The sequence below is a fragment of the Podarcis cretensis genome, assembly GCF_951804945.1.
Source record: "Podarcis cretensis genome assembly, chromosome: 3".
NCBI classification, from domain to species: Eukaryota; Metazoa; Chordata; class Lepidosauria; order Squamata; family Lacertidae; genus Podarcis; species Podarcis cretensis.
In genome coordinates, this window is record NC_137172.1 from 57,778,045 (window position 1) to 58,931,477 (window position 1,153,433).

The 1,153,433-nt window shown below is 40.9% G+C and overlaps 11 protein-coding genes and 6 long non-coding RNA genes across 62 annotated transcripts; 6 read left to right on the forward strand and 11 right to left on the reverse strand.

Annotated features, from left to right (window-relative positions):
• Positions 1-9,957: 9,957 nt before the first annotated feature.
• MYCT1 (MYC target 1) lies at positions 9,958-61,612 on the reverse strand. 2 transcript variants are annotated; one of them, XM_079971580.1, is made up of 8 exons: positions 61,425-61,597; positions 21,657-22,026; positions 19,870-19,990; positions 15,476-15,616; positions 15,090-15,194; positions 13,449-13,586; positions 12,825-12,945; positions 9,958-10,335 (listed from the first exon to the last, which is right to left on the reverse strand). In XM_079971580.1, exons 3-8 carry the CDS (start codon positions 19,974-19,976, stop codon positions 10,327-10,329), a joined length of 621 nt encoding a protein of 206 aa, XP_079827706.1. In that variant the 5' UTR covers positions 19,977-19,990; positions 21,657-22,026; positions 61,425-61,597; the 3' UTR covers positions 9,958-10,326. The 2 variants fall into 2 exon arrangements, with proteins under 2 accessions (XP_079827706.1, XP_079827707.1); XM_079971581.1 differs by lacking the exons at positions 9,958-10,335; positions 12,825-12,945; positions 13,449-13,586; ... (2 more) ...; positions 19,870-19,990; positions 21,657-22,026 and adding an exon at positions 50,887-53,439 and having other exon boundaries at positions 61,425-61,612.
• Positions 61,613-74,974: 13,362 nt separating this feature from the next.
• On the forward strand, positions 74,975-371,027 carry SYNE1 (spectrin repeat containing nuclear envelope protein 1). 14 transcript variants are annotated; one of them, XM_079971464.1, is made up of 147 exons: positions 74,975-75,219; positions 86,274-86,532; positions 116,069-116,130; positions 125,269-125,364; positions 127,202-127,285; positions 127,867-127,887; positions 128,719-128,811; positions 130,974-131,152; positions 132,954-133,150; positions 133,362-133,468; positions 137,334-137,384; positions 142,875-142,982; positions 144,280-144,417; positions 145,672-145,836; positions 150,913-151,025; positions 151,635-151,803; positions 155,081-155,177; positions 156,536-156,738; positions 157,937-158,101; positions 158,895-159,047; positions 159,546-159,689; positions 160,134-160,307; positions 161,957-162,115; positions 163,413-163,577; positions 164,432-164,566; positions 164,809-164,967; positions 165,809-166,017; positions 166,686-166,794; positions 167,438-167,602; positions 169,165-169,332; positions 169,503-169,679; positions 170,580-170,720; positions 172,177-172,337; positions 175,858-176,005; positions 180,930-181,157; positions 181,775-181,873; positions 182,516-182,703; positions 182,832-182,955; positions 184,301-184,467; positions 185,112-185,265; positions 185,551-186,179; positions 187,530-187,709; positions 188,474-188,624; positions 189,072-189,230; positions 190,545-190,727; positions 192,254-192,355; positions 193,074-193,277; positions 195,472-195,679; positions 196,217-196,329; positions 197,261-197,466; positions 198,565-198,720; positions 199,280-199,571; positions 200,689-200,861; positions 201,528-201,837; positions 203,194-203,358; positions 204,680-205,036; positions 206,382-206,518; positions 206,840-207,017; positions 214,254-214,436; positions 215,594-215,737; positions 216,548-216,703; positions 217,815-217,979; positions 218,379-218,551; positions 219,800-219,953; positions 220,362-220,505; positions 221,248-221,412; positions 222,859-223,176; positions 225,422-225,577; positions 226,609-226,779; positions 227,048-227,374; positions 227,590-227,742; positions 229,090-229,257; positions 230,025-230,201; positions 230,660-230,806; positions 232,002-232,127; positions 233,242-233,418; positions 234,803-235,068; positions 236,772-238,932; positions 240,690-241,027; positions 241,285-241,429; positions 241,599-241,817; positions 243,232-243,494; positions 243,816-243,981; positions 245,493-245,648; positions 246,283-246,435; positions 248,135-248,317; positions 250,128-250,265; positions 251,970-252,155; positions 253,226-253,348; positions 254,126-254,312; positions 255,230-255,369; positions 259,154-259,351; positions 260,404-260,544; positions 263,356-263,523; positions 265,621-265,782; positions 265,979-266,173; positions 267,543-267,716; positions 269,864-270,055; positions 271,797-271,931; positions 272,447-272,553; positions 273,404-273,557; positions 273,781-273,912; positions 274,008-274,163; positions 276,613-276,822; positions 277,821-277,922; positions 278,098-278,217; positions 279,763-279,963; positions 280,761-280,934; positions 281,360-281,491; positions 282,887-283,083; positions 287,886-288,018; positions 288,969-289,151; positions 290,860-291,009; positions 291,992-292,168; positions 292,603-292,758; positions 296,318-296,473; positions 296,954-297,124; positions 298,120-298,253; positions 299,085-299,289; positions 300,968-301,150; positions 302,189-302,335; positions 304,343-304,497; positions 305,528-305,675; positions 307,552-307,646; positions 310,060-310,294; positions 311,570-311,764; positions 312,234-312,359; positions 312,853-313,008; positions 315,236-315,394; positions 315,711-315,877; positions 327,259-327,421; positions 336,195-336,382; positions 337,418-337,568; positions 340,499-340,681; positions 340,867-341,004; positions 343,185-343,376; positions 344,174-344,360; positions 346,236-346,304; positions 348,098-348,240; positions 350,697-350,823; positions 353,600-353,811; positions 355,589-355,789; positions 356,662-356,790; positions 357,256-357,468; positions 358,367-358,459; positions 362,036-362,094; positions 369,976-371,027. In XM_079971464.1, exons 2-147 carry the CDS (start codon positions 86,466-86,468, stop codon positions 370,223-370,225), a joined length of 26,352 nt encoding a protein of 8,783 aa, XP_079827590.1. In that variant the 5' UTR covers positions 74,975-75,219; positions 86,274-86,465; the 3' UTR covers positions 370,226-371,027. The 14 variants fall into 14 exon arrangements, with proteins under 14 accessions (XP_079827590.1, XP_079827578.1, XP_079827577.1 ...); XM_079971451.1 differs by having other exon boundaries at positions 74,976-75,219; positions 344,027-344,360; XM_079971457.1 differs by having other exon boundaries at positions 74,976-75,219; positions 271,800-271,931; positions 344,027-344,360.
• Positions 199,664-204,673, reverse strand: LOC307213586. The gene is made up of 3 exons (XR_013837591.1): positions 204,498-204,673; positions 203,242-203,343; positions 199,664-199,710 (listed from the first exon to the last, which is right to left on the reverse strand). It is a non-coding gene; the product is annotated as an uncharacterized lncRNA (long non-coding RNA).
• LOC307213575 lies at positions 361,078-374,426 on the reverse strand. 2 transcript variants are annotated; one of them, XR_013837575.1, is made up of 4 exons: positions 374,130-374,426; positions 372,976-373,056; positions 361,616-361,626; positions 361,078-361,170 (listed from the first exon to the last, which is right to left on the reverse strand). It is a non-coding gene; the product is annotated as an uncharacterized lncRNA (long non-coding RNA). The 2 variants fall into 2 exon arrangements; XR_013837576.1 differs by lacking the exons at positions 361,078-361,170; positions 361,616-361,626 and adding an exon at positions 362,054-362,184.
• On the forward strand, positions 363,776-369,654 carry LOC307213589. The gene is made up of 2 exons (XR_013837595.1): positions 363,776-368,564; positions 368,874-369,654. It is a non-coding gene; the product is annotated as an uncharacterized lncRNA (long non-coding RNA).
• Positions 374,427-392,811: 18,385 nt separating the features above from the next.
• ESR1 (estrogen receptor 1) lies at positions 392,812-598,277 on the reverse strand. 5 transcript variants are annotated; one of them, XM_079971532.1, is made up of 12 exons: positions 597,644-598,277; positions 580,624-580,689; positions 515,285-515,787; positions 496,634-496,705; positions 492,738-492,928; positions 472,778-472,894; positions 451,673-452,005; positions 425,547-425,685; positions 407,711-407,844; positions 403,473-403,656; positions 394,592-399,095; positions 392,812-394,424 (listed from the first exon to the last, which is right to left on the reverse strand). In XM_079971532.1, the coding sequence occupies exons 3-11, from the start codon at positions 515,716-515,718 to the stop codon at positions 398,861-398,863; spliced, it is 1,839 nt and encodes a 612-aa protein (XP_079827658.1). In that variant the 5' UTR covers positions 515,719-515,787; positions 580,624-580,689; positions 597,644-598,277; the 3' UTR covers positions 392,812-394,424; positions 394,592-398,860. The 5 variants fall into 5 exon arrangements, with proteins under 5 accessions (XP_079827658.1, XP_079827657.1, XP_079827655.1 ...); XM_079971531.1 differs by lacking the exon at positions 580,624-580,689; XM_079971529.1 differs by lacking the exons at positions 580,624-580,689; positions 597,644-598,277 and adding an exon at positions 547,110-547,203.
• Positions 420,384-537,699, forward strand: LOC307213408 (uncharacterized protein; the record flags this gene model as incomplete). The annotated part of the gene is made up of 2 exons (XM_079971276.1): positions 420,384-420,572; positions 536,369-537,699. Exon 2 carries the CDS (start codon positions 536,419-536,421, stop codon positions 537,697-537,699), a length of 1,281 nt encoding a protein of 426 aa, XP_079827402.1. The 5' UTR covers positions 420,384-420,572; positions 536,369-536,418.
• Positions 598,278-626,058: 27,781 nt separating the features above from the next.
• On the reverse strand, positions 626,059-692,004 carry ARMT1 (acidic residue methyltransferase 1). 16 transcript variants are annotated; one of them, XM_079971527.1, is made up of 15 exons: positions 691,871-692,004; positions 689,287-689,392; positions 678,389-678,624; positions 676,870-677,035; positions 659,802-659,933; positions 656,663-656,919; positions 653,438-653,582; positions 651,543-651,728; positions 643,385-643,702; positions 637,854-638,054; positions 633,982-634,155; positions 632,937-633,179; positions 631,959-632,195; positions 626,948-627,682; positions 626,059-626,736 (listed from the first exon to the last, which is right to left on the reverse strand). In XM_079971527.1, the coding sequence occupies exons 3-14, from the start codon at positions 678,421-678,423 to the stop codon at positions 627,494-627,496; spliced, it is 2,283 nt and encodes a 760-aa protein (XP_079827653.1). In that variant the 5' UTR covers positions 678,424-678,624; positions 689,287-689,392; positions 691,871-692,004; the 3' UTR covers positions 626,059-626,736; positions 626,948-627,493. The 16 variants fall into 16 exon arrangements, with proteins under 16 accessions (XP_079827653.1, XP_079827639.1, XP_079827647.1 ...); XM_079971513.1 differs by having other exon boundaries at positions 691,858-691,993; XM_079971521.1 differs by lacking the exon at positions 689,287-689,392 and adding an exon at positions 679,835-679,940 and having other exon boundaries at positions 691,858-691,934.
• A 123-nt stretch (positions 692,005-692,127) lies between these two features.
• On the forward strand, positions 692,128-709,120 carry RMND1 (required for meiotic nuclear division 1 homolog). Of its 3 annotated transcripts, none has more exons than XM_079971543.1 (13): positions 692,128-692,264; positions 692,711-692,800; positions 693,761-694,272; positions 697,701-697,809; positions 699,320-699,395; positions 700,300-700,339; positions 701,164-701,264; positions 702,067-702,173; positions 703,410-703,474; positions 703,571-703,647; positions 705,213-705,333; positions 707,515-707,631; positions 708,908-709,120. In XM_079971543.1, the coding sequence occupies exons 3-13, from the start codon at positions 693,775-693,777 to the stop codon at positions 708,938-708,940; spliced, it is 1,344 nt and encodes a 447-aa protein (XP_079827669.1). In that variant the 5' UTR covers positions 692,128-692,264; positions 692,711-692,800; positions 693,761-693,774; the 3' UTR covers positions 708,941-709,120. The 3 variants fall into 3 exon arrangements, with proteins under 3 accessions (XP_079827669.1, XP_079827670.1, XP_079827668.1); XM_079971544.1 differs by having other exon boundaries at positions 694,199-694,272; XM_079971542.1 differs by lacking the exon at positions 692,711-692,800 and having other exon boundaries at positions 692,136-692,264.
• Positions 705,347-713,246, reverse strand: LOC307213584. The gene is made up of 3 exons (XR_013837589.1): positions 713,180-713,246; positions 711,040-711,114; positions 705,347-705,495 (listed from the first exon to the last, which is right to left on the reverse strand). It is a non-coding gene; the product is annotated as an uncharacterized lncRNA (long non-coding RNA).
• A 1,289-nt stretch (positions 713,247-714,535) lies between these two features.
• Positions 714,536-718,762, reverse strand: LOC307213577. The gene is made up of 2 exons (XR_013837578.1): positions 717,653-718,762; positions 714,536-717,173 (listed from the first exon to the last, which is right to left on the reverse strand). It is a non-coding gene; the product is annotated as an uncharacterized lncRNA (long non-coding RNA).
• A 585-nt stretch (positions 718,763-719,347) lies between these two features.
• ZBTB2 (zinc finger and BTB domain containing 2) lies at positions 719,348-726,761 on the forward strand. Its single transcript, XM_079971540.1, has 3 exons — positions 719,348-719,498; positions 723,156-723,338; positions 723,818-726,761. The coding sequence occupies exons 2-3, from the start codon at positions 723,166-723,168 to the stop codon at positions 725,181-725,183; spliced, it is 1,539 nt and encodes a 512-aa protein (XP_079827666.1). The 5' UTR covers positions 719,348-719,498; positions 723,156-723,165; the 3' UTR covers positions 725,184-726,761.
• A 2,670-nt stretch (positions 726,762-729,431) lies between these two features.
• Positions 729,432-792,912, reverse strand: AKAP12 (A-kinase anchoring protein 12). Of its 3 annotated transcripts, XM_079971481.1 has the most exons (5): positions 792,420-792,912; positions 758,927-759,044; positions 737,604-742,553; positions 735,491-737,573; positions 729,432-733,314 (listed from the first exon to the last, which is right to left on the reverse strand). In XM_079971481.1, the coding sequence occupies exons 1-4, from the start codon at positions 792,570-792,572 to the stop codon at positions 735,499-735,501; spliced, it is 7,296 nt and encodes a 2,431-aa protein (XP_079827607.1). In that variant the 5' UTR covers positions 792,573-792,912; the 3' UTR covers positions 729,432-733,314; positions 735,491-735,498. The 3 variants fall into 3 exon arrangements, with proteins under 3 accessions (XP_079827607.1, XP_079827606.1, XP_079827608.1); XM_079971480.1 differs by having other exon boundaries at positions 735,491-742,553; positions 792,420-792,911; XM_079971482.1 differs by lacking the exons at positions 758,927-759,044; positions 792,420-792,912 and adding an exon at positions 750,479-750,612 and having other exon boundaries at positions 735,491-742,553.
• Positions 792,913-828,640: 35,728 nt separating this feature from the next.
• Positions 828,641-942,721, reverse strand: MTHFD1L (methylenetetrahydrofolate dehydrogenase (NADP+ dependent) 1 like). The gene is made up of 28 exons (XM_079971512.1): positions 942,424-942,721; positions 939,351-939,435; positions 937,910-937,960; positions 937,765-937,818; positions 932,533-932,657; positions 931,091-931,191; positions 929,235-929,374; positions 921,087-921,198; positions 915,571-915,647; positions 915,050-915,147; positions 911,549-911,722; positions 907,164-907,300; positions 906,612-906,658; positions 905,877-905,984; positions 899,159-899,233; positions 896,500-896,602; positions 894,799-894,875; positions 893,149-893,289; positions 890,100-890,168; positions 886,138-886,249; positions 876,337-876,476; positions 873,318-873,359; positions 871,286-871,386; positions 870,227-870,404; positions 855,508-855,615; positions 854,957-855,109; positions 833,414-833,521; positions 828,641-830,279 (listed from the first exon to the last, which is right to left on the reverse strand). Exons 1-27 carry the CDS (start codon positions 942,642-942,644, stop codon positions 833,432-833,434), a joined length of 2,919 nt encoding a protein of 972 aa, XP_079827638.1. The 5' UTR covers positions 942,645-942,721; the 3' UTR covers positions 828,641-830,279; positions 833,414-833,431.
• LOC307213569 lies at positions 830,305-859,431 on the forward strand. 2 transcript variants are annotated; one of them, XR_013837564.1, is made up of 6 exons: positions 830,305-831,078; positions 833,464-833,560; positions 854,886-855,070; positions 856,032-856,099; positions 856,552-856,673; positions 859,135-859,431. It is a non-coding gene; the product is annotated as an uncharacterized lncRNA (long non-coding RNA). The 2 variants fall into 2 exon arrangements; XR_013837565.1 differs by having other exon boundaries at positions 856,032-856,095.
• Positions 942,722-945,390: 2,669 nt separating the features above from the next.
• On the reverse strand, positions 945,391-1,058,187 carry PLEKHG1 (pleckstrin homology and RhoGEF domain containing G1). 7 transcript variants are annotated; one of them, XM_079971489.1, is made up of 20 exons: positions 1,057,933-1,058,187; positions 1,026,622-1,026,696; positions 998,048-998,151; positions 992,572-993,110; positions 981,212-981,312; positions 969,267-969,336; positions 963,606-963,652; positions 962,944-963,094; positions 960,659-960,790; positions 958,863-959,045; positions 958,614-958,709; positions 957,123-957,209; positions 956,526-956,559; positions 955,175-955,270; positions 954,623-954,661; positions 954,143-954,165; positions 952,547-952,732; positions 951,396-951,512; positions 949,080-950,769; positions 945,391-948,375 (listed from the first exon to the last, which is right to left on the reverse strand). In XM_079971489.1, exons 3-20 carry the CDS (start codon positions 998,112-998,114, stop codon positions 947,324-947,326), a joined length of 4,710 nt encoding a protein of 1,569 aa, XP_079827615.1. In that variant the 5' UTR covers positions 998,115-998,151; positions 1,026,622-1,026,696; positions 1,057,933-1,058,187; the 3' UTR covers positions 945,391-947,323. The 7 variants fall into 7 exon arrangements, with proteins under 7 accessions (XP_079827615.1, XP_079827616.1, XP_079827614.1 ...); XM_079971490.1 differs by lacking the exon at positions 998,048-998,151; XM_079971488.1 differs by lacking the exons at positions 998,048-998,151; positions 1,057,933-1,058,187 and adding an exon at positions 1,057,683-1,057,700.
• Positions 1,058,188-1,112,180: 53,993 nt separating this feature from the next.
• On the reverse strand, positions 1,112,181-1,123,421 carry IYD (iodotyrosine deiodinase). Its single transcript, XM_079970858.1, has 5 exons — positions 1,123,152-1,123,421; positions 1,118,102-1,118,296; positions 1,117,236-1,117,395; positions 1,114,677-1,114,833; positions 1,112,181-1,113,322 (listed from the first exon to the last, which is right to left on the reverse strand). The coding sequence occupies exons 1-5, from the start codon at positions 1,123,333-1,123,335 to the stop codon at positions 1,113,140-1,113,142; spliced, it is 879 nt and encodes a 292-aa protein (XP_079826984.1). The 5' UTR covers positions 1,123,336-1,123,421; the 3' UTR covers positions 1,112,181-1,113,139.
• Positions 1,123,422-1,153,433: the final 30,012 nt, after the last annotated feature.

A 1,153,433-nucleotide genomic window follows, 5' to 3' on the forward strand; every position in this document is an offset into this window, starting at 1 on the left:
AAAAAGTCAGCACTTCTTAAAATTAAATAATGCTACCTGTAAAGAGTTATGTGCTTGGGCTACAATGATGAAATTTAAGTTTTAGTGTTCTAATTTAAAACATGATGTAACAACATAGTGACTGGATGATATGTTGTTGATTTTATTGGAACTTGCATTTAAAGTGGGTAGGGGGACCCTGTGGCCCTCCAGATGGACCAGGCGACCCTTAGCTATGCTGGCTGGGGCTGATGGAGTGCCACATTCTCTGGGTTGCATGATATCTTAGTAGTACCCTGAGTAGACCCATTGAAATTAATGTACATGACTAACTGGTTCACTCATTTCAGCGGGTCTACTCTGAGCTCAAAAACTGGGAGAAGTTGTCATGAGCTAGGCTCGCGGAACAATATAACTGAAATACTCTCTTGTGATAGAAGTAAAGTTACTAATGCAGAGCAAAGAAAAAAGCTAAATTAAACTATGCTATACTAGAAACAAACTTCACTTGCATCCTCTTAAAAAAACCTGCAAGGGGGAAAGAGTCCATGAGGATCCTGGGGAATACGCTGAATGTGTGAAGTTTGTGAATGATAATGCTGGTATAGCTCTTAGCTTGAATAAATTCTTGTTTTGCCGTCACACAAAAAGCCAAAGGTCACACTCTGGGGACTCCTATATTTTCCCAAGTGGGAGGAAAGGAAAATCAAGCCTTGAAAAACTTACTAATTACATCAAAGAAGATAAGCAACTGGGGCTGATGAAAGATCACAAAGAAAACACACAGATACATTGCATTCCAAATGCTGCAAGCTAGCAAAGGAACCTCATAAATCCTGCAAAGGTTTCTGTTAGCTTAAGAGGAAGGAAGGATGGAACCCACATGCAATCAGTGTTAGCAACTCAGATATATAAGGAAGGCGTCAAATGGCTCCTTAAACCAGGGTTACAGTCACCAAAATGGAATGCCTTGTTGCCATTTTGGGGCCAGACAGCTCAAAAGTCTTATTTTTCAATACGACTTTTATGGTTCCTGAAATTCATTCTGATTACACAGATAAAATGAATAGAATTCTACAGGGTGTGTTGCTTGTGTGTGGAAACAGTAACGATCCAAGGACCCCCAGGCAGTGTTTGAAACTCCCATTGTTTTAAGCACATTCTGCAACAGGGAATTTCATTAGCATGAGCGGTTTCTGAGCTCTGGGCATCTAAGATTTCAGATTAAAACTGCAGAGTGGAAGGAAAAGAGGACCTTCTTTTGCCTCCCAACTTCCAGCTACTCTCTGAAGACTGGAGAAGAGACCTTCTTAAGAATATTAGAGGGGTGGGTAGAGGAAAAACTAGACCATGTGAAAAATGAACATAATATTTTAGTTGAAGTTCATTCATCTTCAGATTTGTATTCTTGTTATAAAAAAGCACACCTAGAAATTCCGTTGTTGCGCCCATAACCTAGGCTTAAGGTGCCATTTAGCTCCTAGCTTTCGTATCTTAGCTTCTAACACGGTCCCCAGGAATGCACCTCCAGATGGTGGAGATATCAGGCACCATCCTGAACCTGGGCACCTTCACTTGGTTGCAAGTGACTGATAGCTAGGTGCAAAATGCGACTGGCAAATTTCGAACGAACACTGCATGCAATACAGAGCCAGCTGTAAATGGTGTTTTCAGGGCCAGGTTTCTGAGGCCCCTTAGGAACAGGGTATCAGTGCCCTTTGTTTCCTTCTTCAAACTATATTCCTCCTCCCTTGTGGCCCCTTAAAATTTTTTGTAGGAGTAAATTTACCTATTTTGTATGCTTCAGCTCCAAATGCTTCATTATGGTTTACCATGCCCAGTGCTTTTTTTCTAGGAAAAGTGGTGCCAGTATTCACCATGAAGTTGTTACAGTAAATGCCACACTTTTTAACAACAACAAAAAGGTGCTAGTACTGCGTACCCTTGAGTACCTCCTTGGGGGGGAGCACTGGCCATGCAATGATAGGCAGATTTTATGAATAGTATCAGAGCCTGGTATCTTCCACCCAGAGTACAAAATACTGAGAAAGTGTGGAGAGAGTCTCTTCCTTTAAATTCCAGGGAGTTTACCTTAATGAAGACCTCATTTGGAAAAACAATATAACTCAGGTGGTTAGGAAGGCCAAACAGAGACTCCATTTTCTCAGGGTCTTGCGAAAGAACAATGTTAAACAACAATTGATGACCTCCTTCTACTGGTCCACAATAGAAAGTGTCCTCTTATATTGTATCACAGTGTGGTACAGCCATGGACAGAAAGTCTTTACAGAGGGTGGTGAACACAGCACATGATATCATGGGCTGTCCCCTGAGCCCGCTAGACATCGCAAGGGATCGTTGCCTTAGGAGAGTGAGAAAAATTCTCAGGGACGATTCACACCCTGGCCAGCACCTCTTTAATCTTCTTCCCTCAGGCAGGAGATATAGAAGTATAAGCAGTTGTACAAACAGGCTAAAAAAACAGTTTCTATCCGTGGGCTGTAGGCTGCTGAACAGAAATATAGTGCAACTGACTTTCGGGGTTGGTGTGTTGTACGACAAGCACACAGAGTGCAATGAGATTGAGTGTTTGGTGGGGGGGAGGCTCGGTTAATTTCAATGTACACAGGTTGTACATTGACAATAAAGATATTATTATTATTATTATTATTATTATTATTATTAAATAATTCTCAGTTTTGGCAGTTTCTGTTTGCTTCTCTAAAATGTTTTCATACATACAAACAAGTCAGGGGCTGGGGTATAATCAATCATTTCCTGTAATTTCCAAAGATCTTGCGGGGGGGGGGCAGGGAATCACTCCAGATAAACATTTCCATCCCAAACATTTCCATCCCAACATATCAAACCAAAAAAAAAGAGAGAACAACTCATCTATACAAAACAGTTTTATGACCAGAAAGGACAGAGCAGTAGACAAAAGGCTGCCCTCTTAAACAAATACTCTTTTAAAACAGTTAAAATTCAATTTCTCAAAAAAAAGGCACTTACAGTAATTCAGCTGCAATTCATTTATGTATTAAGCAGATGTATATATAGTGCTCAAAAATGCCAGCGAATACTCCCACACCACAGTGCTTCCATGAAGATGAAATAAAATTGCCACATACTGTTTGATCCAAGTAAACACAGGCGGAACACAATATGCAGCTCATCAGAAACCCTGATTAAAAATCTCAAATAACAGGAGTCACTGTTGATGCGTAGTGCAGAATAATTCCACAGCACTAGCGGAGATTTAATGCTATTAGTACCATTCATATGGAGCTCTGTATGAAGGATTGTAAAGGAGCCTTTCTATGGATAAGCTATTAGTCTGAGTTTGCAGTGCTACTATAATGCAGCATGGCTTCCCAAATTAAAGATATATATGACTAGACTCAGGAGACCAGAGTTCAAATAACCACTCAGCAATCACCCTCACTAGGTGACCTTGGCCTGCTCACTATCTTCTAGCCTAACCAACCTCACAGGGCTGTTGTGAAGGTAAAATGGGAACCGGGGGAGGGAGGAATAAACGCACCACCTTGAGAGCTCTTTGGAAGAAAGTCGGTATTTAAAAGTCATAGGAATAATAATAGCAGCTATTGGACCTTCCCAGAGACAACTGTGGTATGGGGAGAGGGGGATGGAATATATCAAAGCCCCACATTGGAAGCTGGCCTATAAAAGAAGAGGGAAATACATACACACAGCTGAGGGGCGAGAAAAGGGAACAGTGCTACTCAGGTATTAAAATACACACATGGGGAGAAGAACTGCACCACCTCCTCTCTCCCCCTATCAAAGCAATGGGGCAGAGAAGGCACATAGTAAAGGCTGTTCTTTGTCAAAGTATTTTAAAAGGACAGGAAAGAAGAATGGGGGAAACTACCTCAGCCATCCTTCCTCACAAGTCACGGAAACAACAGCTGCCGTATGGAAACATACTGGGAGCTAATGTAGGTCTCGAGCAATTCCACAGACAGAGAAACATTCAGTATTGTTCTTTCATATTTTTAAGTGCCCATAGGCTGTTCTTAATGAGGTCCTTCTGAAAGAAAAAGAGTGGGTTTAAAAAACACAAACAACCCCCATACAAAAGGAAAAGCTGCTCTGACCTTCTTACGTGATGTTCTGTATGTTCTGCTCTCGAAAGGCAGCCTAATTATCTCGTGTGAGTAGCACTTTTTGAAATATAAGTAACGTGTAAACACTGTTCTACCATATTAAAGCCTAGAAAAATGAGCTCTTTGAATTGATTACACTTGGAAGAAAATATATTTAAAGACTAGCATTGTAGTGCCTGCTATGGGTAATTCCACTGTCTTGACCCCAGTCTCTTTCAAAAGTTGGCTCCATTTCTAAGGTAGAAAGAATTAGGGTAAGTACTTGTGGCCCCCTCACCTCTTTCAAGTGCAGAATGAATCACAGAGTAATCTTCCAAGCTGTGCTTTCAGTTGGATTTCTTTATGCCTGCACAGCTGCAAGCTAATAATCCAGTAGGTAATCCTTTTGAAAATCCTTTGGCTCTACCGTCACCCTGCCACCAATGGTGACCAGCACTATGCTTTGGCTAAATTTCAACTGCAGTCTGTCTGTCTGTCTATCTATCTATCTATCTATCTATTCAGAAGCATTATATGCTGGCTTCCTCTCTCTCAATCTACTTTGTCAGTATCTGGTTAAGAAGTGTCTAGAAAGAAAGAGAAAGTGGTGATAGCCATGTCATTGTACCTAGAAAAATTTAGGCACTTCATACAATAATTAATTTCATCATCCACTTAGAAGTAGATTCTGCTGGTATTGGGCCTTGCAAATAAAATAAAAAAACTATATTCTCCTAAGTGTAACAGCAAGGCACAGTAGTGTGTCACAGGAAAAGTCCTCTAAAATGCCTTCGGTGATTAATTATTGTGATGAATGTAATGTGATTAAAGAATTGGGCTCCTGTGAGCCCAACCAAGCCATCTACAGAGGATTGATTCATTATTCTTTTATTTACCCTTTGCCCATAGTACACAGTTTGTAGAGCATAGGGCTACCATACGTCTGTGCAAAGGTAGAATTGACATCCAGGGGGGATTTCTGAGGGGAATTCCCAAAAGGCGGCGTTTTGTCCTGGATCTTAGGCAAGTTGATCGAAAAATCACGTGGGTTTTTTTGGCATTTTTGTAAAAAAAAAAAATCTCTACAACTTTGGGGTTTGTCTTTAAAAAGCTCAACCAATTTGGTGGTTCTGGTTTTTGCTTTCTGAAATATGGCAACCCTAGTAAAGCACCCAGTTTGCCTGCAGATGATCCAGGTTCAATCCCCAGCACCTTCAGTTGGGACTGGAAAACACCTTCATGTCTGAAAGCATTGCCAGCCAGCTTAGACAATACAGGCAAATAATCTGACTCCATGTAAGACAGCTTCTCACACCCTGAAAGCCTCTGTCGAAGGCACATAATTCTGTGCTTTTTCATGGGTGCAGTTACACTATCCAGTTGCTCCAGTACAAGAGATGCAGCAAAAGTATCTGACCTAGAAGGAGCCACACCCCAAATGATGCAGAAACTCCACATGTCAACTCCCTAGCCTTGGGAAAATCTTCCTAAGAGATGTGTTATTGGCTGTATCAGTGCCGGCATTCTGAAGGCCTTTCTTGACATATAGAAGTATGCCCAAATGTAAGTTCTACTATCAGTCTTGGGAATGATGAAATGTGTCCTGCCTGTGACTCAGAATGCCCTGGGGAAAAAATTGAAAAGTGAGTTGTATCAATCAATGCATGCATAAAAAGGCTATGGTAGAATATGGTATAAAGCCTGGATCGGTAGCTGTTGTTGCATTTAGAATTCAAAGATAGGGTGACTCAGACTTTAAAGATGATTTAGGTGAAAACAATATTTCGGCTTCTCTGCTTCAGCCTTGAACAGGCTTTTCAGATAGGCAAGTGATTTATTTTTTGAGGTTCCAATAGGAAACTGGGTTCTGGGCTTTTTCCAGTTGAATGTAATCTGTGGCTATTTGAGTAAGTCATGTCTCCAGAGACCACACATGCTGGCTCCACAGAAGCTGGGCTTATCCTATGAAAAGGTCAGTGTGCTGCAGAAGTCAGTAAACCAAACTAATTCGGGCTGGGGAATTGCTTGGAAACAAGGCAGAGAATGTTTGTAAATGAGAACACCACTTCCTGCAGTGTGCTTGTGCCAGTTTTCTGGAAAAATAACTCCACCATCCAGTGCAGATCTAGTTTTTCCCATTCTTACAAAATATTCTAACATCTACTGCATCTATCTTATTGCTTCCCAGCTTCTAACCATAACTCATTTGCCTATGTTAGCCATATTGCACTTTAACTTACGTTAAGCCAATTCCTCCTCTAAAAATCTGAGATTCCCTTTATGTCTGACCCTCTAGGGTCCTGCCCTAAGCTTTAGGAACACCGATCAGTCTGGTGACATTAAGAAAATGTCAGCTGGTTGACCTTGTGAAATGTGTTCTTCACACCCAAATGTGAGCTTTGCCATAGATAACAAATGCTACAAGTGATGAACATGAGATTCCCTTTTCATAACAATGGACTGTCACAAAATGTGCATCTCAATCTTAGCCATGTTTATTTGGAAGCAGGTCCCACTGGTATCAGTGACACTGACTTCTCAATAAGTGTGGTTTGGAGTGCTGCCTGCACACACTTGTCTTCGAGTGTCTTAGATGCATGCTGGGAATGACTGGAGAAGGTGTGCAATGCTAGCTTCTCCTCAGTGGTCAGGTTGCTACTGAATACCAATTGCTGGAATCACAAATGGGGACAGCGCTGTTGCACTTGGGCCCCAAAGACATCTGGTTGACAGCTCTGAGAACAGAATACTGGACTTCTTATGTTCTTAGGTGCAGATCTATTCAATTTCATATTCAGCATCAGTTGCTTGAAAGAACTTCTGGGTGGTGGTTACAGAGATACATGTGGTGGTTACACCGAATGCACAATACAAACAAATCACATGCAGTTAAACCCTAGTGGGCTACTTTCTTACTCTCTCCAATGAGTCAAGAGTACTGACCTTTCCTCTACACATTATTTTTCCAAACTCTGTAGATAGAGGGACAAAGGGGCTTGTGGGAGTTGCAGCAGAAAAGAGCAGGTGGGTAAAGCTTAAGCATTCCCTATGCTTTTCTGGTTCTCTGGTTCAAATGGCAACCTGTAGATGCTGCTTCAAATGGGAGCTGGACAACTTGGATTTCCTTACACGCGTTCATGTGTAACATGCAGTTTGATGCTGAATTTCTCTCTCAAAAGTAGATGTTCTAACATCCTTGAAGTTTGGGTAGCTAATATGGTCAGCGATGATGGGTGCTGCAATCTAATTACTGCAGTTGTGTGATTGCATTCTAGTCTCTGGGATGTTCTGTTTGTAATGCTCTCAAACTTGCACACATCTTGACCCTGAGGAAATGTGATGAATGCTATGGCAGAGAAAAATGGGATCTCCCCCATGGCCAAATTTATAAAAACAAAGCTTCTATCCCTGCCCCTGCCCCACAACATATTCTACCCCCGGGCAAGACCCTGTTGGTGGAGCCTGCCCCCTCTTCTGGGTGAGAGAGGGAAGGGGTGTGTGTACAGTAATTCGTTCCGGAGGTCCGTTCTTAACCTGAAACTGTTCTTAACCTGAAGCACCACTTTAGCTAATGGGGCCTCCCGCTGCCCCCGCGCCTTCGGAGCACGATTTCTGTTGTCATCCCAAAGCAAAGTTCTTAACCCGAGGTACTATTTCTGGGTTAGCGGAGTATGTAACCTGAAGCGTCTGTAACCCGAGGTACCACTGTACACCTTAGGTGAGAGATAGGATGTCTTAGTAGATCCACCCCACCCCCCCCCATTTCTTGTCACATGGCTAATTGGCATTCCTAAGCTATATCCAGTGGGATTGATTAATTTCCTACAGGAAGCAGCAATGGCTTTAAAAGGTTAGAAAAATTCATTGAGAACAGTTACGTTGAAAGCTACTACCCACAATGGCTGTGCTCTGCCTCCACAGTTGGCGGCAGTAATGCTTCCAAATACCAGTTGGTGGAAACCACAGGAGGGGAGAGAGCTCTTGAGCTTCCGTGTTTCCCACAGGCATCTGGTTTGGCCACTGGGATAACAGGATGCTGGACAAGATGGGCCATAGACCTGATCCAGTAGGCTCTTCTTATGTTCTTATGACTGGTGTTTTGTGCTATTTTGCTTTTTTCCCTTTGCTGCATTCATTGTTTTAATTATAGTTTTATTGTATATTTATTTTGAATTAGGAAGTGTTGTTCATATTTGTTAACACTGTGAGCTTCTTTCACATCAGCTTAGTTGTTGGAAAAGCAGCTTTCGCATATTCAATCAAATCAAGTGATTTTCTTTGGAGTATGCCAAGGCAGCTGTTGGATACCTATGAGTTTCTCATACTGTTTTGGAGAACCAAATAGTCTATGTGAGTGCCATTTATTCCACCTCTGCTTTTTGTGGCACCCCTCTTTCGTGATGGCCATATATACGCCATAATTTCACAGAGCAAAATAGGAACACTCCTGTAACACTCCTACAGTTGTTATAGCAGAGATTGTTGCTTGAGATGCCCACTTGCACACCTTCCTCGCTTAACGTGGAGATGGTTGGGGACTCAGCACACAGGGTGACACACACAGGGACCTTGCAGGTGGGGCTTGCATTTGTAGTGCTGCCCCCCATCCACAGCTGCAGAATGAATGTGTACAAGGGAGCTTACAAAACTATGGTAAAGACAAAACTATGGTAAAGTAATACACCACCTGAGGCCACTGTCTCACATTGCCTAATGGTAGCAGCAGCTCTTGTCTAGACCATTCTGTTGTACTGGAGCAGTTCCTGGAACAATTTCAGGCATTGCAGAAGGTCAGTTAATGCAAGGTGTGAGCTTGCTTTGAAAAGTGCTATTCCTTTTACTTTGTATTGACCCCTGTTCTCTTGCTTCGTGAAATAACAGAGTTAGGGTGATGTCTATCACCTGACAACTCCCCAGTTTATTGCAGCACTGAATCAAACCAATGATATTTGCAGTGATAATAAAATGTCTTTATTGTCTGCATATTTCATCGGTTACATTCATTTTGGAAAAAAATAGTAAAGTGTCTCCAGTCCTACATATATATATATATATATATATATATATATATATATATGGAATACTTTCATTGGTAAACATATACAATGTCAAATGCACTTTAATCCTAGCATCCATGATTTTAGCACAAATCAAGGGGAAGCGTTCACCTTTGGCAATTGTGGGATTACATTGATTCTGGTAGCCAAGTAGCTATATCATTAACTGGAAAAAGATACCTATAAATATACAGGATATATATCTGACTTTAGTTTGGTTGGCAATGAAAATAATCTGAATTTGCGCCAATGATACAGTCGCCTATGAAAAAATCCATCCAGTGTTGTGCCCTTTTACTTTAATTGGTAGTCTTTCACAAAGGTTTATCTACATTTGGAGGGGGGCATTTACTAAACCTGGGGGTGGGGAGTTTTAAAAATGTCTCTCATCTGGCTGAGATTCTTTTCAGTGTCCTCAAAATTCCTACAGGTATTTTGCCTTAGGAGACCCCTCCAGATTGTCTGGAATCTTGCTGGCAGGGAGAAGAGGGTTCAATGGCACCTTAGGGGTACATGAAACGCACCTGATAAGTGTTATGAATTGTACTGAAAAATATTTCACCACCACCACTCCTAAATTCCTACCAACATTTTGCTTTAGAAGAGTTCTTCAACATATCCCCCTCCAGTTTCATCTTGGGCAATTCTAAGTATAGTGAAGAAGCAATTTGAATATAGTTAATTCATTTGGAGTCGTGCCATATCCCCATCACTGCACTGAAAAAGTGAGAAAGCTCACTCTCTGCCCATCCAGTTCATGAGTTCAAGATAGTAGTTTAAGTGCTAAGGAGCAATTAATCAGCATACAGTGATTTTGTATATGCAGCCATAAGCAGCAGTTTAATGTACTTTCTGTCCTGTGCGTTGCTTGTCTTTCTTTGAAATGCAGTTATCAAAATAACAGATTTACAGCATAAGAGATCATAGGATTTGTTGTGAGTTAAAACTAGCATACATATGTACAGCTTTAGGTAGATCACTCTAAAGTAATATTTACAGTGTAAACATCCATTTTTATTATATAAGAAACAAAAATATCACAATTTTCACTTCACAATATATCTGTTTTGGTTTAAATACGGAAATCATCTCTTTGAAATACTATGAGAAACTCAAAAAAATAGTTTGATCTCATCTTTAGGATTTTTTTGCAGGGTTTTTTTCTTTTTACGGAGTTGTCTTCAGACATTCTAGGGAGAGAGAAAAATAACACGTACTTTAGAAACTTTAATATAGAAAATGATGGTAACACTTATTAAAAGATTGTACAGTAATCCTGAATTTTTAAAAAGTTCTCAATGCATATGCTAGAAATGGGTCTGAGTGACTCACTCAGTCTTTTGCCTACTTACCTGGAAGTAAGTCCCATTGAATTCTTTGGGACTTACTTTTGAGTAGATGTATAGGATTGCACTATAGGTAAAGAAATCAAATGAACCATGATTGCTATTGCAATGCTTCTGATGGTATACAACTGATGTAACAGTCTCCCACTTCGTGACACTTATTCTGAGCCCTCAGAGCATTCCCTTCTCTTGAAGAACAGAGCTGTGTGTGCTCTATGCTCCTCAAGCTAGCAGGCCACCCACAGGTGTAGCAAAAAAGCTATCACATCATCATTGCTGAAGTACAAGTCAACTGGTGGAATGGGTGGGAACAGGAGGGCAGTTTTGTCTTTCAGCTCAGGCAGCAAAATGTCTGGGGCAGGTGTGGCTCAGGTGGCAGCCATATGCAAACACAGGCACTGTACCCACTTAGGTCAGTGTATAGGATAAAAACCTTCTAAATGTGACTTCCACTTTGTCAGCGCCAAGACTCTAGCTGGAACTGGACCTTAATAGGTGGATATTCACCTACTGATGGTCTGTGGCAGCTGCAGACAGCATTTGGTTTTCTAGATATTGCTGAACTACAATTCCCATCATCCCTGGCCATTGACCATGCTTGCTGGGGCTGATGGGAGTTGTAGTTCCGCAACATCAGGTGGGCTAAATATTCCCTACTGCTGGCCTACAGAATCGGTTGTATGATCTGGAGATGGAAGTGAAGCCAGGGCAAGGGCTTGGGCTAAGTCTTGGAAAGCAACGTATTGAAGATGCTTGTCCATTGCCTGGTTAAGGACAGAAGGCCAAACTTCTAGTATTTCTATCAGGGCTATTCAATCCAGGGGCCTCATATTCTCTGCCAGCATCACTAATGGTTGCACTTACTTTCAGGAAAGATCTGGAGCCAGAGACAAGGCTCTCTCTTCCAATGCTGTGGGCTTTGTATAAGAGGTGATAAACCTGTGGCACCTCCAGATGTTGCTAATTCCAACTCCCACCAGCACCAATGGTCAGGGATGAAAGGGCTTGTAGTCTGACATCATCTGGTGGGCCACAGCTTTCCCATCCCTGATTGTTCAACAGTGGCTCGTGTTGTTGGGCTGTTAGCCAGTAGACAACAATAAACTTGTACAAATGCAGTCCTCCTTGGGAAAATGTCATGGTAAATCAAATCATCCTCATGGCATGGCCAATAATGTCATTTAACTGCCCAAATAGGAGCTGCAATAAGATATAGGGGCTTGTCTTTAAGCATCTCAATGGCAAAATAAGATAAGAATGATAAGATGCATCATTTCCTCTAATAGCAAACCCAGATGGTTGAGTGCCCAATAGGATTGGAGCCAAAGTAGAAACAAGAGAGAAGTAGCAGGATGCTTAGAGTTATGCAGAAGAACAAAGGAGTGGGGGTTATTTCTTTTAAACAAAAAACAAAGGGGGCAAAACCCCAAAGTACAGTCTAGTGAGACTGAGCACACTTAGTGGCATCCTGAAATGGACGACTCCTGTTGATGGGTGGGGATGCATGGTTTAAATAAATGCATAATTTCTCTCAAGTTATGTTTCACAGGACTCCTTCAGAAAAAAACTTCACTTCAGTAAATTCAAACTCTAATAAGTGTAAAAATCATTTTATGTTTGACACTGATTGCATGCCATCTACCCATATTATCCTCGGTACTCACTGATATAAGAAGTCAACGTCCTTCCCACAGTGCCTCTTTTGACCCACTTAGGCTGCAATCTTACCCATGTCTACACAGAAATAACTTCCTTTGAATTCAATGGGGCTGTCTCCCAGGTAACTTGTGCTCGTACTGCAGCCTTAGTAAATAGCAACCCACAGTGTGAGTGTCGCTAATATGAATATAAACCAGACTTCTGGCCAAGAATCTTTTTATGCTTACCCACTAACTAGATGGTCAGATTCAGAAGCGACTTAGATTTCAACTAATCAGAAGGCCATGAAAGGTATGAGAAAAGGTGTGGGTGGACTTATTTTTGTTTTAATTAAAAGAGATGCCAGTGTAGTTATCCTCAGAGACACAGTACTATTCACCCTAATTAAACAAGTCAGTTTGGGTTTCATGCCTTAGCACACACAATCTGAGAAAACCCAAGTGAGCCAGGTGAATTAACACTATCAAACCACTCATTTTCATTAGAAATACTTCACAGATAATATCGTTATTTAATCCATGCAATTATCTTCCTGTGATGTGATTCCCACAAAAATGTCATATGGGAGTCATGTCATTAAGAGCAATTTTCTGGAAAACCCTGGTGGCACATATGAACTATGCACATAATAAACGTAAGATGGTTACTCTGGTTGGGAAGATGTTCAGACTTACCAATGGGAGGTGATTCAGAAGCTCAAGGTCATCTACAGTGACATCATCATAGTTTTCGGAGAAGGCAGGGTCAAGCAATTCCGTTTCATCCCGAAGGCTGGCTGGGTTTAGCTCTTCCTGACTGTGGCAGAGCAGAAGCTTAGATTTAGTTTAATTTACTTCTTCTTGGAATTCATCTTAGAAACTTTCTCCTTTGTTGCATTTTATTGCATCATTAGCCTTTATTAAAATGATTCAACCTGTCTAGCTTTATTATACAAAACAATGTATAGCACTTTTATAGAAATCAGTTTACCTCAAGGCATAATGCTGAACGTTTTAGTTAATAATTATGTAATTGCTGCTTGAGAACAAGCGGGTTAGTTCTCACATTCTTAGTTAAATCATGCCTTCTATAGAAAGCATGGAAAAATATGGCTGGATCGTGATGCCCTTTCTTTCTGTACACAATCTTTGTTCTTTCAAGCTATTTTTGTTATAAATTGTCCTCAGAAGAAAGCCGCTGTGATACAACGTCGCTTGCACTTTTCTATATGTTAAAAGGAAGATTGCGTTAATAGCTCGTCACTGCTGGAGACTTCTAAAAAAAAAACCACCTGTCTTTTGTGCACTCTTTCTTCCTACCTTCTTTTCCCAGTTAAAACAGAGTTCAAATATTTCTTCACAGCCATCTGCTTTCGAAAGCGACTGTAGTTGTCAGTAAAGACAGCATCTGAATGGCGTTTGACTGGCGGTGTCTGTTCATCAAGGGGAGTGTTATTTCTTGAACATAAAAAAGACTTGCAATTAATACAGGAGCCAATCAAAATGCAAGAATTTCAAAACCCACAGGTTGTATTTCTTGAAAGCTAAGTAATCAATGGAAAGTCTATTCTCACTTTTCTTTTACTACATTAATACAATGACCTCATTTCTTGACCATGTTCTTAATTCAGGTGTGGGGAACCTTTGCCGAACTACAAATCCCACCAGCCCCATGGTTAATATTTAGAGGGCCAAAGGTTCCCTTCACTGGTCTTAAAATGTCTGTGGAAGATTGCTATTCTATATGCCCTTACCTGGGAGCAAGCCCCACTGGACTCAATGGGTTTTACTTCTAAGTAGGCATATATAGAATTGCATTGTAACTGTCTCTTACAGTTGTTTTCATCTATTGTTTGCTCAGAATAGACCAACTGAAATCAATGGGCCAAAGTTAGCCATGGCCATTAATAATAATAATAATAATAATAATAATAATAATAATAATAATTTATTATTTGTACCCTGCCCATCTGGCTGGGTTTCCCCAGCCACTCTGGGTGGCTTCCATAGAAACCAAAAATACACTAAAATAATTATAATGGATTACTCTGAGTAAAACTTAGTTGACTAAACCAAATTTACTCTGGAAAGAATTCAAATCTGGTGGTAATAAATATTGAAAAGACACCTTTGAGTTCTGTCCTGCACTGTTAAGCATGCTTGAAAACCCCACTGAAATCAGTGCAAAATAAGCATGGATCTCTCATTGATTTCAAGCAAAACAAGCAGTGACAAATGCTTGGTGGATAAAATACAGCATAATATGAAATGGAGTTGCCTTTATACTTTTGACTGTCAGTAGCTCTCCCAGCTAGCAGCCTCTTTGCTACCTGTCAAGGATGCTTTAGCTGAGATTCCTGCATTGGACTAGATGACCCTTGGGATCCCTTCCAACTCTAGGATTCTTTGACTCTTCAACAGGAGATATCAGGAACTGAACAGGGATGCTATGCAAGCAAAGCTAAGACTACATCCCTCCCACCATCTTTGGCATACTGCTTGTACCAGTTATGGATAAGCTTGCTCCAATTATGGATATCCAACTTTAAAAACTTGGCTTTCAGATTTCACTTTCAGAACACTGGAGACACTGAGGGTGGCCTGCTAGCAGTGACCAGAGGAGAAATGAGTGCTGGAAGGAGCACAGAGAGAAGAAACATCATGGTGCAACTGCAGCACCACAACCAGATGACTTCATCTGCCCCATGTCTCTCCCATGTCTCTCCCACACCAATCTCTACAGCCACAGCAGGCACTGTAACTCTCCAGCCGTTCAGCTTCACCCCCAAAGTAGCACTCCTCCATTTTCTCCCAAGATAGATGCCAACAAAATACAAACACATGATGATTGTATGATCAATGTTTGAATTCAAACATAGTGGAATGTGGGTATTTAAGAGGAATGTAGGGGAAACCAGCTGAGTCTGGGAGGAATAGTTACTGGGAGGAATAGTTACTAACCCAACTCTTTTTCCTATAAGCGATTCCAAATATTTTCTCGCCGAAATTTGACCCAAAAGTTTGCTGTAGCCACTTGTGAAGAGTCCATCAGCATGTCTTGTGTTCCTGCAATTGAAAGACCTACAGTAAAAAGCTGTGACCTACATTCTCAAGATTGTATATAGTTTCATATTTACAGCTAATGTACAGACAACCATATAGCTACTGCAGCTAAAGATATGTGGATCCTTACAGTTCCAAACGCATAATTCTAGTAATGCAAACATAGCTTAAAGGTCATGAAAGAGGGAGAGAGGTCAGAAAGCCTCAGTGAAATTACAAGCAGTGCAGTATTCAGATTTGCAATGATTATTAGATTTTTTTTTTAAAAAAAAAAAATGCCTTACCTATCCATAGCTCTGTACACATCATAATAGAACTTGTCATTCTCAGGTAGTGTAGTTTGCAAAATGTCAGCCTCAGATTTTAATGAACCTTGAGAATGATCAGATTCACTTGCCCCATCAAATGGCATTCTGTTTCCTAATCTAGTGAAGAAGAGGAAAAGAAAACAATGTTTGAAGATGCTAGAGAATTCTTACAACCGCCTCCCAGGTTAAGATTGACTATTACTATAAGATGCCTATAGTAAGCAATTCATAAATGAAATCATTATTGTCATTCATTATGACAATGAAGAATATTAGTCACAATTGCAGATATTTTAAAACTGTGTCCATATCATGCAGATGTCCCTACTCTTTCAATTATTTCAGTACAGACTTCATAATGAACAGTTAGTTATACATGCAGAATGATTTCATTATGTGCTGATAAGATAATACAGAAAACATGGTCCTGCCAATGGGAGAGATTTAGGTACACTGAGCTCTCCCATTCAAATCAAGGGGACTTCAAAGTAGTTAACTTCAGTTGATCACAATCATAGTAAATGACCTAAGGGAGTTTCAGTGCAAAAAGGAGATTTTTATAGTGCAATCCTATTCATGTCTGCTGAGAAGTAAGTCCTATTGACCACAAATGGACCAACTCCCAGGTGCATGTTTATAGCATTGCAGCTTCGGTCTGTAATTTAACCTATTGTATAAATGCATGCACATGGCAGTCCCTGTGGTGTTATATTGATAAGCCTCCAACATGATGATGGGAGCAGGACAAGGGAAATTAGAACACTATGCAAAAGTCAAATTGCCATGGTTTAAGTATGGTGACCAGGTATAAAAGAGGACAGGATTCCTACACCATTAACAGTTGTGTAGAGGAGGAAATTCTAGCACATTCCTGCCAAATTTCCCTCTTCTAAACTATTAAAAGTGTCGAAGTTCTGTCCTCCATTTCACCTGACCACCCTGTTATCAAGCTCCAACAATGTTATACAATTGAAGAAACTCCATTTCTTCAAAGGATCTTACAGAGCCCCCAAAGGCTTTCCGTAAGTAAAAGAATGTTTCCTTGTACGAATACACAAATGTAAACGAGAAGTCTCCTCAGTTTGCTGATGCTGTTCTTCATAAAATCAAACCCCCAGCCAGCAGTCTCTTTAGATAATTTACCTGACAAGTTTGGGGAACCTTCAAACATCACTGAATTGTGTCTGAATTGGCCAAACATTTGGCTTCCCAGGGCTGATTTGACAACTGTAGTCAATAGATAATCTCAAATGAATGATAATCTCAAACTACAAATCAATAAAACATTTAAATTGTAATAGATGTTTCGAAACAATGGTTGGACAAAGTGATTCATAGCATGCCAACTATTAACCACAGGGTAATCACACTGAACTATTCAGGACTGAATATGTGACCCAATCGGATATATACAGGAAGTAAGAAAAAACTAAGATCAGAAAGACTGTTGTTTGAATATCTGCTAACATTTTTCAGTGAAACTGACAACCACCTCTGGCTTGAGATGACTAGTTCCATATTCCTTCCTGCTTCTATCTTTTCATTTCAAGTATCTGTATACCACTTTTTATCAGAATCGATCATAAAGCAGTTTACAAAGGAAATTAAACACCAAAATTAAATAATACTGTATATAAAGCAGATAAATCAAGACCCATTCAACTCAGTCCCCACCAAAATTCCTCAGTCAACCACCACCTTGACACATTCACCCTCCCTCACTCTCAACAATCACCCTTCCCAATAACCAGCGTAAATTCTAAAACTAATATGTGATGTGACTAAAGGAAGAGAGCGTCCTAGTTCTGATATGATGTTGAAAGTCATGTTTCTGCTAAAAAAAAATTGAGTTGGGGGACATTTAATGCTCACTTAAAATCTACAATGGGATCTTGAAGCTCCTGGGGGTTGGTAAGAGGTGGAAATAACCCCCAGCACTTGTTTTCCCAAATTTTCTCAGAAAAGGCTTTAATAAAAGCCATATTTCTCCTAAGGATTCTTCAACATAAAATTCTTTCTGAGGTAAGATCCATGGACAATACTGAGTGCTACTTATAGCAAACATATAATCCATGATGCCCACTTTAAGATTCTTCCAGCCCTTTGATTCTAGAACTGCTTCAGTTCTGAATTTTCCAATGTGTTGAATACATAGACATGCTATTAAGTCCTTTGTAATGACAGTTTTGCATTGATTTGACATCTGAGCTTACGATTATGTTCTATAAGATGTCTGTTTCAAGCACAGGGTTGAGAAAAATATTTTAAGTCCTATATGAGAAACCGATGGTCTTTCATAAGTTATTGGACTCAAAATTTTTATCAGCCCAGGTCAGCATAGGCAGAGGTCAGGCATGATGCGAGTTGTAGTTGAATACCATCCGGGGAGCAACAGGTTTCCCACCCCTGAGTAATATGTTCCTTTTATCACAGACTAAATACCAAGATAGTTGTGATGGAAAATCACTTGCTGAATATTACCTATGTTTCACTTCAACCTGGCTGTCTCTTTGTATGGAATTCCATTCTGTCAGTCCTAATCATGATCTAATGGTAAACACAAGAATATCTGGATCCTCTTTTGAAAGACCCAAATTGTTTCTGACAAACTAGTGCCGTTCTCAAAAGCACAATTCAACAAGAACGCCTTTCATCTTGCCGTGCCCCTTCTGTGCCTATTAACAAGCTATTAGAGCATAAATGTGGTTCTGAAGCTGGACATTTAGTTGGCTGGCATTCACTGCTAATGACCGCTAAACTAGGCTAGACCCTAGACTGTTGAGTGCTAATACTCAAGCAGCTCATGATAACCGCCATTAAGAGTATGAATGCAACCAATAATTGTGGACATGTTGATCTGGATTTATATTCTTCTTCCATATAATAGTCCATATTAAACATTTGTAGTAATGGAAGCTGAACTAAAGCTAGAGGTTTTATGTTTCCTGGCAGAAGAGCAGTCAGGAGGCTTAGGACGGACTTTGCTTGATATACACAAGGTCTTCTTGTCTGTTATAAAACAAAGTTTTATTTGGGCTCTCTGTTTTACTGTTAGATATTTAGTTGAGAGTATGTAGGTTGGGGTGCTGGATCTGCCAGTGTGATCCCACCCCACTTATAGGTGAGTTTATTATATTGTATGAGTTTATTATATTGTACTCTTAAGTGCTTTTGAACGAAGACAGAATGGATTAATCTTCTAGTTAGTTTCTAAAGATTCTCCTGTTGTGGCTGGAATATGTAGATAGTGTTCAGGCAACATGCCTCTTGGTTTTATTTACTAAACATTTTTCTCTGAGTTTTAATATGTAACCGGGCAGTAAACATGTGTGGTTTTAAGAATACAGTATCCATGTCTATGTCAAATGCTTATTAAAGAGCTATCTTTTATCCCTGGGACAGATTGCTTTGAAATACACCTGACTGTTTTTCCTCTGTCCCCACTTCTTGCTGTGTGTGTGTGTATACCTGCATCCTTTCATAAGGAGAGGACCCTTGGAAGCTAAAAGTCAGGCCCTTGAGGAGGAGGAGGAGGAGGAGGAGGAGGAGGAGGAGGAGGAGGAGGATTATGATTATTTACTGTATCACAGCCACTCTGGGCATGGATACACACCAAGCTTACAACAGCAATTTCAACACAGTAATAACTAATGCTGAAATTCTGATGAAACAACCTTCTCTAACATGGGGCTTTCCAGATGTTTCAGACTCCATCAGCCCCAGCCGGCATGGCCAGTGGTCAGGGAGGATGGGAGCTGTAGTCCAAGAACATCTGGAGAGCTCTATGTTGGAGAAGGCTGTGATAAAAGGATGGAATGGAAGTAAAGCAGATAAAGCAAATGGTAAAGAGAGCCATCGTATTTTCACTCTTTGGCTAGGTATTACAAGGTTGCAGATGCACTTCCATTGCATGCAAGGAATCTCAATGATTTTTCAAGGGCACTGAACTGAATAATTTGATGAACATTTTGGACTAACATCTATCAAAGTTACTGCCAAGTAAATATGTCCTCATTTCTTCCTGTCCATTCGTATTGAACTAGTTAGCTATTTCTAGCCTCTTACGCATGAAACAGTGAGAGTCAGTAACAAAAGGCATAAAAGCATACATGAAATATCCAGTCAAGCTATGCCCAAAGTTAAGTTTTCAAAAAAGTGCTCAGTTTCCTTTTGGCTAGTCCAAGTAAAATGATATTGCAAATTTTCCTAAGCACATTCAGGTTGGCCATTGCAAGGTAGGCAGCATTAGAGCATTTCAAACTGGAGGGTTTGGGGGGGGGGGTTTGTTACAGTTTTGTGACATCTGCATCTCCTGTTGGATTTGCAAATCATGCTGTTCTCTAGGTAGGCTTAGCTGGAACAACCCTTACCTCATAGCAGAGTATGTTCCCAGAGGAGGTAAAGCGAGTGCTTGAGTGCAGAGAACATAGAGGAGAGCAAAGGAGAGGAGAAGCTGGGGGCCACTTCCATGTTCCATCTCTGTGGACCTGCCTGGACAAAGATAATTTTAAAAAATGTTAACCTCTTGTTGGCAATGCCCAAATTTTGCATAAACAAAAAGACATGGCAAAGGGTGGCCTAATAAAATGAAATTGGTAATTCTGAATAGGCAAAGGAAGACCACTGTAGGGCACATTTCAAAATATTAAAAAATTATATTAATTTAAAATATTATTAATTGGGCAAAATCATTTGGATTTCTGGTGTTAAGGAATTGTCCTTGAACAAGAAGATTGAGAGAGGCAAATAAGTTTCTTATGACAGATTCCTTGTGAGATAAGTAATGTGCAGTTGGTAGCAAAGGCATGGATGATTCTTGTATGAATGAGAAGATGAATCACAACAACCATTCGTTGCAGGGGGTTGGACTAGATGACCATCTAGGTCTACAGTTCTATGATTCTTTGCTGCCTTGACGGATCAACTTCTTCATGCATTAAAAGTGCTTATTTTGGTGAGATACACAGTATAAGTTACCTAGAAGCTTTCAGCGAAGCTTAACTTAAAAAAAAGTCAGAGGGTTGACATGCAAGCCGGCAGAGAGAGAAGGAGATAGGTACACAGACTGACAGAAGAAATCACCTTGTTAATAGTATATTGGGGTCAAAATGTTAATTTAAATCAGTTTGATTTTCATAGTGATTTTCCTGTGTCTGGTATTAAAATATGACCACATAACTTTGATATTTCTGCCACCTGACTTACTTTCTTATTGAGCCTAAATGTATTTTACTGTTTTAACAACTGAAAATGCACCATGTATATAATTCAGCATATAAAATCATACAATTTATGAAATGTACAGAGCAAGCATTTTTACTCATAAGTAAGTCCCACTTTGCTCAATCAGAGTCACTGCCAGATAACTGTGCGCAGGACCGCAGCTGAAGACAAAAAGTGCAGTTCCTCTTTACAGCTTTGAATCAAGATAGTAAATAAATGCTCTTTGCAACCCAGGAGCAGTTACTCGGCGATACCATTGAAATACACTGGGAACAGGTCCAGAACTTCCACTTTAAGGGCTTTGGAACTAGAGACAAGGCACTAATGAGCTGGAAAGGGATTTCACATGGATGTAACAATAATTCATTCATTCTCATGCAAAGGCATCTCTTTTCATTGTTTTACAGTAGCAACTGCACACAGAAGTGCCCCCCCCCCCCGTGTGGCAGGGGGGAGCCTCATTCCCTCCATCAGATACCAAGAATGTTGCTAAGAATAAAATCCATGTGAAATGCCAACGAAATTGAAGGGGACAATTTCAGAGGAAAGGTCATGTGCAACACAATTCACACTCTAGAAATCTGCATATGGGAGAAGAAGAAGCAGAAAGAGAAACAAAATTATGATAATAAAATAGAAAAAGAGTAGTGAGCAGGGACTCCCATAAGCATAACAGCCGGAAGTAAGATCAAAAGCTGGAGCAGATCTGAAATACTGATTATTTTTCCTGAGGCCAAAGGAAACAACTTCAGTTATCTGGGAGATTAATCAGTAAAGGCATCAAAAGAATAATTGTCTCTCGACCAGATTTGGTTGCAGTCTGTGCATAGAAACTTTTTAGCCATATTTCTTTTGCAACAAACAAACATTAGTATTTCTCTGAACTGAAATCTACCAGCACCAAAAAAGGGAAACTCCTAAAACTTTTACTTACAAAGCCGGAAGAGGAACCTCAAAGGCGGATGACACTAGGAGCTTTCCGAAGTGCTGAATTCCCTCGGCAGCTCCTTGGCCGTTCCACAAGTTTCTTCCTCAGGTGCTGAGCAGGAATGTGCCAAGGAAAGTGTCTGTCCGTTTCTGCTCCCTCTAACTGCCGGTCTGAAGTTTCAGCAGCTCTCCTTCCTGGGCGAATGCCTCTCTCCCCCTTCAGTGCACTCTGTGCAGCCTTTCAAGCAGCCTCATCTTATAGGGTTTATATACACAGGACCACTTTTCCGCTTCAAAAAGAGCAATCACGTTACGTTGGAGACGTCACACTCCCAAGGGGATGAATGGAAATGTCTGTGATTGTTTTGTCCAGGATGCTGTGAGACAAAGGAAGTTCATATTTAATTCATGGGAAGCCCACCCCCCGCCTCCTCTCTGTTTAAATTGATTTATTGCTATATTGATGAATGACTTAACATGAGTAACACTGGACTGGGCAAAGAATGCAGCTTTTAAGACACAAATCCTGCTTTCAGGAAGATGGGACTTATAAAGCAGAAACCCAGAGCATTAAGTCATAGTTACCCATAGTGGGTCTCTTCTCTCCCCAATTCTTTTAATTTCAAGGAAATTGCCAAGCCAGAGCTCCCTGACATGTCTTTGGAAGATGAGCAAGAAATATCAGAAGATCCTGATATCAATTTCAAGACATACGACTTTGACTTCTAAATTCTCAAATCAAAGAACAACTAAGTTTCTGTACTGTGTATGTTTGATTTTAACATATTGACATCAGGCTATACTAAAGGTTATTTTCATATTACACAGAGAGCAAACCTAAGTGCTTTGCTTAGTAGAATTTCCTATATTTCTACACTGGAGCAGATAATACCTAGGATGTTCCTTTTTAATATTTTCCTTTTTATTTATTCCTATTTCTTCACTCTGCCAGATATCCTTTCTTTTCAAAGACAGACTACTCTCTCTCTCATTTTACCCAACGTGTTTGCCCATTCCAGCAATCCCAGCTAATAAAGCATTAGTCAAAACTTGTACCCATAAACTAAACCAAATAATGGCTGACATTTAACTCTCTAGTTTGTTTGTATCACTGATTCCCCAGAATTAGCTGGTTAAACATTATTTATTGTAAAGGGAATGACACATAGAACATGAGGCCAATTCTTGGTGCTGAAAAAGAGAAACAACTCGTAAAGTGAAAAATTCCCCCCAGATAGACCTGTTAGGTTTCAATGAAATTCCCAGCCTTGGACTCAAAAAATGTTACTTCATCTGAGTGACGGCTCAACAGAGCCACACCTCAGATCCTCTTCCAAAGGCTGTGGCTTGTAACATATGAAATATAAGCATAATTGAAAGATATATGTTCAGAAGGACAATTTCCCAGCAGACATGTAGAGAACAGACTATCTGTCCTAGAGGTTTGTCCTCACCAGGAGTGCCAACTTGGCCCTACTACTGTGAGTGCTTGGGGCTGTGGGTGCCATGCAGCATGCCTGGCCCTGGCATCAAAATTTGTGGATGCCCAGCCCCTTCATGGGGAATTTGTGGGTGCTCAGGCACCCAGGGCCCCAGGCAGTTGTCACCTATGGCCCCCACCCATAAATTTTTAACATTTCCTACAGCTAGGTTTATGCCTTCCAAGTTGCTCACCATTTGCACAGCGAAAGAAACAGTTTCTGTAATTGCAAATTTTATACTCACCCCCCAGGTTTGCTTTCATTACTTTGGTAGAACTGTTGTTTTAATTTTATTTCTCTCAGTATGCAAGCTGGCCAGGCATCACAGGTCTCTGACCAAGTACAAAGTGCTTTTTCTCAACCATTCAGTAGCCACGGTCACCCCAATAATATATTAGCTTTGCATTAATATATTTTCATTTTATAATATTATGTATATAATTTCATATCAGTATGTTCATTTTATGTTGGCCACTTTGTATGTTGTTTTTGGAAGAGGTTTACGCCAGGCTCTGAGTTTTATGCATTGCATTTGCATATTTTATCACATTTGGTAAACCATCCAGAGGACTTCAGTTGATGGGTGCTCTTGAAATGGGAAATTAGTAAATAGGTGATGATAAACAACTGTTTAAGGATCAGGACTATGGGATCAGAGGGAATGGCTTTCATTCTGTAGTGCCTAAAACCCATTTTTCTTGACTGCTTAAGCTAATGGGAGTTGGAGTCCAATAACATCTGCTGCTTCTTCTGCTTCTTCTTCTTCTTCTTCTTCTTCTTCTTCTTCTTCTTCTTCTTCCCTATACCCGAAAGTCTCAAGGAGGTTCGCATAAAAAGATCACAGTATACAAAATTAAAATTAATACAATAACCCAATTTTAGGTTGAAGTGTTTATTAAGCTGTGACGCACAGATCTTACGTCACTTGAAAATGCAGTATTAGGAGATATGCAGAAAAAGTAAAGTATTCAAGGGCCAAAACTAATATGTACATTCCAGGAGCCTTCAGTGCAGTGGGGCAGGGGATTGAAGTTTCCAATTCATAAGCAGCAAGGTTGTGGCTCTGAAGACACACCAGCAGGAGCACCTATGCAGCCCCAGCCTTGCCAGGGCCACCCTCCCCCACAGTCTTGGTAAGCGGCAGCGATGCCACTGTCAGGTGGATGCCTCTGAAACCCCAAACCACCACATTGACCACTCCTGCTGCATTCTCTGTCTTTATATTCCCACCACATTTTGTAGGCTTACACAGGATTTATGCATTAAGCATAGGCAACAGGTTTCTTCTGCAAAGGATGTGGCTACATAGGTTTGTTCTGCAAAGAATATTTTGTACAAAGAGAGGCGGAGTGCATTGGAGGGCTCTGGCAAGGCAAGGTTTGATGGTGGGACGAAGTCAAAGCACAGACTGCCGAAGCACTTTGTGTGCCTTGGCAATCCAGACATTTTTAAACAGCTGCAGACATGTGCCTTTAAAAAGTTTTTTTTTTTTTACAGACTTTGATTATAGCAGTCTAATAGCACAGACCAAGTGGCTAGGAAAGAGCAAATACCAGACTAGGTGCTTTAACAAGGCAGAGGAGTAGCAACTATAATTCCAGTCCAAAACAAGCAACCAAGACTCAAGAGTCCAAGATTAGGTGCTTTTAGAGGGGATGTTAGCCAAATGGGCTTGGCTGCATAGTCTCATCTCTCCATCTGAGTCCTTGTCCTCCAAAGTCTCCCACTCCTGCTCTGAATCCGAGGCTCAGTGGGGACAATGAGAGGCATATAAATAGCATAAAGTTTCAAAAAGTAAAGATAGCCATGTTGACCTGTAAGAAATAATCCAAAATTCATATTAGGGCAATAACTTTATTGGGCCAACCAAAATATCACTATCTGCATGTTAAACTTCCCAGTAATTTTAATCAGGCTAGATGGTATACAATGGAAGGATCAAATGTGGGAAGAGGTAGAAGACATTCAAATGAGGCTCTGTTAGCTGTTTTGTAGGTTTAAGGCTGTGCCAAGGGTTGGATAATCCTAAGAGTTTGTCCGCAGGCATTTTTCTTTTAATGTTTCTTATGTAACACCCATCCAAAGGGCAGGAAAGTGGAAAGATTGCAGTAAACAACCATCACTTGGTCAGTTGTGGATTATGCACAAGGCATGATCCAGCCAAAATTAAAGTTCCATTGGTTCCATAGAACATTTGAGCATTAATAGAAACAATGTTTAATTTCCACTGAATGGAGCTGTTTCTTCTCACTCTTAAACCAAGCTAATTTCTCCTGATCTTTATCCAGAGATTTCCAAATCATAACCCATCTGCTCATGAGCAAATGCCACTGAAATTTAAGATGACTTGCTCAAAAGTAAATCACATAAGACTCATAGCCCCCAAACCCAATAAATGTGGAAGATATTACCATTTCCTCTTCCTTCTAATAAACTTCCCATCTCTCCCCTGTTTCATGTATTTGCGAGTTTAGGCAAACCTGATGGTGAATATTCAGTAATCCTTAATCACATTTTCTAATTCACTTACATAAAAATTAAATGAATTAAACCCAAAAAGAAATTGTCTGGATTTGTTTTCTGGGATGACAGCAGTGACTTAAACCAGAGTTCCTGGAAAGGACTGATTCCAGGAAGTTTGTTCCCCTTCTTCCTCTGTAACTGGCTGGGAAACAAACAGTCATGGCCTGGGATGGCAGGACAGGCCATCGGTTTCTTGTGGTCACCCAGTTCTTCATTAAGTTTCCTAATATTTAACTTTACAAGTAGGATATAGAAAGTGAGCAGGAGGATAGGAAAGGGTGCTGAAATAGGAGGACTCAAACAAAGTACTTAGTTCATAGCAAAGTTCTATTATTTATTATAAACACTAGTCTCTCTTTTTTTTTAGAAAGCTGAACTCAAAGCAGCTTACAAAAATGAATATTAAAAACAAGCATAAAAGCAATCTAAAATGCACCATTAATATATATAAAAGAGCAGAACCAACCCAACCCCATTAAAAATAAGCACACAAATAAAGTTTGGGTGAATAAGAATGTTTTTGCCTGTTGTCTAAAAATAGATGGTGATGGTTCCAGGTAAGCCTCCCTGGGGAGAGCATTCCATAAATGAGGAGCCACCACCGAGAAGGCCCATACTTGTGTCTCCTCCCTCTGCATCTCCCTCAGTGGGGGACACACAGGGCCTTGGATGAAGAATTCAGGGTCCAGGTTGGCTCTTGTCATTTCATCCAACTTTTTCAGATAAAAAAACGAAGTGTGTGTCTTCTGGGTTGCACTCCCAAGTCACATGAGCCATGCCACAATCTCACCCTCCCAAGAGCTCTTTTTGGGGGGTGCATTTTGAGGCACCACACAATATTGCAACCCTGGAAAAAACGCTTTGGGGGGGCAAGTGTGTGGGGCAAGAGTACATGAGATTGCAGCACTGACAATGGCCATCGTGATCTTGTGAGAAAAAATGCGCTGTCCCATTTTTTCCTGGACACTTGGTGGGTGTGTGGGGAGAATCAGGCCTTGAAGTATTGAGGTCCTGAGCCACAAAAGGCTTTGCCGGTCAAAACCAGCACTTCGAACTGGGCCTGGAAACTAACTGGTAGCCAATGCAGTGACGTCAGGTGTCCTGTTATGTGTTCAGACCCATCTTGTCCCCGTCAGCCATTTGGCCACTGAATTCTGCACCTTTTGCAGCTTCAAAGTTCTGCCACCTACTGAAGTGAATGGAAACAGTGTAAGAGCAAAGCAGTGCTCTTCTGCAGTTCTTGTGAGAACATGAGATGAGGACTGCTGGCTCAAAACATCCAATCCGGCATGCTGTTTCCCACAGTGGCCTAGAAGGCTGAAAACAGGGCATGGAAGGATCAAGTCTTGTATGATTCTGTGTGCCCAGCAGCTGATTTTGGGGGGTATCTGATCCTCTGGTTGGTGCACACTGATTTGAATGGGAAGAGGGCTACTGATCTAGCGTTATGGCTTAATGACATCCACTGGTAGATTAAAAGACTCTTTCTGTTGAGTGGTGGCAAACATCTAAACATGGTGTCAGTATGAAAGTTCAGCTTAGCCCTCCAGGTACCTCCCATTCATTTTAGTGAGAAACTTCCAAGTGTCTGGAATGGGCTTGAATTTGTTTGTTTGTTTGTTGTTTTAGAATAAATATAAGGAAAAAATAACTAGATTCTTCTTAGTAAATCTCCACTTCCTGCTCACTGGGAAAGAAGACATGAAACAGCAAAGAGAAGGAAAGGTTGTAAGGGAGCATCAATCTGAATAGCACTGGCTATTTGGAGGTGGCTCAGGGAACATATATTTAAAAGTGATAGTCACATGTTCTGCTTTATGTAGACACCATACAATTCAATTCTCTATTCTGAGAAAAGTCACAGGCCTACTATAGCAACCACAAAACGGAGTTCAGAGTTTTATGGCTTGAGAACATGGTGGTTCAACATGGCATGAGAGCACCACCTTGCGGTGAAAAGAAATAACTTCCTAATCTAATTTTGGCTTCCCATAACACTTTTTATTAGGGTTGATGGCCATTAAAACATTTCTAGTTTAAATGCGAAAGACTCTCGATCCATTTTCTCAAATCTCTGGCAAGATGCTATGTTCCTGTTCCCCTGTGAAATCTTACTTTTCACAAGGTGATATTTATCAGCTGACTACTCCTTCCCCTTATCTGAAACAATTTTTTGCCTTGCCCTACTAACATCAACACCAACACAAAACAGATTCTTTCATAAGCCCACCAGACCACAGTTTATGAAGGAAACATGTTTTGAATTAAATACAGTGTGCTTGCAAACCCTGTGCTGAGATGCTTGCTGCTCATTCATACAAGTTTTTTTTATATATATAATCCACATGGTGTTGTCTGCATCAAAATGCCAGCACTTTATATTCCCACTTCCCCATTTAATCTGGATTTATCCTTCACAGGAAAATCTAATGCGTATTTAAGATTATTATTTTTAACCCATTTGAGGTATCCGAATACTCACCTGCAATATTAAATAAACCCCTATCTAGAAGCACTAATAGTCTGCCTCACTGTACATGCAACAGGAAAACCCACTCAGTCATAAAGATGACTACAGTATGTGACCTTGGCTCAGTCCCTCATTCTCAACCCAAAAAACTTCACAGGGTTATTCACAGAATAGAATGGAGTGGGAGAGTGAATAGAAGTGTAGTGTAACAGCTTTATATGAAGAAATAAAAAGGGAGGAAACACTGATTCCTGAAACTAACCCTTGATTTGCAGCCCATGATCTTCTTACAAGAGTGTACCTGGATTCACATGTGCACAACCGGCACTCATGTATGTGCATATACACACTGCTGAGAGGTTTAGCATCTTCTGCTGAAGTTATAATGCACACTTGTTTACGAGTATGTGTTTTACTTTTAACCCTATGTCCCCAAGAAGCTCTCACACAGAGGAATAAAGAAAGCTTGGTTGAGCCTGGATAGCTCAGTTGGTTGGAGCACGGTGCTCATAACACCAAGGTTGCAGGTTTGATCCCCATATGGGACAGCTGCATATTCCTGCATTGCAGGGAGTTGGACTAGATGATCCTCGGGATCCCTTCCAACATTACAGCTTTATGATTCTATGATTACATGAAATAAAAGTGACTATTTTAATTGCAAAAAGTGCAGTTTAAGCAGGCAGCAACTCCTGCAACATCTGAAGAGTGATGGATTCCCTACAGGAATGTAGACATGACAATTTTGCCACAAACCCTAGCTAGAAGTAGAAAGGGGGAGGAAGGAAAGTATACCTGTTCTTAAAGTGAAGTGGAAGTGTGCTGAGTCTTGGGGAGCACTGTGTAAGTTCTGTCCTGTTGGGGCTGGAAGAGATAGCTGCCTGTCAGCAGAGCCAACTGCCTACTGGGAATCTGGGGTTTTAAAAATAACATTCTTTCTAGTAGGAAAGTGTTATATATTACTTACGTGGATTCAACAACTGGACAAGGAGACACCAAGTCAGGAATCTAGATTTCCTCTTTATTGGTACGCGTTTGCAAAGGCGGGCCCTCCGCTCCGAATTGGTGCGAAGAGCCCCGAGCATACTCCAGCACAAACATTTATACCCTATAGCTGCCGCCCCTCGTTAGAGGCTTGGCTTACAATCTACCTAGCATCATTAGACACCGCACTAATACAATAGCCAATCTACACTCTCTATTCTAACTCTGCCCTTTTATGGAATTACTCATTACTTCCCTATTCTACCTATTACTTCCCTATTCTACCTAGCCGACGTGGCATTCACACACCCACATCCCCCTGTACAAATTACTGAATTCGACACACTCTATTTTCTATTCTCACAATCCCCCCTCTTTTTGTATCTTGTCTCGAATTCACATAAAAGTTCATGGGCCACATTTTCTCCTTCATCCTCTTGTTGTATTATGTGCTATGTACCCCTGTCGAGTCTGAGCCATGGAAAACATTTTTTTTCTCTATCTGTTCCTTTGCTGGCAGTTCCTCCCTTATATCCATATACATATATGCTAGAGGTGATAGGTCCTACTGCCAGGGGTTCATAACACTCCGTTTTGTTTCCCTTTACTTTACATCTATTATTTTGTGTCTGGTTGTGGATGCAAGGCTCTATATATTGGATGCATTCCGGGGCTACATTATAATACATCAATGTTTGTGTAATTTTCCTCCCAGTTCTCGTGATTTTAATACACTCGGTACATGAACCTGAGTCCTTATATTCTCCCCCTATGACTATGCATCCTATCATTATACCCAGAATCTGCCAATTAATTTTCATATTCGGGATCTAGACGGGCTAATGCTTGCTTCACCGTTGGGGTTTCTTTTAATAGGCACGTTATCCGTCCTCCCTCTTCTACCTCACAGAACTCTAGTATAATCTCCTCAATGCATATAAGATTACACTTTTCTGTGCAATGTACACATAGCACACACCCCTCGCAATGACTACAGCAACAGCATTCAAATAAACATTTACAATCACAATAAAAACACATCACTCTTGTGATGCTTGTTTATCCTTGGTTCCTGATTTGGTAAGTCTTATTTTTAGCGGATTATCCGGACTGGTTGTCACCGCCCAATCCTCCGTTGGAGCTCTTTTCACCCGATGATAATGGGTCCATCCATGCTCTCTGGTCCGTACTGCTGATTCAGTAGTGAGCAGGACCTGGTATGGGCCTTCCCAAGTCGGGTTGAGCTTCTCCGTCCGCCACGCTTTTATCAGGACCAAATCTCCAGGCTGAAAGGTATGCTGTTGCTCCAATAGCGGGGGCCGCTGTGCTAATACGCCTTGCCTATGAAAAGACAATAAAGACTGGGACAGTGTATGCAGATATTTTCTGATGAATTGATCCCTAAATTCCACCTGAGGAGTTCCTACAACCGCCAAGTAGGGATGACCCATCATCATTTCAAAAGGCGATAGACCCGTGTCTTTTCGTGGGGCCACCCTCATTCTTAACAACGCCAGCGGGAGGTTTTTCGTCCAAGGTAGCCCATTTTCCAAATACAATTTAGTTAAATGTTTCTTTATCTCTCCATTTGCCCGTTCCACTTTCCCACTGCTCTCAGGGTGCCACGGTGTATGAAGGTCCCATTTGATTCCTATTGCTTTCATCACCTCTTGCATGGCCTTTTGTGTAAAATGTGTCCCTCTATCAGAATCTATTGCTTCTATTATCCCGTAGCGAGGGAGAAGATGTTCTAAAATGGCTTTGCTGACCACTTGGGCTGTTGCTCTCCTGCTAGGGAAAGCCTCAACCCACCCGGTCAGATGATCTTTAAAAACCAACAGATATTTTTGCCCCCCTCTTTCTGGCAATTCAGTAAAATCTACCTGTACCCGTTGAAACGGCCATACCGCTAAGGGTCTTCCTCCTCTCTCTACTTTCTTGGCCCGAGCCTTATTGACTTTTTGACACAATAGGCATTTCCATGCGATGGCGTGCGCCATTGGCCACATATCCTTACTCCAATATAATGGTTTTATCAAATTTATCATCCCCTCTGTACCGAAATGGCTTCTTTCATGTACTTTCTCCAATAAATTTAACATGACCAGCTTTGGGAGCACTATTTGTCCTTCAGGGGTTTCCCATCCATCTCCCTTTTTCTCCCATCCTTCTTTTTCTATATATTCTTTTTCTTTTGGACTGAATACCAGGTGTTCCAGATCCCGTTTATCTATAATGGGTATTTGCAAGACGCACTGTCTAATTATCTCTGTCTTTATTTCACCCTCTGCTGCTTCCCGCGCTCGGTGATCCGCCCATGCATTTCCTCGTTGCTCTGGGCTATGTCCTTTGGTATGGGCCAGAATATGTACAATACTGATCTTATGCGGCCCCATCAAAGCTTCCAATAATCGTTCAAGCAAAGCTACATGTTCTATTTGCTTTCCATCTGCCTTTATAAATCCCCTCTCTTTCCATGTCCTTCCAAAAGTATGTACCACTCCCCATGCATATCTTGAATCCGTCCAAATCGTCACATCCAACCCCCTGGCTAATTCCAATGCCCGGGCTAATGCCATTACCTCACATTTCTGGGCCGACCAAGTGCTAGGGAGTGCACCACTTTCTATAGTTTCTCCATCTTCTCGCACTATCGCATATCCCGATCTTCTCCTCCCCTCCTTAACATAGCTTGATCCATCTACAAACCATCTTTCACCCTCATTCAGAGGCTCTTCCCTCAAATCTTCCCGGACCTTGGCCATCAATTCTGTCTTTGAGACAATCATGTTCCTCAGGTTCCCATTCCTGTCGCTCGCCTCTCAGAAACTCTGCTGGGTTTAAATTTCTGTCGGTTCCAATAGTTATATCAGAACCTGTCCTGAGTATACCTTCATATTGTACCAAACGCCTGTCTGTCATCCAGGCGGGCGCAGCCCCTGTCATTACTGCGCCGATCTGGTGAGGACTGTGCACTATCAGAGCCCCTCCAAAAGTCAATTTTCGACTTTCTAAAACGAGCTCTGCCGCAGCGGCCACGGCTTGAATACATGCTGGCCACCCTCTGACCACTGGTTCCAAGGTAGAACTTAGATAGGCCACTGGCTGATATCGCCCTCCCCTCTTTTGAGCCAGAACTCCTACTGCCGTCTGGGCAGCCACTGTTACGTATAAGTGGAAGGGTAATTGCAAATTTGGCAAAGCCAGAGCGGGGCTGGCTATTAAAGTTTTCTTAATCTCCTCCCATCTAATCCGATCCTCCTCATCCCACTGCACCTCTTCTGTTCCCGTCAATTTCCTATTTAAAAACTGAGTCAATTTTGAATATTGATCTATCCATAGCCTACAATATCCCAACAATCCCAACATCCTTCTTACATCAGTTTTATTTCGGGGTGGACGTAATTCCATTATTCCTTTCACTCGATCGGGGTCCAATTGCCTGGTTCCCCCATCCAATATATGTCCCAGATATTTTACCCTCTTTTCAGTAAATTGCAACTTTTCCCTGGACACTTTTACCCCTATACTTCCTAACCAATTCAGTAATCGAATAGAATCGCTTTTAATATCTTTTTCCTTTTCCCCAATCAGTAATAAATCATCCACATATCGCAATATTTTATTGGACCCTGTAGTCTCAAAACCTCTTAATCTTTCCCCCAACGCTTGACCGAACAATAATGGACTCTCCGTATATCCCTGGGGCAACACCGTCCATCGGTACTGTCTCTTTTGGCCGGTTTCTATGTCCTCCCACTCGAAGGCAAACAAGTCTCGACTTTCTTCTGCAAGGGGACACGCCCAAAACGCGTCCTTCAAATCGATGACCGTGTACCATCGGGTGGACGGAGGGATTCTACTCAACAAAGTATACGGATCCGGCACAGTGGGAAATCTAGGTATCACTATGTTATTAATATTTCTCAAATCTTCCACCATTCTATACTTCCCGTCTTTCTTCAGGACTGCCAATATGGGTGAATTGAAAGGTGACATGGTGGGTTCTAGAAGTCCTTGCTGTATAAGGGCATTCACTACGGGTTGCAATCCAATCCTGCCTGATCTTTTCATAGGGTACTGGGGTGTCCAGAGGTGGGTGATTCCCGGTTTGATAGTAATTTTTATAGGCTCCATTTCCATTTTTCCCACGGTTTTTCCGTCCACCCAGACCTTAGGACCTATCTGTCCTTCTTCCTCCATTCGGAGGGCATACATCGGTGACCCCCTTTCTTCATCAACTAATCTAAACCCTAGGAGGACCATAAGGTCTCTCCCTAATAAATTTATTCCTGATTCTGGTATATATAATAATGATCCCTCTGTTGCCCAATTTCCCCGCACAATTTTGATCGGTTCCAATTCCTGTACCTCCGTGGGTCTCCCACTTACCCCTACCACTTTAATTGTTTTCCCTTTCTTTTTTATTCCTGGCAACATAATGCTTATCGAAGATCGGGCTGCCCCAGAATCTACCAGAAACACTACTGATTTCTGGAAAGGACCCACAAATAAATTCACCAAAGGCTCATTCCGGGTCCCGGGGCATGAGCCGGAGAACCCCTAGTCCTCGTACAAGCTGTACAGCTCCGTCCCTGATTCCCCATAATTCCGTCTCTCATCTTGGTTGGGTCTGGAAGATACCTCTGGTATCTGTTCCCGGGGAGTCCTGCACTCCCGGGCAAAATGACCTGCTTTCTGACACCTATAACATATTATTGTCCCTGACCTAGAGCCCCGCCCTCGCCCATTAGCATAGGATCCTCTCCCCCTATATCCTCCCGTGTCCCTTTTATATCTGGTCTCTTCTTGTGGTTTTGACTTTTTATCCTCTTCTTTTGCCTTTTGAATGGCCGTAACCATCATCTGGCATTTCTGTTTTTGTTTTACTGCATCCCGATTAACAAATACTTGTTGAGCTATCCTAACTAATTCACTAGTGGTCGCTTCTTGCCAATTCATCTTTTGAAGCTTTTTCTGAATATCCGGCCATGCCTTTGTTACAAATTGCATTTTTAATAGATTATCAAAGGCCGGCGTATCTGGCCCCACTCCTGAATATTTCGTCAAATGCTCCCTGATTCTTTGTACAAAGTCTCCTGGGGATTCATCCTTCGTTTGATTTACTTCAAAGGCCTTGGTCAAATTTGTACTCTGGGGCACTGCCGACTTGATTCCCTCTATTATCATTTCCTTTAAATCTTTCATTTGTTCCCTGTCCCCTGCTACGTTAGGGTCCCAATTTGGATTTTGTAGCGGATATTTTTGGTCTCCCGCAACAACATTCTGATCGCCCTGATGCCTCACCTCCCAATGGTTCATGGCAGCTCTTCTAATCATGGTTCTTTCTTCTGGTGTAAAGAGGTGTCCCAAAATATACATCAGTTCAGTATACGTGTATAAATGAGGACCCATCCACATTTGTAACAAACTCGCCACCTCCTGGCTATTCTCATGTAATTTTGGCAAAGTCTGTTTTAATTCTCTCAATTCTGATGGTTTGATGGGACTTTCTATATATACCATTACCGGTTGGCCTGCCTGATTCACCCCACCCGGAGCTTGTCGGAGGGGGAAATTACATACTTGCGAGTCCTCCACCGGATTAAATCGACGCCTGAGTCGAGGGCTACCATCCGGCATTGGAAAATTCTCTACATCCTTTTTACACTGTTCTAATTCCCGTTGAAGATTTGGATATTTATAGACCTGTTTTATTTTCTCCAATTCCTCAGTTACCGGAGTCAGAATTTTCCTTATCTCCTCCTCTATATTTGATGGGGTCTCTTCCCCATAGGGAGGGGCCGTCGGCTCTGACCTCTGGACCGGAGTGGAAGGAGGAGAAATAGAATTATATTCCGGAGGCTGGCCTTGTTCCTCTCCGGGCCGCCCGACCGGGACTTGGTTGGGCGGTTCCTGGGGTCTGGCTATAACAGGAGGTGGGGAAATATCCTCCTCATCTGATTCCACCTTCTTTTCTTTTAAGGGAAATTGTTTAAAAGGCGGGGGATCTGGTCCAAAGAATGTTACACGGGACCAAACGTCTATGTAAGGTTTTTCTTTTTCTCTCTTGGTCTTTAACAGATACAATTTCATCTGTTTTATCCAATATGGATCTGTTTCCCCATCCGGCCTCCACCGAGCCTCTCCTTCCGGACCTATGGGGTATCCTGGCCAGGTTACCCTGCATAGTTTAATCATTACTGTCTTCAGTAATCCTTGGCTATAGGGCTTGATCTCCTTTTCGTCCCATTCTAGTAGGACTTATCCCAGGGGACTATTTGGATCTATTGGATCCCTGTCCTCAATCCTTGGCCCCCTTCTGCATTTACTCTGTCCCTTGCCCATTCTTTAATTAAATATGTCTCGGCTTGTAACTCTCATTCACACAATCACGCGGAATCGCCTGGCCGCTCCCCTCGCGGGAATACGGAACCGCAAGCTAATCCTCTCGCTGGGTCCTGGTCCCCAGTCCACACTCACGCGTCCGTTTGGAACCTCTCTTTCGCACTGAGACCACTCATACACCCGTCCCTTCCCGGGATTCCTTTATATACTCACCCCTCTCAGTCTAGCGCCTCCTTCTCGGTCGGCTGGTAAACTGGCAGGCGTCCCTGCGGGGCGATGCAGTCCCTGACTGCAACACTTCCCAACACTATCCTGTTCGGCTTTCTGAGTTGGTGTTCCGTTCTTTAAGCCCTCGGGATCCGTCGCTACCGGGGTCTGAATAGCGGATCTCTCCGAAAATACCGGAGTGCCGGCTGATCCCCTTCCAATACCCCGATACGCAGATCGTCGAGGGCCCCACGTTGGGCGCCAAAATTGTTATATATTACTTACGTGGATTCAACAACTGGACAAGGAGACACCAAGTCAGGAATCTAGATTTCCTCTTTATTGGTACGCGTTTGCAAAGGCGGGCCCTCCGCTCCGAATTGGTGCGAAGAGCCCCGAGCATACTCCAGCACAAACATTTATACCCTATAGCTGCCGCCCCTCGTTAGAGGCTTGGCTTACAATCTACCTAGCATCATTAGACACCGCACTAATACAATAGCCAATCTACACTCTCTATTCTAACTCTGCCCTTTTATGGAATTACTCATTACTTCCCTATTCTACCTATTACTTCCCTATTCTACCTAGCCGACGTGGCATTCACACACCCACATCCCCCTGTACAAATTACTGAATTCGACACACTCTATTTTCTATTCTCACAGAAAGGGAGGGGATTTAAAATGAACAGTGGCCTACCCCTTTCTCACCTTGACAATCCTAGTGAGAAATGGCTAAAACTTGGTCATCCCATTAGTTTCTCACTCTGTGTGTGTTCTGCTTAACAAAAGGGTGAATGACTTGGGACAGTGAGCAGTTAACTGAAGTCGCTGTCTCTTTGCCTGCCTCCTGTACCATCATTAGCTTGAAGGCATCCATTCAGGAGTTTGAATAGACTTTGCTAGTAACTTGATGTGATGTATGGTAGTGATGTATGGAAGTATGGAAGTGAGAGCTGGACCATAAAGAAGGCTGATCGCCGAAAAATTGATGCTTTTGAATTATGGTGTTGGAGGAGACTCTTGAGAGTCCCATGGACTGCAAGAAGATCAAACACTATCCATTCCTAAGGAAATCAGCCCTGAGTGCTCACTGGAAGGGCAGATCGTGAAGCTGAGGCTCCCATACTTTGGCCACCTCATGAGAAGAGAAGACTCCCTGGAAAAGACCCTGATGTTGGGAAAGATGGAGGGCACAAGGAGAAGGGGACGACAGGACAAGATGGTTGGATAGTGTGCTTGAAGCTACCAGCATGAGTTTGACCAAACTGCGGGAGGCAGTGGAAGACAGAAGTGCCTGGCGTGCTCTGGTCCATGGGGTCACGAAGAGTCAGACACGACTAAATGACTAAACAACAACAGCAACTTGAATTGCATATGTTGACTTTTCCAAGGTATGAAGTATTTCCTGAGATGAGGCCAGTATCAGGCTCCTACCAAAGTCAAGCAAGGTTCTAGGTGGAGAATCTCATGTCATGTTTAGGTTAAACAGTGGTGGACTTGGGTAATACAGTGCCCTGCGCAAATCTCATGTCATGTTTAAGTAAAACAGTGGTGAACTTGGGTAATACAGTGCCCTGCGCAAGGCCAAAAAATTACGCCTCCCCACAGCCCTCGTGCTGCCTTCCCAAAGGCGGTTAAGGAAGGCACAGTGCTTTGGGAAGGAGGTGTGAGGCTCTGGCAGGGTCCTAGAGCCCTCCCAGGGTCCTAGAGCCCTCTCAAAGCTGGCAAAGTGCTAACTAGGCTTTGGGAAGGAGGAAGGAGGACTCGAGAATCTTGTCAGGGCCTCACGCCTGCTGGCGACCCCCTTGGCTGAGCGCCCAGTAAAACACCAATCAGCAATGAAATGTAAATAAAACCATGGGGTTTACTTTTAAGGTACTATATCTAACTTTGGGACACTGGTTGAGAAAAGATTATCAGAGGGTTATCCTCCGATACTATAGTTTTCTGATTCTTGCTATTCTTTTCCTGGGCTTGAAATGTATTTGTCTGCCCAGACTTGAGTGATCCATGCCAAAGTCACTAACCTTGAAAGGTCTTACATCAGTGATATATGAGTTGTTGAATTTGCGTCAAGCTTCCACCCATCCTGTAGAGCTGTTGTTTCCAAATCTCCCCTTTTTTGCACCTGTTACGTTGAGAGTGCCATTTAAATCAATCTGCAGATCAATGTTATATCCAGACTCTAGCAGGAAAGACAGCAGCTATTTATAGCTCTTCTTGTGATCCTAGTAAATATGTTTAAATGCACGTTATGACATGAAGAATTAGGAGTTGAAGGATATAAATATTGTGTGTGTGTGTGTGTGTGATGTGTTCCCTGTGAAATGACCAAAAGCGACAGGTTTGTACCAGGATGAGATTCAGAGTAATTCTGGGGAGGTTACAATGTATAGGACCTTTTAGTAAGAGGGCAATGAAAGAAGTATATCAAATCATTGATAGTGTGGAGCACGTGCACAGAAAGCAATGCTTTCACCCTTCTTCTTTCATAATACTAGAACTTGGGACCTCCCAATGAAGTTGAATATTGGAAAATTCAGAAAATATTTCTTAACATACTAGATACCGTATTTTTCGCTCCATAAGGCGCACCTGACCATAAGGCGCACCTACTTTTTTTGGGGGGGGGGAATTCAAGGGGGGGGAATTATTTAAAGGGAGAGCTGAGCAGAGCCTGTATGCATCCCAGGCTCTGCTCAGCGCTCCCTTTCATGAGCCCTATGGAGCGTGTGTGCGGCGCTTGCAGTGTGGCGCTTGCAGTCAGTGACAGGCTGCCCTTCTCCCTCCTCGGGGAAAAGCCCCCAAGAGCCACACACACAACTCCGTGCAGCTCTTTAAAGGGAGTGTGGCTCTTGGGGGCTTTTGCGGGAGGTGGGGCAAGTGAGAGAGCCTCACTCTGTCCCTTCCCCCACCTCCCACAAAAGCCAGGGTTAGCTGCGTGAAGCCTCCCCAGGGCAGTGGGATGAAGGCTCCCCACTGTCCTGCAGAGGCTTCGCGGGCTACACCAGAGCTGCTCCCAGAGCTTGCAGGGCTGGTAGTGGGGGAAGCCCGGCTTCCCCCCTCCCAGCCCCAGGGACCACACATTGGCTCCATAAGACGCACAGACATTTCTCCTTAGATTTTAAGAGGGGGAAAGTGCATCTTATGGAGCAAAAAATACGGTTTAAAACCTCCACAATAGGGCTTCCAGTTTTTGCCGCCATGGTGAACCACAGTTCCTACGATAGCAGACCCCAGGCATGCAGCCAGTTAAGGATAATTTGAGAGTAATTATCCTTGCAAGCCCCCCCCCCCGACTGCTTTCACTCACAGATCGTCTGGTACCTGCCTCCACTCCTACAGAATGCAGGGGGGAGGGGACACTGAGTGCATAGCCTCCTCACACGTCGGAAACTCTCCAACGTGGTCACCGTGAGTGGAGATTCTTCTGTTTTCTAAGATATATCAGAATTTGGACTTAAGAAACTGGCATGTTCTGGAAAAAGGAGACAAATTAACCTGCTAAATGAATCAGCCACCGAGTGCCAAGGTCTTGATCTGGAAAAGATTTTTGTTGTAATTGGATTGGTATGTGGTGGAGAGAACCCTTTGTTTTGTCTTTATATATTCACTATGCTGTTTTACGATTTGGCAGCTCTTCACGGAAGAAAAAAAAGTTAGTTACTAATGGATTGTAATTATTAATGGATAGCAATTATTAATGGAGGGAATCAACAAGAACTTTATAATGCTTATGGATTAATTGAAAGAATGGAACTGTGTGGAAAATATTGGGATGTTCTTTGGCAATACCCTCCTACGGAGGACTCTAACTTTGATTTATTATGGTGTTGGCGAGATATCAGCTTGTTATCGGATGGGAAAGTATTCAAAGAAAACGCTGGAAGTCTGCCTGGAGTAATGGTCAGACGTCAGACTACTTTCAGTTTTAAGAAAACCATGATGGTGAAAGGTCTCTATGCAGTAAAATTGAGTCCTTGGAGTGGGGGGGGGATGCCAAAAATGATTGATTGCAACCAGAAAGGAAGGTTGAACGTTTTTTTTAAAAAAAATCCACACAGAAAGTTACCAGGTATTAACTCCTCTTGCAAATTAAAGGATATGGAACAATTAAATACGACCAAAAGTCAACACATCAGTGGCTGTTAAAATAAAGGATCAACGCCGGAACTGTATTTTTTGGATTAAATAAGCAAATTGGAGTGGGAACAAGGAATCAACATCGCCTAAAAATCTCCTAAAATCAGAACATGGGAAGTCAACCAAAATGTTTAATTTGGAATCTGACAATTGGCTTTTTAAATTGAATTATGATTTGGTATTGTATTAATGAAAAATTAATAAAAAATATTATGATGAAACCTCTACAATATATGGTGATGGCCATTAAGCTACATGATTTTAAAAGGAATCTAAATCAATTTATGGAAGATAAGGGTTATCAATTGCTGCTAGTAAATGATAACTATACTACCTCTAGAATTGGAAGCAGTATTCCGGCTGTGGCCCTCATATCCCGCTTGTGGCCTTCCCAATGGAATCTGCTTGGCCACTCTACTTATGTTCTTTTGCTAGGTCCAAGCTATCTGAAAGAACATGTTCCCTCATATGAACCTGCCCAGGGTTTAAGATCTTTGGAGGAGGCCCTTCTCTTGTTCCCACCACCCTCAGGGACGCTTGATAGGGATGTGGAAAAAAGGGCCTTTTTGGTGGCTGCTCCCAGACTTTGGAACTCCTTCCCTGGAGAAGTTAGACTGACTCCCTCTTTCTCATCCTTCCAGGAGCAGGTGAAGACTTTCTTGCTCTAAGTCCCCCGAGTCCCTGTCAAGGAAAATTTCTCTAATACCTGAGATATCACACACAAAACAGCATAAAAGAAAGAAACAATAGCAAGTGAGCTGGGAAGGCTTATGTTGCTTGCTCCGCTGTATTTACCCAAAGCACTCCTTCTGTTTGTGAACTTTTTGATACATGCCTCTTTTTCCCAGAACTATGTCCCAGTTCATCCAGGGATGGAGCTATAAGAGCACTGTGGAGGGGGGGACTTCCGGGTTAGCGCCATCGACTAATGGCGGATTCCCTCTGAGCTCCGGAGGGAATCGGCTCCGCAGGATCGGGTCTTGCCGCTGCGGCGACGCAGGGACCCTTAAAAATCACAGACGCGGATGCCTGTGAGCGTGGTGACTCGGCGGGCACCATTTGCGCCCCCCCCCAAGCTGCAAAGGAGCCTTTTTAAAGGCTCAGGAACGGGGACGGGGTGCGGCACGGTGCTGAGAGTAGACTGCTTCTTCTGCGGAGTGAAGCCGCAATGCCATTGTCGGAGAGCGCTGACTTTTTCCTTTGAACAATTGGACTCTAAAGCAACAACCCGTGAGTAGTACGGAAATTGGAATTTTAAAGAAAATTTTGATGAATTAGGCACGAGTGGGGAAGGTTTAAAAAGGAAGTCCGCCCCCCCCCCCTTTGTAAATAATTTAAAGCAAAGGACCTGCTAACTAAGGTCGAGAGAATCCTTTTTTTTTCTTTTTTGTAAAAGACTGTAATTTCACGGTTTGGCATTATAAGAAATTTTACTGGAGGATGAAGAACTAATTTTGGGAGCTGAAGTTCCCCCCCACCCCCCGGACCCGGGAGGATCCCGCGAGAGAGCCTGTTGACGAAGTATTGAACAGCTTGACAACTGTCAAGTTAGCTGTCAAGACGGAAAAAGAGAACTTTGTTTCTGCTGCTTCTGCTGGCTATATTTGTTATAATTTGTTGAAAATAAGGAAGGGCTGATACAAACTAATTTGTTTTTTGGACTTAAGCTGAAAGGAACATTAAGGAACTAAAATCCCTCTAGAGGGGGTTTAGGGACACTACAAGAATGGCTGAAGGAGGGAAAATCCAGGCTGAATTGGATAGAGCATTTGTTCTCTTGGGAAAGTTACAAGGCCAAATTGATGTTTTGGCTACAAACGTTACAACTCTGGACTTAACAGTAAATAACATTGTTTTTGATAAGGATTTGAAACAGGAAGCCTATTCAATTGGACAAATAGAGAAACTTGAGAGCTTTGAGAACATGGAAAAGGAGACATATGTTGCCCCTGAAGAAAAGGAAGGAGGAGCTGTAATTCTGCAGATGTCAAAGGAGAGCTGTAATTTGAGGCCTGACATGATGGCAGCAAAGGGAAATAAAAACTTGATGTGGAAAGTCTGGCCTGAATTGGAGAGTGAAAAATTGAGAGATCTCCTTATGTGGAGATCTGAAGACTGAAGGATTATAAATTTGATTAAGGTGGAAGTTGGAGCTTTGGGGACATTTGGACTGGAAAGGAGCATGAAACAAGAGTTGGAACACCCCATAGGCTTTACTTTTAAGTATGGAGGTCTGGCTGGAAGAAACATGGATCCTGTTGGGCCAGAGCCTCTCCGAGATTTGGGGTTCAACACTAAGGACTATCAAAAAGGCCGGCAGAGAGGAACTGAGAGAGATTTAAGAGCCTCGGACGTGAGATCTCCAGGCTAATAGTATATTGAGACTGATGGACACTTGTTGGGGACTGAAACCGGGAAAGGGGTGGGTGGAGTCTGGGAATCCAAAGGGTATATAATTATAATTTGTTTTGTTTTTATTTTGTTTTGTTATTCGTACGAAAATTGGGAAAGTCGTGGAAGGGAATTTTGGTTGATCTTAGGAAAAATGTTTAAGTATAAGTATGGATGTTTAAGTTTGGATAAGCTAAAACTGGTCTTTAAAACGATCTAAATTAAATGAAAATAAGGTTTCTAAAAATAAATTGAGGAAATGGATGTAAGAGAAAAAATAAAATAATAATATGTTAAAATAAATTATCAAGTTAAAGTTGAGAAATAAGTAATAAGGATTTGCTGAGCTAATAATTTGAATTGGAATACAAGAAGGGGAGGTGCGAGGAGGTCTGAGAAGCAAGTTAAAAGAAAATAAGCAATTGAAATTTTATGTGTTTTTAATTGTTTTTAAGTTTTGTATTTTTGTATTTTGGCCTTTTTTGTCTATTTTTGTTTTTGTGTTGTTATTGAAAATGCTAATAAATATTTATTTTAAAAAAAAGAGCACTGTGGAGGGCAGCACAATTCAGCATACAGAACATCCATGAACTATGCTTTACTCACTGGCTTCAGATATTTCCTGGAGTTAATGTACGGTTCAAGATTTCCCTGTAGTGACCTTCTTCTTCCTTAACCATCTTGCAATAAATGACGTGTCATGCTACTGAATGATAATCACCGTGTCAAATGAGAATGTTCTGGTTTATTTAAGTCAATGAAGCGGAAGTAAGAAAACCAATGGAGTAAGGCTTTCACCTGAGCTCTGAAACAATAACACTGGTGTAGGGAACCTTTGGCCTGCCAGATGACGCTGAACAAAAACTCCCATCAGCCCCAGCAAGCATGACCAGTGCATAGCTGTCAACATTTCCCCTTTTTAAGGGAAATTCCCTTATTCTGAATAGGATTCCTCACAAGAAAAGGGAAAAGTTGACAGCTATGGACCAGTGGCCTTGGATGGTGGCAGTTGTAGCTCAGCAACATCTGGCAGGCCAAAGGTTCTTGACACCTGCATAAACAAAGGAATGGGAGGATGGTAACTGCATGTCATTCAAGAAGTGACTTGCCTTATGAACATTCCTTATTTATTACAGCATCATGGAAAGTAAGAGGCGAGAGGGTCATTTCTTCTACTTGATAGTCCTCTATTTGAAGGACTCTCCATTAAAAGTCCAGTTTAAAGACCAAAAAATGAGGGTACAGCAGAGGCATTGAATTTGTTCATCAACAGGTAATATCTGGACAGCACACTTGAGTAGTGACACACAGGCCACCAAGCCAATCCACTTCAGTTTGGTAAGTCACATCCTACCTCACTGTGGTCAGATGTCCTGTATTTCTATGTAAGTAACAGTAATTCTAAATTTGCAGAGGTTTTGCACATCTTTTTTAGGGGACACATGGCAACTCTTAAGCAGTCAACCTAGTAAGACATTATAACTTTTAACAGCATACTAAGTAATAATAATAATAATAATAATAATAATAATAATCTGGGCGGCCCCCAACAGAACACCAATAACAATAATAAAAAAGCAACAACATCAGACATTAAAAACTTCCCTAAACAGCGTTGCTTTCAGATGGCTTCTAGAAGTCAGACAGTTGTTTATTTCCTTGACATCTGAAGGGAAGGGCATTCCATAGGGTCGGTGCCACTATTGAGAAGGCCGTCTGCCTGGTTCTCTGTAGCTTCACTTCTTGCAGTAGCATTTCAAGACAGAGATATCAGCTATGACTTAATCCATTGCATTATATATAGCTATTCTGTTCCAAAGGAATACAAATCCTGGTTAAGTGCCAAGACTCCTGGAATTTCGGACATCTCTTGGCAGAGATTGGGTGGCCAGCAGCAATATACTCAAAGGCACAATAACATTTAGCCATGAGCAGAATTAGAATGGAGGACAGGATGGTGTTACACAAGGGCCTTGATGTTTTCTGGCTGCTGTTTCAAATAGCATGGATTTACTAGATTTTGCATGGAAACCTGAATGATTTGTAAAATAGCTGCTTGTGTCTCTGGGTGGTATGCAGCATGGGATTACGGAAAGGAAAAATAGTGTCTCCATATTAGCAAATGATTGTCTGAGAGCTATTCAAATAAAGCAAACCAATAAATTTTTCAGATCAATTCTTTTGCTAGAAATGATACTTTTTCAAGGCATGTGGAAACAATGTAAAGGACTATAGTTGTCAAAGTATTCTCTGTTTGGGGTTCCTTTTAATGTCACATAAATACATTCCTGCATGCATTTAAGGACAGTTCATTTGCTCTTGAACCAAATGGCATTTTACATAGTCATTTTGCTTCGGAATCCCAGCTAGTCCTACAATGGGGTTTTGTTTTGCTTTCAACCAATTGAACTTTAACTATATTTACTAACTGTTCAATGGCCCTGTTTAAAAACTGTGTGTGTGCATGTGCCATGCACATGGTGGTATGAGTTTCCCTTCAAAACTTTGGAATAATCACAAATATTGTTTGTCAGACACTGCCTCAACTCACTTTCTGCCATTACCAAGCAGGACTGGATGAAATGTCAGTTGGAATTATTCCTTATATAATCATGTTTGCACCCACATCTACACACTTCATAACAGCAATGTACAAATTGACCCTAAGTCATCCATTTTTGAAAGAAAAAAAGTGGTTGAGTTGGTTCCCTTTTTTCAAATAGGTTTCAGATTTTTGCAAATAACAATGGAAGAATCAACCTACCACCACCGAAAACGCAAGATCCTTAATCAGCAACCAGTTGACACTTTAGTTGCAAGCTTACAAAATTTTTAGTCATATCAGGGCTTGCAGTCCAAAATTTGATAGCAGTTCAGTTATCAGCCATTGGTTAAAAATGGTGTTATCAAGTCAATGATGGGGGGGGGGGCTGCTTTTTGTATGAGATGCATCAGCTGTATTAATTTTGTTTCCTTTGGACATGCTATGCCAGAGATACGTTTCCCATTCCTGTTTCTTTCATTTCTCTAGAAACTGATTTGCATCACTAGCATCTTCTAATCTCATAAAGTAATCTATGGGCCAGGGATCTGGCATGTGTCATTACAAGTCTGAGCAGACATTTCCAGTAAATACAGTTTTTGTTTTACACTTAAAAACAGATACCGAGATGACTCAAAACATGTGGTGATTTGCTTGCGAACTTTAACGAAGTAGGAGCAGTTGTCTGTGTCTGAACAGCAGGGTTGAAAGTCTTTACCAATGAAAGGTCAACATTCCAACAGATACGGCTGGAATCATTCATCTTCTTTCACAGAATGCAAATGATCATTATGAGATAGGTCACCAGGCTTCTGTTTAGGAAACAGGGAAATGTGAAAAGTGCAAACAGGCATCAGAGGATATGGATTCTGCTTGGCCCTTACTGAAGAAACCTTGCAAGGGTGCTGTTTTAACACCAGGAATCAGCATTCAAATGAAATGATAAAAGCAAAGTAATAACACTCTCAATATATACAAAAGAATCTCTTCACCCTTCATATAAAAGGAAATGGGAATGGGATTTAGCAAATATTGGGTTAACAATCATCGAAGTAGAATGGACATGGGCATTAGAAAACATTCCAAAAATGCTTATTGGTGTGAACCTGAAAGACAATATTAAAATGGTACTTAATTCTACACAGCATTAGTAAAAAAATTTGTCCAAAACATGCAGCTCTACAGTTCTATGATTCTATGCATTGTCTTGGAGCTAAAATAGAATTAAGGCAGATTTAATGCATGTTTTATGGAGTTGTAAAAAAAATAATGAGGGACGCGGGTGGCGCTGTGAATAAAACCACGTGACCCGGAAGTGTCTGCGGACAGCGCTGGCTCCCGGCCTCTAGAGTGAGATGAGCGCACAACCCTAGAGTCTGGCAAGACTGGCCCGTACGGGCAGGGGTACCTTTACCTTTAAAAAAAATAATGGTGCATTTCTGGACAGAAGTACTGGATTCAAGCTTAAGTCTGATTCCTCAAGGTGCTAATTTACAGGGGAGCCTATGCATGCAGGACAGACTCCCCTCATCAGACCATCCCACCACAATGCATTGATGACAGGAACAGTGGTGACAGAGAGGCAATGGTGGGGGACATTCTTACCCCAGCACAATGAACAATCATGTGAGGCAAGTATGCTTATGTATACTTTGTTGTTTAGTCGTTTAGTCGTGTCCGACTCTTCGTGACCCCATGGACCAGAAGCCTTTAGAACAACGTGCCCTAGCAGGAATGAATGTTCCTGCTATTGCCCCATTAAAACTGGAGGAAGTTGTCTTTGCAGTTCCTCCTGTGGCTCCCAGAGTGAATGTTCCTGCTATTGCCCCATTAAAACTGGAGGAAGCTGTCTTGCAGTTTTCCTCCTGTGGCTCCCAGATAACATCAGACCAGGCCATTAGTGAACTAGACCTGCAAAAATGCTGGCCAGGATGGTGCCAAGGACGCGTGGCTTTAAGCCAATCTGTGCCATTTGCACTCAACCTTGGGTTTTAAATATGGACGGGAGACAGTGTGGTTACATTTCCAGATCACTTTTCTTGGGGCAGTTTGGAATCCTTCTCTTCATGCTGTCTCAGATAGAAGTCTGATTTCATCTTGTGTATCAGATTCTGTGGTGTAGCTGATAAACAACACCTCTCCCAAGTCATCAGGTCAATCAACTGATGAGAAAGGGGAGGGGTGATCTCTGTCTCCATTGTGGTGCTGAGATTTGGCAAAAAGGCCAAGACCTTCCTGCCCAACCCACCTGCATGGTGGGGATGAAAATCACTCTGGTTGTGCAGGTGTGCTCTACCCTTTTAGGCCATTTCTGCCAAATTAGGTTGAGGGTCTGGCTGGGAATTCACAGAAGAAAGCTTGGCAGACCAGATCAGACACATGAGCTGTCAACTGATCATTGATAATGTAGTGCACTGAGGACCGGATCTGAACATGGGAAGCCATAGTGCAAATCTCACTCACAGGCAAGCTCCCCAGATGACCTTGAGCATGTCACTGTCTTTGAGTTAAAAATGCCTTGCTTATAGATATGAAGATTTGCCTTCCATGGTCAAAGCCAAATGACAGACAGACTATCCTTAAGGCATATGAGATTCAGAAGAATTGAAATCAAGGCTCAATCTTATTTTACTCACATCTGACTTCTCTCTCCTTTCCTACATGTCAAATTTGCCATGGCACTCTGGACCATTATTCTTCCTCTCCTACTAATCCTTTCTCTTTCTAATGGCTTTCCTGATGATGAGCGTATCAAGGAATGTGGAGCTCACTATGCTGAGCTGGTTAAGAACCTATGCACAGGTATGTTTTCTGTTGCCTACCACAGATAATTTGCTTATGATTGCTTTACCAAACTCAAATTTATTTCTTGTTCCTTGTTTCTTGTTTTATTACCTTTTATTTCTGATTAGCTTTTATTTCATGGATTAGATTCTTATTGCATTTTGAATATGCTCTCAGTGACTTTCAGCTCTTCATGGTAAAGAAGAATTTACTTAGCTAGCAAGCTTTCACTAGGCAGAGAATATCTGGAGAATAGTCAACATCACACTTTACATAGGAAAGTTTGGGGAGCTAATAAGCTATACCTCAAAATCATTCATCAGTTATTTCAGAACAGTGGCCAGGTATCAATGCATAAAACCCACCAAGAGCTGGTCAGTTCTCATTTAAAATAAGCAAAACACTAAAATGCAAATAAAACTCACAAATGGCTACTAACAAAACTGCTTGATTCTAAAGTTGACAATCTAGGCACACTTACTTTGACGGAAGCCCCACGCTGAACTCAGTTGAAGTAAACAAGTGCAGGATCAGCCCTAAATATCAGCTATTTTCACTAACCTTGCCAAGATCCCTGATTCACATAGCCTGAGCTTTGCGTAAATCCACAGGATCGTGGCTCCCCTGAGTCAATCTTGTCTCACAGGAGGGGAAAATCTACTCATGTTTACACCTGTTATGAAACTTACCTCCATGGGTAACAGAATAGGTTAAAGATGACACCCTGCATATCTCCGAAACCTGGTTTATTGGTCACTTGCTCTGCACCCCCCTGTATGCTGACTTGTAAGGCAAGGAAAATAGGAATGATAGGATCAAGTCCTGTTAGCAGTGACTAGGAGACTTGAGAAGGACTACTTCTCTACTTGAAGGAAGCCCCATAGTTCTGGCCAATTGTACACAAGGCTTGAAAGATGCATGTACGAGAGAGTGACTTCAGCTTTCATACAGAATATTATATTTTAAACATAGATTTCCCATTCTCCTGCAGGAGGTGTTTCTGGGAGCATTGGAGAAGAGTGCTGTACCACTGACTGCTCCTATAAGGAGATAAGGAACGCTACTGTCCCTGAACAATGTCTATGCGTGCATGGAGAAATAAGCACTTTGCTATTGTGGCTTTAAAGTAATTGAAATAAAGTGCTACCAATAGAAATATAAGCAGCCATTGTGCCTGATTATGTATGTCTGTCTGGAAGTTATGTACTGTATTTCATCAGTGCTGTATTATTTTAAAATCCCTAGATTGCAAAGTTCAGAAGAAAATTATTGCATCACTCTTTCCTTCCTTTTTAAAAAAAAGAAAATCTTTGCCTTTGCTTCCAGGCCCCAAAGGGGGCCCCCAAAACACCATCCAGCTTTTAAAATAAGCTGTTAGAATTCAGTACATAGGTTAAGAAGTCCTTTGTGCCAAGGATATGAAAAGGGGTTGGATTAGATGTGGAGAGGTGTTTCCTCACTGCAGACCTGGGGGAACAATTAGGATGGTCCACCCCAGAGACTGAATCTAGTTCATTTCCAGAGGCCCTCCGGGGAGTTCCCTATACAGTGGTACCTCAGGTTAAGTACTTAATTTGTTCTGGAGGTCCGTACTTAACCTGAAACTATTCTTAACCTGAAGCAACACTTTAGCTAATGGGGGCCTCCTGATGCTGCCGCACCACCGGAGCACGATTTCTATTCTCATCCTGAAGCAAAGTTCTTAACCTGAAGCACTATTTCTGGGTTAGTGGAGTCTGTAACCTGAAGCGTATGTAACCTGAAGCGTATGTAACCGAGGTACCACTGTACCTGCTTCTATTGAAGCCCTAATAATTTTGTGGGAAAGACCCTCACTAAGAAAGGGAAAATACACCCCCATAAAATATGACATGGATTTGCCAGAAATATGCAAACGTTAATTTATACATAAAGTTAAAGGTACCCCTGCCCGTCAGGGCCAGTCGTGACCGACTCTAGGGTTGCGCGCTCATCTCGCTCAAGAGGCCGGGAGCCGGCGCTGTCCGAAGACACTTCCGGGTCATGTGACGAAGCTGCATCTGGCAAGCCAGCACCAGTGCTGCACATGGAAACACCGTTTACCTTCCCGCTAGAAAGTGGTCCCTATTTATCTACTTGCACTTAGGGGTGCTTTCGAACTGCTAGGTGGGCAGGAGCTGGGACCGAACGACAGGAGCTCACCCCGCTGCGGGGATTCGAACCGCCGACATTTCGATCAGCAAGTCCTAGGCTCTGTGGTTTAACCCACAGCGCCACCCGCGTCCCTCAATTTATACATACTTGTGCAAATTTAGTTATACTTGCTGTAATTTAAATAGGCTATAATGACTCACCTTGTAGTTGGGAAGATTATACACAGCTAGCTGCAATTGGAACTTGCCAGAGGCTTGACACAGCTGACCCACATCTCCATGCAGCTTCACATCTGTGGAGGGGGGCCCTATTCCTCCTTGGCATACTATAAAGTGGAGGAGAAAGTAGAAGGGATAAAGTAGCCAGGGGAGCAGTACAGATTTGGAGGGAAGGGATACAGTGGTACCTTGGTTCTCGAACTTAATCCGTTCCAGGAGTCTGTTTGACTCTCAAAATGGTTCAAAAACCAAGGCACTGCTTCCAATTGGCTGCAGGAGCTTCCTGCACTCAATCGGAAGCTGCGGAAGCCGTGCTGGACGTTCGGCTTCCGAAAAACGTTCACAAACCGGAACACTCACTTCTGGGTTTGTGGCATTCAGGAGCCGGTTTTCTCGGGAGCCAAGTCATTTGAGTACCAAGGTACCACTGTACTTTAAAAGTGAAGCATGCAGAAAGTAGAAAACAACAGAAAACTTTTTCCGAGCCCAAAGAGCACTCCTTCTAGGGACAGAAATTGAGGGGAAAGAGAAATTACTTTATGCAGAAACCTCAGGGAGGGCTCTTTACTTGGAGCACACACCCCGCCCCGCCCCCTGGTGAATGCCTGTGGGTACCAAGTCTGTTCTTTCTACAGCTTAACATGTATTAAATAATAAAAAATAAGAGCAGTCTCTTCCCTCCTAACAAGTCAAAAGAAACAGAGACAGGTAGGGATGGGAACAGGTAGCTCACTTGCCATAGGGCCTTCCTGCCAAGGAGGAGAAGAATTTATCAAGGGAATTTGCACAAATAGCTTGTCAGTATCAATGGTGCTAAAGAGCAGAAAAGAGGCCCTGCTGGGGAATTTTCTTTATCGTTCTCCAAGTTCTCAACTACAGCATAAATAAAGAATCAGTGCTTTGTTGTAGCCAGATTTTCAAGGGTACAAATCTGATGGCATTCAGTAAGGGGAAAACTCATTTCAGGTATAAATTGGAATATTTCTTAAAATAACCAAAAATATAACATAGAGCAATATTTATGACTTTATTTAAAACCCAACATTTCCAACATGCCGATAAAAAAGAGATTTGTCTAGTCTTTAAATATATACCATCAAGCAACTGACCACAAACCTCAGGATTCATATTTCAGCTTCCCTGACCTGAACACACAAAACATTCCTTTGTGCATCCTGTGTAAATTATAGCAGGAAAACACAGTATATAATGCAGTCTCATAAATTCCTTATGAAAACTAATGCTATACATGAGATAATACCTTATATAAGCTATATACAGATCATTTGCAACATTTCCAGAAGTAAATACTAAAAAAACAAAAAAAACATTTATTTAAAGAGCTTTTCCATTATCATCGAAAACACAGACTGAACAACTTAGCTATGCATTCTGGAGGAAATCTTATTCTCTTCTGAACAGCAATTGTATTGATCTCAGCAGGCAATGGAAGCAGAATTAAAGGCTCAGGGATTTTTCATTGCTGTGATATATTTCTAGGTACACTAATAATAACAGTAAGTACACTAATAATATCAGTGGCAGTATCATAGAGAATGAAGTTAATCCAAGGCATGATTATTGCCAAACTGAAAACTTTGACAGCCTGCAAGCATTGGAATGCATTGAAACCAGCTCAAAATTTAACATTATGTGATTTGATGGCAACATCCCAATAAAAGCACCAAGACTCATCACAGGGAAAGCAGAAGCATGACTGACATATACTTCTCCTTTGCACAACTCCTTTATTTCATGCTTAGGAGGCTTATTGGAGGGATTGACTCAGGAATCCCCTCATCCTGACATTGTTGCACACATATATTTTTTAGCTTTAGGGCAGTGGTTCCCATTCCCCACCCCCACCCCCATGGACCACTTGGAAATTGTTGAGACTGGACCACTTGGAAATTGTTGAGAATTATATTTCCCTGCCTGTTGTCGCAAATGTAATGTGCTGTACAATTTTTTATTGTGTTTTGATTGTTTCTTTTATTTCTGATATTGCATTTTACTCTATCGCATTTTGAATCCCATAGAATTCGATAGAACTCAAATTGGAAGGGTTCTCCAGAGACACTCCACAGAGCACCTGAATGAAGCTTGCAGACCACAGTTTGGGAACTCCTTCTCTAGGAGATTTTTCTTATATCTACCCTGATGTTTAGCTTTCTGAATTCAGTGAGACTTACTCCTAAGAAAGCATGTGAAGCTAGCAGCCTTAATCAGACAATGGTTCCAATTAGAAATACCTTAAAACATAAATCGAGGATCTTAGCCCACAGAAATATAATACGAATACTAAGCTATTTACATCTATTTTTTAAAATCATGTAAATCTTGTAATCACATGGCACTATGGCCAACTGCTGGCCACATGACCCGGAAACTGTACGCCGGCTCCCTCAGCCAATAAAGCAAGATGAGCGCCACAACCCCAGAGTCGGTCACGACTGGACCTAATGGTCAGGGGTCCCTTTACCTTTATGGCCAACTGATGAACAAGTGGTAGGATTTATTTACTTACTTTGTATATCAAAATGCCCAGAGGAGAATGCTTTGACAGAAAAGAAAAGAAAAGAAAAGAAAAGAAAAGAAAAGAAAAGAAAAGAAAAGAAAAGAAAACCTAAATAAAAACAGCAGTTTCATCACTGTGTTTAAGGTTAACTGGAGGATATTCACAAAGATAACTATTTTTACATTCTGTGTCTTCAGAAATGAGTCAATTTGTTAGACTAGATGAAGTCTGCATCTAAACTAAAGGCAATGGTTACAATGCAAATATAAACACACAGTGATGTTGCATACCATTGTGAATGATAGCACAAGAGAGGCCTTTGTCACCGAAAGAGACATCAGGGTTTCACTCCAGCAAATGCCTATCATAGAGGGGCACAGAACTATCACTTGGGTCTCCACACTGCAGGTCCTTGCAATGGTAGACTTCATAGGTGTCTTCATAGAGCCCACAGAAAATCATACAACTGAGATTCTTTCTATATACATACATCCCCAAGAATTGGAGTCAAGAGTCTGGGAAAGCCTTTATGATAGAGTCGTAAGCAGGAGGTGGTGTTTGTGCTGAGTTGGAGACACGAAGACTATTATTGGACCAGTGGAACTCGGGACGAGATAGGCTGTTGGTGGTGGTGCCAGTAAGTGTGGTGGTGGTGGTGGTGGTGGCTGGTACCAGCGTAATCAGCTGACTCTCCGTTTCTACAGGAAGCGGGGGGCTCTGCAGGAAGGGATGAAACGTTGAGGCTCGGAAGCTTGATTTCCTTGGGAAGGAGTTGGCCTGCTCCAAGGAAGCTTGCCTTTGGAAGGTCAGGCTGGCCAAGCTGAGGTTACTGCGGCGTTCGCAGCTGCTGTTGCGATAAAATCCTGGCCTGCTGGCTGAAGATCCACGAGAAGCTCTGGGACGCCGGCTAGAGGATGAGGTGCTCCACTGGGAAATATGGGCACTGGCTCTGCGACTAGACAGGCAAGCCAGCAATGCCCAGATTACGCCTCCAATCACAAGTCCAATGACCATAGAAACGGAAAATGCTATTATCATATGATCTAAAACAAAAGAAGTAAAATGGGGTGAATATTTCAGGGAATCATATAATTGTAGAGTTGGAACGGACCCTGAGGGCCATCTATTCCAATGAAAAAAAATACAACAACTCTACTAAAATGTGTGGGAGGATAAAAGCTTTATTTTGTGCATCAATGGAGCTTGTACTTCTCATATACAATGCAATCCTAAGCATGTTGACTGAGCTGTAAGTCCAAAATCAAATGGACTTTTGAAGTGTGTTCAAGACTGCTGACTGAGATAGACCAAACAGAGTACAAGATTTATCACTTCAATTTTGCATAACTTTAGTGGTCAGTTTTCACATTATTTATCAATTAAGAAAATAAGGTCAGTGTGTTCACAAACTTCTGTATTCACAAACTATATTATTTTGAATGTATCTCTGTCCTTGTTTAAGTAGAAAATTTGCCTTCATTTGTTTTGTAAAGGCTAATCTTTTTTTAAAGCAATTAAAAAAATGCTTTGTGGCTTTTTCTGTAATCAAGTGGTAAATAAATTGTATGAAATACATAAAATATGAAATAAATAAAAATCAGTCCTCCCTTTGAGAATGTGTCCAATTGCACAGTGGCCATTCCCCACAGACATCAAGTTTGTACTCCGTAAGAAAGTAGACTGTTCTGCTGAACAAGCCCTTCAGTTAGAAGAACAATATTGCCATTTAAAACATGCCTTCAGTTAACAGTTGAGGTAAATAAAGTTTGCCTTTGATGTGAAGAATTTCCAGGAAAGCTAAATCATGTGAATAAGTGTGGCAAAATTTATCAGGAGTGCAATTTCACACATCTCTAGATCAGAGAGTGTGGCAGAGAGTAAGCTAGCCATCTGTTGCAGAAAATAAAACCAAAATAATATTGTTGTACTGTATCTTTTTATAACAACAACAACAGACTCTGCAATTTTTCTTTAGAATGATCAATATATCCATATAGTGTAAGTATATTGCCCTCTGCTGGAAAACTACATAAATGAATATATCAGTTTCACAGCCCAACACTCCCCCACCCCTGCCAGCCCACACAGCCATTAAAAAGAGAATGGGGGGGGGGGAATATTACCAGAAATTTAACACATTTAGTAGGACTTTGAACCCTTACATGACCACTCTTACATAACAATTCATTTCACAAGGTTTCCTTGTGAAAGTAGCTACAAAAACTGTTGAAACCAAATTGGCAATCTCAATAAAGAAGGCATTTATGACTCTGACTGTAAATTTCTCTTTGGTTCTTCTGGATATATTTGAATTTCTTTCTTTTTTTTATAATAATTTTTATTAGTTTTCCAATTTTAAAACAAAACAACCACAACAACATAAAAACATCGACAACTACAAACAAACACACAAATATAAGTTCTTAACCTCATTTTCATAAGCCTCCTTTCTCGGACTTCCCCATACCTCACCCTTTTTACATCCTTGTTTTGCAATTTTTCAGCAACCATTTTAGCCAATTAAATTTAAATTTGTTATCTTTCTCAATTTCACCTTAGGTCATCAAACATTTTCGGCTGTAATTCTGCATCTTCCTTCCCCTTGACATTTTAACACTCATCAATATTGTAACAGTTCTTAAGATAAGCTTTGAATTTCTTCCAATCTTCCTCCACCGTCTCTTTCTCTTGGTCGCGGATTCTGCCAGTCATTTCTGCCAATCCCATAAAGTCAATCACTTTCGTCTGCCATTCTTCCAGTGTGGGGAGTTCTTGTGTCTTCCAATACTTTGCTAGAAGGATCCTTGCTGCTGTAGTGGCGTACATAAAAAAAGTCCTATCCTTCCTTGACACCAATTGGCCGACCATGCCCAAGAGAAATGCCTCTGGTTTCTTATGAAAAGTACATTTAAGTACCTTCTTAATTTCATTATAGATCATTTCCCAAAAGGCTTTAATCTTTGGGCAGGTCCACCAAAGGTGAAAGAAGGTACCTTCAGTCTCATTACATTTCCAACATTTATTATTGGGCAGATGATAAATCTTCGCAAGTTTGACTGGGGTCACGTACCACCTGTAAATCATTTTCATAATATTTTATCTTAGGGCATTACATGCCGTGAATTTAATACCGGTGGTCCATAACTGTTCCCAGTCAACAAACATAATGTCATGACCAATGTCCTGTGCCCATTTAATCATGGCTGATTTAACTGTCTCATCTATTGTATTCCACTTCAGCAACAAATTGTACATTCTTGATACAATCTTAGTATTGGGTTCTAACAGTTCTGTTTCCAATTTCGATTTCTCCACCTGGAAGCCAATTTTCCTGTCTTGTTTAAAAGTTTCCATTATTTGGTAATAATGAAGCCAATCTCGCACCTTGGGCGATATATTTGAATTTCTGCTCATTTCTTTTTCATATCTAGGCTTGGATGTGTATGTGTTGATATATTTCTTTAGAAATATTTGGCCAGTTCGGTTTACAGCTGTTGTAGGAAGGTGATATGTATTATTTCCAAAATATACTTCCCCATGGTAATCCACCACAATCATTATTACCAAATGTCAACTTTGCACCAGGAAAAGTCTTTGTGACCAGTTTCTTTCCTGTGCCTTTCAGCAACAGCTTGATATTAGCTGATGCTAATTGTTGCCATTAAAAACTTGCCCTGTGATTCCCGCACACCACGCTGCTCTTAAAGCCACAAAAACTGGCTGGCCAAATAAGTGCTGCCTGTTTTGGTTCCACAGTTGATGGCAATGCTCCAATCATTTCAACTCCCATGGGGAAGTTTCAGAAGGTACTCTCTCCTTCTTCTTATGCTGCTGCAGCTCTGTAACATGGCAAGCTAAATTCCCCCGTCCTAAAAAAGTATTAAAGGTACAAGAAACTGACTACTATATATTTTGCTGCTCTGCTATGGTGTTAGGTACAGAAAGATATGGTAGGTCCCAGGAAATGGTCTAAGCAGGGGCGGAGGAAGGGGGTGCGGTGGGTGCGGTCCAACCCGGGTGTCACCACTTAGGGAGGTGACAAAATGCCGGGCAGCACTCACTGCAGGGCCTGCAGCACACCCAAGCCACACGTCTCTTCTGGGAGAGACATGGTGGCTTGGGCGCGCGTGCTGCCCAAACGGTCCGCCCGCTGCCTCCCCTCCAGCTATAGGGCAACTGAGTGGGAGGAGGCAGGCAGACTCTGGAGGCCTCACGGTGCACCCCACACTGCCCCTATGGGAGGCTTGCCCCGCCCCTGGGCGCACCGCCCATAGGAGCCCAAGCGGCTTCCTCCGCCGCTGGGTCTAAGGGCTCGTGCAGCCACCCTGCTGAAGCTAAGCAGGTCAAGGTCTGACAATTCAGGGAAATGTCTGAGATCCTGAACTCCTCAGGCTGTTGACTAAATGCGCAGACTTATTTTACAGTTCCTCACTTGCCTGCTTAACAGTTACGTGCAGATGCAGAATGGTAATCTTGTTCCCTGAACTTGCTTTTCCCCTTGTCTTCCTCCTGTAATTCCTGGGTTGGACTACACTACAGCTAGCCCAGTGCATTCTGGGAATATGGTCTGGATCAGCCATAAACATGGCATCCCTCTCTCCCCGCTACATGTGAAATCACAAGCATAATTGAATATTCACAGCACTTGAAAACACTTCTACCACAACTGTACAAGAAAAAACACATTAAGCTCCATGATGGAAGAAGATTAAGATAAATGTTGTCAGTAAACAGCTGTTACTGAAATTGTCAGAGATGAAAAGCTACTTTCTTAGAGTTTCAGTAGATACTCAAAATAAGGCACTTAACAATTTGAAACCTGAATCATTACAGCAGAATTATTTTTTAAATAAGCTAATTATGTCATGAGGTAGTTACCTACCTTTATTACCGATGTTTCTATTAGTACTGAAGTGGTCATTAGCCATTTCTGTAATGTTACCCTTTCTTATCCCCCACATAAAGAATAAGTGGTCATATGCAATATAGCAGATAATAATAATAATTACGATTCCAGAAGGCAATTAGACAGTAAAAGGGGACAATAACATCACCCAGACCTAGGTGGGGCTTGATTTATGACTTTTGTTCATATTCAAAATTATATGAGGTGGACATTTCAGTTTCCTGTAGTTGTTGGTTACCCACCAATCAGCATGGCTTTTGCAAAGTTGGCAAGCCTGATGCCTGATGTGGAGCCAAGTTGCTTCAGGTGTTCCTTACAAAAAACGGAAATTCAGCAGACATTGCAATCAGCAAAATATCCTGTAACATTTGCAGAATGCATTAAAAATTTGGTCAACAAAACTTTGGCTTTGTGACTGGGAAAGATGTAGTTGAGAAGAAAGGCTGTGTATTTGTTTATTTTAACATTATACATTGAACTCCAACTTCCTTTTCCTGCCATATGTGAACAAATATTTTCAGCACATTTACAATATGCTGGTTTCAGTAGCAATGTGAATGATGGGTGGATTTCTTTTATTAGTATAATGAATATGGCACAGTATTCCTCCCACTACATTTTGACTGCTACTTTTGTCACAAAAAATAAAAATAATGGGTAACTACTTTACCCTTTAAAGGTAAAGGTAAAGGGACCCCTAACCATTAGGTCCAGTCATAACTGACTCTGGGGTTGCGGCGCTCATCTCGCTTTATTGGCCAAGGGAGCCAGCGTACAGCTTCCAGGTCATGTGGCCAGCATGACTAAGCTGCTTCTGGTGAACCAGAGCAGTGCACGGAAACGCCGTTTACCTTCCCGCCAGAGCGGTACCTATTTATCTACTTGCACTTTGACATGCTTTCGAACTGCTAGGTTGGCAGGAGCAGGGACCGAGCAACAGGAGCTCACCCCATCGCGGGAATTTGAACCGCCGACCTTCTGATCGGCAAGTCCTAGGCTCTGTGGTTTAACCCACAGTGTCACCCGCGTCCCTATACTTTACCCTTTAGAAATTGACAAAACTCCTAATTGTTCAGGTGGGTAAATTGCTCTGGACTCTATCACTCCATTACTTGGTTCATCCCTCTTTAAAGGTCCCAGATGCATGTTTTGTTCCCAGGGAAATTAAGGGTTAGCTCAAGCCCAAAAACTGATTTAGGTCCCAAATATCTGCAACATTGCCTCCTTCCCTACAGACCCTCAGCAGAGAGTCCCTCATGGTATTTTCCAAAGTGTTTCCAGAAAGGGTGTGTGGCTCTACTTCCAACAAGCCTCTACCCTAGTCCAGAATATCTTGAATGCAGAATACAGAGAAGTGAGAAGTGCATACACCAGTGAAGGACTTGGGGCTTTCAAATTTCAGTGATTCCCTGTGCAATGCCAAAATTAGTTCCCCACCCCTGCCTCTCACCTTCCTTTTCTTGTTGTGGCATTCCCCTCTTGACCCAGTGCCCAGTCCAGGCAAACTAGTTGCGCTCCCCTAAATCCACCTCTGCAAACACATTTTTCCCACTCTCCATTTTATATGCACAGCAACCGCGTGAGGTAGGTTGGGCTGAGGGACAGAGACAGGCTCAAAGTCACCCAGTGGACTTCATGACCAAGTGAGGATTTGAACCGTTGTCTCCTGGGTCCTAGTCCAACTCGCTAAAAGTTTGGGTTCTATGCCTCTCTGGGTATCATACTGACTGAATCTATGTTCCTCCTCGAACCTAGGATAATCACATTTGCTGTTGATACCTCTGATCTCAAAACCCCCATGCCTTTAGGACAGTAATTCTCAAACTGCTCCAGATCCAGTGCTGGGTTTACGTATAAGCTAAGCAAGCTTTAGCTTAGGGCCCCTCTCTCTTGGGCCCCCCCCAAAAAAAATAAAGAAAAAAAATGATGTACATTTATAAAATATAAGATAAAAAACAAATAAAATAAAACCTACATACAGCAACAGTGTTTTGTGTTGTGTAGGCCCCTATGATGTAAATATCCCTGCCTGCTAGCCTGCTCCCTAAAATATCACTGGTTTGCTCATTTCTATGGACAGTGGTACCTTGGTTGGCATACGTCTTAGTTTGCATACATTTTGGATTACAAACATGTCAAATCCGGAAGTGTGTGTCCCAGTTTGCAACCTTTTTTTGGATTACAACCCTTTTTTGGTGGGGGGAGGCCCCATTGGTGAAAACGTGCCTTGGGTTACAACCTGTTTTGGTTTACAAACGGACCTCCAGAACAGATTATGGTTGTAAACCAAGGTACCACTGTATAGGGTGCCTACATTCTGCATGTGTGTCAGGGAACTGCCATCAGAACAGAGGAGGGAGCCAGGGGGGATACAGAGAGCTTCCGACACTTCTGAGGATCAGTGCCTCTTCCAATAGTGGCGAAAGCCACACCTCCAGTGGAACAGGGGTGGGGGAGGCAGGGGTGGGGGAGGGGGCAGCCAAGCAAGGGGAGGGCTCAAAGATGCTACTGAGAGCCCAAGCCCAGCTATCCAGGAAGCAGACATGCCGTTTCCATCACCCAGCCTGCGCAGAGGGGTGAAACGTAAGGAGGGGAGACGGAGATTTAGGGTGTCTAAGTTCTTATGTTGGGGGAGAAGCCGGAAGGGGCCACTCCCAGAATCTGCAAGTGGCTAAGGCGGACAGTGGTTCTGCACTGTAAATAGTTTGCACCAATAAAACCTGTAAAAGATAGGATGGAGTCCTGCCTGGTTACTCACAAGCAACCACCACCAGCACCTGACAGCGTGCAAATGGCTTTAGATACCTATTAGGTCCATAAATTTCCATAAAACAGGCATGTCCAACTCCCAAGAGACTACAGTCTACTCCCACTATAAAAATACTGGCAGTGATCTACCATTGGATTGACCAAAGTTGTTGAGCTTTCTTTGAGTTTTTTTGGGGGGGGGGTCGATCAGGATCACCAGATCGACTGCGATTGACCACAGACACCCCATGATCGACCAGTAAATCGTGATCGACTGGTTGGACATGACTGCCATATAGCATATATTTAACACAAAAAAACAGCTGCAATTTGTTGTTGACAAAGGGCAGCTGGATATATAAAGGGCCCCATTAACTTCAGTAACTTAGTTGACAAAGGACAGCTGGACATATAAAGGGCCCCATTAACTTCAGTAACTTAGGACCTCATCAAACCTAAATCTGGCCTGTCCAGATCCCTGAAGGATATGTGATGCTGGGGATGGGGGGCTCCTCTCCCAAAATGAAGGAGAATCTGCATGAGGGAAGCACTATCCTCAAGGAGGCAGCCACCAGAGAAGTGAGAAATTCACAAAGATAAGGGCCCCAAACAAATTTCTCTGTGGGATGGGAGCATCATGTAATAGTTTATGGTGGAAGCACACTGCCCATGTTTCTTGACATCATCTCACTGGACACTTAAATAGACTTATGTCAAGCGAAAACAGGGCAGGCTGTTCCCGTATCACAGTTCATGCTAAAGTAGCTGGAATGCCTGATGCTATTGCCACAGGGGAGGGGCTGTGCTTTTTCCATATCCTGGGGTTTGAAAAAGAAATGGATGTTCTATGTTGATCTAGTAGAATAATAGTAATGAGAATGCCAGTAAGCCCAGGAATGTGGAAAAACTTGCCCCAGTCTACAAAACCAAGCAAATACACACACACACAAAAATAAAACTTCTTTATAGTATTGAAAAATGTAACCAGGGCTGGTAGTAATTCTGAACTTAGCGTTGTAATGATCAAAAATCCTTAGTCAAACCTCTCAACAAAGTTTTCTTAATAATTGGCTGATTCTTTCCTCAGAAAGCAAAACAATAATAAATAGCGTATACTTTTTCTCATGGTTGTTAAAATGTTGAACACATTCAATGAAACTTGGCAGGGAAAATGGGATAGCAAAATATTAGGGTTTACCATCTTTGCAGATATGCCTGTTGTAAAATATACTGTAAAATATTATAACAAAAGCGTATAATGAACATGTTAGAAAGACATCATCTAACGGACAACATAATTGTATCACAGAGACAGAATTCAGAGAGAATATAAAAATGAAAATAATTATAAGTCACATACTGATATGTACTTACCCCAGAAATTACTCGGCAATAAGTTGTCAGGACTGGTGTTGTTGGCATCCATGGTATTCAAAATTGTCAAAATAATGAAAATATTGTATCCACAGTGGAACACTTGGTGTATATTAGAAATTTGACTTGGAAAAGAACGCCCTTACATATTCCCTCAGATTGTTCTGTTTGCATGAAAGGAAATCAGTGTATCACATTTCCTGCTTTTATACTCAAATTAGCAACTGTTTGCCTTATCTTAGATTGCCACATGGTTCCTGAGACAGGGGGACGATTTCCTTCTCGTCATTTCCTCGGCTAGGCAGTGAATAATTCAAGAACAATACTTCATCCCCCTGTGTTCTGCTTTTTATTGGATCAAGCTCATCCCTAAAATAAAGAGGAGAGTTACTTTTCCTTTTCCAGCATTTCTGTGCACAGAGAACCTCACCCTGCATTCCTAACTATGCAAAAGCACACACATGGGCGACTCGTTTATACGTTAGGAATTCATGACTGGACCTCTCTAAACTTGGTGTGGTGTTGCACTTTTCAGAAAGGTGTTTTGTTGTTTCTCAGCCCAGGATAAACTGCTGGTACTAACCATTAAAGCTCCAAAGATAGGGTCCTCCCATATATTCCATCCTGAACCCAAAGATAATCTTCAGAGGCCCTTTCTCTGGGCACCATCACGAAATGAGGTGATGTGAGTGGGTGCCATTTTGGTGGTGCCGTTCCAGTTGTGGGATGCTTTCCCCAGAGAGGTTCAGCTGATGCCTATGCTCTGATCATTTTGGCAGCTCACTTTGCCTCAGTATGTTCTGTTTGTTTGTTTGTTTGTTTGTTTGTTTGTTTGTTTGTTTGTTTGTTTTAAAAAACACATCCAGTCCTTTTTAGACCTTGGGCACTACTAATTTTGTTCTGCTTTAATCTAATGTTGTTTGAATTGATGTTTGGGGTTTTTATGTTCATGTTATTGCAGCTGTTGCTTTAAATAAATATTAATGGCTTTAAAGAACATTTAAACGCCTTCCACAGAACTTATTGCTAATAGACAGTATAACAAATGCTGAAAATGAAGAGTACAACTTCCAATATTATTTTAGATGCATTTTTGACACTGTTCCCTAAAGAAAAGGAAATACCCAGACTTCCATTCTCATTCTTGCTTCTTTCTTACTGTAAACAAGAAAACAGAATGGGAGATTCAAGTCTGATCTGCATACCTCCTCAATTCCCCAGAAGCAACAAAGCTAACCCTTGACTCTTGTTGTCTCCCAGCTCTTAAGGAAAAGGGAAGAAGGGAGAATAGGTGTTGACTTTTGTTTCTGCTGGATGCCCAGACCTGCTTCCTGATCACTGCCCCACTTCTCTGAATAAGGAGCCTGGTATATTCACTGAAAGAGGTGAAGCCCACCTTTTGCTAGCATTGATATGGACTGTCCATTCCATGCATTTTTTAAATAAAAAAACTGCAGATCTCCACATTAGTTAGAGGCCAAACTGAGCAGAAAGACACCACATATTTGCTGGCCTCAACCCTGCATCCCTTGCCAGCAAGGCAAGCCCAGGGTGTTTTGCATTCAGAGGCAAAACCAAAAATGCCACCCACTGCCGCCTCCTCTGCAGCTATTAAAATATGAACATGTATAATAATAATGGAAACTTAGTAGAAGAGCAGTTTAGAAAAACAGTAGTGAACAGCAGTCACCAAAACTACTTCTGCAGCTCTGAAGTAGCATGGCTAAGAGGAATCCAATCTGCAATAACACAGAGTCCATCATTTTGGCATGGTAGAAGTCAAATAAACCATACAGAATCAGAAATGCTTCCACTCACTATTTTTGGCCTATGTAACGCGGGTGACACTGTGGGTTAAACCACAGAGCCTAGGGCTTGCCAATCAGAAGGTTGGCGGTTCGAATCCCCATGACGGGGTGAGCTCCCATTGCTCGGTCCCTGCTCCTGCCAACCTAGCAGTTCGAAAGCACGTCAAAGTGCAAGTAGATAAATAGATACCGCTCCGATGGGAAGGTAAACTGTGTTTCCGTGTGCTGCTCTGGTTCGCCAGAAGCGGCTTAGTCATGCTGGCCACATGACCCGGAAGCTGTACACCAGCTCTTTCGGCCAATAAAGTGAGATGAGCGCCGCAACTCCAGAGTCGGTTACGACTGGACCTAATGGTCAGGGGTCCCTTTACCTTTTTAAACAGAAATCCCCGAGCACTTCCCCAGGATAAAATTTAATGATGCAAATATTTGTATAGTGGTACCTCAGATTAAGTACTTAATTTGTTCCGGAGGTCCGCTCTTAACCTGAAACTGTTCTTAACCTGAAGCACCACTTTAGCTAATGGGGCTTCCCGCTCCTGCCATGCCACCGGAGCCCGATTTCTGTTCTCATCCTGAAGCAAAGTTATTAGCCTGAGGTACTATTTCTGGGTTAGCGGAGTCTGTAACCTGAAGCGTATGTAAACTGAAGCCAAGGTACCACTATATATGATTGTAGAAGCCTTTGGGGCACACTGTCAATTTACACAGACACAATATTATTGGGCTTCATATGTGCTGATTTTGACCTGGAGGTAGCACTGCTTCCCAAGCAAAACCCTAGTGGCTTCCATCCTGCCCTCGGCTTCTCCCACCATGCAATCAAGCCAAAAGGCAGTGTCAAATGAATCACTTCCTTCCTTCTTGGCAGATGCTTTAGACGTGTTTGGGTAACTTGCAGCCTGTGTGCTGTAACCATTCTCTGCCTGGCCCATCCCAAGACTCCCAGTGTGAGGTGTAAGAGGCGGTCTTGTTCAGCACCATTTCCTGAGCAACTGCTCTGGGAGTGGTGCTGTTCAGACCAGACATCTTACTCCCAGCATTCAGTGAAATAATCTGCAGGATTGCATAGGAAGGGGTACTGCTGGGACAAAAGTGGCACTTCTCAAGCTACTTTTGACATGTCAGCAGCATTACCAGGAAGGAATGCTGGCCATTCCAAACCACCAGAAGAAGTGCTGTTTCACACAATGAAGACCTCTGGCAAATCCTCTCACAGGGCATCACAAAGAGGCAGCAGAGGCACAAGGGCTGCTACCTCAGCACATGCAAGCATAACTAGCCAGCCCAGGCTGCAGGTGTCATAGCCTGCATTGGGCCCTGCTCACACACTCAGTAGCCACATGTCTGTGCAGAGCCCCATAGCCTTTGTCACCATCACGTGACTTCAAGTGGTAAGAGTGTAAGTTCTCCTTCTGCCATACAGCAGTGCTTCACAGCAGAAGCTTGAAGCTGTCCAGCAAACCACGGCATGAGCCACTGCTGTACTGTGGTAAATAAGCATTTTGTCTTTGAAATGTCGTCATGCCCATTTTGAATCTGGCTTGCAAATTTCTTTCTCAAGGGCTCATGCTGCCTTTTTATACTCCTGACATTTGACAAAACAAAGGGAAATACGGTATGTTGCCTCACTGAGGCACTAAGATATCTAAGAGATAAAAAGCGCAGAGATACTTATGTATGCTCAAAAGGACCTGTCAACATCAAAAGGTGAGGTAAAGAAATGTGTAACAAACTTTTAATGAGCAAATCAATGGCAGATTTCTGGCTTTTAGAGTTCTCTGGAAAAATCAAGTCTTACATATGATATGGGAATAAATAATGTATTTTTTAAAACCTTTCATTATAATTGGTGGAGCAGAAGGTGAGCTCATATAATTGTATGTTATCACAGAGGCTCCATAAAATGTATCTCTACCCATTATGCCCTTCCACAGAGTCTCTACCAGTGGAAACTATGGAAAATAACAAATATCAAAAACAAACAAAAGGTGGATTGGTTTGGGAGAATTCCCTGACTGGGTTTGGATAGGAAGCTTTGTAAGGCTCCATCAAGCCCATGTTAAAATGACAGGCACATCAAAAGTACACTATTCTCAGCTATTGATTAGTGACAATTATTCTGTTATAAAGTATTCTTACTACAAACATGAGTTTCAAACATGAGTTTGACCAAACTGCGGGAGGCAGTGGAAGACAGCAGTGCCTGGCGTGCTCTGGTCCACGGGGTCACGAAGGGTCGGACACGACTAAACGACTAAACAACAACAACACCCCACCCCAGATAAGGGCAGTTCTGGCTATTAATAATATCCCTAACTACAGGGAACCCCCATTTACATGGGTGTTATGTTCCGAGGCACCATGTGCACCAGTGAAATCATATATATTCCACTGATTTTTCAGTGGAAAAAACAAACATCTTCTTCTGCCCCTTACCCTGTCCCCCACCCCACCCCATTCTGCTCCTTTTTGTGGCATTTTTGGTCACTTCCAGGTTCATCCTGATGTGTGTATGCATATTGAATGTGCAAATGGCAGGTTGCATGTACATCTCTTAGAATGCTTAGTGTTCCCCTAGACCAGGCATGTCCAAATTCCAAGAGACTGCTATCTACTCCCACTATAAAAAAAAAACTGCCAGCGATCTACTGGATTGACCAGAGTTGTTGAGCTCACTCATCCTGCCACAGGCACCCACAAACTCCCAAATACAAAGACACTGGGCTATAGATTAACAGTATAGATTAACAAGCCTCCAACAGGAGTCAGTGTCATTAAGCATCAACCCTCAAAAGTCTAGCTCCCAAACTCTGTTAATCAATGCAACAGGAAGGCTGCCTCCTGCTGGTGAGATAAAGCTGGTATTGCTGTCTTTAGTAATTAGTGGGCTTCTCTGAGATGAAAGGGGGTATATAAAATATATAAATAGTAATAATGACAGATACCAGGGGCAAATCAAGCACTCAAAACCAGTACTGGGACTAAACCCCCAAATGCCATTAATAAGCAGTTTTATTTTTGAACTGACTGAAGCTTAAAACATCAGGACAACCAGGGATTCCCAATCCCTGACTTAACAGTATGGTAATAACAAGGCATCTCCTTGAAAACAACAGGGAGAGATCTCCAACTGTCAGATGATAATCTAACAATTAACTCCCAAAAGCTTAGTTACACATTTAGCCCACAGGCAAGTAATTTATTGAGCAAAGCAAATGGCTGGCTAGCACTATAACAATATTGCTGAGGTTCTAGAAGTTCTTAAAAGTACATTTTCTTGAAATTAAATGTCATGGAAAGCTCATTGACTTGCTTCCACAGTTCACAGCTTTGCTATATATGATTACTGTAGAAATATAAGGGGGAAAATGCTGCTGTCCAGAAGGTGGTGGTATGTGACTACCTTTTATATAAGTGTAACAAATTAGCCATTATGCAATAACTTATTTTTAGCTACTGACTTTCCCTGCTGTTTGTCTATTAATAAAAGCACAAAACATGCTTAGTCAGAAATAAGCAACAAGGTGTTCAATTTACCTGGTGCATGTGCATGTGTGTAGGATTAAAGCCTTCATCTGAAATGACAGGAGAATTTTCACCTGACATATTCTTTTTTAAAAAATGCAAAATGCATTCTTACTTTTCACCTTGATCTCAGACAAACCTGCCACAGGAAAGCTGTTTCCCGGTTGCTATGTGAAAAAGAAGTGCAGAGTATGGAGATTTCAAGGAGCAGTAAATTAGACAGGAGCAGAAAAAGCAGGGAAAAACAGCAGCTCCTTAGAATCCCATAGATTCCTATTGCCTGGTTCCAAATAACTTACTTATCAATCACAGGTTTGACTTCACTCATTGCCTAAAAAGACTGACAGATAGGAACAACCAGGTTGGCTCTTTTCATAGAAATAACTTAGAAGGGTATCTACTCATTTTATTTCATTTCTTTCTTTCTAGGGCTACTATGTTTTATTTTTTTAAAAGAAAGCTCAGATTCTGCATGCTCTGGCCAGGGGTGCCAATGGAGGAGTTTGCATTGGCAGCTTCTGCTGCAGATGATTCTGACAAGTTCGTCACAAGTCAAATGAAACTGAGACGAAAAAAACATAGATGTGCTGGAGGTCAGGCATGAGAGCAGGCAACAAGACGTAGGCAAGGCCAGAGATGTAGTTGGAAGATTGGCTGGAAATTAGTACCAGGTTGGCCAGAAGACAATGGTGAAAGGCAAGGCAAATTTGCTCCCATTTAGACATGCAGCTTGGAACAGGAACTGTTTATAACCAACCAAACCCCTATTGATATCTAAAGTTACATGATCCTGGCTGGACTGAACAGCTACAGTTCTGGCTCCTGCCATTATATGATGGGTGCTGCAGCATAACAGATATTGAGCTGGTAGATCCTTAGTCTAAGAACAGTCCCAGTGGCAAATGGAGTAAGGTGTCTAAGCTTTGCCGCCAGACTCCCCAGTTCAAGTCCCCCCGCACTTTAAACATTCTTCCCATCCAAACTGAACTTTCACTTCACTCACATAATTTGCACTGTTTGGCAGCATTCTGTGGGTGAGAGGCTAGAGTGTTCATGAACATTCCAGAGCCAGCCATTGTCCCACTCTGGAAATGAAAGCTTCTCCCTGTGATTTTTAAAAGATATTCCATTTTGACCTGCAATAATCTGCGGATTTATTAAGGTTGCCCCTGTGCTGAATATATTGCCCGCATCACCACTGTATAGTCCCATTCCTGCATCTGTGCATGAGGCCCTGGGGAAGATCAGGTTTCTGAATACCTCAGCATGTGAGGGCTTCCTTTGAAACAACTGTTCAGGTGAAGATGCAGTACGAACAACAACAGAAGTGGCTGGGTTACTTTGCAGAGAAGAAAAACTTACACCTGTACTGCATAGCTGAAATCTAAGATCTTGCAAGCAGCCTTTGTACTTAGTGGCGTGTATTTGTATACAGTGCTTTGGGTATTTTCAGAAACACAGGACAGTGAGAATGCAGGCTTCTGCCCTCCTATGTGCATTAAATTTCACACTTTTCTTACTTCTTGGAGCATCTTCTATGAGAGTCATAGCTCTGGTGCACTTTTCTTTGGTCCCCTTTTCCCCCTAGACATCTCACAGCATCCTTGGCGTTCTTTTCATTTATCATACTGATTCCCATATAGAAAGTAAGGGAGAGCATCACCACCAGTCTCACAACTGACTTTCAGAAGGCAGATGAAGCACTGAAAACCAGTTGTGGGAGTAATGGTGTTGCTCTCTCTTATCTTCTGAAAGCTAAGAGGTAATCAAGTAATGCCTTTGAGTAGGTATAGGGAATAGCCACACCTAGACTACAACTAGGCCTAAGATTAAGATTAGATTGCTAAAGGAATAATCTACAAATACACATAAGCCCCAACATTTCTTAATTTAAGAAGAACCCTTACTTTTGAGGTATGAGACCTCTCCTCCTTAGCATGTAACGTTTCCCTAATAAGCAAAACAATTTGCTGCATAACCATTCTGAATCTCTCTTTTTTCTGAAGAAGAAACGTTATGAGATATTTACCTACTAAGATTGAGAGTGTGTCTTTAAAAGGAAACAGAGGCAACTATGAAACCAACCACTTCCTTTTCTGCCAACTTCCTCAGTGGAATCAAACAACGTAAGACACACAAGAACAGGTACTGGCAATACGGTCTTTTTTATATATATTTTTAAAAACATTGTTAAGTGGCTAATGCTTCACAGGGCTCTTGTCCTTTTGTTTGTTTGTTTGTTAAATAATGATAACAGTATGAGATTTCCTGTATTACTACTTTAATTTGAATTAGTGCTAGGCTGAAATGGATTTAATGCATAAATATGTACACTGTCCTTGGGAGCTTTCAGTACCTTCATGACAGCCACTTATATTTATTTTAGGGGCGTGGGTGGCGCTGTGGTTTAAACCACTGAGTCCCTTGGGCTTGCTGATCAGAATAATAATAATAATAATAATAATAATAATAATAATAATAATAATATCTTTATTGTCATTGCCCCCTCTCGAGGACAACGAAATTACTTGGCTGCTCCATCCACCCAGGTAGGGCACTCCACTCAAAATCAGAACAACTATAAAAACACTAAGCAGTGTTAAGAAGATAAGCAGTTTGATTCCGTGTGACTGGGTGAGCTCCCATTGGTCTGTCCCAGCTTCTGCCAACCTAGCAGTTTGAAAGGATACCAGTGCAAGTAGATAAATAGGTACCGTTGTGGTGGAAAGGTAAACAACATTTCCATGCGCTCTGGTTTCTGTCACGGTGTTCCATTGCGCCAGAAGTGGTTTAGTCATGCTGGCCACATAAGCCGGGAAGTTGTCTGCGGACAAATGCCAGCTCCTTCGGCCTGAAGAGAGATGAGTGCCGCACCCCACAGTCGCCTTTGACTGGATTTAACCACCATGGGGTTATTGACCTATTTACCATTACCTATATTTATTTTATATATTTGTTTCTATTTATTACAACTTTCATCTCACTGATTTCTCTCCATACCTAAAGTTTGTTGGTAAGCAGGGCCGGATTTAGGTTTGATGAGGCCCTAAGCTACTGAAGGTAATGGGGCTTTTCATATTATCCAGTTGTCCTTTGTCAACAACAAATTGTCACTGTTTTTTGTGTTGAATATATGCTATATGGTAATTTATGGACCTAATAAGTATCTAAAGCCATTTGCACATAACAAAATAAGTATTTTATCAAAGTAATTGTTGAACTGCAATACAATTAAGAAGAAGTATATTAATAGTGAAACACAATTAAGAAGTATATTTGGGGGGTAGGGCAAGAGAGTGGGACCCTAAGCTATAGCTTGTTTAGCTTATACGTCAATCTGGCACTGATTAAGACAATTTCAACAAGGCAGAGGAGCAACTAACGCTCTCTTGCTTGTGGCAAATACAGAATTCCCATGGCATTTCTGGAAGGCCTGTAGCTCAGTGGTAGAGCATCTTCTTTGCATCCAGAAGGTCTCTACTTCCATCACTTGCATTTCTAGGTAGGGTTGGGAGAGACTGAAATCCTGGAGACCCTCTGCCAATCACTGTAGGGAATACTAAGCTAGATGGACTCAGTATAAGGCAGCTTTCTTTGTCCCTAATTGTGGTTCAATTCTGCAAGCAGCATTCTAGCTGGATGGAAGTATTTGATGGAGAAACTTCCATATCTCTCCATTCTGAGACATGTGTAGCTTGTCCCCAGCACAGAAATGCAACATACCCCTTCCCCCCCAATCCCAGGATAATTCAGATATGTAAATTGCACACAGCCATATGACTCCATCCTATCTACTCTGTGTTCTACCTGCCTTCTTCTATTGAAACTAATCTACACTTCTTATGATAAATACATTTCTATAGCATAACTAGAATTCAGACACTGCTTTTTTAATGTCCTATTTTCCGGCTTTATTTTTAGTAATCAGTATTCCTTGTACTCTGTGTGCTCAAAAACTCAGCTATCTATAAGTTGGAAGGAGGGAGTTGTAGTATTTATATTATGCCATCAAGTTAAAAAAGACTCAGTGAGCAGCTGTGCATTAGGTTCTATTGGAGAGACTGAAAATTTACAAGTGCAAAATCACCCAGGATCCAAAAAAATCTGATGCAGACATCTAGGAACTTAATTTTTATTTTTTGTTCCAGTGGATAAAAAATGCATGCTGGTTCACAGGAATCTGAAAAATGTATTTTGCTTCATCCCCATATCACTGTTGTCTTTCCTCTAAAACTGCTCATTTAAGGGTGAAAAGTGGGGAAAATGTTGGGGAAACTCTAAAAACATGGACGTGAGCATGCACACCATCTCACTGGATTATGGATTGGAGCCATAGTTCAAATGCACCTGTACATAGTGCAGAAAATAGTCTTTGGCTGAAATCCTATGCGCCCTAATTGTAGAGTAAACCCCACTGAACTAAGTGGGTTCGATGTCAGAAATAGCAAAAGATGACAAATACCAATAAGCAATAACTAGTGTTCATGCAAAAACCACAACATTTTTCTTGGCTCCAAGTTATAAACAGGAGTCAGAGAAAATAGGCTAATGTTATATTTTTAGCTCTTACTTAGATGTCTTCCTGTCACTTACCTCTCTTTATACTGCAGCTTTCTTTCTGCAGTGCTCAGTTGATTGCTAGACTGTGAGCAGAAGCCGAAAATGATCATATTAAATTAGCAGAGTGCACAAGTGAAAAGACAGATCAACATAATGCATATACTAGACAAAAATTATGCATATTGTATCTACTGAGTTCTGAAGATTTGACTTGCCAAGTAATACATTATCAACAGAAAGAAAGAAAAAACAGTATTATTAAAATAAGCAGGTCATGTTCATGACTGGTGTTCAATCTGAGGACTCCCCTAAGTAGTAGGGGAATGGTGAACAGGCAAGGGAAACAAAACTGAGATGAAACCCACTGGACACCAACTGGACTGTTAACTCATCGTTCACAAATTAAAAGTAATAATTTGGTACACATTGTATTATCTTGTGAAGAACTTACTTTGTTATAGCAATACACATTGCCAAATTCTGTCTAAATATATTAAGATTCTGCCTTCTTTAACTTCCAAGCTTTCTAATAACTGCATAATTGTACATTTTTCGCTCCACATTCTGTAATTAGAAGGATTTGCACCTTTGCCCTATATATATGTAACAATATCTTACTGCAACATATTGTAAATTAGTTCACTTTGAGCAGCTGCTTTTTTAATATTGGCCAATAAATATAAGACATATTTTGAGTATATGGAAAATAACTGTACAGCTGAAAACGCCGGCAGCATTAAGATAAATTCAACAGAGTAAATAATTTTTGATGGATATAAAAGTGGAAAATTGATTTGAATGGTTATAGTAAAATATGCAGGGATGTATGATATGTAAAATAAACCTCAGAAAGAGATGAAGAGAAGTCACTGGATATTTAAAGTTTGTAAAATGTTTATTTGAAATTATAAAACAGAAAATGTAATTTAAAATATTATAAAAATAAATAAAGACATAAAGACATAAAACAAAAATATTTATTCAAATCATTTTATTTGATTAATTTGACTTTTAATCAATTAAATTTAAATAAATTGGGGAAAATAGCATCAGAAACCTGTCACATAGGGAGGGATATTTTAAGACAGAACTTAGAAACAATAAACAAAACTACCACTCACTGATTGTTAGAACATCTGAAGTATTTTTTCTTATGTAACAGAGATGCTTGGATAAAGTCCTTCATCAAAGGCTTCTTAGTAAGCAAACTTAGCAGCCCTGAGATGAGAGTACCTGTACTTTTATGGATCAGTGTCACAAACTGGCTGGATGACAAGGAAGAGGACCCCGGCTGGGAATGGGACTCACTGGGGCAAGCAGGGGCTGGAGAAGGAAGTACTCACAAGGTGACAGAGGATGGCGAGGGGACAGAGGACAACACACAAGAACTAGAGCAGCCGGGCCAAAGGGGCCCTGTCCCCACGAACATGGCAGGTTCCGATGCAAAGGGAGCAGCAGGGGTGGCGCTCTAGGAGGCTGAGGCAGGCAAGGGCCCACAGGACAGCTCACTAACTGGCCAGGTGGAGCTTGCTAGCTCTGGCAGGAAGCCTGTGATTCCTCATCCAGAGTAGGCTTGGAACCAGTGAAGGTCACATGCCTCATCAAGCCCAGATGCTGCAATCAGCATGCAAAGTACAAAAGGGAAGCAGAGCTGAGTTGCTGTGTCTGCTCAGCTGCCCATATTGAGAGACCTTGATGTGTGTGCTCCTGGATCTCTATGGCACTGTGCTTCATGTTTGACTCTGGACAGTATCCTGACTGCTGGACTTCAGACTTGGCTACTTGGATTGACCCTTGACTGTGTTTCCTGACCTTGGAATTTTGTTTGTGTGGGCTGAGCCCTGGACTTTGGACTTGACAATGCCAGGTAGGCCAGGGGTTCAGGGCAATCAGTGACTGGTTAAGGAACAGGAAGCAGAGTAGGAAGAAAAATATGGTAATTGGTGGACTAGTGGTCTGGGTATATGGAAGCTTCCTATAGGTGTGTTCATATGACCACCTGGGAGTGCAGGGAAATTGTTTCTGTATGGTGTGTTTCACATAGCTGTTCATATCAGCATGGCTTCATTTGTGTCAGACTTGTTTATGTTTGTGTACACACAGGGGGCACTGATGGGCAGGGATGTCTTCACTCTATAGCTAGAGATGAATTAGGAATGAACTCCATCTGGTGTGAAGCTGGTTACAGATAGGTAGCCGTGTTGGTCTGCCATAGTCAAAACAAAACAAAAAAAATTCCTTCCAGTAGCACCTTAAAGAAGTGTGCATGCACACGAAAGCTCATACCAAGAACTGACTTAGTTGGTCTTTAAGGTGCTACTGGAAGGAATTTTTTTTGTTTTGGTGTGAAGCTGGTTTGAGAAGCAATGCATTGAGCAGTAGCATTTGATAACAAAATACATATGCATTTTGAATAATGTTGTGTGAACACAGATTAGAGGCAGCAACACTTCCGAATAGTTGGAAACCACAGGAAGTGAGAGAGCCCTTTTGCTCAAATCCTGCTTGCAGGTTTCCCAAAGGCATCTGGTTGGCCACTGAGACAACAGGGTGCTGGAACAGACTGGCCATGGGCCTGATCCAGGAGACCCTTCTTATGTCTATGTGTCAACTCCGCACTGGAAACCCAGCAAACCACAGGAAACTGGAGTGTGACCATAGCCTATCATGTCCCAATAACGTTATTTCAAGTGCCACGTTGTTCTACAGAGACAGACCCATGTCCACTTCCAGGTGACGGGCAGTGGCTTAAGTGGCTTCAATGTCAAGCAGACCCTCAAAGGCTTCTATGTTAAGAGGACAACGAATAGCTGAGGATTGTTGCTTATGAACATCGCATGACCTTACGGTGCCCTTAACACAATTTCTGTACGAAGTATCGACCTACAAATGCCAGTTGCAGGTGAAAAGACCCCATCGACGCCGGCAGAGCGCGTCAACTGCGCGAAAAGCGCCGCCGCTGGGCTGCTTCGAAGCGCCGCTCCTGCCTCCCTTCGCTTTCTCGAATCTAGTCGGGGCATCACGTGAGGGAATCTGCCCTTGAAAAAAATGGCGGGCCAGTCTGCCCGCTGCACGCGCGCGCGCCAGCCACCCGCTCCGAGAGCGGCAGCTCGGCTTTGGCAGAAGGCGCTCGGCCGGCCGCTGTTGGGTGCCTCAACCCCGCGTGCGTGCGTGTGTGTGTGTAAATAGACGAAGAGGGAGCTGGAAGGAGCCCTTCCTCCTGTTCTTTTGCCCAGGGTGGGAAGCGGGAGAGCGACACCCGCGGCCACACGCGCCACTGACAACAAACACCCTCGCAGCTGCTGCTCCGGCGCCGCAGCAGGACAGGCGCGCGCCCTCGTTCTCGGGATGGCGGGCTAGCCGGGCGCGCTGCGTGGCTCCCTCAGATGGAGTCGCGCGCGCGCGCATAGCTAGCCTCGCGCAGCATCCCTCCGCGGAGGGGGGGGGGAGCAAAACGCAGCACCCCGAGTCAGCTCCCCCTCCCTCTCTCGTCGTCCCTGTAGACGCGCACGCACCTGCTTGCCTTCCCATCCCTCACGCGCGCAGAGAAAACCCCCGCGCCTGTAGCTGAGGAGAAGCTCCGCGCGCTTTGCAGAAGCGGGGTGGGGGGGGGGGGAGAGAAGAGGCGGAGCTTTTTCGGCCGCGGCTGCTGCTAGGTGCAGCAGTGCGTGTGTATACGCCTGTCGCTGGGGTGGGATTGTTGCCCGCGGTAACCAGGGAGCCAGCAGCCCGAGGCGTCTGGCAGCTCCGGAGCCCTGGGATTCGGGAGAGAGGCAGCGGTTCGGGTGTTGTCCGCAGAGGGTGGCTCGCAGGGGCCGAGCTGGGAGCGCTGGCCAAGGGGGAGCAGCAGCAGCAGCAGCAGCAGCTGCGAAGAGTCCCGGACGGGGAGCGTGAAGGAGGTACAAAACCCACAGCCGGTGTTGGCGGGCTCTCGCGTCCCTCGTCGCCGGCGCAGAGGGGATGCTTCTGCTTTCTGCGCTGTCATGTCCGTCGAGGAGGCAGGCTGGGGCAGGGCAGGTACAAGGGACAGCATTGCTGCCGCCTTGGGGATTGGGCGGCTGGAAGGGCGCCTTGAGATCTAGATCTCCGCATCATGCGACTCGCAGGCAATGAAGCCGGAGCCTAGGGCCAGCCAAAGCAAATGGGGGGCAAAAATCGTATTCTTGATTTGTGCGGTTCTGTTCTGTGGGCGACTGAGCCAGATCTAAAAGCAAGTATTTTTTATTATTATAATAATTATTAGGGCGGAAAAGCAACCCAAAAACTGATTGTGGATATTTCTCCAACAAAATACAATGTGGACTGCTGACTGGGCAGGGATGACAGGGTGGGCAATATTTGCAAGCGGTAAGCTGGATATACCTGTCACACTGATAGTTTATATTCAGCTCATGTAACTGAAAGCAAAATAACTTTTGCCTTGGAAGTGATGACTCACTTTTTTTGGTGCCTGTTTACTCTTGCATTTTTTCTTTCTGTTTGAGAGCTGAAGAATAGTTTTGCTTCATATGTGCAAAAGAAGTGCAACCAATAACCCATGACTACAGCTGGACTAATCTGCTATATGTACAACTTCAAGCAGAAACCTTTAGCAGCCAGTTCATTTCACACGGAACATTCCGTTAGTCGGTAACATGCCAGCACTGGAGATTCTGTTGGTGGATTAGCTCAGCCCAGGAGATAGTCAGTTTCTCAGTGATTTACAGCTCTTTCTGGACAAGGCACCTCATGAAACATTTTGTGTACTTTTTATCCGCTGGGCTGTTCTAACCTTGTAATTTGTTGTGCTACTTACTGATTGTAACACTAGTAACCAGCTTTGCACACAAAGCAGTTCAAGCTAATGCCAAGGAATCAACAGCCTTCCTGTGTGTGCTTGTGTGACTATATTTTTTGTCCATATGGCCTCGGACACCTACAGGGTGCTGAGATTCATAGAATCATCAAGTCATAGAATTGTAGTGTTGGCAGGGACACCAAGGGTCAAACCCCAAGACTGTTGTCTGAGCAGAACTAAAAGCATTGTATTATTTTTATTCATTCATTTGATTTATCTACCACGCTTCATCAAAAGATCTCAGGGCAGTTCACAAAATAAAAACACAAGATAAAAGCACAGTAGTCAAAACAATAACCTCCCCTCCCACAAACACTTTTAAAAAGCTGTGTGTGTGATACTAATCCTGGCCCAATTTGTAAATAATGAATTATGTATTTTATTTCCAACAGAGGAACAGGTGTATTCTAGCATTTGATCTTAACAAATAACTGCATAATAAAATGTTGATAATTGTAGTTTTTCCTGGGGTGTGTGTGTAAAAAACCATTTTAGAGGAAACAAATCTGTTCTGAACTTTGATTTGATCATGAATCAACAAGAGCATTAATCAAGGTCGCAATGCTTCATCTACTTCTTTGTGGGAAAATCCCTTTGAACACAGTGATTTACTTATGAGTAAACATGCATGACATTGAGGGGCAAGGCTGGAGTCATGGGCGTATTTGCAGCTAGTCTGGTTGTTCACATGTTTAATTACTGATAGTTTCACTGAAACCAGGGATCAGCTACTCAGTAGATGTGCAGCTACCACGTAGGATTGTGGCTTTACAAGGAAACAACTGTCATTGAACTTAAAGCATGTGCAGGATCAGGATGCTTAGCTTAATTCATAAATGGCATACTAGAAACTTAAAGGAAATGTATTTCACTATAAATGTTTCCCCTCCTTACTTTATGAGCTTTTATTTGTTATATACAATAGCTTCAATTTTGTAACAGTCTTGGGGCAGTCATTTTATGAAAGCAGATACATATTATCTTCAGGGATGCATGATACATTTTTGACCTAGCAACACACTGTTTCGGATCAAAAGTGGAAGCATCTAACCTAGTTTTCTCCAGTTCTTAAAATTTACATTACCTACTGTAGCTCCCCAATCCAGCTTCAATAACTCTGTCTATGGTTGAGTATGCAATGGTATCTGCACACACTTGTGAGCACAGGGGCTGTTACTGAGTTGAAGGGTCAATGAATTGGAGAAGTAAACCTGCACTAACAGTATGACAGGTTAACTCTGACTCCCATCTCAAGTCATGTGGAAAAAAAATATGAACAATGCAGCTCTTATGGAATGTTTTGTGCTCAGGTCACTTTGGAATAATGGAGCAGAAAGGGAGGTGACCACCTGAAATCACCTCATTGGTGGGAGGATTGCTTGATTGGTGCCATCTACCTCTAGAACCTTCCCTGCAGCTTAACATATATTTTCTCCCAATGTTCCATCCACCCCTTTCAATGAGGTTTGAGACTCACTGAGCTAACCTCAAGTAGAATAGTATAAAGTAGTATGCAGAAGTTGTTTTCTTCCTTCCTTCCTTTTCATTTATGATGAGGCTGACTCTGATTCTCAACTTCCATAAACTTTTTTTTTTAATTTAGTGACTAACGATTCTACTGTTTGTTGCTTATTATGAACAGGATGGACCTTAATCTTTGGACTGTCCAAGTATCATGTGATTTAGAAAGCTGTAGAGGGAGCATATGTTGTATTTCAAACAAAAAGTTTATTTAATGGCTTGTAAACAATAGGTTTAAAAATTATAATGTGTAGCTTGGCTTATTGAAGCTGAATTATAAATGTGAAAGACCAAAAGCTCCCCCCTCCCGTTCCATAAACAGACTTCCTGTTTGACTGGGCTCTGCTAACTTTCATGAAGCCAGTGTGAATTACATCACTTGATGATATGGACACAAGTATCCAGGAAAAGAAAATATTTTCTTTCTGTTTTGAGAGGTAGGAAGGGAAATGTCACCATAATTCTGCAGTACATCTATACCTCAGGACACCCCTACCCTCAGTAGTACAAAGAAATGAAGTGTCACTTTATATTATCTTAATAGCACTGCAAGACCTGCCAGACTTAATGACTACAGTATATATTTGTGCCTTGATCATCTTTCAAATGCTACACTCCTTTCCAGAAGTAGGCTGCCAATGGCAGGAGTGCCTTATCTTTGCAGACCCATGCTAATTGAGAGTACATGCCACTGAATTTAATTGAGCTTACTTCTGAGTAAACATGTACAGGATCACACTGCACTTTCTTAGTCAGAGTTAAATCACACCGAACTCAATCTGATTTCTGATGAAATATCATGGTTAGGATTAGGGAATAGGAGTACATCACACACACACACACACACACACCCCTCATGCAATATCAGAGCTGTGTATAGCAATATAAAATCATCATGAAACATTAAAAGCACTATTGAACCTTCTGCAACTTTAAGCCCACGTGGAGAACCTGCTGCACTCCAGAAGTTGTTGGACTCTGACTCCTATAATCCCCATAGCCAACAACTTCTAGAGGGCCACAGGTCCCCTATTCCTGTTGTTAACGATCTGCTCAATTTTTTTGTTTTCATTTCCATACAGCTAGTGCATAGCCTTCTCCCTCCCCTCCTTATGAAAGCTCATTCCACAATAAACTAACTACTCAGTCAGTTTGTCACAATACTTTTTGTATTGCCATTATAACCAGATATTTCTGGTTCTCAGAAATTTGTCTTAATGTTTTAGAGGCATGTTGAGAATGCAGGCAAGTTCCAGTATTGCATGACAGTAGGAAGTGAATCTTATATAGTATTTGTGTGTGTTTATATGTGGAAGTTGAAGCTGTTATCATGACTAAAGGTATGTATATGTAAAGTATGTCCAAGGGAAAGCAAGATAAGTTCTAATGCCCTGATTTTATAACTTGGCAGTCCCAGAATGAGAAGGCATAAGGTCATCTCCTCACAATGCAATGCCAATGTTTATGTTGATGATTTGACCTTAGAACTGGCTCTGGCCATGATTCCAGGTAAACACATCTGCACAGTGTGAGCAGTGAGCAGAACAACATTTGTAGACGAAGCAATTGCACCAGTGATCTACTGTACAATGTGGCAGATCACATTGTAGATCGCTCGTGGTGTTTTTTGGCTGTTTGGGATTTAAAAAAAGACTTGTACAATCCTAAACTAGGATTTCCTGTAGTAACTGCTTACTGTATGCTATCCAAGTAGAGTTCAAATTTTAGAGAGTAAAGTAGACTATCTCAACCCCACTTGTCAGGCATAGAATTATGCCTTTAGGTGTGGTGGTGCAAGTCCTTATTTGTCCTTCTGCAGTTAAAAGCAGATGAAGAGGAATGGGTTGCCTAGGATCACACATTGATATCATTAATTAGATGCATTTGTATGGAAAACATGTCATGTTATTCGGGAATCATTATCTTTGAAGACCTTCCCACATTTGTCGTTATCGTGTCATGCAGACCTCTCCTCTTTTTTTAAAAAAAAATAATATTTATTACTTTTAAAGCTTACAAAAAAGAAAAAAGAGAAAGAAAAGAAAAAAGAAAAAAAATACAATACAATATATAAACAATACAAAACACAACCTTAACACAATAAACTAAACAATACAAAACAAAAACAATCTAAAAACATACATCATACCTTTTCCATATTCTATCTTTCATTCCCTTGTTTCATCGATCTCCTCTCACCTCCCTCTTTGTATTCCACTTCCATTAATTGTTTCAGCAATTCCTTTCCATCTTTCTCTATTTTCTATCATATAAATGTCTTAACATATTTTTAATCTTATTTCCATTAAAATTAATATACTTATTTAAGCTTAACCCCTTATAGCATTTCTACTAAGGCCATAAAATTTCATTCCAACATTTTTCTATCACTCATTAATTTTACAATATTTCTATATATAGACTTTAAGTTTTCCAATCTTCTTCCACCATCTCCTCTCCCCGGTCTCGGACTCTGCCAGTCACTTCCGTCAACTCCATACAGTCCATCAACCTGGAGATCTTATGTCCGAGGCTCTTAACTCTTTTCCAAGTCCCTTCTGCAGGTCTTCTTCATATTCTTTGATGCTATAGAGCAGATCTCGGGGAAGCTCCGACCTATCAATACTTTTGTTCCTTCTAGACAGGTCAGCCAAATTTCCATGGTTGAAGCTAACGTCCATGAAGTATTTCAGAACATATTTCAAAATTCCTCCAAATCCAAAGGCCCCCAGGACTCCAGTCTCCTCCTGACCCAGGTCCATGTCCCAAAAGTCTGACTTATGCAGACCTCTCCTCTATCTCCTTGTGGTGTTTTGTAAGGAGGGCTCATAAATGAGCAGTAAAAGTGGTTGTGTGAGCTAGGAGCATCTGTGTGAACACTCTACATGCAATAACAACAGCTTCCAGGATGATGACAGTACTTTAACAACATTGACAACCACAAGTGACACAATTGCTTCCTCTATACATTTCCACCTCCCCTCACCCTATAAATACAGGGTTGGCCTTGGATGAATACATGATGTGAACAGGCCCTAAAACACTTCAGTTTCCATACAATTGATCTTTTATGTTAAAAAAAAGAAAGATGCAGCAATAACTTTATGGCAATTTGATCTCGAGTCATATGTCAGCTTTTTGGGAAGAAAGTAACTGAAACTGGATTCTTAGGGGCACAATTAATTATTTCTTAATGAAGGTACAAAAAGCAAGTTTTAAAAGGCAAAAGGCACACATGATGCAATATGAATGACATGTAAGTGTTTGATGAGATTGCAATAAATTTGAAAGAAGTGAACCCCAGTTATGTATTTATTTCAGGGAACCTCAGCTATTTGACTACTCATACTTCATTCTCAGCTGTCCATCTTGCATGTTTATTTTTCAGTGTAAAAACAACTATCTTTTGAATCATACCAACAAGTGTGTTGTTGCTGTTTTTAAAAAAGACAAGAATGCAGTCTTATTATTCTGTGGTAATTCTGCTGAATGTCTAAGATTTCTGAAGTGGGCATACTGTTAATGTTGTCTCCTCTTCTGCTAATGCTCTTTCTCTGCCCATCTGTTGCAGCTTAATTTCCCTTTGTTTAGACAAGTCTAGTTTTCCACCCTACACAAAGAAGTGTAACATTTACCACAAATACAATATAGCTTGGAGTCTCACTTTACGTTTAGAAAGATAATTTAATTGGATATCTGTTGCTTAAAGACTTACCACACTTGAGTAATAAAGCTGTTAAAAATGGTATTCAATAGTTTGTGTAAACAAGCTATTCTAATGTAAACAAAATAAGCAGTAGATGTGAATTTTAATTTATATTCAAAATCTGTAGAGTGTTTCCTAATACTGGTTCTAATATATTTTCTCCATATAACTTGAAAGAACTAATACATGGTAATCCCTTTGACACTGAGAGTTTAAAAAAATAATAATTTTGCATGCATTAAAATAAAACCAATTTAATTCATATTTTAATCAGATAATGAAAGTTACATTTATGTATTTCAACAATTAATATACTACTTAGCTCTTATGTATTAGGATATAGCTTGCATAAATGCAGCATACCATTCTATTATCCCATATTTATCAAATTATGTCAGCATTGTCATCTTTGCATCTTGTCATCCAATGATCTGGTGTTTAGACCATTTTATTGATACATAAAATGAATATCAAGCATGCACTAACCGATAAAAGCTCTAGTCTTTAAGGTCTTGCAATAATTATTGTAATGGTTGTTGTGACAGCGTAACACAGCTGTCCCTTTGAAATGTTGCTTGTACACATGATCCTAGTCAGGGTATGTGTTCTACAGGTGTATCCATCCTTCCAGTCTAGAAAATAGTGTAAAGTCATGTTTTATACTTGCAGAGCTCTATACACTGCCTGAATGGAAGACCACCAGTCGGATATCAGAGGCAGTAAAGTTTCTGAATACCAGTTGCTGGAAAGTGCAGAAGCGGAAAGGACTCTTGTTCTCTGGTCCTGCTTGTTGGCTTCCCACAAGCATCTGGATGAATGCTGTGAGAACAGGATGCTGGGCTAGATGGTCATTGGCCTGATCCAGCAGTCCCTTCTTACGCTCCGATGTTTTTTAATGAACCATATATAAGGCATGCTGAGCTTGTTTGGAAAAAGAGCAAAGAGTGGGTAGATGTGAATGAATGCATAGCTCCGTAATAGTGAGAAGCATCCCTAGTTTCATGAAATTTCCCTTTTATCACAGGCTTCCTCTTCCACATATTCCTTTTCTAATGGCTTTGTCTGTTTTGTCTATAGCCTGCCTAGTGGCCTCCACTTACAACAAAGCACTTCCCGACTCTTTCAGCGAAGCGAAGCTGCCAATCCTTGGGGATGCATGACTGTTAAATGTACCTTATTTCAGAACATTCTGGTTCAATAGACTAAATGTATTTATATCTATAAGGATCTCAACAGTCATTATAATTTCTGCTAACCTACACTTCTTAAAAGGAAGTACACACTGCACACAGACTAGCACTTTTCAATAAAATACCACTTCATCGCATCAATCTTTGGCCACATTTAGAAAATCATAAACAGATATGCACAAGTCAATTGCCTCTGCATGCAGCCCCTTGGTGAAACTTATGTTTAAACCAGGAAGTCTCTAATTAACCATAGTTTCTGTCTTGTCTGAATTGGGAAACTATGGTTGCCACCTTCAGAACAAGCCAAGATATATATCCTGGCTTCTTCTAAAGCTGGTAACCGTAGAACCAAAAGACTCGTGTGTATCTTGATTTAATAATCTGAGATACGATCATCTGAACAGGGCCATCTGAACTGGGCCATTGCATCTTTCATTTCATTTCTCCTTCCACCAGGGATGCCATACAAGAGCCATTTTGTTGTGCATCAGTTTGCCACAGATAGGTGAAACATTTGCTGGTCAGAGCTTGCATGCCTATCGAGACAAATGACAGAAAGGACCTCAGTGTGATGAGAAGAAGAAAGAAGTTTAATGGAACAAAAAAATGGATTATTGTATCAAACCTTGACTACATATAGTGTGTGCTGTGTATCTAAATATGAAAAGGCAATTTTTTTTTCAGGGAATCTGTTTGAAATCTGGCCATAGGGTATGTCCTTAACCTTTGAATGTCAAGGTTCATTTCATAACAGCTCTCTTATAAGTGAGAGGGAACAAATTTTCTCCTTTTTTAAGGATGGATAAATAAATATACCACAATAAGAGGTGCTCCTGTTATAGCAACAGTATAAACAGCTCTATGCTAAGCTTGTTAAATGTATTTTGAATCCCATGATACCTAGCATTCATGGTTGATAATAATCTGTGCTATAATAAATGAGTGGCTTGATTCACTTACAGTCTTTAATCAATGCTGCTGGTGTGTGTGTGTGTGTGTGTGTGTGTGTGTGTGTGTACTTCCTGATTTTTAAATAACAGAAGAACACTTAAAATTTGCCGCACTGAAAAGTAAGATGATATTAAGAGAGTAAATAAACCCTATGCCTTCAAGCATAAATGATTGCCTGTGGGACTCAAGGAAAATACTTCTGGCATTATCCTACTACTAGTACACTGTCCTACTACACCACAATATTTTCCCCAATGTGCAGTTACAACTACACTGTTGCTGCAAAGATAAAACATAGGTAAAACAGAATAAACTGCTGAATATAAGTACAGTGCAAAAATCTGGTGAGGAAACGAAGAAGTCTAGGCGGTGGCACAAACAATTAATAAAGCCATGTAATTTGAAGACAAGCCTTTTTCAGGCTGAAATTGTATATGCAGTTTCCTGTGAGTATGCTCCTTTGAACTCAGTGGATTTAGTTTTAAGTAAGACTATATAAAATTGTACTGTCAGTGTAAGTATGTTGCTATTTTTAAATGTTTGAGTACATGTTTCATTAGAATGTGTTGAGTGTATAGATACTTTATGCCCCATTTGGTTTTTCAAATTTATCCCTTTTTTGAAGAGAATGCAGAGACAGATGCTGTTCTCTGGCATATGAGGACAGGAAATGTTTGGAGGTGTTGGAGAAAGAGAAATCTGGGATGGAGCTGTGTGATCTGACAATTCTGGTCCATTGTGTTCTGAGGGCCACATTCTGTATTTCTGCCTCACTTGCCCCTTTGCTGCAGTGTTCAAAACGGAGATATGAAAGCTAGGAGCTATATGGCACCTTAAACATAGGTTATGAGCACTGCAACAGAATGTCTAGGTGCGCTTTTTAAATAACAAGAATACAAAACTGAAAATGAATGAGCTGCAGCTAAGATCTTACTCATTTTTCACATGGTCTAGTGCTCATCTGAAGGCTAGAAAAAAACAAAACAAAAACCAAAGCCATCCATCCCCTGCCCGCCCCCCTAATATTTTTATGAGGGTCTCTTCTCCAGTCCTAAGACAGTGGCTGGAAGTGGGGAGGCAGAAAAAGGTCCTCCTTTCACTCCAGCAGTGGCAGTTTTAATCTGAAATCTTAGGGGCAGTACTGCTCCCAAAGCTCAGAAACTGCTCACATTAATATTAATATACCCCGCCCATCTGGCTGGGTTTCCCTAGTCACTCTGGGCAGCTCCCAGCAGAATTTTAAACAGAATAAAACTTCAAACATTAAAAACTTCCCTAAACAGGGATGCCTTCAGATGTCAGATAGTTGTTTATTTCCTTGACACCTGATGGGAGGGCATTCCACAGGGCGGGTGCCACCACTGAGAAGGCCCTCTGCCTGGTTCCCTGTAACCTCAGTTCTCGCAGTGAGGGAACCACCAGAAGTCCCTCGGCGCTGGACCTCAGTGTCCGGGCTGGACGATGGGGGTGGAGAAGTTCCTTCAAGTACACTGGGCCAAGGCCGTTTAGGGCTTTAAAGGTCAGCACCAACACTTTGAATTGTGCTCGGAAACGTACTGGGAGCCAATGTAGGTCTTTTAGGACCAGCGTTATGTGGTCTCAGCGGCAACACCCAGTCACCAGTCTAGCTGCCACATTCTGGATTAGTTGCAGTTTCTGGGTCACCTTCAAAGGTAGCCCCACGTAGAGCGCATTGCAGTAATCCAAGCAGGAAATACAGTGGTACCTCAGTTTAAGAACAGCCCTGTTTATGAACTATTTGGTATATGAACTCCGCAAAACCGGAAGTAGTGTTCCGGTTAACAAACTTTACCTCGGTCTACGAACCGAAGCCAAACGGTAGAAGGGCACCAGCTGTGGGAGGCCTCATTAGGGAAAGCACACCTCAGTTTAAGAACGTCTTAGCTATCTCTTTCCATACTTGCTCCTCTCAGTCCTGCCTATCCTTTTTACTTACTGTGGCCTTTTGTGAGATAGGCTTCTATATTATTTTCTTCCACCATCAGCAGGTAGTTATTTATTTTTATACACTCCAGCTAGTCCTTCTTTCTGTCTTGGCTGTGAGAAGAGGTAGCATTCTGAGTAAATACTGTGCACCCACAATGGTTGCTTAACTACAGAGAGTGTAGTTAACTACAGAGAGTGTAGTGTTGTGTTCTGAAACCATCGAAGCATGGCACTCACTCCTTTCAAAGGAAACTGTCCATTAACTAGGTTGAAAGATATGTGTATAGATATATACCACAATCCTGAAGATGCACATTGTTACTCTACACAAAAGGCTTGTGCCAGCCAGCATAATTATTGTGGAATTATTGTGTTGCCATCTCCAATGCAGTTATAAATGGTTAATCCAGCATGTCAGGAATATAGATTTGTACAAAGCTGAATCCATGGTAGATGAAATGCCCATAAGATGGTCTGCATGAACTCATGTTTTCCCCATTCCTTCTTTGCCACCTAAGCCATTTCCCAGCCACATAGTCTTGTCTTTTATGTGGCAATGCTGCTGTACTGAAGATTGAAGGTGAAACCAGCAGCAGCCCACAATTTTTAGTGTTCCTCTGATGCGGCAGCCCTTGTGCTACTTTTCCAATGCAGTGGCTCATAGAATTAGGTCATTAGTCACCTGGGACAGCTAAGGCACCCAGATTTTTGAATGTATTAGCTAGTGACAGTATAATGAAGTATTTTTATACCAAGACTGTGTTCTCTGAAGCCCACTTTTGCATTTTTCTGTCTTTTCAGACTTCAGGTCTCCTGAAAGAGAGCATTCCTAAAGCACCGCCGTTTCTGAGAGCTGCACTTGTATTGACTGAAGAGCTGCAGTGACTTAGTAAGGCATGCCGTGCTACAACTCATGATGTTTTGCAAAAAGAAGTAATCAAAATCTTACATCTTAAAGTGGAAAAACAGAAGACATTTTGCTACACAGTAACAATGGCCACCTCAAGACTAGCAGCAAGAACACCTCGTGATATTGCTGGTGTGATGCAGAGACTCCAAGGTAAGCAACTTGACAGAGAACAGCTGAGCTTTGCTATATTAACTTCTTCAGATGTTACTGAAGTCTAGTGGAACACAGTGTGCCTGTGTGTTAGGCTCTTGAAAGCATAAAGCAACACCACAGGGACATTTTGGACAAGTCCTGTTGAGATGTATGGGATATGTGCTGTTGGATTCATTTATGTCCAGAACAAATTACTTTTATTGCCACTTCCTAACAATAAAATGCTTATGATAATAACGTTTCTGGTCCTGTATAGCTAAAGGTATTTAAAAGCATATGAAAATGTATACAGTGGTCTATTGACCCAGGCACTGCTCTCTAATCAGCCACTCCATGCACCTCTTGTGAAACTACCCTTTACCCATCAATTTGCTCATGTACAAGTGGCAATAGCCATCTTTGTATACAGATGGAAAGTAACACTGGGGGGGGGGGGACTGAGATAACTTGGCTCATTTCAGTATGGGCAAAGGCTGGGTTTTGGGTTGAAGTAGCCTTGGTTACTCTAATGGATGACCTTAGCCAGGGAGAGTGTGCTATTTTTGCTGACCTCATGGTGGCTTTTGATACCACCGGACATGGTACCTTATTGGACTGACTGTGGGTTGGGGGGTTGGACGCATTGTATTGTGGTGGCTCTGCTGCTTTCTGTAGGACTGGTTTCAGAATGTGGCATTTGGGGACTGTGGCTTGGCCCCGTGGTGGTTCTGCTGTGGAGTCCCACAGGGTTTCATCCTGTCTTCTCTGGTTGCTTTATGTCTGTATGAAGTTGCTGGGAGAAGCCATCAGGGGATTTGGTGTGTGGTGTTATCAATATGCAGACAAGGCCAATGTCTGTTTCTCCTTGTCATCTGTATCTGGAGAAGCTGTGCAGGCCCTGGACCAATGTCTGAACATGATGGAATAGATGAGAATCAATAGAATGAAGCTGAATAACAGCAAGATGCTGATCATGTGGGCTGGTGGTTTCCAGATACTGGAATTAGGTACATGACTTGCTCTGAAAAAAACAGTCTAGGGATACTCCTTGATCTAGGATTGTATTGTTCCTGGAGCACAAATAGCTTTAGCGGCAAGTAGTGCCTCTCTCAAGCTTCAGCTGGTTCACCAACTCTGGCTGCTCCTGGATAGGGACATCTTGGCCACTGTGACCCATACACTGATAACCTTCCATGTTTAATACCATAATGTATGTGGAGGATTGTTCAGAAGCTGTTGCTAGTGAAAAATGCAGCAGCTAGATAGCTGAGAACTTCAGCTCCTCAGAATTATCTTACACCAATACTGAGAGGATTGTACAGACTGCCAATTTGCTACCAAGCCAGATTCAAGGTACAGTGGTACCTCGCAAGACGAATGCCTTGTAAGACGAAAAACTCGCAAGACAAAAGAGTTTTTCGTTTTTTGAGTTGCTTCGCAAGACGAATTTCCCTATGGGCTTGCTTCGCAAGACGAAAACGTCTTGCAAGTTTGTTTCCTTTTTCTTAAAACCGTGCATTCAGGGGGTGCAGTTGTGACTTGACTTCGAGGAGCAACTCATAGCATGCGGTGTGGTAGCCTTTTTGAGGTTTTTGAAGACTTTGGTGATTTTTGAAGCTTTTCCAAAATCCGTGCTTCGCAAGACGAAAAAATCGCAAGATGAAAAAACTCGCAGAACAAATTAATTTCATCTTGCGAAGTACCACTGTACTAGTAATAACTTATAAAATTGTAAAAAAATGTGAGAACTTATATATTTGAAGCATCATCTCCCTCTGTGTCCATCTACCTTTGTGTTAAAAGCAGCAGCTAAAGCTCTCCTAGTTGATCCACATTCAATGGAAATATGGCATGTGGCAACTAAGAAAAGGGCCCTGTGAGGCAATCCAAATTATGGAATGCTCTTTCCCTTGAAGTATAATTGGCAGTAAGGCTGAGTTTCTGGTGCCAACTTCAGATGACTTATTCCAGTAGGGCTTTATGGGGGGGGGGGGGTTGATATTGTTTTTGCTACTGGTTTCACTGTGGTTTTATCTGCTCCTTTTCATCTGCTTATTTGACTACTGTAGTTGGGACTTGTTTCATTTTAATTTACAGTATTTAATCTACCCCACCCCGGGATCACTCTCTAAAAAAGAATCCATTAAAATATTTTTGGTAAATAAAATAGATTGTACATACTGTATGCTAATTAGTTCATAGAAGAGGAAAGGTGACTGTTTTATTCATGAAGAAAAGAGCTATCATTTTTGACAGCAGCATGATGTGCTTAATTGAGATGTCTTCTATTGTTTGCCATGTTGCTGCTCATAGTTGTAGTTATTTTAATTATGCAATTGTGTAATTTTAGTGTTTGGTTTTATTGTCTTTTGTATTACTGTTTGGTAAGCGGCTTTGTTTTTAAATAGAATATAAATGTTAGATGATTTAAAGTGAAAAAGTAAATGAAAACCATAGCAAAAAAACCCAAATCTTATTCCATCTGAAACCACATTGACCACCACCAGGACATTTGCTGCCTGGCCATTCACAGTGGCAGCGGTGGGAAATGATGGTGAGGCAGGCAGAACAAACTGATTGGGCCCAATGCCAATGCTCAGACTCGCCTCACTTTCAAGAATGCCCCATTTCAGGGCTGTGCCAGGTTCTGCTTGTGGGGATATACCTGTGGGAGATTTGCTGAGCTGGCAGAAGTAAGTGGAAGGACACCAACCCCCCTCCCAGCCTGCTTTAAAGCAGATTTGGATTGCAGTTGAATTCAACTAAACAAACTAAATCAGATTCCAGTCATTGGGATGGGGGGATAATCTCATGTCTCTGGTTATAGGGTGGAACACATGGAAAATACTCTGTTCAATTGTGCTAAGGCAGTTCCATCAGCACAAGGATTTGCACAGTGGAACCTTCTCCCTCTCTGCTCCCTCCACATCCCCCCTAAATCTGTTCTGGGAGTTTCCCCAACCCTCTGGTACAGATTTGGGAAGGTGCCAGGCCATATGGGCAGAAGAGAGGAGAGAAGTCCCCTTGCAGAAGCTGAATATTTTTGTGTTGAGAGAACATATTAGTAGAATACTACCTAAAGCTAATGTAGGGTATAATAAATATAGATATCTCATCTAGCAATGGGCCCAAAGCTTGAAAAGCTAGCTCAAAACTGGCCAGTTGGCTACATTGGCTTAAGATCAGGCAATTAATATATGTGCATTTGTATCTAAGGCTCAGTTAGAGCTTGCTTGTCATTGGAACAATACTGCATTCAGCTTGTCTTGCTTCCAGCCCCACTATCACTTGGAGCTCTCCTTGGTACTAACCACTTCCCTGTTTTTACCTGTATTATCTTAAACCTGACCTCTGCTTTTTTTCTCACCACATTTCTTGAACTTTCCCCTTGCTGGTCATCAGGTAACCTTTTACTGCACCTAACAGTGTTTATCAGAACCTGAGTTGTGTTAGCTGAGTTGCCTTTCTGAATTTTTATGTGGGTCCTCAATATGGACTTATCAGTATTTTACATCCCTAGAATTATGGCTCCATTGTGCTCCACTTGGATAGACCTCTTATCCTATCAGTAACTTTTGCTTGAAGCATTACATAAGTGCATTTTCAGTTTTCATCATTATTTTGGAAATTTCTCAAGCTGCTGATGACTCATTTATATAACTGATGATGCTTGAGAAGAAGGGAGGGTGGGGAAGGCAATAAACTGGCACATGGACATTTATGTTAGTGCACCCACAGTTTTCTAACCTGTTCGCTCATTTTCTTGCTCTAAAATAAAGAGGGTTTCCTTTGTATTGTCAGCATCTAGTTTTTGCTGCAAGATCAAACAGGAGTTAAATAAATATTTCACCTCTGCCGAGCTTGAGCACAGTTCTTTTTTTAGGCTGTGGTCCTGCATTATGGATGAGCAGACAATCTGCAGTGCAGACTCTTTCTGGCCTTTATGAATTAAGAGTTTCAGCTCTAGTAGATGTCAGACATAAGTGATGAGGGAATTATAAATATCCCTGTAGACTTGAAAATGCTATGTCAGGTCTGCACAATTTGTACCCTATCAGCCCAGACACAAGCCACTAATTATGTATCATGACCTGCAATTTTGCCATCCCTGGCAGGACTCTGGATAAAACAGATCTGCCCAACCTACATGGTTGTTTTAACATGCCCATTCTAGTGTTATAATCATATCTGCTTAAATTTGCAAAGTAAATTCAGTTATCTGTACTATTAACTCCTGCTGGTTTCACAGCAAAAAAGATGCTGTCTGTAGATTTGGTACTCTGCTCTATTCATGGTATAGGTCATCTACCAAGACAACCAAAGATGTTTCTTCCCATCTTCAGCTGGTGCAGAATTCAGCGGCCAGGTTGTTCACTGGGGCAAGGCAGTTTGAGCATATTATTCTGATCCTGGCCCAACTGCACCGGCTGCCAATTAGTTTCAGGGCACAATTAAAAGTTCTAGTTTTTACCTATAAAGCCTTAAATGGCTCATGACTGCAATACATCAGGGGTCACTTCTCTCCAGATGAACCTACCCAGACCCTGTGAGCATCATCTGAGGCCCTTCTTCATGTGTCTCCTTCAGAAAAGGTCTAGAGAGTGGGAAGACGAGAACGGGCCTTTTCTGCAGTGGCTCCCATTTGTGGAAAGCTCAAAAATTGAAACATGTTAGTTCATTTTATGTGTCACATTTGCCCATTGTTCTTCCTTAAAGGATCTTGGGGAAGTAGACATAGGTCATCCTATTTAATGTTCACTATAGCCTAGTAATGGGAAGCTATGGGCTGAGACTGCAGTTCTTTAAGAATATAGTTCATGCCTACTTTGTCCCTGAAGCAGCCACCAGCTCAAGAATCACATGGCTCAATATCACATGACCAAAGTTTTCACATTCATTTCAGAACAATCATTGTTTTCCGCGTAATTCCAAAACAGAATGGGTGACTGTCTCAAGTGCCATATAGAGAATTCTCAACAGAACAGAAAGGTAATGGAGAAGAGGTAGAAATAGTGGCAGGATCTTATGTGCACTTTGTCTGATATAGAAAATATTTGTGAATAAGGGCTTAGATGGATTTTGGCGCAACCCAATAGTTTCCATCATTATGACTCCTTCCAGATGTTCTACATCTAGGTTAGGGAAGAATGTACTAAATAAACAACTATATCAGCATTCTTTTTTCTGTTATCAATTTTTCCACCACACACCTGCACCTTGAGAAACAATGAAGCCAAACCTGAGTTATAGGAATCATAGCAAAGTAGACAGATTGAGATCATTCATCCCCTAAGAGCAGTTCTTATCTGGGCAGCTAAAGAATACATGATTGTCCCTGCTAGGGCACTGTGAGCCCATTGTTTCAAATAAAGCATTTCAAATCTAAATTTAAGATACTTTTATGCATGGCCCACTTCCCAAAGAAGTGAAAACTCTAGGGGCGGGGTGTAACTAGGGTCTATTTTCTTTGGAATCAGATCACAGGAGGCTTACTGGTGTTTTGTTACACACATACACACACCCTTATATAGGTGGAGCATAGGTGAAGATGCCACTTAACTCAAATAGATGTCCCAAATTCACTCTCTCCATCAGATATTTAAGGGAACCACTTGCAGCACAGATCCTTACAGTGAGCAACTTGGCCTTCTGTGTCCTTGTATTAGTTTCAACTCAGTTTGTCTCTCTACTCCAATTATTCAAACTTCTCTCTTAGCACATTCTGCAGCTGGGAGGAGGAAGGGGGTACAGTCAGTTCTCTTCCCAAAAGTCTCTTCTTTCAGAAGACTCCAGCTAGAGGGCATAGCAAGGTAAGGTGCTAGGTGGGTCTGCTAAACCACTAAGACAATCTCTTAGACAGTCCTGCTAGTCATTCTGGTTTGGCTGGTTTCACAGACCCTACCATTAGACTCCACAAGTATCACAGGCAGGTGTGGTTGGTGAGAGAAGCAGAACTCCACACTCCTGGCAGCAGAGATGCTGTTGGTTATTGAGTGAAGAAGTGGAGGGACAAGGCAGCAGGGAGAGCCTTGTTGTGCAGCTGCATTGGTGGGAACACCAAATTGGCTCCACCAATGCGTCCACGCGGTGCCAACTTCCCTGCTGTTTCCCCCCTCTTCCTCCTGGGAAGCAGTAGTGGCTGTGTTGCTTGAAGGCCAGGTGCATAGCAACACCTCTCATCACCAAATGCTCCTGATCACAGGCTCAGAAGGGATGTTGGAGTCATCTAGTTCAACCACCAATCTCAGAACAGCGTGAAACAATACTTTGTTTCATTTTTTGAGTTTTGAAGAATTAGGCCAGGTTTTTCTTTTTTCAATATCTGCTAGCAGTGCTTAGTACTTCCTACATTTCAATTTGCTTTTAGCTCTGACACACAAGTTTTTTAAAAAATATATTCTTTATTTAAAATAAAAAGAATTATAGGACAAAAGAAGGAGAAAGGGGGGACTTACAAGATTGTTATGCTTATCTTAAACTTATCCTAAACAATAAAAAAAAAATTAGTTCAGTGTCACCTTAGAGACCAACTAAGTGTATACAGTGTATACACAGTGCATACAGTATATCTGAAGAAGTGTGCATGCACACGAAAGCTTATACCTAGAACAAACTTAGTTGGTCTCTAAGGTACTACTGGACTATTTTTTATTTTTTTTATTTTGAACATGTCAGACCAACTCGGCTACCTACCTTATCCTAAACAGTGATACAAGTGTTAAAATACTATGACCAAGTTGAATCCAGCTTGGATTTGCTCTTCTGCATGGAGGTGAGAAAAAAGCCATTGTCATGCATTATATAACATACAGCAAACAGATGTCATATGTGTATCATTCCGCCTCGCATGCATTAACATTGTGGTTATTGCCAAGTTGGGGGGAAATTGCATGTTTCATAATATGCAATAAAAAAATTTTTTTTGCATTTTTACTTTGGTACTTCTACCACTTATGCTCATCCACATTTGTACTTATAGTTCTGATTTACAGAGAGCTGGACCTATCAGTCTTGACTGAGTGCTGCAAAGGTTAGAGGTGTTACTAAAATATAGTAAGAGAGAGAGAAGTATTTGCATGTCTTACAATAATAAATAATACCTAGCACTTACTGTGTACAAAACTTTCCATTTTCAAAGTGTTTGTTTTGAAAATTGAAAGTTCTGCATAAACTTTTGTTAAACGTGGGTAGGAAATAAAATACTTCAAATTACAAGAAGTTCTAACAAAAGCATATTAGAAAAAAATGATTTGCTAAATATTTCTGTGAAGTATTCCTTCTCTCGAAGAAGGTTTTTGTTGCAGTTGCCTTAAGCATGTACAGTATGTGCTTTCTTTAATAAATATCATCTATACCTATTGCCTAGGCAAATTAACCAACAGCAATATTTGAAATAAAATCATTAGACAGCTGAGAGGCAAAGCTGATCTGAGCCAAAGCAACCAATAAATGAAAAACTAAATATGCACTACTGAGTCCGTGGAAGTTGGCAACTGAATTCTAATATGTGCATATACATTTTGAACCTTGATTTGCATGTTTCCTCTTTAAAAATCCAGGCCAACGGACATGGGCTTATTTCTTATTTATCCTCTCAACAATTCTTTGTGGCAGATTATATTGAAAGGCAGTTATTTGCACCAAGCCTCTAAAAAAACTTCATGGCTGAATAATTTCAACTCACCCCTGTGTGTGTGGTGTTTGGGTGGTCCAAATACAACTCCATCACTCTTAGAGCTTACCTTGACTAAGATATTGACAGACAGGGAAATGATGTATCTGATGAGCTCAGAGGTTGTGGTTCGAGGACCCGACCCCCGCGAAGTAAAATGAAGACACAGGGACACGTGATATAAGGTTAATGGGCTAGAAAAGGCCACAACTTTATTGATTACAGCAATGAAAAGGTATTGGCTTAGGCATTGGATCGCGAAACAAGTGGGTTTATTCACCAGGGGTTCATCACCTGTTGATGCTAATCCAACTATAGGCTCACCCCTGATGTCACCGAGGGTCGTGCCATGGCCTCCCGCCAAGCAGGCTTCGGACGGAATACACGACCGCCAGATTCCATTAACGGAATACCCCTAGAAATTGAAGGCATAGGCGATGGCCACACCTAGCACTTCGACACACCACAACACATTATTCCAATGCCTAACCTACCCACCAATACCACCAAAAAGTTGTGACGATTGCTACGAGGTAGGCGAAAAAACAAAAAAGCCTAATGCCAAATGGAAAAACTCCTACCAGGCCCCCCGGGCAACCGGGGTGACCAACCTAAGGTCCATAGCAAGGCCAATGACCTAAGCCCTAACTCAAAGGGAGTGGAGGGTGGGTGACTCGCCCAGGACGACAAAGAGAAATGAGGCCGGGGGGGAGGCTGGCACTGCAGCATAAAGGCTGCTGGACACGCCCCCCATGGCACCTGGTTGGACAGCCACCGGGGGGGGCGTGAGTGCCAGCCAGGTGAGCTGGAGGCAGGGGGCAACGCCCCCTGCTAGGAGCGGTGCTCGGGCTCCCGTCCACAACCACTCCCCTCTCTTTCAGGGAGGAGAGTCTTTGGCACTAAACTTCCATATAAAACTCTGCTTGCCTCGCTTCTGCCACTGAAGATGAGAAAAGATCATGGAGTAAATTTTAAGATGGAAGTTACTTTAAAAAAACACAGTTGATCTTATTTAGAAGTTGCATACAGTGGAATCTGAGATGACACAATGAAAAGCAGAACGGAACTCAGAAAACTGGACTGTAATTGAATAAAGAGCATTGGAAGTAACACTTGTAAGTGTAACCTGTTATTCAGGAAAGAGTTGAAAAGGAGCAAATATGAATCATTTCTCACTGAGTAATTGAAAATGACTCTTGGAATGGAATTTTAAGACAAATCAAGATGGATAGACCATCACAAACCTCACAAAAGTAAACCAGAATAGCGTAACAGTGAAATTTCTGTACTTAGAGAACAAAGAAGAGATTTTAAGGAATAATATTAGGAGACTTGTATGAAGGCAGGAAGGTTTTCTGTGCATCAAGATTTTATCTTAAGAAGCTGCTTATAGAATCCGCAGGAGGTTGTACTTTTAAAATATTGTCGTGAAGGAGGATCAGACACAATTTCTGATGTTAATTAAAATGGGACTCAGAATCAGGGCAAATTATGATGGGATTAATAAGAATGAAGAAACTCCTGTTGCTGTAAAAGAAGCACGTAATTGACTACAAGTCGCAAGTAGCATGATCTAAATCTGGGCAAACAAAAACCATATCAGCCACAAGCTTTGTTCAGATTTAATATCCAAACCATAACCTGGCCATTGTGAATGAGTTCTGTACATGTGTGCTCCACACATTGTTCTCTCTTTACCTCCTATTACCATATACTTTGATTACTTCACTTTGTTCCTGATTTGCTAAATCATGGTTGGCCTTCATTACCAGAAATATTTTTGCAACCATATTTTTATTGATTCCAGTGTCATGGCAAACTGATTTGTTTGAAGCAGGAAGTCAGGATGGAAATTAGAACATCACCCTTTCCTCCTCTTACAAACCATTTTTGTTATTTTATATTAATGAATATTTGAATTTCTCCAACAACAGTCACAGCTTAGTAAGACAGTGGTGGGAAACATTTCTAATTGTCAGCTTTTAAACATATGCAGCTGCAACCTACTATATATTTTGAACTTTTCTCTAAAATTCTGTTGAATGCTGTACAGTATCTAGATATTAGCTAACAACTTAAATTTAAAAATGCATACAATTTGCAAGAGAACCTGCATTAAATTACCTGAGTGAAAGAGTGGCTAATTCTGATGTCACACTGTGTAAATCAAGAATGTCATACCTTTGGAACTGTAAGACATACAAGACCAGAGAAAAAAGGCAGTTGGAAAACCCATGCAGAGTAAGAGGTTTATACTGCCAAAATCAATTCATCACAGAGTTTCCTTGGGGTTGATTTCACACCATGAGTAACTTGTGGCAAAGGCGTAAGCTATAAAATGAACAGTAAGTTGTCAGAACGGAAAGGTATTCTCAGAAGACTATGAAAATAATTGTTATAATAATCTCATTGCCAGGTGCTTCGAAGTTTCCCAGCAGAACTCCCATGTTTAAAAATGGATCTAGAGTAGAGGTCTCCAAAGCTCTGCTTGCATTACATCAGAAAGAATTCTTTAAAATTGGAAACACTTGTACTTTTCCAAGGCAATAACCCAGAGGGGCTTGGAAAAATTCCCCCACCAACCTCCACCATCCCCAGACACTCCTCTTGCCAACCCCAAATCACACCCTTTCTTCCTTTCACTTATTTGTGAGCAGCAGTGGAAGTGGCAAAAGTGATGTGAAGGGAGAGGAGACAAGGTCTTTGTGGCACTGCCACACCAGGGGATCATGGGAGAAGTACTTCTCATGAAGGCTGCTGAAGAGAGCATCACAGTGCATTGCAGAGCAATAGATTAAGAAGGGAAGAGATAATCTGCTTCCTCCTTCTGTCCTACATGCCTCTGCTGTTGCTCCCACTGCTGCCATTTATTAGATAAGTTAGGGGAAATGAAGTATGTGAGGAGGCTGGCAATTCAGGGCATTTTGGAACAGCAAGGGTGGGCAAGGGGGAAGCTGGAAATTCTTCTCCAACTCATATTTTGATCCAATTTGAAAATGGCTTCTAAGAGGTGCTTTAGTTCATATCTGAGTTTGGCTCAGAATGACTTTGCTGGCATCTCTAATTTAGAAGATGGATCCAAAGCTATAGACCACATGAACAATGCTGTCCCCCTTTAGAATACCTACTTCCACTCCTATTTTCTAAATAAGCAGCACAAGGTTTATGGGATGGGGAATGTTTGTAGCAATGAGACTCTTGATGCTTCAGCCAACATTTTGGGAACATCAGCAAACAATGGACATCTCTCCAATGTTGGACCTGGAGTCATAAACATAGCTGCTGCTGTGTTAAGAAGTTTTCAATGCTAATTACACTTTATAGAGAAGGCAGAGTAATCTAAACTGTAGGAAGCCAGCATCATTTATACTGGTGTAACCTACCCCTATTCTAAACTCCATTCAGGAGTGGGTTACTGCCAGCTGAACCAGCCCAAGCCTGGCAGAGCAAGAATAAGACTTTAAAATTGATTTTGACTTATATCACCCATTTTACCAACATATGATGGGTTACTAGATCATATGACAGAGTTTGGAATAGAGGCCCACTCCTTCTTGAGGAGTTACCCCAGCCTTTGTTCATCCCAGTGGATCTTGGGTTTGGAATGCACCTTTAGTTTCCTTTCACTGAATAAACTTTCTAGCTCATTACAACCTCACCACCCCCTTTACTGTTAAACAACACAAGGCTTCCAGTAGTAAACCATTTTTCTTCATTCTGTTGGTGTTCAGTTGTGCAAATGTCATAACAACAATTGCCATCATCGTCATTCTGCAATTTGGAAAAGGCTGCAATCCTAATTACAATTTCCAGGAAGTAAGAACTTCAGCCACGGGGTAAGAAGACAGTGCCTTACAGATTGTGAACTGGTTTGAAGACATGAAAGTATTAACTGGTGCTATTTTGAAAGCACAGAGCTTAGTTCTTTGCACAGTATGATAGCTTGAAGTGCCACCTCTTTCCTCAAATACTTTTGACATCCACAGATTATCAGATGCCATGGAGAAGCAGTAGGGAACTGACATTTCCAGTGAGAATTGTGTAAACTTCCAGGGGTATTTCTTTGACCAGTGTCAGAAGCACAATGCTGAGCTGAATGGGACTGTTCATGTATGCTGCGTGGTATTTTTTCTTTAGTTAAAGAACTGCTAGACAAGCAGCATTTCATAGCAAGAAGGAGAAAACAGTCTAAATGTTCTGGGGTCTAGCAGACAATAAAAGAATACTTAGATTTGCATTCTGACATTATTTCACTAACAGGATATTGTATGTCTCTTCCTATTTGACTCTCTTTAGCCTTCCCAGACATTAAATAACTTAACAGCAGTTCAGAGTTCCTCTAAACAGAAGTAGACCATCCGTGGGTCTTGAGTTTCATTCTGGTGGTCCACAGCATGTCTGTAGATTTGTGGTTCAAGACAAGATGGCACAAGTTAGTCATCACCTCTGTACTATATTTTAAGTGTGTTCTCTTCTTCACTCTAATTTTAGACACTGTACTTAATGGTCTTACAGCAGTTCACCTCTTTAGATGGTAATGTGTGCTACTTTGGTTACTCTATTTGGGAGCCCTTCTGCTCATTCTGCTGAATGGGGCCCAGGAGCTCTGCCTCAAAGTCCTGAACAACACCATTGAGCCCTACAGAGCAGGCTTCAAAATAGTAGCTTTTGAAAAAATCACACAGACTTTAGAAGGTTTATTTGTTGACATTTTGTTTACTGATTTTTTGAAGATTTTCAGAGTAAAAAGCAAAATGTAGTGTACAGATGGAGGACCTGGTGATGGGTCATAGTTCATGATAGAGTACATGTTTTGTATGCAGAAGAACCCTGGTTCAGTCCCTGCCATCTTTGGGAAGCGCTAGAGAAGATCCATGTCTCAGATCACGGACAGCAATAGCTAGCTGGTCAATGGAGCCAATACTGAACTAAAATGACCAATAGTCTGGTCTTATCTAAGATAGCTTTCATAGCTATCTGGAGATAGTGGCCCTCCAGGTGTTGCTGGGCTTCAGCATCTCCAATCAGTAGCAATGCTGTTCAATAGACTAACTGGGGCTGAAGGAATTTGTCCAACAGCTTCTGGAGAGCCAGAGGTTCCCCATCCCTGTTGTAGTGTTTGGTTGACATTTTAATTTTTCACACTAAAATATGAGATAAGCATAGATATTTTGCTGCCAGTTCTGCAGAGATAAACAGTCGTCTTCATCCAAATAATGACGTGGATAATAAAACTCTGAAGCCAGAAAGAGGAAGAGGAAAAAGTTCATAGATGACAAACTTGAGATGGGAAATGCTTAATTTTTAGCAGTTGCATGGGTACCTTTAGTATGTTTATTTTCACAAAATCTCATGTATAAATTGAACTGTAAGCAGCATTCGCAAATCACAAAATCTCAGTATAAAGTATGGTGCAGTAGAAAATAATCTACTGCAGATGTGACATTTTATAATTCTGTTGCATACTTGAACATTGTGTGATGCCCAGCTGCTTTCTGAATTTCTCCCTTGCAGTAATTAGGCAGACTTGAAGTGGTTGGCTGCCACTAGAGCCAGCTATAAGTAGCTTTGGTGGTTGGTGGGGAGGAGGTTGGTATTGCTTGGTGAAAATATATATTGCATGTTATAAAATAATTCATTTGTGAGTAGACTCACAAATATATCTTGGCACTTGTATCATGCAGGCCAGTGATTACATTCTCTACATTTATCATACCAGTAGACTATCAAAGCTTTGAAGAACACAAGAAATAATTAATGGAAATAAACCGCGATTGCCTTAAACTTTAAAATCTATTTATGTTTTGCAACTCTCACTCAAAATTGATATTTAACTCCAGTAATCAAAGAGAGATATATTATAATCTAACTGTATTCATGTAAATTGCTGTGTTCTAGCAAATACATTAAATATTATAGCCACATAGCCACACAAGAGGGAATTCTGTTATCATCCTGGTAAGAAACAAGTGTCACTATATTAATGCTGGAATGAATAAACTATATTATCTTATGTATTAACCACTTCAGGTTGTGATAAGCTCATAGCCCACTATACTTACTAGAGCATAAAATTAAAGGAATACTATATTATTTCATTTTTGAGTGGTAATTATGCCTACTATAAGGTTTGCAAGGGTCTGTAGAGTAATGGAAAAATCAAAATGGTCCTGGCTCTTTTGAATAGATACAGATTATGAAACGTTACTGCCTTTTCCATCAGTAAAAGGCACTAACATACTAAACTGAAAATCCAGAATACATATAATTCCTTTCTGTGAATGGGGTAAATTGGGCTGAAGTTCAATAATAAAATGTAGATTGATTTTATCTTTATTAATATGATTTATTACATTTCTGTTCCACCCTTCAGCTGAGAATCACAGGGCAGTTCACAATATAACACAAGAATGCATGACATAGTAACAAACAAAAACAATTACTGTACCCCCACATTTTTTGGGAAATAATGTGTTGTATCTTTTTAGAAATGTGTGCATCTGCTTTTCTTCAAAATGCAAAGTTCAGGTAAAAAATTATTGTGAGAAAGCTCAACTGTCATGAATATGTTTTCCTGTTGCCATATCCTGCCCTCAAGGAACCAAGGGCAGCGTTAGCTCTAATGACAAAATGTTGTAGGGGTTAAAACTGGGGCAGGGACAGACCCCTGATAAGGCCTAACAGGGTTGGGCTTCCCTGCCTTGGGGATGTCCCCTCACCTACCTCTCTAGTAATAGGGTATCCCATGAAAGGGATCCATGAAGGAGTTGCTTCTGTCCATATGCCCAGGAGGGGGCCTGGATTTCAGGATCCCCCTATTTTATGTAAATCATAGGAATCCCCGCTGCCAGGTTAACCCTTGATGTCATTTCCAGCAAGTGGGCCAGAAATAAATGATTGCCCATTGCTTATGCCAGACCTCTTCATCTGTAGTCAAAAGTTGTGGCCTGATTTGATCCCATTCAATAGTGTGGCGCCTTTTATTAGGGACTCATCCAAGTGTGTGTGTGTGTGTGTGTGTGTGTGGAGTGTGCGGTCTGAGCCTGCAAGGACTAGTGGGGGTTGGGCTTCCCTGCCTCACCCTTTTGTTTTGTTTTGTTTTGTTTTGTTTTGTGTATATTGAGTAATAGCCTAGGGCCATGGCAGTCACATTTAACAAACATGTTGAGTAACAATAAAAGGTGTTCCAGCACTGTGTCTACCCCAATAATTCAGCTGTATACTCTGAACTGCAGCTAAATAAGCCAGGGAGGGACAATCCATCATGACAGCTTTATGTGAGAAGCTTATTGTCTCAAGACCACAAGTAGATTACTATTTTCATGTTCCTTATTTTACAAAATTGCAGGTGGTCTTAGTGGGTCTATAATCCTTCTTTAAAACACAGCCCGTTTCCAGTAGCTTTGAATCCCACACATTGTCTGCACAACAAGGAATGGGTAGAGGCAAGCAGTATGACTGCTGGAGAAAATGATATGAAGCTGAACTGCTTTCTGCATTAGACACTTCAGGTTTACATTGGCTCCTAGCTCCCTATACATAACAGAACATAAAATTAAATACTGTAATTTTTCTTCCCATTTTTCCAGAGGTAATTAATTATGCCTGCTATTAAATCTGACTACTCAGCAAGGAAATTTCCAGTAATGGAAAACCTAGAAGGTTTTTGTCTTGGATGTAATAACAGACATATTGTAAATCTGTAAAAGAAAAAAAATCACTAAAGTTTAACTAAGTAGTCAGCCAACATTTCCTAAGACTGCATTTTGTTGCACAATTGTTTGTTTCATGTTACAATAAAAGTTATTGTCTGTAAAATATACCACATCCAGGCCAAAAAGGGAAATCTGGAATGACTAAAATATGTAATTTCTATAACAGAACTGCATTGTGCTGAATGAAGTTCCAAAATGAAACCTGGGCTAATTTGGGGGAAAGTATGCATTATATGGGACGCGGGTGGCGCTGTGGGTAAAACCTCAGCGCCTAGGACTTGCCGATCGTCAGGTCGGCGGTTCGAATCCCCGCAGCGGGGTGCGCTCCCGTTGCTCGGTCCCAGCGCCTGCCAACCTAGCAGTTCGAAAGCACCCCCGGGTGCAAGTAGATAAATAGGGACCGCTTACTAGCGGGAAGGTAAACAGCGTTTCTGTGTGCTGCGCTGGCTCACCAGATGCAGCTTGTCACGCTGGCCACGTGACCCAGAAGTGTCTTCGGACAGCGCTGGCCCCCGGCCTCTTAAGCGAGATGGGCGTGTGACCCCAGAGTCGGACACGACTGGCCTGTACAGGCAGGGGTACCTTTACCTTTACTTTTATGCATTATATATTTCTATACCTTATGTCTATTAAGGCACTTGGAGTGTTTTACAGTTTATAATAATGGATTACAATCTAAGAAATACAATTTAAAAGAAATGGAGAGGGAAGAGGAAAATAAGCAAAATCAGGTACCAGCTGGAAGTCTCTGAGGAAAGAAGAGGAATGGCAGTTGGTCCCAAGTAGGTAGTTGACTCTGACATAGCCAGAAATAGCTACTCATAATGTACATGAATGTCTTTTTTTTTTCTAGGTACTAAATGAAGATATACAGTGACTTAGAGCAGAAATCGTATTACTCATGAGGGCCTTCTGCAGAAAGTTAGTTGTGAGAAAGTCGTTTGATATTACAGGAAAAAAGAAGAGAGCAGATGCAGGATAGCTCAAATGGAGCTGTCTATTTAATACAGAAGAATAGGCTTTTGTTAAAAACTTCAAGGCTCGAATCCTGCTCTGTGCTCTCAAGTGTGTTTCAGATTAGCTGATTTGCGTTTTTATTGCCATGTCGCCGAGTTGCCACCTAGATTACTGCAGTTGCTCACTTGACAGAAACATAGTGGATTTGGGGCAACAGGAATTATTCTTTCTAATGAACTCTTTCATTTATTTTATTGGTGTAAATATTGATATGATGCACTACTGATATGTGAGTAATGTGACATCACCAAATCAAAATTGCTTCCCAGGTTTTCTGGATGGGAGCTTAGGCAAGTGGGGAAAACCTCTGGAGTTTATTGTAGAGTTGGAAGGGACCACAAGGGCCATCTGGTCCAAGTGCCTGCAATGCAGGAATCTTTTGCCCAGTGTGCGGCTTGAGCCCCACCTTCAAAAATATCATGCTTTACCAACTGAGCTATCATTTTGCTTCAGAGTTTCAGCTGAATTTGGGAGTGGGGTGTGAGCTTTGGTGGGAGGAAGGTTGTAACTCCAAAATGAAGTGTAAGTGAAGGTGCAAATTAAGACTCCTTTGTCAGCCCCCTGCAACTCTCCTTTCCATTTTTTCCTTTTTCCTTTTTTGAGCTGTTGGCTTCAGTGGTGCAGTGTGGTGGCAGCAGTGGAGATCTGGCTGTTATGAATCATGCTGGGGAGGAAGAATAGTAGTAACCAGAGTTTCACAGCTGTGGGTACGCTACTGAAAATACATAAGAGGGGGAGAAATGTTTTTTGTCTCTAAAGAAGGAAAAAAGGAGGGGTGGGGTGGTGACTTGAAATCACTGGCCGATGCGGTGTATTGTACCCTTTGCATTATAAACACTTGGTTGAGTTAAACATTTATTTCCCCTACAACTATGTATGTTTTTATGGATCATCGTATTTTTTTAAAAAAAAAAATCATGGTGACTTACAAAACTATAAATGCCAGCCAAAAACTCAGCAAGAACTAAAACAATAAAATGAATAGGGGTGGAAATTCCAGTTACATGTGAAGCACAACTAAATTAGGCAGAATTCACAAATCTTTAAAATGTGGTTTGTTTGTATTAGAAGTGCTGTTTGGAATTGTAAGATACAACACATGTTTTACTCCCCCCCCCCTTTTAAAGTGAATTCGGCTTAAGGCACACTATAAAAACAATCTGACATCATTAACACTCACAGTGTAGGAGGTCTAATTGTTTTGTTTTACCAGGAACAGATGAAGTCATAGTCATGTTTCTGGTTTCCACAGCCCTCCACCCATCATCAGTGTTCCAAAAATGAAATCAGGGTAGAAAATATAACTGCCATGATAAATGGGTGTTTTAGACATGTTTTAGTGTATTTTTGGTGGAAGAAAGGGAGAGTGCCTTGTCAAATAATGATTACTTCTACTGTGACTTGTATGCATCTTCCTATAATATACCTGAAACATTAGCTCTTTTTGACAGATTGTGTTCTGATTAAACACACTTTCATAAAAATTTATCATATGAACTAATCCTGACTCCACCTAAACATCTGATATTTCAATTTATTTTCTTGTGTCTGTAATTTCAATGAACAGTCTGCACTGGTTAAAATGAAAAGTAAAAGACACCTAATTTTAAAATCAAATGTTTAAAAGACTCACATTCCCTTTTGGGGACCACATGACAATAGTGGGTAGAATCAGCGACAAAAGCGGGCTAATCAATGGAGATGACTCTTGCTGCTATACATTTCACCTATAAAAAAGACAGAGACTTCTACACACATGCACCTTCAGTCACCAAGGAAGCAAGAGACATTATAACTATGAAAGGGTACATCCTAGCCAGGCAAAAGCAGTCAAAGAAGGTGTGGGTGGCTGTGGCTTGAGGGGGCATGGTCCTAGGGATAGAGGAATCTGGGGGCATAGAGAACCATATTTGGTCCTTAGGACTGAAATTCCACACACCTGCCCTAGTTGTTACAGTAATGTCAAATGTTTATTTTCCCTCATTCTCATCTGGTGCAGGCAGCTGCTGTGGCCATGATATTAGCTGGCAGAATGGGTAGATTTCTGTCTAAATAATATTAAAGTATGATGCAGGGAGATCTAACTATGACTACAATTCATCACATTTATTAATGAAGCAGATATTTCTGAATAAACACATGCTTTTTCAGTAAACTTTAGTACTTTAGTTTAAGGGGCTTTGGCTTATTTTATTTCATTTCACAACATTTCTACAACATTTATTGATTGCAATAAAACCTTGAAGCAGTTTATGTAAAGAATAAAATAATAAAATTATCAGCAAAACAGTTAAAACAAGTGTTTAAAACATTCAAAAAGAATTAAAATCGAAAATATAACTTGAGATTGTCTAGCTTTATGAAGCAACTGACATATAGTAGCTTATAGTGGAATAACCTCTTGTCAATAACCCCACATTCTCTTCTTAAATTTTATTAATACCTTAGGTCACTTTCATTACATGCTGGACATTTTGGTGCTTTATGTTTTTGACCTCTTGAATTCTTTTTGCCAATATCTACCACAATACTTATGCTGGGCTTTGCTGTCACAAAAAACAACTGTCAATGTGTCTTGCAGTTATTTGTAAGAAGGAAAGCCACAGCTCACATGCCCACACTAATCAGTTTTTCTTTGGATGCACATACTGATCTGTCCATAAATAAAAAGGCAGGCCAAAAACAAAGAATCAAGGACACCTTCATTTTGTTTTCCTCTGCAGATGGAGTGTGTTTGTCATTTAACTGCTTGAAAATTAATCATAGCTCATTTATTCAGTGCACCATATGTGCATCACCAAACTGACAAGCTTTCCAGGTTTAGCAGCAATACCAGAATGCTTCCTAAAAAGCAAAGATGACAAGAAGCCAGATTGATGCAGGTTCCCTGGTAGAGATTAGTATATAGGTAATTAGTTTCTCCCTCTCAGAATTTATTATGACCTTCCATGTGTAGTTTTCCCCAAACTGAAGTACTAGTCTAATTGTTTTTAAAAAGCAGAGGCACTTAAAATATAGCATTTTAAACACTTATTTCTTAAACTGTTACTACCAAGGGGGCAGACTATCAGATTTTATATATGATTTGGCAGTCTTGTATATCTGTGCAAGAGACTCAGCAATGACAAATCTTTATAATGGCTGAAAATAGAATAAACCAGATGCTCCTCAATTATGCAGGATCCCTGATCATGTAAAGCCATTTTCATAGAATACAACTCTATGAAAGGGACCACAAGGGTCATATAGTCCAGCCCCCTGCAATGCAGGAATTGCTTTATTTTATTTTATTTTATTTTATTTTATTTTATTTTATTTTATTTATGTCCCAAAGTGGTGCTTGAACCCACGACCCTGAGATTAAGTGTCTCATACTCTGCTCCCAGCAAAAAGTAAAATTCCTGACACCTACAAAGTTGTTGAGCTTTTTTAAGAAACCCACCCCAAAATTGTTGAGCTTTTATTGGGAACCTCTCCCAAAGGTGATTTTTAGCTTTCGAAGCTGTTTTCGCTGCTTTCTCCATTGCATCACTGTACATCCAGGTTTCCCCAGCAAAATTCCTCCCTGACACCATTTTTACACCCAAAAACTAGCCCATGTCCTACACCAGTGATGGGAGAGAACTGGATGCAGAGCAACTGGGAGTGTGTACCCAATTTATATGATTGTACTATATATGTTAAAGCATTCCATCTTCAAAGCATTATTAGGCCTACTGTCATGCTGCATTACTCTTACTTAAAATATGACTTGCCACAGGACGAATATGTCATATTGTAATAATTTGTTATGCCTATATTAAGGGCTGTGCGATAGCTTCTTGGGGACAGTTTAGAGTTCAGATGACATGCTAAACTGAGATTAATCTAACATAGAAGCTAAAGCTCCTGACCTCCTCCTTGCAGCCATTCTGGAGAAAGGAGGGTAACATGCAAGCAAGGAGGACAGACTAGGCTAGTTCAACCAGAGCCATTGTACGTGTGTGCGTGTACACAAATAGAGAAACTAAATGAGAAAGGACTTTAATCTCAATGCATGGATGCAGTGTGAAGAAAGAGGCCCCAATTCCGTTTTCTCCTCTATATGCCCCCTTTATTTCTGGAACATGTCTAGAACTTACCCCTGCTTATGAAAAAGCAATATACTGTAATTCCACTGTGGCCCAGTACAACTGCCAGGGAGCTGAGGGACAGTGATAGTGAGCCCACGTGGTCAGGTGACATCAGGACTGACCTCACCTGGCTGTGGGGACTGGCAGAATATCCAGCCAAAGAATTTTAAATTTAAATTTGCCAGAGGCCCAGAGAGTTGGGCAATGCCTTGTTGGCAGACCTGGCTGAACCAGTTTTCAGTCGAGTCTGCTTGTGGGGCATAAAAGCCGGTTATGCTGGTACCTGGCAGTGCAGTCGGAATTGGTTTTCCCACCCACCCTGCATATTGTGGACATGCCCAGTGGTAAGCAGGTAGTGCACATATATGACCTTGTTGTGGAACTGCTCAGTCGCCGTATTCCAGGCCAGGAAGGAAGGAATTCCAGACCAGGAAGGAATTTGCCAGTAGACGTATTGGGCCTGTCTGGGGTTTTTGCCTTCCTCATAGCAATTGTAACCACTTTTGGTGAAAAAAGGCATGAGGTCAGGTCCTTAGTCTAAACCTCAGGGTTGAGTGTATCCGAAAGCCCAGCTAGGAGCTGACAGGCCATAGAACATCCCTGAATGGAATCCTGGTGGGATTACCCCATTAGATTTGTGTCAATGGGTGCTATCCATTTGCCAGGATCAACCCTGATAGAGATATCAGCCAGCAATCTCAAACTGGTGCCATGCCTTTCTTACCACTTACACATTAACCAAGCCCCTCCCTCAGTAACTACTGGCCCTCTTTGAAACCCTATAGAGCTGCTATATGTTGGTATAGACAATGCTGAGCTAGGTGGACCCAATGGTTTGACTCAGTATAAGGAAGATTCCTCTGTTCTTATCTAATAAATTGGTTATTAAGGTGCCACTGCATTTTCCTTGACTTCAGACACCTCTTATCTTTCAAGGGCAAATACATATATTATGGCAGATTAAATATATCGTGTATTCCAAAGAAGTAAAAGCTAATAGGAAAGGAAACTATGCAAAGAGCTTACAAAGCTGTGAAGGAAATCGGTCATAATACAATGTAGTAGAGGAATAAAATGCCTGAGCTCTGCATACTATGGCACTGTGTCCAGAAAAACTTGCCTGGGCATGCTTGTTTATGAGACACTATTTGGTTTTCTAACATGGACAATAAGAAAGGGTACTTTCCCATGTGAATTAAAATAATACTCAAATAATAGCTTGCCTTAAGAAAGGGAGGAGGAAGGGAGGGAGATACCAAGGCTACTGTACTTGAAAAAGGGAGTGACCCACAAAGGAGACATAGTAGAAAGCCAATTGCTCAAAAAGTTTTGTTTGTTGCTTGCTTCAGCCTTGCAATGAGAAGTTCCTCATTCTTTTTTCTCTCTCCTTCAAATGAAATAGCATTAGTGCATAATTTATTTATTTTTGTGATTATCATCTTGTTTGTAAAGATTGTTTACAAATTTGACATTCTGGAAGTAAATAGGCATTCCTGCAGCAGGGAGGAAAGTTGCTGATATGGCATCAGATTTCTTTACATCACCTGGTGCAGCCTTCCTTTTCGAAAGCTGAACCTTGGTTTGGCTAATTCCCACTATAAAACTCAGTTTTTTATTTTCCAAATTCAAAACTTGCAACTGCTGGCTGTTTCTCTGTTGTACACAACTATAGAGCTCTTGACTGTGATCCTATCCTCTTGGGTGAATTGCTCATTTGGAAAAGCATCCGCAGGTGTTAAAAGCCATTAACATGCTTTCATCTGGCCCCTGAACACTCATCGTGATTAAGCTGACCAAATGCACAGCAGTGTTACACAAATGTGATGAGCTGAAATCCAATACTATAATAAGGGATAGAGCCTGTCACTATTACTCAAGCTGACCAGTACACTTCTGATAAGTGGTTGTTTCACTGAATTAAAAAAGAAATAGGTCGGAGCGAAACAGTACAAACTTAAGGCTTTTGCAGATGACCTAGTTTTGACCCTACAGGAGCCAGAATCTAGTACAAAAAGGGCATTACAATTGATTCAAGACTTTGGTCGGGTGGCGGGTTTTAAATTAAACAAACAAAAAACCAAGGTATTGGAAAAAAAACTTGACAGCTTCAGAGTCAGAAAGGTTTCAGAAAGAGACAGAGTTAAACGTGGTTAAAAAAGTAAAATATCTAGGGGTGAACATAACAGCAAAGAATTTGAATCTATTTAAGGACAATTATGAAAAGTGCTGGTCAGAAATTAAGAGAGATTTAGAAAGTTGGTCAAGACTGAAACTTTCCTTGTTGGGCCGAATTGCTGCTATAAAAATGAATGTATTGCCAAGGATGCTGTTTTTATTTCAGACTTTACAGATTGTGGATAAAATGGAGTGTTTCGGGAGGTGGCAAAGAGATATCTCTAAATTTGTCTGGCAGGGCAAAAGGCCCAGAATTAAGTTTAAAATATTAACTGATGCTAAAGAAAGAGGGGGGTTTGCCCTGCCAGACTTAAGGTTGTACTATGAATCAGCAGCTTTTTGCTGGCTGAAGGATTGGCTGCTTCTTGAAAACACTGATGTTTTAGATTTGGAAGGATTTAACAATGCTTTTGGATGGCATGCATATCTGCGGTATGACAAGGTTAAGATTCACAAGAATTTCAAGAACCATATTGTAAGGAAAGCAGTGTTTAATGTCTGGACAAAATATAAAGACTTATTAGAAAACAAGACCCCAAGGTGGTTATCACCGATGGAAGCTAAGGCTGTGAAAAGACCCAATATGGAGGTCAAATGGCCTAAATATTGGGAAATTCTAGAAAGAGATGGAGACAATTGGAGATTGCAGAGTTTGGAGAAACTAAAAGATAAAGTGCGAGATTGGTTACATTATGCTCAGATTAAAGAGGCTTTTAAATTGGATAAAAAGTTAGGATTCAGGTGGAAAAATCGAAACTGGAAACAGAATTGTTAGAACCTAAGACTAAACTACTTTCAAGAATGTATAATTTGCTGCTGAGGTGGAATACACAGGATGAAACGGTTAAATCAGCCATGATAAAGTGGGCACAGGATATTGGGTATAACATCATGTTTGCTGACTGGGAAAAGTTATGGACCACCGGTATGAAGTTCACGGCATGTAATGCCTTGAAAGAAAACATTATGAAAATGATATATAGGTGGTACATGACCCCAGTCAAGCTAGCAAAAATATATCACCTGTCAGATAATAAGTGTTGGAAATGTAAGGAAACTGAAGGAACGTTCTTTCACCTCTGGTGGACTTGCCCCAGGGTCAAGGCCTTCTGGGAAATGATATATAATGAGCTGAAAAAGGTATTTAAGTATACCTTCTCTAAGAAACCAGAGGCCCTCCTTTTGGGCATTGTTGGCCAGAGGGTGTTAAAGAATGACCGAACATTTTTTATGTATGCAACGACAGCAGCAAGGATACTTGTCGCCAAATATTGGATAACTCAAGATTTGCCCACGCTGGAAGAATGGCAGATGCAACTGATGGACTACATGGAGCTGGCAGAAATGACTGGCAGAATCCGAGACCTGGGAGAAGAAGCAGTGGAGGAGGATTGGAAGAAATTTAAGGACTATTTACAAAAACACTGTAAATTATATGAGTGTTAAGAAGGATGAGAGATTTGAAAACAACAGGGCACCATAAAGCTAGTTGAAAAGATTATGAGAATGAGTGAATTGTATGAGAATAATAAATTTTGAATAAATATTATATTAAAATTAGGTGTTTAAGATCTAGATAAAATATTCAAAGTTAGGGACAAAATATTGAAAATGTGTATAATAAGAATGGAAATAAGGTGATAAGTTGCTGGCTAAAGTTTTATTAATGTGGAATGCAGGAGCGGGAGATGTGAGGAAGTCCAAAAATGAAGAAAAGATGGTTATTACAAGATGTTAAATTTTATGTTTGTTTCTTTCAGTCTGTTTTTTGTCTATTCTGTTTCCTTTCTTTTTCATTGTATTAATAAAACTCTTAATAATTTTTTTTTTTAAAAAAAGAAATACTACACAATGTAGCAAGAAGGGGGATTGCCAGTGCAATAGACCTCAGTTTTAAGTAAGTTTCTTTATAGATTTCACCAGTTTCAACAACAATGTACGGTATTTCGTCTTTGTCCTAGTTGCTGGGCATCTGGAATGCATTCTAAGCTATGATTATCTTTGGTTTTGTCTAGTGACCAGTTTCTTTGGTTACCTGTGCCACATCCTGTTCATTTTGTGGGTGAAATGAGACACACAAATTTTCCTATCTGCAGACATCGTGTCACAATGGAGAGATAACTGGTTTTATTAATGCATCCTTTTTCACATTGCTGTGATGAAACAGTACATACCACCTGCTATAACAGAAGTCAGTATGCACTGTGATATTGCTACTGCAGTGCTTCCCACAATCTTGGCTTGGTTAATGTGCCTGAGTTCAGTGTCAGGAGGCTCTTATTTCCATAATGATTAGGCTGATTTTATATATGTATATTCAACTAAGGCAAGATCATGCCAAATGTTGGAGCATTTATGCAGGAACATATCCAAGAAGCAATTTTGCAACTAGACACTATTTATGATTCTGGCATTCATATCTGTGGGTCAGCAAACGCTATGTAAAGTAACTTGTATTACTGAGAATGTCCATTAACCATGATTGCCTGCACACTTTCTAATTAATGTGCAAGGACTAAAAAAAAAAAATACTTTTAAAGATGACTTAACCACTGGTATGGGGGGACGCAGGTGGCGCTGTGGGTTAAAGCCTCAGCGCCTAGGGCTTGCCGATCGAAAGGTCGGCGGTTCGAATCCCTGCGGCGGGGTGCGCTCCCGCTGCTCGGTCCCAGCGCCTGCCAACCTAGCAGTTCGAAAGCACCTCCGGGTGCAAGTAGATAAATAGGGACCGCTTACCAGCGGGAAGGTAAACGGCGTTTCCGTGTGCGGCTCTGGCTCGCCAGAGCAGCGATGTCACGCTGGCCACGTGACCCGGAAGTGTCTCCGGACAGCGCTGGCCCCTGGCCTCTTAAGTGAGATGGGCGCACAACCCCAGAATCTGTCAAGACTGGCCCGTACGGGCAGGGGTACCTTTACCTTTACCTTTAACCACTGGTATAAAAGCCTTAGGATTTTACAAAAACCTCTTAAGCTATTCCCATATCCTCTGAGTACTTGGCTCATACTCTATGTAACTGTTCATTTCTTGCAGTGGCATAGCCTGATTGGTCTATTCATTGTTATAGCTATTATTATTATTATTATTATTATTATTATTATTATTTGGATTTATACACCATCCTTCATCAAAAGATCTAAGGGTGATTCACAAGATAAAATTACAAGATAAAAGCACAATTAGTTAAACTTAGTTAAGCTAACTGCAGTTTCCAAAGTAATAAATAAATCTCAATAAAGCTAAAATGTTTACCATTATAAAGAAATGCTACTGTGTCTTGCAAATTATTATTTGGTGCCTTGGTGCCTTCTTTGCTTTATGACTGTGGTTTATGATTTTCCATTGAAAGTGGCATAACATGCATTTGCTATGCTATCCTATGTATGCTATCACTCTGATTTGGAAACAGGTTCTTTGCAATTTCATGAAAGACCCATAAAATGAGGAACCATTGCTATTTCATGCACTCTATCAGAATTTTTCTTTAATGTAGGGGTTTTCAAAGGTGAATATAAGAAAAATGGCCCTGCACTTTGCTAAGCCTCTGCTGTTTCAGTATGTTATTTTTAATGCCTATTAGTTTCTATTCTCCACTGTCAGAAGGTAATGGGACTGGCTGAAGTGTGAGCAAAATCAAGCTAGGCTGCCATGTATTGCGATATATACTTAGCCTAGCAGCCTTCAGGATGGCACTATGCTATTGGTCGAACCATACATTTTTCAAACGAATGAGCTGTTTTCTTAAATTAGTTGTAATTTGTACTAATTGCCTCAAAATAATTACAGGGTTTTGTTGAGGCAGGATAACAGAAACTGGTGAGCTTATTAAATACAGCATTTCAAGAAAATAGGAAGCCTGCTTCAATTGCTTTAAGAATTCATCCACCTCAGTGACTGTTTCAGAGTATTAATTGGGGTAAAGCTCTGGCAGTTCTGAGCCTTAGGCTACGTATATATGTATTGTGATACATGGAAGCCTGGCTTGATTTCAGAATTGCTGAAATGAAATAAGAAATGAATCCAAAAGTCTTGAACTAAGTTAGTCCTTAGTTAGTTAGTTAGTTAGTTAGTTAGTATATGAATAAACAAGCAAATCATTAAAACACAAATACCCAAACATTTATGGAAGAGTCCATCCATATTTTAGTTATTTATGATTGAGGCAATGTGAAGCACGTTTTTTGGCACATTAACCTGACAGGTGTGAGGGCTCATAGACAGAAGGAAGACTAGTCTTTGACTGAGTTCACCAAGAAGAAAGCTCCTCTATCTCAGTGTACCTGCAGTGGAGGGATGAAGGAGGGAGTTAGTTAAGTTAGGCTGCAGGTTGAGCTAGATCCTTGAAAGCTTTATAAAACTTGCTGCTCATTAAAAACCACACTCATTTGCTATTAAACTATTCCGAATTTGTTTAACACACCAGACAGAAGTGATATAAGCCACAACCAACCTTTAACTACCCAGCACATTTTTGTACTTGATATTGTATTTTTGTTGCACAGACAGTTTTGCCAGATTAATCACTTCCACATTAATTACCAATTACTAATCATTTCAACACCACGATAAACTTTTACCCCTTTCCTGTTCTATCTTGTTCCTCCATTCCATGTTAAAGTATGCATAACACATCAGGATCAAGACTGCAACCTGCTGTTACAATCCTAAAAATCCACACTGCATACATTCATTATACTCTGATTTTATATATATAATTATCACACTGATATAAAGTGATTGCTCCCTCTGCTGAAAACTATGTGAAAACCAGGGCACATGTGCAGAAGAGAAGCTGTGAGAATGAGAACAATGGTGGAGATGCCTGTGCAAAAGAGTTGCTATGGAAATGCCTAGAAATAATTCTGAAGGTTTACTTGGCAAAAGCCTTTATGAGGCTTGTTTTGGGGCAGTTTTCAGAGTACCAAAGCCAATGAAACAAATTCGTGGGAACGAATTCTCATGTTTTAAAAGATAAAAAGGCTACGTAAAATCAGCAGCTATGTTTTTGTTGTTTGTTTATTTGTTTTAAATCAAGGTCTTCAACTTTTACAGCACTTCCTTTCCATCAAATAGTTACAGACTGCCTGTAATCTGAGGTATGGGAATTAGAAATTATCTTGTCCAGAGTCCACAGGATTCTCCAGAACTGTGGTATGTTTTGAGTGCCTTAACAAGAGAAGGACCTTAACTGATAATGTATTGAAAATGTAGAAGCAAGAATGCACATCACTTGGCTTAAAATAATTAAGAAGCAAGAGACAAGCCCCCTCCTAAAGGATTGTGGAGGAAAGTGAATCTATTTTGCTCCCCCCACAAAATCCCTTGGAAATGTAATTTGACATGCTTAATATATTCTAAAAGGGTTGTTTTTGTTGAAACAAACAAATGGAGGTGAATGGAAGCCACATATTTTAATTTATACATAACATAACAGTTTGATTCACAAATCCAAATGGACAAAACACTGAGATCAAGCCTTGCCAAACCGGGGGGGGGGGGGGGGGGCAGGGTGAATCAGCCACTCCAGCAGCGGAAGCCCAATACAGTATATGTGTTAGTATATATTGTGGCACACCACCTTGTTAATTTATATGAGTTGACAGGATCTAAACATTTATTTATATTTATTTATATATTTATATTTTATGTTTTTTAAAAAATAAATGAATTAAAAAATTGCGTTACCGTATCATTCCAGAGCATTTGTGACATGGTGTATAACTGAATACAGCAGATGAAATTAATAATTAATCAATAAATCAATTAATGAATCATTTTGGGTACCATTGCCTTGGAAGGAAGTTGAGACCACAAGGATTATCTAGCCCAAACCCCTGTGATGCAGGAATATTACGCCCAATGTGTGGCTTGAACCCATGACCCTTAATTAAGATTCTCATGCTCTACCGACTGAGCTGTCCTCCGCTCCCAGTTTGCATTCATGGCAATTATACTTAAGGAATCTTGAAGTAAGACAGGGCAGTGGGGAAAGGGGAGGGGCTTGCTACGATACAATGTGACAATCCCCATAGTTCTGTAATTACACTCAATATGGTTATACAAGCACCTATAGGAAAATCATCACATTCTAGTTTCATTACTAATTTTATTAACTTTACAAATACTTAATGCGATAGTCTTGCAAATAATTAATCGCATGCCTTATTATCTATAGCAAGTGATCAGGAAGCTGAGAGCTAGTATGTTTTGTTCTTAAAGGATGCGTGTAATCAGGTTGGTGTGTAAGGCAGATGAGCTTGCAAACTTTGTAGACGTTTACATAGTATGGTATGACTAACAGAGAAATCTGTGAATACATACAGATATGCGTAGATGAGAGCTGTTTTTGTTCATTGAAATCTTCTGGTGGTCCATTGCCAATTTTACCAGATCAGGCACCATTTGTTATCCCTACTCCCTGCCTGCGTTAAAATTAATGCAGTAATTTAATGCAGCAGGGTTAATACCCAGAATTAGAAACCATAAAGTTCTGTTCATTAGATTTCACCCTTGCTGTACAGTGTATCAAATGCATTATTAAAATCCATCTAGCACACATGCCTGTTCAGATTAATTTTTATTTTGTTATTATTTAGAGCAGCATTCAATTTATAAAGACAATAGACGTCAATATATAAATATAACATGATGCAAAGAATGTATGTTTTGTACCACTCTACATGTTGTCCTCCATTTTCTAAAGCTTTAAATATATTGCTTTCTTCATCTTGTCAGATGAATATGCTGGTTTTTATTTTAAAACCGGGTCCTAAAAAATCTGAACTGGGCATATCTGCTTTTACTGCCAGAACAAGGCTGACTATAATACCAGTGCAACATAATGGTCTCTTTATTCCTTTTTTAGATGAGCAGGAGTCAGTGCAAAAGAGGACTTTCACAAAATGGATCAACACTCATCTGGCCAAGGTAATACATTTTTCTGATTTTTCCTACCACCTACAGTAAAACTAGCAGATTGTTATTATTATTTATTATTTATACACCACCCATCTAGCTGGATTTCCCTAGCCACTCTGGGCAGCTTCCAACAAAAGATTAAAAATGCATTAAAACATCAGTCATTAAAAACTTCCCTGAGCAGCCAGCAATCCCTAAACAGCAGAGCAAACCCACCACACTAAAGGAGATTTAGATGTGGTGAAATTTTCCCACAATCACCACCAGGCTCAGCTTGGTTTAGTTGCTCTTCACTGGCAGGGGAGATCCCTACTACACCCACTGAAAGGATGGACAGGTGGAAGCTACCACTGGTGGAAGCTAGTGGAAGCTCCACAAATGGGGTGTTTCTAGGGTAAGAAGGGGGCAGAGCAGGGCCAAACAAGGTTCTGCTTGTCCAGTGATTGGCAATGGACTCAATGGGTGTAACTACTTCTGCAAGTTCGGCCTCAGCCCACATGAGTGGCAGGGCTTTAGATGCAACCATGGCTTTGCCTCTCTGTTCAGACCTGTTCCTCCCAGAGGGTTAGGAATGCTTCTGTAGTTGTATCCAATTTGTTTGAGGCTTTGAAGGAAGGAAAGCGGATAGAGTTTTCCATAACTGCAATGATTTAAAGTCCAAAAACTCTTCTATGTGGAAACTATGTACGGCAATAGAGGTTGCTAGGTATTATCAGTAGAAACTTGTGTTTCCTGTATAATGCTGGGGAGGAAATAAAAGGGAAATTGAAGAATTGGATGTAATACTTCTAAGGGCTTCTATTTCATTCCTAAAAATATAGTATTACCCTAAGTTTCATACTGATAACCTTGGAAAGTTAGCCTTGTAAATGTTTTGACTACATTTCTAAATATATATGTGTGTGAGAGAGATGTACTTTTAAATACATTATTTATCTATGCTTGATTTGGATTAACTTCACATCAAAGATTTGTGACAATATTGTGTATTGAAATGAAAATGTTACTGCACTACTTCACTATAGTTGCTTTTGAAAGGAATGACTCAATATTTTTCCAGTTCAGTTTTCCAGCCTCAGTTTCCAAATATGAGTGGATAATGTTGGGAGGGATTATGGTGTACATTATTAGAAGCAAGTTAAACTTACATCCCATCCCCCCACCCCCATCGTGTTGTAATTGGCATTGTGACAGGAAAATCCCAATTTCATACATTCTTCCAAAGAAATATTTTAGGTTCTGGCTTCACTTCTTGAAAAATATATGTGGGCATTTTCAAAGGCTATCCTCCCACCTCTGCAACCTCAAGGAAATATTAGGAATAGCTGGCTTTGAGCTTGTGTGTTCCCTATTGCTTTCTTTCCTCACCTAGTAAGGGAAGAACAGATGAAGTTCAAGATCCTGTGTTCATTTAAACTTTTTATTTCTTTGATCTTATTGGGATAAAACTCACATTCTAAAAGTTATCCCAGGGCTCTAGATGGATCCTATGTTTCAAAACCTGGGGTATCCTGATTAATTTGTTATGTTCCCACTGGAGTCAGAGCAGGAGAACTGGAAAGTTAAGAACAGGCGCACATGTACCTGAGGCTTATTCCTGATCTCTTCCCAGGAAAAAAAATCCCTAGCTCAAGTACCCTATAGAAAGGCCCGGTTATTTCCCCTCTATAGCAAATAGAAACCACTAAGACTGCAATCTTAGATCAACCAAGCACATAGTTGAACACTTCCACAAGAAATAGTGATGGCCACCAACGTGAATGGCTAAGAAAGGATTAGACAATTCATGGCAGATATGGCCGTCAATGACTCCTTGTAATGATGGCTATGTTTTACCTCCACTGTCAGAGCCAGTAAAACTCTGAATGCCAGTTGTTGGAAACAAGTGTTGATGTGCTCAGATCCTGCTTGCTGGCTTCCTCTAGGCATCTGATTGGTCACTGTGTAATCCTATGCAAATTTAATAATTACCACTGAGATTATTGGAATTTTACACATAAACACGCACAGAATCAGCTGTAAGGCTATGTTTACCCCGGAAAAATCCTGACTACTTTCAGTGATACTTAATTTTAAGTAAAATGTATACCTTGAGCCTAGAGGTCTCAGAAATAGAGTTCCTAATACATAGGGATGAAACAAGAGCTAAAAAAGCTATCTGATGGCTAGGTGAAAATGTCTTTAATGAAACTGAGGACAACAGGGCATATCTTTTCTGTGGATAGCACATAGTAGTAAAAAAAAGGGGGGGACTACAAATGTATTACGAATGTGCTTAAATCTCTCCAGCTAAAATAAATAGAGCTGGAGTTTTTCTAGATCGTGCCCATTGCTTGAGTGTCTGTATACGAGTGTGTAATTGAACACTTTCATTATGCAGAATCACCATTGCCAAAGCCATCACAACCCATATGCTTAATTAGTAATCATGTCTGAGTTTACGCATTTCAGCGAATAAGCAGTGTGGGGAAAGCCAACATGCTGACCTTTTAAAAATGCTTCCATTTAATTCATATGCCTCCTACTGTGTTCACAAAATTACTTGTGATGATGGCTCCTTAACAGCAGAGTTGCATGCTCACACACCCTCGTAAATATCAGACCTGCTGAGATCAAAACCCCAAACCATATGTGCTGCTATTGTACGAAGATTAGTTATGATCTAAAATACTATGACACTAGTGCACTTTTATTTTTGGAGCAGGGGCTGCTTCTCCTGCAAGCATTTCTTGCCAACTTGCATACCCCCCACCCTCTGTCAACCCCCGTCCCTTTACACCTGACCAGCCCTCTCCCCTTACAGCTTGCCCCAGATCCTCTCTTCCCACTCCTTAGAGTTCCCCTCAACTCCCCTTCCTCTTCACCTCATAACTGACCTCAAACCCCCTCCCCCCAAGATGTGACAATCAGCTGATTGTCAGGTCTTGCATAGCCACTTGTAATGTGCTGCCTTGGGGAGAACTCTGAATGGGGTTTGCAGACACCCCTGCCCAGTTAGGTTTTTACCTATCCTGCATTCTGACATCATATATAACAGACATATGGAAGTTGGGTGTAGCTTGACAGAATGGCCTAGTAGATCAAATGGGGAGGCCTGGGACACTGGAGGTGCCCACACTTGGTCTACTGTATCAGAGATCTGTCATAAAACTTATTTTACTCTTCCACAGTTGTTGTAAACCTTGTGTTACACAACCTATTTTGCATTTGTGCTTGCAAATTTCATAAAGCTAGACTGTCTTGATTTAATGGCACATTCACCAACTTAAATCAGTATTATTTGTACTGTACAGTCATACCTCGCGTTACAGACGCTTCAGGTTGTGCGTTTTCTGCTTGCGCAGCACGCTGAACCCGGAAGTACCAGAACGGGTTACTTCCATGTTTCGGCGCTCATGCATGCGCAGAAGCGCCGAATCACGACCTGCACGTGCACAGACGCAGCGCTGCGGGTTGCAAACGCTGCGGTTTGCAAACATGCCTCCCGCACGGATCGTGTTCGCAACCTGAGTGTCCACTGTATAAATAGCTTTGTGCTTGAACTACAGTCGTACGCTGGAAGTCGAACAGAATCTGTTCCGGAAGTCCGTTCTACTTCTAAAATGTTCAGAAACCAAAGCACAGCTTCTGATTGGCTGCAGGAAGCTCATGCAGCCAATAGGAAGGGGCGGAAGTCGCGGCAGACGTTCAGGTTCTAAAAATAGTTTGCAAACTGGAACAATCACTTCCGGGTTTGTGACGTTCGGGAGCCAAAACGTCCGAGTTCCAGGGCCTTCAGGATCCAAGGTACAACTGTATTAGTAGGTAGCATGTGTGTGTGTGTGTGCGCGCGCGTGTGTGCAGGCGCGCGCTAAGTTCATTTTTGTTTTCACGCAGTGAACCAACGTTGCTAACTTCTGCCTTCTGTCATGTACTAGCATTTTTCTATTAAAATCAAAACAGTTTACATGATAGTCTAGTAGTCTTATTATAGAATATATTGACAGCTTGTTCACTAAGAAAATGGCCATATCAATTTTCTTCTTTCTAGCTATCACATTCATTATTAATTATTCACATACAAGATGGAAAAAAAATTGCTCAAATAAGGTCGTTTAATGACTTTATATGAGAAAATGGGTTTTTTTCATATTTCATGGAGAGTATTTCCTACAAACAGGGACGCAGGTGGCGCTGTGGGTTAAAGCCTCAGTGCCTAGGGCTTGCTGATCGAAAGGTCAGCGGTTCGAATCCCTGCGGTGGGGTGCGCTCCCGCTGCTCGGTCCCAGCGCCTGCCAACCTAGCAGTTCGAAAGCACCTCCGGGTGCAAGTAGATAAATAGGGACCGCTTACCAGCGGGAAGGTAAACGGCGTTTCCGTGTGCGGCTCTGGCTCTGGCCAGAGCAGCGATGTCACGCTGGCCACGTGACCCGGAAGTGTCTCCGGACAGCGCTGGCCCCTGGCCTCTTAAGTGAGATGGGCGCACAACCCCAGAGTCTGTCAAGACTGGCCCGTACGGGCAGGGGTACCTTTACCTTTACCTATTTCCTACAAACAATACTGAATGAAACCATTTTAGAGTCAGTTCTTGCATTACAGGATCAGGGTGGTTTCACGCTTTCTCCGCTTGCTTTCTACACTGCCAGAGCAGCATCAGAACATGTGGAATGGGCCAACTAGATAGTTATTTCCAGGGCTGGGTTCAAATTCCAGGTCATCTGTTTTCTGCCATTTGTGGGAGAAGTGTTGCAAAATACAAGGGGGTGAAAGTTTTCCTCAAATTTCCAGGGTAGGGAGTTTGGACATGATTAGCTTACCTAACTTTATGACAGCCTTTCTCAACCTGTGGGTCCCCAGATGTTGTTGGACTACAATTCCCATCACCCCTAGCTAGCAAGGACAGAGCTCAGGGATGATGGGAGTTGTAGTCCAACAACATCTGGGGACCCACAGGTTGAGAACCACTACTTTATGAGGTGGTCAAAGTTTCACCACCCTGCTTCTTCAACCTTAAAAAAAGCATTGAAACCATAGGGCAAGGCTGCATTTTCTTGGGGCTAGGCAAGAAACACACTACCTGCATCATGATGTAGCATAGATCCCATGGGCATAGTCATACTAGTCTCCCCCTTCCCACCCAAGCAGGGAGAGTGTTTTAACGTGCTCTGCTTTCCCTGGGAACTATGTTCTCAGAGATATTCCTGCCTGGCCCATAGGAAATCAGAAGCCCATTTTTAAAAAAATAAAAAAGAGTAGGCTGAAGGAAGACCCTTGGGCACCTCACCAACATCAGAAAGGTAGGTGTGACCAAACCACCCACCCCTTTTCAAAATTTTGGGGAACATTTATTCTGCCTCATGAAAGCTACAAATAGCAATCCCATCATTTTCATGGGGGACAAATGGACTGGTGGAAACGGGAAGCTATTTTTGACCCATCCTGAGTTATTTCATTATTTTTTTTAAGATATTTATTGAAATTTTCAACATTAACACAACAAAAATCAAAAAAGAAGAAAAAGAAAATAAAAAAATACAAAATACAAAAGTAAAAATAGGTAAAAGCACAAAAATAAAAATAATTAAAAACACCTTATATCCAAATCCTAAACTGTCATCACCTTCTTCCTTAGACCTCCTCCTCCTCCCCTTCTCTGTATTCTAGTTATTAATTATCCCAGCAAATCCTTCCCATAATATCCTTTCATAATATTCTGTCTATACATTACCCTAAAATGTTTTAATCTTAACTTTCTATAATAAAATAAATCTTAAAACTTAAAACTTAAAACTTATCCTTACCACAAATCCTTATAACCTTCTTTCATGATTCTTTAAACATTTTTACTAAAACCAAATAATTTCATTCCAGCATTTTCCTAAAATTCATTGATATTATAAAACAGTTCTAATAGTAAAAAAGAAAAAAAAAATGCAAACAAATCCAATCATCCAACATCCCTTCCTCCTGGTTCCGGGTTTTGTCAGTCCTTATAGTCAAATCAATCTATCTCATTAGCCTGGCAACCTTATGTCCGAGGCCCTCAAGTCTCTTCCAGGTCTCTTCCACGGCTCTTCTTCATATTTGTGGTTGTAGTTTCTGTTGTCTCCTACTCGCGGCAGCTCCAGCTTAACACTATTTTCAGCCCTTCTTAACAGGCCAGCCCCTTTTGTCAAGTCCAAAAGCTCACGTTCCTGTTCTGTCAAAACACACTCCTGGGCCTGTTCTGTCAAAACAAACTCCTGCCTTGGTTCCTGAGAGGGCTCCTCTGCTTGTTCAAAGTTCCCCGCTACTTGTTCCAAATTTTCCACAGCTTGTTTTAAATTTCCAACCAAGGTCACCGTCCCTTTCACTTCTTCATGTAATTGTTCCAGTAGGGCATTTGTTTTATAAAAGGCACACAACAAAGCTTCAGAGTACATTGTCCTGCAAGGTCAGAATGCCTGTTCCCACGGTGGTAATCTATACCAGCTGCCAGTTCTCTGAAATTGGTTACAGTTTCACAGTCTCCCTCTAGGGGGAAGACTTCTGTTTGTTCTTGCAACAAAGTTTCCCCTTTTAAAATACTTTGTTAAAATTTAATCCTTTTGAATACAGAAGAAAGCCATGGAGTCACTATGTTTCTCCTTTTTTCACTATCTGTCAAAGACATTTATTTCTGGTCAGTACGCTTCAACATTGGTCCTGACACCCCCGCTCCAGTTTCAGGACGGAGGGAAGTTACTTTAAACAATCCAGTTACTTTAAAATAATCTAAAATTAATCCTCCCCCTTCTTTTGCTGTCAAAGGGGGGTTCCGCAGTCATAAATGATGGAATCCAGTCCTTTAAAGATGGTTCTCTTGGCTCTAGTTAATATTGTCTTTGCTTTATTCTGTTTACTTCGAACGTAAGGCTGACTTCCTGTTTCGACCTTTCTGTTCCGTACCAAATTAAGATGAATATTTTAGAGTCCAATTCTTTTCTACTTGTTAGTCCTTATTTTTTATCCAATTATTCCAGATCTAGGTACTCACGGGTGTTTGTTTTTTAGTCCGAATTGTTCCAGGAAAAAGGCAGCGCTCTCCGGCAACAGCTATGCGGCTTCGCTCCACGGAAACAGCGATTGACTCTCAGCACCGCGCCGCTTCCCCCTCTTCACTTCGGAGCCCGTTTGTGGGTTCTTTAGTGGATTGGGGGGGCGCTGAAGGTGCCCGCCGAGTCCCACGGCCACAGGCTTCTCCCGCCTGTGGTTTTTTGAACAGGTCCCCGCTTCGCCGGAGCGGAAAGACCCTCTTCCCGCGGAGCTTCCCCTCCAGTTCAGAGGGAGTCCGCCATTGACCGGAGGCGCCACCCCGGAAGTCCATCCTGAGTTATTTCACATACTAGTGTTAGCCTTCCTTTGCTGAGGAGATACATTGATATGGTGAAAAACTGTATGGTTAGCCACTACTGACCAGTAAGAGACAAAACCAGCAGGTATCAGCAAACAATGTGACTCCTGTAACAAAAGATCCAGCCGTAAGATATAATATTTTCTGCTTTGTGAACCTATTGCAGAATAGGAGTGCTATGCCCAGTTATGTTGTCTTAGCATCCTGTGGGGAAATACTCTTTATGAGGCCTCCAGTCATATACTTTTAATCCGTAGGAGCAGCACAGGAGACTTGTGTGTGCTGTACAGGCACGCATTTTCATAAGCACAGACTGCATGCAATAAAGTAGGCATCTTAAGATTTATGACAATGCTGTTCTATTATCCACCAAGCAGCTAGAGAACACACAAAGATTTATATATTCAGATGGCATTACATGAACAGAGTCAAGTGCTTGTGTAAGTTAAAAGCATTTGGCTTATTTGAAAATTGGACAGAAAAATATACAGTAGGTGTACATACAGTAATAGTTTGACATTTGTCAACATCACCGCTGAGACTTGAGAGTAAAGCAGACAACAAATATGGTAAATATCTGCAACAGTTATGAGCTAGAAGAATGATATTGTCAGTCTTACTGCTTCTGCTGTCATGCCTTCTCTTACCTTTATGAAACTTAACCAGTTTACCCTGCCTAAGAATCAGAAAAATATGCCATAACAAAAAGAAAATCCGATGCTGTATCAAAAACATGTTGCTTTGTGTTCTGTTTGTAGAACACCTCGAGGGGTAGATCCTGTATCTCCTTACAAGGCTTTTAAAAATATAAGAATGAGGCAATCCCTTCTTTCAGTGAAAGGCTCTGCAAGTCTTTGGGTTATTCTGCTTCATCAAGCAGAATAACTATTCCCAGCTATAAACAGAGCAAGCTCACTTGCATGTGCATATTCCTATAAATAGTTTGGATGGGTAGTGTGATGGGATGATGAGCTGCTTGTGCGTAAAGCTTAGTCCCTCAGAGTTTGGCTTGATTATCAAAGCTCTGTCTATAGCGGAGCCCCTTAAACATGACTCCCTCAATCGCTGGCAGAATCCGACAGTGGGCGTTTGCGGAAGCGCTTCCAACATAGAAGCTCCTTAACGGAAACGCGTCTTCGGGATTCTCGGCATGACAGTTTATGGCGAGGGGTGGGTGTCTCTATAGGAGGTCCCGAAACTTCCCCACTGTTTTCGCTGGAAGTCTCTCTGAGCCATCCCTCTGACTCACTTTCCCTTGAAGCTCCTTCTCTCCCCCTGCTGGTTCCCTCCTCTGCTGCCGAGTCTCTCCTAACCTCCGTGAGCCCTTCCACCACCTGCCCTCCTGATGGCAGTTCCCTGACAGGTAGTTTCTTCATAACAAGTCCATAGTCATCATTTTCAAGACAATAGAATGGGGTTAAAGTCACCATTCTACAACAGTTCAGCTTCTGTTTGATTATTTTCCTCATCCTTTGACTTCCACTGCATTAATCTGTCACAAACTATTGTGAGATTTTAAAGCTTTGTTTCCAGATCATGGAGGGGCCACCGGTTACCGTTTTATGCTGATAAACGGCTTTTATTACTGCTGGTCTGTAAAAAAACCCAACATTCTGGAGCTGTGCTCCTCTTCATTTCTTCTCCACTACACCACTGAATATATTATACCACCCTTACAAGAAATCTTCAAAATGTAAATAGAACGGCCAGCAGCAGGGAGTAGGATAGAGATGCTGAACCTGTGGCAGGGAAACAATGCATAACTCAGTAGTTCTTTCCACTTCTTTTCCTCCCAGCGCAATCCTCCCATGGTGGTCAATGATCTGTTTGAAGACATCAAAGATGGAATAGTATTGATATCTCTTTTGGAGGTTCTCTCAGGACAAAAACTGGCAAGTATTTTCCTATGAAATATATATTATTTATAATGTATTTTTAATTTGCATCATCATTATTAATACGCCATGCTGTGTAGCTCCAGATATGTGACCATTTTTTACGCATAGAAATGCACACACACACACACACACACCCGTGCCACTCAATAAGTAATGTGTACAAACTTTATGGAGTCTCCAATTTCTGATTGATATATGAACCAGCAGTCCTGGCCAGGATCAGGTTCAATCAGTGGGTGGTTTCAGAAAGAGCTAGTCCAGTGGGCAGCAAGTGATATTTAGGTTTATATCTATATTTAGATATTTAGATTCAGGGTCAGGTGCCAGGCAAGGATTTCCCAGGGAAAACCAAGCACAACTAGAGAAGCTTGATCAAAAGCAGGTTTCTTCAACAGACAGTTTAGAAAATAGAAAATAGAAATCTATTCCAGCATCTCAGGCAAGCTGAGCTGCTACAACCCAGAGCAAATTAGGGCAGAGGCAGGCTAGGGCAGGTATTCAGAGTACACAATTAGAAGTGCCAGTGCTGGTCTGCAGTAGCAATTCACAAGGAGCTGTTTGCACCAAAATGAAGAACCTTTCAGTTATGTGCATCTCACTGACAACTTTGTCATACTATAATATGGGCAGCTCTGGGCGGCTTCCACAAAGACCAAAAATACACTAAGATGTCACGCATTAAAAACTTCCCTGAACAGGGCTGCCTTAAGATGTCTTCTGAATGTCAGGTAGTTGTTTATCTCTTTGACATCTGATGGGAGGGCGTTCCACAGGGCAGGCGCCACTACCGAGAAGGCCCCCTGCCTGGTTCCCTGTAGCATTGCTTCTCTCAATGAGGGAATCGCCAGAAGGCCCTTGGCGCTGGACCTCAGCATCCGGGCAGAACAATGGGGGTGGAGACGTTCCTTCAGGTATACTGGGCCGAGGCCCAGTATACCTTCAGCTGGGATGCAGGGAAGCAGCTGAGAGGCAGTAGTATGTGACAATGTCCTGAGCTAATTCCTCAAGTACTTGTATGAAACCTGTGAACACTCATTCTATATAAAATATGAAACATGATTTCAGCAAATTAAATAATTTTATCATAAAGTTAGTCATAGACTGCAGTCCATTTAGTAGAGTGACATGCAATGTTCTGAGTGAAATTTGCTTCTAAGCATCTTTTTTGAGGCATATGACTCTCACGGCCCTTCTTATTTTTACTTGTTTAAATTGCACTTTTGATCATGGTCTCTCCTGTTTTGATAAGGAAATTCTCCCTCTTGTGGTAGAATTTTAACAAAATGCTCTGGAGTGTGTTTCACCACATTTACATTGAAAGGCAGAGACAGATTATTTTGATTAAAGTGTGGTTACTGTGTGGGCTTAAAGACTGTGAGACATTAAAGAGGTATAGATAAGGCTAGTTCCAGAACCATTTCTTCTCTTCCAAGTTTCAGCTGTCAGAAACAGGTATTAAGAGCAAAATAAAATAAAATGGTTTTGTGTTTTACCACATTTGGAATCTCTGGCTGGCCACTTGCTTGTTCTGGGAATAAAGCTTCTTTATTACCTTAGCGTGATTGAGTTATATGTAGTTGGTTTGCATGCATAACTGGAAGTAGGGAGCCAATGCTGAGTCAGAAATAAAATAAGAAGGACTTTAAAAGGTCAGTGTTGTTGTTGTTTAAAAAATCAGAATATTGACTTTAGGAGGGGAAATCAGCACATTTTCTTGGAAGCGAATCTTGATAGAACTCACCGAGTTTCCTTTCAAGAGGAGTGTGTTTAGGATCTTATTGTCAGGCCATTGTGGTACTTAATTGTCCTTGTTTTTTGTACTTTTTAAAAGCCCTGTGAACAAGGCCGAAAGCTGAAGAGAATTCATGGAGTAGCCAACATTGGCACAGCCCTTAAGTTCCTGGAAGGACGGCGGGTAAGTCCCACAGATAGCTAGATGTTTGCATCTGCTGTTGCAATTTGTGTATAAACTATAGTCATTCAGAGTGCACTCCATCAGTCCTAATTCTAAAAGCAGCTGCTATAAATGTTTCTGTTGTTGCTGCCACTGCCTTATCTTGGTTGACTTTTCCATTTAATCTGTTTCTCTAACAAGAATTTTTAAAGAAACATATGAAATGGAAAAGGTCAAGGAGAGAAAATAAGAATTATAGAATTCTAAAACTGAATACAAATATATTAGCTAATAATATTTCATAAAATCATAGAATTGGAAGGTACCCTGAGGATCATCTAGTCTGAAGGCATGTGAAGCTACCATCTTGCTGAAGTTAAGCAAGTCTGGGTCTGATCAGTGCCTGGATAGGTGGCCTCCTAGGAACCATGTGAGATATAGATATAACAAAAGAACAAGGAATAGGCATGTCAGGTTCTTTATAGTATTCACTGATTTCTGTATATGGCAACATGGTATTTTTTGTCTTCTCGCATCTCTGTGTCCTATTCATTATTCAGATAATTCATTTTAAATATATGTTGTTTTGTTTTTCATGCTAGTCTGTGTACAGAGGATCACCGGTTGGTACAATAATTTTATGAAACATTAAACCATATAAATGAGTCAATTGAATAAAATGAGTGTCAGTAAAATGAGTTGCACAATTCTAAGCATGTTAACTTAGAAACACAGCTGTGTTTGATTGAGTTTACTCCTGGGTAAATGAGTTCAGGATTGAAGCCTAAATAGTACAGCTTTTCCATCTGCTGTTAGCCACATTACTAAATATTTTACATACAGAGCAAAGGTAGTGGTGGAATTTAACATTGCACTATAACGAATGTCCTGCTTGTTCAGATGGAACCTTCCTCTCCTGCACACTGTTCTGAGGGTTCTCCTGATTTCCCCCAGAATCAGTTTCAGGGGTGCAGTGGGGGGGTGGGGGGGAGGGGGCTTTACATAGGCATTGGATTGGCCACTCTGAGAACAGGGTGCTGGACTAGATGGGCATTGGCCTGATCAGTCATGCTTTTGACCATCCATGCTAACTTGTTCTCTTTGTCACATTGCCTTGTCCTTCTGTTTGAGCTGGGGAAAATAAACAAAGCACCCTGCCGCTAATGCCAGTTCAGCTATAAAGGCATATTTGCAGTGCATTCACAACAGGGCAAGCTTTCCTGTTACATCTGTGTATATTGAGGACAATTGAATCTTAAATTCAAAAGTACATGCATAATTTTATACTTCATTTCTGTGATTATTTTATACATTCTCTTTCTCAAAAATACTATAGACTATGCTTATTAAGATTCAATTTTCCCCAAAAAAATCCACATTGCTATAAAGATCACTCCGTTACTGTGGCTTTCTGTTGTGGGTGATAATAGTGTGCCTTTCTTTCCCTAAAACAGATTAAGCTTGTCAACATTAATTCAACTGACATTGCTGATGGTAGACCTTCTATTGTGCTTGGGCTGGTGTGGACTATAATTTTGTATTTTCAGGTACAGTTGTTGTTTGTTTAATGTATGAGATAAGCCTACAATAGTTATAGCAATAATTCCAAAATGGTTTGTCAAGGGGCACTAATGTGCTGTGGCAGAACTGCTCGTGTATCATGAGAAGTAAATTAGCTCCTAAGAATTTGCGGTACGTGGAATGGGGACATTTAGAGCAGTTGGAACAAAGGGTTAAAATTTCCCTATGCTGCTTTCTGCTCCAACCAAAAATGGATTGCCCACAGCTGTTTTATATACAAATGACTTTAGTAAATATAATGTGTATTTTGGCCCTTAGGCGGTAGATTTAAGCTCCATCTAGGAGACTCTTCATTAAGGATGCTATTGGAACAATAAAGAGATCTGACAGGGATTTGTTTTTTGTTTTGTTTTGTTCTTTTACTATTTTGAAGACCTAGATCAGAAAAAGGACCTATAGTAATTGCTATAATGTGGTTTTCCCTTTTCCCTTTTCACTGGTCATTGTTGTTCAAATTGTACATATTTTAAAAATACTTGATCCTGTTATCCAGTATCAGTTCCAAACTTAAACTAGCACCCCTAATTTGCATGTGACTATATATGCAAATGGGACGCGGGTGGCGCTGTGGGTTAAACCACAGAGCCTAGGTCTTGCTGATCAGAAGGTCTACGGTTCAAATCCCCACAACGGGGTGAGCTCCTGTTGTTCAGTTCCAGCTCCTGCCAACCTAGCAGTTTGAAAGCACAAAGTGCAAGTAGATAAATAGGTACCGCACCAGCGGGAAGGTAAACGGCATTTCTGTGTGCTGCTCTGGTTTGTCAGAAGTGGCTTAGTCATGCTGGCCACATGACCCAGAAGCTGTCTGCGGACAAACGCCGGCCCCCTCGGCCAATAAAGCGAGATGAGCGCCGCAACCCCAGAGTCGGTCACGACTGGACCTAATGGTCAGGGGTCCCTTTACCTTTATATATGCAAATGTAGCCCTGGGTTCTTTGGAAGGAAGGAGAGGATATAAATCTAATAATAACTAAATAATAAAATAATAAATAAAACTAATAATAGATACTACAATATGGAATGGATACAATTCCCATCAAAGGTTGTATGTGAAAGCCAAGAAACCTTGGCTATAGCCCTAAAGAAAATTAATTGAAATAAAGTCCTGTACAAATAAGTTTGAATCCTTTCCAAATTAATGGCCACAAATTAGCAAATCAGATCTGCATGATTTATATAGTTGGAAAAGGAACAGGAGCAATGCATTATGCAGTCTTCCCTTCCTTTAGGCCTTACAGGAAGTACAAAGCAGAAGAGTATGTTTCATTGAAATGCAAGCCCTGACTGGGCAGCAGCAGACATTAACAAAGCAATGAGACTATTTCCGCAGCCCAACCACTCATGCCAGCCAGGCTGAAAGGCAAATCACTGTGCCAGCCTGGAGCTGGTGCAGCAATTGAGCCCAAATTAAATTTAATGTCATGGGGCTGCTGGGGATCCAGTGGAACCTGGCTGGCTCAGACAGTTTCCACCTTCTTTTGGAGTTTTCTGCAGGATTCTGCTGGCAGAAATTTTTCACTGGCTTTTTCTGCCCACCCATTGATTCAGTGGGCAGAATGGAGTTGCAGTGACATTAACCTTGCCTCTATTTAGAGATGCTATCATAGGACAAACACCTTCAACCTATGTTACCTTGAGAAACTCAGGTTTGGGGGGAAAATGAAAAGTAGCCCAGATGTGAAACATCTGTGAAAATGTTCCAGACATAGGTCTAGTTCACAGTGCTGCCTACTCCTATGAACACCTCAGACATGTTTACGGCTACTAAAAATGCCATTCCACTATCATGTGGAATGGCATTTGTGAGTGCATTAGTACTGTGTGTAAAGGATGTATATGTGGCCTCTATACTGTATTTTGTATATTACACATAAATAGCATATGAGCCATAACTTGGCCAAAGTATGACCAATGCTCCTAAGTGTGATCTGCCCTACATTTTTTGAGGCATGTCATAAAATTTAGAGTTTGGCTATGAGTACATTTGATCTTGCCCAGCTATTTTTGGTGTGGTCTTTTTTTATGAGATCCACTGACCAGTTCTAGACGATCTGATCTGCAGAAGGAAATAGGCTTTTTGTAAATTGACTGTTTCCATTACACTTAACCAACTTTATTCCATAAACAGATTGAGGAGCTTACAAGCAATCTCCCTCAGCTCCAGTCACTCTCCAATAGTACCTCATCTGTGGACAGTGTTGTCAGTTCTGAGACAGCCAGTCCACCATCCAAGCGTAAAGTGGTCACCAAAGTCCAAGGGAATGCAAAGAAGGCTTTGCTAAAATGGGTGCAGTACACAGCAGCAAAGTGAGTAATCTGTAGATTGATATTAGCTAAATAATGTAGTAATAATTTATGGCACCTGCAAATTAAGAAGGTTTCTGCCAGAGAGAGCAATAAAAATTAAAAAGGAAATTGTCTTCTGTCAGAATGGCTGCAAGAGGCAATACATTGTCAAAACACTTAAAATTCTTTTCCCAGCTTGAAATCATGAGCAGAGCAATTCAGTGCTATCAGATTTTGTACCTTACTTCAGTAATTGAATTTTCCTTCACTTTCCCAATGTATCCTCACAACTTGGCCAGTGATTAAATATAACACTCTCTTTGTAAACATCTAAGTAATTTTATAATACCAACTTTAATTTCATATTTGCACATAAAGAAAAATATGTGTATTTCTGTATCTTCAATTTTAAGCTTTTAGAACGCAATGGAAAGAAACCTTTGGCTTACAGTTTGTGGCACTGCATTTGTTTAGTCTTAACTGAAGCCAGAAGAGTGTGGGATATAGAAGGCATCAGAGGAAGATGACAAGACAGAGAAACTTAGATGAAAGCAAGCAACTGGAGCAGTGTATAGCAACAGCTTTCAGCTGTTTGAATCTCTTAACAACATTCATCAATAACATATGTAATCAGACTATTAACCAATTTGTGTCTGCTTTAAATAGCTTGAACAACCTACAGTTCAACTGCCTGTGATTATGGCAGTGCTGGTGTACTATCCATCTAGTCAGTTTGGACAGTTGCTATCTAACAGCCAGAATGGATTGGCCAAGAGAGAATGTGTTTTTCTAGATAGTTTCACCAGTGCAGAGTGTGGCTTTATGTTGCTTGCAGCTTCTTCGCCACCTTCTGAGTATATAACCAGGATAGGATATGACCTTGATAAATTAGATAACTCTGCAATAAATAATGAAATGAAACTGAGCAGGAGACAGCAATATCATGTCATTGCAACAGAGGGCAAATACTGTTCTGGGATATACTGATGGAAACATAGTATGTATGACACAGACACCAATCCTTCAGTTTTTCAAGGACAACTGCAGTGCATGCTCTCTGTTCCCTTTCTTGTTTATTCTTCTGCCTTGTAAAGAACTCTCCCAACTTCCCCATTACTGTTGTGGACTTCAAGGCTATTATCTAGAAGTTAACTGTTTTATAGGCAGAATTAACAAAGTCTGCTGGGGTCTATCATTCAGTTTGCCCCCACACACTTATTTAGTCATACATAAATGAGAGCTTGTGGGACGCAGGTGGCGCTGTGGGTTAAAGCCTCAGCGCCTAGGGCTTGCCGATCGAAAGGTCGGCGGTTCGAATCCCTGCGGCGGGGTGCGCTCCCGCTGCTCAGTCCCAGTGCCTGCCAACCTAGCAGTTCGAAAGCACCTCCGGGTGCAAGTAGATAAATAGGGACCGCTTACCAGCGGGAAGGTAAACGGCGTTTCCGTGTGCGACTCTGGCTCGCCAGAGCAGCGATGTCACGCTGGCCACGTGACCTGGAAGTGTCTCCGGACAGCGCTGGCCCCTGGCCTCTTAAGTGAGATGGGCGCACAACCCCAGAGTCTGTCAAGACTGGCCCGTACGGGCAGGGGTACCTTTACCTTTACCTTTAAATGAGAGCTTGCATGAATACGAGTTGAAAAGAATGACTGGGGTGTTTTATGTAAAATCAGGAACAGCAACTATAGTTAATTCAACTGAAAAGTAAGTTCTGTTCCAGGCATTGCAAAAATTGTAACCCAAACCCAGGTTAATGATATAAGTGAATATAAAGGTTGGGGGTCAGAACAGGTTGTTACAAAGTAATTTCTTCTTGTTGTGAAGGCAAGCTGGAATTGAAGTCAAGGATTTTGGACGAAGCTGGAGGAGTGGTGTTGCCTTTCATTCAGTTATTCATGCCATCCGTCCAGAACTAGTGGACTTGGAGAGGTTGAAAACAAGATCTAACAAGGAAAATTTGGAAGAGGCATTTACAATTGCAGAGTCAGAATTAGGAATTCCAAGACTTCTTGATCCTGAAGGTATCATATCATTGAATTTAACCACTGTTGAACTGTAACCCTAGCCTCATTTTAGTTTTGTTTTTGGGAGGGAGTTCTTTTTAAAATACTTGTGTGTGTGTGTGTGTGTGTGTGTGATATTTTAATTTTGCATGATTGAGGGCAGTGTATGTCCCAACATTTTATACAGTTCAGCTTTGTGTTAATTTACTGTCTTCCTCATTCTTTTCAGATGTGGATGTGGATAAGCCAGATGAGAAATCAGTGATGACCTATGTAGCACAATTCCTGAAACACCTCCCAGATCATAATGCAGCCAGTGATGCACAGGAGACAGAGGTAGGTTCTTAATTCTATTTTACATAGACTGCACAACTTTTACACAATATGTGCAATGCGGACAATATTTTACATAGACACTGATTCTATATTCTCTCTGTTTGTCAATGCACAATAGGGGTCTAAAGAAGCTAGGAATAGTTTGAGCTGAGAGCTGTTGAGAGAAGATGATTAAGTACAATTTAGGGGGGAATAAATGTTTGCAATAGAAAGAGAAGGGGCAGTGGACTTGAATTGCTTTCTTGCCTCAAGCAGCATCAAAAGTACCTTTTAATAAATAAACTTTTCAACTTGGCTTTATGGATATAATTGCAATAACTGCTTTCCATAAGTTTTGTTTCCTACCAACTATTAAGCTATATGCAGCCCAATCCTGTGCAGTTTTACTGAGAAGTAAGTCTAATATAGCTCAATGGTGTTTACTCCTTTCTAAGTCTGTGTAGGATTGTAGTGTAAGGAACAATATATTAAGTAAAGAATGCATAATTTATTACAGTGCAAATAATTGACATGGGGATACACGTTCACCTGTCCTTTCTAATTCACTTGGATTATTGACTTTAGAAAATCTGTTTCTGTATTTCTTTCCTGTTGGACTGGCCTAACTGTAGTATATTTTGTCAGCAAACAATCTTTCATTTGGCTTTTCATCCTGATCATACCATCTTTTGTTTGGCAAGGGCTAGTAGTGCCACTACAGAGACAATCTGTTCAGCTTCTCACCAGCAGTAGGACAGAGAAAATGCATCTGGTGCTTCTCAGCAATAACCCATGAATCCCTGAAGTGTGCAGACTTTCTGTCCTTTTCAGCCCAGCTCTCAGCAGTGACAGTGAATCATTCAATGTAAAGGGATAATGCAAAGTGTTTTCTTTGCAGCTCACACATATATTTAAATATTTATGCCCCCTCAGGATATAAATAACAAGAGAAAAATAACATTGTTATTTACATCTTGGTAGATCAGTGCAATATCTAGGGAAGCAGTTCATAGTATAGCTTTCGCGTGCTTCTAATAAGAACTATTTGCTATAGAACTTCAGGGGCAGCTGGGGCATTGATTTCACTAGATGCAAAAAGTAGGAGCTGGGGCTAGTCTGGTGCAATTATTGGCTGAATCAGTGTTGCTAAATTCATTAGAGGCAGGGTCCATTGCAGTCCTATAGTACAGCTCTCTGTCTGAATATTTGAGCCTTGGCAACTGTCTTTTAAAATACACTGTCATGTCCTCTATGGATGGATGTGGAAGAGGCCTTTTATCAAAAGAACAAGACCATAAAATTCAGAATGTATTGTGCCGCCAGCTTTTTGAATAGGAAATGGAGATTACTTACTAGACAAATATGTATTGATACAAATTATTGATATTTTTGCTGAAAATCACCAGGAAAATTGCATTTCCTTTGAGTTTCTGTGTTTTCCCTGTTGTCATCTCATCTTTCTTCCAGTGCTGATTTGTCCGTAGTTGCAGTGCAGTGCATTCAGGCATAACACAGAATATAGCACTGTTGTCTCATTTAGTGTGGAGCAGTGGTTTGTGATATGGTTGGTGGTCACATATTTTTCTGTTTCTGCAGCACTAGCAAAGCTCACCTTGCCCCCTTCTGCCACATATATGTGCATATATACCCACTCATGAATGCATGCATGCACACTAACAAGGAGTTTCCCCATCAGTGCTGCCTATGGAGAAACCTGGTACAGGGATTGCCAATTTCACCAGGCTTCTCCCAGGAAAATCCTTGTCTATCAGGGTGTGTTTGTGTGTGTCTATCAGGCTCTGTGCATACTCCCCTCTTCTCAGAGCTTATTGCTTTTTCTATTTGGCACAGAGGCAGCTGGAAGGGTCTTGTGCCACTCACTTTGTCTCCCATCAGTGGCATCCCTGCACTTACTGGGAGTGAGAGGGTTATGGTGGCGGGGAGGTTGGCAGCTGGATCATCAGATTGGTTCTGCTGCTGGACCTATGCAACTCCCCTTCCTGGTAAGTTCAGAAATGATGATATTGAGAGACCAGGTGCATAGCACCACTCTCTCCACCAGATGCCTCCAACTTGGGAACACCATTGTGTTCTTTGCCTTCGTTCCTTCCAGTGAAAGAAACTATAACTGGTGGTTTGGATGGTGAGATAACCCTGGAGATAGTGGTGTAGCAGCTGACTTCTCCCCATTGGTGTTAGGCAGAGAAAGCAGTAAGCAGGCAAAGTGGAAAAGAAGGGAGGTTACTATGATCATGGCCCCCTTATTGCCCTTCTCTTGTGTGTTGCACCTTACATGGGAACTAGAGAACATACAATAGAAGTGAAAATCTCTTCCCCACCAGCTTTTTTGGTTTTTCATCTAGAATAGGCTTCCTCAACCTCAGCCCTCCAGATGTTTTTTGGCCTACAACTCCCATGATCCCTAGCTAGCAGGACCAGTGGTCAGGGGTGCTGGAAATTGTAGTCTCAAAACATCTGGAGGGCCGAGGTTGACAAAACCTGATCTAGAAGCAACTCTATCCACTGACCCCCAAAAGCATGTAGGCTACACCATGCTAGAGCAGCAAACAGAAGTGCAGCCCTCCCTATGGAACAGCCAGACAGAAGACCTCTGCTGTTTCTGCCCAGCTGTGTCAAATGATCTTGCTCTTAGTGCTACTTGTGGTTTATCAGGTTTGCAGGTTGGCCACCCATGCACTATAAGGCTGGGTTCTCTTTCTCCATCTCATAATATGAAAAAAACAGGAATTGACAAATTATCAGAACAGACATATTGTTTCTTTTTAAAAGATATTAAACATTTTTTATTTGATTTTTTTAAAAAATTAAAGACTCATTCATTGAGTGCCATTAAACATAAGTGTTGAGAAGAAAGGGGAATACACAATACAAGGGGAAATTAATATCCCAGAAATAAGTGTTTATAGCAGTTAAGTAATTTGCTGGATCTCCTGCTACAAGGCCAGTAATTAAGATGGATACTCACATGAAGTGATGGTAGCATGATAGACCTATTCACTAGACTACTCGTCACATGAATTTTATCATGAAGTGATTACAAAAATCACTTGTGACTGTGACTGTCTGACTTTATGTGCCTCTGTTGTACTGTTTTGTCCCACAGATGCTACTTAATGCTTTTAATCTAACGTTTTCATACTATTTTTTGTGATCACTATTTTACTTCTATTTTCATTGGCTAGCAGTTCATTCGTTTTCACAGAGAACAAAGGTTTCTTTCTTGCAATTACACTAGGAGATACAGTAAAATATGTTCAGAGATTTTCTGTTAGTTGGTATGACTAATCATGTGAAGTCTCAAAGAGTCGTGCTGATTGGTACACAACCATTTCTACCTGTAAAATTGTTTATCATTGGTATTCCCATGTGCCTTAAAGCATAAGAACTAAACAGTGCTCTCCCTACTTCCAAAATTGTGTTAGGATGAGGTTAGCAAAGGTGCAGCCACACACACTAATTTAGTGTAAATCCAAACATAGTGAGGGTTCAGTACTAGGGACATTCAGTCTACCCTTGGCTTGTCTTGCCTAGAAGGGAAGGCATCTCATGTCTCAGGAGCCTATTTCTCCCTAGAACTTTGTGCCCACCTCTCATCTGCTTTACAGCTACTGAGAAACATATCTACAGTTGGGAACTGTAGAGATAAGTTATAATATTTGATCAACAAGGAGCCAAGACTCAAAGTCTTCTCTCTTCCAAGAGGTCTGGACCTGAAGATTTAGCAACTTCCTGTGCATTGAAGAATAATGTACATACATTTTTCAATGTACTTCTCTCTTCTTTCTTTCTTTCTTTCTTTTTTCTGTGTTTATTTATTTATTTGCCTTTCTCTGCTCCCGCTATCCATTTTTCTTCATATCGCTAGAAGCCACTTCAAGCAATTTCATCTTTTGTTATTTCTAAACCTAAATACAAGGTAAGGTTTAAACATGGTGAATTAAACTGACTCACTAGTTTATTATTGTTTATCATTATGTATGTAAACCACTTGATCATCAGAAACCTATAGTTGGCATTGCTAGATATTAACTATTTTATCCCATGTTTGGGGGGGGTGTCTTCACCTTTTCTCTTTAGACACTATATTTAACTGATCATCCTTATATAACAGATGGTTAATTAAACATTTTATAACATACTTTCTATGTCATCTAAAGTTACATATACTAGCCAGTTTAATGTAGCAAATAATAACAAAATACTCTTCAAGGGAAAACTGTGTAAGGAACATTTCAATAGTCCCCAGGTGCTGACAAAGCTGACAACCAGCTCTTGTCAACAAAAGTCAAACGTTCAACACTTTGGAGCCAGTCTTGGTCCAGTATCAGGAAAGTATTGCATTCAGAGGCAGCTGCTAGATGTGAAAATGTGGCCAAATAAGGGATGCAGAATCTGCATGCAAAAACTTGCTTCTGTACACTAGTCTCCTTTGCCAGGTTAACTTTTGAAGTGGCTCACAACATGAAAAGAATAATCAACAATAAAATAAAGTAACTAAACTGAAAGAGCATAAAACAACATTGTGAAATAAAAAACCCCACAGATTTAAAACAGCCAGGTCACTAACAATAATTTAAAAATGAAAAGTAGAACAATATCCATACAAGTGGATGCACATCTGGCTTGTTCCATATCTTAGTGGATAGATTAATATACATATTTTGTCATGCCACCCAATTTTTGAGCAGTGTGAAGTTCCAGGGATTCCAGGTGCTTACCCTGGGTCTGTATTTCCTTTGGAATGCGATATAGTGGAGACTGTGGAGTCTTTATGATATAAGGTTTATTTACACATATATACAACCTGAGTCAACAATGAAGGGGTTCACAGCATTAACACCCCAAAAGGGCCTTGCTTCTTTCATAGCCACAGCCTTGGATTCCAGCAGAAATCATGCATGGCTCTGTCTTTCTGGCTTCCCAGCTTGCTTCCAGCTTCTGGCTCACATAACACAAACTCTTAACTCTGGCCTTTGTCTTTCTAACTACCAGGCAGTTGAGGGAGGAGGGCCCACCCATTTTCTGTCTGGCACAGAACCACTTCCTTTGTTACCTTAATGAACCATACATAGGCCATTACCTCACCAGGAACCTCAGATCTTGTGCAAGCATAGCATATACTCTGCTAGCTCAACTTGAAATAATATTTCTATTTGGACTCTGGAGATGTGTAAACGTATCAGACTAATTGCCTGCTTCCTGTGAGAGGACTTCTCATGGGCATCTGGTTATTGACTGTGACAACAGAGTGTTGTAGTAGGTGGGCCTTTGGCCTGATCCAGCAGAGGAGTTCTTATGTTCTTACCTCTTGCACCTTTCACACTACCACTCCAAAAACAGCAGCCATGGGACAGAGGTTGGAGCCTTTCCCCCTGTGTTGTTGCCCTTGACAGAGTCGCTGTTAGGCAGGAGCGGAAAACTTGCTTTGAAAGGACAATTCACAACAAGGGATCAGCACAGTGGGAAAGGGGTAAACCTCCCTTCTCCCATGGCTCTGAACCAAATGCCACCCACAACGTCTGCAGCTGCTTTTATCAGAAAAATGAAGAGGGGAAAGGATGTCTGGTCTGGAGATGCGTTTGCACTTTTGCAACATTGCGTCTAGTTTGTTCTTTGCATTTTAATAGTGATGCTCTATAGAATATTCAGCAAATCTTCAGAAAGCTATTCACTTTTCTTTATACAAAGCTAAAACACAACATTTTGAGAGTCAAATCCTGTTAAGTTGGCTTTTTTTATTTTTACATGGTGATGGCCAACGTTAGTCATGCTCAGAACTGACTTCTGTAGTAACTTAGCAGTTCAAAAGCACATCAAAGTGCAAGTAGATAAATAGGTACCGCTCCGGCAGGAACGTAAACAGCGTTTCCATGTGCTGCTCTGGTTCTCCAGAAGCGGCTTAGTCATGCTGGCCACATGACCCGGAAGCTGTACGCCGGCTCCCTCGGCCAATAAAGCGAGATGAGCGCCGCAACCCCAGAATCGGTCACGACTGGACCTAATGGTCAGGGGTCCCTTTACTTATACCTAAATTCATTAAGTTTAGTAGGTCTCCTAGTTGGATATCACCATGAGAAATGACTTTATTTTCCAAAACAACGTTGCTCTACATCCTGATGTTCAAGCATATGGTAAATTTGTATATACATATTTGTAAGGAAATAACTTAAAAAGTTATAACATTTTAATCCTGCTCTTCTTCCAAAGAGTTCCCATATTCCATGAGAACTATTTTCCACTTTCTTTGAAAATCAAAAGGTTAGGTTAGGATGAAATGGTGATTGCCCCAGTGATACCCAGTAGTTTTGTAGTGGTGTAGAGATAGGAATCCAACTTTCCATTATCAAAGCCCAATATGCTAACTGCTACACTGCTGGCTCTCCTTTAATGTTATGGGGTGAGTGTGAGTGGGTGCAAAAAAGTTACTCATAGTGCTCAAAGTGGAAAGGAAAAAGGCAATGGATGGTTTCAGATCACATTAGCTTCAATTACATCAGTTACAAAGACGTAGGATAGATTGAGGCCTGCCTCAACACAAGTAAAATGACAACAAATGGAACCTGATTAAGCTTGCCATGGCATGACCTTTTCAACTTGCAGTAATATGGAGGCAGGTGGTACTAATAGCACTATAAGAGGCCCCATCTGTATTGGCAGTCTGCTGGCTTTTGAATACATACTTGTTTACACAGGTATCCCCCTGATTTCCTGTCCTTGGTGTCCTATCTTTTAATTGCTGTATGTACTGTTTTATGGTATATTTTAACTATAGATCTAGTTTAATGGCTTTATGTGTTTTTATTTTTTGTAAACCACTTAGAAACCTATTCTGCCATGAAGCAATATATAGATTAATAAATAATCCTACCCCATCACTTTGATCACCAGCTCGTCCTACAATTTCAACACTTGCTGAAAACCCATTTATTTTCTGAGGCCTTTCTTGGTGACTAATACTAGCTGACTTCTTTTAATACTAGCTGCTTTCTTTCTGTTAACCTAGTGGCTGCTATTTTACTCCGAATTGTAACTGTATTGTAGTTGTGCTCCCCCCCTTTTTTTTCTTTTTTTGGATACCACCTTGTTATTGTGTAACAAGGTACGTAACATGCTGAAATTGGAAGCAGCCATGGGTGACATCAAATAACCTGATTCCCAGAAAAAAGATAGGCCAGCAAATGCCACATTGTGAACCACAAGTACCTGTGCTACTTCATAGATGTGTCTATGTTGCATCCATTTCTCTTCTTTTAGATTAATGCATTTGTTCCTGTTTAAACATTTCCCTAGGTGCCAAATAGCAAATGGGTTTTTTTTTTAATGATACAGTTCTGTTTCAATAACACCTTAATCTGTTGAAGATATAAATTCAAATATTTGCTTAGATTGAGTTCAATTTGTTAAACAGCAGTATGGTGTTAGGAATCTAGGTTGTTAAACCCTTTTACCCAATTCAGTTGCACACAGCAGCTGACCTCTTTCTGCCCCTCTTGCAATGAGCAGACCACACAAAGTTACGTAAGTTAAAAATGTTTTACTTACAAATTTAATGTCTCAATCCCCCACTGTTCCATGCAGCAGCAAGGATAATACAGGCAAAATATAGAATATAATTACAAACATGTGCTGTAAACTCAGAAGCAAGCTTACAGACATCCTCCTTAGTTGGTTACATGATACAGCAAGAGAGATGGATGGAAGGAAGGAAGGAAGGAAGGAAGGAAGGAAGGAAGATGAAATAAGCTTCACTTCCTCTCCAGAGGAGAGGGGGCATGACCTAACTGAGCATAGGAATCAACTCCGGTCTTAATCCCTTCATGCACTAACTAGCACTGTGCTTGCTAGTTATGTTTGACTGCAATCTCTCACAGGAACATCAGTTCCATCTATCAATTGGTCATGTGTCTGGGGCTGATGGAAGTTGGAGTTCAAAATCATCTGAAGGGCAATGGGTTCCCAATCCCCAGTTTCAAGTTTGCTTTCATGGCCATGCAGTCCCCTAGAGTCCCATTGCAATATCCCTATTTGAGTGTTCATACTGCACATGGTAGTAATCAAATGAGGGGGAGAGCAGAACACTGTTCACTATCCCCACCCCTGCTGTCACATCCTTAAGTGTCCCTGCCACTCTCTGTGTGTGTGTGTGTGTGTGTGTGTGTGTGAGTCTGACATAAGAGGAAAGAGTGTAGTTCAGTGGTAGAGAATCTGCTTTGCATGCAGAAGGTTCCAGGTTCAAACCAGTCACATCTAGAATGGCCCCTGCCTGTAACCCTTGCAAATCACTGCCAATCAGTGCAGATAATACTGACCTAGAAGTACCAATAGTCTGGCTCAGTGTAAGGCAGCTTGTTCTGTTCCTTGGGTGGGGACAGTGAGTGCAGTGCAATGCAGTGCAGTGAGTGTCTCATGAGGTCTGTGAATACCAGAATAGGGCTCCTGTAATCTGACTCAATGGTGCTGCATCAAGGTGAAAGCAAATGACTTACACAATATCACATGACTTTTGAGAATGCCCAAACATGAAGATACGCCATTATCATTCTCATTATTATTAATAATACCCTGCCCATCTGGCTTGGCCTCCCCAGCCACTCTGGGCAGCTTCCAACAGGATTTTTAAAAACTCAAGGTTCAAACATTAAAAACTTCCCTAAACAGGGTTGCCTTCATATGTCTTCTAAAAGTTGGATAGTTGTTTATTTCCTTGACATCTGGTGGGATGGCCTTCCACAGGGCGGGCGCCACTACCAAGAAGGCCCTCTCCCTGGTTCCCTATAACCTCACTTCTCTCAGTGAGGAAACTGCCAGATGGCCCTTGGTGCTGGACCTCAGTGTCCAGGCTGAACAATGGGTGTGGAGATGCTCCTTCAGGTATACTGGGCCAAGGCCATTTAGGGCTTTAAAGGTCAGCACCAACACTTTGAATAGTGCTTGGAAACGTACTGGGAGCCAATGTAGGTCTTTCAGGACAAGTGTTCTATGGTCTCGGCAGCCACTCCCAGTCACCAGTCTAGCTGCTGCATTCTGGATTAATTGCAGTTTCTGGATCCACCTTCAAAGGTAGCCCCATGTAGAGCGCATTGCAGTAGTCCAAGCGGGAGACTACTGCACCACTCTGGCGAGACATTCTGTGGATAGGTAGGGTTTCAGCCTGTGTACCAGATGGAGCTGGTAGACAGCTGTCCTGGACACATATGCTATGAGGAAACAAATAAATTATTTGTATGCCACCCCATATCTGTAGATCTCAGGGCAGTTCACAACATAAAATTAGAGCAAAAGCTGTATACATACTTGGAAAATGTGAAACTGGTTTTGCATGATAACACAATTTATAGCACACACAGTCTTACGTCTTAAACAAGATGTGGTTTTCATTTGGCCTATTTATTTTTACCTGTCACAGAGAGAGGACAGACTAATGCTAAGAGACCTGAAAATATGGGTAGAACAATTGGAAAGAGACTTGACAAGAGCACAAATGGTGGAAGCAAGCTTGCAGGAGAAGTACCAGGTAAGAATGGGGAGAGTTTTTTGTTGCAAAATTAAACATTTGATTTTAAAAAATAGTGATTCCTTGAAGCAAGTGTTATGCGTGTGGTTAGCTTACGCTAGCCAAACTTTCACAATGCTCCCTTGATCTGAGTTTGTTGGGGGGAGAAGAGGGCATTTCAGACTTAGTTAAAAATGAAGAGAGCCTTTCATATGGCAGGTGGACAGACACACATACTCAAGTTTACATGTGATCTAATCCCACCACATATGTGACCAAAACTCCAAGATTAGTTTCAGATTTAGCCAGCATAGTGCAAAAGCACACTTCAAATATATAATCAAGGAACTGTGAAGAACTGGAGGCCTCCAAATGTACTATAGCACCCTCAATGTAGAACGAGCTCTCAACACTGTCTCTGCAGGCTTGGTTTCAGGTTTGAGGTGCTGCTTGGCAGAGAGCCCTGTAGTGGATCTCTTCTTCTGTTTATAGACGCTGCTGGGCTTGGTACTTGAAGGCAGTAACAGTGCTTCAAGCAGGCAGTCAGCTGAGCCAAAGTCCTATCATCATCATCATCATTATTACTATCTGATTACAAAACTGATTTAAAACTAAAGCAGAACAAAAGCTAAAAATGTTCATATACATAAAAGGCAGCATAATACATCCCACCCACTAAAGGAGGGCACAGTATCTAAAACTTTCCAAGTTAAAGCCTGGCTGAAAGTAAATGCTTTTGTCTAGCACAATAGGTCCAAACCAGCACTTTAAATTTAGCCCAGAAGCTAGTTTCTGCTTAGAGCTTTCAGACTGGGAAAAGTGATCAATGTGGCCCCCAGAATGCTGGTATCATAACAGATGCACAAGGGTGCTGGGTGGTGGTGGTGCTGTCCACGTACCCCTGCTTCCTCCAGATAACTCAAATAGCTTTCCAGAGGCAGTAGGAATGACAGAGACGATTTGATTAGCAGCAGATGCTGTTACAAATGCATGGTTTGTCCAGAATTACAGATCACAGATTTGTAGATTTGGAAGGGACCATGAGGGTCATCTAGTCCACCCCCTACTTGCAGGGATCTTTCACCCAACGTGGGGCTCAAGCCCGTGACCCTGAGATTAAGAGGCTCATGCTCTACTGACTGAGCTATCCCTCATCTCATTAATTTCTTGCTTGTTCTGCTTCCCATCCTATATGGGTCAGAAGAATATTGGGTCCTTGCCATGTCTTATGTCTGCTTTTCTATTTTGGCTTGGGAGGAACTTATTTTGCTCTTTTGCCAATATTTCTTTTGTCCTTGCTCTCTTGTTTCCCTTGCAGTCCTTTAAACATTTCAGAGTACAGTATGAAATAAAGAGGAAACAGATTGAATCTGCAATACAGTCTCTAAGGAAAGACGGCAAACTGTCTCTTGATCAAGCTCTGGTGAAGCAAGCATGGGACAGAGTTACTTCCCGGGTAAGTTTTCAAAAAATATTGTTGCATACATCCCAGTCTCTTAGCAGTGAGATACTCCAGGGGTACCACCACTTACACTGGGTTTGCTTTCTTAGAATGAAGGTAAATGGAGGCTGTGGTCTCTTTAGGATATATAGTTTTATTTGCACACCTATACAATCTGAGCATAGAATGAAGAGGCTCACAGCATCAACACTCCACAAGTCTTGCCTCCCAATAAGGTTCCCAAGCCATAGCACTGGGTTTAGCACAGAGCAAGACAAGTCTCTGTGTCCCAAGCTTCTAGCATGAGCCAAAATTCTCTCTCATGCATAGTCTTCCTTGGCCTGATGTTCCCCATCCTAGGTTGAGTGGCAATCAACCAGGTAAGCGGGGCAGGTGGGAATTCCTACCCCTTACTGGACAGCACCACCATTTAGTGAAAATCTCACCTGAATAAGAGATATTCTCTCTCTCTCTCTCTCTCTCTCTCTCTCTCTCTCTCTCTTACTTACACACACACACCAGTATTTTCCTCCCTTCTGTGGCCCTAAAATCTACTCTGTGTTCCCCACAGGTAGCTACTAGGCAGCTATGCAACTGTACTGTTTAGAAGACATAGCAATGTTCATGTCCATTCCTCACTGCTTCTTCTAGTTATACAGCCCATACACAAAAAGGCACAGTCACTGGCCATATTCCATAGTGTTGCATTCTAGGATCCTACCTTCCTAGTAGGCTGATTGACTTCCTCCTGGGGCCTGATTGGGCTGCTCCTGCAGGCCAATCAGATTGTTGCATTCTAGGATCCTACCAACCTATTGTTCTAGGATCCAAGTTTAGTACATAACAGGTATAGAAGTTTTCGTGCAGAAGGAAAGATGGTACATTTCAGGAACTGGAAATGCTGATAGGAGCAGAGTGGTGTGTATCATGGTATAGGTACTTCAAGTTTCTTACTAGATTGCTTTATATATATTTTTCCTGAAATTTTTGTTATTGTATGGCAACACTAGCCACTTGTCTGAAATCTCATTTTAATGCAACTGTCAGCTTATCCATAAAGAATTTTTTTATATACTTACACCTCTGCTTGTTGTGGAGGAGCCAAACCATATGGTTAGCATTGTGTTCACAACATCATTATTTATCAATATTTTCATGTGTATCTGGGTTTTTTGTATCAAATACGTTACATCCCCCCACATCCCTAAATAATACCCCCAGACTATACACACTGATGCTACTAACAGTCTTAATGTTTGTATTTTCCAGATATTTGAATGGCACCTGCACCTTGATAAATCTCTCCCTGCTCCTCTGGGTACTATTGGAGCCTGGCTTCACCGTGCAGAGGCTTCTCTTACGGAGGAAATCATCAGTCAACAAGCTCATGAGGAAACAGCAAACATCATAAACAGAAAGCTTGGACAGCAAAAGGTTTGTAGTGTGATTTTTCATAACGGTTATATTAAAGCTATCACATTTTGCTAAAACACAGTGTAGGATGATATTTTGATAACATGAGCAGCGTTAGGTTCTTTTGTCAAAAACTAAGTAAAAAGAAGGAGGCTGAAATAGATTGGTATTCTTCACGATAAGAGAAAAAAGATCCTTCTTTTAAAAAAGAAGGGTGTGCATTTCCTTTACTGTTTTCAGCTTTTGCTATCATGTTTTCTGAATGGAGGCCCAAATATGTTATGCTAGTTTTGCTACATTCTTTGAAATAAAAAGAGAATCCTGAATGAAACATTGCTTTCATGAGCGATATGTTAGCAGCCTAGGCATAGCTGTCAAGTGCCCCTTATTTGAAGGGACAGTCCCTTATTCCAGCGCCATGTCCCGCTGCTGTCCCTTATTGATGGATGTCCCTTAAATGATGTCCCTTAAATTTCAAAGGAAGCAGCTCCTCTCCCTCCCTCCCTGCTGGCCAGGGAGGAGGGAGGCTCCAACTGTGTTGTTTGGCTGTGTTGCTCACCCAATAAGAAGTCTAAGAACGACTGGGGAGTGGAGCTTGCATGCCTTGTGTGTGGCTAGTTAATGCAAGCTGAGGGGTTTTTTGAATGTTGGACGCCATTTTGTTGTACGTGCTGCTGCCAAATTTGCAGTGCAAAGCCAGGCCGGGGAGCCATCTTAAGTTGAGGCTGCATAGGCCTTGTGGTGCATGTGATTCAGATTCTATTCAGTTGAACCTCTGGTTACAAAGTTGGTTGGACAGTGTTCTCGAGGCTACCAGCATGAGTTTGACCAGACTGCAGGAGGACAAAAAGACTGGAGTGCCTGGAACAGGTGAGGCTGCAGGTCCCTTATTTTGGCTGCTGGTCCCTTATTTTCAAGGCTGCTGGTCCCTTATTTTCAAATCTGTAAGTTGACATCTATGAGCCTAGGTTAAATGAACACTTGGCCAGCTTTCTCAGTTCCCTCTAACTTCATCCATTCGCTTGCTTTGTTTATATCCCTATTAATAAATGTATATCTTAAGTACTTAAGCACAAAACTAAGGAACACAAGCATAAGTGGGCAAAAAAAAAAAAGGGCAATTTCAAGGAAGAATAAGTTTCCAAAGGTTTTGGAAACCACCTGCCAACCAAGTGGTAGTTTCTTAACTTTATTCTGCCTTTTTGGTAGAGGGGAGGGGCTTGACAGTGGAGCTTTAACCACTGTCATTTCACCCCAGAATGGTCAAGAGCATTTAAGAAGAAAGGGCAGCGGCTGGAATATGGCTTCTGTCAGAGCAGAGATCTTTCCTGACCTTGATGAAAAAGCCAAAGTGCAGAATGGGGCACCAGTCAAAACAGAAAGGGAGGCCTGCAGAGTCTCAGAAGCAAACTGCATATTTTGCAGGGCTATGGCAGGCTCCAGGGGCAGGGAATATTCAGTGAAAAATGCCTCCTCCCCTGTTCTGCCACTGGGATTCCTTTGCTGGATCTGTTGACAGAAGAATCCCTTCCATTTGTGGGAGGTGAAGGCTGGTTCCATTCAACCCGATGAAATATGTTTTAATTTAAAAAAGCGCACCCCATTTTCTCTTTGGTATTGAAACAATATTATTGATATTAAATAAATGCCATTATTTACTCCTATGCAATTTTAAGCGGGCTTTCTACAAAGGTCTTCTAATTGTTTGATTTAATGATTTATTTTCTTATTCGTTTTGTTATTAAAATGTGCAGCATCTCTTTGCAAAGTTGTAAGAAAAATTTCTTCTTTGTTATGACATAAGGCAATATTTAGTTAATTGGTTTTCTCATGCTGAATTGCGATGGGAAGATCTGAAATGGGGAATTTAGACATGGGATTAAATGTGTCCTTCTTAAAATCAGATTAATTTGGGGCATCTGGTGGATGCCCTCTAAATCAATCTAGCTTAATAGGTCCCATTCCAAATTAGAGATTGGAGGATGTCTGCCCAATGCTTTTAATAGACTACTTTAACTGTACTAATGTGACTAACAATGAAATCCTATACGTGTCTACTCAGAAGAATGCCCAGTTGAGTTCAGTGGGACTTGGCGGATTCCTTCCTTAAATTTATTTAAATGTACATCATTGCATGTGTTAGGAGGCTATCAGCATAGGGCTTAATGAAGCCTGCATGGCTGTGACCATGAGCAGCTTGTAGATAGGAGCATCTGGGAAGGAGAGGAATGACTTGGCCCTATATAGGAAATATCCAGAGCCCTCCAGTTGCAAATAATGACTGGTACTTTGCATGTATGCTGCCCGCATGCAGTTTAGGGCAAGCCAGAAGGGAATGTATAATTCTCAAATTATTTTTAATGCTCCTGATTGCAAGCTTTACCTCATAGAATCATAGAGTTGGCAGGGACCCTGAGGATCATCTAGTCCAACCCCCGGCAATGCAGGAATATGCAGCTGTCCCTTAGGGGGATCAAACCTGCAACCTTGGCATTGTCAGCACTAACCAACTGAGCTATCCACCTCCTCAAAGTGTTTCATTTAAATTTCATAACTTTCAGTTGATGGATCATGTTTTTAAAGAAATGTTTTACAATTATAAATACTTCCCAAAATTATTATCTCTGCAACTTTATAGTGTTTAGAATGCTTCTCTATCAACAGCTGTAGCTCCTTGAAAATGTCATTCAGGCACTTGTAATGCATTACATTTTGTTGTTTTTGTTGTCTTCAAATGTTGCATGTTTCAAGAATTGCTCTCTACCTAGGGATGTACGACCATGCCTCAGTCCTTTTCAATATTCATTTGCACATTCATCTGGCATTTTTTGTTCTGCTGCAATTGTTTTTATGTTCCACAAGCCAATGTTCAGTTTCATCGTCACCTCATGTCAGTTTGCCTAGCGCGCAACAGACGCTCAGGGTTGGATTCACCTAATGAGTACCGTCAGCAAGCTCCTTTCACCCATCTCTTCCACTATGTCACTGACATCCCTGAAATTGGCCCACAGGGAGTCGGAGAAGCCCCAGAACAGGGGGAGGAGAGGGGGGATCATTCTACCTGACAAGCTGCACTGCTTGTGCTGATGGGACATTCACCATAGTGTGACATTGAAATCCATCCTGATATCTCAATTCCAGGCCCGTACTTATTCAATAAAATAAAATAAGACAATAGGATAAGATAATATAAAATTAATTTGTGTTTTGTCTGCATCTAAGTCTTACTAAGGGACGTGGGTGGCGCTGTGGTCTAAACCACTGAGCCTAGGGCTTGCCGATTGGAAGCTCCTGTTGCTCGGTCCCAGCTCCTGCCAACCTTGCAGTTAGAAAGTCAAAGTGCAAGGAGATAAATAGGTACCACTCCAGCGGGAAGGTAAACGGCGTGTCTGTGTGCTGCTCTGGTTTCGCCAGAAGCCACATAGTCATGCTGGCCACATGACCTGGAAAAACTGTTTGCGGACAAACGTCAGCTCCCTTGGCCAGTAAAGTGAGATGAGCGCCGCAACCCCAGAGTCGTTTGTGACTGGGCTTAACTGTCAGGAGTCCCTTACCTTTTTTTTAAAGTTTTACTAGTTACTTGGGCAGTACTACTGCCCTTATACTGATTTAGGCTCTAGTTTTTTGGATTAGGTTTGCATTTAATTTGCAGCTGTGTTCTGTTTCTTGTTCCTGTCTTTATTAGTACTTTGTTGTGTATTTGTTGCCATGGGTGTGAGAGAGCTAATCATGAGTACACTGTACACAGCACAGCGCATTGTACAGTTGTACAAGTACAGTGGTACCTCAGGTTACAGATGCTTCAGGTTACAGACTCCACTAACCCAGAAATAGTACCTCGGGTTAAGAACTTTGCTTCAGGATGAGAACAGAAATCGTGCGGCGGTGGCGTGGCCGCAGTGGGAGGCCCATTAGCTAAAGTGGTATCTCAGGTTAAGAACAGTTTCAGGTTAAGAACGGACCTCCAGAACAAATTAAATTTTTAACCCGAGGTACCACTGTAGCTGTGTTAGATGTTTATACACAGTGAGTATGTAAACTAAAAAGCATCTATGAAGCATCAGTTCAGTAGCCATTGTGCCACAATAGGCAGACGTGGCAGAGCTGTTGGCAGTAGCAGCAGCACCTGTCAGGTGGTTGTGGGCAGCAGCCCATTCTGATTCCTTACTGTTGTAAATCTACTTGGATGCTTTGTTGTCTTTCAAGTTAAGGGCTGTGAAAAGCAGTATTTTGAAGTAATTTTGTCACAAGAATGACAAGTGAAAAAATTGAAGTTGGCTTACTTATTTACCTATATCAACCTTATGCTAGTCAGTTTACATAAGGGCTATGCATCACTAAATCCTCCACACTCAGGCAGCCCAAGGACAGATACATGTAGCATCTTTTCATTCTGGATATTTCTTAAGTGATGATTACTAGTAATTCATTTTAATATGTAATCTCCCTTAAACCTTTGAAGTACTGTTGCTTAGATACTACAGAGAAGAGTTATTATTAGGCTTATACTGAATTGTATTTATCAGCATGGGTTAGCGGCTTCCCATGCTTCTAACACAGACAATACTTATTGATCAGTCTTATTTCATGTGCCAAAGTTCACTGTGCATTGAATACATAACATACTTGATGGATCTAAATCTGTAGGTTTTAAGAGGAGAAAGAATTTGTTCAGGTGCTTTGAGTAGTGCAGTAAATGTGCAGTGTTGGGATAGAGGTGGAAAATTATAGACATGAAATGTTAACAGCTGCCAACTGTTGATTTTTATCTCAACAAATGATAGATTGGTAGATAGATACCTTATGCAACATGTTCCCTTCAAGCTGTAAGTGCTTTAGGCAGTGCCTCTATTGCCTGTTTTCAAATGTGCCAGAATTATTAGGCACAGCTTTGGCTCAGTATCTCACAAGGCACTTTCCTTCTGTAGAAGCTTTTGCTGCTGTAAATGCTTTACCTCGCATATAAATGTAGCAGCGTGATCAAGTGCTCTCATACACTGAGTCATCAGTGCAGATTTCAAAAATTGTACTTATTAAAATTGCCTACGGTGAACCTTTTTTCGCCTTCTCTTTCCCTTTAAAAAATACCCAATTTAGGATGTGCTTAAAAATGTAGATGGTTACAAAAAGACATTCCAGGAGATCCACAGAGCTCGATTTGTCAATGGAGTCCCTGTTCCACCAGAACAGCTAGATGATATGGCAGAGAGGTAAGTCATATTTCATTCTTAAATGCTGCAATGATAAAATGATCTGTTTGATTTACAATATTTTCAGTTAAAGTCAGTGCCTCTTAGGCTTCCAGTGGGCTTTTACTGTCTATGGAAACAACAAGTTGTTGTTGTAAACATCTTGCAAAGCCTTTTCTGGCTATTACTGATAAAAGCTTAAATTTAAATAAGCTGTGGCTTTTGATATCTCTCTCTCTCTCTCTATATATATATATATATAGTGGTTGTTTGTTGTCAGTGAACGTTAGGAAATATGTTATGTAACAACACCTTGAACATATTTATGGGAGAAGTAGGAAAAGGATCACTTGACAATGAAAAGCATTTAGACTTCAGTCTTAAATATATTTACTAAAAAGCAAGCTCTGTTGAATTAAATGAAATGTACTTTGATGTAAGCATGTTTAGTGCAGAGCAGTAAGTCACATTTTCTTCACTTAATAAACATAGTCATTAGTTTGCTACTAATTAGCAATATACAAAATAATGACAATGTAAAATTAAATGTGCCTGTAGGCTTTGCATTTGCAGCCTGAAAACATAATTTTCTGCAAATTGACTGTTAACTATAGTGTGATTCATGTCTAGGTTTGAATTTGTTGCCTCTACATCTGAGCTCCATCTGCTGAAAATGGAATTCTTGGAACTGAAATACCGTCTGCTGTCACTCTTGGTCCTTGCAGAATCAAAATTAAAATCATGGATTATCAAATATGGAAGAAGGGAATCTGTTGAACTACTTCTTCAGAACTATATTGTAAGCTTATCTTGATTCATTTTTGAATGCAACTTTGAAACGCAAATGAAATATATAAACCAAGAATGCAAAAATAAATAGATCTTACAGGATGGTATCAAAATGGTACCCCTGCATTGGCGGAGCACATCCTTCAGCAGAATGAGCAGAGAAGCAACCTTTGGCAATTCCTCTTCTCCCATGCAATCCCCATGCCCCTGAAAGCTGCTCTGGGGGCCTACCCAATCCTCCAGAACAGATTTTTGGGAAGCGTTCAGGGAAAATAAAATTGCCTCACTCCCTTTCCTGCTGATGGATAACACCAGCTGGATAACACCCACAGCTGCATGGTCTGTATGATGGCAATCTTTCTTCCTTTTTGGAAAGAAAAAGCTTCCTCCTCCTTCTAGGCTAACATATTTTCCACAGAAAGGAATTACAGAATGAGTGGAGGTGAATCCTCCCACATTGTGATGAGTCAAGGCACACACTGTGCCACATCGCCCATGTTCTTAATATATGCTCTTTTTACTAGGCAACTGTCAATCCTCTGAAAATGAACTGTTCCCTCCTAAGCAGTCACAAAGCATTCATGTTCAGCTTTCTTAGCATTTTACTTAAGAACCTGCAGTTTTGTGTTACACTGCAACTGACTCAGTTACAGAATTTGCATTTTGCCTGCAGAATCTGCCGGGTTCAAACCCTGTCATTGCCAGGTGAACTTGGTAAAGGCTGCTGGCTGAAATCCTGGAAAGCCAGTCAGTAGGTAATACTGAGCTAGATGGACCAATGTTCTGGCCAGTATGAGGCAGGTTTGTATTTTTGATGCACAGAATATATTAATATAATATATTCAATATAATATAATCAATATAATATATTGATATAGTATACCACTATAAAGCTGTTCCACACATAGTGTTGGATCTGGACTAAGTTACTTAGGTTCCATTGAATTCATTGGAACGATCTATTTATGACTTGAGTTCCACTGGTTTCAATGGGAACTAAGTATAACTAATAGAGCAGCCCCAAGTCCCAGTTGACAACCATGGTGGTAGACTAGGGTGGTGTACTGATCACTGCATCCCAAGTCTTCCTAAAGATTGCAAGACCAACAAGTCTCTATGTCTGAGATAGCAGTGGTGGAAATTTTGTTGTTTGGTTCCTTTAAAGAATCTGATCATCATAGCTTCCATTTTTAAAAGACATGGGAAAGCCTTCTATGCCTCAAACTTACGTATATGTGTTAAAAGCAGCTTCTGCTACAATCTTAATTCAAAGCAAAATGGAGAGTGCCCTCAGTCATAGCAGTGGGACTTAACTAATCTTCAACTCATACCAACTGTTCTCATGGCCTCAGTGAACTTTTCTGATTTTAATTAAGACAATAGTCCTAGTTAGCCAATAATCATTTGGATAGTAGATATGCATTTTGAAGTGAAATGGAAAACCAAAGAAGTGAGATAATAGCTCTCTTTTTAAACCTATTTATTAAGCTTGCATAATTTTTTTACATACAATGAATAAGTGTATTTTGTTATTTTATATATTCCAGAATCTGATGAGGTTGCTAATGTCAGTAATCCATTTGCCAAACTGAAACATGTCTATGCTTAAAAAAATGGATAGTGATGGAATCTATACATGCTATACTGACTGCAAATATGTCTGTTGTGACAGAACTCTCCATTATTACCTACATTACTGAATAGAGGAGTGTCCTGTACCACATACAAGAGAAAACTCTGGGTAGATTAGGGAATATCCTCGAGATATGCACAATTTTAAAGAAAAAAACTTCTGGGGATGGAAACTTAAGGGGGGCACCCTAAAATAGTCCAATAATAACATGATGGCACAGTACATTAAAAGACTGGAAGGAGGTGGGGGGAACTGACAGTTGAGTGAGAAGTTGGAATAGAATGGAGTAATTGGAACAGGAGTGTGGAGAAATGTATATGTGGTAGGAAGAACCATCTCATTGTCAGAAAAGGTCACTTCCTGTTTTACAAGAAGCTGTTTTTAAATGACCCCATGAATGGGACAGAGAGCCATCCATAGAAATTAATGAAGAAATAAAATAATTTAATACAGCTCGGATTGGGCCCAATATACCCATACCCCCCACAACTCTTTCAGAATGCTGACCTTCTGTTGGAGCACGAGACTGTTGGGTGGAGCAGTCAGCCAGGTTGGGGTGCAAGGTGCTAGATTGGAGCAGTTACAAGTACTGCAACATCTTGCTGAAAGGTCACACTTGTTTTAATTATCTACTGATTGTTGACGTGGGAGGAGAATGACCTACGTGGAATCTATACACATATAAAAAACGCTGTGAAAATGCTTTATTTTAAGATGTTTTGAAAAACACGTTGAACTTTGCATCTAGTGTCACATTTGTATGTTACACTTTACAACACATTTAAAACGTTTTATTTGCAGCTGTGTAGCTGAGTCCCTAGTCTGTTCTTCAGTGCAACATATCATTTACAGTTGCTAATACGTGAAGTTAATAGGTTGACACTAGAAGAGCTTACTAGTAAGGTCAAGTTGCATTTTGTAGTTGCAGACAGGCCACTCATCTCCCCAGTATTCTCTTTTCTCCATTCATTTCTGTGCAAGCCAAATCCCACTTAACTTTGAAGTAAGATCCATCAAATTCAATAGGACATTTGAATAGATATGGGACAGTATTCAACAAACATTTTTGTGCCAATGCAACGATTAGCACCAGCGCAAGTGGTTAGCCTCCCTCTCCTACTCTCGTCACATCCCCAGATCTGCTCTGCACATTACTACAGACAGTATTGAATTAGTTTATATAAAATATGAAGGGATTTATGTTGCGCAAAATGAAAAGAGAGGAAGGGAAGTCATTGATATATTAAGATTGTTTAAGTGAATATTCTAAAATGTAAAATAGAAATTTAATAAAAAAAATTAAACTCTGAATTAGATGGACCAGTGCTCTGATGCATTATAAAACAGTCATTCATTTAATCTGAATGACATCCCAATCCCTAATTGTGACACCTTTCAATAACTAATAATTTGTGCTCAATGATTATTGAAATCCTCTTTTAATATTTTACAAAGTAATGCACTTTTTGATGATAGTGTAAAGTTTATTAATGTTCAGAAGCATTTCCATATTTCATTTTATAGAGAAAGATGAAATCAGACAAAATTCTTAACATACATGAAAATGTAGGTAATGTTTATTTCCCCATAAATTGTATCAGTATCATTTGCATTCTCTCTCTCTCTCTCTCTCTCTCTCTCTTTTTCTTTTCAGTCTGTTATAGAAAATAACAAATTTTTTGAGCAGTATGAAGTTACTTACCAAATCTTGAAAAAGGCAGCTGAGATGTATGCCAGAGCTAATGGCTCATGTAAGTAACAATATATTTGTTTGGCATTAGATTAAAGTGCTTCTGGATTCCATTTTTGCTGTATGATCAAGCTGAACTGTTGCTAAGCAATTTGGAACATGACAGAATTAGAGTTCAGTGTACAAATTAACAACTAGAAGATCAACTAGATGAAGAAAATTCAAAGCAATATTCTTGGCAATAACACAGTAGGCATTCTCTAGTTTTGCACTGAAGCATATGGAAGCAAGCAATCCCTAAGCAAAACATAGGAGTCCCTTGACAGCATTATAGGTAACAGCTAGTAATTTAATGGGTGTATCATTGTTGATTTCAGACACCTGTATCATCCACATGTTCTACCCTTAGTACAGAGAAATCGATGTGGCTTTCTGCTTCCTTGTTTGATAAACAGATTTCTATGAATCCATAGGCCAGCATTGTATAAGAAATGAACAAATACACTGTGATATTCCTTACATATTTTATTGTTTGTACAAAGTGCTTGAATTCTTAGCCTCAAGATTGCATTGATATAGCAAAGACCATTTCCCTTTTCTTGGTCATGTATTTCCAGTGGTATAAGAACTAGGCTTTAGGATGAATAAGAACCATATAGACCAGTCGCACACCTGCAGTAAGGCTGGGGGTAATAGTACTACTGACCTTGTACAGTTATTGTAGCAATTACCGAGCACTAGGGCATGTTCTATAAATACAAACAAGAGAATTCCCTATGGAGATGGGTGGAGAGGTGGATTATTCTCTCCTGCCTCCCCCCCCTCCATTTTCCATTTTTTTAAAAATCCCTCCCTTTAGCGTCATGGGGGTGGGGTGAATTAACCATGCCAGCTCATATTTTTAAGCTATTGGGGTGGCAATATTAATTAAATTTACATATGACCTAAGGCAATAGCTCTGAAGTGAAAAAGCACAGTGTGTTGAGATTGTGAGTGCATGTGTGTTGTAGCCAGGCGTTTTTTTCAGCTGGGACTCACTGGAACTTAGTTCCAACACCATTATAAGAGAACAAGGGAGGTGTTCATGGTGAGTTCCAGCACCTCTTTTTCTAGAAAAAAAGCACTGGTTGTAGCAGACATAATATTTGAAGCAACATTCTATTCCCCCCGGCATTAGGGAGAAGGAGGGATACTTCTTTAAAGATGCTGCTCACCATATGCCGTTTTCATCCATACCAGGTTAAATATTGAAAACAAGAGCAAAACACTACTGCCCAGATAACCAAGGCACAGTTTGGGGCCAATCAAAAGTTTTAGAATTGGTTAATCTAATCAATTAATGGATTAAAAGTTGCAGCTCTGGGAATACTCATTTCAGTTGGGTCAAGATTTATGTTAAACTCCAGTACTGTATTTCAGCTGAAGAGATAGAGAGTGTCATGAGATTCATGAATGAGACAACAACACAGTGGAGGCACTTGTCAGTAGAGGTGAGAAGTGTGAGAAGCATGTTAGAAGAAGTCATTGCTAATTGGGACCGATATAGCAGCACCGTGGCCAGTCTGCAAGCCTGGCTAGAAGATGCCGAAAAAATGCTGAATCAATCTGAACATGCCAAAAAGGTAAGGAACATTCTTTGATAAATGCTATAGTGGCTGTGTGTGCTCTTTGCCATTGTTTAACAGGGACCCTGATCCAAAGAACGTTAAGCACAGCAGCACTGGACACATGTGGACCAGCATCATTTGCTAACAAAACAAATAATTAGCTACAATAGATTTGGTCAACTATTGGAAAGGGGGCAGGCTAGATGTTACAGGACAGCACAGGAGACAACTCCTAGGGGCCAAGGTCCCTTCTGCCCCCCCAATAAAATATTTGAGGGGGCCAGTGCCCCCTAAAGTTGATGAGTATTGACATTCAAATGTGCCATGTCATGTAATTGCTTACCTGCCCCTCCCCGCAAAAAAATTATTCAAGTTGGCACCCCTGCAGGGCAGGAGGATTCAAAGGTAGAGACAGGTCTGGCATTGTCTCCCAGAGAGAGGAGATGGAAAGAGGAGACACATACACCTAGATGTAGCACCAACAGTAGTGAAGCCACTATATGCTCAGGTCCTCCGGCAAGAGTGATCAGAGGATTAGCTTTGAAAGAAACCAAGGCTCAGAATATGGAAAGAAATAGGTAGTAGAAATCATTTATTATCATAGTTTGCTGAAGGCTATCATGCATAGTGTCTTCAAAGATCAGCCTGGTCCAGGATCTCCTTACACACATGGAATCTCTGATATGTACAGTTTCTGCATAGGTGCCCCCATGCGTCGCTTTAGAAGGCAGGGCCAGTGATTATTTTGGTGGCTTTTTTTGCCAGTTTAGTCCTACACAGTCTCCAAGGTTCTTTGAGTGCTTTGGCCACACAGCTGCCAAACAGTCCTCAGCCTTTTCCCCCAGGATGAAGTTGAAGAGGTTGGGGTCACCTCACAGCTGCTCTTGTTCACATTTGTAGCTTCAAAGTTTGGAAGAAGGTTACCTATTTATTCTTATCAAGGCAAGTGTATTTGTTGAAGCATGAACTGTAAATAAAGCAAGGTTGCACCTCAGTGTCTCAAATCTTCATTTGGGTAGTCTTAATGATGACTACCTGCCCCCATAACGAATAGGTACCAAAAGTTTTTTGTTTTTTACAACATGCATAAAACAAACATTGTCAGACTAGTTGTAAAAGGAAGTAAGGAGGAAACCAAATGATGCTTTAATAAGTGTTGTGAGGTTTTTATGTTTGCATTTTCAGAATTCATTGCTAGTTGTGTTCTTCTTAGGATTTCTTCCGGCATTTACCACAGTGGATTCAGCAGCACACGGCTATGAATGATGCTGGCAATTTTCTGATCGAAACGTGTGATGAGACCATTTCCAGAGATTTAAAACAACAGCTGCTGTTGCTGAATGGACGATGGAGAGAGTTATTTATGCAAGTCAAACAAGTATGTCCTTGGTGGTTTTTGTTCCATAGTTGTTACCCATTGACACAAAAAGAAGCTGAAAGGGCAAAATCACTTCCCCAAGGTGTCTTTCCACATGAGAAAGGATTTAAAGCAAGGCAGGAAACAGTTAAGTGGGGATATGTGGAAAGGTGGAAGGGGGCACAGAGAGAGAGAAAGAGAAGGAGGAAAGGGTCACCATGTAGATTTGTTCACAACTTCAAAAACACAGCCCATTACTCAGGAAAAGAAACCCATGAATACCTGAGTGTAGGTGCTTAAGAGATACAGAGTCCATGGCAGCGAAGAAGCTCCCAAGCGCTGGTGGAATGGCTTGCTTTCCCCTCTTGTCTGCCTCTGCCATTAAGGGCGATGCCTGAGACTGAGTGAGTTCAGGGGGCAGCGGCACAGGCATAGGCTCCCCCACCAACAGGGCAGGAGGGGGAAAGCCCTGTGGCACCGCCAGTGCAATTCTGGCATACTTTCTCTGACCTTAGATGCAGAACATACTATGCTGACTCCTTATCCATATGCTCTCCACTACACAGCATCGAGTTCAGCCACATTTTGTCGTGTTTGTTGACTGAAACCCCCCTCAGTGATGACACCCGGGGTGGGCCGCACCCACCGCACCCCCTTCCTATGCCACTGTAATGATGTGCATGTTACTTAATGCTATTTTCAATGCGAAAAGATCACTTCACAGAGTTCTAAAAATAATACTGAATGAAGTGCAAGCATTTGCTCCTGAACCAGTCAGTGTTCTATTGACCCTCTGTTTTATCTGCTTTCATAGTACGCTCGGGCTGATGAATTAGACAGAATGAGAAAAGAATATTTGGATGGTGTAGCTACCTTGTCTGCTTTCACTGATCAAGCGAAGAGGAAATTCCGTGTTCCTTTAGAAGTGTCCTTTCTAAATATGAAAATGTTTGTTCAAGAAATAGAGGCAAGTTTCTTTTTCTTCCAGCAGAGACCATTCTTTAAACATTCAGGGTTGAGTCCAATGGAGAGAGCAAGGTGATGTTTTGCTATCCTTTCAGCTCCCAACACCACCTCCCACACTGGTCCAGTGTGTTGGGGGACTGGGTTTAGTTTACCCAACTGTTATTTCCTTGTCTTCTGCCCTGTCCTGCCTGTTGTACCCAGGGTTTATGGGAGAGCGCATCCTCTAGGGCAGAGCCTTATTTAGCTGGTGCATCAGTTTATATGTTCTGGTTTTCAGGTACTTTCTTCCCTTGCAAATATTACACTTTTCATTTCATGTTCCCTTGCTTACATGAGAACCAGGAAGAGCTGGTGTAGTGTAGTCATTATAATGGTGGATCAGGGGTAGTATTAAGTTTTACTCAGAGTAGATCTTGCACCTACAACTAGCCGGACAGTCACTGTGCAAAAAGAAAGTGCATACCTACATACATTGTTACTGCTGAACTATTTGTTGCAGGATATTAAACAGAAAGTGCCTGTGATGGAATCTCAGTACAAGATGGTTACAAGGACAGCACAACTTGTTACCAAGGAACTTCCACCAGAAGAAGTCAATGAAATGCTTGCAACTATGTCAGGAATCAAAGGACAGCTTGGCAAGGTATTCAAGCAATTGTTGAAGATGTTCTAAGGCTTAGATATAAGGCTAGGACTGATATGCATGCCTACTTGGAAGTAAGTCTTGGAGAATTCAGTGGGACTTTCTCCCAGATTGGTGCCTGTAGGGTTGCAATATTACTTGCGCTATCAAAGAGGAAATCAGGCAAGGATGGTAGGTAAGATGAAGCTAAAAGGGTAGGACAGAGAAATGTGTGGGAGAGAGAAGCTGATGTGGAGTATAAGACAGAGAATGACATCTCACCCACACAAATGTTCTAATTTAATAACTACATATTAAAGTCAAAATAAAGTGAATAATATTATAGGAACCTGTTACTATTTTAAACCTTTTATGTTGGTGCTAAGGGAATAAAGATGCATTATAAGGCCCATTTTACTTTAAAAATGCACAATATACAATAATGTGAATATATATATTTCTCAGGTAGATGGTACCTGTCCGGTTGTGCTCTATGAATCTCAGCAGCTGCTTCCTCACCTGGAAGAATTGGAGAAGCAAATTACAAATTTTTATGAATCTCTTGAGAAAGTCAATGAAATTATTTCTGTCCTAGACCCTGAAGTCCAGCCTGCCGATGTTTTTAAACAGCAGCATCAGGTATTTCTTCCATGAATGCTCAAAGGGGAGATTCAGTTGAACAGTATACTAAAAAGATTGATATTTTGCTCCGGTTTCAGCTCTGTAAGAATGCACCCGATATTCCACTCTAGGCAACACAAAAGTCACTTTAGATTGCATTGAACTGAAGCTCACCTTATATGGTTGGCACTGTCCCAGTTTGTCAGTGAAATTTCTCCATTGACTTCAACATATGGTTGAAGAATGGGGACTGGCTCAGTGGTATAGCATGTGCAATCCCTAGCATCTCAGATAGCAGAGCCAGGAAAGATCTCTTAACCAGAGACCTTGGGGAGCAGACATTCATTTTTGCATTCATGAAGGCTAATATTTCTCACTACTCCAAAATATCTGTGGACCTACATGGCAGTGGAAAGCTGCCATGCATCTACACATTATCATAAACACTGTGTTGAGTGCAGAGTGTTGAAAGCAGAAGTCACCTTTGCAAGCTTAGGCAGCAATCCTGTGCATCAATGAAAAAAATAATGTTATTCTTCTGAGTGAACATGAAAAAAGGCCTCACTGCATACAGCATTGTGAATCTATCCTTATTAAAGCAATATGCAGCTCTTTGACCTATGCAGCTATCACTCACTTCTATTAGAACCCAGGAATCTCATCTGCTGTCATTAGAAGGAATACTTTAGTAAATCTTTGTAAGGAATCAAAGGAATATGACATTAAAATTGTCTGGTAAGCAAGTTCCCTCTACCACAGGCTCTGCTTCAGGAGATAATCCTGCTTTGGAGAAATCATAATTAAACCATACCTGCCAGATTATTCCAGGCTGCTGATCTTTGCTTTAAAAAATTACAACAATGGTACTTTCTAAAACACTTAAGGCACCACCTTACTTTTTGTGATGTTTTAAACAATAATCATTAAAATTTAATGGATTCTACTTGCTGAGTGCCTTTTATTTTTTGCTTTGATGTGCCTCTTTATCTTCTGGGGAATGCAGTGATAGAGACGGAGGAACATGCGTATGAGTAACTTAAATCCTGATCCCAAGTATATTCACTCAAAGGTAGCCCCCCACTAGATTTTACTGGGGCTCAGTTATAAACAAGGTGCTTTTAAAACTGCAGCCTTAGTCACCTGCTGAGACATGCATAACTAATGTTACAGTTGAATTTTCTATATGACACAGAAATTGCTTTCTGAATGCTAATAAGCCCACAATACGGGTTTGTCATAAATGTAACATATTTACATAGGAAAATAGCCTTGAAGCATTTAATGAGTATCAATGAATCTTCTGTTACAATATTTTAACAACTAAAATTTACATTAAAAGGCCAATACATGAGCAATCCTGTTTCACTGCAAATGCTCAAGAGCTATTTGAAAACATTGGGGCTGCAGTACACATAAACCTCACACAGGACTACGACCTCTAAAAAATGTTTGCAAAATAATAAATAACATCTAATTTTTGTGAAATGATACTACTGCAACTTCTGTATTTTAAGGATAAATTCACTCATTATTATTATGTTAAAAAAGAAAAAATGTGGACATACCACATGGATGTGCCAGTTTGGGACTGGTGTTATTTTGACTATTTAGTTTTCCTTACTGTAAAAACACTTTTAATTTTGCTTTCATTTTTCATTTTCTTTTAGGATCTAGTAGCTTATCAAGAAAATTGCAGGAAAGACATATCACTAATTGAGAGAAACAGTCAGACCATTGTGAAGTTTGTGACTTCAAGTAAGGTGTTATACCACTTCAATCTTTCGGTGCTTCAAAAGAAAGTCGTAGAAATACAATCTGCTTTTCAGGTAATTTGTTGTGAGAGGAGGTTGGTCCATTCTGCAGCACTCCCAGCATGAAAGAGCTGAGCCTTCATCTCAAATGTCTGAGAAGAAAGCCAGAGCCACCCAGATAACGTCAAATAAGGCAGCTTCAGGTGTGAAATCAGAGGCTGGGCATCTCTCCGTTAGGAGATGCTTTAGCTGCATCCTGCATCGCAGATTCTGCATTTAGTTGAGAGGTTGAACTAGGCAGCCTCCGAGTTCCCTTCCAGTTCTGTGATTACACAAAGAAGATTTTCCTGAAATTATCTGAGTCTGATAAATTTTGGGAAAACACTTGCCAAATTATGCTGTAGAAATAAAAATGCAGGTTAGATGACAAGAGTAGAGAAGGAAGCAGCCAGAGAACCTAGCAACATGTGACATGCATATTTTTTTCCAAAGGCAAGCTGCTTCAGGAGATGAAAATTTGGAATGGTGGTCCAGTGGAGGAGAGGTGCCTAAGCCTTTGCTTTAGCCCCTGGCCACCAAAACCCTTTCCTCCTTGAACTGTACTTACTGGGGCAAATAGCAGTGGCTCCTTCATGATGAGAGAAAGGGAGACATGCTGTGCATGTCCAGTGGCCTTTGGGGAAGCATTTTTTCCACAAGGGCCACTAAGCAGTACACCACTGGCTTGAGAGGACAGGGAGAAATATTCCTCCTTCTCTCTCAATGTTTCTGGTTCTACCTTTCACAATGTGCTGGTCCTAGTAACTGCAGTGTGAAATGGAGGGTGTTTCAGGTATTGCAGGTGATTGTAATGGAAACAAAGAGAAGGTCTGGGGACTTAGGAGGCACAGCCAGTTTAAACTAGGTTTTCAGAACTATTACTTTTTAGATATTGGCGTGTTAGTAATATACTGTATCAGATTTCAGACAAATTGTGGGTCGTATCTGATTTTGCCCTGTTTGATTTCCAATTGATGATTTAAGCATTATAGCTCTGAAAATGTCTGGTTTTCAGGCCATTGCATATTAAAGCAGACTAAATCTAACCCACCCTCACAGAAGTCAGATTCTTTCAAAGCTTCTTATTAAAGAAATGCTAAAAAGGAAACACAGAAATGTTCATCATTTTGTTTTGTTCCATTTGGAATAAAATAATCATGAAAACTAGGGTGATATGCAACTAAGTTTTACTTAAAGTAGACCTATTTAAATTAATGGAGATAACTTCATTCATTTCAGTTCATTTTTTTTCCAGTGGGTCTATTCTGAGTAAAACTTTGTTGCATACCACCCCTAGAGTTATTGTTATCTTTTTCTGTTTTCATTTACAAAGAATATGGTCAAGAAGACAAGTGACTGGAAGAAAAATGTGGAGGCAAACAGTCATTTGATGAAGCAGTTTGAGGAATCCAGAACAGAATTAGAAAATGTTCTACAGATAGCACATCGTTGCCTAAAGGAAAAAGGCAGACCTGAAGAACTTCTCAGAAAACATACCGTGAGTATAAACTCTTATTTTCAACATGATCCTATTCAGCTGATAGCAATGTATATTTAGGAATCACAATAAAGCAAGTATTTACATCTTCGTATGTGACAGGATATAATTTCTGAAAATGCTGATTTTAGTGAAATTGAGAATTAACCTACTCCAAACCTGTAAGTTAGGATATGATTGACCTTTTCCTGCTGCAGGCAAATTTCTGCCTGTGGGGAGAGGACAAAAATAACCTCACACCTTTGTGGATGTGCACAAATCACAGTGTACCATCTGTTACTCAGAACAGAAAGTTGGTGTGTACTTGCATATAGCTGCCCACCCACACCTTTCCCCCATAGCTTGAAAGAGAATTCCCAGGAGTAGCTATGTGAGAAATAAAAACTGGCCTCCCATTCTGAGTAATGTTTGGGGTTTGTGTAGCTGGAAGGGGAGTGAGCAGCACAAGGGACATTTTATATGGAACTTAGTAATATAAATTATGTACTAGGTGCAGCTCTGTTTCCTGCCAATAAAGATTTAGAGGAAAGTGGTGATATGGAACCTTGTTTCATGATGTGGCTACTACTTCATCATTTGTAATAATTTATCATTATCATTATCGTTATCGTTATCAATATTACCACCGCAACACCAAAATACCCACATGTCCTAAGTTCCTAGTGACATGAAGTATTTGTATTGGCCATGCTTTTCTGGTAGTTTGGACAATATGGGCTCAGATGCCATTCATAAAAGCAGGCCCAACAGCAATACCACCTTCCTCCTTTAGTCTGAGATTTTGTCACCAGTTGTGTGTTTTCCCTAGCAAAGCAGTAACATTATCACTATGTACTATTATTTTTCAACATCAGGATTTTTTCAGTCAGTTGGACCAGAGAGTGCTAAATGCTTTCCTGAAAGCTTGTGATGAGCTTACTGATATCCTTCCTGAGCAAGAACAACGTGCTCTCCAGGAAGCTGTTAGGAAGTTACATAAGCAATGGAAGGTTAGTATTTCCAGATTTAAGTAAGCATGGTTCCACTTGGTCTCCGTGGGTGGTCTCTTTGTACAAATTTTCTTCTCAGCTTTTCTTAAACAGGCAAAATTAGAAATCCCCATGTGTTTATGTTTACTTACATTGTGCAGCTCAAACAATATTTTAAAAAATATTAACATCATATTATAAAATAATTGAAATGAGTATCATGTTAGCTTCCTCTTTCCTCTCCCACTGTTTATGGAGTGCAGGATGCCCAGTCAGAAGCCCCATACCATTTACTTCGTTTGAAGATACAAGTGGAAAAGAACAAATTCCAAGCAACAGTGCAAGAATGTCATGCTGAACTAGCTCGAGAGCAAGAGCTGGTGTCCAAGGAGAGCAGTGAGAAGATAATTAGAGAGCACAAGGTAAGCCTGAAAAGCAGTTAGATGGGTACATGTAGAAATTGTGCATATGTGCTTGTACAATTCCATGAGAATTATGAAGTACACAATGTGCTTCAGAAGATGAGCAACATGATCCTTACATTCCTGTTCAAGATATACTTGTGTTGAAATAAACCCTATATGATTTCAACTTCCACAGTCAAATCGATAGGATTCTCCAACTTAGATTTTGATCCAAGGGTACTTGTATAGTTCAGTGATTATAAAAAATTAATCAAAATTACTAGTGCCAGGTCAACAGTGATCACATGGGGAGGGCTGCCCATTAGGTACTTTAAACAGTCACACTTGATATATAGAATCTCAACAGTAATTGTAATGCTCATGAAGAGAGAGAGAAATAATGTATAAAAAACAACACCAGTTGTGGCAGTTTGAGGGCTGGATTCCTTGCAATGGTGGCACAAGCTGGAGAGAAGGTGTGTGTCTTCTCACAAATGCACTGTCATATCTTTTTTAAAATTGAAGTGTACCTGCAAGATTTTAAATACCTATGTGAGAAACTATGAGGTTATGTGTGAGCTTATTTATGTGAAAAAGCAGTCATTCAGAATCAACAGCATGTAAGTTTGTCATGTGAACTGGGCTCAAAATACTGCCAGAAACACAGAGTTAGTGTGCTTAGGATTTCAGCCTTAACTTCTCAGACTTTAAATTATTATTGACTGTGACCTGACCTTTAGGTTTTATAACTTCATGTGTCAGTTTTATCTTCCATAGACGTGCAAATACCTGTAATGGAAGGTATATTACATCAAATATATCAATGGAGTAGCCAATCATTTTCCTTTTCTGCCTTCAGTTGTTCTTTGGCGAGAAAGGCTCCTTGCAGCTATGTGAGAAAAGATTGCATCTGATTAATGAATTGTGCTTGAAACTGCCTGAATCGGATCCACTTAGGACAATATCACAAAGTAGCCAGAAAAGCCTCAGTGAACTTAAATCCCTGGTTGCCAGCACCTACATGAAGCTACTGGATCACCCAGATAAATGGAAAGACTACAAGGACAGGTACTATTTGTTTGACAATGGTAAAGACGTAATAAAACCTTGGTGGAGATAATTAGAAAAGCACTCCTGCTCATCATTTTGTTATGCCCAAATAAATATACAAGTATTGAGAGGGCAACCTTTTTTTCTTTCTAGAGCTTCACTCCTGTAGGAGTAATATGTGGGCAGCTGTGGTCCCACAGTAGGCAGGGCTGGATCCAAACCTTCATAGGCTTCCCTTCTATTTCTCTCTTTTGCCTGACCTCTTCTCTCCCTTTCCCTCTCCCTCCCTTCCTTAGAGGTCCTAAACTGAACTTTTTACATAGGGCTTTTAGAGTCCTAGGGCCCCAGATGATAAGCCCTAATATACAACAATACTTCTCTGGAGTAGAGGAAATTTTTCCAATCTTACATATATACAGTAACACAGAATATAAAGGTATACCTAAGAGAAGTACAGGCTCTGCATTAAAGAAGAAGGATCAGGATGTTTCCAAAGTATATTCACCAGCTTTAAATGTTCCATCATTGAAAACATTTAACAGAGGCAATTTCCCTTCTAAACAGTCAGAAGCCTTTTGAGGTGTAGTAAGTTCAAAACTCTATTCTTTTAGTTCCATTAAGATTTATATAAATGACTATTGCTGTTTCCTTATTGGCTGTTGGTTGTTTATGTGGTTATGTTTCAGATTTTCTGAATTGGAAAGCTGGATTTCATCAAGGGAAGCCCAGCTCAAGAAGATTAAGCATGGTGCCAGTGATACCACTAAATATAATCACTTTAAAACATCAATAGAGGTATATTTAGAATTACTGAAAATAAGATAGATGTTTTTGCTTGTAATACTAGCAAGATGAATTCAGATGGTAGAAACTGAAAGTGCAAATAAGCTCTTTTCTGCTTTTGGCATTTTAGAGCACTGAATTGTGGTATAAACCACTGAGCCTCTTAGGCTTGCTGATCGGAAGGTCGGCAGTTCGAATCCCCACGACGGGGTGAGCTCCTGTTGCTCTGTCACAGCTCCTGACAACCTAGTAGTTCAAAAGCATGTCAGTGCAAGTAGATAAATAGATACTGCTGCGGCGGGAAGGTGAATGGCATTTCCGTGCGCTCTGGTTTCTGTCATGGTGTTCCGTTGCGCCAGAAGTGGTTTAGTCATGCCAGCCACATGACCCGGAAAGCTGTCTGTGGACAAACGTCTGCTCCCTCGGCCTGAAAGTGAGATGAGTGCCACAAACTATAGTCGCCTTTGACTGGACTTAACCGTCCAGGGGTCCTTTATCTTTATCTTTATAGCAAATGTAAACAAGGTTATATAAACAGTGGAATGTAAGGGAACTGGCACTTCCTGGGTAAACAGAATCAAGTAGTGGGGCAACCCACAACTGTTGACTAAACTGTTTGTTTGTGTTTCTAATTTCTGTATTAATCATATTTCAGGAAATTCAGCAAGAAACTTGCAAGCAAGGAGAAGTTATCAGCTGGTTGAAATCTAGGCTTGCTGCCCTGTCTGAAGTTTCTTCAGAGAATGAAGCCAAAAAGCAAGAGGATGAGCTTTCCAGACTTTCAAGTGACTTTAAGAGCCTCTTAGCCTTGTTGATAGAGGTATAGTATCGCTTCATTGTACTTATATGCCCTCTCTACCCTTGCCCATCATGATTGATTTGAGTGAGTCTGGGGTGAGAGGTTGGTTGGATTTAGGGTGTGATGAACACTTCATTGCTTGAAGGGATGATGCTCTGAAAGAGGTGGTAGTGTGGCTGCTTTCAAAATAAAGTGTCCTGGTCCTGGAGGCTTGTGAGAACTATTCCTTGTACATTCCACTCTTTTGGGGAAAGGTGCTGGAGAAAGTGATAGCTGTACAGCTTCAGACACTATTGGAGGGAATGGATTATTTGGACTCATACCACTGTGGGTTCAGCCCTTGATTCAGGAATGAATCAGCCTTGGTTGCCCTTGGGTATGACCTTTATCAGGAGAGAGATTGGGGAGTGTGGCCCTGTTTATCTTGCTTGACATCTCTGCAGCTCTTGATAACATGGTATTGTACGGGACCAACTCTGCAAATTGGGAGTAAGGGGCACTGTGTTTGGCTCCTTTATACAGGGTCAGTTTCCAAGTTTTGTATTGACTAACTATATCTTGACCACAGAGGTCTGTCCTTTTCCAGTGCTAGTTTAACATCTTCTGTGAATATGTGATATCATTGCTCAAAGAGCAGCATTGGCTGCCAAGTTGATACTGAGCCAAGTGTAAGTTGTTGGGGTGTTTTTGTCAGCTGACTTATAAATTCCAAAACAGCTTGAGACTTGGCTATCTGAAAGAATGCCCTTACTCATATAGACTGAACTGGTGCATGAGATCCCAAGATGCAGCCTCTGAGGTTGCATATGAACTATAGTACACTTGAAGCACACACCCACCCAAATCATGGGAACTGTAACTTTGTGAGGGTTATAGTTCCCATGGTTCTTTGAAATGGGTGCTTTAAATGTATTTTGTGTATGCAGCTTGAGAAGGCTTAGCCCTCACTGGGCTGGGGGGGGGCTTCAGACACATATTTATTTTTTATTCTCCCTAAATATCCTTGGGGTTTCCCCTGAGCCTGCTAATCCCTTCCTTGCGTGCATTAATGATACCATTATTATTACATAAGGATCCCACTTGCAGGATGGGTTTGCTACTTTGTATATAAAATATGTACTAGTATGGAGGGGAAAGTCATTCAATGATGCCACTTCTGCAATTCATTTAAAAAATCTCTGAAGCTGAACTGGAAACAGGAAAAGTAAGACAGAGCAAATTTAGAAAGCATTAACCAAATGGAATGGAGGGAATCTACTCATACCTACTGTGCAGTGTGCTGTGCTCACAAAAGTAAAAACTTAGAAATAATAAATTTAATAGTTGGCAAAATTCAGGGCGCTTTTTTTTTTTCCTTTTTTTTTTTTGAATCATTAAAAGCAGGAGTGGATAACCTTTGGCCCTGCAGACATTGCTGAACTACAACTCCCATCAGCCCCAGCAGAAATGTTCACTGGCCAATAATGGTGAAAGTTGTAGTTCAGCAACATCTGGAGGGCCAAAGTTTCCTCACCCCTGATTGAAAGTATTGATTCTTGACACTGAACTGCTTCACAGAGTTTTAATGTTTCTCCTAACAATAGATTGAGAAAATGTTGAGTGCTGTAGGTGATTGCGTCCAGCACACAGAAGAGGTGAAAGTCAATCTGGAAGAACTGATCACAAATTCAAAAGAAGCTCAGGCAGAAGCTGATAAAATCTTAGAGGTTGAAAGCTTATTACAGGCTCAGCAACTCCTTCGGTATCACCAGGTAGGACAATAGCCCATATGTGAACCTTCACATGTTTCGGTAATAAGCACTTTTATAGTCACCTCTTTCACTGCCACTTGTATATATATACATAGCTATGTGGCTATTTCTGTAGTGAGGGAATCAGTATGTCTACATCTGCTTCAGCCCTTACCGATGTTTTCTCCCAGCAAAAGACAAAGAGGCTCCATGAAAAGAGGCAAGATGTGCAACAGCAAATGGCCCGAGGTAAGCAGCTACAGATTGAAGGTGGTCTGTCACCCACTGTGCAAGAAGACCTATGGAAGTTGGAGAGTATGTTAGAAAACATGCAGCAATCTATGGATAAACGTGAAGATCAATTGCAGGTCAGTGTTTTATTCATGTAACTCCACAGAGAAACAAAAACAGTCTCCTTGCTTATGATTTAATTGCTCTATATTTAGTTGTTTTGTTTTGAGTTTGAACAATGTAATACATTTTCTTGTTAAACTTGGCCATTTTTTTCTGCTTGTGAAACACCAGCATCTCCACCTTGCACTTGTCTGCAGACATTCCAGCTCCAGGAAGCTGTACAGTATGTGAGCTGTTGGCACATGGCATAACTCAGGGAAGCGCCCAAGTGTCAGAGCAAGGCAGTTATGCAAACCTTGAGCTTCTCTGACAAAGCACTAGGAAAGTTCCTTGTTGGCATGAGCTGAAGATTAAGCATATTCCTTTTATATACTCTATATACATTCTTCTGGGCCACAGGACTTACGTTAAAACTGTGCTAAGGTGGAGCTCCTAACAGTTTCATGGTTTGGGGGGGGGGTGGCTTACAGAGTGTGTATAAAGAGATTTTGCCTAAGCATCAATTCATGCAGATCATGATTCTTGCTGAGACAAACTCAGTGATTACACAGCTCCCTTGTTCTCAAGGCTTGGTAACTTTCTTGTGCCAGTGGCTCAGATGCTGCAGGGTTTTCTAGAGTCCTAAAAGCAAGCTTTTGCAGGGCTTTTGCATAGCTGTGTCTGAGCTGTGATTAGTGTCTATGGAGTATGAGCAAAAAAACAGATGAAGTGCTAAAATAGACTGATTTTGCATGTTCAGAATCTTGTTTTGCATTCTGAATTGGAGAAGAACCTATCAGGGGAAATGGTGTTTGACTCATTATCATTTGAGCTAGACAAAATTAATATTTCAAACCAGGTCATTATCAACTTTGACAATATTGCTAGTAAATTGCAGGCAAACTTTTTCTTTTACTTCTTTTTCTTTCTTGTAGCTCACTGTAAGCACATGGGAACAGTTTGAAAGGGACAAAGAAACGGTTGTAAAGTACCTTAGTCATGCAAGCTCTGCCCTTGAACGCATCTTAAGCTTTAGCAGCTTAGAGAGTTTGTCATCAGAACTAGAAAAGACAAAGGTACTGTATGTATGTTGCTGTACTTGGAATTTTACAGTCATAATTGGTTCTTTTGCTATTATACTGAGGATATATATCTTATTTTATTTCCTTGTTTTTGCCTTGGGAAACATTCTTGAAAATGTGCTATAGTATATTTTTCAAGAAAAAAACACACACATCACAATATTGGTCAACCTGGGCATAGCATCCATTATAAACAATTCCCATAGGTTCAGTAGAGTCCTGGTTTCACTCTCTTTCTGCGGTGGGGCACAGAATGCAGCAGAACAGACTGTGCCAATTCCTATATTCCCTTCTCCCTGCTTATCCGTTCAAGTTAGTAATCTATCAGTCGGGCAGGATTTCAGGTAGTGGAAAACAGGCCCTGTGCACTTTTGGCAATCTTTGGCATGGTGGCTGCTGCATTGGCAGTGGGACTGAATTGTGGCCTTAGTAGTTAAGAATATTGGAACAAGAGAGGCTACCACCTCCAATTCTGGTGCTGATGTATAAATTCCTACACAACTTAGGACCAAGATACCTAAAAGAGCATCTTACCTCATCACTTACATACCCAACTGATCACGGTGCTCTGCAGGAGAGGGCATCCTATAGATACCCTCTTATCCGAAGATATATTCTGCATGATGTTGGAATCGAGTCTTTAGTGTGGCAGCACCTGCCCTTTGGAATTGCCTCCCATTACATATCAGCCAAGAACCATTTTTATATATGCCATTGCTTTAGATATGTTTCATTGTACAGGGTGGCTAAAAAGTAGGTATACTGCTTTAGAATCCATTTTCTTTGTTCTTGACTCAAGTTCTCATCATTCACAATATCGGGAAAGAAAAATGTTTGTTGTTTGTTTGTTTTTAAAAGTATACCTACTCTTGGGCCACCCTGAGTAGGGAATCATAGGAAGTGATTCATAAAGGAAATAAATAATAACAATCCATTATTATTAGTTCCTTTCAAAAATCTATTTATATACTATACTATTTTGTAATCTGTTCTTTGGGGGTATTCCTCATCTAAACCAGAGATACTTGTAAAGTGGTACCTCGGGTTAAGTACTTAATTCGTTCCGGAGGTCCGTTCTTAACCTGAAACTGTTCTTAACCTGAAGCACCACTTTAGCTAATGGGGCCTCCCACTGCCGCTGTGCCACCGCCGCACGATTTCTGTTCTCATCCTGAAGCAAAGTTCTTAACCCAAGGTACTATTTCTGGGTTAGCGGAGTCTGTAACCTGAAGCGTATGTAACCCAAAGTGTATGTAACCTGAAGCGTATGTAACCCCAGGTACCACTGTAGTAGTAATTTTATGAAGCGGTGTTCTGGGAGTTCTTTTTTTTTTTTACAAAGTTATCCACTCAAGATGAATAATGATCACTGCTTGACCAGTTGCTAATAACGTATTTCTAGACTTTCCCCACAAATATATTCTGTTCATAACTCCACACCTCTTTACAGGCACTTTCTAAGCAGACAGTAGCCATGGCCATGGAGGCTGAGACTCTTGTCAAGAAGTCTTTTGCAATACAGCTTGGTGAGAAGAAGAAGCAAACCCTTCAACAGCAAGCAAAGTCGGTCCGGGAACAAGTTAAAAAAATGGAAGCTTCACTTGAAGAAGAGTATGTTCTTAAACAGTCATAGTATTATTTCCTTCCTGACACAAGAATTGTACATTTTGTTGTCTTATCAAAATGCGGTGTTTATTCACAACTGGCTTTGTAAACCTCAGTTTGTCATACAGCAGAAATTACCATGTAGTACTGAAAGAGTATAAACAACTATTATGACTAACCAATACAGAAAATAGTAACTTGTCCCTCGATGCATTGTACTAAGAAGCAGATACTCATTTATCAGTGGGACTCAATTCCATGCAAGTGACCTTAGAACTGCCATGCTAAGCTGCAATTATAAATCCAATTATGCATGTTCAAGCCAATTAATTTTAATGTAACTAAGCATAGTTAATTGAGCACAGAACTGAAGTAATATAATACACTTCAGTAACACACATAGTAAATTATTTGACTCAGGCAAGGATAAATGAGTAGTGCCATATCCTAAAGTGCCTGAAGCCTTTAGAAGAAATGTATGCCTAGTTTTTAAAGTATTTTTCTTCATATTTTCCCAATCTGTGTGCACGAGAATATAAAAATGTGCCTTTTTCCTCACTGAAGTTAAAACCCAGTTCTTTTTCTTGTTGCTAAAAATGATGCTTCATTACAGTGGACTTTCAGCTCAAAGTTCTATTTCCTGTCTTAAGTTGGATCTGGCCTAATGGTCCAGTTTTGAAAATATTAGGACCAGTTAACATGTTATGGCTGTTACGCATATAGCAACTTTTACACTACTGCACGAGACAATTAAAATGATTTGCAGCCGTAATATGTAAACCACCTATTAATTCCAGCAGGGCTTTTGAATAAGCCATCAACATTCTTAAAAGGCCTAAAGGTGCAACCATGTTACAATTCACATTATTGTTAACAAAAATCAAAATATCAGTGGTCACTTGCCAATTCACACATTCACTTTGATGTCCACACATTGCTCCAAAGATTTATTCATACAAATGAACCAAAAACTTAAATATATTGCTGTTGCTGCCTTTCAGGGCTGATACATATATTTGCAGTGCCACAGCCCAAGGAGCTGCTCCCAAGAAGTGCTGCCCGGTTCTGTTGAGATCCTAGTTCATTTGGAAAATTCTACAAATCAATGCATCCATGGCATCATATAGTCCCAAAAGAGTTTTAAAGATTGATTCATCCTCACAACGCCTTTGTGGGAGAGTTCACTAATATTCCCATTTCATAGGCGAGAACCTGAGGCTGAAAGTTAGTGAGTTGTTCAAGGCAACCATTGATTCCATGCCTGCACAGAGATTTAAACCACGTTACTTCTGATCTAAGTCCAGTGTTCTGTTCTCTGGAACATTACTTTTCAGCATGAACAGTGTTCAGTGATGCAGGTACAACGAAATAAATGCCATTTTTTTTGCATTTGGCCTCTCATTATACCTTCCCTTTTTTCTGCTGGATAAATCTATGTAAATTTGTTTACCTACTTCATGGTTAATTTTCACTACCTTTAGAGAGGAGCTGCATTTTAGTAAGACAATATTGCCCCAGAAGTAATCATGGAGAATGCAATTTCATATGCTATTTGTTTTGTTGTGAGTGGCTTCTTTCTTTCCATATTGCTCTTTTCTCTTTCTCCTAACACTAGTTATGTAATTTTTTAGTGGTCTTTATTCTTTCTTTCCCACAAGAAGAAAAGTTTCCTTCAGAAGACTTCTAGTGCCTTTTTATTGCTTCCAGTGAGATGCTGTTTTTCAGTGCATGTTTTAACAGATGTAATGTAATTGATCCAGGTGCAAGACAATCATAATTAAGTTGAAAAATATGCATGCATCTTCAACTGACTGTTTGACTTCCTCAGATATGTACTTACCCTAATGTATGGTTTATGTATATAGCTATATGATTCGTAATGCACATTCATTCTTTGCAGCCTCACAGATTGCCTGCTCCTTGTGCCCAATTTGCCTCAGTTCAGCTAACAACAGACTTGTCTTCCTAAATAAGATAGAAAATGTACGCCATCAGTTGTAAAGAAAGCCAGTCATATTCCTTTGGAATTGATGGGTTTTGCAAGTTTGAAATTTGCCCAGAAAGGAAATCCAGCACAACAACAACAAAAGTTAGTAGAGTGGGTTTTAGGCTACTACACATCAAGCATTATTTGTTGAGAAGCATTCTCCCTCTCTTCTAGAACAGTTGTGGCATGAGCACAATCACACAGGGATGCTCTTAATGAAGAATGTCACACACCTGGTGGTGGGAGGGAGTGGTAAAATGGTAGCTATGAATGAACAGAAGTGGAACAAAGGAAATGCACAATAGAGATTGAGGGAACTACATTACTATGGAAAAGTAATGTGATAAGAATGACCATGAACTATTGAACAGTGAACAGGAGCCATTTCAAGGCCTTGCTCAGTAGCTCTGAGTAGTCTGAGATTTCGTCAGATATTGTACACATGCTCTCCAAGATTTACTCCAAAGCCTTAATCGATAAATGTTTTTAAGGGAGGGGAAGAATGGAAAGCTAATATCCTAAGGGTGCCAGAGCAGATCTGCTGCAACTATGTGAGCATCAAATAGGTACATGCACTAAATAGCTGCAATGCTGCATTGAATACCAAGGTGCAGAGTAGGTAAATAGGAATATGCAGAAATATACACATGTTCAAAAACCTCTTCTCTACATTTTGTCTTGGTTTCATGGTAAGTCACATCTCCTCAGAACTTCAGTTAATTTGAATGGCTCTGAGTGCGTTCATAGGTTCCAAATTTTTAAATGGCTAACAGTCCCTAATTATAATAAACATATTTTTAAAAAAGTCATTCTTAGGTTCTCTTGACAATGTTGTAGGTGCTACAGGGTAGCTTCTTGCCAGACTGCTCTTGCTATACGTCTTAAAATCACACATGAGAAGTTATGCTAATTCACACAACTTTTCAGGAGAGGGGAGTAGCCAAGCAACTCCCACACTAAAGGACCCCTGACCATTAGGTCCAGTCGTGACCGACTCTGGGGTTGCGGCGCTCATCTCGCTTTATTGGCCGAGGGAGCCAGCGTACAGCTTCCAGGTCATGTGGCCAGCATGACTAAGCCGCTTCTGGCAAACCAGAGCAGCGCACGGAAACACCGTTTACCTTCCCGCCAGAGTGGTACCTATTTATCTACTTGCACTTTGACGTGCGTTTTAACTGCTAGGTTGGCAGGAGCAGGGACCGAGCAACAGGCGCTCACCCCAAGCAACGGGAGCTCACCCCGTCGCGGGGATTCAAACCACCAACCTTCTGATCGGCAAGTCCTAGGCTCTGTGGTTAACCCACAGCGCCACCCGCGTCCCTCAACTCCCACACTACTGAGGTAATATAAGGGCAGACTCCTGAGGTGCTATAACTTTTATAAAACCTGTAAACCGACATTTGAAATATACTTTTTAAAAATTAATAAAAAGGCATGCTATTATGTAAGCATTTTCAGCAAACTAGAGATGTAAGAAAATGGGCATAGTTCAACAGTAACAAACTCTTAATTTTTTCTACTAAATATGGTTGATTTTAGTATTAAAACCATGGAAATGGTGAAAAACAAGTGGGATCATTTTGGCAAAAAATTTGAAGCTTTGTCCATCTGGATCACTGAAAAAGAAAAAGAGCTGGATACCTTGGAAACAACATCGTCCTTGGATATGCAAATCAGCCAAGTTAAGGTGATTGGTTCGCATTATATTTAGCATTAAAATACTGCTTTCTCTCTTCTCCTCTAGAAAGCTTCAAAAGAGAGGAAAATGCTTTTATCTGATTTCACAGCTGCAAAGATGTAAAAAAGAATGTATCACACTTTGAGACAAAGATACCAAGGAGGAAGGTTTTGCAGGCGGTGTGCCCCCCCACAGAGTTGAATTTACACTCAGACCTTTTAGTTTATGTAATAGGAAAACATATAATGGTTTGAATAGATAGATATATTTTCCATTAATATTCTTTACCTGCAAAATATCCTCATGGTATATTTTCACAGAGTGTATAATGTTTTATATTGTGCTGTGTATTGCAGCCAGTGGCTACAGTAATTTATTCCAGTATAGTAGATAATTTATGATTTTTGTGTATCTTGTTTCTCAAATAATGCTGAAATAATAAAGCAACTACTGGGCTCAGCAGCTTCTATACTCAAACCTTTGCTACATATTCTGAATTCTTTTTGTCATATGCTAGGTTCTGTTTTCTTTTTTCAGGTGCATTAATAAAATATCAGATGCACATAGTATCTTCAAGTGCTCCTTGATTGTGAACAAGTAAAAGTTGCCCATTTCAGAGGATTGTTTTTATTTCTCTGCCATTTTGTTGCAAATGCACAAACACACAAACATATTTTCAGCTCTCTCTTTATCTCAGTGGCAAATAATTCAGCTGAAAGCTATGCCTTTATTATGTGACTGGAATCCCCCCAGCAAACAGATGGCTAGAACTGATAATCTTTTGTAGGATGGTGGTTCCTAGATTTAAAAACAACAACACTTGCAACCAAGGATTTACTAGCATCATAAGAGTAAACAGTGAAGCATGGCAGTGCTTGATGACCACTTTTGCACCATGGGGGAATAGAAGTGCAAGCTACTCCCTCCACAATGTCTTATATGTGGTGTCAGGTCTGGTGAAGTTCACCATTCTCGATGGATTCTAGGGTTAATGTGTCCCAGAAATGAAAATATCATTTTTTATTTTTCTTCCATTGAGCATTTTTGCTTAGCGTTTCAAGCTTACAGCTTGAGCTCTACTCTACTCAAGTCCTTTTTAGTTTCTTGAAAATCAGCGGTGCTTAAGTACTCCTGATTCATGAACAGCAGATGATCTGAGCCAAATAAATAAATAAATCTTAGGCAAGTTTCTTAGCTTGTACTGTGGCTCTATTTCATTCTATCGGAAGGCATTTTAAAAGTAGTCCATTACTCTCTTTTTTCTGTATTCTGAAATACATATTGGATAAAACTTTCTGAAATCAGAACATAAGCTGATCAGAACATGTCATTAAATTTCTATACTTAAATCTGAAAATGAGTACATCCACCATGTCTTAAAACAATGGGGAGGGATACTCTTTAAAACTTAGAGTAGCAAATTATCCTAATTACTACAAAAATGTATGTACTGCAGTTTTATGTTATCTGTTTTTATTTGCTAAGGATGGTAGAATAGATTTCATGGGAAATAATTTTTCCAAACAAAAATATCTGGATAATATACAATATTACAATTTAAATTATAAATCACATATTACGTCTTTTGCAAATACTGTTTTGTGGTGGTAATGTTTTGGTTCGTGTTGGTGTGTGTTAATGGCCCAGCTTGCATGTCATGTTAAACCATAGTTAGTTTAATTATTGTTTAATGCAAATGAGCAGCATGTCAAGGCACACTTTTCCAAAGTCCCTGCTTCATTTCTCCTGCGCTCTTCTCCTTGGCTGTACCAGAAGCAGCAAACCACAAGTCTGGGCTTGTTTCTCTCTGAACAAACTATGTGTGGTAACCAAGATTTGTTAATGGCTTACTGCTCATGGTTGGGGAAAAACAACCACAAGCTCAGGGTCAGCTGATATGACAAGGTAGGGATTATGCTTTGTTGTTGCCAGTACAATGTAGCCTAGTGAAGTGGGGACTTTTGGGCCATTTATGCTTTCATGCAATGTGCATTGCCATGCTGGCTGGGGTTGATGGGAGTCTAAAACATCTGGATGGCATTGACTTAGCAAAGGTGTGTGTAACATAATAAGTGAACACAATGATTGTGTGCTAGTATATATATGTTTGTTCTTGTCTGTGTGCCTATATGAGCTGGTGTATCCTTTATATATTTTCAACTGAATTACAGAAGATAAATAAATATTACTAAATTTTGAGATATTTTGAGAAAAATGCATTAAAAGAGAAATATAAACACACAAAATTGAACAAGGAAATATATACAGAAATAATGAAACTAGTTAAGTGGATGTCTAAACTTCAGGTTCAAACTTACTGCTGTTCTTCTAGGTCACATTCCTAGAATAAGGGTGTATATAAACATGTGACTTTGTTCACTTGGTTTAGTCATCTGAAGCTTGTTTGTTGCTTCTCGTTGCATGTGTCAAACTGTGGTATTGATAATGCATTTGGGGAGACAGATATGTAAATAATTCTCCTCTAGCAAGGTGGTTCTGTTTGATCGTCATTAACACCATTCTAACTGCAAGAATCTGAGACAAATACTGGTTAGCAACATAAGGAGGGCCAACTGGAGATCCAGACAGTGATTTTACCTGACATCCTGCTCTTGTTCTGGATTACAAATGCCAAAGTATAACATATTTGCACCTTGCGTCAATTGTGAAGGGCATATGCATGTCTCAAATGTAACTTTCCTCTTTATAATACACAAAAAATGTAAATGAGAAAGGATTGGCCTCTTCCATTCAGTATATATGAAAAGGTAGCACACATAGGGTATGTGCATCTGTGCTCAGTTCTACTATAGAACTGGATTTCACCTTTTCTGCTTTGGAGGGGACAACAGCAATTATCACCATAACCTGACAACTGTGGGCATATGCACTCTATAAGGCAATATAGTTTTTTTCTAGGAAAAGCCAAAATACAGAATCAAAGCAAGAAAAATAAAAAGCAAGTACAATACGTACAAAGGAAATGTATGTATGTGAAGATTTATTCTGCTTTGCATAATATAATATGGTTCATATTAAACAATACAGCAATATATAAACAGCACACTATTATATCAAAGTTATGTTTTATTGCATTTTAATACAATAAAACATGCTTTTAAATATAAAGGTTTAGAGCATAAAATGCTTCTTGGTTCATGTAAGGGAGCGAGCCACCCACATCATTTCTTAAGGGTTACCAATGACCGGATTTTGGAGAGTTCAGGGTGCTGAAAAGGGAATAGTGTGAGAAAATCTCCTTCCACTCTTCCATGAGTGGAAGTTAGCATCCAAACCACACTGTTATATTTTCAAAATTCCTCTGATGAAGTGAGTTTTCCCTCAAAGGGTTTTGGGCATTAACAGTAATTCAAGAAGCCTTTTTAAAGAACACTATATTTAATTGCATTGTGAACTCCTAGAAGAGAAAGACATGTTATATATACATCTCTTGTGCACCTATTGTCATTGCCTTTTGTTTTATGTTGGTTTTATACCATTTTAACTGTCATGGCTTCCTCCAGAAAATCCCAAGAACTGTAATTTGGAGGCACTGTGAGAGTTATGTTTGAGAGCAGTATTCCCCTCACAAAAGTATAGCACCCTGTGGTTAGAGAACTAATGTTAGATCTTTTTAAGCTGCCATGAGGTTAGCTCAGTTGGTTAGAGTGTAATGGAAAGGTTGCTGGTTCGATCCCCGTAAGGGACAGCTGCATATTCCTGCATTCCAGGGGGTTAGACTATATGGTCCTCAGGGTCCCTTCCAACTCTATGATTACACACACACACACAGAGAGAGAGAGAGAGAGAGAGAGAGAGAGAGAGAGAGAGAGTGTTACCTGGATTGTTTTTCTGTGGAACAAAATGAGCCCATAGCAAAATGCCCACAATCCCTTCTGCTTCTCGGATGCTTAACAGAATCACTAGGTGAAAGAGGATAAATGGATAATTTCATGTTAGCCTGGCTGGGCGCATAAACCAGGAGAAATGCCAATAATTATTGTCACAATAATGGTTGGTAGGCAGGAGTCCAAAAGCCACCTACACTCTCCATTTATTGCGGCATGTAAGAAGATGAGTGTGGGAGTAAGATTATATAACAGCTACCTGCTTTACAGAAAGATGAAATATTTTGGCTACAACAGCAGTCAGAGTGTTTCCCACAGGACATGTGAAAATACTGACAAACAATAGCCTGTTATAATTTGATTAACTCCAAATGCATACCTGGAAACTTAAATCTAGTGAATTGTCATGGAATCATCTTAAAGATTGACTTCATAATTTTTCTGACATGCTATGGGGGAGGTACAATGTTTTCTAGCACAAGAACTAGTAAAAGTCAATTATTGTTTAACATGATCTGCATATTAAAAATCAAATGGTTAAATAGTTACTGATAATGCAGTGCTGTGATATATGCCCAGTGCTTTTTTCTGTGGGGGGACGCAGGGGTACACATACCCCTAAACATTTTGAGAATCTAAGTTTGGCCTCATTGAGGAGCAGTTTTTCAATATGAGTAGGAAAATGAGAGTACCCCTAAACATTTTTTATAGAAAAAAGCACTGTATATTCCATACATATACCACAGCACAATATTGCCATTAACAATTTAACTACTGAGTTTGTAATATGCTGATCATGTTAAAACTTTAATTATCTTTACTGTTTTTCCTGCTACAAAGCAATATAACTATTTGCAATGGAGTGCTGCTTGCTCTCCACAGAGAGAGTCCTGTGCATTTGTGAATCATTCACCATCCATCTGCAGCTGCTATTTGGAACTATTTAAATTGTTTCATGTGGTGGCTGCAATGTGTGAATTCGCCCAAGAACAAATGTAACTAACTCCTATGTATGTGCATGGCTCGCAGGAAAGCAATAAACACATGCTATAGATTCTTTACGTACAATTTTATTTGCATTTTAGGTCATTATTAAAGAAATAGACGACAAGGAAAATGAAATCCCAAGCTTAGAAAAGGATGCTCAGTCATTTTCTCAGTATCTTACATCTGGAGAATCAGCACATATCAAAGCCAAGTTGACACAGATCAGAAGGTATTGGGAAGAACTCCAGGACCGTACACAGCATCTGGAAGGATCAGTGACTGGAAAGGCATCGGTACAGCAAAAATTTGAAGAAAACTTTGCAAAGGTAGACAACGTAAACTTGTTCTGTCACTCAAAAGAGAGTGGACATTAAATGTACTGTCAGGGAAGACCTCAAAAAGTGCACTTAAAAGAAATACTTTCTGTTGTACACACTTGAATTAATGGGGTATTTTGTATGCATGAGTTGCAATCCTCTGCGGGTAATGTAATGCTAAAACTAGACTAAAACCAAGATGAACTAGACTGATGTGCCTGCAGAACAGAAAGTGTCACCATATTTTTTAAATTATCCATTCTTGTTGGGGATCTGGAGTGTAACACTGTCTATATCTACTCAGAAGTAAGCCCCACCAACTTCAGCTGGACCTGGTCCAGTTGCGGGTGTAAGGTTTTCCTCCAAAGAGTTAGATGCAATGCTAGGCCTACTCAACAGAGTACATCTGTTGAAATTAATTGACATGACTAACATAGGTCCATTAATTTCAATGTGTCTACTCTGAGTAGAACTTAGTTGGCTGCAGCCCAGAGCTTTCTACCTTGAGCACAATTAACTGGAGTGGGGGTACCGGTGGGATTTCCTACCAAATAAGCATGCATAGATGTGTAGATATTTGTAACTTTGTAAATATTTAGTACTTTTTCTTAATTTCTCTGGTTTAGGCCCAAGAGGAGCTGTGCAGATATGAAGGAAAACTGGCAGAGACTGATACTTCATGCTGTTCCTCAGCAGAGACTTACAAGGCCCTTCATAATGTTACGGTAAATATATATAAAGTTTGTTACCTAGTTCCATGTTTAGCATGGTAGAGGTATTTGTACTGGCTGTAGCCAACATTCACCCAACTGAAGAAATCTTGGTTGAACATTACTTCTGCAATCAACAATCTTGGTGTTGTGGGGGCAAGAGAGAAGCCCCATTTGTTTTAAACAAGCGTGAGCAGGGGTGGTCAACAGGACTAACAGAATAGGTGGGGGAAAGTTAGCTAAAAAAGATATTATTTCAGTTCCACCCAGTAACATTACTGCCCTAAGACAGTCTTAAGAAGGCTAATCAGAAAGCTGTAAGTGTTGCAGGGAGGCATTCCCCCAATTCAGCCTTCCAGAAAAAATAAAATATGGCAACAGTTGCCTTTTGTCCACAGCATAGTGGTGTTACTACAGATAGTTTTGCCTGATGTGGTGCCACCATCAATAAAGCCTTGTAACCTCAAAGTATCAGCCTGGGTTGAGCAGTTATACAACCAGCCAAGCCTGAACACTTTCTGGCATTATTGCACTTGAGGATGAGTTAAATAAAGCCACGGCATAATTAGTTCTACTTCTTTCTAGCTATGTGCAAGACTATGTGAGGGCCACGGGGTTGGTAATTGTCTTCTCTTTTGTTGTGTTCAATTAAATAAGGATCTCTGTCAAGTTCTGGAAAAAATGAACCAAACACTGGCCTCTCTGTCATCTGGTTCTCGCAAGATCATGAATAAAGAAAAAGCCGCCCAGGATGTTTTGATGCTTCAGCAAAGACATGAAATGGTTATGAGACAAGCTAAAGATAGACAGGCCTCGCTAGAGGTTCACCTAGCACAGTGGCAGAGGTGAGAAAAGCACTGTGTGATATGCAGGCAGAAAAAATATCTGCAGCTGTCTCTCAGCTTTTGGTTTCATGGGACTTGAACTGATGAGCTCTTTTATTATTATTATTATTTTGGCTGTGTTCTGGTAGACAGGAGAAGGAGCTCTCCGCCTTCACGATTTGGCTAGAAAGGTGTGAAGCTGCAGCCAGACCTTCAGAGCAACATGTTTCTGCCGACAGAGTCAAAGTGGAAAGTGAGCTGCAGTTAGTCCAAGTAAGTTTTGTGGGTTGGCATAGGTTGCTTGCATTGTTCTTGTAGGTTATACTGGGAAATAATTACATGCTATTATTGTTTTACAAAACAATGTGTAGCCCTGCAACTCGTGGCAGCTTTCCACTGAATGCTTGAAAGGAGCTAAGCTTAAGGCATAATTTTAAAATCTGCTCACTGAAACGAGCTCAAGACATAGGGTTGTATTCAACATAGTGCTAAGCAAGCAATTCCGTAATGCAAGGATTTCTGCTTGTGCAACAGAATAGACACACATACTATATCTGTTATGGGGTCCCCCAACCATCCAGAGCAGATTTGAGGAGGACATGGGGTGAATTCAGAGGGAGCAGAGGGTGGAAGTCCCATTGCACTAGCAGTAATCTTTGTGCTGACAATGATTAGGTACTGATTTACCCAGTTTCTGGAATGCCTGAAGCGAACACAATTGCTGGTCCATCAAAGCTGAATGCAACCCACCAGGGTCTCAGCAAAGCTCTTGTTTGACTGCCTATGTGAGACCGCCAAAAGAAGTGTTTGGGTTAGTAGCCACACGTTGTGTACACCTTGCCTCAGTAACATATATGATGCCTACAACAGTTTCTCTGTTTGCAAATATGCTCATGGATTCAAAAACATTGGTGATCCTGTGCTTAGTAAATGAATTCAACAGATAATATACACACATAAAATATCAAATGCAACATTTTATATCAAATGTCACCACTATTCAAAACTCAGCATCCTTTTCTGATTACTTTTCACCCAAATTGCAGTGACATATACTTTCATGTTGGTGAAACCAACATGGAACCAAATTCTGTAATATATTTCAGTGTGAGATCAGCTCTGTGTTGTCATGCTTTTGGCAAACCAGATTTGTTACAGTTGCCAAACGTGTAGGAGGCCTCACAGCAGTTAAAAATCAATCCTAGCAATGGCACCCTTTGTTTCGAGCCACCCTGAGGATTTCAGTAAGCATGGTTTCACATTGCTCTCAAACTAATGTTTGTTGTTTCTATTTGCTATCATTGATTTCTAGATATTTTTGGTGTTTTATTTTTACTTTTTCTAAATCTAAAATAATTATATTTTAATTTGAATTTTGTTGTTAGAATTTTCTTTATACATTTCCAGTATTGTTTTAAGGAAACTAATTCAGGACAATATTCAGCAATGAGCACTGAGACTTGCATAATAAATTCAGTCAATTGCAATGCCTCGTTAAATACTGAAAAATTGTCACTTACAATTTAACTTTCTCTAGATGTGTTTGGTTCAAAGTTATAATTATAATATTTACATATTAAAGGGTTGACACTAAGATATATATATATTTGTTTCTCAGGATTTGCAATCTGATATTGCATCCTATGCTTCATTGTATACCAGCCTACTGCAGTTAAATGAATCACTATTTAAAACAAGTTCCAGCGAAAGTGTGAAAACACTTAAAAAAGACTTGGAAGACTTAGATAGAAGATGGAAAACTCTACCTCAGATAATTAACAAAAGGTTTGTGTTTCTGTTTAAATAGCAGCACTTTACGGGCAAACAGATGCTGATCACTGACAGAATGCAGAATGCCACAAGTTAATGTGGGGAATGTAATGGAAATCACACACTGGGCTATGTTGTTTGATGGGGACTAAAGTGGAGAGGAGAGTACAACAATCCAAGAAACCCATATGTACAATCACTGGCATTTTTCTGTCTTCTGCATGGAAGACATGCAGCTCTGAAGTTCAAGACAATGTCTACTTTGAGCAACAGAGTAGGTTATAGGAACTGCTTTATACAACCTCAATGTGGGGATCATTCACTTGGTCAGCTCCCCAGCAAAAGTTTATTTGAGAATGCACTCTGAAAGAGAAGATGTTATGAGATTGTTTTCCTTTCGAGTGATACATCTCTCTATTCACTGTGTCAGCTCTCCTATCCCCTGCAGGGATGAGCCATGCAAAATTTGTGTTTGATTAGCTGTACCTGTTTATCATTATTATTTACCACAGCTGTGTTTTTTATTCCCACATAGAGGATTGTGCTGTACATTACTTACATAACTGAATATGTAACATTCTTTTATTGCATCCTTAACTAAAAAAAAATTCTGACCAAGTCAAGATAAAAATGAAAATGTTAATTTCAACATCTTCCAGGATAAATTTCCTCCAGTCTGTTGTTGCTGAGCATAGACAGTACGATGAGCTACTCCTCAGTTTTTCTGACTGGATTAAGCAATTTCTTGGTAAACTACATGCTACATCTGAAATAAATACAGCTGATCAACAGCCTGCTGTATGTCACAATAAGGTAAATTCAGTGACATCTTTATCACATTTCTGGGTCACTTCTGGGTCTAGTATGATGTGTGTATACATGGTTGTGCACATATTGAATGCTCGTAAATGGCAGGCTGCCTGTAATAAAAGAAGTTGTACAGAATTTTTTGGGGGGGAGGAAACGAGCAGAAATTTAGTAACAACAAATGACTTTAACATCAAATTTGCTGGCAGTGCTAAGCAAGGCATATGCCAAGAAGAGGTGTTTTCCTTTTGCTTTTTAACACTTTTTATTCCCTACCCTTCATCTTAACAGGAACACAGAATGGAAGTGGAAGGAAAGTTCAAAGAACTACAGAGTCTGAAGAGTCATGTTGAAAAGCTGTGCTCTTTCAGTCGGCCGGAAGATCACAGTGTGTTCCAGAATAAGGCTGAAGACTGTCTCCAGCTCTATCAGGAGGCCAGTCAGGTAATTAGCCGCAGGCAAGATGCTTTGCCCCACCTGAAGGCCTTCTTAGAGCTTCATACTGCTGCATCTCAAGTTCTTCACCATTTGAGGCAGATGGTAGAAACTACTGGAAACATGGACAAGTCTAAATCCGAAGTGCTGGAGAAGGAATTGAGTGAGGTTATTCAAGATGTCAGCAAACTGGAATCTACAGCAGCCAGTTTAGATACATCCCTCACTAAAGCACAATATCATTTAAAACATGGAAGCTCTGAGCAAAGAATCTCCTGCAGGAGTATCGCTGACAATATCTGCATAGAATTAGAGTCCATCCAGTCTTTGCTGGGAACGAAACAGAGTGAAGCAGAAGCCCTGGGAGCTCTGCACAGGTCTGTCATGGAACGCAAAGAACAGCTCTTAAAAAGCATTGAAGATATCGAAGAAAGGGCTGACAAGGAAGGACTGAATGAACCAAGCCTTCAAGAAGTTCAGCAAAGGTAAAACAAAAAGGAATGCATGCATCACGTGAGGATAACTTTCTCAACTGGTTCTTAACTCATTTCACTTACTAAGATTGTGTATTGAGTCAAAAAAGCATTTTTATTTTTTATTTTTTGCTGTCTGGTCTCGTTGACCTGATTTATAAATCTGTAAGTTGTGGGTCTTAGTCAAAAGAATTGGAACAGACATGGTTGTATCAATAGGGCTTGGTTTTAAGGCAATGGATCTTGTGCTATATTCTGAGTGGATGCTCAAAGCATGTAGGTATGTGTAGCCATCAGTAGGTTTCCATTATATGATGGTACTGGTCTAGGTTGAGGTTGATGGTGCGGTGGAGTTGTTAGTTTTAGCCCTTCATCCTTTTTCTTGATGAAAGTAATAAGGTTAATTGTCAAAACAATAGATACTTTATATGCCAAATGCTTAAGACATACATATTGGTATGGAACGGGATATAAAATTTAAGATGTGAAGGCATTTGTATGGAAAACAGTTACAATAATAGAACTTACCGTACACTGGACAAAAATAGACTAAATTTCAGAAAATATTTGCAAGTACACTGTCTATCAGGAATGGGGTTGGTGTTAACCTTCCTAAGTAGCTAGGTATATGGTTAACAGCAAATAATATAAATCTGTATAAAGATAATTATTTTAAAACCTGGGAAGATATTAAAAGAAATTTGCAATTTTGGGACAGAATGAAACTTTCACTGTTAGGTAGAGTGTCGACTATAAAAATGAATGTATGACCAATAATGTTATTTTTGTTTCAATCAATTCCAGTGATTGGCAAGACAGATTGTTTCAATGTATGGCAAAAAGATATTTCTAAATATATCTGGTAAGGGAAAAAAACAAGAATAAAATATTGATAGAGGCAAAATAGAGAGGAGGTTTCTCCCTGCCAGATATGAGATTATATTATGAAACATCATGTCTTTGTTGGTTGAAGGAATGGATGACATTGGAGAATTCACGTATCTTAGAATTAGAAGTTCAAGATAATATTTGTGGTATGAAAATGTAAAAGGATTTACAAATCACATAATTAGGGAAAAAATTGTATAGAGTATGGGATAAATACAAAAATTTAATGAAGACAAAAACACCACTTTGGCTCTCTCTCTTAGAATATATATTGTACTACAATTTGATTCATATAATCACAGTTGCTATAGAATGTTATTGTGGTGCTTAACCAAATATTATATTATATTTTTGTCTGTTTGCAGAGGTGTAGCTTTGTTTGTCTGTTGTTTTGTTTGGTGATGTTATATTTATTTATTAATGAAGAAACCTAAAAACAAATTAACAATACGTAATAAATATGTTGATTTACAGATTAAGGATTTTTAATCAGTTGGATGATGAACTGAATTCTCACCAGCATGAACTAAAATGGCTGATGAGCAGAGCAAAGCAAATTGCCCAAAAAGATATAAACCGTGCTCAAGCAGTTGACAAGGAGATTAATTGTTTGGAAGTCACCTGGGAGGATACTAAGAAACTTATTCAAGAAAAGTAGGTATTTAATTAATTGCAATATTTAAACATTGAAGGTTTTTATAAATATGTTGTATTGACTTAATACACGCTGCTAGAGTTGTAGGTGTAAGTATCCTCCTTCAAGTTGTTCTGAAGAGGGTCAAGCCTTTGCAAAAACTCCAGCTGAATGGTGGCAAATGCTCTGCTAGCATTTGAATGCCCATAGAGGCTTAAAGTCACTCACAAAGCAGCTCCTACCTCTCCCTTCCCCTTAGTTCAAAAATTTACCTTTGGAGCAGGAGAAAGTCATGGAGGTTTTTATTCCACCCCTATTAGATTCTGGTATTGATAGTTCCAATCAGGAACATACACACTACCAAGGTTCTGGAAGAGGTCACTATTGCATTGTAAGTTTCTGTGCCAGAGGTCACTATTGCTACCTTCCCCTAGAAACCCAAATGCGGGTTTCTAGACCAAGAAGAAGGGCAAGAATGGCAGTTCCACTTTACGTGGTCAAGGTGAGCATACTGCTGCAAGCAAAATTGCAGGCTATTTAGTTCTATTCACAAGCATTTGAACAGGGCTGCTCAAAGGAACAAAACAGCTTTATCGGCTGCTTTATGTACATACCTCCATTTTCTACTTGGACCTTTGTATCAAAGTGCATGTCCTCATATCTGCTGCTGCATATCATGGGAAGGGAACTACAAGGCAACAGCAAATTCTGCATGATCAATCATACTCTGGGCACACAGTAGACAAAGCATACGTGTCATCCCATTTTTTCCCTCACATCATAGGCAGGAGCAGTGTTGTGTCCTTGTTGACCTGATAAGAGAATATCAGAGCCTGAAATCCACAGTAAGCAAAGCCATAGAGGTTGCTAGCAATGTTACAATGACAAAAGGCATGTTGAAGGACCAGGAAGATGTCAGATGGGCTTTATCAAAGGTAAATTAAAATACTTTCATCCTAAAAAAGTAGTAATTATTTAGTGAATCGTTTTAGCAGGATTATAGTCATCTGCCGATTCTTCACTTTTGAGGATAGATTCTTTTATGCAATGAGCTGCTACATGAGAAGGTAATCCTATGTCACGTAATGTAATGCATAGCAGACATTTGCAAGTGAAACAGTAGGGTTTGGTTGCAGTTGCTTGACTGTGATCTGTATCTGCAATGTAAAACATATGTGCATTGCTTTACCTACAATGCGTAAGTAACTTTATTGCAAAACTCTAGATTGGCCTTTTCAAAATAAAAGTAGTTGCTTGAAATCAATGGTGCCAAAGTTGGTCATGATGGAAAGTTTAAAATGTAACGTGTAAAGGTGATTAGGCAGAATGGATGGTGAATCTGTTTACAGATTTTTGTAACAAGCGAATGTTTCTGTTCACAGCATGAAGCAGCCAGAAATGAGTTGAATGACAGACAGAGGGAATTGGATGCCTTCACTAACAAAGGAAAACACTTGCTAGCAGAACTGAAAAAGATTCCCAACTGTGATCCCATGCTAGTAAAAGTTGACATGGACAGCACTGTGGACAAATGGCTGGATGTAAGCAGTATACAGTCATACCTCGTGTTGCGTTTGCTTCAGGTTGAGCATTTTCAGGTTGTGTCCCGCAGCGACCCGGAAGTACCGGAAAGGGTTACTTTCGGGTTTCGCCGCTCACGCATGTGCAGATGCTCAAAATGTGAATAACTGAAGTGTGAGTCCAATCATGGGAATGAAGGGTTATATATAATCAGAACTTGGTGTGTATTATACATAACCATGAAGAATTCATGGCACCTTGAAATATTTTTTTATTAATTATCAGAATTGCATTGCATCATTTCTCCAAGGAGCACAGTGCAGCATATGCAGAGTTTTCCCATACAGTTCTCAACAATCCTGTGTGTGTGTAGTTTGACTTGAGAAACAGGAACTGGCTCCTTGTCACCCAGTAAATTTCTTGGCCTAGTTGGGGTCTGAACCCAGATCTCTGCAGTCTCAGCCGAACAGTTTATTAAGTACACTATATTTATATAAAATGGAAGGAAATGTGAATTTGATTTCTCAAAGTGCGTCTTTTCTCCTGGCAGGAAATAACTACTTCATCAGGGAAAGCTTTCATCAGGGAAAGTGTTAAGCCCCCTCCCTACATGTAATGGTTCCAATCCTGATTGTGCCCCACACAGCTCTTATTCTTAAGGAGAAAAGCACACCAATATATGCACACACAGTGCATTATGTAATGCAGTCAGCCTTGAAATTCAGGAGGGGAATGAGGCATTGATTATAGCACTAGTTAACACCAAGCTCCCAGATCCAGCTTGGCTTTTTACTCTCACTCTGGGCAGATCAAGGAGGAATAAGAAGCACAAAGGTTACCTTTTGTTAGGGTTGCTGCTCCTTTGTGTGCTTCTGGTTAGTGGTGATGACTAGAGAAGGAAGAGGGTTGGGTAGAAATTCACTATAATTTGATGCAACTAGGGAGTGAAGATAATGCAACTGGACAAAGGTTCCTGAGCAAGGCTGCAAGTTCTTTAAAATAAATTCCTGTTTCTGGCATGAGGATAAATTTGAACCCTTGAGGAAGGTCTTCCCTTTTCCCAGTGACTAAGCAGGGGTCCTTGAAAACACACTTGGATCTTGTAAGAACAACAAAGAATCTGGCACCTTTATCACTCAGTATACAGATGGCATAGTCAGGAGGATGTTCTCAGTCTGTCTTAGCAATCAGTGTGAGCTGTGCTAGAATGACAGGTGGGTCAGCAGAACTAAGCAATTAGTTAAGCAATTAATTGACTTAAACTTACTAGAATAATCAATAAAGATTTATTTAATCGGGCAATATCCCTAATTGCTTTCTTCATTGCATAACAGGTTTCAGAGAAGCTTGACGATAGCATAGATAGGCTGAGTGTCAGTGTGTCACTGTGGGAAGATGTCCTGGCAGTTGGTGATGATGTGGATGGGTGGTGCAACAACTCCATCTCACAGATGAATGGCATTGTCAGCAACCTGGCCAGCTGCCAGGGAACCGAGGCTTTCCTGGAAGAATGCCAGGTACCGTTAAATTGTTAACAGGCAACAAATACACATCTAATGAATACACACAATTTACAGGTGTTAAATGCTTTTGGAAGAATTCCCAGCAGAATTGAAAAAGTCAGGAGTACTAAGAATGATGCATCTACCTTTATCTAGATCCTGTGCCTATATCCAATAGTGGTTGGCTCATCGGGCTTCCAATGCCAAGGGTCACTGCCAGTTATCCAGAGACAGAGGGGTAGGGACAAGGCAGCAGGGAGATCAACAAAATGTGGTTGCAGTCACAAATTCCATCAGAGGCTCCCACCATGCTTGCACTGAACTCCTTGTTGCCTTGCTGGTTTCCCTTTTCTTCTCAGTAATGGTTGGCACTGGAAAGCTAGGTGAGCAATGCTGTTGCACTGACCACTACTTCCTGTATCTTGAGCTACAAGGAGATTCTGTTGAGGGAGATTCTGTAAACTGAGGACTCTTTGGCACTATGGAAAAAGGACATATGGCAAATTCCCACAGTATTTATCTTTCAGTGGGGGTCAGAAGTGAAGTGAAGTTAGTCCCGGCTGAGGACATTGGGACCGGGGGCAAGATGGCGGCGTGGGAGCAGGAACAAGAGTCCAGAAACCAGGGGTCCGAGGGTCAGGAAGCAAGGAGTCACAAAGTCGAGGGTCTGAGGGTCGAGAAGCAGGGAATCAGGAAGCCGAGGTCCGAGGATCAGGAAGCAAGAAGCCAAACGCAGCAAGGCAGGAATTGTGTTGCTGTGGCAAAGAGCCAAAGGGAAATGCTGACCTTATATCCCTTATATTCCTTCCTGGCTCTTGCCACCAGGTGCAGTGAGTTACCAAGCGGCTTCACCTGTGCAGCCGCGCCTTGCCTCTCCAGTACAAACTTAGGAAGGCCCCAGTCCTGTGAAGCCCTACTGGTCACAGGCCTGGTTCCTACACGCCCTCCTGACACTGTGACCCAAGTTACTTTTCCCAATAGGAATGAATGGCAGCTGTTCACTTATATGGAAAGAATGCACTTAGGGCAGTGGTTTTCAACCAGTGTGCCATGGCACCCTGGGGTGCCTTGAATGACGGTCAGGGGTGCCATGAGCAACACTGGCCTCTGTCCCTCTTTCCTTCCCTCCCTTCTCTGATGTCTTTGCCTCCCCAAGGCTTGCACAACTGTTTATTGCAGCAGCCCTGGCTATAAGCTCTGCAGGAGAATGGTGCCTCTTGCAGGCACCTCTCTTTGGGGTGGGGGGTGGGGGTAAGCACAGAGACCAGAGGCCGCAGCAGAGGCTGCCTGGAGACTCCCAAGGAGAGGAGGCTGAGGGAGCACTCCAAAAGGGAAGGGGTTTGAAAAAGGGTGAGAGGCTGCTAGCTCTACAGGCAAGGGGTGACACAACTGGGCTCCTGAGTCCCACAGGGGAGCCACAGAAAGAATATAGTTGGTTAAGGGAGCCGTGGACTCAAAAAGGTTGAAAACCTCTGACTTAGGGTGTCGTTGGGATGGAGATACTAAACTAAAGCCATTTTTCCTCATGTGCTCTTTTACAGTCTCAAATTATAAATAAAGAACAGAATGTGGAACAGATCAGTTCAAAAATATCTGAGCTTAAAGAATTAGTAAATGCAGAAGAAGTTCCCCCAAATCTTCAGGTAAGATATTGTAGCCCATTGCAGCTAGTTCTTTAAGGTCCTTTAGGAGCCCAAACAGACTTTCACACTCCTCCAGTCTCAGGCTTCTATGAAGTTTGATTTGAATTAATAGCTCTAATCTTTGTTAAATGTTCCTGTTACAAGACTATATACATAGACGAGAGGGAGTCTATATTTGGCTCTTGGTGTTTAAAAATCCATCATGTAACTTAGTGACTGGTCCTGATTCTTTCATAGAAGAAAGATCAGATGGCCTTATCTTGAAATTCCTGTTGTTAGGCTGAAGATTGTATGAAAGAACAGCCACAATAAGATTATTCCTTTTAATAATGAAGGCAGGTGGTCAAGGGCCAGCTTGAAAGCAAAATGGGACCACCTTTGTAAGACTAAAATGCTAAAGTTTGGTACTGGCAGCTGGAGGGAAGGTATCAGTTCTGCCCCCCCCCCCCATTGAACACCTCTGTAAGCTTCTCTTTAAGGCTAGCTGGAGCCCTGATCAAGAGGACTCCTCTTAGGGTGAAAGGCTATACTGCAACATTATTATTTTTGTAGCTGCCACTTGTGGGATTTAATGTTTATATTGTTGATTCATTAAAGGACCTTATGTTTTCTTATTTAACAAATGGTACCACAGAAGTGGGATAATAATTATTTTCAGTTGTTTTATGATTATGACAGGGAGAATTTGCATTAATGAATCTGCTTGTTTTTGTTTTAGTTTTTAGAAGCAGATTTAAGGAAAAAACTGGTGCACACTAAAGAAATGTCTGAGATAGCAAAAGAAACACTAAAAGATTTCAGTTCTCAGAAGATGCAGTTGCATAACTTTGTTAATCAGATGGAAAAGTGGCTCACCAAAATGGAAGAATCACTCCTAAGCTGTGCTCATAGCCAGGATCTGTCAGGTCTAAGCACAGTCAAGGTGAGTATTACAAAAACAATATAGTATTTAGAGCTTTATGGTTCATCAGAATTCCATATCCATTCTTACGTCACTGTAGAAGGGCATTAGTGAGGCTTTGGCATCACCTTGTGGTAGAAGGCAGATTTTTACCTTTACCTTTTATAGAAGGCAGAAAATCAAACTTGTGGGAAGTAGAGAGCTCCCCAGAACCAGTTTGCTTTCTTGCCTTTCATAAATATGTTCATATCCCCCCAGCCCCCCCCCCCAGCTTCCATCTCCTTTAGCCATTTGTTCTGTTTTTGCTTCTCTTCACCAACTAGGACAGCATGCAAGGCGAGGGAAGCATATTGAAGTTGAGGTTAGTGAAGTTAGCAGGTGGCCAGCATCGGCCTCACCACTCTAACAACCAAGTTCATGATGTTGCCTTGTGAGGTGGGGCGGGGTGCCCCCCCAACCAGTAGGAGAGAGAGGACAGTGTATCAGATTTGATGGCTCCTGGCTCTGCTCGGCTCTGGCCACCTCCTGATCCCTCTTAGCAGTGTTTTGTTTACATTCCAGTAGTGACCAGAGCCTCAGCATGCCTGTGCCAGCCCTCCCCCTGTCCCCATAACCCTCCTTGTCACTACATAGGCATCCTGCCATTGGTTACACTCTGCACCTGCTCACCACAGATGAGGTGGCAGTGGTGGGAGGCGGCACATCAGGGTTCCAAGGAGCATGTTGCAGCAGCTGCCCACCACCACCACCTTCACAGCCACTGCCAGCATGCTCCTTGAAGGCCGGATCTGCCACCTGTCTAGATCCTGCTGCTTGAGGCAGCTGCCTTACCTTGTCTCATGTGTGGGCCGGCCCTGGTTTCATGGCACCTTTAGCTCAGAGACACACAAAAAAGACTTCATCCCAGATATCTCACTGTTTAATGCCAATTACAAGAAATGGATGAGATTTTAAACTAACTTAATATAGTGCATTTATCATGTGTTGGTTTAGAACTATCAGGAAAACCAGTGCTTTTTTTCTGGGGGGACGCAGTGGTACGCATACCCCTAAACATTTTGTGAATCTTTGTACTTTTGTCCAGTTACTGTATTTATTTTTCCTGATTTGAACTATAAAATGGTGATTTTCTTGAGTCAAAATGAGAGTACCCCTAAAGAATTTTTTTAGAAAAAAGCACTGAGGAAAACAAGCAAGCTGTTCCTTCTCCCTGCCCCCTCGCTTTCCCCCTAGAAATCAGCCATCTATTTCCAAGTCAAAATGTGAAAAGTTATCACTATACAGTAGTTTTCATATGATCCAGCGTGGAGAAATTTCCTGCTTTGTTAGGCGTGGTAGAAACGTGTAGCGAAGATATTGGAAGCTGTCAGGGAACTGCCATCAGAGCAGGTGGTGGAAGGGCTCAAGGAGGTTAGGAGAGACTTAACAGCAGAGGAAGGAACCAGCAGGGGGAGAGAAGGAGCTCCGAGGGAAAGGGAGTCGGAAAAAGGGCTCTGGGACACTTCCAGCGAAAACAGTGAGGAGGTTTCAGGACCTCCTATAGGGACACCCACACCTCGCCGGAAACTGTCACGCCGAGAGTCCAGAAGACGCGTTTCCGTTAAGGAGCTTTTATGTTGGAAGAGATTCCGCAAACGCCCACTGTCGGATTCTGCCAGCGACTGAGGGAGCCATGCTTAAGGGCTCCGCTAAAGACAGAGTTTTGCTAAGCTGAGCAAACCCTGAGGGACTAAGCTTTTACGCACAAGCAGCTCATCATCCCATCACAGAAGCTATATAATGGCAATGAACCAAAGGTATTTCCAGGGTCTAAGGCTTAGATTCTAAGTCTAGAAAAAATGTAAGTAGGGCTGCACATACATTTCAAGAAACTTCAGTTCAACTGATACATGAGGAAGTGTCCCAAAATTAGGGACAATGGTGTATAGTTTCGATGTACTTCATACAGAGGTAAAACAGTTAGTAGAATAATTTAAAATCGATTTCTTTTCTATTTTGATGGCTGATATTTCCCTCTCTAAGGTTGCAGGTTCAACCCCTTTAAGAGACTGCTGCATATTCTTGCATTGCAGGGGGTTGGACTAGATGACCCTCAGGGGTCCCTTCCAATTCCAAGTAGGGAATAGATATAAATAAGTAAGGTGGTATGTATGTGTTCATGATAGATTTAAGTAAACATAATGTTCTCTATTTGATGTTACAAATTTTCTCCCAGAAAATACAAAAGGACCTGCAGCAGCAGCAGAGCAACTTTGATTCCACTCAGGAAACACTTAACAGCCTGTGTCGCAAATATCCATCTGTGGAGCTGGAGACTCTTGGGGGCACTGTCACATCACTGATAAAGAAGCATGAGGCTGTGAACCAGTTATGTTTGAAAACACAGACTTCCATGCAAGAGTCCCTGGAAAAACACTTCTTCCGTGAGTCGTCATGGTTGTTAATAAGTGAGCCACAGGAATGTATGAAATTGCTTGAGATGAGTCATGCCAGCTTTGGTTGGTGAAACGTTTCCATTAACATCACTAACTCATTTTTATGCATAGCCTTTCCTAAAACTCAAGTTGCCAAAAACTTGTTTTACTTACCTTTCCAAGTAGCTGGGTTTTTGCATAAACTGTCTTAATATATTCACTATTCAAAACAGAGAGTCCTAGTCAGTATTCACCAGAATAACTCAGCTGTTATTTCTGTTTTCTAATTCTATTAAACTGCCACTGCTGTTTTGCAGGCTTCCTTGTTTTTGCTAACACCAAAGTGGTCTGTCATAGAGAAGAATATTCAGTGTTCCATTACTGAACTGAAATCTATGCCATTGTTCTAGTGGCGGTGATTACAGTATACAAGTCAGTAGTGGAAAATAATAATTAAAACAGAGTATTCTTGATGAATTCTGAGCACAGAATATTTTGTATAATATAGTAATGTTTTATATCTATCCCTTCTTGTTTTTTTTCCAGAATCTATGTGTGGATTTCAAAGCTGGTATTCTAACCTGAAGACTGCTATAAAAGACTTAAGTATTACATCTGGAGATAGTAAAGCCATCGAAGCAAAACTCCATGAACTGCAGGTACCGTTACCATGGATGACCAAACAACACATTGTTTGGTTTTCAAGTCTACTGGGTTATGCAGGTGTACCCTTTAAGCACTCACAAAGCCTTGTGGGTTTTGTGAGCGCTCAACATGCATGCCCATCCCCATTACCACCGGCAAAAACTCTGATAAAAATACCTTGGTGAAGGCGCAAAGATAACAGGTACAGAAGAACTCACTGAAGACAGGATACTGATAGCATGTTAATGGTCAGAAATAGCATCTTTCCCAAAAACATTGTAGGCAGGGTGACATGTTGTATGTATCTATGGCATGAAATAATACGCATACCATCAATTGCAGCTATGGAGAAGCCCATGGGAAATGCTCACTGAACATTAATCTGACTTTAAATTTTACCCAGTTTTAACTGATGATGCTACCAGGCCCTTTGTGTTTCCAGTGATGTCTTTTGGATTACTGTAGATGTTAGAGAGCACCTTGCAACCTACTCCCACCAAGATCCATCCCCACCACCCTCCCTCCCTCCCTTTACTTGCCAAGGGTGATAAAGATGGTTCCTCAAAACAGCATTTACCATGGTTGTCTGCATACCTGGATGCTACTATGCAAGTGTAAGGTGGATTGCAGAATGTTGGTTCATACCAAACTTTCTCTTTCCATACAAAACTTGCAGATTAGAATTTTTTTGCTAGTTGGTCTTCTATACACAATAACTTTGTATTTGTTTTCTGAACAAGGAGTAACATTCAAAGCTTCTGTCTACCATCTGAAGTGGTACATTCAAAGGAAGTCTGTGCCAACTAATCTTTATGTATAGATAGTCTTGGCTTTCTAAACAATTGCTCTTAACATTCATGCTTTAACCAATCTTCTTCATTTCCATTTTCTTTTTCCTTCCTCTACCCACTTTCCCAAGTAAAATTCTGTGTTTGTTCCACTCAGAAAGTGTTGGATTCCGTTGAGGAAGGAAGGAGCAAGCTGGGGGCAGCTTCCCAGGAAGGAGAACATCTTTGTGCTTTCCTACCTAAATCATCTGTGAATAGCATCCAGGAACAGATAAATAAAGCTCATCAGGACTTTGAGGGATTCTTTAAACAGTGCTTGAAAGATAAACAAGCTCTGGAAGAATGCATTGCGGAGCTGGGAAGGTAGGTTGTTTTATTCATTTGTGCATGTGATGCAGTGTATAAAATATCCATATAAATCTGCCTTGTGGTCTTGGACTACCTATTCTGACCAACAGTGACTCTCCCAGCCATGCAGCCCCAGAGCTTTTTAACTGGATTGGGCCTAGCAGCTTATGCACACAAAGCATGTGCTTGACCACTGGACTTTGGCCTCTCCTAAAAGTGGATTTGCTTGACAAAAAGAAAACAGTGGCATATAGCTTAACATTGTGAAATTGTTGGTAACCATGTCAAAACATTTCCTTTACAGGGAGGAATGTTTGTGGTCTCGGTCCTCTTGCTTACATAACATTAGCAACAAGTCCAGTTTTGAATACTTTTATTCATGTGCTCATAGCAAACAGTCCTTCTTTCTAGTTTGTACAGTTAAAATGGAGATATGGGTAGGACTGCTGACCATTGGACACTGGGTGAGAGAGAGAGAGTGAAAGGGGAGGGGAAATAGAACAACCAAAATAGGCTTATTTGACATTTATATTTCCTGTATAACCATATTTGGGCATGCACCCTTCATACAATTACATTTGTGTAAGATGGAGAGTGGGACAGTTTTCACTAGCTCTACCCCTGCTGGCCTATTGTTTCCTCATCAGCCCTAACTCTCCCCCTCCCCCCCCCATCCACACGTTGCAAGGGGTGGTCTCTGAAAGTGGGAACCTGCTCTAGGCTTTAATGTATGTATGCTCCACATGCATACAGCATATATTGTCATCACATGAGGGGTGAATGTATGAGCCAGGCTGTGGAGAAACAATCCTTCCATTGCCTTCAGTTTCCATGTAGACTGTGATAAAAAATTAAGCTGTGCCACTTTTACAATTTTGAAAGCTCCATTCTCTCTATAATTCCCACGGTTTTGCTTGACATATTTAGATCCTTGTTGAGTATTTTTAGGTTACTCGTCACTGAACAAAAATAGTTTGTGTGCAGCTCTCATGCACTAGGCATTAAAGTAAAACTGGTATCTAGGCAAATTTCTTTCTCAGTTTGTGTAATAGCAGGTAAATTCTCTGTTTATCTAGCGACAGTTGCATACTTCTGCTTTTGTTTTGTTCACAGCTTTGAGGATCTGTGCAAGAGCTGGAGTTTGTGGCTCCATGAAATGGAGGAAAGGATAAGCACAGAAGCTTTGGGTGAGAGCAAACAGAATATTTCTGATAAGAAAAATGAGGTGCAGAAAGTGGAAGCATTCCTAGAAGAGCTGCTGGTGGCCAGGTACAAAACAAACTTTACCTAAATATCCTATCTTCTTGCCTGCTCTATTATATAATAATGCCTACACGATCCTAAATAGGTTGCTTAATGTGTATTTTTACCAGCACAGTGACAAATAAAAAATGTATTGAAATCAAGAAACAAGTGAGATATGCATATGGGTGTAGTGCTAAACTTTTTTATTCAAAATAGCTTAGTAGTTAAGGGAAGTTTGCATACACTGCAATATGCAATCGGTTCAGGGAACCGTTTCTCATATCCACCATACAGGTTTTGTTCCGTTGCCATAAGTGAGTCGTGGCACATAAATACATCAACAATCTAGCAAGTCTCAGTCCCCTTAACAACCAAATTCTTATTAAGGACTAAGGATTCAGTGTGGAATGTGACTATGGAGCCCACTATTATATTATGATTACAGTTTTGTTCATGTACCCTTATGTGAATCTTTTACCATTCATATTGGAACTATATTGCAATAACGAACATTGTCCATAGTTTTTCATATCACACAGAGATATGTGTAACTCCATAAGCTTTCTTCTCCGTTTTTGTTTAGAGAATCCTTTGATAAACTGACCCAGAAGTCACAGGTTTTAAATGAGAAAGGATATAGTACTGGGAAGGAAGTCCGTCTGGCTTCTCAGCATTTCTCTGCTTACCATAACCTAATCAAAGTAGTGAAGGAAAAGCTGAAGACCTCTCAGGTGGCTCTCCAGGAACACCAAGCATTAGAAGAAGCTCTGCAGGGTATGTGGACCTGGGTGAAAGATGTGCAAGAAAAGCTGGCCTCTGCAGAGGGCACCATTGGGAGCAAAGTCGTGTTGGAGAAACGCCTCATGCAAATACAGGTGAAGTAACAAAATCATGGAACTGTTTGTATCAGAACTGTTCGCTGGGTAAACAGTATCAGAACTGTTTGTATCAGAACTGTTTGCTGGGTAAATGCTTATTCTTATATGCTTCCTAAATCCAGATAAAACTCAATCTCTAGTTAACAGAGATCAAAGACAAAAATTGTTTGCTGAAAATACAGGATTGTCCTTATTTCCTTGCTTGTAACCTTATGTGTCACTTTTGAAAAGAATAATATTCAGCTGTTAAACCAAAACACAAGTGACCATGAAGTGAACACTAAAATTAAAAACTAAAATAACAGCCACCATTTTTTAAAAAAGGATCCACCATGAGTAATAACAGGCAACCAAAGCATCATTGGGACATGGGTGGCGCTGTGGGTTAAACCACAGTGCCTAGGACTTGCCGATCAGAAGGTTGGCGGTTCAAATCCCCGCGACGGGGTGAGCGCCTGTTGCTCGGTCCCTGCTCCTGCCAACCTAGCAGTTTGAAAGCACGTCAAAGTGCAAGTAGATAAATAGGTACCGCTCTGGCGGGAAGGTAAACGGTGTTTCCGTGCACTGCTCTGGTTTGCCAGAAGCGGCTTAGTCATGCTGGCCACTTGACCCGGAAGCTGTACGCCAGCTCCCTCGGCCAATAAAGCAGGATGAGCGCTGCAACCCCAGAGTCGGCCATGACTGGACCTAATGGTCAGGGGTCCCTTTACCTTTTAAAGCATCATTATCATCACCATCCCTCAAGCAGGCCAAATGGTAATCAGAATTACTCCTCCACTCTAAGAGACAAAATTCCCCTTGCTTTCAAAAGCTGAACCTATCCATTCGTTTCTGTGGCTTACTGGCCAAGGGTACCCAATATATTCTTTCATCTTTAGTGCTAGTTGTGACAACACTTTAAAAGCTAGATCAGGCTGAATTATTATTGTAATTCTATAATAATCCTGAAAGGGCTTGCTAAGAGGAATCTAGAATTCAGTATTGTCCATAGAAAAACCTACACAGATAATCCTTTCTAATGTCACATATGATACAGCCTTTGTTTCAAAACTTGATGGGTGGCATTCTTCTTGTGGGTAAACTATTGAAGCTTTACTGTCCTTTTGCTTCCTAGGAGATCCTTTTAATGAAAGGTGAGGGAGAGGTCAAGTTAAATATGGCCATTGGCAAAGGTGAACAAGCCCTTAAAAGTAGCAATGAGGAAGGGCAGAAAGCGATACAGACCCAACTGAAAACATTAAAAGATCTCTGGAGCAGCATTATCAATACCTCACTGAGTTGTCAAAGGTAAGTTATTTCGCTTTCTACATATACTTGTGGTCATTGTTTGGTAATTTTCTTCATTGAGAGTTCATCTTACTTCGTGATTGATTGATTGATTAATTAATTCGCTCAGGACTGGTTTGCATTGATTTGGATTCTAAGATAAGTGAAAGGAAGGAAGTTCATGAAAGAAAAAATTCTGGTCCCCTCCTTGATCTTGCATCTGCCTGCACCCTGACAAAGTATCTCTGGAAGGTCAATGAGGCACTCCAGAACATTGAGGAATGGGAGCCTGGCAGGTTGCTATGGGAGAGAAGGGCCAGCCAAAACCAGCTAGCCAGTTCTGAGCAGAGTGCCTTAGAGGCATGGCTGTGATGGCTACTGGCCAGTCTTCTGTGTAAAACATGTCCTTTTCAAGAATAAGGAGGGGGTGGTATGAGAAGGAAACAAACAACTGTTCATGAAAAAGGTTAAGTAAGAGACATATAACCTTCTCCGCCCCCAAATCATTTCGATTATTTCCCCCTCACTCCTCAATAATAACAAAATTTTCTTTCCCACTTGCCACCTGTGATTTGGGGTAGGGTGGGGGCTGAATTGGCAGGAAGTGTTTTACAGCAGCCCTAAATCTAGTTCATTCTCTTAAATGGTGTAAGATTTTAAATGCACTGTGTATTTCTTTACTGCAAGCTTGCTTGAGTCTGTGATTCATCAGTGGGATGAATATCTGGAGAGGAAAAGTCAGCTAGACCAGTGGCTGGAGTCAGTAGACCACAAAGTGGAGCAGCCTTTGGAGCCTCAGAATGGCTTGAAAGAGAAATTCTCCCTGCTGGACCATTTCCAGACTATTGTTGCAGAAGTGGAAAACCATTCTAAAGACTTGCACCAGCTCATGGGTAAAGCCAGAGAACTGTATGAGAAAACAGAGGATGATTCTTTCAGAGAAGCTGCTCAAGAGGAACTGAAAATCCAGTTCAGCGACATTGCAACAGTAGTCAAGGTAAATATGATGTATGCTATCCCATATAGATGGAAGTATATTAATCCAAGATGCTGTGCTTAAATACTTTAAACTTCTTTGGAGTAGCTGAGCAGCATCAGCAGCGGACACCATGTTGCAGCTGGGCCACTCATCTAACTTCCATCCAACTGAGTCACTGCAACACACCGAGAAGGAAAGCGAGAGGGACAGGGATCGTTTGCACTATGCTGACCATGAGATGCTTAAAAACTGTCAGAGAACTCAGGAGGAACTAAGATTTGAGTCTGGATCATTCCAATACAATTGGTTCTATTTATCATGAAAGGACAGGCAAATATTGACAGAATAGGCAAATATTGACAGAAAGTTATTGGAAATATAGTAAAGAATAAATATTTTGTAACTGGTAAAACGTAGAGTCTATGCAATACAATACTCAAGAAAGCAAACAAAAAATTAAGTAGATGTTTATCTTGTCTGCTCTGTGGCTTCAAGCAAGAGTTCAGTGCAGTGAGTGCAGGAGGAAATATGGTTCATTATCTGACATTGCTTATTGGATAAGCAAATCCTGAAAGAATCAAATAGTTCTGCTGTCTTGGGATGCAAGGGAACGATTCAGTCATAAGATATGTGTGACTCATCATGTATATTCCTTTGGAGTAAAACATATTGCTGTAGTTATAAGAATATTTCATCATGTGTGTAGCTAGAGCAAAGAGGCCCTGTATTGGGGTAGCCAGTGTGGTGCCTTCTAAAATTCAGTGGACTACAACTCCCATCATCTCTATTTGCCATATTGACTGGGGCTGCAGAGAATTAGAGTACAACAACATCTTGAAGGCTAGTCATACTCTACCACTATAGAGAACCATATTATTGAAACAATATACATTGCCAGCATTCACATAATTTATACTCACAGTGATCTGATTCAGTTAGAACTAAACTGTGGTTTATTGTTATATACACAAGTCCATGCTTGTGTGTCCTCCTCTCCTCTCTTCTTCTGGCACAACTGCAAGGGGAAGATTGGAAGCTTTCACATTCATTTTCAGTCAAGCATAGTTTAGTAGTATGCCCACACCCAGCACTGTGGTTAATTCTGATAGGTAATTAAGAAAACAAATAGGATCATAAACCATGGTTTGAAGATGACTTGTTTGCCTAAATCAGACCAGTAGTTCGACAGGGCAGGGGCACTTACCTGACTTCACAGCATCACTGAGGCTTTCCAGGAGGTAGAGGGATGAGATGTTGGTGAGGTCTGTTTTCTTGGGTAGAAACTAGACAAATATAGGTCCTTTGGCAGAACTAACTCATTGCATTGTTATTCTGTAAACACCGCATTGAACACAACCTCCTTTTCACTTATAGGAAAAAATGAAGAAAGTGGAAGATATTGTTAAGGACCATCTACTATACCTCGATGCAGTTCATGAATTCACCGACTGGCTTAATTCTGCAAAAGAAGAGCTTCACCGCTGGTCAGATGCGTCAGGGGATTCATCAGCCATACAGAAAAAACTGGCCAGAATTAATGTGAGAAACTACTGCAGTAGCTTATTAACCTATTAACTTTAGCAAATATCAGTCAAGACATGGTAAAATAAGCATTAAAAAAAGAAAACACTATTTCTTGCATTATATATTAAAAATTTAGCTGAGAGCTTACCTGCTACTTCAAATTATGTTAAGAGCTCTACTGCTGAACTGCAGCTACTTAAAATAAATGAAAATTATACACAGCATAAGTAGGTGAAGGCTTTTATCTATACCCAGTTCTTTTAAACTGGTAACATTTTAAACAAACAAAACTTGGCTTCTCATTGTGTAAGCTGTGTTTTATTCATTGAGCTGCTAGCTGACTGTATTTCTGTATGCTAAAACATTAACGTTTTATGTTGGATTTTATTTTTGTTGGTATTTTGAACTGTCACTTTGTATTTGTAATAATGTATTTTATTCTTTGCCCTGTAAGTCAGTCAGGGATTTTATGCTGATGACTCGCTATATAAGCTTAGTTAATACAATCATACCTCAGCTCCCAAACACCTTGGGAGTCAAACATTCCCGCTCCCGAATGATCGAAAACCAGAAGTGAGTGTTCCAGTTTTCGAATGTTCTTTTGGAAGGTAAACGTTCGACAGGGCTTCCGGGGCTTCCGATTGGCTGCAGGAGCTTCCTGCAGCCAATCAGAAGCTGCGCTTTGGAAGTTAAATGTTTCAGAAGTTGAACAGACTTCCGGAACGGATTCTGTTCGACTTCCGAGGTACGACTGTAATAACAGGAAGATGAAGAATCAGAAATCGTGAAATAATGGAACAAGTGCATATACCACATGGCAACTGGCCACTTGGTAATTTGAGAATAACACCATCCTTAAGTTATCATACCCAAAACAAAACACGGGTAGTGGGTGCTTTTTCTCCTAGAATGTTTCTATATTTCCAATTGCTGCGTCTGACCTTACAGCTCAGTTCAAGACTGTCCAGAATATACAACAATCTGTATCATATAAAATAGACCACATGTTAATTTTAATCAATCCAAACTTCGTTTTCTAGGAAAATATGAGGGCTTTAGTTTCTGAAACTCTGTAACTTGGTGCTAATGTTGCAACTTTGTGCACAGCTTTTCCCTTTCTTTTTCCTGCTTTGTTATTTTAACCTTTCACTTACATTTTAGCACAGGCTCGGCACTGTTCAGAAAATATATATTTTTGGTGAAACTGTTTGTGAACATGGAGCAGTCAGTGTAGCTCTTCTGCAGAATGCTGTGTGTCGTTTTGTAGTAAGCATGCCGTTATCCAGCTGAAGTGGATCACAGCCATTTCAGTTGCCATGGTGATATTCCATTGCAGGAGCTGATAGATTCCAGACAGACTGGTGAGGGCCGCCTAAACAGAGTTCAGACGCTGGCTCCAGCGGTGAAAAAGAACACAACTGTTCAGGGGTGCAAGCACATAGAGACCGAAATGCAGGCCCTTCACTCCGACTGGAAGCAGTGGGAAGAGACTGCATTCCAAACCCGAAACAGCTTGCAGGAGCTGGACACTCAGATGTCCCTGTCAGAGCAGGAATTCACCATGCAAGCTTCTCATCTGGAAGAGGCCCTGCAGCGCTTCAGCACACTCCTCGCAACCTGGTCTGAAACGCTGGCCCCTCTGGATAGTAAGCAGACAGACAAAGAGCTGGTAGAATGCTGGCACCGAGAAAAGGTAAAACCATTTTGTTTCCGTTTTAGCTCTTTCTGCTCTTTTCTTTTTCTGGGAGGAAACCGCTTGTACAAAGAGAGTGTAATAAGCAATTGTTGCTAAACTGGAAACTTTGGAATGCACTTTTAGAACTAAATCATGTAAGTTAACTTTGAAAGCACTAAAACCAGCTACACAGCAAACTGTAGAAGGAGTTTTGTGTGTGGAAACTATGTGTAGTGATTTCATGGCTTTCTGCATACACACGTGTTGCATTTCATTACTCAGTCCTCGTGGCACTGAAACTGGGGCCTCTGAGCAGAGGCAAAAATAGGACGCAGAAGCTTTGAGTACTGATTTCTGTTTAACTCTCTCAGCCCTCATCGCAGCAATCGCCATGGGCTGTTTCAAGGGGTTTAGGTAACTAGTAGTCCTGCTGGCCTTGGGTTAAGTGTTTTTCACCAAATTTCCTGCTGGTCTTTACAACCAGCTGCCTTGATAGTTTTGTATAATTTTGGACCAAGAATAATAATCATGGACCATCATGATAGGAGAAATCCATATTTTAATTTGAACTTGAATCCAAACTTAACCATCCGTGAATGAAGGGCTCCTTCTGTCCACTGAAGGTTTTTTCATCAGTGCATGGTGGGAAGGAAAAGAAGGCAATTTTGGCTAATTCCCCCTTTCCCTCTGAACGCAACACCCTGCTCTAGAGATTTTCCCAACCACCTGGAACAGACTTTTGGAGAGTGTAATTGGCTTCAAGAAAGTGTCAAAAGTAAATTAGTTTAGAATACTTACATCCCACTTTGCCTCTCCTCTTGAATGATCCAAATCAAGTTTTTTACACACACACACACACACACACACACACACACCATGCATGGGTCCTGCACTCACCCATCCACCAGCCACAAGCATGGCTTTTCCCTCCAGTATTTGTAAAGTCAGAGCTGTTATTTATATACATCAAACTCCACAGCAGCATTTCAGATCTTGCACTAAGCCCTCTCATAGTGGGAACAAAAAAGTTACTCAGTTTTATAAGTTGTTTGATGATCACTCCCGAAGTCTGCATCCAAGCTATGGTTGTTGGCTTTGGAATCTCACTGATTTGCAGGTCTAACCATAGTTCCTGGGTGCATGTAACAGGAAGCTCTAGTTAGGTACAGCTTCCTGGTTTGTTTCCCTATCTATTGTAAAGGGAGGAGCAAATGGAGAGCACAGTGGCTGTTTGTGGGTGCATGAAATCCATACATATCCCACTTTGACTTTTGATCAGGCCAATGTATCCATTTCACGAAGAAGGGATAATTCCATGTATGCAAATGCATATATTTTACTAGTATTGTTTTGTTTCAACTAGGAAACATTGAGTGCCCTAACCAAGGCAGAACATATGAACGATGATATAAAAATGCAGCTGAATGACCTTTGTCGGTTTTCCAAAGATTTGAGTACCTATTCTGCAAAGGTATCACAGTTAATTAAGGAATATAACAGGTGAGTTTCACTTTATAGAACAAACAACCAAAAATCTGTGCATGTCTGTGTTGTGTGACTTAACCATGATGTTCTTTGAATGTTAGCTTTTTAATTAAAATCTTGCAAAAGCATTAAGAATTAGATCATTCCTCACTTAGAGATAACAGATTCAATGCAGATGTTATTTATGTTTCTCACAGCAGTACTACAGTATTTTGTTGTGTAACACATTTTTATGTTAATTTGGTGTATTGTATTGTACTGGATTAAATATCTCCCTCATTTTGTCTAACATAATCCCAATCTACATTTTCATTTGACTAACATGGGACTCTGAAGTCTTTGCCTACAAGCTTCAAAGGGTTTCCAAAGTAAAGAGCAAGCCTTGCAGCAGAGATTCAGGACAGTATTCAGAGACTTCCAACAATGGCTGGTCAATTCAAAAATCACTACTGCCAAATGTTTTGATGTGCCTCAGAATGTCAGTGAAGCTGCAGCCAATATCCAGAAAATACAGGTAAATTCTAATAAGCTATTCTAATAAGCTGTTCCAGCATTTCCAAAATCCACTTAAACAACATTTTTTTTATTTTTATTTTTTTTATAATTTTTATTAAAGATTTTTTAAATACAACAAACAAAATAAAACATACAGAAATGTCATGTGTCATAACATATTTTCTGATCCTCCTTGGACTTCCTCACATCTCCCGCTCCTACGTTCCAAATTTATAAAAATTAAACCAGCAATTTCTCACCTTATCCCCACCTTAAAATCCCTTTTTACAATGTTATATCTTAAATTTTAGATATGTTTATTTCCTCTTCAGTGCATTAAGATTAACCCAATAATTATCTAAAAATTTAGTTTTTTCATAAATTTTAACTTATCTTCATAATTCACTTCATTTGTTTCCATGGTGCCCAATTGTTTATGATCAAACATCCTGCTTAACATTCATACAATTTAGAATACTTTTGCAAATAAATCTTAAATTTTCTCCAATCTTCTTCCACCGTCTCCTCTCCCAGGTCTCGGATTCTGCCCGTCATCTCGGCCAGTTCCATATAGTCCATCAGTTGCATCTGCCATTCTTCCAGTGTGGGTAGATCTTGAGTTTTCCAATGCTTGGCAACGAGTATCCTTGCTGCTGTTGTTGCATACATAAAAAATGTTCGATCCTTCTTTAGTACCCCTTGGCCAACAATACCCAAAAGGAAGGCCTCTGGTTTCTTAAGGAAGGTATACTTAAATACCTTTTTCAGCTCATTATATATCATTTCCCAGAAAGCCTTCACTTTAGGGCAAGTCCACCAAAGGTGAAAGAACGTTCCTTCATTTTCCTTACATTTCCAACACTTATTATCAGACAAGTGGTATATTTTTGCAAGTTTGACTGGGGTCATGTACCATCTGTATATCATTTTCATTACATTTTCTTTCAAAGCATTACATGCAGTGAAATTCAGCCCAGTAGTCCACAATTTTACCCAGTCCTCAAACATAATATTGTACCCAATGTCCTGTGCCCACTTTATCATAGCCAATTTAACCATTTCATCTTGTGTGTTCCATTTTAACAGCAAGTTATACATTCTTGAAAGTACCTTAGTCTTAGGCTCTAACAGTTCCGTTTCTAACTTCGATTTTTCCACCTGGAATCCTAGCTTTTTATCAAGTTTAAAAACTTCTTTAATCTGAGCATAATGTAACCAATCTCGCACTTTGTCTTTCATTTTCTCCTGACTCTGCAATTTCCAGTTGTCTCCATCTTTTTCTAATATTTCCCAATATTTCGGCCATTTGGCCTCCATATTGAGTCTTTTTCGGGCCTTAGCTTCCAATGGTGAAAGCCACCTTGGAGTTTTGTTTTCCAATAAGTCTTTGTATTTTGTACAGACATTAAACAATGCTTTTCTGACGATATGGTTCTTGAAATTCCTATTAATCTTAACCTTGTCATACCATAAATATGCATGCCAACCAAACGCATTATCAAAACCTTCCAAATCCAATACATCAGTATTCTCAAGAAGCAGCCAATCTTTTAACCAGCAGAAAGCTGCTGATTCATAATACAGCCTTAAGTCTGGCAGGGCAAAGCCCCCTCTTTCTTTCGCATCAGTTAATGTCTTAAACTTAATTCTGGGCTTTTTGCCCTGCCAGACAAATTTGGAAATATCTCTCTGCCACTTCCGGAAACACTCTGTTTTGTCCACAATCTGCAATGTTTGAAAGAAAAACAGCATTTTTGGCAATACATTCATCTTTACAGCAGCAATTCGGCCTAACAAGGAAAGTTTCAATCTTGTCCAAGTTTCTAAGTCTCTCTTAATTTCAACCCAACATTTCTCATAATTATCTTTAAATAGACTCAGATTTTTTGCTGTTATGTTCACCCCTAGGTATTTTACTTTTTTGACCACATTTAACTCTGTCTCTGTCAAATTTTTTCCCAACACCTTAGTTTTCTGCTTGTTTAATTTGAATCCCGCTACCCGACCAAACTCTTGAATCAATTGTAGTACTTTTTTCGTACTAGATTCTGGCTCCTGTAGAGTCAAAACTAGGTCATCTGCAAACGCTTTAAGTTTATATTGTTTCTCTCCGACCTCAATCCCTTTAACCAACCGGTCCCCTCTAATCATGTTCAAGAGCACCTCCAGGACCGAAATAAATAACAATGGGGAAATAGGGCAGCCTTGTCGTGTTCCTTTTTCAATTTTGAACTCTTCTGTAATCACATTGTTTACTATCAGTTTAGCCTTTTGTTCTGAATAAATTGCATCTATCCCATTTCCAAAACCCCGTCCCACTCCCATCCCTTCCAAATTTTCCTTCATAAATTTCCAAGAAATATTATCAAAGGCCTTCTCCGCATCGATGAAAATTAACACTGCTTTTGTGTTGATATTTGTTTGCAATAGTTCCAAAATATCAATAATGTTCCTTGTATTAGCAAACAAATGTCTACCTGGGAGAAAGCCTGCCTGGTCCTTGTGAATTACTTGGTTCAAAACTTTTTTAAATCTACTTGCTAAAATGTCTGCAAATATTTTGTAATCCACGTTTAAAAGAGAGATGGGGCGGTAGTTCTTAAGTTGAGTCTTTTCAGTTTCCAATTTTGGTATCAATGTGATAAACGCTTCTTTCCACGATTCCGGCGCCTTCTTCCCCTCCAGAATTTCATTGCAAACCTCCAACAATGGTTGTATCAAATAGTCTTTCAATGTCTTATAGTACTTGGAGGTGAGCCCATCTGGCCCTGGGGATTTGCCCAGTTGCGTGTTCTGGATGGCTTGTTCAATCTCTTGTCGTGTTATTTTAGAGTTCAGGATTACTCTATTTTCCTGTGATAATTTTGATAGTCCATTTTTTTTCAAAAATTGTTTTATCTCCATTTCATCTTGCGGCCCTTGAGTATATAATTTTTTAAAATATCTCTGGAAGCATTTTCTGATATCCACAGGGTTCTGAATATTTCTTCCTTCAACCTCTAAATTTGTAACAGTATTTAATTTTTGTCTCTTCTTCAACTGCCATGCTAGCAGTTTTCCACATTTGTTTGCCGATTCAAATGTTCTTTGTTTCATTAATTTAACTTTCCACTCTATTTCCTGATTTATCAATTTGGAATATTGTGCTTGATAGAGTTTAATTTCTCTCAGAATCGGCTGTGACTTCGGATTTAATCTTAACTTCTTCTCAAATTCTTTAATTTTCTTCAGAATCTTATCTTTTTTCTCATTTTGTGTCCTTTTCTTTACAGCATTCTGTTGTATCAAGAACCCCCTCATCACAGCCTTACTTGCGTCCCAGATAATTCTTTTTTCCACTGTAGTATTCAAATTTATCTCAAAATAATCCTTCAGGACTTTTTGGGCCTTCTTGGTTATCTCCTGATCTCTGAACAAATTGTCATTCATCTTCCATCTAAAGGAGCCGGTTGGTAGTAGTGTCATAACCATCTTTACAGCATTATGGTCGGAGCAGGTCTTTGGGCAGATTTCCACCTTTCTGATCTTAGGTGCCAGACCTCTAGATATCCATATTTGGTCAATTCTCGTCCATGTCAGTTGGGCTTCAGAAAAGAATGTTCCTTCTCTTCCCAAGGGGTTCTTTGTCCTCCAGATGTCAATCAAGTCCATATTGTCAGTCAGTTCAAAAAAGGTCTTAGGTAGTCTGCTATCTTTTGTAACATTTTGATTATGTGACTTATCCATGTTGGTTGATACCACGCCGTTCATATCTCCCATCATAATGATGTTGTCATAGTCCAGATAGTCCAGGACGCTCTCATGCAACTTCTTGTAAAATTCCGATTTCCCCTCATTTGGTGCGTAAATTCCTAATATCAAAAACTTCTCTCCTTGGTATTGTATCTCGATTGCCAAAATTCTTCCTTGCTCATCTTTGAACAAAAATTTAGGTGACAGGCTCTCTTTTACATAGATCACCACTCCTCTTTTCTTAACTCGATCCGAAGAAATAAATTCTTGGCCTAATCTTTTATTTATTAGCACTTTTCTGTGGAGCCTAGTCACATGTGTTTCTTGCAAACAAATAATGTCCAATTGTTCTTTTTTCAATATATGAAATAGTTTCCTCCTTTTTTCCGGGGAATTGCACCCATTAATGTTCCAACTCAAAAGTTGCAGAGACATCCTAAACAATTCTGTTATTTCTCTAGGGGTGGTATCTTTTTCTCTAAGTCTCCAGGTTCCAAGGGTAGAAGTACAGCAGATGCTCCAGGCCCAAATGGTGTTTCAATTCCTTTCTGAAGGTCCTCTCCGTAGGCAGTCAAGAATTTATCTCTGTCTTCAATTGTTTTAATTTTGACTTTCTTCCCTCTGAAGGTAAAGGATAATCCCTGAGGAAATTCCCACCTAAAGATGATTGAGTTGCTTCTTAACAATCTGGTCAATTCAAGATAGGCGGATCTAAGGTGCAACAGTTGTTTCGGGATGTCTTTATAAATTTCAGCCCTTTTTGTATCCAAAATGTCCAATGACTTTTCGTAGTGTTGGCCCAATATCTTGTCCCTTTCCTCCTTCGATCTCAAAGTTATCAAACAGTCTCTGGGCTTATCCTTCTTTGCAAATTTTCCAAGTCTGAAAGCCGACACAATTTTAAAGTCCTTTTCTTCCTGGATAGGCCAGAACTTGGAAAATTCTTTGGTCAGGAACTCAGCTAGGTTTCCTTCTTCAACTTCTGGTATTGACCTTAACCTTAAATTGTTTTCCCGATTCCGCAATTCTATCATAGACAAATACATCTGTTGCTCTCCAACTTGTTTATAGAATGGTTTTACCTCTTGTTCTAAATTTTCGACCTTTTGGCTAGTGGCCTCAGCCAATTTACGATTCTCTACAGTGGCCTCAGTTAACTGCCCAATTGCTTGTACGTTCTGTGCCACCTGTCCAGTTATTTTATTTAGACTAGCTGTATTTTGGTCTATTTTAGCTGTTTGTTCATCCGCTTTCTTATCCAGAGATTCTACTTTTTTATCCAGAGACTCCAATTTTTCATAAATTTTCTCTAAAATTGAAGCAGTTGTTCCTGAGGCCATATCTTCCAACTGTAACTGCTCAGTTTCTTCTTCCCCTGCCAACAGCAGAGTAGACACAATTTCTTCTTCCCCCGCTGACGGCAGAGTAGGTACAGATGATCTACGTGTCTGTAAGGCTGAGGTTAAAGTTGTTTGTCTAGTTCTTGCTCCTCTTTTTCTTGTGCCACTCATTCCAATTTTATCTGGGAGCCAAGGTCAAACTGAGTTGTTCCCATGAGAATGTAACAGCCCAAGAGCAAACAGTCAAATAGGAGGAAAGGAAAGAGAAAGTAAAATAGTGTCACTGCTGTAAATCCAAATTCCTCTAGAGGGAGCTTAGAATGTTTTGAGGGAAGAAGTCCATTCAAATAAAATCAATTAAGTCCAGTTTAATGTCCACAGACCTTCAATAGCTAATGTTTAGCAGAGTTGGTGTTAAAAGCATAACATTATTTCTGACAAGTGCCAACTGGTGTTTCAAAATAGCAAGTCCAAAGTAACAAGTCCAAATAAGCTCAGATTGTTGCAAATCCAAATACACAATAGCCAAGTCTGCAAGCTGACAGTTCTACTGTTCAGGCAGCCCTATTGCCTGGGCTTCTCAGTTAAGATTTTGTAATTCCCAAAAAAGAAGATTGACACAGTCCACTTAAAAGAATAGGTCCAATAAATAAATTAGATCCTTACTTTGCCCAGAAACAGCTTCAGAAAATGCTCAGATCAAAATAACTTAAAAGCCTCTTCAATGGCTCCACGCCTCCAGCTCTTTTGCTTTGAAGTTTAAATAGCAGCGGAAGACGGACTTCCTTTTAACGTCTCTCTGCTTTCAGCAGATTTTCCAATAATTTAGACTCCAATCGTAAAAAATCCCTTCTTACTCACGGGTTGTTGCTTTTCGGTTCCCAGTATTTTAAGGAAGAAAGGTCAGCGCTCACCGACAGCAGCTGCGCGGCTTCACTCTCCAGAGTAGCGATCGACTCACAGCGCCGCGACCCCCTCCACGATCCGAGGCTCCTTACGGGGTCTCTTCAACGTTTCCAGGGTCGCTCTTGGCACCCGCCGAGTCCCACGTCCCCAGGCTCTTGCTGCCTGGGGTTTTCCAGCACGGGTCTCCGCTTTGCCGTAGCGGACGACCCGATTCTGGAGAGCTTCCTTCTCACAGCGCGAGAAGGACCGCCATTGTCGTTCGCGCCGCCTCCAGAAGTCCACTTAAACAACATTTTATGCCTGAATAATGTTGCCTGTTGCATTTGTATCAAAGGAATGTGGAACTGAAACCATAACCTGCTCTGGGGGTCTTAGCATAAAGTTAATTTTTAACAGTGCTTAAACACAGTTGGAAAAGAAATTTACTACCCTGCAGGAAACGTTTTGGTTTTTTAGGTTAATTTATAAGATTTGGGTAACGCGCTGTGTGTGTGTGTGTGTGAGAGAGAGAGAGAGAGAGAGAGAGGTGTATTCATGAATACAATGAAAAATACTAAATGGTTTGTGTGTGTTTCAGCAATCTATAAATATACTCTAATTGAAGATTTTGCTAATAATCCTGCATAATTAAAAACACAGTAATAGAAAAAAAGTATTATATGTCCTTTGGGGTTTGCAGTATGTTTATAAAACTCACATACACCTGATAAAGGGGAGAATGTAGTGGAACCTGAAATTACACTTGGTTCCTACTTAGTATTGTCTGCCAGAACTCTTGGGATAATATGAGGTTCAAGTTTCATTGGTATATATCTAAATAAAAGGTCATTTGTTTGTCAAAAACAAAATGCAACCCCAGGCATCTGAAATGAAAGATACTTTTCTTGTTGATTTCCAGAGGACAATTGCACATTAGGGAAATCAAGACCAAAGGGAACTCTATGACAGACAGCTGAAGCAAATTGAAAATAAAGTTATAAGTTAGTGAAGAGTAGCTTGCCTGTTTAGCAAAAAAAAGGGGGGATCCTTCATTATTAATTAATTAGAACATGGGTTATATATATCAGGTTTGGTGTAGAATCTCCTCATTTCAGTTGTGCTAAGTAAAAACAGATCTGAGGGTGAGCTGAGGCAGAGTCTTCACTTGAGTAGAATTTTAGGGACAAGTGATTGAACAAGCAATCAGTCTCTTTCCTTTTTAATTTGTTTGAATAAGGCTATATTCGCATTTATTTATTGCAAGCTGTATAGTTATATAAGACCATCTCTTGATTTAGGAATTCTTATCTGAAACTGAAAAAGGCCAACATAAATTAAACATGGTAGTGTCCAAAGGAGAATTATTAAGTTCTATTCTGCCAAAAGAAAAAGCTAAATCTATCCAAGCTAAAGTTGCTACAGCTAAGGAAGACTGGAAAAAATTTATCTCCACCCTGCACCAGAAGGAAACTTCTTTGGAGGTAATTGTGACCAATTGCAAATAAGCAGATTAATTAGAAACATCAGTCTTCTATTTTCCTTTAAGGATAGTCATGCTTAATGCTATGCTAACTAGAACTACAGATGTTTTAATGTACTGCTGTATTTTATCATGAAGGTTTTCTTATTTGTGTAACCTATTGTTGTGAATTGCTTCAGAATTTATAGAATAGTTTATCCGCTTTTCATGAAATGGTTAGAAATGTTTTTAAATGGATCAGTAAATTAAATTAAAATTGATGAGTACTATATGATTTCCAGGGCTCCTCCAGATAACCTGTTTCTTGATTGATCATTCTGCTCTGCTTGAACAAAGCATATGTACAAATTAGACTATGTCTGTTCTTTATTGAACATCATTCTGAGTTGTTTGTAGGGACATTTTCCGACAACGAACATTTATCCTAAGTTGTTTGTGTGGTTTTCAGGTATCTTCCTGCTCATCAGTTCATCCCAAACTTTTCAGTGTATTTCCCCAACACTTTTCTTAATAACCCTCCCCCCTTTTTAGTGGATTTGTTGTTCTAGTGTGACAGAGTGGTTTAATTCACTTCAGTTGCACAATTTGCACTTGAATTCCTCCCACAAAATGTTGGCAGTACGAAGATGACCCCAGTCAAAGCAAGTATGCATTACTTTTAAATCTATGTTGGTGGGATATACATGCATTTTTAAAAAAAACAAAAACTCTAAAGGAAAGTCTCTGAGGCAGCTTCATACAGAACAATGTGATCTGCATGACCCTCAGATCCAAAGCCCTTGGGACTTTAAAGGTTTAAACACCAACACTTTGAAATGTGCTTGGAAATGGACTAGGAGTCCGTTTTAAGACTGGCAAGATGTGTTTCATACGCCCTGTACCAGTTAGCAGTCTAGCCCTCATATTTTTTAACTAACTTCAAGGTCTGCAGTTGGTGCACCAGCCTAAGCTGGTGAAAAATGTGTCATGCTATCTGAGCATCCAATGGCAGTGCTGACTCTAATAGCCCCAAACTGAATGTGGCTGATCCTTTGGAAAACAAGCAAAAATTTGAATGTCAGAAGAGCCGTTCCCCAACAGTACTTCATCTTGTCTGTTTTGCATTAAATATTGCATTACATGTGTTGGAAGGCCAAACTTTTTTCCATATTTTCCTAGAACCTAAAGATCCAGATGAAAGACTTTGAAACCAGTGCTGAACCTCTTCAAGACTGGCTAAATGAAACCAAGATGATGGTGCATGATAGCAGCAATCGGCTACATGACCTTCCAGCTAAAAGGAGAGAACAGCAGAAACTACAGGTGATGATGATATATGAGCTTCAGGCCTTCCATGTATATGCATGTTTGTGGTTACAGTAGGTCTTGATGTCATGCTTTGTTGCCTTATCTTAAACAAAGGCTGATTCAGATTATCAGTTCAAGGTATAGCCTAATAGCATTATATCCATTATAGGATAGTCTGCAAAATACTAATTTCATGTAAAATATTCTACTAACAGGATGATATTTAGCCCTGCTTTATTATACACTTCTAGATAGAGAGGTGTGCTGCGGAGTGGGTCACATTATCCTTCCAATGTAGGATATGTGGATGTGTAAAAGTTCACAAAATATAGTAGGGGCAAGAAAATGCTCGAGTTCAGCACATTAACAAAAAAATAATTGCCAAAGTTGAGTTTTAGACCCAGGAGCTTTTGGCTTATGCAGGATTTTTCTCCCACTCATTAAGTATGGATTGCCACAAGAATGACATCACAGACATTATTCTGATGGTGTCAGTGACACATGCAACCACATTGAGGTGGTAGTGAGGAGTGGTGCGGGCATTAATGCACCTCCCCACAGACAGAATATCGGGATTCAATTACAGAGCAACAGAGGCACTACGTTGCAGAGAGATTCTCCCCATATGAACACACACAGAGAACAAATAGGTAACAATTTCACATTCCTTGCTCTATGAACTGATCATCTGGAACGGTCCTTTATGCCTATGTCTCATAACAGATCTTTGCAGATGGCCGTCCTTTTAATTTCCTTGCTGCTTGCCTTCTTTGTGGTTTGCTTTTTTGCACCCACACTTAACAGAAACATGCTTATGCTTTACAGTCTGTCCTTGAGGAAATAAGGTGTCATGAACCTCAGCTCGACAGGCTAAAAGAAAAAGCTCAGCAGCTTTGGGAAGAACAAGCTGCCAGCAAAAGCTTCATGCACAGAGTATCTCAGCTATCTTCTCAATATCTTGCTCTGAGCAATGTAACAAAGGTAATGCGCTTTCACCCTGTGTGCTTTTATGCAACACTTCTAACAAAAAAAATGAAAGCTTGTGTCCTGAAATAAACAATTCTCTTTGTATGAAGTCCCCTATGTCCTTGTGCTGGTGATGTTAACAGAGATAGTGATAAAAATGTTCAGCAATACTTACAAGAGTGGGCATAAATAGTAGTATAAAGCATATAAGTTGATGCAGGATTTCTAGATGCAAGAAGACATAGGCCAATGCTGTACTGCAACTGGTATAGTGTTTTAGCCAGTGTAGGATATCGCCAAAAGGTTGTTGAAGGAGAAACCATCACACCCAGCAGTAGTGCATTTAAGGAAAATTGAAACAGGTCCACTTAACATCATAAATAATTACAGCGGGGGGGGGGGGGAGTTAGTTTTTTTTTAGAGGCTGTCCCTGTTTCAGTTCGTTTGGTGTCGTATTCAGTGGAATTGAATGGGTGTTCACTCTGTCTCATGACAGGGTGAACACCCATTCATTTCCATTGGACACGATGCCCCAGTCTCAAAACTACATTTCACATAAGACCAGTTGTTCTTTTCATGTTATTTTGAAGGAAATAAACATTGTGGGCTTTTTGATTCATGGTGATCAGTGGTATTGCCTAACAATACCTCTGATTCATTTGGGGGCCCATGCAGTGCTCATGTAGTAGCATAGGCTCCCAAAGGGTTACTCAGGAGATTGCCTTTCAACCAAATGCCCCACATAATTAACAAAAACACATAATGCATGGAAAGTATAAATGCCCTTTTAAAAATGTTTTGCACATGCGATGGAGACCTATGAATAGCTATAATGTTGTACCACATGTACAGTTTAAATGCAACAGGAAATGTATGTATTTCAGTCATAGGGTACGAGTACATATTATACATGTGCTGTACACACCCATTATGTAAAGACACAAAGCTGGAACAGACGGGGATCTCAAAGGCAAAGAAATTTGGACAGTTCATCGATCTAACTTTCTGGCCCATGGTTAATCCTGACTTTAGTTTTCTGAGATTTCCCTTTCTGATTTTTTTCAACTCTAGTGGAATGATAGATTATCTGAATGGTTGGTAATGTTAACATCTGTATGAATTTAAGGAAAAGGTATCCAGAATGGACAGAATTGTAGCAGAGCACCAGCAGTTCTCTCATGATCTGAAAGAGCTTCAGGACTGGATGGCAGATGCAATTCAGATGCTAGAATCTTACTGCCATCTCACAGCAGACAAAAATGCCCTGGACAGTAGAATGGCAAAGCTGGAGGTAAGTGAATGAGAGTTCCCCAAGAAAACTAGTGGGGAAATGGTTAAATGCATCTTCCAATTCTCTACTTGCTTCCTCCTTAAACATCTTTTCATTAGAAAAAATAGGTCATCTGTCACAATTGCACTTGCTTGCATACATCAGGTATTTTGGCTGTATGTGTAGGATTGCAACAAGTGTGAGGGCTCAGTTCTAAAAACAGCAGGAAAGGACTCTCTATCATTTTTCCTAATGGAAAAAACAGACTGTTACTTCTACCTTTGTGACATTTTTTCTGAAACTATGGTAGTGCTGTGGAACACTTCATTTTGCAATTAAATTTGGTGATTTGCAATTAAATTTTGTGGAAGGAGTACAGCATAATGATAAGGATGGAAACAGAATCTTTTTGTTTTACAGGGACTACTGTCAGTGAAACAGGAGAAAGAAATCCAAATGAAAATGGTGCTAACAAGAGGAGACTCCGTTTTGCAAAATACTTCAGTAGAAGGAGTGCCAGTCATTGAACAACAGCTGAGAACACTTAAAGACACATGGGCTTCCCTTTTGTCTGCTTGTATCCAATGTAAAAGGTAAAAGGAGTGAGGGTGTTGAAAAGGAACTTATATGCAGTTGGACATACTGGTTGGTATCAAATGAAGTAGTTCTACAAGGACTTTTGGCTTTGCAGTGAAACTCTCTGGACCAGATTTTAGGAGTGCACGGGAAGAGGAATGGGTAGGGAAGTATCACTGCAGAAGCAGAAATCTTTGCACTAGCAGAAGTGCTTTGTTGGATACCACCCACAACAACTGCATTTTAAATCCTTTAGATATATGCTTAATTAAATTTGTAAACTATCAGTGTGTCATTTTCCCACAGACATTTCCTGAGTGTTCCTTTCAAACACTGGCCTATTTTGGGAAAGTGGAGTCTATATTCATAAGCTGAATCCATACTTTCCACTTTCAGAAATTTTGCATTCAGTTATTCTAATTTCTCTTTTAAAAAAAATAAACCCAAGGTATCAGATGCAAACTGGAAAACAATAGAAGTTCACAACCATTTAAGACTCTGGGGGATTACTAGACATGGGAAATTTCTCAGCTATCAAATCTAAACAAGTTTGCTCAGAAGTACATTATAGTGAATTCTGTGAGCTTTATTTCCTAGTAAATTTTATGAGTATTCCAGTTTAAATGATATAGTGAATGAATTTTAAAAAAATAGAGAATTGGTCATTATTTAAATATCAAGGATCACACCTACCATAATTTGTCCCTTATTCATTAATTAGTTTCATAAAGAGCTAGTATAAACATGACTTAATGGGAGTGCAAAGATTTCTAGCATTCCATAATCACTTCATATATATTTTTTCCTTTCCAACAAGACAAGAATGAGAACCTGTCCATAAATCAGCTGGACCAAACAGTCCATGTTAGATTTCTACCACAAATAAAAGCAGTGCATGAGTTTGCTGTCATCCTCTTCCACCAAATTCCTTTCCCTTTTGTGTTGTGTCTTTTAGATTATAAGTCTTAGGGCACTGACATTTGTAAGCTGCTCTGGAAGCCTACTTTGGCTGAAGAGCAGAATGAGAATGTTGATGATGATGATGATTAGAATTTATATACTGCCCTATACCCTGGAAGTCTCAAGGCAGTTCACAGCAAAGTCAGTGCTGGCAGTTCAAAAATAAATGCCTGCTCTCCAGCTGCTACATATATAAAACTATAAGCATACATTGTGTACTTGAATGCCCATGTTTGAAAAAATATGAATAAATGGGCCTCTTTCAACTTCTTAAATGTGTGTGCATATATTCATTGACATTTCAGCCAGCTGGAAGGAGCACTCTCTAAATGGACAAGTTATCAAGATGATGTTCGGCAGTTTACTAGCTGGATGGATAAAATAGAAGCAATCATGAATGCTTCAGAAAGGCAGTGTGCTGAACTTAGGGAGAAAAATTCTGCACTCAGCAAATCTAAGGTTTGTGAAAAGCCCGTTTGTGAAAATTGTAGCAGCATCCACACATGCAGCCAAGAACTCTACATTCTTCTTACAGCACTAGCATTCTCAAGATACATTATAAACTACTTCTAAACTGCGTCAATCAATTTTTATTTAATGTGAGACGGCTGCTATGGGGGGGGGGGGAATAAGACTCTGATGTGTACACTGGTTATGCATGTACATTCAGGATATGCCCATTCTGTGTTCTTAATTAAAACTTAATTACTCTAAACATGTATTTATGATATTGCTTAATTAACTGCTGCATAACTCTATTATACTCCTTGTCAGCTTCAGACTTAATTCATATTTGATAAATTATGGAAGCAATTGTCGTTTCTAAACATTTCTAATCAGGTTGTTAACATTATTTTTGTTTTACAGTTACTTAAGGAAGAAGTGTTTAGTCACAGCACACTGCTAGAGACAATTGAAATTAAAGGCATGGGCATGACTGAACATTATGTAACTCAGCTTGAACTTCAGGACCTTCGAGAGAGATACCAGTTTCTCAAAGACAGGATAACGGTATTGCTTCTCTTGACAATTCTATGGCTTTTTTTCATTTTGTAGAGTTATTTAAATAAAGTGTGCAAAGCTTTTCTTGTGTCTTTGCTTGTGGAATTCTGGAATTTGTGTGCTTAATTTAACTGATAACCTTAAATTACTGTTAGGTTTTGATGCCAGTTACCATATTTTTTGCTCTATAAGACGCACCAGACCACAAGACGCACCTAGTTTTGGGAGGAGGAAAACAAGAAAAAAAATATTCTGAATCTCAGAAGCCAGAACAGCAAGAGGGATCGCTGCGCAGTGAAAGCAGCAATCCCTCTTGTTGTTCTGGCTTCTGGGATAGCTGCGCAGCCTGCATTCGCTCCATAAGACGCACACACATTTCCCCTTACTTTTTAGGAGGGAAAAAGTGAGTCTTATAGAGCAAAAAATATGGTAATTTACGAGTAAATCAAATTACATGCAAAAGCTGTGTTTAGTTTATCTGTTCCCCAGTTATATCTTTCCTAAGTATTCAAAGTAATCTTCCACTTAAGGAGCCAGGCAAGTTAGAGAAATCAGATATTATTATTTTATTATACATTGCACTAGCTTTCCGCGTCTGGTATCCATCATTTGTTTGAATGACTATCCTCACTAACCATTGGCCAGTGAAGACATTTGGAGGGCATCTGTTTGAAGAAGGTCGCGATACATATTTGGTCTGTGTCAGGGAAGCTTTCTCTCTTCAACACTAATGAGCTATTTCTAACAACAGGAGGCAATAACTAAAGCTGAAGAAATGGTCCGCTTGCATCAAGAGTACCAAATAAACCTGAAGGCCTTTGAAGCATGGCTAGAAAAAGAACAGGACAAACTCAACTGCTTGTCGCATCTTGAAGGCGATGCAGAGAGACATGAAGCAACACTTGGAAAGCTCCAGGTAGGGTTTTATATATGTTATGCCCTAATGAGAACATTTAGTACAAGTGGCACAAAAAATGTACCGTATTTTTCGCTCTATAAGACGCACCAGACCATAAGACGCACCTAGTTTTTGGAGGAGGAAAACAAGAAAAAATATATTCTGAATCTCATAAGCCAGAACAGCAAGAGGAATTGCTGCACAGTGAAAGCAGTGATCCCTCTTCCTTTTTCTGGCTTCTGGGATAGCTGCGCAACCTGCATTCGCTCCATAAGACGCACACACATTTCCCCTTACTTTTTAGGAGGGGAAAAGTAGTCTTATAGAGCAAAAAATACGGTAACTTCTGCAGTGTATCCCCATACCCTAAGAACAGTGCTGCTGTTCAGGGCATTAGCCAACCTGGAACCTCGTGTTCTTGTTTAGGGTTTGAAGGAGGGGGGGCATTCGAGAGGAGGAAGGAAAAGGGAATTCTTCTTTCCCATCCCACCAAGGCCTTTCCCTGCTGTGATATACAGCACCGGAGAGCTCGAGTTTGCAGCAGGCTGCCAACCATGTATGGGGGCTTATTATAGCTAGCTAGCTTGCGTGTGTGTGTGTGTGTGTGTGTGTGTGTGTGTTTCTTTTCCTTCCTTTCTCCTGAAATGTCCTTGTATAATGTGGGGAGGGGAGTTTGAAACCTCACCGCATGCATTTTCTCTATCCTCATGCATCCCTATAAATTATTGGAACCTTGAGCGGACCAATTTTCTGTTCTTACTGGAACATAACTGTTCTTGTCCCAAGTTTCCTTTTTCTTGTTTGCTCTCTCTCTTTTTCATCTGACACTTCAAAACACAATGTACATCAAGGAGGTTTGTTGATCCTCATTAGGCTGTTTGATGGCGGTATCTGAGTATAGTTTAAAAATTACTTTTCTTTTTATTTACAAACTGATATGCTTCTATATTCATAGGGAGAATGTTATAATCTCTATTTTATTTTTGGCTACCCCCATTTTGCTTCCAGATTGATAGATATCCAACCACCAAAGTTCATTACAGTGGGCCGTCGAGTTACAGACGCTTCAGGTTACAGACTCCCCTAACCCAGAAATAGTACCTCGGGTTAAGAACTTTGCTTCAGGATGAGAACAGAATTGCGCGGCGGTGGCAGCAGGAGGCCCCATTAGCTAAAGTGGTACCTCAGGTTAAGAACAGTTTCAGGTTAAGAACGGACCTCCAGAACGAATTAAGTTCCTAACCCGAGATACCACTGTATTACAGGCAATGATGCGTGTTGGTTGCAAATATTATGAAATTTTATATGATAATCTGTTCATTGTAAACTGATGTCTGTGAGAACTTTGAAATGCACTTATGCAGTCTCAAATATATGCCAGCTGAATGTAGGGGCTTATACAGTAATACAGAATCTCAGTACGGAATTATGGAATGATTAATGCTAATCTTTCTGCATTTTCAGGAATTACAGATGCATTGTGCTGAGGGACAGGCCTTGCTTAATGCAGCACTCCATGTCAGGGAAGAAGTAATCCCATGGGGTATACCCCAATTGGAAGACAGAGTACTAGAGTCTGTACGTCAAGACTGGACAGTATATCAACACAAGCTTTCTGAGGTCAGGATGCAACTAAACACTACCCTAAGCAGACTGAGGCTGATGGAGGACAAATTTCTGAAGGTGGATGAGTGGCTCAAAACTCTGGAGGAGAAAGTTAACATCAGAAATGGGCGGCAGTCTGACAGAGCCACAAAGGAAATGCAGCTACAACAAATGAAGGTGATTAAGTTATATGATGATGGTAATTTATAATGGGCCTGGATTTACATTTAGAATGTGCAGCCTGCTAATTTGTATCAGTCCTGCCAATGAGCTTACTAACTAATTTGTTCCAGGTGCTGACATAGTAAGTAAGTTTGTACATCTGAAAGTTGGGCATTTATTTCTACCTGTGCCAACTATTTGGTATTTCTTGGATAAATGTAAATGCAAATGTTTCCAGTCTGAACACAGGTCACCAGTATTATTGCAATGTGTGAACGATGTGCGTATCTTTCTCTGGTGGACCATTATAAAAATAGATGAAATAATAAAGTACCATGGAACATATTAGTGAATCCTGGCTGGAATAAGAATACTCAGCTTGTTCTGGCCTACTAAGTACAAAAGTAAAGGTAAAGAACCCCTGGATGGTTAAGTCCAGTCAAAGGCAACTATGGGGTTGCAGTTCTCATCTCGCTTCAGGCTGAGGGAGCCGGCGTTTGTCCAGAGACAGCTTTCTGGGTCATGTGGCCAGCATGACCAACCACTTCTGGCGCAGTGGAACACCGTGACAGAAACTAGAGTACATGGAAATGCCATTTCCCTTCCCACCGTGGCGGTACCTATTTATCTACTTGCACTGGCATCCTTTCAAACTTTTAGGTTGGCAGAAGCTGGGAAAGAACAACAGGAGCAAACCCTGTTGAGAGGATTTTGAACCGCTGACCTTCCAATCAGCAAGCCCAAGAGGCACAGTGGTTTAGACCACAGCGCCACCCACTCCCCAAGTTGCTCTCCCTAGTTGCTCTACCATTGAGTTCAGGATAAATGTAAGGGAGGTGGTGGCCTTTGTATACTGTAAGGGCTTTCCTTGTGGAGGTACTTGCTGGGATTCATTGTGTACTTTTAGTTGGGATACAGAGATAGATTGGAGCTTAGTGATAGACTGGTTATGTGTTGCCGGTGCAGAAGAGTACAGAAGATATTAAACAGTGCTTATCAGTGATTTGGCTCCATGTGAAAATGAGTTGTGTAAATGTATGTGTAGGTGCAAAATAATGGGATCTGTGACCCATCTGTGTGTGTGTGTGTGTGTGTGTGTGTGACTGAGTCAGCTGAACAATCTATGATCATGTGAGGAAGGAGATTAAGTGTGTACGCCTTTGTGTAGGATATGTAATTGGTAGCTGAATAGAAATTCAGTACACATAAATATAAATCTGCAAACAAAGCACATCCACATATTCTTGTATGTCACCCAGTAGTGGAACATTAATCTGAATCAGTGTTTAGGATTGGGCTTCATTATTTCAGTGTTCTTTTTCTATTGCACAAAAATAATATAGCATAAGTGCTCTATGTTTAAAATGTCATGCTTATAATTGTTAATTTCATAATGACCGCTCCCCGCTTAAAACGGGGGGCGCCCTTTGCGTGGACGCACGCAGCCCCTAGATCTGGAGCGGCTCCATCAGCATAGGCTTGGCTTGCCTTCCCTCAGGTAGGGGAGGGATTACCTGCCCACACAATAGAGGGAGGATCTTAGCTGGGAATCCTCACTTGGCTCCAGAGCTTCTCCCACCCTACCCACCCTCAGTTAATGTCTTATTTCGCAGGTTAACTTTTCTTCACAGGTATGCGGGCGCTGCTACGTCAAGGTCGCTGTTAAAGGGCCGGAAAGGAATTTCCCTGCATTGGCAGGTTTCGCCTTTCCCGTAGCAAAACGTCACAACTTTGGCGGTATCAGGCCTTGGGCGGAATCCTTTAGTCCATCTTCCTCTTTGCGGCGGCGATACCAGGGTTCCCCGTTAAAGGGGTTTCTGAAGGGAGGCTTTGACCGTACTCCGAAAGGTCGTCATTGCTCTCCCCTGCGGCGGCAGTGTAACGGGGGCGGCTATCTCTGCTTGAACATATGTTCTCCAGAGCCGGTCCATCCCCCCCCCCACACACACACACTCTGGATAACCGTGATGCTCCCTAGGTCCCTGGCTGGGGACTGGGGAGGGAGAACGCCCAATACCTGAGCCAAGGTCTACCCACATTTGAAATTTAATAAAATTGTGACCAATTTAATCCCATAGCACACTGTCTTGAGTCGTTATTCCACATAACGGGGGGGGGGGGGGGAACCGCTCGGGATCTGGGGACTCCGCCTGTCCAAGCAAAGAGAGGTTCCATTCTTCTGTTTTCATTTTAATAGTTCCTAAACCACATTTTTGTAACTTCTGTAATATTATAAAATGAATATTTTTCATTTCCACAGAAATGGCACGAGGAGATAACAGTCTATAAAGATGAAGTTGAAGAAGTTGGATTGTTAGCCCAGCAAATTCTGGAGGAGAGTCATACTTCTAGCAGGATGGGAAGGCAAGCAACCTACCTTGCCTCTCAGTACCAAGCTCTAGTTCTTCAAGTACTGGTGAGTTATAATAATGAAAAAAGAAGTAGACTAGAGAGAGAGAGAGAGAGAGAGAGAGAGAGAGAGAGAGTTATTCACTGTTAACTGAAAAGTAACAGGTTTTTTCCATCAGGCCAACTGGTTTACATATACACAGTCCTAACCTCAGTTTAGGAGTCCTTCAGTCCATTTAATTTTTAAGCTGCCACCAATTTTAATGGTCTGCTTCCAGTCCCATTCTATCTTCTAGATGTAGCTTTTCCTTGCTGATATATCCATATGAGGATAGGGATGATAATAGAGGCAGGGCCAGCAGTGTAGTCTTGCTGCTCCTTCAACACATGGAAATAAAGAATGAAGGAAGCTTATATTATCCGCAGAAGCACACAGAAGGTTCTGTTTTCCTGTAGACACTTGAAGTAGACCAATAAGCTTGGTATTTATGTGTGTGTGGCAGGAATGATCTAGTAGTAGTAGAAATAATAATAAATTATTATTATTATTATTATTATTATTATTATCCCACCCATCTGGCTGAGTTTCCCCAGCCACCCTGGGCGGCTCCCAACCAAGTATTAAAAACACAATACAGCATTAAACATTAAATACTTCCCTAAACAGGGCTGCCTTCAGGTGTCTTTTATAAGTAAGATAGTTGCTTATTGCCTTGACATCTGTTGGGAGGGCGTTCCACAGGGCAAGCGCCACTACCAAGAAGGCCCTCTGCCTGGTTCCCTGTAACCTCACTTCTCGCAGTGAGGGAACCACCAGAAGGCCCTCGGCACAGGACCTCAGGGTCCGGGCTGAATGATGGGGGTGGAGACACTCCTTCAGGTATGCGGGACCGAGGCTGTTTAGGGCTTTAAAGGTCAGCACCAACATTTTGAATTGTATTCGGAAACGTACTGGGAGAAAGTAAGTGCCTCTTCTGATCTATGTTTTATTTATAAACAGTGTATTTTGTAGTTACTAAAAGAGATGCAAGAAATGGAAAGAGATACAAGAAATGGATAAATAGTCAGTATTGAGACCTGTTTAAAATTTGCTTGCAGGAGCAAATAAAATTCCTTGAAGATGAAATTCGAAGTATGGATGAATCTGAAGTGTGCTTCGCTGCTTACAAGGAATGGTTTGGAGCTACTCTTAGGAAATTCAGAGATGTTGTGACGAAGTCTGATGTTGTAGATAAAGCAGCAATGGAGAAGAAAATGCAGAAGCTTGAGGTATAGTTTTCATATGACACTGGTACAGCAATTTAAAACAACACATATTTTACCAGCAGTACATAATGAGGTTGCAAAATATAAGAAAGCTTAAATCAGTTACAATTGACCATAACAGAAGACAAAGCTCACTCAGAACAACTGATTAAATAAAAATGTATTCACCAAGCAGCTGATGCTCAGCAGTAGGAATAAAACTGAATCTGCAGAAGTAATTTACTCTTCAGTCGCAGGCCAAAATATATACTGTCCATTTTTCTTCTTACAGGATCTCATGAGTGACATGGATGTGGGTCATAATTTACTGAAATCAGCACGTGAAAAAGGAGAGAAAGCTATTAAGTACATGGAGGCAAATGAAGGGGAACAGCTAAAGAAAGAGATCAATGGTTGTGTGGAGCAACTTGATGAGATGACCAGCTCTATCAGGAAAGAACACACAACCTTAGAGAAATGTCTCCACCTGACAAAGGAATTCTTAGATAAGTACAAAGTACAGACTCAGTGGCTGTCAGAGTATCAGATTGTACTACATACCACAGTGGAGCCCAAAATGGAATTATATGAGAAAAAGGCACAGCTATCCAAATATAAGGTAAATAAATATTGTGAGCTACAAAATGAGTGAAGTCTTAAGCCAGAAAATGTAACTTGCTTCTGAGTCTCTCATATTTTAAGGATGACTTCACATCACATTTTTAAATGGGTTCCTTCTCAACACAAGAAAATAATGATACTCTGTGTGTTGTGTATTATATATAAATCCTGTATTCGTTTTGAAGCACAGTTTAACTTTATTTTTCATCTTAGTCAATTCAACAGACAGTGTTTTCCCATGAGCCTTCAATAAAATCTGTGACAGAAAAAGGAAAATGCCTTCTTGAGCTAGTGTGTGATGTCAATTTGGCAGAGAACATTCAGAAACTTCAAACAGAATACCAGGAGCTCTGCAGCACAGCAAAGGTAAAATACCCAGGGTCTTATTCAGCTAACCCAGTGCACTAGGAGAAGCCAGCACAAGGATTCTCATAACTGCAGTGGGAATTCCCCTGTTCATTGCCTGTACACATCCCATGCCATCCCCAAATTTGCTTTGGAAGGTTGAGAGAACTCCTAGAACAGATTGGGGGGGGGCAGGTAGGGGATTAAGGTTTGGGTGTGCAAGGAAAATGTTAGCCTTTGTGCCACATGGAATACAAGCCATGGCTCTATATAAGCCATGTTTTCTGCTGTAAGATGGTAATAATTATTTCTACAGGTGAATTTAGGCTTGAAACATAGGCTGCCTGCAGTAAGGCCTCTTCATGTCCTGGTGACAGCAGTCCACAAATAACCTACACTAACGAAATGTTATTAAATTTGCAGAGCTTTCCTGTTGGGTGTGGGAAGAAGGTGACTAGACTAGTAATTTTTGCAGGTGGGGTGGCACACAAATAAAGATTAAAATGTTTGTTGTTCCTCTTGTTCTCTAGTCAATTAGTGCATCATGCTGCAGATCACCTCTTTTAAAGTGGAAATTTCCAAGCACTGGGCCAATATAAAGAGATCCACAGCACAACACTCTGTTTTTTTGCAAAGAGCTGCAAATTGCACACCACAGTACAGATCTACAAGCACATTTCAAAACATCAACCTTCTCTTTGCTCTTGTTTCTTTTTAGATTAGATTTTTAAAGTATTTCTTTTATTCCAGTGTATCATAAAATATAGGGATGCAGGTGGCACTGTGGGTTAAACCACAGAGCCTAGGACTTGCCGATCAGAAGGTCGGCGGTTCGAATCCCCGCAACAGGGTGAGCTCCCTGCTCCTGCCAACCTAGCAGTTCGAAAGCACGTCAAAGCGGGAAGGTAAATGGCGTTTCCGTGCACTGCTCTGGTTCGCCAGAAGCGGCTTAGTCATGCTGACCACATGACCCGGAAGGTGTCCCTCAGCCAATAAAGCGAGATGAGCACCGCAACCCCAGAATTGGTCACAACTGGACCTAATGGTCAGGTGTCCCTTTACCTTTACCTTTATCATAAAATATACTTTGTATGGACTGTGATCACTCAAAAAGAGCAGAAGGGGGAAAAAGGTACTGAGGCAGCCTGGGGAAACAATGCATGTGAAGAGCTGAGAACAGTGTTGTGAAAAGGAGCATACACCCCTCTCCCAGGGCACAGGTGTAATTACAAACAAGTTCTGGCAAAAAATGAAACTTTTTCATACGAAGTTATACATGTATTTTCATGCTTTTACAATTGGTATTTTGAGGGGTGGGCATTATTTGGAACTCTCTTTGAAATGTAACTGGTTTTTATGATCATGCAGGCTCATGTTGCAATTTTGGAGGTGAAAGTGAAACAGCATGAAGAATATAACACTGACTTACAAGAAGTGGAAAAGTGGTTGTTACAGATGTCTAGCAGGCTGGTTACTCCTGACCTTATGGAGAACAGTAATCTAGAAATTATAACACAACATTTAGCCAACCACAAGGTAGGTCTAAATGAGCATCAACAAATCCCCTTTTTCGTATGTTGTAGTGGGCCTTATGAGGTGAATAATATTTCAAAAGGTCATATATAAGATATAAGTATGGTAAAAGTTCATCTTACAGAAAAGCAAGTCATAAGTTCATGTTTACTTTAAAGGCACATGAGACGTGATCAGATTGATTGGGATACTGAAATGAGGGTTTCCCAGGGCCCCTAGACGAGATTGGCTCTACCTATGAGACTTCAGAGACAGAGCTCTGATGTCAGAGAGACCGATTCAATGTTGGAGCCTTGCTCTCTGAAGACACTGGTCCCTCAAACGACTGTCACCCCAAGTGACATTAGAGTTGTGACATTTGTATGTCCTAAAAGGATGCATGATAGGGGCATTTTGGATTGTGGCCTGGATCCAAAAGATGCAAAGCAATGCTGGCCACCTGACATGCTCTGAAACTGGGGAGATATTTAATCATGCTTCTGAGCATCAGTAAATTTCTTCCTACCCTTTCCCTCCCATTGTTTCCAGTGGGGAAATAGCCTTTTATTTTATTTTTTAAATTATTTATATATATATAAAACAGCTCATGGAAGGAGGAGCACAAAGTATTTCTCTGCCCTCACTTCTGCCCTAATAGCTTGAGCCTGGCACAGTGTAGGATGAGGCAGCTCAACTACTTTTGTCCTAGCCTGCCCCCCTTTAAATGGTGACTATTAAATGCTGTAAACATTTTCTGTGATGTTGTGGTGTTTTGAATGCTGCTTTCTTAGGCAATGATGGAAGAGATTGCTGGATTTGAAGATCGCCTGAACAGCCTTAAAAGCAAGGGAGATGACTTAATAAATGAGTGTGCAGAGCATCTCCAAGCAAAATTTAAGCAAAATATAGAAACTCAGCTGCAGGGAACAAGGGATAGCTATTCAGCTATATGTAGCACAACTCAGAGGGTAAGTCCCTATTCATGTATGTTTAGTAGATGTCATTGTAATATATAATCTACTAGATGCAATACAAAAAATACAATATAATGCAAAATACTAGCAAATAGGGTACAAAATGGGCATCTGAAGAATTGAAAACTGAACATAATTACAGATGGAGGAAAATGGAAGACATCTCATCTAAGAGTTGAATTGGAAACTCATTTTGGAACACAGGTCGTTAGAAACTCATTTTGGAAAACTACAGTAATATCTATATTGCTAATATAGATTATATGTATGTTAGGAGTCTTATATCTCTTTACTTATTTGCAGCATTTCCATACGGCCAATTAGCAAAAAGTTTTTAGGTGTTTTATATGTAAAATTAGCAGTTTACTGCCAGCTTGTCAACTTGGGAATAGTTTTATCTTCAATAATGACATCAGAAATATTAGGCAACTTATTCATGCTTTTTTTTGTAGGTGTACCAGAGTTTGGAGCACGAACTCCAGAAGCATGTTAACCATCAAGACACACTTCAGCAATGTAAAGTTTGGCTCTCTGCTGTTCGGCCAGAGCTAAAGCCAAATCCTCGTCCGCCTTTCAGCATGGCAGATGCTGTTAAGCAGGTAAGAACAGTCCATATTGAAACATTTGATCAAAATAGAGTATTTACCAAAATGGCTGAATCCAAATGTGTGCATAAATAAACAGAGTTGAGTTGTGCAGGACCCTGGTGTGGGCTAAGCATCCAGGATCGCACTTGGCAACTGGGGCAGGGGTTCTGCCCAGGCAGGGCCCCCACCTGAGCTAGGGGCATGCTTTGATGCTATCCTCCCCCAGGTCCTTTAATCCTCCCAGGTTGAGTTGAGGCAGCCAGAACTGTACCCAAAACTGTACCCTGTATTCCAAATGCTGTTCAACACGTTTGGCTATCTCCAGCAGAAATTGTTTGGTAACGCCTTTCTGTATCATTGCGGCGTGAATTTCAAATAAATGTTTTTAGTGTTCAAAAGATATACTTTGCATCTCTATGCAAAAAGTCCCTAAAGACTTTAAAGTCAAAATGAACAAGTCCAAATGTGTATTTTGGAGCTGCTTTAAGATACAATCCTATATCTACTTATTATTCTCCAGATTTTTCAAACGTATCTTTAGCCATTGGAAAATCTTATGTTAGTGTTTAGCATGTTGGATCCAGAATGAGGAATTCTAGCTGTGTCCTCAGTAAGATTTATCACCCCCAAATTGTAACACTACTTAAAAAAATTAAGTAGTATATTCCATTCATGAAGGAGTATATATCTTGCAGAGCATGCCCTTGAAAAGCTGCTACTTGAAGTTGTAATATTATTAAGACTAGGCTGGATTAAGAAATTAGAAGCCAGACAGTGATGAATCTGTTCAGATGGACAGTAATTAGTTGGTCTAGACAGCCAATCCCTTATTGTTAATTCTCCAAGAACCAGAATCTTGTCCTGTTTTTGTTTTATAAAGTCAGTTTGTCTGGACATAGCTTTCAGTCAGATCTCAAGTAGCCTAACAGATATTTTGTTTTTTGGGGAAATGTTAAATATAAACTTAAATATTAGCATGCATTAATATAGTGAAACAAGATGACGAGTGGATGGATAATTGCATGCTTGGTTGATGTGTTGCATCTTTGTTATTTATTATTTATACACCTTTCTGAATAGTTTGTAACAAAAATAACCATGATGATTCTCTCCTGTTTTCAGTTCATCAGACAGTTGTATAAGTGAAAGCTTTCTTGGTGAAATGTGAAAATATGTTCTCATGAAAAACTTTTCTTATTCTTTTTAGGTTAAGCATTTCAGAGCCCTGCAGGAGCAAGCAAGCACCTATTTGGATCTTTTGTGCTCTATGTGTGATTTATCAGACAGCACAGTGAAAAATACAGCAACAGACATCCAGCTGACAAAGCAAACGGTATGGGATAAACTGTGGCAGACCTCCTCTAATCCTTCTTAGAGGTGCAATTGTCTTACTGTGTCACAAGGGTCATATTAGGTAATAGCAGTTTGAAGAAGCTATTTCAATTTGCATCTGAAAGATATGCATCGATAGCATACCAACTGATGCCGTAATACCTAGAAAACAATAAGTGGTGTATCTTTATAGCAGGTAAATAAATAGACTAGCAACATTTAACATATATCAGTATTCTTTTAAGAAGTCAGGCCTTTATTTTACTGCAGAGTATTGCAGCATTTCAGAGTGAGTTTGCATATTTAAGCTTTCTTCATTGCTGCTACATAAAAGATTCTAATATTTTCTGAGGCTGAAATCCGCCATGCAACAAAACTGCAATTGCAGTTGCACATTAGGAGTAGGAATCCTAACGGATACATTGACTTTTCCATTTCATTATTAAATTCTCTGTCCTATGACAGAGCAGCCATATTAACTTTAAAGTATAACAAATGCATTCATTTATGCACATGCATTTATACAGTGCAAACAAATTGGGTTGTTGTTGTTTTTAAAAAATGTTCTGAATGATATTTCCATAGTAAGAAATTTTGCTCATAGTAAATAGAATATTTATTGTTGACAAATAAATTATACACAAAAACTGTTCAGCAATGACCTGTACCACCTGTAAACATTCAGATTGACTCTTCTTCCCAGAAAGCAAAATAATACAAATCCAGGCCATCTATAAACTATAGTCCAAACAAACCGGTACTGCTGCCAATGTTTTCAAAGCCTCTAGAAAGAGAGGTAAAAGATGCAAAGAGAAACTTTAAAGTTCAGTCAGTGTTGTCTGTTTCTATCCTTAATTTTAATAAATTATTTAATGAGTGGAGTGTTACCATGCTATGGTCATATTGGTTTTGAAATTTCACAGGGTTAAGTCATTCTGGATCCTAGAGACTTATGCAAGCTTCCTTTATCCTCTATCTCTGTGGCCCATCCCCACCCCCTGCTGTAAATCTATCGCAAGAGTCTGCCCTACATAAAGAGAGGTAGTGTACATCTTAAGACAGCCCATAAAGAATTGCATTAAAATGTTCCTGCTACCCTCCCACATATTTTTCAGATTGAAGATCGGATAATGAACTCACAGTACCTTGCTCAGGGCTGGGAGGAAATAAAGCAAATGAAGGCAGAGCTTTGGATATGTTTTCAGGATGCAGATCAGCAACTGCAGAATATGAAGAGGCGAGGGGCAGAGCTGGAAATAAACATTGCTCAGAATATGGTGTTGCAGGTGAAGGTAAGGGGCAGCTTCCATTCAAATAAAAGAGGAATCTGTAGCTAACAGGTGATTTATTTTTATTTTTATGTTTGCATATACTTGACACTGTTTGACTGTTATATATTTCTCCGGAAGAAGTGCAGTTATGCAGAAAGAATGTGGGCAGGAGTGGCACTTTATGTGTTTATGCCATGGTATGTTATAGCTGGAAGATGAATGCCCTTTTGAGTTATACAGTTGACTTGATTTCTGAAAAATCAACCATAATCCAGGAAACTGATATAGGCCACTTAGGTTTGGTAGACAACTACCTTCAGCTGGCAAAATAAAGAAATTTTCCTCTGAAATTGATTAGTTATTTTAGAGAAGTAGGTAGTGGCCGAGTTTTCAAAATACATTCTACGCTTACGCGTGGGTAAAACATTCTCCAGATTATCTCAAAATGCCAGGTTGATAAAAGTACATTAAGGGAGTACACGTGATCCACTCCACATAACATGAAGGAAGCTGTGGGACGGCATGGACCGGTCCTGCCTGCTACCTTTGCCATATGCTGCTGTCACTTATAAACAACCATTTCCTATTGATCAGAAAAAGTTCTCCTCACAGCTCCTACATTTGAAGAGAGACCCAAGCTGCTCAAGGAGTATTTTGGAGCAAAGAAACACTAAGCAGGGAAAGAGGGTCTGGGTACCCCAAACCCTCACCGGAGCAGCTTATTTTAAAGAAAAAGACTGTCAGTAGTCTTGTTACATACATTTGCATATAGCGCATAGTTTGCCTCTAAAAAAGGAGCTACAGTGGTACCTCGGGTTACATACGCTTCAGGTTACATATGCTTCAGGTTACACACTCCACTAACCCAGAAATAGTACCTCGGGTTAAGAACTTTGCTTCAGGATGAGAACAGAAATTGTGCTCCGGCAGCAGCAGGAGGCCCCATTAGCTAAAGTGGTGCTTCAGGTTAAGAACAGTTTCAGGTTAAGAACGGACCTCTGGAACGAATTAAGTACTTAACCCGAGGTACCACTGTATTGGAATTTCTACCTAAGGCTTTCCAACCTAAGGCTCAATTTGCCTTCTTCATGGGACATTATAGAGAAAACAGGACAAGGAAGAGACAGTTTTCCTTCTAAGGGTGTAAGGAAGAGGGAAAGGGGGCTGGTGGATCCTTTGTCAACTTTCTTTCTGAATCTGGAAGGAAGATTTGCCATTCGAAAAAGCTCTTACTTCTTTGTTCCCCATGAATTGTCAAAACAGAAATCTTGACATCTCATGAAACAGAAGATCTGTCTTCTATAATTTTTTGTGATACAGCCTAAATAGAATGCATTATACATTCTCATTTAGTTCTCAGGTTGTTAATTCATTACCATTTTCCTTTTTGTATCTCCTCATACAGGAGTTCAGTCAGAAGCTGCAGTCTAAACAGACAGCTTTGACAGCTGTGACTGAAAAGGTGAGCAAACTAACCCAAGGACAGGAGTCACCAGAGCACAAGGAAGTAGGACGCTTGAGCAACCATTGGTTGGATCTTTGCCTTCAAACAAGTAATGTGCTCCTACACAGGGAGGAAGATCTTCAGAGGACAAAGGACTATCATGACCGCCTAAATGTAGTAGAAGTCTTTTTGGAAAAGTTTACACAAGAATGGGACAACTTGGCAAGGTAGGGACTTGTGGCTTGAGTCAAGAAAATCTGTAACACTTCTTTGATACAGACATTGCTAAGGTGACCACTTTTCAGAACTATACTCACATGAATATTTGGAATTGCCATTATGCTTTTCTGGTTTTAAATCTATTCTGTTGTAAATGTTGCTCTTGTACTTTTGGAAGCCACATTGGTAGGGTTTTCCTCTAAAAGGCAAATTGTAATGAATAGAAAATTTGACTATATTAAGCTCTTTTGGTCCATTTAGTTCAGTATTGTCTGTGCTAATTGGAAATAGCTCTCCAAGGGCTTAGATAAAGACTTTTGCTAGGCCTGCTACCCTAGGATCTTTTTCACTGAATACGATAAAGATTGGGCCTAGGACTTCATTCATGCAAAGCATGTGCTCTAGTACTGAGCATCAGCCCTCCTACAGCCTTTACACTCATGTCCCCCTACCTGAGTTTTTATTTATTTACTTATTAATAATGCCTCCATAAGTCCCTCTCTCCTTCAGGACCAACTATGAAAATGGAAGAAGAGAATGAGCAAGTCAAGAGTGAGCAAGTCTAAACACATGCTTGCACTGCTTGTGGACACACTAGGGTTAGGGCAATGTTACAGTCATAGGAGATATTGGCATATTTTAGATTGAAGAGTTGGCAGTGTGTGTAGATGCTTTTAAGTTAACAGTATGCCTCAAAGGTTTGCTGAAATGATTGAAAGGATAGTGTACCTAGATGGGTGAACTCCTCTTCAAGCTCACCTTGTAAGTTCAGTTTTTACAAGGTTTCATAGAGAACTCTCAGAAAAGCATGACCTTTTGAAGCCTTTTTGAGATATACCGTATTTTTCGCCCTATAGGATACACTGGCCCATAGGACATAGCTCATTTGGGGGGGGGGGAATGAATAAAAGCAGGGCTCCCTAGGCTGCGGATATCTGCCCGAAGCGCGGGGAACTCCCGCGGGCTCCCCAGGCTTGCAGATAGCTTCTGAAGCCTGGAGAGCGAGAGGGGTCGGTGCGCACCGACCCCTCTCGCTCTCCAAGCTTCAGCGAAAGCCTGCATTCGCCCCATAGGATGCACACAGATTTCCCCTTCATTTTTGGAGGGGGAAAAGTGTGTCCTATGGGGCGAAAAATGCGGTATATTAAAAATATCTTCATCTGCATATCTTCAATCTTCCTCTCTCCAGCCCACCTTCCACCTATTTATAAAGTTCTAGTCCCCACAACTACAATTCAGAGTGGTATCTGCACTTGTCTTTCTTCTGTAGCAGAGCCAGGTAGAGCAAGGGAGGAGGAGCAAGAAAGATACTGGCATTTCTTCCTCCCACCATTGCCAGAGCAGCAGTAGGCTAAGCAGATGCCAAGGTGAGCAGGTAGATTGGTGGGTGGGTGACTGGATGGATGAGAGGAGATGACATATTTGGTCTATAACCCAAAAGAAGAACATGGAGGACTGCAATGCTTATCTTGGGGTTCATATTTGGAGGCAAAGACCTATGCACTCTAGTGACATCTCCAGCTATACAGAACTTTGCAGTGGCAGCGTATTTTGCAATAATTGCTTTACATATGATTTTTAAATCTGTAATGCCCTTAGGGAATGAAAAGATTTTCAGATATTCACATTGCTCGAACACCTCTTCCACCCACCCAATGCCTGTGCTATTGTTTATATTGAGTTGTTCTCTTAATTTACTTGTTTTTAACAGATCGGATGCTGAAAGTACCACTACCCATCTAGAGGCTTTGAAAAAGCTAGCATTGGCTCTGCAGGAGAGACGATTTGCTCTTGAAGACTTGAAGGATCAGAAGCAGAAAATAACAGAACATCTAAATCTGGATGACAGAGAGTTAGTAAAAGAGCAGACGGGACACTTTGAGCAGCGCTGGATCCAGCTAGAGGACCTTATCAAGAGGAAAATTCAACTGTCTGTCACCACATTAGAAGAGCTGAGTATGGTGCAGACTAAACTTCAGGAATTAATGGAATGGGCAGAAGAGCAGCAACCTAGCATCTCTGAAGCTCTCAAACACAGTCCACCACCTGAGCTGGCTCAGAACTTCCTCATGGATCATCTCACTATTTGCAGTGAAGTGGAAGCCAAACAGCTTGTTTTGAAAGCACTTACAAAGGATGCCAGTAGGGTGATGACTAATTTGGGGCTTAACGAAAGACAGGTGCTCCAGAAATGCCTATCAGATGCTGAAAATCATGTGGATTGCCTTAGCGATTTGGTTGGTCAGAGGAGAAAGCACCTGAATAAGGCATTATCTGAAAGAACTCAATTCCTCCTGGCAGCCTTTCAAGCAATGAATCACATTCAACAACATGAGAAAAAGGTAATGTTCTATGAGCATATTTGTTTGCTACCAGAAGATGTAAGCAAACAGATCCGGGTTTGCAAGAGTACACAAGCCAGCCTTAAGGCCTACCAGAGTGAAATATCTGCCCTGTGGTCTCAAGGGAGGACATTAATGAAGGAAACAACAGAGCAAGAGAAGACTGAAGTGTTAGAGAAACTGCAAGAGCTACAGAACATGTATGACACTATTTTGCAAAAATGTAGCCAACGACTAATAGACCTGGAGAAACATATGGTTTCTAGAAAATATTTCAAGGAAGATTTGGATAAATTATGCCACTGGCTTAAGCAGTCTGATATTGTTTCATTCCCAGAGATCAATTTAATGAACAGCAATTCTGAACTTTATTCCCAATTAGCAAAGTATCATCAAATTCTTGAGCAGTGCTCTGAATATGAAAATCTTCTGTTGACATTGCAAAGGGATGGCCAGGAAATCTTACCATCACTCAATGAAATGGATCGTTCTTATCTTGATGAAAAGCTGAATGCCTTGCCTCAACAATTCAGTGTGATTGTTGCTCTGGCTAAGGACAAATTCTGTAAAGTCCAAGAAGCAATCTTGGCCCGTAATGAATATGCATCATTAATTGAATTGACAACAAAGGCTCTGTCTGAATTGGAAGATCAACTAGTGAGCCTACATAAGGCCCCTTTTACCCTCTTAGCCAAAGAAGCTGTGTCACTCCAGCAAGATTACAGAAGCATCCTGGCTGAAGTCATAAACCTTGGTGCTGCTGTTGATGAATTAAACCAGAAGAAGGAAGCATTTCGGAGCACTGGGCAACCATGGCTGCCAGAGGAGATGCTACTGCTTACCACCTTGTATCACAAACTAAAAAGGCAAATAGAACAGAAAGTAAACCAGTTGGAAGATATGATAGAAGCATATCAAGAACATGAAGAAATGTGTAAGCAACTTGAGATGCAGCTAAATTCTGTAAAAGAAGAGCAAGCAAAAGTTAATGAACAAACACTCCCAGCAGAGGAAAAACTGAAAATGTACCATTCCTTGGCTGGCAGTCTGCAGGATGCTGGGATCCTTTTGAAACGCATAGCTGAACATCTTGAGATGCTTTCCTCCCAACTTGACCCATCTGTGCATGAAGGAGCAAATCATCAGGTGCGAACTTGGCAGGAGATGCTGAAGACGTTGCAAACTGCCATTGGTGATACTGTAATAGAGTGTGAAAACAGACTGGTGCAAAGTATAGATTTCCAAACTGAAATCTGTCGCTCCCTTGATTGGCTGAGGCACGTTAAGTCAGAACTGAACGATCAACTGAGTATTGAATTAAAGCTGAACATTATCCAGGAAGAGATTCGTAAAGTTCAGATTCAGCAGGAAGAAGTTCAGTCCAGCCTAAGGATAATGGGAGCGCTAAGCAGTAAAGAAAAGGAGAAGTACACAAAGGCCAAAGAACTGATACCTGCTGACTTGGAAAATAGTCTTGCTGAACTCTCTGAACTTGATGGTGAAGTGAAAGAAGCAATACACAAGCGGCAGGTCAGTGAATCTTGCATTCCTTTATTTTTTTTTCCAACATTAAGAAGACGAGGAATTAAAGATTTGTATTAGAATGATCAGTATGGCATAATAACCAGGGTTAACCTGCTGAAGCCAATTTTAGATTTCATGCTGTTAGTATGGCTGTTATTGGCTCAGTTTGCTCCTAATTCTTAGCCAAACTATGGTGATGCGTGAACAAGCAAGGATGTGGGCAGCCCTGTTTAGGGAAGCTTTTAATATTTGATGAATTATTATATTTTAATATTTTGTTGGAAGCCACCCAGAGTGGGCATAGTATAAATAAATCATCATCATTATGATTTGAAGCAAAAAAAGCAGCCACTTTGCTCTTGTCCTGCTCATACTTCTGCTGTGCTATCCCCATATAAGACATGGCTTGGCTTAGCATCATATCTGAATGTGGACTCATGGTGCTTCTACTCAGAACATCAAACTTTGGGTATATCTCATGGTTTTTCTGGAGCAAGACAAACCATGGCTTAGATCTGGCTAGATCAGTAGAATCAGAGGAGGAGCAAAGCGGCTGTGTTTTTGTTCCAGGTGCTTACTCTCCTGGTTTAGGATTACCAGAGAACCTGGCCAACAGAACCTTAAACAGCATAGGCAATGTAAGTGCCAATTTTTTAAAAAAACAAAAGTTGTTATTATACACCAAAGGTTTTTTAGTCCACAGCTCCTGAGATCATAGAGGCAAGGCCCTAGTCACTTAAAAGATTTTGGTGCCCAAGTATGTATCTAATTTAAAATAGAAACGATAATAAACTATAAAATGAAATTTGTATTTTTCAAAATGAAACAAAATCTACAGTAAGATGGGAAGTAATGTTTATTTTTGTATACTTCCACTTTATTTACATTTGAAAAAAATTCTCCTACTTTTAAAATTGCAGTCTTTGATTAGAACTAATTTTACATAGCACATCTGCTTCTATACTTAAGAGTTAAGGCATCCAGCCTGCCTTGTTGCACAGTTGTTCTGTTAGGTGAAGTATATTAAAAATCCCAAGAAAATGAACGCTCAGCTGAGCAATTTGTGACCATTAATGTTAAAAATCCAGCAATAGATTAATCCATCCCTGCATAGAGACTTACTCTCTCCTTTTAGTCTGATCTGCCTCATGCTGTGGACATGAGCATAATGCACTCTACTAATAGTCTGGCCATAAACATGAGGCATGTAGGACTTGCTCCATGGTAAATATGCTGTAGGATCATAACTTTGCTTCTTGGGCATCATCAGTGGCTTTTACTAAGAGAAGCTCCCTTTAATAGAGTTTGTGGAAGAGGGGAAATCTGTCGCATAAAATAATGAGCAATAGTGAGACAATTCTAATGCATATATTTTGTGCAGGAATGTGGGATCCCTGTCCCTTTATTTTGATTGAATTTTCCACTCCATGATCTTGGAACTTAATAGAAACCCTTCAGTGTCTCTAGTAACACTTTTAGGAGTACAGATTATATATATGTACACTTGAATGCACTTCCAAATGCAGGTGTTATCTGTTGTATTCAACAATGCGTGTATTTTGCATTAGTCATCCCTGCTCTTAAACTCCAGTACAGTTTGCAGATAGATTGGACAGAAGGTGGATTCAACATCGCTGTTGATTTTAGCAGAACTGTGTTAAATCAAACCTGCTGGTTATCACAGCCTCCCTAATTATATATGTTATATAAGTGGTGTTTTTTCTTAATGACCATATATGTCATTTTAATTTGTTTGTTTTCAGGATAAATTGAATAAATTATATAGCCTGTGCCAAAGATACTACCAGGTTTCCCAGACTGCTAGTGACTGGCTTGAAGACGCCCAGGAATTGCTACAGTTGGCACGAAATGGCCTCGATATGGAGAACTCGGAGGAAAATCTAAAGAACCATATAGATTTTTTTAGCACTGAAAAGCAATTCCGTGTGCATTTGGGAGAACTGCGGACCCTTGTGGCTGACATGGAGCCCTTTATTCAAGTCACAGGAAAAGAGGAGCTGGAGCAGAGCGTGAAGGCTTTAGAAGAGAAAGGCGTGGAAGCAGAACAAGAAGCAGAAGCCCAGAAAGTACAACTGCAAAGGTACATTTTCAGTTTTTGAAATGTCAGATAATATGTCTAGCAGATGGTTGTTGCACAAAATGACAAGATAGTTGCTGTCCTCTTTTCAGAAAGGCAGCTGTTGGGAAATGGGAGGATAAATGGTTATTTTATAAAACATTTACAGTGCAATCCAGCCAAAGTTAAGCACTGCGGGTTTTAATTGCCATTGATTTTAAATAACTATGCATGCCATTTCCTGCTCAGAAATAAGTTCCATTGTTTGATTTCTTTTCAAGTTGTGCTTCTGAGTGGCAGGAGTATCAAGTGGCAAGGCAGCAAGTTATTGACCTGATGAATGAATCTGAGAAGAAATTATCTGAATTTTCTGTAGCTAAAGCAACTTCCAGTCTTGAAGCAGAAGAAAAATTAATATCACATAAGGTAAAGCTTCTGAATTATGTCGGGTCATATTTTCTCCATTGAAACCACAGGCCTTAATTTAACACAATCTTTCAGCTATGCTACACACTTAATGAAGCATAAGATATGCTAAAAAAAAAGTTAATTATTTTCTTAAGATACAAAAAAATCATTCTCTTTGCTTCCTCAGTCACTGGTGTCTGTAGTGAACTCTTTTCATGGGAAGGTCACATCACTGGAGGAGAAGGCATGCCGCCTAGAGAAAATAGGCAACGATGCCAGCAAGGCAACCATAAGTAGGTCCATGACAACCGTTTGGCAGCGGTGGACAAGGCTTCGAAGTGTTGCCCAGGATCAGGAGAGGATTTTGGAAGAATCAATGCAGAAATGGAATGTATTTAACAATAAGGTATAAGGATCAAGGTTATTTGGTATCTCTTATTCACTATTAGTCATTCTGTGCAAGTATATTTTGCATTTGTAATGTCAACATTTGAATATTAAAATGGTGAGTTATAGGAAAAGAATATTTTACATATACATGGAAATAAATACCACTTAAGAAGATGGGTTTCACTGAAAATGAAGAATTTCTCATTGGATCAACTGCATATCTTACAGTGATGTGATGAAGCAAGCTAATCAACATTGCTGACCCACGCACAGGATAGCTGTGTGTGGTGCGGGAACAAGCAATAAAATATGACGAACACAATCTAAGTTGGATAAATAGATCACAACTTATTGATTACATAACAGGTTTGATGTAGGCATTGGGCGGGTACCCACGTGTTCAGCCAGCCTACCTACAGATTGATGAGCTATATTTAAACAGCAGGGGTTGACAATTGCTGAGGCTCATCACATCATGAGCTAATGATGGCAAACCTCCTTTGGCCACTGGTGAGGGGTGCCGTCAAGACAGAAATCTGCCTTCCAGTACCCTTTAAGGGGATCTCCTGTGTGCTTGATCAGGGTGCCCCTCTCCTTCGCCTTCTAAGAATCCAGCCCAATGCCTCTTCTGCCTTAGGGAAGTAGGAAAGAACCAGCAATCTGAAAGAGAGCACAAATGCACGGGAAGATCAGTGAAAGGGATGGAGAAGGCCAGGCGGGTCCTCCTTTTATGCTCCTGGAGTGGACTAGACTCCTGTGGTCTTCTCTCTGGTCCACCCCAGAAGCTCTTCCCCTTGGGAGTCCAGCAATGAAACTGACTGGCTCCCTGCACCACATGGGCATAGCCAGGATTTTTGTTAGGGGGGCAGGACCGACGGGATTTGTCAGTTAGTTAAGTATTTCTATTGTTTTATTTGATGGGGGGCTGCCCCCTGCCCCCCCTTGGCTACGCCCATGCTGCAGCACCTGAGACTCCACCCTTGACACTCTGTGAAGTACTTCTTCCTGGGCAGAAGCTCCCTGAAGCCTCCTGCCTTTTTTCCCACAGCCACACAGGGCCACAGCTGCAGCTCCTGATGAACTGGGAACAGGTGGGAGGGAGTATTATCAGCTGCAGAGCAAGCTAGGAAGCATTGAGATGGCAGTGCTACTTAAATCTTAAGTTTGTGTCCAGTGGTGCTTACAAGACACGTTTTAGTAAGCATGTTATTAACAAAATCAAACATACTATAGCCTAATTACAGAAGTACAATTGTGAGTAGCAAACTATTTTAAAATATATTACTATTATGTGAAAGCTTACTTATAAACAATTGTAAAATATATGGGGAAGCAATTCAGAGCCTTTAAAATGGTTGTAAATTATTATGACTGACAAGTTTAAGGAAATGTTGTTTATTGTGTGTGGTTTTCTAAAATCTCATCTTTAGATGAAAAAAGCAACAGAAACTCTTGATCAGTTGCAAGATCGCTTACCAGAAAGTTCAGTAGAAAAGGCCTCAAAGAATGAACTTGTGGATCTTCTGGATTATCACAGTAATTTCATTCTGGAACTTGAACAACAATTGTCATCTCTGGGTCTGCTGAAGCAACAGGCTTTTAGCATGCTCCGGGACATAGAAATAGCCTCTGGTTCCCAAGAGCAAATGCCTATCATGCAAGAAATCAAAGCAATGCAAGACAGATGCCAGAAGTAAGAAAAAGCTATTTTAAACTGTAAATATTGGCTATGATCCATAATTGTATATATTCTGTGAATTTCTCACTGTTGAATATAACAGTTTAAACTGTACAAGTACACAATATTGGTTTCCATCAGCATAGGATAGGTAACTTAAACTTGCTGATTTAATTAATTATAACAGCCATAATTATAACATTTATATTCCATTTAAAATATAAATGACAAATTTGATAAATAGTAGAATGTGTCCACTAATGTACTCCAAGGTTTTAACAAATGTATGGAGAAGTGTGCTACTCAAATCTTTAAAACGTTGTTTGTATTTTTAAGCATGCAACAAAAGGTGAAAAGAAGTGGGAAAGTGGTTAAACAAGAACTTAAAGAGCGTGAAGAAGTTGAAAAAGAGATTAATAAAGTGAAGTCTTGGATTCAGGAAGCCAGAGAATATTTATTAAATCCTACAATTGAGATAGATCCCCAGCTTGAGGAATTGCAGGTATGTCAGACTTGTATAGAGTGCCAGTGTGTTTCTATAGATGTGGGTATTTCTGTAGAGATTGGTTGTGGTGCCCTCTGCAAATTTTAGAATGTACCACACGATTCTTTGCAGCAAACTGAGGTTCCACAGCAGACAGACATGAGAAAATTCAGTTTTAAGAGGATTCCTTTAGGATATGGAGCATGAACACCACTGATTTAGTGAAATCCTATAGCTAAAGTATTTCTCAGATTCCTTTCCAATTTTTTAAAAAAACTTCCAATAAAGGGAATCCCAAAATTTACCTATTACAGTGTTCTAATCATACATACAATGGATTATGTAATACAATATTTGTCAAGTGTCTCATTAAAAAAAATGGGGGCAGAGCAGGCTGCTGTACCTTTTAAATTATCTCCATTTACAGTGCAAAACAAATGTTACTTAAATGCTTATAGCATTCGAGTAACAACTCGAAACCAGCTTTATGATTAAATCAGAACGAGTTCTTTGCATTTGTCTCCCATATTTCTGGTTTCATAATTGTGACTGAATCCAACATGGAAGCCACTGCCAGAAATAGATATAAGGCAGTGGATGGATTGCAAAGTTTTGCAGACCATGTGTTAGTGAAAAAGCACACAGGAATAGTACAGCATCAAGATTTGTTGACAAGGCACAGTACAAACTGTAATCAAGTCAAAGGGTGGCCAGCTGGTTCAGAGAGCAGGGTGACCTGAAATGAAATACTCCTGCAGTGAGGCTCTGCTTTGGACAAAGTTAAGGAGGAATACAGCATTGTGCTAAGTTGATCGTCAGTCAGTGTAAGCAATTCAGCCTTCCAGATGGAAAATATGCCCTTCTCTTTGCCGCAAAAGCACTGTTCTGGAGATTCTCTCACCCATCCACTAAGCCAATGGGGGGGGGGGTTGCAGGGGGAAATCCCCATTGCAAGTGTGCAGGGCTTCTGCTGATGGCACACATTAGGTGAATCCTATTCAAAGACTCAGTTAAAGCTGTGTTTCTGATGTGTGTGCTGTGGCTGGATGGTTGCCAAATGCCGCTATGACTGATGTGTGCAAAAGCAGGATGCCTGAGGTTGATGACGTTTCCAAAGAACCACCACTCAGAGGATACTAAAGAGGAAGCAATATTGGCAACAGCCTAAAAGAAGTGCAGCCATTTGGAGTTCTTACTATCCTACTTCCCAAGAAATATCATGTGAGGAAGATTAAGACACTGCTCACTGAGCTGGTATCCCTCATTATCATTGTTCTGGAAGTAACAGGACTCCAGTGATGCAGAAGTATCCAGGTCAAGGTTGCTTGCTGTGGGCACACAAAAGGGTTCAGCATTATCTTAGATTATCTCTGTTGTCAAAATAGACACACTGAGGTGGGTGAGATTTGACATATTGGAGACAAATTTCAGAGAACACCACTCATTATTTTGTAACTGTATGGAATGTGAAGCTCTAAAACCTATCACTTTTCTCCACTCTTTTGGCAATATTTTCTCTTTCCTGTTAGTCTCTCCTCAGTGAAGCAACTATTCACCGCCAGGCTGTTGAGAAAATGGCTGAACAGCAGCAGAACAAATATTTGGGACTTTATACCATTTTACCTTCAGAGCTTTCTCTTCAGTTAGCAGAAGTCGGATTGGCACTTGTAAATATACATGAACAGGTAAAATACTTGAAGTGAATACTATTGATTCTGTAAATGGAGTCATGTAATAGCAGAATGATAAGTGAAACCACACATGCACATGTACAATCCCAACCCCACAAAATGGGTGTAATTCCTCCCCCCATACAGCTGTGGATATAGAAATGGGTCTTGGTAGAGAGCATTAAAGCATTTTTCCCTATCCCACCTTGGTTGGTCCTCGGCACTACTGTACAGCAACCATTTCTTGCAGCAGGAACCTATCTGGGCTTTCCATATATACATCTAACTGCCTTCTTTTCAAGGGATCTGAATGCAATTTACACACATTTGGCCAAGAAGCCAGCTGGGGAGACAGAAAGAGTGAAGAAGTCTCAGCTGAGCCCTATGTCAAACTCCTCACTTACATACAGCAAGGCAGAAGCATGCTCTTGTCCCAGTTTTCTATTGGAGAGATACTTGGCTGCAAAAGTTTGTGTAAAAAATTACTGTTAGACTCTGTTAAGTTGCCACAACTTTCTTGTATTTGTCTAAGGAAATGCAAGACTACATACATAAACATACAATTTTGTGGTCACGCTGATTTTCTATAATTGATGTATAGTAAACCAGCATGTTTAGTTGCTCTTTTTTAACTTTGGTTTTTTGGCAGATTCAAGCCAAAGAAAAAGAAGCACAGCAGAGCAAAGCATTGAATCAAGAATTTGATCAAAAGATTCAAGGGATTGCAAAAGAGCTCAATTCAATTCTATTTAAACTGAAGGAGAAGACAAATAACATAACACAAGCTAAAATGGATCAAAGGGTAAATAAGATTCTACTTTGTACAGAATCACTCCCTATTTAATAATCTTGTAGAATCAAATATTTACCTATATATATATATATATATCAGGGATAGCCAACTTAGTGCCCTCAAGATGTTGAACTGAAAGTCCCATTGGCCGTGCTGGCTGAGGCTGATGGGAGCTAGAATCCAACAACATGTAGAGGACACAATTTGGACTTCCCCTGTACTGTGTTATGAAGCCTGGAGCATGGAGAGAGAAGGATTATAATGAAAGTGGGAAGATATCACCCTTTGGTATCATACGTGAAAGCTTTTAAGATTGCATCTGACTAATGGCTGGTTCATGTATGTGTGTGTATCAAATTATTTCTTGTGAGCTGATGGAGCAGCTGAAAGTTTAATGAAAAGCTTTTATTTGAGGATCCTGCAAACAATTGATGTCTCTGCTCTCTGATGATCTGTGATCATTTATTCACACATAGAAATCATTAGTTGATGCTAGTCATTTTTGCAAGTGTGAAAGCAAAAGATGGCTTGAGAATTTGCCATCTTCACACATAAGGATAAGCCAAATTTTCTTGCTTATCGTGTTTTAATGCAAATGAGCTGCATGCTGATGCACACTGCCTAGTTGATTCCACTTTGCTTCTCCCCAGGCAAGAGTGGGATAAACCAGGAAGCTTGATTCCCCCATTATATCTAAAGCTCATTACTCCCTAACAAATAACAATGAGTAAACCAAATATAGTGGTACCTCGGTTTACGAATTTAATCCGTTCCAGAAGTTCGTTCTTAAACCAAAACCATTCTTAAACTGAGGTGCGCTTTCCCTAATGAGGCCTCCCGCTGCCGGTGCCCTTCCACCATTCAGCTTCTGTTCTTAGATGGAGGTAAAGTTTGCAAACCAGGACACTACTTCCGGTTTTGCGGAGTTTGTAAACCAAATCATTCTTAAAACAGACTGTTCTTAAACTGAGGTACCACTGTACTCAAGGCTTAAGGTTGGCTAGCAATATGGCTGATTAAGGAGCAACAAACTTGATCCATTGTTTGGATATTGCAGCCAAACATTACTCCCACCAAAGGAGGAACAAAATGAGAATAATTGCAGTAGCATGCTACTTGTTCATGCTAAACCACAATAAGTCAAAATTATGGCATATCCTTCTATGCAAATGTGATCAATATGATTGTCTTTATGCCATTCTTTAAAAAGAGAGATGTCAATGTTTCTTACTTCTAAATGAATAGAGAAAATGTAGAGATATCTAAATCCCCCATTTGTGTCTCATTGTGCATACTATATACGTCTAATCCTACAAATTGTTGGGCTGACCATATATAGGATTGGGAACTTCTCACTTTTAGATGTATGACTCCATGGTATGGTCAATGATTTCTCTCTCTCTCTCTCTGTGTGTGTGTGTGTGTGTGTGTGTGTGTTCATACTCTTACCTTAGTGCTTAGTATAACAATAATAACTCCTTTTGCATGTGTGGGAGGAAAATTACCAGCTACTCCAAAGAAACTGAGCTGGAAGCTATAGTTGAGAAATCTGCACATCCTTCCCATTCTGTACAAAAAAAAAAAAAATGCTGGAAATGGTGTAACAGTACTCACAGGACTTTGAAAGGAAACAATCTGCCCACTTTTCTCTTTTTCATTCAGTCTTTTCCTTTTTTTTGGCAAGTAATGCAGTTTCTTCTCCCTCCAGCTACTGGGTGAAGAATTGGACAGCTGCAACATAAAGCTGATGGAACTTGATGCAGCTGTCCAGGACTTTGCAGAGCAGAATCCTCAGCTGGCTAAGCACCTGGCTGGCAAGATAAGCCAACTGACTGCTCTCCACCAGCAAACTATTAGACAGGCTGAGTACAGGGCATCAAAGCTGAGTCAGGTATAGTATTACGTTAACTTAATACAATTTCAAATATTGTTGAGATGTTCAAGTACTGTTGAAACAGATAATAGCAGGATAGGCTGAAAGGCTCTTGAAGGTAAAGGTAAAGGTACCCCTGCCCGTACGGGCCAGTCTTGACAGACTCTGGGGTTGTGCGCCCATCTCACTTAAGAGGCCAGGGGCCAGCGCTGTCCGGAGACACTTCCGGGTCACGTGGCCAGCGTGACATCGCTGCTCTGGCGAGCCAGAGCCGCACACGGAAACGCCGTTTACCTTCCCGCTGGTCCCTATTTATCTACTTGCACCTGGAGGTGCTTTCGAACTGCTAGGTTGGCAGGCGCTGGGACCGAACAGCGGGAGCGCACCCCGCCGCAGGGATTCGAACCGCCGACCTTTCAATCGGCAAGTCCTAGGCGCTGAGGCTTTAACCCACAGCGCCACCTGCGTCCCCCTGAAAGGCTCTTAATACACCACAATTCCATGAGAGTACATAGAACATGGTACTGTGCACAGAATTCAGTTTCCAGGGAATTCCACGTTTGTTTGTTTCCCCCCACCCCCCACCCAAAGTCTCCTGCCCTCTAAACTGTGAAGATAGACATTGTCTGCTGGAAATTTGAGAAACCAAAGTGAAATTTCCAGTAGGTTAAGTTGAGGCTGCCAGCTCCTTGCATAGTTCCTTGCCCCGAAACAATAACTAGCAAAACCAGAATACAGGAAAAATTGTGCAGAAATATGCAAGTATTTTTAGTTTGATCTTTGAGTCATATTGCAGAGTTCAAATTTTCTTGGCATGAATTTTTATTTTGTTCTTAAAGTGCAGAATACACATTACTGTGACAACATGGTAGAAGGGATGAAAGTGGAAATTATGTTTATCTTTAGATGTTAATGTCTTTAAGATTTTTAAATATTTTTAGACTTTTTAAAAAAAAATACAGCTTTATAACACAATCTGTCTGTTCAGAAGTAAGCCCCCCTCCTTTTTTTCTTTGATGCCTACTCTGGTAAATATGCATAGGATGCCAGTCTTAGTAGGCCTCTTAAAATCCAGTAAGTTCAAAGGGCTTTTCAGAAAGTACAGTAAGGCTGAAAGTGACATAAAGCCCTTATGACTCACTTTTATCCACTAGAGGCCCTCAGCCAGGGGAAATGTTTTTGCTGTTACTCTGTGGCATCTTGTCTTCCATGAGCTTATACCAACTAATATTACTGAGTGACAAACAGTAGTTTCTAGTGGTTTAAAATAATCCTAAATGTGGTTTAAATAATCCTAATTGTTCAATATACTAGATGTCCAGAAAAGTATCTTGGAAATATAAACAACTGCCTGATATATTTCTGTGTAGGGCAATATATTGCTCGCCCTTAAAAGGGATTGGTCCTTTGCTTGTAGTCGGTGCGAGTACTCATAAAACATAGTTAAGTCAACAGAGGAAGAGGTGTTGTAGATCAGGGAAGCAAGCAGTGCAGTCATTTATGATAGAGCCAAATTGTTCTTAGTATGTATGCAGTGATACTCCCACACCTTGACATCAATACATTCTAATTCTTCCATGTAGAATTTTCAAAATAGCTTCATCTGCGTAAGAAGTAGGCATAATAGGCATATGGCAAATGTACCAATTTTAATGCAATCAGCACATTAGAACAGTAATTGAGAAATGTAAATGTTAAGAAACTAGAAGAATGGAAGTAATGAAAATTGCTAGGTAAATAAAGTGACAACATTTCAGAAACCAAAAGTATTTTTGCACGCAAGACTGTACTTTGGATTTATTGAAGTAGATTTTACTTGTCTTTTCAGGCCATTTCTCACTTAGAAGAATATAATGAGATGCTAGAATTCATATTGAAATGGATTGAAAAAGCTAAAATCCTAACACATGGTAGCATTACATGGAATTCTGCCACTCAGCTTCGTGATCAATTTTTGACTCATCAGGTGATTATAGCAAAAACATTTTCAGATAATAGATGAAGGCACAAATTGTTGCACCAAAGATAGTTGCTACCTCTGAACTATAATACCATTGTGTTATCAAATGAATATTATGAAGCCTGTGTTGTTTTCTGATATGTAATATCAGAATATATACATGATATATAATGCTGGAAGCCAGGTCTACACAAATATTATATATAAAAATAAGTTGAAGTAGCAGATCAAACAACATGCGTTCCTGCCCCACTGATGCTCAAATGAAAATGTTTTTATCATACTAAGTAATGACATTGGCATAAGAAAGCCTCCCATTTGTTGCCTCCCATTTGTTGCCAGTAAGCATTTCTTTCTTTCTTTGGTTTTGACAGATTGACACAGAGGTTTATGTACTAATTAGGGTTGTTGTTGTTTTTGTACAAAGTGTATTTGGATGTCTCAAATCACATGCTGAGATGGAGTTTTTGTACCTTCAATATTGCATCAGAGGATGTGTATAATAGAATTGTGTGAGGCACACAAGGCCCTGTCCAGACTAATACAGTCTACTCCTGGCACCATAAATTATTGGTGTGGATGAATAGCTCATCACTAGTGGAATGAGTGCTAAATTTTCCTGTCTCAGTCTAGCAACCCTATAGAAGTAAGACAACTACTTTATACTTCATGCTTCAAGTACTGCAGATAGTCATCATGTAATAAGTTTTCCATTAATTACATGGCTTAATGAAACTGCTGCTTAGTAGGTTCTCATAATTTACTACATGGTGTTAGAAATACCAGAAATTTTCAGCTGCCCACTTCATTTTGTTAAGATAGAGACTTGGTACAATAGTTCTCCATAGGTTATTGGGGCGGGTGTGTGTGTGTGTGTGTGTGTGTGTGTGTGAATGCTTCATCCACTGGGAACTCTATGTTGTTCTCTTACCTGGACAATTCTGGTGGAGTAATAGGCCTAGGAAGAGTTCCCTTTGGTATCTGTTCAGGGGAGTGGATGATGATAGACCATAAATACAGTGAGGCAGCTGTCAAGGTCCGGTTCACAGGCAATTGAAGTCCCAGCTGGGAAGTTGGGACCGGGGACAAGATGGTGGGGTGGGAGCAGGAACGGGAGTCCAGAAGCCAGGAGTCAGAAAGCCAAGAGTCCGAGGATCAGAGAGCGAGGAGTCAAGAAGCCAAGGGTCTGAGGGTCAGGAAGGAAGGAGTCAAATGCAGCAAGGCAGCGAACATGTTGCTGTGGCAAAGAGCCAAAGGGAAAATGCTGACCTTGTATCCCTTCCCAGCTCTTGCCACCAGGTGCTCTAAGTTACCAATCGGCCTCACCTGTATGGCCGTGCCTTAGGAAGGCCCCAGTCCTGCAGAGTCCTGTTGGTCACAGGGCCTGACTCCTGCACGCACACCTGACAGCAGCTGTATAAATGACAGTTTCTAGACACCTGCTTGATCTTCCCCAGTGGGTGCCTCCTGAATTCTGGCAGGAGTCAGAGAGGAGTTCTTAGATATCTGTATCTCTTAGTAAAATCCTTGTGATGTCTTATGCCTTCATTCTGAGGTCTGAGGCAAGCCACTATTCAAACATATGATGGGGGGGGATAACATTATGAAGTCTGAGTGCTGGCACAATATGGTTGAACGTAAACTTTAGCCTATCATTTTTTAAATCATAATCTGAATATTGAAACAAATTCTGTCACTACTCCCACCTAGGCCATGCTTGAAGAATCTGGTGAGATCCACGGAGACCTTGAAGCCATGACTGAGAAGATAGACTATCTCGCGAGTGTGTATTCAACCAAAGGGATGTCTCAGCAAGTGTCAGAGCTTGGGCGGCAGACTGAGGAGTTGCAGCAAGTGATCAAACAGCGGCTGCAAAATGTTCAGGATGCAGCCAAGGTATTCGGACTGCCCTTCATATCTAGCTGACAGTTGCAGGTCTGCTTTATGACTGCACAAGGCTAATATAAAACATCTTGTTGTGATTATTCCTTAGTAATGTTTGTTGTAATCTTACCGTATTGGCCCAAATATAAGCCACACCTTTTTTTTTCAAAATTCCGATTGTGAAAAGTTAAAGTGTGGCTTATCTTCATGACCTTAGGGTATTGCTGCTGAAACAGCTGCTCACAAGGGCCGTCGGGGTGTGGGACAACGGCACCCATCCTGGCCGAGTCTCCCAAGCCTCCCCCAAGCTGCTGGGGGGAAGGCTGCTGGCAAAGTAGTGTGGCTCCCCCCCCCCAGAAAGCAACCAGGGAGCATGGGGTAATGGTGTGCAGTCCACCTGCCACTTCCAAGTCTCTCCCAACACTGGCTTGGGGAGGTAGTGCTGGGAAGCTGTAGTATCAGGAGGCGGGTGCGTAGTGAGTTCAGAATTGAATGCCAGCGCCGGCTTGGGGAGCTGGACACCAAGTTCAGGGCATTAGAGCCAGGAGGTGGGCCACACCCATAAATAAGCCTTGACTTTTAAAGGTGCAGCTTATATTCAGGGCAATACGGTATCTGTTTTATTCTAATCTTAACTTTTTGTAGGACACCCTGCTTAAACACATAAATATACTTAGGAGCCTAAATAAATAAATATACTGCATTTCTAGGGCACAATGCCCAGGACATTTCTCCTATGCAAGCCACATTGAAATAGATGGAAGGTTGTACAGGAGGCAACAGTTTCAGGTGTGTCCAATTGATGTGCAATTGCTGACATGCAGGTCCTTTGGGAATGGGGGAAGAGAACGCTTATGCATGTTCTGCTGAAGTGTGCGGGGACCGGGAACAGAACCCAATGTGAAATGGTCGCTGCCTGTAGAAGATGAGGAACTATAATATGCCAGAGAATGCATATGATATGTATTCCATTTTCCAGAGGCTTGGAGATCACTTAAAATAACACCACTGGCTTATGTATCTTAATGCAAGTTTAATGTGGTTTGTGTTTTTCCTAGTTTTTCTGTACTTTTTTTCCCCAGGATATGAAGAAATTTGAAACTGAGGTAAAGGCTCTTCAAACAGCTTTAGAACAAGCCCAAGCAACTCTGACATCTTCAGAGATCAGCCGTTTGAGTCTGAAAGAACAACTTTCTCACCGACAGGTTAGACTGATTATAAGATAATTTTTGTGAAAGGAGAGCAGCAAAGTATTACATTAGATGGAAAGTTATTTACATCGACTGAAGTGACTAAGTTCTGTTTGGGGCCTGCTTTGAGGTGGGATGGAAACCCATTTTATGCACTCTACTTCTGTTTTTGTAGGTGTAGGAAATGTTAAATTATTTGAACAATAGTACTTGCAAAAAATGGTCCATTCAGAACATAGAAATTACTTGGCCAATGAATTTATTCTTCTCTAGCATCCACTGTTAGTGTCTTCCTAAGGACAAATCCTGTTTCATTGTTGATGGCACTGATTTTGTTACGGTGTTATAAAAACAGACATTTGAGAAAACAGTTTCATGATACTGTTGTATGTCCTCCAGTTGAACTGAAATCACCCACTGAATAGCTAAATATATTTGGTTGTTATATTTTAAAAAGACAAAACAATCAACCCTAAGAACTTCTCTAAATATAAATTGCTCAGATTCTTTTCCTGCATAGCTCAGTCAAATCCAAAAGGTAATATTAAATATTTTCAGCTGTAGATGGCAATTTTGTGCTGATGCTTTTAGTTGTTGTTATACACATTACCTCATATAACTGATTTTCTAAAGTGTGAAAATGTAGCAGAGAATGTTTTTCAACATGTCCTACCAAAAAATCATTTAGCACACATTTTGAGATTTTTGTTGAGCTCACTTTAGTAAAAGGCTATTGAGGTCAATGAAGGCATGAGAAGTTGTGTTTTTTAATCGCACTCATGTTATTTCTAGCATCTGCTTTCTGAAATGGAGTCACTGAAGCCAAAGGTTCATGCAGTGCAGATCTGCCAGAGCGCTTTGCGGATTCCTGAAGAAGTGGTCACCATGCTACCAATATGTCACACTGCCCTCAGGCTGCAGGAGGATGCTAGCCATCTACAGCACACTGCTATTCAGCAGTACAACATAATGCAGGCAAGTATAAATTGAATGTGAAAAGAGGTGGCAATATCACAGTTTGGAGTAAATGTCATTTTTTCTTAAGAGCTTTCTTAACAAAGAAAAATGTGTTTTGAATTTCTAGAATCGTTGCTAGTTTAAGAACATTTACATACAGATATATACAGGCGGCCACCATTTTGTGCAGAGGTTCCATTCCTGGCCTCTAACACGTGTCAGCTGAACACACATAAGTGTGCCACGCCCCCATCACGCCCCCATTCTGCCCATAGCTGTCAGCCTTCTCTTTTTTTGTGGGAAATTCCCTTATTCCAGCACCGTTTCCTGCTGCTTCCCGCTGCTATCCCAAATTGTTAGATATCCCGTAGACTGTCCCCGGGACAGGTGAGGCTGCTGATCCCTTATTTTCGAGGCTGCTGATCCCTTATTTTCAAATCTGAAAGTTGACAGCTATGATTCTGCCCTCTTCCCAGTCCAAAAGGATCTGCACACTGGCAATCGCACGTCAATTGGACGTGCCTAAAATGGTTGTTGCCTATATTACTCAAAAGAAAGTGTGCATTATCTCTCAGAAGTTACAAACTAAAAATACTGAACCACTCGTTTTTCACATGATAAACAACCTGGAATGAAATTTAGACCTCTGGTTTATCAGTGATCTGCATCCCATCCCCCAATAATTATGTTATAACCCTGCAACAAACATTTGGAACAAATTAATTACTTTGTAAGTCAGATTTAAAGTGTGTAAGTTTAAAAAAAGTATTTAGTAGTAAAAATGTTAATGGCGTCTTACTTGCACTACAAATATCTAGCTTTTTATAGCATTTATAGTCCTAAAGAGAATGATACACACATGTACCCAATAGGTGTTTTATTTTCTGGTGTGCTTTCACTGTATTCCCCCTGGCCCCGGCATATTTCTTCTCTAGGAAGCAGTAGTACAGTATGAGCAATATGAACAAGAGATGAAACATTTACAGCAACTAATAGAGAGAGCTCATCGTGAGATCCAGGACAAGCCCATATCAACAAGCAACATTCAAGAATTGCAAGCCCAGATTTCATGCCATGAGGTAATGTACCTAAGATTAATCTGTAACTCATTTGCACTTCCTGAAACTTAAATTTCCATTTCCTTTCCCATTTTCCAGAATATTACCGGTAACTCTTGCAGACATACCAGACCCTGGCATTTTTGTCTCTTCTGACTCAGACTGGAGAGGAAGAAAAATATTTATCAACCCCCTTTTTTGCTGCTTCCTTTCCACAACAGTAGCTATTTCCCATTGAAGAGACTATATCACAGGGGCTTTCCTATCCCTCCCACTCCCATTTTATATGGATGCACTGCCAACTGTACAACTTATATATGCAGCATTGGGAGGTATATCCCAGTGTCTGTAGGCAATAGCTGGCAGTCATTTAAAAATCTTAAGTGTCATTGCACAGAAGCAAAACTGGACTTGGATGTAGCTTGTCCAAATATGCCATTGGACTTGGATGTGGGGTGTAGTGGTTAAGAGTGGTAGTCTCGTAATCTGGGGAACCGGGTTCGTGTCTCCGCTCCTCCACATGCAGCTGCTGGGTGACCTTGGGCCAGTCACACTTCTTTGAAGTCTCTCAGCCCCACTCACCTCACAGAGTGTTTGTTGTGGGGGAGGAAGGGAAAGGAGAATGTTAGCCGCTTTGAGACTCCTTAAAGGGAGTGAAAGGCGGGATATCAAATTCAAACTCTTCTTCTTCTTCATAGGTGTGAAGTGTAAAGTTTAATATTGCAAGATCTGAGTCTCTTGAATATGGTTTGTGTTGAACAATTAAGACAATTAAGACATACACTTATTTTTCTTAAATTTAACGAAGTACATGTCTTCAAGGAGAAAACAGATCCTCTCGCCTTGTTACAAAGTAAAAGTAAAAATAAAATCAAACACTTATATAACAGCTTTTGTGCATCGGAGACCTATGGTGGCTAGTAATGACATACCATTAAAACAGCAGCATGAGAATCAACATATAAACCTTCTCTTCTATGCTCCTCCCAAGCCATAGGGCTGGTCCACCAGTGAGGCAGTTGCCTTGGGGCAGCAGATGTGGCCTACAAGGAGCATGCCAGTTGCCTCCTCTTGCTTCTCATCCTCTGCTGTGTGGCAACCCACCACTGCCCACTCCTTGCTGACCTTCCCCAACACCAGCAAATGTTAATCAGTAATAAATGAGTTAATTGGCTAAAAACCTCAAAGCAGAAATGGAATATACTTCCTGGTATCTGATTTTGGCTTTGGTGCCTGAACCCAGCTGTGCTATCCCATGCTTCATTATCATTTCATATGAGTCACATACCTCTGTCTATTCCTGTTTGGATCTCATTCCTATCAGCCACCCTTTGGCTTAATTCCATTGCTGATTTATTCATGCAAGAAGTGAATATGCAAAAACAAGGCAATAATCACCACATCCTGTTGGGAGGCAAAGATGCACAGGCTGTTAAGCATTCTGCATTGATTCCTTGTCTCACAGGTGGAAAAAAAGATCCATTAAAAACCTGAGTGACTGGTTTCATGATACTGGCTATCTCACTGTGAAATTACTCCAGCCCTTAGGCATTCATTCAGGTTAAGCTTTGCAGGAGTTTCTCTTATACATAATTCATTTGCTCTGAGCTGTCAGACTGTAAAAACATGTTTCGGACCAACGGCATGAGATCACTTTGTTCCAACTGAATACTTTTGAAAACAATCTCACAATCGTCCTGCTTTTTTTGAGGACTAAAAACTAAGCAAACATCATATGAAATCAGAAATGCTCTTTCAAAAGGGAAAAAATAGTTAGGGTTGACCATGTGTCCTACTTTAAATAAGATAGTCCTCTATTTTGAAGGTCTGTCAGAGGATAGTCCTCTGTTTTTCAGGTGTTCTCTGCTTGAGGTCTGTCCAGTCCACATCTGATTTAAGAATAATTTGGATCCAGAATACCTGCACGTTTGCATACCAGCTTATTCACTCAGATTAGTGAGGAGTTCTCTTAGTTGTCCATTGTGTTACAGAGATCTCAATTAGCAGATAGGCATTTAGTGTAAACAATCACATGCTGTGGACCACATTGATGTGGCAGGTTCCTCGCTTTTGACTTCCAGGTATCTCTTGAAGGCTTTTATGCTGTTTAATTAGCCAACCATTTTAATGATTATTTATATTGTGTTTCACTGTGTTTTGTGGTGTTGCACATTGCCCTGAAATTTTATGATATTGCATCATAGAAATGTTTTTATAAATAAATAAATAAATAATCATAAAAAGGAAGAGCATGTGCCTTAAAAGTAGTGATGGAAAGACATTGATGGCATTTAAAAGCAAACAAACCAGTCTTAACAAGGAGAAACAGCAGAGATGGGTACAACACAGAAGCTAACACCCAAAAGCTAATATAGCAGAATCTTTCTAAACTCTTTCTTGCTGTGGTCAAACTGTATATCAAACTGCCGCTCATCCTGCAGTGTCATCCCCTGCTTTCTCTATTCAAACATCTGCCATTGTTTAAAACAGCCACTTTCCCCCACTCAGTGATTCTCTATTGCTGCTTTAAACATCTGCTGTTTAAAATGGTCATGTTTTCCCTCTAAGTATTACTCCATCCTTTCTTTACTTCTGTCAATCACCTGATATCAAATATAGCACCAGGTAACCTGTTTTCTTTTGCCAACACAGTTTGAAATCAAACTGCACAGGCAAAGACACAGATATTTACATGTGCAAACAATCAGCTGCCTGCAATTTCAAAGCCCTGTGCCTTTGCAAACACTGCCATGATTTTCAGCCCTTGCAAAAGCTCAGGGGTTTACAAAAGTCAGGTATCAGCTAATTGTTGCCCCTTTCAAAGTGCTGTGCCTTTGCCCTCAGAAACCAGTGCTGTCCTCTCATACACATTTCTTACAAACCTGACTGGAAATATTTAGCTGATCTACCTGTAATGCCTTAGCTACATTCTTGTGCCATGGTGATATACATAATCTACAAAACTAGACTGATACAGCAATCAATAGTGTGTAATCTTAAGTATGTAATTTTGCTGCTGCAGAGAGGGTTCAACTGGAGCATTAGTACAAAATTAGCTAATTTATTCAGGAATACAATTTGGACCCAGTCCAAGCTGTGACTCTAAACACACAGTTAAAAGAAAATAAATACCTTGCAGAGTGATATTAAAATGCCAAGTGCAAGCTACTAGTTTATCACAGCTCCCAGCATTTTAGAACAAAGCAAGAAGAAAGCCACAGTGTTTGTTAATCCATGACAGCCTTGTGCATTAACTTCTCTGTTCATTGTATTCAGTCTGGCCAGAAATGAATGCTGCATGTTTTTTTAAAACTTCAAGTCATTGCATGACCTCATTTCCTTGGCATGCCTTATCTGGGGACTTTCAGCTTATTTTAGTATCCCACGAGGCAGACGAGAGAATTTCCCCTCTTGTTTTCAGCAGGATTTAATGCAGAATTTGCTTATCCTCAGAAATGATAATGTGAGTTTACCAGACACCCCTTCTGTCAGTGACAGGCAGGAAAGATTTTCCACGGTGCTTTTCCATTTTCACTGCATAGCTTTCTGTTCAGTGGTTTAGCTCTACCTTTCTCTGTGTGTATGTAGCGCGATGCAGCCTGACATGTTTGTTTTCCACAATCAACATCCTGCTGTTCGGCCACTGCTGCTGCTGAGGCAGGGCTTCTGAAACACAGAGCTGTGATTTTATTGGCTGACCTTAGACAAGCAAGCCGGTCTTTCTCTAACGGAAGCAGAATTGCTGCTCCTTCTTACGGCCTCTACATGCTGCATATGATTCTCAAGGAAGAAAATGTTTCCTCAGGAGCTGGCACAGAAGATCAAAGGCTACCAGGAGCAAATAGCATCTCTGAATTCCAAGTGCAAGATGCTAACAATGAAAGCCAAGCACGCCACTATGCTTCTAACAGTAACAGAAGTGGAAGGACTTTCAGAAGGAATGGAGGAGCTGGATTCAGAAGAACTCCTCTCAGCACACTCAGCTCACCCCTCTGTAGTAATGGTAAGCAATAAATGTATAATTTGTCTGTTTCCTGAGGCCACTAGTCATGTACAATACTGGTTCTGACACTATTCTGCAAAAAATTGCTACAGTCCATGTTGTTTCTTTGTCTTCATGAGATGTCTGGGTGTTGCTGCTTAGAATGCACTGGAGCTCAAATTTATGCAGCTGTGGTTATTCAGTTTTACAAACCAGCAATTACTGTTATCCTTGGGTGTGTATGAGTGTGGCTTTTGGCAATTCAGCTTTTTAAACATGGATAATTCCTCGGAACCACCAAATAAAATCACATTTATAAAATAACAAAATATAGCTTCACTTTGTACTCCCAAGAAGTTATTATTATTACTACTATTTTCTGTTTTGTGCATTATTCTCCCTTGGTATACCTAAGTGAAGAACTGGGAGAGGCGGAAATTGAAATGATTATTTTGCATATGCATGGAACTTTTTATTTTTAAGTACACTGGATAGCAGTTGAAACATTGCTGGAATAAAGAATCCATAGGAGATGCTTTACTATTAAGTTGTATGTGTTTATTGCTTTCAGTATCTTTACATGTGGATCTGCTTTTCTTCTGTAACATTCCTCAAATATATTTTATCTAGTAGAAAGGTACATGTTTCCCTAGCTGAATGTTCCCATATTTTCCAGTGATATCTCCTACAACTATGGTGCATGTGGATAAGGTTAATTATGTTCTCAAAAATGCTATCACTCAAATACTCCAGAACTAGAGTAAATAAACTTTTATTCTTTGTCTACATGATTAATACTGTTTTTGTTGGTATGTATCAGATGCCAGGGAGGACAGGGCTTCTAGGTCTAATAGCTATTCAAAAGAGAGAACTTGGGCAGGAACATTTTCTCATAGTAGGGTGAGGAAAACTGTGCCTGCCAAATAAAATTCTCACACACAATTATTAAAGGTACAGGGGCTCTTAAACTATGGCCTGTTGGAACTCTATGCATATGATTGCATTAAATAAAAATCATCCTTGTGGTGACTGAATGATCTTCTTGTCATTTGGGATTGCATTTCCCATGGCAGATGACTGCTGGTCGCTGTCACACACTTCTGTCACCTGTTACTGAGGAGTCTGGGGAAGAGGGAACCAACAGTGAGATTTCTTCTCCACCTGCCTGTCGCTCTCCTTCACCTGTGGCTAATACAGATGCTTCTGTTAACCAGGTATCTCCCCGTTGGCTTTCATTCAATTGTGATGTCTGCAAATATGTGTGGTCCTCAGTGTGCAGTTCCTTATTTGTCCTGTCAGTTAACTTGGAAGTGTTTTCTCAGGGCAAAAAAAAAATGAAGCTTTCGTTTTAATATTATTATTTAAAGTGAAACTACATGCTGTTCTTTAAAATGTATATAATAGATAAATGCGGTGCAGCATTAAAACTGCTAGCACATTTGAAATGCTAGGCAGGGTCAAGCATGGGTTCAGATTGGATGACGGACCACATTTTGAGATTCCTGCATTGCAGAGTGTTAAAGGAGTGGGTGGCACTGTGGTCTAAACCACAGAGCCTAGGACTTGCCGATCAGAAGGTTGGCATTTGAATCCCTGTGACTGGGTGAGCTCCCGTTGCTCTGTCCCAGCTCCTGCCAACCTAGCAGTTCGAAAGCATGCCAGTGCAAGTAGATAAATTGGTACCGCTGTGACAAAAAGGTAAACGGCGTTTCTGTGCACTCTGGCACTCGTCATGGTGTCCCATTGCTCCAGTAGCGGTTTAGTCATGCTGGCCATATGACCCCATGATCTGCTTGACTAGATGATCCTTGGGTTCCCTTCCAGCTCTACAATTCTCTGATACTGGAGATACGGATAAAAGAATGGGAGCATGCACAAGATTTTCAGTATTACAGAAGATCCTGACAAAACACAACTTTTATTGTCCCTTTATCTATCTGCAAGTTTTCTGCTACTAGATAGTTGCAAAGATCTCCCTTTCTTCTAATATTATTACGTTATTGATGGTGACCTTTGTAAATGTGAATTAAATTGTTTTCATTCCATTGCTTTATTTTCAACATGAGCTCTCTTTTCAGTAATTACAGTGCATAGCTCTATCAAATTGACACTGTGGGTATCTTTGTTAATTAATGAGCTGAAGCTGTTTGATATTTAATGGTATAATGCAATGAATAAAAATACAGATTCAGGGTTAAAAAAAAACACACCTATCAAGCTTATCCAATCAGATATTTTCTTCTCCCTGTTTCACTCCTTGATCTCGATGAAAAATAATGTGCTTTTCTTGCATATTCCCTCATAGATAGATAGATAGATAGATAGATAGAGTTCCTCACATGTTATATGCATCATTACATACCGTAATTACTATATGCTTATTATATGCATTTTATGCATATCATAGTATGCAGTTATATATTGCAAGTTTCCTAAAATAACCAGCACATAAACAGATACACAGAATGCCGCATATACTGTAAAAATAATAATAATATAATAATTTATTAATTATACCCCACCTATCCGGCTGGGTTTCCCCAGCCACTCTGGGCGGCTGCCAACCAAATATTAAAAACACAATACAGCATTATATACATAGTTATGTATTATAACATAATATTGCAGAAGTAAGGTATAGCACAAGGCTTGACTCTTTCATATGAGATATATATGTAATTAATTCTACTGGGGGGTGCCAGTATATAATTTGTTGGAGCTTTTCTTAGAAATAAAATGCTTGAGTTGTAAGCAAGTGCTCAATTCAACAGAAGGTTCAATTCGGGTGTAGCTTGATCAGGTCAGAAAACCATTTCCCATGGATACATTTTAAACTGATCCTTCCTTCACTAGTAAAGAATGGGAACGGAGCAAGAACAATTTATTTATTACCTAATTATTGTAAGCTAGTAGCAAGTACTTCTTGCTCTAAACAAAAGCAAAACGCACCACTATTGTGATTCAACAAGGAAATTGATAGGTTAAAATAATAAGCAAAGCAAATGTAGGAAGTGAGATAATGAGCCATTGATTTTGTAAAGTTTAGTTGCATTGCAAGTGTAAAATACAAGAACCTTGTATTTTTTTGCAATGTATTTTGTAACATGGGAAATTAAGTAAGAAATATGCATTGGGCCAACCTAGAGTTTGAGTGAGTTAAAAATGCAAGTTTGTCAGATTAAAGAGGACAGTCACTGTAGCAATGAGTAAGTAGCAGCACCTTTGTCTTTTTATTTTGCCTAATGGTGAGAGTTGTAGTAGGGGTGTGATGGTTGATCCACACAGCACTCTTACCTTCCTAGTAGCAGAATCAAGGAAGGAGGCTCTGCAGCCACTTGCTGCCTACCGTATTTTTTGCTCCATAGGACACACTTTTCCCCTCTTAAAAACTAAGGGGGAAAGTCTGTGCGTCATATGGAGCGAATGCAGGGGAGGCAGGCAGAAAAAGCCCCCAAGAGCTACACACAAGCTTTGCGGCTTTTCCCCAGCCGGGATGGATCGCGCTCGCTGCCCTTGGCTTCTTTAGCCTTGCGCAGCCTCCCCCTGCTGGAAAGGCTTCGCAAGGCTAAAGAGGAAGCTGAGGCAGTGAGCAGGATGGATCGCGCTCACTGCCTTGGCTTCTTTCTCTTTGGGGCTGGTGGGAAAACCTGGGATATATTTTTTTTCCTCTTGATTTCCTCCTCTAAAAACTAGGTGCGTCTTGTGGTCCGGTGCGTCCAAGAGAGCGAAAAATACGGTATATTGGTTGCTAAATGGAGGGACCACCATTAGAAGGATTCATTATAGGACTAACAATGTATATTAAAGCTCACAGAGCTATGCCTTGTGAGCAGAGCTATGGGTGTTTTCTTAGGAAATTTACTTAAAAACAAAAGATAAAAGCAACAATACATACAAATAATGATTGTAGAAGATAAGCATAAATATAAGCTGTGCAGAGCAACAACAGTAAACAAGAATAAACTGACATTTTCAAGAGTGTGTTATGTCTTTTGAAACTGCTGTATTGTGCTTCATGCTCGTAGGACATTGCTTATTACCAAGCCTTATCTGCTGAACAGTTGCAGACAGAAGCTTCAAAGATTCAGCCCATTCCTTCATCCACTCAGGAATCCTCTGAGCCAGGGTTAGAGTCTGCCACTAGTGCTAAGCTGGATGATTTACAACGTTCTTGGGAAACACTGAAGAATGTGGTAAGTCTCTTGGTGCAAGGAGGAAAAGGAGAGATGTTACTATAATTTTGTGTGTGGTTTAGGTGATTGTGTCAGAGTGGATTGTTTGCAAATATATGCATGACAAAAGAGAAGGGGGAGGGAGAGAACCAACTGGTGTGGTGGCATTTTAGCTGTAAGGAAGTTTCTATGCAGAAAGTTTGAAGGTTTTGAATAAGTTCAGCAAGTATACCAAAGCCTCTGAAGAAGAAGAGAAGAAGAAGAGTTTGGATTTGATATCCCGCCTTTCACTCCCCTTCAGGAGTCTCAAAGCGGCTAACATTCTCCTTTCCCTTCCTCCCCCACAACAAACACTCTGTGAGGTAAGTGGGGCTGAGAGACTTCAAAGAAGTGTGACTAGCCCAAGGTCACCCAGCAGCTGCATGTGGAGGAGCGGAGACTCGAACCCGGTTCCCCAGATTACAAGACTACCGCTCTTAACCACTACACCACACTGGCTCTGAAGGCACACATTATTTTTAAGTAGTGAGGCCAGATACAATTAGCTTCCATTACTGAAGCTCTGACTTCAGATAATTTAACAATGTGGCTGCTAGATTTCCACCTCAGACTGGGTATTCTGATAATATCACAACTGTGCTATGCCAACTGCAGTTGCTCCCAGTGACTACCTGTCTCTATATGTACCTCCTCATACTTGAAGATCTTCAGGTGAGTACCTTTTTATGAAGTGAGGTAGGCAATTACCAAACAGAGCTGCCCTGGTGGTGGTGTCCCAATAGCAGAATGCTCTCCTTAGAGAGGTTTGCTTGCCACCCAACTGTTATTTTTCAGCACCAGAATTTTCCAAAGGCTTGTAGATCTCGTTTACTGCTGTAGACTGCTTATATAATCCTGTGACCTTTAAGTTTATTGTGAGTAATATTCAGTGAATGTGACCTGCCAGCACAAGGATTTCCACTTGCACAGTGGTACTTGCCCTCTCTCCATCTCCACATGGACCCCTAAATCTGTTTTAGGCATTTCCTCAGCACTGAGGAGCAGATTTAGAGATTTTGTGGGGTGTGCTCAAGAAGAGGAGGAGGAAAGTTCTGTTGTTCAAGAACTTAGGATGCACCAGCTGGATACCACCCTATGTTTCATTCATGTAAACTGCCCCAGGAAAATGATTGAAGGGCAGCATAAAAACAGTATAATCAACAATTGACTCTCTCTTAGCTCCCGCGTAGGCTTTTTCAGTGCAGACAGCCATGCCAGCACATGGAGATAATGCCCATTACATGTTGAATGGCAGCAGTGTAGACTCAACTGCTTATCCCAGAAACCATGTGCTGTACTCTTTATGCAAATTCATGTGTAAAACACAAACACATTTGTGCAAAGCTTTGTATCACTATGTCCACAGCAGCCAAACTGCACCAGAGATCATACGAAGCTCCAACTACAGTGGTACCTTGGTTTATGAACTTAATCCATTCCGGAAGTCCGTTCTTAAACTAAAGCATTCTTAAACCAAGGCATGCTTTCCCATAGCAGCAGGGGACTCAATTTACAAATGGAACACACTCAACAGGAAGCGAAACATGTTCTTGTTCCAAGGCAAAGTTCACAAACCAAAACACCTACTTCCGGGTTTGCAGCGTTCTTAATCCAAGTTGTTAATAAACTAAGCTGTTCTTAAACCAAGGTACCACTGTATAGGGAAATTAAAGCATAATGATGTGATTTGTAATTATAATAGATAAAATTTCAGACATAATTCACTCTTCTATGGGCAAACATTTCTATTTCTTCGACTCTCTCAGCTTCCTGCATCACAGCTACCCTATCAGATCCCTGTGAGAGGGGGCAGGGGGAGGGGCTGCTGAGAGGAAGAGAGGGCAGGAAAATTATCTTCCACTCCCTGCTTCCATGGGTGTTTCTAACTTATTATGTATAACTTTGCTTCCTTCCCATTTTGGGTTTTTATGATGTTCTGTATATTATGCTCCATATATTGTTTATTTTTGTTCTCATGTGGTATATCAATGCCAGTTTCTTTTTCTTTATTGAATAAAGAAGTGTTCTTTGGGTTTTTTAAGGAGTTGAATATCTAGTCATGGTTTACTTTACTTGTAGATTAGTGAAAAGCAACGTACCCTCTATGAGGCCCTTGAACGCCAGCAGAAGTACCAAGACTCCCTCCAGTCTACATCCACAAAAATGGAAGCCATTGAGGTGAAATTAAATGAAAGCCTGGGGGTTGGGAAGAGTCCAGAGAGCCAAATGGCTGAACATCAGGTAAAAATGAATGAATGGCAAGATAAATTGTTTGCTTCTTGTTCACTTACCGGTCTATAGTCTTAAAATCCAAATTCCTGGCACAGTTGTACTGTCTGCCCTGAAAATATGTTGAAACTCTATTTTCTAGTTGTGTGATAATGTTTCCCACTCACCCAATTTTATCCTGTGATTTTTTGAAAACAACAACAACTAGGCTTTGATGGATGAGATCCTAATGCTCCAGGATGAAATTAGTGAGCTACAAACTTCATTAGCAGACGAGCTGGTGTCTGAACCACTAGATACAGATGCTGCCGACCAGTTGGCTCTACAATCTACGCTTACAGTCTTAGCAGAGAGGATGGCCACCATTAAGATGAAAGCTTCAGGGAAACGGCAGCTGCTTGAGGTACAAAGATACTGAAAGGAAGTTTTCATCCTAACAAATTTCAATCAGTAAGACCTTCCATGGTCTTTCAAGTATTTCCAAGTGTCCCTACATTTCGTTTGCTGCTGTAACATGTATATCACTTCACGAGGGCCGCAGAACTTGCATGTTACCTCACATGGCACCAGTGCTTCTCAGTAGAGCCTATTCATGCATTCAGCTGCATATCACTGAGTGCTGTTTAAACACATAGTAGGAACTTTATTTATGTGCAGTTATGTGCATGCATGTGTGAACTAGGGACGCAGGTGGCGCTGTGGGTTAAAGCCTCAGCGCCTAGGGCTTGCCGATCGAAAGGTCGGCGGTTCGAATCCCTGCGGCGGGGTGCGCTCCCGCTGCTCGGTCCCAGCGCCTGCCAACCTAGCAGTTCGAAAGCACCTCCGGGTGCAAGTAGATAAATAGGGACCGCTTACCAGCAGGAAGGTAAACGGCGTTTCCGTGTGCAGCTCTGGCTCGCCAGAACAGCGATGTCACGCTGGCCACGTGACCCGGAAGTGTCTCCGGACAGCGCTGGCCCCTGGCCTCTTAAGTGAGATGGGCGCACAACCCCAGAGTCTGTCAAGACTGGCCCGTACGGGCAGGGGTACCTTTACCTTTACCTTTATGTGTGAACTAATCCATCATATTACCTTGCCTTGTGTGGATCTATAAGATGAACAAAATAGGTAAGATTCCCTTTGCACTGTTTTTTGAGTCTCTGGCCATGTTTCCAACTATTTGATTCTCCTTTTACACTAATCTGCCTTCCACATCTCTTCTTTATTCCCTCAGTCATTTCTTAAATTATTCCTTTAATTTCCATTTTTTTAATGTTAAGCTGCTCAGCACACATCACGGTGTTAAGAAAAAATGTAGTCAAATTCTTAGTTCACCCTTACCTGAACTCACCTTAAATGAGTACATATGATAATCATCTGTAGATTTATATAGAGTGCTTCCTTTCTCCTCTCAGCAAGCCACTTTCTGTTATAAAATTCTTACACCACTATTCACATATATTAGATTTCTAGATTTCTATGAATCAAAACTTGTCCCTCGACACATTAGGATACAGTGGCGGCTTCCCCTGAGGAAAGGGAATGAGGTGATGATTTTAGCTGATCTGCCCCCTTTCCCCAGTGCCACCTCAAACACTGTCTACGAAGATCTCCCAGCCCTCTGCAGCAACTTTTCAGGGGCTTGAGGAGAAAAGAACTTGCAAACTTTGCCATCTGCCCCTTTCCTTGAACTTGAGCAGCACTCCATTGAGTTTAAGTGTGGACCCAACCCATCTATTTTTGTTCCTTCGAACTCGAAAGAATTGCAGATAATGGCCACATCTAATTACTAGGAGAAACTCAGCGAGCAACTGGAAGAACAGCGGCAGGAGCAAGCTCTGCAAAGATATCGCACTGAAGCGGATGAACTTGACCACTGGCTCCTGAATACAAAAGCTACACTGGACACCTCATCGGTTACTGTTGAGGAACCCATGGATATGGATTCTCAGCTGGTTGACTGTCAGGTGAAATAGCAACCATCATTTTTAAATATTACTTCTGATGCACTTATAGGGCTTTCTTGTGTATTTTTTAATTAGGACTCCTCACATACATAGTACTCATACTCATGTTTTGAGCAGTGCATTGAAAATTGGCTTTTTGCATTTACAGTGCATGTAGCACCTGCACATCTCTCGAAACTTTTCCACATCTGGAAGGTGGAATGAGCACTGTCTAAACCAAGTGTTGGTTAAATAGACAGATGACATTCAGAACTAGTTTGTGCAGTTTGCAAATTAGACACGGTCCTAATGTTTTAATCACTGGAACTTTTGAATAGAAAATCTTGTGCTTTGGGCCTACTTTTTCAAATAGAGCAAATAAGTGTTCCCTATTCATTTTTAAAGAAATCAACAAATAATATTACTCGGTTATCCAAGCAGTATGCAGAAATAAAAGTGTTCCAGAATTCTCAAAGCTTTTAAAGTTCATAACAGACTCTTGTCTCATGCTCACTTGCTTGAATGAGATCAGACTCAAGGACTGAGTTGCTCATTTCAGACATAGCACTAAACTATGAGTTGTTTGTTTGTTTGTTTGTTTATAACAAAATTTGCTTACTGCTTAATTGTTGTAAAACTTCTAAGTGGATTAATGCATTATTTGGGGACCTGTGGCTCTCAAAATGTTGTTGGACTACAACTCTCACCATTCCTGATCATTGGCTTCCTTGGCTGATGGGAACTGGATTCAATAGCATCTGGAAGGCCACAGGCATCCCATTTCTTCCCTAAATGATGGTCTAGTGTTACATGAGTGAACAGAAGTGAGCTTTGAACTCCCATGCTCCCTCTCCTTTCTCCTTCTCTACTTTAGCCACAGGGAAGATTGGAAATTTTGTTTTAAGTGTATCTCCTTTTTGTTTGAGTTTTTAACTGTTTTTTTTTTCGGTTTTATGATGATGATTTTGTAGAAAGCAATTACTAAATTAATTATCACAATCACCTTAAATTTTAAACAAACTGGAGTTAATCTCTGACTGTGTTTTCATAGAATGCTAAACCATGGAACAAACTTGAGCAAAGCTTTTGACTCATGTGTTCCCCTTTCAGAACCCTGGCTTGTTAGGTATATATCACAGATTGTGATTTTAACAAGTGAACATGAGATATGAGTCCGTTATGAACTTAATGAAATTAGGTAGCAACATGCTTATATTCTTTAATGCCCCCTAAAACTGTTTTTGATTCATGTGTTTGATCCTATCTAAAACTCCACATTTTTAGGGAAGCCAATCTACCATATGCACCTCAAATCTGAGCTAATATCAACACCCCCACAGACACAGAAGCCTATTGAGAATGTCAATTTTGACAATAAAGATTTTAAAAATGGGAATTAAATAGATTGGTTTGCCATTTTAAAACTATCCTTAAGTTTCTACATTTCCTCCTTTTGACTTAATTGTCATCAGATTAAATTGCTGAGGGCAATTAAATCAAAGTCTTTAAACTTGTTGTCAGAATATTGTCCCAGTTTTGGTATGCTGTGGAAGTACTTACCTGCATTTCAAAATAAACATGCCAGAGATTTGTCACTAGAGAGAGATAAGTCTCTTTCTAGACTAAAGAAGATTATGTGGAGGATCTTAGGGCCATTCATGCACCAATCAGAAAGATCCACAGTAAGCAGAGAAGCTTATCAATGCAATCAGAGCAATGAGAGGAGAGAAGGGAGATGAGCACAGAAAAAGGGATCTCCCTGCATACAACAGGCAGAAGTGGCAAAACGAGGAGAAGAGAGCAACCATAATCTGCTAATTGCCATTAACTTGGGGTCATAGGTTCTGACATATTGATGCAGTAAAAAACTAGAAGAGCATTTAAGCATCTAAATATCACTGAAATGCAAACAAATGTCTGTGCTATGAAAAAGTCTTTGCTTTCAGACAATGCAGACTCTTGTGTTTTGGATGTTTCTTGTATGTAAAAATAAAAGTCAGAGCTTTGGGAAATGCAGGATATTGGAAGCGCATTTGTGAAGGCTCTGTGGAAAACTCTGTGGAGCAACAATGCAAATCTGCCTTGCTCTTAGCTTGGATGAGGATGAGGTAGGCCCCTGCGGATGCTGCAAGATGTATGAATTTGCCTCCTTGTTTCTGCTGCTTCAGAACATGCTTGTGGAAATTGAGCAGAAGGTAGTGGCTTTGTCTGAGCTGTCTGTACATAACGAAAACCTTCTCATGGAAGGAAAAGCTCATACCAAGGACGAGGCAGAGCAGCTGGCAATAAAGCTCCGAACCCTAAAGGGAAGCCTTTTGGAGTTGCAGAGAGTCCTCCACGACAAGCAGATCATCATCCAAGTAAGGAGCTCTTCCTAATTGGCTTTAAGGGGGAGGGTTTGGGTTTGCAGTTTTTCCTTCTGTGGGTTGGGAGAAATTTGAAAAAGAAGAGGCCGTCATTATTATACACCTAGCAGTAATTAAATTCCAGTCAGTTAGAACTGACCCGTCAAGTTACAGTTTAATTTCCTTAGTATCACCTTTAGGGAGAGCTAAATTTATTAAAGTCTGCTCCCTGTCTTTGTCTTCTTCTTTGCCATTGTTCAATTGGAAATTGCTTGAATTGGAGCCTAGATTTGTTTGTGTTCAGAGATTGGGATTTGTAGCCTTGTCTGTCCCTTGCCCTGTGCCCCCAAGGCACTTTAAAAAATGTTGCAAGCTTAGTTATTAATTTAGATCAGTTCATTCAGATGTCTCCTAGACAGGAGAAAGAGGCAAGTGCTTTTAAAAAACAACAATTGTGCACCATCATTTTGCGTATGACGCCTGTAAGCAGAATACTATTTCCAGCGCAAAGTTATTTCACTGGGTTAAGGTACATGCATTTATTTTAGAGTGTGAGACAAATTTGACATTAAAAGTTCTATGCCTTTTATTTCATGATAACTCTGGCTGTAATTCCCCCAAAAGAATCCTTTACTCACATGCACCAATATACATGTGTGCATCCACATTTTTTCCTGGCAGCGTTTTCTCACATTAGGGTATATTTAATGCTGCCATCGGCTTCATGTGATGTGGAAGCAGCAGTGAGCCTTGGGGGTGGGGTAGAGTGGAGGCAATTCCTATGCTTGACCAGAACTTACCCTGTAGCTCTTTGGATCAGGACCCTAATATTCAGCTTAAATATTTGTTAGGCTAACTTAGTGTATTAAGAACTACACACAAGTTCTTAAAGCATTAAACCTCTGAGATTCAGTTTTCCCGCTGTACGTATCCATACAACATTCTCTGGAGCAATATTTGAAGATGAAATTGCTGAAAGAGCAGCTCGTTCATAGCCTTTAGTAAACCACAGAAAGGGACAACTTCCTCCCTGATCCATTTGAATGTTATCTCCCTACTTGATGTCATAACAAACCAAAACCTCTTTGTAAGCATGTGATTCCCTACTTACGTATAATTCTTCTTTGCATGTTAAGGGCATAAGGAATTCTCTGGGGATTAGTGACCAGAGACTTGAGCAGTACTTGAGAAATGGCAGACCCATCTGATCACTAATCCTGAAGCAGGATAGTGTACCTGTGTCATTAATCACATGGCAGATGAAACTGAAAATTAAAATGTATGGGAGCTTTTTCTTAACCCCAAAACTGTTCTACATTATGGTATGGTAAACACATGTTGCCTGGAATATTGACCTTGAAGAGGTCAAGCAGTAGCTTTTCTGTAATCTGCAGCTATACATAGCTCTGGAGAATAGTAAAGGGGAAATGTGCTGAAGAGAGTGACACAAATCAAATTGGAATCTAAATGGCACAAAGTAGACACTTAACATCAGCAGTATTCAGAAACCAGTTAGTGAACATTTAAGTTTCTCAGATCGTAGCTGAGGTGCTGTTCAGATGGAAGGCCACATAAGCTTTCCTTACAGTACTTAGAATCACATTAAAGCAGGACTTATTACTATTAATGATCTCTCGAAGAAGTAGGAGACTCCAAATCCAGACCTGAGAATGACAATCCTATCTCCCTAAATTCATATTCTACTTGTATTCCTCCTCTCACCCTCTCATTCATTCATTCATTCATTCATTTAAAGCAGGGTGCTATACAGGAAAAGGAGGAGTGTGAGCCAGATCTAGCCACTTCTCAAAGCCCCAGTGTCCAAGAATGGCTACTTCAGGCACGGACAACCCGTTCACAACAGCAGCAGAGCAGCCTGCAGAGACAAAAAGTGAGTGTACTTAGTTACTACAAATCCTAAACCTGTTTTAATGCAGTGAACCATTCATTTGAATTGTGTATACTTCACATTTGCAGATGTCCACATACTGTGTGTGGATGTGGGGGGCCCCCTAGCAGCAGAGCTGTGCAACTTTGGGAGCAGGGACAGCAGTTCAGCCCCACTTCCCATTAATAGCACGACACCCCTTCATGAAGGGAACTGTGACCCCCTTGTGGTCTTTCGGAGTTGTGTTCACTGGTTGCTCCCATTACATGCACTTTGACCCTTCTGTGATTGTTTAAGGGATTAGTGAACTATGTTTCAGCTCAATTTAAGGATAGCCCTTTGTCTGTGGAGGAATGAAGATGCAAGGAAGCATTATAGCTATGGCCAGTCTGATCTGAAATATTGGTTATTTTCATTTTCCTGTATGCCTAAAATGTATTTTAGCAGTTGTACTGTATTTAGTATTCCTAAATAGTAAACAAGATGTTGTTCAGCCAATTGTGCTTGATTCTTTTTAGGAGCTAGAGAAAGAGCTAGCAGAGCAGAAAAACCTACTTCGCTCCGTGGCAAGTCGTGGAGAGGAAATTCTAACACAGCAATCTACTTCAGAAAACACTCATCTTAGGTGTGGCTTCATGCATTTTATTCTTGTTCAATAGCTTTGTATTGATTGATCGTGCCAGTGTGTGCTTATACCTTCGTGTGTTATTTGTGTTTTATTGTAAATGAAATCTGAAAAACATTTTACATTTAAAATAAGATTCTCAGAATTTATTCAAGATTTTGACAACTGCTGGCTAGATCATAACAGCATATTGTTGTTTTTACCTAATTAGTCTAAACTAGATATAGATATAGATAGTTCCAAGTAAGATAAGCAGAGGGTCAAACAAAGCCCGCCAGCACAAGGCATTGTTAGAAAGAGACACACTAACTCATGATTGCAGATTTCTTATGAAAGGTACCTAACGTTTATTCTTACACTTAATATAAATTTAATTAATATTTGTTGTATCTAATTTTTAAAACTTTGGAAAGGTTACATCTGTAAAGAATGAAATGCTTCCTTAATGCAGTGCCTCAAAAATCATACCCATCAATCTGAAATGTTACCGATTTCAGCAGTGATGAAGCTTCCTAGTTTTAGTGCATAAATACTATGAGTACTTCAGATTTCTATGAAATCCTTAATATAGCCCAATTAAAGTCTTCTAGAAGTGTAGGAGACTGCCACCAGCATCACAGCCAGGCAGGACTTCATACACAGTCACTGGGTGCAAGTCACCTCCACTTGCGTCCACTTTTAACTTGCATAATCTCAGTGGTTGACATTAACTTTCATGACTGACCCTTCATATCAGGTGTGAACAGTATTTTGATGAGGAGAGTATACATAAGTACAGTAGAGTAACAGTCATTCCAGAAATATTGCTGTTTCAGTATTGCTAATTCATATTTGTCTTTTCCATCAACAGGAAGCCTGATGTATTAACAGAGGAACTAGGTTTAGAGGGAGAAAAACCGTCAGCTGAAGATCAAATGAAAATGAAGTGGGAAAGCCTCCATCAAGAATTCAGCATTAAGCACAGGCTGCTGCAGAATGCTCTGGAACAAGAACAAGAGCAGCCGGTAGGTTTTCTTTCAAAACCATTGTTTTCAGCCCTCTTTACAGAAAAAGAAAATGGTAAAATCTACAACGCAGTAATGTCTTTTTCTCAGAATGTAAATTGAAAAAAGGAACAGTTTAAATCAAAGCCCTACTAACTGAATAAGGAGGGGGGAAATCATTATTTTCATTTACATTTTTGTCACGTCTGAAAATTGTAATCATTACCTTTTCCTTCCTTCACAGCTCTACAGCAGACCAAACCGACTTATATCTGGCATGCCAATGTACAAACAAGAAGGGCAGCCTCAAGATAAACCATCAGCTGCATCTTTATTGGTTGGTTTGAATGAGGCTTTTGAAGACGCTTCTTCCCAGGTAGGATATTTGATTATGTTCACTTTTTTTGTAAAGTGCAATATATATTACTAAACTAACGGACCTGCCTCTCTCTTTTGTGGTGCCTTATTCAGCCTGGAGGTGTGGAGAAGGAGAGCCTGCACTTTGAACAGAAGTTGTACAGTGGTGTTTCAGCCACCTCTTCCTGGCTAGATGGTGTTGAAGAGCACTTGTTTGTTGCCACAGCCCTGTTGCCCGAAGTGACAGAAGCTTGTCTTTATAACCAGGAAGTAAGTGGTCCTAAAATTGCCATCTTATTTTTTTATTATTTAAATATCTCTCTCACTTTTCATTAATTAATGATCCCAGGGCACAAAACATAACAAAATCCAATTAAAAGACAAGCAATAAAACCAATTGAATGACTTAAAATACCAGATAAAATATACTATGTCATCATATACACTAATCTGGGGTTGTTCGCTATAAAGGTTTGGTTGAAGAGATATGTTTTTTTACCTACCTAGTGATGAAACATAAATAGGGATGGCTTCAGCCACATTAGAGGTACCACTATGGGAAAGGTTTTCTCTTGTGCCACTGCATAATGAATTTCCCCCAGTGGTGGAACACTGAGAAGGTCCCCTCCATCACAACAGTAAGAAAGATGCATTAACGTTGGAGCTAGACTTAGAACCGAGGAAGTGGGGAGGCCTTCATCAAGAAAAAAGTGCCAGCTTAATGTTGTACTTTTTAATTTATTGAAACACAAGACCATACAGCTATGACTATAGTTTTAAATGTGATATTGTTAGGTAGAAGAGCAAGTGCAAGGTTCATTTGCTCCTCCGCTGAGCTGCTAAAAAATATGTAATGTCCACATCACAGGTAAAGACCCCTCAAGTGCAGTTAGAGCCAAAACCTGAAACCTATGGAGCCAACCTGTGTGTGCCCATGGTGGTGGAGAATATGCAAGTGGAAAAGTTGAGCTATGTAGCAGTGGGCGTCATTCTTAGTGTGCCCCACTGGTTTTAAGAGATAAATAAAATAGGTTGCATTTGACAAGTCTGTCATAGTTCAGTAGAGACAAAATTGTTCTCTCGGAGAAGTGTTAACCTCTACCAATGGTGTCTCTATGTTTCACACCTATGTCACCCACCATTTATGTACATTACTGCTATGTACAGGAGGGGTTGTACTGAGAGATAGTGCTGCTCTTCTTCTTTCTGGAGTGTACACAAGAAGGGATTAGAACATTTGCCCAATTGCAAAACCATGCTTACATTCATACACCCAAACTACTGCGGTACATACATACCGTATTTTTCGCCCTATAGGACGCACCGTCCCATAAGGCGCACCTAGTTTTTTTGGGGGAAAATAAAGGGGGAAAAATTATTTTTCCCCCCAGGCACGGGGTTGGGTCGGGGGAAGCCCGAGCTTTCCCCGACCCCAGCCCCCAAACAAGCAGCTCTCTGCAAGCCGTGGGAGCCCAGTGCTGGCTCCCGCTGCTTGCTGAGAGGTGCACGAAGCCTGGACGTGCTGAGCTCCCACGGCTTGCAGAGAGGTCCGCGAAGCCTGGACGCACTGAGCTCAGCGCACGCAGGCTTCAGCATGCAGGCAACTCTCCGCAAGCAGCGGGAGCCCAGTGACGGGCTCTCGCTGCTTGCGGAGAGGTCCACGAAGCCTGGACCTCTCGCTCTCCAGGCTTCAGCGAAAGCCTGCATTCGCCCCATAGGACGCACACACATTTCCCCTTCATTTTTGGAGGGGAAAAAGTGCGTCCTATAGGGCAAAAAATACGGTACATCAAAAGAAGTGTGAATATGTGCACATAAGAGAGGCAACAGGCAATCCAATTTCAGGGGGTGGGGCAGAGGTGCCAACATGAAACGTTGTAAACAAAAGTATTTCTGTTTCCTACTTTAGGCTACATTCCCATTTATTCTGCATCCAGTGCACTCCCTCTGCTGGTTTGGGAAGTGGTGTACACATGACATTAGCCACAATCCAGATCAATCCTGTATCTCTTCTGTTGTTTCTTCTGAAATACTGCATTTTTATCCATTTCCCCCCAAAGCAGCTATGGTCCAAATTGAGAAATAGAATGATCTAGCTGTATTTTAAGCCATTAATTGTGCACACAGCCTTAGACTGCCAGTGACTCAGTAGGTGCTCAATAAGACTGAGAGGATTTTCATTATCAGAAAAATTCTGTTGTTGTATATTTATTCTAGGCATATGCTGTAATATTTGAGAAATCAACAGACAGCTTGGAAAGGAGAATACATGGAGCATTTATACAGAACTCTACATATGTATCTTGGGTGAAGCAATCTGTGTAGCAATCTTTCACTAATATGAATAGTGAGACTTTTGTACATAAATGGAATCTGCATATGCAGTGGTGTTCCTGCCTGCACATTAAGTGCAATTATAAGCATGATTATTCAGAAGTAAGTCCACTATTTTCAACAGGATTCGCTCCCAGATAAGTGTGCATTAGAGTACAGCCTGAGAACTGCCCTACATAGCTGAAATGACTGGATCTGGTTAACTGTGTTCTGAATGAAGATACCTACATTTTGCTTATATGATCTTAACCTATCATAGAACAAGTTTTGAAGAAAAAGGAATATAATACTTTGGTATTATATTCTCTCTTTCATCATCATCTTCATAATGATTGGTCTAATATTTGGGAGAGTATATTTTCAAGTGTTGTTTGGTTTTATTCAGGCTCTGGCTAAAGATATCAAGGAGATGACAGAAAAAATGGATAAGAACAAGAATTTGTTTTCTAACATATTTCCTGACAATGCTGACAATCGAGATGTTATAGAAGACACTTTGGATTGTTTGCTAAGGAGACTAATATTAATGGAGACACTGGTAAACCAAAGATGTCATCAGATGAAAGAGAGACTTCAGCATATTCTGAGTTTTCAGGTAAAGTTTCCCTTAACTTCTTAATTTTTTCTGAACAGGAACATCATAGGAACAACAAAAGATCACAAAGCAGTGAGTTAGTTTTTGAGTTCCGAAGAACTTTTCCTTGGACTAAATGCATATAAGATATATAAAAATGATTTTGAGAATATGCAATCAGCACATATGTCAACAAATACTGAATAATAAAATATATAAAAGGGGCATCATTTATCATGATCAGTGTTCAATAAACAAACAAAGGAAGGAAAGAGAGTGAGAGAAAAACATTGCTGGTTGAGGATAAAGGCCAAGTTGGGGAAAAGAGTCCAGCATTGCAGAGGGTTAGGTTGGAATAAATGACCTTTGTGGTCGCTTCCAACTCTACAGTTCTGTGATTCTGTGACTGCTCATGTGATAACCCATTTCTCAACTGTAGCATCAGTGTATTTGAACAATGTAGAACATAGATAGGCAAACTAAGGCCTGGGGGCCGTATCCGACCTAATCGCCTTCTCAATCCGGCCCGTGGACGGTCTGGGAATCAGTGTGTTTTTACATGAGTAGAATGTGTCCTTTTATTTAAAATGCATCTCTGGGTTATTTTGGGGGCATAGGAATTTCTTCATTTTCCCCCCTTCAAAATATAGTCTGCCCCCCCCCCAAGGTCTGAGGGACAGTGCCTCCTGCTGAAAGAGTTTGCTGATCCCTGATGTAGAACTAGAAGCCCTCTAGTTACTATGAGTAGTAGAGGCTGCAAGCTAACTGACTCACATCACAAATGAAGGAGACTGACATTGGATTGCTCCAAATTATGGCTAACACCAGTGCTTTTTTTCGGGGGGGGGGGTGCAGGGGTACACATACCCCTAATTTTTTTGTGAATCTGAGTTTGTCCTCATTGAGGTGCAGTATTTCAATATGAGTAGAGAGTACCCCTAAACATTTTTTTAGAAAAAAAGCACTGGCTAACATTCTACCATTTTGAAAATCTCACATAAAATTTTCTTCACTGACAGAATGACCTGAAACTGATGTTCACATCACTGGCTGATAACAAGTATATAGCCCTGCAGAAACTAGCTGAAGCAATCGAACGCCCTGAAACAGAACAAATGCAGGTACTGCCCTCTTTCTGTTACTAACCATGAAGAGGGGAAATATATATTATCTAACCTAAACGTAAAAAACCTTGCTGGACAGCCTTAACATATTTGTAGAGTTGCTGTCTCTGACATCATGCATCACTGTTGTTGTGACACTGGAGGTTCAGTGTTATAATTCTTTCTTATATAGGCTATTCAACAAGCAGAAGATGGACTGAAAGAATTAGATGCAGCAATCAGTGAGTTAAAGAAACGTGGGGATAAACTGCAGATTGACCAATCTTCCATGCAGGAGCTAACAAAACTTCAGGTACATAACCTATTATTAAGAACTTTGTAACATTGTTCTTGAAAAATCGTTAGTACTACATTATTTGTAAGTAACAAGTAATTATTATTTATAGGTAATATTAACATAAATCATAGGATATATACATATGATCCCAGCAGAGGTGCCGAGTTGCGCCCAACATTGGGAGGGGCCATCGCGCACACGTGACATCACACATGACGCACGTTGGGAGGAAGCCACTGCTGTGAGGCCCACCGCCACAAGGCCTGCCATGGTTGCCACCTTTGTGAGGCCCAGCCCTTCAAGAGTGTGGGGGCTCAGCCCCATCCCAACAGACTTGGGAGGGAGGGGCTGAAGACACCTAAGCCCCACAGAGTTGGAGCCCATGGATTCAATTTTTCAACATCTTCTGATTTTCTGTTTCAGATCATTCAAATTCTTTACCTGCTGCTTAATGACATGATAGCATATTCTGTGAGGGTTTAGTTCATAACATCAATGAACAAATATATTTTGCAGTCACTGAATGGCAGAAAGCCAGTGGCCGTAGAATATAAAGAGCGCCTGACACAAGGAATAATGGCCACTTAACCTTGTATTGCCAACACTGACTGCAAATTACTCCCAAGAGTCTCAGGCAGAGCACTTTTCCATATATGACTCCCAATAAGTTTTAACTAGAGGTGATAGGAAATGAAATCATAATATTCTGCATGCAAATAGTGCTCTATCACCGAACTGTGGCCTCTGCCCATGGTTTTCATATAGAACACACTGTTGAAATCAGTCAGAATTTTGATGGTTGGTTTTTTTTTTTAAAGCTCATTTGGCTTTTCAGACAAGTTAATTCCCAGCTCAATGACTATATTAGAATATTTTTTATGAGTTCGCTGAATTCGTTACAAGGCACCCAGGAAAAAACAGGACACAACTCTCCCCAGTGCAGTCCAGTCACAATTCCCAGAACAACATCTACAACTGAGACTGAGGGCAGGGATGCCTCTGTGGCAGGAGAGCTACTATGGTGCACTCCAAATGTTGTTGGACTACAACTCCGGTCAGCCCCAACTTGGTGACCAGTGTTCAGAGATGATGGGGTTGCACCACATTGACTACATCTGAAATTCAGCATTTTAAATTTTGTCTCCAAGAAATCTAATTTGTTGTCATTTTACTTTTAGAATTTTTGTAACCCACCCTGAAATCCTAGTAAAAGATGGAATATAAAGCCTCTCCTCCTCCAAGAGGGGAGGTGTTGTGGGCGGGACGCGATTTCTGCGTCACGCAGGGGGCGTTACCCCCCCTTGCCCCACTCACCTGGCTGGCACACCACGCCCACAGGTAAGCGCCCAACCGGGCTGCTTGGAGGGGGCATGGTTTGCAGTTTAACTTACTGCTGTGCCAGTAAATGAAATATATTCCTTATAGATTTTTGACCCAGATAATCATTGAAACACCAACACTGGCAAAATGGATTGACCTGATCTGCAGTGTTTAATATTTGCATGAGTTTTCTCTGTGACTCTAAGGCAGAACATTTATGGCTCTTTTCTCCTATGTCAGGATATGTATGATGAGTTGATAATGGTCATAGGATCCCGGCGCAGTGGGCTAAACCAAAATCTGGCACTTAAGGGTCAGTATGAGCAAGCATTGCAGGATTTGGCTGACCTAATTGAAACTGGCAAAGAAAAGATGTCAGTTGACCAGAAAATGATAGTTTCCTCTAAAGAGGAAGTCGAAATTCTTCTGGACAAGCACAAGGTAAAAATATGTAATTCTTTGATTTAATTTATTGCTAATATCTTGTTTTTCCATTAGTGTCATTCTGTTGTTATAGTTGCTTTCAATTTTTCTGTTCTTCATTTTCTGGAAAGAGATCTGTTATGATTTAATGACACATGGAATAATTTGAAAATAGTGGTAAAAATGATAGATTCTGTTTTCTGGTACTTTATATATTCCCATGTTATATTGTTGCAATAGTAGGAGCCGAAATGTATTGACCACCTGGAGGGATGCTGTTGAAAAGGCTTTCCTGCATTTCAGGAGGTTGACCATAAGCACACAAGAAGAACTCTGGTGAATCACGCTGAAGGCTCATCTAGCTCATCATCCAGTTCTCACAGTGGCCAACCAAATGTCTATGGGAAACCTATAACTGATTACTAGCATAATTGTAAAGGAAATAATATAAATACAAAATACTAGTTTATAAAGCAAGGATTAATTTCTGCACATACAAAATTATGCACAAATCCTGCACCAGCATCTGTTCTGCTAGAAGTTGCACTAAAAAGAAATGATGGCTATGATCTGTGTGAAATGATCTGTGGGGACAGCCCATGGTTTAAACATCTAGGTAAATCTAAAGTTTGCATCACATTAGTATAATTTATTAAAAATAATATATATACGCTGCTGTCCTTTATGCACTTACCTGGGAGTAAGTAATATGGATTCCAATAGTACTTATAGCTGAGTAAACGTGCACAGGAACATACTGTTTAGTCTAGCTGGATACAAGTAATAATATTTGGATGGGGTATATCATTTTTCAGGAATATTTCCAGGGACTGGAGTCACATGTAATTCTGACAGAAACACTTTTCAGGAAGATTAGCAGCTTTGCTCTTGTGAAGGAAACTCAGTTCCATGGAGATCTGATGGCACAAGCCTCTGCTGTGTTGAAACAGGCTCACAAGAGGGGTGTGGAGCTAGAATATATTTTAGAGGTAAGAACTTCCTTTTTTTTCTTGCCTTAAAATGTGGATATTTCAAGTGCATTTCACTCAGTAGTTCCTAGTTTGCACATAACAGAAAGCTATGGTTAACAACAGCTTCCTGGTTGTTCCCCCCCCCCCCCATGTTTGTGCAAAGAGAGGAGCCAAGGGGCTTAATAAGCTGGGTTATAGTAATGCAAATGCAGTCTATGAGTGCTTGTCATAGTTAGTTGTAAAATTGTTGAAGGAAAGCAAAATCTTCCTCAGCCATATGGAAGGAAGTGAAGAGAGTGAGTCCAGGAGAAGATTTGTCTCTGTGGTGTTGCACTAAACCATGGTTTAGCATCCAAATGAGAATTGTACTTTTCTTTTGATAATGTGTTTGGAAATCACCGAGTCACTGGTTCAGTTTTTAACATGTGCATGTCCCTTTATAGACTTGGACACATCTGCAAAAAGATTATCAGGATCTTACACGGCAGCTGGAGACGGTTGAAACTAGCATTCCTAGTGTGGGTCTGGTAGAGGAATCTGAGGAGAGGCTTGCAGATCGGATTGCACTTTACCAGGTAATTTTGATGGTTTCCACAGTTTAAATATTGATTTATTATCAAAAAAATTACAAAGCATCTATCGCTTTATCTCAGATGATTGCTGTTTGCATGACTGAGGTTTCTAATCTATGTTGCATTCAAATTAAGACAAAACTTTATTGATTACATGTAAGAGCAGGTTTCGCATTGGCATTGGGCATGCATCCAGTGATCAACTAGCCCGTCTGCTATTTGATACGTAGTTGGGAATGACCAGTATTATGTTCCACCTGCAGCATGAACCACATCCAGTAACCCCCCACTAGTCCCCCCCACACACACACAACAAGGAGTGGGGGTCTTCCTCTGCCCATTCCCACTAAGGATGCAGCCCAGTGAGTCTTCCAGCCACAAGTTGCAATGATTACTACCACACACGACACTAAGACTGTGTGCATTATTTGAGTCTCGTATAACATTTGTGTGCATATCTAAATTATGTTATTGGAGAATAGGGAGTGAAAGAGAATTGTTTTAAAATCAAATGCACGTTCTGGACAATTTAGTTTTTACATTACATGATAGATATGCAGAAGACATGCAAACATAAGACTAGCCTGCTGAATTAGGCCAGTGGCCCATTCACTCCAGCACCCTGCTTTCACAGCAGCCAACCAGATGCCTGTGGGAAACCAGGGAGCAGAAGATGAGCACAAGAGCAATTCCCTTTCCCATGGTTTACAGCAACTGGTATTTGGAAGACATGGAGACAGAGCCTAGCCATTGGCTAGTAGCCATTGAAAGCCCTCTCCTCCATGAATTTGTCTAATCCTCTTTTAAAGCCATCCAAGTTGGTGGCCATCACTGCCTCCTGGAGGAGCGAGATTCATAGTTTGACTGTGTGCTGTGTGAATAATTACTTCCATTAGTCCTAAATCTTCCAATGTTCAGCTTCATTGGTATCTTTTAGTAACATGTAAAAACGGCCAAAGATTTAATTACCCCGGAAGTATTTGCTAGGTTTCATAAAGAATCTGAAGAGGGAGGAAGAGGCTGGGAAGATCAACATGGAATGGAGGGAGTCCTCTTGGTAGTTCCACCTGTCTCAGAATTTTATGGGTGGGGGTGGCCTAGGAGAGGGCATTCTTTGTGGTAGCCCCTAAGTTGTGAAATTGCCTTCCCACAGTGGTGCAACTGGCTTCTTCACTATACAGTTTTCCTGTGAATACTGAAGATGCACCTCTGTGCTTTGGCCTTTGACACTTCAGATGTGTGTTTTCAGAGCCTACCCTATTCCTGTGATTACGATCTGTTTCAATTGTTTTCTATTTTGATTTTTCAATTGTCATAACCCACTGAGGGACCTGCTGGGAAAAGGCAGGGAATAAAGATGTTGTTGATGATGCCTCTTTTCTCTCATTGCCATGACAGCATCTGAAATCGAGCCTTACTGAATACCAGCCCAAGCTTTACCAAATACTGGATGATGGGAAAAGACTACTGTTCTCTGTCACCTGTTCAGAATTGGAAACTCAGCTAAACCAACTAGGGGAGCAATGGTTAAATAATACCAGCAAGGTCACCAAGGAGCTGCATAGACTGGAAACTATACTTAAACACTGGACAAGGTAGTGTTGATCACATTGAACAAGGGTGGACTTAACTGCTTTACCATTCTGCATTCCAGCAATCAAATCTTGCCTTTAAAGTTTTTTATTTTTTTAGTGTAAAACTTTGTAAAAGTTCCTAGGAAATCAATCTTTCAAACATGCGAAAGCAGACTTAATTAATTATAAATTCTCTCTATCTCCAATACAGTTTTCTTCAAATTCCATCTAGTAAAATATTTGTTATAAACTTTTTTTAAAAAAACAATGCATATATGTTTCTCCAGTGCAAGTTCCTACTGTGAACTTTTGTGGCTGATTATTTGCTCATGTACGGTGCCACTATCACGTATTTTGGAATATTGCATCATCATAACAGCTTGTATTCTGCATTCTGTATGTTGATAAACCTAGAAGTAGCTTTTAAGTCTAGAGTTCCACAAATTACATACTCTGGGGGTGTCTTATACACTTTTTAAATATACTCCCAAAGTAGAATGTGAGTATCATGAGTTGCAACCAAGTTGAAGACATCAGAAAACAGTAGACACTAAGGTGCACTAAGAAGAGTGTGTAAAGAAGTTAATGTATTTAAGCAGCTGTGTGTGCATACTTACATAGTTATAAATAAAAAAGTAACTTATTAAATAGAATAGAATTGTAGAGTTGGAAGGGACCATGGGGGTCATCTGTTCCAATTCCATGCAAAGCAGGAATATTATTTTTTTTTTTTAATAATTTTTATTCATTTTTCAGATAGATAACAAAAACAATACAAAACAGTATAATTTCAATCTCATCATTTCATACCCTTCTTTCTTTTGACTTCCCCATACCTCCCCATCCCTGCATCCTTGTTTAGTAGTTCTTTAGCAACCCTTAGGTCCATTATCTTAATTCCCTTTCATAAAGATTCCTTTAGTTTTTTTGATTACTGCTGCAATTCTTTACCTCTTACCCCCTGGCATCTTAACATTCTTCAATTTTACAATTATTTTTAAGATATATTTTAAATTTCTTCCAGTCCTCTTCCACTGTCTCTTTCCCCTGGTCACGGATTCTGCCCGTCATCTCGGCCAGTCCCATAAAGTCAATCACCTTTGTTTGCCATTCTTCCAGAGTAGGTAGTTCTTGCGTCTTCCAATACTTTGCCAGTAGAATTCTTGCTGCTGTAGTGGCATACATAAAAAAATTCCTGTCCTTCCTTAACACCACTTGGCCAACCATGCCCAAGAGGAAAGCCTCTGGTTTCTTAGGAAAAGTCCACTTAAGGACCTTCTTAATTTCATTATAGATCATTTCCCAGAAAGCTTTAACCTTTGGGCAGGTCCACCAAAGGTGGTAGAAAGTGCCTTCAGTCTCATTACATTTCCAACACTTATTGTTAGGCAAGTGGTAAATTTTTGCAAGCTTGACTGGGGTCATGTACCACCGATAGATCATTTTCATAATATTTTCTTTTGAAGCATTACATGCAGTAAATTTGATACCGGTGGTCCATAACTGTTCCCAGTCAGCAAACATAATATCATGACCAATATCTTGTGCCCATTTAATCATTGCTGATTTCACCATTTCATCCTGTGTATTCCATTTCAACAGCAAGTTATACATTTTTGATAAGTTCTTAGTATTGGTTTCCAACAGTTCTGTTTCTAGTTTTGACTTCTCTTTCTGAAATCCTATTTTTCTGTCCTGTTTAAATGTCTCATTTATCTGATGGTAATGCAACCAATCTCGAACCTTAGGCTTTAGTTTCTCATAACTCTGAAGTTTCACCCTTTCACCATCATATTCTAAAATTTCATGATATTTTGGCCATTTAGAGTCCATATTAAGCTTTTTTACTTCCCTAGCTTCCATTGGTGACACCCACCTAGGGGTTTTACTTTCCAACAGGTCTTTATATCTAATCCAAACATTATACAATGCTTTCCTCACAATATGGTTTTTAAAACTTTTGTATACCTTTACCTTGTCATACCATAAGTATGCATGCCAACCAAAGCTATTGTCGTACCCTTCCAGGTCCAAAATGTCAGTGTTCTCAAGAAGTAGCCAGTGTTTCAACCAGCAGAAAGCTGCCGATTCATAATAAAGTCTTCATAATAAATGCTTTCCTCACAATATGGTTTTTAAAACTTTTGTATACCTTTACCTTGTCATACCATAAGTATGCATGCCAACCAAAGCTATTGTCGTACCCTTCCAGGTCCAAAATGTCAGTGTTCTCAAGAAGTAGCCAGTGTTTCAACCAGCAGAAAGCTGCCGATTCATAATAAAGTCTTAAGTCCGGCAGGGCAAACCCCCCTCTATCCTTTGCATCAGTTAAAATCTTAAATTTAATTCTGGGCTTTTTGCCCTGCCAGACAAATTTTGATATGTCTTTCTGCCACTTCTTGAAACAATCCATCTTGTCCAAAATCTGCAACGTCTGGAATAAAAACAGCATTCTAGGCAATACATTCATCTTAATAGTAGCAATTCGGCCTAACAAGGAAAGTTTCAACCTTGACCATATTTCCAGATCCTTCTTTACCTCTGCCCAACTTTTTTCATAATTATCCTTAAATAAATTCACATTCTTGGATGTTAAGTTTAACCCCAGGTATTTTACCCTTTTTGTTATTTCCAGGCCTGTTTCATTCTGAAAACTCTCTCTTTCTTCCATTGTTAAGTTTTTTTCCAACACTTTCGTTTTTTGTTTGTTCAATTTAAAACCTGCTACTCGACCAAATATTTCAATCAGTTCTAATACTCTTTTAGTACTAGTGTCTGGCTGTTGCAAGGTCAATACTAGGTCATCTGCAAATGCTCTTAACTTGTAATGTCTAACTCCGACCTGAACTCCTTTAACCAACTGGTCCTTTCTAATCATGTTTAACAAAACCTCCAGGACTGATATAAAAAGCAAAGGGGATATTGGGCATCCCTGCCATGTACCTTTTTCTATGGGTATTTCTTCTGTAACCACATTGTTTACAATTAACTTGGCCTTTTGTTGGGAATATATTGCACCTATACCGTTTTCAAAACCTTGGCCTACCCCCATCCCTTGGAGATTCTTTTTCATAAAAGTCCAGCAGATATTGTCAAAGGCTTTCTCCGCGTCCACAAAAATCAGAACTGCTTTCCTGTTAATGTCAACATCTAGCAACTCTAAAATGTCTATAATGTTCCTCACATTGTCTGACATATATCTCCCTGGGAGAAAGCCTGTTTGGTCCTTATGAATCTCCTCTATCAACACTCTTTTCAATCTTTTTGCCAAAATGTCTGCAAAAATTTTGTAATCCACATTGAGTAAAGATATAGGGCGGTAGTTTCTAACCTGGTTCTTTTCAGTTTCTGTCTTCGGTATAAGTGAGATGAAAGCCTCTTTCCACGATTCAGGTGCCTTTTTCCCCTTCAGAATTTCATTGCAAACTTCCTTCAATGGTTGTATCAACCATTCTTTCAGCATTTTGTAGTATTTAGCCGTAAGTCCGTCTGGTCCTGGTGATTTTCCCAATTTCATATTTTGGATGGCGCCCTCTATTTCTTGTTCTGTTATTTCCTCATTTAAGATCCTTTTACTTTGTTCTGGAATTTTTGGTAAGCCGTATTTTCTGGTGAATTCTTCTATTTCTTGTTCATTAATTGGCCCTTGTGCATACAATTTCTTAAAAAAACTTTGAAAACAATTGTTTATCTCATTAGGTTTGTGGATAATTTTTCCATCCATTTCTAGACTTGTTACAGTGTTCATTTTCTGCCTTTTTTTCAATTGCCATGACAGAAGTTTCCCGCATTTGTCCGCTGATTCAAAAGTTCTTTGTCTCATTTGCTTTATCTTCCATTCTATTTGTTGGTTCATGAGCTCCATATACTGCATCTGATAAAACTTTATTTCTCTCAAAATCTCATGGGACTTTGGTTTGGACCTCAATTTCTTCTCTCCTTCTTTTATTTTTTCTAGGATCTTTTCCTTCCTCTCATTTTGTTGCTTCCTCTTTATAGAGTTCTGTTGGATTAAGAAACCTCTCATCACGGCTTTGCTTGCATCCCAAATTATTCTCTTTTCCACATCTGTTTTCCTGTTAATCTCAAAGTAATCTTTTAATGTTTTAAGGGCCTTCTTGTGGATCTCTTCATCCTTAAATAGGGTGTCATTCATTCTCCATCTAAAGGATCCAGTTGTTGTTAGTTTCATCTCCATCTTCACCGCATTATGGTCGGAGCAAGTTTTTGGGCATATTTCTACTTTTTTTGTTCTTGACGCCAGACTGCTAGAAATCCAAATTTGGTCTATTCTTGTCCATGTCATTTTTGCCTCAGAGAAGAAAGTTCCCTCTCTCTCTAGAGGATTCCTTGTTCTCCAAATATCAATCAAGTCCATAGTTTCAGTCATTTCAAAAAAGATCTTTGGTAGTCTCCCTTCTTTTGAGATCACTTGTCTCTGTGCTTTATCCATGTTTGTTGAGACAACTCCATTCATATCCAAAGCAGGAATATTTTGCCCAATGTGGGACTTGATACCATCACCCTGAGATTAAGAGTCTCACACTCCACCAACTGAGCAATCCCAGGAATATTCAATCATGTTTCAAGTTAATACAGGCAATCCTCTTTTTGCATGGAGGTTACGTTCCATAAAGCGTTCCGCCTTTTTAGTGATGTTTCGGATGTGCGTAAATCTGTTATTGCCGGTATATCAATTTTGGTGATATAAGGAGAAAGATTTTGTCAGGGAATTGGGGGAGGATCTTAACTCATGAAAGTTCAGGGTTGCCCAATATATGAAGTAAGGTGTGAAATGTGCCTGTCCTTTGTTTGCCTAATAGATATCAAAGTCAGTCAGCTGAGCTGATTCATTGGCTCCAGTCAGCAATGGATCGTCTGGATTTCTGGACCCAGCAATCAGTTACAGTCCCTCAAGAACTGGAATCAGTCAGAGATCACTTGAATGCATTTTTGGTAAGATGCAATAAGTATCCTTGCCAGCTGTGTGTTTCGGGAGATCCTGCTATCATAATACCACCCTAACCAAGACCCCACTTTACAATGTATTGTTTTGATTAGTTTTTCTACTTAAGCAAAGAACATTCTAGTTAAAAGACTGTTTGTGCAAAGCTGCTACCTTCCTCACAAGCTAAAGAGACTTACTGCTGTAGAATTCTTACTACCTTATTATACTTTTGTAGTTTTTGCAGTGAAAAAAATCATTCTTGGCTTGCTGCCATTACATGTCAGGTCCCTGAGGTGCTCCCAGTTTGGTGAGCCTTTGTAAGTAGGCTGGCTTCCCCATTTAGCACCACCACACTAGATGCTGGCTTGGCTCATCCAGGGAGCCAGTCAAAAAACCTTGGTAGACTTTGTGGAGGTGGGGCCTACGGCATGGACCAGAGGGAAAAGTTACTGTAGGTTCAAGTCTGGGCTGTGACTTCTGCATTGCCGTTGCAGACTCCTCCACCCACCACACTGTGCTAAAATTGTTCTTGCTGTGGACAGAAATTGGTCGCTGATTAACAGTCCTGGAAAGGAATTTTCCACCATTGGTCTGGGGGGTTGTGAGGTTTTCACTTCCCCCTTTTTGGAGGTGGGGAGGGCATTGGACAGGATCTGCAGCTTATAATGGGCCTTGTGGAAAAGTGCATTAATGATATGCTGTGGTGGGCCCACGCCTTTCAACTTCTTATTGGTTTCCGTAACAAGCAAGCTGGGGAAAACATCATCCAGTATATGGGCCATATATAACCCACATTATCCTCACCTTTGACCATTCCCCCCCCCCTTGAATGACATTCATGAGTTCACCTGGGACACAATGCATTTAAAGTTATTTTCACACATAGTGCAGATTGGCAACATTTTTGTCGCTAAGCATGTTTATGTCAACTAGTTATACCAAATGCCAATCTTTCCAGGAATTTTCTAAAGAAGTTGATGCCAAGTCATCGCAGAAATCCACTGTTCTGAGTACTGGAAACCAACTCCTGCGACTGAAGAAGGTGGATACTGCAGCTTTGAGGGCAGGATTGTCTCAGATTGACAACCAGTGGACAGAGCTACTCACACAGATTCCTATAGTGCAAGAAAAACTGCATCAGGTATGGCAGATGCTCAGCATTACATCTGAATTCATTATGTTTGCAAGTGATCCAGGGCACATTTACGTGAAAGTATGGCTAACAAATCCGTGAGGCTTCCAGATGTTATTAGAGTGGCGTTTCAGTAAGTGGATTTATAGGTATATAAATCATACCCCCAACAAAATTGCATATGCATTAACACTGGTTTCATTCAGTATCACTACCTTATAAAGCCTGCTAGGCAAATGCCTCTGTTGAACTCATTGCTATGCCTTGCCCCTCAGCACAGCTCATATATGTGACTGTTTGCAAATCCCTTGTTGGGTCCATGAACCATGTTGGGTTCTGTCTGGGAGATTTTGTGATTACTTGGGCTAGAAACAGCAGCCCACAATTGCTATAGGAACTTTGCTTTGGGTTTGACCATCCTTAAATGCCTGCATTGACACTAAAATTTTCCCTGGTGTGCTGGCACTGGGGGGGGGGGGAGAGATCTGGTTAGAAAGCAGCTAGTCCCCTTGGGGGGGGCAGTTTAGCTGAGTGGAAATTTTGTGAGGTTGTATTTGATTAGCGTGTTGGACTCCCTTTCTTTGCCTACTCCATACTTTATGGAATTCTAATTGGCTGTTAGAGGTGTGGTTTTATTTTTTGACTTGCTGCTATTTTTGTTTGATTGACATTTATTGCGGGCAGGTAAGTGGATTTTAAGAATGAGAATAAGTACCCTGAAGCATCCTTGAGGGAAGAGAACTTTCCAAACAACTTCCATTGCTGACCGGCTTCATAGGTTGCTCTTTGGGGCCTTGACGAATGTTGGACAAGATCATCCCCCTCATCCCCTTAGCTAAGGATGAAGAATTTTGGGGAATGGAGGCCTGCTAGAGTGAACATGCTCAGAGAAACAGAGGGAAGCACCCCTACCTGTCTTGCCCAGAGTCCACCTGCCACCACTTTCATAATCTGGTTGACCTGACTGCAGGTCATACTATTATATAATAAGTATGACCTTTATACTAAATCTCTGGGTCTGTCAGTTGGTGCCGTTTCTTCTGAATCTTCTGACGTTTTTGCCACAGGCAGTGATCCAAACCATATTTATTTGGAAAAGACCTGCTGAAATCAGTCACTGCCCCACCCCAAGATTTCACCAGCCGTGTAAGAGGCCAGGCCCCCCCAGGATCCTGCAAGAAGATCCTACTTCGTCCTCAGCCATGAAAGCCACTTCACAAATTGGCTGACATCTTTGATGAACTCCCCATGCTGTGAGGATTCTAGCGTATTTACTTGTAAGAAAGTTACATTGATTTCCATAGGACATTTCCAAATAAATATACTTTGGATCACAGCCTGAAGCAGAAAAGTTCAGCACGCTTGCAGGAGGAAAATATTCAGGGGAAAACCCCAGCACTATTATAACTGATGAAGTCTCATTTGTATATTGCATTCAGTAATAGGCACCAGATTTCAGTAAAGATGTTGCCATGTTTCAAAATATTCAAAAGGTGATAACCTATCTAAACTACAAATCTGTCAAGCAGGATTACCCTATTTCTTTCAGTATGCCAAATAATGTTGTCAAAAACTTAGATATTTGTTACACATGTCTACGTGTGTCATGGAACATAATAAAAATAATGTTTTATCGCATATTTCTAGAATGAGCCATTCTTTCATGGATTTTATTATTTGGGTTTCATAACTATGTATTTTTTTTTATTTCTTGCAGCTCCAGATGGACAAGCTTCCTTCTCGTCATGCCATCGTGGAAGTCATGAGTTGGATTTCATTGATGGAAAATGTCATTTCTGAGGATGAGGAAAACTTTAAAAATGTAGTAGGACACAAAGTTATTCAAGACTATCTTCAGAAATATAAGGTAAGTGGTACAGGAGACTTGGAAAGTAGGAATATTAGCCCAAAGATAAGATAACAAAATTTTAGTATACCTATGAGTTAGGATGTGAATGACTGAATTAAAATAACAACTTTTGTCTTTCCAAATAACATGGCTTTATCAATTCTAAACACTTTCAGTGGTACTAAAATCAGTTTTTGTATAGACATTACTGGTTTTAGTATACCAGATCCAATATTAGACTAGTTTGAAACAAAATTATTCTTTCCTAAATGAAAATTAAATGCAGTGTCTGCAGTCTTGTACTACTTCCCGGGCCTCTGTAATAGGGCCTGCTTTTGAAAATCAGCACACAGAGGGCAGCATGCAACTAACTTGTTCTGTCAGTGCAAGGATTTACACTTGCACAATGACACTTTCTCCCCTCCCCACACAAGCAGTCCCTAAATCTGTTCCAGAGGTTCGCAACCCTCCAAAGCACATTTGTAGAGGGCACAGGATGTTTGTGGGGACAGGAGGGGAATTTCCATTGTGTATGCATAAATCCTTGTGCTGACAGAACAAGTTAGTTGTCTACTACCCAGATTTTATTTTCAGTGGTGGGTTTTCAACCTGTCCAAAATTCAGTGACTGTGTTTGCATATCATGTTCAGCCACAGCTAATGTTTAATTAAATGCAAATGAGCAGTGTTTGTTTGGCAAACAACAAACCACAAGCCTGGGATCAGTCAGCATAACAAGCTTGCATTTTTTTGCTCCTGTTGTGACCAGGAGCACCATAGTTAAACTATGGTTTAACATGAGGAGCCAACCAGGCCAGTATCTTAACAATTGCTTTAGCTGTTTGGGGTCATAGTGACACTGTATTATTAGCCTTCCAAAATACATTACTTAGAGCTATATATTTTTATGGGTTTTTGGCAAAGCATGATATTACTAGCATTCATTTCTTCTTTCTGTAAAGCAATGTCTGATAGTTTCCATTCTTTCTCTTTTTCACTAGGGTTTCAAGATTGATGTCAACTGTAAGCAGTTAACTGTAGACTTTGTTAACCAATCAGTACTGCAAATTAGCAGTCAGGATGTGGAGAGTAAACGCAGTGACAAGACTGATTTTGCAGAACAACTTGGAGTAATGAATAGGCGTTGGCAGGTCCTGCAGGGCCTGATAACAGAAAAGGTAAGGAAATAAGCCCACCAAATTTACAGAGAATGGCAAGAGCATAAATTGCTTATTAATCAGAGGGAAAGACATATTCTGAATTCCATTATTTATGTGTGATAGCTAGTACTGGACCAAAGTATTTGTCCCAGCAATTTTCATAGCAGGGTTCTTTGTGGCGGGGGGGAGGTGAAAATGCACTCCAACCTTTGGGGGCAGGCAAATTCTACGAATTTGCCCTTATGTAAGGGACAGACAAGTCTTTTTCTTACTGTTACTGTTTATTAAAGTGGTGACTTGACTGCCCTGAAGTTCTCTGCCCTACGATGCTCTCGGAACAATGCTATGTTCTAAGAAAGCTTGAACTAATACAGAAGTACTTTCCACTGAAAGAAGTAGTTACCTCAACTCTGTGAATTACATTATTTAAAATATCTGCATATCTTTTTCAGATTCAGTTGTTAGAAGGTTTTCTGGAATCTTGGATAGAATATGAAGACAGTGTTCAATCCCTGAAGATGTGGTTTGAAACGCAGGAGAAGAGACTGAAGGAACAACAGAAAATTGGAGATCAGGCTTCAGTCCAGAATGCCTTGAAAGACTGTCAGGTATTGCTGTGGTGGTGATTGTTAAATTACTGCATTTCTGTCCTAACCTTCCTCTCAAAGGAGCCCTGGGTAGCAAACACAAAAATTGTCATACAATAAAATTAAAAATAAAACAAAAGCATTTAAAGAGTCACGTAGTCTCACAGCTAATAATTGCAGGGTTGCCAAGAACAGTATTTTTCAGCCACCAAATGCCTCTGTAAACAAGACTGTTTTAAAGTTTCTCCTGAATGTTAATAATGAGGGAGACGGGTGCCTCACCAGGGAGGATATTCCACAAACAGGCAACCACTGCTGAGAAGGCTCTGTCTTACAGGTCAATGCCAACTGGGCAGTATCGCCAACACAGCTTCCCCTGCAAATATTTGATGAAGCATTATTTTAGGTATTTGGGTGCCAAGCCATCTAGAAATTTGTATGCTGGTACTATTGCATTGAATTTGACCCAGTAACTGGCAGCCAGTGGAGTGCTTTCAGAACCTGTGGCACATTGGCCCATTGGATCTACCGGGTAGCTGCATTATGCACTAGCTGCAGTTTCTGGGCTGTCTTCAAGGGAAAACACACCTGGAAGACATTACAGTAATCCTGGCCTGATGTCACTAGGACATGGTCAGCAGAAGTCAGGCTGTCCTGGTCCAGGAACAGCTGTGCTTAGAATCCAGGTTGGAATCCAGAAGCAGTCCCAGACGGTTCCCTTTACATTGAGAGGATGGGGTTGAAACCTCTTTCAGATACCTAATTCCCAAACATGGCAACCACCCATTCACAGCACTGCTGCCTAAACAGGATTCATCTTCAGTTTACTGGCCCCCATCAGGCCCATCACGACTTTTAGCTAGCTGGGTGTTACTTGGCCCTGACACCTCTTGCTCCTTTCCATCCCTCAATTTTGTGTGGCCATGTCTCTATTGTGTCTCAAGCATAAGCTGTGACGCCTACTGTACTTGTTCTGTTTTCACTTTCTAGCTATAACTCAATATGGCAGTAGATCATTGGAATCACCCCCTTCATGTTGATAAAGATATTTCATTCCTTAGCTCTGACCTAGATTCTAGATCTTAGCTTGGCTCTGTCGGTGTAATTCAATATGGCAGTAGATTGTCTGGATCACTCTCTTATGTTTATAAGCTGTCCCATTATTTAGCTCTGACCTAAATTCAAGACCACCCTGAATCCTGTAGACCTTTCCGGAACTTCTCATATGTGCCACTAGACTGAGGTGAATGTTTTCTATACTTTGAAAACTAAACAGTTCTCTCAAGGACCAGATTTTCTATTAAAACATTAAGATACTTCTCTTTTAAGTGGCTGGCAAAAAGCTTACATCACAGTATCAGGAACAGGGTGGTATTCAGGAATTTCAATTATTCTCTTTGATTTTTGAAATGAAGGGAAACATTTGTGTGTGGGGGTAGGTATATTTTTGGTCATCTGGTAGCCTAGATGAACAGAAAACCTAGTCTTGAGTCTTTTTAAAGAAATTTTGTCTTGACAAATAGCAAATTTGTTTTTAAAATGTAACATTTCAGATCATGTTGGTCTACCTTAATTATCAAAACGGCACCTATCAAAAAATGAGGGGTGATACCTTTTTTCATTGTTTAACATAATCATGATGATTCTCCTGTTCTCATTATTTTAACCCAGTAGGTTGCTTGTCATCCTGTATAAGTAAGCCTTTGACCAATCACAATCACTAAGAATTTGTTTTTACTTGAGGTTGTAAATAAATAAAATTGTGACACTACATTAATGTTTGCTTGAAACAGGCTGGGTGGATTGCACTGTTGAATTTGGATCCGCATTTCAATGCGGATGTATTTGTTTTCTTTCTTTTTTTCACACTACAATACTTGCAGTGGGATGTTCTTTTGGATATACATCCCAGTCCAAGAAAACTTTGGACCACTGTCTGGGCAATGACATTGTGTTCCCTTGGCTGAAGATAGGTGCCAAAAACACATTAAAGAGTGGAAGAGAGGAGTTTGCAAACATTTCCCAGTCTCTCTGTAAATGACAACTTGCATGGACCACAGGAAAATTCAGCACAGTACTGTGCATCTGGTTGGCCAAAGTGGGAGCAGGATGATGGACTAAGTGGACCTTACATTAAGCTACTCCTACGTTCTAAATTTAGATGTGCCTAACTTTCTATGGCCGCATCCTTATTTTGCTAGGCAATGCGATAACCTCAAAGTATAATTTAGTGCCCAGATGTTTTGTGGTAAACATCTAGAACCTCATCCAATTTATTGTCTTTATGTGACAGTGCACACTAGAGACCCCCACAAACCAAGGTTTGTTCTTAGTTTAGTGAGGAGAGAGCTTAACCATGAGTCATGATCCAGATAGCATACTAAGCCAAACTTTAAGTTGGCTTAATGTGGCATGGTAGCAAAAAGGGGCAAGAGGAGCAAACTAGCTGCAAGCTTCCTAAGCCACAGCTTGGCTTAGCGTGTCACACAAACCAGGCCATATTTTGGCAGGAATTTGTCTGCTAAAAACCAAAAGCAATCATTTTTCTAAGTCTTTAGACATGAGTGATATTCAACTTAGTTATACTCAGAGTAAATTCATTGAAATCAATCAGCATAAGTTAGCCTTAAGTCTTCTGATTTTAATAGGTCTACTCTTAACACTACCCATTAGAGCAATGTAATGCAAATATTGCAATTCCTATATTAACTGCTGATAGATAGCATTCAAATTTTCCTCAAATAGTTTAGGAAAATCTATGCAGTAAATCAGAAGCAAGCACGACACTTTAATTGAGTTATGAGATTGGAAAGATGAAAGTATTTCTCTTCCAGTATTTTTGGCATTTGGTGCATTTTTCTTTCCTTTGATCTCAGGCCAGTTTAAATTTTATTTATTTATTTGAACATTTTGTTGTAGACCTCAGTGTAAATCTAAAAGAGAATATGTTAGCCATTAAACCATTCCAAAATGAAGAGTGAAGCATTGGTCTGCCAGGAAATAGAAAAAAAAGTGTTTTATACTGAGAAAACAGAACTGGAACAACTTGTCAAAAATGTTACAATCGTAATTTTATTTAATTGTAACTTTATATTTTGACAGCAAATATAGGTAATATACAACCTTACGAAAGACTATGCACAAGTCTTCTTGTGATTTCTAGTTATGGGCCATGAGCAATCTAAGTGACATTCAGAATCATATTCAGAATGTGGTGATTCTGAATAAACACAGGGTGGTATCCAATGCTACTGTTCCACTTGTGTGATGGAACTTACTGTTTCTTTCCTCTTCCCTGTAACTCCAGTGGGTTGGGAAGACTCTCTGGAGTGGATTTGGGAGGTGTGGGGAGGAGGAGTGGAAAGGTAAGCATACAGCATTTGATACAGCCTATTGTTTTAATTAAAAATAATTGAAATGGCAATATGTGAATCATTATTTATGGCAAATCCATTGCATTAGAGAGCTGTGCAAATTCTCCACCAGATCTTTCACTGTTTATCGGGAACTGTTAATGCTTTCGACATTTGAGAAAGTTGAAAACCTAAAACAAAACCATGGTCATTTGTATTTCTTTCAGGAACTTGAACAGCAAATAAAAGCTAAGGAAAAGGAAGTTGAGAAAGTGGAACAGTGTGGCCTTTCCTTGATACAGAATAAAAAAGAAGAAGTTTCTGTTGTTGTCATGAACACACTTCAGAAACTAAACCATTCTTGGGCAAATTTGGACCACATGGTAAGCAAGTATGGCTGCATTTATGAAGAGGGGAATTTTAGCTCAAAGAGCAGCCGATGGGAATTTGTGCATGTGTTGCTGCAGTTAGCCAAGGAATTTGATTCACTTGTGTTGAATTTATGTAGAGCTTTTTAAACATTTTACTCTGTTTGGATTGCAACTCATCTTACAACACTAAAGAATACATAGGCTATTGGCTGGATCCAGTTTTTCCATGATGAGGAAGAGGTGACCCTTGGCAATTCTTCCTCCCCAATGCAGACCACTCTGCCTCCTGAAAATCTGCTCCATATCAGCATGATAGGTGGTGCTGGCGGCTGCAGGGGACGTGTGTGTGTGTGTGTGTGTCAATATTAGACCAGAGAAAATAATAAAATCTGAAATAGTAACCTTGTCTTCAGAATGATTTAAACCGGCAGCAAATGGCATTTGTACTTTCTTTTTTTATTTATTGTTTGGTTCTGTTTCTTTTTCTGTCAGGTTGGCCAGCTGAAAATATTGCTGCAGTCTGTCCTTGATCAGTGGAACTCTTATAAAGCAGCTTATGAAGAACTGAATAGTTACCTGATGGAAGCCAGATACTCGCTATCTCGCTTTCATCTCCTTACAGGTTCCCTGGAAGCAGTGAAGGTTCAAGTTGATAACCTCCAGGTAAGGACATGAGCATCAAAGCCTTTAGTGTATTTAGGAAAGTCAGGGAATTTTCCAAACTTTGCAGGGAAGCAAATTATTGCCAATTGAAGCCTTTTAAAACTGCGTTTAAAACATGGCAAACTTGTTCTACTGTGTTCTTCATTCAGTGGTGCTTTAGGATTTCAACACCTCTTAGCACCATTTTAGTTCCTGCTAACAGGTTGCCAGATGTGACTCTGAAAAGAAAATTTAAAACTTTAAAATCAAACTGCAATTAAAATGCCTACTGGAATAATTAAAAAAAATATTCAGTTGGTGGTGGAAGTTCAGTAGGTAAAAAGTAAAAAAAAGGGGATCCATAAAAGGTGAAGTCAGACATACCTATAATCAGATGCATAGGGGAATCCATCATCAGCTCCCCATACCTGGGAGGAGGGCAAACCAGGTTGGAGAAGGACGACAGGTGAACTCAGAGCTGGAGCAAGCTGGGCTTGGTTATGCAGCTGTGGACTTGATAGGCAACCCACAAGACACTGGGAGGTTTATATCCTCTTATGTGGCTCCTACCCCTTTCTGGTTATCTGCTGGGTCCCACTGTACATATGCTCCTGTGCTTCTCCTCCTGAGTAGACCTTGTAGTGAATTCCTCGGACTGCTTGGAAAGAGCATCATCATTGGCTCTGGACTTGTTGGTAGGCCCAATGCCACCTTTGCTCCTGGGGAGAAGCGGGAAAGTCTAGGATTGAGGTGGAGTGTGTGAGGCTGTTGTGGGCAGGCAATGTGTCTTTGGAGCAAGGCAATTCAGGCTGTTCAACTGTCTGACAGCAGTGGCGCTGGAGGTCTCTACAGAGGCCCACTCCTCTTCTTCCGATGTGGTTTCTCTGGAGTCACGTCAACTGGAATTCGAGTGGGTAACTCCTGCCTGTGAATAAATAATTTATTATTCCATGTCTTCCTTCCTGATTGCAATTGCACATTTCTTTCCACTTTAATCTCTCTCCTTCTTTTTAAAGAACTTGCAGGATGAATTGGAAAAGCAAGACCATAGCTTACAGAAATTTGGATCAGTGACCAATCAGTTATTGAAAGAAGGCCACCCACCTGTCACAGAAGTACTTAATAACACTTTGAAAGAAATGAACTTGAGGTAAGAAACCAAACGTATTTTTTAAACGTAATCCCAAATAGGTACCTGAAGAGTGGGAGGGGCAAAACAAGCTTGCAGGTTCATCAAGTAGTTTTACCCTAATCTTCCCAGCTCTGTAATGAAAATCTGTTTCTCTCTGAGCCAGTATAACTCTAGGCTGTTCAAGTCATCTGTATAAAACAGGCAAAACAAAAATAATTTCCTGGTACCATTTGAACGTTAAATAGTTCCAGTATAAACCAGAAGCTTCAAAGCAAAGTAGACACCCAAATCCAGTTAAATTATGGTCTCAAATACACACACTTTTCTAATAAACCCCCTTGGAAGTTGTGTGAGTTAGAGCACCCCATGGGAGAAGATTTTGATCAGATTTTAATTCTGATCTACTAGTTTACTACATGTTTGTCTTTTTAATGTGAGTAAACATTCACAGGTCCTTCTATCTGCAATATGGTGTCCAGAATTATACCTCCTTAGCCTACCACTTCATTCTATGTAATGTATTTTGTTCTTTTCTCCACATGCAGTTTTCAAATGAAGGGTTTCTTTAACACTCACGCCCCTACATCTCTCTTTTTTTAAATTACTTTTTTCTGGAACAAAACAAAGGTCATCATAGGGTTATGAAGATTGGCTTCAAAGTCCATTAGTCAACATACTTGGTGTTCCTTTTTTCAAATTGTTTTTGTGATAAATAGCCAAATTGCCTTCTTATTCATGCAGAAGTTTTGAAACCCAAGATGAAGATGTACTCAAAAGTTCTTCCATAGTCTATTTTGTTTTCCCTCTGTGAGCTCCTCTATCTCACAATCCATTGGTTATAATCACTAGATGGAACAACCTTCTAGAAGAAATTGCAGAGCATCTGCATTCCAGTAAGGGTCTGCTTCAGCTCTGGCAAAAGTACAAAAACTATTACACACAGTGCTGCTCCACAGTTCAGCAGTATGAGGACCGAACAAATGAACTTCTGAAGGCTGCAACTAGCAAGGACATTGCTGATGATGAAATTGCTGCTTGGATTCATGATTGCAACGTAAGTTCAGTAAACTGAAGGCTGTGCCCATTAGTCCACACTCTTTAACTGCAGCAAGGTCCCTAATGTTAAATAAGCAAGTGTCAGAGCTGCCTCTAGGTCCCAGCTCACAGAGGACCAACGCTAGGCTGTAGTAATGTACAAAAGTCTTTATTGAAGTTCAGTTTCCATTTCAAAGCCACAGCGTGCAGCCCTACGTCTTAAACCCTAGATAGGCGAAGTCCCGTCTGAGTCTCCTCCCCTATGACACCAGTTTAAGATCCTAGCCCTGCTCCACCTTTTACGCTGCTCTCTCCTCCTCTGGGTCCTCCTGCCCGCTGGGGCATTGCCCTTTCTGGACTCTTCCGACGCTGAGTCGCTTAGCTCCTCCCCCTCCCTCCGGCGGGCTTTAGGACCCGGTTCCCAATCCTCATTCTCTGCTGTCCCGCGCTCCTGTACATTTGAACTTGCCTCTCGCGCCAGCCCAGTGACCTTTCTCCTAACCGTTACAGTACTTCGGTCACTGCTTCCCTCTTCCGGGACACTGGCCGGATCTGACCTCTCCTCCGTTGTCCGACTTTCTGATGGAGGCGTGGTCAGCCCTGCCTTATCTTCTCTCCCTGGTGGGGAATGCACTGGCCCCGATCCTTGGGACTCTTCCCCCCCACTCTGCTCTGGTGGGGAAGCTGGTCCTGATTTCCAGCTACTGCTCTGGGAGTCCCTGCTGCCCCCTTGCTCTTGGGGCATTCCCCTTGGGAACCCCCTACCCCTGGCCACTGGCGCCCCCTTCTGTGAATCTTCCGATTCGCTGGAGAGGCTCATGGAATCCCTCGGTCCACTGTCCTCTTCTCCTACGCTCCCCTCGGATTCTTCCCCTTCGCTCTCCATCTCCTCTCTTCCCTGTGCCTCTGCTCCTGAGCCCCTGACAGCAAGGATTCTTAAAAACTAGCTGAATACTGACAAGGGAACAGATGAAGTGTTTCCCTTCTCTTCCAATACACCTTTACCATACTCATTCTTTTCCCGGGCTCCAGTCCCTGATCCTCCACTCAGACCATTGCCACTCATAGACCAAGGAGATCAGCTTTTCCAAAACATTTCCCCACACCAAATTTGCCCTGAGACCCTAAGGCATTCCCCCCAAATAGCAAACTGGGAGGATGAGATAAGGTTGCTTATTGCCACCTTACCCCTGAACCCATATTATTTTGATTGCTACATCTTCAGAGTCCTGGAACTGTGGTATTGCCTTCCTTGTTGGTGATGTCTGCACCATCCAGTGAATAGGTTTTCAAATCCCCATGCAGCCATGAAGCTCGCTGGGTGAACTTGGGCCAGTCACCATCACATAGCTTAAGCCACCTCACACGGTTGTTGTGATGGTAAAATGGAGAGGAGGAGAACTATGTACACCATCTTGAGCTCCTTCGAAGATAAAGATGGCATATAAATGTGTGTGTGTTGTGTGTGGGAATAATGAATGAATACATGAATGCTTGCCTGCAAGGCAAGTAGCAGGTACCTAGGACTCACAGCCAAGATGGTCAGTACCATTTTCTTCCAGGAGAGCTAACACAGCTATAACAGTTAAGCTGAGGTCCATGTTAACGTATTCTAAGTTCAATAATACTTTGCACTATGAAAAATCACCGCTCAGAAGCTACTTGTATGCTGTTTTTAAGTATCACAATCTCTGCAGGACTTGCTTAAAGGCATGAAGACCGTGCAGGATTCTCTGTTTGTTCTGCATGAACTGGGGGAACAGCTGAAGCAACAGGTGGACTCTTCTGCAGCAGCAGCTCTCCAGTATGGTCAAGTCTCTCTGAACCAGAATTTATCATCCTTAGAACAGGCTCTGAGCAGGCAGCAATCTATACTACAGGTAGGAAGACCTTACCACACACTTACAGCTCCTTCTTTCCCAGTGCCTTCCATTGCTCACATAATTCATGTAAGTTTTTAAGTTGATGTTTTGCTGTGATTTTAATACTTCATTGGGAGTCACCCAGAATGGCTGGGGCAACCCAGTCAGATGGGTGGCATACAATTATTCCTATTATTATTTTTAAGTTGGGATTGTCGTACTGCCTTGTTTAGGACATGATAATAGTAATTATCACTTCTGCAAATGAAACCAGCTTTTGCAGAATAGCATTATTGTCACATTGTTTTAATAGTAGTCACCATATTGAATGACTGGTCTGAAAGTTTTCATCCACAACTATGTCTGCAATGAATGACACCCAAACAATGATATTTGGTCTTTATTTAGCATTTTGCTCTTATTGTGTCTAAAATGGTCACATTATGGATGAGTTGCCCCATGGCAATAGGACAGATGTCTGTGGAAAAGGAGGAGAAGTCTTTGTGCAATGTATGTAGCTCATAAGCTGCTGCATTTTTTAAAAAAGTTTTAATTAATTATGCATGAAATAGGAAACAAAACAAATAAGAAGAAAAAAACAAGAAAAGGGTAGTATATAGATTCTCACAGTTGGTAAAATATCAGGGTAGGAGGGCATGAGGAGACACGTAAAAAAAGAGCCACTAAGAAGTCCATATTTATCTAGCAATCCAGCCAGTACTTGCTTATAGCTCTCTGTATAAGTTAACTCCATCTCTAAAGGCTGAGCCATTTAGTTTATTGTTCTCTCCCAACTTGTTGAGACAAGATATCTGCTGTTTCTCTCTCTCTCTCTCTTTTTCTTTCTCTTTCTCTCTCTCATCTCCACTTTTCTTATAAATAGTTCCTGCATGAATAATGCCTTTGAACGCCAGAAACTGTGATTATTCCATTCTAATTCACCCAAGCTGCAAGATCTGCTAACATACACTGTTACTGGTAGACAATTAGTCAAAAGAAACCCACATTTCATAATTTATGACCTTTCCTTTCCTTTCCTTTTTTTTCTAATCCAAGGCTGGGGTTCAAGATTACCAGACATTTTCCAAGAGCCTAGGAGGACTAGAGGATTGGATAAAGCAAGCTGAAGAAGTGCTAAAAGAACAAGACCCAAGTAGTTCATCTGATCTGTCCACAATACGGAATAGAATGGAAGAGCTTAAAGTGAGTTAGGACAGAAGCGTGGCTTTTTTTTTTACTTGCGAAATTTGTCTGATACTAAAGTATGTTTAATGAGAACAAACACTTCAGGGAACCTTTTCCCCAATAAAGTAAACTGTGAGTTGTTGTTTTCCAGCAGAACATAAGGATTTAAACTGAATATGTTTTATTGTTGTAATGGATGTGTCTTACCCCCGAGGATGTGGACAGGCTGCTTGGACGCGTGAAACCAACCACCTGTCTCCTGGATCCTTGCCCATCCTGGCTAATAAAAGCAAGCCGGGAAGGGCTGGGCGATGGGCTCTGCGGGGTGGTGAATGCTTCCCTCTGTGAGGGAACATTCCCAGATCCGCTGAAAGAGGCGGTCATTAAACCGCTTCTTAAAAAACATCTTTAGACCCGGCCAGTATGGCCAACTATCGCCCAGTCTCAAATCTTCCTTTCTTGGGCAAGGTGATTGAGCGCATGGTTGCTGAACAACTCCAGGCACGCCTGGAGGATGCGGACCATTTGGATCCCTTCCAATCGGGATTCAGGCCTCATCATGGGACTGAAACTGCCTTGGTCGCGCTGGTTGATGATCTCCGGCGAGCTAGGGACAAAGGTGAGAGTTGTTTCCTAGTTCTGCTGGATCTCTCAGCGGCCTTTGATACAATCGACCATAACATCCTTCTGGACCGTCTAGAGGGGCTGGGAGCTGGGGGCACTGTCATACAGTGGTTTCGCTCCTTCCTCCTGGGCCGTGTTCAGAAAGTGGTGGTGGGGGATGAGTGTTCAGACCCCTGGGCCCTCACTTGTGGGGTGCCTCAGGGTTCCGTCCTCTCCCCCATGCTTTTTAACATCTATATGAAGCCGCTGGGAGAGATCATCAGGGGGTTTGGACTGGGTGTCCATCAATATGCAGATGATACCCAGCTCTACCTCTCTTTCAAATCAGAACCAGTGAAGGCGGTGAAGGTCCTGTGTGAGTGCCTGGAGGCGGTTGGAGGATGGATGGCGGCTAATGGATTGAGGTTGAATCCTGACAAGACAGAAGTACTGTTTTTGGGGAACAGGGGACAGGCTGGTGTGGAGGACTCCCTGGTCCTGAATAGGGTAACTGTGCCCCTGAAGGACCAGGTGCGCAGCCTGGGAGTCATTTTGGACTCACAGCTGTCCATGGAGGCACAGGTCAATTCTGTATCCAGGGCAGCTGTCTACCAACTCCACCTGGTACGCAGGCTGAGACCCTACCTGCCCGCGGACTGTCTCGCCAGAGTGGTGCATGCTCTAGTTATCTCCCGCTTGGACTACTGCAATGCACTCTACATGGGGCTACCTTTGAAGGTGACTCAGAAACTACAACTAATCCAGAATGCGGCAGCTAGACTGGTGACTGGGGGCGGCCGCCGAGACCACATAACACCGGTCTTGAAAGACCTACATTGGCTCCCAGTACGTTTCCGAGCACAATTCAAAGTGCTGGTGTTGACCTTTAAAGCCCTAAACGGCCTCGGCCCAGTATACCTGAAGGAGCGTCTCCACCCCCATCGTTCTGCCCGGACGCTGAGGTCCAGCGCCGAGGGCCTTCTGGTGGTTCCTTCATTGTGAGAAGCAAAGCTACAGGAAACCAGGCAGAGGGCCTTCTCGGTCGTGGCGCCTGCCCTGTGGAACGCCCTCCCATCAGATGTCAAAGCGATAAATAACTACCTGACATTCAGAAGACATCTTAAGGCAGCCCTGTTCAGGGAAGTTTTTAATCTGTGATATTTTAGTGTATTTTTGGTTTTTATGGAAGCCGCCCAGAGTGGCTGGGGAAACCCAGCCAGATGGGCGGGGTACAAATAATAAATTATTATTATTATTATTATTATTATTATTATTATTATTATAAAATTGTGCTAAAATATGAAAGGCATCTTACATGAATATCCATAAAAGCACTGATATGTATGTTCATTCTGGTTCTCTGATGATCAGCATCCTAGCACATATGCTCTGATTACTTCTTTGTTCCCTGTCACTATACAGCGCCAGATGTTAAAATTCAGCAGTATGGCACCAGATATGGATCGTCTGAATGAGCTGGGATATAGACTACCCCTGAATGATAAAGAAATCAAAAGGATGCAAAATCTAAATAGGCATTGGTCCATCATTTCGTCACAAACCACAGAAAGATTCAGGTGGGACAACTTATAAAGGACCAAAGTTTTAACCTGGACTGAATGGAGGTTTAATGTAGCACGGTTAAATAAATTTGATGCTTCCAGGCTTGGTTTTTAAACTTATTCTATAGTTTCATAAGAATGGGAGAAATTAAAAGTTTGATTGATTCACTTGTGTTCCTGAAAGCAGAATAATCTCCATTAGTCTTCCCTAACCTGGTACGTTACGGATATTTTTGGACCACAACTGTGCTGGCTGGGGCTTTTTATAATCCATAGTATCTGGAGGGTACCAAGTTGGGAAAGCTAGTTCTGCTTGTTTCTATAAAAATATGTTGTCATGCTTCAGTTTGGCTGCCAACAGGTGCTGCTGCAAACTACAGCATGACAACACATTTCAGCACAAATGAAAGGTTGTGGATGGGCAGTTCAAGCAAACTTTGGAGGGGGTAGCCGCAGCAGGCTGCAGCAGCCCTCCTGCCCCTGCCCCAGCTCAACTAGTTCCTCTGCCTGCCAACTTTGGGGCCCTGCTTGAAGTGAGCAGGGGCACAACCCCATGTGTGTGTGCACACAGCGTTAGTACCTGTGAGAAGCTTGAGAAGACTCATTCCTGAAATTGCCCTCCTGTACTCACTTACCTGACAGTAATCTCCTGTACTTACTAGTGAATTTTCTGAAATAGCAACAATGAGCTAATCACTTCATTTATTGAAACGGAGGTTGCTTTGCTAAATCAGTTCTTCCAAAATGAAGGTAGCTGTGGGTTTTTGTTTATGAACTAAAGGCACATTTTAAGTGGGGAAAACATATTCTTCTAACATTCAAACTAATGAAGTAGGCAAGCAGAAATGTGTGTGTTTATTTACTGTGGTAGTTGTTTTAAATTAATTTTTATGTATGTACTTTTTCTTTTTAAAAAATACCCAGGATGAATAAATAAATAATCTCATTTAGGCCAAAGTGAAGTGAAATGGCTCCCTTAAGAACTGCTGTAAATTTGTTTTAGCAAGCTCTGAGGTGTTACTGAATCACTCTTTTATCCTTGCAGTAAGCTGCAATCCTTCATGCTGCAGCAACAGACCTTCCTAGAAAAATGTGAGACTTGGATGGAATTCTTGGTTCAGACGGAACTGAAATTGGCTGCTGAGATTTCAGGAAACTACCAACTTCTTTTGGAACAGCAGAGGGCGCACGAGGCAAGTTGTAATGAAAGAACGAGCAAACTGACAATCCAATCTGTGGCTAGATTGATCAGTGGCTTGTAGATTGCAACCACTGCAACCATAAGCGTTTGTTGTTCAAGTGTTAGGTTTTGTCATCTTCCGTACACCTTCTTCACTTGTTCCGATTAACTGTGTTATATGTGAGCTGGAAGTGCATTGGTATCAGCCATAGCAACTGCTGTGTGTGAACCACCCTAAGATCTACAGATATGAAGGGTGGTATATATAAATTTAATCAATAATAATGATGATGAAGAAGAAGAATTTCTGCACAATGTACTGTGCAAGATGATTGTAGAGAGTGCTTAGTCTGAGTTCTACAACTAGAAGAGGGTACTTGAGTCAGGTGTTAATTTATTTGAAGTCTTACTTTGTCAAATGATTTCCATAGTTTGATTTGCTCAGTCCATTCCCCATCCATTAGCAAACAGGCAGGTGTTATCTATCATCTATCTATTTATCTATCATCTAGCTATATTTCATAAAATTTATATACTATTTGGTTGTAAAATCAAACTCAAAGCTGAGTACAAAAAGATAAAACAATAAAATCAAGAAAAATTCACAACCATACTTTAAAACACACAAAAGTTAAAATGTTTAACCATCTGACTAGGCTTGTCTAAACATTAATGTTTTTAGCAGGTGCCAAAAAGAGTACAGTGAAGGCGCCGGCTTGATCTCAGCAGACAGGGAGTTCCAAAGTGCAGGAGCTGCCACACTAAATGATTGAGGACTTAGAAAGGCAAATGGGTATTATATGGTACCTGTAGTTAGCCAATTCTACCCATTGTAGCAGTCAAGTGGGCACATGTGGGGCAAGGCGATCTCTTAGATAAACTGGTCCCAAGTTGTTAAGGGTAAATATATTATGGGGTACATTACTTCCTTCAAATTCTTATATCATCTACAGGAGATCTGGTTTTGAGTATATATATAAAAACTTCAGTTAAATAGATGGCTCTGTCTGAGTGTTATTTTTTCCACAGGGTGACATTGGGAGTTGGGTTGTTGTCTCCTGTTGTCCTCACTGTTGAAAGGTCATAGACTGAACTGGCAGAACTGTGGTTATTCATATGCAGGATCCTGGGATATTTATTTTTAAAGTGGGTGGGAGGGAAATAATGCCTCAGTAGGTCAGTAACTGAAGCCCTTGGTCATTTTTTTTTAATCTATCAGGCTAAACATGCTAATATATCATTGCATATTCCTTCACCTGTAATGTGATTCTTCTGTCTCCATTTTTAAAGTCTTCCATTGTGGAAAGCTAACAGTGGAGCTTATTGCCACCAGAGGTCTCTAGGGAACATAACGATGAATGCTCAGCCACGCTATCTTAAAAGTTGAAAAAACAATATGTTTGTTTGTGCTTAGAATACAGTACGCTTCCAGGGTTTTTCCCTTTAAAATGAAGTTTCTTCTCCCTGTTGTGTAACAAAAAATTAAACAAGCAAAAGGGAAATCTCTAGCAAACACTACTTGAAATGTGTTTCTTATACATCATAGAAAGCAACATACTATCATTAATATAAAAACATGATTAAAAATTTGGTGCTCTCAATTTTCATGGCATAGACCAAATAACCTGAAAACCACACACAAAAAAAACCAACCCCAGACACTTTGATCCTGATTACTTAACGAGTCACCCAGGCTTTGGGAAACTGTACTTAGGTCAATTGGTACCAATAACCAGTTATTTTTAATAGACCAGCAGTCTATTAAAAAAGCTGAATTCTAAGAATACTGACTAAGTGGAAAAATTGTTTTGGAGCCAAATGCTTCAGTGTCCTTAAGCTTATTTGATTTTTCCCCTTTTTCTTATTTTTTTAAACTTCTAACACGCTAGCTATTCCAAGCAGAGATGTTTAGTCGGCAGCAGATTTTACATTCCATCATCATGGATGGTCAGCACCTTCTTGAGCAAGGACAGGTGGATGACAGGTAAGAATGTGCAGAACTTGACTCTTTATAATTCTGCAGAATTTTTCTCTGTTCTCTGTTCTATTCAAAGTGTCAACCACATAAAGTGCAAAATTTGTTGGATTTTCTGAACACATGCCTCTGTGTTTTTTCCTCTGAAAAAGCAGTTGCTCAGTTAGCAGTAGGTCAGCACAGGACTGCTGGCATTTTGCACACACAAATGTGTACACACTAATTCCAGCTACACCACAATTTCCATTCTGTTTTGCTGCACAGAAGCTTCCACAGCCAGCTGGTGGGTGGGCTGAAGGGTTTTGTTGTTGATTTGTTTCCACTGCTTTCTTGTATAATCATTTGGACATCCAGCTGCCAATTGTGTTCTTCTTCAAATGAAAGTTAAATTGGATAGTTCATTCAGAAGAATAGCCTGGGAAATTGTCGACACCAGCAAATACAATATTCAGATTATTGCAGTATACCTAATGAGAGCATTTCATTTTTCCTTCCAATCATTATTTGTGCTAACACAAATTGCCAGGGAAAATAGGCTCCCCCCTGCCTTGTCCTAGAAGAACTTTCTTATAACCTTTACCACTAGAATACTAGAAGAGCCTTCTGGATTAGACCAAAATCCAGCCTCCATGGCCTGCAGAATGCCCCCAAGCAGAGTCTGAGCACATTAACACTCTTTGCACTTGGGATTCCCAGCAGCTAGTCTGTAGAGACATACTACTTCCAACTGGAGGTAGTACATCCCCAAGATAACTAGTAGCCATTGACAGACTTATCCTTCATGACATGGTCTAATCCTCTTTTAACACTGTCCAGTTTTGTGGCCATCACTATCTTCTCTGGTAGCAAATTCCAAAAGTTTAATTATTCATGAAGAAGTACTTCCTTTTGTCTGTCCTGACTTCCAGCATTGAGCTATATTGGGTGATCCCAGGTTCTAGTGGTGTGAAAGAGGGAGAAAAGCTTTTGGGGGGGTCCATTTTCTCCACACCATACATAATTTAATTATTTTATATTCCTCCTTACTCAACTGAAAAGCTCCTATTGGTGTAACCTTTCCTCATAAGGAAGTTGCTTTCTTAAGGATGTCAGCTGGGCCCTGTGTGTTACCATTGTTGATCTAGTAGTCTGTCAGTAACACCTAGGACCTTTTCTCTTGATACCACTGTTGGCCACAGTTCCTTGTATTCCTCTCCTGGAAAAAGTTAGTTCAGGCACAGTGATCTGAAATGGTATATTTTATTGTTGTAAGCTTCCATGGAACCTTATGGTAAAGGGTGAATAAGAAATAAAACAAAATAAATCTTCCACAGTGAAGACAGTTACAAATAATTTTCTTCCTCCTTTTGCATCCTTTCGGACTCCCTTTTCAAAAGTCCAGTTGACTCTCTAATGAAGATGAAGTTGGAAGATGTGGGAGATGTAAATGCTGGGTTTAAGCTTCTTGGGCACTAGGGAAAAATATTAGGCAACAAAAGTTCTTCTTGAATGCTGCTTTTCTTTCTGAAGTAGTGCTATGCCATTATTTTTCTTCAGTTCATTATTGTGCTTTTTAAAAACTGAACTTTGTAAGAGATCACAGTCTGACCAACTTTTGTTTATCCCTCTTTTTCCTCCATCTTACTGATATGTACAAGCAGTTGTGTGCATTGCCAAGCAGCACAAAAAGGAATAAATTTCATCAAAACACTCTTTTTCAGCTCGTGCTTTATCAATGTACTTAGGTGATTGTTCGTGTCAGTTACTCAGATGGAAAAATCAGAAGTGACCAGGAGGAACTGCTAGCTGTGGCAAACTTTGCATTTGTTGATTTCAAAAATTACTTTTGACATTCTTAACCTTCATTCAGAAGGAAGGTGGAGCAGAGTGAATCTAAACAACAATCACAGGGGTGCTTTCATCCCTAGAGTGTTGAGAAAAATGCACTTCAGGAAAAATGTTCTCATAGAAATACTCTGGTCTAGACAAAACATACAAGTGTTTATATGCTGATAAATGCTTAAGCCAAGATAACTAAATTGCCATGTCTAGCAATAAAATAGAATATATGTATACAGGACATATCAGAAGCCTGGTGGAATTTTGCGGTCTTTTTAATCTTACCCTTGAACTTTGTTTTTGTTTGCTCCTCATCTGCCCTCACTGATTCTTTCAAAGAAATTTGCAGATACTTTGTGGTATCACAATGAAACCTTAGAGACAAAGGTACTGACTATTCCAGCTGCCTTAGCTTTAGCTCCTCTGATCACACCAGAAGTAAGGTAATAAGACCTTAGAATTAGAGCTCAGACATCAACCAGTTTTTTGTTAAATTAAAGCCTATCATGTTCACAGACCCTACAGTTTTTGGAAGCTCTCTTGGTGCTGTTTGGCTGAATGACAGATATCAAAATCCTTCATTTTGTGTCCTTTCTTCTTATAGGGATGAGTTTAATCTGAAACTGGCCCTCCTCAGTAATCAGTGGCAAGGGGTGATTCGCAGAGCCCAGCAGAGGCGGGGCATAATTGACAGTCAGATTCGCCAATGGCAACGCTACAGAGAGATGGCAGAGAAATTGCGCAAGTGGCTGGTGGAAGTGTCTGGTCAGACAGCAACTGGACTGGGCAATGTTCCTATACCACTGCAGCAGGCTAGAGCATTGCTGGATGAAATGCAGGTAAACCTTGTCGCTGTTTAGTCGTTTAGTCGTGTCCGACTCTTCATGACCCCATGGACCAGAGCACGCCATGCACTTCTGTCTTCATGGTAAACCTTGGCAGGCCCTTAAAGTTATAAAACTGGAATTAAGCGCAATTTTTGCTGTAAGTAAAAAGTGAATACATTCATCAGTTGTAGCCGCAATTGGTATAAAATACATACAAAGGATGTCATCAAAAATATCAGCCTAGCATCTGGCTGATTCCCCATTAGCCATACCTAATTGCTACTTATTCCCCAGATTTGCTGTGAATGGCTTGTTCCAGGTGCACTTCTTTGGTGTACCTCTTTAGGGAGTCCTTGAACCTTAATGCTTACCAGCCGAGTTCAAATCTTATATACAGATTCATAGTGTAGATAGGTATGAAGTATTGGGAGTTTGTAGTAACTGGGATAAAAGAAGACAATGAAAGGAGTCACTCCTGCAGTTGTGCTGATAAACAGTAAAAGAAAAGGATAATAGCTCTAAAGTTCTGAAACTGAATATGGGGAAAGGGAAGGGAGGCATCAGATTCTATTTCCGAAGGGTAGCTGATGCTACAGCATTCCTGTATTTCAGGCATCCCCAACCAGAGGTTTTGGACTACAATTCCCATCATCCCTGACCACTGGTCTTGTTAGCTAGGGATCATGGGAGTTGTAGGCCAAAACATCTGGAGGGCCGCAGGTTGGGGATGCCTGCTGTATTTTGTAAGTGCTGTATGAGAGAAACTGGGAGACCGATGTAAATTGCTGAGCATTCTAAGGAAGAGTGAAATGTATTTTTTTTTTTAAAAAAAGGCTTTGCACATATTTTGGTAACACATTTTTTAACTATCATTTTCAATATATGGGGTGGCCTCCCAGTAGTAGGAGGCATGTGTGTAGAGCGATAAAAGATAGGGGGGAAGGGAGTTATTTTGGGAAAGATACAGAGAAAAATGAAAAGGATTCATAAAAAAAAGAGAAGGGAGAGCAGAAAAGAGAGGAAAGAGAAAATAGGTTATTTTCCCCCTTTCTTCCATGCCCTGAGGAACAGCAAATGAAATTGTTGGTAGGTGCCTCTTTATTGTAGATACTACTAGTTCTTTCTTTGACATAAGACAGGTAACTATTGCAAAAAAAAAATCTTCTTTAGATAAAAAGAATAAGAGTACTTATAATAGTTTAGGATTTAGAATAGTTCTGATCCATCAAATAAAGTATTGTGGGGGAAAACAGAATGATGCTAGAAGAATGTCATTGGTCTTCACAGCTTAAAGAAAAGGTTCTCCTTCGCCAGCAAGGAAGCTACATCTTAACAGTGGAAGGAGGGAAGCAGCTATTACTCTGTGCTGATGGTGAGACAGAAACATCCCTACAGTCTGAACTTTCAGAAATCCAGGAGTGCTGGAAATTGGCTAGCCTCAAACTTGAGGAACAGAAGAAACAGCTTACATTCTTGTTAAAAGTAAGTTTACTTAATGAATTCACCACTTCAAATAATGCTGTTTTATTATGCCTCTGTGAGAAAGACAAAGTCACTGACCCCAGCTCTGTCCATGTCTCTGTTCATAACTGCCTTCTCATATCAGGGGTGGGGGACCTGTGGCTTTCCAGGTGTTGCTGGACTACAACTCCAATCATCCCTGCTCATGTTGGCTGAGGTGGGTGAGAGTTGGAGTCTAGCAACAACTAGAGGGACCCATGTCCCCCCAGCCCTGCTTTATATAATGAGAACAAGATCTCATCTCTACTTTACATGATTATGTGCAAACTAGTTAAAACACTTGGAGTAACTTTGAGGGAAGCATTGACCAATTGCATCACTTTTCTTTTCTTTTCTTTTCTTTTCTTTTTGCATATTCTCTGTATTCTTTCCTTGCCCGGATTCTGAAAATTACAATCATATTGTCTTTCCCCACACCCTCTCCTTTCAGGACTGGGAGAAATGTGAAAAAGGCATAGCAGATTCTTTGGAAAAGTTAAAATCCTTCAAGAAGAAGCTCTCCCAGCCACTGCCAGACCATCATGATGAACTCCACACAGAACAGATTCGTTGTAAGGTAAAAACACTCCTGCATAAGGGACTCTGGCCCCAAAGGAGATGCTATATAACTGCAATGGCATAAAAGTGGCTGCGGCAGCCATTGTTCAGAAAATGAGTCAGGCTAGCTTATACTACTGGGCCACAGAGTCAAATCAAATGTGTGTGTGGGGGGGGGGGGCTTGATCAGATGTCCCAACATCTCAAGTTTTGCTTAAAATCAGGCCTATAGAAGGGCTCCAGGTTTGATCAGATCAGCTGTGCTGGGGAAAGGATGTTTCAAAGCCGGAATGTTTGAATTGAGCCAAAAAAACCAGAACCCAGATACTTGTTTTTTGTTGCTATTATTTATGATAGGAAGCTTTTGATAACTATTTTTATTTAATTATAATGATTTAATGTTAGAAAAGGGTTTCTCTTCTATAGTACTGCACAGAATCACCAAAAGCAAATAATAAATGTGTATTTCTCAAATATTCCAATGCCTCATAGAATTTCTTCTTCCAATCCAGGAGCTAGAGAGTGCTGCTGAGGGGTGGACAGATGATCTTGCTCACCTAGCTCTGTTGAAGGAGACTCTGTCCTCTTTTATCAGTGCAGACGATATATCAGTTCTCAATGAGCGCATTGAACTACTGCACAGACAATGGGAAGAGCTGTGTCACCAGGTAAAGTAGTATAACTCATGGGGGGGAATGGGGGGGGGGCATTCACCATTAGGTTGCACCAAACCTTTAGGTCAGAGCAGAGAACCAGTGTGGTGTAACATCTGGAGTGTTGAGTTTAGATTTGGGAAATTTGGGTTAGAATTTCCTGCTCAACAATGAAGCTCTCTTGAGCAGCCTTGATATAGCTCCAGGAGCTGCTTGAAGAAAAGTTGGTATGTATATGTGTAATAAAGAGACATAGTCCCATTGGCTGAAAATCTTATGGGGTTGTCTTAGACACAAATGGAGCTCTGTTGGGACTCTTTGTATGGACTTCTGTGAATAGACAGTAGACTTTACTTGAGATTGAATCCCAGCTACATGTGCCTGCTCCCCACCAGTTCCCTTTCTTTGTGTTTGTGTATCTGTAGTTCTGTTTTGTATAATAGTCTATTGAAATTGTTCTAAAATAAATGTATAAATTGGGGATGGGGAATACAAATGGGGCTTCCATATGATACTGCTTTTGTTATAGAAAGGTCTGAATGTATGAACAGCATGCAGAACAATTGTAGGATTAGTTTCAATTTTGAGTAGAAAACAGCATCATTTAAAAATAATAATAACAAACCCTCTTAAACCAGTAAGCAACTTCCAGTACAATATGAGAACCAGTAAGAAGTTACAGACAGTTGCATCAGCCCAGGAAGCCCCTAACTTTATTCATTCAATTAGAAAAAGTAAGGACTGACATGCTACAAACTTAGACTTACCAGCCTTTTGCCATCTGATGGTTATACTGTGTGCTAGAGGAGAATTTACAAGCAAGGTTGCTAGAACCACACTTTTGCTAATGCTAGTGTGTGGAGAACCGCAAAAGGAAATGGGGTATCATTTCATCTCAGCTTAAAATACACAAAAACGAGGGCCTGCTGCAGTCATTTTATGAAGTGTTCACTTCCTCAGTGGAGAAGCTTATGTAAACTCAGAAGGAGCTGCACTTATAGAAAAGATGAAACAGCTGCAGTAAGTAGGATGCCGTTAGATTGTAGTCATACAATTGTCTTGAAAAATAGCAGGGCATCTTCCTAATCTTCCTTTAGTCTACATTTTAAAATCAAAACAGAGTACTTATGATTTCATACGCAGGGGTCATCTTGTTAAACCAGACACCTATTATTTTCCTGCTGTACTATCTCCCCAAGACTTACTGCTTATTTCTTTTTTGATGTCATCATTCATGTCTTTAGGTATGTTGGCTAGAAAAGGACAAGCAAATCCATGGGACATGTGGCTTGTGGGCATATTACTTGTATATAATCTGGTGCCAATAGTGGCCATATTTATGGATTGAGTTGCCAATTTACTTGCATGGCTTTTATTTTTAAAATGCCTGTTGGGCAAATACAGTTTAAATTATTAGTGTGAGCAGTAAAAGTATTTCAGTCTAGATCTGCAGTGACTTAAAGTTTGCCTCAGGTCTCATTTCATGATGAAGTCTTCCTCACATGCCAAATGTTAAGATAATTTTTGTCCTCCCCCCAAATCTAAAGTATGAATTCAAATAGCAACTCTCTGTTTCATGTTAACTCAAGGCAAACCTAGACTGGCCTATATTTATTTATTTATTTTTATGTATATATATATATATGTGTGTGTGTGTGTGTGTGTGAAGGAAAAATATAAACCAGTTAATTAAAACAATCTCCAAGCAGTGTACATAAAACAATATAAAATCAGCAAATGTACAATAAAACCCATGTATACATAACTAAATTATGTATCTGGGTTGGATTGCTGAAATCATTTTATTTTATTTTAGCAGGCACCTAAAACAGTATAGCAAGGGTGCCTGCCTAATGTCAATAAACAGGGAGTACCAAGGCCTTGCTGCTGCCACACAGAAATATTGACTTGTAGGAAGGTTCTAGGACACCCTTTCAGCTTATATGGGGATGTCCTTACCTCAGCACACCTAGGACAGTAGAACAGAGCCTGTGCATAATACTGAAGACTACAGTTCATCTTTGTGTGACCTCCAGTATTTGAAGATGCCTTCCCGACTTAAATGGGATTTGATCCAGAAGTATCCTGAGATTAACCATGATCATTAAGCTGTTAAAGGAGTCGTGAAAGGTTTTGTCTGCACTTCTCTCTTCAGTGCAGAAACACCTGTACAGCAGCTCAAGGACTCTGTTTGTGTTACAGTGTGATTTATTTATTTATTTCCTTTTTACACATTTTAAAGGTTTCCTTGAGACGGCAGCAAGTGAGTGAGAGACTGAATGAGTGGGCAGTCTTCAGTGAGAAGAACAAGGAGCTCTGTGAATGGTTGACACAAATGGAGAGTAAAGTTTCCCAAAATGGAGATATCCTCATTGAAGAAATGATAGAAAAACTCAAAAAGGTACAGTGCTTCTGAATTTCTTTTGTACGCCTTTCTTCAAACATTCTCAGTTTAGACAGTTACATTAAACTAGGTAAAAACTTGGAAATAATCTAGTGTAATAATTTGTGTTTGTATTTCATTCTTATTATGTCATTATGTCATTGCTGCTAGGTAAGCAATAGGAAGGAACGTTGTTTTTAGCTACTGTATGATTTAAATGTTCTGCAAGGCTTTGTTGAAACAAGCATTACAAAGTACTTGTTTTATTATAGTCTTCAGCTGGAGGGTATTGTGAATAAGCTTTATGATCTCTCTCAATCCCTCTGTCATCCAGGATTATCAAGATGAAATTGCGGTCGCTCAAGAGAATAAAGTCCAGCTCCAGCAAATGGGAGAGCGACTTGCTAAAGCAAGCCATGAAAGCAAAGCTTTGGAGATTGAGTACAAACTTGGCAAGGTCAATGACAGATGGCAGCATCTTCTGGATCTCATTGCAGCCAGGTAAAATAGATGGTGCTTGTGTTGATTATCATCACAGCAAGCTAAACACGAAGTTGAAGCTTTACCTTAACCAACCATCTTCCTTCTTACTTACTGTCCTTCTTTCTTGGCATTTATTCTTCATGATCCATAGTACCTGACATATAATGTCTGTGTTTGTTTTGAAATTTGATACTGGCGCTCAACCTATAACTGCATATATTGTAAGGGTATCTAGGCTGCTTTCAGGCTGTGGCTTTTTTGCAGGTATGATTCAACTGTATACCTGCAAATTTAGGTTACATAATTGAAGTGCTTCTGGGGCTCTTATGTAACAACCCCTCCCCCCCCATTTTTTTTTTTTTTGTGGGTAAAAAAAAATGAACACAAGACAAGACAGTGCAGAATCAATCTGCAATGGGCGTTTATTTTCAAAATGAAACCAGTTTCTCAAGAAGTGCTTTTAGAGACAAAACAATGCATCTATTTTTTATTTGATTATTGCATTTCTATACCACCTTTATATTCCAAGGATCTCAAGGTAGTGTACACGGTTCTTCTCTTCCCCATTTCATCCTCACAACAATCTTGTGAGGTAGGATAGGCTAAGAGATGGTGACAGTGACAGGCCCAAGGTCACCCAGGGAATTTCATGGCAGAGTGGGGATTGAAACCCTGCTCTCCCAGGTCTTATTCCAACACTGTAACCATTACGCGGGTGGCGCTGTGGGTAAAACCTCAGCGCCTAGGGCTTGCCGATCGCATGGTCGGCGGTTCGAATCCCTGCAGCAGGGTGAGCTCCCGTCTTTCGGTCCCAGCTCCTGCCCACCTAGCAGTTCGAAAGCACCCATAAAGTGCAAGTAGATAAATAGGTACCGCTTTCTAGTGGGAAGGTAAACGGCGTTTCCGTGTGCTGCTCTGGTGCCGGCTCACCAGAGCAGCTTCGTCACACTGGCCACATGACCCGGAAGTGTCTCCGGACAGTGCTGGCCCCCGGCCTCTTAAGTGAGATGGGCGCACAACCCTAGAGTCGGACACGACTGGCCTTCGGGCAGGGGTACCTTTACCTTTAACCATTACTCCACACTAGATTTAGGTTGTGTGTATGACTGCATAGGAAAAAAAACAAGTACTGAGTCTTCATTGATTCTAGAATGAAAAGTGTGTATGCAGCTAGAGTCAGCAGTCTGGCTGTCATTGCTCTAATTCCTTGCCCTATGCTGTGCGAAACTCTGTAAGGTGTAGCCAGCCTTCCTCAAACTGGTGCCCTCCACATGTTTTGGACTCCTATGCCCATCAGCCCCAGTCAGCATGGCCAACAGGCAGGATCATAGAATCATAGAATTGTTGAGTTGGCAGGGACCCTGAGGATCATCTAGTCCAACCCCCTGCAATGCAGGAATATGCAGCTGTCCCATAAGGGGATCAAACCTGCAACCTTGGCATTGTCAGCACCACACTCTAACCAGCTGAGCTATCCAACAGACAGTAATGATGGGAGTTTGTCCAAAACTTTTAGAGGGCAACTGGTTGGTAAAGTCTACTCTAGCCATTGTGACTATTTTTGCACAATTTACTCTCCTGTAAAGGTTTGGATTTTTCAAAGCAGATGCCAACACAGAAACATTAGTCTCATTATAACAGGAAGTGGTATTTCTTACAACACCTGTTTGGCTCCTCAGGATGTGGTTTTATAGAAAACAGTAGACCTAGAGTTGTACATGCATTCTGAAACCATTTTTGTTTATTTTGTACAAATGGTCTGCAGAACAGTATCTCCAAATTTATCAATCCTATAAAGAGCAGTAGTTGGCCACTCAATAAGTCCAAAAGCCATTTTTACACACACACACACACACACACACACACACACACACTATCCTGCTTAGAATGCTTTCTAATGCATTCCTAATTTAACTAAATGAGTTGCTTCAGTGAAGCTGTTTGGGTTCTGCTGCTTCCTCTCAAACCTCCCAAATGTTTTGCTCAATTTCAACTGTGTCATCACAGTTCAGCAGTTCGTAGAACACTGATCTGCTTTCATGAAGTCCTCAATGGTGGCTGCACCATTTTGTCAGGCCATTGCACCTTTACTGTCCATTTCCCCAGGTCAAGGAGGCTGGAATTTAGATGAAAGCTGTTGCCTCATCAGTGAAGCAGCTCAGACTGGGAGCTTATGCAGGCACTGGAGGCTCCCCTGCTTCCTGGCTCTCAGTCAGGCCCTGATCAAAGCAGGTGTTTCCATGTGCTTCTCCCTCCTCCTGAGTAGCTCTGAAGTGCCTGCCAGCTGGTTGGAGCGCAAGGGTATCTGGATGCATTGGATTTTTGGCATCACTACTGCTTGTTGCCCCTAATACAGGCTTTATGTCTCCTCATGAGAATGAATGATAGCCATTAATGCCTAGAAGAAAAAGCAAAGACACAGAGGCTCCTCTGGAGTGGAGCTAATCCTATTTAGGTGTATAAAGCATATCTTGTCTTTCTCAGATATGCCCCACATTAAAACCAGGTTATTTTGTCTCATGGAACTTTTTAGGAAACTCTCTAAGCCAGCCTAAATCTCTGTGCCACTGGGCAGTTTGCCCTAAACAACCATCTATGGACCCAGAGGTGTTTTGTTTTTTTTTTGTACCATGTATATATATTTTAAATTCCATTTCAAAGGAGTCTAAGTTCAACAATGTAGTGGGTTTCTACATCTGGGGTGGGGAGGGAGGAGATGGTTAGAGGCACTGCAACGTATGTCTCTCCAAATATACACAGCAATTGGTCTTTTTCACTTCTAACGTGCTAGAGGGCAAATTGGTGGGGGTGGTGGGGAATTGCAGCTGGGGAGGGAAGACTTAAGCCCCACCTAGCACTGGCTATTACCCATCCTCCCCACCACTCTGAGGTGCCTCATATTTTCTTTTTAGAATCCTTGGCATAATTGCTAATCACATAATAATTGCAACATGTAGTAAGACCCTAAGCTTTAGAGTCCTGTTGCCAGATCTTGTGGCAGTAATTAGATGCTTTCCTTTGTTTACTTTGAAGCTGCTGCCAGTTTCTTTGTGTGGTCTCCACTCCTAGCACTATGAGAGAGGGATTGTATCTCTTTGAACACGTTCTCAATATCCCATGCAACTTTGCAAACCTTTATCATGCAACCGTTCAATAATATTTTCTCTACACTCATCCTTGCCATCTAACCTGTCCTTATAAGGAACCTGTTGCAGTGCAACAAGTGAGTTATTTTGATTCCCTTCCCCCTCACCTTTTTGAGCAGGGGCAAGGAACCTCAGACTCGGGGGCTGAACAAGGCCACCCAGACCTCTTTATCTGGCCTTTGAGACTCTTCCCAGGCCCTTCACCAGCCTTCCTCAAATTCTTTTGCCTGGTCTGGAATGTGTCCTTGGACTGTGATAAGGCCTCCCGCTTGCCTGGGTAGAGAAGTGTGTTTCTGTGTTCTGCTTTCTCATGGCTTGGATGTAGTCTACTGCACAAGGTGAAAGTCACATCTGTTGCTCCACTCACTTTTGCCTCCAGACGTTCCCACCGCTGGCATGAGGGTGTTGTGGTCCTTGGGCTCAGAAAGCTTTCCCATGCCTGTGTTACGATATCTGTTTTTGATTCCCATCAGGTTATTTCACCTGTCTCCTCTTTCCTTGAATACCTGTATGTATATAGCAGTACACCTGCCTATGGAGATTAGTATCATACTGCCCCTTTACAGATATTCCCAGGTGGATAACAACATTTCTCCTTTGATTTTAAATGCGACTTGTTCATCTTAACCCTTTGTTACGGTTGCCACCGCGTATCTCAGAATCCTTCATCTTCTTTCTCAGTTTAACTTCCAATAATAGCTTTGGTTAAGTTTAGGACAAAGTGTAGCTCAAAGACCCAGATGAAAAGTGAAAACAATTTATTTAAGTTTGCTCTTAATATAAGCAGATGGTGATGTTTGTATGTACTTGTGTAACTAGGTGGTTAATTTCACTTTGTTACAGCTACTTCAAATAGGAATGTGTGACCCAAAAGGATGCTATCGCTTTAAGTGGGGCTGCATGCACAGCAAGGGATGCCTGTCATTTGAAAAAGATTGCCATGTGAGCTACACTTCCACCTTTAATCTGTAACACTCCTTCCCCCAGTTAACACTCTAGTAGGCATGAAGGACTTTTAGATTCAAAACCTTTAGACATTCTTATAATAAAAAGTCTACTACAGAAACAATATGGCTTCTCCGCAAGCAACCAGAAGTGTCTACAACATTTCAATCAACAATGTTGAAATCAAATATTTATTTAATTTGCATCCTGCCTTCCCTCTCAAAGAGGCCAAGGTGGCAAGCATTGAATGTTTATTCTGTACCAGCAATGACCGTTTTGCACAGGGGTTGTGTTCCTGACCCCTGTGCATGTTTACAGAGCATGTGTGAGCCTGCTCTATCCCTTTGCAGTCCCTACCAGATTGCAGCAATGCGTGCATGCACAGTCTCGTGTACTTTGGACGCATTCAAAATGGTCATTGCCTGTACTAACATCAGATGTTTTCAATAGTGCCCCTCTGCTGAATAAAGGCCTAGGTCCATTGCAGCCCCCATGAGCCTCTGATATGTTCCAGAGCAGGCTTCCTCAACCTCAGCCCTCCAAATGTTTTGAGACTACAATTCCCAGAATCCCTGACCGCTGGTCCTGCTACCTAGGGATCATGGGAGTTGTAGGCCAAAAACATCTGGAGGGCCAAGGTTGAGGAAGTCTGTTTCAGAGGGTTAGCAACCCCTTTGGAACAGGGTGGGAGATGGCACAGGGAGCTTCAGGGTCAGCAAAAAGTGCCTCCCTCCCCAGACCCAAGATTGAATCCATTGCTGGATCAAAGAGACTTCCATTTGTGGAGGATAAAACCCAATACAATATTGGCTACTGAAACTGGATCAGCTCACTGACTCTGAATATTGGGATTCTAGGTGATGAAAGGTGGTGTATAAAAATAAACAATACCTCATAGTAAATTTTATTTTCAATCCCTTTCGTTGCAATTGCTAACATTGAATTTTTCCTTATTAATAATATGGTCTGCACACACACAAATTCTGGCTGTGAATGTACAACTCTCCATCCCAAAAGAGGTGGAAGGTTTCCCCCCCAAAAGGCACTTGAGAGGCACCCACTCAATTCCTATCTCCCATTTTCCTCTCCTGCCCTGAATGCAGAAGTGCTCACCTTTGGCTAAGCAAAGTGAAAAGCAAAGAAGGCAGTGGATGGAACATAGGAACCTGCCTTATATAGAGTCAGATCACTATTACAGCCCAATATTGTCTTCAATGCTCCATTCAGGTGCTCCTGTTGGTGAATCTGCATAGCCTCAACCTCAACACTGCCCCCGTCAGGTAAACAGCAGCAACATCGCTTCAGCTCCACCATACCAGGTGATCTGCTCTTCCACACAGCACCCCTATAAATCATTCACTTTTTGTTTTAAAACTTCTTTCGTTGATATCACAGGAATCAATCAATAAGAACCAGCTATTTTAACATTTCAAACTTATTTCCCAATTCAAAGGAATATAGTATTTCTAAAACCACCTTGTAATCCATTTGGTTGATTGGGTAGATAAAAATACATTCAGTAAAAATAAATAAATTGACTATGATTCCCCCCCCCCCATAAAATAGAGTGACCATGTCTATCATTTTTAAACATATATTAAATTCCCTTGCTGTCAGTATAAGTGTTACACGTGTGCTTGTGTGCCTCTCATTAATACCAATGGGACTTGCTTCACTGTGGCTGGTTTGTGCCCAAGTTTATTGATATTCATTCGGAGGGGTAGTGCATAAAATCATTAAACAAGGAACGTGCTCAGTGCCGATTTCTTTTGTATCTTTACTCAAGCTGTAGTAATCTTAAACTTATTGTGAACTTAAACTTTTTCTCTTTTCCTTACTCTCTTCGTTTTTTTAAACCCTTGCCTCTTATAGTCCAGTAGGAATTCTGTCTCTTATAAAAAGAAATCACCCCAATATTACCCATCAAAACAAGGAAAGAAACACACAAACCTCTGCTTTGTTTACAGTAACCGGGCACATTTTCTCCTGGACAGTTGAGTCTACAACTGTTCAGAGTCTGCAGTGGAGTCTCCCCCCCCCCCTTTCCCTCCCCCATTCGTGGCCTACATTCCAGGAGATCACCCTGGCACATGTTGATGAATGTAAGTTTTATTTAGAAACATGACCACTTGTCACTGCTTGGGCTCATATTATCAGGCAGTGAGTTACTAACATTTGCTGGGAGTGTGAGCGTTTTGTGTGTGCACATGGTGCTCTGTGTGGCACACTCTTGAGAAGATTTTGGACTGAATGTTCTTAATTTTTGTGCTGGAAAGCTTAATGCTGGTGTTGGTGGATTTATGGGCCGTGAAGATGGCAGATGACCGCAGTGTGGATTCAGACCTCCCTGATTGCAATTGCGATGTGACAAGGCATGTGAACATTTTGATTCATTATTATTTTTTTCTTTTATGTGTTTCTTTTCCTATTTTAGACCTTTTCCATGTTGAGTAGGTGACTAAATGGGAGCTAAGCGCTGATAAACAGATCCTTACATTTTATAAAGCACAAATGTTTGCAGTTCTGGAATGAGCAAAATGAACTGGAAACAACCACCCTGCTCATCCGAGTGACTTGCTCAGTGAAACTGTACACCTAGTTTTACTGCCAGTTAAATGCAGGATCACAAACTACACATGAGCCATAGCAGAAAATGCATTTGACTTCACAGTCTTCCATGTGCTGTAAAAGAGGCACAGAAAAGGGGTGGCGTGGAGACTGGTTTTACAGAAGTATTTCAAGCAGGATATATGCTCTGATCCTTGCTATCAGCATTCTGAATTTATCTTAAACCACCAAAGACACACTAAATATTACCAGCAAGCTATATATAGCATTTTATATGTTACTTATTTCCTAAGAGAATGTTATTATAAGTGAACCTATATCAGAGCTGCAATATAGCCTTCTCAGTCACTAGGAAACATATTTATTTTCTTCTTCTTCAGTGCTTTAAGTTCTAGATATATAGATATATTATCTGAATCCAACTTGCTTTTTTTTCTAAAGATCTTAAGATCTGTATAGTTATACCTTGTAGAATTGAAATAAAGCTGGGGGGGGGGGAATCTGAAAGAACCTTACACTTCTTTTTTAAAAAATTTAAAAAACCATTACAAGTTATTATTAGAAGCCAGCTGTCTGGCCTAATCATGATTCTATGACTTCATGATACAATATAGTGCACTTGAATAATAGTAAATGCATGTTCAGTATAAAAATACTTTAAGACATATATTCGTCTAAAAAGAAATATCATAGTGTTTAATGGTACCAAAAAAATTCCCCACACATGCATTCTTAAAATGATATAAAAATGCCAGATTACTTAGGATTTAAACTAGTTAGTGTAATGCAAATATAAAGTTACTTTTAAAGTTACAGATATTTGTTAATGAAGAATAATGACCCTGGACAATTAGATTAGAAAGTGAGCAAGGTCAAATGGTTAAGATGTGGGCTGTAAGGAATGTACAGCAAGTCACAGGGGACTTACTGTACTTGTGTATCAGGCTTGCTAAATGTATATAACCTTGTTTAAACCTATCATGTGATGATTTCAAGCTGCTATTTTGAACATGAGCTGTCTGAAGCAAGAGAAAGGACTTAGACCAAGCTTCTTAAAGCACCATGCCTAGGGATTTTCAGAATCGCTGCAGGTTTTCCTAGAACACTGACTCCCAAGGATACTGCTGCATATTTACCTCAAAGGAGATAAAGGCTTCTCTGTCTGCAGCTGTGCTCTGTCTCTCACATACACACAACAAGAACTACGTTCGTTTCATTGTCTTTCATGACATTTTCCTGCACATCTATTTGAGTTAGTATGTGTCCATGTTCCCACACAACTGTGTTTCCTAGATAACATGCATGCAAACAAATCCTATAAGCCCTGATTCAAGCCAGAGAGCAAAACGGCTGGAGTAAGCCCATGGACACATGTTTATTTTCCATGTGGTTTGAAGCACAAATTACGTTGCTAGGCTTAGTCAGGGGATTTGCCATTTGATGAATGAAAAGCTATCGATAGCTCTGTCATGATTTCTACTTAATCTTCTCCAAACCCAAAGCGTGTGGATATATCCCTCAGACTTTGATTCTAAGTTTACCTAAGTTTAAAGCAGGTTTACAATGTGAGGTTTTGGTTCAGTTGCTGGTGTTTAAAACTAAAAAGTGTTTATTTAATTCACACTTTCCTTCAGGCAGACATGGAAAGCTGCCTGGTATGTTGCCAGAAAAACCTGCAAAAATGTCTAGAAGAGCACCCAGGTGTTTGCTTTCCCTGCCCCCCCCCCCAATATAGACATAAGGAAAATGCCGCAATTAGTCTCAATGCCTTCATTTATTATCTTATTTTTACTTTTAATCTTTTTCGGTATTGCCGTTTCATATATTAACCAACCAGCAAGCGGGAAATTGTGCCTTTTTTTCAGTCCCTCTATAGATCTAAGTGAGCCTTTTTTTCTTCTGGCATCACTTTATTTTTATTTCAAGGTACAGTGCTTTTAGCTCCACCTGCAATTGTGCGAATTTGCACTGTGAATGCTTCACAATTACAGGGTGGGAATGCATGATTGCGACTTTTCTACCGCTTTGCTTTTTAATTGAGACCATCTGTGAGCGTAGTATGTAAGCCACACCCTTTCCATGCGACTGCGCAGCAGCAGCCCTAGGGTGTTCAGGCATGATGGGAAAACAATGCTTGGAGATCAGATTGGGACCTGTCAAGCTAAAGATTCTAAAAGCTGTACATGCACAGAGTGGACCTATGTACATTTTGGTTTAGGCTGCTCTCTCCTGACAGACGGGCACCTATTCCAGCACTTTGTGTCTGAAAAGGCAACTATTGCATATACAGTGGTGCCTCGCAAGACAAAATTAATCCGTTCCGTGAGGCTCTTCGTATAGCGGTTTTTTCGTCTTGCGAAGCAAGCCCATTGACAGCTTAGCGGATTAGCGCTATTAGTGGTTTAGCGGCTTTTAGCGGATCAGCTGATAAGCGGCTTAGGGCTTAGGAAAAGGGGGGGGGGAAGGAAAAATCCCCGCAGGAACTCGCAAGACATTTTCGTCTTGCGAAGCAAGCCCATAGGGAAATTCGTTTTGCGAAGCGCCTCCAAAACGGAAAACCCTTTCGTCTAGCGGGTTTTCCGTCTTGCGAGGCGTTCGTCTTGCGGGGCACCACTGTACTTTTTGGAATATGTTATATTTAGAGGGCAATATCCAAGGCTCACATTGGGGCAGGGGTGCGAGAGCCTTCAGTGAAATCCTATCTTCTGGGTACTCTCCCCACCACAACCATTTTAAACCAAATTATGCCTGCTATAGCCATCTAAATACAGGAGCCAATTCCTAGGGGCTGAGGTCCCTTTGCCCCCCCCCAATAAAATATAGGAGGGGGTTGCCCCCAAAGTTAATGAGCATTCCCATTCAAATAGTGTGCATGCACCACACCTTGTGATCAATTATTGGGGGGGGGGGGCTACCTCTTTCTTCTAAAACAGCTGCTAAGGAAGGTAGCACCCTTCTGCGCCCTGTAATTGAACACTGTAAAAACACTCTGGCATATCTTTTATTAGGAATCTGTTAATTAAAGGGAAATTATTTCCCATGGGGTGGGGGATCCTTGTAAATCATCCATAAGTTTGTTCATTATTTTTCTTGTTTTGAAAAGAATTGCTTCATCTGCCTTCACTAATTTTCCTTGCTAGTCTTTTTCAAGGCTAATAGGGGTGAAATTGTATGTAACATATTTTGCTTTAGAAATATTTGATAGATTTGCTGCCATAAAGAAAATGAAAGTTGTAAAATCAAAGTAAATACTTTGGGCGCATTTTGTGTGTCATTGTGACAAATAGTACTTGGTTTTCTAAATGTATATGTTCTGCTTCTAGGTAGTATTTCTTTCAAAATCATTTAGCCTTCAGTTGACTATCACATTTATGTTGTGAGAATAGCAGTTTGTTTATAGAACACTCAGCCACTACCGGGATTTTGGAGGAAAATTTATAAAGCACTTCTTTTATTTGTGTGTGTGTTTTAGAGTGTATATTATAAGAAATATATTGTTTTAAATTTAAATTTGAATGAGAAAAAAATACAATTTAATATAACATGCTGTAGCCCTTGGAAAACAAAGTGAATTTGTATTTAGTTTCTTATGAAAGTTACTTTCCAAAAGCAGCCAAACAGAATTGTTAATTTTCTTGTTACACACCAATGTACTTCTAACAAGGTTTCAGTAAAGGCCCCTGCAGATTAGTAAATCTGTTTCTACTGAAGTTGACAAATGGCTGTTTGAATATGTGAACCAGCCACTTCTTTTCTCCACATGATCCTTTCCATCATGTGGAAGGTCCTGTGGAGAAGTATAAGTGCTGAAAGCCCACACCTGTTTTCTATGCAATCCGGTATGTGGGAGTAAAGAAGTACTTAATTGTACAGGGAAGAAAAAATAAGCAAAATAAATTGGCCCAAAGATTTTTAGGGCCAAGTTTTTTTCTGTTTTATATTCAGCTTTTGTTTGAGCTGTGCCAATGGTTCGTTGTGGATATAGCTTAACCACAAAAGACAATACACTGTTCTGCATCAATTATGTTGTTAGAGATCAAAATGTTGGCAAAAAGTTCAATCTTGGGTTGGGGAAAAATGCGATAGCTCCACATGAAAAGTTATGCACTGATTAAAGAGGTCTGGATTCACCATAACAACTACACAGTTGTTGCACTAAGAAAAAATAACCTGAAAAATTCTGAATAATAGCTCATTTCTTTGCTAATCAAGATAAAAGTTATGGTGGCTATTATCAATGGCAAACACTACTTGGACCAAAATGGGTACCAAGAAGTCTTTTCTTTCTCTTAACAGCACTGCATCTTGAAAGAACTACTTCTACTGTAAAAAGAGTAGTGCTACAGTAAAAAATAATGCTACAATTCACTCTTACATCTGAAAGCATTTTGTTGTTGTGTTTAGTACTTCCAGTGTGTTCTGAGAACTGAGCTGTAGAGTCTAAGACTTCAGAAATAGGGTTTGTAGAGATACGTTTCAGATTTTTCTATGTACTGGTATATTAATCTCACAAAAATGTTTTCCTACTTGGCAATGCCTTCTGTATCAAGATGTGGTCATGAAATAAGATACATTTTGTTAAAAGTATAGGCCCTTATTTATAATATTTGTACCTAAGAGCGTGGTGCTCAGATGTAAAAGCCCAACTACTTCTGTACAGAAAATTACAAGAATAAATATGCTGTTTAACAATGCAGACTATTAAGTAACATACTCATGATCTTGCCTGTGATCCTGCAGGATGAAGAAGCTGAAGGAGACCCTGGTGGCAGTCCAGCAGTTGGATAAGAACATGAGCATCTTGAGATCTTGGCTTGCCCACATTGAGTCAGAATTGTCCAAGCCCATTGTCTATGAAACCTGTGATTCCGAGGAGATTCAAAGGAAACTAAATGAGCAGCAGGTAAAACAAAAATCTGAGGTAGAAGAACAAAAAAAATCATGAAACACCCACACTCCCCATTGCACAAAGGTGAGAGTGATCCAAGTGTGGTACAGGCTTGGGCCTGCTGTATCCAGCTCAATATTGCAAGAGGGCAGTGAGAGGAAGATGCCCTTAAATTTCATGGCAGGTGATGCTTATAGCATTACTCTGATAGAGTCTTCTGCTGTCAACATGGAACTGCTCACTGACCCTATCAAATGAGGTAAGGCACTGTGATGTTATGTCCAGAATGTCAGCTTCTGTTGTAATTAGCTTTTCATTGTGTGGGAGTTTTGGAGTGGATTGCAAGGCACTGTTTACTGCCATAGACTTGGAGGAAGCCTTCTGTGTTTGTACACTGCAAGCATTATAAATGCCTGAGACTCTCCATATTTGGGGATACCAAAATATATGTTCATCATTGGCTGTTTTTAAACCTGTGCTTTAATTCCTTTGCATGCAGAGTTGCATGAGCTATACAGAAATAATGTTTAACTTTCAAGCTTGTGCATAACCTGCAGAGCCATGAACACAGAACAAGAAGAATGAAGAGGAAAAAAACCTGAGCCATTGTCAAGATGTTGAGCATTCATTTTGTGGTTATATGAATCTGTAGTCCTAAAAATGCCCTTTAGAGATCTCAACTCGCCATTTTCTTTCCATACATTTACTTAATCACAAGGTTTTCTTCTTGTTTTTAAAATAATTTTCGGCATACCCCATTCTAAGTGCTTGCTGCTGGTTGTTATAATATTTCACATAAGAAACATTTCCGGTCTCCATATACCACCCAAAGAGAAATTTTATTACAATATGGCTCCCAATATTTATAAGAAAGTAGTTCTATAGTATCAGGCAGCCACAAAGAATGGTTGTATTTTGCAGTGTATATATGACACATTTGCTGTTTAGTTGTATCCAACTCTTCGTGACCCCATGGACCAGAGCACGCCAGGCACTCCTGTCTTCCACTGCCTCCCATAGTTTGGTTAAACTCATGCTGGTAGCTTCGAGAACACTGTCCAACCATCTCGTCCTCTGTTGTCCCCTTCTCCTTGTGCCCTCAATCTTTCCCAACATCAGGGTCTTTTCCAGGGAGTCTTCTCTTCTCATGAGGTGGCCAAAGTATTGGAGCCTCAGCTTCAGGATCTGTCCTTCCAGTAAGCACTCAGGGCTGATTTCCTTAAGAATGGATAGGTTTGATCTTCTTGATGTGTTAATGCATTCAGGGGATCTGCAGTTGTTACTCTTGATACTTAAAAGGAAACCCCCACCCCCAATCATGGAAGAAGAATCATACCTTTTATCCTGTTTTTCCCCACATCACACTGCTAACATACATAGACAACTAATGTTAGCAGTCCTTTCTGCAAGTAAGCAAGATGCAGTCACCATAGGCACCGAGTGTGGTTCAGGGCACCCACAGTTTTTTTATGTGGGGCAGCACAAGTTGGGGGGGGGGGTGCGCCCGATATAAGCATGCCCAGTGGTGGAGCATATGCTCCTGCTTAGCACACCCCCTAGGGAGCCCACTGCACCCAGACCGGCCGGGTGCACTGCCCAGCTGAGGAGAGGACAGGCAATGCTGCTGTGACATTCCTTCCTCTCTCTGCCTCCCAAGGCAGACCTGACCCAGGAGCAGAGCAGAACAGAGGCTGGGAATGAGGGAGCTGGCATGACCAGCCCAGTGCAGGAGAGGGGCAGCAACATTGCCGCCTCTCTTCAGACTTGACCGCAGAGTGGAGCTCTAGCTATGCGCCAGAGCCGGGCTCCACTGAGGGAGTCTGGGGGGGTACCTATTTGCACCCCCTCTCAAAAATGTGCCCTGCCCACAGTGGGTGTGCTGAAATCAGACGTGTGCACCACAGGCATGCTGACGTCAGACGCACACACGCAAGCGGCCCCGGGCAACCACTATCTTGCGGCCAAGCCAGCAGACCTGGCAGTAACACTGTACTCTTGTAAAGATTCATCAGGATAGCAAGAGAATGGGTTAGTCTCTTAGAGGCACAGCTCTTTAATCACTTAAAAAACCTGAATTGTATCTAAAAAGATGCATGAAGGCAATGCAAATTGGTGGAGTTGCTTCATTTTGCAAATGGGACAAGCAGTTGTAAATTTTGCTACTGGAGATTGATCCAGGAAAGTTGTGCACTGTGATGCTTCCAAATAAACAGCTCGGGAATCCTATTCTTCTGCATTATTATCCTCCAATTTCAGTGTAACAAAAGTGTGAATGGCTATCAGAAAAAAATCCATATAGGAGTCAAAGAATCATAGCTCTCTCACTACAACTGAAAAGCTACTTTTGGCAAGACCCAGCTGTAGCTTTTACAATGTCTAAAGTGAAAAGGCTGAGCACAAATTTACTCATTACCTTTACACTGGAATGGATGGATTAGTCTATTTTGGGTCCACATCAGTTTTGCATATGACCATTCATAAGTCTGTGTTTCTACATCAATCTGCAGCTTTAAGAAAGTATCCAAACAAAAATGTGCATTTGGATTAGATAGATAGATATAGCTATATCACAAAATTTCTAAATGTATTTTGTCCTAAAGTTAAATGCAGTGTTTTGAGTATTTTCTTTAATTAAAGAATTGCAAAATTCAGAGGAATTCAAAATTTGATTCACACATTAGTCCAGGAGATGTTGCATTTTGCATAGTTAACTCCCCCTCCAAAAAAAGCCAGCATGGGCTGGCGGGGAGAGGGCAGATCGTTCCATCTGGCAAGCAGAAATGCTTGGGCTGATAGAATGATCGCCTTGGCATGATGTTGAATTCCACCCATGGTGTCTTCTTGATAGAGCTCACTATATTGGAACTTTTCCAGTCTTTCTGCTTCTCCAAAGCATGTGTCTTCAGGAAACATGCCACAGGGCTAAGATTAATAGTGAAATCCTACCTAGAAAGTTAAATGGGCCTCACTTTCAGGTAAGTGTACATAGGATTGCAGCCTCGGGGTTTAAAGGCCATAGACTGGCTACAATGAAATGTATGATGTAGATTTTGACTGGGGCATACAGGTACATATGGGCACAAAATTACATTACCTGGTTAATATCTAGTCACATCTTGCTTATGCAGATGTTTTTCATTTGGAAAAGATCACAAGAATACTGTATGTGCACATGCACAAAAAAATAAGAAAAAAGCTTTAAATATGGAAAATATAATACTCTGTAATACTGTGAACTAAATTTCACTGAACTCAGTGAGACTTATTTCTGAGAAGGCCCCAGAAAAAGGATTGAACCATTAATATATTTTCTGTGGGGGTCATTCTTTACCCCAGATGCATATATCTTGCAAATCCTGCAAGCTAGTGACTCTGCAGCTTTGCCCAGACACTAGTACTAATATATTCAAAGTAAAACTAGGTACCATTTATTCACAATTATACTCTGGCATAGCAGTGTATCTAAAATGGGTTGAATTTGTACCCCACAGTCAAAGGGTACAGAGTTGAAACTAATGGACCTAACTTAGTTGTTAATTTCAGTGCCCTACTCTGAGCTTCTTTCTTTCTTTGACGATCACTCATGGCCGAGTAAGATTGTCTTCCATGAAAACATGTTTATATTACTACTTAGAGCACTGTTCCTGGTGTTATATTTCTTGTTAGACACACACACACACACACAGACACACACACAATATTCAAGGAATGGAAGAGAAGAAAGGGCATAGTTTGAAACATGGGAGGAAACTAAACGTTTTGGAGAAATGTAAACAAAGCAAAATGTTGTCAAGGAAGGAGCGTGAAATGTTACTGGAACTTCAAACCAAGTGACATCTTCTCACTGGAAACTTGTCCCATAGTTATATTTTTTTATTATTTTTTTTTTTTATTATTATTAAATTTTGACATAAATATATTTCACAAACATACAAAAGACAAAATGAAAAAGAAAAAACAGAAAAAGAGAAAAAAAACAAACAAACAAAACATGAAATACATACAACTTTGATGACATTGATCGACTTCCCTTTATCTCGATTTCGGAAATTATTATCTTGTTTATCTATCTGCTGTGTCTATTCCTTAATAAAACTTTTTACGTAGTAAGCGTTATCTCATGCCTACTGTGATTTCTATAAGTACATATGTGTTTCTGATCAACATTTTAATTTTCCCCTTGTCTCTATTTCCATATATATCCTAAATTTATCCCATTCATTGTTAAATTTTGCACTTCTTTGATTTCTTATTTTCTGTGTCAATTTAGCCAGCTCCAAATAATCAGATAATTTAAGTTGCCACTCCTTTAGTGTTGGGATTTTTGGTGTTTTCCAGTACTGTGCTATGAGGGTTCTGGCGGCCACCGTTGCATATTGAAAAAAGGTTCTATCTTCTTCTTTGATATCCTTACCAATTATCCCCAGCAGGAAGGCTTCGGGTTTTTTAACAAACGTGTATTTAAGAATTTTTTTTAATTCATTATAGATGGATTCCCAAAATTTTTTGAGAATCTCGCACGTCCACCACATATGAATGAATTCGCCCTCCTTGCTCTTACATTTCCAACACAGTTTATCGCCCGTTCTATACATTTTATGTAGTTTTACCGGCGTTATGTACCATCTGTACATCATCTTATACATGTTTTCCTTTAGTGTCGTGCATGCTGAAAAATTCATATCTTTACACCACAATGCCTTCCATTTGTCAAACTCTATGTTGTACCCTAGGTCTACCGCCCACTTCACCATTACATCCTTTACTTCCTCGTCCTTGGTGTCCCACTCAAGTAACTGGTTGTACATTTTTGATAATAATTTTGTTTTACTTTCTATTATTTCAATCTGAAATCTAGATTTCTTGTCATTTATTCCGATCTTATTATCTTCCCTCCACATTGAATTAATTTGATGGTACTGAATCCAGCCAGTCAGCTTGCTTTTTATTTCTTCATAAGGTCTAATCCTCCACCCGGATTCTGTTTTGGTTAGTAAATCTTCATATGTCCATCTTTCCCCCTCTATATTTAATTTTTTAATTGTTAAAATGTCTATTGGTGATAACCACCAGGGCGTTTTCTGCTCCAACAGTTTTTTATTCCTTTCCCACACTTCCAGCAGTGGCCCTCTGAAAATGTGGTTAGAAAAACCTTTATGAACCCTTCCCTTGTCTTGCCATAAATAGGCATGCCAACCGAATCTTAGATTAAACCCCTCCAGATCTAACAAATTTTTGTTTTTGATGACAATCCAGTCTTTTACCCAACAAAGACATGCAGCTTCGTAATATAACCTCAAGTTTGGAACCGCAAGGCCACCCCTATCTCTTTGGTCTGTGAGCAATTTAAATCTGATTCTTGGTCTCTTTCCCTGCCAAATGAATTTAGAAAGTAATCTCTGCCATTCTTTGAATATTGAGGTTCCTCTAATTATCGGTATATTCTGAAATAGGAAGAGTAATTTAGGTAGTAAGGTCATTTTAATCGCCGCCATTCTCCCCAACCACGAGAGATGTATTCTATTCCATGTATCCAAGTCCTTCATTATTTCTTTCCATGTTTTCTTATAATTATTTTCAATCAGATTTATATTTTTCATAGTTAACCAGATTCCAAGGTATTGTACTTTTTTAGTTATTTTAATTCCAGTTTGACTTTCAAGATCGTTTTTGGTTTCTTCTTCCATATTTTTGGTCATTATTTTAGTCTTTGCTCTGTTCAATTTAAATCCGGATAATTTTCCAAATTCCTCTAGTAGCTTTAACACTTTGCCGACGCTCTCTTTTGGTTCTTCCAATGACAGCATAAGATCGTCTGCATATGTTTTCAGTTTATATTCTTTCGCTCCTATTTTTATGCCACGGATCTCTGGGGTTTTTCTTATCTTGTTTGTGATTATCTCTAAAACCATGATAAACAACAGCGGTGACAGAGGGCACCCCTGTCGAGTGCCTTTTGCTATTTCAAACTGTTCTGTCAGGGTATTGTTAATAATTAATCTAGCTCTTTGTTGTGTGTAGATTGCTCTAACTCCTTGCAGGAATATGCCATCTATCCCTGATCTTTCCAGGCACTTTATCAGAAAACCCCAGGAGACATTGTCGAAAGCCTTCTCGGCATCAACGAACATTAAAGCAGCGGGAATTTCATTATGACATTCTAAATATTCAATGATGTCTATTGTATGTCTAATGTTATCTTTTATTTGTCTGTTGGGAAGGAAACCGGCCTGGTCAATATGGATGAGATTAGTTAAACACTTTTTAAGCCTGTGTGCCATTATATCTGCGAAGATCTTGTAGTCGTTATTTAGTAATGAAATCGGTCTATAATTCTTGATGTTAAGTTTGTCTGAATCTGGTTTCGGAATCAACGTGATATAGGCTTCTTTCCAGGATGCTGGCATTTTTCCTCCTCTTAGTATCTCGTTGATTACGTCACATAGTACTGGTGTTAAGTGTTCCTCTAGGACCTTGTAATACTTGGCAGATAACCCGTCTGGGCCTGGGGCTTTCCCCAGTTTCATCCTCTTGATTGCCTCTCGGATCTCCTCTATTTTTATGGGTTTATTTAAGGCGGTTCTTTCCTCTTCTGATATATTTTTGGGACTATTTTCTTCTAGATATTTTGCGATGCCCGTTAAATCTTCTTCTTCTCTTTTGTATAAGTTCTCATAGAATTTAAGGAAGTTCTTTTTTATTTCATTGGGGTCTTCCAAGACTTGTTCTTCAACTTTTATTTTATTGATGGTACTAAATTTTCTTCTTTTTCTCAGTTGCCACGCCAGAAACTTTCCAATTTTATTTGCTGATTCGAAGGACCTTTGTTTCATTAACTTTATTCCCCATTCCACCTCTTGGCTTATTAATATCGAGTATTCTGTTTGGAGCGTTTTATATTGTTGCTTATAGCCATCGTCATTTGGGTTTTTTATCATATTTTTTCGCATTCTTTCAATTGATGGATTAATTCTTCTTTTTTTTTCTCTTTAGCCTTTTTTCTTTGGGTATTTTGTTGTATCAGGAGGCCTCTTAACACAGCCTTGCTAGCATCCCATACTGTGTCTATACCTGTCCCTTTGTTGATGTTTAAGTCAAAGTAGTCTTTAATGGTAATTTTAGCTTTTTCGATCACTTCTTCTTTTTCAAGTAGGTAGTCATTCATTCTCCATCTGTACAGCCCTTGAATCTTCCACTTTAATTGTAATGTTATTGGGCTATGATCCGATAAGGTTCTGGGTAGAATTTTGCACTTCTCCGTTCTTATTATTAGTTCTCTTGAGATCCATATCTGATCCAGCCTGCTCCAGCTCTGATGTGGTTCAGAGAAATGGGTAAATTGGGAAACTTGTCCCATAGTTATAGCTATTCTTGCTTCACAAGAATAATTCCAGGATTTAGAAATTTTCAGTAATCTGAGAATTATTGTTGTACTGTTCAAGTTTAGTCCAGAAGGGATACTGTAAACTGTTGAATCACATGCTTAGGGTTAACTTCTTTTATGAGGATGATTCCGTTGCCATATGACCCACCCACCCATCCATCCATTTAATAATTTCTTTTCGTACTGAAGATATCACCATGTACTGTATACCACACATGCATCTCACATGAACCTTTTTATCTGTTGAATTGTTTCCAGCCAAAGCTGGCCCTTGAGGAACACATACCATCCTGTATTTTACATTAGCCTGTATTTTAAAATAATATAGTTATATTTATCCATATTCCTCCAAACAGGGATCATATGGGACCATGAAAGATGTATATATGGCACAGCATAGCAGATACAACCCAGAAGGCACCAGTTTTACTCACCATTGTTCACATCAGTAATTCTTGTCTGAGGCAACTCCTGTTGAAGTTAACAGAAGATGCACACTTGCAGTGTTTTGTGAATTGTTATCTAGATAATTTACTAGATCAATTAGGCTCTGATTTGAAAAACAAAAATCAATATTTGTTGATCAAAAATGTTCACTAGTGATTAAAATTAAGCTACTTGCCTTTGTTGGCATATTAAATATTGTAAAACTTAGTTTAACATAACTCCCTTTAATTCCAGACTTTAAGGTTTGTATAAACTATGCTAATTACTTACCACAATAAGTTCCCAGCTGGTTAATGATAGAGAAGTGATGATAAAGGCTAAACAAAGACAATTTTAGTTTTCAAATCAAGTCGTTGCAGGGAAGCACTTTGGGTGCTTTGAAGCTGTCTGACACCTGAAAGAGAAGTTACTCAGAAATTCAATTCATTTGATCATATAAGGATTGTTATTTCATAATTAAGCAGAGAGGTTTAAGAGGATTTTCAGGGTTCAAAGAACTGCTCCTAGATATACTCAATATTAAATTGAAAGAAATGAGTGCTTACTTTGTGTAATCCATAATATGTATATCAATGTTATCAGCATAACTTTTCCCTTCTTTTTTTAAGCAAAAATATTTGTGCTAATATAGCTAGTACAAAAGGCTTTGCTTTACTTTTACTTTAGAAGAACACAGGTGGGTAGGTGTGGTGACTGACTGCTTCCCTCTCCTCCCTAAATGTCACTATTTCAGTGGACCTTACTTTTCAGTACATGCACTTAGAATCTGAGTCAAAAACTGTTGGACAAGTTGATAACCACTCATCACAGAATGGCTTTTTTGTAATCAATTGCCAAATAGGCTGCTTTCATCCATTTCTGTTCCAAGTTTGCCTTGCTTGCTTCTGCTGCATATTTTTTTTAAGCTTGCCTCCTCTTTTGTCTAAGATGTTTACAAGCTCATCTGTTGACCTATAGGAGCTGCAAAGGGACATAGAGAAACATAGCACTGGAGTTGCATCTGTCCTCAACCTTTGTGAAGTTCTGCTCCATGACTGTGATGCTTGTGCCACTGAAACAGAATGTGACTCCATCCAGCAGGCCACACGGAACCTGGACCGAAGGTGGCGGAACATCTGTGCTATGTCAATGGAAAGGCGACTCAAGTAAGCGCTCGACCCAGAGAGTCCTCAGATGATCCTCAGTATATCTTAGAATGGATGAAACCTTGTCAGTTCTGTATTCAGCAGAGTACCCGCTGCTGAATCTTGGCCCAAATCTTTGGGCTGGATCTCAACAGATGGGCCCATAGAGTTGTGTGCATATAGTTCAAGCAATCTGATTGTGCATATATAGTTGAAAGAGTCTGTCACTGCTGCACATCCTAAAAACATATGTTTTGCATGCAAAAGATCTCAGGTTCAATCTCTAGCCTATCCATTCAGGGCTGGGAAGGACGCTTCTTTAAAACCCCAGAAAGTCATTGCCAGGTAGTGTAGACAACACTGAGCTAGATGGGTGATTGATCTCTATATAAGGTAGTTTCCAACATCACAGTGAATGTTTTGGGGTGTTGGTTATTGTTTTTTAAACCCATTGATAAGTTTATCTCGATGACCATTTTATTTCCATTGATGATTTACAATTTAATGCTGTGCGTCCCTGTATGATTAGTAATTTGCTATACTGCATGATGGACATACCAATTCATGTGCTAGTGAAAGGAAGCCTCCGGGATGTTTTGTCCCTTAAATTCAACATTGGGTAACTACAGAGAATTTAACACAGAGAGAAAGTTTCTTTTTGTGCTCAGAAATCATCAGAGAGCAGCTGTAGTTTGTAAAAGCAAGATTGCATTTCTGGACCTATTCTGCTCAGCACTTGGTTTACTGTACCCTTATTATAAACTTCTTACAATTTTTATATGAATTCCAAATGAGAATTTGCCATGTATAAAGAGAAAAATCAACAGCCCACAGCTGTCTTGCTCCAGCTCAGCCAACGATTTTCATTGCTTGTTAATCAAACTTACTGTCAAGCTTTGGTTAAGAACCAGTTATTGTTCAGTACAACTATTGTTTGCTTGGGCATGCTTAAGTTTGCAGTATGATTTCCCTGTTGCAGCTGGTGAAGTAAATGAGAAGTTGAAAAATCATTAAAGTGAATCACAGCCTATCCTCATTTTTCATTTTCTGCTTCAGGATTGAAGAGACATGGAGACTATGGCAAAAGTTCCTGGATGATTATTCTCGCTTTGAAGATTGGCTAAAAATTTCTGAAAGAACAGCTGCTTTCCCTAGTTCTTCTGGCGTACTGTACACGGTTGCTAAGGAAGAACTAAAGAAATTTGAGGTGACTTGTTACATTTGAAATATATTACCTTTTGATCCTATTACAGCAGTGAGCGTATTCTTGCCCTGTCAGAGAACATGTTACTTGATAGGGAAGTTCTTTATTAATATAGAATGATTAATACTTTTGCAGCCATCTCATGAGAAATAATTGGCTAGAGACAAAGAAAGCTCACTCTTTCCATAATGCTATAGGCCTCAGTTTCTTCTGCCCACCCACCCCTTCTCCTTTAGTACAGCTACAAGAAGGCAATAAGATGTTTTCCCTTCTGTTTTTAACTCACTGTGGTTAATTCTTAAGTCTTAAACCAGACAAACTAGTTAGTGTTAACTCTGGGTTAAGTAAGCAAGCTAGCTTCAAATCTGGTTAATACTGGCTTGTTTTCCTAAACTGTATTTCAACACCAACCACAGTTGATGGTTCCAGCCTAACAAGCATCCATGGTCAGTTGAAAATTGGAAGCAAAACCTTCTAGTCTCATCCTTGAGAAAAGTGGCAAGAGGAGTGGGCACAAGGCTCATGCATGAATGCTAAATAGTGAGTTAGCAACATGTGTGAATGCAGCCATTGTTTCCAAATCATCCTTTGAAGGAATGGGATTTTGTCTTTACTTCAGGCCCTCAAGAGTCTTTAGTTACTGCTTAATTCAGGCAAACCATAGGTAATCTTTAACATTCATACCAGTATTGGAAAACAGCTTCAAAATATAGGTTTTAAATCTGGTTTGGTGAGCATATGCAAACCATAGTTTGCCAATTTCAATGCAAGCAAGCTTTGCCTGAACCAGGAAGCAGCTAACTGGCTCTAATTGGCTAATTGGCATGATTTAGGGGACTGAAAATATTTCATGTGAACACTATGAGTTTTTTGATTGTACAGTGTAGAGAACTGTTCAATACATTCCTTACCATCCAATTTTACGCAAGTTATTAATTTTTTAAAACTTGGTAATTTCCCACCATCCTTTCTTTTCTCTTTAATTTCATTTGCAAACTATTGCCAGGCTCTTCCAAGTAGAACTTCATCATGCAAACACTCATATGCATTATTTGGTTTGCAGGATGAGTAATCAATTTCTCTGAAGAAAAATGTTCTTCAAACTTTTCTTCTTACTCATTTCCTTTGCCCCTAACTCACTGAAGATTCATATATTTAATGATTTCCACTGAAACTCAACCAAGTATATTTTATTAGCCTTTCTTATTAAAACTGGCTTGATTTCGTCTTGAAGCTAGTGCCCTGTAATTTTTGTCTCATCTCCTTTTATTCCGACTGTTTCAAATCACTTTCCCCTTCCTACATGCTGAATTGTATAATTACTGTTGAATAAAAATTCACTGTTCACTGAAAAGCTCCAAAAATATTTCTAGCTGGCTTTGGAACTTTTCTTTCATTCACTATTTCTATATTCTGTCACAGAATAAGGATTTAAGGTGACAAAAGGCAAAAGAGGGTGAGATTCCTGTAACAATTGTGTAGAAGAGGAACAGCATCACTTTCTGAAATGTCACTTTCTATATACAGTTTCTTAAAGGCACAGGAGCCTCTCTTTGTTTGTGAATCGTCACACCACAAGGTTTTTAAAAACCATACATTGGTCTTTTCTGTAGAGTTTGTATGTACCAAGAACCTAAATTGTTATCAAGATTGGTCTTGAGTTTCTCTGATTATGTCCTTAATGGTGCTTTTGGTTGATTATCAGGATGAGGATTCTAAAATTCTAGCTTAGCTGATGTGACGGTTCTCACTCATGCCATTGCCATTAACCGGTGACTGGGGCTTCAGGCTTAAACACACTCACCTAGGAACAAGTCTAAATGACTTAATTCATTTGTGTGACTGTGTGACTTAATTCTGAGAAGATATTTTTTGAACTTCACTGTAAACGATGTTGCTAAAGTCAGTTTAGAAACATGTTCTTGTTAATACAGCACTGAGAGCTTGAAAGCATGTGCAGCTGTCCATCCTTTGAACAAAAGTTACTAACAGATTACATGGCAACTGTGATTCACTAGACATAAGGGCTGCCTGTTATAAAATGTATTTGTGATACATTTAGAGACAGGTGCATTTTGTTTCTGCAAGAGAGATACTTTGCTGATCTTAACACATGTTTTGTTCCTCTGATTACCATTTCCATTGCATTTGAAAACTCTCTTCTCTTCTTTTCTCTTCGTTCTTTCTTACCTATCCACGTTTTTACTTTCCACGTATTGACATTTAACCTGAGTTGTTAATTTATGGGAAGAATCCTGTGGGGACTTTTGCTGCTTCAAAACTTTTAATAACTCAAGGAAAAACACCAAGCTACAGGACAATGGAAAAATTATGACTAGGATCTTTAGCCAATTTGTTGTAATGGAAAATTCATTCCCACTCCCAATGTTGATTTAGCACACCCAAACACACACATTCACACACACACACCATCTACTTTGTTTTCCAAGAGGATGTTTTGTAGGATCACAAATGATTACTGCCCAACATCCTAAGTCCTTGAATTCCCATAACGAAAAAGGTTTTGATCATATGAGACTCACAAATGGAGAGACTGATGTTGTACTTCGGTCCTGCTTGCGGGCTTCCCATAGGCATCTTATTGGCCACTGTGAAAACAGGATGCAGCACTAGATGTGCTTTTGGTCTCATCCAGTGACATCCCAGTATCACATGTGTTGTGTAGCTCTGGAGTCACTTAAGGGAAAACTGAATTGATTTATTCTTAGTAGAATATTGTAGCACCAATCAAAAGTCACTTCTTAAATTACCCCTTCATACATGCATGTAATATCCTTGATAGTAATTTCCATCTACAAAGATCTCTTCTCTTCTGTGGTACTGTTGCCAAGGTCAAGGACAAGGAAAATACAAACCATGATTTACAGAGGCCAGTGCTCTAATAGGCTCTTTTGTTGCTGCTATTCTTGTAGGCTTTTCAGCGACAAGTTCATGAAAGCCTGACTCAGCTGGAACTGATTAACAAGCAGTACCGCCGCTTGGCCCGAGAGAACCGCACTGACTCTGCTTGCAGCCTCAAGCAGATGGTCCATGAAGGAAACCAGAGATGGGACAATTTACAAAAGCGAGTGACCTCCATCCTCCGCAGGCTTAAAGTATTTCTCCATTCGTAGTTCATTCCTTATGGTGGTATATTTTGGGATCAGGGGAAGGGGGGAGTTGCTGTTGAGAACATTGCAGCTTTATCAATTGATGTGGTAGTTGTGGTGGTTCTGTTTAAGTTATGTTTGATAAAGTTGAAGGCTATAAGCATTTAAATTAGGTTTATTTCCTTTTTTAGCATTTCATTGGTCAGCGTGAGGAGTTTGAGACGGCACGCGACAGCATTCTAGTATGGCTTACAGAGATGGATCTACAGTTAACCAACATTGAACATTTCTCAGAGTGTGATGTTCAGGCCAAGATAAAGCAGCTCAAGGTATAGAAATGCAACCTATAGGCACACAGGAACAAAACAAAACAAAAAAAAACCCAATAAGCACTTTACACATTATTTAAAAGGTTTATTCGGAGCAAGTTTCATAAACATGAAAATGGAAAGGAAAGCACTAAGTGGGATTCTCAGCCCACACCAAGTAAATCAGTTCTGGCAAGCGAAAGCAAACAGATGACATCTGAAAGTTTAATTGTTTGTTCACGAGTTGCTTTTCTTTACCCATATTTAGAGAAGAGATGGAGAAATGCCCAGCACAAGTCACTGGGTTGTATCTAAAGTAGCACCAAGTAAGCCTTTCATCAGTGCAAGGATTTCCACTTGCCCAAGAGCACTACTTTCCCAGCGTGCTCCCTTAATCTGTACTGGATTTACCCTCAACCCTCCACGGCAGATATGGGGAGGGGACAAGGAGCACACAAGGGAATAGAGAGGAGAAGGTCCCTTTGTACAAGTGAACATTTTTGAGCTGAGGGGACATTTTGGTTTTGTCCTAACTAAAGATTTGTCCTAACTAAAGATTCTTAGATGGAAGCTGCTATTATTATTATTATTATTATTATTATTATTATTATTATTATTATTAAGATGGTATTATTAGATGGTATTATTATTAGATGGAAGCTGAATCAGGCTATTTGTCCATCTAGTGCAGTATTATCCACACAGACTGGCAACAGCTCTGAAGGCTTTCAGACAGTGAATATTCCCATCCCTACACAGAGATTCTGGGGATTGAATCTGGACCTTTTGTGAAGTATGTGTTCTGCCACTGAGCCACAGCCCTTCCCTTCCACGTCACAGTGGGAAACAGTAGATGGAGCAACGATTAAGGGTCCATCGTCATTGCTTCTCTTGGTGGCAGTTGTGGTTCCCCATACTCAGGAGTTCCTGGATTCAGGTCTTCTGCCAAATGTCTAGGTTCCTGTGATACTAGTGGCATGTTTTGTTTTGTTTTGAAGTCAAGTTGACTTTCCACCTGTGTGCCTATTTTGCATTAGCTCTGCAGTGTAAAACAACTAAGGATACTTTTGTTCCAGGAATCAGGTCTGTGTGGTGAAAGGACTGAATATAGACTCCTGACAGTAGATAGGATCACATCAGTCTTCTGTCTGAACTTGCCCACAAATTATATCATTTGGGCTATTGCTGAAGGCACCATGACTGAACAACTGTGTTGTAGATGGTGCCTCAAAAAACACATATATTTTGTTTATACTGATAACTCTTTAAATATTTTAAAACCTTGGTATGCACCTGAGTCTGAAAGAACTTAAATAAAGTGAAATTGTCACCAACTAACATAACAGATTAGGAATGCAGGATCTTTATGTGTTATTTCCAGGTGGTGTATAATAACAATATAAAATAGAATACAATATACATTATCTTTGTTGATTGGCTTCTTAAGCGGTTTGACAATGCAAGAGTATGGCTTGAGAATCTTTGTGTTTTTCCTTCTATTCTGTTTACCTATGGGATAATCAACTGCCTGGTCAGCTGTGTGCTTGTTGTATACCAGGCTTCAGCAACCTGGTGCTCCCCAGATGTTTGGAATTACCACTTCCATTATTCCTAGCCAGTGTTGGCGGAGGCTGATGGGAGTTGGAGAGCACTAGGTTACAGAAGACTGATCTAGATACAGTGGTGCCCCGCAAGACGAATGCCTCGCAAGACAAAAAACCCGCTAGACGAAAGGGTTTTCCGTTTTGGAGGCGCTTCGCAAAACGAATTTCCCTATGGGCTTGCTTCGCAAGACAAAATGTCTTGCGAGTTTTTCCGGCTTTTTTTTCCTCCCCCCCTTTTTCTAAGCTGCTAAGCCGCTTATCTGCTTATCCGCTAAGCTGATAAGCCGCTAAAAGCCGCTAATAGCGCTAATCCGCTAAACCATCAATGGGCTTGCTTCGCAAGACGAAAAAACCGCTAGACGAAGAGAATCGCGGAACGGATTCTTTTCGTCTTGCGAGGCACCACTGTACTCTCCATAATATAAATGTTTTATAGATACAACATTTTCAGTAAATGAACTAATTTAATGGTTATCTTAACTGTCTTGAAATATCTGTATTTAAATAACAGGTGTTATAATGATCTTTTAATTAATATGTTTACTAGAAACATTTCACACACACCCCTTAAAATTTAATTATAACTATGCTATGCAGGCCTTTCAGCAGGAGATATCATTGAACAACAGCAAAATTGAACAGATCATTGCCCAGGGTGAGCAGCTGATAGAAAAAAGTGAGCCTCTGGATGCAGCTGTCATTGAAGAAGAGCTTGATGAGCTTCGGCGATACTGCCAGGAGGTCTTTGGCCGAGTTGAACGGTATCATAAAAAACTAATCCGCCTCCCGGTAAGTTTTTTTTTTCACCATAAGCAATTGTTGAAAGCCTTACAGAGGTAGGACATTCAGTATGGTAAATTTAAAGCTTTGTGAATGCATAAGCATGAAATTTGCAAGATCAGAGCTACACAATCCATAATGGACTGCACAGTGGATCCCACTGGACCATTATTTTGTTTCTATGCAGAAAGGTACACTTCTAAATCTAGAGAGGCATCATTATTCATTTAAGTTTCCAGGCTGAAAATGCAAAAGAGAAGTACATAAGAAATATCTGGAAATCAGACTGCTGTTTTCAGAAGATGAAAGAAAGGGACCTAGTACTGGTCCAAATGCATGACTATTTTGGCTCATTTCCGAGATACTGCAGTAAATTTCCAGGCTGGAAGGAGATGTTATCTAACAGAGACCATTACCTGATAGGCAGCCATAGAGATGAGCACTAAACATACAATACATGCTTATTTTTAGCTTTTTTTATTAGTGTTATATGGGAGTTTTAAAAACAACAACACGCCCATAAAACCAGAAAAGAAGCATAATGAGAATGTTGTGAGTTTGAATGTTATACAATGACACTTTTATCTTATTGACCTAGCTAGAGCTAGCACTGATCCATTGAGAAGACTATTAATTGACTCTTTAATGTTTCCTTCTAGCTCACAGATGATGAGCATGACCTCTCTGATCGCGAAGTGGATCTGGATGAATCGGGAGATCTTTCTGACATACACTGGCATGACAAATCTGCAGACAGTGTCCTCTCCCCACACCCTTCCTCCAACCTCTCACTGTCTCTTCCCCAGCCTCTCCGAAGTGAAAGGTCAGGACGTGACACTCCTGCTAGTGTAGATTCCATCCCCTTGGAATGGGATCATGACTATGACCTGAGCCGGGACCTGGAGACGGCCGTTTCGAGAGCGCTGCATTCTGAAGAAGTGGAGGGACAAGAAGACAAAGAGTTTTATCTCAGAGGAGCAGCAAGCCTAGCAGGTATAATCACTCACCCATCTCTAATCCCTTCATACAGCTCTGCAGGGACATTTCTAAGTCAGCTGACCTTTATTGGCCTAGTTCTTGGCATAAAGTTGCCGGTTACATGAACAGCTCTGACATATGGTTGCTTTTTAGGAAATTTTCATAGACTGTCAGAGAAGGAACTGGAAGAGATTTTTTCAGACAGAATAGATTAGCTGGCGCTACCCTATTAGTCATAGCAGTCACAGAAGGCAAATTTTCCTGGAAAACTTTGAGTTTAGTTAATATCTGGGCTTGAAGTCATTGTGGTTCAGGGCCTAGTCTCATGAACTTTGATGAATTTTGTTTTTAATTAGCCCCCATGTGTTGAACTAGTAAAGGGAATGCTTCTGCAATGCCAGCTGCTGTATTCCAAGCCACCACAATGATGTGTGAAAAACAACCTCACACTGCCTTGCCTAGCACACAGCTAAAAGTCTGTGGTGTCAAACTCATGGGTGCCATGTTCAAAAAGGATCAGGCACACCCCTTGTTTAGGTAAGGCAGGAGTTGACATCAGTGGAAATTTAGCAGTGCCGTTTTGACTCTGTGTCCAGTTGTGGGCACCACAGTTCAAGAAGGACACTGACAAACTGGAACGTGTCCAGAGGAGGGCAACCAAAATGGTCAAAGGCCTGGAAACGATGCCTTATGAGGAACGGCTAAGGGAGCTAAGGGAGCTGGGCATGTTTAGCCTGGAGAAGAGGAGGTTAAGGGGTGATATGATAGCCATGTTCAAATATATAAAAGGATGTCACATAGAGGAGGGAGAAAGGTTGTTTTCTGCTGCTCCAGAGAAGCAGACACGGAGCAATGGATCCAAACTACAAGAAAGAAGATTCCACCTAAACATTAGGAAGAACTTCTTGACAGTAAGAGCTGTTCAACAGTGGAATTTGCTGCCAAGGAGTGTGGTGGAGTCTCCTTCTTTGGAGGTCTTTAAGCAGAGGCTTGACAACCAGGAGTGCTCTGATGGTGTTTCCTGCTTGGCAGGGGGTTGGACTCGATGGCCCTTGTGGTCTCTTCCAACTCTATGATTCTATGACTCTTAAGACTCATGGGTTAAACATGCTTAGCTGTGTCACCATGCTGGTCCTAGAAAATAACAATCATGCAGAATATTTTAATAAGACAGTTTCTGTGGGACAGTGCAGCAGAGGTAAAAGGATGGCGTCAACTTGATCCTGTGAGTGTTTCCATAGTACTATGGAATTTAATGAGACTCCCAAAAGTGAGCATAACATGCACATCTGCCACAAACCTAAGCCTGGTTTATATTTTTGTGTCCTGGTCCAATACATAGTTACAAAACACTGGTTTCCATGTCAAACAGGAAGCATGTGTATTCAGTTATGCTTGTTTCTTTGAAATACATACGCCTAAGAATACAAAAACTAAGATTTAGCTGGGAATTACAAGGACATCCCTGCAAGGACAGACTAAAAGCCTAGCTTACCCAGCAAGCACACTGTTCCCAGATGTTGTTCACCAGTAGGTCCCAGGGTTAAAATAAATAAATAAAAACAGATTAAAGTCACAGAATACACTTCTGTTCATGAGGCTTCATTATCAGAAGTACAACAAGATGGGGGTTGCATGTTTGGTCCTACTGAAATACACAGTTCTGGTCTCTCATCATGTAATTGCACATTTGGGTTTCTCCTTGTTGCCTGTTTCATTTGGATCCTTGAACCATTTTTGGAGAATACACAAAGATTAATTTCAGTTAATGTCTCAAAAGCAGTAGAACTGGTGGTTTACTCTCCTTTTGGGAGATTCAGTGCCTGACGCAAAGGAGACTGAAATAATTGTTGATAAGCAGTCATTTTGGGTTGTGTTTTATTTTTCCAGATAAAGTGATCCCTGGGAACCCTGAGGCCTATATAAAACTTACTGAAAATGCTCTTAGAAATGTCTATGGTAGGCAACAGATATCATAAAGATTGCCAGACCTAAACCACCAATAACACTGCCTTCTTACTAGCCATATCTGCTTTCTTAGTCACTACTTATCCCAGCCACTCTTCTTCACACATCAGTGCCAGCATGTTGATAGAAAATAAGGATATTTGCTTATATATTTAGTATTCTGCTTAAAATAATAGTATTAATATTCCTGTTGCATAGCCTATGAATTGAGGGGGAAATAGGTCATCTATGTAACTTGTGCTTCCTGGGGAGAGGTGGGAGATAGAAATCATAGAATCACAGTGTTTTAAGAGAGTAAAAGGATATTTAGGATAACACACTTCTCAAAAGCCAGAGCCTCTGTCTTACATCTTCCTTAAACAAATCTGAAGTACATTATCACTAACATTCCACCCCCGCCCCCCAGAATGAATCAGCTTGGGAGGGTTGGGAGAAGAGGATGTGAAAATAGGATAACATCTCCCTTTCTGATTCTATATTCTCTAACCCTCTTGCACAGTTTGAAATATCACAATATTATTAAGATAAAGGCTATTGTCCAATATTTCTGAAGAAGAAATAAGGCACCCTGAAATGGCTTTAATGGAGAAGTCTTTAAGTCATTTTCCATAGCAAAAGATTTGTCCTATGGTCACTTCACTGCTTTACAGTTTAATTTACTGATCAAGGCCATGTTCTTCCAGATTTCCATGAGTTTTAGCATAATGCCTTCTTGCCATACCAGAAAATTAGCAGTAATGCTCAGAGCATTACAAATATTTTCAAGTTTTCAGGAAAATCTAGGAAAACTTTATTTGTTTGTACAACGCTATACACATCTACCCAAAAGTTAGCCCTTTTGAATTCAGAGGGACTTAGGTAAAGGTAAAGGCACCCCTGACCATTACGTCCAGTCGTGGACTCTGGGGTTGCAGCGCTCATCTCGCTTTATTGGTCGAGGGAACTGGCGTACAGTTTCCGGGTCATGTGGCCAGCATGACTAAGCCGCTTCTGGCGAACCAGAGCAGTGCATGGAAATGCGGTACCTATTTATCTACTTGCACTTTGACGTGCCTTCGAACTCCTAGGTTGGCAGGAGCAGGGACCGAGCAACGGGAGCTCACCCCGTCGCGGGGATTCGAACCCCCGACCTTCTGATCGGCAAGCCCTAGGCTCTGTGGTTTAACCCACAGTGCCACCCGCATCAGAGGGACTTACTTTCAAGTAAATGTGTATGTGCATGCTGAGACTATAAAATTCCCCAGCATTTATACAGGGTGTGTGGGGAGTGCAGCAGTTTCTAGGCTCTTACCAGTTGCCTGCTTAGCACAAATACAGTGGTACCTCTGGTTACGGATTTAATTCGTTTCAGGGTGCCATGCACACACCAAAAAATCCATGCGGCATGATAGAGCGCTTCTGTGCATGCACGAGCGGTGCGGCCATAACCCAAAGATTCCGTAACCTGGATGTTATGTAACATGAAGTACCACTGTACAGTACTGCAAAATGTCTGAGGATACAATGAAACGAGTGCAGAGTGCTTAGTCTTCTAGAATTGTTTTGGGGAATTGAATTTTCCTGATATGTCCTGCTTAAAAATTATTCATTTCTCAGTACACACACTAACCAACATAGTTGCAGATATGTTTGTATAATAGTTACAAATCTAATTGTCACCTGCATGCTATTGTAATTAACTCTTTGTCATGCTTTCAAACCTAGTTAGCACCACCTTCAGTGTTTTCTCCTACTCACTGAGACATTTCAGTTTGGTAACATCTATCTGTCTATATTTTCTACAGGAGAACCGTGTTCCTTAGAAACACACATCCGACAGCTTGACAAGGCCTTAGACACCAGCCGTTTCCAAATACAGCAAACGGAGAACATAATCCGCAGTAAAACACCAACAGGGCCGGAACTAGATTCTAGCTACAAAGGCTATGTAAGTACTGTGAGCTTAGCCCTCCTGGTGGCTGGACATAGAATTGCTATTCATTGCTATTCATATTGTTGCTATTCGTAGTGTGTGTGTCTTACCTGAGCCAGTTGCTGAGAGGGTTTGGGGGGGGGGGTAAAGTTAGCATCAGATATAGAGTTCCTTCCATCAAATGCAAAATTTATTATTCCTTTTAGTTGTTGCACATTAGAGAGAGTTTGGATTTGACATCCCGCTTTATCACTACCCGAAGAAGTCTCAAAGCTGCTAACATTCTCCTTTCCCTTCCTTCCCCACAACAAACACTCTGTGAGGTGAGTGGGGCTGAGAGACTTCAGAGTAGTGTGACTAGCCCAAGGTCACCCAGCAGCTGCATGTGGAGGAGCAGGGAAGCGAACCCAGTTCACCAGATTACGAGTCTACTGCTCTTAACCACTACACCACACACTACACTACACTACACTTAACAGCAGCCACTGTGCATGCAAGTCAATGGAGCATGAGGTTTTACCTAGCAATTCAGTGGTTGATTTGGACTGAGTAAATTTAAGTAATCCCACCTCTGGATTGCAGTATTAGCAATGTGCTACACCACAGGAAAACCACTCTGCCAGCCTATCACTTCTACTTGCAATAGATATAAAAATGAATTGTACTGTGGGATTTTTGTCAGCCCAATCTGAATTTGGGGGGGGGGGGCAGAGAAAGCAATAGAAAACACTGCAGAATTGTTGTAAGCTACTCTCAGCTTCAGCCCAGCTTGCAATATGGATCTAATACCTCTGGACAACACAGTAAATCACCTAGAGTCTGGCTCACAGTGTGAGAGATACACTTCTGGGCTGTTATAAGTCACTCTTTTCCAGGAATAGCTACTTTAAGCTAACAATTTAGGGACAGTGAACTGCTTTGTTTTGGAATTTTCCTTACCAGGGTTGTTTCTTAAATGTCTCACACTGAATAAAAACAGAGAACTGGCAGGAGTTCTTTCCTGCCTTTAGAGTTTGAACTCACTCGTACCTGGTTTAGGTGCATTAAATGTTTTCGGTTCTACACTGATATCATTGGGCAACTTTTTCTTCCCTCCCTAGAGACACTGAAAAATAACTTCTTAGTGTAAACCAGGACGTGATCTACCCAGACAATGATGGTGTTGTTTCTTCCATATACATTTCCTCTTTCCTCCTGTTCAACCACTCTGTTCTATTTCTCTATCTCAGGGTTTCCCCCACACCCTCTCAGTCTCTCAGCATTCTGTGCTATGATGGGGCTGTTTGTGGAGTTCTCCTGAAACTTTCTTCCTTCTGGTTTTGCTTTTTTGGGGAGGGGGTACATGTGTGCCACACATTTTAAGTGTTTTCTAAATTTATTATTATTCATACAGCACCTAAAGCTAAATCCATACAAGAAAGGCTTGAAAAATAATTAAAAACAGGACAATACGGGGGGGGGGGGAGGAAGGGAAAGGAGCTGGGAGTGAAGAGATTCATCCTCAGATTTCTTGAACGCCAAAATGACAGGAGGAAGAGCATTCCAGCAGTCAGGAGCTGCAATGGAAAGCAGACACAGGCAGGGAATAATAGAACTGGTAACTTATGAAAAAAACAATAACTTAATAAATCACACACACCAACATTTTGAAGATTTGTGTGATATGGTGAACTGTGATCTGGACAGGTGGGCAAGGATATAGTGAGCCATGCAACTAGTTCTGCTTGTGCAGGGGACTCTTGGACAGCTGCTGCCACCACCACCACCATGTCACAACAGAAAACCTCTTTTGAAACTGATCTCTCAAAAACAGTTTGTGATGCATAGAATCCTAGAATTGTAGTGTTGGAAGAGACCATGAGAGCCATCTAGTCCAACCCTTTGCAATGCTGTTAAGTGGAAAAACTTTTTTAAAAATTGCACTGGATGTACATCTTAAGTGGGGTTTTGTCCAAGGTTTTTTTTAGATCCCAATCTGGTGAATTACTATAGATTTAGTGCTTGCCCAGCAGCAACTCACATCTCACTAAAGAAAACATTAACAGTGATTACTGAAGTGCCTGTTAAAATCAAACTGTGATCTCAGTTTTAGCTCCTTCTTCTTTATACTCTGCATTAGTTTCTTAGTTAAATATCTGAAATTTCAGCAATAGCAAAAACATTTCTGTTAACCCATAATCTCTCTCCTTCTTGTGTTTAATTGCCATTAAAAACAAGGGGATAGTCATACAAAGTTTTCAAACCATTAAGACAGAGTTCTATCTATCACATCATGGAATGACTTGTATTAAGAACTAGGATGCAAATTGTTTTGTAGTTAGAATCTTAAGTTGTAATCCCATGTATACTTACCTGACTGTAAGCCCCACTGAACTCGGTGGGACTTACTTCCTAGGATTTTGCTCTTAGTTCTGTTGTTTCTCCAGCATGGTCATGAATAATGAGAAGTGATTCCTCTCTTTTTCGAACAGATGAAGCTTCTGGGCGAATGCAGTGGGAGCATAGATTCAGTAAGAAGACTTGAGCACAAACTGAAAGAGGAAGAGGAAAAGCTGTCTGGATTTATTAACCTGAACAGCACGGAGACACAAACAGCCGGTAAGTAATATTCAGAACTGAACTTGCAATGTGAGGAAAACAAGTGATAATGACATACAGCATTGAACCATGGAAGCACATCGTACTGCTTGCACATCTGGGTGACAGCTGTTTTTTTTATTCTTTACAATCTGATTTTGGACCAGCACTGAGACTGCAGTGGCAGCTTGGTTAATGGTCTTTACCAAGAAATTAGCAGGGGATTGCACAATCTTTTGGAATCTTTTGTTCACTGTTTGATCATGGGACACACATTCTCATTGGTACATCAGGATGACAACAATTTTCTGGGGCTCTTATCCAATTCTAAGTCCATTCTTGAGAGAGTATTTATGGAAGTTGGCTTAAGTTGTTCCACTCATTCTGAGCGAGAGAGATTCAAGAGGCTGATGTGAATAATTTCCTAATGATTTTATTTTAAGACTTGTATCAGGGTGACACACTATTTTAAATTTAATGAATTGTACAAAATGACTTTATGGGTCTTTATAAGAATTTGGAAGTGCCTGAGTTTTCTTAGCTCTAGTTTTAATGAAGTATTTTCCTTGAAGCTCTTAGGATAGACGCCTCTATGCACACTTAGCTAGGGAGTAAGTCCCATTGAGGTCAGTGAGGCTTTCTGTGAGTAACGTACATGAGCTTGCACTGCTGTTTTTCCTGTATGGCACCTAGTTAATATATGTTCCCAGCAAATGTTAAATGTTGTTACAGATTATTATTTTTTAATAGTATATCTCAGAATCTTGGTGCTGCTTCCATCTTGGCTTATGCTGAGGCAATGGATGGAAGTGAGCTAACTGAATTTGTGAACAAACTGGAATACAGTAAGCCTGCAACTTACACACATTTTACTTGTGCACCTTCAGCTTCATGTGCATGGCAAAACAAACAAACAAGTAATGGGCAGAAAGGGGGCAGGGTTCTGAGGACAATGACTTGGGCAATCCCACCAGCCATTCAACTCCAATGGGTTTTGAATCCCAGTGGTTTTCTTCTAAAAAAATAGGTCCTGGTACTCAGCATGAAGTTATTACAGTAAATTCCTTTCTTCTAGAAGAAAAGGTGCCAGTACTGTGTGCCCTTGAGTACCGCCAGAGAAAAAAAGCACCGGTTTTGACTATACATAATTATCACTTTAGGCATCAATGTAACCCCCACATAAGTTGCAGGCTTGCTGTAATGCTTATTGGGGATGTGGTGTTTAGGTTATGGATGAAGAGATCAAAGCTCCATATTTAATACAAATTGACATAGACTGATCCAATATAAGGCTTGAAGTGCTAATGGAGGTCTAGTCACCAAGATGAGAGGAAGGCTGTATCGATTTCTGTCACAGCAATCATGCAATTAAAAATGAGCATGCATCTCAAACTGAAATTAGAAATGGGTTTTTGTTTTTGTTTTAAGATTTTGCCTTGGAATCTGGAACTTTTTGTAATGATGGAGCCAGGGGAGTGAGTGTCACAGTTAATTGAATCTGGTGGGAAATTCTCAGACTAATTTGCTTGTTTGAAGCTTCGTTATAGCCCTTAATGAAAACAGCATAGTATTCATCCCTTTCATTAGTTAATTTAGCATGTCATGATAATGATTAGTGCAGTTTTTGGATGCTGTGGTAAATTAAACGGCACAACTTCTTCTGTGAGAATTGTCTTGTTTGGGCTATTACTTTACCAATTAACAGAGTACAGAATAAATACAGTGGTGCCCCGCAAGACGAACGCCTCGCAAGACGGAAAACCCGCTAGACGAAAGGGTTTTCCGTTTTGGAGGCGCTTCGCAAAACGAATTTCCCTATGGGCTTGCTTTGCAAGACGAAAATGTCTTGCGAGTTCCTGTGGGGTTTTTTTCCTCCCCCCCTTTTTCTAAGCTGCTAAGCCGCTTATCAGCTGATCCGCTAAGCCGCTAAAAGCCGCTAATAGCGCTAATCCGCTAAGCCGTCAATGGGCTTGCTTCGCAAGACGAAAAAACCGCTAGAAGAAGAGACTCGCAGAATGGATTAATTTTGTCTTGCGAGGCACCACTGTACAGAATCTATATGTTTCCCAGCAAAATGTCCACTATAATGGATGCAGTATGTATCGATGTGTGCCATATTTCTGAAGCAATTTCAGAGTGAGGGAAATGCTTCCTTCCATAGGTGCCAACTCCCCGGGTGTCCGGGCACCCAAAAAATTCCTCATGAAGGGGCCGGGCACTCACAAATTTCAGTGCCAGGGCCATGCGCACTACATGGAACCCACGGCCCCAGGCACCCAGGGTTGTGGGGCCAAGCTGGCATTCCTGCTTCCTGCCCTCAGATTATTAAATCTAGGGAGAAAATAAATAGCCATGAGGATTTCAAAACACACAGCAACTAAGTTAGGCCAAAGTTAGGCTTTCAGAAAACTTCTGTACCATCAGTACCACTAGAACCTTGCTCAGCCTTAACTAGAAGGGACTCTGAATGTCTCTTCTGTGAGCTCTGTACACATTCCTTCCCCCATGATGCCCCTGTCAGTGGTATCTGGTCCAGGGAATCCCCAAGTTCTGTGCATTACTTTTCATTCTAAGACTGGATGGCAGGCATTCACTTACATGAGTGTCCTCAGGAGTTACTATTGGTATGGAACCTAAGGGTCCCTGGTCACCCCAGAATTTAACTTGCCTTTGTCTGCACACCTTCACCCTAGATTCTGTTTCTTGATCATGCTAACGTGTGATGGAATATTGGGGGCGGCGGGGGGGGGGAGTCAGGAAGGAAGTTGCTCTTACAGAGAGATCTTTTTCCCTTTAGGTGTGATTGATCGGTGGGAGTTAATCCAGGCCCAGGCCTTAAGTAAAGAACTGAGGATGAAACAGAATCTTCAGCAATGGCAGCAATTTCGTTCTGACCTAAACAGCATCTGGGTTTGGCTTGGAGAAACTGAAGAAGAGTTGGAACAACTGTGTTGCCTTGATCTCAGCACGGATATACAAACCATTGAGCTACGGATTAAAAAACTGAAAGTAGGTTTTACTTCCTGGTCTTCTTTTCTGTTGATTTTCTAATATGCTTTATTTTTGTGAAGTGCCATTTCAGCTCCTATTGAAAAAGCACTGCCAGTTTCTAGACCCTGCATTTCTTCATATACTAAAGGACTGGAAATGAAAGACTATGATAGTCAATTTCATTGGAGTTTTCTTCTTCTTTAAGTTACACAGTATGCCAGTGTTTATATTCATTTTATTATTTATTCATTCATTCTCATCATATCCTACATCTTCCTCCAAAGACACTCACAGTGGCAGATGGTTAAGATGGTTGGCAGAAGATTTTGCTCTTAAGAGGCAAGCCAAGGGGAGGGCAACCAGACATTCTTTACAAAGAGCACTATAATGTAGTGAAGGCATCAGGCTGCCAACTCAGATCAGCTAAATTTGTGGCATTTTGAGAGAAACAAGCAAAGAACTCTGCTTGTTTACCAGTGCACAGTATGGTCAACATCAGACTTCCTTTGGGTTAATATTCTTTTTTTCTTTTGGAATTTGTCCTATAGTCAGACAGGGACTAATGCCTACACTCTAGGCATGAATGGGTTTAACAGTGTATCTTGATGTGTGTATGGGATACTTCATCCGGGTGGGCCCATAGCTGTTTCCAGAAGATCCAGAGGACAATTTCCTTACATGAATGTGGCATTAATGTTTCCTTTGGGCCTGAATTAAAGCCTCATAAACTAAGGCTGCAGTACTTCAGCTAAGCCAAATGATGACATCAATTCATTTGCTCTAGAGAAAGGTAATTCCCTCTTTGATGCGAAATTCAGAGGTTTGTTCTAAATTAGACTAGTCCAGGACACAGCCCACTATCTGTCTCAGCCTTTTGACATTGTGAGGTACAATATTCACACTTTTTTTTTTCTTTTTTTAAGTTTGTGTCAGTATGGGGCAGATTCAGCTAACAACTCCCACTAGCTAGCCCACAATGACTTCCACTATTACAGTTGGGCTTTCCCCCTTCTCAAACCCCACACCACAAACTCATTTGGGGGAATCAGGAGAGCCTCCAGAACAGTGTGGGGAGGGGAATCATTCCACATAGTAAACAGAAATGTTTATGCTGGTGGAACAATTGCCATAGCACAACATTGGACTCCTCCCAAAGTATTTAAATACTTGCTTCCAGATGACATGCTTATTGAGCATTGATCCTAATTTGTTTAAGGGAAAGCTAGATGATGTCTATTTAATGAGCATTCATCCTCATTTGTTTGTTGAGAGACTAGATGACATTGCATCAAAACTACTACTATCCCACACTTTCCAGTGCAATTTCCATTCACTTCCCTCAAAAAGTCATTTTTTGGGGGAAGCAGATTTCTTGCACAAGACCTCCGAATCCACTATAATTGTGAGATCTGGATTTGCTAGTGTGTAATTGAATCCCCCACACTCCAAAAATAGCAACAGGCTGAAAGTAGGTTATGTGTACAGTCTGGAGTATGAAAAAAGAGCCAGCTCCTGTGGTTTCAACCCCCATCAAATTCAACCATGCCATAAGGCTTTAGGTCTTTAAATATTTTATTAGTTTGTTCTGAATTCTACTGCAAACATAAAATTAGAGACATTTATAAAAATGGGTTCTTACTAGTCAGAAGCCAGACGTATCACTTAAAAATAAAGACACAGTAACTGTCTTTTAAGTTATGAAACTTTAAGAAAGATAGTGGAACTTGTTTCTTCTTGAATTCTCAAGCATGTTTCCTGTAAAAAAGCTTACTCCCGTCTCTCTTCATTCCCCAAGGAGCTACAGAAGGCCGTTGATAACCGCAAAGCCATCATTTTGTCCATCAACCTTTGCAGCTCAGAATTCATGCAGTCTGACAGTGAGGAAAACAAGAAACTGCAGGAACGGTTGTCTCAGATGAACATGCGCTGGGATCATGTCTGTAGTATGCTAGAAGAATGGCGCTGTTCACTGCAGAACGCTCTAATGCAATGTCAGGTCTGTTCTGGTCTATGCAAAATCATTCCCCTTCGACTCTTGGATTAGATGTTGCACCAATTACATTCATTTTCTTAAATGAGTTACTTTAATGTGTGCACACCATCATATCCTGCCTTGAATATATCACAGAGACATTTTAGACAAGAGCATAAAAATCAAGTATTTTTGAAGCCCAGAAGCCTAATTATTAAAAGATTTTGGTGCATTAGGTAAAATCTGTTGCACATTTCCTAAATTGCTTCCTGAAAACTGCCTTGCACATTTTCTATATTGATGTTTTTGGCATATTGTTAAGGTGGCAGGCCTTATACCATATGTAGGATTTTGTTACTGTGAAAAGTGTTTCAAACAAGGATGTAATATTAGTAGGAACTTCCTGTTCAGCGCATTAAATACTCAAGGCCATCAAGAGTGTGCCATGTTACACAGAACAGCATTACATATGTTTCATACTGCACTTAACATGTTGTTCATACATAATTTTCGCCAATCCAAATGTGGTTTGGAAGATCAAGGTGTGCAGAATTGTTTGTTTCCCTCTCATATGCATGCTTAATAGAATGCTCTCTGGTTTGCTGTGACTACTGAACCAGAGCAATCACTCCAAAGCAGAACTGCAAACTGGTTCAATTCAAGTTTACAGGGATCTCTCAAACCAGTTTGCCAGTTCTGACATCACAAAAAATTGTGATTTGACAAACCTAGAAGTGTTCTGTTAAGTCAAGTGGGGCCAGGGAGCGGGGAGAAGGATGTATGCTCACAACTCATGTTTTGGAGGATCAGATAATGTAAAATTTGAATGCATCTTTGGAGTTCTAGGCAACACAAAAAAACACATTTGGCATTAAACTTCCATCTATCACTTCTAGGATTTCCATGAGATGAGCCACGGTTTGTTGCTGTGGCTGGAGAACATTGACAGGAGGAAAAATGAGATTGTCCCTATCAACCCAAATCTGGATTCAGACACTCTGCAGGATCATCACAGGCTACTAATGGTACAGTACCTTTCTCTAAAGGAACAATAATTCAGAGATTAAAAAAGAACATGGAAACTAGTATCTGGAACACATATTGTGATCCTTTGGTGCCAATTGAGAATGCATATTCCTGGTATTGACTACCAGGAATGTTAATATCTTCTTGATTTGGTATAGAAAGCCATCAATCTGTTTTTAAAATAATTTTTCTTTACAGTGGGAACCCTGAAATAATGACATATTTACAGCAAATGCAGAACTTACAAAATAGTGTGCAGTTCAGACATGCTTTTAGAATAAAATGCCAATCATTTCCCCTCTCTTTTGAATTTGGATATCTCTTTTTTATTTGCAACAGCAAGTGTATGGTAGTTTAGCTTTATTGGTCCCTGTTCCTGAGTTTTAAGATCAGAAAAAATATTTGAATTACATTTTGACTCATTCAAAGCAACAAATTGCATCTGATTGCCCCCTTCCTGACAGCAAATAAGGCGCGAACTGCTAGAATCTCAGCTGAAGGTGGCATCTCTTCAAGACATGTCCTGCCAACTGCTAGTCAATGCTGAAGGCAAGGATTGTCTAGAAGCCAAAGAGAAGGTCCATGTGATTGGAAACAGACTCAAAATGCTCCTTAAAGAAGTTTCACATCACATTAAGGAGCTGGAGAAAATCCTAGATGTTTCAAGCAGTCAGCTGGTAAGTCATTCTGCCACGGCAAATCTACTAGTCATTGTGGCTGTTCACTGCTAGGTTGCTTCCAGACAGATGTTTATTGTGACATCATTCATGCAAGTTTTTTGCAGTGCACACATAGCATTGTTGGCATCAAAATGCATAGATCACACACACCCCTTTAATCTAAAGTTACTGTTTCTGGGGGGAATCCAGTTAGTTAAAAAGCAAAAGCCAAAACCTTGTTGCCAATGCAATATATTAGTGGTCCATCTGCAAATTACACCAGCCCTTTGTTTTTTGATAGGGGACAGAATGTATTTTCCATCTCAAATACGTATTCGTTAAAAGTATATTTTGCTGCTCTGCTACGATCCAAATCTGACAATCTTTTGCAAAATACTGTATATTTTTTTAAAAATATAGCCACACTTCCAGCCTGTAGCTGACAAATGAATAAAAATACTATACACCTGCCTCAGTACTGAAAGGGTGATTTGAATACTTTCCATTGCAAGTAGTCCCTCTGTTATTCCCCCTTACTAAAAAAATATACCACAGTGCACAAATAATATGATGAGTTTTCAGTCTGTCTAGTGTATATCTCTGTGTAGGAAAAAAAATCTGCAATTCAAGTGGGAATTTTTATTGTGTACACACCACCTATTACTTAAAAAAACCACACACCACACACATTAAAGAGCAACTGTTTTCTCGGGCTTGACTTGGCCAGAAATAACAGTTCCCAGCCCAAGGCAAGGTAGAATACTTGTATGCTTGTCTTCACAAACTGTGTTGCATAACCTGTAGCAACTTCGTTTCAAATTGCGAGCAGTTGGTCTGCATTTTTTGTCCTTTTTTGTGAACCAAGTTTATATATAGTGTTTTCTCCCTTCTAATCTCCACTGATTCTGAACCTTAGGATCTGTCCTCCTGGTCATCCGCTGATGAGCTGGACACTTCAGGATCCCTCAGTCCAGTATCGGGAAGGAGTACTCCAAGCAGACAGAGAACGGTAATGTCCCACCAGATACCTTCTGCTAGCTCTTGGGTAGAAGCTCCAGGTAGCTGTAGCCAGGTGACAGGTCCACACCATCTTCCTCCTCCTCATAGGCAAGAAAAAGGCACCAACCCAGAAGAGCTCTCCCTCCAACAAAACACTGCCTCCCTAAACTTTGCTGCATCTCCTTCCCTGCATGAAATCAGGATTATAAAATGCTATATATAGTAAAACCAGGACTCAAAGTGTGGTAGGTGCCTCACGACATGTTAGTCAATCAATCAAATATTTTTATTGTATATAGTCAAAGGCGTTTACAATGGACAACAGAGAATAAAAGGAAACTTTCATCTAAAATTATACACGTAACCTGTAGTAGTTTACAACATAAAAAGAAATTTACAACATTAAGACTTAAGATTGGAGTACATTCACATAGCTAGAACAAAGCTTCTTGGCTGCCAGCGCAAATTTGGCTACCTGGTGTGTAATATATAGATGTTTATCTGCTAGGAGTTCAACTGTCACTTCCTGTGTGGATCAACCTGGAAGCCAATTAAGAATTGGCGATAGAATTTTTCCTCTGGGTGTTGTATACAGGGGGCAAGTCAGCAGGTAGTGTGTGATGTCCTCTACCTGATTGCATCCATGTATACATTTGCAATCCGTATGGGAAATTCCCCAGTACAGTGGTACCTCCAGTTCTGAACGGGATCTGTTCCAGAGGCCTGGCCATATCCCGAAAATTCCATAACCGGAGGACTGCTTCTGCGCGCGCACACACCGCCGCAGAGTGCTTCTGTGCATGTGCGAGCAGCAAGCCCACTTAGGGGTTTGCCGCAGCCATAACCCAAAGATTCCATAACCTGAAGGTTACGCAACATGAGGTATGACTGTATTTCCCCTCTAAAAATGCTGAGGGCATCTGTTGAAATCTGTTCTACAAACGCCCTGCGTAGTTGTGGCAAGGTCAGAGTCTCAAGCTAAGTCTTGAGTGATTTGCCTTAATTTGGGGGGTTCTAAGTAGAGTAGCGAGCTGCAATGATGGATGCTTTGTCTTGGTTGGCATCCTGATCAAAAATCCAATTTCTAAGGTCACCCGATGAATACCATAACATTGTAGGACCACTTACAAAACACAACACAGACGCTGCTAAGCTATCACTATTAGTGATAAGATAATATTGTAGGGAAGTCCCAGGGATTCAAGAAAACAATTTTATATTCATAAAATTCACCATACACATGTTCAGGGTGGAATTGCTCTTCTTGAGTGGGGAAAATGAGCAGCTTTGTCTTCCTTGTCCTTTGCAATGAAGGTCAAAGGGTGAGATCCATCATAGTTCAATTGATAATCAGCTCATGAACCAGGATTTCTCCTTGCTCTCTTCCTCCCTGAATCTCCCTGAAGACCCCCAAAATCTGCTCGAGTAAGAGGGTCAGGAACACTTTAGAGCAGATTTTGGGGGGCACACAGGGGGCTGGAGAAGGTAGAAACCAGAATTTACATTGGATTTTATGCAAGTGGGCAGATACCACTGGGTGTCACCCAAAAGCCCGACCAAAATTATTCCAACTGTTGCTCTTTGTTTTGTGGTGGTGTTGGCAATGCAATGAAAACTTGTTTCTTCGGTATGCTGCTGATTTCTTAGCAAACAGAGAAAGCAAGTTGTTTTTTCCAATACAACACACTTCCTGGCTTGCTGAAGGAGTAAAAGCAATACTATTCCAGGCATGCATATGCCAAAGTTTTGTGTGAATAATAATTTGTTTTCTTTTATTCCTGATACTACCCACCACACACGCCCTTCCACCTACTTGCATTTTCCTTTTGTGCCACTGGAATATAGTACAAAGCCAGTCTGTGAGCCACATAATGTACTACTCTTCACTTTGAGTCCTGTAGGGAACTTGGTTTTCATTCTTTTTGTTCGTTTTAATTTAAGTATTATTCAGCTTTCCTTAGCTTTTAGAAAACTATCAATTTTCATTTGCTCTCTTATAAAAAAAATCTGAGTTCTGTCTTTATGAACCTTACGGCCTCTTAAAATTGATTTAATACATTCACTAGTTTCGTTTAGATCCTAGTTTGAGAATGTAAAGGAACACTGGCTTTTCAAGGGGAAGATACACAAAAATCATGGCAGTTTTGTTTCCTGGGTCATTACTTTCATTTTTATCTTTCAACATTTCTAAAAAATAAGTTCTATATATCATGGTTAGCTTATGGATATGAGTAGAAATAGCAGCTTATCGTAGCAAGTAGACATTCACTAAACCATGGTTAGAAATGCAACATACACAATTTCAATGCCTTAAATCTGTATTTGTCACTTCAAACAGCACTGTTTGGTTGATTGATACACTTTTTTTTCTTTTTATCATCACCTTCTCTGGTGTACAGTATGATACAGGGGATTTCTCTAAGGTATATCTTTAAAATTAGCTTTAACTTTTTCAAATAGAAAAGAAAATTTGAGATATTTTTTGTAAAGCCTGGATTTATATTCCAAATACATAATCTTCACCAAAACAAATTTGAACTAATAAAAAATATAATAGGGTTGGAGCCAGAGCTGCATTCAGTGGAATTCTACTAGCACTGGAGGAAGTGGACGGTGCAGTGATTTTCTCCAGTTCTTCCTCCCTTCACAGACTCCATTGTCCCCTGTAAAGTTGTCACAGAGAGCTGAGGTGCCTCCACTTCCATTCACACAGAGACAGGTCTGGATCCAACCCATATACCTTTCTATTGCTGCTATAATGATTAACTAACAACACATAAGAAGAGACTAAGACTGCGGGGAGGGTCTACACTTTATTACAATCACGTAGAGGTCAGCTGAAATGATTTCCCTGTGAGTTTCTGCAGCCAAAGACATTGCAAGGACCACAGGGCATACCATGCAGTTTGCCCACATCACATATCTCACCTTCACACTACTGCCAGTAACTCTTTGAAATTATTGCTGGTAGTATAGAGTATAGTATAGTATATATAGTATAGAGTATAGAGTATAGAGTATAGTATATCTGATGTAGCTGATTTGCGCTGCGTGTTGTGCTAGTAGCAACATCTACATGACTGGGTTAACTTTCGACTGTCCCAAAATGTATTAACAATGAAAAGCCAAATGATGTTAGTGTGATACTGAAAGCAGAGTTACTGACTCTAAAGATAACTGAGGCAAAACAAGGAAACATTTTCTTAAAATAATAATTACTATTATTAAAAACAGAATATATTTTTGAAGCATCAGCAAACAAAAGTGTAACTTTTGAATAGATATGAATTAATACAGCAAATTGCTTGAGGCATTTAACCGTAAGTTTCTTTTTTTAATACACTGCACTTTCTTTGTATTGTTTTATTGACTACAGTGTCATTTTAAGTTCATGTTGTACGTTCAGATTCATATTCAACTAGGAGCACAAAAGAAAAGCCAGTTTCCTTGATTCATGGAAATTAGTAACTTCATTTGATTTTGTGTTTCCTTTGCTGCACTTTTTAATTTGTTTTTCATCAGTAGCTTGCCTTTATTTGCCTGGACTGAACATTCTTCTTTCTTTACCCCTGTTCATTGCAAACAGCCACGAGGCAAATGTAATGTCTCACAGCCTGGACCCTCTGTCAGCAGTCCACACAGCAGGTACCTTATTCTCCTGGTTTCTGCACTCTGATCTAGAACTTCAAGAGGATGATGGAAACTGTCCATGATATGTAACTGTGCACATTTAATCTGATGAAAAAAGACATCAAGCAGTTTAAGTGTAGGCTTTCTCCTACAAGTATCAAATTACACTAAGACAAAATATTGCACTACAAGCACTCAATAGTATTCTGCTTTTGCTTCCAATGAACTTCAACCTACATTTAAATTATTTAGATGCCTTTGATTAAATGGATGTATGTATTGCATCCATCATTTTGCCACTAAGAAACTACTGGCAGATCTATGCTTAGGTCCATGGCAAAGACTTTTATCATCCTCTTTGTTTCTAGATGTTAAGTTATGGCAGGTATTAGACCAATACAGTATATCAGAATTCACAAAACCCGCAAATCTGAAAATGAAAAAAATCCTCTTAAGATTTGCCTCCTTTATTTTCAAGTTTGTAAAGTTTTGTTCAGTTTGCGGGTTTTCATATTTAATGACTCCAGGCACAATCCAAAACCTGAGATAACGCTGAAAATGAAGATTTGGCAGCAGCACATCTTTTTTTCTCCACTGTGAGACAACTTCCTTGCAGATGCAATATACTAACCTTAGTAAGGTGCTTGCAGACACAGGGCATTATGAGAGCAGCACACCCCCTCTTTGTGCGCCAGCACTTGAGAGTAGAGTTAACAGCTGTAGCTTCCAGCTTTCACCTTGTGTCCAGCAACCTGTCTTCTCTGCAGCTAACAGTGCTTCTGCATTCTGTCATTGTCAGTGTGATATATTTGTGTATCTATAGATATATACATGTGTGTGTGTCTGTGTGTGACCTTTTTACCAATCAACAATTCACTCTACCTTCTTGCCCCTTCCTTCTTTGTCTGGCCTGAAATAGAGCTCCAGAAAATGCACATTTATATTCTACGTCCCTGTCCAATGTTGACATCTGTTGTTGTTTTTAATAACAGGAACATGACAATGCAGATAGAGATTGAGAGAGATACAGAAATGAACATACCCTGAAAATGTAGCTCACACCAACAACAGTACTACTGTCTGCCATCCCTTGCAGTGAAACCCACTAAAAGTTAGAAAGGCTTGGGTCCCATTGATATCAATGGAGCTAAAATGTGCACCTAAATGTCATGTTCCAATTCATTTCAGTGGGGATGGCATGCCTAGCATTTCCTGGATTGTACCTTATTTTATTTGGACCCCTTGAATCTAAAAGTATGGGAAGCATGCAACAGAAATACATTTTATACAATAAATCAGCCAGTCAAACAAGCATAGAATAAATCAATCACAAGATAAATCAAGGGCACTCAACACTGGGTGATCATTCCTTCGCAAACCACATTTTTCTCAGCAAAACGCCATTGTGAAATGAATAGGAGGGGAGAAGGAATGCTAATGCTAATCCACTATCCGCTTCTTGCCACATGTCATTTATAGTCCCTTAAAGTTTTACACCCATGCACAGCTTGTGCCTTTTGAATTGTGACAAGCATCAAGTGACTGAAAGAGGAAATGTATTCAGTGCTCCACAAAAAGTGCCCATCCACTTTGCAGTGTCAAAATCAATTGGTTGAAACTCAAAAATATATTAGAGGAAGGTATTCTGGAAAACTACTTGGTTGCTTTATGGAGCCCAGAACAATACAAAATAATCTAATACAAAATAACTCTAAATTCCATCTATATAAAAGAAAAAGAGAAAAAAAGGGGGAGGGGGAAGACTTCATCATTAAAGCAAAAATGTGTTGGTAGCTTTGATTAAAACAAAACAAAAATATGTCTCTGGGCTTTTTGGCTATTCCAATTTTACCCACCCTCATATCTTGGTCTTGCCCTCATAAACAAAAATGAATTCAAATCCCAGAGGTCATGTGACACATGAAGTAGAACACATTTCAGAGTTTTCCAAAATTTTGCTTAAATGCATAAAATATCTGGAACTACCTCTTAGTTGCCTGTTGTTATTTTTTGTCAAGAAAGAAACTTAAGGAAAAACTATTTGTTTCCAATCCGTATGAGACAGGACCTTGTTTTTCACACAAAGGAGGGAAAGACTGCTTACTGAACAAAGCATTGCTTTTTCTGACCAGTCTGTGAAATGAAGTTGCATTTGGGAAGATTGTACCGGTAGGGCTTGCTGTGTACAACAACTTCCCTCTTCCCTCTTCCTCCACACACACACATGCACACGCCTCCTTTTTAGAACGTTCTGCATTGAAAGAGCCGGCCACTGGCTCAGCATGCGCTTCACCACCACTTTGCAGCTTTAGAGCCTGCCTATGTTCTAACTGTGGCATCTATGCATCTTTCTCCAGCACTGTTTATTAACACATCTCTTAGCAGAACAACACAATAGACAATTTGTCATTCAGTCAAGCACAGAATACAAATGAGTTTTCTACTGAATAAGGAAGTTAATCAAGCATGGAAGCCAGACAGGTTGCAGTTGATGTGTAATGTGGTTTTGACTGATAAAGAAGTACAAGCTGTCACTGTGTTCTTTTAATAATCTGGCCTGCCTCTGATCTGAGTACCTTGTGTTTGATCTTGCACTGGATCAGCAATCCTTGGGAGACTAGACACATAAAAGGAGACCAAGGTATTTAACCCGTAGAATTTTGCTGTTGCAAATTTAAAAGAGCAGTAGTTTTAAATGCAAACTCGTCTGGAAGAAGCTGCATCAGACCAAAGGACAGGTACTGTCAAACTACGCATTACCTACGGTTCAGCCCTTCCTATGGACCCTGGCTTTCTCACATTGGTGTGTTTTGGGTGGTGCAAAACACCTATGTTGGCAGGGAACAATGCATATACCGTGGTACCTCGGGTTAAGAACTTAATTCGTTCTGGAGGTCCATTCTTAACCTGAAACTGTTCTTAACCTTGAGGTACCACTTTAGCTAATGTTGCCTCCTGCTGCCGCCGCGCGGTTTCTGTTCTCATCCTGAAGCAAAGTTCTTAACCCGAGGTACTATTTCTGGGTTAGCGGAGTCTGTAACCTGAAGCGTCTGTAACCCAAGGTACCATTGTATGTGGTGCAGCAATAAAATTGCTAGCACATTTGCATAGCTCAGCAGGGTCTGATATAGCTTACTAGAACTTCAGGTTAAACAGCACTTAGATGCTGCTTTATGCCATAGATAGATAGATAGAGTTATCTACTCCAGGACATTGGGTTTTATCAAGATAAAATCAAAATAAACAAATGAAATGTTGCATAAAGGAATGGATATTTCCCCCCATGCCATCAGTAATTAGCACAAAAATACCCCAATGATATATATCAATATCCAAAACTATTCATGAGACTTGGTATTGCCAGCAGTGGCAGATGGAGCTGCACACATATTCAGAGATTTTTCCTGCCATAGCCAACAGTTGAGAGACCTTTTCAAGCAGAGCTGTATCACTGGATTGCAGCCATAGGCTTGAGTCAATATAGATATTTTATGAGATAAAAATGTTAGAGATTAGAGTAATTGTGTCCTTTTCTCCGAAGTGTTTACCCTATAGGATCCCTAAAAGGTCTTGGCGCCAGTGATTCAGTCTGTAGTCTCAGAACCCATTAATCAAGTGCTACATTCTTCTACCTCACTTTTCATTCCCAATAATAATCCAGACTTGAAGATTCGTCTTGGCTTTCACAGGAAGCAAGGCAGTGGGTATATGAGCAGAACAAATGTTTTGTGATCAGAAATCATTTTTATGCACAATTGTTAGTTGCAGCTTTGTCCATGACTCCAAATGCCCTCGTTCAGCCATGTGCAACATGTGTCTCAATCTACTTCAGATGAAGAAACTACGAATGAGACCTTAGTGATAGGCAAAATCAGTGCAGCTATTACAAGTGATGATTGATTTTAAAAACCTTTATAAAGTGTCAGATCAAGTGTTACTCCTACTGAACTGCACAATAATATTGCATATCTAATGAGTGAATGCAACATTTTGCAAAAAAGAAAAAGAAAGAAATTTAATACACAGCTTTGGTAGATTACAAATATATGCAATTAACAAAGGTGTTCCAGGGTAGGTGCTGCATGAATATGAAGCTGCCTTATACGGAGTCTGACTTATCCCCAAAGGCTTGTTTTGATCTCAATAGACTCACCTCTGCCAGCCCTATGATTTCAGTAACCACAGCTCAATAATTATTAATGAACCCATTAGTGTATAAATTCTTCTGGTTACATATAAAAATATGCTAAAAATTGGCCTTTCAAAATTTGTTCCCTAGAAACTGGAAATATATGACCATCATTTTGATGCCTCTCTTACAGCATTAAAAAAACCTAGGATGTGCATAATGGTGCTCTCTTCCTGATAATTCTGGAGCACTCTTAGTAATTACAGTATTTCAGACATATAATTCCTTGTCCTTTGTATATGGATGTAAATTGTACATTGTTATAATGGATGTGTATGCTTCTCTTATAAAAATATGCATGGGGTAGTATGGGGTAGAGGGCCTCCCTGCCCCCCCCCCTTTGAACTAATGTGTGTAGTAAAGTAACTATTATCTTAAAGGCAGCTTTAGCAACAGTGTTTTTGTGGTGCATTAGAATCTGGCATGAGCTGATTTGTTTGTGGTGTTGGGATTTGAGCTATATGATGGGGTCCACTTCCAGATGAAGTGTATAATGAGCAATCATCCTGATTTGTTTTCTCAAAATTTATGTGGAAGGTATATGGCATCACCACTGGTGCACTTTCCATTGTAATTTCCCAACACTTTTCTTGCTGCAAGAAGTCCAGGCGTGTGTGTTTGTTGTTGCCGAAAGCAACATTTGTTGTGCAGGAGCACCAATTAGCCATTGGTATTTATCACAAAGTGCCCACTTCACAATGGGTTATGAAGGTGCCAACCATATGGCCCCGGGGTCACATACTGACATCTACCCATATATGTGACAGTTCCATGGAAAAGTGCAACAACCCAGAAGTGTTCTCAAGTGTCTTGGAGCTTTACAGCTCTATTAATAAGTCTATGAAAAACATAAACGCCAGACAGTTTGTCAAGGGCTTTGTAAATCTCTGACCACATGAAATAAAGAAACAACATAAATAATTAATAGTGTCTAAATATCTAGGCTGTGTACAGAACAAAAAGGCAAACATGCCCTGCCCAGGTTTTATAATCTAATATACACAACAACAAAAAACTATAAAATGATTGAACAAAAAGGCTAGCTTAAACAAGTTGGTGACAGTCATTAAAAAAAGGAGAGAGTTAACCAAGTGTAATCTGGCTATGAATCCCATAAATAAGATCAAAGGCTTTCAGGTGCTTTTAAGTATCTTGCCAGACCCTGCACCCACAAAATGTGTTCCAGACAGGTAGGGGCCCTTCAGAACAGCATGGAAGTTAATTCGGGGATTGTATTTCAACCACTATACCTAGAACAGGAACCCTGAAAACCAATATGTTATCCAAAAGAGAGAAATAGACAGTGCTTTAAATAAAGCAATATCAAAAGCTGAATACAAATTAAGAGTAAGAACAAAAAGAAAGAAGATTAAGGAAAGCAAAGTAGTTTCTATTGCATGATAGATCAGGAAACAAAAGTTAAAATAACAAAAAGAGGGGAAATAGAGTCAGATAATTTCTAAAAATCTAAGAGCACACCATCAAGCAGTTTAGAAACAAATGTAAAAAGAGAAACAAAATAATAAGTAGCTGAACTAGATGAATTGGAGAGGTCTATTTAAAAAAAATTACTGGAAAAGGTGATACAAATTTAAATTCAGATGAAAAAAGGCCAGTAGCTGAAGAAAGACCAATGTTTTAATCATATGCCATGCTTATTTTTGGGTAGGCTTATGAAGTTTGTTGAATTAAGACTCAGAAAGGAACTTTGAACATTTATAAACCCTGCCTCAAGGGAGAAACAAGCTTTATAAGCTCCAAAATGCAGTCCCAACCTAAATTAAGTTTTATCTAAAAAGTGTCAACAGGATTTTCAGCCTATGTAAAAATGGCTTGCATTTTTAATAACCTTTTTATTTTGCCCTTTCCCCAAGTGTCTTGGGTTGGCAAACATGGGTTCTACTGTTTTGTCCTCTCAAATTTATGCAATTTTAACCCTTATAGATACATTAGGCTAAGAGATCAGGTCAGACCCAAAATTCCTGCATTGCAGGGGTTGGACTAGATGACACTCTGGGTCCCTTCCAACTATACAATTCTTTGAGTCTCATCACTACAGCAGAATCTGAACCCAGTTCTCTCCACTCTGCATCCTGAACAAATGCAGGGGCCACATCAACAGGATATACCAGCCTTATCACAACCACAGAGAGGTAGGAGGAAAAATTGTTTTGGAATGGACTTAACTTTCCCCCCCAAGAAATATTTCGTATTGCCTTCTTTTATAGACAAGGCTTAAGGGCAGCAGAATGCCAAGTGGTTCAAGAATTTAAGCATTTTGGAAGATGGTGTTATTGTTCGATGCTGGGGGGAAGGATAGAATGCAGATGGTAATTCCACATACAGTGCAGTTTTTTGGCTAGTGGGAGAATCAGAATTGTGCTTCCTGATCTCAATTCCTCACTGCACCTTTATACTGTTGGAGGTGATGTCTGTACATGGAGTCTGTTCTATTATTGCACAATCAGAGCTATGATAGGTTATATGTGCATGCCTGTCCCAAATGCCACCTCCAGTATGTAGACACTGGGCCAGCAGGCACAATCCTGGACACATACAGTGCACATAAGGCTGCGGAGTAAGTAAAAGCCATGTGAGAAAATAGTCACAGTTAAAGGCTGTGCAGCCTAAGATGGCAGTTGGGCAGCACTACCTGTTCCCTTTGTCTATACCTAAGCCCATTAACTCCTCAAGCTGGCATTGTCAGATGCTCGAAGGCTGGGTCTAATTGAACTTTAATATAGAATGCTCTGATGCTGTTAAATGTGCCATATCGTTTTGATGCATTCATAATAGAAGGCTGCATACTTAATAACAGACTAAGCAGCTTTCCATCCTAGTTTCAGTGATGTGCCTGTAAATAATCTGCCACCTTTTGTTTTTGATCTTGGACCTCTTGTCAGCTCTCTCATCTCAAACAGTTAATCATTTATTAGCTTTGAACATTCAGGTCTCCATTAGTCAACTAAAAGTAGCCAACAGAACTTCCTGGTTTACTTGAGGATTTTGAAGGGTGGGAAGATATGTGCCCATAATTTGTCCAGTGGCAACAAAAGACTTTCTCCCCACCCCTACCCTCATCATCCTTGCAATGTTAACAACTGGAGATACAGTTGCTTTGATTAATCACAAGGCAGAAGGGTGGATATTATTTCCTGGCTGAAATAAAAAGAATCCTTGTTAGGACAAGCAACAGTCTTTCTGTTAATTTGTACTGCATTCTTTTTTCCAGGGTAGTAAATTATACTCAAAGAGGAATGGTACATCTGAAGTTCCACATTTGCTTTTAATTGCTGATTCAGTGCAAAATGAGCTACACTGTACTGTGCAATCTAAAATCCTTCTAATTGGATATTGGCATACTTACTGTGATCCTGACATTGGGGGGGGGGGAATACTTGGGCTACACTCCTTAAGAAATATTGTTGATCAGTAGCATGGATCGTGACTGATATACCTGATGGGTGACTGATGTAGTGGTGTTACATTTGGGAGAGAGGGTAGCATACTACTTTAAATAGTTATGTATGGGATTTCTAATACCCAAGTACTCTTTTTGAGTAACTAGAAAACGTCCACTTTAATGTAAAATGCATTTGGAATCTCTAAATCATGAAAGTCTCGTGGATATTTCAGGCAGCATCTTGGCCTGGGTGTCATTTCACAGTAATGCATTGGTTTATTTCTGTATTGGATTGTCTCTTTAGGTGCACAAGAGATGGCTTAGATTCCTCCCATTCTGAGGTTCAGCCAGTTCGGAGGCAGCGGCAGCAGCAATGCTTCTTCCTCAGGGTCCTCCGAGCCGCTCTCCCACTTCAGCTCCTCTTGCTGTTCTTAATTGGTCTCGCCTGCCTGGTGCCAATGACGGAGGAAGACTATAGCTGCGCCCTCTCCAATAACTTTGCACGCTCCTTTCACCCCATGCTAAGGTATACTAATGGCCCGCCACCTTTATGAAGCAGCTGGAAAGACGACAGAGAAGCTTGTATCAAATGCAGGTACATCCACTGCAGAGTAGTTCTCCTGTGACCTCCTTGGACACAAAAACAAGTCAACTTGGCACTAAGTTAAATATGTATCAGTACCAAAATGAGTCATGCACTATGTGAGTAGCATTGTTTAAAACTCACATCTCTGGCACTGAAAAAGCTATGAAATAAGTGATAGAATATTTTTCCTTTTTTGCCAATATTCTGGACTTCTCAGTCACTTTTATAATTTGGGCCAGTGCCCTGTACTATGCATAGTCAAGGACTTCAGTCTGAAAGAAGATATTTCCCATGTGCGGCTCATAAAGATCTATTACTCAAACTTTCATTATCTGCATTATTGGTATTTTACAAGTATACACACACTCATAGAATCATTAAAAACCAAACTCTGCTAAAGAGATTCTAGAGACTATTGTAACATAAATTTTAAGGAGATTGCAAGGCCATGTATTATTTCCCCATTTTTTGTGGGGTTTTGGGTGGAGCATGATGTTCTAACCTTCGCTTTGGATGCACAAGCTGTAAATCAGAACAGCACTTTTTATAGTTAAAAAAAGTAATGGATGTAATAAATAAATCATGGAAGGCTTTATGAACAAAAATCATGAATGTTAAGTATTAAAAAAGAAACATATTTATGTATGTACAGTTTGCTAAAACTAGTTTTGTTGTATTGATTTCTTGTTATAGAAAACCATGAAATTTTTGTCTATGTGCTTTTTAAAAATTATTTTGGAGCAATATATAAGCAAAATGTCAAGGCCAAATTTCTCAGTCTCTTTCTCTCACTCTCACTATATTATGCACGCATGCACACACACACACACACACACACACACCCAAATACATTATTAAGGCCATGGGAATCTATTTAGAAATATACAGGGCAAGCACAGTTATGAATAGTTTTCCAGATATTCTGGTCTATAGGAAAAGTGTTGAATTAAAAGAATGGTCTAATTCATAAGGGCTATCTACATGAGGAAATACTTTCACAATTGTGTGATGCTCACTATATATCTATATAATTTAAGCATCTAAAATGGACTATTAAATTGCAGAGCCAATTTCCTGGCAAGAACTACTTGCCTCTCCTCCCAGTGGGTGGGGGCAGGGGATTGGGCGCCCGTTTCCGTGCGGCTGAAGGGGGGGGGCTAATTTCCTTCCCCAATGGTTGTGTCTGCTTCTAATGGCCCGTCTGTGATTCCAGCCAAACACAGTTTGTCGGGGGCGGGGAGCGTTGTTGAGGCTTCAGGGTAGACTCAACTTTCTTGGAGAGAAAGTTCCACATTCAGGGTGCTGTCATTGAATGTCTCAGAATATCATCATTGACTGGATATAGAGCAGGGTCTCCCCTGCTGACCTCAGAGCATATCAGTAAGTACCAAAGGATGTGCTCCTTTAAGTAGGTCATTTAAGGCTTTGTACATCAGTATCAATGTCTTGAATTGGACATAGTAGCTCATTGGCAGACTGTCGTCAAGGTTAGCCCCATATAGACTGCATTGCAGCAATTCAGGCTATTAGAGTAAGGATTACAGTCATACTGAATGACCTAGCCAGAGCTAGGCATAGGCACTCCTTTTCACTGAGGCCCCCTAAGCCTCTTGTGGCAACTTTGCGTCTAGGAGAACCCCCAAGCTACATACCTGTTCCTACATGGCTGCTTTGATGCCTTACCCAGACCTGAAGTCAGACATAGATAGATCTAGATAAAACATTCCATCCAATAACATTTGCAGTTCCTTAGCCATCACTTTTTCAACTTGCCCAAGAAAGGGACATTAGCAACACGGCAATGGTTGATAATACCTGTTTACAGGGGTGGCCTCTTCAGGAGGAGGTTGCACCACCACTGCTTTCAAGATTGATCTATGCTGAAGATGGGCTTGACAGTCATTCCCTAGGACAGGCTGTGAATTGTTGTGCTCAACAAAGCTAGAAATCTCCAACATATTTCTTTGCTCCTCGCCAAAGAATTATCAATGCTGTGTGGGAAGCCATGAAGGAATAAAACTGATCTATCCCTCAGAGTGTGATTAGAGCTGAACTTTTTACAGCCAGACAATATTAAGACTTCATACTAGAAGGAAGTCTGCAGTGCACTTGGTAAAGTTTAAGGCAAACTCTATTTCAGCTTCTGTTCAGTTTTCTCTATAGCTTCTTTCACACTCATGGTAATAGAATTACATTCATCTTCTGCTGTTCCTGGCCTATGACTCTCCAGTCGGCCACAAGCCACAATTTGCATACACTTGTACATGTCTATTGGCATTAATCAGCCAAAACTGGAATTCAGATTATATGAGGAGAACTTACTCTTTCATGGGAAGTTGTTGTGGGAGGCAAAGGGAAATATGTAGATGAATATGCAGTTGTATATTTATTCAGATATTGCTCTCTAGTAGAGCCAAGGCATAGGCTTACACACTAATTTATAGCTCTGCAGAGCTATAATCATTCTCTCCTTTCAACAAAAGGGAAATCGTATGCACAGCTGGTTAAACTGTTGACAAAAACACCTCTGTTTTCATGACACATAGTTCATGTCAGGCATTTTTGTTCTTTGTAGACTTTTGAGGAATGTTAAAAGATGGGCACCAGTTCCTCCCCACACATACATTAAGAGTGCATGAAGTGCATGAAGCAGAGTCATAGGGCTGTGTGGCTTAGCCACCCCTTTACCCATAATGTCAAGAAGCAGTGTGCACTTACCAATGTATTTGTGTAGCACTCCTCCACTCAAGGGGGGGGGGAATTTGACCCAATCAGTGTCTCTCCTCCTATGGAAGAGCCCTAAAGAAACATAGAGGTAGGGGGGAAGTATAAGATCAGGAAAGTACATAAACAACACAGTAACAAAGCAACATGAAGCCTTGTGGGGGCCCAAATATGACTAGGGGTGGGGTGTGCGTCCACCAGGCGGAGGGTGAAAGTACTTCTGCAGACAAGGTTGTCCGCTCTGAAATTATTTACCATATATAAGGGCAGACAGTCTTTCAGGTATCCTGGTCCCAAGTTGTTCTGGGCTTTACATGTTAACTACAAGGCCTTTTACATGAAAACTAATTGGCAGCATGGGACATGCCTAGGATCAAGGCAAAGATCTGTGGATCTGGCAGCAAGGAGATTATAACAAGTAATTTAATGAAGATTTTGCAATCTCCAACCATAAATCTTGAGGGTGGGCCAGCAACACTTCCTTGCATGTGTGCTAGCTCCCTTGCATAGCAGAGTGGTGATCACAGTTGCATTTTCATCATCTAGTCTTTGCATATATTGTAAGGGTAACTTTTTCTGCAGGCAGTCTGTTGTAAGGGTATAGACTCCTCACATTATAGGTGCTGGATTATCCTAGCAATGCATGAGAGGTGTGTGGCCTGGCAAACACAGATGTGATAAAAGGATTGGATCCAGGGAGCATGAGCCCAGTCTCCCCCCTTCCTGCAATTATAACCTTGTGGGAGAAAATGCCAGAATAGGCTTGTTAACATATCTAAATCTATCAAGATACAAAGGTGTTTGGGGGAAGAGGTTAAAAGAAAACCAGCACCATATAAATTCATATTTCTCTCCTAAAATGTTTTACCGGTAGTGTAAACAACTGTTCTACTGAAATGTGCGGCCTGTGATTTTACACACACATTGAGCATACAGGTTATTTCCAAAACTATAGGTAAACCAGGGAAATGGTAATGGCACAGCTGTGATAGCAATAACGCAATGGGGCGGGGGGAGGTAGCTGTGGTTAGAGTCACAAACAGAAAAATGCTGAAAGGATAGGCTGGTTTCTGTTTAGTTTATCCCAAAATATCCCTGCAAGTTTTAAACTTCCTTAAGTCCCTCACCACCAAATTCTGCCCTCTCACCAAGCAAAAACGTGTGCTGCTCCTTTGGCTTCCTGCTTGTATGTGATCACTTCCTCTCTCAGTGTTGTTTTGAGGTGGTGGAGTGGAGCTGCAGCTGGAAGGCAAACTCAATTGCTTCCCTTCATTGCCACCTGCCATGGTTTTCCTCCTCTGTGTAGCTTGCAATATTTACTGTGGAGTTCAGGAGCCCAGCAAAGCATAGAAGATGCTAGAAGGTGAGCACACAAATAAACAGCCTGCAAGGAAACAAAGGTGGAAGAAACTGGGCAGTGATTTTTGAAGAAGTGCTTCTCCCTGAGGTACGTAATTTCTGCTTTTCAGTTGTTTAGAGCACTGTGGTCAGGGTGAAGCGTCATTTCCCTGCTTGGAATGAGCAGATACTTACAGTATTTGAAAATGTGGTTGATTAACATAATTTGATATTATACTAAGGATTCTTAGGCCTCACTCATAATGGTGAATAATACTTCCAATTAATACAACAAGCTGAAATTTAGCTCACAAGTTCCACAAGTTACCCTGGTGACCAGAACGATTATGAAAAAGGGAGCCTTGTATGTTTCTGCTTGTATGTTGCCAAACGTGTTTCTTCAAAAGGTGAGGAAATTTCCTCACAGCCCAGGAAGCTGAAATTTGAAGCACCTGTAGGCCAAGACACCTGGGATTACTTTAAAAAAAAAGCCTGAACAAAAAAATGTGTCTATATACCTGCCTCAAAAAATGGCACATGAAGTGAAACTTCAACAGGAATCAGCTAATAGTTAGAAAACTGTACATACAGCCCCCCCCCCCCCAATTACTCGAAGTCTGAGGGGGGAGTCATTCTTAACCAAATAGTTAACATTTACAGGGCAGAATAGCCACAGGTGGGATAATGTTGGGTTGTGGTAGTTCCATTGCCCTGTCACACACCTGCGTGTCAGCAGCTAGAAATGTGCTATCTATGCTTGCAGAGTGCAGGCTGAATTTACAATGTGCATGAGGATATGGAACAAGTCTCAGCTGAGGTCAGTCAAACAGGCAATTGACAAAAGCACCATTTTGCCATTGTCTCCTGCTTGACATTTGGGGATAAACTTGGGAAATACATTGGAGCTCTGAGTCCTAAACTTCAGTTTTGGGGGCAGGGCCAGTAACAGAGGAAAGGAGAAAAGGAAATTGGGGAGTGAAGTAGGTGTATATGTGTATTGGGGCAGGTGGTGGTGGTGGGGTTATCCCTTGTTAATTTTTTGCAAGGCTGGTGGATATAAGCTGAATAGTTGCAGAGTCTACAGGAGCACAGGGAAGATAATTAGAATATGCTAATTCATCCCAGCCCTTCAATTGTACTCAGTAAATTTATCTTTATAGTATCCACTTAATTTCCAGCATTGTTGTGATTGTGTGTTTCGCTTAATTTATATTTTACTAAATTTCCTGAGAGTTGCATCCAAAATGTCAACATTTTAGTAGCATTTAATGCTGCAGTAGATAATGCTTGCCATGTGTTGAATTTAAATAAGAAGAAAGGAAAGAAACCGATGAGAGAGCCCACAGCTTAGTGGTTGAGTACTGTATATGCTTTGCATGGAAAATGGTTCAGATTTACTCCGTTTAAAAAGGGTCAACACAGCAAGACTAGGAAAAAACCCAGAGATCTTGAAAAGCTCATGCTAGTCAGTGTTAGCTACTTCTAGGCAGAACCAGCTCAGTGTTAAAGCACCTGCTTTCTATGCAGGACATATGTTCAATCCTTGGCACTTCCAGATAAGACAAAAAATGAAGGTTCAAAGCTTTATTCTTAGAAATCAATATTACACAGTTGGGACTTTTCCTTCTGAAATGTCCTAGAAACAGGTGGCTGGAGAGTGTAGTGAATGTATAACTTTCCTTAGCACACTAACCCTATTTCATGGGGTACAAAGGATGGGGTACACACACACACACACACACACACACACACACACACACCTACACCTACTCCCCTGCCAAAGACTGGAACTGTGACAAGTAAAAATGGGGGGGGGGGGGAGAGAGAGAGAGAGAGATATGAATGCTGCAGACACATGTCCTTGGATTTCTGTTGTTTAAGTCTTCCCTGAATTGTAATCCATTTTTGTGAATTGTAATCCTTTTCCCAATTGGTCGTCTTAGTCTTCTTAGTTGCTCTAGACCAGGCATGGCCAAACTCGGCCCTCCATATGTTTTTGGGACTACAACTCCATCCCTAGCTAACAGGACCAGTGGTCATGGATGATGGCAATTGTAGTCCCAAAACATCTGGAGGGCCGAGTTTGGCCATGCCTTCTCTAGACCTTCTCTGCAATTGGTTTCTCTGCCTCGGCTTCTACCTCCAAATTGCCTTTTCCCAATTGGCACTGGGGCAGAACTGCCTTTATATACACATGGAATAGTGAAGCATAGTCCTATCCTACAAGATCTAGAATGCAATTGGTTGTGAATACAGCATAGTCAAAAACCAAGTTTGTCTCACCATTGTCCTCTTCACATGCATGGGAATAGCCTCAGTTTTGTGTAGGTCCAAAGTTTGTAGCATAGTAAAGAGCAAAAGCGCATATTGGTGGCACTGCTCATCTGTTAGGCCAAACCTATTTCTTATCTACTCCTGTAAGCAAAATCCATTCACACACAAACAAACGCCTCTGGAATGTTGTTTCCAAGCAACTACTAAAGCTTATCTGTTGTTCTTGAGAAGTTGCTAAAACTTCAAGGCTGCTTCATGCAAAAGTTAAACTTCTAACTGGATCGCAGCTTCAATAATAATAACACAGCTTCAATAATAATGAAAGAATAGAATATAGTAAAGAGATTTGATACATGTTTTATAAAGCATAATATGTGAATATCATAAGCTTAAATTTCTCTTAAGCTTAAATTTCTCTAATAAACATTAATATACTAGGTTTCCAAATATAGAAGCTGGACCTAATGCTTTGGGCTTATTGTGGTTGACAGTTTACTGAAATAATATCTGAAGATACAGGATGCATTTTAATTGTAACACTAGAGAGGGGCCTTATCTTCTGGGGAGGTTCTCACTATGCTGCAGAAAATTCACTGAGCAGAGTACTACCACTGTCAGTGTACCCACTAGTAGTATAATTCAGCATGAATGCCTGAAAGTAAATAGCTCACCCATCTGTAATAAGACACATACCCACATAATTTTAATTCCTACAATAAAAGAGTAATAATCACCCAGGTGAAAATTTATGTCATCTTCAATATTTGAAATATATACATAGGAAAATACCCTGCAAATTACTTATATGGAATATATACTTTTTTTAAAAAACCAATGTAGACATAGTCTGAAATATTTTGAAAGAAGGACAAGTAGAAACTACTCAAATCCATCAAAAGCAACTCAGTTCAGACCATGGTTGTTGTCTTATCAGATTATTTCATTATTAAAAGTTGGAGCAATTAATTTAATTTACCTGGATGTTGGTAAACTGTTGACTCTGTCTTGAAAGAACTTGTTTTTGAGCTATTAAAACAGGAGAATTATGATGCTCATAAATGTCATGTCTGTCTTCTGCTTGGTATCAGTCATATGTACAATCTCAAGTGGCACTCAGAGCCTGCTCCTCTATGAAACTGAATACAATATGCTCATGCCAGAATCTTGTTCACTCTCCGAATTAACCAAACAAATCACACCGTCATATACTACGGAAGTCACAGGCAGTTATTGCTCAATCTCTGGTGGCAGAATGCCACTTCATTCTCTGAGAAGTTGGATGCTGATCTCATGGGTTGTGTATCTGGTTGGTATACCTGAATTTCATTTGATATTGACTCTGTGTCTTATAAAAATGATTTACTGAGCTTATGAAACTGAAAGGCAGTGAGAATATATGATGGGCACCATTCAGTGTTGTATATCAGTACTACACAAGTGCCACAACATGCCATGCATGCTCACCACTGCTGTTGCAATGGCCCAAGTGTTATCCAGGATTGGGGACCAGAAGCTTCCCTAAGTCCTGATCAAGAAAGAACCTGAATGTGCAGCACAATTCTGTATATTTTTACTTAGAAGTAAATCCCACTGGCTTTGATGGGGCTTGCTGCCAGCTAAGTGTGTATTAGGATTGCAGCTCTGGTCTGAGTACTGTGTGTGATCAGGCCAGATACTTAACTTACCTGAGCTGTGTCCACTCTAGGGCATTAATGTGTATGCCGGTCATTGTTTCCAGGTGCACAATTGTGTGCACCTTCAGGTGCAAATGAGCACTTTCAGTTTAATGCTTCTGAAATCGTTTTCAGTGTTTCCTGGCCACACTGGTGGGTGGTGCTTGGCAGGTTGTATTTGTGCTGTGTGTTCTTGCCTTTCCCCTCGATTAGTATTTCCCTGCCCCTCCCTAAGCTCCAGAAACCTGAGATCCCTGGACTTCCGGGTTGGCGCCTCCAGCAATGGCTGAATTCCTCTGATCGGGAGGAATTTGCTTTGTGGAAATTAGGGTCTGGCCGCCACAGTGAAGGTGGGGACCCACCAAAAATCACATGCGGGAGAAGCCTGTGAATGTGGGATTCGGCTGGCAGCTTTTGCGCCTCACCTACTCACGGGGAAACCCGGTTTCGGGGATCCGGAGCGATGTGGGGTGAGTGGCGCGGTGCTTCGAATTGACTGCTTCTTTCACAGAGTGAAGCCGCATAGCTGTTGTCGGAGAGCGCTGACTTTTTCCTGTGGACAATTTGATCTTAAAACAACTACCTGTGAGTAGAACGGAAAATTGGATTTTTAAACATCTTAATTTGGCACCGAAACGGGGAGGTTTAAAACAGGAAGTCCGCCTTCCCCTTTTGTAAATAGACTGAAGCAAAGAGGCTGCAAGCTAAAGTCTTGGAAAGTCTTCTGTAAAGGATTAAACCTCCATTGGTTAAAATCATTAACCCCCCCCCCTTGGAAGCAGGAGAAGAGGGGGAAAATTTTGGATTGTGTAAGCCTGCAGGAGAGAGAGCGAAGAAAGATAAATTACCACTGCTTCGAACCTGGAAACGGGCTGCTAGTAAGATTGACGTTTTGGGAAAGTTCATTACTGTGAATAAAACGTATGTGGACAGATAGCTAAATAAGAGAAATATATTGTTTCCATTGTTTCCTTCTGCCTTTAAAAAGGAGTAAAAGTAACCGAAAATTGAAACTAATTTTGTTGCTTGAACTGTGTTTAAAAGGATTGATACAAATAGAAATTGTTTCCCTCTAGAGGGAGCCTTTGAAACTGTTACAGGAGTGGAGCTGGGGGGATTACCAGCTGCAGAGATAAAAAACGGTGAGAACCAGGGATTCACCTTGGATTGGTAAGAATGTCGACAGAAGAAGCCTTAGTGATTGCATTATGCAAGATAAGTGCTTCATTGGAACAGCTTCATAAGAAGACGGATGTGATGACTATCAAAATTGACAATTTGGGACAAAAAGTGACTGATTTGGGACAAAAAGTGAACATCTATACAGAAACTATTCAGGAATTGTTTCAGGAATCTACTTTGACATGGCAAATTGTTGAGAAGGCAAGGGAGAAAGTTGTTGTTGAACCTAAAGTAATACAAGTGGAGAGAGTCCCAGTCTTACAGAGGCAATTTGATGAATATAAGTTGTTGCCTTCTATGACTGAATTTAGAGAAAGTCAGATTTTGAGGATTGGAACCCTGCTTGGATTTGAGAAGAAAAGTTGGATAGATTCCCTCATGCAGGGATGTACTGATCTTTGGGATTTGGACTTGGGCCAGGAGGAGATTGGAGTTGTGGGGACTTTCAGTTTTGGAGGGATTTTGAAACACGTCCTGAAACATCTTTTGGACTATAGTGCTAACTACAGAGATTCGGCTGATCTGTCGAGAAGGAATAAAAACATTGCTGGGTTGGAGCCTCCCCGAGATCTACTCCTCGGCATCAAAGGAAGGAAATTAAGAACAAGATAAACAGAAGACAAAGTAAAGTGCATGTATAAATATGAAGAAGACATGCAGAAGGGACTTGGAAAAGAGTTAAGAGCCTCGGACAGAAGATCACCAGGTTGATGGACCATATGGAATAGACGGAAAGGACTGGCAGAATCCGAGACCAGGGAGAAGAGACGGTGGAAGAAGATTGGAAAAAGTTTAAAGTTTATTTATAGAAATATTGTAAAATTAATGAGTGTTAGAAAAATGTTGGAATTAAATTATATGGCTTTAGTAGAAATGTTATAAGGAGTTAAGTATAAATAAGTATTATGGTATTAATGGAAGATAAGGTTAAAATAAGTTAAGATAATTATATGACAGAAAATAGAGAAAGAGGGAAAGGAATTGCTGAAATAATTAATAGAAGTGGAATACAAAAAGGGAGGTGAGAGGAGGTCGATGAAACGAGGGAATGAAAGATAGGGCATTGAAACGGTATGATGTATGTTTTTTTGTTTTTTATGTTTAGTTTAATGTGTTAATGTTGTGTTGTGCATTGTTTATATATTGTATTGTATTGTATTGTATTTCTTTTGCCTTTTTTTCTTTTTTCTTTTCTTCTTTTTTTTGTAAGGTTTAAAAGTAATAAATATTATTTTTTAAAAAACAAACAAACAGAAACCTGAGATCCCCAGGGGGCATGCATGCGGGTATTTGCATGGGCATGCACACTTTTTAAAAAAAATATTTTTTAAGTACAAGTTTCTCAACAGCAACTTTTGAACCAAAGAGCAGTCAACATCAATGATAAATGTGTGTGTTACTCCAAGCCAGGAAACATGAAGCCCATTATGGGTAATGTAGGTAGTTCCTTTATGCTAAAATATATCACAAAACAACAAGTAAAAAGAGAATTGGCACTGTTTGAACACACAATTCCAATGCCTAAATTTTTGGTAATTGGAGTATGGCGGAACTGTCTTGTTGGAGTAAGTATGAAAAGAGCCCATAGTCTTAAATCAGTTCTTCTTCCCTGGTTCCACAGTAATCTTTGTGCCAGAGACAGCTACTATGTGGTGGCAGCTATTCTAAGTTAAGTGCTAGTCTGAAAATTATTGTTCAGGAGTGTTAAAAATAACCTCAGAGAGTGTCTGCACATTGTGAAATGTGTGAACTAACCAGGGTTGTCCCTGGGATCATGATAGGCCAGAGATAGCAGCCAAAGGGCTCAATCTCCCATCTTATAGCTCCACAATGTCTGGTATTTTCGTCATTTTCTTTCAACACTGGCAACAGATACTAATGCTATAAAACAAAATTAATTATACCTCTAAATGAGTATGCATTACACATGCCTGATTTTGTTTCAGGGTGAGCTGAGTTAAAGCAAGGAAACTTAAATTATTAAGATAGATTTATTGTAATTTAGAAGCAAGTCTGATTGGACAAGAGGAGATTTATTTGTCAGTAGGAATGTACAGGAGCAAGATGTAAACATACAGAATTTTCCACCAGCAAATGCTGGTAATACACACTGATCAATGGAGAAAAAAATATTAACAAGAATAGTCATAGTTTTAGTTAATATTACTGTTGCATGCCACCTCAGTCTCTGGTGCAAGATTCCAGGGGCTCCAGTCTAAACAACTTACCGGTATATACTCAGTCTGAGCCTATGATGGAGGGCTTCACAACATTAATGCCCCAAGAAGGCCTTCCTTCCTTCCTCCATAGCCACAGCCTTGGATTCAAACAGAAATCAAACATCTCTCTCTTCCCATATTGCTGCTTTGCTTCTAGCTCATATCCAACTCTCTGCTCTCAACTCTGCCTTTGTCCTTCTAACTACCCCACCCATTGGCTATCTTTCACAGAGCCCCGTCCTGTGTTCTCCTTAATGGCCCATCAGGCAATCACCTCACCAGGAAACTAGCCTGGATATTCAAAGAATATTACCCTCCCCCTGGCAACTCATAACATTACTTATGTAGAATGCGTAAGTGTAGGTTTTAACATAAGAAATAGTAGGCCCAAAAGTTGAATCTGAGTGCCCCAGCACACTCCCCACTTGTGATTCCCAGCAAATTGTATTCAGAGTCATACGTCATACTGCCTCTTACAGTGGAAGTGAAACAAAGTCGTTGTGGCTAGTAGGTGTTGATAGCCTTATTTGTCTAATCCTCTTAAATCCATCCTAGCCTGTGGTCACTATTTCTTGTGGGAGCTAATTCCACAGTTAAAATGTGCACTGTGTGCACTTTTGTTTGCCCTGAATCCAGCTTCATTGGATGGGCCACCCCTTTTTCCTTTTTAATGGCCTCCTTTTTATGCTTAAGGGCTGTTCTTTTAACAGAACAAAAGAGAGAGAGGCTGGATCTACACACACACCTTTAAAACGTTATTAGAACAATATTAGAAATATCATTCTAAAATGTCAGTCCCATTTAGTTTCTCTTTCGTTGTTGTTGTTGTTTAGTTGTTAAGTTGTGTCCGACTCTTCGTGACCCCATGGACCAGAGCACGTCAGGCACTCCTGTCTTCCACTGCCTCCCGCAGCTTGGTCAAACTCATGTTTGTAGCTTCAAGAACACTGTCCAACTATCTCGACCTCTGTTGTCCCCTTCTCCTTGTGCCCTCCATCTTTCCCAACATCAGGGTCTTTTCCAGGGAGTCTTCTCTTCTCATGAGGTGGCCAAAGTATTGGAGCCTCAGCTTCATGATCTGTCCTTCCAGTGAGCACTCAGGACAGATTTCCTTAAGAATGGATAGGTTTGATCTTCTTGCAGTCCATGGGACTCTCAAGAGTCTCCTCTAGCACCATAATTCAAAAGCATCAATTCTTCGGCGATCAGCCTTCTTTATGGTCCAACTCTCACTTCCCTACATCACTACTGGGAAAACCATAGCTTTAACTATACGGACCTCTGTCGAGAAGGTGATGTCTCTTCTTTTTAAGAAGCTGTCTAGGTTTGTCATTGCTTTTCTCCCAAGAAGCAGGCGTCTTTTAATTTCGTGACTGCTGTCACCATCTGCGGTTATCATGGAACCCAAGAAAGTAAAATCTCTCACTGCCTCCATTTCTTCCCCTTCTATTTGCCAGGAGGTGATGGGCCCAGTGGCCATGATCTTCGTTTTTTTGATGTTGAGCTTCAGACCATATTTTGCGCTCTCCTCTTTCACCCTCATTAAAAGGTTCTTTAATTCCTCCTCACTTTCTGCCATCAAGGTTGTGTCATCTGCATATCTGAGGTTCTTGATATTTCTTCTGGCAATCTTAATTCCGGCTAGGGATTCATCCAGCCCAGCCTTTCACATGATGAATTCTGCATATAAGTTAAATAAACAGGGAGACAATATACAGCCTTGTCGTACTTCTTTCCCAATTTTGAACCAATCAGTTGTTCCATATCCAGTTCTAACTGTAGCTTCTTGTCCCACATAGAGATTTCTCAGGAGACAGATGAGGTGATCAGGCACTCCCATTTCTTTAAGAACTTGCCATAGTTTGTTGTGGTCAACACAGTCAAAGGCTTTTGCATAGTCGATGAAGCAGAAGTAGATGTTTTTCTGGAACTCTCTAGCTTTCTCCATAATCCAGCGCATGTTTGCAATTTGGTCTCTGGTTCCTCTGCCCCTTTCGTTATGTTTCCACAAAGTCTACCCCGTTTAAGATAGCTAGTACCTTTGCAACGCCCTCTGCTGTCACATTTCAATAACACATTATTAAAGTCCTAAACTAAGCGTAATACGACCCTTACATTTTTAAACGTTTTCTTAACCCTTTCCTAATGTTATGAAACATGAGTGTAGATTCGCCCACAGTGGGGATGACCAGCGGCAAAAGCAGCAGCAGCAGCAGCAACAACAACAACAACGAAAGGTTTCAGTAGTTTATTTATTTTTAAAAATTAGTTTTTATTAAAGATTTTCTTGTGCAATAAATAAACAAAACAAACAAAAAGTACAAATAGTGTCTCCACTTTCAATTGTGCGTTTGAGGGGAAATGAAGCTATCTAGCCCCTCTGAGATTCTCATTGAATAGCAGGAAATTCCCCAAATAAATTATCATTTCTATGCAACAATTAGAAGTACAGATTTCTTGCTATTGCTCTCATCTTTTCAGTCCAAGGCAAAGATTTAAAAATATGTTTAAAGAAAATAAAAGTTGTAGTTATTTTGTAGTCTGCTGTAAGCAGTGCTTTTTTCCTAAAAAAATGTTTAGGGGTACTCTCATTTTCCTACTCATATTGAAATACTGTCCCTCAGTGAGGCTAAACTTAGATTCACAAAATGTTTAGGTGTATGCATCCCCCTTCGTCTCTCCAGAAAAAAAATCATTGGCTATTAGTAGGTTCTGGGTCTGAAAAAAATTAAAGACTGCAATAATAATATTTTTAAGTACTTAAAAAAATGTCCTCTTCTCATACTTACATTATATTAATTTTACCACAGAGCCTAGGACTTGCTGATCAGAAGGTTGGCGGTTCGAATCCCTGCAACGGGGTGAGCTCCCGTTGTTTGGTCCCTGCTCCTGCCAACCTAGCAGTTCGAAAGCAGGTCAAAGTGCAAGTAGATAAATAGGTACCAGCTCTGATGGGAAGGTAAACGCCGTTTCCGTGCGCTGCTCTGGTTCGCCAGAAGCGGCTTAGTCATGCTGGCTACATGACCTGGAAGCTGTACGCCGGCTCCCTCGGCCAATAAAGCAAGATGAGCGCCGCAACCCCAGAGTTGGCCACAACTGGACCTAATGGTCAGGGGTCCCTTAACCTTAATCTTAAAAATGAAAATAGCCCAGTGAATACAATCTGCTTGAATTGCTAAGAAGCATTTCTGTATAAACTTGTTTCAGAGAGATCCAATAAATAAATAAATAAATAACCACATGGTTAGAGGAAAAGCTCCGTCATGACTTAAAAATAGCAGATAAAATCTGAATTATATGAAATGACCTTTCTTCAGAGTAGAAAGAAATGTTAAAGAGAATGATTAAGAGTGTTCTGTGTTGTTTTAATATGTTATTTTATTTGAAGCAAAGAGATGTAAACACCACTATGTTTCGCTTATGAACACCAATGAAGAATGTGATAGATACCAGATGGGATGAGTGATGAGTCACAACTCTACTTTGGGGTCAGAGAAGTGCAGCACAAAAGATGGGTGGGATTTAACGTGGTAGGAAACTGCGTTGTTAAACTAATGCTGGTGTGTCCTAGAACTCATCTGAATGGTGCTTACTTGTAGAACTGGATGCATGCATGAAGCCCAGCTGGTGTTGTATGCAAGAAGGCCGCAGCCTGTTAGCTCCCTGAAGTGCAGGGGAGCGAGAGATAGGTAGGAGGCATCTACTGTATAGGACAAGCAGTGTCCCTTTACTGTTATCCCACTCTGTGGGTTAATGTGCTAGCCTTTTTCCAGACATCCATCTGGCTGCTTGCTATGGGGCCAAACTGGTAGTGTTTGCAGTTGCCATGTAGACAGGCTCACATACAACAACAGCTTGTGAGGCATAAAATGCTGATCAATTCACATTGGGGTAGCACTCACAACAATGATTTTTTTTCTGTTAGAAGTGGCCTAGAATATAGGAAACCAAACCCATTTCTTAACAATGTGCTTGTTTTGAAAAGAAAAGAGCATGTACTGCTGACCATGAGACTCATCTTAAAGGCATTGGAGATTTACAGGTAGATAAAATATCTAGAGAGGAGATGGGGAGCATGTATTGTCATTTTGTTTGGTGAGTCAGTAAGAATGCCAGGAAAGAAGAGTAAGCAACACAAAGCACTGAAATATGTCTCTTTGTTGTTTAGTCGTTTAGTCGTGTCCGACTCTTCCCCACAGACCAGAGCACGCCAGGCACTCCTGTCTTTGAAATATGTCTCTAATCATAAGTAAAATAAAATAAAACAAAATAAAAAAATTCCTTCCAGTAGCACCTTAGAGACCAACTAAGTTAGTTCTTGGTATGAGCTTTCGTGTGCATGCACACTTCTTCAGATACCTTCCAGGTTCTTGCATTTAGTAAGAAAGAAGATATCAGTCTGTACCTGTGCAAGTTTCTTGGTGAGGTTGATGGACTTCCATTTCATGCGGCTCAATGTGGTGCCTTCCATAGTTCCAGTTACAGATAGGTAGCCGTGTTGGTCTGCCATAGTCAAAACAAAATAAAAAAATTCCTTCCAGTAGCACCTTAAAGACCAACTAAGTTAGTTCTTGGTATGAGCTTTCGTGTGCATGCACACTTCTTCAGATGTAGATAAATAGGTACTGCTCTGGCAGGAAGGTAAACGGTGTTTCCGTGCACTGCTCTGGTTCGCCAGAAGCAGCTTAGTCATGCTGGCCACATGACCCGGAAGCTGTACGCCGGCTCCCTTGGCCAATAAAGCAAGATGAGCGCCGCAACCCCAGAGTCGGTCACAACTGGACCTAATGGTCAGGGGTCCCTTGACCTTTACCTAGTCCACTAAGTTTTACCCAGTGAAATGCATGAACAGGTCTACCTTAAGCCCTTCCCGTGAGCATCTAGTTGGCTATCATGAGAACAGGATACTGGGCTAGGTGCACAACTAGTCTGTCTGTTGCAGCAGGGCTGTTCTTATGTTCTTAATGGGTCTACTTTAAGTAAAACTTACTTGAATAGTGCCCTAGTACTTATTTGCTTTTCTTTTTTTGTACCCACCCTTCACCTTTAAGGTCCCAGTGCAGGTTACAGCAATTTAAAAATGCAACATCAAAATCAGTTTAAAACTAACCGCAGTCAAGAAAGTAGGGTGTTGTTGTTGTTGTTTAGTCGTGTCCGACTCTTTGTGACCCCATGGACCAGAGCACGCCAGGCATTCCTGTCTTCCACTGCCTCCTGCAGTTTGGTCAAACTCATGCTGGTAGCTTCGAGAACACTGTCCAACCATCTCGTCCTCTGTCGAATTCAGTTTGGATGACCATCATATCTACTACTGTGGGAAAGAATCCCGTAAAAGAAATGGAGTGGCCCTCATAGAAAGTAGGGTAGGTCCTGGAAATATAATTATTTGGTTGCTATTTCAAGGTGATCATTTTAGCGTTAAAAGTCACAAACAATTTAGGCCCCAGATATCTGAAAGACTGGCTTTGTTCCTCTTTGAATAATAGAATTGTAGAGTTGGGAGAGACCCGAAGGGCCATCTAGTCCAACCCCCTGCAATGAGGGAATCTCAGCTAGAGCATCCATGACAGATGGCCACCCAACTTCTGCTTACAAGCCTCCAAGAAAGGAGAGTCCACAACCTCCTGAGGGAAACCATTCCACTGTAAAACAACTCTTACAGTCAGAAAGTTTTTTCTGATGTTTGGTCGGAATCCCTTTTCTTGTTGCTTGAGGACATTGGTCCGAGTCCTACCCTCCAGAGCAGGAGAAAACAAGTATGGGTACTAAGATTGGCAGGGGACTCTCTTAGTAGTGCCTTGGTAGCACCTTGACCCTTGGAAGTGGTGGTGGCCTGTCAAAAGGCATTCTCTGTAGAAGTATTTGAGTTTTGAGGGCTCCTTCCCCACAGAGGTGCAACTGGCATCTTCATTATGCAGCTTCCAATGAACGTTGAAGACGCACCTCTTTAGGACCCACCTTATTTTTGCGATTGTAAATTGTTTAGAACTGTTTTCAATATTGTACTTTAATGTTGTAACCTGCCCTGGAACCCTGGGGTGAAGGACAGGTAATACATAGTAATAAGAAGTACATATAACCATAACAACCACAATAATAACTCACAGGTGTCAGTTGCCAGGGTAACAGCTTCCACATCCTGGGAAGTGTGGGCCAGGGTGGTGGCAAAGTCAGGGTGGTGCCAACCCACCAATATAACCAATCTGGCCCTCCCACCAAGATAGCCACACATCTCCATAATTGCTGCCACCCTGCCCCAGTCATCAGCAACAACGCTGCTTCCAGGAGGCTGGTTCTACAGCCCTGTTGTGCTGGCCACACCTATGTAAAAGTCTGTATAGTGTATGGGGGGGGGGGGCAGTGTATCTGAGTGAATGCTGCCTTTGCTGTGAGTCTAACTCTCCAGGTGTTTTGTAGAGTGTTTAATGAGCTGCAGTAGTTGTGTCTGTGTAAATGAATTCTACACTAAACTGTGGTCAACCTTTGTCTCTGCACGCGCGCACGTGCGTGCACGCGCGCGCACACACACACGCCGAGAGAGACAGAGTCTTTCAAGTATATTTTTTAAGAACTACAAAATAGAGAAAACCAGATGCTCACAATAAGTGTAAGACTACAGTATTGCTGCAGTTAATAAGCAAGGGTTATTGTTCTGGGGAAAATCATTAATTGTGCACATTCTTTCTTGGACAAAGACCCATTCCATTTGTCAAATTACTTGCTTAACCCATCAGACTTTGAAGGTGGCTTAACAGACTGCTGCTAAAATAGTTTATATAAATAGGCTCTTTTGAATCGTTTAATAGCTAGAAATACTTCTAAACACAGCACGTAGATGACCTGTGTGGTTTGCCGCCCAAGGTGTAGTTGTAGTGGCCACCAACTTGTATGACTTTACGTGTTGAAAAGAGAAAAGAACATTGACTAAGACAGAAGCTGAGATGTGCTGCATTTTCAGTGGTGCTTGAATTCAGCTTTGCAAAAAGAAATTTCATGAAGGCCACAAAATCTGGCAAAGGGAATGGAGAAAGTGTAAATTAAGTTACCTCCTGATGGAGACTTTGGAATAGAATGAAGGAGAGCTTTAGTGAAGAGTGGGTGTTCAGTGCCAGAAGATATATACAGTACCTGCCTTGAACTAATGTAATATATGGACTGCCTGCAAATTTCTCAAGCCCCCAATCTTTGACAGCTGAACAATCATCTGTTGACATGTCAGCAAGACACCGCTCTAAAGTGGAGTCGATGGGGGTCTAAAGGCCCATAGAAAAAGCAATGTGAGTGGGCTGTAGTTAGCAAGTAATTTTACACTTTCAGCAAGCTGTCTCTACACTTCCAGAAAGGCAGAAACCTTTATGACGCTCGTCAGGAAGTTAATTTTGAAAGTAGTGAACTTGTAAATGAGTGGAAAGGCATGAGGCACTGAAGTCAAACAGAAATCTCCAAAGAAGACTTTCAGAGGATAATATTGGCAATATTATTATTAAAAACTATTGAGGCAGCCACAGTATGTTTATGGATTATCTGTTGCTATGGAAAAACCTCTTCAGTTTACTTTATTTCCACCTTCTACGTTCTTTAGTCCTGTTTATCTTATCCTGGAGTGTGACTGTAAAAGGTATAAGGTTTAGGCTCTTTTTCATTTATTTGTTATTTGTATATTTAGTTCTTAAATTTCTATACCACCCTTCACCCAAGGCTCACAGGGCAGTTTGCAACATAAAAACGCAAAAATACATACCATAGTAACAAACAAACAAAAAACCCCTCTCTCAAACACACAGTTTAAAAGGCCATAAATTGTTTAATTAGCAAAAGGCCTGGGAGAAGAGGAATGTTTCTGCTTGGCGGCTGAAGATATGTAACCAAGGTGCCAAGTGGACCTGGCGGTCAAGGCAGTCGGACCAGGACTGGCGTTACATGCTCAAATCGTTTTGCAACCTGGGTGTTAAATTCTGCACCAGCTAGGTAATCTAATCTAGAGGTTACCAGAGCATAGACAGCAGAAGTTAGGCTATTCCTGTCCATATAGGGGCACAGCTGGGCTGTCAACCAGATTGGCCTCATTGAACTATCAATCCATTTTTGTATCCAATACAAGCTGCAGTTCCCAGGAGGATACTTTAGGGGAAGCCAAGACTGTTAAGAGTGTTATAAGAGAGTTTTTAATGTATTGTGGGATGTAGCAGCTGAATCTGCTTAGGCTCTCCCTTCAGATCTTCACACGCAGGCACTGAGGAAGTCTTTCCCCTGTATCTTTGTGGAATACGAGGTGCATAGCTGTCAACATTTCCCTTTTTTTAAGGGAAATTCCCTTATTCCAAATAGGATTCCTCGCAAGAAAAGGGAGAAGTTGGCAGCTATGACAAGGTGCAGCAACAGCTTACTGCAAGTGTTGTCTGGGACAACCACCTGCGGCCCCACACTCTAATCAAGTACAAAAGCCTGCCTGCCTCCTTTATAGTCAGTCAGTCAGTCTCAGGCTACCTTGTGTTGAGTTCAGCAGCATGGCAAGCATGCAAGTGTTTCCCTACAAAAGCACAGGCAGATGACCTTTTCTCCCATAGTCCAAAGCCATCCACATCAGTAGTAGTTCCTTGGCTGAGAGATGTCCTCACGCTCATACCCAGTTGACCAGGACATCACAAGGAGGCAGCAGCCATCTTGTTCATGTAGATCAGAGATCGAACAAAATGGAGCAGTTTAAGGACAAATAATGGATTCATATTTGATGCTAAATCTTTGACTAAAATGGGAGACGATGACCTTGAAAAGTGTATCTTTGCACTTTGAGGGAGACGTGGATTTAACAGAGTTGTTGGTTGAGTTAAAGAGGTGGTTGTTGATACTCACTAGAACTCAAAATGTTGAAATTGCTCCCTGCCCCTCTGCAGAAAAATAAGCCAATCAATCTGTGCTCATCTGTGTTGCAAGAATAACTAGTAAGATTCAACACTTATTTCAGTTGAACATAAAATTGGGTGAGGCTTGGATTACAGTGTTTTCATTTAGGACTTATCATCCCAGAAGGTTTGGAAAGGTTAATTTCATTTAATAGGCCACTAGAGAATTAAACCTTAAATCATAATACTGTTCTTTATCAGTGTACTGGATATCACCAGTTCACCACATGACCTGCCTATGTGGATATCACACAGTATGCTTTGTGTGTGTGTTTGCTCTTTCTGTTTATGGTATTTAAGAGCATCACATATGGAAATAATGGCTTGCTTATTGTTGCTTTAATTGTTTTCAGTGTAGTTTTGTTACAACATATAAAGTACCGGTAATATTCTCCACTCCTGCTGTAATAAAAAGTGACCACAATGAATGTATTATGATACATAATTCCATATTGCATTGCAGCTTCATATATATATAACTAATTGATATTTTATGCCTGACTTGCTTTCATACCTTTAAGGGGCGCCTCATGACTCTCTTGCCCAGGGCTCCCCAATCTGTCTTGGACCACCACCGATACTGGTGCAATATATTATTCAATTTGTAGTGATGTTACAGCAGCACTATGATAACATATACCAACAATTTAGCAGAATCTCCATCACGTCCTTTTTCCCCAGAGAGGAAGAAACCTCTCTTGATGAAAACAGTAATTATCACCCATAGTATAGCAGGCAACTGCTATGGATAATGATTCTTGAACTTTTAAAAACCAACCTATGAACCAGTCTTCACCCCATACCCATTCATTGACTTGGGAATAATTTACCTTGGGTCCTTGCAGGTTCATCAAGTGTAAAGGTAAAAGGGACCCCTGACCATTAGGTCCAGTCACAGACGACTCTGGAGTTGCAGCACTCATCTCACTTTATTGGCCGAGGGAGCCGGCGTACAGCTTCAAGGTCATGTGGTCAGCAGGACTAAGCCGCTTCTAGCAAACCAGAAGGTATTTACCTTCCATCCGGAGCGATACCTGTTTATCTACTTGCACTTTGATGTGCTTTCTACAACAATATGCTGCATTGTGGAGTGCTCTTGTTTAGGGTCCAAGCCACCCAGCTATGTCCTGATACAGGTTACACAATTTCATTCCCTGCTCAAGGTTTTCAGAGTGTTTTCAAACACCCCCACTCCCCATCCCACTTCCTGTAGCCACCAAGCATGCTCACTGGTGTTCGAGGTCCCTCTGCCCATTTAGGGCTTTTCCTTTTTAAGTTTTTTAATACACCAAATGTTGTTCAACAGTGTCAGTTCATACATTCAACGGCATTTCATCAAATGTTGGTTAATCAAGTGCTTGTATGATCCAGCCCTTATGAGACACCTAATATTGTTCAAGTGGGTCCCAATTCACTATCACACAAGGATTTCTTTAAAATGGGAGTGGAGAACAATATAAAGATCTACTGATTGCTATGTGAGAGATTTGCAAGTAAATTGGCAAAAGTTTATGGTACGCAATAGCTTAATGATAATAAGTAAACTTGCAAAAAATAATAATAATCATTTACCATGCCTGGCCTTGTACTCATTTCTTATCTGTAAAGTAGGAGCATTTATTGGATGCCATTCACCATTTATTTGGGAAGCTCTGCTGACTAGATAAGTGTTTTGTATTAGATCTTTGATCTGCAGTATACTGTATATGTACCTGCATATGCAGGTTTCCCCCATTTTTAGTTCACAGAATACAGCTGCTACACATACACGGGGATTAGTATTTTGAAGTAATCAGGGTTCTTGTAAAAAAAAATTCTTTTCAAGGTTCCTTAAACTTGAAATTGATTATTCTTGCACAGTACCATTTCATCTATTTAACAGTTGTATTCTGGGAGTTTAGCATAAAAGTGGAAGGAGGATTTTTATTATGTAGAATCAAATCATTTTGCAGGGTGGGGGGACAAGCCCAAGGTTGCATGATTTGTTTTTAAATGGATGGATCTGTTTTTCAGATCCTGATGTGAAGGTTAAAACTAATGTAAAATTTTCAGTTTTTGTTGTTTGTGTGTTTACTTTTGTATTGTACAGAAGTTTTAACCTTCACTTATTTTCAAAACCAAAGAATTGTGTTTTTTTGTGTGTTTTTTTACTAAAGCTAAATGAGAGGGAAATGTAACCAGTCATTATTGAGAACTGTACCCAAGGTAATATATTTTAGTAATACACAAACTAGAATGTGCTGTGGTTCATTGTTTTATTTTGACATCAAAGCTGAGAAAATCTTGACAGATCAGATATCCTGCTGATTTTTTTTCTGAAGCCGCTTGTAACATTTTTTGAAAGTGCAAAAAAAGGAAGTTTCCCCTTTTTAAACTTTTCTTTCATTTAACAAAGCAATATTCTAACAAAACAGGGACATCAATTATACCATTACATGCATCAGCAAAAGAGCAGAATAATTCAACAAATACATTATGGCCCATGAGCCTCATAATAAAGGGAAAGCTTTACAATGAAAGGATATTGTAGTGCACAAAAAGCTTCATTTTAAAAATATATACAATAAGGTGGCATAAAGTGGCTTGTTGAGTTTATTCTCTGACTAGCATCCTTCTGCCATTCTTAGATGGGCACTTCAAGATTGAGTACACTGCTTGTTTTTTGTTTTTTGGGTTTTTTTTTTAGAAAAAGGTGCACAGCAGGACAACATTCCTACTAAAATACAGGCTTGCAGCATGGCAGCATATAAGTTTAGGCACATTTGAATGCAAAAAAAGTAGATTCTTTACAAAAATCTCTTTAGAACAGTGCAAAGTTGAAGTGCCCGTCAAAAGGCAATGATCACATACAGAACAATATTCCAGACAGTAACACATCCATATTTGAATTAAAACTAGAGAATGCATCTATAAAGAGAAGGCTTTTCATGTAAAAGAAAATTTTTGGTACCCCAAGATTTATGTCACAATTCCACTCCAACAATGTTTTATGTACTAGGACAGATAGCTTAAAACACTGCATTAAGATCAAGTCTTGACACAGCAGTCACTTCAGTTCTGAAGACTCACTTCACAAAGCCACAGTAAGATACATTAGAAAAAAAGCTTTCAGAAATTGGTGTAATGTAGAGCAAACAATTAATTTGACTTACCCTGCAGAGCATTTGCATCTTCAAAAGTTTGTGTACTTAAAAGTTGGCTTTTAGCTTTGCATTTTAAAAGCAGTAGCACTGAGAACATGTCTGTAAAATGAAGGCTCAAGTCCATACCAAATTGTATGGCAAGTACTAGCACCACAATCCAGCAAATAAAAGCTGTGTAAGCAGGATTCCATGTGTACAGCAAATGCTAATGAAGATGCTTATCTAGGCTCCTTAAAACTAACTAGATGTGTTTTTTTTGAGGTGGATGGGAATGTGCTTCCCCACTTAGGACTTAGTTTTAAGACACGATGAAAGCCGGATCAGGGCATAGCTAATTTTCCAATGGGCAAGTTTAGGTTGATAATTATGTACAGAAGGACAACTTTTTAAATGGCAATAGGCTAATGGAAAACCATCAAGGAAAAATCCGGCTATTTGCATTGTTTTCTGTCACAGAATATTATCATGAGACTAACAGGATAGTAAGTAATGTGAGAGATTACACAAAAAACGGGCAATTTTTGCCCCAAGTGTTTTGAGACTACATTAAGATGAAAATTCCTTAATCAATTGTGCAGTGGCAAAAGTCAACATACACAAACATCCAGGAGTTTCCACTGTAATTCTTGCTCTCCCTCAGTTGGCTTGCCCCAGCAATAACCAGGAATGTAACTAATACAGGCAACTCTCAACTTATGTGAGGGTAACATTCTGAGGATAGCACTTACAGCCAGTGGCGTAGCGTGGGGGGTGCAGGGGGGGCCGGCTGCACCGGGCGCAACATCTGGGGGTTAGGGTTAGGGATAGGGTTAGGGGGCGCAAATCCACGGGTTAGGGGGCGCAAATTACTTGCCTTGCCCCGGGTGCTGACAACCCACGCTACGCCACTGCTTACAGCCAAAATCATGTATATTCAAAACACATTGGGTGCAGTGGTGGGATTGCCAAAGTTCTTTTCCCCAGATGCCCCCCCCCAATATTTTTGTCCCCATTTTAATTTAATTTTTTAAATTTGCCAATCTCATAAAGCTGGATGAATACAAGTTAAATGTGAGTATGCTGCAAGTTACCTGTGCGGCACATCAATAATTAGTACTGAACACAATACTGTGATGTTGTTATGCACTCACTCTTGCATTAAGATGCAGGTAGAGATTCACCTTTGTGTTAGGATGTGGCTAGACAGTCTGGCAGATCAGATTGGTTGTTCACAGTTCAAGTTCACTAAATTGTGCCTGTTCTGGTGGCAAGCCATCCAAACAGATAAGATAATTACTCGTTACAGGTAGGTAGCCATTCTGGTCTGCCATAGTTGAAACAAAATAAAAAAAATCCTTCCAGTAGCACCTTAGAGACCAACTAAGTTTGTTATTTGTTATTGGTATGAGCTTTCGTGTGCATGCACACTTCTGAAGAAGTATGCATGCACACGAAAGCTCATACCAATAACAAACTTAGTTGGTCTAGAACTTGCTACTGGAAGGATTTTTTTAAAAGACAATTACTGTTGCACAGCACTATCTCTTACAGATTTGATTTTTTTCCATGCAGGAGACAGAACAATAAGTCTCTCATTGTTTTCTGTGTGTAGTAGGGGCATTTCAGATGGCATGAGCATACAGAAAAGCATAACCCTGCCACACAGAAAACGATGACTGGGTGAGGCTGATTATCTGCAGGAGGAGGTTTGCCTGAGCAAGAGTCCACAATACCATTAAATACAAGAATGGCTTTCATACTTGGCTATAAAAATTGCCCTTACCAAAAAAAGAAATAATGAAAAGAGTCACATATCACCACTCAAGGCTTTTCCACTCCTGTGTATTTCCAGTGAGTCTGTTAATTGACATTAGATAAGGCAAGTTAATCCAACATATTACAATGATTTGGCATGTAGCAAGATTACATTTTCTATATCTCCAGGGTGTTTTATGTTTTGGTCTTTAAATTTAAGTGCAGTATCAACCGTTCGGTTTAAAAAGAAGAACCAATCCTTGCCATATTTGGTATCTTTCATATCCATCATTAGTAGTATTTTGGTAAGAAACGTAATTAGCTGCCTTGAATGTCCTTCCTTCATTAAAGGATAGTTCCTCATCGTGTTCAGATACAAGGCTAAATTAGTGCTGTCTTAGCTAATGTAAATATAAAAATTGATATGAAATAGTGATTTCTAACAATCGCTAAGCCTTAGGCACAAATGATTGCATATGAGAGGATAGCTGAAAAGTATAAAAACAACATATGGTGATTTTTGTATTTTAGTCAGTTGACTGGGTTAATACAACAGTTACATTCAGTTGTCTGTTAGGTGAGCTCTGCATGTGTGTATATAATATGCATACAAACACACACATTACATTTAAGGTGCTTTCAATAATAATGATAAAACAATGCTTTCAACAATCTAACAATAGTAACAACTAACCACCCCACCCCTGCAAATTTAAACAGATTTAATAGAAAGTAACACATTCCCCCCCTTGGACTCCCGAGCTAAACCTGCCACAGGTATGTTGGCATTAAAACTAGAGATTTAAAACCACAAATTCTGGTTGCAAACTGACATTTCCCCTCCCTCACCCACAGCTTCTTTGTAGCTTGTCTTGTTTGTGTTTGCTTCTTTCTGAAGCCAAAGCAATTATTTCCATGGTCTTTATCAAAACTGATGTCTATAAATTACAAAAATTAGTTCAGATCTACTTAAGTAATTTACACAAGTGGCTATTAAGTAGGAGAACCAAGAAAGCAGCTGTGTATTTAGATCAATGATGGTTAATTTGTGTTGTACACATTACCTTCCATCCAGAGTTCAACATCTCTGTTATCCAATGCAACCACAGAGCTGACAATTGTGCCTGACAATTGTTCCCTATTCACTATAATGGAGGGAAAGCCCCTGGCTGTCCTTTGTGCCATTTTCACTGATGTTAATGGATAAGTCCTTGCAAGCACAGGAGTTCTGTACACACATAAAGCTCTGTGCCCACAAAGAAACAGAGGATTGGGGAAATAGCTAAAAATACCCCCTAGAAAAAAGGGTACAAATTATATGTATTGGGTGTTATAAGCACTGGGATACAAATGGATAAACTTTGCTGATTATTTTAAATGTTGTCCTACACACATTTTGACTTCTTGCTTATACTTCATGCTATGCAATACACAAGAAAGCAGTTATCACTTGAAAATGTGTCAATTTCTGACAAGGCACTTTGTAGTCCCCAACAGCTTTGGGGAAGTTTCAAAGCAAAACCATTTTTGTTGTTTTGTTGTACATTTTGAATGCAGAAAGACAAATACTTCATTACGTTAATAAAAAGCAAGGCCACCGGAAATAAAGCTCAATATCTAGGCATTGGTGAGCACATTTTGCAAAATTAAGACGAGATGAAAACTATTCACAACATTAGTGCTTGTACTGCTTTTTATAGATTTTGGGTAGAGACAGGAGCGCAACAATATATACCACAAAAGCAGCTCATGATGATCACCTGCAGATTTGGTTCCGTTCTGCCCCCAGGTGTGTGTGCTCATCATCATTAGTTGGGGCCAGTATGTGCCTGGGCCAATGGCAGAAAGTGACCTCGGCTGCAGTGCAACACAAATTGTCTTTACTCACATCACCTCCCTCCTCTTTGCCAGTAGTTACTCAACACAGAGCTATTTTGTACACTGGGGAGCATCCAGTCACAAACATGAAGACTCACTTCTGTACCTATGTAGAACCCAAAGACCCCACATTATTGTCCTCTTGTGCAGTATTGATAGTATGCAATAGATACAATTGTTCTGTTTCCCAGCAATTGTAAGGATACAAGCTTCATCTTTGAGACCAAATTCAATGCCATTCATACAAGTGAGAGTGCTGCTACCCCAAAGTATGCAGCAGCAAGCTGTTCAGTTGCAGTACAAAATGGCAACATACAAAGGGAAGTTCCCATTCTAGTGTGGTATCTTCCTGGCAGCACCAACAAAACTTCCCACATGATCAGTCAGATTTTGCCATCTCATACTATAATGTATCAGGTAGTGTCTAAACTGAACCATTTTGATTCTTCTGCTTATTTATGCATTAATTGCCTTTCTGGTCAAAGGCAATATATAAAAAACTTCTGCTATAATTATTAATGCAGGGTTGACTCCCAGACAACTGTGGGAAGGATATACTTCTGCACAGTACTTTTGTACAATCCTTTATTCCAAACACATTGCAGAAATTAGTAGACCCATGTGCTGGATTCTGCCTGTAGCTACCCATCTAAGAATTCTTTATGTGATCATAAAACCAGGGCTTCTTTTCCCAGCTGGAACTCACTGGAACTTGGTTCTGGCACATCTCTGGCACCTTTCAGGTGGGTGCCATTGCCATTCCAAAAGAATGAGGGAGGTATTCGTGGTGAGTTCCGGCACTTCTTTTTCTAGAAAAATAGCTCTGCATAAAACTACCTGTTCCATCTCTACCAGCATAAGCTCTGTAATGCTGTACCAAGCCCATTATGGGTGCCACTGCAACCTAGCACTTCTTTGTCACTCATAACAAGTTAATTGAAGGATTTCTTGCTGAAGTCATCTGTTCACGTGGTCTAAAGTTTTTGTTTAGCTGTGTATAGATTACGTCCCTGAAATAACAATAAAAAAGCCTGAATGGTGATATTCTAAATCCTGTTGGTTTATCTTGAAATATGAATGAGACTGGAGTCTAACAAAATCTGAGTAGTTCGCCATCATTTTGTGTGTACGTGGGTTCGCTGGGGGGGGGGGGGGAATAGGGTTCTTACATTTATCAAAGAGCCAATGAACATCAAATGTAAACATCACCTACTCAAACTCAGCTGGGATCTTTGCTCAGTTGATTTCAAAGAGAAAGGTCACCCAAATTTTCAGTCTGATACCAGCAAAAAGACCTCAGGAATCCTCATGATTGTGTTATGTTTATATTAAACAGAGATAATTGTTTCTGACTCCCCATATTATGTCCAAAATTATACATTCCACTAACAATATCATCAAGCAATGCTTTGGGAATCATTGGTGATTGTTGAGTATTGGAGTGCTTACACATGGTACCAGTTCAGCTAAGCCTGAAGTAGGTAGTTTTTTAATGGGATTATCAGAAAACTGTAGGTTATTTGAAATGTAGGCTCTCATTTGGTTTCTGGCTCCTTTGCATCTTCCTTTTTGTTCACACGGCAAGGTGGTAAGGAATGCATTGCAGTGGATGTGGTTGCTAACTGGTTCATGGCCTCATCTTCACGTGGCGGTGGTTTTTTTGCTGCAGGGGCATGCAAACGGTGGGCATCTAGCATTTCCAGCAACAAATCATAAAGAGGGACCACATTCTTGCACTTCATGTTGTAGAGGTGCTCCATTCCTTTATTGCTGCAGATTCACATAGAAATAAAACAAGATGTTATCATGCAGAGAAATCATACTTCCAGGCATGGATCTACCACAGGACAAAGTAGAGGAATCCAACTTTGGAATACCCTGAGAAGTGCCACCAATTGACACGATGGTGGTGGTGGTGATGATACTATTCAGGGGTTGAATTCATTTCTTTTTCTTTTTGCTTTCGAGACCAACATGTCTTAAGTCTCTTCACGAGACTCTGCAACATTTTTGGGGCATATCCAGATGCTGCAGATCTTTGTCTCAGAAATGTTGCAATTCCCTAGAGAGATAGGCAATACATTTGTCCTCATAGTAATGCTATTGTGACTGACACTCTAAGATTGTTCTACTGCTGTCATGTTGCACAGTGGTGAAAACTCAGTAACATTGAAAAAGGACTCGAGTTCAGTGAAAAAGTGCATGCTTTACCCCAGCGATAGCCAATATGGTGGCCTCCAGTTATTGTTGGACTACAACCATCAGTCCCAGCCAGCATAACCAAGGATCTGGCATGATGGGAGCTGTAGTCTCAAGAGAGGGAACCACATTGGCTACCCTGCTTTATGTGCATAGGGGCCTTGGTTCAATCCCTCTGTGTTTTCCAGTAGAACTTTTGACTATGACTTGTCTGAAACTCTGGAGAGCTGCTACCAGTTAGGTTACACCCTCTAAGAAAGAAGGAACAATCGTGCAACATGACATATTCCTTAAATGTTTATGAATTCTGAACTACTCTTTTAAAGCACTCCATATTATGATAAGAATTTGGTGGTGCTAGTGGTTCTGGGCCTGTCCACAGATCCTGATTCTTCCCTCATAGGCCCCTTTCCTTCCCTGCCCTCATTTTAAAACACCACTACAGTATCATGTTTCAGTAGAGATGTACAATTTATTATAAAGCCCACACATAACTTATTATTTATTTTATTTCTTTATAAGATTTCTTACCAGCCCTTCACCATAAGGCCCCAAACACAGCCTTCCAGCCATGTATTGTGACCTGTCAGGGAAAGTGGAAAAAAGGATGGAAGACAGGAATGAGAAAAGAGAATGTCTGAGGTGTACTAAAATTTAATGCATTCAGTCCAATGCGCTTTATCTTAATGACATGAATTGCTTTGTAACAGAACATGTCCAAAATACAGAGGTCTGTAGCCAAGGGCTACTCAGAGTAGACCCATTGATATGGGACCTAAGTTAATAATGTCCAACAATTTTAACTGGCCTCCTTGGAGTACGATTGACGCTGGAAATAACAAAGATTGTTTTATACTGCCTCTGATGAAGAGTGCGATCTAAACACAGTGGCCTGAATAAATTATACTTTAGTGCACCATTAGAGGTTTTCTCTTCTCATTCCTGTCCTGGAAATTTACTATATATCTTTTACTAATAAGAGTCACAATTTGCTTCTTCCTTAAAAAAACCTAAACCTAAAAGGCATACCAGTATGTGCTGTCATGTATGTAGAAACATTAGGTTATCTGACTTTCCATTGTTTTAATGAATTGTTGTTATTATTGTTATTTACCGTATTTTTCGCTCTATAAGACGCACCTAGTTTTTGGGGAAGGAAAACAAGAAAAAAAGTATTCTGAATCTCAGAAGCCAGAACAGCAAGTGGGATCACTGTGCAGTGAAAGCAGCAATCCCTCTTGCTGTTCTGGCTTCTGGGATAGCTGCGCAGCCTGCATTCGCCCCATAAGACGCGCACACATTTCCCCTTACTTTTTAGGAGGGAAAAAGTGAGTCTTATAGAGCAAAAAATACGGTACTTGTACCCCTCCCATCTGACTGGGTTGCCCCAGCCACTCTGGGCAGTTTCCAACAAAATATACAAAACTGCAACAGAACATCACACATTAAAAGCTTCCTGATGCAGCACTGCCTTAAAGGTTATATAATAATTTATCTCTTTGACATCTAATGGGATGGAGTTCCATAGGCGGGTGCCACTACTGAGAAGGCCCTCTGCCTGGTTCCCTATATGCTCACTTCTTGCAATGAGGGAACCCCCAGAAGGCCCTCAGAGCTTGACCTCAGTGTCCAAGCTCAATGATGGGAATGGAGACACTCCTTCAGGTATACAGGACCAAAGCCATTTAGGGATTTAAAAGTCAACACCAACACTTTGGCTCCCAGTACGCTTCCGAGCATAAATCAATGTAGATCTTTTAGGACTTGTGTTATATGGCCCTGGCAGCTGTTCCTAGTCACCAGTCTAGCAGCTGCATTCTGGGTTAATGGTAGTTCCAAGTCACTTTCAAAGGTAGCCCCACATAGAGCACATTGCAAGAGTCCAAGTGGGAGATAACAATAGCATGTATCACTCTGGGAAGACAGTGTACAGGCAGTTAGGGTCTCAGCCTGTGTACCAGATGGAGCTGGTAGACAGCTGCCCTGGACACAGAGTTGACCTGTACCTCCATGGGCAGCTGTGAGTCCAAAATGACCCTGGGGCTGTGTACCTAGTCTTTTAGGGGCACAGTTACCCATTCAGGATCCCCCACACCTGCCCGCCCCCTGTCCCCCACAAACAGTACTTCTGTTTTGTCGGGATTCAACCTCAATCAGTTAACCGTCACCTATCCTCCAACCGTCTCCAAGAAACTCACAAAGGACATTCACCACCTTCACTGGTTTCAATTTAAATGAGAGGTAGAGCTGGGTATTGTCCACGTACTGGTGGACACTCAGCCAAATCCCCCTGATGATCTCTACCAGCGGCTTCATATAGAAGTTAAAAAGGATGGGGGAGAGGATGGAACCTTGAGGCACCCCACAAGTGAGAACCCACGGGTCCAAACACTCATCCCCCAACACCATTTTCTGTACACAGACTAGGAGGGAGCAGAACCACTACATAACAGTGCCTCCAGCTCCCAAACCTCCTAGATGGTCCAGATGGATACTATGATGTTATCAAAAGCTGCTGAGAGATCCAGCAAAACTAGGGAACAGTTTTCCCCTCTGGAGATTATCGACCAGCATGACCAAGGTGGTTTCAGGCCTGAACTCTGATTGGAAGGGGTCCAAATGTTCCACATCCTCTAGAGATGCTTGAAGTTGTTCAGTGACCATCCACTCAATCATCTTGCCCAGGATTGGAATATTTGAGACTGGATGATAATCGGCCGAGGTGACCAGGTTGAAAAATGGTTTTTTAAGAAGTGGTCTAATAACCACTTCTTTAAGGGGGTCCAAGAAGACTCCCTCACAGAGGGAAGCATTCACCACAGAGCCCATTGCCCAGCCCTGTCTGGCTCATTTTTATGAGACAGAATGGGCAAGGATCAAGGAGACAGGTGGTTGGTTTTACTTGTCCAAGCAGCCTGTCCACATCCTTGGGGGTAGCAGGTTGAAACTGACCCCATACAACTCATCTAGACAGGGCACTGGCACTCCCCCGCTCCGGCCCTGCTACCACGGTGGACTCTACCTCTTTCCAAATTTGATTGATTTTATCTGCAAAATTGTTGCAGGAGATCTTGGGGTCCTTACCAGACCCCAATGGTGAAGGTGGTTCTATTAGACTATGAACCACATGAAAGAGTCTATTGTAACTGTTTTTCACAAATGCGACATTTATTTATTGAATTTATATACCACCCTATAACTGCAGGTCTCAGGGTGGTTCACAGAATAAAATCAAAATATAAAACTACAAAAAAAGCAGCAACAACCCAATAACTCGCTTACACACACACACACACACACACACACACACACACACACCCCATTTTAAAAGGACATTGGGTTGATTTGATTGACATCGTAAGGCCTGGTTAAAAAGGAATGTTTTTGCCTGGCGCCTAAAGGTGTATCATGAAGGCGCCAGGTGAACTTCCCTGGGGAGAGCATTCCACAGATGGGGAGTCACCGCAGAAAAGGCCCATTCTCGTGTTGCCACCCTCCAGACCTCTCAAGTTTAGAGGTGATGGAGGTTAATTACCATATTTTTCGCTCTATAAGACGCACCAGACCACAAGACGCACCTAGTTTTTGGAGGAGGAAAACAAGAAGAAAAATATTCTGAATCTCAGAAGCCAGAACAGCAAGAGGGATCGCTGTGCAGTGAAAGCAGCAATCCCTCTTGCTGTTCTGGCTTCTGGGATAGCTGCACAGCCTGCATTCGCTCCATAAGACGCACACACATTTCCCCTTAGTTTTTAGGAGGGAAAAAGTGAGTCTTATAGAGCAAAAAATACGGTAAATAATTTCAGAGCGGACAACCTTGTCTGCAGAAGTACTTGTCAGTATATCTCCTTATGGTGAAGGGAAAAGAACATTTTTTACACTCCCTGTAGCGTATTATATTATGATGTCTGCTTTGTTTACAAGTTAGCATTCACTAGTGCAACTCACCTCATATGCCTAATGTGGGAAAGGATGAGGAGGAGCTGAGCCAGTCGCCTATGCTGCTGCTGCAGAGAGAGGCCTGATTTGGCCATCAGATGTATCAAGGTGTCTGTGATTTTATCAAGAACGCGATGGATATGGTCTTTTTCCTCCAGTGATTTTAAGCTGCTGGAAAGAAATGTGTAGATACCTATGGAAGAAGGCAAGAGAGAGAGAAAAGTGAAGTGGCAGCAGGATTCTAATATGTGAACTTTGTTCAATGACAATATATATATCCACACTACAAATGTAGGTGGTAAACACTCTTACCTAGGATTTTTAGTCCTTTTTTCCTTTTAAAAGATTAAATTTATTGTATTTTGTTAAAGTACAGGTAAGGCAAGGCAAAGTAATGAACTAAACAGACACAGGACCGAGAACAAACCACAACAGACTCAAGTTGTGTTCTATAAATAAAGAGGACATATTAAGCACTTTTAACAAATAATTGAAGCTCAGCACCACAGCAGACTGAAATTCTCAAATCCACAAAATGGCATAGAACCAATGTAAATTTACAGTACTGTTCCACTTTGGCTCCAACTGAGGCATCAACTGATTATTAGAAAAATAGGTGTGGAACTTCCATTAGAAATCATAACCTTTAGGGAAGATTCAAATATTCAGTAATATTCAATAAATGTGACACAAAGTTTTCACACATGAATTTAGTATTCTGTGTAAAGATCCGGCCTCCACACACCCCAGCTCCTATGAAAGAGGGTCTCATATTAAAACTTATCTCAGAAGGAAGACTGGAGCTAACCTTTGGTCTTAACCTTCCCTCTGAGATGGTAATTATGGAAACAAGCCTTTCATCCTCACCATACACACCAAAAAAGGGGAAAGAAAAGTGAATGTAAACTTTGATTGCTAGATATAAGACAGACAGTCACATTGCCACATGCTCCTCATCCCTTTATCATATCATCAGCATTCTGGCAGTCTGCTTCAAACTTTGCAGCTGGGCTGCTTGGACTGCAAGCCACAACACATTAATTCCAGAAGTTTCCTATTAAAGTCATTTGCACTATTTCACAATATATGAGTAGTTTTGTAGCCAAACTGACAATGCCTAAGTGCTGAGTTTATACTAGTTTCCCCATCCAATTAAATAGACTATATATATAACCCATGGTCTTCAGTTAAACTCAGGAAAACTGGTTATGGGTCTCAAAGTTTGGTGTCAAACTCTCAAATCCTTAGGAAGTTCATTATGCTTAAATCACATGAAAATCCACAGGACAGGTTAGCTGCAACAAATCTGAGACTGCAGTTTTACATTCATGCGCTATTGTAAAATACTAAGTTTAATGAACTGGATTTTAAATTCATTATATTCAGTGAGAAAACTTCTGAGTAAAAATATGTACTCATTGTAAGAGCCAAGGGTTGCAGTGTCAATGTTTCCAGGGCATTCAAGAAAGTGTGACTAATTTTCTTTGGATTGGGGCCCCAGAATACAGTGCTACACTACTGCACTCCACAGAGTGCGTGGCTGTAATATTTTTTTGCTTGCTTGTTTGTTTCCCAAAAATACAACTTTGTTTTGTAAGTTGAAGGGTTAATTTCATTTCTTTCACAGCGAATCTAGGGGCAGATTCCATTTTGTTACAAAGCTGATGAAATACTGCTTCTGTCCTTGCAGCAAGAGACACGCTGCTGTCCAAATATCTGGATAAAATTTCACAAATTGGTGTCAATGTCCTATATTTTGCAACTGCAAACACAAACAGAAGGGGAGGGTGAAAACACTACTTTCACTTTAGGCCAATGTTAATTCCTCCTGCATGCAGCTGAATGCTCATTAAAAAAATAAAGCAAGCATAACTTGTGACCCACCAAATGACACCCATCTCCACTCCTTCCCAGTGATGGGGCTTATACACTTACCTTTCATCTACTCTCTCCAGGCATGGTGCACGCTTTAAAGCTCTGTGTCCAAGCATGGGCGTAGCCAAGATTTTTTTGGGGGGGTAGGCTTTTGTTAGGGGGGAATAACCTCAGATTTGTATTTTTATTGATTTTTATTTAGGGGGGCAGTTGACCCCTGACCCCCCCCCCCCTTGGCTATGCCCATGTGCCCAAGCACCCTTTTTTGCTCTGGAGTTTTCCCCGCAAACACCCACTTGATTGGAGCAAACAGCAATCCTCAGAAAACCCAAACTGGTTTTTGCTCTGCTGCCCAACAGCATTGCTCTGTTGTCCTCAGCTACAACTAGAATTGCTATAATACCTTGTGTATATTAATTGTGGCTTTTTTTACATCAAAATGAAGCTCCTGCATATTCTGTTCAGAATGCTGATGCCACAATAATTTGTGCTGTCTGTTGCTTTGACTACAGCAGTTTGTCCTGCAATTCAACCCTCAGAGAATAGCTAATAGGAATAACATGAGATTCAAGAAAAAATCTGTTACAAGCTACAGCATCATAAGAAACTAGAATCAAAGCCTCAAATAATATGAGGGATGTGTGGCCTGTTATCTGTCCGAACTGAGGAGGAGTTGGTGATCAAAATGGGCAACAAATTGAACACGATTCAGGAATGCGATACTGTGGAACAAATGGCAAACGCCAAAACTACATTTATAGAAATACTGGCTTGCATTCAAAGATAAGGAAACAGAAGTAAGTTTACAAAAGGGAAGCTTCATCTCCCCCCCCCCCCAAGCCGTTTGCACTCACACCCTCAAAAGCCTCTATAGAGGATCTGGCCTCTTCCTTGATTTGAAGCTATTCCACTTTCATCATCTCACATTGTTCTGGAGCTCCCCCCAAACCCTCTGACAAAACATTTGGGGATGCTGGCAGATGCAGGGGATATGAAACTTCCCATTCACTTGTCCATTCAAGTCTTTGTATCAAAGACAAGTAAAGCCAACACTATTGAAATCACAGGAGCTTTGCAAAGCAGTGCTGTGTCCCATTTTCTGGTGCAGTGCCCAAAGCAGTGATTTTACCTGTAGGTCATGCAACAGTTCAAGGTATGCATGTATCTGACGCATGTCATTGGGGCCTTGCCTCAAGCTTTAGTGAACCCTAGGAAATACTTTTCTGCACTGCTTGCTTATTTCTTTGGCTTCCCTGTGGATCTCCAAAATGCTGGGAGGGTGGATTAGCAATCTCATACTGTCCAGAGCCTTTCAAATATCTATTGAACCTGGACAGCTGCCCGAACAGTATCTTATAAGAAGATGCAACAGAAAAAATCAATTATTACCACATCTACTGGGGAATATCTGGAGGGAAGTTTGGATATCAAAAAGATTATGAAATTTTATCGATGTTAACAAACTTTATCTTACTGTACATGCTAATTAACGCTGGAACAAGCTTCCAATCGCATATGTAACCCCCCCCCCCAAAAAGGGGCAAGCATATGTCTATGAGTGGAAGATGTGGGTAGGGTTTGCTTGCAGCTCTGAAATTCAATTATTGTGCTGCATGCTAGCATTAAGCTCCTTGTTACTGCCTGAACAACTTTAGCACAAATGTGGGTCCATTAAAATTTGTAGTGTTGGTGGGAGAGGGGTGCACCCTCACCAACTCTACTGGGCACAAACCTGTACATACACAGACACACACCTCACACACACACACATACATACACATGGGCACATACATTCCCCCCCTACATGCCACGCATTACACAAATATGACTGAATGGAGAAGGAACAAATTTTACCTCCCTTGCCCAACCTATTCAATTAAACACAGTGGAGGGGATGTGGCAAATGGAAGACACCTTCTTTCCTCTCTCTCATACAGCACATGCACATACCCATCACTCTTTTCTTCTCTCTCTCCCCTCCAACCCATCCTTTTACCTTCCAATCCACCTAATTTTCCTATTCTTTTTGCCCTTTACCAGGGTATACATCAGGTATTGTGGTGCTGGTGTCTGTCGGCCAAATATAGATGCTAACTGTGTGAATGTAATTGTAATTAGCATGTCCAGTTTAAAGAGCAGGCATGGATTGGCAAGCAGTACTGAGATTATAACACATGGTTAGATTAATACTATTACTCCCTACAATTAGGATAACTATGATGCCCCACAATTTAAACACACACACACACACACACACACACACAGTTTCATTTTTACTTTTTATTTATAACTGTATGGCAACAAGAACAGAAAAAGTAGCAACACTGCATTTGAAATTAGAGCTGACCCCTTAACAAGCATATCTCACTTACCAGAATTGAGTAGGACAATGGATTTAAGGCACACAAATTCTTCCCCCTGGACGTTCATCATTCGAAAGCGGGAAGATGTGGCCAACAGCATGTCAAATATTTCCAAAAAACCTTCAACACATTTTCCTTGATTCCTGCAATAAAAGAACATAATCTGAGTTATGCACGTGTGTTTCTGTGTGATTAGCACTCAAAAGGGAGAGTTGAGACATCAACTGAATCTGAGTGTAGAACATGTGAGCTGGAGAGAAAACCAATTGGGGCCCAAGGGTCAGAGATGAAAATTGGCCCAAGAAAGACAATAGATCTGTACAAGTGAAGGGAATCAACAACCCACACGCAACCAGTAATGAGGGCCTACCAGATGAAGAATTCAAAGATTTTATATTTGCAGTGGCTGGAGTCCTAGAAGTGCAGGAAGTGCTACTATTATAGCTGCATAAAACTGAAGGAGCACTAAATCCTAAACCACTTCAATTGCATGCAATCACTTACTTTTAAGGGTAAAGTACTAAATACAATCCATAGAAACCAAAGAAAGTAATACACGCTATATACACAAACTTAAGAATCATTCTTTCCTCTCATCACTTGGAAAGCAGCTTATTTCTTCATCAAACATTATCCAGATGCTATAATCTAGTTGTCAAATAAAATATGGGTTGTTACCCATATCAAATAACACAGCCTGACCTAAATGCGTGATTTTCTTTCAAACATTTAATTCTTGGGAAAGAGATCATAAACAGGATGCCAATAAGCTTTTATTCTAGTAAGTCATAAAAGTATATAATTTTTTAAAAAACCATTTAACAGTGGGTTCCTATACAGATTTTCTCAGGAACTGAGTTCATTGGGTATATAATTACAGCCTGAATTATCTTTTTAGTTATTATTTATTAAATTTCTGTACTGTCCTTCATCTGAAGATCACAGGGCAGTGATCATCTTCATCTGAAGATCACAGGGCACAAAAATACACAGCATAACAACAATCACAGGGCACAAAAATACACAGCATAATAACAAACTAAAACAGAAACTCAGTTTAAAAAGCCATAGATTGTTTAATTAGCCAAAGGCCTGGGAAAATAGGAATATTTTTGCATGTTTTTAATATGGTGTTTAGTATAAGTAATGAGGATCCATAAGGCACTGCATCTTTTAAAAACTGGGCCTTTGGTTTTAAATTCAATACTACCTGAAAACTACAGAAAATGCCTGTTTTATTTAAACATCTCTAGGAGGCTGTATGTTTTATAATAATTTCATTCGTTGCCAAAAGGGTAGTATATACAGGAGGGAAATTGTGACCTGAAAATCTGAGAGAAGTCTTTCTACCTGAATTCCTTCACACCCACTGAGTTAATTGAGTTTGAATTGCTGCCACTAGGCTGGAAATTTCATTTTTGTTCTAACTCATAACACTGTAATATGGGTTAGGCAAAAAGGCAAAGAAGTTCAGTCCATGCCAAAGAGCAGGATCCAATACTGTATTCTCAAATATTTCCGAGATTTGTATTAATTCAAGCTTGCAATAATGTGATCTTTCTCTAATTGTTTTCTAAGTGCTGCTGTATTGAATTTTTGATATATGAGGAATTGTGATTTTGCATTTTTTTTCTTTCTTTTTTTATTAAAATTTTTATTACATTTTCAGTTTACAGAAAAGAAAAAGAAGGACAAACCAGAAAAAAGAAAGAAAGAAAAACAATGCAACTTTCAAAATACATTTTTAGGTTACTAACTGGACTTCCCCACATCTCCCTCACCCTGCGTTCTTTACAATAAACATATCAGCAAATTATTACCTTGTTTCGTATCTTATTTATATCTTTCAGAGTGTTTTACTTCTAAATTTAAAGTACCTTTTGTCAAATATTTATACCTTAAGATAATACATAAAATAACTTTAAATTTCAACTTTTTCTTACTTATAACTTAACTTTCTATTTTCCTAATCTAATTGCAGGAGCTAAAATTTCCAAGTCATGCAGATTCTTAACATTCATACAACTTATAATGTTTTTGTAAATAGTCCTTAAATTTCTTCCAGTCCTCTTCCATTGTCTCTTCTCCCAGATCTCGGATTCTGCCAGTCATTTCAGCCAGTTCCATATAGTCCATCAACTGCGTCTGCCACTCTTCCAGCGTGGGAAGGTCTTGTATCTTCCAATATTTTGCAATGAGTATTCTTGCTGCTGTAGTTGCATACATAAAAAAAGTTCTATCCTTCTTTAACACCTTTTGGTCCACAATGCCCAGGAGGAAGGCCTCTGGTTTCTTAGGGAAGGTGTACCTAAACACCTTTTTTAAATCATTATAGATCATTTCCCAGAAGGCCTTCACTTTTGGACAAGTCCACCAAAGATGAAAGAATGTCCCTTCAGCCTCCTTACATTTCCAACATTTATTATCAGACCGATGATATATTTTTGCAAGTTTGACTGGGGTCATGTACCACCTATATATCATTTTCATAATATTTTCCTTCAGGGCATTACATGCCGTGAATTTCATTCCAGTGGTCCATAACCTTTCCCAGTCTTCTAACATAATGTTGTACCCAATATCCTGAGCCCATTTTATCATGGCTGATTTGACTATCTCATCCTGGGTGTTCCATTTAAGCAGCAAGTTATATATTCTCGAAAGCACCTTGGTCTTAGGTTCTAACAGTTCTGTCTCTAATTTCGATTTTTCCACCTGGAATCCTATTTTTTTGTCTGACTTAAAAACCTCTTGAATTTGAGCATAATGAAACCAGTCTTGCACCCTATTCTTTAATTTTTCAAAGCTCTGCAGCCTCCAATTATCTCCAATTTTTTCTATTATTTCCCAGTATTTCGGCCAGCCGGCCTCCATATTGGGGTTTTTTTCGAACCTTGGCCTCCGCTGGTGATAACCACCTCGGGGTCTTACCTTCCAATAAGTCTTTGTATTTTGTCCAGACCATAAATATAGCTTTCCTGACAATATGGTTTTTAAACATTTTATGAACCCTTACCTTATCGTACCACAAATATGCATGCCATCCAAAAACATTATTATACCCTTCCAGATCTAGGACGTCAGTGTTCTCAAGGAGTAACCAATCTTTCATCCAGCAGAAAGCCGCAGCTTCATAATATAACCTTAAATCTGGCAGGGCAAACCCCCCTCTCTCTTTTGCATTCGTTAATATTTTAAATTTTATAACCTTAAATCTGGCAGGGCAAACCCCCCTCTCTCTTTTGCATTCGTTAATATTTTAAATTTTATTCGGGGCTTTTTGCCCTGCCAGACAAACCTAGAAATATCTTTCTGCCACTTCCCAAAAACACTCCACTCTGTCCACGATCTGTAGGGTCTGAAACAAAAATAACATCTTCGGCAATACATTCATCTTTATAGCTGCAATTCGACCCAACAAGGAAAGTTTCAATCTTGACCAGATCTCTAAATCTTTCTTAATTTCTGACCAGCATTTTTCATAATTATCTTTAAATAGATTCAAATTTTTGGCAGACAAGTTTACCCCTAGGTATTTTACCTTTTTAAAAACATTTAACTCTGTCTCTTTCTGAAACCCATCTATTTCCAAAGGTGTCAGATTTTTCTCCAAAACCTTGGTTTTTTGCTTGTTCAGTTTGAACCCCGCTACCCGACCAAATTCATAAATTAATTCTAACACTCTCTTCGTACTAGATTCTGGCTCCTGTAGTGTTAAAACCAAATCATCTGCAAAAGCTTTCAATTTAAATTGTTTCACTCCGACCTGTATTCCTTGTACCAACCGGTCTTCCCTAATCATGTTCAAAAGCACCTCCAGAACAGAAATAAATAACAGAGGGGATAGGGGGCAACCTTGTCGTGTTCCTTTTTCAATTTTAAATTCTTCTGTCACCACATTGTTTACTATCAGTTTAGCTTTCTGCTCTGAATAAATTGCCTCTATTCCATTTTCAAACCCCCGTCCCACTCCCATCCCTTCCAAATTTTTCTTCATAAACCTCCAAGAAATGTTATCAAAGGCCTTCTCCGCATCAACAAAAATTAACACTGATTTTGTATTAATGTTGGTTTGCAAAAGTTCCAAAATATCAATAATATTCCTAGTATTATCAGACAAATGTCTTCCTGGGAGAAAGCCTGCCTGGTCCTTGTGAATTACTTCATTTAATACTTTTTTAAATCTACTTGCCAAAATATCTGCAAAAATTTTGTAATCCACATTTAGGAGTGAGATGGGACGGTAGTTCTTAAGTTGAGTCTTTTCAGTTTCCACTTTAGGGATCAATGTGATGAAGGCTTCTTTCCACGATTCCGGTGCCTTCTTCCCCTCCAAAATCTGATTGCATACCTCCATTAATGGTTGTATCAAATAATCTTTCAATATCTTATAATACTTGGAGGTAAGCCCATCCGGACCTGGAGATTTGCCTAGTTGCATATTCTGGATGGCACCCTCTATTTCTTGTTGTGTTATTTTATGATTCAGGATTGTTCTCTTTTCCTGGGCAAGTTTTGGTAAACCATTTGTTTTCAAAAATTGGTCTATCTCCTTCTCCTCTTGTGACCCTTGAGTATAGAGCTTTTTGAAATATCTCTGGAAACACTTCCTAATTTCTTCGGGTTTCTGGATATCTTTCCCTTCAATCTCTAGATTGGTGACTGCATTCAATTTTTGTCTCTTTTTCAATTGCCATGCTAATAGTTTCCCACACTTGTTAGCTGATTCAAATGATCTTTGTTTCATTTGTTTAATTTTCCACTCAACTTCTTGATTTATCAATTTCGCGTACTGTGCTTGGTAAAATTTAATTTCTCTCAAGATCTCCTTCGATTTTGGCTTAGATCTCAACTTTTTCTCTCCATCTCTTATCTTCTCTAAAATCTTATCTTTTTCCCCATTCCAGATTCTTTTCTTTATCGTGTTCTGTTGTATCAGAAACCCTCTCATAACTGCTTTGCTTGCATCCCAGATTGTTCTCCTTTCCACCGTAGTATTCAAATTTATTTCAAAATAATCTTTCAAGGTTTTTTGGGCCTTCTTCACAATCTCCTGATCTCTTAATAGGGTGTCATTCATTTTCCATCTAAAGGAGCCGATTGGAGTAAGTCTTAATTCCATTTTCATAGCGTTATGGTCGGAGCAAGTTTTTGGGCAGATTTCCACTTTTCTAATCATAGGTGCCAGCCTTCTAGTTGTCCATATTTGGTCTATTCTTGTCCATGACAGATGAGCCTCAGAAAAGAAAGTTCCTTCTCTACCTAAGGGATTCTTAGTCCTCCAAATATCGATTAAGTCCATATTGTCAGTTAGTTCAAAAAAAGTTTTGGGTAGTCTGCCATCTTTTGTTAGAACAGAAGTATAAAAGTGGATGAGTACACTTGAGTAATATATCCAACCACAAACCCCAGCAAATTTTATTGATAGCATTACTTCATATGACTTGAATCAATACATTTCTGAAGATATTCCTTCATCAGTGCCATTTGGTCATGGACACAAGGTCCTGGGTGCAATTATGATGAATTAGATTGCATGAAATTTATGGATGACTCCCCCTCACACACACCATGCCTTGTGAGGAGAACTGACAAGGAGAGCCTGCTCAACACACACATGTGGAGCTCTATCTGCAAACCTATAGCAGGCTTGATCCCTTCCTCCCTACGCATGGACAGCACAATGCCAGGGCTTGCACAATTCTAATTCTGTGCAGCACAATGGCTGAAGGGGATCTCGTGCCTTCTGAATATCTACAGCAGGCATGTCCAAAGTCCGTCCCAGGGGACTAATCCTGCCCACCGGTGGGGGGTTTAATCCGGCCCCTGTGGCAGTTTAATTCGTGGGTTAAAATCCTAAAAGAAGCTCAACAACTTCAATCCTCTTTGAAAAAAGTTTGGACACCCCTGAGCTACAGGATTGGGGAACATGCTTAGCCTGAGGGTCCTTCTGGGCAATCTTTCAAGGACCACATGCCAGCAGTGTAGGAGGACAGAGGTAAAAGTGCGCAGAGCACAAAAGTGAATTTTCCCTTTGATCAGTGGGCTACTTTTAACACACACTCTCATTCACCCCATTCTCCATTCATTCACCTAGCAAAAAATACTTGGGGTGCCCAGTGGGACCAGTGAGCAGTGGGGCCTGGGGAGAGTCCTACTGACCACCAGATGGAAAGGCATAGAGGGTCACTTTTGAACCCAGGCTTGAGGTTCCTGGCCTCTCATATATATGCATACATGCCTACCAAACTTGTCATGCAAAGTGAATGCAGACAAAGTAACCACTGTGGGATGGCAAATCCCTTTGTCACATGCTCAGAGAGGTGGAAATTTTGCCCAGTTTGGTGCCCTGAGACTTTTTGTTATATAAAAGTAAATGGAAGTATTTTAAGTGTGTGGTTGGAAAGGTTTTACCAAGAGTCTGCTTCCAAGAAGGGATGATTAAAAGCAATTATTTACGACTGCTGCTTAGCCTTCTAAGCGAATATCCAAATATGCAGTCAGCACTTCAGCAAAGAACATTTTTCAAAGACTGAGTCCAGTCTGTAAAGTAAATCATCCTTTTGGAAGTGGTTTCCTCTGCTGAGGCACTGGTAAAAGGTTTCTATTTGAGTTCTCTGGTTGTAGCTTGTTCTAGAAATAGCAAAGAAATAGCTGCACAATATTATTCGAAGGATGGAGATCCTGTTTCATCTCTGTGTTAATGTGAGAAGTACCAAAATCCCCCCTCCTCTAAAATCAGTTCTGATGTTTTATGCTTATTTTTTCTCTACCATAGACTAAGACTCAGCTATGAAGTAGTATTAGAATGACTCTAGCTGTAGAGATAGGGAAGAAGATTGATTGAGTTTGCATTTAAAAACGAATCTGCCTAATTTGCACTTTCTAATATGCAAACCAAAACATAAGTCACCTTTTGAAATTCACACTTCTCTGAGTTTTGCGGTGCAGTTTTCCAGCAAAGTAATGTTTATAAAAATGTACACACCAGGGTGAACCATGCACACAAATGCATATATTAGTGAAAATAACACACCAAAATGCATCACATTAGAAGAAACTGTTTTGCAAAAATGAGCATTTTAAGCAAAAATGCATACAAAAACATAGAAAAAAATTGCATTAAAATGCTGGTGAATTTTCAGAAGGACTTCTTTAAAAATACCAAACTGATGAGAAAATGTGGAGAACAAAGATTGAAAAATGAGCACAAATTGATATTCACTCATCTCTACATAGTAGTGTGTGGTTTTATCTTGATTCGCGCATTAAGAAGTAATAGTCTGGATTATTGTTGTTGTTCAGATATGAGGAGCTTCATTAATGCATATAATAACTCTATCTCCCACATTAACGATGTGCCATAGAGTTTTCAGCATCACAAAAAGGAAACAGAGTCTGACACTAAAATCCTATGCAACCTTTAAAAAGGTAAAGGACTCCTGACAGTTAAGTCCAGTTGCAGACGACTCTGGGGTTGCAGTGCTCATCTCGCTTTACAGCCCGAGGGAGCTTGCGTTTATCCAGAGACAGTTTTTCTGGGTCATGTGGCCAGCATGATTAAGCCGCTTCTGGCGCAACAGAACACCGAAACCAGAGCAACGCATGGAAACGCCATTTACCTTCCCGCTGGAGCGGTACCTATTTATCTTGCACTTTTTGGAGTGTTTTCGAACTGCTAGGTTGGCAGGTGCAGGCACCGAGCAACAGGAGCTCACCCCATCGCGGGGATTCGAACCGCGATCTTCTGATCGGCAAGCCCAAGAGGCTCAGTGGTTTAGACCACAGTGCCACCTGCATCCCTATATGTAACCTTTACTAGAGTATAATTGCCATTGAATTCAGTAGAAAACAGAAATTTGTCTTACCATAAATTTCTGTTTGAATATGCTGCTGGAGAACATTCCTGATGGGGATGACACCTCCTACTGGAAGGACCAAGCAGGGTTCACTGAAGCCTCTTGCCTCCTTTCCAGAGGGAGGAGTCAACCCTCTCTCCAGACCAACCGGCAGAGCAGACAATTCCCTGGCCCCTAAACAATCATTCAAATGGAGCCGCATCCTTATCAAGAACGTCTACCAGCATCTGGCAAACTTACATATGAGCAAATATGCTTCAGCTTGTGCTAGGAGAAATTAATGGTGTAGCAAAAGCTAACAACTAAACTATCATTTGTTACTGATCTCCCAAATTCAAAGCTAAAACTCTATCCATGTGCCACCTTTGCTTTCATAGTGGATGTGAATATAAATCCATAGCACCAGGTTTAACTAACTGCTCTATTTTGTCTGTGATTATAGAACAACAAAATGCCCACTATTTAGTTTTACACATAAGAGACCCAGTTGACAGGAAAGGCAGTCTCATCAAATGGTTAAAGGAGTCTAGATGGCAGTTTATCCTCTGGCTGCATAATCTATCACTGTATCAGAAGTGTGTGTGGGGAGAGTAAATTGTGAGGTCTTTTGCATTTTATCTGGACCTGTGTTGAGGAATGAACTCATAAGAAATGGGAGATAGCTTGATTTATTTCTGAGACAGCCTGAATTCAGTATAAAAACGAAACTTGAGCCCTCTGCATTCCTTTATACTCTCTCCCACCTACCCATCCTTGATCTCCGAGTAACCCCTTCCTTATAAACACTTCTGATGTGGCTAGTGATGGCAGTGGTGCACTAGTCAGAAGGCATGGGAAGGATGAAAGTGTGTCCCAAGGCCTGTGTCAATGGTCAGTATCACCTGGAGGCCCACAACCAGCTCCTCCTCTGCACCATTCATTTGCCACTCACTTTAGTCCAGAAAATGGTGTTGGTGAGAAGGGGATGCAGAAGACACCATTGCCCATTGAAGGTAACTTTCCCAAGAGGCTTTGGTTTTGGAACTACTGGCCTTTCCAACCACTGTCAGGGCTGGAGTTTCAGGTAGCTTATTGTAAGCGTCTTGCTTTACTCCCAGCAGGAAGGCTGAATAGAAGCATTCCAGAACATAACGTCTTAATGGCTTTACCGAGGTCTACGCTAATTGCCAGCAGCCTTTGGGAAAACAATAGTTCCTAAAGGCTACTAGGTTTTCTTTCAGCTGAGCAGTTTGAGACTCTGGAGCTCATATCCCAGCCCAGATCTGGTGGACCTCAATGTCATATCTTATACTGTTCTGGCCTTACTAATACAACTCACTTTACCACCATCCTCTCTTTCACACACATTCACACAAACTCACACATGGACAGGTAAAACACAACATGACTCGCCAACATCCACCACAATTCCATCCCATACATAAAGTCTCATTAGTAAATATACACAGAACACAATGTAATAATCCACTCTCAAGGTCACCAGTACAGTGGCCATGCTATTCCAATCCAAATACACAGTAGATGGCATCTGAGCTGAAAAGGGCAAAAGACACTTCTAGCCACAGAGATCATTTTGGCCTCTAATGACAATTATATATCAAGGAATACCCCAAGTTACATACCTGCTCCTTCTTGTGGAGTGCAGCCCCATCCAGAACAAGCAATTGGTCTATCTTCCAGATATGGAGCCACATACCCTCAAAGCTTCTGTCTTCCCAAGATAATAGCTTAAGTCCACTGGCCTTCATCCAGAATACTCAACCTCTCCTGATTCAGGTGTTATGGAGAAATAGAGCTGTGTGTCTTCAGCATACTCATAACACCATGCCCCAAAACTCCTAATGACTGCTCCCAAATAGTACAGGAGACAAAATAGTGTCCTGTGGGAACTATTACAAGTGCAAAAGGGTGAGGTACACTCTCTCAATTCTGCTCTCTGAATACTGTGGTAAATAGTATCAAAAGTGACTGAAAACTACGAGTAAGAGGGCACATTCCCCCATCCACCTCTTGATAAAGGCCATTGTTCAGGGCCACCAAGACTGATTCAGTCCCCAATTAAAGCAGATATATGTCATTCAGGAACCATAGAATCATAGAATCATAGAGTTGGAAGAGACCACAAGGGCCATCGAGTCCAACCCCCTGCCAAGCAGGAAACACCATCAGAGCACTCCTGACATATGGTTGTCAAGCCTCTGCTTAAAGACCTCCAAAGAAGGAGACTCCACCACACTCCTTGGCAGCAAATTCTACTGTCGAACAGCTCTTACTGTCAGGAACTTCTTCCTAATGTTTAGGTGGAATCTTCTTTCTTGTAGTTTGGATCGATTGCTCCGTGTCCGTTTCTCTGGAGCAGCAGAAAACAACCTTTCTCCCTCCTCTATGTGACATCCTTTTATATATTTGAACATGGCTATCATATCACCCCTTAACCTCCTCTTCTCCAGGGCTAAACATGCCCAGCTCCCTTAGCCGTTCCTCATAAGGAACCGTTTCCAGGCCTTTGACCATTTTGGTTGCCCTCTTCTGGACACGTTCCAGTTTGTCAGTATCCTTCTTGAACTGTGGTGCCCAGAACTGGACACAGTACTCCAGGTGAGGTCTGACCAGAGCAGAATACAGTGGCACTATTACTTCCCTTGATCTAGATGCTATACTCCTATTGATGCAGCCCAGAATTGCATTGGCTTTTTTAGCTGCCGCGTCACACTGTTGGCTCATGTCAAGTTTGTGGTCAACCAAGACTCCTAGATCCTTTTCACATGTACTGCTCTCAAGCCAGGTGTCACCCATCTTGTATTTGTGCCTCTCATTTTTTTGCCCAAGTGCAATACTTTACATTTCTCCCTGTTAAAATTCATCTTGTTTGTTTTGGCCCAGTTCTCTAATCTGTCAAGGTCGTTTTGAAGTGTGATCCTGTCCTCTGGGGTGTTAGCCACCCCTCCCAGTTTGGTGTCATCTGCAAATTTGATCAGGATGCCCTTGAGTCCATCATCCAAGTTGTTGATAAAGATGTTGAATAAGACTGGGCCCAAGACAGAACCCTGTGGCACCCCACTAGTCACTCTTCTCCAGGATGAAGAGGAACCATTGATGAGCACCCTTTGGGTTCGGTCAGTCAGCCAGTTACAAATCCACTGAGTGGTAGCATAGTCAAGACCGCATTTTACCAGCTTCTTTACAAGAATATCATGGGACACCTTGTCAAATGCCTTGCTGAAATCAAGGTAGGCTACATCCACTGCGTTCCCTTCATCTACCAGGCTTGTAATTCTGTCAAAAAACGAGATCAGATTAGTCTGACATGACTTATTTTTCAGAAATCCATGCTGACTATTGGTGATCACAGCATTCCTTTCTAGGTGCTCACAGACTGTTTGCTTAATGATCTGCTCCACAATCTTCCCTGGTATTGATGTCAGACTGACTGGGCGGTAATTATTTGGGTCCTCTCTTTTCCCCTTTTTGAAAATAGGGACAACATTTGCCCTCCTCCAGTCTGCCGGGACTTCGCCTGTTCTCCAGGAATTCTCAAAGATGACTGCCAGTGGTTCTGAGATCACATCTGCCAGTTCTTTTAATACTCTTGGATGCAGTTCATCTGGCCCTGGAGACTTGAATACATCTAGACTAGCCAAGTATTCTTGTACTATCTCCTTAGTTATTCTGGGCTGTGTTTCCTCTGCTGAATCATTTGCTCCAAATTCTTCAGGTCGGGCATTGTTTTCTTTATCGGAGAAGACTGAGGCAAAGAAGGCATTGAGTTGTTCAGCCCATTCTGTGTCCCCTGTGTGCATTTCACCATCTTCTCCTCTGAGTGACCCCACTGTTTCTTTCTTCTTCCTTTTGCTACGAACATACCCATAAAAGCCTTTTTTGTTGCTTTTAACCTCTCTAGCAAGCCTGAGTTCATTCTGTGCTTTAGCTTTTCTGACTTTGTGTCTACACGTGCTGGCTATTTGTTTGAATTCCTCTTTGGTGGTTTCCCCCCTTTTCCATTTTTTGTACACATCCTTTTTTAATCTTAACTCAGTTAAAAGTTCTTTAGATAGCCACCCTGGCTTCTTTAGGCACCTTCCATGTTTCCGTCTCATTGGTATTGCCTGAAGTTGTGCTTTTACTATCTCCCTCTTAACAAACTCCCAGCCATCATGAACTCCCTTTCCTTTTAGTATTACTGTCCATGGAATCTCACCCAGCACTTCCCTAAGTTTTATGAAGTCGGCTTTCTTAAAGTCAAGAAATTGAGTCCTAGTATGCTTGGCTGCTCCTTTCCGCTGTATAGTAAACTTCAGAAGAGCATGATCACCCGCGCCTAATGATCCTTCCACTTCTACCCCACTAACCAGGTCATCAACATTGGTTAGGACCAGATCTAAAATGGCTGTTGCTCTTGTTGCTTCTCCCACTTTCTGGACAATGAAGTTGTCTGCAAGGCCAGTGAGGAATCTGTTTGACCTTATGCTCTTGGCTGAGTTTGACATCCAACAAATATCCGGGTAATTGAAGTCCCCCATTACTATTATCTCCTTTCCTTTTGCATGCTTGGCCATCTGTTCCAGGAAGGCATCATCTATGTCCTCCGTTTGGCTTGGGGATCTATAGTAAACTCCCACAGTGAGGTCACTGTTATTCTTCTCTCCCTTAATTTTGAGCCAAATGCTCTCACTTTGGCTTTGAGGTTCTAAATCTTGGCTCTCTTCACAGGTATACACATCCCTGACATATAACGCCACTCCTCCTCCTTTCTTGTCTGGTCTGTTTCTCTGAAATAGATTGTATCCCTCCATTATTACATTCCTATTGTGGGACTTATCCCACCAGGTTTCAGTGATGCCTATTATGTCATATTTAGTTTGCTGTACCAAGAGCTCAAGCTCATCTTGTTTATTTCCCATGCTTTGCGCGTTAGTGTACAGACATTGAAGTCCATTAATCATTCCCCCGTGTCTCTTATTTAAGGATTTTTTCCTCCCACCACTAGGTCTGCGTGCTGTTTGCTCCATTTGGTCTATGACATTTGGATGATCATCTTCATCAATTGATAGACTCCTACCTTCAGGAGCACTGTCTCCCTCCCCCACATTAGTCAGTTTAAAGCCCTCCTGATGAGGTTTCTGAGATTTTTGGCAAAAACATTCCTCCCAACCGTTGTGAGGTGCAGCCCATCGCTTGCCAGAAGTCCATCTTCAAGAAACTGCAGTCTGTGATCTAAGAATCCAAACCGTTCCTGTTACACCATTTGCGAAGCCAGCTGTTCACTTCCACTATTTTTCCCTCTCTCCCTGGGCCACATCGTTCAACTGGGAGGACAGATGAGATGACAATTTGTGCATTTAATTGCTTCAATTTCCTGCCCAGGGCCTCGTAGTCTCTTTTGATCTTCTGGAGGCTATTGATTGCAGTGTCATTGGTTCCCACATGAACCAAGAGGAAGGGGTATTTGTCAGTGGGTTTTATGATTCCTTGCAGTCGTTCAGTTACATCTTGGATCTTAGCCCCGGGGAGACAGCACACTTCCCGAGACATCTTGTCAGGCCCACAGATCACTGCTTCTGTTCCCCTCAGTAGGGAATCCCCTATCACCACTACACGCCTCCTCTTAGGTCTGGTCGGGGTTCTTCCGTGAGCTGTCTGTTCCAAGGTCGCCTGCACATTCCCTGAGGACTGACTTTGCTGCTCGTCTTCATATACCTGATCGACTGTAATGAGGGAGAGATCCTCAAATGGAGTCTTCGATGCTAGGGGAGAGGACCTCAAAGCGATTGTGTATTTCTAAACAATCAGAGCGAACCCTGGGCCTCCTACTTCTTTGAGTCACGTTTCTCCATATATCTGGCTCCTGTGTTGGTGAACTAGCCTCCTTCTCAGGGGAGTCCCTTGTCTCCTCCTTGGTGGAGACGGTGTGCTCTGTTGCTTCCAAGAAGAGCTCCAGCTCTCCAATTCTTTGGAATTAGAGCTACACGTAGCTACATGTAGCTACACGTTCCTCCAGTTGCTGGACTTTTTCTTCTAAGAGGGCAATCAACATGCAATTGCTGCAGGTAAACTGCCTGCAACCTTTGGCAAGATGGCAAACATTGCGCAGGAACCGCAGGCGACTGCAGCTGTTCCCTCACCCTCCATCTTGAGAATTTGTCGTTGGGTGTGGCTACAGCGGTCCTCCATCATAAAAAGCGTGAAGACAGGACAAATAACCCCCCCAAAAAAACCTAAGTCTCCCCCAACAAACGTTTGAGACTAGCTCCTCTAAATCTAAAAGATGGATCAAACTGCACACGCCGCTGCCCTGCAAGCTCTGATAAGCTTCTCCCACAGCTAATCACCTGCCTCAACAGAAACCCTGCCCCCTCTGACCCTTGCACAGGGAGAGCAGCTAATCAGCCACAAGAAACACACACACAAGAAAACCCTTTTTGTTCCTTCTTCAGCCGCTGCCCTGCAAGCTCTGATAAGCTCCTCCCACAGCTAATCACCTGCCTCAACAGAAACCCTGCCCCCTCTCACCTTTGCACAGGGAGAGCAGCTAATCAGCCACAAAGAAACACACACACAAGAAAACCCTTTTTCTTGGAAGCAACAGAACATTTGCAGCTGCTCCACCACAATAGCTGATGCCTTCCAATAGATTACTATCCTCTGACAGCCCTTCCATCAAATGACTGGCCTCTGTAATATAGGGTGCATATTCACTCTAAAGAAAGACTGGCACAAATATGATGATCTAGCAGCCATCTCTATAACTGCTTCCACTTTCCCCAGCAGCTGCAATCACAAAAATGACTGCTAGATTACTGTATGTGTAGCCTGTTCCATGTTGCAATTTGTCTATGTCCTCATATACCTGCATATACTTTTGAATAGTGGAATTTAGCAGTGTGAATTAGGTCTCAGTAGTTCAAGCTATTTGGAGAGTGAAGTACAACAAAAACAGATATGTAGAAGTTAAGCTAATTATTTCACAACACAAGCGTGTACATGTCTATTCAGACATGTCTATTCAGATGTCCCTTAAGTTTAATAGGGCTAAGTGTGTGTTGGATTGCAGCCTTATAAGCATTATTCATTCTTGGAAACGGAAATATTCATTTCTATATTTTAATGACTTGCTTGACATGGTGATTTTATGCATTTGGAATACTGTGTACGGTTCTGGTCGCCTCACCTCAAAAAGGATATAGCAGAGTTGGCAAAGCTTCAGAAAAGGGCAACTAACATAATCAAGGGGATGGAGCACCTTTCCTTTGAGGAAGGCATTTGGGATTTTTTTAGTTTAGAGAAAAGGAGAGTAAGAGGTGAAGTAATAGAAATTTATAAAACTATGCATGGCAGATATGGAGAAAAGGGTAGAGCAAACGTTTGCACCTTCTCTCGTAACACCATAACACGTAGGCATCCAATGAAGCTGAATGTTGGATTTATCATGGAGGATGAAGGCTATCAACAATACAAGCTGTGATGGACATGTTCCACCTTCACTGTCAGAGTGGGTATGCTTCTCAATACCAGCTGCTGGGAATTGCAAGTGGGCAGAGCACAGCTGCGCTCAGGTACTGTTACACTCAAGTGCTGCAGGCAACTGGCATCTGGTTGGCCGCTATGAGGTCAGGATGCTGGACTAGATGAGCCAGTGGCAAGACCCAGCAGGGTCATCTTATGTTCTGTTTACCCAGGATTTCCCTGAACTTTAGGAGAGCAGCTAATCAGCCACAAAGAAACACACACACAAGAAAACCCTTTTTGCTCCTTCTTCAGCCACTGGTGCCCTTAGTTACTGAGTTGTTTATCCTGATAACTATTGATATTTATTGTGTATTGCAGGATTGAAAAGCAGTAAAGATATCTATTTAATAAACATCTCCCAGAGAAGTTCCTTTGACAATTTAAGCAGTAAAATTGTGCAACAAAAGTGACTTAGTAAATCCCATTGAACTTAATAAAATGAACTTCAGAATAAACATAAACAGGATTGTGCTCTTAAAGACCACACATTATTCTGCTGTTCAGTGGAATTTGTGTAGTAATTCCAACCCAGAAATTATAATAAAAATAGTGGCTGACACTCTGTTAAGTCTTATATCCGGCATCTGAAAATGTCTTTATGCAGTGACTTAAAAGGAAGGGGGGGGAGCTTTCTGCTCATTTACTGCCTTTTTATGAAACAAGGGAATTTCTTCCTGACTCCTGCTGGCAATTATTTGATGTGTTGAAAACACTGAATTCTCAGCATCTAAAATTTTATCTGAACTAGCCTGGTGAAAATGCTTCTGCACTTCATGACTATAGCCATTGAAAAATCATTTGCAGGGACCTTTATCATAAGTTTTGAAAGCAGCTGAAAAAGGTTCAACAGGGTAGGCAGGTGAAAAAGAAAAGCATGCTTGTTCTTTTGCATGACAAACTACACCTGTTGAAATTCCCTCTACTATGCAAGAAGCCCTGCCCTCTTTTGCATCTAGCCACCCTGTTCCTTAACCTTTTATCTTTTGTCTTGTTTTCTCTGCTGCTGTTCTTATTTTATTTGCTATTTTTGTTGCTATTTTATATTTACTCTGTAAAGTTCCATTCATCAGCTTAGGCTCCTGCACCACTTCAGCTCCTCCTGGCCACAGTTATCCATTCAATGGTAACATTTCATTTGGATTTTTGCAATGTACTGTGAATAGAATCCCCTTTAAGGGATGTTTTGAAAGTGCACTGTCTGTAAACTGCTAGTATTCAATTCCTCATTCTTTTGAACATTGCTTGATAATAGAAATGGTACCTAATCCAAAAAAGAGACAGGAAAAATTGAAATAGTTATTGTTTTTTAAAAAAGTCCAATTCTACCTAACTTTCCACTGGAGTATGCGTTCTTACTGTATGCGTTGGCACTGCAAAAACTAATGAAACCTTTTCTCTGCAAGGATGAGGGGTTATTATTTTTTCATTTAAATCTTAATAATAAAGGAACACCAATAAAGAAAGCAGGGGTTTAATTTTGCTATCCCTTGCATTACTCAAGAATGAATATGTAGGATGTCTGCTGTCCAAGCTGTCTCCATTCCAGCTTACCATTTCAAGTTCCAAGGTGAATTGAGGAATAGCTATGAAATATCAAATGGTAAAGCTAAAACAGTTTTAACTGTGATTTAATAAAAGGTCAGGGGAATATTTCAAACACCAACATAAACACCAACAACAGCACTTGATTGACAACAATATTTTCCCATCCTGTTTCTCTGGCTGCTGCAATAATGGCAGCCACCAGAAACCAGGTCTCTGGCTCAATTCTAAAGGAAATATTTGTGTGCTGCAAAGAACCACCCTCAGCCTCTAAGAATGGAATAACAATCTTTAGCCTATTTTAAAAAGAAAAACAGGCTATTTGGACTATTGGTTCATTTCTACTGTTGCTGCTTTTTTCAAATTCATAGATAAAAGAAATATTGATCCCCAAACGGTCGCTTCTCTCTCAGCACTTTTCACACAGTTATTTGTTAGAAAGTATTTGCCAAAATTGCAGGAAAATCTCAGAACCTGCCAGATGTTAGCTTAACTAGAAGCAAGTCCTATATTTAAATGACTAACTTTGTTTAGAAGAGACAGAGAAACAACATGTATGGTGCCCTGAGTTCTATATTGGGGAAAGAATGGGATATAAATGCAATAAACAAATAAATATCATTCTGGAGAAACTACTAAGCTCATCTCTCTCATTGTAATACTCTTGAAATATGGTTCAGCAAATACACACATAGCATGAAATCAGTTAAGTGGCATTTGTTGCTGGTATTGATCTGCATCCTGACTCCAGGCTTCATTGTGTAAATGTATAGATACAATACTGTTAGTGTTCCAGTTTTAGGCTTGTCCTCTTCTGCGACTGGCATTTGGTATGAATGGCATGGTAGCAGGTCAGGCTGATACTAATAATATTGCATAGCATGACAGTTACAACAGTAAATAACAGAAATAAACAAACAAAGAACATGTGGACTGACCTGTCCAACAGCAGGTTAGGGGCAAACAATAGCTTTCCTGGATGCTCCATGGACCGCCACACTAAGCCAATCATCAGTATCTCAAGCCAGGCACATTCCAGGAGATGGACCTGATCATGGAGTGATAAATCCACAAACCCTAAAGAAGAAAATGAAGACCAGTATGTGGCAATGTGAAAACAGTAGCTGGTGTGATACAGTGGTGGGGTCTGGGTGTAAGAGACCTAACCCTGCTTGGCACAGAGTTCCCTAGGAAATGCTGCTACTATCCCTTACCTTAACCTGTTTCACAGAATTGTGATAGAAAAACAAGATAACCTCAGGCATGCTGCCCTTACAACCTCAAATGAAGGGTGGAACACAAACATGACAATAAAACCTTTCTTTAAATGCAAGTATACATATTGGAATAATTTTTTGGGGGGGGATATTAGAGCTCCCTGGACCAGTTCAGATCAGAAAGACTGAATCATAGCTAACTTTTTAAATAATAATACTCTTTCTTTCCCCCTTGTGTTTGCTATTGGAATATCAATACAGTTGTTTAAAATGCATAATAGTAATTTGACAAGTTGTTGATTTTCTGTGGTCTTGAAAACTCAGAATATAAAAATCACTACTTCTGTGGTAAAAAATCTTTGGCTTTCCTTCTTAAGCTACACATTTGGAATCTTCATGCACTATAAATCACACACTGCTAACCTTCCATACCAAGGCTCCATGCATGTTTCGTGGCATGATTATGCTACATGGTACTCCCAATCTTCCCTCAACTTAAGCAAGGGTGTTGACACTTGGAGCATAGATAGTCCATCAACAGATGATAAAGAAAATATTATATGGAATCCTTGACTATTTTAATTCTAAGTCCTTTCACATTTCAGACCTCAATATTCTGCAATGAATTTACACTCCTTTTGCAATGTAGAACCTTCTGGCTACATTTTTAAACCACATCTTTGAAACCAGCATACTAAAACGTGTATTTCCAGTCTGTTTTGCGCCCTGGCCCATAGCCAGGGTGAGTACATTGATTGCTTCACCTGGAATTCTTGTTCATACCACCCAGGATAAATACAAACAAACAAAGGCATCTGAGACTTTTTATTTTATGAGATTACTCTTCCAATCAGAATGAATTTAATTTAGATAATGGGTGAAAAGCTGGCTAATCCTCCAGCCACCCCTCCCTCCACACAAAAATATAGATCCAACTCTGAACATCTGCCCCCCTGACTGCAACCTTGGTCTGTCCTATCACCTTTGGGTGCTAAAAGAGTAACTGAGACTGTTGGTGGAATGCCTACTGCCTGCCAAGTCATTTCTGGCATCTTGAATTTTAGTGGCCGAGACCAAAGCTTGACAATCACCAGAATATACTCTGGAGATTGCTCACAGAAGAGGATGTGGAGAACTCTGTCTATGAATTCTTAAAAGGAATTATGTATGCTGCTTGAGTTACTTTTGTCTGGTGAAGCTGTGTAATTAGTCTATTTTAGGAACTATATAACTCAGTAACAATAACTAGCATGGGATATGTATTGAGAAGACAGATTATTTTACTTCTTGGTCCCTGATCACAGGTTGAATTGTTTTGAGAAGTGGTGTCTTTTGCTTAAAAGAATAATCCTACCAAGATTTTTTAGGATTTGGATCATAGAGGAATAATATGTGCATCAAAAGCAGCAATTAACGACTAAGGTTTTGTGTCGGGGGGTATACTCTTGTCTAGCATAACAACTTAGCTATTTTGTTTGATAAATAATTTGATAATTACACATAAACTTAGGCTGTGTCTGATGTATCTGAATTAGAAGATAACCAAGTCAACCAAGTATTTGCTACACCTGTTTATTGTGGATTTGTACAATTAAGGAGAGCTTTTTACCCCCTTACCTGACTGTTTATTGGGAAATTTGCAATTGATTGCCTAAGCCCAAAATTCTGCAACTGGTTGCTTTGATTTAGGAACTGTGTGTTCTGATTAGAGCTGGGAACTGTGTGTTCTCTTGCACCTGGGAACTGTGTGTTCTTCTGTTGGAACTGGGGGAAGTATTGCACAGTTGGTCGCTTGGAGCTTGAAACTATGCAATCTATTGTTTTAACTTATATATCAATTTTGATATATTCTTTTTGCTCTTTCATTGTTTGAGATACATTTATTTTATTTATTTATTTCACAAGATTTATGTTGCAGTTACACTTCAAAGCAGTTTACAAAAAGAAAACAAAAAATTATCAGATTGAGGTTGAATCCTGACAAGACAGAAGTACTGTTTTGGGGGGACAGGAGGCGGGCAGGTGTGGAGGATTCCCTGGTCCTGAATGGGGTAACTGTGCCCCTGAAGGACCAGGTGTGCAGCCTGGGAGTCATTTTGGACTCACAGCTGTCCATTGAGGCGCAGGTTAACTCTGTGTCCAGGGCAGCTGTCTACCAGCTCCACCTGGTACGCAGGCTAAGACCCTACCTCCCCGCGGACTGTCTCGCCAGAGTGGTGCATGCTCTGGTTATCTCACGCTTGGACTACTGCAACGCGCTCTACGTGGGGCTACCTTTGAAGGTGACCCGGAAACTGCAATTAATCCAGAATGCGGCAGCTAGACTGGTGACTGGGAGTGGCCGCCGGGACCACATAACACCGGTTCTGAGAGATCTGCACTGGCTCCCAGTACGTTTCCGAGCACGATTCAAAGTGTTGGTGCTGACCTTTAAAGCCCTAAACGGCCTCGGTCCTGTATACCTGAAGGAGCATCTCCACCCCCATCATTCAGCCCGGACACTGAGATCCAGCGCCGAGGGCCTTCTGGCGGTTCCCTCATTGCGAGAAGTGAGGCTACAGGGAACCAGACAGAGGGCCTTCTCGGTAGTGGCGCCCGCCCTGTGGAACGCCCTCCCATCAGATGTCAAAGAGATAAAGAATTACCTGACATTCAGAAGACATCTTAAGGCAGCCCTGTTCAGGGAAGTTTTTAATATGTAATGCTGTACTGTTTTTAACACTGATTGGGAGCCGCCCAGAGTGGCTGGGGAAACTCAGCCAGATGGGCGGGGTATAAATAATAAATTATTATTATTATTATTATATCAGAAAAAACAGAAAAAAACTTGAAGAAATACATATATTTGTTAAAGTATTTACTGGCATCCCAATTAAGCACTGAAAGTAAAGTTTAACCTATGGAAGATCATGTCAAAGAATGTGACAACAGAAGTAGCAGTAATAATATTAAACCAATATGTTTAAAAGAAAAAGCAGAAGGCAACAATTTAATTGAATGCCTAGGATAACTTTGCCTCTCCTTAAATTTTGAAATAAAATAATATGATCAGTGAAGTTATTTTGTAGTGATTTTAGAAATTAAATAATAAAATAATTTTAACCATAAATTACCAAAATAGAAAAAAATGAAATTAATGTAGCAATCTTACTAGCAGAAGGCTGGCTGAAGGGCCATATGATACGGAGTGCATTCCACTTCATCAGCAAAGAAAGAAACCTGTTGTCAGAGCAAAACTAATGTAGTTGGAGGTTCCCCAATATACTGGGAAGCAGAAAAACCCCCCAGGTGTGTTAGTTCTGCTGGTGTGAGTAATGTGGTGTACTGACAAAGAGAATGCACGAGTCCTCTGTTTCATTTTTAGATTCTTTATCAAAAACCTTGAAACAGCAAATGGAAACTTCTGTTGTGTACTCTGGTGGTCTTAGAATTCTCAAAATAGGAAATACTTTTTTCAGGTTCAAATCAAATAAATAATTACAAAAGTAAAAATGTTGCACTAAAACAAGGGTGGGAAACCACAAGACTGGGGACCAAATACAACCTCCATGCACCCTCCCTTAGGACTCTGCTCACCCCATGCCCCCTAAACCACCACTTGCTCTGTGCCCTCTAGTGATTGGACCCACTGGAATGCGTCCTGTGATAATGCCTCCTGCTTGCCAGGATGGAGGATAGGCAGTAGTGTGTGTCTGGCCACACCCACTTTGCAACACCCACCACACCTTGAGAAGACTGCCCAACAGGGAATATGGACCTCACATTGAAAAAGATTCCACACCCTGCACTAAGAAAATTCAGAGACAAATATTTAGGCAGAATTAGATTCATCCAGGAAAAAGTCAGAGCAAATCAATACTGATGAGAAACTGCTAACATTATTACTTTTGTAGAACAACTATTCTCTCTCTCTCTCTCTCTCTCTCTAAAAAAAAAAAAAAAAGACCAATAAATTATTGGAAAAGGAAGGGAATTCCTTCCAGTTTCGATTTAAGGTATGATGAATTAATTTGAATTATTTTATTTTATTTTATTTTATTTAAAAACTGTATCAATCTTATTCCCCAAACATGATAGAATCTGAGATCTTTAAGGCTATCCCAGTTAATAGAAATAGATAGATGTAACTAAACGCAGGAATAGATCATTTAGTGTGGCTGCACCTACTCTTTAGAACTCCCTGCCCATTAATATTAGCCAGGTGCCTTTACTGTATTTCTATTCCACTGCTTGCACCCCATTCCTTTCTTGAAGTTGCAGCAGCTTAAGAATGGTTGAGGCTATGGTCAGGCTAGTGCCACCCCCAAATTGGTGATGCTGTGGAATTTCTGGCCTAGCTGTTCTTGGTTTTGATTGTAATGAAGAGGCACTGAGCTCTCAACATAAAGGCATCATTACAAAGAAGGAAGGAGCTGACATCAAGAAAGCATTTGACACAGTGGAGTGGAGTGTTGTCTTTTAAACTTTTTAGTGTTTAAATATAAACTAACGTTTTCTTTGAATGCATTAAAGCCACTGTAGAACACTACAAATTAAGTTAAAGATTTACAGACAGGAATCAAACAAGTGTGTTTTACATTGAAGCTATCTGCTTTATCATTTGCTATAAGGATAGAAGAACTCATAATAAAGTTTAGGGGAACGCAGGAGCATGCAACCTTTGCCCCATCCCCCCCCCCAGCACAAGGTAATCTTTAAATCCAGTATAGTAGCTAGATGTTTTTAACTACTAATTGGGTGATCTCTTTCTGAACAACTATATTAGATTTTAAAACAGGTCGTCTTCTGAAATCATCCCAATTGGAAATGCCTCAATACAGCTTTGCAAACATGAAGATAAATATAATACGATCCAGAGTTCTGTTCCTGCTTCCACATTAATTCTAGTACAGAGTTTGAAATCATGGCAAAAAAATGCTTCCTAATTTTATGTGGGAACTCAGAGGGTAGGATAAGTTACTCTGCAGAAACTTAAACAAAATAACTTATCTGTGAGTCTGCCAGGAGCAAATTTGCTTTATTCATTGAGCAAATTGATAAAGCTCTACCTCAACACTTTTTTTATAGCTCCAGAAGTAAAGGGCCAGAGATTTGCATTTTTTAAATGAAAACTGAAAATTCAGAAAGGGAACCTATAGTATCCTTAGGGCCTTAAGGCCAAGAATATACAGCCTCTTCAACAAACTATACTTTGCATCTCAGCACGGCACTGCAGTCTCTGAAAAAGGATCACTGGCACTGACAGCTCAGTCAAGCAAGCAACTTTTTCTTTAAAATTGTGTTTATTTCACATTGAAATGCCAAACTTTTGGCACTCCAGAACCATGGCTACATTTCAAGCTTCGGTCTAGTCAACAGGAACATAATCAAGACCACATTTATATAGGGAAAACACCAGATTATATAACAACAGCCTTTCCCCCTATTGCTTATTCACTTTAGTCCAAATGGTTCATAAGCAACTTCATAAATGACGCATAAATGTTCCCTGTCAAAATGCAAGTGCTGCTATTGTGGATTATAGCCAATGTCTACCTGTGTGTTGCTTGGTAAGACTTTCTTTTCACAAAATATGCTTTGCCTCTACTGATTTCGGCCACGATACAAAGAACTGTAATAGTCACACACATAGCTCAGGTACATGCACAGCCAGCATTTCATCCATTGTTTTTGGTGCAGTATTTCCCGCTGCCGAAGTGACAAGCCAATGTTCAGTCTCAAAACAGCTTGACACTTTGGTAGTGGAAATCACTGTTTTAAAAACAACAAACAAGAGTTTTGTGTGTATGTACAACCACCCATGCACTGATCTCAAGCTGATAGCTTACCTGTTTCAGTTACAGCTGCCTGCCTTTAATTAGAGTTGTGTTTTGTATTCTCTGTCTGCAAATTACTCAGTACATACACATGCATCACTTCTCTGGATCCAAGTTTCCAATACATTGACCGGGTTTGCACTACACCGTAAGCCAAACTATGGCTTACAGAGACTGGGTGAACATTCAAGCTCACCAAGAGGAGCTTGCAGCCACATTGCTGCTCCTTGGTGCTTTCCACTGCTGTGCCACAATGAGTCAAGGTTTGCCTTAGTATATCATTTGAACTGGGATTCCTGGTTAAACTCTCTCCTCACTAACCAAAAGCTAGGTTAGTGAAGAGAGAGCTTAACCAGCTTGGATGAGAACAAATCTTGGTTACAGCCTGCGGTTAATGAGGGGAAAGCTAACTATGATAATGTCTCTTGCGTGGCTGGATGAATAATGGAGACAGGGGAGAGTGTAAAAGCCTTCTGTACAAATGTATTTTCAATGAATATTGCATATTGCTCCTAGTAAATCAATGGAGTTGCATCCATTGCTCCCACTTTTTACCTCTCAACCTGCCACCACTGGAATGTAGTCCCCAAATGATTTTCCATGGGGGAATGAAAAACTGGCTAGTCCCCAACCCTCTCATGGAGACTTAGAAAAACCTTTTTTTGAAAAACAGCAGTAAAGGATGAGGAGGCAAAAGGGTTTCTTGGCTAAACCTTCCTCCATCTGAGCAACATCACTTTAGTTTTTGCATGCATGAAGTTTAAGCCAGCTGTTGGTTGTTTAAGAGATAAAAGTGCTGTTGACAGTTTTACTATGTGTATGTTATTTAGTGAATAGCACAAGCAGGGAAAAGGAGAAATATAGCTTGATGTTATCTGCATATTGAAAGCTTTTCATCCCCATGGTATTTTATTCTCCCTTTATAGGAAGAAAAAGAGCGCACAGCTTTATGACTTGCTGTTTCATAATGAAAGAAAACTAAATACTCTTTGGGTCATATGTGGCACCTGCCTAAGGAGGAAGGGAAAGTTTACTTCTTTACCAGAAATCCAGGGAAGCAGAAGAGTGAGTGGGTGGAGAGAACCTTTTGTCTATGAGCAACAGTTATAGACAAGTGGCTGCCCTACATGCTTACACTCCTACCACAGTAAGTTACCATTTGGCAAATCCCAGCTTGTGTTCATCTGCTGCCTACACTACAAGTGCTTTCACCTGTCAAATGTGGAAAAGAAGAATAACATGGGTATTAATTCAGATGGGCTATACGTTGCAAAGAGTTGGCAGCAAATCAGAAACAGAAGTATAAGAACAGAATACACCTATGTGATATCAACTTTATGCATATGAACTTGATTCATCCACATTGGCCTGTGTCAGGTAGCCCTTTCCAGCTTGCTAAACCATCATTTAAAATATTGATGAAGGTCCTGGTTATAATTTTCCCTACTGGAGGGGTCAATGGAGATGGAGAGGAAGCAGTAGGTATGCCCAGAGCTTATTAGCAGCTTGCTTGTGGACATCCAATGAAGCTGAATAATGGAAAATTTAGAACAGATAAAATAAAAATACTTCTTTATGGAGCATACAGTCAAACTCTGGAACCCCGTCCCCCGGAGGGAGTGATGGCCACCAATTTGAATGGCTTTAAAAGAAGGTAAGACAAATGGCTGCTAGTCATTATACTTTAAAAAAAATATATATTTATTACTTTTAAACACTACAAAAAAGAACGAAAAAGAAAAAAAGAAAAAAAGACAATACAATACAATATAAAAACATTACACAACACTAACACAATAAGCTAAACAAAACAAAACAAAAACAATTTAACACGCATCATACAATTTCAATGTCATATTTTTCATTTACTTGTTTCAACAACCTCCTCACACCTCCCTTTTTGTATTCCACTTCTGTTAATTGTTTCAACAATTCCTTTCCATCTTTCTGTTTTCTGTCCTATATTTATCTTAACATATTCTAACCTTATTTTTCCCTAATACTCTAATAATCTATCTATACTTAATTCCTTATAACATTTCTACTAAAGCCATATAACTTCATTCCAACATTTTTCCAACATTCGTCAATTTTACAATATTTCTATAAATAGTCTTTAAACTTTTTCCAATTTTCTTCCACCGTCTCTTCTCCCTGGTCTCGGATTCTACCAGTCATTTCCGCCAATTCCATATAGTTCATCAACCTGGTAATCTTCTGTCCGATGCTCTTAACTCTTTTCCAAGTCCCTTCTGCAAGTCCTCTTCGTATTTATACATGCACTTTGTCTTCTACTGATCTTATTTTTATTTTTATTTTCCTTCCTTTGAGGCTGAAGAGTAGATCTCGGGGAAACTCCCACCTAGAGATGATTTTGTTCCTTCTCAACAGGGCAACCAAATCTCCGTAGTTAAACCCAAAATCCAAAAGATATTTCAGGACGTCTTTCAAAATTTCCACTATTGACTGTTGTTCTTCTAGGTTCTTCTGGTAGTTCCAACAGTCTCTTATTTTTTTCTTCTCTTTTTTCCCTCCTCTTCCAAGTCTGAAGGCCCTCACAATTTTAATCTCTTCTTGACCCAAGTCCAAGTCCCAAAAATCAGCAAATTCCTGCGTGATGAAATCCATCAAACTCTCCTTCTCCAGTTCAAGTAGGGCTCTAATCCTCAAAATCTGATTTTCTTTAAATTCAGTCATAGAAGGCATCAACTTATGGTCATCAAATTGCATCTGTAAGGCTGGGACTCTCTCTCTCTCCAACTGTGTTACTTTAGGTTCAATGGCAACAACTTTCTCCCTAGCCTTCTCCGCAGTTTGCCATGTCAAAGTAGATTCCTGTATCAATTTCTGAATAGTTTCTGTATTTATGTTCACTTTTTGTCCCAAATTATCAATTTTGGTAGTTACCACATCCACCTTCTTGTTAAGCTGTTCCAGTGAGTTACTTATCTTACTTAATGCGGCCGCTAAGGCCTCTTCTATCGACATTCTTAACCGATTCAAGGTCAGTCCCAGAGTCTCACAGCTTTTTATCTTGCAGCTGGAAATTCCCCCAGATCAGCTCTTGTAAAAGTTTCAAAAACTTCCTCTAGAGGGAAACAGTTTCTATTTGTATTAGTCCTTTTAGACACAGTTCAAACAATAAAGTTAGTTTCAATTTTCAGTTACTTTTACTCCTTTTTAAACGCAGACAGAGACATTGGAAACAATGTATTTCTCTTATTTAACTAACTGTCAGTGAATGTTCTAGTCACGGTCAATGAGCATTCCAAAAGACGTCAGTCTTACTAGCAGCCCATTTCCAGGTTCGGAGTGGTGGTATTTTAACTTCCTTCACTCTCTCCTGCAAGCATATACAATCCAAAACTTCCCCCCTCTTCTCCTGCTTCCAAGGGGGATTTAATATTTTTTACTGATGGAAATTTAGCCCTTCACAGTAGGCTTTCCAAGACTTTAGCTTGCAGCCTCTTTGCTTCAGTCTATTTACAAAAGGGGAAGGCGGACTTCCTGTTTTGAACCTCCCCGTTTCGGTGCCAAATTAAGGCGTTTAAAAATCCAATTCTTCACTCTACTCACGGGTAGTTGCTTTAAGATCAAATTGTCCACAGGAAAAAGTCAGCGCTCTCCTATGCGGCTTCGCTCCGTGGAAAAAGCAATCAATTTGAAGCACCGCGCCGCTCACCCCACGTCGCTCTAGATCCCCGAAACCGGGTTTCCCTGCGAGTAGAGGAGGCACAAAAGGTGCCAGCCGAATCCCACGTTCACAGGCTTCACCCGCCTGTGATTTTTAGTGGGTCTCCGCCTTCACCGTGGCGGCCAGACCCGAATTTCCACGAAGCAAATTCCTCCCGATCAGAGGAATTCCGCCATTACTGGAGGCGCCAACCCGGAAGTCCGGCTGCTAGTCATTATACTTAGAATCATAGAATCATAGAGTTGGAAGAGACCACAAGGGCCATCGAGTCCAATCCCCTGCCAAGCAGGAAACACCATCAGAGCACTCCTGACATATGGTTGTCAAGCCTCTGCTTAAAGACCTCCAAAGAAGGAGACTCCACCATACTCCTTGGCAGCAAATTCCACTATCTAACAGCTCTTACTGTCAGGAAGTTCTTCCTAATGTTTAGGTGGAATCTTCTTTCTTGTAGTTTGGAACCATTGCTCCGTGTCCGCTTCTCTGGAGCAGCAGAAAACAACCTTTCTCCCTCCTCTATGTGACATCCTTTTATATATTTGAACATGGCTATCATATCACCCCTTAACCTCCTCTTCTCCAGGCTAAACATGCCCAGCTCCCTTAGCCGTTCTTCATAAGGCATCGTTTCCAGGCCTTTGACCATTTTGGTTGCCCTCCTCTGGACACGTTCCAGTTTGTCAGTGTCCTTCTTGAACTGTGGTGCCCAGAACTGGACACAGTACTCCAGGTGAGGTCTGACCAGAGCAGAATACAGTGGCACTATTACTTCCCTTGATCTAGATGCTATACTCCTATTGATGCAGCCCAGAATTGCATTGGCTTAGGTACTTAGGCACTACCTCCAAATTTGGAAGCAGCAATGCTTCAGAATACCAGCTGCTAGAAACCACAAGAGGGGAAAGTGCTCTTGTGCTCGCGTTCTGGCATCTAGTTGCCCACTGTGAGGCTAGGATGCTGGACTAGATGGGCTATTTGTCTGATCCAGCAAGCTATTCTTATGTTGGTAAACTAACCATTAAGCTTGACAGTCATGGAATAATAGGAGTAGTCATAGAATAAGAGAAGTCTTCTTGTGGATCAGGAGTTGGTTAAGTAGCAGGAAGCAGAGAGTAGGAATAAGTGGAAAGTTCTCCAAAAGACATAGAAAGTGGCGTCTCACAAAGATTGGTATTGGAACCTGTTCATGAACCATGTAGAGTTAGGAGTGAGCAGTGAGGTGGCCAAGTTTGCTGAAATGTTCAGGGTCATTAAAACAAAGACCTTTCCACTTTGAGTGAATAGGCTGAAGTATGAGGTTGGTGCCCTAAAACATAAAGCACAACACAAGCAAGATGCCAAAATATATGTCTAGAATCTTGCCAAAATCAATTAATTTCATTTTTTTAAAAACTTCGTTAATTTCAATAGTGGAGATGTAAGCATATATTAAAATCTCTCACTAAAACCAATGGGGCTTAAAAAGTGCTCAACTTGGGCTGGATTGGGCTTTGCATTGCATAGATCTGCAGAGATTTGTTAAATATTTCCAACCAGATCTTGATTAAAGATGGCAAAACTTCCCTTGACAAACAGGATCAACTGTATGCATTTTTCAGAAATAAAATGAAACAAAACAAAAAAATAAGCCAGTTCCCCCTTCTGTAAAAATAGACCAGACATTAAATACTGTAAACTGCCTTTCGAGGCATAGTCCTTATCTCATATAGTAAATGGATGTAAAGGACTATATTCCCCTTTAGTCAATTGCTCCAAAGTGGTCCTTTCTGCATAGATGTTGCATCCCACCTAAAACTGAACCATAATTTGTAAATTTACCCCTTTAAGCCCAATTAGCTGGTAGCATGCATTAGGAGAGATGTGGTCAGAGAAACTAGCATCTGGTGTAAATTATTTTAAAAGGTTGTTTTATATTTGCTGTTATGGGCTTTACTATATACAAGTCAGAAAAAACCTTTTAAAGGGAAATTGCAGTTAATATTTACAATTATAATTATAGAGATGGCCATAAAAATGTCAACGTTGCATTATGCCTTTTACTTTAAAGGACATGTCTAATGTTTTATCTAAACTGGTCAAACTTGTGCCTTCAGCTAGCACTTGCAATATTCCATCTGTAGGGCATACATGATACACACACACACATGCATGCATGCTCTGTTTGAGTTATGGAATCACTTAAAATGATTAAATGGTTGGTTATTCAATCAGTTCATTTAAAGTCAAGGAACAAAAGCAACATAACTTTCTACAGGGAAATAAACTGAATAAAAATATTCTCCAGTTGCTTTGGACAATTTTTAGTTGTACAATTTGATTTATTATTTTTCTTCTTCATACTTGTAGTAAGTATGCACTAGATCCAGCATGCACTAGAGGCAATACCAGCCAGCCCCAAGGCTTCTTGGTGTAGGCATAATGTTTTCTAGTCAGCTTATGTAGGTCCTGTGGCAGCTGTCCCAGTTTAAATTTGAGGTAGCATTCAAGTAGCTATACAAGTGCTAGCTCAGAAGCTGCCTCCATGTGAGCCTGGTCATGATCCCAGCAGTAGCCTCACATATCCCAGAGATGATCATAAATGGGAATCAGCTCATACAGGAACCAGCCTGCATATCCAGTGTTTCCAAGCAGATGGAAATGAAACAATGCTCATTTTCACTGTTGATGTGCAAACAATCGTGCATTTTCAATAGGTTCCTATCCATTAGGGGTTATTGAGATTTTGTGCTTTATATTGGAAGAGTGGCAGTCCTCAGAGCACATCACTTGATAGGATAGTGTTTACTGCTTTGTTCCCTGTATTTACTACAACTTCAATCCAAAAAAAGGTCAGCAACTTTGGTCGGCCCTCATGGCCCTTCACGTCATCAAATCTGGCCCTCTTTTTAAAAAGTTTGGACACCCCTGTAATCTAAACCTATTGTTGCTTTCTGTATTAATCAGCTTGAACTCCAGATCTCACTCTCCTCTGTTGTCTTTATGGAGTGGGTGTACAGTTTTAACTATAAGAGTTTTCAGGTGCTTCTTTGAAGAACACAATGTCTTATCACATAATTAAGTGATACAATTACTAGAAGACAAGGCTATGTGCAGTTCCCTGCCAGAGAAATGTTACAAGACCTATGAAGTGTTTATTTTTGTAGATAGTAATAAAACAATATTTGAGCAAAGTCTTCCATCCCATTACCATTATCTTATCGAGCGTGTATACCAACCATAAAAAACAGCAGCTACTGAACTCCCTCACTGGCAGGAGACAGCTAAATAATGGCTGCCTGCTACTTCATGAGAACTGGCTGTGTTGGCTCTCAAGGGAGCACTTTTGGTTCTGTGATATTTTGGAAGCTGAAACAAGACACACAGACCAAAAAGAGAAGCCGCTTTTCCCAGAACATTCATCAAATGTCCTGTCAGTATAAGTAAAGGGAGCACAACTGTAAACTTAGCAGTGGCATTAAAACAACAACAACAACAACACATATCAGAAAGACCTAAGTCCTCTTTAGATGTTGTTAACCTCTATTCATGGAGGGCCATGGGCCCTCACATGATTCAGAGACTTAGGAATTCAGTCATGGTGCAGTTAAGACTGTCCCATGCTTCACACAGCATACAGGAGTGGGGAACCCTTGGCCCTCTGGATGTTGCTGAACCTCAACTCCCATCAGCCCTAGTGAGTATGGCCAGTGGAGCAGGACAGTGGGAACTGTAGTCAAGCGTTTCCCCCCACTTGTCCTACCACCCTTTCCTGGTGGGGGGCACTTCTCCTAGAACCCTTGGAGCAGCTGCTTTTGCCACCCCTGGCTTCTACCACCACCTGTCCTGAGGTCAGTTCTTTGGCTCTGAAGAGGAAGTGAGATGCAGCAGGTGTAGCTCATGGGATTGAGGTGGGCGAAGCCTGTAACTGGGCTTGATCCTCCTTGAATGTTGACAACACTTAAAGGCTGAAGTGTCGATTAACCCAGATAAGGCTTTTCTGGCCATAGCTACTATATTAAAGAAACAAATTAGAGGGGTAAAAATTATGTTATACCTACTGCGTCTTAAGACTAAACTGGAGCATCCTGATAGAAGAAGCCTGACAGTAACTTCTGTTTCTGATGTAATGTGAAAATTGAGATTCCAGATAGCTTCTGGAGTTCAGATACCATGCCACAGGAGAGATCTGCTATCCAGGTGTTCAGTTTGAATGTGTGAGGGCAGCAGCGCCATGCATGACAGCCCTCACTCCATATCTTTCTTCCCACCAAAGACCTTTGCATATTCTGTCTGAAAGTCTGTCTGAAAGCACACTCACCCATAAGTGGCCCAAACTCATTGCCTGTACATTTCTAGCTTCCCTATTGTGCTTAAACTTACACTGCAGCCTGCTCAATCTCTGCCACCCTCTCTTCTCTTTATATGGCAAGAACAAATTTCCCCACCTCCATCTATCTTCTTCTCTTGCTCTCCTCCACCACTGAATTAAGTGATTAAGTCTTTGGGCCAGGCCAGGTGGTCTCTGTGAAACTTTGGCATATACTAACCCAGCAGTAGGCACATTTCAAATTTTGGGAGTGCTGGGGGCACCAGTCACAAAACAGTTGCCATAGAAGGGCATGGCATAAGACAAAATGGCTACCACAAGGAGTATGGCACAACATAAAATGAGAGAGACAACCAGCCCTAACAATCTTACGCTTACTGTGGGAAGTCAGCTATATCTTGCTGGTCCTCGTTATGGAGAACACTCCCCCACCCTCAGATGCTATTGCTGCTAAAAACAACAAAGTGGTCACAACTGAATGCATGCCAGTAGCCAAATGCACAGCACAGAAATCACTAAGAAGGTACCTACACTTTTTGCTCCATACCTTTCTAGGAGGGCTAGATACTAACAGACAGACAGACAGACAGACAGACAGACAGACAGACAGACAGATAGTTCAGAGTCTTGGGGCACTTGCTCAGGGGTGCCACAGGTAGCTTCACAGGCACTAGAGCACTGCTGGGCACCAGGCTGGGAAAACTCAACCAGATGGGCGGGACATAAGTAATAAATTATTAGTATTAGTATTATTACTTTATTTTGAAATAAATGCAAACCTTTATTTTTAACCCAGGTGCATGTTTGATGCTCCCCTCCCCCCATACTTGGTGTACAAAGCAATACCCCTGTGACAAACTGTGACTTCTGCCCCAACATCTTGAAAACTTCACCTGTTTTGGTAACATGTTTGCATTTCTGTGTACTGTTGCACGTGTTATCAGGGATGCGTATTATACACTTGACCCAAAAATGGAATAATGGAACTTGGCTGAAAATATCCCAAGGTGGTAGGATCGAGTGAGGGCTTCTTTTAGCCCTGCTGTTTTTAAACTACTACTTCATAAACCAGATAGTGGGGTTCCATGTTTGCAATAATACTAAGAGCAAAACAGATTTAAGAAGTGGTTTTGAAGGGGAAACATGGTAGGAGGGGGATTTAATTCATTTCCTCATACTCATGTGGTACCCTCCCTCTTACTGCTTTACTGAGATTTGGTGTTGGAGTTAATGCTTCACACAAGATCGGCTGCTATCCTAGCTACTTTGGCCTGCATGTATGGAAGCACATTGTTTCCCAGGCAAGGGCCAAGTATCTGGTTGCTGTATTTATACTAGAGGTAGCCAATCCCAGTCCTCACTACTAACTAAATGGACATACTAATACTAATACACACACACACACACACACACACACACACACACACGAATGTGATGCTCCATGACCGAATAGGGCTCCTGACAGTTTATGCTCTCATTCCTGTATTCCTCTATGGTTAAGGCTCTGAGAGATGGAGGAATCCTACTTTCAAACTAACAGAAGGCCATACTTCACTTTAAAATACATGTGCATTAAGAAAAGGAAAGTAGAAAATCAGTAACATTTGCTCATATTAGGAATTTAAAATTTTGATTCCTAGTTTAAGCCAGTGACAATGGTTTGAGTAAGCACTGGTTCATCCAACACGTTAACCCATAGTGTAAAATGAACAAAGGTTTAACAAGAATGAACAGATGTTGCCACACTGGCAACAATTTGTGATTTGTTTCTTCAAACAAACTATAAGAAGTAAGCCAGAAACAAAGCTCAGCTTCTGCTCGGGGTTTGCTTGAAGCAAAACAAGCACTGGTTCACATATGTTATATAGTCAGCCTCAGGTTTATGTCCTCCCTGTTGAGACAACAGTAGGAGTAGGGGAGGATTAAAGTAGAGATTGATGAGCAGTGTGCATGAGCACACTACAGTCCTTGTTCACATGAAACCATAGTTTCTTTTTAACTAAGCTTTAATGTGAAATTTTAACCCAGCCTAAAATAATGGGGAAAACAAACTGAAGACAGCATTTCAGTGAGTTTCTCTCTTTTTAAAATAGGGAATGTTCTTATCTTTGAGATGATCAGCAATCATATCAGGCATGCCAACATATTAAACAAACACAGAAACGGATTCCTTCAAGAAAAGGCTACGGAGAACAGAATCTGCTAAATCTAAAATGAACTTGAATCTGACAGTGCTTCATCTACAAATAGAAGCTGCTGAGAACATACTGTGCTGTACCAAATAAATGAACTATATCTTCAGAACTAAATAACAATAAAAAATCCTTCCAGTAGCACCTTAGAGACCAACTAAGTTTGTTATTGGTATGAGCTTTCATGTGCATGCACACTTCTTCAGATACTGGTAATTCTTTTAAGTCATTAGAAAACAGAATTGGTCTTTGGAAGAGGCACCTGCACCCATTTTGATGTCTCCATATAGCTCAGGTTTGAAGAATTCCAACAGCTTGTTCATGGGGAAATGGGCAGGTGAATGTACTCACAGACATAGATGTACTTCCTTCCATTTCTACATTCTAGAACTAATTTCGTTGTCTTGCCTGCAGCACTGAAAGCAGAATCCACTTAGGTGAATTTAAGCCCCTAAAGCATTAGTATGTAAGGGTAAGACTTAAATATTATTTTGTCTGCAGAATATTATTTTTTCAAGAGAATTTCATTGCAATCTTTATTAAAATATCAAATCTCCCACCCATTATTTGGATGATGTGCCTGGTTTTGCTTGGGAAAGCAAATTTATCATAAATTTATCATAAAGCTAAACAGAGTCCTGCTTCTCCCATCTGTCCCCTCCAGGGCTATGTGCAAGACATAAAGGAAAGGAGAAAGGGGGCAGCAAAATAAATTATAACAATTTCCCTTGACAACTGCAATAGCATGAATACTTTTAACTGCTGTGTGGGAGTGTCACAATCTGAGAGCTCAAAGGAATATATTATGGGGAGATTTTGAAGTTGGAATGCAGCTGACCATTTGTATTCACTTGGCTTTCTGGAGAATCATAACCAGTTAATGAGCAGCATGTTCCCAGAAAACACATCACTCACCTAACAAGTTTGAGCTCTTTCAACTGAGAACTGCTTCTTTGTTAAATAATGAGATACACTGAAAGTACATGTGCCTGCCATGTTTCCAAATTTCTCAAAGCAGCCAAATTTCTCAAAGAAATTATGGCAGGCTAAATGATCATTGAATTATGTGCATGAAACAGTTCCTCTGGTTGGATAATATATTGATATCTATCCATCCATCTGTCTGTCTGTCTATCTATCTATCTATCTATCTATCAATCATCTACCAACTGTAGGCAAACTCGGCCCTCCATATGTTTTGGGACTACAATTCCCATCTTCCCTGACCACTGGTCCTGTTAGCTAGGGATCATGGGAGTTGTAGTCCAAAAACATCTTGAGGGCCGAGTTGGCCTATGCCTGATCTATCCCTTCACATTTGTCACAGTTAATACCAGTACAGTTGTACCTTGGAAGTCAAACAGAATCTGTTGTGGAAGTCTGTTTGACTTCCAAAACTTTTGAAAACCAAAGCGCAGCTCCTGCAGTCAATCAGAAGCCAGGGAAGCCCCAGACGTTTGGGTTCCGAAAATAGTTTGCAGATGAGAACAGTCACTTCTGGGTTTGTGGCATTTGGGAGCCAAAACATTCGGAAACTAAGCTGTTCAAAAACCAAGGTATGACTGTACTATTAACTAATATTTTTGCCTCAAATGCCATATCTACTTGGAAGTAAGTCTTATTGAATGCAGTGGGGCTAACTTCCCAGTAAAGGGGCTAGAATTGAAGCCTAAGTTGTTTTCTACTTTTCTCAACAAGTAATTTACCTGAAAAAGCAATTGATAATAAGTGAATTAAAATATTAAAGATATGCACTTACATCCGTGCATCTAGTTTGGCCTTAACTATTGTATGTGTTGAGCCTTTCAGGACAATCTGCCTGGGATCAGTGTCAGGAGTTTGAGAGAAAAAAAACCCTTCTTCTAATTTCTGTACTTAACCTGAGTTCAGCTGCATGCAGAGTACAAACTCCAAATGGAAAGGAGATGGCATGAGGCTTTCAAGTTCATTTATGGACAAATCCAGAAAGAAGCAAAACAAACAAGTGGTTTACTCTGTGGCTGGAATGTAGTGGCAAAAGGATGATTTCTGAGAAAAAGAGTAATAGAATGTTCTGAAATAACATAAAATGCAACAAGTGACCTGAAATTTAGAGAATGTAAATAGTTAAGAGACAAAATTTATCCACCAGGAAACAGATAATTTTTTAAAAAAGTCAATGAAATGTTCTCATATGAGGCCATAAGATCACTTATTTCTTTTAAAAAAACCAAAAAACAATTTTGTAAATCTACATCTAAACAAAGAGCAGCATAGTTCTCTGTGCCAGTCAGTAAGTCTTTTATATGGAAATTAAGTATTGCTGTGTCAAACTCTGTGGTGTACAGTGCCATCCTGCAATGTTGCTCTGGTGAAGTAGAATGGGCCTGCATCATACCTAAAGCACCATCTTTATCAACTGTGGTGCAGCACTGTCACATAAAGTAAAGAAGGGAACAGACTGGCAAGGAAATTGGTTGACAGTAACTCCTCAGTGAAACAATAGAGCTTCCAGTAAAAGATACCCTTGGTACCAGGGTAATGTAGAGATCTGAGAAAGATAATTAGTAACCAAGCAATCAGGGGTTAAAAATCCATTCCAGGAGCAAGTTCCATGCCGCAGGGAGACTGCAGGAAGTGGGGATGGGAGTGGAATAACTTGGGGCTGCAGCAAGCTAGAGCAGGTTTAAGCTAGAGAAGGAAGCGGACTAGAGGCAGGAGGTAGGCATTTTGAATACAAGGCCTGGAATTGGTAAGTAGAAATGCTACATGTGTTCATCCACTGAGCAATGGCCTGTCCCTCAAAGGTGACATGTTTCTATGGGAAGGACCCCTCACTGCTGGCTAGTGTTGTGGTGCAGTTCCCTGAAGGTCATATACCACAGTAACTGATGGTCGCCTGTCAAACTGAGTGTTAGGCTGAGCTCTAACAGACCCAGGTTTGGAAATGTGGTAACCTAAATGCATCTTTTATGGTGTATTCAAATAGGAAACTCAATTATATGGCTGAGATATGGTAGGAAGCTGCTTTAATGTGATTTCAATTAATATTCAGAATAGCAAAGGAGACCTGGTGCAATGGTACATAATGCTCATTAATGTCCATGTGTACATACATTAAGGCTACACTCTGTAAGTATATGTCCTGAGGATCCATAGCCTTTGATTCCTATAGTTCAGAGATGTCTATAGGACATTAAACAACCAGGTGCTTGAGAGGAATGGAAAAAGGCCTTCCTCATTCTTACTTAAGCCAATGCCTCATTAAATGCCTCCAACAGGAGTGTCGGAGAAAAAGGAAAATAGCAGCAGAGCATCTCTTCCCAATAGTCAGTCTTTATGAGTCTACTGCCCAATCTAATGAGCTGTTGTGCGTGTCTTATAAAATTGAGCCAACAGAAAGCTAAAATGAAAGATGAAATTCTATGTGAAATTAACTGGAAGCATATCCAACTGGACACAGCATGACTTACTTTCAAGGAAACAAACACTTAAATCTACATAGTGTCAGACTTTCCATCCTGCTGTGTTTGAGGATATTTCATAGCTTCTGTTGTTTTTAAAGAAAGACTTCCAGATAATTAGCTTTATAGTGAAACATTCAGAGAGAGAGAAAATCCTTATTCCTCCAGAAAGCTCTACAAATAATTTGCATATTTTGTCACCCAAACAAATGCATTATCTTATTTAAGAGAAGCAAAACATTAACATCTGTCATTAAAGTTCATTACAATGCCTTCTGTCCTATTGTAAGATGATCTGTATCTCTTTAATGAGATACAATGTTTTGCATGAAAAATATACAGGGACTGAAGCACTGAACACTGGCATATTGCAGGATAAGGTTCAAATCTTAAATGCTTGTTTTCCACTGAAATGGCACTCTATTTCCTCCTTCTCATCACTGTTACATCTGCCTAGTAACCTCATTATATCCTGCACCTTCCCTCCCACTTCCATATGGCAGTAAATATTGTCCACCCAGTGCGCAGTTGTACAAATAACAGTGAAGAGTTGTGGTAAAAGATAACTAGGAATGCTATTATATTTTATCTTCAAATAAAATTCATAAAAGACCTTCCAAATTATTAATAATGTGTTTCCAATAAATGCACAACCACTTTAGAAGAGGTATTCTATTTCCCATTCTAAATTGGCGAGTGCCATTACACTCCTCAGGAGCATCCAAAGTTACAAACACACTCGCACACTTCAGGCTTTCATATAGGGTGAAACAATCTGTGAGGGTAAGGAGCTGCCTAACCGCTCCCCACCCTCGTCCACTGTCCCTTTTCCAGTCCCTCTCCATGAATTTGAGAGGAAAGGTCTGAAGTGGGGGAGCCCTACTCTACTTGTGGAGGATTCCTGAATGATTTAGATTCACTCCCCCCCCCCAACAGGACAACAGAGGGAGATCCCACAAGGACAGGAGGAGTTTGCTTCATGCATTCATCATCCATTTCATACAAGGGTAAGCTAACCAGGGTAGGCATGACTCCCATCAGTAAGAAGTATCCTTAGCCGTTCTAGGTCACACCTTTGTTAAACCATTTGGCCCTGAAGGAGCTGGTCTTGGAGTATGTTGCCTGGGTAAAACACAGATAATCTGCTATCTCTTATTAGGACCACTTGTAGTTGTGCAATCATTCAGTTGATAGGGGATTTACTGGGTAGAGGAATTCTGTATAACACAAAACACTGCACATATTTATACTCAGAGATGTTGGTCCTAGTAGTAGTACTGTTACCTAGTTTGAATTTATTTTAAATAGCACCATGGTGGAGTGAAATGCCTCAAAACAAGTCTTTGAAAACCCAAGTAGATGTAAACGTAGACTACAGCTTTCTAGACAGTGGGAAAGCTAGAGTGAGTATGCAACTTTGACTGAAAAGACAGTAAATTTATCTTAATGTGTGCTGAAAAGAGCTTCTGCAAGTTAGATATTAACTCAGTATTTCACAGCTCCAGCCTGTACAATTGGAGGATGTTGACAGAAAGCAGTAATTCTGCTTACACTTTCACTGCTTATTTTGGCCAGAAATAAATTCAGTGTATTTGTACAAACATAAATACTTCTCAGGTACATAGCCTCTCACTGTGCCCAAATGTTCCTTTCACTATGGTCTCATTAAATGCATCAGCAATTCCACCTTGTCTTACTTTACATTATAAATGGACTCTGCCTACAGTGGCTGATGTTTTCTGTTCTCTCTTTCTTCTATACCCTTCAAATGGCTTTATTTCTCACCAGTCTCATTGGTAAATACAGATACAATTCAGTGTTTAAACAATATATTGTTACCAGCGTCTGAAACTCCCATTGTTCCAGGTGCATTTTGTGACAGGGAATTTCATTAATGTGAGCAGTTTCTGATCTCTGGGCGCAGTACCGAGCCTGAGATTTGAGATTAAAACTGCCATTGCTGGAAGAAAAGGAGGACGCTTTTCTGCCTCCTCACCTCCAGCCAGCCTCTGAAGACTGGAGAAGGTCTGTGTGTCCTTTTGGACCAGGAGGTGCAGTGAAGTCCGTGGTGTCTTTATGATACAGTGGTACCTCGGGTTACATATGCTTCAGTGTGGTGTAGTGGTTAAAAGCGATAGACTCGTAATCTGGGGAACCGGGTTCGCGTCTCCGCTCCTCCACATGCAGCTGCTGGGTGACTTTGGGCTAGTCACACATCTCTAAAGTCTCTCAGCCCCACTCACCTCACAGAGTGTTTGTTGTGGGGGAGGAAGGGAAAGGAAAATGTTAGCCGCTTTGAGACTCCCTAGGGTAGTGATAAAGCGGGATATCAAATCCAAACTCTTCTTCTTCTTCTTTAGGTTACAGACGATTCAGGTTACAGACTCCGCTAACCCAGAAATAGTACCTCAGGTTAAGAACTTTGCCCCAGGATGAGAACAGAAATCGGACTCCAGTGGCGTGGCGGCAGCAGGAGGCCCCATTAGCTAAAGTGGTGCTTCAGGTTAAGAACAGTTTCAGGTTAATAACAGACCTCCGGAATGAATTAAGTACTTAACCCGAGGTACCACTGTATATAGTTTATTTACACATATATACAACCTGAAAACTCCTGCCTTTTCCTCTGCTATTTCTTACCCCATGGAAGGGTTTTCTACATTTGCTGTCTGCCCAGAGTTTCTCTGTAAATGGCCTTCTTAATGGGGCATCACCCATTTCTTTGTGCTCTTTTAATGGTTCATCTCTCCAGGCAATCAACTCATCTGGAAGCCATCCTGGCTTATATTTTAACATGGTTTATATTTTTAAAATGCTAAATTCAATGTCTGGCACCCCAAAATTAGAAGGTGGGTCCCAAATATGAATGCATGAGCATTCTGTTACAGCCAACATAACAGGATAGGGTATGTGCTTAGTTGTAGAATGTGTGGTGCTCATAGCAATTTCTGTTGCTTGTAAATGTGCCTATGGGCCCAAAAAGGTTGGCAGCTCCTACAATAAATGAATATCAGAACAGCAGAAAAACTAAAGATACAAGGCAGCAGTGACTATAAACTGCGGCCCTCCAGATGTTGTTTGATTACAACTACCTACAAAGGAAAATCAACAGTTATCTGACTTTTAGAAGAAATCTGAAGGCAGCCCTGTCCTGTATAGATAAATGTTTAATGTTTGACATTTTACTGTGTTTGATGATTTAATTTGTTGGAAGCTGCCAAGAGTAGCTGGGGCAACCCAGTCAGGTGGGCAAATGTAAATAATAATAATAATAATACCAACACCATCATCCCTGACTACTGGCTACACTGAGGGCAAATGAGGGGAGTCTAGCAACATTTGGAGGGTCACAGCTCAACCACCCCAATATGAATGAAACCTATACTCAATATTTTCAATAGTGGGGGGGCAGTACTGAGAAGAAATGTAAAATGTAGACCACAAATGAAATTGTCATAATGGAGAGACACACATAAGCATTGGAATATGAGAAAGAAAAACGGAAAACATGAGAATAAAGGTTAAACATGAACTGGAGAAAGGAAAACACCTTCACACAAACAACCGTGTTTATTCAGTGTTGCACCCTGAAATAACTAAACTACCCCAATGTTTATCTGTCAGTTCTTTAGAGACCATGATTTGCCCTGGAGAGTTGCAGGTTTAAGAGCATCCCAGCACAGAAGGCTAAGAGAGAGTGGACAAGCTGAAATAAGAAAAGCCTTAAAACTGTAGCTGCAACACATGCTTTGCCATCTCCCTCTGTGGGTGGTTTAGACCTGGGGTTGGCAAAGTGTGGCCCATGGGCTGGATGCGGCCCACGAAGACCATTTTACTGGCCCACAAGCCACCCTGGACTGAGTTGCCCGCTCGGCGAGTCCCCCGCGCACTGCGCTAAACCGGCGCAGGGACTCATTGAGCGATGCCGGAAATTGTGTCTGCGCACACGCAGATACTGGAAATCGCCTCTGCGCATGTCCAGACGCCAAAAATCACTTCTGCGCAGGCACAATTTTTGGCGTCTGCACATGTGCAGAAGCAATTACACACTTGGGTCAGAACTTGGGAGCCTGATTAAATTTCAAACAATAATATTTTCAGCAGCATATGGAAGATAATTACACTTGAATGGTGTGGATTGTCTTTTATTTTCTATTTGTGAAAATAAATTTCACAAAATTAACCAAGAATTGTGGTGTAAGGGAGAAGGAGAGAGAGAGAGAGAGAGAGAGAGGAAGAGGAGGAGAAGGAGGAGAAGGAGGAGGAGGAGAAGGAGGAGGAGGAGGAGGAGGAGGAGGAGAAGAAGAAGAAGAAGAAGAAGAAGAAGAAGAAGAAGAAGAAGAAGAAGAAGAAGAAGAAGAAACGTGGCTATTGAAGAAGAAGAAGAAGAAGAAGAAGAAGAAGAAGAAGAAGAAGAAGAAGAAGAAGAAGAAGAAACGTGGCTATTGTTGGTCCTTCACAGAGTGTTCCTAATTTCACGAACAGTCTTTTAAGGTCAAATGAGAAAACAATGCCTTAAGAAAGCCAGCAACTTCAGTGGCATTAAAACAAAAATGCAATGCCAAGTATTTATCTTTTAAGCTTCAGGAAACCACAAAATAACCATAGCACCATGAATCATCTTGAAACTTCAAAGCCTGCATGCCCAATGTACCATTTTAGGATCATTAAATAATGCAGCTACTGTACTGGGTGTAAATCATTAACCAAGCCCACTAAAAGCAATGCCAACCACTTCAACCTTCTTATTAAAAAAGAAAAAAATATCAACCCTGCCCTTCCCAGTAACTGTACTATTAGCTACTAGTTCTGTTACCTCAGTGTCTAACCACAATTGCCAGCTAACTAACCATCACATTAAGCATGCCTCCCTACCTTACATATTAAGTGAGGGATGACATTTTGCACAGTTAATGGTTGTAGTATCACCAGGATAATGGATGTGTCCTACAGTAGCATTCCATTTTATAGGTTATGATTGATTCAGGACAGTAAAAATATAATTATTACTAACTGTACAATTTCATCCCTGTTTACTCACAAGCAAGTCTCTTTGCTTGCAATCATTATTTAGGAGTTCAACAGAACTTTCTTTTGCGTGAACATGCACACAGGTCTAAACTTGACATGATGTTTTTTGCCTCATGCAGTTTGGAGTTACAGAGCAGATTAAGGAAAAAGCTTACATAGTTGATGTGGAACGGGAGAATCTGCTGCACTGCAGATTCAAATTGGGTCCCTTCCTGCACCAGCCATGCACAGTCAGAGGCATGCTCTCCCTGGTGCCTTGCAAGGGTTTCCTTCCCAATTTGAAAAGCAGGTAAATTGGGGTGGATATTCCAATCAGGACCAAAGTGGGGGCAAAGGGTTAACGCTCCCTTTCCCACAACTCAGTCCCAGTCTGGGTTTGGGGGAGGGGGGGCAGCATGTCAGCTATTTAGATTTTAAATAAATGAATTCACCATGCAACATCAAAATCACATCTAGTTTGGCCCTTGGTGACCCACAAAACCTCATGATAGATACAATTACTATTTCAGCTAAATCTCTACGTACTTTTCGTATTTTTGTTAACGGCCCAGACTTTCTTCAGAAGCATGCATCTACTGACAGTCTTTGAACAGAATAGTCTGTTTTTACATTTTATGCAGATGTGTTCTTAATTGTCTGATATCATGTTAATTGAGGTTTTATCATTGTTTTCTTGTTCTATAAGCCATAAGGGAGTTGTATGAATTCCAACTCCCATTATTTCCAGTAAGCACAGGTGATGGAAACTGTGGTCGAAAACATCTTGAGAGTACAAGGCTGGAAAAAGCTGGAAAAAATAAAAAAATGAAATTGTGCACAGGGATAGATCATATCTAGTTCTTGGCAAGTGGCTGAAAGCTCAGGTGTTATTTGATTATACAAGGACAGTGTTGGCCTACAGTGATAAACCAAGTGTTCTTCAGTTCCAGCCATTCCTTAGTTTTGCACATTCTGCTGCACATCAGTTGTATAAATCAATACTTCAGGCTTTGCAATATGGTACCTTTTTATAGACCTTAAATCACTTTTAGTTAAGATAGAATAGCCCAAATTTAGCCTGAAGATGTGGGAACAAACATTTCATGCTACTATGAACTGCTATGATTACATATTATGTCATCCATGAGATCATCAAACAGAAACTGGCAACTATTTCTTTATCAAACCTTTCTGCTTATACCAGCTATAGCAATTCTAGAAAAGAACAAGTTAATGCCACTGAATATAGTGAGATAATTGTGTGGGTGAACAGAGAAAAGAAGTAATGTTTCTCCAAACTTTCAGACACATTTGCATAAGCAGAATCTAGTCAACAGTTTGTCTTGAGGTATGAACAGCTGTTCAAACATCCTTTACTAATATTCTTACCTGGAACTCTTTTGGCCCAGTTGATCATATGCACCAGTTCTCTGTCAGCCAGGTTGGTCAACAGTGTCATCATAGAAGCTTCATTGAAAGGCCTGCCAGGGTCATATTCTGAATAGACAACAGGTGGTTCAGCCTCTAGTAAGGCACTGACCATCTGATCTGCAGTCAGAGACAGGGCTGGACTGTTCTTTTTGTTATGCTTGATCATCAAAGGACTTGGCCAGAGATTTGGGCTCCTTCTCTCGGCAACAATCCCCGAATTCTTGTTGTCTTGTTCCTCTTTTTGGCGTTTGTGCTTCATTATACGGCCTCCTCTGCGGTCCTTCCGAATTCCTAGAGGGAATATAAAAATTCAGTTAATATAATTCCCTCTTTTTTGAACACAGCACTATTCAATAGCCAGGCTGGGAATTATGCAAATGCCAATGAATCCAATTTTCTGCCCTAGGCTAAGGCATGCTATGCACTAAGCTACACTGTGAATGAATGGGAAATAATTTTTAATAGTAGTAGTATTGTTTATACATCATCATCATTATTTTCTTTATTTTATTGTCTTTTATTTTTTCCTTCTCCCATTTATTTATTTATTTATTTATTTATACTTGAAAATTTCACCAAAAGATTCCTGTGCCTTTCATCATTCTTGAATGTAATTTGTTTTCACATTAATTGATGGAGAATAGCCAAGGAAAACTGCAGAAGAAATGTTTGGCATACTACTAGCAATGTACCAATGTGATGAAAAAGAAAAGGATAAAAAGAGCCACTGCTTGATGGAAGTTTCAAACAAACGGTCTGCCACCTGGGAAACTGTAATTACCACATCAAAGGCAAGGTGTGGGTGGACATCTCTGTTTAAGCATTGACTTCACTCTGTACAAAACACTCTAATAATTTAATCAATCCCAAGCCAATAAATCTTGACTTAAAGGCTTCAGTTTAAATCTGACAATGAGGCTTGAAGTTTGTGGTGCTGCTTCCACCTATATCTCTTCTGGGGAAAATGTCTTCTAAGGTTGGAAAGAACTGTTCTACATTGTGAATATCTCTATGTATTGAGTGACATGTAATTGAATGAATTTAAAAAGAAAGAAATACCTAAGAAGGTTGGATTATTTAATTGAAATTTATGCACGTTGTCAACTTTCCAACTCTTCAAATAATTGTAAAGAGGTTCTGCAAATCCACACTTGCCACCTGATCCTTTATTTTAAAGACAACATGCCTGAAGAAGCCTATCATCAGAAACAGCAAAACTTGTGGCAAAACTTTACCATCCGACAAATCTAACTAGCAAACTAATAAGGACAACTCAATCAGAAGCTTCTTGAATTCTGCCACATGACTCACAATTAATATGATACTGGTTTGGTCTATGAAAACAGAATAGGCAAGCATATGAATGAAGGGCAAGAATTTTCACATAGTTATTTGCCTTGTAAATTGACTGTATCCTGCATTATGTCAGTTACTAATTGCATGTGTCTTTACTCTGAAGAATCATTTGATTGTTTAAAAACAAAGTGCAGATGTGCAGATTCTTCTGACTTCTTGTTTATGTGTTTAAACATTTGTGAGCTATCTTAGAACTCAAAGAGCTAAAATACAACTTTTATAGATTTGTCATGGCTATTGGTCTAGTCTACAAGAAATGCTAAGCTATTTCTTGTATGAATGAGCTCCATGAGCCAGAGCAAAATGTCAGGTTTGAAGGTTCCCTAGCTCCCCGTCCCCTCTTCTTGCACGGTCAGGATAACTTCTGTTGTGTTTTACTTTCACTTTCAAAGGATCTCATCTTAACATTATGTATGAACCAGAGATCGTGGTTTACAACAAACACTGGTTAGTTTCTAAACAAACCAACTTCAAACCATGGATTATGAAGGTGTCTTTTAAAACTAATCATTGCTTGATGAAAAGCTGGCCAAGTAGTAGACTGGGGGCAAGAGAAGGGAACGTGTGAGCCTGACACTTTGCTCAGGCTCGTGGAATCACATCAATAGAGAATTAAACCATGATTTAACATTTAAATGGATGAAGCTGTTCTGCACACAAAGGGATGGACATATGGGCAATCTTCTCTTTTGAACTGAGTTAGAAAGCCTGCATATGCAGAATCTGCTGTTATTATGAAGTTCTGAACTCTGGGGCCAATTCTCTCCAATGCCAATTTATTCATCTAATAAGTGGTGCAGCTAGAGTCAATGGAGCCACAGGCAGAAAGAGGCAGATGGCAACAAGCCTAGTGTCAGCACCTGGGTGGGATGGGCTTGGCAAGGCTCATCAAGGCTGGCTCTTGACTGCCACAGCATCCTTGAAACTTGGTGTGAAACTCCATATACAGTGGTACCTTGGTTTTTGAACATCTCGGAAGTTGAACGTTTCGGTTTTTGAATGCCGAAAACTCGGAAGTAAATGCTTTGGTTTTCAAACATTTTGGAAGTTGAACGGTCTTCCAGAACGAATTACGTTCAAAAACCGAGGTACTACTGTACTCAGAATATTTACTCCTTTTTTAACAAAATTGGCAAACTGTGTTTGGGTTTTTTTGCACTAACTTAACAAGGAATGTAGATGCAGTTATTAAGCAGGGGAGGGGGGGAGAGAGAAATGGAAGAGAAATGTTAGTTATGCGCTTCCCAACTGAGATACTATATATTGCCATCTAAAGGGCCCATTAAGATTAAATCCAGGGACTAAAATTAAAATTCTCCTTGGTTTGGGGTTGTGTTGGGCAACTAGGAAATCATGAAAACATTTGGATCAAAAGTCTTCCAATGTTCCTCGACAGACACCCCCCCAAACTGTCTCAGCACTCACACACCTCTCTTTTGGTCTACCGATGTTGGTGCTCTGATGCTGAAAGGGCAAGGCCCATGCAGAAGGTAAACGTGACATTGGATTTCCCTCAAAATTGGAGAGGGGTGTGGGGTATCCTATGATGCCTTAGGCACCTTCCCAGGGGCAATATTATTTGGTGAAAGCTAAGCAAATATTTTAGTCCAAGTTGCATAAGCAGTCAAAAGCTCTAGGTTGCAGTATCTGTGTTCTTCAGGTGGGAATCAAGTAGATGACATGTATCAGCCAGTATTTTGGGAACCAGCATCTAATTACTCATCTCTGACAAGAAAACCAACTATTCCTTACAGTATAAATGTCTGTGGCTCATTTATCTCCCAGTATATTCTTCCAAACAACAAGTTGCAAATACTTATCCACTTGATAGAAATTTTCTCAAGACAGCTTTGGGCACCAGAACTGAGAATTTTAAAAAGATTAATTTTATGCATTCTGTCTTTCTTACATCAGCAGCTAGAAATGTTCTGACCTACAGAGACAAAGGTTTTTTTAAATCTGTAGATGCATCACTGCTCATAAGAGATTTATAGGTTTTTTTCTTACTAGCTCTTATCCCATAGAAGGAGAAGAAACAAGAAGAGATTATTATTAATTCTCTTGAACAAAAAGGGAGTAAGTGCACTTTTCTCTTCGGGGGGAAAAAACCTTGAATGTCTCCATTTTTTTCTGCTTATCAAATTTTATCATGAGTACCCAATACAAAAAAAAAAGGGATATAACATGAGCAGCAGACAAGACACACATTCCTAAAGGGGGGGGGGGGTTCCTCCAAGGCTACCATTTGAATGAGTCACTTTTGGAGCTAAGTGTTAACCAAAGCCTAAGAGCTATGTTAGAACTTAGCTGACTATGAAGCTAGAAGGTTCATATATGACTCCTATACAAAAACACAGCACTGGAATTCAAAATACAATAAAAAAGAAAAACCAGAAAATGAACTGAATCGATTCAGAATTATTCAAAACTCACAAACAATACATTATTTGTTTCCTGTAAGTAGATACAAATTTTAACTACGACAATAAAAATGTTACAAAAGCTCATCACATAAAATAAAAAGTCCAAAATAAAAATAAATAAATGTTACAGATGGTAATTTTGCTACTCTTAAAATATTTAAATCTTCATCTTCTGTGATTAAAGCTATTGGATGAACGGCACAGAAGCAACTATTTGCCCAGTGTAAAACAAATGCTTTGCTTTAAAAGCTTGGCTAGAGTTGGGGAAGAAGTCACACTCCGGATGTTGTGGGACTACACTTCCCATCACCCCTGATCATTCATCTACAAAAATAACAACAGCATGCCATTTGTGCTACCCCCTTCCTCCAATCATATCCTTTGCTCATTGGGTTTGTTCCATTTTACTTTCCATTCAAGCCAACAGCGTTCTGTGTTCTGCAACAAGGCAACTGTAGAACTGATATAACAACCTGAGCTTTGTTACAGCAGAAGCCATACGTAGCCAAACCATTCACATTTAAAGTTAAATCACCTGCTCTCAAGCAAAAACAAAACAAAAACAAAAAAACACACTTAATTGCCCACTAAAATGCTCTCAATTGAAAATTGTCCATAAAAGAGAAAATTGCCTCACTGAAAAGAAAAAAATAAATATGGAAATGGAGACAGGGACAATAACAAAAAAAAGTGAGTTCTTTCTGAACAGATAGAAAAGATGCCTCCAGGGATCATATTCTACATGTAGGTAGTACTACTCGTGCAACCAAGACCAGAATTTCTGAGCACAGGTCCAAAATACGCAATGCTTGTCTAGACGCCCCGTTAGTCCAGCATTTCCAGCAAGAGGCTCACACTGAAAATGACCTGAGTTTTTTCATTCTGTGGACTTTTAAAAGCTACCCTTTAGATCTGTTGATGTACGAAGAGCCTTGTTACAAAAAGTGTACAAATTAATATTTCAATTAGGAATCTTGTTTCCAAAAGGTCTGAATACCGAATTTGACCTTGGATGTTATATATAAATTAATTTTTGTGCCTTTGTTTGTTTAGCAGTAACAGAGAAGCATTACTGTACCTTTAACAATGTACAAATGTGATGATTGATTCCATGCACCTGTAATGTATTTAAATGTTTGTTACCATATTCACTGTGACTGTGAGCATTTCGTATGATCTTTTGTCTTGAGCGAACCGTGTTGAGTGATTAAGTAAGACACAACATAAGATGGTATTGCAGATATTTTATGGTCTTTCATTTATTGTAACAGGAATGCCATTTTGTATTATTTAGCACTATTGCTGTTAAACCTGGATAATATGCAGAGACCAGGTCTCTATTTGGTTCCATTTGACTATTTGTACCATTTTCACCATGGGAGTAGTGAGGAGTTGTTTTCCTGCAACCGCGGATACATATATCGCTTAGCGCTTCCAGCAAATGACTATTTGAAGAACGCTTTCTCGCTACCGCTCCTACATATGTGCCTTTGTGCATCCAGTGAATGGCTATTTAAAGAACAATTTGTTTGCTCCAGCTGTGTAATGTAATACTTACTGCATACACAACCAGTACAGTAAAGAGAGAGACATTAGTTCATTCTATGTTTATGAGTATCTCCAGACTTGGTTATGCAGACTGCACTTTAGTTTGCTTATTGTTTAGTAGGTTTATGAGGTTATATACCTATTCTAGTAAAATTGACCTTTATATTCATAAGCCAGTTTTTGGTGTTGTTGGTTTGTTGTATAATCATTGTCATTACACCTGATACTTTTTGTGTATACATCATATTCCTAGCACCATTAGCCCATGAATAATCATATTTAGTGGATGCAAGAGCAGCCTAATTTTGAATATGTAGAAATGAACGATAACAAGGAAGGGAATCTGCCCTTTGATGCTGTGTAAGGCAACTTGCATACTGACCATGCTACATAAATAAATAATAAAAGTTTCTGAAGACTATACATCTGTATTTATCAGAAACTTTCCAAGTATATTTATTATATACTTGGTGCCAAAAAAGAAAAGGGCCATTTGAAGAAAATAGCATCTGTATAAAGCCATGAGAAGACAATACTATACTAAGAGCAGAGATAGGTGTGGGGAAGACATCTTCTATTACAGGTTTCAGTCTAACATTTAGGAGACAGCTGCAGGACTCATAAAGAAAAGATCCTTTCAGACAGCTATCTTGTTCAAGTGAAATTTTTCACTCCATAGATTTTTCAAGTGACAGGCATTTACCACATGCTGAAAAATCCAAAATTATTTAATTCCTGCTTCAGAACTTCATTCAATCAATATAAATGTTCAGCTATGTATTGCTATTTCAGTTGAATGTTTGCACTATTATTTATTGAATTTACACCCTGCCTTTCCTCCTGATGGAGCCCAGGGTGGGAAACACATACACAATTTAAAAACAAATACAAGCAAAATATGGCTAAAACATGAGACTTTTTGGTGAAGAACAGGTAGTCACTCAATAATTGAATGAATGAATGAATGACATTATTTTAGTGGGTCACTTTATCTTATAGACCTGTGAGGGCTTTGATAAATGACAGAGGTCTAATATAGGCAGCAAGTGGAAATAAATTCACGTGGAAATCCATCATAGAGTTGCTCAGTCATCTGTATCACTTACAGTGTGGTGGTGCTATATCTTCTTCACTGCCACACAATGTGTAGCAAAGGCGTGCAGCCAGTCCCAGATTCTGTCCTTGGCATCTCCTGGCAGGGCTGTAATACACTCTTGTATGAAACCCCGGAAGAGCTCCTGCCAGTCAGTGTAGAGGCAATAAATAATCTTCCTTATTTCTATGCTCACTTTTTTATCATAAAGTCATAGAATTGTAGAGTTGGAAAGGACCCTGAGGGGAAATCTAGTCCAACTCCCTGCAATGCAGGAATCTCAACTGAGTGCCTGCACCTGGCAGCAATACAAAAACAATTCCCTCAGATTCATTTGAAGTTGTTGGCATTGGCAAGGTTAAAAGGAACATGAGGAGTGGGAGAATCATGCTCAGTTCTATTATCAAGGTACCCTCTGAGGTGATATTATGAAGGGTGCCTGGAAGCAGTGGACAAGAACTCTGAAAAACTCATTGCGTGGCAAGACCCCAAACCCTCCCCCTATGTTGGAATAAGGACACTTGACACCAAAATTTTGGTTAATGGGCTGAGCTGAAAATGTCACAACTTTATTGGTTACAGAATGTGAATATTAGTGGCTTAGGCATTGGAACCGAACCAACTATATCTGACTCCTGCCCGCCTTCAGGAAGTCTCAGAAGGGTTAACCACCAGTAGGGTGAGCCCTGTGATGCAAATCGAATAGGAACTCCCCCAGGGTCACCAATAGGGGTCATGCCATGGCCCTAGCCCCCGCCTGGGCTTTGGATGGGGCCATGCCCCCCAGATTCCTTTAACGGAATACCCTTGAAATAGGAGGAGTAGGTGATGGCCACTACCTCCCCTCACCTCCAACCGAATACTCCAATGCCTAACTGCCAAACCTTACATAGTTGTGACAATTTGCTACAAGGTAGGCGAGAAAACCAAATGGCTGGTGCCAATTTGTCAAGTGGAAACAATTCCTACCAGGCCCCTTCAACAGGCGACCAACCGAGGTCCATAGCAAGGTCAAAGGATTAAGAGCCTAATCTGAGGGAGGGAGGGAGGGAGGGAGAACTGTGCGAGCAGGAACCAGGAAAAAGGGGCGAGTTCCCGCATGTGGGCAGTTTAAATGCTGTGTGCCACGCCCCCTGGCCAACTGGACTGGTCAGCCTAGGGTGCCGGGGGGTGGGGGACTCCCTAAGACGCAGGGGCTAGCTACACCCCTGTGCATGGGGCAGGATCGTGTCCAGCCCGCAACTCCATTTCCCTGGGGAAGGGAAATGGCTTTTTAGTTCTGAAAGCAGTTTACAATGTGACAGCATTGAGTTCTGCTTCCAATAGGCACTCTTTTATTCTCTTGGAGAATAGGATATAGTCCCAGACCCTCCTGCATCATAGCATCTGCCCTTGACTAATGGAAGCCCCCCCCCCCCAGCTGAAGAGGGGCCAAGCAAATAATGGGTTTTACTGAGACCTACTAAAAGTAATGTACCTAACATAGACATGTTGATTGATTTCAATGGATCTACTAACAATAAAACTTAAGAGGAACCCAGTGTTTGTGGACAGTGTTCTTATACAGTTTAGTCACTAGGTGGCACAAAACTTACTTGGCTCTGTGGAATCTGGAATTTCCATTGGCTGTACTGTTCTTGCAGATGTTCTGAGTTATAGTCCCTCCCATATTTAATATATCTGCATAAAGATCTGGTCTCGACAAATCTTATATTGTAGAATAAGGCAACATAATGTATTACCGACACCTCAAATTACACGTTTCAATTATTGCCTGCATAGAGTAATCTAATATTTGTTTCAAAATAAATACTGGGGGGGGGGGGGAGCAAGCCAGGTTGGCTGGCACAAAAACGACCATGTACCTGTAGCCCTACTCTCCAAACATCTAGTAACAAACCTAATGGGGAAATCCAAAGTGAGATTCACAATCTGTTACGCATGCACTTGTCTGGATTCTAGGTGGTGCAGAACACAAGTACTTTCTTGCAAAAATGTAAGATATTTTCTTCCTATCCTCTATATATGTCAAGTGGACAAATATATAAGTCATGGGGGAGGGGAATATAAAAATTACCAACTGTAGCCTTCTAAAAGAATCTTTCAGCCATCAATTTGATCTCAAATTGTCTGGTCTGGCACAAGCCAGTCAATGTGACACAGGCTTATAAATCAACTTTCCATTGTACTGTTTAGAGCATAAAGCACACAAGGAAACCATTTTTAAGAAGCTTCAATCTTAAATTTCCCTCCCTCCAGCTGTGTTTGTGCATTGATCCAAATATTGCTACTCTATGTGTGTTTGTGCCTGAAGCAGAATATTTTGGCTGAGGCACCATGGGATATATCTTTTTTTCCCCTCGAAAACTATTTCCCCAAACTACCATGCCCTCTATACTACCTAAAATATCAGGTAGCACAGTATGTATTTTCATTTTTGTTCATGTTTGACATGGATGGGACTGAAGACAATATTAGGTTACAGAAGGCAGCATGCGCAGTACTGTTTACTGTGTACGCTAAATGGGATGACTACCTGTCATTCACACTTTACAAATTGATAAATTTTGCTATTCTGTGTTCTGAAGGACACTGGACATATGCTACCTTTGTTCTGCACATGTAATCCTCTGTAGAAGCCAGCTGCAGGATTAAAACAAGAGCCAATCTACAAGTGTCTATGCTAGGTCAGTCAAAGTAGTAGTGGTAGTAGTAGTAGTAGTAGTAGTAGTAGTGATAATAATGATGATAATGATGATAGTAGTAGTAGTAATACTTTTATTAATACTCTACCCATCTGGCTGGGATTCCCAGTGGGAGGTGGAAGGCAGCAAGCAAACATGCCACAACACAATGGAATAAATGTTTTTTTGTTTTTTTCAGTAGCCGCCCACAGTGCACTTTATGTGAAAGTTATTGTGAGGCATTTGGCCCAAGAGATAATAAATGTCAGCGTTCAATCTTTTATATTACAGTTATGGGGCAGGAAAGTGTTGGCACTGTCAAGCTCCAATGCCAGGTTTATACCCATGCAATGCAATGTGCTACAGCAGTATATTTTGAGAAAACTATTACTGAAGTTATTAATGCAGTATTTCAGCTGCAACTACTACCTCATCCTTTGCAGTGCAATTCTATCATGTCTACTCTGGCACAAGTCACATTGGGTTCAATGGTACTTACACAATTGTCAGTGTGTGTTTAGAATTCCAGCCTTTGTGAAACTGTGTCCTAAAACTCACATCTACCAGTACAACCCTAGGTATATGTCTACTCAGTACAGGTACCAATCCTATAACCAGGTTCCAATATAATATAAACTCTGGGATACAGCTTATTTTACTAGTTTTATTTAATATGCGATGATGTTTTCATGCTTGCCTTCTAGCATGTCTATTTTTGTCTTTTCTTTCTTTTTGGAGTTAATTTCTGCTGCTACTTTAAACTGCTGGGATTTTAAAACAATGAGAACAATTATTTAATTATTTAATCTGTGCCTAATATGCATATTTTCTTTCTGTTGTAGTTCAAATATACTTTTAAAATACAGAATACATAAAAATCTTTGCTATGGGTTTATACAGTGGTACTTCGGGTTACATACGCTTCAGGTTACAGACTCCGCTAACCCAGAAATAGTACCTCGGGTTAAGAACTTTGCTTCAGGATAAGAACAGAAATCGCGCGGCAGCAGCAGGAGGCGCCATTAGCTAAAGTGGTGTTTCAGGTTAAGAACGGACCTCTGGAACGAATTAAGTACGTAACCAGAGGTACCACTGTATATTTTTTGGCAAAATTATAGCAACATGTTAGAATCATACAATCGTAGTATTGGAAGGTCATTTAGTCCAACCCCCTGCAATGCAGGAATCTTTTTGCCTAAGATGGTGCTCAAACCCACAACCCTGAGATGAAGAAACAATTTTTTCTTCATTTATCTCCTGGTTTAGAAACTGATTTATCTCATTCTAAAGCCTGCCTTTCCTAATCTAAATTGTCATTATTATTGTCATTATTAATAAATTTGGAAGGCCTGGGCAAATACAGTGGTGCCTCGCAAGACGAAATTAATTCGTTCCGCGAGTTGCTTCGTCTTGCGATTTTTTCGTCTTGCGGAGCGCGGATTCCCCGGTTATTAATGGCTTTAAGAAAAAGAAAGCAAACCCGCAAGACGTTTTCGTCTTGCGAAGCAAGCCCATAGGGAAATTCGTCTTGCGAAGCACCTCAAAAAATGAAAAACCCTTTCGTCTAGCAAGTTTTTCGTCTTGCGAGGCATTCGTCTTGCGGGGCACCACTGTATTGCACATTTGATTAACTCATAGGCCCTTTTGAGCACAATCTTCTGTGCAAGTGGCATACAAAGAAGCAGGTGACAATGAAACAGGCAATGCATATGGTGGGCTCTCAGTCTAAAAGGGTAGTCTAAATGTTTACACAGCATTAATACAATTATTTAATTTATTTATTTTCAAGAGAACATTTTATTTTATTCTTACTGTCACATCACATAGCTTAGTGTGGCGTTTTAAGCTATTTACCTGCTGAGGTTTGCACCACTTTCTAAATTGGTGAGATAAAAGATAATTGTTTAATCAGCATACAAACATTTCTCCTGAACCTAGCAGCCTCCTGAAGGAGCAAAGAGATTAAGCAGAGTGAGTGGCAACAGTTATGAGATCCGCTGTCTCCCAGGAGCCTGCATTGTAAGGCTAATTCACCTATCTAGACTCAACCTGGGTGAATAAACACAACCCTTCTATGTTGCTAGCCACTCTTACAAACCACCCAGCCTCTATCTAGAGCTCTCCTACATTATGTGCTCTGAAATGTATGCCTAAAGGCAGATTCCAGTTACTGCTGCAGAGTTGCATTATTGCTTATTGCTTAGCATCTGCCTGAGATGTGGCTGTGATCACACACTCTATTTTACTGTGCCCTCACTACTAATAGCAGACCATCCAGGACAACAACAACAACAAAAATCTGTCAAAATTTGTTACGGTTTGCTTCTAAAGCTGTGGAGCTCATTGTCATGAACTGGTAGAACGGTGGGGAAGAGGAAGAGGATCCTGGCGAAGGGTAGCTGGGATTGGGACACACTGAGGTGAGCAGGGGATGGGGAAGGAAGTACTCACAGGGTGATGGATGATGGTGAGGGGACAAAGGTCAATGCACAGGAACCAGAGCAGCAGGACCCACCACCAGTGCCAGAGAGGCCCCTGTCTCCATGAACATGGTGGGCCCTGAGGTATAGGGAGCAGCAGGAGTGGCACTCTAGGAGGCTAAGGCAGGCAAGGGCCCACAGCCCAGCTCCTGAGCCCAGGTGGGGCTCGCTAGCTCTGGGAGGAAAGGTGTGATTCCTCAGCTGGAGTAGGCTTGGAACAGGTGAGGGTCACATGCCTCATCAAGCACAGATGCTGCAATTAGCATGCAACATATAAAAGGGAAGCAGAGCTGAGGTGCTGTGCCTGCTCAATGGCCCATGTTGATGGCTCTTGGCTTGGATGCCACTGGACCTCTACAGGACAGTGCTTGACTCTGCATTGTTATCTGACTGCTGGACCTGGCTACTTGGATTGACCCTGGACTATGTTTCCTGACCTTTGGACTTTGCTTGTGTGGCTTGACCCTCAGACTTTGGACCTGACATACTGACTGGCTGCCAGGTAGGTTCAGGACACTCAGAGTGCACTTCCAACCACTTTAAACAAGCATCTGTGAGGATCCCCCCCCCCAAAAAAAAAATCTCCCTTAAACAGCGGTCAGCATAGTTCAGATGCAAATGAAACCAAGACTGCCCTGACCATTCCCATTGGTGCAAGGGGGCCTTGTCTAGAGACGGTTGAGGTAGGTGACAAGGCTTAACCACTCTTTCAAAGTGTGGCCATCAGGTCCAGACATAGCTATGAGCTGCAGCTTTCATCCAGAAAAATCCAGGGTGTGCCTTATGTAATTCCCTTGGCACATTCTCCTGCCCTTGTGGGGAAAACCACCACTCCCATGCCCTACAAGATGCAGCCACCATCTAGGCTCATGTCTATACCCTTTGTCCAGAACAGCCAACATTCTGCTTCTTGATACTGTCTTGGCCCTCCATAACAGTATAGGTAAAGGTAAAGGTACCCCTGCCCGTACGGGCCAGTCTTGACAGACTCTGGGGTTGTGCGCCCATCTCACTTAAGAGGCCAGGGGCCAGCGCTGTCCGGAGACACTTCCGGGTCACGTGGCCAGCGTGACATTGCTGCTCTGGCAAGCCAGAGCCGCACACGGAAACGCCGTTTACCTTCCCGCTGGTAAGCGGTCCCTATTTATCTACTTGCACCCGGAGGTGCTTTCGAACTGCTAGGTTGGAAGGCGCTGGGACTGAGCAGCGGGAGCGCACCCCGCCGCAGGGATTCGAACCGCCGACCTTTCGATCGGCAAGTCCTAGGCGCTGAGGCTTTAACCCACAGCGCCACCTGCGTCCCTAACAGTATAGCATACTGTTAATTCCACATTCTGATCAAGAATGTCTTCGCAGAGGTCTCATCCAACTCATGTTGTCATGCTGACTGCCTGCCTTGTAGAGGATCTTGAATTCATAAGCTGCTAAGATAAATGCCCAACACTGTCATCAATCTTCTCTGCAAACAGCCCCACCAATGGTTTGTGGCCTGTTTTGATGGCGAAAGGCTTCCCATGCAGGCTGTGGTAAAACTTCTTTAAGCCAAATAAGATTGCTAGACTTTCCTTTTCCAATGTGCCCTGGAGGCATAACCAATTGGCCATTCTTCTGCTGAATCTATTTTATGGGACAGAATTGTCCCTGGTCTACAAGATAAAGCATCACAGGACAAAACTAACTGGGGTCAAAATGGAGTGACATGTCTGCAGTGTTCAGCCTTCTCCTGGAAACCCTCCCTTTGTCTGTCTGCTCATTAGCACAAGGTTTTGTTTAAGTATTTTGTGGGGTTGGTGCCTTTTCAATAGTCAAAGTCCTTATTTTCACTCTTGTCTTGCCCAATAGATGCAAGCCTTCTTTTCACTGTTGGTAACTCTCTTCACTGACAGAAGCCCTTCTATCTATTTCCATGCCTACTGGATGATTACTGAACTGTACATTTTTTTTTTCTATTACCAGTGTGGTGTAGTGGTTAAGAGCGGTAGTCTCGTAATCTGGGGAACCGGGTTTGTGTCTCCGCTCCTCCACATGCAGCTGCTGGGTGACCTTGGGCCAGTCACACTTCTTTGAAGTCTCTCAGCCCCACTCACCTCACAGAGTGTTTGTTGGGGGGGAGGAAGGGAAAGGAGAATGTTAGCCGCTTTGAGACTCCTGAAGGGGAGCGAAAGGCGGGATATCAAATCCAAACTCTTCTTCTTCTTACAAAGTAAACATGGATTTCCTCAGCTGCCTCCTGTCCTATTTCCTCCTATAAATAAGATTTTTTTTTGCCTGATTTGGTTGTGCAACCAAATATTGGGTTGCTTTTTTAAAATTAAGATGCAACTCATGTAAATTTGTCCCTGCTGCTTCCATGGTAGTTGCCACATTTACAGACTGATCCCAGTTCAGCTCCCAATCAGCTAGTAATTGCTCTTGAATTACAACATCACCAACTCCACACACAAATCTGTCTCTCAACATATCCTCCAGAACATTTCCAAAAGAAGGGTTCTGTAAACTTTTTGAGATTAGCTCTATACTGATAGATTCAGCTCTCTCTCCCTCCTATTACATAATTTGAAATGTTCCTGTTATACTTGGCCTTGGAATGCAGTGGTCAATCAAGATTTTTTGTAACCCTGCCAAACTTTTATGCTCTGGTATTTGTGGTTGCAACAAACTTCTTAAAAAGTAGCACCTTTTTTTGCCACACACACACACACACACACACACACACGGGAATGCCCTTGGGATGACAATGATAAAACTGATGAAAATGTAAATAGGGGAGGTGCATAACTAGGCATTGTGAGTGCAGGGACAAAGGATAACAATTCAGAGACCAAAGTATCACAGGTGAAACCTCTTGTTAGTCATGTTTCTATTCCTCAGAAAGAAAAGGCAGAAAAACAGCAAGAAATTAGTTCATAATTTGTGAACTATGGTCCTTATTCAGAAGTGAAGGCACAAAACAAAACTGAGTAGCAGAATTCTTGGACAAGAATCAGCTGCTTATCAAGACTAGAGAAAACTAATCTTTTAGGGATCACTTTACAAGGCTCTGCTAAAGGCTGTGAAACAACACACACACACTATATGACTCATCACATACTTTAACAAATCAAAATAGCACTTTCTCTTTACTTCCTTGTACTAGAGATTAAATGTCACTATTTGTTCCTGCCAATGTTAACTGGAATTGCCCATGTGGCATAATCTTATTACAAGCAATACTGTACAGTGGTACCTTGGTTTACAACCATAATCTGTTCCGGAGGTCCGTTTGTAAACCAAAACAGGTTGCAACCCAAGGCACATTTTCGCCAATGGGGCCTCCAAAAAAAATTTGTAATCCCCAAAAAATGGGTTATCAAAAAAAAAAAAGTTGCAAACCAGGACACGCACTTCCAGGTTTGTAATTCAAAATGTATGCAAACCAAGGTACCACTGTATTTGAAATTTACATGTTGCCAAAAATTATGAGATCCCAACAGGATATGAAAAAGGATTCTCTGTTTGTGATGCTTTGTTCAATGATGGAACATAATTGGATATGTTCTATTTGTGTGGAAACATAAATATAAGAATACATTGTTTGTCAGAAACTGTGTGCTACTCCCCCCTCCAACCCATCACAATCAAGCATATCTTTTTTGCCTGCACAGATCTGTTTTTTCCTGGCTAACCGGGAACATCCCTTGATCTTTATTTCTTTTTTCTTGGAACAATGCAGGAAGAGCAGAAGTGACTATTCCAATCTACCACTAGGTTCCTCATCGGCTTCCCTTAGAGCACCTTATTGCTGCTTATTTGAATTTTGTGATTTATATTTTTATTTGTAAGCCACCTTCCATAGAAAGGTGGGATATATGTGTTGGGGGGGGGATGAAATTAACTCCTGTTGAACAACCACTTTGAAGATGGGTTGGCTACTTGACTGCACAATGTCACCCAATGGACATCAGCAGGTGTGCAACTTCAGCGTCTCCTTCATGCACAAGTATGTTCTTCATGTACAAGACATAAGGGTGCTCAATTTATTTTGGAAGTTAAGGTGTAAAAAGACTGTGACGAAAGAATAATCCATTACATGCCAGTATCTGCTTTTCTCTTGCTGCCCAGTACATATTGTTGGAGGAAGATGGTTGTCCTTGTTATATCGCTGCTTTGCACATATCAGTAGGCAGTACTACATTCATAAATCCCAAGTGAGCCTTCATATCCAAGAAGGGTATGGCCCTTCCAAAGCTCTTTTAATACCTAACAAATTTTGAGATAGTCTGCTCTTCTGATTTGAAAAGAGTAGCTTGAGTCAAGCAGGGTGAGGACAGCAATGACATAATTAGGAGCAGAAAGGATAGGTGTGATTTATCATCCAGCTGCATATTTGGTGTGTGTTAGGTGTAAATAGCACTTCTGATGTAGTAATAGGATACAGGCAGTATGGGACTTCCGGGGTTGGCGCCTCCTGCAATGGCGGAGCTCCTCCGATCGGGAGGAACTTGCTCCGTGAAAAGTAGGGTCTGACCGCAACGGCGAAGGCGGAGACCCATATAAATCACAGGCGGAGAAGCCTATGAACTTGGGATTCGGCTGGCACCATTCACGCCTCCCCTACTCGCAGGGAAACCCTGTTTTGGGGATCCGGAGCGACGTGGGGTGAGTGGCGTGGTGCTTTGAATCGATTGCTTCTTTCACGGAGTGAAGCCGCACTGCTATTGTCAGAGAGCGCTGACTTTTTTCCTGTGGACAATTGGACTTTAAACAACAATCCGTGAGTAGAACGGAAAATTGGATTTTTAAACATCTTAATTTGGCAACGAGCGGGGAAGGTTCAAGACAGGGAGTCCGCCTTCCCTTTTTGTAAACAGACTGAAGCAAAGAGGTTGCAAGCTAAGGTCTTGGAAAGCCTCATGTAAAGGATTAAACTTCCATCGATTGAAACCATAAACCCCCCTTGGAAGCAGGGGAAGAGGGGGGGAATTTTGGACTGTGCATTCTGCTGGAGAGAGTGATAAAAACTAAATTATCACTGCTCTGAACTCCTGGGAACGGGCTGCCAACAGATTGACGTTTGGAAGAGTTCATTGACAGCGAAAAACAGTTAGTTAGTAAGATAAATATATTGATTTCACTGTCCGCTTCTGCGTTTTAAAAGGAAGAAAAAGCAATTGAAAAAGTAACTGAAAACTGAAACTATATTACTTTTGGAATTGTGTCGGAAAGGATTGATACAAGTGGAGATTGCTCCCCCCTAGAGGGAGTCTTTGAAACTGTTACAAGAGTCGAGCTGAGGAATCCAGCTGTTCGATAAGAATTGTGAGAACTAGAGACTGACCTTGGACTAAAATGTCGGCAGATGAGATAATAGTGTCTGCATTTTGCAGGATAGATCATTTGCTGAAACAGCTTCACAAGAGGATAGATGCTATGGCTACTAAAATTGACATTTCGGGACTAAAAGTGAATACCAACACAGAAATAGCTCAGGAGCTGGCACAGGAAGTCTTTATCAACGACTTGGATGATGGACTCAAGGGCATCCTGATAAAATTTGCAGATGACACCAAACTGGGAGGGGTGGCTAACACCTCAGAGGACAGGGTCACACTTCAAAATGACCTGGACAGATTAGAGAACTGGGCCAAAACAAACAAGATGAATTTTAACAGGGAGAAATGTAAAGTATTGCACTTGGGCAAAAAAAAAATGAGAGGCACAAATACAAGATGGGTGACACCTGGCTTGAGAGCAGTACATGTGAAAAGGATCTAGGAGTCTTGGTTGACCACAAACTTGACATGAGCCAACAGTGTGACATGACAGCTAAAAAAGCCAATGCAATTCTGGGCTGCATCAATAGGAGTACAGCATCTAGATCAAGGGAAGTAATAGTGCCACTGTATTCTGCTCTGGTCAGACCTCACCTGGAGTACTGTGTCCAGTTCTGGGCACCACAGTTCAAGAAGGACACTGACAAATTGGAACGTGTCCAGAGGAGGGCAACCAAAATGGTCAAAGGCCTGGAAACGATGCCTTATGAGGAACGGCTAAGGGAGCTGAGCATGTTTAGCTTGGAGAAGAGGAGGTTAAGGGGTGATATGATAGCCATGTTCAAATATATAAAAGGATGTCACATAGAGGAGGGAGAAAGGTTGTTTTCTGCTGCTCCAGAGAAGCGGACACGGAGCAATCGATCCAAACTACAAGAAAGAAGATTCCACCTAAACATTAGGAAGAAGTTCCTGACAGTAAGAGCTGTTCGACAGTGGAATTGGCTGCCAAGGAGTGTGGTGGAGTCTCCTTCTTTGGAGGTCTTTAAGCAGAGGCTTGACAACCATATGTCAGGAGTGCTCTGATGGTGTTTCCTGCTTGGCAGGGGGTTGGACTCGATGGCCCTTGTGGTCTCTTCCAACTCTATGATTCTATGATTCTAGGAATCTATTTCAACAGGGCAAATCGTTGAACAGGAGAAGGAGAAAGTTGCTGTTGTCGAACTTAAAGTATTACAAGGGGGAGCCTTAACCTTACAGAGGCAGGTTGAGGGTTACAGGTCGGGGCCCTTTGTGGCTGAAACTGGAAGAGGTCAGATTTTGAAGATTGGAGCCTGGCCTGGACTGGAGGGGCAAGGTTGGAGAGATCCCCTTATGCAGGGGTCAACTGACGTTTGGGTTGGGAGGGGATTGGAGCTTTGGGGGCCTTTGGAGTTGGAGGAACCTTGAAACAAGATTTGAAATATTTTATGGATTCTAGTTTTAACTATGGAAATCTGGTTGACCTGTCGAGATGGAATAAAAGTGCTGTTGGGTCGGAGCTTCCCCGAGATCTGCTCTCTAGAATTAAAGAATATGAAGAAGATTGGCGGAAGGGATGTGGAGATGAGTTAAGAGCCTCGGACATAAGATCTCCAGGTTGATGGACTATATGGAATTGACGGAAAGGACTGGCAGAGGCCGAGACCAGGAAGAGGAGACGGTGAAGAAGATTGGAAAATTTAAAGTCTATATAGGGAAATTTTGTAAAATTTAATGAGGGATAGAAAAATCTTGGAATGGAATTTTTTTTTGCCTTAGTGGAAATGTTTTAAGAGGTTAAGTGTAAATAGGTATATTAGATTTAAATGGGGAATAAGATTAAAAATATTTTAAGATAAAGGATTTGCTGAGATAATGTATAGAAGTGGAATACAAGGAGGGAGGTGAGAGGAGGTCAACGAAACAAGGGAATGAAAGATAGATTATGGTAAAGGTATGATGTGTGTTAAATTGTTTTTGTTTTGTTTTGTATAGTTTATGGTGTTTAGATGTTAAGGTTGCGTTTTGTATTGTTTATATTGTATTGTTTGTTTTGTTTCTTCTTTCTTTTTCTTTTCTTTTTTGTAAGCTTTAAAAGTAATAAATATAATTTTTTTTTAAAAAAAGGATACAGGCAGTATTATGATGTATGTTTAAACAACCAGCACACTCTTTGTATTTACAGAGCATGAAAAGACTTCTGAACTATAAGTATTTTGGCAGAGTCCTTTTAGTTAATTGGTTCTTTAAATACACAAGTACTAATAACTGTACATTTTTACATTGGTACAGGACAGTATGTTTTGAAAATATTATAGACATTCACTTCAGATACAAAACAAATAGTTTCCTACAGCTTGAGTATTTTTCTTCCTCATTCACCAAGTACTATTTTTAGTACAGTATAATGTTGCACTCAAGATAATTGCAAGGCAAATTAGAATTCTTGGAATGATTCCAGATGATGCATTTAAAAATTATTTCCTCTTTGGTTCTGAGAATTCCTTTAATAATCATCTGCTTTTCCTTTGGCGTATAATAAATTGTCATCAGAGTATAATTGAAAACAAGCGACAAGATCAAGAGGAGGTCCGATATGTCAGTAAACTGTTCTGAAGTATAACAGAGGGGAGTAAAATTCTTCACATTTGCATCAATATAATCATTATGAAGCAACAGCTAATCAAGACTAGCCAAACTCTCTAAAAGGAATGTCTTAGAAATTTATTTTATTTTCTAACAAAGTTTCCCTCCCACCTCCTGCCCTGGCTGGTGTAAGGTGGTAGAGTTTTAGAAATAGTGGGTCATCCTCTACTGTACTCCTCACACACCCAGTTAGGATGGCTCTGTGTGATGTTTTGCTATTAGGTGCATCCTTTTAGGGGGAAATATTACAAAAATACAAAAAAATATAATACTGTGAAACAGAAGCAAGGAAAGGCTAAGGCTAAGTAAGGCTTACTTAATTTATGTAGTTTGTATATTGACCAATTAAGTACTAACCTATTTATGTACCTAGTACCTAGAATGGTACTAACCAGAACCTGGAAAACCTTGCAATTAATGAATATTGATCACTCGTATAATATAGTCTGGCAACCAGCCATAATGGAAAAGCTATTGCAAAAATATATATAATGTTTACTGTGTGATATTTTATTAAATATGCAAATGAAACAACATATGGATGAGAAATACCTACAACATATATTGCAATATGGTGCAGATAAGCAGGTACTTCTCATTAGCTCATTCCTGTGTTTTCCAAGTTGATTGATTCAAAAATTCAGTGAACTGGTTTACTGTAATCACCTCATTATGTACTGTAAAATAATGTGCTTAGTATTTTACTGCCCTAATGACCCATTTTTTGTCAGAACGGACATGTTGCAGCTCAGCAGTTGAGTATTCAGTCAACTCAATTATTTCTGCACACAAACAAATTTCCATTCAATACAAATAGCCAGCTGCTATCTGCCACAGTTCAACTAAAATTCAAAGGATTGTATGAACTGGCCAGGAGTCCATACTAATATCCATTTCATTCATGACTATTCTTTTGAAACTGCTTTTGATCAAGAACACTTGTCCATCTAAAGTAGATTGCAGCCTTCAGCACAGAATCGCAGAATAAATTTAGTTCCGATCACATTTCAATATAGAACTTCCTATTTTGCTCTTCGTGAAACAATGCACAAACTGAATGCAGCTTTGGAAATCCTTTGAAATTTGCACCTCTCTAAATTTTGTGATGCAGATCCGCCCCCCCCCCATGTGGATTTTAAGGGGGCAAATGCATATTAATTCATATATTAGTGAAAATAACACAAAAATATGCATTGCTATTAGGAATATTCATTGAAAAATAAGTACATTAGGTAAGATTGCATAAGAATGTGTATACTAGCAGAAATGTACACTAACAAGCTAATTAATTGTTGTGATTATTTTTTTTAAGTTCAAACTTAAAATTGAGAAACTAAGATTTGTTCATCTCTGCTTCTTGCACTTCAGTTCCTGTCTAGGATATTCATTAGTAGTCTTGACCATGATTTATAGAAGTAAATGAATTCTAAAATCCTAGTCCTTTGTTTTCTCTTTAAAACTTCAACTTCATAAAATTAATTGCCACTCTCCTTAAGAACTGTGTATTATACAATGGAGATGAATTAATTAAGAAACATTTGTACATGGTTGGATACATACCACCTTTCATCATTCCAACTTCATAACATTTTCGGAGCCTGCAAGCCTGGCAACTTTTCCTCCTGTTCTTGTCAATAGTGCACTGGTTAGTAGCAGGACACATGTAATCATTGTGACCTGTAAAAATCATAGGGAAATGACATTAAAGTGACAATTTTCACAGGTACCCCTAAAACACAATGCTTTCATAAGCTTCTATAATGTTTTACTTTACATTTCTTGCTGGTTGCTTGGCATGAGGGGCATTGCCTTTTCAATGGTGGCCCCACATTTCTCTCCCCACAGAAGACCTTATAATTGCTTTGAAGTTGAAAAGTTTTCTATTTAAAAACAACAACCCAGTCTGTGTTTAATTTGTCGTGCTGTAAAAACATTTAACTGCGGCAGACAGTATTTTGTATCAAATTGTGCTGGGGGGAAATGAAACTGCTGATTTTTATATTTGAAATCTTATTTTATAGTAGTGCTGTCTTTTGAGTTTTTATATATTTTTCTGTAAGGTGGCCTGTTCTAAAAAGCAAGGTAGATATGCATCAGATAAATACATAAAATAAACTCCTGTCACTTGCTCTTGACCTACTTCTTGATCTAACAAAGGAGTATAGCTTTCATCATGTGTATACTGGATGTGTACTAGTGTTCCCTTGAGAATTTTGTATTTCCTATTTGAAATAAAAACAAAAATCCTATGGTACTGAAGCCTTGATGTGGATTAAAAATACAGAGCTGATCCTAGCCAGTCCTCCTTCTACACACAGCTAAACAGGACAAGGTACAGCACACAATGAAACAATTTTATGACAGAACTGTTTGTTCTTCATTCAGGTCAGGGATCTGAAAGTGAGCTTGTTGGAGGCCTTGGTCTCATCAGACCCAGTCCTCTATCATTCATTATATGTTAGCAAAGGTAAGTTGTGTGTTTTTTTAAGAAGCTACTATCAGATTATACCAAGAACAAGTCTGTTGACTTGTACTAAATAAACAAAATAAACAAAATTCATCCTATTAAGCAGAAGACACTACGTGATTTAGTGACAGACCACGTAACACCTAAAAAAGTATTGTTCAGAACTATAATTTATTTTATTTATAAACTAGTCACCTAAGGAATTAGAAATGTCTTGACATTTTACTTCTTCAGTTTGTATCAAAATATGTTTACTACATTAGAGTCCATAGAAAATAAAGACTGACTATTCTGTGTTAGTCATACTTACAGTAGACAGCTGAAACCAATGGGTCTATTTTGAGTGTGACTTAGTTGGATATCACCTACTGTTTTAGTAACTTTGCTGCAACTTAAATCCATTAGTTTCAGTGGGTCTACTCTGAGCATGACTTTATGTGGTATAATTAATTTAAAATTGCAGCAGTCACTAAATTTCACTACCAATTCATATGCCACATACTATCATAAACAAAGTTTGGGGAGCAATTCTATAGTCCCCGTGCGGAGAAATTTGTGGGTTTTCATCTTGTAGCCACACAGGTTAAACACCCTACAGAAGCATCACAGGAACTTTGACGTGCTTTCGAACTGCTAGGTTGGCAGGAGCAGGGACCAAGCAATGGGAGCTCACCCCGTCACGGGGATTCGAACCACCAACCTTCTGATCAGCAAGTCCTAGGCTCTGTGGTTTAGCCCACAGCGCCACCCGCATCCCTGATCTCTGGTACTTATACCTATATAATTGTTTACAGTAAGAATGTCACAGTTTACTACTCCAGTTATTATATAATATTCTTCCTAACAGCTATTATATTTATTTATTAGATTTATATACCAACTTTTTGCCAAGGCACCCAAGGCAGTTTTAAATTTTTAAAATAAGAATTACTAATCATAAAACAGGGACGCGGGTGGCGCTGTGGGTGAAACCACAGAGCCTAGGGCCTGCCAATCAGAAGGTCAGCGGTTCAAATCCCCGCAACGGGGTGAGCTCCCGTTGCTCGGTCCCTGCTCCTGCCAACCTAGCACTTCAAAAGCATGAAGTGCAAGTAGATAAATAGGTACCACTCCGGCGGGAAGGTAAACAGTGTTTCCGTGTGCTGCTCTGGTTCACCAGAAGCGGCTTAGTCATGCTGACCACATGACCCCGAAGCTGTACGCCGGCTCCCTTGGCCAATAAAACGAGATGAGCGCCGCAACCCCAGAGTCCGCCACGACTGGACCTAATGGTCAGGGGTCCCTTTACCTTTACCTTTAATCATAAAACACCTAAAACCCAGGGAATGGAGTCACATCCTCTGCAACACACATGCTTCTATTCTCTTTCATAAGGTAACGACCACTGTATAGATTAGGAAATGTCAGAGTATGTCTGAAGCACTTTTTCTCATAATCAGAATGTCCTGTGTACATGAAACTCTAGATTACAAAAATAAATCCCACTGGTCACAATAAAACCTCGTTTCCACATAAAGGACTTAGAGCTATCATATGTCTAGTCTTATATTGTTATACAATTCTGCAGGATGTCAAAGACACAAATAGTTGACCTTAAATGTGATAGAAGAGAACAGGATACCTGAGACAGATTGATTTGAGATGAGAAGTCATAGTAATCAAAGCATAGCTACAAACGAAAGGAAAGCTCCTGACTTTAAGCTAAAGCTTTATTCTGTGTGACCAGTAAATATATTCTGTTGCTCATACTGGCCAAAAGCTATTACAGTGGTATCTCGGTTTAAGAACTGAATTCGTTCTGGAGGTCCGTTCTTAACCTGAAACTGTTCTTAACCTGAAGCACCACTTTAGCTAATGGGGCCTGCCGCCGTGCTGCCACCGCACAATTTCTGTTCTCATCCTGAAGCAAAGTTCTTAACCAGAGGTACTATTTCTGGGTTAGCGGAGTCTGTAACCTGAAGCGTCTGTAACCCGAGGTACCACTGTACATGGCTTTGTTGTATAAAAAATTTTCTTTAGGTATTAAGTTGCTAAACTTAATTGCCATTGCTAAATAAGACACATAGTAGACAAAATGTACAACCAAACATCCACTCAGAAGTAAGCTCTTCTGAATTCAATGGGGCTTACTTCCAGTGAAGTGGGTTAGGATTAAAGATTTAGTGAATACTCATTAACAACTAGCTTTTGGTATTTTACTCAAAACTCAAAATAATAAAATACCAATAGTAAGCATTTACTGTTTATGGAGATGAGTGGGGACGCCCCCTCCCTGAAATCCAAAGCAAAACAAAAAAGTTTCTATCAAAATAAATATGGAACAAAGTCACAATAAAAAGCAATACTGTAACTATTTTATCTTACATTATGAAAAGCAGAACATGTCAGGATTAACACTGTATGAGTGAAGGTTGTACAGCACCCAAAATTGACAAGCAAATGATACTGACCAGAGCTATGGCTTATATAAATAATTTTAAATAATTTGGTGTGCCTAAAGTAGACATAGCAAGCATATTTACTCAGAAGTCAGTCCCACTGAGCTCAAGGGGACTTACTGTGCAGTAAGTGTGCGTTTAGAATTACAGACCTAGTGCATTTGTATCTCAGTTGATAAGTCTTGGCAATTCTGACAAAGCTGACTTCAACCACTCTTCTAAGTCTCACTCTCCATTTATATCCTATCTGGAGGCTGGGCAAGTCTATTATCACATGGTCACAACAATTTAATAATTGCCTTGCTGGATCAGACGAAGTAGTCAAATGTATATTGCCTTCTGCAATGGAGTTTCAGTGCAAGTATCACAGATAATATTGACTGATTGGACTATCTTTCATGAACGTGTCTACTACCTGTTTAAAGGCACCAAAACTAGTAGTTCTCTCTACTACATTGTCTCTAAAATGAGGGTGGGGGCTGTCCTATCCATATGAAATTTGTCATTTCTGATGCCGGGGCAGCTGGAAGGAAGTAGAAAGCATTTCATTCCATGTATATGAAATATACCATATGTATTCATGCTTCTCGCAAGACAACACATTTTGGAAGAGATACATAGGAAGCCAGAGGGTTATTTTCATCTGCCAACCATTAGAAAGTCCTCATTTCTAAGTGGATTTCATGAAGTAATGAAACAAGATATAATCCGGGGATCTCATCAATAATACACCATCTAAGATTCAGTTTAGAAAGGGAATTCTACATTTTCAGTTCATTCTGAGGGTTTTTTGCTTTTGCTACAATGAGTCCATCTCACATGTGTTTTTATTGTAATTTATTTCACACATGTTTTCATCTGTTATGACATATTGTATTCCTAGTTCCATCAATAGAATCCACTGTCTCCTAACACTCATGAGTCTCCAGTTATTTTGACTGTGGTGTTATGAGCTTGGAGGGGTGGGAAGGAAGGAAGCAAGATCCTTCTAACCCCTGGATCCAGCAAGTGTTGAAATATAAGCCAGTCGAGCTTCCTGTGTTGAGGTGATAGCCTGGGTGATGGGCCATTAAGAGAACAAAGGAAAGGGGGCTTTGTGCAAGATGATGAATGCACAGAGTCCCTCTCTCAACTCAGAGATAGTTAGAACAACAAAGACTGAGGCTAGAGTTGAGAGTTTGCAGTGAAGTGACCTAAAAGTAAAGCAACAAGCTGGAGAAAATATCACAGCAAAGTTTTAGTTTTGTTTGCATCCAAGGGCATGGCTAAGGGAGAAACAAGACCCTAGTTGGGGTCAGATGCTGTGAACCTCTCCATCACAGGTTCAGGTTGTAGATATGTGTATATATGTGCATAGGTGTATATGTAAATAAACCATATTATCATAAAGACATCACAGTTTCCACTATGCCTCATTTCCAAAAAGAAATATGAACCCTGGGTAAGTGCCTGGAACTCCCAGAATCTCATACCACTTGGAGACTGAGGGGGCGTGCAACAGTATTTTTGTCCAGTCCTTGCCCCAATATCACTTTTCTAGATTATAATCAGTATTTCACACCACATATGAGATGTGTACCAATTTACATTTACTTTCACTGAATATCATTTGCCATTTGTTGCCCTTTCAGCTTGGAGAGGTATTTCTGAATTCTTCACAATCTGCTTTGATTTCATCAACTTTATGTTCTTTGGCAGGCTTTCTCAACCTTGGCCCTCCATATGTTTTTGGCCTACAACGCCCATGGATCCCTAGCTAGCAAGACCAGTGGTCAGGGATGATGGGAATTGTAGTCCCATCTGGAGGGCCGAGGTTGAGGCAGCCTGTTCTGTGGTATCAGCAATAACGCCAATTCGTTTTTAAAAAAAAATGTAGATATTTAGATTTAGGTATATAATCTTTCCAGAAAGTTCCATTAAGAGTCTTATGATTCTTTTGTTCCCTCATTGTATATCTTTTCCCATTTCAGACAGATAATAAAAAGGGAGTATTCCTTTTCCAGATGACACTTACACATGACATCCTATTCCTACACCCCTGCCAAATGGCTGAACCGATCAACTGTGCAGATTCCAATCTATGAAAAGTGTGGCATACAGCTATGCTATCTTCCCTTACTCTCTCCATCTGATAAATCACAATTGTTTTTTAGTGCTTGGCATGTGATCAAACCAACAGCTGTCCTAGAATAAAAAACAAAATCAATCACTCAGCACCATCTCCCTGTTATCACCCATGAGACAATGAGCATTTTGGGGAACACATCTTTCAGGATGAAAAAATAAGTTATGTAGCTGCAGAGCCATGTGGAAAAAGTATTTGCTTTTTCTAAAAACTGCAAGTGATACATTTGATACCACCACTATCAAATATCCTGCATGCAAAAAAATGGGCAGAAATGCCTAAAATATAGCATCATCTATAAAAGGTTCGCAGAGAAATAGCCGGTACCCCAAGAATGAAATTAATGGAGATTTGCATGTACTGCACTGACACTGGCTAGACTGTTTTGGCTTGAGGGTAAGATTCACCCTTGGCCAACCCTTCTAGGAGCGTCCAGGGACTTGACCAGTGGTGGATGTGGCCAAAAGTAGATGTGGCCGCCCCACTCTCTTGCATACACATACATACAGGAAGACTTGCGGACAGACATAAACAAAGTCACAGTCTGCTCTCCTCAGCTGATTTGTGCAGATGAGCTATGGGAGGGAGTTATACCCTTCTCCCTTTTCATCATTACCACCCCCCCTCCTCTCATAAAATTATCATTCTGGGGCTCATTTGCATCCCCATCAGCGTGTTGCCCTCAAATCACCCTAGCATTCTATCAGCTTTTTTCTTTTCTTTTTGTCACTGCCACCAGAATTGGTGGTGTTTTATACAACCCAAAAATATTGCTGCTGGGGTAGTGAAAGATAAGGCCCCCAAACTGGGGATTAGGCTTCCCTGCATTAGAGTTTTAATTAAAACAATGTAAGCATCATGAATAAAGAAGCTTGCAGAAATGTAATTAATGGCAAAGGTTACATGAGGTATCATTGTGCAATGGAACTCTGCAGAACTTTGCACTGTGCACTTATTTGCTTTCTTACTAACTTACTATATTTATTATATAAAGTCAACCAGTAACATAGGGCAGCTTTCAACTTATGATAGACTGGAGGGCACAACATCTGCACTAAGAAAGGTTGCACAAGGAGAGGGCTGCTTACCCCTTCCTTCTACCTGAAGCCTCTCCCCATATAATATGAGCCATGTCAGTGGGAGAGAGAATCATGAACAACTGGGAAGAGGCAGCTTGTGTGAGCAGGAGCATCATGTGCACCGCCACCCAATTCTTGACAATTCCGTTCTCCCACTGCAGCCTCTTGCAACATAACACATCAAGGAGGGGCTCTTGACCAACCAGAGTGGTGATGTTGCTTTGTGAGTGTAGTAGGTTGCAGGGGGTGTTGAACATGAGAGTGATCTGTTGTGTGAACAACTTTCTCTTTTTAGATCTAAGTCATGGTGACCAACTCCATATGTTTTTGGGCTACAACTCCCATCACTTCTACCATTTGCCATCTGGGCTGAGGCTAGAATCCACAACAACTGGAGGGCACAACTTTGTCACTCTGTTCTGAAAGGCAAACCTCTTAGGTCTCAGGCCCAGGCAACATATTGTGGAGAGATATGTGAACGCTGTTGAACAACATCTCCTCGTGTGAAATCCTATGCAAACAGCAACAAATAAAGTGTGTGTGTGTAAATACTAACACAATAACATCACATTTTCTTTTCAACTACTTGCATTGGAGGGTGGGAGGAAATATGAATTGCCAGCAGCTATGCAACTGTCCATCAGCTGAGCTGTGTTTTGGTGGAAGAATCTAAGCTGGGGCTTCTGACTGCAAGTGTGACTGTTTCCCCCTCCTTCTCTCAGAGCAGAGCCAGCCCATCCATGATGCAGGGTGAGACAACTGCCTCAGGTGGTGGAAATTGAGGAGGTGGCACTCCCACAAGTGTCCCCACTGCCCTACCACCACAGAAGCAATTCAGGTAAGGGAGGCTTCAGCAGCAGCAGGGAGGCACAACGTTCTACTGCCCAGGTTTTCCGCTGGTCTCCCCCACCCCAGTGGCAGAAAGGGACCAGCAGCAAAGCTCTGTGGAATGCCGCCCCGCTCACTGGGTCGGTGAGAGGCATTCCCTTGTCCAGCTTTGCCACCAGGTGGGCAGGGAACTTTGAAAAACGTTTCTTGTAGAACCTCATGCCCTTCTCCATTGCAGGAGCAGAAAGAGGCAGGGGAACGCCTCTCAATGACTCACTGCTTTATAAGATAGAAGCTTTTGTGTACTCATATGCCTTTATAAAAGAAACATTTTAATTCCCTTCTTACAGTAACATAACAGATTATAGCAAATGGTGGCAATGATGCATAGCTTCTGTGTGCTCTGTCCCAACTGAGCATACTGCTTTACTCCAGCCATACTGCTTTAGAACAGATTTGGATAGGAATCAAACCAAAACAAACCTTAATATAACAGCGACACAAAATTAATAAATTTAAAGCTTCCAGCTATGCTGAAATAAACTAACAGAGCTTTCTCTCATTCACTCACTTCACTAAATTCTTTTCATGAAGCCAATCTTTTATATTGCTCTCTCTCACCTTGTGCCTCTACAAGCATAATTATAACTTGCACATATTATAATGGAACCTTTATAACCGACTTCACCATGCTTTCAAACTCACAACAACCTTTACACCCAAATTCTTTTACATACACCAAATAATAAATTATGGAAGCTTTAGAACTGACCTCATCCCACTTACAAACTCACAATAATTTTTACATCCCCCAAATAAACACTCAAGTTGGCTTTTTGCTGAACAAATATATCATTAAATGAAATATATGCCAATACTATGCTAGATATGCTAGAACCTGGATTTACTTCATTTGACTCAGCATAATTCATTTGTAATAATCATAATTTCAACATGTGTTAGATATTGCTGTAAAATTCTAAATATAAGCAAACTGGGAAACAGAATTATTTCATTTTTAAGGAAACATGAATAGTATTGTAAAACTGGAGTCCAAATGATTGACTTCTGGGAGGTTTCAAACTTACTGTGGCAACTGTTGTAACTGTTGATATACAGAGGACAATAATGTAGTAAATTAATCCCCTATCTATCTGTCTTTGATGTAGGGGTCAGAATTGCTAATAAATTGAATGCACTGTTTTTAGATCTAGGATATATCTAAAGATATTTCCCAAATAAAAGTAGAAATACAAGGACACATCTCGCCCTTCCTTTGGCCATCTTGGAGGGCCTTAGTTTGGGAGTTTCCTTTTATATTTCTGCCACATTATACGCACCTACATTTTATCAGTGAAGTGGGACCCCATAACTTCTGCTCATGTTTCTTTTGACAGCAAGTATGGACAGGGTCGTGGTATTGACTAGAGGGCGAGAAACTGAGCATGTTCTCTGCTTTGGAGCTCTGGGTATCTTCAGTTCAGTTCCAATGTAGATTTTTCAAAACATACAAAAATGTGTGATTTCTAGACACAGGCTTTCTAACTCTTTTGGGTGTTAAATCATACATTCATAGTGTCTGATTCTTCGTTCACTATTTAGACCTCCCTTGTATTCTAGTGCTGTGAAGTATGATTTCAACTGTGGGCAGTAAAAGGGCACATACTTCCATTGCTGCAGCTGACCATGCTACCTTGCATTTTTGAGCATGCTCAGTTGCATTTTAGAGACTTCCAGTGTGGCAGGCCCTGTTTTCGGAAGAGAATCTGTTGGGTTTCTATTTTTACTTTCCCAAAACAACTGAAAACATATTTGTTTCAACAACCTTTTTTAGTTAGCTTAAAAATGCATTTGCCTTAGGTGTTTATTTTATATTGTTTATAAACCCATCTTTATTGTTTTCAAAGCAACTTCTAGTTGTTTTTCTGTAAATTGGCTTGAGACTTATGTGGAAGATGATTCAAAATTTAATAAAGTAAATAATAATAGTAATATGTAAAAAGCTGCTATGGATGCTTTCAGTAATCACACAAATCAGGTGTTTTGCAAGGAAGAGGGCATGGATAGAGATAAAATCCAATACACTTACTTCTTCCAAATAGTTTCTGGGAGTGCTAATGGCTTTTCTTTAGAGGCTTTATGTGCACAACCACAACAGCTGGATTAAGGCATTTGTCCAGAAATGCTTGCTTAGCAGAAAGAAAGATCAGTATATTTTATTTAATCAGCCCAGCCCAAGGAAACACGGCATTTAACAAGGTGAGCACCAAAGATGAAGAGTAAGCAACAACATGCTGCAGAACTAAACACATCTTAATACAATATACAACCAAATGGAAGGAAACTTACTCTTTAAAATATGAGGAACACACACACAGTTCTTAAATAAACTATAGGAAATGCAATCAAACTTGTTAATGAATTCCTGTCTCCCACTATAATTGCCCTTTGAAACTTTCCCCTTTAAATTTTACATTGCACTTATTAGCCTGGTATTTAGGTTTCAACTAATACAAGTAGGGGCCTGCAATCAAATGTTGCAAAGGATTTTGAATTACGTTTGTAGCAGATGTATTAGTAAAGAGATAAAAGAAGCATGGGCATTTATTTTCTGGGGTTTGGGGAGGTGTTGCCTTGGGGAGCATGCTGCTGTGCTCATGTTTTGCTTGTGAGGTCAGGATGCTGGGCTGCATGGGTCGTTGGCCTCTTCCAGCAGGGATCTTATTTTATTATAGGTTGGAGCCTTCACTATAGGAACTTATTTTCCTTTTAAAAAGTATGATTTTATGTATTCATTTATTTCTGGAGTTTCTATACTGCCTTTCTGCCAAGTCACCCAAGGCAAACACATTATATAACATGTCAAGTGCCAGAGTCCTCTTAGGCCTACTGGGAGCCAATAGTATGTGTGCTCCCTGGCCTGCCCATCTTCTGGCAGCATTGCAAGGGAATACATTCATGATTTGAAAAGTTCTTGGAGTCTGAGTGCTGCTGGAGGAGCAGACTTTACCTTGCCTTTAAGCTTGGTGCTATTGAGGGACATTTCTAGAAAAATAGATGATGGTACTCACCATGAAGTGGTTACAGTAAGTCTTTAACTCTTTAACAAAAAACAAAAAAGATGTCAGTCCTGTGTACCCCCCCTAAGTACCCCCTGAAAAAAGCACTGGGTTCTTCCAAGCCCGGAAGAGCAGGAGGAGATTTCCAGACAGAGCTGGTCCTGAGGAGGATGTGGCTATCCTTGAGGTTCTTTCACAAGCCCCCCCCCCCCCCAGTCCTGCAAGACTCAGGGTTTCCCCATAGCTAACTTGTTTCCCCTGTTTTTGCCTCAGGAAAACCTAGTTCAGTATTAGAAAGCATGATGAAAAGTTAAATTACGGATGGTATAAGAAGTAACTGAGTGTGCTTCTCAGAACAAAGTCAGCTATTTTCTTATTTCCACTGAATATTGGAGGGGAGTGAACAGACATGCATATCAATCAGCTCTTGTAAATTAAATGCAAACATAGTCAGCAATTGTCAATGATATATTTGTTAATTAAAATGCCTCGTGGAACGTCTGGTGTGAAACTGTCAAACCTTCTGAGTTCAATGTCTTCTGAGTGAAAGGGATTATTCTAATGGAAGGGCTTATGAGACGTATCAGTGTAATTATTTCCACAAAATGTAGTTGTTTCAGTTATTTATACTACATTTTCAGAAGTTGCAATATCATTTCATCTGCGTCAATCGAAAGACTTGAAATGTTGCAAACAGTTTTCAAGATGAAAACATGACCCCAGTAAGCAAACTTGCTAGCAAAAGCCTTAAAGATAACATAAATTAACTAAAGATAAGAATTGTAACGATTCAAACTCAAAAATGTATGAAGGTAGGCTATACTGGGTTCAGAGGTCTGAGACCCTTAAAAATAAGAATTTGGGCTCAGCCTATGCTTGGTAGGCTTCAGAGTTCCTTCCTTCTTTTAGCTATATGCAGATTTATGTTCCTTCCTTCTAGAATCCCCCCCCCCCCCCGCCTGGCTACAATAAGTCCTGCGGTGGGCTTCTGCTTAGGTCAGAGCATTCTGAACTCTTGGCTTGGGTCAAGAAATGGGAATGTCATAAGCAGTACACACAGTTCAATCTCAGGTGAAGCAACTGATTTTAAGCTGAACAGGTCTTGGCCAAACAAAGTTGTGGTTGCACGTAGGGTTTGTTTCATTTCTGTGTAAGAGGCTGATTTGGACATAACACTGAAAAAATACTGATGACCTACATGCACTAGAAACTGAGCTTCTATTAACTGCTACATATTCCATGTGGCAAACAAAAGGAATCTTAAACAAAATTTGGGAGAATGCCAAATATGCCAAATAACTTATCAGACACCAACATACAAATGGGTTTTTTTTAATATTGAAAGGTCAGCTTTTCATCAAAAAGGAAAAAAAGGATTGCAACAGCAAATGGATTCAAGATGGCAATCCATTAGTAACCCAAATATTGTATGCAATTCTCTCCTTAAGTTTCAGAATACTTTTAAAAAATACATCTGTTGTCAATGACAGGCAAAAAAGATTATCATCCCATTAAGATATGGGGCTCAAAAGAAAAAGCAGGTGAAGATTAAAGAAAAGGAGATGAAGATGTTTATGTAAACTACTTAGAGGTTTTGAGAATTAGTATACAAATTGTGTTAAGTAAAAAGTTACTTAACTCCTGCTGGACCCCATTGAAATCAATGGGGCAAGTTAATCAGGGCTAGCTTATGTTCCATTGATTAAAAAAGGAGTTAAATTTGACTATTTTATTTATCTATGACTGCACTCCTATGAACACATACTTGGGAGAATATTCTACAGGGGGATTTCTAATAAATATATATCCTCTTATATTCATGAGATGACAAAGAAATTGGCTGGTGAAAATATACTTCTTCTGTTTAATAGTGCAGTATGGAGCCAAAAAGCTAACTTTAAATGTTCCTAGTTCATAACTGACAAATTGATCTTTACATTTAGCATCAGTAAAACCTATATTGACTAGAATGTATACTATTTAAAAATGGCTCTCTTCTAAGGTTAAGATCAATAAGGTCTTTAAGAACCATATTGTCAGGAAAGCAGTTTTTAATGTCTGGACAAAATACAAAGACTTACTGGAAAACAAAACTCCGAGGTGGCTTTCACCTCTGGAAGCTAAGGCCCGAAAGAGACTCAATATGGAGGCCAAATGGCCAAAATATTGGGAAATATTAGAAAAAGACGGAGACAATTGGAAATTGCAGAGTTTGGAGAAAATGAAGGATAAAGTGCGAGACTGGTTACATTACGCTCAGATTAAAGAAGTTTTTAAAAATGACAAAAAGGTAGGGTTCCAGGTGGAGAAATCGAAGTTGGAAACAGAATTGTTAGAACCAAAAACTAAGGTATTATCAAGAATGTATAACTTGCTGCTGAAATGGAATACACAAGACGAAATGGTTAAATCGGTTATGATAAAGTGGGCTCAGGATATTGGGCATAATATTATGTTTGAGGACTGGGAAAGGTTGTGGACCATTGGGCTGAACTTCACTGCATGTAATGCTTTGAAGGAAAATGTAATGAAAATGATATATAGATGGTACATGACCCCAGTTAAACTTGCCAAAATATACCATTTGTCTGATAATAAATGTTGGAAATGTAAAGAACATGAAGGAACATTCTTTCACCTCTGGTGGACCTGCCCTAGAGTGAAGGCATTCTGGGAAATGATATATAATGAGTTGAAAAAGGTATTTAAGTATACCTTCACTAAGAAACCAGAGGCCTTCCTTCTGGGCATTGTCGGCCAGAAGGTGTTAAAGAAGGACCGAACATTTTTTATGTATGCAACAACGGCAGCAAGGATACTCATCGCTAAGAGCTGGAAAACTCAAGATCTACCCACACTGGAAGAGTGGCAGATGCAGCTGATGGACTATATGCAACTGGCCGAGATGACTGGCAGAATTCGAGACCTGGGAGAAGAGAGGGTTGAAGAAGACTGGAAGAAATTCAAGATTTATTTACAAAAGTATTGTAATTTGGTTGAATGCTAAGAAGGATGCTAGATCATAAATAATTGCCTACCAATGAATTAGATTTGAACTTGAAGATAAGTGAGATTGAGGGAAACATAAAATTTTTGGAGATTAGATTAAATTAACTGAACAAGATTTAAGAATATAAATAAGATGATAAATTGCTGGAAAAAATTTATAATGATGTAAGTGGGAGTGGGAGACGTGAGGGAGTCCAAAGAAGTTCTGAAAAATGTGTTATGATCCATGCTATATTGTTTATTATTTTTGCATTTTGTATCTAAAAAATCTCAATAAATATTTATAAAAAAAAATAAATGGCTCTCTTCAAATCCTTCAAACATTTAAGAAGATCCAATTCAGTGGGAAGATTGGGTTTTCATAAGGCACAGCTGCAGAACAACAAGAAAAGCTCTCAGATCCAAGGGAATTAAAACTATAAAAATACAAATTGAGTGACAGCAAGGATGAGCCCTTATTAGTGTCACCCGTGACTGATCCTATATGCTATTCTCTAATTTGTTTGATTTTTAAAATGTTGTTGTTGTTAAGATTTGTAGAATGGGCAACACAAATTCAGGCTGACAAGTGAATTTGTGATGCATGAGAAAGGTTTATCAGATGCATGAGAAAATATACTGGAAGAATTTATTGGGTTAGCTGCAAAGTTTCATCCTGTGTATCTGCGTATCTGCTATTATGAACAAGCACAGAAAGACAGATGTTCTTTGTTCAACCATTAGGTACAGCAGGAGTTGGAAAACTGTGTGTGGCTTCATTAGCTAATCAGAGAAGACTGGCTGGGAAAAGAGCTGCATGAGGAAGTGGTGTCACATCTACTGGATCCTAACTGAGGCACTACACACACACACCCATGCAACACAGACTGACAAGGTAAGAAAACAGCAGGGATGGGCAACCGATGTTGGACTGCAACTCCCATCCGCCACATGGCAATGGTTAATGATGATGGGAGTTGTAGTCCAACAACTGGAAAACTACAGATTGGCTTCTCCTTGCCTAAGGGCTCTGGGAAGAAGCTGAATGAGGAAAGGGTGTGGCTGGTGTTGCATGGATCCAGGCTGGCTTTCTAGCACGCTGGACAGCTGTGCTGGTTATGCAAGAAAGCTGACAAACCTAGGTTTCCTAAGCGTTGGCTTATTGTATCTCCTGCTCTATAATCAGATCCAAGTGCATAATATTTTTATGTTCACTGAAGTCAGACATCTGTATCCAATCCAAAAAGAAGGGTAAATGTGTTTAAGTATCTTTGGGATCTAATGTACAAAATGGCAACAAAAATACATTCTGAAACAGAACATGCTGAAATAGTACCCCTTTTCAGCAGATGGCTGAAGTCTACTGTTCCAGTCAGAATATAAAATTTACTATAAAATGGGCTCCTACGTTGTCATTACAGAATAGAAAGCTTTTTGTTTTGACAACGTGAATGTTTTTTATATTATGAGACAAAAAAATGCAATATATATAGATAGATGATAGATAGATAGATAGATAGATAGATAGATAGTTTCATGCTGCAAAATCCTGTACGGTTTTGAAAGTACTTTTTCCTCAGTGCACTCCAACCACAAATGCGATTTTATTTTTCCATGTGGCTCAGAGTGAGAGAAACTACAGCTACATAACTATTTATACTACAACAACATCAGCAGTAGTCAAGAGCCATTGTTCGAATGATATTTATGATATTTCCCCTTTCCCCTCTCAAGTAACTTTTATGGAGAGGAGATTAAACTGAGTGATAAACTAGTACTTGAGTGCTTTTGTGTTCTAGGCTCCTCCATGGAGATAGCAACTGAAGCCACTGCCAAACACACTTCAGAGAAATGCAGTGGAGTAAGGAGAAACAGAAATGGTGCTCTTAGAGTAAGAAAAAAGTTGTATAGTTAGCTATTCAGAGCAATAATTAGCAAAAAGGGTGAAAAAATACACAAATAATCTTATCCTCAAGTTAAGCGCTGATCGTGGATAAGGATGCTTCTCGGCAGAGCATGGAGATTTGCTGGCAGGGGAAGATTATGAAAGTTTAGTAATACCTTTGTGTTTGTGAGAGGCTAGCAGCAAGGCTAGCTGAAGCCACTTCAGCACCTAAGACCGAATGGCAGCCTCACAAAAAGATAGGAAGGAGGAGTGTGAGTTTTGTGTTGGTCTGGTAGAACTAGAGGCTAAAGTAAATCAACATGATGGGCAGAACAATCCAAAGTGAGGCTGGGTAGGAGCAGATCAATCTTGCATCTCAAGCTCTGCCAATAGAAGTCAACAGCAGGTTTTCCCCCTTTAAAAATGGGAAATGTTGACACTATGTTTGCTACACCAACTAATCTCAAGCATTCTGAAGTAATGTAAGTAACAAGGTGTACTTAAAAGCCACTGCAAATAGACAGCATGTGAACTACTGTACAAACAACACACAGAGAGGGTAGAGAGAGAGAGAAAGAAAGAGAGAGAGAGCAATAAAACAAGCACTTTATTCCAACCCTCAAACTTAGAATAAGAGGAGGTTTAGTTTCTAGCAGAAAAAGTCACTGACCTCTTTTGAAGCACTTACTGTCAGTAAATGGTGAATACCTCTCTCTCCATTTTAGTTTATTTTTTTTTATATATTTGGAGATCAGAATGACGGTTAATGAACCTTCAACCTAATTTCTAATTAGTGTGGAAGAGCATGCAGGTGCAAGGGCTACTCCTACTGTGTCTGTAGCTTCAAGATGAATCAAACCAGTGTATATTATTGTGAGGAGCGTTGCAGAACCAGGCATGTATTGTCTTAACAATTTCTAACACCTGGATTTTTACTTTTACTTTTTTTTAAAAAAAGAATTCCTTCTGTTAGTGACCTTCAGTGGTTGAATGCCTATCAATTTCTAAGTGAAATGGGATCATCCAAAAATAATATAGTGCTTTCTACATATATTAGGTACTCAGGCGTACTTAAATGTTAGGCTATAAAACATCCACACAAAAAAACCATAAAACTATCTGACAGGAACCTGTAAATTTACAAAATACTGATGGTTAAGCTCACAGAGAGAGGTACATGGAGATTTAAAAACATAAATAAATCAGGCAGACATTTGCATTATTTGCACATGCCTGCTCTACCCAACATCCACACACTGAATGTGGCCATCTACAAAGAGGTAAGCTACAAGTCAGCAACTACTCACGAATAGGAACTCCATGTGGTCAGGATCACAATGTGATCAACTGTCCTGATTATTGCAGCTTCTTTGGGAGTGGTGTGATATGCAATATAAGGAGTGAGGCCATGATGTGCAGCCTTGCTCAGTTCTCCACACAGAGGCAAACACACGACTCCAAATCTATGGTTGAAAGCAGTCTAAGATGCAGAATTGTAGCATGTCTGCTGAAAATAGTAAAACAAGCCCTACTCAGGTGTTTCCCCTCGCGTAATTTCAATGAGAGCCAAGAGTAGTGGTGCACTCATTGAACCTGCCCCTAAAGACATCTGAGCAGCACTTACAATGACCACTCCTCTTAGGGAGATAATACTCTAAAATATTTTATTGCAGGCCCAACTTACGTGTGTAGATATGGTGATATATGAGCATGAGCATGCACTGGAGATACAAACAAGCATAATGTAGCATACTGAAGGCTGTGACCAGAGGAGGAATGACAGCTGGGAGGAGCACAGAACAGAAGAAACACCATGGTGCAACTGCAACAGCACAACCAGATGCCTTCATCTGCTCAACTGCAACAAAACATGTCTCTCCCGTTTTGGTCTCTACAGCCATAGCAGGTGCTGTAACTCTTCAACAGTCTGACTTCACCCCAAAAACACACTCTTCCATTGTCGCCCGAGACTGACAGATGTCAACAATTTTATAGGTCTTATCCAGAAGAAGATTCCTCAATATCAAGCAAGCAGGATTCTTGAGGCTAACACATGTGAGAACCTGTTGCAGTGAGCTCATACTTTGCAGTTTCTAAACTGTACCAAAAAGCAACTGTATTTTATAACACCGATTATTAAATATTAAATGCTTTAAGCTCTTTTGTGGTATTTTTAGCTGTGCTCTTTAAAGTTGACTGAAGGGATCCGAAAAAGGTTGATTGGCTTTTGTATGTTCTGTGTGTGCTCTGAGTTGCACCAGTGTAAGCTAGTGTAATAATGCTAAGAGCTGCCCAAGCTAAAGTAGAATTAAATTATGCCGCTTCTCTTTACAGCACAAATATGTTCTGTCAAATGTTACATTATCTCCAGGATTTGGCAGCAGCCCCTGCAGATGTTGAGTCAGGAGTGGGTGCAACTTGTTATGCCCTTGGGCCTTTACCTTTTCTCTACTGTCGACTTCCACCCCCACATGTTCATCTCTCCTTATTTAAAAAGGGAATGGACCCACTCAGGTGAACCTATTTTCCAGTTGGATTTGCATGTGCATGTTTTCCCCTCCCCTGCTTACTGATTGAGCAATCACTTCAACTAACTTGCTAACACAATGCCAGCAGAATGATTTGAAATCATTTAAAATCATGCCATTACAGGGTTTTCCTTCCTTAACATATACCACTATAGAACTGTGTTCAGACCTTAAGGGCCAGTCTGCATATTGCATGCAGACACATGTATGTATTTCTTCCTCCAACATTTTATTCTCTTAAATGAGAATCCAAGTTTTTAGCTCTGTTCCTTGCCTTCTGGCTATTTTTCTGACACATCTTCCATTTGCAGGTTGAAAAGCAGCTCGATGAAGAAGACAGAAACAGTTAAGGAGCCTCTCTCCCATGCCTGCTATACTTTCACTGAAATCTCAGAAGATGCTTTTAAATAAATACAGAAATGATAAAATGTGGCTTACAATATAACATTTCACTTGTCCCTAACCCCAATTATTGTAAGTGTTTGGTGAGAAAAAGCTTAACATTTGTTCAGCAACCACCAAGGCTCTCTCTCTGTCTCTCTGTGCACCTGCTTTGTCATAGTGACTTTCAGTTGGGATAATTCTCAAGGTTCAAGGTGTTTAAGACTTTGTAGATAATAAGCCCATTGAAAATGAACCATATACTCTGCAATCATTCTCTAGGCCTCCTACAACTAGTCCTTCGTTTTGGCAGTCCTTCCCCCACACTCCCCAAAATCACATAGTTGTGTGAACAAATGACATAAGAACTACATTGCACTCCATACCCTAAAGAATGCTGCATAAATTATAAACACGCACAGTTCTACTACAGCCGTAGTAAGATCTTATGAGAGATAGTTTTCCAGGCGTATGCATTTTTATTATTATTATTATTTTTTGAGAGGGCTGGGTTCCAGAACTGTAAAGTACTATAGCAGGGTCTTGGTTCCATTCAATTTTCCTTGTTTGTATGTGCCTGTTGTTTTTTATCACAAAAGTGTGTTTTTATCACAATAGCCAGAAAAATGTTCTTGAACCAAGCAGAGTGTGATGAAGGAGCACTGCTGAATACATGGGAATTGGGGTGGGGGTTGGGGAGGTCCTGGAAACTACAGGCCACTCAGCTTAACATCTGTTCCAGGAAAACTGTTGGAAAGCATTGTAAAATAAAATTATCAACTACAAGTCTTCCTGAAGCAGAACCAGCATGTCTTCTGCAAGGGGAAGCCCTGTCTCAGTAATCTATTTGAAAGTTTCAGCAAGCATATAGATAAAGGTGATCCATTTGACATTTTGTAATTAGGCTTTCAAAAAGATTCTGACCAAGTACCTCACCAAAGACTCCTGAATAAGCTTAGCAGACAGTAGCAACAAATGGGCAGTTCTCCCAATGGACGGGTGCAGAAAGTGATGTTCCCTGCTCAATATGGGAATCTGTGCTTTTTAACTTTTAAATCATTTAGAGTTGGGAGTAAGAAGTGAGGTAACCTAGTTTGCTGATGATACCAAATTGTTCAAAGTGGCTAAAACAAAAAGAGATCTCTCCAAACGGGCTGCCCACAGGGATCTAACTGGCCCCTGTGAGAACTGGATTCCAGACTAGATGGGCCAATGGCCTGATCCAGCAGGCATGTCATATGTGTACCAAACAAATCAAAATCATCTGATGGTGAACATGCTGGGGGTGTCCACCCCCACCCCCACTTTTTTCTTTATTTTTGTTCTGGGCTTCAAATGCAATTTAGCTCCTGAAATGTAGCTTAGCATTATCAAGCTTATAATTTACAAAGCTTATTTTCACAATTTTACAGGTACAGTCATACCTCGGGTTACAGATGCTTCAGGTTGCGGGTTTTTTGGGTTACGGATGCGCCGAAACCTGGAAGTACCAGAATGGGATACTTCTGGGTTTCGGTGGTCGCACATGCACAGAAGCGCTAAATCGCACTTTGCACATGCACAGAAGCGCCAAATTGCAACCCGCACGTGCACAGATGCAGCACTGCGGGTTGCGAATGTGCCTTCCGCACGGATCACATTCACAACTCAAGCGTCCACTGTACAGTCTTTTCTCTGATATATTGCATAATTATTTGATTACAACAAGTCATGTATTTGCTAAGTAGCAACAATGTTATTACCTTGAATACTTCTCTTGAAGAAGGCTTTGCATCCCTCGCAGGACCATACACCATAATGGTAACCTGAAGCATAGTCATTGCACACTGCACAGTAGCGGGTCTCCTTGGTGGATTCCATGGACAAGCTTCCCTTTTCGTTGCCACCGACCATTCGCTCTCTGCCACCATGACGCCTGTTATCTGAGCCTGGCCTGTAAAACGAACATTGAAAGAGCTCATTGACCTTGATGATGTTGTCACACATCTCATAATTACCTGTTTGATTTACCAAGGTAATAATTATTTAAGATAAAATATCAAATTCATTAGGTGTTGACATCCAATTCAAAAATTAGACCAGAACCTTGTCCTGAGAAAAGTAACAGAGCAACTCTTTGGTAACTGTATGGAGCAACTTTCCCTCCCCCAGGATGCTGCAGAAATATCTAGCTGTTGCTTCCCTACAGAGTCACAGCATTGCGGCCAAATTGGCTGCTTCAAGGAAAGCTTTCTGTACTCCACATTCACATGTTGCAGCCTGCTTCTAACCACTGCACTACTTCTTTATTTGCTGGATATAACATGTTCAATAGTGCAGTAAGTAGCCTGACTGCTTCAACATGTGGTATGGGAAGACTTTCCCAGATGCAAATGTTATGGCAGCATCCTAGTGTTTACAAGAAGTAGGACCACTGCTAGGCACTCAGGTAGTGGTAGCCCAGCTATTTCATAGAGCCACTTTTTGTGCTTGTGTTTCCTAAAAACTTGTGTTTCCTAAAAAGAGCAAGAAGGATTGCGCTTTATCAACTTTTGCCATTTTGCACCAAAATATATTTTTACTGATATGTTGATTTTCTACAGCAACTGTTTTAGCTGTTGAAGAATATTAACCTAAAAGAAAGCAGTGGATTCAGATTGAACTGTGATGGCTAAATGTACTGACTGTTCTCCAAAAATTTAAAGCAATTCTTCCCAGAATTAAGCTAAACCAGAAAGCTTGGGGGACAATAGCAGCTCTGCTGGATCAGAGTGAAGAAGTGGAGAACTAGTGGGTCTCTTGATGCTGTTTGACTACAGCTCCCATCATCTTTGACCACTAGCCACTGTGACAAGTTGAAGGGCCACCAGGATCTTCATCCTAGCCAAGCATCCATCTAGTCCAAGATCCCATTTCCTAGTTGCCAAACAGATGCTTCTGGGAAGCCCAAAGTTGGTAACATTCAACCAACCACACACAGAGAGAGTTTTTACTTGCTTTGAGTAAGCAAGATTGGAGTTTTCAAGAAAAGCTGGGCAGCATGCAAGTCCAATACACAATTAATATTGGCCCAGGTGTGTGTTTGTTTGTTTGTTTGTTTGTTTGTTTGTTTGTTTGTTTGTTTGTTTGTAGTGGTGGTAATTTGCATTTTAAGCTTTCCCCGTTCAAAATATGATGCTTTCTCTACCCACAAGCAGAGGGAGGTTTAGGGTAGTTTCCCCACACTGGGCATCAAGCAGAGAGGGTGCTCAGCAAGCACTTGCCTGGCTACAGGAAGGAAGCATGAGAACTCTGACAGGGTCCTAGAGTCTTCTTGCTTCCTTCTGAAAGGCTAGTTAGTGCTTTCCAGCTCTGGGAAGGAGATGAGAGGGCTCTAGGACCCTGCCAGAGCACTCATATGTCCTTCCTAAAGGCTGGCATGTCATGAGGGCTGGACTGGGAATACCAAAGTTTGGCCTTGCTCAAGGCATCATAGTACCATAATCTGCCCCTGCCACAAGAGACGCATGATCACAATAGCTCCCCCCTGCTCTTGTCTCCCAGCAACTGACACTCAAGTGTCATACTTGCTCTAGGCAATGAAATCCCATCTTTTTTGAAATCATGGCTAAGAAGTGGGAGAGACCTATCATCATCAATCCACCCAGTGGACATCAATTCCACAAATTATTGATGTATTGTGTGACAGAGTATTTGGTGATAACCAACACTGCATGAGTGTAAGACAGGCTCATGCAACAAATGTGTCATGAGCCTCATAACTCTGTTGGGATTGGGTTGGCAGGCTCCAATTCTGGAGGAAGAAACTGGCAGAGGCGGGCTGATAGGTGGGAATCAGGGGGGAAAGGGATGTCTCCAGTGTCTTTTGACTCTAGCCACTTCAGAAGAGGGAGTAAGGATGCTAGTTCCTCCCACCCTGATCTCCCAGCAGAGCAGTGGCAGCTGGGGAGGTCTGTGGGTAGCTGCAGGAGGTGGCAGGATCTGCTCATCAGCCTGAACAAAACTAGGAGCTTCCTCTGCAGATAGGAGCAGACTCATATGCCCCAGGAGAGTGCTCCTTTGCAATCCTGACATCTCACAAAGAAGTGAGTCCTAAAAGTGAGCACACCACACCTTGCATTTAATAGCTTGGTTGGTAGGTCATGGAAACTGTTGGGACATCTTAGTTGCTTCTGCCTAGTCCTGAATGTCTTGTTTGGTTCCTGAACATTTGAACTGTGACTCCTGAGCTCTTTGAAGCTGATATCATGTGCAGAAATGTGGGAAACATATTTCAGTTAAGTTTTCTAGCCCATGATATTGGAGCTTAATGGAAACGCTTCAGTGCCTCCAGTTTCCTACTATTCAGGTTTTTTGTGGATTGCCATTTGCTCCCGATTCAGCTCTAAAGAACGGGTTTTCACGGGGAAAGCTCTGGAGCAAAAAAATTGACATGGAGCTTTAATGCACAGAAGAAAGGTAAGTGTGGATATGCCCTAAATGTTACAAGTAAGAAAGAGTAATGAAAACTGGAACTATGATGCCTAATAGCTCTGGGATATGCCTCTGTATTTCAGTACTATTTTACCAAATTATTCTGTTGAGCCCTCTGTCTCTCGAGACAGATAGATGCCAGTGGGGAAGTGGAGCAGTCTACACCAAATTAAAAGCAAAAGATGCCAGACTATGCACCATGCTCTTGAATATGCAACAACAACTATTTTATTTAATTATTTAAAGTCTGTAATTTGCATTAGCATTTTGGTGGATTTGCTTCTTTGCACCCACTTCATTTTTCATCCCAGAAAAAAATGCATAAATGTATTCATCCATTTAAAGATTGAGTAAATAGCTGAGAAGAGCAATAGGTTAATTAGAGCAAAGCCTCGATTTAATCCATGCACCCACATTCATTTGTTTTGAAAGGTTATTATTTAACTTGTCTAGTAGGTCACACCCCAGCAATTACATTTCTTAGAATGTAGATCTTAGAATCAAGTGCTGTTTTGGTAAAATATGAGTGGACCTTGATTTCTTTTCTATATTTTGTTGCTGCTGATTATTAAAGAGAACTTCCCATGCAAGCACAATGCAATCTTGTTGAAAGAAGCTACGCCCAGTACCACAAAAATGCTATAGGACAGTTCCAAGTTTCGTGCAGGGTGGATATTACACACACGGGGGGGGGGGGCGGAGGGAGAGAGAGAGCGAGAGCGCGCACCTACAATGCAGGGGTGGGGAACCTTTGGCCTTCAAAATGTTAAACAACTCTTCAGCCCCAGCAAGCATGGACCAGAGGTTCCCCACACCTGCTACAATGTATGAGTTTTCAAAGTCACTCTATTAAAAGTAAATTTTCCCATTTATGTGAATAAAAGATGCACCTTTAAGTAACTTTGTTTCAATGTAGGACTATAAAATAGTGCTAGACAGAAACACTTGGCCTAGACCTTTCTTTGACATTTCAACAGTGGGTCAAAAATGCCCCTCTGGAAATTACCTTTAAAGATTACATTTAAAGGGGGTGGGGGAATTCCCTTTCATTCAGATTTTTGTTTGTTTATTGTTGCCACTTTAAGCATTCGTTTTTATTTGGGACAGAATGTGGCGTGAGACTGAGGCAGTGGGGATGCAACTCTCAGGACTCTCCCACGGCCACACCCCTTCCTGAGCCACACACCTCATCAGCTCTGCTTTGCACTCTCCTTGAGCGTTCTTGCCCGGTTTAACCCTCGTAATGCTTCTTGGTTGCCTAGATGGATGAAAGAGTGAAGTGTAAGGGTAAAGAAACTAGCCTACTGTACAAAGATAAAACTTGCTTCTGTTGCATCACCCACTTTTGCCCCTGGCATGTGCCCTCCCATCCTAGAAGGTTGGCCCAAAGGGAATACGGCACTTGATCTGGAAAAAGGCTCTCCATGAAGTAGGGCATGGGACCTAGTGGGGTTATGCTGAAGGCTTCAGGGAAAACGAGTTTTGAGGAGGGACTGCAATGAAATAAAAGAGGTGCCATCACACATGAGGTAGTTCCAAGCATGTGGAACAGCAAGTGAGAACTGGGTGTACCACAAATATCATCTCTTTGTCTAAAGAAAACCGCCAATCCATTTTTTTTTCAGGTGCTAAAACTCTTCTTTTAAGTCTGCCAAGAACAAATAACCCTCAGAGAGCAGCTAGCCTGGAGGCTTAGGGAATCTGAAATAATCAGAAGTAGACACAATGTTCATCCAGTGAGATAAATGCCCTTAGCATTCTCCTATCCATCTGTAGCATTCACTTTCACTTCCTGTACTGTTTACTCATTAACCTCAAACCAGCCCTTCAATCGGTTTCCTTCATTTTCCATTGATTTTTCTTCCCATTTTCAGTCTTTCTACACTTTCTCTATTCCCTTACTTTCACTTTATTTGCATAGCAAATCTTTCTCTTTGCAAAAACAGCACATAAATGGTTACAAGAGCAGAACATTTGAAATCCTAGGCACAAACAATGCTCATGAAATCCATCTCTAAAATAACTATCATTGCAGTGCCTTTTCTTGTGTCGGTCACCCACAAAAGGTCATTTGAAGTACAGGCTTCAGAATGATTCCTGCCAATGCATAAATGTGAATATTTTGTCAGAATGATCACCCATACAACTTTTCAAAGGGTGATATAGTATTATTTCTCTTTTATAATAGAAGCTCCAAAAGCATTTAACAGAAAAACACTTGCAGTTCACAGGACTGGTATTTGATAAGCTGACTATTCCCAATTACATACTTCCATGTGTAGACACAATAGCCCATTTATAAGTGCAAAAACATCCTATGCTTGTAACTTGAGGCTTTTTGGGTAATCTTCGCCTTGTGTTACTAAAAAGATGGGCACCAGTTGCTTTAATAACCAGCAAGGACACCATAAACAGTTTTATCAGTATAACCAACAGCTTGAATGTCATCTAGTAACTGGTTTCCAGCTGGTGCAGAAAATGAAAAATAGATGCAATTTGTTTCTGGTTTACTAGCACAGAACACCATTTAATAATGAACAAATTTATTTGCCACCCAAGGCATTCTTTGGTATAGTTTCAAGCCTTAAGCCACTTGTGGAGTGTACTGTAGTAATCTAACACTGGGGTGACAAAATTACAGATAATTTTCGCAAAAACAAGTGACAGCTGCTAGTTTGCCTGTGGCTCCAACTAGCAGACAGCTGCTAGTTTGAGCCGCAGGCTTCCCGGTTAAGAAACATTAATGTTTTTTGTACTCTTGACAAGCAATAAAACCAAACACCATTCCTAGACTTAATTGTTGCAGACACGTACCAAAAAGGTCTGCGCATGAATCAGAAAACCAAAACCAAACAAAGCTTACAATCTGTGGTTCAGATGTATTCAGTACCGTATTCCCTTTTGACTTAAGCTTCAGTAGCTCCCTGTATCCCTTGAAGCGTTCAGTGGTCTAGCAAGTTCCTTTGCCTACAGTTATTGTGACCAAACAAGGCACTGGAAAGCAACTTAAGGCTGTGAGTCCCAGATGTCAAAAAGTAGAAATATGTCAGTGTTTTTCCCAAATTCATTTTAGTCAAGTTCGGCAGGGAGTGGGAGAGGGTTCTTCTAATAACAAAATAAAATGAGGACATGGTGTAAGGCAAAGGATGACTTCAAAGCAACAAGAACTACCTGTTGAGGGTGAGGGACAATAAAATGTAGCGTGCCCTCCAGCTTCAGACTGAGAAGCTTCTGGGGCCCCAGGACCACCTGTTGCTTCCAAGGGGCACGAAAGATGCAACTGCAGTCAAGATGCTTACTGATGTAGTGAATTTAAGAGAGTAGGGAGGACATGGGAGCTGCAACTGTGCAGGCTCTGTTTTAATCATCCATCCAGCACAGCCCATGATACCTAATGGAAGGCAGATATCAGAGTAGTGTGGTTTGAATCAGGTGAGGGCATCTCCTTTAAAGGCCAATTATAATTCTAGAACCCCGGCTGATAATGGAATGATTCCTTCACTGCATGAGCTTGGACGAGATGACCCTCGGGATCCCTTCCAACTCTACAATTCTATGATTCTATTATACTTCCATGCATTACTGAAAAGCAGGAAGAGGAAGTGAAACAATTTGTGCTTTCTATTACCTTATCTTATTTACAGTGTAACATTCCAAAAGGATTTCATACAGTGAGTAGAGGAATGACTGGCTAGGCAGCAGCAGGTATGATGGAGCAGCATAGTCACAGCTGCATCTGGGACAAACAAAACTCTGCTTGGCATGGCATGGCATGGCATAGCATAGCAGTTTGGCCCAAATTGGCAGCAGTGTGGCCAGCACAGGAGTCCATGTATCCTAGACCCTACTACTTCCACCCCCAGAATGTCCCATTTGGGGACGCTTCATAAGCAACCACCAGTGAGAATCCTGCCAGTGGTACCTCCACACACCTGCACTTTTGGTGGGCAGAGCAGGGCACTCAATGACACCAGCATCATTCTGTAAGTAGAGGGGGATGGAGCTCTCCTTTCAGATATTTATAGTCTAAGTTGTTTATAGCTTTGAACACCAATGTGAGGGCCTGAAAATGAACTGACAATCAATTAGGGGAAACTGTTTGCAAAACAATGTGTACATTAGGGGAAAGTGCATACCCATACATGAATAGTAGTGCACACTTAAAATGCTGACAAGTCTAAATAACAACAAACAAACAAACAAACAAACAACAAATTGATATGGTTGTTTGGTTTAACACTAGGAATGAGAAACAGAGAAATGGCAATTCATTGCCAAAATTCTAATTGACAAAACTGACAATCCATCTGCTCCTTTACCTGTACACTTGAGGATGGGGCAATCGAAAATGAGAGATGCAGCAAGATGAAAACAACCCATAGCTAGTAAGAGCCAGCCTCCTAGTTCCTTGCACCAGTGAACAAACTGTCCCTGAAGTACCCTGAAGAGCTGGTGGAATCCCTGCCTGACAACCTTCAAGTCCCCGATTCAAGGTCTGCTGCAGGATTCCATTCTGACACCCAGGACACAGAGTGAGTTTGCAGACTTGATATGTTTGAATAGATGTAACTTATTATTTACCCTGGAAGATAGAGTTATCCCTATGAAGATCAACAAACTGCAGGAAGAAAGTTAATTCTGAGACCTGGGAAACAAACAGTTGCACAACGTAGTAGAACAACTACCTGAAGTGAACTGAGTGGACTCTAAACCAAAGTATTCGCCTTCTGCAACAGAGTCAGAATTAACATTCATTAACTAGCAACATAATTGATTCATGTTTACTCATAAATAAGTCCCACCGTGCTCTGCAAGCTCAGGTCAATATGCATGATTGCAGCCTAAAGCAGGCATAGGCAAACTTGGCCTTCCAGATGTTTTGGGATTACAATTCCCATCATCCCTGACCACTGGTCCTGTTAGCTAGGGATGATGGGAGTTGTAGTCCCAAAACATCTGGAGGGCCGAGTTTGCCTATGCCTGGCCTAAAGCATTCATACATCATAATCTTATTAAAGACTTATATCAAGAAAATGGACACTTATCGGGGGGGGGGGTGTGTAAAACCACTGACCTCACACTTTTACAAGCAACCTCTGCCCTTTCCAAAGTGCTGCAAACTTGCCAAATTTTTTGAAGCCTGGACTGAGGCTCACAAATCACTGAAACCTTAAACCAAATGACCAGTGCTGACATTTACAGAGTTGAATTAATCATTTACTGTGGGATTGGCCTGCCATCTGAAGTGAATTAACAATATAGGATGTAGATTCCGTGCTGACACAAAAAAGGTTTCTAATAGACAATTTGGACACAATCAAATGTTTCATAAAGCAAAGAGACATCTTTACGAAGTGCTTTTGCAACAAAAGACACAGTGATTATGTAAAAGTGGAAACTGGCAAATAAGTTAAATGCATAGAACGATAATGCAAGATTTGGCCAAACCTTTAGGAGAAAATAATAGAAAAGACTTTGAAAGTATTCACTCAGAAAGTTTGGAGCTCAAATCACTGATCTTGTCTTTACAAGGACTAAGAGACATCAAATTAATAAGGACCTTGGGAAAGCCAGTTAATCTCTTTGAATTGTCCAGCTATCTAATTGTATGTGTAGGAATTAGTAACGTGGACTGAGGAACAATTGATATATCTATGTCATGAAAGTATTTATCCTTACTTTCAAAGCCCATAATGGCCTTGCCACCATCTTATGCCTCTGCTCTTAGGAGGGCTCACATGAACCCCTCTGCACACTGAAAGAATGTGCACAGGAAGTCACAGTATTGCACATTATTGCTCTGCCTGCCATTGCCACATTCCCCTGTTGCCTCCACATTCGGCAGACATTGGAAGGTGTTCTATACATGCACACAGGCAGAGTTCTTCAACATGAAGAGGAACACTATATGGGCAGGGGCATAACTTCAACTCTACTGGAAAACATCTATATGTGCACACAACTCCTTTTGAAATGCAGTAAATGCCCAGACACCGGGAAAGTGTGGTAGTATAGGTTTGGGTGCCTCTTATCACTACCAAACTAAGCATGAGGGTTCATAAGGTGTGAGCCATATTTACCCTATTTGAACATTAGCTCCCTGCTCCAAAAAAAGAAAAAAAAAGAGATTGGGGCTGGGTCATGTGCTTCCTGGATCACATCAGAACCCTGGGTTGGTATGTTTGTGCATACATGCATAGCCCCCAAATCTACAAATTACACTATCCATTTTAAAATCACAATATATAGGGAAGCATAAAAGAACTAATAGAGAAAAATGATGTGTGGACAGTTCAGTATAAATCCACCACTAATACAATCAATCAATCAATCAATCAATCAATTAATTTTGTATACCTTCCTTCATCTAACATCTCGGGGCAGATCACAGCATAAAATACAGACTAAAACCATTAAGTATATAATAAAAACAAGAACAAGAACAAAACAATAACCCCTCCTCCTGTACACAGATTTAAAAGGACATAGACTGTTAATAAGGCCTGACTGAAGAGGAACATTTTCGCCTGGCACCTAAATATGTACAATGAAGGCACCAGACAAACCTCCCTGGGGAGAACATTCCACAGAAAGTGAACCACTACTGAAAAGGCCCATTTCCATGTTGCCATCTTCTGAACATCACATGGAGGAGGCACATTAAGAAGGGTTTCAGATGATGATCACAGAGTCTGGGTTGGTTTATATGGAGAGAGGCAGTCCTTGAGGTACTGTGGTCCTGAATTGTTTAAGTCCTTATAAATCAAAGACATATTGCAGAACACACATACACAAAACCACCAGACTGGAGGAGCTCACAGTTATTAAGGAACTCAGCTAATGATAGTTCCCAACTATACAGGTAAAAGGTTGGTTGTTAACTCAGTTTTCCAATTTTAGCCTATAAATTTCATTGTTTAATGTCTTAACCTGTATATTAAGGTACTTTTATAGCTCTAAACTCTAAACAAGGTAATGTCTTGATAATATAAATGTTCTAAGTCTTTTGTATTAATCCAGTATATTTTCTTTTAATTGTTGAATGATCCTGTGTACATTGCGGCAGCCTTTGGCTATGTGCAATAAAACTGACTGACTGAACTCAGTTTTCCAGTGTTGCTTTTTACCTCTACCTTTAAAGAATTAAATATAGAAACATCATGTACCATGCTTTGGTAGGTTGATGGTTTTATAATAGTCTAGGATGTTCAGTTGATGTTTTATTGCTAACTAATGTTCCTCTGATTGCTGGGAAACTTCCAATTTTAGGATCATAATTCCCACCAGAGCTTAGGAAATTGATACCTTCCAGCTAACAGAAAAGGGCAGAGATACAGTCTGGAATTGGCTACAGTTTGTATTGGGGAGAGAGAGATGTGGGTTGACTGAAGATAAAATAACTGGGCTGCAGCTAACTGACTAGAAAACTGAGGCAAGGTTGGTGCATTCTCCCCAAAGTCTCTATTTGTAGAGACATTCAAACATGCACAGGGGACGGCTGGCAAGTCCTGTCCTCTCAGGAGCATCACTCTTTTACGCTAGAGCCCACCATGAGTTCCAGGGCAAAAGTCTGAAGCAGGGAGCCATTTCCACCCATGGAGACCCCCCTGTATAATTTAGATGGCTGTGGTAGAATTACTGTGGAATTGCGAAACAGTAATCACACAAAAGGAAGAACACTCTTTGGGTCTGTTAAATCACTGTACCTAACTGGCCACTAAAGCCATTATCTCCCAAAGAAACTTGCCTGACAGCAGCTCTTCTACTAGATTCTACGCAGGCCTAGAAGGAACCCAGAGTATATACCCACTACAAACTCCTAACAATACTTTAACTAATAATAGTCCTGTTCAGCAAGGATTCACGTCCTATGAATTTACAAAGTACATCAAACAAAAACAGTGTGAAGTGAAACAAGAAGGAATCAATGCAAAACCCAAACAAAACACTGCATGAATTTGGTTTTGGACTTTACATCTTTTCTCCACAGGACAAACGGGCACAGGGCAAAGGGCTAATGAAGGCTGCTACTCGTTCCACTCCTAGTCTCAGCCTCTGAGGCTTCTTTTCAAATAAACAAACAGCCTGTTGGCAGAGAGATAGGACTGTATGTCACATCTAGTTTGGCCCTGAAACAGACAGTTGTTGAAATGCTTCTGTGGTCTGTTGAATGCCACAGAAATGTTGAATGAACTCCTGCTGGCTCATAAATGCAGGAAAAACTAGGGCTAGGCATTTCCTGCAGCTCCAATATTGATACATTACTTTCCCATTCTATGTGAAACCAGTACAACTTGAACTGAAAAGCTAGTGTATGAGTTGCATTTTGTCAGTCTGTCAGAATCTCATTTCCTCAGAATTCCACATATAGTATACTCAGTTATACTCTCATTCTTCTAGGAGGCTTACATAATGGCTTATTACTTGCAGAACTGCCAAAAAAATAAAACCACACCATTTCTGTTGCCATACTGCTATCTCTACTACTCTCTCTTTGCTTATATGAGCAGTCTCGATATTTCTATTTCTGCCTCTTTTTCAACTATTATCATTTTATATAATAATTATCATCACCATCATCACAATACTATACTGCTCTTAAATTGCTGGTGGAGGAGTGTGTGGTGAGAAATTAAAAGATGCCTCCTTCATGCTCACCAGAAGTGTGCCCAGAAAACAGAAAGTGAGGAGGCCGCAGTTGGAAAACACCACAGGAAATAAGACAGTGAGAATAGCCATCATAGCCAAACTTGTCCCATCTGCAGACTGTTCTTGTCTCACCTGTGAATGATGAGCACTGGTAATGTTAGTAGGATGCCATCACTAAAAATGATGAAACAGAAGTAACATGAAACCACTGTCTGGGGTTATTTAGAGGTTCTAAAGCAATATGCTGAAGACACACAGCTCTTTAAACCTGCATGTGTGGCAGTGATGTGCTGAACTAATGTTTTGCCTCAGTAATGGACTGGATGAGAGCCAACAAACTGAAGTTCGACCCAGATAAGACCTTTTCTGAGGTAGCTCCCTGTTTGTGGATTGCTTTCCTCAAGAAGGCTTGCCTGGAACCTTCATTACATATCTTTAGGCACCAGGTGAAAATGTTTCTCTTCAGATAGGCATTTGGTTGGGGAGGGGAGCATTATTGGTTTGCGTTTGCTTTTGCTTTATTATGCATTTTATGTTTCCATTGTGTGAACCGCCCTGTGATCTTCAGGCGAAGGGCAGTATGTATGTATGTATGTATGTATGTATGTATGTATGTATGTAGATAAATAAATAGAACAGTGATGTGTCAGTTCCCCGTATTGTATTGGTGCAGCTGGTTATACTGTACCTGCCTAAGTACAGAACCTTACATTTGTCCCTTTTGACATTGATTTCATTCATTTTGGCCCAGCCTTCCCTTCCTTAACTTGGAAAAATCACATTATGGTTTTTCAGTTTGTGAATGAGGACCCACATGAAGTTGTCTGTACCACATTACATGTCTCTGAGAAGACCACAAGCAAGCATGCTTTTGATTGTCATGAACTACTCTGATTGGACATTTATGAAGAAGACTAATGGAAACCAGTAAACAACATTTGGTACATGATCATAATTCCGTGTACATAATTCTCTGCAACTGCCACTTTTCAGCTGTTACTGAATATAGCAGTCAAGAAGTTAGTAGGATGGCATATACCTAAAAAAATATACAAACTTATACACACTAGGTCCAAGCTAGTGTTATGAAAGTTGCTGGATATTTTGCCTTTAACTTCAAGTTTAAGATAACTGCTGCCATTGTTTTTCCATAGGCTTCTTACTGTATTTTATAGGTATTTCATATACCTACAAATATATCAAGTTCCTAATATGCAGAATTATTCAAATAAGCTTGAATGGCATGTCCATTTAAGTAACTGCAACAAAACCTGACATTTAGGAAAATCTAGATTTATAGACAGTTTCACATTGATGCAGTAGTATTTTTTCTGATTCTTCTGTCTAATAAATTTCATAATTCTTTTATAGCAGATAACTGGTCTAATGTAGCCAACCTAGAACAGTTTTCAGTTTGCTTAAGTATCTTAAACTTTATGAATGAGTAACATATAATGTCTTTCAACATGCTATTAAAAAGGATCGCAGCATTAATGAAAAGCAAATTCTGTCCATTCTTCATTTAAAAATAAACCAAATTGATTCTACCCCCACCCTATAATTTCCCCATCATTTAATGATTTCCTGCTGAGTCAGATATAGGAATGCTCTCTTTCATAACTATACCAATGCTGCTAGTCATACTATTAAGTTTTATGGATATTATAAAACAGTCCATAATAAGAAAGCAAATTATAGACAGCAGGTGGGCATCTTGTTGCCAAGACAGAAGAAGAAACAAATATACTGCTGCCAATCTGCCCAGTGTTAAGTCACTGCACCAAAGAACTTGCTATGGTGTGAAGAGGCCCTGGAAAGAGAGCTGCAAGTGTCCCGTAAACTTATCAGGGCTCGGAAAATATAAATTCTAATAACATACATGTGAACAGTAGACTATCCATATCACATCCTGGCAAGTGCAGCTACCCTTAATATTGCAAAATCAAAATGGCAAAAATAAATAGCCTCTGTGGCTTCTTTGAACTTGGGTGAAACAAGTACTGTGCTGTACTGTATTGGTCTATTAGGTCAGGGACAGAGGGGCCATTTTTTAAGGCGAGGGCCACATTCCATTCTGGGCAACAGTTCAGGGGCCACATTTCCAGTGGGGGAGCAATGAATGTAAATTTTATCTTTGTATAGTAGGCTAACTGCAGATCCACCCTCTGAGGGCAGAAACATGAGCACAGGTGGGATACAACTTTGGGATTAAAAAATGGCCACAACTTTATTGATTACAGATGTGGGTAAGCTTTGGCTGACTGGGTGTGTATCCTGCATCAGTCTCCAGGGAGAAGTTTGGACAGGGTTGTGGCCTGGGTTATGAGCCAGTTCAAGACACAGGTCAACTAAGCTGGCCCTCTCTAGGCTGCTTTTGGACATTATATGACCTGTCTGCCCACCACTTGGCTTCAGGACAGAAACTTCAACCCAAACCTGTTTACTGCGCCACTAAGAAAAAAACCTATGCCAACACTGTGCCCTCCAGAGATTGTTGAACTATAATTCCCATAATGCCTGATCACTGGCCATATTGGTATCCCTAGTCTAGAAAAAAGGGGACAGTGGCAACACTCAGACATAAGATGGGGGGAAAGATACAGGAACATGTCTGTGTATAGATAATCTTTTCTGACTTCTCCATCAGACACGTTTGGTAAAGTGTGTGTATTGCTGAATAACTGTTCTTAACGGATTTCTGTGCACCGCTGTATGGACACTCAGTAACCTAATTCAGTGCTGACATTAAGTAAATATACTCTTAGTTTCTGTGGTTATCTGATGGCTTTAATGGGAGTCTGGATGAGAGGCCAGACTGAAAGAGGTCATTGAAGCCATCAATTGTCGAAAGAAGAGTGGCTTCCTGTGAGGATTAATGAAAGGTGATTTTTGTGCACTTTGTAGTAAATTATAAAGCTGCTAGGAGCTGTGTGCACTTCAGTTCTTAACCCCTATAAAAATGTGTGCTTTATTTGTTAGTACCACAATGTACTTGGTTGCTGGTTATTTCACTCTTAATATCTGATTGCACTGGAAATATTTGTTGTATCTGATTCTGATTTTTTAAAACTAACTGGTATCAATTGGTACGATTGATAGTTCATTTTATAATAAATCTAAAATGTTATAATATCCAGACTATCAAAATGAATTATTTATTTGTATTGCTGTATTATGTTTTGAACTGAATTGGCATGTTGACAGTTATTGCATTGATTTCATTTGTGGGAAAGCGGCATACAAATTGAAACAAGAACGACAACAATAATAAATGTAGTAGTTATTTACTTTGAAGACTGCTACTTTAGTCTTTACTATAATAGGAAGTAATTGGTGTTTATAGGTCTTAACTAAAACACATAAAGTGCAAACACACAATCAGAATAGATTTGGACTCTAAAAAGTTCTAAGCATGATATCAAGGCAACCTGCAAAAAAACCTTGTTCAGTCTGGAAAGCTCAGAGGTTTTCCCTTTTGGATTTTCTAGAGACATTCAGGAAAGAAATCTGCTGTTTTATTCCTGTGAGTCTGTCACAGGAATCACTTATCATTAAGTGGCGACTCTTTCCACTTCCCTTCAGGGCCTATGCACTGTGATTGTTGGATGTGTTTAACTACCAATTAGTATGTGTCCTTCCTGGAATGAAGCAGAACTTTATACAGTATGCCCGCAACTAACATGGGGGTTACGTTCCAGGGATCGTGCCTAAAGCCAAAATTGTATGTAGTCAAAATACATTGGGTTCAATGGCAGGTGGGATTGCCAAAGTCTTTTTCCCCGCACACTCCTCGCCTCCTGTCAGACCCCTTTTTAATTTTATTTTATTTTTGCAAGCGAGTAAAGCTGAATGTGCACAAGTTAAGTGTGAATAATTTGAGAGCTTACTATATTCCCAGAATGTGATAAACTAGGAAGATGGCCTATATCAGAAAGCATAGTTGAACAATGGATTCATATCCTTGACCAAACCACACTGCTTGGACTGAACAGTAATGTAGGGTGACCACATGTCTCACCTTACAAAGGATAGTTCTCTTTGTCTTGTCTGTGCTTAGTTTAAAGAAAAAGAATGTAAGAAGGGCCTTGAAGATTATCAGGAGTTAGCATCTAGAAAAAAACTGAACAGGCACACAAGGTCACCTTGCCACAGTCTTCCCAACTATAGTGAGAGGTATGATATTTGTCTTTAAATTCCAGTAATTATTTCTAATTACATACACATTATCATATACTGTACAAATTTAATGCAACCCTGTGTCCTCTTTTGTCCTTGCTTTTGGCATTTCCTCCTTTCTTACAGTGCATGAATGGCCACACTCTGTCTACACTAATGCCATTTGCATGTCCCGTTGACAACTTGCAAAGGAAAAGAAGACAGAGACTTCCATTAAATAATAATAAAAAATGGTTCCAGTGCTAATACTGAGCATGTGTAGCCCTTCTATAGGTCAGCCTTTGCAAAATGTGTTATTATGAATAATAATAATCTGTGTAGTGTTTTACAGAAATTCCTACAACAATCCTTTAAAATCGGTCAATGCTGTTATTTGCATATTGCCAATGCAGGAAGGAGGCCTGAGGCTAAAAGGCAGCACCTTTCTCAATTTCCAGTAGGTTCACAACAGCAGTAACTGGTGATCACACAATCAACTAACATTGCAGATTAAATCAACACCTAAAGTGGTACAAGAACCCATTTAGCTTTCTGATAAGTTGCACTTCATCAGTTTCACACTGGAGTTTCCCTTCGAAATGTGCAAGAAGTGAGAGTTGCACCACTGATTTGGTTCACAGATGTACAGCTCAGTCACAGCTATTATGCTACCTTAACTCTATTTTGAGACAGAGAGAGACAGCAAAAAATATTCCAGCTAGCTATATAAATTTTGCCCATCATACTTAAAATTCATTGCATAAGAGCTGTGAAAAGTCACATTCCAAGTAAAACAGGCTGCACTGCTTCAGCCAAATGGATGCTATTAATGGCAGTGCACACCAGAGGCGGCACCAGGAGTGGTCGACAAAGTAGAAGCGGCAAAATATATTTCTACATCATATGATAATGAAAGGAATGTAGAAAGGGGGGCAAGCAAGGGGTCAGCTCCTTATTTGGGGGGCCACTTGCCCCCTTCCCCCCCCTCTGGTCCCTCCTCTGGTGTACACCACCAACACAGTCCTGCTGCCTGAGGAAGATGGCGCCCGTCTTCTATGTGCAGAACGTAGGCAAACTAGCACATAAACCTGATTTCAATACTGGCGATGGGACCACTCTCTCCACCATTCTTGCAGATAGCTGGCAGGCTTAGGGGGTACAAGACATGCTGTATGGCAAACAGCTCTGTCCTACACCACCAGTTCTGCCACCCGAGGTGCCCATCTCTCTCTGCCAAGTACTAGAGCCAGCCTTGTTAGCCTATACGTGTCTCACAAACTGGCATACTTTTATCTTTTTATTAGTAATGGGTGGGGGGAAGTATCCATGTTTTGTAGTATATTTCATAAAATGTAACTTAACAAAATAATCCCACATCCTCAAAAAAGCATATATATTGAGATCTGTTTATGCAGAACAGCTGAAATTTAAACAATTAGACTACAATCTGGCTAAGGTTAAGCACACTTCAGTCTAATTAGTTTCACCGGAAGAAACTGGATCATGTTCATAAGAATATAAAAAAAGCTTTTAAAAACAGATGATAAGTTAACTATTAATCTTTTACCAGTTTATAGCGCCCAAAGCAAATAATTTCTAAAACAGAACTGAATATATTCTAAAACACATAAATATCATGCTTCATTTTTTCATTATTTCACTAGCAGTTTAACCGGTGTTGACACGCTACACTACAACTGTAAGAGAGCCACCAGAGAGCACACAGTGTACCCACTCTATTTACTGCTTCTAGTAAAGCGGATCCATAACAATAGCTTTCTTCTTCCCCTGAGCAATGATAATTAATTAGTAATAATATCTTCTGTTACTTTTTTCAGCTACAGACTGCCTATACCAGTGGACTCAATCAGTGTGCAAGGACTCAACAGTGTAGTGTGAAAAACTTGTGTATTGTTTGACAGATGGCTAGCAAAGGCTTAAAGGTGACATTAGAGTGCAAGGCAACAAGGATTTTAATAATTGCCAGCTGAGATCAAGGTCAACATCCAGGCCAGAAGATGTAACTCCTATATCAGACTCTTCTCAATCTGGCAATGCATAAATAGGTAGAGAAGTTATTCTAACCTGTTACTGTGAGCACTGAAGGGTTTTTATAAGTGGCTATTTAGCTCAGCCGGATACAGAAGCATTTGGGCTGCTTTAACAGCATGAGCACATTCAGCCACGCTGAGCTTTCTAGTCACAATTCTGCTGGATTACAAAAGAAGGTCTTCTCTACCTCGACCCCATCTGTAACATGCTCCTCATGCTGCTCAGAGAGAGTTGCAAGCGCATCGTTGAAAGGATAGACACTGGATGTAAAGAAAGGTTTGGGCAATCAGCTAAAAATACCACTAGCAGCAGTAGTCTGCCAGTCCAAACGTGGGGAGATGTGGAGCAGGCACTTGTTTGTGTTGGGTAGAGAAAGTAGGTTGTATGCAGAGACCCATCTAAACCCTGGATCCTGCAAGTGTTAGAATATAAGCCAGGCTAGCTTCCTGGTGAGGTGATTGCCTGGGTGATGGGGAAACAAAGGAAACGGATCTGTGTGAGGCGACAAATGGGTGGGGCTGGTAGTTAGAAAAAGACAAATGTAAGAGTTGAAAGTTGTAGTGACGTGGGCCAGATGTAAAGAAGCAAGCTGGGAGTAGAGAGAGACAGAGCAATGTCTAATGTCTGTTTGAATCCAAGGCTGTTGCTATGGGAGAAACAAGACCCTTTTGGTGTGTTAATGCTGTGAACCCCTCCACTGTAGGGTCAGGTTGTATAGGTGTGTAAATAAACCATATATCATAAAGACACCACAGTCTCCACTCTGCCTCATTGTCCAAAAGGAAACACGAACCCAGGGAAAGGACCTGGAACCCCTGGAATCTCGCACTGCTTGAACATCGGGGTGACATACAATAGCACCCATGAGTTCCAGGGATCAGGGAGCAATGGAAAGCTACCAAGTGGCAGAGGTGAGGTTAGGACCCTAGCTCTGTATTTTTGTGTCTGCTCTCCAACTGAATGCCCTTCAGATGTCTTAAGGCTCCAATTCCTATCAGCTTTACCAGCATAAATAATGGGGGTTGTAGTTCAGAATGCCAGGCTGGAAACGGCTGATGAGCTTATCGCAATGCATACCAAAAGGCATCCCAGTAATAAAACTAAAAATGTATTTGCAACAAACAGTGCTTTTAGTATGAAAGAATGAATGAATTTACTCTAACCTTTCCTTCCACGGTCATTCGTGAGCATTCAGTTACCATAGTAAACTTCTAGTGCTGTTTAGGGCTAAGTGGTGGCAACTGAAATCATCTTCTTTACAGCTCTATGCAATGCTAAATTGCCTGCTTTGTTACTCAGTGCCTGCCATGCAGGGCTCAGTCAAACAACAAGTTCAAGTGCCAACTCAGTCCTTAACTATCTAAAAGTTACAGTATCTTAGCTTCAACTCCCTGTGTACAGATTTTTTTTTAAAAAAAATATATTCCTAGGGGGATGCTTTTAGTAAGGAGATTGAAACTGTATGAGAATTTAGCATATAATGCTGCAATTTAAAGAATTCTTCCATTAAAACTAATGGAACTTACTTCCAAGTAAGCATAGTTAACGTCTTGAACATTATAACATCTTAAACACTAGAGAGTACCAGTACAAACCTATGCATGCCTACTTAGAAGCCTCACTCGAGTGTTTACATATTTACAGCCATTGATAAACTAAGTGGTTCAGTAAGACTTACTTGTGAGCTGAGTCACAAATGAAAATAAATCTACATTGTAGTGTTAGAAAAATATACGAAAAGAGTCCAGACCACTGACGGTTTGTTAACTTGTAAGAGACCTAACCACAAACTTAAATACCATAGGAAATTCTTTTAAGAAACCTAAACTATTTAATTCAATATTTTTGATCATCTATAGCTGAAAAAATTATAGGGAGTTTTTAAACAGTGTGTTTAAAATATGAAGAGGCTGCAAGCCTATGCATTCTTCCTTATCAGTAATGTTTACGCAACTCAACGGGACCAAATTCTGAGTAAGCACATGTAGAATTTCAACATGCATTAATTTATAATATCAAGTGAAGAGTATTTCTACTATTACAGTGTCTGTTAAAGCACAGTAATAAAATTTTGCAATAGAGCAATATTTTAAAAGTAGAAGTAACATTTTATTTTTAAAACACAGTGAAAAAAAGAGTGTAAAATGCTTGAAAGGTTTTTGGACAAAAAGAAAGGCATACTACCAAACACATTGTATTTTCCAGAATACAGCTCCTCCGAAAAGTCTAAAGAGAAAGAAGAATAACACTAGCCAAAATATGCGTCCAATTCTTTTTTGAATGCTGATATCACCTCATTTGGGAAATCCATAGAAAAATTAAATGTTCCATCGTAACTTAAATGCCACCTTAAGGCCACAATGAAAAATTATATTCCACTATGAACTCTACAAGATAACACAGTTGAAAACTAAATATTTTATTTTCTCTCAAGTCTAGTGGAACTGAGGCTAAAGAAGCCAAACCATACCAGCCTTAGTGAACCATTATCTAATTCTACTGAAGTCATGTTAAGTCATGTTAAGCAATATAGTAAACACAGAAAGCAGGAGCTGTGTGGCAGCTCCATTCACTCCATGACTGAAAAAAACCCTGTAGTCTTTATGTCTGAGTTTTTAGCAATCTCTCTCTCTCTCTCTCTCTCTCTCTATATATATATATATGAAGTACTATTAAAATGATTTTGTCTAAATGGAATGATAATCATTGGAGCTTTCACAAAACACCAAGAGAAATCAATTGCAAATAACTTTGTGTTTATTATATAGTCACAAAAAGTTGGTAATACATGGCTATTCCTCAAGAACTACTTTTGTTGTCACTATTCTGTGGCTTAGTATAAAGCTCGAAATAAATAAAAAATTGTCCAGTAGCACCTTAGAGACCAGCTAAGTTTGTTCTGGGTATAAGCTTTCATGTGCATGCACACTTCTTCAGAAATGTATATCTGAAGAAGTGTACACCTGAAGTTTGTTCTGGGTATAAGCTTTCATGTGCATGCACACTTCTTCAGAAATGTGTATCTGAAGAAGTGTACACCTGAAGAAGTGTATATCTGAAGAAGTGTGCATGCACATGAAAGCTTATACCCAGAACAAACTTAGTTTGTCTCTAAGGTGCTACTGGACAATTTGTTATGTATTTCGACTGCGTCAGACCAACACGGCTACCTACCTGAATTTAGTATAAAGTTGTTATTTTCCAGTTTAGGCGACCAACATCTTCCAGACAGCACATTCTTCATGCTGATATGTGGCAGGTTGCATACTCAGCAGCATCTCATGCCCTAGTCGGCCTAGTGGGTGGCCTTTTTAATCTTGTTGTAATCTCCACTAGAGGAATGTATTAGGAACCTGCTAGGTCAATTTATGTTCCTTCTATTTATCTATTTATTTCCTTCTATTTATCTATTTATCATTAAATTTCCGTGCTGTGCCTTCTTGTAAAGGAGCCCACAGTGCTTCCATGTTGGTTGTGCACTTGTTCTAACCTCTTTTGCACTGTTGTAACTAAAGAGCACTTTCCCCCAACAGTTCAAAGTTATCTGTTTTTATGTCTCATGGAACATGTGTGTTTGTGTGTTTTAAAACAGGCTCAGCAAGACTTTGGCGCGTGACTTTGGGCTTCTGTGGCAATACATAACCAAAACACATGCCATGGCTAAAATCCAGCAATAGGTTCTGTGTTTGAAGGTGTAAGTATGGCAGATAACAAATTATAAATATTGCAGGAATTATTACTTCTGGTTTTACAGTCTGTTTGCTGCTCAGGCATCCTTGGATTTCTAGGAACCAGCAAGGAAATCTCAAGTAGAGCAGAAAGCACATTGATTAACATAGATTCACGTCAATGCAGCAAACTATTTTACAGAATTATGCTCCCAATATTATTGGAACAGATCCCCAAATGTGATCACAAATGCAGAAGAGGTGCATCTTAGAGTATTATTTGCAATAATAATAATAAGTGGTGTTTCAGTCCCTCTCTGGATCCTCCACTTAGTTTCATTACTCATGATGCATGTGTGTGCAAGTTGTACTTGATTCGAACAAAGTCAACACAATAAATTGTATAGTTGGTGGGAGAGTTAAGCAATACTTTCTGTTTCATGCTTTTATGATTTCTGTCACCATTGTACCAGCCACATTCTCCCAGCAAGTTCAAAGAGCCCTAAAATCTCTTTATAGATGCAGGCCTATTAAAGCGCCAATGTATGCTACTCCCCCTCATTCTCCGAAAGGAAAGGATTTTTTTTAAAAAAAATCTTATCAGCTCTGAGACTTCTCTTAGTGTACTACAAGTTACAGAGAAAAAACATCTGAGAAGCCGATCTTTTAAAATACACCATTGACTGAGTGTGCGCACACAAGTATTGTTAGGACTACCTTATTTCCCCTCCGTGGCCTTAGGTGCACTTTCTAAAAGCTTCTTTATGACTGAAGAACCATCTTTAAGTTAATCACAACTATTTGGAAGGGCAACCCTCTAATTTTCTGAACACTTCATATAAAAGTCAATTGATGCAGTGTAAGGGCAGACGTGGAAAAATCTTTCTGTCCACGGACTTAACGTTCAAACATGTAAACATATAGAAGGAACAGATTGGTATAATTCAAAAAACTCTTGCATTATAGCTGCTCTTCCATCTGAATTTGCTAGCGTTTCGTTTTGTCCTGTCCTAGAGCTCACTATTTTGAGCTTCAGGGTTGTTTTCCCTCCCCAAGGCAGCCCAACTTGTTTTTCATATGCATTTCGCTTCTAGCGTACACAGCAACAATTACCCAACCGTCACAAGAGACATTTTGATTTACACCACACTATCGCTGAGTCGAATAATTCAGCAGTGACTCAATAATTCTGATGGCATAACTCCCCAGAAAGAAAGAAATCACGCTTCTCTCTCTCTCTCTCTCCCCCCCCCCGCTTTAAACACTGTTTTATACACCTGCTCTGTTTCAAATAAATCAGTGGCATGACTTACCTGTAGAATGCTGTTGGGGCCGCTTCTCTCATCGTAAAGCTGTTCGGTTCGTTCTCAAGGTAGTAAGGTACCTGCTGGCTGGGGTGATGAATGAAAGGTGAAAGCTGAGGTGCCGTCTGTAAGAACACAACAGGGCTCGGAGGAACATTATTCAAAGAATGAAATCCTCCCAAGTTGCTAGACCCAAATGACTCTGTCGTAGGGGCATAACTGAGGCTGGGTGAGCTGTACACCGGAGCAGTAGTGGAAAAATCATAAGCGGCACCTTCTGGGTAGTTGAAAACTCCAGTTTTGCTGCTGTCCACATACATTTCGCTAATCGGCCGCTCCAGAGGAATCTTCAGCTGAGGTCTGCTGAGAGGCTCTAGTTCATTGCCTTGTATCTGGTGCAGTAAAGCGACACTGGAGGTTTTTGTGTGAAGGGTCATGGTCATTGTTAGTGGCAGAGAGGGTGCTATATCTTGGTAGGGTGTTAGAAGAAGAATCAGCAGCTGGCAATCCACCTGAAAAAAGAGTAGAAATCAGCTTGAAATAGGGCAAAACCCATGTTTTCTGGCTAACAGATCTGAGTATGCATGTATCCAGCTAGTCCCAGCAAGGAGGAAGATATAACTGAGCAGAGTCTAAGCACAGGGAACAGTGTCGCTCCTGCTCTCTCTCACTCTCTGACTCTAACTTGAAGTACTTCTCATCTGAGCTAATATGCTTTACAACAGTGCTGGCAATAGGCCAGATACTTTTGCCTTGCACTGGCATTGGTTTAAACATCACTTGAAAAACAATTAACTCTGGATTCATACCAAATCATTGTTTCAATGTACTAGTTGTTTAAGTTTTCTCTTTATGTGGCTCTGATAATCAAAGGCAGGCACTGAGGAGCAAATGGGTTGGGGCTTTTAAGTATTCCAAAGGCTAGCACGGAGCCTCGTCTGTTCATGTTGTATACCCCTACCAGGCTTCAGTTATTCTTTCTCTATCTACTTCCTGTCCTGTTCATTTTCATGTTTGTTAGAAATATGGAAAGTGTATACTGTAATGACCCTGGGTAGGACTACAGTGTAGTTGAGATGTGGCACAGTAAAGTGTGTTTTTGTGAAGGCACACTTGCTTGCTCGTGTGCAGCCAGCCACAGACTGTCAAATTCCAGAAATCAAAGAGTGTTCTGTATCTAAGTCAGAGAAAAGGCACACAAACATGCCTACTGCAATTATCATGATTCCTGGTATTTAGTAGCAGAAAGCATTTTTTTTAAAAGGAAAGAAAAGAAAGAAAAGTTAGACCTGCAGTTATGCTGCCATTGTGCTTATCAGCATGCTTCTTTCATTTGAATTGCGAAATCAAATAAAAATATAAAGTGAAATCAGTCATTGCTTAAACATGTAGCCTCTTGACATTTAACCACATATTAGCTGCATGGAAAACAAAGAGCTAATAAATCTAGCAACAACAACCAAAAGTCTAGGGTTTTTTATCTTCAATTTAACATTGAGACCAAACTATAAAAAACAGAGCTTTGAAAATATCTAAAGGGATCATTTTAACATATTCAAATAAAAAGAAATTTAAGACAAAACAGACTTCAGAATAATTTATTTTGCCATCTCATGATTTTTAACTTTGTAGAAACAAAGAAGCCATTAAATTATTCAAATAGATAGCTTCACAGCTATCTATGCTCCGCTGGTTAAAAAACAAACAAAACCTTTTGTGAAACTGAAACATAGATAGCCAAGTGAATGTATGAATGCAATTCCATACTTAAATGCTTAATTGTTATTCAGATTATAAACCCTGATACAAATGATAGATTGTTTTAAACATTTTTAGCATATACAACAAATAACATGGAGAGCAATGAATGAATACACGAATTTGCCTCTATAACCAAAAAAATAGTTTTGAAACAATTTTATCACAAATTATGAAAAAGGACTTTGTTACAAATGAGTAACAAGGTGCATAATTACATAAGTTGTGTTTGCAGTGAATAACAAAATTGTACATTTTACAGAATGCTACCTTGTAATATACAGGTACCATTTACAGAAATCATATCTGAAGACGATTAAAGATATCTTGAATCTCTTTGGATCTTAATCTGCTAGTTTTAATAAATATTCACATTCATACTTGCCCTACTAGCTTTAATAGAAGGCAGAAATCTGGTGAGGAATTATGGTTGTTGTAAATATACCTGATTTGCACAAGAAGGAAATAAAGATGCACATACCTGAGGATACAGACAGATCCTACAAAAACTCAACAAACATGCATGCATATATGCCCCAGAGCACAAGTGAGAGTGTGTGTGTGTATCTCTCTCTCTGAATGCACATGTGTTTGCAATTTTCATAAGACACCAACGTAACTCCGTTCATATATCTTTATGTAAATGCAGTAGTGTTGGGTTGTAAGTTTAAAGCTGGCTAATGCATACAGGAAGTTTATTTGTGCAGCCATACACTTAATCTAGCATTATTATATTTTCCAAACCAGGGGTCCAATGAAATAAGAGTTACAAACACAAAGGGTAAGGAACATGTTTAAATGGAATTTATACCACATTATTTTGAGGTTGGAAAAAAATGCTACAGCAGAGGGCAGATTAGAGATTGAAGACAAATGTAATTACTGTACACAATTCCCTGACAATGTTAACATACCTGAATCATAATTTCAACATTAAACTGAACTTGCTGAGTTTAAGGGGAAAGGCGGAATCTAAACTAGACATCCAAACCAGGATCCCATTCCCGAGACAGGAACCCACAAGTTCAACCTCTCACAAATTATGCCACGTAATCCAAACTAAAGTATGCAGACCAGGAGCAAATAAAGTGCAGCACATTATGGTGTCTGCAGAACATGAGTTCCAGAAAACTCAAGGAAGTGATCCAAAGCACATTCAACAGAAGGAGAAGACCTCTTAAGCTCTACCTTGACAGGATGAGGGTCAATAAACCAAAACTGAATTCTAAATATATGGGAAGGTGGCTCTCAGGTCTGGCAGATTAGAATTCTTCTGCTTCTGGAAGAATGGTACACTCCCCTAGAAGTAGCAGGTATGTAGCATGGAGGTCTCCTTGATTTGACAATGTCACATGAGGATCAGGTAGCCTTAGTGCAACAGAGTGCCTTCTACTAGCTTTGACCGATTGGTCAGCTTTGGCTGTTTCAGGGCAGAGATAGCCTGGCAACATTTACCCTTGTTCTGGAAACGCTGTAGCTGGGTTACATCGGGATTACCACCAGCCAACTAGGCTTTTCCATTTGGCCCATGAGGGCATTTTCCCATACCACAGCCACCTGCCTCTCACTTGACATCAGATGTCACACCAGGTGTGTGGGGAGGTAAAGATGCAGCTGGATTGGCCAACCTGTAGAAAGCAAGAGTGAACTCACCACGCTGAGGAGTACGGAGTACAATCCTGCCTAGTTTGGGTGCACTAGTGAGTTCCTCTGAACCCTCTAGGGGTGCTCCTCAAGGGAGTTCAATCCTGTTTGGACACTCTTTCACTCCATCCCCCAAGGGGCCAATTTTGACAGGCGGGTGGGACAAGGATAGTTTGGCCATGGTGATTCATGCATTGGCAACCTCAAGACTCAATGATTGCAATATGCTCTATGTCTGGTTCAGACACTACAGCTAGTATAAACATCATAGGCTAAACTGTTGGTGGGGACAGACTGCTGCCAACACCCCACTTCTGTGCTGAAAAGCTTTCACCAGCTGCTCATGTGCTACTGGGCCAGCTTCAGGCTTCTTGTATTTATTTGAGGTCATTGGGGGAGTCAGTTAGTAGTCCCCCATGGCTCAGATACACAGCTCATATTCATCAGGAGCAGTGTGTTCAGTATTGTAGGTCCAATTTTATGTAACTCCTTTCCAGTTGAGGTCCCTGTTGAATTTCTGGCAACTACTGGTGGTATCTTTCTGTCTCAAGAAACAATGGAGTGTGCCTCCAGGCAGTTGGGGGGGGGAGTGTCAAACTTCTGTGTTACCAGTACTGAAGTGACCTTCCATAGTGTACAAGCTTAGGAAGTGTATGGAGGTCCTAGGCTGCCCAGAGAATGACACCCTCCCCTCGGCCTCACTAATGTGGTCCAAAAGAAAGCAGAGTCATACGTTTGGCACATGCTTGGCTCGGGGAGTTGCTAGAAGGAGGCGTACAAGGTGCCATCCAACCACCTTAGGGACTCCACTCGGGATTTTTGTAGGGTTTCTACTTGCCTTCTCTTCTCCCAAATATATCCCACAAGACAGAAGGCTTAGGATCAGAGCTTTCTTTCTCCTAGATGGGATACCTTCCCAGGTTGTTAATCCCATCTGCCTCTCAATTTCCTCTACAGCACATGCAGAAATCACCTTCTTGACCGTTGAACCCCCTATTGATTTCATCCGCTCAATCCACCAGACTCTGATTTAATTGCTTTAACTAATATTTACTTTCATTAGATTGTATTCCTTTTACACTGCTTAGAGACCATTGTAATTAAGTGGTATATAAATTGTAGAAATATAAAATAAAATGAATAAATAAATAAACCCACCTGTCAGTCACCAGGTATCATTATAGTAAAAGCTTGCCCGGCATGTTTGTTGTCAGTTTCACATCTGTTCAGTTTTGTTTTGTTTCCATTCTGTTTTGTTTTCTGCAAATTGTTCTTTTAAACCACACAAAAGCTGTGTTTAAATTGTATACACTTCCTTAAATTGTATTTTTGTAAGCATTTTGTACCAAAATACTCATTTTGGTATGCATCCCCTCCCTCTACGCATTTTTGTATACATTTCTAAAGCTGAGAACTACATTGCAAAATTCAGAGAAGTGTGAAATCCAATGAGTCCCTATGCTCCAATTTGCATATTAATCAGGAAAACACATATATATTTTTAATTCAGCATGTTTATGAATTATTATGTATCCCTACTTAAGACATTTTTATTTGGCATGGAATTTTAAACGATTATATCACCTCAGTCTGCTTTTGGTTTCTATAGTCTTTTGTTTCCTCTCAGTCTGCAAATTACTAGGAAGTAATTTTATTGTATTTGCACTTTGAATAATTTTATGGCTGTTGTACACCATCAGAAATCCATTGGATGACAAGTATTTTTAAAAGCCAGTCTCTGTGATTGACACCTGAATCCAAAAAAGAGTCCATTATGTTTGCACTATGTGTGGGGTACAACCCAGCCCAATGCAAAGGACCTCGCCATCTCTTCTCCTCCTCTTGCCAACTCACCTACAGGGAATTAGAAGTTTTGGACTACAAGCGGTCAGGGTGGAGGGAAGCTGTAGTCAGACAGGTTGAAGACTGACGGTGAAGTCATGCTGAAGGCCCTGGTAACCTCACTTAGTAATAATAATAATAATAATAATAATAATAATAATAATAATAATTTATTATTTATACCCCGCCCATCTGGCTGGGCCTCCCCAGCCACTCTGGGCGGCTTCCATAAAAACCAAAAATACAGTAAAATATCACACGTTAAAAACTTCCCTGAACAGTAAATGACACAAATGGAGGGGGGACCAGCTCTGGTGGTCTCATCATTCAGCGATACAACAGTTATTTAGTTAACAGAAATCAAGGTTAATCACATAGTAGGCACGGAACAAGAAGCTAATATACAACTACATAGGAAAGGGAAAGTAATTTCAGAAGAAGTAAAAGGGTGGAGTCTCAGCTCCAAGGCATAATAACTAAGAGACAATATTTAACTCTATTATAACCAATTACAACATTGCTCCACCCTTACTTTACAACTCAGACACAGTCCTTCAAATAACATAAGAACTCTTTGCTCTTTCACTGGATCACACTTCTTCTCAGGAGTGGGCATCTCCTCTAGATTCATCTGTCCGTCACTGGTGTCTCTGACTTTTATGAACAGTTTTTATGAACAGCCCTGAACAACCAGGTTCAGAATTCTCACTTACTCTCCAGGGCTCTGGTTCTTCTTGGGTGACGGCTCAAGTACTTCAGATGCATCTATCCACATGTAGATGTCACATTAATACTTACAGACTACTCACTATTAGAAGACTGCAACTTTAAATAATAAAGGCCCCGTTTGTTATCAGGTCATCCCTGGAATCTATGTAAGTTAGTGGGTACTGAGACTTTTTGGGAAGAATGAATTCTGAACCTTTAAGTCTTTGACATGGTAGCCATGTAGGGATTTTTAAGTAGCCCCCCCCCCCATACTTCTCCTTTCATGTCAGGATACAGTAAATCCAGATGAGTCCTTAGTCCCCTTCCCATTAGCAGTTGGCCAGAACTTATGCCTATGATGATTTGTGGCATTGTCTTGTACTTCTTTAAAATCCCTTACTGCTCTTTCAACAAGGTCATTTGAAGCTGGGTGATAGGATGATGTTTGAATGCCCAATGGTGAAGGATGATGGGAACTGTAGTTCAGCAACATCTGGACAGCCAAAACGTTTTCCACATTTTGAATGAGCCTCTGTGAAAAAATCCTCTTCCCTAAAATAGGGGCCAGCATAGTCTAAATGCAAAATTATTTATGTTATTTATTTCATAAAATCTATACACCGCTTGATTGTAGAAAACCTCAAAGCAGTTTACAAAATGATAAAACAATAAAATCAAGGAAAAATCACAACAATACATTAAATCATTCAAAAGTTAAAATACTAAAGCAGATTAGAATTACTTCCTAAGCATCTGGGTAAAGGTAAAGGGACCCCTGACCATTAGGTCCAGTCGTGGCCAACTCTGGGGTTGCGGCGCTTATCTCGCTTTATTGGCTGAGGGAGCCGACGTACAGCTTCCGGGTCATGTGGCCAGAATGACTAAGCCGTTTCTGGCGAACCAGAGCAGCGTATGGAAACACCGTTTACCTTCCCGCCATACCTATTTATCTACTTGCATTTTGACGTGCTTTCGAACTGCTAGGTTGGCAGGAGCAGGGACTAAGCAACAGGAGCTCACCCCGTCACAGGGATTTGAACTGCCGACCTTCCGATCGGCAAGTCCTAGGCTCTGTGGTTTAACCCACAGCACCACCCGCATCTAAGCATCTCGGTAGGCTTGTCTAAACAAGAATGTTCTTAGCAGGTTCCAAAAGAATACCGTGTAGACACCTACTTGATCTCAATAGGCAGGGAGTTCCAAAGTGTAGGTTCTTCTGGTGCAAGGGGGTCTGTGCTGGAGTTTCTTGATGCAGCTGGCACTGGGAACAGTGCTTGACAACTCTTTCCAAGCCACTAGACATCACTATGAGCTACAGCTTTCATCCAGAAAATTCTTGGCAGGCACCTCATGTAAACCTCTCAGACCCCTTTGCTGTTTTTGTCATGGCAACACCACCCGCATGAGCCACAAGATGCAGGGATAATATAGCTCAGTTCTATATTCATTGCCCGGAATTCATTCCTGGATTCTGTTGCGGCCCCTGTAAAATGTAATGGATTACCCCAGATAGTACAGGAGTCTGCTGAGTCCACATTCTGATCTGGAATGCCTCTACAGGGGACAGATCCAGATGTTCTAAAAGCCCAGTGATCTGCATAGCGCAATCTTCAAAAGAGGATGGTTTTAGCAAATACTATCTTAGGATTGGGACGCGGGTGGCGCTGTGGGTAAAACCTCAGCGCCTAGGACTTGCCGATCGTCAGGTCGGCGGTTTGAATCCCCGCGGCGGGTTGCGCTCCCATTGCTCGGTCCCAGCGCCTGCCAACCTAGCAGTTCGAAAGCACCCCCGGGTGCAAGTAAATAAATAGGGACCGCTTACTAGCGGGAAGGTAAACAGCGTTTCCGTGTGCTGCACTGGTGCTGGCTCGCCAGATGCAGCTTGTCACGCTGGCCACGTGACCCGCAAGTGTCTCTGGACAGCGCTGGCCACCGGCCTCTTAAGCGAGATGGGCGCGCAACCCCAGAGTCGGACACGACTGGCCCGTACGGGCAGGGGTACCTTTACTTTTACCTTTATCTTAGGATTTGGAAGATGGTCCTGATCTTTTGCATGTGATGAGGAGAATGTAATCAATCATCACCACAACTTCCAGGATGTCCTTTGGGAGCTTTTTAATGGCCCTTTGGAATATATCTCTGGCTGATGAAACTCCATAGGACAACCTGTTACACTTGAATTTCTTGCAGTCCTCAAGTTCCATCTGCTGGTAAGCCTGGGGCATGTCCTACTTTTAAAATGGAGGCCTTCTCCAAGCAATGCGAGCAAGTACTAAGTTCTTGGAATGGGGTAAATGTCTAATTTATAAATTTGATTGATTATGACTTCTTATTCCAATCTACCCGGTTCTGTTTCAGTTCTCCCTGTGAGAGCACAGGGCACTGCTCTGGTTTTACAGTACTTTGGCTGGCTGCCCTCCTGTTATAAATACTGGTTTTTATTCCTCTTACTGTACCTACTCCTTCTTGAAATATTTTAGGGTGGCTTCTATGCCTCTACTTTACTTCAGCCATGTTGAACCAAGTAAAGTTTGGCCTTTCTTCCTTTTCTATTAAAGCCTTTAAGACTTTATGTTGACCTTTGTATGTGACTGAACTCTTATCGATCCTAGGACTAGGAGATTTCTGCCAGTGTAAGTACTTAATTTCACTATTCTCTTGGCCAATGGACTCAGGTCTCCTTTACATTGTTGGTAACTCTCTTCATTGACAACTGTAACAGAAGCCCCTGACTCTACAGTATTTCCATGCCTACTGGTTGATTCCTGAACTACACAGTTACAGTATAAGTCTCCTTTTTTTTCTATTACACAGTAAACCAAGCGAATCTTCTAATCTGCCTCCTCTCCCCTTTCCATCTGTAAATAATAAGCTTTTTGTTTTCTTGCCTCTCTCTTGGACTGACTTGGTTGTGGAACCAGACAACCTCCTTCACGATTTCTTCCTAAATGCCTAGGTTTTATGAATTTATAGCATTGGGACATTCAGTGTTTACCAACATAGGCTGACAGCATTCCTCCTCAACAATAGCACCTTTCCAGATCTCTAAACATCTGCTGTGGGCTGCAGACTTGACTTATAGACTTATTTTGAGTTTCTCTGTTGTCAAGATGCAAATCCTGTACATTTGTCACCGTAGCTTCCATGGTAGTTGCCACCTTTATCATAGGTCTGATCCCTATCATCCAGTAATTGCTTTTTATTTTTTCCATGACTAATTCCATACACATATCTGTCTCTCAATGTTCCCTCCAGATTTCCAGAATAACAGGGTTCAGTAAGTTTTTAGAGATGAGCTATATACTCTGATACAGATTCACCTTCCTTCAACCTCCTATTATGGAATTTGAAACGTTTCACAATTATACTTGGCCTTGGAATATAGTGGTCAGACAAGATCTTTTGCAACTCTGCCAAACTTTTATCCTCTGGCTTTTGTGGTTTTAACAAGCTTCTTAAAAGGGAGTAAGTTGAACATCTACAAGCACTGAGAAATGCTGCCTTTTGTTTGTCATCTCAGTGATTACATTAGCAAGGAAATAGTGGCCCAGTATGTCAACATACTCTTCTGTTTCTGAATTAAATTCCTCAGTTTTTCCACAGGATGGCATACCTGGGGTTTTTTCTCATTGCTACTGTTAAATTCTTGTTTATTTAATATACAGGCCCAGAATAAGAAGCATACACACTACATAGGAAAAGGAAAGTAACCACAAGAATAAGCTAAACAGTGGAGTCTTAGCTCTAACTATCATAACTGGAGACAATATTAAATCTATAATTACTGATTACACAAGTAGATTAGTTCTTTGGGGTCATCTGACTCCCTAGGCAAAGAGGACTGTGGTTTGTACTGTGCAGGCGCAACTAGGACAGTGTATAATTCAGTAAGACAGTTTAAGTCCAGCAGTGGCTGGCTTAGGGCAGCTGGCTACTAATGAATAGTCACTGTTCCCTCCATCCTGGGATACAGAAAAAACTCCATGGAGAGTAACAATGACAGAGGGTCTCGTGTGGCCGCTTAGGCATCCACACACACCCCCCACCACCCAAAATGACACAAGCTTCTATGGTATTTGCATATGCTAATTTATGGGTATAAATACAAATTTATAAACAATGTCTATAATCTAAATAGAAACAAAATATATCTCATCATAGTGGGGAAGACTGCGACCAAGTGACTTCTGTGTCTTCTCAGTCATCTACCAGGTGCTGTTGATGGACAACTTCAAGGTCTCTGCTCTCCCTTCATATAATTATCTTGAAATTAGACTTGTACCACATAAGAGCCTCCTTCAGTAGAGGATTCTCCACTGAAAGCTCTTTAAATAGAAAGTTGCACTCTGTAATGTAGGACCTATGACCCTCATAAGAAAGCCCCCAATACCTCATTCAGATTCTGCTCAAAAACTGAATGTTGCTATCCAAGGCAAAGCAGGAAGAGGCAAAGCAAGCAGGTGTGTAATGAACTGCACTGCTGGGAGGGTGATTAGATGCTACCCAAAATGAGCCGGGCAGGCCTGACCAAATGTGAGGATACACCAAGCCAGCAAGTATTCCTTTGCAACTAGGACTTGCCCAAAATGTGTCATCAAATAGTAGCACAACCGGGTGAAGTAAACCAAGCCTGGTAGCTGAGCCCTATAAGGCTAGCAGAGTAAACTGATCTCCCTGTGCTGGTCTAGTTTCCTTGTCATCAGAATTACAGCAATTATTTTCAAAGCCATCTTGCTGAGTAATGGCTTTAAGTTTATACTCTGCAGAAGATGTATTTGATTATGTGGCTATTATTTTCAGAATTGTAGTGCTTCCAAGGGTTCATTTTCTCCTCAAGTGGTGTTTTCTGAAAATTATACATAAGAGCCTCTGGTAGAGAATGTGGAATCCAGAATCTGTTGAACAAGGCAGAGAATGCAGGTACAGAACTTGTGGGAGAAGGCAGAACATCTAGATGCCAGTCTATGATAGAGGAAGCCTAGAAGCATTATTGAGCATTTTATACTTGCTGTGTTTTAACACAAGCCAGACTGGGCCAGCCATGGCAACTATGTCCTTTCTTGATGGCACCGTGTACTGTACTAAAACTGTAACCAAAGCCACATTTGAACCACTTCTGGGCTCTTTCCAAGAAAGTTGTTGACAAACTAGAATGGAGTGGAGAACAGTGTTACGTAGGAGTTCATGCCTGTTGTATGGTTCTGGGGATATTGGCAATTCACCGAGCTACGCACTACAACCCATAGGTCCCATTCCTGGTCAGTCACCACCAGTTCAAACTCCATGAGTGTCTATGTGGAAATGAGATTTTTTTGCTCCTACACTTTAATATTTGTTTACACTGAATTGCATTTGGAATTTTATTGCCCATTCACTCAGTCTGAATTAAGTTCTTTTGGGGGCTGAACGATGAACAGTGTCTAGTTCATCTACAAGTTCATTATCTTACGTGTGTGTTTGACTTTTTAGATTATTTGGGCCTTTAAACTCAAAGATAATAATCGCTTGGGAAAATAAATTATACAATTCACTTTCCTCTGTTTTGATGTTTTCTTAATTTTCCTAAGTATAGTTTATACATTAACTTTCTGCTACATTAACACCTGAAACAAAACAGTACTAAACCAGAAAACTGAACAATTACTACAAGTGATTGTATGAAGTCTTCTTTTTTCCAGTAAAATGGCAAAGAGGCTATTCCTTTTGCCAGCTTGTTGTAATATTCCAGCTTCACCTTTATAAATTCCAACCTCTACACTACTAAATATATTGGAGTCCTGTCCTCATTTGACTCTATTCACCCTACAGCCATGAGGATAATAAAGATCCAGAACATAAATCATGTGAGTAAACATTAAGGAGCTATGCACTTAAACTCAGTGAAGAGACAATTGTTGACAATTTTAAATAATAAAAGGCTGTCTCAGACAAGGGGTTGTAAAACAGGTGCAGGTGAGTAAGCCACCATCATTGCAATATACAGGCCTCCCCACAAAAAACCCCACAAAAAATTCAAAAGCTTTGGGAGGCAGTAGATTTCAAAAAGACTAGCTCGTCTCAATTATTTCCATGGGTCTACTCTATGTCTTCTACATAATTCATAAATCTTGAGGAAACTTGATCATATTTCTGGAATACACGGTCTGTTTATTTCCCTTTCATTTATCACTCTCATTACAAGTTCCCAAGTGAAGAGAAATGGAGAAATGGTGCATTCAGGGTTCAGGTGTATGAATAGGGTAACACTGGTTGTATTTCTGGACCTCTCAAAGCTTTTTGGTGATTTGTTCTTTGGGGCTGCTAAGCTAAGTGAGCAATCTTACTAGATACCCATGGTCCTACTATGTACTGCGATACCTTCTTTAGTCTCAAGGAGCATGCTCTGTTTACATAGGCTCTTCCCTATGATCCCTGCACAGTATTCTCCATCACAGGAGGCAGCCTATGGGGGTAGAAAAGGATCTGAAAATTTGAAATTAAAGTACTAACAAACAAATGAAAACTGACAGATCTATAGCTCTTTGATCAAGTGAGCAGGACTTCTCTTTCTCTTACACACATATATGAAGCTTAAGACTGTACAAGGTTTGTTTTTCTTTAACTAAAAATGACAGAAGAGCAATATCTGTTTGCCAGTTTGCTGTCAGTTTTAGTCTTGGGTTTTCAAAAACTTTTGTATGAGAACATGATCACAAAAAGCTGGCCATCATAGAGCTGAAATCCACACTGAGCTTTAGCTATCACTTTATTTGTTGGGTAAAACTTCATGTGAAACCACAGCAGGATGAGAGGATTAACAACTTTACAATGGAAAACTGTAGAACCTATTCCATCAGAAAGAGGAAATAAGCTTGCTAGCAAAGACAAGACAGAAACTGGGCCAGCAGTTTGTCCACATTCAAGTATTGCTGGGAGGCAAAACCACAAGCAGAGAGCCAGAACTCTAGAAGAAACTGCACCATAGTAATTTGAAATCAAGTTTGAGTGGTTCCAGATTGTGTCTGCATTCCATGTTGTAGACACTGTCTTTTAAAAGAGCTGGAAGATACAAGACAACCACCACAAGAAACACAACATGAACATTCACAATATGAATGGTGTTTAAAAAAATATGAACTACAGCAGCTCAAGAAACAGATATGTAGAAAGAAATGCCACCAAAAACTCATGTTATTATTATAAGCACTAAGTATTTTATATTGCCTACTTTTCATATTTTGGGTGCTTTTTGAAAACTGCCACAGTTGGGAGGACAGTTCCTAGTCCAAATATCGTTTTAGGGCTAAAGTTCAAGTTATGCAAAAGATCCATGACTGGAGGTTCCGGCGTTCTGGCTTGCTAACGTTTGTTATTGTTTTGACTTTTTAAAAAAAATCAGGGGCTCCCAAATAGATCAGATAGAGGGAGAGGAATTGAACTAGAGCTGCAATTGTTTGCTATTTGCTGCGCTGGAGAACAATACAGACACAAGACAGTATCTGTATTTCTTTGTCTACCTAGCAGGTCAAACAAATGCTGGAGGGAGAAGGATTTACACTGGGAAATTAAATGGGAGAGAAACATTATTCACTAACCTCGCCCCATTTTTCTAGCCTTCCAGATAAATATATTGCTACATCCAATCTAACAAGAGGGAGATCCCCTTGCTGTGCAGTGGTTTAAAAGGGGTAAGCCACGCCCCCCTGGCCGACTGGATTAACCTGCCAGGGGCCATGACACGGGGCTTCGCCAGCCCCCGCTGTGTGTAGAGGACACGTGATCTGACTGCAACACCATCCCACTCGGAAGTGGGACGACTTTCTCACATAATAAGCAGTATGTCCTGCTGACATGCAATCACATAGATCAGGGATTAGAAACTGGATCTGGCTGGTGGGATGGATCCAAAACACACACACTCTTGTGGGTCATTTTGACAGGTAGACTGCATCCTCTGTGGCAAGAGTTGTGGCCCACCTGTCAATCATATGGCATCAGATGATTCCACTTCAAAGCAAGAATTAGAAATGTGTTCCCAATTTGTCCTTTCTTCCCTTTGCAGTCATAGCTTGAATTCAAGCTATGGCTGCAAAGGAAGGTTGCTGGCTGCACCTGCTAAGGAAGGAATGAGAGTGCATTCCATATGGGCCCCCATTTTTTCCTTGTTAGCTGCAATTCTACATACTGTAAGGTGACAGAAAAAGGTGCCACATTCAAAAAAGGACTGAACCAGCAACTAGAAAGGAAGGATCAGTGAGCCCCCAGTTCTTCCCTTTCAGGCTGGTCCCAGGGTTTTACCTGACCCATGCCTGAAAGGTAATAGACAGGCGACCACAGCTCTTGCCACAGAGGATGCAGTCCTTGCTTTTTGTAACTGTGTATGTGGAATATGATGGCATAAGCATTAGAGTCACCACCACATATTTAGTTAGTTGTATTTTATACCCGACGCTTCTTTCAAAAGCTACACAGAGCAGCTTGCAAAATGTGAACGATATCATCAATGCACTAATATAATAGAAAATAACAAATTACCAACACAACAGAAACAGTAGTCAAGCATTAAAACACCATTACATGACTAAGGAGAGCCAATGGCCCACTGGAATAAAATTGGCTCCACTGCATGTGTTAAAACTAGTAAAGATCGAGTCTCTTATATCCTACTGTCTTAGTCTAATAGGCCTCAACTTTTTTTTTTAGTATAGACACTGTTGTAATCTCTGCTGCCAGTATTTCAAAGTAGAAAAAAAGTTTCCACTTACAGGAAATTGTCACTGGTGAACGAATGACAGCTTTTCTCATTCATCCTGCATCGAGATGACAGCTCCAATCAAATACAATTGTAACAAATTGGTTACCATGACCATAAATCACAACTCTGTATTAGGGGTGGAATTTTCTGAAAATCCATTTGCTTCCTCCAGTGGTCCCTTTCTGGATCAGGCTCCTGCGTATGCAATTTTGCACTACCACTTGCTCTGATAAAGCTACTCCCCATCTACCTCACAGTGAACTATGGAGTACCTAATATTAGCTAAAGCTGAAGCTTGGAGAACCACCCCACCAAAGTTGTCCATAAATGTATTCTTATCAAGTCATGCCTACACCACAAACTGTAACTGATAAACACACATACATAGATCTCCTTTGGGGGCATAGCCCACCCAATGAGACTACCCAAGCAGAAATGACATCCATTCAAAAATAGCTTGATCACATAACTAGATTCTCGCGGAAGCAAGCAAAGAAACTGGCATAAAACATACCATACTCAATGTAAGTTTCCTGCCCAAAGTCCTGTTTGATGTTAAACACAAATGCTGTGAATATGTTCCCATGTGAAAGTTTACAGTCACTTAAATGTGATTTCCACCACTGATGGTTAAATGCCTACTTTCAGACATTCACAACATGCATCTGGATTTGTCGGCATTCACATTTCAAAGTCTAGCTTGTATGAATAGCAACCTGCTATATGAAACTAGTATTTTTTTGCAACTGAGCTTTTCTTTGTCTTATGTACAAAATACAGCTGGTGAATATGAGGAGATAGCTTAAAGGATTTATCCAATATGGTACAAATTATATGGTTAATTTAAGAACAGAAGGAAAGGATTAGAGAATAATCCCAAAGCATATGGAAGTGGCTTTAGAATAGTTGCACATCTCTCTATCAGTTTCAGGCATGAATCTGGTCTTCCATAATTTAGGAAACCCAAGGAGATTTGTGTCTGATAGATAAACCCCTGGCAAAGATCAATAGAAGAAGGGTTGAATTGACCTGAGAACTTATTTTGTTATGGGAAGACAGGCATTCTGACCTGAGGCTTACCCTCGTAGCCTGCAAAAGCACCCTATGCAGTGAGTCTAGGGGAACGTTTTACATAAATGCATTAGCATTGTAGAAATCCAGGAAGACACTAAGCCTTCTCCAGAGCAATAACGGCTCCAGTAGCATTTGCATTGCAGACGTTCACAGTTGTTTAATTTGCAGAAATTGCCAAGAATTAGTGTTTGGAAGACTGAATTATTGCTGAGAAGCATTTAGTTATTTGAACTCATTTGTACTGTTATGTTGAGGAGAATATTGAGCATTATTCACCATACTGCTTGCTTTAATTACTGAGTAGGGAGTGCTTCACCACAAATGTGATTCTGATACAAGAAAAGAAGAATTTCATGTGCCCTTGTCAAGCAAGCTTCACTACTGCAGGATTTTGTTTGCCAAAAAAATACAGTGCCAAGGTCAGTATGCCCTACAGTAGAAATGAGCAAATAAGGGCGCTCTCCCAACAATATACACAACAGGGTTTGTTCTTTGTCTAGACAAAGTGTGGCTTGACTAATGTGGAATCAGGATTGTACCCTAGGATAGGTGTGGATAATCGTCAGTCCATGGGTTGCATGCATCCCTCAGCTGCTCTTCATTCAGGGCTCCAAGATTCAGGGACCCTTGTGCACTTTTCCTGACTGCCAGGCTGATCAGCCATCAAGTGGGCAACATGGAAAGGATCACTGGGTGCCACAGACAATGATATTGATATTGGGATACCTGGGGAATGAAGGCTTTAACCTGCCCCTCCACCACAACTCTGCATATGCTCAAAATAGCTGTCCCCCACATGGCTAATAGTAGTGCAGAGACAGCAATTTTGGCTGCATTGGAATTGCTAGAGAGTGGCGGCTTCAAGCTCGCTCCACCATTAGGAGACTGAAGAATGAACGCCAAATATCAATGTTGGAAAGGTTGCATGCATACTGCTCAGGTATTAAGCACTGCAAAATACGGACATTTGGAATCAGCTTTATGGTTATGGAACAATAGCTTCTGCGAGCACAAATCAAAACAGAAGTAAAACTCCATCCAATATTCACACCAACAAAGGGGCTAGTAAAATCAACAGCAGGAAAAGCGACTGGTTTGTTGAGCCTTAATGCTTTAATGTTGCATCTCAGCTGCTGTGTAAAGAGAGAAATGCATTTTCATCTCTGGAGTGGAACAAACGGGACTTTGGTGTTTCAGCAACAGTTGTTTTTTCTTGGCAGATGTTTCAACACTCAGAACAGAAAAGATCAAAGAACACAGTTCAGTGCCAGGGGCAGGGGTGGGGTGGGGTAGGAAATCAGGGTTATTCATTATTTCAACAATCTTGGTTTCTTTGCTTGTTCTCTTGTTTGCATTGTTTTCTGGCAAACCAAATGGTGTCCCTCAGAAGTACACTGGAGTGGTCAATAGTCTGGATTGTTCTTGGGCAGTAAACTCTCTATGGTAGTACTGAGTGTTAACGAAGCTAACATTAAAGATAGCTATATGTTTATTCTTTCATTGACAAACACAACGATTCAAAATACATCAACTTGTCCAAAGGCACTGTTTTCTATGGTGTAACAGATATTATGCAAGGTGCACTATTGATGGATTATGCCTCTCTTGAAGCAAAAAAGGAACAATACATTGAAGTGGCTTGAAACTGAGGCTAGACAAATTTAGACCAGAAACCTTGTTTTGGACGCATATAATAGACATTGTATGGATGAGCAAGCCCCCCCCCACCCCCCAAAAAAGGCTCCTAAAATCTTCTGCCCCCAGGGCCCACTTGACATGGCTGAAAACTACTCAGGACCACCAGACACAAAATGGTGACAGAGTTTGGCATTGGCAATTACTGGCATCATTTTCTAGTGATATGATCCTACATTTTAAAAGAAAACAATGTATTGAAATAGAAACTAGTATTAAAAAGCTCTGTTCTATTTCAGAATGATCTTGGCATAGAATATATGTAGTTGCAAGTCGTCTGCAACTCTGCAGAGTAGGACTTACTGCTGTGTTGCACTGCTCAGCTATTATGTTGACAGTCAACATAACTTTGATGTAGTGTAAGCAGATGAATCAATCTCATGTCTAAGGATAAGACAGCATGTTTTTACTATCTAACTTGCTTTGGAGCATTTAAGAGTGCCTATAACATAGGACCTATATGTTTGACAGTTTTGTATCTGTTGTTTCTAAGGTATTCATAGACTCAGGCTGCAATCCTATATACTCCTACCCAGGAGTATAAACCCCATTGACTCTACTGCCAAGTAGATGTGTGTAGGATTGCACTATTGGCTATTTTGGGCAGATATTCAAGAACAGGTAGGCTAAAGCTCAACACTTGAATCAGTTTTATTTGTTTTGGAAAGCATAAGGGACATTTGCAGTTTGAGGTTATAGTAAACTTTGTCTATGGGGATTTATATGCCTAATATACTTTCATATTTAATGTAAATAATAAATATATATAATGTATTCATGACAAGACATTATTTCTTTTAGGACTTTTGACATTTTTTATTTGAAGCATTTGGGATGACTTACAGTTTGGTTGGTTCCTAATAGACTGTATCTTAAAATTTAGATGCACCGGCATATTGAATTTCTGGTCCTCAGGCCAGCACAAGTCAGCTGGATGGCCTGCTCATAACTCTATTGCCACATCTGGGATCTGAGCCCTTGTTCCAGATGTTTCTTGTAGGAGCCATTTCTATCCCATATGTATATATTTCATTCGAGGGTTATATAAGTGTTCATAATTTAATGGAAAATATATGCAACTAGACATACAATGCTTGGGGCAACAGTATGTATCTGTATTCTTAATGAGGTTTATTGTGCATTGCCTTATGCACTGCTTTTTTTCAGTGATGAAGCAATTTATAAATTCAGGGTGATATCTAACTCAATCATACTCGGAGTAATCATATCCAGTGAAATCAAAAGATTTAAGTCCATTTCAGTAGGTCAGTTCTGACTATGACAACCATCAGGTATCACACATAATAAATAGGAAATGCTTTGTGTTCATACCCTCCAGAAGATCTAGGACTCCTATCACCCAGCCAGCATGGCAAATGGTTAGAGATGATGGGAGCTGGAAGTCCAATAACATCTGGACACCACGGGTCCTACATCTCTACTATACTAGCCTCTGATCGCATACTAGTTCTAATCTGAGACATGGTTAATCAAACCTATAGTAAAAACATCTGACAATATCTAGGAGTTTGATGTATGCAGTCTTTTTCAACTGAAATCTGTAAGTAACTTAACCCACTAAAAAAGGTGCATAGAAAAAAAGACAGATATGTGAATTGAATGGCAGCTGCTGCTTGTTAATAAAGCCAGCTTTCAAACCTGTATTTTGCATGTCTTAACAGAGACCCTTTATAGATTATATTAAATATGCCATAAATATAACCATTTGGGGGGGGGGCAATGGGATGCAAATAAGAAGCAGGCTGGGGGATACACACACACACACACATTAACACAAGGAAAAAACCTAATAATAACAGCAGTGAAAGGATAATAATGCAGCGAAAGGATAATTGCCCAAAATATTACATACACTGTATTTTGAAGGTTACATAAGATCCTTCATCTTTCAAAGTGGCCCACCTCTCAAATGCTATCTCTTGATGCAGTTTTTCCTAGAAATGTTAATTTCATATAGGAGATACCAGGCCCTGGAACTCCATCATCATGACTTCTAAAGTATATTTCAATTTTTAAAAATGCACTCAATTCACTCTATTATGTTTCTAGCTATCTGTAACTAGCCATATAAAGATACAAGACCAACAGATTCCATTATCTCTAATGAAATTTCAGGGGTGGGGGGCGAGATTTCAATGTATGAAGGATGAACTGCAGTCATGCACTATAACGTCCATCCTATGGTGAGTATGCTTCTGTAACCTTAGAACATTTTTGCAATCCTAAATTTCAATGTTTTCTGTTAACATCTCAAAAATAATCTCTCTGCTGCTTAGATGCAGTCATTTTTAATACAATCATTTTGAAAAGAGATAGCTGATATAAAAAAACAAAAACAGGCCAATGTTCCCTGTAATATTTTTGGGTTGGAGCCAAGCCTATTCATGATTGTAACAGACCCATTGAAATAGACAAGTCTTGTTAACCACGACTAAGTCCCATTGATTTCAATGAGTCTATTCTAAGCATGACCAAGCCTGGATCCATTCCTTTGCTATATATACACTCAAAAAGAGCCAACCAGCTTAGTGATGATGCTTTGTTAAAAGTAGCCATGCAATAATCTTAATAATTAGACTAACAGGCCCAGCAGAAGTGGTGTGAATATACAATTCAAAGGCTGGTAAAAGTTCTCTCTAGAAATCTAACAAAGCACAACTGTAAGCAAGATTCAGTATTTTAAAACTTCTGCTTTATACAAGTTGTGCAAAAGAAGGTGCATAGACTGATCCAGTAGCATTCTGGACTGCACCACACCAAACTGAACTGAAACTACAGTTTTTAAATGTTCCCTCAGATCAAAATCTCTTCAATGTTATGCAGCAGATCATGGAGAGGGCTACAATCTCTCTGATATATTAAGGCACTTCCAGACTGCCACTGTTTTGCGGGTATGCTTCAATCATACACCAGCAAATTTAGGCTGTGCAATTAAAGTAGGCCTCGTACTCTTAAAACCACTAACTTTATGCAATAAATAAAATGATGGGGAAATATGGGTTAACAATTACTTGACACAACATCATACAACCTCTTAAAAAACAAATCATAACTCATATCCAATAAAAAAGTAATCTTATATAACCACCCCACAATCTTTGTGCAAAAAAATTAGGATTGATATATTTTTAAATGGCAGAGTATTCAAAAAGATTACACCCCACGCCTGCAATATGAAGTAGTACAGTTCAAGCTTATACTGTACTTCCTCAGCTATCTACTTCATTCTGTCATACGTGGATCATCTCTTGGTAGATATGGCAAGATACTTGTTGCTTTTTATGTGGCCTATGTTTCTTTTTCTTTTTTGTAAAGGAATGTGTATGGTTCTGATACATAATTGTTAGCTGAGGCTTTGTAGTGTGTGTGGGATATGATTTCAAGTGAAATGAAATTATTTGCATGCAGAAGTGAACAGCTGGCTTCGCAAATGCTGTAAACAGGAACGGTTTGGATTCTTAGATCACGGACTGCAGTTTCTTGAAGATGGACTTCTGGCAAGCGATGGGCTGCACCTCACAACGGTTGGGAGGAATGTTTTTGCCAAAAATCTCAGAAACCTCATCAGGAGGGCTTTAAACTGACTAATGTGGGGAAGGGAGACAGTGCTCCTGAAGGTAGGAGTCTATCAATTGATGAAGATGATCATCCAAATGTCATAGACCAAATGGAGCAAACAGCACGCAGACCTAGTGGTGGGAGGAAAAAATCCTTAAATAAGAGACACGGGGGAATGATTAATGGACTTCAATGTCTGTACACTAATGTGCAAAGCATGGGAAATAAACAAGATGAGCTTGAGCTCTTGGTACAGCAAACTAAATATGACATAATAGGCATCACTGAAACCTGGTGGGATAAGTCCCACGATTGGAATGTAATAATGGAGGGATACAATCTATTTCAGAGAAACAGACCAGACAAGAAAGGAGGAGGAGTGGCGTTATATGTCAGGGATGTGTATACCTGTGAAGAGATCCAAGATTTAGAACCTCAAAGCCAAAGTGAGAGCATTTGGGTCAAAATTAAGGGAGAGAAGAATAACAGTGACCTCACTGTGGGAGTTTACTATAGATCCCCAAGCCAAACGGAGGACATAGATGATGCCTTCCTGGAACAGATGGCCAAGCATGCAAAAGGAAGGGAGATAGTAGTAATGGGGGACTTCAATTACCCGGATATTTGTTGGATGTCAAACTCAGCCAAGAGCATAAGGTCAAACAGATTCCTCACTGGCCTTGCAGACAACTTCGTTGTCCAGAAAGTGGGAGAAGCAACAAGAGCAACAGCCATTTTAGATCTGGTCCTAACCAATGTTGATGACCTGGTTAGTGGGGTAGAAGTGGAAGGATCATTAGGCGCGAGTGATCATGCTCTTCTAAAGTTTACTATACAGCGGAAAGGAGCAGCCAAGCATACTAGGACTCAATTTCTTGACTTTAAGAAAGCCGACTTCATAAAACTTAGGGAAGTGCTGGGTGAGATCCCATGGACAGTAATACTAAAAGGAAAGGGAGTTCATGATGGCTGGGAGTTTGTTAAGAGGGAGATAGTAAAAGCACAACTTCAGGCAATACCAATGAGATGGAAACATGGAAGGTGCCTAAAGAAGCCAGGGTGGCTATCTAAAGAACTTTTAACTGAGTTAAGATTAAAAAAGGATGTGTACAAAAAATGGAAAAGGGGGGAAACCACCAAAGAGGAATTCAAACAACTAGCCAGCACGTGTAGACACAAAGTCAGAAAAACTAAAGCACAGAATGAACTCAGGCTTGCTAGAGAGGTTAAAAGCAACAAAAAAGGCTTTTATGGGTATGTTCGTAGCAAAAGGAAGAACAAAGAAACAGTGGGGTCACTCAGAGGAGAAGATGGTGAAATGCAAACAGGGGACACAGAAAGGGCTGAACTGCTCAATGCCTTCTTTGCCTCAGTCTTCTCCGATAAATGATTCAGCAGAGGAAACACAGCCCAGAATAACTAAGGAGATAGTACAAGAATACTTGGCTAGTTTAGATGTATTCAAGTTTCCAGGGCCAGATGAACTGCATCCAAGAGTATTAAAAGAACTGGCAGATGTGATCTCAGAACCACTGGCAGTCATCTTTGAGAATTCCTGGAGAACAGGCGAAGTCCCGGCAGACTGGAGGAGGGCAAATGTTGTCCCTATTTTCAAAAAGGGGAAAAGAGAGGACCCAAATAATTACCGCCCAGTCAGTCTGACAATACCAGGGAAGATTCTGGAGCAGATCATTAAGCAAATAGTCTGTGAGCACCTAGAAAGGAATGCTGTGATCACCAATAGTCAGCATGGATTTCTGAAAAATAAGTCATGTCAGACTAACCTGATCTCGTTTTTTGACAGAATTACAAGCCTGGTAGATGAAGGGAACGCAGTGGATGTAGCCTACCTTGATTTCAGCAAGGCATTTGACAAGGTGCCCCATGATATTCTTGTAAAGAAGCTGGTAAAATGCGGACTTGACTATGATACCACTCAGTGGATTTGTAACTGGCTGACTGACCGAACCCAAAGGGTGCTCATTAATGGTTCCTCTTCATCCTGGAGAAGAGTGACTAGTGGAGTGCCACAGGGTTCTGTCTTGGGCCCGGTCTTATTCAACATCTTTATCAACAACTTGGATGATGGACTCAAGGGCATCCTGATCAAATTTGCAGATGACACCAAACTGGGAGGGGTGGCTAACACCCCAGAGGACAGGATCACACTTCAAAACGACCTTGACAGATTAGAGAACTGGCCAAAACAAACAAGATGAATTTTAACAGGGAGAAATGTAAAGTATTGCACTTGGGCAAAAAAAATGAGAGGCACAAATACAAGATGGGTGACACCTGGCTTGAGAGCAGTACATGTGAAAAGGATCTAGGAGTCTTGGTTGACCACAAACTTGACATGAGCCAACAGTGTGACGCGGCAGCTAAAAAAGCCAATGCAATTCTGGGCTGCATCAATAGGAGTATAGCATCTAGATCAAGGGAAGTAATAGTGCCACTGTATTCTGCTCTGGTCAGACCTCACCTGGAGTACTGTGTCCAGTTCTGGGCACCACAGTTCAAGAAGGACACTGACAAACTGGAACGTGTCCAGAGGAGGGCAACCAAAATGGTCAAAGGCCTGGAAATGATGCCTTATGAAGAACGGCTAAGGGAGCTGGGCATGTTTAGCCTGGAGAAGAGGAGGTTAAGGGGTGATATGATAGCCATGTTCAAATACATAAAAGGATGTCACATAGAGGAGGGAGAAAGGTTGTTTTCTGCTGCTCCAGAGAAGCGGGCATGGAGCAATGGTTCCAAACTACAAGAAAGAAGATTCCACCTAAACATTAGGAAGAACTTCCTGACAGTAAGAGCTGTTCGACAGTGGAATTTACTGCCAAGGAGTGTGGTGGAGTCTCCTTCTTTGGAGGTCTTTAAGCAGAGGCTTGACAACCATATGTCAGGAGTGCTCTGATGGTGTTTCCTGCTTGGCAGGGGGTTAGACTCGATGGCCCTTGTGGTCTCTTCCAACTCTATGATTCTATGATTCTATTCTATGATTCTAGAATGTTATTTCCAGAATGAGTTGTGGAGAGATTTTTCAGGGGTAAATATTTTTAGAATACTTCACTGTCTGCCTTTACTATTCCAAGCAGATGAGCAAACAACATGCCACATTAGACAAATTTATTTAACATCACATATTTCTATTTTAACAGTAAACAGCCATTGCCTGGACTTGAATAAGATTGGGACTATGGCGGCAAAGGCACCAGACAATCAGGAGAGCCCAATGCAACAACACAAGACTTCCTCTGAACATTGAAGGGCTCCAACCCCCTAAAAATAATAATTGGAGGCTGAAATTGTCTTGGCTCCTAGTAGTCAGAGCTTATGTATGGAGGGAAGGGAGATTTTAATGCTTTTGCCCCTGCTATGGCCAAATAAAATTCCCTCTCCATCCACCACCAAAAGATCTGCTGTCTGCATTGGTAGAGAAATTTCCATTGACACTAATTGATGCTTCTCTCACAACGCAAACGGAATTTTAGAGATTTCTGCCCAGACCTCCGCATATAAGTGAAGGGTTGGTTAAAATTGTGGATTCACCATGGTTGTTTCATATTCTTGATCTAGAAGTTAGTGTATAACTCCAAAATCATAGAAAACTTTATTTCATTTATATGACACAGCAAGCATTGCTGTAAATAAGGGGCCATCAAGCTTTAGGGACCAATGGGCATGTTTGAAATTTTGAAAAAAAGGGTTGTGCATACCTGTTACAAAGTGACTGTCATGATATACCACAAAGATATACCACAAAATGGTTGCCACATTTCAAAGACAAGGAAAACACAAGGCCACAAAATAGTGCAGGCATGCTTCCTCATGGCTGCCTTGTCAATGGAAAAAAACACCTACAGCAGTTCTTTACACCTTTCCTCTGTTCAGAATAGATGTGAAGGTGGGTGTCCTATCTGGGAACCCAATGAAATGTGGGCATATTTAAGGGGCTGCATTCAGTGTAGGAGATGCTGAGCTAGACAGTCTTTTTGTACACTCTGATTTTTTTTTTTACGGGCAATTTACTGAGATTTTTGCAGGCACCATAGGAGCTACTAGCAAACACAGCTGCATGTTGGCGACCTCTGTTGCAAGTCTTCACAATTAAAGTAGTACATTATTGAATTGGAAATGAGGAACTCTAGGCCATCTAGACAAGACACCATTTTTCTAGTCACAATTAGCATTTTTACAAGTCAAAATGATTCTTCGGTGATAACATCCCCAAGCTTTTCAATCAATTAATCAGGCTCCCTCACATATTGTGAGATTGTATCATGTAATCATTATTATTACTTGCTGCTGAGCAGAAATGTGCATGCTCTTGCACTCCTTTTTGCTACATCCTGTAATGTGTGGCTTGGCCATCAGATCATGTACCACCTGAATTTGGAGCAACCCCCTATCCGTAATATTTTTCATCTAATGCCATAATGATAGTACAAAAGACCTGTTGGAGGAGGGATGAATATTGTTCTCTTCCTTCAGCCAGAGACAATAAGGTTCCCTTTTATTTCGTATCATACACACCCTTTTACCTAGCCATGCCTCAAAATCAGACCATTATGTAAATATAGCTTGCTATAATCTTCCAGGGTTTTGAACAGTTTTGAAGTTATCTGTCAAGGCCAGGTGTCTTATCTCTTTTCTGCTGATTTATAGCCTTGCCTATTTCAGTTCAAATAATTATTTCTCAAAGGCGAAGTTCCAAATCATCAATGCTGTCATAGATATTATATTCAATTCAGTTTTTGAGAATGCAGAAAAAGCCAGTGAAATTACTGCTATGCAGCACTCCTTTTCAAGATTCTATCCATCAATTAAGACTGTACTATCCTAAATATTAAACTACGTTTGCATGAGAGCTGAAGTAGAAACTGACACTTCTCAAATCAAACATCTGTGTTAATTGTGCTATCCTGCAATCTGTGCTATCCTGGCCTGGTAGTGCATAAGTACATAATAAGAGCCCTGCAGGATCAGTCCAAAGGCCAATCTAGTCCAGCATCCTGTTCTCACAGTGGCCATCCAGATCTCTATGGGAAGCCTGTAAGGAAGGCATGGACACATTAGCACTCTCCCTATTTGTGATTCCCTGCAGCTTGCATTCAGAGGCATACAGTGGTACCTCAGGTTACATACGCTTCAGGTTACAGACTCCGCTAACCCAGAAATAGTACCTCAGGTTAAGAAATTTGCTTCAGGATGAGAACAGAAATCGTGCTGCAGTGGCACAGCGGCAGCGGAAGGCTTCATTAGCTAAAGTGGTGCTTCAGGTTAAGAACAGTTTCAGGTTAAGAATGGACCTTTGGAACGAATTAAGTACGTAACCAGAGGTACCACTGTACTGTCGTAATTCCTTCTATCCCCTGCCAGCATGGCATGTACTTCTCCAATTTCTGGGGGGCCACAGGCTCACTATCCCTGCCTCATCTGCCCTTCTGTTTTCCTTAGTTTCCACTGTGTCATGTGGCATATTCACGATAACAAATGCATAGGGTTGCCACATGATTAGGGTGATGGAGTAGTAGAACACAAGCTTGGTGAAATACAACAGTAATCTTTGGGGGCAAAGTAATAAATGACTGGCATTTCCCTGTAGGGTTTGTAGTTGTTTTTCAATCAGCACTTAGTAGTGTACTGATTATTTTAGCCATTTCTTTTTAAAAGGTCACCTTTCAAAATAAATCTTACAGTCTTCTTCACAAGACACTGTGAGCCATATGACACATTTGAAAGAAATCTGAAAGGGAAGATTCCAATGGACTTGTCAGAGCCGCTAGGACAGCTGCAGAGCAGGGCTTTTGCACAGCCTGCGTACTGCATGGTCTCTAGCACCCAGGTATGTATGGGCTTTGCCAGAGCTCAGCAAGGCTGTCTTAGAGCGGCAGAGCACACTTGCAGTTCATGCCCGAAACTAGTCAAGGAACTGAAACTATAATGTTATTTGGTATGTGTAAGGGATGCATGATTCCTATTCTTGGTATAAACAAATATCCACCAGCAAAATAATGAAAATAGGAAATCCTAGGAGACATCCAGATGCTATAATTTTGTAAATAAGAGCCCATGGCTGGGGAAGCAATTCATGGTTATCAACATTACTACTTTGAAACAGCTGGATTTGGGAGGATATTCTAGAAACCACACTGATTTTGTAACAGTTCAGCCCCAAAAAAAGTTAATATGAGGTTAGCCATAATTGCAAATGCTGTGCTATAGATTATTTTAAAACCACTATATGTGTGCAAAAACTAAGAGGTTTAAATCCACTTAATTTATCCCAAACCAAAACCATTGGGGTTTTTTCCACCAAAGAGCCAAATTCTTCTATTCTGCATGCTGCTTTTTTTTTGCCAAACTTTCCCCTGCTTTTTAAGAAATGGAAAATACACTCAAACTACTGCATAAATTACAAACTAGTTGTTTAGCTTTAATACTAATGTGAGACATAAATCTTTGTAAGCAAGTGGATTCTACATTAAGGATTTCTTCACGTAATTCAGTTGCATTTCAGAAAATTTTCATAAGAGACTTAATTTGCCACTGAAGTATGACCAATGCACAGTTTGTTGAATCAGTATGCAACAGAATCATAATTAGCAGTAACACAGATATTCTAATACCCCCAGATTATCAAAATTCCTTGTGTGTTTTCTAGGCAGTTTCAGAACAAGATATGATTACCAATTATGATTTGTGCTTTATATTTCTTTAAAGAATTATTTGGTCTTCTATGTAAAAGACCACTAGTATTCTAAAGGCTGAGAGTCAGTAACTCAAGGGCAAATGGCATGCCTGGGCTCCATCCCAAACTACTTATTACACACACCATGTCACAGTTGCCCAGTCAGGGTGAAAGGAAGTGGCAATGCAGTTGGGGTGGAGTTGCAAAACACTTTTCCTATCAAACCTTGCCTGCTCTAAAATCCCCTCCCCCACCACAGTTTTCTCCAGTGGAGTTTGTAATGCATGTTGACTACATTCAGTGCTTTTTTAAAAGAAAAAAAGGTGCCAGCACTCACCATGTTGCTACAGTAAGTGTCACACTTTGAACCTTTGGGTGTCTGTACTGCGTACCCTTGAATACCCCCCAGAAAAAAGCACTGACTATATTTAAAGTCATGAGAGTGCGGGGGGGGGGGAGCCACTGGAGGGCAGATATAGAGCGGATGGGAAGGAAAGCATCCAGCCTGGAAAGTGCTGGATGTCCTACTTTAGCATAAGCTGTGTGCATAGAAATAAATGCATCAGCAAAATAGAAACGACTAACTTTGCTAATGTTTCCAGCTATGCAATGAATAAGGACAGTGTTTTCAGAGCACTGATTGAAAAGAAATTACTTTAACGGACATTGGTTTTTAGAAAATAGACTGATGGAATGGTTTCTCCAGAAGATAGCCAACAATGCCACACATAATTTATTTACACATCTGGTACAAAAGATATTTACATGTTATTTGCTATGGTACCTGCTATTAAGGGGCTATTCTGCCCAAACACAGTCAAGCATTAGTCACTAGTTTTTCCTTTGCAAGTCAGCTCATCATTCATGTTGGACTATCCTTTCTCACTAGGAATCCCACACTCTCCCTTCAAGCTCTATGAAATCTCCACCCAGTTTTCATTAAATAAGAAGTAATACCACTTTATACAACTACAGCACCTTTTGCCTCAAGGTAATTTCCAAAATAGTCTCAACTGGTCTAACAACTCTTTAACTTCAACATCTAGTCTAACAGCGCTGTGACATTACCATTTATTTAAATCTGTGAAATAGATTCAGGAAGACCCCAGTAGGCTATATTTGCAACCAAATCTAGAATAATGAGCCAATGCATGTCGTTGGGTTAACTAGGCCCAACCTTATTTATTTAACTGCACTACAACATTCCTAAGACTGTACAAATACTAATGCAGGATTTTAACTGTGATACCTGGATTTGGCCAGAATGTAACTGAAAACCACCGTAAAACGGCAATAGTTTGGAAGTGACCTGAGTTATTTGAGAGATTAAGGGCATGGGTAACAGGCACATCCCTTAGGGGTTGGGGCTGTTTGGCAGCGCAGCTAAAATCAAGATGAAATGAGATTCTGGAAATGCTGGGGCCAATTTCCCATCCTTGAAAAATGCCACTTAGTTTCCCATATGGATAAGAAGTCCAGTAGCATCTTTAAGTGGCCAGCACCTTCTGTGTGAGCCATTTTCTTGCTCAAGCAGTGGAGCTACAATAGTTTCTCATAGACAACCTCTCTTTGAGATGCATGGGGAGAGATGGAGAGCAAAGGTAAAAGGTTGTGTGGGAACAATCCTCATTTCAGACAGGGATGTAAAAAAGTGGTGAGGACCTTGTAGATCACAATATACCGTATTTTTTGCTCTATAAGACTCACTTTTTCCCTCCTAAAAAGTAAGGGGGAGTGTGTGCGCGTCTTATGGAGCGAATGTAGGCTGCGCAGCTATCCCAGAAGCCAGAACAGCAAGAGGGATTGCTGCTTTCACTGCGTAGCGATCCCTCTTGCTGTTCTGGCTTCTGAGATTCAGAATATTTTTTTTCTTATTTTCCTCATCCAAAAACTAAGTGCGTCTTGTGGTCTGGTGCGTCTTATAGAGCGAAAAATACGGTATGTCTGGTAGACCGTGCTGAGCTTGCTTAGTCGCTGGATTTGCAGTCTTACAGTCAGTGATGCTACCAAGGATAATAACCAGGAATGAAATTCTGACTTAGAGTAATCAATTTTTTAAAGCTATTAGAGTGCCCACCGTCCTTTCCCAGGATGTCATTCAGTAAGAAATTGGATACCATTCTGAGGACAATGTATGTTCTGCAGCTCTGAAAAGAAAGATATTTCTGAATTTTAAAAGGCATGCATCTTCAAGAAAACTTAAATCTCTCAATTTCTAAGATTCTAGAAAGTAATAAGATTTTGCTACCCAGTAACTCTCATGTCTGATGTTTGAAAAATGCTTATTCTTCCTTCTGCTAAATTTCATTTTTTCCAAGTGGAAAAAAGTGTGTGTGCGCGCGCGCATATACTACTTCTTATCTCAGGCCAGCAGCAAAAAACCAGCATTGATTGTTGTGCATCCAGAAGTGTGCAATATATAGCTGGCATGTTGCATTCATACTGACAAGTCACAACTTGTAGAGACCTTCCACTTTGTATCACAGTGCAGTATAGTGGTTAATGTGTTGGACTAGGGCCTGCAAGACCAACATTCAAATCCTCACTCTGCCATGAAGCTCACTAGATACTATTTGGTCTGTCATTGCTGCTCAGACTAGTCTACACATCACAGGGCTCTTGTGGAGATAAAATGGGGAGGGAGAGAACTATGTATGCTCTCTTGAGCTCCTTGGAGGAAAGGTGGGATAGAAATGTAAAATAAGTAAATTTGTGTGCCTGTGGCCAGAGAGGCTGGGGAAGCCCAGCTGGATGGGTGGGGTATAGATAAATTATTATTATTATTATTATTATTATTATTATTTTAAATAATTTTTTATTAAGGTTTTAAAGATTACAGAAAAAAAGAGAAAGAAAGTAATAACAATCAAGGGGGGGGGAAAGAAAAAACAATACATATATATATATATAAAAACATCATCCAAAAACCATAAAACAGAAGAAAAAATAAATAAAAAACAAGTCAAACCTGTACATCACTTGCTTACATTCACTTATTTCCTTGACCTCCTCACACCTCCCATTTTTGTATTCTAATTCAATTTGTTATTTCAGCAAATCCTTCCAACCTTATTTTTATCTTAATAATTTGTCTTAATATACTATAATTTTACATTCTCTCTTTCACCAACTCATTTTTACTTAATCCTTTATGTCGTTTCTACTAAAACCACATAATTTTCTTTTCCCAACATCTTTCTAACAATCCTTAATTTTGCAATATTTTTGAAGATAAACTTTGATTTTTTTCCAATCTTCTTCCACCAACTCTTCTCCTTGGTCCCGGATTCTGCCAGTATTATTATTATTATTATTATTATTATTATTATTATTCTGGATTCTGCCAGTATTATTATTATTATTATTATTATTATTATTATTATTACAAAGACCCACTATGCTGCATAGTCCCCCAAATGTGGAATGCAGCAATTTTGAAGCGGCCACTGAGGCACAGAAAAGGGTGTAAGAGGCAGTAGAAAACAAGATGGGGACCATGAAGAATCAAGAAGCACAGCTTCAGTAAATTTAGGTAAGAGGTATGAAGAAGAGCGGGGGAATCAGTGATGGGGATGCCACACATGACCCATGCCATTGGTTGCACCATTGACTTGACTGCAAACAAAAACCCTCTTAAGTTTTTCCAGTCAGAAACTACTGGTGGAGGGGTATAGCTGTGTAGTATGCAATAGGAAAAGATAGATTTGGCTCATAATTTTAACATTTTCTGAAATATCATCAAGCAATAAGTTAGCAGGAGTAACTGCTATAAAATCCATTTTCCACTTGAAGTGGAGAAAATACATCTGATGTACTTGGAAGGACTTTGCCCTTAAGTATGAAGAAGCTTAAATCATAAAGAAAGTGAATGCTGCTTCACTGTGCACAAGATGTCCTTTGCCCAACCTTGTCCCCTATGTGAAAGGAAACTTTAATGAAAACGAAAATTATGGCTTACCAATCCCCTTCATGGGGGCAAGCCAACGTACCAGAATACCTGCCAACAATTCCACAGGCTTAAAAGCAAACAAAATAAATGAGGGTAGAATTTGTGAAGATCATAAGCCGTTGAAAGAATCAGTGAAGCAAGAAAGATTTATGATTCCTACCTGAGATGAATACTCCTGAATGCTTTCTTGTAGCTTTTTTCTTTTGGAGGGAAGGGGGTACATATTCCTGAACTGTGACAACAGTGGATTCATTACACCTTCAACCTAATCTGGAATATTATATTTTCTGTGAACTCTGTTTTGAAGCATCTTTGCATGAAATACAGTCAGTCCTATGACTCACATCCAGCCTCTTACTGTAAAGGCTACAAAACTGTTATTGGCGATGATGGCAAATTGACATAAATGAAGCATCTGAACGACTTGTGAAAAGCAAGGCACAAAGTCATTTGAAAATTCCAACTCCGAATGCCTTCAAAAGGGCAGTTTATTCAATCAGCAGAATCAAGTGGTAAAGCAGCTGGAAGAGGAGAGGTGTATAGGCCAGAGAAAGAAGAGTGAGTGGAAGGGTGTCCCATTTGTCATCCTTTTGATCCCTGAGAAACTCACCAAACTAAACCTACTGCAACCTTGACCTAGGTATGTGCAGTCCAACTGACCGAGTGCTTTTGGGTACAATGGTGTGAGAAGGCTGAGGAAGCTCCATAAAAGCATGCCTCAAGTGAGAGACTAGGGTGGTATCAGCAGGTTCAAGGTTCTCTATATTGTAAGGTGTTAAAGGTAAAGGTAAAGGTACCCCTGCCCGTACGGGCCAGTCATGTCCGACTCTAGGGTTGCGTGCTCATCTCGCTTAAGAGGCCGGGAGCCAGCGCTGTCCGGAGACATTTCCGGGTCATGTGGCCAGCATGACGAAGCTCCCGGGTTATGTGGCCAGCACCAGCGCACCACACGGAAACGCCGTTTACCTTCCCGCTATAAAGCGGTCCCTATTTATCTACTTGCACTTGGGGGTGCTTTTGAACTGCTAGGTGGGCAGGAGCTGAGACCGAATGACAGGAGCTCACCACGCCGCGGGAATTCGAACCGCCGACCATACGATCAGCAAGTCCTAGGCACTGAGGTTTTACCCACAGCGCCACCCGCGTCCGAAGGTGTTACAGGAGACCAATTACTAGAAAATATTTGAACTGACTATTTAATAACATATAAAAATGTTTAACACATTATCTCATATAATCGTAAGGAAAGTTTCCACAAAATTCAGTTCAGATGGTAATTAACGCCAATAAATCTAGGGAGAATTTATAACTTTTTGAGGGACAGGTGCTGGCGGTGCCACACTTTTGGAGCAGGTATGTTATATATATTTTGATCTTGCTGCTAAGTACAACTCTTCTGATAAGAAATGCTTGCTCACACTAAAGCTATAACCGGCCACATACCCACCCTCAACACTCAAAAGTATCCTCCTTGGTTATTTTAAAGCAATTGTTCACAAAGGAAATCAGTAAGTTGCAGCATCCTTGTTAAGAGCAGCAAATTGCAGTAAACACAGTATCTTCTAAAACTGTATTGAATTTACAATGGTATGGGCAATTTTGGGAGACCTTTTTTTTTAATGAAGATCACTTATTAAGAAAAGAATTAAATATGTGCACCTACTAAATGTACTGAGGAAAAGTTTATTTATAAATCATCTTTTCATAATCTTCCCCCTCCTTTCTTTTTTTGTGTTCTGTTACTGTAATTTTGTTCTTCGTTGCTAAATTTGCTTTTTTTTCAGGACTAAAGTATTTGATATAAATATATGTGGCATGTTTTATGTTTTTAGGAGTAACTAGCTTCATCTTCCTGAACGCTGAAAAACAGTTCACTGAGTGCTAGATTGCAACTTTTACAAAAAAAGTTACTACAATAGCACTCAGAATTAACCAAAAGAAAACAAAATAAAAACATCCTATATAACACCTTTGCCATGGGAATGACAATGATATTGTAAAAAAGACTGATTTGTCTAAGAAGAGTCTAAGGGTCCAGCAGGTAGCCATGTTTAAGGGCTTATGAAGGCAGATGTGGTATAAAAGAAGTTCCTGTGGACCGGCACCGAGGGCCTTCTGGCGATTCCCTCGCTGAGAGAAGTGAGGTTACCGGCAACCAGGCAGAGGGCCTTCTCGGTAGTAGCGCCCGCCCTGTGGAACGCCCTCCCATCAGATGTCATAGAGATAAACAACTATCTGACTTTTAGAAGACATCTGAAGGCAGCCCTGTTTAGGGAAGTTTTTAATGTTTTAATGTTCTCGTGTTTTTAATATTCTGTTGGGAGCTGCCCAGAGTGGCTGGGGAGGCCCGGCAAGGTGGGTGGGGTATAAGGAATAAGTTCTTCTTGTTGTTGTTTCTGTTGTTGTTAACAAGAGCTTGCTATTGCTCTCATGTCCTCCTCGTGAGGCACTTCTCACTGTGGAACTAGATGGGTCTTTAGTCTGATCCAGTAGGCTCTCCCTATGTAAATAAATATGCCTGAGACTTTGTTTTAAAGAAATCAGAGGGTTTTTTTCCTTATCATCCAAGTTCAAGACAGAGAAATAAATCAGTATTTCTTTGATTATGTAGTACCTTTTGCTTTTAAAAATAGGTGTTAATTTAAATTCAGGATTTTAAGAATTTTTTTTCCATGGATGCATCTAAGAATTCAGAATCATCTGGAGGCTGCACAAAATTAGCTCTTTTCTGTTCCTTTTTTTTCCTCACAGACTGTCAGGGAAGTTAGAAGTTTCCAGTTTCTCAGAGGGAGAAAGCATTCCCCAAGGGGGGGAGGGGAGCAGTGAATATAATAGAAGAGAACAGGAGGAACAACAGGGAGGGACCGGCTGTTCCCAGGAAAGGCAAGGGTTAAGTTCTAGCTCAGATTCAGAGGAGGGGAGATACAAGCCAGCTCTAGCCAGGAGGTTGGAAAAAAGAGCGGGAAAACAAAGGGAAGGGTGCGCTCGACATTTTGAGAGTGGCTGGTCATGGAGAAGCAGAGCTCAGAAGGTATCTGAAAGAAGTGACTCTGAGGAATAATATTTAAGAACCATTTATAAGATTGTTTTGTTAATACGCAATAAAAAGTTTTATAAAAGAACAAGAAGCGTTTGTGTGGTGATCTGAAGAGGACAACGACCAGGCCTGACACAGACCACAAATGACTAAAATACATATGAGCAGGCAGGCGGGCAGGGCTAGTAAAAACATAAAAAAGAAGTCTAGAAAATGTTGTCTACAATGCTGTTTTATGATGTCTGACAGCTCTACTCCATTTGTCTTGGTAGCATTCTTCCTAAGTTTTAAAAGCTGTATGTGCACTGATGAATTATTATGGATGTTACTATTTATCTGCAGTTACACTCTTGCTCCTCCCAAAGGAGAGAAAGAGGAAATGGCTCTACTGCCAGTAGCCACAACTTGGATCAAAATGTGTATCAGAAAAGCTTGCTAATAATTACTTGTGCTTAACTTAAATGAGTCCATGCTTTGTAATTCCCATAAAACATGCTTATTCTTTTGGGATGCTCAATCGAGCACCTTTATGAAGGGGTACAAAAGTGCAAGGGTGCAAGTAAACAGGTAAAAAAGAAACGTATCTTAGGACGATAGCATGGGCAGACAATGAAACCAGTAGCACAGCAAGTCAACATCAACCAGTTGCCTGAGACATAGGGACTCATTTCTTCTCTTTCTTTTCTCCCAATTCAAAGTCAATGGGAGAGTTTATTTAGAGTCAGTGACTTTGTTGGTTCCAGTCTGATTTGCTCAATAATGCCAAAACATTATTATGTGCACTACATGGTAACTGACTGGTTGGGATCCTGCCATGAAGAAGGAAGAAGACCAAAAATGGCGCTGTAGTTACAATTACGTGATATTCCTTTAGGTAACAAATGCCTTAAAAGTTAATAAATAATTTAAATTTCAAATCAGCTATTTTTAAAATGACTTTAAAAATCAAATTATACAGGGAAGTTGGGAAGAAATATTCCTAAAATATAGAAAAACAGATTTCCCCTTCTGCTGGTGGAGAGGGAGGTCCACAAGTGAAGAGAGGGATTTGGCACACATCTCAGCACAGCAGAAAAAAGGCTCTGATATTGTTGCTGTGTTACCAGCAGTGGAGCTGTAAATGGGGAGTGTCAGGGGAGACCATGTATCTACAGGATGATATGCCTCCTCATTCCCAGAACCCCCAACAAAGTCCTAAATCTACACCTGTCCTGAAGATGGCATTGTTAATTCCTTCCCATTAACTGCAGTGGGGAGGGAGGGACACTAGCAACAACCCTAAAGTAGTATATCAAAGGGATATAGATGGTTAAAATACTAATAAATCTGTTCTCAACCCACAAATAGCAATGCTTTATCTCTGCTAATCTTAACATATTCTGATCTGAGTGGCATCCCTCAGCCATATTAGTTACCCAAATTTTCTCATGTGGACTGTTATTGGCTCCAAAAATGTATCAATGTTTTAAAATGCATATTTTGAGAGAAACAACATGGTAGAAATACAAATCTCAGCATGAATATTTGTGGAGATGTAATTTGCAGATTTTTAAATTTGTAGAACCAGAACAAAATGGTGATGAAAATTTTGTTAGGGTGTGAAACCTTAGACGCTGGCAAGTTAGCAATGTCATGTGACTTTAAGTAGTTAAGCTCGTTAAGTTGTTAAGTTGCTCATTATATAAAGAGTGTTTGTTTTCTCTGCCTGTGGGGGCGTGAAGCAAAAATGTCTGAAAGCTCTGGAGGTATTTCTGTTATCTTTCTGCAATAAACCTGTCTTTGGAAAGACAGGCTTCCCTGTGTCGTTATTTCTTTGCTGCTGAGACTTTGAAGATTGTACTGCAACAAGAATCTCTGCACTGGACTTAATCAATGCTCTGCAAAGAGAACTGTTGCTGGTTGCGCAGCGGAAGCGTTTACTGGACCAGTACACAGACTCTCTTAGGTTATGGATCCTTCTACGTTTCTACAGCTGTATTGTGTGCAGAGAAAGAGAAAGCAGCTTTCGGATGAGAGAAGACCGGCTTGGTCGTAAATCCAGCTCTTAAAGGCTTCAGAGGAGGCTGGAGGCGTCTGAAAAGTGAGTAAAACAAATCCCAAGGGGAAAGAGAAGCAAGGGCACACAGAGGGAGTAGCAGCCGACCCCAAGAATGGCAGTGGAAAATTTCCCGGTTCCCTTTACAAAGTTGAACTCTGCTAATTACGTGCAGTGGTCTAAGAGGGCTCAAGTCTGGTTGGAAGCCAAAGAAGTGTGGGCTGACTATGTCCAGAGGCGAAAGCCGTTTGTGGCTGTTGCAGCAGATGCCACAGCAGAGCAACAGGCTGCTGCACATGCTCAGAACAGAGAACATGATAAAATGGACACTAAAGCTAGATGCATGTTGATGGTATCGATAGACAATTCCCAATTACCTCATGTGGAAAATTTAAGGTCTGCATTTGAAATTTGGGAAGCTCTTAGGCGAATTCACCATAGAGCCACGCCCGGAGAGAAGGTGAACATTATACGTGCTTTGTATGAGTTGAAACTGAAGCCAGGGGATAGTGTGGTTGAACACACGTCACAGATGACTGAGTATTTCAACCGACTGTCATCTCTAGGTGTGAATTTTCCTGAGAATATTAAAGTTTATACTCTGCTTAGCAGTCTGCATGCAGGGTTTGAAAACTTAGTACTAACTTTACAAGTTTTGCCAGAGGACCAGCTGAATATGAATTATGTGACTGGTAGATTGTGTGAGCAAGAATATCAACATCATCGAAAACGTATTGATAATTCAAGTACCCCAACGGTTGGATGTTCAGATAATTCCCAGCGTGGGGGAACTAGCAGGCAGAGTTGTAAGGAAGCCTCACAAGTGTCTGCTATGGCCAGCAAGTCATGTTTTCGATGTGGCAGCAGGTTTCATTTGATAGCAAAGTGTCCAGAAAAGCAACAGGAATTTCAACAGTCCAAGGTCAGTTTCCGGAGCTACAGGGGAAGACGAAGTGAGAACTACAAGAATCAACGATCCAGAGGGGGAGCAGGTGCTGATAAGGGACTATCTGCAATGGCAGCACAACAGAGTCCTAAAAGGAGCCAACAAACCTTGAAGTGGGTAATTGACAGTGGAGCAAGTCACAGTTTAGTTCCAGCGACATCTAGTGGCAGCTTGATGAACTGCAAGACATTGCCAGTTGCAAAAACTGTGACTATAGCAGACAATAGTAAACGAAAAATGAACCTTAAAGGCACAATTTATGTTAATTGTTTGCAAACTAACCTTCCTGTTTTCGTTCTTCCAGGAATGAAGAATGGACTTTTGAGTGTGTCATGCCTGGTAAAAAGTGGTTTTAAGGTTGACTTTGAAAATGATGTGTGCACCATTTCGAAACAGGGGAAGGAGCTAGTTAAAATTCCCTGTGAGGATGGGCTTTTTGTTTTGGATGAAGAGCAGTTAGCAGCAGGTAGATGTTCAAAAGGTGAAGCACAAGCTAAGTGTGTAAATAAGGCTACTCATACAGGTTGTGCACATCTTCTACACAGAAGGTTAGCTCATATATGCTTCAAGTATGTAAGCAAGATGCCAGATTTAGCTGAGGAGTGTAACATTAAACCCTGTCCAAATTTTCTGGATTGTTGTGCTTGTAAACATGCTAAGGTTAAGACATGTAACTATCCTAGATCTGATAGAGTAAGCAAGAAACCCTTTGAACTTGTGCACACAGACGTGTGTGGCCCTATGCCAGTCAAATCGCTTGGAGGTGCTAGATTTATGCAAATTTTGGTGGATGATTTTTCAAGGGCTAGTTGGGTTTTCTTTCTGAAAGAAAAATCACAAGCAGCTTCCATCCTGATGGATTGGATTGAAGAAGTCGAATGTAAATTTGACACCAGGGTGCGTAAAATACAATCAGATCGTGGTGGGGAATATGTGAACCACACGCTGGAGACGTGGTTAAAAAGGAAAGGTATAGTTCATAGACTTACCAATCCCTATTCACCACAGGAGAATGCAGTTGCCGAAAGAAAATTTCGAACATTACAGGAAGCCATTGCTGCTTTGCTGTTTGATTCTGGACTTCCACAGCGTTTTTGGGCTGAGGCTGCACTGTATGCGAATTATACTTTTAACAGAGTGTACAATAGCACAGTAGGCAACACTCCTTACTTCATGTTATTTGGGGGAAAACCAAAAATTGATCATCTAAGAGTTTTTGGATGTCGTGCTTATGTGCTGGTGCCTAGGGCACAACGTAGGAAAGGCGATCCTAGATCTAAAGAAATGTTTTTCTGTGGTTATCAAGCAAACACAAAAGGTTGGAGATTTGTGAATGTAGAAGGCAATCAAACAAAAATCACAATCAGCAGAAGTGCAGAATTTTGTGAACAGGATGGTTGGAATAAAATTCATGGAAATCCTGACATACTATTTGATGTGGTGAATAGTAAAAATGAAACTCAGGCCCCAGGGCAGGTATTAGTTCCAGAACAGGCTGAGGAATTTGAGTCTGGGGACGAGGGTGAGAAATCGTTTAGTTCACCCAAGTCTGTAAAGTCAGAATCTTCTAGCTCTAAAAGTTCACCCATACAGCAAGAGAGACGTGTAAAGTCAGAATCAGAAAGTTCTTCAACTACTAGTGACAAACAGGTGACGACTAGTGATTCTGGGTCAGAGGGGGAAACTGAAGGAACATCACAGGAACTGTTAAGGCGTTCCAAGCGTACCAACAAAGGTATACCTCCTGAAAGGTACCAAGCTATTAGTGTTTGGGCTGGTTTGGCAAATTGCGAACCTGAAAGTTTTGAGGAGGTTGAGCAATTACCCCAGGAGGAGGCCAGTAGGTGGCGTGAGGCCATGCAAAAAGAGTTGAATTCTATGAAAGAACTGGGTGTGTTTTCCATCAACATACTGCCAGAAGGTACCAAGGCAGTAAGTTGTAGGTGGGTGTACAGGATAAAGACAACAGCGATGGGGAAACCAGAGTACAAAACAAGGCTTGTAGCTCGAGGTTTTACGCAAAGAGAAGGGTTACATTATTCCGAAGTCTATGCACCCACTTCAAGGAGTGAAACCCTTTGGGCACTATTAGCAGTTGCTGCTCAGAAAGGGTTCAAAGTGAATCAATTTGATGTCTCTACAGCTTATCTTCATTCAGACTTGGCTGAAGAGCTCTATATGGAGCTACCGCCAGGAGTGAAAGTTGGTAAATCAAATCAGGTATGGAAACTACATAAATCTATTTATGGACTCAAGCAATCTGCTCATAATTGGAATGAGTGTTTGAATGACGTTTTGGTAGGCATTGGTTTTAGCAGGAGCAAGGCTGACAATTGCTTATATTTCAGAGGTTCAGGAGATGCCCAAGAATCTTTGCTTGTTTATGTAGATGACCTGGTTTATACTTCAAAGACACAAGAACAAGTAAAAAAACTAGCCAAAGAGTTAAATAGACACTTCAAAGTTAAAAATCTTGGTGACGTAAAGGTCTATCTTGGTGTTCAGATAGATAGGACCAAAAATGGCAGTTTTCTACTGAATCAAAAAGGCAAGATATTGCAAATGTTGAAAAAGTTTGGCATGACGGAGTGTGCAGGTGTTAGAACACCAATGGAAATGGGTTTTGTAAAAGACAATGAGTTCAAGGATAGTGCTGAATTCAAGCGTGCTGAAATCTTTCAGTCAGCACTGGGAAGCTTACTTCATCTTTCGCAATGGAGTAGACCAGACATTGCTTACGCTGTTAACTTACTTAGCAGAGAAGCTTCAAAACCTAGTGTAAATGCATGGAAAGGAATTCAAAGAGTGTTAAGATATTTACAATACACCAAAGATTTTTGCCTTGAATTATCTTCTGAAGGACAAGCACAGATTACTTGTTGGGCAGATAGTGATTGGGCAAATTTAAAGGATAGAAAATCAGTGTCTGGCTGTGTAATAAAATTTGGTAACTCTCTGATTGGGTGGAGATCCAAGAAACAGAACCTGATTGCTTTGTCGTCAACAGAAGCTGAGTTCTGTGCCTTATCTGAGTTATGTAGAGATCTAGAATTTTACAAATGCTTGGCACAAGAGATGTATGAAAAGGCTATCACTCCAATCACTGTATGGGGTGATAATCAACCATGTCTTAAGTTAGCACAAAATGGGCAGTTTAAAGGTCGTACAAAACATTTGGATATCCGCTTTCAAAATGTTTGTCAAACGGTAAAAGCAGTAATTGTTAAATTAAATTACTGTCCCAGTCATGAAAATCAAGCTGATGGTTTTACAAAACCGCTTGGGTTTCAGCGGCATGAAAACTTTTGTGAAGAAATGGGTCTGAAGTAATTTTGTTTTTGTATTGCCAGCGAGAGGGGGTGTTAGGGTGTGAAACCTTAGACGCTGGCAAGTTAGCAATGTCATGTGACTTTAAGTAGTCAAGCTCGTTAAGTTGTTAAGTTGCTCATTATATAAAGAGTGTTTGTTTTCTCTGCCTGTGGGGGCATGAAGCAAAAATGTCTGAAAGCTCCGGAGGTATTTCTGTTATCTTTCTGCAATAAACCTGTCTTTGGAAAGACAGGCTTCCCTGTGTCGTTATTTCTTTGCTGCTGAGACTTTGAAGCTTGTACTGCAACAAGAATCTCTGCACTGGACTTAATCAATGCTCTGCAAAGAGAACTGTTGCTGGTTACGCAGCGGAAGCGTTTACTGGACCAGTACACAGACTCTCTTAAATTTGAAAGTGATGCAGACTAGAAATAGATCAATTTTTCTATCCTTACACACACAGACTATCCACAGAATTCATATCAGGTTGGATTGTTAATTGCTCCCTGCTGTTTTATCCATGAGGACATGTGGCGTGGACAATTTTACAGTACCTAAGCTGGAGCTAAAGCATCTTGCCACTGTGGGGATAAAACAAAGGCTTAGTATGGGGGGAAAGGTTTCCCACCTATCCTGTCCTTCCCACGCCCTGCCTGAGAGCGCTGTATAGAGGAGTTGCTCCTGCTACCTCTGACATTTGGGGGATGACTACCCTTGGTCTTTAGGTTTTTAGATTTTAAGGTGTTAGGATTTTGTTGCATTCATTTTTTGAAAGTTGTGTTCAATTGTTTGAATTTTGTATTTGCATTAAATGTTTGTAAACTGTTTTGGGGGGGCTTTCTGGCTGAAAGTTGGTATAGAAATAAACTAACTAGTGAACTATTTGCAGAATAGCAACAATCTCACCATGAGACTTGATTTTGGATACATATTATAATTGCCATGTGCAGACTACTTGAAATAGACTCTACATGGAACCATTTTCATCCATAATGTGTTGGCTCTCATTTCTACACCACATCAGATGTCACTGGCAATATCAAGTGTAAACATGGCCTCCTTCAGTGATGATGACCATCATCATGACCAACTGCTCTGTACATTACATCTGCATGGCAACTGTACCACGTCTGTAAAGGGCAAAAAGGATTCAGGTGAAAAGGATTCTTTTAGTTGATGGAACAGATGGTGCATGCCTTCATTACCAACCATGAAAGATCACAATTACATGAGAATAAATTCTATTAGGAAAAACCTCTGGAAGTTTCGAGCAGTTTGACAATGGAACCAATAGATGGGTGGTGTGCTCTCCAGCACTGGAGATCTTCAAGCAGAGGCTGGGCAGATGTGTGTTGGGAGTCATCTAACTCTGGATAACCCAACATTGAGCAGGAAATTGGACTAGATGGCCTACTGGACCCCCCCCCCCAACTCTGACAATTCTATTACTTTATTGCATCCAAGGGGATATTCTTGGTTCAAAGGACACAAAATAATGCAACTACACCATGCATTGTAGCCATACCAAACATGCATCCAACAAAGTCACCTGAATGTCTTTTGCCTGTGCAATGGAATTTCTTCTCCCTCTCCCTGCATGTCCCTATGCTTCCCCCAAAAAAAATGTTCTAGGGGTTCCCCCAACCCCCTGGAGCAGATGGGGGTGCAGGGTGCATGCAGGAAAACTCATCCCATTGTGAAGTGGAAGTCCTTGCAATAATGAGAACTCTGGTGGATACAACCCTAATTAATTCCTCTAATGAATTTTCTACTGCATCCTTCAGCTAGCAGAAAGCTAGCCAAACAACACATTACATTAAATACACATTTTGAAAAGTGTGATTAAGATAGCCACTTCTGTTATGAAGAAAAAGCCATCTGGATTGGGTGCTGCACTGTTTCCTTCACCTAAAATCTTCCTTCCTTCCCTATTGCTATTTTTAATGTATTTATTTCAACAATTTATATACTGCTTAAAACCATGGTTTCTAAGTGGTATGCAATGAAGCTATTAAAAAGATGAAAAGATCATATATGTTAAAATTAACCATAAATTCAGAACATTTGACCAGGCACAGCACAGCAGCTGGATAAATACAGGGATGGTGAACCCATAAACCTCCAAAAGTTGTTGGATTCCAACTCACATCAGCCCCAGTTAGCATGGCCTATGATCAGGGATGATGGGATTTGGAGTCCAACCATATTCTGAAGGGCCACAAGTTCTGATTTTGATTTTACATAACATGCTCATTGGCCTTGTGTTATCCCACTGAAACACTAAGTAGCATGGCTCTGTAGTTTTAAGAGACATGTTTTGATTGCGGTACTTGAATTAGGGGGTGCTGGGCCCCGTTTTGTGAAAGCTTCCTTAGCTACTGTTTTTAAAAAGCCATCATGCACCATTGGTCAGCTACTGCCCACCTTAAGCAGGGCAGCCCCTGGTCAATAAAGTTCTTCTCTACAGCCGCAGCAGATGCTGCAACCTTCCAACAGTTTGACCTCACCCCAAGATGCATGCCTCTATTGGCCCCCGAGATAAATGAATGAGTGATTTGACTAAATTGTGAAAAGCAGCAGAGTTTATGAATTTGATAAATAACCCCCCAAAAAACAATTCTACCCATAGTTTTTTTTTGGGGGGGGGGATTAATGACTCATGATGTAAGCAGTTTTCCTTTAGTCACTGGGGACATCAGTTTGAGACCTGTAGTGATGTAGGCTGGTTCCCCATATTTTATACTACAACTCCCATTATTCCTGGTCATTGGATGAGTTGTCTGAGGATGCCAACAACTACTTGGGAGCCAAGGTTGAAGAACACTCATTATAATTTCAGCCACTTTCACAAATCTATGGTGGCATATTTGCCTGCCAAAAAGGGAATTTTTCACAAAACAAGCAAATTAAACCGCTAAATCATTTAGGCACTAGAAGTGAGACGGGGACCAGTTTAAATTCAACAGATGGCCTGTGCAATTGCCTCCAATGAAAAAAACCCCAAATCATTTCTGTTGTTTGTTGATGCTCCTGTTTCTTCACTGTTTTACTATAACAAATATGCTTATGCTTAAGGGAAAATAAAATATTGTGAGGCATTGCAGAAGTTTTAGTATTTTTCAGAATGAATGACACATTGATTTCCTTTCATATTGTTCAAAATGTTGTATTTCAGCCCAGATTATATGGAGTGCTGATCACAGCAGGAGACCAATATTTGTCATATCATAGTATGAATAGTTTTCTCCCGAAAATGTTTATTCTTTATTCTCAAATTAAAAAAGAATATCCTGGAAAGAAAAAATATTCAGAGGGAAATGCAGACTCAAGAAAATTAGAGCTTTGCACAATCACCCCACGCCTGGTATTTTTTTTTTACACACATACACAATCCTACTGTGGACTAATAGAAATTCTCAAATCAACAACCCCATAAATTGGCTGACAGTGGAATTTCATTTTTATCTATTGCCTCATAGACTAAATAAACAGCATTACAGAAGTCAGGGTAGAACATGTTCAGGTACAAACATTAATACCATTAAAGGCAGTTAAGCTGTGAAACGTGATGTGTTCTGGTTTAAGATTGAAGGATTTAAACAGATACCTCCATTAAATATTAAGAAATGGAAATGCCTGTCAGAAATGACATCAAGGGTCAACCTGGCAGTGGTGATTCCTATGTCTTACATCAAATAGGGGGATCCCTACAGGGATCGCCGCCTAGAGGAATGCTGAGGCCCAAGCCCCCATCTGGGCATATGGGCAGAAGCAACTCCTTCCTGGATCCCTTTATCAGGATACCCTATTTATGGAGGGGAAGAAGAGGATACAACCCCCCCCCCCATCCAAGACTAAGGTTACCCAATGCCTAAACTGCCCAAGTTGTAATGATTGCTATGAGGTAGGCAAAAACTTCAGGCCATAACCAATTTGCCTGATAGGCAAATTTCTACCTGGCCCTGCTAATATGGTGACCACTGTTAGCATAGCAAAGTCAAATCAGTATGTGAAATGCAATAATAATAGAGTGGGTGGGTGGGTAGATTTATCCAAGAAAGGAGAGCTGGGTGTCGGGGGTCAGCATGGACAGTTTTAAATCCCCTGGGAGCAGAACTGAGGGAAGCCTGATTGCCCCATCAAGCCCATCCCCAGAGTATGCCCTGGCCTCTGAGCCTGCCTGTCATTGGCCAATTCAGCAGGCTGATGTGGAGCTGGCTCTATGGGCCAATAAATCATGGCATATGCCCCCTACACTCAACAGACGGTACCAAACTTCTAAAAGACAAAGAAGCTATTGCATTGCACTGGAAAGAACATTACCAGCATCTTCTTAACCACAACTCCCCTGTAGCTGCTGAGGTCCTCTCACAAATTCCACAAAAACAAATTAGAGATGAGCTTGCAGTATCTCCAAATCTGGGAGAGTTGTGTACAGCTATTAACCAAATGAAAAACAACAAAGCCAGCAGACCTGGTGGGATACCTGCCGAAGTCTTCAAAGTGGGAGGAATTGAACTTACACAACACAAGCTCATTGAAAAATTATGGGAAAGAGAGGAGATCCCAGCAGACTTTAGGAATGCCAACAGACTATCTTTATTTTCCCCTTGGCCTTCCCCCACTAACTATGAATGATGATTTTCAAACCACATAGAAAACGGCTGTGGCAACTAACATCTCTCCAGGTTTCTACTCAGCATGGGATACGAACAGGCCAAAGCTCTCATAAAAGCTCTGTGGCAGACACAGAGCGCCAATTGGATCTAGCCAGGACCCCAACTTTTATTGCCAATGAATCCTTCAGGTACTTCGTAGGACTGGTCATGTTGTGCGGATGCCTGATGATTGCCTTCCAAAGCAACTACTCTACTCCAAACTTAAAAATGGAAAGTGCAATGCCGGTGGTCAACAAAAGAGATTTAAAGACAAATCTAAAAAAAATGTAACATAAACACTAACAACTGGGAAACACTGGCCTGAGAATGCTCCAACTGGAGAACAGTCTTTACCAAAGGTGTCATTGACTTTTAAGATGCTAGAACTCAGGACAAAAGGGAGAAACGTGCTAAGAGGAAGGCACGTTTGGCAAACCCTCACTATGATCAACTCCCACCCAGAAATCTTTGTCCCCACTGTGGAAGGACGTGTGGATCCAGACCTGGCCTCCACAGTCACTTACGGATTCACTGTTAAGACCGTGTTCATGGAAGACAATCTTACTTGGCTACGAGTGACCGCCAAAGAGAAGAGAGCGGAGCCGGATCTCCGGCTCAGGATAGCCCCTTGCATCCCAACTCTCCAACATCGGGGGGGGGGGGAGGCAATGGCTCCTGCAACACTGCCACACCCCCAAAGGGGGTAAGCATAAGCAGACCTGTCTCTTGCGCTTATTAGCTGTGTGATATCACAAAGCAACAGTCTTCCCCAAGTCTGCGACATATTGAGAGCCTAACAATCTGATCAAAGGCTAGGGTCATGTTTTGAACTAAAAATGGTTGAGAGGTAAGCAACGCTTGATCTATAATCCCTAACTTCTTACTGTGTCATGCGCCTCTGCCTCAGTCCTTTACATACCTAGCTATGTCCCTGGTTGAAGTCTCTTTATCACATGTGCACAACACGTATCATTTCATTTATTTCACCTCTTAAAAACACCCACTTTTTACATACTGAATTGCCTCTATACAGAGACTTCCAGGACCACCCTGCAAAGCCTAAAATTCAGTAGAAATACGCATTTGTCACCTTATGTTGCCTTTACCCAAGTAAGAAAACTATAAACTTTCTTTCTAAAGTAAGTTTGGGATTAGCAGGATTCAGGATGTACTGGATATCCCTGCTGGAGGCCAAATTCTGTAATTTTCCAGCTGATGTTTGCCACACAGTTAAACAGCATCTTTGGCCAGGGACTACTTTATGTTTTGCTTAAGAAGTAGCTGATGCCAGAATGCCACATGAAATATTGATTTAGCCTGTATATGTCCATTTCATTCTGTGAAGCAAAAATCCACAGAGCACCGTGTAAATTAAACAAGTAATGGAAAAGGAGTAAGTAGTTTTATCACTGAGCCATTTGTTTAAAGCATTGGCAGTTTAATTAAAAATTTCTGTTGTAAAAAGAAAAGAAAGAAAACCCATTTTGCTTTTCCTAGCTGCTCAAAACAACAGTTGCACACACTTCTTTTCCTCTTGGATGTTTTTTTTCCCTAGAAGTAATACCCCATGAACTCAGCTGGCAATTTACAGGAGTGGGTTTTGTTTTGGAAGTGAAATATAACATCTTTTTCAGGAGGAAAGGAAGATTATTTCTTTTAGTCCCTCACAAAAAGCCTTGAACAGCATGTTGGAGCTAGCTGGGCTTTTTAGATAGGTTCTCTACTTTTTATATTAAAAAAGCAGGCACAGAATGCTTGCAGCTGTTATAAAGTAGGAGTTAGCATCAATGATCTGGTGAAGAAAGAAAGGAGAACTGTTCATCACTTCAAGTATATGAGACAGTGACTGAGCAAGAGGCAATGAAAATCCTGACAACGCAGAACAGCATTTTCCTACTTTTCTTACATTCGGTCTGTACTTTTCATTTCCTAGTTGCCCAAAATCTGCTAAAGAAGAGGAGTTGATATTAATCATTTTCCTAACATTTTCCTCATGTGCAAAATGATTTGCAATGCTTATCATTCTCTGCCACATCTCTTGAGAGCGAGGCCAATTATGTCATTTTAGAAATGAAGAAATGAAGCTGTGGTGAAGCATTTGAATTTGACTACTCGACAACTAAATTCTAAACACTACCCAATGGAGCACACTTGATCTCATCCATTACCAAAGGTCTTACTAACTCATAGATACCACCACACAGTATGTATGGGAGACGGATGGCGCTGTGGTCTAAACCACTGAGACTCTTGGGCTTGCTGATCAGAAGGTCGGTAGTTCGAAAGCATGCCTGTGTAAGTAGATAAATAGGTACCGCCGCGGCAGGAAGGTAAATGGCGTTTCTGTGTGCTCTAGTTTCTGTCACGGTATTCTGCTGTGCCAGAAGCAGTTTAGTCATGCTGGCCACATGATCCGGCCACATGATCCGGAAAGTTGCCTGTGGACAAACACAGCCTGAAAGTGAGGGTAAGCCCTCGGCCTGAAAGCGAGATAAGTACCACAACCCCACAGTCGCCTTTGACTGGACTTAACCGTCCAGGGGTCCTTTACCTTTACCTTACATACCACCACACAGCCTGCGGCTGCAGATCACACTCTGTAGCAATCCACAGAGGGATATTAGATAGGTACTAATCTAATTCTTTGCTAACCCTGGAGCCCAAAAGGTCACCTCTCCTGGCTCAATTTTCTGGTGAGTTAACCCAAATATATTTTGTGGGACTCAGAAACTAGCAAAGTGGGAAAAGCATGTATTTGATGGGCACAAAAGAACATTGATATTCAGTCTATTTAAATAACTTTTAAAAAGATTTGTAATTGTAAACAAAACCTCCTTGCCCTAAAGACACAGGCACAGGAAATCAACCTTGCAGAATCATCACTGCTCAAGGTCCGTTTCCAGGAGTATTTATAGCAATGGAAAGCAATTTTCAGTGTTACCTTTTCTTTCTGATGTTATCAAGGCTACAGTCTCATAGTAACACATACACCAGTTGCTTAACTTTATGAGTGTTCAGTCTTCTAAATTTAGCTAATGGAAAATTACTCTTATTGCCATCCAGTCAGCTTAGGTGTAATCAAATGTAAAACACATACATATGGCAGTAATAAGTGCCTTGTGGTTGAATGTCTCCAACATTAAACACATCAAGGTTGTGATCCTATGCATACTTTCCTGAAATCAATAGGGCTCTCTTAGACGATCAATATAGGATGACAAGTGCACAAGTTTTACCTGGGAATTTCCCTGGGGATGTAAGGCTGGCATCTCAAGCGTATTGAGAAACTTTATTGTAAGGTTAATCTCCGGGAAAAATTCTGGCAAGGTCGGACAATTTAGAAAAAACTTCTAATACTATACAGTGGTACCTCTACTTATGGACGCAATCCGTTCCAGGGTGCCGTTCGCACCCCGAAAAGTCCGTAAGTAGAGCAACACTTCTGCGCATGATGCAATAGAGCGCTCCTGTGCATGCACGAAGCATGCAGAATGCTTCTGCGCGTGCGGTTTGCCGCGTTCACAACCCGAAAATCCACAACCTGAACACAACTAGAGGTATGACTGTAGTTTGTAAAGGGTACTTACGTCAAAAAAGAAACACATTTGGTTATTTCAGGAGATTTAGATTACCAAGCAAGAAAAAAACTAATTGGTTGGCTATTTGAAATTCCCATTTTCCCTTCAAGGGCTATTTGGATGCTTGGATACATAGCAGCTTCTTTGTTGCCTGTGGCACTGTTTTTGTTCCCAGAAATAAAAACTTTGCAACATAACACCCTAATAACAGATCACAGCAAATAGAAAAAAGTAAAACTACAAGCTGTGTAACTCCCATTTGCCCTTTCCAAGCATCAGGTTTTCCTTCTATTCAGTTTACTTAGTAATATTGCCCAAAGCAAGAATCCCTTTATTTGTGCACTAATTCTAAATCAGTATTATAGTCCCTGTCAACTGCCATTATCCTTGGAGTGGCACTGTTGATCTACCACATAAGAGGTACAATCCACTCAATCGGTAAGAAATAACATGTCATTTTGCAGTACTGCTTCTGAAGAAAATATCTAGTCTGGAAAATTCTTCTCATGGTGGCAAACCACGTGATCAAATTAAAGGCTAGAATGCAGATGAGATAACTTACTGTAAATTGCCAAACTTCTCTTGGCTCAGAAGGACAAACACCCTTTTGTCATTATCGCAACCATTTGGAGACAAAATTCACGGTTGTTTCAGTTCAGTTATTTAAAACTGCTTCGTTACTTAATTTTTAAAGTGTCCTAGCAGTGTTTGTGTGAAAGGCAATGCCAGCCACCTTACTAAGGCATGGAGATAGAAAGGTGTTGGAGTGAGATGTGAGACCAAATTAAACCCTGCTGGTTGGCTCAGGAAGGGATTGCGCTGTCTGCCTGTTTTATGGTTTGTTCCATGGTTCATGTCATAGTGGAAAGTCAGGAAACGAGCATTACAGAAGATCAAAGATCTAGTGCTGCGTCTCAAGACTATTTATGTTATAATTTTTAACATTTCAACTTTAATGTACTGCCCTCATATATAATTGATATTCATTATACCCTAGAAGAGGGATAGTGAACCTTTTTTCAGTCTGACAGCCTCACTCCTTTCTGCACAACCTTCTGAGGGCCACATAACAGCGGGTGGGCAGAGCAATGAATGTAAAATTTACCTTTGTACAGTTCACTAGTTTCCACCTCTATCTTCCGTCCAGATAAGCAAGAGGCATGATCAGAGTTAAAGGAGACATTCCAGGCGGGCAAAAACACTCCAAGTATAATGCAGGACCAAGAAGGGATGTGGCCTGAGGAGATGATGTGTGGATTGGGAAGAGTTCTGAGGGCCACACAGATGACGGGAAGGCCACATTTGGTCCCTGAGTCCCCACCTCTGCCCTAGATTAACAGATTTACAGGTAAAATTATAAAGATCATATCAAATCAGCATATGTTATGCTTCCTAATGCCATTTGAGCTTCAAATTCTCACTTCTTTTTATATAGCAGATGTGAGGCAAAAACAGGGTTGCTGGGTCATAATTCTGAACGGCACATTTCCCTTTTCGACCCATATCTTCTTGGCTTGTATTTGACATTTCTGTGGCACACAAAGCACAGACAGGATGGTTTCTAATTTATATCTGGTTCTTAAAATTTGAAATGTTAAAACATTCACATTTCTAATATGGCCATGGATCTCCAGTCATAGACAAAGGCTATGTACGTACACATTGCTGCTTATTCTGGCTCCAGCTCAGACCCTTTGAAAGTGTTTGAAGCCAAGTACCCAATCCATAAGTATCCTATAGCTTCTTGAAAAATACTTCTGTTTGCTTCACTTTTCCTCAACCCAGCTTCCAGCTGATTAAAAATAAGAATAAGAATAATACAAATGTGTATGGGGACGCGGGTGGCGCTGTGGGTAAAACCTCAGCGCCTAGGACTTGCCGATCGTCAGGTCGGCGGTTCGAATCCCCGCGGTGGGGTGCACTCCCGTTGCTCGGTCCCAGCGCCTGCCAACCTAGCAGTTCAAAAGCACCCCTGGGTGCAAGTAGATAAATAGGGATCGCTTACTAGCGGGAAGGTAAACAGCGTTTCCGTGTGCTGCGCTGGCTCGCCAGATGCAGCTTGTCACACTGGCCACGTGACCCGGAAGTGTCTCCGGACAGCTCTGGCCCCCGGCCTCTTAAGCGAGATGGGCGCGCAACCCCAGAGTCGGACACGACTGGCCCGTACGGGCAGGGGTACCTTTACCTTTTTTAATACAATGTGCATACTGCCCTTCATCCAAAGATCACAGGATAGTTCACAATATGAAAATACAAAATAAGAACACAAAATGCAAAATAAAACAAAAGCAAACCAATAACCTTCCTCCAACCAACACATTTAAAAGGACATAGAACATTCAATCATCCAAAGGCCTGGTTATAAACACTTTTGCCTGGTGCCTAAACGGGGGCATAGCGAGGGGGTGCTGGGGATGGGGCTACAGCCCTGGGCACACAATTTTTTGTGGAGGCATGAACCAGTCACCCCCAGCATGGCTCAGTGCCCCTCTGTGCCCGCCCAAACGCCAAATCAGCTGGCTGGGCTCCCCCCTGCATGGGTCAGCAGGCAGCCCCACTTTGCTCCATCAGCAAGGGTTGGGTTGGTTCTGTGCACCAGTAACTGAGGCTACGCCACTGTGCCTAAATATATGTAATGAAGGTGGCAGGCAAGCCTCCCTGGGAAGAGCATTCCACAAATGGGGGGGTCACCACAGAAAAGGCCTTTTCTCATGTTGTTGCCCTCCAGGCTACTTGTAGAAGTGCATGCACACACAAGAGCGTCAGTGAATTGGAGTTCAGTATGGGAAAACAAATTAAGTTATGTTAATGGATCAAAACATTCCTTCCAACTGCTCTCTGGTATGAACAGCAACATGAAAAGGTGACTTAAAATGCAGCGGGAGAACACAACGCCACTGAGTTTAAAGCCACTAATGTGGCATAGCCTCAATCATTAAAATGGGCTGGAATAGAAACATATACACCATTGAAGTATTAGGCACAATTCAAACTGATGGTAATTATCTTTAAAGTTTTGAATGGCTTGGGCCTTTGTTACCTAAGGAGCACTTCTGGGGGCTGGCTCTATCATTATTGGGCAGAGTGAAGCAGCTGCCTCAAGCAGATGTTGAAGAGCTCCCCAGCTGTCTGTGGTGAATGTGAGAGGTGTTATGTCACATGGCCCATCATGTGACCCCCAAAACTGCTTGAAATTTTATAAACTATATGTTACTGAATGTTCCCTCGAATAATAAATGAAAGTACCCAAATATGCTTAATTTTATTACAGCGCATGTAAGAGTTTGTGTGAAAATCTTGTATTTTGAGAGGCAGAATCATGCTAATAATCTCCTTAACAATAACTGAAGGAATAAGGCAGAAATCACTGAAGCCACTGGTATTTCTGATGATCTTTTAAAAAAATAATGGATAAATCATGGTGAAATTTCTCACAGGACTTAGGTTCACATGTCTCTAGCTTTTACACTATTAAAATATTTTACTAGGGAAAATACAATGGTTGTATTTAAAAATATTTAAAAGCATGTCATACAGAAAGCAGTGGTTACATTTACTTAACAATGTCCCTCATTCACAGCTCTCAAGTACAATTTTAAATGGGTGCAGTCATCAGGCCCTTGAGATTTTTGTGTTTCCTGAAGGATAAAACCTGATTTGCCTCGTCTATTTGAAATGGATGATGACCCCATTTTAAAAACAGTAAGAGTGATCTTGTGTATTCATTTCAACTCACATTAAAAACAAATGCTCCAAACTTGTAGTCATAGGGGAAACATTTAAAAATGTAACTGCACTGTTCCATAAGAGCCAGCAGATCATCGTAAGAACTCTTGCTATTGAGGGAGGAAACCTTCATACTATTATGGCTATTTTTACAATAATAGGACATTTGGCAAGATTTCATCCTCTGAACTTCAAAATGGACTGATTCCACAAACATATTTCATACGGGTCATTAGAGGTTCCTTATATCATCATCATTTCAGCTTGTCCAATATCCAACATATTATTTTTTTACTCAAGATGCCTAGAATTTGCCCACTGTCTTGTTGGAATGCTTGAACCCTTGATTACTTTGCAAAAACTATCACTTAAGGCACACAGTCAACTGTGAACTGACCAATGGCATGCTGTAATTTGTATTCCAAGACAAAAAGCACTGCCTTGGCCATTTGCTTTGTCTAGTTTTTGTTATTTTGGTTATTGGATGTGTCCAGGCCAACACTGAGTCCCGCCACATTTCATTTCATTTCATTTCACTTTTGGCCCAAATTCTCTCTCTACAAATATTCACATGTTTCCCACATTACGGAAGAGAATAACTTGGCACAAGCTCATCATTTTTGTCTGCAGCTTTGTGTCTCCCATAATATGTAGTTCCACTTTTAAAAATGATAGCTAGAATCTTCTTTAATATTCCCTGGTTTTATAACTCTTAGTTGAAGAAAAGGAAGCCCATTATAGCTAGAATAATCGTTTATATGCTATTTTTAACAAAACCTTACACATTTTGTCATTTCATAAAACTGGTAAAAGCCACTTTTTTTAAAGGCATCACACATAAGTATGTCCTTCATGTTATAAAGAAAAAAAGCTCAAAAAATTATTATATCTAGAAGTATTATTTTTAATTGTACCTAGCATCATTGCAAAAAGAATTGAAAATGAACAGATCCATCTCCAGTCTGTGTAAATTTTTCACGTGATCACTCCTAAGTTTGTTCTGGATTCTTTAAAAACATCTACATATAAATCCAACTTTATCACAAAATAGTATTCAAATATGTATTTTTATCTCAATGTATGCATTTCTGAACAATTTCCTAAACTACTCAATTTAACACATTTTTGTATGTTTTCTGAGCCAAGAAGCATATCACAATATCTGGAGAAGGGTGAAATCATAAAGATAATTATGTTCTAATCCACACCTTAGTTAAGGAGCTGCAAATCAGGATAGCTTACACAGGAATTTGCAGAAATCAAACCCTTCAAGCGTTGTTAATTAGAAGTAGAGCTTTCCCTTTAGAAGTGTCTACCCTGCTGCTGTGAGAATGACCATGAACAGTTCCACAAGGAATTCATTGTTGACAGGAAGGCTGCTTAAGAAAATGAGGTGTTAACAAAATAATAAAAATGGATTGCAGTGTTGCTAATTTCCTGATGTTTTAAAATCTATATATAGGTGTATTACTGTATGCACAGACACCTCCTTGAAATTCAGTATGACTGGCATAGAACATAGCAACATGACACAGCAGTTCTGAACGAAAAATAATCCAGTTTGGTGAATTAGGAAAAGAGCAATATACTGAGTAAGCAAACTGTTGGCCAGGATATTGCTTTTAATGTTCTTGCCCAGGCCATGAAACTGTATTTTACTTCTCATCCTGAAGTAGAGGGAGCATGTCTTCATTTCCTATTGAAAAGGGTAATATTGCTTCAGGTCAGAATTTGCAAACTCAAACACAAATAGAATGGTTTCTTATGAGGATAAGAACATGGCTTGGCACTGCGTAAAGATAAACATACTGCAAAGTACTTTCTGGGATTTATTATACTTTTGGGAAAGCCAAATTAATATAATAAATAATTACTTCAGAAACACTGCCCTAAGCCTCAAGATGAGCCCCAAGTCATTTATCTCAACCACTCCCAACCACAAACATTCAGATTAAAATAAAAAGAGACTTGCATCGAAGCCTTTATGAGCTTTGCAACAATAACATCACAGCTGCCTACTTCGTTTCCATTCCCAGTTTTTCACGTTTCATACGGTGGTACCTCGGATTACAAACTTAATCCATTCCGGAAGTGCGTTCTTAAACCGAAACTGTTCTTAAACTGAGGCACGCTTTCCCTAATGAGACCTCCCACCACCAGTGCCATTCCACTGTTCAGATTCCATTCATAGACTGAGGTAAAGTTCACAAATCGGGACACTACTTCTGGTTTTGCAGAGTCCGTAAACCAAATTGTAAACAGGGCTGTTCTTAAACCAAGGTACCACTGTATTTGAAAGTGCAACAGGACAAAGTGTGAACTATTCTGCCCAAACCCCTAGAAAACGCTGAGTTCAGACAACAGTCTGAAAGTCATTTCTGGCTCACATTGACAAAACTATTGCCAATTTACAAGGATTAATTACATATAGTATGACTATTCAGACATACAGTTATTAGAAAGCACATACAATGACCTGACAACCTCCGATAGGAAATGGAATTGATTGATTAAAACAGCAAAACTGGCAGGAGGGGGGCATTTTGTGCAAATCCTTTCAATGTGAATGTGCCCAAGAACATTGCTTTCCCTTTGAGAGCATTCTCTCTGGCCACAGACTTGGGGATTGGGGGGTGGGTATGAGAAATAAGGCCTTGTGAGCTGGGACACCCAAATTGTGGAAAGGCCTTGCTTTTTCATTTGTGGGAAAATGCTGAGAACAGCTCCATTAGCTATTGCTTTAAAACTGTCATTTTGATGCTTTTCTTTTAGTGTGTTTTATTAGTTGCTGTTTCTTAAGCAATACTTGTGAGCCGCATGGCAGTGCAGAAAAAAAGTTATCAATTATATGGGGTAGATCCAGACTTATCCTTCCATGAAGGAGAGCAACTGAGATCCACTGGAGACTGTTCCACTGGAGGAGAGAAAGAGAAAGAGAAAGAGAAAGAGAGAGAGAGAGAAAGAAACCTCAGCAGCACATTATTGCTGCACCAATGGGTCCCTTGATCATCCACAACAGCTGGAGGACGGAGGCAAAGGAGGAATGGGAGAAAAACCCATTCTTAATTACTTGAGAGTAATCCCCATTGAATGAAGAGGAACTTCTGAGAAAACATGCATAGGACTGCATAGGTTGCACATCACTTGGCAAAATACAGTGGTACCTCGTGTTGCAAACTGTCCCCCTTACGAATTCTTCGGGTTACGTGCTCCGCTAACCCAGAAGTAGATGCCCCTTGTTACAAACTTTGCCCCAGGATGCGAGCAGAGATCGCACTCCGGTGGCGTGGCAACAGCAGGAGGTGCCATTAGCGGAAGTGTGCCTCATGTTACAAGTGGTTTCTGGTTACGAACGGACCTCTGGAACGGATTAAGTTCGTAACCGTAGGTACCACTGTATGTAGATGTAGACCCAGTATCAGGAGTTGAATACCCTCCAACATTCCCTTGATGAAAATCAGGAAGCGAGTCAGCTGGCTTACACCAGAGTGCGGCTTACACGAGTTAGCTGACTCTTGCAAGAGCACGGCACCACTGCAAGGGCCAGCGCATCCCTGGGACACTCCAGGATCAAATCAGAAGCTGGGATGGCTTCTGTAATTTCAGGAATGTCCTGTTATAACGGTTGGAGGGTATGGTGTTGACATCACAGGACTGAGGCTCATTCTCCAACTGTCAGACGTCTAGCCCTATTATTATTCTTCCCTTGCCTGTTCACCCGCTCATGTCTAGCTTATTAAGAGTGACAAAAGCAAGGGAACAGACCAATAATCTCCACTTGCATAGCTTTCTCCTTCTGCCCAGAAGCAGAGGGCTGGTGACTGCTATTTATGAGAGAGTGGCAAGGGGGAGAGGCCCCTATCAGGGAGGGGAACCAGCCCAGGAGGTGCCAGGAATTCTCAAGCCTATATTATGCAGTTAAATGGAAGTTAAATTCTATTGTAAATTTTACTGCTACCTAAACAACACAGCTACCATTAGAAGAAAGAAAGCTGCTATTACCTCTTTGTTTCTTTGTTAATTATATCCTCCAAAATAGAACATGAGCTCCCTGTTTTTTGTATTAATCCATCCATCCATCCATTTTATTTATTTATTTATTTTCATTTTTTTTAAAGCATTTATAAGCTCCATTTAAAGACACACCCCTCCCATGGTAGATCACAATATCAACTTATATAGCAGATCTGATCTAAGAAGGAAAACTGTGTCAAAACCTGTCATATTTGGCCAAGGGCGTTGCTTGGTTGATACAATGCATACAAACCCTTTAAACCCTTTATCATCCCTCTTTCTAAAATTTTCTCTTATGTCTGTCTACTCATGGATCTACTGAGCTGAAAGTGACAAGCTACTGAAAAATCATTTGTCAGACCTCTTGTTCAACACAATATCATTAGTAGTGACTGACTAACCCGTCAGTGTAGGAGTTAACCATCGTATTCATAACCAACAAGTTACTCAGACTGAGGCGCCAAGCTAGAGTAAACAGATGAGACTTCATTGGCTATTTGTAGCCAGAGCCAACAACTTTAGGAATATAAGGGATGCTATTGGTTATTCATATTACTTCATCTTATTGTGAGCTCAACTGGAAGCTAGAATAGTTCCCTCCCAGTAAGCCAGGAGCAATGCAGCCCCACCAGCCACTACTGCTTCCTCCTATAATAATTTTCTTCTCTTACACTCATCTATTCTATTTCCAATTTATTTGTTGATGATAATGATGATAGCTATTCATCTTTTATCTTTTATGGCCCTTTTACCTCAGAGGAGGAATGTAATGCCTACTCTACTGAACTCATTTGTAAATTGACCACCTTTGCCCATCACACATAGTGTGGGGGGCAGGCAAGTTAGGAAGCGCTGGAGAGGCTGTGGCACTGAGCTCTACCAGAACGTGGCCCAAGGCCTAGCGATGGGTCTGAGCCCACTGTTTGAGAAACACTGGTACAGATTGAGTCTCGTATGTTCAGATGATTCCACCCATTTGTTTCATATAGATGTTAAACATCATGGGGGGAAAGATGGGACCCAGAAATAGAATCTTCAAGGGGTTAGTCTCCAATTAAAAGTGAACCACTACAAAGCAGTGCCGCCAATCCACAACTCAGAAAGCCTGCCCAACATGGTCAGCAGTATCAAAGGCCACTAAGAAGTCTAAGAAAATTAACAAGGTCACACTCTCCCTGCCTTTCCCTCAATACATGCCATTCTGCTGGTTGTTCAAGGCAGTTTCAGTTCCACAACCTACTCCAAATTAAAAAGAATCTAGAAATCAGCTTTGTCCAAAAGTATATAGAATTGCCCATCAACCACCCTTCAGCAACTACTATCAAGGAAGGTTAGGTACCGGTCTATTGCTAACTTCTTCTGGATCCAGGTTAGGTTTTTCATCAGAGGCCAAATCACTGTCTCCTTCAAAAGAAACTGGTCCCACTCTCATCTCCCGGATCCAACCAGACAATCTATTTGTTAGAATGTGATGAACAATGATGGACAAGGTCAAGCATACAGATGGTTGGCCAGATTTGCTTACAAACCTTTACCTCAGCAACTGAAAGTTGCCCCTACAAATTAGACTTTAAAAACCACAGAATTGCAACAACATAAAAAGTAAACTCAAGACCATCTCGGAGCAAGGTAAACAGACAAGGCAACATACATGTCAACAGTTCATAGTTTCAGCCACAGCTACAATTGTGGTATTCTGTTACTATGTTATGTGAGCAAATTCAAAATTTTGCATTCCAGTTCTTACTTCCAGCAACTGATTCCTATTAAGTGCTAATTACCATGAGAGTTAGCATAACTCTCGTCTAAATGTCTCATCATTATCCAAACTTCTGCAACTTTATTTACAGCATACTGTAGCACCGTTATTTCATTCGTCCTCAAAAACCCATGAGAGAAGCCAGTACTGTACCCCAGATTCTGGGGAAATGGATTGAGAAAGAAATAGACTTCCAACTGGACCTGTCTTAAGACAACGTACCAGATGTAGTAAAGAAATAAATTAAATAGACTGACACAAAAACTTGGGGCAGAATGATAGAGATAGAGAAAGGTGATAGCGTCAGCCATCATTGCCTGTGGCATAACTTGTACCTTTTTCTAACTCTCTTTAATCTCTGGCCAAACCTATAAAACTACTCCAGAAGGAATTCAAAGGCAGTATACATATTTGTTGTGGGCTTCCATTGCCTTAGCTTCAGTGAGTCATGCAAGGAAACTAGAACAGTTTTGCAACATTTTTAGAAGATTTGTTTGTTAACATAAAGTGAAAAAAGGCAATATATAATCATAAAGGTGCTGCTGATATATATAGGTAATTATTACAAAGATACTTGCTTCCCACTGCGGGAGGCAGTGGAAGACAGGAGTGCCTGGCGTGCTCTGGTCCATGGGGTCACGAAGAGTCGGACACGACTAAACAACAACAACTTGCTTCCCACAAGCAATTCCCTGCTTAAAAACCATATTTACAAGAACAGAGACTGCTCCACATTAGGTGCTTTTCACTCACTTTTTACATGGCATCCACACAATGTCATCATGCAGTCATTGTCATCTTGGTTTTTTCCTTGTGGTTCTTTTATAAAAAAATCCCCCTCAGGCGGCAGAAGTCTGATTTTGGTACTCTGGGGCAGGTACCATTTTAAGACAACCTCCTTTTTAATCAAGTGATCTTTTAGTTATTGCTAAAATGCTTTTCCAGCTATTTACATTTTAATGAAAGGAAGGTATAGTGCTGTAACACAACCATGCTGGCTATAAGTCAAGACCATCTTGGCTGTGAGTCCTTGAAGAGCTGTTACCTGACTGGCAGACCTTTTTTCACCTGGCCTGGGGGGGGGGTGTTTACAGAACAGACCCTTGGGCTGGGGTATTGTTTAGAGGGTTTCGCTGAGGGTGGGTTGTTGCTGTTATTGATATTAACTTTTTGTATCTTTATTTTATATCTTATTATGATTTATGTGGAAATTGCTCCATTTGTTTACTTTTGATGTTTTATTGATGGTTTATGACTATTTTTGTTGTTTGTAATTATGTGGTTTTTTTTACATGTCGTCAGCCTCCTTGAACATGGTTTTAACCATGGAAAGGTGGCATACAAATAAATATATGTTTGCATGCATGCTATAACATATTTTTTACAGAAAAATGTTTAATAGAAATCTTTTTAACCATCATTAACCATGCTGCTAAAATGGTGGTAACTGGAAAGTTAATTTTCTTTTAAAATGAGCATTCTAGCACTATAGCACCATAATACAGAAAGTAACATTAAAGTATGGTGGTGTTTGTAGTGCCATAACTCTATTTCAGCAAAGTATTTTAGCAATGCTTAAGAGGTGGTCACAAAATGTGGGTCATAAAAGAGCTATAGTCAAAGTGTACTGTCCAAAGTATACTGGACAGTGTTGTGAGCCACTCATCTGAAGCAGTCAGCGAGTGTGCCTTCTCTTCAGCACTAAAGCTAAGCTCTCCTGGGGCTCTATGCTTTTTTAAGGGGAAAAGAGGCTTTTCTTCTGGAGCAATTTACTCAGATCTGAAGCAAGGCTCTTCTTTCAGCTAGTGTTACTGTACAGTTAAGTGAGGAAATGAACTCATTTATCCGCCAAAAATAAATTGTACACAAATTCCACAGACAAAAACGGATATGATTCCTTTTACAGTGCGCCTTACTTATAGTTTCATGTGCAACCACACTGGCAACTACACCACTAAGCATTTTTCCTAGCATCTCCATTTACAATGCTGAGGTATCACTGACAGCTGGCAGCTATGCTACTAAGTCTTCAACTTTTACTCTCACTTATAACATACTTCAATAACAGGTTTCATCTGAAGATTTACACATTCCCTCATTATCTTCCCACTTTCTAAATGATTTATGATTCTGTCAGAATGTAGCGGTTTTGTTACAGATTCCTAAAGGTAAAGGTAAAGGTACCCCTGCCCGTACGGGCCAGTCTTGACAGACTCTGGGGTTGTGCGCCCATCTCACTTAAGAGGCCAGGGGCCAGCGCTGTCCGGAGACACTTCCGGGTCACGTGGCCAGCGTGACATCGCTGCTCTGGCGAGCCAGAGCCGCACACGGAAACACCATTTACCTTCCCACTGGTAAGCGGTCCCTATTTATCTACTTGCACCCGGAGGTGCTTTTGAACTGCTAGGTTGGCAGGCGCTGGGACCGAGCAGCGGGAGCGCACCCCGCCGCAGGGATTCGAACCGCCGACCTTTCGATCGGCAAGCCCTAGGCGCTGAGGCTTTAACCCACAGTGCCACCTGCGTCCCCTAAAAACAACTTGGTGGTTCCACTGGGGCAAAAAGCAAAATCTATTTTAAATTAAGCTAACAAGACAATGAGTTAAATGATTCTCATGCAGACAACTGTGCTCAATGTGCAGTTGTTTGAAAATCAACTCCCCAACCCAGGTTGGGGGTAGAGCTAAAAGCATGGTCCTCCTTCAATCCATGCCCTACATGTGAGTGATGCATCAGGTTGCCCTGGTGTTATGGAAGAACATTTGAGCAAGGGAGGCTCCTCCCATCTACCTGAGCTCCAGGCTGTTGTGTAAGGCCCTCTGTTTGAAGATTTTTGGCTACTTAGTTGGACAGTATTGTGGAACCCTACTTGTTAACTTTGTATTACTGTTAATTTACTGGGTGACTTTGTAGTTGTGTTTATGTTGTATACTGCTGTCAGCACTGGAAAATGCAGGTGATAGAAAGAAAGGAAGGTAAATTGCTTGTTTGGAACTTGCATGGTACTTCAACATAGAATTAGTTTTAGTAAGATTAAAAATTTAAAGTTTATATCTGCTTTTTTCAGCAATCACGTCTGATTATTTCCTATATGAATATGTTCTTTCTTCTTTCAAAGCACACAAATATGAAACTATAAAGGCCCCTTTGTCTTTACTTGAGAATAAAAAAAGGCTGAAAAGCCTAACTAACTTCATGCATGAATTTCACTCAGATTGAATAATGAAAATAATTATCTGTTTCAGAACAGATTCAGTTTTTGGTTTTTGCAAGTTACATGCCTGCTGGGTCTGGGTTACAGGCACTGCATGGGGGAATAGTTAAAATCAAGCTATTCTTACAGTACATATCTTGCTACCTGACTGCCTTTCATCACTTCAGAGGGAGCTAGAAAGTGGATTAAAAAGTCAGAGGCTTTATTGATCGAACTTATTAACATTTAAAAAAAACAACCCTCCTATTTGTATTCTAGGATATCAATATTATGGTTCTGACACATTACTGCTCTGTTCCTTCTGCCTACGGATTTGCAAACTGTAAGTTCTTATTCTTATGACCACCTTTCATGCACTGGTATGACTTTGAAAGTCTGCTAATGAAGAAAGTATCACTCCTTCTCTTCTCATTATTCTTTCACTTATTTTGTTCTTATTTTATTATATGAGGGGACAGCCAAACAGTTCTCCACCAAAAGAGAACAGAGCTGGGTTTGGAATTTGGTTGGTATTTGGGCAGAGTCATCCATCTAGTAATCTCCTTCTATGCTGGGCAGCCTATGAAGATGGTTCAAAAACTGTGGTTAGGGCACAATGCTGAAATGAACTTTAAGACTGGGAAAATGAGAAACTGAGAGAAACTGAAATCGATAGTCACCCATTCCCTACTCCAATCCTAGCTCAACTATACTGGCTACCAATTTGAAGTCTAGCGCTCCTCAACACAGTATTTCAATGAGAACAAAAAATCTTCCAAAAGCTATTTTAAAAATTCCTTGGTTATAAAAAATATCAAAATATCTGGGAATATGGTTACCAGCAGACTTAGTCAAGTTCATTAAAAAAAAAAATCACAATAAGCTATACGCTAAAACAAAATGTGATTTGGGGTTCTGGAGATCATTTCCAGTATCATGGATGCACATACTGGATGTTAGGTTGTTTTGCACAATGCTCTAGATGCTACGTTTAGGTAGAATAATGAAAATATTTTAAAACTTGAGATTATAATATTCTATATTATACTGTATCAAAGTTTGTTATTCTCTATCTAATTTTTCATGAAGCTCTGTCTCTGTGTTCTGCTTGACATTTCTAAAGGCATTGACAGGGAAAGAGTGGTTCTTGGTGCATAATGCACTAAATCCTCTGACCACTGAGAAGCTCCCCCTGTCCCCACCCAATCCCCAGATAGGCTGCTCTGATTTCCCATGGCTGCTATTTACATATTTTAACATATGCACATTAACTGCATCCATACAATTAACATTACGTTTAGTTTGTACACGATACTTAGCCAGATGTATCAATGGTCTAACTCGGTACAAGGCAACTTCTTAGGTTCTTCTGAAGTTGTGATCCTGTATTGATGCACGGATTGTACATACACAAACACACACACACACACATCACTTTAATTGTAATCACTTCTGGTAGAACTGCAATTCCCAGGGAGGAGGGAATTAAAGGTAAAGGTACCCCTGCCCGTACGGGCCAGTCTTGACAGACTCTGGGGTTGTGCGCCCATCTCACTTAAGAGGCCAGGGCCAGCGCTGTCCGGAGACACTTCCGGGTCATGTGGCCAGCGTGACATCACTGCTCTGGCGAGCCAGAGCCGCACACGGAAACGCCGTTTACCTTCCCGCTGGTAAGCGGTCCCTATTTATCTACTTGCACCTGGAGGTGCTTTCGAACTGCTAGGTTGGCAGGCGCTGGGACCGAGCAGCGGGAGCGCACCCCGCCGCAGGGATTCGAACCACCGACCTTTCGATCGGCAAGTCCTAGGCGCTGAGGCTTTAACCCACAGCGCCACCTGCGTCCCGAGGAGGGAATTACTACAGTTTAAATCTGTAAGATAATTATGGTCTATGGGTTTAAACTATAGTGCTATTTTTAATAAAAGAAACAGGTCAACTGAAAAACAATATTTTAAGTGTTACTTTAAATACACAATGATTCAGTTAATTACTAGTAACATCTGCTAAATGTTACGTGATTAAGATGGCATTGACCTTAAATTATTAAATTGCCGCATAGTTCTTTTTAAAAAAATCACTCTCTTTATATGGCTAAAACTGGACCATATCTTATTACTATCTAAGAGTAGAAATCTGTGTAACTTGGAAAGCTTTCTGTTTTCACACAGAGATGCCAATCCAATATCACAGTTTCTGTCCTATTACGGGGGGGGGGGGGGAGTTAACTACCACATATTACTCAGGGAAACAAACATAGCACTTCACAAAGGCTCGTTCTTAATACACTGGGGTAAAAGGTAAAGGTAAAGGTACCCCTGCCCGTATGGGCCAGTCTTGACAGACTCTAGGGTTGTGCGCCCATCTCACTTAAGAGGCCGAGGGCCAGCGCTGTCCGGAGACACTTCCGGGTCATGTGGCCAGCGTGACAAAGCTGCATCTGGTGAGCCAGCGCAGCACACGGAAACGCCGTTTACCTTCCCGCCAGTAAGCGGTCCCTATTTATCTACTTGCACCCGGGAGTGCTTTCGAACTGCTAGGTTGGCAAGCGCTGGGACCGAACAACGGGAGCGCACCCCGCCGCAGGGATTCGAACCGCCGACCTTTCGATCGGCAAGCCCTAGGCGCTGAGGCTTTAACCCACAGCGCCACCTGCGTCCCTGGCAATACACTGGGGTACTTGTCACTAAAATATTTATAGAATATTTTAGTAAAAGACAACACCTCTAATCTGAAGATGTAGCCCTAATTCCAGATATGTTGTATAAATTCACTGTTTCCTGTACAGTATGCACATTTTATGTTCATCCTGGATACAAATGAATCTCATGAACATAAAAGTTATGTCATCCCAAATCCTGCTGGATTCATTTTCATTTTACTTATTTAATATTCTCTTAAGTGTGCTAACTATTAAATTCAGGTTAAAATCTTGAAACCACTTAAGATTAATAGTACTGCAATCCATGATAACAGCTTAAAAACTGCTGTTTTATGTGCAATTTGTCATGGCTAGAACATGTGACCTTTTTAATAATACTTTCGTTCCTTGCTCCTGAATGGGTCAGAGAGAAAACTGGGGAGAGACCTGGCACACAAATCCTCACTGAATAGTAACTGTTGAATTACTGGACCAGTTTTAGAAAAATAAGCATGAAATCTGCATTTATGTGCAAGTTATTCAGCTTCTGACAGGCATTCCTTCAATTTGGTTGCTCTTTTGAAGGATCAGTCACACTGCAATATACCGAAGACACACCATAAATAAAAGTGACGTTACGAAAACACAGTTTGAAGAAACTTTTTAATTACTCCCCTGGGCACCATGAGTTGTGTTTAACATGCTGAAAATAAAAACAGCAGTAAACAAAAATGATTCTGAGGAAGAGCAGAACATGAAAAAGCCGAGTTATTTTGACTTACTTTTATTTCAGAAAGAAGTTTCCACTGCTTCTGTTGTTCTGTTATTGGCTGACAGGGTCACGGGACCTTGTGAACTAAAATAGAAAAGCCTCAGCAGAGGGAGACTGAAGCAGCAGAATGCCGAGGAGAGAAATGAACTTTAAAACATATAATACACATGAGCTACATTGGCCTGTAAAGTCTGTAGAGAAAAGTTCAGTTTTCTTCCACTGAAGTAAGGGCATCCAGTGTTAAAACCTCTCAACCATCGAACTTGGGAAATTTGTTTTTAAATGTCCTGTTAAATTTAAGTTAAGGTTTTTCCCCCCTCTCCTCTGCAAATTGTTGTTTGTGTATTAGGAACTTTTACAAGGCCTACTGAGCCAAATTGGGGCTCCAAAACAAGAACAGCCTAGAAGCAAACTCATTTCAGAATTATGTAGAGTCGGACATTACTAAACAACTAAACAACAACAAATGCTTCACCGTTTCCAAGAGTACCTGTTGCAATCCCACTTGCAGCGACCCCTTTCCCAGGAGCTAGTCCTAGTCTAGGAAGGTGAACAAATGAGACAAGAACAATGTTTTGGGATTTGAAATTGGGCACAATTCCAGATATTCCAGATATATGTAGGATTTGGTTTAGGCATTGGGTATGTATCCCTCCCAGCATCCTGGTGGAAGGCTGAGGCATGAAAGGTTGATCATGGGATTAATGGGTCCATCACAAGATGCAGGTCTACATGGATGGCCCTCCCACGCCGCTGAAGGAAGAATTCCACCCCAGTGCCTACGTCAGCTAAAGTTGTGACCATTGCTATGTGGAGGGCAAAGCCTGCAAACAGGGCGTATCTATTTGCAGGCAAATTCCGTCCCAGCTCTGGATACGGCAACCATTAAAGAACCAGAGCAAGGCCATTAATCACATAACTTAGAAGAAGAAACATTAATATACAACAAGTTCCAAAATGTGAAAGGGAGGGAGGGATGGGGAGATGTGCTCTTCGGCTGACCGCAGTCCTAAAGTCAGGGCAGCCAGTCTTTTAAATCCAGAGGGTGGACTGTGGTGAAGCCTGCTCCACACTGGTTCACTCCTGAGCCCTGCCCCACCATGGACTGGCATGATTGGCTGGAATTCAAAACTGGGACTGGCAGGAACTCCCGCCCTACTCCAAGGCCAGCACGGGGATTTCCCAACTGCCAGTTGTCCAGCCCAGCATTGCTCCCAGGGGTTAGGTCGCAACAGGCCACAACTGCCACCTACCCCAGGACTGGGTAAGCGGCCATTATTAAAACTTTGCTTTGACAATTTTATGTCAATCATTAGGTCCTTCATTGAAAAAAATATTTATTTCTTGGTTAAAAGCTTTCATGGCTCAGTCAATGGGGTTTTTTTACTAAATGACAAGACAGCTGTATCTTTGTCTACTCTTTTAATAGTTAATTGTTTTATATTGAGATCATTTACAAAGCTATTGCACATGCCTGCCTTGCCTTTGTATTATTTAATTCAAAGGATTGCTGCAGATTAAAACATGAGAACAGACATGAGGTAAAACTGAAAGGATCCCAACCTACACATTACTCTGACATTCAATCAAGTTAAATTCAGGTAGCTACCAAGTTAGAGACACCATTAATTTCAAGGTTATTTCTGAATCATAGAACTCAGAAAAATCATCTTCTTCCCAGTGAACTTTTGGAGATTCTGCAAAATATATTAACATCATGAAGGTAGATTAATGCACTTTTCTCAAGAAAAGGTTTGGGCATCCTAATTTATATTTTACCCCAGTGATTATTCAAGTTTCTTCTGAACAAACCTGCTGCATCCTCACATTTATGAAACATAATTAAAGGGTTTTTTAAATGTCCTTTGATACAAGTCAAATGGCAAGCTAACACCATAACAGAAGTTTTTGGAAGGATGTTCATAATCTCAACCTGTACCACGTTGAGCTTATTTTTGTGATCCATAGATCCTGTAAAAATGGTGTGCCCAGTACCATCAATAATTGCCTTTCACTCTCTTAAATGCAGTCTAAAACATATTTATTAGTAAGTCCCATTGGACACAGTGCAAAGGAGTTTCAGGAGTTTCAGTTTCAGGAGGATAGCACTCAGTGGGATATATGCAGAGGGAAGGAGGTGCTCTTGTGCAATGGAGCTTTCCATTTGATTTCATAACCGATGGACAGAATTAAAATATGCAAAATTACTCCAGGTGCCTTTACCACTCAGGCACTATGTTGCATGAATTCAAGCCAGATTATTGTTACTGCAGTAACATGAGGGCTGCCAGTCCCATGCCACTCTCAGAGAATAATCATTTCACCCATACCTCACGACATTAAAAAGGTTGTGTGAACTGGCCTTAGTGTTATTCTCCCTGAAGCATCTATTTGGCCCCATTTTCTGCTTGTACCAGCCAAAAATGCTTTGGCATTTCCTCCTTGAGATATGCAATGTTACTTGTCTGCCAGGGAACCATTCACAATAGGATCTTGGTATCTGAAGAAGTGTGCATGCACACGAAAGCTCATACCAAGAACTAACTTAGTTGGTCTTTAAGGTGCTACTGGAAGGAATTTTTTTATTTTGTTTTGACTATGGCAGACCAACACGGCTACCTATCTGTAATAGGATCTTGTCACACTTAAGTTAGATAACTGGCCACACTCAATTCAAAAGGAAGCTTTCTTCAATTTCATTAAAGACATTACTTTTATTTTCATTTAGGATGAGAATAGGGAATTCTAAATCTATCCCCAAACAGCAGAACAAGATTGACTAGCTGTTCCATGTTCACTTACCACACATACATATTGAAACATATCAGCTCTCTTTAATGATAGGATATAATTATTTCCACATTGTTGTGAATAGCAAATCCCTATTACTGAGTATTTTTGTTTAAAAGGCAGTAAAATCTCTTGGTAACACAACAAATTTTCTGCTGATCATTCTTTAATTTTTACTATATGACAGTAGCCAAGAGCAATATCCTCAACCTATTAGATACTATCAATAGCAATGGATTCAAAGACAAGTGTGTTGTGAAACAGAATGGGCATTAAATACAGATCTGGAGAGTTATCTAGTTTAATTTTGCATATTAGTTATCTGAACACTGATCTACACTATACAGTCATACCTCAGAAGTTGAATAGAATTTGTTGCAGAAGTCCGTTCGACTTCCGAAATGTTCAGAAACCAAGGTGCGGCTTCCGATTGGTTTTCGATTGCGCAGGCACGGCGGAAACAATAGCGAAAGCTGTGCCAGACGTTCGGCTTCCAAAAAATTGTTCAAAAACCAGAACACTCACTTCCGGTTTTTGATCGTTTGGGAGCCGGTACATTTGATTACCAAGGTGTTCAGGAACCAAAGTACAACTGTAGATACAATGGGCACAATTCAGCCAAAGTTTAAGAAGGTAGGGCAACTCTCAATATTCACAAGTAGTGGATATGCAATGGCGGGGTGGGGTAGGTTGGGATAATTACCCTCGTCTGTAGCCTCCCTCGAGGATATTTCAGAATCAGAGGGTGCTGGCCGGCTGACCCTCTGGTCAGGTGGTGGTGTTGCTAAATGAGACGTCTGCCAAGAAGAAAACATCCACCATTCATTTGACAGTGGCTGGGGGGCCAATTTGGCATGTACAACTGAAACATGGGTAGATGGCCTGAGCAAAACCAGCTGTGTCCACTTGGGTACTTGATGCAGCACTAGCCAAGTTCAGAGGGACAGAGTGAGGGGGTGGGTTGTCATCCGTAAAGACTGGGTTTGAAGGATTTTTGTGGTGTTGGGCCAAAGAGACAGAACAGGGATGCTATTAGTGTACAATTACCTTACTGTGATACAGTCTCTCTAACCAAGCTGGTGGAATTAAGTCTCAAATGTAGTTTTAGAGAACCCCTTCACCACAAGCTATGTCAGCCTCTTTTATAAACTGTTTGATTGCTATGCAGGATAGAGGATGTGATCACGGTTCCTCATTCTCACCTTTACTTTATTTATTATGATTTCCCACACTTTCTATTTTTGTTGCAAATGTATGTTTTAAAAGGATATTAAAAGCCATACGGGATCAGACCAAAGGCTTATCTAACCCAGCATCTTGTTATTCAAATGGCAAACCAAGGCATGAAGTAGAGATCCATTTTGGCTGAGCAGTGGCAGGCCAGAATAATAGTCTTATTCGATGTAAATCAATACTTGTCTGAGAGAAGACTTATTTATATTTGCCCCTGTAAGAAGAGGTCATAATTATTTTACTTGCAAATTGTGGGCTTTGTTGAATGATAGCTTGATTCTATATGCAGTCATGGAGAAATTCTTAGGTAAGATTTCACCCTAATTTACCCACCTTATACATGTATAACATAGCACAAAAAAGAACATTTAATTAAGTATAAAGTACATCTGCAGCTCTCATAATTAAAGCTTTGCTAGGGCAAAACTCTCAAGAGAAAGCATGTACAACAAAATCTCCTTGATTTTATCTCTCCTTTGCTGGCAACAATAATCTTTCTGCAGTTAAATGCTTTTAAGTTGTGAAGCTTGAGCGACTGTATACACTAAGAGGTCTACTTGTTAACAGCAGTTTTCTGTACAAAAAAAAACCCACCAAAACACTATTCAATTGCTTAATCCATGGCTATTTTTCCATGCAAAATTTCTTAGGGTTGAAATGATGAGTCTGAAAAGTCACTATTTCAGTCTCATGCAATTTTCACAGGTGAGCTGGACCTTTGAGTTAAATACCACCCATAACAGTTTAATGGAATAATTTCTGAAGACAGTATAAGAAAGCTGCAGTAAAAAAACCCAGCCTCCTGATGCACACCTTTTGAAATTCCACAGTGTTTTTCATTGCTTGCTATTTTATTTTCAGTCGGGGCTGGGAAAGGCAACTTTTACTCTCAATCCTACCTTCTAGAGGTCCTTTCCCTAGAAATCTGCTCCTTCCCATCTCTGTGTTTGCATGTGACTGTGCTTAGACATGTACTGTATTTTGGCTCTTCCCTAACTTAGCCTTTCACTAAGTTCATACCAGCTGTATGTTACTGAGGCCAAGTTTACAATGCGAGGCCAGAGAGCAAGATCAGACTAGAGTGCTGAGCATGTCTTTCCTCCAAAACTCCATACTATCGCCTCCTCTTCGTTTGCTTCTTGAGTTTATGTTATATGTGTGCTAGTTTGGTCATGGTTAGATTAACTAATTAACCAAAACTGAAGAAAAGTGTGTCTGTATGTGTGTGTATCTCATATTTTCCACATCACCATGTTATAAGTGCATATTCTGAGCTATTGCAGTATTACATGTGTACATTTTGATCATATATTCAGTAAAAAAAAAAACCATTTTATGACATGCCATTTCCAAAAATCCACAAGACTAGAACATTTGTACGTGAAACACCCGTCTACCAAGGAGGCTTGCTGAGACACGTCCCCTGTCAACTTACTAGATAGCCATAGGTAGGTGACTGCCTCAAAGCCTTAGCCACCATCCATTTGCATTATGGAGATAGTAGTGGCCTGCTGTGCAACAGCGTTGCAAGCAATTGCTGAGATTATGGGGAGCACTTCCCCTAATGTGCTTTAAGCACTCTCTGTATTATAAATAAAAATAATAAATGAAGGGCTATATGAATACGATGTACCATCATCAGTATCACACAGGCTTAGTTCAATGGTGTTTTAAGTATGACAGAACACCATGGAAGCAGCTTTTATGTTGGTTACAGTGTTGCTTTTTAAAAGTTTGCAATCATGTAAGCAGAACCAATCACCTGCGTATTTATTATGAAATCATCACTGGGATGGAATCATGATTTTGTGGTAAGGATCACAAAAGGGTACCTAGAACTACACCTCTTTATGATCATAATAGTTTTTAGCATACATATAGTGCTTTTTTAAAAATTAAGTGCTTCACACACATTATACTGGGCAACAGCTGAAACGGAAATGATATGGAATAATTTCTCTCTTGATTTAATTTCTCCAATAGTAAGTTCAAGACCAAGTGTGGTCGTCATCATCTGCATCTTTCTTTTTAAAAAATTTGGTGCATTCTCCCTCCAATATCAGTTACATTTGCAAAAATCATTCTGATATATTTTATTATCGTGTGTGTTGACTCTGGAGGGAGGTCATGGTGCAATACTAAAAGAGAATTCCTTTTCAGTGATGTTCCCCATACTCTAGAACTCCATCACTCTAGAATATCCACATGAGAGCTTGGAGGTCAGTTAAAAGTGGGCATCAATAATCTGAGAATGCCTGTGCAAAAAGATAGGTTATTGAAACAAGCCACCATGCGTGCCTGTCACATTGCACAGGGAAGTTCATTCCACAAAGTGCATGCTACCATGTTCTTGCTGGGTGGATTTCTGCAGATCACAACACTGTCAGCAAAGCATCATCTGATGACTGTAGTGATCTCACAGGTCTATTTGGGAAGAGACACATTTTTTTGGTTGTCTGCTTTTCAAATATGTAGTTTTAGGGATATGGACTGGGATGGTTTGTGGCAGCAACAGCATCTCTAGTGAAAGGAAGGAAAGAGCTGGCCAAGGGAAAGAGGCAAACAAGGTAATAAATGAACTGGTTGTTGCCTTTGTACTTTCACATGACATTCCAGGCTCAACACTGCCAGAAAGATATTGACATGCTGGATGAAGTTCAAAAACAATAAACACAAAAACAACAAGTGAGTTGACCTATGGAATAAGAGTAAAAGGAGCCCCAGAAGCACAGTCTGATTAAGAGGTGACTAATAGTCAACTCAGGGACGCAGGTGGCGCTGTGGGTTAAAGCCTCAGCGCCTAGGACTTGCCGATCGAAAGGTCGGCGGTTCGAATCCCTGCGGCGGGGTGCGCTCCCGCTGCTCGGTCCCAGCGCCTGCCAACCTAGCAGTTCGAAAGCACCTCCGGGTGCAAGTAGATAAATAGGGACCGCTTACCAGCGGGAAGGTAAACGGCGTTTCCGTGTGCGGCTCTGGCTCGCCAGAGCAGCGATGTCACGCTGGCCCCGTGACCCGGAAGTGTCTCCGGACAGCGCTGGCCCTGGCCTCTTAAGTGAGATGGGCGCACAACCCCAGAGTCTGTCAAGACTGGCCCGTACGGGCAGGGGTACCTTTACCTTTAATAGTCAACTCACAATCTACAAATCACAAAAACGAAGATTGTTGCAAAGAATAAGATGAGTTAGTCAATGTTAAAATGAATCAGTCAATGTTATCTAGGAACAATAGTATGATAATATACTGGGCATAAAAGAAAGTTTCCAGTTGCTTAAGACCTTTGATAAGGCAATGGACAAAAAAGTGTTGAATAGTTTGTTTAAATGTTAGGGTTCATTATTGTTATTGTTCATTATTGTGTGTACCACTTTAAAAGCCAGGAGGCATATCCTGACCTAGTTTTTACAGCTGTGTAGCAGGTGCTGATAAGTCACTGTAATTAGCTGATAAAGGTAAAGGGACCCCTGACCATTAGGTCCAGTCCCAGACGACTCTGGGGTTGTGGTGCTCATTTCGCTTTATTGGCCGAGGGAGCCAGCGTACAGCTTCCAGGTCATGTGGCCAACATGACTAAGCCGCTTCTGGCAAACCAGAGCAGCACACAGATATTGAATGGTCTCTTTAAATTTGAAGGTTCATTATTGTTCCACAAGATGTGTATTTCTTTAAGGGCCAGAGCAAATAACGTGACCTAGTTTTACAGCTGTGAAGCAGTATAGCAGGTGCTGTTAAGTTGTGGTGATTAAGCTGTTGGGTATAGTATATAAAGAGCAGCACCTACCTCTCTCAGTATCCTGTTGGATGGGTTGGTGGTTAGGTCATTGGTGGTTATTGATATATTATAATTAATGTAAAATGAGTTTTTGTTTTTGTTATTAAAACCTAGCAAAAGTTACTTCTGCATTCCTTGTAATGTGTGGTCTCCCCAGCACGCCTTCTGCAGCACAACTAATCTGCAAAACAACCAACAACGGAAACGCCGTTTACCTTCCCACCAGAGCGGTACCTATTTATCTACTTGTACTTTCGAGTTGCTAGGTTGGCAGGAGAAGGGACCAAGCAATGGGAGCTGATAAGTTGCTGTAATTAGCTGTGTCAGCAATTGTGAATGGTATATAATGTGCCGTATGTACCTTACTCTGCCTCCCTGGTAAATGGATGGGTGATGATTATAAACACTATGTAAGATGTATGTTAGAGGAGTTTTGTTATTAAACCATGCAAATATATTTTTGTGTCTCTTCAGTGTTTCCATCTGTGTGGTCTACTCTGCACGCACTCTGTGGCATGTTTCAAATGCCCAATAAAAAGAACTAAATATTAAGTTGGAAAAGCAATCCACCATTTACCTGGAAATGAACTGTGTAATTTCATAGTTGTTGGTCCATCTGATTCTATTTACCATGCAACATTGATTTTTTTCTTTAAAAATTGTACCCTTCAGGCTTTTGTGTTACCAGTACCAGTCAAAACTGAATTAGGTCTTCAGCCCTGAATCAGTTAGGGTGAAGAAACTGATCAACACTGACTGAAGTCAAAGGCACTTATTCAGTTTCAATTCAATGACTCTAGCCTCATTATGTTGTAGCTTAGATGGTGTAAAATTGTGTCTGTTCTGCATCATCTGCCCCATAAGGATATAGTTCTGGGAACTGCTAGTTCCGTTTGCACAAAACCCAATGCTTATTAGTGTTCCAACACTGGGTTTCACTGTAGGAAACTAAGTATTTTATTAAAGGGATATTCCTCAGTGGTGTTTTGTGCAATGTGTGGGTCTGTTCCTGATGAAGGGCTGCATAAGATCTGCTGATCAGAAACAAGTCTTTTCCAAGAGTCTGGGCAGAGTCCTTCAACCACTAGCACATCTACTCCTGGATAAGCCCATGAGGCCTGTCTTTTTAGAAGACTAGTTAGAGTGCTAATTCACAAATAATTTCTTAATGCTCTTTGTAACCACAAAATTCCACATCTGCAAAGCACATAAGAATATTTTGGAATAGTTTGTCCTTGCTTCCAGAAAGGAATGGGATGGTGTAAAGTCACTTAAATCACATTTTCCTTCATTATGGATTCATCTCACATGGCAGAGGGTTATTAATAAACATCTCAGTATAGCTTTAGGATTGAATTCAACCATCTAAATATGAAAGGTACATTGCTGAAGAGAGAAATTAGGCTGTACCTGAACCAGCTGCACTAGTACCTTCATTGGTGGTATATATCTCTAATAAGAGTTCCTCCTGTCTAGGTTGTTATTAAGAGACTACTGGTTTAAAATACAAGTACATGCCTTATCTGGAGCCAAACCAGCAATCCATCTACAGTCCAGTACTGGGAGTGTGGTGGGAAAATAACTTTCCTAGATCTCAAGGTCCCTTAGATGACCTTTAGGAGACAAATTAGTGCTCACTTGCATTCAGATCACATGCTCTGCCACTGAGTTATGGGTCTTTTTCATCCTTATCTTCCTTATGTCTTACTCCCCAAACCTTGACTGAAAATTCTCTCTCAAAGATTTATGGTGAATCTTCCTATGAGTAAGTTGCTCACAGTAGTAGATTTTGATATATCTGGTGGGATAAAAGGAGATCTTCATTAAAATGTCCCAAACTCTTCCATTTATAGTTTGCAGATGAAGTCTGTATTTTTATCATCTGCAATTGCATTTTAAGAAGCTCTTGAACTCTTTACTACCTCTGTGTTGACTCAGCTAAAGAAGATGTATATTCCAACTGGGTCTGAACTTTCCAGGGCTTAAATCACAGATTTCTCCTTCTGGAGGAGACATACTGAATCTCAGTGTCCTGAGGATCAGGGTTCATCCATTGTATACACCACCCAAGAATATATTTGCCAAGAATGATTTGCTCATTGCTGGCTTGAAAATCTTTGAGATTTGCCCTTATTAAGAAAACAGAGCTTCCCTCTCCTGCCAGATTAAGAAAATATAAAATGGAATGTTATTTGCCAAATGAGGTTTCTATATATGATTTATATTATAATTAACTTTTCTGTATCCTTTTCCATAAAGTTCTCTCAGTTTCTCTTATGCCATTTCACTGAATGCTTGTAACTACAGACTAAAAGTGTACACGTTTAATTTATTACCAGAAAACCTTCAATACTGGTGGTTTTGAGTCAGGAAAAGGAATTCAGAACATTTACTAATCAAAAATTACTTTGGTCATACATGTTTAGTCCAGTGGTAGAGAACCTGTGACCTTCCATGTTCTCTGTCTGGTCTTCAGGACTGTCCTCAAGTCACACACCCCTCCTCAGCCACATCCTCTCTCTCCAGCCCACAACTCTCACTGTTCCTGCTTTACATCTTGCTTGAGTGTTGCCTGGCTGGAATGTTGAACTTGCTTGCCTAGAGGGGTATAGAGGAGGGTGTGTAAAACTAGCTTATTATGCAGATATTTTATCTGACTTTGTTGCTCCACTTCCTTGTACCTCTGGCCCTGCCCACCACTGGCATGTGACTTCTAGGAGACTGCCTAGAATGGAATGTGGCCCCTGCTCCAAAAAGGGTTCCCCTACCACTGCTTTAATTCCACTGAACCACATGTAGCCAACATCAGAATTGTGGCTTATATTTATACATTAGTGGTTGTTAAGTCATTTTTATGAACTGGGAAAACCATTTACTATGGGGATGATTTTGCCCTTAGCATGCAAGACAGCTGTTTGGAGCAGGCACTGAGTGTGGGAAGTCATGTTTCTTGAGCAGCTTGTGAAGCCTAGCATCTTCCTCACTGAAACCTGTGCTCTTGCTCATCTCTCCAAGCCCACCAATTTGCCCTGATCATCTGCTGTAGTTTAAACTGGACCAGGGAGGTCTTTGCTCATGTCAGATTTCAGTTAACGGGCACAGTTAAGAAAGCTTCCCCCATAGCAGCGCTGTGAATCTTCAATGGTTTGACTTCACCACTGGAGCCACACTCCATTGTCTCTTGAGTGAGAAACAGATGCCAACAACTCCATATTTCCGTGGCACTGAATCAGAACTGTGCCCAATATGAGCAGCAGCAAGAGAAAATGCACCCAAATTCCTTTTGTATTAAACAGGAGAATTGGCAATGCTGACAGTGTAATGGACTTCCCACAAATTCAGAAGCAACAGCAACACCACATCAGCAAAGGGCAAACCACAAAGATACAGCAGGCCTATCCTGGCTCCCACCCAACACACACACACACACACACACACACACACACACACACACAGGCTCTTACTTGTAAATAAGGAAGAGATCTTTATTCAGACAAGTAATGGTACAGGCTCAACAGCAGACACTGTACTCTGGAGTCACTTCAGGACTTCAAGAGCAAGACAAGAAATACAGAACTGTACAGAAGTGACAAAGATGACCCAACAGCTTCCCCACCCTTCCCACCAGCTTTTGGGGATGAGGCACAGCATGCTTGCTCATTAGACTCTTGCCCCACAGGAATGCTAAGCTTGCAAACATGTGCTCTGTCAGAGCTGGCGGGTCTGCTCCCATCTGCAAAGACCGTGCCTGGTTCTATGTGCCAAGACCCGCGCCCTCCTGTTCAATCACTACCACCTCCTGTTCAGACGTACCCCCTCAGCTGATCAAAGCCCTATTCAGCCTCCACTGTTGCAAGAAGGTAAGAGGAAAGAGCTGGTATCCCTTCTCCCCTTTCCTAACCACCTGACATCAGGGTTGAAAGCGGAGATCCCCCCTTTCAAAGTAGGTTCCCACCATTCAACTCCCTCTTCTGTTTCTTTTTCATCTCCTGCATCAGTCTGCCAGCCTAAGCCTGATCCTAACAATACTGTGGGGCTCGTGGCATTAGCCTCTCTTTCATGCTTTTAACATTCTCAAATTTATGCAGTGACAAATACCTTGGTTTGTTTTCTTACACTGAGAGGCAAGACACAAAGTTAAGGACCCATTCTGACCCTAAGTCAAAGTCCACAGCACCTGCAACTATAGTCACCCACAATAGTCTGTTCACCAATACAAGGGATTAGGTTTCCATGCCTTCTCCAAACTGTATTGATAGTTGCACCAATTGTTCAAACATTCCTAAACAAACATGCCCTTTTCTTATGAGAAACTCTACATCACCTGGACTGCCTTCTCATCTCAGTCTGATAGGAGAGCTATAAATCGAGTGCAGCTTCCTAACCTCCATTAGTTCCTACAACCCAGTACATCTGCTTATACTGTGTAACAATATGGTTAACTTGTTAATAGTATGGGGAGAAATTAAATGAAACCGTCTTCTGATCACTCCATCATCACAAGCATTTCTGCTTGCCAAATCTCCCCTCTCCTCCAACTGGGTTTTGTAGATTCGCCTGACCCTCCGGAGTGGAATGGGAGACATGGGGTGCCTGGGAGGAAAGATCCATTGTGTTAGAAAGAGCCTTTGTGCTGGCTTCCACTGGCAATACAAGGTGAGTTGAATGCAAGCCATGGTTGACATTCCTGATTCCTGTAGTTGGGCATTAGAACTCTCTCTCTCTCTCTCTCTCTCTCTCACACACACACACACACACACACACACACAGTACCTTAAATAACATCAGGAATGCATATATTTCACTGCAGCTGTCCTTAATAGCCAATGAAGCTACAGTAGTTTTCATTTCCTACAGGTCTTTCAGATCAGCAGAACCACAAGCAGTACCTCTAACCAAACACAAATCGCAGGAAAAAAACATATACAGGTGTTATAATATTAAAGCCCTTTTGCATGCTCTATCATCAGTACCAAGGCATCTCTTCACTATTTGGTATTCTTTGTTTTCAAGACTTTAGGAGAAATGCCTCATTAGAACCTAAATAAACTTGTGATTTATAAAATGTTGACACAAATTGCAAAAATGAGGAAAACAATTAAAGTATGGCAGCAGCGATTGGGCGGGTGATTGGTGGCTGTGGTGAGGCGGGCAGGTGGTGGGCGGGCGATTGTTGGCTGCAGCAAGTGGGTGGGCTGTTGATGGCGGTGAGTGGGCAGACAATTGGCGGCTGCGGCGAGGTGTGCAATCGGCAGTGGCTGTGCCAAACGATCAGCAGTGGCGGGCAGGCGAGTGAGCGATTGGTGGAAGTGACCTCCCCCACCCCACCCCACCCCCAAAATGCTAAACAACTTAATTTCTTAATTTTGGGCTTTAAAAAATAAGGGTCGTCTTATACATGGGGGCATCTTATACACAGAAAAATACAGTAATATACCCCAAAAATACCAGACTTGACTAGCTCCAATGAACACATGTGATATGCACATGGATGCTGCAGAGAACTTCTGCAACAAAAGCAGCCTTCCTGCTATGGGTTGGGTCTTGTGGCCACGACCTCTTGCTTTAAATAAGGAGCACAAAGCTGCATTCAGTAGGAAGAGTGGGGAGGATTAATAGTTCAAGGTCATCAGAGGGCTCAGTTCACGGTGTGAAGTTATCTCTGAATCATATGTCCAGAATACTATTTGGGAAAGCCTGAAATACCAATTCAGATCCAAAAAGTTTAAAGGCATGTTTAAAGGCACTGTTTCTAAATCAGACTGAGATAAATTTGCTAACCTTCAAACTACAGGTAAGCTCTTGTGTTTTTTGTGGAACTACATCACTTCAGACTATACTGGGGTAAAGTATGTTTTTAATAAGGTAAAGGGACCCCTGATCATTAGGTCCAGTTGTGACCAACTCTGGGGTTGCGGCGCTCATCTTGCTTTATTGGCCAAGAGAGCCAGCGTACAGCTTCTGGGTCATGTGGCCAGCATAACTAAGCCGCTTCTGGCGAACCAGAGCAGTGCACAGAAACGCTGTTTACCTTCCCGCCGGAGCAGTACCTATTTATCTACTTGCACTTTGGCGTGCTTTCGAACTGCTAGGTTGGCAGAAGCAGGGACCGAGCAATGGGAGCTCACCCCGTCATGGGGATTCAAACCGCCAACCTTCTGATCGGCAAGTCCTAGGCTCTGTGCCACAGTGCCACCCGCGTCCCTGTGTTTTTAATAGGAGTCATTTAAAAAATGTCCTTTAGATAGAAGAAATGGTGCTACAGTCTTAGTCCCCACAAACTAGATTTCTTTGTGCAAGAAATGAAATCCAGGAAGCATTTAAACACATGATCTACCGCCAGCAATCTAAAGGAGTACAGCTCCGTGCAGTTCTACTGGACATGTAGGCAGCTTCTCAATAAAAGCTGCTCAGCTGCATCTCCAGGTCATGGGCTAGTCGGGGATGAAGCAACATCTCAATTCTTGTTTTCAAAAACTCAGAATGCAGAGATGGCCTGAACTGTATGAATGTATGTAACTTGTATGGATATTCAATTCAAAGATCAGTGAGAGGAAAATAAACAACTTGGCGTGGCTAAAACAGAATCCGATTTCAATTAGATAGGTCATATGCATGTCTATTCAGATTGTGTCCGGTGAGGTTTGTCCCAGCTAAGTGTGTATAGGATTGCAACCTTTGTTACATAAAATGGTATTCCTGGCTAGGTGGTATTTGCATATTTCCTGACAGGATAGTAGAATGGACTCCTACTTTTGTTATGCCTCATTTAGGCATTTGTCTTGTTTTATTTCTTTGGCAAGAAATAATGTATATATGTGACAGATTGGCACCACTTTAAGAGTAGCTAGCAGAGATGCACCCACACCATGGAGTAATAGCAAATGAGAATTAGTAGTGGTAACTGTATCACTACAGCCAATTAAAACAAAATGCAATTAATTCAACACAGAACAAGGGTAATGAAGCCTTGGCAGGTCTAGTAACCAACCAGGAAAAAGAGAAGAACCACACACACACACACACACACACACACACACACACAGTCATGTTGGCTGCACAAGCTTGTGCTGCTTCCACGCCCCAGTTAGGTGTGTAGCTTGGAGGGGAAATCAATGTAAGCTGTTGTACTGGGTACATTTGGACCACAGGGATCCCAAGTGCTGAAGCAACACATCTAAATTCTCAAATTAGAGCCATCTAGCAGTGCAAGTATACAATGTTAAAGCAAAGTTCCTTGGTGGGGAGGGCCCATATCTCAGTGGTACTGGCAGACCACTTGCTTTGCATGCAGATGATCCCAGGTTCAGAGTCCGGCATATTCAGTTAAAAGAATCAGATGATGGGAAATATCTGAGACCCTGGGAAACTCCTACTGGAGTAGACAACACTGGATTAAGTAGACAAGTGGTGTCACCTGGTGTAAGGCTGCAGCAAGGATACATAATCTATTTCATGGAGATGCTGAAAAATAGGAATTCCTATGTTGTTGAAAAAACGTCTCCCCACACCCCCATTTATCAAAAAGCTAATGCATAAGTCTTAATACAGAGTGAGTGTAATTATTCTGTTACTTGTTAGTCTTAAAAGTGTGACCAAAGGTTTTCAGGAAGCGTCCTGTCCAAGTTGACCACTACCTTTTCCTCTGCGTTCTAAGAAGATGCTGAGCCCACAGGTTTACAGTTTGCCTACCAAACATCATGGTAAAATCACCTTTGCCGCTTTGCGGAATGATATGGGTGGCCAAGTTAACTCAAGATGAGAGAACTCACCTGGTGCCATTTGAGAAAAGGATACAAAAGAGGGATAAAATGCTCCATTAGGTAAACAGAAATATCAGTTCTGTATTTCCCCCCACAAACTTACAAAGGGGGATTTTAAAATACAGGTAGTACTGATCCATTTGCTTAAACCCTCACCTTCTCTTTGTTGCCTGTCTTGCAGCACATTCCTAACCACAGTAAGTCAGAAGGAAGTCCTATTGAATTCCATGGGCATTACTCCCCGGTAAGGGCACAGGACTGCCACCTCAATCCTACCTCCAAAAAGCATGTAAAGAAGCAACCTCTCTTCCCCTTTTGTTTGTGACTGTTTTTCCTCTGCTGTAAACTCTGCTTGTGTTATGATATGAATTGACTGAATTAATTTTTGGCTTTAATTCTCTCCCGACACCTGCACTCCACTTATCTGTGCCCTACTGACTGCAAACGGGTTTCTGATAGGGGATAGTTAGAATTACACTGTTAGTAGTTTACATGTGCCCCATGCGTATATGCCTACACATTCTCTTTTATATTTAATATTAGACATAATTCTTTCACGAATTAAGATAAATTGGGGAGCGGGGATAGGGCATCCACTCCGACATTTCAATGCTTTCTGTACAGTTGAGAACACACCGTTCTTCCAAGTGATATTGCACAAAGAACTTCACTCCCAACTTGACCTGTAGACCCTGAAGCTCTTGCTCTGGGAGTCATTTGAATTTTGGCAGCCAAGCAACTAAGAGCCAATCCCACAGCGCTGCACTGATCATGCTCAGCCTGAATTTAGAGCTTGCAGGTGAAAGAAGCTTGAATTGTCCTGTCTGCCTAGACAGTGGTCTGCTTACATGGTACATTTTTCACTCTAAAACATCTGTTGTATTTAATGCCAGCTAAACTGAAAGGTGAATTAATTTGCTTTGCAGCTGAAAGTTCGTCTTGCTGCGGAACTGCGTAGAGGGTGATGTTCTTAACGTTACCTTTAGACATACACATGCCACACACACAAAGTTAAAACAGCCTTTGAAGCCCGAAGTCGCATAATTGCTTCTGGCTTCATTCATAAATAACTGAATGGAAAGATCCATGTGGTTCCCTGCAGGTATCCTTACAATATGACACTTCAACCAAGTGAGTTCTAAAAACATTTTCTAAAAACAGAGTGCTGAAGACAGACTGTTATTCCTGCTCTGTGAAAAAGGAAATACTTTTTTTCCCCCCCTACTTCCCCAGTAATTACTGCTCCAGATGTCAGTTTTCCACAGCCGGAGACATAGATTCCAGATAGCAACACCATCCTCAGCCACTATTCGGGGGGGTGGGAATGCAATCATTGGATGCATTCACTGCTACGGGAAAATGAGTAACTATATCCCACATCACACACATAACTCCTAGGTGTGTACTTAACTTATAGCCGTCTTTAAAAAAAAGCCAATACCACAAACATTCAAGAAAGTAAGATAGTCACCTACTTTGACAGGATCATCTGAGTTGCAGCCAATCTTCTCATTCTGAGACAAAAGCTGGAGCAAGAGACATTAAAATGTCTTTCCCATTGAGTGGTTTCTGCTGCATGTGTGCTTGTATTTTCAGCTATGATGAGATTCTCTTTCTGGCAGTAACTATGAGGCTGATAGAACTGTAAAATGAATAATCATGCTGGCTGACTGGCTGGCTGAAAAATAAAGTACTAGCACCACCATATGCTAGAGGTTGGGAAATCTATCAAATACCCAAAGAGCCCTGTGAATCCTGTTTTCTCCGCTTCTCTCTCTGCACTTTATAGTTTTGTTTTTTAACTTACCATCAAGGCTGAGAGATATATGACAGGATATAGTGCTATTAATTTGCCAGGAAAATGCTAAGATGCTCCAAATGAATTTCTTTTCCTATGTTATAAATTGTGGAGAAGGTAGAAATTTCTCCCTCTACAACAAAAAAAAGTTGGGCTTCTTAAAAATGCATTAGTTAAGGAGTAGGCAGGAAATGCATGCTGCTAGATATTCATTAGAATGGGGCCACAAGCTCAAAACATTGGCAAAGGGAAGTTAAAGCTGTATGCATTTTCACCTAGCCCTTGGAAGCAGAAGATAGTTTATTGGCCCGTCATTACCCTCCACTCACCTACTGCTGAGTAGTATGATATTTGCCTGAAGTGGCCCTGAAAGGGATTAGTTTCCTACTGGTTCCTAAGCCCTTCCCATCTGTCACATGATCTTCCCATTTCTGCCTGGAACACAGCTGTTTAAGTTTGCCTTGGGCACAAACAGATCCTGTGAGACAGAAAACAAACTAACAAGTTGCTTACCTAATTTAAAGGAGATATATGGTGAAAAATGAATTTTAAAACAAGACAAAATATTAGCTTCCCTATATGAAAAATGCTGAGGTGGGTTAATAAATGTAAATTAAATGGATTAAACCCTGTGGTCTAATTGCACAGTCATAGACACTATTAGTCGTCTGCAAATGTTTGAATTGCTACGTGCTATAATACTGTCTGCTGCATGGCTTCCAGATAAGATTATATAAGACTGTTGGTGGTGGATTAATGTTCTGAGGGATCCTGTGTGCAATCCTTTGTGGGGACCCTATTTTTTCACCTAAATAAATGTGACTATGGTCAAAATTGGGAATGTATGAGACAATAATCATGTTTCTGCCTTCACACCGTGCTCCTAAAAAAAGTTGGGAACAATCCCTGCTGTGGGCCAGACAGGAGGAAAAAGTAATGATAATATGAATGTCTCTGAAATGGGCGCCCCCCAAAAGTGGGTGCCCCCCCCAAAAAAATTGGGAACACTTGGGGAAAATGTTTTGATTATGATAAAGTCTCTGCACTGTCTCACATTAAAACCACTTGGGAACAATCTCTCCCCCACCTTCTCAAAAAGTATTTCTATGGGAAGCCAAAACAAAGGAGGTGAAACAGCCTCAACCTTTCCCTCAGTCCATGCACCCTCCAAAAACCTAAAGAGGTTGACTTATCCTACCCTTTTCTTTCCATATTTGTCCCACAACTGCCTGGGGAAGTCCTTCCCTCTGGAAAGGAGAGGTGGAGTTAATACAGCCAACCAGAGTGGCAAGAGGGTGGGCCCTTCCAACTCCACCAAGTGGTCTGTGCTGCACAGCTGGAGGAAGCATTTTTATTGTCTCTCCACCTGCTCTAGGTTAGTGATCCCAGCTTAAAAGGTTGTCTGCACATACCTTCTTATCTAAAAGCAGTAGAGTTTTGTTTTTTTGAAATGAAAGCTCAGAGTCTGCAGCATATCCTAGCATGGGCTCTGGTGCAATCACTCCAATTACGCCTTTATAAATTCAGCCCTGTTTAAATGCTAAGGATTACTATTGCCTGGTGTCCACAGCTTTGACTTCGCTTGTTGGCTAAAAGTGACAGGTAGGAGCGGTCAGGCTAGCTCCTTTAACAGAAATTGCTTTAAAATAAGACAGCTGAGTCTGGTGACTCTATTCAGAGGCCTTTGGGGGCACCAGGTTGGTGACCCCATCATGAGATAATTTTAATCTGTTTTAGTATTTTGACTTCTGTGTCTTTTAAAGTATGGTTATGATTTTTTCTTGATTTTATTGTAAACCATCTTGAGGTTTTCTACAATCAAGTGGTGTATAAATTTTATGAAATAAATAAATAATGGATCTGACTTAACCTACTATCCCCAGAGAACATGTGTATTAGACTCCAGGGCTTTTATGAATTCATTAGACAAGTCTCCCAATTCATTTCATATACTTTTATTTAATTGATGGGTTTCATTTATATATGTTAATACTAATAGATTTGTATACACCATAGCTTCTTTCTCGCTCATGGACTACTTATGTGAAAGCTCTTGAGTAATACACTAGAAGAAGAAGAAGAAGAAGAAGAAGAAGAAGAAGAAGAAGAAGAAGAATAGTAGTAGTAGTAGTAGTAGTAGTAGTAGTTTGGATTTGATATCCCGCCTTTCACTCCCTTTAAGGAGTCTCAAAGCGGCTAACATTCTCCTTTCCCTTCCTCCCCCACAACAAACACTCTGTGAGGTGAGTGGGGCTGAGAGACTTCAAAGAAGTGTGACTGGCCCAAGGTCAAGTCAAGCAGCTGCATGTGGAGGAGAAGAGACGCAAACCCGGTTCCCCAGTTTACGAGACTACCACTCTTAAACACTACACCACACTGGCTCTCTACAGATGTAAGTCATTCAGGAGTAATAAAATAAAATAATAAAATAATAATTTCATATAATATAAATGCATATTATAGTAATAAATATAATATAAAAAAGTTATTTATTAATATATAAATAACATATTTTTAATATTTATAGTCTACATCCAGAAATACACAAGGAAAAGGAGGACTTAAAAAAAACCAGCTTGCAATTTCTTCACAAATTTCTGCTTTAACTTTCACAGCCAGCTTGTAGTGCCTTAATGGGAAACTGCTTTTCGTAAGAAATCTATATTTCAGTGTACTTAACTTATAGCTGTTTTCAGTGTACAATGTTTTCTTTCAAAAAAAAATTTGGGGTGTCATTATTTTACCATGTGGGGCAGCTCTGGGATAGCTCAGTTGGCAGAGCATGAGACTCTTAATCCCAGGGCCATGGGTTCGAGCCCCACGTTGGGAAAAGAAATCCTGCATTGCATTGGACTAGATGATCTGTGTTGTCCCTTATGATTCTATGATTCTATGCCAAGCAAGAACTGAACAAGCTATCCATAAATCCATACTGTAAAACCATAAAATACAAAAAAAAAAAACCCTTTTGATACAATTTCTAAAAGTAATGGCTTGAATTCCAAGTCGCTAAGATTTCAAAATATTTAGAAGTTTATAACTGCCTTTAAATAAAAAACTTAAAGAAAGTACCCTGTCCCCTCCTTCCCTCTGCAAGCTTCTCCAGGTGCTTAAAGGCTCTTCCTGAACAACACAGGTGGGGGCTGTAGGGGAGGAGAAACCCACTTTCTGTGAACTTCCTTATTTCAATTTATGTTAGGATCCAATTCTGATTTTGGCAGCAGTCCACAATGCCCCAACCTACTGAAGAATTGATGCTTTTGAACTATGGTGCTGGAGGAGACTCTTGAGAGTCCCATGGACTGCAAGAAGATCAAACCTATCCATTCTGAAGGAAATCAGCCCTGAGTGCTCACTGGAAGGACAGATCATGAAGCTGAGGCTCCAATACTTTGGCCACCTCATGAGAAGAGAAGACTCCCTGGAAAAGACCCTGATGTTGGGAAAGATGGAGGGCACAAGGAGAAAGGGACGACAGAGGACGAGATGGTTGGACAGTGTTCTCGAAGCTACCAGCATGAGTTTGACTAAACTGCAGGAGGCAGTGGAAGACAGAAGTGCCTGGCATGCTCTGGTCCATGGGGTCACGAAGAGTCGGACACAACTAAATGACTAAACAACAAAACCTTATTCAGGAGAGCCCCCTACCATCCAGAGAAGCTTCTTGATGGGTGCAGGTGGCTGCAGGAGAAAGGATGTCTGTAAATGTTAACCTGTATGCTCTCTGAGGGGGAAAACAGGTCTCCTAACAACACTCAACGGGACGCAGGTGGCGCTAAAGGTTAAAGCCTCAGCGCCTAGGACTTGCCGATCGAAAGGTCGGCGGTTCAAATCCCTGCGGCGGGGTGCGCTCCCGCTGCTCGGTCCCAGCGCCTGCCAACCTAGCAGTTCAAAAGCACCTCCGGGTGCAAGTAGATAAATAGGGACCGCTTACTGGCGGGAAGGTAAACGGCGTTTCCGTGTGCGGCTCTGGCTCGCCAGAGCAGCGATGTCACGCTGGCCACGTGACCCGGAAGTGTCTCCGGACAGCGCTGGCCCCTGGCCTCTTAAGTGAGATGGGCGCACAACCCCAGAGTCTGTCAAGACTGGCCCGTACGGGCAGGGGTACCTTTACCTTTACTTTAACAACACTCAACACACTGAACAAACTACGGCTCCCAAGATTCCCCACCATGCAAGAACAATTGCCTCAAAAAAGTTTTTTTCACGTGCTTCTAAGGTTTGAAGTTTTTTTCAATCCCCAAATTAAATAAAAGTATTTAAATTAAATCAAGAGGATGTACCTCATCTGAGGCACTCTCAGCCTAGGATTAGACTGCAGATTACACTGATATCCTCAGATGTTTTTTCTAATCCACTTTGTATTTTTCCCTAATCCACTAATTCCCTAATCCCCATTGCTAATCAGCTGATCAGTCTCAATTCCTAATTCAGGTTTGCTCTGGTTAATCCTAACAGCTACTGTTTTGCCACATATCCTAGATGACAATTGATGTTTAGCATCCTTGAATCAGTCATTTTCACAGCATTCTGGTGTGGGGAGGGGATACTCCTTTGATGTGGCTTAGAATGCCACTATTATTTCCTGCTCTCTTTTTGCATGCTGAGCCCAAGGATGGTTTCTACAGATGGGAGAGATGCTTGTATTCTGCACAGCATCGCCACTCAAGCACAAGAAGATTGTACTGGGTACAGAAGTCAGCCCTGAATAATGTTGTTTGCATTTAAAATAAAATTTCTGACACTTAAAGTTGCTCTTTGGGCTGCAAAGTGTGTGAATAAAATCTAATCAGTTTTTTAAAGCTAGAAAAAAAGCCTACTCATTACCCAGCAGCCACAGCCCTCTGTCTCTCCCTGTGACTAACTGAAGCAGCATAAATGATTAATTCATACAGAGAATCCATCTTTCTTGACATGAAATTTTGATTATCGACATACATAATTTTAATGTCTTTCTATTGCTACATGCCAAATATACACAATGGTGGCTCATTCTAATAATGACTAAATAGGCTACATCCCAGGAGTTTGATTTATAGCTTCCCCTTTAAATGTCTACCCATCTCCAGAACTGAAAGCTGAAACCAGCTTATTCAGGGCTTAGCTGTGTCCTGTCCCTGACATTTCTTGTGTTCATTCCAGCTTTTATAGTTTCGTAGAATTGCTTGATACAGTCCATCTTGCTGTCTTCCTGCTACGGAAAGACTGCTTCCTGATATAATATGCATAGAGGCAATGCTTTTTTTCTTTAAAAATGTTTAGGGGTACTCTCATTTTGACTCCAGAAAAATCACCATTTAATAATTCAAATCGGGGGAAATAAATACAGTAAATGGACAAAAGTACAATAATTCACAAAATATTTAGGGGTATGTGTACCCCTGTGTCCCCCCAGAAAAAAGCACTTAATAGAGGTATCTCTATCCCTATTTCATAACACTGGATCAGTCCCACAATATAAAGCCTGCATTTTATTTTTAAAGCATCGTGATATGCCTATAAAGAATTCATCTCCCTGTCTACTGTTTATTTAATCTGCTATATCTCTATTTAATCTCTGTCTAGAACTCAAGGTAATGTATTCCAGTTGTAGTCAAAACAGAAATATACATAAAAGTACTATTAAGCTGTAAGAGATCTGACTGAGCAACCTACACCTGAACTGAGCATTTTGTTCCTGGATTGCATCCATACTCATATTTCCTATTCTTGTTCAAGGCATCACAGTCAAACCACCTGAGTATTTACATACCCATATCAGATACCCAACATGGAGCTCTCCAGATGTTGTCTGACTACAACCTCCATTAGCCCCACCCAGCATTACCGACAGAGTTGATGGGAGTTGTAGCCTAATACCATATAGAGAGCACAATATTTACTGCTGCTGCTGTAATCAGCTCTGAGTGAAGAGAAGATATAATTTTTAAGAGTGATAATAGCACTGCTGCTGCCCAACAGCAGAAGTACTAACGCATTAATCATGAGGCACCCTAGTTGGGCTGTTGAAAATATTTCCAAAATCACTGAGAATATTGTGGTAAATATTTTGGAAACAATAAAAAAGCTGGGTTACATCAGAGTGAGATTATTCACTTTACAACAATCAAGTACTTGACACAATGATCAAATCAGGAGCATATATTGGACAGAAACTGTACTAGCTGTTGGACACCCTATAGCAGGGCAGTCCAACTTTTCATACCAAGCGGACCACAAGAGTACTTCGACATGGATCCAGCAGGCTGTACACTGACTTGTCACACAGGAGAGCAAGGCCAAAATTTGACACTTTCTTGCAGCCCTCATGCTGCCTTCCTAAAGCCAGCTAAGTGAAGTGTTAGGCTTTGGGAAGGAGGTACAAGGCTATAAAAAGGGTCTTAGAGCCCTCCCATCTTCTTCCCAAAGCTGGTAATGTGCTAACTAGGCTTTGGGAAGGAGGCAGGAGGACTCTGGGACCCTTTCAGAGCCCTCACACTGCCTTCAAAAGCCCAGCACCTCATTACTCGGCTTTGGGAGAGCAGTACAAGGGCTGGGGAGGCGGTCGGTATCAAATGTTGCTGAGGACTGCCAAAAAAGGCCTCAAGGGCCACATGCGGGCTTCAGGCCATGTGTTGGACCACTCTGCTCTATAGTTTAGTACAAGAGCAGAGTACCAACTGTCCTGAGCAGGCTCAAAAGAGCAATATTCCACCAAACCCTTGATAATTGTCATAGATTTTGGTGTCTAGAATTGAAAGCAGAAATGAATCCAGTTCTGCGGTTCTAGATCAGCTGGTCCACTCTTGCAGGATGATTCTGAAGTCTGCTTAGCAAACCCCAAATGTTATGAGTGGGATTCAGCAAAAGTGAGTATGATTTAAAATATGTATATTTATATTATAAATATTTAACATATTTATAACCTACTCTTTGTCATGGGATCTCAGGGTGAAGCAATAAAGAATTATTTAAAACAACAAATCTATTAAACAAAACATAAAAGCAGATAAAATCATTTAACATCAATCACAAAACTACAGAGAATCATCTATAAAATTCCCAAGCTAACCATTTCCAAATGTTTGAATAAACAGGCATGTTTTAAGCTGGCGCCAAAAGAAAAGAAGAGCCAGCGACAGCCATATCTCAGAGGAAAAGATGTGCCAGTGTTGCATCAAGAGTTGTGGTATTGCCAGTCTTAAACACATGAGCATCACATGGCAAGACCTGAAACTAAAACAGGATCACCAAGCAGAGAAGTAATTACCGTATTTTTTGCACCATAACACTCACTTTTTTCCTCCTAAAAAGTAAGGGGAAATGTCTGTGCGTGTTATGGAGGCCTGAAACACCACTTTAGCTAATTGGGCCTCTTGCCACCGTGCCGCCGGAGCACGATTTCTGTTCTCATCCTGAAGCAAAGTTCTTAACCTGAAGCACTATTTCTGGGTTAGCAGAGTCTGTAACCTGAAGCGTATGTAACCTGGAGCGTATGTAACCCAAGGTACCACTGTACACAGGATTCTCCTCTTTGTGCCCATTCTGATGGTGGTGGAAGAAAGCATCCTGGCATCTCTTCTCCCCTCCCAGCCAAGTAGGAGATGGCTGGGAAGCAGAGGGGCACCTGGGCAGACCTAAGAGTTAACTTAATGCCTCTGGTTGCATTGGAAAGACTGAAATGGGTCCTTCCCACAAGGACACAACCACTGTCTTCCATTGCCCATCCTTACCCACTGTCAGGTTGTGGTCTGATGCCAGATCCCACAGAGAAGGCAGGCATTGTTGGACCCTTGATTGCTCTGAGTGAACAACTCACCCCAGCAAACGTTGAGTGCAGACTAAGTTTTTTAAGTCTCCCACCTCCACTTCTTCCAGGCTCCACTCTGTTGTCGATAATTTTCAGATTCTTAAAATGCCGGTCTTCTGGCCTGAAGATGGGTACTCCTCCATTTATAGTTTCTCACCTAGTGTACTTCCAAGGCTGCTGGACAGGTGACGTACTGTGGGAGACCTTTGATTTCTTAGGGGAAGGTGGCTGGGGAGCCTTATGCCTTTGATGCTATAAGGGAGGTTTTTCTGGGAGTTCCTGATCGTCAGCCTCACGCTCTGTGGACTCAGTGGTTCTTCAGCAGCAGGCTCCAAGCCCTGAACCTAACATGGCTACTTGTCTGAGTCCTCTGTTGGAGAATCTATAGCCTCCAGCCTTGAATCTTGTTTGCAGCTGGGCCCTGAGGTTGAGATACTCACCCCTTTTGCTGCAGGCTGGCGTAATGTACTTTGAAGTAATCTAGGGCAAGATTGATCTAGACAGATCTTCCTTTTAGTTGTATAATTGTCTCACATTTTCATTGTATTTCCTCGTCGCTTTCCAAATGGGGCGGGGGGGGGGAGTTCATTGCACTTGTTGGCCTAGGATGATAGAGAGTGCCTTAATCCTCTTTAAATGCACAAACCTAACATTCTGGTATGTGACTGAATCACTCCTGAATCACTGTGTGTCAGGAGGCACACATTGTCACCACTTTAAAAGAGAAAGGTATTTTCAGCAGCTAGAGGAGGGTGATTGGAGTCTAGGAACAGTAGAAAGAAAAAATGTTAAGCAGCCACTTCCACAGCTCATCCCCTGTTCCCCCAATCAAACTGGCAGGCTCTTGTGTCTCTCAACTAATCGTCACTTCAATTTATTACAGCCAATGGACCAGAAAAAATATCTGCATTTGGAAGAATGTGATCATTTAGTGTGGAAGCACATGCACTTTGGAACTCCCTGCCTCTTGAGATTAAGCAGGCGTCTTCACTGCACTCTTCGGCACCTGCTAAAAGCATTCATGTTTAGACAAGTATTGCAACTTTTGTATGCTTTGAAGTATGTTTGCGTTTTATCTTTTTGGACACCTCATTTGCTCCTCATGTCTTATATGCATAAATCAGATATTTGCATATATGATTTGCATTGACTCATGTACGCATTTTGAATTTTAGCAATTATCATCCAGTGTCAGTAAACATTAGAAACTTGATCCATGAGATTCTTTGGTGGTGGGTGGTTTTTTTGCTACAATGAACTAACATTGCTGCCCACCATGGCATCAGCAAGAGCAACTGAATTCTGGTTTCTGGTGCATGAGAAAGGAACTGTAGACCTATCCTAGAATCATAGAATCATAGAGTTGGAAGAGACCACAAGGGCCATCGAGTCCAACCCCCTGCCAAGCAGGAAACACCATCAGAGCACTCCTGACATATGGTTGTCAAGCCTCTGCTTAAAGACCTCCAAAGAAGGAGACTCCACCACACTCCTTGGCAGCAAATTCCACTGTCGAACAGCTCTTACTGTCAGAAAGTTATTCCTAATGTTTAGGTGGAATCTTCTTTCTTGTAGTTTGGAGCCATTGCTCCGTGTCCGCTTCTCTGGAGCAGCAGAAAACAACCTTTCTCCCTCCTCTATGTGACATCCTTTTATATATTTGAACATGGCTATCATATCACCCCTTAACCTCCTCTTCTCCAGGCTAAACATGCCCAGCTCCCTTGGCCGTTCTTCATAAGGCATCGCTTCCAGGCCTTTGACCATTTTGGTTGCCCTCCTCTGGACACGTTCCAGTTTGTCAGTGTCCTTCTTGAACTGTGGTGCCCAGAACTGGACACAGTACTCCAGGTGAGGTCTGACCAGAGCAGAATACAGTGGCACTATTACTTCCCTTGATCTAGATGCTATACTCCTATTGATGCAGCCCAGAATTGCATTGGCTTTTTTAGCTACCGCTTCACACTGTTGGCTCATGTCAAGTTTGTGGTCAACCAAGACTCCTAGATCCTTTTCACATGTACTGCTCTCAAGCCAGGTGTCACCCATCTTGTATTTGTGCCTCTCATTTTTTTTTGCCCAAGTGCAATACTTTACATTTCTCCCTGTTAAAATTCATCTTGTTTGTTTTGGCCCAGTTCTCTAATCTGTCAAGGTCGTTTTGAAGTGTGATCCTGTCCTCTGGGGTGTTAGCCACCCCTCCCAGTTTGGTGTCATCTGCAAATTTGATCAGGATACCCTTGAGTCCATCATCCAAGTTGTTGATAAAGATGTTGAATAAGACCGGGCCCAAGACAGAACCCTGTGGCACCCCACTAGTCACTCTTCTCCAGGATGAAGAGGAACCATTGATGAGCACCCTTTGGGTTCGGTCAGTCAGCCAGTTACAAATCCACTGAGTGGTAGCATAGTCAAGTCCGCATTTTGCCAGCTTCTTTACAAGAATATCATGGGGAACCTTGTCAAATGCCTTGCTGAAATCAAGGTAGGCTACATCCACTGCGTTCCCTTCATCTACCAGGCTTGTAATTCTGTCAAAAAACGAGATCAGATTAGTCTGACATGACTTATTTTTCAGAAATCCATGCTGACTATTGGTGATCACAGCATTCCTTTCTAGGTGCTCACAGACTGTTTGCTTAATGATCTGCTCCACAATCTTCCCTGGTATTGATGTCAGACTGACTGGGCGGTAATTATTTGGGTCCTCTCTTTCCCCCCTTTTGAAAATAGGGACAACATTTGCCCTCCTCCAGTCTGCCGGGACTTTGCCTGTTCTCCAGGAATTCTCAAAGATGACTGCCAGTGGTTCTGAGATCACATCTGCCAGTTCTTTTAATACTCTTGGATGCAGTTCATCTGGCCCTGGAGACTTGAATACATCTAAACTAGCCAAGTATTCTTGTACTATCTCCTTAGTTATTCTGGGCTGTGTTTCCTCTGCTGAATCATTTGCTCCAAATTCTTCAGGTCGGGCATTGTTTTCTTTCTTTATCGAAGAAGACTGAGGCAAAGAAGGCATTGAGTTGTTCAGCCCTTTCTGTGTCCCCTGTTTGCATTTCACCATCTTCTCCTCTGAGTGACCCCACTGTTTCTTTGTTCTTCCTTTTGCTACGAACATACCCATAAAAGCCTTTTTTGTTGCTTTTAACCTCTCTAGCAAGCCTGAGTTCATTCTGTGCTTTAGCTTTTCTGACTTTGTGTCTACACGTGCTGGCTATTTGTTTGAATTCCTCTTTGGTGGTTTTCCCCCCTTTTCCATTTTTTGTACACATCCTTTTTTAATCTTAACTCAGTTAAAAGTTCTTTAGATAGCCACCCTGGCTTCTTTAGGCACCTTCCATGTTTCCGTCTCATTGGTATTGCCTGAAGTTGTGCTTTTACTATCTCCCTCTTAACAAACTCCCAGCCATCATGAACTCCCTTTCCTTTTAGTATTACTGTCCATGGGATCTCACCCAGCACTTCCCTAAGTTTTATGAAGTCGGCTTTCTTAAAGTCAAAAAATTGAGTCCTAGTATGCTTGGCTGCTCCTTTCCGCTGTATAGTAAACTTCAGAAGAGCATGATCACTCGCGCCTAATGATCCTTCCACTTCTACCCCACTAACCAGGTCATCAACATTGGTTAGCACCAGATCTAAAATGGCTGTTGCTCTTTTTGCTTCTCCCACTTTCTGGACAATGAAGTTGTCTGCAAGGCCAGTGAGGAATCTGTTTGACCTTATGCTCTTGGCTGCGTTTGACATCCAACAACTATCCGGGTAATTGAAGTCCCCCATTACTACTATCTCCCTTCCTTTTGCATGCTTGGCCATCTGTTCCAGGAAGACATCATCTATGTCCTCCGTTTGGCTTGGGGATCTATAGTAAACTCCCACAATGAGGTCCCTGTTATTCTTCTCTCCCTTAATTTTGACCCAAATGCTCTCAATTTGGCTTTGAGGTTCTAAATCTTGGATCTCTTCACAGGTATACACATCCCTGACATATAACGCCACTCCTCCTCCTTTCTTGTCTGGTCTGTTTCTCTGAAATAGATTGTATCCCTCCATTATTACATTCCAATCGTGGGACTTATCCCACCAGGTTTCAGTGATGCCTATTATGTCATATTTAGTTTGCTGTACCAAGAGCTCAAGCTCATCTTGTTTATTTCCCATGCTTTGCACATTAGTGTACAGACATTGAAGTCCATTAATCATTCCCCCGTGTCTCTTATTTAAGGATTTTTTCCTCCCACCACTAGGTCTGCGTGCTGTTTGCTCCATTTGGTCTATGACATTTGGATGATCATCTTCATCAATTGATAAGACTCCTACCTTCAGGAGCACTGTCTCCCTCCCCCACATTAGTCAGTTTAAAGCCCTCCTGATGAGGTTTCTGAGATTTTTGGCAAAAACATTCCTCCCAACCGTTGTGAGGTGCAGCCCATCGCTTGCCAGAAGTCCATCTTCAAGAAACTGCAGTCCGTGATCTAAGAATCCAAACCGTTCCTGTTTACACCATTTGCGAAGCCAGCTGTTCACTTCCACTATTTTTCCCTCTCTCCCTGGACCATGTCGTTCAACTGGGAGGACAGATGAGATGACAATTTGTGCATTTAATTGCTTCAATTTCCTGCCCAGAGCCTCGTAGTCTATTGCTTGCAGTGTCATTGGTTCCCACATGAACCAAGAGGAAGGGGTATTTGTCAGTGGGTTTTATGATTCCTTGCAGTCGTTCAGTTACATCTTGGATCTTAGCTCCGGGGAGACAGCACACTTCCCGAGACATCTTGTCAGGCCCACAGATCACTGCTTCTGTTCCTCTCAGTAGGGAATCCCCTATCACCACTACACGCCTCCTCTTAGGTCTGGTCGGGGTTCTTCCGTGAGCTGTCCGTTCCAAGGTCGCCTGCACATTCCCTGAGGACTGACTTTGCTGCTCGTCTTCATATACCTGATCGACTGTAATGAGGGAGAGATCCTCAAATGGAGTCTTCTATGCTAGGGGAGAGGACCTCAAAGCGATTGTGTATTTCTAAACAATCAGAGCGAACCCTGGGCCTCCTACTTCTTTGAGTCACGTTTCTCCATATATCTGGCTCCTGTGTTGGTGAACTAGCCTCCTTCTCAGGGGAGTCCCTTGTCTCCTCCTTGGTGGAGACGGTGTGCTCTGTTGCTTCCAAGAAGAGCTCCAGCTCTCCAATTCTTTGGAGCGTAGCTACACGTTCCTCCAGTTGCTGGACTTTGTCTTCTAAGAGGGCAGTCAACATGCAATTGCTGCAGGTAAACTGCCTGCAACCTTTGGCAAGATGGCAAACATTGTGCAGGAACCGCAGGCGACTGCAGCTGTTCCCTCACCCTCCATCTTGAGAACGTGTCATTGGGGGTGACTACAGCGGTCCTCCATCATAAAAAGCGTGAAGACAGGACAAATAACTCCCCCCAAAAAAAACCTAGGTCTCCCCCAACAAACGTTTGAGACTAGCTCCCCTAAATCTAAAAGATGGATTAAACTCCTTCTTCAGCTGCTACCCTGCAAGCTCTGATAAGCTCCTCCCACAGCTAATCACCTACCTCAACAGAAACCCTGCCCCCTCTCACCTTTGCACAGGGAAAGCAGCTAATCAGCCACAAGAAACACACACACAAGAAAACCCTTTTTGCTCCTTCTTCAGCTGCTGCCCTACAAGCTCTGCAATCTCGGTTCTGCCCTGCGATCTGGATTCTGTGATTATCCCAGTATGAAATTATTCCATAAATATTATCATACTGTGAGAAAACTGATCATATGAATCATACTAAAGTGGCAAAATAAAGTTCTTTTATACTCCAACATAAAACTGGGATATAAGACATATAAAAGGGAAGTGTTTGTGATCTAGAGGTTTATTCTCTTCATAAATCAGATCTTTGCCAGTTAACTAGGCAAAAGGGTACTCAACAGAATTGCATGACATAGCATTGCAGCTGAAACAAGCTTATAAAAGTATTTTGTAATGATAAAATAATTAGGAAAGATATTGCCAATCTGCATAAATATCATTTCCCAAATACAGTAATTGTGAAATAAATGTAGACAGATATTCAGAAATAATCAAATATTTCTTCATCAAGACAGAGGTGCTGATATCTATGTGCTTTTTGCTAGTCACATTGCAGAACTTTAATGCATTTGGTTAAATATTTACAATCCACCCAAGGCCTGCTGGGGCAACATCTCATTTTCTCCCTAGAGGCTTGTAGGGATTACAACTTTATTATCATGGTCATCATCATCAATTACATGATCATTAATTAAATTTCTATACCTCATCTGATATACAATACTATAATAACAAACAAAAACACTCCCACGAAGTTTAAAATGCCATAGATTGTTCTTATTATTAATATTATCCAACACAAACCCATTGAAATGAAAAAGATTGAGTGTGTTCTGCCGTTATGATAGTCTCTAACTCTTTTTGGTTTTATGTCCCTTTGCTTTTACCTGTTTTTACAAAGGGGGGTGGGTGGAACAGTGGTGAGAAAACTCTCAAATGTCTCTGATTCTGTTTGATGCAAATTTACACTTATTAAATATATAATGTATTAGGCATTATAGCTGATGTTAGGCATTTTCCTACCACATTCCTTTCTTTTAAAGTCACAGATGTGTCCAAATGACTTATTCCCTACATGTTCTGGCTTATTTGGGAGTGCAATAGCTGACCTTTATCTGATTGGCATCTGATAGCGCACTGGTATGTCATTCTGTTTAAGAAAAATATATGCACTCTGGTGCCCTGGAGTGGGGAGTGGATAGACAGTATTTTAGGAATTATCATTGCTACTCGTGATGTTTGTTTGTTTTCTTATTCTTTCAAACATGGCATACAAAACGCAAAAGTTATGATTACTGTTTTTAATGACACGGAGACAATGATTGTAACTATCACAATATGACAATACAGCCTCATTTCTCCTGACTGAGATGGACAAATAAAATATTAAGAAGTGATTTAACCTTGCCTGCTTTATTGTTTAGAGAATGCCCTGGTATAAAGAGGCATGTTACCCTTAAGTACATCAACACATCAACAGACATACCACCTCTGTTTAGATCTCCAGGTAACTAGTACATCAAATCCTATATATGTATTCTATCATATCAGCTTTTGATCATACTTGGATCTCTTAGACTTTCAACTTAAGAAAATCAACAATAATTCACGGAATTACAGACATTAAAAGCAGACTACGGACAGGAATAAAAACATGCTATTACCCTAGCATCCATTTCTAAATCTGCATAGATGTGCATGTTGAGTATTTTCAACTCACACATCATGATTTCCTAAACCCAGATAAACTATTCCCCCTTTAAGACAGATCAAATGGATCAAATGCAACTGCAACTTAGAATGTTGTAAGAACTGTAAGAATGCTATATAAGCTCACATTTATTTTTCATGTTAGTTTCTTGTAACATACTACTGTATATAAAATGAAAAATGTTACTATATATTAACTGTATTATACTCAAAATATGTAAACACATAGACAAAATATTGCTGCATCTCAATGAAAAGCCCACTCTCCTTTTCTATTCTGTTGCTATTGTGTATTGTTAAGAGTTACATATCTGACAGATACAATATTAAAGAGCAAAGGGGGGAGGGAATAAAATAACTAATTTCCAACAGCTGGTATTATTATTTTTTAGAAATAGGATGCTAAAATCTGACACTGACACACACACACACACACACACACACAGAGCTAACTCTATTTGTTCTTAGAAATATCACAAACCTTTGAAGAAAACCTCCTACAGAGCCACTTGTACCAGACTCAACCTGATGTTTTAAAATCAGGCACAGAGATCTCCAAGCATTAGGTTGGCCCAATCTGAACTATTTGTTTTATTTGTACACTACCAGCAACTAGTTAGTGTAGCAGATCATTCCCCCCAAAATGAATGACCCAGTAAAATTGCTCTTCCTTTTCCTGTATCTCTGGTTTAGAATCATTATCTGCTTTCCCGGTCTAGTCTTAATGCTGTACATTTTACAGACATATACCGCAAGTTCATTACATGACCAACTGGTCAAGTTGTTCAGATGCCTGATTGTCATTTTCCAAAGCAACTACTCTATTCCCAATTTAAGAATGGTAAGTGTAATGCCAGTGGACAGCAAAAGCAGTCTACATTTTATTTTTAAAGATTTGCCTTGAGAGTCTCTTTAAACACCAACAACTGGGAATCACTGGCCCGCGAGCACTCCTATTGGAGAATAGCCTCTACCAAAGGTGTCATGAACTTTGAAAAAGCACAAACTCAGGACAAAAGGAAGAAACAAGCTAAGAGGAAGGCAGGTTTGGCAAACCCTCACCGTGATCAACTCCCCTCCCACCCAGAAACCTATGTCCCCACTATGGAAGGATGTGCGGATCTAGAATTGGCCTCCAGTCACTTACGGACTCACTGTTAAGACCATATTCATGGAAGACAATCTTACTTAGCTACAAGTGATCGCCAAAGAAGAAAGAAAAAAGATAGTTCATTAATAACAAATTAAGTACAGCTGATCTGAGTGCTGTAAAAGTTTTTTTAAACTTCAAAGGGCTTCTTAAAGGCTGTGAATCAATCAATCATTTTATTTGTATGCCACTTTTTCAAAGATAAAACCATGCTCAAGGTGGCTTACAAATATATATAAAACATACATAACAAATGTAGTCATAAACAATAAACAAAACATCAAAAGCTACACAACTAAATTGAACAGTCTCCTCAAAAATCATAGGATACAAAAAAAAGGCTACAAAAAATAACAGTAACAACAGCAACAACCTCCTAGCTGGCCTAGGACCAGGTCACCTGAAAGACCCTTACACACCAACCAGATTGCTGCAATATCATCTTGACTGTCCTGCAGCTGCCTTGCAGTTGTTTCGCTTGCATTCAAACCAAAGTTTCAGTGCAGTGGCATCTGCATTTTGGAACACTGTTCCTACTGATGTCCGGCACGCACCCACAATTTTGATGTACTGATTTGATTGTATTTTGGTGTAGACTGCCTTTATATATATTTATTTTTACAGATTGGTAGTTTATTAATACCCTTGTAATTATTGTTTAACTTCAAGCAAGGTGGGGGCCTAATGCGCTTTCAGTTCATACACTGGAACAAGTTCTGGGCTATATAGAACAATGGTTTGTATGCCCCTCTGAAAAGAATTAAATTTCTCATTCTTCTAATCTCTAAAACAGGAAAGATCAGCCTGGGGTCCCCATATATTGTTGGATAATTTATTTATTTGACTTATTAGTTGCATATTACCCAAAGGTCTTACAACACATTTAAAAACAGAAACATAAATACATTACAGCATTACAAAGGATCCATATGAAACACACGTACCTTGACCACTATCACCCCTAGCAACCGTGGCCAATGGTCAGGGATGATGGGAGCTGTAGCCCAATAATATCTGGGATCCCAAGGTTGGGAAAGCCTTTTTTAGATAAACTAAAATGGACATAATGCCATTTGGGAGAAATTCTTTTTGAAGTGCATAAGAAACAGACTGATCATTTTCGATAAAGACACTTATAATCAAGTGTAAGCACTTCAGTGTAACAGCCACCAGCTCATAAATCATAGGTTTAAAATTAAAAATCCCAAGCTGGTACTTCTGAAAAATTAGATTCTGAAGTGCTCTAGAGATAATTAGCTTTGCTTTTACTCTGTCAGCAAAGTCATTCCAAAGCCTTTAAGGCTTATACAGAAGAATCCAAAGAAGTGCAAATGGAAATCTCCTTGTGCTTCCTGCCCACCCCTTCTCACAATAGTCACTCGTCTTCCACCCCAAAAAAGCCATACCTGGAGTGGCATGCAATGTTGTTGTGGGGCCTGCAGTTGGAGGCAGAATCAACAGAATTTGAGAAATGCCTGCCACTTATGGAAGAGCAGTTTAGATTCAAGTCATACCATTTTGCAAAGCTGACTAGGAATATTTTATTTCAAAGACACTGGACACAGTTCAGAGAAAAAGAAGTAAAGATCAGCAAGTGGGAGCTGCACAAACATACAGGGTGGAGTGAAAGAAATGGGGTACAAATGGTGAAGAAAAGCCCTTTGCCCCACTCTTGCACCTGCCACCCTTTCAGAGTTTCCTATTTCCCATCTGTTCCCATGCTCCACCCTTTACCCAGCTCTCACCCATTGCCGGAAGAAATATCAACAACCTCAGATATGCAGATGACACAACCTTGATGGCAGAAAGTGAGGAGGAATTAAAGAACCTTTTATTGAGGGTGAAAGAGGAGAGTGCAAAATATGGTCTGAAGCTCAACATCAAAAAAACGAAGATCATGGCTACTGGTCCCATCACCTCCTGGCAAATAGAAGGGGAAGAAATGGAGGCAGTGAGAGATTTTACTTTCTTGGGCTCCATGATCACTGCAGATGGTGACAGCAGCCACGAAATTAAAAGACGCCTGCTTCTTGGGAGAAGGGCAATGACAGGCCTAGACAGCATCTTGAGAAGTAGAGACATCACCTTGCCAACAAAGGTCCGTATAGTTAAAGCTATGGTTTTCCCAGTAGTGATGTATGGAAGTGAGAGCTGGACCATAAAGAAGGCTGATCGCTGAAGAATTGATGCTTTTGAATTATGGTGCTGGAGGAGACTCTTGAGAGTCCCATGGACTGCAAGAAGATCAAACCTCTCCATTCTGAAGGAAATCAGCCCTGAGTGCTCACTGGAAGGACAGATTGTGAAGCTGAGGCTCCAGTACTTTGGCCACCTCATGAGAAGAGAAGACTCCCTGGAGAAGACCCTGATGTTGGGAAAGATGGAGGGCACAAGGAGAAGGGGGCGACAGAGGACGAGATGGTTGGATAGTGTTTTCGAGGTTACCAGCATGAGTCTGACCAAGCTGCGGGGGGCAGTGGAGGACAGGAGTGCCTGGCGTTCTCTGGTCCATGGGGTCACGAAGAGTCGGACACGACTAAACGACTAAACAACAACAACACCCATAGCCATTGGTGGTGGAGACAGAAAGAAAGTAAAGCACTGTATGTTCAATTTCTTAGCCACACCAACAGGGCAGGACATAAATTGAAATATCCCTATAATCACTTACAAAAGATACAGTCTATATCCATTGCTGGAATTGTATCAGCCGTGAACAATGCATTTCATGCTACATTAACTCTGTGGAAATTAACTGATCCATATATAATTAGACCTTGTGTGCTGTTTGTACTTCTAGAAAAGTCAGGGGAACTGAATTAAACATATAGGTAGTCTCAGAAACACAGTGTATTTGTGTGTGTCTAGATTCTCTCTCTTACACACACACACACTAGATAGATAAACAGATAGATAGATAAACAGATACACAGACTCTTCTGTCATCATCATTATTCCCTAAAATGTTGAATATTCAAATATATTTCCAAATGGACTGAAATAAAATTAATTTAGCAAGAATTTCACATGGGAACAGTAAAGCAAGTTCACTGGGCAAACTCAAAATAACCTCTGTTGCGTGGGTAAAGAACAAGAGGCATGCACAATTTACAAAGAATTACTCCTGAAATTTAAATCTACCCATATACTTCATATATTGTCCTTTTTTAACTAAACAAAGGCAGAATCATGAATCCTTCAACCTGGAACATCAGTGGCTGCATTTACCCCCTCCTTATAGACAATAAGGTGATAGAAGACATAACGGTTATTGAGTACAGTACTATGATCCAGGGGTCCCAATGAACACGTGTGGGTTTTAAAAAAGGTAAAGGTACCCCTGCCTGTACGGGCCAGTCTTGACAGACTCTGGGGTTGTGCGCCCATCTCACTTAAGAGGCCAGGGGCCAGCGCTGTCCGGAGACACTTCCGGGTCACGTGGCCAGCGTGACATCGCTGCTCTGGCCAGAGCCAGAGCCAGAGCCAGAGCCGCACACGGAAACGCCGTTTACCTTCCCGCTGGTAAGCGGTCCCTATTTATCTACCTGCACCCGGAGGTGCTTTCGAACTGCTAGGTTGGCAGGCGCTAGGACCGAGCAGCGGGAGCGCACCCCGCCGCAGGGATTCGAACCGCCGACCTTTCGATCGGCAAGCCCTAGGCGCTGAGGCTTTAACCCACAGCGCCACCTGCGTCCCATAGGTGCACCTAAAACTCCACCTACACATAGGCTGCTTTGTTCTTTTCACTGACTCGGGTAATGCTATATACATCCTATGAGGAATTCCACTTCACATGTGGGAGTTCCCACATGCAACAGGGTTGTCCTGCATGTGTGAAGCTCCACCAGAGCTTTGGTTCAGGTCCTATTAAGAAAAGATATCTCTGTGAGATACATGTGATTTGATTCACAGGGACTTATTTTTGGGTAGACATTTTTTAGCAAGAACATGCTGTTAGATCCTTGGAAAATTTGCCATGAATACCCTACATTTTCTCTCATATCCAAATAGGCCAAGGGCCAACAGTCATGGTGCCTTAGGAATCCATCACTGCCCATGACATTCTACCACACAGTGCCTGCAAAGTTACCAGATAGCAGCATATAGTAGTCCCTGCTCTGTCCCTGCTCACACTGTAGAGATGGTAGCATGGTTGAATGCTACCATTCTACCATGAAGCAGGCAAGATATGGTAATTCTTTTACTACTTTCCATCCAGAAGCCCTTCATCAAAAGAGACATCACTGCATTGTGGGCATGAAGAATGGAACTGCTGTCCAGGTCCATCATTGGTAATTGGCTTTTTGGGACCTGACTACTCCTCCTTGGTCAACTGTGACAGGCAAATAGTTTGGAGATATGTATGCCTGACATTTTTTGAAAGGCAATATGCAGCAGTGGTCTTCCCTTGTCCTATGAATCATCCAGTGACCTTTAAAGCTGACAACGAAATCTGACATTTTTTCTTTTGCCTGCTGTTTGTTTTCTGCAGTTTGAAAGCCTTTGCTGAACATTGTTTGTGCTGATAAAACCCAATAATTAATGTTTTGCATAAGAAAAAATACGACTTCTGTGTAAGATTTGCAGTGGCTGCCTGTTAATTACCAGCAATTAGGACTCCTCCCATTCCTAGTACCTTCTGGGTGAAAAACAGCTATCCTCTGAGGTTCAAAATCTAGAGCGGCTTAAAGCCAGATCTCTTTGCAAGTAAGGTTACCCCTTCAATATTTTGCATTGATGTTAATACATTCGTTTGAATTTAGCGAGTCCACACTTTTACTGCTTCACCATAGACTACATATGATTTGTTTATATTGATTTTTTGGTCTCTTGTAGTATTCAGTTTAAGTCGCCCGTGGCCAAAAAAACCCCCCCAAAACCCTAATAAATTTAATAACAACAATAATATTGCTTGCTAAAGTCTCCTGAAGATACTTGTTGGACCATCTACTCTCTGACTCAAATGGCATCGAGATGCTGTGGACTACAGCGCCCATCTCCCCTAACCATTAACCACGCTGTCTGTGGCTGACTGAAAGTCACCATTTGCATCCCCCTTGCTCCAAAGTCATTTCATACAACTTGTGCCAACAAATTCAAGTACTCTTGACAGGGAGACGCAACCAAACCAGGGAGAAGCAAACATTGGTACTTACCGTGATAAGTTCCTTCTCCAGGTGAGGGGGCCCTGATAGGCCTGTGGCAAGCGGAGTGGGGCTGGGGCCTGCAGGTAGGCCCAGAGCCTGTGCCAGGCCAGGCAAACAGGAGCTGCTGGTCCCTCACAACCTCCGTGGCTGGGGGACTCGCTGCTGCTGCTGGACTCAGGGAGACTCCGGGTCCCCCTGCAGAGAGACCCATCTCTCAAACGGCTCTGAGGAAAGACCCTTCCGCTGCACTGAAGCCCTTTCCCGAGGCTGCCCACCTCACACAGAAAGCCTCCCAAGACTGTAGGCCCGGAGTGGGGTGGGAAGGCCATGAAATGGACGCCAGGAGAAGGGAAAGGAGAGAGTGGAAACCTGGCAGGAATTGCGGAAGGGAGCAGAAAGAGGAGCCAGCAAGAAAGAGACAAAGGAAGAAGAAAGTCCATTCCAAGATGGCGTTCCCGCCTTTTCTCTTTTGCCTAGAGCAGCCGGCAAAGTCACCTGCGGTGGGGCTGTTAGGAAGTGGAACTGAAAATGGGCTTGTCTTAGTCTCACGTGTATTCTATAAAAAGATTTTACTGCCTGCCAGTGGGGAGATGGGCAGAGGCAACCCAAACAGCATCTACCCCCTTCCTCCTACAGGAGAATGTCCCTCCTTTCAAGCAGCAACGTGTTACATTCACTTCACTTTTTAAGGTGCACACTTTAAAGCTTGTAATCTGTGAAGCCCAGTAATATCCACAATCCTCCCAGGCCAGGATTGAACACCTGAAAACTGTTTTATACCAATCCAGAACACTGATACCAATATTGAGCCTATGAAACCAGTGTACTTCCTCCTTCAGAAGTTCACTTGGATCATGCTAGGAGCCAAGAGTCATCACGCAGCCTTAGTGGGCTTGGCTAAATGTATACCCCTATAGCCCCTTCTTGTCTCTTAGGGCAAGATTGCTGGAATAGGGCTCCTATCTTAAATTGAGCCAGATCATTTGTCCATATAGCACAGTGACATCTAGGTGTGAACTCTTTTTTGTTGTTTAGTTATTAATTCCAAGTGTTTATTTTATTTAATAAAGTTTCACTTAATTTCTTACTCATTTGCTACAATTACATGTTTCATGTATGATGCAGAACTAGCATATTCTTTTCTTCAACTTCCATTTGCGTTGGCTTCCAGTTATTTCAGTGTGTGATCCAGACAGTCTTCGGCTGCCTGCAACTTTAGCGGCCTCTATTCTAATGATTAGACACCCAACTACTCCTTCAAGGCATCAGATCTGCCACATCTCTGTTAGATTGCCTATAAAATGGGGGTGGGCTTTTTCCATTTCAAAAGGTGCACAGGCACAGCCTGTTCTCTTCCTCTCCCCCTATAAGGCTGCTTCAACTGAAATGGGTGAAACAAATTTTAAAAAGAGCAAATGTATTTTCATTTGGAACTAATTCATTTGATCCCCATTTGTTTTTATAACTAAAATGGAGCTCATTTGTTTCATTTATTATTTATTTTGAAAACAAATATACACTGGTCCTTTCAGCTCTGCTTCCAAAAGAGATGCAGCAGATTGAATGCGGGACCCTTTTCAAGAAAAGTATGTGCTCACCTACTGAGCTATGGGGCAGGGGGTGATGTGTGAAGGATTGGTGATGTGTGAATAATTGGTTCTAAATTTTCTGATCTGATTAAGTCTTTATTAATGCTGGAAGCTAAGACTGCAATTGTATGCACATTTAACACAGGACCACTTAATATAATGGAATTTACTTCTGAGTAAACAAGGCAAAGAACTGAGTTACAATGCATTTAGACTGCAATCTTAAACAAACTTACCAGGGTGTAAGTAAGCACCACTGACTTAGGGCTTACTTCTGAGTAGACATGGTTAGGCATGTACTATTAATTTAATTAATTTCAAGTTGATGCCAAGCTGTCCTCCCCAGCCCCAATAGGTCTAAATATTGCATGCTCCAATATAATGCACTCCTTGGGACTGTGGGAATCATATAAATGTTGCTTGTGATTTTCTAGGATTCCTTATATTTCTACAAACATAAAATTGACAAATGTTTCTCAGCTTGAAGTAGACTCAAAACAGATCTATTTTATATGCACACAAACCGTGTACATGGCTACTATAATTTTTACTAGCTGAATATTTGTAGCATATTGTAATACCAGCCAATTGAAATGAGGTTAAATAAAAGACAAGCAGAGGCAGCAGTAAACCTCCAAAGATTTATTTTAATATACTGATCAGAACAGTTGTTTAAAAGCAAACAGTAAAAAAGAAAGTTTCTACTGTAAATCTATAGCAATGACGTTTCTGTCAATTCAAATAGTGATCACTAGAGACTACAGTCCAAAGCTTAAACAAAATTAAAATAGATTCACGGTGTTTGCAGATGGTGCTTATTGTGGTGATCGATGTTCCTCATTCATGGAAGTTTTCTTGCAGCAGTCACATGACATTGTCATCAAATGGCAATCTATTTCTTTTGTCTTTTAATCTGAATTTATTCTTTTAAGGGAAAATCCAGTACGTTAAAAAACAACAACCACCTGGTATGATGTTTCATATATATTTTCTGAAACAACCTAAGCAAATACAACATGCCCCTTTCCCTCCTCCTTCCCCAATAGCATGAAGCAAGTATTTATAGGAATAGTTTGCAAAGAATCACCATGTACTTTAACCTATAAATGCTCTCTGCACTGTCTGGCAGAGTTATTCCAGGTCCTCGCCTATTTGCACATGCCAAATGAAGCCTCGTGAAATATGTCCCTTGATTTTTGTATTATCTGAACTGTCATTTCTGCTTTCAGCTTTTCTGTTAGGGCAATTTGCCGTATTCTGTTGAACTATTCTTCAATCTATTCCTCCAGTTCCTAGACGCTGTCATATGGGCTGCTGTCAACAGGTACATGGTAAGATTTTTATGACACAAATCCTTAGCCTCTCGCTCAACAAGTTGACAGTAAGGTCATGGGGTGGGGGTCACTTTCCTTTGTTGGGTGATCTACAATCCTGAAAATCTCCATCCAGGAAACCTGAATTTCTCTACACCACCACACCATTTGTGCTACTTCAACAATCCATATGTCATATTAACCCACCACCTAGAAGCATCCTCAGTAGCTGGAAACTAATTGCTATACATTTATGATGATAAGCAATATATGTCATAGATGTAGCATGAATTTTTTAGGTCTTAATTCTGACAAAGACCAGTTGGTTCATTCTGTATTCTCTCTTCCAAACCCACAAATTATTGGATAAGATTTTATGGTGTGTTACTTTCTAAATATACAGTTTCTATTTTTGTGGAAGCTCTTAGTATATCTAGATTAAGACAGCTAGCTGTGTGTGATATTATCAAAAACAAAAATTTAGATTTAAATAATATAAATTTTCCCTGTAAAATTTCCTCATTAAAAATTCAGAAGATGATTAAGTTTTGCTTTCAGCAGACACTAATTGCATAGTTCAATAACCCCTCTGAACTTTGTTCACATTGGACTTATTGTTATTTGCTTTGACTAAATGAGCACAGAAGCAAAGCAAATATTGTCAATATTTAAACTTCTTTATTCCTGAATTGTAGCCACAGATTATTATGTCTTTGAGTTACAGTGCATGAATACAAAATCTTTCCCAACTGCCTGTGTTTATGGATCCATACACACAGAATTGTTCTTTTTATCATTACCAAATAATTGGGGTTGATCCCCCAATTATCATTACCAAATAATTGGGGTCAATTCCCCACCCCCTGCTTCCCTTCTGCCCTCTGCAAGTTTGTATTTTCAAGCATTTCAAGCATGTGCAATCCTATGAACATTTAATTGGAAAAAGCAGGTATCTCAGTGGACTTACTCTCAGGTAATTGTGTACTGCATAGGATTGAAGCCAAAGGCACATTAGCTAGGAAGCAGGTTCAATGAAATCAACAGATTTACTTCTGAGTATAGTCAAGAGTGTGTGCTACACAGCTGGAAGGGTATTTATTTAAAAGGTTTATAGATCACCTTTCTACAAATGTTCTCCAATACAACTCAAAGTGCACTTTCAGTTTCCATTGATTAAATTACAGCCAGGTGTCTCTGTGTATTTTTATGAAAAAGAAAGAAAGAACTGGGAGCTTGAGTTATGAAAGTTTTGAAAAGCTATTAAATATATACTTAGCAGCTGGTATCCGATCCACTCACAGACAGCAGAACAGAAAAGGCAATTTCTGACAATCCCTCTCCCTACAGTACCCACTCCCCGCAAACTGCCCAACCCTCTAGGGTAGATTCAGAAGGGACATGAGAAACTGCATTGAAGATGAGAGGAGTCACAAAATTATTATCATACAGAGTGACCACAGCAGTTTTTGTGCCAAAACTGGCGCTAAACCCAGATTGAAATAGATCTAGAAAATTAGTTTCCTTCAAGAGCTCCTAGATATGGTCCGCGACCACCTGCTCAAGAACCTTGCCCAATAAAGTTTCTGTAATTCAGTTCTGTTATTCTATTCTATTCTGCTTAAAAACCTCCAAGGAAGGAGAGTCTGTTCCACTGTCAAACAACTCTTCCTTGTCAAAAAACTCTTACTGATGTTTAAACAGAATCTCATCTCTTCTGACTTGAATCCATTGGTTTGGGTCCTAAAAGGGCAAGGGTCCTGAGCACAAGAACCCTGACAGATCCAAGCACGTTTGTCCACATCCTTGAGCCTTACTAACTGAAACTCATCCAACACAACCAGACTAGAAAGTGCTCTGGACACTCTTTGATATTCATCTGCTGTAACAGCAGAGTCAGGAAGTCTTGCACTACCTGGAAAAGCTCTGCCAGTTGGCACAATGAGGATTCAATTCACTCCCACTAGGCAGGCATGGTGATGACGCCTCACCAGCGTTCAATTGTTTGTTTCCTCACTCTAAGCTCTGGAGTACACCAGGGAGCCAAGCAGGTTCCATGAAGCAGGAGAGGGCACTATGGGGCAATCATGTCAACGGCCTGAACCATTCAGATGTTCCAGAGGTCAGACAAGGTTTCAACAGCAGCGCAAGTCATATCAGCTGGAAAACCCCCAGAACTATCTGGAATCTCATTGGATCCATCAGCCTCTGAGGGTGGACCATCCTCATGGGTCCCCCACCTCTGTAGAGGGGGAAATGTGCTGAAAGCCTAAATCTCAACATGAAGTGATCTGATCATGACAAGGGACTGATGTCAATACCCCCCACTTTCAGACCACCCTCTTCCTTCCCAGGTGAGAAAACAAGTTCCAGAGTGTGGTCTGCCATATGTGTTGGGCCGGTGACATGTTGAGACAGCCCCACTGTTGTCATGGCAGCTATGAGTCACCCCAGAGCCAGTCACCTCAATATGGATGTTAAAGCCTCCTAAAGCTAGCAGTCTGGGAGTCCTCAACACCGCTTCTGAGACAAGTTCTGCCACCTCAAGCAGGGAGACCGCAGGTAAACCAGCAGAATCTCTAATCTGTCGCAATTGCCCATTGCTAGGGACGCACACTCTAGATCACTCCCCAACTGGACAAAGAAATGGAATTTCTACAGACTACAGCAACTCCTCCTCTCCAACCCTCCTCTGCCCTGATGCTGCACCGAGTACCGAGGTGGGCACAGCTAGGGGAGACCAACTCCACCCTGCTCACCCACCCAGGTCTCAGTGATACAGACCGGTTCGGCCTCCTCATTCATAATCAGATCATGGATGAGGGAGGCTTTACTCAGAACCAACCTGGCATTCAGCAGCAACAGCCACAGACTCAAGGGCTGGCTGATAGACAACCACAATTCCCCAGGTTGGAGGAAGGGCTAGCATATGGCACAGTCACTAACTGCTTTTTGCCATATGCCCCTTCCCCGGCTTGTGCTTCCATACCTCTCCTTGTCGAGAACCACTGAGATTAGGGTGGCCCCTGCTCTCCCTAGCTCCTCTCTCCCAGGTATATCCTACGTCCCTTCATTTAAAAACAACAAAACCCCCAAATTTTAAAGCACACACGTTAAAAGCAGTTAAAAACAATTCAAAACACTTTAAACAGGGCAATAAAAACAGCAGCAGAACCTTCCAGGCCAGGTGGGAAAGGCCTGTAAAGCAGGACGCAGGTCCTCCAGGACTCAAAGCAAAAAAAGCTGCATCCCCCTCTGTTCTCTTTCCCAGTTTCACAGCCAGTCACATCTGAATACATGAAGGCCAAGAAACCATAATAAAACAGCTGACTTGGTAAATGTCTAAACTGCTGCACCAACATCTAAGTGGCACCGAAACTTAAAATTGCTAGGTCAATTACTGAAAACAAATTAGAACCACATGGTGTTAATTAGAACCACATGGTGTTAATTACTTAATGCAAAAGAGATTCATCATAGAGTACTTAAATGCTTCTATTTGTTCCATTTCTTTTTTGCTTTTTCAACTATATGCATTATGGAAGAGGTGGTAAATCTTAAGAATATGGAGCATCATCATCAAAGTTCTGTAACAGAGCTGGACAAAAAAAAACCTGGCATCATCTGTCTGTGGGTACATGGCAGCAAAACTAGAACTATTTATGGGTGGCACCAGACAGAAAAGTGTTTCAGATTAACTAATCCAGAACAAATAATGCCCCGTTTCAATTTTCACCATGACTACCTCAAATTTTTAAACTCCCAAATTTTATGCAGGTCTACTCAGACAAAAGTCCCACTAGATATGATGGGGTTATTGTCAAATACAGATTTATTCATTTTCAGTACTGTAGACCAATACAGCTGCTGTTCTAGAAAACAAGCGAAAGTAACTCCTTTCTGACTTTACTGTACTATATGCACACAAACTGGAGGGGTAAGAAAGGGAAAAGAAGAAATGGGAATGAGAAATTCTAATGGGAAGGCAGAATTGGGCAGCTTCAGAAAGCAGCAGGGGTTACATAAAGTGGGGCTGGGATTGTAACTTGCACATCTGTGTCCATCTGTGAACAGTGCAACAGAGTGTTCTTTTGCAGCATTTCTTGTAAGCATTAATAGTTGAATGAGGTGGAGCTCTTGGATTCATCTTTTTTTGTTCTATTTTTTGTCCAAGGAATTCCGCAGCTGCAACTAATCTGTCATGTTATTCCCATTTGCTCTCAATTTTTAAAACTGTTAATCTGTCGTAAGAAATATAAATGAGTGATACGTAAGAGGGGAATCAAAAATCCTGTTGAACAGCTCTCTTAAAAAAATTTAAAAATCTTTGGCACAGTTTTTAGGATGTTCTTCATCTGTTAACTAAAGACAGTTGTAATGTGGCAGCTTGAGTAGAAAAAAACCAAAAGTACTGTAGTGGAGAACAGCTATTAAAAAAAAGACTGGAAAGAATGCAAACTGGGATGCCTTGGTGTGAAAGTGCTGAACTGATTACAGTGGTACCTCGGGTTACATACGCTTCAGGTTACAGACTCCGCTAACCCAGAAATAATACCTCAGGTTAAGAACTTTGCTTCAGGATAAGAACAGAAATCATGCTCCAGCCATACGACAGTAGCAGGAGGCCCCATTAGCTAAAGTGGTGCTTCAGGTTAAGAACGGACCTCCGGAATGAATTAAGTACTTAACCCGAGGTACCACTGTGTTGTGCCCAGCCAAAAGAACATTAATGACTTGTGGAATACTTTTATCTTTCGTTTTGCAAAACAAGTGCATTGACACATTAACTTGGATCCCAAGAAGGACTCATGGTACAGGGTTGGTGGAAAGGAACTTCTATGGCCCCTAAAATAAGGAGACCCTCTGTGGTGGGGTGACCTGCAGCAGATGAACTGATCAAAATTGGGCTCAGGCAGCGTCCATGAGCAAAGTCTCACTAATGGATGACAACAGTAATAATGTTCTTTCCATTTTTGATATCCAGCGCATAAGATGTTCAGCTGTAACAGAATGCTGTTTATTAAGATACTTCATGACTATTGAACTTCATGGGTGTTGATCGATCTTCTGAAACGTATTACAGACATTTACATTTTTTTTAAAAGCACTCTCACTGTAGGCCCTCTATGATTTTATCACCAACATTCAATGTCAAATCCTGGAACATTTATACTAGCAAAGAGAAGAGGACCACCAGGACAGGAATTCTACTCAGTCCTCATTACTGTTGCAAAGGGAATGTGTTCAGTGGAGAAGCTGCAATGATCCATCTTGCCTCACCGAAATATCTTTGAAGCAGACACAGGGAACAAAGTGATGTGGATGGGAATGGATCAGCCCCTCTAGACGAGTAATTATTTCATAGTCGGGAAGAGCCATGGTGGCAATATTGAGACCCAGCATTCGGGAGACGACCTCTCTGAAGTCCGCCAGCTGTAAAAAACAAAAGGGGGGGGGGGAGAGAGATTAAATTATATCTCATGTCTCCTCCTCCCATACCAATCTGTCCATGCCATAAGCATCTGAAGATCTTCTTCAATTCTCATGCCATTTATTTTAAGGTGGGTGGTGGGCAGGCAGAGAGCCTTTGGGGTGAGGCACCCTGCCAAGGAATGCAGGGAGTGTTCCTGGTGTCTGTTGTTATTTTGGGGCCAGAGGAAGATGATTTTGCTTGTTTGCTGCCCTTTTAAGATGCTTGGGGGTTTATACCAATTTAAGTTTGAATGTTTTATGCTGCTGTTTTATTGCTATTGCTATTGCTATTGCTTTGTTTGTCTGAAAAGGCTTTTGTTTTCAATATTAATCCTAACAAAAAATAACACATTGCATAACAAAAATGTAAATGAATGTAAATGAATGTAACCAAGAGCATATTACAAAATTATAAGAATGTAAATAAATTCTATGAGTTATATGTTGTCCTCAGTCTTATCATTGCAAAACATAATAGGTAAGTGCTGGACAAAGTTCTATAAATTTAGTTTATTGTCTTTTTTCTCTTATATAACATGTAAAATTGATTACTATTATTATGTTCCAAATCCACTCAAGCCAAGCTAAAAATGATGATGCTTTCCACACTTTGGTAATTTCTTAAAAGATTTGAACCTATTTCCAGGTCTAACTCTCATACTGTATCTTGTAGGTAATTCAGTAACAATATTTTTGAGTAATTTAATAACAAATATCCAGTCTTTTCTAAAATAATAATTTTGAATGGTAAACCAACATGTCTGATTTACTGGGCAGCATATATATGTGTGTGTGTGTGTGTGTGTGTGTGTGTGTATACAATTTGCACATTGACCATTACATCTCCAGCACTTGTCGTCACAGTATACCCTAGAAAGTACCGCACGGTTCTATCCGAAGAGAGAATTAGGATTCAAGGTGACCTTAACAAATTGGAGAACTGGGCCAAAATTATCAAAACCAATTTTAACATGGACAGATATGAGCTTCTGCACTTAGGCAGGAATAACCAGCTGCATAATTCTATGATTCTATGCTGGGAACATGCAATATCTCTGCAGCAAGAGTGCCACTATAAAGAAGTTGTTCTCTTCCTTTGACTTTATGCTGCGCTCCAAATTGTTTTGTTCTGTCTGTGGTAGGAGAGAGGTTTTATATTGCTATTTTTGTTTGGGGGGGTTGTTTTAGTTATTATATTTTGCATTTCTAATGTATAATGCTTACTTTTGCAGAGAATTTTATAGATGGGTAGCCATAGAAATTTTAATGAAAACAATGATTATCATCATAAAAAAGAAAGCTTACAATAATTTATAAAATGCATAGAATGCAAACTATGAAAAAGAAAATTATTGCCTTTCTAGTATAAAATCACACCAAGAAACGAGCCCAATGTCACTAAAAAGCTTTACATCTGCTTTCCAAAAAACCAAAGCGGGGTGTTAAAATTTGGCAGGGACTCTTTGCAAGGATGGGGAATCTTTTCTCTGTTGATGGTTATACTCCCTTGGGTGGGCGTATTTATTGGAAGATGCCTCATGCGGATGGTGAGTGAGATCAAAGCCAGAAGTGGGTGGAGCCAGAGCCAATGGTGTTTAACAATGTACTTGAGTATCACCGTCCAAGGTGGTTTGCCAGACTTGGAGGCTACAGCAATGGCCCTTGACTTTTCCCCCTCATCCTCCCTTTGCTGTTTCTGTTTCTCTCTCTCTCTCTCTCTCTCTCTCTCTCTCTCTCTCTCTGTGTGTGTGTGTGTGGATGGGACATGTGTGTGTGTGGATGCGTGGTGTATATGCATGTCTGTGTTGGGTGTGATGCAGTGGCTCTCTTTGTTACATAATACTGAATAAAGATTATAAATTAAAAGAAATTATAAAAAGGTAAAGGGACCCCTGACCATTAGGTCCAGTCATGACCGATTCTGGGGTTGCGGCACTCATCTCGCTTTACTGGCCGAGGGAGCTGGCGTACATGTGGCCAGCATGACTAAGCCGCTTCTGGCGAACCACTTCAGGCATACAGGTACTCACATAAAACAATAAAAAGTTGCAGAGGGGCTTGTAAAACCCATCTAGTCTAAATGCCTAAATGATGGCAGGAAACCCAGAACTAGAGTATACCCAACAGGTGGCTGTCTAGCCTCTGCCTGAAGATGTCCAGTGTGGGAGAGCTCACCTCAGCAGAAATGCACATCTCCACAGGAAAAAAATGCATGTGGAAATCTAGCATGACTCAGTAAGGCTAGATCCTTGACCTCTAGCTTTCTGTGCAGAAAGGATTTTATTTATTTATTTTGTATGAAAGAACAGTCAGTCATATGAGTCCTTGGATTTTATCTGAAATGATAAAACCCTGCTTCAGGGTTTACCACCTCCATGAAAAGTACTGAGTAGTCAGAAAGAAAGAAAGATGGATGGATGGATAAATATTCAGCTTAGGTTTCCTTTCCTGCTCAGTTCCAGGAAAAAAGCTGGAAGCGATTGTCTTCTGCAAAATATCCAACTTGAAAATTCAATAACTTTTAGTCAAAGCAGTTGAGGAAGAATCTGAAGTTCTGTTTATTTTATACTGCAACCACACATTAAATATTACACACTTCATTGCGTGACTTGAATCAATGCCAAAATATATTCAGATATTTGTGGTTCATTGTGTCCAAAAAGGTCCTTTTCCAAATGCTTACAATTGTTTGTGCTCTTTAATCTGGTGTTATTAGAATAGGTGGCATTTGATGCAACAGATTGCATTATCCTTGTTTTGAGAATAAAGACAAGCTGTCAGAAATCTGCCCAAGAGCAGTGCTATTATCAAATGAAGTGCTTTCTATAAATCAACTACTTTTATTCATGGAAAAGGGCAACCACTTCTATTCTATGAGTGCTGTGCTATACTGTGTGAGTAGTTTAATCTCAAAGCTTTTGTATAAAATGCAGAAGCCACTCTGGCTGTGAAGGTGTAAGGAAGGTCTGTCCAATATTTTGTAGGCCCTGGGAAGAGGCTTCTTCAGAGCAAAGCAGAAGAGGCTACCCTGGAACCCCTTCAATTGTCATTGGACTCCAACTCCCATCAGCCCCACCCAACATGGCCAATGGTCAGGACTGAAGGGAGCTGTAGTCCAACAAGCTGTGGAGAGCTTGGAGGGAAGAAAGGTGAGGTGCTTACATCTACTCTGAGACCATTTGAGGTGGAACGATTGTGAGAATGTAACATTAGCTGGGGAAATAAACAGCCCTGGCTGAAGAGCAGGAAGAAGTGAATGCTTATTTGTTTCACATGGAACCAACACAGCCAGTAAACTGATCACTATGATGCCTGATTGCCAACTAGTCCCCTAAGAGGTCTATAGAAAAATATTTTACACGTAAACCCCTAAAGAGTAGTCAGTGCTTTTATATTTGTAGCCAGTGCCATCAGTATAATTACCAATATACTGACTCAATGAAGTTTGGAAGTAGGGTGGCAATTATGTATTTTATATACAGAAGCCTTTAAGACGTTATACAGCATCCACCCCACAAATTTGTGATCTCCACAGCTCAGGGTGCTTTTGAGTGTGAGAGATAGGGCAAAAAGAGTTGGACTGGCAAATTCTTTTTGGCACTGGCTACCTTAATGGGCTTGAGCTGGACCTAACGGTCAGGGGTCCCTTTACCTTTACCTTGAAATGTAGTGATGTATTGAAGTGAGAGCTGATCGCTGAAGAATTGATGCTTTTGAATTATGGTGCTGGAGGAGACTCTTGAGAGTCCCATGGACTGCAAGAAGATCAAACCTATCCATACTTAAGGAAATCAGGCCTGAGTGCTCACTGGAAGGACAGATCCTGAAGCTGAGGCTCCAGTACTTTGGCCACCTCCCTGGAAAAGACCCTGATGTTGGGAAAGATTGAGGGCACAAGGGGAAAGGGACGACAGAGGACGATATGTTTGGACAGTGTTCTTGAAGCTACAAACATGAGTTTGACCAAACTGTGGGACGCAGTGGAAGACAGGAGTGCCTGGCGTGCTCTGGTCACGAAGAGTCGGACACAACTAAACAACTAAACAACAACAACAACAACCTTGAAATGGCATAAATAATACAGTAGTAAAAAAAGAAGTCTTCTTTCACTTATGGAGTTTAACTTTTTGCAAACTAAAGAGTATTTTTAAACTCACACCAACAAAAAGGAATATGACATTTAAAGCACCAAGTTGCTAAATGCCAAGAGATGCTTGTCAGTCATATTGTTACATACCTGTTTCTCTCTTTTCATCACTGCCTGTAGAGTAGATTTAAGTGTTCCCAGTTCACTGGTAGCAGATTCCAGTCTGCTTTTGGCCTTCTCTTTATCTTCCTTTGCTTCACGCTCTACATCATGCAACTCTGATTTGACAGAGGTCAGCTGCTTCTCAGCCTTTGCCTTCATCTTTTCCAGTTTCTCTTGGGACTTGCTTAGATCTTCTATGGTTCTGTCCTGCTCCAGTGTCCTGATCTGTGAACAAATTCCAGTTGCCTCAGGAGGGGTGTAAACAGTAGGCTATCTAGCACAAGGGGGTATAAAGCTAAACTACATAAGATGTGAGAGATCCCTGCTGAGATCTCTTGAGGTTTACATTTTTTATGTAAAAGCAGCCAGTTTTGATTGCTGGGGTGCAGAGGATGGTGTGGTTAACCTTCTGCATGCCCTCGCGCTGTTTTATTGATCTAAATCCTGCTACCCCAGATGGCTATTTGCCTTGTTGAATAAGACATTGTATATCTCCCCACCCACCCCCCACCCCCGGAATAAATTGCAGCTTTGGCTGGGTGGGGGTGGTTCGATTAGAAAATGGTGTGAAGGGAAAGTTAAACTCCACTCCCCTTAATGTGGGGCTGAAAATGTATGCTTTGGAGTAATCAGATGCGGAGAGGCGGAGAAGCCAGCAATTAATCTGGGGAATTTTTACACAGGGTGTGTGCTCTACTGCCAAGGCCCTTGCCTACATTTACCCAGAAACAAGTGGTGCTGAGTAGACTTCCATAGGCTTGTGTTATTAGCTACTAAGACATTAAGCAGAAGTCCAAGATTCTGAAGAACACAAATTTCTCAGCATTTCTAAATTGTTCTATTTTGCCCAGTACTCAGCATGAGCTGAACAGTTTTGGATACACATATGTAAAATTTAAACTATCCACTGGCATTTGTGCACCTTTTGAGCATGGCTTAAAAGAGATAGGTATCATATTCCCCCACCTTCAGTTCGTTGGTGTCAGCCAGTTTAGCTTTCAGGTCTGTATTTGTTTCTCTTGCTAAGACAAGTTCATTCTGTAGTCTGTCCACCTTTTTTTGTAGCTTTCTGACCATCAGGTTGGCATCATCTCTTTCCACAGCCAGGGCTGTGCGCACTTGCTTCTCTTCTTCTAGCTGTGCTATCTTCTGACGCAAAAGTTTCATGTGTAGCTCTTTGCTGTCAAGCTGCTCTTTTTGAGTTCTCAACTACATTGAAAAGTTAAAAAGTAGTGAACACACATACACACATCACAAAATCACACTTCACCGTGAAATGTAATGATGAATATTTATTTATTTGCCACCTGCAGAAAACATATGAATGTTAACATTTTTTGCAGATGTTAGTGGGATCTTTGAAGGGCAGACAAGGAATGCCGCCAAAGATCAGCAGGAGGTGGACACTGACTTGGGACAGTGGAGATTTGGGTGACTGAGTGGAATGGGTTACTGTTTTAGGATGTTGTCTAAGGGTTTGCATCTTTCTGTTTTTCTCGGGGAATGGAGATTGCTTTTAAGACTAAGCTGCATCTAGGCAGCAAATCACCCAACAGAATGGCTGTTGTGTGGTTGAGAAATGGGGTCAGAAAAAGCCATTGGGAATGACACTGTGTAGTGATGAAGAATTCTTACCTGGACACTACAAAAGAGATGACTGACCCCATAGACTACTCATAGAGGAAACCATATTTTTTCTCATACATGGTCCTAGTAATGATGTTCCCACTACCCCGGAATCTCTAAGAACTGTAACTTCTCTCCCAAATTTCTCTCTTTTGCTTCTGCTCAAAGGTCTGTCAAAAGTGATGGGGAGGATTTTGCCAAAAAGCTCAAGGCAGCATACATGTTTGTCACTCTCTCCCATTTTTATACTCACAACAAACCTCCCTGATACTGATCTGACACTAACTGCTAGAGTAACTACCCCATGCAGGTCTAAATAATCAGGCACTGCACTTTATTATGTTTTGAAAAGTGGTATTCTGAAATCTTGCTCCACTTTTCCTACCTTTCTTTGTAGATTGCGAGCCATGATCTTATTCTCAGTTAACGTGTCTCCTTCCAGTTTGATCAATTGGTCTGCACGAGCCAATACTGCATCCAACCTCATATCAAATCCAATATCCGCTGCCATTCTGTCAAGATTCATCCTTTCAGAAAGTTGATCCAGGAATTTAAGATACTTCAGAGAATGGGAAGAAATGCAGAAATAAATGAAAAGAGGCAACAAAAATACATTCAAATAGGGAAAGTGCTTTCTTTTTCCCTAGTAGGTGCTTTGATAATGTAATTATTTCTATACATAACTGGTGGAATTCAGGCAGAGTTCGTGTGCACAAAACAGGGTCTGCTTGGCTATAGGAAGACTTTATATCAAAACAGACTATTGGTCCATCTAGCTCAGCAGTTCTGAGCTGGCAGCAGTTCTCCAGGGTTTCACCTGGGGGATGTTCCCAGTCCTATTTGGAGATGTTGGGCATTGAACCAGGGACCTTCTGCATGGAAAGCAGATGTCATACCTCTGAGCTACAGTTCTTCCATATCTTCTCACTGGGCCAGGCAGCAAAAGCCCCTGAACCACTCAGAAAGGCTATGCTGGATGACATTGTGGACATGCAATGGTGGTGGAGAAAAACTGCTTCATTGCCATCTTCACACCACAGGGTAGGTTCAATAATGTTTCTTACATTTCATTGGACTAGTTAGCAGTCACATAAACATAGCCACTTTTCTTTAATAAGTGTACCGGATTATCTAGCACTAACTTCCCCTGAATTCCATATTGATTTTTATCAGCATGCCTTCCCGCAAACACTCAGCCACCAGGGTCATATTACTTCAGCAAACATCCAGTTGAATGACCCATTCCCTCCCAGAGCCACAGTCACAGAATCATCTAGCAGGTGGGAAAAAATGTTGGATTTTGACCAAGCTGTCACTCCCCTGATTCATATGAGAAAATGACCTCCTGCAGACAGTTCTCTCTCAACACCAGGAAAGTCATTTAAAAAGCAACATGTCCTAAATATGTGTTTCTCACAGTAGGTGGTTTTGAAACTGGGGCCAAGGTTAGCTGGAAGGAGGCTGCATAACATGACCTATAAAGAAAATTAGCTAAGAGGCAATATGTGCAGGAAAGATCAGTTCTGCAAAGAAAAAGAAAAGGAAAGAAAGAACAGCTTGCAGGGATACATATTAGATTTTTTTTTAAATAATATTTATTAAAGATTTTCAAATATAACAGAAAAAGAAAAACATCCAAATTTAAAACCTTATTTTCATTGGCATCTTTCCAGGACTTCCCCTCCCCTCCCCCTCTTGTATTCCAATTCTTTCAAATAGATTCAACAAATTCTTGCCCCAAATTTTAAAATTATTATCATTGGCCCAATTTAAAAAAAATATTTTCCCATCCCCTAAAATCGACCTGTTCCCTTCCACGAGTTCCCCTCTTTAATATGCAATACAGATTAAGATAAACAGAAAGATAAAAAAAAGAATAAAATGTAATTTAACACCCTTTGGATTCCAAATTTCCCTCCCCACTTTCCCGGTTGCGTTCCCAATGTCCATCAATGTCTACTGTCATCCTGGAGCTCCCACATCTAAACCACAGTCCTTCACCAGTCCGCTTTGCCGTCTTTTTATTAGTCTTTGCCATCTTTTGGTCATCTTTGGTTTCACATGTCCAATCTTGGAAGGAGTCTATCTTCCAACTTTGTCCAGTTCTTGTTATTCTTATTGTTCTTGTTGTTCTCTCTCCTCCTCTTTTTTTTCCCCCCCCCTGCTCTCCTGCACAAATGTTCTAATTCCAAAAAGCTTCTAATTCCTCTGCAGAGGCTTTGTTATTCAGGAACAAAACATTACATCAAGTCCCTTCCATTCTTCAATAGATAAATCTATTGTCTCCTTTAGTGTGTAGACCTCTGTAGACAAAATAGTGTTCCATTTCTGCAGTTTCCCAGGCGATAAAAAGTCCTATTCAAATTTGATGCCAGCAATACTTGTAGTGTCCCACAGCTCCTCTAGAGGGATTATAGTAACTCAGTTTCCTTCCCGATCACACCCAACAGTCAAAGTAACTTATTATTCCTTGTTTTAAACAATTTATATCCAATTTGTAACAAATGTGACCAGCAAAGTCCTCGTAACAAAGTTCTCTTTTTGTTCTTCCGCTTTGACAGCTCCTTTAACAGCTGTCAAAACCTCTATTTCTCCTCTCCCGGCGCTCTTACAGATCGCTCCTGGGGTTTCCGGGGGGGGGTTTGCATTTTAATTCACATTCCACTTTTCTCCTCCAGCCCAGTCTTATAATTTTCCATCGCGAAGTTAATAACTTTATCAAAAAAAGGTTGCACTCGATCTTAGTTGTCAAATCCTTTGCTTTAGCTCCTCTACAACAGGGGGGAGGCTGACTTCCTTTTTGCACCTCCCCCGCTCGCTCCGAATTTAAATAGAATTTTTCCCCTTTTTTAATCCAAGTTCCAATTACTCACGGGTTATTCTTTTAAAGACCAAATTTTCAATGGAAGAAGTCAGCGCTCTCCGTCGAATGGCATGCGGCTTCGCTCGGCAGGGGAAGCGGAGGACTCACAGCACCACCACCCCCTGTCACCCGCTCCGCAGCCTTTAAAAAGGCTCCTTCGCGGGTCGGGGGGGTGCAAACGGTGCCCGCCGAGTCACCATGCCCATGGGTTTCAGCGCCCATGGTTTTTGAGGGTCCCCGCGTCGCCGGCGCGGTAGAACCCAGCCCCTGCCGAGCAGGCTCCCTCCGAAACTCGGAGGGAGTCCGCCATTCGGCGATGGCGCCAACCCGGAAGTCCGGGATACATATTAGATTAAGCTACCATATCAGAATTTTTAAACGCAGAAGTTGAATTTATTTTCCCGTTGTTCCCATTTATGCTATCACACCAATCATGTATATAGCACATTTTTAATGTGTGCAAATCAGAAAGCAAACAACAAGGGCTGTTCTGAATAATGCAGGTCATTGGTGTGTACCAAAAGCAACCCCCCTCCAAATAAATGTGAGTCTTTTAAGGTGCTACAAAGCTCTTTTGTGTATTTGCTGTAACAGACTACTATGACTACATCTCTGGAGCCAAATTAACCAAGATAGGAAACTGCATAATCTTGCAGATCCTAAGAAATGCACTGGATTTCTTTTCAAGCTTTGCTCCTAAAATTAGCTTAGGTAGTTTGTAAGTAACTCTTCAATCTCATATTAAATATATTGTTTCATTTTCCCATTTCCCAACTTCTGGGCAGTTCCTGGAGAGCTTTACATAGTCAGTTTCCTTTAGAGTAGGAATGGGGAACCTCTCCAGATGCTCCACAGCCAGCCTCAGCAGCGGTGAGGGATGGTGAACGTTGTGGTCCAGCAACATCTGGAGGGCCACAGGTTCCCCATCCCTAATTTAGAGGCCCAACTCCTTAAGATTCTTGGTTTAATAATGTGTACAGCTTTTACATTACTAGGATATTGCAGGTTGTAGGTACGGAAACAGTCAGGCAGCAAGCAGTGCTAATCTAAACTCCCAAGCACCCCATGAAACTTCAGCCACTTTTCTCAGCTAGCTTTGAAACTCAAAACTAACTCCTTTTTCTCTGGGCAAATGTAAAAGTTATCCTTTGGGGTTCCTGGCAGTACTCTGCAACTACAGTATAATACAGTTGAAGAACCTTGAGCAGCAGTGGACAGTTACATGAGTTATTCTGATGACTGGAAATGGTCAAGTTTACTGAAAGACTTACTTATTCATCAGAAGATGTTTATAATAATATGATCGAACCAGCATATTGGAACATGAATTCTGTTGCATTTGGGGCTCTCTCTCTAGCTACCCTTGTGCACATACTATGAATAGAAGGAATTACTTTTTGTTTCTCAAGCTTCAAAGCATCTCGTATCACGTCCCCAGATACCAGCTCCGCTTCCAGACACATCAATTGATTGTGAAGTGTCTCAGATTTGTTTTCTGCTTTTCTGGTCCTCTGCAAAACTTCCTGGTGTGATACAGCCTGAGTCTCCAGTGCCTCAGTCAGTTTAGCTAATTGGGTTTCAAGCTGGGATACCATCTAAGGGGGGCGGAAGGAGAAAGCAAACTAAAGTCAGAGACTGAGCTTGAAACTAAACTGTGGTGCAAGAAAGACATTGCCAAACTTTCAGAAATAGATTACACAACAAATAGGCATATGACAACTAGCATTTTAACACTGTATTTGAATAAATAACAAATAGCTATTTCAAGCCTGAGATTGTTTGCCAACCAGCTCTTAAGTATGTATTTGATTACTTGATTGTAATACAGGTAGATGACATCTTATATTGCCAATCAACCATCACTGAACCATCACTGGAATTTGCAGTCCATGTGAGGCTTATAGATCAGGCTTCCTCAGACTTGGCCCTCCAGATGTTTTTGGCCTACAACTCCCATGAGCTAGCAGACCCAGTGGTAGGGATGATGGGAATTGTAGTCTCAAAACATCTGGCGGGCCGAGTTTGAGGAAGCCTGCTATAGATTGTGCCAGGCTGATTCAGTGTGCCAAGCACATACAAAACTTAACTAATGGGGATCTGTCTACATGGACTTCTCCAAATCAGAAGTCCTTCTCAGAAACAAAAGGCTGGGTGGGGTGGGGGATGAGAGACAGATAGAAGAGTAACAGGCTTTGGACCACAGTTTGTGGCAGGCAAGCTGGACAATGAACTAGGTTTCAAGTTGGACAGATAGCCAGAGAAAATAAACAAAGGCTGGTCTGACAACAAAATCCCATTCCATCATTGGCAGGCAGACCTGGGCCAGTAGACCACATACCAATAAAATATGACAGGCCATAGTGTGAGAAGCCAGTAAGACCATGCTCTGGCCAGATACCCAGGAACAAGGGTGTGGTCTATTAAATTGCAGAACTTGAAAGCAGCTGAGGCACGAGGCAAGCAATAGATTGACTTTTGGAATGAACAACTTAATATATTGTTAAAACATATTTGACATTAAAACAGGAATGCTTTTAAGACATGCATTTTGCGCCGACTTAAAACAAAAAACCTAAAACCAGGGTAGCCAAAGCCAAAAAAGCAGACTAAACCCTATTATGCAAACCCGTATAAATGATTAAAATGTGTTTTAACTGTTAACTTTACAAATCTTCCATTAGACTCTTATAATTAAGAGTATTAGATTCCACTCACCACATTAATAAGATGGTTTAAATTTAATTGTACTTCTCTGTAGTGGTTTAGGTATTTATTTGTACAGTTTTAGCTCCATTCTCAAAATATTGTTAAATTATGTTCCTGATTAGCAGATGTAAACCTCGTGTTTGCAAGCTGGCCTGATTTTGCAAGCATTTATGTGCACAACTTTTCCACTGCCCGCTTCAGCACTTAAAGATTGCAACATTTCAAATACAAACGAGTTGTGTTACCCGAGACTGAGGCACACAGGGTAAAGGTTGTATATAAATGCTATGAAAAGCAAACAGCAACAAAGAGATGCAAACAAGTGAGCCGCACAGTTGAAAACATCAAGCCAAGCAATAATAAGGCACAAACCAAGCCAGCTGTTCCTAATGGAAAGATGGAAAAACCTGGCAATCCACCACCCAACCAGGGAATGTGGGTCGTCGTCCCCCCCCCCCACTTTAGGGCCATTATGTAAAGAGATAGGGCAATGGAGGAATCTCTTTCAAATAACAGCCTAAACAAGGGCACAAAGTAAATGACAAAAGTCTTGTAGCAAATTTAGTTAAAGCACTTAAAAATTAATGCTGTAACTTTTTAGTTTTGGTCAACAGGACAGTAGGGAAAAAAGTCATATGCCAGCTTCCTGAGAGTTAGTGAAGGCCAGAGATCAGGCAGGGTAACATCCTTGCAGCTTCCCATTGGCTCTCTGACTGTAGCCTAACGTAGCAAGATGGATTTGGTTATTGATTTTTTTTGGTGGGGAATGATGAGAGAATTGAAACTTTGAGGCTCATGTGAACAAAGTGATAGCAGCAGTGGGGTGTTATTCGTTCTCCATTTAAAGCACAATAATACAACCCTCCCAGGGTGCAGGCATTAGGAGATACCACAAGAAGATTATTACAGTGGTACCTCTGGATACTAACGGGATCCGTTACGGATCCCCGTTTGCATCCTGAAGCAAACACAACCTGCGTCTGTGTGTGCGCGGATCGCGATTCGTCGCTTCCGCGGATGACATCATTTTGACAGTCTGTGCACGTGTGAGTGGCGAAACCCGGAAGTAACGTGTTCCGTTACTTCCAGGTTGCCACGGAGCGCAACCCAAAAGCGCTTAACCTGAAGCATATTTAACCCAAGGTAAGACTCTATATTATTTTAACCTTCTCAAAAATATAGGACCACATAATTTCCAAAGCTTCCACACACTAGATGACTTTACCACCGTCCTACACTAGATATTTTAAAATGTGAGCCTCAAAGCCTCACTTCTACCACCTCACCTGTCTCAATGAGTTGTTGGAATATAGGCAAAAATATTCGATAACATATTTAACAGCAAACCCTAGAATTTCTGTGGGTTTAAAAATATATATTGTTTGAGCCTTGCACCTAAACACTACATGCTAGATTTGATTTTACACTCTTTTTTCTTTTTTCTTTTTTTTTGAAGAGGCCAGCAGATGATCGATCAAGTATAAGTGTATCTGCACTCCAGCCAAAAAACCTGATAGCACTTCCCTGGGAAAAACAAGTTTGGAGTATGCTCAAGTCTTTTCTGACACTGTTATCTCAGTTCCTGACCTTCAAATAGGAACTCTCCAGAGGCTGAAGTGCACTCTTCCTTACTTACTGACAGACATCATTCTGGGGCCGTGTAAGCAGGACAAATCTGTACTATGTGCTTGTCAAAGGCTAACTTTTCTTCAGCAAATCCACTTAGTACTTTTCCATCTTTGCTTTCACTGAGAGTGGCCATTTCTATATGGACAAGTATGCACCCTACTTTCTGTGGTAGCCCCAAATGTTTCTGCCAGGCCTACTTGCACAGCATTTCATGAGAATCTTTCTGGAAAACCAAACCCAACAATCCCATCTCCATTCCAAAAAAGGGTGCTCTAACTTCCCAGCCACCTGCTACCACAAGTCCCAAAGTTTTATCTCTTTTATCAAAGCTATTCTTGCCATGAGGATATCACTGAAATTCTAAAAGATCTTTCCACTCAAGGGTAACATTTATAAGCTATTACTACATGGAGAGTTATCCCCACCTGACCAGCAGCCTCCAAGACATGGAGTAGGAATAGCACTGCCACTGAAAGAGTAACATGCTCTACTCCAACCACCATCGCTCCTTCCTCCAGGGGTTCTTTCACCTGCTCATTTTCCAATTTAAAATATAAGGGGTTCTCAAACTTTCTAGCCCCAGGACCCACCTGAGACAGTTGAAAGTACTAAGGGCCCACCAGTCACAAAATGATGGCATGTGGAGGTAGAGTAGTGCGGTGGAGCAGCCTATTCAAGCCAGCCAACCTTCAAGACACCTTGGTACTTCAGCTAATTTGCCAGATTCCTCAGTGAACTCCCCACTGGTGCTTTTCACAATCAACTTGCCACTGGCACTTTTCTTGGCCATAGATAGCTATGCACTGGTAACCTCCACCTAAGTCTAACACAATTGTATAAGGGTGGCCCCGTACAGCTTGCACCTCCCTCTGCAGTGTCAACAGAAGTGGTTTTCAAGCCAGAGAGAGAGAAAGAGAGAGAGAGAATGAATTGATGGATGTGTGTGCATGTATCAGGGGTGCGGTAGATGTGGATGACACCAGTTTTTGACTCCTGGCCTCTGTGGACATGCAGTGTCCAACAGATATCCCAATATACAGCACCCCTGGAGTCGAAAAGCTTCTCCACCCTTAGTGCAAAAACGTGGAAACTAAGTTGTTTCCTGGATTGACTGAATAAAACACCAGTCACAACTGGTGCTGATACTGTTATTTTAACTCAATGCGTTTTCAACTGGAAACCACTCTGAAAGTCTTACAATAAGCAAATATTCACTTTGGGTGCTGCACCACATGATATACTACTCAGATGTAAGTTTCATTAATTTCAGTGACTCTTTCTCTCAAGTAAGTGGGTATACACTGCAGTGCAAGGCTGAAGTCAATGGGATTTACTTCTGAGTAGGATTCTGCTGTGACAGCTATAAAGATTAATCAATATGGAGACCCATAATAAATTAAAAAATAAGTCACAGGAGGAGCAAAAGTTGATAAAATTCAATATTGCTGTTATTACTTGATTTGTGATTTCACTCTGAGATCTCCCACTAGCAATAAATTGAAATGAAAGGAAATTATACCATCAATATATACAGTTCTGCTCAGTTACTGAGTTCCAGTTCAGCGAAATTTTAACAATGAAAAGCAGCCTTGCACAATATACAGATGAACAGGCCTCCAAAAAGTGAAACTGATCATTTTTATTCCTAATAACTCACCTGTCAGACTTAAAATTTTGCCCATAATTTGCCTGTTTCATTTAAAATGCTGCACATGAAGTCTTCAAAGACAGGGAAGAGTGGGCTCTGGAAGTTTTGTCAACAGTTATGGAACCGATTCTTATCAGTAATGAACGGGAATTTAAGAGATCAAACAAAAATATAATGATGAAAAAAGAGAATGATTGAGTATTTTGGTGGGATATGCTGTTGCAACTTGAAATCTGACAGGGTTAATATATTCTGCAAAAGCCTTGTGATCTGGCAAAACTCTGAACATCTAATGCTATAATTCATGCATGCACATACTTTCATCATGAGTTTACATATCAAAATTCTCATGCAACAGAAAGGCCACAGGACATAAATAATTTTATGTGCATAGATTGTTTTCCACCAGAGGACTTTTCTTCATTCTACTACTACGATTTTTGAAGGCAGCCTCCATCCATGCCACTACTATGAGTGCCTGTTTGCAGCTCTGCCTCTCCCTAGTTAGATTGTTCGTATTTAGATCATCTCCCCTGCAATGGAAAAGAGGAAGGCTCTCTATTGTCAGGGAAAGTAGGCTCTGCGCCATACACCCAGGCTGGCCAAATTGAAATGTTTAGGGCAGCAGCACTACTGCCAAAAAATGCATTCTCTGTGGACCTGTGGTCAGGGAAAGGATTGGATCAGCTTTGATTTAATTGGACATGCTTCTGATATGGGGCTCTGGGATTGTCTGCAAAGTACCCGTGCTTACTTTCCGGGATGATGAGGCAGATACTGTGGTGCTTAAATGCCAAAGCTGAAAGGCTTAGATTTGTTTGTTTCTTGTTGTTTTGCAAAGGGTCTATGCAGAACAAGGCAGCCAACATGTGCAAGGTTTCAATTCACACAGAAAATAAGCTACAGGAAATCAAGCATCTCAAGCAATAGATAGCCACATACTGTTTTTTTGCTCTCCTCCATGCGGATCATTTCTCGAATTTTTTCTACAATTTCCTCCTCAGATCGACTGGCTATAATGCAGCTGCTTCCAAGCAGGGTGATGATTTGCTCTTTAAATGCATCGTGCAGACGCTTTTCAGCCCTGACCTCTTCCATGCTTGTTTTCAGGTTCTCTTCTTTCTCATGGCAACCTTTCTTTAGGTGGCTCACTTCCTCCTGCGAGACTTCCCAAGCCCTTTGACTTGCAGCCAGTCTCTCTTGGAGGGTTCTGATCTCCCTCTCGAGGCTCTGCTTAGCTGCCGTAGTGCTGCTCAGATCCTAAATAAAAGCCACAGCAATCATATTGTAGCCCCAATTTTCCTTTTCTATATTAATGCACAAAGTTTGCAGATTCTGCATTCAGGGTAATCAACATGAAGTTGAGGGGCCATGTCCACTGCTCACCGTACTTTCCCCTTTGAACAACCATGATAGGACAAGAAAGCACAGCACAAGCTAGGAGAAGGGAATATTTGGGGATGAGGACCTGGGCTTGCTTGTCCTGCTCTATGCCATTCATAGAAGTCTAGATTACATAATAATAATAATAATAATAATAATAATAGTGAGAAAATATGTATATATTTCATAAAATGATGTAGTCCCACCTATAAATCACTAGATGACACCTACTTTTAATACCTTTAAGATTCTTGCATACTTATGAGGATTCTCTGCCCCATCACAAACTCTCCATATCAGCTCAGAATGGCCTTCTGTGCACAGACGATGCTTTGGAGAGGCACTGTTGCGGTAGAGAGTCTAAAATTTAAGCAAGCACCCACGCACGCACACACACAAAGTGCTTGGTTCTCATTCATACAATGTGCTTCCAAAACTCACTGCCTCAGAGAAAAAATACTGGCAAAGCAAAATTTTGGTGATATTTAATGAAACGCTGTGGGAGTTTGGCAATAAAATCATTAGATGCTTGTGGACACAGAAACAAACTGTTTACATTAGACGCAATCTATAAAAACAGCAATGGCTATTAATCCTACAAGTTTAATGCACCTTCTGATTAACAACTGGGAATAGGAAATACTTTTATTCTATGCAAAGTGCAAGAATTAGGCAACCAGCTGAGTGCATGTTGAAAGGGTGTTCTGTTTTTTTTTATGACTTATCTGGTTCTGGATGCCAAATGGGAAGTGGAATGCTAGATTTGAAGGGTCAAGTTTATTTCCCTAATTATCCCAACTCTAAGAATAGATTCTTTATAAGAAGAATGAGAAGTGTTAAGTGCATACTTGTCACCACTCAAACCTACTCTAATTGGAGACGTCACATTCAACAAAATCTGCCTTTGTATATTTTGGCATCCTTCCATTTAATTTAATTTTCCTGCTACTTTTCTTAAAAGATCTTGGTGGGGAGGAATCTAATCCAGTGCCAAGAATTAAATTACTGATATTACAGAAAATTGAGGAAACAATTTCAGATTGCAATATTATTTCAACAAATGCACTCTTTCCTCATCGCAGGTGCAGCACAACATCGTTTAGAAACAAAGAGAAACAAATGGACAGATTCTTCCAACCACTCCTGTGAGTAACAGAAAATGTTGCTATTCATATGCAAGGCCCAGAAAGCAGCCACGTCCCTCACACATGTTGGTGCATGTGGGGCACAGAGACTTTTCCCTATATGTAAAGCTCATACAGAAAAGAAAGTTATAATCTGTGATGCACTCTTTCATATTGGGGCAATGAAGGACAAAATTAAGGTCAAATTACAATGATATTGGTTAGGATACAGCTTCATTTGAAATCTCTGAAGAAAAACAGGATGATTACAAGCAGCCATCCTGCATTTAATGAGAGAAAAACAAACATTCCAGATTACATTCGTTTCATTCTTTGATGAAGAACTGCAGACAGTTCTTGGCACTGTGATTCAAAGCGTATACCAGAGAGGAAAGAATTCAAAGAGAAGAACAGCTGATAAGAAGCCTGAAAGAAACACCATCAGAGGAAGGACTGAAGGAGCTTGGTGTGTCTCTCCTAGAGAAAAGCAAGATTTTCAAGCGTTTTGTAAAAGATGCAAGAAAGGAAGCAACAAAAAACTGTTTCTCAGAACCACGGAGGTGGGGAGGTTTAAGAGGGGGCGACAAGCAAAAGCGATGACAGGAAAACTGATTTAGATCAAACAATTAGGAAACGTTTCCCAACTATAGAAGAAAGTTAACAGAAAGCTTTTTCTGGTTTTCAGGGAGACTAGAGAGGCAGACATCCATTGCAGGAGAAAGAATCAAAATGGGGAACCCTTCTGCATTTTGTGGGTAGTGTCCAACGGCTTCCATCCGCTGCAGAATGTGTCAGTGCAATCAGGCAAAGAGGAATTTTTCAGTTATTCCCTCCTCTCTGCAGACCCCTGTGCTCCCTAGCAGATGTAGGGGAGGCACAGGGGGCTGCAGAGGAAACAACAATTTGCCAAAAATTGCCTCCCGCCCCAGTTCTGCTGATGAATTCCTTCTGTTTTCTGCTGGATACTACCTTATGGTTTTCAGAGCTAAAATCCATAATGCTCAAAAACACAAGGAAAGCAGAGATATCCTAGCATCCATGTTTACTGCATGCAGTGATATACATACTGGCAAGAAAGTATACGTGCTACTTTACAGGAAAGCACCTTACAGCAAAATTCACCAATTCTCAAAAAGTGACCCACACTTTCAAGTTATAATGTGATCTCCTACTTCAGAACAGCCTTCTAATCCTAGCCTATCCAGTGCTAAGAAGTAAGTTTTCTTTTACTAATTTCAAACTTCAGTTAACTATTTTTGTAGCACCCGTTATTAATTATAACTCAGATAGCAGCCTTTGCCTAACAAGCAATATGTTCATTTGTTTGTGGCACAGCTTTTCTGCTTGTGACGTGAATTAATTATCCACAGTTAAGTGCATTTAGCACAGTAAACACACAGTACACAGCTCACAGGATTCAGTAGCTTAACAGTGAACCTGAAAGAGCAGAAACACTCTGGTCCTTCTTGACTTTACTTCCAAACTAGAAAACTATTGTTACTGCAAACCATGTCTCTTTTCGTTCATGCAATGGCCCATTTGAATACTATAAACCTATACTTTGTCAAATATCAGGAATGAAAACTCAGTTCAAACTATGATGTACAATCCTACTTTGTGGGTGAACTGCGATTTACATGAAGCATAGGTTGTTTGGCTTGGATGGAATGCCAAACTATGGCTTGCTATTATACCAGAAGTGAAATGGCAAATTAGTGTTTGTACAAGCACATTTGCAAGCAGTATTTATTTATTATAAAAATTTCTATTTCACTCTTCTATGGAAGATTCCATAGAGTTATGTGAACTGACCCCTGGAAATGCTTTTAGAGAAACTAGATATTAATTCAATACAATGTAAAAGGGAAGGGGGGAGTGATAGGACCGCCTCTGAGGTTGGAACAGGTCTCTGTATAAAAAAAAGATTGCTTTTTAAATATATGTCCCAAGGACCAACTGAAGATGTATAAATTACTTCAAGTTCCTTTTTGACAAAGTTTTCAGATACTCTGGGGTAAAAAATCCCAAGGAAACAGAATTATTATTTTTTATAACTTGAATTTTTGTCCCTTATTTAAACTAAGAAAAAGTGACATTGGCAAATGGTCTAAATGGCAGCTATCTACCCTCTGTCCAAATGAAAATTGTTCCTAAATTATTATTCTTGTTTCAGGTTCTACCAATGACACTTCATCTGGTCAAAGCTGTTACAATGATCTTGTATACAAAACCAGATAAAGGGGAGTGGGGGCTCCTTTATTTAAATCTATACTGCACAGAGTTTCACACACACCAATTAGCCTTTATCATGATGAAGGCAAGAAAATATCAGTTGAAGATGGAAGAAGATATGTTGAATCAAGTTCCATTATCAAGTTTCACCCAGTTTCAATTCTTTAAAAAGTCATTAATAAAAAAAAAAAAAATTGGAAGAAATGTTTGCTCTCCCTTAACCTCATTAAAAGGTAAAGGTACCCCAGCCCGTACGGGCCAGTCTTGACAGACTCTGGGGTTGTGCGCCCATCTCACTTAAGAGGCCAGGGGCCAGCGCTGTCCGGAGACACTTCCGGGTCACGTGGCCAGCGTGACATCGCTGCTCTGGCGAGCCAGAGCCGCACACGGAAACGCCGTTTACCTTCCCGCTGGTAAGCGGTCCCTATTTATCTACTTGCACCCGGAGGTGCTTTCGAACTGCTAGGTTGGCAGGCGCTGGGACCGAGCAGCGGGAGCGCACCCCGCCGCAGGGATTCGAACCGCCGACCTTTCGATCGGCAAGTCCTAGGCGCTGAGGCTTTAACCCACAGCGCCACCTGCGTCCCCCTTAACCTCATTACTATGTCACTTGAGAATCGGCTGGCTCCATCTACATCAATCAACCCACTATTTATTTTATTTTTTTTGGATGGTGGGTGTCAAAATTCATGCTACCAGAAGGCTTTCCAAATGGAAACTATTATTCTATAATTAGGATACAGTGGCAAGGGCATTGTTCCTGAATTATGTAAGGAAATGTTGACTATTACATTATAAATAGAATTATAGATAATACATAATGGAAGAATATATGGAGCACTAGACCTATGAAGTCTAGATTGGCTTATATTTGGGAGCATACCACATCATAGGTGGGAAAGGACCTCTGCTCAGATCTCACAAATCTCATCCAACTTCACTCCCATGGGCTGGCAAGGTTACAACAGCAAGGTTACATTACTACCACTTTAGGTGGGAGTAGCAAATGGTTAATGATTCTTTTGACAATGTGTATACAGAAATTAGGGACAGTGTAAAAGAACCATTGTATTACACCACACTTATTATTATCTTCATTTGAAGATGTAATTGTGGACATCAAACCTAAATAATTTCTGGTCTTTTTGCTAATGGCTGTGCAGCTTTCAATCGCTCAAAAATTGAAAATTTGGGTGTTACATTCCATACAAGAATGTATGGGAAATGGCCATTTCGGGGGGGGGGGGAAATAGCACATAATTTAAGAGATACAAGGTAAGGCAAAGAGCAAATGCAGGCTTTTTATGTGACTTAGTGGAATTTCATAAATTATATTAACAATGCCATTTTGTAACATCAAAGGTCACTTTGCTTTTAGAGATATATCTGCTTCATTTCTTCCATCTCACATATACCACATGAGATTTAATATTGCCTCCCCAGGAATGTTATTACACTTCCATGTTTGTTTAGACTGTATTTATATTTATGTATAATAAAAATGATATAAAGTTTTTAAAAACAGAGAATGGGGGCAGGACTGGCTTTGCTGCTCTTTGGACTGTTTTAATGGTTTTCTTATTTTTTTATACTTTTTAAAATCATTCTTACCTGCCCCAAAATCACGTATGATGAAGGGTGGGAACTTATAGGTGAGTGGCTTGAATGCAAGTGTTCAAAACAACTGATATATTAAGATCTGATCATGTTTCCAATACAGTGGTACCTTGGGTTAAGTACTTAATTCATTCCGGAGGTCCGTTCTTAACCTGAAACTGTTCTTAACCTGAAGCACCACTTTAGCTAATGGGGCCTCCTGCTGCTGCCGGAGCCCAATTTCTGTTCTTATCCTGAAGCAAAGTTCTTAACCTGAAGCACTATTTCTGGGTTAGCGGCATGTGTAACCTGAAGCGTATGTAACCTGAAGTGTATGTAACCCAAGGTACAGTGGTGCCTCACAAGACGAAATTAATCCGTCCCGTGAGGCTCTTCGTATAGCGGTTTTTTGTCTTGCGAAGCAAGCCCATTGACAGCTTAGCGGATTAGCGCTATTAGCGGTTTAGCGGCTTTTAGCGGATCAGCTGATAAGCGGTTTAGCGGCTTAGGAAAAGGGGGGGAAGGGGGGGAACCTGCAGGAACTCGCAAGACATTTCGTCTTGCGAAGCAAGCCCATAGGGAAATTTGTTTTGCGAAGCGCCTCCAAAACGGAAAACCCTTTCGTCTAGCGGGTTTTCCGTCTTGCGAGGCGTTCGTCTTGCGGGGCACCACTGTACCACTGTATGTCATGAAATAAAACAAAATGTTAATATTTGACAGATAAGTCTCTGCCGTATTCTCCATTGTGGTTTTGGCAGGCAGTCTATGCTTACAAAACAGACTGTCCAAAGGGCCATATTCCTTCCTTTACAACATTTCCTAAGTGCACCACAGTTCCTGTAAACATGTGTGACATCTATGCTGAACATTTTTAAAGGGCTTGAATTGAGTGACACAACTGTACAAGAGATCTGGGAAGTTCCATGACCACTAATCCCGAAAGCAGTGTTCTTACTTCAATCCAAATCATTTATCAAATGTGTTCCATGATTTAATAAGTTGTATGACTGACCACATCCCTTAATAAAGAACATATTTGTTCCTCTAAGTACTATCACCAACAGTATAGAAGTTTTGGAACTGTACTGAGTTCAGATGAGATGCGATCTGATGCATGCCGTGTCTTTTGACAGAATCTATGTTTTCTGGAAAGCCAATATCCCACAAAGGTCTTGTTGTTATACAAGTTAAACCTGACTGAGTTCCATTGTTTACCATTAAAGTTTTCAGACAAAACATAAGTTTAACTTTATATTTTGATGTACTCCTGAAATGTTTTCAACAAGATTCATGTGACATGTTTATTGTTCCTTTTAAAAAAGCATTAACTCATTTAATGATGCATTTTAAAAGCATTTACCCATTTAAGATCTATTAGATAAATCAGCCTTTAATTTAAGCCAGATCAGCTGAGTGACTCATGATCTTTTCTCTTTGCTCACCTTCTCATATCTAATGCTTGCCTGAACATCTGTTTCAGTAACTCTTGAACTCTTCCTGCACCGAGAACCACTACAACTTTGTGCGGACAACCACATTTGCTTACCTTATTACCATTACATAACCGGTTGCTTGAATGGCTTCTGGATTAAAATCCAGTTGCTACAGCTGTCCTTTGTAGCTGCAGTCAACCAGTTTGGGGTTTTTGTATCTGAATCAAAAAAATCAAAACGAGGTACCCCAGTTCTCAATGACCCATACAGAGATGGAGACCAGAGGCAGGAAAATGATTCCCCTCTGGAACCTGTGCATATGTTTGTGTGTGTGTGCTTACTTCAGTATAACAGCTGTCCCTGATTACAGTTGCTTGTTTAGCAGGAGAATTTAGAAACTTATCAATTTTTAAATGTCATCTGGCAGCTCTTTCACTGTAAGACGGAAGCTGCAAAGAATCAGGGACACCTGCAGTTGGTATATGCTAAAACAAAGAAATGTCTGAAGACACAAGAGCTACCCACCCGGGAAGAATGGCAGATGAAGGTGATGGAGTACATGGAGCTGGCGGAAATGACTGGCAGAATCCGAGACCAGGGAGAAGAGTCGGTAGAAGAAGATTGGAAGAAATTTAAAGACTATCTACAGAAATATTGTAAAATTAAGGAATGTTAGAAGGATGTTGGAATGAAGTTATGTGGTTTTAGCAGTAATGTTATAAAGGAGTATTTAAAGATGGATTATTACTTGTTTTTAATTGTCTTTATTTTTTTGTATTTTGTATTTTTTGTTTCTTTTTCTTTTCTTTTTTTTATTCATGTAACTTTTTGAAACTTTAATAAATATTATTTTAAAAAAACAAAAAAAACAAAGAAATGTCTGTGTCCTTAAGTACAAAGTTTTTTAAAACAAATGGACAGTGTGAGGGGGTCTGATCTGTATTGGAACCCAAGTATGGAGAGTAGGGAAGCTTCAACTCATTTTCTCCTGCTATGTTCCTGATCTGAATTTGGATCAAGAACAAGGGTTAAAGAGTTAAAGCCCCTCTAGGATTCCAACTTTCCTAAGGAAAAAACTCCCATTCACATCAATGAGACTTTTTCTCGCCACATGGAAATCAGGCATGGGGCTCCAAGTTCAGATAGGGACCATTGCGAAGTGCAAAAGGTTAAAGCCCTATATGGCAATTTGTCTAAGAAAACATTTTGTCACATATACTTCTCTCTCCATCCCCAAATTTGTGACAAGCAACCACCTAGCTCTCTTCAAAGTACTGTAAGCCTTTGCATAAAGACTCGATGCCCCACAACAGAAAAATTAAAAAGACTTACATTACTTAACTTTTCCATGTCTTGACAGCAGGATGCTGCCTGCCTCTGTTCTTTGCTCAGTTCTGAGACGAGCCTCATGATGGTTTCTCTATTTGCTTTTGACTCCATGTCATGAACATTCATGGTCTCTTGGAGTGTGGCAATCTGTCTTTTTAGTACTTTATTTTCCTCATGCATGTCACTGATCTGGAAGCATGGAAGCTAGTTAAAAGTGGTTATTTAACACTCTTCCCTCCCCCTCCCTGGTTTATGCACATTTAAATCCTCTTACTTATCAAATTATAATTACCGTATTTTTCGCTCTATAAGACCATAGTTTTTGGAGGATGAAAACAATAAAAAAAATATTCTGAATCCCAGAAGCCAGAACAGCAAGGGGGATCGCTGCGCAGTGAAAGCAGTAATCCCTCTTGCTGTTCTGGCTTCTGGGATAGCTGCAAAGCCTGCATTCGCTCCATAAGACGCACACACATTTCCCCTTACTTTTTAAGAGGGAAAAAGTGAGTCTTATAGAGCAAAAAATAGGGTACTTTCTTTTAAACTAAAGCCATGATCCAATCACTCTTTCAAGTAATACAAATGCTTTCTGCCATAACCTAAACGACCTTACAGCTCTGCGCTATTGCTATTCCGTGGGTCTCACAACATAGATATTTACACATTACTGGGTCACATCTCACACATCCTAAAGAATAACCATTTCTGGATAAGTATGAAGCATTGCTTTGATCAGGTATGCTATATCCACTCACTGGGTTTACTACCGTAATTACATCCCTTTTCAAGGTTGACAGTTTCTCTACCTCTTGGGCATCGATCTGTAAAGAAGGTTAAATGTGTGGTGGTGGTGAATATGGAAGAACCTGCCTTATGTCAAGAAACGTTGCAAGGAGCTTGCTTAGGGCCAGCCACCTATAAAATGCTAGATTGTGCTCCACGGCATTGCTCCAGCCTTAGGTCTTTTGCTGCTTTCACTATTACCATACATATTAACGACTGGAAAACCTTTACCACTGGCTTGTTTCAGAGGGACAGGATTGTTTGGGGTCCCTATGGCTATCAGAATTATATTACCTTGGAAATGTGCTTAGCAGGCTATATTGGGCTCCTTGTGAATGCCTGGGAAAAGGAAGAGCTATCATTAGGGTAATAAGGGGTATGTAGTAGAATGCTGGCAGAAGGTGGACACACCAGGTAAGGGGAAGACACGGCTGGTTCTTCTGGTCAGTCATTCAGTTTCAATAACACTCTGTGGTCCCACAAATCACAGAGATGCTGCTTTTAAATGTCAGATCAGTTAAAGGGTAAAACAGCAGCTATTTGTGATTTAATATGAGAAGAACATGCCAACCTGCCATGTAAAACATGGGCAGATGGAGGGGAACAATTGAGAAACTCTTCTTGATGTGTCCACTAGTTTTCCAGATGTAACCTCAACCTCAACGTGGGTGGGAAGGAGGGGTTGCTATTGTCATTAAGGATTGCATCTCCCTTCCCAGATATCCCTTTCAGCAATCTGCCCATTTTGAATGCCTGTACCTAATGCTGGGCTCTTGAAACAGGACTGGGATTCTCTAAGCGATTTTCTGAACTGGGCCTGTGGAAAGGAAATGAGCTTGACCTTCCAATATGAATCTGGATCCATGCCTGCATTTTTTTCAGAACCATGTCCTTTCTGGCAAATTATGCTTTCCTGCTCTGGCACATCCATTGTTGAATATTTGTGGTTTCAGACTTTCTCCTCCTCAAAACCCCTACGATGCTATGTATGTCACACTTTCTCATTAGACTCTTCAATCAACTGCACATGACATGGTAAAAAATGGGAACTCTGGGTTTGATGTGATATACATACAAATATGGCTTTGTCTCAAATTATTATATAAAACACAAACCTTTGAGAGCAGCATTTCCTGTGGCTCTTCTTTCTCTATTATGCTCATGTCAAAAAAATTACAAAGGTGTGTGATGAATTCATTATGCACCCTGCTGGCCTTAGAGGCTTGGGTCTTGCTCTCTTCGGACTCATTCAAATAGGTTCTAAAAAGATATATATAAAAAAACAGATTATATGATGGACACAAAACAAAGAACATTTTTACATCAACACAGTGGAAACTTCAGCTGGTGCAGAATTCAGCAGCCAGGCTGCTCTCTGGGACAAGACAGTTTCAGCATACTGCACTGATCCTGGCCCAACTGCACTGGCTGCTCGTTAGTTTCTGGCTTCGACCAATAAAGCCTTAAACAGCTCAGGACCTCAAGGACCTCCTCTCTCCAAAGGAACTAACCTGCACCCTGTGTTAATCACCTAAGGCCCTTCTTTATGTGCCCACTCCATAAGAGGCCTGAAAGGGGGCAACACGAGAACGGGCCTTTTCTGTAGTGGCTCCCTGCTTGTGGAATGCTCTCTTCAGGGAGGCTTCACGGATGTCACCCTGAACAACTTGCAGGAAAGGTGGGATGTAAATGTAATTAAACTGAACCAAATCAAAATTCCAGTTCTAAAACATCTGCCCTCCATCAGAAATCAGGTCACAAACTATACTCAATAGGAGTCTAGGTCAAACTCCATAGTGCATTTACAAAGGTTTTTACATCATACCTCCCTATCTTTTTTTAAAAAAATAATATTTATTACTTTTAAACACTACAAAAAAGGGGGGGGAAGAAAAAAGAAAAAAAGAAAAAAAAGACAATACAATACAATATAAAAACATTACACAACACTAACACAATAAGCTAAACAAAACAAAACAAAAACAATTTAACACGCATCATACAATTTCAATGTTTACTTGTTTCAACAACCTCCTCACACCTCCCTTTTTGTATTCCACTTCTGTTAATTGTTTCAGCAATTCCTTTCCATCTTTCTCTGTTTTCTGTCCTATATTTATCTTAACATATTCTAACCTTATTTTTCCCTAATACTCTAATAATCTATCTATACTTAATTCCTTATAACATTTCTACTAAAGCCATATAACTTCATTCCAACATTTTTCCAACATTCGTCAATTTTACAATATTTCTATAGTCTTTAAACTTTTTCCAATCTTCTTCCACCGTCTCTTCTCCCTGGTCTCGGATTCTGCCAGTCATTTCCGCCAATTCCATATAGTTCATCAACCTGGTAATCTTCTGTCCGATGCTCTTAACTCTTTTCCAAGTCCCTTCTGCAAGTCCCCTTCATATTTATACATGCACTTTACTTTGTCTTCTACTGATCTTATTTTTATTTTCCTTCCTTTGAGGCTAAAGAGTAGATCTCGGGGACTCCCAGCTAGAGATGATTTTGTTCCTTCTCAACAGGGCAACCAAATCTCCGTAGTTAAACCCAAAATCCAAAAGATATTTCGGGACGTCTTTCAAAATTTCCACTATTGACTGTTGTTCTTCTAGGTTCTTCTGGTAGTTCCAACAGTCTCTTATTTTTTTCTTCTCTTTTTTTCCCTCTTCTTCCAAGTCTGAAGGCCCTCACAATTTTAATCTCTTCTTGACCCAAGTCCAGGTCCCAAAAATCAGCAAACTCCTGCGTGATGAAATCCATCAAACTCTCCCTCTCCAGTTCAAGTAGGGCTCTAATCCTCAAAATCTGATTTTCTTTAAATTCAGTCGTAGATGGCATCGACTTATGGTCATCAAATTGCATCTCTAAGGCTGGGACTCTCTCTCTCTCTCCAACTGTGTTACTTTAGGTTCAACGGCAACAACTTTCTCCCTAGCCTTCTCCGCAGTTTGCCATGTCAAAGTAGATTCCTGTATCAATTTCTGAATAGTTTCTGTATTGATGTTCACTTTTTGTCCCAAATTATCAATTTTGGTAGTTACCACATCCACCTTCTTGTTAAGCTGTTCCAATGAGTTACTTATCTTACATAATGCGACCGCTAAGGCCTCTTCTATCGACATTCTTAACCGATTCAAGGTCAGTCCCAGAGTCTCACAGCTTTTTATCTTGCAACTGGAAATTCCCCCAGATCAGCTCTTGTAACAGTTTCAAAAGCTTCCTCTAGAGGGAAACAGTTTCTATATGTATTAGTCCTTTTAGACACAGTTCAAACAATAAAGTTAGTTTCAATTTTCAGTTACTTTTACTCCTTTTTAAACGCAGACGGAGACATTGGAAACAATGTATTTCTCTTATTTAACTAACTGTCAGTGAACGTTCTAGTCACGGTCAATGAGCATTCCAAAAGACGTCAGTCTTACTAGCAGCCCGTTTCCAGGTTCGGAGCGGTGGTATTTTAACTTCCTTCACTCTCTCCTGCAAGCATATACAATCCAAAACTCCCCCCCTCTTCTCCTGCTTCCAAGGGGGATTTAATATTTTTTACTGATGGAAATTTAGCCCTTCACAGTAGGCTTTCCAAGACTTTAGCTTGCAGCCTCTTTGCTTCAGTCTATTTACAAAAGGGGAAGGCGGACTTCCTGTTTTTTGAACCTCCCTGTTTCGGTGCCAAATTAAGACGTTTAAAAATCCAATTCTTCACTCTACTCACGGGTAGTTGCTTTAAATTGTCCACAGGAAAAAGTCAGCGCTCTCCAGCAACAGCTATGCGGCTTCACTCCGTGGAAAAAAGCAATCAATTTGAAGCACCGCGCCGCTCACCCCACGTCGCTCCGGATCCCCGAAACCGGGTTTCCCCGCGAGTAGGGGAGGCGCAAAAGGTGCCAGCCGAATCCCACGTTCACAGGCCATACCTCCCTATCTCTAGGCACTATGGCCAAAGAAACAGGATAAAACCAACAAGCTACTAAGATCTAGTTACAAGCTTCATATATCAGGGGAATGCTGTAGCATATATTGATTTCAGAAAGGTTTTTGATGAAGTCCCCATGATAGTCCCCTAAAACAATTACCCAACAAGCTAGTGTTATTAATCCTATTAGCTCTTACATACAAGCTCTCCAACTGACCACAGAACCTAAAAAATGTCAGTGGAAAATACATGTGCTTCCCCAACTTTGTGCCCTCCAGATGTTTTCCAATATAACTTCCACCAGGCTCCAGCCAGCAAAGTGTGGTCCAAAACATCTGGAGAGTAGCAGGTTGGGAAAGGCTGCTCTAGGGCAATTATTTTAGGTTAAGATGTCAGTTTGTTTGATGTCCTTACCTGACTTTACTTTCCAGTTCACTGGTTTTCTCTTTCAGTTCCAAATTCTCCTGGAGAATGGCCTGTGCTTTCAGGTCTGTTTGTTTTTTAGAAAAGGCAATTGTTCCAGATTCCTTCTCAATCTCCTGGAGTCTGCTTTGCATGGAGAGGAGTAGAGAAGATTGCCTAGCATCGTTCTCCTTATAGCTTTCAACGTCAGCCTTCAGTTCCTGAACAGATACTTCTTTAGAGGCTATTTTGGATTTAAGATCTTGAAGCTATAAACAGAAATGGATCATGAAATGCAGGCATGCAAGGGAAATCTCAATATGACCCAGTGCATATTTTAACCATTTTCAAGTATCAGGAGAGGGGGGCATAAGTTAATTACTTGTTATTAAGTTATTATCTTAATTACTGAATTTCTTCCTTCCCAGGACAGTTTTAAATTTGCCTATTCACTTAAATTTGTTTTAATTTCTTGCATCAGTGTATTAAATTTAACCAGCAGGTTGGACTGCGCGTGAAAAGAACAAGCCTGATACAACCCTATGAACATGAATTTGAGAGCAAGGTCTACTGAAATCTGTGCCTTTCACTTCTTAGTAAATGTGCATAGGATTGGTTTGAAAGTACCATATGGAAGAAATATTTTACCCCATTATATCAATCAGGGCATGTTAAGTAGACCAAGTTTCTTCAAAAACATTTTCTTTGCAAAACATGTCCCAAATGAACTACTACTACAGATTAGTTTTATAGCACCTTCTTGCCCCTAAAAACGCTTCTGGGCAAGCAACACAACATAATAAATCTTCCATGTCTGAGTATCAATGTGAGGCTCTGCCTCCCCTCACACTTTTTTTTTTGGGGGGGTGTCCTTCTTTCAGTATTTAAATCTTTCTTTAAAATTACTATGACGCTTGCCAATTCCCAAACTTCTGACAAAGGAAGATGATTTTAGCAAAGGTTGTTATTCTTATTTCACATGGAACTCATAAATGGAAGCCATCCTGCCTCATTGACTTATTACTTTTTCTGTATTATCTGAGCAATGATTTTTATTTTTTAAAAAAATCACATCAAAAATGAGTTATTCAAGCTAAGATATGGTTACGGAACAGCAATTTGAGTGCTTAAAGAACAATTCTCAATTTCCCAGTTAAAAACTCAGAGGGAGTCAAAGTGTGAGTTGCAGAAATGAAATTAGCTACTTGGGGAAGGTTTTGCATTCCACTCACAGCCACAGGACCTTCTCAAAGTGGCTCTCTCACCAAACTAGTTGAACCAAAGTGCTTGACTGAATATAAAGTCAATGCTGCTTTATTTTGCAAATATCTGTTGAAACATGTTCAGGATGAGGGTTTTAAACCAGATTATTAAACAGGAATAAAGGGAACCACTGAAGCATTTACAGTTAAACTTTAATCTGCACAATAAATATAATGGAACTGCTATTTACAGAATTAACAGAATTTATGGAAACAGGTGCTTGAGAAGCTTCAGGTTCACCATATGCTGATGTGTGACATTTGCACTTCAAAATCGTGGGAACTATACTTAACATGCTAACAAGATGCAATAAGGAAAGAAAATCATTTTTCACTCAAAAGTTAATTAAATGGATCTGGCAACAACAAATGTATTCACTTTTTGCAGCTATGTAATGTGTTTTGTGTTTTCATGTTGTAAACAGCCCTGTGATATTTGGATGAAGGGCAGTAAAGTAATTAAGTGATTGATTGATTGATTGATTGATTAAATTCAAAAGACTAGTAAACTATACCTCTTAAAGCAAAAACCTACACCCATAATAATAGAACAAGACAAAGGAACCAACTATTGAATGTGCTGGATTTTGCCACAATGTTAAAGTTTATGCATTAAAACACATTCTCTTACATGTAATTAACGGACTGTCCATTAATTAAAAACAGAAAATATGAAAAAAGCAAAAAAGTCTGCAGATTATTTTCTTATTTTGTCATGTGTGACCTACATTTACAATTTGATGGAGAAACGCATCAGATTGACCTACAGATGAAGCAAATTATACTGCTTACCCATGTATTGGAGAAGATTCACACTGCCACCCTCATTTCATGGACAGAAGTTGACTGGAATTGCAGCTGAGTCAACACTGGCAATGGGATTGTGTTCTCCACTGCACTTGAGGGCAGCAGGCTACATTAGGGAATGTATGATAAGCCTCTGGCACACATAGTTATAATCTCCAACAGAGGGGAATGGCCAAGGGACTTGGGACCAGCTTGGGCAGGGAGACTGCTGCTGCCCACATCATCTGCCACCTAAGGTGATTGCCTCACTCTACTTAATGGTAGCAGCCCAGTCCTAAAAAAATTCCTTAGAAGGTCCAGTCCACACATGATCACTTGAAAGTCGTTTCCACTACCTTCACAACCTTAAAACTAGAAAACCACCCTGAAATCTGAAAATTAGAGGATGAGAAATGCCAATTTCAGTGCTTAGGCCATGCAATTGTAGAAGAATACCGCCGTGAATATAGCAAACACTGTACATGTGCTTATTCATGCACAGTGATGTCATGGCACTCATGCTTCTTGCCTGTGAACAACTTCCTGAAGCCTGCAGTTTGCGTGCTGTGAATGGTTAGTTAGGCATGGCCAATACAAAGTCTTATTAACCAGAATAAACCATTTTAAAACTGGGAATGCCCTTTGTCTGAAAGCTCAGAGAGCAGCTGCCATTCAGGGTAGACAATACTGAGCTAGTTGGACCAATGCTTTGACACAGTATAAAGCACCTTCAGCTGTTCCTCTGCCATCTTGCTCGCATTTGATTCACTTCAATAAGATTTAAGTAGTATGTGGGCTATGGGACCTGGATGGCTAAGCCAAGGGAAAACAAGACTAAGGTCCAATATCAGCCATTCTTACTGAACTCAGTGAAACTTCTGGTTTGTAGTCTAAGGCCTAAAAGAAAGTTTGGAGACTTCAGAGGAGACAAACCTCTGGGCACAAGCCAAATACTCTAACCATGACCAGGATACCTGTAAAATGAGGCATTTATCAGCATGTACCATCTGGTAAGTGTAGCTCACTGGATGTTTTCTGTGGGTCAAGAAACATTTGTGATACAAAAAGGTTAAGAAACATTTTCATGTCAGTTCCAAACTTACCTCTGCCTGGGAACATTCATACTTCACCAGGAGTGCTGCTAACTCACTACGAGCCGTTTCTGCTGCATTCCGATAGTGGCACAGCTGCTCTCGAGTAACAGGAACATCAGACAGAAAATAATTATGAGCTCCCTAGTGAAAATGGTATAGTCAGGGTCAAAGGCAAAGAATAAGAACTCCTTGTTTTCTTTTTTTTTCTGTCATTGCTTCACTTAGGATTGCAAAGGACCAATTTTAAAGACAGCTTGAGGTGACACTGATTACTGGATCCATTCCAATCTGGTGCATGACCTGGGCAAGAAAATCAACTGGGGGGAGTGCTGCCGTGTTAATTTTCTTGGGCCTCTCAGGGACTTTCGATGCCATCAGCCATTCTGGATTGCCTTGCCAGAGTAGAATTTGCAGCTAAAGTATTATGATGGCTATGATGGTTTCTGGACGGATAGACCCAGGAAGTGGTGTTGAAAGGCCTCTGTTCTATATAATGGCTATTGATCATTGGGATACTCAGCTTGCAAATTGGTGCTTGCAAATTGCTGTGACCCAGAAGAAGAAGAAGAAGAAGAAGAAGAAGAAGAAGAAGAAGAAGAAGAAGAAGTTTGGATTTGATATCCCGCTTTATCACTACCCGAAGGAGTCTCAAAGCGGCTAGCAGTCTCCTTTCCCTTCCTCCCCCACAACAAGCACTCTGTGAGGTGAGTGAGGCTGAGAGACTTCAAAGATGTGTGACTGGCCCAAGGTCACCCAGCAGCTGCATGTGGAGGGGCGGGGAATCGAACCCGGTTCACCAAATTACGAGACTACTGCTCTTAACCACTACACCACACTGGCTCTCTACACACTGGCTCTCTACACACTGGCCCACTACACCACACTGACCCAGGCTTTCCAGGTATTGCCAATCAGCTGACAAGAAGTGCCTGCAACCCCATGATCCAGCCACAACTTTGTCTGCCCTAATGGGTGATGCCATATATGACATCAGGTGTGCAGTGTGTGTGGCAAGTGTGTGTGGCTAAGTCAAAACAGCTTCATGGGTCAAAGTAGACATTCTATTAAAGTGGAAAAGTAGAATATAGTTTTTAAATGAATACATGTTTGGAATTTTATTTTTTTGGCTGACACAGTACTCAGGATGTTGGTTATATTTTGTAGTTTTGTACATTTCTCTTGCTGTACAAGAATCCTGAATGTTGTTTCTATAGTCTGAGAACAGCTGGCAACAGTTATCCCCCAAAGCCCAATTATCTTAAATAAAAGCAAGGATTTGTGAAAGTGAGAACAATCAAATACGTGCCTTCCAAATATGCTTCTAACATGACATCTGGGTAACTGTTGCATTGTTTATTTGAATAAAATTAAACCTAATGTGTTTTTGGAGCAGAATTGTATTTAACGCTATGAAGAAAAGATAAACAGTACAACTATGATTTGAGGTTTAAGGAAGGCTGGGGTTAATCTTTATGTGTATAAATAATCAGACAAAGGCATCTAAACTAATTTCAGCTAACCATTCAGAAGGCTTTACTTGCGTTCAAGAGAATGTGAGTAGAAGCCCCATGTAAACATTCCCTGCTCAATACAGTGAAGGCTGGGAACTAAGCTAACTTGGTGATATTCATGGGGATGGAGCATGCCTGCCTGCCTGCCTCTGCCCCCACCTCCCCAAATACCCACAGATACAGTGTTTGCCTAAACACACCTTGTATCTTGGCTTCAATTTGTCTACACTCTGGACTGAATGAAAAATAAAAACCTAAACCTTCCAGTGCTTTTATTTCAGGCTTCTTTTCTGCAATTTGTCCACTTGTTGTAGGCAACAAGGAATTCTGTGCTGGCAAATGAGTGGGATGGCAGAAGAGGGACAGATTGTTCTGTTCTTCCTCCCTTCTTTCCGCTACTCCTTGCAACATTTTGGTTTCTGTGATGACCACACACAAAGGGAACCCCCTTTCTCTGCTGCTAGCTTGGAAGAAACAAGCCTCATTTTCATTCTGGTTCCAGTCCAGAAGAGAAGGCTTTCAGTCTTTTCCAGACAACATGGAAATTATGAGTCTCTTAGGTTGACAAAATAAGGTGCAGGCTAGTAACTTTTGTGGGCTTATTTACAAGGATGTTCTGTACTCAAATGGTATGATGCTCACAGACCCAGGAAGGGGTTCATGTTTCATATTGTTATGGCTTAAATATTGTTGATTATTCCTTTAAGCACCTCATCTGAGAGGTTTTTACGCCATAATCACTGCTTTCCCCCATTATTGTATACTCTCCAACTAGCACAAGGTCAAATAACACAGTCTAAAAAGCCAGCAGTAAACTTAAGAAAATCATCTCAGTTGAACCATTCAAATCCTTTCTGAAGGCCAGAACTAATGTGACTGAGTTCCAGGGATTAGGGGCCATCACTGAAAAGGTCCTGTCTTTATTACCTACTAGTACACCTGGCATGTGAGTTGTATTTTGTTGCATTTATAAAAAACAACAAACAGTACTGGATGGGATGGGGGGGGGGGTAATGGCTGTTAGATTATGTTTAGCAAGGCTCCTAGGCCTTTAAAAGCTGTATATTAAGAAATTGTACAGCACCTAAATTGTTTCTGGTGCTTGGAAAATTTTTATACATTACTATTTTTGTTTGTTTGTTTGTTTGTTTGTTTAAAGCAACTCCTGCTGTTTTAGTTGTTATTTGTAGGTTGTATTATTTCACCAACAAATGAGTTTTTCCCAAACGTGCAGTGTTGGCCTGTTTGTTGAATTTTTGCACAGATGGTCACTGAAGCATATACAATTAAAAGGTTACTGTAATCAGAGAATATTTTAGCAATCGTAAATCCACTGAGATCCAAGAAACAGGCTGCATAAAATAAAGCTGGGAAAAATGCACAAAGCAAATACATTTTGCTCATTTCTGTTCTAAACTGCTGGATGACTGGGCATCAAAAACCAGGTAAATTAATGAGGTAGTGGTTTCCTCTGCTCTACTTCCATATGAAATGTTGTAGTAAAAGCGGCTGAGAGACGAGAACAACCACTCTGAACTGATCCATGTGCTTAGACTATGTGTCAGAATAGCTTCGGAACTACAGAGCCTAACACATCCCATCCACCATGCCAGGTGCTCAACCATCTCCTGTGTTTGCAGTTCCAGTCAGGCAGCAAACCCAGGATATTTATGGAGCCTAGCATATATGGGTGGTTTAAAAGTTGCAAAGGCAAAAGTAGAGCATGCCTCCCAATCTATTATACTAACTGTCCTTGCAAGATCTAGGTAGCATCCCTGCAACATGTGGCTGAGAACACTCCCACCAGCTTTCCCCATTTTGCAACAACCATCGCGTCAACCTTATATAATCATCTTAAATGTGATATGTGATTTTTGGATATTTCTGTTTCCCTTTAGTCTATGTGTAAGGAAAAACAGACCTTGACATGTTCTGCTGGGTTGGATCTATAAATCAGATATATTCATTTATTTTGGACTCTAATAGTGTCTCCATCTTCTTGGGATTACGCTTTACTGGCAATCTGTTTAAAATAAAGCATACAGCTTTGCCTACATGTTATTCATAGACACATTACTCCACACCAAAAACATTTAGAGAGAGAGAGAAGCGATGGGAAAATTAAAGTTCAATCGGGGATAGGGAAAGAAATACAGAATAAAAATAAGTTTTAAAAAGAAAATATTTCTGTGATTTATTTTTTACCGAAATCTGGATGATAAGCAGCTGAAATGCAAACAAAAGAAGAGTCTTGCTTGGATGCCCGCTGTGTCTTTGAAATTCCAAAAGTTACAAAGCACTGATTTATGACCACAGGCAAAATTGCTTTCATCATACACAGAGTTTGCAAATTGCTTTTCTGGCAGCAAAAGCTCAGTGGTTTTTTATGGAGAGTTTCAGAACCTAACAGATCAATTGGGTCATCAAAGGAAATATTACCTTACTGATGACCAGTAACCTTCAGGTTGACCAGTTTTATACTTGCATATCCCAAAAGCAACCCACAGAAGAGAAGAGTTTTATGAAATGGACAGGTAATAAATGCAAGTAAAACCGCACCAAATGGTGAGCAGATGGTTACACTTGTCCTGGATCCCACCCCCATCCCACCCCTGTCCCAATAGGTTAGCCACTTTCCTACAGAAAAATAATGTCCATTAAGAGAGGAAGTAGCCTGCTCTGCATGTAGATACCTCATATGTAAACGGATAAGTTTTTGACAATTAACTGATAAATACATTCTGTTAAATAAATAAATAAAAATGTATGACATTCACACATTTCATGCCATATATTTTAAGTTAAGTAGCTACAATTGACTGCAACAATAGAAACACACGTGATCTGCATGCAAGTTACATGTCACCTTCTAAACACAAGGGCTTTCCATGCAGCAAACATATATGCCTAAAAATAAGGTGCTCACAGAGTTATTTTACGTTGATTGTTTGTACACTTTACAAAATCACATCAGCCTAGGAGCCAACCACACAAACACACCCTTAGGATTTAGAATATAATTAGTGATTTTAGAATATAATCAGTATTGAATCAGTGTGGGGTAGTGGTTAGAGTGCTGGTCTGGGGACTGGGAGGCCAGGGTTCAAATTCCCATTCAGCTATGTAGATCATTGGATGAGCTTGGGCCAGCCACTGTTTCTCAGCCTAAGCTACCTCATAGGCTTATTGTTGAGATTAAATAAGACGGGGGAGAACCATAAATGTCACCTTGAGCTCCTTAGAGGAAAAGTAGGTTTAAAATGTAATAAATAAGGAATGTTGTGGCAACAGTGTACAAGAAAACAGGTCCCTGTCCTGAAGAGCTAACAATTTAAAATTTGACAATGGGGAGGTTATGCCAAAGGCTTAATAGGAAACCGTTACTTGCTACTAGAAGGTGCAGATGAGGAGCTTAATTTATCTACTATAAAATAATAACAAATCCTATAAAAGGCCTTGCCTTTGTAGAGGAAGGGAGCCTGAAAAAAGAAGAAAGAACAGAGATAAGTAGTTGCTCACTGGCAAAAAAAAAAAGTGGATTGGTTGTTTTTGTCTGGCTGCTACTGTTATAAAAAATGTATAAATATGTTTGTTTTTTTGCTGTAACTGAACAATAGATCCAATAAATCAATATGCTCAATTTTGCAATTGTTGTATGTTTATGAATCCAGGACTGCTGGTAATTATCTGGATATAGAGAAAAACAACACCGAATGTCAATCCAGAATCCTGACATGAAGGGTGCTTTCAAACAAGGAATTTCCCCATGGAAATCTGATGTGGTTACATTCACACAAACTCATATTTATGTTGTATCCCATCATGGTTTTAGTATCAATGAAGAGAGAGCTATAAATCCTGTAGGTGAGTAGACGGACAAACAAAAAAACAAACAGAACAATCCACTTCCATGACTGTCATCCATTTTAGGTATTTCACTCTCCTACTTCCATATTCCAAGATTATGCTTCCACTTTGTTCCTGGGCTTGCATTACATGTGCACTGAGAATATGTTATTACAAAAGTACCCAGTGCTTTGTGGGACCCCTTCAGGAGAAGAAAAGGCTAAGGAGTATACCCTACAAATATGTGGAGTGCAATCCCTAAGGTGGTAGGATGATGTGGGATATTTCTTTTTAGAGGATGCAATTGCAGTTCTAATTTTAATTATAAATGTCAATGAGTTTGCAGTATACACTATTATTATGGACTCTAGAGAAAAAGGTTAGCATAAGTTAAAGTGAACATATGAAAACCACAAAGTGACTTGTCTCCATATGTTATGTGGAGACTGGGTATTACATTACAGGTGTTGTAACTATATGCAGTATAAGTGTAGTGCAAATAAAATGCTACACATGAAATCTTAGTCTTTTGCCCCATCATCTGGAAAGGTCCTATGAGAAACTTGAGCAACAATCTTCCTGGGTTTCTCTGAACTTTAGATCAAAGCCTTGAGTTGGATGAAAGATAAAGAACTGAAAAGAGGAAAACCTTGGATAAATACTCCCTCTTGCAGCATTTTACAAGAAACAGTTTAGTCCTTGAATTAGGAAAGATAAGCTTTAATAACCAAACTGTACCTAAGTATAATTGAAACAATAATCTTTAGTGCTTTATACCATACAAGGCACACTGCAGCTGTGCTCTATGAAATGAAACAGCAAATGAAATGGATTGATCTGCTACCAGACCTTGAGAACTGACACAGAGCAATTCTTTTTAGGGAGGGCCTTCCCTTTTGCTGCTTCCAAAACTTTTACTAGTAGTAAGCTTTCTTGTCCAAGAAAAATACAAATGAAGCAAGTTATACTGAACAGGTACTGAGTGGTCAGACAAGTTGATGATGTGTGAGTTTCTTCCAACAAGAGAGGAACACAAACGGAAGACTAAGACAACATTCAGTCACCCATTCACATCAGTGACATAATATGTAAGCTAGTAAAACAGAGACCATACACAGAGTAACTCCTTCATGGAGCTACAATTCCCAGAGTTCCACAGGCATGAAGATTGACTGTTAAACCACTTTGGGATAGGGAACTAGGGGTCTCCTAACAGCAGTCAGCATCTTGAACAAACTACAGTTCCCAGCATTCTTCGGAGGAAGCCATGACTGTTAAAGTGATAACAGTGCTTTATATGATGGGGTGGATGTGGTAAGAGATCTTTACAGCAGCTGTATTCATAGTTTACAAACAAAACCATGTTACATTGCTCACATTATTGAATCCAATATAACATGTTAACTAAGGCTGTGTACACACCATATACTTAAAGCACATCTCCCCAAAGAATCCTGGGAGCTATAGTTTACCCCTCATAGATCTACAATCCGTAGGACCCTTAACAAACAGCAGTACTCAGGATTCTTGGGAGATGCTTATTTGTATAGTGTGTACTTAGCCTAACTCTCTGAATTTCTGTAGAACACGTTTTGCTCTAAAAAAACCCGAAAGACATCTGGCATCTTCGGTCACAGGTCTCAAGCGGCAAGTTTGGGAAAGACCTTTGCCCAGAATCCTAGGCAACCACTTTTTTATTTTTTTTAAAAGGATGCTTGCAATTTGATACTGATGAGAAATAAAAAGATATAGAATTCTCCTATATAGTAATTTACCAAACAAGCATTACAACATACAGCATAAAATTATACAGTGGTACCTTGGGTTAGAACTTAATTTGTTCTGGATGTCCGTTCTTAACCTGAAACTGTTCTTAACCTGAGGTACCTCTTTAGCTAATGGGGCCTCCCGCTGTTGCCATGCCGCTGCCGTGCGATTTCTGTTCTCATCCTGAAGCAAAGTTCTTAACCTGAGGTACTATTTCTGGGTTAGCAGAGTCTGTAACCTGAAGCATATGTAACCCGAGGTACCACTCTAGTCTGTTCCCTATTATTCGTGAGCAGTTTGTATTTATCTTTTATTTATTATATTTATATACCACGCTTCATCTGAGTATCCCAATTTGGCTCTGGTCTCTAACTTGTAAAGACTCAGCAGTAGGTTCTCAATGTTGAACAACTGCAACTCCAGTGTGCATTTGTGCGCATTAACAATGCTTTAAATGTTTTATTTATATCATGTTCCTGGTGATAATGCTTAAGGTAGCTTATCATCTTTTTTAGAAAGATCATATAAAGAAAATAGTTGACAATTTAACAACAGACCTTAAAAACGGCGGCAAAAACCCCAACCAGCATTTGTCCCAGGAACTTAAAATGGCTTTCTAGTATCTATATGACAGTGTAGGCACCAAGCAAAATTCATGGGATGGGGGGATGACATGTTCTCTGATACGGCAAAGGCCCTGCTCCAGTTGCTGCCTGTTCAGCCAGGAGCAGCTGAAGCAGGACATTCAAGGTTGGTCCATATAGGGATCAGGAACCTGTGACCTTCAAGATGTGGCTTCACTGAACACTGGTCACACTAGTTGTACCTGATGGGAGCTGGTGCCTAACTGTGCGGACCACTTTTTATCACTGTAACTTGGTTGAATACTGTCACCTGCGTAGTTATAGTCAAGGCACATGACAAACACCATAACCAGAGGCTTGCAGCACTGAAGACTGGGCCAGAGTTAAAACAGGACTTCAGCCATGACATCAATAAAGGGTCTAAAAACGGAACTGGAAAACAAAGTGCAAGCTAGGGGGCACATTTGAGCTACTGCAGCGACACAGAGGGAACTACAGCACATCCCAACTTGTACTGTACCAAGATAGGAGACGAAACCTTTTCTGTCTGTCTTGTTTCTTAGCGATGCTGCTATGCCTATAACAGCTGTGCGCTGAGTAAAATTCAGGAGGTGCCACTTTTCCTCCCACGGAGATTCAGCGATGAGGAAAGTTTCACCTGTTGAATTTAGGAAAAGGGCATGTGCTGGCAACCACACAGTTACACATCACTACCGGCGTTGTAGGGACGCGGGTGACGCTGTCACGCTGGCCACGTGACCCGGAAGTGTCTGCGGACAGCGCTGGCTCCCGGCCTATAGAGTGAGATGAGCGCACAACCCTAGAGTCTGGCAAGACTGGCCCGTACGGGCAGGGGTAGCTTTACCTTTACCGGCGTTGTAAACACATGTAAATAGTCAACATGTGCCGAGGGATTGTATTAATAGGATTTCTCTTTCGATACCAAGAGAAAACCTTGCCTCTGGATCAGGCACCCCCAAACTCGGCCCTCCAGCTGTTTTGGGACTACAACTCCCATCATCCCTGACCACTGGTCCTGTTAGCTAGGGATGATGGGAGTTGTAGTCCCAAACCAGCTGGAGGGCCGAGTTTGGGGGTGCCTGCTCTGGATATTATATTTGAGAGAAGGGGGCCTGCCCAAAGCACTGAGCCGCGCACCAGTAGCTCAGGACTGGAGCTGGGGGTCCATACCTCCGTTTCTAGCGAGGCTGCCGCCGAGGCAGGTGGCAGCAGCAACGGCGCGTTGCTGGTCACATCGATGAGCCTGGCTGAGGCAGAGCCCCCGCGGGAGCTGCTGCTTCTCATGCTCCCCCGGGGCCGCCACGCGCCAGCCCTGAGCTGCGCGGCTTCCAACGTTCGATCAGAACTTTACCCGGGAAATCGACCGCGCGCGTTTTCAGCACAAATCTTGCTAAGCGACGCCGGTCTCCAGGGAAACAGGCACACACTGCAGAGCTTGTAGATTGGAGGGGACGGCTGATTACTTCTTCTCGCGAGAGGTCTTGAAGTTGGATTTTATCCAACTGAATAACGTTTGTTTTTCTTCCCCTCCAAATGTTTGGGAACTGGGCAAGGAAAGCATTGCCCTCCTTATCAGGTTAGGCTGGTGGTGGCACCAGAAAAGCTTCCAACAGTTTACAGGTTGAGTTAGAACAACGCAAGTTAATTTGTAATTTCTTGCAGGTGGGTGGAGAGAATTTGAAACGCTTTTTCCACACATTGTATTGTTGCGCTTTAAAATCTTGTATTCTTAGCAAATTCTCTATGCGTTTCCGGCACACTTTAAGTGCTATAGGCGTATATACACGTAGGTATGAAACAGCCCTAAGTTCAGAGCTTTGACGACAAATGGCTGCTCTTCTTTATTCTTTGTTTTAAAATATTATATCCTGTTTTCCTGTTTCATTGTTTTTAATGATAAAATGTAAATATATTAAAAGCTTAAACATTTTAAAAGGAGAGCAGATACAGCATCATAGGTATTCCAGGGAGCAAAAAAATAAGAGTTAGAAGGAAGCTTGAAGGTTTTTAAACCAAATTCTCTGCTAAATGCACAGTCTGCAGTGATGCAACCACAGTATAGTTGACAGATATTGCTGACAGACGGCTGTCCTTTTAACTTAAATACTTCCAGCAAAGGAGAGCACTTCTCCCTAGGTAGTCAGTTCCATTGTTGAACAATTTCTACCTTGGGAAAGTTTATCCTAGTGCAGGGATGGCTGGCCTTTCAGATGTTGTTGGACTGCAATTCCCAACTATTGGAAATGCTGGCTGGGTATGATGGAAACTGGAATCCTACACCATCTGGAGGGCCACAGGTTAACTACCCCTGTCCTAATGTTTATCTGAAATCTGCTTTTCTGCAGTTTCCACCATTGGTTCTTGTTTTGCCCTCTGGAGCAGTAGGGAACGAGATATCTGAAGACTGCTATAATAGCACATCACATCAATTGCTCCACTTTTGCCTCCATCTCTAACAGGTGGCCCCCAGAAGATTGCCCAAAACGGAATGTGGCCCTTGGGCTTAAAAAATTTCCCCACCCCTGCTGTGACTAACACATAAGGCTTGTAAGTACCTAGCACAAATGATCCTGGATTTCTTTGCCTGAAATCTGGCACATTTCTTACCTTTCCTTATGCCTGCAATTTTCAGACTGATGAACCTTGGGCCCTTTCAGGAAAGCCACTGCAGCTATCCTTCTGAAATTTGGCAGGAATAATATTCCCAGGGAGGGATGCTATTTCTTGCAAATTTCATACAGTTCTTTCTTTATATATATATATTAATTAGAGAGTGATCCTTTAAGGTATGTAATCAATGAAACTTCTGGATTTATTTGTCTGTAATTTATCCACTCTGGAGGGGCTACCATGCCCTCACATTTCATCTACTTTTATAAAGGGGGTATGAAGGTATACCCGTTGTTTGAATTCCTGCTAGTGAAGTGGGGTCTGGGGAGAGGAGGTAGAGAAAATGAAGTGGACTCGAATGGATGAATTGAATTGGAGAACCCACTAATACACTGAATGGAGGCTTTCTGTTTTACAAACTGCTGAATCCAAACTGAAAATTAGGCTGGTACATAACCATATTATTTTACCTTGCTAAGTAGGTAAGGAGAGAACTGATGGCATGAAACAGTGTTTCAAATAATAACCATTTTAATGATTGATATCCTACCTTGTCCTCCCAAATCATGTCTTTTAACTTAATATGCCAAAAATTGGGATCTTAAAGTGCCGACTGCTAAAGAATTCAGCTTCTATTCCCAATTACAATTAACTAGTTAGAACTGAGGCCAGCTTATGAAATTCATTAGACTTCTAGGTCATCTCCCTTAGAAATCATATTTCAGCCCATAAAAGTCTACTGGTAAAGGTTTGTAAAATCCAGAACACTTAGTAAAAATCTCAGATAAGCCTTTAATCCTTTTGTGGAAACTTAGAAAACAATTTAAGTTTTCTACTTGGGCAAGCTTCCACTAGAGTCCACCACTCATTTTTTAATTATTTATCAGTAGTGGGAGTGTGGGATTTTCATGACCCTCTTTAGATATATTTTAACCAGCTTTTTAAAGTGTGCCAATTTCCTTTCCAAAAGGAGAACTCTCTCCTATTAATAAAAAGAGAAAGGAGGGAACAAAGCCTTTGTTCTTCTTGTGGACCACTTTGCCTTGTCTATGATAATCGCCAGAACTTTGGACAGGATGTTAGATAGATTAGAATTTTTTTTGCTGACTACCAAATATCCATGTACCCAAGATTTATTACAAACTGGCATTCTACCCGTAACATATGTAGAATCTTGTTTATAGAAGATCTTCAGAAAGAGGGAGGGGAGCAGATATAATTAGTATGTTTTTACTACCACTACATTGCATGAATAGAGATGTTATCATCAGGAAGGTCAAGCTTTTGAGCTAAGAAAAGTACTGCATTTTCAGACTAAAACGTTGAAAATGCATTCTATTTAATTGCCTCTATTTCTAGAGAACATAAAAGATTCTAGCAATTGCTAAGCACAAAACCTACGGTAACAGAGAAACTGTGACTTGGCTTCTGACATGTCTGAATATGTACCGGTATATATTTTTTGTGTTGTTATCACTTTCGCATGCATTTATCCCATGCTGCATCAGTAATTCTTAAACCTGTAAACTACTATGAGACCTCATACACAGATGAACACGTGTAATACACTGAAACCATATACTTTATGTGTATTTTGTATGCATTGTGAGGAGCAGCAAGTCTACAAATAAAAATGGCTTGCGATGCCAAAATTCACATTATTTGGCAAAGAGAGACCCTTTGTTCAGTCTACAGTACTCTGTAAAGTGTCATGTACATTGGTGGCATAATAAGACACTGTACCAACAGCTGAAATTTATTATTATAATGGTATGATTTAACTGTAGTCTACTGATGGTGGTGTATGGGACACTGGTACAAAAACTGCCAGGTACAGGGAAAGTATGGCTCTCCAACAGGTGCTCAGTACCCCTGAACACCCCCGGTGTCTGCTGTGGGCCAAAGAAAAAGTTGTTTCACATATGTTTTTGTTCTTGCAAACAATATCAATTTTAAATATAAATATATAGCAAACACACCTAAACAATTTTCATCAGAGCCACAAGATGCAGGAAGGAGAGATTCCATATTTTCATCTTCCAACACAATCCTAATGAAAAACAGACACAGACAGAGCTATTAGACTTAGGAGAAAAGCTCAGCTAGTAACTTTATTTTTTTCATAAGGCTTGTGGTTAAGAAAAAATGGGTTAAAGTTAAACCTCTCCTTTGCATGTTGTGATCTTGATGACAATCATGTTCTCTTGCTGCTGGCGTGGTTTCTAATTAGCATTTTGTATCTCATCTAGTTTGATCGTGTGTTGTCCCTATAAAGTAGTGATGGAATGTGATGGATAATGCATATATTAATTGCCACATTGAGCACAACAAATACAATGGGTGTGTGGCTAGCTCCAAAGCTAAATGGTGGAATAATTTTATGTCTTTGAATATGATGGGGCAAAAATCTAATTGAAAGACAACCACAGGCTTTGGAATAGAATTTTTTTTTACACACCAGGAATGGTAAGGATTTTGAGGATCTAAATGCAAGACCACATGTTTAGATCTATTTTTTAAAAAAGCAAATTGAAGGCTCAATATCTCAGGGCTCAGACAAGGCCTCAGATACTGATATGTCTAAAGGCAACACTTGCCCACAGAAAGGTGGGAAAGTGGAAGCACTTATGGAGGTCGATAGAGACTCGGATTCCTATACTGACAGAATTTGCCAAGCCCTAATATGTGACAGGACCACTGCATTGGCACCACTTGCACAGAAATTTGAAAACCTTTCTAATCAAATAAAAGACATCTCTCAAACTGCAAATGAAGCACTGATTTTTGCCACCACTAATCAATCTGAAATACAATAACTTCATATGGCCATGGATTCTTGCCCTATAGTTCGAGGAACAACCAGAAAGAAAGAAATGTAAACATTTTTGAATCAGCCTATCAGAGAATTAGGAAGGGGGAGATATGGCCAAATCATCTGTGGAACACTTTGGGTGGATTGGATACTAACGTTGAATATAAATACCCTCAATCAATAACAGATGTGGAGAAGCACACAGAGTCCCTGGAGGCTTAAATATTATGCAAAATGTGATTAGAGGTGATATTATGTACTATGCAAATTGATGATGCTATATGGAGAAGAGGGTTTGTAGATTGTCTCAAAAGGTTGTTATTTGTCACAGTACAATAGACCTAGTTCTCACAAACAGTACAAGAGCTGGTGAACCCGTGTCTGGACAGTTCCATTTTGGACTGTGCAAGTGATTTAATGATTTACCATTCCATCATGTTGAAAAGTAGGGATAAGGGTTTCTACACATAGAAAACATGGGTTATCCTTGACCATTAGCAATGATGACTGGGGCTGATGGGAGCTGTAGTCCAAATCATCTGTGGAACACTGTGTTGGCTACAAAAAGAGGCATATTGGTAACATTGTATCAGAGAAATCGAGACACAGCTGTAGCTCAATGGTAAAGTATTTGTATTGCATGCAGAAGATCCCAGGTTCAATCTCTGGCAACTGCTGGTAGGGCTAGGAGAGAGCCCCTATCTGAACAGCAGCTGCCAGTCACTATAGACAGTATTGAGGTAGATGGATCAATGGTCTGACTGAGTGTAATGCAGCTTTCTATATTCCTATAAAGGTTATTAGAAACTGAACTTTGTTTCACGAACATCTTCTAGTTTAAGGTACAGACTAAGGTATATGTCTGTTGGAAAATAGCTATTGTGATTTTGAGAGGTTGCCTTAAATAGACATTGTTTCCATCCCAAACATGGGCCTGAAATTGGATTTGAATGTATCCTAATTATCATCCAGAACCATCCAGAACACTCCGTCTCCTGTTTCTTTAATCCACGGATGAGGAAGCTATGGTTGTCTAACTCCAATCAATTCTTAACATTGCCCATACTGGCTGGGGATGATAAGAGTTGGAGTCTCAAGAACATCGGGAAGGGCCACAGATTCCTCATTCCTGCTTTAAGCTACTGTTGACCAATGCATACAGCTGTTATACTGAAGAAATTATTGAGATGCTTATTTACATGTGTTATTTTATTAAATTTTGTCCAAAGCAGATATAAAAGCATCTGCTAAAGAACTGTAAATGTAACATACAACACAAGGCAAAGTGCTGCACTGTAATAAGGGTTTGTAAACTTTCACAATTGCACACAAGGGTTTGTAAACTTTCACAATTGCACACAACTTTAAAAATCTTAAGATCTGTAGAAGAAAATAAAGAACATGAATATTGAACCCCAGTAAACCTTCCAATCTTAAACATCATAAACAGTGTTCATGAACACTGCTATGCTTTACACAAGCCAATCATGAAGCAGCATCAAACTGAATTATTCCATATTTCCCAATGATCATCCAATCAGGTTCAGTATTAGTAAGTTGTTCACCTTGCCCAGGTTTCAGCCCAACCTGGATATCACATTTTAGCGTTCTTAAGCTACAGAGGGGGGCAGGGTGAAAAGTGTTCAAGGCTTGATGGAATGGCACTGTGAATTCCCACTTCCGATCAGCTATCAACTTTCTGTAGTTCAAATCACCTTTAAAAATAATTAAATTTGACTTCTGCAATTCACTGTACAAATCAGGAGCCACTTGAGCCATCCTACAATATTCATGCGGCGAGGTCCAGAACAAGTGATCATGATAAATCCAAAAGCCATTTTTCAAATAGCCCTCCCAGCAGACACCACACCTAGACATCCCCTTGTGATTAGCTGCCTGCATTTGCTTAATTGTCCAATTCAGGTCACGCTTTGTAGTATCTGACACATACCATGGGATGCTTTTCCCATGGAAATGAATTTCAGTAGCTAATTTGGAGGATAACAAGAAGTCAGACAGTATAAGGTCAGCAGTAAGTTCAAAACCAGCATTATCCAGGACTATATCAAGTCTAGTAGTCTGCTTATTCATGTTCTTTTTGTTTATAAGCAGTGACCAAAGCTTTTCCATGTGATCCACCAAGATAAAAGGTTTTAACTCTTCCACAGACTGTAATGGGTCAGACTTCTGAGAATTATCTGCCCCAGCTGACATTGACAGGTCACACTTATTACCCCACAGTGAAACCTAAAGAAGGAAAAAGTACACCTTAATCTGTATGCCAAGTGATCCTTGCTCTACTATACACCAAGTGCATCTTCGAGGACTGCAGTTAAGGGGCTACTGAGAGGTCTGCTTGTTGTAACAGGAGAAAGTAGGTCAGAATTGGAGTATTTCTTTTTACTTCCATTGAAACCAATGTGAAAAGGCAGTGGGTTAATTCCCAAGAGGCAAATATAATATTAATAAAATTTAATAAGAAATGTAAGAAAAATGAGAATTAATCCACTTCTTTTGACCTTGAACAGGCTTAGGAAGTAGCAGTTTCTCTGCCAAGACACACTTACTATTCTGTCAAGTTCCAATCCACTAAGCCAGGGAACCTCAGGCTCAGGGGACCAATGTGACCCTCCAGTTCTTCCTTCCTTGACTCCCTCCCTCCTTCTAATGTGTTATGCATTAAACACCTGTTAGTGAAAGAACATAACTAAATCAATAAATTGGTTTTTATTGAATACTAACAAGTGATGTTGGGACGCGAGTGGCACTGTGGAATAAACCACAGACCTTAGGACTTGCCAATCAGAAGGTCGGCGGTTCGAATCCCCACAACGGGGTGAGCTCCCGTTGCTCGGTCCCTGCTCTTGCCAACTTAGCAGTTCGAAAGCACGTCAAAGTGCAAGTAGATAAATAGGTACCGCTCCGGCGGGAAAGTAAATGGCGTTTCTGTGCGCTGCTCTGGTTCGCCAGAAGCGGCTTAGTCATGCTGGCCACATGACCCGGAAGCTGTACGCCGGCTCCCTTGGCCAATAAAGCAAGATGAGCACCGCAACCCCAGAGTCGGTCACGACTGGACCTAATGGTCAGGGGCCCCTTTACTTTTAACAAGTGATGTTACAGAAAAGTTGAGACCAAAGTGTAATTAATATCGTTTCTGCTTATGCATTTAGAAGCCAGGCGTTAGCAGTTTTCTGCAGATGGGTTATATGATTAATATCTCAGTATAAAGCAGACTCCTGATTTAGCTAAGAAGGGATGGGGAACCTGTGGCCCTCCCAATGTTCGACTTCTAACTTCCATCATCCCCATCAAACATGGCCAATATATGTGCCTTCCTGTAGCCCTATTTCATTTTGGAGAGGCCTTTAAATGTTGTAGAAACTTTCTGAACCTTCTCTCTCACAGTAAAAGCTGTAGCAATATTTTTGGCAGCATGCCCTAATCAGGTTTTGGCAGAGGAGAGATCAATACCTATAAATTAATAGTTTGGCAAACTACAAAAACAAAAAGCAAGCTAACGATAATAATTTATATACTGTTTTCTGAAGAATCATCATAGGAAGGTATGTGTATGACTGAGAATAAATGCCAGAAACTCTCCATAAAAATATTTTTGCCTTAGTTGTTAAATCCACTATGTGCATGGAACAGATTTGGGGTTCCATGTATTATTCCAGGTCTTTTGTCATGCTTGTTTCTGGGCCTCAGTAGTCACTATTTTCAACAATATTGCAGAGAACAGTGTATGATGAGTTGGAGGTTTATAAGATAGGAACTCACTTAAAATGGTTCTGATGGCCTGAATAGTTTCTGAACATATTATCACTAATGGTTTCCATTAGGTCATATTTGAAACTAGATATTTAAACTGGATTTTAACATTACAGAATATGTGCAACAGATAAATTATTTAAGCAAGATTTTACCTGTAGCAGCTTCAAAAATTCTTCCTTCAGGGATTTTTCATCTAGGCCCTTTATGTTTTTCAACAGCTCTTGTAGATAGGTGCTTAAAACAATAATAGCTTCCTGAGATTCAAAGAAACCATGGTCCTTTTCTTTTTTAAATACATCATAGTCACTGATGGGTGGACTAAACAGAAGGGATAGAAACATAATAATACATTAGTCTTTGACATCACTAAATGCCAAAAACTTTCTCCCATAGCCGTTGCAGTCTCTGCTGAGACTGTAGTATGTCATGTCTAGCATGGTGCTGTGGGATCAGTGTCAGCTAATGGGGCCTGAAGATGTGGACACAGTCATGGGTGTAGTAAGGATTTATGGGGGGGGGGGGCAGAACCTAGGTTAGTTAAGTATTTTTATTTATTTATTTGCTCCGGGGGGGGGGGGAGAGCTGCCCCCCGGCTACACCCATGGACACAGCGCTTGCAGCAGTGTGTCCAAGCTCTCTTATGACAGGATAGGTTCAGAATGTAGCTCACAGTTCTCTGTATAACTTGGTGTCCTCAAGGAGGGAGTAGTGTGGTCACTTCCTCTTTTTTTTTCTCCAAAGTTTTTATGAGAGATTTTCTTGTGTTACAAAACAAACAAATAAATGGGGGAAAGTACATATAGCATCTCCATTTCTGATTTATAGAGCCTTTTTCAGTTCATTTACATTGTGTATGAGTCACTGTCATTCTAGAAATGCGGTTGTGTGGGAAGAGAGGGGAGAGGTGGAACGATAACGTTATTTTGTTCTATTGCATAGCGTTTGTGTATGTTATCATGTCAGCATCACATGGGTAGGGCTTTTATTTGTAGATTTAATTTTTATTGGCATTGCGAGAGAGGGTCCAGAGCCTGGTTGGTTGAGTTCAGTTGGTTTCAGGGTGGTTTGTTTGTGAGTGTGAGGAGGGTTGTTGGGTCAGGTTAGTCATAATATTTCATATGCTGCTTGTGGAGGGGATAGGTCATTGTGGTCTTGTGCTGTGTATGTGATAAAGGGAAACCACTGGGATGAAGGCGTCACTCACCACTTGATAAGAGTTGTTTGCTGCTGATGGAAAGCCTGTTTTGTAAAAACCTATCTTGGCTGACTATAGCCTACCAGGCCAAATTCACAGTTTTACTGTTAGTATATAAAGACCTAAACAGCTTGGAATCAGCTGGCTTGAGGGACCACCTTTCCCCATATACCTGATATTTTAAGTTGGAGATGCACTTAAGGGTTCCATGTTTGTGTTGCTTCTACAAGACAGAAGGCATTTAAGCATGATTGCACCTAGGTTGTGAAACTCCTTGCCTATTACTATTAAGCAAGCACCATTGGTACTTTGTTTCAGCTGCCTATGTGAGACTCTTGTTGACACAGTACTTTTCTGCTATATACAGTAGCTCAAGTGATATGCAGTTTGCTGCTGGCAAACTATTTTTGTGTTGTTTTATGGATGTGTTATGCTCGCCACTGCTTACTATCTGATATATAAACCTATGTACTTACTTCTGAGCGAGTGCCTCATGAATTCTACGATACATATAACACTCTGTATATAGCCATGGAGACTGAAACCAGCTTGGTGGTCCATCTGATAATTTTTGATGATATTCTAAGCACTGGTTCCAGAGAGTGGTGTCAGGGAGACTATCATTCAAGGCAGTCAGTGGCTTGTCTGCCTGCAGCTCATCTCGTAACTTGGTCAGAAGGACTATAACTTTCTTCTCTGCTTCAATACCTTTCTAAAATAAAGTAGGAAATAAATATTTTCAATCAAGTGTGTGTGTTGATAAAACTTACTTTCCCCCCACAAAAAACAAATCTTATTTGATGAATAAAGTTTTTTAAGGACCAGAATAGCTATAAAAAGTCATTTTCTCAGGAGTTCCTATCAAAAGTGCAGATCCAGAGGACATAGCTCTCAGAGCAGGGAACATAACAAACAACATAGTATTTGAATTAAGCTGAATGAACATTGGCATTGCTAACCTGTCTGTGATACTGGGTGTTAATCAAGTAAATGTGGTTTAAGAGTTAGAAATTGCCAACCCTGTGCCCATGGGGCATAGTGGTGCCTGAAAGACTTTAACTGGTGCCCCTAGACATGGTAAGTTTTAAAGGAAAATGTATAGATACACTTCTAAGCAATTTCTGTGAAATGAGCAAACCTGGCTGCTTCTACCTGTCAGGTGTTTTTAGCTGATGAGTGAAGTCAGAGCTGTGATTTGGGCACTAGGTAATAGGAATCCACAGGGTCTTAAAGAGACACTATTTCTACCTCCCCTTAAATGTCCTTTTCCTTTTCCTGCTTCTGTCTTGTTTTGTGTGCAAAACCTCAACAGATTAGGCATGCAGTCCTGGGAAGTTTCAGTGTGATTGTATCCTTAATTTTGTGTTATGCCATAGCCACTCCCATAGCAGTCATGTTGCTATATTACACTTCCCATGGTAGCCATTTTGTGGCAGGAACCCCCAGCATGGTCTCAAAGTTAAAAACTTAAGACCAATGAAAATACCTGGCAGCAGATTCAGGACAAAATAAAATGCTTGTTCGCACAAAGCATATTTTATTGATATCACTGTGCACAATATGTGACTGCCACAAGTTAAATGGCTTGAATGGGAATGGCAAATTCATGGGGAAGAAAAGTCTTATCACTATCTAATAGTAACAATGGCTACAGAGAACCTCCATGTTCAGAAACAGTTATGCTACTGCAAGCCAGTTGATTGTGAAAGACAGTGGAAGATGCCTATTCCCTTCATAGTATCTAGTTTGCCACTGGAGAAGCATATGACAGATCTCTGGTCTGATCTAGCATGGCTCTTTACAAGTTCAAATGAAAGCTGATGTTCTCTAGGCATTTGAAACAATTCTCAAAAGGTACGGGAAGACCTAAGATTTCCAATAAAATATCAAGAGAGAAAAGGTCAAATATACTTATTTCTTACTTCACCGTGTTCTTCAAAGAATTCATTTTTGTGTTGCTCCAGATTATTGATAACTCTAGTCAGGATTACTGGCAGCTTGTCTTTAATTGTATTGTATGCAAAGGATCTATGAAGAACAAAATATTATATCTATATAATATCTAAATGTGTTTGTATTGTAATGTATCCTTTTCTTAGGATTTAAATATTTTTAATATCTCAACTTGCTCCCTGTGTAGGACCCAAAGTGGCTCGCAGCATAAATTAAAACATACAAGTAAAAACATAGTTATAAACATTCCCTGCATAGATAGTCTGCTTCCTAAACACACATCACAGTAGGGTTGGTTGGCCCGTTATGGAAAATAGAGCACTGTCCTATCATCCTGTCTTGGCTCCTGCCTTCTAACATAGTCAGCCCAGGGGGTGGACCTGGTTGTCAGTTTCCTCTTCCTTAGCCTCAGTGCTTTCTTTGTGGAGTTTGGAAGTGATGCAAATGGGTATAAAAGTAGGATTAGTTGGTCCCCCCTGTCATTAGCTTTACCTACTGTTGGCTCCCTACCAGTCATCAGGTCAGGAATAGAACTATTAAGGTCCTATGTGGACATTTCCACATAGCAGTTTCTGGAGTGAAAAAACAAAAAGCCAAAACTATTGGATTTTCCATAAAAACCGTAAATTCACATTAAATAGGGAAATACCTTGGTACATTTTGATGTGGCTGTGAGGATTCAGGTAAGGAGCGCAGTGCACAGCACACTGCTGTATGGAAGAGCCCTTCATTCCCTTCATCCAACTGTCATTTCCCAACTGTCACTCCATGCTCCCTCCAACTCTTATATTCTAAGTTGTTTTTATTATCTGTATTCTAAAACGATTCGTTTTTCTATTCTTTTAATTCCCCTGCACTTTAATTATTTTTTAAAGATCATTTTTGCAAGTTTTTAGCTTTTCATATTTCATCCGCCTTGTTGTCATTTGTGCAAGCCGCTTTCAATCCCGGTCGGGGGGTGGGGGGAATATAATAACAAAAGTCCTGTTGAACACAGTGGGATTTCTGCCATGAGAGAGAAAACCCTTACGATGCTCTTGCTAGTCAAGGAGCATGGAAAAGTGATTTAAGATAAAATCTTATTAAAGCCTTGCGCGCAAAAGGAGACTTTGGACACAGGCCTTGTGCCCAAAGCAAACGTGGCACAGGAGCTCAGTGTCTTGGTAAGAGCGGGAGGAAGACCCTGGAAGAGACCTGGACACACGCTCCCTCTCCCAGCCCCATTTCGCAGAGCCCCGACGAAGCGGCGGCGGGGGGGACGCACCCCTTGAACTTGCCCGCCAGCTGAGGCGGCAAAGTTGCCGCCACCGGCGCCGCCATTTTGCTCACTGCGGCGCCTTCCCGGCACGCCACCCGGCGCAGCTAGGCGCTTTTCCAAGCAACGCCTGTTCTCATTGGTCGGCGGCTGCGTTCCTTCGCGCAGCGGCCTTACAAAGGGAGCAGAGCGAAGCAGCTCCTTCCGTAAGGAGGCAGAGAAGCGGGGCGGGAGGCGGGGTTGATGTAGAGGAGCGGAGGAGCCTCCTCCCTCCGCCCTCGGGAAAAAGAAAAAGAGGTCACAGGTCTCGTTCTGAGTGGCTATTCGAGATGCGCGCGCATGGAGACGGCTCCGATTAAAGCGCCCGTCCCAGGACTGCGGCGGTTCCCGTGAGACCTTCTGTCCTCTTCCGCCCTCACTAGGACCGGGCACAGCTGGTTTCCGCCTCGGATCCTTAGCGCCGAGTAGCTGCGGAGCGAAGAGACGCGAAGTGGGCGGGGGGGGGGGAGGGAGTTGCGACTGTAGGTTTCAGCTATTCCTAAAAAGTAAGCTGCAGAAGGTAGTTAGGATTCTTGTGTATATTCTATAACCGCAGACTTACAAAACGGGACACGCAAAGGAGAAGGGACCGGGAGGGAGAAAGAAAAAATTAAACTCAGGCGCCAATTCTTAGAACAGTTGTTCTTATAATGACCAGCTGGCACAATTGATGGGTAGGAGGTGCCTGATAGAGCTGGGCTTTCAACAAAGCTGATGATGGAAGGAGCCTTCTGCCTCTCAGCTCGCCCACTGAGACAGTTTGGTGGAATGGCTACACTAAGGGGACAGTTGAGGAAGAGGATGGAGCTGGAGCTGGTCACGGCAGAGCCAAAGGAGTGAGACACTTCTAAATTATAAATACAGGCAGCTACCTTTTTGTGCACCTCCAATTGATGTGTGACCCCCAACACACATGTTGTTTTCGGCCCTGGAACGGGTTTAAGCGCAACCATGGACAGGGAGTTGCTTGTCTTTAATGTCTCAGATGACATTGTCCCATGTTGTCAGTATCCCCGAACGAGAGTCTGGGCTCTGCAGTAGACTCAAAGCTTAAGATCAGTCTAGGCAAGACAAACTTGGAGGAAGAGGGACAGACTATACAGATGAGGAAATATTGGTCCTGGGTGCATACTCTTCTTTAAGGGTGAAGGAAGACCCTTGGACCTGGGATAGTTATTGGAGAACCAGGTGGCAATATTAGCCGATTCTTAATAATTACAGGAATAGAAAATAGATCTTGCCACTGTCTCAGTGGCAGGGTGGTACAGAGGTGACAGCCCAACTTAGGTGCTCATGTAATTTTGTATTGTATGCATCCTAATGGACTCCAACTAAAGAAAGTACTGCCAGCGCCACAATTTTATCATCAACGTGGGTGTACTAAAAGGAATGTTGAAAATCCATTTTGATTCTACACTTAAAAGATAAAGCTGCTTGACTATCCTTGCACCATGACTTTGAGGAGGTCCGTTGATAGATGCTGGTGTTGGAAAAACAAGAGCTTATGGGGATTGTGGGACTGTTTCAATAACTGAAAGTACAATTGAAAAGCCAGAATATATCTAGAATTGTGTAAGATGACTGTACCTGAATACCTTGTTGTATCATAAACCCATCTACCTAATAGTACTAGATTAATTTATAATAATCTAAAGCATATTATACCATAAACTATGTTTCACAAGTCTCTTTCTTTAAAATGCAGACTACAGTAGTGTGTGTTCTTTTCTTGGGACTTCACTGTTGTGATTTCATGGACTGCCCAACCAAATAGACAAAAACCACTCTTAGATATTCTTAGCAGTACCAAAGTGACCTCACCGGAGCGCAGACCTGAGCAGTGTATACATAGGTCCCCACCCCACATTGTGGCCTCGCTAATGTGGTCCAAAAGAAAATAGAGCGTACAAGATGCCATCCAACCCAGTGACATTTGTTTTCCAACTAAATAATATAACTGCCTCCCAAATGTTTAAGCAGGGTAAGGAAGGCCCTTTCCCCCTCACATTTTCCTCTCCTATCTGCTGCAACACTCATCCATTGCTAGATCTCCTCCTCTGCAGTTAATGAAATTACTACCTACCCCACCTCAAAGCGCCTGAGCATAAGCAGGAAGGGGGAAATGGGAATGTGGTCTCACCCAATTGCCAATAATCATGTCAGGGCAAAGCCTTCCATCTCTAGTTGTAGTTAACCCACAGTGCTACTTAAAGCCTAGCGTAGCTAACAAGTGGTAAAAGGTGTTCCTTATATGCCAGGTTACTTATTTAAACTACTACCAACTGATGCTGATACCTCTTATATTGGAGAAAGAATTCAAGTCTATCCATTGAATACATTTGAATCCATTTATTTATGTAAGCTAATCTTGACCAGAGAAGTTCAGGCAGCTTTAAAGTAAGACTTGAGCTACAGAAAAGCAAAAACTTTTAGCAAATCAAAGTGCAATATTTTGTCGTTAATGTTAGAATAGAGGTAAGACAAACCGCAGCTACTAAAGCTGCTCTCACTCAGTGTTTCCTCTGTCAAGCATTCTTTACTTACAGTTATCTAAGAATAATGACGTTTTCATTTTTTAAGACCATAAATACCAGAAAAGGGATTGTAAAATGTCACAATTGCACACCTCCTTAAAAATAGCAGTAAGACCCGTAGAAGAGAACATGCACATTGAAAGTCAGCGGTCTTTCAACCTTGACCAACAAAAGCATTTAGCACAGTACTGTCCTTTAAACTTTGCACATCAATCATGAAGCAGCATCAAACTGAATTATTCCATATTTCCCAATGATCATCCAATCAGGTTCAGTATTAGTAAGTTGTTCACCTTGCCCAGGTTTCAGCCCAACCTGGATATCACATTTTAGCGTTCTTAAGCTACAGAGGGGGGCAGGGTGAAAAGTGTTCAAGGCTTGATGGAATGGCACTGTGAATTCCCACTTCCGATCAGCTATCAACTTTCTGTAGTTCAAATCACCTTTAAAAATAATTAAATTTGACTTCTGCAATTCACTGTACAAATCAGGAGCCACTTGAGCCATCCTACAATATTCATGCGGCGAGGTCCAGAACAAGTGATCATGATAAATCCAAAAGCCATTTTTCAAATAGCCCTCCCAGCAGACACCACACCTAGACATCCCCTTGTGATTAGCTGCCTGCATTTGCTTAATTGTCCAATTCAGGTCACGCTTTGTAGTATCTGACACATACCATGGGATGCTTTTCCCATGGAAATGAATTTCAGTAGCTAATTTGGAGGATAACAAGAAGTCAGACAGTATAAGGTCAGCAGTAAGTTCAAAACCAGCATTATCCAGGACTATATCAAGTCTAGTAGTCTGCTTATTCATGTTCTTTTTGTTTATAAGCAGTGACCAAAGCTTTTCCATGTGATCCACCAAGATAAAAGGTTTTAACTCTTCCACAGACTGTAATGGGTCAGACTTCTGAGAACTATCTGCACCGGCTGACAGTGAAAGGTCACACTTATTGCCCCACAGTGAAACCTAAAAGAAGAAGAAAAAGTACACAATCCCTGTGAGCTGAGTAATGCCTTGTTGCACTATCTATCACATATATTTAGATTCGGATTTAATGGCATACTTGAAAAAGCTGGATTCCCAGTAGTCAGCTGTTTAGCAGAGAAGAGCATCTGAATCAATCTCCTTACTTCTGAGCAACTGATTGAGGGGATTCAATCTTATTTTAAAAATATCAACTACCTTTGTTGGATTAAGCTGCACACAGCACCCATTTACATAAGCTATTCCCTATCACGATAGGGTTAAGGATAGGGATATGGACACTGAAGCCTCCTTCCAAGTACATATATCCCTTATTTAAAGCAGGACGCTGATTTGTGGGTGGGGGGGAATCATTTTATTATTTATTCAATTTATATTCTGCCGTTCCCCAACCCAGGGCAGCAAATCATCTTGTGAATTGTGGAGCACAGCTAACTCCCAAGTTTCTAAATTCAAAAGCAAAAACTACATCCATCATACTTCAGTCTCAAGTTTAGGTAACGTTTATTAGTTTTCAACAAATGAGCATCACATCAATAACTTTGTCAGGACACCAAAATCAGGTTCCAATGAGGAACAAGTGACAACAGATTATAAGTGAGAGAAGAAAAACAGAAGGAATGTAAATGCTATTTTGTGAAAGATAATCGGGGGAAGCCATAGGTATAGCAGAAAATAAATTTCAGAGAAATTAACATCTCAAAAACATCTATTTCAGAGGTGTGAAATAATTATGTGCATGAAAAAGAATTATGTGCTCGTTTCTGTGCCCCAATATTAGAAGTGCAGCCAATGATATAAGAATTTTACTCACCATTTAAAACAACATTGCAGAGAACAGTATATGAGTTGTTGAAGGATCTTAACTTTCTTAAAATTATTCTGCTGGCATGGAATAATTTTTCAACATTTTTTATCAGAAATGTGATACGTCTCATGTTTTACATTAGGCCATCTTTGAAACAAGAAACTTAAAAATTAGAGAATATATGCAACATTAAATAAACAGTAAGTATTACTAGTTTTACCTGAAGCAATTTAAAAAATTCCTTTTTCAATAAATTTTCATCTAGTTTCTCCACGTTTTTCAATATATCTTGCAGATAAGTACTCATTAGAATTATAGCTTGTTGAGATTCAAAGAAATTGTGTATCTTTTCTTCTTTAAACACATCAAAGTCACTGATGAGTGGACTAAACAGAAAAGGGGGAAAACATAAATTAGTTTTTGACCTTAATAAATACTGAAGACCACATCCACATGTTGAGCTCCCTGCCCCGTCAATTGCTTACCATGTGACATGGTGCTATGTTGTATACTTCTACACCCCAGCTCAAAGTCATGGGCCTCATTCACAAAATGCTAATCCAAACCACTGCTTAATATACATAAACAAGTATACTTGCACAAAACTAGGGCACTTCACTCCTTCTTGGGTCCTGCTGTTGCTCCGCTATTGGGAGCTAAGCCATGGTTTGGCTTAGTGTTACCTGTGAATCTCGGCTTGTGGTTTGTCTCACTCCAAACCTTAGTTATACAGCTCATTGTCTGTCTAGAGAAAAACAAGCTAGGAGCACATTTGCACATAACCCTAAGCCAAACCATGTGCTAGCTCTTGGTAGTGTAGCAGCAGCGGGAGGAGTGAACTACCTGTGATTTCCTAACCGCACTAGCACATTTGCTTATTTATGTTAAGCCATGTTTTGGCTTAGGGTTATGTGTGAACCAGGACACATAATGTAACATGTAACACTCAGCCAAACCATGGCTTAGCTCCCAATAGTGTAGCTACAAAGAACAATACGAAGTTCCATCCTTAGTCAAACAGGTTTAATTTTACTATGTAAATGTTAGAAAGGTGAGAACAAATACAAAAGTTCTCAGATTCTCCCTGCCCCAGCTCATCATACTTGTAGCATTCATCATAAATACACTGGTGCCCCGCAAGACGAACGCCCCGCAAGACGGAAAACCCGCTAGACGAAAGGGTTTTCCGTTTTGGAGGTGCTTCGCAAAACGAATTTCCCTATGGGCTTGCTTCGCAAGACGAAATGTCTTGCGAGTTTTTCCGACTTTTTTTTCCTCCCCCCCCCCCTTCTAAGCCGCTAAGCCGCTTATCAGCTGATCCGCTAAGCCGCTAATAGCGCTAATCCGCTAAGCCGCCAATGGGCTTGCTTCGCAAGACGAAAAAACCGCTAGACGAAGAGAATCGCGGAACGGATTCTTTTCGTCTTGCGAGGCACCACTGTACACCAATCCCTCCCACCACAACTCTCTTTTCTTGGCCAAGAGCAGAAAGCAAGAATGTTTAATCTGCAGTTCATATTTACCAAATAAGATGCATGCACCAAATAAATAAAATCAGAAGCTGCCTTCTACATTGGTCCAATGTAGTTCAGTACTGTCTACACTGACTGGCAGCAGCTCTTCAGGGTTTTCATACAGAACATTCCCATCCTTACATGGAAATGCCAAAGATTGAAACTGGGAGCTTCTGCTTGATAAACAGATGCTCTATTACTGAGCTGCAGTTGTTGCCTATTACCCAACAACAATGCATGAGAAGGAAACAATAGCTTGAGTTATAAATATACCAGGAATATTTCATATTTTTTTCCTCCCTTATTAACACACATGGCCCCTAATAAAAATGACAGAAATACAGAAATCAAATATCTGAAGTTGTTCAATATAAAATGTTTTTTGTTATTTAAAATAATTAATTCATAAGCAAAGCACACATTTCTTGACATTTTAATGAGCTTATATGACCTTTTATAGAGAAACAATTCCAAGCAATAATATATAACAAATAAACATTGTAATTATGAAACACAGAATGGTTTCAAAATTGAAACGAACTTTACATTTTTTTTCTTCCCAAGAAACAAGGTATTCCTTCATCCTTCCAGGAACAGGAGAAAATAATGTTAATAATTTTTTCCTCATCATTTCAATGTCATCTGATAGGACTCCACATAAAATCTGTACTCCAGAGTTGGGTAACTACTATATCCTGAGGCACTGTATAAGCTGTGAAAGTGGGTTATAAGTTACGTAAATTAATATAATTATTCTTAACACATCTTACTAACGTTACAGTATTTTTCAACTGATTTATTTATTTATTTGATGGCTGTTTTTCTATGGGTGGGGTTCAAAAAAGAAAGTAGCCAACAGTTTTCGTTTCATTCAATTAGGCTGTAAGCTAAAGTGAACAAATCACTTTACAGGTCTATCATTAAGCAGAAAGCAAAGAAAGAAGAGAATTACAAGGACTTCAAAATTTGTAGCAAGAAGTGACACTAAAATTCCAACTTGTAGTTATACTATGCCTACTAAATTAGGTTTTGAGGTGGATTACAAAATATTTAAAATGCATGAAATAGACAAGAGTCACTAGGAAGGAACAAAGTTCACCTTCCCCAGTCTTCAGATGTTCCACTGGCACTCTGCTGTTGATCTGTGTACCGCATAGCAGGTTTCAGAGGAAATAACCGAAGCCCAGAAATGGCTGTTGGAGTCCTTCACAGGATGGTGTCTATTTACCCAAGCTGCTGCTATGTTGCTCTGGCTCTTGGTGCCAGATGCAAGAGGCAACTATCACTCTGTTGCTGACTACAAGTCAGGAGAAGGAATAAAAAAAGGAAAACAGCTGGCACTTAAGATTGAGTTCTTTTCTCTGTTTTACCTTAAGCTTGAACTTTATTCCCCAATTCCCCATCCCACAGATGGAAACGATACAACAGCAAACAACACACATGCTTACTTTTGAGCGAGTGCCTCATGAATTCTACGATACATATAACACTCTGTATATAGCCAAGGAGACTGAAACCAGCTTGGTGGTTCATCTGATAAACTTTGATGATATTCTAAGCACTGGTTCCAGAGAGTGCTGTCAGGGAGGTTATCAGTCAAGGCAATCAGTGGTTTGTCTGTCTGCAGCTCATTCCGTAACCTGGAGAGATAGGCTATAGCTTTCTTCTCAGATTCAATACCTTTCTAAAATTAAGAGAAAATGAAGAGATAAACAAATGTTTTCAATCTGAATGTGTTTGATTCATAAAGTTATGTTTTTCAATAAATTGTAGGGTTGCAATAACTTGACTGAATTCCAGTCAAAAGTGCAAGTCCAGAACCCAAGTATCAAACATGACAACCAAATGCTTTAGTCCATAGGTAGGCAACTTGTGGCCTCAGGGCCTAGGGTGACTGAGACGTTACAGGTTTATAAAATTATGCATGGCGTGGGAAAAGTGGACAGAGAATTCTAGAACTTGGGGTCATCCGGTTAAACAGATGGCAGCAGATTCAGGACAGAAAAGTACTTGGTCACACAAGGAATAATTTATGTAATTCACTGCCAAAAGATGTGATGATGGCCACTAGCTGAAAAGGCTTGAATGGAGAATTGTGACAAATACACTGAGGATACTGGCTCTTTAGTTTGTGCTAGCAAGGCTCTTTGTATGTTCTTATGGAAGCAGAAAAATATTTCATTAAGGATGCAGAAATAATTATACAAAGTTTGATTTGCTTAAGGTTTTTAAGAGAACAGTATTGAAAGAGAAAGCATAAAAGGCAGCAATTTCTTACTTCTCCATGTTCTTCAAAGAATTCATTTCTATGTCGATGCAGAGTATCAATAACTTTAGTTAGGATTAGAGGCAGCCTATCTTTAATTGTATTGTATGCGAAGGATCTATGAAGAACAAAGCAATATTGTTTTAAATTTGTAAATATCAGAATCACCATCAGGCAACTTTATTCAAGTTAATTTCTACACAGGAGTAAACTGCTGTGTTCAGATATCATGAAAACCCATAATTATGTTTGCTCACAAAGTGAGCCTCGCCTCCTCCCAGGCATGCATACTCCTTCTGTAGTGGTTAAGAGCGGTATTCTCGTAATCTGGGGAACCGGGTTCGCGTCTCCGCTCCTCCACATGCAGCTGCTGGGTGACCTTGGGCCAGTCACACTTCTCTGAAGTCTCTCAGCCCCACTCACCTCACAGAGTGTTTGTTGTGGGGGAGGAAGGGAAAAGAGAATGTTAGCCGCTTTGAGACTCCTTAAAGGGAGTGAAAGGCGGGATATCAAATCCAAACTCTTCTTCTTCTTTCTCCCTGTTGTAGCTAAGACAAGCTTGGAAAGTTTTACTTCCATTTTCAATTAACCACTGCTCATCTTCTTGCTTGAACTTGACGAACTGGTTAAGCTTTGTTTGAAACATGCCATGTTTAAAATTAACCACAATTTACAGTTCAGATGTAATACCCAAACTGTAAAAAATTGAAATTAGAAGTGAAGGCTTCCCATCACCGCCTTGTGGCTCTGGAGGAGAAAGAGCAGAGGGAAGGAGCCCAGGTCTATTATTCTTATACACAATAAATTATGGTTTATCATGATGCCTAAACACAGCCTTTTTCTAAACCTCTCATACCCCTCCAGACCACATCTCAATGCAAACACAGTATTTATCACACTGAAACATTATCACTGAAGCCATTAAGATTTTGCCCAACTGATATGCAGTCCTAAGCAATACACTGATTCCATATATGAAAACTAAGCAGAAATATTACTTCCAAGTGTCCAGACTTGCAGAAAAAAAGTTTTGTGGTTTTAATCTCACACAGTTTACCATGGAAAATAAAGGATGGATTATTGCAGTTACACTTTATCTTTGTATGTACACAGCAACTTCCTTAAACCATGTCCCAGACCAATAAGAACCTGGTAAAATAAGCTAAATATTCTAATTCATATCTAAAGGATGGTATTTATGACTCTGGGTAACACTTTTAATAATCTTTATCTTAAAATCAAAATGTTAGTCTTCAAACATTCATTTAATTTGTTGGAAGCCGCCTAGAGTAGCTGGGGTTACCCAGTCAGATGGGCACCATATTATTATTTCTTTACTATTAACAAAAAAAACAACTTAGTTCTCTTCAAAAAAGAGGAGGGGGGAAGACAATGCCTTGTTTCTGATGCCAGTACATCTGAATTATCGTCTAGAATAGTAAGAAAATGTATGATTTGTTAATCAATGGCAATTCAAGTATTATTGCTGGGCTTCACAGTAGAGAAACATATTTTTAAAACTGGTTTTCATAGAATTGTACAGTTGGAAGGGACCACAAGGATCATCTTGACACCCCCCCCCCCCAGCCCTTGCACTGCCTTCCCAAAGCCAAGTACTGTAAGGAGGTGCTTGGCTTTGGGAAGGAGGCATGAGGGCTCTGACAGGTTCCTAGAGCTCTCACACCTCATTCCCAAAGCCTAGTTAGCACTTCCCAGCTTTGAGAAGTAGGCAGGGCACTAGGACCCTGTCAAAGAGTTATGGTGTGTGTCAAATTTTGGCCTCACTAACCCCCCCAGCGCCCCACCCCCCATGACAAGCAGCATGCAGCCCATAGGTTCTGTGTCAAATAAAACTGCATGGTTAAAATAAAATGTAATACGCGAGAATACAAACATATTGATTAAATAGTCCTCTGTCAAAGACATTGCTCAAATCATGATTTGGACATCTCAAACTTAGCTTCACATACGCTCTGTTCCTCTTACTTAACTTCCTGGTTTTGCCTCAAGCCTGAATTGGAAACTCGCTTCTAATTCTGGCTCAGAGACACGTATGGCTTATGCTTTGTTGCGACGTAATAGAAAACTTGGTTTTGCAAACCACCGAGTGACTTGCAGAAGCAGGGAAGACTTGAGTACTCGAAGCACGAGGGTTGGAGCGAAACCCAACCACCCACGGACAGCCGAAAAAGGCCACTGTGTTCCTGGCTTCCGTTGCGAAACCTCCCTTTCCCAACCAGAAGTGGTTCAAAGCGCGGGGAACAGACACCCCTCAGAGACCCTAAATGCCACGCTCGCAAATAATTCGCGGGGGCAGCTCCGAATCTGGAAGCCGGCTTTCCGTGCAAAGCGAACTGGAGCTCGGAGGAAGAAGAGCAGAAATAGAAAACAGCGGCTCGCTAGAGTGTCGCGTTTTCAGCCGCCCCGGCTCTCCGAGCCAGGAGGGGAAGAGACCCGGACATAGCTCCCTACCCCTGTCCCCTGGTACTCTACAGCTCCAGCCTCCCCGCGAATGGCCAACGGTTCACCCCTCGCCCACCCATTTCTCAGAGCCCCCGAAGAAGCGGTGGAGACGGGACGCACCCCTTGAACTTGCCCGCGAGCTGAGGCGGCAGCGTTCCCGTCGGCGCCGCCATTTTGCTCATCGTAGCGCCGCCCGCCGCAGCTGCGCGCTTTCCCAAGCAACGCCTGTTCCCATTGGTCGGCGGCTGGGCTCCCTCGCTCAACGGGCTGAGGGAGGAGGGGCGCTGAAGCAAACCAGCCCCTTCGGTAAAGGAGGGCGGGCGGAGGGATACACAGCCAAACGAAACGCGAGGCCTTGGGTGTAATCGCCTCCTCAGGAGGAGGCGGCGACCTTCATCGGCGCTCGGGGGCGGGGAATATGACGTCGCGCGTCAACCGCACAGACGGAGGGGGCGGGGCTAACTGTGGCTCCGCCGGCCCTCCGTGGAGAGAGCGGGTCCTCCTCCCACCTCGTGCTTCGGCGCCAGGTTGGTAAAAGGCTCCTGGAACTGGGTCTCCCTCTGATTGGATGGTGTTTGGGGCGCGCGCATGGGGCAGAGTGCGAGGGGAGGGGGTCATTCCTCCCACACCCGCTTAAAACGTCCTAATCGGATACTGTGATGGTCACCTGCGGCGGGTCGCCTCTGGCGCTCGCAATATGGTTCCCAGCGGAGTCCTTCCCCGCAACCTTCCGGTCTTGTTAGTGAGAGGAATGGAGGCGCTCTGACATGAACGCGGGAAGCGGTGTGGGGCTCACCTTTCATTTCACCTGTCACCTGGGCGCTGTAAGGGAGGGTTTCAGGGCAAGGCTGGGAAGATACTGAGGCCCTACGGCTCCCATGATTCCTGGTCATTTGCCATGTTTCATGTAGTTCCTGGGGACCCCGGAGTCCAGCTTTTTCTCATCCAAATAATACTAATATGATTGGTGCAGGAATGGCCTGGCCTGAGAGAGAAAATTCTACAGTGAAGGAAAGATTGGACCTGTGTTGAGACATCCGGCAGTTGTAGGGGGAACGATCATGTGAGTGACAGTCAAAGGCAAGATAGACCATTAAGGCAGCACTTCTCAAGCTCTTGGAACTGGGGTTCTGCTTCTCAGTTACCGTAATTCCATTCCACCCAGCTCAGCGCTGACATTCTTTATGCAGGGGAGTGCCTAGTTCTTTCACAAAGCTGTGTTTATGTGGCCTGAAGCTATATGGCAGTAACTCCTCCATCTGTACATTGAGCAGAGCCAAGTACATTGAGCAGTGCCAAGTCTCACCTGCAGGGATGAGAAGAAGTGGAAAGTGTCATATGAGCTTCAGTCACTATAATTTCATCTCCTCACACCTCACGGCAAAGTTGTGCCATCTACTTGAAGGCAGAGGTGACTGAAATGCCAAACCTTCACTAGTGGACCCCAGCTACTGTAGGGCCATCCACAAATAATTTTCCTTTAGGTTCCCTATGCCACACCACAGTCTAAGAACCTAGGGTCTAAGGAATACATTTTGACCTTATTCAGTCAGAGTTCCATGCTATTCAATGTGTTTCAGTGTATGGTGTGTCTAATTTATTAGCCTATCCTGCTCCCCTGATTGTGAAACTGAACTATCACTGTCTTAGTCACTGGCTGACTCACAGATTCTGTTGAGTATAGACTGCACTGTTTACCTTTGGCTGGTTAAAGTTATTCTACAAGGAAGAAAGATGCATCTCCCTGTTTGCTGTTAACCAAATTTTAATACGTTTGAGAACAGATATTTTTATGAGAATATTCTGATCTGACCCTGTGTTTGGCCATTATGTTGCTGTGGTGGGTAAAGTAAATGTATTGCAGCAGTCTTCCTTGCTTGCTTCATTTGAAGCTGAGCCTATGAATGCAGAAGGAGCCCTATTATTGATGTGACTGACTTGCTGTAGTGCAGAACTGTTTTTTATAAAATGATAAATATTGCTCCTTGTCAGAAAGTTGATGCACTATAACTCTCTCATTCAGGACACAGTGAAAAGATGGCAACTAAACTACTGAGATTCCTGGCTAGATCTTCACACAAAACAAGCAACTGCCAACACTTGCATAAATATGTGCTTTCAGCATCAAGCAACAATCTTCAAGGGGTGTCAAGCAATTCTTTATTAGCATGTAGATCCATCAGTATGTGCATTCCAGAGGCAACAACATCTTGCTTAAGCAGGCTTTGTGTGCAAGCCAAGGAATGGCAGAGACCACAAGCTAACGTTCCTACTGCAGCAAAGACTGTGAATTATTTGAGTATGCATGTTTGTCCTCCACACAGGGAACAATTTTGTGCTCTTAAAAACACAAGTTTCAAGCACAATGCAAAGTGTTTGAGAAAATTTACAGATATACCAAATAGACATTATTCAGTTTTATCAAGTAGTAAAATTATGCCAAATCAACATATTTTGCCAGCTAAAAGGCTACCAAAAGCATCGAGAACCAAGCAGCCATCTAGAGCTAATCTGCCACTACCGTCTGAAACTGAGGTAAAGTATTAAAACTTTGAAGTGTAGTACTTATAATACTGAAGGGTTATGAAGACCAGAATAATGTTTCATAACAAGTATTATGCAGGAATGAGAAAACTCCTGTCTTCCTAACAGTACAGGGTAGGCCAGCCCATGAAAGCATGAACTCTTTCTTGACCCAGTTCCTCAACTTTGGCTGTGTCGATGACTGCAGTCTAAGGAAAAGCATTCATGCACAAAGATGAGGTTTTGTTTTCTTTTTACTGAAGTCCCTATGGCTCTTGTCATGTTACTTCTATTTTCATTCCTGCCTTGGTGGTGGCATTTGAGTGCTGTTGAAGATATGTTGCATCAGTTTTGGTGTGAGGGGGCTTGCTAGGCACAGTTTAAGACCCTCTGTGAATTAAAAATAATATTCACTTAAAATGCATGATAAAAACCCTAGATAGAACAAAAATGAACCTGCTTAAATTGTGAAAAGAAAACCAGTATTTGAATAGATGTGGCATTTAAATATACTCAGCAAGCAACTGCTTCAGGGATAGGGAACTGAATCTGGATGGTGATTTGGATTCCTAATTCCCTCAATCCCTGCAGGCCATCTTGGACAGGTGGGAAGGAGCACCCACCCATAATGACATCAGGTGATTGGTACCTGTTAAATCTGAAAGGAGGTAGCTGTATCTGGCAATCAACTGATTGGTGGATTTGGCAACCTCCTTTGAAGATGTACTTTCAGCACCAAGCAGCTGATTGCTCCTTGGAGCGTGTCTTCAAAGAGGCTTGCTGTAAATACTGATTGGCTGACTGGCAGCTACAGAGAGCCCCTCTGAAATCTATGGGTAAAGTGGGCTTGCTGCTCTCTAGAAATAAAGAGCAGGCAGAAGGCTCTTCTAACATCAGAAATACCCCCTGCCTGCTCTTTAAGAGTAGAAGGCAGCATTTCTACCTACCTTCATTCCAGCGCTGAAGTGGGATGGAGAGAAATACAGCTGCTTACTCTGCAAAGTAAAAGGCAGTGTTTTCAGCCACCTGGAGTAGACAGACATGGAAATGTTGGTTATGTGACTGCACCTGTGTGTGCATGTGTTTATATGTGAGAGTGTATGAATGCATATATTTCAGAGAGAGACAAGAGACCATCATGTCTAGTGAGAGTATATATGTGCGTTGTGTATGTGTGTGTGTGGTTAGGGGTGTATATAGAGTGTGTGTGTATACAAATGTGAATATGTCATCTATGCACGGCACTGGCATATAACCCTTAGAGGGGTGGTTGACCGTCAATGCAGCCCTTGGGCCAAAGCAGTTTAGCCACTGCTGCACTGTAGAGCACAGCTCTGAAGCCCCAACTGGCTCGCAATGGTATCAATGTAGACTAACAATAAACTATGGTTACTTTTCTAGTCTCAGTCTAAACCAAGGGTCAGCAACCTAAGGCCCATAGGCCGGAAGCAGCCAACAGAGGTCATTTGACTGGCCCACAAGCTGCCTGCTCATGCACTGCGCTAAACTGGTGCAGCATGGCACGGGGACTTGCTTCTGCAGCGCCGAAAATCGTGTCTGTGCAGACGCGGCGGCCGAAAATCGCGCACACATGATCCAGCTCACGGAGGGATCTCCGTGCGACCAAACAGGCCCAGGCAAGATAAACCTTGCTGACCCCTGGTCTAAACCATTCCTTTTTTAAACCTCTGCAGTGAACCACATTGTGAAGTAGGTATGAGAATTGTAGCTGGAATTGATACCTGACAATATTTTTTACTAGTCAGCTGAAATATGCAAAAAGTGACTCTGAGCACAGGCTTTTATCTTTCCACCAAACCTCTCCTGCCTCAAAGAAAGAGAAGGGCTTTCATCAGACAGAAGGCTTCCTCCCAGGCTGGAGTCCCTGTACTTCCCTATTTAGAAGCTACACTACCTGCCCCTACCTCCCTTGCAAGTATCCTCAATACAGGAACTGAAGAATACAGACACCCCATCCAGAAATAAAAGAAAACCACCATTCTTTCCAAATCAAACATCTTTTTATAAAAATGTTTTCCCAGAGCTTGCCAACTTTTATTTGGCCTTAGGCAGTACTTTTTTTCTTAAGAAATGTTTAGGGGTACTCTCATTTTGACTCAAGAAAATCACCATTTTATAGTTCAAATCAAGGAAAATAAATACAGTAAATGGACAAAAATACAAAGATTTACAAAATGTTTAGAGGTATGCGTACCCCCAGAAAAAAAGCACTGGCCTTAGGTAGGTTCTTTTTTTGCTCCCTCCCCCAAAGAGCATCGTTTGTTTTCATAATTGTTATATAGGGTGAAATTTCTGGGTAACTCGTGATGCAATCTCCCAAGTGCTGCTCCTGGTCAAGTTACATTGAGACAAGCGTTGGGGGGGGGATGTACGTGTACGCACGCACATATTGTGCTGTGTGGAATATGCTCTTAAGTTTCCATGTCACTGAAATGCAGGTTGGTTTCTGAAAACACTGATGTTTTAAACACCCAAAACATTTGGGGGGTTGTAATTACACACAAATAAATGTTTTGCAGGAACCTTTTTCTGTTGCTGTGGTTTTTTCCATCTCAAAAATACAGGGCAAAGTGTCAGACATGGTGAAAGGGTAGGTTACTTCAGTGAAAGCTGCCACATGGAAAAACCTTGTGCCAGAGATTGCACTGACTCAGACTATAGTACATAAAAACATTTGGAGTTACAAAATTGTCTCTTTCTTTGATGCAGAGCACCACCTGCTGGATGTTAATGTTGGATTTTTTGCAAGGGCAAGTGTTAATCTTGACACACACCAGATAACAAAACACTTGTCAGTAACACATTTTTTTAGATTATATGAAGTGCTGAAGTTAACAAAAAATACTTTATTCCAGTTACAGAAAATGAGAGTAATCTTTATAATGCTGCCTTTTTAAGGGGAGAGAAAGAAGGGGGATAAAACGTTTGGGCAGTAATTTACTCAAGTACTTCACTTGCAGCCTGGTTTTATTTATTTGGAATTGAATCCTACAAAATCTGTTGGGCTTGCACCCAACTAAGTTTGTATAGGATCATAGCCATATTGCATTTGAGTCTTTTGCATCTTTTTACACCCCTACAAACTCCACGATGCTTCCAAAGGGCCTGCTCTGGGTCTTGTTCAACAGGCAAAATGAATATGCCTATTGCAATATCTTACACATGGAATCTTATACCATGGTATTCATGAAAGGCTTGCAGTTTGAATCTTAATTCTAGGATTTGTGAAGCACAGTGATTTTACCTATTAGCAAAATCCTATGATAGCGCTCCTAGTATTTGTGTGACATTTGCATTTTGATACACTCGACTGTTCTATGACCCCTGGTATCACAGTGCTGGTGAATAAGCCAAATAAATGTCCTCTAAATATATCACTTGATTGTTTTCTTAAACTAAACTTTGTTCCTTTGGCACAGGATCTGATGCAGTGCACAGCCTTTGCAACAGCAGAAGAATATAATCTTGGTACCCTATGCCATGATCTGACGTCATATGGCTATGTTGAAATAACAACATTACCTAGAGGTAGACCTCTAAACAGTTTGCCCCTCTTCTGTTGAATGCATGGAACACAGTTCCTCTTAGTAATAAAACTGCAGTGTTTATATCAACTGTGGGACAATGATTATCACCTTGTAAAATTCTCTTTCAAAACTTTCTGAACAGAAATACATTTAGAAACATGCTCCATTGCATGCTGTAATGTGGCTTAGCTGCTACTGCACCAAAAACATACCTATTTAATCTTTCTAATGCTATGAAATGAGACAAACACTTTAAATACTTAGAAGCACATTTGCAAAACATTTTCCCATGACCTGTTCTTTGTGGTAATCCTCTCCACTTTCTTGTATATTTTCTGATATTTTTCCTGAGCTGTTTAAATTCATAAGAGCAATTTGGTAGGCAAGCATTGTAAAGTAATTCAGAGATATTACATATTACATGAGTAAACTGAGGAAGGGCCTCGTATAACGGCTTATTGGTTCTTAAATTGAACATAAATTGTCACTCTAGATCAGCGGGTAAAACAATACCACTGTTGAACATACTTTTATTTGCAGATGTTGACAGCATTTCTTTTCATCAATGCATGTAGATCTTTAATCTGAAAATAGCACTTGTACATATGTACAAGTGAAAAGAAAAAGTTGCCATGTGTATTCTGCATGCAGTAGAAGTACTATTCACATCACCAGCCATCCTAGAGCATGAATTCTGAAATAGTTTTGGAAGCGCTGTACTGCAAACTTCCTCTGCTGTGCTATATAGTGCTAAAGGGCTTGAGGCTTAGCTGTGGAGCTGTATGAGTACTTCAAACCCCTAATTCTGTTTTCAGTATACAGTGGTGCCTCGGGTTACAGATGCTTCAGGTTACAGACACTTCAGGTTACAGACTCCGCTAACCCAGAAATAGTACCTCGGGTTAAGAACTTTGCTTCAGGATGAGAACAGAAAGCACGCAGCGACGGGAGGCCCCATTAGCTAAAGTGGTGCTTCAGGTTAAGAACAGTTTCAGGTTAAGAACACACCTCCAGAATAAATTAATTTCTTAACCCAAGGTACCACTGTACCAGGAACTGTTATGGACTCCAGCAGACTAAATCTCTCTCTCCCCACATCAGCAAGTGGTACCTTTAACATTTCAAAGGTTCTGAAATAGGACTACAGTGGTACCTCTGGATGCGAACGGGATCTGTTCCAGAGCCCCGTTTGCATCCAGAAGCGAACGCAACCCGTGTGTGTGCGGGTTGCGATTTGCCGCTTCTGCGCATCCGTGTGACATCATTTTGACCGCAGCACGCAACCCGAAAATACTTATCCCGAAGCTACTTCAACTCGAGGTATGACTGTATATTAAATGGACACATGCAATGCAACCCAGTAGTTTTACTTAGATGTAATCACCACAGTTCTCAGTGGGGTTTAGCCCAGATAATTATATGTGGGGTTGTAGGATAAATGTTTTACAGGGTTTTATACGCTGTTTCTGTGTCTCAGAATATGATTCCAAATCTGCTTTCTTTTAAACAAGATGCAGCAAACGTTTTGGTGATTGGTACAGAAAGCTCAGCGAAAGAATATGATCCTGGAATAATTTTTTTCTTCAGGTAAACAATGCCCAGCAATAAAGTGCATGTGACCTAAAAAAAAATTGTAACACAAAATGATAGGTTTTATTGCTTAGCTTGATAACAACTCTGGGACTTGGGCTTCAAAAGGCCTTAACCCCAAAGCAACTACAGATCTTTCCCCCTCCCTCTTTGCTGTAATGAAGGAGGCTGGGGCGGCAGCACTTCCCTAAGGCAGTGCTTCCCTAAGGCCATCAGCTATACACAAACTCCAGAGTAATTCCCAATGAGTACAGGGGCAAGGACTGACAATTTCATGCCTTTCCAGATATGTCTAGAATTGTACTATATGATGGGCAGCCTCTGCACCCTTTATATTTTTTTGAGAATAAATAATTGCAACCATTTAAAAGTTTTTTAAAAAGCTATTTAATATTTTCTGAACCCTCATAAACAAACCATTAACCATAGTAATTGGTTAATTGCTCACACTTGAAGCCAGATAACTAACATTTAAAATTTTGGATGAGTTGAGGACTGTAGGATTAACAGTCTATTTTCAGTCAGCGTCAGTTTCACATCAGTACAGTCATAAACTGATTCCATCCTGTTTCTGCCTTATTCTGGGTTTCTAAAAAGTCCATTAAAAATTGTATTTATGTACTTAATTTTTAATCAAAAAATATTATTTAAATATGTATTTTCCCCTCAGTGTATGCATCTGTATGTTCCAAGTATTGCCACTAAAATCTTAAAAGTATAATTTTGTTTTGATTGTGTGTGAATTTGGGTGTGAATTATGTCAGTTCACTTAAAGTGGAACAAACTAAATTCTTCTCCATCCTTATCTAGAATAGAGTATTTATTCTTGCCAAGAAATACACATGTAAGCATGAAACATAATCTGTGCTGCTAACACCACCTTGAAATTCTGTTCATACAGGGAAGGATCTGTTGTGTTCTGGAATGTTGAAGAAAAAACAGTAAGTGGAAGCCAAATTTTATGAGGTAAACTCTATTGGACTTTGCAGTTCCACAAAATAAAATGATTTGGCTAGATTTAAGTGTAGATTTAGCAAATGCTATTAATGTATCTTTTTACATTTTACAGTCTAATTTTTCAGTTTTTTTTAAAAAATGCATATGAAGGGCAGTGGGAGTTTTTGTCCCATGTCTTTTGATGCTTTTATTTTTTTAAAAAACTAAGTTATTCACAATGATGTATTTCTGCAAGTTGTTATTTGAGAATAAAGACAATGTTGTCAGTGTAGAAACTTGTAGGAAATCGATGAGATGAGACAGAAGATATTATGGTGGCCATGTGCAAAGTAGAGCCAGATTCTGAGAGGAGTTGCTTTTTGCCTTTGCAAACACAGAGTCCCACATCTGCGCCTAGCAAAGTAACAGAAGTGTGGTGTCAGAGGTTGCTTGTAGGTGAAAGTAGTAGGAGGCAGGGATGCTTCAGCCCTCTCACACCTACCATTTTAGCCTTCCTTCGCACACCCTCCTCTTTTTAAGGTTTATTCCTCTATGCCTGAGACCATTTTCTGGGGGAGGGATTGAGAGATAGGAAGTGTGAAGCATCTTCTCTCCTAGGTCAGTTCTCCCTTGTAAGTACGCCTCTCTCTGTCCCTGTATTTGCATTGTAAGGAAAAGCTGGGGTTGTTTTCCTTGTGATGTGCAGTTCCACCCTCCCTCTCCATGGTATTTCAAAACTGGCTGAAGGCACCATGACTATTAGCCTGCAGGTTTATATGATGACCTCCTAGCATTTGTCAGCAATTCTAATACGCAGGATCTTTTCTAGATGAAGAGTATCATGCAAATGCTGGAAAGGCATGAAATTCAGCCATACGAAGTTGCGCTTGTTCACTGGGAAAATGAAGAGATGAACTACAGATTAGGAGAGTAAGTGTTTGTATGCATCAAGTGCTAGTTTCTGTGAAATGTAGCTTCTTGCATATATTTGTTTCCTGAAAACATTGCTAAATATTTACACTACTCTGCCAGCTTGTTTAGACCTCCCATAATCTTTGTAATAAAGCTGCATTTGCAATTCCTTTGCAAAGTAAGAAAGTATTGCCATTGCCATCTTTGAGACAGGGAGCACAAAAATATTCTTATTTCAATAATAATAAAAACCTTTAGGGAACTGGGGACCACTGCCTCTCGTAATGAGGTACTGTATTAATAACTTAATTGGTCCCTTTATAAGCCACAAGGGACATGGATCAGCAAGCGATTGCACACATCCAACCAGTATCTTCAGTCTGCACCAACTGACACTCATTCCAAGATAAATTAACCTTAAGAATCACCTGCACTAACTTAAGAGAAAGTAATGGTGGATGCAGCTGACCTCAGAAAGGAATTGCAATGGGCCACTGAGAGTTCTGTCACCTCAGTCGGCCAGCATATATACTTGGCCCTTTAAAAAAAAATCCCAAATAACTTGCTAAGCAGCTTTTGAAACTCCCTGTTCAGGTGAAGAGCTTTTCTTGTTTGACAAAGAGTTGAAAAAGAAGCTCAACAAGTCTGAAGTTTTCTTCCATTATTTGTGACGGGAACTAAGCATGTTCTTAGGTGCTCTGATTTGTTTTTTTGTTTTTAAAGTATAGTATAGCTAGTTCCTATGTGTCATGGATTCATACTAGGCATATTCTGTTTTGGTGCATGTGGTCAATTAAAGTATTCCTCTTGCTCTTTACAGAGCACAGTCAAAGCTTCATAGAGGAGAAATCCTGATAAATTCGGAACTAGATCCTGATGAAGTTACTCTAGAGAAGTTTGCTTTTTCAAATGCTCTTTGCCTTTCTGGTAAGTGATATATTGCATCAGGCTTTCTAAGCAGCATTTTGCATCAGAATTTGGGATGTGTAGCATGTGCTGCGAAAAACTTTCCCTCAAAGTGTTACCTAAAATGTGTGTATGAGGAAAGCTTCGGAATGTGCACCAGAGATAAGTTATGTATAGTAGTATTACTTCAGCATGATGCAAAGAACTTGAAGTGAACTTCAGAGATCATTGCAGAGGTACATAGATAAAGTATCCTTAAAATGTGTCTTGCTATGTCTGTTTTGGACAATTCCTTCTTGATATCAAATTCAAATGATAAGCAATTTCTTGAGTTACTTCTGGAGTTCAGTACCACAAAAAGTAATTCAGCTTTGCAGGAAGTAGCCTAAGACTAATAATTTGTGGTGGGGAGGATTTAGATTGAGAGTTTAGCACCTGTTACCTGCTGTCACTTCTAGAATAAAACCTGGACATCCCTACTCCATTGCTGTTTTAAAGTTTGTTTTTAATTCCCAACAGCTGGGAAGTCTGATTGCAAGTCTCCCATCTGACATCTGTTTTGGCCCTCAAGCATGCATTTTTTAGGTTCCTTGCGAAGACATCATATACCGTATTTTTCCATGTATTGGACGAGGTTTTTTGACTCAAAAATCATAAAAAAATTTGTAAAAAAATGTAAAAAAAATTGGGGTCATCCAATACACGGATAGTGGCATATGGTGGTGGAGAAGCAGCGTGCTGCCAGCCAGCCAGTCGGTCGGCAGGAGCGTGGCTTCCCCCGATGTCGCAGCGAGCGATCTGGGGGGTGATTCCTGCCCGCATCTGCGGGGGGGGGGGGGGGGGAGAAGCTGCGTGCAGCCAGCCAGCTCATTGGTGGGAGTGCAACTTCCCCCGATGCTGCTACACATGGTGGGTGCTCCCTGGGTCATTTCCCGCATGCAGCGGCATTGGGGGAGGTTGCACTCCCATCAACCGGATGGCTGGCGAGAGTGCAACGTCCCCTGATGCCGCTGCACGCGGGAAACGATGCAGGGAGTGTTTCCTGCCTGCAGCTGTGTAGGGGGAGAGGCTCAACAACTTTGGGCCATCTCCCCTCGTTTTCCTAAAATTGAGTCCCCAAAAATGGGGGGGTCCTTATACTTGGGGGTGTCTTAAAGACGGAATTGAAAGTAATTGAAAGTAGGGACTTGGTTTTGTGAAAACATTAAAGGGTAGTGAACTTGAATAATAAATCTCTTGTACTTTTCCCTAATGTAGTGAAGCTGGCAATTTGGGAATCATCATTGGATAATTTTGTAGAATCTATCCAGTCAATACCTGAGGTATTCACTACTTCATTGGTCTTACGTACTATTATTAAATTGAGCTATTTGCAACATATATTCGCTCTTAACGTCTCACTACTATCTTTTTAACAGATACTAAAGTCAAGGAAGAAGGTGAAGCTCTCTCATGCTGATGTGATGCAGAAAATTGGGGAATTATTTGCATTGAGGTATCTTCATTAAAACAAGGAAACTTAACTTAATTCCCAGGACACTTCGTTGTTATTTATTTCATTTATAAATTGCTTCCCACAAGGCATCCTGAAGAGGTTTACAATATATTTTGATCCTTCACTTCCAGCCGTCTTCGTTTTCTACACCTTCACTACCAACACAGTTATTGGTTCCCTTTTGAGAAGCAAAACTTCCTATAGAAATCTAGCATAATCTTTTTAAAGATATCCTAAGCTCACACCCAAAGTCAAGTCTACTAATTGCAAGAGGTGGATCGATTTAGGGCACCAAGGATTAGAAACAAAAATGTTAAATGCAGTGGAAGAGCACAATGCAGTCATGTCTCTTCCTACACACCCCAGTTAGCACCATATTGTCTGAACACTTGGAAATACGTACCCTCTTAATTGGTGTTTATTAAACATGAAACTAGAATCTTCAGTTGAATGGAAATCTTATTGAATAATGTTATGGGTTTATTATAACAGTTTTTAAGAGCTACAGTGTACGGTGCAGCTCCATTTAAGCCTTCATATGTGATAAGAGCATAAGCAAGTGTGTCTGTTATAACCTTGACAAGTTCTGTATTTCCCCCAAATCCTGTTTCTAGGAATGTCTGTAATAGACCTGTATGATTTGTGAAGGGTAACGGTAAATAAAGCTTAGATCAGCTGCTGAGAGCAGGGAATCTCTTTTTGTTTAGAGATGGGAGATAAGCCCTAAATCCTTTAATCATAAGAATTTAGAAATACCACTGAGTACTAATCATGAGAAGTCCTGCTGCAGGAACAGGTCTTAACCAGAGAGCAGGATTGTTTCCAGATCTTATTGGTAGGATAGTGTAGTCAAGGGAAAAAAAGCAGTTCAGTAACAAACATAGTTGTTTGTTCAAAAATAATGGGTGGAATTCAATGTCCTGCTATTCCAAAAGCTCCGGCTGTGCAAATGTATCAGTGTGCCAGACAGAACAATTCCCATGTGCTGTTCTGAAGCTTCTCCTGCGCCAGTGGGGGGGGGGCACGTGGGGGAGGGATCCCTGTTGTGGAACCCCGTCTGCAGGACTTCCACTGACAGGATTCATTAGGTGAATCCCGCCCAATTTCTTAATTAAATTTGTACCTTTTAAAAGTAATGAATATTTACTTTTTACATTTATAGTCCAGCCTTCCTCTCAAAGAAGCCCATGAGGGAATATGGAAATCATCACTTTGAGTGGCCAATATAGCCTTCATAGAGCCTTCATGGTATGGCACAAAAATGAACCTGGAGTACCCCTTTTCACTGTGATAAAATCATATTTTCCTGGTCTGAGGCACACCATAGGTTGCCATTTTGTTGGTACTGTAAAATTATTATTATTCTTCAAGCCAGGGAAGCAGCTGTAGCATGTGATAGAAAAATGGATTGTGCAAGCCTGAGTTTTCCAGTGCTTACTCATTTTGTGTCAAACCATGGTTTGGCATTACATCTGAACCACCTAGGTAGAATTATTAACTCAAATCAGGAGGGAAGAACCACCCATAATTGCTCTGAATCTAGGTATTTACCTACCTTTCCTCAGGCACCGCATAAATCTGAGTTCCGACCTACTGATGACTCCAGATTTCTATTGGGATAGAGAGCATCTTGAACAGTTGTATGATAAAACTTGCCAGTTTCTCAGCATTAATCGCAGAGTTAAGGTAGGCAACACAATTCCAGCTTTCCTGCCTCAGCGAAAACTTCAGTTTTTGTCAATTGTTCACAGATTGGTTCACCTCAAAGAATTCTTAAACTTTTTATGCTTCTCCATTTTCTTCTTCTGTTTTCTTGGTCATCTTGGTCGTGTGTGCCACCTTGGGCTTCTTGGAGGAAAGACAGGACATAAATTTAAGTAAATAAAGGCACTTGATGTGTACAAGTATTTCATCGTTGATGAGCAAAAATATGGGCATGGACTCAAAGTGACCCATGTCACTTTTTCGGTTGTGGCTCCGATCTGGTGGAACGCTCTGTCACAAGAGACTAGGGCCCTGCGGGACTTGACATCTTTCCGCAGGGCCTGCAAGACAGAGCTGTTCCACCAGGCCTTTGGCCAAGGCACAGCCTGACTACCTCCTTTGGCAATCTTCACAGAACTCTAGCCCAAAGGTTGCCATCAATTTGATTTGAATTAATTTTATAATGAAATGATTTTAGAATGTTGTATTAATTTATTGTTGTTAGCTGCCCTGAGCCCGGCTTCAGCTGGGGAGGGCGGGATATAAATAAAATTTATTATTATTATATTATTATGTGTAGTTAGAAGATACTTTTGCCTAGTATTGGCTACGGGATTGTTGATTCTTCCCACTTCACAGGGTGTATACTACCCTCTTTACAGGCCATTCCAGAGGGTCCACCAAATTTTGGGAGCAGCTTTTCTAGGAGCAAAGGGCTTCCATGGGGCAGTGCACATGCAGAACATTACATGGTTTGGGGCTTCATGCCATTAATTTTAAACAAAGAAAAAATCCCAATCCCTGTAGTAAACTGGTATTCTGTTTGCTTTCTTAGCATGGTGGAACTAGCTATTTGGAAATCTTTTTCTCTCTTTCTCTTGGGTAATATGTCCAGGTTTTTTTTCCATTCCTACCTAGAGCTGGCTTGCTGGTATTGTATTTAATTTTGTTAATTGCAGTATAGTTTTCTCATATAGCAAGCTCATCCCCCATTATAGTGGTACCTCAGGTTAAGAACTTAATTCGTTCTGGAGGTCCGTTCTTAAACTGAAACTGTTCTTAACCTGAGGTGCCACTTTAGCTAATGGGTCTCCCGCCACCACTGCGCGATTTCTGTTCTCATCCTGAAGCAAATTTCTTAACCCGAGGTACTATTTCTGGGTTAGCGGCATCTGTAACCTGAAGCGTCTGTAACCCAAGGTACCACTGTATTATTATGCCATCCCCAGTGTGATCAGTCCTTCCCACAAAGCCAGGTTTTCTCTCCTAAAGGATATTAATCTTCTTATCACAATGAATCTTTTGAAAATCTATTAACTGCTGTTCCTGCTGATAGGTGTGGCTCCATAGCTGCCTGTGAAAACTCTGGCAGGCCCGTACAAGTCTTGCATTAGTGAGCTTCTTTGATTCCTATGTGGCTGGTACTTGGTTTGAAAAAGGGTCTCCATTGGTAAGAACTAGGAGCGTAATGAGAGGTTCACGCTGTATTATGTAAACAAGGTTTTGAGGAAGTGCTGATTTTTGCCCTCCAGGTGATAAGAGTCCAAAATTGCACTCTTTTTGCTAAAATGCATTTGAAAGGGGCATTATTTTGAAAATATGTTGCACAGTTAGGGCAGTCCAGCTTGATTGTCACTTGATTGAACAGACAGGAGGGTTTGATGGAGATATGAGAGGAATGCAGTCATTTCTAATTCATTCTTCATGGTTTGCAGCTATCCCATGCTTATGCACACATGCATGTAGGGGAGGAGAAATTATAGTTTAGTTAAGACTATGGGAATCCTTTACAAGTTGGCGCTTTGCACTGGATTGAGTTGGATTTTGCCTTCATCTTCCATTACTTAAACCCAAAACTTTAGAAACTGTTCAATTTTAGTAACTATTAATGAACAAAGTTCCAGATGATGTAGTCATTGTGGTCCATATTTGTAAACCACTGTTCAATAAATCTGCTAACACTGAGATGTCAAAACTCCTAATGCTAACTTTATGGTGTTGGGTGCTCTGCTGCATTCATTGATAGAAACATCAGTTCTGATATAGTTCATCAAACTTCAGTATGTTCATTAAGCCCATTCAGTGGATAAGCTGTTTAGGTGAGAATTCCTTGAACAAGTTGTTTACCTAAGGATTTCTGAAGTATCAGTTCCTCTGTTGCAGGTGGTGAATGAAAAGCTCCAGCACTGCACAGAGCTGACAGATTTGATGAGAAATCATTTGAGTGAGAAACATGCTTTGCGTTTAGAGTGGATGATAGTGATACTCATCACCATAGAGGTAAGTCTGCAACAATGCGCTGCTGTGCAGTGTTAGTATGAACTTAACAGCTTTGTTGAAACAAACATGTCTTGAGCTCTTTCCTTGTGAGTACAATCAGTATATCACTTCCTATAATGTTAGCAAGTTCACCGAATCATGTCTCAATACAATTTCAATTTAATTAAACATGATGCGGGAAACTTGGGGAGAAGTTTGTAAATATCCTCTAGGAATTTATGTAGATATAGCACTCTCTAGTGTTCAAAATGCTTCACACACATTATTTTGATGATTCTGGCAACAGAACTATAAAGTAGGCCAGTATTATCCCTAAATCATAAATGCCGAACTGAAACTGACAGAATAGGGACTTTGATTAAATGCGATTTGAACAAGCAACTTGGCCACCACACTGCACCAGCATAATTTTTACCTATATGTAAGAAGAAATCAAAATTAGTCATCTAGGACTACTTCACATCACAAAATTCCATCATGGGATGGTATGTAACCTGCATGTAGTTCAAGTGCCAAGTGTATTCATGCCCTGGAAGCCACAAGTTACATTGTCTACACTGTTTTCTATGTCACATGATGCATTTCTAAGTTGAGAATGCATATTGATCTGTAATTACTTCCTGTGTTACTGGAATTTGTGTACTTTTTATTTCGCAAACTACAAATGCATTTGGTTTCTGGGGGCAATCAACAGCAGTTACACCTGTTAAGTCAAGCAGTGGCTGGGAACTGTTCCCTCCAGTTAAGGAACTGCTATGTGCAAAATCAGAGCCCCAGTTAGTCACACACTGAGGTGCAAGTGAGAGAGCAAAGCAAAAGACTTTGAATAGCAACTCAAGTAGTAGCTGCTGATGAAAGGAGCTGTTCGGTGACCACCTTTTAAGTCAGTGTCGGAAAGAGGGCTGTTATCCTGTCATCCTATCCCCTCCCCACCTGCCGACCTCTGACTTACAGAGGCCTTTGCTTGCACGAATAGTGCTGTTTCTTTATCTTTCTAGCCACCAGGCTTATATGGGTGAGTGAGCAACATTAGATTAGAATCTTCCGTCACTTATGAAAATGTTAACCATCCCTTTGCCTTAATATCACTTTAGCTGCTGAACAGATTGCTTCTGCTGGAGCAAGGGGCCCTATTTGTATTAGTTAGCATTAGGGTGTGTGTGTTTTTTAAGGGTGGTTTTAAATACCACTGTAAGGAAGAGTTTGGAGCTGTTGACTTTCATTACCAATGAAAACACTTGGAAAAAAATATAATAAAATTCTATTTCTTTTGCAGGTCATGTTTGAACTAGGCAGAGTTCTTTTCTGATAACTTGTGAATGATAAGAGAAGTTTGTGAAGATGATCCCAACAGCCTTGTGTTTGCTGGACTTCAGCTTTATTCTTCACACTTCTGAAAAGTTCAGCAAGTATTATAATAAATGTATGGACACTTGCTGCTAATGAAGCAATTGAATTCACTGAAGTTAGACCAAAGCTTGAATTGGGAGTTGTTTCCAAGAAATCATGGTTCAGAGTATATTGATCATTGATCCTTCTTTAAGATACTGTACCTTTGTTTAGAAAGCAGACAACCAAAGACTGGCATACTAAAGCTGTACCCACACTTGCAGTTTTTTTATCTGCTGTATAAACTGGCTCTTGGCCTGAGCCAGAAGTAGGAGCCCACACTGATGAACTGGTTCAGTCTTGAAACTGAATCCATAAACAGAAAAACCAGTAACTGTCCCAGGAAGTTAGGAAGTTCTTTTGAGGATGAGAGAGCATTTGTCTCTTCTAACTCTAGAGACATGGACAAAAGAGAATGTATATTGTAGGAAATTGGAAAAAGGACTCAGAAAGTGAGTTATCCTGCATTTATCTCAACTCCCCACACCAAGCACAAACTGTTTCTTTCTGATTACCATATATACTCGAGTATAAGCTGACTTTTTGAGCATATTTTTTATGCTGAAAAAAAAACCCTTGGCTTATACTCGGTCCTTTCGGGCTCTTGTTCTTCCTCTGCCGCTGCTGCCACCACCAGGTTTGTGGTGTGGTGAGCTGGATTATACTCAAGTCAGTAAGTTTTCCCAGTTTTTTGTGCTAAAATTAGGTGCCTCGGCTTATATTCGGGTCAGCGTATACTCGAGTATATACAGTAGTTATTTTGCTGTCCTGATCTAAATAAACCATATTCAAATTTGGAATGACCCCAAAATTTCTATCCAGATGATGCACTAAATATGATGGTCTCTTCAATCAGAAGCACCTAGCTAGTTCAGATTGACTTTAACCTACTTCTCCAAGGAGCAACAGACAGTTATCAAGTTTGCTTGTGGGAGATTTCAAGTGGGACTAATAAATGCGTAGGCATAAATTTCATCAAAATGTTTACAGATGTCTTAGTCCTACTTGAAATCTCCAACCAACAGGCTTTGTCAAAATGAAAACATGGGAATAGGGTTTTCTCCACTGTGGCACCCTATGGATCTTCTCCTAAGAGTTAGTTTCCCTGCACAAATATCATTCTGTTGACAGCTAAAGGCCTATTTGTTTATCTGGATCTTTGAGGAAGGGTGAAAACGGCTGATATGTTATTCCTTCTCTGTACTGTGAATTATGTATTTTAAATTGTTTTTCTGATACTATTTTGTATCCCTTCAAGATTTTAACTGCCTATCTATTTGTTGCCCTGGGATCCTAAAGGAAGTGTGTGGTCAAATTATAGCTAATAGTAATAAAATATTTCATCATTCCCCCCCCCCAAGTGAGTAGTTATCAAACTTTGTGGTTTTATGCATTTTGAAGTACACCAGGAGTGGGCAATTTCCCCCCCCTCAAGTGTCACATACTACTTTGGAGGTAGGGGAATGTGAATGTGTTTGTGTGTGTGTGCGTGCATACAAGAAATGGTTGTGGTAATATATATTTCTTCCTCTTCTCACTCAGTGTTTTCTCTCCTCATCACAACAAGCACAAGTATGAGGAAAATAAGTCAGATAGCTCTAGAGAACACACAAAAGCAGACTGAGGGTGGCCCACTCCAGCAGTACGCCCACCAAAAACAGCATTCACATGGCAAAATCTCCCTGTTGTAGTGTTACAAGTATACTTGCGATTTGATAGGTTATTACGAGTTTCTCCCACCACCACTGGCAGCCAGACATTTGAAGAGGGAGATGGGAAACACTCATCATAGTGCTTCATTGCATGCAGAGTACCTAAAATGCTACATGAGAGGGAGAGAACAAGGGCACCATTTTTGGCAGCATACCAACAAGGCTTAGCGTGTGCTTGTTTTTCTTCTGGTCAAGTGAAATGACAAACTTCTGTAGGGTGTGTTACTAGTACAAGGAAATGACATGTTTTAAACATTCAAATATTCTCATTTTACACTTCATGTAGCACTCAAAAGAATTTGATTACCTGTACGAAATGTATCTGAACTGCTTCATAGTGGGTTGAACAAGTTACTGAACCACTTCTGAAAGGCAACATGAACTGGAAATAAGCATAGTTGAATGATGAAATTTGGGTTTAACATCCTGGGTAGCAGCTTTGATATCCTTCAAATTATCCTGAATCTAATCCCTTTTCTTGCTTAATGATGGGACACTTGACTGTTCTTAAAAAGGGGGAACTTCAAAGAGAGATCAGAGACTCCACTGAAGTACAATTTATCAAAAGGTTGAGTTCTATCATTTATGGGTTGAATTGGGATAACAGGGTTTTAATTACAAATTTGTATTTTACAAGTGCCAGAACATGTGTCCTTGTCAACAGTGCTTTATGGTCACAATCTACTTTCTGAATTACGTATCAAATGCTAACTGTATTTTTAAGCAACTATTAAGCATAGTTGGGACGCAGGTGGCACTGTGGGTTAAAGCCTCAGCGCCTAGGACTTGCCGATCGAAAGGTCGGTGGTTTGAATCCCTGCGGCGGGGTGCGCTCCCGCTGCTCGGTCCCAGCGCCTGCCAACCTAGCAGTTCGAAAGCACCTCCGGGTGCAAGTAGATAAATAGGGACCGCTTACCAGCGGGAAGGTAAACGGCGTTTCCGTGTGCGGCTCTGGCTCGCCAGAGCAGCGATGTCACGCTGGCCACGTGACCCGGAAGTGTCTCCGGACAGCGCTGGCCCCTGGCCTCTTAAGTGAGATGGGCGCACAACCCCAGAGTCTGTCAAGACTGGCCCGTACGGGCAGGGGTACCTTTACCTTTACCTTTATTAAGCATAGTTATTTCACATATTGCAGTAACAGAGATTCTGGTTTCAGATTGATTACAGTACATGGGTTACTTGTGATCAGGCCCCCTTGATGGGCTTCCTGCAGGCATCTGGTTTGCCACCGTGGAGATGCTGGACTAGATAGGCCATTGGCCTCATTCAGGCTCATCTTTTATTCTGTAGTGAGCTAAACAAAGTCCATAAGCCAGACTTCTACAAGAAGTGTTTTTACTAACTCTGTCCACAACTGTATTGTTTGTGTTTATATAACAACCATGAATTCCTTAATTCCAGCAAGTGTGAAGGGAGGAAAAATCCTCCCATGTTTCTGAACGTATTTTAATTTGGCAGCTGGGGCAATGGATTAACCAGTAACAGGAAGAGAAAATTATTCTACTTAATGGCGAATATACAGAGATGGACTATAGATCAGAACCACACACAAAATATAAAAAACCTGTGAGGTAACTGTGGCAGGGGTGGTGCATATGCTACAATTCCTCTTTTCTAGCATCTCTCTGGAAAAACATCCATTTGTGAGTCTGCATATTTTATTTCAATGTACTGAAGAACAAGCAAATTCATTTCCTATACTGCAAATGAGGAATTTGAAATAGATGAGGATTTGAGAATTGTGTCTATAGCACCTAGAGATTTTGAGAAAACTGAGTATGTAAATAATTTCAGACAAAATGAAAATACCCTAAGATGGTTTTCTTGCTTGCCATACAATTTTTTGATTTTTGCCATCCAAAACAGAGTGGAAGGTTTAATCCCATTTAAAGGGTTGCAGCTGGCAGGCCAGGGAAACACCGATCTTGCAATCAGAGCTGCTAGGCAGAATACACCACTAGGCTGCATGAACCAGTGATACAGCTTGTCCCTAGTAAATTTAAGGCTTAAAAGGTGCTAGGAAGTCTAGTTTTTGCTGCAGCAGAATATGGTTATCCCTCTAGAAACTGGTTCACATAGCAACCATGTGAAAGGATGCCTTCAGCCTGTTTAAAACCAAAGGCTCTATTCCAGCATTCACAACTCATCACTACCTCAAGGGGCAGGAGGTAAGTGGGAAGAGGTGCTGCCAATGTCTCACTAACACATCATCCTAGCGCTACTAGTTGTATAGATCTAAAGCAGCTGTTTGCCTTTGCCAAGCGTGGAGGCTATTGCTCCAGCTGTGGAAAACAGAGTTCCCAAAAGGGCTTCTATTCAGGGCTTGCAAATTGACTGAAGGGAGCTCATCCCCAATAGCTTGTAAGCAATCAGCAAGTTCTCACACCTCAATGTGTAAACTGAGCCCAAGTTGTACAAATCTGAGTGGGCATGGATCTCTTACGTACCTGAGGCCCATTCCTGTTTTATACTTCAGAAAAGTTTCTCGCAAGTCCTAACTTGATCTTGGCACTTAGAAAAAAAAATCACTAATATTTAACATCCCCAAACAAATTAAAAGTATTTAAAAAAATAAATTTGCAAGATTATTATGAGTTATACAAACCTTCAGTGCATGTAAAGATTGTGTCCAACTGGGATATTTGAAAAACAGCCTTTTGTCCAATTCCATGGGTAGCTGCTACAGCCTTAAGTCCTAGTGATCGCCAAAGAAGTCCTATTAGGCACCAAACACTCACTACTGTGCTTCCAGTAAACCTTACAGGCAGTGATCAACTAGACTATACAGCAGTGGTGGCAAACCTAAGGCACACATGCCAGAGAGGGCACTCAGAGCCCCCTCTGTGGGCATGCGCACCGTGCCCCAACAGAGCCATAGTTTCCATGCTGGGGGTGGGGGAGGGGGGCTCACATGCGAAGCCAAAGCCTGCAGCCCTGGTGCCTTAGCTTCCATGCCAGGGGTAGGGGAGGAGTGAGGAGAGGACTGGATTAGGGTTAGGATTAGGGTCAGTGTTGTTTGATGTTTTCTTGTGATTTTATTTGTGGTTGGTTTGCTTTTTTCAATTTGTTGCGTTGCTGCTTTTTCACGAGTTTGTTGGCTTTGTGGTTTTCTGGAAAGTTTCAGCTTTTATTTTGAATGCAGCCCTGTGCCCCCCCCCCCCCCCCGTGCTGAGTGAGGGAAGGCTGGGCCGGGGTGGTGAGTGAGCAGGCAAGGGATGTCACCCCCTACCCTGCCTGCTCCACTTCTGAGAGATCTGAGGGATTGGGCTGCTATGCTAGGGTGCGTTGCTGCTTGCATGGGAACAGGAGCTGGATCGGGGCTGCTCAGCTGGGGAGGTGTAGGCTCGTAGAGGGGTTCACGGCTGCACTCCCCTTAAGGGAGTAGTTTAAAGGAGCCCCCACCACTGCATCAGATCCCCTGCAAACCCGTGAAGGCAGCCAGGCGGAATATTTGCTGGGGTTGGGGAAGGTGGAGGCAGCCCGGAAGCTGCATGTGAGAGCCCCCGCACCACCTGAAGGCAGCCAGGGCTCCTCAGCTTCCAAAAAAAGTTCCAAAACTGGAACAGGTTCAGGTTCCCAGTAGTTCAAGAACTAAGCTATTCAAAAACTGAGGTACCACTGTATTTATTTTTCCCAATTTGAACTGTATTTTTCCCAGTTTGAACTGTATTTATTTTTCCCCTGGTGGCGATTTTCTTGAGTCAAAATGAGAGTTCCCCTAAACTTTTTTTTTTAAAAGCACTGAGTTATACCATAAAATTATATATAAATGGAAAGATAATTTAATGAAGAATGTAATGTAATAACTTTTATGAAGCGTTATTTATTACAACAGTCATAAAGAAGAAACGTGAAACACACAGAAAAAAATAAAATATACAGGTTAAATTGCCGTGTTGGCACTTTGCGATAAATAAGTGGGTTTTGGGTTGCAGTTTGGGCACTCGGTGTCTAAAAGGTTCGCGATCACTGCTATATAGATTCCTTTCTTCATGAGTGTGAAGCACAATTTCCCACCAAAAAAACCCACAAATAAAACATACCGATTAATCACAAAACCACAACCAATACTCAGATTCTGTCTTGTTCTTAATTTACATGTGTAGCTTTATTGTTTTATACCATTTAATTTAAGTAGTGAGGCATGTTTTGGTCTTATGACTGCTTTTACCCAGCAACCAATCACATGCCACAGCATATTTATCATTTCCATACATTAGATGTAAAGCAGCTCTTACACATACAAAGTCTCACATTTCAAAACTCATTAACCAATTGTTAAAAGCAGAACTCATACACTAAAGTCCTGCTAATTTATTTCACATTAATGTGGAAATTGCACAAGCTTACTGACCTTTTGAAACTGCTTTTTTAAAAAGTCTACAATCAGTGCATGAAGGCAAACTTTCATGTTTTGTTTCAGACACCTGGGTATGTACTACATATGAACACTTAAGTACTGGAAGCATAGGAGCCAACTTCTAGGGACCGAGGGCCCATTCGCCTCCTCAAATAAAGTATTTGAGGGCGTCACACCCCTGCAAAGTTGATGGGCACTGCCATTCAAATGGTGTGCGTGTGCCATGTAATGTGATTATGTGGGTCGGGGCTTACCTGCCCCCCTATTCAAGTTGGCACACCTGACTGCAAGCATACCTCAAGGTTTGACAGGTGTGAAGTCACTAGCAGAGCAATCTTAAGTGGGATTGGAGGAAAAACATGGTAGATACACCACCACATCCCAAATACTGTTGGCTCATGCCAGCCAGGCTGAAAAGTGGAGAGAAAGGTTTCTTGAAATTCTTCATGCCATCTCCAGGCTGGCACAACTGTGGGGCCCAAGGATACACAAAGCTTTGGCTCTAAAACTGCCAGTACCCCACCCCTGTGATGCTTACCACTTCAGGGCTTACCACTGGAGACAGCTTCTGCCCACCTGCGTAGCACCCCTCACAACTAGCCGTGTGACTCAATGCCAGCAGAGTCAACTACAGTGCTCAGCCTTCCAACATTGGGGATGGGGTTAGAATTGTATACCTACCTGATATTTAAAAGCTGTTTTTAAGACATGTGTTTACTTGTTACTGTGTGGTTTAACAGAAGTGATTTGGAGTCCGTATGTATATCACTGAAATGCTGTGATAGGCTAGATGAGCACTAAATAATCTTAACAAAACAGAGGTTCTGGGCACAGATAGTTTACTTGCTCAGGGAGATGGGTGTTCAGCCTGTTCTAGATGGGTTTGCACTCTATAGAATAAGATTCAGTCTGGGTGTGTTTATGGATCTTGTGTCTTGTGGTACATAGTACCTTTCATTAGCTGTGAGTGCTGTACCAGCCATAGTCTGGCTTGGACAGAGAGAGCCTGGCTATTCTCCATACTCTGATAAACCACCCAGTATTGTTTACTATAATGAATTATATGTGGAACTGCATCTGAAGACTTGCATGATAGCTACTGATGGTACAGAATACAGCTACCAAACTACAGGCATTACAACATTAGGCTTAAAACCTTCACCAGCTGGTTTGTTTCCAAGCAGAATTCAAGGTATTGATGCAAATTTCCAAAACCATAAACCGGTTTTGAGTACTGGGTTCCTAAAGGACATCCATCAGCCCATCGATTTAAGTCAGCAAGCAAGCCTCTCCTTTCATGAGAGGTAGATGGCAACCATAGGGAAAGCCTTTTCAGAGAGGATGCCACATTTACAGAATTCCCTTTCCAGGAATACCTGCCCTGCCTGTTTTATCTTTTCAGCATCAGGCAAAGATGTTTTTTGTTACCACAGGCCTTTTAAGCTCTGGACTATCTTTGTTTTTATCTACTTATTCTACTCAATCTTACTTTTTACTATTTTATTCTGGGTTTGCACTGTTTAATTGTTTTGAATTGCTCTGGGAACCAGTTGGGTGAGGTGATGTACAAATATATCCAATGCTTATCTTGAGGGCTGCAATGGCCCTCAAGGCATTTCTGGGTGACCCTCAGCAACATTTCACACACACACACACACACACACACACACACACACACCCCCTCAGCCCTCATACTGCCTTCCCCAAGCCAGTAACGTGCAGTGCTGGGCTTTGGGAGGAAGCCATGAATGCTCTGGCAGGGTCCTAGAGTCCTCACACCTCCTTCCCACAGCTGGGAAGTGCTAACTAGGCTTTGGGAAGGAGGTGTGAGGACTCTAGGACCCTGCCAGAGCCTTGCACCTTCTTCCCAAAGCCTGGCTCCTTGCTTAGATGCCTATGGGAAGGGGGTGTGCGGCCCACGGTTTCCATGTCAAAGTTGTCTTGTGGTCCATTTGGTAAAGCTTGACTGCCCTGGTATGGGCACAAGGATGAGACCTGAGGCTACTACCTTACGCACACTTAAGTCCGACTAAATTCTGTGGGAATTTAGTCAGTATAAGCAAGTCAGTCTGAATGAAATACTTACCGTATTTTTCGTCCTATAGGACGCACCGGCCCATAGGGCGCACCTCGTTTTTTTGGGGGGGGAATGAATAAAAAAAATATTTTTCCCCCCAGCCGCGGCTGCCACCCCAAGCCTTGCGCATACCCGCCCGAAGCACGGGGAGCCCTCCGGAGGGCTCCCTGTGCTTTGGGCGGCAAGCTGCCGCCCCAAGCCTTGTGCGCCCGGCGGGACCTCCCTCAGGGCTTGCGGACACCCGTCTGAAGCACGGGGCACCCTCCGGAGGGCTCCCCGTGATTCGGGCGGCAGGACCTCCTGCCGGGCGCGCAAGGCTTGCGGATAGCTTCCTGAAGCCTGGAGAGCGAGAGGGGTCGGTGCGCACCGATGCCTCTCACTCTCCAGGCTTCAGCGAAAGCCTGCATTCGCCCCATAGGACGCACACACATTTCCCCTTCATTTTTGGAGGGGGGAAAGTGCATCCTATGGGGCGAAAAATACGGTAATTTCAAGCCTTTTCAGATCCATTGAACTTATATAATAAAATTAGTGGTATCAAAGAAATGCAAATATTATGTATTAAACATGTATGTACAATGGAGCCTGACACTCCATAACAAAACATTATTAGAACTCCTTTGCCTATGGCAGTTTTTAAACTCCACATCAACTTTCTGGAACCAACAAAGAATAGCTACACACAACAGAACTACACAAAACAGAATCTTCAGTTTTAAATCCTATGGGCTCCTTACATTTTGTAACAAATAACTTTTTTCTCTAACAGCAGGCTTCCAGTAAATACATAAATGCAAATAGAACAGTTTATTAGATCCTGGTTTGATTAAAATTTAGTAAGTAAAATATTCTGAACCTTTTCTCTTAATATCATTACAACATAATATTTGTAACACCTAGCATTGTAGATGTTTGAAGCTTAACAGGAAAGGCAGTGCACAGCTACAGATCATACAGAAGAACACAAATAGCCTGTCTAAGTTGTTACAGGAAGCAATTCAGGGAACAAAAGCAAATTCAGCAATTTTTGAGTATTCCAAACCCATGCCCCAACATGACTGGGGGAAAATATCATAAGTATGTATTATAGCTGCAATCCTACATATTGAGAACTCACTACTGCAATCGCATTTCTTTCTATCTTCAGATATAAGGACACCTATTATTCAAAGCACTAGCAAGCAGAAGCATATTCACTTTGGGACAGATGATGCCATTTATAATTAGGTTAATTCTCATATGCACTATTGTTATCCGGATTTCTCTCCTTTTTTAAAAACACAAAAGGCCACTCAGCAAGTTCTCTTTTTTTTACTGCAGTTCTAGAGTCTCAGCACTCCAGTCGTGCACTGATATTTGACTATTGCCACAAAGCATCGAAGCAATAGCCACATGTAATCAAAACATTTCAACAGGTGCCAAGCCAAACACATGTATTTTTGTACCAATTGTGGCCTATATATCTGTACTGCCAACTATGGCATAGTACTTTTTCAGTTACTTATGACACCACTGGATCCCTTTTCTTAAGGGTTAACTCTCATCTTCAAGCCTTTTTCTCAGTACAACTGCTGATTGCTGATACATTCAAAAAAATTACTTTTTATGTGGCCCTCCATAAACACCTACAAAAATGCACTTAATTTGATATTCTAAGCAAGGCTTAAGTAGCCACTTAAAATTGCTTATTATAAATATTGTAGTGCCAATTCAATCCTCACGTTAAAAATAGTATTGGTCATTAACCCTAGCTGCTTTACTTTCTTACCCTCAAATAAGCGTATCTTATTTTTGTTTTGGCCACCTCATGGCAATTCCCTCCCTCCTATAACTGCTCGGGGGAGAGAACATCGCATGGAGCGAATGTTTGAAGATGCAGTTCTCGCTCCAGTACGCCGCCTATGTCGGTGCATTACACCCCAAAGCAGCCACAGCCGACAGGCCCGGCTTCGTTTTTCCCTCTCTCCCCGCCGTTGCAAATGAGGGCCCGCCCTCCCCGAGCCCGGTGCGGCCTGCGCTTGCTGCTCGCTGGAAGCGGCGCGCGAAAAGGCGAGGCGGGCGGGGAAGGAGGCGAGGGGGGAGGGGTGGCTCCTGCTGCTGTTGCCGCCACAGCGCTCGTCGCCGCCTCCCCTCCCCCTCCTCTCTGCCTCTCTCCCCGGCGGGGGCTCCTCGCCACAGCCTCTCTGCTCCGCTCTCGGTCATGTGACCCTAACGTAACCGGACAGGAAAAGCCGCCGCCGCCGCCGTCTCCGACTCCGTTGTTGCTGCTGCTGCTGCTGCTGGGCGCGCGCCGAGGCGGCGGCGGGGGCTCCCGGAGAGCGCGAGCCAGGTGAGCTCCGTCTGCCCCCCCCCCTACATACACAAGGTGAATCGGGGCGGCGGCGGGGAGGGGAGGGGGAAGCGGCGGCGGCGGAGGCCAAGGCGTCCGGCTGCTCCCCCACCCCGCTCCATGCCCACCATTGTGCTGGCGGTTGGGCTAGGCCAGGTCGGGACCCGAAAGGAGGGAAAGGGCGGCCCGAGCACCTGAGGGGGATTTCGCGACTAACCGGCGGCGGCCTCGAGACGGTGGAGGCTGCTGCCCGCCCCCCGGGGTCGGCGGGTGGGAAGGTCGCCCGGTCAGGACCCGAGGGGGGGGATTTCTGCTCCCACCAGCCCTGGCCCGCGGGGTCAGCGTGCGCTGGGCTCGGTTCGGGCCCCTGGGCCCCTGCTTTCCCCGCTCCCTCCGGTCTCCCTCCCTCCCTCCCTCGGAGCCGCCGAGCTACGCAGCGGCCTTCCCCGCTTTTTCTCTCACCAGCGGCAGCAGCAGCAGCAGCAGCCCGGCCTAGAGAGGGGGGAGGGGCGGGCGCTGAGGCAGCCGCGCGGAGCGGGAAAGGGAGGGGGAGGGAGGGAGCGAGAAGGAGGGAGGGAGGGCGGGGGGGTTGATGGTGGGCGGCTCCGTCTGCGTCTCTTCAGCAGCCTAGGCGGCCCTGGCGACAGCGGCGGATCCCGTCTCTCGCGCGCCTTAGGCGCCGCAGCTCGCTCGCTCGCGCTGCTTACGTCGCCTCGCGCCGCCGTCCGTCCTCGCGTACGCCCCGCCCCCCTCCGGGAGCTGCGTGTACGCGCACGTGGAGACCTCGCGTCGCCGAGGGGAGAGGGAGGGAGCGTGGCGTAGGCGGAGCTGCGGCTGCGAGAGTCCGGGGGCGCGCGCGATGGCTGCGGCGGCTTGGCTTTGCCTGTCCTCTTTCCCCCGCCCGCCCACCGACGGGCAAGCCAATAGGAAACGCCGTCAGCGCAGGCACCCCGTGATTCACCGCGGGAAGCGCCGGGTGAGGAGCTAAAAGGAAGGTTGCGGCGCTCCTCCGCTATTGGTTGCTGTTGATTTCTCTCCGTCCGGCTGTCGCCTATGAGCGCCGCCTGGGAGTCTCGCTGGCTCTTGTGGGTTGTTTAGAGAAGGAGCCGGACGGTCTGCTTCCTTGCCGAGCGAGCAGCCGCTTAGTTTGCAAAATGCTCCTTCCCCCCGCTTCCTTCCTGCCCGGGATGCTGACGGGATTTGCCACTCTTATTCGGCGCCTTAAAGCTCTTAAGTGTTTTATTTCGATAAATTCTAATTGCGCGCAGTAGCAGACGAACCAGGAGCACAACCACAAGAGCCTCAAATTTTTATTTAGTGCCCCAAACCCAATGTCCTGGTCATCTTGGACTGAAAAATAAATCCGTTAAAGGGGGATATTTAACTTTTAAGTTATCACCAGATTCCCTGGGACTCCTTTGTTTTAAATCCAAGTGTTTCAGCTCTGTACATTGGAATAGCAATGTTGTTGTTTAGTCGTTTAGGCGTGTCCGACTCTTCATGACCCCATGGACCAGAGCACGCCAGGCACTCCTGTCTTCCACTGCCTCCCGCAGCCTGGTCAAACTCATGTTCGTAGCTTCGAGAACACTGTCCAACCATCTCGTCCTCTGTCGTCCCCTTCTCCTTGTGCCCTCCATCTTTCCCAACATCAGGGTCTATTCCAGGGAGTCTTCTCTTTTCACGAGGTGGCCAAAGCATTGGAGCCTCAGCATCAGGATCTGTCTTTCCAGTGAGCACTCATTTGCATATAACACCTAATCTAAGGATCTGAGATTCACACCATAAAAGTACAATATAATTTTTAAAAAACCATACATAAAAACAAAACCCTTCCCTTCCACAAACACATTTAAAAGAGTATAGGATGTTAAATAGCCAAAGGCATGGTGGAAGACGAATGTTGTTGCCTGGCGAGAAAAGACCTGTTTTTATGTTGCTGCCCTCTGGACATCTTGTGGAGGAGGCACATGAAGAAGATCCTTAGAAGCTAATCTGTGGGTCCGGGTAGGTTCATATGGAAAGAGGCAGTCCTTGAGGTATTGTGGTCTTGAGCCATTAACGGCTTTATAGGTCAAAATCAGCACTTTGAATTGGACCTGGAAACTAAATGGCAGCCAGTACAGTCAGGCAAGGAGTGGTGTAATAAGCTACAACCATTGCCCCGGTGAGCAACTTGGCCACGGGACATTGTTAATAATCTGGGGTGCAAGACAGCCTAAAAATCCAGATCAAGCTAGTGCCATAATTTAATTAAGGTTTGATGTGTTTAATTTGGCTTGCGTTACAAATTATGTGCCGTGGGAAGTGGTGTATTCTAAGCATCAATAATTACTGTGGGTAAGCCACTAATTAAATTAGGCAGCTTTCTGAAGGTGTGTATCAGGTTAGTAATGCTACCCAATCAACAAGTGTTGATTGAAAAGACTAATTTCCTTGTTTAGGTAAAGGAGGGGGAGGGGCATAGACCATTTGAAGTTCAAAGCCTCAAAAGAGATGTGTGAAAAGTTAATCCCCTTTGAGGTAGGTAAAAGGTAACGGTAAAGGACCCCTTGGCAGTTAAGTCCAGTCAAAGGCGACTATGGGGTTGAGGCCAAGGGAGCCAGTGTTTGTCCACAGACAGCTTTCTGGGTCATGTGGCCAGCAGGACTAAACCGCTTCTGGCGCAACGGAACACTGTGACAGAAACCAGAGCGCACGAAAACACTGTTTACCTTCCCGCCACTCTTGCACTGGTGTTCTCGACCTGCTAGGTTGGCAGGAGCTAGGACAGAGCAATGGGAGCTCACCCTGTCGTAGGGATTCGAACTGCCAACCTTCTGATCAGCAAGCCCAAGAGGTTCAGTGGTTTAGACCACAGTACCATCCATGTCCCTTTGAGGTAATTTGCTTTAGCATAGCAAAGGAGGGACCAGAGCTGAGGCTAGGAAAGAAGCTATGAGGTTAGGGCTGGACTGATGTAATCAGGAAGCAGAAATGAACTGCCAAGCTATGTTGTGCCCTGCAGTGCAAGATAGGCTGAAGAGAAAAGATGGTGCTGAGCTTATTGTTGTTGCTGCTATGGAATAAGCTGACATGTTTTGGGCTGCTGCTGCTGCTGCTGCTGCTGCTGTAAACTTCCTCCATTGTAGGCTCCAGGTTGTATATACAGTATGTGTAAATAAACCCGCTTAACATCATGAAAGAAGGATGGAGCTCTGTAGAGGCACTGGCTGGGTTCACAGTTTGCCCCGCATCGTGTGTTTTTTGCGCACGCACACACACATCATAGTCAGGTCAAAAATTATGAAACCAGTATCATGATATGGACTTCAAACTGGTTTTGGACAATATATTGCCCAGCCCTAGTGACATTACACCACCTGTAACCTCCCCCTCCCAACTCTGCTATATACCCTGAGCTCAGGAACAGGGTCAATCACTGGCCATTGTCTGGTAATTGCACCTTGATTTCACTTTTCCCCAGGGCAATTTCTTGATGTTGGGCATGTTCCCTTCAATACTTCAAATATTATCTAAATTTTACCATTTATTAATTTCTAACATTCACTAGCCCTAGCAGTTATGGGTGCCCTTTTACTCCCAAATTCTGTTTACCCCAGATCTGTAACAGTATGTTTGAGGAAATTGTTTTAAACAAGTATATTTGCTTTACAGAATTTAAAAGATGGATTTAGCCAACCATGGACTGATTCTTCTGCAGCAGCTCAATGCTCAACGGGAGTTTGGTTTCCTGTGTGACTGTACAGTTGCTATTGGTGATGTTTACTTCAAGGCACACAAATCTGTCCTTGCCTCTTTTTCCAACTATTTCAAGATGCTGTTTGTTCATCAAAGCAGGTACAGAAGTTATAAAATAATACACTTTAAAAATGGTATTTAGTTAAGGTAAAATAGTCTGAAGGAATTAGAAAGTGTTAAGGCAGCCTAATGTGAGTTGCTTTATAAATCACAATTACTAAACATCCAGCTTCATCCACAAATCAGTTAACCCTATTACAGTACTAATCTTGTGGATTTCACTCCTAACTACTTTGTGGATCAAGTTCATGAACTGCTGCCCTGAAGGTATATATTCTGGAATAAATTAGATCACATTTTTCAGACACACACACACACACACACACACACACATATATATTGCAGCAGTAGAAGTAATGCCTAAACCATGATAACAGATTTATTTTATTTATATGAACATGTCTAGGATTGCATTCTTGTATACTTAAAATTGTGCACTTAGTTTTATACTTAAATTATTGTAATCCTTCAGAAGCATTTTATCTTCCTCTTTAATACTGTTTTGAAATTTCTTTCAGTGAATGTGTCCGTTTGAAGGCAACTGACATACAGCCAGATATTTTCAGCTATCTCTTACATTTGATGTACACTGGAAAAATGGCACCTCAGCTCATAGATCCTGTTCGATTGGAGCAAGGAATAAAGTTTCTGCATGCGTTCCCGCTTATTCAAGAGGCTAGCCTTGCCAGTCAAGGAAACTTTACACACCCGGAGCAGATTTTTCCACTGGCATCTTCATTATACGGTATTCAGATTGCGGATCACCAGGCAAGAAATTCCACAAAAGCAGCCGCCACAACTGACAAACCTGTTCGAGGACCAAGGCCACAGTCATCAAGAGCAAATCAAGAACAGATGCATGAAGCCACCCAACTGTCACAGATACCACCACCACCGCTGCCTCAAGTGCCCCCAACAAATATGTCCACTTCAGACCCATTACAGCCTCCATTGTCTCCTGAACTGGTTTCTACTGCTCCTCATCCTTCTCCTCCAGGTGATGAAAACAACATGGAAGCCTCCTCCTCAGATGATCAGCCTGCTTCTCTCACAATTGCGCACGTCAAGCCAAGCATTATGAAAAAGAATGGAAGCTTCCCCAAATACTACGCTTGTCACCTCTGCGGTCGGCGATTCAATTTGCGAAGTAGTTTGCGTGAGCATCTCCAGATTCACACAGGGGTGCCTTTCTCATCAAGCCAGCACGGGGAAAGTAGCGTTCCTTTATCTCTTTGTAATAACGCTCCTGAAAAAGATTCTATGGAAGTTGCTGAAGCTGGAATGATTAGCGATAGCGAGCTGCAGCAGATCTCGGATTCACCCATCATTGATGGACAACCGCAGGCTGAAACACCGCCACCCTCTGACATTGCTGACATAGACAACTTGGAGCAAGCAGATCAAGAAAGGGAAGTTAAAAGGCGGAAGTACGAGTGTTCCATTTGTGGGCGCAAATTTATTCAGAAAAGCCACTGGAGGGAGCACATGTACATTCATACTGGCAAGCCTTTCAAGTGCAGCACCTGTGACAAAAGCTTCTGCCGGGCCAATCAAGCTGCTCGACATGTATGTCTAAACCAAAGCATGGACACCTACACCATGGTGGACAAGCAGACTCTGGAGCTTTGTACTTTTGAGGAAGGCAACCAAATGGACAACATGTTGGTACAGACCAACAAACCCTATAAATGCAACTTGTGTGACAAAACGTTCTCCACGCCTAATGAAGTCGTCAAACATTCGTGCCAAAGTCAGAACTCTGTCTTTACTCTAGACGAGGATAGATCCATTTTGCTAGGTGGTGGGGATGCTGAAACCACAGAGAGTGACCATTCGGTCTTAGACTCTATCAAAAAAGAACAGGAAGCAGTGTTGTTAGACTGACTGTGAGGCTCATATCATTATTATTTTTTAAGAAAACAGTTTGTCTTACTCATTTTTACTAAACCAATCCTCCTCCCCTCCCCACAACCATAACTACACTGACATGGAAGGAAGTCTGGCTCTGTTCCTTTTTCCAGCAAAAGTATAAAATTAATAAAGGGTGTTGTATCACATTATAACAATTGATTTTAACCAAGAAGAAAATGTATAAGGGTAACTCAGCTAACTATGTGAATAATGCTAAAATGCATCTGTAACATACTCTAAGCGAGTTCTAAGACTGTTTCTATATATATATATATATATACTTGAATGCAGTGAGATGCAATGTGAGAAGAAGACAGAAAGGAAACTAAAATTCTCACGGTTACACACCTATAAGCTGTGTAAAGTTGTCATTTTACAAAAGCTTGGAAATTCCCTTAATGAACCAAGAACACTATTTTAATCCACATGATTATTGTCAAGTGTTTGTTTCCAGGTAACTTCATTGACATTATGTCCATTAAAAATGTATTAAGGCTTGACTCCAAGCGCACTGACTTGGTAGTCTACCCCACTAACTGCAGTGGGACTTAAAACTTCCAGATAAATGTGTTTAGGACCAGATTTTGCTAAAATAGCAGTAATAATGTGATGGCAATCGTTTTATATGCATAAAAATGTATGTATGTGTGTGTATGTACTTCAGGTAAATGCAGGTAAAATGTGTGCATGCACCCTTTCCAAACTGGCCACTGCTTGTAACGTCTCACAAATTGGTCCTTTTTAAAAGCATATTTACATTTGAATTGGTACAGGGTGTATGCATTTTTTTTATCCTGCTGACTAGTAATTGATAATGATGAACAGTGCTATCACCCAAAACGTGAAGGAAATCAGAGATTAGAAGAATTGTACATAGTGAGCCCTGTGCTAAATGTGGGAATAATAGATTTGAGCCTTTATAGTGTAACTGAAAAAGGAAAAACATTGTGGCTTTTTTATTTTATCAAAGCAGCAATCTGAGTTTATGTGATTAACGTAGGAATTAAGGGAAAGGAAATCTGGTCTTAAATAATATTTAGCTACTGGCATCCTCTTGTAACATAGCAAATGGTATAATGATGAAACTATCATGGTTGGTTTTTAAGTAACAGTGCAACATTGAGTGGAAAGCTATAGATTCTTTATGTTCCTTCAATTTGGGCACCAGTCAAAGTGCAGAAAGAAATAAAGGGGACAGTGTACATTCAAGTTTCTGCTCTGGATAGTACCGTATGCAAATTTAAAATCAAGTTGCTGATTTTTATCTTTTTAATATATAAATATAATAATATTCTCCAATAGTATAAATAACCTGAGAGGAGGGAGTCCATTGAAAGGTCAATTGTCCTGGTGGGAAAGTTTCAAGAAACAGAGGCATTCCACCAGAAATGGGGGCAGTGTGTGTTTTGATGGGGGAGAGAGAGGCAGATACAAATCTGCTTTTGTATACATGTTTTATTTGAGTATCATCCTATTTTGTGTCTAGTTATGTTTTCCAGTTTGTAAGTTTTTATACATTATTTTATGGAATAAAAAAGGTATAAAATAAAATTTGATTTTTGTCAAGTCAAAGGTGATTGAATGTGAGCTGATCATATGTACATGCTGTGCAGATCTTAGAAATGGACTCAACATGCAGCACGAGGCTGTTGGGGGCCAAAGCAGCAGGAACAACTGATGTGGGAAATGTGTGTGTTTGCGAGGGGAAAGTCTATGCAATTCGCGATCATGGGCCTCTTATGTCCCCAAATTACTGCACTGCACAGCCACTCTGGAAAGGGACACACAGAATGTAACTGTTCTGTCATGGACCTGTGCTTGCATCAGATCAAGCGTGTGAAGGCATAGAATCAAACTATAAGGCTTTCTCTTTTAAAAGTTGAAGGACTAGAGGTAAGCATGTTCTTAAATAGTTATCAGATTTCATGACTGCAGCTCAGAGTCCACAAAGAAAAAACGTGTAGTCGCCATGTTTAAACAAAATTCCTGATCCAGGAAGCTGCATGTGAAGCCCCATACACAGAGTGTGTCCCCACTGTTCCTACCCTTTACTCCATTATCGTTTGCTTGGACCCCAGAAATTTAAAAAGCACATTGCCTCACTCTCCTGACAGAGCCCCACTCCAGAAAATGTCAAAGCTAGCCTACGTGTGAGCTATACCAATTCAGACTACAAGGACTTGTGTTGCATGTTTAAACCAAGCTCCCTTTAGGTACAACAAGGAATAAGGGGCTAGTTGAGCCCCTTCCTTGCTGTGCTGTTTATAGGAAATAATTTACAAAGTGGCGCAATAAAATACATGTTTTGCCACCTGCAATTTCAAGTGGTACAGGTTGGCTGTTCACCGTAAGGAGCTACTCAGACCCACACAGCCTCACTGAAGTCAATGGCACAAATTACTTGCTGCCTATTACATTCCAGGCTCCATTTAACTTATAAAGTGCTGGCATTAACCTTCACAGCTCTATAAAGAGTTTGGGGCCTGGCTACTTAGAAAGATCACCTGTACCTCTTGGCACCTAACCTTTTAATCAGCTCTGGTTCACTGGTGAAAGAAGTTAAGTTGGTACCATGATGGCTGTATATCTGGAATGCCTTCCACAGGCTAGTTTGAACCCCCCCCCCCTTTTTGATGCACTCTAAAAGATCGACTAGAAGTCTATTAAAAAAAACCTCAGAAGTCCCACTGCTTTCAAAGGGTCTTACACCTAGATAGATGCAAATGATTGCTATCTAAGGGTTAAATTCAGTGAAAAGCCATGGAAAAGTACTTGTAGACTTCCCCAACCCCCCTTTTTCCCTCCCCAAACCTGTTGGCAGTTCAAGGCACTTGGTGAATGGGGTGGCTCGTGGCACAGTGAAGCTTGTGGAAGTGGTGAGATCTAAAAATCAAATGGGCTACTTAAGAGGAGACACTTTTGGGGGGGTGGATTGGGATCAGGGACTGACCACATTCTCAATTTTTCTCTAAATTCAACCCTAAATCACCATTTTAGATGGATTGGGTCAGTGTACGTTTACCTTTAGGTTCAGTGATATGATTATTCTAATTGTAATGTAATTGCCCTTTTGGCATGTTCATAAAGCTTGCAGAGATTGTACCGAGCATCTCTTGTCAAGTCTATTGAGTTGAAATAGCAGGGTTTGTTATGCGATACCCCACCACACTGTTTCTATTGCAAAAGATGTCTGCATGCATAAGGGCAGGATCATAGGCATGCCAAATCCAATTCTTCGTTTATTCTGCATTAATCTAATCTCATTGAATATTTGCTTTGTACTAGTAGGCAGTAAGGACTTGGCTCTCCAAAATCCTTTAGGAACGACAAGCTATTTGAATGACACTGGATTAAAGAAGAACTAAACTGCATAGAGTGCAAATGTTATTGGGACAGATATTATAAAGACAATACTAATGCAAAACAGAAATGTTTCCATTTCTAGATGTTCACATTCTAAGAACCTAAGCTGCTGCACTGTCCAGAAATGTGGATGGGTTATAACTGCTACACCATTGCACAATTAGTGCAATCACACCAGATGCTCTTCTGCAAGTCTTCAGAATTGCTGAACATGCTCCATTGGTAGCAATTTTCATAAATGAAACAACTGCACAAAATCTTACTGTAGCTGCATTAGTGAGGATCATATGGTGGATTGCTTCAACAACGTTTGCTGCCAGTGTATATTTAGCAAGGGTTATTTGCAACAATATCATGAATTCTTTCTATGTAATAAAAATGCAGATGATCACCTGACCCTAAATATATGTACATAAAAGCATGTTCCACTGAGAATTTCAGAGTAACTGTTTAGGATTGCAAAAAGCAAGCGATACTAAAACCCTACAACCACAATTTAGTCTTAAACCAAAATATTTTGGTATTTCCGAGATGCCCAGGGTGCAATTTGGCATTTAAAGCAGTAGGGAATCCCATAGCTTTATGTGCACCTGAAAAAGCTTCTGCAAGTGGTCCTTGTCACAAGCCAAAGCCTGATTTTCCCTTACCCAGTTGGTACATTGCATTCCACCATTTCTTGGGATCAATGGAGTAATGGTGTTATTTCATGGGCCCCTCAGCTTTCAGGAAAAGATGAATGCTAGTTCCCTGGCTAGAAGTTCTCAAAGTTGTTCTTCTCAGGTACAAATCCCATCAGTGTGATGGCAAAGAGACTACAAAGAACAGCAATTATAAGAATGACAAAGGACACAGTGAGCATGAATTGTGTTTGTATTTTATTTAGTCCATGAAAATCTACCTTAAAAACAACATATAAAATCAAAGTATCGGTTAATCCAATACATTGGATTAAGAAGAAACTGCAAAAGCTTGGAGTTGTGGCACAAGCTAAAAGTTTGCAGCCTCGTCTTGAGTATTTCTGAGGCCAAAGCAATACACTGTAACAAAGCAGTATCTGTGTATGGAGACATGCTCCCTGCACCATGGAAAAAAATCTATTGGTGCTTTTGGTTTTTGGAGACGGGTCAGTTAAAAGCAGAAATATTGGTAATGTGATTTGTGTTCTTTGCATTGCTTAGAAAGGCCCTAGATCAGTATTTTTTTAAAAAAAACCCAAGCAAGAACTAAGCGCTTGTTCCCCAACTTCTAGCCAGGTAATTTACATTGTGATTACTAGGTTTTATTTAAATGTTTAGATAACTTTACATATTTATTAACAGCCTCAGAGCTATAAAGATTAGAACCAGGATAACATAGGCCATGCCACTGTTTTATTATTATTATTTAGCTTGTTGCAGCTACTGCAAAATGGCTTTCCATACACACGTTACATTTCACAGCGGGTTTTCCATTTGCTTAGCACTGTAAAACAGGGGTGTGAAATTCACAGGCCCTGTTTTGTGGTCTGCCGGGTGTGAGATAAACTTCTTTCAAGGTCCCCTTCGGCTATGAAAGGTTCATCAAGCATCTACTAAACCCATGACTGGTAGGCCACATGAAGTTCAGGGACAATGACTTTGACAGACTTGTTGTAAAGCACACAATGAAAGTGATCAAAATAGCATTTGGCAATCAGAACAAACTTTCTAATTCATACTCTAACTGGGGAAGCTGCCACTAAGGTGGGGGAGAACCAAAGATTCCCCCAAATAATTTTGGAACACACCATGTTACTGAATGTTTTACACATTTGTACACATTGTAGACACACACATGGAATACATCTAACTGATCCACAAACAAGCGGCTACCTGTATTTCTTTTTTTTCTTCTTCGAGGCCATTGAGCGTTAACCTTCAATACTTTTTAAAGTTTCCATTTTGCACTGAATAAACTAAACTTTCTTACAAATTCATTCATATCAAGAAGTTCATATTTTATCACACTAAGTCCAGAAGGAGGCACGTGCTAACTTGTGTACATACATACACCATCTACTTTTCAGGGAGACAGATTTCTGCGGTGCTATTCACCAGCTCACTGTTTTGCTTAGTAAAGAGGCTTCATGGACTAGCACCCACTAGGAGTGAAAGGGTTACTGGTTTTGATTATTCTCTCCTACCATGTCTTACAAATGTAAGACACATTGATCCCAAACTTGATCCAAACTGAACAAGCAAACTGCTCACAAAAGTGGTGTAATTGTGTGGTGGGGGAGAGGCCATCATTTTGGAGAAAAGTTAGCAGATACATGGAGAGTCTTCAGTTGATGGGCCTAGGGAGGTGGGTTGGGAGAGAATACCTTGCCACTGTTACACTGTGTGTACGGAGCTGCAATCAAGAGATAGGGAGGAGGCTTACTAGCAAGCAGCTGCCATCTGTTCTGGCAGCACTGCTCAATAACTGCCAGTAAAGAGATGGGGGAACCCACCCACCGCAATTTACTATTCAGTACTTCCTGGCCCAACTCATGGGCTAATTTGAAAGCTAAACAATCATCCAGGCTGCCAGTTTGGCAACTCTGTAATCCAAAAGGGTTCAATGATTATACCAAAATGATGTTATTATTTCTTGCACTGTGACACCAGTGGATATTCGTCAGTGAAGGTAGTAATTGAAACTGAAAGAACGGCTGTAGATACCGTACATGTTTAAAGAATGGCAACTCACCTTTCTTATCCACCTAGCTATTTAAAATTATTTCAGTTATATTTTGAAACGAACTGATGTATTAGTGTTTCACTTTTCTGATGTTCAAAGAAACCCTGTTGTCTTTATACCTTTTAAGAGGGTTTATAAAAAGTATTGTTTCATTTTTAATTTTCATAAATCGGCTACTTCATCGCAGAACTGCAAATTTTGCCAATACACTGAGAACATTGCATATTATTATTTTGCATTTTATTAGCAGAGCTGTTCCAGGTAAGTTAGATGAATTTTAAAAAACTCACAACTTTCCATATTCTATTTGAAGAAAGGCAGTATTGTTAGCTAAAAGTATTTCTAAGCTACATTATGCATACAGCAACCACTAGATGGTACTATTAGACCAGTGACATTTCTTTTTTTACTCATTGTGCAGCTCCCCAAAGGTCTTATTTGGCTCACTTAGATAATTTTCAAATAAATTACTATACATGTAGGACAATGAAGCTGCTGAGCCATGCAAGACACAGCTGAGACAGGTACGAAGGCTACAAAGTGCAATATAACTTGACCTTCTAGACATATTTGGTGTCTAGAAGATCAAACACTAGATGCTTTGAATATTTTAATTATCTTTCAATTATTTAGCATTTCAAGCCTGCCCAGTTTTATGCACAACCTATACTGACCAGTACTAAACTCTGCAATTCTCCATTAACGAAACAGAAGAGTGACTCCTGCTCAATGTTTCCTAAATTGTGGGGCTTTTAAAATTATTAATTAAGAGCACAAAGCTCATTATAAGCCAAATTTTTGTTTAAATCACTTTTCAGAAGTCAGAGTTTTCTAAATGTACACAAGCATAATGAAATATACTTTCCTACTGAGGGGACACACATATAGAGCAAACATAATCCTTTACTCATCAAAAACTTTTTGAAAATAAATTGTCTTACTTCATGACATGGATGTTCCAAAAACAGGAGAGCATTAAATGTTATGCTAAAAATTGAACCATCTTTATTTTTCTTGATAGCTTCAAACCAGTTCAGCATTTGCCTAAAGTTATGATGGTATGACAGTTTCTTAAATGGACTAAGGGAAGGCTGAGGAAACATTGATAGGGCTATTTATTTGTCTGGCTTCTAAAGACTTTCCACTTTCCCTTAGAATTAAACTGTACTCAGATAAATGTGAAAGTCAGTGCAGACTTAGGGAGGCTTAAGTACACTGAAATCTTTCTTTTTAAGTACACCTAACGCTCCATTTGAATGTAACTGACATATTTTCAACACACAATGCCATAGTGCTATGCTTATAAAAGGTGATGGAAAATAAAGTCCTGTTTAGTAAACCAGTAACACAACTATTCCAAAGCAAAACTATGCCTTTTGAGTATGACTTGTACCAAATCAAGACCCAATACAACATTGAACATGGTTCTCACACCATTCTACACCATGGAAAGCCAATGCAAATGTATTCTGATCTATCTGTGGCCAACTGTAGCTCACTCACAATTCTTCCCTATTGGTCACATATTTTGTTCCTTTACCAGGTGAGACAAGTGAGATCATTTTCTTTCGTTCTCTTTCTTTCTTTTTCTTTTTCTTTCCACATATAAAGAGGAGGAAATATACATTAAAATCGGATTTTGCTTGAAGATATACACATAAATACACAAAGAATTACAATCCAGTTTTGGAAGCACTGATAAAATGGGGAGCTTGAAAGATGCCAACTTCCTTCCCAGGTTAAGGTATGGATGTCATTTCAGCAAAAGTTAACACTTTCTGTCCCCCACTCCAACTCATCAGCAAAAAAAAATATAAAAGAATATTGTGAAGAGCAAGTGTTGACAATCAATAGTAAAAGATGACGGTTCAAGCTCCTGATGGTATCTCAGGATTGTCAGGTATATTTCTCAGAATGACATCAGACATCTGTTCTCTGTTCCAAATCAGTGACCTTCAACCCAATTAAACAGAATCCATTATCTTCTGCTGCTGCTTCAGGAACTGGTCCCTCCAAATATAAAGACACAACTTTTCCAGAACTGTGGAAACAAAAGTAAAGAAAAATCAACAAAATCTTGCAGCCCGAGCCTTTTATCCAGAGTGATGGCAGTACCATCATATTATAATGGACTTTTTCTATGCACATCATGAACCAAATCTAGATGCCACATCAATGGAAGCAGTCAGTAGTTAAGCATGATGCTGCTATGCAGCGGCTGGCAACAGTGGCACTATGTGGGAAACTGCCCCGGCTGGAGATGACTCAGTCATAAGCCCTTTAAGGCAGGACAGACTAACCGTTCACCAACCTAAGGTAGCATTAAAAAGGGGCTAATGGTGTGTTTTTCAGCTTGGGAAAGTTAGCAAAATCTCATGACGTAAGCAGCGTACAATGGTACATCGGGTTACAGACGCTTCAGGTTACAGACTCCGCTAACCCAGAAATAGTACCTCGGGTTAAGAACTTTGCTTCAGGATGAGAACAGAAATCGTGCTCCGGCGGTGCGGCGGCAGCTGGAGGCCCCGTTAGCTAAAGTGGTGCTTCAGGTTAAGAACAGTTTCAGGTTAAGAACGGACCTCCGGAATGAATTAAGTACTTAACCCAAGGTACCACTGTAATTTATTCCTGCCTCCAGCACCCCGCTATAAGGCCAGACTTCCTCAAACTCGGCCCTCCAGATGTTTTGAGACTACAATCCCCATCATCCCTGACTACTGGTCCTGTTAGCTAGGGATCATGGGAGTTGTAGGCCAAAAACATCTGGAGGGCAGAGTTTGAGGAAGCCTGTATAAGGCTGAATTGTTAACTTTCCCTTGCCAGAAGAAAAGGAGAATGCAGCAGTGCAATAGTGGGGAACCTGTGACCATCCAAATGTCGGACTACTGTACAACCCTTACTTGGTATTTCACCATGCTGGCTGAAACTGAAGGAACTGAACTCCAATAACATCTGGACAACCACAGGTTCATCTTCCCTGCAGTAGTCGGTAAGCAAAAGAAGCAGGCAAGCAGTGATTAGCTTTAATCGGTATTTTGATTTGTCCGATAGTTTGCCTGTGATAGGTATGCTCTAAGCACAGCTGAGAATATGCGGTTGACTCCTCTTTTTACATTAAGAAACCTATTGGGAGGTAGCCAATAGGTTTGGCTGCTATCTCACTGGATCTAATTATTGTGCCAGAGAGGACGTGGTTTGGCTGCAGGAACAGCCTGAAGATGCTGACTCAGCTCCCACCTGCGTACAAGGTAATATGTGGGATGGCGGAGGAGAGGCAAGCACACACAGCAGCAAATACAGGCCCAGCCACAGCAGATAAGATTTAAGGTGGGGACAGCTAAAACAGCATTGTGAGTGGAGCAACTACATGGTGCTGGTCACTGGATATATCCTAGGGAGAGGGAAAAGTGTATTTAAAAAAAGTTTGGGTAGCAATTAAAATGGTACAGTTAAGCCTCAAAGAACCTTATGGTAAGAAGAGTTTCAGACCACCTTAATAAAGGGGTAAGAGAGTCAAGTTGCTTCTACAAACCCGAGTTAACTTGGGACTCTGAATATATCCTGTTAACCTGCTACATCATTCAGGGGGGCAACAGACTAGGACAATGCCATAAAGCCATCTGTTGTAATTACAGAAATGAACATTTCCTATTCAGCCACAGATGTATATGGCTTTAAGTTGTGTGAAGGCCTCCTCCTCTAGGTTTCACTGTTCTTTTAAAGAACATCCTTTGAAAGTGATGGCAAAATAATGGATCTTCACAGGCTCAGTTCACACATAGTTCTAGGCAAAAAGAATGGGTTAGTGAAAGCAAGCCAGCATGCTGGTGCACATTTAGAAAACCAGTTGTTTTGCACCTTTCCCAGCCCAGCTCCCATTGTGCCATTAGGTGCTAACCAGGCCATGTGAAGGCAAGCATATGCACAAGGAGTCAAACTTTGTCCCCTATTTGCCTGCATATTAGGGAAACTTGTTAACTGCTGGAACAAAGTTAAATTCTGAAGTTCAAGTGAATGCAAAAGACAACTTAGAGATATTTCTAAAAAAATACTAAGTACAGTCTCTCAAACAAGAAACTGAAAACCTGTTGTAAGTCATTTGACAATGAAATATATGACCATAATTTGTAGTTCTGATAGCAAGTTATCTAGCTCAATTATCTAGCTTAAAAAGCCACTGAAAATAGTTAATTATTCTGAATTTAAATAGTACTTACATTAAACCTCAGGATTCAGTGAGCTCTAAGCTTAGCTGTGGACTCTCACTGATGGTGTAGTCTTGATTATTTACATCTTTCTCTGTGTATGTCTCCACAAATCCTGTTGATTGGCTCTGGTCATCTTTGTTTTTCATAGGTGTTTGTTGTTCTATAAACTGCTGTTGGATCTGAACAGTCTGCCCAGCTTCTACATCCGTCAGCCTTGGTTGGGCCACTTCAAGTGACTCTTTGGGTAGATCTCCTGAGGCAATATCTTCTACTGCTGGTCTCTGAATCTCTGTTGGAGTGGCTGTATCCCCTGCAGAATGCAGCTTTGGTTCACCGTTTTCTTTCTGGAAATCTGTCTCTTGCTTAATTTCTTTCACAATTTCATTCAGAGATTCAGGGTCTTGTGCTAGTGTTGTCACAGTGCCTGGTCGTTCATCTGGCTGCAACATCAGTTTCACTTTAGCATCTTCAGATTTATCAGAAGCAAAAGGCATTTCTTCTGCCACTTTGAAGGCCTCTTGATTCTCTGCAGACTGAGTTAAAATTATATTTGATGGTTGGATCTCTAGATTTTTCTCTCCTTTGCCTTTTACAGGAAGAATCTGACCAGTCTGCAAACTTTCCTGAATTTCAGATTTATGTACACCCTTTAGAAATGGCTCACTCTGTTGCTTTGACACAGATGGCAACTCTTCTGTTTGCTCCAATGTATCAACAGCATTCTGGATGATTTTCAGCACAATTTTTGTACTCTGTGACTCTATAGTCACCGATTGAACCACATCTTTTTGAAATTCTATATGAGTTAAAGAGGGGCTTCTTTCTGGAGGTGTCTTTTTTTCACCTTCTTGACTTGATTCTAATCTCTGAAGCTTCATTTCTGGGCTGGAATCCAATACAGACTTCTGGATCAAATCATCTTTGGTGCATGTTACTGCTGCTAAAACTGCCTCCTCTACCACTGAATTTGCTTTCCCAGACCATGACACTGTATCCTTATCAGGACCTAGAGCCCCAAGTCCTGGTTGAACAAAGCTCACCTGCTGAACTGTTTTGAATGTGGTTTCTTTTGGCTCCTCTAGGAGAGACTGCAGGTTTTCAGTTAATGTTTCCGTAACTGTGACATTCTCTGCAATAACTTGTTCTTCGACTGTTGCAGCTGTTACTGTTACAGAGGATTTATGAACTCCGTAACTTTGTGCTTCAGGAATGTCAGTGGTGATAACCTCCTGCTGCTCAGTGAACATTTCTTGCTGCACTGGAGCTGCACAAAGTGCATCAGCATCCGCAAGTTCAATTTTCCCTGTTGATTTTTCTGTTTCTGTTACTAGCACCTTCTCCGACAATGCTTGCCTTCTCTCAGAGCTATCTGAAATTGTGGCAGATTGTGAAAGTGGAAGGACTGTTTCCAGGGGCAATTTACGAGGGCACACTTCACTCTGTACACAAACACCATTTATACCTGCTTCACTACCTTCTGTGACAGAACTATCTCCTTTCTTTTCTGAGAAGACATCTGATAAAGCACCAGAGTCCGAGATGAGGGTGTCTCCAACTTTGGTCTTTACTGCTTCAGTTGCTACAATTCCTGAGAATTTCGCTTCAGTTGTTAGCTCTATGTTTTCGACCTCTTTTTTCACAGAATCCACAGTTGCCTCACTTTTCACAGTGCTGTCCTCTGTTAACTCAGCCTCAGTGTGTTTTGATCCCAAAGTAGGTGCATCTTCCTTTTCATTCTGCACAGATCCTTCAGTTGCAGTTACAAGTGTGACATCCTTCAGTTCATTCCTTTCTGGAACGTCAACCGCAATTCCTTCTGTGCCTTCCAATTTCAAGGTATGGCTGGCATCTGCTACATCCTTCTGGATGACATCCACTGCATTTTGATCAGCTTGCTCTGCTGATGTTTTTACTAGGGGAGAGTCATCTTTTACTTCGTTCTTTGAAAGCTCCTCAGTAACAACTGCATCAAAACATTTTGATTCTAAGGAAAGGGAAACATCTTGCGTTTCTCTCTGCTCAGGAGCTTCAGTCTTGTCACTAATTACAGGGGCTTTATCATAAATTATCTCAACGGATGTTGCTAGGGAATCTGAAGTATCTTCAACCTCAGAGTTGAAACTGACCTCATTCTCCACATTCTTCAGGATCTCTTTTACTTCTGGCTGTTTGGTGGCAGTGGTTTCTGCTTCCATAATTTCTTCTGACTGTTCTGAAAAGACCTCCTTATGCACTTTCTCAGAAGGAAATTTCACTTCCACTTTTGCATCATCCTTCTCTGCAAAGACCTCCACACCAGCCTTCATGGCTGCCTTCTCTATGGGGGCTTCTGTTTTCTCTTCACCTTCTGCTTTTTCTACAGAGGATGCCACTTTTGCCTTCTTTGCGGAGTCCTCTGCACCCAACGTCTTTGCAGGAACCTCCACTTGACTCTTTTCCTTGGCAATCTCTACAGCAGACCCTATATCCACCTTCTCTGCAGGAGTTTCCATATCTAGCTTTTCATCTGGCTGATCTTTTGAGGCCACTGTTTCTGCCTTCTCTGCAGGCACCTCTGCTTCCACCTTCACATCTGGCTTCACTGTGATGGCCTCCACACAAACAGACGCATTTGATTCTTCTGCTGCAGCTTTTGTCTTTTCTATAGGGTCCTTTTCTATAGGGTCCTCCACTTTCATAATCTCTGAGGGAGCCTCTGATTCCCCCTTGTCCGTGGAGGTCTGCACTTCCATCTCTGTTTTGGAAATCTCAACTTCCACCTTTTCTACATCTGCCTTCACATCTACTTTCTCTGTGCAGGCATCTGCCTCCAACTTTGCATGTGCCTTTTCTGTAGAGATCTGTGCTTCTGTCTCTTTTATATGTTCCTCCACTTCTTTTTCTGAGGGGGACACTGCTTCTGCCTTTGTGGGAAGCTCCAAGTCCTTTAATTCTGCCTTCTTTGCTTCTACCCTCTCTTCGAGGAACTTCATTTCCACCTCTTTGACATGGCCATCTGTTTCTACACTCTGCTTATGGGTCTCAGTCTCTGCATTCTGCTTGTGGACCTCCACTTCCACCTTTCTTGTGGGCAAGTCTTTTTCTACAGTCTCAGCATGGAGAGGTTCAAGTTTCTCATTTACCATAGAAATATTGGTTTCTGATTTCTGCATTTGGCCCTTGGGTTCCACCTTCTGTACGTGGGTCTCAGTTACCACAGAAACCTCTGTGTCTTTGTTCTGGATGCAGGCCTCAACTACAACATTCTCTGTGCTTTCTGGTAGTAAGCCAAGTGTGGCATGTTTGGCCATACCTAGGTCACTGACTTCAGTTACTGCATTCTGCACTGGCACTTCAGTTATCTTGCTCTGGATAGGTGCCTCAAGCACAAAAACTTCAGCACAGGGAGGCTCAGCTTCTTTTATTTCTTTTTGCACAGGGGCTTTTACTTCATCTGCAGCAGTTACTAATTTAGCTTCCAAGTCAGGTATGGTGTTCACCACTTGTTCAAGTTTCTGAGAGAACTGAGGCTTCTCTTCATGTGATATTTTTACCAATTCATCAACTGCTAGACCAGTATCTGTAATCCCACCTTCAACTGCATCTTTTAAATTTGTTTTGGCTTCCTTTGCCATGCCAACAACATTTACTTCTGGCCCTTCTTCAGGGGTTACTGTGATAATGACAAATCCTTCCTCTTCAGCAGTCTGTTTTTCAATGATTTCTTGAACAATTTCTTGTTCAATCTTTGAATCATGACTCTCATCAGTCTTTTCCAAGCTAACAGTTTCTTTCGAGCTTTTCTTCACCTCTACACAAATGTCATTACTCTTCTCCAACGCTTCCTTCGGACTACTTTCTTTAGCTTCATCTTGACTTTCACTACTTTCACTAACTTGGATATCTGTCTTCTCTGGTTCTTCCTTTGAGGGTGGTTCTGCCTCTTGAAATATGATAGTAGTTTCTTGCCCTGTTTTCTCTATTTTCTCAGGCAAAATTGTTTCCTGTGCTTCGCTGGACAATTTAACTCTTTCAGCAACTTCTTGCAGAATTTCCTGTGTTTGTTTATTTAGTTCTTCTAGGTTTTGCTGGCTTTCCTCTACCTCCTGCACAGGTGTTACTATTTCTGTTGTATCAGGGGACTCAGTTAGCCTTGAAACTGCTGAAACCATTTCCGTTGTCTCTTCAGCACAGGATACTTCAGCTGTTTCTTCAACACCTGAAGTTTCTTCTCTAGCTGTGATTGCTTCTGAGGTTAGAGTGTCACCGCTAAACTCCTTTTGAATTTCTGGCATGACTTTAGTAACCACCACCATTTCTTCCACAATTCCAGTTTCAGAGATCTGATCAATATGTTTCTCTTCATCTTCCTTTGCATGTTCAATGGACTCTGTCACAGCAGCCGATATCCAAGATGGTGATCTTTCTTCAATACTTGTAACTGCTCTCTCTCCTTCTACCATTGTGACAGTAACTGCATGAACTAGTCCTTCATTGGACTGCTCAATAATCAAAGTACTTTCTGACTGGTCTGAAGTTTTCTTAGTTAAATCATCTTGTTTTGCCTTTTGAGCTTCAAACTTCTCTTGTTCAGCAGCATCATACTCTGATAAAGGAACAACGGCTGGAACATCAGAGTCGTCCTCATGGGTTTCAGTCATTTCTTCTCCAGCTTCCTGAACAGGAGCATGTTCTGGTATTCCATCTGACTTCTTCTTCCTACGACCAGGCATTAGTTTTTTAAATGAAACCCATGATTCTTCTTTTCCAGACTCTCCATCTGAAGTATAATGTTCTAAACTTGGAGCTGTGGAAGATTCTTCATTTCTCTCTTCCATTTTTGTTTTAGATTTTCTTCTTGGGGTTACTAGTCTTTTAAAGGACTCCCATGTTGAAACTCCCTCACCTTCAGATGGGCTTCCAGCTTGTTCTGGTGAAAAACCTCCTTGTCCTTGATCACTTTCTTGTGAGCTAGTAATGGTCATGCTTGGTGCTGTTTCTTTATTGGGCCCATTTTCATCTATTTTCTGTCCTTCTTGAGCAAGTCTTTGTCCTACCTCTTCATCAGAAGTTGATGATTTTCTGGTTCTTTTCTTAGATGAACCTACACAAATTAAGGCTTCCCATGATACAGAAGTATCAACCTTTCTCTTGGGCTCATCTATGCTTTTTTCTAATTTCTGTTCCTCAACATTTTCTTTTATATCATCCTGCTCTTCACAAGGTGCACTTTCAGTTGAAGATAGAGTAGCAGTTTTTGCCTTCTCAAGTTCTTCTTCCTTATCACTTTCAGAAAGTCTCCTGACCCGTTTCTTAGGAGTCACCATTTTTTTAAATGATGCCCAAGGTGTAACAATGTCTCTTTTCCTCTCCATATCTGAAGTAGAACCATCTTCCGTTTCAGTGGTCTGTGCTGCATCTGTAACTTTTCCTACAGATTCTGTTGTTTCTTCAGGGGAAGAAGCAGAGCTTTCTGCTCTTGGATCTTCTGGACTTTCTGCAGAATCAGACAACTGCTGTGCTTGTTCTGCTGCTTCCCCTAGCTTAGCTTCTTCTCTTTTTCCTTTATGTTTCTTTGCTGACAACTTCTTTAAGCTTGAACTTGTAAAAAGCTTTTTTAGGGGGCTGCCTTGTAACTTGGCTCTTTCTTGAGATGAAAGTAATTCAACTTCATTTGTAATGACTTCTAGAGGTTTGATTGTTGCTGAATCTCCACTGCTTGGTTCAGTTTGCTTGAGTGGCTCATTTACTAGTTCAACCAAGCTTTCTTTGACTTTTAGCTGTTCATCAGTGGCTTGTCCTTTAATCTCAACATCAGTTTCAACGAACTGTTCAAGAACAAGTTTGGATTTTTCAGTTGGTTTTGGTTCTTTCTTTTCCACAGTAGTGCTAACATCAGTGCATATCTCTGTGGGTCTGTCATCAAAATTTTCCGTTGCCAGAGGAGCCTTCGGTTCAGATATGGCTTCAACTATTTCAAAATGCTCCTCAGGCGTTTCTATAGGCATTGGAGAAGTTGGTGCAGACTGATCTGTTTTTTCTTCAAATACTTCAGTTGCCAAAGGAGCTGCTAGTTCAGATTTTTTCTCAGATGATGCAAGAGGGCTATGCTCCAGGGCCATTTGACATTTTTGTGCAGGTTCCAAGTTCTCCTCCAAGTCGATTTTATTCAAGCTTTTACTGGGTTCTATGTCCACACTTTCAGCAGACATTTGTGGTGATGGCTGTTCAAAGGCAGCAACAGCTTCCTCCTTATGTGTTTCTGTTGAGACATCTATCATTTTTGTTTCTTCTCTTTCTACTATAGCATCACTGGCTTCTATAGACACTTCTGCCTTCTCTTTTTCTGGTATGGATTTTTCTTTTTCTGATTCTTCAGTGGGAGTGGCTTCCTCTTTTATCACTCCTTTTTCTTGCTCCTGCATTTCTCTCTCAGTGGCTTGCTGTTCTTCTTCTTTAGGTTTCCTGAAACTTGTCCTTTTCCTAAACCCGGCCCAACCCTGGGTAAAGAACTTTCTTAGGGGTGATGCTGTTTCATTAGTTAATGGACTCGTTGGAGACTCTGGAGACTTGCTACCATCACTTTTAATCTCTGTCTCCTTGCTTCCTGCTTCAACAGGACCTTCTGTTACCTTTTCAGGAGAAATTTCTTCTTTTGTCTGCTCAGTCTGAGTTTCTTGCTCAGTCTTTTCTACAGGGTAGGGCACCTCACTTTGTGTTTCCTCCTCCACTGTATCTAGCCTGATTTCTTTACAATCTCCAGCTCCTTCCGATAGCACTTCTGTCTCATCTGCTTTCACATTCAGCAACTGAACAGGTTCTGCTTTTTCAGTCTTTTCCTTTCTGACGGTAAATTTGAATCCAACGAACTTAAAAACTTTTTTAAATCCAACATCATTTGCTGATGGAGATTCACTAGGTTCTGCCTGCTCTTCCACTTTTTCTTCTTCTGATGGCAATTGCTGATCAGCATCTTCTGCATCTTTCTGTTCCACATCTATGTTAGATTTATCGGGTGATTCTGCTGGCTTGGTCTCCATATTTTCAGCTGGCTCTTCTTTTAGAATCACATTTGCAGTTTCTCTTTGTCCAACTGTAAGAGACATTTAAAAGTAATAAATAATTAGGCATTCTGTTATCACAATTCTATTTAAATTGCATAAGAAGTAGAAATAATCACTATTCCTCTAATCCTAGGCACACTTACTTGGGAGTAAGGCTATGGGACTTAGTTCCAAGTAAACCCATATAGGAATACACTGCACTATTATTAAAAGTCAAATGCATTGAAATTAATGAGCTTAAACATATTCAATTTTGTACAAGATTGTGGACATTATATACAGTCGTACCTTGGTTGCCAAACGCCTTGTGACTCGAAAGTTTTGGCTCCCAAACACCGCAAACCCAGAAGTGAGTGTTCCGGTTTGCAAACTTTTTTGTAACCCAAATGTCTGACGCGGCTTCTGATTGAGTGCAAGAAGCTCCTGCAGCCAATCAGAAGCTACGCCTTGGTTTTTGTACATTTGCAGAAGTCAAATGGACTTCCAGAATGGATTCCATTCGAGAGCCAAGGTATGACTGTATGCCTTTTAAAATGCATGATAAAAATAGATACCATTATTTTAAGGGTATCTATGCATAAAATTAACAAAACATAATTATATAGAGAGATAATGAAGTGAAATAAAGTCACTTCAAAATTTGGTTGGAAGCTTTATACTGGAAAAACCTAGGGCATCAAAAGAATTTTAAATAAATTGTGGACATCAGAAAACAAGTATTTTGCTTTCAGAATTTTGATAATGTAAAGGCAGCCACACCATGTTCCCAACCTGACATTCTACTTCCAAAATTTAATAGTATTTTTAATAGCATCTGAGTCAAGCCAGCAGCCGAGACCATAGTCTATTTTCATTAGTTAAGAGGCTTTTCTTGTTTTATATTTTTGTAAACCACATTGAGGTTTCTTACAATCAAGCAGTTTATCAATTTTATAAAACAAACAATAAATTTTGGTTGTGATTCCTGGAAGACCTGCTCCATGCCTTGCAAGCCTTTTTTCCACCTGGCCTAGGAGGGAGGGGCCCTGAATGACTGACTCCAGGAGGCTGCTGTGGTACTGTTTAGGGATTTGTTTGTTTGTTGCTATTATTGCTGTTAATTTTTGTATCTTTATTTTTAGGTATTATGATTTATGTTGAAATTGTTCAGTTTGGTTGTGCACTTTTTGATGTGTTTTACTTTTGCTTTCTTTGTAATTATATAAATCTTTTTACGTTGTAAGCGACCTTGAGCATGGTTTTAACTATGGAAAGGCAGCATACAAATAAAATTATGATGATGAAAAATACACTGCGCAGCAGAAATAAGCCCAACATTTGATCTCAAGACAGCACAAATGCCTAGGTAAATAGGTATGTACCAAGTTGTCAACAAAAACTCCCAAAATGAAGTTATCTGGTGTATCGCTAGAGGGAGCGAATTCCACAGGCAAAGTACCACAATGTTAAATAAATGAATTATGTGAAGAACTGTAGTTTTGTCTGTCCTGAATCTCCTTCCTAAGCATCTGCTGAATTAAGAAGCAGGAGTATTTTCTGACATGTTAATTATATAGCAAAAGAAAGAAAAAACAAATCTGTCTCTCTGCTTTTACTGTAAAGGAATCTTTTAAAAGTACCCTTCTATTAAAAATGCTCCAGATCCTCTAACAACTAAATCACATCTGATCTGATTTGCATTACATTAAGCACACTTCCTGACCATGATCAAACCATAATACAGCAATAATCAATGGCAACTTGCCCTTCCATACAGATGGCTTCCATCTCCAGCCATCCCCAGAATAATTCCTCAAGAGATGTATGCATACTTTCAGAGAGCACTAACATTTTATAGTCATTATCTGCAATGCAGTACCTTCCATATAAACAGGCCAAGCAATTCAAATTTGAACGATTTCCAGTTACCTAAGAACCTTGACTACATATAATTGTACTAGATTTGGCTAAGTACAGTATTGGGCCTCTGTTTCGCAGGCTTTTTAAAAGGTAAAGGTAAAGGTACCCCTGCCCGTACGGGCCAGTCTTGACAGACTCTGGGGTTGTGCGCCCATCTCACTTAAGAGGCCAGGGGCCAGCGCTGTCCGGAGACACTTCCGGGTCACGTGGCCAGCGTGACATCGCTGCTCTGGCCAGAGCCAGAGCCAGAGCCGCACACGGAAATGCCGTTTACCTTCCCGCTGGTAAGCGGTCCCTATTTATCTACTTGCACCCGGAGGTCCTTTCGAACTGCTAGGTTGGCAGGCGCTGGGACCGAGCAGCGGGAGCGCACCCCGCCGCAGGGATTCGAACCGCCGACCTTTCGATCGGCAAGTCCTAGGCGCTGAGGCTTTAACCCACAGCGCCACCTTAAGCCACAGCGCCACCTTAACCCACAGCCAGGTCTACTACAACTGCTGTAATAGGACCTGCTTAATCACAAACACTTATCAATAGCGACCTCCAAACCATACACTAGATTCCTATGATACACTGTATGCATTTAAAATTGCAATGAGATGAAGCTGCAGTAAGTGGCCTGAGAATGTTTGCTTGTCAAAAGAAAAGTGTCCACATTTAGGATGCTTCTGTGGGAAATCTATTATCCAGTTGCACCATAACTTTACTTTGAGACTTTCTGGTGAATGCTTTGAAGACCAAAAAAACCCACCTCTACCTGAAGAACTGTTCAGCTACAATTTGTTACCAATTTTTTAATACTTCAGTAAAGACAAGATCTACCTTGCCAGACCTTTTGAGAAGGTCTGGACTGGAAAATCTTATTATTAGGAATGCATTTTAGTTGCTGCTGTTCTTTTAATTGGATTTTTTGTTGTTTTATTCCGTATCATAAGCCACCTTGAAGACTACATGGTGGAAAATTAGCTACCAGACTAAGTTCAAGGTTCTGGTTTTAGTGTATAAAACCCTATACAAATTGGAATCAGGATACCGCAATATCATCTCACCCCTTACATATCCAGTTGACCCCTGCACCCTGCAGGTGAAGAAGGCCTCCTGCAAATACTATTTTATTATGAGCTCTGTTCTGCGCAATTTAGGTATTAGGCTTTTAGTACTGTGGTACCTACCCTTTTGAATTCATTCTCCTTAAATATTAAACAGACCCCCCCCCCCAATCTCTGTTGTCTTGTTGGTGCCTACAAAAGACCTTCCTCTTCCTACAAGCCTTTCTTGTAGAGTTCTTTCCCAGTCTGCATCTGTGTTCAAATTGTTTTTAATGTGTTTTTATTGCTTGTTGTTTGCCACCCTAAACTCCTTTGGGAGGAAGTGTAGGATATAATTTCTATGAATTTAAGCAGAATATAAGTTAAAACATAAACAAATTGGTCTCAGAAAGCATTAGCTGTTGAGATACACATTCTTCTTGCTACTAACATAATGATTTGTGGAAACAGCAATTGTTTGGTTAGAATTTACACAAATGCTTAGGCCTTGTTCACACACCATTTTCAACTATGGTTTAAAGGTTAGCACACAGCATGTGGGTGCATGCTGCTGAAAGGACAGGCATTTCACTTCTCCTCTGCTCCTGCTATCACCATGCTGCTAGGAGCTAAGCCGTGGTTTGGCTTAGTGTTATGTTCAAACCAAGGTTTGTGGCTTGTTTTCCCCAAACAAGCCACATTCCCAGCAGAGGAGCAAAATTGCTACAGCAGTTTGCAGCTTTAAACCATAGTTTAGTTTAACTCTCATTTAAAGTGACTTGTGAAGCAGACCACAATATTTAGAAATTAATGACTGCAAGTTTATCAGGCGCTGTCTTATTGTTCCATTGTCATTTGACATGTCAGAAGCAAAACAATTATCTTCAAAAAGAAAAATTAATTTGTTGACAAAAATGAACAGCAGAGGGCAGTATTTCATTGCTATTTTACTATACAAATCTAAAGGTTTATGTGAAATACTAGGTGCATAATATAGACGAGATTGGATATAACTACATTCAATGTATTTTTTAAAACTCAAGATATGCTATGCTTATGGATTCATAAGAAAAAGCATGCCAAAACAAAATAACTTTCAATGATGCCTATGAATAGCAATGATGCCAATAAAATAAAATTCACTGAAAAAGTATGATTACTGCTTTTAAGAGTACTAATTACAATTCTAGAAAGGTTTACCCCAGATCAACTTGAAAATGCTGAAAACCACTTTGTGTGTCAAGGAGTGGTCCACCCAAACATCCAAATATTGTACCCCAAAGCTTCTTTAGCCACACCCTGTCCTAAATCAAGTCTCCTCCATAGTTCCATTCTGTGAGTGCCCAACAACGCTGCTCACTATTGTAAAAAGCACTCATTACTTTGCAGAGTAGCTTTATGTGCAGTTACATCAAAGGGATGGTGTAAACAATGTTGATTTCAGGTCTAAAGACATTCAAAACTATCTGTCAACCATAGAGAACAGTGTCTCTTAGTATAACTCTGCTGTTTGTGGTTTGCTTCTCTGAAATGCCAGTTCATACTTATATATGGCAGTAATGACTCAATGAAGTCAGCATTACTGACTTTGTTCTTAATTGTGCAGTGTGAAAAGAAGTGACGAGACAGCTTAACTGAATGTCACATGTATACATGTAATGAAATTTCAGCTAGCTTTTTTTTTTAAGCTTCCGTTAAGTTTCATCTCCCCCTGTGCCCCCAATACTTTGGGGTAGAGGAAGATTTTAATCTGAAAAATAGGACCTTGAAGAAGGAGCAACTCCAGCACTGTAATCACAATTTTAATTTATACTTTAGACACCAGCATGAGTTTTTCAGATTTCTACGTAACCAGAATACCAGGAGCTGAGATTCTCTCACGCCTGTACTATACCTTTTTTAAAAAACCTTAATGAGGCATTAGAATGATTTAAGCCTTCTCTGTCACTGAATGAGAAGCAGAAGAAAGAGTAAAAGGCACCCTTTTCTTAGTCCTCTGATCAAGCCAGGAAGATCTGGCAAGGTATGCATGCAGGTGGTGTAAATGAGAACATGCACATTCAAAATCATGATACTCATCCAGTCCCACTCCACAGGCTGGATGAGTCATGGGAATACACATTACATCTATGGCTACTAGTTGTTGCAAGTACTTGTACTCAATCTCTCTTCACTACAACTTCCCTTCGTATAATACACAGGCACTCATTTATTCCCACAGTTGATATTGATGTGGTTGGTACTATAGAGCTTATTTTACTTAGAACGTGCTGTTAGAAATCTAGGTCCAACATTCACAGTCATTTGCCATACAATGTAAAAAGAGTTGTTTTATGCCCTGATTAGGAAGATAAACTATCCATTCCAACATGAATAGAATCAAGTGAGTGTCTACTGCCACAATACCTAAAAAGTGTTACACATACATTTTACTTCTAACAAACATTTCAAACTTTTTCCGTTTCCCCCACCTTCTCTCTCTCCTTACAAGAAAGGAGAGATACCATTTCTTGTAGTTGGAAGACAGAAAGTATTTCTCAGGCTGTAATAGTTAAATCTGAAACACCTCATGTGCTTGCAGTCAACCATGTCAACATCTGGAGCTGGTTGACTCCCCCCCCCCAAGGATTTGCTGCCCTGCCCTGGATTTTCTCCATGAATTCTCTACATTCTGTATCCATCAGATATATGTCATACACACCCGGGTCTCTAGTGTTCCAAAATTCTCTAGCCACTGAAAGTCTCCAAACAATTTTTAAAACAAAACTTAAGTTTATTCCATATTTAAACTTCTAAGACCAGAATAGTGTCTCTATTTCATAGTTAAGCCCACTGCCATCAGTGTCGTTGATTGTGTTTAACTGAGAGCAGATCATTGCCTTGAAATATTTGGTTTAAACCAACTGCTGTTAAAAAATTCACAGCTCTACTTTGTACCTAGTGTTACAACATATTTAATGTGGAAAGAAAATTGCTCACTGTCATGAGTCTAACAACAGCTGGTCCAACTGAACAATTTAAGAATGAATTTGAACTGCCATACTTCTTCACTCCAAGTATAAGCTGGCTTTTTGTTATAGGAATTCAATTGCTGGATACAGTTACATTGAGATTAGAAAAGGCTATGCAGGGCAAGCTTTAAAATGTATTTTACCTACATTAAACAAATGAACTGACCTCTGTGGTGATGTCAGTTCAACCAGCACTTTACAACTGTAAGAGAAGCCATTTTGGCATATAACTGTATATGACATATGGAGTTTTAAGATGTCCCAATTTACTACCAGAATGATAATAAACACATTAGCATTCTGAACGAGTTACAGTAAAGTCAAAACAGAATTGGCCTCTTTCGGTTATCCACATGGGATGCATATACATTCCACAGCACTGATATTGTAAAAGAAAAGAAAAAAGTCATAGTTCTGTTTGTTGGTGCTAGTACTATTTAATGTTTATGAGAAAAGATCAAACAAAAATGACTAATAGGCAAAACTGAGGGGAAATCTCACAGAGATGCAGTAAAACATTTGCATAAGCTGAAAATATTTATTACCTATATTGCAATAAATATACTATACTGTCCACCATCACTGTTCTTTTTTTTCTATAAACGATGGAATGTTTCAACAAGCATCTCAGCAGGAAAGATAAAATGAAGTGTCTAAACCCTGGCGCTTCTAAGTATTGTTTTTCAGCAACTGTTCCCAAACATTCAGCAATATACTGATGAGTTTCCAAAGGTCTTTGTTTCCAAAATTAAGTTGTAAAGGGGTTTGGGGGCAGAGGGGGTTATAGCTTCCCTCCAAGCACACTAATTAATTCACTCCAATTTAATGATTTTGTGTTTATGAGCAGATACATAGTCCACTTTTTAATGAATAAGATGAAGTGAGCAGTGATCACTTGAACTTCAGAAGTTAAAACAGATGTTTGCTCCATTATTTATGTAGAAAGGTTGTGCCTGGGGTCAAGGATAATGGAAATTAAGGAAAAGGAAGTTTACTTTTAAGACATGGGAGGTTGCAAAAAAATATGAAACCTAGGATCAAATGGCTGAGAGAAAACTCACAGTGTAAATTAAGTGAAATAATATGGTAATTAAATGACATGACTAAAGAGTAAATGGGGGGGAGAAATGAAACTTTTTTAAAACTTATAAGTACAGAATTCTCTGACATTTGAAAGATCAAAAACAAGCAAGCTTCTGTGAGTAGAAAAGATACCAGAGAATATAAAGTACCCCTGCCAATATAAAATCACTAATCCTAAAGTACTTTGTAATCTATGAAATACTGTTGCATTTGAAATTCATTGTTCTATAAATTAAACTTCCTAATTTAAAGCGTAAACATGTAGGGAAATTGACCTAACTCAACCACATAAAGATGCTTGAGTTCAACCATATTTACGCAGCAGTAAATGTAACTGCAACAGCTTTCTAGGTAAGTGTGCATAGAGCTGCAGCTTTAGGATTTTAATCCAAAAACACTTCCCCACTCCTATTTAAACATAAATTATAAGTTTTAAAAGTTATTATAGCTGCAATACTTTGCCCACTTATCCGGAAATAAGCACCACTGAACTCAATGGGATTTACTTCCAGGTATACATGTATAGACTATGCTGTACATGGCTTAATAAAGAACTGCTCCAATATGTGTGTCACATACTGTATTTTTTGCTCTATAAGACTCACTTTTTCCCTCCTAAAAAGTAAGGGGAAATGTGTGCGCGTCTTATGGAGTGAATGCAGGATGTGCAGCTATCCCAGAAGCCACAACAGCAAGAGGGATTGCTGCTTTCACTGCGCAGCGATCCCTCTTGCTGTTCTGGCTTCTGGGATTCAGAATATTTTTTTTTTTGTTTTCCTCCTTCAAAAACTAGGTGCGTCTTGTGGTCTGGTGCGTCTTATAGAGCGAAAAATACGGTGCTTGAGTCCTGGACAAAAGTGCTGCTGCATAGAATCACCATCACAAAGAGACAACAGAACCATCAATACAATTCAAAATGTAAACATTTCATACCTGTTAGAGTGATAGTTCCCAGCATTTTCTCTACCCTTTGGCAACCTGGATTTTCCTCTCCTCAAAGCAAGACACTCCGTTGTTTTTATTTCTCCAAGTCACAGTGCAATCAGAGGGAGGGGGGTAGGAGGGAAGCAGAGCTAACAGAAACACGTTTCAGTCCTTCAGTGTCTGATGAAAAAGGCAGACTGAAGTTGTGTTTCAGCAGACTGGTCCTTGACAGACAGCTCTCTGTGGCCCATCCCCTCCTTAGCTGCTCGCTGAGTGGGCAGGTTATATTCCTAAATTTAACAATGAGATCTCCACCCTCTGACCAAACCACATTCCCTATTATTACAAAGGGCTTTATGCAGATCACTGGAAGTCCTTTAGATCAAGGAGGGTGTGTAACATACCTGTCTCATATTTACTACATGCCTACTAAGTGAAAGGAGAAAAATTTCCAGAACCACTTTCTATATACAAAATAAGAATATTCCAGCAACCAGACTCTTTCCTCTAGGAACTTTAATCTCATATATACAGTTCAATGCCATGGTTGAAAGTTCAGTGAAGAACCTTGCAACCTTCACAGAATCATAGCAGGAAACACCATCAGAGCACTCCTGACATATGGTTGTCAAGCCTCTGCTTAAAGACCTCCAAAGAAGGAGACTCCACCACACTCCTTGGCAGTAAATTCCACTGTCGAACAGCTCTTACTGTCAGGAAGTTCTTCCTAATGTTTAGGTAGAATCTTCTTTCTTGTAGCTTGGATCCATTGCTCCGTGTCCGCTTCTCTGGAGCAGCAGAAAACAACCTTCCTCCCTCCTCTATGTGACATCCTTTTATATATTTGAACATGGCTATATCACCCCTTAACCTCCTCTTCTCCAGGCTAAACATGCCCAGCTCCCTTAGCCGTTCCTCATAAGGCATCGTTTCCAGGCCTTTGACCATTTTGGTTGCCCTCCTCTGGACACGTTCCAGTTTGTCAGTGTCCTTCTTGAACTGTGGTGCCCAGAACTGGACACAGTACTCCAGGTGAGGTCTGACCAGAGCAGAATACAGTGGCACTATTACTTCCCTTGATCTAGATGCTATACTATTGATGCAGCCAAGACTTGCATTGGCTTTTTTAGCTGCCGCATCACACTGTTGGCTCATGTCAAGTTTGTGGTCAACCAAGACTCCTAGATCCTTTTCACATGTACTGCTCTCAAGCCAGGTGTCACCCATCTTGTATTTGTGCCTCTCATTTTTTTTGCCCAAGTGCAATACTTTACATTTCTCCCTGTTAAAGTTCATCTTGTTTGTTTTGGCCCAGTTCTCTAATCTGTCAAGGTCATTTTGAAGTGTGATCCTGCCCTCTGGGGTGTTAGCCACCCCTCCCAGTTTGGTGTCATCTGCAAATTTGATCAGGATGCCCTTGAGTCCATCATCCAAGTCGTTGATAAAGATGTTGAATAAGACCGGGCCCAAGACAGAACCCTGTGGCACTCCACTAGTCACTCTTCTCCAGGATGAAGAGGAACCATTGATGAGCACCCTTTGGGTTCGGTCAGTCAGCCAGTTACAAATCCACTGAGTGGTAGCATAATCAAGACCGCATTTTACCAGCTTCTTTACAAGAATATCATGGGGCACCTTGTCAAATGCCTTGCTGAAATCAAGGTAGGCTACATCCACTGCGTTCCCTTCATCTACCAGGCTTGTAATTCTGTCAAAAAATGAGATCAGGTTAGTCTGACATGACTTATTTTTCAGAAATCCATGCTGACTATTGGTGATCACAGCATTCCTTTCTAGGTGCTCACAGACTGTTTGCTTAATGATCTGCTCCACAATCTTCCCTGGTATTGATGTCAGACTGACTGGGCGGTAATTATTTGGGTCCTCTCTTTTCCCCTTTTTGAAAATAGGGACAACATTTGCCCTCCTCCAGTCTGCCGGGACTTCGCCTGTTCTCCAGGAATTCTCAAAGATGACTGCCAGTGGTTCTGAGATCACATCTGCCAGTTCTTTTAATACTCTTGGATGCAGTTCATCTGGCCCTGGAGACTTGAATACATCTAGACTAGCCAAGTATTCTTGTACTATCTCCTTAGTTATTCTGGGCTGTGTTTCCTCTGCTGAATCATTTGCTCCAAATTCTTCAGGTCGGGCATTGTTTTCTTTCTTTATCGAAGAAGACTGAGGCAAAGAAGGCATTGAGGAGTTCAGCCCTTTCTGTGTCCCCTGTTTGCATTTCACCATCTTCTCCTCTGAGTGACCCCACTGTTTCTTTGTTCTTCCTTTTGCTACGAACATACCCATAAAAGCCTTTTTTGTTGCTTTTAACCTCTCTAGCAAGCCTGAGTTCATTCTGTGCCTTAGCTTTTCTGACTTTGTGTCTACACGTGCTGGCTATTTGTTTGAATTCCTCTTTGGTGGTTTCCCCCCTTTTCCATTTTTTGTACACATCCTTTTAAAATCTTAACTCAGTTAAAAGTTCTTTAGATAGCCACCCTGGCTTCTTTAGGCACCTTCCATGTTTCCATCTCATTAGTATTGCCTGAAGTTGTGCTTTTACTATCTCCCTCTTAACAAACTCCCAGCCATCATGAACTCCCTTTCCTTTTAGTATTACTGTCCATGGGATCTCACCCAGCACTTCCCTAAGTTTTATGAAGTCGGCTTTCTTAAAGTCAAGAAACTGAGTCCTAGTATGCTTGGCTGCTCCTTTCCGCTGTATAGTAAACTTCAGAAGAGCATGATCACTCGCACCTAATGATCCTAACCAGATCATCAACATTGGTTAGGACCAGATCTAAAATGGCTGTTGCTCTTGTTGCTTCTCCCACTTTCTGGACAATGAAGTTGTCTGCAAGGCCAGTGAGGAATCTGTTTGACCTTATGCTCTTGGCTGAGTTTGACATCCAACAAATATCCGGGTAATTGAAGTCCCCCATTACTACTATCTCCCTTCCTTTTGCATGCTTGGCCATCTGTTCCAGGAAGGCATCATTTATGTCCTCCGTTTGGCTTAGGGATCTATAGTAAACTCCCACAATGAGGTCCCTGTTATTCTTCTCTCCCTTAATTTTGACCCAAATGCTCTCACTTTGGCTTTGAGGTTCTAAATCTTGGATCTCTTCACAGGTATACACATCCCTGACATATAACGCCACTCCTCCTCCTTTCTTGTCTGGTCTGTTTCTCTGAAATAGATTGTATCCCTCCATTATTACATTCCAATCGTGGGACTTATCCCACCAGGTTTCAGTGATGCCTATTATGTCATATTTAGTTTGCTGTACCAAGAGCTCAAGCTCATCTTGTTTATTTCGCATGCTTTGAGCATTAGTGTACAGACATTGAAGTCCATTAATCATTCCCCCGTGTCTCTTATTTAAGGATTTTTTCCTCCCACCACTAGCTCTGCGTGCTGTTTGCTCCATTTGGTCTATGACATTTGGATGATCATCTTCATCAACTGATAGACTCCTACCTTCAGAAGCACTGTCTCCCTTGTAACACCTCAAATGCTAAAACAATTATTATGGGAATTATGGCATAGTATGTCATAGGCTGGAAACCACTGCATCTGATGCAAGAAACATTATATTCAATTGGCAATTACATATTTGGGTTGCAGGATGGGGGGGATATGAACACAGTGGGATCAAATTGCAATGAAATACAAATAGTGTGGAACATTTTCATTAACGTTCAAATGCATGAAATTTGTCAGACTGCAGACAAGCAAATTACATGTTTAACGTTTTGCTTAATCCATAGCTGTGGATGCAATAAACCATGGTTTGGTTCAGCATTATGTGTGAACATTATGTTAAATGTGTGAATACCTTTAACATGTCTAGTTTTCTCCTAAATAGCTTAGGGATATCAGGATCATGTCGGCACGGAGGGGATTCACCATGCCATTCCTATCACAGTCATAGTCTTGATGACTAAACCCAGGAAAAAAGCTTCTCTCACATGGATCCATAATGGAAGAGAAAGGCTGAAACCTCCTTCCATTGCACCTTCATCCCAATCCCACCTATCTCCAGAGGCTGTTATTTAAAAAGGGAGGAAAAAAATGAACACTCACACATTTAGTTTTACATTTCATTTGGCCCAGAGTGTGCACTGTAGAGGAAGGTGAGTAATGACGAATGATTTGTCCTTCAGACACGATCTAACATTACTATTCTTCTCACTGAACAATCCCAGTAACCTCTAACCCAGAATTCCAATGAATAATTTGAAAACTATTGACATGCTTTTGCCCTAACGTTAGCAAAAACAAAACACAAACCCAAGACTGACAAAGGCAACGATGCAGATGCAACAGCATATGCCATGACTATTTTTCCCATGGTGAATGTATCGAATTTAAAACTACAATTAACAAGTAGAAGCTGCTACAAAATATTGCAGCATGGATTGCTCAAATTCAGGTTGCCAGTCAGCTATGCTCTCTCCATGGCACTCCCCTCCAAAAAGAGCAAGCCTTCAGTGGTCACTGACTATTTCCAGCTACTTTGGAGAGATGAATGAAGCTGAAGGCTGGAAGTCTCAGGACAGACAAAAGAAAGTTCAGTACTTATTCACAAAGTACAGTACTTATTCACAAACTATGGAATTAACTCCCAAGTGGTAGTGATGGCCACGGACTTGGATAACTTTTTTAAAAAATTAGATAACTTAATGGAAGATAAGGCTATTGATGACTACTAGGTACAATGGCTATATTTTCTACCTTCTACCTCCATGTCTTCTACCTTTCTCCCTATATTTTCTATGGTTGGAGACAGTACGCCACTGAATACTCATTGATGAGAATCACAGGAGCGGGGGAAATCTGTTGTGCTCAGGTTCTGCTTGCAGACTTCCTGTGGGCATCCGGTTGTCCACTGTGAAGACATGGAGTGCTGGACTACATAGGCCTTTAGCTTGATCTTTTGGGCCCCTCTTAAGCATTTTTGCACTAAGGAAGAAAGAAAGCATTATGCTTGTGTAGTCCTCTCTCCACTGTGCTCTGCTTAATGAATTATGTCTTGGTTTACAGAAAACCAATTTAACATTATATCTGAACTGGGAAACTATGGTTTGCACTTGCCCTGAAAACCATGATTGTAAACTAGGGACATTTCTGATTCTCATCAAGACCCTCCAGAAGTCAAAAGTATGTCAGAAAAAGCAAAAAAGAAACATGTGGGCTGTAATATGAGAATGTCCAGAAAAATACTTCCTATTTTCTGCTAGGACTAGCATCTGACAAGCAAATGTTTGATGGAAACCAGATGTGTCTCAGTGGTAAAATAGAAATATGTCTAGCTAATCTCAAGATAAAGCAGGCACGCATTTTCTGCACTTTCCACACCAACAGGTCCAGTTCTTCTGTAGGAAAAAGTAATGTGAGAAGTGGCCCCTTGACTCATTGGTAAGCCCTCTCTTGTATTTCAGTGATTTAGCTAGTCTGGAATGCAGAAGAATTTACCTGCTTTGTTTAAGAAAGAGTTCAGCTACTCCTATTACCTTGTGAACATTTTCCTTCCAATGAAATGCCCAGCCCCATACACCATCACAAACCAGTCACCTCTAAATCAAAGAGACTGTATTATTTCTGAATCCAAAATATTGATTTGTTAAGAGTTTTTAAGTCTTACAGACTTTTTGGTGTACAACCCTTTACAGTCTTCACCTCATTTATACCCCGGTCATATTTACAAAGGAAGATGCTGTTGTTGAAGGCTACCCAGCAAGCTTGACAGATGCGCAGAGATTTGGTGTCCATACTCAATTTTCAACACTCTTTCACATATTTCAGCACTTGTTTTTTGCTCCCAAAACTGCAAGTTATGCTACTGTTCTGAAGACCAACATTACTAGTCTCCAACTTTTATTTGTTTTGGTATTAAAATCCTTACCTGATGAGTTCCTGGTACCAAACATTCCTTCTGGTCTATGGTACTCTAAATCCTAAGCTTAAAAGGTCTATGATGCCTACTGGGCCAGGTAGGTGTTACTATTGCTATATAAAGCCCTTAACAACTTGGGATCAGTTTACCTGTGAGATCACTTCATCCCATATATGCCCACTCAATTGCTTTGATCTGCGGAACTGCCACTTTTACAGGTGGCACATAATATCTGTTCCACATTTGTAAGAAATTAATTTTTTAATGTGGCAGTGCATATACTTTGAAATTCCCTGCCAACTGATATAGCTGTACAGTCATACCTTGGTTTTGGAACAGCCTAGTTCTCAAAGGGTTTGGCTTCCAAACAATCAAAACCTGGAAGTGACTGTTCCGGTTTTCAAGTGTTCTTTTGGAAGCCGAATGTCTGACGGGGCTTCTGATTGGCTGCAGGAGCTTCCTGTAGCCAATCAGAAGCTGCACTTTGGTTTTCGAACGCTTTGAAAGTTGAACGGACTTCCAGAACGGATTCCGTTCAACTTCCAAGGTATGACTGTACTCTTCTTGCTGCCTGCTAAAATCAATTGTGTTTAGACAAATGTATTTGGGTATCTAGAACACTGATGTGTTTTAATCTGTTTCAGTTTTAGTTTTTTAATGTTTTAAATATCAAAAGGTATATAATTTGCATGAAATAAAAAAAATCCTAATTGCCACCATTATCCCTACTGCACTCTCTCTCTCTCTCTCTCTCTCTCAAATAGGCCATGAAACAGACTATAACAGACTTTGACTATAAACACTGCATCATCCCTGACATTCTCCAATCAAACTGTTTAAAAAGCTGTCTTAATCAGTAGGACAAAGCTGGTTTTAAGAACATCAGCTTAATTGGACTGTGGATAAGGCTACCCAGTACATTTCCCCTTCCTGACTCACAACTGGAATTAAGAGAGCTTTGCCTACACAAAATCATTATCAAACATGTAAAAAGTGAATATGTTGTCTTAACAGCAGCTTTTGTATATAGAAAGAAGGAAGTAACAGAGCATTTCCTATGAGCCCAAAACTGGATAAGCTTTAACTGCTGGGAATGTGCATATGAAAGTTTTTGAAGTTATGCCTCTATATCAAAGGGTTTCTGAAAAAACAAATGCAATCTTAACAATGGAGAAGATGAAAAGCTCTTTATAACATCAACAGTAACCATATATACTGTTCCATTTATAGCAAACAGATAAATTAAAACAAAAGCTACTGTTAGTACTACTTATTTAAATCCTCATGTGACTTTTTGAAAACTTGTATCAGTACTAGTACCAGTCAAATACACTAGAACAACTAAAAATCTGCACTTAAAAGCAGCTGGTCAGTCAAAATCAGTATGTCAAGTTTCACCCTGAAGATTGTCAGGTTATGGCACTGTAGTGATGGGAAAAACTATAAATAATATGGGTTGCAAACATGGTTGGCATAAAGAACAGAGGCTGAAACAAATTTGGTAAGATTTTGTACTACCATCTATAATGAAAATAAATAAAACTTCATTTCTGAGCTATAAGGACTGCAGACATATGCCTTTCAAAAGTGTGATTTTATTAATGGACAAGATAAGAAATAGGCATATAAGAGGCTGTGAGCAGCAGGAGCAGGTGTGCTCAGGCAGGAAAAGTTTCTAACATTCAGAGGTATCTCTAAATTCAGCAAGCAATTTGGGTATATTAAACCAACATAAAAACACCAAAACATTTACACAATGATTGAGAAACTTAAGTTATTTGGACTTTCTAACAACAGGATGAACTTGCTGCATGTTTTCTTTGCAACACAAACAGTTTGTTCGGGGCCTCTCTAGAGATATCAACTATTAGTAAGGGAGTGAAGAATGAAAACATAGACTATTTCAAAAACACTGGGCCTAACCCAGTTCACCTTGGATACAACACCACACACAAGATTCCCATCGGGCCCCATTTCTTCTAAGGGTTTGCACACAGGGGCTGTTGCAAGAAATGAAAGGTCCATGCATGGATATTGTGCCCCCAACTTGACTTCTGCACATGTGCTCTACAACTTGTATATGCTCCAGAACACAAGTAACCCTTTTTAGTTACTTACAGAGAAATAAGGTTGGATGAGGATATGGGAGGAGCACATGTGCTTCCCTTTCCTTATATAGTCTACACATGTAAGCACTTAGGTGAAGGCAGGAAAAACAGTCATATTGGACAATGCAGGCGACCTATGCATGTTGGTACAGTACCTGCAGTGGAGCTAGATTGAACCTTTACTATTACAAAGAATCTGTAACATTACTGATTATGAGTGGACCAGGCGGTGAGGCACCTGCTCTTCTCCAACAGGTGGTCATTACTATCAAAGCTGGAAATGCCAATCATTTGTTTGGGGGAGGGCATCCCCAATTAAGGAACCTGGGATCAAAGTGTTAAATTAATAAAGTGATGTTTTGTACTATAGGAAAGGGCTCAAGGTACCAATTTCCTTTTGTGTGTCCCATAGTCCTGGGTAATCTTCCATGTCATTATAGGCATCTACTTACCATCTGTTATGACTGCTTCTCCCTGCTCCTTTTTCAGCTCTTCTGGCTTAAGGCTGAGCTCCACTTGTTCTTCTGTAATTCCATTAATAATGGATATCTGTCCATTCTTCTGTAAAAGCTGCACAGGCCAAGGGAGAGATTGGAGGAAGAAAGAAAGCAACAACTTTTGTAAGTCAAGCCTTGTGCTGGAGGGGGGGAAATCACAATTACTTATTTTCTTCATGGAGATGAACGTGCTTTATCATTTATAAAATACATTATGTGCTACAGGCTGTTTTAAAATATTGTCGACCCACATTTCAGCATAAACTGCATTTTTTTAACAAAAGTGTAATGCTAGACATCTCTAAAATCTTTAAAAAGTATGAAATACAGGATAGCAGAATCAAGCACAGATCAACTTGCTCAAAATAAAACATCAGGGGTCAACTCTCAGGATGAAATTTGTGGGAAGTACTATGTGCAGTTAGTATTTATACTCTTTACCTTATTGGTATTCAGGCCAAATATGGGCCTTGATAGCTTTAGATAATGGTGGGATGGGTGTCATAAACATTCCTTGTGTCTCTCTGACTTCTATACCACCATACAAAGAATTACATGATACAAGGTAAAAAGACAGATCCTTGATCTACAAATCAAGAATTTATTTAAAAGTTTAGGCTATTCCTCAAAGAAAGCACCAGGTAAAATAAACAAGAGTACACAATAAGTCATTATCTATGACGACTCTACAATGATACAACTGTAACCATAGGCAAGCCAGCTATATGCAAAAATTTAAAAACTGTCAGAATATATTGTTTATCTTCTTACTGTGGAAAAAAAATCACAAAGTAAAAGTTATGACAGCATATTTACTTCTCTAAATATTTTTGGATTAATGATGCACAGACTCTTTTGGAAAGGTACATTCTCCCACAGCACTAACTTTTTGGGTCAATTCAATCTGTCCCACTGCATTAGCACCTCAGAACTACTTATTTTACTTTGCACTCACATTAACTGCCTCATTTCTCAGAAAGATCTGTTCTGCAATTTAATCCAATTATGTCAACTATATAAAAGCAGTGTTCTCAATTCCATTTGGAATGACTCAACTCAGTCAGATTCAAAGCAATTGTTTTGGAACATGGCTGAGAAGCACAAAAACTTAGCTAAGAACACGCAAATGAGGAATACAGGAAATAGCACTATGTCAGTTTGATATTATTTATTCATTTATTGACATTTTCTGCTACCTTTGTTGAGGAGAGGTCATACTATATTTAATCCTAACAAAACCAAAGGCTTATCCAAAGTCGCTCACTTAGCTTCATGGGGGGAAACACGGATTTGCATAACATCATTAAAAATGCATGCTGCATGAGCCAGCAATTCATTTACTGCTCACTTGACCTCTATGTACTCTTTAACATTTGTGTACTTGGGTAACTTATTTTCACACCAAGGATCACTGTCTGAAATTTTCATCCTCCCAACACAAAGAACACATTGCTTAAGGTTCTTTGCTTGATGTTTGTTTACACTGCAATAGTCTGTTCAACACTGTTTTTTGCAGCCATCCAGACAGGCAGTTATGGGAAGCAGTGCACTGGCATTTAGATGCATGTGCACTTGAGTCAAAACGCAACTTCTAGAAACTTGACCAAGGACTGGAATGAGAAGAATTCTAGTACATGTGCACACACTAATGAGATATATCCCCCAAAGGCAAAATAGGGATACTTGTTTTAACAAGAAAATAAAGTAAAAACAGGGACCGACTTTGGTGAGGATGGCTGAAAGCTTTGAGGTTGCTATCAGATGACGTGTTTCTTGAAAATTCATCCCAGGTTACATGATGCGGGGGGGGGGGGTTACATGATGTCAGCTGTTTACTAAGCACCGGTTCTGATTTGTTTGCAGGGAGGGTATACAAGGCTGCATCATGCAAGTACTTATCCCACATTCTCCAAAGTGTTTTCCTGTCACTTTCTTTACTGGAAAAAGTCTGATTCTTTTTTTTTTCCTTTTGCCAAATACACTTTAATTGTACAACCTGAATTTGCCGGTGTGCAACTGAATGTAATCCACAAAAGAACAACAGTTTGGAAATGCCCAGATGTCCAGGGTTATTCCTTCCATATTCATACAATACATAAAAACTATGGGTGGAACCCAATTGATGCTCTTGGGCTCACAGAAGAGCTTTCAATGTAGTGAAGGCATCTGTTAACAGAAGATGAGAGGATTTCTGCCTATTCTGCCTACAGGCCCTAAAGCCATCTTCCACCTTGCACCAAGCGGATTCCACCCTATTATTTTCTAAAGGGAAAACTGATGAAACAATTGGCTTTAAAACACACAAACAATGAATTGTATTCAAATGGGTTGCATCCTTCTAAGAATGGAAGGGAAACTAATGTCTGCTGACTTTCCATTCCGCCTTTGTTCCCCTCAACTTACCATCTCCTCAAATATAGCATTCAGAAACTCAGAATTAGCATGCTGATGCATGTAGCAAGCTTTGCCCATTATTCTCAGAGAATCCGGCAGATATAGCTATGTCTTCCTCCACTTCTAATCACCATCATTCCCAACATTCCTCATGCCAGACCCAGGATCATTCCAAGGATTCCACATACCAGGCCCAAATGCATTAGTGCTAATTTTGCCTCCTTGTCTTAATCCTTCTACATCAGTTCTACTACAGATTCCTAAAATAAGCTAGATCCAGCTGTCTGAACAACTGATTAAACTAAATGGCATACTGAAATATTTTTCCACACTGTTAAAACGTCTGTGTTGATAGATTACTCAGCTACACCATACCCTGTAAGATCTGAAAATCCTTAAGTGACACTGTAGTAACCATTTCAGTATTGATTATATCACCCTAGGTTATAGACTGAAAGCAGTTCAGCAGCAATGGAAAGAGCAAAATAATGGCGAGAGTCTTCAAACTCACACATTATTTTTAAAAGCAACAAAAAAATAACAGGAGAGCCTTTCCGCATGAGCCAAAAAAATCTAACACTACTCAAATCCAACCATTTCCCATAAAAATCAATCCATTGAAAGCAAGTAGTTAGCCTCCATACGGTCACTATAAAGATTTTACTGGTAAGAAAAAAACAGAAGTGCTTCAAGATCAAATGAGCCCAATCTAAACAAAATCACACATTTCCTCACATTCTTGCCAGTTTTGCTTGCTGCAGCAGGCATTAGGAAGAAGAAGATGGGAGAGCAAGAGGCGAAAGGGTTGAATACCCCCTGCTCTCTCAAAGCTCTGGCAGTGGTGGCTGGGCAGTCCCAATTCTAAATCCACACCAAATAACTATCCTAGTTTAATAGTGAACTAAAAGAGCAACCTGAATAATATATCTCCATATTAGCTACCCAGGTGCAAGTGCATAGTTCAAGTGAGAAAAAGGGCAACCACACCAATCCACTGTTTGGGGGTATTATTTACTGGGTTTTTATATATTGTTTAAATTTTATTACAGTTTAATCAATGATTATATTTTATATGTTTATATGTGTATTGTTTTTATTTGTGTAAGCCACCTTGAATCCCGGTCCAGGAAAAAGGTGGGATATAAATAAATATAACAACAACACTAATAATATGACAGACACAATCCAGCTCCCCTTGCCTTTCTTAGGAGCAACTGCATCAGTAAAATGTTCAGGAGTCATGTGGATGATTGGTCTCTATTCGGATTCCTCTTGTAAGTCACTTTGATTTACTTTTGCTTAAAAAGTGGTTAGTAAGTTTGATAAACAATAACAAGGCAATTGTAGTTCTATGTGGACAAACCTTCAATGTTAATGAAAACAGTAATAGTTATTGATTTTCTTTCTTTTTTAAATTAACAAGCATTTCAGATAGTTCTAAATCCCTTAGCTCAGAAGTGGATACAATATATAATTACTGTATGGTTATCAAGGGTATTGATAGTTATTCTGGTGGAGATTACAAAGATTTCAAGGAGCTAAATACAGCCAACAGATATACACATCAGCAGGCCCAAAAACCAGTTAGAGAGCATCCTCTACCTTTTGTGAGTGCTCGGTCACTGAACCACCCTGGTGAGATCACCCAGGCAACTGTTTTCATTACAGAGGGGATAATTGTTTTCAAGCACTCAAATTGTTGGCCCAAGTTTCTGGTAATCTGCAAAAATCTGCCTATTGGATGGTGTTTTTAGTCTGACATCTCAGAAGGTTCCTTACTCATGCTTTTGTGAATGCCCTGCAAATATAAAATCATCACACTCAACACAGAAGGCTGTTGATGTTGGATGTTATATGCTCAATCTTTTTAGGATTCAGCCACAAAACTTACACAATTAAACAATGGGAAAGTAACATTTAATATGCCTGGCACTAATAAAGCACAAGAGGAAGGGTTTTAACCCCATGGGAAAAGACCCATGCTTTGTCTTAATTTTGCTTTGGCAGCTTCAGTCACCACAAAATAAAAAAAATCTAGTACCAATACAATAAAAAAAAAGTTTGTCATATATCAGAGCATATTTTTAAAGAGCACAGGATGCTCTTAATATGGTTCACAGTCCAGAACAGCCAACCCTTTTGCTTGTAAACTGATTTTAAGTATCAGCTCTGCCTAGAAGTCTCCATTTTTCTGTAGGATATAAAGCAATAGAATTGATGCCCCCAAGACTGGTGAAACAACATTTTGCCATAAAATAAAAGCAATGAAATTAAGCAGTTAAGCAATAAAAATGATGCATCAGATGTCAAGGAAACAAACAACTATCTGACTTTTAGAAGACAACTGAATGTAGCCGTTTAGGGAAGTTTTTAATGTTTTGAGGTTTTATTCTGCTTTAGTGTTCTGTTGGGAGCCACCCAGAGTGGCTGGGGAAACCCAGCCAGATGGGCGGGATATAAATAATGATGATGATGCAAGTTTCAGGTGAGGTGCTATCAGAACTATATTAAAGCACACAAAAAGATTCCTCAATGTGTATCAGTTTGGCAAGTCAAGAGAGTTAAGTACAAACCTGAAATTGCATCCCCCTTCCATGCTGCCTTATTCTTCCAGCCCTCCTAAGAGAAATGTGGGACATACTTCTACATAATCTTCACTATTGGGGCATGCTCTTAGAATTACTCTTCCAATGCTAATTTGTCAGTCAGTCAGTCAGTCAGTCAGTCAGTCAGTTTTATTGCACTTAGCCAAAGGCTGCTGCAATGTACACAGAATTATTTGACAATTAAAAGAAAATATACTGAATTGATAAAAAAGACTTAAAACATTTATATTATTAAAACATTACGTACTCTAAACAGAGCTATAAAAGTACCCCCCATGTACAAATAAAAACCAATGCTAGTTTGCCTCTATCTGGTTCCTACACACGGATGTGTGTAGCAACCAGGTAGAGGCAAAGTAGCATTGGAAGAGTGATTCTAAGATCCTCAAATCTACATATTACTTCCTGATTGAGCTGGTCTTGCAACAGGGAGACGCCCACCAGCTTGCTCTCCCATTTAGCAACCTCAGTGAAACTGGTATATTTTCTTTAATCTTAACTAAGCACTAGTCCAACCACATCTAGAGTATTCATGTCCATTTCCGGACACCACATCTGAAGAAAGATATAAACAAATTGGAATATGTTCAGAAGAGAACAATGAATACAGTATGGTCAGCATTACGGAAAGCAGGTCCTAGGAGGAAAGGCTGGAGGAACTGAGTATATTTAGTCAAGCGAAGAGAAGACTGAAGGGAACATGATTGATTTTAGTTCAATATTTCTCTTACTTGCTTTTGTTTCTTATGTGTCAACATTTTGCTCTTAGCTATTTGCTGATTTCTCTCTGGATCAGATTATGAGTTTTGGATCTGGTTCTAACTAGTATCTAGAGTAGTGGTTCCAAACCTGGGGGCCAAAGAATTATCCCAAGAGGTCTGTGAAGCCCTGTGCTGAAGCTTACTTTTAAACAGAAAGTTGGTGAAGAAAGAAAGCTGTGGCAGGATTATCCCTGCACGCTTAGGTGCATGTTCAGGTTGCTTCTGTCTGCCAGCACTAAGCACTTTCTTCCTCCTGTGCTGGGGATAGCTGCAGGCTGGAAAAAATGGGTGAGGAGGACTGGTGGAGATATCACCACATGTTCAGGCAAATGCTGCCTATCAGATAGAGCTTGCTTTAAAAAAAAATAAGGTTGGGGAAGAAGAAAGGAGCAGCGGGAGTATCCATTATACATGTTGATTATGTATTTGGTCAATTAACAGAACCTAAAATTAAAACAAATCAGCATGTGGGGGTCTTGAGATTAAAAAGGGGTCCTCATAAACATTGGAACCACCCAGGGCAGAGATTTTCAAACTTTTGGGTCCACAGCTCCCTTGACCAACTACATTCTTTCTGCAGCTCCCCTGTGAGACTCAGGAACCCAGTTATGTCACCCCTTGCCTGCAGAGCTGGCAGCTTGCCACCCTTTTTTGAATACCCTTGTGGAGTGTTCCCTCAGCTTCCTCTCCATTCCCTTCTCCTTGGGAGTCCTCTGGGCAGCAGCCGCCGCCCTTGGTGTCTGAACTGCCCCCTTGCCCCATCCTGAGGTGCCTCCTCACGCTGTCCCACAGGGGCTTGGGACTTGTCTGTCCATTCCCAGCAGCAAGGAATGCTGGACTGGCTGGCTGAGTCCACTTACTTGCTCTGAGCCCACATCAGCTCCTGGTAACCAGCACCCCCTGGCCAGCCCCAGAGGCACTATTTGCCTGCAGAGCTTGTAGCCAGGGCTGCTGCACCAACAGCCACACAAGCCTTTGGGAGGCAGAGACATGAGAGAGCATCAGAGGAGAGAGAGAAGAGAAAGGAGAGAGATCTCAATAGATCCCAAAGAATTGGAAAATCTGGTACCATCTAATGTTTTAAAATTATTGTGGAACGTTGGTAAAAGCATAGTTCTTCTTTGTTAGGGATTCTTTTAGAAAGGAAAACAGAGTGAAATCCACATAGGTACTTTAATTTTGGTGGGATCAGGATTTTCTCCAAAGTAGCTGGAGGACAAGACACTCATTATTTCAGAGTTGTACATGTGTAGATTTCAATCTGTCAATATTTTTGAAGCACTGTTAACTCACAAAGAAGCTTGGGGTGGGGGAAAAGAAAATAAGTGTTTCGAAATACTCTTTGTTTTTTGTGGCATTAAGAAGCATTTTTCAGAGTCTGGCAACTATGTGAAAGTTTACTTTAGAACTAGTGAGCAGGAAGTGAAGCTAGGAATCATTTGAAAAAGGTATTAAAAATAAGGTTTCATATCACAAAATGCAATAAATCTATAATCCCAATAATATTTCTACAGCAATATGCAGATTCCATTTCTGTATTAAGATAATGAAACAAATTAACACTAGGGCACCTTATCCCATCTTTATTACTATAGCCTAAACTCTTGATGGTAATAATCAGGAGAGACCACTTCCTATATGCCATCTAGTGCCAATTCACAAATATACGAAACTTGCACAATTAGAAACATAGGAAGCAGAGGTAGCTAAACATTTTGACTCAGATGGTTGCATTGTCTTTGGAGCAAACTCTCTGGGGCTGGCCACATCTGAAAATGGACAAGCATGCAGTTAAACACTATCATGACAGGCCCTGACCCAACATTGGCCAACCAATCCTCTGAAGACCTGGTTCGCATGATTTTCAACCCAGGTGACAGAGCCTCCAACACTAGCCCTGAAATGTTCACCTCCAAGGAATACCCTAGAAGGACCCTCTGGGTAGGTTCCTGACTTACCTCTAGCATAGGAACCACTGGCTGAGTTAGATGTTGAGTCACATCCAACCCTTGAGAGCAAAAATGCCAGAAAGTCCAAGCTCAGGTAGCTGGTTGATGATGGGAGTGCACATCTGAGAGTCCAGTGTCATCATGTGACTGTTGAGGAAGCAGCTGCTTGTAAGTAACAACACTCCTCTCAAGGGTAAAAACACTTTACTCAAGGGTAAAGACTCATACAGCAGACTCAAGAACTTGCAGTAGGTGTTGGAGGTGATCTGAGAGACCATGTTATACACTTGTACCTCTGGTTACGAACTTAATTAGTTCTAAAGGTCTGTTCTTAACCTGAAACTGTTCTTAACCTGAGGTACCACTTTAGTTAATGGGGCATCCCGCTGCCGCCGAGCCGCCAGTGCACGATTTTTGTTTTCATCCTGGGGCAAAGTTCTCAACCCAAGGTACTACTTCTGGGTTAGCGGAGTCTGTAACCCGAAGTGTTTGTAACCCGAGGTGTTTGTAACCAGAGGTTCCACTGTACCAGGCTTCAGTTGGAACCTGCCAGTTACTGGAAACAATGCAGGTCATCTAGTTTCTTACACCTGAATCTGACTCCTTTGTCTTGCCATGCTTTTTTCTGGATCTCCTCAGTTGTTCATTCTTGCCTATTGATTCTACTCCTGAGTTATGTTTAAAAGGAACAAATAAGTATGGCTGCAACCTTCCTGTTCACAGCACAAATCCAAGGTGGCTTTAGCACTGAAAATACAATCCCCTTCTCTTAGCATTGTTCAAAGATATGCTGACCTCATACTCATGTCTGCCAGAATTGATAACTTTCCCATTTTTTCTTTTTAAATTGGCACTCTACATTCTTAACAAGTTTAGCTAGTGCAGTACAAGGAAACGAGGGTGTCAAGTTTTGGTTTCTTTTTCCAAGCTAATGCCTCTGTAACAGCAGGAGTACACACACATGTGCAACCCATCTACTAGGAATCATATTTTTATCGTTTCAGTTTGTCTTTTAGTAAAATGCATTTCCAACTGAATTGCAGAGCTGGACTTGAGTAGCACTGTTTTACCTTCAATTTTTATAATGTTTCAAATATCCCATATTACATTTCCTTTCCTGTCTAGTAAAGAATAGCACTTGCCAGGTGAACCTAATGTCAGACAAGCAATATAATATTGCACTCTTTTTTCTTTGTAAATTTATAGATGACAGCTTTGGGATTCAGGCAGGGCAACAGAATTCTACCTACTTTGTGGTATAAAGGTATTGTTTCAATAGCTTTTAAAATGAAATAGTCCATCCATTATAAGTTTTATTAAGGTGTAATGTTTTATTCTGTTTTTATATATGTTGGAAGCCGCCCAGAGTGGCTGGGGTGGCCCAATCAGATGGCCGGGTACAAATAAAAGAATCATAAACATAATAATTCATTTTTATAACTATATTCTCAAATATGAACTCTTAATACTATGCAAAAGTTTTACTGTATGGTATACTGTATTCTGAACATGCTAAATTCTCATTTCTGACATTCAAAATGTTCCTGATAGGATGTCCCTTAGTTAGGAAAGGCCTTGTTGTAATTAGACCACAGGTGTGGTAAATCACTTAATTTATCATATGGAAAAATAATGATTCTATAAGCCAAATATTTTAAAATGTAACACATTATTTAATCTTGTTTTTGAGAATTGGTGTGTAGTGCTAAACATATGATTTATGATTCTGCAGTCTCTCCCACTTTTTACCTGTGACAAACTGCAACCTGAATGAAATTATGCACTACAGATAATTCACAACTTTCCTGAGTTTAACATGTATTATTTCAACATTAAGTAGTTGAAAGCTAGATGGTTGAAACTGCACATGGTTGAAACACATGGAAGGCAGAGTTTAAAAGCTCTTTTTGTGCATCTGGTTGACACAATAAAGCCACCAGAAGTCCATGTGCAATGCTCAGACATCTCTCCATTTTTGCAAAAGGAAGCAACAGAATGACTGACAGCTATCCAAAGTTAGGCCAGGAAGGAGCAAACACACTGTCATACCCTAGACTCCACTGGTTGTGTTGGCCAGGATACAAGGTGGAGGTGGGTTTTTTCATATTTGTGCTATGGCAGCTCCCATCTGGCATAGATGAGTGATGTAAGGATTGGGCCCTTGGGAGATCTGCAGGCACAGCTGCGACTTCCATGGAGGCTAGGAGAGAAACACTGATATTCCATCCTAATCCCTCCAGACATCAACATCAAGGGGGGCAAGGGATAGGCATGAGCTCAAAGCCACATTTCTTCATCAAGATGCATGCAGACAGTCTTACTAATGTTCAGACAAAGTAATTTATTGCCTGGAACAAATAACTCTGCAAAAGAATTAATTTAAGAATGGGCAGCATGGGAGACGTTACAGAACCAGGATTTAAAGTTTACAGCATGTGATACTGTGAAAGAAAACAATATGAAAATGGTGTGCTGTTGGTATTTAACCTCCAGTAAATTAGCTAAAATGTATAAATCAAGATCAATGCATGCTGGAAATGTAAAGAAAAAGAGGGCACCCTTTATCACATGTAGTGAGCATGTTAAGTAGTAAAAGAATTCTAGGAGATGATATATAATAAGTTGAAAAAAATGTTCAAAATAACCTTTCTAAGAAACCAGAAGCTTTTCTTTTAGGAATTCTAGGTGCCGAAAATCCAAGTGGCCAGAAGAGATCATTTATTAATTGGTGGTGATTTTGGACATTAAGGAAATGTATATAAAGCTGCCTGAAATTTGTTAGCCCAGAGATGGAAAGAAAAGACAGTCCCTACCAAAGAAGAATGGCAGATAAAACTGATGGTTATGCTGAAATGACAAAACTGACCAGAAGAATTAGGAACCTGGAAGATTTATATTTTAATAAGAAATGGGGAAAGTACGGTATATATTGTATCTTAAAAAACTATTGTAAACAATTAAAATCCTTAGTAGGATTAAATAATTAGTAGGATTGATATAACACTTGTAGCTAAAAGCTGAATTATGGATTATTTATAAACTTGATAAAATTGGAGTAATAGTGGAGATGCAGGAGAAAATGCCGGCACAAGGACCTACAAAAGGGGGAAGGGAAGTCAAAGGGGATTCAGTGCTTATATTTTAAATGTGTTCTTTCTTGTTGTTTGTAAACCTGAAAATGAAAATGTGTGTGTGTGTGAGAGAGAGAGAGAGAGAGAGAGAGAGAGAGAGAATTAATTTAGGAATGGATGGGAATTTGTAGAATAAATCCAATTATAACTTTAAAGAATGTATCCACATAAGAATAATCCTTGATACATCTGAATATATAACTATGGGTGGATTCCAGTGCTACTTTCATTGTGCTTGGGTAACACTGGGAAACCATGTGGGTGGGGATTATATACACCTCTGTCCTACCTTAGTATCTATTTATTGTGTTCTAAATATTTTTGTTAAATATTTTAACGCAGGTGGCGCTGTGGGTTAAAGCCTCAGTGCCTAGGACTTGCCGATCGAAAGGTCGGCGGTTCGAATCCCTGCGGCGGGGTGCGCTCCCGCTGCTCGGTCCCAGCGCCTGCCAACCTAGCAGTTCGAAAGCACCTCCGGGTGCAAGTAGATAAATAGGGACCGCTTACCAGCGGGAAGGTAAACAGCGTTTCCGTGTGCGGCTCTGGCTCGCCAGAGCAGCGATGTCATGCTGGCCACGTGACCCGGAAGTGTCTCCGGACAGCGCTGGCCCCTGGCCTCTTAAGTGAGATGGGCGCACAACCCCAGAGTCTGTCAAGACTGGCCCGTACGGGCAGGGGTACCTTTACCTTTACCTTTTAAATATTTTCCAAGCTACCTCAAGAATTCTGGTTAATAGGTACAAATAAATATTCCTAAATAACACCTAAATATAACAAAATATACATTTCCCAGTTTTGTTCAACTGTTATTTTCTTTTAGGTTTACCTTGGCACTAAAAAAAAATGGGGAGGGGACTAGCTGTAAGAATGGACCACAGAGAATGTGAATGCAGTAAGAATGGAACTGCATTGCCTCAGCCACATCAGAATTGCTTACTAAGAAGGCTTTTAATTATGCATCTTCTCCAAGGTCAGCTAAAAATACCACATGTACCCTTCACATACAAAGAGGAGAGATAAACAGAAAGCAGGGGTTCCCTTATAAAATATGTTTGTGTGTCTACAAGAAAATGAGAATGCTTTGCAGAGCAAGGGTGTTGGTCAAAGCTTCATTGCAAGTACTGTAAATAACAGTACCAGATTCCAAATATAATTTGCCTGTCCTAAATCTGTGTTATTCTAATCATCAATTACAAAACAAAGGGGAAACTGACTTCAAGCTCCCTGTGATTCTCACCTCTGCTAAAGCCACTAAAATGGATACTGACAACAGCCTTACAAGGAGAAACTACAGACAAGGAACAGTTTATTGAGTTGGATGTATTTAGACATTCAACAAAGGAAAGCATTTTCAGCTGTTCTGTAAACCCATGACTTAACTGTGTCTTTAAACAATCCGTGTATTTAAGAAAACAAATATTTACAAGGCAGCATATAAAAGATTCAAAAGAATGAATTGAATATATTTATTTTTCTCTATTTCACAACATTTATAAACTGCTTGATTATATTGGGGGTATACAATTTTTGTAAGTTCTTCCTATTCCTCTTTAAAAAGTCAACTTTCTTTCAAAAACAAATTTCCATTATATTTTCTCTATATACATTTGCACAGAAACAAAGGTCTCAAGAATATGTTTCAACTGTCTCTTCAATAAGCACATGTATCCTGTACATGGGTTGAGGATTAAACATGACAAATTGTTTACAGAAAATTGCCTAAACTTCAAATACATTTCCTTAATGTCAAAAATCACCACCAATTAATAAATTATTCAATATTTGAAAAAAAGAAGGCAGCTTTTCTTTAACCAATTCTGTTTTAGGAGCTGTTTCACTTAACATGGGGGTGGGGGGGGAGGATAACCTGCTACTTGTCCAATTTTAGTAAAATATTTTTGACATATAATAAGACATCAACAGGGGATAATTTTATTAATGGTAATAAGTTTCAAAAATGATTTAAGTGACAGGCCAGCTGCTGGCATTCTTGGACAAAACGAATTATTGAGACCTGGTTTCAGGACTCAATCTACCCCAATGGATGACCTCTACTGGGAGAGGGACAAAGGTAGTGCAACACTGCTTCTTTTGCTTGATCTCTCCATGGCTTTTGATACCATCAACCATGGTATTGTCCTGGACTAGCTCTGTGAGATGGATCCCAGGGACACTGTTTTATGGTGGTTCCGGTGTTACCTTTAGGGTCAGTTCCAAAGAGTGACAATTATGTAACTGGGTGTTCCAGGGCACTATTTTGTCCTCAAGGCTATTTAACATCTATTATGAAGCCACTAGGAGCAGTCAATGTGGGATGTGAAGTAAAGTGTCATCCATATACCCAGTGAATGAGTGGGAGGTACGTAAGTCAGTCACCTGTTTTGAATAGGGTTCCACTCCCTCTGAAGAAACAGGAATATTAATTGGAGGAGGGGGCTCCTGAATCCATCTTTGTCACCTGAGGCACATAAGGTCTCAGTGGCTAGGAATGCTTTAAAGCAGCTTTGCTTAGTAAGATAGCTACAGTCATACCTGGACCAAAATAGCTTGGCCACTGTGATCATGGCATTGGTAACCTCAAGACTGGATTACTGTGACGCGCTTTATGTAGGGCTTCCCTTGGGCTTAACTCAAAAACTAAAGGTGGAGCAGAATACATCAGCTGGATTATTTACTGGGGTACTCCCATCAGTACCATATAACACCTCTGCTGAAGGAGTTGCACTGGCTGCCAATATGCTACCAGGTACAGTTCAAGGCCCTGCTGTTTTTAAAGTCCTAAACAACGTGGGACCAGGATATCTAAGGGACCTCTGCCCACTATATCCATACCCAGCAAGTGCTCCCTCCTCAGATGGGCACTGCTGAGAGCACAATGTACCCCAGAGATGCCTTTCGTTTGTACCAGAATTCGCGTTTTTAGTGTTCCCGTTCCAGCTCTCTGAAATTAATTAGCAGCTGAAATCTAACAGCCACCTAGTATGATGTTTAGATGCCTAATAAAAACATTTTTGTTTAGGAAAGGTTTCCCTTAGGTGTAATCCAGTCATTTATGGAATACCAGTTTTGTAACTGATGGAGTGGTTTCATTGGTTTCAGTTTATATGGATGGCTTTACTGTTTTAGAGCTTGTGTTTCTGCTTTTATTCCTTTTTTGCCCTGTACACCACTTCAGCAGCTTTATCCTGTGAAGTGTTCTATAAATTTAATAAATATTAAAAAATAAAAGTATGTTCCATATCATATGAATTCAGTACCAAAAGTACACATGGATAAAAACAGACATCATTTGTTCAGTAAAGTCTTGGCAAGCATTTCTGAATAAAGTATTCCAGTTTTAAAAGTTAAGTACTTTCCAAAGTACTTTGTTTTAGAACATGCACATATATTGAAGTTGCCTTATTCACAATTGAGATCAATATGGATAAACAGCACATTTCTATCAACACTGTATAATCATCTGTCGTATGTACTGCCTGAAAACACTGCTGTGGGAGTTTCAAACCAACATTAACAGTTTTTCCCTTGGGAACTTTACTACAGTGCATAACTGTTCAAGGCTGGAAGAAGACACAATATTCCCTTGTGTATCCATTTCCAATTAAGGAAAAATTTGAAAGAAAGGCAACTACTGCCGTGGTCATAGTACAACTGCCAAATGTCAGAACAAATCACAGTCAAGTTATTCAATCCCTAAAGGCAATACAATACATTCTTTAACAGCAAAGTATTCTCGTTAGACATCAAAACGATCCTAGATCATTGAGTTACTTTATTTTCCAAAGAATTCCCAATAAGCATTCCAGAGAGAAAGACTCAAAAAGCTTTGAAAAACATATTTCTATTATAGTCAATTTTGTAGGACTAAAACAAGGTGGATGAGAAACAATTTCAAGGATATATGTGGGGGGGGGGCGGGCGGGCGGTAAAAACATTTTCACTCGCTAGCATAGACACAATTAAGTTAGCATAGTGGAACAAAGGGTGCTCAAGGGTGTATGATCTCAAAGGCATAACTATAGTATGTCACAATACTTCTAAAACTGAACCACTGCTATCAGCGAGCACCCAGAAATGAAGGTAAGGCCCAAGTTTCCAGCAGCCAGCAGTTAGAATAATGGCTAGCATAAAATTCTCCTTTCATAATTCCAACTCCATGATCTGCTGTCAACTGTACTCCTTCCTTCTCTTCTATACTATTTTCAGCCAAAGCACCGTATTTTTCGCTATATAAGACGCACTTTTCCCCTCCTAAAAAGTAAGGGGAAATGTGTGTGCGTCTTATGGAGCGAATGCAGGCTGCGAGGCTATCCCAGAAGCCAGAACAGCGAGAGGGAGCGCTGCGCAGCGCTCCCTCGCACTGTTCTAGCTTCTGGCTTAGCCGTGCGAAGCTTCCGCAGGGCAGTGGGGAGCCTTCATCCCGCTGCCCTGCGGAGGCTTCGCACGGCTATCCCTGGGTTTTGCGGGAGGCGGGGGAAGGGACAGAGTGTGCGGCTCTGTCCCTTCCCCCACCTCCCAGAAAAGCCCCCAAGAGCCGCGCTCCCTTTAAAGAGTGTGTGTCTCTTGCAGGAGGTGGGGGGAAAGCTAGGAGGCTTGCTTTCGCTGAAGCCAGGAGGGCAAGAGGGATCGGTGCGCACCAATCCCGCTTGCTCTCCTGGCTTCAGGGATAGCCCTGCAAAGCCTCCTGAGTGAAGGGGGGGGAGCACTCCCTTCTTGTTTTCCTCCCCTAAAAACTAGGTGCATCTTATGGTCCGGTGCGTCTAATAGAGCGAAAAATACGGTAACTACATTTTTTGAAAAGATAGTTCTTGGTAATAGAGCTGTTCAAATGAACCAATGAGTTGCATACTGAGAGTAGACCCATTGAAATAAATAGACTTAAGTTAGTCAAGTCCATGATTTAATAGGGCACATAGTGTTAAGTATAAATTTACTGAACACCCACTATCTTAATGTATTGTCTTTAAGCAGGGCCATTTTAAGATACAGCATTATGTAAACTGAATTTGAGTTGTGTATATCCCAACTGGCATGAAACACAAAATGCAAAAGAGAGAAGCAACCTATTCAAAATGGAACTTTTGAATAGTCAGCAGTTGCAGTTTTCCCTATCTTATACTTCATCAACAAAAAGAACTAACTATACACACAATAATAATCACTTATTACTTGGACCACAATGTAAGCTTCCTAACCTATAGATAATTTCTTTTTATACCAATTATTTTTATTGTTTTTCAATAATTTTTAACAAATTGTCACCAAATTAATACAAATTCCTGCAGCTTTTTATCTGAACAACTTTACTAAAGTAAAATACAATTTCATTTTCCACTCCTGGTTTATTTCCAAAATTATATTTACTGTAAAGCGCTCTAGTCCTTAATAACTTGGTTCAGATCCTAATCTAAACCATGGCTTAGATCATCATGAACAAGCCACAGTGAACCATGAGCTCACCCAATCCTTTGTACACAAAGAGAATGAAAGTTTCCCCCCTCATTTAGGGAATTGTATTTTTTCAAATTCTAGTTATAACACATTAGGGCCAAACTGAGTCAAAAGTGAAAGTGGAAGATCACATGCAAAGGAGAAAAGGGAGCATACAAGACCAATATTCACTGCACATCATTCACAATACACATTCCTCAACATTAGACTCCAGATGTTGCTGGACTAGAATTCCCATCACCTCCAGCCAGCTCAGTCAGTGGTCAATGGCAATGGGAGTTGTAGTCCAGTAACATCTGGGGACTGAAATCTGAACAATGGTTTATCATCTGAACAAGACAAATAGGTCCTATCATTAAAAGTTCTGCTGAGGTAAGCTGGACTTCATTTGACATAGAACCTTGGGAATCAAAGTGTACCCTTGGCAAGGGTGGGTGGGATGTGACCGAGGACTATTACAGAAGCTCTCCCAAATCCTGTGATAAAAGCAACTTCTGCACATGCATTCCCTCCTCACCCCCACTTTCAGTGATTTGTGAGGTGCATGTGGTGGAATCTTTTGCATTACTAAAGATCACACATGAGCCCTTGATCAACTTAGCTCTACAGTAAAGGCAGGCAACTTGTTCACTACCAGGAGTCAAAGAGGAAATATACCATGATTTGGGAGTATTACAGAGTATCAGCACAGGCTATTTGCACATAATAAACAGAGAAGCAGTTCACAGTAAGTACACTGTAGATTACAAAATAAAAAAATTCCTTCCACACGAAAGCTCATACCAAGAACTAACTTAGTTGGTCTTTAAGGTGCTACTGGAAGGAATTTTTTTATTTTGTTTTGACTATGGCAGACCAACACGGCTACCTATCTGTTACTGTAGATTACAGTCATCTTGGACATTTATATTTTGCTGCTGTTTATTAAGACTAGTAAAAAGATGAAGCAACTAGTAACTCCATCACTGTTGACTAGACTCCCCTCAAATAAAATATTTAAATAGATTTGACACGTACAAAAAGTTACTCTACACCCCCCCAAAAAAAAAACCCAGATGCAGTGTAGTTAATCCTTCTATTAGCAATAAAGCTGCTTAAATCAAACACCATTCAACCTAGAGAGGTGCGGTGGGGTACTGTGTTCCAAGACAATTTGAGCATTTGCGTCACCTGTTGAGAATCTAATCCTGAAGCATTCCTTCCTTGCTAGTGAAAAATGCAAAGAATTTCTACTGCCTAGAATTTATCGGTGCATTACATGGAGGCTTGTGGCAAGTCATTAAAAAAGTCATTAAATAGGTAATGTAAATAGTGAAGGACTGAGGAAACGGAACAATGTGTTTGTAGCTAATACATAGTCGAAGAACTGAAATGTGAGTCATAGTCGAAGAACTGACATGTGAGTCTGGTACTAAACCTGGTACTAAAGCATCAGATCATAAGAATGGACATACATATTCTGTTGCTGTCATATATTTTTTCCCTCTCACAGGATCCCCAAAAATGTACTGTATCTGACCCCTAATTGAAGTGCTGGCACAGGGGAAGCTCTAGGTGTGCTGTAAAAGTGCTGATCTCCTTTCCCTCGTGCAGCATAGGTGTGCTATTCAAGCCTCCTTTTCAAGATAAGAGATAGAGCAGAGTCAGAGATGTCCTCTTAGTCAAGACCCTATAGTTCGTTTATTGGTCTAGGAACTGAGAACACTTGCATCACATTCCTTGGTTTCCCTGTAGTAAGAATGTTTTATGGGATGAGACAGCCCAGGACATCTGTGTCTAGCGTTAAAATAACAAATGACAGGGTAGCAACCACAGCAGAAACAACTGTTTTTGCTATGGTAGTGATAAAGTTTCAAGAGTTAACCTTATTCAATGTACTTTTATATTTTTAATTTTATAAAAACAAGTATTTTTAGAAGTTCAGTGTCATGTTAGTGTGCATCAATTCAGCGGGTGGGTGGGTGTGGGTGGGTGTGCACCTATTGCCTGCAGTCTGCATAACCTTTCTAGCTAAGTAGAAGAAACTTAACCTTTAGTCCACAAATGTCTAGACTTAATAGTGTATTGATTTTTTAGTTCCCAGACAATACGATTGCAAGGCACTTTTGCTACTTTATGACCTCAAAAGGAGTAAGAATATAAAGCAGTAGCACCTCCCACACCACTGACTTATGTTACATAGACTTAATACAAGCCAGGATTCCCTGTAAACCAGAGAAGAGAAAAATATGAAGAGAAAAATAGGGTGCAGAGAAATCTAGTTTCTTTTACCATGATACCACGCAGAAATTTCTCCAAAGAAGGAAAGAGAGAGTGCAATATCCATGTGGTTGCCTCCCCATTTGCAAGCCATTATTTTGTTGGGAACCAGCATTATATCTGAATCACACCACAGCGACATACATTATCTGCAGCTTATATACCAGACAACTGCCAAGGCTAGCTACAGGTTTTCATGAGCCATGTTTCCCACTACACACAAATGAACATCCTAGGCATACATACACACAGACACATACAAATATATATACACGGACAAGCCCAAGGTACAAACAACTCTTTTATTTCCTCTGTTTCTGATTTACACATTTCAAACGGAAGAGAGACTATGTCAGGGGTAACCAATCTGGTGCCCTGCATGTTGTGGACTAGACTTTTGATTACTGATCCTGCTGGCTGGAGCTAGGGATGGACAGACCCATTAAAGTCTGGTCCATTCCTGTTCTCAAAGTGGACAGCGTTAAGTCCATCCTCTCCCATTTACAAGCAGATTTTAAATTAAAAGTCTTTTTTAAAAAAATGCTTTACACTGAAAAGCATCTGTGTGTATTGTCACTCTGCTCTGTGCCACAATCCCCCACCCCACTTTAAACCCTTTAGAATTGTGCCATGAGCTACCCACAGCCTGAGCAGCTAGCAGACAGGGCTCCTTGACACTATACACTTTCAATGCCCATACATACATGGCTGCCCCCATGTAAGCACTGGAAAACCTTTAAAACAAACCTATTGCTGGTGGATCTATTGATCTAAATGGATCTGAAGTCAACCAAGAAATCCAAATGAGTGCTAAGGAAAGCTGGGATCCAGTTGGCACTAAGTACTTATGTAGAAAAGGGACGCAGGTGGTGCTGTAGGTTAAACCACAGAGCCTAGGACTTGCCGATCAGAAGGTTGGCAATTCAAATCCCCGTGACGGGGTGAACTCCTGCTGCTTGGTCCCTGCTCCTGCCAACCTAGCAGTTCGAAAGCACGCCAAAGTGCAAGTTGATAAACAGGTACTGCTCTGGCAGGAAGGTCAACGGCGTTTCTGTGCGCTGCTTTGGTTCGCCAGAAGCGGCTTAGTCATGCTGGCCACATGACCCGGAAGCTGTATGTCAGCTCCCTCGGCCAATAAAGCAAGATGAGCGCCACAACCCCAGAGTCAGCCACGACTGGACCTAATGGTCAGGGGTCCCTTTACCTTTACCTATGTAGAAAAATACTGAAGTAAATGGGAATTATAAGGTGGACCCAACCTACCTACCTGCATCCATTTCCCCATTAAAAACTTCCAAAAACAGCTATTTGTCTCCCAAGGTGCAACCACTGCAACAAGGTGGTTTGTAGCAAGAAAATAAGAACATGGGGACTGCTTTTTATTAAATCAGATCATGCATACATCTAGATCAGTGCTGTCTACTCTGACTGGCAGAAGCTCTTCTGGATTTCTGAGTGGGATCTCCCAGTCCTACCTGGAGATGCCTCAGAAAAAAAATGGTCAGGCATTCTGTGAGCAGCAATCACAAACCAGATTCTTTAATTTCACAATTTTGAAAAAGCAAACCAACACATTGCTTTCATATTATTAGCATGCCAGCTATTTGGGACCTGGTAAAGGTAAAAGGTAAAGGACCCCTGGACGATTAAGTCCAGTCAAAGGTGACCATGGGGTGTGGCGCTCATCTCACTTCAGGCTGAGGAAGCCAGTGTTTGCCCACAGACAGCTTTCCAAGTCAAAGGCCAGCATGACTAAACCGCTTCTGGAGCAATGGGACACAGTGATGAATGCCAGAGTGCACGGAAACACTGTTTTGGGGTCTGACTTAGTACTAATGAGGCTTACTACCAGGTAAATTTTATTTTGCTAAGAAATGGTTTAATATACAAAATTAAAAATAGTTTGAAACTATCCTTAAGAAATAACTGTAACTTCTGCCAAATTAATGGTCAGTGTCTGTGGAAGTTTAATGAACTGATACAGTCACTGTATTCATTTTATAATTTAGTCAGGTATATATTAATAATAAGCTTCAAGGATCACAAGAACTTCTTGAAAAACCATCATTGACTTTTGTATAGTTCTATTAAACCATGACCTATTTCCAAGATTGTTTAAGCATTCCCAGCATTCTTCTCCATTGCTGAAAGGCTATATATCAGCTGCAGTTCTACAAATGTCCAGGGATGACTGGCAACAGATTTAGGAATGGATATCATAGTCTACTTGAGTTTAATATTCACAATGCTTCATACAGAATGGGAGCTTCAAAAATTAATTCAAAACACACCAGCATTATCAAAATAAAACCATTTTGCATATTTTCAGTGCAATTCACACAATTTGCATTATTCAGGACTGCATTCCTGTGCACACCCTAATGAAAAGGAGAGTTCTTGTTTGGCAAGGCCTTTTCCTGTAGAGATCCAAAAGACTGCAAAGGACTGTGGTACTCTTCATAAGCAAACACTACATTTTGGTCTCTTATCTCTAGGAGGCAACATTTGCCTTCTAAATATTTCATGCCTCTGAAGATGGGGCAAGAAGATTCCACACCTTTTCCAATATACTGTATATTCCACCATTAAGATCCTTTTTTATGTGATGACAGGTCATACTGGCAACAGAGGAAGATAGCATGGAAGACCCACTTCTTATGCGACATCACACTACATACAAAAGCATTGCCAAGGATGTAGTAGTTACACAGGTTGCTTACTCTATCTTAATATCCAATACTTGAATAGACATAGAAATAGACATAGAAATCAAGAGTTGTATAACTCTCATCTGTTGCACAGGTCACAAATACACTATCTTAAAAAAAAATATTTTTCAGTTCATAGTTCTAAGCAGGATTTGCTACCTATTTAAATGAAAGGGGAAAAAGAAGACTGACTAGAATTTTAGGGAAATGCCAGGGGCGCTGTTTTAAATATTCCATTCACTCCATGCTCTTGTCTCCAAGATTATGGGACTGAGTTTTAAATACATTTATAATTTCACACACATTCCTTTCTTACTACATAAGAAATCAGGACACAAAAGCTGACTCACAGAATAGATTAACAAACTCAGGTTTAACTAAACCCTGCTTACATTACATTAGCCTGCTTAATAGGATTCCTGATAACCAAAGATAATCCTATCCATTTACTGCACTGATGCTTATGCAGCAGTTGAAATGAAATCTGGTTGGTTAATAAAAGCACTGTAATTCTGTAATTTACACTTGGCCAACATACATAACACATGCACTCAACAGATATTTTTTTAAAAAACAACACTATAGTCCTACAGAGAAAATATTTACACTGCCATTTTAAAAGAGGCTGGTATACATTATGCATTTCATGTCCATGAAACTAGTCCTGATCTTCTGTAAGTGTACCATCTTCTGAAGAATCAGTGTGACCTATATACAATTGTCCATGTGCACAGTGGAGCTTTCTCTCCCTCTTTACTGCAGCAAATTGTTTAGGATGTTAAGAACAAAAATGGATTGAGAAGAACTCCAAAATTTCTCTGCAAACTGGGTGAAAGGAAATTAAAATTGCAAATGTGGGTCAATGTAAGCAAGTGTAAAATGATGCACTTAGGGCAGTGGTTTTCAACCAGTGTGCCATAGCACCCTGGGCAACACTGGCCTCTGTCCCCCTTTCCTTCCCTCCCTCCTCTGATGCCCTCTTGCCTCTCTGCCTCCCAAATGCTTGCACAGCTGTTTGATGCAGCAACCCTCTTTGGGGGAGGAGAGGCAGCTCAGAGACCAGGGGCAGCAACTGCAGCTGGCCAGAAGACTCTCAAGGAGAGGGGAGAGAAGAGAAGAGGAGGACGAGGGAATACTCCACCAGGGTGTTCAAAAAAGGGTGAGAAGCTGCCAGCTTGCAGGCAAGGGGTGTCATAACTGAGCTCCTGAGCCCCACAGGGGTGCTGCAAAAATAAGGCAGTTAGTCAAGGGAGCCGTAGACTCAAAGTTGAAAACCTCTGACTTAGGAGCAAAGAATCCTAACCACATATACACTTAATGGCCTAATTGACAGTGACTGACCAGGAAGGGGATTTTGAGATCATTGTAGCTAGGCTCAATGAAAATGTCAACCCAGTTTACTGAAGCTGTGAAAAAGACAAATTCCATGTTACAGATCATTACAAAAAAGACTGAAAGTGAAATGACTGACAATATAATGCCATTATACAAATCTATGGTGCACCTATATTTGGAATACTATGTACAGTTCTAGTCACCAAACCTCAAAATATACTGTAGGTGCAGAAAAGAGCAACCAAAATGAACCAAGGGTAACTTCCCCATGATGAAAACACTGGGGCTTTTCCACTTAGAAAAAAATACAAGTCTGGGGTGGGAAGAGAGATCTGTTAGAGATGTATAAAATTATGAAGTGAGCAAGATTGAAGGTTCTTCTCCCTTTCACAAAAAAGGTCATGAATGCTGGAAGATTCTGGACAAAGGAAAGTATTTATTCACATAATGATTATCAACTATCATAGCACATAGTTAAAACAATGAAATTCACTCCCACAAGATGTGGTGATGGCAACTACTTCGGACAGTTTTAAAACGGAATTAAGTAAATTACTGACGAATAAAGCTTACTAGTAATGATGGCTGTGTACAGTGGTACCTTTGGTTAAGTACTTAATTTGTTCCGGAGCTCCGTTCTTAACCTGAAACTATTCTTAACCTGAAGCACCACTTTAGCTAATGGGGCCTCCCGCTGCCAGAGCACGATTTCTGTTCTCATTCTGAAGCAAAGTTCTTAACCCGAGGTAATATTTATGGGTTAGCGGAGTCTGTAACCTGAAGCGTATGTAACCTGAAGCGTATGTAACCCGAGGTACCACTGTACTACCGCCAATATACCTCTGAAAATAGGGACAGCGCTGTTCTGCTTATGTCCTGCTTGCAGGCTTCCCATGAGAATCTGGTTGAGCACTATGGAACAGGATGCTGGACTAGATAGGCCTTTAGTCTGATTCGGAGGGCTCTTATTGGGTTCTTAGCTTAAATCTCCCTTACATTATTTAGAACAAGAGGAAAAATAAGGCACTGAATACACTTATGTTGACATGATTGACAAGCTGTGCGCATAAATATACGTGCTTTCTAGGGATGGGCAAATGGGGGGGGGACATTACAATATTGACTTTATATTTAACTGATATTGTATCAATTTCAGGTACCGAAATTAACCTCTATTGTTTTCAATTATTATGTAACTAATTAATTGTATGTAACATTCTAAAGGCAGATTTTTGTGTGGGCAAAAATACAGGGGTAGAAAATCTCCCTGACATATGTTCACAATATTTTTTAACAGAATAAATGTATGCATAAATAAATAAATAAATCTGTTTGCTAAGGTTCCCAGGTTTATTATCTATTTATTGTACTTATATTCTGCCCAAATATGCAAGGTGGTTTACAATTTGAAAATATTACAATAAATGACAAACAGTCAAGTTAAAGATAAAGAGTAAAGTTTGAGGGGGGGCAGTCTGACCAGGGTAGACCCTAATGTTGTTTTTTGCCTGCTTCCCTTTTCTCTTCTTCTCACAGGGCTATTGGCATATATTGGCCTTGTGAGGAGAGGTGACTATTTATAAACCTGCTAGAAGGGAAACAGAAAAAGTCCTTTGTGTGAGCAATTGTGTCTCTGGCTATGTAGTCTTGAAAATCATAATATGTTTAGGATAAGGTTGCAAATTGCATGACTCAATGAAAAGGAAGAACTTCCATTAACATCTACCAATCAGAGCCCTGATATGAAAGACTTCAGCTTCTGTGCTTGCTAAAGCTTTCACTAACACAGTGGTTCTCAAACTGTGGAGTAAGCTCCCTTTGAGACCACAAGAAACCTGAAACAGACAGAATAGAATAATGACATGAATGGAATGAATGCCTCCTGTGAGAGGACCCTCACTCATCCATTTAGTATTTGGGGAATAATATTCTCCTCCTACCCCATTCTCTCAACCAGGTTTAGGAAGAACTGCTGCTTTGTTCTAATGTATTCTTCACGTGTTCTGTACATAAAGGTAAAGGTAAAGGTACCCCTGCCCGTACGGGCCAGTCTTGACAGACTCTGGGGTTGTGCGCCCATCTCACTCAAGAGGCCAGGGGCCAGCGCTGTCCGGAGACACTTCCGGGTCACGTGGCCAGCGTGACATCGCTGCTCTGGCGAGCCAGAGCCGCACACGGAAACGCCGTTTTACCTTCCCGCTGGTAAGCGGTCCCTATTTATCTACTTGCACCCGGAGGTGCTTTCGAATTGCTAGGTTGGCAGGCGCTGGGACCGAGCAGCGGGAGCGCACCCCGCCGCAGGGATTCGAACCGCCGACCTTTCGATCGGCAAGCCCTAGGCGCTGAGGCTTTAACCCACAGCGCCACCTGCGTCCCGGTGTCCTGTACATGGTACACTTCTAAAGCTTAATATCCCCATTCAAAGATCTTCACATTTACTGCACATACAAAACTACACATGCTCACCTGTGAAACAAATTAACTGGTGCTACTTCAGGTAAATTCTGAAGTGGGGTCCCAGGTTGAAAAAAATGTGTATTTCTATAAAAAACATCTCTTTTGTTTTTGCATGATAATGTTGAGTTCCATATACCTGTATTTATTGTATTTATACTGTATTTTTATATTGTGAACCACCCTGAGATCATTGGATGAAAGGTGGTATATAAATTTAATAAAATAAAATAAATATCATCTAGAAAGATAGAAAATAAAATATTCCTTTTGCTATTTTCATTTCCTTTTTTGTAACTATTTCTCCAAATAAGCTATAGTTAGGTACATTAGGATGCAACAGCTTGCTGCTCCGCGTATATAACATTTGGCATATTTACAATTACTGCTTGGAGAACACATACATACAAGATGTCATGAATACACCAAATAGTACACTTCATATAAATTCAGTAACAAAGTAAACTTAAGTTTCATAATGAAGTATTAGCTATTTCTCACTCAATCTCTATTTTTTCCCCATCCCACCCAATAAAAAAGGTTTCCCCCATTGTTTTAAAACTTATTGAAGTGTTATATCTCTGCAATGGGAAACTGAGGGGAATGTGATATGGTTTGCAGTCTGTTGTTCAAATAAGAAGCCTCAACGCTTCAAAAGTCCCAAGTTCTTTGGCAGGCCAAAGCAACTTTTTAGACCCCAACACAGTCACAGGTTTCACAAACTTTGCAAATACTATATAGATATTATTCTCTAGTTCCGCTACATTGATACACTATATTGGAAGATTAAATATGGAAACTATGGAAATGGACAGACTGAAGTAATGTGCTAAATTACTTCCTTCCATCTTGCTGTTCACTTGACTGCGCAAAAATAGAATCCTGGAAGCCTAAGTACTTACATTAGCATTAATAATTAATTCTCCTATTATTACTGCAGTTTGGAAAACAATGTAAAGGTCTCACAAAATATAATATAAAAGTCTGCAAAAGGCTGCAATACTATACACACTTACTTGGAAGTAAGTCCCAATGAGCTTAAGTCATCAACAGGATCAGGTCTCACTTCTATGCATAGGACTGTGCTTTTAATCTACTAAGAGGTTTTATTTTTATTCTTTTTAAAAACCTTATATCCTACCCTTCATCCTAAAATCCAGAGCAAGTAACAATTCATACATAAAGCAATTAACAAAGAAAACAATTAAAATCACCAATGTTCTGTTTTCCTGTAATCTGTCAGTGTCCTGAAACCCAGGCATCCTTCTACATCGAAAAGCAAAGCAAAAGCAAAGCAAAGCAACAGTTGGTGCCTAAAGCTAAACCATGCTGGTGCCAGTCAAGCCCCTAGGGTGGCTGCAAACCACTACTAGGATACTAATTCTGTGAAGGTCCTTTGGTGGGTAATAAACTCCAGGATGTCCTTTAAAGCTGGAACTACCAGCAGGGACTTCCCAGTAGATCTCAAGTCAGGGGAAGTTCAATATGTGGAGTGGAGTTTCCTCAGACAGAGTTGATAGCATGATCATTGATAGTAATAACAGGATCCACCCTGTCCCTCAAAAGATATACTGCATCTTGTAAATATATTTCGTCAGAATAAATTCCAGAGAACTCTATTGTGAGGTGGATTCATGTAACTAAATAGTGCAGAATTTACCATAGGTTTTACCGAGGAGTGACTACTTTGAATACAATCATGAGCTCCCGCTGCTCGGTCCCTGCTCCTGCCAACCTAGCAGTTCAAAAGCACATCAAAGTGGTCAAAGTGCAAGTAGATAAATAGGTACCACTCCGGCGGGAAGGTAAACAGCGTTTTCATGTGCTGCTCTGGAAGCTGTACGCCAGCTCCCTCGGCCACTAAAGCGAGATGAGCGCCGCAACCCCAGAGTCATCTGCGACTGGACCTAACGGTCAGGGGTCCCTTTACCTTTACCTTACTCCTGCAACTTTGGCCAGGAAAGGCAGCAGCAGTAATGTGGAATGTGCTTGTCCTCTACCACCGCTCACTGTTTCAATGTGCTGTATTTTGAGGATCAATGGGCGAATGAGCTTATTGAGCTTAAGTCATCAAGCAGCTGGCTTTACATTATAAATCATTTTAAGAGAAAGAGCTGAAAGTAAACTTCTCTTAGATTGAGAAATACAGGAACAGAACCAGGGATTCAGATTCAACTACTGTGATGTATTATGCTGAAACTGACCTGCCAACTATTTCTTAGTTTGCATTGGCCTAAGAATGCTGCCAGAAGTTGTGAAATAATGCTTTGCATATTTTGTAGTGAAACATAGAACTATCTATTATTTGAACTTATACATTAGTGGATTTTCAATAAATTATGTTGTAGTAACTAAAGTACTGATGCTATAGACACATTAAGGACGGTTTCAGTGTATAGTGGTACCTCCGGTTGTGGACGGGATCCGTCCCAGTGGTCAGGTCAGATCCTGAGGTTTCCGCAACCTGAGAACCGCTTCTGCGCATGCTGAAATCCGGTCAAATACTTCCGGGTTTGCCGCTTTCACATCCTGAAGCTTACGTAACCAGAGGGGTTACGTAATCTGAGGTGCTACTATACTGAAAAGTTCTACATTTCCTAGATTAAAAAGGGTGAAAGAATCTGGAAGGCAGGTCTTAATTTTGAAGCCAGGATAATACAAGTATTTCTATTCAGAGTGATATCCAACTCATACACAGAGAAGTCCCACTGAAGTGAATGAATAAGTCCAATGATCTTTGAGTATCACCCACCATACTTAAAATCAATAACTAGACTGTTTTAAACAACATGAGAAAGATTTAGCGGGGTGGGAGAGGTAGGTCATTTCAAAGAGGAACTGATTAAACTTTTGCCAGTGCTACAGAAGTACAGGAGCAGAAGTGATGCATGCGTCATTAATTACAGCAATTCCTCATTTACGCACATTTGAAACACGCACAACTGCGCACACCATAACAAACCAGGAAGTGGCAGGAATAGGGGCAAAAACAGCCCTAAAAGAGCGTATAAATGGCAAAATGGCACGAAAATAGCATCTAGCAATCCCAGGAGCCTTTGCAAATGCAATCCTGGGAGCCTTTGCACCAACCTTTGAGGCCTGTGGGGACTTGGAGCTTGAGCAAGGAGGTTTGGAGGGAGCAACTGTGGTGGAGTTTGGTAGAGTTTTTGTTTTCTGAATGGCTTTTCAAGAGTTTCCAGAGGTTCAGAGGGTGTTTGCAGCCTTTCACAATGGTGTTCCCAATATACGCAATTTTATTTAAACATGCAGTGCATCGGAACATAAGCCCCACGTAAATGGGAAACTGCCTGTACAGTCATACCTCGGGATAAATACGCTTCAGGATAAGTATTTTTTGGTTACTTCTGGGTCGCCGCGGAGCGCGTTACTTCCGGGTTTCGTCGCTCACGCAGACGGTCAAAATGATGTCATGCGCATGTGCGGAAGTGGCGAAACGCGACCCGCACACACGTCTTATGTTCTGTTCAGGATGAGAATAGGGCTTCGGAACAGATCCTGTTCGCATCCCAAGGTACCACTGTATGTGTACATGCTTGCAGCATAAAATGTTTACCGGTACTTTACATTTCCAGAATAAGAATAACACTATAAAAAAACTAACTTCAACAAATCAAAGATAAGCAATACTGGTAGATTTGGGGTATGTCTGCATGTGCAGGCAATGACTGATTAATGTGCGTCCAAATGATGCACAATCGTGCATGGCGCCAAACACGGAAGCAAACTGGAAACGTCACTAAACAAGTCACTAAAAGGGTGTGTAACGAAGGTGGAGTGGAACGTGCTTATACACGCTGCGCTAAAACACACAGGGGCCAAGAACGGATCCCCCCAGCACAAAATGGTCATCAACTGTACTTCTCTAAATTCCTGCTCAACTCCCAACATAAACTGTTTTTATTGTCCAGTACCTGAATTTATTCTGTGCACTTTTAAATGAAAAAGGGTATGTGTATCCCCTTTTATTTAATGCATGATGCATATTTAAAGTCACTTAATACAAATTATAGTATTTATCCCTTAACCGAATGCTACTTGTAGGTAATATATGAATTTTAAATGTATGAACTATGGATTTTAACCTATGTTAGAACCAGGAACGGTAGCTATTCCAGAATAGTCAGTGCAGCACTTAAGGATATTGAAATAGCTGGAAAGAACTGAAGCCCAGTCTCCTTTTACATTCAATTTTTACCTTATCCCCTTCACACATACCCACCCGCCCCCAAATAACCTGCCATCTTCCCATTCCTCCTTGGTGGTCATTTTATATTCTATTATTCCTCCTATAACAGATTCTCTCACACACCCTTCCTTTCTATTCCTAATTTATTTTTATCTTTAAGGTTATTAATAATAAATAACTTTTAATCTCACTTTTTAATGGCTTTCAACACCTCCAACACTTTGTTAGAAGAGATGTCCCCTCCTCCAACTGATACCACTCCACCCCATGCACTCTTACTCAATATGCAAGGCGCTCCTGATGCTGGCATTGGTTCAACTAAAAGGCTATGGGGCACAGTAGGCAAGTGGGGGAGGCCCCGGTCAGCCCGAGGCACTGAGGGTCACCTAAAAGTGGCCCAAGGCCCACTGCACTAGAAAGTTATGGTCTCTCATTAGTGCATGAGGCAAAATAATTTCCTTCACTACTGGCAATGTAATATGCATTCTAAGGAATGGCTCAAAATTACTGCAACTCAACCTGCTAAGTTTGTATGAATCAAAAATTGGGTAGAAGCATATACCCTGGGGTATGATAGGGAATTTCCAGCATACATTCTAAAGTAGTCTGCCAGTATATATCACTTACATGGTGTTAATTAAGTACCTTAAAGTTATGTAGAAGCATAGCATACCACTTCTATGATTCCTTTGTGTGCTGTAGGGGACTGCCATCACAAACTCTCAGAATACTTGTTGCAATCCACATATACCAAAGGAAGTTCCAAAAAGACAATTCTCTTGTCTCAATTTTACCTATGTTCTAAGAAACAGCATCCAGGCCATGGTAGGGTTTTGTAGTTAGTTGCTACTATGCCTCTCAGGTTCCCATTGAGCTTTACTGGACAAAGGAAAAAAAATGCAAACTGGGACTGTTTAGAGTGAAACCTGCTTTTCATTACAGGCACTATGATAATCAGGGACTTGGGACAGTTATCTCTATCCCAATGTGTGCATTTCCCCCCCATGCAGATTAATGGTTATCTTTCATTCATTCACTCTCTTTGGAAAGCGAGGGGTAAAGTGTGGCACTTGGGTACAACCCTAAAGGGCAGGCAGTCTTCCAACCACCAACAACACTGGGTGGCCTGGTTACCACTAAAAGGGTCACCATGGGGGGAGCAATACCTTTCCTCCCCCATGTCGAAAGCATAGGCAATATGTCTGATTATTCCAATCAGCCATAAAGATTGAATTAGCTTATGAAATCCATCACTGCAAGATGTGATATCCTCTAGCTTTGATGGCTTTTTAAAAGGGTTAGACAAATTAATGGAGGATAAGTTTATCAAAGGTTATGTTCAAAGACTGTGTAATAGCAGCTGCAAAAACAGGGATGAGGAACCTGTGGCCCTTCAGATGTTGTTGGGATACCATCTCCCATCAGCTCAGGCCAACTTGGACAATGGTCAGGGATTATGAGAACTGTAGTCCAATGACATCAAGAGAGTGCCTGATTTGTCACTGCAATACTAGAAAAATGGGAGTGGGCCATTTATTTGGTACTATGCATGTGGGCTTCCCAGAAACATCTGGTTAGCTACCATTTGCAAAAAAACTCAGTGGAATCTAGATGAACCCTTAGTCTGATTCAGCTGAATGTCTAATGAGTATTATAACCAGGAGTGAAGAAGGAAATGTGCAGCCTCTTTCCCCAGAACAACCACAAACAATTATTCTGGGTTGGTAGTGGGAAAATGTTACTGGAGGCTCCATCTGGAAAAACAGAAAGGAACAGGAGGTTTGAGAAAACAGGCCTGGCCATGCCTGGCTCTGCTGGAGACACTGACCTGAACAGTGGACAGAAGTGTATGGAATGGATGGGAGCGGAGTTTGAGAAAGAACCAGAACTTTCCATTATTTTCACTCAGTATAAAGTGCTTTTGTTAGCAGCTCATGCTTTTTGGTGCTTGAACAGGTTACGGTGGTGTGGTATAATTGATTTTATGTGGTCTTGTGCAGGAGTAGCCAAAATGATGGTCCCGATATGTTTTGGACTACAACGCGTATCATCCTGCATACTAGCCATGCTGGCTGGGACTGAGGGCAAGTTACAGTCCACAATATCTGGAGGGCACCATGTTGCCTATCCCTGGTCTAGAAGATGTCATGCAAACAACTGCATTTTAAAATGTATTATTATTGGCTAGATGTTACTTAAAATAATATATTTATGTTTCTGAATAAACATTTTCTGATTAATTCTTTCTAGACACTGGCACAGCTAATATTAAAATAGTCATATGGTTTATCTTTCTCCCAACAACTGGAATCACGTGGGTAAAATGCGTAAGTCCCTTCCTGGAACCTAAAGTACAAGAGGATTCGAAACATAGTAAATAATTTATGCTTTTTCACATAGCTTAAGAGACGCTGGTTTGACCTTCTTAGCAGGAATTTTTCTTTCTCAAGCTTGAAGCCAGCATTATTTTATCATCTTGGTCGGATACTTTGGTCACATTTCATGATTTCTGCAGTTACATTTCTGTAGCTGAATTATCTCACAGCAACAAACTGTGCGTACACTGTGAAATTTTACTTTGGAAAGGTGTCATCAGAAGACATATTTCTTTCAAGTTATTAAAACTATTTGTTCCATTTTAACTTCTTTTTTAAAACACTTTTGAAAATACCACCCTCAACAGTGAACACTGTAGGACAGCAGCTATGGAAAATTCTTCCTGGGAGTTAAAAATCTTTTGAGACTCAAGGTCACAAAAACAAAGTCACAACCAGTTCTCAAGCTTTAGAAACACCCACACATTAGATTAGGAAAACAGCAAGCTTGAAATATTCCATCTAGAGTTTAAAATAAGTATCTAAATTATTTTTAAATAACTTTATTGAGCTAAATCAGTGTGCTTAATAAACCTGACTATTTTCTAAAAAGTAAAGAAAAATACTTATTGGAATATTGGTGGAAAAATAGCATAATGCAAGAAACCATCCTTATCCGAAACAAGAAATTTTGTGTGGAAAATTGAAAAATGTAACTCAAAAAAGTACACAGAAAATGTGTATTAAGAGAGCCTTTTTTGCTTCTCTAAGTTCTCTGTTGCTATTTGTATGTGTAACTTTTATGAGGATATTCAGTAAAATTATTTGGTTAGTTAAGGATACAGCTTATTACTTATAGGAATATCTGTAGTTCTAGAAACTGCAGGCATTTATTTACAAGTATCTCGCTGCAACCAATGCATGCACATTATTCATATAATATGCAACACTGAAGAATGTTCAATAACTTGTCTATTCTGAACACGTGCTGTACTTTGAAGCAGATCGATATGAGGAGGGGGCAGGATAGAGCTGGTTTTTTAAACACTTGTCAGTGCAGAAAACACCAAGGGACTAGTTCTGGGTTTCCCGTTTGTTTTCTTACTCCCACCCCTCACTTTCGGATTACACACACCTCTCACTTTCATCCTCTGAGAAAGAAAAGAGGCTACAACTGCAGCAGCCCTGGGTACCACCAAGCCCTGGCTGACTGCAGGACTGCAGTCCTGGCACAGCACAGTCCACTCCCTGCCGTCCGGCCATAGGGTGGGGTCTTTTCTCACACCAATCCGTACGTACACACAAAAGGAAAACCAAGAGGGGAGGCTGCCTTAACTCGCTCCCCCCCCCCACCGCAATACCTTGCGCACAGGAGCCTAAACTAGGCGAGATGCAAAACAGCCAAATACAATAGGGCGCCCCCAAAAGCGCCCTGGGAAGAGGGCATGAGGTGATCTGCGGGGGGGGGGGCCGACGCCAGGCCGCGCTCCTGGGGGGCCTGGGGGCTCCCCGAAGCGCCTCGGCGGCTACTCATCCGCCCTTCGCCTGCGCCAAGTACTTTTTTTTGGCCGCCCTTCTGACAAAGGGAAGAGAGGAGTTTATTACTGCGGAGGTGCCGGTTGCGCAGTTCCCCGCCTCAGGAGAGCCGAGCCGAGCGGCCGCCACGCCCCACCCCGCCAAACTTCACCCCTTTTGGGGGGGTTGGAGAGGACGCGGACGGGGGGGGCGAAGGGGAGGCAGGTGCCCGCCAGCCCCATCGCAGGTGCTTAGGCGCCCCCCTAAAGTTTGAGTTGACTGAGGCGGAGCGGCCTCAAAACACACACGCCCCAGCCCCCCTAGCGCTCTCCCAGGCGCGCAGCATGGCAGCGAGGCTCGTACCTTGGCGGGATCCTCCGGCTGCTCCGGCTCGGCCCCCGCCGCCGCCGCCGCCGCCGTGGGCGCTTCTCCCGCAGGGCTGCCGGGCTGGGACTCCTCTGCTGCAGTGGCCCCGTCCTGCGGGCTCCGCTGCTCCGCAGAGCTGCCGGCTCCCATGGCTTCGCTCTCTTCGGTGAGCGGCTGCTTCGCGACGCCGGTCTCTCACCTCCGCTGCCCAGACCCAACGCTTCCCGCCCAGGAATGATAAAAGAGAGGAGAGCAATAATGAAGCTGTCCAGGCAGCTGCGCCCTTCGCCTCAGTCTCGGCCGCTCAGCAGAGCGCTCAAGCTGCGACTGAAGGAAACCAGTAGCTTTCTGCAAACTCCTTTAGAGAGCTGGGGGGGGGAAGGAAAGAACAAGCTCCTCTCTGGTCCTCCCGCCCACCTCTCCCTCCTGCTCCATCACATGAGCAGAGTCTCGGACACGCCTTGCAGCATCAAACCTGGACTCGAGAAGGGGCGGGGGAAGAGAAAGAGAAAGAGAGAGGGACAACATCCCACCACATCTGACCAAGGAGGCTGCCCACCCCCCTGGCCTTCTTCGCCCCCTCCCTGCCACAGAGATAGTTTTTGACTTTTCTAAGTGCCCCTTCTAAGGAAGCGTCGCCTCCCGCTCTCGCCATCGCGCTAGATTAATGGGCCTTAATTCCATTACCGAGAGAGCTGGAGGGAAAGTGGCTCTGCAGATTACGTCTCCGTGACCTTCAGCTGACGAGGCATTTTTGATGTGCTCCCCACCTCCCACCCCAGCAAAGGCAGGCGGCCGTGCCTACTGTAGTGCTGGAAGCATAAATCACCAGGGACTAGAATTGCCAAACGTCCCTTATTTCAACATTTCCCATGCAGCAAAACACAGGGAAAAAATGGGAGTAGATCAGAGGTGGCCAATTTCTATTTCTGCAAGTGTTCCATGCAGAGGCGCACCTAGGCTTCTTTGTGCTGTTGGCAAGGAGCTGCATCAGTGTCGCCGCCGCCCTTGTCTCTTGAACCCTTGACCGGTCACCTAAGGAGGGAGCTGAGGCGCCCGAGGAGCCTGTGTGCCCTACCTGGCACACAGGCAGGCGGGCTCCAAGCCAGAGTAGAGAGACATTTTTGTGTGTCCCTGGGCCCGTGCCATTGGCGGCCAACTCGAACGGCAGTGTAACGCTACAGAACAGACTGGCAGACCTGCAGGCCTGACTCCTATCTAGGCCCACAAGCCTGGTTTTCATGTTGATGTGAAGGTACCCTGTTCTGTGCTATCTGTGTGATAGTCTACTGCAGGCTAGTGACTTGTCTAATTTATTCTGGGGTTTTTTTTGGGGGGGGGGGAGTGCAAAGTGGTATAGCATTAGATCTGCTAGATTTGCCAGTAAAATAATTGCCATTAACCAGTAGCATTGCAAAGCCATGGAGACAGGCCTAATCTGAATCACTAGGATCGTATTTTGATGTTTGGAGATTTTCCAGAGATCGACAAGAAAAGTGCAGTTGCTGAAATGTAATAAAATATTGATGGCTTTTTATTTCTTCATAAGATGATACTAAATTGGCAATGACTGAGCTGTCTTTCAACAAAATTGAAAACAGATATTTTGTTTACTTTGAGTTATTTTAAAAAGTCCTAGCACTTTATACCCTGCATGTGTATATGGGAGTAAGATGCACTGAATTCAATGGGACCTACTTTTGAGTAGATGTGCATAGGATTGCATTGTAAATATGTCGCACATAGTTTTTCCCAAAGAATACTGAGAACTGTAGTTTCTCTCTCATGGAGCTATAATTCCCAAGACCCTTAACAAACTACAGTTCCCAGGATTCTGGGACATAATAGTTGGATTTTCTCATAGCATATAGAACAGCTTACCTTTCTTTTGACATTCTTCAAGTGATAGCAATATCTGCCACTCACCCATTTTTACTAAAATGTATTTGGTCAGGGTTTTGTTTTTCAATGAAAGACTGCCGTCACAGGTCACTCCCAGCATTAGACAAAAAGAGGTGGTCACCTCAGCTGGCAGATACCAGAGACAGAGAGTGATGGCAAAATGTTGGAGGACAAAGCTGTGCCCTCCTCTTGTTTTCTTCCCCTTGTTGTAAGAAAATACTGATTTATATATATGAGACTTTAGAATTCCTATTACACCCTAAGCAGGAGCTATTGAGTGTTGCCCCCCCCCCCCACGTCCCTGGATCCCCTAAGCAAGTCTGTTCCCCTTCAGTGTGATGGGAGATGCTCTACTACTGAACTAAAGTTCACTCAGCTTCCGTAAGGAAAATGGAAAGGGGGGCACCATCTCCTTTGTCTGAGGTAGTAAACTCAGCCCAAGGTGAAATGCTTTGCTAGGTGTGGGATTGCAGCTCACACAATGTGTTATTCACATGCACTGATGCTAATAGTTACCTGCTCAAAGCCATGCAATAGTCATGACTAGACAAGGCTGAGGAAGTGATTATACAGTTATTTATTATGTAAGGAATCTGAACCCTAGATTGCATTTGTTCAAAGTTGAGCCTGCAACTCTAAGCACATATGGAATAAGGTCCATTGGTATTAGGGGTGTACTATCCTGAAAGTATGATTAAGTGAAAATGTAAAATATGTGCATTGGTATATTTTTAAAAATCCATAGTTAAAGGTGCAATTTCACTCACAGCTTTGCAGAGGAGCCTATCTAATTTTTCCTCCAACATATTTTTCATCAACCAAATTTCAAAAGGTATTTTCAGAGTGTTGTTTGTTCTCCTAATATCTGATTAATGAGGTTCTGTTCAATGGAAAGCTGACAAAAAAGAAGCCAACAAAGCAAGGCTTCAACCCCTAACGCTGCATCAGAATAAACACAGATTTCTTTTCATGCAAAACAGGTCCTTTATGCTATTTCCAATAGCTCAGGTTAAGTTACAGTGGTGAACAAAACAGAACAAGGAACATAGGATTGTGTGTCCTGATACTGAATTAATTCAGCTTCCTTTCCCATGGTGCAGTAGTTGGCTCAATACAAGTTCCTAACAAATTCAGAATTGCTGTTTAAGTAAAATTTCAGAACAAATGCTTGACGCACTGATAAAAGTTTAAAGCATTTTAAACTATATTTTAAACTATATATTAATAGTACACTTTTTTAATCCTTATGGTTATTTACTTTGGGTTAATCCCATTCCTTTTTTCCTACATCTACCGGTAATCCTCAGAGTCATTTCAGCATTTATTTCTGCAGTTGTTTGTAAGACCAAACGTTCATTGTTCCAAGGTAATCATTTCAACTAATACATTTTTTACTATCAGCTTCCCACCACTCTTCACACTGTAAGAGCTAATACAGTTCCTCACGATAGGAAATTATTATTGTACCATTATGAAGAGGATACAGGGTGGGTTGCCATGATTTAGTGTTAAAACAGTTATTTGTTGGATAACTGATATGCCGTCTTATTCCTATTTGGAAGCAAGTGCCAGCAAAACAAAGTAAAGGTATTTAGAATCAGGGGTTAATGGGCAATATTTTTATTCTGTGTCTTACTCAAAACAACATGTTAAATAATTGAGGCAGTTAGAACAGCATAGTGAATTATTGATATTATTTTTTTTAATGGAGGAGAGTATGTGTAAGGTTTTCTTTAAAATCTTTGTAATGTCTAATCCTTAAGTACTCATGTATGCTATACTTTTGTCTTCACCAATCTTTGATTCACAGACTTCTCTTTTCATGGGCTATATGCATTTACATGCATTTCTGTTAGTAGTACTTTATCCTTGAGTCGCTTTCTTTATTAACTTCCTATTTTCTTTGTGCACTAATAATGACTTTCAAAAGGTGAGAGAACAACACCATTTATAACATAAGTAATTGACTGTGTACCAACCTGGCACCTTCCAAACATATCCTAGGAACTGCAAAGCATTCAAGTCCCTGGTTATGTCTCATTTTCAGTTGTGTTTGCAATAATGTAATTATGTGTTAAAAATGAGTTCGTTTTCCTGTGATGTTCCCAACACATAACAGTACCTGAATATCTGATTAGAGTTGTAACCAATCTGATAGCTGGGAAGCAGTCTGACAATCAGTTGCAGTGGCATAATGTGGGTTGCCAGCACCCAGGGCTGCGCGGGGGGTGGGGTGGAGTATGCATGCACATTCAACTGCCTAACAGCGTCCACATCACCCAGAAGATTGTAACTGCAGGATTAAGAAGAGTTGTTCTGTTGTCTGGAAAGGTCACTTCCTGGTTTGAATGGAGAATCTGTTTTCAACAGAGCCCAGTGATGAAAGGGCACAGCTGTATTGAGGCAGCACAGGGTGTTGAAATTTTGCGCCCCTAACAATTCCCCCCCCCCCCCGGGCAATCAATCACCCCTGTGACTCCCCCAGGCTACACCACTGTTCAGTTGCACTACTCACAAGGGAACATCCCAATGTGCTATGAGAAGTGGCATAACAACAGTTAAACAGTAGTGGAGCCTTTATATTCAACAGGTTCAAAGGTGCTAACGTATTACATTTGCTGAGGTTTAGTCTCCTGAGAAACTGGTGACAGAGGGAGAGTGGTTAACGGACCGGCTTCCTGCACTGCTGTCTTCTAAGATCAGACCAAGGAAATGTAGCTGTGGGGAACCTGTAGCCCTCCTGATATTTCTGGATTAGAGCACCAATCAGCCCCTGACCATGGGCCATTATAACGGGCTGATGGGAGTTGCACTACAGTAGCATCTGGAAGGTTTTAGGTTCCCCACTCCAATGCAATGTATGCTGTGCAACAATTGCTTGTCTTAAAAAGTAATGCCAAAGGCAGCTCTGAAACTAATGGCCGAAACGTTAGCACGCAAATACATTCTGGTGCTGTTGGTTTCTTGCCGCTGAACTTCCAAACAGACTTCCAAATCAATGTTTCGAAACATGGTAAAACTTAATACAAATACAACACCAACGTAAAACATCAAGGTGATACTCCATTATATAAACACTTACCCAACCTTGTGGAGCTGTTGGAATACCACCAAGGGGAGATAAAAGCTCCTCTGCTTGAACAGATTCTTTTCCCCTGCCCACTGATGGTTTTGCTGCATTCTTAACTGCTGTTTTTCAACTGTCACAACTATGCACTAGAATGTTGGCAAAGTCCAATTGAAGCTCACTTTTAAGAGGGGCCTATAGCTATAGAAATAATAACAGGGTATGTATAATCAATACCCTTACCATAGACAAATTCAGAGAAATATTTCTAATTCCTCTATACCCCCCACTTAGCACCTACGTATGTGTTTGTCCACGGGTGGCACTGTGGGTTAAACCACAGAGCCTAGGGCTTGCCGATCAGGAGGTCAGCGGTTCGAATCCCCGTGACGGGGTGAACTCCCGTTGCTCGGTCCCTGCTCCTGCCAACCTAGCAGTTCGAAAGCACGTCAAAGTGCAAGTAGATGAATAGGTACCACTCCGGTGGGAAGGTAAACAGTGTTTCCAGCGCTGCTCTGGTTCGCCAGAAGTGGCTTAGTCATGCTGGCCACATGACCCGTAAGCTGTACGCCGGCTCCCTCAGCCCATAAAACGAGAAGAGCGCCACAACCCCAGAGTTGGTCACGACTGGACCTAATGGTCAGGGGTCCCTTTACCTTTACTTATGTGTTGGTCAGCCACAATCATCCTTACCTCACTAATTCATTGGGGGGGGGGCTAGTTGTCAGACACAGTTTTGCTGCTTTAACACCATTGTTGTTGTTGTTGTTTTCTATACTACCTGTCAACCAAGAATCACATGGCTATAATGATATTTCTGTGAATGAAGTTTCTTCCTGTTTGGGGTGATAAAATTAACCACACATTGTGATCTTCTGCCTCATCTAATAAGAGGTTCCTGTGGGCTAGAGAAGTAGGAGGGAAAGGTAGTCTTTCTCTTTTTCAACTTCCTTGTATCTCAGTGTTATGCTATGCCAACCTCAGATTGTATTAACAATAAACCTTTGATGACAGAATGATAAAACGTATGTTTACATCAAGGAAGATGTTTAGATAGACTGACTAGGGATTCAGACTAGTCATGCTTTAGTCCCTCTGAAATCAATGTGACTTAAGTTAGTCAATTTATCCCTTTGATTTAAATGAGGCTAAAGCATACTGTACCTAATTTAGTCTGGAAGCAGTCTCCGTCTGTCTGTCTCTTGTCTGTTTGCACACTTTAGGGACCGTTCATGGGTATAAAGAGATATGAAGGTGTGGTTTGGGAAAATGTTACCTTTCTGATCTGATCATAGAGAGATGCCTTTACAAGATTTGTTTACCTTGCTCAGCTGCCTGTACTTAGTATCAGATTAAGCCGTTGCTGTATTTTACTGCTTTTATGAATTTTAAGTGGTATGTTATTTTACAGTGGTACCTCGCAAGACGAATGCCTTGCAAGACGAAAAACACGCAAGACGAAAGAGTTTTCCGTTTTTTGAGTTGTTCCGCAGGACGAATTTCCATATGGGCTTGCTTCGCAAGACGAAACGTCTTGCGAGTTCTTGCGAGTTTGTTTCCTTTTTCTTAAAGCCGCTTAGCCGTTAATAGCCGCTAAGCCGCTAAGCCGTTAATAGCCACTAAGCCGTTAATAGCCGCTAATAGCCATGCTTCGCAAGACGAAAAAACCGCAAGACGAAGAACGGATTAATTTCGTCTTGCGAGGCACCACTGTATCTGCATGCTGGAAACCACTTTGAGGTCACAGTGTGACCAAAAGCAGTCTATATGCACGATCATTCAATCTCATTGAAACAACTGGAAATGCAGTTTTTTGCCCTTTATTCAGCATTACAAGATACTTAATTTTGCAGTCTGCTTCTCCACGTACTGTCTGTCTATTCTGTACAAATGTCTATTCGAAGAAGTAGGTCTTTGAATATAAATGGCTAGGAGACAAGCAGGGAAGGAGGGACGAAGCCTTCATGTCCTACATACCCCAAAGCATCTGGCTGCAGAATGCTGGATGTTAAATATGCTAACCTCTGTGTATTTTTATAGGTTTATAGTATATGTGCTGCCAAAGTGAGCTTCAGGGTGTTGGACTAGATGGGTCTTTGGTCTCATCCAGAAGGCCATCCTAATACCTTTATGTGTTTAGCTTACTCCGAAACGATTTCAAGATGATTCCTGAATGTTTTGTTAAATAAATTAAAACAAAAACAAGAAAAATGTGATTATAGGCAAAACTTGGTAATTTAATGCCTCTCAACAAGCAAGAAGATTCAAATGTGGATGGAAGGAAAGGAGGGAAGCAAGTTTTGCTGCTCAGGGCAACAAAAAACATTGAACTGATTCTGATCACTGTATACCAATAGTAAAAAGGTAAAGGGACCCCTGACCATTAGGTCCAGACTCTGGGGTTGCGGCGCTCATCTCACTTTATTGGCCGAGGGAGCCGGCATACAGCTTCCAGGTCATGTGGCCAGCAGGACTAATCAGCTTCTGGCGAACCAGAGCAGCGCACGGAAATGCCGTTTACCTTCCCGCCGGAGCGGTGCCTATTTATCTACTTGCACTTTGACGTGCTTTCGAACTGCTAGGTTGGCAGGAGCTGGGACCGAGCAACGGGAGCTCACCCCGTTGCAGGGATTCGAACCGCCAACCTTCTGATCGGCAAGTCCTAGGCTCTGTGGTTTAACCCACAGCGCCATCCGCGTCCCAGTATATACCACTATATATCCCACTATATATCACTCCAGTAGGAGTGAACAAATAAGCCTTAAAGTGTTTGGGGTTTTTTTAATTAGATGTATACATGTTTTGAGAACTATTGTCATTAATAGAAAATCAGGACCTTCCCATTCAAGCTAAGATTTTTTTATAGCAAGAGAATCACACAAGGAATCACTGGAGCATACTTCTGAGTAGATGTCTCACATTGCATATTTACGGTATTTAAAATGGTGATACTGAACATTACTCATAGATCAGATATCTTGTAGATGTTGTTTAGCACATCGATGTAATACTTTTGATTATTAAATAATTGAATACTTGATGGCAACTGGACTTCTCTGAGGCCACAGTGTACACAAATAGTATGCCAGATTGTTGTGATGATTGGTAGTATCTGAGACATCAAAATTAAAGGCATATCACGGGACACTCAAAGTGCCAGTGCAGTGAATGAGAGGACTTAGCATTGAGCAAACTACCGTAATCACTGGAATCCTGTAAGGCTTATGCGACATTGTGGCACTATATAAATATCAAGGGTTTTTTTCCAATATATAAAAAAGTGTCATGGAATCAATCTTTTAAATACTAAGAAGACACACTCCTTTTACAAACAGTTTTAAATAGCAAATACATTAATGGGTCAGCCCAGTGAGTGCTCTTTAACAAGTCACTTATGTTTTAAAAGGCACTCTCACAACTGTTGTTATTTTTACAGCCAAGTGAATGGCCCATATGTCAAGCGATACTTGGTAAGAGTTAAAGCAGGAAAAAGTAGATGAGCAAGAATACTTCCTTGGCTGACCTGCCAGCTTCTATTTTACTGTTTTTGGACTTGAATTTCTCAGCAAGATCAAAATTGATTAGGAGCTGCTTTCATGTCTGATAAAATTATTGAACTGGGGGTGTTTTCTGAACTTCTCAGAAACAGTCAATACATCTGTTTTTCAAGCAAAAGTCAAATGGTATATTCACTAAGATTTGCACAATTGGGTCATCTTCCTTTAATAACTCTTCTTTTATTTTTCTGTTTTGTAAGATACACTGCAGATTCAAAAGCCTTAGCCAATAATAGTCTTAATTGCAAGCAGAGGGTGGAAGACCATATGATATTCTCATGATCTCTAGAATTCTTTTTCTATGCTAATTTTTATAATTGTTTGTTACCCATAATCCAGGCTTCAAGCCCAGCAACAGACTAATGTGCAGTCAGGTACTTTGAAGGGTCGGATTTCCTTGTGCTCTGAGCCCAATTAATATGCGTCGAGAACTGCTTGCTGGAAGGCATGTTTTCTGTAGGTATCCAACAGCTGCAAAAAAGAAACAAAGCTACTAACAGAACAAGGAATTTAAAAAAACAATATTTTGCTCTTGAATAGGAGCTTCAATATGAAGATCTCAAAGTTCCTTTAGGAATAAATGTCTGGTTAAACTGAAATACAAAGAAGTTTACTGACTTGCCAAAGTTCAGAAGGGCGATTTCCACAGGGCATGAAACATTACCCAAACCTACATGTACAAATTATAGTCTTACCATAGCAGCCTCAGCAAGAATTAGGGCTTTCTTGGTGGTTGCCCCGGTTTGTGGAACAGCATAATATGGAACATGCATCACAGCAGAACCATAGCAGCACTTAGAAGGAAATTAAAGATACATTATTTTCAGGAATATTTTAGGAATTGATGGGGGGGGGTTGTATTGGGCGTAATTGATGCAGAACTGCATGCGTACTACATAATGTTCTGCAATACTTTTAGTATTCTAGACACTGTTGTAAGCTGCTTTGATCACAGGATAGACAAAAGAAGAATATGATAAATGAATGAATAAATAAAACCTGATGGGGTTGATGAAATAATTCTCCTAACTTCAAGAACAAAACCGCCCCTTTCTTTGATCATAGATCAATAAATGTGGAGGAGTGATACAGCCAGCTAGGGACATAAGAAGCTGCCTTATACTGACAACTGGTCCATCCAGCTCAGTACTGTCTACACTGACTCTATAGTCTCTACACTGCTCTCTATAGTCTCTCCCAGACCTACCTGAAAATGCCAGAATGTGGACCTGGGACTTTCTGCATGCAAGAGCCACTGCCCTTCCCTAGTTGGTCCTGTGCTTGTAATCACTACCTTGGATTAAAAGCCCCCTTCTAGAAATCTACTCTTTCATCACCTGCTTTTGAATAGAAAATGGTGGTTTAAAACTCCATCTCATAGTAACGAGTGTGCAGAAAGTGATTTTGATGGATGCAAGAGCATTTATCCAGTGTAACGAAAAGGAGGAAAACCTCGGTGAAAGATTCCATAGCTGACAGATGACATCTGCATAGTTATCAACTTGAGAAGAAATAGATTTTAAAAGACTCAAGAACTTGAACAGCAAAGAAAGACAATAGGCATTTGAAAGAGCGAAACAGCAAAGGGAAGAAGAACAGAGAACAACTGAGATGAGATAAATGAGGGGGAAATGGTAACAGAGAGAACATCACAAGGGGTAAGACTGAGCTGATGCACAAGGAATGAAAACAAGGAAGAATATGTAATTTTGCAAGTATACAGCAATTAATATGCAGCAATTTGTTTAGCAAAATTGAGCCATAAGCAAACTTAAGAGCTTTTACTTAGTCTGCTGTTTAGCTTGTTTACTGCATGGCTGAAATTTCTAGTCCCAGGCCAGACTGTTCTGGGCCATCAAATTAAAGACATCAGATTCTTGCAATGTGGGTGAACATGTGTTAAAAGGCAGCAGGAGGAAAAATAACAAGAATCATATTTTTCATTTATAGAGGCTAATACAGCATTCTAGAGCATGCTTCATGTATGTACCTCAGTAATGCTTCTCAGCCCTTTTCTGAGTATTATTATCACATGTTGCAGATAGAGTACTGAGCGACTAAAGCTAGCCTAAGACTGCAATCCTATAAAGCATGGGTGGCTAACATTTTTTGACTTGAGGGCCACACTGAGAGTTGGCCAACCCTTCAATAGTTGTATGCTAAAGTGTGTGCATGCACTTGGAACATATACATATATGAACTGTATATTTTTTAAAAAAGAATGTTCTGAACAAGATAGTATTTCAAATTGTAACTCCCCTTGGTTTCAGGAACAGTGAAAGTAGGTCAATGCCAGGTACTTTTTTATTGCTTAAGTACAGTAGGAAAGAGATTCAACAAAGCTTTCCAAGGCAGGAGACTGAAGTGCAACACAGTCAAACAATGACATCCCAGGCTAGGGACATTACATCATATGAACAAACACACAGTGGTCAACAAAAGAGGTTTAAAGACTGTCTCAAGGCAAATCTAAAAAAATGTAGTATAAACACTGACAACTGGGAAACACTGGCCTGCGAGCGCTCCAGTTGGATAACAGCCTTTACCAAAGGTGTCATGGGCTTTGAAGACACTCGAACTCAGGACGCGAGGGAGAAACATGCTAAGAGGAAGGCACACTTGGCAAATCCACACCGTGATCAACTCCCGCCCGGAAACCAATGTCCCCACTGTGGAAGGACGTGTGGATCCAGAATTGGCCTCCACAGTCACTTACAGACTCATTGTTAAATCCGTGTTCATTGAAGACAATCTTACTCAGCTACGAGTGATCGCCGAAGAAGAAGAAGAAGAAGAAGAAGAAGGATACATTGCCCATTAGCTTCCCAGTGGCTCCTATTCATGGATGCTGGCACGTACCACGCCGCAAATCTCTGAAGATGTGCCTCAGAATCCCAAGTTTCCTTTATTAAATTATCCTGTATTGCAGTTTTCCTGAAATGTCTGTTACTTTCACTAAATCAGGAAGACATTTCAGAATTTTCCCTTTCTTTATCCTACAACAAATATATTAATAAATAACAATAAATCTCTCAGTTGTAAGATTCAACCCTACATTTCATTTTTACTTATATTTTAAACTTTCAGAGGAAAAATAATATTTTTTTAATTTCACAACACTTGGATCTGTAACTGGAAGCCAGTCAAGGTCCCCTTTCTGTTTCCTGGTGCACTCCCCACTTTCAGCAGAAGATGGCTTTCTGAATAACCCATGATGTAACCCAACTGTTTTGCCTTGGGGAAAGCTGCAAAAAAGCTCCCCCCCCCCTTGTGAAATTGACAAATAATTGCACCCTCCCTTCTCGTCCTTAGCTTAGTCCATCACCTACTTTCATCCACATTCCCATCCCTCTTAACTTCCTATTGTAGCTGTTGTTACCGGAAAAATCCGAGGGCTCCCTTGGACAAAAAGTAAAGACACCAACCAGAGTAAATTGGAGCAAATCAGCAGCCTGTAGGCTTGGCCTTTATTGACTGTTGCAACAGGGTGCTCCCCTCACTTGCAGGTGAGAGGAAAGACACAGAAAAATGGTGTGCAAGACCTTATAAAAACTTTTGAAATTCCCACCCTCTAGGTCAAGCCCACCCCCAGAAACATCATGCATACATTACAGAAAGGAGGGGTTGAGGGAGGAGTTGTGGTGGTAACCTGAGTGTCCTGTCACCTGGCTGGTTCCCTTCTCCTCCTCCCCATGAGTCATTTTCTGAAGACAAAAGGTAGTCACAGTTTCCTGCCCCCTGAGGGAAGATCTGATCATTGTCCTTTGTTCCAGTCCATGCTGAATCCATTCCCATATGCAAGTTCTATGTGATCTTGATTGTCTTCTGTCTAGGACCATCAGGGTTGGCATAGCAACTGGGCAGGGCTCCTGTGGATGTGCTGGGATGATGACGGGATTATGGTGCCCTGTATCAAACCTTCCCCATTTTGTAGTCTTTCCTTCATGGAGTAAAATAAAAGTGGAACAGTGCAAATCCGATGTATGGTTGATTTTTCTATGAATTTATAACAGAAGCATGGCGTATGTAGTGTGTGAGTGTGAGTGTGTGTGAAGTTTGTACAAAGTGAATGATTGGGGGGGGGGCGTTTCCTGCTACACTGTTTATAGACATAGACATAGACATAGACAATATATATGAGACACTGCTCCTGTGCAAACCTTTTAAAAATAAAAAGCAATTAAATGACTGGTCTTTGATTTGCTAATATGCCCTCATTCTCATGTCCCTTCACTCTCGATTCATGTATAGTTGTTGATTCCTGTTTGTATTTTTTAAAAACAATAATAATACAGAGGTTTTCTGCTAAAGCAGTTAAGTTCAAAACTGATCTATTATAAAATGTTGATTTATGTTCTGCAAATGTAGCTCCAGCAAACAAACACTCCTTTTCCTGCCAATTCTTCCTGATGGGCCAATTATATTATTAATTTTATTTTTAGTACAGCTGTTTTGTGCAAGAGCAAAAAACATCTGCTTTAGTGCCTTTACCAACAACCAGTGTGAACGGCATGCCACATCCTTTCCTTTGGACTGATAGAAGTAGGCTGGGTAGAAACAGATAGCACCCATTGAATTGTCACCCCCACAATGCGCTATAGTACATTCACAGCTATGTAAAATGCACTTTTGTATTCAATTTTATTCATTGGATTAACCACAGCTTGGGAATATCTGAACTAATTGGGGAGAAAGTGCATGTTGGATGAGGACATTGTGTAAAAACAAAAACAACAACCCTGTGAAACAGGCACCTTTAAATCTAAATTCAACTCTCATCCAGGTGAGACCACTATAAATTGTGATCTGAAGCAATAATAACACTCAAATAGTTACCGTATGTGGCTGTGAACCTCAGCACTCAAGTGATAATGAAGATAACAAAGATGACATGTAAATCTCATGAGAGGTAATCCACAATGCAGAAAAATACTGGGATGAAACTTGTTTAAATAATGTATTTTGTCTACACTAGGCTATGGTTCAGTTTGTGTTTCAAATAAATATATTAACTGATAAGACATAAGTTATAGTTGGATCCTGAAACCCGCACATGAAAGGGTTGTGGCAAGGCTATGGAGAGAACAGGGTAGGAAATTAATTTTCTGTTTACCTCATTTGACAGGCAGATCTTTGGTTTCAACCTACAGCCATGCAAATTATTTTATAACAGTTTTTAAAACATTAGAAATTTAATTTTTTCTTAGGCAATGTTAAAATTAATGGTGTTCTTCTGCAGAAGATAAAGACATGTACACACACAAACACACAATCTAAGTTGGGGGGGGGACACAGCCATTCAATCTACATTTCATTTGCTTGCTGTTTTCCCCTCTCTAAATTCAACAACTGTATTTTGTTAATTGATTGCACAGTACATCAAAATTGGTCCTTTATGAGCATGCCTACAATGCAGCAGAAGGCCCAGCAAGTACCAAAGGCAAACAGAGAAACTCTTAAGGATGATTCATCCTTGGGGCATTTTCATTCCAGCCTAAGGAAGAATCCCTGAAAGATTAGCTTTGCTGCTATGCCTTCTGCAAACTTTGTGTCCTCAAACTTTGTGTAGTCCAAGTGGGTAGGGTTCATTTCCTGCTACACAACAGCGTTTGCAAAGAAGCTCTGCTGACATTGGTCAACTAGATTTTATTACCATAGGTGATAATATAGTCATTGTGCAGTCTGCACAAAAGCATATTTGCAATGAAGCTATTTTCACATTCTTTGCTATACTGAAATTCTGTTCAAACATCTTTTTCAGATAAGATATTGGTAATGTTGGGAGAGAGCAGAGGTGTGTAGCAGTTCCTTAAAAATTTGAGTGGAAATTATACTGGCAGGTAGAGTTGCCATATTTCAAAAAGTGAAAATCTGGACAGAAAAGTTTTTGAGGGCTTTTTTTTTTTTTTGCAAAGTTCTTAGCTTTGACCTAAGGTGGGTTGTTGTTTTTTAAAGCTGCCATATGTCCGGAGTTTCCCAGACGTATAGCCGATTTCCGTCCAGATACTGCCTGCAGCTACAGTATTCCATATATGTCCAATAAATTCCAGATGTATGGCAACCCTACTGGCAGGGCAGTTTTAACAAATTAATTACATGATTAGTTTTCACAAACAAAATTAAATAAATGGCTCAAACTGTTTTTTATAATATTAACTGCTTCCTGTCTTGTCCTTCTGCTTAATTAGGGGGGTTTCAAGATCATTCAGTATTCACTCTAGTACCTAGTCTTGTGTTTTAAGAGAATCCTTAGCAGCTAGATCTCAGGTTCAGTTCCTAGCCTCTCCAGAACTGGATCAGGTGATGAGAGAAAATTCTGCCTATTATCTTGGGTATGCTCTGCTAGTAAGAGTAGACAGAATTGGGCAAAATGCACAAAGAGAGTGATTTTATGTAAATCGGAGCCTAGTGTTCCTAATGCCCTGTCCCACGGAATGGATAGACACACAGGTTTTCCACAAGTGATAGCTTGTTTTTTTAAGGTAAGGCCTGCTTTTGTGGAAGGAAGGAAAATTACATTTGGATAGAATTCAACACTAGGTTAATAAGATTGTTCTGTCAGCACAAGCTGGCTCCTGCTATAGCTGAATTGAATCCCTCCCTCCCTCTTACATCTAAGACATGTAAGAAACACAGTGGAGGGGCAGGAATAGTGCAAATATACTGCCTGGTGTGGAGGGTGGACCAATGATAGAACCTTTCAGTGGCAGTGCGCTCTCCCTCATTATGGGAAAATTTAAAAGCATTCCTGTTTACCCAGGCATTTGATGGTTAATAGACACTGTTCCTGACAGCCTAGAGATCAGTGGTTCAAATAATGTTTTAAATGGATTAGAATGTTCTTAACTGTTTTAAGAATTTTTTAAAAAAAGTTTTATCATTGCATTGATATGTCTATTGTGTCCTTTGGAGGGAGGGATATAAATCAAACAAACAAACTAATCTGTAGCATATGAGGGGTTAGACTATATGACCCCCATGGTTCCTACCAACTCTACAATTCTATGATTCTAAACAGCTAAAGAGAAGCCCCACAGCTTGCAGTCTTTTAGTTCCATGGTCTGAAAGGTTTCAGATTTTGTCACAAAGAACAGTCAAGATTCTTCAGACAGGTCCTCTGCTAGGAATCTGTGGAGTATGCAGATGATTAAGAGGTGAGAGACATTTTGTCAGCTTCTCCACAAGGCTTTTGGCTCCATGGGGGTCATTTAACAACAAATCTCTGAGCTATGAAAGCAGAGGTGTCTGGAAAGAGATTCTCCCACAGTGAGCTGGAATTATTTAAGGTAGTAGACAGACCAATCTGCATTGACCTAATCAGTCAGAAACCTGGCTACTCTGTATGAGGATCCTGGAAACTGAATTTAAGTGACAATCCCACCAAATTTCAGATCTCCATTTCAACAATACTGTACTTAAGAAGCATTTGCTATACAACCTTAAAGAAAAGCACCAGTTGTTCTAAATATAGATACATTTTGGTATTTTATTAGGTCTTACAAACAGAAGAATTTTGCTAAGCAAAACAACTGTCTTTTTCTGCAACTTCCAAGAAACAGGTAAAAACAGCTACCTTAGCTGTTTGTGAGCCTACTTGTATTGGTGTAATTTTTGACCAAGTCACACATTTCAAAGAAGTCTCAGAAATCAAACATGTAGCTGTACATACCGATTTTCTTTCCTTCTGTTCAACAAATATGGTAAACTATGCCCAGGTAACACATGCTGTTGAGCAGTTATGCGGCTACTTTAATAAAGGATTTTCTGATACTTTGCACAAGAGTGCTTATTCTTCCCACATCTCAATGCTGGTACTTTGCAAAAAAAAAAATTACATTGGGAAGTGCATTCTGTCTATAGGAACATATTAATCATTTAGAGCTACAGCATGAGAAAGGAGTTCTTTGCTTGATGTTTGACCTTCAAAGTAATTCTCCAGGATTACTTTATAGTCCTTTTTTCTTTTTGTGTTGATTATGCAACTAGGGTCACCAAACGTTCATGGCACTTTACAGAGAAGAAATTGAAACGTATTTGAATCTTAAATTAATGCTTTAATTAATTGGCATGTGCCTTTGGTAAGGAAAAGATGATTTCCAGAAGAGGAGCCAAATTGGTCTCTTGCACCAAAAAGCAAGAGTCCTTAAAGCACCTTTGAAATATACTCAGAGTCCTGTAGTGATTTTATGCTCTTTATTGCAGCTTGTAAAACAGTGATTGAATTGCCCCCCAAATCTCAGGCTTTTATATACATTATTTACACAATGAGTCCCGTCTGACTGACTGATTCTGCTTCCCTCCTGGAGCCTGATTGGTCTTTTCCTGCAGGCCAATCAGTTGTTGCATTCTATGATCCTACCAACCTAATAGGCTGATTAACTTCCTCCTGGAGCCTGATTGGTCTTTTCTTGAAAGCCAATCAGTTGTTGCATTCTAGGATCCTACTTGCCTATTGTTCTAGGATCCAAGCTTAGTACATAACAACCTTAAAGTTTAACAATCTTCTTTGGACAGATGTTTTGGACTACAATATCCATAAGCACTGACTATTGGTCATGCTAGCCAGGGATGAGAGGAACGGTAGTCCACCATCTGGGTGACACAAAGTTGAAAAAGCCTGATCTAGGCTATAGAGAAGAATCAGAGGTTTAAGCTAGTTGAAAGTTGTTGCATTGACAGCTTGGAGCAAAATTGTTTACATTTTTTACTGGTCTATTGCTGCAATTATATCCTCTGCATGGAGTCAACTTCTCTCCTCACCTGCACATGGCATGCATCAATCCTGTATGAACTCTTTAAGAAATCAGCCACTAGATGAGTACAAAGATATGCTTACACTTAAGTATCCAATGAAGAAACATGCAGCTGTTTCGTTTTTGTCTGTATAAATTGTAATCAGAAATCTCTTCGGAGCATCTACACCTTAGGAGAGAAGTGTGCAGTAAAACTGCACTGATTTCCTCTGCTGTCATTCTTCCTGTTTTACAGTTTGCTTTTAAAGAAATGTTGTGCCTTAATCTTGATAGAGAGAATTAAATCAAAATTGTGTGTGGATTGACAGCATGTTAGACTGGAGACATAAAGGAAAATCATATGAGTGCAGGCATACTAGCAACACTAGCCCAGGATCCTTCCTGAAACCTATTCAGATGACTTCTTTGCTCATGAACAATTCTCAAAACCTTAACAGTTGATATGGGTTGCAAAATAATAGCAGCAAACAAACTTCTGGCCAAAGTATTAGTGTATGTTATTTTTGTGGGCATGTTAACAGATTTGTTTTTGTTCATTTGTTTACAAAAATCAGACCTTGTGGTTTTCTGCATTATTCCTAACTAGAAGCTGAAGTTTCAGATTTTCAAGTTAAATTAAACACAACTTTCTCAGTCAGTAAAACACCCAGTGGCTCCTATTGTGTAATGAGAAAAATTGTTCTGGCAATTCAAATACCTATCCAAATCAAATATATTCTTCTAAATTACATTTTTCAAAAACTGTTTCAAACCAGGATGGATTTATTTTAAACAATCTGCCAAAATAACTTTTCTGGGAAATTCCAGATTCCTGGCTGCTGCTGAAGTATGCGGTAAAACTGCACTGACATAAAAGTCCTTTGTAGAACTGCATTTGTTTCCTCCGTTAAGATAACGGAGGATCACCAGTCAAGGCATAGATTGATATTGCTTAAAACACATTTGTTTCTAGTCACTATAAGAACTAGATTTGGGAGGGGGACACTCTGCCCCCCTTGTACAATCTAGATCCTTCTCCCTAAAGATATATCTCTTTCACACAAATTGTGCATTTACATACTGTGGTATCTTCCAGCACTTAATGTAACTAAAATGAAAGACATCTGGTATCAAGTGTGCCTGGAAATTAAAATCTCTAAGCTGGAAACCTTCCCTGTGACTTCCACAGCTGGTCATAGCTGCTCAGTGGATACAGAAAGGCACACAACAGATGTTTAAATGCACCCATATCTTATTATTAGAGCACATATTCCAGGGGTGAACTCAGATGCTGGAAATAGTTTTTAGGGATAATCTCAGCCCTATAGTCAGCCTTCTTAGTTAGGTGGGACATTTGGGGAGGGTGGGGGCATAGCTGTCAACCGTCCCTTATTTGGCGGGAAACTCCCTTATCCCAGCACTGTTTCCGCTGCTGTCCCGGATTGATGATGTCCATTAAATTTCCTGGGTTTCAAAGGAAGCAGCTCCTCTCCCTCCCTCCCTGCCGGTCAGGGAGGAGGGAGGCTCCAACTGTGTTGCTTGGCTGCGTTGCTCACCCAATAAGGAGTCTAAGACAGCGGGCTTGCTTCGCCCTTCCCTGCCCCTTGCCAGCTGCTCTTGAATTACCTGTTTGGATGAGCCGGGGAGCCTCTTGTTCTCCTCTCTCTTTGCACGCAGAGGAAAATCCGTGGTGGCTCACTTGTGCTCCTGCCGGCCCCCCTCCGCGCTCTTTCTTCCTGCCTTCCCCTCCTCGATGTGAGCTGGTGTCACTCACAAAAGCCGCGCAGGAGGGGGAGGGCGGGAGAGAGAGAGAGAGATTCAGCCCCAGCAGGCAGTTTCCAGGCGCGCCAAATATAGGCAACTCCGAAAGGAAAGGGCGAAAAAGAGAGGGAGAGAGAATGACTTGGGGGGTGGAGCTTGCATGCCTTGTGCTGGTCAAATCGGCTGCGTTGCCTTTGCTCAGCGCTTCCCAGCGGAGAAGTGACGGTGGTTTTCCTTGCTGCATCCCCTTTGCTGGGTTGCTGTGCTGTGGGAACCACCGCTTGAGGCTTCGTTTGGCTGTTGGTTGTCTAAAATCCCTTATTTTGGCTGCTGATGCCTTATTTTCGAGGCTGCTGGTGCCTTATTTTCAAATCTGTAAGTTGACAGCTATGGGTGGGGGTGCAGAGCACCAGCTAATTCCCACCCACCAAATATACTGGTGTAGAGGATGTATATTCTGCCAACCTAGCAGTTCCCAAGCATACCAGTGAAGTAAATAAATAGGTACCGCTGCAGTGGAAAGGTAAACAATGTTTCCATGCACTCTGGTTTCCATCATGGTGTTCTGTTGTGCCAGAAGCAGTTTACCGTAATCATGCTGGCCACATGACCCAGAAATCTGCCTGTGGACAAACACCGGCTCCCTCAGCCTCAAGCGAGATGAGCACTGCAGCCCATAGTCACCTCTGACCTTTGTACCTTTACTTGTACCAACTGTCCTTTGTACCTTTACCTTTATACAGGATGTCAGACCCTCCAAGGGTTCCTATTTTCCAGGGACAGTCCCGGATTTATAGAAGCCATCCCAGTTTCTGATTTGATCCTGGAATGTCCCACTTTTCCTTAGGATGTCCCTATTTTCATTAGAGAAATATTGGAGGGAGCCCTGATGTTTAATATTTTATTATGTTCTTATATATGTTGAGGCTTCCCAGAGTGGTTGGGGCAACCCAGTCCGAAGGGCAGGGTATACATAGTAAAATTATTATTACGGAATAGGACATTCGTATTTTCACAGGAGAAATGTTGGAGGGTATGGGATTAAGGTTCAGGTCAGGAGAAGAGAAAGGCAGCAACTTCTCTTGCACTCCTCTTCCACAGTGTGTTAACTTACATAATGGGCTACGTAAAGGTCAAGTTACAATTTTGTATGAGCACCAAGAATTAAATGACTGGCTTTTTGGTGTTTGTTTCATAAGAAAAAAGGATGTTACAGATATAGTGAACAAAGGGATACGAAAAGGTGTAAAACAAGCAAAATAGTTCATGCAAACATTGTATCACAAAACCACACACACACACACACACACACACACACACACACACAGGTTTAGAAGCAGAGGAAGGGTAAGTTACTCAGTCCACACTCTCAACATTCAAAGGGCTATTTGGATGAATGGCTAGGTTGAGCTGCATTCCAAGGTCACTGGACTACTTCACCAGGAACACAACTTGCAACCCACCCACCTCTTTTTTCATGCCACTGTAAATCCGCTCCAAACATATTAATGGTGGCGTGGGAAAAGTGAACTGAGCATCTTCCTGTGAAGAAAGTACATGACCACAACTTGCTCTAGCTGTACTCTGTCTCTATAACTTCACCAGACCAGCTGGGCTGTATGACTTGGTCTAAGACCCAGACCAAACTGAGACAATAATTTATGATATGCTAAGTAGACAGGAAGGGGGCAGCTAAAGCAGGGGTGGGCATCCATGATCCTCCAGATGGTGCTCAACTACAATTCCCTAACACTGACCATTGGCCATGTTAGCTGATGCTGATGGGTGTTGGGTTCAGAAGCATCTGGGGGCTTCTCATCTAAGTTCTAAAGTGAATTGACCTTCCTCACATCAACAAAGAAAAATATTATTATGATGTAGCCAATCTTAATCTTACTCAGAGTAGATCCAATGAAAATGACAGACATGACCATAAATTTCAGTATGTCTCTTCTGAATAGAACTTGGTTGGATATAACCCAATCTTCACCAGCAACAAAATCATACCTGTCGTAGACCATAAGGACCTACAGCATGTGACAATGTAAAAATACAACTGATTGACTCCAAGTACCTTCAGAAAGTCAAGCATCTAATGTTCATATAGAATCTATATCAAATAATTGACAGTTCTTAGCCATCTAAACTAAATTATATGTTTTACCAGTTTTTTAAATAAGGGTAACTATACAGACAACAACCTCTGACTCCCTCATCCTATTTTTTACAAGAAGCAGGCTATCAACAATCATATTTGGTATGCAACTATTTAGTGATCATGAAAACCTTTACTAATCCCTTTTAACCAAGTGGTAGACTGACAAGCCAGTTGCACTAACTGATCCTTTAGTTAAGGGTGGAGGTTTATCTTTGGTAAGTAGAAAAGTATAGGAGACACATTTAACACTAAGCATTTAACACTAAGGTGAGAAGGCCTTGGGTCAGTGATGTAGGAATGCAACAACTGCTAGTAGAACACTGCTGAATGATCCTTGAAATGTAATGTTTTGGCTGAATGACTATTGGGAATTTGGCGATAAGACAGAGATATACTGTGCTTGCTTAAGGCATTTTTCATTCATTTCATTGAGGATTGTACAGGAGAACCTTCTGGTGAATTGTGCCCTATGTGAGTCAAGAAATGAATCACATGAAAGCACCAGTGTGATAAACTATTGCAGGGAAGAGGCTTCAAGGATAAAAGGTGACATTTTGTTTGCCCCTTTGTAAACACACTGATCCTTTGTTTTTGCTGTGGCCTTGTCTGTTAAAGTAAAGGAATGCAAAAGAAAAGAAGTTACCATGCTGCAGTGTGGTATAACTATGGAACCAAAGGATACAACAACAAAATTGTGTGGCTTTGCAGAACACATTTGTAAAACGTATTATGCAAAAGCAGCATTATCACAAACTTGTTTACTGATGTAGATTTTGAGAGGATTCAAACTTTTCTCAGGCTTATGCTAAAACTCTGGCGAGGAAAGCAAAAAATATGTAACATATTAAAAATAATGACCTCTCTCTGCATTTTATTTTTGCATCCTTACTTTTTTTCAGGCGAAAGGAAAGGCGCTTTGGTAGACAGAGAAACCACACTGCATATCACAGTTAGTGTTGCAAAGTAAACTTTGGCACAACCCTCTGGGTTAAAGGCAGTGTATAGCAGTAGCATCCTCAGTTGTATATCTGATACAGTGATTGTGACTGGAGAACATTATAATGTACAGTGGTACCTCGGGTTAAGAACTTAATTCGTTCTGGAGGCCCGTTCTTAACCTGAAACTGTTCTTAACCTGAAGCACCACTTTAGCTAATGGGGCCTCCCGCTGCCGCCGGAGCACGATTTCTGTTCTCATCCTGAAGCAAAGTTCTTAACCCAAGGTACTACAGTATTTCTGGGTTAGTGGAGTCTGTAACCTGAAGCATCTGTAACCCGAGGTACCACTGCATATTTGAAAGTCCTCTGGTCATGGAGATATATGATATGGAACAGCAGCAGACAGTGCAGTAGAATGGGTGGGGCTGTGTTGCTCTGGTTATCAAGAAGGAGCAAGTTAGTGGGGAGCTTGACCCAGGGACAGGGGTCAGGAGAGCCCCACTCATCCTAACCTGCCAGTCATTAGTGATACAGGGTATACCAAAGCTTATTTTGGTATTCAGGGACATAAAAAGCTTTAGTTGTTTTCTAAGTTTTCTGATTGAGATGCGTTTCAGACTTTTGCACAAATAAAAATTGGGAACCAACTTCTAAAGAAGAGCATTTGATTTTGCCATTGAAATACATTGCTTAACTTTCCCTGGATCATTTCCATGGTTTCCATGGAATATTACACCCTTGTAACTTGTAATACATGAAAAATAGTTTCAGATTTTAATATACTGTTTTTAGAATCTTTCTGTAGAATTTCCTGTCTCAAGTGTTGGGGGGGGGGGACATCCCAAAGTTATGAGGCTTAAAGGTCTTATTTCATAGTCAGCAACAGCTGCTCAAAATTTATTTCTGAAGAAGGAAGACAGACACAGTACACTCCCACTCCATTGGGTCCTCATGCATGAATCTTGAAGTAACTGGTTCGAAAATACTGAGGTCTGTTGTACTCAACTCCAGATTCAAAGGGTAAAGAATAAGCCGCGATTATTTAACAATATTAACCCAATTTATATATAGAGAGAGAGATTATTTCCCCCATCTCCAGTTAAAATTAAAACTGAACCAAAAATGGATTTCCATTTTTAAAGATTACTGTGTGAAGTGGACCTTTTAAGCGATTATTTGGGAAGACCTGTTCACAGGGTGAAAATGCTCACTTGTTCAGAAGGGCTTCATTCTGGTTTGGCTTTGTGGCATTCTTACATAACCAAATCTGATTGAATACTTGGCAATATCATGAGGTCTACTCAGAGTGAGGGCAGTGCTTCCTGCCCACAAGCTGAATTGGGTTTTTGACATTGTGATGCAGCCAAATCTGATTAGTTGCATAGTTGCATGACAGTGTAACATCATCACTATGCTACATGACCTCTACTTGGTTGTGACTGCCCGAGAAAGAAGTTTCTGCTTTAAATATACATCAATGCTGCAGATCAGGGAAGGAAGCAACTCTGAATAAAAAAGCCAAGTGAGGTATTTTTGGATATACTTTTCAACTTCCCAATGTTTCACTTTTGTACATGTACCCAACTGTTTTTGGACTACAGTTCCCACCATCCCTGACCACTGGTCCTGCTAGCTAGGGATGATGGGAGTTGTAGTCCAAAAACAGCTGGAGACCCAAGTTTGAAAAACCCATTGTAGAGGAAAATTTGGCACAGCCATATTAAGAACTGCTGATATGTGTCAAAATATTATTTGGCTGTAACAAAGGAAGTAAGGCAAAATACACACCAGAGAGGTATTTTTTATCAGGAACAACCAAGATGTAACAAAACAGAAAGCAAGCTAGAATTCTTCATAATCCTAGACGTTAAACAAAACATTGGAGGAGCACAAGCTGGCATGATAAAGTCACATCTGTAGAAACTATCATAAGGTGAATTCCAAGAACTGTGGTGCAGGCTTCATAAGATTACTCTCTGCTAGGTACTAAACAAATTTTCCTGGCTGACCCTCACCCCTATTTAAAAAACATTGTTGTTTGGACTTGTCTGTTGCAGATAAGCAAAAGCTGATTTCAGATAACATTCCTCATCAAAAAACTGTTCCTCCTTAAAAACTGTTTTATCTTCGATAGGCTTGCATAGACCTATATTACTCTCTGCTAAGGCAAGGAATTTGCAGTCTTTATTGATCTGAAAGCTAGCAGGTCAAGAAAAAAAAGAGGTCCCCCAAGAGCACAGGATAGCTACTACAAATTGAAGATCTTTTGACCAATAGCTCTGTACTCGACCACGCACATTATAAAACCCAGGCATCTTTTTTTCAGAAAACGTCCTAAAAAGATGCAGCAACCTGGTTCAAAGCTTGACACGGAGTACCAGGGGCGCCATTAGTAAATTAATTCTACAGACACCTAGGGCACTTCCAGGTAGGAGTTATACCTCACAAGTGGGTTTTTGTTGCTGCATGCAGGAATAGGTCCTCAGAATTGATTTGTTGAAATTCCATATACCTTCAGCCATCAGTGAAATAGGTACACTTCCATCTTTTGAGCCACTGGCGGCGGGGGAATGGCTATGTTGTGCTCAGGCAAGGAGCAAATGGAAGTTGGAATATGATCATACAGACGCCCCCACAGGATAATTAACTATGAACCCCAGCATTTGGCATCCCACTAAAACTTCACCACACCTAACAAACCAGTGACCCTCACTCCCCCCCCAAACAACAACAACAACAACAACAAATCGGCAGTGACTGCAGAAGTGTAACAGGCGATTTTATTTTACTAAACATGTAGACAGTGGGATGCGGGTGGTGCTGTGGGTTAAACCACTGTGCCGCTTGGGCTTGCCGATTGAAAGGTCGGCAGTTCAAATCCCCATGATGGGGTGAGCTCCCGTTGCTCGGTCCCAGCTCCTGCCAACCTAGCAGTTTGAAAGCAAGCAGTGCAAGTAGATAAATAGGTACCACTCCGGCGAGAAGGTAAACGGCGTTTCTGTGCGCTGCTCCGGTTTCGCCAGAAGCGGCTTAGTCATGCTGGCCACATGACCCGGAAAAACTGTCTGCGGAAGCAGACAAACGCCGGCTCCCTCGGCCTTTAAAGCGAGATGAGCGCCACAACCCCAGAGTTGTTTGTGACTGGACTTAATTGTCAGGGGTACTTTTACCTTTAAACATGTAAACAGTGCAAAAGAACAGTGTGCACAAGCAGTCTGGGCTGCATGTTCCTACGCCACTCCGAAGGCTGCACCTTTCAGTTCTGAGCTGAGGGGATGGGAGGTTTTTAAAGGGGGTGCTGCACTGGTGATCCTGCAGCACTTTCGGCACACTGTGCAAGTAGACAGCACAGATCACACAGAGGCAAAGTGGGCTGTGGGGGGGTCTCCTTCATTACCCCTCAACTCTCTCTTGCCGAAGCAAATCCTCCTTTGGTTCCCTCCCCCACAAACGCCGCACCATGGCACGCACATTTCCACACGACATTTCTGCAATGCCCCCAGCGCAGCCTTTGGATTGCACTTTCCTGCTTCCCTGGGAAGCAGAGCCCAACCCCAGGTCAGTTGCCCACTGGAGGACTAAGGCCCCCCTTCCCTCTTTGCAACCCTCACCGCTGCCCCACCTTTGCCTTCAACTGCTTGCAACATCCCCACTTAATGTGCTTTCCACACCTTCTTTGAGTGTCTTCTTTCTTTCTTCTTTGGCAATCACTTGTAGCCAAGTAAGATTGTCTTCCATGAACACAACAGTGAGTTTGTAAGTGACTGTGGAGACCAATTCTGGATCCACACCTCCTTCCACAGTGGGGACATAGGTTTCTGAGCGGGAGTTGATCATGGTGAGGGTTTGCCAAACGTGCTTTCCTCTTAGCTCGTTTCTCCCTGTCGTCCTGAGTTCGAGCATCTTCAAAGTCCAGGACACTTTTGGTAAAGGCTGTTTTCCAACTGGAGAGCTCACAAGCCAGTGTTTCCCAATTGCCAGTGTTTATACTACATTTTTAAAGATTTGCCTTGAAAGAGTCTTTAAACCTCTTTTGCTGACCACCAGCATTACGCTTTCCATTTTTAAGTTTGGAATAGAGTAGTTGCTCTAGAGTGTATCCTGTGATCAGTGGGGCTCGCTGAGGATTCCCCCACCCCCATACATCCCGGTATTATGTTTTAGCACTGCAGCTGCTCTGGGGAGATTCAGGGAAGGGGTTAAAGGGGGGGGCACATTCCCAGATGAGAAAGAGCTGGAAACGCCTGCCATCTCCCTCCCTGCTCCCCTCGCTCAGGAGGCTTTTTGGCTGCTCACAACACACTCCCTCGTCCCTAAGCTCTTTTAGAGGTGGCAGCTATTTTGTGTTAGTACACAACCCTGGTGGCAGCTATTTTCTGACTGGTGCCCCTGACAAAATGTTCCCCAAAACAGGGATGACAGGAAAAGGCCAACCCAGTTTGGAAAAAAGCTCTACCAGAAAACACTAGGAATTAAATAGCTTTCAGGTTCTCAGTGCAGGTTTCAGTAATGACATTGAAGCTTTGTAATTTTTGACTGCTCATCTGCTTGGTGCTCTATATACATTGGGGGGGGGGAGTTCCCAAGGATTCCTGATTTTTTAATTTTTTTACTTGACAATACTTTTCTCTCAGCTAAAGTAAAAGCATCATAAATTTTATCTATTCAGTACATGAATGATGAAATGAACGTCTTTCATTTTTAATTTCATACTCAGATCTTCCAGTTATTTCAGTTTGGGCATGCTTTCTTCGTTACTTATAAATGAAGAGTGGAGATCTCTAAAACTATAGGTTGCTTCACATATGGCATTTTTCTACATGGAGATAGACTAGTAAGAAATTGCTGAACTGTGGTAATGGAAAAGCAAACACAGACGTGTCCCTTCAGCTTCCTCAAACAATGTTGTTGTTTAAGCAGGTCACGTACTGCACATATTTGATTATTTTTTAGCTTTAAGAGTTGGATTTTTTATGGTGCAGGTTGCTGAACAAAAGCACAGAGGAGAGTTCATTAAGGATATTTTCTCGAAACAATTATAATCTCTATAATTATTTTCCTTAACTGCTTAATCAACTGGAATACAAACCAGTTATGCTGGACAAATATAATTTATACTACGCCTCTGTTCAAAAGAATTTTTCTCAAGTTTAAAAAGACATTTCACATGGAGAGATGCATTTTTAAATACGTGACTATATGTGAATTTAAAAGAAAAAGCTTTGATGGAGAATGTTACCAGACCTCATGGAAATATCTTACTCTTTTGATTTCAATCAAATTTTGGTTTAAGCTTAAGATGAACCACATTAAGATTCTAGTCTTAATAAATATTAAGAAATTTAGTGAGACTTACTTCCAAATAAATGTGCACCATTTTGGGTTTTTTAATTATCTGACACTTCTGAACAGAACCTCCTACATTGGGCTGGGTCAGTCCAGGGAAGCTTACTACAGTGGTACCTCAGTTTTCCAACAGCTTAGTTCCCAAAGAACTTGGAAGCCAAATGCTGCAAACCCGGAAGTAGGTGTTCCAGTTTTCAAACTTTGCCTCGGAAGCCGAACGTGCTCCTGAGCTGCTGCTTTTACTGTTGCGCAGCAAATTTGAGTCCCCCACATAGTAATTAAGGCTTTCCCCCTCTCATTTTACCCTGAAGCAGCAAATTTAAGTCCCCATCGTAAATAAGGCTTTTTTCGTCCCGTTTTTACCCTTAAGCGGCAAACTGAAGTGTCTCCCCATCGTAATGAAGGCTTTCACCCTCTCCTTTTACCCTTAAGCAGCAAATTTAAGCCCTGCCTCCATCATAATTAAAGCCTTCCGTTTCTGATTGCACTGTTCTGAGGTGATATTTGGTGCTTTAGTTTTTGCTATTTTTTTACGTTTGTTTTTTTAAAATAATTTCTATTAACCGGCCAATCAAATCAAATCAAATCAAATCACATCACATAAATTCTGAATTACAAAGCTGAATTTTAAATTTTGTTGAGGGGACCCATATTTCAAGATCTGAAGGGGGATTCTGATCATCTTCTTGCTACTGCGTTAATTTTTTTTTTTTTTTTTGCGTTTTTGTGTGGTTTTTTCATTTTTGTGTCTGTGGCTTGTTTTCATTTTTTGATTGATTGATTGTGTGATTGCGGAAATGGATAGAAGCCCGCCATCCAAACAATGACTATCATCAGTGCAGGTAAGGAAAAAAAATAATTGTAATTTTTATCATCTGCAGTACTGTCTTATTTATTTTATAGTACAGAACATTGATTATTGCTTTCATTTTGTGGATCAATGGTCTTGTTAGATAGTAAAATTCATGTTAAATTGCTGTTTTAGGGGTTGTTTTTAAAAGTCTGGAACAGATTAATCCATTTTGCATTACTTTCTATGGGAAAGTGCACCTTGGTTTTGGAACGGACTTCCAGAATGGATTAAGTTTGAGAACCAAGGGACCACTGTGTGTATAATTATCCCAATTTTCTCCACATAAATACCTGGCCTTTTTTTCCAGGAAAACACTTAGGCATTCAGTATTCAGAACTCAACTCAGGGTTGCCATCCAGTTAGCTTTAACTAACAGCATCAGATATTCTACAATAAACATTCTTTAGCTTTACTTTTTTTTAATGGAACTGTGACTGTCTTAAACAATAAAGATTGTAAATAGATTTTTGTGAAGATAAAAGTTGGATAAAAGCCTTAAGGTTGGATAAAAATGTGTGCTTATGTAATAAACAAATACATAAAATATATGCAAACTCAGAGGCACCAATACAGTTCCAGTAAGCTGTGTTGGGCACAAATAGTGGTTTCAGATAGTGATTCAAATGCCTACCTGCATGCACACTAGCATCCATAACATACAACCAAGTCCAGTTTTCATTTGTTGCATACTCCTCTTGCTGGATCGGGGAAAACATCTGCAACCTCAGTGCTACAACACAGAATCTTGCAGCTATAAACTATTAGCAAGTAAACATCTGATTTTGATTTCTATATATGAGTGAAAACAGAATGTATGGATTACATTTATTAATACAGTAATCTAATGTTCTGTGGGAAAAGTTATGACCTGTTCTTATTTACTACCAAATTGGTGGGGAAATGTGAGTTAAGTTAAAATTACAGTTGAAGCCATTTATCAATTAGTCAGTGATTAATTGGTTGATCTGTTGATTACAGATTAAGTATACAGTTGTAATTAATCAGCACAGGCCATCTGAACTTTCCTGCTGCCACCGCTGTTACCTGAGTCTAAGGCTGATTCTCTGAAGGAATAATGCAAAGCCCACAGTATTATATTTGCAGAGGAGCTCTTAATATACAGGAAACCATTTTTACCCTGGGAGGCAGACTGCTTTACAGTTATATATAGAACAGAGAACAAAAGAGCTGGTTTGCATGTTGTCCTATCTTTTAGAATGTTTGAGAAGAAAGGTCATCAGTTACTGATTAAGAAATAGGAAGCAGCAAGCAAGAATAAATGGGCAATAAAATGGGAAACCCAATTCAATGTAAGCAAGTGGAAAAATATGCATATTGGTGCAAAAAGCCCTAATTTCACATATGTACTCATGATGTCTGAACCGGCAGTGACAGACCAGGAAAGTGACCAGGAAAGAATCAATGAAGAAGTTGACTCAGTGTATGGCAGCTGTGAAAATGATGTACCAAGCTAGATGGGGTCTTTAGGAAAGGGATTGAAAATAAAGCTATCAGTTTCATAGTGTCATTATGCAAATCCATGGTATGACCACCTTTGAAATGCTGTGTAGAGTTTTGGTCACACTTCCAAAAGTTATTGTAGAGCTGAAAAAATGATCAGACAAAGGCAACCAAAATGATCAAGGGAGTGGAGCAATGCTCCTATGAGGAAAGGTTACAGGTTTTGTGTTTTCTTCAGTTTTGAGGAAAAGTGAGTAAGAGGAGACACAATAGAGTTGTTTAAAATGCACAGTGTTGAGAAAGAGGATGGCGAAAAGTTTTTCTCCCTCTTTCATAACAGCAGAACTAAGAGCTGTCCACTGAAGCTGAATGTTAGAAGATCCAGGAGAGACAGAATAAGGTACTTCTTCACACAGCACATTGTGAAACTATGGCATTTGTTCCCACCTGATGCAGTCATTAGTGAGTACTAGCAACCAGTGGAACTCCTGACAGTTCTAAGTGCTGATTACAGAGAGGGAAAAGGGTGGGCAAAGCAGTAGGGAGCTCAGCATGGTGTGGCCACAGCACTGGATTGGGTCTGCCACTGCAAGAATGCAGCACAGCCTCTGCGCCCATGCAGCCTCATCAGCTGCTACTGGATGAAGTGGTAGCCATCATATTGAAAGAAAAATCCATGGAAGATTTTGCTGGAGACAGTATGACTCTGAATACTAGTTGCTCCTCTTAACTGGATCAATTTCTCTGCCATCAGTCCCAGCACTGTATCTTGGCACCTGTTCAGGAGCTCATTGAGATCTGCATTCATACAAATCATACACATGATTTGCTTAATTGTGGCACCTGCCTAATTTTTTCATCACCCAACATATTGTTTGAAAGGGTTAATAATTACTCACAAGCCCTTCGTGTTGCCTAACCTGCGTGGAACTACTACATATTCTATCAGTCAATAAGCACATCTTTAGCTTCTCTTAAGTTTTAGTTAAATAGGAATTAAACTCAAATTTGTAAACAGGAGGGCAGAGCACCTTTTTAATGAATGCAATTACATGGCTTTTGTCTTCTGCTTCAAAATGGTATGATTTGAATAATATCATGGGCATTGCCAAGGCGGGCAGCCCCCACAATCAATAAAAAATACATAGCAAACTGAGGTTCTGCCCCCCCCCCCATCAAAAGGCCTGCCCCCCAACAAAAATCCTGGCCATAGCTGTCAATGTTTCCCTTTTTTAAAAGGGAAATTTTCTTATTCCGAATAGGATTCCTCGCAAGAAAAGGTCAGTAGATCCAAAGTGCAGTTATTTGCATAATATCATCTGAAGCTTGGGTTTATTTATGCGCAAAAAATAGAATTTTCCTGGAAAACAATCTTGGTTGCCAAATTAGATTTATCCAGTCTGACTCCCAATTTGATAAATCAGCTGTGTGGTATCACGAGTATGTGCCCTGCATTTTCTGATTCCTGAGTGCATGAGAAGGTAGGGGTGGAAAGACTGGAAAGAACAGTTTGCTTCAAATGGGGAGAACTCAGCATTTGAAGTGATAGACCATGATGTGGTTTGGGAAAACCTGCTATTCATCCCTGCATTTAAGTTAACATATAGGGTACACAGTGATGTTGGCATGTTCATCCATTATGTACAGACTTGTACTGCAGCCAGCTGAGCTTAATTTTGGTGTTCATATTTGAAAGTTAGGAAGCCCTTTTGACACTATTGACTTTATGTAGTGACACAGATGTTTGTTTAAGAGCACAGCAAATGACAATGAAAGCCTAACCATCTATGTTCCTAATCCCACTTACTTAGGAGGAAGCCCCATAGAATTCAGTAGAGCTTTCTTCTGAGTAAAGTGGGATTAGGAACATAGCCCCAGTGTCAAACACTGCAAATCAGCCTCAGGAGATAAGCAAGACTATTGGTACCTCCAGATCTAGACCATTGCTTTATTGGGGGGAAAACACAAAATATACCAGAACCCTACACAATCTGAAAATGAAGGACAACGTTTCTAAAGTTTACCATCCATTTACTGAATACATGTAAGTAAAGGAACATGATTGGCAGCAGGCAATCTTCTATGAGAAGATTATTTTAGGAAAACATTATTGGATAATATGAAGGGCAACTGTCTGGAATTTTGCTGCTGTTTTTGGAATACTACTGCTCTCTTCTTGTATCCTTCCTTCCATTCTCTTTCTTGCTTTGATCTCTTCATTGTTCTTATTGCCTTTTGTGTATTAGAAAAGGAAAGTAAAAACAACTGGGGGGGAATGCATCCTCTGTCACCTACTTCAAGGGTTATAACTGCATTTCATTTCTGCAACTGGTTGAAATGTATAAATGGAGTGAATATTCAATTCAGTTTGGGCAGGGGTCCCCTGCAGTAAAATCATTCAGAAGTCACTTAGCTTTATCTAATATTCTAGCATTCAAGGACCTAGTCCCCACTGAGGTAATAAATCTGCACAAACCTGTTTTGTATGTATAGTACTACAGTGGTACCTTGGGTTAATAACTCAGTTGGTTCTGGAGGTCCGTTCTTAACCTGAAACTGTTCTTAACCTGAAGCACCACTTTAGCTAATGGAGCCTCCCGCTGCCCCCGCGCCTTCGGAGCACGATTTCTGTTCTCATCCTGAAGCAAAGTTCTTAATCCGAGGTACTATTTCTGGGTTAGCGGAGTCTGTAACCTGAAACGTATGTAACCTTAAGTGTCTGTAACCCTAGGTACCACTGTACTTCATAGAATATAACTTCAGAAAGACTGAATATGCGCCTGTGAGCTTTCAAAATTTGCTGTTAACTTTTCAGTGATTTCTCTGCCTTTCTCAGGTAAGATGTGTGTAATTGGATGGCTTTCTGGTAACTGATGAGTTTATCTAGATTTTTAAACAAAAGAATTAGGAGGTGTGATAAATACTTAGGAGAATTTTGTTATTTATTCAATAAAAGTAAATCCCCTCTTCCTCCCGAAAGAGCTGTAGTGATTTAAAATAAGTTACTAGCTTTGTGGTGCTTCCTAAAGAATTGCAAACAAAAAATCAAATTCACACACACAAAGAATTTAACTTTCTTTCATATTAATCAACTACTAAGCAAAATATAAGCACATCTGTTCAGCTACAGCTATCTGTGAACAAACAATTTATCATTTTTGTTGGTTTTGCATTAATGACAGCTTCAGGGTTCTGGCTTAGCTTCAAGGTTTCTGCAGAGACATATAGAATGACCCATGTGTAAATGTATCTGAGAAATGCCAGTGTCTGGTTCAGGAAGAAAGAGAAACATTTAGAGATATATATCAGCAGCCAACCATTTGTAAATTGAGGCTGGAGTACATTTATGCAACTGGACTGGTGTTTAAATAAAGTAGTGAGAGATTAATTGAATATCTTGAGCTTCTGAAGTCTGACTTACAGCTTTCTAAGATTCAGAAGATTGATTCATTGCAAAACCAGATTTGACAGGTATTTGCATGGTAACACACATGTAGGATCCAGTCATGCTGTTGTGTCCACAGAAAATCTTCCACTAGGACCAGGTAAAATGAGTAGAAAGCTTCCTACATGATATTAGTGGCTTGAGCTGGCCGATTCTCTCTCCACTACCCACCTCGCTTCTTCCTGTACCATCTCAGTATGTCATACATTCAGGGAACTCATGTGTCCTTGCCAGGCCATTTTTAGTGGGGCGTTTATGCAATTTTTAATTTTATTCAAGCATTTGGTACACTGCTTTTCATCAAGAAAAAGATTGCAACCACTCCTATATCCACCCTCCTTATACTATACTAATTTTATGCCCCTGTGTACTCCTCTGTGAGTTAGGGATGGACAGGATTGAGCGGTTGGATGGAGCCTTGTATTTCTCTTTCCAGCAATTCCTGCAGCCAAGCTGGTGCCAAACATATTACTCTGCTTTACTTGGTTTCATATCAGTGAGGCCAAGAGGGGGACATCTTGTCATCTGGGCAGCCCAGGACCTGCATACACATTGCCCAGGCTTGCGCCCCGGGAGGCGCAGCGGTTTGACTTCACTCTCAGATCTAATGATCCCTATCCCAGAGTTAACAGCTGCTATATTAGGATTTTTTGTTTATGGGTGTTGATCTGTACAGAGATGGTCTACTGCAGTGGTTCCGAAGCCTTTTTTCTTCATGAACCACTTGAAAATTACCAAGGATCTTGATGGATCATTCAGTGATTTTTCTGCTTATTGTAGCAATTGTAACACACTGTGCTAGATGCTGTAGGGCTATTAACTTGTATGTTATTGCTTCTTCTTTTATTTCTTGCGTATCCAGTGCTAGTCCTACACAGAGTAGACCCAATGAAGTTGATAGACATGACTAAGTTCATTCATGTCAAAGAGTTCCTCTGAGAGGAACTTAGTTGGATAGAATTTAAACTGAAATACAATATAAGATATAGAATGCAAAAAAATACAGTTAAAAATCAATATGAATATTTAATGCACAGCTGTACCACCTCCTGTCTTCAAACACAAATTCACAGACATGCCATTGTCCACCTGAATGTAGCTTGTTGGCCACTGGCTTCCCATGGACCACTTCCCATAGAACCCTTGGTCTACTTTAAATGGTCTGCAAGACATAGCAAAAGCAGTAGAAAAGTTGGAAATTCAAAAGGAAACTATTAAATACTAATTGTTGTGGTTTGCATACAGCAATATATATATATATAGAGAGAGAGAGAGAGTTCCTATAAATTTTATTCATGAACATTTTGTTCTATGCTCATATTGCACACGATTCCCTTTCCCCATGCTTTTTAACTCTCAGAGTGATTCTACTTTTTCTGCCAAGCCCTTTATTGTATGACAGCTTATGCAAGCTAACGTCTTCCAAATGTCCTTTAAACTTTTTGAATGAAAATGTTTACTTTGGGAATAAATATTTGAGCTTTTGCATGAAAAACACTCCAGCAAATGTACATTAACTCGCACACATAATAATGTGTATATATAATGCACTGCAGTTTGGATTACTGATCTGGGAGTTGCAATTTTGACCACACTTGTAGAAATATTTGACTGTAACTGATTTGTTACATAAACAAATTGGTTGCAAACCAACAATGTACAATTATCCAGCTACATCCCAACCGCCATTTTCTTGTCACCAAATGTTTCTAAATGGATAGTCTGCTTTTCCACTTTATGTTGCCTATAAGTCAGCTTATTTTTCTAAAAGGTGGGGAGCGGAGCACACATATCCAGGAGAAAGAGCTGTCAGCCAGGCAAGATATTGCAGTAAAAATCTGGAAATCAAGGATAGTGTTTGGACCAGTGCATCATGGTGTGCTGGTACTTCTAAGTGGTTTCTTAATGAATTCTGTTTATGAAACCTTGAGAATTTTAATTTTGTAGGATGCTTACATCCTAAATCTAGAGCCTCTTAGGATAAACAAGTGGTGTGCCTCACCCCTTTTAATCCACCAACTCCCACCAAGTTTGCAAAAGCATTTATTATGACATTTATATCCCACTTTTTCTCAGAGCTTAAGGTAGTGTACATGGTTCCCCCCCTCACCCCATTTTATCGTTACAACAACTCTGTAAGTTGGTTAGGTTATGAGACAGCAACTGCCCTAAGGATACCCAGTGAGCTTCAAGAGAGAGTTGCAGATTTGAGCACTAGTCTCCTAGGTGAAATTCAACTCTCACCACCACACCACATTGCCTTATAATAAAATGCTCCTCAAACCACAAGTAAAAAATTAAGATTTCAACACTTTAGCAAGGCAATCTAAGAAGCCTTGGAATTGCTTGGAATTGAGGTGAAAAGGGATGGAATAAGGACTGATAGGTTCAAGAATCTCACACTGACAAAGGAGAAACAAGTTCTACAAAAAGTGCCAGTTTGAACCCAATTGGCACTTTTTCAGCAAGTCCTATGTCTTAGCTGCTGTTACAGTGCTTTACTTCTGTTGCTTTCCTTCCAAAAGCTTTGCACACAGCCACATTGTAAACAGAAGGAGGAGTTTTATCATTTTCTTCAAGCAGATTTAAACTTGGATGCCCTTAATCCTGCTCTGTAGCTCTTAAAGCTCAGAGTTCTCCGAAGGAACAGGTGAAGATTTAGTAGACTATCCTGACAGGGTTGTGCATTCTGTTATTAACATGCTTTCACCATCCTAAGGATACCCTCAAATCGTCAAGTAGATTTGCCTACCACATCATTGACAGCATGAAATTTATCTGAAGGTAGAAGGTAGAAACAGTTTCTTATAATGTGTGACCAGCAGACAAAGCAATTAGCACCTTTTAGTATTAAGTCTCTCTGCTCCACCCAGTTCTGTATTACAGGGGTCTAGAAAATGAACCATCTTTTTCTTCAAAAGCATTGCACTGTTCTAACCAAATCATATAATTGACAAAATGAATGGACATCCAGTATCCAGAAACTCAGTGATGCAATTTCTGAGGATTAAAATTGAGTTTATTTTCGGGCACTTGTCATATGTTTACCAGATTTCAGACAATTGTGTGGGATGGATTGTTGATAAGCCTCTGAATGAAGGGAAGACTGCGGTGCCTGCCTGGAGTTAATGCAGTCAAACTGTTTTCAATATGCCATAGATGTTGGAAGGGAAATACTGTGCATGCTATCACTCACACCAATAATAGTCATGAGAAATGATTTTGAGAAACAATATTGCCAAATTATCTGTCAAAATAGTGTGTTCTATTAACAATTTGTCAGCATAAACTTCACGTCAATGCATTTTAGATTTCTGAAAGGGCGCCAAATTTGTAACATCCAAACTAAGGTATTGTGGTATTTAATCCAGTGCTAGATGTCTGCTCCTGCAAGGAGGCTTCCCAAACCTTCCTTTTCACTGCAACTTCCTAAGCACATCACCAAGGAAAGGCCTAGGATGTGCTGCAATAATAGGATGGGAGAACTGCTTAAAATCTGACTGAGGTAGCTTGCAAAAAAGCTACTTTTGCAAGCTCTCATTCTCCGGTTCTTCCCTCTACTGCACTGCCTTGCTCCACTTTCCAGTTTCCCCCCTAAGTGTCCCTGGTTCCTTGGGGGGCACAGTAGGAAAGAGAGAATGAGAGGTACCCTACTTACACAGCACTGGATACTTGACGGACAGTGCCAACTGCTGACTAGAAGCAGCAGCAAATACATCATTCAATAGACAATAGTATTTTGGTTCCTCCTGTTAACCTAACACTATAATGCAGTACAGTTATGTTAAAGTACTATCCAAATAAGGGCAAAGCTTCTTTCAGAAACCCAATACTGTACTGAACCTATGTACATTTTTTAAAAAATGAAAGTTGCAGGCCTTCACATAAAGATTTACTTCTATTGGCTGTAAAAAGAAAGAAAGCTTGTTGACATTTGGTATACTGAGGAGAGTACAGAGCAGTAAGCCAGAAATGTGAACTCATTTGCAAAGACCAATAACAGTGAGATACATGAAGTTATGAACATTTCACAGCTGTTTGGCCATATGGGAAAACAACAACACTTATTTTCAATTTCTGTAAAATTCCTGGGCTATTTTATGAAAAGAGAGATCCTGTATTTGAAACCCTAGCTTCCCCCAACCCCAGTAGGTAACACTGAAAGATAGCACAGACATTCCCAGATAATTTTGCTTGGTGCTACAGCTGCCGAATTCAAGAAGCTGCATATATACCCCCATAAAATGCATTAAACTGCACCAGACAGCATTATTCTTTTAATGCTGATTTTCTAGGCTGACCCAAGTGAGGTAAAACATCTTAAATAATGAATCAAAATCTTAAAAAGTGGAAAAGATATTTCTGTATCATTTCCCACTACCTACACCCACTAGTTAGAATGCAGGCAATAGCATGTCTTGAAAAACATTCCGTAACACTGCCACTTTACAATAAATTAGTTAGTACTGCTTTTTTTAAAAAAAATATTGCTTTGGTTTTTTTATTACAGAAGGGTTTCAAGAAATATTATATTTATTTGCTTTGGTGTATTCCAATATTGTTGCAGAGATACATGATAGGCATTCTTCAAATTCATGCTTGTCATACTCCAGGAAAACATGGAAGCTGCAGAAGTCTGGAAAATAGGAAAAAAGTTAAGTATTTCAAGAATTCCTTTTTTCATTGTTTGAAGAAACGTCTTTTTTTGGTTCTCTCTTAAAAAAGGATATCAGACTGCAAATTATCTGTAACATTACTGTGCTTGAATTATTTTGCCTGGAGGGTAAGTAAAGCAAAACACTTAACTGTTCTACATGGTGTAGTGTACTTTCTCCTAATATAGACAGATCCCTAATGTATTATCCTACAGGTCTGTGTATGTTAGAGCAGTGAAGAAAAAATTATTCTCATCTTTCAGATTTATGTCAGTGCAACTACTCCAATCTCATACAGAATAAGTTTGCGAATGCCTTTTTCTTAATTAGAATACTTAATTAAACTATTATCAATGCTACAGAGAATTATAATTACAAGCATTATTACCAGCTAAGGTCCAATTCTACATATTTTTTCTGTTCATAAATTCCTGTAGAGACCAGAATACTCCACATCATTGATCCTTGGAATTTGAGGTTGTGTTATGTGAGTGTGGCCAGAAATAAAGGGCATGCAGCAGCTCACTGCAGCCAACATGCTACTACCCTGCAGGCCAGGGTAGAGATTTTTTTTCACCCCTGAGGACTGTATTCATTCATGGGAAAGTGGTTGAGGGCCATATGCAGTGGGTGGTGACAAAGCCTGAAGTAGGTGAGACTAAAGCCCATTCCTTGCTGTGTTCTGAGAAAGGAGCACAGCGAAGAAATGTAGAAGGGAAGAGATCACCAAGCGAGCATCTCTCTCCATTGTGAGCTCTCTGCAGGTCAAGCAAGGAGGAAGTGAGGGAGAAGGGATATGGCTTGGGGAAAATGAAAGAGGTTGGGTTAGGAGACTCGTGAAGCAGAGGTTCCCCATTTCAGCTGTAGGCCATGAAAATTGTGTTTTCCACCCCCCTTGGCAATTCTGCGCATAGTGTCAGTGGTTTCTTTTATCAGCTATAGATACATTAGCTATCATTTTGTAACTTCAAGGCTTGAAAATAGTACTGCACTCTGAAGAGGTGCCTATTATGATGGTCTGCAAGCTTCACATTGGTGCAGATCATGCTGAAAGCACCAATGTTTCCAGCATTACCTTCTGGGTTTATGATCAAAGTGCTGGTTATGATCCACCCTTCATGTCCTAGTTGCTGTTGGAGTGACTGCCTCTTCTCTTACATCCCACTGGCATCTCTTAAACCTGATGCTTGCTATAGTCTTATCTGAGTAGGCTGCTTGCATATACACCCATACTCATAAGTGGGTGTCAAGTGCATTACACTCCACTCCCACACAGCATCACTCCCTGTCACCTTCCACAAGTTAGAGGACCAAGTCTAAAATGAGGGTTGGGTGTGTGTGTGCTCCTTTGCACATGGAGGCATGTATAAGCCAGCATCATGTCTGAATAGGGCTTACCTGTACACTGAGTTTATGACCACAATGTCTGTAGAGATGTGGTCTGAACAGTGGCTCTATAGTTGTAGAATTCCTTTCCCCTTGTGTTCATCAAAGTCCAAGCATATTTCAGGAATGTAGGACTGGGTGATCCCAAGTAGCTGAGATCTTAACTGCTTTCCAAACGCTTAAGCACTTTGTGTGCAATTCAGAGTAATTAAAATCAATGGTTGTTTTGCAATTGACTTTAATAGGATGTGACTACGTCCCTGGAGTCTTAAAATAATCCACGGTGCATTTGCAAGGAAGGCATAAACTTGTTTATTCAATACTTGCTGGAATTCTCTGGAAAATTCAGGCAGTACTTTTTGTACTTGAAATGGGAACGAAAAGTATAATTGCAAAATGCACTTCATAAAGCCTGGGTGCAGAAGGTTACACAAAAGGGCTTTTGATATTCCTGTAAGAGAAGCTGGACCAAGCATAATGTTTTATTTGTTTATTTTTATTTAACAGCATTTATATAGTGCTTAACCATCCATAAACTAAGTGGTTTACAAAAAAATCCAATTTACAAAGAACTGGATGTCACCTATAAGATTTCCTTTAGCCAGTATCTGAATTGTTGCTATATTATGGAATGTTTTAAATGCTGATGTGCAAGATGTCACAAACTGAACTCAAAGTCTGGTGAATGAAGTGGAATATCAGCCTAACTCAAAGAAATCTGTGTAGGTACTAAGGACAGGAAGAGCTGTGTGATGCTGTCAGGAAATGGGATAGGCTCTCCAGGTTCCCCTTCCCAGCTGACTCCTTGGAATGCGGGATATTAAACCTTGGGCCTTATTCAAGCACAACACGAAGCTCTACCACTGAGCTATCTTCCCCAAAGAGGTTAGATAAGGTTGGGATAGAGAGCAGTATATATATCTCAATAGTGCAGAAATTAACTTGGTGGAACATACTCCCTCAGCCTTAGTTCCCCATCTTCTAGGAATACTTGCTGTATGTGGTGAGGGACACAGCAAGCTAATTTCTTCTGGCCCTCCCTGACTAACCAAGTCTCAGCTGCTCTCAACTGTAGACTTAACTTATAGAGTCATGCAGTTCGCTGGACTTTGCTGGATCCTGTTTCTTCCTCCCCACTTCCTCCACCCCATGGTGAAAATGAGAACTACAGTCATACCTCGGGTTACAGCCACTTCAGGCTGCGTTTTTTCAGGTTGTGAACTGCCGAAACCCGGAAGTACCGGAACGAGTTACTTCTGGGTTTCGGAGGTCACGCATGCACAGAAGCGCTAAATTGTGCTTTGCGCATGCGCAGAAGTGCCAAATCGCAACCCATGCATGTGTAGACACGGGTTGCGAACGCTGCGGGTTGTGAACATGCATCCCGCATGGATCACGTTCGCAACATGAGCATCCACTGTACCAAAACTGATGGGGCATTGGAGGAAATGATAAGCACTTAGCGAATTTAGATTGACGTTCCAAAGCATACAACTATTAGCAGTAAAACATAATCACATTCAAATTTAAATAAATAAATAAATAAATAACATAAGCGATTTCCTATGAAACATCCTTGATATATCTTATTAAAGATTTGGGTATGACACAGATGAAAGCCACAAGATGTGAGAAAAGAAACATTAAAAGTCTCTATTTGAAATCTCTTTAGCTCATTACTACTGTCAAACACCAAAGAGACTCATACTTAACAAGAACTTCCACTCACCTTATTTTTGTGCTTTTATTAAAACAACCCCTTGACTTGTTCCGTTTCAGGGTCCAGGTCAATGTCATAGAAGCAAGGCCTTGTAGGCAATCCTGGCATTGTGCTCATCTAGGGGAACAATGAACTAGAAGTTACGGTCCTGCAATTGTAAGCTGATAACCACACTGTGCATATACACCCATGATGAAGTGAAAGACCATTTTGTTCTTCGTGGGCTCATAATTTCACATGCATTGAAATGAAAAGAATCAAGCCATCTGTTACTCCAATCCCTTTTGCCAAATCAGGTTCAGAAACTTTAAACAGATTCACTTATGCCTCAGATTGCTTACAAATGTGTACAAGAACTTATGGAAAAGCAAAGTAAAAGCTATACTGTGTGAAACCCTGTGGTGCAGAATTTTAGGAAATGGTGCATTCTTCAGGAGGAATATGGCAAAGGAAGTAGGAATGTAGATAGTTAACAACAAAGAAGACATTCAGATAAATGCTGTACTAACGGAGAGGCCTGCATTCTGTATTAGGCTCCTCTAGCCAAGACACGTTTGAAAATGAGTTATCAATACCTAGATGTTATTTAATGCTCACATAGAGGTTATAGGCACACAACAGCATTTTCAACATCAAACAATTGTTCTGTAAACAGAAATAACCTTCCATAAATAATAAGTTAACTCATTACACAAGTAACAATAATGTTGTACAATATTTTATAATTAGTTGAAACTAATTTTGGCCCTGATAGTGCAAAATGGTTTAGATTAATTTGTGTGTCAGCAAAAAGAAAAAGTAAACTATATGAAGGCTCAACACAAATTCTGCAGATGTTCCTACATTTAAAATTATGCTGAATGAGAGGGATGCTTAACCCTTCCCAGCTTCCCCTGCAAATACCCTCCCCATTTTATCCCATCCCCATAAGCTCTAAAACAGGAAGGTAGCCCAGCTGGAGGAAACAATTCCCCTGGGAGACATTTGCAGGAAATTATGTCTGTGTGTGTATGTGTGCTTAAGGGGGTTAAGTACTTCTCTTTCCTTTCTACGAATTTTTCCTGCAGGTTTTCCTTCCCTTTATTCCCGTTATGTCAGTCCTATAGGGTTGGGACGATACATTTGCTAAGAAAGTCTTTTAGCTCCATTCTAAGATCATAATGATGGGAAATAAGACCCTTTCTCTCAGTGCACAAGCTGTCACTGGCAGAATTCAAAATCCCTTACTAAAAACTAGATTAATACAGAATTAAAGAGAACCACTGCCAATTTAGAACAGCTTGCCAAGCGTAATCTCTTAAAATGTCTGCTTTCACTAAACATAAAGGATTTCTTTTTTTGACAAAAGTGGGAGCACCACTAGGATCCTCCAGAGATACACATTTAGAGCATGTGTGCAGTGCTTCAATTTGTATTTGGATGCCATGCAGCTAATTTCCCATAAAACCGAAGCTGCCAGCTTAAGCATGCTTTCTGAAAAGTGTGCTTAATATGTTTACGGTTCAATTCTCAAATTAATAGTATGCCATTGTTTTGTTAAAACTAATGATACTTTGTTGTTTGCTAGTTATTAGTTGAAGTTAAATCTATTTCTTATTAGGTTATTCCAGAATAAAAGATCCTGTCAAATTTCCCCTCTGATTTTTGTGTCTAAATGAAAAGTCTAAAGCATTTCAAAGTGCAGGTTTTGTGCCACAATCATCTCTAAACCAAAGCCAAAGTCAACACATTTGCTTTTACAACATCTCAGCAAAGTGGGTTACACAGATCAATAATCACCTCCTTCCCTCAGCACTGTTGCCCCTTTCCAATCAGCAGTGGCAATTTATCATTTAAAAAATCTTAACTGCAGAGCTCCCATTTATTTGGTTCTTAGTTAAGAGCTTTCTGCAGGCACTGCTCATATGTATTCATTGTCCTGTATCAGGGCTCCTTAGTTGGCCGCCAAGTCCTCTCTCCAACAAACCATGGCCACCTGCCCCACACCTGTTGACACATATAATGAAAACAGGTAAAAACATGGTTGCAAAGAAATAGTTGGGAGCTTTAAAGGGTGTTCTGCTGATTGCGCCTTGGCAAAGTTAGACATGTTCTTAGCGCTGATCAGCTGTCCCATAGAGATCGGGAACGCTGTAGAGCAGCCAATCTTCCCTAAGCAGGGCTGACTGTAAATGCCAGTCAGCTGAACGGTGCTTAGAGCCAGCCCCCCGCAGGGAAACACTTCCTTCAGCAGCATGGTTCAATTTCACACTGTGCAGGCAAAGGGTCTCAGGTTGGAAGTTGCTGCCAGTCACCACCAGCAGTTGCAAACCTTGCTTCCTTTACCTGCAGTTTAAAATTAAGCCATGCCAGCAAAGGAAAACACTGCTCCTGGCATTATGATGGCACACAGGGGTGACATACAGGGTGCAGGGGAGAAACCATTCACACACAAGAAGAAGGTATCAGCAGGCTTGGGAGAACTCCAAGCTTTGCAAAAGTACGGGAATATTTTAATAGAAAACACAGAAGGAAGGGGCGTCACAAGAATAGCTTAATGAGACTACAGTTGCTTAGTGGGCATGGGATGCTGTCTGACTTGTAGGCAGACGTAGAAATGGGAGGGAGGGAGGGGAGAGAGGATGAATGGAATAGAAAGAAGTATCCTGGAAGAAGACATGGCTAGCTGGAACCCTGGACAGCTCCACACACTGCAACGTTTTGTTGCAGAATCACTTCTGGAGAAGAATAAAGAATTTGGTGAACACAGAAGGTCCACCTGATATTCTGAAGCTTCAGCCAACCCCACCTACATTGAACAAATTGCAGCCACAATTGACAGAAGAGCAGGTTTTTATTTTACCTTTTGAAAAATGGAAACATTCTCAAACGACTAGGTGCACCACAACTTCTGCACAGTGAAGTACACAGTACACATACTCTGCAAATAAGCATCTTTTCCCCAATAGTCCTGGGACTTTAATCAGTTACTTAAAATGGCCCAATAGATTTGAGGTATCGTGTTCCCATAATAAACGTCAGCACTCCTTGTTGTACTCAGTACGACTGGGAAATGGTTAATGCTTAAATAAAAGGAGAAAAATTATGTGAGAGGGGTATAATTTAATTAGGCTTTAGTAGTATAGTTTGGCTCAAAGAAACAAAGAGCATATATACTAAAGCTTTATTCAAGATGGAATTGGTTGTCATAGGCAATCCTCACAAAGCTCCCTTTCCTACAAAAACATAAAAACAAAATCCCAAAACCTCAGATTGAAAAAACAGATGCTTGGGGCAGGCAAGATGGGGCTGCCTTGGAAAAGAGTCAAGATTTTAAGAACTCTAATAATTTCAGACTTTCAGGCAACATTCTTTTCCCAAAACAATTGATAATACCTAAACAATTCTTTAAAAACATAATCTCGCTGTATACATTTAGTACCTCAAAACAAATACATGGGTTTATGAAAGCCATTAATCACAATTTTAAGCAGTTGGGGTGAGGGGAGATTAATAATGCACTTTTCTGAAGTTCTGCTTGGATTTGACGACATTTTTAGCCAAAGGTAAGAAGGTACTAAAACCATCACCACAGGAACCAGATTAGCCATGAATCATGGATACTGGGGAAAAAATGCTATCAAAACCCCACCCTTCCTATCCAGGTATTTGTTCAGAGATACTTTATAAAAATCAATTTCATACAAAGAGATGTAAATATCTAAATAAATAGTTACTATGATGTTTCTCAAGTAGTAGGCTGGGCACAAGTGAGATTCATGAGCCACCACAATCCAGCTATGCATTAATATAGTGAATTTTACAAGCATAGTAACATTTGAAAAGCACAAAATACTTAGTGCCAAATAAAGTTAAGAGATGCTTCATATACCCTATTTTCTTTATTGTAATCTGTTATGTTTTTAATATATTTTTAAATTGTTATAACACACTCTGGGACATTATGGTGAAGGATGGGTAAGAAATAGAAGTAGCTTATATGTAGGAAATCGGAGTCTCCATCTTGAAATTAAGCAGTTTGTATAAGAATTTAGCAGTGCCTGTTTTGAGCCAAATTCTGGGATTAGAACACAGTTGGGGACACTTTTCATCTGTCACTGCACATCTGTTAGTAACACGCTAATGACAGGAAAACTCATTTATTAGGCCTGTTAATGTGAAGCAAACTAATTGTTCCCTGAAGTAACAATTCCTGAATACAAATGTTCATATTTAGCATTAGTCCCCTAACTGCTTTTCTAATATAATATTATTTTACTATGTTTTCTGCTAAGCACCCAAATAAAATTGTTTTACTAGAACAGCCAAAGGAGGAAACAAGCGCCTGTGGAATCCCAGCCACTGTATAGAACATATTCTTCCAAGATCTCTGTTGAAATCTCAACTTAGTTGTGGACTTACTGGGTGACTAAGACAAGTTAATGCCTGAAATTCTGCTCCCCAGTCAGTTAAACAGAAACAGCTCTCCCCTCATCTCCTCACAGGGGTATCCAAAGAGTTTTTGGCACCCATCTGACTTGAGAGACAATGGAGTAATCCTCAGGGGATGAAGTGAAACCACTGTGTTACCACAGTGACCTCCCTGGGGCACGCACACTCCAGGGAAAGCCGTTTTAAACAAAAGGTCTTCAATACCTGCCTAAATATCAAATTGGTAGCGATTTGTCTAATTTCAGTTGGTACCAGGTTGGGCCTGCAACTCTAAGTCCACTAAATGTACCTGTATTTTTTTTTTTTTAATAATATTTATTAAAAAATTTCCAGAATAAAAAGGAAAAATAGCAAGAAAAAAAGAAAAAACAAATATGATTTACACTTGGTTTCAGTGGCATCTTTCCCGGACTTCCCCCCCCTCCCCCTCTTGTATTCCATTTCCCTTAAATTGATTCCACAGATTCTTACCCCAAATTTTAAAACCTTATTTATAATTTTAAATAACCCATTTATTCCAAATTAATTTATCTTATTTATCTTAATGAACCATTTCTCCTTATATTTTATATAATTCCCTAAGATCGACCCCATTTCCCTTCCACGAATTCCCCTATTTTCAAACAACAAACATGAAAAAAGAAAAGAAAGAAATAATATATAATTTTACAGCCTTTGGATTCCAAATCTCCCCCCCCCCATTCCCCGGTTCCAATCCTCAAAGTTCATCCATTGTCTACTGCCAGCCTGGTGTATCCACGTCTATATCTCAACTCCACTTTGCCGTCTTTTGATAGCTTTTAATTTCAGAAAGTCCAATCTCGAAAAAACTCTCAGAAAAAGTCATTGTTCTTCCATCCAGACCTCTATGTTTAAGAGTCTAACTTAAATTCTATTTCTTGGTCCTTTTAAAGTCTGGATGTTCCAAATACTCCGGCTTCAAATTTGGTCCAGCTCTTATTCCTCAGGTTGCTTTTTCCTGTTCTGCTGCAGAAACCTTCTAATTCAGAAACTTCTTGTTCTCCACAGAGGCTTTTGTTATTCAGGAACATAACTTGCGTCAAGTCCCTTCCTTTCTTCAATAGATAAATCCATTGTCTCCTTTAGTATAGAAACTGTAGACAAAATAATGCTTCGTTTTTGCAGCTTTCCCAAGAGATAACAGATCCTGCTCAAATTCATAGTATTTTTCCACTTGCTGCTACTGTTGCAATGTCCCAGCCTCCCTCTAGAGGGAATATGGTAACTTAATTTCTTTCAAAATCAGACCCAAAAGTCAAATAACTTGTTGCCTTTATTTCCAATAATTTATGTCCAAATTGTAACAAATCTAACCAGCAAAGCCATCGTAACAAAGTTCTCTTTTATTTTCCTGCTTTGACAGCTACTTTGACAGCTGTCAAAGTTTCTGTGTCTCTTCACCAGTCTCTCATAGCGGATCGTTCCCGGTTCCCGGAGGGGTTGCATTTTAGTTCCCACAAATCAGTCTTCTCCTCCAGCACAATTATTGTAATTTCCCTTCGTGAAGTTAAAATTTTTTTTCAGGTAAACAAGTTCATCTCTCGATCTTAGTTGTCAAATCCTTGCGTTGAGCCATCTACAACAGGGGGGGGCACTCCCCCCGCTCGCTCCAAATTCAAAGATCAAATTTCCCTTTTAAGTCCAATCAATTTACTCACGGGTTGTTCCTTTTAGTCCAAATCCGAAATTTTCAAAGAAGAAGTCGTTGCTCTCCGCCGAATGGCATGCGGCTTCGCTGGGCAGGGGAAGCATTGGACTCACAGCACCACACACCCCCCGTCACCCGCTCCACAGCCTTTAAAAAGGCTCCTTCGCGGGTCGGGGGGGCGCAAACGGTGCCCGCCGAGTCACCAAGTCCATGGGCATCTCCGCCCATGGTTTTTGAGGGTCCCCGCGTCGCCGGCACGGCAGGACCCGACCCCTACCCAGCCGACTCCCTCCGGAGCTCGGAGGGAGTCCGCCATTCGGCGATGGCGCCGACCCGGAAGTCCACTAAATGTACCTGTAGGGCATAAGCTATACAGTGGTACCTCTGGTTACGTACCGTATTTTTCGCTCTATAAGACGCACCAGATGACAAGACGCACCTAGTTTTTGGAGGAGAAAAACAAGAAAAAAAATATTCTGAATCCCAGAAGCTAGAACAGCAAGAGGGATCACTGCACAGTGAAAGCAGCAATCCCTCTTGCTGTTCTGGCTTCTGGGATAGCTGCACAGCCTGCATTCGCTCCATAAGACGCACACACATTTCCCCTTACTTTTTAGGAGGGAAAAAATGAGTCTTATAGAGCAAAAAATACGGTACTTAATTCATTCCGGAGGTCCGTTCTTAACCTGAAACTGTTCTTAACCTGAAGACCACTTTAGCTAATGGGGCCTCCCGCTGCTGCTGCGCCGCCGCCGTGTGATTTCTGTTCTCATCCTGAAGCAAAGTTCTTAACCTGAGGTACTATTTCTGGGTTAGTGGAGTCTGTAACCTGAAGCGTATGTAACCCAGGATACCACTGTACTCCCACCAGAGGAGCACAATTGCTCAGCTGGTGAGGTGGTCACATTAGTGTTTAAAGCCTTAAGAACTCCAGCCCAAAATATCTGAAAGGCCACTTCTTCCTCTGTAGACTCTAAGTTGTAGAACTCCATCCCCACAGAGGTGTGTCTGGGAACTTCATTATGCCGTTTCACATGAATGCTGAAGATGTACCTCTTTACCCTGGCTTTTGTTTTTAATGTTGCAGGTGAAGGGTGGATAACAAATCAATAATCTGCAATCTTACATGCTTGTTCTCTGACCCTACCTATTCAATACCGTGGTGACTGAAGCTATCCCCTGAGCCAGCGTTGCTCTGATAACGTTATAATCATAGAAGCATACAGTTGGAAGGGACCACAAGGATCATCTCGCCCAACCACCTGCAATGCAGGAATTTTTCACCCAACATGGGGCTTGAACCCAAAGTGCTGAGATTATGAATCTCATGGTCTACCAACTGAGCTATCAGAACACATCTTGCAGTTATAGCTACATCTCGGCATATACTAGTTTATTCATTCTCCAACTACCAGGTAGTCAACATGGTACCTTCCAGATATTGGACCACAGTTTTCACTGTTCCTGGCCATTGGCTATCTTGACTGGTGCTAATGGTAGCTGTAGTCCAACAGCATCTAGAAGGTGCCATATTAGCTGACCTTGCCCAAACATCCGCAGATGGGGTTGGTAGTATTATTGAACCATGAAATAAACATATTTAATACATTTTTTTAAAAAAAGTTAAACTGACTCAGGTTTCAAACAAACAAACCCAAAGGATGATGGATCCATTTTTCTTAAATCAAAAGGAGCTAATTTCTGGTGAAGCATTTTTGGCACAGAAGCCTTTCTACAACATCACTGTTTAGCCAGAGGCAAAATCAGCCAGGAATCATCTAGAGTTCAACTTGCCTCCTATTACTCCCCCTCTTCTGTGACCTCAAGTAAATTAAAGCTTTCCATCATGACAGGGTCTCAAATAATAAGCAGCTCAAGAGTTTAATAAATTCTTCAGCATATTTAAGGAAAAGTGATGCCATCAACCAACTAAAGTATTTTCCCACAGAAGGCATCCAAGTAAGTTCACAGTCCCCCTTAGAACGTAACTCCTTGGCAAAGCATGCATGTTCAGAACCAGCCAGCATTTCCAGCCATAGCTTATGTTGAGCAATCTTTTGATTAGAGAGAATAATATTTTGACATTACCTTCTGCTGCATATTTTTGTACTTAAATGTACAACATAGCTGTGCAGAAATGGTTGCTACCTTAAACACAGATATCATTAAAAGAGCGATCATCCATGCACTTACTACAATTAGTCCCCTGCTACATGACTACGAATTGCAACATGTGACCCTTGGAGGGGTTACTTAGGAGCAAGTTTAAGCTTAAGCCTCTATTAGTTTCCAAAGTTCCAAATATAATTGATTTTATTCCATAGCTAGCCAATAAGAGTCAGTCAGTATGAGACTCTCCCTCCCCCTGCATACCCCAACCCTCTCCTCATCAAAACAGTGAGGATAATACTTTACACATCTGAAGAAGCAGGCCTGAGTTCATGAAATCTTATGCTGCAGTACAGCTCGAACGGAAAAGTCAATTTAAGAGCAGAGTTAGTGTGGCGTGGTGGCTAAAATGTTGGGTTTGAATGTGGCATTATTCAAATCCCTACTACCCCTGTGAGGTCATGAGCCAGTTAATGTTATGTCCCCTGCATCCACATCCCAGTGAAGGAGGACTCGGGTTCAGATGACTCACAAGTCAACCCCTGCTCAGTGGGGAGGTGGAACCAACAGCAACCCCTTTCTACCCCATTCTTGCCTGAGGACACAGCTCTTCCAGCATCCTCCACTCTGGGGATGACTCCCCTGTAGCTTCTCCTGTTCCACAGCCATGCAGGAGCATGCAACTAAAATGAGCTACTTAAAAGATTGCACCCAGCTCACCCAAGGGTGGAACCACTAGAAGGGAAGCCTTGGCACTCTTCGGATAACTTTGGTTCTCAGCTGAAACACCACCTTCCAAAGCTCAGCCAGAAGAGTCCACTGGGAGTAGCTAGAGTCCTGATAGGGCCTGGTTTTACAGGAAGAGACTCTGGGAATCTCTTATCATTTCCCTGGTGAGCACCAAGTCCCAGCAGAACATGATAGTGTATCCCAAGCTGAGCCTTCCTCGCAGGGTTGCTTGAGACGAACATGTTGCTCTGAATTCCTATGTCTAATATGCAGACGAAACAATAATAAAAGCCGGATAATTCTCGCTGGAGACTCAAAGCATAGAAATAGGACATTCAGTTCATATTCAGGTCTATCAGAACACAACAGTATGAAGCTGTTGTTTTAAACGGTAGATTCAAGAGGAGTGCCATTTTCCTGCCTCCAATCTCCTTTTTTCTGTGCCATTTGAAATTGGCAGAATATATTCAGATTTTTGAAATTGTGTTTACTTAACATTCAAGGGGTGAGTCACAAGCTTCACACCACCACCACCACGGTTTGGTTCACATTCCAACTTGCGACTTCTAAAATGGGGAGCCTTCCAAATTAATGAAAGCTCCCCATGAAAAGCTCCCCATTTAGAACTCCATAGTTCTAAATATAACACTGACTGTATATTGGTTTATAAATTATGACAGTAAAAGTAATTGCAATCCTATGCCAAAGCAATACCTCCAGAAGGTAGGAGGCATCATTTTATCAGATACTCCAGGGCACAAGAAAAAAATTATGATCTATTATTGTGAGGTCAAGATACCAGAACCGGCATGCTGTGTAAATAATAGCCTAAATTACATATTTCAACGTTTCCTTTCATCTGGGTTACACACATTTGCTGGTTTAGTTATTAGAGTTTGGGGTTCCAGCTGCACAGCTGAAGTGGTGCCTGGGTTCTCTACAGCATAATTAAAAGCCTTTATTTCCCCTACCCCCTGTGTCTTCTGGGACTACCGGAAGCATGGCAGAGCATAACAGCCCAGTTTTAAAGGAGATCGAAAACAAATTTAAAGCAAAATGTAACAATGATCTAAAACACAATACACAATTTTTAATATACCAGTATTTTTTCTAGCACAAAGTGTTTTATGTTAGTTTTGCACATGAGGCAATCAGGCTCTGAAAACAGTTGAAGGTAGTATTGGCACAGCTTGGAAAAGTCAAGATTGGGATTTGTACAGATTTGTCGCACAACACCTTTTCGCAGAGCCCAAGAGATAGTCTGATAAATAGCCAAACAGTATAGATTCCTGCGCTGCGTGGAATAGACCTCTGAGTAGACTGAATAGGTATGAAAGGAGTGAGACAATCTTTCAGGTATCCTGGACCCAAATTGTAAAGGACTTTATACACCAAAACCAGAAACAGTAGCTAATTGTCAGTCAATGCAATTTTCTCAACAGCAGGGTAACATGGTAATATCCTGCCCCAGTGAGCAGTTGAGTCACTGCATTTTGCACCAGCTGCAGCAACCCACCTAGAGTGCATTGTAGTAATCCAGCCTGGAGGTTACCAGCACATGGACAACAGTGGTCAGGCTATCTTGGCCCAGAAACAGCTGTCGCTGTCTTATCAGCCAAAGGAGACCCAGAAGCACCCACAGACTGCAAACCTCAAAAGCAGACAGTTGTCCAATTATCCTGATACAGGAAGCATCCACCCATTGTGCCTCCATCTTACCAGGATTCAGAATCAGTTTACTGGCCCTTATCCAGCCCACCACCGACGCCAGGCATCGTGGCACAGCACAGCACAGCCAGACGGGTAAAAGAAAATCACCCACTGCTATTCTCTGAAACTGACCCTGAAGATAGTATTGGAACCACTGTTTAATTGTCTCCAACACCCATCTCACAAAGTTGGCTCAGTCAGTATTATCAAAAGCTGGTGAGAGAACAAGGAACAATAACAGGGTTGCACTCCCCCATGCTTATTCCAATAAAGGCCATACGTTAGGGCAACCAAGGCTGATTCAGTCCCATAATCACAATCCAGTTTTCTATAATTTGATTTACATTTGAGGTACTGTATATTTAAAACAACCACTACTGAAATGCAAAAATGTGTGCCCCATGCAGAAACAGCTTAGCACAGTAAAACAGTAAATCATTTTGACTTTCTCTTACTATATGCTAACAACATGGAGATAATGGCATGTTTTTATTTTGCTTTTTTACCATGTTTCTGAAAGACAAAAGGTTAACTTGTACTCGTGTAACCTAAAGTCTATATCCATATTCATCCTTTTGTGGGGGGCGGTTCACATACCCCCTTGAGTCAACATTAATGCTCCAATAAGTATATTTATCTCCCTTTGCCAAACAGATAGCTATAATTTCCTGCACAATTGAGGGGAAAGATTGGAACTAATATATCTGTTTGGATAGCTGTGTAATGCATTCCTCTTCTGTTTTTCCTGTACTGCATTTGTAATCAGAGCTCTCTCTCAAAATTCAATTAAATGGAAGCTAATAAAAATTAACTAACTTAGTCTTTTGACAGCAGCATCCCATGGAAGGAATACCTTATTCAATCAGAGGAAAATAGTATAGTAGAAAAAATACAAAGCACATTCTCTCTCGCGTTCCTGCTTTGACCTCACTTAAAGGCCTTTCTCAACATTACCTTTGTGATTTAGGAACAGCGGCAGCAGGGCACCTTCTCACACCACCAAGGAGACCTGGGCCACATGGAAGGATCCACTGGCTTGGCTTTCTCTATATTAGCATTAAGCCAGCTTCTGAAAGGGGCTATGCTAACATGGAGAGGAATAAAAGTTGAAATTGCCTCCTGCAACTTTATTTCTCAGGCTATAGGAAGGCTAATGCCAAACCTTGGTTGAACAAAACTATGTTTTAAAATAATGACGTCAGATTAACAGAACAGAGAAGAGGAGGGATATTGATTTTATAAAACAGAAAACTGAGCTGTAAAAACATCTTATTGTTGCTTGTGGCTGCACTGCATGGGCAGCCAACATCAGTGTGTATATGGGAGAGAAATGAATGGGGTTTATCCATGGGGACTACTGGAATACTTCACACACATGAAGCCTGTTGGAATAAAAGGATCCTGATGCGACATTGTGACCTGAGGGATAGCTCAGTTGGTTGAGCATGAGACTTAATTGGGTGAAAAAATTGGGTGAAAGATTCCTGCATTGCAGGGGGTTGGAATAGATAATCCCTGTGGTCCCTTCTAACCTGCTTTCATAACACTGAACATGCTGGTGACTTACAGACTAGACTGAACCAAAAAACTATAGGGTGTGGCAACCACATTGTAAAACACTATCAGCTAGTACTAGTGAACTAAACATTTAGATATTCAAACGTAAGTTAGTGACATTGTCAAACTAGACAATCAGTGAATGCTATCAAATCAATAAGAACTAATTTTGATGGTAAAAGTTAGATTTCATACATGGAATCTGGGTTCTGCTGTCAGGTACCAGATCAATGGTATATCTACTGTTATCTCAGAGTCAAGACTAGGAGTCCCCTGACACTGTGAACCACTCCAAATCACATCCTGCATTGGTATGTTTGAGGGAGGATACTGTAAGGCATCAATGGGAGCTTGTATAATGTGAGACTGCAACTTGATCATTAATTGCTCAGGTCAGTCTCTGGATACCTGAAAGTGTACAGCAAGGCAGTCTACTGTAGCAGCACCTGCTGCATTTCAAAAAACATATTTATGGTATTTATCAGATTTAAATGATTAATCAACATTTAGGGACTAAAATGGCCAACTAGTAAAATGTAATTTATTTGTACAGCTGTCCATTTCTTTCTCCTTTAATAACACTGTATTTAATAACATATTGAACTTTTTAAAAGACACACACACATGTCCTTTCTAAATATGTATTTTTTGTTCTATTTATTATTATCGTTAGTAGTAGCAGCAGTAATGGCATCAATTTTATACAGTGTATAAACGTAAGCTAGCTACTTACTTGAGTTACTGAGATAGATTACCTGGAGTTACTTTTCTATTCTGTTTATATCTGAAGGATTACATCTTAAGCAGTGCCATGCAAGACATTGATTGTTTTTCTTTGCTAACTACAGTAAAAAGCAGAAGAGCAAATCATGAGGAGTTACTCGCTAAAGATAGAGAAGTAAACTGAATTACAGCTAAAGCAGGAAGTCTAAAATATGTTAGGAGGTCATTTGGCTACCAAGCCAGGAAAATGATATTACGGTAGAGAATTAACATTCTGCAACAGTCATCTTGCAAAGGCCAAACACAAACAAATGCATCATTAAGCGGTTTTAGAGCAAACCAAGGAACCAAATGAGATAATACTTTAGGTACTTCTAATACGGAATTTTAGGTTTTCTGGTTGTTGTTCACTTTTAACGTTCTTTCTTCTAGCCTAAACATACCTGTTGTCATAATCTTCATGCATGCCTTGCATTCCAATTGACTCCTCCTTTTCCTTGCTCTCTTCCAAAGCCACTTTAGTCTTTTCTTTTTTTTAAGTGTCATGACCAGAACTGAGCACAAAAACACCATCTGACATTTCACGGAAATGAAAATCAACTGACAAATCTGAATGTGATCTAGTACATAAACGTTATAAACATTCAATTATATCTCCTTCAAGTATCTCATGACTCAAGTCTTTCACAACTAAAATTCACCTTTGATCTGTTGTGCTTTGTTTTGCTTTTCAGGAGGTGCATTCCTGCATTCTGGATAACTTTAGAGCATGGGTTTTAAAAAATATTTCTAATGCACTTACAGCTCCTTCCTTTCGTTTCTCTAAGGAAATATTCCTGACAAACAAATGCTTCCAAATTCCAATGGCCCCACCATTAAGTTTCTTTTTTTATGAATATTTTTATTGAAATTTTTCGACATAAAATAAGTAAGAAACAAACTAGTTTACAGATCAAGAATATTAAAAAGCCAAAAGATAAAAAACAAGAAAACAGAAAGGAGAGAAGTGGGGAGGGAATACATATAAGGCATATACCATATTTATAGCATATTTATCCTGCCATTTATCTGCATGCAGAGAGTTAGACCCTCCCATCTCCCAGCTGGGGACCTACTTCTTCTCCCAGTCTCTCACCCTGGATCAGTTAGCCTGCCACCTAAGTTTCCAACTTACTATTCAGTAAGGTGAGGAAGCTGTATGGGTGTTTAATGTATGCTTCAACAGAAAACATTCTTTATGGATCCCAGGCACATGGTGATTGCAAAGTGGGCAGTGGAGGAACATTTGGTTAGATCCATAAGCCCTGAAGGGTAGGGAAAGAAAGTATATATAAGGAATATATAAGGAAATATAAGGAAGCTGTCTTATACTGAGTCCAGCCACGGATCCATCCAACTCAGTATTGTCTACGCTGATGGCAGCAGCTCTTCAGGGTTTCAGACGGGATATTCCCTGCCTCACCTAGAGATGCTGTGGACTGACCCTAACACCTGTGTGCAAAGCCACCACCAACTTAAAGCTCTTTCCCTTTTCTGTACAAGTGAAACACTGGGCATTCTTTTTAGCATTGATTAATTAAAATATGTTAGCGTCATAAAGGGCCAGGTGAAATTGCTTTTGAGGTCAAATCCAGCCTTTCAGTTGATCACCTCTCACCCACATCAGTGTTTAAAGAGTCTCTCCCTTCCTTCTTGGCTTTATGCTCTCAAAAAAGGAAGGAAACGTGATCCGGTTTGCCTCTACGCCAACATCTGTAGGCACAGCATAGATAAAATGATCTGATTTAATGACTGATACCCAAAACATTTTACAAACTATGTCAGATACCTGTAATAATGTGATCAGCTGAATAAGAGACTGGTATTAATAACGGAAACTCACCGAATTTAATGGCATGCAATGACTGGTACTTTAGTGTGAGTCTCTCGGAAGCCCATCTTCCCATGTCCAGTGTAAAGATAAGCACAACTCACTCATTCTCCCTTGGTTCTAGTACATTTGCAAATACATCTTCTCTTCAGACTCCCCCCAAGATCACTGTAAGCGGGGTTTTTTGTTTTAAAAAACACCATTGAAAGAACTGTAAAGTACAGCTACAGCTTCATTACAATTCTTACGGACCCCATAGTGGGATGTCATCTGGATTGTGTCAGCCTTTGGAACTTTCATTCTGACACACATATATCATTTGTTGGAGATTAAGGGATTAAAATGGAAAATGACAAACAACAAATACACTGTCATAATTAACCCTGAAAAGCTAGGGCACTCAAGCAAGACACACTCTGCGAACCTTAAAATGTGACACCCCCGTCCCCTCTTACTGCCTAGAGGGGGAGGGTGGACTAGTCAAAGCAGAGTATTAACAGCTGCCACCACCCCAGTCTCCTTCCTTCAAACAGACTCAATTGACTTGTCATTCAACCACCCAGCAGTGATTTTTGCCAGCCTTCTGTGGCTGCTCCGTGGTGCATTGTTTGCTCACGCTTTCCCTCTGGGTAACGAAGTGAAAAGTCTTACAAAAACCATTGCTGGATGGTCAAATGTAAGTCTGGCTGCAGCAAGGAGAAAAGGATTGTGGCAGTGAGTAGAAACAGCAGCAAGCTGGCAAAAATACACATTCGCTGCACATGAAGCAGAGCTTGACCTGTCTGGCAGCAGCTGGAGATGAGTTGAGACTGAATGCACAAGACAACAGATTGATCAGTGATCAACAGCAGCAGCCTATCTAGACGTGTCACTATCCTTGTGGCAAATTTGCCACCAGTGTTGTTGCCATGGGTAGTCTTGGAGTGGCTAACAGGATAAACAATAGTGAGCAGTAGGTTTGGTAAATGTAGGAAGTTGCTGTCCTTCAATTCCCTTCTTTCCATGCCCTGTCTGGAATCCAAAGGAAAGGAGTAAGCTTAGTGGTGCTGACAACTTCCAACATATTTAGAAATGGTTTCACCCTTTCACCAAACTGAAACTCCCCATTGTTTTGAGGTTGTGTAATCTGTGCATGTCATAACATGGTCATAAGATTAAACTTGGTGAGCCAAGCTATGGGAGTAAGCAGATGATAGACTATGCTGACCCTCAATGCCTGATCTAGTTATCAATATTTAAAACAGATGGGTCCCTCCACTTCCCCCCAAAAGAACTGCTACTGAACTAAATTGGTTTGGTTGTGATGAAAGTGAAGATCATGGTTACATATAAAATGATTTGAAGTAGAGCTTTTTGCTTTGATCACGCTTGTGTTCAAATGATGAATAGGACACGTTTCAGAGCCAAAAGATGGCATTAGTTCAATCAGATTTTCAAAGCCACCAAATGATCTTCCCAATTCTCATTCAAACAGCTACCCAAGATGTGTGCTGAGATCACCTCAACATCTTTGAAAATACATCAGACTATGTGTTGCCTCATTTCTGTCATCAGTTTCTTCCCTCTAAAAAGCTGCCTTCAAACTGTAAGAAAGCAGAGTTTCCAGATGATCAGTGAACTCTGACAAAGTGAAGAGATCTCATAATGATTGTAAACTTATCTGGAATTCATAAAAAATTTGAGGCGCAGCAGAATACTTTTTCCTTCATTCTGCTGGGTTACTTTTCCCAACTGCTGACACTCTTTAAGAAGCAGTCAAAAAACTAAAAGATGAAGCCCTAATCTACTGAAAGCAGTTGTGCTTAGGGTACTTAAGAGAGAAAAGTGTTCAACAGTTAAGCAAGTATATTTGTGCCCTGGTCCAGTCATAGTGACAGACAACTAGCACAATGGCGTGCAAGCAGAAAGCACCTCCACATGGAAGCAGGAGCTCCACAGTCTACAAGTTCTAGTACCTTACTGCACAACAGAATTAGAATCACTTTTATATATTAAAGTGGGAAATGATAAACCAGGGTTAACATTTTATTTTCTTCCTACAGGCATTTATTTTTCAGATAGTTCCATGAAACTCGGAAATTAGCCCCTTTCCACTTTGTAATACTCCCTCCTTGCATTCCTTTCTGAATGAACTGGATAAGAGCAAAGATGGCTGTCTAGTAATGAAAAAAGCAAGAAGAGGGACTCTCCTGAGGAAAGGAAAGCCTTCACATCAGTACAAAGGCATGCCAAAACTTTCTAGCAATGGATTAGATAAGGAATGTGAGCTGACAGTTTTCCTGGCTGTAAGAGAATGGAGAACAAGTAATAAGATATGATCAGTAGAATAAAGCAGCCAGACCTCATGGGTATGAGAAGCTTTGGAAATGATTCAGCCAGGATTGGTAACTGGCAAAATAGTATAGCAAAATAGTATATACACCAGTGGAGGCTGGTCTATTAGGATGGATTATTATTATTACTACTACTACATTTGTTAGTCGTTTTTTCTTGCTCAAGGCAACCCAAAGCAACGTACAAGCAAACAATGCCACCCCCACCCCCAAATCCCACATAGATACATGAAAACCAAGAAAGGTACATTAAAAGCATCATCCCACCCACTTCTAAAAGGCCACAGATAGTTCAAGGCCAAAGGCCTGGTTATAAAGGAGAAGTTTTTGCCCAGTGCCTAAAGGTATATAATGAAGGTGCCAGGTTTTCTAAAAGGGCAAGTATATTAAAAGTATGCTTCCCCTGCCTATATTGTTACTTCCTCATGATGGCTTCCTCCCATTCTAATTTAGACATATTCTTGTGGATAGTCAACGAATTCCACTGCAATTCTGGTTCAAAGTTGCTTTTGCACTGCAAGTAACAGAGCAGCCCATGCTGCCACAGACATTGTACATTGCATATCAGTAAATAAGAATTTTAAAATGTTCTGGAGGAGAGAATGAACAAAACTTCAGTGCCCAAAGTTGGAGTGTGTCATTGTCTCATTTCCCCTTAAACTTTCCCTCTGATATTTCTGGCCTCCAAAAATGAACACATTCCATTCTTTATGTCAAACTTATCAAAATTAAACTACCACCAGCTGCCAAAACAGCTACGGGGTGGGGGGTGGGAAGCATTGTTATTATATTATAAAGTGCTGCTAGCTAGCTGTGGGACTTTTTCCCATCTACTACAACAATACAGTATAATAAAGCCCAACATATGCAAAAATATTGCACTGAATAGTACAGTACACATGGCGATTAAATAATAAACATGTATGCTACCCTAACACATTATATAATTAGAACCAATTGTCAGAATCAACTGAAAGTAGTCTGGAATGTAAAGCAGGAAATGAGAATACTGTTTTCCTATTGGACTCAGCGCAAATGACCTTTATAATGCAATTATACTGAAATAAAGCCTACTTTACCATTGTGCTTAAGGTTATTATGAGAAAGTTTTCACACATCCAAACACAACTAACGATACAACTTCTCCAATTATAGAATTCCCCCTCAATTTTTACAATTCTCTCAAGTGCAGGAATGAACATCTTGTCATTCAGAGCACATTTTTCAGCTGACAAGTTTTCAAGAGGAAAATAATGACACATACACACATTATAGCAATGTGTTCTCAGTTACCAACTTTGGGGCAAGCAGCATGGAAGCAAGTTGAGATATCTGATCAGATTGCACACTGAGAAAGCGATAGTGAAAACATAGGGCTATATTCAACTAAATCATTGCACTAGTAGAAGCCAGCGCAACAGTCCCCCCTAGCACAGCAGGACTTGCCCCCTCCCTCCCCCACTTCCCAAATCTGCTGTGGAGGGTCAGGAGAACCCCAAGAACAGTTGGGTTATGCTTGCCTGACTGAACAATCACCTTAGCACTATGTTTAATTCAATCCACAGTGTGCTACCAAGCCAGTCTTTTGCATTAAAGTGTAGGCAGTGGAGCGGGCACGTAAACTGCATGGCTGGTAAGCAAGGGACTTTGTCACCTCTGGGCCCTCCTGGTATTCTGCACTATATAGATGTTTGGTGGCATGCTTTGAAAAGAAAGATCTTTAACAGAGAAACCCTTAAGTAAACTTGCAACAAAAAGGTGCAATCTTTTCCCCTCCTTAGATTATTACAAGGAAACATTTTAACCAGCAGGTGCTCAGATTCTCTCTCCTGTTTTAACAAATATAGTTAATACTTTGGCTAATAAACAATCTATTCTAAACTGATGCATCAGTAAACATTAATGGATAATATTTGAAGAGAAAATAGATAGCTGAAATACTATTTTTTTTTAAAAAAAAACCATTCCTTACCCTTTTCTGTCAGTAAAACATGACTAAGTAGGGTACAATGAACAGCCTCCTAATATTTAGTTATTTTTAAAATTTTAATTACATTTATAGTTTGCCTTTCTTCCATTAGGTAACCAAAGGCAGATATCCAAGCATTGACCAGACTTACTTAGCTCCCACAAGTTTATAGCCTTGTGTACCTTCACTATAAAACCAGAATAGCATTAAAGTGCTGGAACATCAGTGTACAGTTTAAGCAGCTACATTTCATTGCACTAAGAATTTAATGCAATGCATTTTATTGATTCCCTATTGATAAAATATTTGGGTTGTACGCAACAAAGCTGTCCTGTTGGCACAAAAACTCTGGTTTGCACAATGGAATTTCCCCCCTCCCTCTCCACACCCAAAATCTGTCCTGGGGTTTCTCCCAACCAGAGATGTAAAATTGGCTTGATAAGAGTGACTTCAAAAGCTGGTACAGTACAGTGAAATGTTTATCTTGCCCCTATACAGAATGCAGCCCTGCATTGTCTTTTAATGAGTGCTGTCACAAGAGTAAGCGAAAGTTGCATACTTAAGTACTGTATGGAATACACCACCATCACAAAAGCAGATTAACAGAAAATGTGGGAAAATACAAAGCTGCAATAACTTTTGGGCGGAGATGACTCTGTTTGCATGCACTAGAGAATCCAGTGATTCTCCACCCAAACATAACTCACCAATGACCTCACCAGTTTCCTAAACACACTCAACAAGGCTTCCTGCCTGTTCTCTCTATAGCCAAGCCATGATCTCAACAGTCCACCTGTGAGTATATGGTAGTGCCTCCATCAGGGTCAAAGGGAGAAGAGACAAAAGTCATGCCAGTGTTAATTAAAGCGCCCCCTCGCCCCCGTTTTACTGCCTACTTCCTCTGATAAAGCCTGGTACATTTTTTTCATAAAAAGACTTCCCCATTGCACACGGAATTCCCACTGCAGGAAGAAGTAAAGCAAGTACTGCTTATTATAAAGGACAGTTTATTATAAAGGAAGTTCCAAGATTATAGCTTGCTTTAAATTTATGCATTACAGGAATATGCATGTGCAGCCAACCAGAATATCATTAATTCCTCCTCACATCTAGCTTATAAAAGCAGGTCTGACAGCCAAAAGTGCATTGTGTGGGCATGGAAGGGGCTAGACTTGGCCAGCTCATATCCCTGTGACTTCAGTGAGGCTTAGTAGTAATTCAGCATTTCAACTTGCTCATAACATTCCACGAAACATGAACACATTTCCCAAGAGCGCACAAAAGGGCTGAAGTCACATTATGGATTACCTCCCTCTGCGGAAATGTTAACAATTTACTGTGCTTGTGGTGAAAGGAATGTTTCCTGATCGTGTATATCGAAAGCACACCCCCAAGGCCAGAGAGTCCTCATGACAGAATTTCCTGAACTCCAAAAACACATCTAGTCAGGAATCACTTCCTTCCTTGCTCCCTTTCACTGGTAATGCAGAACAATAAGTCAGATACTCTCAGTCACTCCCCAATGTGTTGCTAATGTGAGGAAGCCGGCTTGTACTCTGGGATAATGAGATAACACTGCCAGAGCACTCTCTTTTTACGTTTTTGCTTGGTGCCTGGGTTCCATTTCTAGCACAGCTACATAAGAGGTCTTCCAATTAGAAATAATCAGTGCCAAGGAACAGTATCATTAAAATGTATAAAAAAATAAATCAATCGACGAGAGCAACAAGATCAGTCTGAAACTTAAAAAGGGGAACATATATGCTAAATGTTTTGTAAAGGATGAAAAGCTTACATGAGCAGTTTTCTCAAGCTAAAAGAAATGGACAGGATCCCACAAGGAAGACTTGTGAGCTGGCCCAGCTGAATTCTTCCCTTTACAACTGATCCTCGGGAAATACGGTAAATTATTATTATACACCCTGTGGAACGCCCTCCCATTAGATGCCAAAGAAATAAACAACTATATGACTTTTTAGAAGACAGCTGAAGGCAGCCCTGTTTAGGGAAGCTTTGATGAATTATTGTATTTTAATATTTTGCTGGAAGCCACCCAGAGTGGCTGGGGAAATCCAGCAAGATGGGTCGGGAATAAATTATTATTATTATTATTATTATTATCATCATCATCATCATCATCATCATCATCAGAAATTGCTCTCCCTGCAGTTTCAAAAGCAGCATCTGGTAACTGCTATTTGAAGTCAAAAAGCCCATTTGGGTTTGTGAAATAAAATTTACACTTCTTTAGATCCTAGTCCATATACGTTGAGATTACAATGTATTGGTGTAACTTGCAGGTTAAGGCAATTTCTGGTAGGTGGTGTCGTATTGTTATTTACCATATATTTTATGAATTTCTATACTCCTTTATATCACAGAGCTCCCAGAAAGATCTTCATAGCACATAACAGCTAAGACACAGATTGAGAATGAAGTGGACCCTACTCACCGTTCCCACCAGTGGATAAATGAAACCAGCTCCAATACTGGCTCTCACATCACTAATAGGCAGGATGAAGCCAGTGGGGACACCTTTCTTCTCAGGCATGTGGGAGAGGGACAGGTGAGTTTTTGCCATACAAATTGGGAGATTTCCAAATCCCTGACAAATGACAAATGGAAAGGACAGATTACTGCCAAGTTTGTATGTACACTGTAACGAAGGAACAACACTCCTTCCAAGATCCTGTGCCAAAATAACATCCTTCAATGAATATAGCTAACTTCTATGACTAGTAAAAATTAATGGAGTACAAAAAGAACTTGGGCCCATGCATACTTTTTTGTGGCCCAATGAATGTGCATGCACATGCTGCATCACACATGCTTTTCATGCTAGTGAACTGTATGAACTGGACCTCTTGTACCCAGAACATTAGAAGCCCTCACTACAAACTGGATAATTCTCATTCATCATCCAAAAATTTATACGCAATTTATAAAACAGTGGGGAGTGACCCCTACAATATATCCCACAGCATACACCTTTATTGTTTTTACCTGCTGAGTGTAACGATTTATCTGAGATTGTGCTGTAGGAGACAGCTCTATATCCTCTGCTCCATAGATTTTCTGTGCTATCATTCTTATTTTTTCAACAATGGGAAGCTGTGGAAACAAAGAAGATGACAGAATGTTAACACACATTGCCAAGAGTCTTAAGACACTCTCCTGATAATTATTTCAAGATAATTATTTCAACATTTTATATTTGCCCAAGAAAATGTGCATAATTCAATGCTAATACAGTGATACCTTGGGTTACAAACACTTCAGGTTACAGACCCCACTAACCCAGAAGTAGTACCTCGGGTTAAGAACTTTACCTCAGGATGAGGACAGAAATTGCATGCCAGCAGCAGCGGGAGGCCCCATTAGCTAAAGTGGTACCTCAGGTTCAGAACGGTTTCAGGTTAAGAACGGACCTCCGGAATGAATTAAGTTCGTAAGCAGATTTACCACTGTATTCCAGAAAATTGTTTTCTAATGATCCGTAGCACTGAATTTGCCTTTTTTTCCACAAGCTGCTGCACACTGGGGTGACATCTTCATCAAACTAACTACTACAATCTCAAGGTCTCATCCCAGGTCAGTCTCCACCAGTTCAAACCCCTTAAGAATATATGTGAATTTAAGTCTTGTTGCCCTGGCATGCATAACTTTACACTGATTTGCATTTGCCATTTTGTCCACCGATTCATTGGGTTTGAAGAGGTTTTTCTAGAACTCTTCACAATCTCTTGTTGATTTAATGACCCTGAACAATGTAGGACCATCAACAAACTTGGTCACCTCACTCACCGCTAACTCTAGATTGTTTATGAACAAGTGAAAAACTTCAAGGCCTCTGGTCTTTCTTCTTATGGTTCATCTTTAAAATAGACTTAGGACAGGACAGCCCTCTAAAGAGAGGACTCTCCTCTGCTTGTAATGCTGCCTGTAAGGCCTTCTTAGCTAGACTGGCTTACAACAGCTGTGGTTAAGCAAGTGTAAGGTAATTTTAACTCATATATATTTAACTATATATAGTATTTTATTATATAGGTACTTCCTCTTTATTGCAAGTTTGTCAACCACTTTGAAATGAACTGGGATAGAAATGAGAATAAATACCCCCCCCCCACAGGAAAAGAGGATAAAAGGATGAATGAAAAATCTGAACACAGGTAGGAGTTAACACAAGTAAGGCTCCTCTTTCCCCGCCCCCTGGCCACGTAACAGCAGTTACCTCAGCTACATTTCATTTCGTGATTAAGGAGACGCTATAGTGAAAGCCTGATCCTCATAGCAGAGGGGATTTTACAGCAGGATGCCTTTGAAATCAATAGTGCATTGATCAAACTGTGACCAACTCATGCTGCACAAGCTTTGATTGCTGCACTTATGCCTGTAAAGCACTTACAGGATCCCTTCGATTAAAAGTACCAAAGAAACATAATGCTTCATTGCTTTCCTGTAAAATGACAGGGCTTAACCTGATCATTATCCAATTTGAGAAGAAACCTCATTATCACATTGCTTTTCAACAAACAGAGAAATTCCCACCCCCTCCTCAAACATGCATTCAAATAAAAAACACAAAATTGCTTAAAGAAATACCCGTGGAAGCATCAGATAATTTCCCTCTCTTTGTGTTCATTTTTGATTCACATCCTATCCTCTCCATTTATCTTTACCTGCTGTGTGTCACTATGCTGGCAAGGCCTGTCAGCAATGCCGAGGGTAATGGATTGACCATTGTCAGCATTGCTGCCAATGAGGAATTTCCCCCAAAACAAATACCAGCTTCAGAAGAGGAATTTTCTCAGGAGAAGAGCAGGGAAAGGGTTAAATTGTTCCTCTACTCCTGCTCTGATACCATTAGGGAACACACGAGTCTAGCAGATGCAATTTGCTCTGAAGCAAAGATGCACTTAACTTCTTATGTTTTTTGGCTCAAAGAGGAGGAGGATAATTAAACTCACTCAGAAATATTTTCCTTTTCTTCTGTGAACTTGAAATTGTGTCTCTTGGAAGAGTTGTCACTTTCAAGTATGCTGAAAGATGCAAGGTTTGAGAATATTCTTTAAATTGACCCTTTTAAATCCAATAACTTGATCTAATTTTTTTTAGGGCTGAGCAAAGTGTTTGGAAGTAAACACTTTGGGCTCTAAGAGGGACCTTTGGGAAGCCCAAAACGTTTCTCAGAAACAGACCTTTTGCACACTGGCTTAACTACCCTAATTGTGGGCAGCTCTCACTTTAGCACTTTTGTTTGTTTCTTTGGGGGCGAAGGAGTTAAAAATCAGTTTCCCTAGTAATTATGAGGTTGTCTTGTAGTCAAATCTAACACGTCAAATGACAACACTGTCACGGGCAATTTTTTTAACAAACAAAATCATGTTGAAGCAGCAGGTAATTGGGTTCAGGAAGGAACCAAAAGTGAAAAGGCTTATTTTACTGAACAAAAATATTTGTAAAATGTGTCCCCTATTTCATCTCAGCCTCTGTAATCCATATACCGTATTTTTCGCTCTATAAGACGCACCAGACCACAAGACGCACCTACTTTTTGGAGGAGGAAAACTAGGAAAAAAATATTCTGAATCTCAGAAGCCAGAACAGCAAGAGGGATCGCTGCGCAGTGAAAGCAGCAATCCCTCTTGCTGTTCTGGCTTCTGTGATAGCTGCACAGCCTGCATTCGCTCCATAAGACGCACACACATTTCCCCTTACTTTTTAGAAGGGAAAAAGTGAGTCTTATAGAGCAAAAAATACGGTAGTTTAAGAAACTGCTCCTAATACTTAACCCTATGTCTGCCTGAAGATCTTAAGATATCTTATTGATAATAATCTTATTGCACTGCTTTGTGTTGAAAATAAGCAATTGATGTCATTTTAAATACTATCACCTGCATTTATAAATAGCTGGACACAAATATGGCTCATCAAAATCTAGTTCATGAGTTACCAATAAAGATCTTACTAGCATCCCCATATAAAAGTCTACATACGGTAATTGTTACCACTGTTGTAATAGAGTCAGAAGTGTTTTTGGGATCCCAGTAAGAGGACACATTACTTCTTACTAAACCACTATTCATATAGAGTTGAGGCCTAGAACCTCAAACTACAGCCAGCCACCTTCACAGTACCTACAACAACCAGGGGGATCTTTTTCCCCATGCAGCCTCTGGGAGGAAGATGGGCCTTCCTACAAAGGTTAGCTCTTTACAGAGGCACCGCAAGGTGGGTGCCAATCCGAGGAAGGCGACAAAATGCTGTGTGGCAGTCAATGGCTTCCCGCTGCCGAAATGGTTTGCTCTCAGGCTCCTCGTCACAAGGCACACAATCCCCCCCCAAAAAGCTCCACAACTTTGGCTCTGCAAAAAAAGCAAAAAAGCTCCACAACTTTGGTCCCCCCCCCCAAAAAAAGTGAAATAAAGTCAAACCATTGTTGCAGGCAAAAAAATTCAATGGGGGGCGGTGACAAAAAATTTTCTGCACTGGGTACCATCTAACCTTGCTCCACCACTGGCTCTTTACTTACTCCAGTTCTAGGCCATGTATTTTAGCACAATCCCAGATGGGATAATTGTATTTCTTCCTACACCAGAAAAGTGTCCCTGCTTTCTTTTGATTTTACAGATCTGTTGTTGCCACACCTCTCTCTTGAAAGACAATGGAGTGCACTTCCAGGGATGAAGTTAAACCACTGGAGAATCACAGCGCCTGCTGTGGCTGCAGAGACCAGTCACTTGTAACTGCTGCCTCCCATGTTGTTTTTGCTGCATGAGCAGCACCAAAGTGCCCACGCCTGGGCAGTGTGTTTGGAGGTCCTGGACTGCCCTTACAAATCTAACTTGTAAATATAAAATCTGTCAGTGGAGACTACAACAAGCCATGAGTAGCACAAATAAAACCAGCTCAGGGAATAAACTAGAACTGGCATTTCTAAGCTTTGTTCTTTACATGGTAACTATAGGAAATGTGCTTAATGAAATCCATGCCTCAAGACATTTTTTGAATCACAAGTTACGTGCTTATTGTGGTTAAACTGGATAGGCTGGTGTCACATGCTGGATTTCAGGCATTTTCAGGGATGCCATCAAGTACAGTACAATATAATGAATGTCTGAGATAATACCTCATGAATAGCTTGGATATAAATCCTGGCAACCTGGACCCAAGGAGAGTATTCCAGCTGGCAGAGTTTGCCATCGTAAAATTGTGACTCTTGTTACAATACCTCCATGTCAGCTGTCATTGCGAATGAAGGGGAAGAAATGCAAAACATCCTCATTAATGTAACTTTTGATTGCACTCTGGATACAGCCAAGAACGAAAAGTTGTAAGGAAAGAAAACATTCCACTGTCTTTTCTCAGAAAGCTCCTACTTGTAGTTCAGAGTTCCTTGCTGCTCTACTGTCTACTTTGCAAAACTTTTAAAATATATATATATGAGAAATTTGCCAAAATCTTCCTGATAAAAGTAGTCACATAAGGGTGATTAGGCTTAAATTATATTTGATTCCAATCTCTACGATAAAATATTTAGAGCCGAGCAAGTTAACAAATAAATAAAAAAATCTAAATGGGTGATGGTCAACTCAACTTAGCTACAGGTCAGATACAGCTCCAAAATCACATTATATAGCCCTAATGGCCCTACCAGTTTTTAAACCATCTTTGGCAATAACTTTAATCAACTTTAGGATACTAAAATACATGTCAATGCAGAAAACAAACCTCTAAAGGATTAAGGAATACTGCTTCTTCTGCTGTAAATAAAGCCTAGGGGCTGCCAGCTGGTAGAAATGGCAGTAGGATTGAAGGATCTCCACCCACAAATATAGAAGGCATTTGGGTCAAGGGATCACTAGCCACAGGTGGTACAGAATATGACCTTAAACCCCAGGGACTCATGGTGCCAGATTCACAACTGGAACTGTCAGAAATAGGAGGAACTGAACTTAAGCAAGCTTATATACACTATGGATGAAGCCGGGAACTTCGGTCCCTTCTGTTGGGTATCAATGAAGATACATTGAAGGATCTCCACCCACAAATATAGAAGGCATTTGGGTCAAGGGATCACTAGCCACAGGTGGTACAGAATATGACCTTAAACCCCAGGGACTCATGGTGCCAGATTCACAACTGGAACTGTCAGAAATAGGAGGAACTGAACTTAAGCAAGCTTATATACACTATGGATGAAGCCGGGAACTTCGGTCCCTTCTGTTGGGTATCAATGAAGATACATCTAAATTAGAAAAACATTAGGTCCAAACCCATGGTGATCAGTGACAACATTACAGACAAGTCCGCATAACAGGGCTTGCTAAACCTCTGTAAGGAATATGAATCACAGAAAGGCAAACAACCCTCTGCTGCAGTTGGAGTTGCATGGACGACTGCAGCTATGTGGTTTCAAACAAACACCACTTTGAGAGAAGAACTTGCAAAATCTGAATCAGATAGGACTGAAGAAGTGCAAAACATATTAAATCTCAGGTTGCTGATGCTAGCATGCTTCAGGTATGCACTACAGTGGTACCTCAGGTTACAGACACTTCAGGTTACATACGCTTCAGGTTACAGACTCTGCTAACCCAGAAATAGTACCTCAGGTTAAGAGCTTTGCTTCAGGATGAGAACAGAAATCCTGCTCCGGCAGCGCAGCAGCAGCAGCAGGCCCAGTTAGCTAAAGTGGTGCTTCAGGTTAAGTACAGTTTCAGTTTAAGAATGGACCTCCAGAATGAATTAAGTTCTCAGCCCGAGGTACCACTGTACTGAAAAATGGGCCAAATTATGCCACGTTTGCCAAGCTTATAAACAGTGAAAGGTTATAAGCCTCAACTAAACAAGTGCCTGTCCAACAAGGATTAGTTAAATAACTGACTCTTAAAAGTCAGCTCTGTGGCACCAGCTACTGACTGTAAACAGCATGAGCAACAAATTAAATAACGTGAACAGAACAGGCAGTCAGATCAGTACAAATTGCTAGCATCACTCAAGACCAATTCATTTAAAACAAAACAAAATGTTACTGAACATATGACCTAGTAATTGGAGTCAGACTGTGCTGATAAAAATTGGCCTTATATTTAATGTCCACATAAATACATTTTGCAGTTTGTTTTTAAAGAGATGGTGAGCACCACCAGTTTTAAAACAAAACTATAAACTATCAAGTCCCAACACAACAAAAACTTTTCACAATGCCCCTACCTCTATGCTGCTTGGAGACTATGATATTTTACAATCTTTGCCCATAAGAAAAAGTTTACATGCTCAGGCAGCTCACAACATAAAAATACAAAATAAAAACACAAACTACATTTTTTTTTAAACAAGATCAAGAACAAAACAAACCAATAACACCCCCCACTCACACAAACACATTTTAAACGACATAGAATATTAATCAACCAAAGGTCTGGTTGAAGAGAAACATGCTACAAAACTGTTCTTCATTTGGCCTTGAGCCAAAGAATTTGGAAGTGAGGTTATGATGTGTACCTTCAGCAAATGTAACCAGTTGGGCACAATTTACAACTAAAAAATGTAAAACAAAACTTACCCTTTCTATTACAGTCTAACAGAATTCTCTGTCCATTGTGAATATGAACCTTTACAGTATTTACTCGTGTTACAATGTTTTATACTCAGCCTTCCCTCAGAAGCCCACCGCAGCTATGGACCAGAAAAAGGCATTTTCTGTACAAAGATGACCCAAAGGCAGCAGCAGCATGTGTGAATGTACCCAGTGACTGAAAACTGTGAGACGCTGTACAGCTACAACAGTTTATAAATTCTGGATTAAGGCTTTAGACTCTTCTGCAAGCGTAAAAGGAGTGTTTTAGTGAAACAGAACCAGGCTGGCAAGAGTGGTTTCCAGCAGTGGCAGAGCTAACTGCTCCGGCACCTGGAGTGGCAAGCAGCGCTGGGGATGCGCATCCGGGGTGTGTGTGTGTGTACATGTGCGCGCGCTGCCCACGGTGAGCGTCCCGGGGCGGTGGCAATGTCACCCCCCTCAGGATGACACCCGGGGCGGTCCGCACCCACCTTGCTCCACCTCTGCTTTTTGGCTCCCCTTTTTATCACCCTGTGAGCTTTCAAGCCCACAACAGCCACAGAGATGAACACAAAGATATAGCAGCCATATTTCATAACTGGAATAAGCATTGACTTCATGTTGGGTAGACCTGGTCTAAGTCACTTGCGAGATTTCCATGGCTAGACAAATCCACTGTCTACTTTGCTATAGTAAATGTGTGTTTTAAAACCAAACCTTTATTATGATTCAGTACATTGTATCCTGAAATCAATTGGGGTAACTAAAAAAAAAACAACCAAAAAATGTTATGCAAAACTGTCAGTCTTTCACATGACACTTCTTGAAAGATCCTGCAGCATTCAGTTCAGTTGGACTTAATTTGAACCTGGGTATAAAGGTAAAGGTAAAGGTACCCCTGCCCGTACGGGCCAGTCTTGACAGACTCTGGGGTTGTGCGCCCATCTCACTTAAGAGGCCAGGGGCCAGCGCTGTCCGGAGACACTTCCGGGTCACGTGGCCAGCGTGACATCGCTGCTCTGGCGAGCCAGAGTCGCACACGGAAACGCCGTTTACCTTCCCGCTGGTAAGCGGTCCCTATTTATCTACTTGCACCCGGAGGTGCTTTCGAACTGCTAGGTTGGCAGGCGCTGGGACCGAGCAGCGGGAGCGCACCCCGCCGCAGGGTTTCGAACCGCCGACCTTTCGATCGGCAAGTCCTAGGCGTTGAGGCTTTAACCCATAGCGCCACCTGCGTCCCTCCAGAACCTGGGTATAGTGGTGCTTAAATCTGACATTGACCACATGGCACAGCTCCCTTTAGATTCATGGTGAAAATGGAACACGTGCATCCTGACCATCAGGATCAGGTGTGCTTCAGCCCAGAGGTGGAAAGTGATTCAGCCAGCCGTGCCCTGTTCTCCCTCTCTCAGACTCTTTACACAGGTGATGGTGTTGTGAATGAAATTAATGAAAGCTTTGCAGTCCAGGATGTTTATATCCTATAGTGAGTGGATGGGTATCCTAAAAAAAAAAAGTACCTGCCCTGCCCTGGGACATTTTGTGAGGTCCAGATTATGTGTTATACTATCAGACTGGATGCCCAGGAGAAATATGCTATCTACATGCAATACAGAATTTACTATGGTGACAGGTAACAGCTATACACCCCAAAGGACGCAGGCATAGCATTCTCCCCGTGCAGGATGTATTCTATCTTGTTTCAAAGAGCTGCTTACATAAGAATTTGCTGTGTAACACAATGGCTACTACTTATACTGTTCATCCCTACATTGGACAAAATAAAGTTGCCAGTATATGTCCAATATGTGAGGAGTGCTATGTATACATTCAAAGGAGCTAGACAAATTAAACTGACAGAATATATTTTAATACACTAGGGCTGCCTAAAGAGTCCCGGAAAAGTATATCTCAATGTGGTTTGATGCAAGTTTTGTATTGTTGGAAACATGACAGAAGAATAACAGACTTTTTCATTATTAATTCCTTAATTTAGGAAACTGTGCTGTGGTTTTTAAGTGTTGTATAAATTTATTTGTAGCAAAATACCAGGGCCTTTCTTCCAGTGGAAGTGTTTTGTGAAATCTATACTACGAAACTGTCAATGTAAGCTTATATTGAACATGACACAAGGTACCATGAGGGTCAAATTACAAGCATATTTGCCTATGCCTCAGTAGCTCTGGTGCTGCTTTGAGGAACAACAGATCCCTTCCAGTTTTGCTATGAAGCACGTAGCCTGACTGAGACTAATACTTTAAGAACAGTATAACTCATGTGTTTCTTCCCATGTGTATGCAGAGTGTTGAAATATGCTCATTCAAAACTGCCAGCTGTTGGATCAATGTACAGAATTTACCCCTTGATTACACCCTAAGCAACAACTTAGGATGCAAAAAGTGACAGTAAATCACATTCATCAGTGAAGTAACAATGAAAATCGTGTTGAAAAATATCAGCTGTAATTTTGTTATTTTGGGGAAAATTCACTCTGGGAGAGGTGCCTATGAAGACACATTTATCCTTAATAATTCGCCTTTAGCTAAAACCCAGGGAAAGTTGGCGATCAGCTCATCCTGGGCTATAGGGCAATTTTATCTGGTCTCACATTCAGCCGTACCAAAGCTAAAGTTAAAGCGTGGCTCACAGTTTCACTCACAAAAAGAGAGAGGAAAGATTTTTTTATTCCCATTATGTACGAAAGAGAAACCTTGCACTTTCAAATGTTATAAGACTCTGTCAGATGTTAACTCAGAGTGGATGCTTGAATGTTGTCCCCCCCCCATACATTCCTTTACATACTCATGCTTTCCCACTCCTCTTCTCATGGGTGGTGTTCGATTTTTACTCAGAGTAGACCCACTGAAATTGATGACTAAGTTGGGTCCATTAATATCAGTGGGTCTACCCTGAGTACCTAACTGAATACCATTCCATGTGTACAAAGTGAATAGACATTGTTTTCAGCCACATAAATATCTTCTTTCTCAGCTTTTATACACCATGGAGGAAGACAGAAACAAGGAACCGTGGGCAGAAGCATGTGTGGGGAGCAATGTCTGAATAACCTCATAATGCGACCTGTGTTCAGTGTCATGTGATTAAAAAGATTTAAAATAAGCCTTCTGTTTTGTTTTTAATCTTTTAACATCATGAGAACAAATCTTTGGATTTGTTATTAGTAATATTTTCATATTATATATATATATATAGCCTTGAGCTTTAGGGATCAGTACTTCTTCATTTCTACACACTGGGAGAAATAATAAATAACCAAGCCCCAGCTAAATGAAGCCATCTATATCTTCCTCAAATCTATTGTGAGGAACATAGCCAAGACAAAATGCATAGTTCAAGGTGCTTTGGATTAATATGGCTTGGTGCTAAAATAGCAGCTGACTCTGCACATTTCATCTTTCATTACTTTTTCTTGTTCCGTTCCCATTACCCTTTCCTAAATCTGTTTGTAATTTCAGCCTTCTCTTTTGATTCCACAAGTTCAGTGGATGACAGAGGGCAATTCCTAAACTCAAAGCACCCTCCTTAGCTAGATTGCTATAGGACAGAATTGGCGGCCTAATGTAGGGAAGAAAATGTTCACTTAAAAGTTTAAACTGTTATGCGAATCTACACCTCCATCTGTGGCCATACGAGATTTGTTTTCATCTTCCCAACATGGAGCCACTTCCCACCCCATGTTTGAGAACATGAAAGGAACGGAAAATATTTAATAAAAACAAATATTAAAAGTGCCATGCTGTCACGTGGGATGGGCGGAGTGTGCAAATAAGAAAGGGACAAAGCTAGCTTTCAAACTCATCACTTTTTTTAAAAAAAAGATCAGGCAAAAAGCACATCCAGATTTTGTTTGAAAGAAACGCACATTAGGGGGTATTGTACACTTCACTGTATTTATGAATGCTTTCAAGTGCCATGCTGACAGATGTGATTTCTTGGAGGGGGTGGGGAAAGAAGCAGGGTGGCCTACACTTCAAATTAATATGATTTGAAGGAGCAAAGAGGAGCAAAGAAGCTTTATTTGTCTCCCCACTGTGACCATGCATGAGCAACATCTGTAACAGGGGTAGCCAATGTTGTGCCCTCTAGACGTTGGATTACAACTCCCATTAGCCTCCACCAGCATGGCCAATGGCAAGGAGTGATAGGTGTTGTAGTCCAATAACATTTGGAAGCACCATGTTGGCTATCCCTGCTCTATAAGGACCAAAACCTCAGTGCACAAGCGTAAAATGACATCCTTGGGTCACAGCCAAACACATATCTATAATTCCAACAACATCAGATGCTGACTTAATATCCTGATTAGTTAACTGAGATCAAGCCAGAATTCCCTGGTATGGATGTCACAGGGGACTATGGCTTAATACAAGTACCAAAGTCAATGCAAGAGGAAGGAGAATTCAGTCCTCGGACCATGTGGTGAAGGATGGGCTATAAATGTCTATAAATAAATAAAACAGATGGTTGTTTCTTAAAGGCCCTAGCTTGGCCACTTTGTTTTGCATAGGCTAGCCCAGGAATTCCTCTGCAGTTTGTATTCTCCCTTCATATCCCAAATGATCAAAATCTTAGGTAAAGGTAAAGGTAAAGGTACTCCTGCCCGTACGGGCCAGTCTTGACAGACTCTGGGGTTGTGCGCCCATCTCACTTAAGAGGCCAGGGGCCAGCGCTGTTCGGAGACACTTCCGGGTCACGTGGCCAGCGTGACATCGCTGCTCTGGCGAGCCAGAGCCGCACACGGAAACGCCGTTTACCTTCCCGCTAGTAAGTGGTCCCTATTTATCTACTTGCACCCGAGGGTGCTTTCGAACTGCTAGGTTGGCAGGCGCTGGGACCGAGCAGCGGGAGCGCACCCCGCCGCGGGGATTCGAACCGCCGACCTTTCGATCGGCAAGCCCTAGGCGCTGAGGCTTTTACCCACAGTGTCAAAATCTTAGCATTTATTAATTTCTATGGTTTAAGGGGGTCCTCCTCCCAAATCTACACCATTATTGATTATTGCTGAAATTTATATCTTACCCTTTCTCTTGGATGAGCCAATATCACTAATACAACCAGGCAAAAACTTTCCTGTTTCCCACAGGCTTTTGGCCCTAAGTTTGAAGAGTTTTAAGTATTTGTGGCCACATTTAGTGGGGCAGCATCTCCAAAACCACTCTTTTTTTATTTGTATAGATGTGTTTTTTGTTTTTTATTGATTGTGCTTAATTTAAATGGTTTTAGTATTTCCAGTGTGTCTGGAAAGCCCCTGGAATCGTTTCCATTAGCAAAGTGGCTCATGAATAATAATAACAAACATTTAAAAAAGCATTCTAAAAGCAGTTTAAATCATTCAACCCAGTGATTTCAGGGTTGTCAGAAATCCTTATGTCCATCAGGGTTTGGCTCCTGATCTACAAACCCTGTATCTGTACCGTATTTGAAACTGCTTCAGTGTTGTTACTAGAGTTGTACCTTGGTTCTCGAACAGAATGTGTTCTGGGAGTCCATTCAACTCCCGGAACCATTCGAAAACCAAGGAGCGTCCTGCAGCCAATCAGAAGCTGCAGAAGCCATGCCAGATGTTTGGCTACTGAAAATCGTTCAAAAACTGGAACACTCACTTCCAGGTTTCGATTGTTCGGGAGCCGATTTGTTCGGAATCCAAGGCGTTTGAGATCCAAGGTACGACTATTAGATTATTATTATTTTTGTCCACCTTTCATCCTAAAGTCCTAGGGAAGGTTCCAGCAACTCAAATAATATAAATTTAAATCAACTGAAATAAATAAAACAGATGAAATATTTTTGAAGCAGAGACCCATGTTTAGAAGCAGCCGCCCTGTGTTCAGTATAAACATTCTCAAGTATTGAACAGGGGGAGATAATTATGCAACTTTGTAGAACTCGGTTGTGCACAACTCTTATTGGCATGTGTCCAAGTAGTTCTACACTTTTTTTAATCAAATTAATAAAGCAAAAAACAGGCTGTCTCATTTGGGGAAGGGCCATAGTTCAATGGTAGAGCATCTGCTCTGCATGCAGAAGGTCCCAGGCTCAATGTTTGGCACCGTCAACAGGACTGGGAAAGGCTCCCTGTCTAAAATTTTGGAGAGCCACAACCTGTCAATGAGGACAATACTGAGCTAGACAGACCAATGGTCTGACTTCATATAAGGCAGCTATGTTCCTATATACATGTACATGCAGCCTTTAAAAAACAAAGTGCCTGCCTGAAGCTCACAGAGGAACCAGCATTTGATTTACTGGTATGCGTATCTGTCAATCAAATTGTGAAGTGAGGAAAAAGCTAGGCTCATTCCATTGCTGAGGGACATGCTGCAGGCTCTCTTTTTAATTATGTCTGTCTTCACCCAAGTTGATGTGGTGAGAGACGGCTTGTGTCATGTTTTCTGTACTTTGATTTCTTAAGAGGAGAAATATGTAGTTCTGACAAAAAAATCTCTAGTCAGCAGAAATCTCCAAGAGCAAATGGGATTTCGGCTGGCCGCAAGTTGTGAGCAATAGGAACCTTACACTACAATCTTGTAGCGCAAAGGTAGGGGAACTTTTTCAGCATTCCCTTCTGGGCGGCCACATGGCGGTAGTGGGCAAGGCCATGGGCAAAAGTAGGTGGAACAAGGAGTATTCTAGCTGATACTAAAAAACAACAACCCCAAATCCTGTGAAATACAGATTGCTTCATACAGAATTCAGATGGCTTTTGTGGGCAATTCTCTTTAACAATGGGAAAGAAATAATAAACAACACAGAGTCAAACCATTTAGATGGGTTCTTGTGTGAAGACAAACACTGTTAATATTGCAAACTTCTCTGTGGTCTTCTCAAAGCCGCTTGCCGCCTGTCTGCATTTTTGCAAAAATCCCTTGTGTAATTCCCAATCCCACAATTTATTTGGATATCTTTAGCTTCACCTTATTTCTTAGTATTTCAGCCCCTTGACAAACGATGTAAGGCTTTTCACATCTCACTCACGCTCTCAAATCAGGGCACTGTTGTTTCTTCACACCACATTCAAACTATGCCAGAAATTTAATTACTAATCTTGATGCTAATTAACTTGCTTACATCAGCTGACAACGCACTGGTAAATCTAGTGCTGTACGCTCACTAGTATAAAATGGTAGGATTTAGAAGAAGAAGAAACAGAAAGCAACTGCATAAAATGGAATTAAATTTAAGACTGACTGTTTTAAAGGGCAATAATCTGGAGAAATCCAACAATAAACAAATGTTCAACATGTACTTACTTCTTAATTATTATTTTAAATATCCACTCCTCCTTAAAAAGCAAAGATTGGCTTCCACTAGTCTCCTTAGGCAATCATCAGCTCTCCTTCTCTCCCCCCCCCACCCCCGACAGCTTACTTTCACAAATACTGCAACATCAGATGCTCCCAGACAGATTAAAGATTTGAGCTAAGGAATATCCTATTAGGCAGAGGCATATGAATTAAAATGGGACGCGGGTGGCACTGTGGTCTAAACCACTGAGCCTCTTGGGTGTGCCAATCAGAAGGTCGGCAGTTCAAATCTGCACGATGGGGTGAGCTCCCATTGCTCTGCTCCAGCTTCTGCCAACCTAACAGTTCGAAAGCATACCAGTGCAAGTAGATAAGTAGGTACTGCTGTAGCAGGAAGGTATATGGCGTTTCCGTGTGCTCTGGCTTCTGTCACGGTGTTCCGTTGCACCAGAAGTGGTTTAGTTATGCTGGTCACATGACCTAGAAAGCTGTCTGTGGACAAATGCCGGCTCCCTCAGCCTGAAGCGAGTTGCCTTTGACCGGACTTAACTGTCCAGGGGTCCTTTACCTTACCTTTTTACCTTATGAATTAAAAGGGTTGCATGTGTGCTAGATCCTGAGTTAGATATTAAAACAGAGCACAATTCAAAACAATGCATATAGAATTTGGATTCCATCATATATATTTGAACCTAATCATTTTCAAAGTGTGCAGAGTAAGAACACTTGTAACAGGACATGTTTGAATTAGAAGTTTTACAAAAACCACCAACATACATATGATCCCAACAGGAGTAATGTGTACACCTAAAGATTCAGACTGAACAACTACAACTTCCACTATGTGGAAATAAATGCACATACCACAAAGAAATTGGTTGGATCTTTTGCTTACCTTCAGGTCATAGAGATATCTGAAGCTATTCTGCTGATTAGCAGCTCTTCTTACAGCCTGAGCCAGTTCCACAGCTCCTCTGCCCCCATATGACCAGTGACTGCATGGCACTGCATCAGAAGCTCCAGACTGCTTGGCAATCTCACAGACTAAATCAATCTCAGCAGGAGAGTCCGTACTGCCAACAAAACAATCATTTCATTTGCAACTTTATTTAGCAGTCAAATTTGCTAAGTGGCTCTCCATACTAATGTACTTAGGGACAACAGCAGTTCATTAGATAAGAGTCAGGATGGAGAGCCTGTAGCCCTATAGATATTTTTGGTAGACTCCAAGTCCCATCAGCCACAGGCAGCATGGCCAATGGTTAGGGATGATGGGAGTTGTAGTACACCAATATCCGTAGGGCCACAGGTTCCCCTTTGCCTGGGTAAGAGAATTATACAAAATATCTAAGCAAAATGTCTATACAAATTTAGCACTATTCACAGTTTTAACTTAGGCAAGACTAAAAACAATATGGCTTTATACACCATAGGTGCAAGGTCCAAAGTCCATTCACCACTGACTCCTACAAAATTGAACGTGGTAACTGGCACTGGGTTACTGAAGAGATGAGAAAACTGGTTTCTCCTCCTTCCATGGGTGCTGCTACATATCAACTTAGCTACCTCTATTACTTTTTTAGTCTCTAGTTGCAATCAGCAGCCACTCTGGAGGAAGGGCTCACGAGGCAGAGGAGCAGGGATAGCTGCAGACCTCAAAGTACTGAGGTGGCTGTGGAAGGTACACATAGAAATACCTCACTAACTTAAAATGAATTCAAATATCCAGGGCCTGGTTTGCTGCACCCAAGGGTACTAAAGGAGCTTGTGGATATAATTTTAGAACCTCTGTCTATAATCTTTGAGAATTCTTGGAGAACAAGTGAGGTCCCTACAGTCTGGAGGTGGGCAAATGTTATCCCCATTTTTAAAAAGGGTAAAGAAAGAAGACCCAGGTAATGGATTTCTAAAGACCCATAAGACCCAGCATGGATTTCTAAAAAACAAGTCTTACCTGAAAACATTGAGAGCCACTACAACTGGAACACCAAACTGCTGGGCAATTTCAATTTGTTTCCGTAAGTTGCTGCAGCCATCAGATACCAGCTTGAGATTCTGGTGGACAGAGAACAAAAAGTCGATATAAATTTAACTGCAATAAAAATACTTTTCACTTATCATTCAATGCTTTTTTTTTTTTTACTAAAGCCAGATGGTACAGTGAATTTCTCCTCAAGATTATCATATTAAGAGTTCTTAACCGTCCTTCATTCTAAGCCCCCAGGGTGGGTTGCAACAATGTAATAATTCAGTATTAAAATCAGTTAAAACAACTTACACTCAAGACGAATTTGGCAGCAGCATGGCAAACAAATAGACAGTCCTACTAACCATGAAAATGATGCCTATCATGCACTATGTCTGTGGATTAATAAAAACAAGCTCCTGGAAGTTGTATAGGCCACAGCCAAGTTTCCCCAGTTCTAACCCACAGCTCCACCTAAAGGGTTTATATGGTAAACAGGATTAAATAAAGAGATTTCTGCTCATCTCCCAAAGGTTGCAATCCTATGCAGTAAGCCTACTACTGAACAGAAATGCATAGCATTGTGGTTCTTATTAACTGTATTCCATACTGCTTAGAAAACTCTGTTCAACATGTGACTAGTTCAAGGAAGCTCAAATCTGGACAGAATCATGAAATCCAGTCTTCTGAAAAATCTTTCAAGCCTATTATGTCTGAGATTCAAAACTAATTTTGGGCACTGCTAATCCATAGATCTCAAGATCTTTACTTGTAGAACTGGTATGGTTGATGAGTGAATCCACATCTGCAGTTCACATGGGGCTGTTGGTGGTGCACGATGTTACCAGAACAATGAGATTCTTGTTGCTTCTAACTTTTCCGGAAGCACCCCTCAAAAAAGGTTTTACATACACATCCCCTCCAGTCTTGAGATGCACATAGGATTTCAGGACAAAGACTAGGTGATTACCAAGAGATATTTTTTTAAAGGATGTTTTGAGAAAGGGAAGCCAAAGAGGATATTGAAATGTGGATGTGGGAAACCGTTAACACTTTATGAAGTGCATATGCAAGAGAGAGAGCAAAGGCAGAGGACACTCCTTCCAGCGCTGCTGTTTAAGGGAATCCTGATGGATCTTGGGGCTACCAGAATTCTAGATCCTGCTGTTAGTGTAGGATTATCAAACTGGTCACAGAGTCACTCAGTGTAAAACTACAGTACAGTATATGCATAACCTATGGTCAGAATATTTGTGGCATGAGCTTTGAGCTTTGTGGCCGGAAGTCTACTTCCATCAAAACCATGAAGCAATAAAAAAGTGGTTTTTTTGGGGGGAGAAACTAACCAAATAAAAATGCAAGAGGTGCAGATTGTAGCATCCTTGTTTCTTAAGCAAGAGTTATAGAAACAACGTGCATTTATTAGCTCACTGAAACACAATTTGTTGCACAATTTGTTAATGCTACAGAAAGGTCTGGACAATCGCTTTGCTTTTTCTTATGGAAAATATATGAAGTCCTGTGCATTCAGTTATCATAATGAAGGAAAATGAATTTTTGTTGCAAAGTATTTGGTTACATCTATTTTTATAATCATTTATATCCCACTTCTGTAGCCCAGCAAGAGTGTTCAGACACAACTAGGTGACTAACAAATACAACAGAAATGCCAAAAGCATATAAAAACTTGGGGATTTTCTAAATTAAGAGTGGTAAACAAACAAACAAACAACAGAAATAGGAATATAGGGAGCTGCCTTATACCACTGGTCCATCTTTCTCAGTACTGTCTACACCGATTGGCAGCAACTCTATGGGATTTCAGGAAGGGAGCCTTCCCCAGTTCTGCCTGGAGATGCTGGGGATTGATCCTGGGACCTTCTGCTTGCAAGGCCGATGCTCTACCACTGAGCTACGACCCTTCCCCTCCGTCCAGGAGTCTAGTCTTTGTAAATGTCAAATTTAATTCCTCTGTTACCTTGACTGCCTACAAAGTGACAATGAAATATTTAACTCTTACCTCCTCTGTATATTCTTTCTTAAGAGGGGCACCAGCTGTCACCTAAGATAACAAACAAGTAGTTAAACAATGGTCATAGAACAGACCTGTCCAAAGAGGTTGCTTCATGTAATCTTATTTTGATACCTTTCTAAAAAGCAGCGAGGGTCAGCATTTAACAGTATCAACAATGGGAATATTAGAATTTCACATTGCTTCTTTCATTAATTATAGTATCTACACAAGCAGATTATTGATGTTGTAGTGTGATTTGGCAACATCTAGTATTCTTCAAGCCAGCACTAGCTAAACAATGTCAGATTCGAGCCCCGAGTTCATTTTTAGCTTTACTAAGTTTTACTAAAATGTTCATGCTTCCATTTTGAAACTGAAGTTACATTGCATCAGCCACTGCTGGAGGAAAATGTGGCCTGTGAGGAGAGGTTGTAGGGGAAACTCTGCAAATAGGGGGAAGGGTTAAGCTTTTCCCCTGCAAAAGCCTCCATCCCTGTGTTCACACCATTCATCTCAGAAACTCCCATAACATGTTCAAATAACATGCTGTTTCAGGCACATTTTAAGACACTTAAGGTGACTGTGAACCTTTAAAAAAAATAATGATGAAACAAATATGGACCACCTATTGCTTGTCATTTTTACCATGCTATATAAGAAATTGTTCCCCGCTAATGCCCCAATGCCAGATGAAGGCTGCAGAGAGCTGCAGCCTATCCAACAACCACAACCATTGTTACACACTTTAGCACATGACTTAGGCAATGCTCAGCATTCTATCCCATTAATTTGCCAAGACTACCACCTGAATGCTAGCTGGTGTTGGCTTCTAGTAGGGGGGGTGGATGAAGCAATAACCAGGGAGAAAAGGTGGAGGAGTTGGATGTTGCTGGCAACATGATAAGGAGAGGGTGAGAAAGTGGAGAATCAGAGGAGGAGCTTATGGAGGGGAGGGGTTTGCTAGAAAACCTCACTGAAAGGTACAATTGGGGGCAGGGTTTATTGGGTTTGCCTCTTGAATAGGAGTTGTCAGGAAATGTAACCACTGTCCCACTTCCCACTTTGAAATCTTATTCCTTGACAAATCTCAAACAACCCTGTTGCTTGAAAATAATTATTTTAAAAGTTCAAGTCTGCGAAGCTACATTTGGCAGTTCTTCAGAGTGGAAAGCCAAAAGCACAACACTAACAAAGTAAATTGATTCCAGTTCCTGAAAACCAGCAGCCCAGCATAAATATGAAGAACACCTCAACTAGAAAAGTTAAGGAAGGGAAGTGAGCTAGAAATATTCAAGGGGGTGGAAATCTATTTACATTCTAATTTGTGAATTATATGGCTTGGTGCTTTCCTTGCTTACAGTGAATGCTTCATTTGACTAAGCGAAGAAGGTGAAACAAGTTTTAGATATTTCAGTGGCCGTGCTCAGCCTGCACACAGCTATTCCAAAGAAGCAGTCTTATTTCAACCCAAGTTCTCAGACAAGTAAATACATCCCCTTCAATTGGGGGTTGGGGATGGTTGGGTGCAAAAGCACTGGTCATTGTTACCCAGTCGACAGGTATCTGCAGCTGGATGATGAGAAGAGTTTAATAAATAATATTATGACTGTATTCCAAAACATACTCACATAGCAGTAGGTGTCATTGAGATCAATGGGGCTTTACTTCTGAGTAAACATGGTTAGGCTCATGCTGTAGGTAAGAGAGCGAGTTTGCAAAGTATTAAGCAGAAAAAGTAGTTTGCAGAAGAATCTGAAAGGTGGAATCAGGACATGCATTCTGTGAGAGAGTTTCAGTGTAACATGAAATGGTGCATCTGCTACTTTAGGAAGAAAGGCTGCCAGAGTGAGCATGGAAGATGAAGAGCCAGGAAAGGCAAAGGCAAGAATCTGGTGAATGCGAAGGCAAACTGCAGACAGGCTGAATGTGGGCCATTGCTCACAATGTGATCATAGCAGCGACCACACAATCTTGGAAGCAAAAATTCTGCACAGAGGTTAAGATAGTTGAAGTGGGACCAGTAAATGTTTACAAACAAATAGCAATGGCCCCAGGGAAGTGGTTGCAAAAGCCCAGGAAAAAGATAGGAAGTCCAGCTCTAGCAAGGAATTAAAGTTAAGAAAAAGAGGGCGGAAAGTGACAAAGTAGATGAAAGCCAGACTGCATGCTTGGGTGACAGGATAAGGGAAGGGAAAGTACTCCAAGAACTCGAGAGGCAGGAGAGGGAGATTTGGTTGTAATACATCTGCCTTGAGTACTGCTGTGATCAGGATCAAAAGAAGACAAAGAAATGGGGGCAAGCTCAGCACTTTCATTTCCAGGGATTTTTAGTAACCCCACTTCATTATATTCAGCTGGTCTTAAATGTACTTAACAGTAACTAGATTCTAGAGGATATCCCTAGTTAGTAGTTCAGGACTGAGGAAATGGCAGAAACAGAGCAGAGTGGGTAGCAGTTCAGACTAGAGGACACAGTGGATGGTCATGCTTAGAGAAACCTTAGTGAAATCAGTGGGATGCCCATTGATTTAATTGGGTCTGCTTCTAAGCACGACAATACTCAATTGTAACCCCATTTACCTGGGAGTAAGCCCCACTGAATTTGATAGGACCTATTTCTTAGTAGGCATGGTTAGGATTGTGCTGTAACTCTGGATGTAACCCTGTGAGTTTAGCCATGGCATTTCAAAGGCCAGTACTCGCGTGTAAAAAAAAGAGAGAGAGAAAGAGTGGGGGAGAAGAAAAATTCCAAACAGACCTAATTCTCCTTGCTAAATTTTTAGTCCTTTTTAGAGCTATCCTCTTTAATACATCTTAATCCAACAAGCAACACAGATAATGCCACATCTACATGATGAAAGACAGTGAAATGAGAGTCTTTGTTAAATTAGCTTACATTGAGAACTATTCCAGCAATTCTGAAATTAAAGCGTTTATACATATTTCAAATGATAAGGGGCTTTCTCAGGCTTAGGGAGTTCTAAAGATTTATCATTTGTTTTATGAGATAGGTACAGAAACTTACATTTGGCCCACCTCCATGCATCTTCAAAGCCCGCACTGTAGCAACAAGCACAACCACACTGGGAACCAGGCCAGAAGCTCTGCATTTGATGTTGAAGAATTTCTCCATCCCAATATCAGCACCAAAACCAGCTTCAGTTGCTGTTAGGAACAAGGGGTTAGTTAAGAGGGATGAGAGAGTCAATTTGGCAGTCACTAAACACCTAGTGTACACAAACAGAGCTCCATATGTGATGGGGCTTCTTCCTTCTCTTTTAGGAGTGGTGAGATGCTTTGCATATATGTGGGGCTGCTATTGGTTCAGAGTTTTGAGCTGGTTCAAAACACTGAGGCTAGACTGTTGGTGGGGACAGGCTATTGCCAGCACATAACTCTGGTGCTCAAAAGCTTGCACTATCCTGCCCACACATTTCTGGGTCAAGTTAAATGTTCTTCCATTAATTTGCAATGCCCTTTTATAATTTGGGTCTAGGAGACCTTAGGACCTCCTAATCCCTTAGATCTCTACTTGATCACTGAGGTCTTCAGCTGAGCCACTGTTTGTGGTCTGCCATGGCTCAGATGCTCAGCTCATATCCACCAGGAGTTATATGTTCAGTATTGCAGTATTTTGTGGAACTCCCTCCTGTTGACCTTCCAGTGCTTACTGAAGACTTTTATTTCAGCAGGCTTTTAAAGTGAATTCTGATTTTTAGTTTTATTTCATTTTTAGTTTCATTGTATTAGGTCTCCTGTACACTGTTTAGAGATTACTGTAATTAAATGATAGACAAAGAGTTTAAATAAATGTATAGTCATGCAATCTGTTGCAACAAACTTATAATTAATGGAAATTCTATAATTATATGTAATTAAGGGCAGGATTCACCTAACTAGCCCCATCAGCAGAAGATCTGTGAACGGACTTCTGTTTGCACAACGGGGCTTCACCACTCTCTTCCCCCATGCCCCCCCATTGGTTCGGGGTGTGTGTGTGACAATCCCCAGTTGAACATGTGGAAGAGGAGAGGCAACTCCCTTTGCAACCAAGAAACCAAAACAAGTAACAACGCCCAAACCTCATTTTTAAACAATACATTTAAAAACTGGGGACAAGATACCCTAGTGGATGTGAAGGGGGTATCTGGGGACATGGCCACCATACTGTGGACCCCATCTGGCTTGGGGAGGAGAGGAGGAAGAGGAGGAGAGGTGGTGGCAATGTAGGGCTTATCTCAGAAGTGAATAGAATTTCTTATTTAAAAGACTCAAGTGTGACAAACACAAAGCCAGGAGTGCCAGCACTCCAACTTTCAAGAGAGGAAGGAAGCAGGATGCTGTACAAAAGCTGCTAGGATGAAGGCTACCAACTGCAAAGGAAATAAAACAGAGAGTAATTCTGAAGATAAAGCCATGTGCCAAAACCATGGACTTTGAAACCTGTTTGTGCTCAAATATTCAACACAATCACTTTTGTATTATTTCCTGCCTGTAAATCAAAGTGCCAATGAAAACATGAGCAACTGGAGGCCAAAGAGCAAGAAAGAGTCATGATAATCCCTAGTTCAACAGTGACATAAGTATGAATAAGTCTTCTATTAAACCAACGGGAATCAAACAACAATACATTTGCAATACATTTTGCTGGAAACCCACAATTAGCCATTGGGACAAGCTAGGCCAAGAGAACCTGCATGCTGTGCAAAGATCCACTGGAGGTTATCAGATTTACTTTCTCCTGGTAGGCAGCATGGGAATTCATCACTAGATTTTTCTCTTTGCAATCTACAAGACTATCTGGGCTGCTTTCTCTCAGGAGTTAGAACAGGTGGCAGCAGTAGCAGGACAGGCAATTGAGAAGGGGTTAGATCTCCAGTTGCTAGAGCTTCTTTCACAGAACAGTTTAATGCAATTCAGCCAGTAGTTCAACTCCAGGGAGTATTGTACAGTAGGTCATATAGGAAGGCACTCTATGTAGGACTATTTTACAAGCAGCAGTCCCAGAGTCAGATCCTTGCTCAGCCATAACACTTAGGGACTTATCTGACAATATCCAATGTCAGCTAAAGAACGTATCTGTGAACTGATCTGAGTCCTTAGGCTAGGGGAAAAGGAAACCCATTGCAATTCCACAGCAGCCAATTTTAGCTGCTCATAAGAGTGTACACTCAACAGAGGCCAATCCCAGCTCTCTGATATATGTCTATACATACATCATGTATATGAATGTATGTATATGTACAGTATATGTACATGTGCATTTCAGCACCTGTATGTCACTGTCACTTTAAAATTTTAGGTATACACTTAAAATACCACTAGCATACAACTTTAAAATGTAAAGCATGAAAATAATGCAATCTGTGCCCTGGCCAAACACTTAAATATTTCAGTCTTCTCACTTTAGGTAATAATTTTATTCTCCTGACTTTAAGCATCCTATTAGTGTAAATGCTGTGAGGAAATAGAATTAACAGCAAAACAGAGTTCTGTCTTTTCTTTTTAAAATATTACTGAATCTGAAGAGAACTTTTCAACGAATAAAGTTAGGGAAACAAGTAGATGTCCAGAATTAAACATGGTTATAAGACTAGTATTATAGGTTTGTAAGGACCATGAGAGTCATCTAGTCCAGCCCCCTGCAATGCAGGAATCTTTTGCCCAACGTGGGGTTCGAACCCACAAACCTGAGATTAAGAGTCTCATGCCCTCCTGACTGAGCCACATATATATAGAAGGAAGAATGAAAGGCAAATTAAGGGAAATGCCTTTAATTTTTCCATTATTACTTTTAAAGAATATACTACATTTTGGTGAAATAATTAAAAAAAAACCCCTCAAACCATTCCAGAGACTCAGCATTTGAGGATTATTTTATCCACTTTCTCAGTGCAAAATGTTCTTGGGAAATGTATTATTTCTTTTTTAGAATCCTGAATGTCAACGGCTAATTGGATTTCTCAGCCTTCAGAAATATAAAGCAGCAACTATGTTCACTACACTGCAATTTAAGCAGCTACATATTAGCCCTCAATGCAGCAGTGTTTTGACATGGCAGGGAGCCCTACAAAAAGCAACCACATGTTTCAGTTTGCAAGGCTACAAATGGAACTGTCACAAGAAAATTAATTTATCCCACAATAAAATTCCCTGTAAACAGAAGCAAACTTTAATGAACGTAACCTTCCTGCAGTAAGCATTTACTATCAACATATCTAAATCAAAACAAAGAGTATAGACTGGAAGACCCTAAAGAGAAACATGCACACTAGGCAAAGTTTCAGGACATGGAATTATGGAGGCCAAATTCCAGAACAATACAAAAGGAAATGGAAATTCTGAATTGCTAGCTGCCATCCACTTTTATGATGTAAACATATTTGTCCTGGTGCAGCTGTCAACAAGGAAACCATGGAAAGGAAGAGTTCAAAGTCACAGAAGCACATGAACTCTAACCCTCTGGATCCAAGGCATTTTGGCTGGTGCTTGTTGTATGCAGCAAATCACCAAACTGAGCAGCTGCCAAAATAAACCAGGAGATATCATGATTCATCTGAAAGGATACCACATTTATGTTACTACAGCAAGGGTAAATGAACTGGCTGTTTGTACAATGTGACCCAAGATCTCTTCCTTTAATGACTGTTCACGGAACGTAATGCTCAAAGTTCTATCCAACTATTCCAAACGATCCCACAAATCTTTCATTTTTTCTATGTATTTGTGAGATGTTCATGGTGCTGGAGTTGTAGGCTTAAAAAAAATTGTAATACAAGTCTGTTTAGCAGGAAACAGACATGCCCCATATAAAAATAACATTTAGTTTTTATATTACGTTTTTTAAGTGTTTAAAGCATTTGACATTCCAGTAATTCCTACAGCAACCTTGTGAATTTTGTTGGTATCACCTCCATCTTCAAAATGTGCGGGGGCGGGGGGGGGGGGGGGAGAGTTGAAAGATAGAGCTCACCAAAGACTACTCTGTGAGTTCGTGGCTGAGGTGAGATTTGAACCATGGCTCCCTGACTCAAATATCACACGCCTAAGGCACAACCACAGTATGTTGAAGAGTAAGGTTACTGTAACTTCTGTCATAGAGCTTCAGTATGCTGATGACAACGTAGTGTGCACACACTCAGAGGATGACCTCCAAACCATCCTAAATATCTTTGCAGAAGCTTACGAAAAGCTTGGCCCATTACTCAACATCCAAAAAACCAAAGTGCTGCACCAACAAGTACAAAATAACCCCTCTGCAGCGCCACAAATCCAACTCAGTGGTGTAATGTTGGAAAATTTTGATCACTTCTCCTACCTAGGCAGTTATCTTTCCACAAGGGCCAACAATGATGCTGAAATCCAGCATCACCTGAACTCTGTGAGTGCGGCTTTCTCCCGATTGAAGTGCAGAGTGTTTGAGAACCAGGACATTCGCAGGGAAACCAAAATGCTTGTTTACAAAGCTATTATACTACCAACCTTACTATATGCTTGTGAAACATGGACCACTTATAAACGCCATCTCCAACTCCTTGAAAGATTCCATCAACAGTGTCTCTGAAAAATTTTACACATCACTTGGGAAGACAGGCAAACTAATGTCAGTGTACTGGAAGAAGCAAAGATCACCAGTGTTGAAGCAATGATTCTTCAACAGCAACTTTGTTGGACTTGTCATGTTATACAGATGCCTGATAATCGTCTTCCAAAGCAACTACTCTATTCCCAACTTAAAAATGGAAAGCGTAATGCTGGTGGTCAACAAAAGAGGTTTAAAGACTGTCTCAAGACAAATCTTAAAAAATGTAGTATAACACTGACAACTGGGAAACACTGGCCTGCGAGCACTCCAGTTGGAGAAAACCCTTTACCAAAGGTGTCATGGGCTTTGAAGACACTCAAACTCAGGGTGCAAGGGAGAAATGTGATAAGAGGAAGGCACGCTTGGCAAATCCACATCGTGATCAACTCCCACCCAGAAACCAATGTCCCCACTGTGGAAGGACGTGTGGATCCAGAATTGGCCTCCACAGTCACCTATGGACTCATTGTTAAAACCGTGTTTATGGAAGACAATCTTACTTGGCTACAAGTGATTGCCAAAGAAGAAGAAAATGACAGCTCTGTACACTTATCTGTCAGGTGAATAACATACGCTAGCAATCTCCTCAAGGACACAAGGGGAGAACAGCAGCTGGAGGGGGGCTGGTAGAGTTTGAATAGAAAGGATGGGCAAATATTAAGCTCATTCTGGCCAGCCATTTCTCTGCTCCAATGTACATCTTCCTAAAGCTGCTTTTGGCCTTTAAAAAATCTGAGAAAAGATACCCATGACTGCATGTCAGGTCTAGATTGGCTCTGTACATATATGGAATCCACCCTATCGTTGTGGATAAACACATAAACATTGTGGCTAAAAGACTCTTCTCTTTTCCTAATGCCATATGGTATAGCACCATGGGCCTTACATACGTAAAAGGCAGGCATTCCCTCAGTGCTGACTACTACATTCAGACTCCCAGCACCTTGAGGGCCCTGTCCACCTGCACAGTGGCCTGCACAGTGTGTGTTGGGCACTTTTGATTGGATCCAGTTCCCTCCGCTGGCTGCACTCCAGGGTCACCATAAAGCCTGGATCTTCTATTGCTAAGTACCAAACTGTTGTTAAAGGAGGAGCCTCTGCTCACTCACAGAAAAGTGGTGTGTATATTCAGAGAGTGCAGCTTGCCCTACATAGAGATAACAGCAGATGCCACACCACTGAAGGCAGTGGTGAATCAGAATGATCAATGTCTCTATCATTTGGTGCAATCATCCAGGACACAGCAAGTTTCGGAATCATCAATCACAACAGCGCAGGGCTGCACCCTAATTCAAATCGCAGGCAGCTTCAAGCTGCTGAGTGGTAAAAAGTGTCCCTTTTCTGCCTGCCTTTTCTCCAACAATAAAATAAGGAGGAGGAAGACTCTCCTCCCATTCCAGGAACACCCCCCCCATTGCACAGAGAGAGCCCACTCTGCAGAGATGGTGTGTTTGTTTATTCTCCCACCTCACCCCAATGCGATCATTATGTTCACGGCAATTTCTTAGGACTTTTATTACAGTACATAGCCCCAGATTAATATCACATTGACATATAAAAAGACAATGAACAGCCTGACCAAGAAGGCTTGGTGCAAATAGAAAGGCTTCGGTTCTCAATTATTCAGTACAATCGACTGCCATACAGGCAGCTCTGAGTGGAGTTTTTTAAGAGATGAAAACTCAGTTATTATGGAGGCCAAACTACATGCTATACAGAGAGGTGGATATTAATTAAACTTTTACTCTAGCACAGGCATCAGCTAACATAAAAGAAGAGGGGGTGACTTTTGCCAATTCCCCCTTCCCATTGCGGTCCCCTGTCTCCCCCCCCCCCCAAGCTCCAGAGAGTTCAGCAATCCTCCAGAACAATGTGGAAGGTGGTGTGGGGGAACATAGCCTGCTGCAGAGGCAAAAATTGCCTCCTCTTATCCAATGTTAGTGGATGCCCCCACTAGATCAAATGCCATTCTTCAACTAGACTGGTAGCATTGGATATCATCCAAACGTGTAACAGTAACCCAAGAGTAGCCCTTTTAGGGAGATGAAAAGCCACTTTAGGAGGGGACTTTTTTGGGAGCACATAAGGAATGGCTGAAAAGGATACTATTCCTTTCCCAGTCTGCCATTTCCAGCTCCAAATCTCCCTCTCAGCTGTCCCACATGGGCTTTCGATTGCAAAGTATCGCTATTCTAGCCTTGTTCAAATAATATAAGTTGATTCACCCATGGATGTTCGGTTTGTTTATGAGAAAATAAATTGCAGAAATGAGGTGGAGGGGAAACAGCTACTACTCTTTTTTGCCATGCATATCTAATTGGAACCCCCTTATTTTGTGAATTGATAGGAGTGAGCTATGAGAAGCAGCACTTTTGACAGTGTTGCTGGATTTGATTTATGAATTCTTAAAAACAGAAAGAGAGAGACTGACCTCTAGTATTTTTTTTGCCTGTGGGAGACAAAGAATTTTCCTGTGCTAGCTATATTTCACAGTGGGGGAAAATCTGCTGAAATGGCTTATATTGGAGTCTATAAATTATAATCAGAGATGGCGCTAGAGCAATGTTTGTTAGCAGGCGTCTAACAGGATATTTCAATTATCAGCAGAGCAGTATACATCAAAGTTTTCTAAAAACACAAGTGAAAATAAATATTAAACAGTAAACTGAAAATAAATATTAAAATGTAAAAAGTGTATCTTTGAATATCTTTTTAAAAAACCCCACAACCAGTGGTATTTATATAACAGAAGATAAGAGTTCAAAAGCTCTTGACTTTTATAGTGGCTTTCAGTATACTGTCCACTACATCCTTTGAAGTCAGACAGATAGACCATTCTTGCGGCCTCATCCCAATGGGATGCTAGGAGGGTGATATGGGACAGGACATTTTCCATGGTGCCCCCCAGCTGTCTGTGTGGAACTACAATCTACCCCCTCCCAACCGTGGATAGTTCTGACCTGCTGCTGTTATTTGCCCTGTAGCTTACACAATTTTACTGGTGATTTTATAGTACGGTAGTTTTATTTGTATCTCTTTTCTGTGTGTGTGTGTGTGTGTGTGTGTGTGCGCGCGCGCGCGCGCGTGCATGCTTTTGTGTATTTTTGTTTTGTTTTGGATCGTGACCATTATTAATTTAACATTTGACCCCCAAAACAGGAAAGGATCACTTTTACTGCTTCAGTAAGCACTGCATTTTCTTAACTATGAAAAGAAATGGAGCTACAAATGCAAGAGAGCGAATGTTATGACACAAGATAGCAAGGTTTTTTGAATTTAACACTCACTGGAGCACTTGACACACAGTGATTTTTCAATGAAGTCAAGCAAAAACAACTATAAAGAACTCTGAACAATGCAAATATTAAGACATCACATGTGCTTTGGTGCCAAACAGGGTTTAAAGCAAAGCATTTACTTCCTTTTTTGGAGAAAGAACTCCCACCAAAGAAATACTGCAAAGCATTTTACAATCTATAAAAAAATTGCAGATCATTCTTTCTTGTTTCAAACACATATGCTGCACTATTTTTACGCAGTGATTTATAAACCTTTTGTATAAATACACTTTTGAGCATAGATAAGTATATATAATATAAACTTAAATACTTTTGAGCATATACAAGGATTTTTGAAATACAGCTGTGCACATTCTGCACAGATCACTAAGCAGCTACTGCAAATAGTTTTGTTCTGATGAGCATTTCCACTGCAGAATAAAGCAAGTAAATTATTCAGACAACTTATTAAAGCTTACTTCTGCTTAGGTTTACAATACACACAAAGCATGCCAAAATTTCTCCAATTATCTGATAGTGCAAGCACAGAAAGACTCCTATTTTTCTATATGGGTGGGGGAAGGGTGTATTGGGAATACTGTGCATCTTATACAAAGTAGGTTGCATCCAATGTTGCACAATCAGAAGGCAGCTCATGCAACATATCTTTCCCTTCTCCTTCCACTCCACAGCCCCCTGTGTCCTCTAAAAAGCCTCTCCAGAGGGTCGGGTGGAGGGGGACCTACCATGTGTTATCTGAATCCAGGGCTGCAGAGGGAGAAGGGAATTACCTCAAATCAGGGGGAGGTATTAGAACTGACCATGCAGAAAGTCTTGAAATGGAGCCCTTCAGAGAAGTGGGCTAGTCCATGAATTGCTACTTCTTTCTGCATATTGTGGCCCTCTTGAGCTACAAGAACCATTCACAAGCTCTCTGCACTGGCCTATCCCTCCTCCCGTGTGACTGATCTCTGCCTTTGTTAATCATATTACTTTTTGTTCATTTTATGACTAATTAGTGTCAGTTGAATTTAAAAACTTATTTGTATTGTTTATTATGAATGGCTTCACTCAGTAGAGGTTGTTCTTCTTATGAACATTGTTGTTGTTAAATTCAACTTATTGGTCACTTTTTCTTGCAGCAGCTTACAATCATTATGTTTATTTCAGATGATAGCATGAGTCAATGATTTCAAGCTGTATCTCTGTTTAAGATGTCATTCTGCAAACAGACCTAATTATAAACCATTTGCTTAACTTGGCCGTTTACATAATATTTGTCTGTCTATCTATCTATCTAGTCTTTTGTAGATATTAAATATTAACTAACATATATTTAAATTTTATCATGGTCCTATCCAGGGCTGGTGCAGATGTAATGGCTTAACATTGCTTTGGCATTTCACTGCAGAACTTTAGGTTCATTGGTCCTTGCTCCTTCTGACTGCATTTTACCACCACCACCACCCTGTTTGTCTTCCCTAGCCAGTACTGCTTCTGATCATCACCAATTTTGCTTCTAGAATCTGATAAATTTCTAAAAGGTACACTTTTCAAGAAAAAATGTACTTTTGAGATCCTCATTGCTAAGGATAATTTTAGCAATGGAATTCAACAAAAAGTTCTCTTTCAATCTGCATTGCTTTGGAACACTATTAAAGAGTTGAAAGCACCCCTTTAAAACCAACATTATCCCACTGTGAAAACTGGGCAGAAGACAGGAACACTAGCCTGCCTCTGTTTTCACTGGAAATCTAGCCAGGCAAATGGATCCAAGTATAAACATGGAATTCCAAATCAACAATACCTTTTGATCAAGAAAGTATCGAGATCACACACTAAAGTGATGCTACATGAACATGATACACATCACTTGAGTTAAAACAACACTTTATCATTAATTTCAAATGAAACTACTCCAGCTCCACGTAAACATTCCAAAACAAAATGAGCTTGTACTCACCTACAAATCCTTCTTTGCCAACCAATTTAAGGGCAATTTTGTCTGCCAAAACCGAAGAGTTACCATGAGCAATATTTGCAAAAGGCCCAGCATGCACAAAAACTGGGGTTCCCTAAAAGTATCAAAAGCAAAGGCAGAACTGTAATCAGAGCACAAGAAGAAAACAACAGTCAAGACCTTTTACATTGTACTGTACTATAGTCTACGTTGCTCTTGTGGAGCAGTGAGGCTTATTGTCTGGAGTGAAGCAGGACAAAGTGGGCTGCAGTAGGACAACAAACAGCCTTTCTGAGAGACCTCAAGGACCATAAGACTGTATCCACAGCAGCAACAGAAAGCTCTGCATCCTGCTTCTATCAGGATAGTTTAGTTTAGTAGGTGTTCTAGGAGGTAGACTGAGATATAAGGCTTTAGTAATTAAGCTTGTATCCATATTTAGAGTTCTACTTTACTTGCTCAGGCAAAACCATTCTTTATAGCAGGCATAGAAGCCTCTGATTCCAGCTGGGGACTGTGGCAGAGGCAAAGTGTTAAATCCCCTATGCCATCCCATGCCACACTCCCAATTCAGCTAATCTTTTCTCCCTGCCCAATGCTGGCTATTGCTGTTTTTGTTATTTACCTATATGATAAAACATCAGGTCTAGTTTGGCCCCAAGAGCTTTTAGAGCCCCTCCAGCAGCCATGCTAACCAGGGCTGATGCAGAAAATATGGCAGGAACCAGGTTCTTTTAGGGATTAAGTTGGTATCCACATTCAGGTAGCTGCTTTACTAGTTAAAAACCTTTTCTCGTAATACTCCAGCTGCTGAAGCAATTCCTGCCTACTAAAGAACTCTGAAAAATGCCTTCTTTCCAATTGCTTCTTTTCGCAGGGAAGTGTCAGGTCTGGCACTGCAGCTTCCAACTATTCATTGTCACAAGTCAGCTGCTTTAACTTAGGCTCCTGAGGCCAGTTTCACTGAGGCTGCAGTCCTATACCACACTTACCCAGGAGCAAGCCCTATTGAACTCAGTAGGGCTTATGTCTGAGTAGACACATATAGGACTTCAGTATTCATGGTAATTAAAAGAAAAATAGTGTATCTGGTAGCTCTTTTTAAGTTGCATTTGATTCATGGGATTCTAATAAATGTCTATCTGATTCAACAGCTCTAAAATTCCTCTAGGAGACATATGAAAGGGAGAACCTATGGTGATTCCACCTGTGAAAACACAAGTTTTCTTTCATTAATGGAGGAGGCCAGGGGGGTGAGGAAAGGAATGTAATATAAAGACGGGGTGGGGTGGGGGAGTTATCCAAAAGATGGCATTTTGTATCAATGATCTGATAGCTATTCTGCTATGTGCGCTTTGAAACTGAAGTTGGAGGACAATGGCAGAAACAGCAAAAATAGTCCCCGGCGGTATCAGTATCACTGAATAAATACAATATACATTTATTCTTTTCAAACTAATAGAAACTGCCACTGATCATTTGCTATCAGGGAAATAAATTTCAGTAGTTTATGGGTGTCAGTCAGTCAGCAAGCTGCTTTGTACACCAAGCCTTATGGTGAATATTACTATGCTTGGGTCCTCGCTTGCAGAGCAGTATTTGATTAGTGTTATAACCCATTGAAAGATTTACAGTGCTCCATAAATGCATAGCAGTAGTATTTGAATACTTCCTGAGGGGCTGACAGGAAACAGAAAAGGGTACATTTCAAGCTTTTAAAAAGCTATAATACACACCCACATTTATCTATCCATTCTCAGAGACCCGTCTCCACATGCTCTCACCAGGTAAGATGTGGTGGGAAGGGCCTTTTCAATGAGGGCACCCAGGGATGAAAAATGCATTCACCTGTTGCCTACTTTTCAGTGTTTTCAGGACCAAGTGAAGACCTTTTTATTTTACCAGGCTCTTTAAACTTTGTGTTAAATCTAAAGTTCATGTGATTTGCTTTTGTGTGTGAGTGTCACTGAGATTTCCCCTTCTCCCATTACAGTGGTACCTCAGTTTAAGTACTTAATTTGTTCTGGAGGTCCGTTCTTAACCTGAAACTGTTCTTAACCTGAAGCACCACTTTAGCTAATGGGGCCTCCTGCTGCCGCCGCACCGCCATAGCACGATTTCTTTTCTCATCCTGAAGCAAAGTTCTTAACCTGAAGCACTATTTCTGGGTTAGCGGAGTCTGTAACCTGAAGCGTATGTAACCTGAAGCGTATGTAACCTGAGGTACCACTGTATACCGATTCTGCTTTATATTTTATTGTTCATAGTTGTACTTTTTATTTGTTATTCAGTAACATATAAATATTGTTAAGATAACAAAGTGTAAAAATTGTCCATAGTCAAACACAAGCTAGAATTTGATGTGGCTTCCTCAGGCAGATAAATTATGTTGGGGTTTTCTGAAGAGGGAGGTACAACAACACAATAATGTTATAGTGCTTTACTAAGCAATATCTTCTAACAGCTATTTCATCATGATGTCTATGATTCCCAGTTTTTTATGGAAATATTGTTAAAACATCCATGTACATATCCTATTTGACCACTTAATTGTTGTCTAATAAAACCAAACCAAAATTAGGCTCAGACAAGGCTGGTTGTAAAAAAAAAAATCACCACATAACTGTAAACCAATAAATGTGATAATTCAAACAAGTTTTCAGCCAGGCAATCATGTGTTCTGTTTTAAAGTACACATATGTTATGCAAAACCTCTCTAAGTAAAGATCCAAAATGAAAATATAATGATTTGGGTTCAGAGTGGCTCTTTCTCAAATGGAAGGTGGCTTTCTATTTGTAGAAGGGCTGATAATCCAAATAAGGCTCCTATTAGGCTTCTATCTGCACCTTCAAAGACCATCTCTTCCAGAGCCAGAAGTGGCTCACTGGTTGGGGATGAGCCACTATACTAGCTTTCCAGTATTTATTTATTTTTTCCATATTTTTTTTACCTCACTTGATTGTAGGAAAAACCTCAAAGCAGTTTACAGTGACCAGTAGGCAGGTCACTGTTGCTTACCAGGAAGGCTAATGTAGCAGGGTGGTCAATGCAGCGTAAATGCATTGGTGGGGCCAATCTGGCACTCCTCCTGGATTCTCAAAGGTCATAGGAGGAAGCAGGAAATTGACCCCTAATTGCCATCCCTCTCCTTCTGTGAACAGAGCAGCACTCACAGTTTCTCTGGATCCAAACCAACAGATGCTGTTTTTTCCTTGTCATTTTGCAAGCCAAGGGGCTTCCAAGTAAAACTGCCATGCTTAGAAGTAAGCATTCCCTATGCTTCTGTTTCTGAAGTTGCACCAATATCTTTTCTATGAATATATATTTGAATATGGTAAAAGGGTATGTCTTCACAGATACCATGTTTTCTTTAAATAGACATCCCATTTATTTACTGTTTATTTATGACAGGTGACACTTCATATCAGTTCCTATAAAAGCTGAGGCTGTGATCTCTGTTGCATTTATGTATGCTTAACTCCCATGGAGTGGGCTGGGATTTAAGCTTGTATAGATTGCAGCCTCAATTCTTAACAATCATGTGGATCCTAAGAATGGTAAGTGGAGTTCTGATCACAGAATGGAGCTTTCCTACCTCTCCCCTCCATCCCCTCTCTTCCCAGGCTGCTCCTGAGAGCATCTCAGAAACGATGTGGGGTATGGCAAGGGGGTGCTGAAAGGGAGGTGGGCAGAAATGGCAGAACTCCCCTTGGATCTGCATTTGTAGCACAGGTAATGCTAATTGAAATTCAAATGTTCTTGGACTTGGGAGAGGGGAACCCTCTCTTAACAACATGCCTTGTGAAATGCCCATGCAAATCAAATATGAAAAGGAGGAGTCATGCTGTATAAACAAGCAAATGTTTAATTTCAATGTTAAAAAATAAAAGCACTTTGGCAACTTAGATATAGTCCTTTTAAAAAGGGGAAGAGAAAGGCTGGGGTTACAGATGATTTGACTGACCTCTAATGTCTGCATCAGTGTTGGTTTAATTGCATCCTTCATCAAAACCGCCAAAGCACCAGTTACTCCCTAAAAAAAGAAAAAAAAAACTGCTTATAACTTGCAGCTTATAAGTTCAAGTAAAGTGGTTTAAAAATCAAAGTGTTTAGCTAAACACAAACCAACACACAGCTGTGAAAAACATTGTTATCTCTATGTAGGGTGGTGCTAAAAGTTCTGGAAATGCCACCTCCACCACTATAAATTCTGAATGGGAGGTAACAAAGCTTCTGAGTTATACAATTCAATACAACACAATTTTAAAAGTAATATATACGCTGAACATGGAAATGTTTTAAGGCACAGACCCACACATTGTAGCTTGCCTTTCTTAGCTAGCCATGACTTATTATTGTTACCAGCCTCACCCACTTCCCCAAGATCATTGTACAATATATGGTGGTGGTCATTTGCTTAGAGGACACATTTACAGAAGAAAAGTCTTTCAACAGCTTTCACAAAGAGAAGTGTGGTGGGGCTGCGCCACTCACCTGAACCTCCATTTGGTTGACGAACTACTGCATATGTATGTTGGGATGGAGATGGGAAAGGAGAAGGAGAAGGAGAAGGAGAAGGAGAAGGAGAAGGAGAAGGAGAAGGAGAAGGAGAAGGAGAAGGAGAAGGAGAAGACATGGTCATTGTAGTGCAAATGCATTGGAAGGAGCACTGAATTGTATCCATCAGGCGTGTTTGCACTGCACGAACCTTGCCACTCCCTCCCTCCGACAATCCATCCCAGTAAGCAGTAATGCCAGAGCTAGGTCAGGTGAGCAGCATAGCCACACCACTTGATACTGATAGCTACTGGTCATCACAGTTTAATGCAATCTCCAGGTTCAGAGTATGGTCTTCAGTATGCTTCTGAATACCAGCTGCTGGGGAACAGGAGAAGGCTACTGCCATCACCTTCTGCTTGTGGGTTTCCCACAGGCATTTGGTTGTAGGAAACACGGAGATAGTCTAGATTAAAACCACAGGGTAGATGCCCTTTTCTGTAGGTACTCAAACAGTTCCAGCCAGGAAGCCAAGTTCTCCATTAGGTGGCACTGGACAATTTGCTATTGATAAAGAAGGCTGCAGTCAACATCCAAGCTTCTTCCTCGTGGCTATTCCTAACCCATTTTCCTGCTCTTTAGGGGTTGATGCAGTGTCTCTAATAACACATTGTTTTCACTGAGGAACAGAGGTTCAGAAAATGCCCCCCCCCCATTAAACATTGAATTCTGTTTGATAACTGTCTCAATGCACATTTATGGTATGATAATCCAGATACTCTCTCATTGGATATTTTGCTTGATCAAGTTTGAAATAAAACCTCCTAGGAACTGGTTGTTTTAAAAGGAAAGAAACAACTCCATAAAGAATTACAACATGCCTTACATAAAGACACCACAAACACAACTGGAGCCTAGGGTTCCAAGACAATATCCTCACCTGTATGCTATTTGTAAAATGAGTATATTCAATGTGAAAAAGAGTCCTCATGCAGTAATTTGAGAAGCTTCCTTACTAAACAAATAGCTACATATTTATTTAATATTCCTCATGGCTGCTGAAATACTAATCTTGGGCATGCCAGTTTAATTTGCCATGGAGATATGGCATCTGTCTATCAAACATTTTACGATAATACCGCAGCCAAATTGCAATCTAGTCTTCAGAACCCTGCTCAATGAGCACCATATTTTGGCAACAAATTCTGTAGTTCAATTACAGAGGATGGCTTTTAAAAATCCATTACACTTGTGAAAGGAGCCTCTGAGTTTATGAAATATTCAATTTATCTTTTCTTTTCTGCCTCCTCCCACCTCCAGCCCTTGCAGCATCTGGTTTTCATCTCCTAGTGTGTATTTTAGATTTTATTACAGTACACTGAAAATGTGGTATAGCACCCTGAAATTAAGAGCAATTGCATATTTGCATGGTATATTAAACATTATTCACATATGAAACAAATGAAAGAGAGGAGGAATTAGAGTTTAGGTTGAACATTAAATAATGAATTGAAGGCTACTTGTAAAAACATCAATTCAATATAAAGGTAAAGGGACCCCTGACTATTAGGTCCAGTCGTGGACAACTCTGGGGTTGCGGCGTTCATCTCGCGCTATAGGCCGAGGGAGATGGCATACAGGATCCGGGTCATGGGGCCAGTATGACAGAGCCGCTTCTGGCAAACCAGAGCAGCGCACGGAAACGCCGTTTACCTTCCTGCCTGAGCGGTACCTATTTATCTACTTGCACTTTGACGTGCTTTCAAACTGCTAGGTTGGCAGGAGCAGGGACCGAGCAACGGGAGCTTACCCTATCACGGGGATTCGAACTGCCGACCTTCTGATCGGCAAGCCCTAGGCTCTGTGGTTTAACCCACAGCGCCACCCGTGCCCCATACATAAACTAGCCTTCTGTAAAAAATTAACTGCTCTGTCCACTTTTGCTTCTGGCCCCACCCACTACTGGAATGTGACCTCCAGAAGATTGTCCAGAGGAGAATGTGGCTCTGGGGCTGAAAAAAGGTCCCTCTCTCAGTTTAGAGTATTGATCCAACATAGCATTATAAAGGGGAACGAAACAAGACATCTCTAACCCCTCACAGGGACATATAATTAGAACAAAGCTGCAGCTCTTCCTGAATCAGGCTGGTGTGATGGGACAAGTGGGAAAGCTATCAACCTGCCCTGGTTCTACGTGAATTAATAAAAATCCTTTGCTAAAGTGAATTAATCCTACTATATTTTGCTGGCAAAGGTGAAGAAGGTGAACAGTCTCTCTGTTCCTGAAAACTTTTGCCCCTCTGCCAGTCTGTTGCTGCCCACCTTTTGAAAACCACCGATATAGGTGGGATGAGTTGTTAGAAACAGAAAATAACCCCCAGTTTTGACCAAATTTGACTCTTCTGGCCATAAGGTGCACCCCAGATACACACTGTCCCTGAATGTGGATTTTTATAAGAGCTGCATTGTGTCTTAATAAGCAAAAGTAATAAGAAGAATGCTGAGGTGATCCATACCAAATCCTCTGCTGTCACTGGTTGTCCTTTTTTGTCGTTAGCAACGACAATTTTCCCCATTCTTTCTTTCATATCTGACAGACCACTGGCCAGCGCTAGGATTGCCATGATTTCACTTGCAACAGCTATATCAAACTGAGTCTGTAAAAAGAAAAGTACAAGTTTATGAAACAAGAGACACCTGGAGTTCTAATCCATAGCTGGGAATCTGATGAACGCCACCTTGAGTTCCACCACGGAAGAAAGGTGGGCTACAAATGAAAGCAATAAAAGAAGATGGTATACCACCAGTGGGCAAAGCTGATAAAGATCAGCACAGAACATGGATAAAAGAACATGGATAGTCGCCATCCGAGTTTGGATTACTGACTGTATACAGATGAGCTCTGTGGCTTGAGCACATAGCCAGTTCATTCACTTCTCACTTTGCATGAGCCAGCAAACTAGTTTCATGTGAACTTGAAAACTAAGGTTAACAGCTTCGGAACAAGACAGGGTGTTAAGACTTAATACTGGCTTATTGTTTTTCATTTTTAACCTTTCTGCTTTTAAATTGTATTAAACTTTTAATGCTTTTATCGTATGGTTTTTAAAAAATCTTCTTAATGCTGTAAACGACTTCCTGATAGGCTTTATGATCTAGTGGTATATAAATACTTTTAAATAAATAAATAAATAAATAAATAAATAAAGCCATTGATACTATTTACTTGGTTCAGGTCGACTGGAAAGTTATAGTTAATTGAAGAGTTCTTGGTTTGTCCACCAGCTCATGCAAAGAGAGGAGCAAAGCAGCTACATCCACGTTCAGAAGATTTGTTCATACCTCCGCTCATTAAACTGGAATTTGATTATCCAAAAGCAGCCTTTATCTGGACAAGTTCTTAAAAAGATTGACAAATGGCATCCTGTAAGGCTGTGAGAAGGCTGTTCTCTTCGGGCTCAGCCCATGCTGTTAAACCCAACATTGTCATCTCCCTCCATAGCTGCTAAGATCTCTAGGGAAGTGTACGTAAAAAAAGCTTGAGCTTGTTTTGTGACACTTCATCCAGAATAACTGCCTTCTGTCTTCCACATTATACTTGAAGTAGATTATATTTTCCATCTGGTAAACTTTCGCTTAGATCTAACATATTAAATATGGCTACTGTTTAGAAGTAGGCTTGCCAAATGCAATGCTCACTGTTTAGTAATGTCACAACAAAGACAGTGTGCATGAAAAAACAACAATGAACTTGGCTTATCAGCAGAGTTACAATGATGAGTTCTCTTTAGGACACTTCTCAAATATTGATATTACATTGTTCTGTTTTTCAATGAGATTTAGACTACATTTCTATGAAAACTTACTAGCATGTATCCCCTTTGGATGCAGGGGGACTTACATGCAAGGTAATATACATATTTATTTATTGATGTATTTTCCCCATACATCAATGCAATGTTGATCACCATACTTGATAACTACATGAAAACTATTGCTTTAGAATCACTACTATACACTAAGCCTAGATTAGCTGCAAATTAATTCATATCTAAAACCATTAAGCAACCAGTTCTTCAACAATTTATTAAAAATATATTAGTAAGGAAACATTTTTAATGATCAAAAGAAATGTCTTCTCCAAACACAGTCAGAACTTTACCTACCTGACGAGAAAATCCTTTTTCTGTACTTGCTTGTCCAACTGTTATTTTTCTAAGAAATCGATCGTTTGTATCTACCACTGAAAGGGGAAAAAAACATTTAGCAAAAAAAGAGAGAAGGAACTATTTCTACATCTTATCCTGTTAATGTGATACATAAAAACATTTATTTTTAAATGTGTGCATCTTCTCCTGTGTAACAAATCTAACACTTCTTTATAAGACTGGAAGCTCTGCAGCATGGCAGAATATTGTGAAAGCCTCGTGATGGTTCAGGTTTGCTGCAAACTTTCAGGTAGGGCTAGAGCAATGGTGATGTCACCTTATCACAACACATTCTGCTACAGAGATTGCTCCTCCTTCTGATTGGCAAAATACGATTCTGGCTTTTGTTAGGAAACTCCTCCTTTACTTCAAGTTGTCAACACTCTAAAATGGATGTAAGACCAGAAGATACTTCCAGAAAGATGCTTTGTAAAAACTGAAAATTAGGATGTGAAACAAGAATGTCTATAATATTTTCTACACTCAATCAGTATGTTCAATATACTTTTAAGTATTAATGTTCAGTTCAGAGCATGATATAAAAGTTTTAAAAATCTCAGAAGATTTAAACAACTTCTGATTACTCTTACTGTATATTGTTTATTAGACAAATACCATCTGAATAATCCAGATTATGCTTTGAAAACAGACATGAGGGATGTTGGGAATGTGTATATAATCTGAAGAATTTAAACAACTACATACTTACTACAGTATGAACAGAAACAAGAAAAGGAAAATGTTAGGGGCTTACAAGAAATGCATATTCTTATCTAGTTGAAAAGATGCAGCTGGTTTTCTACTGCTACTTAAAATGCAGAAATTTAAGGGAAGACACTTTTTTAAAAAACAATACATTTGAGAACGTCCATGTCCAATGGCAAGGGTCAAAAAAGCATGGTACTACCTACAAACAAAGTTTAAATAGGTTATCTGCAACCAGACTATCACTAAATCATTTTGTTTAAAACTCCATTGTTTCGAATCACTACCCTGCTGAATGTATGGATGCCAGGAGGCATAGTCAGTAGGTACAGCAGTGGGTTGTAGCCAACAAGGGGGGGTCTGAAAGTGTCTACAGACTACCAAGCTGCTGGTGTCTACTTCCAACACCATCCTTTCACCAAGTCCTATGGCAGGGAAGGAAAGGGTGTGGTTTGTCTTCCTTTGGGCTAGGCTCTTTTTGCCTCTTGCAGGAGATTATTCTGCAAGTATTCTGCAAGGAGAAGGCAAACCCCCAGCCTTTATTTTGGACTTTTGCAGAAAGCACAAACAGTCTGGATTCCTAGAATCACAGCTTTAAAGACATTTTGGGATTCCAGGATATTAAAAGAAAGAAAAGAAAGAAAAACCAAAGAAAAAACAATGGCATGTTCTAGCTTGCTACAAGGGATATTTCTTCCATTCTCCACATTAGAAATAAAAAGAACATACAGAAAAATCATGGCCATGTTTATTTAGAAATCTGTTTTTTTTCTGGCAACAGTCCAAGCCAATAACAAGGGCATAAATAATAGCCTATAATAGTTGTGCCTGCTATTATCAAGAAAGCTTAGTTCAGTTTATATTTTCACAAGCTTCTGGCCCACCATGGCACAATATGCTCTAGATAGACTTTTGATTTTATCCAGCAGGCTCCTCTTATATTCTGACACTTACCTCTTTGCCATGTTATCGTGGATGTGTCTATGTCTAGTCTTGCAAATCTGCTAATCTCATCATCTGTTAATGAGCCAGGATCCGTTTTTGTTATTCCCAGCCTCTAGAAAAAGAAACCAAAAAGAAGAAAAATGATACATGAGGAAGATTGCTGCTTGAAAAAGCTACATAAACACCTACTCAGTTCTAAAACCCACCACAGTACATACTGTGGCCAATTCAAGCCACAATGGCGTGTGCTGAAGAGGTCACATGACCAGCTCACACATGCTAAGCTCAATGGAGATTCGTTTTCAGCTCATCACTGCAAAGGCCAGCTGACATCCACTATATTTTTTAGTGGAAGTCCATGGTGAAGGAGCTTTGTGCAGCAGATGATATGCAACCTTGTTTCTAATTCTCTTGTGAAACTGTCCATAAGACCTACTGCCCTAAGAAGTATTGACCAGAAGTAGCCACATGCAACTGAAGGTGATATTACTCTCTGTCCAATACTGATCAATCAGGACCTTGTTTGCTTGAAGGGAATATTTCTCTCCAGTTGAATTCAGACACCTTTTATGATATCACAGTGCTACTTGTATACATTTTCCCCCTTCATAATGAAAAGCTCATTTCAGGGCTCATGGTTATTATTGGAGTTGGACTCCTTTAATAAAAAAGAGCTGAGGCATTACCCTTTTAAACTCATTATCCTAAAAATATATATTCAATTCCTTTGCTTTAGCAGGCCTTAAGGTCCAAAAAATTGGCCTCAGCAACATCTCCAATTAGCCTTACTATTTCTACTCTTTATTCTGTAAGAACTAGAGAATCACAATTCAAAAGCTGGAAACAAAAAGGGCTACAAACAATAAGAGACCTCTGTAGGGGAATAAAACATATTACTGGAGTAAAAATAAAAGCACAATTAGGTAACCTTGAAACAAATTGGTGGTCCATACACGAAATTATAGATTTCTCTGCTAAGCCAACAATATTGTTTCAAGCCACCAGAGCCTTAAAACCTATTGAACGACTAATTTTAAATTCTATCTACGCATCCAAAAATTTACTCTGAAATATCTACAAGATTATCTGTGATGTGATGTCAGGGGATCTAATCTCCTTAAAATCTATATGGAAAACAGATTTACTCAGTGAAATTGATAATGCAGACTGGCAAAAACCTTGGAGGGAAAAATCTTTTAAGTCAGTGTCAGCTAAAATGAGAGAAAATAGTTTAAAAACAATTCACACCTGTAAAATGCCACAGTTTAAGCTCTCATTCAAGTCCTTTTTGTTGGAGAGGAAGTCAACATTTAGGTTCATATTTCCATATGTGGTGGGAATGCAAACCTGGACATTTACTTTGGAAAATGGTATTTATTATGGAACAGGTGATGCAACCTGATCTGAGGCTAGGTTGATTAAATCTGAAGAATTTACTGTTTAAGGACCTACTAATCTTTTCATGTCTGCAACTAGAAATACATTAACACAATATTGGAAAACAGGTACTAACTTAACTTTAGAGACATGGTGGGATAGACTATGGAACATAGCTCTTATGGAAAAAGCAGAAAAGCATCAACCAGAAGAGCACTAATGAGTGCAAAGTCCAAATAATATTTTGAAACTGTATGGTACATGTTTAATCAGCACACTGGAAAGGTGAATGTTATTCCCCTACAACCAGCTAACCATGGCTCACACTGGGACAAACTTTTAAGACTCCTAGCTGCTATAATAAACTCTAAAGTATCATAAAATCTGCTTAATGTTTGACTTTGTACATGCATGGGAATGTTTCTTGAGGGGTGGGGGTTATATGGAGATTGTTTGTTACATGTATTTTTAGAAACTGAAAGTTAAAAGTTAAAAAAGTACAAATACACATTTTTTTAAAAGTCAATGACAGTTTAGAATTTAAAAAGCATTGGGCTACATTGCCATTGCCACCCAGCGATAACAGGAGACACAGACTGGTGTCATATACTGACCGGGGTCACTTTCCTTATGACCACCTGTTTTGGGGAAACTGGTATCTGTTGCAAGCACAGTTTCGAAGCGCCCTAAGTAGTGTTATTTGCAGGTTTCTCCAGACCCATAAAAGACTCCAAAGCACAGAGATAGTTCATTGGGGCTGACGGAAGGCATAAGGTAGTTTCCAAACAACCAGGTTGCTTTACTCACCACCAAAGTCACTTAGATGCTGCCTAGTGGGAGTTTGACTAGTTTGTCTGATTGGATACATTTTAAACAAACTCCAGCAGTGCACTCCTATGTGTGTTTACTCAGAAAAACCCCCACTGGGTTCAAGAGGCCTTACCCCCAGATAAAGGTACACTGGATTGCAACTTAAAAGCTGAGACACTTTCTATAAACTGTGACAATCTCACTTACTGAATATGTGATAAAGTTGAAATACATCATATAATGCCTTCCTGCAGAGACAACACAATTCTATCTGACTACATCAATCACTATGAGATGGGGACGAATGATTGATTCATTTAAACCTATATTTGTTTGGGGACCTTTTGACCTTATTAGTTAAAAAATAGGAAACTCTAATTATTATAAGCCAAATCAGTTTAAATTCATTATTTTTTTAAGAGACCCAAGGTCTTCTAAAAGAATCCATAAAATATTACTGAAAGTTTAAAAGGCCACTTACTTTCAGACGTGCAAGCTGAATGGCTGAAAATTTCCTCTCTCCATGAACTAATGGAACCAATCTATTATATAAGGCCTGCAAAGAACATACAGTATAATGAAAATCTGAAGGCAAAGTGCCAGTCTCCCATCAAGGATCATAAAGTGCAGTCCTGATTCTGCTAATAACTGAGCATGCATTTTCCAATTCTATTCCAAATTGGTCTCCACCCATTACAGCTTCTGAGACATTCTTCTTCCCATTTAAAGGGCAATTGATACAAAATTAACAACTATCATAACCAGCAAAATGTCTTTCATCTGCTCAGGAAAGAGGGTTTGCATATTGCGAGTAATTCCACCACACAGAGCCCATGCCGCACTTTGGGATTACTGGACCCTTAGGGAAGGACTTTAGAGCTCCACTCAGCAGAACAACAAAGTTCCCCAAGCATGGCAGTATTGGCTCACCACATTTTTGCTATTAGGAATTTATGCACCGAACGAGGGGAAATCAGAATTTTATAGGAAACTGCATGAGACAATCCTGGACTATTTGGACTACACCAACATCATTATGATGGGAGATATGAACGGAGTGGTCTCTACAAATATGGATAAGTCACAAGACCTAAGTCTAACAAAAGATGGCAGACTACCCAAAACTTTTTTTGAACTAACTGACAATATGGACTTAATCGATATTTGGAGGACTAAGAATCCCTTAGGTAGAGAAGGAACTTTCTTTTCTGAAGCTCATCTGTCATGGACAAGAATAGACCAAATATGGACAACTAGAAGGCTGGCACCTATGATTAGAAAAGTGGAAATCTGCCCAAAAACTTGCTCCGACCATAACGCTATGAAAATGGAATTAAGACTTACTCCAATCGGCTCCTTTAGATGGAAAATGAATGACACCCTATTAAGAGATCAGGAGATTGTGAAGAAGGCCCAAAAAACCTTGAAAGATTATTTTGAAATAAATTTGAATACTACGGTGGAAAGGAGAAAAATCTGGGATGCAAGCAAAGCAGTTATGAGAGGGTTTCTGATACAACAGAACACGATAAAGAAAAGAATCTGGAATGGGGGAAAAGATAAGATTTTAGAGAAGATAAGAGATGGAGAGAAAAAGTTGAGATCTAAGCCAAAATCGAAGGAGATCTTGAGAGAAATTAAATTTTACCAAGCACAGTACGCGAAACTGATAAATCAAGAAGTTGAGTGGAAAATTAAACAAATGAAACAAAGATCATTTGAATCAGCTAACAAGTGTGGGAAACTATTAGCATGGCAATTGAAAAAGAGACAAAAATTGAATACAGTCACCAATCTAGAGATTGAAGGGAAAGATATCCAGAAACCCGAATTAGGAAGTGTTTCCAGAGATATTTCAAAAAGCTCTATACTCAAGGGCCACAAGAGGAGAAGGAGATAGACCAATTTTTGAAAACAAATGGTTTACCAAAACTTGCCCAGGAAAAGAGAACAATCCTGAATCATAAAATAACACAACAAGAAATAGAGGGTGCCATCCAGAATATGCAACTAGGCAAATCTCCAGGTCCGGATGGGCTTACCTCCAAGTATTATAAGATATTGAAAGATTATTTGATACAACCATTAATGGAGGTATGCAATCAGATTTTGGAGGGGAAGAAGGCACCGGAATCGTGGAAAGAAGCCTTCATCACATTGATCCCTAAAGTGGAAACTGAAAAGACTCAACTTAAGAACTACCGTCCCATCTCACTCCTAAATGTGGATTACAAAATTTTTGCAGATATTTTGGCAAGTAGATTTAAAAAAGTATTAAATGAAGTAATTCACAAGGACCAGGCAGGCTTTCTCCCAGGAAGACATTTGTCTGATAATACTAGGAATATTATTGATATTTTGGAACTTTTGCAAACCAACATTAATACAAAATCAGTGTTAATTTTTGTTGATGCGGAGAAGGCCTTTGATAACATTTCTTGGAGGTTTATGAAGAAAAATTTGTGGTTTTTTTTAATAATTTTTTTTATTAATTTCCAAATTTTTAACAAACACAAAAAACAACATAAAAACAAGCACAAAAAATCATGTTTTCTTTACCTTATTTCCATAAACCTCTTTTCCCGGACTTCCCCATACCTTCCCCTTTTTGCATCCTTTATTTTAAACAATTATTCAGCAACCCTTCTTAGCCAATTAAATATAAATTCATTCTCCTTTTCAATTTCACCCTAAATTGAACACAATTTGCCGCTGCAATTCTACGTCTTCCTCTCCCTCAGCATTTTAGCACTCCTCAATTTTATAGTAACTCTTAAGATATATCTTAAACTTCTTCCAATCTTCTTCCACAGTCTCTTTCTCTTGGTCGCGGATTCTGCCGGTCATTTCTGCCAGTCCCATGAAGTCAATCACTTTCGCCTGCCATTCCTCCAGCGTGGGTAGCTCTTGTGTCTTCCAATACTTTGCTAGGAGAATCCTTGCTGCCGTAGTAGCATACAAAAAGAAATTCTTATCCTTCTTCGGCACCAACTGGCCGATCATACCCAGGAGAAATGCCTCTGGTTTCTTGTGAAATGTGCACTTAAGCACTTTCTTAATCTCATTATAAATCATTTCCCAGAAGGCCTTAATCTTCGGGCAGGTCCACCAAAGGTGGAAGAAGGTACCTTCAGTCTCTTTACATTTCCAACATTTGTTATTGGGCAAATGATAAATCTTCGCAAGCTTGACTGGGGTCATGTACCACCTGTAAATCATTTTCATAATGTTTTCTCGTAGGGCATTACATGCCGTGAATTTAATACCTGTGGTCCATAACTGCTCCCAGTCAGCAAACATAATGTCATGACCTATGTCCTGTGCCCATTTAACCATAGCTGGTTTCACTGTCTCATCTATTGTATTCCACTTCAACAGCAAGTTATACATTCTTGATAAATTCTTAGTATTGGGTTCTAACAGTTCTGTTTCTAATTTCGATTTCTCCACCTGGAAACCAATTTTCCTGTCTTGTTTGTAGGCCTCCATTATTTGAAAATAATGGAGCCAATCTCGTACCTTGGACTTTATTTTCTCATAACTTTGTAGTTTAAGTTCACCACCTTCTTGTTCTAAAATTTCAGAATATTTCGGCCAATTAGTTCTCATATTGAGTTTCTTTACCTCCTTGGCCTCCATTGGCGAAAGCCACCTGGGAGTTTTATTTTCCAATAAGTCTTTATACCGAATCCAAACATTGTATAGTGCTTTCCTAACAATGTGGTTTTTAAAACCCTTATACACTTTAACCTTGTCATACCAAATATATGCATGCCAACCGAAGTTATTGTCAAATCCTTCCAAATCTAGAATGTCTGCATTTTCAAGAAGTAGCCAATCTTTTAACCAGCAGAAAGCTGCCGATTCATAGTACAGTCTTAAGTCCGGCAGGGCAAACCCCCCTCTTTCTTTAGAATCAGTAAGTATCTTAAACTTAATTCTGGGCTTTTTGCCCTGCCAGACAAATTTAGATATATCTTTCTGCCACTTCTTGAAACAGTCCAATTTATCAACAATTTGTAATGTCTGAAACAAAAATAACATTCTAGGCAATACATTCATTTTGATTACTGCAATTCGACCTAACAAGGAAAGCTTCAGGTTCGACCATATTTCTAAGTCTTTCTTTATCTCTGTCCAGCACTTATCATAGTTATCCTTAAATAGGTTTACATTCTTAGATGTCATGTTAATCCCCAGTTATTTTACACTCTTTGCCACCACTAACCCAGTTTCCTCTTGGAATCTCTCTCTTTCAACATTTGTTAAGTTTTTTTCCAGTACCTTGGTTTTTTGTTTATGAAGAAAAATTTGGAAGGGATGGGAGTGGGATGGGGGTTTGAAAATGGAATAGAGGCAATTTATTCAGAGCAGAAAGCTAAACTGATAGTAAACAATGTGGTGACAGAAGAATTTAAAATTGAAAAAGGAACACGACAAGGTTGCCCCCTATCCCCTCTGTTATTTATTTCTGTTCTGGAGGTGCTTTTGAACATGATTAGGGAAGACCGGTTGGTACAAGGAATACAGGTCGGAGTGAAACAATTTAAATTGAAAGCTTTTGCAGATGATTTGGTTTTAACACTACAGGAGCCAGAATCTAGTACGAAGAGAGTGTTAGAATTAATTTATGAATTTGGTCGGGTAGCGGGGTTCAAACTGAACAAGCAAAAAACCAAGGTTTTGGAGAAAAATCTGACACCTTTGGAAATAGATAGGTTTCAGAAAGAGACAGAGTTAAATGTTGTTAAAAAGGTAAAATACCTAGGGGTAAACTTGTCTGCCAAAAATTTGAATCTATTTAAAGATAATTATGAAAAATGCTGGTCAGAAATTAAGAAAGATTTAGAGATCTGGTCAAGATTGAAACTTTCCTTGTTGGGTCGAATTGCAGCTATAAAGATGAATGTATTGCCGAAGATGTTATTTTTGTTTCAGACCCTACAGATCGTGGACAGAGTGGAGTGTTTTGGGAAGTGGCAGAAAGATATTTCTAGGTTTGTCTGGCAGGGCAAAAAGCCCCGAATAAAATTTAAAATATTAACGGATGCAAAAGAGAGAGGGGGGTTTGCCCTGCTAGATTTAAGGTTATATTATGAAGCTGCGGCTTTCTGCTGGATGAAAGATTGGTTACTCCTTGAGAACACTGACGTCCTAGATCTGGAAGGGTATAATAATGTTTTTGGATGGCATGCATATTTGTGGTACGATAAGGTAAAGGTTCATAAAATGTTTAAAAACCATATTGTCAGGAAAGCTATATTTATGGTCTGGACAAAATACAAAGACTTATTGGAAGGTAAGACCCCAAGGTGGTTATCACCAGCGGAGGCCAAGGTTCGAAAAAAACCCAATATGGAGGCCGGATGGCCGAAATACTGGGAAATAATAGAAAAAATTGGAGATAATTGGAGGCTGCAGAGCTTTGAAAAATTAAAGAATAGGGTGCAAGACTGGTTTCATTATGCTCAAATTCAAGAGGTTTTTAAGTCAGACAAAAAAATAGGATTCCAGGTGGAAAAATCGAAATTAGAGACAGAACTGTTAGAACCTAAGACCAAGGCGCTTTCGAGAATGTATAACTTGCTGCTTAAATGGAACACCCAGGATGAGATAGTCAAATCAGCCATGATAAAATGGGCTCAGGATATTGGGTACAACATTATGTTAGAAGACTGGGAAAGGTTATGGACCACTGGAATGAAATTCACGGCATGTAATGCCCTGAAGGAAAATATTATGAAAATGATATATAGGTGGTACATGACCCCAGTCAAACTTGCAAAAATATATCATCGGTCTGATAATAAATGTTGGAAATGTAAGGAGGCTGAAGGGACATTCTTTCATCTTTGGTGGACTTGTCCAAAAGTGAAGGCCTTCTGGGAAATGATCTATAATGAGTTAAAAAAGGTGTTTAGGTACACCTTCCCTAAGAAACCAGAGGCCTTCCTCCTGGGCATTGTGGACCAAAAGGTGTTAAAGAAGGATAGAACTTTTTTTATGTATGCAACTACAGCAGCAAGAATACTCATTGCAAAATATTGGAAGATACAAGACCTTCCCACGCTGGAAGAGTGGCAGACGCAGTTGATGGACTATATGGAACTGGCTGAAATGACTGGCAGAATCCGAGATCTGGGAGAAGAGACAATGGAAGAGGACTGGAAGAAATTTAAGGACTATTTACAAAAACATTCTAAGTTGTATGAATGTTAAGAATCTGCATGACTTGGAAATTTTAGCTCCTGCAATTAGATTAGGAAAATAGAAAGTTAAGTTATAAGTAAGAAAAAGTTGAAATTTAAAGTTATTTTATGTATTATCTTAAGGTATAAATATTTGACAAAAGGTACTTTAAATTTAGAAGTAAAACACTCTGAAAGATATAAATAAGATACGAAACAAGGTAATAATTTGCTGATATGTTTATTGTAAAGAACGCAGGGTGAGGGAGATGTGGGGAAGTCCAGTTAGTAACCTAAAAACTGAAAATGTAATAAAAATTTTAATAATAAAAAATAAAAATAAAAACAAGGGCTCCCATAAGGTCACAAAGGTTCTGCAATTATCAGATGGCACTGCTCCTTAGGATCCTTATCAGTATGGACTAAACACTCAGTTTCTGGGACAGAAGACGAGAGTTCCCTTAACTACTGCCATGCCCTCAAGAACAGCATTTTCCTTCAAGAAGTGAATTACAACCTTTCCATTATAAAGGAGAATATAAAGGGGTATATATTTGGGAACACTCTTGGAATGCAACCTAAACCTCTTCTCTGGCAACCTCAAAAGCTCAGCACTGAGAATCCAAAATGCTGTTTTTTGGTCCGTCTAGAACAGAGGTAGCCAGTGTGTTGCCCTCCAGGTGTTGCATGTCTACATCTCCCAGCATTTCTAACCATTGGCCGTGCTGGCTAGGGCTAATGGGAGTTGGAGTCCAGCAACATCTGGAGGACAGCATGTTAATTACCTCTGCTCCAAACTGTGACAAAAATGCTGGCTCTGTATATAGATGAACCTTGAGTGGAAAAGGTCTCTAAATCCACTGGATTACACCAAAACATATACACAAATTATTAAATGGCCAATAATGAATTATTTAAAATGCTTTTAACTGCTGTGTTTTAGGAAATGCAGTATTCACAGTAACAATCAGATAACATTAGTGATGGAAATTATAAAATGGTTGGGTTTACCTTATCAGACTGAGTATTTTCATGCAGAATCCTTGCATCTATAGCAGCAGCCAGCAAATTATTTGCTGCAGTAATGGCATGAATATCTCCAGTTAAGTGAAGATTGAACTACGGATGAATTAAAAATGAGAAAAACATTCATTTTGAGCCAACTGGTGAAACCCATCCAAGCCCTTTCACTTGTGGGATTAACAGCTCAGTTGAACAACTTTCAAATTGTTGTGGAAATATGATTAAATCATCATCATTGTAGCTGAAGAGATTTAATAGGCGAGAGAGGGTCTCAATTCAGTGGATGATAGTTTATAGCCAACACAACTAAAGTACAGATGAATTAAGACGAGCTGGAAAATAAGTTTTAGCTAGGATGCAGCAACCTGCAATTTGATTCATACATTCATGCTTTTTTATTTATGATGTGAATGTTGAAGGACAGAATATACTGTGTACTTCAAAATGATTGTGTGAACTTATATTGGAAACAGAATGCTGGGTGGATGGCTGGTCTCATGTTCCCATGAATTTCATAACACAATTGAGCAAAAGTGTCTCAAACCAAGACAAAAAGTACAGTATGAGAAAATTAATGGCATTACACAAGGGATGAAAGTTAATCTGCTGATTAAAGAGATTTCAAAGAAATGAATATTTGTCTCTGTATGTATTTACTCTTTGACAACAGAAAGAGAGGAGCTAAAGTCCATATTCAATGGTGCGAAGAAAATTTTAGCTTACCTCTTCCATTGGGATGACTTGAGCATATCCGCCCCCTGCTGCTCCACCTACGCAGCAAATGAAATGCTTATGTTACATTAGTAAAACTATTCTGAAGGAAGGCTTGAATAAACCATAAAAGAAGAAATGGAATGATGCAAAATTTTGAGTCTCTAATGAGATTCAGAAAACAAAGAGTATTCCACTAAGCATGGCCCACAAGTATGGATGGGAAATATTGAGATACATTTCAGAGGCAGCAAACTGAAAGTGTGGATGTGTGGGTAAAAATGCACAAAAGTACACACTGAAAAGTCTACCCACATACACATTGACACCCCGGTGTGGAAACAGTCTCAGCTGTGTATCTATGAAATAGATAATCACCCACATGATAAAGCTGTGTGCATATCTTGAAAGTCTACAAAAATTGTTAAGCACCATACTCTCTGGACATGCCCTTAAAATCAAAGAAAAAGAACAACTCTAAAACACACGAATATTTCACCGGTTTCCTTTAGCCAAAACAGTCCAGAAGCTATATTATACTGTATAATATGAAAGAATGAGTACCTTTAACACCAAATGTAGGTCCTTGAGAAGGCTGCCTCAGACAGGCAAAGGAATTTACTTTAAGGTGGGCTGTCAGAGCCTGAACGAGACCAATTGTCACAGTGCTCTTTCCTTCTCCAAGTGGGGTTGGTGTAATCCTAACAACACGGGAGGATGAAATGTATAAAATCAATAGGCCTGCTGACATCGGTTTTACTATGGATATGGAAAAGCTACCAATGCAAGCCAAATAAAAATTAACAGTATAATCAATTTCAACTAAACGATGCTATTATAAAACAGGCAATTTACATCTGTTACACTAACTTTGGTTGACATCCCATGGTATCAGCCTCCTTGTGGAACAGGCTTCCTCTCCTGCCGTGGGATTTTGTCCTCCTTTCCTTCCCCCAGGGCCCTCATGTACTCCCAAAATCTGCTCAAGAGTTGGGAAACCCACTGGAGCAGATTTGGGGTGGTGCACAGGGCTACAGCAGGGAGGAGTGGAAGGGGAAGTTCTATTGCATCTGCTTGCATGATATTGGATATCACCCAAATGTCAATACCTCTTCTGTTAAGCAACTGACTTAAGAACGGGGAAAACAAATTGTTTTGGCAACTGTTCTGAATACCTGGAACATACACTGAATTCAGTATAGATTTACATGCAAGACCAAAGCCTCTCCAACTTTCTTGAAAACTCATTCTTCAACATTTAAGGGGATATACAATGAATAGGCTTATCGAGTGTACCATTATTTAGTGAACCATTATTTCCTAACCTCTCCAAGCATGAAGGAGAAGGGGGGCGGGGAATACATTTTGTACAAAAACCCACTACAAAAAACAAGCAGTGTGAATAATATGTTATAATAATAAATAAAGACGTGTTAGTAAAGTGCAAATAATAATACTTGCAAAACCCTAAATCTACATGAGCCCTTGGGAGTTTTTAAACAGAGGGGAAGTATATTCATATGCTAGATAGGAGAAAGGAATAAGAACACTATTTGGCCTACCCTGCTCCCAACAATAAAGTAGAAAGAATATTTCTCCCATGTAGTTATATCCCACTGTCACAATTACAGATGTGCAGCTGCATTTCTTATTTCAAGTTGTACATAGATACTTGCTAATCATGTTTGCCCTCAACAGCAGCTCTATTTTATCAAGGAACATCAGATATACAACCATCCAGATGTATGTTTTCCTAAAACATTTCAACTTTTAAAACAATTATCACAGACAGGGAAAGATAATCATACAGAATCAATTAAACAAATACCATATGAATTGAAATAAAATGTAACTAGGTATGGTTCTAGTAAGACTGATGGCAAGAGAACCAGCATCGTATCCTTTTCTGATAGAGTTCAAATTTGAAAGTCTACAAGCTCAGTTTGAGGATAATGGGATGCACACTTGAAACGCTAAGTGTGTCACATTCTGAACCAACATACCTAGAAATTATGGTGCAATTGGAATCAATAAAGTAAACTGAGATCACAATGGTTTAACGAGAATGAGAATTCAGCTAAGTTCTGATAAAAAATGAAGTTATATGGGTGATATGAAACTATATTTTGTTCCATCTCCTAATACATCAATGCTTGGTTAATTTCTATTCTGTCTTAAAAAAAACCCACCCTATATACACACACCTAAAGTTAAAGTATGATTAATGATTTTGAATTACCCTAGAAAGATTTCAAGACCGGCCAAACAATTCACCTGGGGCATCTCTCTCATCAGGCAGAGAAAATTCAAGTTAAAAACAAAACAAAATAAGATTACGTTTTCATTCACATCACTCCCACTCAGTTTCTAAGGGAAAAGCTTGCCAAGATATGCTATACTTAACTGTTTAAATCTGTGATACTTTAGTACTTGCAGTGAAATAAGTAGTTTATTAAAGGAATGTGACATTAAGGATTACATTTTCATTCCCAGGGACATACAAGTATTCATGCATATGCTAGCCAAAAGGGGTAACTCCTATAGCATGACCTCCTGAAGACTCTAGCTAGAAATCCACCTCTAATTAGAAACATCTTTCCTTCAGCATTCGAAACTATGCAAAAGGTCCAGCTGTCTTCTGTACGCTACGATCACTTCTGGTGAGAGATACAGTCTGAAATATTTGTTTTATAGATTACTATCTTTCAAAAAAATAATAATTGAGTATTTTGCCCCCATAGTTGCTATGAAATAATGTGTTCTGCCTATTCTCTCTTACGCTGCAGCAGAACACAAACTCTCAAAGGCATAAAGCGTTTAACTATGATCACTGGTGCCAAGAGGACTGACCAGTTTTCTTTTCCAGCCCATCTAGTACCATGAAATATGTTGTTTGCCAGAAGCCAATCATGGATTTTGAACCTGGAAGCTTGGTGATGTTGTGGATCCAGTTTGTGAACTATCAGCACCAAGGACCCAAACAGAAGTAGTGTTAAAATGCACATGTTGTCTGTGGAAACGTGTCCAGAAACCTCTCCTTCCACTGGCACATGAGTAGGTATATAAAAAAGCACCATGGTGTAAATGTACGGTAAGTCCTAAGAGACATGACAGAAGTGGAGGCTAGATATGGGGCTATTCGCATCAGTAGCCACATAGCAGAACACGTAGTCTCATTCCATAATTTGACCAAAGAGAGAAATTGACTGGTCTGCAAGAGCTACTTGTAACCTACTGAGTAACAGGGTCAATGAGAAAGCCTATTTTTTGTGAGCTATTATTTGAATGTTCTGTTACTTCAGACAGACAGTGAGAGCACAGTTCATGCTGTCCTGAATACTTATTAAGAAATAACCCTTTTCTGAAATACAATTGTTTCTACTGAATTCTTTGCTATCTGACAATGTGAGCTCATAGAATGTTGTCAAACTCCATCTGCTCTCTGTGGAAAAACACACACATTCTACTATATTTTAATTAAAAAACAATGAAACTTTCAAATTGTAAGGGCATTCTCTCATTTTGTAAACTGGATATGTAAGGCAGTGGAGGACTAGAAAGTAGTTAATATAGTATTCTGAATCTATTAGGACACTTCAAAGGAGAATATGGAAATAAGTTGAATTCCTCTCACTTTTCCTTTGGTTTAAAACAGATTTGCCAAGGGCTTAATTTGAAAGAGGGCCTTTCTAAAAATGGACTAGCAAGCTAAACTTAGCCTTTGGCAGTTTTTCTTTTACAATTCATATAGTCAGTGTCCTAAAATACTTTAACCTTTTAAAGAAGTGAAGCCTAGAAGAATCTCTCTCCTAACCCCATCACTAAACAGTGCAAAATAAATTATTCCTATTCTGCAATCACTTGCCCTAGATTTATTTTATTCATAAAACTATTTATTTACCATTTTAACATAACAAACATGAAAGCAGTTTACAGTAATATCCATATATAATAGAAACACATACAAATTTAAAATCAGAAACCATCAATTTATATTTATGGGAAAATGTATTTTTAATGGCCAGCATAAACATGGTAGAATAACTGTTTTAAAAACAGGAAGCAGGGAACAGGAAGAAGATGGAGGGCTGTAAAAAGGGGAGATCCAAAGGATAGGTATTGGGGCCTGCGCTTTTTAACTTATTTATAAATTATCTAGAATTAGGGATGAGCAGTGAGGTAGCCAAATGATAACAAATTGTTCAGTTTGACAGTGGTATATAAGACTCTACATGGTAAGAAGAAAGATAAGTAAAAGTTTTTCTCTCATAATACTGGAACCTGGAGCTGAATGTTGAAAGGTTCAGGAAAGACCAATGAAAGTACTTTTCACGCAGCATAGGAGAAAGGAAAAAATTGTGAAAATCATCTCTTTCTCCACTCCAATTTTTAGTTCATGGAAGTTCCACTGATTGAAAGAGCCTTCAAGCAAGACTCAAATGGATAGAACCCAATGTACTTAAAGCTACTTAGCAGAACAGTCATAATTCAGAGCAGTGAGACAGGATAGGTGGATTCATGGCTTAAAATGGAGAAAGGTGAAACTTATAAGACCACCACCTGGTATACTCCACTAAGTCTGAAAGCAGAACTGCATAGCATCTGCTGCTAATCCCCAGAATAATTGGAGATAAAATAAGCCCTGTGCTGATGTATATATGCAAAGGGCTTATCAATTACATAGGGCATTTAAGATGGAAACAAGTATTGTTATTTTAATTCCTTCTATTCTAAAATATATATATATATATATACTTTTTCTTGAGTAGTTCCCCATCCCCATCCCTTTTTTTCTTTTCTTTTTTGCAAATATAAATGGACTACAAGAAGAGAGAGAGGGAGAATATTTTTAAGTGTTGTGGACTTAAAATCTGGAAAAATACATATTAAATAAATTGAAGTGCAAGTTGGGAGAGTTTAGTAAGAAAATGAAACAAAGTACTTCTTACCCAGCAACCAGCACATATTTTCCATCTGGTTGATCTTTTAACCTTTCCAGCAGGGACAGACGTACTTTGGCTTTGGTTTGGCCATAGATTTCAATTTCATCTGTAAGCAATCCTATCTCCCTAGCAAGGACATCAACAGCTTTTGGATTCTGTCCTCGGGAAATCTCAATATCACTGCAAAGGAAAACAAATTAGAGCCAGGAGATCTCTGTCAGCTTAGATGGTCATAAGCAAGGAGGCAGATGGCAGCAAAAAAATACTGAGAACAACAGAGTTACTATTGGCATGTCATGGTCCTCTCTTTCATTCATTTTATTTTGTGAACCACCCTGAGATCTACGATGAAGGGCAGTATATAGATTTAATTAATAAATAACAAATAAAATTGCAAACTTACACTGCAATCTTATGCATGTATGTTTACTCAAAGGTAAGCCCTGTGGGGCTTCCTCCAAATAAATGTGCATATGCCTGAGGTAAAATAAGTTATAAAACATTAATACTACTATTTCGGAAATGTCTTAATATATAGAGGTGGCTAAAACTAATTGTAAATGAAGGGCCAGAACTCAGTTGTAGCAATTATGGGGTCTGTGAAAGAGAGACAGGAAGAGTGTGAGAGAGTAAAAGAGAGAGAGAGGAGAGAGAGAGATGAGGATGATAATGATTTATTAAATTTATATACTGCCCTTCATCACAAGATCTCAGAGAGAGAAGGAAGGAAGGAATTGAGGAAGGAAGGGGACTGAGTCACACACACACATATATATCTAATAATATTCTACACTTTAGAAAAGCCCCTACAATGCTTTCACATTTCCTTAGGCATAAATCTCTTGGCTGATTGATATTTATAAAGGGAAACCCAGGGATTCATATATTTGAACTTAGAAGAGAGATGCTAACACACACACACACACACACACACACACACACACACACACACAGTGCTGCTGCTCCCCCATTAGGTAGTATAACTGGGCAGATACAAAGCAGATACCTAACCAAACAAGGGGGAAATGCGGTGGGGAGAACAACAAAATGCAAAAACGAGCCAAGGCAAGGATATTGTATCTGTGTCAAGCTTCATAGAGAGCATACTGTAGTCAGGATAATGTGAATCGTATCAGTTGTGCTCGACATGGATACAAAGAAGAGCTTTGCTTGTCCAGAAGATTACAAGGCAATCTTCCATTTTTAGAAGGCATTGGACTACTGTAAATGTAAATACTGCTGGGAGGAAAAAAGCTTCAAAGATTCACTAGGAGGCTTTTCCATCTCTGCTACAAAATCATCTCAAGCCGTCTTCCCTTGCAGCAATCACTTTCATTCTGCCTGCCCTCAGCATGAGCTACTGCTATATGATGTTTCACATGAAAAAGCTGTGTGCTGGTAACAGCAGGATTCCAATGAACTGGTAGCAATAGATGGAATCATAATTGTTAACCTTCCAACACTGAATCCCTTCAACTTGATGCAGGGCTCAAACTAGGTAAATGCTGGATGGCCAAGGTATGTTGGAAAAGCCCTGAGCACTCTTCCTTCCTGGATCCTCAATGACAAACTCAACATATTATGAATACATTTAGCCCTGGCATATTTCATTTTAAAATATACATAGCTAGAAGGAGCTGTAGCAAGCTGAACTGGGATTGTGGGGGCAAGGAAGCATTCAGCTTTTGCACCCTCCCTCCCCCCCCTCCCTGGTTTGGAATTGCCTCCACACTTGGCATTCAAAATGGGAAGAAAGGCCCCATGGGTACCACTTGCTTTCTGCTTAGCACAGCTGGGGCCAGGTAAGGGCTGAGTGACAGCACAAAAGCATCAGCAACAGTGTAACTTTGTTTTGGTCACCATCACACTTCTTCACACGAGGCAAGATGCAGTTACGTCATGCACTGGCAAGCTCTTGGAAGTAGATATATTGCAAGTCAAGTATTTATGCCTAGCTGTTGCAGTCTGCAATGTTTGCCAGAGTGTTTTAGACAGCAAGTGTTACCAGATGTTAAATGTGTCAATGTATTCAAGAATAACTGCAATGTGCTCTTTCAGGATTCAGTCACCCCCACTATCCTCTGCACCGATACACTGAAGTGAAAATGGACCGATGCTGCAGAGTTGGTTTAGCCAAGCAGGTATGTGCCTCATGGGAGCCCCATGCAAGAACATGACTGAAGCACAACAAATATGCAGAGAGCTTGCACCTACTTTAAGAATTTTATTATTGAGTATTTTGGGGAGGAAACCCTGCAGATGTTACAGTAATATCTTTGGAAATAACTCTAATTAATACTCGGAGTTCAGAGATAGCCTAACACAGATGTTCACAGTTTCAATTCGCATGTTGCTTTCCTGTCACTTTTCAATGAATGACTCATCTGCTTTACTATAATACAGCATATTATTGAATGAGGATACTTTATATCTTCCATCTGTCCACCAATGTTTCATTTGTGTGTAAAATAAACAGTTATGTAGTTCCAATAACTAAACAGAAATCCTACAAATTATAAAATATTTACATGTATTTTAACCTAACCCATAACACAATATACACGTTGACCTAATTTAAGGGTTTTTTTTTTGGTATTTTTAATTGTCTCCTCCCTGCCCGTTTTGGCATGCTGGAGAATGCATTTATTGGATCTGTGAAAATTTAAAGATATTGAATCTTTTTCCTATTGCCATCTGGAAATGTGCTGTTCTGTTAGAAGCCTCAAACGCTAGAACTCAAATTGGTTGTGAGAACATTAAACAAAACAAAACAAACAGCCTGAATACACACACACACACACACACACACACACACACACACACAGTATTAAGGCAAATTAAAAAAAATTGGGGGGAGAAATCTTTAAAATGTTATTTTGTCAAAAAAATAATAAAGGCAATTTATGCACAACTCCTCTAGAGGTGTGGGACAAATTATGAATACTCTCATCCATCACCACACAGGTGTGTATGCACAGCTCTGACTTGGCCTCCATCCCACCCTGCCTCAGCAAGCTGTAGTGATGCTGGGATCTGGACGGCAGCTCCACTCCACCTCATAGCCACTACTGATGAACGGCAGCCTGAGCTTCTTAGAGGAAGGGATGAATTTTTTAAAACCCACTAGCTATTTAATAAATAAATAGTGTTGGCAAACAACTTACAAAACTGACCACTTTGGGGTCAGAAAAGACTGGGCTTAGTTTAATACTTGAACTGCTTGTTTGAAAGCAATGCCTTATGCTTCTTAACTTTGTACCCAGGCACTACAAATAGTTTGCCATTGCTTTCATTTTTAACTTTCAATTCTTTGGTATTTTATTGTGATTTTATTGCATATACTTAATATTCATTTTCAATCTATACCTTAAGTCACGCTTACAATATTCCTACATTTGAAGGCAATTGGACCAGCTGACCTTCAGGGTACCTTCCATCTCTACAAATTGTATGATTCTATGTAGCTGAAAAGTGGGGTAGAAATAGTTTAAATACATACAAACATACCTGGGAACGGGCGAAAGGGGTTGCAGCTTTAAGCAGCGAAGATTCCAGCTCTTATACTGTTGGGTCTGTATCCACTGCTCACTGATCTTTACGAAGTTCTTTTTCGAAATTGAAAGGGGGGGGGAAGGTTGTAATATACAGTTTAAAACCCATATTCTGTTTCTTACACTTTTCAAGTCCATTTCCTGTTTTCATAAACTTTGAGGTATGAAGGAGGGTGATTTAGTTGTGGGAAATGCCTAATTAGGGATTGTGTTCCATGGGTTCCCTGTGTCCCACGCGGTACACTCCATCTGCCTTCTGGGTTCTAAAATTAATTTTGCAATTGTGCATGAACACTGTGCCACTGTTTTCAGTTTGCAAATTTTTCCTTATAGATTGCTAATGCATACTACTAGCACATGTGCACATTGATTAATTCACAGTACAAAAAGAACTCCTGCTCGTGAGCCTGTGGGACTGTCTTATTTTCTCTCTCTTGTATTTCAAGGTCCAAAAAGGTAGTACATAGTCTTACGAACCTGCATGCACATTGCCATTGCCAGCTGACCTACATCCTCACTGCTCCTAACTGACTGTTCGCCAGACGCATTTTGTCCTGCAAAATATTTTTTGAAAATAATCACATAAATTAATCGGGAAAGACAATTAGAACTATGCAGGGAGAAGATGACTTGACACCATTAGCAAAATTGTCAATAACTGTAACGATTTTAATCCCTTCAGTATTTTCAGTTGGAAAGATCCTGAAAGTAGGCAAATGGCAAATATAAAGCAAGATTAATTGTACCTACCTGCCAGGTTTTGGTCTCTAAAGATGTGCACATAACAAAAGGAGTAATCACCAGCATATGAAGCTACCTCAAGCAGCCGTCACACAGTAGCTATAATATATGCCTCACCCCTTCTAATAATATTTTTAGGAAGTTTGACAGAGAGTTTACATAGTGCATCCCTAAAATTAACACTGACTAAGGAAAGAAGGTCCATAACCAAACATTGCTATGGAAAGTTTCATAAAATGTTCGGAAGCCCTTACAATAAGTTGAGAAAAACATTATGAAAAAACAACTCATAGTCTTTTCCAATACATTTTTCATTGTCAATATTCCCCTATACAACACCAGATGTTGTACAACATTCTAGTGCAAATGTATTACATTTATGATCTACAGTATTCTGATTTCATTAAGATCACTTTCAGGCAGCAGATGATGCTGCAATCTTCAAATGATTTTTAAAAAGACATTGACTTTGTGATAACTTGCTCTCCGAGAAGATGAGCTTCTCCATTACACTGTGACTACAGTGAATAATAATAATAATAATAATAATAATAATAATTTATTATTTATACCCCGCCCATCTGGCTGGGCCTCCCCAGCCACTCTGGGCGGCTTCCATGGAAACCAAAAATACAGTAAAATATCACACATTAAAAACTTCCCTGAACAGGGCTGCCTTCAGATGTCTTCTGAATGTCAGGTAGTTGTTTATCGCTTTGACATCTCGTGGGAGGGCGTTCCACAGGGCGGGCGCCACTACCGAGAAGGCCCTCTGCCTGGTTCCCTGTAGCTTTGCTTCTCGCAATGAGGGAACCGTCAGAAGGCCCTCGGCGCTGGACCTCAGCATCCGGGCAGAATGATAGGGGTGGAGACGCTCCTTCAGGTATACTGGACCGAGGCTGTTTAGGGCTTTAAAGGTCAGCACCAACACTTTGAATTGTGCTCGGAAACGTACTGGGAGCCAATGTAGGTCTTTCAAGACCGGTGTTATATGGTTTCGGCGGCCGCCCCCAGTCACCAGTCTAGCTGCCGCATTCTGGATTAGTTGTAGTTTCCGAGTCACCTTCAAAGGTAGCCCCACGTAGAGCGCATTGCAGTAGTCCAAGCGGGAGATAACCAGAGCATGCACCACTCTGGCGAGACAGTACGCAGGCAGATAGGGTCTCAGCCTACGTACCAGATGGAGCTGGTAAACAGCTGCCCTGGACACAGATTTGACCTGTGCCTCCATGGACAGCTGTGAGTCCAAAATGACTCCCAGGCTGTGCACCTGGTCCTTCAGGGGCACAGTTACCCCATTCAGGACCAGGGAATCCTCCACACCCGCCCGCCTCCTGTCCCCCAAAAACAGTACTTCTGTCTTGTCAAGATTCAACCTCAATCTGTTAGCCGCCATCCATCGTCCAACCCCCTCCAGACACTCACACAGGACCTTCACCGCCTTCACTGGTTCTGATTTAAAAGAGAGGTAGAGCTGGGTATCATCCGCATACTGATGAACACCCAACCCAAACCTCCTGATGATCTCTCCCAGCGGCTGCATGTAAATGTTGAAAAGCATGGGGGAGAGGACAGAACTCTGAGGCACCCCACAAGTGAGAGCCCAGGGGTCTGAACACTCATCCCCCACCACCACTTTCTGAACACAGCCCAGCAGGAAGGAGCGGAACCACTGTATGACAGTGCCCCCAGCTCCCAGCCCCTCAAGACGGTATCAAACGCCGCTGAGAGATCCAGCAGAACTAGGAAACAGCTCTCACCTTTGTCCCTAGCCCGCCGGAGATCATCAACCAGTGTGACCAAGGCAGTTTCAGTCCCATGATAAGGCCTGAATCCCGACTGGAAGGGATCCAAATGGTCCGCTTCTTCCAGGCGTGCCTGGAGTTGTTCGGCAACCGCTCGCTCAGTCACCTTGCCCAAGAATGGAAAGATTTGAGACTGGGCGATAGTTGACCATCGTGGCCGTATCTAAAGATGGTTTTTTAAGAAGCGGTTTAATAACCGCCTCTTTCAGCGGGTCTGGGAAGGCTCCCTCACGGAGGGAAGCATTCACCACCCCACGAAGCCCATCGCCCAGTCCTTCCCGGCTAGCTTTTATAAGCCAGGATGGGCAAGGATCAAGGAGACAAGTGGTTGGTTTCACTCGTCCAAGCAGCCTGTCCACATCCTCGGGGGTAACAGATTGGAATTGATCCCACACAACTTGACTAGACAGAACTCTAGCACTCTCCCGCCCCGGCCGTGCTCCCACGGTGGAGTCTACTTCTTCCCGAATCTGAGCGATTTTATCTGCAAAAAACTTTGCAAAATCATTGCAGGAGAACATGTGGCCCGTACTGGGCTCCGATGTTGCAGGTGGTTCCGCTAAATTGTGAACCACCTGAAAAAGTCTCCTGCTGCTGTTTTCTGCAGATGCAATAGAGGCGGTAAAGAAATTCTTCTTCGCCGTTGCTATCGCCACTTGGTAGGCTCGACGTTGAGCTCTAACCTGTGTCCAGTCAGATTCGGAATGAGTTATCCGCCACCGGCGCGCTAGCCGTCTCAACAATTGTTTCATTGCCCTCAGATCCGTGGAAAACCATGGGGCTGTCCGGACTCCATGCAATCGGAGAGGGCACTTCGGAGCCAAACAGTCAATAGCCCTGGTTAACTCCACATTCCAGCGGGCCACCAGGGAATCGGCTGAAAGGCCATCAACATGGGATAAAGCATCCCCTACCACTCTCTGGAAACCATTTGGATCCATTAAGTGGCAGGGACGGACCATCCGAATTGGTCCCACCTCCCTGCAGAGGGGATGGGTCGCAGAGAAGTCCAGTTGCACCAGGAAGTGATCTGACCATGGCACTTGTTTTGTTTCGCTTTTACTTAGTGTCAGATCACCAACATCCATAGAGGTAAACACCAGGTCCAAGGAATGTCCGCGGCTATGGGTTGGGCCAGACTTATTCAGGGACAGCCCCATGGAGGCCATGCTTTCCACGAAGTCCCAAGCGACCCCTTGTAAGGTCGTGTCGGCATGGATGTTAAAATCCCCTAGGACGACCAAGCTAGGTGTCTCCAGGAGAATATCCACCACGACCTGAAGCAGCTTGGGCAGGGAATCCTTGGTGCAGCGGGGAGGTCAGTACACCAAAAGGAATCCTGTACTGCCCCTATTGCCCAACTTCCAGAACATGCACTCGGAAAACTGGGTCTTCCCAATAGGACGCCTGGTGCAAACTAATGACTTCCTAAAAATCACTGCAACCCCCCCTCCCCGCCCACATGACCTGGGTTGCTGTGCGTAAGAGAAACCTGGTGGACAAGCAGCGGCAAGGACAGGCCCATCTGCTTCATCCAACCAAGTCTCTGTTACACATGCCAGGTCAAGTCCTCCATCCATGATCAAGTCATGGATGGCAGTGGTCTTATGAATCATTGACCTGGCATTGCACAGCAGCACCTTCAGGTCATGTGGGTATCCCTTGCTGATTCTAGTATCCATCCAGTCAGGACCAGACCCGGGGGCAGGAATAGTCCTCAGACAACAACTAAACCTGCCTCCTCTGTAATGACATGGTCTGGTCTTAGCGTAACTCCTCCTCCTACCCGTGATCACTGAAATTGGTTGTCCCAGTGCATCCCCCCCCCTGTGGAACATGCCCCAGCCATTTTGTGGGCTGGGGCCCACTCCCCGGCAGCCCTGACCCCTCCCCTTAAGAACAAAATACCAACTTATACAAACAAACAAAACCAATAAAGCAATACAAACAAAAAACTGTAAAAATTACAAAAACATCAAAATCAAAAAAATTCCCCAAGCCCAACCAAACATCCATCCCACCCCCATCCCCCACATACAAAAAATCCAAAAGAATTTTTTAAAAACATTTTAAAAATTTTAAAAAAGAATATGAAGTTACTACAGCACAGTATTAGTGAACCTGAATACCAAAACCAATAATTAACCTTAAGGAAAGTCAAAGACATAGTTCTCTTTTGAAACCCAAGATGAGCAGAGAGGAAAAATACATGCCTGGCTTGCATCAGCGGCCAAAAGGAATGGCCACTTGGTACCCAGCAGCAAAGAATAAGCACCAGGACAACCATTTTGTTGAGCACAAATAATGCTGACCTGGAACTGTCCATTTTTACCATAATTCCATATTTTTACCATCATTTCCAGTATCATTTAGTCAGTCATTCTATCTATATATCTATTTATAAACTGCTTAATGTTTTAGAAATCTCTGAGCAGTGTGAGTCCAATTCTTTTATGCCACAATGAAATTAGTTAATACAACAGGGAGGGTTAACAACTTTGCATAGAAGTGGGGGGAAAACAATTAAGGGAACAATTAACTGTTCACGTTCAGGTGTATGTGGTGAATGAGTTACCAGTGTAAGGAGGTTACTGTGGTTTTACCACATCACAGCTATATAATTTCTATAGCTCTTACCTTTCATGCAAGGAACTAACATATAGCAAAATATAAAATAGCATCAAATAAAAAAGCAGGAGTCAACAAAAATAAATGACAAAATTGTTCAATGGTAACTTTTTACTCCAAGCAGCATTTTCACTGTTATGGTCTTACAGACTATAAGCATGGCATTCTTATAGAATGAAACAACACCAGGCAACTTTTAAAAATATAAAATAAGAAAGAATTTAATATACATATAAAAATTAAAAGGAAAGGAAAGGAAACATGCAGATTCTTTGGTGCTATGGTTTCTGTCAGGTAAAAGCAATAGGTGCATCAATAACTACATTGCAATTAAACTATGCACATTCTTTCTATCAGAGGTATGTGTTTAATACAGATGCACACATTTAATACATATACTTTCCCCCACAAAACAATAAATATATATTTAAAAACAATAAATAAGCAGAGTGCTTCTGCTGTTCTTCCCAGGCTATTCCAGGAGACAGCCTATTACAAAAACATATGCCCCAAGGCACACAGACATTGTGCAGGCAGTAAACAAAACATATTTCTTTTATTAAAATCTTGTGACTCCTCTTTTTTTACCCCTGTATGTTCGTTCTGACACTGAAATATGTAGGTAAACATTCATGTGTATTATTGGTAGGCACAATCTGCACTGGTACAGTACAGACTGCATTTCTGAGTTGATCCTGACAATTTAAGTTTTCTGTACCAACCGAAAACTGATAGGGATAAGGTGGAAGAAGGGATAAAAATATGAGTGGACACAAATACATTAGCTATTCAACACTGCACAGCTTGAAAGGAACTCACCCCATAAAATGTCACGTGAACAATCCACACTGGTCATCTCAGGTTTCATCCAAGTAGCTGGAATCTCTTTAGGTTTGGCACTACCCACTATCACCATATCAGCATCATGAAGCTAGGAGATGGGCATAGAGAGAAATGTCGTACAAATAAAGCATTAGCTAACAATAAAATGTGCTAGATTGTGTTGTCAGATTGACACCTAACAGGCTGTGTGGATGCTATGCTTAAACCATTGTGATCAGGTGAATCCTCCTCTTCCTGGCCCTACAGCCTCCCAAAATCCACTCCACAGGGAACAAAAGAATAAATTATTCACCTCTTCCACCTGGCAAGATTTTTAGTGTACCAATGCAATGGCTCCAACAGTTCCCCACACTGCAGATGTTCTGAGGCAAGGTATGTCCTTCATCAAAATTAATGCAAGCAATGTGCCACTTGCAGACAAAGAATTGTTTGGCAGATGCTTGAGTGGATGTGAAAAGGTCCCAATGGGACTCAGATTGTGTCACTGTTCGAGGGACATTGTTTCCCCCATATGATTTAAATGGAGTGAATGTGTTCAAAATTAAAAGAATTAGAAAGGTATATCCAGTGCACTTAAATGTAAAACTAAATTGGAGGTGGAAAGACCAATTCAATAATCAAGTTCATCTCCTTGCAAATGCACCATATGGTTTCTAAACAGACAGTGAACTCAATACAAAACAGATGCTACATATAATTGCAGCCAAATACTATTGAAGATGCAGAGAAGTGCTCACATAGTTCCCAAGGCTAACTAGTTATGTTGTAAAATGAGGTTTGAGAAACTATTATTGAAATCACACAGCAAAGAATGAAGAAATGTCATATGAAACAATCACTTAGGCGAATATCTCCAAAGACTCACTCTCAAAAGCATAACCCATTCTAGCTGGCATTTTCTTCCTCCAATCTGGGGGAGAATAACACCAACAAATACTTTGAAACTTTAGCTTGTAGCAGCACACAAGCTAATTTCAATTAGATTTTTTATTGATGTAGGCTTGGAAGACCCACCCATTCCCCAGATAAAAAACTAAACCCTAAAATAACAGTAATACAAGCACTTTAAGCCAAAATATAATGATAATGATGCAACGTAACTGCAAATGTCACACAATTGGAAACCCTGCTTATGAAGAGATCAGCATAAATATTACTTTTCCTTGCAGTTGGAATCAATATCTACAAAATTACACCAGAACACCCCACTATCAAATTAAAAATGTATAGTTAAGATATTAATGGGTTGTATGGGGTGTTAGGGGAGGGGTAGTACCTCTGGTGGGGGACATGTGCTCTTCCTGGGGTAGTTTCCTCACTTTTGGCTCCCACCCTGCACTCACCTGTGGCTCCTAGGAGCCGTCAGCATGTGACAGCGGTCACACCCCGGGAAAGTCTTCCAACTGGCCAGCTAAACCCGGCAAGGGTAGCTGAGTTAGGGACTTCCCCTGCCTGCAAAGACAGGCTCTGGAGGATTGAGCAGATGTGACCAATAGTGAGTCCAATGGTCAAGAAGGTGGTTTCCGCATGTGCTGTAGAGGGAAGTGAGGAACAGAAGGAGCACATCAACCTGGAAAGGTAGCCCCTCTAGGAGAAGGAAAACTCTGATCCTAAACCTCCACTGCCTTGCAGGATATCTTCGGGAGAAGAAAAGGCTGAGGAGCAAACCCTACCCAAATCCAGAGTGGAGTCCCTTCTTAATCTAACACACATTTATGTTGGTGTTCATAGTCTACGTGCAGCTTGGCAAGTGAGCAATTAGTGTTTTGACTACAGACTAGGAAGACAGAGCACGGGAGAAATTTGCCTGGAGATAAGAGGACCTAGTAACAGCTTGGTGATTGGCTGAGGTCTCTCATATAGGCAGCATGACCTATGACATCATTTGGCTAGTTAGAAGTATTCTGGAGTGCTTGGAGAGTGATAAAGTTTGTGTCTTGTAACTTGTATATACAAGTAACTTGTATATAGCTTGTGAGTTTACTGCCGTATATAATAAACTACAAAATCAAGTTACTAGTCATCAGCTTTGTTCCTGACCGTCGTCCTGACTGAGCAGTCTCGAGCGTTGCTTAGGAAAAGCTGCACTACTGTGCTAAGTTGTGCATCACTGAAGAAGTTAAGAGATGAAGAGACTGGTCCTAGCAGCATGCGAAAGGACTTCAGAAAGTGCTCACAGGCTTCGAAGTTTTAACAGTCTTGTATGCCTCCTTCAAGCAACTCCTGCAGCCCAGCTGGTGCCAATCATATTGCTCTGCTTTCCTTTTTGGAACACATCAGCGAAGCCGAGAGGGGGGCTATGTTGTCTGGGCAGCCCAGGACTTCTTTACACACTGCCCAGGCTTGCGCCTTGGCAGGGCACTTTGGTGCTTCTATAGCAATAGTTTGACTTCACCCCGAAAGGTGCACTCCATTGTCTCTGACGACAAATGAATGCCCACAACAATGGGTGCAATAAGGGCAGGTGTTAGCTAAGAATGATGTGGACTATAGGTGGAATATAATTTCAATTTAATTTTCTCTCCACAAGGAATACATTATTTATGTTTGTCAAATAGCCATTAACAGCATTGCCCCTGCTAGTAAAAGGGTAAGAGCACATGATTCAATGCCATGGAAAATTATTGTTATTACAAGGCAGTATCTAACAGCAAAGCAGAATCTATAGGATCTCAGTCTTAGCCATCACCTGCTATCACATCATACTTTTCATAAACATATAAGGTTATTTTTTTACCAAAAGGATTATTGAAAATCAGTTTGCTTCAGGAACCCTGTTCATCATCCCCTCCCTCCCAAGGCCAGCTGAATAAATCATTGATTTTTGATTCAGGAAGCACAAATTTAAATATTCCCTGGCATTATGTGATTGAAATATCTGAAAAGCAAATATTGTTCAAACAGTGCAGTGTCTGCAAGTTTTCTACATAAATTTTAAGAGAGATAATAGGCAAGCACATCTTACCTAAAACATTTGCTATTAAATGTCTCCCTTCTTAATCTAACACACATTTATGATGAATTGGCATTTAATAAACAGTTGCTCTTTGTATTTTGCCATCTCTGATCAAGTAAGAATTCGGGGGGGGGGGGGCCTTAATACTCCTCCTCTGTTTAAAGACCATGCAAGCCTTAAGGCAGCTGTGTCAAGACAAATGGTCATAACTAAAATCAAGTTGATCTGTAAGTTAAAGAAATATGACTTGGGTGTCCACTCCACCAAAATCAAAGGAAATGAAGAGAAATAAAATAAAATGATAGATGGCTACAAAATAATCTCAAGGCCAAATTACACATTACACATGAGATCTGTGATAGAATCTTTCATTGTTTCCCTTCTTCTTTAAGGCAGTCACAAGGCCTCCAAATTTGATCACAACAATGGGAAAGTTTTAAGCTTTTCTCCTGCACTGTTTCTCTGACCTAAGTACTCCCCCCAATGAAAGCTGCTTTTCCTTGTGGGGGGGGGGGATGGGGATATCACGGTAATCCAATCTTGTTGAAGGTGGATAATTGCCAAGTAAACTTTTTCAAATATGTATTTTCACATTGCATTTTTTGCTGATGCTCTATCTTTGGAGGCCAGCAGGGATTTAACATTTGCTCATCCCTGCAATAGCACACAGTCCATTTTTCCAGCACTACAGCTTTCCAACTCAAATTTGGCACTGGTTTGTCATGGTTAATGCTCACTATATTTGCTGTTAAGGAAGACTGAGAGGCAAACTGGTTTCAAAACCAAACAGCTGACAGGAATGGTGCTTGTAATCTGACAGTGTACTCTTGAACGATTATTAAAGGATTGAGAACAATGTGTGTGTACTGGAGCTTGTGAAGCTCGCAAATACTCTTGGCACTCTTCTAGTAACCCTCAAGCTTTGTTATTCTAAAGAGCACTAAACTCACACAGGTTATAGAACAATGTGGGAGAACAATTCACAATGTGGGACCAATGTAGCTAATATATATTTTTTTAAAAAACTGTTTTATAGATTTATAGCACTACTTCTTAATAGAATAGGATGATAATTCTCATTTCCCTTCAATATGGTTTCTATATTATAATGGTTTACAGTGGTACCTTGGTTCTCGAACTTAATCCATTCTGGGAGTCTGTTCGACTCCTGAAACCCTTCGAAAACCAAGGTGTGGCTTCTAGTTGGCTGCAGGAGCTTCCTGCACTCAAATGGAAGCCACATCAGACGTTCAGCTTCTGAAAAACATTCAGAAACTGGAACACTTACTTCCGGGTTTGTGGCATTCAGGAGCCGATTTGTCCGGGAGCCAAGCTGTTTGAATACCAAGGTACCACTGTACTTGGATTTCATGTGATCCAAATGTTTTGGGTCTCCTATAGGTTTCACTATACAGTCATACCTCCATTTATGTAACCCTATAGTTACGTAAACTTTGGGATGTGCACACGGCAAATCCGGAAGTATGTTATCGGGTTTTGCTGCGCGCATGCACAGAAGCGGTCCTCAGGTTGCGGAAACCTCGGGATCTTTTTTTTTTTTTAAATAATATTTATTAAAAAAATTCAAATATAACAAAAAAAGAAAAGCATCCAAATGTAAGGCCTTATTTTCAATATCATCTTTCCAGGGCTTCCCCCTCCCCACCCCCTCTTATATTCCAATTCTTTCAAATAGATTCAGCAAATTCTTACCCCAAATTTTAAAATTATTATCATTAACCCAATTTAAAAAATATTTTCCCATCCCCTAAAATCGACCTGTTCCCTTCCACGAGTTCCCCTCTTTAATATAAGATACAGATTAACATAAAAAAAATAGAAAAAAGAATAAAATGTAATTTAACACCCTTTGGATTCCAAATTTCCCTCCCCCCTTTCCCAGTTGCGTTCCCAATGTCCGTCAATATCTACTGTCTCCTGGAGCTCCCACATCTAAGCCATAATCCTTCACCAGTCCGCTTTGCCGTCTTTTTAATAGTCTTTACCGTCTTTTAATCATCTTTAATTTCGAATGTCCAATCTTGGAAGGGGTCTATCTTCCAACTTTGTCCAGTTCTTGTTATTCTTGTTGTTCTTGTTGTTCTCTCTTCTCCTCTTTTTTTTCCCCCCCTGCTCTCCTGCACAAATGTTCTAATTCCAAAAAGCTTGTAATTCCTCTACAGAGGCTTTGTTATTCAGGAACAAAACATTACGTCAAGTCCCTTCCATTCTTCAATAGATAAATCTATTGTCTCCTTTAGTGTGTAGACCTCTGTAGACAAAATAGTGTTCCATTTCTGCAGTTTCCCAGGAGATAAAAAGTCCGATTCAAATTCCATGCCAGCAATACTTGTAATAACCCACAGCTCCTCTAGAGGGATTATAGTAACTCAGTTTCATTCCCGATCTCACCCACCAGTCAAAGTAACTTATTATTCCTTGTTTTAAACAGTTTATATCCAATTTATAACAAATGTAACCAGCAAAGTCCTCGTAACAAAGTTCTCTTTTTGTTCTTCAGTTTTGGCAGCTCCTTTGACAGCTGTCAAAACCTCTATTTCTCCTCTCCAGGCGCTCTCACAGATCGCTCCTGGGGTTTCCGGGGGGGGGGGGTTGTATTTTAATTCACATTCCACTTTTCTCCTCCAGCCCAGCTTATAGTTTTCCATCGCGAAATTAATAACTTTATCAAAAAAAAAAAAAGGTTGCACTCGATCTTAGTTGTCAGGTCCTTTGCTTTAGCTCCTCTACAACAGGGGGGAGGCTGACTTCCTTTTTATACCTCCCCCGCTCGCTCCGAATTTAAGAAAAAATTTATTCCCCTTTTTAATCCAAGTTCCAATTATTCACGGGTTATTCTTTTAAGTCCAAATTTTCAATGGAAGAAGTCAGCGCTCTCCGCCAAATGGCATGCGGCTTCACTCGGCAGGGGAAGCGGAGGACTCACAGCACCCCCCCGTCACCCGCTCCGCAGCCTTTAAAAAGGCTCCTTCGCGTGGTCGGGGGGGGCGCAAACAGTGCCCGCCGAGTCACCATGCCCATGGGTTTCAGCGCCCATGGTTTTTGAGGGTCCCCGCGTCGCCGGCGCGGTAGAACCCAGCCCCTGCTGAGCAGGCTCCCTCCGGAGCTCGGAGGGAGTCCGCCATTCGGTGATGGCGCCAACCCGGAAGTCCCGGAAACCTCGGGATCTGACCGGACCTCCGGCACGGATCCTGTCCGCAACCGGAGGCACCACTGTACTTAAAAATAATGGCTCTGTTCCTGAAAGCAAGTAATCTATCTTTAAGAACCAAGGAGGTATTATTTGCTTGACAATGCAACTCCGGCTTATGAAATCTATTCTGACTAGTTTTTAAGCATCTGAGGGCACTGAGCCGATTCAAAAGTATTCCATTCTGTAGGGGAAACAGTGTGTGTGTGTGTGTGTGAGAGAGAGAGAGAGAGAGAGAGAGAGAGAGAGAGAGAGATTATATTATATAAACACATACACAAGCAGTGCACTTCCCAAGTAGATTTTAAGGCAACAGCAAACTGGATGAAATTGCAAAATTAATTGGCAAGTCACAGACTTTCTGCTACCTGATTCTTGAATTTTGTCTTCCCATCAAAATTAAGTTGTAGAATTTTTCAGAAAATTTACTATGATTATGAGAAAGCACTTGGACAGAAATAGTTGTTTTCCTAATAAAAATAATAAGATAAAGGAGAATGGGAGTGATTGCAATTTATTCCCTGGATGGTCTGTTTGAATTAATGAGGATTCCTCTATATGAGTCGCACAAACTATTGCTGGTTTTTTTAATGCAGTTGCACCAAAAATGAACACAAAATTCAAAAATGAAATATCAATAAAACTGCATGGTGTAAGGTAAAATAAGACAAAGTCAAAACCTCTAAAACCAGAGAGGCTGTTTTACCATTGTGGATTAAGTTTATACTTTTTTAACTTCTGTCCATCACTTAAAGCATGTAAAATGTTGCTGTAACATCAACAGCTGTAAAAACAGTGCTGTGCCAAAGGAGAAATGTGTTAGCATCACAGCTGCTTTGCTTAGGGAAAACATACTTTGCGTTTTGAGTATTGAATCCAAAAGATGAACTGCGAAGTCCAAAAGATCAACTCCCATGTAAAACTTTTTTACTTGGCTTGACTTGGCTGCCACCTTCTGGGAATGTCTATGAAACATTGGGAAACTTGAGCACAGAATATAAAAATGACGAGCAAGCTGTCAAGTTATAAATAATTTAACATGAGCACACTGAAATACCAGCAAAATAACATGAAGCAACAAACATCAGCAATCAGTCAAATTAAATATAAAACACTCTAAAGAGCATGGCAATGGTGGGAAATTTCAGAAACAGCTTTTATGCATTTATGATTAGTTCCACGGTCAACAGAATTCTGCCAGTAGGATAAAGCAGGGGCAAAATTAGGCTTTATTTCACCCAGCTCAACAACGCAGTTTGGCACATACCCCACACACATTTGTGTACACACACAAACAGAGGCCGGAAGCCTCAATGGCACCCCTCTGGAAGCTTCACCCGGGGCAAAAATCCCAGCTAGCTCCTGTAGCTATGGCTCTGAATAAAGGGAATATGTGCTTCTATCCCAAAGCCTGTTACAATATTTCTCCCTCCCTCCTCCCCTGACTTTACACAGACTGAAATCAAGAGCAGATCTTAGGCTCACATGCTTCCACTACCTCTGACCCTGAATAGAATGCAACACAACAAACTTGTCTTTCCCATGCTTATCTGAACACAGGGTCTCCTCTAACTCTGGATATTAAAAACCCTCTTTTATAGCAATTTGAACATGCAGGTTGAGGAGAGCACCCATGCTTAGAAATCTATTGTGCTGCCTGGATCAGAAGTTATATTTATAAGGAAAGGCAGGAGAGTATGTGGGAAGGCTAGAGAACATGAAGCTTGTTCTAAATATCACTATGTGTAGAGGATAGGACAGAAACTAAACAGGTCATTGTGCTAAGGAATGCAAAGAAAAATAAATGAGTGAAGTTTATTTAGTGAGCAAAAGTTCTTGGAATATATATATATGTACACACACAGAGAGAGAGAGAGAGTATATAAAAAATAAATGAACCTGGGGTCTTGCTAAGTAGTAAACGTGAGAAAAAGTATGAAGCATTTGGTATATTTACCATGGTCTCAAGCTGCTTCATTTTCCACATGCAACTCATAGTCATGACCCCTTTTCTTTGAAGAAGGCACTGCAAAGAGACTTCTAAAGGTCCTTGAACTCCCAAAAGTAACACCTTTTTTCCATCTAGGGTAGTATGTGCTGGATAGGAGAAGATAACATTTGCTCCAATTAGCTACACTGCTAGCAAACTGTACTGGGGAAACAAGTGAACTACAGACATTAATACAGAAGCTTTCCCCCTTCCCCTGCCCCGCAACAATCTCTCATATGGAAAATGTTACAATTTTAAAACCTTGAATAGGGCAGCATTATGCTCCAGAAACTTTTCTGATGACCAAGACCATCATGTAAGCAGGACAGAAAGATATTTTATCAAATCTGACAGATTAATGGACAGAAGAAAGTTTCATGTATTCATAAAAGGAATGACAGTCTTGGCTTGAGTAGCAGAGACGTTGATGGCATCTTGCTAAATTAAATAAGCTTGCATATGTTGCTAATCTAGGTAAAGGTAAAAGGACCCCTGACCGTTAGGTCCAGTTGTGGACAACTCTGGGATTGCGGCACTCATCTTGCTTTACTGACCGAGGGAGCCGGCGTACAGCTTCCGGGTCCTGTGGCCAGCATGACTAAGCTGATTCTGGCGTACCAGAGCAGTGCACAGAAACTCCGTTTACCTTCCCACCGGAGTGGTACCTGTTTATCTACTTGCACTTCCTGCTTTCGAACTGCTAGGTTGGCAGGAGCAGGGACCAAACAACGGGAGCTCACCCCATCGCCGGGATTCAAACTGCTGACCTTCTGATCGGCAAGCCCTAGGCTCTGTGGTTTAACCCACAGCGCCACCCATTGCTAATCTATCCAGTTTTAATTAGATCCAGATCCACACAGACTCAAATGCATCTGACATTCCTTTGCTTACACACCTAGCCGACAAAGCCCTTTCCCTTCCTGGGGAAATGAAGTTGTGGGCTGGTCGCGAGCCCACTCCATGCACGGATGACATAGCTAGTCCCTGCGTCATAGGGAGTCCCCGGCCATGTCACCCTTAGGCCGACCGATCTGGTCGACCAGGGGGTGTAGCTTGCTACATTTAAGCAGTCCAAGGCCGGGGACTCGCCCCTTTTTCCTGGTTCCCGCTCGCACAGTTCTTCAGCATATATTGACATCTGAGGTCATTCCATCAACTCTCTCCTTTAACATTCCATAAGCCCAGTGACAAAACATAACACTTTCCTTCCTGGTGGGTGGGCTTTAGGAAATCTAGTTCCTCTTTCCGCCTTCTATCGTAATCATATACATTATGAGTTATTAACATACCATATTCAAAAAGTAATAAGTAAATAAATTTAAAAATGTGAGTAAATGCCCACTACGGTGTTACCACACCAGCAGATGTCACTTCAGTAACTGCAACCCCTAGAAATCTCAGTCATCTCAGTAACTGTCCACTATAAACCTTTTGCTGCAACTTGTCCTACTTCTATGATTTCACCAGGCATTGCTCACACACTTGTGAGGATATTTTTACAACCACAAGGCCCCAAAACCTGCTTTAAAATGCCATAACTGAAGTAGACATTCTTAGGAATCTGAATTCTCTGACCAATTAATTACACATTTCATGGTTTTTCTGCATTTCCACAGTTAAAGCAACCAGAAGGCTTTGCTAATAGGTTAATGTAGGTCTATATACATATCATATTATGATGGCCTTGCATGACGGAGTCACTGTTTTTTGAGGGAGAAACCATTATCTGACCTGGCCAGATTAGCCACTGCATAGCTGAGCTACTATGTGAACGTATTAAGCACTGTTGCTGAATATAATAAATAACAAACAATTACTTGTACCTAGTTCTTCCAGAAGCTTGACCACAGCACTAGCAGTGGGGGGAATTACACATCCATGTATGTCTCCATGCACCAACCTTGCCAAGTTAAAATCTGTTACTCTGCAATTAAAAATATAGGGGGGAGAGAGAGAGAAAGTGAGAGACAGCGTGTGCATGTAAAAATATAGAAACAAATGCTCATTCATTAACACACACAAACTATAATGGGGTGGTGTAAGCTAGAGTACATGCTCATGAAAAACTATAGCTTTATTAACCCATTTTCTCTCTGCAGCAGTGTAGCTGCATCCACTGAATATGCATAAATGCTTCCACTATATTTTGGAATTGCCATTACCAATTTGGTTTGAAACAGAACATCACTTCCAGAGAAACTTTGTCCCCTTGCCTCTCAATAGTTAATAAAATTCTCACTTCCTCATCTGTTAAAAATTAAATATCTGCTTATACTCAGGTCAGTTCTCCTGGATTTTTTTTCAAAGTAAATGAAATGAATAATAGCTTTGAATAATATCTTAGGCAATTAGACTCCATAAAGGCTAAAAACAAGAAAGTAGATCACAATTTGTCAGGCCAAACTGGAACATACTTAAATTAAATCCTTTATCTATCAAAGCCAAATTAATGGATGCCGTATATATTTTGCTGTCAAATTATTTTCAAAATTAGGAACTGGGAATTATGCCTAGGCTAGGATAAGGATTAAATTAAAACCCACTTTCTTTTGTTTTAAGAGAACAGTCAGCCGTGTTGATGCTCGAAGGCATGCATTTACAGCTGTTGCAAACTAGGTGGGTGGGTGGCACCTCAGAGGGGGCTGGGTGTGGCCTAGAAAACACATAGGTTTGGTTCGTACATTAAGAGAAATATACTCATTGACTGCATGCACATGTCACAGTAACCCAATGATAAACAGTTCATCATGACTAAAGAGATTATGCCCACTTTGCTCCCCTTTGCTAATGAGCAGGCATCACAAACCATAATCCTTGGCTTAGCACTCCATCATGGTTTATTTCACTTCCACAAACCACAATGGTCAAGCCAAGAACTAACCTTGGCTTCAGAACATAGTTCGGTGCAAAACAAATCACAACCTCCAGTTTGGATGTAATGCTAAGTCAAGGATCATGGATTGTTGCTCCCACTTGCTAGAACAGGAGCAATCTCCACATTCACAGCAAACTATTAACCATGACATACACTGACATGCAAATATGCACTTTAATCCACACATTCAGTCATTTGTCATTTTAATACAGATTATTACAAATGTATTAAAAACGAAATGAAGTAAGCAAAGTTAATAAATATTTCTGACTGCAGGGGCAGTGGGGAATCAGCAAGTCATCTCCCCTCCCTTTCACTGGTGGCAGCAACATCTGGATCCAAGCCCATATGAATCCACATTTTCTGGAGACTGAATAGCATTTAACTTGCCCATTCACATCTTTCTCTGGTTTCACAGCATTCAGTATTTTGCTTGTGTTTGACTCTTTACTGAGGCGAAGGAGAAGACCATGAATTTTAGGATTCTCATTGAGCTTTACAATTTCATCTATAACCTAGAAAACAATAGAAGGTTAAGAAATCAGGATTTAAAAATGATCAGCTTGAAGGACATTTTCAAATATTAGAATTTTAATATATAATGAAAATTGGATCATGGATGAATGGAATCAAACATGATGTTTTGCTTGCAGAAACTGAAAGAATATAGCAAAAGTACACTCACTATTATGATCATGTGTTGCTGTAAAAGACCACCTTTGGGCACTTGAACACTGCTCTATCATGCAGATCAATGAAGTGTATACTAACTGCTTCATCCCACAGTACAGTTGTGAGTCAGTACTATATTAGTCTAAAGATACCACAACAGGCTGAAGATGGGTGGGAGCTAGTCAAGTAGGGGATCACAGCACAGATACTGATATACAGTATTTCTCAGAACTAGAAGGAACCTGCAACAACCCACAAGGGAAGGACATGGTCACAGGCCAACTGCAAATTTATTTTTTGAAACATGCCATTTATTAAGTGAAAACGAGCCAACAAATATAAAAACATCATCATGGCAAGGAAGAATGTAGATGTATAATACTTCCAAAATGTGGGCATACAATTTTAACAGAGTGGATTATTTTTACCACATAGGCGAATGTCTTCTATTTGTTCTGTGGAATTTTCTGCACCTAAGAACAATATATGGAGGAGAAGCTTGCCCCATGGTCAGTGGGAACAGTGTGCCTCATGAAAGCAGCTCTAGGAATAGCTACAGGAAGGGGAAATAGGTTTCTAACACTAACGTCAAGATAAGGTGGTAGGATTGGCAGGAGTGGCAACCTCCCCTCCACCCACTCTGCCTCATCTCCTCCCACCTTCTTTGTAGTTCCTGCAACCACCACTAGCTGCTTCTGCTTCTCTCCCTCATACCCCCATCAGCACAATGCCTCTCCTTTCTCAGAGCATGAGACACTGTGGGGCAACCAGGCAAGAGCTTTGTAGAAGTTTTACATTCCTCTCCATTGTTAGAAGATCTGTTGATATTGTAAGTGTAGGTTATGACAGCTACTTAGGTAGGAATACTGTAATAACTGCAGATTGAAAGCTCGCCCTTATTCATATTCTATTGGTAATGGTCTTACCATGCAATATAACATACTGTAACTAAACATAGCAGATTTCTTATTGAAATAATGTCTGGGTGAGAAACCTGCAATCAAACAGCAGGCAGCCCTCAACAGTACACAGCTCAAGTTTTCAGAGATAATGTAAATCTGTAGGCAAATGCAATACATTATATATTATTAACAGGGGTGAGCTGAGGACTGAAGACTATCAATCTCAACTTTGAATTCCTTTATTATTTTTTCCAAAATCGGAAGCTGAAAAGACACAACTTAAGAACTATCGTCCCATCTCTCTTTTAAATGTGGATTACAAAATATTTGCAGACATTTTGGCAAGTAGACTTAAAAAAGTTTTAAATGAAGTAATTCACAAGGACCAGGCAGGCTTTCTCCCAGGTAGACACTTGTTTGCTAATACAAGGAACATTATTGACATCTTGGAACTTTTGCAAACAGATATAAATACAAAAGCAGTGTTAATTTTTATAGATGCGGAGAAGGCCTTTGACAATATTTCCTGGAAATTTATGAAGGGAAATTTAAAAGAAATGGGAGTGGGACGGGGTTTTGAGAATGGGATTGATGCAATATATTCAGAGCAAAAGGCTAAATTGATAGTCAACAATGTGGTTACAGAAGAGTTTAAAATCGAAAAAGGAACACGACAAGGCTGCCCTATTTCCCCTTTGCTATTTATTTCGGTTCTGGAGGTGCTCTTGAATATGATTAGAGGGGACCGGTTGGTGGAAGGAATTCAGGTCGGAGCGAAACAATATAAACTTAAAGCTTTTGCAGATGACCTAGTTTTGACCCTGCAGGAGCCAGAATCTAGTACGAAAAGAGTATTACAATTGATTCAAGATTTTGGTCGGGTGGCGGGATTTAAATTAAACAAACAGAAAACTAAGGTATTGGGGAAAAACTGGACAGATACAGAGTCAGAACGGTTTCAGAAAGAGACAGAACTAAATGTGGTTAAAAAAGTAAAATACCTAGGGGTAAACATAACAGCAAAAAATCTGAGTCTTTTTAAGGATAATTATGAAAAATGTTGGTCAGAAATTAAGAGAGACTTAGATAGTTGGACAAAATTGAAACTTTCTTTGTTAGGCCGAATTGCTGCTATCAAGATGAATGTATCAAGAAAAAATGTTGTTTTTGTTCCAAACATTACAGATTGTGGACAAGACGGAGTGCTTCCGGAAGTGGCAGAGAGATATTTCTAAGTTTGTCTGGCAGGGCAAAAAGCCCAGAATTAAGTTTAAGATATTAACTGATGCGAAAGAAAGAGGGGGCTTTGCCCTGCTAGACCTAAAGTTGTACTATGAGGCCGCAGCTTTCTGCTGGCTAAAAGACTGGCTACTTCTCGAAGACACTGATGTATTGGATCTGGAAGGTTTTAACAATGCTTTTGGTTGGCATGCATATTTATGGTATGACAAAGTTAAGATCAATAAGGCCTTTAAGAACCATATTGTCAGAAAAGCAGTGTTTAATGTCTGGACAAAATATAAAGACTTATTGGAAAATAAAACTCCAAGGTGGCTTTCACCGCTGGAAGCTAAGGCCCGAAAAAGACCCAATATGGAGGCCAAATGGCCAAAATATTGGGAAATATTAGAAAAAGATGGAGACAATTGGAAATTGCAGAGTTTGGAGAAAATTAAGGACAAAGTGCGAGACTGGTTACATTACGCTCAGATTAATGAAGTTTTTAAAAATGACAAAAAGTTAGGGTTCCAGGTGGAGAAATCGAAATTGGAAACAGAACTGTTAGAACCTAAGACTAAGATACTTTCAAGAATGTACAACTTGCTGTTAAAATGGAATACACAAGATGAAATGGTTAAATCGGCCATGATAAAGTGGGCACAGGATATAGGGCATAATATCATGTTTGAGGACTGGGAAAGGTTGTGGACCAACGGGCTGAACTTCACTGCATGTAATGCTTTGAAGGAAAATGTAATGAAAATGATATATAGATGGTACATGACCCCAGTTAAACTTGCCAAAATATACCATTTGTCTGATAACAAATGTTGGAAATGTAAAGAAAATGATGGAACATTCTTTCACCTCTGGTGGACTTGCCCGAGAGTGAAGGCCTTTTGGGAAATGATATATAATGAGTTGAAAAAGGTATTTAAGTATACCTTTACTAAGAAACCAGAGGCCTTCCTTTTGGGTATTGTCGACCAGAAGGTGTTAAAGAAGGACCGAACATTTTTTATGTATGCAACAACGGCAGCAAGGATACTCATCGCTAAGCACTGGAAAACTCAAGATCTACCCACACTGGAAGAGTGGCAGATGCAACTGATAGACTATATGGAACTAGCCGAGATGACCGGCAGAATCCGAGACCTGGGAGAAGAGAAGGTTGAAGAAGATTGGAAGAAATTTAAGATTTACTTTAAAAAGCATTGTAATTTGGTTGAATGTTAAGATGGAGGCTAGATCATAAATAATTGACCACCACTAAATTAGATGCAATTAGGATGATAAGTGAGATTGAGGGAAAACCATAAACCTTTGGGAGAACTATTAGATTATATTCTAAATGAATGGGACATAAGAATGTAAACAAGATGATAAATTGCGGGCAAGAATTGACAAAGATGCAAGTGGGAGCGGAAGACGTGAGGGAGTCCAAAGAAGTTAAGAAATTATGTTATGATATATGTTACATTGTTTATTATATTTGCATTTATGTTTAAAAATCTTAATAAAAATTCATTTAAAAAAAAAAAAGAATTCCTTTATTATTTTTAAGGATTTGAATTGCGGTTGACATAGAGGGAGCTTATTGTGTATAGTTTACTTAATTGAAGTAAAATTGGTTTTATAGGGGTGTTTTAACTTGGAACTGTTTAAATTGTATTGTTTATGGATAAATTTTGATGTATTGTTTTTAGATATGGGCCAATGGCCGTAATAAACCAATCAATCAATAAAAAAGAATTCCTTTATTATTTTTAGAAAGAGTCATGCTATCCTTAACTACTTCAACGGGACTAAACATGTAATCAACAAGACTCCAACTCATGCCTACTCAGAAGTACGTTCTACTGAATACAATGGGTCTTACTCCTAGGTAACTAGGTAAACATTCCTTAGGAATAAGAGACTGCTGTTATCGTGTCCTGCTTTTAGGCTTCCCAAATGCAGGGCTGTTCTTATGGGTATTCAGTTGCAAAACTAAGTGTACTTACTCACAAGGATGAAGTCCTCTGCACACTTACACTGAAGTACACCCTACTGAACTTGTGGACTTATTTCTCAGATGCATAGACTCAGGCAGGACACTTCAATGATATTTGCAAGTATATGTGCTTTGGATCATACTATTAGGCAGTTTACAGGCATGTACCATAGGCAGTGCTTGAGTGGAAAAACACACATATAAAGATTTTTGCTTGTATTTCAAGAAGCACCACTGGAAGGAGGTGGGCAGAAGCATTTTGCAGCTCCTTCTTCTCCTGTCAGCCCTTCAAATACCCCAAGAAGCAGGTGAGTAACTATATAACCTTTAAAAGATATCTGAAGGCAGACCTGAATAAGGAAGCTTTTTAAGGTTCAATGTTTTGGTATGTTTTTATAAATGTTGGAAGCCACCCAAAGTGGCTGGGGCAACCCAGTCAGATAGGTGGGGTACATATAAATTGTTGCTGTTGTTGGGTGGGGTACATATAAACTGTTGCTGTTGTTGTTGTTGTTGTTGTTGTTGTTGTTGTTGTTGTTGTTGTTAAGCCTCCTGAATGTAATGGGCTATGATGCAGGGAATAAGAGGAAAGTGAGAGATTCTCTCATGGAAGGTGCCTCTACATAAATTTTCTAAGAAAGCCTTCCCGCACCACAGCCCAGCCCAGCTCATCCAGGAGGACCCTCCAACTTCAGGTAAAGCCTTTGGAAGCTGCTGGGGGAAAGGAGGGATAGGAAAGACAACAACCCTTTTCTATGAGCTTTTTTCTGAATTCAGCCAATTAGCCATTCAGCACTACTGCATCGGGGAAGCCCTAAATTCATAAATTATTACCTCATGTTCAGAAGAGTTGCGAGTGAGACAAATATGAGCAAGGTTCAGGCCAATCTGCAAAGAAAAATGGGGGAAAAATATTTGCTATAAAGCCCAATAATTTCTCAGTTTAATATGGAAGAAACAAGTATTTCCATACTCTCACCTCTTCTGCAATGTTTTTGATAATTTCTTGCCCCAGATCATCATCACCAACCTTGAAGGGATTAAAGAAAAGTAAAAAGAGAACTGTAACAAGTTAGGAATGGTGTCAAAGAAAATGAGACTGTAAGCAATTTGTAACTAAAGAAAAAATTGCAATCAATACTTGATCAGAAATTTGCAACTGGATAAGAAATATGATTTACTGAACTGAATGGAAACGGTGAGTTTCTTAACATTACCAAGAGTATGTTGCACAATCAAGCACCTTGGGCAAATTCTTGGCACTGAGTAGCTTGGCTTTGCAAGCCCTATTCCCAGTTGCTAAAAAACCTATCCCTGATGCTTGCACATTCTTGTGGTTATATAGAAGTGAAGCAATCCCTGACAAGATACAAATGGGAACATACTAGCTTGGCTTCCCAGAGCACTCCATAGAAAATTGGGAAGCAGTACAGAGGATTATAGTGTTTGGCATGTTTTCAGGATGCCAGCAGCCTTACTGCAAGAAGTTACATAGGTGGGTTGCTTTGTACAGAAGAGTTACTTAATTATCAAATCCAGCTTTGAGTAAGAAACCAATGTTTTAAGTTGGACTACTCTTGCACCCTCAGCCCAATTTATCTCATATCAGGTTGTTGGAAAGATAAAAATGAGATAGGCCACGTATTCCACTGTGAGCTCCTTTGAGGAAGGGCAAAGTATGAATATTTGAGAGTAGTGAAGGTAATGTCTCCCAAAGGTTAGATATTGAACAATCCTTTTACTTGGGTGAGTTGATATCCAGTGTAGCCCCAGAAGAAGACATTCCACTTGTGCCAATTTCCCTGCTCAAGCTTCACCTCAGCATGCTGGAGAGCCTCCCTGTCCTCAGAAGTCTCACCACCCTTAACAAATTACAGTTCCCAAGATCCAATACAGGGAAGCCATGATAACTGAAGTCATAGAATTGCAGAGTTAGAAGGGACCCTGAGGATCATCTAGTCTAACTCCCTGCAATGCAGGAATATGCAGCTGGCTCATATGGGGATAAAACCCACGACCTTGGCATTATCAGCACCACACTCTAACCAACTGAGCTAATGAATGGTGTGGATGTGACCAAGATTTTCAGAAGCTGTAGCAGGAAGATCATACAAGAAGATTTTTATTTATGGGAAGTAACATTAAAGATTGTGAAATGGAAAAGTTAAGTCCAGCAGAAATATGGTTTCAACAGCTTCTACTACTGGCCATGTTGGTGATGATGGGGCTTGTAGTTTAGCAACATCTGGAGGCCAAAGGTTCCTCACACTATCAAATATACCCAATAATGCATTTATCTGGTTTAATGTAGCTCTATGTTATGGTGTGCAAGATAAATGGCCATTCACAGATCTAGATCTGTTTTCATAAAGTACTGGTTTGTTGTTTCACTTCTGAAATCATCATCTATAGGGTTTTACCTGTACAACAGCAAGTGCTGGTTTAAATGTAGGATGCTGTCTCTGCAGTAAATTCAGGGCCTTCCTTGAACTCTCAATGATTTCACTTTTAAAAATAAAAATTTGATCTGTATTAGTATATAACATAACTTTATTTCCATGATCTCACCAGCTAGCACATGATTACCTTTCTGGATTACCCACAAAGACAATTGCTCATTTTGAGTATATCGTGAGCCAATATGCAATATCTAGCAACTTCAAAATACCAAAAAAATCATCCAATCCTACAGCAACACTTAAGATGTAAAGGCTACAATCCTAAGCACACATACTCCCATGTAAGTCCCATTGAAGATACATCAGATTTACACAGAAAGTCTTTGTTTTCTGAATGTTATTCACATTATAAGTAAACTTTTATTTAAAACATTTTTACCTGTTTAGCCAAAAAGGCCCCCAGGGCAGCTTACAAAGATAAGCTGTATGACCACTAGAGTGGTATCTCTGGTTACGAACTTAATTCGTTCCGGAGGTCTGCTCTTAACCCAAAACCGTTCATAACCTGAAGTGCGCTTTCGCTAATTGGGCCGCTGCACTGCTGGCACGCGACTTCTGCTCACATCCCGGGGCAAAGTTCACTACCAGGAGCTTCTACTTCCGGGTTAGTGGAGCTCATTACCCGAAGCGTTCGTAAGGAGGATGGTACGTAACCCGAGGTTCCACTGTAGTTTTGGCCTGTAATTAGTTCTATACCAAGGTTCACTAGTATACAATATATATCTGTATAATTGGTCTTCAATGACTGATTTCCCAGTACAAAATACCCCTAAGCTATGTTATTTACAAATGAGACACACATGTGAAAAGTGCACCTTCATAGGAACACAGAAAGCTGGCTTATACCCAATCAAACCACTGGTCCAACTTGCTCAGTACAGTCTATACTGACTGGCAGAAGCTCTTTTGGATTTTAAGCAGGGTTTTCTCCCAGCCATAGCTGGGGATGCTGGAGACTGAATATGGGACCTTCTGCATGCAAAGCAGATGCTCTACCATTGACCCATGACCCTGCTCCTAATACACATATACACACAATACTGTTACATATTTCCCCAATCTCAGAGCGGTGTGAGAGTCCAGGAGCTCCCCCATGGTCTGTGTTTCCTTTGGCAATGAGGCACAACAGAGACCGTGGTGCTTTTATGATATATGACTTATTGACACACATATACAACTTGAGCTTAGGATGGAGGGGTTTAAAGCATTAAACTTCAAATCAGCTCCATTTCTCCCATTGCTCCAGCCTCCGATTCAGGTTTTGTGCTCTGACCCTGCTTGCCACATTTAACAGACTGACACATTTTCCCCTCCCACTTACATCATCCCAAACTGAAATCCCTAAACTCCCTCCTAAAAACTCTGGCATTCTCTTCTGCTAACTTCCCAGAGCTCAGGGCAGGGCTCCACCCATTTGTGGCTGGCACATAGTCTTCGCTTTGCTGATGTCTTATCTCTCTGTCTGTGTACTCTGTTAACAACTCACACTTAGCAGCCATTATCAGGCTGGCCTGTATTTTGACACTGCTATTTGACACTGTATTTTGACACTATTCAATTCAGCCAAGCATTGATTAAACTTCAACATTTATCAAATCCAGGAATTATGGGTGTCTTCAACCCACAAAATCTGGCACCCACAAATTCATTAACAATACATTAGATGAAGGGTGGCCAGATGCAAAAGAAAAAAGGCCAAGGCTCCTACAGCTTTAGTAGTTGTGTAGATGTAGGAGTTTGTACACCTGCTGAAACTGCATATTCTACACAAATGTTAAAAGTGTAGGAGCCCTTTTCCCTTCTGCATCTGGCCACCCTACATCTATTAACATAAAGCCAGAGCTCATGCTTTGTGAAACCAAGGTGTCAAATTGATGCTGCCTTGGGAGACCTTGATCCCAAGGTGCTAGTATATCGAGAGGAGGTTCTTTCCTCACATATACCTGAAGCGTGTTCCTGTGCAAACCTGTATTTGTCTACTCAAAAGTCCCATTGCATTCAGTGGAACTTACTCCCTAGTAAGTCACCACAGGACTGCAGCCTTAGCATTGAGAAGATTCTACCCTGCAGAGCTATTCCAGAGTGCACACTCAAGAGAGGCACTATTCCTTTAACACCACCAGTCTTAATTTGATTACTTGGAAGCAAATTTCAATGAGCCGAGCTTGGCTGACTTCTAAGTAAACATGCTTACATTTATACTGTACAAGCTCCACAAAAGGCTGAATTTCTAGGACTGCCAACTTTTTCATCATCTGATATACATTTAGCAAAAGAAGCTTCTTCTGCCACAGAGAACAAATTATTGAGATAAACTTCCAACAGATTAACTGCTACCTGTTAAGGGAGCCTTAAAGGAAAAGGAGCTTTTTACAATAAAAAAAAAATCGGCACCCTAGACAGTGCTGCATACAGCGATGACAGAAAGCCAAAATAGGTTGGATAGCCATGTCTATGTGGTAGCTCTGAAAACGGCAACTGCCCTCACAGGATCCAGTCACTTGATTTTATTATTGTGTTTTTCACTGGGTTGTAAATCATCTTTGGGATTTATTATATTTCAATTTATATGTAGATTTATTTATTTCATATCTATCCATCTGTTGGCATCCGTCTTTCTCAAGAGACGATGGAAGAGAGAGAGAGAATCTATATATACTGGTAATTGGTGGGTGGGAGTTTGGAGAGAGAGATATAAATAAGCAACTTCCAATGAACCTGAATGAACTCCGATTTGAGTTAGTAGCTCTGGAAGCGGGGAGAGTGAAAGCAAGCGCTCACGGGGCCAATAGGAAGCCGCGCTTCCCGCTTCTTCGCAGCGGATTGGCTGCCGGAGACGCCACTCCCTCCTCCCCCCTTCTCCTCCGTAATGCATCTGCGTTATTGCATCAGACACAACAGGCAGCCCGGAGGCGGAGCCCTCCTTCCCACGTGGAGGCGAGGGGCCGAGTGCCGGCTACGAACTAGAAGCGCTGGCGGCGGAACCAGGCACTTCCCACCCCCACGGTCTGCAAAAGGGGACCCGTCCGCTTACCTGGCCGCCGAGCCCCGTAGCCCTCCGCTGCCGGACCCTCGCTGCTTGTCTAGGCGGCCCCACGTGCCGCAGATGCCCCGGGGGAGCAGGAGCGCGCCAGGGCAGCCGCTTCCAGGGCGCAGCAGAGGCAGAGCCCTGCAGCTGACCTTCTTCCCGCCGTGCTTGGCTGCAGCCGGTGCCGCCGGGCTCCACGCCAGGCGACGGAGGACAGAGAGCCTCATGGCTGCGAGAGGAAGGACGCGAGGGAAGCTGCTCTTGCTGCTGCCGGGGCTCCCTGGCGGGGAGGCGGAGTTGTTGGCTTCTGGGGAGGGACGTGGCGCGGGGAGGGGCGCCCGACGGGCAAAGCGTGGCCGGTTCCAAGAAATGCCTGCGAAAGGCGGGGGCCCAGCGGAGCCTCGGCGCCTCGCTTGCGCCTCCGGACATAGACTCGTCCGCAAAGCTCCCCTCAGGTGGTGAGCGAGCGGGTTGCCCCCTCCAGCGGACCCAGGGCAAGTGCCATGACCCTCGCTTCCCCTGAACAAACGTCGTCACTTGGAAACATTGGCCTTATTATGAACATTGGGGGGGGGGGCATGTTAGCCTGTGCTAACATGGAAATAAATCCCACGGAAAGCAGCTGGCCTTATATCAAAGGAAACGGGAAAAGAGGGAAGAGGAGAAATATTTGGTAATTAAAACTGCCAACCACCGCTTCAGCGTCGTCTGCTGCTGCTGCGGCTTGCAGAATTTTCCTTTGAATTTGAAAAGCATCTCGTCCAGCTGGCAGCAGACTCTGGCTTTTCCCACAGTACCTCAGCGTTGTGCCTTTTCTGGGGCATTGTGGGAAATGAAATTTGAAATGGTGGCCACCCGCCACTGGTTACAAGGGGCCCAGGACAACATTTGGCACCAATAATTAGTAGGAAGAAAGGCTGATGCATGATCAATACCCAGAGTTTTGAAGAAGCCCTTTGGCAAGGAGGGGAAATGGTTCTTTCTGAATAAAAGCTGGCGCTAGAGCTCACAAAAACATCTGCCCATGTTTCTACAGCTTTTATTGGTGCCTCAGTGTCAGTGGTCCCAAGTCAGGGGTGCTTCTTGTCATCCTAAACCACAGTGCTACATGGATACTATGTTCATTTTTCTACTGTGGGAGAACCTGTGCTACTCCTAGCCTATGAACCAGTGTGATATTTCTACACTAGCTCTTCAGGACCCCAGAGATTGCTAATACCTGGTGTCTGAACAAATGAACAACAAATCACAGCTCTCACTTCACTTGTTGACTAAAAATACTGAGGGGCAGAAGCAACCTACTAAGCTGGCTCATTTCACAGCAATTGCTTAGAAGGATAGCTGTATATTTTGCTTCATATTTCACCCCTCTTCCTGGAGGGCTAAAGACTTACCCTTTCCCCCCCCCAAATGAGAGCTCACAAATCCCGATCCTCTGCCCAGGGTGCCAGTGAAGGCTTTAGCTGGCTGACCCCCGTAATACATTATACTAGAACACACTCTTTGTTTTGGATCTGTATCTTATATTAATATATTCACCAATGCTGGCCCTTCCCAGCTGATTCAGTGAATGATAAAAGCCAAGCAAAGGAGGCAGTGGCAAAAGTTGCAAAGGGGTGAATCCCCTTGGTACACTGCACAGTGTGAAACATTTAATTAACAAAACAGACTACATTTTCTTTTTCAATTTTGCTGCAAATAGTATTTATTTTCCCCCCATGGCAGCTATTACTTACATATTTTCAGGTTTGGCATGCTTTAAACTCAGCTTTTAAGCATAACAAAATGAGAAAAAGCTTTACTGAAGAATATTCTACATGTACATACATTTTTTACATCTTCCTTAAAAAAAGACTCCTTACATGAAAAAAGTGCAATGTAGAGGTTGTCTCTAACCAGTAGAATAAAATGCTAAGAAATGATTTGCAGAAATTAGGAAATACGCAGTGTGAATCCATCCAGAACGACTTCATTGTGAACCCTGTCCAGTAGAATCATGCTGACACTATCAACAAATAGTACAGAAATACATTAAAACCAGAGTATTTTACAAACAATGTTACATGGTTAAAAATTATAAACCTTTCAAATGTTCTTTACAAAAAGTTGCAAAAGAGAGGTATGACTCTTCAAAAGAAAAGAGAAATCCACCTTTAAACTAATAAAAATGTGATGAGTCTGCTATGACCTATCTAATTTGCAGCACATGTCATATTGACTCCTCTGCTGCATCCTTAATTCTCTGGCTCTATTGTTCCAGTTTTAGTAATGGCTGCTATTTCCCTACTGTGCCCTCACATTACACTTTTGTGCTACCCACTGCCATGAATGAAGTAATGTGCTCAGAGTTCAGACGGTAAAACGGACCCACTAACCTACAATGTGGGTGGTGGTCTTGAAGAAGACCCTCAAATGAACTCGCCTTTTGTGTACCAAGAAATAGCTGCTTTTGATTCCATTCACATTTGTATTGTCCTGAGGCTGCAGAAAATTTATATAATTTGCTCATTTGAGAAGGCTGTGCAACAAAGTGAATTTAACCTATGTTACAATATGAAGGAATATATATTAGTGTCTTCAGAGAAAAAAAGATGCATGGTATTTCCAACTGTTCATTTACCAAGTTCAAACCAGGTTAACAATGGCATTCTTTTGCTATGTTGGCTACATAAGTTTTGCATAAGGAACTGTAGTATTTATAAAATCTAGATCTGCTTTTTTGGTTGGGAGTAGTTTTCTTTCTAACGGGTATTTTTGGGGAAATGGCAGCTGAAGATGTTAGACAGCGTAAGTCAAGCTCCCTACAAAGCATGAACTAGATACAAGGTTGGCAGCTCATTTGAGAATTGAAAACCAGTATTGCCCTTGTTTTTATGGAAACATTTTCCAGGGCTCAACTACTTGTGAATTCAGCTGTTTGCTTTTCTGCCAGCAAAGCAAAAAGTACCCCAAACATATTATTGTTTGTTCCTCACAAAGCTATGTGTTCCATTGAGCATATATCTCATTATTTTATCAGATTAATAAAATTCCTCTGTCGTTACAAAGGAACCTAAATGTGCCTATTGTTAATGCACTCAAATTAATTTCTTTTACTATTATATACATTATTTTACATTTTTATTAAATAAAAATTGAAGTTTGCTAATTTAATATATACTTGCCTTAGTCATAATCTATTTTACTAGACATAGCTTGAATTGCAGTCAGCTCTTCTATGTAACTGGGACAGCCTTGTATAAGAAATTTTGAGATCGTGGTAAACCAGAAATAAAATCCCAACATTCTTGAAGTAGTATTTCAAAAATTAAAAAGCATTTGTTGCATGAAGTTCAGATAAATTCAGAAACCACAAAGCTTTCAATATCTATTTTTGGTAGAATGGAATATACACTCATCACTTGTGGGATTTTATCAAAAAATGCCTGTAAAAGCAACTTGTTTGCATTCTAAAATGTATGAGGGCTACTGTGCCTTGTGCTAGAGCAAAGTGGAGTGCTTTTAAGTGGAAATGAGAGAACTCCCACCCTTGGCAAAATGCATTTCAATTTCATTTATATCACTGTTATATGTCCTTCATCTGAAAACTGGTTAAACATTGTGTGTTTGCACACTGTATTTTTTTTCAAGTAAAAACACTACTGCTTCCAAGCTAAAGCTATGCAAAAAATAAGACGACAAGAATACACAGCAGCATAAACGGTAAGAGTCAACTCTATTAAGGTATTTGGTACCTGCTCGTACTAAATCTGTGAAGGGGTTATTGAGAATGTACAGACATGGGTGCTTTTCATGTTCTCCCAGCCCATGTGTGATAAGCATCAGTCTAAAAGGTTGGGCTATGTGAGCATGGATGTGCAAGTGAACAGCTCCTGCCCCAGGAACAGCTATCAATCAGCTCTGTGGAGGGAGCCATACCTGCATACAGATGGACCTATTCAGACAGATGCCAAGACATGGCCAGCATGTGTGTCGGTATTTAAATGGCGATAACGGCTTGTGCTATCTCAGTGTTCCTTCGTATGTTTGGCATTTATGGGTACTAAACATCTGATTAGGGCTACTTACTGCTTTCATATGATAAAAGGGAGACAAAAAGGAATGTAGTGTATTGAAATAAAAGGATACCAATTTAAACAAATGGGGGAGGGGGATCCCTTTAAGCTAAATGGGACTGAACCATCTCTAGTTTGTGTTCAGTAATGTATAGGTTTGAATTACTAGTGCCAGGAAATTGTTTCCAAAACAGGGAGTTCCAGCTACCCTGCAGGCTTGAATTGGAGAAAGGTGCTTTGCTGCTTGATCCCACAGATTCCATTTTGGTCTGTACCACAAGTGCACATTTTATTTATCAAACCTACTTGGAAAAATGGGCTGTGGAAACATAAGGAGGGAATCTTATCGCTATTGGAGTTGAGTGACAATACAACAATAAGCTTCAGTCCAATCACAGTATTTCATACCTCACTTGATGAAAATATATGTGCAGTCCTTTAAGTAAGTAAACCTGAGAGTACTCTTTTTTTATCTTTCACTGTTATTTCACTGCACATTTCACATAATATGCCAGTCCGTCCGTCCGTCCCCCCCACCTTCCTTTTCAGCATTAATGTCATTCCTAGAACAAAATCAGAATTCTGGCCTACATGACTGGCTCTCATAAAATCATTGCCATGATTTCAGCATAGGGGACACTGTTAAGAATGGATGCAAGGAAAAGCTAGCCAGAAATCTGCCTGCAACGTAAAGCCAGTCAATAACTTAACAGTGCAAAACTAGTCACTTTAAATTTCTCACTACATGATAGTTAAAATATACACACTACAATGTACACTACCAGTACAGGCAGCCCTATTATAACTTTGTCAGCATTAAGGCATAATGTTAAGAATAAAAAAAAAAAAAATCAAGCAAAGCTGCTTGAGCTAAGACACTGAAATTTTTCCCTTAAGGACTGGACAATGTTCTGCTGATTAGGAGATGGTACCCTCCATAGGTAATCATTCAATTTATCTGAATCACTACATGTGGCCAAGAAAGAGTCTGATGCCTTAGCAGGAGCCAGGGGCATATTTTTGTCACTACAAGTTTCTGAAGCAGCGCAATGTACATTTATGTTTGGATCCGAGTGTTTTGTTTGGTTGTAGAAACTCTCTAAATCGGAGCCCTCATCTTCAGATTTTATTTCAACATAGTCGTCATCATCCCCTTCTCCATCATCAGTGTCTTTGAAGTTAGAAAAATAGTTCTGGGTAGCTATTTGTGCATTTGAGAGCAAGTTTCTGTTAACTCTAAGAATTTTTTGAGAATCCTGCAGAATCATTTCGGAGCAATTCTCAAGGCTTTGCTTTGTTCCATCACATGCTGCAAGTCCTGGGGTGTCACCTGGTAAAGATTCTTTATAGTGTTCAGAGAGAAAGTTCCTGTCTGAATGCAGCTGCTTCTTGTCCATTTCATGCGAATAATTTATTGAATCCCCAGACTTGCTGGCCACAATAGAGGAAGATGATTGTGACCTGCTATACATCTGTGACTTTGCATTGTTTTCCCGTCTTCCTAAAGAGTTAAAAACCTGACTGTGGTGCAAGTTCTCTTTGTTAGGCTGACTTATAATTGCACTCCACCTTTGTGCAGGAATGTGCGGACGAAGAGGAGTCTGAAGGGAAGGCACCGAACAGGCCTCCGGCAACTGTCTCTGCTTTGCACTCATTTCTGAAGGGGAGCTTCTGGCCTTCAGCTGTGGGACTTCCGACCAGGGAGAGAAATCTGAGAGTTCCACATTACTGTATGTTGAGTGCAACCAATCCTCTGCTCTGAAGCATTCCGCAGCTAACTGAGATGTTGACACTGGTGAGGAATACCTTATGTTTGATGGATCTTGAGAACTGGTCTTTTGGGGTGAGGTTTCCCGAAAAACAATCTGATCGTAGAGCTGGGAATATTCAGCAATTCTGGCACCTAAAGAAAAGTGTGACAGAGGACACAATGGTCAAAACAAAGTTGCATTCATATTATAAAAAGGCTGTAACATGGGAGTTAAATTTATAGCGTAGTAAGGAAGCATCTTTTTAATAAGTCTTACTGACAAGTAAGCAAGCATAGGATTGTAGCCTTAGCTATATTTTCCATTGTATTAGAGCCTTATTTGGATGTTATTACTACTATACACGGCATTTCAAATCCCTGCAACAGGGTGAGCTCCTGTTGCTCGGTCCCTGCTCCTGCTAACCTAGCAGTTTGAAAGCAGGAAGTGCAAGTAGATAAATAGGTACTGCTCCGGTGGGAAGGTAAACAGCGTTTCCGTGCACTGCTCTGGTTTGCCAGAAGTGGCTTCCTCATGCTGGCCACATGACCCGGAAGCTGTACGCCGGCTCCCTCGGCCAGTAAAGCGAGATGAGTGCCATGACCCCAGAGTCAGTCACGACTGGACCTAATGGTCAGGGGTCCCTTTACCTTTACCCTTTACTACTATACAATTAAAATCACAGAGGGAGAGTGTGGGGTTGCATATGCTGGCCCACACCTACACTGTCCACAAACTAGGGGTTTCTCTGTAAAGGGGAACATGCATAGGCTGCTAAGCTACCTGTGTGCACCTCCTCCAAAGGCATTCAAAGTATTCAATGTAAGAATAGTTTAAAACAACAACATTGTCAGCATACCAATGGCTGGGCCTCCTTGTTTCTTCTCTTCCAAAATGGCTGCTAAGTCCTTGTGCCTTGATTTATGTTGCCGGCTCAGAAGTTGCTCTTGCTCTGGGCTTTTTACTTTCAAAAGCTGGTTTGCCTTCTTAATTTTTTGACTGTACTGTCTTGCCATTGTGAAGACCCGGTTCTTTGTTTTATCCACAGCATACACTTCATTGTCAGTACTTTCTGCATTTGCACTGCACAGAATACTACTGGCAGTTTCATAAAGACTATCGACAAAAGCTCTCTCATTGGAGAGGGAAGATCTGTTGAGACTCATCAAGGAATTTGCTCTGCATGGTGTTTCCTTACATAGCGATGCTTCCTCCTCGAATCTGAGGTTGGCTTCACTCAACCTGGCAACTTTGTTGGGCAAAGCTTTTGGGAAAACAGGTGTTTCTGGCAGTGAGAGAGGGGGGAGTGAATATCCCACATCTTTATTTAACTCACAAGTAGTTCTAGTAGGAGTGTTGTTGTCTATGTCATCTTTGCAGACAGGAAAAGCTGCAAGGACGTGGTCTCTCGTCTTTTCCTCATTCTTCTTGATGTAATTCTCCAGGTCATTCCAGATTTCATCCACTTCCTCAGATAACTTGTCCGCAGCAGATTTGTGAGAGTGTGAATCAGAGTTTGATGAGCTATCCACTAAGCTCAAATAATCATGATCTAATGGAACACAATGATAGGGATTTTCATCTTCACTGAAATGGAGGCTTTCTTCAGAAACAAACTGCCGCAGGTGGTCACAGCATGCAAAATCTGTTTCCAGACCCAGAAAACTCCTCTTTTTGGAACACTTAAGGCGATCACATTTGAAATTTGTCAGTGATTGCTCTGGGAGGACTATGGTATCATAGATATTTTCCTCACTGATCCTTAGATCATGAGAGCTTACAGGTGGAGTTCCTCTCCTGGGAGTAGTTTCATTTCTGCTGGTAGAAATAGAGGTCCTGCTTTGAGGTGCCTGTCTTTTATTGAAAGCAATGTCTTGGTCTTGAGCCTCATAGAGTGAGTCTCTAGCTGACCCTTGTGGAGCACGGTCAGACGCTTCCCTACGAGTGAGACCCATTAGTTTCAAATCTTCAAAACTTATATTGTCATAGACATGATCTATGTCATCAATAGTCAGTTCTTCTGAAGATTCCAGGTACACCTGCAGACTGTCCATGTCACTCCTGGAACATTTTATTTCATTCCAAGTAGCATTCTGACCAAGGTCATTATTTCTGTATCTTGAACCAGACGGAGAAGTTTTACTTTCCCCAGCACTGCTGGCCCGCCTCACAATTCTGTGAGAGTTAGAGTTAGAAATGTCCCTTTGATGAGCTAGCCCTACGTGCCAGCTGCAAGGGCGGCCTGAAGGCTCTCTCTCTTCACAGCCAATGGAAACCAAGTTGGATGTAGATTCTGACGGTACAAACATCTGATAATCATCTTCGTCCTCTGTGTTCTCTTGTGGGGGGCGTCTGCTTGGGAACAGGGCTTGCCGAATCTGGTGGTCTGTCCAGATGTTTCTCACCGCATCTGTTCTGCCCAAAATATTCGCCATAAATGAGCTGTTTTGTGGTGCAAACTGCCGAGATGGATGACCACCTCCACCGCAGGAAAATGAAAGCTTTGCGTTGACCTGGGAAGGTGCTTCATTTGCAGGCTCCTTTGCATTCTATGAAGTTTTGAAACAGAGCACACTATTAGTCTATGATCTAACTAACATGCAGAATTGTAATCACATATACGAGGAGGGCAACCTTTACTGAAGTTGAGAGTCTCATTTCCTTGAGGGAAACTGGCTGGGTGCTACATATTGGTGCTGGACAGAACCAAGACAAAAAGTGGGTGCGGACACCTCTTTTCCTTCTCTTTCTGTCTTTAATCCTCCCCCCTTCATCATCCATTCATCTCTCACACAAACCCCATGCACAAACACATACTCCATTCATCAACCATCCATTCTGCCTCTCATGTACCCTAGCCATTCAGAAGCGTTTGTCTGCAGGCCCCTCCAGATGGTTCAGAACACCCCGGAGCCTCCGGGTTCCGTAGGCTACAATCTTGAACAGACACACACAAATGAGTAAGTCCCTTTGAACACAGTCAGCGGGATTTACTCTCAAGAAACCAGGGATAGGGGTGCACTGCATTATTTTCCTGGCTTTTTAAAAGCAAAATTTGAATGCTCCTCTCCTTAAAACCTCCTTTGAAATGCCTTCAAAAGAAGACATTTTATTTCACACCACTGAATACATTAAGTTGACAAATTATACAACCACTTTTCCATAAAGACTGTACCTGAATTTCACATTTACTGAGATTAACACTTCTTCGTTTCTCAAAATTTTCAGCAACTTGACTGTTTAACCTTTTGCGGCCTCCCTTTGGTTTCTGCTGGGAATTTTGTTGTGTGGTCTGCAGAAAACAGAAGGGTTACAGTATGACACATAATCCTTTACAGAGAAAGCCTTCAGCCAAAGCCAAGTCTCAGAAATGTCAAATGTTCGACAAGATACTGCATTATTACAGTGGAAAGGACTCTCTGGTGGGGTCTCCTAAGCTGACAGAGGTCAGCAAAAGGCAGTACGCTAACACAAAATGTTTTTGACAAAGGACATATATTTTTCTTGTTGCAGGGTAGATGGTGGGCTCCAGGAAGAGTATTCTGGAAGACATTGCTTTCTGATTGATATGGTAGCTGTAATGCCATCACTCTGAAAGCATGAGGATTCTACATTTCACGAAGTTTTGGGTGGTGGTGTTTTCCTCTCAAATAAATGTACAGTGGCTAGGAACATATGCAAGTCTTGTTACAAGCTCAGAAAGGCTGCCTGAGCACTGACAGGCCTCTAGAAATTTTCACAAAAAATGTAACGGATTATTACTATTTTTCAAAATAATATTATCATTTTAAAATAATAATCATGTAAAAATATTTTGTACAAATATACACAAGTGGTGTATATTGTGTATAAATATACACATGCAATATTTTTTTTCAGTATGAGGAAGGCACTGCAAAGAGAAGATGATGTCCCCTTTTCTCTCCCAGCATGAAAATTCTCTCTGTCTCTCTCTCTCTCTCTCTCTCTCTCTCTCTCTCTCTCTCTCCCTCTCTCTCTCTCTCTCCCTCTCTCTCTCTCTCTCTCTCTGTGTGTGTGTGTGTGCATTTTTAAATGTGTTTATCTAAACACGTGGTTTAAAAATGCAATTTAAATAACAACCACAACAACAGAAAACTGCATCACAAAATTTGGGGAAATGAAAATCCAAATAATCATTACATTCCAATTCACACACTTCCAATCTGGGAAGTGTGGATCAGGTAGGTTCGCATTGGAATTAACAGAAATAAATCCTTCAAGCACCAGTAATTCTCATCCTTTATGTACCATATCTGACACACCCCCTACTGTTCATCTTTCCATTTCACAAAGCAAGTTGGCTACCTGTTCAGTCTCTTCTTCATCGTCAGCATCAGTCTGATCCATCACACCAGTGAGAGCGTTATCCTCTTGGTCGCTACTATAGGCCACTTCATTGGAGTCCAGTCCTTTGTGATTCAGTGAAAACTTTTTCCTAGGACTGAGGAGGGCTTCAGCCTGAGATAGCAGGGTTCCTTCAATACTGATCCGCTTGGAAGGAAAATATATATTTATATGAAGCACCAGGTCCCATCCTTCTCATTTTAAAGCTATAGCTAGATCAGCAGCTATTCTGATGTGGGTGTGTAGCACATTCACATATATATATACACATACACATACACATTTACATAAACATGCAAATATATGCATATATAAACGTGCACACACGCACAAGCCACACACGGTCTTCAAACAAAAACATCTGGGAGGTCCTGGGCCACAGGGAGGTTAGGCTGGCCTCAACCAGAGCCAGGGCTTTTTCGGCTGTGGCTCTAATCTCGTGGAACGCTCTCTCACAAGAGACTAGGGCCCTGCGGGACTTGACATCTTTCCGCAGGGCCTGCAAGACAGAGCTGTTTCACCAGGCCTTTGGCCAGGGCACAGCCTGACCCCCTCCTTTGGCAATCCTCACAGAACTCTAGCCCAATGGTTGCCATTAATTTGATTTGAATTGATTTTAGAATGAAATGATTTTAGAATGTTGTATTATTTTACTGTTAGCCGCTCTGAGCCCAGCTTCGGCTGGGGAGGGCGGGATATAAATAAATTATTATTATTATTATTATTACATCATGTATTTGGTCTCTTTTTAAATCATCTCTCACATAGCTTTTATTTCTCAGTAGTAGACACACACATCCTTCTGAAGATGAGACACCGATGTATAGGAAATGTATGTGGCTTAATATCAGAACACGGAGCGGTAAAAGGGAAGTGAAATTACCACGAGTTTAGTGCAGAAGTGGGGATATTGCTGCCTTCCAGATGTTGTTGGACTCCTGTTCCCATCAGCCACCGCCAATGGTCAAGAATGATGGGAGCTGTAGTCCAGGAACATCTGGAGAACCATAGGTGGCCAATTTCTGGCTTAGAGGAATCAAGAGAGTATGTGGTAGGCAGCACTACTTAGTCTCTTTGGTCTCTTTCCCCACCCTTCGTTATGTTTCAAAACCGCACTACCACGACACCCAGCAGGGAACAGAGCTGGGATACCATTGAGGGGGGCAAAACGGGCGACAGACATGTTTGACGCATGGCACATAATTGATCAAGTTATTACATAGCTCTATTCATTTCAATGGCGACTGCACAGGAGATCTTCCAGGTGGATTGTTTGCATGTTATGGTTTGGAAAGGTGGGAGAATATTCAGATTTCCTGCCTCAGGTATAAAATGCTGTATGCCAACCCTGAGCTTATTGTTTGCAGTTGTGCACAACTGGAGGTAAAGAAGGGTAAGACCATGACAGCCAGTAGGTGGCAGGCATGGATAACAATCATAAGTGGAAAAGGGAAAACAAACTGTTCTAAAGTTGTAAGAAGTATTCAGTACTTCAAATCTAACTTTTTCGAAAATCACTTTCAAGCTACTGGGGGTGGGGAGAATGATATGGCTTACCTTTTTCGTGTCTGGGTCCATTTCTGAAATTATTAGTGGGAAACAAAAAACAAAACAATCCTAAGTATCACTTAGTAAAAAAATTATGTTCCGCATTTGTGAAAAACAGGTTTAAGTCTAAAACACCTATTGACTTTAAAATGGAAATTATAAACCAAAGTACTGCGTTTAACATGGGCCCTATCAATAAAGGCAAGCATGCTTGAACATTTTTGTAATAAATTTATCCCATGTGAAAAACTCCCCCTGCATTCAAAACTGAAAGGCTTGCCTGCTGGTTTTCGAAGGCTGCTATTTTTGTGTGTCAGATATTTAACAAATCTGACATTTCTTCCCTGACAAGAGATTGAACACGACTCCTTCCCAGGACAACAGGGTTTCGTTTTTTTATTTACATAGACTTAATCGAACACTTAAAGGTGCCATATGATTTGTAATACTTAATGCATAATATCACATACAGGACACATTGTAACTCACCAGTTGGCTTTATGATTTTATGGGCTCTGGACGAAGGTTCTGCGGGAAGAACACATGTGCTTTTGTTCAAAATGTTTATGCTGTCTCCTGATTTAAAATATATTATTAAAAAGTATCCTAAATAAACCCAACTACAACCAACAGCAGCCAAAAGAGAAACAGTAACACCCCAGAAAAACTTAGTGGACTACCCTGGACTTCGGTTTTACACCAAATTATATGTGTTAGTCAGTGCCAGGCAAAGAAGTTCTCAAAACACGGCTTACACCAGGGATGGAGAACATGTGGCCTCCAGATGTTGTTGAACTTCAACTCCCATCAGCTCCAGCCAGCATGGCCAATGGTCAGGAATGATGGGTGTTGTAGTTTGCTAACATCTGGAGGACCACAGTTTCCCTACCTCTTCCATAGGGCTTGGTGCTGCTATTGAAAAGGCACAGCACAACTCACCACATTTCTGATGGTGGGGACCAGGAAGTATAAGGACCTTTTTGGATGACTTGACTGTAAAAGAATGTTCCTATAGGAAACCACAACAAAATATTTTATTACCTGACTTCCTTCTCACCCTCTGTGGGGCGATTCCTTCTTTAGAATTACTCAATGCTTTCATTTCTCCTTCTGGGCTATAATGGAATCCTGGGTGATCTATAAAGAAATTAGAGAAACAATATGTAAGTATGACTTCATACATCAGGTGAGCTTTTGGAGAAGACTTTATGATTGCAGCATTACATTTCTCAAGGCTTTGTCACAAACAAAACCTAGAATAGGACAATGCAGGGAGAAGCAGGCTTGGTTTTAAAGGCTGGAGCAGGTATAGGCAAACTTGGTCCTCCAGTTGTTTTGGGACTACAAGTCCCATCACCCCTAGCTAACAGGACCAGTGGTCAGGGATGATGGGAATTGTAGTCCAAAAGCATCTGGAGGGCCGAGTTTGCCTATGCCTAGGCTGGAGTCACCTAGGAACAATTTGAGAATGCCCCCTGATTGTTCCCAAGGATACTTTTCAGTTTTATTTCATATTAGTGAATGGCTTTGAGAGGGATGCTTGGGAAATGTCTTGGGTAGCAACATACAAGCTATGTAAATGTCTTTCACTCCACACACAATTTTGGAGAAGACATTCTCCATGCATAATAGCAGTCCCTTGGAAGGGTGATATTAAAAATGAATCGAAAAGACAGCATAGTTCATCATTAATTATTTAATGTGCTCTTATTAAGAATCTCAAAACACAAGGTGATGTACGAGCTGGCAAAACTTTCATAAGCAGAAAACTTTGATCCTGTTTGTGGTTGCCAATCTTTTATTTAAGGGAAATAGAGAGTCACACTGAACAACACTGTTGCCAAAACCAGTTGTTGTTTAGTCATCTTAGTCATGATCGACTCTCCGTGACCTCATGAACCAGAGCATGCCTTGGAAACTCTCACTTCCTTCTCAAAGTTTCTCCTTTTTTATGTCCATGGAGTTCTCTTGGCAAAATACTGGAGTGGTTTCCCAGTTCCTTCTCCAGGTGGATCACATTTAGTCTAAACTCTTGGCTATGACCTGTCTGTCTTGGGTGCCCTGCACGGCATAACTCATAGCTTCTCTGAGTTATTCAAGCCCCTTTGTCACGACAAGGCAGTGATCCATGTTAGAGATCTGAGTTTAGACACTGTGACACATGGAAGTTTGAGTTTGTGGCTAGTGTATCTACCTTACTGAAACAAATTGTACAAGAGGGAAAGTATCTAAAAGTCTCACCCACGTTCTTATTCAAAAGCTCTGAGCCAGAACCAGAAAACATTGTGACAGCTAAGATTAATGCATCCGGTTGTCTATTACTTATTTTCCCGAGTTTTTTAATTAACAAAAATTAAAATGCAAGTGAATAGTTATATGCAAATATACTTACAGATAGCATCCATTTCAAGAATTGCTTGCTTGGCCTGAAAAAATAAAAACAAATATTGTGCATAAACAATATAAACTTGCTTAACACCTCAGGTCAGCAATAGTCCCCCAGACTCTGGGTCCTTGGCTGGTGCACCACCACACCAAACCTTCTAAAACCTGAAAGGCAAAATTGGTTTCAAAACTGCCCTGATTCAAGCGAACTTGGTGGAATGCAATTCATGTGCTGTTATCATGATGTGGCTACCCAGATGCATCTATCACAGAAGACAAAAATACACATATTTTATTTTTAACATATCCACACTCTTAAAAAGGCACCAAGCAAAAAAGTTCCTTTTCTAACCAGGCCTTTGGTTGATTTGCTAGACATCCTATGCCTTTTTAATAATAATAATAATAATAATAATAATAATAATAATAATAATAAATGTGGGGGTGTTATTGGGTTGTTGTTTCTATTTTGATTATATATTTTGTGGTTTTGTATTTTGATTTTGCTCTGTGAACTGCCCTGAGACCTCCGTATATAGGGCGGTATATAAATTCAATCAATAGAAATACAAACAAACAAATAAGGCAGTTGTTAATATTTTACCTTAGCTGGGATTTTGGCAGGGTGGTTTTCAAGAATTAATCTCTTCAAGTGAAGAATCCAAAGGCGCTTATCTTGCTGTGATTTGGCCTGTTACAAGTTGCAAGAATGCAATGAGTTATAGCTAGACATGAAGGAGTGACGGTAGGTAACACCAGACAATAAATTTAGCAGAGTCAAGGGCTGAGCATGAAGAAGGCTCTGACTTCCAGTGGATGGGATAGGGGAGAGATGGGGAATCTGTTGCCATCCCCATCATCTCTAGCCATGCTGCCTGAAGGGGGCCGAGAGTTCAGAAACATCTGAGGGAGTCACAGAGTCACCCATACAGGGGTCTATACAGCTTTCCACAAGAAAGGTCAGAAATGTCTTGGCTCCACTACACCCTTCTATGGTCAACAGAATAAAATGCTTTTAGTATATTTCTGAATATTATTCTATGTCTGGTAGCTGACAACAATTTATAAAACCAAATGTAATTATTTAACACAATTGGCAACTAACATGAAAATGATGAGACAGCAAAGCTGAACACCACAGGCTGTAATAGTGCCTTGTGTGTCTGCATGCCCTAGTTCCTTGTCTTTCCCCTTCTATGAGGTTATCATGTTGCTCCTGTGCAGATTAGTGGTTTGGGCAGGATAATAATTACTTCTGCATAACCAGTATAACATGCTGTGTGGTGCAGGGCAGGCTGGGTTGCTTGTTCCTGAAGAGATCTGCTAGAATGGGAAGCAGGCACTATTTCTATATATATCTGTATCTATTCACCCACAAAACTCATCCCATTAGTCATTTTATTTTCCAAGTCACAGTAATGTTCATTGACCTCACTATACTTTTCTAAAATTGGCCTGTGGTTTCCTCCTCCAAGAATTAACTAAGATCAGAATTGAGGCCTAGTGTTCAAAATTCAGTGAAATAAAGGGTTTCCAAAATATTACCATCAGTTTCAGGCACACATGCATTTTCCAAATCCCTACTTGTCTAATTCTCAAAGTGCAAAGATGAAACAGAAGCTGAGGGTCAAACTAGGTATGCACTTAAACAGGTAGAATGCAGTTGCATCTTTTGTTTCTTTCCTTCAGGGCCAGGGAGCCCAAATCATAACATGGAGCCAGCTGGATGGAAGGGGAGAGATCATAGAGATCAGAATGAAAACCATTGCTTTCTCTCAATCTTAGGAAAAATTCCCCATTGGTGCAACATTTTTAAGTGCATGTCCAATTTGCCCCTTAGGGTATTAAAAGCAGTTCATGTTCCCACTGCATGAGTGCATTAATTTGGGATTGTACTGCCTTCCAAAAGGAAGGGGGCAATTGGATAGATTGAGATCATAGGAAATAGGGCCTGGTTTCCCTACACAAACCTGGAAGTGGAATACTATCAACATGGTGCAAACTTCAGTTACAATACACAGGTTACATATCAGGAAAATTATATCCTTAATAACATGTTTCAGAATGCATTCAGTATGTTATGGCTTTTAAATACCTGAACAGTATGTTGCATCTTGGGATTTTTGTAATGGAAGACACTAAAGCTCAGAGGCTCCTTTGGTATGACTTCCACTAGCATGAGATTGCCACACTGCAACACAGAGAAAGGCTTGTCAGAGGAAGATCTTGTGCACAGAATGGGTATTTATATTTTGGACATTTTGACATAGTCCATTTCCTCTCCTTTGCAGCCCTTGGGCTGCTTGTTCCCTTAGCCTCCTCCTGCAAGTACAAACAGACCTACCAAGATATGAGCTTTGTAGGTGAAAGCCTCTTCCCTTTTCTTCGTAATGAGCAGCAGCTTGTCAAAGAGGAACAGAGTGCGCTCATTTTTGGCTCTCTGGATGCGGAATGTTCCTTCCAAAACCAACTCGCCGTAACTAGCAAGGTCCGGTCCCTTCCAGTTTGTGAGTAAGCTTTGTATCTCCTGAAAAAAGGGAGGAGGGTAGGATAATGAAGCAAGCTCATCAAAAACACAACATTGGGAAATATCACATGGCAAGTGCTGTGTAATGAAGCCACTATCATGTTCCTCTTATTAATCAACAGTGTGAAAAAGCATTGCTTCTACCTCAGGGATGACTAACAAAGGGCCACATTCTCTGTAGACCTACCTTCCAAGGCCACACCCTAGCAGTGGGCATGGCCTAGGTAGGCATAACCATTTCACATTTGCTCTCCCTCATACACATATTTGCACCACCACACATACAGGAAGAGCTCAGGGCAGCAGAAATGGCAGCAGAACCACCACAGGAATTGTGATGCAAAACTGGTCCTTAGACCAGGAGGCAGGCCTCCATGTGGTTTCAGAACCCTAATGCAGCTTATGACCATTTGCATGGATGTGTGTGGATCAGGTCCCCAGGCAGAGAGTTTGCCTTTCCTGTTCTACATCAACAGAAATACTACAGCTGTCTCACGGTACGTTGCAGCATACAGGCATTTGTCATATGATAGGCAAACAGAAATCTATTTCTAAATGTCAGAGTTGGCAGATGTGTATTTTATGACATGCAGCCAATTTGCACTGCACTGTTGTCTGATTATCTTACATGGTCCCTTAGAGATGATGCAAGAGAGAAGGTTGGCACAAGGAGAGAGTTCTTAGCAAGCCATAAGGCTGGACATTAGACGGATAGATGGGCCACTATATGGAAAAGAATAGGAAGAAGGGGAGGGTGTTTTATAATGGTGCAAGATGTGAGAAACAACTTATGTGATCAAAGGGTCTCTGAAGTACACAAGAAGTGGAAAGTACTAGCTACTTTTCCAGCCAGCCTACAATTGTATACTTCCTGTTAACCTACTGTAAGTTTGCATATGGTTGCTCTTTGAATTCATATAAGTCCTTAGTTACATTATCAATGCAAGATGTATGCCTGAAACTCACAAACCTTAACCACAGCAACTTAAATTATATTCATTAGAGTCTCAGATATCATAGAAGCTCACCCAAATTAAGAGTTGCATTGCTTATGTGAATGGATTCACCTATAGGATTTCTTCAAATAAGCAGAAGTCCAATATGATGTCTGAACCAATCCACAACTTGGAAATATGCATTTGTGAGATGTTTTGGGCAGTCATAAGCCATGTGAACAAGTTTTTAAGACTACAAATGAATCACTGACCGCATAGAAACTGAGTGGGTGTACAAGCGAAACTTCATCTTCTGACAGAGAAGGAAGATTTACATTTGGGTTCTGATCTCGCCAAAGAAAGCTTGCAAGCACAATTGTGTCTTTTGTACATTCCACAGACACAGATTTCAGAAGAACCTCTCAAGCACACTTTGAAGGTACTTTCACATGTAACAGATAACATATCTCACAATAATAATTGGGAGTTGCCATGGTTGAGTGTGATGCTTTAAAATATAGGAAGATCAAATTCAACATATGTGAAAATATGTTGTTGTTGTTAGCATGCACAGGAAAGCAAAACCATAGCCATTTAGAATGCTGGTGCCCAATCTATATAAACCAAAAACCAGATAGAAAGATAAAAACTACTGATATAGAAAACTTGTCAACCCACCTGCAGCCTGACAGCATGTTCATGTTTCCTCTTCATGTCGTTAATATGCCACGCCACTCTCTGCATCGTATCTATGGCTTCTAAAACTACATCATAACCTTCAGTGTCCTTGTCAAGGTGGTTTTCTATCTCCTAGTAAATAAGCCAATGAAGAGGGAACTATTTACAACTCATAGAGGTCTGCAAAAATGTTTTGATGGTAAACTACGGTTAATAATCTGACACTTAGCTCCTCCCAACTGCAGTTCACTTCTTTGGTCACTACAGCAGGGTTCCCTGGTCTATAAAATATGCAGCACCTTACCCTGCACGCGAGAGATTTTCCTTCAGCCCCATTTTCCCACTGATAGCCACCTCATTGTATATGTCTCTTTTCCCTTTTTCCAAACCCCTCATGATTCCAGGATCCTGATAATGTAAAGGCATTGTGTTATACTGGGATGGAGACAGAAAAGTTGGACAAGACTGGCGTATCCTCTGCTAACAGCAAGCACATACAATTTGTGACTGATCAAGGCCACCAGATACATATTGTGGCATATCAGGTGTGTGACATTCTGGCCATTTTTGAAGTCTCCAGCAAGCTGCAAAAAAGAGGCGGCTTGATGAGCCTTTGATGGGCTGCCCTAAATGGCTAGTGGATTGTGTTTGATTTCATGAGCCATAAGTAATATAGGCATCCTTACAGCAACTGCATTACTCTGCTGCGTTATAGTAGCAGCTATCAAAGCAGAATTTATTAGCATACAATAAGAGAAATGAGTCAGTCATTCAGTATGCTTTCTTGCCTCTACTTTTGGCTACAGAACCTCAGTTTGATAATTACATCCGAGCATTAGACTTAGGCAGACACTACAGATTAAAATTTCTGGACTCTGAAATGTAGTTACGGGTATAATCTCCTAATTGAAAGCACATGATAACCATTAAAAAGAAACCAGATTTCTGAAAATATTGTTAAAACCATGGGAAATAAAGGAAGAGATATGTACTTTCTCTACCACCATGCATGCATGCAAAAAAAAGGGGGGGGGACCTTTTTGTTGGGCTTAGATGACTTCATACAGGCCCACCCTCCTCACCAGCTGCCCTTGTCTGGAATTGAAACTGCACTTTTAAACACACCAGCTAGTGCAAGAGCCCCAATGAGCACAGTATGTAAAGATGTACAGAAGAAGAAGAAGAAGAGGAGGAGTTTGGATTTGATATCCTGCCTTTCACTCCCTTTAAGGAGTCTCAAAGCGGCTAACATTCTCCTTTCCCTTCCTCCCCCACAACAGACACACTGTGAGGTGAGTGGGGCTGAGAGACTTCAGAGAAGTGTGACTGGCCCAAGGTCACCCAGCAGCTGCATGTGGAGGAGCGGAGACGCGAACCCGGTTCCCCAGATTACGAGACTACCGCTCTTAACCACCACACCACACTGGCTCTCTTCAGGACTGCACTGCACTCTTTTTATGAAAATATGTATAGGTCTGTACTGCATGTTTTCTGAAGAAGCTGCAGCATCAGAGAAGAAGCTGTTTGATAAGCATAGGAGGGGAGAAAGATGGAGAAAGAGGCAGGAAGGGTTGGAAATTCAACATCTGCAGAAGCCTAGCATGTCAGGGTGAAGGCTAGGTTACAGTACTTCTTTCTGGCATATGAGCTTTCATCAGAAAGTTTGTGCTTGCTTGTGTTTTAAGTGCAGCACAAAAGCCTAGCTACACATTATATTATTTGCAGGCCTCCTTCAAACTAGGCACTTTAATTTTGAATAAAGAGCCGCTGCAGGGCCCAATGTGAAACACACTGCTGATCTGGACTGCCACCCCATGCCAGGTTCCAGTTGACTATCTGAAGAGGAGGCACTTAAAATGACAACATACACTGGCAGAAATGACCGGCAGAATCCGCGACCAAGAGAAAGAGACTGTGGAAGAAGACTGGAAGAAGTTTAAAATATATCTTAAGAGCTACTATAAAATTGAGGAGTGCTAAAATGCTAAGGGAGAGGAAGACGTAGAATTACAGCGGTAAATTTTGTTTGATTTAGGGTGAAATTGAAAGGGAGAATGAATTTATATTTAATTGGCTAAAAGGGTTGTTGAATAATTGTTAAAAATAAAAGGATGCAAAAAGGGGAAGGTATGGGGAAGTCCGAGAAAAGAGGCTTATGGAAATAAGGTTAAGAAATTATGATTTTATGTGTTTGTTTCTATGTTGTTTTTGTTGTGTTTGTTAAAAATTGGAAAATTAATAAAAAAAATTATTTAAAAAAATAAAAAAATAAAATGACAACATACGTGCAAAAGAAGGTGATACTTGAGTATCCGCTGAACAGGTTTTAAGAGGTAAGATCCTAAAGGCAGAGAATGTTGTAAAGCTTCTTGTCTCTCTCTGAAAAACTTGGCCAGGGACTTGTTCCTCATGCATTCGGTAAGTACAGCCACTGACCTGTAAAACAAAACAATAAAGCTCTCAGAACTGTTGTTGTTGTTGTTGTTGTTGTTGTTGTTATTGTTGTGTTGTTGTTATCATCATCATCCTATATTATACAGAATTCCACAGCTTTGGATGCATGATAGGTCCTACAAGTGAGTGCCTGTTTAGGATCAACTTCAAGCATTATGCATTTATTGCGCAAGATAAACAGGAGAGTTATGTGAAGTTTACAAACTTGTGATTGCCATGCATGCATGCCACACAAGTAACAAGTTTTAGCATCCTACTTTCAAAATAACTGATTACCATGCAACATAATTAAAATAAGCATAAAATTACTTGCTTGCATTTTCTAACGGGCAAGGAAGCATTTATCCTCTTTGCCTTACTAATATAATCCACAAACAGTAAAGCATACCGTTTGGATAAAATGTTAGTCTGAAGCATTATGGTCACATTCTCTATTCACCACCTTTCAAATGATAAAAGGGAAAGAGCACACTCAAAAATAAGATACTCCTACCTTGGATAATTGGTGCAATACTGTGTATATATGTGGAACTCTTCACTCTGAATATAAGGAAAAGGGGGAAAGCTGATTTAGTATATTGATTTTATTACAGCTCCCTAGAAATTCTGAAACCAACACTTATTTGAAAGCAGTAAAAAAATCCCAACATATTACAAAAAAAAATATTTAAAAAATTACTCTTCCGTATTGATAGGCATATTACAAAAAAAAAAAAAAATATTTAACATATTACAAAAAAAAATATTTAAAAAATTACTCTTCCGTATTGATAGGCATGTACCGTATTTTTCGCCCTATAGGATGCACCGTCCCATAAGGCGCACCTAGTTTTTTTGGGGGGAAATAAAGGGAAGCAATTATTTCTCCCCAGGCGTGGGGCTGGGGAGGCCCAAGCTTCCCCCGACCCAAGTCCCCTAACAGGCAGCTCTCTGCAAGCCGTGGGAGCCCAGCGCTGGCTCCCACTGCTTGCGGAGAGGTCCGCGAAGCCTGGACGCGCTGAGCTCAGCGAGGGCAGGCTTCGGCATGCAGGCAACTCTCCGCAAGCAGCGGGAGGTCCGCGAACCCTGGACGCGCTGAGCTCAGCGCGCGCAGGCTTCGGCATGCAGGCAACTCTCCGCAAGCAGCGGGAACGCTCCCGCTGCTTGTGGAGAGGTCCGCGAAGCCTGGTGCGCTGAGCTCAGCGCGCACAGGCTTCGGCATGCAGGCAACTCTCCGCAAGCAGCAGGAGCGCTCCTGCTGCTTGCGGAGAGGTCCGCGAAGCCTGGAGAACGAGAGGGGTCGATGCGCACCGACCCCGCTCGCTCTCCAGGCTTCAGCGAAAGCCTGCATTCGTCCCATAGGATGCGCACACATTTCCCCTTCATTTTTGGAGGGGAAAAGTGCGTCCTATAGGGCGAAAAATACGGTAATTCATTAGCTTTATTCCAGTCTGCATGTGAATTGGATTGGAAACTGATTTTTAAGTAAGTTTTTATTGTTGATGCTTTTATTATTTTTAAAATGAAATAAATGTGTGATCTAAAAAGAACCAACAAAGCTGACTTGTGCCAAGTTTCCCTGCAGTCATTTCTTATTTGCCACAAGCAAGTATTGGTGCTATACAGAAGCTTATTTGAAAGTGTACATACAATGCCACCATTTGGGGTTTTCCCCCTGTATAATCTTCAGGCATAGGGAACAGGATTTCCCATTCTGCACCTAATGCACTTTTCACATAGTTCCAAACACAAGTAGCAGCTCCTGAAGACTTGAGAACAAAACAAAAACAGACTAATTCTGTAATTTCAGCAGTTCGTAAGGTCTATTTCATGCAAACCATTTTGCTCTGCACCAACTTCAACATGGGATGCGGATGGTGCTGTGGTCTAAACCACTGAGCCTCTTGGGCTTGCCAATCAGAAGGTCGGTGGTTCGAATCCCCACAACTGGTTGAGCTCCCGTTGCTCAGTCCCTGCTTCTGCCAACCTAGCAGTTCGAAAGCACATCAAACTGCAAGTAGATAAATAGGTACCACTCCAGCGGGAAGGTAAATGGCATTTCCGTGCGCTGCTCTGGTTTTGCCGGAAGCGGCTTAGTCATGTTGGCCACATGACCCAGAAAAACTGTCTGCGGACAAACGCTGGCTCCCTCGGCATGTAAAGCGAGATGACTGCCGCAACCCCAGAGTCGTCTGCGACTGGACTTAACTGTCAGGGGTTCTTTACCTTTACCTTTGACTTCAACGTACAAGTTGTAACATGCAAATAAGATGACTGCAGTTACAGCTAGCCCATTGTCATCGTCACAGCTGAGGGAAAGGGCTGTCATAAATGCAATTTGCATTACTCATGAGCTTCCAGTTCACACCTTGTTTTGTTTAGGGCAGTAGATGCTTGAAGATGGTCACCTGTTGCTCAGTCTTGTCTTGATTGGGGGATGGTGATAAGGATTTCTGTAGTGTTTCACAGTTTGTGATAAAGTGCATGATAAGTGTGTGGTAAAACATAAGCTATTTGCCTTTTTTCCTTTTAGGATTAGTAAAAACTCCTTATCCTGCTTAAAATGCAATCCAGTGACAATCCACCCAATAATTATGGAAGATTACAACTGAGCCTCTGCTGATATTTTATCTTTTATTTAAGATGGGAAGACTTACAGCTATCTTCACTGGCAGGACACACAATAAGCTTGCATCACAGCCTATGTCATGCACACGCTTTTAAAAACAACTCCAGCTATAGCGGAAACCTTCACCTACAAATAACTAGTAATCAAGTGAAACCACAATCTGCAACAGAGACGTTACAGTCTGTAATTCACTGGTGAAATCCAGTCACATTCTAGTTATCACATGTAATGGGGCAGGAGCCTACCAATGGCTTCTCAAATGCAGAATTCAATATTAAAATTATACCCAAACTGTAAATAAGAATTTAAAAAGGAAGAAGGTATGAAAAAGCAGAAAATAGCAGTCTAGCTTACAATAACTGTGCTTAGATTTCATACTTATTAAATCATAATGTTACGAGTTGGAGGGAGGATAAGCTGTATGTTGAGACCCTTCTAAGTTCCATCAAACCTGCAGTTCTAGTTTGCATTACTATACAGTGGTACCTCGTGTTACAGATGCTGCAGGTTACAGATGCTGCAGGTTACAGACTCCATTACAGAAATAGTACATCGAGTTAAGAACTTTGCTTCAGGATGAGAACAGAAATTGCGTAGCAGCGGCAGTGGGAGCCCCCATTAGCTAAAGTGGTACCTCAGGTTAAGAACAGTTTCAGGTTAAGAAAGAATTAAGTTCTTAACCCGAGGTACCACTGTAATGTATTCCTGAACCTGTAGCAAGATCCTTTGATGTTCAGCAAGAGCTTAGAAACATGGCCAGCAGAGAGCCATAAATACTGTAGACCATGAAAGTGTTAACATCATGCAATACTTAAAACACAGAAATCTGTGTATATTTTATTTTTAGGCGTAAATATATATTTCCAGATGATTCTACTGTGTGAAGTTTAACATGAAAAATAAAATCTCTCGTAAAAAAAATAAAAAAGAGGGGGTGAATGAGAGAGGGGAAACAGATGCAGCCAGCTCACAACTGCCTTAAACTTTCCCCTTCTGATGACCAGCTGAAAGGACAAAACTGTACTCTTATTTCTGAAGCTAAAAGACATAATAAAGCCCATGGACCAGAGTAAAAAGTTTGGACATTTGTCTCTCTTAAAGCACAGTACTGTTAGTTCAAATGCCTCAGCCAACCACAGCAGATAAGAAGAATGAAAAAGGATGTTCCAATCAGAAAGCCAAGAAAACTAACCCTATCCACACTTGAAGAAAATAAGTACAATTCTTCTGAAATGCAATAATGCATTTGTCACTGGAAATCTGAAGCAAAATCCAGACTGAACTGAAAACATTTACCCTGCAGAGCTTCAAGTTTCAAAACTAATAGGCATTTGTCAGTATATTTGCAACACAGTAAGGAGAGCTCTGGTCAGGGATCCCTTTCCCTTTAAGGAGAGCTCTGGCCAAGTCCCACCACCACCCAAGAAAGTAAACTTCCTGATATGACTGGGATATAAAGTCTTGAATTACAGTGGTACCTCGGGTTAAGTACTTAATTCGTTCAGGAGGTCCGTTCTTAACCTGAAACTGTTCTTAACCTGAAGCACCACTTTAGCTAATGGGGCCTACTGCTGCTGCTGCGCCGCTGGAGCACAATTTCTGTTCTCAACCTGAAGCAAAGTTCTTAACCTGAAGCACTATTTCTGGGTTAGCGGAGTCTGTAACCTGAAGCGTATGTAACCCAAGGTACCACTGTATGCCAAGACTTAATGCATGGGAAAAAGTAGATAGAGAGGGGAACTTGCAAGTTTCCTAGACTGTCCTTTCTAACCTAACCCGTGCTGACCTTCCTTAGGTGCCAGACTCTTAGGGTTGCTGACCTCATTTCCTACTTTCTACTTCTTCATCCTCACCAGCTGCAATTGTAAACTATGGCATGGCTGAATCAGGTGGAGGAGGCAAGAAGAAAATAAGTGTTACCTATGTGTTTCACAGCTGATGTTGCAATATGGCAGCGTAAAGCAGGACCCCATAAGGACATTAAGTACAGGGTCTAAAATTATGTAGCTGCACCTTGGTCCTGATCAGACCTTGACCTGTTCAGCTTCAGCTAAGGATCACCCTATGTACCTACGGAGCATGTCAGGAACCATAGAACTCATTTCACCCAGATGGAATGGAACGCTATTACTATCTATCTATCTATCTATCTATCTATCTATCTATCTAATGTTAAAGGAGCCCAGTCAAAGGCGACTATGGAGTTGCGGTACTCATCTCACTTTCAGGACAAGGGAGCCATCATTTGTCCACAGACAGCTTTCCGGATCATGTGGCCAGCATGACTAAACCGCTTCTGGCACAACAGAACACCATGACAGAAACCAGAGCACTTGGAAACACCATTTATCTTCCCGCCACAGCAGTACCTATTTATCTACTTGTAGCGGTGTGCTTTCGAACTGCTAGGTTGGCAGGAGCTGGGACAGAGTAACGGGAGCTCACTCCATTGCAGGGATTCAAACTGCTGACCTTCTGATTGGCAAGCCCAAGAGACTCAGTGGTTTAGACCACAGCGCCCCCCACGTCCATAATATGAAACATTAGCAGTCATGGTAAAAGAATAAATCCTACACCAAATACAAGAAACAGCTGAGAATAGCACCATGTAGAATACTGGTGACTTCATCCACCATTCTCTGAAGCAGAATGTGGTTTCCAGTCCACATAGCCAGGTTGCAAAGCTGGCACATTGGATAATCAGCTATGAATTATAGGAGATGGATAATTATGTGTAGTCTTTGCAAAAAAAAAAAAAAAAAAGTGTTAACAAAATCACTCAGGCAACTCATTACTCATACCATGGGATACCATATATGCAATAACAGAAATGTACAAGCAGTCCACATGTCTTGAGAGAAATTTCCACTTACCATTGCCACTTCAAAGGGTGTGGGGAAGAGGGGCATTAGAGATAGTCCTTTATATGGGAACCTAATTTCTTCCTGTTTACTCAGAAAGGTTTCTTATACCAGAGTTTCATAGTAAATGTGAGATTATGTCACACACCACAATAATTTGAATTACTAACAAATGCGGCATACAACTATGGATTTTTTTTAAAAAAAATCCTTTTGACAAATGTGTTCTCAGTCTATTTTATGACAGTTCTAGAGGAAAATATTGAAAATATTAAAGACAATAAATATAGCTTTAGCCCAAAGAGATGAGTCACATTTGCTTTTCTTCCTTTAAATGTAATAATATACAGGAATTTAGCAAAAGCTGTAATGATCTGAGACACAGATGTACAATTGCACAGCTCTTAATCATTTCAATAAGTCTGTCCTGGTAGTGATCTGTGAGGAAAAAGGAAATGGTCTCAAAATGTTTTCATAGTTCTTGATCTGTTCAGAAATATTTAGGGAGGGAAGGAAATAATATATTTTAATGTCCATAAAAAAATATTTCTTTTAACTTTGAAAAACTTTACTACACAGCTAACTCTGTAGACGTTTGGGAACTGACTGAATCATCCTGAGTTTTATATTCAAAGAGGCTGTAATATGCTATAGCTCAGATCAATATCACCTTAGTGTAACTCACCTTAGAAACAAAACATTCTGCTATAGCTACGGGATCATTTTCACAGTTTTCCAAATCTTGCAGAAGCTCACTAGTTGACACAAAGAAAGAAAGAAAGAAAGAAAGAAAGAAAGAAAGAAAGAAAGAAAGATTGCATTATAAAAATATGGAGAACCACACACTGATATATACCAGCTGCAATCAAAATTAGCATTGTACTTGACATAATATTTGAAATAAAGTAGCCTGGTTAATATTATGTCTTGCTATAGGGCTAAGTCCTCATTAGTTATTGGGGTTACTAATATTCTAACACTTCCTTTATTCTTACCCTATCAATAAATTATGCAGCATTTGCCTTCGTTTGCCCAACACGCCTTCACCATTTTGCTTGTACTCGTCTCTACCACCAGTTCTGTTTTTCATTAAAAGACAGCCAGTTCTTTTCTGTACTGACTACAAGAAAGTGGGAGCATGGAACTTGCGCACCTCCACAGTGGTGGAGGAAGCCGCTTGGGAGCCTGAGGCGGTGCGCCCATAGGGGCAGGGCAAGGGTGGGGCACACTGTGGGGCCTCCAGAGTCTTCCTGCCTCCTCCCACTCAGCCGCACTACAGCTGCAGGGGGGCGGGTAGGCAGCGGGCGGACCATTTGGGCAGCGCAGAGCCTGTGTGCGCCCAAGCCGCCGCGTCTCTCCCAGGAGAGATGTGTGGCTCGGGCGCACTGCAGGCCCCGCGGTGAGTGCCACCCAGCATTTTGTCACCCCCCCGCCAATGGTGACACCCGGGGTGACCCGCACCCATCGCACCCCCTTCCTCCGCCCCTGCGGCTCTTTTCCAAACATCACTATGCACCTTTCTGCATCTCTGTCGCTCCCTTTCACACACAGAGAGTATTGTGTAGCTTAAAAAACCTTGAATAGGAGGGGCAACACAAAGATGCAGAAGGTGCATGAAGAGCAGCACTAGGGAGGCCTTCCATGCACAAGCACAGGGATCCATGCATGTGATTTTTAGGAAGTCACTAGCTTGCACCAGGCGTCCTACTGGGAAGATCCAGTTTTCTGAGTGCATGTTCTGGAAGTTGGGCAATAGGGGCAGTACAGGATTCCTTTTGGTGTACCGACCTCCCCGCTGCACCAAGGATTCCCTGTCTGAGCTGCTTCAGGTCGTGGCGGATTTTCTCCTGGAGACACCTAGTTTGGTTGTCTTAGGAGATTTTAACATCCATGCCGACACGACCTTACAAGGGGCTGCTCGGGACTTCGTGGAAAGCATGGCCTCCATGGGGCTGTCCCTGAATAAGTTTGGCCCAACTCATAGTCATGGACATGCCTTAGACCTGGTGTTCACCTCTAGTGACGTGGGTGATCTGACACTAAGTAAAAGTGAAACAAAAGAAGTGCCATGGTCAGATCACTTCCTGGTGCAACTGGACTTCTCCGCGACCCTTCCCCTCTGCAGGGAGGTGGGACCAATTCGGATGGTCCGCCCCCGCCACTTAATGGATCCAAATGGTTTCCAGAGAGTGGTAGGGGATGCTTTATCCCATGTTGATGGCCTTTCAGCTGATTCCCTGGTGGCCCGCTGGAATGCGGAGTTAACCAGGGCTATCGACTGTCTGGCTCCGTAGCGCCCTCTCCGATTGCATGGAGCCCGGACAGCTCCGTGGTTTTCTTCGGAGCTGAGGGCGATGAAACAATCGCTGAGACGGCTAGAGCGTCGGTGGCAAAAAACTCACTCCGAATCTGACCGGACACAGGTTAGAGCTCAACGTCGAGCCTACCAAGTGGCGATAGCGACGGTGAAGAAGACTTTCTTCACCGCCTCTATTGCATCTGCAGAAAATAGTAGCAGGAGACTCTTTCAGGTGGTTCGTAATTTAACGGAACCACCTTTACCACCGGGGCCTTGTAAAGACCCCAAGATCTCCTGCAACGATTTTGCAAAGTTTTTTGCAGATAAAATCACTCATATTTGGAAGGAGCTAGACACCACCGTGGGAGCAGTGCCGGGGCGGGAGAGTGCTAGAGCTCTGTCTGGTCAAGTTGCATGGAATCAATTTCAATCCGTTACCCCCGAGGATGTGGACAGGCTGCTTGGACGTGTGAAACCAACCACCTGTCTCCTGGATCCTTGCCCATCCTGGCTAATAAAAGCAAGCCGGGAAGGGCTGGGCGATGGGCTCTGCGGGGTGGTGAATGCTTCCCTCTGTGAGGGAACATTCCCAGATCCGCTGAAAGAGGCGGTCATTAAACCGCTTCTTAAAAAAACATCTTTAGACCCGGCCAGTATGGCCAACTATCGCCCAGTCTCAAATCTTCCTTTCTTGGGCAAGGTGATTGAGCGCGTGGTTGCTGAACAACTCCAAGCACGCCTGGAGGATGCGGACCATTTGGATTCCTTCCAATCGGGATTCAGGCCTCATCATGGGACTGAAACTGCCTTGGTCGCGCTGGTTGATGATCTCCGGCGAGCTAGGGACAAAGGTGAGAGTTGTTTCCTAGTTCTGCTGGATCTCTCAGCGGCCTTTGATACAATCGACCATAACATCCTTCTGGACCGTCTAGAGGGGCTGGGAGCTGGGGGCACTGTTATACAGTGGTTTCGCTCCTTCCTCCTGGGCCGTGTTCAGAAAGTGGTGGTGGGGGATGAGTGTTCAGACCCCTGGGCTCTCACCTGTGGGGTGCCTCAAGGTTCCGTCCTCTCCCCCATGGTTTTTAACATCTATATGAAGCCGCTGGGAGAGATCATCAGGGGGTTTGGACTGGGTGTCCATCAATATGCAGATGATACCCAGCTCTACCTCTCTTTCAAATCAGAACCAGTGAAGGCGGTGAAGGTCCTGTGTGAGTGCCTGGAGGCAGTTGGAGGATGGATGGCGGCTAATGGATTGAGGTTGAATCCTGACAAGACAGAAGTACTGTTTTTGGGGGACAGGGGGCGGGCTGGTGTGGAGGATTCCCTGGTCCTGAATAGGGTAACTGTGCCCCTGAAGGACCAGGTGCGCAGCCTGGGAGTCATTTTGGACTCACAGCTGTCCATGGAGGCGCAGGTCAATTCTGTATCCAGGGCAGCTGTCTACCAACTCCACCTGGTACGCAGGCTGAGACCCTACCTGCCTGTGGACTGTCTCGCCAGAGTGGTGCATGCTCTAGTTATCTCCCGCTTGGACTACTGCAATGCGCTCTACGTGGGGCTACCTTTGAAGGTGACTCGGAAACTACAACTAATCCAGAATGCGGCAGCTAGACTGGTGACTGGGGGCGGCCGTCGAGACCACATAACACCGGTCTTGAAAGACCTACATTGGCTCCCAGTACGTTTCCGAGCACAATTGAAAGTGCTGGTGATGACCTTTAAAGCCCTAAACGGCCCCGGCCCAGTATACCTGAAGGAGCGTCTCCACCCCCATCGTTCTGCCCGGACGCTGAGGTCCAGCGCCGAGGGCCTTCTGGCGGTTCCTTCATTGCGAGAAGCAAAGCTACAGGGAACCAGGCAGAGGGCCTTCTCGGTCGTGGCGCCTGCCCTGTGGAACGCCCTCCCATCAGATGTCAAAGCGATAAATAACTACCTGACATTCAGAAGACATCTTAAGGCAGCCCTGTTCAGGGAAGTTTTTAATCTGTGATATTTTAGTGTATTTTTGGTTTTTATGGAAGCCGCCCAGAGTGGCTGGGGAAACCCAGCCAGATGGGCGGGGTACAAATAATAAATTATTATTATATTATTAGTATAACACCCATAGTGCTGCTGTATATTATGGGGCCACATGCCTATCTCTCCCTCTCCTATTAAGGAAGGATTCTCTCTCTAGCCACCTTGATTGCTACTCCCTTCTCAATTATGTACAAAAACCCTTGAATCACAACAAGGAGAGAAAAACCTAAGTCATTGCACTGCTTACACTACTTAGGAAAGGTGGAAGAGAGACAGCAAAGTATAAAATGGTTTCCAGCAGGCCATAGGCTCAAACAACCCTGCCCTGTTGTGTTTATAAACAGGCTCTCACGTGCAAGCTGTTCTTTTAACTTTTGACACGCTGGTAGCCAAATAGATTTTGACATTAATTGTTGCTGTAAGTGGATGCATGCTTATTTTTAAACAAAACTGAGTGGATAATTAGCAGGGTAAGTTTATAAGCTTTACAGCAGATTTAGAGGCACCAAAGATAATCAGGATTGCCACAGTCTCATTAGTCTGCTGTGGGGAGGAAATATCAAAAGCACCTAATTCTTTGCATTTCACTTAGCAGGCCCTTTGAGATCAGTGAGGTTGTTGCTACGGAGCAGGCATAGGCTTGCAGCAACCAGTACAGACTAACACAGTGCACACAGTTGTGCACCCCAACTGTTTTGATTTGACTGTGGAAGAAAGAAGCATATGTCTCTGTGTATCAAATTTAGCCTAACCTTTGGCATGTGATCCTAACCATGGTTACTCAGAAATACATTCCACCGACTTCCAGGGAACTTTTTCCCCAGGTAACTGTGAAAACAACCCAGGTCTTATTGTGTGCAGGTTGTATACAATGGGCAAGTTGCTTTATATTGGCTAGGAGATGAATGACAGATTCATCCCAGTGAGACAGGGAATGGCAAGCATTCACACAGCTACACAGCAGCTTATGACGGGGAATGCTGCTTTTGGTTGTGAAAATAATGTCAACCAGCAACTCCAGTGAGGAACTTGTTGGTTTCTGCTCTCTTCACTGTGCAGCGAAAGGCTTGTCACAAGACAATGTTTACATTCCACAGAGTTACTGTTGGAGTTTTCCCACGGGAAAGGGAAACTGGATGTGACGTACACTGGTTTCCTGTTTTTCACTGTTCTTTACTGTTCAGTGTGATTCTCTCTGAGCTTCAGAGGAGAGAGGATGCAGTTTTCTGCTCCGGCAGAGACAAGATGGTTTTCTGTAATCTACCAGCTATGAAATGTAAATAAAGCAATAACAGAGCATGTTGGCACGTATTCCTCATCATTCCGCTGTGCACTTGGATGCTACAAATCAACATTTTGGTTATGGGCCCAGAAGAAAGACGCAGTCATCTGATGCCGGAAAAAGGATCGGAATGCAGAGGGACGGATCGGACGGTATCTGCGCGTCAAGATGATTGATGAGGTATGTGCTACTGCTCCGGGCAGCCTGCCAGCTTCTATTTAATGGCTTTATGGCTGGACTTTGAACTTTTATGTCCGTTTGCCGGCTACAGGCAGCGGCTATGCCTATGCTGGGGAAATCGAAAGTAATTTTTACAAGGGCTGAAGCAGCTGTAGAAGTGACGCAGCATGATTTAGGCAGCAGAGAGAAAGCTGTTTTGAACTTGCCTTTGGAATGAGGCTTGAAGCAGCAGAGATGCAGCTTGTATAAAGCAGCTTGTTTAAAGCAGCAGAGATGATGCAGAAGGCTAATGCCAGAGTCATGATGGCCCTTCAGGATGCTTGTGGGATTCCCAAGCTTAATAAGAAAAATTATACGGACTGGGTTATCTATGCAGAGGCTATTCTGCGGAAAGAGGGTCTGTTTGAAGTTATTACAGACACCCCCCCAGCTCCAGTTACAGATGCATGGAAAGCTAAGGATTCCAAAGCAAGGGGAACTCTTACATTGATAGTATCCCCAGAAGAGCTCTGTCTATTGCGTGATAAGACCTCAGCCAGAGAAATTTGGGACGCTTTGAGAGAGGCTCACTTGATGACAGAAGCTGGATCTACTATGTTTTATTTTAACAAGCTGCATAAGATGGCTAGCTGCAGAAGGCTGGCTGATGCAAGTGGGGAATCTGATGCCAATCAGCCACATGCTCAGCTCAGAGTAGCCTGTGATACTGCCATGATTCAAAATGAAGCAGATTGCCAGGGTGATAGCTGCATGGGAAAGGGGGAGTCTTCACAGACGTCATCCCTGAGTGCAGTGGAACCACCAGATGGCGCCAAAGCTTTGAAGGCAGTGAAATGCTACTCCTGTGGACGTCTAGGCCATATGAAGAGGGAATGCAGATATCCCAGGGCCAAGACAGAGCAGCGCAGCGAAAGCTCATCGCGTGGAAAAGGCCAGAGCAAAGGCAAAGGTCCGGTGTCCAGGACAACGCAGCACAAAGCAATGGTCTCACGCTTCACTCCAAAAGTTGCAGAGGTCCAGAAGACGTCTAGATCTTTCTTCGTTGTTGATTCAGCGGCAACGCACCACATGTGCAACGATAAGCGACTGTTCGTGTCTTTTACACCGCAGGAAGGTGCAATTCACCAGGCGGATGACCACACAATTCCCAGTAAAGGCTACGGAACTGTTGTTCTTCACAGTTTGGACTTATCGATAAAGAATGTACTTTATGTTCCAGATGCCAAACATAATTTGCTCAGCGTCGGACAGCTGAATGAGCGGAACATTGACGTTTCCTTTAAGAACAAAAGGTGCATCATCTCAAAGAAAAATGATTATGTATTGTATGCTGAATATGTTGATCGTTTGTATGTTTTGTATTATGATGATGTTGTGCAGGATGACACTTGTTGCATTGCAGGTTCTAACAAATGTTTGCATGCAGAATGTATTCATGATTTTCATCGAAAATTTGGTCATTTGGGTTTTGAGGCAGTATCTAAAATGCCTGCCTTGGTTGAAGGTATGACTATTAAACCCTGCAGGTACCACATGAAGTGTAAGGCATGCGCAGCAAACAAGGTGAAAATGGCTGCGAAAGGTAAGGTGTCTAGTAGGCAAGCTACAGAACCATACCAAATTGTTCATGCTGATTTGGTTGGACCACTAGCGCCCTCTTTGGGTGGAAATAGGTACTTCATGGTTCTCATTGATGCATTTTCCAGGTATATTTATGTGTACAATCTCAAGCAGAAATCAGAGGCTTTTCCTAGGTTCAAGGAATTCTGTGCTTGGTTGGGAAATGTGCATGGTAAGAAGATAAAAATTCTTTTCACAGATCGCGGGGGAGAATTCACTTCTCAGCAGTTTGAAGCTTTTCTGTCTGAGAAAGGAATTCAACACGATTTGTCTAGTCCTCGCTCACCATGGCAGAATGGACTTGCAGAACGAGCAAATCAGACATTGCTTCAAGGGTTAAAAACCTTGCTGCATGATGCAAATCTTCCAGAGAGTTATTGGGCCGAAGCTCTCTCATGTTTCACTTACAGTTATAATCGCAGGTTATCTTCAGCGATTGGTTGTACCCCCTATGAGAAGATGTTTGGCAAGAAGCCATACGTCAAACACATGAAAATTTTTGGTTCTGACATGTGGGTTCACTCACCACAAAACTCCAAGTTAGACAAGCGTGGTTTGCATGGTATCTTTCTAGGTTATGAGAAAGGTTCTTACAGAATAAGGATGACTGATTCTAAGACCATTAAGCTCACAAGAAGTGTTGAGTACAATGCCAAGTGGGGGGAGAATGTGGGAATTTTCCAATGTTACCCTGATGACAGAGATGAGACTGAGGATAGTCAAAAGCAACCACAACCACCCACACCCACTGATGAAAGTTCTGATTCTGAGACTGAAACTGATTCTGAGTCTGAAACTGAATCGGGTGATTCAGAGGATTTCAAGAGTGCGAAAGCCTCTATGCGACCCTCTGAAAGCTCTGATCAAGAATTGGAGGAACCATTGTTCACAATAGGTCGCTTTTCTCCTAAGAAGGAAGAGGAGAGTGTTGAAGACCTAAGGCTAATTCGCAGGTCACAAAGAGCCACAAAAGGCAGACCTCCAAAGAGATTTGCTGATGAGTTTGCTAAGATAGCAATAACAGCTGTTAAAAGCTCCAAGAAGGTATTTGAACCTTCAAGTTTCCAAGAGATCCAGGATTTGGATTCAAAGGAAGCTGAACCATGGTTAAATGCCATGAAGGCTGAGCTTGATTCCTTGGAAAGGAACAAAACATGGGAACTTGTTCCAGTAGTTCCAGGAATGAAACTGCTTGGAAGCAAATGGGTCTTCAAAGCGAAGACTGATCAAAATGGCAAGATAGTCAGACACAAAGCCAGATTGGTAGCCAGAGGTTTTGCACAGGTACCAGGTGAAGACTATCACGAGACCTACTCACCCACAGTGAGGTATGAGAGCATTAGGCTTATGCTCAAGCTAGCTGCAGAGGAGAATCTACACATTAGTCACCACGATGTGAATACAGCTTTTCTGTACGGATCTCTAAATGAATCACTTTATATGCTTCCACCTGATGGCGTACAGGTAAAACAGGGATTTGTTTGTGCTCTGAAAAAGTCCCTTTATGGTCTCAAACAAAGTGCACGGTGTTGGCACACAAAACTCACTGAAGTATTGTTTTCTCTAGGTTTTAAGCAAGGGAAAGCTGATCCTTGTGTATTTGTCAAAGAGGAGGGGCAAAAGAAACTGTATTGTTTGTTTTATGTTGATGATCTTTTATTCTTTTGGGATGATGTCACAATGTACAATAACGCCCTAGCTCAGCTGAAAGAACACTTTGACATGAAAGATCTTGGTGAGGTAAACAACTACCTATCTCTGGAAATAGAGAGAGGTCAAGATGGTAACATTCTAGTACACCAGTCACGGAAAATTGCTGATGTGTTAGGCAAACTAAACCTGATGGATGCTAACCCTGTAGACACACCGATGACAACAGGTTATCAGGTAGATGACACTGAAGAAGCATTTTCTGACACTACACTGTACAGAAGTGTGCTAGGCAAGCTAAACTTCATTGCCAGATGTTCAAGACCAGACATTGCTGTTAGCTGTAATTTGCTAAGCAGACAAGTCAACAATCCTACTGTTAAGGATTGGAAAGCTCTGAAACGCATAGCGCGGTATTTGAAAGGCACTATGCATTACAGACTGAGATTTAACAATCAGAAGTCTGGTGGTCTTGAGATATTTGCAGATGCAAGTTTTGGAAGTGACACTACAGACAGGAGAAGCACGTCTGGAGTTTGCTATATGTACAATCAGGGTCTATTTGATTGGTCATGCAAGAAGCAAACAACAGTTAGCTTAAGTACTTGTGAAGCTGAACTGAATGCACTGTCTTATTCACTTAAGGATTGTGAATGGTTGATACAATTGTGCAAAGACATGAAAATTCCTGTCAAATGTCCAATCCAGGTTTACCAGGACAACAAAGCATGTTTGGCTTTGCTGAATTCTGAAGGTTGTAAGCAAAGCACGAAGCACTTGCAATTGAAGTTGCAACATGCTAGGGAACGTATTCAGAAGGGACTCGTAACGGTGTCCTATATGCCAGGTAATGAAATTCCTGCTGATGTATTGTCCAAGATTGTATCAAGGGATCAACACTGTACCTATGTGCAGAAGTTGGGTTTGTACTGATATTGTACGAACACGCTGCCCAGTGGTATTCACAGAAAGGGGGAGGATGTTGGTTTCTGCTCTCTTCACTGTGCAGCGAAAGGCTTGTCACAAGACAATGTTTACATTCCACAGAGTTACTGTTGGAGTTTTCCCACGGGAAAGGGAAACTGGATGTGACGTACACTGGTTTCCTGTTTTTCACTGTTCTTTACTGTTCAGTGTGATTCTCTCTGAGCTTCAGAGGAGAGAGGATGCAGTTTTCTGCTCCGGCAGAGACAAGATGGTTTTCTGTAATCTACCAGCTATGAAATGTAAATAAAGCAATAACAGAGCATGTTGGCACGTATTCCTCATCATTCCGCTGTGCACTTGGATGCTACAAATGCTACCTCACAGTATGTTCTTTACGAGAGGAGGAAAATGGGCATTAGCTTAAAAGGTCAGTACAGTTGTGCCAAGGGGCATCTTGGCTAGTTATCCTTGATCATCTCATTTGAGTGGGTTCCCAGCATCCCTTCACACTTTGTCTCATTAGCTATGTTCTCCTTCCCACATTTCTTTATTTTAAGTCATGGCCTATTTAATCCCTGTGCTTGGTGCCCATAGCTCTGTACTTCCTGTTCCTGCTTACAATTACCCTTTCCTGAAAGAGTTGCATAGTATTGGGGAGGGGGGCTGTTTGTAAAAATATTATTAGGTCCTTGCATCTCAGTAGGATCAAGACATTACAGAATAGTAAAGGGAGGGAATCACTCCTTTTCTCCCGGTCCAGGCAGAATGTTAAATTTTACAAATGAAGAATAGCAAGTGGCTTCAAAGAATTAATAATCCAAAGCTGACTGTCATTTTTCAAATGCCCTGACAAGTCTGTGCTGTGCCTAGTGAACTTCAGGCTGCCAAAAACTGAAAAAGAGAGAGAAATGCAGTAAAAAGTCTAGCAGCCAAAACCACTTAGAGGGCCATTCTTTTACACGTCTTTATCTTTTAATTTAAATTTCATGTTTGTATACATTGCCTGGCACTACTTAGCAAAGGCTTTTCTTGACAAGAAGCCAATAGGTCAAAGTGGAGAAATTGTTCAATATTGCATGTCTGCAGAAATGACTAAAATGCTTTTAAAAGGGGCATACATTTAAAAAGAAGGGGCAGAACCCTACGCCGGCCAACTCTTGAGGCAAGATAACATTTATCTTTGCCAGCAGCACTTTACACTAAAGCCCATATTAGATCTTTGACCCTGTATTCTATTGCTCTTTAATTACATAAGCTAAATATGAACACGGAGCACTATTGCAATACAAAGCTACTTCGTCAGATGTTTAATCTCTAGACTAGAAGGGTAGTATTTGTGGGCGAACAAGTGCATGTGCACAACTGAACCGTTTTGGGAACCAACTATGGAGGAATGTATACTTTTATGCTATCTTCAGCTACACCACAAAATCTGACAAAGTAATGACTGGGTATTTAGCTTGTTATCCCCCTGACTTCATGACATTCATCTGCAAAAGCTAATTGGAGGTAGTTAGAAGGTAATTAGAAAAAGAAATGGAAGGGTTCTTACCTTCAATGAAAATAAGCAGTGCATGAAAATGCAAATAAATAAATAAAAAGAAAACCCCCAAAACACCCAAAATGAAGAGGACCTCTCTGATTGAAGCAAAAGCTTCCTGCCTAAGGAACTGGTACAGAAACTCACCAGTAGGTATTGACAGATTGGTCTTCCCTTGCTCAGGGCTGCTGCCTGTACAGTGGTGCCCCGCAAGATGAACGCCTTGCAAGACGAAAAACCCGCTAGACGAAAGGGTTTTCCATTTTGGAGGCGCTTCGCAAAACGAATTTCCCTATGGGCTTGCTTCGCAAGACGAAAATGTCTTGCGAGTTCCTGCGGGATTTCCCCCCCCTTTCCCCCCCCTTTTCCTAAGCCATTAAGCGGCTTATCCGCTGATAAGCCGCTTAACAGCTGATTGCTAAAAGCCGCTAAACCGCTAATAGCGCTAATCCGCTAAGCCGTCAATGGGCTTGCTTCGCAAGACGAAAAAACCACTAGACGAAGAGAATCGCGGAACAGATTCTTTTCGTCTTGCGAGGCACCACTGTAAGTTGTTTGTGGCTGCTGCCCAAGTGAGGGAAGGTTGCCTTCGACTGACCTTCATTTACGGGGGTTGGAAGCTGAGAGGACTGTTATGCAATGGTTCCACTCCTTCCTCCTAGGCCATGTCCAGAAAGTGGTGTTGGAGGATGAGAGTTCGGACCCCGTAAGGTGCCTCAGGGCTCCGTCTTCTCCCTCATGCTTTTCAACATCTATACAAAGCCACTGAGAGATCTCTTCAGGGGATTTGGGCTGGGTGTTCACCAGTATGCGGGTGATACCCAGCTCTACCTCTCTTTTAAAACATGCCTCAATCCCTACCCATTGATATGCAGGGCTTATTCCAATGGCACTTGTTCCAATGGCAGTTGGGAACTCCCGTAAATGTATTGTGCTAGCATTTGTTTTCACAGCACAGATACCTTTGGGGGGACTTTGGCCTGAAGCACCAACCACCCCTATTTTAGTATTACTTTAATATTTAATCTGTTGGGGGGAGTGCACGAATGAACAAAAGCTTTGATTTGTGGTCTCCATATATGTTTTCATTTAAGTCGAATATTTACTCACCTGTTGAAATGGTAGATATCTTTTATGTTTCCAAACAAAGCTGATCGCTCCTCCATCCCCAAAGAGAGCTTGGATTGGTCAGTGATACAATCAAGGTAATCCTATGAAATAAATGAAAAGAGTTGTCTTAAACATGTCTGCTCTTTTCTTCCTCGGTAAATGGAACTATCTTTAATTGTGGAAGAGGAGTCTGCTCCAGATCAATTTCACTTTATATTACACTAATCCCTTCAGTAGCGCCACACTGAACAGTCCTTCCATTATGGAAAATAACAATACTTATCTGTTCACCAATACCAAAGAAATAAACCCAAAGACTGAATGCTTTGCTGCTCAGACTGTGCACTGCATGTTTTTCAAGCTGCAACGTATTCAGATTTCACCCACAGTGACAGCTTAATTATCTCCATTAATTACTCAATAAGGTCAATGACATCTTCCTATATTAAGCAGGGTTTCTTTTAAAAACAACATAATGTATCATCACTAAAGCACATTCACTTCATACAGATAAGAGGAGACCTGGAAAAATATTACCATATTTCAGAGCTATTGAAAAAGCACTTTTAAAACTATCAAACACAATGTAGTATAAACTTCCTGGTTCCCAGTTTATAAAGAACAAGGTCTCTCTCCTTCTGCAGCCCCCACCTGGTATACTAATGAGAAACTGCATGTGCTTGGGAACATATTGCAGAGAAGATTCATTTGCATGCAATTTAGTTGTGGAGATTACATTTTAGGTCACATAAGCAAGAGAGCTATAAACTAACTGGAGAAGATTTGCTTTAAAACAGTGATTTGCAGGTTACCAGACAGGCCCTTCCAGAACTGCAGTACCAAGAGTGGTTTAACCAATGCTTCCCCCCCCTAAAAAGATGTTTAGGGGTACTCTCATTTTCCTACTCATATTGAAATACTGCTCCTCAATGAGACCAAACTTAAGATTCACAAAATGTTTAGGGGTATGCGTACCCCTGTGTCCCCCCAGAAAAAAAGCACTGGGCTTAACAATCAGTCCCTCTTCACGGGGATCTCTGGGAATGACAGCTCTAAGAGAGGAATAAGGGTCTCCTAACAGCTCTCAGGACCCATACCCAACTACAGCTCCCATAATTATTTGGGGAAAGCCATGATTGTTTAAAGTGGCATCATATTGTTTTAAATCTATGGTGGGGTTTTAGTGTACGAACTGACTCCATTGAAAAATACTGCTTCGGGAGACTTTGAGTGCCAAAGCTCTCTCATTGGTGTCAGAACTTGAAGTCGTCCTGATATTATGATAATCAAATACCTGTGTGAACTAGCATTAAAACTACTATTTAACACAACAACAAAAGGCCTAGTGTGCTTCCATAACATTTATAAAGAGAAACTGCAGGAGAAAGGAAAACAATAGACTAAGAGTGAGAACAGCTGGAACCATGTTAACAAAACCCTGACATGATCCTGAGCCTGAGGGTTTAGACAACGTGTGGTGGCATTTTACCAATGGCAACACAACATTCCATAGCACCGAATTCAAGGGATTCTGGGAAATGTCAGCTACACCATGAGGATCTTGTTATATAGTAACTGAATTCCAAAACCCACATGAGAGAATCAGATAAAAACAAAGGGGAAACTTATTTGAGAAAAATCACTGGGCATGTTCACAATAGGTTTACTTTTCTAAATAATTTGATCATTTAAACAAACAAGCAAAACAAAATATTGTAGCACCAAGAACAGCACATAAAGATGAACATGAGTTCTTAACCAGTTCTGTCCACATATAAGCAGGTTTTGACTTCCAGCACCGAAGAGCATCACCTAACCAAAATGCAATTTTATATCTACACACCGGGGGCTTTACAACAAGGAAGCTCCATGACATTAAACATTCTGGCATACATGATCTACACCTCTACATTCCATTCCACCCAGCCTCCATTAACTTATGACCTCATCATTAAATCTGTTCTCTTAAAATATGTTTGTGCATTAAGTCATTATAAGAATGTCCCGGGGGCTTCCCAAAACTGTGTGTGACCTTTTGTTTTCACTCACAGTCTCCCTTGGAGCAGAGACTTAAGAGGCTTCATGAAGCAGAAAGGATTGCTCCACACACACACACTCTGCAGCCTGGGTCAAAAGGGTGGAAAAATGAGTACAAAACAGGAAAAGCTCATTCCCAGTTGTAATTTCTAACACATATTTGCGTTCAATAGAACGAGATGTAACAAACTGGGCCTGTCCTAACAACAACTACAGACCCACAGCAACCAGCTTTTAAAAAGGGACAAAAACTTATATAGAAACCTTACTACTTTAAAGTGGTTCATAATTTGCTTTTGTAAGAGCAAATGTTGTTTGATGTGAAAAAGAACAAAAGCAGAGGTAGCTAATGTGGCCCATCCAAGTGATGTTTTCCTATTATTTCTGTCCCTTGGTGATGCTGGTGAATGCTAATGTGAGTTAGAGTCCAACAATAGTGGGAGGACACTACTTTGACTAAACCACACTAAAATATCATGAGAATACAGATGCCAATATTGCAATGATACATAATGAAACACACAATATATTGTAATACATAATATCTGTATTGCCAAAGTACCTGATGATTGCTTTATAAGCAGGCTAGTCAAGTTATCTGTTGGATATTTGGCACAACCATCAATAGTTTTGGACAAGTATTTGCAGGTGAAAATACTGAACTAGTCTACCTAAATTCTGATTCCTGCCCCCCAGACTTCTGGCATCTGGTTAGCCATGAGATAATGTCACCGTATAACACTACAAAATAATCTTCAGAGAATTATAAAAGCTTTACACTGCACAATAAACACTAGGCAGGAAATGGATAAAAAAAAAAACTGCATCAACAGGGTTAAAGGAGAGTGTGTTATTTCTTCTAACAGAACTTCAATATCCCCTTTCCTCAGTCTGCAGTTCACATCACATGATACAGAGCTACTCGTGAGGCCCTCTGGATGTTTCTCTACCAAACAGCTGATTAGAAGGGTTCCCTGTGCATCTTTCAGGTACGTCTGGGGAACAGGATTGAATAGTACACCTGTGCACAGGTCCACACATCTGTGTGCTTTGCAGAGAGATGCAACTTATACCCTATTGGCAGGGGAAAATTATTTAGCCCAAGGGCCATAGTCCCTTCTGGGCTTTTTCGCTGGCTAGGTTCAATTCTAATCCTTGTAACCTCCTTTGGGGTAGGTTTGCAGGTATGGCAGAAGGAAATAGGATCTGCCCATGTGATGCCCACCTGGTAGAAACTCTAGCTCACATGGCCCTTAAATGTAAAATGTATGAAGATCTCCATCAACAATTTTTAGACCATCTACCGTATGTATTCCAACATGGAAACCAGAGACAGAGGTTATACGCTTCTTATTACAGGGGAGAGACCACGAGCTCACCAAGACAGTAGCTAAGTTCCTCTATTTGATTTTCTGTCGCCGAAGTACGCTACAGGGTCCTGCCCTTGCTGGAGATCCACAATGGTGAAATAGATTGCTCGCCTCTTCTTCCCTTTGGCAAATGACTGTACTGTTGAAATGGTGACAAGATCGCACTGGCCTATTTATTTTGAATGTTTGTATGTGATGCCAATAAAGGTTTGATGATGACATTCCCTTCTGGACAACTTGCTGAGGGCCACATGTAAGTGGTAGGCAGGTCCAGGGCAGAGGCAAAAGGCAGAGAATTTAATGTAAATGTTACCTTCATACAGTAAGCTAGCTTCTACCCACCCACCCCTCTCCATTCTCTATCCAAGTAAGCAAACGGTTCATCAGAGTTCATGGACAAATTCCATCCAAGCAAAAGCACTTAAGGAGTATATAATGCAGAGGTGGTGAGCAATGTGCATGGAAGGGTCTAAAAGTCATAACCACTTTTTCAGCTGGCAGGGGCTGAAAAAAAGTTGTTGGAAAACTCTTAGCAGGCAGTAGGTTGTGAGGGTTGTGATAAGAGTGTGACAAGAGAAGGAACAAGTCAACTTTCTCATGATCATGATGTGTAATACAGCAGATGGAACCAAAACAACAACAACCCAGTCCCCAGAGATGCATCATTGCATCATGTTATGTCTGGTCATTTAATAGCTCTGCAAACTCAACCTGGAAACAGAAATCTCATTTAGAAATAAACTTGATCTCTCAGTGAGTCTCTGAAGGAAAATGATCAAAGCTATGCAACAAAGATTCTGGGGTTTTTTCTGTTTAAGAATTCTTTGACCCTTTAAGGTCAAACAAAACTACAGCGGCAAACAATGTCACAGCAGCTGCAAGCATATGAAGCCATAATAAAAAGGCTGGAAACTCCCTAATTGCATAGTTGGCAACCGTCATAATGAAATGGTCTATGAATCTTTATTAAAGCTATCAGAGGCAAGTCTTATTGTCTCCCTGAAATTACAGCAAAACATTCACTGCTGTTTCTGGAGAAGAAAAAGGAGAAATGTTATCTTTTTTGTTTTTTTTGTTTTTTTGGGGGGAAGTATAGGTGTTTTCCCCTTTTTTCTGTGTGTGAGGGGGAGTGTCTTAGCATCACTAGTTTTGAAATGGGTATTTCTTAGTTTCTTAGATTGTCAAATATGCTCCCTGGGCATCAAAAGGTTAGGGACCTCTGTTCTATAGCCGAAGCAGCATGATAAACATTGGGATGTCTGAGTTCATAGGTGTAAGCCCCAGATGTAGGAAAGGTTTGGGCATACACTGTGAGGAAGCATAATATAAGGCATACAGAAAAAGAATCAATGTGAGAAAAGGACTGTGGCTTTCCCATGCTATTTTCTCAGCCATGTAATAGTGAGGACATCAGATCCTTTACTATTCATAGCACTGAGAAGAAAGCCTGTTAAAAGATTACTGTGTCTCGCACATCAACAAAGCTGTATCAACAAAGACACTTCAGCCACAGAAACAGAATATGGGAATTAAATAGATTATTAACACATTTATCACTTGCTATATAAACAGTGCTTACCTGAATTTAGAAACAGGTTTAGCAAGAGGCAATAGATGGGCAATTTTGATCACTTTCTCAGACACAGAAACAAAAACAATTCTTTGTTTTTCAATATTTATGTATATATAAAATAGTCCAAGAATGGGCTTGTTTAAGCATTTTTGGAAGACTATAGATTAAAAGCCTTTTCCTGCTCTATGAAAAAATATGCAGGGTTACAAAAGATCAGGCTTTATTTCTATACAGCTAGCCTCTTTCCTCAGCATTTCAAAGTTTCAAATTTAAATAAAGCATGTTATAAGAGCAAAAACAGACCATTTCCTTGTGAGATGCTAATGTCAGGAGACAGAGAACTGAAGCAACACATACTTGCTAATAAAGTGTTATCCTAGGCTAGTTTTGCTAGAAAAAAAACCTTAAAATAATGCTTATCACTACAGATATTTTTGAAACGGCTGTGCAGTCACACCAATATAAATCAATAGCCATGATCAGGACAGCTTAATCAGGTTCAAATCAAATACACTTGAAATAACCAAACTAACAAATTGAATTTCAATAGGGACAAATGTAAGTTTCTACACATAGGCAGGAAGAACCAGCTGCACAAATATAAGATGGGGGACACCTGGCTTGTCAGTAGTACACTCATACCTCATGTTGCGTCTGCTTCAGGTTGCGTGTTTTCGTCTTGCGTCCCACAGCAACCCAGAAGTATTGGAACGGGTTACTTCCAGGTTTCGCCATTCGCGCATGCGCAGAAGCGCCAAATTGCACCACACACCTGCGCAGACGTAGCGCTTTGAGTTGTGGGCTTTTCACGTTATGGACGGGCTTTGGGATGGATCCACTGTACATGTGAAAAGGATCTAGGGGTCTTATTTGACCACAAGTTTAAACTGCATCAACAGTGTGTTGCAGCAGCAAACAAAAGCTACTTAATGATATTCCAGGCAGCATCAATAGATGTATAGTTTCCAGGTCAAGGGAAGTAATAGTAACACTTTATTCTGCCTTGGTTAGACCACACCTAGAATACTGTGTGCAGACACGGCGCTTTGCCCTGCGTCCTCTTCGGCTAGCGGCTGGAGCTCCGGAATGGATCCCAGTCACGAAACGAGGTACGACTGTATTAATGACCCTTCCAATCATAAAAAAACAGAACAGTACTGAATCGCTTCCACCTACTTGATTTAGTAAATTTAAAGAGGTGATGGGAATCCACAAAACAAATTCATCTAGAATACACAACAACCCTTAATGTCACATTTGTCATTGGCCTCATTATTTCATGTTACTCTAACAAGAAATATAGCTCTGCATGTTGCAAAACTATGCTATCCCATCTATAAAATCTATTAAACCATAGATTACTTCCTACAGAGAAGAAAAACCATGCTTCTTGACCCAGTCCAGATTTCCGTATCCACTTGAAAGGTTCAAAACATAACCATAACAATGTCAGATACCCCAGGAATTATATGTGGAAAAAGGAAAAGATCTCTTTAATTTAACCCATGGGGATACTCTTTGGAAATTATTCCTGCCAAGGTATCCTACTGTGGGTGAACCTCAGTCCATGGCAAGCTGGGGAGCTACACTAACCAAGAGCAATACATGTTGGAAGTCAGATTTTGTATTTTGCAATGGTAATTCATAAGCAGGTCTCCATGATGTATTCTAGACCCTTCTAGGGACATCCTGAACAGGCTTATCAAGAAGAAAACAGTTGTGCAAAATGGCTAGTTGACAATTATACAAGCAGCAACCTGCTTACAATAAGATAAAATAATTAGAACACTAGTGCCACCAAACTTACACTCTGTTTATTTATGTTTCTCTAAAGCAGCAGCGTCATTTAGTTTTGTTACAGGAATAATTTCGGGGTGGGGGGTGGGGGCGGCGGCTAACCAGTTGTCCTGTATATTGCAGTTAACATTCTCTTCCCTTCCTTCCTAATAAAAGAACCAGAGATTTCCAAAAGCTGAAACAGATTAACTCTCACCCTTTTTATCTATTTTGATTTGCATACACAATAGTGCTTGCTAGTCAGCCAACCAACCGTTTGGTTGAGTGATCCATTCATTGCTAACAAGAGCAGCAAGTACAATAGTGTTAATCTTCTGGGGCAATTCTATAGCTCAATACAGTTAGGAGTGCCAGCAAACTGTCTTTTCCACTCAGAAGGTGTATAAAAAAAGATTAAGGGAGGATCTGTAGAGCATTCATTTATATTACTGAAGAATTACGTACCAATTTGTGTTGTGGCATCCCACCCAGCTGTTGAAATCAGCTTTGAGCTATTACAGGCAACTTTGAAATATTCTTCAATGGTCAGGATTAAGAAACTGGCATAGTTACTTTTGACTATTGGTGTACATCCGGGTGTGTGTGTGTGTGTGTGTGTGTGTGAGAGAGAGAGAGAGAGAGAGAGAGAGAGACAAAGATCCAGATTTGCTGAGTTTCTGCCAACCGAGGCAGAATCAGAAAAACACCGAAGATCTGGAATGATGCAGCCATCTCCTTCCCAGTGGTGCTTGTCCTGGAGCAATACTCCAAGCTCACCCTCCGCCCAGACTAGCAACCTATTCACACCAACCTAATCACAGCTACAGAAGAAGACTGAGCAGTAACATTTCATTGGAACACAACTTGTAATGATGTCTAAGAATCATATGCTTATTATCAATGTTAATCATCACTAACACTTCAAGCGCATACAGCCAATGCAGGATTAAACCCTGTTCTCCTGCCCATTGGCTGACATCACTTGGTAGGCCAAGGTTGACTGACAGGCTGGTGTTTCCTCACTCCTGCACTAGCAGGTTATGCCCCATTCAGTCACTGCTACTCTGCATTGCAGAGGGTGTCCTGTGGAGAGCCTACAGTATTTAAAGCCCTGCATGAGAAAGGAGTACCCCATGAGTATAGCAGGGTCCTTGCTGAAGACCCTCACCCTCTAACATGTGGAAGGTGGCTTGGTTGGGTGGCAGAGACACCTCAGAGTGTCTCAGGGGCCAATGAGTACATTCTCCCTCATTACAGCACCCCTTTAATGCTTGAATAGGGCTACGTTAGAAATTGCTAACCTGGGGCTCTCCCAAACATTGCTGGGATCCAGCTCCCATCAGCCCCAGCCAGGATGGTTAGGAACAAAGGGAGCTGCCAGCAGCTTCTAAGATTAGCCACCCCAAGCCATGAGCTCACCAAATTTTGAAACCAGGTTTTGAAACAGTTCAAAATCTCAGTTAAGAATGAATGGGGTTCGTCTTAATTTTTCTAAGCTGTCTTAAAAACAACACCACACAATTCATGGAGCACAGGGCAAATGAAACACCTGAGCCTAGCAGTGCTAGAGGATATACCTATCAATCTGTGTTTGCTGCTCTGTCCTACAGATTTCATACAACCTTGTCAGCAAATATTTTTTAAGGCTCAACTGCCCTCGAAAAACAGTAATGCCTACCTCTGCATATGTTGTAATGGGCCTGTGGCTTCGAAGGGCATAATTATTCAAGTGTGCACCTAGTCTTTCAAGCTGCGTATACGTTCAAAGAGAAAATGTGAGCTGGGAGACAGGATTCCGTGGCCACAATAGCAGTCCTTCCTTTTCCAGGTGATATGAAATACTTTAATCACACCACGGAGAATGCCATCTTACTTCTAATTAGCTACTAGATGATTATACCACTTGTCATACTGCTAAGCATGTTCACGACTGCCTTCCCAGGAGGCCAAAGCGAAGGTAAAGCCTCTAACATTTTAGCTGCTTCTGACAAAGTCAAGCCAATTGCCACAGGGCAGACACTGCCCTGCATTTTTGCTTGCTCTAGAGACTACTTTCTGGGATAAAGCATGCTGCATGGACAAAGTAAATTCCTAAGAATGATAACTGACCCCAAATATGAGGCAGCATACAAAAAAAGGGAGCAGAGTTGTACTCTTTTAGGAAGTCAGAGGGAAAGAAGCCCCAAGACAAGAGAAATTGTGTAGTGAAACTGCCATTAATACTGGCAACCATGTAAGGCACTACCCACATGCCACATTTACTACAACTCCTCAGCAGGGGCTCAGCTAACAGCTAGAAAGAAAGAACAGTCAGTGCAATGTTTTTTCAGACATGGCCTTTTAAAAGCCACGTGGTGTCTTCAGCATCAGTAACTGAGGAGCGTTTCAAAAATCTCAGCACATGTACAAAAGCCTGAGACACTATGTTCTTCTTAGTCTCTATCTGAGCATGCTTATTGCTACTCCAGTTCTTAACTACTCCTCAAAAATAAGAAGGGGCAGAAAAGGGATACCACCAAAAGGTGTATTTAATTCCCATGGAAATCTGTAATAAACCAGTTTTAAAAATTATGACACTTCCTTTATGCCAAATATATTCCTACCTTCCATTAGAATCTCAAGAAAATATAGTTTTAGAGTGAACTGAGAGTCACTACTGAGTAGACAGCTAGCAAGAAATGCATCTACCATCACATAAATTAATCTTAGCAGGAAGCACTAAAATTGCGGGAGGAATTGGTGATATCGTTTAGGACACAGAAGGTCACCCATTCAAGCTTCACGTGCCTCTTTCCTTTTGCAGCCTCTCCACTGTTTAAAAAGAGACAGAAGGGGGACTGAAAGGTTAAAGTGGGAAGGAGAGAGCAAAGCCAAATTGTGAGCCCTGAAGCATACAGACCCCCTGTAATTCAAACATGTCTAAGCTGCCCTAAGCCTTGATGAACTGCTGCAGGATGTTTTGTCTCCTGCATGCTGCAACACTGCCAGAAGGGCATCAAAACCAGCAGAATTTCCCATAATTTGGATAAAGCTGCGTCTTCCAGCAATAGTAGTGCCTGTGAGCCTCCCTCTCCACTGGCAGAGAAGCATTGTACCCCTTCCTAAGGCTACTCGGGAAGGAAATGTAAGACTGCAGCTTAAACCAAATACTGTATAGCATTATTTTTAAAAAAGAAATTCTCCAATATCCAGCACTGGAGGTCACCAATGTTATCTCTTAACATGTGCTCTCTTAACATGTGCTCTTAACATGTGCTCATGTTTCCAACTGAAAAACTGGCAGTTATTTTATGCTCTATAAGTTAGTAAACACTGTTTTTATTGTGAAAATAAGAAGATTTGAAAACTGGGTTAGCAGCTGTATTGAGATTTCTAAATGCTATTCAGATCTATGCAGGACAAGTATGTTGGACATAAGAATTGCTTGCTTTAGCAGTTTTATTTCATTCTTGTTTAAGAACCTTTAAAATGCCTTCCATATAGATGGTTTTTACTATAAACCAGCAGTTAAAGAACCTAATGCAACTGTGCAGGAAAAGACTTGTTTCTGGGGATTAATTTTTTTTAAAGAAAACATGCCTTTGTATATCAAACCTTGATAATCTTTTTTGCCTTGCTGTCTGCTTTTTTGTGTCATCATCAGACTAGTATTTTCTTTTCCGGATTAGTGATGTACTTAACAGAGAGAATTGCCCGAAGCTACACATTATAAGATTTCCAGATTATGTGTTTGTCTCTATGATTTGTGTCTGCACTGGACAGGAGGCCAAAGAATCATAACTGACAAAGCAATAAATAAAAAATAGTTCACCTAGGAGCATGGATAGAGGAACATTTGGAAGAGCTGGTCACACATTCAATAATTCCACATTATACCAAAAAGAACATTCAAATTCCACATTTGTTTGATCATAGAGAGAACTGGATATGATACGTGTGGTATTAATACTCAGCAGAGGCAGGAAGTTTCCAGTCACTGGTGGAGTTCCATCTCCCTTGGCCACTCAAGGTTTACAATTTCCTTGAGGCTGGAGGGCTACTGCTGCACCTAAAAGTAGGAGCACCTTTCACTAGCTCCATATAATGAGGAAAACATGGTATGTGTGCCCATCCCAGCATCTTTGCTGGGGGTAATGGTAGAAGAAAACAGCTCTGAATACCAAGTACCATTTTAGAGAAACTGTAGAGATTCATGAGAGATTCTATGAACATTGGAACAGGAGCAGTTTATAAACCCTGATGACAAAGAGAAATGGGTTGAGGGCAAAACTATTCAAGAGATTTTGAAAACATGATACAGTCAATGCTAGAAAATATCTAGCAAACAATGAATGATTTTGTAAAACCCTGCTACAGGAGCTACTACCAGCAATTCATATTGCCTGTCCAGGAAGACACCTCTACAAATAGAATTATGCTGCTGCCCCAATATCATAACTGACAAGAGCATTTATTCACCCACAGAAAGCTGACTGAGCTGCCCACCACAACATACCAATTCAGTGCAAGACTTGCAATAAAGCCACATGCTCTTGGTATTGTTTGCAAGAGGATTTATTTTGCACATTGTGCATCCCATTAGGGTTTAAGAGTGATCCACTTACCTTCATAATACTTTTTAAATCCTGCACATACGTCCTCTCTGTCTCCAGGATTTCTTGGACCACTCTGTCAACGTACAGGAGCTTTGGGCTTGGAGGCTCAGCGATCAAGGACATGACACAGTTTCTGCTACTTTCCTTAGATTCAGCTCTCCGTGGCATACTTGGCCTTCTGCCAAGACTTCCGTCAGAGGTCTGCTCCTTTGGAGGGTTGTTTTTTCTCAGCTCCTTGCTGGAAAATCGCTGGGCCGGGCTCAGCTCTAGCTTTATGGCCCCTGCTTCCTTATCCTGGTTGAATAAGCCCAGGTGATTGTTTGAAACTAGCGTTGTTCTGCTGCCAAAGGAGCAGTGGCTATCCCTGGAGGATGCAGAAGATGAGGTGGAGCTGAAGCTGACAGGACGGTCACTGTCTGACAGTTCCATGGTCTTAATCCCACAGTAGTGGAAGTGTCTGTCTTCTCTGTGCAGGCTCTCCCCTGTTGTCTTGGGGGTCGTGCCTACCATCACAGGAGGCAGCACGGCAAGAGGCAAATGGTAGCCATCTTTAAGGGGAGGAAAAAGAAACAATGCCTTTGTTAAATAAAGCGTCATTATCATTGAGTCTCCTCCCCAAAAAGGGAGACGTCCAACCTGCTTACCTTTGACAGCTATTTGAAATCATCACTCACAGTCCCAATTTACTATGATAAACCAGCTTCCCTAGAGTCTCTCCCTAGACAGTTCCTTCAGGCCTATATAAACAGCCATTTGACTGATTATTTGTACTGAGAAGGCAGGCATGTCCAAATTCCGTTTCACAGGCCGAATGCGGCCCGCCGGTGGGTTTAATCCGGCCCCTGTGGCAGTTTATTTCCTGGGGTAAAATCCTAAAAACCTCAAGAACTTCAAACCCCCCCCCCCCCAAAAAAAAAGCTCAACAACTTCAGTCCTAATAAAAACTCATCAACAACTTCAATCCTAAAAAAAGGTTAACAACTAACAACTTTGGTTGGCCCTTAGGGCTCTTCATTTTATCAAATCTGGCCCTCTTTGAAAAAAGTTTGGACACCACTGCCTTACAGGTAAGGGAAGCTTCAATAAGTTGGCAAATAAGCTAGTGAAACATTTGGTGGGCTAGTAACGATTGTAAACTGGTTTGTAAAATTTCCTTGTATGTTTTCCACTGTACTCTTTTCCTCTCTCTTTCCTTCTTGATACAGGAGAGGTTTCAGATTTAAGTTTTATCTTTATATATGGGGATGAGATTATATTCCACCCCTCTTGTTGGGAGAAGGAACACTCAAATTAGACAGCTGGAGATCTCGGCATACTATTTACTGAACATATCTTCTATTTTACATATGTAAGTACCGCATTTTTTGCTCTATAAGACTCACTTTTTCCCTCCTAAAAAGTAAGGGGAAACGTGTGTGCGTCTTATGGAGCAAATGCAGGATGTGCAGCTATCCAAGAAGCCACAACAGCAAGAGGGATTGCTGCTTTTGCTGCACAGCGATCCCTCTTGTGATTCTGGCTTCTGAGATTCAGAATATTTTTTTTCTTGTTTTCCTCCTCCAAAAACTAGGTGCATCTTATGGTCTGGTGCGTCTTATAGAGCGAAAAATACGGTAATTGCTTAGCCTGTTCACAGCGACATTACAAATTCATTAGGTTTTCATACTTTAATTTAAAAGGGGAGGGAGGGAGAAGAAGAAGATATGTACTTAAATAATAAATTTGTGAAGACTTTAAGGTGTGGACAACACTTTCTCATTTTTTACTGCAACCGAGTAAGCAAAAACCCTGATCCACCATGCTGGAGTGGGTTTGGAGGAATTGGGAAGACACTACCACCGAAATGAAGTGTTTTCAGAGAAGGGATGAGCCAGCACAGGATCTGCCCATATGCCATCAAGCAACAGAATTGACCTGAGTCCCTTTGGTGCACTAGTCTGGGAGCTGGAACAGCAGAGCAGTCTCTGTTCTCCACACTCTGCCCTAGCTGGTACTAGCAGTGAAGCTGTGGCTATGGTGCTCCATTAAGCCTCACCATCACACTCTTGCACAGCTCTCTCTCTCTCTCTCTCTCTCTCTCTCTCTCTCTCTCTCTCTCTCTCTCTGCCTGCCCAAGAAATAATACAAATATAATGTTTTTTGTGATTAGCAACTAAAATTATTACAAAAATTAGTATATGCAGCTTCATTGAAAAAGGAGTAATTTTCCTTGGTTTCTGATAAAGAAATATGTATGTGTGTTATCAGCATTAAAAACACCACTAAAACCAGAATAAAAATACACTGCAGATTTAGACTGGCTTGAAACCTGCATAAATAAGATAACTGGGAAAGTCTTCCGTTAATTTATCACAAAGACGTATAACTTAAAATCTGTGACAAAGGACACCTGATTAGCTGTCTTAGCTGAGGCAGAAAGAGTTCCTGTTTCTTTCAATCACTTTGTAGTCCTTCTTCCTGTTTCACTGATACGCTGTCTCACTTACAGATAACCTGAATGAACTAGTAAGTCATGTTTACTTTGTCAACACCGCACAGTTCAGTAATATAAACTATAGAAAAAGAAGCAAAGAATCCTCAGGAGGGGCCACATTTAAGACAATACAAGCAAAAAGGAAGATATTGTGCAATGTAAGATCTTGATCGTTTTTTACAACCACTTAGCTTTAATTAAGTTGTAATGTGCTCTGCTCTTAAAAACCTTCAAGTTAGAGGACCTTGACCCAGGGTTTAGGACAGGAATGGAGAACCTGAGACCTGCAGATGTTGCTGGACTCCAGCTCTCATCAGCTAGCATGGCGAATGGTCAAGGATGGTGGAAGGTGTACTATATAGCAACATCTGGATAGTCACAGGTCCCCTATCACTGGTTTAAGAGCATGAAAGCTCTGCAGTCAAATTCATGGGATTTGAATATTACAAAGCTGTGTCTGAAAAATTTAAGACTAACAGGTATTGAGGAGATGTTCATCGAACTTGCAGATGACACCAAACTGGGAGGGGTAACCAATGCTGCCTTAAAGATGACCCTAACAGATTGGAGAACTGAGTCGAAACTAACAAAATGAATTTCAATAAGGACAAATGTAAGGTTCTACACTTAGGCTGCACAAATATAATGGGGGACACATGGCTTGCCAGTAGTACATGTGAACAGGATCTAGGGGTCTTAGTAGACCGAAAGCTTAATATGTGTCACCAGTGTAATGCAGCAGTGGGAGAAAGCTATTCAAGGCTGCAACAACAGAAATATAGTGTCCCAATCAAGGGAAGCAATAGTACCACTCTATTTTGCCTTGGTCAGACCATACCTGGAGTATTGTGTCCAGTTCTGGGCACCACAATTTAAGGATATTGACAAGCTGGAATGTGTGCAGAACACGGCAATCAAGAGGATAAAGAGGTTGGAAACCAAGCCTTATGAGGAACAGCTGAGGGAATAGGGTATGTTTAGCCTGGAAAAGAGGAGACTGGGAGAAAATTTGATAGCCATCTTTAAATATCGAAAGTGCTGTCACATAGAGGATGGAGCAAGCTCAGAAGGGTAGGTCCTGAACCAATGGATTCAAGTTACAAGAAATGAGATTCCGACTAAACACCAGGAAGAACTTTCTGACAGTAAGAGATGTTCAACAGTCGAACAGACTCCAATGAGAGGTGATGACTCTCCTTCCTTGGAGTTTTTAAGCAGAGGTTGGATGGCTATTGGCCATGCGTGATTCAGTTGAGATTCCTGCATTGCAGGGGGCTGGATAAGATGACTCTCAAGGTAAAGGAAACTTGCTTATGCCAGGCCAGACCATTTAGTCAAGTAGCTCAGTGTTGTGATTGGCAGCATCTTTCCAATGCCACAGGCAGAAGTTCATCACCTGCAACCCAACCATTTAACTGGAGATGCTAAGGATTTAGCCTGGGGCCTTCTGCATACTGCAATTATCCTTTTCTTTTGTCCTGTCTTAGAGGCCTTTAAGTAGGGGAGACCTGGCCCAAGGAAAGCAGTAAGTGACACTGAAAGTTTTAGTTCAGGTGGATATCCAGGTCTGCTGCTGAATGGTAATGCATAGAGGCAGCACTTGTTAGAAAGAGTAAAGTTACGATTATAAATATATGTGGGTCTTTAAGGAGATCTAGAATTCTAATAAATGTTAGACCAAAAGAACAGGATGCTGCATTTTATGACCTATGAGATCCCTTTAAACACTGTAATCCTATGGTATATACAATACCTCTGCAGAAAGCATACTTCAGTGGAAATACCCAAGGTGCTTGACATGTGGTTGCTGCAGAAAATGGATGTTTGTGTCAAGCAAAGTGTTATGCTTTATAAGATTTGGTTAGGCTTAACATTTCATTTCCCCAAATTCTGCCACCCTGCTCCATATCACTGGCTGCCAGTTGTAGAGGGAAGGAAGTATTGGGGTAAATCTGGCAAAATTATACTGGAGTCGAGGTGGGTAACAAGACGACAGCATTTTGGGCAACAGGTTTTTATCAAACATTAAATCCATTTTCACCCTTTTATTGTGCACTGGGGCAGGGAGAAGAATGCCAGCTCTATATGCTTTCATAGATCTACAACTGACAGGGCTATGGTTTGGTTTGTGCAAGCTAAGCAATGGAAAGAGGGCTAATTGCATGTTTATCAACACTCACAGATAAATGTGTTTCAGCAACATGATCCCTTTCTTGCCCATACCTTTCCACAAATGTAGTTAAGCTCCCCACCCTGTCTGGCCTACTGCCTGTGAAGGCACATACCGCTGATATGCCAACAAGAGACTTTAAACACAAACAAATGCACAGAGTGAACTAGAGAGACAGTGATACAATATCAGGCTGGGAAATGCACTCACAGGTAACTTTAGTACTAGAAACTGTATGTTGCAAGATCAAATATGAAAAAATAAGTTTCCCATGGTTAATAGTCTAATATTAACTTACATGAGGTTTTGATATCAAGCATGCCATATTCAGGTTTTCGCCATTCATTATGCATTTTAGGAGATGCTGATGCTTTCATTGGTTATGCTTACAACAATTGCTGAAAGTGCTCTTATTTCTGACAATTTCAAAGGTCAAAATAATGTAGCTTGATAAATCTAACAGGGCCACATTTGAGACTTCACACCCATTTGCATTCCTTATACTAATTGCTGAAACTACATGCGAACATCTGCATCCCACATTAAAGCACACGATTCATGCTGTTGCCTCCCTGAAACACTTAATTTTAAAATTATTATCCACATAATCAGCATTACACCACTAAATAATTATCATTCATTCCACATGAAATCAAATGTTAATCTGAGCTATTTCCATTCTTAATAATTTAATTAGGGAGCTTTTAAGCAATTAAGGTCATGCTGCTGCACAACACAAGAGTAAAAAAGGTTGCTTGTAAAAAGTTGTAATCAAATTCTATTTGAAAGGTAAGGACGACATGCTCCAGAGCTTGACCACCTTACAGTGCGCACACACTCACAGGTGCTGTTACTGTCACAGAAACTTCCCACACAGATACGGCACTCTGTCCTGAACATAGATGACATCAAACACCACTTTGCATAGGCAGCATGGGCAGTTTAGCTGCAATGTAATAAAAAACAAACAAACCACAATCACCTTCAACAGTCTTCTAACAGGGCCACTAAAACTGTATTCATTACAGCATACAAGTCAAATTCAGCACACTACACAAATATTCAACAATCCATTCAAGAATTGCAAAACCTGCAGCCAGTGATGGGCTCCTTTCAAATGCCCCCAAATGCCCATAGGAAACTACAAACTCGCCCACCAGTTTGCCTTTTGTTTCCCAAGCTCAAATAAGCTACCTGGCTCTATCACACAGTCTTCTGTCATAGCATACAACATGTTTGAGTCCCCAAGCACTGTTCCAAAGGAAAGTCCTCTGCGACGGTATCTCACCACTGTGGAATGTCTTCAATGCTCCTTACGCAGTGAACGGGCAAGCTCCCCTCTCTCTCCCTTACGCTCCCTCGCACAACTTGCAACCTACCTGTGTAATAGAAGATAAATGCTTTCTCCAACTCCGGCAGTTCCCCCAAATCACCTCGCTCCGGCACTAAGGTAAGATGAGATGGTCTCGCTAGCCTATTCAGCTCCTTTGGTAGAAATACTGCCTGAGTCAGCTTTCGGCTATCGAAACCCTAATGCACAAAAGGCTCCACAGGAACCTGATTCACAACTTTCTCATTGCCCACACCAAATGCAGTTGTCGGCATCGCTAAGAGCCTTAAATGAAACATGACATCATTCAATTCAGGAACAGGACAATAGACACCACTGTGGGTAACTTTAAATGCACACTTCACTGAGCAACATGCCACTAACTAGTCTCTTTAGGTGGGGGAGGGGAGCAGCTCCCAACATTCTGAGTGCTTTCCTTCAACTAGTGATTAACTCTATACAACACTGAGAAAAATGCAAAGAAAATATGAGCTGGGACAGATAAAATCATAAATGTCCTGTTAGTGCAGGAAAATAATAGTTTTAAAAGTACAGAAATAGGTAAATTGATACCCCTGAACTGCACCAACATGTGAAGACAGTTTTGGCATATTAAAAATGGCTGGTGCTGCCCTGAAAATTTAACAGCAATATTTTGGCCTTTAACTTTTTATCTGCCCTCCCCCACCACTGCAAAAAATAGAAATCAAAGATTTTCTTTAAATTAAAAGGATGCATTCTTGCTTTAAAAAAAATTAAATATAGGACAGAGAGGAGTTTGCATACACATATACCCGATGAAGCATTTACATTTTTAAAGAATATAAAAACATGAACAGAAAACGCTATAAATATTTTTAGTGTTTTGTTTTTTAAAAAAAATAATTCAAACTATAATATGCAGCCATACAACAAAATAACACCAATGCCAGGTAATGGTATCAGTAACGGTATCAGGGCACTTATTATGTCCAGTCCAGTTCTGCACTTCCCGTTATACCTGGATCAGGTACTTCTAAAATGTTAGTAATATCAAAACTACCAGGCCACAATTTCACAAATTTTAGTCTGTCTAATAATTGCACCGCATACAGATGGAGCACACATCTTGAATGTAAAAGGTCTCCAACGATCTCATCAAACCATCATGGGTTGTATAGTTTCTGGTACAGTGGTACCTCAGGTTACAGACGCTTCAGGTTACAGACTCCGCTAACCTAGAAATAGTACCTCGGGTTAAGAACTTTGCTTCAGGATGAGAACAGAAATCACACAGCAGTGGTGCGGCAGCAGCGGGAGGCCCATTAGCTAAAGTGGTCTTCAGGTTAAGAACAGTTTCAGGTTAAGAACGGACCTCCAGAATGAATTAAGTACTTAACCTGAGGTACCACTGTACACCTATGGGAGATAGCAGTCAAATCCAACAATGCATATTCTTGCTAGTTAGTAAGTTTTGGAACTAACAACCACAGAGGTGTATTGCGGATAGGCAGAGACAGACCATAGAAATATAATTGGCAGAGGGCTCTTTATGAAGTCATTTCCCCTCCTCTCTGGAGTGGGTAGAAACAAAGAAGTATTTCATGTTCCCCCCTTCCTTCCTTTGACCAGCAATGAGGGCAGACATGCCCTCTGCTTGCTCCAGCTCAGGCACATGCCTAAGACTGTTTCTACTGTAAATATAAGTATTTTACCTGCATATAGCCTCTCCTATATATTAAAACCCATCCCACAAAACCAACTATCACATATAGATTTCATAATATGCTCGACCTTGGTCTCACCCAGCAATGTTTTTTGTGTTTTTTTAAAATGTTTTTCAAACAAAAGTGCATACTCAAACAGCACTACATACATATTGTCTATGCCTTAAGTACTGAGAGAATGTGAGTATGTCATACTGGTTTGTAAATTAAAAACCCTATTATCTTGCCTTAGCTATATCAGCCCATGATGACAAGGCTGCATCCACCTTTGCTGCCTTCTACTTTATTCCCCCCACCCGCCAGCAGCTGATTGGGGCCTTCTCTAGTCTCCTATGAGGCTCTCCTCTCTGTCTGAAGGACATAGGGGAGAGCTAGCATTCCTTGCTTCCTGTTCCACAGTAGCAAGATAACTTCCATCATCCAACCCCAGTTTCTACAACACCCCTCCCCAATTCTCCTTCATCCGCCTCACCTGTCTGAGCCTGCCAATTCATGCCTGATCCTGATAGAACCTCATGACTGATGACATCACTTCAGGTTTAGGCGATTGACCTTAAAAACTCTCAAGCTGATACAAGATATGAATCAGAGAAATTGAAAAACTACATTTCAAACAATGCACAATGGTCACATAAGGGACGTTGTCTCAAACTGTTCTGTGGACATCTTTCTACAAGGTACGTGTCAGGGCTCAGGTGTCCTCATTCAGCAGGTCTAAACCCTGCAAGCAACTCTGTCACTATGCTGATCTCCATTACCACGTGGTACACTGTGGACCAGAGGTTTAGCACACTGAGTATCGGTTCATGTAGTTTTGTTTTTACATTAAAAGCTTAACTGGCAGCATGCGGAATTCCCACATAGACATGGTTTATTGCAACATCGAAATAAAGTTTTCTTTTTAATCTACAGTAAAGTTACCTTTACTACTATCCAATGTAACGACCTCTGAAAATTCATAGAATTGCCAGAGCAAGAAATGGAAGATGTGGACATTTATAAAAGGATATCCTATAAAGAGAATATTATTTTGTCCAAATGGGATATCAATTTTGTTTATTGCTGCAAGTCTCTATTATTATTATTATTATTATTATTATTATTATTTTAAAAAGCTGTCTGTTTGAAATGTTCAGAAATGTATGGTTCTGAGTGCCCTTTTGCCATAAAAATTAATCATGCTTTCAAAAACATATACATTTCCTAAATGCAAATCAACTATAAATGACCGAGGGGGATATTGTGGTCTCAATTTAATGATTTGCAAGCATTAAGTTTCCTACTTCAGGAATCTTAACAAACCGTAAATGAACTGCAGTCAACTCAGGATCTTCTAGAGGACATTCTGACTTCTTCCCCAAAGTGCAGGGCAATGTATCAATAACCCTCTGCAATGCAGTGCAATGATTATTTAAACCTGTACATCATACTGCAGAGATTTCTTTATAAAACAAAAGCTTTTATCTTGCTGATATGCTAAAAACCCAAGTTTTGTATACACATTGTATATACATTGATTCCAGTTTGCGGAAAATGCTTTCTTTCTTACTTTTAAAAGTTTAATAAGATGTTTTACAGAACACTGTTTGAAAACCCCCACCCACCCAACCCTACAGCCAAAATGATTCCAGTTGTGATCTGCAATGTTTCCACTATATTCCAAAGCACTATGGAGGCAAATACATTATCCTTCTAGTAGTAGACTGACAACATCACTGCTAATTCTAGGAGGGCAATATATTCCCACCAATAAGATCTGTTTCCAGTTTGTTGTTTGTCAGTCACCTTATTTTCTTTCTCAGGATCATAACACAGAAATGCTAGAAAGGTTTATTTACACAATGCTTTTGTTATTTTTGTAAACTCTAGATTATGGTTCTGTTCATCAAAATGGATTTTTCCTCCTCTGCAACTTACAGCAAGAGAGGAAGGGCTCCCTCCAGACTTCCTGCAATAGACTTCCTCACTCACCCCTTGCTCAAAAGCTTCCTTCTGTGGAATTCAGTTTCCTCAAACCACCATCACTGGGTTCCATTTATTACCCTACTATTCTTTGAAGTCTGCACAGCTATCACTTCTGTAGCTGAAGAGATAAGCTTTTTGATTTAAATTTTAAAATTTGTACCAAAGACTAGCTTGTCTCTTCAACAGCTAAACCAGGGGTCAGCAAACTTTTTCAGCAGATGGCCAGCCCACTGTCCCTCAGACCTTGTGGGGGGCTGGACTATATTTTTTTTGAGGGGGGGAATGAATGAATTCCTATGCCCCACAAATAACCCAGAGATGCATTTTAAATAAAAGCACACATTCTACTCATGTAAAAACACGCTGATTGCTGGACCGTCCGTGGGCTGGATTTAGAAGGCGATTGGGCCGGATCCAGCCCCCGGGCCTTAGTTTGCCTATCCATGAGCTAAACAGTTAAATGGCCAGTCACCTAGACTTTGCTGTTCTTACTTTCCCATTCAGTTAACTGCATTTCAGAGATAACTGTACATGAAGACAAAGCAACTGACTTAGCCTCTTCCAAAGAAGATTACTCCACAACTTTATAACAGTTCAAGTCCAGCTTTAGCATGCCCCTGAATTCACAACACAGAGACATGTCTTCCTTCCCACAAGTTATCCTTGCATCAGAGTGAATTCAAAGGGTGGTGTGGGATGTTCTATTCATGCTGGGCAGGGTAGACAGAACTCTCTTGGCTACTCAGTCACTCACCTTGTGCAATGCTTTAAAGACATTTGGAAGCACCAAGGTTGACCCTTGCTACTTCTAAGCAGCAATGCTGGTGAACTTCATAATACAGTGGTACCTCAGGTTAAGAACTTAATTTGTTCTCGAGGTCCGCTCTTAATCTGAAACTGCTCTTAACCTGAAGCACCACTTTAGCTAATGGGGCCTCGCGCCACTGCTACGCTGCCGGAGCACGATTTCTGTTCTCATCCTGAAGCAAAGTTCTTAACCTGGGGTACTATTTCTGGGTTAGCGGAGTCCGCAACCCGAAGCATCTGTAACCTGAAGCATATGTAACCCGAGGTACCACTGTATAAGTTTGTATGTGTTAAACTGAGCATCAACTTTCCAGCTAGAAAGCAAAGGTTCAACACATGTGCAGTTGGCATTCATGACTACAGGGGTGTTTTGCAGGGATATGAACAAAAGTGGGGGAGAATCTTGCATTCAACAGCTAACTTCCACCCCTGAGAATTTTCAGAAAATGGTGATAAATACTGAACCAATTCTGACTTGAGGTGAAGGATCACGAATTGTCTCAAAACAAAGCAAAACCCAGATGAAGTGAAACTAACTCCTTCCCTGAATCCCCTTCTCAGCACATTTTGGAATAATAAAATGATGTGAAGGGTTTGTGGCAACCACCAGTAATGCCCAGTTACCAATGACAACCAAAACTGGTTGACTCCTTTGGATTAGTTTGCACTTTTAATTAACAGCTGGGCTTGAGGCCTTGCCTCCAGCCTAATTCCTTACCTTACAAGCTTTTCGACCCACTAGCACTTAGGTCAACTCCATTTCCAAAGTATTCCCCACTCCCTGAGAGAAGATTTGGAAAAGATGTTGACTTGTTATGTTTTTGTAGAATACACCCTCCTTCCACTCACATTACAAATGCTCCTCCAGGTAGTCCTAACACAGGTGATGGATGAGCATATGGAAAGAAGGAAATCTTAGAACGAGAGCATATAATCAGAGGGTAAAGATTTTCCTAATCCTACACAGATATGAAATGATTTGGAATATGGTAACATTGCTGGAACTTATGTATCTTAGGAAACAGAAAAATTGGACAATTAAATTTCTAGAACATGGGTCTCAACAAACAATGTTTGGGAATGACAAGTTCCTGGATAATATATATGTTTATAAGTTATTTACAATGCTTTATTAATTGATCAGGTAAAATATATTATTTATATATTAGGATACTATTTTTCTAAGGTTTGAAATAAAGTAAGGTAAGCCTAGGTATTTGTAGGTGGCGTACTCTGTGCTATGATTTTTTGATCTGCTAAAAATGAAGACGTCACATTTTTTGGAATGATTTGGAGAAATCTAGCTCTCCAGTTTATCCTTTGCCCATATAACTCATATCAGCATATTTCACATCAGCGGGGAGCAAAAGCTAGCAAGAGAAAGAATAATCTAGGTATATGCTATAGGGAACACTGGGATTGACTGCTATAGCACTTTCCGTCTTTCTTGTGGGTTTTCCACTGGCATCTGGTTGGCTAATACAGGATAGGAAAGCTGAACTAGATGGACCTTTGCTCTGGTCCAGCCAAGCTTCTTACATTATTAGGAATCTAGAGACTAAGAACCGAAGTCTGACTCCCCAAGAAAATTGGTGGACTCCTAGCTAAATCAGGGGTGGGGGAACCTCCAACTCATGGCACAAAATTGACCCGCAAGGCAATTTCCTAAAAACACACCCACCAGTCGTCACTGGTGATGCCAACTGATAGGTGGGAAGGCAGCATTTAATCCTGCACTGGCGGTGGGCACTGCTTCCAGCAGGGAAAAGGATCATGCAGCCAAGGCAGCCAGATTTAATCCTTGCTCATCAGCTGGGAAGTGAGGCTTAAAGCCCTTAGCAGAAATGCTGTTTGAAGCAGCACACACTTCTCCTTTAAGTCAATGGGCTGGCAGCAGTGGAGTAAGGAAGAGGAGTCCCCCCCCTCCCGTCCCCCGCCACTGCCATTGACTGCCCACTTGCTTAAAGAAGTGCAAGCTGTTTCAAACAGCACTGTGTTAAACAGGCTAATGCCTATAAAATCTACAATGAACTAGTTGTCTAGTTCGAACGGACTTAAATATAACTGTCGTATTTATTGTCTTAGGCATAAAGCAGCCAACTGTGCGAAAATAGTTTAAGGGGCATTGGCAAAGTTGCCATTTTTAAACGCAACTGCCCTAAACGTTCATGAATACATTCAAGTGGTACAGGGCTTTGCTGCATTCCACCCTGATCTTTCCCTACCCCATGGGTCGGCATAAGAAAGCCTTCCACACAAAAGTTTCCAAAACAAATGAGTAACAGCAAAACACTGACCACACAGAAAGGTCAAGCTGCTCTCATTACGTGTGCACGGCAGGGCCACAGCATGGTAAGCATCAGAAATTTCCCCGCAGATATAAAACACTACACTTTTTCACTTTACATTGTTGATTCTTTCTTTTTTTTGTAACTGAAGGGTGCATAATTAGGCACTTTCAGAGTATATTCATCTATTAGCATGAGTTACATTCAGGAGCAACAGACACAAAGCTTCCTTCCCCCTTATCTGAGGTAATGGACTATCCTGGATTAACTCAATAAACCAGAAATTTACCTCTGTTTTGCAATTTGTAACTAATTTATGAACTGATCAGTACTGAGGTTCAATCTTGCATTGCAAGCATGTTCTCAAAAGCCTTTCCTTCTTGTCTCGAACTTAACACTGAGAGGGTTAGTGGTGGCACAGAAATGTCATCTGTGATAGCGAAGTCAGAAATGGAGCTTGTAATGAGGGAGGACTACGCCACATTTATGCACAAATTTGGGTTTCCGCTACCTTATATACCCCACCAGTTTTCATGTCAAATAAATGAATAGTTTTGCAAAAAAAAAGAGAGGAATTTTTAAATTCATAACATACTGTGTGTTATGCTGATGTTACTCCTTCCAAATGACATTTCTGACCTTTAGCTGCTATGGAAACAAGTCGCCTATATAGGCCAACTCTTTAATTATGCAATGATCCATTTTCAAAAGAAAAAAGGGGGTGTCCCAGGCTATCAGCTTGGCAAAAGACACTGAATGTTGAACACTGTTCGTTCTGTAGTAAAGACTTCTAAATTTAAGTGTGATGAACAGTACAAAAACAATGTATAATTTGCTGCACAATAAGGGGGCAGGAAAAACCCTACCTTTGCACACAGGATGCAAAGTGGGGTAATTCAGGCTACACACAGCAGGAATCTACTATTTTCAGCTGACTGCAAGAGGTAGACTAGACCAGGGGTGTCCAACTTCCAAGAGACTGCGATCTACTCCCACTATAAATAAACTGGCAGTGATCTACCCATTTGATTGACCAGAATTGTTGAGCCTTTTTGGGGGGGAGGACAAAAATTGTAGAGCTTTTTTGAGGGGGAGGGACCAGAGTTGTTGAGCTTTTCTTAGGTAGAGAGATCAGATCAGAATTGTTGATCGACCAGGATCGACCAGGGACAGCCTGCGATCAGCTGGTTGGACAGGCCTGGACTCGGCCATTCCTAATATTTTCAATTACGGTTTAGCATTGCACAATGTAATATGAAATCAGAATAAAACTGCTTTTTAAAATGCAAAATACCATATCCAGATTGGATCTCATAATATTTCTATTCTTCCTGAGTGAAGTAGTAGGCTCAGGGAGGGGTCTGTACCCTCTCACTTTAAGATTAGAGCAAGGCACCAAAATCTTTTCTTAAACTTACCTGCCAACTGCAGAACATTGAATTGATCAGTTTCTATAAGTAAAGTCCTACAAGAAAGACTCCGTGACTTTAAAAATATATAGCAGAGAGCACAGGCACCAGGATACATGAACAAGAATGTGGCACCTCTGAAAAGGACAAATGAAAGCTAAGGGCCTGCTACCAGTCGAAGAATGCTGCATTATTAGGCCACTAGGATCAAAGGAGTAAAGTAGTCAGTGAAATCAACATAAATTGTGAGCAATTTGCGGGAAAGAATAGAACTGAAGCAGCTAAAGAAAATACAGTGGACGCTCGGGTTGCGAACGTGATCCATGCGGGAGGCACGTTCACAACCTGCAGCGTTCGCAACCCACAGTGCCGCGTCTGCGCACATGTGGGTGGAAATTCAGTGCTTCTGCACATGCACAAAGAGTTATTTAGCGCTTCTGCGCATGCGCCGAAACCCAGAAGTAACCCATTCCGGTACTTCTGGGTTCGGCGTGATGCACAACCCGAAAACGCACAACCTGAAGCGTCTGTAACCCGAGGAATGACTGTATAGTTGTGCCACATTATGATCATCATACAAAGACTGCTGGAAGTGGTGTCTCGTGTGATGATTTACCATATCATAACACATCGTTCTGGCACGAAGAGTTTTCACACTGGTATCAGCCTCCTTCTAGAAGTAGTAATGCTAATTCTGGTTACATCACTGAAGAAATGAGATAATTGCAACTTCTCAGCTTTTAAAAGGAAACAAAAAGGCAGTAACTCTCAGCCTGTGCAGACGTTTCATTGCTGAACAATGCAGCACATTCACTACTGAATGAACCCCAGAGTATGGCGAGTCTCTGGGAGGCCACTAGACTGGTTATTATTGCACTAAGCATAACCCTCTCATAAGAGCTATTAGCTGGCATGCTTGGTGGAAAATCAGTGTTTCTCTGGAAGCAGCTGTTAACCACTACCACCCCACTTCAATTCTCCTTTTTATTTAAAAGGATAAGGAATGACTAGGCATGGCATACTCCAAGTTTTCCATGCAAATTTTTATCTTTTAGAACTCTCTCTATGCAAATGATATATACAAAATATCTGGGCCAGAATCCAAAGAGTTACTTACTATGAAATAGTTTTGCCCATCCACTCCCCAACTCATGTCATATAACAAACTGTTCTTTAAAGTACCCTATGTTTCTAAAGCAGTTTCTCAGGCCATATACTTAAGCTTAGGAAACACAAATCTAGGGCCAGCTGAATGTTTGGAACTGCTTATACAGTCTCTTTGGGTCCCAGACCTGCCAAAATTCAACTTTTTTGCTTTGGTATTAGGTAAAGATTATGGTTTTTTTAAAAAATTATAAAGCAAGAGTAGTGAGCAGAATGAACATGTGCATTAAGGACAGAATCATTTATACAGCAGACTTCAGCTTTGCATTATTTGCAGCAACAGTTCACAAGAAGTCTAGCTGCTGTACATTTATTTTTAAAAGAGCTTGCCTCTTTGGCAGTGAAATAAGCCAGCTAAGCAGTGACTGCATATTGACAATGCAGCTACAAAGCCACAGATCAAGTTCAGTAAAGCCTGTAACTGTATCCAATGGTTACATTTAATTATACAAACTAATGAGGGAATACATACATTGTATGTATATTGCTTTAACTGTTCAGCACAACAAATAAACACAAAGTGTGGAGTATCCACAGCAAGAGAGATTTTGACCAGATGTGTATGTAAAAGGTATATACGTAGCAGAGATCATGCTAAAGCAAGAGCCCTCTCTTAATTTTTGAACCTTCTGCCTTGCACTGCAGTCCCACCTGTTCAGGAGGGACCCCATATCCTCTGGAAAGTGTTATTGGGGGGGTGTACAGGGGAGGAAGGGAAAAATCAGGTTTGCAAGCTGCCTTTCACTCACACAAGCAGTGGAGACAACTCACTAATTAATTAACAATAGAGTTTGGAATGCAGCATTCAAAACCTTCTTGTAACCTTGCATCTAGTGGGGAATGCTTTGTCTGGAAGCAAAAAATGGCATCCTATTATAGTTGCAAAGATTGTGGAAAGCACCAGACAAAAGGATTATGGCTCAATTTGTAATTCCAGAGCCCTTGGCTTTGGTCAGAATTTATTAGCAGCACAAACTGTCATGGAATGTGTGCTCCATCTGCTTCTTGTTACCTTCATTCATGAGCACTGCCATCTAAAAATGATAATTTCAGAGTAATTTTTTCCATATACATACAAAGCTTGATAAAAATTCAAATGTCCCTTTAATATTATTGGTAAAGGACATTAACCCTAATGGGACATTGTAAACATAAGTAGTTTTGTGATACCAAACTCACTACTGCCACCACCAATGTAAATGCTTTCCCTAAAACCTTAAATTATATAAATTATAAACACCTGCATTTCCATAGGTTTGTATCCTTTACATATGGCATCTCCTTTTTATAGGGCACCGCTTACCGGCGGGAAGGTAAACGGCGTTTCCATGTGCGGCTCTGGCTCGCCAGAGCAGCGATGTCACGCTGGCCACGTGACCCGGAAGTGTCTCCGGACAGCGCTGGCCCCTGGCCTCTTAAGTGAGATGGGCGCACAACCCCAGAGTCTGTCAAGACTGGCCCATACGGACAGGGGTACCTTTACCTTTACCTTTACCTTAAGTGTGCCAAAATGGGGGCAACAAGCCAAGTCATCATTTTGACATTAGCCATTCTGATCTCAAGATGAGAGTCAGGATCTAAGACACTGATGCTGATGCAGAACGAAGTGTGAAAAGGGTTCACCTCTGTCTGTCCTGAGACAACTGCACTGAGAAGTACAGTGGAGGAAAGTATCGTGGTGGCAGGCTAAGGGTTTTTTTGGGGGGGGGGCAATTGCCCTTCATTCCTCTTTACCAAGTTCATCAGGTAAAGGAAGAGGAAAATAGACACCTAGCCTCACTAAGCAGGAGTTAAAAGGTGGCTTCTCTCTTTTGGAAGTATGGGCAGAATGAACATGCGTCTCTTGAAATTGACTGAGGGGGGTTGGAGAAGCTGAATGAGGTTTGAATGTTTTTAGCTAAGTTAGTTGAAGATGAACTGATTTGGAAGGTTGGGAGTTTCAGAAAGCTCAGATCTCTCTCTGCCGTGAGCCATAGCTGTCAACTTTCCCCCTTTCTTGCGAGGAATCCTATTTGGAATAAGGGAATTTCCCTTAAAAAAAGGGCAACATTGACAGCTATGCCTTGAACTCAAGTTTGTGACCTTGGGCAAGTCACTTGCCATTCAGCCTCACTAGTCTGTCTTCTGCAGACCAGGTAGTGCAGAAGCAAATGTGGGATCAAAGGGAGCAATTGAATGTTTAGCCCCCACCTCTGCCTTGCACTCAGATTGTAGTCTTGGGCTATTCCATTCAATGCCACAAGCCAAAGAGCAGTGATACCATCCCGAAAATATTTTACATAGTTTTCAACTAAAAGGAATTGTCATTATGAGATGGCTGCATTTATCCCCAAGGATATCTAACTCCTTTGGAAGAAACTTCCAAGATGCTATTATCTGAAGACTGAAATGCTTATTTCTGGACAATTATCAGGTTTCTTTCCTAAGCTTTGGTTACCCCAAACCCCTTATCTATTTTCTTAGACTGTTGATTCTATAACACACACACACACACACACACACACACACACAAATAAGGGCAAAAGCAAAGCTGCTGCAGTGTGTTTATAACCTTTTTGCATCTATAAATATTACAAGCAATAGGACATTGTTTTCATATATTTACATCCTAATCCATGCAAGTTAAATGGGACTTGTTTCCAAGGAAGCAAGCCCAGGACTGAAGGCTTTTGGCAATCACAAGAAAGCAGGCTATGAAAAGGCATAAAAGCTGAAGCTCACAAAAAGCAGTTATATTCATTTTTGAGCAAAATCCTTTCAAACGTGCTTAAGACACACAGTTATAAGAACACAACACAGTACGTGTAAAGATGCATAAGAGGAGAAAACAGACACAGAGGAGAGTTAACAAGAATCAAAGGAAGTACAAGAAAAGAATTGCTTACCCTACAGATGCTTCCTCTGCAACAAACAAGCTCATTTTTCACAGGGCTGGAAGGGTAAGCCTACCCACACTCCATTAAATCAATTGTTCATTCTGCAAATTGGCTTAAGGCTGCTCTTGGGCATTTTATACATAGAGATGCAGCTGCCTAGAAATGCATCTGCAAAGTGAGGCAAAAACAAACAACACCACATTCACATACCGATGAGAGAGAGAAAGAAAGAAAGAGCGCACACCCACGGGATCGCTAATGAATTCTCCGAAAGAACCAGCCTAAATGGCTATTCACTGAAAGGTGTTCAACACAAGATTAACAAGTGGCTAAGAGCCACCCTCTGGTTTTGATTTTTAAAGCTGCAGTTTTTTGATACCACTGCTGGCAACCAGCCATCACTGCAGGCCTCAAAAAGTAGTGGAAAGCTTAAAAGGGGGAAAGAGCCTGCCGGGAAAATTCTTCTAAGCCTGCAGCTCTGCAGCACTCTTGTTCTTTACAATAAGGAAGAGCAAGAACCCTCATCCCATTGCCAGTCTTTCAAAGCAAACTCTAAAAAGGAAATGTAAGGAGGTCTATGTGACGAATCACTTAGCCCAGCTCTAATATAGTAAATATTATGACCTGAGTATTCTTGCAAGGTTTGAACATGTGGGCTACTCTTAAAAATAAAACCACACACATACACACAAATATCAAATATGCTCTCGCCAGCAGCAACATGGGTAAAACAGGGGAAGAGAATGAAGATAATAAAGCTAAAGAAACGGATTTTCTCAGGTATTTCTCCTGTTTCAGGAACTGACGAAGGGGAAGTTCCATAATCAAAGATCAACAGCATCAACCATCAAAGAAATCTTTATATTTTACATACATTGCAATTTATGGACAACCACTTGCTTCAGTCTGACATAAACCACAGTCCTTTATACACACAATGTAAATAAGGTATGCTGTGCTAATAAAACAAGTCCCCTTTCCCTTAACAAGCAAAGACACAAACCTACCGTATTTTTCGCCCCATAGGACGCACCTAGTTTTTTTGGGGGGGAAATAAAGGAAAAAAATTTATTTCCCCCCCAAGTGCGGGGCTGGTGCGGGGGAAGCCTGAGCTTCCCCCGACCCCAGCCTGCTATCCGCAAGCCTAGGGAGCCTGGCGGAAGTCGTGCCGGTCTCCCCTGGCTTGCGGAGAGCTGCGTGAAGCCCGGGACTGTAGGCAGCTCTGCGCAGCCCTCGGGAGCCTGGCGCGAAGTTGCGCCGGTGTCCTGAGGGTTGTGCAGAGCTTCCTGAAGCCTGGAGAGCGAGAGGGGTTGCTGCGCACCAACCCCTCTCGCTCTCCAGGCTTCAGCAAAAGCCTGCATTCGCCCCATAGGACGCACACACATTTCCCCTTCATTTTTGGAGGGGAAAAAGTGCGTCCTATAGGGCAAAAAATACGGTAATAAATATATGGTTTTACAATATAAATTACAGTGGAACAGCTTTCCTTTCATATGTTTTACAGTCATGCATTTCATTGCTTAGCTCTGTCTATATTTTAGAATACTCAGCTTTATTAAAAGAGTTCTGTAGAAGGTTTTAGGAAATGTGAGTTTAGGTTAGTTTCCAACATATTAAATTGCTGTGATTTAATGTTCTATGTGTCTTGCGAGTCAAAGGAAAACAAAACCAAAAAATCCTGTAAAACACTAATGTCTTGTGTATAGATGAAATCTAAAGTTCAGCACCGAGACTTGAAGAAAGTTTCCAAGTTTCAGTAAACTGGTCATAAGACACAAGTTTATTTGAAAGTTCTTTTGCTTGTTACATTTGCTGGAAAAGTGGGGAGATAAACAGTTGCCTTTAGGTGGCAAAAGAACCAAAGTCAATGGTAACTTTTTAGAAAATGTTTGACTAACTCAGCCTTGCCCAGCCTGGTGATCTCCAAATGTTGCTGGCCATATTGACTGGGGCTGAGGGGAATTTTAGTCTAAAACATTTTGTTTGGTGACTGCTGCCTATATCATAATCTCAGATTTCCAAATCTGCCCAGGGTGCCAAAAAAACTTATGACAACCAGATAGTATATTTTCACAACCTGGTTTAGTCCATAGGAGCCAACTCCTATGGGCTGAGGTCCCATTGCCCTCCATAAAATATTTGAGGGGGCTGTGCCCCTAAGTTGATGGGCATTGCCATTCAAATGAGGTGTGTGTGCTGCATCTTGTGATTAATTATACCTGGGGCCCCCAATATTTTATTCAAGTTGGCACCACTGTATAGAGAGGAATAGGATTCTCTAAAATTATACCATCAAACCTGAGTTTTAACCAAGCTTAGCAAGTGTCACAATAGTGTACTTAAACCAGAAAGAGAAGGGTGGGATGCTATTTTCTTTAATCACAAAATAAACTTTCTGTATTCAAACTAAATAAGCCACCAGTGTTTAGGCTAAACATATTTGATAGAATTATTACAAAAGTAACCAAAAAAGAGAAATGTTTGGATATTACATTCAGGGCTATTTTGTTGAGAAAGAAAAAAGTGATGACTTTAGATAAGAATCATGTGGATGTCCCAGCACAATCCTGCGCTGGAATGTTAAGACCATCACATTTTTCTTTCCTCAGTTCTCAAATATATTCAGTAATTATTTTAACCTGAACTTTGCATGGCCTTAAATGTAAAAAGCAAGCACACAGAACAGCTCTACTCAGTGCTATTTGGGTGGTATAATAAATAGGCATGATACTTGAAAATATCAACTAACTTCAAGCTGAGGACAGGAGGAAGTTCCTTGGCAAATAAAATTATATTGCATCATTACATGCTACATTGTGATGAAAGATTAATGACAAATCCAGTCCAGGAGGTATTGTTGTTTGAGGAGTGACACCAGACAATTCTTAAAAATACTCAATTAGGAGATTAAAATGACTGATCCCATTTTGATTCATTCCATAGATTCAGGTTCTTTAGTCTGAACAGGTAGAACACAACACACTGCCATTCAGCTATCACTTTAGCTGATTTAAAACTGGTGTGTACTTATTCTTTCAAATTTTCAATCCATTACCTAAACTGATGGACAAATGTATTATAAGAACACAACAAAGGCAAATAGTCTACCTTCATACTTTCTTTTACTGTTCAGAGTAATCTTTGTCTAATCTTGCAAATGCAAGATGCAGTTAGAATTAAAGGAAAATAAATCAGATGTTAAAGCCATTGCCAGCATGGTTTCCTCAATGACTTGTCACAGGAGCCTTTCTTAAACCTTGACGTGACCTCAAAAAAGATGCTTGGTCTTGATGACAGCACCGTTTCCTTAACACGAGAAGCCTTCACAGTGATCCTAAGGACACGACTATCACCAACAAGGACTACCATCAAAAGATAAGTCTTTACTTGTTGCAGGGGTGGGAGCATGTAATTTTCCAGATGTTGATGAACAACAATTCCCACCAGCTCCTACTCTTGGTCATGTTGGCTGAAGCTGATGAGAGCTGGTATGTAACATCTGGAAGCCCACAAGTTTCCCATCCCTGGACTATTGAATGGCCATGTTCAGCCAGTCATATCTCAGTTCATTCAGATAAGATGTACAACAACCTCTTGTCCCTGTGTGCTGCCCACTGATCATCAATGAGTACTAGGCATGATGGCTATGCTTTGCCTCCACAGCTGCAGGCGGTTTGCTTCTGAATGGCAGTTTCTGGAAACCACGAGAGGGGAGAGTGCTCTTGTGCACTGGCTGGCCACTGTGAGAACAGGATGCTGGACAAGATGGACCACTGACCTAATCCAGCAGGCTCTTATGTTCTTAGGGAGTCTTAGATGTACCTACTTCAGGGTTGTTGTGAGGATAAAACTGGGGAAGGGGCGAACTGTGTTCATCACTTTGAGCTCCTTGAAAGAAAAAAAGGGGGGTATGTTTTACATAGGACTAAGTAAAATTTCTTCATTGAGGCTTTAGAATATCCATTTAACTTTTAGATATAAGATTTCAAAGGAACCAAGATGCGGTGCACAATGTCTGAGTTTTAAAGGAGCCAGAACTCTTGCAGTATCTATTACAATTGAAACCAATACCCTAAATGAATATTTGTAACAATTGTATCTCCCAAGGCTGAAATATAAAGCAGCAAATAATTTTGCTTTTTTGGCAGATGGCTAAAATACCTCTAGCTCTGAATCTTTGAACTGGAATTCTAGTTTATTCCATGTATCAAAGTCAGTCCGCCAAACACAATAATTAAATGCCTCCAGAATAAAGGAAACTTGCCAGAATTTCCAAGTTCAATTGAAAAATAAGCATCAACTTGCATAGTCAAGATGCAGCAAAAGAAGTTGAACTTTATACCTCAAGTTATAGATGAAAGCAGATGTTAATATTTTTGTTTGTGCTGTCTCCATAGGAACGAAAGTAACAAAAGATGAAGGTTTCCAAAGAACAGTTATCAGGTTTGATTTAGTACCTCCAGTTCACACGTTCTAATACTTCCCTTGAGTCACAAATACTGAAATAACGTGAAGAAAAGCAACAAAGACCCATCTTGAAGCCTCCCAGTTATCCCTAATCTGAAATATTACTTCCCTCTTGGGCTGGTCCCAATCTTTTAGATAAAAGTTGGACCATAGCAGTTAATGCCAACTTAAACACAGATACATAGTTACGTCCAGGGGATCTGGACTGAGGGATCTAGCCTTCAATAATACCGATCTCATGGGGAGAATCCCATTCACCTCCCAGTCTCAGGAAGCTGGCCATGCCGGATCTTTGTGTATGCAGCTGTTAAGGCACACCTCTGCATTATTTAGGATGAATGCATTGTTGGGCCCAGTAACATGTACCCCCCGAAAACATTCCTCAGATGAAAATATGGACATTTCTCACTCTCCTCCCAAACTGCCTCTCCTTGACCCCTCATTTTTTGTCCCTCAACCAGAGCATTTCCACCACCACTATACCAATGGGCCATGGCACCAACACCCTTCATAATCCTGAAAACCCCTTAACCCCGATTTTATTTTATTCATTGGTAGATTTGCCAAAAGAAAAACACAAACCAATAAATAAATTTTAGAAAGGGGCAAGTTTTTTTCTGGGGGTACGTAGGGGTACGCATACCCTAAATATTTTGTGAATCTAAGTTTTGCCTCATATTTCAATATGAGTAGGAAAATGAGAGTACCTCTAAAAAAAATTTAAGAAAAGAAAGCAGTGTGTGTGTGTGTGTGTGTGTGTGTGTGTGTATAAAGACTCTTCCTTTCTTCATGCCCAGGGTGTCCCTGCCATCTGCCAGCTTCTCAGAGCCGGTGTGTCACAGCCACTACTGCTGCCATCGCTCAGAACAAGCACCAGCTCATTCTCCACCCCGAGCTCGGTGGGAAAAATAGGGACATTTTGGGATCAGATCAGAAGCTGGGGTGGCTTTCATACTTCCAGGACCTTCCCTGGAAAATAGGGGCACTTGGAGGGTAACATGGCATCAAGAAAAGTTGTCATGTTATTGGCAACCAACTATATGTACCTCCATGCAAATGTGTGCAAAAGAGGACTGGGGAGGGGGGGGAGAGAATACCATTCTTAGGTGCTCTCTATATACAGCACCTCTCATCACAGTTTGTCTGCTATAAGACCCAGTTCACACCTTACTGCAAAAAAGAGAACTTCAAATAAATATGAACTAGTTAATACTATGGGTACAGGATCTGACTTCTGCATTATTCTATGATTCTATGTCTTACAGCAACCCAACTGGTATGCCACCATCTACTTTATTTTCCTCATTCTCCCTCAAATGGGATGAGAATTGAGCTGCAAATATAGTTGGCAGAAAAAGAATTCTGCTCATCCCAATAGTAAACTGCACCAATGGAATACATATTCCTTACACACACAAACCCAAAGCCCAAGTAAAAGGACTACAATTAGCTGTTGTGGTTTTCAAAAAAAGCTAGTAAATTGTAAGTTTTACAATTGTCAAATTACTTAAAGAAAACACTAGATGTACCTTGAAGCTTTTTTTGGGGGAGGGGGAAATCCAGCATGGAGGTTTTCTGAGGTTCCCACCTCTATGGTTTGCTATATCAGCTTGTCAATTCACCTTAAATTTGAAAGTTAACGTAATAGCGACTATACCTCCAAGCCTGATTTGCTGAAGAAATAACAGTTTAGTTGTTTGACCAATCTCACAGAAAGAACATATGCTTTTCTATTAATATTTTATTGCTTATAAAACATCAAAGCTGGCTGCCTTCCTACTTTGTCAGCAAGCAACAATTTCCCCCTTTTAAGCTAATTCAAACCACAGGGAGCCAATTAAAAAAAGTGAAGCTTAACACAACTATTTCCTTCTAGTAATCTCTCTAAATTTAGGGTTTATCAGGCCTTATGGGGTCTTCTTTCCAGAGCAATTGGCATTTATTCATTTAACTACCGTGTGTATAGCTAAGGGAATGAAACAAGTTCAAACGTTACCACTTGACTTCAAATTGAGAAAGACAGAATTTATTTAAAACACACTTGAGATTTCTTCTGAAAAGTTTTTCTTTTAATACAAGGAAATATGTTACAACATTCCTTCTTCCTTTGTCAAAAAGGGGCTAAATTAGTATTTTGGCAGTCACCAAAGGCTTTTTCCAGTAATATTAAATTTCGCCATGTTACAGGATATGGACACTAAAAGGCTACTGAAGGCTAACATTGCTGTTATTTAAAAGAATCCTTAGTTGTTGTTTTTTAAGGCAATGATGTGCTTCAATGAGGTAATACGAAAACATTTTCCCATTTTTTTGTTTTCGTTTTTCAGTGAAAAAAAGTTGGGAAGGGGGAAACAGAAGCATATACAGTCGTACCTTGGAAGTTGAACAGAATATGTTCCAGAAGTCCGTTCGACTTCCAAAACGTTTGAAAACCAAAGCATGGCTTCTGATTGGCTGCAGGAAGCTCCTGCAGCCAATCGGAAGCCCCGCCGGATGTTTGGCTTCCAAAAATAGTTCGCAAACCAGAACAGTCACTTCAGGGTTTGCAATGTTCAGGAGCCAAAACGTTCGGGAACTAAGCTGTTGGCCTTCCAAGGTACGAATGTATTAAATTCTTAGTAAATCCGGTGAAGTTTCAACTTCTGTTTTTTATTTATCTGATGTTTTTAAAACAAAAAGCACTTTTATCTGTCCTGACCACGCAAAATGAACTCAGTAATCTTAGCAAAGGAATGCAAACACCAGCAATGCAGAAGATGAACTGCAAGTCCTGTGTTAAAGCTATCCAAAGCTTCAAAATTTACATGCAATTGCATACTGAAAAACTGCATGCAATTGCAAAATGCATAGAATTATTATTATTATTATTATTATTATTATTTTGCATTATGTGAGGAATGTAGATCTGCCTCTTTGCCGAGACACTTTCATCTCTGCTTTAATTTTAATTTAGTAGTTTGTGCAGAGAAAGGAGATACAATTGAATACACAATAGCAAAGCGCTTTTTGGCCTGAGGGCAGAAGCTTCCATACCCCTGGGCTAAAGGTTAAAAGATTCTGATAAACCTTCCTAAAATAAGCCAATCACAATCAGAGAACAAAGTACTGTGTTGCATGAACACAAATGTTTATTTGAGCAGCTAACAACCCTTTTTATATAATTCTTTTCCATTTTGTTTGCATTACATTTTCAACTCAGAAATAAAGCAGAATGGAAAATAAAGAAACCCTACAAACATGTGTGTGTGTGTGTGTGTGTGTGTGTGTGTATAAAACTTGGCAAAGAGGAAAGTGGGACATCCAACAATTTAAAAATTGTTCTCTATGGTAGAATTGACTAGATGTCAAAATAAACTGTTTTTAAAAACACCTTCATGTGGTAGCAATTTTATCCAGCAAAAATCCTTACTTGAAGCAAAGAATTCCAAACAACAGAGCTGCATAACAAATTTCCAAATCACCCATGATGTGTAACAGGTGAAAACACATGAGCTGTGTTATTTAGATTTGTTTAAGGGAACCTATAAAATGCTTGTTCAATATCAGATCTAGTTGGTTATCTTTAGAATAACAATTGGCAGCTAACTGCAATACAGTGGACGCTCAGGTTGTCAATGTGATCCGTGCGGGAGGCACATTCACAACCCACAGCACCACGTCTGTGCACATGTGGGTTGCGATTCGGTGTTTCTGCGCATGCGTGACCGCTGAAACCCGGAAGTAACCCGTTCCAGTACTTCCAGGTTTCAGCACATCCGTAACCTGAAAAAACGCAACCTGAAGTGTCTGTATCCCGAGGTTTGACTGTAATGAAACTCTCAGGGCTGCATCGCGCATTACAAAATTTGTTCGTAGAAGGCTGTTTAATGAAGAGAACAATGCTATTGTTGGTATTTCACAGATTGATGCTCACAGCTTCCCTCCCCATGTCCACAACAAAAACAAACAAGCCATCAGCATATGTAGTAATCAGATTATCACATCATTTACAGACTACTCAGACAATATTTTTTTCAGAGGTGCCTTCTGCCTAGGAATTCTGTAAACATGTGAGGAGAGTCAGAATCTACAACACGTGGAAGCTTTCATCAGTGACAGCTATTTTTAGCCACCTATATACAAATCCAAATTGCTGCTAAGAAGGGTAAACAACATAGTAAATTCATGGCTATTTTTAGAAAAAGGTATTTAGCACTGCACTTTGACATATGTATCATCTGACATATATTTAGTACCTTTCACTAGCAATAATCCATTCGCCAAACCCGTGTGCTGGCATTGATATCAGCATGTGACACCAGAGTGATTTAAGGATTCATGCCTCCTACCAAAAAACATTATCATCTATAAATGACAGGCAAGCACCCAATACAACTGGTACATAAAACTCCAAATATATTAATGTACTCTAGATTGCAGTAAGTATCTGTGAACAAACCCCTTTAAAAACTCTTTCCTTATTTAATATTTATACTGGACAGCTCAGTTGGTTAGAACATGGTGCCAGTAACACCAAGGTCGCAGGTTTGATTCCCATGTGGGACAGCTGCACATTCCTGCATTGCAAAGAACTAGATGATCCTCAGGGTCAATTCCAGCACTACAATTCTTTGATTCTTACAATAAGTACAAAGGGATCTGCTTAGCAGGTGAGAGAGTTGATTTTCATACCAGCTATTTAAAATAAAAAATCCTATTATGTTTGAGGCCAAAAATAAAGCAAATCAGGCAACTTCTCTCAATACAACCACCAAAAGCACTTCAGTCTAGCACAGGGAGGGATTTTAACTGAGCTCAAGATAAGGAAGGAAGGGTTAACTTTCATGGAAAACTCATGCAAATAGGCTTGTGTCTGAATACATCCCCAACTTCTGAGCACAATTAGCGGCTGTGGAATACTGCCTGTGCCAGACTGCTGGAAAGGCGAAATGGATATCCAGGGGGAGGGAAGAGGGGAAGGAGTATCCTGGAAAAAGGCATGGATGACCGAAACTTTCTACAGGAGACCTCTCCACAATGCAACTTTTTGTTATAGATCCCAAATGTGCTTATATATTCCACACTATGATTTATGGTGTATGTTGTTTGGGATTTCTAAGAAATATTTCAGAACACTGAATATTTCAGTCCCACCATCCATCCAACAGAGATGATATAATACACACACATTTTGTGTGTGTGTGTGTGTGTGTGTGTGTGTGTGTGTGTGTGTTATAAAGTCACATACACCTTAAAACTCACAGGCCATTCAAATTTTACAGGCATGATTAAAAGGAGTATTAGATCACAGCTGACTGGAATGCTGAACTCCAGCTGGACACCAGCCAACCGGGACTCATGGTAACCATTGTGTTTTTAAAGATCCATTTTAAAAGAGTCATTAATATTCTCCTCAGGACTTCAAATGCATGGTAAGTAATCCAACTTGGCAACAAACCTATGGAAGATGGTGTTACTTTCTACTTTCAGCCAACACACTTTCTTGAGCAGATTTGAAGGGTTAAGGCCCAACACTTGCTTTCATGCATCAGGGCATAACCAGCAAGACTTCATGATGTAAACCCAGGTAAATATTTGTTTTGTATTCTTTTTATAAATACTTTAATTACAAATTGGTTTAATGTAGGGTGCACCAAACACTATATAATTTTGATATTCCTTCAACTGTAGCACATTCAAAGACAGCTGAACCCCAAAATACCTGCCACAAGGTTTTCACATTCAACTTGTTTATCACAGTCTTTTTTACTTTCACAAATACTCTAAGCGGTGTTGGAAACTGAGATATGAAAGCTAGGAGCTAAATGGCACCTTAAGCATAGGTTATGGGCGCAACAATGGAATGTCTAGGCCCACTTTTTTATAACAAGGATACAAAGCAGAAAATGAATGAACTGCAGCTAAAATCTTATATTCATTTTTCACATGGTCTAATCCTCATCTGAAGACTGCAAAAAAACCCAAAGCCATGCTTCCCCTGCCCACCCCACTAATATTCTTAAAAGAGGGTCTCTTCTCCAGTCTTCAGAGAGTGGCTGGAAGTGGGGAGGCAGAAAAGGGTCCTCCTTTTCTTCCACTCTGCAGTTTTAATCTGAAACCTTAGGTGCAGTACTGTGTCCAGAGCTCAGAAATGGCTCTCGCTAATGAAATTCCTTGTCACAAAACGCGCCTAGAACAACAGGAGTTTTGAACACTGGCTTTAAGATAACAGCCCAAATGCCTCTTCTTAAGCAATGTATATGGATTAGCTTGAAAAATGACCTCTTTGCAATTACCGTATAGTGGGAGTAATTTCTACAAGCAGACCAAAGGAGGGGTAACAGCACCAAAGCCAATACTTTTCAGATTTGAAAAAAATAACAACTTGCAATGCTTATGACTGCCTCATGAGTTGTTCTTCAGTGTAGTTTGTAAATTTATCCAGAGAAGGAACCCTCTCTCCCTGCCCAGTTCTCTCCCAGCTGATCATTTACCTGCCCTGGAAGTAATAGCAACAATAGTAATAAATTTCTGGAGGCCTCTCTCCCTGATATCTGGACTCTGGAAACGTTATGACAGTGTTCCAAGAGTGAGAGGCCATTATACACTCACTTCAACAAAACTAAGTTTTACATCAGCTCTAGAAGATGCTCGAGCAGTGTTTCCCAAACTTGGGTCTCCAGCTGTTTCTGAACAACAACTCCCATCATCCCTAGCCAGCAGGACTATGATTCTATTCTATAACCAGTGGTCATGGATTATGGGAACTGTAGTCCAAAGACAACTGGAGACCCAAGTTTGAACTCTGAGCTTCAACTCTGGACAACCTGGAGGGAAAGAGACACCCAAATTTAGAGAATAGTTGTTAAATATGTCTGTCTCTCTGCTGGCACCATTCATATTTAAAACTTGACAGATTCTGGCCCATGTTATTTAACATCTTCTGCATTGAACGGGAAGAATAATTCAAGGTGTTCATTGTCATCTATATGCAGGTGACGTGTAGCACTTTTAAACTTTTCAACCTAACACAAAGGAAGCTGTTGAGGTTCTGAACTGAAACCTGGAGAAATTAATGAGCTGGATGAGCACTAAGAAACTGAAGATGAATCCACACAAGACACACATGCTCCTGATCAGGAGGGAGATGGCTTTGGAACAAGAATTCTGCCTGGTTTGAATGAGAATGCACACACATAAACACATCTTGAAAAATCAGGTTTGCAGTTTGAAAGTGTTCTTAGACTCAGTTTTCTATCTGGATGACCTGGTGGCAAAAGTGGCCAGTTCCAAGAGAGTCAGACCTGGCTACAATTAAGAAGAAAGAGAGGCTGAGTTAAATCAAGATCAGATTAGTGCAATGTGCTCTAAATGGGGCAACTTTAGAAAAACCTTTAGAAGACACACTTGATCCAGAATGCAGCAGCAAGCTCATATATAGGAACATGTTACACCTGCAACCTCTGTGCCCACTGCCATTTCTTCCAGACACAACTTTGGCAATTACCTTCAGATAGCTGAATGATTACCCATACCACCCTGTTTGTTCCCTAATATCTGGAGAGGTCCTTTTGTGTCATGTAGCTGTTTTAATGGCTGCATCCATATTGTGGGACATTTTGCTCCATAAAGTGTGGGTGTCCCCTCTCAGGCTGTCTTTTGGCAGTAGGGAAAGACATTATTATTTAGATACGCATTTACTCAAGTATCTGCTATAAATAATCATGGTTTATCAATGCCTTTTATGATATTTTATGATATTGTTGATTCTGAATTACAGTAAGCCACTCTAGTGGGATAGAATTTCTATGGGAATATCACAAGAGGACTCTGGTGCACCAAGGAGATCAAAATGGAATATATAAGCCATACCTGAGCTACAATTTTTAACAGCGTGTTATGATCAAAAGTGGAGGAGGGGTTCTCCCCCTCCCAGAGTGACTTAGAAACTTTTTTTGTATTCAGAGGATGGCGTGGAGGGTTGTAGTAATATTACTCATGACAAAGGATCCTGCTGAGCAGGGAAGATTAGCTACTCCGGTGGTCCAGAGTGTCCCATTACAACCCACTCAGGGGGGGAAATGGAAATATGTTAGATGCTGTGTGACAACTTAATCTACTACTCCTTACAGTGTGCAGACATCTGGCTCAGCCTGTATAGACATCATCAAACACACACATTTACTATCCGCTGCATTGTCATTTGAATTATTATTAGTTTAAAATGTGACCTCTTAAGTTTTTATCTACACAAGAATTTTATTCTCCATTTGCAGCAATCTCTTTGTGTTATAAATTATCATGAACCAAGCCTTTTTATTTGGATACACACACAAAGGAAGATAAAAAAAGGAATACAGAGTCTGGACAAATTTGTCTCCTACAGCTGTCCAGGAAAAGATGCTAAAAATGATGGTTTATCCAGATGCCCTACAAAATCTAGGGGAAGCAGTCTTCAAAATAATGTGAAAAACTTATCTGGCTCACCAGGAGAATACAAATGCCTTGTTAGGTTACTACATCCCACAAACTAGCCAGCTGTGAAGGAAACAGCCTGGTGACAAACCATACCAGGAAAGCAGGTCAGGATTTCCTGCTGTAATAGAGCCTGCTACTCAAAGAGAAGCTAAAAAGAGGGTCAAGCTGCAAAAAGGTTTTCTTGTAAAAGCTATGTCATAAATTGATAATAAGTAGCAGCCTAGAATTGGATTTCCATTCCACAGCATTTTCGATTTTGTGCCAACCTTATACTACCCAAATTACCTTGGTAATCAAATTTTCCATAACCTTTGCACTACAGGTGCAAACATACAGCTTTAGCTTCTGAGTGGCAAGTAATTCCTTCCTAAACCCAAGGTTTTTGTATGCAGCCCACAAGCTTCCGTTGAAATGCTGATAAACTCATGGACATTTTTAAAAAGGCTCTAGCCCTCACAGATTTGAATATATGAAGGTCAAGTTTCCAATATGATTAATGCCAACCAGGATGCTTGTGACATATTTATACAGAAGTTATTTCAGATTGCTCCAATTCTCATTCATACGCAAAGTCACCAACAATTTTAAAAAGGAAAATATCATTGAACAGAAACACTGGAACTACATTAGGAACAATCTGGGCTAACAATCTGCATAACAATCTACTCTTGCAGTTTTAACACACTTCTCTATTTCACTATGGACTAGCATAATAGTTGTTCACTAGAGAGTGGGTTTCAAGGCTGTGATTAAGAAACACACAAATAAATTGTTTAATGTATTTGTATCTCTCAATAATGTTTCCATATATTCCTCATGTACGCACACAAAACCAAACCAAACCAAACCAAGCCAAACCAAACAAAACACCAGACCAGAACATTATAGGTAATTTTTGTTGACCAAAAGGGCTTAGTGGGAGAGAAGATTAACAAACTATCTGCCAATTTTTAGTAAAGTAATCACAAGACTTTATTTTCTTTCATTCACTTCTGTTTATTATTTGTTTACATGTGTATGCAGTGGCAGCTGGTAGCATTTTGACATGGTAGAGCTGCAGTGCTTAACCTTGCTTTGTTTAAACTTCAGGAAAGTGTGCCAATACACATGTGCTAAGTGCTACTGTCTTCTCCTCGTTAAATAATAATAATAATAATAATAATAATAATAATTCACCCTAATGTCCCAAAGCGAGGTACAACATTAAAAGACAATTGGAGATACACTTCTATGCACAGCTAGGTGGGAAGAAGCTGGCTGAGGCTGATGGGACACTGAAACGAACCAAGAAGTTCATTAAATCCTACAACCTGTAGCAGAACACAAGATAAGCAAACCAACGCTGTGGAAAATACAGGCTGCTTTCAGGCTAATCCTTAGCAACTAGTGAATTTACAATATTCAGCAGGCAAGGGAACTAATTGGATATTGATGAGTTTCTGTGCTGAAATATTAAATATTAACACATGTCATTGAAGCAACTTGCACTGCAAGAGAATGAAGCTTCACTGCTCATTTTTCTAGAGTACAAAAAATAGCTTTTAGAGACTCTTCCCTCATCATAACAGCATCCTCTTCTATTTCTGAAGCACTGTCCGGAGTTCTAAGCTATAACTTCACATGAAGGACAAAGTCCGCAGGGCAATAAAAATCTGAAACACAATTAATTCCTTGTTTGACTATCTTCAGAAAAGAAAAAGTGATAGCAGCACAGAACCCCAAACAGAGGACTGACATTACCAGATAACAATTAGTTAGGTTAATGGGTAACACTTTGTCAGGCTCCTACAAATGTCAATATAGCACATCAATAGCTATAAAACACCCAAGGGAATGGTTAATATCACTCTAAGGCAAACTGCCTTATTGAGGAAAAAGATGGACTGGCTGATCAAGTCATTACTACCAGTCTTGGTTAGCAGTAGCAATGCTTCTGAACACTGGTTGTGGAAACCACAGAAGGAGAGAGTCTTCATTTACTCAGATCCTGCTTGTGGGTTTCCCATAGGCTTCTGGTTGGCCACTGTGAGAACAGGATGCAGGACTAGTTGGGCCATTAGCCTGACCCAGCAGGCTCTTCTTACGTTCTAATTATCTTACCATCCCCCCAAATTAGAAAGCAAAACAACAAACTCCAGATTAACGTGGAAAATGCAGCGCTTAGGCCTTACTTTGCTTTGGCTATTTATTGTGTTCAGTTTTACAAAACATGGATCTGAAGTGAATGTTGAAGTATCACTACTTGATGTATCATCAAGTGACTTTATTACTGTTCAGGCTGCAATCCTGTAGCCACTATAGAAGTCAATAGGACTTACTTCCAAGTCAATACATACAAGATTACGCAGTCAGTTTAATTTTGCTGTGAAAGTGGACTTACACAGTTGTACCTTGGTTGACGAACACCTTGTGACTTGAACATTTTGGCTCCCAAATGCCGCAAACCCAGAAGTGAGTGTTCCGGTTTGCAAACATTCTTTGGAACCCGAACATCCGACACAGCTTCCGCAGTTTCCTTCAGCCAATCGAAAGCCGCGCCTTGGTTTCCGAACGTTTTAGAAGTTGAATGGACTTCCATAATGGATTCCATTTGACTTCCGAGGTACCACTGTACTTACCAAACATTGGCTATTACACATAAAAACTTACCAAGTCACCAAATACCAAACACACACCATAAAGTAACACACACACCATACAGGAACCTAACATGTCCCTAGCCACCCAAACATTGTTTGAATCATCTCTCTCACTTTCCCTCACCACAAACTAACTTTTCAGAAATGAAACATTTTTACATAATCATGCTTAAAATAAGCAGGGAAGGAGAGAAACACTACATTTGAGAAGATAGTTTCACCAAAAAAGGATTGATATTATATTTCCTACAATATGTATTCTGAGAAAATGAAAGAACAAGTTTTCTTAAGAGAAAAACAATACCGACCTTCATTCCTGGATAAGGTTTCTTTACCCTCTGGTGTTTTATCTGGCATCTCAGCCGAGACCAATTCAGTGAAACCTGAGGGACATAAAGAAAGAAAACTGTTCTCATACCAAAGCCAGCAGGGGAAAACTTTTCTATAAGTTGAGGATACTGTTACAAGCTAATTCACACACATCCTATAAAACACTTCATCAAAAGGGCAAACAAAGCTAACAAATTAATATATGTGAGCACAAAGAATTCGCTGACCCTATCATGTGTCGTTGAGCTTGAGTAAAGTACCAACAGTTTGCGGAAACATTTCCTTTAAAGCAGGAATAGGGAACCTGAGGCCTCCAGACATTGTCTGACTACAACTCCCATCATCCCTGACCAGTCCCAGCACCAGCTGTTGGCCACATTGGGCACCCACCCAGGGCCTGACCACTTGCCCTGCTGGCTGGGAATGGTGGGAGTTGGAGTCCCAAGAACAACAGGAGCTCCACAGATTAGTCATCCTTGTTTAAGGAATACACAGGCCCATATAATTGAAAAAGGGGGTTTTTTCGGGGGGGGGGGTGAGTTAACTTAAAAATTCAACAGAGAAGTCCTACTAGTGAACACTAGCCAGTGAATCAAAGATGAATGAAAATATCTGGCAACCCCTTAGGCCAGGCATAGGCAAACCCCAGCCCTCCAGATGTTTGGGACTACAATTCCCATCATCCCTGACCACTGGTCCTGTTGGCTAGAGATGATGGGAATTGTAGTCCCAAACATCAGGAGGACTGGAGTTTGCCTATGCCTGCTTTAGGGCCTTCAAGTCAAAACAGTAAAAGCATTTTTGAAAAATAAAGCACACACCTCTCTATTCTCTGTCCAGCTAAGTAAGTCCCACCAAGTTCAATAGGAATTGTTCTTGTTTGCACAGCATCAACCTCAAGACATCCAGAGGAATGCCAAGCAGAATAATTTAATCCCAGCCATTTCCCCACTATTTGCTTCACTGTGAAAATATATTATAACCTCACTTTATCAGATATCAGGGTGATGTACAAAATAATGCCAAAAATAGTAATGAGACCATAGATAGCAACCATAAAGCAGAAGCAAATGTCAGTGCATATCCCTCAGGATCAATTTAACATAATTCTCTCTGGCCACACCACTTAACATTTTGGCAACCACGTTCTGCATTAGCTAAAGCTTCTGGATCTATATCAGGATCTGCTGCCCCTGTGGATCCTGCTGCCTGAGGTGATCACCTCACCTTGTCTCATGTGTGGGCCAGCCCTGCTTCTGAGTCATCTTCAAGGGCGGCCCCACTTACAATGCATTGCAACAACCCAATTCAGAACATGGACTGCCATGGCCAGTCTATCCCTGTCTGGGAACCACCTGAAGCTGGTAAAAGGCACTCTGAGCCACCAAGGCCACCTGGTCCTCAAGTAGCATAGCTGGAGCAAGTCCAAGTTATGTACCTCCTCTCTCAGAGACAGTGAAACCTGAGACAAGAGAACCACCTGCTCACTGAGTCTCAAACTTAATGGGATTCAACTTCAGCTCTCTGGTCCTCATACCGCCTATACAACCGGAACCCAAACACAGTCAATTTAAGGGGGGAGCAGGGTGCTGCACTATTAAAAATTACCTTTCTCTCTGTTCCACTGATAAGATTCCTTCTGTAAATAGACAGTCACCAGTAAGAGTTTTGCCTCTGGTACAAGGACATAATTGGTGTCTTCAAGCTAATAACGAAACCTCACCCCAGTCCCAACCAAGCAGAAATACTTCATAAATTCAATTACTTAAAATGGATTAATATTTGTTTCATCAACCAAACCACAGAGGAAGGTTTCTATTTCCACACATTTCTGGGAATAAGCCCTACAGAACAAAATGAGACACATAGCATTGTACGGTAAGTGATCATTTTGGATTTTTAGCTGTAGAATGGGAAAAGCCGAATGAGTACGTTGGGTTTGTGTTTTTTTAACTTAAGTGGCCTATTAAGTATCATGAAACCTTAGAACATCATCTTCACCCTTGCCAACTTCCATGACTAATTTTAGAGAGATGTGAAAACAATGTCAAGTAGCAATTTGCTCAAACTTCAATTAATCTTTCTTTGCTAACAGTACACTACTTGGCCATGAAAGCATCATGTTACAAGAAGCACTCAGTCACAACAGAACTGAAGTGATTTATTTAAAAACCTTCCCTGCTTGTATGCTACCACAAGAATGAGCTGTGCTAGTTAATATCGTACTGGCTAGACACACTTCGGGGCTGCATTGTTGCATTAGTTTTGCTGGTTATAATGCTAGCACTTCTGTCCTGATTTCTAATGTTCCTTTTGCACTGCAGGTTGTGTAATGGAACTGTGGCTTTTTGAATGATATACTGCTTTGCTGTGCTAAATTTTAAAGGGCAGAAAATATAAATATTAAAACAATAACAGTGGAATGTGAATTGCTTATTTCCCCCAACTTATGTGGTCCTTAAGCCCAAGGTCCCAAAAGTCTATGGGGGGGGGGCACACATGAAAGAGAATGAACTTGAAGATGAATGAGAAATCATTAGAAGTTCAACACTGATACAGACTTAATTGGCATTTTGTTCACCCAACAATTATGGAAATGGCTTCTACAGGGCCAGCACACCCACGAGGCAGAGTGAAGCAGACGTCTTAGGCAGTGCTTTTTTCTAGAAAAATAGGTGGCGGTATTCACCATGAAGTTGTTAGAGTAAGTGCCACACTGTATAACAACAACAAAAAGAGGTGCCTGTACTGCATACCATTGAGTACCCCCTGGAAAAAACCTGACACACCAGTCTTAGGTGGCAGAATTCCCTGAGATGGCACCACTGCAAGCACCCTGCCTGCCCCACCACAGCTAGAGTCGTAATGCAGGCATCAGCACTGATTTCCGCTGAATTTTTGCGAGATCTTGCCAAAATTTCATGAGACTGTGTCAGAATCTGCCATTAGAGCTGCTTTGTACTGCTACTGCACAACTTAGGGAAGAGAGGCTTTGGTGAAGGCGGCGTGGCACAGGAGCGCCACCATGTCATGGCCGCACCTCTCATTTCACCTCAAGTGTCAAAATGGGATGCACCGGCCCTGGACTTCTAGGTGTAGTTCAAAGATCACTCAACTAATTCAGTGAACTTTGTTAAACCAAACTACTTCATTCCAAGCACTTCACAGAAATATCAAAACTGTGTTTTCATGATTACATATGTTAAGGCATCATATTCTTAACAACTCTTAACTCAATTTGACTGGTTAAGAAAAGAATCCTCCATTATCATGAACACACAAATAATTAGTAGGGACCATGATTAGCATATAATGACAGAGACACTGGTATTTTATACTGAAAGTACTTTGTTATATGGTTCGTTATATTCTCAGTCTAAATGGGATCTGCCCTGTCTAAAAATACATCTCTAATATCCCTATATTTTCTTCAGACTAAACTACCAAATACAATAGCTATTATGTGTAACACAGGATATGCTTCCCCCTGCCCCCCCGCTCTACTGATAATTGAGAATGGATGCATATACAAAAACGAACAAATATCCAAATCAAATCTGAGTTCATCACGTCACATGCTGATTTGTAGAGCGGTTATCGACAAGCTGCCTATGAAGTCACATAGCCTTTGTCACTAGAGGGAGTCCTGATCACACAGCATGTTCGGTAAGGCAAAACAAAAGGAATGAAAGGATGAGAAAACTGCCAGAAAAAAAGACTGCAGGCACCTTTGAATGTTTCTACAGATTTCATCGTAAGAAATGTTTAAACAAAACATGCCTGTTGAACACACACAGAGACACACACGCACACTCCCATCAACCAGCATGACTAAAAGTCAGGCGGGATGGAAGTTCTTGCCCAGGAACACCTGCAGGGCCACAGGTGAGTCACACCTGCTGTAAAGGCTGCAGAGACAATGCAAAACAAACCATTACGTAGCAGACAAGTACAATACAGTAGTCTTTTGGTAGCTTTTTCTTTTTTTCTAAGCAGATAATGGATTCTACAAAATATAGTGGGAAAAGTTCTAAACTCTTTTCCCTGGGGGATCATTCTGATCGATAGGAGGGAAAGATATTCCACAACAGATAATGGGTGTAATGAATAAAACAGTTTCCAATGTAAGTGCATGAAAAATAATTATGTGGGCAGTCCAAATGCATAAGATTTGAATGTTTAGCCAGCCTGACCCATTCCAGTGGCTGTTTCAATTTAAGGTCTCACATTAAATGCAAGGGAGCTTACTGGGAGATGCTGATACACGGAAAAACACTCACTCTGAAGACAATTTAAAACCTGCAGCACACAAACAACCGAACTTTGCACAAGGGCAAAATTTTACAACTATAATTTGTATTGGCAAGGAGAGAACAAGGAAATGGGGTAATGTTTGGCTTGGCATTCCTTATGGTTATGCATGAGCAAAAGTCTATTTAAACCTTGCGAGCAAATCATTGTAACATTGCAATGTGGCAATGCTGCTGACTCATTAATTCTACCTAACAACCTAAGGCAGTTAACACTTTTGTTATCCCAATGAAGTCAGCATAAATAGCCTTCTAATAATCTTCCAAGGTTACTTAATGTGCTACCAAACAATGTATACACAGTACAACCTATTTTCTTTGAACCAAAGCAGAAAGTTTAATTTCAGTTTGCCGAACTTATAGCTTTCAGTCCAGGAGCAGATCTGCAGGTAGAAATATGAAATGCATCTTGGAAGATTATGCTGTGAACAACCCAGATATTGAAACCAGTAAGTTACTTAGGCCCTCCAGATGTTTTTAGACCCCAATTTCCATCATTGACCCAACCACTGACCATGCTGACTAGAGCAGATGGGAATTGGAGTCCAAAAACATTTGGAGGCCCAAAACACCCCTCACCCTGCACGATACAGCCTCATATTGTTAAATAGTAAAGTGGAGGTGAAGCTCAATGGTTCAGTCTGATCTCACCACAATTCCCAGCTCTGCCTGTGTCAGTCAGAAGGTATTTCAAGAAACAATGGCCTCAGCTATTCTCTGCAGTATAATTGCGCAGATACTGATAAAATGAAAGCAAATCAAACAAGGCCTGACGGACAGACAGACTTTTGTTACTGGTGCGCATCCACATTATACAAAGAATAGAATGAGTCATGCCTATTGGGCAAAGAGAGTTTAGGGGATAGATGCCAGAAAGGTCACAGTGCCCTACACCAGCTTATTCAAAATAGTACGGACTGCTGTGCACCTTGACTGGCTGGCACATGTCAGCTTTCGAACCAAATCGTTACAAGAAACAGTCCTCCTAGAGGAGAAACACTACAGGTTTCTGGTTAAAAAAAGGACTGAAGAACACATACAAACAGCCAGCTACTTAGAAATGCCAGTTTATTTGCATATACACAAATTCACTCAAACATAAGCATGAGTGCACCTTGCATGAGTACACTGTCTGGCAGCCAACCACCTGCCCAACCTTTCTTTACCAGATCTGAACATATTTTTAAATGGCAAAGCAGGCAGCATTTTAAGTGGCCAATTTAGAACCAGCTTGTTTTTTCTAAACATTTTAAAGAAAAATAGTGACCCAAAAATTGAGGTTGGACAGCACAGCAAGAGTCAACTGCCAAAAAACGTTTTAGGCTGGTATCAACACGGCCAGTTCGAAGCCAGCTCATCAGTACTGAGTACATTTGTCACCCACAGACAGTTAGGAAAGGCAACCAGGCACTTTCATGAATCATTTGAAATGGACTGTTGCATTTATGTCTATTAGCCTGTCTCCCTTTAGCGGTAAATTCTAAAGCCCCACATGCTGCAAATTCTGTAAACCCTTCCTCATTACCAAAAAAATGGTGCATTTTTAAAGGACCTGTATTGTAATTAGGCCTTTGCCAGCACATGGGCACTCCGAGATTTTTTTCTTCTCAAGTGCTATACAAAAACACAGGGCAAATGTAGTCTAGTAAAAATTCTTTGACTGCAATACTTCTAACCATGTCTAACTGAACAAAGTTACATATAATGCAGCAATGGGCTATGAACACATTATGTAATGCAATACTGTATTAATAAACAATCCATGTACTCCTGCCAGCACACCTCAGGGTAGGTCCCCTTTAAAGATGATGACTCATGTGTACAGCTAAAACTAGGTCATCAGGAACAGCAGTCTTGAGCCAAGGAACCAGTTGGGTGAGGGGAACACCACACACACACACACACACACACACACACACACTAACCCAAGAGGTGGGAACACATTATGTTGCCAGGAAACACAAATAAGGAAAGGCCTCATTTCATTCAAAATTTCTCACAGACTAGTGAATAGCAAAAGAACCCAGTATACTTTCTAGCAACATGCACAATATGAATATAATGTAATTGTCCATTTCCCGATGTCTTATCTATATTATGATGGTGATGATGATTTTACTTGTGCAGACATTTTATAACTTTGCAGGTCTAGAGGGGAAAAAAACATTCTGTTGACTCCGCAAGACTTTGCCAGAGCCCAGGCTTCCATCCATACCAACATGCTTTAGAGGGAAGATAGCAAAATAGACTGTCGTAACGTACAAAGTTCAGTCTCCATTGCAACTGTGGCTTGCGGATGCCTTTCTGCTGAATCTGCAGATTGCTAAGAGCCACAGTGATGAACTATAATGTGGAAGGTAGCCATTCAGCCAAAAGCTGTCATTTTCCCAAGCTTATCCTATGTAGAAGTCTTTAATCATCTGCTAAGATAAAAGCAAGATCCATTTCCTAAACTTGGCAAGCAAAAAAATGTGAACGTGCTCATTTCAAACCCATTAAATGCAACAATTATAATATTTCAGATTTTCATTTTTAAGGCAAAATAAATAAAGTTTTTGCTATCTTTCAGTTATTTAACAAATATTTTGCACTCCTTGTGGTACAAGTGAGCTTGGGGGCATATTTTTATAGGCACAACTTGCATATGGAGCATCTACATATGCTTTTCAAAGTTCCCAGTGCAAAGTCAAGATGCTGTATTGAAGTTCACATCAAGTTTGATGAAATTCACTAAATAATTCAGAGGGGGCCAATTAGAATATGCAAAGCATGAGACTCTAAATCTCAGGGTCGTGGGTTCATCGCTGCAGGCGGCGCCCCCCCCCCCCCAGGACATGCACCGTTGCAGTGCATCCCTTGGGACGCCCGGCGGCGGCGTACCCCCGCAGGCAGAGGCAGAGCTAGCTGCTCCAGCACCTGGAGTGGCCCGCAGGGGTGGGGCTAGCTGCCTGCGGGGGTACGCCGCCGCCGGGCGTCCCAAGGGATGCACTGCAACGGTGCATGTCCCGGGGGGGGGGCGCCGCCTGCAGCGATGTCACTCCCTCTCAGGGATGGCACTCAGGGCAGACTGCCCCAATCACCCCCACCTTTCTCCACTACTGAACACAGGTATGAGCATATATTCTGGCCATGGGATTTCTCATTTTCCATGCAATTGTGAATGTTTGTTGTATTTACTATGTGCATGAACATCAGCTGATTCACAACAGCTGTCAGCTTAGAAATTTGTGGTCACAAATCTTCAAAGTCCAGTTAGGTACCACAGCTCTCTGCTGCAATCATGTCTATAAGGTTACCAGATTTTTTTCCAATGAATCCGGGGATGCTTTTCAACTTCAATGGATTTTGTATGGGGACTGATTTGTAAATCCGGGGACTGTCCCCAGGAAACAGGGATGTCTGGTAACCTTATTCTAGAACACTTTGGTGTAGCTTTCCACACAAATGGTCAACAGATGTAATATGTCTCAGGAATAAAACCACTCTTGACTTTTGTACTGTACAGTACTTTCTGCTAAAGAGATTCCTAGTCAGATTAACAACCATTCCTTCTACAGGTCAGAAAATTCCACACACACACTTCAGAGGTGCAATAGAGGTGAATCATTTACCATGAGATACATGTTTAGAGGATTCTTACAGGTGTTATAGTGCCACAGTCTCCTTTGCCCAGTATTTAATAGCAGTTTTGGAAACCGACAATTAAAATAAGTAAAAAACGAAGTTTGCCTTTTCTGTAGAAATTCCGCCGTTGCTGCCGCAATCTTAAAAGCAAAACAAAGCCTAAACAAACAACAGCTTTGGCAATAGTGACATTCCTTTGATTAGGCTGAATGCTCAACTCCTTCAAAATAAAAACTATTAGAAAAATATTTATTTTTACAAAGGGTCAAAGGAAAAATATAATTTTTCCAGAGGGAAGCCAGATGTTTAGTTTCTCCTCCTCCAAAAGCGATACTTTTGCTGATAAACAGCATTTAGTCACTGTTTTTAAAAAGGTTTGTGTTTCATTTCCTCTACTTTAAAGATCCACATCACAACATTTAAGCCAAGTATTCCATGCATGTTGAAATCGTTCCATGTACTTCTGTAGGAGAAACAGAGACAAGAAGCATTTTCCTAGTACAAGTATAGATGTTAGGGCATTCAGATATAAAATGCTGCTGCTCAACAAGTCATTATTAATTTCAGTAGCTAGTAGTACTAGTAGTACTAGTTGGTACTTGTTTACATCAGCAGCCCAGTATATGCTTTGGTATACTTGTACAGGCTCTAGGTTACCCCACTCATCTCAGTAGAGGTAGCAGCTCTGCTTATTCTATTCTAATGAACAACAAAGACCTTGGAAGTGAGGGGGACTTTGTGGGTGCACATCTAAGACCCTGCAAAGGGTTTGGAAGAGATGCCAATAATTGCCTGTGATTTGGAGTTGTGCATACCCTGTTTTTGTGAAAAAGTGTCCCTGAAAATGCAGCAGAAAAACATTAAGAGAGCTAGAAGATAAACATGAAACGTCTGGGTCTTGTGGGTACTGAAACATGATAGATCTTAAAGGGGAAGAGGAAGAGACATTTTCTGCAGAAAAAAGAACACCTCCTTGGTTCTCCTAAGTCTATATTTCAATTTGTAACACACATGCTTTTCAGTGGGGAATGCAATGAAAATTTACATCACTTTCAATACATCCATATCTGACAGTGAAGCTTAGCTTATATGGTTTTTATATGAGCTTCAAGAACAGAACAGTATATGATTTTAAAGTCAATCAGTTCTTGTTTAATCACTTGTGGATCCAGTCACCAATTTGAGGATTTAAAAATGCACACTCAGGTCATATCCACACCAGAGATTTAAAGCACATGACTTCCCCCAAAGAATCATGGGAACTGTTGTTAAGGATGCTGGGAATTGTATCTCTCTGAGGGGTAAACTACAGTTCCCAGGATTCTTTGGGGGAAGCCACGTGCTTTGAATCTCTGGTGTGGCTATGACCTCACACTCAAAACATGAATGCACAAGAAATATTCAGATCTGCATGGCCATTCAAACCACTCCATGGATATTTGTGGATATCCAAAGATGCAGGAAGGCAGCATTATGGAAATGAAAGATGTTTCACATAACATATATACACACACACACACACACACACACACACATATATATATATATATAGTCCAGTAGCACCTTAGAGACCAACTAAGTTTGTTCTTGGTATGAGCTTTTGTGTGTGGACAATTTATTTATTTTTTATATATATATTTCTACTGTGTCAGACCAACTCAGCTACCTACCTGAACCTATCTCTAGATTAGGTAGAGAGTTAGGAGAAAGCACTATTAAAAGATTAATCCTGTCCTACAGAAATTTGCTTTTAAAAAGCTTCATACATTTAATTGAACTCACTTCTTAAGGCACACAAAATGCTGCTACTATTAATAGAGAGCAGGCAGTTACTGAATCAAACTATGAAAAGCAGTTTACACTGTTTCTATACAGTGGTACCTCAGGTTACATACGCTTCAAGTTACATATGCTTCGGGTTAGACTCCACTAACCCCAGTGGCGTAGCGTGGGGGGTGCAGGGGGGGCCGGCTGCACCGGGCGCAACATCTGGGGGGCGCGCGCTCGCCGCCTCCGGAGTCGCCGAAGAGCCTCGGGCGCAGGCTGTAGCAGAGCCCCATGTCTCGCGGAACCGACAAGCTGTGTGCACGTCCAGGCTGAAGGCGTCCGGCAGGCAGCGGCTCTCAGCACTCGCCGCAGAGGGCGCGCCAGGCAGCCCCTCCTCACAGCGCCGCCGCCGCTGCCGCAGCTGCTGAGCCATGTTGCATTTTCCTCGCCTCTCTGCCCTCCTCTGGGCAAGCGGCGTCATTTGGGCGGCAGCACCAGCGGCAACTCGCCTCAGATCACCTGACACGGACCCACCGCCGCCGCCGTGGCTACCTTACCGTAAATACCCCAGCCCAGGCAGCAACAAGAAGAAGCTGGCAGCGGCGGCAGGTTAGGGGTTAGGGGCGCAAATTACTTGCCTTGCCCCGGGTGCTGACAACCCACGCTACGCCGCTGGCTAACCCAGAAATAGTGCTTCAGGTTAAGAACTTTGCTTCAGGATGAGAACAGAAATCGTGTTCCAGCGGTGCGGCGGCAGCAGGAAGCCCCATTAGCTAAAGTGGTGCTTCAGGTTAAGAACAGTTTCAGGTTAAGTACGGACATCCGGAACGAATTAAGTACTTAACCTGAGGTACCACTGTACATACATAAAACTGCTACGTTCAAAGGGCGCAGGAAAACTTGTAAGATCCAAAACTTGAAGGAAGTTCATTTTGAAAGCTATCTTGTGCACATGAACATAAACACACAATAGGCAAAAATAAAAGTATACTTGATGAGATGAACACAATGGAATGTTAGATACCCTTGTCCAGCTAGATCTCAATTTTGTTCGTTTAACCTCCACTGTTTGGCTGGCGCCATAAACAATATTTAGATATAACTTTATGCTTTCCAACAGATGCCACTTTCCATTTGATTATTTTCAGTTAAGGAAGTGCAAGAAAGATTATAAAAATCAATGAAGAACTTATGCAAGTTTACACATAAGGAAGGCAAGCAAGTCATGCTCAGTGCACATCTAGACAAATTTACAAATATCCCTTATGTTGTGGATTAGGCTGTAATCCTTACCCCACTTTCCAGTGAGTAAGTAGCATTTACGTCTGAGCAGACATTGCTAGGACTCTGCATCAAAGGCTTTTGAAAAAAAGAGGAGTACAATTACTGTGCAGAACTACAACTCAAAAATGCAGACTATGCAACTGTAACTTCATAAGATGCTTTCAGTGATACACATGATACAATATACAATTTTGTGACTAGCTTGAGGGAAATGGGGATGGGGTTAAGTAATTAATTTATGTCTGTAACTGTTATAACAAAGCAAACATATGCCTCCATTTCACCTTTGCTGTGTGGGTGGGGGGATACTGAAGACAGTTTCACCCACATACAGGATACTTAACACAAAACAACAGATGTGCAATAATCACAAATGTCCATTCATTTCCTTTATGTCAGCAAATACAAGCAGTTGCTAATTAAGAATCTCTATCTATTGGATACAAAAGGAAGTTTACACATTTCCCTGGTCATTTTGAAATAGAAGATGGAGACAATAGAAAATGTCACAGGAAGAGAGCAATCTGCTTCCCTGCAACTACCATGTCTTAGCGAAGTTATCTTTTTCCTTAAAACTGTTTTACACTGACTAAGGAAGAACAACTACAATAAAATACTAACTGCAAAAATGTAAGATCAGAACAGTTAGGAGCTGTACAATTCCGTCTTGCCTTCCTAGAACTATGTGGGGTTCCCAGAAGGTCTCCCACACAGACAATGGCAGGATTCCAGACCTGCTTAGCTTCAACAAGGTGATTGCATTGCATGTTCTCAGAGCATGGCAATAGATTTCAGCTCAAGGGTTGGAATTCTGAACTCCTCAAAAGAGCAGGTAGCTGTTGGATGCTGTGGACCATAATTGGAGGCCTCCTCAGAGAGGTTTCAAGTTCCACTATGGTTGCTGATCTGCCTCGTGTCCTAAGGTCAAAAAGTGGGTGTTCCAGGGGAATGACAAGGGAGGATTAGGGGATGCTTTGGATCTGCTGAATCCATAGGCCCCTCATCCCCCAAACATGCTTATGGAATAGGCGATGGGGGGCTATGCCAGCCTTGGAGCTGATGTGGCTATTTTGCCTGCCACTGGAACAAAAAAATTAAAATTAACCCAACATTTAAAAGAGGAACCAGCAACAAAAAGGCAAGGGGCTAGAAAAAGCCACGTATAGACACCAATTCTGTCCTGGCCCCAGCAGGGCTTTGGAATTGACAGCCCATTGGGTCAGACTCCTTTCCATTCCCCAACCTCTGAAGGACGGCTCTATCCAAAACTTCAATAATTTCCCACAGAAATAAAGTGAGACTTAAGGTGTTGGCCTTTCTGCTTGTACTCAGCAGCTGGCTGCGATCCAGATATTTGGCATGTCCTGTGGTCTATTTTGCCTTTTCTTTTTTTTTAACTAGTATGTCAGGCTATGGCATGTCAAGCTATGCCCTACTACAAAAGCCTATTGAACTAATAGTTTTTTTAAACAACAACAACAACAGTGGTCACTTCAGTTTAGGAATCCAACAGCTTATGAAGCTCTGGCCCATTTTGGCCCAGTGCAGCCAATGGCCTCATTCATACTGACCTTCTCAGAATATACACACTGTATATACCGTATTTTTCGCTCTATAGGATGCACTTTTCCCCCTCCAAAAATTAAGGGGAAATGTGTGTGCTTCCTATGGAGCGTAGACAGGCTCCTTGGCTTCAGCAATAGCAATGCGAAGCCTCTGAAGTGCAGAGGGAGCGCTCCCTCCACGCTGAGGCTTCGTGTTGCTTTCGCTGAAGCCTGGAGAGCGAGAGGGGTCGGTGCACACCGACCCCTCTAACTCTCCAGGCTTCAGGGATAGCCGCCTGAAGCCTTTGGAGCATAGTGGGAACTCGCACTGTGCTCCAAAGGCTTCGGGTTCCTTTTGCTGAAGCCGGGAGAGCAACACTCTCCTGGCTTCAGCGAAAGGAACCCGAAGCCTTTGGAGCGCAGCACGAGTTCCCGCTGCCCTCCAAAGGCTTCAGGTGGCTATCCCTGAAGCCTTTGGAGTGCAGCGGGAACTCGTGCTGCGCTCCAAAGGCTTTGGGTCAGCGAAAGCAACACGAAGCCTTTGGAGCGCAGCGAGAGTTCCCGCTACGCTCCAAAGGCTTTGAGTTCCTTTTGCTGAAGCCGGGAGAGCAAGACTCTCTTGGCTTCAGCAGAGAGGGAGAGCTGCGCAGCGCCCCTTCAGTGAAGCGGGAGGAGAAATGGAAGGGGCTCCTATGGTCGGGTGCGTCCTATAGAGCAAAAAATACGGTACACACCATAGCTATATTTTTAATAATCCGTTTTCTACTTATTTGGCAAGCAAGTGCTTTACTAATTAGAAGAATAAAATCAAAAAGGCTTAATTAACGACAGTTTCCCATTTCTCTAAACCAGGAAACTATAACCACCAGCTTCAGAACAAACCATGATCTTAAGCCACAGTTTGAAATATTAAGATTCTGGCTTGTTTCAAAGTTGGTCACCATAGTCATCTTGTTCAGCAGAAATGGGAAACCACAATTTATTTCTTGTATTATTGAAGCGCACCATGAAGAGAACAACAAAGGGTTTGGGTGCATGGGCAAAGGGTTTGATGTTTATGTCAGTTTAACAAACCATGGATACAAGAATCCGATTGCTTCTGTCAGCATCAATTGCTGACAACTGCTTCTATCAGAAGATAGTTGAAATGACCCAACATTAGGAACCCCAAAACTGAGTAGTGTTTGCCTCTGTGGAGCTATGTATTATTTTCCAAAGCAAATATTCACTTGCAAAGGCAGTCATGATTTCTTTCGTCCATATTTGGGGCAAGAAAAATATAATTTTTAAAACCTACCAGAATTCTAGTTTGGCATGTTTTCTAACAGGAATTTGACTGAATAATTGTGCCTAATATTGTAGCTCTACTCATAATTACAATTCAAATTAAAACCACTGAAAGATCTGTAACAACCAGAGAAAAATCCATTTTACTCAAAACACAACTGATTTTTGATTTACTTCCACAGAAAGAAGCCAGATTTATTTATTTATTTTTTAAAAGGGCAATTTAAGGTTGGTAGTAAATGCTTTGCCACAAGCACTCTTTAACACTTCAAGCCATTTTGGGGGGCAGTGCTTTTCAGCAGCAAGCTACTGGTTTTCAAGCATATTATTAATTCAGCTATGCAGAGAAGCCCATCACTTACCAAAAAAAAAAAAAGAAAGAAAGAAAAAAGGAAAAACCTATTTTTATATAAATATTTCATTTTGAGAACCCACGTGTCTGTTTTGTCCAAGATATGCATTTTAATCAATGCTATACATAATTTATCGAAGCTTTAACAACTCAGTTCTAAAGTCAATAGGGGTGAGGCAACTGGTGTTGCCCCCAAAATCAACAGAAGAGAAATTTATTATTGCAGGCAACTCCCAGTTTACGCGGGTGTTACATTCTAAGGCATCCGCATTTAAGTGAAATCGCATATATTTGAAACACTATTGAAAAAGTCTGCAAACACCCTGTTCTGCCCTTGCCCTACCACTTTTTGTGGCATTTTCAGGCTACTTCCATGTTTGGCATGATGCATGTGTGTGCAGTCACAGAAATATCAGAGACCCCTAAAATAGTTGCTGCCTGTACAAGTCTGTGTCTGGTATAAAGTTGTGACATCAATCGGGATGTAGATTTGAAATGAAGGAGTACTGGATATAGTGAAAGTGTGCAATTCCACTGTCCACTCACATCTGTTAGGAGTGGTCTAAGGCTCCTTAAGGCACAATGCACGCGCATGCGCGCACACACACTCACCATCAACTCAAACATTATGGGACTCCCTACTAAGTTGTCTGTTAAACCTGAGATTACTAATTTCAAGCTCCACACAGGAGTTATATTTAAAGATTATATTTAGCTCTAAAGTATGGCTGTTAAACACAGGATTCCACCATGTCTACTGCTCTGGAATTTTGTATAAGGGGTAGTCTATAAGTAAAAGTAAATAAATAAATATGGAAAGCACAGTTCCCATCAGCCATAACCATTCTGTAATTAAAATACATTTCCTGACAAAATACAAATATTGGTTTGGATCCAGAGAAGGGCTCCTTTCATTTCTACAAGAAGTTGTGACTCAGTAGAAGCTGCTACTCATGTATGGGGGGAAAGAAGCTGAGTTTTTACCAATTCCCTCTTCCCCAGCAGTCACCAGCACCACCTCCCATGCTCTTACAAAGGGTCCTTCAATCTTCTGGAGAAGATTTTCAGAGATTTGCAGGGGAATCAGCAAAAACGACTTCCTTGTCCCTTTCTGAGGTCCAGCGCCGAGGGCCTTCTGGCGGTTCCCTCGCTGCAAGAAGCCAAGTTTCAGGGAACCAGGCAGAGGGCCTTCTCGGAAGTGGCGCCCGCCCTGTGGAACACCCTCCCACCAGATGTCAAAGAGAAAAATAACTACCAAACTTTTAGAAGACATCTAAAGGCAGCCCTGTTTGGGGAAGCTTTTAATGTTTAATAGGTTATTGTATTTTAATGTTTTGTTGGAAGCCACCCAGAGTGGCTGGGGGGACCCAGCCAGATGGGCGGGGTATAAATAATAAATTATTATTATTATTTCTGTGAGCTGAACTTTGCTCATGTGAACTGCGGACCCATAATGCTTAAGGGTACGCAGCAGCAACCTTAGATGGTAAAGTAAAATACTGTCAAATAATTAGCATAAAAACAACAAGTTGTAAATTTATTTAATTTACACCACACAGTAGTAAAATAAAGTGGTTGGAGAGATGTGGATATTATTAAGTGTATTATTTCTGCAGAACTCCTAGCTAAAAGGTTTCAGAACTTCCTTGAAATGTGTGATTAATTACAATGATAATCCTTCTCATCCAAAGGATAGTACGACTGCACTAATTCTCACCAGATGTAAGTTATGGAAGGCATTAATTTAACTGCTGCGCCACCAAAAATCTGGGAATGAAAATGCTTATAAGTAAGGCTGTAAACATAGTTGAATTCTCACTTTCATTATTAAAACCATTATGACAGACTTAAAAAGAACCCGCAACGCCATCATATATTTTAGTTCTCAACACATTTTTAAGGCATGAGAAGGCCTAATGGCAAATAAGTTACAGCCAGGGTTCGAAATTAGCAGGGTGCCAGACACATTTTGCACCTAAAGATTCTCCATTTGTGAAAAGTCCAAAAGTCTGGGTGCCATTTTTTTGCACCTGGCTGACACTCAAGAATTACTGAAATGAATGTGCTTTGAAGCCTTGAAGTATATGTTAAGGATAGACAATATGATAAGGAATTTAACAATAAAGAGTACAGTGTTTTGAAAACTGAAGTATGATACCAATGTTTTTATTATAAACACCAAATTAAACATGTATTAACAATTTCTGGGGGGAAATGTGTCTCTAATGTAAATTGCATATTAATTCATGCTTATCAAAATAATAAATAAAAAGTGATGACCCCCCCACACACAAATGGTGGCTAGACATTCTGTTTTGGCGCCTACAACCCAGATCCCAGGAGCCACTTGGCTCCTAGCTTTTCTGTCCCAGTTTCTAAGACTGGTTACAGCTTCTGCTGAAGAACAGGTTCCAACTGTAAGAAGAGCTAATAAGAGGGAAAGAGGCAATTTATGCCCATATGTCTTCCACTGGAATAGCTGTAAGAAGGTCATATGAAGGACAGATTAAGATGGAATGTAGGTGCTCCCCTAGAAATGCTGCTATACAGTGGTACCTTGGGTTACAGACACTTCAGGTTATAGATGCTTCAGGTTACAGACTCCGCTAACCCAGAAATAGTACCTTGGGTTAAGAACTTTGCTTCAGGATGAGAACAGAAATAGTGGGGTGGCGGTGCGGCAGAAGTGGGAGGCCCCATTAACCTGAAGTGGTGCTTCAGGTTAAGAACAGTTTCAGGTTAAAAACGGACCTCCGGAACAAATTAAGTTCTTAATCAGAGGTACCACTGTAATCCAAGAGAGGATTATACATCTACCATCACAACTACACTTAGGCCTGGTTTGGAAGTGACACCAAACCATGGTTTAACTCACTGCTATGGATATGAGCAGCAGCAAGTCTCAGCAGTTCTAAGGATACTGGAAGCGTCTACCTTTAAACTAAAGTTTCTCATTATGTCCAAGCTGGAGGAACTCTGGTAAAAACTATGCTTTGTTAAAAATCCAGAAGCTGAAGCCACTGATCCTGGCTTATTTCACAGCTGTGCTGAATGAGGAGTACATGAAGCACATAATACTAAACCATGGCTTAGATTTATATCTGAAAAAGGACCACTCTATTCAGGGGAAGGAGCTTCTACAAATTTATTTCTGAGCAAACGTGTAGAACAATGGGCTTTGAACAACGGGGTAGTAGGACAAATCTGGCAATGACAACATTGTCTTCTTGTAGGAAAAAGTGAGCTTTGACAGAAAAACATGTGAGAGCAAGATCTAGGGGTTCTGATATAAAACTATTTGGCAATTGGCATTGACATCTCAAGCTCCTTGACAACTGTGAACCTAACAGAACACAGTTTGAAGATACCTATACAAATGGTGTGTGATATCCTACCAACTAAACAAGATATATAATTTGGTTACAGATGCTTGTTGAAGACATGGGGAACATGGTGCCAACTTAATTCATCTCTTCCAACAATGCAAAAACATTAAGAAATTTTTGAACATAATCTGGTTCCAATTATAGAATGAAAGATCCCAGAAGACCCTTTGATGAACTATTTGGAGAGGATTGTCAAAAATAAGATATTGAAATACTTTATTAAAATCAGCAATAATATATATAGTCCATTGTGGGAGCTATGTATGCTATGTTTTTTTAGCTTTTTTAGTTGGAGAGGCAGAAGAGAGATCTGGAGCTAATGGCAGATCACTATATTTCCAACCCATTAAAACAAAAGAGGTTTCTCCCTTCCTTAATTAGGGAAATCCTCTAATATGCAGTTACTTACCCCATATGGATTTGCATGCATATGTGCAGGTTAAGTCAGTTTGTGGCTCATGGGATTTAATACCGAGGAGAGGGGGGACTCTTGTAAATATGAATATGAATTTGATTTGTCCCTGAGCCACAGTGTTTGTCACTTGGCTCTGACTGATTCTAGTACAAAAAAAAGTAGATCCAAAGCCTGAACATGCCCAACCTAATGCATTGAGATGGTTATTTCCTGCATTTAGCTGTTTCCTAGGGCCACAATATCTACAGGAAGCATCAGTACTTGAACTAGGATCCCAAGAGAGATGTTGATATAGAGGTCCTCATTAGTCACAAAGGACTGCCTTTAAAAGAAAGGCTTCACATGTGTTTTGAACCCCATATACCACATTGCCAAAATAACATAGTTTCTTTCAAAGGCAGCAACTTTTAAGAAACAAGACTCTAGTGTCGTCGTCCCCCCCCCCCCCCCAGTCTTCCAAGTCACTTTTCAAGGTAAGGCCCTGGATAAAGAAAAAACATTTTTAGTAGAACACTAAAAGGTGTGTTCATATACTTGGAGTGGAAACTGTGCATCCAGCTGCAATTGATTTCCTGCATGGCAAAATACTGCAGGCATTTTACTAGATGGGAACATTACAAAGGCTTCCTACACATCACTAGGTTTTCAAACCAGGAAGGTATTCCCACATGGCCATTCCTTTGTCAGAATAAACAGCCTCTACTGATCTTTCACTGTATATGGTTTGCTTCTTCCCAAACCATAAAAAGGTGGAAAAAAGTGGTTTCAAAACACCCAATGACATGAAATATTCTCCTCTTTTGAAGGAAACAGTAAATTACAGTATTTAGGTATTTCTTCTTTCCTCTCACCAGAAAGCTATACAACACCTAGCAACAACACATCCTTTCATACTTCTTTAAAAAAAAGACCTAGCCAAAACCATCAACACTACAGCAAAAGCAAGCCATGGGAGAATTTCAATGAAACACACTCTTAAGACTTTCTGGAGTATTTATTCTTCTAATCTCACACGTGGGGGAAAAATGAAGAAGGACAATTCTCCAGGAAAGAAAGAGAGCATAAGGTGAACCCAGCACCAATGGTGCCCATGCCTCTGGGAAGTACACAAGCAAGTTATCTATGCACAGTCCTCCTTCCTTTTTTGCAATAAGCAGGAAAACTTTCTGAGACCTTTAGAAATTCCCTTCTCCAAGGTGCCTCCTTGAATGGAATGGGCCATCTGTGCCTCAGCTTTTCTCTATGAGCTTTGCTACCAGTGAGAATGTAGCATACTCACTCACAGTATTTAATTCACATTTACAATTTGGAATTTATAGCTATATACTTTCACAAAAGGCATTAGTCAATCTGAAAGCACAGGAACTGGCAGTGTGTATTATCTGGGAGCGGAAGATCAATACTAGAATTTAAAGTGGAAGGGAAACCCAATACCAGTGTCTAGATGTCTTTTTTTAAAAAAAGAACTTATAAACAAAAAATAAATTTAAACACAAGAGACAGAGCTGTTTAAAATATAAGTTGGCAAATGGTTATCTGGTAACGTCCAAGTAGTCAATGCAGAACTTTTGGCATCTCATGCTTCACTCGTGGAGAACCAGAGATGTGAAAAAATAAATTCTACTGTCAAACATGTGGCAATTCAAATCTTTTATTTCTTGGCTGCTAGCAATCATGTTACTTCCTAAAGAAAAGGGTGTTCAAAAGGTTCAGCAGCCCAGTTCCCAAGCTGACCCAGAGTTAAAGGCCCCACTGAAAAGAATGGGGCTTACAACAGTGGGATGTGTTCATGACGCCAACAGCAAGTTCAAGTTGAAGCACAAGGCAGAGTTCACACTAACGCATCCTCAATCAAAGGCATATGTTGCACTCCTCCTATTGTGGCAATGAGGGCCAAAACTGTGGACTGTACATTTCATGTTTGCCAAAAGGAATGTACATTTTTTAAAAACTTCATCAGAAGTCATTCAATCCCAGACTGCCATAATTTCCTCCCTTCATGACCTAAAAAGTAATCAAGCCAAGACCTCCCAAAAAACCATCATATGTTTTCTGAATCCTAGCCAATTTACAGTATCTTCCTGAATCCGAAACCTCTCCTAACAGATGTGATGTCAGTGTATCAAATCAGCATTCCAATCTAGTTTCTGGCTATAGTATACCAATATAAAACTGTTTCAACATTTGGTTTCGATTGAACAATTGAAGCAAGCCTGTAATGAGCTCTGAAGTACAACATCGTCTCCCCGTTTACCAATAAAATATGCATTCACTGAAGCTTTTGTCATGAATTAAAATTGGCAAAAAGGGACATATCCAAAAGATACAGCTACATTCATTTGCAATAAGAATTACTTGAAAACGGCAGCTATTAATGGTATAGCTATCAACGGTTTCCATTAATGACTTTTTCCCTGCAGCAAGCCAGAGAAGCATGGCTCAAAAGGCAAAGTATATTGCTTTTGCTTACAACGGGACACTAGGATTTCCCAGGTTAGGGGTGGGCAGAAGCACTTTGTGGTGATTCTACCTTACTTGGGTGGTCATTTCCAGAGGGTGATGCTTGGGGAGTGCTCTTTGGCCCCATGGAACCTTCAATGTGGGGTTCCTCAGCATTCGATTTTATCCCTCATGTTATTTAACATCTACATGAAACCTCTGAGTTCATCCAGAGTTTTGGAGTCCATGGTCAGCAATTTGTTGAGGACACACAGCTCTACTTCTCCTTTTCATATGCAGGTGTTGAAGTGGATGTGCTGGACCATTGTCTTGCCTCAGTAATGGACTGGATGAGAGCCAATGAACTGAAGCTCAATCCTCCACCTTAGGGTAGTTCCCTAAACCAGATGGATGGGAGGTTGCCTGCTTTGATGGGGTTACACTCCCTCTGAAGGAGCGGGTGGTGCACAGCTTGAAGGCACTTCTGGATCCATTGCTGTTACTTGAAGCTCAGGTGGCACCTTGGTGGCACAGAGTGCTTTCCATTAGCTTTGGCTGGTGGCCCAGTTGCACCCCTGTCTGGATAGGGATAGCATAACTTCTGTTGTCTATCCTCTGGTAACCTCTAGGTTAGATTACTGCAATGCATTGTATGTGGGGGCTGCCTCTGAAGATGGTTCAGAAACTTCAGCTGGTGCAGAATTCAGTGGCCAGGTTGCGATGATTTGAGCATGTGGTGGCAATCCTGGCCCAACTGCACTGGCTGCCAATTAGTTTCTGGGCCCAATTCAAAGTGCTGCGTTTGATCTATAAAGCCTCAACCTGCTCACAGCTGTAGTACTCCAAGGACTACAACTCTCCATATGAACCACCTCAAGACCCTGTGATCATCATCCAACACTCTTCTACGTGTGCCTCCTCCACGAGAGGTCTGGAGGGCAGCAACATGAGAGCAGGCTTTTCTGTGCTGGTTCTCCACTTGTGGAAGGCTTTCCCAAGGGAGGTCTGCCTGGCATCTTCATTACATATATTTAGGCGCCAGGCAGAAAATGTCCTCCGTTGGGCCTAGTGGCTGCTTGAGTTTGGACTCACTATAAAAGTCAGCTTCATAGGTCATGATTCCACAAAAACCATAATTCCCTTGCCCAATTCCATTTTTGGAAAGCATTCAGGAAACTTCCACAAGGCCCATTAAACTTAGCAGGTTGCACATACTGAAAACCACTTCTGCATGTAGGGAGATGTCATGCATTTTTAGTTTTATTTAGAACTTTCAGGTCAGGGCTTCTCAGATAAAAGCAGGGTTCCTCCATGCTAAGCAAAAGAAAATAGTAAAGCCAACTTTCTTCCAGCAGTGTCTGGCTGAGATTCTCTGGAAGCATCATTAAAATAAACAGAACCATGTGCAACAGCCATGTATTAAATTACTTTATATATATGTCTTGTTGACTTCAAAGCAGTCTGCACAACAGAAAAATACAATTATGAGTGTAAAGATGCTAGCAATATTGACAGAGAACCAACCTATCCATCTCAGAACCTGCGTTTTTCATATGCCTTCAAAGGTAAGTGATCAGAATTAAACTTTTAACTTAATTGTTCTAAAATACTATATGATTCTCCTGAAGATTCAAAGTTAATCTCCTGCCTGAAGTCAGAGGCTTCAAATGGATATGGCAGGCCTGCAACCTATGTGAGGGTTATGTTCTGGGGATGGCACCTGAAGCCAAAATTGTATACAGTCAAAACCCACTGGAGAGTGGGATTTCCAAAGTCATTTTTTCTGAGACCCTGCCCCCTTTTTAATTTTTTTTTATTGCCATACACATCAAGTTAAATGCACATAAGTTATGGGCTTACTTAGGGTTGCCATACGTCTAGAATTTCCCGGACATATCTGGAATACTGCAGTTTGAAGCAGAAGTTGTAAAAATGACCAGGAAAATCTGGACATAAGACAACCCATGCTGCCAATGTCATTTTTGGTGAATTTTCTTAGCGATAGTTCAAAAACTTCTCTCTGTTTTGTGAATTTGCAACTTTTCTCTCTGGATTTTCACTGTTTGAAATATGGCAACCCTAGCTTACTGCATACACATTCAGAAAAGGTGCATGGCATAGCCTTCCAAGGACTATACCACCAAAATCTGAATTGTGGAATCACTTGTGCGTGACTATTCCATCACATAAATAGCAATGTACAGTAAACTAACACATCTGAAGAAGGTAAACTAGACTTGTTTCCTAGTATGCTACTTTTGCAAGGAATATTCATTCGTATATTCCCAATCATACTCCAATGTGGCATCAATCCAGATGGATTGTACGGTTTTCCTTTTCCAACTGTATCAAGATCAGGCCACAGGGACAATACACATAACCACGTTTTATGGTTATAATTGGCTTATGGTGCTTCTTTGGTGAATTATGATTAAAGGAGCCATCCTATCGTTAAATCAGCATTCATGCTTAAGGTAGTGCACCATGACAGCTGCCTCACTGCCTTCACATTTCAAATCTCAGCTGGCAACAAGGGAGTTACTCAAAATAAACTCAGACTGTGGTTGTATGAATTGGCTCCTAAAATTAAGACAAAGATTAAATTTTCCATGCAGACTTCCAGCTTTCAAAATCTGTTTAGACATCCATAAGAACAAATATTTGTGCTATGTGTAGATGCTGGTATAGTATATGAATATATATAATTCACACACAGAAAGACACATACAATGTAAAAAATATTCTAGTACTTCTTTACCAGTCAAGCTAACTGAACATATGGTGCCGTATTAATTTAGGACTACTGGGTGTCAGGAAAAAAATTTAAAATGTAAATTGTAAAGTTTAAAGGCAGCCTTATACTTTGCCTTTCCAAACACAATTACTTATATATCCCATAGCTGCTATTTCCAGATTTAGCTTTACTACAAGCAAACAGGATTCCATTATAAATTTAGCTAGAGGCCAGGACCACAAGCAGTTGTGGAAATTTGAACCACAAGCCTTAATCAGTAAAGGCTGTTCGCTCTGAAAAAGGAAGGAAGGCATTAGATGAAGACTTCTTCTAACACTGCTATTTTATTCTAAAATGTTATATTTTCAATTATTATTTTGATCGCATTTATAAATATATATTTCTATTTATTATTATTATAAAAACTGAGCAAAACAGCATTCATGGGAAGAGCTGAGTAGAGCAGCTAGGCCTCTATTGCTACTGAAAGACATCAGTTTGAATCTTAACTTCCACTAATGGAACAGAGTTCATAGCTGAGGAATGGGGCTTTCCTGCTTCCAATTCCAATTCCCCTCTGCAGTGCCTTGTGTTTTCACCAAAAAATAATCCTGGGATTGGGACAGTGCTGGGAATGGAATGGAAGCTGCAGGCAGAGGGATAACTGTGAGTAGTCAATGGAAAAGCAACTAACACTCCAATCCTTTGCAAATATTGAGTTGAGCTGCTGTCTGTCTGTCTCAGGAAACAATGGAGGACTGCACCTTTGAGGGTAAAGTCAAACTGTTGGAGAGTCACAGTGCCTGTGGTTGGCTGTCGAGTCCAACATGGGAGAGACATGTTTTGCTGCAGCTGAGGCAGATGAAGGTGTCCGGTTGTGCTGATGCAGGTGTACCATGACATTTCTTCTTTCTGGCTTCCTCCCAGTGGTCATTCCTCTTCTGGTCACTGCTGTCTCCAGGCACTGAGGTCATCTGCCCCCCCCCCCCCAATTTGGTGGCGTTAATGTTGCCAGCCTTCATGTCACATTTGGAGACATCTTTGTAACAAAGAGTTGGTCTGCCAACAGGCCAGGTACCTGAAGCCAGATCCTCATATAGCACTGTTGATGGTTTTAGTCTAACACTGTTTTAACTGAGCTTTATTTTATTTCTTGGTTCTACTTTTTACCCTCTATAGTTTCAACTATTTGTTGTTGTTGTTGTTTAGTTGTTTAGTCATGTCCGACTCTTTGTGACCCCATGGAGCAGAGCACACCACGCACTTCTGTCTTCCACTGCCTCCCGCAGTTTGGTCAGACTCATGTTTGTAGCTTCAAAGACACTATCCAACCATCTCGCCCTCTTTCGTCCCCTTCTCCTTGTGCCCTCCATCTTTCCCAACATCAGGGTCTTTTCCAGGGAGTCTTCTCTTCTCATGAGGTGGCCAAAGTATTGGAGCCTCAGCTTCACGACCTGTCCTTCCAGTGAGCACTCAGGGCTGATTTCCTTAAGAATGGATAGGTTTGATCTTCTTGCAGTCCATGGGACTCTCAAGAGTCTCCTCCAGCACCATAATTCAAAAGCATCAATTCTTCGGCAATCAGCCTTCTTTATGGTCCAGCTCTCACTTCCATACATCACTACTGGGAAAACCATAGCTTTTACTATACGGACCTTTGTTGGCAAGGTGATGTCTCTACTTTTTAAGATGCTGTCCAGGTTTGTCATTGCTTTTCTCCCAAGAAGCAGGTGTCTCTTAATTTCATGGCTGCTGTCACCATCTGCAGTGATCATAGAGCCCAAGAAAGTAAAATCTCTCACTGCCTCCATTTCTTCCCCTTCTATTTGCCAGGAGGTGATGGGACCAGTGGCCATGATCTTCGTTTTTTGATGTTGAGCTTCAGACCATATTTTGCGTTCTCCTCTTTCACCCTCAATAAAAGGTTTTTTAATTCCTCCTCACTCTCTGCCATCAAGGTTGTGTCATCTGCATATCTGAGGTTGTTGATATTTCTTCTGGCAATCTTAATTCCGGCTAGGGATTCATCCAGCCCAGCCTTTCGCATGATGAATTCTGCATATAAGTTAAATAAACAGGGAGACAAAATACAGCCTTGTCGTACTCCTTTCCCAATTTTGAACCAATCAGTTGTTCCATATCCAGTTCTAACTGTAGCTTCTTGTCCCACATAGAGATTTCTCAGGAGACAGATGAGGTGATCAGGCACTCCCATTTCTTTAAGAACTTGCCATAGTTTGCTGTGGTCGACACAGTCAAAGGCTTTTTCATAGTCAATGAAGCAGAAGTAGATCCAGCGCATGTTTGCAATTTGGTCTCTGGTTCCTCTGCCTCTTCTAAATCCAGCTTGCACTTCTGGGAGTTCTCGGTCCACATACTGCTTGAGCCTGTCTTGTAGAATTTTAAGCATAACCTTGCTAGCATATGAAATGAGTGCAATTGTGCAGTAGTTGGAGCATTCTTTAGCACTGCCCTTGGGATTGGGATGTAGACTGATCTTCTCCAGTCCTCTGGCCACTGCTGAGTTTTCCAAACTTGCTGGCATATTGCGTGTAGCACCTTAACAGCATCATCTTTTAAAATTTTAAATAGTTCAGCTGGAATACCATCACTTCCACTGGCCTTGTTATTTGCAGTGCTTTCTAAGGCCCATTTGACTTCACTCTCCAGGATGTCTGGCTCAAGGTCAGCAACCACACTCCCTGGGGTGTACGAGACATCCATATCTTTCTGGTATAATTCCTCTGTGTATTCTTGCCACCTCTTCTTGATGTCTTCTGCTTCTGTTAGGTCTTTACCACTTTTGTCCTTTATTATGGTAATCTTTGAACGAAATGTTCCTTTCATATCTCCAATTTTCTTGAACAGATCTCTGGTTCTTCCCATTCTTTCAACTATACTTTTTGTTAAATGGCAGAATAGAAATGCTGTAAATAATACCTCTGGCACCTCTGGTTACAAACTTCAATTCATTCCGGAGGTCCATTCTTAACCTGAGGTACTTTAGCTAATGGGGCCTCCTGCTGCCGCTGCGCCGCCGGCACACAATTTCTGTTCTCATCCTGAGGTAAAGTTCTTAACCCAAGGTACTACTTCCAGGTTAGTGGAGTCTGTAACCCGAAGTGTTTGTAACCCGAAGTACCACTGCATTCAAAATGAGCTGAAACCCAGGAATGAGGGTTTATTGGTCTCCAGTTCCACATTTTATAACTTGTGCTTCACAGATAGGATTATTTACTATGCAATCCTGTACATGTCTATTTGGAAGTAAACTCCATTGAACTTAATGGGGCTTACTCCCAGGTTAGTGAGTTTAGAATTACAGCTTTAGCCTCCAACAAAAGCACCTCAGCCAACTAAACTGAAATCTGTTGGCATCACTCCATCATCACCTCAATTCTTTAGTCTTTCCAGCTTCTGACTGTAGGGCTTAGAGTTTAAATTTTTTTCTACAAATGTATGTATACTTTGTCATCTCATTTGTATCTATATGACTGTGTTAAGTGCCTCAACTGTCATCCAACAGACGTTCTGATTGTGCTGTTTGTATACAAGACCATCACTAGGAATTATTTATACCATTTTTGCTATGAGGAGTGAGTGGGAAGAGACAATGTTATCCATTGGCTACAGTCAGTACCCTGAGAGACTTAGATTATAATCACACCTTTGCTATGAGCTCACTAGGAGATAGCATGAAAAGTATCATGTGTCACACAATAGCCTTGAATGTTAATGCTAGGAAACCAGATAAAAAAGCAAGTCATGCCTCTGACATAATCCAAAGGGTAAATGACTTTTGTTCTATGTGATTCAGAAAAATATTTTTAGAAAAACGCAACTTAAAAGGACATATCTAACACTTGACAATTAATACCATTTTTCCAAATTGCTCATCATCTTCTAGGTACCACTTAGCAGAATAGATTTTTTTCAGATAAAAACAAGCCATATAAGTTAATCCAGTTCAGATATCAAAGCCAAACCATTATTGTTCATCATAAAGAAACTTTGTACCTGTGTACTCTCCTCCTCCCAACTTCCCCCTGTACACTCCAATTCTAGTTCCAGATAGGTAGCCGTGTTGGTCTGCCATAGTCAAAACAAAAAAAGAAATTCCTTCCAGTAGCACCTTAAAGACCAACTAAGTCAGTTCTTGGTATGAGCTTTCGTGTGCATGCACACTTGAACAGATCTGAAGTGTGCATGCACACGAAAGCTCATACCAAGAACTGACTTAGTTGGTCTTTAAGGTGCTGGTATCTGAAGAAGTGTGCATGCACACGAAAGCTCATACCAAGAACTGACTTAGTTGGTCTTTAAGGTGCTACTGGAAGGAATTTTTTGTTTTTGTTTTCACTCCAATTCTGTCTGTCATTTCCTGATTCACATAACTATAGTTTGCTGTTGTGTCCGAAACAAGCAAACTATGGTTACTGCAGACGTTAGTGGAACTCTAAATCATAATTGGAATCCCAGATCAAGCTGTACTTTGCTGCTGTATCTTATTTTCAGTTTGGTATGGGCAACCTGTAGCCCTCCAGGTGTTTCTAGACTACGATTATGAGCCAACACTGAGATAGTGGTTTGTCTAAGGATGCAGAATGAGTTCATAAGGTGACATTTGTACCAAAGGTCAACCACCTTCCTGCTTGCCCACTTAAATACTGAACTGCACTTGCTCAGCACAGTAGCACATCATCTCCACACTAAGATGCATAGCCGTCATGCATGTAGGCACCATGTATCACACAATGCCTTGCATGTACCACCCCTCCTATAAGCATTCACCAGAAGGACAAAAGGTGGGTGTATTCATGACTCCCATTTTCCATGCTTCAGCATGGCATCCCAAACCACCTGTAGCTCTATGACAGAATAGCACTGACATCTACATGTATCACAGTTCTGTGAGAATGAGAGAGGTAAAACTTGTAAAGTGTACCAAGTTTCAGGAACTGCTATATAAAACTATCAGTGTTGAAATGCAGCACAATTCAAGGGAAGACAGAACCAATGGTCTTACTTTGCTCTCTTGGTATAACTCTTCCTAAGAATTGACTTCACTAAAAACACAATGGCTTTGATCCAATGCAATGCAAAGTAAGCATCTTATTAGTGCAAGGATGTCCACTTCTGCGGGGGATTTTATTGCCTCTCCACCCCCCATGCACCCTTCAAATCTGTTTTAGGCTTCCCCTTTAACTTCCAGAGCAGATTTAGGGAGGGTGAAGATGGGGGGGGGATCCTGTTGCACAAGAAGTTACCCTTGCACTGATGGGATGCTTACTTAGCACTGCATTGATACATGTCAAAATCTCTTTTTTTAAAAAAAAAAACCTCTCCTTTCCTAGCTCCCACTGAGCATATCATCCCCACTGCAGTTTGAAACTCAGAAATTCAACATAATCTGCTTTTCTCATCTGTGAAGCTCTAGGACAAAAAAAAAAAAAAAAGCTATTTCGATTCCGCATTTTCATTTAATGTTTAAAAGCTCAAGAGCTTGTCTCATTAAAAAGTTTGCAATCCTAGTGAACACATGACCTAGTACAAACTGAACCAAGAGAGCCAGTTGTGAAGGTGGAAGATCTAGTTAAATAAACTAGTGACTGATAAACCACTTCATTAACTTTCTGTACTTTTTCAGATGAGCAATAGCAACAAGTTTATATGCAGTTTTAGAGCAACAACAAATATCACAACCAAGATGTCACTTTTATGGAGTCAATGATGTTACAAAGATGACTACAGTGGTACCTCAGGTTAAGTACTTAGTTCGTTCCTGAGGTCCGTTCTTAACCTGAAACTGTTCTTAACCTGAAGCACCACTTTAGCTAATGGGGCCTCCTGCTGCCGCCGCACCGCTGGAGCACGATTTCTGTTCTCATCCTGAAGCAAAGTTCTTAACCTGAAGCACTATTTCTGGGTTAGCGGAGTCCGTAACCTGAAGCGTATGTAACCTGAGGTACCACTGTATTTGTAATATGCTACTGAATAGGATTCCTACGTGATTTCGTCAGCAAAAGAAAGCGCCCTCCCAAATTACCTTACTTTTCGCTCTATAACACGCACCAGACCATAACACGCACCTAGTTCTTAGAGGAGGAAAACAAGACAAAAAATATTCTAAACGAAATAGTGGATATATGCTTTTTGTGGTTCATGCTGTGGCCACAGACATGTGATCTGACAGTGAGTTTGGAGTAGCCCAATGCAAAAATCCTGAGGATCCATGTGAATCCATGCTTTGTAACCACAGAGGAGGGAAGGAAGGGGAACCATGGATCCTCTGCTCACGACCGCAGCAGATCCCCACCACCACCCGCAGGCATTCGCTCCATAACACGCACAGACATTTCCCCTTACTTTCTAGGAGGAAAACAGTAAGTGTTATGGTGCAAAAAATACGGTAACTGTCCATAGCTCACATCACATAGCAAGTCCTATGAAAAAGTATATGAGTTCTGTATAGAACACATACCACATAAAACAGATTTTTAAGAAAAAGAAAAAACAGGAGCAATTGTTACAAGAGGAAGAAAACAGCTTATACAGTCTAGACAAATTAATGGGTGTTGTTCATCAGAAGATATAATAACCAACTGAGTGGAGTTTATTCTAACAATCCTCTAGTGTGTATGGAGAAATCCCTTAACTAGAAGTGAAACACTTTTATTGAGAAGTTTCCACTGGCTGCATGCTTAACAGAAAGAAATCAGAGAATCTGTCTACATGCCACCTGGAATAGCAGTTACTTTCAAGAAGAGGGCTAGCATTGTTTTAAGTAGCAGCAAGTCTTTCTCCTCAGATGTCAGAAATCCAACAAAGCTGCAAACCACCAGGTATTTATTCCCCCATGCCACCTGAGCATATACCCATATATTTTAAAAAGGCTCGTTCCAATAAGAACAAAGAGAAAGGGAGGTGTTATCAAAAATAAAACATCTGACTCTACAAACATCCAGTGTTCTTTCTCTTCACAGCTACTTCATATGGAACATTCAACATACAGATGTGTCTGGGTGAGATGTGCACAGCCATGTAAGCAGTCATAGGTCAGGAATGCACACCTGTCTATTTAGCCATGCACGCTCACTTCAGACACCCAGTGTAGCTAAGTGTAAGCTTCGCAATGGATGGATACAAGACGGACAAAAACCAAACAAACCCCACATTATTCAGAACATAACTGTATACACAAGCTACCTCTAATGCCAGAGATGCAGGTTTAAAATAAATTTACACACACAGCCCAATGCCAATGCAATTCCATGCAGGGAAAATATGTATGCTGTAATGGGAGAGCAGCTCTCTCTCTCTCTCTCTCTCTCTCTCTCTCTCTCTCTCTCTCTCACACACACACACACACACACATTTACAAGAGCTTTAAAAACACTCCTTCTTTGCTGCTGTACAGTGTCTGTTGCCAAGTCTTTTCAGGTAACAACAGATAAGGATACTATGGGCACTTTCTGAACAACCCCAGCTTTTTGTTTCTGCCTGCAACCTGAGAGCACTTTACATGGGCGTGTGCAGATTGACTTTTACCGTTCACCTCTTTAGCGGGATGTACTGTTTCCAAGCTGATAAGCCACAGGGTTCCTGGGAACCTAAAGGAAGGAATGATGCTGTTGCTGTCGGGGGAAAGAGAAGAGAGAAGAGGGTGGAGGGAACGGAGGCTTCTACAGCAGAGAAGGGGGAACCTCAGGTATATACAGAAAGAGGGGCTTCCCCAGTCGCCCCCCCCATCAGCTACACTCTTCAAGTAAATCCATGTTCGGCCCCCTTCTCCAACAGAGCCCCCCTCCAGGCCCTCCTCCCCTTTCAAAGCAGCCGAGGGAACAATACAGAGTCTCCGCAAGTCAGGAAACAATGGGGCGATCATGATATAGCATACCTCGCGCGCAGGGCATTTAACCAAAAAGAGAGGGGTGGGCGAACGAGGGAGAATCAGGTGGCGCCAGAAGATCCGCGCGCGACCTTCCACTGCTACCCCCCGCCCGCCGGTCGGTGGTTTCGGCGATAAAGAGATTTAAAGGGAAGGAGGCAGGGAGCCCGAAGAAGAAGGAAAGCTCGCCAGACTCTCTCGCCCACTCCGAGAAGTCCGGGGCGTGGAGAGGGGAGCGAAACAAAGCGGCGGCTCTTACTGGAGTGGCGGGCGGCAGCTCCGAGCAGGCGCGAGGGTCGCCCCGACTCTGCCGCTTCGGAGCCCGGCTAGCCAAGGCTGCTAAATCCAGGCGCAGCAGGAGGGAAAGCGGCTCCCGCTCCTTAATTCATTCGGAGGCGCCGAGCGGCTCGTCCCACCTCAGCGCGCTGCTCCGGCGACTGCTGAGGAACCCGAGTGGGCGCGCTTTAGAGGCGGGCGGCAGTAACTGCAGCAGCAGCAGCAGCAGCAGCCTCCTTTCCTCCCCGACTGCCTCCTCCCTCTCTCGCGTAGGAAGCAAGACGGAGTTCCTCGCGAGGCCGCTAGGAAAACTCCTCTCCGGCGTCCCTCGGGCGCTCGCCTTCGAGGGCTCGGCCCCTCCTCGCGGAGGGAGGCCTGGCTTCTCCTGGGGCTGCAGCTGGAGTTTCCCTCGAGGAAGGAGAGAGGGTGCGGAGTTCACCACTTGGCTGTGGAGCGAAGCCAACGAGGAGAGGGAAGCACAGGCTCCGCAGAAATTAAAACAAAAACAAAACCGCCACTGTTAATACGCGCAGCGAGCCCTTGTTTTAGCCCGACGACTTTTGCTTCTATATTTCTTTCCAGAGGCATTTCTTTTCTTTAAACATCCATCCCCAACCAAGTCACACTAGCGTTTCAGTCCTCCCATTGAACGCAATGTAACTCGCTTCCGGAATTACGCAGTTAGCCTTTGCCCGTCTCAGCAGCTCTTTTTCAAGTAAAGTTGTTAGTTTTTCTCCCCACTTACTCATTAGGGTTTCTCCGTGTAACAGCCAGAAATTATTCAACAGGTGTAGTTTCCCAGCCAGATGGATGGGGAAACTAGACCAGCTGAATAATTTCTGGCTGGTAAGCGGATGCTGAAGAGCACTGCCCAAAGATAAATCCCAATCGTTTTTTATAAGGGCAAAATCCTGCTATCCCATCTATATATTCAGGGGTGGGAAGTTTGGCCAGAGGGCAAGATTCTCTTGTGGACAACTTTCTGGAGGGCCACATCCCAGGTGGTGGCAGAGCAATGAATATAAGTCTTACCTTCATTTATTATTTTGATTTATGAAAGTATATATACCACCCTGTTGTAATACAAACAGAAATGCCTAGAGTCTTGGATGTTTTAATAAAAAGCTTATGATGAGGATATGGTTAACATATGAGCACAAATTTTAAATCTACTGTATATTAATCAAATTCATCTCTTCATTTAGTAGTATAAATTGAATTCTTTACTAACATCAGTTTATCTCATGCAACTACTATGAATTAGTTGAAGTTCATTCATGTTTCACGGAGTGCATATTTAGTGGTGGCTGATGCCCATTGGTGGGGCCAAAGGCAGGGAATCCAACAACAGATAAAAGTAGAGCCAAAGATAGGTGGGGCCAAATAATTCTAGCTTTGTCCCCATCCTTCTCTTTGCTGAGTCAGTAGAGCATGAGACTCTTAATCTCAGGGTTGTAGGTTTGAGTACCATGTTGGGCAAAAGAGTTCTGCAATGCAGGGGTTGGACTAGATAACCCTTGAGGTCCCTTCTAACCCTACAATTCCATGATTCCATGGTTCTATGAACACTGAACCTAAGAAGGGGAGTGACAGGCAGTGCTACCACCCTCTAGACTGGTTGCAAGTAGGAAAGTGGGGGCTGGCTGAGTGTAGACTGAGGATAGGGTTAGTCACAGTGGAGCTGGTCTGTTGGAGCTAGTGGGGAACTGCTGTGACTGTCAGTTGTTTTAATTCAGTATGTGCAGGTATTGTCTACTGATGGCAGCTTTTGTGATTTATTAATTGTGCCTTTTCACATTAGCAAATACGGTTCTTTTCCTCCTGGCTAACAGTACAATCTTGCTCCATGAACACTTACAAGCATGTTGGAAGCACTCATTGACTTAACTGGGTGCCTATTTATGTAATCCTTATTACACAAGGTTAATCACCATGCTTGCTGCTTGTGTTAAGTCCTTTATGCTTTTTAAGCTCACAATGTAAAGACTTTCCCCTTAGATCTTGTGGCCTTATAGCTTTGATTTTTATTAGACTGGTCACATGCCACATAGCCCTAGATGCTTAAAAAAACAACAACCATGAATATAAGCTGAGGCCCAAATTCCAACTCTACACATCTTATAAAGGTATAGGAACATTGTGGGTTTTTGTGGTTGATTCCCTCACATGACTGTATGAAGATTTCTCTGTCCTTTTAGTTGTGAGGGTTCGTTAATACTAGAGTGCATTCCACTTTATTATAATGGAAGCCACTTGAGGAGGTAGGGTGAAGCATGCCTCTAAAAGGCAGACTTGCAGCAAAAGAGCCACACAGGTTCATTGTTCAAAGCCATGCAAAAGTACTTGAGATGGATGCAGATCAGGGTGAGCTAGCCTAGGCATGAAATGTAACTTGAGCAGAGTCCTGGGGTCCAGAGAGAGAGACCTGGTTGGCTTCATTTGGCCCCTGGCCTGAGGTTTCCTAACTCATAGGAACCTCACATACTTAAGTCTCTGAAGCTAAATGTTTACTGATACAGCAAAATATGAATATATTCTGAAACCACAACAGCTCAAATATAGAAATGTATTTTCTTTTTATGCCCCAGACCTTAAGGGCATTCCCACAAAGCAATTTTACAATAAAAATGATATGAACAAAACTATTGAAAATGCTACATTCACTGACTCCTAACTGGCATTCAGCTGTCCTGCTGCAGTCACAGACATACAGGGGCTGCCTTATGATGAATGGTTAACTGATGGATGGATGAACTATATTTCCCACAGAGCTGCATGCATGGTCTGATTGTTACAACTGCTGTTTGTGATTTTAAAATTGTAGATCTTTGGGTTTTTTTATGTTGATGATGATGGCCGAAAGACAAGGGGACCTAGTGCTTCCATACACTATTGAGATCCTTCAGTGCCAAGGGTGTAATGTCACCTTAATTCTAGCCTTAACTCCCTACCTTTGTGACTCAGCAGATTACATGATAATTGGGAGGAGAGGGAGTGACCCTAGAGACGTGCTCAGATGGCAAAATTACTTCCTCCTGTTCTCTGTACCTAAAGGCTTCTAAGGAAGAGCAGAAATACCTGCATCTAGTATCACCAATCTTGATATATGGGGAAATGAAAAACTTATAATACCTCATGTTTCCTGAGTTGGTGGTTGTTATTGTTATTATTATCATGATTAGCACTTTAGAAAATGGAAATCTTATCCAAATGAGGTGAACAAAAGGAGCACAAACTCTCTCTCTCTCTCTCTCTCTCTCTCTCTCACACACACACACACACACACACACACACAAAAGTGCAAGCAGAAAATAAGAGATGAAAACCAACAATGTGAGGTGCATATTACTAAAAATAAATAAACACTCAACAATTCAAAAATAATTAAAAAGAAAAAGTGAGGAACTAGTTACAGAAGTGGCTTGTTGGCTGATTGTTGGGTGACAAGACAACTAAAGGTGTAAGTTAACGCAAGCCCTGCTAGGAATGGTTCTGCTCAGGAGGTCCCACTCGGATCTCCCAAGTCCTGAATGAAGCTGATTCCTGCCAAAAGCAGGAGTTGCATTTGCAAGTCAGCTGATCGGCAGTGGCTGCATACTCTGCTTCCTTGGTTTGAAATCAGACATCTTCTATCTGTTATTTTCATTCTGCATGTTAACCACGTCAATGTGATTCAGACTCTACATCAAAGAAATTGTCTGCCTTTTACTAAAACATACTAAGTAGCCCTTTGAGGACGTGGCTTACAGGCCAACTTTACCAATTAAGCACTGTCCAAAGGTCTTGTTTACAAATCAGCAGCATTGAAACTGATGGAATAGCTCACTAATGAGCTCAGGCCATCATTATGTTTGGGCCACATCCATTAATCTAAGCTTTTTATTGAATGCTTTTCTTAAAGCATATAAACTACATTGTTAATTTAGGTTGGAGGTAATGACCACACACGCCCCCTCCCCTTCTGATAGTACTGCTGAAAGTGAATTTTTGATGTTGCTTCAGCTCCAAGAGTATAGTGGCCTGGATCAGTTGGTGGTGAAGAACTGCAATAGTTTGCAGGTCTACTCATAAGTCACTCATTGAGTTCAATGGGGCTAACTCCCAGGTACATATGTATTCAAGTGCAGTCTATTATTTCCAGGATGAGGAAGGTCAGTATATGTTGGGGATGTGTTGTAGCTGATACACACCACCGTAGGCTCTACTGCCTTTCCCTGGGGTAACATGATCTTTAGCACTGAATCGGACCAAACGTCAATAGAGTTTTTCACAGATTGCCATTTTTTCAGATTTACCGCTAAAGAGCGGGTTTTCAGAGAAAAAGCAGTGGGACAAAGGCAAAACCACTGGGACTCATATCTAGAAAGTGCCAGTCAAGCAGAAAACCACTTGGACCTGTGCTTTCTAGATACAGGACAAGCAGAAGTGTGGAAGAGCCCTTATTAGTGTTAGAGCATTAGTGCTGCATACATCTCCTGCTAAGCCTAGGAAAGGCTCCAGCCTGAAACCCTGGACAGCCTGTGTTAGTGTAGAAACAATTCTGAGCTAGAAAGATCAACGATATGACTTGGGACATGGCAGCTTATTATACTCCTAGTTAACTCTTTTAAGGCGAAAAGACAAGTTTCAGTGGACTCCGTTTCCAGTTAAGTGTGCTTTGGCATCTATTAATCTTATGGACAGCGTATGCTGTAGCGATGAAGGTTTAACTCTAAATGGAAAAGTTCATTAATTTGGCTCCAGAAAAGGTATTCACTTATCCAAAATCTTAATGATACCCATCAAATTCTTCTGCAGGTTTGCTCAGTCTGCTGAATTATTCAGTGAATATTCAGGCTACCCCCCTGTATTTACAGAGTTGCAGCATAGACAACACCATTACTAATCAACCTGTGCAACATGCTGTGTTCCTAGCACACAAGCTAATGGTTTCATTTCTCACATTGGCTACTTGGCATGTGGAGGTACCTTTATTTTCTCTGTTAGATTGATGGTCAAGCAGGTTTGTGAAGCCACCGTTCTCATTCATTGTATACTGGTAATATCTGAACCATTGACTAGAAATATAGACATAGATACAGATTTAGATACACAGCGTTTAGTACTTATGCTATAATAACTTGGAAGGCAAACAGGTGCACATAGCTTACAATTTATGTTTACATGCAACTTGACAAACTCAAAGTACTTTGCTTCTAGAAATAAGGTGGGAAGGGCCCTAGCACATGCTTTATATGCAGAAGTTCCCAGATTCAATCCATTAGATGTAAAGACCTGTCATAGACACTAGAACAGGGGTCTGCAACCTTTAAAACAAAAAGAGCCACTTGGACCCGTTTCCGAAGAAAAAAAACCTGGGAGCTGCAAAACTGGGAAGGTGATGTCAGGACGGTGCGTGACTAACACACGCACCGCCCCCATGCGATGTCACAGCCAGTACAGCGCCCGCCACAGTGGGGAGTGTCGGGGCGCACAATGCGCCTCCTCCCCTCGCTAGTATCCGCCCCGGAGCCGCGGCAAAGGTGTAAAAGAGCCACATGCGGCTCCGGAGCCGCGGGTTGCAGGCCCCTGCACTAGAACATTGCTGCCTGTAACTTGGCTTGATGGACAAATAGTCCAAATAAGTGGAGGAGTGGACTTAATTGTAGAGTGCATGCATGCATAAAAACCCAGGTTCCATTCCTGTTTCTTTTCACTTAAATTTAGGTAGCAGGGTGCAGTGGCGTAGCGTGGGGGGTGCAGGGGGGCCCGGCCGCACCGGGTGCAACATCTGGGGGGGGGGGCACGCTCGCACTCGCAGCTCTCTGCCCCTACCTGGCTCACTCGGGTTAGGGGGCGCAAATTACTTGCCTTGCCCCGGGTGCTGACAACCCACGCTATGCCACTGGCAGGATGGGAAGAAAAAGACAGTGCCTGGAACTTTAGGGACAAACAAGCAGACAAGGAGAGTGAGGACTCCATCTCAGTGTTTTACATATATCCCATGTTCAACCCCCCACATTGATAGGTGGGCCTGAAACACTTGAGAGCTACTGCCACACAGACAGTGTTGAGCTACATGGAAGAGTATAGGGCAGCCTCCCAGTTCCTTATCAATAGAAATAACTCCAAGTATTCAGGTTTCTATCATGTACTGAATGGTTGGCAGCAATATGCCGATGAAAAGATTGGAACCATGAAGAATGGGCCCGGTTCCATGAGATTAGAATGGCTCCAGAGCAAAGGTGAACTGTCTTTGATGTTGCCTTAGGCTGTGTAATGACTTCCTGGAGGAAGTCCAGTGTTGCACCTCCTTCTTAATCTTACAAAAGCAGTGCTCTCCTATTTGTTTTGAAATTATTATTATTATTATTACTTGTTATGAGGCATATATTACAATAAAGCTCACCGATCTGGGAAAAACTTTGACGCTAGAGCAGGGATGGGGGACCTTGGCTTTCCAGATGTTGTTGAGCTACAACTCCCATCAACCCCAGCCAGGGTGGTCAATTCTGATAGCTGAGGAGGACCCCAAAATGCACCCCCTCCCCACCATGAGCATAAGGGGTGAGGGAAGATGTACATGAGGAACAAGGGGGGAATATTGGGATCTGCTAGCCTCGTGAATCCTGCTACCTGAGGTGGTCACCTCATCTCATGGGTGGCCCTGAATAACAATTTACATCAGGACCTGCTGCCCCTGCAGAGCCTGCCACCTGAAGTGGTTGCTTCATGTTACCTCATGTATGGGCTGGCCCTGTGGTCAATGGTGGGAGATGATGAAAGTTGTATCCCGACAGGATTGCAGGTTTCCCAACCCCTGGGCTAGATATACTATGGTTGGGTCTCATGCTCTGATTATTTCCCCCCTGATATTTTGTTTTTCTTAATTGTTGCTTACCACATGTATCAAGTATTATTATTTTTAATGTGTAAGATTTCACCTGAAGTTTTATAGAGAGGCGAGAGAAAATGGATAAAAGTAAACCTTTGCAATGTGCTTCTCACATAGGTCCCACACAGAAGAAGGCGTGGCACATCTGGGCATGCCCACCACAGTATCACCACACCTTTGCTTGTGCAAAGAGTATTGTCCCACTGCTGGATTTCTTGCTTTCTTCTCTGCTCTGCAGGATCCAGTTTAGGCTGAATTCCCATCGGCACATGAGCTGGAGGGATTTAATTTCCTGAATGAGTACACTCAGTTGGAGTGCAGGTAGGGTTTTTATCTTTTCTTTTCTTTTTATACAAATCATTACGCCAGCCCTTGCTAACCTGGTGCCCTCTGGGTCCCATCACTGCTATAGCCTTTCCCATCATAGAACTAAACTGGTGGGATAAGCTTTTCTTAAAAAGTACAGTTGCACTATCAAGGCCTGACAACTAAGTAATAGGCTTAGCTGCCTGCTCATCCCTGCTATTGTTATCCAGCTGGTGCTGGCTGATTTTCCTTTTAATGTAAAGTTCACTTCTGAAAAGAATGATGCATTGCTTTTTAAAGAGGCCGTTCAACACATTGTCTAGACTAGGATAGCCAACCTGGTGCCCTCCAGATGTTGTTTGAGTGCATCTCCGATCATTGGCCCTGCTGGCTGGGGCTGAAGGGAGTTGGAGTTCAGCAACATCTAGAGGGAACCACATGGCCTATCCTGGGAAGTTTTGTTATGCATGGTAAATGTAGCTTGGCTAGAGTCAGAGAATTGGTTTTACATTTTTAAAAGCAGAGGGCTTTTGCTATAAAACTTCTGAGGATCTTTGATTACCAGCTGGTAATACTTAAAGCAAGTAAGTAAGAAAAAAAGAAAGAAAACAAGATCCAGCTAGCAAGATGTCAAGGCTTCCGCCTGTTTCCTTTTCCTTAGATAACAAGGCCAATAGCGCCAAGTCAGACTTTTTCCAATACACAGCTATTCTCAAAAGGCAACTCTGCTGAAGTGGTGCTTCACTTCAAGTTACCTGACTCTAACAGCTGGGTTTTTATAAGCTGCTGTGTTGTCCAATGTGACACTGGATATAAAGGTGGTGACCTTGGTGAAACACTGAAATGTATTCTACCGGTCTACCCAGGTTATTACAAAATGCTATACTTCTATGTTGAAGTGACTGTCCTAGCAACAGATATCTCTGGCACATACACACAGTGGGTTTATGATGTTGAAAAGGTGGAAGACATGGTGGAAGACATAGTGGCTGCAGCAAGGGTTGGGTGAGAGTGGGGAGGCATGAAGAGCCTCGGGTGCCAGGAAACAGCGCTTCACTGCTCTGAAGCCCTTTTCTGTGGTTTGCATACCTGTAAGATCTGTTGGGTTGGTGAGTCCCAGTGACCGGGCCTTTTCTAGGGTGGCCACATACCCCCGAATACCCTCCCCAGGGAAATATGTTGCACACATAGTCAATAATTTTTATAGTCAAACTGGGCTTCTGCTATGAGAAGGCAACTTTGCAAACCAGCCTTCTCACCTCTGCGATCACTCCCCATTCATTTCCCTTTCCTCTTTCCATTTCAGGGCCATATGCATGCATAGTTATCCTCCTGTAGGCATGTTGTATACATATGCATACCTCACCTACATAAGTGATGAGGGAACTCTCCCTCTGAAGCTTGGAAATAGTGAAAATTAGGATAATCAGATAAGAGCCAGAGAGAAAAAGTAAAATTAACGTATGTTATTGAGCCATGTGCTGCCTCAGAAGCAAGTTGAGAAATGTTTTCCCCTTGAATATTATAGACACAACCCAAGAAAGGAGCTTTTTATAGAAATTAAAACAATAATGCTTAAGTTAACAGTGTAAGGCACTGTTTCTCAAACTTGGGTCTCCAGTTGCTTTTGGACTATAATTCCCATCATCCATGACCACTGGTCCTGCCAGCTGGGGATGATGGAAGTTGTAATCCAAAAACAGCTGGAGGCCCAAGTTTGGGAAACACTGATGTAGGGCAACCTGCTATCAGTTACACATTTGTACAGCCTTCAGCTATGTGAACATAATAGGAACAGACATGGGCATAGCTAGGATTTATTGGGGGGGGGGGCAAAACCTCAGTTAGTTAAGTAATTTTATTGGTTTACTTGATTTAGGGAGGACAGCTGCCTACCCCCCAACCCCCGCTTGACTACAACCATGGGAACATAGGAAGCTGCCTTATACTGAGTCAGACACTGACTGGCTCTTCCTTTCAGATAGGAAACATTCATCTTGGTCCCACCTGGTGATGGCAGGGATTGAACCTGGGAGCTTCTGCATGCAAAACAGATTCTCTACCACTAAGCTACTGCCCTTCCCCAAAATTGGAAATGTGTCCACCCGGCTAAATGTGTCAGGAATTGGAACTAGCTAATGAACCTGAAGTGCGAGTAGAGCCACAGTCCTTTAGGATTGTCTGCTTCATTGAATTCAGGTGGCCTTGTTTTCAAGCAAACACACATAGGATCAGGTTCCACTGCTGTAATCCTATGTGCACACTTATATTCTCTCCAACGACAAACTTCGTGGTCCCATGCCAAGCAGTGAGGGTTTCCTCACAGCCAAAACCCTTCTGTAGGAAAGGAACACTAGCTACATGCTCCGAAAGTGATGAAGGCAAGAGGAGTGGGGAACTTGGTCAGGAAGGAGGCCTTGTCAACAAAGATAAAAAGACGGAACTTCTGCATAAATGTGGATAAGTTGCCTGCACGTTTGGCCACACACTGAATGTAACATTTGAACAGTGCCTTTGCATGAATGACTAACTGCCCACCAGTTATTCATCTATAATTCTGGCACAACTCAAACAAAGTAAACTGCTTTTCAGCACAATTTTATGCAGAGGTTTACTTGAATGTAAGCCTTGCAGAGTCAATGGGGTTTTCCCCCAAGGAGGTATGTGTGGGACTGCAGCTTTTAAATCCCCTTCTTTACAACAGGAGATTTCAAGGATGCACTTCAGGCTGCAATCCTATAGTCACTTACGTGGAAGTAAGTTTCAGTGAAAATGGGACTTCCAGACATGTACAGGATGGTACTGAGGTTAGTCTGACTCACTGAAACCAGAGGGACTTTAAAAAACTACTTTGCATAGAAACAGACCAGGTTAAATAGTACACTTTAAAGGAATAAAAATGCAAGCTCCCCACAATGACCTTTCTCCATAGGTAACTGATTACTCACATAGTGGTTTCGGACAATTATCCTAATGGTAGTTTATGTGGTAACTGAAAGGGAACACCTGAATGTATATAACTATAGTCTTCTCTTGGTTGCCTTAACGATTAAGAGAAAACAATATGAAATTGTGCTTTTGTAATGCAAGCTATGCCTTTCAACGTTGCAGTATAATTAACCTAATTGGTTTAAACTACCATGTGCATAATGAGAAATAACCATAGTAAAAAGTAATAAACTGAATCAATCCCTTGCCTCAATTTACTGACTTCTCAGGAGACACATGCAGTCATGGACTTGGTATTCTTGATTTTTCAAGCATAATTTTCTGGTTAGGAATGAAAGTATCCTTAAAGGCCTATACCTAGCGGCCTGGGAGTAAGTTCCATTTTCATTCAGACTTTCTTCCTAGTAGACATTTATAGGATTGTTCTATTAAAGATGAAATAGCCCAAAGCTGTTTAAAAAAATAAAATAAACCCAGTGCTTTGAGATCCTTGAACAGTTACACATTTTCAAACAGCCAAGAACCAAGGAGTAATACTCTATTTTTCCTTCTCAAACTAGAGATCTTTGTGTTGTTGTTGTTGTTGTTTTAAAACAACAACGTTTTATTGCTTTTAAATATATGCCAACTGTAATCAACCATGGAATAAAAAAATTTGACCAGCTGTAATGTAGTATCTGATATAATACCCAAGATCTCAAACACTGCTTTTTGTCTCTGATTTCTCCTATTTTTTGTTGCTGATCTCAACCTAGGGATTGGGATTGCTAGAGAACATCATAGCACAAGGTATATACTGAATGGGTGGAAGACAAAAATAAATTTACAATGCTGTTGTCTTTCAGAAAGGAAGTCGCCAGGCAATTTTTGTGTGTAACATTGTTGCAGACTGGGAGCAGTTTTGAATCATAGCCAAGAGGGGTGTTACTAGATTGTTGTTTTTATTTTGGTTATGTACTTTGTGGTTTTATATTCTGATTTTATCCTGTGAACCGCCATGAGACCTGCAGGTATAGGGTGGTATATAAATTCTAATTCTAATTCTAATTCTAATTCTAATTATTATTAATGATGATGATGATGATGTCACTTGGTCCCTCGACACCTTTCACAATTCAGGCCCTTGGGTGGCTTGGTTCATGTGCCCCAGAGTGATTATAAGGGATATTCTAAGAAGTCTGTGAAAGGAGGAAATTGCAGCCTTCTTAGGAACTGAGAATGTGGAAAGAACAAGCGGGGAAACTAGGTGAGTCATCATACTTCTGAGATGCACAACCTGCCTTCCTGACCTTTCCCAGTTTCCAGGTGCTTTGCTTACATTCTTTGAACCTTCGTCAATGCTGTGTCAGCATTTCTTAATGGACAAGGGCATGCAGATGATAATCACACACAGTGTTTTGTCACACAAGACCATTGTGATCTGCATCATAATCTGGTGTGACTCCTGGTGGATGGCAGCTGGGAAGAATATAGACCCTGTCACTTCCCCTGTGTGTCATAACTTTTAGACATTAATCAAAATGAGGGGTTCTTCTGGAGTTCATGTCCGGGAGCCAGTTCCAAGCATGAGTGGCAAAAAGGAGAAGGACTTGAGGGAGCACGAGACCTTCACATATCTAAGCACTGGGTGAGTGAAGGTCAGCGGCAGGGAGGTATCAGGATGGGCAAGACCATGGAGGCCTTTCAAAGTAAGGGAAAGGAGGTTGTGCTGGATCTGGGAGGAAGCTAGTGTGCAGATCTAAGGAGCGGGTGTCACATGATTAGAGTGATGAGGGAAGTGAGCCATTTTTGCAGCAGAATGGTGGATAGAGGTGACGAGAGCAAGGTGTGGCAACAATAGTTCAGAGAGAAGATTACAGTGGTCAAGGGAAGAGATGATCAGGGCATGAACCATGATGAAGGGGCAAAACTGTTGTTTTTCTATGGCTGGCTACGTCAGAGGAGATCAAAGTTTTGTTGAATAAACTCTAATTTACCTGAACAAAATTATGTAGCTGATGTTAACTGATGGCACAGTTAATGTACAGCTAGTGGATTTACGTGGTTATTGGCTTCTTTGTCAATTCAGATTGTGAAATTAAGCTTTTTTTCTGGGCCTGCTGTATCTCACCATTAAATTAAAAAATGGTGATGTATAGCCATGTGGAGAACTCTTTGGATTTCATTGCTCAGGAAGTGGAGCAGAACTTCCCTCATCAGTACATCAGTGTATTACTCAATGAGCCAAGGGTAGGGGTGTTTTTAAAATCATTTAACCAGAAATTTCATGGAGTGTGCTATTGCCTTGACAACTTAGTAATAGTCTCCAGTAAAAACCAAACATTATTTTGGCAAAATACAGTAATCTTTTTGGAACTTGGAGACAAGAGGCTCCAGAAAAAATAACATTATTTTAAAGCAATTATATTATTTGCTTTTTTATAATGGCCTTGGCCCAGTATACCTGAAGGAGCATCTCCACACACATTGTTTAGCCAGGACACTGAGGTCCAGCGCCAAGGGCCTTCTGGCGGTTCCCTCACTGAGAGAAGCAAGGTTACAGGGAACCAGGGAGAGGACCTTCTCAGTAGTGGCACCCACCCTGTGGAATCAGATTTCAAGGAAATAAACAACTATCTGACTTTTAGAAGACATTTGAAGGCAGCCCTGTTTAGGGAAGTTTTTAATGTTTGATGTTTTATTGTGTTTTTAATATCCTGTTGGAAGCTTCCCAGAGTGACTGGGGTGGGGAATAAGTAATAAATTATTATTATTTATAAGGATGCATCTAAGGTTACTTTTGCAAAGCAGAGAAACTGTCATGGACATGCCACACACCCCTTACAAGGGTTAAATGAATGAGAGGAAGAGGGCATGTGTGTCTGGAGGACCTTGATAGGGGAAGGTCACTGGGAGAGATTAGATCAAACCTTCCTTGGCTGATTAGTTTATTGAACTTATTAATCACTTCTCACAACAGACAGTCCTGAAACAATTTACAAGAATACAGTACAGTTGAAAATACTTAAAGATTTTTTATAAAAAAATCAGAATAAAAATATCCAATCATTGGTGCTTCCCATTTGCTTGGGAAACAAACAAAAAAATATTTGCTTGGTGGAAAGATGACAAGTTAGCCTCCTTTGAGAGAGCATTCCATCGATGGGGAGCTGCTACAGAAAAGGTCCCGCTTCCTCATTGCCATCCTTTGGAATTCCCTAGGAGGTGGCACTCAAAGAAGGGCCTCAGAAGACGATCTCAGTGTCTGAGCAGGTTCATATGGGGAAAGGCAATCCTTTAGTTATAGAGGTCCCTGAGTCGTTTAAGGATTTAAAGTTCCGAATTTGAACCTTTAAATTGGGACCAGAAACAAATTGGCAGCCACAGTAATTGGGCCAGGACCAGCGTTATATATGTTTGTACCTTCCTGGCCCAGCTAGCAGCTGAGCTGCCACAATCTGTTTAGAATTGTAGGATATGCATAAGAAAAACAGGAAACGTTTCCTTTACTTGCTGAAAACTAAATATTGATACAATACAATTGCAATATTCTCCCATTGGCAGCTATTATATTTCATTGCATTGCCAGGTAGATTTTGTAAAAATTCTGATGTCTGTGCAGGTCATATAAATAATGCCTTTAATGTGAAATGCTTAAAAAATAGAAATTGGGTGATGACCAACTTTAGTTGCAGTCAGAGCAGACCCACTGAAATAAATCGGCTTGAGTATTAATTTGCTGGATAGAACTCTTTATTTACTATGTATATCAGATTTTACTGTGATTTAATTACACAAAAAGGACCTGACATAAACTCTATTCAAAGTTGGTTAGGAGTAAAAATCCTGGCATAATCAGGGGCTCTTAATTCACTTTCTTTTCAGTCCAGGATAAGTGGTCACAGAAAAACATGGATTGTTATTCCTGGAATGTGCAGTTCACAGTTTCCTAGGGAAACACAGTGACCTGAGAAAGATACAAGATTGCCAGTGAGGGCAATCTTCTCTTATCCTGTAGACAAATACTCCATATAGAACATAGATTTAATTTCTATTGGCTCCCTCAGATTTCCATACGTCAAAGGAACACTGGGTATGTTTCCAAGCAGCAGGAAAAAGGCACAATCCAATCTCAGGCATGCTTCTGGAAATAAGTCCGATTGAGTTCAATGTGTGCATAGATTTGCATCTTTAAAGTATTAACAGCATTCCCAGCAGGGGGAACAGAAAGTTGCTGTTCCTCAGGACGGTAGGTAGGTGGGTGGGCTTGGTGGGCAAAAGGTGTGAATGTGAGCTGAATTTCTCTCTGTCTGTGGCAACGGAGGGTAAAGCGAGGCACAGACCACAAGAGGAAAAACAGATGCTGTGACTATACTCCAAGCCATTGATCATATATACCAACTAGAACTGAAATAAGAAACTATTGAAATTTGCCAGCCTAGCATTTACCGGTATATGTCTTGGAAAGCAGTGTTTGAATGAACACTTAGACACATAACGACGACATTTTTTTAAATGGATATTTTGCTAAGACATTATATTAAATTACATTAGGTCATGCTATATTTTGCAGAATTTTAAACCTTTCATATAATTGATTTAGGAGTTTAGGCTGAATTTCTATGGCAGTGCAAGGGGTCACAAGGCAGTGCCAGAAAATAGAATTGGAGGGCAAAGGGTGAACTATACCTTGTAATTAATTTAAAGATAACAGTCCTGTTATGGAAAGACACCAATCCAGAAATTTGGAAACACAGTAGCTTTCAGCCCACACCCCTTGAAAAGAGGACTAATGAGAAGGGAGACAAAAGTGTCTCCAGTACTGTACTAATAGTTACAGGAATGTTAAAGCCTATAGGAGCCAACTCTTGGGGGCTGTGGGGGCTTTGCCCCCATAAAATATTTGAGGGGGTTGGGCACCCCAAATTGATGGGCATTGCCATTCAAATGGTGTGTGTGCACCACGTCATGTGATCGATTATGTGGGGTGGGGCTTACATGGGGTCCCGCAATATTTTATTCAAGTTGGCACCCCTGGTAGAGCAGAAGCATGATTGCTTCATACATCCTGTGTTTGTATTTCCTAAGTAACCTCCAAAGGGAAATGCATGCATCTCAGGGCCAGATTAAGACATTTAGAGGCCCTAAATATTTTGGTGCCCCCATATATATCTAATTCAAAAGATGAACAATAATAAACCATGAAATAAAGTTTTATTTTTCAAAATGGAGCAAAACCTACAGTGTGACGGAAAATAATGTTTATTTTTCTATACTTCCATTTTATTTATAGTTGAAAAACATTTCTCCTATTTTTTCTAATTAAAGAGTCTTTGATCAGATCCTCAAAACTAATCTTATGTAACACATTTGCTTCTATACTTAGTAGAGATAAGGCAACATCACATTTCTAGCTGTCCATTAAACAGAGTGGCAACTCTAGGTGGGAACTATAAGACCATGAGGAAGGCCTGAGTCCTGACCTTGAGGCTTGCACCCCCAAAGTCACCAGTGAAAAATCCTGAGGTCCATAAGCAGGGCTAACCAGGTAGGTCTGTGTGAGAGAGAGCCAGCCTTCCATTGGCAAAGGAAAGCATATTTTGGTGACTGAGGTCACAGATTTATGGGGAGAACCTTCAAGATGTTGTTGGACTCCACCTGCCATCAGCTCCAGCCAGCATGGCCAACAACATACAGAGGGCCAAAGGTTCACTTTCCCTTCTCTACAGTGACTTGCAATAGCTCTCCAAGATTTTAGACTGGAGTTTCCCCCTCTTTCCCTGGAGTAGTCCGGGACTGAACTTGAGATATGTGCTGCACCACTGAGCTATAGCCCTCTCCCCAATTGGCTCCTGCAATTCCTGGAGCTGCTAGATACAGAACAATGGCCAGTAGTACAGTGAAGATGTTTCACAGGGTACAGGTTGCCCTGCGTGCAGTAGATTGCAAGCTATTGGTTCCAACCATCAGAGTGCTCCACCCATGGAAGTTTCACATGTTTCTTGATCACGCAGACCTTTGGCAACCTGAAGTTTTGTAGGTGCCCAGAATATGGTTTGACAAAGATAGGGCCCTCATATTTAAATCCAGTAGTGCTAAACACAAAAAACCAATGGAATTTCTGGAAGTACTCTCTGATTTCACTGATGCAAATTCCTGGCCCTCCATTGCCAGAGTCAGGGCTACAGTAAACAGAATAGTTCTCTGTGTGAAAACAACGGTTTCTGATTATGGAATTATGGAAACTCTCTTAATCTGGAAAGATCTGCTGTTAAGAACCTGTGCAGATTTGTTTGATAATAACACATAGGATAGTTGCAAGTTGTCTTCCCCAGACTTTGGGTTTACTGTTAAATGATCTCTTGTAACGTTTATGGGTGCCTGCATGTGTGCATGTGTGCAATGCTAGATGCTGTAAATATTTTTTAAGAAATTATCTCTGTCTCTGCATGGTTTCTCAGTTGCTCATCAGCTTCTTGGCTCTGTTGTGCATTAGCAAAACAAAGCTTTTCTTGTGCTCTCAGCACGACTATTTTTACAGCAGGACCGTTTTCAAAGTGCTGCCCTAGTACGCTTCCACCATTTTAAGAAAGGAGAAAAGTAGCCCATTGTACTTCCCAGGGGAGGCTGGAAGTAAACGTATTGCCAGCAATATTCCCCAGACGCCTTAATTGGACAACTCAATATAACAAAAATGGAACACTTTCTAATTCATAATAATGTAGGATGCAGTGGGGGGAAAGCAAAAGTAGAGACTGGAAGATTTATACAACTCAGCTTTATGAAATTATCACTGGCTAGTAGGACTCTGCCTTCATTTCTATGCTGAGTCCGCTTCGTAGCCCCGGTTCATGCATTCATGGGCCAGCTTTGAAGTAGAGTGGTTGAAGCAGAAGTATGAATTCCTTCCTTCCAACCTGTAAAAAAGTATTTAATGTGAGCTAATGCTAAGGCTAAGTCTGCCCCAGTTTGGCTTTATCTTCTTGACACAGAAGTTAACACTCTCGTAGTGCAAATTTGCAACACTGATTTCTTATGTCCTTTGGGGAAGAAAAGCCCTATTAGGTTACTGGGGTACATAGGGGCTCTCTTATTATTTACCATGAGACCAGTATTTCAACAAGGCACTTCTGCATTTGTTTTGCTTTCTCCTCTGTTATGAGCCCAGCATTTCACAAATGCACCTTTGTGAACAGCTTTTAGATGTTTTTGGAATGCAAGATCAATAAAATTCTATTTTTATGCTACATTGGAGTAATTTAAAAACCAATCATTAGCTTTATTTCCTACTAGGACTTTAAAGGAGTTTGCTTATTAATAGATTGATAATATCCCTTGTGCTTGATCTGGAAGCTGCAATTAGTGCAGAATGCTGCAGCACAATTGCTGACCTTGTCAGCATATAACACCTGTGCTCAGAGATTGACACTGATTGCCAATTTGCTACCGGGCCAAGTTAAAGGTGTGGCTATAAGTCTATGAAGCTCTTAACAACTTGGGACCAGTTTACCTGCTCGATCACCTTACTCCATATATGCCCAGTCAACTGTTTCGATCTGTGGAACTGGTACTCTTACAGGTGCCATATATACCCATTGATCGTTTAGCATGGTAGCAGCACCTACACTTTGAAACTCCCTGCCTATTGATAACAGGTAGGTGCCTTCCCTGTACTCTTTTCTGCACCTGCTCAACACAATTTTTTGTTTAGAGAAGCCTATCCTGACAGTTATGTGTGTTTCAGTCTGCTGTTAGTTTATTGCTAATTCCAACCTTTTTACTGTTTAAAATTGTTGCTGTTCATTGTTGAGGTTTTGTACAATCAAGTGGTGCATAAATTTTATGAAATAAATAAGATAAGCACAGATAGGGAAACTGATGCAGTGAAAAACATGGAATGGAAGAGCAGAATGATGAATTGGTCGAACCTTCCATGGCATGAGGAACTAACTTCACAGCAGCTCCAGAGTAATTGCACACACAGAGAGATACAAATCCACTCCCCGACTTTTCCAGCCCCCAACTGAAAATGCCAGAGAATGAACCTGGGACCCTCTCTGCATGCAAGGCACGTGCTGCACTACTGAGCTCAATTTAGAAAGTATAAATTACAGCCTAAACAAGCTAATCACAGTATAATCTAAGCTTATCGGCTAACACTGGGACCGTTAGTTTAACATTAGAGCTTGATGTCAGGGGAACAGGTCAGATTTCCCCAGAGATGCCCAATTCAGCTCGGTTTACAGTTGTCTCTCAAGGTCCAGACCACTAACTGCACTGACTGCAATGTGGTCATTTAGCATTGACAGAGACTTGAAGCTGAGCCAAGGAAACCAGGTTTTGCATTCCACCCAGCCATGGACTCGCTGGGTGGCCTGAGACAAGCCACTGTATTCACCATGTTTTAAAACAGGGATAATTGGTACCTACCTACCTCATAAGATATAGGCTCATAAAACACTTTCCACATGAGTGCAGTTGTGTCAAATAAATCATAATAGCTCTCTGACTGCTAGCTATGTCTCTAAGCTTTCATCCAAGGCTGAGGATGGATTGCTCCTTAGCCACATCTAGAAACATGAGGATTTGCAGCAGCTGCTACTGAGGGTTGGGACAGTAGGTTAAGAAGACAACAAGAGCTCTGCTAGGTGGGCCTTTTGCCTAATTTGGTCCAGCACCCTCTTTGCATGGTGGCCAACCAGATTCCTGTGGGAAGCCTGCAAGCAGGGCCTGGCTGCAAGAGCGCTTCCCCCACTTGAGGTTCCCAGCAACTGGTATTCAGTGCCATACCTCCTCTGACAGTGGATGCAGAACATAGCTGTTGTGGCTACTTGCCATTGATAGCCTTAACCTCCATTATTTTTTCTACTATTCCTCTTTCGAAGCCACCCAGCTTGCTGGCCAGTGCCACCGCATCCTCTTGTGGGAGTGAGTTCCATAGTTTAAATATGTGTTTGTGAAGAAGAATTAAAGAGTGTCTGTCTTTAATCTTCCAACATTCACCTTCATTGAAAAGACCCAAAATCTAGGCTTATCAGAGAGGGAGATCCCCAAACTCCACCCTGTAGATACCTTGCTATGCTTATTCCAGTGGTGCTATCAATTTTATTTTATTTTTTGTGTTTTATATTCTACCTTTACTCCAAGGAGCCCAAAGAGGTTTACATATCTCTCTCCCTCTCCATACCTGAAGGAGAGTCTCCACCACCATCATTCAGCCTGGACACTGAGGTTCCACTCCAAGGGCCTTCTGGCGGTTCCCTCACTGCGAGAAACGAGGTTTCGGGGAACCAGGCAGAGGGCCTGCTTGGTGGTGGAGCCCACCCTGAGGAATGCCCTCCCATCAGATGTCAAGGAAATAAAAAACTATCTGACTTTTAGAAGACATCTGAAGGCAACCCTGTTTAGGGAACTTTTTAATGTTTGCTGTTTTATCATGTTTTTAATATTCTGTTGGGAGCCACCCAGAGTGGGTGGGGTATAAATAATAAATTATATTATTATTATTATTATTATTATTATTATTATTATTATTATTATCCATATAACCAACCCTATGGCATAGGTTAAGATGAGAGATGGTGCATCTGCTGCATCGGCATCCCTGGAGAATTCAGGTTACAAATCTGTACTCTAGTGAACCCAGCGCATTTAAAACCACAGGGGCAGCACGTCCCAGTTCTCCACCTGAGCTGAAATGGGAATGTGGCATCGTAGTGCCACATCTCTTACCTGGGTTGTGCCACCATTCTCACAAAGTGGCTGTGGTGATTTCTGGTGAGATCTTGCAAGATTTTTGTGAGATCTTGCTGGAAACTGGCACCACTGCCAGTGCCACTTCTCCACTGGTGGTAGGGACTGGCAAGATGCCTGCAGAAGCACCACCTCTTTGGCTTCCACCGCCTGAAGCAGCTGCTGCTTCACTCTGCCTCTTGGGAGGGCTGGCCCTGACCTGTACTGCTGGATCAGTTTGAAGCTTACCTGAACAGCAATCTTTTTCCTGCCTCCCAACTAATGGATTATCAGCTGAGCAGTGGGGGAAAGTGAGCATGGTTTCCTTGGGTTCTGCAGTCCACACTGAGAATAGACACATGCAGCCCTTGGCCCACAGGTTGGCCACAGGTGTTTTGAGATACCTTTTCTGCATTGTTTTGCACTTCTGAAGTACTGTGGTCTAGATTGCACCAGCCAAATTGGGAGGAGGCAAATTTATGGGTGGCTGGACTAGACAACCTGGTTTCTGCCAACTCTGTGACTACTCCCTTCCCATACCTTTGCCTTTTCCAGTTGCCCTGAGCCCTGGTGAAGTTGGTGTCTCTGGTGCCTACACTTCTTACTAGCCTCAAAGTTTGGGTCCTGGGTCCTGACACAATAGTAGTGTTTCTTTGGTTCCTCTCTGACTTGTACTAATAAGGGACTACACACTAGAACATGCGTAGGCAAACTAAGGCCCGGGGGCCAGATCTGGCCCAATCGCCTTCTAAATCCGGCCCATGGACCGACTGGAAATCAGCGTGTTTTTACATGAGTAGAATGTGTGCTTTTATTTAAAATGCACCTCTGTGTTATTTGTGGGCCTGCCTGGTGTTTTTACATGAGTGGAATGTGTGCTTTTATTTAAAATGCATCTCTGGGTTATTTGTGGGGCATAGGAATTCGTTCATTTCCCTCCCCCCCCCCAAAAAAAAATATAGTCCGGCCCCCACAAGGTCTGAGGGACAGTGGACTGGCCCCATGCTGAAAAAGTTTGCTGACTCCTACACTAGAGTTTAGGGAGTTCATCCAGGTCACTGCAGAGGCTGCTTGGAATGTCTTGAATAGGAAGAAGGTCAGTCCTGGGGCCATGCCAGGGTCAATGGCAGGAGTTTCAACACACTCCCAGCTAATCCAGGATGTTACAGAGATCTGCCACATCACACTGCCACATTTTTTCACTCCACCCCGTACAAACATGTTCTGACACATTTTTTTCTTCAACCACCTGCTTATAAGCACCATGGCAGAGGCAGGCACCTGTAATTTTCCTTATCCAAGCATTCTTGCTCTGACTCTCTGTAATCATATTGCAGTTTAGAATTAAAGTTCTTACACAGTATTGCCTCAAGGACTCTTACTGAGGCAACATGCAGGAGACAGAAAGTCCCGCAAAGAAGATGAGGGAGAGATAGGCATATTGCATTGCTATTAGTCGGAAGTAAAAAACAACAACACAAACTTATCATCAAACTTCCATTATGATGGCTCTTTTTCCTCATGCAGAACCCTCCCTTCCTGCCTCTCTGTCTTAAACGCACCTAAACTCACAGGCACATACCACCAGATCTCTCTATTTTAGTCCTTAAAATATAATAATGTTATAAATGATATTAAAAATATATAACATTTCAGAAAATAGACAAGTGCCACTTGAGTACGTATATCAATATGAGAAATTAACACAAGTGCTAGGGTTGTCAGATGCAAAAGAGGAGAAGGCTGCTGCACTTTTAATTACTTTGTGTGGAAAAGGGAACTTTGGTGGGTACAGCTTGTATGACCAGCCACACCTGCTGAAATTCCCTTTTCCCACCCTGGGAGTCAAGATCCCACTGGATGCAAGTGTTTTTATCCTCAAAATGCTTTGAAAACAGGTCACAGTGTACTGCTGGTTCTGCCAATTCCTTCTGGCTATCTGTAAAAAGGCCCTGCACTACCCAGAAAGACTCTGCTGGATGGAGACAGGGGATGCAATGAGGATGCAATGGAGGCAGCCAAATATGCCTTCTTTGCCTTCACTGCCACTGGGTAGGCTCTACGGTGAGCCTTTGTCAGTGTCTGATTGCATTTCACTGAAGTCAGTCCAGTCAACAGCAAGGGGGTGGTTTGGCAGTAGCACAGCACAGGTCCACTTGATATTAGCCTGCTTCAGATGACACAGTAAGTCAAATTATGGCTTACCAGGACCATGAAAACATACAGGCTCCCAGAGAGGAGCTGGTAGATGCTCTGCTCCTTCCCAGTCCTTTTTACTTCCATGCCATGCTAAGCTAAGCTAAACAGAGAGGAGCAAATTGGCTGCAAGCTTCTCTCTGACACCTGGTAAGCCATAGTTCGACTTACAGTGCAGAATGAATCAGGCCACTGTGTTGTTCATCTTATGTTGAAATGCTTTTCAAATGCTAAGACTAGGAAAATGGTCCACAACAGTGAAGGAGGATCTCTGGCCCTCCAGATGTTGTGGGATTTCAATTCTCATCCGCCTCAGCCAGTGATGATGGAAACTGTGGTTCAGCAACATCTGGAGGGCCACAGGTTCCCCACCCATGATCTAAGTTACACCAAAAGCAGCTTGGCAGCGGAGGGGACCTTTGCCCTATGACATTACACTCCAGCGAAAAATGTCACGCTGCCACATGTTTAGAACAAAGCTTGCACTCAGGATAGATTTCATGAAGGACCCAGATTCGTACACAATATATGGGATATTTCATCAGCATGGTGTGCAGAAATTATGACAGTCTCTTGGAATGAGACAGAGAAAGAAATCTTTCCTGGAATACTTTTTTCAGTTATACCATAACTTGATGATATATGGTTTGAATTAAACAGAAGCTTTGAATTAAATAAAGGCTTTTGAGCTTCCAAGTTTTGCACAAACGCTTGAAGCTTTCATTTTATTCTCTTTCCCTTCTTATACGATTTAACAAGTGGGACCTATAACGAAACTGTTTGTGTGTGTGTGTGTGTGTGTGTGTGTGTGTGTGTGTGTTATGTGCATATGCACACACACCAAGAGGTGTGCTCCAGTTCAAAAGCTTGGTGGTGCTTTTCAAGACTGGGGACATTTAAGGAGGGCGTAAATCAGAAGAGGACAGCCTTTTCTTTCCTCCTCAGCCTTCCCTGGGTTGATCAAATGCAAAAGAACATAGGACTTCCCATTAGTAACTGCATAAAAGAGGGAATTTTAGCAGGTGGAACTCGCAGTGCAATTTGCTGAGAAGACAAACTTTTTAAATAAAAACAACAACCTATTTTGTAACTAAGACACTGCAGCAACGACAATTCAAATTGTGCATCAAAGTAATTGGCAGTCTGCTTTTCCTTCATGTGCTCGCTCCCTTCCAACTAAGAATGAAGCTGACTTCTTTCAGGGCTATTAGATGCACACATCTGAGTAAACTGCAAAGCCATATGTCTCTCTGAAAGGGAAATCTAATATGTTTTCCATATCTTCACTTCCTTAACTTACAAAGCAGCTCACTCCTTACATCCAACATGTTTTTAAATTTAGGATGTAGTCTTTAAACACACTCACACTCACCAGCACACCCCCATCTCTCTCTTTCAGAAGCCAAGTGTACATGCATGTGATTGAACATGTGATCTCCATAAATATATTTTCCTGAACTCAAAATAAAGGACAACTGGGTTATTTCTGTTGGCACTCAGCTGGTTCAAAAATACACCAGTTTACAATTGTTCAGATATTTTTCTGAATGAATTCCAGACAAATGAAAATAAGTAATCTTGATGCAAAATCCAGATGGATTACTCATCTTTCTCTGTTGAGACTTCAGTAAGATCTGAAGCCAAAAGGTCAGGAACATGCTGACAAAAAAAGAGAGCAAAGACCACACCTATCGTGATGGGGTTATTATGTTCAGTGGAACTCAGATGCAGCCAGATGGCTGGATAATTGTGTGGCTCAGTTGTAGACCAAGAGTAGCCAATGAACTGCTGTCCGTATGTTGTTGGACTACAGCTCCTGTCATCCCTGACCATTGGAACCAATGGGAGTTGGGGAATGCAACAACATCTGACAGTGCATTTGTCCACTGACAGTGCATTTCTAGGCACAGTTACCTGAGAGTAAGCCCCAGTGGACACAACTTCAGAATACAGGAAGCTGCTTTATACCAAGTCAGACTGCTGGCTCATTTTGTTTAGCATTGTTGACATTGGCTGGCAGTGACTCTCCACTGTTTCATACAGGAATCTTTCTCTAGTCCTACCTGGAGATGCCAGGATAAAACCTGGGACTTTTTTTACATACAAAGCATGAGCTCTACTGCTGAACTATAGGCACTTCCCACATGCATAGGATTGCACTTTGTTTTTATTTTTATTTTTAAAAGAGAGAAATGTTTTGTTGTGTTTTTGTCTTCAGGGACATAGCTTTTCTTATTCAGAATATTCAGTTTCCTGGGATGGAGATGGGAGCATGGTGCTTTGTCATTTTTCCTGCTTTGGTCTGGATTGAGTGAATTCCTTCCCCCTTTGCTCTAATGCAGTCATTCTTTGCCCACTACTGCCTTGAGCCTTGGCTGGGTTTCTTGATGTGGCCTGGTAGGGACAACTGGTACTCTGTTGTCTGCATCTAGCAGTTCAATTCTGCCCAAAAAGTTGTCGGGGACAAGACTTTGTGGGCATAATTGAGCTGCTAGATTCTCAGGGATGCCAAACTACAGGTCACCCCCCCCCCCCCCGCAACACCCTTTTTATTAGGCATTGATTATTATTCATGCTCATGGTGATATCAGGGTGGTTACATGCAATTCTGCTTTCAATACTGTACGCAGAGCTAGTCCAACACATTTTGTCATCCAAGGCAGATCCCAAAATAGGAACAGGGAAGAAGGGGTGAGGGAGGATGTATATCAAGAACAACAGGGAGGGGAGAGAGAAAGATTGACATTGGGATCTTCTGCCCCAGTGGATTCTGCTGCATGAGGCAATCACCTCACCATGATTGGCATCAGTTAATAGCCTGGACTGCTCTCATATATGAACATGTTGTGGAATTCTTCATTTTTTTTGAGGAAGAGGAGAAGGAGGAGGAGGAGGAGGAGGAGGAGGAGAGGATGTTAAATTGGCATGGGGATTTGAAGATGCATCAAGTTTTCTCTGGCCTAAAAAAGGAGGAAAGCTGAAACATCTGTTGGATTCGTGACTGGCTTGCTGGGATCATTTCAGTAAGCCAGGATGTCTGGAAGAGATCTTCTCTCCCATCACCAGTAGGCGTCGGTGCAATCATCAAGGATAATTGCTGCAGTGGACTCCAGGGCACACCCACCAATAATGAAAATGGTTTGAAATTATAGAAGAGCCACTAGAGTAATCACTTGACAGAGAAGCCAGCAGCAGATTGCTGTATTTATGCATGCATTTTTATTAAATAATAGAAAGAACACTGTTGACTTTTGAGCTTAAAGTAAGCTAACCAGCAAGGATGTAGAACCTGTAGCCCTCCAGATGATGATGGACTCCTACTATCATCCCTGACCTTTGGCTACAGTGGCTGGGGCTGATGGGAGCTGGAGTGCAGCAACATTTGGTGGGTCACTGGTTTCCCATCCCTAGATAAGGCCATACTCATGCTATACACCTTACATTGTTTTTATACCACTTTAACCATCATGGCCTCGCAAAAGAATCCAGGGGATTGTAGCTTATTGATAAGCAGCAAATGTTAGACTCCTACCGCACTTCCACACTGCTACAACTCTCAGGGTTCCCCGGGAAGAAGGAATGATTATTAAACCAGTTTTAAGTCTCCAGTGCGGGACGCAGGTGGCGCTGTGGGTTAAAGCCTCAGCGCCTAGGGCTTGCCGATCGAAAGGTCGGCGGTTCGAATCCCTGCGGCGGGGTGCGCTCCCGCTGCTCGGTCCCAGCGCCTGCCAACCTAGCAGTTCGAAAGCACCTCCGGGTGCAAGTAGATAAATAGGGACCGCTTACCAGCGGGAAGGTAAACGGCGTTTCTGTGTGCAGCTCTGGCTCTGGCTCTGGCTCTGGCCAGAGCAGCGATGTCACGCTGGCCACGTGACCCGGAAGTGTCTCCGGACAGCGCTGGCCCCTGGCCTCTTAAGTGAGATGGGCGCACAACCCCAGAGTCTGTCAAGACTGGCCCGTACGGGCAGGGGTACCTTTACCTTTACCTTTAAGTCTCCAGTGCAGATTAGTAATGCATAAACACTATGCTGCTTGATTGGCTCACACACCCATCAAAGCTCAGTGAGCATGCCTTTCATGTGCCCAAGAAAACCATGAGGGGTTTTATAACTGGTATGCTCACAAAACCCAAATACATTTGTTATGTCTTCTCTCCCCTGCCAGTTTGACAGGCACATATGCATAAAGGGTAGTAGAAGAGGACATAGTTTCTGGTTTAACAGGCAGAGGGTGGGAGGGGTGTGGGATGGGAGCTCAGTTGAGGAGGGGCCTGCTTAAAGGGTTATGTTTACCATGACTGGGATTACTTTTGCAAAGTCTAACCCCCACCCCTAGTCAAATTCTTGCTGCATTTATAGACCTAAGAATGCTTTCCTAAGTTGAATATCTACGTCTCAAGACTATGTTCCCCAAATCTGCTCCACCACTGTGGAATATGCTTTCTGTAAAACTTGCCATAGAAGTCTGAAACTTGCCATAGAAGTCCTTAAAAAGGAAAGAAAGAAAGAAAGAAAGAAAGAAAGAAAGAAAGAAAGAAAGAAAGCTGACTTTAGGTAGGATATGGATGGGATAACAGTGACTTCTCTCTGTTCTGTTATAATGACCAGTTTATATGAATTCTTTATGAATTACAGGCAATGACTGATTTAGGCATGTCTGGATGATGCATGATATTGCACATGCACATGATGCCTGGAAGTAACCCCAAAATGTCATAAAGATTTCACGAAAAGGCGCGGAACAGAGAGGGCTTATGTGTACTCCTCTGACATGCACAGGGGTCTAGAATGTAACCCTCACAGAAAAAGAGGATTGCCTGCACACACACAGACACTGAATAAATAAAGGCTCTATAACCTAAGTTATGGGTTTTTAAAATCATCTATTCAACCTAATGTAAGAAGGCCAACGTTAAGCTCTGATAGTACAGCAAATATTACATTGTTAATGTAAGCCTTCATCAAGCCAAAGTGAAGTTTCATTGCTCTTCCTGAAAGAGATAGTTTAGCACTGCCATGCCAAATAGCATTCTTTCACCATGTCAGTCTGCAAAGAAGTAAACCAAAACCTGCAGGGAAATATCTCAATTTCCAGTAAGAGAGCCTTTTCTCCCTCTCCCACAGCACGCTGGAGGCACATGTTCTCTGCAGTCATGGCCTCTCATCAGGAGCTCACATGAAAGCACTTGGGCTGATTGTGTTTTGCATTAGCTTACTTGTATAAAGTCAAACCACCCTCCAACTAGTTTCTCCAAAATGTGTACTGTCTAAATGATAGTCTGGCAACTTGAGTGGAATCTGAAACCACTCACTGAAGGAACATGATACCAAATCTGCTTAATGATTATATGCAAGCGCTCCTTCTGAATCAAATAGTTCAAATTGCCCATATCTGATTGGTTTTTACAGTTTCCTCTCATCCATGCCTCTATTTCTTAGCTATTAACGTGACACTGTTGACACACTACCCCAAAAAACCCTACTGGATATTTTACACAAGGTGGCTTGAGAAATGTGTGTGCAGCTGCTTACATCAATGTGCATAACAGATTTCTTAAGTAAATGTGTCAAATTCTACTCTGCAACTGCCCCAACTTCTCTCCACAGTTAAGCTGTGGAGAAAGATCAGCTGCAGCTGCTGCAAATAGGTTGCTGCTCCTCGCATACTGTTAGCACAAGATAAATGTGTGGCACTACTACAAAATCCTTCTTTCCTTTTTATATTTTCCGAGCTCCTTCCAGGCAGCTGCCTCCTAGCATGACTCACTTGTTGCTCTTCCACTTTAAGCGCAAGTGGAACTGCAATTAACACTCTACACTATCAGAAGTATTACTAACTACATAGCATGAAATATGCATATACAGAATTTTGTATGTGTGCATGTTGCTGTGTTCAGTCCATACTGGTGGACATGATGTAATAGCTGTGGAGGGGCCATTAGAAGCTCAGTGCACATCCACTATAACCCTTGCGGTGGTCACCATTTTATGACACCATTTTTTAAAAAAATCAAACTTTCAATTAATGCTAAAGTGTTTTCCCCATTTACAAACCATGTGCAGTAAACCAAGAACAAACCTTGACTACACCTCATGGTTTGTTTAAGAACAGGAGTCCTGCTTGCTGGTTTCCAACAGGATACTGTGAGAACAGGATGTTGGACTAGATGGGTCATTGGCCTGATCCAGCAGGCTCTTCTTATGTTCTTAATGATGACTTTATCAAATGTTTTTTCTACGTGTGTGCTCAGTGTATTAGCAGTCTAGAGCAACAGTATACAACAAGAATCGGAAAAAAGGAAATTGGATTAAAACAGGTGGGAGTTAATGCTATGACTTGTGTGACTGAGCCAGCAGGCAGTTATGTGTACTGTGATCAAGTGGTAATTCTCCTACTGTTGCAGATTAACAACGCAGCCTGTGGTATAGAGATGGAATACAGCATCTCCTGCGCCACAGCCATAATTACTATAATTCTGAGCAGCTTGCAAGCCAAGCCTATCGTAAGCTATTTGACAACACAGATGCACTTATCAGTTGGAGTGTTGTCAACTCCTTTATGTAGAACCAGCATTTAAAAATATTTGCAGGGAGGAAGAAACTTTATCTAAGAAATACTTCTTACCATTCGTCTGGCAGGCTTTTTAACTAAAAATATATAACATGGATAATTGTTTCTGTGATATAAATAAGCTCTGGTTCATTATATACAACTGGAAATCATAAACCAAGGTAGGTTTGGCTATGGAGAAGACTTGATAGCTTATGGGCAACTTGAGTTTTTAGCAGACACTTTGAGGTGCCTTCTCAGCGCTGCTTCTCCCAATGCAGCTACCACATGGCAGTTTGTTCAAGAAAGGCCTGTCGGGAAAAACACCATAGCAGGCATACAGCAGTGGTTAGATATGAGCATGTTATACTTAAGATAATAAGTGGAAAGAATTGCCTTGCTAAATCAGGCTGAAAGACCATCTTGGCTGTGAGTCCTGGAAGACTCACTGTTGTTGAGCAATTTGAATGCTGGTAGTACTTTTCCTTAGTCCCAGAAGTTAATAGTCCAACTCTGATCCTTAATACTGTTTCTAATGGCCAATAGGTGGGGGTTGGGCAACAAAGAGAGAGAAAGATGGAAAATCGCTTTATTAAAATGACAACTCTTCATTCACAACCAATTCACTTCCCTTTGAGCCTAATTGGTAAGGTACAATAAAGTCTTTAAAATATATATTTAGACAGGGGTGCCAACTTGAATAAAATATGGGGGGCAGGTAAGCTCCGCCCTGCATAATAAATCACAAGAGATGGCACACACAAACCATTTGAATGCCAATGCCCATAAATTTTAGGGGGGGGAGGGCAAAGGCACCTCAGCTGCATAGGAGTTGGCTTCTATGTATACAGAGATAATTAATTAGCTGATTGCAAACAAATGTAAGGAAATGTGAAATGAAGATTCTGATCATTCAACAAATGGAGAATCACTGGCTGTTTAAAACACCCAACAACTGTGAGAGGCTAGTATTTTTAATGCACGCATACATAATATAAATGAAAGAAATGATAAAGAATGGGGTACACGGGAATGTTCTTTGAAAAATGAAAATTGCAATGATAATTAGTCTCCTACATGTTCACCTTCTAGCAGAAACACTAAAGCCCAAATGGTAGCATGGACTAGACAATCCACTGAGCACTTCCAATTTAATGATGCTAACTATAGATGGTTATTGTTCTGTGCTTGCCATGGTATTAATAGAACAGGCAAAGCCCGTGAGAAATGCTGAGCTTTCAAACTTTTCTAATTTGAGTAGGGAAATGCAGCTGCATCTAGCTTCTCATTTGATAAAGCCTTAAGATCAGGTGCCATATGTCTGACCTAGGCTTCCTGCTATGAAAACTGCCCTGCGAGAGCTAAATATGGAAACCAGGCACTGCAGTTCCTGTGAGATATCCTCCCAATGCCAAATGATAGGTTACGGTTTAATTTCGCGGAATGATCTGATAGGGCCAACCTAAAAGCATTTTAAATTTTACAGAGATGGTGCCATCCGTGTGTGTGGCAGGCAAATGGAGTGACAGAAGCAAAGCCCAAGCAAGGGGCTTAGAGTCTACATTTAGACATTATGAAAAAGTCAACAGGTGGGAAAAGACCATCAAAGGAGCTAGAGGCAAAGAAACATAATGAATGGATGCGAGCAAATATGATATCTTCATTCATGGATTGAAGAATGAGGGTTAAGCCAAAGCATACAGGGAAAGGGTGGGTTGTGATCTGGGTTCTGCTTTCTGGATTGCAGTGTGATTTGTGATCATTAACATGTTAAGTGTTGCAATAATTGTGCTATGGAGTATTATTCGTACTTTATTTTTTACCACACTTCTGAGCTAAAGAAAGTATCTATCCTAAAAATATTCAAAATAGCAGTAAAAGAAATAAAAAGTTGGTTACACCTCCAGGCTCAATTTAAATGGCAACATGGGACCAAAACAATCCCATGCAGCAGTTTGAACCACAGTTTTAAGCAGTAGTCTAAGAGGGCAACACTATTCTAACTATCCGCCCTAAATATAAGTAGGATGCTGGCCAGTTGGGCCTCTCCATGCAAGAAGTTGCCTGGAAGAGGAGGCATCATGGAGAATGGCCTCAGCTTGATAACTATGCTGTGTAGTTTTTCTGGCTGATATCAGTGCACAAGAGGATATACTGAGTAAGAGATGCACTTTTTGATATAAAACAGTATAAGGCTTTGAAAGTCAAGATCAGCACTTTAAATTATTCCCAGAGGTGTAGCGGTACAATTACCTGAGAGCAGATGCTGCATGTCCCTTTTGGCTGATGCCAGATGCCAATCTTGCTACCATCATATGGTTTAGCTGTATTTTCTGAGCACTCTTCAGAAACAGCACTATATAGAATTCATTGCAGTAGTCTCCCTCTCCAGATTGTTTAAATGTTGTCCCTTTAAAAAGAGTAACATAAACAAGGACAATCCAGAACAATGATGTGCATATTTTTGCTTATGTTATAAATTAGCTGTACAGTATCTATGACAATCATAATATTTTTCAGACGAATGCATGTGCTGCCGCTGTGGTTTGCTGCAGAAGCTAGAAAGACTGTTAAAACTTAGAATATATATATATATATAATATATATATACACAGCATATCACTGTTAGCAGTATTCCTCACACTAAATATTTACTTGGTTCAATAGCTTGGACTCTTTCCTTGCTTCTTTACCTGTTTAGTAGTTGGTTTTGCCTTAATATTAGCTTTATTGCACCCTTTGCAGGAAGGAAAACGACAAACAGAATCCAATTGTTCAAGCGGGTTGCAGGCATGGTGGGGGCAGCGTTCACAGCTACTGCAAACTAATTGTTTAAGGACATCAGAATGAAGAAATTGCTGGAGGAACTGGAAAAGGCATATCCTGAGGTTGCCTTTGAGGCAAGAAAAACAGCAGCAGCAGTGGGACAGGAAGTGCACCACATTAATGCGCATCTTCCCCCAAGATTTCATCTATTTGGATGACAAAAGAAATCTAATTTTGCCTCAAGAAACAATAGGAAAACAGGAACAGTTCTGGATAATATAAGGGAAAGGCAAACACACTCTTCAGAGGAACTTCTCCCAGTCCAGATAGCCTTTCAAAAGGGAGCATATAATTTCATGCTCTCTCTTCCCCCAAGCAGTGGGAAATCCAGGATAGCTTGTACAGAATAGATTTCCTTTAGAGAAGGTATTTCAGTCACAGTAGATGTACAGTGTCTTTGATGTACAAATGTAAATATTGGGCAGATATTACAGGGATCCAACAGCAAGCACGCAAGTTGCACCAGATTCACTGCATCGTCTATTCAGTTTCCCAAAAGTTTTTAAATGTCATTCCACTTCCTTTGTACACATTCTGACAAGCAATGGATTTTAGCCTCCGAACTAGCAGTTGTTTGCAGGGGCGGAGGAAGGGGGGGTGCGGGCCGCCCTGGGTGCCACCACTGAGGGGGGTGACAAAATTCCAGGTGGCACTCATCACGGGGCCTGCAGTGTGCCCAAGCCACATGTCTCTCCTGGGAGAGACACAGTGGCTTGGGCTCACACAGGCTCTGCACTGCCCAAACGGTCCACCCGCTGCCTCCCCCCAGCTGTAGGGACGCTGAGTGGGAGGAGGGAGGCAGACTCCGGAGGCCCCGCAGTGCACCCCGCCCCTATGGGCGGCTCACCCTGCTCCTGGGCACGCCGTCCCAGGCGCCTGAGTGGCTTCCTCTGCCGCTGGTTGTTTGTCCTGGAGATGAGCAAAAATGCCCTCCTAAAATTCTCCATACTATTAGAAGTGGCAAAATGGGGGGATTGTGACAAATATTCCTTAGAGTGTGGGTGTGGGATCCTACATCAGTCCATCCATCCCCCCCAAAAACCCTCTCTTTTGAAAAATTTCAGCTCATTTAATATTGAATGAAACTATTTTAGTTCATACTGGTGAGTGAAGGAAGCAAGGAGCTAAAAAAGGAGGGCTAAAAAAAGGACCCAACTCCATTTGTCCCTTCAACAATATTAAAACTATTATTAAATGATATTAAAACTGAATCCACAGATGTGAACCAAGCTGACTCAAATCTTTTTTCTGCCTGAGGTGAAGGGTAAGAAGACATCAACCTCGTGTTCCATTTACAAAAGCCAACTGGACTGTCAGCTGAATCTTACTTCATCATTACAGTATTTATTATTTTCTACATTTATATCCCACCTTTCCTTCAAGGAACTCAAGGCAGTGTCCATGATTCTCCCCACCTCCATTTCATCCTCACAGCAACCCTACAATGCAGCCTAGGCTTAGAGATAGTGAATAGCCCAAGGGTTCATCCAATGAGCTTTGTGAGTGAGGTATCCCAAGTTCTAGTCAGGACAATGTGCTTTATCACACCTGAGGGCAGCAGGGCAGCAAAGGGGACACAGCCAGAAAGGCTATGTGGTGCATATACCTCTGTCTTCCAAAACATTGCTGTCCCATCTCCCCCATTAGGCTGCTACCTCACTGTAGGGCCAACCCCGGTTCTGCCTGAAATTCTCCATCCTATTCTCATGTGGCAAAATTCTGGAGGCTATGTCACCAAATATCATTCAGGAGAGGATGAGGTCAGGAAGCCATTAAAACAATATTATTATTTTTTAATGGTCAGAAAATCATTTTCTGAAAATTTTTGGTTCAACCTAGATTGTAAAAGGCTTGCATTCCAAACACTTGGAAGAGTCACTTACTGCCCTCTAAGAATAATTCTGCCATGCCAATCCCAGTGGAGATCAATTTTCCTTTTTCCATAACAGCATGGCTTCCAAAGTTAGCAATGCAAACCACAGACATCCTCAGAGAACAAGTTATACTTAAGAAATGGTCTCGCTGACTGTGGCTTTGAATTTTTTAAAAATAAAATCTACTCACGGGCTTATTTGATACTAATCTCTTCCTACTCACAATAGCTATGTGAAATGGGTCATTGTTCCTAGTTTACAGACTGAAAAGTGAGGCTGAACGAAGTGACTTAAGGCTGAGTAAATCTAATACTTAAAGCATGCCACAGCTAAGGAAGGTGGTGGGGCAACTGTGGCATCTTGGGAGACACAAGGTTAGCAATGACAACAAAAAAACCCAAGGAATTTGATAGGGGCCTACAGTGAACTTGGGTGCCTTGAGTGAAAGAGCACGGAAGGCACTCCATAGGAGAGAATGAGGAGCACAGTGGAGACAAAGACCACATCCACACCATACACTTAAAGCACCATGGACAGTCTTTGGACAATCATGGCTTCCCCCAAAGCATTCTGGGAGCTGTTGTTTGTTAAAGATGCTGAGGGTTGTTAGAAGACTCCATTCCCCTAACAGAGCTACATTCCTCAGAGGCAACTCTGGAAACTGTAGTTCTGTGAAGAGAATAGGGGTCTCAGCACCCTTAAAAAAACTACAGCTCCCAGAATTCTTTGGAGGAAGCCATGGCTCTTTAAAGTGGTACCATAATGCTTTAAATACATGGTGTGCATGTGGCCAAAGTTGGTGGGAGGGGGTTAGGAGAAAGCTGAAAGGTGGTGAATATTTGGCGCCCTGAAGGAGATGAAGTATTAGAGGCCTTAAGCATACAGGAAAGAGGGTCATGACCAGAGTGTGCAAACTTCTTAACCATGGACTCATTAGAGCAAAGCACATGGTTGTTTCAAGTTAAATCCATCAGGATTTGGACCAGAAGCAATGTAAGTTATTAAAGTGAGGAAGAAAAGCGGGAGCTTTGATGTGAAATATATTTCACCCTTTTCCTCTTATGCAACTCTAACCAAGACATATCATGTATGATCTTTGGAGACAAGAATTAAGCTATGGAATCTTACACAAATGTTGAGAATGAAAGCCGTGTGTTCTTTGGGAATATTGGATTTCAGCCCCCTGGAATGATGAAGACAAGAGACAACACAGACTGCAATGAAATAATTGGAACGGAGTTTCCAGCCAGGGCACCTTTGTGATCAAGAGGGAACACTATTCCCAGTTGGCCCAGGCCTTCGATGGCTGAACAAAGAGGAAGAGAACAATGCAGATGGAGGGGCTCCTTGTTGCCAGCTCTAATTAAGGCCAAGGAGATCTCTTTGCCTGACCTACATTACGTGGGATTTACACTTGACAGGCAACAAGATGCCTATCTGCTTGGGTTAGTTCATTACCGGAAATCAGTGGTGACTGGTTTGAAGTGAACTTTTTAAGCATGTCAAAAGTGTAGGGTGGGTAGGAGTAAGACCAGCAATTATTTTACTCTTTATCCTGATAGGTCATGTCCATTTTGGATATGGGTTATCTAAAGTGCAACACTGTTTAAGTCACTTGGAATAAGCTGTCATCGTACACATGCTAATGTGAGACTGACTTATTTTAATTTAATATTACATTGATATGCCTGTACCAATACAAAAGGGAAGCATATAGCAGATATAAACAAAACACAGCTGTAACAACAGCAAAAACCTCCACACTGCAGTCTCCCTCCACACTGCTGTTCAGGGTGATAAGACCTTGGTGGTCAAGAACTGGGCAAATAGGGCCACATCCAACAAAAGCAACAGGGGCAGCACATCACCCCACAGGTTGCAGCAACAGAAAATAAGTATCTTGTGAATTCTACCAAATGAAGCCACACTTACTTGGGTGAAATATAAATCCAAAGTGATTGTTTATATGTGCTATGAAAGTTCACCAGACAGCCACAAAATTGTGGGACTGGCTTCTAAATGAACATGCACAGGATTCAGACTATTTTATGTATGGTGTGAAAGTGTTCCCCACCACCTACGTGCAGTGGGTAGGAGTGTAAAATCTACATGAGTTACAGTGTTCATTGGATTTTAAAAATCAGGTTGCACAAAAACACCATTCAACAAAACCATGTGAGAGTGCCAAAGGTTCTTCTGGTGCTATGTGCAAAAAAATTCCTCAGAACCTTCAATCTTTTTACTGACTTTTGCTTTTAAAAAGTCATGGAATGATACTCGACTATTTGTCTTTGAGCCTCGTTTCCTAGTCTCTCTTCCCTTAACCACTGGTGTTAACAACAAAACTATGTAAAAGAAAAAGAAAAACACCCAACACGTAATTCTCTCCATCATCCATACTGTTGTTCCACCCTGCCTACCCCTCAGTCAACCCAGTTGTTGAATGACCTTTGACATCCCATTTCCCTTCCGCTCTCCTTCCCATCCCCCAACAATTCATTATTTTCATCTGAATTCACGCTTGGTTTGCTTTTCTGAATTTGGCACAGATTGGATGGCCCAGATGCTTTCTCTCCTCCCTGCTTCTGACAGTGTTTGCTGGGTCCTGCCCCCTCCCTCTAATTTATATCAGTGCTGAATGGCTTGAAGAGTCGCGGTAGACAAAACTGGACCAGGAGACCATTTTCTGGCCCTCTCACGGCTATTGTGTCTGCTCGATACCCCAAACAAAGGTGACGGCCATTCAAAAGAAAGAAAGGGAGAAAGAAAGGGAGAATAAAAGCATGGAGGGAGGGGAGAAAGTAAGGAGAAGCCATTGTGTAACTGATCACAATGAGTGAATACGCTGGTAGTCAAATTACTGTGAATGGAATGGGTTAAGGCAGGGGAGACTAATCAGAGACATTGTGAGGCCCTGAGGACTTGCATTGTATATGAACAGGGTATGCCAACTGCTCCCAATACAATTAACAACTGGCATTGCCAACTATCCTCCCTCTCTCTGCTTGAGCCCCTGACTGTTTCCACATCCTTGACATATGTTGAACCAATACAGTGTTGACTGATTTCTTTCTTTTTTTTTTTTATAAAGATTTTTATTAATTTCCAGTTTTTTTACAGAAACGAAAAACAACAAAAAAAAACAGACAAACAAAAAACTCATATTTTCATAACCTTATTTTCATAACCCTCTTTTCCCGGACTTCCCCATACCTTTCCCTTTTTGCATCCTTAATTTAGTACCATTATTCAGCAACCTATCTTGCCCAATTAAATATAAATTTATCCTCTTTCTCTATTCCACCCTAAATTTTAAACCCAATTATCGCTGCAATTCTACGTCTTCTTTTCCCTCAGCATTTTAACACTCCTCAGTTTTATAATAATTCTTAAGATACATCTTCCAATCTTTCTTCCAATCTTCTTCCACAGTCTCTCTCTCTTGGTCACGGATTCTGCCGGTCATTTCTGCCAGTCCCATAAAGTCAATCACTTTCGCCTGCCATTCCTCCAGCGTGGGTAGCTCTTGTGTCTTCCAATACTTTGCTAGAAGAATCCTTGCTGCTGTAGTAGCGTACAAAAAGAAATTCTTATCCTTCTTCGGCACCAACTGGCCGACCATACCCAAGAGAAATGCCTCTGGTTTCTTGTTAAAGGTGCACTTAAGCACTTTCTTAATTTCATTATAAATCATTTCCCAGAAGGCCTTAATCTTTGGGCAGGTCCACCAAAGGTGGAAAAAGGTACCCTCAGTCTCTTTACATTTCCAGCATTTGTTATTGGGCAAATGATAAATCTTCGCAAGCTTGACTGGGGTCATGTACCACCTATAAATCATTTTCATAATGTTTTCTCGTAAGGCATTGCATGCCGTAAATTTAATACCTGTGGTCCATAACTGCTCCCAGTCAGCAAACATAATGTCATGACCTATGTCCTGTGCCCATTTAACCATAGCAGACTTCACTGTCTCATCTATTGTATTCCACTTCAACAGCAAGTTGTACATTCTTGATAAATTCTTAGTATTGGGTTCTAACAATTCTGTTTCCAATTTCGATTTCTCCACCTGGAAACCAATTTTCCTGTCTTGTTTGAAAGCCTCCATTATTTGAAAATAATGGAGCCAATCTCGTACCTTGGACTTTATTTTCTCATAACTTTGTAATTTAAATTCACCACCTTCTTGTTCTAAGATCTCAGAATATTTCGGCCAATTGGTTGTCATATTAAGTTTCTTTACTTCCTTAGCCTCCATAGGTGAAAGCCACCTGGGAGTTCTGTTTTCCAGTAAATCTTTATACCGTATCCATACATTATATAGTGCTTTCCTGACAATATGATTTTTGAAACCCTTATACACTTTAACCTTGTCATACCAGATATATGCATGCCAACCAAAGTTATTGTCAAATCCTTCCAAATCTAGAATGTCTGCATTTTCAAGAAGTAGCCAATCTTTTAACCAGCAGAAAGCTGCCGATTCATAGTAAAGTCTTAAGTCCGGCAGGGCAAACCCCCCTCTTTCTTTAGAGTCGGTAAGTATCTTAAACTTAATTCTGGGCTTTTTGCCCTGCCAGACAAATTTAGATATGTCTTTCTGCCACTTCTTGAAACAGTCCAGTTTATCAACAATTTGTAATGTCTGAAACAAAAATAACATTCTAGGCAATACATTCATTTTGATCACAGCAATTCGACCTAACAAGGAAAGCTTCAGGTTTGACCATATTTCTAGATCTTTCTTTATCTCAGTCCAGCACTTGTCATAATTGTCCTTAAATAAGTTTACATTCTTAGATGTCATGTTAATCCCCAGGTATTTTACACTCTTTGCCACCACTAACCCAGTTTCCTCTTGGAATCTTTCCCTTTCAACATTTGTTAAGTTCTTTTCCAATACCTTAGTTAGTGTTGACTGATTTCACATCCATCTTTTCAGAAGTATGCAAGGCCAAGAGCAGAAGGAAGTCGGGGGGGCGGGGAATAGAACATTGACAACAAGATTAAATTTAAGCATTTTGTATAAAGTTGGTACAGAAGCAGGGGCGGAGCAAGGTGGGTGCAGTGGGTGCGGTCAGTCCTGGGGGGGTGACAAAATGTTTTTTTTTTTTTAATAAATTTTTTTATTGAGAGTTTTAATAATACAATAAAGAAAAAAAGACAGAATAACCAGAAAACATCGAAAGAATAAGACAAACATAGGATTTTACATCTTGTAGTAACCATCTTTTCTTCATTTTTCCCTTTTGGACTTCCTCACGTCTCTCTCTCCTACATTCCAAGTTAATAAAACTTTAACCAGCAACTTATCACCTTATTTTCATTCTTATTGTACACAATTCCAATATTTTATCCCTAACTTTGAATATTTTTATCAAAATCTTAAATACCTAGTTTTAACATGATATTCATTCAAAATTTGTCTTTCTCATGAAATTCACTCATTCTCATAGTCTTTTCAGCTAACTTTATGGTGCCCTGTTATTTTCAAATCTCTCATCCTTCTTAACACTCATATAGTTTACAGTGTTTTTGAAGATAGTCCTTAAATTTCTTCCAATCCTCCTCCACTGCTTCTTCTCCCAGGTCTCGGATTCTGCCGGTCATTTCTGCTAGCTCCATGTAGTCCATCAGTTGCATCTGCCATTCTTCCAGCGTGGGCAAATCTTGAGTTTTCCAGTGTTTGGCGACAAGTATCCTTGCTGCTGTTGTTGCATACATAAATAATATTCGGTCCTTCTTTAACACCTGGGGGGTGACAAAATGATGTGTGGCACTCAATGTCTGTGAGAGACGCTGTGGCTTTGGCAGGGGTGCAGGCTTCCCGCTGCCAAAACATCCCACCCGCTGGCTCCCCCTCAGCCATAGGGCGGCAGGCAGACTCTTTGTCGCAAGGCACGTGATCGCCACAGAAAAAGCTCAACAACTCCCCCCCCCAATATGAAATAAAGTCAAACATTTTTTGCAGGCAAAAAGAAAAAAAAATCAATGGGGGGTTGACAATAAATTTTCTGCACTGGGTACCACCTGACCTTGCTATGCCACTGTACAGAAGAGTGGCTCGGAGTCCAACCTGTGAATCAGAAAGTCCCTGCTTCAAATCCCATCTCTTAATGGCCTTGGTCAATCATCAGCCCTCCATCTGCAGGAATAATGCTGACCTACTTGATAGGGTTGAGAGATACGAAAGAGGACAAGGCGCTTGTACCTTTAATAACTCTTTCTTGCCTGGATGGAAAGATGCACAAGTGCAGAAGCCTCTGGCATGAGAGTGGCTGGAATGTAGCGGACTGTGGAAGTGTAGGAGTCACATTCTTTGTTGTGCCCACTTTTGCCTTTTTCTCTGATGTCACCCACCACTGGAAGGGTTCCCATGAGACGATGCAGCTCTCAGACTGAAAAAAGAGTTCCCTCTCCGCGGTATACATTTTCTTGGCAGATAGTCCCGCTCACACCCACTAGAGCACACATGGGGGACCTGAGAGCCTCCCGATGTTGTTTAATGACAGCTCCCTGTATTCTTGACTATTGGCCATGCTGGCTGGAGCTGATGGGAGGTGGAACTTCCCCTTACTGTGCGCCATGGCTCCAATCCAGGCCACTTCTCTCTCCAGCTGCTTTTGCCATGGCCAAGTTATAAGCATCGTAACGAAAAGTGCTTTCAGTATTACATGTAGCTTGGCCCTTGTGGCACAGGGTTGCGTTCCAAGAGTCTACAATGTCAACTGCAAACTAAAATTGGCTTGTTTAATTCAAAGCTGTTTGCCATCATAGGGAATACTGAGATGGACAACCTTGAACGGCGGCCTACAAAATAGCATATTCAGTATTCTGTTTTGTAATAAAAAAATAAAATATTAAATATAGTATTTCCTTCGACCAATTGTTTAATAAACTGTAAATCATCTAACAATGTATATATTTCCTTTAGGAACTTCAAAACATCACCTTCGTTTAGAGTTTGCAATACAAGGAGGACATTAGATTAAAATGCCAACTAATGATGCTTTATTAAAATAAAAAAATCTTTAATTGGTGGCTTCTTGACAAGTGCCTGAAGCAGCTGCCCAGCCCAGTCTGGAGAATTGCTTCTTGTTTTCCAGATCAGCTGCCCAGGACTGCTCAAGCTGCCCAGGACTGCTCAAGCATCTGTTGTATGCGTATCAAAGGCAGACGACTTTGGGACTTACGAAAATATGCTTGAATCTCTCTCTTGTTTATTGTCTGGATGGCTTCTTTGCGGCCTGTTTTTGTGCCACTGAGAGAACTTAATGAGTCTCAGCTTCTCTAACATTCATGAAATCCCCGGGATAATGAGTATGCAAAATATATTACTGCTGCTTTTAAAAGGGTCTGCTTAGGCGTTCCACTCCCTCAGCAAGCTCATCCAGGCTTGAATAAAAGCACGATTAAGTGTGAAATTGGCCCAAGCAGCTGTTTTCAGTGAAGAGTTTCTCTAAACCTCCCACTGCTGTAGAAAGCAGAAGGAGCCACAAGGTATTTCACAGAAAAGAACAATGTGGAGTGGCAGTAAGTATCCACAACATCCCTCGACCTTTCCTTAATACCAGGTAGCAGCTGAATATTCAGGTCAAAGGTTATGATGGGCTGCTGTCTGGCTCCCTGACCATGGACTAGGGTGCCTTATCATCATCATCATCACCATCATGTGTGGTCCTATGTGCAATTAGTAAGAAGTAAGTACTCATGAGATCAGTTATGCTTATAAAAACTGCAGTCTCAGATAGTCTGAAGCAAGAAAATTGCCACTTGCAAGCATAAGAAGGACTTTGATAGTATTTTCCTACATTTCCAGGTCAGTGCTACTGTAGCAGATGAAAAATTTAGACTGCTGGCATTTTTATCCAAGTTGCACGTTAAATGGATGCCATACCGTATGATGGTGAAGAATTCCAGCTATTTCCAACCATGTTTGTGTGTACACAGTCTTTTCTTGGCAGTTTTCAAAACTTCATTAATTTAAGAAATAATACTGCATTCTAGGAAGAAATATTTCAAATTGCTTGACTGAAAATGAAGACCTGCCATTGTGACCTAACAAGCCCTGTTTTATTCGGAGGAACAGCATGAGGTCCTTGCTTTTCTAGTTCATTACCTTCATGCTGAAAGGTTTATCTGTAGTCCTGTGACAGCCAATAGGAAAGCAGGCACCTGACATGACATTCTTCACTAAACGTGGCCATTGGCTTTATAAAGTAACAAGGTGATGAAATCTCCCAGTCATCCATATCCTCTGTTCAGGCAAACTCGCCTTCCTGTTAAGCTGTCTGATTCTGACAGCAACTTTTTTAGCCATCAGATAAACTCCCCTTAAACAGATAATGCCAGGTTGTTCTCCCTGTAGTTTATTAATTAAATAATAGTGTCTTTAACTGGAGATAAATTAAGGTGTCATTTAGAAGGCTTACTGTTCATTGAAATATCATGCTCACAGCAAGAAAAAATAGCTTCAAATGTGCTTAGTTTATATGTACAGCAGTAACTTTGACTTTTTGTGTGTGATTTTACTCACAGTGTAATTATTAAGTTTTCCTATGAGGATGGGACCAGCTGACAGTGCAAGTGGTCAGAGAATTTTAATCCACAAGAGGCTGCTATAATATACAATGCAGTAATAAGAGACAGCTTTACAGCAATTCTGAAGTGCTATCACCTAAACAAGGGGTAGGCAACCTATGGCCCGGGGGCCAGATGCGCCCAATCACCTTCTCAATCCAGCCCACGGGCAGTCCAGGAATCAGCGTGTTTTTACATGAGTAGAATGTGTCCTTTTATTTAAAATGAATTTCTGGGTTATTTATGGGGCATAGGAATTCATTCATATTTTTTTCCAAAAATATAGTCCGGCCCACCACATGGTCTGAGGGGCAGTGGACCGGCCCACAGCTGAAAAAGGTTGCTGACCCCTGACCTAAACCATGGATTGTGATCCGGAACATGCAAGATTTTCAGTTATATTCCACATAGCTACTGGACATCCAAACATTTATGCATCACCCCAAAGATGAAAGTAATTATACACACCCAAAAGAAGACACATTTGCATTTGCATATGCTGATTTATGTGTATACAGTATATGGAAATTTAGGAATAATTACAGTAATTTACATAGAAATTCAATATATTTTACCATAGTGGAGAAGCCTGTGACCAGATTGCCTATGTGTTCTCCAGTCTTTTGGCCAGCTACTAGCTGTTGATGAGCAACGTCAAGGCATCTGCAATCCATTCTTACAGGGTTCCCCCCCCCCCTTTAAGCCAAACAGACAACCTTTCAAATAAAGGGCTGTTCTCTGGCTACTCTTCAGACACTGTCCTCTAGAGTGCAGGATTCACGTCAACCCTGTTCCTCATTCATTACTTACCTGCACATTCAGAGAAGCAAATACAAGAGTCATACTTCCAAATCAAGATGGGGGAAATCATCTGATTGAAATACGTTAATATTTCATTTGTTTTAACTGTGATTTACTACCCCTGAATCACTGGGTTGTTGTGAAGATGAATGAAATGAATTAGTGAAAACTTGAGGACATGGCATTGTCAAGAGCAGGCTGATACATTGGCATAAAGGTAAAGGGTAAAGGGACCCCTGACCATTAGGTCCAGTCGCAGACGACTCTAGGGTTGCGACGCTCATTTCTCTTTAGTGGCCAAGCGAGCTGGCGTACAGCTTCTGGGTCATGCAGCCAGCATGACTAAGCCGCTTCTGGCGAACCAGAGCAGCGCACGGAAACGCTGTTTACCTTCCCGCTGGAGCGGTACCTATTTATCTCCTTGCACTTTGACGTGCTTTCAAACTGCTAGGTGGGCAGGAGCTGGGACCGAGCAATGGGAGCTCACCCTGTCGCGGGGACTCAAACCGCCAACCTTCTGATTGGCAAGCCCTAGGCTCTGTGGTTTAGACCACAGCGCCACCTGCATCCCATGATACTGGCATAGTATCATTATTAATGTTGCCACAGATACGTCTTAACCACTTCGCTGCCAATGAGCTACACTACAGGGATGAGACAGCTAAGGGGAAAGTGTTCGCAAGCCTGACCTAGATACATGTTCCAAGCCAACAACGAAAGAGGAACTTGACTGTACTCGCAATATCTATTTTCAGTGCAAATCTAAGCACGCTTATTCAAAATGAATGACATTGAGTTCAATGGGACCTAGTCCCAATTAAGCGTGTACAAGATTGAATTGAGGAAGGGCCCTAGTTCAGTGGAAGACCATCTTTGCATGCAAAAGGTCTCAGCTTCGTTCTGTGGCATCTCTAAATAGGGCTGGGAGAGACTTCTGGCTGTAATCCTGGAGATTGGCTACCAGTAAGTGTGTGGACAGCACTGGTCTGGCTCCGTACAAGTCAGCTTCCTATGTTCCTCGTTCGCCTTTGTGTGCTGCTCTTTTCCTGTCCCATAGAGTCTCTGTTGGCAGCGCCTGTGGCGTACAACTGTTTATATTTAATGTATGCTGTCACTCGCTTCCACATTAGTCATAAATCAGCTGACAGGAACCAAATGACCAGCTTCCTTCCCATTGGTTGTGGCAACATGCCATTAGTCACACAGAACGTAAAGCAGATTATTTCTTTTCATCTCTTAAAACAGGACCTGCAGAGTTCTTCACTTGGCTAGATTTGAATTGGTGGAAGTGCAAGCAGTTTGCGTATCTGGATGACTTCACCGCTTTCTTTTTCAGGTTCCCCTTTTAAGGTTCCCACTCATAAAAGCCACCAGTGTATTGTGATATCATAGCCTTGGCAATACAAAGGCTGCTCTTTAGCCTGTAGTTTTAAATCCATTTTTCAAAAGGCTGTTGCCGATGTGAGGGAAGCCCTGATCTTAAATGTAATGCAACATGTTAAACATGCCTCAAATGATTTTTATTAATGTTTCCATCTGATTTTTTTAGTTTATAGGTGTTTTGAATACTTAAAGCATTTTGTTTTACCTTAACAACAGAATTTAGGGAGCAGTCCAAACTTCAGCTGATACCAGGTGGGGCTGCTGTGAACAGGCGGATTGGACCCATATCTTTATTATTTATTTATTTATTTGGTTTTTTCAGATTAAAGTTTTTCAATCACATATTGAACATACAACATAAAAACAAGATTCCAAGGAATCTCTTGGACTTCCCTCCTCCCCTTTGTGGGTCCTATTGCATTCCTCCTGCATCTTGTATTATAATCCAAGGCTTTTACATTTCCATTATGCCCAAAATTCACCACTAAACTACAGGGGTTATTCCAATCCTACAGATTTTAGCTGTTTACAATGGTTTTTAAGATAAATTTATTTTTTCCCCATTGGACCCATATCTGTCTCAATGCCATCACCTGACAGCAGTGGGGTTGACTTGGGATCCAATGGATCTGAGCCAGCTCAGCCACTCACCATCCTCGGAATGCCCCATTTTGAGGATCCTGCCAGTGGCACTCTCACCAACCCACACCTTTGGAGGGTAGAAGGGGGCGGTCTGTGCCGATGGACTGATCCTACTGTCTCTGCTCAGGTGGTGGGCATTGGAGGCCAGTACCCCCACTCAGTCTATCCCCCCCCCCCTCAGATCAGAGCAAAGGGGCAAAGACTGCTCTAAGAAATTAGCTACCTGGTCTGGAAAAAACAAACGAACCACAAATATAATTGTTACCATTTTCTTTATCCTGAAAGGCTCCTATTAACAATCCAGGCATAATGTTATGTACTAAGCTTAGATCCTAGAACAATAGGCAAGTAGGATCCTAGAATGCAACAACTGATTGGCTTGCAGGAAAAGACCAATCCAGGCTCCAGGAGGAAGTTAATCAGCCTATTAGGCTGGTAGGATCGTAGAATGCAACAGCTGATTGGCCTGCAGGAAAAGACCCATCAGGCTCCAGGAGGGAAGCAGAATCAGCCAATCAGATGGGACTCATTGTGTAAATAATGTATATAAAAGCCTGAGGTTTGGAGGGCAACTCAATCACCGTTTTACAAGCTGCAAAAAAGAGCATGAAATCACTACAGGACTCCGAGTATATTTCACATAAGTTTGACCCCAGTGCTGGGATGCTGTGTTCATTTTTGACCCATTTGGAATCATGGCATGGGACAGTGCTTGTGCAGAGGCAATGAAGAGGACAGCTATGGTGTGTGTTTTTTTACTAGCAATGAGTTGGTCCAGTTTCAGGGGCAAGCTTCAACTGATAAAACCCTTCAGAGGAAGATCTGCACAATGACTTCCACTTGCACAATGGAGGTTTCCTCCCTCACCTCCCCCATGGTGCTCCCTGCATTCCCAGAATTGGCTGGGGTGTGTGTGTCAGGAGAACCTGAGACAACACACAGGAGCAGGAGAAGGGTGGTCATTCTGCTGGCAAGCCCAAATGCTTTCGCTGGCGGAACAATCATCAGAATGTGATGTTGAGTTCCTCCAGTTATTTTATTTCACTTTACCTTGTGTTTATGCACTTTGGAATAGACAGAAGCCAGCAACCCACGGGTTCCACTCATAAGGAAGAATAAGGGTGGCAAACTGTGTAGTGGAGTAAGAAATGAAGAACAAGCTTTCCATATGGGACACAGGAGAAGTGTATGTGTGTTGGGAGGTGGGGAAAATACACTTAGGCAGGAGGTGTCTTGTGTTAAGGAGACAGACCTGTTCTTTGTTCCGTTCTCTATAAATCTGCATCCCCTTCGTTCCTTTCCCCAGAGGATCTATTTCCAGCCAATCAGCATAAATGGAGACATAGTCCTTATTCACACTGCATGGCTCCTTGGGGGAGGGTGGATGTCATAAAATACCAGGAAGGACAACCATTAAATCATACAGAAGGTTGAGGAATTTACCAGTATTAAATGGGCTGATCTGAAACCTAAGAACTCAAAAACAAACAAATGCTGTTTTCTGGCCACCCCTGATCTCCCACCCTCCACTTTTCCTCTCCCCCTTTTGGATTAAAAACCCTCCAAGAACATTCAGTCTCTGGGGATCTGGGGAGTAATTAAACATTTTGTGCATCGTTTCATCCTCTGCCAAGCAGCTGGCATCGCACAAAACCTCCCCTTGCCAGCCTTTTTCACTGATGCCAAATAATATAAAATCCACCAATTGGAAGAAATATCCAAATGCTTCTGAATCACCCTTGAGATCCCATGTGACTTAAACATATGGATGGTGTCAGGAAAGCTGTGGATCTGATAGCTGTGCTGTGTCCACAAGATACCATTTATTTGAAGTAGAGCCTTTGAGTAAGATGACTTGCACTTAAAACGTCTGGGTTCAAATGAGCCCTCTCACTAAGTACTGCTGCAGACGGCCACAATATTGACAGCTCAGGCTGCTACAGTCAAATAGCACTGTGTGCAAGGGTGGAATTTTGGGAGGGCAGTTCTTCCACACCATGTTTTAGCACAGAGGTATGGAGAAAGAAGATCCAGATCTGCAAACAATTCTGAGGGCAGTTTTAGAGTTTTTATGTTAGGATCATTGATTTGCAGTAGCTGTTAAAACACATGGCTTCCCACATAGGATTCTGGGAGCTGTAGTTTGTTAAGGGTGCTGGGAATTGTAGTTCTGTGAAGGATAACACTACAGTTCCCAGGATTCTCTGTGGAAAGGCATGTGCTTCAAAAGCAAAACCAGTCACCGCTGTTTCGATGTGATTGCAGTTCTGAGGTCTGCTCTTAACCTGAAACTGTTCTTAACCTGAAGCACCACTTTAGCTAATGGGCCCACCCACTGCCGCCGCGCCGCTGCAGCACAATTTCTGTTCTCATCCTGAAGCAAAGTTCTTAACCCGAGGTACTATTTCTGGGTTAGTGGAGTCTGTAACCTGAAGCGTATGTAACCCGAGGTACCACTGTATTTGCACCTGCAAGTTTTACTACTGGATAACTCCTGGTGTGCAGCAGGTAACGATTCACTCCTCCAGTCCCCATACCTCCTTGCTCCTGTTGGCTCTCTCCCACTTTCACTGCTGGGTGAAAGTCAACGGGAGCTGAGGAGTGTCTTGTTCAGGATAAATCATCCCCAAAGGATGTGGGTGAAAATGCTTATGATTGTCCAAAAGCAGAAGAGGTAGAGCAAGGCAATGAAAATGCAAAGGGACATGATAGCAATCAAAAGAGGCCACAGTCCCATAGGAAAAAATTCACATTGCAGAGGCATTTTTGAAGAGACAATATGTATATTTGTTTTTTATGCTGTTGCTAGAAGTCTCTGAGCCAAGATGAGCAAGCAGAAGAGCTTGGGTTTTTGTTCTGGTTTTGTTTTTTGTTTTTGTTTAAGAGCATAGTTATAGTGGGCGTAACGGAAACCTGTGGAATGGAATGGAAATCTGGTGGAAACTGCTGGATGTGGTTGTCTCTGGATACAAACTCGATAGAAAGTTGCTCTGGATATCAAAGAGGACATAGAGTCCAACAAGATAGAAATTCCACAAAACAGCAGCGGATGGCAACACTGGACTCCAAGAGTAATTTTGTTATGGGGCTGCATTGTTGCCCTTCAGAGAGCCAGTGTGGTGTAGTGGTTAAGAGCGGTAGTCTTGTAATCTGGGGAACCAGGTTCGCGTCTCCGCTCCTCCACATGCAGCTGCTGGGTGACCTAGGGCCAGTCACACTTCTCTGAAGTCTCTCAGCCCCACTCACCTCACAGAGTGTTTGTTGTGGGGGAGGAAGGGAAAGGAGATTGTTAGCCGCTTTGAGACTCCTTTGGGTAGTGATAAAGCGGGATATCAAATCCAAACTCTTCTCTTCTTCTTCTCTCTTCTGATATAATGACAGGATGGTGTTGAGATGGAAAATGAAACCAAGGAGGCATCAAAAGAATGAGATGTAGTAATGGGTAAGTCCAATTACCCTCACATAGACTAAGTGTGTATTCCTGCGCTGTAAAATTTCTAGATCCTTAAAATGACTGTATTCGAGAACAACTTGTTATTAAACTGAGCAGACGAGAGGTGATCCCGGACTTAATCTTAAGTGGTGTACTGGACCTGCTACAAGATGCAAGTCTTGTTGCACCGCTTGGATACAGGGACCACACTGCAACCCAATTCAACAGATAACACCAATGGACAATTGACAATAAAGCTCAGTGGAGAGCCAGTATGGTGTAGTGGTTAAGAGCGGTAGTCTCGTTATCTGGGGAACTGGGTTCGCGTCTCCGCTCCTCCACATGCAGCTGCTGGGTGACCTTGAGCCAGTCACACTTCTCTGAAGTCTCTCAGCCCCACTCACCTCACAGAGTGTTTGTTGTGGGGGAGGAAGGGAAAGGAGACTCCTTAAAGGGAGTGAAAGGCGGGATATCAAATCCAAACTCTTCTTCTTCTTCTTCTCAGTGGCCTCACATTTTACTTCAAAAGAGGAAATGCTCCAGAGTAAATGTAGCAGTCATGAGAAACGAGGACAGGTGCTGTTATGGATCAACACCTGGTTAAACAACAAGAAGCAGAGAGGATGGGGAAATGGACATTTCTCATAATGGAAGGGTGTAAGAAGTTGGGGGGTTTCCCCCCAAGGAGTGGCACTATATTAGGAATGGTGGTTTGCAACTTGCTCGTGAATGACAGGGGTGAACCATGAGGTAGCCAAATTTGATGACACCCAATTGTTCCAGGTGGTAAGAACAAAAAGGTATTGCAGGGCATTCTGTGCACAAAATGTAACATAGGAAACAGCACCCAGTCCTGGACATATTCTTGTTTCATCTCAACTGGGGAAAACCCCCACATTTTATATCATTCTACCTATGGCAATACGTTTTGTCAGTGTGTGCTTATTAGACATGGTCTGTTCATAATTACTTGCCCTAGCAAATGATACAAGAATGAATTCATCACTTGATTGGTTGTTTTCAACACCCATCTAGCATTTGCTTTTTCTCTCTTGCGGCTGGCATTGAATACTGGGCCAGACCTTGAAAAGGTACTTCCTTCCTGCAGGGAGTTGGTCAACAACATGACCAGGAATTCCACATCTGTTTGGGAACCACCCGGAATCTCTCTTTGCCATTCTAGACTGCTGTGTGGCTAATTTCACTTGTATCCTGAGCAATTATGCATTGATTTTCTGGAATTGTAAAAGCAGTATGATTGGGATTGGTGTGTATATTCCGATGATGAACACTTTATATGTTTATTGGGGAGAGGGATAAGAACAAAAGAAGAGCTCTGTTGGATCAGACAGAGGTTCCCTCAGTAAAATCCCTTTTCCAGCATTCACAGTTGTTCTGCTCTGTTTTTTCAGTTCTAACACCTTTGCAAAGCTCATGTTACCTGCCTGCTAATTATGTTTAATACCAGGTGGGAGCTGAGTTCTTGCAGTAAATTCTGCCTTGAAATAGCAGCCCAGCTTTTGCAATAATGATGCACCTCCTCCTAAATAAATGTTAGATAAAACGCTCAAGCCAGAAATATAATACAAACTTCAAAACTGATTAGGGAGTTAGATCAGTCTTTCTCATGTTAGCCTGCTTCTCAGACAGACATGGTTTACAGCAGGCATAGGCAAACTGCCCTCCAGATGTTTTGGGACTACAACTCCCATCATCCTCAGCTAACAGGACCAGTGGTCAGGGATGATGGGAGTTGTAGTCCCAAAACATCTGGAGGGCAGAGTTTGCCTGTGTCTGGTTTACAGGAATGGAGTTTAACTTGAAGTAAAAAGTCTAGGTCTGATTTCCTTCTAACTGTAAATTTGTAACACCCACTGACAAATACTGCTGGTTCAAGAATTCTCCCATGTGAAAGTGGTTGCTGATTCAACTTCACATATAAAGTCTCATTCACTAGCATAAGAATACTTTGCAAATGGAAAAGTATAAGCAAGAGAGCATAGCATACAATCAAAATGATAAAAGAACCATATAGGAAGTGATAGTCAACACCCTCCTTTTGCACAATAAACTACAAGGAAAGGATTATAATATAAATAGTTCTGTGTGGTTCACTTGGAAATATTAAGCATGATTTCCTGGAATTACATTCACTTTGTTGCCAAACCACCAAACAATAAGGAAAGTCCAAGAAAAAGTAACAGCAAAACGATGCCTTGGCTTATCTAAAGCAGACCTGTAAAACTTGCGGTTTACCAAGCTGAAAGCAGTAGCTTACCTGTTTATGGTGCCCTTCTCAATAGGACCTTCATAAAGCTTCTGTTTTGTGCCTGCCTAGGAATTGTAAAACAAAAACAAAAACAAAAAAAAAACTGGATGGCTGTCAAGCACCAGGCATGTCATAATTCCTAGTTGATGGGCTGTATTTGACTTGATAGGTCATAAACTAGGTTAAAGAGTGCACATTTCAAGCAGAGTAATTGTGCCACCTAGTGGTCTAGAGATAACATCACAGTTGCATTTTTTGGTCCAGTAAATTCTATATGGCCTTGCTTGTAATTTAAAAATATAAACTAAATGATGCGAATTTTATTTTACTTGTTTAAATTTATGAATTGTCTTCCACATAAGTCTCGATGTGATTTAAGTATTTAAAAGTTACATCAAATTCCATAAACTTTTCACAAGAAATAACCAGAAACACCCACTACATACTCTTCAACGGCATATAGAAAAACATAATAAAACATTAAACATTACAATCTTCCCCATACAGGGCTGTCTTAGATGGATTGGGGGCTGGATGACTCCATACCCTCCAATGTTTCTCCAATGAAAATAGGGACATCCTAAGGAAAAGAGGGACATTCCGGGATCAAATCAGAAACTGGGTCGGCTTCTGTAAATCCGGGACTGTCCCTGGAAAATAGGGAGCCTTGGAGGGTCTGCCACTATATCTAGGATTAGTCCTGAGAAACAGTGTAGCTTTTCCATTAAGACTTCAGAAATAATTAGCATTTGATGTCTGTTATTTATGCCTTATGCCTGTCATGATTTTAAAATTGGTTTTGGAACCATATGCATATAAGATGTTTACAACATGCAGGTAGCAATTCCTCCTCTCTCCTTAACAAAACTACTGGTGCCCTCATTTCATTGTGTCTAAACTGTGCCAGATACTTCATTATTGACATGACAGCAGCTTCTTCCTTTTTTTAAATGAGAGACTACATTTTTAATGGCAGACAGGCTTATGCATCTTCAGGAAATTTCTCTGATGGTATGGAAATCATTTATCACTGTGGTACTTACATCTTGCTATATATCACGATGGATTCACATTGGGCTTGCTATTGTGGCTAGAGAATTTGTGCTGGGATGGTTGTTAAAATCAATGTTCTCCTTAGTGCAGCATTTTCACATTCTTCCTTGTTCAGCAAGCCATTACAGTGGTATCTCAGGTTACATACATTTCAGGTTAAATACGCTTCAGGTTACAGACTCCGCTAACCCAGAAATAGTGCTTCAGGTTAAGAACTTTGCTTCAGGATGAGAACAGAAATCGTGCTCCGGTGGCGCAGCGGCAGCAGGAGGCCCCATTAGCTAAAGTGGTGCTTCAGGTTAAGAACAGTTTCAGGTTAAGAACGGACCTCCGGAACGAATTAAGTACTTAACCTGAGGTACCACTGTACAGAGAAACGTGATGTCTGAAGAGATTTTCTTTTTCAAGTCCGCTTACAGAAGTCCTCCTAAACTAGTTGTCTTTTGGCCAAAGATTACAGTGGATGCTCAGGTTGCGAATGTGATCCGTGCGGGAGGCACGTTCCCAACCCTCAGCGTTCGCAACCTGCAGCGCTACGTCTGTGCACACGCAGGTCGCAATTCAGCACTTCTGCGCATGAGCAAAGCGTGATTTAGCGCTTCTGCGCATGCGCGAGCACCAAAACCCAGAAGTAACCTGTTCCGGTACTTTTGGGTTTGGCGCAGTGCACAACCCGAAAACACACAACCTGAAGCGCCTGTAACCTGAGATATGACTGTATATGCACTTTATCCCTTATAGTTGTATGGATCACATCAACAGTTCTGGGGCTTGGCAGGAGGATCCATAATTACAGACACGCAGAGATGAACCTGAACTGAAGCATTTGAGAGACTCTACTTCCTAACACAAAGAATGGTCAACCATCATAACATTTGAACTGTTTATTGTTGTTAATGTTACAGCATAATAATAATTTTAAAAAAGAAAAGCAACATAAAGGATTTAATTAATGCAAGTAAGATAATTACATATTGATTGTTTCATTTTATCAAAGATACTATTTTAGGAGGAAGTATAAAAGCAAAAACATCTATCTTTGAATTCATAAGCTGTGGCTGAGTATTGCCAACTTTAAACAACAGTGGTGTAGGAAATACCTATGATATATTTTTTGAAACTATTATTATTATTATTATTATTATTATTATTATTATTATTACACTGCCCTACACCTGCAGGTTCACAGGATTCAGGGCGGTTCACAGGATCATTTGCCATACCATCCTTAAAAGTAGATGTGATTCCATTTTTATACATGGCCCTGCAGGCTGTGACTTGATGGCAGTTGTGATCCAGCCACATGTGTTCTAAATGTTCCAAATGTTCCAAATGTTTTATGCTTCAAAATCCTGAAAAACATACTTTCAACCAGCATATTTACATCTTTCCATCACAGCTGATAACATTAGTTGATATAATTGCATCTGCTCACTCTGAAAAACTCCTGGTTGCATCACACTACAAGCAACTGTCAGACTTCAACACAAGTTGGCTGCACAGTTGCAGTCTTATGCATAGTTACTTGGATGTCATTCAGATTGGAAAAGAGTGGTATTTAATTACTATTACCATGTAGGTGGGTGGATTTCTGTGGTGGGTGGGTAAAAAGGTAAAGGATCCTGGATGGTTAAGTCCAGTCAAAGGCGACTATGGGGTTGCGGCACTCATCTCGCCTTCAGACCGAGGGAGCCGATGTTTGTCCAGAAACAGCTTTCTGGGTCATGTGGACAGCATGATGTGGACAGCATGACTAAACTGCTTCTGGCGCAACAGAACACCATGACAGAAACCAGAGCGCACAGAAACGCTGTTTACCTTCCCACCGCAGCATTATCTATTTATCTACTTGCACTGGTATGTTCTTGCACTTCTAGGTTGGCAGGAGCTGGGATAGAGCAACAGGAGCTCACTCCTTCACAGGGAATAATAATAATAATAATAATAATAATAATAATAATAATAATAATAATAATATATTATTTATACCCTGCCCATCTGGGTTTGAACTGCCAACCTTCTGATTGGCAAGCCCAAGAGGCTCAGTGGTTTAGACCACAGCACTACCTGTGCCCTGCTTTGGGTCAACCCATCACTGGCATCTGGGTCCCAGAAAGTTACTACAAAAGTTACTACAAAAGAATGTAGCTCTCACACTAAAAAGATTCAATACCCCAGCTTAATTAATTCATTAATCAACAAGCAGCAGAAAAGTGCCTTACGTTACTACTATTCTGCCCTTAAAAGGAAACAGATGACTGGTGCTGTAACTAAGGGAAGTGGGAGTTGCACAAAATAATACATTCATGTTCAATATTTAGCTGTCCAAAAAGAAAGACTGGTGAGCTAAATCCTGCATAAACCTGCTGGGCTCTGACTTAAAACTCACTTATCCTAGATGTACTATAAGCATGGACGCAGGTGGCGCTGTGGGTTAAAGCCTCAGTGCCTAGGGCTTGCCGATCGAAAGGTCGGCGGTTCGAATCCCTGCGGCGGGGTGCGCTCCCGCTGCTCGGTCCCAGCGCCTGCCAACCTAGCAGTTCGAAAGCACCTCCGAGTGCAAGTAGATAAATAGGGACCGCTTACCAGCGGGAAGGTAAACGGCGTTTCCATGTGCGGCTCTGGCTCTGGCTGTGGCCAGAGCAGCAATGTCACGCTGGCCACGTGACCCGGAAGTGTCTCCGGACAGCGCTGGCCCCTGGCCTCTTAAGTGAGATGGGCGCACAACCCCAGAGTCTGTCAAGACTGGCCCGTACGGGCAGGGGTACCTTTACCTTTTTACTATAAGCATCTGCAACCTGGTGCTCTCCAGATGTTTTAGACCAGTACCCCCACAACCCTAGCCATTGGCTATAAAGGCTGAGACTGATGTTAGTTGTAATCCAAAACATCTGGAGGCCACCAGGTTTGGTAATGTTGTTGCTATGTATGCTTTTTTCATGGCTGTTCAGCTCAGAAGCTCCCTTCCCTATGATGATTTCACATGCTCCCAGACAAAGCTGTGAGTGACACTTAAAACAATCTCTGTAAATATTAGCTTTCTCTTCAGAGCTAAAAGCAGAGAGGATGATGCACTGAGCAATAGAAACCTTATTCATATTCAGAGGGCATTGCTGAAGACTGGGAACTGACTGTCCTAACACATACATATTCTATGCAAATCAAAATCACCAAAATATTAAGAAAAGGTATTATGGGATTCAGATCAGGGGACTGTGAAAATTAAAGTGATGAAGGTCATTGAAATGCCATTGTGTATTTGCCCTTGGAGTAATCAATAATACTGATCAATTAACTATTCCGTACTCACTTTACTAATTCTGATTGCTTACTGTTATTAGCGAGTGCACCTGCTGTCATTATTGGAACTTGGATGGTATCTAAATAACTGCAGGGATAGACATAAAACATAGCTAAGAAGACAGAAAAGGTGTATAGAATATGCACTGACGTAGACATGCTGCTGCCTCCTCTAAGTGGATTCCTTTGGACTTTACCACACTTTTGAGATTGTGGTGGATGCTACATGCAAAATACACAACCATTTACAGTTGTGTGAATTCCATGTGAGTAGGTTTGCACGTGCACCATTCTCCATGTGATTCTGGATGCACACGAGCTTGTTGTCAAGGAGGCTGCTGCCTGCTTGAACGTGCCCAATGCAACTGGCCAAAGGAAGCAAACAATTTGCAGAAAACTCTCGACAGCAACACATTTTCAAGGGTCTCCTTGAGTGCTCCTTGCTTATACAACCACCATAATGTCTTCCAGTGGTTTCCGTGTCAGGTCTGGCACAGTAGCATCTTTTCTGGGGTAGCCGACAGGTAACAGCAAGAGTAGCTTTTCATTTGTTGGACGCTCAAGCAGCACCCTTAGGCGTGGGCCGCAATTCAGGGGTGTAGAGGTAACCGTCACCAGACCCACATTCTAAAGAAGAAAAGGAAATACTGGAACACTCTAGGAACACAGCATCTATCACCTCCCTTATCTGTGCTCTATAAACTTCCTTCTTTACATGTTCACAAAAATGAATAATTTTGTTAAACTCTTTTGTCCTTTTTGCTATACATATTAGTTATTTTGGTGGTTCCCCTTCCCTTTATGTAAGGGGTAAAACTCTGCAGCTCATGAAACTGCTCTCATAACATCAAGCCATAACCCAGAAGTTATGTGTGAGGACATACAGCATGCTTTTGCAGCTGTTTTAGCTCACCACATATGAGCTCACATGGTGTAGCAACAGAAGAGCTGGGTTTTAAAGTGTTGTTGTTTTTAAATTCCTCTCAGCTTACTGTGCAGCCTCAACCGTGTCATTATCTCCGATCCTAGTCTACCTTAAAGGATTGTTATAAGGCTGAAGTGACCCTCTTATAAACTCCACAAAAGAAGGATGAGAAGCAAATGTGACTTGCAATGGTCTGCATAATAACCTTATTTGAAGAATGGGGGCTGGGTCCCACTGAAACAAACAGCACAGTTAAATGCTTGAGGCTGATGTTCTAACAAGCCTGCTTACTAAAATGCAGGCCCAAAGAGCTTAGTAGGACTTACTTTGGAATAAATGGAGAAGAGCCACAGTAGCTCAGGGACAGTTGTGTGCTTTGCATGTTGGAGGTCCTAGGTGCAGTTAAATGGATCTGACTCAGTATAAGCTTCCCATGCTCCTACGTATGTTTAGCATTGGAGCCCCAGTGGGACTGAGGCAAGCTCAGCTTTCTCTGGTTTGTATCTAAATATATACTTATGTATACTTTACATTACAGACCACAGTATTTCTCTGTGTGTTTTTGCTCAAACGTTCACTGCAGCCTATGCTAACCTAACAGTTGTGCCTGAGCATCTGCTTCTCTGTGTGGTAGTCCTAGGGAACTTCCAGACTGTTAAATTGACAAATTCAGATTGCGCACTTTAGACTTGATGCTCTTGTGCAACAAAGCCACTGCCCTCCATGGACCTTTTGCATTCAGGAAAATGACAAGCATTGGGAATTGCTTGATGCCACAATATCTAGCCTCTCTGCAAACAAGTCAGGATGAATGCTCAATAGAGTGATGGCCTGGAAATAACCCTAGGGTTCTCCCACAGGTGTTTTTCCTGCTCTGGGATACCTGGAAATATTGTCTGTTTCCTTTTAAGCCCTTCCCTGCCTTCCCTACCTTAGCCAATGTGACCCAGAACACAATTTACTGAGAGGCTTCCCTAGAGGCTACTATCTTGAATACCTGCTGCACATTTCTTACGTTTCATCTACCTCTTGCTTTTTCCCAAATTGCAAGCATACCTGGAGTGCAGCGAGAAGGATGCCGCAGGCAATAGACACACTGATCTCATTGTAGTAGTGGGTTTTCTTTTTCCCATTTGGAAGCCTTCCATACACCTGCTTGAAAATAAGAATCAGGCAGGGAGCTGCATCCAAGTATTCTTTTATCCAGTTTGTCCTAGAAAAGGATATTTGTAAAATGTTATTTAACCTTTAGCTCCACATAAAATATTTGCATTGGCTAACCTTCCTCCCCTGGCTATATACAACACTTTGCTCTAATCTGATAAGTCTGGCAGTCTGTGCTTTTCGGAATCAAAATATTTAGCAACTGGTTGCTCCTCATTTTTGGTCCTAATTGCTTCTAAAACATGTGCGTAGGTTGGTTGTAGTTTTCCCTATCGGCAATATAAGTCCTGCGTTATAATCTAAGGTTACCAGATTTTTTTCAATGAATCCGGGGACATTTTCAACTTCAATGTATTTTGTATGGGAACTGATTTGTAAATCCGGGGACTGTCCCTGGGAAACGGGGACATCTGGTAACCTTATTATAATCTATATCATTAAAAGAAAAAGAAAAAACAAAAACAAATGGGATGTCACAAGGAAGCAAGATCTTTTGGAGTGTTAATGCTACAAGCCCTTCCATCTTATACTCAGATTGTATGCTTGCAAAAACAAAACCATATACAGTATCCTAAATACACCACGATATCCAGTGACATCCATTCCAAAGAAACCAAACCCTGCGTAAGTGCTGGAATCTCTGGGGTCTCTCACTGCTTGCGGGTTGGGGTGCACACAACAATATATATATTCCATCTGTTTAAGCTGCCAGACTTTTATGGAGAAGCATGTGTGTGTGGTCAGAGTCTTGGACTGGACCACCCACAGGTTACATTTTGCTCTTATTGCTTTTAGCTGTCGTGGGGGGGGGGGTCAAGGATGCCTTGATGGACAGAAAGTTGGGATATAAACATTTTCAATAAAAAATAAAGACATGGTGATGGATTGATGCTATTTACATAGTGAACCCTGAAGTCTGATGAAATTAGAAAAGTTCCCTTTTCCAGCTAGAAGTCGTTCCCTTGAGCTTTCTATTTCAGCTTCAGAAAGCAAGAACGGAGTGTTAGAAATACATATTTAAACAGTGAAATAAGTGAGTTGCTTTTAAAGGGCAGCAAATCTCTCCAAGTTCTTTACTGAAAACCTAACCTAATCTGGAAACTTTCAGCCTAAGCTTTTCTAAAAAATCCATCTCTCAGATTAGTTAACATCCTTGGCACTTACTAATTTTTAGAAAATATATATGCTGTTCTTCAAACAATAGTGTCTGTTATTTATTGAAAATAATAAAAGAGGAATCAGCCACATACAAATAAAACATTGAATGGGAGCTGTGATCCGGTAACCACTTATATATGGATAAGTCCCATTAAAATATAGATTTTTCAAGGTTCTACATTGTACAGGGAGGCTCCCCAGATCAGACATCCGTTCATCAACTCACGGATAGTCAATGGGGCACAACTAGCACATTTGTACCATTGACCCTCCCTCATATTCTAAGCTTAGAAGAACACCTGAAGATACCAAACCCTTTTGGACTTTATGCCACTATCTAAGGGCTATGTATGCACACTTACCCATTTGTAGCACCAAAATGTAGTTTACCTGAATCTGGAATCATTCGTGCTCATCCGCAACATGCTGCTTTCAATCTGAATTTATTCTGGATCTTGCCATCCACGTGGGTGGAATATGGTTACTTGATACATATTTGAAAACTCTCTGTTTGATTAGGAAATTCTCCAAAATCTACAACATGAGTTGCCATATGTTTGGATTTTCCCAGACATTTAAGCGATTTCCAACAGGTTTCTGTTACAGATGGCCTAATCCCGGCTATGTCTGGGAAATTCCGGACGTATGGCAACCCCGGGTTATCAATGTCCTTTCGCCCCTGCACTTGCCCCAGGTGAATGAAAAAGTCGTGGTTTTGATCTTAGTATACTCCCACACATGACATCGTTGTGCAGATGTGAGCACACACACACACACACACACACACACACACACACTGCTAGGACTACAAACATCAGTTTTTATCTGTTTTCCAATGGATTCATTGTGGGATAATGCAGAATTTATCTGCACCAAATGTTTATATTGGGAATGAAACCACTTTCTCAAGAGGCACTTTCTCAGGGCAAAAAGAAAATGCAGTAAATCTTGATTGTGTCTGGACTACATAGAAATAAAAATACTGTACTCTGTTTCCATTGTTTCCAGAATAAAATGTTCTTTTAGAACATTAGAAGAGGGTCTTAGAAGAGGAATCTAGAAGATTCAGGTGCTCACTGACATATCCTGCTCCTATACCCATTTGGAGATTTGAAATTAAAACCAGCACCTTGAATTATATCTATAATATCCTGAATTATATCTAAAATATCCTGTCCAATATCCTGTCTCTCACACATTTTGATTCCACGCCTTCTCCAAAAAGCATAATAAAAGACATATTTAAGCCACAGAAGCTGCCTGGAGCAGTCAGTATCACACTGGTCTTGGTACCTCAGTCTTTTCAGGTCATTAACCCATTTGTCCCCCATCCTTTTTTTGTAGTTTATTTCTTCTTCATCTTCAATGATCTCCCGGATCTTGTGTTTTATTTCTGCATCTTGCACTACTACAAAGGTCCAAGGCTCCGTGTGTGCCCCACTGGGAGATGTTCCTTTAATCAAATCAAATAAATGCTCATATTAAAGGAAACTGTGCCACAAAAACATACGGAAAATTAAACCTTATGACACCCAGGATATCTCACCCTAGCTCTTCAAATTCCATGATTTATTTGATTTTCATTGGAGGGGTAATATGGGAGCAAGGAAGGTGTCTGTGGGGAGAGGAAACAAATTCTGATAACACACTTTGCAACCCAGTGCTGAAATGCAGCCTGAGATGTTTAGATCTACTCTAGGCTCTAGAGCAAGGATGGAGAACCTGTGGCCATTCAGATGTTACTGGACTCCAGATCCCATGTGCCTCAACCAGCACAGCCAATGGTCAGCTGGAGTCTAGCTGCAGGGCCAGTGATCTAATGCCAGTGTTTCTGGGCTGTGTCTCTTCCTGTGTGGTCCTTGGTTTCTCACATTACCCTGGCGGCATGCAAAGCTTCCCATAACACCAGCATAATGTAAAAAAACATGTACACAGTTAGAATGCTGGGAGGGGATCCTTTGAGGAATATTGAAGCCAGCTGTGAATTTTGACACAAAGGGGTGCCCTCCTCCTCTTCTTCACTACCATCGCTGACTCCTATTGCAGACATCATTTCATAATATCACTTGAACACATTTACCATTAAAGCCAATGGGATACTAGAATGTCTGCGCAGCCTTTTTGTCACTCCCTGGGAATCCATTCAGGCAGCAAAGTACCTGCTGTTTTAATCACATTGTCAATGACCTCTCTTGGAACCGGCTCGTCACTTATAAACCGGACCGATCGTCTCTTATTGAGAAGCTCGTAGAAAGCCTTTGATCTCTTCACCATGTCTTCTTCAGCATATCGCTCGGTTGAAAAGGGGACGTGAGCAATGTTGTCTTCTAAGCCTTGCCATTCACCACCATCATCTGAGTGGGGAGAGGGGGGAGAAGCAGAGGAGAAGGTTACCTATTTTCCAGAAGAGGTTTGCTCAACTTGCTGCGAGAAAATTAATAAACATGTTTTTCTGATATATATCAATGTAAAGCACTATTGATTGATTGATTGATTAAATTTGTATACCACCCTATTTCCGTAGATCTCAGGGCAGTTCACAGCACAAAACTACACACAAAATACATAATAAAAACAGAAACAACCCAGTAATGTCAGTCAACACGTTTCCCGTGGATAAAAACAATCTCTAGCACAGCTCATTGCAAAGACAGCCCTGGAAGAGCGCAAGGGAACTCTGGGCAGAACACCTTATGAAAAAGGAGGTCTTCAAGCAGGGGAAGGTGGGACAGCCACCTGTTGAGGATGCCTGGCTCTGGGTCAACTGCATCAAGATGGGAACTAGATTTGATGACCTATGAGGTCCTGTCCAACTCTTATGATTCTATGGAGTCACTGCCCCTCTATGCCTCTAGTGCTCCCCTACCCCTCCAAAATGCCTAGCAAAATAGCCTACACATTCTGATGGCATTGCATGGTGCATTTCATAGCCCCCACCAGTAATGGCAGAGATGTATAAATACACAGCATGATGATGTAAGGACATGGAGGCAACTTTAACTTCACGTTACAGCAGAGAAGAAGAGAGCCCGCCATTTTGGTTGGCAGTTCTATCTTTTTTTGTAACAGGTAGCCCTGCACCAAGAATATAGATTAGGTAGAGATTCTGCAGAGACAAATCTGTGTCACTGTGTGGGAGGAGCAGTGCTTGGGAGTTGTGATGATTTTTTGAGTCCCAGGAAGAAGAACAAATAAAAAATGCTACTAATAATACATGCCATGAGTTATATTTTCTAATAACACAAATTGTGGTGGGATGGTTATAATGAAAGCTGGTCTGCTTTGTAAACACTCTTTCCAGTGCCCTTGCAAACCCAGTAAATATGAGAGTGATATCTCCATTACTGTGTAAGCTATTTAAAAGACATTAAAAATCCATTCTGAAAAGGGGTGTCCCATATAATGCAAATTTAATACTAGTAGCTGATATTGACTAGTCTAAAGTTCAAATTGGACCTGTTGTGATACAATAAGGAAGTGTAAAGCTCTCCATTTCTTATTTTCTGGTTTGCAAAGTGATTATCAGTTGAAATGGCCACAATAAACAGAGTTGTGCAGCTTGGTCCTATATATACAGTATTTACTTGGGAAACAAGTCCCACTCATTCAGGTAGGTAGCCATGTTGGTCTGACGCAGTCAAAATAAATTAAAAAAATTAAAAATTGTCCAGTAGCACCGTAGAGACCAACTAAGTTTGTTCTGGGTATAAGCTTTCGTGTGCATGCACACTTCTTCAGATACAAAGTCCCACTGTGTTCATCTTTACTTACTCTCAAGTATGCATTTTCTCATAATAATATAAAAGAAGAAAATGAGCACAGGTTTAAACAGGAGAACAACATTTGGCCTGCAGCAGTGACATTTGTGACGCTAAAACAGTATGTTCTGCACCTTTTCCACTTAAAAAACCATTGAGCTGCTGAAGGTGGTAAAGAGTGTCTTCTTTAGCTGCAGTCAAAAATCACAAAAATTGCTTTGAAGCATTCTTAACCTTTCCCAAACTGCCACCTCACTCCATTAAGTGAGTCTAGAGACTCCATCAAAGCAGTTCAGGGGGCTCGAAATAATGGACTGCTGAGTTAGAGGTATGCGATTTCATTGGTTTCTGACGTCTCTCACTCACACACCCTTCCATTGTCCTGAATCTCCTGAGCCAAATCCTAAGGGCATTCTGGAAATATATTGGTGTTAACTATGGTGTATATAGTTCTATGTGTTGGATTAATCTAGCTTTAAACCTATTCCTGAATCTTGAGTTATTCCAAGCAGCAATAGATGCATGATACATCTTCATTGATCCAACATAGAAGGAACAGGGAACTTGTGCTCTCTCCCTCCAGCTCCCATCAGCCTCTGTCAGGATGGACAGTAATTATTAATTATGGGAGTTGGCGACATCAGGAAAGCCATAGGTTCCTCAGCTCTGTACTATCAAAACCACCAATGAGGACTTTGTCCTGGCAACAGTATCTCCAGTAAGACATCAAGTGAGAAAGGTGTTTGTAAAGCTGGGTGATTGACTATCAAGATTGCTACTGTTATTATTCTTGAAAAATAATTGTAGAAGAATGCCATCAAGTCTCATGAATAGATTGATAATTTCTATACCTCCCCTTTTTTTTACTAGGTTTATTTGTGTATGTTCCAAGCAGACATGGACTATTTTCAGAATGTGAGTTAATGCTTAATTTAAAAGGAACTTTATAAATAAAATACTAAGCTGTAACCTTTATTGGGTTCCTACCTAGGCTTCCTCTGCTCTATGAGAAATCTACAGAGCTCGGATAGAAAACTTTGAGTAAATCACAACAAACCTACCATGTCACTAATGAATGGTATACATCCCATAATCCTGATTGTGGAAGCTGCTTATTTTCTCTGACTACGGTGGCTGCAGGTTTCCATCATATGGGTTGCCTGACTCATCCACCACAAAGCTTTTAACGTGGTTGACGTGCAAAATGTTAAGCATTTTTCTTTTCTTTTCTTTTTACAAATAATGCTTACATTGGACTTTGCATCCTTCCAACCCAAATCTGTTATTAACTCCCCCCCCCCATTTCTTACATTTGGATTTCCTACAAACCTTCATTGGCTAAAATACACATTTCATTTGAAAAAGCTTTCTCTTCCACTTTCTGTCCTCAGTCAGAAACATTAACATGTGGCATGCAACCCAGTTTAAAGCACAATATTGTGTAGATGCCCTGTTGCACTCAGATTAGACAACCTGTCCGCCATGGGCGGACCTGCTGTGGGCACAAAAAAGGACCAGAAACTGTCCCGAGCAAGATGGTTTTCCTTATTCTCCACAAAAACACTGCACGGAAGGTATTGTTCTGAGTTATTTTGAGCCCTGGAACTGCAAACATGGGGATAAAAGACTATTTTCTCACAGAGGTATTAGCTTAGCTGCTTTAATTTCCTTAGAGATAAAGGTGCTTGACTGGCAGTGATCTTGGACTTTAATCAAGTGCAGCTCAAGCAGAAATTACTGTTCTGTTGATAAGAAGCAAAGAGTGTGTTGTGTGTGTGTGTGTGTGTGTGTGTGTGTGTCAGAGAGGTGGGGGGAGAGACCATGCTAAAGGGCTTCAGGAATGTTTTGCAGTTGTGTGTTCATTACACAGCACACACAACTGGAGATTTCCCCATTACCTTCTGCTTATAAAGAGTATTCTAATCTGAGGGCGGATATTTAGGGCAACATTTTTTATTTGGAACATTTAAATTCCTAGACAGAGACATGGGCATAGCCGGGAGGGGGGCAGAGGGGGGCAGCTGCCCCACCCTAAATCAAGTAAAGCAATAAAAATACTTAACTAACTGAGGTTCTGCCCCCCCCCCTTTAACATAAAGCCTGCCCCTTAACATAAATCCTGGCTAGGCCCATGGACTGAGAAGTGAAAAGCAAAAGGAGATATGGAAGAAAAAGAGAATCATTTAGGTGAGACATAAAAAATGGAGACTTATTTCACATCGGACACTTCCCTTTGTTTTTGTTTAGAAAGGATTAGGGCACTCACTGTTAATTATTTAAGATCTACTTAGGTCACAGACACCATATAGCACATGAAATTGACACACTCTCCATCTAGAAAGCTCACAGTCTATGTTAGGCAGACTTACAAGGCAATTCTATGCATGGCTTCTCAGAAGTAAGTCCTGCTGAATTCAGTGGGGCTTACTCCCAGATTAGTGACTATAGGATTGCAAATGAACTGCTATCTTTAATGCAAAATTATCCACTAAGTTGAGGAAGAAGTGAAAATCCCCAATCCATCCAGGGCTAGACATACACAGAAGCTGTACTTAGATCTGGAACCTCTTTCATGAACCCTGCAAATCTCTTTAACGTGGTTTAATCAGTGACACGTAGAATCATTTTCAATTGGTGGTGCATATAGTGTTGCTGTTACAAATCTTGTTCCTCACAGCCCATATAATCACCATTGCTTATTTTCTCTTTCAGAATCATCACTACCCACATACACAATACAGCCATAGAGGAGGCCCCACAGAGAGAGATGCTGCAGTTACCACTGTGGGGTCCTTTTCTTGGACCCCATTGGCAACACTATGTCAAATGAAATGCACATGATTAGGAACTCTCACTAATTTTCTCCGTCACCCCAAGAGATGTGTTTTTACTGCTCTTGAGACACAGGTGACTCCCAAGCCTTGGGTATGGATGGGGGACAAATTCATTTTTGTTTCACCCTTCCTGAAATAAATATATGCACCCAAATGCAGCTGCTCTTCAAAATGCAGACTTCTCTAAATTGTGGGTTGCAGTCCTCCAGCCAAATAATGTGTACAAAAATGCATTTATTAGAGGAGACTCTGCATACAAAGGCATGCTATTAGTGAAGAAAGTAAACAAAAATGCATTATGTTAGAGAAAATTGCTTGCAAATATGCATATATTTGGCAAAACTGCAGACACAAAAATAGCATATTAGTAGAAAGGGCACAAAAATGCTGACAAATCTTCCTGGGAACTTCAACAATCCACATTTCCATATCTGTTTCAGACTGGAAAAATGAGAAGCTCAGAGAAATCAACACTGGCAGATTTGTCATTGCCTAACTGTGAGTAACCAAAAATTGGCTTAACCCTGGGATCACATCTTTCTTTTTTTCCAAACTAGAGGAACATCAGCATGCAAATGCTGAACTATTCTCTCTTTTTTCTTCTTCCTCTTGCATACCTTCTTCATCCACAGGCAGATCGGTGCTGTCTTTTAAGTCTTCATCCACCCACGGGCGAGACTCTGTCTTCTGGCAGGCTTTGCTCTGCTCTTTTTTGCTGCTCTTCCTGCTTCCTTTCAGTATTATTACAATCAAGACACAGATTATTGCTACAAAGACGGGAGTTAGGGGAGAGAATGCCATAGTCCGCACGCAACAAATGCTTCCCTTTCAAAAGAGTGAGAGATTTGATGAGATCGAGACTGAAACGCACAGAAGGGGTGGAACTAATGGCGCATTGAATGAAAAAGAGCAATGTTCAGCTCTCTTGGCTCCCTGCAGCCAGGAACCTTTCATAACTGTTTACACAAATCACTTGCTCTTCAGCCTTCAGCAGTTTCTGGATACCTTCCAAAGGCTGGAAGTATTTATTTTAGCCCAGTGTTAGTTAGACCTTTCTGAAAAAAATTGACTCAGTGTTAGAGTGCTCAGCAACTTTTTGACATATCGAAATTTAAAAACTGAATTGAGTTAGACACAAAGGATTATATTCAATGTAGCGCTAAGCAGAACATTCCATCAGAGCAAGGATTTCTCTGTGTGCAATGGAATGTACTCCCAATCTCCTACATCTGCCTACCCTAAATCTGTTCTGGGTTTCCCCCAATGCTCCAGAGCAGATTTGCAACAGTGCAGGCCATACACAGGGGAAGGAGAGAGCGATGTTTCAATGGTTCTCTCCATTCCACCAGGTTTCTGTTTTTCCTAGTATATCAATGTCATATTCTAGGGCCAAGCACTCAAGTTCATCCATCTTCTCTCAGAGGCTTCTAGAATTTGTGAATAAACACTTGTGTACAGTCTCTTTCTTCAAGTGTGTTTGGCACTTGTTTTGACCTGTGATGCTCTGGCCTCTCTGAAGTGCTACCTTGCGTCCTTGTACTCTCAATGCTTACTTCTACACGGTCCCTGTTTACATGTTCATCTCATTCTCCCTGACAACAGGAGAGCTATCACCATGGGAACAGGGCACAGCTATAATGCCCTTGAAGGTTTCAAGGGAACCTCTCCACCAACCTCTCTGCCTTTTTTAGCTTTTCCAGGTCTGCTACCTTGGCCTCAAGGGAATGAACTTGTTCCCATAGTCAGGAACTCATACAAGTGGTGACCATATTGCATGTGGGTTCCATTCCTGGCTCCCACACGCATTGGAAGAGTGCGCAGAAGCCTGTTACATCCCATTATGCCCTGTTGTGCTCCTGTTATGCCCCACCCCTGCCCCATCATGCATCAGTTGGACACGTGCAAAATGGCCGCCGTCTGCAGTACCTTGGGCACAGCCATGACTTCTATCTTTCAGGGACTTATGCGACAGACAGTACAAAACCCTGGAAAGCTCCCACTCCCCTGCTGCCATTTTACCTGTATAATTGTTTTTTTGTAGGTTAAGTTCCTTTATGGAGAAGCTGGGTTTTCTCAAAAAAAACCTGCTTGATCTAAGTGTCAGGGAGATGAGGGTCGGAGTGGAGCATTCAGGTCTCCTCACCTTGCTGACGAATTTGCACGTCTGCTTAACTCGCCTTGACGCTTTATCAGCTGGAGCCAAGAGGCTTTGTCAGTTGAGGGTCCCTGACTGTACTTCTCACACAGATAACTTAAAAGTTACTTTCCCTGAGGTAATGTGGTGTTTAATTTTCGAGTGCAAAGCAAAGTGAAGACAGCTCATAATGCTTGCAAATCCCTTTCCTATTAAATCTTATTTGGTAAGTCTTTTCCCACTCTTTAATATTTTCTACTAAAGCATACACCAAGCCTTTATTTGAAGCGATTGCGTTACATTGCTCTCCAACCTCACAAAACTCCCGCAATGCCCTGATTTATTAAAACTAGACTAAGTTTAATTAAATTCTCATACACACATTCAAACAAAGATCCCTTCTGGGGACTGGTAGTGAGGAAGAGGCAAAAACAAATGATTTGAAATATTGCCGAGCATCTCCTTAAAATGCAGATGATTATTGCACACCACCGCAACCTCCAAGCAGGGGTTCTAGGGGCTTCCTCAAGGTTTCCTTTTGTGAATGAGGCACAGTGGAGACTGTGGTGTCTTCATGATATATGGCTTGTTTACGCATATATACAACCTGTGCCTGCAATGCTTTTCCGTGCTTTTCCACACAGCAGGCAGAAAAAGTTGCACAGGCAGTAAAGCGTTACTTGGTTACAAACTGGTAAAAGTTCCTAAATTATTGTTCGTCTGAAAAAGACAGAGGTTGGGTTAAGGCCGGATTTAGGTTTGATGAGGCCCTAAGCTACAGAAGGTAATGGGGCCCTTTATATGTCAACAACAAACTGTCACTGTTTTTTGTGTTGAATATATGCTATATGGTAATTTATGGACCTAATAGGTATCTAAAGCCATTTGCACATGCAGAATATAGGCACCCTATATATAGAAATGAGCAAACCGGTGATATTTTAGGGAGCAGGCTAGCAGGTGGGGCCCATTACTTACATTATAGGAGCCTACACAACACAAAACACTGCTGTATGTAGAATTTATTTTATTTGTTTTTTATCTTATATTTTAGAAATGTACATCCAGTTTTTTCCCTTTAAATTTTTTGGGGGCCGCCAAGAGAGGGGGCCCTAAGCTATAGCTTGTTTACCTTATTCATAAATACGTAAATCCAGTACTGGGTTGGGTAAAGCTACATTTCATAGAGTGGTTCAACAATCAATCCCTCTTCCCAGGGAACTCTGGGGATTGTAGGTTGAACAGAAAATACCTGATAAAAGTGCAAATGAATGTTGGAACAGACTGAGGCACATTCGTACATCCCAAGAACTGAGTAAGCTTTGTGCAAGCAAATCAGTATGAATAAAGAGGTTGTTTGGAGGAGCCCCCTGTTTCCCATGAAGAGGATCATTGAATTGAAGCAGAAGTAGTTCATGTTTCAGAGGCAAAAATTAATGGATTGCTAGAAATTCCAGGCAATGATTGGAGCATGTGCCATCACTGAGCTGGCTCGCATATCACATTTCTCAAAGCAAACCACAAGTAGTAAATCAAAAACAATGCTTGGCTTCTCCTTGTGGTTTGTTTGAAGAAAGTCAATTGCAAGCCCAGGTTTAGATGATTTGATGAGCCAAACAATGGATTGCTTCCACAGCAGCAGAGGAGGAGCAAAATACTTATGATTTCAGCCCACTGGCCCACAGCTTATTTTAACTATGGCTTAATGTGATGTGTGAGCCACATAAGAAATATGTATCTGCCTCTATCTACTTAGTGTGCTTAAATTTATCTTTTTCTGTCATCAAAGCATGTGGCCTTGTCTCCATACTTTTAAAAAAGCATTCTGAACTGGCCACTTTTGTTTTGAAGAGGGGGGAAAAATCATGGGGTTCTAATTCAGAAAGTGCTGCTGATCCTGGTCCTTGCTGAAAATCCACACACACACACACACCCTCACAGAGAGAGAGAGAGAGAGACTTGCTCTTGAGAGCACTTGTTGCTACACACAGCAATCTGGGCAGCAAACAGCAGCCAAGGAGGGGTTGGTGTTGAGGAACAACACTTTCTGGAAGAGGGCACCATGGCTGCTTTTTCTTCAAAATAAAAGTAGCCCAGTTAAGAATGCATTTGTAAAAGACTTGAAAAGTGAGTAATCACTTAGTTCAGTTGTAACAGGTTGGTTGAACAGCAATAGACAGTATTTGAATCGACACTTCAAAGCCACAGCTATTCTTCTCTCTCTCTCTCTCTCTCTCTCTCTCTCTCTCTCTCTCTCTCTGTGTGTGTGTGTGTGTGTGTGTTTGGGCATGTACCGTATGCTGCCATTTTCTCCCCCTCTTCAGAGAATCTTCACTCATATTGCTAAGCTCTAGTGAGTTCTTGCACTTGTAAAGCCTTACCTTGGATGATTAATCCCTAAACATTAACCTTAGGAATGAATCAGAAATTAATGTTAATGAAGAAATGCCAACTCAAAGGGATTTCGATAATGCTTTGCCTTAAGAGGCAAGCACATGCCATATATGGAGCTTTACAAAGGTTCTGTCTTTCTTATTGCTCCCAAAGAGAGCATTTGGGTTAATTAAACAAATTCAAATCCTTAAAAGCAGGAGGAGACCCAGAAAACTTGCTTCCCAGAGGCCTCCTCTCTTCAAGCACTGCTTGTTGGTACTCCTTTTAAAGGGGGGAAAGAAGGAGAAGAGAATGGTTGCTTCATTCATTGTTCTGTAGAGTGGCCGTGTCTTCTGCTTTACGGAGACACTCTTGTATTTGAGGGGCTCAGAGAGCAGCCTTCCGTTTGAAGATATCCAAGTGCAGGTTAAAGATGAAGAACCAAATGGAGGGATAGCAGTGGCCTTGAAGTTGCCCATCAACAGAGAGCCGCAGGGCATGGACAGCAACTCAGCAGTAATTCTCTCTAAACATGCATGCATATGTGCATAAACAGATAAAAATTAGCATATTCAAATGTTATGCAACTTATTGTCTTCTTTTCTCCTCTTTTTTGATGACGTGACTCACCTTTCCTCCCACCTTTTTGGGGGGGTGTGTGGTATAAGTGGCCACTTTGAGCTACCAGTTATGAAGTCCTATCACACCTTGACCCAGACCTATGCCACTCCCAAGCCAGGTACTGCACCTTTCGGACAAGGCGGGGAGAAGGTTTTTAGGCGTCCCAAAAGCAAACCTAGACCATGTTCACACAATTTGAGGTTTCTGTTAAGCTGAGGCTCCTTCATGTTCAGACACTGACGGTCCTGGTAATAATATCTTAGAGCCAGTGATGCACAGGACCAAGTCACGAGGTTGTGGGTATCCGACCACTGCATTTGTGTGATGCGCCCTTTCAACAACGTTCTTACTTGTGTGCTGTTTTCTAAATCTAGGAGGGGAATAAGGTAGCCCATACTGCTGCAGCTGTTCTGTATTTTGATATATGAACTGTGTTCCTTGGGTGGGTCTTATTTGCTGCTGCTGCTGTGCCATATTTAGATGGAGAGCTAATTGGCATCCTATCCTCCATTGTGGCTGGAGGTGGGGCATCTCCATCAGATTTAACAGGTGCACATTAGTCATAAAGGCTATTTTTCTGTTTAAAGTGTGCACTGGCAGAGGCGGCACATTTCTGTCATTGTGGAAGAGATGATTGGAATCTAGCTGGCTGCTCAGCTGATCCACTCCAACTGAGCCCCAATCCCTTCCACTTCTTCCCATATATTTCAGGAAAGTTACACTAAAAAGGCTTTTGGCCGTTACACCACTGCACCACCATTAACCTGGATTTATGCTAGTATAAGGGATTTAGTAACAATCCTACCTTGTCCTGACAGCATGGATTGCACAGTTAAATTAGCAAGTTATTTTGAAAACCTTGAACTTCTGTGTTAAGGAATTTCTGTGCTAAGGCAGGCAAGTAATTGAGGGGTCAAATGATGAATCCAAAAATCTTCTGCCTCCCCCCCCCCACCTTCCAAAAAAACATAAAATTATGAATCCAATTATCCATTCCAATTTTCACCTGTTAAATGCACGATAATTCTCCATGATAGAATCACAGAGCAGTAAACAGGGTGAAGAAAGGAAGTAATCTGAGGGCTTTTGTTCTCATTAGCTTAGTAGCAGATGGTCTCTTTTTCCACGTGACAGTGAAACAGCATCTCTTGTACAGCAAATTGACTCTCTTTAGCATCCCCTCCTTTCCACATCTGCAGTTTTCAATCACAATTCCTAAAAGCACACATCTGTAATGTTTCATGGCAGCCACTAGAGGGTGTGAAAACATTGCACCTTCCTTCGAACACACTCACCTAAAAAAGGGATGGCGAGCTCTCACCCCACAAGTCACAGAGCTGTACTTCCCATGTACCACAGCAAAGCATTGCCTTGTTAGCATGAAGCTATCTAGATGTTTTTCTTAAACTGCTAAACATTTAATGCAATCGTGTATACCATGAAGATTTAACATCCTCAGATGAAGTGAAGAAATCTCAGTTTCCAGTTTCACATTACCAACATATATGGGGGGGGGTGTAAGATGATGATGATGATGATGATGATGATGATGATTTTATTATTTATACCCACCCATTTGTTTGGGTTTCCCGAGCCACTCTGGGCAGCTCTCAACAGAATATTAAAAACACAATAAAACATCACACATTAAACTGCATATCATTTGCAGACTGAAAGCAACAACAACTAATACCAACTGTATTCTCAAGATTGCTTGGAAAGGAACAGGGGAAGGAAAGGGCTTAGACAATTGTGGGAAGGTAGGGACCTTCGGCCGTCACAACTGGGAAGAGTTTCAGCTTATTGCACAGATATCACTTGGGCTTGTATTCACTGGATCTTTACAGAAGATTGCAAGCACTGATCCCGGTCCATTGCCCCCTAGCAGTGATCCATCAAAACGTGCCTGACAATTGGAATACTGCCACCAGCAACAGTTAATCAATGCAAGATTATCTTCTGCATCTGGCAAGATAAACTAACTCATTCCTGCCCCCCCCCAAAAAAAAACCCGATCATTTATATTTGCTTATCACTGCATTTCAGAATTAGTTTGCTTTGGGAATTCATAGATAATGGGACTGAAGGGAAATTTGCTTGCAAACAATTTGAATTTATTTTTTTCCTAAGCTTAGTCTTGTACGACGGTGTCATCAAATATCGTTTCATACAAGCATATCAAATGCTAGATTACAACTTTATACTGTGGGTTGGAGGATCCTCTGGAAAAGTGTGCAGAGAGGATTGCAATGGAAGAGGGGAAGTGGGAGGTCATGAGAGACATCTTGAGTCCAAGCCAATGAGTTTCCAAGCAGTGTTACATCCAAGACCAGACCCATCCCTTGCAGCACAATTGATTGAATGTTTACTTGGAAGCAGGATCTTCCAAACAACTACTCTATCCCAACTTAAGAATGGAAAATGAAATACTGGTGGATAACAAAAGAGATTTGAAGGTGCTCTCAAGGCAAATCTAAAAAAATGCAGTAGAAGCATGGATAATTGGGAAACACTGGCCTGAAAGCGCTCCAGTTGGCGAATAGTCTCTACCAAAGGCATCATGGACATTGAAGGAGCACAAACTCAGGATGAAAGGGAGAAACTAGCTAAGAGGAAGGGACATTTGGCAAATCCTCATCGTGATCAACTCCTGCCCAGAAACCTATGTCCCCACTGTGGAAGGACGTGTGGATCCAGAATTGGCCTCCACAGTCACTTACGGACCCACCGTTAAGACCGTGTTCATGAAGACAATCTTACTTGACTACAAGTCATCACCAAAGAAGAAAAAACATGGGATCACTGTCTTAGCATCGTTCAGACTGAGCTAATTATTTCTTGAAGGATAAAGGTTTCAATAGACACCAGTACCAGGAAACAACAAAGAGATCCAGTTTTAATATACAGCATACTTTGCTACACACAGACACACACACACACACACAGAGAGAGAGAGAGAGAGAGAGAGAGAGAGAGAGATTGAGAGAGAGATTTTATACATTATAAACCATTGATTTTCTTCAAGACACAGGCACATAAATCATATCTTACATTTCAGTACAGTGGTACCTTCGGTTAAGTACTTAATTCATTCCGGAGGTCCGTTCTTAACCTGAAACTGTTCTTAACCTAAAGCACCATTTTAGCTAATGGGGCCTCCTGCTGCTGCCATGCTGCCGGAGCACAATTTCTGTTCTCATCCTGAAGCAAAGTTCTTAACCTGAGGTACTATTTCTGGGTTAGCGGAGTCTGTAACCTGAAGCATATGTAACCTGAAGCGTATGTAACCTGAAGCGTATGTAACCTGAAGTGTATGCAACCCGAGGTACCACTGTACAATGCATAACTTAATATGGCTACAAAAGTTCATTTTTCCTATAATGGCCCACGTTTCAGGGCACAATAGTCCTTACTGTCCAAAATCTGCCTGAGAAGCAGTCTTAGCTATGTGGTACAAAAAACCATTTCTTACTACTCTGTGTCTATCCAGAGTAAAAGATTGTAAGTATATGTAAATTTCAGCATCTTGATATCTAACTAGACAAGAACATGCAGTACTCTGTGTTGCAATATTTCCTTCGAGCAGAATCCATCTCACCAATAGTGCTTGGGTGCTCTGTTCTGCTCAGGCACAAGAATGTTGTAAATCAAAGCTTGGCAACCCCACCCGTGTCCTCTCACAGTAGGCATAGAATCTCCATTGCAATCAGAACTTTCATGAGAATGCCTTTTAGTTTGTGATCTAGGGAATGTGTACACATTACAGGCTTAAAACATAGCTAGGTTGTTCTGTTTCTCAGTTTGGATTGAAGTTGGTTTGGAGTGTGTGTGGAATGCATCAAAATGCAGTCTTTCATAAGAAGCAACAGGATTGATGCAAGACAGTGGCTAATGTTGTGTCCACACAGATTTCCAAACCAGTGGTGGGAGCGCACTGAGTGCAAGTAATCAGGAGTGTGTACACAACCATAGTCACTATGAAAAAGAGTGGGTAATTCATTCCCCAAGTTGGCAAGATTCATTTGACGATAAGAAACTGAGCCTTTAGTATCACTGGCCCAGCCCTGTGGAATACTCTGCCAACAGAGATTCAGCTTTTCAACACCTGCTGAAAACTTTTCCTTCCCATCAAGCTTATGCAGATAACCTTTCCATCGTGGTGCATGATTTCTGATTTTAACATTTTTATCTGATCCGTATTGCATGGTTTTACGTATGATTGTTGTACACCACTGTGATTTTTAAAAATGAATAGCAAAATATAAACATTTTATAAATTAACGTAGGCCTTGGTATGCACAGTGGAGGTGGCACATGAATAAAAGGCTTGCTACTTGTAGGACCTATGATTGGTGAAAAAGTGTGAAGCAGACTTAGGCATTTTATGATACGTGAAGCTGCCCTTAGTTCTTATAACTGTATAGCTTTTAGATCTGGATACATTTAAACATGGCTACGCATCCCTTCCATAAGGGCTGATAACAATATAGAGGCTGCTCATCTTGCAGAGTCATGGTCTAATATACATGTTGTCTAGTGGTGCAGCAATAAAACTGCTAGCACATTTGCCCAGCTAAGCTAGGCTAGTATGGCTTCAATTTGGATGGGGGACCATGTGTTGAGATTTCTGCATTGGAGGGGGTTGGACTAGTTGGCTCTCAGGGTCCTTCCAACTCCATAGAATTATATTCTATGATGCCATATATTTAAGAAATCAGTATGTGTGAGATGAAATGAGGTAAATAAAAGCAAAACCAGAATCTGTCGTTATGCAGGCAATTCAAATGCAATTGTACATAAGCTATTCTGGCACGCACCATTATGTACCTAAGGGGACATGAAATTACTTAGTCATTTTTTATTTTGTGTAAAGAAGAACTTGATTTCACACTCAAAACAGAAAATAAGTTAGCATGGGTGAAACAAATTCTGTTCCAAATGCTGAAATATAGCTTGCCATGAATCTGACACCATATAAATCTCTTTCAGCTAATTAGAAACTGGATCAACATACTATTTGCCTAAAGTCATATTAACAATCCCACCAAGGCACGAGCTTTAATAAGGCTGTTCATGTAAGCAGAAGGAAGTGTTGCAGTTAGTTTGGGGGTTTGTCCCCCTTGAAAATGTGATCTCTGAAATGGGTTTTTGTAGGAGTTGCAGCTAACCCTTTGCTTTCTGCTTATTCCAAGTTAAAAATACCTCCTCATTTCTTTCTGCCATGCGAAGAACAATGGCTCAGTAATTATATAGCTATTTCAAACTCTAATCTACTTCTGGGTAATTCAGTTTGGAGAAAATCATAGCTAAATATTTATCTTTAGATAATTGATAATGACAGCAAGCATATGGTGCCACTTACATTAGAGTAATCATTTGTTTTGAACCTACTTATTTTACTGGAGAAATGGTAGTGGAACTACCAAATGACTTCAGGCTACATGCATTGAAAGTAAATCAAATTATTGACAAGTAATACATTTCTGCCAAATGTATTGAAAGTACGTCCTCTGGCAAACATCTACAAACACAGAAATACTGTTCATGGTGCAATCCGATGCAGGTTTACTCAGAATGACATCTAACCACATTCAGTGGGGCCTGCAACGTGGGCATAGGATTGCAGCCTCTTCGTTTATAGATGTATATGTGAATCACCATACACATGGACACAAACTTTAACAAAAGTATAAACAATGGAGAAAGGAAAAAGAGAGAAGCATTTTATTAGCCACATTGGGATCTGACCATGTTGCTTCTTAAACTTTTTCTAATTACATCATGCTAGAGTGAGTCTGGGGTTCCCTCAGTGCAACCATACAACCCCAGCCTTACCCCCCCAACCTGCCCAGGTAAGCAGTGTTGGGGGTGTCAGAAGGGTGGCTGCTCTACAGCCCCACCCAACCACAGGTACCACTATTGTGTGTGTAAGTATGGGGCATCTCAGCTACAGCATCCTTCAAACCACATCAAAGCTGCTGAAGTAGGTGGAAGATGGAATGTCACTCTATTAAAAAACACACACATCTGTTTTGTTCGTCACTGTAACATAAATATGTCCAAGCTCAAAATTCTTTGTTTATTTAACAAATACTTGAGGCCAAAATTCTGAAGGGACAGCTACAATTCCTTGTGATGGGCAATGCAGTCACTTGCTTGAAAGTATAACGATTTACAAAATTCTGTTCATAAAATCATAGAATTGTGGTGTTGGGAGGGATGCCTAGGGTCATCTTGTTCAACCCCTTGCAATGCAGGAATTCAAAACCTAAGAATAATCTACAAGATGGTTAAAAGAGAATATCACTTGGGAGTACTTTTTTCCAGCCATTTTAACCTCAAGGATATTTTAACCTTCAAGAACACTCTGGGAATTTATATTGACAGCTGAAAAGTATTCAAAATGACCAGAGATTCACTGTTTATATTCTATATGCCAACACATCCAGGAAAGGGTTCTAGTCTGGGATCTTAAAACATGTTTACCTTGAAGCTACTCACAGAGTCCTTAAATGCCACTTAATATCCACGTGAAAGTTGACTCCCACATTAAAAAAAAAATGTACCCAGATCCATATGTGTGCCTGAGAAAGTATCTGTTTTGTAGCCCACAGAAGTGTATTAAAATTCACTTCGTATTTCATTCAATGATATTTGGAATTCATTTTTATAAATACCGTATTAGGTTAAGGTCTGAATAACTACAATAACAATTTTTTTTGTAATGTATACAATTTTTCGGTGGTTGTTCTGTTTTGCTTTCTACATGGGTGCTATTTCTATTCTTTTCTTCTTCCTTTATGTGTGTTCTCTTACTCTGTGTACTTGTAATTATGTATTTTTTTATCTTTCAATAAAGAATATGTATATAAAAAATTCATTTCATCTCAGTACATGTGACTGAGAGTCAATGCCATTTTCCAACATACATAATAAACTGTCTGCAGCATCCTCTTTTTTTACAAAATCTGAAATCTTAGGAATTACTGTGTTACAAAATGTGCATATCAATATATATAAAAAAAATTTAAAATGTCCAGTAGCACCTTAAAGTCCAACCTTAGATGGTCTCTAAGGTGCTACTGGACAATTATTTATATATATATTTCGACTGCATCAGATCAATCCAGCTACCTACTTGAATCTAAAATGGATAGTACCTAAGGATGCTTAAAACCACAGCCAATTGCATTCACCGCAGTTACCTTATTTTTTGCTCTATAAGACTCACTTTTTCCCTCCTAAAAAGTAGGGGAAAATGTGTGTGCGTCTTATGGAGCGAATGCAGGCTGCGCAGCTATCCCAGAAGCCAGAACAGCAAGAGGGATCGCTGCTTTCACTGCGCAGCGATCCCTCTTGCTGTTCTGGCTTCTGAGATTCAGAATATTTTTTTTCTTGTTTTCCTCCTCCAAAAGCTAGGTGCGTCTTGTGGTCTGGTGCGTCTTATAGAGCGAAAAATACAGTAATAATGCCACCCCAGTCTCTGAATGGTGTGAGATTCCGGGGGTTCCAAGTGCTTACCAAGGGTTCATGTTTCCTTTGGAAGGAAGTACAGCAGAGACTGTGGTGTCTTTATGATATGCAGTGCCATTTTTCTAGAAAAATAGATTCTAGAACTCACCATGAACGCCTCCCTTGTTCTCTTATAATGGCAATGGCACCCACGTGAGAGGTGACGGAACTGAGTTCTGGTGAGCTCCAGCTGGGGGGGGGGAGGCCTGGATATATGGTTTATTAGCACATATATACAACCTGAGCCTACAATGGAGGGTGCACAGCATTAACACCTCAAGAGGGTCTTGCTTTTCCTATGGCCACAGCCTTTGATGCCAGCTTAAATCAGGCATGGCTCTGACTCTCTGCCTTCCCAGCCTGCTGCCTTGCTTCAAGCTTCCACACACAGAACACTCTGCTCTGGCCTTTGTCTTTCTAACTACCAGCAGGTGGAGGGAGGGAGGGCACCCATTTGTCACCTGGCACAGAGCCACTTCCTTTGTTACCTTAATGACTTAGAGGGCTATTACCTCCTCAGGAAGATAGGCTGGCTATTCCAGGAATTGAATCCATGCTGGATCCTGGAATTAGAAAGGGTTTCAGGCATGTCACCTACCTCTCCCAAATTCATAGCAATACATACCCACTCAATTTCTCTTCCAAACTTTTTTTTCCTTTTCTTTTTTGACAGTTAAAGGTTGGAAAGTCAAGAATTCAGTTGGGCAGAGTAATTTTCTCTGCTGAACTGCAAAGCCATTTTTCAAAAACTATTTTAAGGCTTGGAAGGAGAGGGAAAAATCCAGCCTGAAATAGTGCTTAGCTAGGACTACTTGCACTTAATCTTAATGATTTTCCACTGAATTGGCTGTCCGGGTGTTCTGGCCAATCAGCATGCTAGTCAAGGGATAAATTATACTGCAGAGCAAAAACGGAGAAGAAAGGGGTTCTTATTTGTATTATTACTAGGATGCTGTGATTCTCTAAAGCAGAATTCATGTCAAATGTCCACCCCCGTTTCCATGGTACTCTTAGGAAACATTGAATTAGTGCGTGCAAGTTGTGGTAGGTGCAGGTCACCTTGGTCGTGCTGAGCAGCAGCCCTCCGCCGGCACCGCCACCTCCTCCTCCTCCTCCTCTTCAAAAATGCTGAGGCAAAGTTTTGAGATATGAACATTAGAGCTAGTTGCCCCCTCCTGTAATCAGATCAGATTCAGTCTGCAGCCATTACACTCCCAGAGATGTTGCTGCCTGGAGTGGAACATCACCGGAGTCGCTCGACAGCTTCCTAAATCAATGCTAGCCAATGTGGACTACACAAGGGACTTGGGGATCTGCCCTTCAAAATGCCTTTCAAAATTTAATCAATCTCTCTCCTTTCTTGGCAAAGCTCCTTTTATTATCTGAAGAAGTATTTCTCGTTTTCTCTCATAGTGTAATAACGGCATGTATGGAGGAGGGTAGCTTTCAGATTATTTATATTGCTGGAGTTCCGTGAAAGTAGAGAAACACAAGTGTAGTGTAGGCCTGTACACAACACACACACAGCCCCCTTGCCAACTTCTGGTTTTGCTGTCTGATTGCAAGGGTGCCTGTAGTGGTTTTCTTCCTTCCTTCCTTCCTTCCTTCCTTCCTTCCTTCCTTCCTTCTGAGGTGGGGAGCAAATATTCCAAACAAACCAAAATTGATGCCTAACTAGTATCAAAGAATATGTCTAACAATTTTGGAAGATCTGGTGACTTGAGAAGCAGTGAGGCCTGGATAGATTTCACCTCTGATAAGCCCCTCCATTGTTTCTTAGTGGATAAATGGGTAGTCCTGGCATTCAGAGTGGGAATGGAAATCCTCAGCTCTTTCTCTGGTTCCACTGCACATCTTAATTTCTTAAAATATTCACAAAGTGAGGGCAAGGAAGGAAACCACTTTTCCTTCTTTGTATGAGGTAAGACCTGTTAGAAAGACTTCAGAGCCTGGATAGCTCAGTTGGTTAGAGCATGGTGCTGATAACACCAAGGTTGCAGGTTTGATCCCCATATGGGACAGCTGTATATTCCTGCATTGCAGGGGGTTGGACTAGATGATCCTCAGGGTCCCTTCCAACTCTATGTTCCTATGATCTAATTCCTCTCATTCTAAAATCCTGGATATCTTATTCTTGACCCTACCTCCTAATGGAGCAGCAGTACCTTCTTCTCCTGGGAGACCAAAATGAAAGGCTTGAAAAGAGACCAAAAAGTTCCTTCTCTAGATAATGGATGTGTCACTCTAACCTTCTCTTTGTCTGATTGGCCAGATCTGTTTTCCTAAATGTCAAATGAAGGATGAGGTATGCAATTTGGGAGTGCTTGTGGATCCACTGCTGTTGCTTGGAGCTCAAGTGCCTTCTATTAGCTTCAGCTGGTGGCCAGTCTGTAGCCTTATCTGAATGGGAATAATCTGGATTCAGTAGCCTATGCTCTGGTAACCTCATGGTTAGATTACTGCAATGTGCAATTCATGAGACTGCCTTTTGAAGATGGTTAAGAAACTACAGCTGGTGCTGAATTTAATGGCCAGATTGTTTACAGGGACTAGATAAATAAAGCCAATTCTGTCCTAGCTGCACTGGCTTCCAATGTGATTCAGAGCCCAATTTAAAGTGCTGATTTTCACCAATAACACTTTATGCAACTTGGGATCCCAATACCTCAGTACTTCATAAAGCACTTCTTCTCAAATAAGCCTACCATGGACCCTGACACACTGGAGGTCCTCCTCAGTGTGCTACATCTGGTAGAAATCCAGAATGCATTGACAACATAGAGTGGAGATCCTGTTTGTGGCCTTCTTCTCCCAAGAGATTTGCCTGCTGCTTGTATTCACACATGTTCAGCAGCAGGCAAAGACTTTCCTCTTCTCCTAGGCCTTGACTGTTAAAATACTCACAAACAGCAGGTCTTAACTGGATAATTTCAGACAGCAGTAGGAGATTGCCCCTCCTCCCTCATGCCTGCAACCTCCCACAGCCATTCAAAGACTGGAACAGAACCTACAGACATATGAGTTGTAAGCACATCGTAAGATTTATATGCGTAACAGGGACTCTGCAAAATGCAGGACCCCCAATCATGTGTGAAGGGCCTGTGTACATATATAATATACTAGCCTTCAGATGACCTGACAGGACAAGAACAGCAGGTGTTGCCAGAACAGGGTCAGAATCACTTGACTACACCACTAAGCAGGTATCATTCTCCCCATCTTCTTCCGCACAGTTATTCCGCATGCATTTGCGGAGTGCTTATATGATTCAGTGAAGGTCAAGCTGACAACAGTAGCACAGACAGTGCAGCCATGCATTTGGATATCACAGGCACAGAGGTGCCGTTTCCAGACACTACCTTGACTCTTAAAGGAACCAGCAGTGAGGGCCGAGTCATAGTAGGAAGGAGTTCTGCTGCTTGTCACTCTTAAGGTCACAATGGAGTAGGAGGTTCTGACAACAGTGTTGCCTTGTTTAGTTATGGGTGTGCACCGAGGGAGGAATCACAGATTCCATCTCAGTAACAACACTGGGCAGTTTGAGCACTTAGAAAACTGAAATATCCTCACAAGAAGATTAACTTGGAGGAAGGCCCTAGATTCTGTGAGTGTATTATGTTAAAAAAAAAAAAATGACACTGTGGAATACCTGCAGGGGTCTCTGGAGTCAGCACATGGTCCCTGAGCATCAGTGCTGAACAATAAAGGACAGACAAGCCATTATTCTTTTACCTTTCTTGCTGTTTCCTTTTCTTCTGATTATGCAGGCTCACAGGTATTAAAACAAGCTAGAGACCCCTTGAAAAATAAGGTTGCATGCACCCCTTTGAAGCAGGAGAATTGCAGCTCCAGTTCTCAAGATTCTTTGGGGAGTGCTTTAAATGCACTCAACCTCAGGGAAACCTCTTTCTTCATCGTGAGGGATTGTAGAGGCTTGCAGAACCAAAGTTGATGCCAAGCCCAAATACTAGAGGCTAGGAATCTATCCAGATGCGTATGAGACAAACTAGGTCACACCACCACAGCTTTTTAACTTCTGTCTCCCAGTGCAGGTGTTTGATAATGCCAGGTGAAATCTTGAAAGAAGATTAGCATGAGCTAACATCATTACAAAATCCATTAACAGAAAGATCAAATGTCTAAGGATGCAAAATTCTAGCACATACTGTGTGAGCCCTGCCTCAGCAAGAAGTCCTCGTTTATCATCAGTGGAAAGAAAGAATTCAATCAGCATTACTTTTCTCATTGTGACTGCTACAGGTGGTTCTGGGGGGTGGGATGGGGTGGCGGCTCATGGCTGGAAAACAACAAGCGCAAAAACCCAGTGGTGACCCAGCAAGGGATTGTTTTCTGCAGCTTCTTGGAATACTCACATGACTGCTTCTTCAGCTGCACTTGCTGTATAAAAATGATTGCTGACGTCCGTTAGTGTGTTTAAATGGGCCTCTCTCCATCTTCCCCAAGCCCACCCAGCTTAATACACAGCAAGTAGGAAAATGCACATGGCTAGCTAGGAGTTGGAACTCATACTTTCCTATTATAGTTTCTTATGCTAGGTCTGGTGTGCTCTGGTCCATGGGGTCACGAAGAGTTGGACACGACTAAATGACTAAACAACAAAGGATAAACAATTAAGGGTAAATTAAGAGGGTATGAATTTGCTGAACAAATTTTTAAATGGAATACAAAAAAGGGAGGTGTGAGGAAGTCATGAAAATAAGTAAATGAGGGGTAAGATATTAGAAAGAGGGATTTTTATTTTTTATTTTTATGTTAAATTCTGGTTTTTGTATTTTTCTTGTGTTTTTTGTTTACTGTTCTGTAACTCTTTTCTTGTTAAAAATTTAATAAATATTAATTTTTTTAAAAAAAAATGACTAAACAACAACAACAACACATGATAGGTCTTGCATAACCAGTGTTCTTCAGCCATGTTGATGTTTTATTGTGTTTTTAATATTCTGCTAGGAGCCACCCAGAGTGGCTGGGGAAACGTAGCCAGATGGGTGGGGTATAAAATTATTATTATTATTATTATTATTATTATTATTATTATTATTATTATTACCATGAGTTGTTTGATGTTGTTTGATTCCAGCTCCCATCATCCCAGATTATAGTTTAGCCAGTGGTCAGTGAAGTGAAGTTCAACAACATATGAGGGCCAAAGTTTGAAGAATATTATGAGCATACACCATACAGGATCTCTTCTGGACTGTGGGATCCTTATAGCATTAACCTCCATGCCTGTTTCCTATATTTTGTTTAAGTATTTTATTTTATTGCTCTGAAAAACTTAATTTTAGGACAGGTCCAAATGATAGGCTTCAATGGGCCTGCCTGCTCACACTCCCTGCAGCAATCTTCGATATTTTTCAGCTTTACTGAACACAGCCTGGTTGGTGAATTATAGGCTCTGTAAAGGAAGTTATATAAGGCACCTTAATTAAGTAACCGGCCAAAAGCAGAACTTCTCAGGCAAATATATCTCCCAGTCTTTCCAGCTGAGGACATCTTGCTGCCACTTTTTCAATTTTAACCTTATTAGCACCTCATAAGTTTTTAATACATTGTTCCTGTCATTTCCCCTCCTTTCCCTGAAATGTCTTCAGTGCTCTACATCAAATAAAGTTGACTCCAGGTCCGTTTCCTCCTGGGAAAGTCTTAAAATTGATATTTGTCTAATGTAAAACTTAAGAATGGGCAATACAGGAATGCTGAGAGTTGTGGGCATACTTAATGTTCATCTTCAGCAACAAACTGGGTATCATGTACCACTTGGCGGCAGTATATCTTGTTGTTGTTTAATGTCCAAGTCAGTAGTCCTGAAGAAAAAAATACTTTGGATGTAATAATTGAACCTTAATGCCAGGATACAGAACACATGGCCCTTCAGATTTTACTGGGCTCCAGCTTCCATCTTATTTGACCATTGGTCATGCTGGCTGGGGCTGATAGAAGTGGACTCCAATGTTGTATGGAAGGTTACAATTTTGCCACACTTGCCTTATGCCATCATCCCATTTATTTATTTATTTCATTACATTAACATCACCCCTTGCCCCAAGCTGCTAATAGTCCCAGGAAGGAAGCTTCCATGGACTCTGTTGCTTCCCTCCTAGGGCTAATAGCAATTTGGGGGGAGAGTATGTTCATTGGAACCACAGGGGAGCATTAAGCCCTCATCCCCATGTGCCATGGTCTCAAACCTGAACTTCCTCTTGCCTCCCCCCTTTCAGCTGCTATTATTTAAAGAAAAAAAATAGCCATGTTTGATGCTTAAATGCATTTAACACTACATGTAGTTTGGCCCTTGGAAGGCTACAGTGTCATGAAATTCTACTCAATATTGATCCAGAGCAGAACTCCAACATATAGTTAGAAGAGTAAAAACTTAAACACAATGCAGGATTCCCCCCAAAAAATAGACCAGAGGCAATTATATTTCATCCAGCAGAGTTTTACTGCTACTGAAGGCAAATGAGCATAATGTTCTATTTTTGGGGAATCCTGCAACGTGTTTAAGGAGCAGGATTTGATTGGGGGAGAGTCAAGAGTTGGGGCTTGTGGATTCTACTTGGGGGCCCCCCTTCCCCACTCCCCAGTCTGGTTCTACATTGTTTCTGGATGCTTTCACTTTGAAGAGAGAACACATTTCTAGTGTGTGCTGCATCTGCTGTCTTCAGAGCTCCCATTTCACACTTGCCTAGAGCCAAATAGCCCAAGTCATTGGCAATATTAGCCTGACCTCTCTGTTCTTCTTTATGTTCCTTTTCCTTCTAAATACCTCTTAACTCTCCCCACAAAGGCAATCTGGTCACTGATGGCTTCCCTAAATCCAGACATGCTGGGTTTCATGTTGTGAAATCAGCTATCGGAAACAAAGTCTCCATTTTAGCTTCTTCAGACTTCTTCCGAAGCTGTGAATATTTGTTGGTGGGCAGTTTTTTAAATCATCAGAAAAAGCAGCTCCACCTTGTGGGATAACCGGTCTCAAATAACCAACACGCTTAAGTATAATTAATGCATAAAGGGGTTAAAACCATAGAGTAAGCTGTCTTGCCAGGCTTATCTCACCTTGGGAATGACTAGGTAATCAAGCCCTCAGTCAATCAGACAAGCTAAATGTGTGAGTAGGTCTGAGCTGGTTGCTGCAGCTCAAGTAGCATGGCTCTTATGAGTCATTCTTGTATTCTTATACATGTAACTTAGGAATTTTCACCACTGTAACTAAGCCACGTTTTACTGCCTGTGTAACTTTTTCTGAATGCTGTATGGAAAAGCACATGAATCTGACCTTTGGAGAGTTTGTAAGTAAATCATCTTTAACTTACCAGAATTTTGGGCTTTTTCTATGCTAGGGGAAATGGGAAACTTTGGAAGGAACTTAGAATGGCATATTTTAATGGTCTAGCAGCCTATATTTCCATGCTTTACTTTGCTGCATATTTGGGGATTTTAAATCTCTGCTGGGGTTCTTTAACCAAAGAGTACTTGCCCCAAACCTGGATCCTGACATCCAGGGATTCTCTTTTTATACCTTTTTTCCTCCTTGCACCAGCACATCTTCCACTAAGGACTGCAAAAATCAGGGACTGTCACCAAAAATGGTGACACATATAACTTCTCCACTTCCCCTCTGTAATAGCAAGCCATCCCATTGATGCCATTGCCTTATATTACTGTGCTGTGTGTGTTTCCCTGTCCTTTCCTAGAGAAGCCAAGGATGTGGACCGGGGACAAGGATACTTACAAGGTAATGACATCAAGACATAGAATAAGCAGAACTATACGCTGCTTGCCTTTAGAGCCAGATTTACACAGAAGCTAAGTAAGCTACAGTTTAGGGCCTCATGTTATGGGAGGCCTGTAAATACCAAAGGGGGGGGGGCTAAGCTTTTATATAATTACGTAGCTAAAGAAATGAAGGAGTCAGGCAAAATAGACTCTAAAAACAGAGATCATTTGGATATGACAAAAACATACATAATGGCTGCACAGCTATTTATCACACTGTGTAGGTAAACCTGTGAAGAAATAACTGGACCAATATTTCATTAGGTCTGGAGTCCATTAGCTGTAGAACAGTACTGGGGGCAGCTGAGGTCCGATTCGGGCAATGAGACCTCTTAAATTTGACATGATTTAGGGGCCTTAGCATGTCTTAATCTGGCCCCACTTGCCCTTAAAGCCTCAGAACAGTTGAGGATTGGATACCTGAAGGACCACCTTCTCCAATAGGAATCTGAACATATAATGAGACCATCTTAGGAGGCCCTCCTCGAGTTGCCTTCTGAGGTGAGGCAGTGCTGACAGGAAAAAGAGTCTTCTTTTACAGTGGTGGTACCTCACTTGTGCATTTTTTTCTCTGGGGAAGCTTACAGGACATCTACTCAGATTTTTTTTGGGCACCAGGCACCAGGGAAGGACCTTACCCCTGCCACAAAGCCTTTTCATTCTCTAGTTTTCCTGTAATGTTTTGTTATGCTTTTGTATGTAATTAAAAAGAAAACTCATATTTTATTTGTAAGCTGACTTGAATTTTTATTTTTTTATTGAAGGATGGCATATAGATTTTAAAAAAAATTAAAAAATAGGTTGTTACAGAGGTGGAGGGGAAAATTTGAAAGGGGGCTGTCATTTCTAGTGAAAGCCTCGCGTTACACATATTTCTCCTCTTACATTGGCATTCCAGCCCTAAAAGTCTCATTAATTCCAGAATCACCTTGGCTTCAGCACTAGTTGCTATTTGTTCTTGATGATAAGAGGCACTGAAAAGGGTTTTGCTCAGAAGGAACCATCTTCACAGCTATTGCCAACAACTCAGCGTTGCCGAAGAGAGTGTTCAGCTGCATGAAGGCTGAACACAGGCAGAGAGGACACATGATGTCCATTATCAGACTCCTTTTCTCAATGAGAAGCAAGCCATTCTACAGGAGGCTTTTGTTTTCCCGAGTGCTGCATTGTGGTGCAGTCCAGTGACCAAAGGCAAAGTCAGGCTTTTCTCTAGCATTCGTTAGTTTACGGAAGCAGGATTATTAAATAAAGATGATTGCCAGAAAAGTAACAAAGGCTGCTAGAATATAATATACAATATCAGGGTTTTTGTATTTCAAGGTGATGCCTGTTCAGTAGGGAAACTATGGGTTCAAATCCAGTCACGATCAATAAAGGTGAAGGCTACCAGTCTGAGGCTTGCCGGTGGCCCATATAAAACAGAAAGGATATGTAAAAATAGGAGGGTTTTGTGTGTGTAGATGTTGCCTTGCATCACAATTGACACTGTCTTCAGCAAGAACAATTCCAGCTGTCACCCTGCTAACATATGACTGCTAACAGCCACTCTCTTTTAAACATCTGACTCTGGCTCCTCTCATCTTGGCATCAGAGCTGCTGCTACTCCTAATTATTTGTTTAGGTTTATACTATGATGATAGATCTTGAATTTTGTTTTCTAGCCTTTCCCCAGAGATAGATACCTTTTTGCTTTAGTCTCTAAAGCCAAATTTGGTTTCATTCACTTTCTCCAATCTTCCGTTCAGTTCTCCGTATATGATTTATTTATTTTTTGAAGTCCTTATAACATACATGCTGGTATGCAATTCTGCCCAATATACACATTTTTGCACAGCTATTTCCCCTAAAATAAATTTATTCAGTTCACAACATTTATGTACCACTTGACTGTAATATAATCTCAAAGAGGTTTATAAAACAGTGTATTGTGTATGTTATTTTCATTATTTTATTATTATTATTATTATGGACATCTTACCCCATTATATGCATTTTTGCACACATGACTTGGCTAGACAACTGCATTGCAAAATTCAGAGACGTGACAATTTTGAAGGATGACTGTGTTTCCGTTCTTGTATTGCTTCAGAAAGTGTGAATTAGTTATGTTTACCTTTAAATATGAACTGAATTGAATTTTTCCTCCATCACTAGGCTAGCAGCTGCTCCTATCAAGCAAGAGCAGTTACAAAACAAAACTACTTGCGGTAATATATATATTACAGGAAGTGTGTGTGTGTGTGTGTGTGTGTGTGTGTGTAATTATATAATTATACTATCTCTAGACCAATACTGTTTATATCAGCCTTTCTCAACTCTGGGTCCCCAGATGTTGTTGGGCTGCAACTCCCATCATCCCTGACCACTGATCATGCTCATCATCAGGGATGGTGAGAGTTGCAGTCCAATAACAGCTGGGGACCCAGAGTTGAGAAAGGCTGATCTGAAGCCTCTACTTCCAGGTCTCAGGCAGGGTTTGTTTTACATTACCCTTTGATAGAGATGCCTTTGATTAGACCAGCAACCTTCTACATACAGTTATTTTGGCACAAATGCCTCTTCCCTTCCCTGGCAGGAAAAACTCAACAATGAATACCTTGAATAATTAACAATTTGCAGCCTTTCCATGACCTCCACCTCCAAAAATCAGTTACCTAAACCATCTACCTTGCTCCACCTAGTGGTAGGATTGGCCCTACCATAGTCATGTTTAAAAGAAAGTTTGGGGGGTTAAGTGTCACATTAAAAGAAAAAGAGACACTGTTCTTCCTCAGCTGCATATTACTGAGAGTTTACTAGCTACTGATTGTGTGTCCTTAGAGAAATGTATCTTGTGCTGCACAGCTTCAAAGAGATTTAAAAGTAAATGTTATTTTTTAATATTTAGCTTAATCTTCTGTGGTTTTCACTGCAGAATCTGTGTGTTCCTCCCTTGCAATTAAAAGATAGCATACTGTGCTTCCCCACCACCATAAAAATATCTTAAAGACTTTTCATATTATCAACAAACATTTCTAGCCATTTCTACACCTGCCCTTAGTGGCTGGGGCAACACAGTCAGATGGGAAGGGTACAGGTAATAAATTATCATTATCATTATAGTATCATTATATTTATAGTACAATACAAATTAGCTTCCTGTGCAGCTACTGGGTTTAAGTGATTTTCTAATTAGGGACTGACCCTGGGCAGAAGAAAACTTTTAGCAGTCACCCAGACTATCAATGATCATCTGCAGAAGGTGGGAAGAAAAATGGAACTTGCAAGCCCTGAAGAAATATAATCCATTGGTAAGGGCTAATATGGACAATGCATGTACACCACTTGGACTACATTAACACTTGATGATTCATAGCTGAATAGGTGTGACTGCCTTCATTAAAAACAACAACACAGCATTTGAGAGTTCTTTCTGATGTGTGATGGGTCATGAACAAATGCAAACCATTCCCTTCTCCTCTTATCTCCAAACTCCTGGAGTGTGTGCTGCTTATTCCCACCATCTTTACTTTCTTCTTTATTCTTGAACCCTTCTAATCTGTCATCCTATCTTTCAGCACTCTGCTAAAACTAACCTTGCCAAAGTCACCAACAATTGCCTCACTGCCGAATCCATAAGCCTCTGCTTAGTTGATCACTTTGTTTTGCTGGACTATTTATTATTATTATTATTATTATTATTATTATTATTATTATTATTATTATTATTTTTGCCCTAGGCTTCTTGTGAGTCCGTCCTGTTATTTTCTTCCTACCTGTTTAATCACTCAGTTCCACATGGGAAGCTTTTACTTAACTCTTACTGATGGGATGCCTCAGGGTTCGGTTCTTGGCTGCCTGCTGTGCTTTCTCTATACGATGTCCCTGGGAGACTTCATTGTGTCCATGGCTTTCAGTACCACCTAAACACTGGTGGTACTGCGTGGCAGTATATGTCTTGGGGTTAAATCTTTAAACTCAACAACTTCCATCCCAAAAAAATCCCAAAAAAATCTTAACAAGTTTGGTTGGCCCTCACACATGTTCACTTCATCAAATCTGGCCCTCTTTGAAAAAAGTTTGGACACCCCTAAGATGGTTCATATTCATTTAACATACAGTATGTCATCTGAACTTCCCATCTTCCTTCCCATCTCTTCATTTACTCTCCTTATCCACTAGCAGCTTCACCATTCACCCTGATCAGGAGGCTTAGCCTTGTGTCATGGCTCCATTCTTGAGCATCGCTGAAGCTGGGAGATGGAGGAGGAGTTGGCCAATGCTTTGTCCACCATATCACTGTGTGAAGAACACAGCCAGTTACTGAATGTGTGGTTGACCACTGTGAACTTGCAGAGCCTGAACTCAGACTCTCACAAGTGGTTTTCCCTGAGCCCAGTTCCTCTGAAGCATCAAGCTCCACAACAGCTGCCAAATAAAGGAGGGAGCATACCAGCCAAGAAGCCACAGAAGCCTAAAAGAATTCACATTCAAGCCAGAGTGTGTGTATGAAGCCACACCCCAGAGAGGAGTAGTAATTTCGACTGGAAGGAGTTATAAGGCATCAGTTAGCTGTTGTGCACATGTCCTGTTTGCAGACTACTCACATGCATCTGGTTGGCCACTGTGAGAACAGGATGTTGACTTGGATGGGCCATGATCCAGATTCAACAGGCTTTTCTTGTTCCAAAAGATCTCAAATCTGTTCCAAGGTACAATTCAAGGTGCTGGTTTTAACTTGTGAAACTTTCTACAAATTGGAACCAGAGATGTCAATGATAAGGAAAGGAAGGTGATAAACACAGGACACCAGGATATGGTTAAATTGTTCTACATATGACCAAGGAGAAGAATGGAACTGGACTTCCATTTTCAGTCAGAGCTACTTATAACAGAGGCAACCAACATTTTTGGATTGGTAGGCACATGTACAAACCAACAAAATTATCATGGGTTATGTTATGTACTGAAGTTCTCACCCTGGGCCAGCAGGGGGATACTGTAGATAGTTTTCACTCAGGTCCACATATGCAAATAAGGGATTGAAAGTGACGTTCAGTGATTGGATAGTTACAGAAAATTGTTACAGTTGAATTGTAGTGGAGCTCTTTATAAGCAGGCTGGCTGAACCCTTCAGTTCAGTTTTGTTCTGGCCTGTGAATAAACAAGAGCTGTTTGAAGAATCGCTGTGTCATCTGATATGTTCACCCACAACTTAACAGGTTACACACACCCTAATAAGGATACACCATAACATTTTCTATTGGCTGCAGTATAATGTCTATGTCAAGCCTTCTTTCTAATTTCTGTGAGAGGAGGGACGGGAGATTCTGTGGCCCACAAGTGGCTGCACATTGGCAGCCCTGACTTGTCACATGCAGGTCCACCCAAATTCTGATGCTGGAGGCAAAGTAAAGTATCAAATTTCATCCAATAAGCAAGTTGGTTTGCTACGCATTCTGAGTAGCTGTCAGTAGCTGTGTGTTTTTCCATTAAGCTCATAATCGGCAGCCTTGGGTGGCTTTCCCCATATTTCTGCATGCTCACATAGTTCATAGAACAAAAAAACTGAAATAAAAAGCTGTGGAGGCACAGCCGACATAACTCCCACGTGAGCAAAAACCAAACAAACACAAAAACAGCTGGCTCCATTCATGGAATGAATTGTATAGAGACAAGGCCCTGTTGAAGATGGCCAAACAAAAGAACTATTATCTTGCTTGGAAACTGTAAGGCTACTTGGTCAACAAGTCAGTTCATTAATTTACACATTAGTTGAAGGGCCACTGCAAAGACAGCAACGCTTGAAAAATTGGAACAAGGAGTCGTTTAAAAGGGCCACACTGACAGCACAACCATAAACACAACTACCCCAAATCAGGAGGTGTTTGGAGAAGCTGAAAAGGTGGGAAAGTTATAACTAAGGAAAGGACATACTTCCTCCCACTTCAAAAAAGGCAATATCGTTTACAAGTAATAATTAAAAACAAAATCCTCAACAAATGTGTCTAAACCCCTTCTAAAGCCATCCAAGTTGGCAGCCACCACAACATCTTAAATGAGCAAACTCCATTGTTTAACTATGCGCTGTATGAACAAGTACTGGTGCTATTTGCATATTTTTAAAAACTGCATATCAAATGCAAAGATGCATTTAATGCCACATCTGCTTTGGTCATGAACAGTCCTTGGACCAGACACACTACTTCATTTGGAGGAGAGGGAACCCCGCTTTCCTTTTATTTTAAGCATATTTTGTAGAATCCATTATTAAAATTTGGCGTATTCCATACAATGTCTTCCTGCCTAAAAATGAGGTACACCAATACTTCATTTTAGAGCAGAAAAGCACAATTTAGATAAAGATATTTCTAGCATTTGAAGTGATCTTGCTATAGAAGTTGCTGTCATGTTACCAGAAAGATTATGGGTGGGTAGAATAAGACAAGAAGATGATGTATGGGTGGGGAAGAGTATAAATGGAAGCCTTTTCAGAATTAGGAAATAATGACGGAAGGAAGGAAAAGCATAAGTTATATTTGGAATTCATGCAGCCGCTTGGGGAAAGGGTATTAAGAAGGCTTTAAAAGGATTCTTATCAACATTTTCTTCAGAAATTAAAGTACTGTATAATTTAGTCATCTTTAATTTTTCAATTTGAAATCGTATGGCAGAGAGCAGACTACTGTGTTTACTAGCCAGTAAATTCTCAGCTAAGTCACATCAAAGAATGAATGTTGCTGCAGGGAGTAGGAATGAAACAGCAGTGGAATTCCTATAGCTGAGTTGGAAATCTTAAACATGTATTCATTTATTTATCTGACAAATTGCATGGTGGCAAAAAGAAAACCTACCCCAATAGATCGTGAAAGCATGAATAATTTTTTTTCAAGATTTTTAGTTTGAGGGTATCCGCTTAACTTTTGTCAGCTGAGCAAGAAGGACCTAGTTAATAAATATACAAAATCCTGTAAAGGCTATGCATCAAATCAATTTCTGTTTAAATTCAGCACTTTTTTTCTGGAAAAAGGGTGAGGGAACTCACCACGAATGTTTGTTTGTTGTGGGCCCAGTCACAGTGCCGCCATGCCGCCCCTGACCCCCATGAGGGTGTGGCTAAAGGTAAAATGTGATTAATAAAGTCAAGCAGGCAATGATCTGGATTAAAAATGGCCACAACTATATTGATTACAAATATAGATGGATTTTTGGCTCAGGCATTGAGGGTATATCTGTTCCAGCCCCCCACCCGTAAATAAAATATTATTATTTAATTTTTAAAAGGTAAGGGCTTCAGTTCCCCTGAGTTCCTTCTCAGAAAAAACCCTGCTTAGATTGTTGTCTAGGCATATAATGATGGAGTTGTATGTTAACTTGTACTAAGATCATGCCCAGACCCTCCAAATATCCCTATTTTCCAGGGACCTCCCTGATTTAGAGAAATTGTCCCAGTTTCTGATTTGATCCTGGAATGTTCCTGTTTTCCTTAGGATGTCCCTGTTTTCATTGGAGAAATGTTGGAGGGTATGGAGTTATCCGACCTCCGAGCTGTCTGAAGGCAATCCTGTAGAGGGAAACTTGTTTAATGTTCAATATTTTACTATGTTTTTAGATATGTTGGAAGCTGCCCAGAGTGGCTGGGGCAATCCAGTAAGATTTGAGGGGTATAAATACAGTGGAAGCTCAGGTTGCGAACGTGATCCGTGCGGGAGCCACGTTTGCAACCTGCAACATCCACAACCCACAGCCCCGTGTCTGCGCACGCGCAGGTTGCGATTTGGCGCTTCTACACATGCGCAAAGCGCAATTTAGTGCTTATGCACATGCGCAAGCACCAAAACCCAGAAGTAACCCATTCCGGTACTTCCAGGTTTGGGCGCATCCATAACCCGAAAACTCGCAACCTGAAGCGTCTGTAAACTGAGGTATGACTGTAGTAAAATTATCATTATGGAATGGGACATCCTTATTTTCATCAGAGAAATGTTGGAGGGTATGCACGCCTGCTACATCAGCTGTGATCTGTGGCAGCACTTGCTTATAAGTTCCCAGGGTGGGAGTGTCTTCAACAAGCTGCAGATGTCTCCAGTCATCTCCTCCAGGTTCTGCTAGGCTTGTAGCTGAGGCCAAAACCCCTTGCACTCACACCTCAAGGAACTTATGAGGTTTAAATAGCCACATAGGCACTAGAAGAGCATTGCTGAGTCAGCGTTGTTGGATCAGACCAAAGGCCCAGCTAGGACAGCATTCTGTTCTTGCATACAGCACCTGGCACACAGAGGCAGAGTGTCTCCAGTAGTGTAAAGCTCAAAGGAGGGGCCTTGATCTCATACAGGGCAGAGACTTTATCAGCAATGACCCAGGACTATTTTTAAAACCAGGCTTTTTGCTCCTTTTGTAATTTAATTATGTATCAAAGAAGAAATAAAAGTAAAAACTGCAGGCTGAATTTAGGAGTACTCCTTTTTTTATTGCCAGTAAAAAGGCAGACAAAGGCAGATACTGCTTGCATTTTCTATAAATGTCTCTTCAGGTTTATTTTTATGGGCCACATTTTATTAGTATTAATAAATATTTTCTTTAAAAAACCCATTAAAGGTATTAATAGCTGTGTTAATAAATGGCTGGTTATTGCTACAGATACTTAGAGAGACATCTGGGGCAATAAAAATGTTTGTAACAGTTGCTCATAACTACCTGTCTCCTGCTGATGTGCTTGAGTCCCCATAAACGTATGCAGCTAATTTCTATAATAAACTTGTAACGTTGGAGAGTCACTCATTGGCCATTAAAAGCAACTCACATTAAAACCGAAGGATGACCCATTTTACAGAACATTTATTCAAGAGGCTTCCATATTAAAGCAGACTTTAATTGCGCCACATATTGTAGTTACCTTAGAGTTTGTTAGAAATCAAGACACTTCCAATTCTTTAAGCTTTCACCAGGACAGATGAGCAAAGATAGCCTTCACCACAGAGCCTTTCTTACTGACACAGGAAGCATAGAAAATTCCTAGGCTGTATGCCATAGTTTCAAACTGGGAAGTTTCATCAATATATTTGATAACATTTTGCAGCAGCCATATTATCTCATAAATTTTCCACTAGGGAAGCTTCCTCCAACATGGGTGCTCTCTAGATCTTTTTGGACTTGAGTTTTTGGACAGGCTTGTGCTGGCTGGGGCTGATGGGAGTTGTAGTCTGGAAGGCAGAAAAATGTGCTAGGTAAGATAACTACAAGCACAATTATAGTAGTGAGAGTTCATTATGTTGAAGATAGGAACATTTTTTCAAATCCGAAGGAAAATGTTAGCCCTGTTCAGTTGTGTAAAGCATGTTCCATGAATGCAGGAGACCATCGTATATTCAGCAAATGCATAAAGAAGATATTTAGTTACAGATTTGGGGTAACAGAGTTTGGGTGTGTAAGGGCACCCATAACTGCTAAAGTTGGTGAATGTTATAAATTAACAACTGGTAGAATTTAGATAATATTTGGAGTATGGAAGGGAAGATGCCAGGCCAGTGAAAAATACACATCGGATACAAGTTGTTAAGAATGACAAAGGATTTTTAAAAGTGACATTAACTAGTGCGGAACAAGTGTTTTCTGTTTTTGAAGGGAAAGTGGTTGGGTGATCGTATTTAAATTGGCTGGCGCCTGGAGATGGGAAGAAGCCCTTAGGTCAATGTTGGCTGTTGTATGTAGGTATTAGTAGGCAGGGTCAGTATAATAGTGATCGTCAAATACACTTAGTATCTTAAAATAGAAACAGCGGGATTAGCACAGTAGCTTGTTATTCCGGTTTAGCTCAGTAACCCGAACTCTCTTGCTGGCGGATGAAATGTAAAGCATCTCCTGTCGTTAGCATTAGCCTTATATGCCCAGCACTCCTGCAAGAGTTAAAAATAACCCAGACCATTGTGATATGGGGGAGAGAGGTTTCATTCATTTTTGTTCTATGTCTAAGCAGCTTTCACTCAGGCCAGTTCATAGCATAGGGCAGTTCAGTGGTAGTATCTCTCCAACCAAAATGGGATTAGTACATGGCAAAAAAGGCAGAATGTTATTGTCTTTCATTAGGTGGTGTGCAGTTGTGGGAATGGCATTCCATTCAGGCTCTTGTATGCCACTGGCTAGATTTTTAGAACATTCCTTTGCAAATATAGTGCTTTTCAGGGTCATGAGGCTTGTGACTGAGAACCCACTGCCATTTTCTTAAGAAAATATAAAGAATTGAGACTAGAAAAAGAGGAAGACAAAATAGGAGAGGCAGCAGGGGGTGCAGAGGAAGAGACAGAGGAGGTAGCAGAAGGGTCACGAGGAGAAGAAGAAGAACAGGAGGAAGAAGAATCAGCTGAAATATAAGAAAAGAAGTAAATTAGGCAGGCTTAAACACCATGGTGTTAAAGATTTGGAGTTAGAATATTAATGGGATAAATGAGAAGAAAAAAAGGAATAAAATTGAACAAATCCTGAA

Coding starts and splice junctions, on each gene's coding strand:
- MYCT1 (XM_079971580.1), bottom strand. CDS start 19,976: ATGGAACATGGAAGTGGCCCCCAGCTTCTCCTCTCCTTTGCTCTCCTC. Junction 15,195..15,475: donor GTGTACAGAGCTATGGATAG/GTAAGGCATTTT, acceptor TTTCAATTGCAG/GAACACAAGACATGCTGATG. Junction 12,946..13,448: donor GTTTTAACTGGGAAAAGAAG/GTAGGAAGAAAG, acceptor GCTCTGCCACAG/TCAGGAAGAGCTAAACCCAG.
- SYNE1 (XM_079971451.1), top strand. CDS start 86,466: ATGGCCACCTCAAGACTAGCAGCAAGAACACCTCGTGATATTGCTGGT. Junction 292,169..292,602: donor AGGGCCTGATAACAGAAAAG/GTAAGGAAATAA, acceptor TATCTTTTTCAG/ATTCAGTTGTTAGAAGGTTT. Junction 304,498..305,527: donor CAAACCACAGAAAGATTCAG/GTGGGACAACTT, acceptor TTATCCTTGCAG/TAAGCTGCAATCCTTCATGC.
- ESR1 (XM_079971529.1), bottom strand. CDS start 547,202: ATGAATCCACTGTTGTCACAGTTCAGGAATATGTACCCCCTTCCCTCC. Junction 452,006..472,777: donor AGTTGGAATGATGAAAGGTG/GTATGTATCCAA, acceptor TATTCCCTCTAG/GAATTCGGAAGGACCGCAGA. Junction 403,657..407,710: donor CATTGTCCTACTCAATTCTG/GTAAGTGAGATA, acceptor CTTCTTCCATAG/GTATCTACACATTTCTTTCC.
- ARMT1 (XM_079971513.1), bottom strand. CDS start 691,919: ATGAGCAAAATGGCGGCGCCGACGGGAACGCTGCCGCCTCAGCTCGCG. Junction 659,934..676,869: donor AATTTTTGAAGCTGCTACAG/GTAAAATCTTGC, acceptor CATTTTCACTAG/GGAGCTCATAATTATTTTCT. Junction 643,703..651,542: donor ACATGGAAAAGTTAAGTAAT/GTAAGTCTTTTT, acceptor GCTTTTATTTAG/GATCTGAGCAGCACTACGGC.
- RMND1 (XM_079971542.1), top strand. CDS start 692,156: ATGACGTCGCGCGTCAACCGCACAGACGGAGGGGGCGGGGCTAACTGT. Junction 699,396..700,299: donor GGAATAATTTTTTTCTTCAG/GTAAACAATGCC, acceptor CTGTTCATACAG/GGAAGGATCTGTTGTGTTCT. Junction 705,334..707,514: donor GCATTAATCGCAGAGTTAAG/GTAGGCAACACA, acceptor CCTCTGTTGCAG/GTGGTGAATGAAAAGCTCCA.
- ZBTB2 (XM_079971540.1), top strand. CDS start 723,166: ATGGATTTAGCCAACCATGGACTGATTCTTCTGCAGCAGCTCAATGCT. Junction 723,339..723,817: donor CTGTTTGTTCATCAAAGCAG/GTACAGAAGTTA, acceptor AATTTCTTTCAG/TGAATGTGTCCGTTTGAAGG.
- AKAP12 (XM_079971480.1), bottom strand. CDS start 792,572: ATGGGAGCCGGCAGCTCTGCGGAGCAGCGGAGCCCGCAGGACGGGGCC. Junction 759,045..792,419: donor AGCCGGAGGATCCCGCCAAG/GTACGAGCCTCG, acceptor TGGCCTGTGCAG/CTTTTACAGAAGAATGGACA. Junction 742,554..758,926: donor AGAAGCAGTCATAACAGATG/GTAAGTAGATGC, acceptor TGTCTCTTACAG/TTGGACAAAGAGAAACTGCA.
- MTHFD1L (XM_079971512.1), bottom strand. CDS start 942,644: ATGAGGCTCTCTGTCCTCCGTCGCCTGGCGTGGAGCCCGGCGGCACCG. Junction 893,290..894,798: donor AAAAAGGATTTTCTCGTCAG/GTAGGTAAAGTT, acceptor TTCTTTTTACAG/ACTCAGTTTGATATAGCTGT. Junction 890,169..893,148: donor CAGTGACAGCAGAGGATTTG/GTATGGATCACC, acceptor TTCTTTTTTTAG/GGAGTAACTGGTGCTTTGGC.
- PLEKHG1 (XM_079971488.1), bottom strand. Junction 950,770..951,395: donor TCAGTAAATGTGAAATTCAG/GTACAGTCTTTA, acceptor AAAACTTCATAG/AATGCAAAGGAGCCTGCAAA. Junction 948,376..949,079: donor ACAAGGAGGCCCAGCCATTG/GTATGCTGACAA, acceptor ACTTTTCTTTAG/GTGCCAGAATTGCTGAATAT.
- IYD (XM_079970858.1), bottom strand. CDS start 1,123,335: ATGGCATTCTCTCCCCTAACTCCCGTCTTTGTAGCAATAATCTGTGTC. Junction 1,114,834..1,117,235: donor AATGACCTGAAAAGACTGAG/GTACCAAGACCA, acceptor ATCCTTTTCTAG/GACAAACTGGATAAAAGAAT. Junction 1,113,323..1,114,676: donor TCCTTCTCGCTGCACTCCAG/GTATGCTTGCAA, acceptor TTTCTTCTTTAG/AATGTGGGTCTGGTGACGGT.